Source organism: Balaenoptera physalus (assembly GCF_965194825.1).
Source record: "Balaenoptera physalus genome assembly, chromosome: 19".
NCBI lineage: Eukaryota > Metazoa > Chordata > Mammalia > Artiodactyla > Balaenopteridae > Balaenoptera > Balaenoptera physalus.
The window spans coordinates 42,368,442-43,521,874 of record NC_138900.1 but is presented as its reverse complement, the minus strand read 5'-3'; the positions used below and the strand labels follow the sequence as shown (position 1 = coordinate 43,521,874).

The window sequence follows — 1,153,433 nt, the reverse complement described above, 5'->3', positions numbered from 1 at the left end:
TGTTATAACAAACACTTAAAAACTAACATTATAATAGCAAATTGTAATTACCATTTTTAAACATGGCAATGTGTTATTTTTATTTAAATTTCTAACATACATTCCTTGAACCATTCTAAATCTTCAATAATAAACAACCATTTATTAATGAACACCAGTACTACAACCCCCAAGAAGAATAAAAAACCAAAGATCTTAGTAGTTTATATGTAATGCAAGCATTTTGTTTATATCTCCAGAGAAGTTGTCAAAAGACAACTATTTACCCACGTATACACACCGTGAGGAAACAGACCTATACATTGTTTAAAGACAGGGACTAAATTGCCCAGTTTTCACCGAGTCTACTTAATAGTGACAGAAACTTATCATTGTCCATTATCATTGTCCATTGCCTTCATCTGAGTAGTCAATAAATCTTCATTAAGTACTTACTATAGATGACAAACTTCACCTGCTATCAATTAAAGTTTGTAGTGACTAAAGAGCTGCCTTGATTTCCCTGTAGTCACATTGATCCTAATTTTAAGATGCCAGGACATAGCTTCCTATCACATCACCATCTAAAAATAGGTGATAGAAAACCACAGGACCAACAGAATTATTAAAAACCAATTCCAGGATTTTCCTTACTTGATTCCCAGTTTATTCATATTTCATACTCATTTCCACCAAGTATTCAGTACCTGCCTCCACAGCCTATGTGCAGCCATACATCTGGACATAGATTTGCTTTTTGTACTTTACCTTCTTGGTCCTAACCTCACCTTTTTTAAGGACTTTGAACTCTTATTAAATCTCTGATATTCCTGTCCACACAAACTTGGTAGAATATCCCATTCTATTTTTTCTCCTTTGACCTCCACTGTTATCTCTAGCTTACAAATGTATTTTAATCACTGATGAAGGCAGATATATCTGTAGGTAAACAGTTAGTATGTTCTATAATACATTCAAGACAGCTCACAAAAAGCCTGGTAGATCCCTTTGTATTTTTATAAAATTGTATACATTTTATTCAACCCAAATTTTTTCATATTGATTTATCTAATTTAGATCTCCCTAATGACGCTGTTAAAGGTGAAGCTGTTAGCTGTTGAAGGTGAAGTTGTTAGCTATGTCATCCCCCTAATCTTAATGATGGGGAGAGTTCTACGAGGCTCCCTTACTCTTCCCCCAAAACCATTATTTCCTCACTATAGTAAAAACAATGACCCAGATCTCTATTTCTATCATCTCTATCTCTGTCTCCGCCTCTGTCTCTATCTCTATTATCTATACTTTTATCTATATCCACATCTATATCATATATATATCTATCCTTTTTTGTCCAGGAACGTGTTATTGCAATAGTAAGGTTTTACAGTAAAAATGTGACCCATAAAGGAAAATTCCAATAGTGGAAGACAGCACAACCCTACAGAATCAGGCTAGGTTTTGATTTAAATGGGCCTGGTTCAAATTTATCTTTATCATTGAATAACATCAGGGACTTTATCAACGGATCCTCTCAGCCTTGGTTTACTTGCAAACCAAGGAAACTAGTACCTCATTTACAAGGTTTCTGTATATAATGAATGATAAAATGATATAAGCCACAAAAGAATAGTCTGTCACATGGTAAGTTCATAAAATACGTTAGTTTTTATAATCATAAACCATGGTGATAAGAGCAGCTAAAACTGAGAAAACTCTGTGGGTCACACACTCTTCTAAATGTTTTAATTCAGCCAACAACCCCAAATGGTAGGTAGCATTATTATATTTTTTATTTATTTATGTTTTATTTAGTTTTGGCTGTGTTGGGTCTTCGTTGCTGCTCACGGGCTTTCTCTAGTTGCGGCGAGCAGGGGCTACACTTCATTGTGGTGCGTGGGTTTCTCATTGCGGTGGCCTCTCTTGTTGCGGAGCACGGGCTCTAGGCACACGGGCTCAGTAGTTGTGGCTCGAGGGCTCTAGAGCGCAGGCTCAGTAGTTGTGGCGCAAGGGCTTAGTTGCTCCACAGCATGTGGGATCTTCCCAGACCAGGGCTTGAACCTCTGTCCCCGGCACTGGCAGGCAGATTCTTAACCACTGTGCTGTCAGGAAAGTCCTGGTAGCATTATTATTGCAGGAGAAACCTGGGGCACCAAAGTGCTAGGGAGTTTGCCCAACCATACTGACGTTGTAAAGAACTGGCAGAGGCAGGATCCAAAACAAGGCAGTTTGGTTCCAGAGCCCCTTTGCCTTCACTGGGACTCATTGCTGCTCCTCATGTTTGAAAAGTTAGTAAACAAGGGCAATGGATAACTCCAAAGACAAGTGTTTGTAACAGGTTCTGAAACTTGGCAGAATTACAAAGAAACAGAGTCTTGCTGAATTAGAATTATGTTGAACAGGTTTAGCAACTGAAAGCCAGCAGTGATGCTTAGCATAGAAGTACTGACTTTTATGGGGACTGTGCATTGTACTGCATCACATTGACTTAAATGAGATAGAGTCATTCCCATCTCAGCTCAGTTACGGGCAAAAGCCACTGCCATCCCCCCACCCAGATACTGGTATATAATATTGATTTTAGGCATACACACTAAATAAACTGGAAACTGATTGAAATTTATGGAAAGGAATTAGCAATACAGTGATTTAATCAAAAATTTATTGAAAGTACCTAAAATTAATGGCTGCTATTGATAGATATAATTAAATTAATAGAAACACATTGCATTTAATTGGGATTTAATTGGAGACTACTAAAACCAAATAAAATCCAGTGGAAAACTGATAGGTTAGTATCTGAATTTAGATTTATATTAAAAATATTCAGTGCACAAAATAAACCATTATTCCATAGGGATATCCCCAGGGACTTTCTGGATTCACATAATCAATGTTTCCTGAAAATTTATCTACAAGAGGAAAAGGGTAACTTTCAATTGATAAAAAGTTTACATCAGATTCAATAGACAGAAAATATTTTAAGAGGCAAATTTCTATATGACTTGGGGAGTAAGAAGAAAGTATTCTGAATGATTCACAGTCATAAACATTTCTCTTGAAAGTTTTCCAACCCCTTATAAGGCAAAACTCTAAAAGTAGACCATGCTTACAATTACATCTTCACCTACTTTTCATCTCTTTTTTTTTATTCTATCATTTTTTTTTTTACCACCAGAGATAAAATTTAATTTCCAGAATTCTAGAATTTTCCTCATCCCATAAAATCTGAATCTCTCCCTATAGGTTTTTTAAAATTAACAGACATTTGATCAAAGCAAGGAAGCCCAAGATAATAATTAAATCTCATAGAGTCTGTAGCCTTATGGACTTAAAAGACTGTAGGCTAAGGCTAAGATGTCAGATATCATGTTTTGTATCCGGGTCTGTTACAAACTAGTTGTGTAATACTGAACAGTTTACATCTTGTATGTCCTTCTTTATAATCTGAAGTGTAAGTTATGCCTTCTCCCGAGGTTAATGATAGGGGATATTCAGCGAAATACTACATAAGACTTAATCTGATGCCTTGCATATAAGGGGATACTTCTTTAATATTACCTCCTACTTTCTCTTCTGGAGATCTGAACTAGACCAAATTTGTATATATGTCTTTCTTCCTTAGTGCCACTTACCTTGTATCTATTCAAATGATAAGGGTATCATGATTTATGATCATGTAAACCCTGTGACAAACGTGGGGATTTTTTTCCACCTTGAGTTATGGGTAGGACAATAAGTTAAGCAGAGTACAACTTCTCATGGAATGATGATATATATAATGACATGAGTATTGGTAGCAAGCTGGTGGCATGATGTGTATTTTTAACTTTCAGATTATTTTCTTCTTAGTCACTGTTGTCTTAGTACAGATTCCACTGAAAGCAAAGCCTAAAATAGGAACTTAGGTTCAGATAGTTCATTTTTATTTTAGAGGTGATCACAGGAACTCAGAGTGAGGTTGCAGAGTCAGATAAGGACAGAGGAAAAGCTAATAAAGTGTATTAACCACTCTGAACAACTGGATTCATTTTTGTTAGCTGCCCTCTGAAGAACTGCACATTCCCTTCAAATTCATCCATCAAAGCTTGGTTGAAACCAAAGCCTGGACCCCAATGGTTGATGGATGCCACTGAGGAATTAAACTTTCTATATTTTCAGGCTTCACCTGCTCAAGAACTGAACAAGTTCCCATGGCTTCAGAAAAAGATCTAAGGCAGCAAAGGTGAGACATGGCAGGTGCCTAGGTGAGATATCATCAATGTGTACACAGGACTTTCCACTTCAGCTGAAGCTAAAATAAGAGCTTTATGGTTTTGACATTTGAAATCAGGATATTTTATCATGGAAAAAAAACCAGTTTTTCTTGAAAAAGCAAAAGGCATGATAGCAATGTTCTTTCAGTAATGTCACAATAGAAATGAAGATAGTGATAATAATTACAGCTAATCTTTATTACTCATCTATATATGCCAGCTGCTGTTTAAAGCAGTTAGCCTGTGTTTTCCATCTAACACTCACAAATGAATTCTTGATTTCCCAAGCTCAAAATATGCTTCTCCTCTTGCCTTTCCTAACTCAGTAAATAGCTACTCCAGTATGCAGGTGACTTGACCAGAAATCTTTGCTTCATCTTCAACTCCTCCTATATCCCATGGGAGTAAATACTGTTGCCTTTACCTTTATATACATCCTGAACTTAACCACTTCTCAGCTCCTTCTCCATTACCACCTTGGTTCAAGCAACCATCAGCTGCAGTCTGGTCTCTCTGTTTTCTCCATGCCCCTCCCAGCCCCATCAGAGTCTATTCTCCCCAAAGCAGCCACAACCATGGTGACTCACTGAAATCTCAAGCCACATCACGTGACTCTTCAGCTCAATACTGTCCCCTACCATCCCATCTTTTCCAAAGTACAGAACAAAATCATTTAAATCATTTGAAAGGGGCTGCATGATTTTAATTTCATCCACAACTCAATTTTTCTCCCACTGTTCTAGAGGCTCTGGATTCCATGCTGTTTTCAAACACCCTAATCCCATGTCAGTGTCAGAGGTGTTGTACTGGATGCCTTTACCTGCAATGCTCTTCCTGTCTGATGTACTCACAGCTTGATCCCTTACTTTATTCACTTTTCTCCTCAAATGCTTCCTTCACAGAGCTAACAGTCTATATAAAATACAGCTTGTAGAAAAATGCAAACACCATCCCTTTCTACAATAAAAAGCCTGCTAAAATAGTAAATCCCTATCCATCTACTTGCCCACATAGCTTTTTTTCAATAATTGACATCTCACATGTTACCATCATTTTAAAAAGTGTTAGTTGCTTCACTCCCACTTGAATATAAATTGCAGAGAGCTGGGGCTTTGCCTTTTTGATCACTGCTGTTTGTGCAGCCCCTACCATAGTGTCTGTCAGAGTAGATAGCTTATACATAGATATTGAATGAGTGAACCATAACCCTAAGAGGTAGGTGCTAATATTGTTACAATTTACAAATGTGGATACTGAGACGCAAGCTAGATAAGTATCTTGCTTTGCACAACCAAGGCCATATACCTAGTAAATGGAAAGAAGTGTTACCAAATTATTAGAGGTCACAGGCTAATTGCTACCACCTTCGGATGGGGCATGAACTGCCCAGTTTTCCACAGCTCACCCATCTGGTCCACTGCACTCTTCTACGATACCTGCTTGACACTTGTTGCATTTGAGTTTGTAAACCCAAGCAGAGACATTAGAGGACACGAGGAGACTGTGAAAAATGATATATAGACTAGATCTGGAGAGTTGAGAAAGAGAGAGACAGAGAGAGATTGGAAAAGATACTGTGTCTCCCAATCCATATGCCCGCAGATTATACATGGAACCATTTCTTTCCCAGAGAAGCCAAATTCATTGCAGAACACACCCACTGGATTCTTACTGGAAATGGAGTTTTGTGTTTCTCAACTAGATCATAAATCCTTTCTAAGCTGATGCAAACCTTTGTAAGCACTGCTCAAACTGGCTTTAATTTTTATTAATCATTTGAATCCATCTCACAACACATTTTAGCTCTCACTGCCCTCTGCTTATGACACTTCTGTTGTTTCACATCTGATACCTAGCCTGAAAAGGGGTCTGAATCTTTAGTGGGTTTTATAATGGAAATGTCCTACTTGACACTCATTGCCATATAAAATCATTTTCAACAATACCATTAAATTCAAATCACAAATAGGTTGCTTTTTCTAAATTTAATTTTATTTATTTTTTTATACAGCAGGTTCTTATTAGTCATCCAGTTTATACACATCAGAGTATACAAGTCAATCCCAATCTCCCAATTCATCACACCACCACCCCCACTCCCTGTTGCATTTCCCCCTTGGTGTCCATACATTTGTTCCCTACATCTGTGTCTCAATTTCTGCCCTGCAAACCGGTTCATCTGTACCATTTCTCTAGGTTCCACATATATGTGTTAATATACGATATTTGTTTTTCTCTTTCTGACTTACTTCACTCTGTATGACAGTCTCTAGATTCATCCATATCTCTACAAATGACCCAATTTTGTTCCTTTTTATGGCCGAGTAATATTCCATTGTATATATGCACCATATCTTCTTTATCCATTTGTCTGTCGATGGGCATTTAGGTTGCTTCCATTACCTGGCTATTGTAAAGAGTGCTGCAATGAACATTGGGGTGCATGCATCTTTTTGACTTATGGTTTTCTCTGGGTATATGTCCAGTAGTGGAATTGCTGGGTCATATGGTAATTCTATTATTAGTTTTTTAAGGAACCTCCATACTGTTCTCCATAGTGGCTGTATCAATTTACATTCCCACCAAAAGTGCAAGAGGGTTACCTTTTCTCCACACCCTCTCCAGCATTTGCTGTTTGTAGATTTTCTGATCATGCCCATTCTAACTGGTGTGAGGTGATACATCACTGTAGTTTGGATTTGCATTTCTTGAATAATTAGTGATGCTGAGCAGCTTTTCATGTGCTTCTTGGCCATCTGTATGTCTTCTTTGGAGAAATGTCTATTTAGGTCTTCTGTCCATTTTTGGATTGGGTTGTTTGTTTTTTTAATATTGAGCTGCATGAGCTGTTTATATATTTTGGAGATTAATCCTTTGTCCGTTGATTCATTTGCAAATATTTTCTCCCATTCTGAGGGTGGTCTTTTCGTCTTGTTTATGGTTTCCTTTGCTGTGCAAAAGCTTTGAAGTTTTATTAGGTCCCATTTGCTTATTTTTGTTTTTATTTCCATTACTCTAGGAGGTGCATCAAAAAAGATCTTGCTGTGATTTATGTCAAAAAGTGTTCTTCCTATGTTTTCCTCTAAGAGTTTTATAGTGTCTGGTCTTACATTTAGGCCTCTAATCCATTTTGAGTTTATTTTTCTGTATGGTGCTAGGGACTGTTCTAATTTCATTCTTTTACATGTAGCTGTCCAGTTTTCCCAGCACCATTTGTTGAAGAGACTGTCTTTTCTGCATTGTATATCCTTGCCTCCTTTATCATAGATTAGTTGACCATAGGTGCGTGGGTTTATCTCTGGGCTTCCTATCTTGTTCCGTTGATCTATATTTCTGTTTTGGTGCCAGTAACATATTGTCTTGATTACTGTAGCTTTGTAGTATCGACTGAAGTCAGGGAGTCTGATTCCTCCAGGTCTGTTTTTTACCCTCAAGACTGCTTTGGCTATTCGGGGTCTTTTGTGTCTCCATTCAAATTTTAAGATTTTTTGTTCAAGTTCTGTAAAAAATTCCATTGGTAATTTGATAGGGATTGCACTGAATCTATAGATTGCTTTGGGTAGTATAGTCATTTTCTCAATATTGATTCTTCCAATCCAAGAACATGGTATATCTCTCCATCTGTTGGTATCATCTTTAATTTCTTTCATCAGTGTTATAGTTTTCTGCATACAGGTCTTTTGTCTCCCTAGGTAGGTTTATTCCTAGGTATTTTATTCTTTTTGTTGCAATGGTAAATGGGAGTGTTTCCTTAATTTCTCTTTCAGATTTTTCATCATTAGTGTATAGGAATGCAAGAGATTTCTGTGCATTAATTTTGTATCCTTCAACTTTACCAAATTCATTGATTAGCTCTAGTAGTTTTCTGGTGGCATCTTTAGGATTCTCTATATGTAGTATCATGTCATCTGCAAACAGTGACAGTTTTACTTCTTCTTTTCCAATTTGTATTCCCTTTATTTCTTTTTCTTCTCTGATTGCCGTGGCTAGGACTTCCAAAACTATGTTGAATAATACTGGTGAGAGTGGACATCCTTGTCTTGTTCCTGATCTTAGAGGAAATGCTTTCAGTTTTTCACCATTGAGCATGATGTTTGCTGTGGGTTTGTCGTATGTGGCCTTTATTATGTTGAGGTAGGTTCCCTCTATGCCCACTTTCTGGAGAGTTTTTATCATAAATGGGTGTTGAATTTTGTCAAAAGCTTTCTCTGCATCTTTTGAGATGATCATATGGTTTTTATTCTTCAATTTGTTAATATGGTGTATCACACACATTGATTGATTTGCATATATTGAAGAATCCTTGCATCCCTGGGATAAATCCCACTTGATCACGGTGTATGATCCTTCTAATGTGTTGCTGGATTCTGTTTGCTAGTATTTTGTTGAGGATTTTTGCATCTATATTCATCAGTGATATTGGTCTGTAATTTTTTTTTTTGTAGTATCTTTGTCTGGTTTTGGTATCAGGATGATGGTGGCCTCATAGAAAGAGTTTGGGAGTTTTCCTTCCTCTGCAATTTTTTGGAAGAGTTTGAGAAGGATGGGTGTTAGCTCTTCTCTAAATGTTTGATAGAATTCACCTGTGAAGCCATCTGGTCCTGGACTTTTGTTTGTTGGAAGATTTTTAATCACAGTTTCAATTACATTACTTGTGATTGGTCTGTTCATATTTTCTATTTCTTCCTGGTTCAGTCTTGGAAGGTTATACCTTTCTAAGAATTTGTCCATTTCTTCCAGGTTGTCCATTTTATTGGCATAGAGTTGTTTGTAGTAGTCTCAGGATGCTTTGTATTTCTGCGGTGTCTGTTTTAACTTCCCCGTTTTCATTTCTAATTTTATTGATCTGAGTCCTCTCCCTCTTTTCCTTGATGACCCTGGCTAATGGTTTATCAATTTTGTTTATCTTCTTAGAGAACCAGCTTTTAGTTTTATTGATTTTTGCTATTGTTTTCTTTGTTTCTATTTCATTTATATCTGATCTGCTCTTTATTATTTCTTTCCTTCTGTTAACTTTGGGTTTTGTTTCTTCTTCTTTCTCTAGTTCCTTTAGGTGTAAGGTTAGATTGTTTATTTGAGATTTTTCTTGTTTCTTGAGGTAGGCTTGTATTGCTATAATCTTCCCTCTTAGAACTGCTTTTGCTGCATCCCATAGGTTTTGGATCATCGTGTTCTTGTTCTCATTTGTCTCTAGGTATTTTGTGATTTCCTCTTTGATTTCTTCAGTGATCTCTTGGTTATTTAGCAACGTATTGTTTAGCCTCCATGTGTTTGTGTTTTTTACATTTTTTTCCCTGTAATTGATTTATGATCTCATATTGTTGCAGTCAGAAAGGATGCTTGATATGATGTCAATTTTCTTAAACTTACTGAGGCATGATTTGTGACCAAAGATGTGATCTATCCTGGAGAATGTTCTGTGTGCACTTGAGAAGAAAGTGTAATCTGCTGTTTTTGGATGGAATGTCCTATAAATATGAATTAAATCTATCTGGTACATTGTGCCATTTAAAGCGTGTGTGTCCTTATTAATCTTCTGTTTGGATGATCTGTTCATTGGTGTAAGTGAGGTGTTAAAGTCCCCCACTATTATTGTGTTACTGTTGATTTCCTCTTTTATAGCTGTTAGCAGTTGCCTTATGTATTGAGGTGTTCCTATGTTGGGTGCATATATATTTATAATTATTATATCTTCTTGGATTGATCCCTTGATCATTATGTAGTGTCCTTCCTTGTCTCTTGTAACATTCTTTATTTTAAAGTCTATTTCATCTGATATGAGTATTGCTACTGCAGCTTTCTTTTGATTTCCATTTGCATGGAATATCTTTTTCCATCCCCTCACTTTCAGCTGTATGTGTCCCTAGGTCTCAAGTGGGTCTCTTGTAGACAACATATTGATGGGTCTTGTTTTTGTATCCATTCAGGAAGCCTGTGTCTTTTGGTTGGAACATTTAATCCATTCACGTTTCAGGTAATTATTGATAGGTATGTTCCTATTACCATCTTCTTAATTGCTTTGGGTTTGTTTTTGTAGGTCCTTTTCTTCTCTCGTGTTTGTCACTTAGAGAAGTTCCTTTAGCATTTGTTGTAGAGCTGGTTTGGTGGTGCTGAATTCTCTTTGTTTTTGCTTGTCTGTAAAGCTTTTGATTTCTCCAAATCCAAATGAGATTCTTGCCAGGCAGAGTAATCTTGGTTGTAGGTTCTTCCCTTTCATCACTTTAAGTATATTATGCCACTGCCTTCTGGCTTGTAGAGTTTCTGCTGAGAAATCAGCTGTTAACCTTATGGGAGTTCCCTTGTATGTTATTTGTCGTTTTTCCCTTGCTGCTTTCAGTAATTTTTCTTTGTCTTTAATTTTTGCCAATTTAATTACTATGTGTCTCGGTGTATTTCTCCTTGGGTTTATCCTGTATGGGACTCTCTGCGCTTCCTGGACTTGGGTGGCTATTTCCTTTCCCATGTTAGGGAAGTTTTCTACTATAATCTCTTGAAATATTTTCTCGGGTCCTTTCTCTCTTCTCCTTCTGGGACCCCAATAATGTGAATGTTCCTGCGTTTAATGTTGTCCCTAAGGTCTCTTAGGCTGTCTTCATTTCTTTTCATGCTTTTTTTTTTATTCTGTTCTGCCGCAGTGAATTCCACCATTCTGTCTTCCAGGTCACTTATCCGTTCTTCTGCCTCAGTTATTCTGCTATTGATTCCTTCTAGTGTATTTTTCATTTCAGTTATTGTAATGTTCATCTTTGTTTGTTTGTTCTTTAATCTTTCAGATCTTTGTTAAACATTTCTTGCATCTTCTCGATCTTTGCCTCCATTCTTTTTCCAAGGTCCTGGATCATCTTCACTCTCATTATTCTGAATTCTTTTTCTGGAAGGTTGCCTATCTCCACTTCATTTAGTTGTGTTTCTTGGGTTTTATCTTGTTACTTCATCTGGTACATAGCTCTCTGCCTTTTCATCTTGTCTATCTTTCTGTGAATGTGGTTTTTGTTCCACAGGCTGCAGGATTGTAGTTCTTCTTGCTTCTGCTGTCTTCCCTGTGGTGGATGAGGCTATCTAAGAGGTTTGTGCAAGTTTCCTGATGGGAGGGATTGGTGGTGGGTAGAGCTGGCTGTTGCTCTGGTGGGCAGAGCTCAGTAGGACTTTAATCCGCTTGTCTGCTGATGGGTGGGGCTGTGTTCCCTCCCTATTGGTTGTTTGGCCTGAGACGACCCAACACTGGAGCCTAACGGGGCTCTTTGGTGCGGCTAATGGCAGACTCCAGGAGGGCTCACGCCTAGGAGTACTTCCCAGAACTTCTGCTGCCAGTGTCCTTGTCCTCACGGTGAGACAGAAAGACCTCCCGCTTCTGCAGAAGACCCTCCAACACTAGCAGGTAGGTCTGGTTCATACTCCTATGGGGTCACTGCTCCTTCCCGTGGGTCCCAATGTGCACACTACTTTGTGTGTGCCCTCCAAGAGTGGACTTTCTGTTTCCCCCAGTCCTGTTGAAGTCCTACAATCAAATCCCACTAGCCTTCAAAGTCTGATTCTCTAGGAATTCCTCCTCCCGTTGCTGGACCCCCAGGTTCAGAAGCCTGATGTGGGGCTCAGAACCTTCTCTCCAGTGGGTGGACTTCTGTGGGGTAAGTGTTCTCCAGTTTGTGAGTCACCCACCCAGCAGTTATTATATTTGATGTTATTGTGATTAAGCCCCTCCTACTGTTTCATTGTGGCTTCTCCTTTGTCTTTGGATATGGGGTATCTTTTTTGGTGAATTCCAATGTCTTCCTGTCGATGATTGTTCAACAGTTAGTTGTGATTCTGGTGTTCTCGCAAGAGGGAGTGAGAGCACGTCCTTCTGCTCCACCATCTTGAACCTGCCCCTCACAAATAGGCTGGTTTTTAAATAACATACAGCTTCTACGGGAAAGTTTTGTATTGCGATGTTTATGTGTATATGATGTATATACACATATACACACACAAAATATATATATACATACACACATATGTATATTTCTGAACTTATTCTGTAAAATTTAAAAGGCATTGGTTTTTTGTCAACAAAATGCAATGCAGCGTTCGTTATTTCTCCAGTCACCTTGAGTATGATATTCAGAATTCTATAACAGCCTGTGCTATATTTGTGTAGTCTGCTGAAGCCTTGCATATGTCATCAAAATACAATATTTCCCCCTCTTTCATCTTGGGAGTTAAGACAATTGTAGAGTATCTTTGAGGATAAATGTGTGAGATAGATTTTTTTTTCAAGTGTTCTACGTTTTCTGCTACCTGCAACTAGAATAAAAGGAAACACTAATAGCTGTATCTAGGAATGTGCTTTGCAAAATCATATACATTTAAAATTGAAAAAGAATGCCCTATTCATTTATTCTGCAATATTTTGTGCAACATACAATATGTTGTTCTCTACTTTAACTTCATCTTTCATACTGTTAGCAGTTAGATGTTTACTTTTGAGTCATGAGTTCAGTTCTGTTTGTATGTCCTTTAATAAAAGCTTAGGTTGGTGCTGTACAGAAAACATGCACTGTTTTTCAAACTTGAATACTTCCTATAATTTACTGCCATTGGAACCAGCTTCATAAATTGATGGATTGAAATTCTACAAGAGGAGAAACTTGGTTCTTGATTTGCGTCTGTCTTGTTTATTAGTATGCTACAGTACCTAACATAGTGTTTTGAACATAAAGCTCAATATATACAAATACATTATGTAGGAGCTCAATAAATGTATAAAAATAATGAGTAGAGCTATGAATGCCAATGAGTACCTTGACAGATCCTAATTCTCCACGGCAGTAGGACAGTAGCACACCACTACCCAGGGTTATCAGTACTTAGAAGAAGCAGAATTGTAAGGCTCGTTTTATTTAGTACATGGAATAAAATTTGGAAGTTGAATTCTTAAAAGAAATGAGGTCTACTAATATGAGAAGTAAGACAAATTTAGAACTATTCATGATATTAAAATCAGTTCAGCTTGTAAAATTATGTTTCTATCTTAAAGCTATTGGTGATCTATCCAAATCTTCCACAACCCACTCCCAGTATTCCTTTCCCCATAAAATCTTCATGAATTCCCAGATTAAATGCTAACCTTCTTCTCTACATTTCTACAACTTGAAGAAACAAAACATGTCTACTAGTCCAGAAGCTCACTGAAACCACAGAATTTTTCTTATTTATAATCTGTGCTAGGTATTAAGCACATTCCATACGCTAATTCATCACATTTCAGATATTAAAAGGAAACAAAAATCTATAATGGTAATACAACCGTTATCATTCAGCTAAAAAACCTACTATAATATTTATCAAAAACAGAGACTGTTTCTTGGACTGTCAAGTTCCACTTTATTTCTTCTACTGCCTTTCTATCTAAGAGCTTTATAATCTAACAACTATGAATAGCAAAACAACATATATTATTTTGGAGAAACTCTGATAATGTAAAAAATGATCAGATTCCTATTATAATCATATATATAAAATCTCTCTCTCTGTCACACACATACACACACACACACAAAAACACACACGACCACCACCACTATCACCACCTTGAATATTCATTATGATCGTGGGTATGCCTTTTCATTTTTTTATATGTAACTTACTAATTGTATAACCTTTGTTGTCTTAGCTACAGAAGTCACTATATAACACAGAAGGTAAGAGTGTTTGTTCCATAGATTATTTTATGGGAATTAAATAAGTTAACACACATAACACATTTAAAATATTATCATTCTTGATTATTATATAGACTTTTTATATGGAGGTTGGATATTTTTTATCCATCAAGTTTCCTACCTACAACACACTGTGAAGATTTTTTCACGTCTTTAAATATCTTTCCCAAATGTCATTTTAATGGTTGCTTAGTATTACATCATATGGACATATAATTTTAACCAAACATTTCTTGGTAAGTATTTATGTAGCTTCCAATTTGGGACTGTCATATTTACTGCTGTGATGAATAATCTTAGAAATAAATGTCTGTAACTGTTTTGTAGTTTTTTTCTTTTAGGACACTTTTTCAACTGATATGTAGTGCTAAATTACAAAATTAAACAGTCAATAACCTCCCCCCAAAACGATAAACATACTTCTCCCCCCAGATGTTATAATATGGTATTATTTTTCTTTTTAAAAATTTGATAGTTAAGGATTAGTATCTTGTTTATATAATTCGTCATTTAAAAAAATTCTAATTAGTTTTCAAAAATATTTTGGGGTCATTTGTTTCTGGTTGTGTGTGTGTGAGAGAGAAGAGAAACGAGAGGGAATGGGAGAATAAGATTTTACTTAGTGTTCGCCTTTCTGTGATTGCAGTCATTTCAATAACTATGATAATAATGATAGTAGTGGGAAGAGTGGTGGTGTTTAGTGCTGGTGGTAAAAATAATAGTAGTAGGTAATGAGAGCTAACATTTACTCAGAGTTCACCATGTGCTAAAATCTTCACATGTAGAAGCGTATTTAGTGCCCACACAATCCTATGCGGTAGGCACAACTGAAGCCAATTACCAACAACAACAAAAAAAACCCTAAACTGATTCTGAAAGAGACTTATTTCAGTAATTACCTTAAGGTCCCATCCCAATTAAATGGTGAAGGCAAGATTCCAACCCAGGAAGTTTGACTAAGCCCTACATTCTAATGAAGGAGTTTTATAGATTGTGGTGCTATCAACCTTGTCCTTTATATGGAAAATGTATGTTTCCTAATTGTTTTGCATATTATTTTGGTGATTTTTATGTACAGAAGATTTTTTCAATATAAAGTTTCAGTGCCATTTTGCATTAAATAGAATTATTCCCCCTGCTGATCAGTTCATTCAGGAAATTTTTGTTTGCCTTTATGTTTTTAACGCTTCTGATTCTTTTGTTGTTGTGGGGAAGGCAGAGTAGTTATTTCATGTAGGCAATCGGGGCATTTACATTTTTTACTTTATTTAGAGATGGTCTACCTAATTCTATGATTTTCCCTGCTATCCATTCTAGAGACTGTCTCTAGATTAATCTTGATGATATATTACTCAATAATTTATAATGCTTCCTTTTTACTTCTACTTGATTTGGGGATCTATCATAATTTGATTTGCATGTTCTGATCCTTGTTTACAGTTCTTCTTGAAGTATGTACTCTTGGCATGTCCCACATTTCCTCACTGCTCACCAGTACAGTAGTATGTATGCTCACTCATTGGCTTCCAACTGCAAGCACAGGTCACTTTTTTAAAAGGGACTTCCTCTGTCAGTGGCTGCTCAGGCCACATGCTTGGCAGGTTGGGAAGTGCCAGCAAGCAACCTCCAATCAATCACAGATGAAAGTCAGTTGATACACAACCCAGTTCCTCATGTCCTAGATAACAGCCAGTTTATCTAAAGAGCTCTACTTGCTAACACAAATATCAGGCAAATAATGCACCCTTATGGATTTTATCCTTCTGTCTCATTTCTCAATTCTCTCACAGGTGCTTCCTGCAACCCCCTTTCAACAAACTGTTTGCATTCAAATATTTGTCTCACAGTTTGCTTTTGGGAGAACCTAACCCCAGACAACACCTCTTCCAGGCACGGCCTTTATCTTCTCTACATGGTCTCTATCTTCATAGGATGTGTATTAGACACTTCCTATATTCCTCCTCTGATCTGCTTCGTGCCATGATCACCAGGCCCGCAGAAGATTGTTCCTCTACTTGAGGCTGATTCAGTCTGAGACAGGGGTACCCACTCCTTCAGCTGCTTCTTTGCAACAAAGCTGGATAGCCAAATATCCTAGGATTCTGGCCTCTCCCACCACTTCTGTTGTTGAATGAAATGCTACAACATGAAGCTTGGGATCTGGCATCCCAAGCCACTGCTGAAGGAGACAGTGGGCGCATCCTAAATTTCAGGGAGTGAACTCCCTTTGAGATGAACTTGGACAAATGAGAAATAGGAGACAGGGAAGACTGAGACAGATAAATGTATTCGAGTCACTTATAAAATCATCAAAATGATCTCACAAAGGCATGGGGTTGCTAGTTCTAAGAGACTAACATCCCCTCCCTTGAGTTACTTAAGAACCAACCAAAAGAAAATGATTCTTGGCCTCTATTATATGTCTGCCACAACCTGAGGCATTGAAATGGATTATAAAAGAATCATGGGTCGGGGAGATGGGAATGTATTGTAACTGACATTGGACTAACCTAAGAAACACATTACTGAAGTGTGTAAGCTCTTCAGAGAGTGCTTCCTCCTGCTATTATTTTTAAAGGGATTAAAATTCTTATTGTAAAGAAAACTAAATATGGAAATGAGTAAGGAACAATATAAAATAAAAGTTTATATTGTTTTGTTCCTTACTTCTTCTAATGCTTGGGTATATGTCATATACTTCCAGTAATTTTCCATTATAGGTGCATATAATGATGCACTTTATAATCCCACGTCTGCCTTTTTATCCTTATTCTTTCCTACTGTAATTAAATAATCTTCGAAAACAATGGTCTTTCATGTCTCCCCAGTATTCTTTCTATTCCTCTATTCTACTCCTTCTATTGAATATGTATTAATTTGTTAAACTAATCAGATATTTTTGGATGTTGAAGATTGTTCCCAATTTTTCATTAGTACAAAAAACACTGTGATATATACCATTACAAAATACATAGGTTTACAAGCTATGATTCGTTTTTCAGAAGAGTTGTTTTTACTTTTGAGGGTTGATGGTGTCGTAATTTTTAATTTTTAATTATAACAGCAATATACCATAATAATGATATCCAGAAAACAGCAATCTTCTAACAGAGCTATTATTAATTTTGCATATTCTCTTACAGACTTTCTGTTTTTTTCACATGGCTATGCTTATGAGGAAAACTATTTTTTTTTAAACATCTTTATTGGAGTATAATTGCTTTACAATGGTGTGTTAGTTTCTGCTTTATAACAAAGTGAATCAGCTATACATATACATATATCCCCTTATCTCCTCCCTCTTGCGTCTCCCTCCCACCCTCCCTATCCCACCCCTCTAGGTGGTCACAAAGCACCAAGCTGATCTCCCTATGCTAGGAAAACTATTTTTAACATGATTTTTTTCACTTAATATTTTCTCTTATGTAATCCCAATGTTGCTAGAGGTACTTGATTTTATTATTCTTAATGAATGCATCATATTCAATCAAACGTATGGGCTGTGCCTGATAACTATTCCTCCACTGTAAGATATTTAGGTTTTTTTCTAATATTTTATTACAAACAACCACAAGATAGATAAGTATCAATATCAATATCTATATCTATAGGTAGATATAAATATGGATCAATATCTATCTACCTCTGAAACTTTACTGAATGCTTGTTTTTCAGTGTTAATCATTGGTTTTCTGTTAAAAGGTCAATCATCATTTAAAAAAAATCCAAGTTACACAAGGGTTAGAAGTGATAATAGTCTTATAACTGCTCATCTTTTAGCTGTTAAATTCAGTTCTTGATGGCATCATACTCAAATTCCTTCTAAAGACAGGTGACAGTGGCACTATATTCCATCAACATGACCTGAGGAGGTTGATTTAACTTTATATTGGATATTGGACTAACATTGTCCAAGAAAATCATTTGTCCTTCTCAGCAGGGAGGGACATAGACCAGTGAATGCATTTATTTTTACCCTTTACCACACAATGGCATATCCCTGCTTAGTTGTTGACTCAGAAATATTTGCTATGTGCGCTGGGATAGCCAAACTCCGTCATCATTTATCTTGATTTAAAAGGGAGATGCTATTTCTAGCCTAGACCTGAAATGTCACTTTTGCTATAGTCTTTGTATTCTAAAGTCAAACCTTTTCCAAACTGCTTATTAAGTGGCAAAAAAGCTGACTAAAGTTTTTTGACCATTTGAATTCCTTGATATTGTTAGGTAATTTACATAAAATAACTTAATTATAACACCAGCTTTGGGAGGTGTGTGTCATAAACACATTTTAACCTGGAAGGAAGTTGTGTCTCTAAGATTTTAACTCTCACCCACACAGCTAGTTAGTGCAGGATTAGGATTCAAATCATTTTAATTCCTTCAATAAATACTTAGTAGGTAAAAAGTTCTGGACAATGAGAAACATCACTGGGGGAGAGGGGATGAAATAAACAGTTATTTTTGTCCTTCTTTGTGATTTTATAGTCTGGGCATCTCTGCCATATTGCTGCTTACTTTAAAGCATTATAGAGGTGTTTCTCCAACACTTTTTTTTTTTCCTCTAAATTTGACCTAGTATAATGCCTAGAGAGAACTGACACTGCCTGAAATTAAGAATAAATGGTATTTTCTGACCATGAATATGGGGCAGGCACCATGTTACTACTGTATGAAGAAATGTACATGTCGTACCCGATTACTTAGGTAATTGACAGAGGCAATTTAGGCCTTTTTTTTGCCTTCAGGAATTCAGTCTAAATATATGGGAGTAGATATTCAAAGAAAAAAACTCAAATGGAATGTGAGACTTTCTGAACAAGTAGCTCAAGAAGAACCCCCTTTCATTCTACCCCTCCTTACCATAACACTTGCAAGGAAGAGAAGTTTTATCCTTCAGCCTAAGTTTGCACTGCATTTTAGCATAGATTTCTTTTGTGATTGGAGACTACATTCTCAAACTAGGAATTCTTTAACTTTCACCTATTTTGTATTTAGTTCTTATTTACTCATGATGGCAGAACAGGTATCTGTCTGAACCCAACATTTGTGTCTTGATGTAGATCATGGGAGGCTGAGGGATGACTTGCAAATGCAGGCTGGATGGCAGAAAAAAATTGCCCCATGATTACAAGATGCAAACTGCAAGACAAAAATATCCCCACATACACATGTGCATTTGGCTTCTCTGTTTACATTAGATCAAAGAGGGCAACCCACTGAAGATTGCTTTGGGGTTGGTTTGTTTAAATGAACAAAAAAAGGGAAATAAAAAATGTAGTGTAAGAAGTAAACACTTCACTGCATAAGGAGGAACATAAATCACATTGGAATAATTTAGAGTACCTTCTTTAAAGGGGTTGAAAAGGCACTTGGAAACCCTAGAAGCACACTCCTATAGAAGGAAGGCCAATATTACACTGTCTGAGTAAAGGAGCATGATCTAATCTTTTCAATTTTGAGATATTAAAAGAAAATGTGTACAGTCTATTGGGAAGGAAAAGGGGCAGTGGCTCTGGATCTATGGGATAGAAAAGGCTTCAATTGGTCCTGGGCCAGCCCTCCTGGTGTCAGCGGGATCCTTGGGAATCAGCTCTGCTTGGGAACACATAATTGAACTCTGATATGGCTGAAAGTGAGATATGAGCTTTGAAATGAGGGTATGTGATTCCTCTCCTTAAAAAAACAGAGCAGATTGGTCAAAACTCTACACCAGCAAGAAAATATGACCAAATGCATTGGACCTTTGTCAAACTGCAGGGTCCAAAGAAAAAATAGTTATTGGGGAAAGGGCAGTGCTTCCAGAAGTAATAAAAACAATACCTGAGGTGCAGCATATGTAATGTGTCAATTATTTTTAAAATAGGAGATCAGAAGAGAGACAGTGTGATTATAGCTGCTATCATCAGTTTGGGAGACTACACTTGTTTTCAAATGGCTCTTAACTTTGCTCCAAATATTTCTGGAACTTCACTCTGAGATGAGTTTCATTACTTTTTCCTTCAAATTTGTAGGACCCAGATTGATCATCCATCAGTTCTACAGACATGGCACCCCATGGCTAGTCTTCATTTCCAAAAGTCATGTCTTCCTCAGGGAACTAAAGCTGTTTCTCCCAAAACACTCAAAATAATAGACTGCAGTCTCTGAAGTGAATTGATCTTCATTTTGTCCTTCACGCATAAAGCAATTAGATGCTAAAATACAATCTTGTGTAGGTGATAAATGTTAACTTTTATTATTATTAGAATGAAGTTTTCAAACCTTGGATCTTTAAAAGCAAAGCTCTTGAAAACAGGGGGAATAATATATTTTTAATGTCTATTACGTGATATGCATCATGCTGTAACATTCACTTAGGTCAGTTTTTTTTTTTTTAATTTTCCTATCCCTGCCTTGCACAGTTGTGTGAAATAAGTGTTCTCTCCAGTTTAAATAGGCAAAACAATTTAAACAAGTTCACATAGCAGTGTGTAACATGAGAAAGTCCTTCTGTTTTACTTTAAATACCATTTTCTCTTCACCACATCAGTGTCCTATGGAACATTATCATTTACATCTGGCATTAGTATTTATTAGACACATACTTTTCCCTTAGCCCCATGCTAATAGTATGAGAATGAGATGTTTGAAATCTCCACATTTAGTCTTAACTTTACTAAAACAGCCTTTTAGACTATAAGTATGTTAAACTTATTTCAAAGACTACAAAAAAAGGATTTATAGTTCTCAAAAAGAACAAGTAACTTATTCTTAGCTTTCCCAGGATATTTGAATCTATGCAAAATCTAGTACAGCATATAGATGCTGATCTGAAAATTTTCTCACAATTCTAAGATAGAGAATTAAAAATATTTGAATTAGAATTCATCCCATAGAAGCTACTTTGCTGGAATACTTCCATGGTTTATTACTGAGCAGGCAATTCATTTGTGAACTTCGCAGAATGTATGAATCCCTTGACATCGATCACTAAGTTGTGTGCGTGTGCGTGTATGCACACACACACATGCATGTATGCAACTAAGATGAAATAAAACAAATGAATAATAAGGAATAACTGTCTTCCCTCTTCACAAAATTCTAAGGAGGTAGAATTCTGCAGCTTCTCTGTCAGTTACCAGACCTTAGTTGCGCTGGCTGGGGTGTAGGGTAGAGAGAAGAATAGCATAATCTGAGAAGAACCAAATTTCTCTTCTTGAGAATGAAATAGAGAAAGACCAGAGAACCAAGAAAATAAAGGAAGAGCAGCAAGGAGGGGGAAAATTATCAGAACCAAGAGGATTATTATAAGATCTTTCTGTATTCAGTGCATCCCCATATGTTTTAATTTCAAGAGAATTTACCATAAAAATCTGCACTGATCTCTAAATGTAGTCAAATTCATATTTAATTTTGTCGATATCCTGAGGTGATAGATTTCAAGCAGGAATAAACTGCCCATTTTAATGCAGGTTACAGGATACCTCTTTGGAAATTCTAATAAGGGCCTATTGACCACCTCATCAAATATACAATTAATTTAGTTCCACCATTCATATTTATCACACAAAGATGCTAAAGTCCAAAGATTTGTCTATGGACACATAATGTTTTCATGTTCTGTGACCCAGATCTACATTTGGCACTAAGTCCTGATCCAGTTCCACGAACAACACAATTTTTCTTCAATGCTCCATTGCAGATAATCAATATAGTAGCCTGGGTTTGCCAATGACACAGATGAAATTCAGTAAAGAATCATAAGAGAATAATAGTGTTTTAGTCAAATTGGTGATGGCCTTTTTTTAAGTGAAGCTAGTCAATTGTCACTCTCACAGAGATTAAACCAGCCCTTTATCCTACTAGTATCCTAATGAACCAAACCCCATTGCCCTGTATATAAATACATCAATGCTCTGTATTAGTGTATCTCTGAGATGTCAAAAAGTAAACAGATGGACATTTTAAAAGAGCACTCAAATAAGAACATCAGATGCATGAATTGTAAGTCAGTCTCTGTTTCTATGATTGTTCTTATGCTTGTTAATATTCAGAGAAGTTCCAGAGATCAAAGAATTTCAAAGATGTGGAGCAATGCTCCTAGACCGTTCCAGGAAACTGGCCATAACCCCCTGAAGAAAAATAGTATAGAAAAACAATTTTCAAACATGTATGCTAACAGAGATCAAACTTACAGAAGTGACTCTCTGCATCCTTATTGATATTTTTACATTTTATTTAAGAAGTATGGTGAATAAATCCTGGAAAAAAATCAAACTAGAGTAAAACACACATCTCTGCAATATATTCTGCAATACAAAGAGCAATTACAGACTGACAGATTACACAAGAAGTTATATAATCTTAAATGGCTGCATGTGTTACTTATCCATTCAGTGTAAATTGCTTACTATGTATAATGTACCATGTTAGACCCATAGGATACAGAATACGAGGCATTGCTATAGTCCTTAAGAGTTTAAAGGAGACACACACATTAATAACTATTGCAATAACCTTCAAATGCTGCAAATGCATGTACCTGTTCCCATGATGGTGCCAAGTGAATGGGGAGGAGGAGGGGAGATTCACCTACTTTGGTGGGTCACTAGGAGCTTTAAAAGTAGAGGTGGCACTTGAGTTGGGTCTTAAAAATCATGTAAATTAAACAATAAATGCTGGAGAGGGTGTGGAGATAAGGGAACCCTCTTGCACTGTTGGTGGGAATGTAAATTGATACAGCCACTATGGAGAACAGTATGGAGGTTCCTTAAAAAACTAAAAATAGAACTACCATACGACCCAGCAATCCCACTTCTGGGCATATACCCTGAGAAAACTATAATTCAAAAAAAGTCATGTACCACTATGTTCATTGCAGCTCTATTTACAATAGCCAGGACATGGAAACAACCTAAGTGTCCATCGACAGATGAATGGATAAAGAAGATGTGGCACATATATGCAATGGAATATTACTCAGCCATAAAAAGAAATGAAATTGAGTTATCTGTAGTGAGGTGGATGGACCTAGAGTCTGTCATACAGAGTGAAGTAAGACAGAAAGAGAAAAACAAATACCGTATGCTAACACATATATATGGAATCTAAAAAAAAAAAAAAATTGGTTCAGATGAACCTAGGGGCAGGACAGGAATAAAGATGCAGACGTAGAGAATGGACTTGAGGACACAGGGAGGGGGAAGGGTAAGCTGGGATGAAGTGAGAGAGTGGTATGGACTTATATACACAACCAAACGTAAAATAGATAGCTAGTGGGAAGCAGCCACATAGCACAGGGAGATCTGCTCAGTGCTTTGTGTCCACCTAGAGGGGTGGGATAGGGAGGGTGGGAGGGAGACGCAAGAGGGAGGAGATATGGGGATATATGTATATGTATAGCTGATTCACTTTGTTATAAAGCAGAAACTAACACACCATTGTAAAGCAATTATACTCCAATAAAGATGTTAAAAAAAATCATGTAAATTTTTTCCATAAAACCCTTTAGAGAAGGTCTTTCTGGGAAAAGAGAACAGCTTTTGCAAACAATATGATACGTTCAGGGTTTATATGTTCAGGGAAATAGTTTGATATTCCTAGAATAAGACATATGTCTAGGAGAAGGCAGCAGGGACTGAAGATTTAGAAGAGATGTGTAGGAGACAGTTGTTGAAGGCCTGTGATGCAATTTTGTGAGTTTGACTATTACCCTGCTGTAGAGTTTCTAAGCAGGGGAGTTCAGACTCAGATTTATCTTGTGTGCATTCCTAGAAACTCCCACCATACCTCAGCTGTACCTGATCTCTTCAACATCATAAAAACAATATTACTCTATTTATAAAGGTGTTTGACATAAAGAGTGCTCTATTTGGTGTCGTAGAAAAGTATATAACACTTGCGCTAAAAGCTGGATAGCCTCTCCTCACTTTGCCAACTTACAGTGGGCAGCTCCCTGCACTCAGCCCAAGTTCCCACCTGGAGGAGTCTCTGCCTCTTTGAGGAGTTTCTGCCTCTCGGTTTTCTCTGAAACCAAGCCTCCACCAGATGTAATACTCAACTAACAGGGACAGGAATCCAAAGGTATGTCCTGCATCTCCCTACACTTTGGAAGGACAATTTCAACATGTATTCTATAAATTTCTTGAGAAAGGCCCCAGTGGGACTGAGCTCCTAAAACCCACAGAATAATTCGTTCAATAATTAACCCTTTACTAACTGTTTTCTGCCCCTGTATCACTAACCTACCCCCCTCAGTTTATGTTCTTGGAGTATCTCTGAATAAATTACCCACATCCAAGTTCACACTTCAGTCTCTATTTTCAGGAAAACCCAAACAAACAAACAAATACAAGCTCTCTGAAGAAAGAGGCCTTATCATGCTGCCAAGTATGTTGAGCGGTAGCTCCAAAAGAAATGCAGTAGGGATAAATACTTGTTTGGTGATTAGAGTGGACACTGATGATAGGCTGCAGGTTAAGAATCAGGAATAAATCTTATTCATTTTCTAATAAAGAAGAAAATGCTGTTATGTCACAAGAAAAATTATTTGTGCATGAGCGCCCATAAAGTTGATATTTCAATGATCATTTGTACAGTTTACAAATGATTTGATCAGTGTATAATGAAGTGTCTAGGGCTATGTTATACTGGTAGACATTGTGCATGATGCACTAGATGCACTAATGTTATAGCAATTTCAAAATCCAATATAATCTTACATAGATTTAAAATTCATCAAGGAAGATGGTAGAAATATTAACATTGGAAACACTGTTTCTCTGACCAGCAGTTTTTCAACTCTTCCATCTTTAATTAAAACTAACAATTGTAACTACAAAGAAGAAAAAATAAATATTTTTAAGTTCCCTTAATGATGCAATAATAACCAGAGGATTTGTATTGACAAATAAGGAGTAAAGCACCATCATTTATTTACAGGAATATGCCATTTGTCCCTTTGTTTATTCTGAAAAAAAAATCCTAATGATTTATTCTCTTTGTATATTATGAGAAAGAAGATGATACCAAGGAAGAAGGGTTTCTTAAAACAGAAGTGTATCTTAGTTGTAAATGAAGATAAAGAGGACTATACACATAATTCAGCACATGATACGATTTTATTTCTCAAGATAAAATGTACAATTAGAGGATGACTGAAGTATCCACATCCTGAGAAGTTAAGATTTGTGATAGAAAGGCCCTTTATTAATTTATGTTGTCATAGCAACCCAGTGTTCAGCCATATATAGTGAAAATAAATGTGGCATCAACATACTGTGTTTCACAATGGCTTGTGGTAATTATAAATATGCATATACATATATGTATTTGAATATTTAGGGGATTATACATCTATATCTGTATAATTATAATGTTTATTTGCTCTGAAACTTTTCCCAACCTCTAGGTAGAATTAATCAGGATTGCTCTGGTGCTCCCAAGAATCCTTTGTTTTTAGCAGACTACCACCCCTCATGTCGTATTATGGTTGGTTGTTTATATATTTATCATTCATCTCTAGGTTGTGAGCTTTTTAAGAGCAGGGACTATGTCTATGTAAGTATAGAATAACCCAAGCCACCTGTTTTTCTTGCGACACATTATTATTATTAAAAATGATTAAAGAAGACCACTTAGGTGATATAAACATAATTTAATACTTCATGAAGCGGGCAGTCTCCATTCCCAAGGATCCAGAGAACTGCAGAATGGGGCAGAAGGCAGAGAGCTTTTACACGAACAAAGAAGAGACACATAGAAAATGAATAAGGACCAAGCATGTAAGTATAGAGCCCAGAGTTGGTTTAGCATTTGGGGATTGACTGAGCGGAGATACTTTGTTTCTGGTCAAGCAGAGTCTTTCCAGGGACACCAAAGTTACCTAAGTTTTGTTTGTTAATATAGCACCCAGGGTGGAAGCAGCTCCATTTGGGTCCAGAAATTTATTTCAACATGATGATGATGGTGATGATGATGATGATGATGATGATGATTATAATACCACCACCACTACCATCACCACCATTACTACATCTTCTACCACTGCTACTACTCGATTAAATAGCTTGAATTTGGGGCTGTTTTATAAAATGTTAATTGTTTAAAATAATTTTGTATTTTTAAATACTAGATAGATTCTCATAAGCAAAGTGAGCTGCTCATACTATGAGGGGCACATGGGGATGAGATCTGACTGTGGAAACTGTGGATTAAACATCCCATTTCTTCTTCACTCTAGGGCGCAAATTCTCTGAGAGCAAACAATGGGTTAAATTGTACTATTAACGTTTTTTGTCTTTTTTGGGGGGGGAAGTTTATTATTGTTGTTCCAACACATTATACCTGATTTATCTATGTTAACTGTGTAAGTAGGGAACTCTATAATAATACTGATAAAAATAATAAACAACCTCAATGTAGCATGTTAAACAGGGTTACTTACTGAATTTTTTTTTGGTGCAGGATAACCTGATTTTAAATTTTATGTTAATTTCTTTATCATTAAAGAGCCAAGTGATGTTAACAATTTGTATCCTTACTTCCAAAGAAGAGTTATAGGGTCTTATTTCATTCATTCATTCAAATAGTTATGGAGGACCTTCTATGCCCCAATCACCATTCTAGGAGCAAAAAATGAGTAAAATAAGGCAGAGTCTGCACCTTTAGAAGCTATGATCTGGTTGGAGAGAATAACAATTATAAATGTATGATGATAAGTGTTATAAAAGAATAAGAGACAGCTTATTATTATTAGAACAGTGTTAGTTTCCTTTATTTTTTAAAGCTCAGTGTTTACAAACAGATCCCTGAGGGCAGACTGTTAAGTCAAATGAGTTAAAAGAGCAAGAAAGAATGTTAAAAAATGCAAAAGGGGGAAATCAAGATGATAAATAGTCACTGAACTACAGCCTCAGTGCCAAGAGGACAATGATGGGGCTTCAGCAAATGGAAGGGGGAAGCAAAGCCATTACTCAGCTTCAGTCAGTGGCTGCTTTGCCAGAATACCAGCCTAGTGATGCCAGAGCCCATGTTTTTTTCAAGAAGAAATGTGAAATTGTGAAATTTTCTGCCCTTTAATGATTGGGAACACATTATTATTTTTAATCACAGTATGAGCCAACATTTTGTGACTCTCAGAAAACCAGTCTTCATGCTGTGTCTGGCCCACAGGTCTTCTAGTCTGTGGCCTCAGCAATAGACCCAAAGAAAGACTACAGTGGGAAGAAAGGAAGGATGGAGGCTGTGTTCTTTAACACTGAAGAGAGAGAAGTGTTCCCTGATAATGTGGTTTTGTATGTCCACGGTTGCAGGGCCATAGATTCATGGTAGGGGTGTGTGTGTGTGTGTGTGTGTGTGTGTGTGTGTGTGCGCTGGGGTGGGGGAGGGCTGGCGCTGCACAAACGCCTGCACAAGTGGACACTGACTGTGCTGACTTTTAGAGCACTGGAATCGCTGTGACCTTGCTGCTAGAGAGGGAATACCATCGATTGGAAGGCTACCCATCTTGTGGTAGAGAATCTGAACAAGGGCCAAGAATGATGACTTCCTCAGTTTCCAGATACAACTTAAGGAAGGTAGGAAGGGCCACACAATTACTATTAAGCTTCTTGTCAGTTTTGGCAAATGGAAACTTATATTTAAATTTAATTCACTTCAGAAGAATAAGGAGATGCTGCATCATGGGTCCTGCAACAATTCCTGTCAGTTGCATAGATTTTAGACCATTTGATACTTATAACATGCATATGATATAAGTACCCAATTTTACAAATGTGGAAAGTAAGCTTAGAGTGTTTAATTACCGTCCAGTGTCACATGCCAGTGTCAGTCAGACTTGAATTTGAGTCCCAGATCTGATGGGAATCAAGGCAACAGCATAGTTACGGGCTGAAATCTGGGTGTTAGACTGTGAGGACAGTGGAACCACAATCACTTTGAAGTGAGAAATTCCGTGTTAAGATGCAAACCCACCATTTAGTAGCTATTCATCGTTAGGTAAATCAGGCTATGTTCTCTAGTCCTCAGTATTTTCAAGCCTAAGATTACTATAATATCAAAGTTCTTTTGGGCTTAAAGAACATCTGAAAGCTGTTTTCAGATGTTTGTTTTAACTACAAAGCATCAGAGAAATACCGGATATCATTATCACTAGTGGTGTTAATAACAGTTGTTAATATAAACGTTTTAAGTAAACAGTAAATTTATCGGCAGTAAATAAAGGATCTGAAAGCTATATCGTAAATGCATTTCACTGCCCCTGGTACAGCTAACAGGATCCGTTTGCAACAATTCAGAAAGCTAGGTACCATTAGTATTGACAATGAATAAAGGAGAAAACAGTCTCATATTATATCAATAGTTACCTACACTGACTCTAATGATTTACAGCCAGTAAGAATATGACCTGAAGTTTAAAAGGAAGTCCATCTGATTCCAAAGCTCACTCTTCCCTTCTAAGCTCAGTCGTCTCTTATCCTCAATTTACATTGTGATGGTAGCTCTAAATGTAGACTCCTCCACTCTGATGTGGTGTTTTTCTAGGCTGGGGGAAGGCAACAGATATGTCAGATGAACGCTGTTACGTTTCTTTTACACTAACTTCACTGTATACTTCAAGGTGCTAATTCTATAACTGCCATCAAAGGCATGCTAAGCCCAATATACATAAAGTACAAGGTAACCTAAACATTAATGACATTGAAAAGCTTGGGGATGGGAAAAAACACTCTCTGTTAATTTCCAGCACGTGTCTAGCAATGTCAGCAGGCCTGAACAAAACTGTTCTAAGAATCAGCATTCTCACTATTGAGTCAGCATTTGAGACAGTGATATAAACTACTACTTCAATAGCTTTATAACTGAGTGATAAGAGAATTCTCTAATATCATAGCCTTAACATATTATTAGAATTTGCTTATATTAATAGGAAACAATAGCTGTACTTTGATGGAAAGAGGGGAACAGCTTTTACCCGTATTGCAAATTGGGTGTGGGGGATGTATATTAAAAATCTTATAACTGAACAAAAAAAGCATATGCTAATACATGGGTTAGTCACACCTGCATGAAAACTGTTTTCATTGTTATTATGTGTGTGCGTGCGCGCGTGCGGGCGCGCATATGTGTGTGTATGTGTCTGTGTGTGTGTGTTTTGGCAAATTTGTCACCTCACTCCAAAGTCTGGGCCTGCATTCCTTAATTTGCATTTGTATGATCAAGATTAAATTCAGCAGATGGTTTTGTTAATACTAAAACAAAATATAAAAACACCTATTTTTTGATGCCAACTTCTTTTGCATTTGAGTGGAATAAAAAAGTATGATAGAATTTTACACTGTGGCAAACAGGTCATCTTGGGGTGAATCTTTGCTTTGATAGTCAGTACTGCCTTTCAATATGATCCCATTCACAACTCTCTTTTAGCCATTTTTATCTGCTTTTAACAACCCTATGTTATTTAGCTATTCACTGTTATTCAGGGTTGCAAGAATGCCTTAGTAGGAAACCAAAGTTACCCATGCATTAGTTCATCATATAAGTATAAAGTGATAAAATGAACTATCTCATCTATACAAAATAAATGCAAATTGGAAGGAATTACTAAAAGCATAAAAGTCGTCTCAAAACCACGTCCCATTTATATGGCAATGATTAGTTAATAATTTCCTATTGATTAAAGGAAATTTCCAAAAAATTGTTTCCGTATTCATTCACTTATTTGTAGCTTAAACATTATTGAATGCTTCATATTTGTCATTGCACATATTGCCAAAAATTGTGTATTCTCAGTGTCTGTATCTATTCAATAAGAGAGAAGGATTAGAAGGACACTCTGAATCTCTATATGTGCGCACGTATTACAAAAGGATCAAAGAATGTTCATATTCACCATGGAGCTAACTAAACAGGAAAACTATGTATTTAATTTCAAAACACTTATATTAATAGCCTAAAGATATATACCGTATTCAACATATTTCTAGCAACAAAACATGAAGGAAAACACATATTTTGTTTATACAATGTGACCCTCTTCAACTAGCTTCTTCTAAAAATTCACGTATAAAATTTCTAAACTTCCTGTCACAGATGAGTTATCAAAATGTCTTATTTTTATATCTTGTACCTAAAAGTTATAATACTATAAGTAACTTCAAACACTTCTGAATAGTAACTTAACAGCATAATAAATGCTAACATGAAATGGTTACAATTTTGGAAACAAGAAGAAAGCTTCTTCAGGAATTATTACCTTTTTACATCTGATGGGGTAGAAAGAGCCAAAGACTTAGGGCCAGAAAGAACTGAAAAAGAATCCTATCACTTTCCCTGCTGCTTAGTAGTACTGTAACTTTAGAAAAATCTCCCAACTTTGGTTTCTTCATCTCTTTTGTTTCCTTCATTACTTTATGAGAAATAATTTATTTATAATAAACTACATCCATTTAAAGTGCATTGCTTTCACTGCCTCCACCAAAATCAAGATGCAGAACATTTCCAGCACCAACAGTGCTTTCATGTCCCTTTGCCATCCATCCCTCCTCTGCCTTCCGCCACAGGCAACCACTGGTTGACATTTTGACATCATGGATTAGTTCATATTTCACTTAAATGGGAAGTTCTGTGCCTGGCTTCTTTCACTCAGCATAAAGATTCTTTAAACCTATTCCTATTTTGTCTGTGTCACTAGTTCTGGTTTTCTATTTGTGCTTTTTATTGTTGAGTAGCATAACACTGTAAGGATATACTTTATTTTGTGTATCCATTTACCTATAGATAGATGTTTATATTCTCTCTACCTACCCCAGGTTCTAGCTGTTGTGAATGAAGTTGCTACAGATATTTACCTACAAGTCTTTGTGTAAAAATGTTTTCATTTCTCTTGGGTAAATACCTAAGATAGGAACATCTGATGATCTGTACTTAATACCTTTAGTTATTTTACAGAATTTTAATGATTACTAGAAATAATAAATAGAAATGCCTTCACATGGTACCCGGCATTCTGTAGAAACTGAACAGTAGGTGAAATTATCATGAAAAGTTTTAAAACACAGTGCTCAAAATTTCTGGACCAAATATGGCTTCATAGAGCGAGTCACTCTATTGCCTGGATACCAGGGATGAATCAGCTTTTCCCTTACAAAAACTTTGTAATCTGAGCTACATTGCTTGTTGCTTCTAAGTTTTCTGGGTAAAGCTTTTATTTTAATCATAGGCCAAACCACTTCATAGTGAATAATTATGTTCTGATTCTCCTGTAACATTGTGCCATTCCCATTATGAGATAAAATGACTCTGGCTGGAGCAGCTGAGACCAATTCTGAATTTTCTACACTGAAGTCAAGTCTGTTGTTTTTCAAAACCAAGGTTTCGGGCTAGTAAAATATAGTGTTATTTATACCTATGTGAAAAGGTGGTGTATTAGGTAAAGATGTTGCCTTGCTGCCAAGGGCAGTGATGTCAACTTCTAATTTTCCTCTGTAAGATGATCAGAATGAAATTCATCAGATGGTTTTGTTCAGATCAAAAGAAAAAAAAATCGCTTACATTTTTCTTTTATCTTATTTCATTTTACTTGAAAGGAAAAATGGTAATCAGGAAGAATTGCATATCAAGGCAATTGTGTCACCTCTCAGATAAATTTTTGGTTTGATAGTTGGTGCCAACTTTTAATTTTTCTAAGCCAAATAAATATATTAAAACTCTCTTTTAACCATACATGACCACTTTTAGCTCATAATTAGTCACGTTAAATCTAAATTTGTAGCTACTCTTCTAAGAAACCTAGGTTTTAGGAATCTTAGATACGGCAAAATGGGAGATGGGCATGCAGTGGGTGAATATGGGAATATTACTACAGAGCACCTGCAAATAAAATTCAATCTGATTACCCTGTACACAGATACTAGTAAGCCAAAATTCTAGGGTCATCTCCTTTACCCAATTTTTGCTCCCCTCTATTTCTACGAGTCTGGATTTGATATGTATTTTCCTCATTTATATCAGTCTTGGAAATGACAACTATTTCTTTATCATTTGATAAAATATACCATTTTAAATATACAAAATATAGAAAACTATCTCAATACATGTAAGTGATATATTATAAAAAGTACCACACAGAATTTAGAGGCTCTTGGAAGACCCACAGGAAAAGAAGTCAAATTGAAGTTCGAGGACAATTTTAATATTAAAAAAAGAAGATTTAGAAGGTAGAGGATGAAGTTGGGGGTGCAGGGAGAAGATTACAATAAGAAAAAAACTAAAATTACACCAGGTCATATTTCTGTGTTTTTAAAAACAGAGTTCTACATTCATTTTCTGGATTATGAAGACACTACAGTTGGCTCTCAATTTGAAGCCACAGGAAGATGTATTCCAAGAGACTTCAGAAGACAGGAAGTGGAGTTGTCCCATGACAACCTCCCAGGGACCACAACCACCCAGGGAGCTCTTAATAGCTGAGCTCAGTAGAAACACCAAATTTACTGAGGTTCCAAAATGCCTTCGTTTAAGAACATCCTTCACCAACACTCCCTCTGGGACATGTGACTATCTTACAAATGCTCACATCTTACAAATACAGCCAAATGCTTAGCACCTTGAACAAAGCAAGAAAAAGAGTTCTGCTATCTTCTGATGCCGTGCACCGAGTTAATGCCAAAGTCTGAATTTGTTAGTTATCAACAGATTTCTTTAACAAAATAAACTGAAGAAATAAGCACCACTTGCAGATTTTTTTTTTTTAGTATCACCCATTAAGACTCATATTAAATTAAAAGAATTATTCACAAATGTATACATGGTATAGATTTACATACAGACAGTGTTTTTGTTTTTTCCTACATCATTATTATTTAGAGACACTGTCAGTATTCTCTCTAGCTGTGCTCAGATACCTTTACTGTTTTTGCTTTTTCCTACATCATTATTATTTAGAGACACTGTCAGTATTCTCTCTAGCTGTGCTCAGATATCTTTACTGTTTTTGCGAAACACTCCTCTAGCTTATGGGTGCTTTTGTTTCTGATGGCTGCATCTGTGACCACTGGGAGAGTTGCCCTGTAACTGCTTGAGTCACTTTTTCCTCCTGAACTACAGAGGGAGAAGTGTCTAGAATTTTACATATCACACAACATTCCAGTGAAATATGCACCTTACCCAATGACTAGTGGAGGAGTATTGAAGCTCAGCTCCCTTTCTTCAAGTTGGGATAACCCAGAAGCAATTTATCCTTTTGAACTTCCCAGGAGGATCAGGCTGAGTCTGGGACTTTGCCTGAATTATATCCCTTCTTGACTTTTTTTCCTTCCCTGTCTTGCTTCATCACTTTTTTCACTTGTCTTTTTAGGGAGCATTTTCTTAACAAATCCCTTTTGCACTAATTCTTTCTCAGTGTCTTCTTCTGAGGAACCTTATTAAGACCCACCAAAAGGATATACAATAAATAGAATAACACAACTCCTTCCACACAGCAATTCTGATGTAATAAAGTGCCTTATTAATCTCTCTTTTCCTTCACCATCTCCATTTTTCAATATTTGATTTGAAGTGGTTCTTCCAAATGAGTCATAGGGAATAGAAATGTTAATTTTGGGGAGTAGACATCTTCTGATACCATTCCAAAGAAAAAGACAAGAGTAAACCATGAAAGTTCATGTAATTAAAAACTAAATATATATAATAGGTATGTTATTTGAAAAATAAAAATAGTTGAAATTAGGAGTAGCAGCATGATGCACATTTGACTCAGCAAGTATGTAAACAGCAAAACTAAGACTAATCAGAGCACAGATCTTCTGTATGACTAAGAACAAATAAGTTATTTCTCTAAACCTCAGAAAATTTATCAGTATGTGTCTTTTCAGCCTTATATCAAACAAGACTCCCAATTTCAAATAATAAAAATCTAGTTCAAACAAAGTAAAATTGATTGCTATCCATAAACAGTTTCATACATAGTTGAATCCGGGGTCTTAGTTTCCAAACATCAGATTCTCTCTCTCCTTTTTTTTCCTTCTGTGCTGGATTCTAACATGGACTGATGTTATGTTTGCTATTCACTATGCCTTTCCCTTTCTGGGAAGAGCATCTTCTTTACCTTTAGGAAATTACCACTTCCCTGATCTTTATCCACATGGTGTGAGTGAGCTTGATCTCAAGCCCCAGAATCAGAACTGCACACATAATGTAAATGTGGCTAATCTGTGAATTTTTCCAGCCCTCTAGCCACCGTGATTGGTTCTAGAATAAAAATATTTCCCAAGACAGGACTATGATATTAAATTATGAGAACTACCTAGAAACTGTAAAAAGGATGCATGCTCTTTCTTTTAGGGATGCTGAGGAAACAGCATGAAAGTGCAGAGCTGATAACAGATTTTTGCTTCCAAGGAAGGAGTGGGGGGATGGGGAGTTGCTGGACAATATATCCAATACAAAGAATAGCAGAGGTAAGAGATGAAGAGTACACAATTGGGTTCTCATATCATGTTCCGATCACTTGCAAGCATTATCTCCCTCTGTTTCAAAGAGTACCAGTTGTGTAACTTGCAGCTGATACAAATTCATTTTGCAGATATTGTGTCCCATAGGCAGCTTTTGACTTAATCTAGTTCCTATAGAGCTTGCAGTTTTGGAAAGAAAGCCCTGTCTGTTAGCTTTTCTGTAACAAATGTTATGGAACATTGTGAGTGGTCCAATTAGGATCATGTGCCCATCTCTGACACAATCATTACTGCCAGGGGATGAAGTATTTTTACTATTCAACTGAGTAAATGACCACAGGAAGGAGTGAGGTGGGTCAGAAATTGATACAAGATAGTTTAACAAGGACCATTCGGAAGGAGATAATGAAAGAAGGAAGGGAGAGAGGAAGGGAAAGATGTAGGGATGACTTCCCAAAGCAAAACTGAGGATCTTCTTACCAGTCCAAAGAGTCAGGGATGCCAGTTAGAAATAATGATACATATGTCCTATTTGTATCATCACAAATGCAGGATTTATGTACAATACTGATAACAGTGCTTACTCTGCCTGTCCTCTATAATATTTTAAAAGTAAAATGAAAGCAAAACTTAACAGACTACAGCTGACAAAAACTTCTGATGAGACTACTGATTGAAAACTTAGTCTTATTCTGTATATCTATTTCCATAGTTATGGTATATTTTTTGTATAAACATCTCACATTTTTATTAAACAGTTGATCAAGCCATAGTATAGAGCAGCATCTTTTCTGGAGTATCTGCAAAAAAAATACATGCTTCCCTTTAGATACCCCTCTATTAATAAATATAAATTATATTTGTGCCATTATTTGCTTTAAGCAATAATTACTTATGAAGGTATATGGCTATTCTTTTTTCTTTTTTTTTTTTTTGGCTGTGTTGGGTCTTCGTTGCTGCACGCGGGCTTTCTCTAGTTGCAGTGAGTGGGGGCTACTCTTTGTTGTGGTGCATGGGCTTCTCATTGCAGTGGCTTCTCTTGTTGCGGAGCACGGGCTCTAGGTGCGTGGGCTTCAGGAGTTCTGGCTCGTGGGCTCAGTAGTTGTGGCTCACGGGCTTAGTTGCTCCGCAGCATGCGGGATCTTCCCGGGCCAGGGCTCGAACCCGTGTCCCCTGCATTGACAGGCAGATTCTTAACAACTGCGCCTCCAGGGAAGCCCATATGGCTATTCTTTTATCTGAGGTTTTTTTCAAATTATAGCCAAAGTCAGAATTAGCTTTTTTTTGCCTATAGTTGAAGATTTGGTAACAAACGCCATTTGGGGTTATAAAGTACACACAGATCCCTCTGAAATATTATGCTTTGTTTTCCCAGCTCCTAGCCAACTGTAGGCATTCAATAAATATTTGTGGAATGTCAAATGAATGAAGCCTAGAATTACTATGACTGTGGCTTTCAGTAAAAGATATGGTCTATCTGCATAGGCCATTTTCTCCAGAAAGTTAGGTGACGGTCTCCACTGAACTCTATATTTCTAAGTGCAAAATATCTCTAAAAGAGATTCAGTCCCCATTTAGAAATGCATAACCACCTCCTTTGAACTCTGTCACTTGAAATTGCTTCACTCCTCCTAACACTCACAGTCCTTCTCGAATCTCATTTTAAATTCAGTGGCAGAGAAATAAAATAGGGTTTAACATTCTTGCAGAGCTAAGCTGTTGTGCCCCACTGTAGGGCTCAGGCTTCTTTCTTCATTTCTTTTTCTTTTTAAAATTTTATTTGGTTTGTTTTGTTTTTGGCAGGACTAGGCTTTTATCCACTGCATGCATGCACAGGCTCTTACTGCCTTTCAATCAAGCATATAAATTAGCCACAAGCCTCTGGATGGAGATACAAAGAAATAATGGCATCACAGTATAATCTCAGCACAAAAGATGCAAAGGCTGATTGTGCTTTCATGTGTCTAATCCCCATCTCCTGCACAAGTCCTTAAGCGGTATTAAGGAAAGAACTGTGACTTCCATTCTCTGGACTCCCAATGTGCCCTATCCAGTTCTCTGCCATGACATTTATTGTGTTTAATATGATTGACATATTTGCATACCTGTTTCTCCACTATCCTATAAGGTCCTCCAGAAATCTCAGTCACCCTATTATTCTGTGAACAATAGGTACTCAATAAATGGTGTCTTAAGGTAAAGGACCATATGGTATTAAGTATAATAAAAGTCTTAGATGAAGCAGTTGCATGCTACATCACATTAATCATGAAAAGAGTTCATTTGAACCTGCTCCCAAGATTTTACTCTGATTAAAAATGAGACCTATCTCTCAGGATTCTTTCTCCTTCAATCTCCAATTTTTAGAGCCATCGAAGGAAAAGAATGCAAATAAGTGCAAGGGATAAAAGAGGGTAATTTTTTTCCAACATAATATTGTAATAAGAAAACTACTTTAGTTAACTTTTGTCCAGTGTAATACCAGAGTGGAAGTCTGGATAATGGACGATTACTTCAGCAGACATATATTCTCTGCCAAAACCAAAAACAAATTCTTTTCTTCTCCTTCTTCTTCTGCCTTCTCTTTCTCTTCCTCTTATTCTTCTTCTTTCTTAATTGACTGTTTTTGCTTTTGGTATTAGGTAAACATTAACTAATCGGCTTCATAACTGAAAATATGTCCTCATGAAAAGCGCCCAAACATATTAGGACATGAAGACAACTGTTGAGGAGTTTTTGACATTTTAGGGAAAGTTAGGCAGGATGAGAGAGAGATAAAGACCTTAAACTTAAATGTTGAAATCCTGGGTTACAGCTAACTGGAAGTCGCTTGGAAAATACCAAGATGAAGGAAGAAACTCTGTGGAGGAAAGAGGTTCCTTCACAGAGTGTGAGAAACTGGAGAATCCTGTCAAGTCACCTGACTCTTCCCTGCCCACTGGAATTACGATTTGTTTCTAAACCTCCTTTTCCATGCCTCCACTGTAACACACTTCAACTCTATGGCCAGGTGGATGTGACTTGGGATCATACCTGTAACTTTAACACTTGTACCCCCACCTTTAAATTGTGTCATCTCACAATTAAAACAGAAAAAAGAAAAATGAAAAAAAAAAAAAACAAAAAAAAACAACCTCTTGCTTGGAGTGTAAAGAAAGTTGCAGGCATTAAAAAACAAAAGAATGATTATTACTTATTTTTAGAAACTGAAGTTGTTTTTCTAAATGCATTACCCAATTTATGCATGCTCATTGTAGAAAAACTGAAAAAGAATTTAAAAAGGAGAGAAAGAGCGTCAACTAGAGTAACACTAAGCATTTTGGTATAAATGTTTTCATGCTTTTTTTTTTTTGCATTAAGACATCAATAGAAAATATTCTGAGTTAACCAATGGATGGGGCAAATATAGAAATTTAGACCTCGATGTCCATTGACAGACGAATGGATAAAGAAGATGTAGTACATATATATAATGGAATACCACTCAGCCATAAAAAAGGATGAAATAATGCCATTTGCAGCAACATGGATACAACTAGAGATTATCATACTAAGTGAAGTCAGAAAAAGACAAATACCATATGATATCACTTATATGTGGAATCTAAAATATGGCACAAATGAACCTACCTACTAAACAGAAACAAACTCACAGACATAGAGAACAGACTGGTGGTTACCAAGGTGGCGGGGGTGGGGGATGGACTGGGAATTTGGGGTTAGTAGATGCAAACTATTTCATATAGAATGGGTAAACAACAAGGTCCTCCTGTAGAGCACAGGGAACTATACTCAATATCCTTGAATAAACCATAATGGAAAAGAATATAAAAATGAATGTCTATATGTATATTAATGAGTCACTCTGCTGTACAGCAGAAATTACCACAACATTGTAAATCAACTATACTTCCATAAAAAATAAATTAATAAAAATATAAATATATAATCTGAGGCCCTACTGTGGGACAACTCAGTATACTGGCTTCTACAATCTAACTTCCTCCTTCTTTCTCCAACATCAACTCTCCTTACCCTTCTTCTCAATCTTTGTGTTCTCACAATAAATGTACTGATACTTCTGAAAAAAAAAATTCAAGGATTAAAATTTTGCAGATGGTAGAATGTAGGTCAGGAAACGAGACTGTGAGAGACAAGTTTGAGAAAATGGTTGAGGAAAAAAATCAAAACATGCATACATGGCCTGTAGTAGGGCAGTAATCATGAAGATTTTTCAAACAAAAGCATCTTTGCAGAAGAGGAAAACTAACATTGTAAAGTGAGGAGACTAGTGATAAGGGTCAGGAAGTGGTATGACTGCCACATACAGGTGTGCAGATTGTTTATTATCTCAGGGCCACTGGCAATGGGGCAAGTAGGGTCTAGAGACCCTACTGGTGGATCTTGACAATGGGAAGGGTGGGAAAGATAAGAATATGAACAGAGACAGAGGGGTTTGGATAGAAGCCAGCAATATTTGCTCTCTTTTTCATACAAAGCCCTAGCACAGCATGCCTGTCCTAGGTGTAGACCAAAAGGAAGGTTCAAGGCTGGTCACCTACTTCCCATTGGTCTTTGATTTTGTCCATAAGCTTATTCAAAGCCTAGGCATTATTGTAAAAATGTATATCATGATTTTTTTTAAGTATGCTATAATTGTTTTTTAAAAATTGTATTATCCAAATTTCATTTTTTCTGTGAAATCATATTTTATGTGATAATCACTTGATGAAATAACAGCAACTTAGGTGGTGTTATTTAAACAAAATACTATTTTGTAACTTCTGTAACCAGAGAACAAGATTATACTATTGCTTAAAAACAAACACACAAACTTTTTTTCATCACAATCTTAATTAATGAAGTGCTTTATGTAAACTGTACTTTCAGAGGATGAAAAGCCCAGACCACAGAGTATTTATAACACCATTTCCTACGTTCACTTTGAAAGCCTGTCAGGCTAAAAATGGGTAGTAACACATTACTCTCTTCTTGAGTTGTATTGGTTGCCATTTTGAACAATGTAATAAATCACAATTTCAAAGTTGGGTTTTCAAACAATCAGTTATCACCACTCTACCACTGGTTCCCAAGTCAAACACACTCATTCACTGATTACGGCCAGTTTAAAAATGATGCACAATATCCTATGATAAACCATAATGGAAAAGAATTTTATAATTTATATATATATATGTATTACTGAATCACTTCACTGTACAGCAGTAATTAATGTAACATTGTAAATCAACTATACTCTAAAATTTTTTTAATTAAAAAAACAGAAGACAAAAAAACATGCACAGGCCTTCTTTTTTTTTTTTTTTTTTTTTTTTATTTTTTATTTTTTTTTTTAACATCTTTATTGAAGTATAATTGCCTTACAATGGTGTGTTAGCTTCTGCTTTATAACAAAGTGAATCAGTTATACATATACAATATGTTCCCATTTCTCTTCCCTCTTGCATCTCCCTCCCTCCCACCCTCCCCATCCCATCCCTCTAGATGGTCACAAAGCACCGAGCTGATCTCCCTGTGCTATGCGGCTGCTTCCCACTAGTTATCTATTTTACATTTGGTAGTGTATATATGTCCATGACACTCTCTTCCCCTGTCACATCTCACCCCACCCCCTCCCCATAGCACAGGCCTTCTTGAAAGTAATATTGAGTTATTTTTATTACCTGACCCATGCATTTTCTGGAATCTCATAACTTCAGTCATTCTTGTAAATAATCCACAGGAAACATCACCAAATTCAAATGCAACTATAACTCTCAGTCCATGTCTGGGTAGGCATCATGACTTTAACCTGATCACTTCTCATTTATCAAAGATAGAAAGATAAGACAAATACTTGCATTGATCATAATATCTTTATGCTGAACCCTATTTATTCGGAAGATATTTAGTAGAATTTTACCATGTTCAAGTAAACATGTGGGACAGAAAAATGAATAATTCACAGTCAGCAACTTGAGAAAATAGATGTTCAAGTGCCCAACTTCACATTCTGCCCAAAATTATAGTTAAGAACTATAAAAGAAGTATTAATAATGCGTTCTGTGAGGAAGATGTCATTGTTTACAACTGGAAAAGCCTTCACTGGGAGCTGTTATTTTACCTGGATCTCAAAATACTTACAGAATTCTGATAAAACACAACAGGAATGGATATTGAGGTAAAAACAGTATGAACAAAGGCATGAAGATGGAAGTTTATAGATACAGACAAAAGGATTCAAAAGATAAATTGTGGAAGACCGTGCAGTTTAGTGTCCATTGTTTAAATGCCTTTTTTTTTTTTTTTACCTAATCACATGTGATAACCAAAATGTTAAATTGCTACTACCTAGAATACTGATTACTTCAAAATTATAGAATAGATTCACAGAGAATTGGTGCTCTCTTTTCTGAGAGTTAGCTAAAAACAATGTTTATTTTTGTTGTTTTAATAACTAGAGAAGGGATATGACCACCGTTTGGGTGGGAGTGGCTGGCAGATAGAAAGTCCAGACTCATTACAAACATTGTGGTGGCATCATGGTTCACTCCTTCGAATTACTGTCATCACTCTCCCAATTAATGGCCAGCAACCCAGTTTGACTGACTCAGCCTCAAAAAGGATCTCACTGGACTAAGGGTATAATCTTCCTCCTTGGCAATGGTATGTTCAGGAAGGGGATGTGAACAAATCATTGCAAAGGAAATGGGACACGGCATGCTGAAGTGTTCTGGAAGAGTTCATGTTCACTGCCAGGGAAATTCCCAGGAAGCCACTTTTTCTCAACTGTTGGACCTTAGCAGGGAATGTTGTAGGCTCAGCTGCTACCGAAAACCATGTTTTGCTCAGACTGTAACCAACAATATTTTAGACTTCAATGAACAGAGAACAAACTGGCCTTCATCACAAACATGAGCTGCTAAATGAACCAACTTACACTTGCCATACTTAGGACTTCAAGCTATGTGAGCAACGTCTTTTCAGGGCAGAGTCCGCTTATTGATATAGCCAAATAAGGGTGAGCTTTCTGCTTCTATAGTTGAAATCATTCTTACTGGAATAGCCACAAAAACAACAATGTCAATGTTGTTTAAAATTTTAAACAAACAAGCAAACAAAAACCCTAAATATAAAAAGAATAAAAGGATACATGAACGTTAAGGTACTGATTAACTCCATGGAGGTTGAAATTAAAAGGCAATTTGTGTCTGGCAGAAGCAGGTGATTGAAGGCTTCAGTTTTATCTGTAATGTGTTAATATTCTGCCACCTTGTTTCTACATATTTTTCTTTAAAGAACCAAAATATTTTAAATGTGGGTGATGGACACATGACTGCGAGTTATTTTATCATTCTGTGTTGTCTAATACGATAGTCCTGCACCACATGTGGCTATTTTTTTTTAATAGATCTTTATTGGAGTATAATTGCTTCACAATACCGTGTTCGTTTCTGTTGTACCACAAAGTGAATCAGCTGTATGCATACATATATCCCCATATCCCCTCCCTCTTGAGCCTCCCTCCCACCCTCCCTATCCCACCTCTCTAGGTCATCACAAAGCACCGAGCTGATCTCCCTGTACTATGCTGCAGCTTCCCACTAGCTGTTTTGAGTATATAAAATGATACTAGTCTAAAATGAATGAGTTAAATGTATAAAAGGTACATTGGATTTCAAAGACAGTACCAAAAATCCTCACACATGTAAGATATCTCAAAAATTCTACATTGATTACATGTTAAAATTATATTTTTAGTACACTGGATTCAATAAAATATTGCATTAGTTTCGCATGATTCTTTTTTCTTTTTTAATATGTGACTGAGAAAATGTGAAATCACATATATGATGTGCATATTTCTATTGGTCATCTCAGCTATAGATATTTTTATTTAAAATGTCTCATAATTAAAACATTTAACATGAAATTAAAAGTCTGTTTTATACTTAGAATTCTCTTCTATACAGAAAAGATTTTATTGTAAAGGTTAATAATGAAAAACTCTAGCTATTTGTGCACAATTATAATATATTATCCATCTCCTCTTCCCCAAGGGGTGGAGAAGCTATATTCCACAGATCTGAGGTGATAAGGAACGCATTTTCTAACATTTTTCTGCTTCAAAGAGGCAGAATGAAGAAAATATAGTGACAATATCATCTTTTTTCCCCCATGTTCTTGTAATAGATATCTGTTCATTAACTGGGTTTTTAATTACTTTCATTAAAAGATCTCCTTGGCTTCCTCTGACTGTCTTGATACTCATTACTAACTGTTTTGGAGACTGAAGACTAAGAGTTTTAACTCTGGGGCCAAATCCTCCATGAGATAGCTTATAATTTCAGGAAATTACAATGGTTATTATGATAAGATGGATAAAGATATTCTTCTATAATGAATCTTAAAATTGTGTTAATATTAATTTTTACGACTATCAGAAATAGAACAATAAATTTTCCTTATCAAGCCCTCACACTCTCAAATCTTAATTGAAAATCTTTAATTTTTAAATTTAATTAATGAAATATTATTTCTCAACCAAAAATAGAATATTTACTAAATATTCCACATAGAAGATATAAAATATAATAAAAAGAAAAATTGTCTATAAGCCCATCACTCAAAGACATAATAATTAACAATTTGTAATATTATTTGTCAATTAATGTATGTATATATCTATATTGTTTTAGGCATAATATTATATATTCAGGAATTTCTACAAACTTCATTAGCCTAAGTACAAAATGTACTTAGTATATTAATGTATGGGTAGGCCATAATTTACTTAAACACTCCCTGATTTAGAGTCTTTCATTTTAAAAGATAAAAAAATGAGATCAAAAAGTTTAAATGATTTACACATGGTCACACAAATGCATTCCTAAAGCTGAGATTTTCTTATTCTGATAATTTTGAGAGAAGCCCAGTGTTAATTTTCTATCTATTACGAGAGGCTATAATTAAATTTGACCCTATTTTTGCCTATCTAGGAGTTATTTAGTCCCGTTTAGTTCAGTAAATCCACAATAAACATAGGAAACAGCTAGATATATATCTATATTGATGAACCTGAGCAGGGCTATTAATGGAACTACTGAATACTCAAATACCTGTCCTCTGACATTAGAAAAACCCAATAGTTCATCAAAATTTGCCAACTACTTATTTAACTGGATTGTAGCCGTATAATATATTAAAATGGGATATGATGAACAAATAATTTGTTACCTTTTTCAACTGCACATTGATTGTTTCAAAGGGATATTTTTGATGTATAGTTACTGCCTCTGAATATTTCAGCACAAGTTTTGTATACAGTGGTCTCCCCTTATTGTGGGGAATATATTCTACGATCCTCACTGGATGCCTGAAACCATGGATAATACCAAACCCTGTATGTATTATGCTCTTTCCTATACATACATACCTATGATAAAATTTAATTTATAAATTAGGCACAGAAAGAGATTAACAATAACTAAAAATAGAACAATTGTAACAAAAAGAATAATAAAAGTTGTGTGAATGTGGTGCCTCTGTTTCTCTCTCTCAAAATATATTAATTTGCAAATTTACTGCCTTTTCCATATTAACTAGGCATGCACCATAGCCATAACTTTTGCAGTTTGAGGTGCAAGAGCAAAATTAGTACAAATTTTTTCTTCCTTCTTCACAATTTCACGGATAGAAGACTTGTTCTTACCATATTTCTTTCCTTATTAAGTCAAGAACTTTGACCTTTTCACTTAAAGAAAGCACTTTACAGATTCTCTCTGGCATATCCAGATTGCCAGCATCACTACTCTTGCACTTTGGGGCCATTATTAGTTAAAATAAGGGTTGATTAAACACAAGCACTGACATAGCTAGACAGTGGCTCTGATAACAGAGATGGCTACTAAGTGACTGATGCACAGGATACGCTGGACAATGGATGCTTCATGTCCTTGGCAGGATTATAATATATAATTATATAATATAAATACAATATATGCATGTATATATATATGTGTGTATATATATATATATATATATACACACACATACACACAGTACAAGATATATATGTGTAACATACATACACATAAACATCTTGTAATGTGGTCAGTTAAGTAGAAGGCAGTGTAGAGCAATAGGGGAAAAAAAGAAATTTATTAGGTCCGTATCCAGGTTCTACCCCAGATTTGGGGATTTAATTAAACTAAGACTCAGACTGGAAAAGGGGATACAATTCCTAACTGCCAAATGGTTGTGAAAATTAGAGACAAAAATATAAAACGTCTACATTATCTGGTACAGATGAGATGTTTGACCAATGCTAGGATTAGATTTTTGTTGCTGAAGCACTATTGTTGAAATATGGGAAAAAGTTCCCAAGCATGTTTCTTCACCAGTGAGAGAGTGCAGTATTATCTGTTGGGCATTCACAGTAAAAGAAGTAACAAGTGTACGCATCTGGAAGAAAGCATGGTACTCTGGGAAAACTGAAAGGTGTTTAATAAAATGGGATCATAGAATTTCAGGGGAAAGATGTTAAGCAAAAAATGCAGAGAGACAGAAAAAGCCCAGCTTAGAGAAGAAATTGTAGACATTGTTAAGACATACATTGAGAGACTTTCCTCAAGCCAGTGGTATATAATGTGAAGATTCCGAAAGGAATGTGGAATGATAAGTATCTACTATACTGAATTTACACCCTGAATATGATATGGAAAATGCTGTGAAAAGAGGTGATAGAAGAGAGATATAATTAAAAAGACTGGCTGTAATTTCAGTGTAATTCCAGGTGAAAATGCTGATGAATTAAGCAAGTAGCAGAGGGATAGAAAAGTAGAGAAATTTTTAAAATGATAAAGGCAACAGAATAGCCCAGAACTCCTGCCTGATTAGATGTTGCCTGCTTCCTTAAGTCAAGTTTGACACTCAAATTTTTGAGTTAAATAGTTTGGCCAATTAACTAGGTAGATGATGGTGTTATCACTATATTAGCAGGCGAATCACAGGTGCAGATGGGGGTGGGGATGGTAAATCCAAAAAGCCTGGGTCCAAACAGCTGGTTAGTGGCAGGCATAACACTGCTTTTATCCACCAGTCACTGAAGAGAATGTAGAGGTATATAAATGAGTCCCTATCCTAGAAAACCTTCTCAGGAAGCATTTACAATGTTTCAAAATGTGTCTCATAGCTGTAAATGAATACAGATTGTTAGAAAATGCATAATGCATTCGAGTTAGGAATGCTTTGGCTTTATTACCTCATATGATCTATTTTTACAACTATCAAAGCATTATATCAGAGGACAACAAAGCACAGTATATAATGATCACCTAGAAAATCAGAAACACACACAAACACATACACACACACACACAGAGGATTTCGGTTCTGATGCCTGCTACATACTACTGGATAGCAGGTGTTCAATCAAAATTGTTAATATACTTTCAGTGGGTCTCATATCCTTTAAAAGCAGGTAATTAGAATTATTCACAGATACTTTGAAATCATGAATAATTCATTCCCTTCACATCAATAAAATAATTATTGAGTATTTTTGTTCTTTGCTTTCTATTTCAATAAAATTGCTCATGTTGTGGCACTGTCACTGGACTAAAATTTTAAATACATTAAATTAAAATGATCCCTGGAGAACAGAAAATGTTCAGCAGACTGAGAACTTTGCAAAAGCTCCATTTGTTTTTCATAAAAGTGTTTCAGGGGTAAACATTTTTAAAATATTCTGTATTGGGGCTTCCCTGGTGGCGCAGTGGTTGAGAGTCTGCCTGCCAATGCAGGGGACATGGGTTTGAGCCCTGGTCTGGGAGGATCCCACATGCCACGGAGCAACTAGGCCCGTGAGCCACAATTACTGAGCCTGCGCGTCTGGAGCCTGTGCTCCGCCACAAGAGAGGCCGCGACAGTGAGAGGCCCGCACACCGCGATGAAGAGCGGCCCCCGCTCTCCGCAACTGGAGAAAGCCCTTGCACAGAAACGAAGACCCAACACAGCCAAAACTAAATAAATAAATAAATTAATTAATTATTTAAAAAAAAAAAAAAAATTCTGTATTAATACACGTACCAAATGCAATGCATTTTTGGTCCTAACTAGATATGTTCAGTCCTAACTAAATATTTCTTATACAATCCATTCTGAAAGATAATACATATATTAATACATACGGATGTTTTAAAATATGTACATATATCATTACAATACTGTAAAAAAGATTGTTTTTATATATTTGAGAAAATTTGAAATTAGATATTATTATCTTAATATGTTAAAAGCAGTCTATCAATGATTATAAAATATAGATTTTATTAATTTTAAAGCTGTTACTTAAGAATTTTATTGGATAATAAATAATTTCATTGGATAATAATAAGGGGTTTGGGTGTTACTGAATAAAACATTCCAGATGGCTGATCTCTGTATTTTCAACATAAAATACTTTTTATTGAATAATCTGAGACAATATATTGACAATGAATCTCAAACCAATTATATGAAAATTAACTCAAAAAATTTTTGCAACAATATTATAACCAAACTTGAAACTTCTCCTGTATCTATGGTAATAATATATCATTCTCACTTATAAGAGGTTTGGCATTACATTTTATTAAAAGGGATTTTTTATCCACATAAGGCAATAAATGATATATTACATTCTGGGAATAAATATCTTAATTTGTTGGCAATATATATGCCTATATTGTGAATGATTTCTATGAACTATAAAACAAAAGAAAACTAGAAAAAAATCCTCTTACTTTTACCTGGTACTCCATTCTTCTCTTCACCTTCTCTGTCTCTCTCTCAAATACATACACACACAAATACATGTGTGTACTATTTATTTGTATGTATATGTGTACAGAGAGTGCGTTTTATGCACACACACACAAAAGCACATATTGTGTATTTCATGGTGCAGTTTTAAGGCCACAGTCTTTTGGAAAAAACAATTATTAAATGCCTAAATATACGAATATACAATTCAAAATTTTGGTAAACACTGTGAAGAAATACAAAGAACTCTTACAAAAATGCAGAATAAGTATACCTAGGAAAAGCAATCCTAAGTGGTCTCAGGCAAGTAAGGTGACTCTAAACTAAGAAGGACAGCCTTTATTGTGCAAACCGGGCACCACTGCTCATTTCCAATTCATGTATGTGCACTAATTCAAGAAGTGCGCAGATTCAGCATTTGGAAATTCTTAAAATTGACTTTAATAGGAACATTAATAGTAGGAAACATCACTGCTGAAGTATATGGCTCTTCATGTGTTTTCAGTATCAGTAGGAAGCAAAGGAACAAGGATTTGTGAGGCAAAAGGAATATCCATACAGCTAGTCTCCATTTAGAAAGTACTACATTTCTTCTGATTTATATAAGCAGTTTACTATTAATTCTCTATATGAAATAAGTCCTGGTTGGGTTATAAGAAACTGGATATTTGCATTCTAACCATTTTACTGGCATTGATTCACTAGCCTGGATTATTTATGTTCACAGTTTCACTCCAATTTTATTTCACACAGTCATTAATACTATATTATAAATCAAGATTTGCTTCTTCTTGACAATAAGCTAATTTGCTCACAGGAAGATTCTCTAGGTGAAGGTCAGCTAAATTCGCCTTATCATTCTCCAATCTGACGTGTCTATTGTACTTCTCTGGTCAGAGACATTTGTTTTCCATACACTGCCTGTATTTTTGCCATTAAAAATTTCTTGAAAAAACTTTATTTTCCTATTTCTTTTGGACCATCATTAAAAATTATTGGTAATGCCTCTTTTTTGTTTGTCTGTTTGTTTTGCCTGTGTCCTTAGATAAAAAACTCTAGGGCTCGAAGGAAATGGAGCAGTAGATATTAAAAGTGAATGAGGACTTAGAGGAGCCATAATTAGTAAGGTGTGGGAGTGCATTAAACATAATGGCCCAAGCTTAGTGACCAGTTGCTTAAAGAGAGTTAAGCAATTGGAGACATTCTGGCCAATAGCCACCATAAACTCAGAATTATAGCACCTGGTAATCCCAAGTGGTCCTAGTAAGTGATCCTAGGAGAGGGTAGCAGATTTTATTTTTCAAAAATGAGTGCAAGACTATTAATAATCCAACATGCTTCTCCAGAACCTTCCCATGCCCATCAAGAAATTAAATCTATGTTCCCTCCTCTAGAAGCTGGGTGTACATTTGATACTGTGTCAACTGGTAGGGTATCATAGAAATAAATGACACTGCAACAGCTGTGGCTAGGTTATGCAAGGTGGCACCACTTCTGTCTGTCTCTCTGATAAACTCATCTTTGTAATTCAGTCACTATTATGAGAAATCCCAGACTACATGAAGAAGCAACATGTAGCTGTTCTGAATGACAAACTCAGTTAAGTTCACAGCTAGCAATCAGTATAAACTGTTATACATGTGAGCAAACAAGTCTTCAGGTGATTCCAACCCATCGATATGGAGTTACCCCCACCCAGCCTTTGAATCTTCCAACTGAGATCACAAGTGTAGGAGAGCACAATCAATTCATCTCTTCTGTGCCCTAGTGAAATTCCATCTACAGAATTCAGGAGCACAATAAACAGTTGATGTATGTCACTAAGTTTGGGGGCAGTTTGTTATGCAGCAATGGAAAATCAAAGAAAAGGAAAAGAAGGGGCTAAAAACTCCTCTGTCCATTATGGGGAAATGAATTATACATATTTTATGAAGTGAGGTCAGCATGTCTTCATATGTTCTCATGTGCTATGGAGTGAAGTTATATTGAACAGAGTTGAGGTGCTATGATACTGTGGACCTGGGAGTTATTTGGAATGTTAGTCTTGAGGACACATAAGAATGCCCCTGTTAGTTCTTCTGAGCTACACAGCTTGGTAAAAAATAACAAGTTTTCCATAGTGAAAACAAATGAGAATCCATGAGTCCATACCAATATAAAGAATGATTGAATAAATAAATACATAAGGAAAAAGGAAAAAGAGACAGATCTCCCGTGCAGAAGAATTTCAAATTATTTATATATTCAGTCCTCAAGTAGGTGAAGCTTAACTCCCTACCCCTTAAGTAGGAATGGCACATAGTGATTCCTTCTAAAACGCATTGTACAGAAAGGGGAGAGAAAGAGTAACTGTACAGGAAAACCTCAGTTTCATCAACATCAACAGTGGTAAGTCATCTTGACAGCACGTATCCTTGATATGATACAAGACTGCACTTCATCTCTATGGTCTTCCTCCCCAAAACCCATAACTGCAGTGTAATTGTAAGAAACCCATCATATGAACCCAGATTGAAAGCCATTATATAGAATACCTAACCACTACTCCTCGACACTATCAATGTTATCAAAAACAAAAACTGAGAAATCTTCACAGCTACTGGATACTTAGAAGACATTATGACTAACTGTAATGAGGTATCTTGGATGGGGTCTTGGAACAGAAAAAGGACATTAGATAAAAACTAAAGAAATATTAACAAGGCGCAGACTTCAACTAACAATAACATGTCAATATTGTTTTATTAGCTATAACAAATAGGCCGTACCATTGTAAGATTTTAATAATAGAAGAAACTGAGTGCAGTTTATGGGAACTTTATACTATCTTTGCACTTTGGCATAAATCTAAAACTATTCTAAACATTGTTTTAAGTTTATTTAAAAAAAAAAACATAGTCAGGGATGTCCATAGTGAAAGAATTGAAGCTACTGTTTATCTGTGGAGTCATTCTGCTATGTGGAAACAGAATAGTCCTTTATTCTTGGTCCTCTACTACCCCCATGCTCTCAGCCTGGTAGGACTGGCAGAAGCCTGACAGCATATTGGGGCTTCAAGTAACAGTGGAGTTTTGAGTGAGGAACTCCAGAGGTTCTAGAGAGCAATGAGGTGCTGGAAGCACAAAATAAACATAGTCCCTACACTCCAGCTTTACATTATTACATGGTAGACGCTTTAATAAAATAAGCACAGAAATAAAAGTAATTTTGCAATATTGTTAGATGCACATGTTGCTCTGAGGATATATTACAGAGGAAATTTAACTTGTTAGTGAGCCACCTCTGAGAAAGTGATGAGTGAGTGTAATCTGAAGAAAGAGTAGAGATTAACACAGTGAAGTGGAGTGGGGTTTAGGATTGGACTCATTCCAGGCAGAGCCTCAAGCTTGTGCAAGACACTGTGGAAAGAAACAGCAAAAAAGGGAATGTAAGCCATTGTGGCTGGGAAACAAAATGAGGGGGGAGTCTGGGGCAAGACGTGCCTAGGGGGTGGAACAAAGTCAATCTGGGCAGGACCAGTAAGATTTGAAGAGCAGGCAGTTTAGGAGGTAAGCCATCTCTCCCAAATCCACCGTCAAGTGACTGATTCGGTGCTGAAGTCTGAGCTTTTTCTAACTACCATGTTACTTCTCTACTGATATCATCTGAATAAGGCTGTCATTGTTCTATATATAAACCATCTGAGTTAGTAAGTGCCACTGAAAATTTTTTTTAAAAAAGCTTTTGGAGGTAAGAGTGACTTACTAAAATTTCCTTTTACTGAAACGGGAAAAGGCCAGGGCCACTTCTCTCACGATTTGCCTGTGGCCCATCTGTTGAATAAGAGAGCCCCTCTCTGGGTTTTACAGGCTGAGAAGCGACATTTGCATGAATTCAGACTTTTTCAGGCAGAGCCTGACAGATGCAAACTGGGTTTGTGTGATCGCCGGGGAGCTCCGTGAGGAGGGTGACTGATGGGATTGAGCTGCAGAGAATAATCAGAGCAGAAGGAGGGTTAGGAAAGGGCTGAACAAGACCGACAAAGCTCAAGTCATTGCCTCTGAGAGCTGAAACCTCTAAAGAAAGGAGTTTCGCATATCAATGTCCTCATTCGTCTGCCTAGTGGCCTGGATTGCTAATTATGGGTTGGTGTCCTAGTCTCCGGTGGCGAGACATGAGCTGAAGATTCAAATAGCAAATGTCCCCTTACCCCATCCACAACATACACACACACACACACACACACACACACACACACACACACGCACACTCCTATATTCACAAGGTGTTCGTTCTTAAAATAGATTTTATTATTTTATCTCCATCTGCTCTATTAGACTTTTATTTCTATATATTAATTTCTAAGGGTTTATAAGTGTATTTTTGAATCTTTTGTAATTAAAATTTTATGAGAGTCCCTGTTTGCAGAGTAACCATTGCTCTAAATTTGGCGTTTATCATTCTCAAGCATGTACACACATACTCTTGGTATTCTGAATGCTTTTAACTTTATAAAATACTGTGTGTAGTATTTAGCTACCTTTTTAAATGCACGGCATTATATGGGATTATTAGCCATGTTGATATATTTTATTCATTTTAACTCCCTAACAGTATTTCTAGTTTATAAATATACAACTTAAAAATTTACCATTAGTGAACATAGGAGTTTCACCTCTTTCATCTCTATTTAATGCTTTTTTCTAAAATTCAATCATTATGACATTAATATTGTCATAGTAGTTGTGTTTGTTTAGTGTTTGCATAGTTTTTTCCCATTTTTTCTCCTACATCTTTGTTCATTTAAAATTTTCAGTATTCTTCTGTATTTCCATCTAAAGTTTAAATTTCTATTCTTTAACGAATAACTTACATTAAAAATATACATATGATTATTTATAAATCTTTCTAACAAACCTAGCTATTTAGTATTTCTAAGCTTGATTAAAACATGACACATATTTTAGCATATTTCCATCACCGGGAAATTTCCAGCTTGTTACTGTTATCTAAAACTTTAACCTTTTTTTAAACATAAAAAAAAAATAATGTATTTAGCTCTGCTTAGCTCTATCCAAACTTCTCTGATTTTCTTCTAGATTCCCTTTTATTCCTGTTCAAGTGTACGATTAAATATTCTTTATGTAAGGATTTCTGGACGGATGTCTTTTATATAACTCAGAAAATGCCTTTATCTTTCAAAATTAAGGGTAAACTAGCTAATCTGTATCTTATTTTTCCCCAGCTCTAAAGATATAACCCTGTTATCTTCTGGCATCTTTTACTGTTGATGAGAATTTTGTTGTCAGTCTACTTAACTTTATAATAATCTGCCCCAAATTTCCTGTGGATTTTAAGATTGTCACTAATCTGTGGTTTCACTAGGATGTGTCTAGGCTACAATTTATTCTTATTTATGCTGCATTGTATTCAGTCAGTTTCTGTGAGCTAAAGACCAATGCCTTCCTTCAATTGTGGAAACACAAATTTATATCTCTTCTTAAATGTTGCTTTTATATACTTCCTTCCGTTTCCTCTTTTTGAAACACTTAACAGATAGATTTGGAATTTGCAATCTGTCCTCCATTGCTCTAAACTTCTCATTCAGATTTTTAAAATATTTCTTTGCCTTTTTAAGTTGAGTTCTGGACGAATTCTTCACTACTCTCTTTATATCCCCTCTTTTTTGGATTTCCTCCCCATTTAAGTCACCAAAGAGCATTGAGCAGAGTTTCCTGCGCTATACAGTAGGTTCTCATTAGTTATCTATTTTATACATAGTAGTGTCTATATGTCAATCCCAATCTCCCAATTCATCCCACCCCCCCCTCCCCTTTGGTATCCATATGTTTGTTCTCTACATCTGTGTCTCTATTTCTGCTTTGCAAATAAGTTCACCTTTCACTACGCTCTTTAAAATCACTAATTTTCTCATTAACTATTCAGAGTTACTCGTTACATACAATTATATAATCAATTATATTTATGTTATATACAATATATAATATATATAAAATAATTTCTAAGATTTATAATTGTTAATTCCCCTCCAACTCTTACCTCTTCCAGTTTCATTTCTGCTTTTTATTTTATTTACAACATCTAATTATTTTATGTGTAGGTCTCTCCATTCACCTATTTAAACACATTGTACTCATCTTCCTTTTCTGAGTCTAGTAGAGCACCAAGCTGTAATAAGGTTTACAAAATATTGTTCCCCAAATTTTAACAACTGTCTCTACTCATAGAGTATTTATAATAAAGACAGAGGGTTTTCCACCAACAGGCTCATTTATTTAATACAGTATTCTTATTTTCATTTTTATTTTTATAGCCATTCATAACCTGTTGGATAGATGGGCTATTCATACTAGTTAAGACATAGATGACAGGAATGCATCTTTAATCTACTTATTCTTTCCACTCAAATCCTCTCCTTCATAGTTATATTACTGTGACTAATCTACCTAATGTCTCTCAATCTCAGTTTCCTTATTAATATGTTGGGACTAGAAATATTTTTCACATATTCTTGTGAGAAATAAGAATTTTTAAATCTGCCTGATATAAGACAAACACACATAATGCTGGTTCCTTTACTTTCACTTTCTTAACATACTCATTTTACTTAGGGTCTATATTTAGGACCAAGGAGAAAGATATAGAGACGCCAGATCACTGACCTAAATCATCGACATTTTAATATATCTAACAGAATACTTGAGATGGCTGCCAAATTCTATTATTTTTATGATTATCATCTAAGAAGCAAGGAGACAGAATCTTTGAATATACTTGGTGTAAGAATCTGTATGAGTAGAATGAGAAAGGGGTATGGATGCAGTGGGGCTTTCAATGAAGCCATTGCTTACAGCAACACTTAGGGGTAAAAATCTAATTTTTATATACTGTTTAAATGCCATGCTGAAATTTGCAAACATGTGAGATGTTATTCATTCAATAATTCACTGAGCAAATATTTCTTGAGCATCTTCCACGCACCAAGCATTTCTCTACATGTTGGAAATATAGATGTAAACAAAACCATTTGTTATCATAAATATAAAAGCTACTTTTTCACCTCCTAATTGCCATCAAGTAATCCCCTGCAGAGGGAAATCCCCAGGGATTTCGTGGAAACAAGTATGATGTTAAATAGTAGTTTGTTCTTGCTAAATCAGATAATACACATTTAGGCAACATCAGTAAGAGCATATGGTCTGTCTAAAGGCAAACTTCATATCCTCACAATCTTTCCTGGCCATATCACATGCAAAATAGCAGGTTACGCTTTTGGCACTCTATTTAGTCATATTTTAAAATAAACTAGGGCATTCTCAGGATAGTAAGTGTTCTGATAGCTGTGGGCTCTAAGAATATTTCACAGAACAAGCTAAATTTATCCTGGATGAAAGTGGACTTAGCTGTCACATAAAAACAGTTTTGAAATCTTGAAGATATGGTAAAAGAGGGATTAGAAATAATCCATATGCTTCTGGAGAGCATGATTAAAATTAACATCTGTCAGTATCAATATCTTCAGGATAAAATGTAAATATTGCTTTAGCACTGTGGTTCTCAAAGTCTTGCCCCTGGATCAGGAGCACCAGTATCAATCAGGGATTTGTTAAAAATGCAAATTCTCAATTTACTGAATCAGAATCTCTGGGAGTAGAACTCAGCAATCTGTGTTCTAACAAACCCTCCAGGACTTGTTTCTTTTTAAATTTTTTTTCTGGCTTTATTGAGATATAACTGACATACAACATTGTGTAACTTTAAGGTGCCCAACAAAATGACTGGATACAGGTAAATATATTGCAAAATGATTACTACAAAATATGGTTAGTAAACACATCCATCACCTCAATAGTTACTATTTTTTGTTGTGCTGGTTGGCAGTGGTGAGAACATTTAAGATGCACTCTCAGCAACTTTCAAGTATTCAATACAGTATTGACAACTATTGTCACCAAGCTGTACATTAGATCGCTGGAATTTATTCGTCTTATAACAGGAAATTTGTACCCTTTGATGAACATATTTTCATTTCCCTGCACCCCCTGCCCCCAGCCAGCCCCTGGTAGCAACAAATTCCCTGTTTCTGAGTTCAACTTCTTCCGATTCCATGTATAAGTGAGATACTACAGTATTTGTTTTTCTCTGACTTATTTCCTTAGCACAATGCTCTCAAAGTTCATCCATGTTGTCCCAAATGGTAGGATCTCCTTCCTTTTTATAGCTGAATAATATTCAGTTGTGTGTGTATGTGTGTGTGACATTTTCTTTATCTACTCATCTGAGGATGAACACTTAGGTTGTTTCCATGTCTTGGCTATTGTGAATAACACTGCAATGAACATCCCTCCAAGTGGTGTTTCTTATGTGTGCTAATGTTTGAGATCCACTCCCTTAGCATGAACTTAGGACAAATTTATCCATCTCTCCAGCCTGATCTCTTTCTACTTTTTAACACATGTGCTTGTGTTCTCGTCCCACTGGATTCTACACAAACTTTCAAAAACCTTGGCCTTTTGTATATGCTATCAATTCTTTTGGTGTCTTACTTCTTAAACTTCCCTTCTTGACAAATTTCTATCCAATCATTAACACTTATTTTCCCTGTTCCTTCAGTACCTCCTAGTCAGAGGTTCTTATCCCTTGTGAACCCCGAAAGTTTTTTAACGTAACAACATTAGACCTGTTTCCCTGTTTAGACAAGCAATAAGGTAAATGATAATACCTGGATTCCTGGTTATTACGTATTCCTGATTCTGCATGCTTTAACTGCACCTCTAGAGGCACCCAAGTAAGTGAGTGTTCCAAGTAAGCCTTATCTGTCTGAATCGTTTGGGGAAATTTTCATGTCCACTAAGTACAGTGGAGGATCATGCAGAAAGGAAAAATATAATCTACTTAGATAAATGACCAGCAACCCTTCAGAACAGTTCAGAGCCTTCTTTTAGTGGGATCTCAGGCTAAGACGAGAACAACAACAACAAAAATTTAAGAAAAAATTCCCTGGAAAAAATATGAAGGTTGCATATCTAATTGGTTTACTTCTGAGCCATATCACAAAGTCCAGTAGAGAATGAGGACAATAAAAAATCAGCTCCTTCTCCGAGCCATAAATTTGCTAGTTAATTTACCCCATGAAATGGGGTACTTAACCATAAATTCCTATCAAGTCATTAGGTGAGGACTGCTCCTCAGAGCCAATCATTTTCCTGGGAACAGAAAAAGGCAATAGAGTTTCCTGCACGCTGGTGTGTTCAGGAACAGCAAGGGCCAAGTGTAGATAAATGAAACTGAACAGCTTCTGCTATAGACATAAACTATGATAAGCATGTGTACATACTTTACAAACATTATCTAATATATCCTTAGCAAGAACTCTATGAGTTAAGCATTACTATATACTCTCATCTCTATTTTACACATGAGGAAACTGAAACAAAGAGAGGTTTAATAATTGCCCAAGGCAATATGGATAGGGAATAGTGGAACTTGAGTCAACATTTTGATCTCACATTTCATGTTTTCAAATTCCAGCTGGGAATTGCTATCAATGCATCTGCCTGGCAATCTAAGATCAATGAAGTTTATCAAATATTGACTCTTCCTTTCCCTGGAAGAGTATCTCTTTCCTGAAACTTGCCACTCTTCTCTCAGAGTCCATGCCTAATTACAACTGTCAATCTTTCATGCTCACCAAATGTATACTCCTTTGGGAATCAGCCACAGCATCTTCAAATATTCACTTCTGCAAATACTTTTCTATCTACTAGACTTGACTCCTAGTATTTTCTCTTTTTAAAATAATGACATTATCTCCATTGGCTTACATGTTTCAAACATTCAATTATTACCTTAAACCTCACCTTCTTTTTCTCCTGGATACCACCCATGGTGGACCCATATTCTCTTAGGTAACGATGACAGTCAGTTATTATTATCTTTGTTATTTCTCAGTTGACCTAGACTTTTAATGGTAAAGCAGCAAAGCAACCTATTTAAGACCATCAAGGGCAAAGATGAAGGGGAAATTAAGCATGAAAGGCTTGAAAAAACTTTACTTTTTCCTAGATTTTGCTGATTTTTAAAGCCAATGGTGAATATTTTCCAGTATTTTCTCCATCCCAAATGTTTCTAGCCTCTATTTGGCCAGGAAATATGCTGCGACAGAAATACATGCTCTAATTTGTTTAATAGTTTACTAAACTGACAGGTCTCTACTATCAAACAATGGGTTGATTCAGTCAAGCCACTAGCTAGTGACCAATCAAACCAATGAAATACGGAAGTTTGTAAGCACAATCATAGATGGTGCAGTGATTCATCTTATTTTCCTGAAAGGCTTCATCAAAATATTCTGAGAATCCAAGAAACAGGGAACATTGGTATTTTATGTTCTATCCCTGACTTTGGTTTTCAATTTCTCTTTTACAATCTTACTAGGACTCCTACTCCATATTAACTGGACAATATCTCATATTTATCAGAGAATGATAGATTCTTGACTCCAAAGGGCTGCATTCCTTAATGAAACCTGTTGCCAATAAACTAGCCTTGAATTTTTACTCCAAAACCTCCTTTGTTTTATATCTCATTACCTAGAAAAGCCTAAGCTCTGGTTCCCCTGAAATTTAAGAAAAAATCCATAAAACATGGATTGACTATTCCTTTTTTGTTTTAATCTGAATTTACATCCATACTTCTACCAGGACACTCACTAACTTTCTGAACCAATATTTTGTAAAATTCCTCCATCTTTAAAACAAAACAAAAATCTTTAGTTGATATCACTTTCAATTAGATGCTATTTAAATTCTACTTTGAGAAGAAACAAGGGTTAGAATACTTATAACACTTGATTGAAATATACTACTAGCCAACCACAGAAAAGTGTTCATTATTTAATTCATTCTTTTACTTAGGTATGTATTTACTGAAGAAATATTTGTTCATTCTTTATCATCTTCCAAATATTTTGCTAGCCATTGGGGAAAAGATCATGAATAATAGCAAACAATGTCTTGCTTCATGAAGCTTATAGTCATTGCAGTGGACAAACGTTAATTAAGTAATCAGAAAAATAAATTTAAAATTTCTAAAATTATTAATATTAAAAATAGAATTATAAGGGTCTATAAGAATGTAAGAGTATACATAATAGGAAGTTTAGAAAGTCAGGAAAATCTAGGTTTGTTCATTTGGGAAAATGATATTTTAGTTGCGATCTGAAGGCATTAGTTAGACAAAGATACAGAAAGAAAATTCCAGTGGAGGGAAATAGGTGAAAGTATACCATGGGGCAGGAGGATGTCTGACAAGTCTCAAGGATTGAAGGAAACCAGGATGGTTGTGATGCAGAAAGCAAGGGAGGACACTGAAAAAGGTAAAACTGAGGAGCTATGAAGAAGCCAGACCAAATCTAACTCTGGAGGCTACTTCTAGGGGTTTTGCCCTGATTCTGAGAATAATGGGAAGCAATACAAGCTTTTTAAGCAAAGATAGGGACTGACATGATTAGAACTTTGTGTCAGAAAGATCACTTAAAACATGAAAATGATTGGAGAGGGTTAAGGGTGGATGTAGGTGAACTGGTTAGGAAATCATTAAAATAGTTCACCAAACTCATAGAATTCAGATAACCATGTGAGATGATAAAGATTTTAGCCGAGTCCCAGGCACATATAAATGATCAACGTTATCTGTTTCTATTGCTACTATTATCAATATTAAAGTAACGCATATTTTTGTAAAAAGCTTTTAAAACAATCTATTTTACATTTTTCTCAACTCACAAACTAGTAATGTTTTTAATTAAACATACCTATTTATGTTTAAATTTGGAAAAATAACCAAATGAAGAGACAGATAAATTAAATAAGTGTTATGCTACAGATATATGTTGATATATCATTGTCTTATCTTTTTGCAGGGTTTTTTTCTTTTATCTTTTTGCAACATTATGGTTATAGTCTTTGTATTGTGTAAAAAAAATTACAAATGCATTTTTTTCATTTAAAAAATGTTACGAATATTAAATTCCCCATTACATTAAACCTTCTTTTAGTTTTACTTTCTTATTCTTTTTGCTATCTATTTTAACTAAAACGTATAATGGTTTTTTGAATTTTATTCTTGAACTTCTTTTAGTGCAGTGAAGAAACGGTGTAGTTCCCCAGCATTCTTCCACGGGGAGAACAACTACACCTGGGGGGAAAAGGAGGCAGCAGAAAGACACCTGGAGATTCTCTGATGTGCATTTTCTTAATAATTAGCACATCATACATCTAATTAGCATGTCATAAATAATCATAAAGTATGTATTTAATGAATCATTTTACTTTGCACTGTCAGAGGTTAACAGGGAAGTAAAACGGCTTGCTTATTTTAAAAAAATGATGCAGTTGTTCGTCAGGTATACTATGACTAAAACATAATGAAATGCAGAAAATAAGCATCCATCACACTAGTTTTAAAAAACACTAATAGCAATAGATATATAAGTATACATATCTGTCACATCTGTCAAAACACCCTATATGTATATATATATGTTAGAAAATAGCTATCTATATGCATTTATGTCGTGACAAGCATATAAATATGCATGTAGAGTATGATTGTACATTTCATTTTCAATCCAAGCCTTTCTGTCAAAATCTTGTCTCAAGTTGCATTTTGATGACGTACTTTTTTTTTTCTCTTTTCTACCCTATAAAGAAGGAGGTTTATAAAACCAGGGGTCATTAGTATTTTTATCTTCAAAGCACCTTTCTAAAATACCCTTCTATCTTGTCCATATTTTAAAATATTTCATTTATTAAGTAGGTTAATTTTGAAAATAATTTTCAGTTATCTATTGTTGTGTAAAATCTATCTCAAAACTAATTATGTTAAAACAACAACAATTTTTCGTGATTCTGTGAGTTGACTGGGCAATTCTCTTGCTGGTCTCACCTGGACACATTCATGTGTATTCAACCAGCTGGTGGCTTGGCTGGAGCTGGATGTTCTGAGGTGGACTCTATCACATGCATGGGATCTCAGCTGGGACAGCCAGAATGGCTGAGATTACCTGGCCTCCCTCTCCATGTGGTCTTTCATCCCAGTTTTATTTGCAGCATTATGGTCATGGTTCAAAGAGACAGAAGCCACAGCTGTAAGGCATCTTCAGCTCTGGCTTTGAAAGTCTAATTATATCATTTCTACCACATTCTATTAGTCAAAGCAAATCCTAAGACCAGCTCATATTCAAGGCACGGGGAAATAAATTCCATCTCTCGACACAAAATCTGCAAAATAGGGCTTCCCTGGTGGCGCAGTGGTTGAGAATCTGCCTGCCAATGCAGGGGACACGGGTTCGAGCCCTGGTCTGGGAAGATCCCACATGCCGCAGAGCAACTAGGCCCGTGAGCCACAACTACTGAGCCTGCGCGTCTGGAGCCTGTGCTCCGCAACAAGAGAGGCTGCGACAGTGAGAGGCCCGCGCACAGTGATGAAGAGTGGCCCCCGCTCGCCGCAACTAGAGAAAGCCCTCGCACAGAAACGAAGACCCAACACAGCCAAAAATAAATAAATAAATAAATAAATAAATTTATTAAAAAAAAAGAAAATACACGGCCTAAGCTACAGGCATATTCTGTTTAAAAAAAAAGATTTAATAATTGAAATGAAATATGAAGGGGAAGTACATAAAACATGTGCCAAGTACTCTTCTAAATGCTTTGGATATTTTTATCATTTAAATGTCACAAAAACTACCCAGAAATATAGTAAATACTATCTCTATTTCACACACACACACACACACACACACACACTCACACACGCAAGCACACAGGACCATGGCAACAAGAGAATTTAAAAGACAACATGCCAAACATGTCTTCGTTGGGAGTGAAAAGTTGAGGCAGATAGAAACAGATTTCTCAGTCATGGCTCTATCTGACAGTTGGGTCGGATAATTATTTGTTGTGGGAGGCTGTTCTGTGAATTGTAGGATTTTCAGCAGCATCCTCAGACTTTACCCACTAGCTGCCATCCTTCTCCAGTTGTGACGATCAAAAAATGTCCTTGATTTGAGGGGAGAAGGTCAAACCCTCACCAGTTGAGGACCTTTGATACAGAAGGACTTTAAGATTTTTTTTTTTTTGGCTGCTGCTGAAAAATGGCCTCCTAAGTAGATGAATTAATAAATCAATGTATACGCTAGTGTCCCTTCTGTAAAGAAAGAACATGGCCACTTGCGCCTTATCTGTGTCCTCTAAATTCTCTCTTATCCAAAGCCTAATCAGCATGAGGCATGAAAAAAAGCCTAGGTCAGGTTTTACATTGGATGTTGTGAGAAAAGCAATGTCATTATTTCCATAATTAATCACTACCCATCATTTGAACTCAAGCCTAATGTAAGAGAGGTGGCTATGTAGGTTCAGTAACATCTTATTGGTCACATTTCTTTCCCCAAAGCAGAAAGCAACCTGCTGTGGCTGTATACGCTGAGAAGCATTAAAGTTGAAAACATCACAGAAAGTGACCTTACCTATAAAAGCAATCACATGGAAGTTCATAATAAGTTTGTTGAGACACAAAAATCAGAAATTAAACCAAATTGTTCAAAACTGTAGAGAACATTAAAAATCTATTTGTACTAATATTCTGAGAAAACATTTCTACTTCACATAAATAATACCATTGATAATGGAGAACAACCAATAACCGTGATGCAAGCTTTTTTCAAAGGTATTTATATTTTCATGTTATTTTTGGAAATGTTGGAAAATATGGTGAATTATACTAAGTCCCACCAGAAAAGAACTAGAGAGCTAGTGACTACCAAATATGCAAGGTTGTCATCTAGTGGTGACAAGCAAGCTGCAGGCTTGTGACCCCAAAGTAATGTCTGCATACCACTTTCTCACTATCTTCTTTCTCCTCTTTATGAATTTGAAACATCTGTTATATAATGACAATACCACTTTTGAAGAAAAAATGACGTATCATGTGTCTCTGTTTATTTTCTCCTACAAAACAATATTCACCCTCATTTTTAACAAAAGTATTTGAAGAATACTAATTTCAAGATTGTTTATACTTAATGAAAACCTTGAACATTTATCATTCTTATTTAGATAATGGGAAGTAATAACATGCCTTCTTGAAAACAGAGGATTCAACATAATCACATTACATTAGGTAGAGATCACAGAAGATAAATTTTGGCATTTGTCAGTGTTGCACACCACCCAGGCATTATTTCATAAGATGTTGTCAAAGGCACAGAAAACTGCCAATCACATTAACAGCTAACTTCTTTTAAAAGCCATTCAACTGAGTTTAATTATGATTAAGTATATTTGAACTGAAGGAACATTAAATACACAAATGCCTCCTGGCAATCTTTTCAGAATCTGTGGTGAACAACAGTTTCTGCTCAATAAAAAGAAGCCTTTTAATGTATTCCAATAAAATAAAATAAATCAATATGCAAAATTTGTTGCATTCAGTAAAGTGATTTTTGATTTTTCTTGGCAGAAAAATAACAAAAAAATAACAAAAGGAAATGCTCAGCTCTTACAGGGCAAACAAGTAAGTTAGTAACACTATCAGTCACCTCAAGTCAGGAGCCTCAAAGATAGCCTAGATTCTTCTATTTAGTTCTTATACACCACTGCAAAAATTTCACCAAAGTAAAAATCACAAATTCCATGCATGTTGCTTATTATCCATCTTTTTCTTTCCACCCCTGACACACTGGTTTTATTGTTTAGATTATCAATAACTTTCCTTGGGGCTTCTCTAAAAAAATAACTGGACTTACATTCCTTTAATTTCTCTCTTTTCCTTCCTCAACTCATTTTCTCCAGTGAGTTGAAAATCTGAACATGTTTTTACTCTGTAGGATGTCTTAAACTGTGCTCTGAAGAAGTTTAACAGATCTGAGGAAATGCTTCTGGGATAGTTAGTGGGAGATTTTGCATGGCGGTGATGTTGGAGAGGGAAGGAACTGGTCAAGTCTAAGACATGAGATATAACAGTCCCCACTCAACATCAATCACAGCTCCACCATCTTGTTTCTCCACCATGTTGTTTCTCCAGGAAGAATTTCTTTAGGCAAATAATTCTATAGCAACCAATGATTATGATCATCACCATCAACAACAGTATAAAGAATAAAGCCCAAAGTTTATACCACCCTGACTCCCACCTAATTTCCATATTGTCTCTGTCTCTGTCTCTCTCTCATCATAATCCTTTCTTCAACACATTTTCTAATACTTCCATATGCTGTCCATTCCTTACTTCATTTTCAAATAATTCAGAATCCACACAGTGCAAGTTGATGTTTCCCATACCTATACCTTGGAACCTATTATCCCCACGACGTGCAATTAGCAAATGCCTTCCTCTTCTATTGCTTTGTATACCCAGTTGACTTCTATATATACGTCGGACAATGAGTTTGTTCCTTTGACTTTCCTTATCCGTGTAAATAAGGTGAATCATTCTATCCCTTCTATTTCCTTGTTTAAAAAAAATTGATGTGACTAGTACATGGTTTATTGTTTATTTCTTTATATCTTTAGATATGATAAAAATCCTATAAAGATATTATTTTAGGTTTTTACTTAATTAAATGCTTGTCTAGTTTGGCTTAATGACTCTGTTGAACTAAATTAAAAAATAAATGTTTATTTTTCTCTAGAAAATATATTGCTTCAGACTCTCCAAGCTTCCAAATATCCACCTTCTTTATTCTTGAGCACTGGCCAATCCTCAAGAGCAGGGAGAAACACCAATTCAGAGTCAATCAATGTTCTATTTCCTGCTGCCACGTGATGGCATTCCATCAGAGCCTAACTTCTGTGTCAGAAGGTTTGAGAGGTGCCTATTGGACACTAGCTACTTTTAAATTGCTGGTTTTATCACAGAGGATATTGAATTACCTTGAAACTGATTAACATTACTATATTCTCAAGTAGTTGAAATAATAATATATTGTAATCATAGAAACATTAATATACTATGATTGATATAAGGGAGAAACAACTGTTCTATAGCTTCTTAATCACAGTGGATGCATTCCATGTGATCAGTGCTATTACTAGACTTTATGATGGAGAAGTTTAGGGTTGTTTTATATTGTTCTGAGGTGTTTATTCCTATCTTCTCTCTCCTCTCACCCCAATTTTGGGATCATATACAGCTTGGATTATAGGAATGCTTGTACCAGATTTATACCATAAGAAGGGGTGGATATTAGCAAAAGAAAAAATTTTCTTATAAAAACATAATGTTGGAGGAAACTGAAGACAGAAAACACTTTCGACTCTATCAAGGAAAAAAACAGAAAGAACCAAGTGGCTGAAAATAACTCGTGGTAAAGGGGTAAGGTGAGGAAAACCAAGAAGTATGTGTTGGATGGAGTAGGAAGAAACTTGGAAGAAACAAGGGAGATAGTCCTGACAAAAGGGAATCTGTAATGATCACATGAGTTGGTGTCTAAATGGCCCCACTGGCAATCCAGTGGGGGGGGAAAAAATAAAAACCTTTTGGTATTGTATATTCTGAATTGTGTCTTTGCATTATTGCCTAATAATTACATTTTCCTCCAGGCAACAGGATGTACCTTCTAACAACTACATAATTAAACAGTTTTAGAGAGCACATCAATGGGAAAGATAATCACAATGGGCCAAAGTAAAATTCTGCTTTTCAAAGAACATATTCACACTCCCTTCGAAGTATATATGAAATTCAATATGTAGTTCAAACTTTCAGAAATTTACATGATCTGTTTCCACATTGCATCTTCTTTATTTATAAAATTATATATTTTTTAGCTACAAAACCAAACTATTTGGATAACATGTTGGGTAATTATGTAGTGGTTTTACTCAGTAGAGATAAGTAATTTTATTAATCCAGATTAAATATATATATTCTCTCTTTTTAAGAAAAAGAATATAAATCTCCACTTTGCACAAGGTGCAGCCTCCAGATTTTATACCTCATCTGTAGTGAATGTAATCTTTTTTCCTTGTCTTTAAAACACCAGAGGGAATTACAGGAATCACTGGTTCACTGATTAATATAAGCAATGGACCTACATTATACTCAAAATCAGTTCTCTGAAGACCTCTTATTGGTGGTCATTGTCTGAGCACAAATGAATTTCTTAGCTATTTGGTGGTTGTTAGCCATCATAAAATAGGACAAACATGGAGTTATGGACAAATTCACCCCCAAGAGTGGAAATAAGAAAAATCACGTGGTCTAGGGACAATGCATTCCAACCCCACATCAAGACTGTCCATAAGCAGAGGAGCCCTTTTTATACAGATCACATGCACAGGCCTTACCTACTCACTCTAAAATGCACAAATTCAGAGATGTCATCTTAAGGCTGGCTATTTAGAACATCTATCTAGACATGGGGCTGGACAAGAGTTTTGATTACCATCTAGGAATACGCTAAACTTTTAAATGGCATGCACACAGTATCCATAGAAAGGAGGCAATCTGTCAGTTGAACACATCCCTGCTGTCGTAGAGGATTCTTTACTGCTCTGATGTTCTGGCAACTCCATGGTCTTCCCACTGGCCTTGGAAGAAAGATTCTATACAACTAATAAGTAAATTAATGTCGAAAATTGTAATGTCTCATGTCTAAAACATGTTTGCAACTTTCCATTTTGCAAGTGATGGAGAGTGCCTTTAAGACATGACTGGTTAAGAATCAATGTGCTTATGGGAAAAGCAGGAAGAAGAGAAATTAAAAAGAACTTTGGGAAAGATATATTGATTAGATATTGATTAAACAATAATGTAATCACCACAGGATTTAATAAGTCAAATGCAAAATCGTGTTTGGCATTTTTCTAGGCTAGGTATAGCAAATAGCTTTACATAAAAGAGCATAATGACATAGTAAGTATACAATATATGTTAATATTAAAAAGTGTAGTTTGGGCCTAACTGGTAGGCCATTTATGATGACTGTTAGGATCATCAACTATGGTTGACAGTCCTGTCTTGAGTGCTAGATTGTGAAAGATTAAGAAACCATGTCTCCTGTCTCAGTAGAAACCTGCTGAGATAGATTAGTGATGTCTGTCCTAGGAAAAGGAAGGAGAGCATTGAAGCATAGTGTCAGTCGACACTAAACTATAAACTGAGGATAGACAAACAGGTAAAAATTTATTTCAAGAGAGTATGATACTTTGTATGGTAGGAATATGGCAGATGTAGACCCATCACAGTCATATCATCATCGGATACAATGTAATGCCATCTCTGCTGTATGTGAAATTAATATAAGATATCTTAGGAGCAGAGAATAGAAGTCTTCATATCTGCCTGAATGATTCTCAGGAAGGTTTCCCAGTAGAGGAAACTTTTGACTGACCCTGGAAGGCAGAGACAGGATAGGTAGGAGACATGAATTTGAGGCAGAAAAAGCAGCATATGCAAAAGTCATAATATGAGAAAAAGAAAATGCATTGGAGAACTTTAAGCAGATCAATTTTGCTGCAGCATAAAGTGTAAGGAGGATTGTGTTAGAACTGAGTCTGGACAGGGAGACAATGGCAGGATCACAAATATACTGTCAGCGATGATGAAAGGGTCTCAGCTGCAGGCTGTCAGTGGTACTCCACCAAAGACATGTAAACTTGAAAGAGCGTGATTATACTTGCAGTTTCTAGAGAATTTATCAGACCACCTTTGTTGGTGTCTCCCTCATTCCATGCTCACATTTTTTACTGGTACTCAGCTCGCATTTTCCAGCTTCTCTTTTTGATTATGGCTTCCTGACTGAATTGGACCTAGTTACTCACACACAATACTGTGTTTAAGATCACAGAAAAAAAAAAATCTGTCTGTTTCACATTGATACATTGTCCTGACGCTGAATGCACCTGGCTTTTTTTTCTGTCTATACAGTTCTCCCTTTAGCCTGAAAGTACCTTCATTAGACCTCATCCCTCACAATCCTCTTCCCCCAGGTTTGATCTTGAGACACGTTATTATGAATTGAATAGGTCTGTACTAAAAGTGCCATCTTTGTCAAGGCACATTCTGAAAAGTTTTTGGTGTGGGGCATACTGTGAAAAACAAGAGTAGACAGAACAATTAATGAAGGGAAACCAAAGATGGAAGTGCACAAATCAATTTTGTACTTCCATTGCTTTTCCAATGTGTCTTCATTTATATTTCAATACTCTGTCTCAGCTTAATTTTAGAGAATTTATTTTCATGTCAAAATCCTTTGAGATGGACCTAAATAAAAGTAAATTAAAATAAAGTTTGCTGTTGCCATGCCGCTGTACATATAGATTTTAAACTTGATGGGAATTTAAAGGCATTTCTTCCTCATCATTCATAATGGAACCTGGAATTATCAGCCAGCAAAGCTTCAGTTTCTAAATTCAGTTATATGTTCTATACATCAGGTTTTGATTTGTTCTTTTTCTCCCTGAGCTAGGAATGGTGGAAAGATTAGAGACACTGGAGTCAGGCACAACTTCTCTTATCAATTTTGTGAATTTGAGTAGGTTATTTGGCTTCTTGAAGCTTAATTTTCCTTGCTCTACAACTCTGAAATGGTGCTAATAATAGCTATGTCTTTTGCTGGGGTTTCAATAAGGATATATGCAATAAACTACTATAGTGATGGTTACTGTGTAGATACTCAATTGCTACATTTTAGGCATTCTAAGGATAAAATGGCCAAAAAAGTAATCTGAGAATATTCCCCAAATCTAGCAGAAACTGCTTACCTACTATTTGAGACAGACATGAATAGGAACTGTAGTGAAAGGTAGCATGTTGTGTCATGTGCATAGAGGTCTATGTGTGTGAAAGTCATCAGAGTAGGGATCATGATAGGTAAATATTACAACAAAGTCAAATTTAGTTCATAATTATAGAAATATTTACTATAATAATCAGGTGTTCAATTAACAGATGCAAAAATTAGATGAACAAGATGAGAAAACAGAAATGTAAAAGTACAGTGAGGCAAAAGTTGACTAAAACTTATGACTGGTTTGTTCCAATTGTTTATTAGGCTTCACTTTATAAAATGATTCTGAGTTCTCTCTATAAGTAAGAGCAGAGCAGTAAGTCTGTGTGTCTACAAATTGGCCTCACCACAACATGGTGTGTACCACAAAAGCATCAAAGGACTAGATTCTATTTCTTGCAGTGAGGCATTCTGGAAAGTTTTCTGATACCTTCTGGAGGAAATTCACATACTTTATTTCATTTTAGAAGCTTATAGAAACCTTTCCAGGTCAGGTGAGTTCCCTGGGGAAATGCAGTGGTAATGGAAATGCTCTTGTGCATCCATCTTTGTAAATATTTGTTTTTGTGGTTTACGATGTGTTTAGTGTTCCCAGGCTATATGAAGTCAAATTATAATTTGAAATGTGTTTCCATAACAGAATTGTCCCTAAGTTATAATAAATTATTGGAAACTCGCTTATGTGAAAATGTAATTTTCTCTATTCCTACATGTCATTAGACATTGATTTATATTTCCCTCTTCACCAAGGGTAAAGAAGATAGGGAGAACCATGTATCTTGCACCTATTATGAAGCTGATGGTTCACTAGGTGTTCTTCGTGCATTTATTGTTTAATTTAATCCTTACAATGAAACTTTGAGACCAAATGTTATCATCTTTGTATAGAAGAAAAGACACACTAAGAATCAGGGAACTTGGGACTTCCCTGGTGGCAAAGCGGATGGGACTCTGCACTCCCAATGCAGAGGGCCTCGGTTCGATCCCTGGTCAGGGAAGTGGATCCCACACGTATGTCACAACTAAGGAGCCTGCCTCCCATAACTAAGACCTGGTGCAACCAAATAAATAAATAAATAATAATTAAAAAAAAAAAAAGAATCAGGGAATTTAAGTAATATGAGTATTTGAATAGCTGTGGTTGACATTCAATATGAAGCATATCTAAATTGAAGAATTACATTGACTCAACCAACAACACCAAACTTTTAAAAAGCAATAGAGATTATGGGGACAATAAAACAGGACTTGTAAAGAAGAGGATATTGGTCTAGTAGAGAAAATAATGTCTCTGTCTCAGAGTTTAAAGAAATCAAATTGAAATTTGACTTACATTCCATAAAAATATTTCTTCTGTATAATGTTATTAATATATAAATATAATATAAAGTTTCCTTTTGATATATTCTAGATATTGATTTATGTATGTTCATTTAATGTGGTACTATGACTGAAAAATAGAAGAATATATATGTATATATGCAAGCATGTATGAAGGTTTATATAGATGAGACTATATAGAGATGAATTTTAACTATAAAACTTCAGGCTCATTTGATACCAGCTACTTAAACAAGTCTTCCTCGTGTAAGTGTTCTTTTATACCATCTTACTGGCAGTCAACAAGGCCAGGGACAGGAAACAGCATCACATTCTTACTATATTTTCAACAACTACATTTTTTGTTTCCCTAAGAGTAGTATGAGGGACTGGGGTTAACAGTGCAAATTCTCCTGTACATGGACTAACTCACCAACTTAGCCTGGCTGATATCAAGCTCCCCAAATCTGAATCTTTCTCCTGCCTTCCTTAGTCCAATTGTTTACACCCGTACTTTCACATTCAGACTCAAAGAAATGTTTTATACATTAGGAAGAACGGAAAAATCCACATCAAGTAAGCTTCTACCTAGCTCCACTTTCACTGCTAAAGATTCTTGCCATATTCCAGGTGAAATGCAATCACCTACAGATTGGAAGTGAGGAGAACTGAGAGAAACAAGACTAAAGGAGCATGTCAAGTATAAGACATATCTTTAAAAATTGTTCTCAATAATACTAGAAAAAAGTGTGAATATTAGACTGAAGGACATACTGTTCAATTCTGAAATGTACTTCTGTGCCTTTGTATATTGTTTTTATTGTCCTTCTCCTTGAATTGCATGCTTCCTCATCTGCATGTGCTTTTCCAGCTCTACTCAAAGGCTCCTTCTCATTAATATTTTTTGTTTAGCCAGAATAAAATGAAATTATAATATTATTATAATAGTTAATTTTGTTGTAGACTTATTTTAGACACTATGCCAAGTGTGATATACAAAATGCACAGTTACCTATTTACAAAATATACTCTACTTATCTATTTATCAGCATTTAATTTGCATAGCAATCAACCATGAAGCACATATTATGCCCCTTATGTTATAAATAAGGAAATGGAAACTTAGAGAGGTAACATTATGGGATGTTCATAACTTCACACTCTCTTTAAAACCCAGTACTATTGTTTTCTGTATATACATATATAGATTTATTTATTTTGTTTATTTATTTTTGGCTGCGTTGGGTCTTTGTTGCTGCTCGCGGGCTTTCGCTAGTTGCAGTGAGCGGTGGCTTCTCTTGTTGCAGAGCACAGGCTCTACGTGCATGGGCTTCAGTAGCTGTGGCTCGTGGCCTCTAGAGTGCAGGCTGAGTAGTTGTGGCTCATGGGCTTAGTTGCTCCGCAGCATGTGGGGTCTTCCTGGACCAGGGATCGAACCCGTGTCCTCTGCATTGGCAGGCGGATTCTTAACCACTGCACCACCAGGGAAGCCCTGTTTTCTGCACCATTTTTATTGGTGGTGGTGCACTGCCAAATATGATAGAATTATATTTGATGATACATTTTGGTAGATTTTGTTCTCACAGGGAGAAAATGACCAGGGTTTTGCTTCTCCTCATTCCCTCTAGCTCTGTGCCTCATATGTAGAGACAGATAAATGAATCTTTAAATGAATAACAAATCTGTAATAATACATAGAAAATGAAATTGGACTCCACGTCTTTTATCACCCTCCTCCATTCAGTCATGCTGAATATGAATGCATTTCCTTTCTCCTTATGATATTCTGATACTTGTATATCAATTGTTCTTAACCAAGGGCAATTATTGCACATTTGGAAAGTCTGGAGACATTTTTGATCCTCACAATTGGTGGAGGGGATTACTAGCAACTAGTACGTAGAGACTAGGGGTGCTTTAAAATACCTTGCAATGTACAAGACAGCCCCTCACAACAATTATCCAGTCCCAAATATCAATAGTGCCAAGGATGAAAAAAAAACTAGTTTATATGGTTTGTGTATATGATACATACTTTTTTTCTTTAGAATACTTCCAGAGAACAGAGCATATTTAGACACTCTTTATACTACTGCACTCTTACCCAATACATATGATGACTGGCTTGGATAAATGTGATAGTTCTTCTATTTTGGGAGTCCTTTCATATATACATACATGCATCATGAGAAAAGGGAGAATTACAAATGCGGGTTGAAAGTAACTCAAACATGCTTCTCTGAACAATTAGGCCTACTTCTGCAAGGGTGTCCAAATTCTGTGGGAGGTGAAAACCCCTCTACTAGGGAAGCCATCTGCTTCCCCTCCATGAAATGACTAATGATCTGAAGTTCCTGGATGTTCTGATCATATTCTCAGTTCAACTAATCAATCTGTGAAATTCACGTGGGGACTGGCTCCGTAACAGTCCTCACAGAAGCAACTACATTTCCAACAAAAGGGGGCCCTTGTCACAAGCCTTTAGGCACCCTGAAGAAAAATATGTCAAGAACAACTTAACCAATGTTTTATGATTTTGATTCAGTTTATTGGAATATTAATTAGAAATGGTATTGATTGCAGAGATTCAGAGTTAATATGGAATGCTATGACAAATAAACTGAGGACAAGAGTCCAGATTTATACTAATAAATATATTTTAGAAGTATTAGCTCTATTTTGTTGAGTAGCAAACAGAATTTAGAGAGATTAAGTAATAGATGATAATGGTAGAATTAAGACCTCAGTCCCACTTAGTCTGACTGTATTCTTTTCTGGTGAATGGCAGTTTTTCTAAAGCTGTATCAGAGATCATTCCTGAGGGAATGTGTCTTTTCTGAAAGAGACTGGGAAGTGGCAGGGTTTGGTACAACTTGCATTCACATGCTTGGTTGTTATATATTCATCACCTACTTTACTCCTTGTAGCAATTGTAAGACATGGATATTTCTATCTTTATAGAATGAAATTACCATAAATAATAGGTTTTATCCTTAGTCACCACTCTATCTGTGCCTTTCACAGTGTCTGGCATATAGTAGAAGCTTATTTAAATATCTGTTCACTGAATGAATGAGTAGAGGCACACAATGGTTAAAAAACATTTTTTTTATGTCAAGTTAAGCAAAAAGTAAAGATCTGCTAGGTTTAAGCCCATGACTTAACTCCTAAGCCATATGGGAAAAAATGCTCAGTGGAAAATAAAACAGAGATTGTATCAGTTAGCTACCGTTATATAATACCACCAAAGCTTAATGGCTTAAAATAACAATTTATTTAGCTTTTATTTTTTGTGGAGTGGCAATTTAGACTGTGCTCAGTTATGTTGTTCTTATGAAGGGTTCCCACAAATGTTTGTGATCAGGCACTTGGCTCTACTGATCTTAACTGGATAATCCACTGGGCCCAAAATTGTCACAATGTCCCTAACACACACAGTAGAATCTAATCAAAACAAGTAATGAGACCAGAATAGATTCAGGGGGTGAGGAAATACACTCTCCTTCTCTGGAGGAGAAGCTTCAGGGTCACAGAGCAAAAGGGAGTAAATATAGAGAGGAGAATGATTGGGCCACTTTTGCAAATAATCTACCATAGAAGTAAACCAGGAAACCAATTAATCCATTTCTCCTTCTTTGTGAATAATGGTTTATTAAATCAAGCACAGTGTTATTTAGTTAATTATTTGAAACAGAATATGGAAGACTCTATATTTTGAAGGACTTTTTTTAAAATTCCCATTCATGGATTAGCTATATTCAATAAGTTGGTATAAACGGGTCTTGCTCAAGAGCTAAAAATGGTCTCCACAATTGGAAAAGCCGCAAGAAGCAGGTCAGATTTCAGAAGCACTGACTGCAAAAGCTCAATTATTTAAATCAAAAACCCAATGCAGATGATCAAATAAGCAGTTGACAGTATGTGATCTGGAGCACAGGGAACCATCTGCTCTTCTATAAGCTAAAGCTTAGCAATAAATGCAGGCAACCATGTGCAGATTTAAAATTCAAATGCAGTCTGCATTATTTGGTCTTAATTCCAATGCAATTCAGAGTCTTAATCTCCATAGAACACTGTGGATTATCTGCATAGGAAAAACCTCATAAAGAGGGTTTTCATTGATTTTTTTCCCCTTGAGATCTAAACTTTGCCTTCAGTCATGAGAAGACGAGGACAGCCCTTATCCAAATGAAAGGGGCAACTGATAACTAGCGTCTTCTGCATTGTCACCTTTTCTTAAGAGATTAAGAGTAGCTCTATTGGCTGGGAGAAGAAGAATGCCCTCCCCTCTCTCTCATTTCCCCCAATATCCCCCACCAAGTGAGTGAAGGAAATGTATTTTGTTATGATGTTTGCTTATTCCTTTAAGAAACAGTAATTTTCCTATTTCCTTGAAGTATTAAGCAGTATACTATTACTTATTAAGAAAAGAAAAAAGGAATAAAGAATGTGTCTCCTTTACATCAATCTTCCCACAATATTCAAAAATGCTAAACTGGTATTTGCAAGAGTTTATCTTAATGGATTGATAAACCTTAAAAAATAATTCTTTTTACTCTAGATCTTTGATAGAATAATAAATGAAAATATTTTTAATTTCAAGAGGAATTTGAGTAGAGTATCTTTACTTTTTTGATATCTGCAATAAAGTAGCAAAACTTTAATTTTTGGAAATCTGGGAAGAAAAAAGAGGAAAAGTGCTTGATGTAAGAGAAACTTTATTTCTAAATTAAGGGTAGGAGAATTACATGAATATGAAAATTAATAAAATGGCCTGCAGGTTTTGAACAATCACAATAATATATTTTCCATTTTCCATGTTCTGAGTTAAATGAGGTATAAAATTTTAGAGGAAAGACTGCTCCTAACATTCAGTTTAGTTTTTTTTTTTTTTTTTTGTCCAAAAAAAAAAAAAAAAAGAAGAACAATTCTTTTCTTCCCATATTTTAGTAGGGGGTAAATGATGAGACTGTGTAGGAATAAATAGTAGGGAATTTAGAAGCTAAAGCAAGTCAGACTTACAAGTTTTATGAACTTCAGACTTCTCCACGTGAAAGATGAGTGTAAGTTTTCCAGGCTAGGCTCTGTGGTCTAATAGTAATATTTTAAAGTCATTTCAAAACTTATGGTTTCAGAGTGACTGTAACCTGTAGGCATTATATTAAGGTTCATGCAGGATAGTTACACCACTGACATTTGAGTATTAAATCTTTTTACATAATCAGCCATTGGTTTCACAAAAATATTGTTTTATTGATGCTGGAGGGGAGGAAAAACTTTTCCTCAACTCTCTTAGGGTCCCTGGCTGGGTCTGAAAATTGAACTGACAAAGACAGATTAACAGGAGAAAAGCATACAAATTTACTTAAGTTTTACATGATATAAGAGCCTTCATAAGGAAATAAAGACTCTAACAGACTTGAGTATTTTTAGAGCACGCAGTCCTGAAGGAATGTGATAGGTTAAGGAGTATGAAGTAATTGGAAACTGGGTATACAGGGGTATAAGGAGGTATGGGTACAGAGAGGGCACCTCTCACAAGAGGCTTTTATGACCTATTTCAGGGGAGAAGGATAGGAAGGTCAAACTGACCATCCTTGCTTCTGCCATTTTCTCAAACTCAGCTTAAAATGTTTAATAAATCAAAATGCCATATTTTGGGGTAGTGTGTCCTGAACCCCATCAATACCCCTATTTATATTTTCTTAAAACAGCAGAAAAGTAATCTGGAAGGGATTAAAAAAAAAAATAGAAGAGTTCATGTGTATTTGGCTCTAAGTAACATAAGAAGAATTTGGATAGATTTCAACTACTTCAAAATTTTACTTGAATAACAGGAGCAAGAGTATGGTTTAAGATTACTAAAACCAAATACTACTAAAAGATGTTAGATAGTATTCCAATAATGTAGGGATTAGACTGGAGGTATGCAACATGTATAACAGGGTCTCCTTGCCTGCATCTCAGTCATGATGCAACTCCTTGCCAAGACTTTAGGAACTACGGATAATGCTGTGGTTTTCTTGATTATGATTCCAGATAAGGGCAGGATTCCTCCATTTTCCCTTTATCCCATCAAATTTCACTTAAAAAAAAAAATTGTGCCAATGGTAAAAATCATACATTACTAATGATATGGCCACTCTCCACCTATCCCAGATTGCTAAAAATATTTCCTACTGGGTAACCAAACTTCACTACTGAAATTCCAATAATGACTAATTTTAACAACTTCTTTGGAAGAATTCATTCAGATAAATTCAGGTAAACATCATTCTTTGCCTTAGCTTAGGTAACATTTCTAGCTACGTGGTCAGGACTTTAAGTTGTGAATTGCATATTTTGAGTCAGGGTTATTCCCACAACAGTTTTTATTGTACATCATAAATTCAGGGCTAACTGAATAAAAGCTTGGGAGTTTGGTTTTCACTGCCAGAAATTATTCCATTACATATTTACTCATGAAACCTTTTATATTTTACAATCAAAGTATATTAAAAGTGTGATAATTAAGATAATAAGGAGTATAACTCACATTTATCTAAAAGAAAAAAAAAGGAGAAGGAGGAAATAAAAGAAAGAGGAAGTGGAAAAAAGAAGACATGAACTGGCATACTAATTTTCTTTTGGCTTTCTATTTTCTGACTCTAAGTCCCTTCCTCCCAATTCCTTAGCTTTACTTTTCAAGCTATTTTAATTTTTGACAGTGCTCATATTTACATGCCACCTTAAATAGAGGTTTTGCATTAAATTGATTAAATAACTAACTAAAGTAATTTGACACATATTAAATTGGAAATAATATCTTACAGTTGCTGAGTGGGCATGCTATTTAGTGGTGATGTTTAAGAGCTGAACAATTATATGGCACTAACACATCTGGTGTGGAATTATGAGTAAGACTGATCTCATGGGGAGCAGTAGTCAAAAGTTGGAAGATGGATATGAGAGACTCGAAAGGTCACAAACTCTAAGTGGTATTTATGAGACAGTATGGCCATGGCACTGGGAACACATAAACTTTGACTTGGAGTTGCTTATGCATGGTTAATCCAGGACACTGGCTGTTGCAGAAGTATAAACAGTTTATGTATGTGACCTAGAAATTCACAACTGAGAAAGGATTGCTATATTTGAACAGTTTCAAAGAGAATAAAATTAGAAATAAAACACCCATCATACACCTTTCTTCTTATATGGATTTTAAAATGCCAGAGTTGACTGCACAACTCATTCACTCAACACCAACCTGTCACTTGTTCTATCTACTGCTTTTGGAGCCAGTTCTATGTGGGCTCCAATTAGATCCATAAAAATGCAAATTGCATGCTGGTCCCATGTGCCTATCACTCCCTATCCTGACTTCCTTTATCGATGCTGATGTGTGGGGTACAGGGGAAACCCATTTTGCTCCCACAAATACAAAACCCAGCAGCAGAGGCAGGAGTTAATAATGTTCTGTGGTAGAATCATTGACAGAAGGAAGATAAATGCTGGTATATTCATTCTCCTCCATTCCTCCTCCCTCCCAATAGAATAATCCATGAGATCCAGCAATTAGTCCTACTTAGAGCGACCAGAGTTATTACACAAATTTATGTTGGTTTTTCCTCCTCCCTTCCATAATTACTCTTCTACCTGCTTCCTAAGATGAAACTGAATTTCTTTGAAAAGCATCACTTACAACTCAGCCTTGAAAACCCAGAAATTAGAACCTGAGGCAATAATACTGTCCTCTATAAAGTGGGCATGTGCCTGTAACCAAGTGCTATAGGCATTTGATCAGATTATAACTAACATTATGTGTTGGTCTTTTAAGGGGTTGATAACTTGAAAAGTATATGGCCTCTTGGTCAGTAAAACTATGACAGTATATGTGAAAGACAGCATCAGAATTTGAAAGATGTAGGCAATACGAAAGATGTAGGCAATATGATCTGGTCTAAGATCCTACCTAATTTTTATACTTTGTATTCAGCTACCTGTGGTCTGCTCAGCTTTTTGGACACCCAAGAATTCTGTTTTCAATTAAGAAGAGAAAGCCTAAAATTTTTAATGGAATTAATTGTGAAAAAATGGACTCCATTACTGGAGATGACTTTTATCAAGAATAACTGAAGAGGTGTAAATTTTAAAAAAAATTAATAAACCTACTCACTATGAAACCATTCAATGGCATATCTTACATGGCAAAAATAATCCAGACTTCAATTTCAAAGATAAATAATTATTTACTATTTCTCCCTATTTCTTCCAAAAAGCATCACATATATTTCAGTCTAGCGCTGGAACAAAACATTTTATTTTTCATGTTTGGCAACACTATAAATATTCATAACCACATCTGTTAAAAAAAATACCGCTGAAAGTGTTTAAACCACAAAGGAGGAACAATTCCCTGAGCAGTCCTTGAAGAAATCACACTACAAGTTCCATCCAATTGTTCTAGCATTTAAGCTAAAATTCCTGACCTTTCATAAATAAATAGCCTCTACCTAATGAAGAATATTCAGGGAAGAACAAAAACATTCATTTCTGAAAAACTAAAAATGTTATTTTGCCTTCTCTCTTAGGAATTATTTCTGACTGCACAATCATTTTGATCTGGCTTTTTTATAATTCAGATTTTTGTTTTGTTTTCAAATCACTTTTAAATGTCAAGATTTTTGTTGTTGGATTGTTTTCTTTTCCTTGTTGCACTTTTTCCCCCCTACTTTTAGCAAAAATGTTTTTGTTGTAAAAGCTTTCCTACCTAGTCAAGGGATCCTGAAGATTTAGAAAGAGTTGTCATAAAACTAATAAAGGTCCTACTTCCAATGCACCCTTATCACAAAGCAGTGTGACCTACATTTTGAAGTTTGGTTTCTGTGTACACATTAGCGTGTAAGCAACAAGAACCTTAAAGTAGAATGACAAGACACCATCCCCCCTCCCCAAAAAATCGTGTAACCTAGACTTTCTAATTTTTTTTAAAAGTAACACTTCAAAGTCTATCACCTGACATTCTGAGACTTTCATTTAAAGATTTATTTTCTTAGATTTATCAATCATGGACAATTCTCGTATAATGCCAAAGCTGAAAGCCCTAGGAATCAATCAATCCAAATAAAGCATCTAATGCCTTGAGAGGTAAAGCAAATTGTCCATGGGCACACAGCTAGTTAGACAAAATTGTCTTCTGTCGTTTCATTCTTAAATATAAGAAATGTTTCCCCTGAAACATCTGGAGCTTCCTTTAATGGTATTTAAATTATATGTCTGCAACAAGGAGTCTCAAATCACAATCCTGAAACCAAACATGATTTGTAAAGAGCTCGTGATTACAAGATCAAAAAGACTACATTAATATGACATCAGCTCATTAATTTGTACCTTCATTCCTGCCCTCCTGCAATTTAAAAATAGCTCCACTGATTATCGCAAGGTTTTCTTCCTTTTGAAAAAAAAAAAAAAGGCAGCATAATTAAATTTTTCAATGTTATCTTTGAGGAACATTTAGAAGCTCAGAGCCAAATCTTATCTGGGAAAATTTTAAATTCATCTGTACAAAACTGGAGAAGAACACAGATCTGAGGAGGAATGTGGATTGAATGAGCTGCTGTATATTTCAAAACTTACTGTCTAGGAGTTATTTCATGGCCAATGTGAGAAGCTATTTGACATTTTATTTTCCTTTTTGGCTTCTTTGTGCTTCTCTGGTATTCCTGAGAACTCAGCATTATTCTAAACAATTATGTCCAAATATCTGAAATTCTAGGTACTTATAAGTAAATTTGTTGCAAGTTATGGGGATAGCTTTCTCTGTCAGTAATCTGATGAGCCCATTTTACATAGAGAGCATTGGAGGAAAATTTCAAATAGTTTTTTATAGAACGGCTTTTGTTTGCTCTTGTTTTAATGTAAAGTGAATTGCTTTATTTGTATATAAGGAATATGCCAAGAGAACTCTTTTATGTGGGTCAGGAAACTCTGAAGGTTTATTGCTTTCTCATCATTTTATTTATTTATTTATTTATTTTCCTGACAAAACACCTTCTCCTCCCCTACATCAGGGTCATTGCAGTTGCTGTTTTCTACCTGCAAAGTCCTTCACCCTGTCCCTTTTCATGACTAGCTTTTCTTTAGATGTCAAGGCCTTTCTCAAATGCCACTTATTCCTGGAGGCCTTTGCTGACTTCTCATATGAAAAGAATCCACAATTCCCAGCCCAGTCACCTTCTCAAATGAAAAAGGGACGGTCTTACAAACTTTGCACTGTGTCCTTGTATCGTGTATGTTATGATTACACTAGACTTTATCTGTCTTGTTTACTGGCATATTCCTAGAATGTAGATCAATGTCGTACATACAAATAAGTGTTGAAAAAATGCAAGCTTCTACAGGACCAAATACTAAAGTACATTCTGCTCTGGAAGAATAATACTGTAAAGTCTGTCTCCTGACCTTATTCTGAGAATTTCGTTATAGGATTTACTTTCCTAGATTTATCAATAACAGACATCTTCTTGAAGAAAGAAGGGGGAAGATGCATGCTTTCACTTTTTGGGACATATAAAGAAGTTTAGAAGGAGGAAAGGGCCTTTCCTACCAATACTTTCAAGAATACTCTAATAATACTCTAATAATACTCTAATACTCTAAAATACTCTACTAAACACATTCTAATAATCTAGAAATAGAGTCTTTCAATAGACAATAATAACAAAAGAAGTTCTAAGTTACTGAGCCCTTACCAGTGTGAATATTTTGGTTATATTAACTCAGTTTAAGAAAAAAAATGAAATAGGTAGTATTATAATCCCTTTTTTTAGATGAAGATGTTGATATACAGAGTGCTGAAGTATCTTACACTTAATCTCTGGTCATTTACCTGTCAGGTGGCAGAGCTTTGGAAACCATATACTACCTACTTTACTACTATGCTTCTTTTAACTAAGACATAAACATAGCAAAAACAAAAATTTAAAAAGTAAGACTTTGTAATTAGAGTTGATGATTATAAATACCAAGATTTTCCTATGTACCTTAACCATCCATTTTTTAAAAAATTTATTTATTTTATTTTTGGTTGCGTTGGGTGTTCCTTACTGCGCGTGGGCTTTTCTCTGGTTGCGGCGAGCAGGGTCTACTCTTTGTTGCAGTGCGCGGGCTTCTCATTGCAGTGGCTTCTCTTGTTGCGGAGCACGGGCTCTAGGAGCGCAGGCTTCAGTAGTTGTGGCTCACAGGCTCTAGAGTGCAAGCTCAGTAGTTGTGGCACACGGGCCCAGGTACTCCATGGCATGTGGGATCTTCCTGGACCAGGGATCGAACCAGTGTCCCCCGCATGGGCAGGAGGATTCCTAACCACTGCGCCACCAGGGAAGCCCTAACCTTCCATTTTTCTATTGACGTAATGTGAGCTCAGTGTAGGGAAAGCGCAGAGGATAGAGCTGCACTCTGGAACTTGCATCAACAGAGCTGTTACCACTTCTAGGTTCAGAGGAATGGCTAGAAGGAGAGGCTAATGCACCTAGAAGGAAGAGTTACACAATGTAACTACCTTGAGAGGGGGCCATACATATCGATCAAGGGCCAGCCAGCCTACCGTGATCCCATAGGAAAGGAGACAGCAGAATAAATACTCTCTCTCAAAATGGATGACCCAAAATTTAGATCTTGAAAATAGGATTCACATTGATGTGATTTATTAACAAAATGCTCCCAGAAGAAAGCAATAATGTTGTGGGGAAAAGAAGTTAAACAAGGGTACAATTTCAGGCAAAGTTCCAGCTTCAGCAGACCCTGCAGGGAAGTATGGGGTATAAATTATGCCTCAGAATTTGTACTGTCTCAGAGCAAAATAACTGGGTTTTCCTACTTCTGTGCTAGTTGACCATTAGTTAGGTATCAACCATAAGCACCTACATTCTTAAGCATTTCCCACTTTTCAGCACATATAGTTGTATGAGTTTGCCAGGGCTGCCATAACAAAATACCACAGACCGGGAGACTCAAATTACAGTAATGTATTTTCTCACAGTTCTGGAGGCTGAAGTCCAAGAGTAAGGGGTTGGCAGGTTTGGTTTTTTCTGAGACCTCTCTCCTTGGCTTGCAGATGGCCGCTTTCTCGCTGTGTTCTCACGTGGTCTTTCCTCTATGTGTGAGCATCCCTGGTGTTTGTGTGTCAAAATGTTCTCTTCTTATAAGGACACCATTCAGATTGAATTAAGGCCAACACTAGTGGCCTCATTTTAACTTAATCACCTCTTTAAAGGTCCTCTATTCAGAAACAGTCACATTCTAATGTAGAGAGCTCCCATATATGAATTTTGGGGGGTTACAATCAACCCATCATATAGGTCAAGGTAGCTCTATTATTCTTAAGACAGTCCTGCAAGGAAAGTTATAGATGCCATCCCTTAAAACTAGAAGTACACATAAGCTAGGGATAGACACACACAAACAGTGTAAGGATGTATGCATATTTGGGCAAAGAATAACAGTTAAGTATCTGCTATACTGCATTTTAATTCTAACATTAACTACCCAGAGTTAGGGCAGACTCTAAAGGGTGAAAACACAGTGCCTTCACATCAGACAACAGCCATGAGTTCTGGTGTTCTCAGGCCACCCACACTCTGACCAGCAGGCTGAAAATTGGGGGGAATCCGCTAACGCTCAGCTTTGACAATCCACTAAAATGACCCAAAGACTCAGGAAGTGCTCCACTTATGCTTACAGTTTTATTACAAAAGATACAAATCAGAACCAGCCAAAAAAAAAAGAGATGCATAGTAAGCAGTCTGAGAGGGTCCTAAACATGTAGCTACCATAGCCTATCCTTGTGGAACCAGGACTCATTACCCTACAGGAACCAACCAGGAAGCTCTCCCAAGCTTCAGGTGGCCAAGGTTTTTACTGGTCTTTCATTACATAGGCATGATTCATTGAATTACTGGCCACATGACTGAATTCAATCTCCAACCCTCCTTCTCTCCAGGGAGGTCACAGGATCAGGCTCATATCACTTACCTCAAAGATCCAACCCTCAAATCACATGGTTGATCTTTCAGGTGAGGCCACCCCTCATCCTGACTATCTAGAAGTCCATCTTTCTAGGGGCCCACCATGAGTTACTTTATTAGCATAAACTCAGGGGTGGTCCCAAGGGCCTACCGTGAATAACAAAGATACTCCTACCACTATGAAAAGTCCAAGGTTTCAGAAGTTTCCTCCTAAGAACTCCAGACAAAGAACAAATTCTTTATTATACAACAGTAACTCAAGATTATTCTCCCACCTCCATCTGATCGTCTGCCAGGGTTCTCAATGGACCAAACAGCTAGGAAGCCATGTGAAATGTGGTTTGGGGAGAGAAAAAAAGGCTGAGGATAAATAGTGCATTTTTATTTGGAGTGAACATTTTTTTAAGAAAGAAGGGGACACTCAGAATATAAAGCACCTAATAGGACTAGAAAAGATGACTAGAGAGGTGAAAAAGATGATGCATTCAATATCTCCACTGATTATCTAGGTGTTCTTAGACCTATCCTTTAGCTGACGTTTGGCTCCCATTTTCAGATGATGAAATTCAGACCCAACGACCTATACTGCTTTCGAATTAAAAATTTCAGGTGCCATGAAGTCCCTGATTTGCATTCAGCCACTAATATTAATAAGAACCACTTACATACGAAAAATTCTAGGTACTGACATTATTGTGGCTGCTAAGCTACACATCTGGGACCACAAAGAGCCTGAAGAGAAAAACTATAGAGTTTATTGTGGTAGTTGCAACACAGCTTAAAAGTATTAATGTATATGCCTCTAACAGCTCTCAATTCAAACACCCAAAGTCAGATCACCTCTGAAAGAATTTTAAAATAATGCTCAGCTAATGCCATCAGTGTTTTTCCCTAAACCTCACAAGTGTACACCTTGTATGAAGTCCCTGGGGGGGAAAATAGCAGTCATGTCACAATTTAACTGAAATGGCGATTGCTATAAATAGTTCTGTAAAACAGAAACACCATAACTGAGGTAATTATGAAATAATTTGAATGATATTCCCATGACTCTAACATGACTGTTAGTTCTCAGTTTAACAGGAACTCCTTCAGCATCTTAACACAGAGCCTGCCTGGCACTTAGTTGGTGCTAAATTAAATAACTGCTGGATAAAGAAAAGTTTCCTTACTGTGACAGCAGACAGTGTGATTTAATTTTCTGAGCATCCAATTTCTTATTAGTAATTTGAGGAGCATCATACTTTCTTTAGAGGTTTGTTGTAGTGATTAAATCAGGTCATGAATATGAAGATTCTTCCCAAATGTAAAGGGCTATAACAAAAGGATGATTAACAGAGCACTCAGCTCAAAACAGATTTCTGAGAAATGACAAATGAAAGTCACAGTGCCCTTTCCTGCACTTTACACTCATTGCTTCCCCTGGGCTTCTCTTTTTAGTACCACTACTCCAGTCCTTCACCAAACTACACTACAATATGAGCCAGTCAAAAGAAGAAGATTCCAGAGTCAGTGACTTACCTTACAAGCCCCCAACCTAGTCCCTCAACCTTAGTACATTTGGTTGCCATTTGTCAGGAAAGGTTTCATCATAGAGGAGAACCTAAGAAATAGCTGGTCATCTTTTTTCAATAATGATTTTAATTACCCAATATAGTAGGTGTGATCTTGTAGCAGTTGACTCTGAAGTCTAAAGTCATACTTTCCCTATTCTTACTAGCAGAGCGGCAGCAGGGAAGTTATTTAACATCTCAAAACACAGTTTCCTTACTGTAAAATGGGAAAGATAATACTATAATACACCTGAATATATAGAGCTGATTGGAGAATAAAACAAGATATTTCAATCAGGCACTTAAATATAGAGGTAATTGACACACAGCACTCAAAAATAATAGTAATAGTAGCAAAAGATAGCAATAGACAATTGTGACATTGTATTTGTGTTGTATTTTTACTTTGACTTTGATCTCTTTGGGGTGACAAAGATTCTTGGCTTGACCGAACTTCTCCTCACAAACCTTCTCCTAGGCCCATCTGTTTATGTCCTTGTAAAATCCAGTTTTAGCAAGAACCTTGCTAAGTCATTTTATCAAGAATCCCCTAACCTTGATATATGGTCCCCCTCTACATCTAATCAAAATTCCTCACTCCCCACTCTTGGTATCTGATCACCCTGGTCTGCCTTCAACAGGAATCCTGTTAGGTCAGTTTAGCCAGAATTCCCCCAGACTTGATGTTTCCTTTTACTAATTTTTCATCCAAAGACCCACCTTCTCCTTCGCTATACACTCCCACTGTATTTGTTGTATTGGGAATGGCAGCGCAGGTCTATACTGGGGTTTCTTTTCCCCTATTGCAGGAGTCCTGAATAAAATTTGCTTTCATAGCCATAGTATCTGTCCGGCTCTGGTTTTCTTCGACAGGGAGGGAGTACCGAATGATATTATCCAAAAGGGGTTTGTTGTTGAGTTATTGTTTTGTGTGCTTGTTGGTTTTGTTTTGCTTTGCCATGGGAACACGTATTCTGTTGAACAAAAACCCAAAAATGTGGATTGCAAAGTTATAATACTACATATCCATAATATAAAATTATTTAAAAATAATATAGAGTAAATTATTTAATAATACATGGTAATACTAGTGGGAAAAAAGAATGAGCACTATTTTGCTTTTATATATTTCTGCAACTTTCAAAAGTCCCAAAATGGACTCACATTACTTTTCTTATTTAAATATTTTTCACAAATCTATTGTAAAAATATCATTCTTCAGTGGAATTTTCACAGAACATTTTATGATTTTTAAATACAAAGATTACTAATAGGATGTTTTGAGGCCAAATAAGCACAAGTTGGAAAGGGGGAAACACATAATTGACCAAACAATTCTTGCATGTTTTTCATCAAGAGTTCCTGTCATCCTGATTGTCAACAGAGACTATTAGAACCAGGCAAAAATACAATAATATAACTTGTGTATAATCAAAAGACCCCATACTGAATATGAAATTCTGCTGGCTGAATTCTGGCTATGTGTGGGAGGACTTCAGAGACTGTCTGCAGGTAGCTTATTATGTTGCTATCTATTTAGAGGTCCAAGCTAATGGTGCATACCACTTCAGTGAGTAAATGAAAACCTATATAAAATAAATGGTCCATCAAATGAGATAAAAAGAAGATACACGAACAGGTAGTAATGTATCTTTAGTACTGAATGAAACCAGTCCTGGATATATTCTTACAGTTTCTTGGAAACTCCCACAGGGAGCCAACTTTCTTGCATCATTCATTTTAACCTCTATATAGTGATAATCCATCATTATGAAAGCAAGCATCTGAAAAGACTGTAATAACCTCTTATAAAGCCTTGCCTATCATCCATTTAAATGATAAAGTTTGATACTGTGGATGACCGAATTGAAAAGAATTAAGAGGAAATAAATTTAAATGTGCTAAATGGTCAGTTTAAAAAAAAAATCTGCCATATATTGACATTTGAATTTAAATGAATTAAATGGAATAATACATTTTACTATATGTATATCTAAATTATAAATCTCAAACCAGTTGTGAAAAATCAATATAATCGTCCCCATTTAAAATTGAGAAAATTGATACTTAAAAGGAATGCCAGAATTGGCCAAGGTCACACAGAAATAAACGGTTGATCTAGTATTCCAATTTGAATCCATGTCTCTTATATTTCTAATATTTATTTCCATTCTACATCTCCAAATGAGCAAATTATCAATCATTTCTCTTACGTTGTAAAAAAAAAAAAAAAAAAAAATGGCTCACCGTGAGTCAAGCTCTGCGCTAAAGATTTTACATGAATTTTCTCATTGCTACCTTTATGGTAGGTTATTTGACGTATCATATCCTCAAGGGAGGTGAGAAAGATAGTGTCTCTGATTATTTTAACATCCTTGCCTATCTGAAGAATGAATAAGTGAATGAATGAATGAATGGATGGTATAGGTGAAGCCATTAAGTCTACCTGATTATAAGTTCCATTTAGACTGAAGATAAAAGTAAAATTTTAATTTGTTCTGTACTGTGTGTAATTATATCTTATAGTGTTGGTACTGAATTAAGTGATTTTAGTAGCCCAGAATTGGGATCAACACGAAATGTAGGCCATATTTTAGCAAAATGATTAGGTTGATAAGTGTTACTCAGTGGCTATATATGTCTGGCAAAATAATACATGTAAACTTTAATCCTAACACTATTTTATCCTTAATCTACTTCTCAACATTTACTGATATGCTCCTCCCCTATCACGCACTTTCTACACTGGCTATTCATTTCCATTTGAAGAAACACAAACTTTGTCACCTTCCACCCTTCACAGATCCTCCTCTCTCTAGCTGGAGTATCATTTTCCTTTCTCTTACCTCATATTATTTTCTTTGGAAACATAGCCCGGTCTTCATTATTTTTTCTTGTTCTGTGTTCCACTAGCATCTTACTCTGTAATGGTCTTCATTTAATTACCTCTATTTCCCTCTGCTATATAAGCCAACTGAGTGCAGAGATCATAGCTTGGGTTGATCATTCTGTCCCTAGTCATTGAAAATATTAAGAATGTACTAAATTACATTGAAGGTCTTATTGTAGTCTATAAAACAAACAAAATAGTGTTAGCTTTATTAAAGTTCCATACATAATTGTTGCCAATATCCCTAGGGTATTTCTGTAGTGCAATGAGGCACGTTTTCACTATGTTAATATTACCATATTCTCCTCTATATCCTTCAGCAAGGAATGTGGCCTTATTACCTTGATTTCAACCAAGTGAGATGTGTGGCAAACTTATGACCTTTAGAGCTATAAGGTAATAAATTTGTTCTGCTTATGCTGCTAGGTATGTTGGTATTTGTTATGGAAGTAAAGGAAAACTAATACATGATCACAATTCTTATTGTATTATAACGTCTCTGTTGATCTAACAACCAGACCGTTAGCTTCCTGAAAGCAAGTGTGGGACACATGACTTGCTTCTACAGTAACCACAGCTAATAACACACTCTGGGAGGGCTCATGCCAAGGAGTACTTCCCAGAACTTCTGCTGCCAGTGTCCTTGTCCCCGTGGTGAGACACAGCCACCCCCCACCTCTGCAGGAGACCCTCAAAACTAGCAGGTAGGTCTGGTTCAGTCTCCCCTGGGGTCACTGCTCCTTCCCCTGGGTCCCGATGCGCACACTACTTTGTGTGTGCCCTCCAAGAGTGGAGTCTCTGTTTCCCCCAGTCCTGTCGAAGTCCTGCAACCAATTCCCACTAGGCTTCAAAGTCTGATTCTCTAGGAATTCCTCCTCCCGTTGCCGGACCCCCAGGTTCGGAAGCCTGATGTGGGGCTCAGAACCTTCACTCCAGTGGGTGGACTTCTATGGTATAAGTGTTCTCCAGTTCGTGAGTCACCCACCCAGCAGTTACGGGATTTGTTTTTATTGTGATTGTGCCCCTCCTACTGTCTCACTGTGGCTTCTCCTTTGTCTTTGGATGTGGGGTATCTTTTTTGGTGAGTTCCAGTGTCTTCCTGTCGATGACTGTTCAGCAGTTAGTTGTGATTCCTGTGCTCTCGCAAGAGGGAGTCACTCTGTATCAGAAGTTAAACATTTTTAATGGTTTTAAATTTAAAGAGAGAAGATAAATAGTGTGGTAGCTGGAGGGACACAATGTATACAGAGAGATTATTTTTCATTTTAGAATGAAGAAATTATAGCTCCTTTGTGTGCCACTGAGAATCAACTAATACAGGAGGAGGGATTGATGATGGAAGGATTGACAGGGCAATTGCTGGGTTGACTTCTTTATGTTCTTGAATAATGAGGGAGATGGGAATTTGTGCATTAAATGAAGGGGTTGGCTGAAGACAATGAGGATTTTATTCAAGGAACAGGAAGAAAAACAAAAATCTGTATACTGATACAGATGCACAGGATTAGCAACTGTGGAGTTGCTAGTATGTGGAAGTTATCTTCAAATTGCTTGACTTGTCTCAGTGAAACAGGAACCCAGGTCATAAATTGAGAGTGAGGATGGAAGGTTGAGCAAAGAGGAAAGGATGTGAAATGACTGTCTTGTATAGTGGAGTAATAAATGGATTAGGGAAAAGATTGCCAGGAAGCCCACTGCAGGGGGGCTGGGATCAGGGATGTAAAGAGGAACCAGTCAACGTTAAGTGTTTTATTTGAGCCATCTTTAGCTATGAAGTTGCAATATGCTGTTGGTGAAGTTTTGGATTTAACCAGGGCTGGAGTTAATTACATCACAAGAGGATGATGAAGGAAAGTGAAACAAAGCAGTTTCAGGGGTTTTGATTGAGCTGCATCAAAACTGCCTCCCCAATGGCCTCCAGCAGCGTTTGCCACAACCTTATCCTTTTTCTGTTTCCCAACACTTTCACTGTTGTTGGTTTTCTCAGTTGCATAATCTGTACCTTTTTAGAGACTTGCAATTATACATGCAATAGTAGAGTTGGGAGTCATTCTCAGAACTACTGACCCCTAAACCCCATTTACTCTCTTCTTCTTTATATTAATCTATTTAATTTTAAAATAGATTTTTTACATATCTGATGCAAAATTCAAAATTACAACAATGGCAGAGCAAAAAGAAAGTGATCTTCATGCCATTATCTTCCACCCAATCTATCAATAGAAACATTTAACTACAACATATAAGAATCTTCATACATATAACTTACTATGATTTGATTGTTTTGGTTTTATTTTAAAGAAACTCCACATATATTTGTGCAGAAACTGATCTTATAATTGAATGAAAATCATAGTTCTAAAATCACTTAATATTCCTTCCAATTTAGTTGAAGACCACCTTTTCTGATTACCATCAGAAAGTTTCTTCTTTCTTGTTCAGTTTTCTTTTACATCTATATGCATACATATACATATACAATTTATAATATATGTAATCAATGAAATTGTATATATATTTATACACTTTTTAATTTATTTGTCTATTAATATTTACTTTGAAAGTAAGGGTGAAAAATATTTTAGTTGTTTTTCTTCTCTTGATTCACCTGATTTTACACAGAATATTCCATACACTATTTCATACTTTGAGGAAGACTGGTGCTCCATTATTTACATTAAATCACACTGAAATATCCAATATTAAAGTTTGGTTTTATTGCTCTAAGTAGAGAAGCCCTTAAAAGAAGTATTCACATGTCTAGAGGCAAAGAAAAGTTTACTCTGAGAAATAACTCTGTGAATCTTATCAGCAAATGTTGGTCTGGATGTTTATGGATGTTTTTAACTTCAATGGTATTTTTATCTAAGTCATCTATCTAGAAAAATTGCTTGACACCACTTGACTTTGTAGACAAAGCCTATATGAAACACTTTTAAAATTCTATATTCATTCTTTTTATTGTCATTAAGGTAAAAATTCACATAACATAAAATTGACTACTTTAAAGTAAACAATTAGTGTAATCATTCATTTTTATTGATAACTTACATTAAGCTAGACTGTGTGCTATGCAAGGGGTATGAGTAGGGGGGAATTGGAATTCAAAACATTGGGCCCATTCATTTATTTAAACAAACAAACAAACAAACAAACAAACAAACAACACTTTATCTGGAAGCATTTCCTAATCCCTCCTTCACTCCTGATCCTTCATCTTCTATATTCCAAAATAACTTTTCATCCTTCTTAAAATACTACATTATTAGGAATGTGTATATTTCCTGCCTGCAACAGGAAAGACCACCATTTTCATGATGGTGGTCTTTCCTATGATATGAACAGAGTTGATGTTCAATAAATGTGTTTTAAATTTAAATGTTAAGTTTTATACAGAGGAGCTAGCAAGATAAAAGACAGAGCTACAGTAAGACCCAAAAGTGCCTGAGCTCATATCTCCAGGAGGTGCCGTTCAGGTGGCATAGGTTATCAGTAAGTTAGAGCTGTGCTAATCAAGTCTGATGCAGAAATTGGTGTCAGCCCTCTGTTACCAATTCATGATATGATAAGTATAAAAATTAGCGTTAAATATCCAGAAACGTTTATAGCTGTCTTGACAGAGTGATATATTGATTGATTCTAACAATGAAAAAGACAACGTGTATTTTATGTCTTTTTAATTTATTTTTCTAATGACCTATTTTACTAGATTACTGATCCAAAAAACTGGGTGGCAGGAAGAAAAAAACAAACTATTTCTTTTCAGAGAGTTTTAGAATCATTGTAATACAGGGCGTTCAACAGTTGAAGAAATAATAATGAGGGTTAGGTGGTCTTTGGAGCATTACTCTTCATGGCACAGTAGGAACAGAATGTGAGGTGCTAGTTTGAGTCCTTATGTTTAAAGGGGCTTCAATGTCAAATAGGTTTATGCTCTACTCTATCAGTGAGGAGAATTCACAGAAGACGTTTAATTAGAGGGTAAAATGAGAAACACTGTAATAAGAAGGATTCTCCTGTTGTTTGTAGAGGGATCACATACAATATTATTTATTGATCCAGACATTCTTTTCAATCCCATTTCTTTCTCTTTCCTTTCTTCCCATTCCAGCTCTACCACCTCTTCCCATAAACCAGTTCCTCAGACATGAACATATGAAAGAGCTCTCTAAGCCATTACTCGTGAGAATTTGTATTGTCTGTTAGCATGATCTTCTTTGAGTCAGATATCTGTGAAATCCCAGCTCTCCCATTCACTATCTGTGTGACCTCAGATACTTCATCTTTCTGAGCCTTGGTTTCTTTATTTGTAAATTTTTAGAATCCATCTTGATCGGTTATTGTGGGATTTAAAAAATTTAAGAATAAAGTAAAAAAGAAAACACTTCAGCTGTGTGATTCTTCTGTTAATTCTTGCTTCCCAACCTATTTTCTTGGCACTCTGAAATACATCACCTTTTGTGAAGACTTCTGAAATTCCCCTATTTCTTCCTCCTACGAAAACTTTTTAGATAACATTTTCTACAACAGTTGTACACAACTGCAACATTTACTGCAACAGTTGCAAACACAAAAAAGTAAAGAATATGATGCTTACTCCAAGGCAAAATTAAGTTCTTAACAGACAGTAATCTTTTATCATTCATCTTTGTATCAAAAAGCCTAACTAAAATACAAATACACACTGCAATTAACACTAGAATTTTGAGAGGGAGAGAAGGATGAAAAAAGAGAAAGGGAAATTCACCATCTAGGAATGTTAAAAATTAGTCGTGGAACCTAGGTTCAAATAAGCACTTTGGAGAGATATTAACATTATTGTGCCTTAAAACTGGATGAAAAATGATAAAATTACTTGCACAAATAGTTTTGTTTGTGTGTGTGTGTGTGTCTGAGAGAGACAGAGAATAGTTTAAAAAAGTAACATTTCCAGACGAATGTCCCCTTAAGAGCAAAACTGCCCCCATTTAAGAGCCACTGTCCTAGTGATTCTCAAAGCTCCCAGGTGATGCTGATGCTATTGGTCCAGGGCCACACTTTGAGAAGACCTGCTTCAGAGAATCAACTCAGAGCTCACCTCCCAACTCAGCTATGAACAGATGGCATACTTCCTCCTCTCTGTCCTTGCAGGCACACTGTTGAGGCTGCTCTTCTTCCTTGGTTACTGCTTCCAAAGGACACTAACCCCTCAAAGGTGAAGAAAAAGAGACATACGCTTCCATCCTCATACTTCTTCCACCAGGTAAGTTTTTCTACCCTGTGCCACCACTTTTGTACAGATGACCCTCTAGTATAAGACTCAGGCTAGAGAGTTTCTCCCAAATAAATCCTGAAATAAGTTACCCTCTCCTTTGGTGGCACATGACAAGGGGAGGGGGAGGGTCTTTCTAAAATACAAACCTGTTATGCCAGATTCCTGCTTCAAGACCACCATTGACAGACACCTACTGGACAGAGTCTACTTTCTCAATATATTAGTTCTGACTTGCCTTTCCTTAGGCACCACCACTCTCTGTTACAAGTATGCTCTGTCTTTGCCTTGCTCTTTGACATATACCACTCTCTTAGAGCTTCACATTAATGAAAGGCATGAAAATGGGAGTGAAAATCCGTATGCTCTAATCTAACGTCGCTGAAGGGGAGCAGAATTTGCAACCCCATAATATGCTGTGACATAAGGATTATTTTGAGCTGATTATTTTTTAAGAAACTGCAGACATAGAAGCTCTATAAACCAAATAAGAGTAAAAGTTATGCTTTTACTGTAAATTTACATTTATAAAGGAAATCTCCATTCGTAAGGGTATTTTCTCTCTACCAGGAAGACTAGGATGGCTCTAAATAGTAAGAAACTCTTATCAATGGAGAAGGCACTGACTTAAATCTACATAACAATGATACCCTTGTTTCCTGATAACCTCCCATAATTGGCTCCCCCTCCCCCCAACACCTTCTTCTATCTTTAGCTGGAGGTGGTATTTAAGGTGGTGGCTTGGGCCACTTCTGGGAGTTAACTCAATTTTCCTTGATATCTCCCATATATACAGAAAGTATACACGTTATTAAACTTCTGTTTGTTTTCCTTTGTTAATGTGTCTTTTTATTACAGGGGTGTCTCAGCCAAGAACCTAGAAGGGTAGAAGCAAAATTATTTTTCATCCCCTACATTGCTAATATACCAGAGATGTGACTCTGCATAAGCCTTTTATCTCTATTTGACTGATTAAGAAACTGAGTCATCTGAAGGTTAATGACACCAATCTTGTTATATAGGAGATTATATATGAGCTTTTATCTTCATTATCTCATTTGATCCACTTAAGCTATATAAACAGGTAAGGTGGTACCTATTATATTTTGAGTTCCCTGTTTAACGTTGTTCTTCTATTGCCATAGTGTACATGAGTATCAGGAGATGCATTTTTTAAAATGTTTGCTGAGGAACAAAATGTTGCTGCTCTATTCGTCAAACCTTTCAGCAAAACTTGCCTTCAAGATTAAATAAAAATGAATTATTCTTTATTTGAATTGGTCGAACTTTCTTTTAGATGTTTTTTATATAATCTACACATTCTCTGGGACTTGGGGCTGAGGAAAGGGGAAAAGACTTCTCACCTGATCTTACCAAGGGACCGAAAATCACCTCTTTCTTTCTCTCCTAAAGAAGAAGATGCAATAACCCAGAGCGCTACCTGCCTGATGCTCAGTGCCTATTCTGTAACATTTCTTCCTTCCTTCAAAGATTCAACTGCTGAAAGAGTACTGAGAAGCAACAATGTCTAGATTTTGAAAAAAAAATGCAGAAATTTCATGCATGAAGACATTTTCTCCCCTATGAGAAGGCACAGTAAAAATTCTCATTCGAGACAGCTCAAAATTGGAATAGTTAGAAATCAAGAGAAAGATGAGAGAAACAAATGGACTGGACTTATTTTCAACATCAAAGTATGATCAAAGCCGACAGAACTGCAGAAACTAACACACCATTGTAAAGCAATAATACTCCAATAAAGATGTTGAAAAAAAAAAAAAAAAAAAAAAAGCTGATAGAATGGACTTCCCTGGTGGCGCAGTGGTTAAGAATCCGCCGGCCAATGCAGGGGACACAGGTTCTAGCCCTGGTCCGGGAAGATCCCACATGCCGTGGAGCAACTAAGCCCGTGCACCACAACTACCGAGCCTGCATTCTAGAGCCCACGAGCCACAACTATTGAGCCCATGTGCCGCAACTACTGTAGCCTGCACACCTAGAGCCCGTGCTCCGCAACAAGAGGAGCCACTGCGATGAGAAGCCCGCGCACCGCAACAAAGAGTAGCCCCCGCTCGCCGCAACCAGAGAAAGCCTGCATGCAGCAACGAAGACCCAATGCAGCCAAAATTAAATAAGTAAGTAAGTAAGTAAGTAAATTTATAAAATTAAAAAAAAAAAAAATACTGACAGAATGCTTGAGCAAGGAAACAGTTGTGCACTCCATGCTCTCTTTTCATTCCTGAGGCAGTGTTAGTAAAATCAAAAGAATAAAAAAAGTTGATGAAGCTGACCCGCCCATTTTTTGTTTTCATATTGCCACAGTTAAATACCAGACATGGGGACCACTTACAGATTCAATTGTAGACTCATTTCATCTATTGCATATTCCCTTCCCCAACACACCTAATCATAAAACTTTGCATACTCTCCATTTCTCAAATATGACTTGTACATTCAGGTTTTTAATCCTGCTGTGACTCAAAACAAAGAGCGATTGATTGAATTTTAACCCACAATCAGCTAACCTTTCTTATTTATGTACTCCCTGACTCTATACCTCTGTGTGAAAGGAATGTCAAAATACAGTTGGTATTGCTAAGAGAGCTTTCTGAAATGGAGCTGGGAGGCCATTGAGGAAGTGGGACTTATACACGTCTCAGTCTGAATGTAATCAGAACTTTGACCACTTATTGTCTTAATGCAGCCATCCAGAACATCAGCACCATATTCTAGAAACTCAAGATACTTATTGGATCCTTACCCTAAATAACTCATGATAGGCTATCTACTTACCAGACAATTATCCTAAGTAACTTGTGACAGCCTATCTCTTAAGGACAAATATTTTCTTTTTGTATCAAAGTCAATCATGATTCTTTCAAGACAACTTTAATAACGTTGTGGCTGTTGCCTTTATAAGTCCCTGACTCTTTCTCTTCCTTGGAACACTCTCGGTTTTACGTGAATCTGTGTCACCCATATTGCAATTCCTAAGAACCCAAATTAAAGCTCTTTGTTCTTTGTGGCCTCTATACTGATTACTGCTCAACATTTGGAACCCAGTTTTATTTTATTTGCAAGATTCCAGGATTTCCTGGCTTTGAATCTAGATTTTGGCCCTTAAGTTTTCATTTTACCCAGCTTGGACCTGATATTCAGAGTTCTAATATCTACCTATTTTTATTTACCACCAGACAGCTGGCTCTAGATTCCTAACTCACAGTCGATCCTCCTGATTTGGCTCAAATACCATTCACAGGTATCAGTATCTTAGACTTAGTATTCTTAGAAAAAGAAGGAACTCTGTAGGTAGCGTGCACACTGCACACACCAGCAGGCATATATACACCTACACCACAGTTGTTCCATGCTGGCTAATCATCAGTATACTGTCTCCTCATCAATGTCAGAATGGCATTGACATTCTGCTTTGTTCAAATAAAAATTCAACATTCATTTCATTGACGTATTTGTTGGAGGAGTGAGAGCTGAGGAGAACTCCAATGTCAATGCACCATCTAACCCTTGTGAGCTCTCCATGAAAAATATCAAGATTAGTACTGGGCTTTGTTTGAATCACCAAACACTGAATATCTACAAATTTTCATTTACTTATTTTCACTGGGAATTTTTCCTGATGTTTTTTGTACTAAGACTATCAGGAGGTTATAAATTTAGTGGGGAGAAAGTCATTTTATAATTAATCAAACTAATGAGCTAGGAGCTTTGTTTTTAAAAAATGTTATCTTGTGTATGTTCATGCACTTAACATACAGTTGTAAATATGGGTGTTTTGAAGTGGTGTTACCAAAAAAGAGTGTTGCCTGGCACCTTCTGGTGACACAAATGGTTGTTGCTCCTCTGATATATGATTCCATGTCAGATCACAGCTAGTTTGATCACTGACACCTCCATTAATTTGTCAAGCCTTTATTTTACATCTCCTTTATAATTTATTCATCCACTCCCTGGCTACAAAGGAATCTCAAGAATGTCTTCAGCTTTATGCCTCTTATTTTCCAATATCAGACTATATACCCTGCTCTGATATCCACAGAAAGCTTTAAAGTAATATGTGATACATCCAAATTTCTCTTTGTTTTCTAGAGTTGAGAGACAGCTATCACACAGAGGGCAATATCTGAAAAGGAACAAGGCCAATCTGAATTAATATGGCTTATGCTTATGGTTTAAAAAACTTACTAATTTTTAAATTAAAAAAACTTAGCATCACTATAATGTATAAAAAGAACATAGGTGTGATCGTGGGGGAGGCTGTGCATGTGGCGGGGGAGATACATGGGAAAACTACATTCTGCTCGACTTCGCTGTCAATATAAAACTGCTCTAAAAAATAAAGTCTTTAAAGAATAATAAAAAATAAATATAAAATTTTTAAAGAGCATGGACTTAAGAAGTAGGATAATGTGCATTTCAAACCTCATTTGAATCTTAAAGAATTCTCTGGCTCAATTAACCAGTAATATCATAGGAATGAATAGCTTACACAAATCAAAGAAAAACAGATGGGAATAGGAGTCTGAGAGACAGACTGTGAAAACTCAAAACATATAGGTAAAACTCTATCTCCTTCATCCCATGTTTCTTCTATATGATTCTCTCCATTTCTCTGAGTGATAGTCTAATTCTCTTCTCCTCTATAAATTTTCTCCAGATGGTAAAAAATAGGACATAGAAAATAGGACAATTTAGAAATCCCAGTGATATGGAAAACTCTTTCCTAGTATCCACATATTGACCTTCAGGAAGAACAGTCATTCTCCATGCTTAGGTGATGTGCCTATCTCTTGCACCAATCACCGTTGCCAGGAGTATGGTATATTGTGATTACACAACACTCTGTCCCGTGCCTAAACTTGTGTCCAAATATCAGGATCTTATACTAGGAAGAGGAGATGAAGCTTGGAAGAAAGCCAAAATAGCTTAGCTACCACTGACATCCACATGTTATCCTTGGGAAAATTACTAAAGCATGGTGTTTCAGTATTCTCATCAGGGAAACAATTAAAATATTTTTATTTCAAAATGAATACCAGAAGTCTATTTATCTAATGATATTTGGGTCTCATCAAATTCTGAAATATCAGCATAATATAGTTTCCTTCATGGAATGTGTTTACAAACACAAGCAAAAAACAAATAAAGCATATTGAAATGTAAAGTCTGGACATATAGTGAGAATTGCTCCTTAACTAAGTGTCGTGTCTCCCTCTGGAACACTTACTTTCCACTTCATTGTGATTTATATCCATATATTAGTTAATTTGTTACTATAATATTTTTTTGAAAATTGTCAAACCTGTAAATGTTAGTTTTGCAAATTTCAATTATTTAATAGATTAATATACAGTTATAGGATATTAAGGAGAACAATGAAATTAAAGTATTTTTAAATAAATAGATAAGAAATGGACATCTAGTTAATCCTTTATCAGGAAAAAGAAATAGAACTCTATAATTGTTAGTTACTGGTAATGTTGTCTTGAGGATTCTGAGATTTCATTTATTAATCTTTCTACTTTAGAGGTTTTATAAGTAAACAAAATGGTTTCAATTTCCTCACTTTCTTTATAACTACTGAATACTCTTGATGAGAGCATGCAGATATGTTTCTTCAGCTTAAAATCATCCTATGTTAAATGACAATGATTTTATTGGTATACTCAAAAATATATTTTATTTGCTCAAACTGCACTTGTATATACATGGCTTCTCTGAGTATGTGGGTTTATATGCACTCACATTTATTTAAAGTTATCAGTTTTTTTAATCAAAGAGTAAATAATAAAACCTTAAAAGCAAAAAACATGTACAAACTGGAGCATCAAGTAAATGGCTTAAAATGAATAAAATCTACATATCAACATGATTAGTTTATTTTTTTAAAATATTATTGGATGGTGGCAAGGCATAGCAACTATACTAATCATTTTCTTAACCTACAGATATGAAGAAAACTACATAAAATCTATATAATACTATTCAAAGGCACTATAAATATATTCAAAATGCTACTATCTCTAAAGAAGTTTCCAAAAGAATGATTTTACATTTTTAAAGGCCAGCCATATCTGAAACAAAACAGGTAAGCCATTTTAGTCCTTTCCTCCCAATTTTGCAATTCATATAAATGTGATTCTTTTCAACAGTTCTTAGTTCCTTCAAGCTAGTCGATCATCAGGCCAGAAACTTTTCAGGTTAAATATTAAAAATGTAACAAAAAGTAGTTAACGTGATAAAAATTTCTCTATCTTAAAATGGACATCATCTTAAAAGGAAGGTTAATTGATTCTTATCAACCTTTTATATTGCCATTAAAAATAGCTTCCTAAATGCATGGGAACTTGTCTGCAATGATACACAACAAAAGCTTAACAATGTATATAACTTGGTAGTGGTATCTGAAATGTTGGTCAGAGAAGAGTAAGAGTACACCTCTATAATTTTACAAAATTCATAATTTTTAAATATTTTATAATTTGAAATGATTATTCTTATGACATTATTTAATGCAGTAAAATTTGTAACACTGATTCTTGACCAAGTCTTATCAATTCCATGAATGCCACTCTATCAGGATGATTTTAAGACTGGTTTCGACATTGCAGACTGTTCTGAGACTGCACAGTTAACATCTTGTTTCTAGGAATATATTTTGTTTACTTAGTGGTCTGTACCATTAAACTGAGGGGTCGTCTTTAGTTGAATACTGCGCAATTCAACAAATACCTTTGAGCAGTTCTCATGTTCCCTATCCTATGCTGGGTCCTACTTCAAGGCTAAAATCCTGAGTGAGACAGACAAGGTCCTTGTCCTACAGTGTTAGGATAAGAGTGGGGGCAAGAAGATACACATTAACTCATTAATTACAAATGGAAATTGAAAGAGAATGTACAGAGTGCTACAGAAACATACAAAAAGAGATTTAATCTTATCTAAAGGTCACAGAAGCCCTCTGGAATACTTAAACTGTGACTTAAGGATTAATTGCTGTTAGCCAGATGGAGTACATTGCAATTAGAAGGAAGCACACTGAAAGATTTCTGGTAGAAAAGGAGAATATTGTGTTTAGTAAGCTGAAAAAAAGCCTCCTATAGATTGAGACATAGGCAGTAGCCTAAGTTTTACCTGAAGAGGAGGGAAAGGGCCAGGTTTGGAAGAGCAACGTAAATCATATTAGGAACTTCAGATTGAGACAGTTGGAAGTCACTGAATAATTGGAAGTAGGGACACAATACACCAAATTGCACTTTGTAAAAGCTCTTTTAAGACAGGGAATATGTCCTTACATGTTTGGGACTGACATGTACACGCAGCTATATTTAAAACAGATAACCAACAAGGACCTACTGTATAGCACAGGGAACTCTGCTCAATATTCTGTAATAACCTAAATGAGAAATGAATTTGAAAAAGAACAGACACATGTACATGTATAACTGAATCACTTTGATGTACACCTGAAACTAACACAACATTGTTAATCAACTATACTCCAATATAAAATAAAATTAAAAAAAAAAAAAAAAGACAGGAAATATGGCCTTACTTCTCTATGTCCACCCCAAGCACAATGCCTGGCATAGATTAAGTATTCAATTTACTGAGTTGTAAATATACTGGCTTTAATGCAGAAAAGTATAAATATTGAAAACATCCTAAACAAGTCTTTGTCAAAACTGAGAAAGTTAATACTTTGAAGGTGTCAAATATTACTTGAAAGAATACATGTGAAATTCTGAAGACAACACCATCTAAATGAGGATAATTTAAATTTAGGTCCAAAATTACTCTTTATTTTCAATTTTATTTTATATCTTTTACTTTGCAATATTCTTTTCAAACAGTTATAGACCAGGAATGAGCAAACAAGGGCCCATGGGATAAATCTAGCCTATCATCTGTCTTAGTCCATGAATTAAAAATGCTTTTTATATTTTTAACTAGTTGAAAAAAAATTTTCTAAGCTTATTCTGTATGTGAAAACCTAAATTTTATGCAATTGAAATTTTGTTTTTATAAATAAGGTTTTATTGGTGCACAATCACACTTATTCATTGGCATATTGTCTATGGCTGCTTTCATGCCATTACATCCGTGTTGAGTAGTGGTGACAGTCTGTTAGGTCCACAAGGCTAAAATCCGTACTAACTGGCTTGCTGCTAAAAAATGTGTGCTGGCCTCTGCTGTAGATGCTGTTACAACTTAGCCATTTAGGGCAAAGCCTTATTCTTTTAGATATATGTCCCTAGAAACATTTTTATCTCCTTTTTAAAATTTTCTCTTTTTTCAACAAAGAGACACCTTCCCCAGACCTTTTTCTTACTTTCAATGATCTTCAATGTAGAGTTTTCACATTCAGCAAAAGTAACACTCATAACTCTCAGTGTCCTGTTTTTCTTCAATTTCTTCTTGAAGCCTCCTTCAAGATCAGGTGCAGAATGAAGCCACCCACCCTAAAAGTCAGCAGGTTGTTTAGGTGTTACTCTCCCTGAAGCATTCTGAACCATCAGGGATCTGTTCTTGTCTTCTGTTTCTTGTGTCAAGACTTTGAAATCCATGAGCCAGATCTCAGTCCAGGAAAATATGAATGAAATAGGCAGCACAGACCCAAAAGCATCCTGAGAGAAAAACTTTGAGAGGATCATGGATGCTAATAAAAAGACAATGATCACTGCCATCACCAATACCATGGTCTGCTTATGGTAGTTACAAATAACATATGAAGCCTTAACACTTTAAATTAAATACTCCCCCCGCCAAATCTACTGAAATAAAAGGAATAGCAGACATACTGCACCTTCTCCTTCTCTAAAATGTTTCCAATGCTTCCATTCATACTCAACTGTGTTTTCCACAGTAAGTTTACAATTAAGAAGTTAAAGGCTATAAACGAATATAAAGTCCTTCAGACACCGGATATGATCTTCTTTTCTTTTCCTTATTAGAACTCAATCCTGGCCATGGGTCATGTGCAATGATGGAGTAAATTTTAGTCAATAGCTCTGAGTCCCACTGAAAGCTTATTCAGTGTTTTCCAGTATCCTGGAGGTAGGTCAAAGGAGCCTTTTTCCCAGCTTCTCTATCTCTAGAGAAAAGAAACCTGGCCAAGATGTTCCAGGCACAGCCTCTCCTGCAAACTGGTTTGTGGTCTGGCTGGAGAGTAGGCTCTCCCAAGAGGCAGGGAAGAATGCATCAGGGCGTGGACCACAAGCAATCCACAGCCCACAGTCCAGCTGCCCAGTGACCCGTTTTGATTACTCAGTCCCTAGAATCACTTTTAAATGAAAAATAAGCCTCTTTTGTTGATGTCACTGATTTTTTTTGTTGTTGGAATAATGCTGTGTGTGTTAACAACGCTTACACTCATGTGACAGGATACAGATTCTGAATTTTGACGGAGAATAAATAAGGTCAGTTTTGTTGATACCTTGTGCTAGAGATAAGAACACATGCATACAAACTGTGAGAATACTCAACGTAAAGTAATTTGTCTTTTCAATGAGCAGCTGTAGCTATGTGAGCTCAGTGACGCCAAGCCATTTTTTTTCCTAATTTTTATTTCCTTTGATAGCACATCACCCTGTTTATAAGAGGGAGGTAGGATGTTTGAAATTAATTGAATGCATATATACTTATGACTTATTTTACTTCTTTTGCCAAGAAAATGTAATTTTCACAAATATAATGGTAATTATGACAATACCCAGATCATCTAAAACTTAGTATCAAGAGGTATCATTTTGATATTATTATTGCTCTTATTAATGCCATGTACTTTTTTATACTTAATGCTTATACTTCCCCATGTTGCTTTTAAATAATGTTCTTATGTCACTGCATATTAGAAATCTAAATCAATTTCCATTTTACTGTTAATACCAGCATCTCCTTTGTAATCTTAGGGTAATATGACTTGTAAAATTTTATAAGGTTTTGCTGATGCCATACTCTCTGAACCTCACAGAAATTTCAATATGGATATCCCAAACCTATCTAAAAAGTATACACTCTGAATAAGGTTAATAGAACAAAGAGAAAACAGCCTTAGGTATTGCTATATTTTAATGAGGCCTCTACTCTTAAGAACTCCCATCCTCATACCCATAGTAGCCCAAGTCATCGTGGGGAAAATAAAGGTTACTTTAACCATCGCCATCTTCACTTTTAATTGATGCATTTCATTTGGGATATTCCTTATCTTCACTTAATTAATGTTCTTGTAACATCTGTCATGCTACATTGGCACCAAGTCTATCACATGACCCCTCCCTCCCATGTGTCTGCCATGACAAATCAAATAACATAATTTTGTATAAATGCTATACACTAAGGGAAAGGTGGGGAGAAAAGGTAAAGTGTGCTCACCATTGCAAGAATGTTTTACATAATAGAGGAAGGCACATATGATGTTACAAGCTTAACTGTGGTACTGCAGAATCATGGGAAACTGTGGAAGAAGCTAATGAGATCAACTTTAAATTTAGTGTCTTATTGCGTCAGTGAAGGATGATGAGAATAGCTCAAACTCTCCTTAAGAAATGTATGGCTATGTATGAGTAAAGCTATAACATGCATGAACAAATCCTTACTATGCTATATATTTTTACCCAGGGAGTTCCATTTTTACCCAAGGAACATTCTTCCAGAAAGGATTGGAATACTAAAATATGAGATTTTTACCTTCTTACTCTTTCCCTTATAAGGCAATATATCACACAAGGTTTTTTTGGTTTGTTTGTTTGGTTGGTTTTTACCAAATTACACAAGTTGCTTAAATCTCTTCTGGGTAATCGCTGCAGAAGGATTCCCTAGTCTCTGCTTTAAGACTACTGGTGACTGAGTACTCAGAATCGTTCACCCTAATGATACAAACTACCTTGTTTTTCATGGACTTCAAGGGAAAATAGAGAGCTCTCTTGCGGAGTATTAAAATGTGGCTTGTTTGAGGTGACTTCAGAAAGTGGAATTAGGCCCAGAAGGCAGAAGTTATAAAGCTAAAATATGTTTGGTTCAAAATGGAGGAGGTGTCTGTCAGAGGAACACTTTTTATTCCATTCTGACTTGTCTATCACCTCCTAGTCTGTCTTTTACTTTAATCAAGGGGTCTATCAAATATTTGAGAAAAATTCTTTCCCTTTTTTTCCTGTGACCAAACTGAAATAGAGTAAGTACACACTGAAATTTCTGTAATCTTCCCTAAAAATGCAGGCTTTCATGCCTTTGAGCTTCTATGCCCACCAGGCTGAAAATTATTTAAGAGTTTTAGCAAGAAGTTAAATGTAACTAATGAGAGACATTAATAATATTGACCAAAAAAAAAAGAATCATCTTACTAAACCCATAACCCCATGCTACCAGAGGGCTAACCATCCAAACCAATTCTCTTGAAATTCCTGCTTGCCTCAAGCAGGGATTTGAAAGTGAAGTAAACAAATAATGAGTAAACATGTCAACTTTTAAAATAATGTAATATTTCCATCTGTGAAGAGAACAAAATTAAATTCTCTCTCTCCATGCATAGACTGAGAATATTAAACTATTTGGCTGACATCTTCTATACAGAGAGGCAGCAGTGGAAGAAACTGTGGGTTTCAGTCTGGATTGAGATTGTTTTGTATGATTTTTCTAGCTTTACTTTTTAACCTCACTCATTCTGGGTGGAGGTTACTCTCTCACAAACTTTATAGGGTAGTTATGGTGATTAAGTGATAATAAATATAAATTGCTTGACAATAAATAGATGCTCACTTGTTTTTCTCCTTTAACTCCACAAATGACAAACACACAGACACACCTAAGATCCTATGTAGTCATGAAACATTCATATAGTTTGTTGTAAGGCTCAAACTGAAAGACTACATCAGTGCTAAGAATATTCAAAGCAGAAAATGTGTACCAAAATATAGAAATTGATTTTTTAAATCTACAATTTTATTCTTGTTTTTCCCAATTCAGATATATCTTACACACAATAAAGTGTACCATGTACCTCTCTATACATCTCTGCAAATGTCTACAATCATTTACCTACTAAGAGATCAAGACTTTTTAAAGTTTCTACCAGTCCAGAAGGCTCCAATCCACATCTTTCCAATAGGTAAACTGAGCTCTGCTCCCCCAAAATGTAACCAATATTCTGACTTGTATTATCATCAATTTGTTTTCTCTATTCTTGAAAATCACACTAATGAAATCAAAAGACATGTTTTCTTATGTGTGTGGTTTTTTTGCTAAGCATAGCATCCATGAAATTCATTCATGTGTAGTTTTTAGTACTTAGTATTTTTTAGTATATTTAGTTTTTTTTTTTTCTTTTACTGCTGAGCAATAAAATTACTACTTTGATCCAAATACACACTTGACTGTTTGGGAGACTAACTAAAAGTGTGGACAGGCTTCCTACAGGCAACCTTCTGTACTTCCACCCAGCAAAGAGAAGTCTATTTCTTTTCCATCCTCTCTGCTGTTTTATCACAGTGAGTGTAAGGTTTTATTTTCTATTGCTCCTATTACCAGGAACACCTCTCTCCCTGTATATGTTTCAGCACCTCACCCCCATCAATTTCCAAATGAAAACATATTTTTATTTCCCTGATAATCTATCTCAATTCCTCTCCCACTCTACTTTTTATTATTTATCGCAACAACTTTATTGCCTGACATCATAGAACAATTCTGAATTAAGTTTGAAGTACAGGCATCATACAAATCTGCTGTATTATGATCTATCATAAAATCACACTTATGTCAAGACTCAGAATAATATGGCAGTTGGTAATGAAAATGGGTAAAATCTACAAATTTAACCAAGTGATATTAGAGCACAACTCACCAGTAATAAGCTCTTTCTTAAAACCCATTTCTTCAAATTCAGTCTGAGAATCCCAGAAGGTCCTTGCTACTGGGTAATTTTTTTTTTTTAATGTTTCAGATGAACCCTCTAAACAACTTATTTTTAATTGGAGGACATTACCCTAAGGAACATTTAAACCACAATGAGGAGCTTCAGACTCAGAACATGCCTTTCTCTGAGGAAGCTGCAATTAATTTATTTCCCTCCTGGAGGCACTGCTTAACATGTCAAAGAAAGAAATCTCTACTGGTGAGAAACAGCAAACCTAAGGAAACTGACCATCTGAACTCTACTGAACTTTTTTATTAAATATTCTTTAGCCTTCATTCTGGACGTATCTTTTAGTTTAAAGAGGAATATCAGGTTAGATTCTAACAGTTGTCTCACTCCACTGGTAGGTATAATGAGCAGGAGAAAGACGATGTACAACAAACTCACTGATTGATTTTATGTCACTGGGGAGCTTCACAAACCTGAAGTTATTATCTTTCTCTCTGTTCACTGGAATTAACCTGCAGATAGTATAACAGAGGTAAATTTGTAAAACTTCAAAGATGTTTTCACTTAAAATTATTTGTGGAAACAGAAATAATTTTCTTAGATTTTCTTGAAATCTTTTTTATAGCCTATAATCATTCCATCAGATAAGCTTTCCAGAAAAAAATCAGCCTAGATTATTAAATAATGATAGCTACCGTTTACTGAGCACATATTGTATGCCAGAGACTATGCTTTGTACTATATGAACTGTAATATATGCATTTCATTATACTTTTATGAGCTACCAATTCACATTTTTCCTTAGAAGGAAGGGATTCAAAGTTCAGAAATGTCAAGCAAGATATACAAGATCACAAGTTTACACAAAGAGTGATTGTCAGACCTCTATCTGTTATGTTCCATTTTCAAAAGCTTATGTCACCTAACTGTAATTATATCTCCATTACTTTTTTTTTTTTTTTGGTGGGTCAGAAAGAGTGAGCAGTTTTTCCATGTAAATATTCATGGGGATGAATTAAGATTCTACCCAATAAGGAACTGGAAATTAATTGCACTCTTTTATATCATTGATAATGCACAAAAATTATGATAGTATTAATATATCACAGATATTTTTTGAGACTCATTTGTCACTGCTTCCTTAGAGCTACAGCCTATGTAACTTGACCTGTATCTTATGCAAAATTAACCACAAATTACTGAGACAATAAGATACTTATTCATACACAAGAAGAAGTTTTTGAGAGATTCGTTGTAAATGTGTCAGAAAATTCTGAGGACTTTTAAAATATATAGGAGAGAAAAAGAAGAAAAATAAAATAAACAAAGAAAAATAAAAAGAGGAGACAGAAAAGAAAAGAAAGGGAAAGGAAAAGGGAGAGGGAAAGGAAAGGAAGAAAGGAAAAGAAAAAATGGAGTGAAGCACTCAGGAGGAAAATCTTCCTTTGCTCTTATTGTCTTTTATTTAGACTGGCCCCTTTGTTTTGTTTTTCCATATTTCTTTTTGATGTTGTTTTTTGATCTGTGTTTGTGAAAGCAGATCTTTTGCTTCTTCATGTTTGCCCATTTTTGTTCCCCTCTAACCTTAAAAAAAACTAATTATAGGAATGAGGTCACTAGGGAATTTAACCTAACTCCTGACTTATGCTCTCTTGAATGCACACCATGCCTTGCCTAACCTGTTGATTATTTTCCTAGATTAAAAGAAGTAAGTATGAAGAATTTAGTAAAGAATGACTAGCTCTCTACCCCACAACAGCTGTCTTAGCAATCCTGCAGGCAGGCAGATTACAAGTGGGCGGGATAACACCTGAAGAAAGAGTCAGCCAGTCTGCATGCAATGGAGAATGATGCAGAATCCAATATCCTGCCTTGATGATTCACTGGGATTCTTCCCCCTTTTTTTCCCTTTAAAGATTGTCATGACTGAGCAGAATCTTCAGAGTTGGTCTTGGGACATGAGTCCACCTTCTCCCCAGATTGCTGGATTTTCAGATCAAAGCAACTTTCCTTTCTACCAACACTTGCCTCTTGAGTATTGGCTTTTGAGCAGTGAACAGCTGAACCTGAGTTTGACTGCTTGCCAAACTTTGTGTTTGCAAGTAGTTGATTAGATGGTTAGATTCTTTACAGTAATGGAATTAAGCCATCCAGTTCCACTGGCATTGTTCAAGAGGACACAACAAGTATAACAACATCCTTTGAGCGTACCTCTATTATAGACCTGCCTATACAACACTGTAATATGTCTATTCCAATATGAAAAATACAATGAGATGTTTCAAGCCATGGTGTTTGGCATCATTCCCATATCTGCCACCCTTAGCACAGGTTCTGCAGCAAAAAGTGTTTATTCAATGTAGGTTCAATGGAGGAACAAATAAATGAATGAAGGATTGAATTTGCTTTTTTCAACATTCAAAAATCTTGGGATATAGTCATAGAATAAACGGATCAAATTTCACAGTTACTGGATCATCACTCTCATCTTTCAAAAACCCATTCATAACTTTCTTTCTTCAGGCTCTGGTTACTGTCCAGTATTTTACCAGTTTTCCAGACCTTAAGAGACTAAAATCCTCTCCCTCCTTTAATCCATATCTGCCACAGGCCATTGTCCTCATTCAAGACAGAGTTCACCTCCTTTTTTTTTTTTTATTTAATTTTTTTTTTTAACATCTTTATTGGAGTATAATTGCTTTACATTGTTGTGTTAGTTGCTGCTGTATAACAAAATAAATCAGCTATATGTACACATATATCCCCATATCCCCTCCCTCTCGCATCTCCCTCCCACCCTCCGTATCCCACCTTTCTAGGTGGTCTCAAAGCACCCGAGTTGATCTCCCTGTGCTATGTGGCTGCTTCCCACTAGCGATCTATTTTACATTTGGTAGTGTATATATGTCCATGCCACTCTCTCACTTCCTCCCAGCTTACCCTTCCCCCTCACTGTGTCCCTCAAGGCCATCTCTACGTCTGCATCTTTATTACTGCCCTGTCCTTAGGTTCTTCAGAAACCTTTTTTTTTTTTTAGATTCCATATATATGTGTTAGCATACGGTATTTGTTTTTCTCTTTCTGACATACTTCACTCTGTAGGACGGACTCTAGGTCCATCCACCTCACTACAAATAACTCAATTTCATTTCTTTCTATGGCTGAGTAATATTCCATTGTATATATGTGCCACATCTTCTTTATCCATTTATCTGTCGATGGACACTTAGGTTGCTTCCATGTCCTGGCTATTGTAAATAGAGCTGCAATGAACATTGTGCTACATGTCTCTTTTTGAATTATGGTTTTCTCAGGGTATATGTGCAGTAGTGGGACTGCTGGGTCATATGGTAGTTCTATTCGTAGTTTTTTAAGGAACCTTCATACTCTTCTCCATAGTGGTTGTATCAGTTTACATTCCCACCAACAGTGCCAGAGGGTTCCCTTTTCTCCACACCTCTACAGCATTTGTTTTTTGTAGATTTTCTGATCATGCCCATTCTAACTGGTGTGAGGTGATACCTCATTGTAGTTTTGATTTGCATTTCTCTAATAATTAGTGATGCTGAGCAGCTTTTCATGTGCTTCTTGGCCATCTATATGTCTTCTTTGGAGAAATGTCTATTTAGGTCTTCTGCCCATTTTTGGATTGGGCTGTCTTTTTGATATTGAGCTATATTGAGCTGCTTATATATTTTGGAGATTAATCCTTTGTCAGTTGCGTCGTTTGCAAATATTTTCTCCCATTCTGAGGGTTGTCTTTCGTCTTGTTTATGGTATCCTGTGCTATGCAAAGCTTTTAAGTTTCATTAGGTCCCATTGGTTTATTTTTGCTTTTATTTCCATTTCTCTAGGAGGTGGGTCAAAAAGGATCTTGCTGTGATTTATGTCATAGAGTGTTCTACCTATGTTTTCCTCTAAGAGTTTTATAGTGTCTGACCTTACATTTAGGTCTTCAATCCATTTTGAGTTTATTTTTGTGTATTGTATTAGGGAGTGTTCTAATACTATTCTTTTACATGTAGCTGTCCAGTTTTCCCAGCACCACTTATTGAAGAGGCTGTCTTTTCTCCACTGTATATTCTTGCCTCCTTTATCAAAGATAAGGTGACCATAGCTGCATGGGTTTATCTCTGGGCTTTCTATCCTGTTCCGTTGATCCATATTTCTGTTTTTGTGCCAGTACCATACTGTCTTGATTACTGTAGCTTTGTAGTAGAGTCTGAAGTCTGGAGCCTGATTACTCCAGCTCTGTTTTTCTTTCTCAAGATTGCTTTGGCTATTCAGGGTCTTTTGTGTTTCCCTACAAACTGTAAAATTTTTTGTTCTAGTTCTCTGAAAAATGCCATTGGTAGTTTGATAGGGATTGCATTGAATCTGTAGATTGCTTTGGGTAGTATAGTCATTTTCACAATGTTGATTCTTCCAATTCAAGAACATGGCATATCTCTCCATCTGTTTGTATCATCTTTAATTTCTCTCATCAGTGTTTTATAGTTTTCTGCATACAGGTCTTTTGTCTCCTTTGGTAGGTTTTTTCTGAGGTATTTTATTCTTTCTGTTGCAGTGGTCAATGGGAGTGTCTCCTTAATTTCTCTTTCAGATTTTTCATCATTAGTGTATAGGAATGCAAGAGATTTCTGTGCATTAATTTTGTATCCTGCTACTTTACCAAATTCATTGATTAGCTCTAGTAGTTTTCTGGTAGCATCTTTAGGATTCTCTATGTATAGTATCATGTCATCTGCAAACAGTGACAGTTTTACTTCTTCTTTTCCAATTTGGATTCCTTTTATTTCTTTTTCGTCTCTGATTGCTCTGGCTAAAGCTTCCAAAACTATATTGAATAATAGTGGTGAGACTGGGCAACCTAGTCTTGTTCCTGATCTTAGAAGAAATGGTTTCAGTTTTTCACTGCTGAGAATGATGTTTGCTGTGGGTTTGTCATATATGGCCTTTATTATGTTGAGGTAAGTTCCCTCTATGTCTACATTCTGGAGGATTTTTATCGTAAATGGGTGCTGAATTTTGTCAAAAGCTTTCTCTGCATCTATTGACATGATCATATGGTTTTTGTCCTTCAGTTTTGTTAATATGGTATATCACATGGATTGATTTGTATATATTGAATAATCCTTGCATTCCTGGGATAAACCCCACTTGATCATGGTGTGTGATCCTTTTAATGTGCTGTTGGATCCTGTTTGCTAGTATTTTGTTAAGGATTTCTGCATCTATGTTCATCAGTGATATTAGCCTATAGTTTTCTTTTTTTGTGACATCTTTGTCTCGTTTTGGTATCAGGGTGATGGTGGCCTCATAGAATGAGTTGGGGAGTGTTCCTCCCTCTGCTACACTTTAGAAGAGTTTGAGAAGGATAAGTATTAGCTGTTCTCTAAATGTTTGATAGAATTCACCTCTGAATCCATCTGGTCCTGGGCTTTTGTTTGTTGGAAGATTTTTAATCACAGTTTCAATTTCAGTTATTCTGATTAGTCTGTTTATATTTTCTGCTTCTTCCTGGTTCATTTTCAGAAGGTTGTGCTTTTCTAAGAATTTGTCCATTTCTCCAGGTTGTCCATTTTATTGGCATATAGTTGCTTGTAGTAATCTCTCATGATCCTTTGTATTTCTGCAATGTCAGTTGTTACTTCTCCTTTTTCATTTCCAATTAGATTGATTTGAGTCTTCTCCCTTTTTTCCTTGATGAGTCTGGCTAATGGTGTGTCAATTTTGTTTATCTTCTCAAAGAACCAGCCTTTACTTTTATTGATCTTTGATATCGTTTTCTTCATTTCTTTTTCATTTATTTCTGATCTGTTGTTTATGATTTCCTTCCTTCTGCTAACTTTGGGGTTTTTTTGTTCTTCTTTCTCTAATTGCTTTAGGTGTAAGGTTAGGTTGTTTATTTGAGATGTTTCTTGTTTCTTGAGGTAGGATTGTATTGCTATAAACTTCCGTCTTAGAACTGCTTTAGCTGCATCCCATAGGTTGTGGGCCGTTGTGTTTTCATTGTCATTTTTTTCAAGGTATTTTTTGATTTCTCAGTGATCTCTTGGTTATTTAGCAGTGTATGGTTTAGCCTCCATGTGTTTGTATTTTTTACAATTTTTTTCCTGTAATTGATATCTAGTCTCATAGTGTTATTGTCAGAAAAGATACTTGATATGATTTCAATTTTCTTAAGTTTACCAAAGCTTGATTTGTGACCCAAGATATGATCTATCCTGGAGAATGTTCCATGAGCACTTGAGAAGAAAGTGTATTCTGTTGTTTTTGGATGGAATGTCCTATAAATATCAATTAAGTCCATGTTGTTTAATGTGTCATTTAAAGCTTGTGTTTCCTTATTTATCTTCATTTTGGATAATCTGTCCACTGGTGAAAGTGCGGTGTTAAAGTCCCCTACTATCACTGTGTTACTGTCAATTTCCCCTTTTATGGCTGTTAACATTTGCCTGATGTATTGAGGTGCTCCTATGTTGTTGTATGCATAGGTATTTACAATTGCTATATCTTCTTCTTGGATTGATCCCTTGGTCATTATGTAGTGTCCCTCTTTGTATCTTGTAATAGTCTTTATTTTAAAGTCTGTTTTGTCTGATATGAGAATTGCTACTCCAGCTTTCTTTTGATTTCCATTTGCATGGAATATCATTTTCCATCTCCTCACTTTTAGTCTGTATGTGTCCCTAGGTCTGAAGTGGGTCTCTTGTAGACAGCATATATACGGGTTTTGTTTTTGTGTCCATTCAGCCAGTCTATGTCTTTTGGTTGGAGCATTTAATCCATTTACATTTAAGGTAATTATCGATATGTATGTTCCTATTACCATTTTCTTGATTGTTTTGGGTTTGTTATTGTAGGGCTTTTCCTTCTCTTGTGTTTCATGCCTAGAGAAGTTACTTTAGCATTTGTTGTAATGCTGGTTTGGTGGTGCTGAATTCTCTTAACTTTTGCTTCTCTGTAAAGGTTTTAATTTCTCCGTCAAATCTGTATGAGATCCTTGCTGGGTAGAGTAATATTGGTTGTAGGTTTTTCCCTTTCATCACTTTAAATATGTCCTGCGACTCCCTTCTGGCCTGCAGAGTTTCTGCTGAAAGATCAGCTGTTAACCTTATGGGGATTCCCTTGTATGTTATTTGTTGCTTTTCCCTTGCTGCTTTTAATATTTTTTCCTTTATTTAATTTTTGATGGTTTGATTAATATGTCTTGGCATGTTTCTCCTTGGATTTATCCTGTATGGTACGCTCTGCGCTTCCTGGACTTGACTATATCCTTTCCCATATTAGGGAAGTTTTCAACTATAATCTCTTCAAATATTTTCAGTCCCTTTCTTTTTCTCTCCTTCTTCTGGGACCCCCTATAATTCGAATGTTGGTGCATTTAATGTTGTCCCAGAGGTCTCTGAGATTGTCCTCAATTCTTTTCATTCTTTTTTCTTTATTCTGCTCTGTGGTAGTTATTTCCACTATTTTATCTTCCAGGTCGCTTATCCGTTCTTCTGCCTCAGTTATTCTGCTATTGATTCCTTCTAGAGAATTTTTCATTTCATTTATTGTGTTGTTCATCATTGTTTGTTTGCTCTTTAGTTCTTCTAAGTCCTTGTTCAACGTTTCTTGTATTTTCTCCATTCTATTTCCAAGATTTTGGATCATCTTTACTATCAGTACTCTGAATTCTTTTTCAGGTAGACTGCCTATTTCCTCTTCATTTGTTTGGTCTGGTGGGTTTTTATCTTGCTTCTTCATCTGCTGCATATTTCTCTGTCTTCTCATTTTGCTTAACTTACTGCGTTTGGGGTCTCCTTTTCGCAGGCTGCAGGTTCATAGTTCCCATTGTTTTTGGTGTCTGACCCCAGTGGGTAAAGTTGGTTCAGTGGGTTTTGTAGGCTTCCTGGGGGAGGGGACTGGTGCCTGTGTTCTGGTGGATGAGGCTGGATCTTGTCTTTCTGGTGGGCAGGACCGAGTCCGGGGGTGTGTTTTGGGATGTTGGGCTTTTATAAAAATGCCTGCTATGTTCTATGCTCTCCTCAGCCAAAAGTGGGCAGAAATCCTGAGAGTGAAGCAACAGATCACCTGCCACATAGGTCAGGGCAAAACTAAGTAGAAAGGGGCTACTTATTTCCCAGGATCTCTGTTCCACAATAGAACGGAGTTTGTTGGCAGTACCTCTGTATATTACCTATGTCTACACAGGGCAAGTAATGAGAATATCTAATGCCCTAAATAGACGGAAATAGCTGTTCAATTAGAAATTTTTGTTTTTTATCTAGATTGATGGCTATGTGTAAGGTATACTTGAAACTCATTAGTAAGAACATATTAAACATCAATCCCTAAACTAAAAGCTTCCTCTGCAGTAGCTTATTAAATTCTCACTTTACACCTCTAAAGCAGATGCCATTATGCCAATGTTACAGGTAAGAAAATATAGCTCTGAAAGTTTAAGAAACTTACCTAATATCCCATAGTTAGGAGGCACAGAATTGGGGTTTGAGTACAGGCTGTCTCAGAACCTTGCTCTGATAACTAGGCAATGCTATTGTGTTGATCAAGGTGGGAAGAAGGGCACCAGATATACCATTTGTCTGCTTTAACCTGTGGTTCTTTGCACTGACAATCATTTGCTCAAAATCATTCACTTGATGGAAGTAGTTGAGGAAAAGTGTAAACAGTAGCATAAAATGAAAGAAAGGTATCATTTTTATATTTTAGCGCATAGTGTTCAACTGTGAAGTAAAGTAGCTATATTTAATTGAGTTTGTTAACATCAAACTTTATGGATAGTGTTTTATATATGTATATACACGCACACACACACACATATATATACATACATATATACACACACACACAATTTTAAGGTCCTTAAGTCATTTAAAGTCATTTAAGGTATAACATACATATTTCACATGGAGGAAAAATAATATAAACATCTTGAAGAACAGCAATCAAAATAACCAAAAGGAATGCACTCACCCTTGGTAGATATTTCTGCACTCTCCAAATAACGGGAAATGAGAAGTCCACTGCTATGTGGGGATAACTTCATGGTACTTGACATAGCTGATAAGCTGTAAGTCACTTGGATACTGAACTTCTATCCATCTGATGTGCTCAGTGTCTCCAATTCCACAATAAATTCTGCCCCATCTGACTTAGTTTTAGTAAATATTCCACAGAGATTTCTGCTTGCTTTCTTCAAATTTCAGAGACTACCTGCAAAGAAATAAGTTTCTTTCATCCACTGCTGTACACACAATCATTGCTGTTGGACATAAAAATTATACTATTATGATTTTAATAGAATACATAAAACTAGATAAAATAGAGAGCAGAGGCCAATCTTCTATCATTAATTAATACTAGGACCTGACCCCCTACTGCCTTTCATTTTTATGTCAAAAGGAAAATGTGGGGTAAGATTACCTTCTATTATCTGTTTGGCTAGTATCTCTCCTGTCTAGCCCATTTCCATACCTCATAAAGACCAATTTAGCCACTCAGCTTACCCCCCTACCCACACCCCAGGTGGGTTCTCCCAGTTGGCCACGCAGAGGCAGAGACGCTGTCCTGAAGGGGCTGCTGCTGGGGAGCAGGGACAAAGAGATGTGTGGTGATTACAGGTCACAATGAGCAGGACTGGATAAAAGGGGCCCCGTGGGCTGGCCTAAGCCCAGTTGGAGGCTCCTGAGGAAGAACAGCAGCAGCTCCCTTGGAGGCATCTAAAGCAGACATGATGACTAGGGGCGTCAGACTCGCAGAAGCCCCTCCTGAGCGTGCCCATGTCTCCAAGCCCTAGGCAGCATGGTCTGGGTCCAAGTCAGAAAGGTGTCAAATCATCCTCAGTCACTCAGGAGCCTCCCTCCCTTCCAGGGCTCTTAGGCTGAGAGCCACAGCAGAGGATGCTGCTCCCCCATCTGCCAGAGAAGCAGGAACATGGGAGCCCTGCGAGGTGTGGTAAGGGAAGTGTAAAGGAGCCATGAGGAACTGTCCTCATAAAGATAGCCCTGAGCAGCAAATCCCTATTTCCATATTACAAGCCCTGATGCAGCCCTGCAGTGCACATGCTTAATACGCCCACAGGGAAACTACAGCGACAACTGTACAAGAGAATATACTGTATTCAAGAACACACCAATATTTGAGAACAAATGTAACCAAGATCAGCAAAAGAGATGTGATCGATGTGCACATCCATGTCCTAATGGTGACAGTGGGCATCGAGGTCTTACCTTGTCCAGCCATAGCCTTGCACAACCTACTGCCATGATGCTGGCTAGATTAGCCACAAGCTATGAAGAATATGCCAGACATGGATGTGACATCCAGGCAAGAGGCCACAAGCTTAGTAAGACCTTAGAGCTAATGAGGTTGATACATTAAAGTTTGTAAAATATGTGTCCCTGATATTGGAAAGCAGCAGCTCTGGCTGAAGTTTGCCACTGGCTGTTCTTTTTTGCCTTTCAGCTGTGCCCCACTTCAGACACAAAAGATCTTTCTGTTTAATGGAAAAGTCCCCTCATTCACCTCTGATACTATTAGTGGAGAGTTACAGCAGCACCCAGGCCATGCCAGCTGCAGACACAACATAACAGACAAGCCTGTGTTTGAGACAGAGGCCAAGAGCTCAGTGGTAAGTCTTTGCAGAGGTTCTAGAAGACAAGACCAAGGAGCATTGGGAGAGCAGCTAAAAGCTAGTCTTGCAAAGCCTTTGGTTTTCTACGAAATGGTTTGCATTTAGAAGTGTTCAGAACCATGTAAACTACCATTTGGAGGACTTGTCACATCAGAGAGGCTACTTGTACTTCTCCAAAGTGTTCCTCAATGCTGAATTCCAGAGATTCCTCAGATGTCAGTTCCTCTAATCTCATGCCCAATGTTGTTATGCCCTAGAGAGCATCCTGACCGTTCAAAGTATTTTTGAATACTTACTACTCAAATTCAGGTAGTCTGGGACATTTTTAACTATTAGAAAGTCCTTCCTTTGATCCATAATCTGTCTCCCAAGACTGTTACGAGCAGATTTTATAGAGGGAATTTCTGCATAAACAGGAGACTGCACTTGATAATCTCAAAGGTTCTTCTAATTATAAGCTTTTGAGTTTTTCAGCTACAGAGGCGAGAGGACCAGACCTTTTTGGTTTCACTTGCCTCTCTACTTTGCTTGTTTTTCCTCCCACTCTGCCCAGGCTATGGAACTTCCTGGAGAAGGAACTCAAGATCAGGTCAACATCAGGAGCCTTCACATGGTCCCTTTTTGGGGCCACCTCTTTTGGTAATGCTGGTGGGGGAAGAAACTCAACATGCAGACTCAGGACAAATAAACAGAGTGCTGGCAGGATCAGCCTTCACGGATCCAGGAGGAAGCAGAACCAACATGGCCAGACAAGGTGCTTCCAACACAACAGTAGAGTCTTATCATGTATGTTGCAAGTGCTACAAACACATTCTTGCCCTCAGAGGATACTTCAAGCATGTCAACAGAAACTTCCAATCTCTCACCAGTAAGCAACTTGCAAGGGATGGGCAAGCCTATTGTAGAAACAGCTAAAAGTTCTATAATGGGATCCCTCAACTCCACCTTGCAGAGTAAAGTTTATATGAGTGAACAGGATGAAAGCCAGATGGTCTTCCAACACAAAACTGAATCCCAAAGAAAAATAAAGGAAAAAGTCACGACTTCCAAAAGGCATTCCCATAACCATGGAAGTGGGAAAGATAAGTTGACCCCAACATCATCCTTCTCCTGGTCCTTAGCTTTCTATGGAGCCATTAGGGGTGAGAAAAAGGGAAAAGGCCAGAACAGCCCAGTAGACAGAGGATACAGTTTTCCCCCCACAAAACTCCAGCCTTAGTTCTACTGCAAAAGTAGTCTAGGTTATCTCAAAATTTTGAGAGGTCTAGTTCAAGGTCTTCAAGTAAGATCTCCCAAAGGATTAGACCTTCGAAGCGTACCCGACTGCACAGACTAGTCCTAGGTTCTCCAAGTAAGAGAACCAAGAAGACTGACTCTTTCCTGAAAAAGCTCAAAGAACCTACTACACAAACTGAAGTCTCAGGTCATGAAAACGTAGACCCAGCAAGACTGGCTGTTCAGAGTCTGCTGAACTGCATGTGGTCAGAGGTGGACCTCATGTCTGAGGTTGTGGAGGAGAGCAGCATGGATACCGTTATGCAGCCAGCAGAGTGTGGTGAGGGACTGACCATAATATTAAAGAGAAAGGAGACAGTAACCTTGAATTCCATAAAAAAAAAGAAAGAAAAAAAAGAAACCAGAGCATGGGGACTACGGTGCTTCTAGTTTAGACTCAATTTTAAATAAATATATTTTTTAAAAATCAATATATTTATAGGAAAAAAATAATTTGAGATGGCTGTACTCCTTTCAAAAATATTCTTTTGGCATTTAGGTATAAGACAGTAAACTCAACATATGTTGCCTACTCTATTTGAGAGAAGTACTCAAATTAACTGTTCATACTTGATAATCTCCTTTTCTCCAGTCTCTGCCTTGTTTCCTTATCACTCAGCTGCAGTTGCTGGGTGATGAATGTTAGAAGTAACTTTTAGAAAGGTTAAACATCTGAAGCTGTTTCAATGAATCATGAATATTTTGATTTTTTGATTTCCACTTCAGTTTGAAACGATCCTGAGGGACTCTGTTTATCAAATAGGACTATTAATAAGGGGTTAAAATGAAAAGCCTATTTTGGTTGCTAATGAAATAGTTTTTTTTTTTTTTTTTTTTTTTTTTTTTACTAATTAGACTATTTTAGAAAGTGCTACTTGCTATCCTCTGTAGGTATTTCTCTGATGCTGCCCTTGTGAGAGGTGGATGCTTTGGTGATATAATTTCAAGAATTTCATTGAGCCCAACATTCTATCAGGTCCACTCCACACTGAAAACATGAAATTCACATACGTAACCACACACAAACTCACATTCACAGGCACAAAGAAGCACATGCCTCTTTGCTCTTTCCAGTATAAATGTGTTTCCCACAGGAAAACTGTTATTGCACAGTGGGTGACAAAGTCTAAAACTGTAAAGTTTTACTGAACATAGGTTGAAGCATGATTAAAGGAAAGACCATGGAGTTTGGAATCAGGCAGACAGCCCTGGACTTGAATCCTTATTCTACTCACTGGGGATCCCTGAGTAAGTAACACACTACAGTAGAGGTCTGATTCCTCAGCTGTTGTGATTATTGAATCAGATCACACATCTAAAGCACCTAGTACTTAGCAGTGGGACATTTTAAGTTCCCCCTTCTCATTCAATTGCTTAAATACATATGGCTGGTATGCTACACGCAGTGACCGCAAGATCGCATATTCTGAAAAAAAAAAAAAAGAGTGAATAAGTAAACTCAGTTGAAGCTGACAAGCCGAGATTCTATTACAGGTATTTTCTACATTTGAATGTGCCTTAAATAACTTGTTGAGAGTTAAGAAGTTGCTGAAATACCTAATCCTGGATTATATGATTTTTTTCCCTGTTTGGGAGAACTGAAGTCCACTTGTAAAAAGCTGTAGTGGAATAATACAAACACCACCAACGGAATTTCAAACCTGCCATATCTATCACCTTTACCGCCACTTTGAATATTACAATAATATTGACATGAAGTTATACTAAGAACTCACCACCCTAACCCATGTTCCTCTTAACCATCCCCAACCAAATCATTCCTTACACGAATGCTACAGTGTTATTTCAAAATAACTTATTTTTACCATTTTTTTCTTATCTTCAAAACACTTCCCAACATTTTTCATGTCAAAGTATACATAAAAAATTACATGAGTACAGCATATTGGGTTAAAGGGTGAGACTGGTGTAGCTGCTATTAGCTGCTGTGGGCAATTTCAAGGGCTGAAATGATTTTTTGAGGGGCACATAACTTTCTGAGGCTGTTTATATTTTTGAGAATCATTTCCCTAACTTCCTTCAATAATTATTATAAGGAAAAGAAAAAACACAATAGGGGGACTTCCCTGGTGGCGCAATGGTTAAGAGTCCGCCTGCCAATGCAGGGGACACGGGTTCGATCTCTGTTCCGGGAAGATTCCACATGCCACGGAGCAACTAAGCCCGTGTGCCACAACTACTGAAGCCCGCATGCCTAGAACCCATGCTCTGCAACAAGAGAAGCCACCACAATGAGAAGCCCGCGCACCAAAACGAAGAGTAGCCCCTGCTCACTGCAACTAGAGAAAGCCCACACGCAGCAACGAAGACCCAGTGCAGCCAAAAATAAATAAATAAAAAATAAAATAAATAAATTTATTAAAAAAAAACACACAATAGGAGCTAACTTTCACTGACCATACCAAACTTGTTAGGTATGTGTGATGCATTTTCATGTTTCATCCAACAAACACCCTCTGGGGAACGTAACTTCCCCATTTCACAGATGAGGAAAACTGAGTATGTGGGTTATCTGAAGCACCAAGATTCTTATATATTCTGACCCATTCACTAAACTAAAGTCCCCAAGGGATTGACCTGGGAATTGACCTCAGGCAGTCTTATTGCTGAGCCCTCTCTCTAAACAAATTTTTAAAAACCCAAGAAAGTTATTTTTGAGTTCCTTCACTAATTAATGCCCTTCCTTTGCCAGTGTTTCACTCTATCAGATTATTACTTAAGGAATGATTCTTGGAGCTAAACACGGTGTCAGGCATTTTTCCATCCCAATCAGAGCCAAAATATCTAAAAACAGTGGCCTGAGACATACTCAGCTTCCCTGGTAGCCACATCCAATCACTGATGTACATTCAACTCTTCTTCACAGGGTCATCTCTTAAATGATATCTCCCCCATCCTCTATATTTGCTTTGTTTTTCTGGGCTTACTGTCACTGCCTTAAATAGTTAAAATGTAAATGAAATTCATAGGGATATGGCACATCATTCCAGATTATAATGAAGCATTTGAATCTTATTTCTATTATTCAACTTAGTTACTTCTCTCATTTCCTGGTTACCTGAAAATGTGATCAACTTATTATGGCATTATGCATGATATCTGCAAATATGCTAAACATGTCAAGAACAATAACACAGCCTGCCAGATTCCCAGGCCTACTTCCATCACATGTGGAATGTGTGTGTGTGTGTGTGTGTGTGTGTGTGTGTGTGTGTGTGTGTGTTGTAAAACCCAAATTGCAGTCCAGTGCTTTCTTTTATCCTGTGGAATTAACATCATCAATCTGGGATATGGCGTGATTGACAAGGAAAAAAACAACAGAATTGACCCATATCTACTAATGCAGCATGTAAATAGAAAATTAAAGCAATTTTAAAACAGAAGAAAAGGAAAAGAGATTGAGACAGAAATCATACCACATTTATGCTACTTATTCCTGAGTGATGTTAGTGAAATGTATAAAAATATTAATTCAGGTCAATCACCTTAATTAAAGATAATACTACTTTAAGAACAATGACTAAAGAAGCAATAGTTGAAAAATGGTCCTCAACACACTGATAATTAATGAAAGTGAAAAAAGCCTCAGTCATTATTTTGAATTCTCCATCCTCAGATTTAGGATATTTTTTTCATGCATGTTGAATTTTACTCAGATTGTTCAATTTAATACAAGACATGTTAAAAAATCCTGGTTTTCAGAAACACTAAAATAAAAAGATAAAAGAACTATGATATCCAGCTTTGAAAAAGAGTTAAAGAACATTACAATAAAATGAAGAAGGCATCAAGAAAGTGTATGAATGCAGATTGGGGAAATAGATACCTTTTTTTTATCTCCAATGTAAAGAAAAAAGCTCATTTACTCTCCAATGTCTTTTTTTTTTTCATTCAAATCATATGGCTGTAGCTCTGTGAGAAAGACTTGAGCTACTGGCTCTAGTGAGAGGCATTCTAGTCTATGCTTCTAAGCTTCTTACATACCAGATCAGAAACTGGAAGTCCTGAAAATTCCATCAAAATTGTTGGAATATTTGTTCCACATATCCAGAGGAATCATCACATTAACTAAGAGGGTTAGTTTTCCAAGAGGAAGCTGCTTTTTTATTCCCAAAGAAAATAGATGCATCTGCTCTACTCCTGCCTTAGCCAGACACTCACGTCTGGAAGAATGATTGGACAAGAGAGTGTGACATGTTCTCCTTGATTAAATGAGCCTGGAACTACCACATAGAGAGAGCTCCCTAAGCATAAAGTCAACCCAAAGTAAAGTAGGTCTAAGCTATGGAAGGAACAGAGCTTCCCGGACAAATTATTTGAGCACCTGGGCTCATCCAGTTCTGAAGACAAGAACAAATCTGTATTTTTCAGTTCCGTAAGGCAGTAAACTTCAACTCACCCCTACTTCTTTCCACTTATTCTATTTCGAGTTGGGTTTCTCTCACTAGCAACCGTAAGAATTCTGACCAACAAAACCCTCCTTCCTTTCACTCTACAGAAGTACTCTGACTTCATTCACCACTTCAGAGGATATAATAGTGGTGTTTTAGATGCACAGTAACTTGAGTAATTTTTAGACTGGTGGTTAGGTGTAATATTTAGTCTCTTCTTTACCATGGTTTAAATAACGGAGAATTTTCCATATGTTCCCATGGATGTGCCCTGATCCTATTCCCAGTAAGCAAACGTTGACAGCTGTAGCTCCACCTAAATGCCTTTAAAACCTCAAAACATAACAAAACACAGTAACAACAAAACACATTTGACCTGTTTTGTAAGGATTATTAACCTCCTCTTAATTATGCAAGTTTCTATCTCGTACATAAAATTTCCCCTCTTTTTCTTTTTTTAACCATAAACTCTATGTTTTCTATATATTCTCTCAACAAGTGTTTATGAATATCAACTGTGTACCAGGGATTATACTGTATGTTGACTTAAAATAAAAACAAATATGGTAATTATTAAAAAAAGTATATTTGACAGTTGTTTAAGATCACTACAGAAAAGCCAGGAATAGAATCCAGCTTCCTGACTCCTCTCACAATGCTCCTTTTTAAATAAAACTTATTTCTTCTATAGAGTAACACTGATATTTTCTCACTTGGGTAGACAGGGAAAAATCTGCATTCTTTTGTTACCTAGAAGTAACGAAAATGGCCCAAACATCAGTCTACTCAAAGGGAGGGGTAGGGAATGCTTTCCAGTGTGTATAATTTATCAAGAAGATACAAAAATAGCACTCTCATTTACTAGAGCTTAGTCATGAAAGCACATTTACCTCATCAAAGAAAACATTTAAAAATTAAGCTTCTGTTTAGAATGTCCAGTTTTAGAACTTCTGTGGTGGTGCAGTGTTTAAGAATCTGCCTGCCAATGCAGGGGACATGGGTTCCAGCCCTGGTCTGGGAAGATCCCACATGCCACGGAGCAACTAAGCCTGTGTGCCACAACTACTGAGCCTGTGCTCTAGAGCCCGCGAGCCATAACTACTGAGCCTGCATACCACAACTACTGAAGCCCATGTGCCTAGAGCCCGTGCTCCGCAACGAGAAGCCACCGCAATGAGAAGCACACACACCGCAAGGAAGAGTAGCCCCCGCTCGCTGCGACTAGAGAAAGCCTGCCCACAGCAACGAAGACCCAACACAGCCAAAAATAAATAAATAAATAAATAAATAAATTAAAAAAAAAATAAAATATCCACTTTTACTAATTGAAAAGAGTATTGCCAATAACATTTTGACAATCCTAGCCTTGCAAGTTTTGACTGACTTTTAGGATAAGTGCTGAAATGGCTTATTTTTTGTCAGTGACACCCAGATATATATTTGAGAAAGACATGGGCTACATATGGAGACACCTTGGACCTTGCCTCAGTTCTGCACCTGACCTGCTCTGTGACTTTTGGCAAATTCTCAACTTCTGGGCCTGAAAATTCAACCAGTATAAACGTCTTATTTTTAAATGTGCAAGGGATAAAACTTCACATTTTGTTAAAATTGAGAAGTCTGCTTACTTTGAACTCGATTCCAAAGAGTCAAATAGGGATTCACATTAATAGCTGTCATCATTATCTATGTAAGCCTGAGAGTCACTAATTCCTTATTCATTCATGCATTCATTCATTCATTTGTTCATTTTTACTTTCTTCATTCAGTCAGTCCACTCCTGCATTTCATTCCTTGGTGGATAAAAAGCCAACATTTTCTCTAAAGGGGCAGATAATAAGTATCATTACCTCATTACAAACAGGCAGATAGATAAATGTCTTAGTCTCTGCAGGCTACATAGTCTATGTCACAGACTATGTGACAACTGTACCACTGTAACAGGAAAGTAGCCATAGACAGAACATAAACAAACAGCTGTGCTTGTATTATAGTAACTTCATTTATAAAAACAGGTGAGGAGCCAGATTTTGCCCAAGAGCTATAAGGCTATCCCCTACTTTAAACAAAAAAGAGGCACAATTTGAATGGGGCAACTGGCACCATGGTAATATTTTTACATGATTATTCTGTTTACTCCTCACACACACAAAAAATCCATTCATTCAATGTGCAGAATATGGCAGAAAACAAGACAGATGCCACACTCTCACAGATTTTAAATTTTGTATAGGAAGAAATTCAATCCATCAATATTAAATAAGTAAATTATATGAAGAAAAAGCAGAGTAAAGGCATAGAAAGTGACAGAGTACTCTTTTATATGGATTAATCCAGAAGTTCTCTCTGATAACATTTGGGCAGAGACCTGAATGAAGTGAGGACACGCTTCTTACAGATATCTGGGGAGGGCTGTTTCAGGAAGAAGAAAGAGAAAGGGAGAAAATTTAAAGACCTGGGCTGGGAGTATACTTGTCCCGTTAAAGGAACAATCAGGTATTTCATGTGAGAGGAGTGACATCAGCAAGATGACCAGAGAAGTCCCCTGCTCACCTGCTTGTATCGCCCCTCAACAACGATAATTTGGCATCAGTGCAAAGACGAAAGTGTACTGTGGGAGCTTTAGGATACAAGTAGGAGTTTGTGAAACCTCGGTGCAGCCCAAGACCAAGGAGAGACACTTAGAGAAGCTACTGGAGAAGGCAGGCTCTCACCCACTTGACTTGCCGACCATGGACCCAAGTACTGACCCAGAAACAGTTCTGTACTGTTTGGCCCTGTTTGGCCTTGGTCCTGTCACCAGCAACATATACCAAGCGACCTGGGAGGAGTCAAGCCCGTCTCAGCTGTGGACTTGAAGTGGCTTGTGAACTGGGTCCAGCCACCTCAGGTCCTGCAACTCCTGAAGGTCAGCCCCCCAAACTCAGTCCAACTGTAGATTCTGAAAGGACCCTTTAGCTGATTACCTGCTTTTTGCCTATTACTCCTTGGGGAATATGATATCTGAGCAAATAGGGAGAGATTTGGTACAGAAGGAGCACAGTAGGAAGATAGCAAAGGAAGTGCTTACAGATATCAAACACACACACATAACGCCATCAACTGCTCCAACACCTTCCTTGAGGTTACAGTCCAGTTTGAGGACATTCCTGTTTTAGGATATCATGGATTGGAGGAGTCTGCCACCTATCTCCCTCCCTAATCTAGCCAGTTCACACCTTCCCAGTTTAGGCCAGTGTCCTCTAGAATACTTTTTGCAGCAGATATTAGGATGGGATAGAGCGAAAAGTCAGAGCCAATAGTTGGTTGAGTCCAGAAGCCAGAACCAAACTCAGCACCAACCTCAGCACAACAGGATATCAGCTGGCTCACAAGACAGACTGGTTTCTAGATCCCCTTTGATTATAACATGGGCAAACATTAATTTGACTAACATTAAGAGTCTAGTGTATGAACACCCTATGCTGATCATAGTTATGTCAATAGTTTTCAAAGTATATTTTTAGAAATATTTTTTTATTTTGTAATAACTTTAGTTTTTAAAACTTTTTATTGGAGTATAGTGGATTTACAACATAGTCTTAGCTTCAGGTGTACAGCAAAGTGAATCAGTTATACATATATCCACTCTTTTTTTTTTTTTAATATTCTTTTCCCATATAGGCCACTACAGAGTACTGAGTAGAGTTCCCTCTGCTATACAGCAGGTTCTTATTAGTTATCTATTTTTTTTATATAGTAGTGTGTATATGTCAGTCCAAATCTCCCAATTTATCTCTCCCCCACCCTTATCCCCTGGTAACCATAAGTTTGTTTTCTACATTGGTGACTCTACTTCTGTTTTATAAAAAGTTCATTTGTACCCTTTTTTTTAGATTCCACATATAAGTGATATGGTATTTGTCTTTCTGTGTCTTACTTCACTCAGTATGATAATCTCTAGATCCATTCATGTTGCTGCAAATGGCATTATTTTGTTCTTTATTATGGCTGACTATATATGTACCATTGTATATATGTACCACATCTTCTTTATCCATTTATCCTTTATCTTATCTTCTCTGGGTATATGCCCAGGAGTGGGATTGCTGGGTCATATGGTAGCTTTTGCACAGCAAAGGAAACCATAAACAAAACAAAAAGACAACCCTCAGAATGGGAGAAAATATTTGGAAACAAAGCAAATGACAAGGGATTAATCTCCAAAATGTACACATAGCTCATGCAGCTCAATATCAAAAATAATAATAATAATAATAACCCAATCAAAAAATGGGCAAAGATCTAAATAGACATTTCTCCAAGGAAGACATACAGATGGTCAAAAAGCACATGAAAAGGTGCTCAACGTCATTAATTATTAAAGAAATGCAAATCAAAACTACAATGAGGTATCACCTCATGCCGGCCAGAATGGCCACCATCAACAAATCTACAAACGATAAATGCTGGAGAGGGCGTGGAGAAAAGGGAACCTTCCTACACTGTTGGTGGGAATGTAAATTGGTATAGCCATTATGGAGAACAGTACAGAGGTTGCTTAAAAAACTAAAAATAGAAATGTCTTATTTTTTATCAAAAATTTATCAACTATTATCAAATGAAGAACAAGTCTTACATCAAAGCTATAGCAGATACACCTCAGTCTTTGAGTGGTGGAACTCTGAGGTGTGTTTCACACTATCTTGCAGAGTTTCCCCAGCTGGACTGAGCCTCATTTATCCATAGTGGTAATCTGCCTGTTAACACACACTTTACTGGTTTTCTTCATTTCCCTAACTTCTCTATTTCCCTGTGGGTGCTTCCTGGGAGCACCTTGCAAATAAACTATTTAAATTTACATCTTTGTCCCACAATCTGATTCTGGAGTATTCCAACCTAAGACAAAGCTAATATATAACTCTGATGTGCATTTAGTATGTTGCTAATTGGGGCCCCCCACCTTTATTCCTTACAGCATATCCTTAGATTCTTTGACCCACACAGTTAGGTAAGGAGTTTGGATGCTAAATTATATAGACTGGATTTTAGCCAAAGTTCTTTCATGTATTAGTTGCATGACTTTGGCAAAGTCAATTAACATCTCCTAAACTTCAGAGTCTTCATCTATCTGTACACTAATGATAATCTTTCCATCTCGCTTATTCTCATTCTTACTCAAAAAATACCAGGTGATTTAAATCCTACAGCTTTTCCAGTCATGCCCTTCTTATTAAAATATTAACTACATACCAATCTATCTTGGAACAGGTTTACACAGCATAGGCCTTTTATTTATTTTATACTTTCCCTACCATTCTGGGTAGAAAATTACCTCAAAAATCAGTACACAGACATGCATATTAATTTCATCATCAAAATTCAGACAGGGAAACATGTCTACATTTTATTGGGTTAATATTGGACATTTTCTTCTGCTATAATCATTGGACCTTCTTCTGGAATAATGATAACTAATGATAAACATTTCTAACATTGTGTTACATTCTTTTGAGCATTTACATTAAATTCCATACAATCACAAAATTCCTACAAGGCAGATATTGTTTTCCTTATTAGTTGTGAAAACTGAGGCTCAGCACAATAACTAAGATTTACTTAGTTCACAGGTAAAAAATGTTGAAGCCAATATTTGACACTAAAGCAAGAAGTATTTGAAGCAAGCTTATGTGTATTTCATTAAACATGATACATTATGCTTAAGCTCAAATCATCTTTCTCACTTTGTACTTTTACCTAATACTAATTATTGACCCACAAATCAACCAAGAACAAATGGTATACAGTAAGTAGTCAATAACTGTTATCTTCTACTATTACTATTACTGTGATAATTATTATTTAAAAAGTATATTTTGGGAGTTCATAATACTTATTTCTGATTTATTTCTATTTATATTTGAGAAAAGAATCATACATAGCCAACCTCAGGAATCCAGTAAACAGATATGTGTCTGATATCAAAATACACAAGACTTGTACTTGGAATCTATGTCTAATCAAACTTTGATTTTTCCATAAAAAGAGCTCCATCCTTCTATGTTATACTGGAACAGCCAACATAACCAAAAGTGCAGCAACCTAAGAGTGGTTAAGCTGTAGTTCAGCCTCATCACTAAATTCCTTTCCAGAATTCCTTGCTTGTGGTTTATTGGGTTTTCTTGTTTTTGTTTTTGTTTTCACTTTATAGCTTCCAAGTCTGACTTTTAGAGAATTCCAGAAGTTCTACAAATTATTTAATATCCTTTGATAATACACTTTTCCCTTAAAGCAGAGTAGGGTCTACTTTTTGTAACCAAAACTATTCAGTATCCAACAATAGTAATTAATACATGGCAAAGCCTCAATAGATTAATCACTGAAAATATAACGTAGGAACCTCTGGGTTTCAGAATAGTTTTGATGCAAACGCCTGGAAAACTCTGGGTTACTTCTGCTTTCCTCAAACAAATCAAAACTTAAATATTTCCAAACTATCTTATGTGGTTTTCCGTATTTCTGTTTTCTAAATTCTCCTAGCTAGGAAAGAAACGGAGTTCTAAACTTAAATGCATTTACTTCAGTGACTCAAATCTTTCAAACCGTTAATATGAGGTACACACAATCAACAACAACAAAAAGGGAATCTACATTTATCTTTTAACAAGCCTTTGCTGTTCTCCATCAAAGGGTAGAATACATAATCAAATTAGGTTTACTTATTCTTCATATACTTTTCCTATGTTTATGTTGAGAACATAAATGTTTTCTCTATTTTAATAATAATGACTTTCTCCAAATTTAGCCTCTACATTTTAAACTTGACCAACCATCTACTGAATTAAGGTTAAACACACATACATGCGTGCACAAACGCACAAATATTTATTTTTTCATTTCTATAAAACCTTTCAAATTCAGTAACTAAATAGTAAACTGTTGAGTTGATACTGGAAAATGTTCCCCTAAGTAGCACAAGTTCCTCGTATAATCAAATTGGACAAAACACATGATTTTTTTTGCTATATATTGAAACATTATTTGTTACATATCACTATGTGATGGATTGTATTGACAAAAATATGCATAATTTAGGTGTTATAAAAACAAGAAATCCAAAAGTTTATCATCTGAATTACAATTTATCCCACAACAGAAAAATTCCTTTTGAATGCTGATGAGTAGCAAAATATATTAGGTATAATATATTTAAATAAAAATGTATTCTTCTCAACCAAGGTTTCTCAAAGATACCAATTTAAGATTCTATAGAGAGGAGAAAAGTGTTGCACTATAGACGCATGTTTATCATACTGAACTGCATTTGAAATTGCAACATTGGACTTTGGGAAGTATCTTAATTTCAATCTTTTCACTTTGTTTTGCTCTTTCTCATGAAATACTCAGTTTCCAGTGGCAGCTCCAGGGTACATTTGAAACTTTTAAGACATGGCAAGAAAACCCAAAGAAAAGGGCTTTCAATTTCTTACCACAATTTTGTAAGCACAAACCAACTTTTAAATACCTTAAAAAAGGAGGAGCTGGAACATTCAAAAGTTCAGCTTGTATATTTGCTCAACTTCAACCCTCACGAAGAATACTAAACAGTAAGCAAATAAACCATATAGAGGAAGTATAAACTGGAAAATATTATAGTATTTTATGGTGTAGAGAATTCTCGTTTTTAAAATATGACAAAGAGAACTTTTTAAAATGGTAGTACAGCTTCTATCAGGATTAGTTATTTTATATTTTCTTAATATTCCATTTTAAGAAGAGAGGCCACTTTTGGTGCATCTTCATCACACTGAATGACTTCATAATTGTCCACATCCCAGGTCTGTCAGGAAAATAATGGAGGTATTACATACGTTCAGCTCTGGAGCTGAACAAACTGTTAAGGCTCTTTCTTTTTCCTTCACCTTTTGTCAGAATGTGTTCTGTGTTATAAGAGGGCAAGAGAGTCAGCTTACTGCAGAGCACTGTTATCTTCCTAAAACCTTCTTGGTCGGGATATGCTGCATTTTGAAATACACCAAGGACACTTCTCATGGGAAAGTGGCATTTAATCCCTTGCTAGCATTAGGAGCAAAGGCTGTCACTGATGCAGGATTCACCAGAGTACAAGTCTATTTCTTCTCAAAAGACTCTGCACTAATATACATGAAATGCATCTTGACACTCTCTCTTTGAGAAATACTCTCTTTAAAGTAGTCAGAAGGTGGCCTATCAGGTGATTTTTCCTGATTTGCACTTACTGTTAAGAAAACAATCAGAAAATCACCCTTACAGATTCTTCTGCTTGGGAGTCCATTCTTGTGAACAGAAAGAATCTCAGTTGTGTGTCACTTTATAGTCCTAACAGAAACTTGATAAATTTAAAAAGAGATTGTTTTAATTACTCCTGTGAGTCTAGTATTGTTCTAGGAGCTACTTATGACACAAAGGAGGTATAGGACAACATCTTATTTTTCCTGAGAATGGTTTATAATCTAGGCTTACCTGATAATAGTTGTGAAATTTATGTTAGTTCTGAATATGAAATTATTTATTGGTAATATTGTGTGAACTATAATGGCCATATTGCATAATGGTAAAGTCAATGAAATAGCCTTAAAAGTAATCTATCATTTTTGATTTGATACATATAAAAAAATTTTCATAAGGAAATGCAAATTAGGTTTTATTGCTATATATTTAATAAAATACCTTTTCATGGGGGGAAAAAAGTATAATTACTTGCAATTGAGACTATCTTTGAAACTACAGAATGTGATTTTGCAGGGATGATTCAGAAATCAAAATGGGCCAGACAAATCTCGCATGTCTTGAGATTAGTATTTGGTCAGGAAATGAGATGAAGAAAAGTTGGGCAGAAGAAAAAGGACTGGAGAAATGAGGGGACAGTGAAAAGAAGAGCAGCAGGGTAGAGAAAGGGTTTTGTTGGAGGAAAAACAGAAAATACGTTTGGCCATGAAAGGCAGTCATAGCCAGTGTAAGGCCTGACTGGAATATGATGACAGATAGTAGACACTCTGATATGTCACCCAGATCCCTCCTCACTAAAGGACCTGTTAATCCCACTGCTGGTGTCTGTCAGCAGGCATCTTTCAGCTCTCAGCCCTTTCAGCAATTACCTCTGCTGCAGAAAGCCACCTTGATCAAAGTCACACATACCATAACAGATCAACGAGGGAACATAAATCTGAACATCTTGCCTCAATTTGGGACAATTCTGAAGGGTCATTCTAGTTCTAAACTTGCTAAGAAGTTGGGCATATCTGCTATTACAAATGCATCACATTTTGACCTCTCCCTCTGTCCACTCCTGCTCTCTCCTCCCTTCTGCTGGTATTGATCCCAAGTTTTCCTTAATATAAACTTCCTGCAAACTAAATTCCACCTTAGAGCTAGCTTTCCTGGGAACCCAACTTCCGACTCCATGGGGACTGGAAGAAAGGATATTTGGCAAAGCTGTTGATGAACAAACTTTGCTTACTTAGCTGCAAGAAAGGGAATGCAATAGGATCTGAAGTGGAAAGCTGTTTATTCTTTTAAATTATGTTAAACTTTGGAAGAAAAGAAAGATTGATCATTAGTTTTCCCTTCCCTTTAATTGTCCAGCTAATTCCCCAGATAGGGTAGTATGTTTTCTGAAAATTAATGAGTCAACCTATATTACCCTTATTTTAAAATCACTGACGAGTTGAGATTGTGCCTGTGGCTACCAGACTTTAGAAAATTCATAGCTTTTTTTCATATTTGATTATGTCATGCTTTTACAGTTAACTGTGCCATAGTTAACTCTGTGTTTTAGAAAATGGCTCTGCATCTAAGTACATCTTCATGTCCTTGTTCTTATGTCTCAAGGTAGTGTGGGATTAAAAATAATAATAATAAAAAAATTTAAAAATCATAGCCCTTGAAATAAAGGAAAGTTGGGTTCAAAAGTAGAGTCACCCACTGACTACTATGTGATATTTACCAAATTTCTGTCATTATCATGTTTCAATCTTCCCTCATAAGGTTAGAAAGTTTAAGTTAAATAGTTTATGTAAGTCAAAGATAACTCCATAGACAAGGATGAAAAACACTTTTTCATCTTATTTGAAAATTTGATCCACTGGTAATAGGGAGTGCTTTATTGAGATGTATTCTGAACCTACACTGAATTTGTTTATTTATTTATTTATTTTTAATTATTTTTTTAAACACTCTTATAGTACCAGTGGTATGTTGTAGCTAACTTGTACAGGCAGACCTCAGAGATAACAGGGTAGGTTCCAGACTACCACAATAAAGCACATACTGCAATAAAGGGAGTCACTTTTTTTTTCTAGTTTCCCGCACATATAAAATTATGTTTACACTATAGTGTAGTCGTTTAACTGTGCAATAGCATTATGTCTAAAAAACAATGTACATACCTTAATTTAAAAATATTTTATTGTTAAAAAATGCTAACCATCACCTGAGCTTTCAGCAAGTCATGGTAGTAACACCAAAGATCACTGATCTCAAATCACCATAATAAATATAATAATAATGAAAAGCTTGAAATATTGCGAAAATTACCAAAATGTGACACAGCGACACAAAGTGAGCAAATACTGTTGTGCTGATAAACTTGCTTGATGCAGGGTTGTCACAAAACTTCAAAAATTTGTGAAAAGCACAATAATGTGAAGTGCGATAAAATGAGGTGTGCCTGTATAGACTTGCAAGAGCCAACCGTTATATAATTAGAAATTCTGTGAACCGGTGGTTAAACATAAACATTAATTTAAAAATAAATAATATAAATGCACAATTGTATTATAAACAAAGGTAAGCATGTTCTTGGATTGGAAGAATCAAGATTGTGAAAATGACTATACTACCCAAAGCAATCTACACATTCAATGCAATCCCTATCAAACTACCAATGGCATTTTTCACAGAACTAGAAAAAAAATTTCGCAATTTGTATGGAAACACAAAAGACCCTGAATAGTCAAAGCAATCTTGAGAAAGAAAAACAGAGCTGGAGGAATCAGCCTCCCTGACTTCAGACTATACTACAAAGCTACAGTAATCAAGACAGTATGGTAGTGGCACAAAAACAGAAATATAGCTCAATGGAACAGGATAGAAAGCCCAGAGATAAACCCACGCAGCTATGGTCACCTTATCTTTGATAAAGGAGGTAAGAATATACAATGGAGAAAAGACAGCCTCTTCAATAAGCAATGCTGGGAAAACTGGACAGCTACATGTAAAAGAATAGTATTAGAACACTCCCTAACACCATACACAAAATAAACTCCAAATAGATTAAAGACCTAAATGTAAGGTCAGACACTATAAAACTCTCAGAGGAAAACATAGGCAGAACACTCTATGACATAAATCACAGCAAGATCCTTTTTGACCCACCTCCTAGAGAAATGGAAATAAAAACAAAAATAAACAAATGGGACCTAATAAAACTTAAAAGCTTTTGCACAGCAAAGGAAACCATAAACAAGATGAAAAGACAACCCTCAGAATGGGAGAAAATATTTGCAAATGAAGCAACTGACAAAGGATTAATCTCCAAAATTTACAAGCAGCTCAATATCAAAACACAAACAACCCAATCCAAAAATGGGCAGAAGAACTAAATAGACATTTCTCCAAAGAAGGTATACAGATTGCCAACAAACACATGAAAGGATGCTCAACATCACTAATCAGTAGAGAAATGCCCATCAAAACTACAATGAGGTATCACCTCACACTGGTCAGAATGGTCATCATCAAAAAATCTACAAACAATAAATGCTGGAGAGGGTGTGGAGAAAAGGGAACCCTCTTGCACTGTTGGTGGGAATGTAAATTGATACAGCCACTATGGAGAACAGTATGGAGGTTCCTTAAAAAAGTAAAAACAGAACTACCGTATGACCCAGCAATCCCACTATTGGGCATATACCCTGAGAAAACCATAATTCAAAAAGAATCATGTACCACAATGTTCACTGCAGCTCTGTTTACAATAGCCAGGACATGGAAGCAACCTAAGTGTCCACCGACAGATGAATGTATAAAGATGTGGCACATATATACAATGAAATATTATTCAGCCATAAAAAGAAACGAAACTGAGTTATTTGTAGTGAGGTGGATGGACCTAGAGTCTGTCATACAGAGTGAAGTAAGTCAGAAAGAGAAAAACAAATACCGTGTGCTAACACATATATATGGAATCTAAAAAAAAAAAAAAAAAAAAAAAAAGGGGGGGTTTTGATGAACCTAGGGGCAGAACAGGAATAAAGATGCAGACGTAGAGAATGGGCTTCAGGACACGGGGAGGGGGAAGGGTAAGCTGGGACGAAGTGAGACAGTCACATGGACATATATACACAACCAAATGTAAAACAGATAGCTAGTGGGAAGCAGCCGCATAGCACAGGGAGATCAGCTCGGTGCTTTGTGACCACCTATAGGGGTGGGATAGGGATGGTGGGAGGGAGACCCAAGAGGGAGGAGATATGGGAACATATGTATATGTGTAGCTGATTCACTTCATTATAAAGCAGAAACTAACACAACATTGTAAAGCAATTACACTGCAATAAAGATGTTAAAAAAAACCCACAAAAAACAAAGGTAATACAAAAATTTATTGCCTCCTAATTATTTTTACTACATTTTAATAATATCTATGCACTTGAGGTTATTTACATCTCCTTTATTTATATAGTGAAAATCTGTGTTCCAAATGCTACTGTGCAATTCCTTCCAATACATTTAGTGATGCCACATTGGAGCTTGAAATTGGCCATAGTGGTATTATTTACACCCAACAAACACTACAAATGAAGGCCCTCTCCACCTTACTCCGCAGAGCCAGTTGTTAAACATTTACTAGCGCACCACTGTAAAATGTTTATTGTGTGACAGGCATTCTTGTAAGTGCTCAACTCATATTAAACGCTTTAATTAGATCATCTACAAGTCTATGGAGTAGCTGTTATTATGTCAATGTACAGATGAGGAACCTAAGGCAAGTTGTTTGATCTCTCAATGCCCATGGCCCACACTTTGAAAGTGGTGGAGCCAGGACCTGAATCTGGGCAAACTTTGCCTCACAGACGGCTCCCAAACACTTCACTCTGCTTTACACATTGTGATTGATGATCATCTCTGCCAAGGAAAAAAAACTGAAGAGTAGTTAGAGCCATCTTACTGTACATCCTAGTTTATGTGAGTGGCATTCCCCAGGATTACACAGAGCATAGTCTGACCTGCTACATGTGACGGTCTGTGCTCCAGGGTCCTTAAATGGAAAATGTGAACAGCAATAATCTCTACTTCTGTCTAATCGAGGTTGAAATGAGATAATATATGTAAAGCATTTAGCACGGCGTCTGATACTTAGCAAGCCTCTTAATCTCAGTTGTTTTCTTACTACTTTGTTCTATGTCCTATGTAGATTATCATTTTATATAACTATAGCAATTTTATAGAAGCAATGGTTTTCTTGCAAATTAAAGAAACAAGTTAGAGCAAGAATGAATATGCTAAAGAAAGATAATATAGTAGATAGTAAAGTAAAGGAAGGTTAGAAAAGAGAATGATAGGGAAATAAAAGGTATAGAGGACATGAAAGAGAAAATTTATGACAGAAAGTAGAGACTACAAATGTAGAAAAGAGAAAAATGAAGAAGGAACATAGAATGTTTCAATAAGTTCCTGAATAATCTTAATGCTGATAATGTTATTATTAACAAATTTCAAGATTACTTATAAACAGGGAAAATAATTCAGCCTTCCTTTAATACACACTATTATAACCCTTTCCAGATACTGTTGTCATGTACTTAGAAGTGTTTGCCAAGATAGACTGAGATTTTTGAAAGCAGGAATTTTATTTTATGCCTCTTCAAATTTCTATCATTTAGCAGCTTCTGTAACACAGACAGAACTCAATAAAAGTTGAAGTTAAATATCAAAGTTTGACACATTTAAACAAATATGCCATGTCTTGTGAATTTTCCATAACAGGGATACATTTTTAACAATCATAGATTCTCATTATCCCTCAAATCCATTTTACGATGATTTAGGAGTGGGTGACTGTTCTACAAAATGGTATGCTGAAAAAGAATCTACGTTTTATGGCATATGATTCAAAGTTAATTTTTATTGTAAGTATTTGCCCTAAGTAATGATCTTCAAAAACTGAAAAGGAGGGATGGCAGAAACATTTGCTGTGCTTCTAAGTTGGTGGTTGCCTATGGATCAATTTTACTCAAATTAATTTAGGTCCTTTGGTACATTTTTACTAAACATCATATTATTACAAATGTAAAATATGCCAAGACAGATACTGAGAGGAACGTATTTCAGTGTGACCTGCACTTAAATTTTTATTGGTACACAATTATGAAATATGTGATAAATCTAAAACATAAAATAAACATAATTATTGCATAACATTCTTAGAAGAAAATGAGATTTTTCATAAGTTCAGAGGAGACATTATAATGATTAATATTTGAGATATATGTCACAGAAATATTCCAAATAGGAGGAAACCCTTCCCTTCAGCATCAGAAGGCAGCATGCTCCTTGTCATTGTGCTTGCAGGTAGGTTCTGCTTGAAACTTCCACCTGACATAGATGGTGGAGGGACATGTGTGCAAGGGGAAGGAGACTGGACCAGAGTTTGGCCAGTAGGCTTTTTCATGAGTACTGTCATATGACTTCCACCCATATCCAACTGATGTTCTGAATCAAGAACTTATTTTTATTATGAGTAAAATTTCAGAGCATAGTTATTGATCATTTAAGACAAGACCTTATGCTAAATGCAAGAGATAAAATGGTGCATTTATTTACTCACTCATCCAACAATAACAACAAAAAAAGATAGTGAACACATCTAATATATACCTGAAATTATGCTAGGTTCTGGGAATATAACAGTGGTAACACACAGCTCCCTTTCTTTAAAGAGTTAAGGAAAGCACGATCCTTCTATCAATAGAAGGCCATGTGGCTCAGTGGAAAGAGCACATCCAATGGGATGAGGCAGACTTGCCTTTTATCCCTGTACTCTTCACCTATTCTAATTGTCATGTAAATCAGATAAACTTGCCAAAACTGGTTTCTCATATTTAAAATTGATGCAATGCCTAACTCATAGGATAGTTGTGAGAATCAAATAAGACATTTTGAGACTCTAGCACAGCAACTAACACGTTATAGACATTGAGTCAATGTAATTATTGATCATATCCTCATCATAAGCTCCATAACATTCATACTGGTGTTATTATGAATACATGTTGTATCAATATGATATGCTTATTAATCCTCATATTATACATTAGTCTCCATAAACAAAGACTTTGATTGCAAATACTGATATATTGTTTTTACCATCCACCTGTAGCTAGACTTAAGAGTCTTCTTACTATCTTAAGATTCAGGGAAATAAAACCCTCTCTGAATATATGATTGTTCTTATACTACTGAATGGAAAACTTCATTTCAATAAACAGTATGACATTCTACAGTTGTTAAAATGACAAGACATACAGTTAACCATTCAGCAAGTTATGGATAGTTAGTATTTTGGGGAAAGGTGGCATTGACTATTAGGGAAACAGAAAAATATTTTAATTTAAAGATACCATAAATTAAACCAAGTCTAAGGAACTATTCTGACTTACTTTTGGAGGTTAAATTGTAATAGAGAAAGGAGGACAAAGGAATATTGAAGAAATTATCATGTATATGTATCTCCTATGTATTAGGCATGATGCTAAATAAGCACCTACCAATTAGGTATATCGAGATAGTAAAGATGTAAGGTACATGATATTGCCCTTAATTTGCCATGAGAAAGATGAAAGAGATGAGGAAATGGGCACCAGAGCATGAGTTTTAAAAAATCCACATGACATTTGCCCCAGGTCAAATGATGGGTTTAGCAGAGCCACATTTTAAACACAAGTCTATGGGTCTAGCATCTTTTGGGGGAAAGATCGCTGCTCTGAAACCAGGTAGCAACTTTTGCCTAGGACGAGGCTAAAGAAATAAATCTAATGTTGCTGCATGACTATGTGTATGTTTACTGCCTCAAATACAATCTAAGTCTTAATAATCATAGATGCATCTTCCATTCCAAAAATGGAAGAATAAATTAAATTCCAAAGCCTGTAACTGGAAAGTAATTTTCATGTTTGGTAGTGAGCTGAATTATTACCTATTTTGTTTTACAGTAATACAATCTGTGAAGATCTATTTTTATTTATTTATTTTTAGAAACTAGTTATAGATAAACTAATGTCCATATCCCGTGTGGTTGATAACACATGTATCAGGTTTTATATGCTATGATAACCAATGTAAACTGCGTAAGGCCAATTTGAGCCTTTTTTAAATGAGTCATATCAGAAAGGGCCGAAACTAACTGGAGAAGAGGAGAGCGTTGGATGCTCTGCTTGTTATGGCTCAGTATTTCTGGATGACTAAGAAAGGTGCAGCAAAGCTTATCTGTTGAGTAGTTCTCAGAAAGCTAGTCTCAGACTCCATTCCTCTCCCTACAATTTTAATTGCTAATTCATGTGTAAATATTAATCCACCTCAAGAAGTGGCAATGAATGTTATCCGATATAATGTGCATGATGTATGATGAACTAAAACTCTGTAATATGTTCAAAAATCAACTGTGGCTTTCTGTGTATTAGTGCATTCCCCTCTGCTATTAAGAGGAAAGAAAAAACAGATAAGGCTGGGCTGTATGGTACACTGGCTTCTCATAATCTGTGCTGATATCTGTCAGCATTACTTCCTTTGGTTTATCACTTGCAGCAAACAGATTAGTAAACACCATTAGCTTGAGTCTAGTAACTACAATCAAATTATCTTTGACTGGAGAAATAACCACACAAGAAATTGTTTGCCACTAATGGGATCTGAGTGTCCTACTGAAGAGAAAACCCTGGTTATAATTGCTGCAAGATGGTGTACCGAGAATTTAAAAAAATGATTTCCAGGAGTCAACATTATCTCATCAAAACTGTGCAAATCTTCATTGTAAGATATCAAATTGATTTTAGAATATTTAGAAAACAAGGGGTCAGAGCCCAATAAATAGAAATTTGCATTTACACTTGGTGGTTAGGGAAAATGGTAGGAGTTAAGTGTAGTGAGGTTGAGATACATACTATGGAGTATCATCAAGTGTCAAACCCCTTTTTAACTATCTTTCCAAGATGGAAAAGTAATCCAAGAGCTTTCTTTAATATTCATGCTTTGAAGTGTAATGTTCAATTCATCACATACATCTAAAAAAATTCCCCAACTTCAGTTTGTATTACTAAGTATTCATAAATATTATACACCTTCTACTCCTTTTTTTTACCTTTTTTTTTTTTTTAGGAACCATGACATTTATTGAAACAACCAAGCAGTCATAATTTAAGAAAAAAATAGTTAATTGGCAGAAGATATGGTTCTTGTTGTTCCATCTGCCACAGGGTAATTACGAGACGATTGTGATGCTCTGTTCTCCAATTTCGCCAGTTGAAAATTACAATTAATAACATACACAGAAATCACTATTTTTTAAAAAATATTTCATCATTACAAAAAAATTATTTGGGATAGAAACGTTAACCTGTGTCCTTAAAAAGACAATAATTATCAAAAGAGCTGTGTTTTGACCTTGCTTTGTTTCGGATATGCTCCGACTATGAATGAATGTTTCTTTTCAACTTTTGGCTATAGATTTAACACCAAAGCACTGCTGATAAACTAACAGAAATTAGATGATAGAGCACTTTGCATTCCTCATAGGGCAGGGAGAAAAAAAAAAAAAAAACACCTTCCCCCAAACAACTCAATGTCTCACTAAATTTTCAAAAATACAGATTTCTGAAGCAATTCAGGTTTTCTCAGGAGGATAATTAAATGACTCCTCCTTAAAACTTCTTTGCTGGAATCATTTGGATCAATTCCATTTCAAATTATTTAAACAATACAGCACCTACTCCTATAATGTTCATCTCATAAACATTATACACCTTCAAATGGAATACTTCCAAAAGCCTATTGAACTGTAAGTTTTCAAAAACTGGACCGTGAGGAAGGCACTTTCCTTTATGTTCCAAGAAGCAGCATTTTAGTTACTGTTGTATAGATATGTCTTACAGAAGTGAGGTTTAAAAAATGAATTTGGGGCTTCCAGACAAATGATAAGCTATTAATAATTTTTGATCTAATGTTCAATTACATGCCTCTAGCTTGAGAGTCAGAGTCTTATGGTATAATGCCACTTTAAGGATAAAATTTTCAACCTCTGATAATGTTAGTTGTTTACACAGAATAAAAGCCCTTTAGAATCTAGCCCAATTATTTGTTCTTTGGGCTTTAGAGATAAAATTAAATCTTTCCAAAACCTTTTTTTTTTCCCAAACAAATGTCTAAAGGATTTTTTGCATTCAATATAGAAAACTTACTTTGTATTCTGATTTAATGGGGATATGTTCATTCTTTCTGCTAACATTATTCCTGAGATAATTCAAAATGATTGCAACTCTTACTTTGAGAAATATTACTTGGTGAATCAACAGATATGAATTTGGATGAAATTTAGATATAAGATCAAAGGCAGGACTGATCTTTTGTTAATCCTTGATGTTAACAATTGTTGGAAAACGGGGCAGTAAAAATATGTTACCTTAATACTTTTTCATTATCAGGTTGTCTAGATAAGGTACAAAATGGCATACTAATTCTGAAAAATCTACTAAATCTGTTCCACCTAAGTCCTGGGAAGTCAAAAACACAGACATTAAAAACTTAACAGTAAGTAGTTTCTGCCTAAAATATACTCAATTTAGGAATAAATCAGAATGTGTATCTTGCTTTGAGATGAAAATCCTTACCAATTATCCCAACTTCTATTCTTCCCCATTCAGAGCATCATAGAAATGATAGTCAATAAATATATATTGTAATATAAGTAGAGATATCATTTCATAAAAATTTGTCCAAATCATCTAGATTGTTTGCTAAAATGCAGTATTACAGACCAAACCTAAGACAATAGATTCAGTATCTCCGGAAATTAGAGCTGAGAAATCTATACTTTAATCATCTTTACATGACTTGTAAACTCATTAAAGACTGAGGTCCACTGGGATAGAAATCTGAAAAGAAAATTTGGACTTTGTTATAACAAGTTCCTTAGCTTATTGGAGGCCCTTCCTACTCTCTCTGGTCATTACCAAAGAAAGGAGGAGAGTTATACATTATTCATGCTCCAACCAACCACATGTGGTTGTGGGAGTTCACTGGTTTTCACTCATTCTTGTTTTGATAACTGTATTCAAGGTTTCACATTTTCCCAGGTACTGCTGTAGTGGTATTACACAAATTTTAAAGTGGAGTGCTTTCCTTGTTATTAAATTCTACGTATTGCACAATGCTTCTGGCTTCTTGATATGTAACTCGAAATGCAGGTCCAAATGGAAACCATTTTAAAATAGCAGTTATAAATAAATGAAATAATGCTATTGCTATAATAGCACTTCAAGTATACTGGAGTTTAAATAAGGTTTTTTGGCTGCTGTCTGCAATTCCAAAGATTAATCTACCATCATTTTTATGGAACAATGAGCTATAAATTAAAAACAAGTATTTGTAAAAATAATTCTTATAGTATACAAACATTTTAATGTCGATGACTGCATATATTGGTAATGACGGCCTTTATTGTATAAAGCTATACCACACTGCAGCTCTAAGAACACGCAAGATGTTGATTCTAGCCCTTTCCATATTTATATATATATATAATTTTTTAAAATAATGATATAGAGATATCTTAACAGAAAAAGTTCTCAAAAATTCCCTTTGCCCAAGTTCTTCAAAAGCAAAATGCTGTTTCTCTCCTCCATGCTCTTGACTTGCTAAGCCAACATAACACTTAACAAACTTAAACGGACAATATTTGTGATGTGGTGGACTTTAACATTTCTAGATTTTTTCGAAGTTTGAGGCAGGCAAACAGTTGGCAGGGGAAGATGTTTTGAGCAGAGGACCTGGTCTCCCAATATTGGATACGTCCTGCTGTCAATGTGGTTCCTTAAGAAGAGAATAGAACTGAACAGAACTAGGTGAAAAACTGTCCAGAGTACTGGGCAGATAATAACCATTTAAAAAAATTTATTCTAACTAGTAAATTTATAATCTTTTTAAATTGGCTACACCTCAATTTCCTAATCCACAAATGCCAAATCCAGGAACCAGGCCATTTTCTGATTCTATTAATCGACTCTGAAAGTCTGAACTGTTTTCTGTACTCTAAACTCTATAGTTTTTATGCTCCAAATTCAAAAAAGGAAAATACTGATGGTTCTTTGGTCACAGGAATGTATGACCACCAGAACTGACTATAAACCCACCAGAATTGCTTAATGTCAACCTCTCATCAGAATGAACACAAGCGTCTGAAAGCCAGTCAATAACCAATACCCTATCATATTGAAAGTCAGCCACATAGTAATAGCTACAATGGAGTAATTAATTCTGTTGTTAAAAGTGAATAAATCACAAAAAACTGCCACTTCTGAAGTCCTGTAATCCGTGCACTCCTGACTGCTCTAACCCTATACTATACTATCAGTTTGAAGCTTCAGAGAAATTATTTCTTAACACTTCACCATCCCTTTGCATTGGAAGCAAAATGAATTCAATTTTTGTTTCAGGTGTTGAATGGGAATAGTGGCCTCTTCTTTACTAATAGCAAAACTGCATTAACTATATGAGTCTTTACATTTTAAGGGGCAGAAATCAATTTTGGCTTATCTAGTGTGGTAAATGGAGTATATTTTTGTTAAAGCAATCATTAAGTAGGGAAATCTAAATGGGACACGCACACACACACACATTTAGGTCCCACTGTCATAAAGCAGTTTCCTCTCCAATTCAAACCAAATATTAGAGCCAAATGTTTAAAGAATAAATGAGAAGTGAATACCATGTTAATATGCCTCAGAGTTAAAGCTATAAATATGAGCTTTAAAACTTGTTTCTACTAGAAAAGGGAAAGAAAAAAGAGGACAGAGTAATGTTTTCCTTGACAATCATTTATTTTTTAGTGGCTAAACCACAATTTTCTTTGGGAGATGAATTTCCTAATAGAAGATCTCAAGGCCAGTATCATCTGTTAGATACACCATAGATTGAGACAGAAGGCATAACCAATCTGTATATAAACCTTTGTCCATCATGCTTAGTATCTGATATTCACCCAGGGACATGATTATATGATGAACATGTGCATGGTTTCTGGGAAGAACAATAATTATCTGTGGGTAGTAATGTGCAAGGATTGGAAGGAAAACTTAAAACTTATGTTGCAAGACCCCCAGTGGATGACTGAAATCTTGGATAATACTAAACCCTATGTGTACTGTTTTTTTCCTATACATACATATCTAGGATAAAGTTTAATTTATAATTAGGCAAAGAGATTAATAACAATAATAAAACAGATCAGTCTGACAATATACAGCAATAAAAGTTATGTGAATGTGGTCTCTCTCTCTCTCTCAAAATATGTTATTGTACAAATTTAATACGCTTTCCATCTTAATTAAGCACTTACAACACACTGTGGCAGTAACTTCTGCAGTTTGAGGTGCCATAGCAAAACTAGCACAAATTTCTTTTTCTTTCTTCACAATTGCATGGATAGAAGATCCATTCTTACCATAGAACTTAGCAATCTCAGCATATAATTTTCTTTCCTTAAGTTGAAAACTTTCACTATTTCACGAAGCACTTTAGACCTTCCCTTTGGCATATCCAAATTGCCAGCTTCATCACTCCTGAACTTTGGGACCATTATTAAATAAAGTAAGGGTTACTTGAACACAAGTCCTGCAACAATCATGAGAGTTGATCTGATAAGTGAGATGGCTACTAATTGATTAAAGGGTGGGATACACTGGATAAAGGAATGATTCATGCTCTGGGCAGGATGGAGCCTGATGACACAATATTTCATCACGCTACTCAGAATGGTGCAAAATTTAAAACTTATAAATTGTTTGTTTCTGGAACTTTCTATTTAATGTTTTCATACCATAGTTGACTGTGGGTAGCTGAAACTGTGGAAAGTGAAACCACAGATAAGAGGTCTCCTGTATTTTGAATCTACAGCTCAGTCAGAGAGATTTGACTTCGTAATATTACTGAGCCTTCCAGTTCAAGAACATGTTATACTGTTTCCTTTACCTAGATAAATTTGATTGATTCATTGTTCTATAACTTTTAGCATAGATCACACACATATTTTGTTAGATTCACACATATTTCATGTTTCTTTGAGCCCACTGTAAATGTCATTTTATATAAAAATTCTCTGCAATTGTTCCATGTTAGCCTACAGATATAAAATTGATTAGTATATACTGACATTGTATCTTACAACCTTGCTAAACTCACTCACTATTTTTAAGAATTTTTTCACAGATTCCTTGAGATTTCCTAAGCAAAAAAAAAAAAAAAAAAATTATTTCATTTTTGGATACACAGTTTTAAAGTTTTAGTTTGCAATCTCTATGACTTTTACTATTTTATTAAATTGTCTAGGATTTCTTATACAATGCACTGGTGCCACATTTGTAACTTGACAAATAGGGCCTTCACTTTTACCAATTCTATGAGACGAAGAGAGAGAAAAAATAATGGGGATTCTTTCAACATAATTTAGTCCACAGGGGCCTTTTCTGCCATTTCTTCTGGCTAGAAAGATGAGTTTTTTTCTTGGAGTTTCAGTTGCCTGCTGCCTCTGCCACAGCTCTAGGCCTGGATTCTATCTTCAGGGCACAGGCAGAAGAGATAACAGAAGGATAAAAAGATAGGAAGAAAAATGGAGATCTCCTTTACATCCTCCATCTTTCAAAGGCCCACTTTCCTGGTCTTCTTGCAAGAAAAATGGAGATTTCTCTCAGAATTATTGATGACCAGATTGCGTAATAGCAGTGTACATACTGATCAACCTCTGATCAAAGGACTGAAAGAAATGCATTAAAAAAGTAAATGGGAAACTTTACATGAGCTTCTCCAAATTTTGACTTTCCTTCCAACTATGCCTGATTCAGAATTTTCAAGTAGTTGTGTTTTGTCCAGAAATTTCAGTTATAATCTGTGAGAAAAGAAGGCTCTAATAAGCTTATCTGTTTTTTTCTAGCACCAGTAGGATTATTTTTATATAAAAATATAAAAACATTTAAGGAAAAAAATATGCAACTGTCATACAAAGTCTTCAAGGAAATAAAGAGAAAACATTACTCAGTTCCTTGTATGAAGCCAATATCTCTTTGAACACAAGATCAAAAATGGGCACCATGTAAAAGAAAAATTCTGGGCCAAACTAAATAAACTTAGGTGTTTACATTTATATGTAACTCATACAATGGATTAGTGTAGTCATTAAAATAAATATGAAGATCTATACTTAGTTACTGGAAAATATCTTTAAAATAAATTAGCATGTGAGTAAGTACATGCTACAAAGTTTTAAAATCACCATAATATTTAAATAAATTTACTTAAAAATATGCAAGACATGTATGTCTGTATGTAAATTATATGCCTATAAATAATAAAAACATTGAAATATTAACAGTGGTTATCTTTGGGTGGAGGAATTCTGGTGACTTTTTGTCACTTCTTTTTCTAATTTTCAATAATGTACCTGGATTTACTGTGTAAAAGAAATATAAATGCATTTATCGTATTGGTAAGTGAAATATGTTTTTAAAAGTTTTAAGGCACATTACAATTCTCTGCAACAGACAGGGAGAAGGAACAGAATGTGTTCCTGTGTGTTGAATTTTAAACAGAGCACTATTTACAATAAGAACTAGATCCCAGTACACTAGATATTGAATGATTAATGAAACAAACATCTTATTTTATAACGTGTATTTTGAAATTGATATTTTATTGAGGCTTTTCTTCATTTCATGGGGTTTTCAGTAGCTTATAATAGAGTCAGGTGGAAGACCAGTTAACATTAACAGTGTACAAATTCAGAAGACCTGGGTTCAAACAATGGGTCTTTCACTTCCTCTTTGTGTGATCTTAGACTTGCTTCAAATTATTTTCAATGACTGCTATAAACCTGAATTGAATAGTTTCTCTTGCTCCACTTAACAGCCATGCATCAATGTTTGAAAAAGAATTGGCAACGGTGGGAATTCCTGAGAAGGGTAAATGCGACTAGAAGGTAGTTGTGAGATGAAAACTTACTTTTCATTGCACACCCCCTGAATCTTTTGAATTTTTATGGTATGTATACTTCACATATTTAAAATTAAATTTAAAGTAACAAAAAACTGATGGCGGGGAGAGAGACAGAGAATAAAAATAATCTGGCAACTAATGACTAATTGTGTACATATATATGTATGTGTATATGTATGTACACACATATATGTAATTTCATTTGCATAACAGTATACACACACCTTATACATGATTATGCAAATTAAAATAACATTTTCTATCTCACAGGTTCTTATGAGTGTTAAGTGAGCTAATTCATGCAAATATGGGCTAGATTATAATACTCAAATGTCAGCTATCATTATACTTACTATTACTATAAGCACACATTAAGCATATTAAACGAAAAGTTTGGCTCCTACTGGGTTAGATTAATTTATGTAGAGTTGCTCCTGTGAAAACTAGCTGGATTATAAACAGGAACAATCATTTTAAGCAGCTGTCCTTCTCTTCTCTTTCTATGGTGGCTTCATGATTATGGTACTTCTCTCTATGGTCAGCGTTCATGAGGTGCTCTTGAATTTAGTTTTTGCTCTTCAAAAGAAGCACTGCCTTCTTCTTAAGGTGCTGTACAGCTCCCCTACCCCAAGAAAATTTTATATGTGACAAACTATACATATTTTACAGTGAATTAAACCTACACATACCCCAAATGTGTCACACAGCACATACTCACCAACCTCAACCACACAGAGATATTCATTCAACATGTTTAAATAAATCTAACTTCTAAAAATTTCTCTGTTCTTTAGTTTCAACTATGATAATGTAACTGAGCAGGACCCTATGAGGCCTTCCCCACCCCTGTCCTCCACTTGCCTTTTGTATGCAGAAAAACTTTAGTCAAAGAATAAGTTTAATCAGAGAAGTGAGACAATGCAGAAAGAAAGGAAAACAGTCAAGCAACACAAAATAATAATACTGTAGCCATTAAATGAAGTCAAGGACCTTTAGTTCTTCCTTAAGGACTATGGATAATATTCTGAGCCGCATTTTGAGCTGTTTTGCAGACACTGAAACCCCCACCAGGTGGAAGAAGTTAACTGTCTAGTGCCTACAAACATGTAGACCCCAGAACAACTGGAACCAAAAGGTTGATGATGCTGACTCCCAATTACCTCACCACCAACCAATAAGAAGAATATCCACAAGCTGATCACTCCCTGATCCTTTAACACTATAAGACTCCTTACTACGCCCTCCAGGGTGTGTCACACAGTCTTGACGGCATTAGTCACTGTGGCCCTCTTTGCCTGGCAAAGCAATAAAAGCTACTCTTTCTACTTCACCCCAAAATCTGTCTCTGTGTTTCTATTTGACACCAGTGAACAGAGGCCAAGTTTCGACAACAAGACAGTTATATTAATAGCAATGCTCACAATAGCAATGCTCACAAAGATTGTAATATGAAATACTTTTTAGCCTGTTAAACTCTTGAAATAGTTTTGCTTTAACTGGTTTTTAATCATTATTGTAACATGGCTAAATGAAAGAATATCATGATATAATACATTAAAAATAAAGAATATCCACATACATATCATACCTTGTATTAAAATAAGCAATTACAAGGAAAATCATTTAATTTACCTAAATGTTAACAGTGGCCCTGTTCACAAAGAGAAATTGAGAGATAATTTTATTTTTTTCTTCTTTATTATTTTATATTTTCTATCATATATTTTACTTACTATATCATATATCTTATATTTGTGTAATAATACATAAATAAATTCAAAAGTATATTTTCCAGTGGCATATTTTCCCAAAAGTTTTAAAGCAAATTGTAAAATTAAAACGTATATCGGGCAGGGGGGTGGGATGAATTGGGAGATTGGGATTGACATATATACACTAATATGTATAAAATAGATAACTAATAAGAACCTGCTGTATAGCACAGGGAACTCCATTTCGCTATACAGTAGAAACTAACACATTATAAAGCAACTATACCCCAATAAAAAAATAAATAAAAATAAAATGTATACACCCACCATATAGGAAAGACCAGTGCATTTGTTGTTGTTTCTGCTGTTTTTGTGATTTATTAAAGTCATAAATCCTAAAGATTTGACTACTGATTCCAAATTTTAAAAAATGTTTCATTTTAATTACCCCCAAAAAGTAAAGAACACTTCTTACTAATTTTATTTATTTATTTTTTATTGGGGTATAGTTGTTTTACAATGCTGTGTTAGTTTCTACTGTACAGTTAGGTGAAGTAGAGTTCCCTGTGCTATACAGCAGGTTCTGATTAGTTAACTGTTTTATACATATTAGTGTATATATGTCAATCCCAATCTCCCAGTTCATCCCACCCCTCCCTTCCCCCTCTTGGTGTCCATACGTTTGTTCTCTACATCTGTGTCTCTATTTCTACCTTGCAAACGAGTTCATCTGTACCATTTTTCTAGATTCCACATATATGTGTTAATATACGATATTTGTTTTTCTCTTTCTGACTTATTTCATTCTGTATGACAGTCTCTAGGTCCATCCATGTCTCTACAAATGACCCAATTTCGTTCTTTTTTATGGCTGAGTAATATTCCATTGTATATATGCACCATATCTTCTTTATCCATTTGTCTGTCGATGGGCAATTAGGTTGCTTCCATGACCTGGCTATTGTAAACAGCGCTGCAATGAACACTGGGGTGCATGTGTCTTTTTGAATTATGGTTTTCTCTGGGTATACGGCCAGGAGTGGTATTGCTGGCTCATATGGTAATTCTATTTTTAGTTTTTTGAGGAACCTCCATACTGTTCTCCATAGTGGCTGTATCAATTTACATTCCCACCAACAGTGCAAGAGGGTTCCCTTTCTCCACACCCTCTGCAGTATTTGTTGTTTGTAGATTTTTTGATGATGGCCATTCTGACTGGTGTGAGGTGATACTTCCTTGTAGTTTTGATTTGCATTTCTCTAATGATTAGTGATGTTGAGCATCTTTTCATGTGCCTCTTGGCCATCTGTGTCTTCTTTGGAGAAATGTCTATTTAGGTCTTCTGCCCATTTTTTGATTGGGTTGTTTTTTTAATATTGAGCTGCATGAGCTGTTTATATATTTTGGAGATTAATCCTTTGTCCATTGTTTCATTTGCAAATATTTTCTCCCATTCTGAGGGTTGTCTTTCGTCTTGTTTATGTTTTCCTTTGCTATGCAAAAGCTTTTAAGTTTCATTAGGTCCCATTTAGTTTTGTTTTTATTTCCATTACTCTAGTTACAAAATTTAAATCTATTAAAACTATTGCTATTTTGGAAAGAAGATGAACTCCTTGGATGTTTCATATGGGAAGTGGAAGAACATCAAGAGATCATTAACCTGTTTGAGTGTGGGTTCATATTTAGCAGAAGAATTATAAAGTTAAAATACTCTAGGAATTCCCCTGGAGTACAACATTTTTGGGCAGGCATAAAATGACTACGTCAAAAACTTTAGAGAACGTGAAAATTGTCTTATTCACAAGCAATCCCAGGACCCAGGCATTGTGAGTCACATAGTAGGGCTTTTATGTTATGCTGATAACTATTTATAATTTTCACTAATAGTAGTTTTGGAATAATAAAGTGAAAGCAAATAACGTAATAATATAACTAACAGACTCTTTAGAAATATAGTGAAAATTAATAAAAAGAATTTTTGGTGGTAGAAATGTTTGGAACTAGAGTCTTGACTTTGAATTATAAAACATATACAATAGATCATAGAAAGTTTTAATACAGATTTCTAAAGAAAGTATTATTTTAAATATTGTTAAGTTATGAGCGCTTATTATATCTTGATTTAGGATTGAGATGTGATATACTTAATATACTGGGGGCAAGGATTTACATTAAATAAAAAGGAGGTTAATCATTTTATTTAAAGAAAATATACCAAATTCCATAAAAGTAGAAACCTTAAATGAAATATATTATTTAATTTTTGTCCCCTACAGTATATAAAATATATGTTGCATTCAGTACTAAACATGATTGAAGTATTTCTTATTAGTACAAGAAATTTATTAGCCTTAATATATTTATTGAAAATAATAAAAATGTTTCAAGGTGCTCCATAAAATTAAATAGTTCAATCTTTGAAAGTTTCAGTATTGAAGATTGAGATTGCTATGTTAACTACAATTATTCTTATAAGATAATTGGTTTAAAACTATTATTATTAAGCAAAACAAAATTTGGTAACTGAGGACTCAATGTACCATATACTTAAATGTGCTCTAGAGGCCAATTAGTTTTGACCCTCCAAACTCTAGATCCATATTTGAATAATACTAGTTGTTTAAAACTATCTAAAAGGATGGTTTTCTTCAGCTAAAGTATGTGTTTATTGCACCCTCCATTGGAACAGAAAATCTGAAGAACCTGTGAGCAAGTTCCTTTGGCTTCTAGTCAACAACTAACAGCAATATATACATACATTACTTCATAATGAATGCACATCAGCAAAGAAGTACAACTTATTTACTTTTCCTTTAAAATATACGGTTGCCATTTGGATTCTGCATCTCAACGGCTCTGTCTCTGATGCTGTGTCTCATGGGCATCATTTAAAGCGACAAGCCTAAAAATTATGGCTCTCCTTCTGTCTTCCCCATAACTGCTAAAGAATCGCACATCTGTTCCCCAGTTTTGCTTGATTAATAATGATGTGCAAAATAGGAATTATCTGCTCACCCTCACTTGGGAAAGAAAAACAGGGGGCTCAGGAATACTAAACAAATTATGTATGAAGCAAAATCTTTCCCATCAGCTCAGTGCCAGGAGGGATTAGACCATTGTTTACATATGGATAGCCTCTAATTTTAGTGGTGCATCAATTTGCTAGACTTGAAAGGATCTTTTCTCCTTAATTTTGGAGTTGAAAAGAGATACTATTTTGGTAAAATCACAAGGATAAAAATGGGTTCTAGATCTGTGTCTGCCAACAATCTGCAGTAAGGCAATTACATTGTCATATTATTTGGATTTAAATAATAATTGTTTGTCACACAAAAATCATTCATATTTTTTTTCTCTTCTACAGCTTCTGCCTTAATGATACTGAGTTTACTCAAATAGCATTGAGTATGGTTTGAGGAAAGAAAAAATGAAAACACAGATGGAGAATATATTTACTTTGTATTAATTCAAGTAGTATTGATTGAGTACCTTCTATGTCAGAATTAAACAGAGGAAAAGACATTGGAAATTATTTTGATTAGCTACATAATATTAGTTTTCATGGATGTCTCAGAATTTGTTTTAATAATGCCATATTTTTGAAATTCCAATTTTTTATCTCTATATGAAACACAGCAAAGTACATCCTAAAACAAACACTTCTTTGCTCATTTCCCAAGGATATATTCCTAGAAGTAAAATTTGGGCTAAGTAGTATGCAAATTTTTAAGACACTGGCACTTCCGTGCACTGCTGGTAGGAAAGGAATTTGATTCAATTTTCAATGAGGAACATTTGACAATATGTATACAATTTCTTCCACCTTTAACAATAATCTATCTTTCTGTATATATGTCACATTTTGCAACTTAAACGAAGTGTTGAGATCTAGGTCATCTCACATTTGGGGGAAAAAAGTTTTTTTGTAATTTATGCCAAAGCAGTGAAAACTCCATGAGTAAGTGGTTAATAAAACAGACTCTTCGTCTTCTGTGATTATTCAGTGCAAGTTTTATTACAGTTATACCAATTGAACCAGTAGTCTAAAATTAGTACAGGCTCTGTCAACACTTGGTTGAGATTGGGGTTCTGTCTACTTTAAGTGCAAACAAATAGACATCTGAAGCACCTGCTTTTCAAAAGAGTGACCACCAAATGTAATAGACAGAACACAGGATCTAATGCTACCATAGTGAGGATGGCATTTTATTGTTCCTCCAAGATTAGTGATTTTGTTCTGTTTGTTAACTGGTAAAACCATGTTTGTAAATAACTTAATTTCCACTTTATACAGCCAGAATTTACTATATCCCATTTCAAATTCCTACTATATAATTAATAAAGCAGGAAGAGCAGCGACTGTTCTTAGGACTTTTCCTAAAAACAGTATCTCCAGGTTACTGAAAAACACAATAAAATCTTGATGGAGTAAATTATCATTGGTACACACAGCACATATTTTAAAGCTTTCAACTTAGCATGTTATCAAACACAAAACTAAATATCATAGATTTGTGTAAATTAGACTTCAGTTACAATGAAAAAAAAGGCATAAAAATGATGAGAGGAATCTGACTCCCCTTTCTTAAAACTGAGAAATATATCTTGTTTTCTAGTGCCAAAAATAGGGTTGTTATTACCTATCATGTGAAACTTTTTAGAGAAGTAGTTGGAGAAAAAAAAAATTCTCAAAAAAAATTTTTTTGTTTTCCAGTTGAGCAAAATCACACGCAATGCTACTAGACTGCCAACACATGACGTTCTAACTTCCAAGCCCAAAACACAAGCCTTTAAGACCCTAGCTATCTAGGAATCTTCTGTCTTTGAGCAATGGGAATCTAAATTCATCTAAATTCACTTGTACAAGCCAGCCAACATTCATGTAACCTCATTTAGGACTGGATGACATATTTGTTAAACTGGAGACTGAGATTTGGTTCATGTTAAAATCAACTGAGTTTGTGAGATACAATTTTTACTAAAGTACAAATGGATACAAGTCTAAATTCTAAGCTTAAAACTCAGAACAGCAAATTGATTAAGACTAGGTGGAACCTCATTACAAAGATTCAGCATCTTAAGTATGCTCTGTGTTTTGCTCTTTAGGAAGATTCTGGTGATAAATGATAAAATTATACACACACACACAGACACACACACACACGTATGCAAGTTTATACCAGGTTCAGTATTTTAAAATTAGTCAATGTAATTCATCACAGTAACATAATAAAACAGAAATATTTTATTTTAAAATCACTTGCTATCAAGAATAAGACAATTATGTCCCCTCTTACTATTCCTTTTCAATATCACATGAGAGTTTCAACTAATGTAATAGGATAAGAAGAGATATAAAGTATATAGATTGACAAGAAACAAAACTATCTTTTCAGATGACATGATTATCTATAGACATAATAAAAAAAATCAACAAAAAATACTCCTGAACTAACAAGTAATTATAGCAAGATTGCAGGATACAAGGTAAAAGTAATTTTTCTATATACCGGCAAAGAACAAGTGAATTGGAAATTAAAAACACAATACCATTTACCTTAGCACCCCAAAAATAAAATACTTAGATATAATGAACTATAAAAAAGATCTACATGAGGAAAACTACAAAACTCTGATATCACAAAACTTTGATAAAAGATATCAAAGAAAAACTAAAACTAAATGGAGAGATATTCCATGTTTATGGATTGGAAGACTCAATATTGCCAAGATGTCATTTCTTCCGAGTTTGATCTTTAGAGTAAAAAAAATCCCAATCAAAAGCCCAGCAAGTTACTGTTTATATGGAGAGGCAAAAAAGACTCAGAATTGCCGACACATATTACGGAAGAAAAACAGAGTAAAGGTTTGACAGAATCTGACTTCAAGACTTTTTAATAATATTACATTAATCAAGACAGTATGGTATTTGTGAAAGAATAGACAGATCAATGGAACAGAATAGAGGGCCAAGAAAGAGACCCAAATAAATACAGTCAACTGATCTTTGATAAAGAAGCACAGACAATACACTGATTTAAAGATAGTGTTTTCAACAAGTGGTACTAGAACAAAAGGATATCCACATGCAAAATAATGTATCTAGACACAGACCTTACTCCTTTCATAAAAATTAATGCAAATGGATAACAGACTTAATTGTAAAATGTAAACCCCTAGAAGATAACATAGGAGAAAATCTAGGTAACCTTGGGCATGGCAATGACTTTTTAGATACAACACTAAAGGCATGATCCATGAAATAAATAATTGATAAGCAGACTTCATTAAAAACTTTTGCTCTGCAAAAGACACTGTCAAGAGAATGAGAAGACAACCCACAGATGGGGAGAAAATATTTGCAAAAGACATGTCTGACTAAGGAATGCTATCCAAAGTATACAAAGAACTCTTGAAACTCACCAATAGGGAAAAAAAAACTTGATTAAAAAATGGGCAAAAGACCTGAAAAGACACTTCAGCAAAGAAGATTTGGAGATGGCAAATAAGCATATGAAAAAATGTTCCACATCATGTATCATTAGGGAAATGCAAATTAAACAATGAAATACCACTACATGGCTATTAGAATGCACAAAATCTGAAACACTGATGACACCAAATCCTGGTGACAATTCGGAGCAATAGGAACTCTCGTATATTGGTGGTGGGAATGCAAAGTGGTACAGCCACTTTGGAAAACAATTTGGCAGTTTCTTGCAAAACTAAGCACACTTATACCATCAGATCCAACAGTCACACTCCTTGGTATTTACCCAAAAGAGTTGAAAACTTAAGTCCATATATAAACAAGATGTTTTTAACAGCTTCATTAATAATTGCTAATATATACAACACTGTAAATCAACTATACTTCAATACAATAAGTTTTTTTAAAAGAAATAATTGCCAAAACTTGGAAGCGATTAAAAATGGTCTTCAGTAGTAAATGGCTAAATAAACTATTTTGTGGGATATTCAAACAATGGAATATTATTCAGCACTAAAAAGATAAGAGCTATAATCAAGACTTCAAAAAAACGTGGAGAAAATGTAAATGCATATTACTAAGTAAAAGAAGCCAATGTGAAAAGGCTACTTACCATATGATCCTAACTATATGACATTCATTCTGGAAAAGGCAAAACTATGGAGACAAAAGAGTTCAGTGGTTGTTAGTGGGGAGGGACCTGTTTACAATAAGTGGTGCAGGATTTTTAGGGTACTTAAAAAACTCTGTATGATATTAAAAAGTTTTATACTTGTCATTATACGTTTTTCAAAACCATAGAACGTACAACGTTAGAGTGAACCCTGATGCAAACTATGCACTTTGGATGAGAATGATGCGTCAATGTAGCTTCATCAATAATAACAAATTTACCACTCTGCAATGTTGACAGCAAGGGAGGCTGTGCCAGTGGGGTTTTGGGATTACTTGAGAACTCTGTACTTTCTGCTGAATTTTGCTGCAAACGTAATATTGCTTCTGAAAATAAAGTCTGTTTAGGGGATGAGAGGAAGTAAGATAAAAAATAAATAAAACAACAACAAGGGAAAATGAAATTAAATAAAATCATTTTCTAAGCCAATTCTATGCACAGTGCATTAAAAAAAACTCATTGCAAAGTAGAACTAGGAAGAACCATCTATAATCTAATTCTGTAGAAACTCAGCTAATACATTTTACTTATAAAATGTCCTATATTAAAAAGTGATAAAATTTTCAAAAATTATACAAAGACTATCCATATACAAAGGGTTCTGAAACTTTCTAGTTTCACACCATCCCTAGAGGTTCAGAATTTTTTTTCACCTCACTCCAGGCCAAAACAAATACTTAAAAGTTTCCTTTAAAAAGTACTAAAAAGTCCAAACTATATAATAAGCATCTGTATTCTAAAAACTTAACAGTCATTTGAAAAAAGTAATAAAAATAAATTGTAAAAGAAAATCTTTACTTCACTTTTAAAAACCACAATTATTGGGCTTCCCTGGTGGCGCAGTGGTTGAGAATCTGCCTGCCAATGCAGGGGACACGGGTTCGAGCCCTGGTCTGGGAAGATCCCACATGCCATGGAGGAAATGGGCCCGTGAGCCACAGCAACTGAGCCTGCGCGTCTGGAGCCTGTGCTCCGCAACAGGAGAGGCCCCGATAGTGAGAGGCCCGCGCACCGCGATGAAGAGTGGCCCCCGCTTGCCGCAACTAGAGAAAGCCCTCGCACAGAAACGCAGACCCAACACAGCTAAAATAAATAAATAAATAAATTTATAAAAAAAAAAAAAAAAACCAACCACAATTATTGTGGGGGGTTTTTTTTGATTTAACACTTTTTTTAACATCTTTATTGGAGTATAATTGCTTTACAATGGTGTGTTAGTTGCTTCTGTATAACAAAGTGAATCAGCTATATGTATACATATATCCCCATATTTCCTCCCTCTTGCGTCTCCCTCCCACCCTCCATATCCCACCCCTATAGGTGGTCACAAAGCACTGAGCTGATCTCCCTGTGCTATGCAGCTGCTTCCCACTAGTTAATGATTTTACATTTGGTAGTGTATATATGTCCATGACACTCTCCCACTTCGTCCCACCTTACACTTCCCCCTCCACGTGTCCTCAAGTCCATTCTCTATGTTTGTGTCTTTATTCCTGTCCTACCCCTAGGTTCTTCAGAACCTTTATTTTTTTAAATAGATTTCATATGTATCTGTTAGCATACGGTATTTATTTTCCTCTTTCTGACCTACTTCACTCTGTATAACAGGCTCTAGGTCCATCCACCTCACAACAAATAACTCAATTTCGTTTCTTTTTATGGCTGAGTAATATTCCATTGTATATATGTGCCACATCTTCTTTATCCATTCATCTGTCGATGGACACTTAGGTTGCTTCCACGTCCTGGCGATTGTAAAGAGAGCTGCAGTGAATGTTGTGGTACATGACTCTTTTTGAATTACGGTTTTCTCAGGGTATATGCCCAGTAGTGGGATTGCTGAGTTGTACGGTAGTTCTATTTTTAGTTTTTTAAGGAACCTCCATACTCTTCTCCATAGTGGCTGTGTCAATTTACATTCCCACCAACAGTGCAACAGGGTTCCCTTTTCTCCACACCCTCTCCAGCATTTATTGTTTGTAGATTTTTTGATCATGGCCATTCTGATGATGGCCAGTGTGAGGTGATACCGCATTGTAGTTTTGATTTGCGTTTCTCTAATGATTAGCGATGTTGAGCATCCTTTCATGTGTTTGTTGGCAATCTGTGTATCTTCTTTGCAGAAATGTCTATTTAGTTCTTCTGCCCATTTTTGGATTGGGTTGTTTGTTTTTTTGATATTGAGCTACATGAGCTACTTGTAAATTTTGGAGATTAATCCTTTGTCAGTTGCTTCATTTGCAAATGTTTTCTCCCATCTGAGAGTTGTCTTTTCATCTTGTTTACGGTTTCCTTTGCTGTGCAAACGCTTTTAAGTTTCATTAGGTCCCATTTGTTTATTTTTATTTCCATTTCTCTAGGAGGTGGGTCAAAAAGGATCTTGCTGTGATTTATGTCATAGTGTTCTGTCTATGTTTTCCTCTAAGAGTTTTATAGTGTTTGGCCTTACATTTAGGTCTTTAATCCATTTTGAGTTTATTTTTGTGTATGGTGTTAGGGGGTGTTCTAATTTCATTCCTTTACATGTAGCTGTCCAGTTTTCCCAGCACCACTTATTGAAGAGGCTGTCTCTTCTCCATTGTATATTCTTGCCTCCTTTATCAAAAATAAGGTGACCATACGTGCGTGGGTTTATCTCTGGACTTTCTATCCTGTTCCATTGATCTATATTTCTGTTTTTGTGCCACTACCATACTGTTTTGATTACTGTAACTTTGTAGTAGAGTCGGAAGTCGGGGAGTCTGATTCTTCCTGCTCCGTTTTCCTTTCTCAAGATTGCTTTGGCTATTCAGGGTCTTTTTTGTTTCCATACAAATCGTGAAATTTTTTGTTCTAGTTCTGTGAAAAATGCCATTGGTAGTTTGATAGGGATTGCATTGAATCTGTAGATTGCTTTGGGTAGCATAGTCATTTTCACAATGTTGATTCTTCCAATCCAAAAACATGGTATATCTCTCCATCTGTTTGTATCATCTTTAATTTCTCTCATCAGTGTCTTATACTTTTCTTCATACAGGTCTTTTGTCTCCTTAGGTAGGATTATTCCTAGGTACTTTATTATTTTTGTTGCAGTGGTAAATGGGAGTGTTTCCTTAATCAGGAACAAGGCAAGGTTGCCCAATCTCACCACTATTATTCAACATAGTTTTGGAAGTTTTAGCCACAGCAATCAGAGAAGAAAAAAAAATAAAGGGAAACCAAATCGGAAAAGAAGAAGTAAAGGTGTCACTGTTTGCAGATGATATGATACTATACACAGAGAATCCTAAAGACTCTACCAGAAAACTACTAGAGCTCTTTAACTAGAGCTCTAGTAAAGTAGCAGGATATAAAATGAATGCACAGAAATCTCTTGCATTCCTATACACTAATGATGAAAAATCTGAAAGGGAAATTAAGGAAACACAATTATTGTTGATATACCTATGCCTGAAAAGCCCCGCATACCTTCTCAAGTCTAGAAACCAGATTAGACATCACCAACCTCCTTAACTATTCCATGGAGATTTTTGATATTTTATTTTTGCTGTTAGCGTCATTAATTACAATGATGGAAAAATCTAAATTGTTAAAGATATGATATTATCAAAGCAATGTAACGTGATTTAATGCTGAAGCACAGAATTATCTCAAGCTAGTAATGCATACAGTATCTGAAAGATATCAAGTTTGCTGTGTTTTCTTTGAAAAGGTAAAATATCTTGTGGGTCTTGGATTATCTCAGTTAACCAGTTTGGACTGATGATCATATACTCTTTCAAAGATTTCCTAGTATTAACATTTACCACATTTGCTTTAATGTTGGATAAAACTGTCATAAATACACTTTTGAAATCTACCAAGTGATGGTTAGAAAGTATATTTTAAATATTAATATGTTAATATCCTCCAGACTAAAATTAGTTTGTAATTGTACCAAGTGTTTATTTTTCTTATCATTTACAGTTAGATCAAAACACACTAATTTGCTAAACAATGCACCATATACCTGTACTTTTTTTTAACTTTTGAGTCCAGCTCATTCTAGGGTCTTAAATCAAATGAAGTTAATAAAACAATACAAACAAACAAAAAGACATCTCTGTCCCCAGGACATAAAGCCAAAGCAAAACCATAAAAGAATAAAAATGTGAGTCACTGTTTTCTAATACAAGAACGCAACTACTGCTTCTTTATTAAAACAATGTAAAATTTTCTTCAGCAACCTGCAAATAGGTCAAATAGCAAAGAGTTTGAAAATGCCCCATGAGTTCTTTTGAAATTCAAAAATTGTTCTTCTATAAAAATTAAGCTCAATTGTGACAGAGAGTTGGCTTGTTAAATGACCCAGAAAAATCCCCCCAGGCATGATCTTAAGGCAGAGAACTACCTGGGACTTGTCCTCCCCAGTCAACAGGCGCCTTTTTCATTAGGTAATGCTTTTGCTATTCATCTAGGGCAAGGAAAAAGGCAAGCATGATTACCTCTGCTACGTTTGGAGTCTGACTTTAAGTGACCACTTTTCATTGTGAGTTTTTGAAATCTTTAAGAGAAGCTGTGAAGGAATGTAATAAATTCGAGAAATAAAGCTGTCTCAAGCACCCCACAGATTCCAGTGGATATAATTTCACAGAACGGAGTTACTGCTTAGGACAGCCAAGATATTCTTAATGCTCCTATCTATAGCCCAAGATTCTCTGATTTACTGTTCTAGAGGGGATAAAGTGTTCAGGTTAATACAATGAGAAAGAAACAAAAGCTACAAACAAAATATGTGATTTAGTTAATATACTACTATTTGGCTTCCTGAATATCGCAGAAATTTATATGACTAGATGTCGGTCTATTATTTCAATGATTCAAATAGTACTGAATGTCAGAAGAAATAAAATCAAAGTATCTAAAAAAACAACAGCAACTCCCCAAAACAAAACAAACAAACAAGAAACACTGCAAAGAATGAAAGGAAGTTCTGTTCATTCTTTTGGATATCTTGGAAGCCTAAATGCATAAATCCAACTGAAAATTCATATTTTAAGGCACAGTTCACTTATAATTTTATTAGAAATCATGAGCTTTCTGCATGTTATGGAATAAGCATAAATAAAATAAGCTATTAATTCCTGAAAAAATATTCAAAATAGTTATTTCTCAAATACTAGTAGTTTATTTTTTTAAATTTGATCTCTTTGTGTATATCCTCCATTATCTTGCAGGAAGCTAGTATGCTACTAGAAGTTGAGTTTGACAACAAATCCAAAGACTTGCTAGTCTTTATTTTTTGGAACTTGATTATGTTCTCTTCACTTCTCTATGTTCATCAGTAACATATTCTGTCTTCAAGGACAAGCACAATTCATTCTTTCTCTACAGAGCATTTGTCTTTTCATGAGCTGGCATAATAAAGATGGTGAACTCTCTACTTCAAAGACACCAGCTTCTCATAATCTTACATTACTTACAAATTCTGTTGAGAACCTCTTGCCCTGATATGTGTGCACTCAGCTACATTATCTATTTATCATCTTATCATCTGCAAGCACCTACACTTGTTCTCTACCCATAGCCCTTCTTTATATCCAGCATGTTACCTTGGACTGTTGACTTCCCATGTCCTCTAAGAATCAGGTATTCATTGTGATGACACATGGCTACCAGTTGCTCGGTGTGTGTTTCTCACCTAATCTAGCTTAGACCTTGAGAAATTAAATCTACTCTAAGCCCTGGAGGAGGTCCTTGAGGAGTTTGTCTTAGTCCTAGAATAGAGCCTAAATGACTATTCTTGATGAATTAAATATCCACTGTTTGAATTCATTTTATTCTTCCAATTTCTCATTGGAAATGAAAATATCTTGCCTGCTCTCAAAAGACCCCAAAACAGAAAGCCCAGTTGTGATAACTTTTTTGAATGATTATAATAGTACAGTATTTTATCCTGTAGCTCTCTTTATTCTATAGTATACTAACCCATTTTATCTTTTAGCAGTATTATGAAGTTTGAATTGTCAAATGTCCCTGTGCATGGAAATCATATTGACTAAAACTTCTTAATGTTCTGTAAGAGATCCAAATTTCCAAGTTTTTAATAAATCCTGGGAACTTTTTGGATAAAAACACTATCTGTACTAACTCACTGCTTCTGCAGAATTCATGCTATTCACCAAGCACATGTTTTACTATTTCCCATTTTGGGCCACCTAGCTCAACACCACAAAAGCCCTTTTATTCTCCAAAATAACATCAAAGATCATCGGCATGTCCATGACTAGGGAAAAGGATTATACTTCAACTCACTAATGGAAACGATTTAAAATTAAATTTTAGCTATCCTTACGTTTAAAAGACCTCAAGTCAACTTCACCATTGGAATGATCTCACGGGCAATCTTTCTCCATGGACTCCATTCTCATGAAATCATTTAAAAATACTGTTGAATACCTACTTTGTGCAAGATGCTATGCCAGAGTTCAAAATACAATGTTGAACAAAACAGATGCAGTCTCTACTCTCATGGAAGCTACACAGAAAGCTATAGTGCATAAAAATAAAAGGAACCAAGTAGAAAAGTATATACTATTATTTTGGGTAATAATAAATGAAATAATAAATGAATCTGAATGCTGAAATATAAATTGATGAGAGATTTTCCTTATATACATTTTAGCATTTTAATTCTATTTTCTCTTTGCTAGCTCCCTAACTTTCTGACTCCCACATATTTTAGAAAAGTTTATAATTGCTGTTCTGATGTATCTTAGGATTTGTCTCTAACCAGTCAGTACCCTCAAGAGTTCCTAACCCTGAAGTAGACAAACAAGGTTTGTTCCTAAACAGAGGTAGTTGTGTCTTCTAGGACTCCTATCATGAATTTTTAAAGTATAACTTGTTTTCCTCACAACTATATTTATGGAAGGAAACTGAAGGCACACACTTTAAGTGGGTTTTTTGTTATTTGACAATATTATTTTAATGCTTCAAACGATTATATTCAAATTTATTTATTTAATAAACATTGATGTGCATTTTCTATATGCCATGAATTGTTCTAAGTGCTTTTCACATGCTATAACCCATTCAATCTTGATAACAACTCTGTGAGCTGGGGACTTCATACCCTTATTTTGCAGATGACAAATGAAACAAAAAGAGGTTTTACAACTTTCCCAAAGTTACAGAGATATAAGTAACAGAACTATATTTTAAATCCAAGCAATTAGTGCTCTTAATCCCTACACTATTCTACCTATCATAACTCACTTAGCTTCTTTGAAAAATACAGCAGTGAACAGCTATTCATCATTGTACTTGATATGAAACTGTTGTAATATGACCCTCGTCAAAATCGTTTCCCCTACATTACACCTCAGGAGGAAATATTACTTTAAAAATCAAAGTGAGAAATATCTTTACTTAAATATTTTGAAAGAAAATGTCTGAAAATGAGAATTACCTAATAATCACTTTACCTCTTTTACTCTGGTTCCTAGAAAGCCTAATGAAAATTCAAAAATAATTTGCAAAATTATTGTAAAACTTGTAAAATTTTTGTAGAACTTCATTGTCCAACTTTACTGATTTTTTATTTCAATTATAAGATGGCACCAAGTATAAGTTATATAATTGATTTAGTATAATATTTTCAGGAAAGTGTAACAATGCACACATTTATTACGATGTTCATACATGCTTCAGACATTAGAAAAACGATACATCTTAAATGAAATACTTAATTCAATAATATTAAATATTATTAATATTATTTAATTATATTACTTAATATTATTCCTGAATACATATTATTTTCGGAGTGTGTTTTTAAACCATCTGAAAATCTGGCACTATGAAGGGGGACCTACAAGATGGCAAGGAGTAAGACATGGAGATCACCTTCCTCCCCACAAATACATAAAAAATACATCCTACATGTTCCGTAGGAACAACTCCTACAGAACACCTACTGAACGCCGGCAGAAGACCTCAGACTTCCCAAAAGGCAAGAAACTCCTGGGTAGGGCAAAAGAAAAAAGAAAAAACAGAGACAAAAGAATAGGGACAGAACCTGCACCTCTGGGAGGGAGCTGTGAAGGAGGAAAAGTTTCCACACACTAGGAAGCCCCTTCACTGGTGGAAACGAAGGGGTTGGCCAGGGGGAAGCTTCAGAGGCACCGAGGACAGCTCAGCAACAGGGGTGCAGAGGGCAAGGCAGAGAGATTCCCGCACAGAGGATTGGTGCCAACCAGCACGCACGAGCTCGAGAGGCTTCTCTGCTCACCCGCTGGGACGGGTTGGGTCTGGGAGCTGAGACTCGGGCTTCGGTCGGATCCCAGGGAGAGGACTGGGGTTGGCTGCGTGAACACAGCCTGAAGGGGGCTAGTGCGGCACAGTTAGCCGGAAGGGAGTCCAGGAAAAAGTCTGGAACTGCCGAAGAGGCAAGAGACCACTGTTTCAGGGTGCGCGGGGAGAGGGGGTTCAGAGCACTGCCTAAACGAGCTCCATAGACTGGCACGAGCTGCGGCTATCAGCGTGGACACCAGAGATGGGCACAAAACGCTAAGGCTGCTGCTGCAGCCACCAAGAAGCCTGTGTGCAAGCACAGATCACTATCCACACCTCGCCTCCCAGGAGCCTGTGCAGCCTGCCACTGCCAGAGTCCCGGGATCCAGGGACAACTTCCCTGGGAGAACACATGGCGCGCCTCAGGCTGCTGCAATGTCACATGAGTCTCTGCCGCCACAGTCTCACCCTGCATTCATACCCCTCCCTCCACCTACCCTGAGTGAGCCAGAGCCCCATGATCAGCTGCTACTTTAATCCGTCCTGTCTGGGTGGGGAATAGACACCCTCAGGCCACCTACACGCAGGGGCAGGGCCAAATTCAAAGCTAAACCCCCGGAGCTGTGTGAACAAAGAAGAGAAAGGGAAATTTCTCCCAGCAGCCTCAGGAGCAGTGGACTAAATCTCCACAATCAACTTGATGTACCCTGCATCTGTGGAATAACTGAATAGACAATGAATCACCCCATAATTGAGGCAGTGGACTTTGGGAGCAACTGTAGACTGGGGTTTGCTTTCTGCATCTAATTTGTTTCTGGTTTTATGTTTATCTTAGTTTAGTATTTAGAGTTTATTATCATTAGTAGATTTGTTTATTGATTTGGTTGCTGTCTTCCTTTATATATATATATATTTTTTTTTTTTCCTTTTTTTCTTTCTGTGAGTGTGTATGTGTATGCTTCATTGTGTGATTCTTTCTGTATAGGTCTGCTTTTACAATTTGTCAGAAGGTTCTGTCTGTCCCTTTTTTTTTTTTTAGTATACTTTTTAGCACTTGTTATCATTGGTGGATTTGTTTATTGCTTTGGTTGCTCTCTTCTTTATTTCTTTTAAATACATTTTCATTTTTTAGTTTTAATAATTTTTTATTTTAATAACTTTATTTTATTATTCATTTTCTTTCTCATTCTTTTTTTCTTTCTTTCTCTTATTTTCTTCCTTCCTCCCTTCCTCTCTCTCTTTTTCTTTTTCTTTCTTTTCTTTCTTTCTTTCCTTCGCTCCCTCCCTCCTCCCTCCCTCCCTCTCTTTCTTTTCTCCCTTTTTCTCAGCCGTGTGGCTGACAGGGTCTTGGTGCTCTGGCCGGGTGTCAGGCCTGAGACTCTGAGGTGGAAGAGCCGAGTTCAGGACACTGGTTCACCAGAGATCTCCCGGCCCCACATAATAACAAATGGCTAAGCCCTCCCAGAGATCTCCATCTCAACGCTAAGACCCAGCTCCACTCAACAACCAGCAGGTTATACTGCTGGACAACTCATGCCAAACACCTAGCAAGACAAAAAAAAAAACTGCACCCATTAGCAGAGAGGCTGCCTAAAATCATAATAAGTTCACAGACACCCCAAAACACACCACCGGATGTGGTCCTGTCCACCATACAGACAAGTTCCAGCCTCATCCACCAGAACACAGGCACCAGTCCCCTCCACCAAGAAGCCTACACAACCCACTGAACCAACCTTACCCACTGGGGTCAGACACCAAAAACAACGGGAATTACAAACTTGCAGCCTGAGAAAAGGAGACCCCAAACGCAGTAAGTTAAGCAAAATGAGAAGACAGAGAAATACACAGCAGATGAAGGAGCAAAGTAAAAACCCACCAGACCAAACTAATGAAGAGGAAATAGGCAGTCTACCTGAAAAAGAATTCAGAGTAAGAATAGTAAAGATGATCCAAAATCTTTGAAACAGAATGGAGAAAATACAAGAAACATTTAACAAGGACCTGGAAGAACTAAAGAGCAAAAAAAACAATGATGAACAACACAATAAATGAAATTAAAAATTCTCTAGAAGGAATCAATAGCAGAATAGATGAGGCAGAAGAACGGATAAGTGACCTGGAAGATAAAATAGTGGAAATAACTACCACAGAACAGGATAAAGAAAAAAGAATGAAAAGAATTGAGGACACTCTCAGAGACCTGTGGGACAACACTAAATGCACCAACATTCGAATTATAGAGGTCCCAGAAGAAGAAGAGAAAAAGAAAGGGACTGAGAAAATATTTGAAGAGATTATTGTTGAAAACTTCCCCATTATGGGAAAGGAAACAGTCTATGAAGTCCAGGAAGCGCAGAGAGTCCTATGCAGGATAAATCCAAGGAGAAACATGCCAAGACATATTAATCAAACTATCAAAAATTAAATACAAAGAAAAAATATTAAAAGCAGCAAGGGAAAAACAACAAATAACATACAAGGGAATCCAGATAAGGTTAACAGCTGATTTCTCAGCAGAAACTCTGCTAGCCAGAAGGGTATGGCAGGACATATTTAAAGTGATGAAAGGGAAAGACCTACAACCAAGATTACTCTTACCCAGCAAGGATCTCATTCAGATTTGACGGAGAAATTAAAAACTTTACAGACAAGCAAAAGCTAAGAGTATTCAACCCCACCAAACCAGCTTTAAAACAAATGCTAAAGGAACTTCTCTAGGCAGGAAACACAAGAGAAGGAAAAGACCTACAATAACAAACACAAAACAATTAAGAAAATGGTAATAGGAACATACAAATTGATAACTAGCTTAAATGTAAATGGATTAAATGCTCCAAAAAAAAGACACAGACTGGCTGAATGGATACAAAAACAAAACCTGTATATATGCTGTCTACAAGAGACCAACTTCAGATCCAGGGACACATACAGAATGAATGTGAGCGGATGGAAAAAGATATTCCATGCAAATGGAAATCGAAAGAAACCTGGAGTGCAACACTCATATCAGACAAAACAGACTTTAAAATAAAGACTATTATAAGAGACAAAGAGGGACACTACATAATGATCAAGGGATCAATCCAAGAAGAAGATATAACAATTGTAAATATTTATGCATCCAACATAGGAGCACCTCAATGCATGTGGCTAACAGTGATAAAAGGGGAAATACAGAGTAACACAATCATAGTAGGGGACTTTAACACCCCACTTTCCACAACTGACGGATCATCCAAAATGAAAATAAATAAGGAAACCCAAGCTTTAAATGATACATTAAACGAGATGGATTAAGTTGACATTTATAGAACATTCCCTCCAAAAACAACAGAATACACTTTCTTCTCAAGTGCTCATGGAACATTCTCCAGGACAGATCATATCTTGGGTCACAAATCAAGCTTTAGTATTTAAGAAAATTGAAATTGTATCAAGTATCTTTTCTGATGACAATGCTATGAGACTAGATATCAATTACAGGAAAAAATCTGTAAAAAATACAAACACATGGAGGCTAAAAAATACACTACTAAATAACCAAGAGATCACTGAAGAAATTAAAGAGGAAATCAAAAAATACCTTGAAACAAATGACAATGAAAACACGACAGCCCATAACCTATGGGATGCAACAAAAGCAGTTCTAAGAGGGAAGTTAATAGCAATACAATCCTACCTCAAGAAACAAGAAATATCTCAAATAAAAAACCTAACCTTACACCTAAAGCAATTAGAGAAAGAAGAACAAAAAAACCCCAAAGTTAGCAGAAGGAAATAAATCATAAAGATCAGATAAGAAATAAATGAAAAAGAAATGACGGAAACAATAGCAAAGATCAATAAGAGTGAAAGCTGTTTTTTTGAGAAGATAAACAAAATTGATAAACCATTAGCCAGATTCATCAAGAAAAAAAGGGAGAGGACTCAAATCAATCGAACTGGAAATGAAAAAGGAGAAGTAACAACTGACACTGCAGAAATACAAAGGATCATGAGAGATTACTACAAGAAACTATATGCCAATAAAATGGACAACCTGGAAGAAATAGACAAATTCTTAGAAAAGCACAACCTTCTGAAACTGAAACAGGAAGAAACAGAAAATAAAAACAGACCTATCACAAGCATTGAAATTGAAACTGTGATTAAAAATCTTCCATCAAACAAAAGACCAGGACCAGGTGGCTTCACAGGCAAATTCTATCAAACATTTAGAGAAGAGGTGACACCTATCTTTCTCAAACTCTCCCAAAATATAGCAGAGGTAGGAACACTCCCAAACTCATTTTACGAGACCACCATCACCCTGATACCAAAACCAGACAAAGATGTCAGAAAAAAAGAAAACTACAGGCCAATATCACTGATGAACATAGATGAAAATATCCTCAACCAAATATTAGCAAACAGAATCCAACAACAGATTAAAAGAATCATACACCATGATCATGTGGGCTTTACCCCAGGAATGCAAGGATTCTTCAATATACGCAAATCAATCAATGGGATAAACCATATTAACAAACTGAAGGAGAAAAACCATATGATCATCTCAAAAGATGCAGAAAAAACTTTCAACAAAATTCAACACCCATTTATGATAGAAACCCACAAGTAAGTGGACATAGAGGGAACTTACCTCAACATAATAAAGGCCATTTATGACAAACCCACACCCATCATTCTCAGTGGTGAAAAACTGAAACCATTTCCACTATTATCAGGAACAAGACAAGGTTGCCACTCTCACCACTATTATTCAACATAGTTTTGAAAGTTTTAGCCACAGCAATCAGAGAAGGAAAATAAATAAAAGCAATCCAAATTGGAAAAAAAGAAGTAAAACTGTCACTCTTTGCAGAGGACATGATACTATATATAGAGAGAATCTTAAAGATTCTACCAGAAAACTACTGGAACTAATCAATGAATTTGGTAAAGTGCAAGATACAAAATTAATGCACAGAAATCTCTTGCATTCCTATACACTAACGATGATAAATCTGAGAGAGAAATTAAGGAAACACTCCCATTTACCACTGCAAAAAAAAGAATAAAATACAGAGGAATAGACCGACCTAAGGAGACAAAAGACCTGTATGCAGAAAACTATAAGACACTGATGAAAGAAATTAAAGATGATACAAACAGATGGAGAGATATACCGTGTTCTTGGATCGGAAGAATCAACATTGTGAAAATAACTATACTACCCAAAGCAATCTACAGATTCCATGCAATCCCTATCAAACTACCAATGGCATTTTTCACAGAACTAGAACAAAAAATTTCACAATTTGTATGGAAACACAAAAGACCCTGAACAGTCAAAGCAGTCTAGAGAAAGAAAAACAGAGCTGGAGGAATCAGACTCGCTGACTTCTGACTATACTACAAAGCTACAGTAATCAAGACAGTATGGTACTGGCACAAAAACAGAAATATAGGTCAATGGAACAGAATAGAAAGCCCAGAGGTAAACCCACGTACATATGGTCACCTTATCTTTGATAAAGGAAGCAAGACTATACAATGTAGAAAAGACAGCCTCTTCAATAAGTGGTGTTGGGGAAACTGGACAGCCACATGTAAAAGAATGAAATTAGAACACTCCATAACACCATCAACAAAAATAAACTCAAAATGGATCAAAGACCTAAATGTAAGGCCAGACACTATAATACCCTTAGAGGAAAACATAGGCAGAACACTCTATGACATAAATCACAGCAAGATCCTTTTTGACCCACCTCCTAAAGAAATGGAAATAAAAACAAAAATAAACCAATGGGACCTAATGACACTTAAAAGCTTTTGCACATCAAAGGAAACCATAAACAAGATGAAAAGACAACCCTCAGAATGGGAGAGAATATTTGCAAACGATGCAACTGACAAAGGATTAATCTCCAAAATATACAAGCAGCTCATGCAGCTCAATATCAAATAGACAAACAACCCAATCCAAAAATGGGCAGAAGAACTAAATAGACATTTCTGCAAAGAAGATATACAGATTGCCAACAAACACATGAAAGGATGCTCAACATCACTAATCATTAGAGAAATGCAAATCAAAACTTCAATGAGGTATCACCTCACACTGGTCAGAATGGTCATCATCAAAAAATCTACAAACAATAAATGCTGGAGAGGGTGTGGAGAAAAGGAAACCCTCTTGCACTGTTGCTGGGAATGTAAATTGTTACAGGCACTATGGAGAACAGTATGGAGATTCCTTAAAAAACTAAAAATAGAACTACCGTACGACCCAGCAATCCCACTACCGGGTACATACCCTGAGAAAACTATAATTCAAAAAGAGTCATGTACCACAATATTCAATGCAGCTCTATTTACAATAGCCCAGACATGGAAGCAACCTAAGTATCCATCGACAGATGAATCGATACAGAAGATGTGGCACATATATACAATGGAATATTACTCAGCCATAAAAAGAAATAAAATTGAGTTATTTGTAGTGAGGTGGATGGACCTAGAGTCTGTCATACAGAGTGAATTAAGCCAGAAAGAGAAAACCAAATACTGTATGCTAACACATATATATGGAAGCTAAAAAAAAAAAAAAAAATGGTTCTGAAGAACCTAGGGGTAGGACAGGAATAAAGACGCAGACATAGAGAATGGACTTGAGGACACAGGGAGGGGGAAGGGTAAGCTGGGACGAAGGGAGAGAGTGGCACTGACATATATACACTACCAAATGTAAAACAGATAGCTAGTGGGAAGCAGCCACATAGCACAGGGAGATCAGCTCGGTGCTTTGTGACCACCTAGAGGGGTGGGATAGGGAGGGTGGGAGGGAGATGCAAGAGCGAGGAGATATGAGGATATATGTATATGTATAGCTGATTCACTTTGTTATACAGCAGAAACTAATACAACATTGTAAGGCAATTAAAGTCCAATAAAGATGTTAAAAAAAAAAAGTCAACCTCAGTGGGGGGGTGGGGGGTGGGGCAGAATCTGGCACTTTCAACCAATATAATAGAGAAAAAAAAAATTAGGTTATCAAAAGATAAAGTTGGGTTTTGTTTGCATGTTAGCTCTTGCAGATCGGAAAGGGAAGCATGTCTCATTTCCAAAAAGAATGGTTAGACAACTGTTAAAATTCATAAGAAAATAATAAAAAGGTAAAAATTATTAATTATCATGCAGATACAACATGAATATAATGGTGATAGTTTAATAGAGCTTTATATTTATAGTATTTAAATTTTTTATATAATCATTTTCACATGAACTGAATTTCAAAAATTATCATTTATTATAATAACTTGTGTTAATGCAATCTCTAAATAAAAGTTACTTTAGTCTTAACTTATTTTTAATTTACTTTTCCCACTGAATATTGTTTAACATAGTGGTTCGAACTCTTCCCAAGTATAGTTTTAATAAAAATAGAAAACACTGATGTCTATTTGCAAGTTGGAACAGCCTAAATAGTTTAATCGATTTCAAATACCATTTAAGAAAAAATTAATCAGAAACACGAGATTAAGCATAATTTAAAGTGCTTGACAGGTAATAAAACTATATTTCCATATCATGTTATAGATAATAAACCAAAAATATTTGTAAATTAATACAAATTTTTAAGCTTCTCTTTTTCACCTTAATTGTCTGAAATTGTTGGAATGCTGCTCAGTTTTAAACTATTCCAATTTCCTTTCAAGATGTATACTTAATGCCATAATCTTTTCCACCTACCACAAATGCTGTAAAATGGCATAAAGTATAAAAAGCACATATTAAGTCCAAATCATTAAGGATATTAAAAGAGGGATCATTTGGAGGGCTGAAAACTATAAGAAAGAGCTTAAAGATACAAAGAAGACAGAAGCAGCCCCAAAATTATTTCAGTATAATGCTGTGAACACTGGAAATGCCACCAGAAACACTTCATTGCTGGATAAGAGTAGGTACTCAAGAAAAAGCAAGCTAACCAACCAACCAACCAACAACGTTTAGTTAAAGGGTATTGTTTGATATCAGCAGAGCTCTACGACTCATCTTGGGGTCAGGTGTTAGGGATAGGAGTGTCTGCCCTCATGTGGTAACACTTAAGGATGAAACACAGATTTTAGAGATGGAATGTTAATTAAGGTGAACTGTCAAGCTCAGAGCTATCAGAACCACTTAAATTCAAAAGATTTACCCTAGTGCCCTAAACCTTACCCCGGATAACCTCCACAGTAGATACAGTAGAATATCACAGGAAAAGCCAATAAATTATGTTTATATATATATAAATGCAGGATCTTTACAGAGATAATGATAAAACTCTCTGAATGACATCCATAATAAAAGTCTTGAATAACTGAAATGATATGTTCATGGATGAAAATCTCAATATGACACTTATGCCAAGTTTATTCAAATTAATCAATAAATTTAATGCAATCCCAATCAAAATTTCATCGAGGTTTCTTAAGGAAATAAATATTGTGATTTCATAATTAATAGGGAACTATTAGTTTACAAAAATTGTGAAGAAATTTTGAAAAAAAAGTGAACATATTCTATCAGATATTAAGACTTTTTTAGCTATAGTAATTAAAATATTGGCTGCATTGTAATGGCAGGTATATCAGGACTTGATATACTTGTGTAGTTAAAGAAATAGAATAATTAAATGTAACACTTCAAATGATTGGGGAGGAATGCAATGAAAAATAAGAGATGTTGAAATAATTAACAATACGTTTATGAAATATTAAAGACAGACCTGTATCTCCCATAGTTCAAAAACTCCAAAAAATAAAGTACAAATGGTAACACATTAAATAATTATATGTAAAATTATATAGAATCTATATTATTATTGTATATATAATATACACAAAATATATATACAATAATAAGGAACAAATAGAACCACACTGAATTATATATAATTATATATAATATCCATAATACAATGTTATTAACTATATGTATAATTATTCATTATGCTTCCATCTTCACCTTATTTTTGTGTATATGTGTACATATATTCTATGCCTTTATAGGCAGAGAGATATATAATCTTGGAGAGAGAAAGAGATACATATATATATAGAGAGAGAGAGAGACAAAGAGAGACAGAGAGAAGAAAACAGTATAATCTGGTTATACCTTTGTATTAAACAAGGCCTTATTAAACAATACATAAAAAGCGAACATCAAAAAGAGAAAACATATTAAGTTAACAGACTGAATGGTTATGGAGATATAAACAGACACACATTTGCAAACTAAACAGCAGAAAGCATTGGAATCAAAACTATTGAAACAGTCTTCTACAAATTCTTAAGAAACAGATAACCCATTAGAAAGAATTGCAAAGTATTTTAAGATATTCACATTGTTATTACATATAAAATATTTAAATAATAATTAAATAAAAAAATAAAAAAATGAACAAGATACTGTTTTTCACTCATTAGACTTGTAGACCTCACAATATAATATAATATTTAATAATATAAAGTTCTGGAAAGAAATGGATAGCCTCATACTCTTAATACAAGTATAAATTGGTACCAATTTTTGCAGGGACATAAGCAATAGTATTAAATGTGTATACCATTTTATTCAGAAACTCTTTTCTAGGTGCATATCTTAAGAATATTTTTACATATATATATATTAAGAAACATATACAAGAAGGCTAATTAAAGCATTAGCCTAGCAATAAAAAAATTAGAAATAAGCCTCGATGTCCTTATTGGGGCAATAGTTAAATTTAAATTTATTTATATTTATATTACATTTAAATGTATATGCATATAGAGTAGTATAAAACATGAGAATAATTAATATACACGGCTATGAAGTGGTATCCAGGAGATATTAAGAAAAAACGCAAATTGCAAAACAATATATTCTTGATTATATGATATATGAAAAACAAATAAAACCTATTTTTGAATAAATACATATTTATTTCAAACACCAAATCAGTTGTGTTTAATTTTTGGCCAAAAGTGACGTTGGGAGCTGTGGACAGGAAGGCAAAGAAGAAATTTCATTTTGTTTTTTTTTTTTAATAACATAAACATGTTTAACTACCACTTGTGGAGAGAAACTATCCTGTAGCTATAATCTGTCATTTCAGCCTTTCCTCCCTCCCTGTGAACACTTGACTGTTCCTCCTACTCCGCAAGGGGAAAAAAGTCATTTCTGAAGTAGAATTTTGCCCCCCAAGAATAGTTCACGCCCTAGTTTCTGGAACTGTGAATATGATGAGGTATAACACCTGTGAATATGTTACCTTACATAGCAAAGAGACTCTGCAGATGTAATTAAGGTTGCTGATTAGTTGACCTTAAATTAAAGCGATAATCCTGGATTATCTGCATAGGCTAAATGTAATCCCATGAGCCTTAAAAGCAGAGGAGAAAACCAGGGAGATGTGAGGTAAGAGGAAGCATGGGGGCATTTGATATACCACCATTGGCTAGAAGAGGGAGGGGCCCATAAGAAAAGGAATGAGGGAACCTCTAGTAACAGAGTGCATTCTGGTTTGCAGTCTGCAAGGAATCAGAGATCTGAGACCTACAACTACAATGTGAGATGATAAATGGGTATTGTTTTAAGCCACTGAGTTTGGAAGCATTTGTTATACAGCAATAGAAAACTAATACACCATCAGAAAGAACAAGTTTCATCTCATCCCAAATATCCAAATATATGTACCTTTCCTTTGCACCTTTCTTTATGTTAATGGCAGAGTTCTCATTACTTTTGCCTAGATATATGCTTTGGATTTCACCTCCTACTTCTTAGAAATCCTGACTGCCCTTCAACTTCCAACCTATTCCTAACCCCTGGTTGTCTCATCTGCATATGAACATACTCAAGACTCTTCAATTTCAACTATTCCCCACTCGTGATATCTCATACTTCCACTATTATCCTGTTCTATTTTTCATTTACATTTCATTCTTCACTCCAGATCTGTTGCTTTGATTTGAGACCCATATATCAAACTCTACTGGATAGCTCTCTTTGGATGTCTTACAGGCAGCTCTAACTCAATAGATCCAAACAGAACTCACCTATTTCTGCTGTCTTTTTTTTTTTTTTTTCCTGCTGTCTTTTAATCTCAGTGAGCGGCACCAACATCCATCCAATTGATCAAGCAAAACCCCATATATCATGCTTCTCTCTGTCTTAATTCCCTATTTCTAATAACTTGGTATCCTCTGTTGATTATGTGCTCTGGGAAACTCCTGACTACCTCCATTTCTCTCCACCTTTTCTGCCACTATTCTGATGCACACCAGCACCATTTATCATCTGGATAGCTAAACTAGACTGTAAACTCATCTACCTTCCAAAATCCTATCCTCCTGTATTACTCTCACCATATTGAATCTAAAGTGAAATTTCTAAATCCTAGATTTGATCATGCTACATTTAAGAACTTATTTAACACCCAGAAATGTTTTAAATGCTTGATGTGCTTTGATTTTTTAAATTCTTACAACAGCCTTCTTGAGAGATGAAGAAACTGAAGCCTGAAGAGGTCAACTTATCCAGATCAAACATGTAATCTCCCCAAACTAGTTAGCAGACAGAGTGATTAGAGCTGGAGCTAGTACTCACTGTTTCATTTGAACATCACAACAAATGGTGACATTCATGATTCATCATCAAAGTGCTTACTTACCTGGCTTGGAAAGTCCCATTACTTTATAACAGCATAACTGAGAAAGAACCCAGGTTCCCAAACCTCAAGCTACATTAATTATTATTTTTCATTATGTCACAAATACTTAAGTACTTGTTATGAACAAAATATATGATAGGGCCTGGAGAAAAGATTGGTGAATTAGACCAACATGTTTCTTCTACTTGCCGTGCTTGTTTTTTGGTAAGGAAAGGGGACTTTGAACAATTAATTTAATAATCAGTGATTTAATTATATTTAATTAAATTCTACATAAGAGAAAGACTACCTGATTAAAAAAAAGAGTGCCATGACCTGGTCTGAGAAAGCTTTCTAGAGAAATGACATTTTAAATAACCTCTCAAGGATAAGTAGGATAATTCTGACCATAGCTCTGGAATGATTCATTTCATTTAAATGCTGTCAATGTCTGCACTGGCTGAACATCCAGTGTGACTGCTGATCAGAGTCAGTGTCTACATAATCTCAAGTCATAGACATAAAATGTCAGTCAGTTCAGGGCAATGAGTGCAGCATCTTAGTAACTGAATTCTACTGGATTGGTGAAAGAGTATTTTATGAATGTCAGCTCTCAGATCATTACTGATCAAATAAACCTGGAGCTGCTCCATAGTTATGAGGTGTGGACCTTGTCTGTCAGGTAGTTTTTCACTCTTTGTGGAGATAAGATGAACACAGGTTAAACAATTTAGGAGCAATATCTTATACGGCAAGCACCAGGATTTACATAGTGTGGTACTAGACAGCCTTCATTCAAATGTGCCACTTTTCCTTGGCTGAATATTTTCCCACACCAACTTTGATTTCTGGTCCTTTATTAACTGCATTTTCTTTTACCCAGGCCTTCTACCTAATCCTATATGCCTGGTTCATGGTCCTCATCCTGCTCCTGCTCATTACCTGTCAGGGGCTCCCAGTGACACAGACGGAAAACTCAGTCCTGTGGAAGCCTGTCATCTGGGAGACTTTCTCATCTCTTTTCTGTTTTATTTAATCTCTAAAGAACTCTAGCTTTTGTGTAACCACTGTAGTAACAGTTCATTCTCTCACGAGGTCGTGCATTCAATTTGTGGGCAGCTCCGACCTCTTTTTTCACTCTTTTTTGAGCCTCAGCTATAATGAGACCATAAAATAGTGGCTTTCATAAAGTTATTTTCTGTTTATTTCCACTGTCGATTAGACCTTTGACAAAAATATACCTAAATTAACTCCTACCTCCCCATTTACACTGGATAACAGCATATAAAATATGTGAGTTTTTTACGACAAAATGTACATTAAATGTTTGTCTTGACTATTTCTCACTTTAAAATCACTGCTTCTTTTCTAGGGTCAAAAAATAGATATAGATACAGAAATAAACTGAACAAAATAAGCTTTCAAATAAGCCATCAAACGCAAAGGTTTGCAACCTGCCTAATACCAATGTATCCTTTGACTTTTTATGGACAGGAAGAGTGTTATTCTTTTTCTCCCCATCCGTGTTTTAAAAATTACCCTATAAACTTAGTCTAGAGCACATGAGGCCTTAGCTTAAACATCACTTCATTGGTGAAGGCTTTTCTAAGCCCTGTAGACTTGCTTATGCTTTCCTTAATACTCACCCATAGCACTCTGTTCTTTCCCATCTCAATCACCAATTTTCATTATATTTTTTATTGAACATCTGTCCTCTATGCCGGATTTTCTCTAAAACAGAACAATTATCGTATCTGCTTATAATTTCACTATTCCCAGTCCTATCAGGATCTAGCATCTAATAGCAACTCAATATATCTTTGATGAATGAATAAAAACTGGAACTTATTATGGTTTACATGGAAGAACCCATCAGGCATGAAAGCCAAGTTTTACTTTGAAAGCAAAACACAGAAACAAATGAACATTAAAAAACAAACAAAACAAAAAACGAAAAAAAAAAACCCCTTGGCAATGTGATTCTCCAATTCCGCACATCAAATTTCATAAGTATTAAAATTAAGGGATTGGAAGAGAGCAGAACTTTCCAGCTCTTGCAATCACATACTTCTTTTCTTTTTTGCTTTGCATAGAACTTATCAGCTCTAATTCACACAGAGCTTGAAAAAATTAAAATAAAACTATCTGTTTATCATTTTCTACTTTTATCCAAGTAGAAAAAATATCTCCTTACATCCACTGGAAAATGTGTAGGACATAATGGAGGAAGTAAAAGTTAAAAATTTTTCCCTGTTGAACTTCACACTCTCTCTAAATTATATAAATATGAACCTAACAAAAATAGAAAACAAGAAAAAAAAAACCTACATTATGTTTTCTAAATATGACTGAGTTTAACATGATTTGAAATGTTAAGGGCATCATCGTTAAATTTTAAAATAAAATGATTTATTTTGTGCTCCATATTTCACTCTAAGAAATAGATTTCCTCCTCTGGCTTTTAAGAATGACAATAATTAAAACATCTGTTTTAATAATATATCTTTTGTTAATGTAAAAATGTTCCCTTTAGAATAGTGAATGTGCTTTGTTGTACAATTCCACAGTTGCTATGGGAATCACCAAAATGTCATTTTCTTTTTGTTTATCTTAATCTTCTGAATTAACATGCATATCTCACAAGCTGACACATTCATACCTGTCCTTAACCAATATTTTCTAAGAGGAAGAATAGCTAATTCACATAAGAGATGTAGAGGATGAAATTTTCCTGTAAGAAAATCAAAAGCTAATAATGCATTTATTAATATCAATATATAATTAAATACAATAATCTTGTAAGAGAAATGGCCTTGTGCACTTTCTCAAGGGGAACCAGAATAATTACATTTTCTAGCATTTAAAAAAAAAATGGTATTAAATGATGGACAGATGGGAAAGTCTTGGGCCAGAGGTCATTTACTGTGACTTCTTCAAAATTGGCTACAAATCCATCATACTCTACAGTTGTAGAGCTGCTAATGAGTTCCTAATTAGGAATTAGTCATCCATATTTATAATATGTAACATCCCCCAAGCCTGTCAACAGGGGGAAAAAACACTCACTATCCTGAATATTAGGGTTTTATTAATGTTTGCCCAAATAGGTGACCTTTGCTACAGTGGATACATTTTCCTTTTGGAAAAGTGGTTCCACTTCCTAAAATTATAGGGAATGATGCTCCAGAAAATCCTGAAAGAAATAAGTCCTAAAATACAGGCAAAGCATTTACTGCCAGTAAAAGTTTCCTTTTAAGTCTACCCCTTTTAATTAATCAGTTTTTTATTCTTTTTTCTTTCAAAAGATACCCAATGTCATTGGCTAGTATAAATATGTGTGTATGTAATTATCTATATAATTAGAAAAGGGCAAAAAAGTTTCTGATTATTTTGTTTCTGTGAAAGCCATTTCATTAAGTTTCAAATCTGAGATTTTAAGGGGTAAAGATATCACCTTTGCTATTAGTTTAGGATGTATGAAAGCCTCAAAAATCAAACCAACGTTAAACAGCAGAACTTAAACATTAATGCTAAACTCAATAATCGAAAAGAGAGAGATTAGTGAATTTTTCCTTAGGATAAACACATGAAAGAAGTTGAACATTGTGATTCCTATTCACTATTCTCACATTTCCCCAAGTGGAATATTTCACATAGCCTTTGTGAACAACACTGTTAATCATTACAATATAACTTAGACCAACACATATATGGCCAAAATGTTTTGGAGACATAAAGTCATAGAGTGGCCTCTCGATGACTAGATTTTGCAAAATTTCAAGACATCTGATGACAAAATAGCAAAGAAGTTTGGAAGAAAGAAAAGAAGAAAGGGAATTTGCTTTGATATCAGACAACCAGGAAAGACTGAGTGTATGTATTGGATCTGTTCAGTTATTGGCTCAAAACATAAATAGGTACAGTTAGAAACACAAGTAGCAAGAGATGTATGTCTTGGAATGACCCGCCGTTTCAAATTATTAAAGTGAACAGTATTCAATGAATATCTTCAGTGATCATTGCATTATTTGATCAACTTTGAAAAACATGTTTTCAAAAGAATTAAGCTTTATAAGTTTATTTTTACCAAAATATTTTAAGTATTCACCCACACTCTACCTTGAAATACGTTTTTTAATGAAAACTATATCCTTAAATAAAAAACACACACAATTTTACTAACCTAGTTAGTTTGGGTTTATTTTTTATTTTTTAAGATTTACTTTATGACCATCCAGCAAGTAAAATGATTTTAATGTCAGGCTTTGCAGAGGAAGTTTATAGTCACAAGCACAGTGCAAGAAAAAATATCTAACCACAGAATTTTATTTATGTTGTTTTCCTAGCAGCTGATTTAAAGCAAGCCTACAGGTCTTAGCAAATATCAGATGCTAAGGAGGTTCTAGACATTTCTATTAAGGAAAAGCATAATTCACTTCTATCCAATCAAAATGAGTTTTTTATGGGAAAAAAATAACAACACAGCTGTCAGAAGTAAATGGGTAGACAAGCAAGAGGAGAATCTGGAGGAAGGTCTAATCAAATCATGAGCCTCATGATTAAATCCTCCCCTACTGCCCTTTCAGGAAGAGGCTTTAGGACTCTCCATGAACTCTAGGAACTAACGCCTAAGATTCCCCAGTTCATTCCTATGGGACTTAGCTCTGCTTCTTACACTCATTCAGTGTAAGTTGGTTTTGTCACAGTCGTGGAGGCTCTTTTAGTATCTGAACAGAACGTTCATCCTCTATTTTGCTTTATGATCTTGACACACTATGAAAGATAGACTGACCACATATTTGACACTTGCAGACAGAAGTTGTCTTCTATCTGCATTGTTGCATTTTCATTTAAAGAACAGTCTGAATTTGGACACTATACTTAGGAATGAGATCAGAGAGAACTAGTTTTAAAAATTCTCTGCTTTACTTGAGAATTTCAGGGAAAGTTTATTTCACTTTCCTCAAGTATAGAATGAGAATAAGGACAGTCATGCTCAAAGTTGATGGCACATAGTAAGAGCTCAGTCAACAGAGGCATAAAAATACAGTAACATTATTAGTGTCCTTCCTCTTTCAAGTGTGCCTTTTCTAAGTGTCCCCTCTAAGGATCAAGCTCCACTTGGGCCTTTCTTCCTTAACCAATTTATTTTAAGGTTTCCTTAGATCCTGATTCTTTATCAACACTGGAAATTTGCTTTGTTCTCCTTTTCCTCCAAACCAACATATTCCTCAGGCAATCCCACTCTGATCCTTCACTTCTTAGGGATTAGGGGGAAAAAATCATAATAATGTGAAGAAAGGTTTTTCCACAGGAGATGATTCTTGGGTCCTCTCCATACTGATTTCTCTCTCTCTCTCTCTCACATACACACACACACACACACACACACACAGAGGACTTTATTAAATTTATATCATGGATACAACATGGTCTCATCTGTGATATACAACTGGGTTGTAGGTTTGACACTTTAGTCAGTCTGAGGAAAACTTGTAAGTTGTAGGTACAATGTTTGAATTGAACAGGGTGTTAAGTTATTAATTTTAGTGACTTTTTATGTGATACCAGTAATAAATGCAATTTTTTTTCAAATAAGCATGCGATACAAATATGTTTGACTTGCAGTTGAAATAAGGCACTACTGTTTATTGATATTTCATCAGTCAGAACACAGGCAAAAAACAGATGGTACAGGCCAATTTGGTTACTTGAAAAGAATTTAATAAAGGGTCTATTGCAAAGCTCTGAGCAGGATGCAGGCACAACAAAAAGGGTAGTGCTAGGGAGCTACAGGGATTAGTAAGTGGGGAGGTGGTCTATTATCATCCTCAGGCTTAAAGGTTAAAGGTGGGAGCTGGCCGCAACCCAGAATGAGACAGCTGATTGGACAGGACTGTGTGAATGTAGCTATAAACGTGGTCTTGGGAGAGAGCATACCCCAAGGGACACTAATAGGAAGGAGTCAGAGAAATAAATACTTGACCTCACTCTGCTCCCTCCCTCCTACCTTAGCTAACACTCCCTTTGGCTAAACCCAACCAAAAGGCCAAAGCCAAAAGAGCCCCTTGTGGAGAAGAAAGAGAGTGGATCTGAAGGAACAAAGAGAGATTAGTGAGCACAGTTCTAATTAATTTAAGGTGAAAATATTTCTTCCAGAAATAAAGTTATTACTTTAAAACTTTAAGTGATTAGCAAAACCTGGTATTATCTTAAGGTGACAAGAAGAAAAAAACGTAAGCACTCCTTTGGGTGATGTTATGTTAGACTGTAACTATTAGTGAGAATAAAATTAAAATATACATATATATAACCAGTTCACTGAACATGCTATGAAGGAAATTTAAAACAGCAATTGGAATATGTATTGAACATTAAATGTAATTATGAAAATGTGCTTGCATTTTTTTAAATTGTATATGAAGGAAGTTAAAACGTGAACACAATTAGTGAGACACTATTTTGAACTGAATATTTCAATTGTTTAATATTTTAATATCAAATAAATTCTAAGAAGACACCATCTTTTGGCTGTAATAGATGTAACCCTGATCAACCCCTATCTTCTATGTCATTTGCGTTGGCTTCTTAATATTGGTGGACAGGTAGGTGAGGATGGGAATTAGATCAAATCCTAAATTTATTAAGCTATGAAAGTACCATTTTTTTTTTCTTTAAGAAATTCACTACCCAGGTTAATACTTCTCTAGGTTCAAATCATGAAGTGTTTATACTAGACTCCAGTTTCGAGGGGCTATCATGCAAATTGCTTTCAGAAAATAAAAATTTTTCAATGATCATTATTGTTTCAATCAATATTCTCACCAAATATGTATGTTAAAGTCACTAATGTTAGACTCTTGGATACCTTTAAGCAAGATCACAATACCTGCAGTTAATGGAAATGAATGAGCAACAGCCTATCTAATAACTGTCATACTAATTCCAAACACATGTTCTGATTAGAGATTCTGGGGTGTCACCGGATTTTTTCCTCCATTTTTTAAACATAAAAATGAGGAATAAATGCAAATGTCAAAGGAAAATTAAAATATAGTTTGGGTTCTTTAATATAAAAAGAGCAAAACATCAAAAAGGATGTTGAGAGAATTTCACTGTTTATTATCCAAGCTATATATGAACTTTCCTGACACCCCATAACTGTTTATCTTGCACCAAGTGGAAAATAAACTACAAGCAGCCAGTATGTATGTATGTATGTATAAATAAATAAATAAATAAATAAATAAATATTTTAAATAAATTTAAAAATAGAAAAAGGAAAAATAAAATATAGGAATTCATTATTCATAATAGAGATCATGTTTACTACAGCCAGGCTGCAGTGTTCTAACAAGAGAAGACTTTATGATGCATTCCATTCCTCTTCCTCAAGAGAGGTTGCTCAGGGCTAATGGAATAATATTATAGGATAACGTGGTTACTGAGTCTGGGAAACTCCCTACTATTTTACTCGGTAATAAATGTGTGGACATTCTTTTCCCTAGTGCTTCCAAACACAGTAATTGACAGTGAGGGCAAACATAATTCTAAAAATGTAGAGGTTTCAAAGTATCTTATATAGGTCATTTTTCAAGAGGTGAGGAAATGTCGGGAGTAGAAGAGAGTGGAGGAACAGAAAAAGATGGACAAAGAAGCAAACACTGTTGCGATTATGCTGGCTTTGACAAAACTGTTTATACAAATAACATTAAAAACACAGTCAGAAAGGCCCCCAAGAGCCATTTTGTTGAGAAAGGATCCTTAAATTATACACAAAATAACAGTCAACCATGACCAACACAAATACTGTCCATTTTATGTTCTCAATTATGTTGAATTAATAGTGACAGTTTATCCTATCTGCAGATGACATACTATCTATAGAAAACCCTAAAGAAAACTATTACAACTAAAAAATGATTTCAGTAAATTTGCAGGATACAAATTAATACATAGAAATCTGTTGTATTTCTATACACTAACAATGAACTATCAGAAAGAGCAATTAATAAACCAATCACATTTACAATCAAATCAAAAATAATTAAAATACTAAGGAATAAATCTAACTAAGGAGGTAAAAACCTGAACACCTGTACTCAGAGAAGTATAAGACACTGATGAAAGAAATTGAAGATGACACAAATGGAAATATATACCGTGTTCATGGATTGGAAGAATTAATATTGTTAAAATGACCATACTAGCCAAGGCAATCTATAAATTCAATGCAATCCTTATCAAAATACCAACGGCATTTTTTCACAAAACTAAAACAAATAACTCTAAAATTCATATGAAAACACAAAAGACCCAGAATAGCCAAAACAATCCTGAAAAAGAAGAACAATGCTACAGGTGTCACATGCCTTGATTTCAAAACTATGCTACAAAGCTACAGTAATTAAAACAGTATGGCACTGGCACAAAAACAAACACATAGATCAATGAAACAGAATAGGGAGCCCAGAAATGAACCCACAGTTATATAGTCAATTAATCTGTGACAAAGGAGGCAAGAATATACAATGGGGAAAAGACAGCCTCTACAATAAGTGATGTTAGGAAAACTGGACAACTATGCAAAAGAGTCAAACTGGACTACTTTCCCACACCTATATAAAAATAAATTCAATATGGATTAAAGACTTAAATGTAAAACCTGAAACCACAAAACTCCTAGAAGAAAATATAGGCAGTATGCTATTTGATATGGGTCCTAGCAGTATTTTTTTTTTTTTGGATATCTCTCTTCAGACAAGGGAAACAAAAGCAAAGATAAACAAATGGGACTACATCAAACTAAAAAGCTTTTGCACAGTGAAGAAAACTATCAACAAAATGAAAAAGCCACCCCTTAAATGGGAGAAGATATTTGTAGATGATATATCTATTAAGGGTTTAATATCCAAAATATGCAAAGAACTCATACAACTCAACATCAAAAAAACAACCCAATTAAAAAATGGGCAGATAACCTGAATAGACATTTAATTTTCCAAAGAAGACATATAGATGGCCAACAGGAACATGAAAAGATGCTCAACATCACTATGCACCAGGGGTGATATATAAACCTAGGGAAATTGTATTCTTATCACAATACTCTGCTGCTTTAATTTATGAATTAATGAATGAAGATATTAATGACTAAAACAAGAGAAAACAAATACATGCAGTCTTCAGCATTGCTAAAGATTTATTGAATAAGAATAACTCATATTCACTGATTTCTTTGGGTGATTGATAGGGTTAGTAAGAGTTGTAAATGTTGAGTAAGAAAGATAATACACTATAACTTCTGAATAAATGAGGATAGTAATCATTTATATTTTTAGCAGCCACTGTGCACTACACATTCTGCATATACTACGTCAATCAGCTCTCTGTATTCACGAGTTCCCCATCTAGGGATTCAACCAAACTTGGACTCAACCATCCTTGTACTCCATCAACCATGGATCAAAAATATCTGGGGGGGAAAAAAAAATTCCAGAAAGTTCCAAAAAGCAAAACTTTAATTTTCCATGTGGTGGCAACGATTTACACAGCATTTACACTTTAAGTATTATAAGTAATATAGAAATGATTTAAAGTATGTGGGAGGGGCTTCCCTGGTGGCGCAGTGGTTGAGAATCTGCCTGCTAATGCAGGGGACACAGGTTCGAGCCCTGATCTGGGAAGATCCCACATGCCGCGGAGCAACTAGGCCCGTGAGCCACAACTACTGAGCCTGCGCGTCTGGAGCTTGTGCTCCGCAACGAGAGGCCACGATAAGTGAAGAGGCCCACGCACCTCGATGAAGAGTGGCCCCCGTTTGCCACAACTAGAGAAAGCCCTCGCACAGAAACGAAGACCCAACACAGCCAAAAATAAATATCAATAAATAAAAGATTACTATTAATTGAAAAAATAATAATAAAGTATATGGGAGGATGTGTGTAAGTTATATGCAAATACTAAGCCATTTTATATAAGGGACTTGAGAATCCGTGGATTTTGGTAAAGGCCAGGTTCTTAGAACAAAGTCCCTGTGGGTACCAAGAGACAACTGTACTGTGCTTCACCATCCCTTGGTTGTAAGCCATTTTCTGATTTTCCAGATGAAGAAACTGAGATACAGAGATGTGGAACAACTTGCCTCCAACCACAGAGTTTGATGGAGACAGATTTCTAGTCAAGCTTTAATAAATTCCAAAGCCTTTGTGCATGTCTTCTAAGATACATCTGATCCAATGCACTGACGGTGTGTTACCTGAACAGAAGCAGACAAGCCAAGTGGAATCAATTTGTATGTCTCCTTGGGAAATGATCAAAGGACTCAGGAAGTGGACAGGACTTGAAGTTCTAAGGTGACGACCATGTAATAACTTGGCTGTTCTATTCTCAGTAGTGCAGAGACTGTGTCAAAAATAAGAATCAACTTCAATTTCAGAGTTACTGAAAGTTCCCAAAGTTCAATGTAAAAGTTCTGTATTTGGCTTCAGGGTCAGCAATTCACAGAGCAGGCATGTCTCCATGGCTCCCTTTCACCATTTCTCTGCCTCATTCATTGTTTCTTGTAAAGAAAGAAATAAGGTGATTGTTTCGTGGAGATCTAAAAATTCTCTTTTTGCATTTACTGAACTAAAATCTCAATCATTCTAATTGGTGTTTAGAGATTTTCAGTTATGTGAGGATAAGGGATTTGGCAAAGTGTGTTTTTCGTTTTGCATTAAAACAAAGCATAAAAAAGTAAGCTGATACTGGCAACAAGCTGAAGAGAACAATTTCTCTTTCCTAACCAAGCTTAAAAAAGAATGTTAGACAGTGTGTCCAATATTTTACTTAAAGTCCAAGTGCCTTTGTTGAGTACCAATCCCCTTCCTCTGATGGATGGGCTGCCGAGATGAGTGTGGTAAGGACTGTCTTCGCAGACTGCAAGTTTGATCAAAGGGCATTCGTGTTCCACTTAAAAAGGTCTTATTCTCTTGTCCATTCCCCATCAACATCCATCACTGTATAAGCAGACTGCATGTTATTGTGTTCTATAACTCTCAAGGCACTAACAAGAATATATCAGAACTCTGTGTTACTCATGACAGGGATAAAAAATTAAGGCCTCAAAAAATGTCAGTTATTTAAGAGTGATAGTGTCAAACTTAAATATGACTAATAGATGGGACACATCAGTTAGTAATAAACAGTAATCATAGTGGTAGTAGTAACAGAAGTATAGTAGTAATAGCAATAGGAGTAATGATAAGCAATATTTGCTAAGTGCTTACTCTGTGCTTTTGCATGCATTCACTTACTTAATGGTCTGTCTATGAAGGGAATAGTGCACTTGTGGTAGTCAAGAAACTGTGTCTCACAGACTTCCAACTGCAGGGAAGCTCCAGCTGCTGCACTTTGAAATTAATTGCCACCTTTGTGCTAGGGCTGCTCCCTGTCGATGACTGAGACCTATTCCCGGGAGACTCAGCACTCGTCTGACAGTCAACATTATCTTGAGAACTCCCTCATGGCTTTGCTGACCCTTCTTGGACTGAACGGCAATCTATAACACTTCCACCAAATCTCAATTCTCTCATTCTTTCATGTCGTGCATCACATCTAATGGTCTCTCGGCCTTTTCCTTCTTCTTCCCCGTTTTTCCTCAACTACGCATTTTCTGTAATAAAATCTTTGCCCATTTTATCCACTCTCGGCTTACACTTCTCAGAAGACCTGGACTATCACATTATTCTTCTTATTTTATTAGAGAGAAAGAGACAGACAGACACTGTAGTTCAACAATGCTTGCCCAAGCCCACATATCCATTAAGCTACGGGAATGGGGTTTAATCATAGGTTTCTGATTTCAGAACCCATGTTAGTAACCACTGTAGGGGTTCAAAACAAGCCTCCCCAAGATGTGCCACTTTGGCATGTGGATTATTTTGAGCTAAAGGCAACTGAGACCCTATGTGCTCAAGAGAAGATATTGCCCCTCCCTTAACTACAAAGAAGAATTTATATTGGGGATTTTTCTAAAAAAGAGTTATTACCAGAGATACATTTTAGCTAGGTGTCCCCACCTACACGGCAGGACGAACATCTAAATACCAAATAACTGCTCTTCCTCTTATCATCCTGTGAATGACCCTCCTGTTCTTGGAAGTCCCTTAGCTATCCTTAGCTCAGGATGGCATATAGACCTCATTTTACCTTTCTGTCTCTGAACCACTCATGTACGTGGGTTCCTGTATGTACAAATCAAATTACATTTGATTTTCTCCTGTTACTCTATCTCATGTCAACAGATGAGCCAGAAGAACCTAAACGGATAGAGGAAATTCTGTCCTTCCTGACACCACTCCACGACCTGGGAAAGTTATAGTAGGAAGGGAAGCAGACAGAAGAACTATTCAAATCCTGTGTCAGCTACTTATAGGGACTATGGAAAAACCTTAGGCTTCATATTAATAAAAAGGTGGCATGTGGCTTTCATCCTACAATGGCTCCTTCCAAAACTGGGGATTACAGGTGATACATATCTCTGCAGGTAGACAGATCCTCAAACTTTATGTTTGCCTATCCACTATGAGCTCTGCCTCTGTTTACATTCCCACACTTGTATATCCTTTCCTTGGGAACTATACCCTGAAAGTACTGAAATAAAGTGCATGCTTTGTTACAACAATGATTTAAAAGTTTATTATATACTAAACCAGTAAATTTATGCTTTCTAAGTCTAATAAACCATCTTTGCCTCATACCACCAAATGATTTATATTTTTTATAGTAGAACTAGTTGAGACAGATTATGTATTTGTAAAATCAGTGAAATGTAGAATCCTGTGAGTCAGCCACTTACCATGATACTTATAGTATTTTATATCTGTTCCTCTAAGTCCCTAAGCTTAATCTTAACGTGGACTGAGTCAAATGAGAAAGGGCCCATCTTGCTTATTCTGTTTTCAGATAATTAATTTTTCACCATTTTTACTAGAAGAACATCTTTCTTTCCTTTCTACCTCCCCCCTCCTTCCTTCCTCTCTCTCACCCCCACCCCCATCTATAACAAGTATGAATATTATAGTCCTGTACATGGGCATGAGAGATATAGTGACCAAAGAATCTCAGAATAAGGTTATAGATAGTTTAGCATTTTAACATGCAATCAATTTTCACTAGTGTTTTTAGTCTACCAAGTTTCGCAACTCTAAAAATACCCATTTTATCTTATAACCCTTCAGTTTTCCCTTCCAATGAGGCAAAGAAAGAGGTTTGGATCCTTAGGTAAGATATTGGATTTATTGTTTTTAAGTTATCTTCTGATACTTTCTTTTTATGAAAAACACTTCAGAAGATATAGTTCAGCACAATGATGGCAAAGCTATGATAAAACCACTCCTGTGTTGAAAGTTGCCCCAATCATAGAATGCTATTCACTACTCAGTGAGAACGATAACCTAAAGAGATAAAAAAAAAAAAAGTATTTAATTCTTCAAGGTCAAGATATATAAAATTTTCAAGCTTACTCTTCCTTTTTAAAGGTCAAGAGGTTAGGTGATTTGGTCACAATTTATCTCACTAATTAAGCCCAAATGCCCTAAACTTCTTAACAAACTGCCTTCCATTCTTCACCTCACTTTGGAGCTGGGCCTGATATTTATCCAGACCTCTTTGTGAAATTCTCACTCGGTTCCATCAATTATGTTCAAATGACTCTTCATTCCACTCCAAGCATACTGAGGGGAATGTCATTTTGGAGCAAGCAAGATCTTTTGATCTATTTGGAGTCATTTGTGCATTTCACCTTTCTGGTGACCCTACCCACATCTCATGTGCACCTTCTCTTTTTTCGTTGACAAAATCTTTACTATCATTTATTTGGGAAGAATAAATATGTTCACTGAGCTGTTTGAACTGCCAGATATTGCTTCTAACACTTGTAAAGATCTATGTTAGTATATTGATGGGAGAAAAAAGGATACTGTATGGTGGCTTGCTAGACAGTTTCAAAGAAGATTAAAAGTTTCATAGAAAAAAAAATCAGCTTTACTCCCCTGCAGTTTCCTTCTTACACATCTTATAACCCTTAATAAAAGGAGAATTGCAATGTTATTTGTCATCAACAATGTTTCACATAAAGAAATGTCCCAAATCTGAGTATCTGTCATATTACCATAATTACTTATATGACTACTGATTAAACTATTTACCATATAAGTATAGTATAGTACGGGAGAGAATCTGCTGGCCTCTTTCAGAAAGTCACTGTTAAATTATTTAGAGTCTAATATACCTAAAGATAAAAACCAATGAGTATGTTGTGAGTCAATTTAGGGGGAAACATAAAAGACAGACTGATTTTTTTTGGAATAATTTTTATTTGTATGGAAATAGTCTTTCCTCTGAATTTTCAATCTACAATTTGTATTTTAAAGGTGTTATTTGACGTGGGCATATTTTAAGCATATACTAATTGGATCATATAAGTGAGTAGTCTGTATTGAAGTGTTTTAGTCAAAGAGGTTTTCTGGGAGTAGCCTAAGAGGTTTTAGTTTCTTGCAGCTGAGGGGATGGAGGTAGTTATCACCTTTCCTCAGATATACAAATTTAAGGGTGGTTAGAGCTCTGGAGACTGGAGTTGAGAACTAACTGCCCTAAAACCAGCCTGATTATCTCAAATGCATTGTGTGCTCTTTCCTCTATCACTAACGCTTGCCTTTTCCTTTTCCTCCTTTTTCTTGTTTCACTCTTACCTTCCCTTGGCTTCTCCTGTTTTCAGACAGTCCAACATGAATTCTGGTGCCAAAAGACACAGCAGAGATCCACTGCCCATTGTGAACTGGCTCTTGGTATCAGCCAGCCAACTGTACAGAGAAGGATGGAAATCATGTGATATAAATATATTCACCTTGATCTGCTGCCTTTAACACAGGCTAAGATTCAGTAGAATTTTCACAGAATGGAGATAAAGAAAGGGACTGCTGAGCAAAACCAATTCTCACATAAAAGTCATTTCACATGAAAACTTGTCAATTTTAATATCTGCTTTTATTTTCCCTGTCTTTTTATTTAAAAAATATTACAAAATAAAACATACAACATTTCCTGCATAATCCTATGGTTTCAGAAGTGAAACACTCAACTTCTAATTACTTTCAAACTTTTTGAAATCATCCCCTGGTATATTTTTTCCTTTCCACTTATTCCTCACCCTCAATTAGTGTTTTCTGCAGCTATGCATCTTTCCCTTAAATAGTATAATAGGGAAGAAAATAATAAACTGTCATATGACTGATGCTATTAGGGTTACTTAAGACTGAATAGAGTCTGGTTTTCATAGCTCTATGAAGTAGTTCTACTTTCATAGGTGATTAGCTGTTTCAAACAAAGTCTAGGTAGTTTAATAAGCTGGAATATGTTTAAAATATTTTATAAATTATAAAATTGTTTTGACTCAATTGAGCTGAGTTTCATAAAAGATAAAGAGTAAAAGAAGAATAATAATAACCAGTGATCTACTGGGAGAAGATCCTTGACAGAATCACAGAAAGTGCGACTTGCACAGTAACTTGCCCCAGGAAGGTCTCATTGAATTTTAGACCCAAGGAGTCAATATGGACCAAAAATAACAATTTCTTGCATGCCAATGGTCTCCAGACCAGATTTTTAAGAGGCCTAAAGGTCTCTGTATTGTCTTTCGGAAGCAAAATGGAAAGATAAACAATCAGGAAATCAGTGGACAAACACAAGCCAAGATCCAAGAGGTCTGAGAGAAGCTGAATCAGAATGCAGAGAGGCAAAAATTTAATATCACCTCACACCTGTCAGAATGACTATCATCAAGAAGAATACAAATAGCAAATGCTGGCAAGGATGTGGAAGAAAGGAACCCTCGTACAATGTTGGTGGGACCATAAATTGGTGCAACCACCGTGGAAAACAGTATGGAGGTTCCTCACAAAACTAAAAATAGAACTACCATATGATCCAGCAATTCCATTCCTGGGTATATATCTGAGAAAAACAAAAAATTCTAATTCAAAAAGATACATGCAACCCAAGGCTCAGAGCAGCATTATTTAAAATTGCCAAGATATAAAAGCAATCTACCTGTCCAAAGAGATGAATGGATAAAGAAAATGTGATATATATTTATACACACACACACACACACACATACATACACAAAATGGAGTATTACTCAGCCTTAAAAAAGAATGAAATTTTGCCATTTGCAACAACACAGATGGACCTGGAGGATATTATGCTTAGTGAAATAGACAGAGAAAGACAAATATGATGTCAAGTATGATGTCACTTGTATGTGAAATCTAAAAAATAAATCAAACTAGTAAATATAGTAAGAAAGAAACAGACTCACAGATTTGGAGAACAAACCAGTGGTTACCAGTGGGGAGGGGCAATATAGGGATAGGAGATTAAGAGGTACAAGCTACTATGTACAAAATAAGCTATAAGGATATACTGTAGAACACAGGGAACATAGCCAGTGCTTTATAATAACTATAAATGGAGTATAACCTTTCAAAACTGTGAATCACTATATTGTACACTGTTAACATACAATATTCTACATCAAATATTTCAATTTAAAAAAGAAAAAAAAGTTTAAAAAGCATGAACTAGCTAGGGTATCACTTTGAAATTTATTAATACTCCTACATTGTATAGTATTAATCTCATTTAGTCTTCAAAACCCTCTAATGTAGAAATAATTATCCCTGTTTTAAAAATGAAGAAATGTCTAACAAAAAAAAAAAAAATTAACAGGCTGAAATTTAAGCCCACACACCTAATTATGTACATGAATTCTATCTCCTTTAAGTTTGAGAATATGGTTAGATATTTGTGTTAATCTTACATACAGCCCTACACTTGGTAGGTGCTGTATACATAATTGCAAAGTCATAGGGCTAATTTTAGTATACAAAAAAAATTGTGGTATGAGTTTTATATGCATTATCTCATGTAATCACTCACCTAGCTTTTATTAGTATCCCCTTTTTATAGAGGAGGAAGCCCAGTTTAGAAAGATTAAATATATTGTTCAAGGCTAAACAGCTAACAAGTAGCAGAGGTAGAATCTGAACTCAAACAATCTGATGCCAAAACTTGTGTTATTAACCATTATGCATTACTGTCTCCTGAAAAGATCTCCAACTCCAAGTCAATGGTTTTGGGGGGTTTTGTTTGTTTGCTTGTTTTTTCTTCTGCTATACTATGGTCTTTAAGCCTGCAGTATCCAACAAATACAATGTGAGTCACATATGGAATTTTATATTTTCTAGAAACCACATTAAAACGGTAAACAGAGAGGGTTAAAATACATTTTAATGATATATTTAACTTATATTGAAAATAAAATCATTTCTACATGTAATCAATACAAAATATTAATGAGATGTTACATATTCCTTGTTTTGGACTAAGTCTTTGAAATCCAATTTGTATTGTACATTTACATCCATCCCATCTCAATTGGGACTAGCCATATTTGAAATGACCAATAGTCACCTGTGATTAGTGGCTACCATATTAGACCATGTAGCAGTAAACTCTGTGTGTGTGTGTGTGTGTGTGTGTGTGTGTGTGTGTGTGTGTGTGTGTGTGTGTGTTTTAGGAGTGAGTCAGTCCTCCCCTCATCTCAAGTATTAACTTGAAAATCCCAGGATTTGGTAAGTACTTATGTTTTTACAAGCATGCAAGGCAGCCAGAGTCAATAAGGCTTTTTTTTTTTTTCCTGAGCAAGAGTAGGTTTGTATGTACAAAATCTTGTAAACAGCCTTGTCTTGATACTCCATTTCAGCAGTGTTTTAACAGCATACAGACAGAGTTGCTTCAAATTGGTTCTTGTTGCCTGCTTACACAGCAATGGCTTTTCTCTATGAACCCCCACGGTAGATTAAGGCTGAAAGAAGTTTGGGACCTGATGATAAACTTCACTAAGAATTATTCTCCATGCAGCTCCCTATCAAGCCAACTGCAAGTTTCCTGTTTTAAAATGACTTTGGTCTTTGAGAGGACATTTACTAAAATTTGTGAAATGATGACATTAGGGGTTACTGGATGAAGGCAACAGAGGAACACTGTCTTTGCAAAAAAGTGGACCTCTTATTTTTTTAAGAGAGAATCTATGGCTACCTCAGAATGATACAAGCTATGGTTGTTATGTCATCTGCCAAAATGAGCTAAGCAGGCAAATAAATGAAAACTGAGAAAAATTATTAAAATTGTTCATAAAATCTGACTTTCAAAATTTGAATTAAATACTAATCTCAAATCTTTCTTAAACAAATTACTATGTAATGAACTTTTCTCATTACTAATATATTTACATAAGTTTTTAAAATTAAGCACTGCTTATAGGGGTATAGCCCCTCTAGGGGGGACGGCAAGCATGGAACATAGAAGTTGTTAAACCACATAGAGGTTTCTTGTACATCGCATACGCAGCCACCCAAGTAGCTGGGAGGTGTGTGTTTGTTTGTTTTTACTTTCTTCATTAGTACTTGGTTACTAAGTTATTTTTTCTTATTAACTACATACCATGTGAGGCAATGGATTTGCTATGGTCAGGGTAGAGCAACAGACTTTATTCTTATGGAATTTGGAATCTAGATGGAAAAAAAAACCACTTCAAAATTATTACACAAAAAGACTTCAAATGATTATACAAATAATTACAAACTGAGGTAAGTGTTTTGAAGGGGAATTTGGAATCTAGATGGAAAAAAAAACCACTTCAAAATTATTACACAAAAAGACTTCAAATGATTATACAAATAATTACAAACTGAGGTAAGTGTTTTGAAGGGAAAATAATGTATTTTGAGAAGAGCTTATAATTATAATATCCAACCAAGAATTAAGAACCCAGAAAAATATCCCCAAATATCCTCTCTGACATTTGAGAGACATGCATAATGAATACGTAGGAATTAACCAGGCAATAGAGAAAAGGATAATAGAGAGAGATAAGGGAGAAGCAATTCCAAGCAGAAGGGAGAGACCTGAGGGTTGAAGATATTTAAAAGTGTGAGAGAAGTATGTGAGAGAAGAAAAGTGAAAATGATGTGACACGAAGGCTGGAGAGTGAAGAGGATGTCAGACCATACATGGAGGGTCTTGGAAAATATTAGTATTTTTAATTTTATTGTAATACCAATACATGTATTAAGATTGTCTTTTTCTTTGCTTTCTTCTTTTCTATTTTCATTTTTTTAAAAATCTGAAGAGCCTATGAATTTGACTATCTGTCCTGACAAAAAAAGGACTTTAAAAATTAATCAGATGCATACCCTGATAAGGCTAAGGCAAGGGTTCATTTATTTATTCATCTATTTATCTTAAGTAGCAAATGCTAGAATGCAAGACATGATGCTGAGGACTGGGGAGGCAGCCTTGAAGAAGATGAAGTGCTGGAATCAGCTGAACTGACCTGTAAAAAGGGGCTCTCTGCTCCCTTTGAATGGTGTGTGGTTTGGAAAGCAATGCAGATTATGTTACCATAATACAGAGGTGCCAAGTAATAGGCAGTCCATTTTCTCTTTCCTCCAAAATGAAGACAAAACCACTATGATGCACAAAAGGCAGATTTTCCCTTTGACTTTCCCCTATTTTAAAAAATGTTCTTAAAGAATTACTACACGTATGTGCCTTTATTAAGTGTCAGGTGCTGTGCTACCTGCTTTAAATAGATGGCTTAATATAAGCCAATTAGTATACAGAGCACTGGCCATTACATAAAGCAAAGCTGTAATATTTCCTAATATTTGACTCAATGATACCCATCGCTACAGTTCCACCTCAGAATTTTTTTAAAACAAATCTTCCCCCAGTCTGAAGTCACAGCAAATTTTTTATCTAGGTTTAAATGTTGCTGAAACCTATGCTGTTTTTTTGTTGTAACCTGCCTAGGATGAACCACAAATTGCAAGCTGAGGATAGTGAAAGTGGTAGCATGATATGGTTTAAACTCAAAAGTACACCTGTCAGGTATTAACTTTGACTTCCTTGGTGATGTTTGGAAAATTTAAGTTTTACTCACTCAGACAATGAGGGGGCATCCATTTTGTCACAAAACCCACTGAAGAATCCAAAGGCAAACAAGATAGTTTTCTGTTTTCCAGGGAAGGTGTGATAATGAAGAAAATTTTCATGAGTCAGTTAAGGAAAATGTCAGAGAAGTAGAATATTTCAGCAAATTCTTAAAGGATGAGGATGAATTTGAAATGAGTTCAGAGAATGGGAGTGGTAAAACAAGAAGGTGTTTCAGCCTCTGCAAACAGCATGGAAGGAAGCATAGGTGTGTGACAAGGCAAGGACTGTTCTTTATGCAAATAGGAGAGTGAGGTGCTACCCCTCAATCAAATAAAACACTTAGTTTTTCAGAAACATATCTTTTCTATGGAATGTGTAAGACTACAGCATGCTTTGAGAAGTTTTGGAGAACTAAAATCAATGTGAAAGGTTCTAAATGGAGATTTTTCTACTCAAACCAAGGAAATGTGTCGTAGTTGAGCTGTCCAGCAAAGAGAAAACAGCTTTTAGAGATTTCAGATACTGACTATATTCAAGAAAAGGTGGGAAAAACACCTATGAGAAAACATTCGTACCTACTAAGGATTAGATAACCTAAGAATCCACCCCAGCCTGAAACTTACGTATTTTAATTTTTAAGGCAACTTTTTGGAGAGAGAGATTCTTAAAATATTGCATTGATTTTAAATATAAATTTTTTTCCCCACTGCTTAAATTTTTAATAATCTCCACCATCCAATGTGTGTGGGAAGCCAGCTGAAGTGGAGAAGTTCTAGAAATAGATATCTGATGTTGCAACCCACTGTGAAAAACTTTGAAAACGGTGCACTTAAGAGTTTTAGAAGCATGCTGCCATATTCCATCATTAAAAGAACAGCACAGACCTGGTGAAATAAAGAGAAATTGTTTTTTGGAGGCTAGTAATGTACTAAAGAGTTTAACTTGATTTATTTTAGCTCAAATGGCTCAAAAATATAGTGGAAACAATGGTGAATGATATTTTTCCATAAGATTTAGTCATTTTACATATATACACTACCAAATGTAAAATAGATAGCTAGTGGGAAGCAGCTGCAAAGCACTGGGAGATCATCTCGGTGTTTTGTGACCACCTAGAGGGGTGAGATAGAGAGGGTGGGGAGGGAGACGCAAGAGAGAGGGGATATGGGGATATATGAATACATATAGCTGATTCACTTTGTTATATAGCAGAAACTAATACAACATTGTAAAGCAATTATACTCCAATAAAGATATTTTAAAAACAACTGGATTAAAAAAAAGATTTAGTCATTTTAAATAACAAAATATATAATTTTAGATATTATAAATGACAATTTATTTGCAATTACATGCAAGACGTTGAAACATTATGCATTACAGTTAAAATTTAACCATTAAAATCAATCTCGTGCTAATACTTGAATAGGGAAACTGCATTTCTCAAAATCTTGTCCTTTCTACATAAACATTAAAGTAAACAAATTATGAGTTATAGGCTGGAGGAGAAAGCCTATTCTATAACTTATTCCACATAAATATTATTGGGCAAACTGAAGACCAGAGAGGGAATGTGACTTTTCTAATGTCGCACAAGGATTTCACACAAAAGTGAAACCAGGATGGGAATATCAAAATTTGTAGCCCATATTTTTATCTCAACCTTAAAAATGATTACTGTATGTAGAGCCCCAGACTACACACAATTCATGGGAATGATGTTACCCTGCACTGGTTATATTTGATTGATGAAATATAGACTAAATACTATGCAGTAACAAGAATATGCCATAAAATCCCATTAATTAAAATACCTGGAGTAATAATTCAACAACTACGTATCAAGGACAAATATGTACAAAATAATTTTCAAGGTGCCTTGAAAGATAAAATTATGATTAATAACATGCTTCTATGTTTTCAAATATAAGCATCTCACATCAATCAAAAGTATGTGTTATCACATATTCATGAACTATCAAATATCAATTTCAATTACTTAAGATACATTTATGTCAAGGAAATGTTAATTGGTATTTTGACACAGCCTTAACAAAAATTCACAATTTTTGAATCAGTATTCAATTTCTGGGACCTTTTAGAAATGAAAAGGTCCACCATATTACTTACAATAGTGAAAAAATAAGAATAGTCTTTCTATTTAAAATGAGTTAATAGCTGTTAATTATAGCACACCTGATATATGCAATTGCATACAACATTTAAAATCATCTTTAGGAACAATTTAATGGCATGGAACATAATTATTTTAAAATTTAACTTCAAACAAGCTAATTTTTAATAAAACAAATATTGAAATATAATATAGATATTCCATCTAGAAAGAGATTAACAGAAGAAGATATCATGTCAAAAATGGGTGTCTGACTATTCACCATAGCCAAGACACAGAAGCAACCTAAATGCCCATTGACAGATGAATGGATAAAGAAAATGTGGTACATATATACAATGGAATAGTATGCAGCCATAAAAAAGAATGAAGTAATGCCATCTGCTGCAACAAGAATGGATTTAGAGATTATACTAAGTGAAGTAAGTCAGAAAGAGAAAGGCAAATACCATATAATATCACTTATTTGTGTAATCTAAAATATGACACAAATGAACCTATCTACAGAAGAGAAACAGACCACAGACATAGAGAACAGGCTTGTGGTTGCCAAAGGGGAGAGGGGGTGGGGGAGGGGTGGATTGGGAGTTTGGGGTTACCAGTTGCAAATTATTATATATAGAATTATATATAATATTATATATATATAAATGAATCACTTTGCTGCACAGCAGAAATTAACACAACATTGTAAATCAACTATACTTCAATAAAAAAAATGGGTGCCTGAGTGATATAATCATCTTTATATTTTCTCCTTTTCTAATTTTATCTATTTCCAAAAATTTCAACAAATTATAAAATGAGCATTTTCAATGTAACAGAAAAAAAATGCGCTTAGTATATGTGTGTATATATATGTAATGTATGTATACATACATATGCATATGTACACACACACACCATTCTCTTTCCCACAGAGAAATAGTTTTTTATGGGCTAGGTTTAATGCATAAAGAGTTGGTAATGATTTTATATAGTATCTTATTGTAATTTGTGTTTTTCTTGCACTTAAGGTAGCTCAGAGAGTTTGTTCTTCTAAGCATTTAAAAAATTCTTCTTCTTTTGAGTCAAGGAAACATGATACTAGACATTACCTGAATCACTAAAATTTATTTCTCAAATTAGTATAAAGTCCGAATTAGTGACAAGCCATTCAATGCTATCAAGTGTAATAAGTAAGGGGAAGAGTGGAGGACAGTGGGATTGGACTTCCCTGTATTCCATCAGCAACAGTGTAGTAATTGTCTTCATGTCAATAAACGTTTTTATATTTTCATCTAGAGAGCATTCTTCAAGTATCTGTGATTATGTATGTGTATTCCCAATATTTCCCAAAGACACAGAACCTTTAAGAGATATATCTATACATAAAATCATGTGAGCCAATCCCTTGACATACGTGATGATTAGGAAAGCTGAAATGTCACAAAATCTGCCATCTGCAAACTAGAGACCCAGAAAAGCCGGTGGGCCAGTGTGTAATTTCAGTTCATGCCCAAAGGCCTAAGAACCAAGGGAGCCAAAGGTATAAATCCTAGCCTAAGGGCAGGAGAAAACCGATGTCCCAGATCCAGAAGGCAGCCAAGAAGCAGGATAAAACCTCCTTTCTTGCACTCTTCATATTATCCAGGCCCTCAATGGGTTGGATGATGCCCACCCACATTGGGAAGGGAGATCTACTTTACTGAGACCACTGATTCAAATGCTGAGCTCATTCAGAAATACCTTTTAGAGACACACCCAGAAACAATGTTTAATCTGGACACCCCATGACCCAGTCAATTGGACACATAAAATTAACCATCACAATATGAAAATAAACTTTTTTTAATTCAAGGTTTTCATCCTCCATATAGAAAATAAATCTCAGTTTTAAAGATGGGATGGAAATAATAGTTGTCCCTTAATAAACAGTAGTGGCTACGTGTCCTACACTGTGCTAGGAATTCTCTCTATAGGAACTGAACATTTTTGGTAACACAAGGAGATCGACACAGGTTTCAGAAGAACTGAATTTATATCTCAATGTCCATTCTTTATTCCATATGGTCTCCAAGAGACTTTATTTTCTTACCTGAGAGGTTATAATTGGGCTTATGCAAACAAACCAGCTGTACTAATCACAATCAAAATTACTTTTTAAGTTATTTTATGAAATAACATAGTATACTGAAGAGCAGTAAGTATATATAAAGGAGGTCAAATTGTGAGAGGCATCTATGTGAGGCTGAAGACTTTGGCCTCACACAATTCCCACACCATGTTGTTCTACTGAATGCTTATACTTCAGAAGACGTTATTAGGTGTTTACTTGTTTCACAGGAAGAAATGTGATTCGTACTCAAAAACATTTTTAAAATCTTTGGGGGTGGGTGGGGAAGATACTGCCTAAAATAAACTTCTTCACTGCAAGGCATTCAAGTCATTAGACAGTTAGTATGTATCATGAGTCAACAAAGGAGAGTCAGGAGCATTAGACAGCATTTCTCAAAACTGTTTGAGCCCACAACACCTTATTTTAACATTAGTATTACTATTATTTTATAGAACAGCTATTACCTTCTTGTTTAATAATATATTTTCCTAACACAATGTAGGAGATCTTTGAGAAGTTGATATACGAAAATTGCACAGAGCCAATCCTGTGTCGTATGCAGTTTACAAATATTTTCTACTGATAGATGTTCACTAGATGCAGTTAGAACCATAATGACTCTAAAATTCCATATATGCCTTGCTTCTCTCTGTTCCATCTTCTCATCGTTCCCTGAGTTTCTTTGTCAAAATCAGTTCCCAAATTTAATCACAAAACAAAGTTGAATGCTTAACTAATATAATTCCATAAACAGTCATTTCTTAAAAGAATGGATACAGTAAATTTGGTGGTTGCCCTTTTCTGTAGGTCAAATCTGTCTGTTTTTCTGCAAATCCCAAGGAGACTATATATAAATTAAGTGGTCTTAAGCAATCCAGGTAAATTCTTTAACAAAGTGGATTTCTATTTCTTCAGCTTTCAATATGATACAGTTACATATACCTTTAAGGTTTGTTAAAAAAAAAAAAAAAAAAAAAAGGCTTGAAATAAGGTATAAGAAATGCCTATGATAGTTCCTAGCACACAGTAGGCATTCAAAATTGGTAGCTATGATAATGGTCTATAGACCGTTAAAACAACTAGTTGAAAAAGGCTTCTTACTCCTTATTTTTAATGGAGCAAATATTAATGCATGATTTGGGGAAGTACTTTAAGTTTGGGCAAGTGTCAGAAACAGCAATGAACTTATGCATTCCTGATGGGCAAAATTAGTTATGTCTGTGTAATTAGGTTAAGAAAGCTGGTATCTATCAAAATATTTCCTCCCATAGCAGCTGAGCATACTGCCCCTTTTTTGCAAACGTATACAGTATATCTGCCACGGAAATTAGCATACTTTCAGTATCTAAAAGAAATAAAGACAATGTTAGAAAGGGAATCAGGCATCAGCCTTATAAAACAATTTTCAAAACGCTTGCCCTCTTTATTTCTGCTAGGCTTTCATCACAATCTGAATGTGTGACTTAAATAAGTGAAGTGATTATAGGTATATGTTTGTGCATGAGTAGAAAGAACTTAGGCTTTAGGGAAATTAGCAAGAGTGGATAAATGTTAGGAAGAAAGTAAAACTAAGAAAGAAATATGAGAGAAGGAGAGAGAGCGAATCATCCAGTCTAGAGGACAGAGATTAAAATGAGTCATGACATAAGGTGAATACTGGAGGTAAATTAGGACACACACTGATTTGCTAGGTGAAAAACTGACAACCAGGAAAAGAAGTGACTGCTCCAAGCTTATACAGTAAGTTCTGAGATCGGTGACTTAATGGTCAAAATACAAAGTGCTTGTTTGGTGCTCTGGGTACCAGATAATGTGTGGATGCTTTCATTGTATTTCAAGTCTTTAGTCACGTATTTTCTTCTTAAGGTGACCATGGTGGTGCTCCATCCCTGTTCTAGATTTCTCCATAACGCTCATAACCACATGACATATATATTTTTCTTATTCTAATTGCCTCTCTCCCCTCACCAGAATATAAACTCCATAAAAAATGTATTTTTGTCTGTTCTTTTTTCCATTGACGTATCCTAACAGTCTAGAACAATGTATGGCCCATTGTAAGAGCCTAATAAATAGTTGTTGAAGGAATAAATAAAAGGCAAAGAATGAAAATAAAAAGGATCTGAGCAGTATAAATACTAATGTCTTTGACCAGCTACAAAACATTAAGTGAATTACTACCCGCAGCATCTCAGTTGACTTTCCTATAAAATCTAGCTGATGCCGTATGCTACAAAGATTGTTACGAAGAAGAAAGACAGCCCCATTTACCAGCCAGATTGGTCAAATTAAGCAAAAAAATAAAGGCTGATTTTGCTTCTAACCACTTCCTTTGAAGGTAAAATATTGTAGATATATATACATATATATATATATATATATATATATATATATATATCTCCAATAATATTTCTTTACCTATTACAAGGCGTGTTGCAGAAAGCCAAGGTCTACATAATAAAGTAGTAAATATACACAGGGAGAACAATAAGTTAAGGAGAAAATAAAAGACCTGAAGGGTAACAGATTTTAATCATTCAGGGATTATCTTAGGTCAATCAATTTAGAGAATAAATCTTTATGAGATGGCTATACCAAGAACACTGTCCTTCTTGACTTCATTCTCTCGTGGACAAAACATGGCTATTTTGTACATATATCAACAGAAAAATGGAAGGAAATCCCAATTAACTAAGAAGGCAAACCATGATGACGTCTCTGTGTGTATGTGTATGTATACATGTGAATTTCTATTATTTTTCAAAAAAATCATAAAATGATTCTCAGGACTTCCCTGGCGGTCAAGTGGTTAAGAATCCGCCTTCCAATGCAAGGGACACGGGTTCAATCCTTGGTCGGGGAACTAAGATCCCACATGCCAAGGGGCAACTAAGCCCGTGCGCCACGACTACTGAACTCACGCGCCTCAACAAGAGAGCCTGGGTGCCGCAAACTACAGAGCCCACGTGCCCTGGAGCCCCTCACAAGAAAGAGACCGCACACCGCAAAGAAAGATCCCGCGTGCCTCAATGAAGATCCTGCATCCTGCAACTAAGACCCAACGCAGCCAAAAAAAAAATATTCTCTGGTTGGAGATATACTTTCTCTGCACATTGTATATGCTACCTACCTCCACAAACAATTTTGGTCATAGATACACTGAAGTGAAAGTTCCATAAGGGTAGCAATAATATTTGCCTTCTCACTTATCATCTTAGTTCTGGAAACAAGACATGTCTTTAACAAAACTGATTCAATGTATAAATGAAATTAAAACTCTGGGTCCTGGAAAGGAAAAGGAAGTATGAACATTAAGATCTAGAGAAAAATAACTTACTGTGACTGAGAACTAAGTTTAGCTTTCAAAGTCTTTGTGTCCAGGCAAGAAAGGGAAAATAATGGATTACATAATTATATTTTTCCAATAGAAGGGAACATCTGTTTTAAATTAGCCTCAACAGTCATGCCTCACACACTGAACACACAGTAAATATTCTGTGAGTGCCACAAAAATCCTATGCATCATTTGCGTATCACCTATATAGCTCATACAACCAACTGGATAGTACAGAGATCTTAGTATGTTATTCAAATAGACAGCTAAGTCTCAGAGAGGTGGATATAGTTCTGTTAAAGCACCTACTGTCACTTTTTCCTACCATTCTCCCAGCTAACTCTCAGTTAAAATAAGACTCCTTGGTTGAATGTCTGAATTTAACATACAAGTTAGTTCTACTATACTGCCCAAAATGTTTTGTGATAATTGGTAATACAGCTGGCATTATAAAAAAGGGTATATTAGCTGTTTGACCTTGTTGCCTGATATTACATCTCTTTGGTGTTCATTCTATTAGGCTGAGCAATGTGATCGTGCTCTATCCCCACTGTCCACACCCAGTGCAAAGAGACACAAATTTTCATTACAAGCAAACAAAATCATCTCTGAATGCTTTTTGCTAAGCTCTTTAAACTTCTCTTTCATTCAATCTTTAACGAAACAAAGTAAAACTTTTAAAAACATAAGGGGTATATATTGCCCCATCTGTCAATTGAAAAAATGTGAGAGGAGCAGAAAAACTAAAACTTACCCTCATTCAATAGGAATAAAAGATCTGAAGTAAATATTTGACTTCATGTATTCCTAACTCAAAGTTCATGTTTTTAAGCCATTCTGCTAAATTAGGAACATTTTCTTGTCAGCTAAAATCAAGGTAAAAGCAAACACAAAGTGACAGGATGATCTTGGCTGGCAAATGATCATTACAACTCTGATGAGGCTGCTTGTTATAAGCCTGGACCGCACGTAACATGATGTGACAGGAAGCCTCAGAGTATGCTGATGTTTCTGAACTGCTTTTCTGTACTGACCTCCAACCTTTTATCCTATTTGGTTTCTGGTACATTCTTTCCCTAATCATTTCTGTATCTTGCTTTTTCAATCTTTAATTAATTGCCAGGCCTCATTCCTGTACTGAAAAAACTCTTAACACTCTTGTATAACATCTTAATTAGATCTGTTCTGCATCAAGCCCACTAGGGTGTTATGTGTGTATTATATGTGTTTCAAAGTGGGGTGGGGAAGGTGTTTTGCTCATGAGTGTGAACATAAACAAAAATTATTAGGAAGATAATTATAGAGGTATTAGGAAGATATTATGGAGATATTAGGAGGACATGTCTTTGGGAAAACACAAGGTTAAATATTTCTGGTACCTTGACATATGCAGGAAAATATGCAGCAATATGCAACTATAACAGTATACAGGGATACATTTTTTCAGAATGCATTATTAGAAAAGTCTAACCAGACATTTGTTAGTTGCTTTTTATGTCCTAACCATTGGGTACACAGAGAATTATAAGATCTTGTCCTCAATCTCAAGTCTGGGCAGACAAGTAAGTATTTCATGATTTTTAAAACTAATATAGGGAAACATAAATTGCTAATGTAAATAGCAAGTATTTGGCTTGCGTTTCACCCAACTCCATCCCTGCCCACAGCTCTCTTTTCTCCAAATTCAGATGAAGCCTCAGAATCCTTCTTATCATGATGCTCCAGGAAGCAGCTACCAATCAGAGTTGTCACAGAAGATAAAACCTACACTGAGTTAGAGCTATAAGAATACAGTTAATGAAGACTAATTTAAATGACTTAATTTTAAGTAATGGAACTGATTTCTCTTTAATGAAAAAAAAATTCTATAAAGAAGCAACAGGGACACAGCTATAGGGACCCTGAACCAAGATGGCAGAGTAGAAGGACGTGCTCTCACTCCCTCTTGTGAGAACACCAGAATCACGGCTAGCTGCTGGACAATCATTGAAAGGAAGACACTGGAACTCACCAAAAAAGATACCCCACATCCAAAGACAAAGGAAAAGCCACAGTAAGATGGTAGGACGGCACAATAACAGTAAAATCAAATCCCATAACTGCTGCGTGTGTGACTCACAGACTGGAGAACACTTATACCACAGAAATGCACCCACTGAAGTGAAGGTTCTGAGACGCACCTCAGGCTTCCCAAACTGGGGGTCTGGCAACAGGAGGAGGAATTCCTAGAGAATCAGACTTTGAAGGCTAGTGGGATTTGATTGCAGGACTTCAACAGGAGTGGGGTAAACAAAGACTCCACTCTTGGAGGGCACACACAAAGTAGTGTGTGCATGGGGACACAGGGAAAGGGGCAGTGACCCCAGGAGAGACTAAACCAGACCTACTGGCTAGTGCTGGAGGGTCTCCTTGAGAAGCGGGGGGTGGCTGTGGCTCACCATGGGGACAAGGACACTGACAGCAGAAGTTCTGGGAAGTACTCCTTGGCGTGAGCCCTCTCAGAGTCCGCCATCAGCACCACCAAAGAGCCCAGGTAGTCTCCAGTTTGGGTTGCCTCAGGCCAAACAACCAACAGGGAGGGAACCCAGCCCCACCCATCAGCAGTCAAGCAGACTAAACTTTTACTGAGCTCTGCCCACAAGAGCAACAGTCAGCTCTACCCACAACCAGTCCCTCCCATCAGGAAACTTGCACAAGCCTCTTAGATAGCCACATCCACCAGAGGGCAGACAGCAGAAGCAAGAAGAACTACAATCCTGCAGCCTGTGAACAAAAACCACATTCACAGAAAGATAGACAAGATGAAAAGGCAGAGGGCTATGTACCAGATGAAGGAACAAGATAAAACCCAAGAAAAACAACTAAATGAAGTGGAGATAGGCAACCTTCCAGAAAAAGAATTCAGAATAATGATAGTGAACATGATCCAGGACCTCGGAATAAGAATGGAGGCAAAGATCGTGAAGATGCAAGAAATGTTTAACAAAGACCTAGAAGAATTAAAGAACAAACAAACAGAGATGAACAATACAATACTGAAATGAAAACTGCACTAGAAGGAATCAATAGCAGAATAACTGAGGCAGAAGAACGGATAAGTGACCTGGAAGACAGAATGGTGGAATTCACTGCTGCGGAACAGAATAAAGAAAAAAGAATGAAAAGAAATGAAGACAGCCTAAGAGACCTCTGGAACAACATTAAACACAATAATATTCGCATCATAGGGGTCCCAGAAGGAGAAGAGAGAGAGAAAGGACCTGAGAAAATATTTGAAGAGATTATAGTCGAAAACTTCCCTAACATGAGAAAGGAAATAGCCACCCAAGTCCAGGAAGCACAGAGAGTCCCATACCGGATAAACTCAAGGAGACACACGCCAAGACACATAGTAATCAAATTGGCAAAAATTAAAAACAAAGAAAAATTATTGAAAGAAGCAAGGGAAAAACGACAAATAACATACAAGGGAACTCCCATAAGGTTAACAGCTGATTTCTCAGCAGAAACTCTACAAGCCAGAAGGGAGTGGCATGATATACTTAAAGTGATGAAAGGGAAGAACCTACAACCAAGATTACTCTACCTGGCAAGGATCTCATTCAGATTCGATGGAGAAATCAAAAACTTTACAGACAAGCAAAAGCTACAAGAATTCAGCACCACCAAACCAGCTCTACAACAAATGCTAAAGGAACTTCTCTAAGTGGGAAACACAAGAGAAGAAAAGGACCTACAAAAACAAACCCAAAACAATTAAGAAAATGGTCGTAGGAATATATATATCAATAATTATCTTAAACGTGAATGGATTAAATGCTCCAACCAAAAGACACAGGCTTGCTGAATGGATACAAAAACAAGACCCATATATATGCTGTCTACAAGAGACCCACTTCAGACCTAGGGACACATACAGACTGAAAGTGAGAGGATGGAAAAAGATATTCCATGCAAATGGAAATCAAAAGAAAGCTGGAGTAGCAATACTCGTATCAGATAAAATAGACTTTAAAATAAAGAATGTTACAAGAGTCAAGGAAGGACACTACATAATGATCACGGGATCAATCCAAGAAGAAGATATAACAATTATAAATATATATGCACCCAACATAGGAGCACCTCAATACATAAGGCAACTGCTAACAGCTATAAAAGAGGAAATTGACAGTAACACAATAATAGTGGGGGACTTTAACACTTCACTTACACCAATGGACAGATCATCCAAAATGAAAATAAATAAGGAAACAGAAGCTTTAAATGACACAATAGACCAGACAGATTTAATTGATATTTATAGGACACTCAATCCAAAAACAGCAGATTACACTTTCTTCTCAAGTGCACACGGAACATTATCCAGGATAGATCACATCTTTGGTCACAAACCAAGCCTCAGTAAATTTAAGAAAATTGAAATCATATCAAGCATCTTTTCTGACCACAGCGCTATGAGATTAGAAATCAGTTACAGGGAACAAACCGTAAAAAACGCAAACACATGAAGGTTAAACAATATGTTACTAAATAACCAAGAGATCACTGAAGAAATCAAAGAGGAAATAAAAAAATACCTAGAGACAAATGACAATGAAAACACGACGATCCAAAACCTATGGGATGCAGCAAAGACAGTTCTAAGAGGGAAGTTTATAACTATACAAGCCTACCTCAAGAAACAAGAAAAATCTCAAATAAACAATCCAAACTTACACCTAAAGGAACTAGAGAAAGAAGAACAAACAAAACCAAAAGTTAGCAGAAGGAAAGAAATCATAAAGATCAGAGCAGAAATAAATGAAACAGAAACAAAGAAAACAATAGCAAAGATCAATAAAACTAAAAGCTGGTTCTTTGAGAAGATAAACAAAACTGATAAACAATTAGCCAGAATCATCAAGAAAAAGAGGGAGAGGACTCAAATCAATAAAATTAGAAATGAAAAAGGAGAAGTTACAACAGACACTGCAGAAATACAAAGCATCCTAAGAGACTACTACAAGCGACTCTATGCCAATAAAATGGACAACCTGGAAGAAATGGACAAATTCTTAGGAAGGTATAACCCTCCAAGACTGAACCAAGAAAAAACAGAAAATATGAACAGACCAATCACAAGTAATGAAATTGAAACTGTGATTAAAAATCCTCCAGCAAACAGAAGTCCAGGACCAGATGGCTTCACAGGTGAATTCTATCAAACATTTAGAGAACAGCTAACACCCATCCTTCTCAAACTCTTCCAAAAAATTGCAGAGGAAGGAACACTCCCAAACTCATTCGATGAGGCCACCATCACCCTGATACCAAAACCAAAGATATTACAAAAAAAGAAAATTGCAGATCCATATCACTAATGAATATAGATACAAAAATCCTCAACAAAATACTAGCAAACAGAATCCAACAACACATTAAAAGGATCATACACCATGATCAAGTGGGATTTATCCCAGGGGTGCAACGATTCTTCAGTATATGCAAATCAACCAATGTGATACACCATATTAACATATTGGAGAATAAAAATCATATGATCATCTCAATAGATGCAGAAAAAGCTTTTGACAAAATTCAACACCCATTTATGATAAAAACTCTCCAGAAAGTGGGCATAGAGGGAACTTACCTCAACATAATAAAGGCCACATACGACAAACCCACAGCAAACATCATTCTCAATGATGAAAAACTGAAAGCATTTCCTCTAAGATCAGGAACAAGACAAGGATGTCCACTCTCACCACTACTATTCAACATAGTTTTGGAAGTCCTAGCCACAGCAATCAGAGAAGAAAAAGAAATAAAAGGAATACAAATTGGAAAAGAGGAAGTAAAACTGTCACTGTTTGCAGATGACATGATACTATACATAGAGCATCCTAAAGATGCCACCAGAAAACTACTAGAGCTAATCAATGAGCTTGGTAAAGTTGAAGGATACAAAATTAATGCACAGAAATCTCTTGCATTCCTATACACTAATGATGAAAAATCTGAAAGAGAAATTAAGGAAACACTCCCATTTACCACTGCAACAAAAAGAATAAAATACTTAGGCATAAACCTACCTAGGGAGACAAAAGACCTGTATGCAGAACACTATAAGACACTGATGAAAGAAATCAAAGATGATACCAACAAATGGAGAGATATACCGTGTTCTTGGATTGGAAGAATCAATATTGTGAAAATGACTCTACTACCCAAAGCAATCTACAGATTCAATGCAATCCCTATCAAATTACCAATGGCATTTTTTATGGAACTTGAACAAAAAATCTTAAAATTTGTATGGAGACAAAAAAGACCCCGAATAGCCAAAGCATTCTTGAGGGAAAAAAACGGAGCTGGAGGAATCAGACTCCCTTACTTCAGACTACACTACAAAGCTACAGTAATCAAGACAATATGGTACTGGCACAAAAACAGAAACACAGATCAATGGAACAAGATAGAAAGCCCAGAGATAAACCCATGCACCTACGGTCAACTAATCTATGACAAAGGAGGCAAGGATATACAATGGAGAAAAGACAGTCTCTTCAATAAGTGGTGCTGGGAAAACTGGACAGCTACATGTAAAAAATGAAATTAGAACACTCCCTAACGCCATACACAAAGATAAACTCAAAATGGATTAAAGACCTAAATGTACGACTGGACACTATAAAACTCTTAGAGGAAAACGTAGGAAGAACACTCTTTGACGTAAATCACAGCAAGATCTTTTTTGATCCACCTCCTAGAGTAATGGAAATAAAAACAAAAATAAACAAATGGGACCTAATGAAACTTCAAAGCTTTTGCACAACAAAGGAAACCATAAACAAGACGAAAAGACCACCCTCAGAATGGGAGAAAATATTTGCAAACGCATCAGTGGACAAAGGATTAATCTCCAAAATATATAAACAGCTCATGCAGCTCAATATTAAAACAACAAACAACCCAATCCAAAAATGGGCAGAAGACCTAAACAGACATTTCTCCAAAGAAGACATACAGATGGCCAGGAAGCACATGCAAAGCTGCTCAACATCACTAATTATTCGAGAAATGCAAATCAAAACTACAATGAGGTATCACCTCACACCAGTTAGAATGGGCATCATCAGAAAATCTACAAACAACAAATGCTGGAGAGGATGTGGAGAAAAGGGAACCCTCTTGCACTGTTGGTGGGAATGTAAATTGATACAGGCACTATGGAGAACAATATGGAGTTTCCTTAAAAAAAACTAAAAATAGAATTACCATATGAGCCAGCAATCCCACTACTGGGCATATACCCAGAGAAAACCATAATTCAAAAAGACACATGCACCCCAATGTTCACTGCAGCACTATTTACAATAGCCAGGTCATGGAAGCAACCTAAATGCCCATCGACAGACGAATGGATAAAGAAGATGTGGTACATATATACAATGGAATATTACTCGGCCATAAAAAGGAACGAAATTGTGTCATTTGTTGAGACGTGGATGGATCTAGAGACTGTCATACAGAATGAAGTAAGTCAGAAAGAGAAAAATAAATATCGTATATTAACGCATATATGTGGAACCTAGAAATATGGTACAGATGAACCTGTCTGCAGGGCAGAAACTGAGACACAGATGCAGAGAACAAACATATAGACACCAAGGGGGGAAAGCGGCGGGGGGATGGGGGTGGTGGTGTGACAAATTGGGCAACTCGGTTTGACATGTATACACTGATGTGGATAAAATTGATGACTAATAAGAACCTGTTGTATAAAAAAATAAAATAAAATAATATTCGAAAAAAAATAAAGAGGCAACAGGTATAAGAACACAGAGGATTAGTATGCAATGGAAATATATATTGGTGATACTGCTGAGCTACAGGAAAAGGTTTAAAAAAGAAAGAATGAAGGATCCACACCAAAACTGGAAGATACTATGGTTAACCATCCTAGGTTTTATAGATACTTTTGGTGCACTAACTATTTACCTGGAACCTTACCACTAAAATTTCCTCCAGCTATTTCCAACTGTCAATACCTATCTCTCTTTGCTGGAAGACTTTCCAAATCATGGTAGGCAGGATTGCCAATGTGCTGCTAAATTAACACTCCCTAGTGGTGGACAATGACAGAAATGAGTTCCTATACAAATATTTCATCTTCCTTACCTTTCAGTTAAGATAACTCTGAGTTAGGTAATTAATACTTTTTCCCAGAGTCTCCCCACAGGACTAAGTATCAGCCACCTGCAGCGTTAGCTAGCTTGATAATGAACCCTCCATTAGTTGCCTTTGCTTCTCTTTGTCATTTCCCACTCATCATTCAGTGTTTTCCTGCAATTACCTCCAAAATAAACTACATGAAGTTGAACTTTTGCATCTGAGTTAGCATCTGGAAGAACAGTTCTTCCAATGAACTCAAGTTTTAATCCTCCCTTTGCTTGCCCTCTCCCCTACACACACATACATGTATACACAAAACCTATGAAGTCCACACAATTCCACCTCAGAATTAACTCCTAAGCCTCACTTCAGATCCCCTACCTTGCCTCATATCTCTCATAGATTAACTTCAATAAAACAGAGTTTATGATGTGACTTACCTGCATAGAACTTTTAATCCTCTGTTGCCTATAAAGTGAATCCTACTTATGCCTGGCACTAAACAGTCATCATTTTTAATCTGGCTCTGAACTGGGACTTACAGCTTCACCTTCCATGAATACTGCTTTTGTCTCATGGACAGATTAACTGTGCCTTGTACATGCCAGGAACTTTCAGGATTTACTGCCATTACTTCTCTCCACAGGGAATTCAATCCCTTCTCTTTGCCTTTCCTGGAAACTTCAAGAATTTCTTCAAAACTTATCTCCAACTTCCTCACATTGGTGTAGACAGACACTTAGTGTCCCATGTTCTCACAGCTTTCTGTTCACATCCTTATAATTGTATTTCCTGCATTGTAAGGCCATTTACAAGCTTTCGACCTTATCTGGTTCACTGCATTGTCATCTCTTGTGGGCAGTGACCATATTCTATTGATTTTGAATCCACTGTACTAGTACCATCTCATCACAGAGGCGTTATCAAGAAATGCAAAAATTGCAGCATGAGTTTTGCTTCCCTAATACTTTTACATCCAAACATTTCTCAATAAAGAATTCTTGTGAGCATTTTATATATATATATATATATATATATATATATATATATATATATATATATATATATATATATATATAAAATAGAATCCATAGGACGCATCTGTCACTGGTGGCCATTTCCCTTACATTTCCCCTAGACAGTAAAGAGCCTTCTTTTTATAAAGGATTATCTCCAGCTTGAAAAATCCACCCTCCTACAAAGACCCTCAGAGAAAGCTGAATACAGCTAAAAGCAGCTTAACCTACTTCACAATTTTGCCTCTGGCCAGCCCTGACTGGAAGCACTACCAAATGGGAAAGAATTTGACTTAAATCAATATGAAATCAGGATGTAAATCTGTAGTCTCTATGTTTAACTAAATGTTCGTTGGTTAACATATTAGCAACCAATTTTGAGCTATAAAAAGCTGATTTGGGCTTCCCTGGTGGCGCAGTGGTTTAGAGTCTGCCTGCCAATGCAGGGAACACGGGTTGGAGCCCTGGTCTGGGAAGATCCCACATGCCGCAGAGCAACTAGGCCCGTGAGCCACAACTACTGAGCCTGCATGTCTGGAGCCTGTGCTCCGCAACAAGAGAGGCCGCGACAGTGAGAGGCCCGCGCACCGCGATGAAGAGTGGCCCCTGCTTGCCACAACTAGAGAAAGCCCTCGCACAGAAACGAAGACCCAACACAGCCAAAAATAAATAAAAATTAAAAAAAAAAAAAAGCTGATTTTATGGGACAATTAAGAGCTTTAGTATAGAGAAGAGAGTGTGAGCACCAAATGCTATAGGATTACAGAACATACTGAGATCAAAATAACCAACCAGATGAAAGTAGACCTGTCAGAAAAGGTGATGGTTATCTAGTTCCAAACTTGCAAAGCCTATTAAAGTATTTGTACATGTGATATCAGTATAAAATGTCATTCAGAGTTCAAAAACAATGTAATGTTTTTGTGTTACCCATTTCGTAGGATTGAAATTGGAATTATGGCAATAGCAAAATAAAAGCCCTTCAGAAAGTTTCAATTCATTCCAAGTCAAACCTGGTCAAATTGTTGAAATTTCAAAGCTGAGAGACAAACCTGAACTCATGGCTTTAATTAATACCATGGACCTCTGTGGAGTGGAGATACTGCCACCTAATTAAAATGAGTCTTTATTCATTTTTTTCCTAGACAGCTGAGATTTAGATTTTAGAAGCAAATTCTGAAGACTCCCTGACCTTTGGCAAAACATTCATTCAGTTTTGAACTCTGAGCTTCCAGGTGAGCTGAAATAATTATGGGATTTTGAGGTCATCTACAAAGCAGGCTGACTGCCCAGTACAGTCTGCTTCAGAGTTCACTTTTTAAGGAATTTCTCCCTGAGTGGCAGTATCACTGCATTCCAAACCTACAGGGCTGGGACAACTCTGCCATCATTACCCTCAACAGAAACTTTTGGAAAGTAATATGAAGAGCGCAACCAATTGCCTACATTTTTACTCTTTGTTTACAGACAACTTTGCAAATATGTATTTTCCTTAAATTAGCAATATCATAGTGAAGTGAAAGAACATATTCTATCTTAGGTGGCTTTCAGTTCATTCTTTGCACAGCAGACAATTAATGACTGTGTACTATATTGCAAATCCTGGGGTGGAAACACGAATAGTAACACTTCCTGATATCAAGGGGCTTCATTACAGTACAGGAGAGGACTATGCATGAGCTAAGGCCTGTAATAAAGTATATATGTAGGCTGCATGAGTATGTAAGGCATCCTGAGTTGTGTGTATGAATTCCTGAGACTGATTCAAGGGGAATGTTACAGTCAAACCTGGCTTTAGATCATAGGTTTACAGTTGGAGAACAGTGGGGTAGACACACACAGGATGCTAATTTGTAAAAGAGAATCAGATGTTTTCAAAAATGGTTAGTGATTTTACTAAAGCTCTGAGGAAAGTGTTCGGAGCAAGAATGAGATCTGCCACAATAAGGCAAACAGTGACGATTCGGCAACAGTGAAGTGTTGTAACAATGAGGAACACTTGATTATATCAGTGTAAATTTAGAAAGATTAATTCATTTCTGGAATGGGGAAATGGGAAGAATGGTAAGGAATCCAGAATAAAGCTAGTAATTTAGGAGGACATTGAAACACTCCAAGTGAAAGAAAGGTAAGCTTAAGAAGTTACAGAAACCTAAGGAAGGAAAGAGGAACAGTGTGAGAGAATTTATAAAGCAGGATGGGTCTGAAGATATTCCTTTAAGGTAGATGGGAACATAAATAATACTTAAACCAGTTTCTTAAAAATGTAGTAGCCATGACCCCACAAAAAGTGAGAGGCCCTTTGATTTATTTCACTTAACTCTAGTTACAGGTCATGGTAAATATTTCATCTTTATTTATTGGTAAAATAATTTGATCAAATTGTCCAGTAGAGCCTGGATTAAAATTCAGGATTTTCTCACCTCAAATCTCACTCTCAAGCCACCACACTGCCTTCCTGTTTTAAAATAGGTTGACTTTAAAATCAACATGTGATAGTTTTGCCATTGGGTATTTAGTGCTCAAGATAATTAAATTAGCATAACTTTTCTCTCTACATCCAACAACTCACTTCACTTGTCAGGCAGAGAATGTAGATTTTTTAATAGAGCACTGCATTTCACTTAGAAAAGTTTGCTTCTTGACTCAAGTGACCTAGTAATTATCTCCAAATGTCTCCCAAATCCCTGAGCCTAGATAGTTCCTTCATGTAATAAGAAAATAACCTGGATCTCTTCTTACTCTACTTTTGACACTACTCAATGAAATGGCAAACAATGCCTTATGAATCTGTGGAAAATTAAAAGGCATTGAAATCAAGCTTCCCAATTTCAAACTCAAAAATGCACCTAGCAATTTGTGATATAAAGTATTACAAATACGTGCAAGAAATGTTTGCGTATGGTGGTACATAATTTCAAATATGGTTTCATAGAAATATACTAAAAATACAAGTACACACATTTTTGCATTTTTTAATAAAATAATTATTTTTCAGTCTTTCCCTGTCATCATACAAATATTTACTGAGAATTAGCCAGCCTAGGCAATATTATTATTTTTTTTAATATGCTCCACTTCTTAAGATACTCCAATTTCATCCTTTTATTAAAAAAGAACCAGAGAATGCTATACCTAAACTCACCCACTCCTTTCATTCTGCCCCTATTTGCCATTCTGGGAAATGCCAGTTAAGGTTTTGGTTTGATATTATGTTTTGGGTGACCACAAAGATTAAGAAAATAATCTTTATATTTTGGGCAAATCTAGTAATCTAGGGGATCAATTATTACTTTGTTCAGTGATCCTTACATGAACATTCTCAGAACAAATTCTTTTTCTGAAAAGGAATGTTACTCCCCCTTGGTGAACTCATAAACTTCACTCTTAGTAGAAAATGGAAAACATAAAGATTGAATCTTGACTTTAAGATAACAGATATCAGTTTCTAATTATTATTTAACCTGTCATCTTAAATCTCTCTCTCTTTTTCTATCTCTGTTTCTCTCTATAATTATTTTCCTTTTCAACTCTACATATTGCTATTATTCAGAGGCCACATGACTGTGGTTCATGTTCTCTCAATTATTACCTGTAGCCTCTTTTGGGAAGCAAAAGTAATAAGAATTTCGTTTCAATTTATAATAGGCTAAGAAAAGTAAGCTTTATAAAAAATAGCCTGAACTCTATATCTTGTTTTATACTTACATCCAGTAGATATGTGGAAGCCTTTGTCTTAGGGATAGGAGACAATGTTTCAGAAAGTTTAAGACAACTCTTTATCTTGGAGGTTTTGCTGTGGTCATCAGGCAATGTCTAGGTATGGGTTTATCTTTATTCATGTTCCACAGAACAGGGTATAGTTCTTCAAGCTAAGGTTATATTTCTGTCCTTAAAATGTTGTAAAGTCCTTATCTATTTTCTTTTCCGTTATTGCCTCTCCTATATTACCTTTTCCCTATATATGAAGTCCTATGTAAGACTATGCAGGGGAAGAAAAATAATTTTCCTTCTACCCTTCTAGGTACTTGGCTGAGTCCAGCCTTGTAATTAAAGACAGATCAGCAAAGGAGAAACAAGCAGTGGCTTTAAAATAGGTATACCTCCTGTATTCATGGGAGATACCCAGGATAACTGAGTAGCTCTCTGAAATAGTCCCAGCCATCACCTTAAATACCATCTCCAGCTAAAGACAGCAGAAGATGTTGGGAGAATGTGAGGGAGTCAGTTATAGGAGGTTACCTACCAGGAAAAGCACAGTAAATAAGGGTAAGGTTGTTATGCAAATTTAAGTTGCTGCTTTCTCCTTAGGAGTTTCTAGGATTTAGTCATCCTCCTCTTCCTATTACAGAGAGGGAAGATTTCCCTTTTACATATAAATGTCCCCTTACAAAAGAGTAACTTCTACACAGTTTTCAGAGCTTCTCTTATGTCTACTGTTTCTTAAAAATAACTAACCTAAAATAATCTTTATGCCAAAGAGGCTTATTTTGGTGTGGCAAATTCTGCTCCCCTTCAATTATTTCATTCTCTTTCCCATTTCCCAATTTCTATTTTATGATTCTACATTTCTGTCTCTTTCCTTCTTTTGAGTGATTTCTTCAAGTCTAACAGACAACTCATTAACTCTCACTTTATCTTTAATCTAGTGTTTAATGCTGCTCTTGATTTTTTCCAGTAGCCATTTCCATTTCTAAAAAAATTTCTACACATAAAAATTCATTTTATCCTTCAGAGAAATCTGTTCTTGCCTCAAGAATTCTGCTTCTTTTTCGGAAAAAAAAAGTTGAAATATTCAAAAAAATAAAATCTCTTTCAGGTTGTTGCATCATCATTAATTTGGAGGTATGAATTTCACTTATTATTCCAGTAACTAGTCAGTTATTGACTATAATGTTTCAGAACTATTTCCTTGGGAATCCATTTATCTGAGTTATTATGGATGCATTCCTATAGAGTGGTTTCACATTTGTCACTGTAAGAGTTTTCACATCCTAAAATAAATTTTATATTTATTTTCAACTTGAGATCCTCAATGCCACATTTCACTCCCAGTTAATGGGAATGAAAAATCCACAACCTCTTATGGAGCAAGCTTAGATTCTTTTTCCTAAACATTGATCTCTTTTTCCATCTACAGCACTAGGTAATATCTAGTTTCTTTGCCACAAGCACGACCAATGTGTGAGTTCTTCAGAAGTAGAAACCATATCATAGTTTCCTAAACAAGCCTTAATATTTTCAATAAGATAATGATATTTTACAATAAACCATCTTAATTATGAATGTGATTTGAAAACATGTCTATATTTCTAACTTTAGATATTGGGGATATATGTGTCCCTTTGAAATAACCTTCTTTCATGACAACTAAAGTCTCTCTTCTAGATTTTTTCTCCATGATAGACTCTGACATAACTCCTATATCATCACGTCTTCATATGCCATTTTCCAAAATAGTCATCTTTTCTTTTTTATATTATGTATATGAGAAAAATGGGCAAATGTTTTAAATTTGAATCTGATCAATATCAAATATGATCAAAAGATTAATTTCCTACTTTTGAATGCCATTTCACATTACTTTTAGCTTCAAGGGTACCCAAAGAAACATCTGGTTTCTAAGTTCCTCCAATACCTGAAAATGTTATACTGCATCATATCATCATTGCTTTCCTCTATACATTCTGTGGATCCATTCTGTAAGTATATGCCCCAACCAGACTGAACTTCATGAATTCTTCAAAAGGCCATACAACTTACGTATCTTTAAATCAAGATTTGGAATGAGTCACACCGTTTCTACCATTCATTAGTTCTTTGAACTTAGATATTCTTTACCTCTATAAGCTTAGTTTTATTTAGCTATGAAATAGAAATATTGCTATCTCCTTCATATGATTTTTTTGTGTGTGAAAATATATGAGTAAGTTAAAATTCCTAGCTCAGTGCCTTATACCTGTTATGTATTCTATAAATTAGCAGCATCCCTCCTTTACCTCTTTTATTCATGTTTTTCAACTGTTTGCCAGCTCTTCTAACTCAGGCCAGGCATGTTTGGAATAGTATCTTAAAGATTCAGTTGTTGCTCACAGACCCATAGCAATGACCCAAACAACCCATTCCACATCCATGGCTGAATTATTGATTTCATATCCCAAATCATTTCAAGAATCCCAATCATGTACTTAATTGGATAACTGTGTGGGATTTCTTTGCTGTCTATAAAAAGGAGAAGCGTGTGAGGTGGGAATAATAATGGTAATGACAATGATAATAATATAATAATAGCTACCATTTTTAGGTTTAATACTTAAACCACCATATCAAGAAAGCACTATTCTTATTCCCATTTTAGAGACAGAACACTGAGCCTCAGAAAAGCTGACTTGCCTGGGGTTACAATAGCTATTAAGAGATGGAACAAGGATTTCAAATTCAGGTCTATTATACTCCAGGTGCTTTGCTTCTTAACCATGACTCCACACGGTAAAAATGAATGTAGTTATGAATTTTTCACTGATGTATTGACACTAAAAGCTGTCACTAATCATATTTATGACTTTTTCAATAAAATCTTTAAAACATTTTCTAGAGTTAAGTGATATTCCGACACATCAGAAAACACAAATTTGAGAGATGACTGTAGCCATCACTGGATCAGATATAAATTAAGCCTAATTACTGGAGTCTAGAAGATGGAGATGCAGACCTGCAGGATGATAATGGCATTCAGCAGACATACGTTCTGGGCTCTAGAGAATGGGTGATAGGTGGCAATTATCATTAGTGACTTTTGAATAAAGATGTTAGAGTCTTCTCACTCATTAGACCAAACAGTTTAATGGTCATTAGAAGTGGCTGTAAAAGGCACTGAAATGCCATCAGAAAGGGGATAATGATTATTACTGTAGCAACCTATTATTTCCATAATGGCGGTGTGATTAAGAAATCAACATCAGACTTTTTATTTCATCAGCCGTGGCTTTTAAAAGCTGGTGGCAGTGGTCACAAATCAAACTTGGAACAGTTTCTATACCTTTGGTGGAACTCACATAGCATATACCACTTTCTTTTCCAACTGTGACATTAATTTGAATATTATCAGGGGCAGGTCAAAACAGATCTGCCATAAACCACTTCAAAAGTTTAGTCAGAGTTGGAGGCATACACACAGCTTTCACTATGAAGAGGAGACTGCTGTTTTACATTCACGGTTTGTTACAAATCTCTTAGGAACAAGAACACAGAGGCAGTTGTCACTTTTTTTTTCCTATGCACTGACTGTAAATACAAGATGCGGGGCTTTGTTGAAGAGTTATACAACACATCATGAGAAAAACACCACCCAGATTCTACGCTAGGAGAGGGAAGTGTATAGACTACACAGTAAATTAAAAGATGTAAAAACCATACTAGAGGACATTATGCTTAAGGAAACAAATTCCCATTATTTTGAAAAAGACTTTGAATTCTTAAAGTCTGACCTAAATGACAATAATAATTGGATATTTACAATGAAAAATATGTAGAAAACCTACAAGCCATAAGTCAATGATTATACACTTGCTAAGCACATGTGTTCGGCATTTTTAAATTCCCTAATTAAATCCTAATTAGGATGAGCACTGGAGTGTTAATTTTTGCTAGCTATACCTCTGGGACATTTTTTACACCTTCAGGAGCCTAGGCTTATTCAGATATGTAAGAGATAATTATCAATAAAAAGGACCAAGGCATTGTTGGCTCAGAGAGTTGCTTATGTGTGGTTTTTGCCTCTGTCTAAACAGCCCAGGGGACCTGTGTGTGACTGTGAACTGTAACAGTTTCCTCACCTGCCCAATAGGTAAAGTATGATTTTTTCTGCATCCTCCAGCCATGGTTTGTCTTCCAAAAAAAAGAGTAGTCTGTGTAGATGCTCAGAAAATCTGAATACAAGGTGAACAGACAAATAGGAGTATTCAAACGCTGGTCCCACTTAACTTAGAGTGCTAACAATAAATCAGTTGATTCAGTCTCAGAATCCATGAAGTCCACTTTAACTTGATGTTCCATGCATTAAAATTAAATGAGTTTTGTGTTGAGAGTTGAGCATTATCCTTCTTAATTGATCTCCTAAGATTCTCTTGGAGAAGCTTTCCAACACCCTTTTTCTTTTCTTTATTGCCAACTCATATTTAGACTTTCTTTCCTAACTATCATCCAAGCTGTGAAAATTTTTGGTCACCTTATATATTAAGATCCTACATAAGGTACTGAGTGAGACAGGCATGAAGACATGCATAAAGAAAATCAATTTTCCATGCTCAAGATGTCTGCAGTCTACAAAGGAAAACAGTCACAATCAGAATAATGATAATAATATACTATTAATAACAATGGCAATAACAGTAATAACCAGCAATTATTTCATTCTTGCTGTATTCTAGACATTCTATGGTCTCACATATAGGCTCTCATACCATCCCCTCCAATATCTTTCAGATCCAAAGTAGGCAATTTCTATAGAGTTTATTTATATGGAAATGAAAATCAGGAAAGTGAAGGAAACTATGTCTAGAAGTAGCAGAGTCAGGATACCTCATTCCTTGTCCTTTTTTGGACAAAGACAGGTGTATGACCAGAATGAGGAGACATCTAATAGCCATAATATGTGTAGTGGTTGAGAGAATTTGCAGTAAGAAGCCTGGGTGGGAGAGGATTATGAGTATGGGGCTGGTAGTGGTGGTGGTGATGAGGAAGGGCATAGAATAGGGTATCTAAAAAGCTGTCATATGGAAGAGGAAGAAAGAAACAAGAATGATGGGCTCATGGTTCACACAGGTAATTTCTAGCTAAGGAAGATTTTACCAGTAACAACTTTTCATTTAACATTTATGGATTTTTTTTTTTTTGAATCTTGACTATTTCTGCCTAAAAATGTTGAGTATGAGACTGGACAATTATTTGCAGAAATTAGAAGTTCATCTTTCCTCATGGTTTGCTATCCATATCTCATTCATTCGTTTTAAACTGTGGCCATCATGCATAGACTTTCTAACACTACTTGATTGATTTAATTCCTTACTACTTGTCTCTTTCTTTTGCCTTCATAAATCATGTTCTATTTGTAATATTGGGTTCCTTTCAAAATGTTTCAAGTACATCTACCGTGTTCAACTTCACTTTTGCCTACCCCAAATCCCGAGCTTAGTTACCTTCAATCTGTTTGCCAAGTTTTGCTCTAAGCTAGAATATGTGCTGTTTGAGATGGCATGCAGCACAATTCTGGGATTCAGAGAATGAATAAATAACCTCTCCTTATAAGCACCAGAAGCAATGTTCTATACCATAAGGATTTCAGAGTCTTTGGTCTTGATAGACAAGCCTTTACTGTGGACCTGGCTTTGGAAAATTGAAATATTGGCTGCTCAAAAGTGAACACTCAGGACTTCTCTGGTGGCACAGTGGTTAAGAATCGGCCTGCCAATGCAGGGGACAAGGGTTCGATCCCTGGTGTGGGAAGATCCCACATGCCGCGGAGCAACTAAGCCCGTGTGCCACAACTACTGAGCCCATGCACCACAAATACTGAAGTCCGTGTGCCTAGATCCCGTGCTCCACAACAAGAGAAGCCACCGCAATGAGAAGCCCGCGCACTGCAACAAAGAGTAGCCCCCACTCTCCACAACTAAAGAAAGCCCACAGGCAGCAATGAGGACCCAAAGGCAGCCAAGAATAAATAAATAAATACATTAAAAAAAATGCTTTAAAAAAAAAGTGAATACTCAAGGGATCTCTGAATTAGATAGATCATTTTGCTCCACCCTCTCAATGACTTGGCTCAGGACTTAACTAGTGTTGGAAACCTTTGGGAACAGTCACCTCCACTGACTTAACCTGGAGCCAATCTGATTTTGGATAAGGTTCTTGATAATGTGGTAGGTGGCAATCTGTCAAAGACAATACTCTCTAATCATGAAGCATATGAAGATGTCAAGATGGGAAGCATTCTGAGATGTGTTTTCCCAAACACTAGGGCATATGACAAAAAAGTAACTCATATGCCTATTCAGTCAAAGCATTTTTATAGTAATTCTCTTCAACTTTTCAACACAAATCAGTGAGTAGTTACATCTCAATTTTATAGATGGGGATTCTTAAGCTCATAGATGTTAAGGGACTTACCCAAGGACCCTTAGCTAGTAACTAATAGAGCCAGGATTTTAATTTAATTATGAATCTGAATCATGTTCTTGAAAAATCTAAATCCATTTTTACCAATCTCATGTATCCAATGTAAAAGATAGTAAGAGAGTACTTCGCAGATGATACATTATAGTTTTATGCATTTCATGTCTATTCGTAATTGTAATAAATCCTTCAGTATACTCATTTTAAAAATCATACTCTCTTCTCATTTTGCTCTCTGTGATAACAGGGTAAAACAACTGTCAACAGATGTGATAGTTTACAGATCATTAAATTCTCCTCTACAACACATCCTCAGAAATGCTCTGGTGTCAAAGGACCTCCTCTTTCCCATCTGAATAGATTGGTTTTAAAACAGTTTTGCTCAAAACTACTAACTTAGTCTATTTCCTCCAATGTGCAATTAACCTGAACAATTTTGGAGATTGGGGGGGGGGGCACTTTGCAATGAATTACACCTGGGTTCCTCTTTGCATCTGTATCCTATCTTTCCATCTACTGGGCTATCTGCCTTCCCTTATAGACCTTCAGTGGGTCACCTAAAGTCTGTGGGACAGATGGTTCTTCAACAAACTGTACAAGAGAACACATTTTGTTTGGGAAAAATCAAGTGGAAAAATTCCTGCCAGTCCAAATATCTGCCTGTCCCTCACTCTCTGCTTCACACACACACACACACACACACTTTACAACATGTCATTTGCTCTGTGTGAAATGTACTTCTCTCCATTATTTCTAATTCCAGTGATGGAAAATAATGAATCATCCTTAAATCCCTAGATATTTACCATATTCAAAAGAAATTTCTTCCTGACTTACCCAACAAAATAATCACATTCTGTTTGTATTCCATCTGTACCTTATGCATTCCACAAGAGCTACAGGTTAGTACTTTTTATTGTATGGCTTTAATTTTTACACTTCTGTATCCCTTACTTTACTATATGCTCTAAAAAGCAGGGACTGTACAATTACAACCTAAGTATCCCCAACACATATAGCACAGCACCTGACACATAGCTGTTGATCAATATTGCTTATTCACTTATTTATCTTTTCAAAAATATATTCAGCATTTACTATGAACCTATAATGGGAAGACTTCTACGATGACCTCCAATGATTCCTGCCTCTTGGAATTTATGTCCTTGTGTTATTCCTTGCTATACCTAGAGATTAACAAATAGAATACAGCAAAAGTGATTAGATGCCTCTTCCATGATTAGATTACACAATACTGAGATTTCCATCTTATTGGCTTCCTCTCTCTCTCTCTCTCTCTCTCTCTCTCGCTCTCGCTCTCTCTCTTTTTTTTTTTTCCCCCCCTGGCTTTGATAAAGCAAGGTGCCATGTTGGAGAGACCCATATAGCAAAGAACTGTTGGCCACATGGCCAAAGGTCTGCAAGGAACTGAATCCTGCCAACAACCATGTGAGTAACCTTGGCTCTGGATCTTTCCCCAGGTGAGCCTTCAGGCAAAACCATAACCTTCCTTAATACCTTGATTGCAGCCATGTGACACTCTGAAACAGAAGACCCAGATAAGCTATGCCAGAATTCCTAAATCAAAACAGCTGTGAGACAATAAACATCAGTTGTATTAAACCACTCAATTAGGGGGTAATTCATTACAGTAATACATAACAAATGCAGTGCTGACATTGTATTAAGTGGTAGCAACATAGTGATGAGTAAGACAGATAAGATCCCTTTGCTAATAGTGTTCACATTCTAATAATCAAGTAAAAATTGTCTCATCTAATTTTAGCTATAGCTCAGTATTCTATTAATGTGAATAGAATACCTTTTCAAATGGTGTGTCAGTTATCTATTGCCCTGTAACAAACTACTCTAAACTTAGTTTCTTAAAAATAATAATTACTGATTATTTCCCATGATATTCTCAGTATGCTTGGTGGTTCCTCTGTTGCTTTTGTCTGAGCTTACTTGTGTAGCTACACTCATGTAGCTGGAAGGTCCAAGATGACCTCAGTCAAATGTCTGGCAGTTGATCCTGGCTATCAGCTGGGGTCCCTTAGTTCCTTACACATAAGTCTCTTGTCCCACAGTAAGCTGGACTGGATTTCTTTTTTTTATTAACTTTTTTTTTTTTATGAAGGAGTCTTTAAATTCTATAGTGCTTTATAATTTCCAAAAGTTTCACACACAGGAGTTCATATAATCCCATAATAACCTTTTTTTAAAATTCCCTACTCCTATACTGCCCCTCCCCATTCCCTCTTCCTATTGGTAACCACTAGTTTATTCTCAATATTTGTGAGTCTGCTTTTTTGTTTTATTCACTAGTTTATTTGTGAGTCTGCTTTTTTGTTTTATTCACTAGTTTACTGTACATATAAATCACATCATATAGTATTTGTCTTTCTCTGTCTGACTTATTTCACTTAGCATAATGCCCTCCAGGTCCATCTATGATGCTGCAAATGGCAAATTTTCATTCTTTTTTATGGCTGAGTAGTATTTCATTGTGTATATATACCACATCTTCTTTATCCATTCATCTGTTGATGGACACTTAGATAACATGGCTATGAACATTGGGGTGCATGTATCTTTTCAAACTAGTGTTTCTGGGTCTGGGGGTATATACACCCAGGAGTTGAATTGCTGGGTCATACAGTAGTTCTATTTTTAGTTTTTTGAGAAATCTCCATACCGCTTTCTACAGTGGCTGTGCCCATTTGCATTCCCACCAACAGTGTAGAAGGGTTCCCTTTTCTCCCCATCCTTGCCAACATTTGTTATTTGTGTTTTGTTTGTTTGTTTGCTTTTTGATTATAGCCACTCTGACAAGTATGAGGTGACACATAATTGTGGCAGCTCCAAGTCAGTGTTCCAAGAAGGCAAGACACATTGCACAACTAATTTTTAAGCCTCTGCTTACACCATGTTTGCTGACATCCCATTGGCCAAAGAAAGTAATGTGGCCAAGCCTGGAGTGAATGTGAGAGAAGACTATACAAGATTATGGTTACTTGAAGTCATGCTTTATTGGAAGCCATTGTTAAAAGAATCTACAACAAATGGTATTGACATTTAGGTTAATAGAGGTGGCCATTAACATCTTAGCTTAAAGGAACCTTAGGAGACATGTAGTTTAATTTCCTCATCATAGAAATAAGAAAACAGATATAATTAAACCAAAACAATTCCCTAAGAACAGAATCAACATTAAAATTCAGATTCTTTTTAATCCGATTCTCTTTGCCCTGAAATGCACATTACTTGATTGCCAATCTCAAATCAAAGAATCTTACAAAGCATAAGGTCACATCATGCCACTCTGGGTTGCAGAATACAACTTCAAAATACCAGATCCTTCTTTCTTTTGCCAGAGGTTTTTCAGCACAGAAATGTATTAGCACTCTAATATTTAGAAACTCAGTCTATCTCAAACCATACCATAATGCGCCAGGTGTTGAGAGATCATAATGAGTTATCTCCCACTAGAAATTAGAATCTAGCAATTTAAACCATTGTTTTTATACTAATCCACTTTCAATGTAGTTAGCAAAACACTAGTGAGACCATATTCAACTAAACACCTGATTTTTAATCTTCTCCAGGATTATTTGTATTGGGTGAAACTATTATTGCACTATACTTTCTCTGATAAAACAAATCTAGCCAGGCTGGGTGCAGATCAGCACAAAGACTTTTGTTATGCAGGTAAATGCTTCTGGTTTTTTAAGCCTGGATTACTATAATTCTTGTTTTTTGGAGCTTTTGCTCAGGATGATCTTGTGGATCCAGCTCCTAGACAATGCAGAAGTTGAAAATCAGGAGAATACACCTGTCTTGGTAACTTATTCCCATTTTGATATCCATGCACATGATCCTATCTAGTCTCTAAAAATAGGACTCATGTTTAAGAAATAGAGGGACAGCAGCTTTCTGCTTTTAGCTAATGCTATTATTTTTTTTTCTTATAGTCTGAATCATCACATCATCTTAGTTGCAAGCCTGAGTTTCAGATTTTACTTTCTTAGCTAGAAAAGTCATATCATCATTGAAGAAATTCACCTGACATCTCTATTTGACATTATTTTAAAGACGCTCACTAATCAACTGCTATTTTTTTTACTATTAATTCATTTCATTTTAGGACAAGCATTTGCTCTGTAAATCACATTCATTCCTGTCTACTCTGTAACACATTTTGTAAATCTTGCAAATTTTCTTTTGAAATATAATATGCTCTTGCAAATCTTTACTAAGGGAGTATGAGGGATTTAGTCAGAATTATTTTTAAGTACTAATTTTATCATTTATCAGGTCTTTGATTTTGAGCAAACCCTTTTACTTTTTTGAGGCTATACTTGCCTACTTATAGGTAAAATGGGAAATTCACCCAATGGAAAACTCTTTAAAAAAAGGATTAATTTCTCTACATTAAGTAGCTTGCAAACGATAAAATCTCTATCCATGATAGTTGCTTGACATAATATTCCTTTCTAATAGTATTTATTGCTCTCTATTCTGACATTGTTGTCTTCTAAGATTGTCTGTGACATGCTCTCGCATAAGGATTAAATCTTATTAACCCTTGTATTCCTGATAGAGTACATGATATTAAAAGTTTACTAATCTTACGTACATTTTTTAAATTTGATACTTAGAGAAAATTCTGATGAGACAGACAAACATTATTACTTTTGTCAAATTAAGAAACTAGATCTCAGAAAAGTGAGGAATCCAAGACTGTAAAGTGAGAAAATCTTTAAAAGAGGAGTTGAAGCCATGTCATCAACTCTCAGACTATTTTTCACCACAGTACTTCCTGGTATTTACTTCTGCCAAAGTATCCCTACCAGAGAGAGGTGAGACATACATCCCCAAAAGTTACGAAGGGTGAAGTCTGAAATGTCTTGCTCAGGTAAGAAAACTGAAGATTATCCTTTAAATATGTAAAACTGCTAGACCAAAAAGTAGATTGGGGACATACACCGGATTTATCTGAAATACTAATAAAACAGTGATAAACATAGTTTTAATGGCTTAATACTCAAAAATGATGAGAACAAAGTGGGGTGGGTTCTAAAGGCATATTGGATGGCTTCTTGCCTCCTTAACCTAATGGAACATCTTTCTGTTGACTAGCTTGTCTCAAATAACAGGTACTATGTTCTGTTCTCACCCCTAAACATCAAAAAACTTCCCCAGGGCTTGCCAAACATTTATTGCAGAGTAACAATATTTTTTTATAAAAGTCAAGATCTATATACAAACGAGTCTCTATGTTGTAGCCTCAATTTTTTTTTCCCTCCCTATTTTGGTATCGTATTACCTGTTGAAGAGTCTTTAATATAATGCATTCATAAAGTAAGAATAAAATGTTATGAAAAGTAACAAAGAAGTCTTGATAATTAAAATTACTAAAAATTAAGATAAAAGTAAATTAAAGTTGAAAGACAAAGGCAGTAAAATCTTTTGATTTCATCATAGAGATAAAAATTCTGAGAACAAAAAACAGAGGTATAATTCAAGATATATAACATCTTACAAATAATCATCCCAAAAGGAAAGAAAAAAGAAAACAATGGATTCAAAAAAATTTTTTTAAGATAGAAGGGATTTAAACTCTCACAGTTAAAGAACATCAGTCATCAGTAAAAGGCCTGCCTAGTAACTAAAATGGTTCATGCCTAGACACCACTGTATAGTTTCAGAATCACAGGGAATAAAGTGAATATTTTGAAGTGGTGGTCAATGTGGAGTGGAACAGTATTAGGTCACTTACAAATAAACTAGAATATTAGAACAGACTAGAAAAGGTGTCAAATGTTTTGGGGATTAAATGATGCTCAACTTAGAACTGTATACTGATTTAAACTATCAAACATATAAGAAAAAATACATCTTCATATATACGAGGGCTTATGCACTCAGCTATCTCCACTAATATACCATTCCTTAGGAGGTAATTTGAGAATATACTCTAGTAGATAAAAAAGAGAGAAAGACTATATGGAATGTAAGAAATAATAGTTCCAGCCACAAAAATCAATGAAAAAACTCCCAGAATGAAGACTGTAGGGCATACATAAAGAGTTATCAAGCCAGAGTAAAGCAGAAGTTTGTAGAGATGTAACAACAATTTATACTGGATGGTATTCAGAATGAGATTGCATATATTTGATAGTATTATTTATTTTCAACTTACCTATAAGCAAGCTGCTCAGGGATTAAACATGTTACAGAAGAGTCTATAAATATAACATGTAATGTTATATACAGTGAAGTAAATTAAATTATAAAAGTAGACATGCAAAGGCAGGAGATGGAATGTAAAAAGAATAGAGGAGAATTGTGGGAGATGGTAGGCGGGTCCTGATATTTTCAACTTATAAAAAGAAGTATCAAAACATACTACCCATAGAAGACAAATAGAATGTGTATTATTTAAAAGAGTCAAGGCTAAGCAACACAGGGACAAATATTATGATGAATTTTTGAAGCACAAGAAAATAACGGGAGGCTATGATGTGAGTTCAATCCTTATTTTGAGGGCAGAATAATCAATTATGAAAAATACTGAACATCAAGATATTTAGTATAAATGTACTGGAGTGGACATTGCCAGCACCTTGGCTATATCCCTTTGGACTTTACTGTTTCGCTGTGCTCCAGATAACTGCCACTGGCAAGCCTGTGCCTCAGGACTTCTTCCAGAAGGTGGCTCTGCCTGCTGCTGGGGTAGGTCAGAATTGTGAAGATATTAACAACCACCCAGAGCAGAACTTGACCACTGCCTGATGGAAAAGGTATATAAATACCCCAGCTCTTTCTACCAACAAGTGGGATATTTTTGAGTTACGTGTTGTATACTTTTTCCTAGATTTTCTTCTGTAGGATTAGTCTCTACTCACTCATCATGGTGAACTGATTTATCAATATACCCTAGATTAGCTGCCTTTCCTTCCCTGTGTCTCTTCCTTACGCCCTGCACCTTTCAAATAAACTACCTGCATCTCACACCATGTCTCAGGACCTGCTTCTGGGAGAAATCTAAATCAAGACATATTTGCAGATAAGAAATCAACCAACAGATATTAAAATGGTTTAGCCACTGAGGATGAGAAGTAAAGGTAAGAAAAAAAACCTTTGCATTGTTAAGTCCTTACTATTTGATTAATAAATGTTCCTATTTTGATATACAGACATAACGATAGATGATACAGATATATCAATCAATAGATGATAGGTAGATAGATAATCAGACAGGTCTGTTGTCCCAGTTGTTAATTAATCTAACCAATTTAATATAAAAGTCATAGTTTTTAAATTTTTTATTTTTTTAAATTTTTGGAGGTTTCATATAATTTATTGTAAACCACAAAATAGGCATTTTAAAAGTGAAAGTATACATTGAAAAGGTACATTTATATAACAAAGCACTGACCACATAATAGCTGCAAATATACTTGCTGGAATGTGTACATCTACCCTAAATATTAAACCCAAACTAATTTTCGTGTCTACACAAAAACACAGAAATATTAACCTCCTATCAGTAGTGATAAATATTTTGTACATTTTCCAAAAATAGAAGCCTACAGTTGACCAATACAATGTTTCCTCCAAATACCAATGCCAAAGCAGATGAGACTATCCATTCACTATGTTTGGTTTTCCTATACTTGTGGTGCCCATGCCAGTGGGAGGAATAACAGCAGAAATGATGCTAAAGAAATTTTTGAGCTCACAACCCAGTTTATCCTGTAGACCTACCCTTCAAAGTGTTTCTTATTAACAAGCAGTTATGTTCTCAGTACAGGCTCCTGCCAAAATCCAGCTCAGTTCCTCTAACTTACACATGGTGCCAAGAAAATCAAAACTGTAGAGTCTTCCCCTATCGTACTTACATTTCTAAATTTCTTGCTGACCAAGTCATGTTTGCCTAATTCTACTGATTTAGTATATTTCACTTGTACTAATGTAATGCAAAGTATTTCCAAACGCACAGAACTGCATGATGGTATATTTTCCTCTGGAAACACTTTAACCAAGCACATTTTATGTATTGATACTTCTCACTTAACCTAATATATTTCTATACTTCAGAACAAGTTTTCTCTTCTAATCAATATAAAAAATATATTTTTCTCATATCACAGGTTAAAAGTGATTCTCCAAGAAGGTGAGCCAGCTCTTAGGGTCCCTTTATGGCTCTCATACCTGTAGCATGCAACAATATATCTCCATAGGGGCACTGTAAGCCAGTTTGAAAACTATAGATGATACTGTCCTTATGCAAAAATAGCCCTTGTTCTTTTCAGTAAGACTTGAGATGTTGTAAACCTTATGCCTTATACTGGTTCAAGTTGTTAGAAATACATGGAACTTTCCAGAGATTGATAAAGGCAATGTATTTTGGTGTCCCCTGAATGAATGTTCTGTTGGTCTATAAAGACTGAATTTTTCCATGAGATCATCTTTAGGGTAAGGCTTTCAACTTTTTACTCAACTTACTTTTTGAGTGACACAGCAAAGAGATGACACCATCAGTAGCCTAGTTTGGGATCAAAAATGATATTCCTAACTTGATTATAGACTCATTTGATGATAAATTCTAGAAAGGGGAATGTTTTCTGCTTAGGGAACATATGTTTCTTAATGCCATGCCCCCAAATTTTTACTGAAGCTGAGAAGAAGACATTAGGGTTGGTCTAATAGTTGGTCCTGATATGTCTATCAGGACACACATAGATCCAGTCTTGAGGCGCTTACAGAACCAAGCACATAGACTAAAAATAATTAATAAGAAAAAATATGATCCTGACGTGTGTGTGTATACAATTATGACATGCAACAATATTGGTCTAGAAGATCAGGGAAATTTTTCCTGAGACATGAAGCATGAATAGGAACTACCGAACTGAAGTGGAGGGTGCTGCTGATGGTAGAAACAACATTTCAAATGAGAAAAACATGGGCAAAGGTCCTGAGGCAGAGACCAGATGCCTCTAGAAAAGAGATAATAAACCAGAGACTGAAGACTACAACCAGCAAGCAAACATATTTTGTTTTTACAACACAGTATTTTGATGCTTTTTTTTTTTTTCTATTAGCCATTAGCCAACATTTAAATGCCAGGAGACAACACAGAAAACTCTGCACATCTTTCAAATGGAAAATAAGAAGAAGGGGCAATATTAAAGCCACATCCCTGCATGCACAGATTAGCTGAATAGTACCAATCTCCTTGAGGTGGGTTATTGTTTCTCCCTCTTGCCACATTCCGCATATCCACTGTACATTCATTTTATGAACTTACTTGCCTAGGCAACTGCACTGGTAACCACTGCTCTAGTATATGAGTGCTCTAAAAGTGGGATCTTTAGTAATCCTTTCTCCACTGTGTTGCCATTAGAGAACCTGGAACACGGTATGAGCTCAAAAACTATACTCAAATTTGAGAGACAAACGTAGGCTCGTGTGGCTGAATACAGAAGACGAGAGGGAAGAACCATAGGAGAAGAGATTGAGGATAAATCGGACATAAGACCACATGAAAGGACGTTTACTTCATCTTAGGGAAAGAGAAAAACCATGAAAACACGTTAAGCTAGGGAATGAAGATGAGATTTCCAAAGTAAGGATTCCAATCTACTGGAAGGGAATGAGATATTACCTTTGGTGTACACTTCATAGTTTATAAAGTAATTCCCCACGTATCTCTTTTTGTTTTTAATAAAAAACGGTATCAGTTGAGATATCTCATTTCTATCCAGATGGAGAAACCGAGACTCTGAGAATAGTGTCTTTCCCTCAACCACAGGTCTGATAGATTTCAAGAGTTAAACAAAATTTTTATCCCTTGACTACCTATGCCCTCCCCACAACAGAAAGTGAGTAGGGAGATAAGCTCTTTTCACAGTCACTCTATTTATTTAAGATAAGACCTACACTTATGCATTTGCCTAAGAATGACTAATAAGGTCTAACAGAATCTCATAAACAGTTGTTCATCATAGTTGAGCAGGAAGATAAAAAGACCTTGATATCTGTTTCCTTTTGGTGAATATGTGCTGATCAATATTTAAACAGACATCTTTAAGAAAAACATGGCAGTCTCTGCCACTAGAACCTTAAAAGCCTTATTTGAAAATTAAATCCAAAGCTCTACCTACAGATCCGTGCATTTTCACGTGTGCGATTCTGCACACCTTTTTAACATGGTCAAAATGAGGTTTTCTACCCTAAAAATACTGCATTTTAAAGAAAAATGTGGTAGAACAAAAAGCAAAAAGTTATCACTAAATAAACATCAAAATAAACATTTGTTTTTTATCTTTCCAGTAATAACAAAGACCAAAAAATCTTTGTATGTGTTTTAAAATATGATTCTTAAAGATATGTCAATGATCCATTTGAGCTTGGGATCAAATAGATTCTTTGATCTGCTGAAATCATGGACTTATTTATAATATTTGCAAAATATATCCTGCTTTGAAATAAATCATAAAATAACAATTGTATGGTACACCAATTTATTAACTATGGAGGAAAAAGGAAATGACTATATTACATACATAAAACTTATAAAGTACTTCCAAATCATAGAAATGTTATGCTTTTCCATTCACATTTTAAATTAAAAATATAACTACTTTATTACTTCAATCATATTTTTGAATAAATTAATTTGCTGTAAAGTATATTAACAAATGCTAATATGAAATTTCATATAACCTATAATTATTCCTATTTTGTGTGTCTTTGGTCATCTTTTTCTGTGCAGCTGGAGTAGTATTTTCAAAACAATCACCAGAATTTGTTATTCTCCTGGTAAACCCTTTTCAATAAACACCTGTCACTCTTAGAACAAGTCTGGACACTCCATCATGGCCATAATAATCTGGTTCCAGTCTGTTTACAGCCTCTCCCTAAGCACACACCCACATCCCCCTACAAACTGCTCCAGCTACATTGGGTACCTTTCAGCTCATCACATGCATCTGGTCTTTTTCTGACACCTGGAGTCTGTACGTGCTGTTTCCTCAACCTGCAATGTTTTTGAAAGGTGTTCACAAGTCTAGTTTGTTGTTATCTTTAATATCTCAGCTAAAATGTCATCTCTAAGTTTCAGGAATGCAACTCAAACTGAATGACAATATGAATTCTCTGGGTCACTGTGCCAAATGTTGGCATGTCTGCTATGAGAAACCCTGCTTTGTTCCTGCCTTGCTACATGTCACAGGGAGGTATAGTTTTGATGGCTGTGTTTTCCCACTTCCCAGGTCAGCTGGCTCTGGCTGGGTTTGGGTAATAGAAGGTAATGATAGAATTGTACGGCAAAGGAAAGAGATGACACGCATACCACTTCTGGACATGGATATGTCTGCTTGTGGCTCCAGCACCTTCAGACACGCCTACAAGGTTTCAGCTTCCACCCAGTTCCTCTTTTGTGTGTCCTTAGTCACCCTTTATTCCTGTTTCTGGTAACAAAGCCTACTTTCCTCTGTCTCTCCCAAAACCCGATTTCTTAACTGTTAAACCTGCTCAATTTTAATTTGTTGCTTGTTTTAAATTCTCCACCTTTGAAGGTGGTGAGCTTGTGTCCCAAGAATCTTCTCTTCTGAAATTTCTAATTAATAATTACTCTTGTCTTGTTAAGGCAGAAAAGTAAATGCGTTGCATTTTCCACTGATGGCTTTTCAAAATATTTGAAGACCACAGCTGCGTAACCGAGTGCTCTTTTCTTCCAGCTAAACTGGTCCATTTCCTAAAAGAAAGGTTCTTCACAGGTTATCTCTAAGATCTTTTCTGGTATTAAGAATCATATGGTTAAAGCATCTAACTTTGGCTTTTGTTCAAAATTGTGATTAAGGAATAGCTAATTGATGTCTTCATCCTGTGGTTATCCTTAGGAAATAAAAACTTCTTCAGGAGCAAATTGCGCACATGTTAAAAAAAAAAAAAGAACTCATTCTCCTAATGATGTTTTTGGGATATGTCCAACTCTGGAGCATTGCTCAGTCTTCCTCTATCAAGATTTGGATTTCAAATATTGAGGCTTCGTTAATTTGTTTTGATTGTTTACTCCATGTCCTGATCCTAACTGTCCACTGAGACATTTGTAATGTAGTTACAACCTTTAGATTAATTTGCAAACATTTCCTTACCTTCTAGATTCTTGGCATCTGTAATACTAGATGCCAATATATTGACAGCTACTGTTGAATAAAGGCTTAATTTAAGAATTTAATTTAGTGGGAGCAGTTAATATAAAAGTATAAAGTATCTTATATAAAGGGATATCTTTAATATGCAAAATATATAATGTGAAAAAGTCATTCACTTTTGAAATTAATTTGGAGAGTGACGGGAGATACAGCTCAATGTGAGTTGAGGGAAAAGCCTCCTCCCTTTTCTTTCTTTGCTTCTATATTTTGCTTTACTGAAATCACAATTTACTTTGGTTCTTCTGGCTTCTTTTGTCTCTTTGTTAAGGACACTCTCTGAGTATCTTAAAATGGGTCCCATCACTTCTGGAATATTTCCACCCTAGTCAACCCACCAACTTAAATACCACCAATATTCTGAAAGTTGGTATTTTAACATATTTCAAATGCTCTTCCCCTTTATGTTATTTCATTAAGCTCCTCTTTCATGTCATTTTAAGAGCAGAAATTGTCATCCCTGACTGCCTGTTCATCCCATCATTCATCTTTCTGGTAAGACTCTCCTGGTTCCTTCCATATTCCCAGTTGCTACCTTGTCATTTTGGTATTTTTTTTCAATGTATAGACTCAAAATTAGTGTAGAAATTCTGGGTTTAGCATTCTAAAAAATGCCTTTTGATACTGTTAAATTTTTTGTGTACCAATGCAAAAGTACTTGCGCACACATATACACACCTGTATTTAATTCAGAAACCTGTGGGTCTCCATTCAGTACAAGGTTTCTTAATTTCCCTTATTTATTCCCCAGAGAGACTGGTAAACAATTTAAATCTCGCCAGTCAAAAAAGTGAGTTGGGTGTGAGAAATGCTGGCCTAGGGATGAAACCCTGCAAGAACAACTGATAATCCTACCATCTCTTCCCTTCCCACATCACGAATTTATAGCGATACTCCTTTTCTGTACTTTGATTGGCTGAATGTATCTAAAGATGTCCAATGAAAATCTAGATAAATTACCTAGTGTTTGTTGAGCTTACTCTATGTAGAGTTAAATAAGAAACAGTTTAGTTTGACTCTCCCTCCGCAACTCCCAGATAATATTTGGAACCCCTCACCAGTTTATCTTCCAAAGAACCTTAATTTTGGGAGCAGGACAAGCACAGCATTTTACATATACATGGGTTTTTTTATATGTGTGTAATCAAGTGAGTATATATACTCATACATTATCACTGTGCATTGATAGTTTGTCAGGAAAGTGGGTAGAATGGAGGGAATCATCACAGTGATACTACTTTTGGTTCAGAGGGTCCTAATTAATTCTTGAATTTCATTGCAGAAAACATTTGTCACAAATCTTGAGGGCATTCAGCACAAATACTGTGTGTCAGTGTAAATCTTTCAAGAGACAGAAGTGGCCCCATACTGGGGAGAAAGCTGCTTCACAGTGGCAAAGACTAGGGGATTATGTGCATCTTCTTGCAACTAAGAGAGCTAACTCATCTTGGTAGCCTTTAGTGTCATCTGTGGTCTTATTTTTTCCCTTCTGCTTATATCAAATCCTTGCTTCTCTCATGACCTTTATTAAAAACTAAATTTGGGTAATTAACTGAGAATGTCCAGGAAGTCAATTATTTTTATGATGGCAAAAAATGCTGGCATTTAATGATATTATTATATAATATGGTTCACTAGAAAATAATAGATTTTGGAGACCATCCTGGCCCATTTATTTTGCTTTGCAATTTAGGAAATTGAGGCTAAAAACCTACAAAACTCTTCTAATTTTATACTGCTTATAAGCAGCATAGAGAGAGCCCAGAACCAAAGATTTCTGATTTCTTAGATTATTGCTTACTCTTCTACCCCATATGGATATATCCATAAACAAAGATACAGGCAATAGAGAAAAAAATCCTAGGTTGGCTTTGTCATCCCTTAGACAAAGGCTGGGTATAAAAATAAGCATCACTTTTTGTTTTCAATAAACTTCAAAGTGAACTATTTCTACTATATCTTTTTATTTTAATAACACAATTTGGGGATTTTTCCAAAGCCAGAGAAAGATATAATAAAGCAGGCTCTCCTTCCATAGCAAAGCACAACAAAGAAGTGGATCATGAATATAAATGTTAGCATCAAACATACCCAATGAAAAGTAATAACACTACAACAAGATAAGGCAATTTACATGAGTATTTTATAAAGATTTTTCTCCTGAGATTCTTATACGATCTTGCTCTCTCCTAAGCCCTGATTTTTTTTTTTTTAATTTAAAGGAAACTGTAGTGATTAGTTACATTGCCTTTGAGAACTAGATAAATATTTATGAAGAAAGAATGTCCCTGTATATCTGTATAGAGATAATGTACAGGAAGAGCAACACATATTCAGAATCGGAATCTCATTTCTGTAGGATGCATCTATTGCATCAGGAACCTACTGTCGTTCTTTTGTAATGTGGGCACATGAGCTGCATTAACATTTGACTCTGATTAGGAGCTTTTGTATTTCAGGAGGCTCAAAAAATCCACCTGAATGCTGTCTGCTTTCATGAACAAGAATACCTGTGGTTTCATTTGCTCAGATTCAACCACACAGTATATAGCCAGACTACAGTAAGATGTAGACGGATACCCCAGTGTTGATCCCGACAAGAATTCTCAATTTCTTGTAAAGTTCCCTTGAGAGACTATATCTTATCCTCTTGTTCTGTATTTGCTTCTACACAATGCCAGGTGCATTAAGTATCTGTTGCCATTGCCAACTTGTCTCTTGACATTTTGGCTTCACCCCCACTCCTGTCCTAGAAACTGTCCCAACCACTTGGAGCTAAGAATATAATTATCTTTTTCAGTTTGACCTAATTCACCTTTCATATTTCATATTCATATTCATCTAGAATATTTTAGTAACTGCCATAGTTATCCATCTACTTCTGTCTTAAATTCCTGACCTGCTCCAGCTCAGAGTCCAAGACCAATTATAGCATCTGTCTAGACTTTTGGGTCACTACTAGAATTGTCCACACCTCTTCAAGAAAGGAGTCAGATACTGAATATAGGTAGAACCATACTTTTCTGCAAAACCAGAATGTAGGAGGGAATGGAAGTTTTCAGATACCACTGGAAGAGGCTCAGCATCACTCCCTGAAATCCTATAGCACATCAAGACTTCCTGAGTACAAGCTGGTGCCAACCAGTGGGCACTGAGCCAAATGTATATATGTATGTATGTCATGGTAAATTGTATTTTCCCAAAATGTCCATACCAATATACATATCACATCCCATATACTCTTCTTACAGTGTAACGTTGACTTTCTTTCATTGACAAATGGGGGTTATAGTCTGTTCTCCTTGAACTGAGTACACCTTTGTGAAACTGCCTCAACCCACAGAGTGTGGTAGAAGTGATCCTGAGTGACTTCCTAGGCTAGTTCATAAAAGGTGATATGGCCTCTACCAGCTCTGTTGATACACTTGCTTTGAGCTGTCCTGGGCTGACAGGTAAGAAGCCTGGCTGCTCTGAGCCACCTTGCTTGTGGGACCATGTAGGGAGACCACATAGAGATAGACAGAGATGCCACAAGGAATCATATTGTGAGAGCCTCCAGCTGATTGAATCTGCCCAGCTCATGCATGAGACATGAGTAGACATACCAGCAGGTGATTCCAGCCCCCAGCTTCCTGGCCACCCTGTGAAAGTTAAGTAGAATAGAAAGGAGCTGGCCCTACTGAGCCTTACCTGAATTGCTTTTTCATAAGCAGAATGAATATTGTTGTTGAAAACTACTAAATGTGGAGTTGGTTTGTTATTAAGTCATATTATCTTGGAGAAGAAAGTTCTTTGGTGATCTCAATGAGGCTACATTTTCAAGTTTTCCACATTCCCCACCACTACCCACCAACTTAATCACCTGTATTTTCTTCCTAGTCATGTTGGCATTTATTTTCTTAATTCTTTTATTTTATTGAAGTATAGTTGATTTACAATATTGTGTTTAATTTTTGCTGTACAGCAAAGTGACTCAGTTATACATATATTCTTTTTCACATTCTTTTCCACTATGGTTTATCACAGGATACTAAATATAGTTCCCTGTGCCATACAGTAGGACCTTGTTGTGTATCCATTCTATTTATAATAGTTTGCATCTGCTAACCCCCAAACTCCCAATCCTTCCCTCCCCTAACTCCACCTCCCCCTTGGCAACCACAAGTCTGTCCTCTATATCTGTGAGTCTGTTTTTGTTTCATAGATATGTTCATTTGTGTAGTATTTTAGATTCTACACATAAGTGACATCATATGGTATTTGTCTTTCTTTTTCTGAGTTACTTTGCTTAGTATGATAATCTCTAGGTCCATCCATGTTGCTGCAAATGGCACTGTTTCATTCTTTTTTAATGGCTGAGTAATATTCCATTGTATATATATACCATATCTTCTTTATCCATTCATCTGTCCATGGACATTTAGGTTGTTTCCATGTCTTGGCTATTGTAAATAGTGCTGCTATGAAATGTTGTCATTTAAAATTGGAGCTCTGAAATGGGGTGATCCTCCTTCTTCCACTTCTCATAAAAATTAAAGGCAACAATATAGGCAATTGTCCTAGGACACAGATGCAGATACTGGACAATGACATAATTAAATGTTTAACCTACAGGGGGTGCTTAGCTAGTACTGAAATTTACATTTAAAGAGGGATTTTGGTTTAAGTCTGTTCATTTTTGTAGCCACAACAACCTAGTAGTAAGTAGGCAGTTACAAAATAGCTATGTTTAGGAAACAGAGGCTAACAGAAGCCGCAGGGATAATAAGCCTCCTAGCCTTGTTCTATACAAGGAGTACTATATGTACTATATGTCTCATTAATTCCTCCTGTATTTCCTGGTGCTGTGTATATGCCCCTCTGTGGCCACCATGTATATTAATTTTATTACATTAATGTGATTGACTAGGTTTGGCCAAAGCCCCTTCTTCCCTTCACGATGGTTTCAGGCATAAATTAACAGTTTGTCTGATTTCTACTCTTCTAGAAAAGTAGATTCTTAGAACAGCTCTGGCCTGGGGAAATGTCTCAGTAATCTAGGTCAGAGTAGCACTGGGGAATGGAAGGGCCATGTGCCATCTGAGAAAATTATCGCAGAGAGAAGAAAAACATTTGAAAAAGAAGAAAGAAAAGAAACAGCCACACAGTCCAGTCCACTTGATCATTGTTCCACAGACGGAAAGGGAGACTAGTAAGACATTAGAAAGAAACAGTCCCACCGGGTTTGTCTGAAGAACTAAGCAGGAGGCAGATCTGGAGAAACACCTGGAAGATGAGAGAGAATCCTATATGATGTTTCTACACATCCTGGAGCAGTTTATGTCTTCAATTACCTTTTCTATGATATTTGTATGTGACAACCTTGGAAGATAAAGGTGTTATCAGAGCAGAGGGAAGATCTGATTCCTAACCAACACAATTAAGATGTCTCCCTCTAGGTCAAAAGTTGAGCAGGTTTAGCAGAGCCCCCTCACAAGACTGGGGGTTTCTAAAGCTTCAGTTACTTCAGCTGTGCACAAGTATGCGCTACCCAAGCACATACTTGGATACTACCAAGTATGTGCTACCCAAGCCACTCCACATCACCCCCACAGGACTTGTAGGAAAAGGGGAACTGATGTGAACACGAAGCTCATGCAGCCAGCTGTGCTGTGAGTGATAAAGGTCTTGATCTCTGATCCAGGAGTCTTGTTTCTTCTGCCAGTATCTATGAAACTGTGGTAGGTTCACCTGTTAGCTTGCAAGTAGGGGAAATCACAGAAGCAGCATGCAAGAGTATTTCCTGTGGTCATAAAAGCATAATCCAGGATATTAACCCCACTCTAAAGGGATGTTTTTTGAGAAAGAGCTAATAAGAGTTGGTACAACTTTTCTCTCTTACAACAGGAGAAGCAAAGGTTTTCTGGGTGGCTACAGTCCTCTTTAGTATCTACTCCACACCCCACCACAAATCACACCCTCAGGTGCACTGACTGTATGTCAACACGCTGAGGTCGGCATTTTGGATTCAAAGCTGAATGTGGACTCTTTTTTTGCCTCCACTGGCTTCAAATCTAGTGCACAAGAATATAACACTTGCATATCCTTATTGCGAGCAGTGAAATGTACTACAGCGTGGTGCAGAGAGGAGAAGAAATTTGAGTGGAGGTCTCTGGAAAGTGTACTGGAAGGAAGACTGTTCTGGGCATCAGAAAATGAAGCAGGTGTTTTGACAGTCAGGTGTCTGAGGGAATTCTAGGCAGAGGAAATAGCTTAAGGCAAGTCCAAGAGGCTTGAGACCAAAAGGTGAGTTTTTCATGCAAGTCAATTGAGAAATGAAGTTCTTCACAAAATCCTTAAAGGCAAGAATGGCAGAAGCTCTTCAGATCTTATCCAAAGGTTCTCAGCTGTGCTTCATAGAATTCTGGCTCCTTGGAGGGGAAAGGAGGGTAGGAGGCTAGTTTCCAGATCCTTTCCAAATTAATTTCAGTAGAAATGTGTTTCTGTTCCAGCTGTAGTCAGGCCCCTTTATTTATATTGGAGAAAACAGAGACGCAAAGAGAGAGACCAATACCTTTCTGAAGATTACATGGCCAGTAAGTGGCAGAGCTAGTTTTCAAACTGGGTGTTATGGACTGAATTGTGACCCCCCTTCTTAAATCCATATATTAAAGCCCTAATCCCCAGTGTGACTGTAATACACTGGGGTTTCCATTTCTATGCTCACAGCTTTTCACTACACCAAACTGCCTTTCCTGATGATTGCCAAGATGTCTTCAAATATAACGACATTCAAATCCATCAAAAAGTCACTCTCATCTGCATTTGAGTTTTGCAGGGAAAAGGATACAAGTAACCCATGGACTTTTTTTTGCAGGTTATTTTCCTTATTTACTGCTGGATAATGAAATGATAAAAGTGCTCAAAGCACTTTTTAGTTGGTTATGAAGAGAAATCAATACTGCTTTGTGTTTCAAAAAGGAAAGGCATGTAAGGACGCTGAGGTATTAAACACAAATGGATTGAACACTTATTTGTGAGGGGTTGCTAACAATTGAATTACTATTTTAATGTCATAACATGGCAGCACTCAAGATTACCTTCCACATCTAATCATACCATTTACATGGAAGTGGGAAAATGCTTCTGAAGTGGCCAAATGCTATTCACTGAATGGATCACAATAACACTAGAAATTGCTCCGGAGGAAAAATAATCAGATTCTTCACCAAGCTCTGGGGAAAGGTTAATGTCTCTTCATTTGAAAACACATACACACACACACATATGCACAGATACACATGCACACAAAGAACTTAAAAAAAAAAAAAAGGGCAACTTATGGCCAAAAAAAAAAAAAAAAAATACCATGGATTTGGGCATTGGTTCTTGGCTCCAATCTTGACTTTAACACTTGAGGGTTACCTGTCCTTGGTTTCATCACTGGTAAGACTGGAGTTATATTCAAAATCACATACAGAAGAACACTGTGCCCCCAAAATTTACATGATTTTTTATGCTATTACATCTTCACAAAACCCTTTGAATTAGGCGCTATTTTCATCATCCTCATTTTACAGGTAAGAGTGTTGAGACAGAAAGAGTGTGTAATTCGCCCACAGTTGGGAAGTGGCAGAACAAGGATTCAAGAACAAGTCTAGTTCTATGGAAAGGCAATACGCTGCCGTCACCAAGAATACTACGTACCTCAAAGAAACTTCATGAGAGACTGGGGGTATATCTCTAGTGGGGCACCTGTCTCCTTGCTCAGGCCCCAGGCTACTTCTGTAGCCCACATTCACCACTCCCAAGCCCTCCTCTAATTCCTCTAATTATATCAAATGTACATTCATCAAACACACTAGATTTTTTTTGATGTCTTTTTCCCTTTGATTTTCTTAGAATGCCTTTTTATTTGTTCCACTCTTGCGACACATGTAGCTCATATGTTACACCCTCCAGGATTCCTTTCTGAACTCCCTCAAAGAGTCTGCTCTTTCTTCTTCGCTCCCAATAACATTCTGCTGAATCTCTCTCAGGGGATGTGCATTGGGATGTGATTATCTGTTTACTCATCTGCCTTTCCTGCTCAAATGTAAACCATTAGAAGGTTCTTTATTTCAATATGCTTGGACCTAAATATAAAAATGTTTATTTTTTTATATGTATTCTTATATTTATGTTCTAATGTTTATACATCAGCAAATATATGAAATTAAGATGCTCTAGGACTGCTGAGACTTAATAATAGTGAACATGTATTGGGCACTTGCTACCTGCCAGGTATTATTGTGAGCATTTTTTGGATAATGACACATGTCATCCTCCCATTGCCCTATGATGTTGGTACCACTAACTCACCCATTTTCTAGATGAGGCACCAAAAAGTTCACATATCTTGTCCAAGTGGACACAGTTCTAATGTGGGGAATCTGAGCTTTAAACCTAAAAATATGACTCCACATCCCACGTTACCCATCAAGTTTTACTGAAAAACCAAGACCCAAATATGATAGAGCAAGGGAGAGTTTCAGGGTTCCTGGGTGACTAAACTGTTAAGTGTGCCAAACAGAAGTATTACACAATCCCTGTCTACATAAAATAATCCCTCCTTTTTTTCTGTAAAGACTGAACACTTGTAGTTGCACTTAGCAATGGCCCTCTAGTATTGCCCATTACAAAAATAAGCACCTATCCTTTTAGAGCACCCATTTTAAGATGTTGGTACTTGTATCAAGTGTTTAAAAATGCACAATTCTAATAAGCACTCGTGGAGTGAGTGGCCTGGAGCACCTGCCATGTGAGTGATTCTCTCAGAACTCCATGGTGAGCTATGTTTTTAAAGACAGAGGAACTTCTCTTGGAAAGGCATACTAGGAAAGACAGAGCCACCGGTCAGTAAGGCTATCATCCATCTTTCTCAGATGAAAGGACAAGCCAACCTAGACCTTGATCTGCTGTGATGAGACTATTCATTTTATTGCATAATCTTGTGTCACTCTGATCCTGTTTCCAGATCTGTATCAAGAGGGGATTAGACTAGTTGATTCTCCCCCCAAAGCAAAGTCTTGGGTGTCTAACATTTGGATGCAATTCAACGTCATTGTTATGATCACAAGATTTATTTGGACTAAGACAGTCTATGGTTTGGATCCTTCTGTTTATTAGATGTGTGGCACTGAGAAACTTGCAAAACCACTTTGAGCCTCAGCTTTCACATCTTTAAAATGGGGAAAGCAGCAATGCCTACCTCAGATGGTTGATGATTAAATGACAGAATAAATTCAAAGCACTTAATCTAACACTAGGCACCAACGTTATTTCATTTAATCCTCCCTACAAATCCATAATGGGGTAGGGCTATTATGATCCTCATTTGACAGATACGGAGAATAAGGCAAATGATAGAGAAGGAAATTTCCCTTCAGCAGACCAGAGATGCTACTTTATTTCGCTAAATTATATTGCCTCTATTTGTTCTATCCCTGGTGCTTAGAACTTCTACCACCATGTAACATTTTTGACTGTACTGACCAGTGATTACGTAGACATAGTATGTGGTCATGGCCATGTTTGAAAAAGACCAGTGCCCCAAAATATGTAAGCCATTAATTTCTCAAAGTAATAATTAAAGTTATCCTTACTGAGCACCCACACTGTACACTAGTTATGTACCAGGCATCAATCAAAATGCTTTATGTAGATTAACTCCTTTAAGCTTCACAAGCTACATGCGATGATATCTTATTTGACAATGCACATATACGTAAAAATATACGTACAGAAAGGCTGACCAACTAGCAGTGTCACACAGCTAGTAACTGGTGGAAGCTTGAATTTAAACCTAGTCATGCAAACTTAACCAAGGTGTCTCCTTGCTTCTCCCCACACTCCATATGTCCCCAAATCTGAAGCAGCAGATTGTAGGCACATATTTCCCAGTGTCGATCACCTTCTGATTAATTTCAAGTTAAAAAACGTAAGGATGAATACCCTTCATCAACTAATTAGCAATTCTTTATGGTGACTTATTTTGTGTGAAAAAAATTTGTTTAAACAGTAATGCTGAGATAAATTGCCTGCAGCCCCTGCCCCCTCCCCCAAAATAGTGAATTTGCAGAAATCTTTTTTTTTTCACCCACTGCATTTACAAAAGATTTTTTAAGTTAAAATCTGTGTGATAAAGCTTCTCCCTTTTTCTTCCAATCTCTCCAGAGGGAAGAAATACTTTAGATCAAGAAGAGATGCCTTTACTAGAAAAATTCTGGACCTTCAATGTCATTTGTTAAGAAAAGAAGGAGAAAAAAGTTTAAAGTATGTAGAGTTACTGCACCCAGAGAGGAAGTGGTGGGGGGAGACCTTGAGAGTAGAATCTGAATTACTGTGTCTTCAGTCCAGCCTACTCTCAGATCTTGTCAATATTATTTCAGTCCTCAGTGTACTTTCAGGTCGCCTCTGACAAGGAAACCAAATAGAGCCACAAACTCTTACTCCAAGCTTCAAGTTTTATGATTATATCAATACTTTATCATACCCTATGTTTCTCCTTGGGACATCTCAATCCTCAGGACATGGAGGAAGGCCTTTCCTCTTTATAAAGTTATCCTTTCTTGCCTTCGAGAAATAGGTGGTTGGTTCTCTTCTGCCATCTTTCTGGTGACTATCTTCCCTCCCAAGTATTTGCCCACAGCAAATCTGATACTCTCTGCCCTTAGCTACCATTTAAACCTACTGTTTCTAGTGGCTTTTCAGTTCCCATGATCCCAGATACCTTCTGATGGTCTGCAATCTTTGGTCCTGACAAACCAGAAGCAAATGCTAAGACTTCCGTTTAATATCCTGTCCCTTTACCTCCAACCCACCCTGTTCTTGGGCTTGCTTTTAAGTCTCAGCACATCAGCTGAGAATACTTGACTGATCTCTACCACAGCAGATGGATGAGAGCTACCTACTTGCTGTCCCTGATGACTGGTTCAGGCTATCAGCTCAGCCCTTTGCATCTTTTGATGAATCAACAGGCCAGATGTAAAACATGCCTTCATTATGTATTTATTGCTCACTGATGATATGTTAAGCCTTTGGGGCTATGGAGAAAGCAGAGATGAATAACGCACATTCTTTGCTCTAAGGGACATGGATATTCAGTAAAAATAAATAAATAAAATCAGCTTTTTAAACACCCAGGGTAAGTGGTGTAGAAATACTCTAGTGGGAATACTGTGCTCTTACTTATTTAGTGTGGCTGATTGGGTAAGGTGTATGTGGAGTGCTTTAAAAAATAAAAATAAAAAAACTCCTCAACATCATTTACAAGCTCTTAATCCATGGTGTTTATTACAGAGTTTTTAAAAATATGGTCTTGATAAAATTCATCATTATAACCTTAGAAGCCTGTTAAAAATGAGTCACGAACCCCAGTCCAGACACAAATAATCAGAATCTCTGAAGGTCAGGCCAAGAGCTGTCACGTCTAAGACCCCCACCCTGAGTTTTATATCTATAGCACCCTGCCTCCTATGTTTCTAGAAGTCATAAGAGTGAAGTCTCAATCAAATGAGTATCCAGCTAAGAAAATACTCAGAGTTAATTCCTGGAGCCCCAATAATGAATGGCCCTAGCTTCAGCCCAGAATCATCCAGGGACAAAAGAACTTTCTCACTTGAGCGAGAAAATGGAGTCTTTCTTTTTTTTTTTTTTTTAATTTTTTATTTATTTATGGCTGTGTTGGGTCTTCATTTCTGTGCGAGGGCTTTCTCCAGCCGCGGCAAGCGGGGTGCCACCCCTCACCGCGGTGCGCTGGCCTCTCACTATCGCGGCCTCTCGCTGCGGAGCACAGGCTCCAGACGCGCAGGCTCAGCAATTGTGGCTCACGGGCCAGCCGCTCCGCGGCATGTGGGATCCTCCCAGACCAGGGCTCGAACCCGTGTTCCCTGCATTAGCAGGCAGACTCTCAACCACTGCGCCACCAGGGAAGCCCCGAAAATGGAGTCTTTAATCCATTTTGAGTTGACTTTTGTATATGGTGTAAAATAAAAATCAGATTTCATTCTTTTGCATGGAATTTTCCCAACACAGTCTATTGAAGAGATTATCCTTTCCCATATCCCTTTAGCATGGACTGTCCTTCCTCCATCATCTCTTGCTTGGCAAACTTAATCTTTCAAAAGTCACTTTGTCATTCTTCCTGAAAAGACTTCCCTGATTTTTCAAGGCCTAACTGGAATATAGCATTTAGCTCTATAAGTGTGCTACAATTCATATTTTTCCCCTAGACTGTGACTACATCAATTTTAGCAACAGAATCTTATGCATTAACGTATTCCTCAAAATTGTTAGAGTTTGATACATGGCAACCACTTTACATACTGGTAAAATGCCTAAATTCATGCATGGGAATGCCTCTGATATTCAACCAGAATTCTGATGTTCATGGCAAATAGCATTTCTGAGTGGTCAGTGTGCACATTTATACTGATGGTTCACTATTGTGAATAGAACCTTTGCCTCTGCCATGTAAAATGTGTAAATGTGTTATTAATATATTTACCTTTTCTTGACCTAGGCCTGCACAATTCAGAATTGCTACCAATGTGGTTATGACGATAAAGTTACACTAGTACTTAAATTTACTAATCTTCATTGTGTAACGCTTTTTTGTCAGAGGTACCACTTTGCAGATTTGTTCCTTTTATAGAGTCATTAAAGAATTTTGGGGAGTTCTTATTTCTGTTTTTCCCTCATGATTAGCATTATGTCATTTATTATTATTATTATTATTTTTAAAATTGGCACATTTTCTATAAACTTTGCTAAGGTAACAATACTGCCAAGCTTCTCAACCACTTTTAAAAGTTTACTTATTTTTATCCACAGACTTTCATAAAAAGGAATAGGCATATTCTGTTAAAAATAACAAAAAGAAAGAAAGAAAGAAAGAAAGAAAGAAAGAAAGAAAGAAAGAAAGAAAGAAAGAAAGAAAGAAAGAAAGAAGAGAGAGAGGGAGAGAGAGAAAGGAAGGAAGGAAAAGAAAAGGAAGGAAGGAAGGAAGAAAAAGAAAAGAAGGAAGGGAAGGGGGGAGGGAGGAAGGAGGGAAGGAGGGAAGGAGGGAGGGAGGGGGGAGGGAGGGGAAAGAAAGAGAAAGAAAGCAAGCTATGAAATTATGAAATGCAAGTATTTAACCTGGAAACAAGCTGCATCACCTTCGTGGATTAGAGGTCTTTTTCTCTTATAGAGATATCTGCTTAGAAATACTAAATGGTTAATTTTGTACATAGTCTATGTTTATTTCGTGTCTAAATGCTCCTGACTTTCTGAAAGTAGAAAGCAATAGAGCATCCACCTAGGTTCAGGTCAAGGACCTTAATAAACTTGATTCAGGCAAAGTGGCAGCACATAGGATTCCTCTACTAAACTCTAACTCATAGGAGACTACCCTGAATAAAATGAGGGGGTGATTTTGCCAAAGGTGATTTTCTTAGAAGACCACTTCATATATTGACTGAGAGAGCAGGATTATCTTGTAGAAAGAAACATGAATTTCAGAGTCAGACAACTGGATTGAATACCCATCTTCATCTTTTACAAGCTGTGTGACCTCTGATGAATTATGTAACCTTGCTGACTCTCAGCATCTTTATTTATAAACAGAGGCAATACCTACTTGAAAAATATTTCAAAGATTAGTATGATAATATATATAAAAAGGTTGGAATGTAATTGACACTCACTATACATTCATCCCCTTATCTTCCTATTTAAGAGAAAGCTATAGAAAGAGATTCAACTTAAGGAAGAGTGTTGATTCAGACTATGAGACAGCAAATGGAGTATTGACCATAATGACATTTGGAATATACCTATTCAGTTCATCTGCCCATTTTTAAATCAGATTATTTTTTCAATTGAGCTGTATGAGTTTCTTATATATTTTGGATATCAATTCCCTATTCAATATAGGATCTGCAAATATTTTCTCCCATTCTGCAGGTTACCTTTTCCTTTTGTAGATAATTTCATTTGATGTGCATAAGCTTTTATTTTGATGTAGTCCCACTTGTTTATTTTTGCCTTTGTCACATGTGCTTTTGGTGTCAAATCCAAAAATCCATTGCTGAGATCTCATGTTTTCTTCTAGGAGTTTTATGGTTTCAAGGCTCAGGTTTAAGTCTTTAACCAATTTTGGTTGACTTTTACAGACGGTGTAAAATAAAGATCAGATTTCATTCTTTTGCATGTGAACATCCAGTTTTCCCAGCACAGTGTATTGAAGAGACTATCCTTTCCCCATTATATATTCTTGGCACCTCTGTCAAAAATTAGTTTACTGCATATGCCTGGATTTATTTCTGGGCTCTCTATTTTGTTCCATTTTTCTACCAATCATCCAGAATTACACTGTTTTGATCACTACAGGTTTGTAATATAGTTTGAAATCAGGAAATGTGATGTTGCCAGCTTCATTTTTCTTGCTCAAGATTACTTTAGTGATTCAGGGTCTTTTGACGTTCCACACAAATTTTAGGATTCTTTTTTCTATTTCTGTGGAAAAGTGCCATTGTACCTACCTCTCTGGTTAAATAGGCTCAGTTACCACTGAAAAATGATAATTCATGTGACACTTTAAATTTATTTTCTCTGCCCTTTGCATTTGCAGCACTGACCTCAACACTAAATGTATATCATATACCAGATAATTCTTGTATATCTAAATATGCAAATATTACACAAAGCAGCGACTGCACTCTTGCACATCATCCCAGAGAAATGAACACTTATATTTATGTGAAATATTGTTCATAACGTTCATAGCAACTTTATTTGCAATAACCAATAATTAGAAACAACCCAGATGTCCTTCAATGGGTGAAACGTTAAGCAAATTATGGTACACTCATACCATGGAATACTGCTCAGAATATTTTCTTAAAAAAGAACAAATGATTGATAAATGCAATAACTTGGATAAATATCAAAGGAATTACACTGAGTTAAAAAGAGCAACCTCGAGAGGTTACATAATGTATTATAACATTTATAAAATATTCTTAAAATAGTAAAATTACAGAAATGGAGAAGAGATTAGTGGCTGCCATGATTTAGCAACAGTTGGCATGGAAGAAAGGTGAATGTGGCTATAAAAGGGTGAAACGAGGGATCCTTGCTGTGGAGGAACCGTGCTGTTTCTTGAATGTATGTATCATTGTCAATGTTGTCAATGTCCTGCTTGTGATATCCTGGCACAGTTTTGCAAGATGCTAGTGAGTACATTGTGGGAAATTTGTTAAACTGTACAGAGGCGCTCTCTGAATTATTTCTTACAGCTATGCATGTGAATCTACAATTATATCAACATCTTTTTGAATGATTCTTTAAATTCTAAAGTGCTTTACAATTTTCAGAAGTTTCACACACATGATTTCATATAATCTCATTATCAATCCTTTTTATTCCCTCTATATTGCCCCTCCCCCCTTCCCTCTCCCCACTGGTAACCACTAGTTTGTTTTCTGTATCTGTCAGCCTGCTTCTTTTTTGTTTTAATCACTAGTTTAATTTTTTTTTAGTTCCACATATAAGTGACATCATGTAGTATTGGTCTTTCTCTGTCTGACTTATTTCACTTAGCATAATGCCTTCCAAGTTCATCCATGCTGCTTCAAATGGCAAAATTTCATTCTTTTTTATGGCAGAGTAGTATTCATATATATATACATATCCTTTTTTACCTTCATCTGTTGATGGACACTTAGGTTGCTTACATACCTTGGCAATTGTAAATAATGCTGCTATGAACACTGGGGTGCATGTATCTTTTTGAATTAGTGTTTCTGTTTTTTTGGATATATACATAGGAGTGGAATTGCTGGGTCATATGGTACTTCTATTTTTAGTTTTTTGAGAAACCTCCATACTGTTTTCCACAGTGGCTGCATCAATTTACATTCCCACCAACAGTGTAATAAGGTTCCCTTTTCTCCAAATCCTTGCCAACATTTGTTATCTGTGTTCTTTCTGATGACAGCCATTCTGACTGGTGTGAGGTGATATCTCATTGTGGTTTGGATTTGCATTTCCCTGATGATAGTGATACTGAGAAACTTTTCATGTGCCTGTTAGCCATCTGCCTCTCCTCGTTGGAAAAATGTCTATTCAGTTCTTCAGCCCATTTTTTAATCAGCTGTTTGTTTTTTTGATTTTGAGTTGTATGAGCTATTTATATATGTTGGATATTAACCCCTTATCAGTCATATCATTGGCAAATATTTGCTCCCATTCAGTAGGTTGTCTTTCCTTTCTGCCGATGGTTTCTTTTGCTGTGCAAAAGCTTGTAAGTTTAATTAGGTCCCATTTGTTTATTTTTGCTTTTGTTTCTTTAGCTTTAGGAGATGGATCCAAAAAAGGTATTTATGAAATAGTAATAATGAAAAAACCAAATTATTTCATAAAAGATATACACATACATAAACTGAGTGATTTTTTTGAAGATGGTAATATATATTACATGTAATGTAACTGAATAAATGTATATACATCTATATTTATATCTTTCTGTCCATAGAGGGAAAAAAGAACCATAGAGAAGAAAATATATACATATAAATATTCTGTAATGCTTATGTAAATCAAAATAAAATGTTACATTATTGTTCACCTGGTGAGTACTAAGAGAATTATCTGACCTTGACATTCCGAACCTTCTCATTTGAACATCACAGAATTAGAAACCTAAGTTTGTACTGTCTTCTTGCTTGGTATGTTTGTTTTCAAAATTCAGAGGGAAGGTGACAATTGCTCTAGATTGTGGCAGAAAATGTAAACATCAAAAACCATAATATTAAAAATGATGGTATAACTGACAGAGGGAGGCAAAACAAGGGAGAAGTGAAGAAGAGGTTTAAAGATTACACAGTAGGGAAACAAGGTGTATCCTCTGTAGCTGAGAGATAAGGAAGTTGTAATATTTTATCACTGTAGCTGAGAGATAAGGAAGTTGTAATATTTTATCACTTAAAATTATTTGTAAATTCCAAACAATAGCAACATGGAGGTGGTATATATTTTAAAGACAGGTAAATTCACTGTATTTCATAGTTTATAGTCAAGTATACTGAGAAATAGAGGAATAGACCATTATTTTACAATTGTGTTGGAACCACCGAAAGAATTAAAAGCAGAAATGGTCAAAATTATTAATCTCCGGGGAAAAGAATAGAGTATCAGTCAAGAAGCTTTCTTTAAATATGTTCTTTGCTATTTGAATATTAATTTCCCTTTGCAGACATTTAACATTAAAACAGCAATTTTAACACAGGAAAGAAAAAAACATTAATATGGGGAAAGTTTCCAGCAAGTGGTTTAGTGTCAAGATACAGTAAATAAAGGAAATGATAAGGGGATTAGGACAGAAGGCCTAGTTAAAACACAGTACTTAAAGAAAGTGTCTCATGAGTGTCAAACACATTTTATTTTTCTGAGAAAAAAGGAAGTGTGATTAAGTGGAAAATGACCTTAAAATGGCTTAAAGGAGTCTAGTCCTGAGTATTCTAACAAATGATCTGAGATTCTGTCCAAGTCATTTAATCTGGCTGGGATTCAGTTTTTTATTAAGAAAATAAGAGAATATAGTAAGGGTGTCTTCCCCCACTAAAATGTTCTTCATAGTCAAAGGAGTAAAATACTATGGACCTAGAGGGTAGAATGTTTGCAGTGGTAGCTACGGAAATGTTCTGCTCAGATCTCCCTTCAGGGCAGAACTTTCTGTTCCAGGCAAGGACTGCAGTTAGCTACCTGCCTCCAGCTGCTACTGCCTTCAGGCTCCACATCAGCTTTCCTGCCATAACCATGCTCTTCCTGGGCAGGCCTCACCAATGGCTGACCCCAGCAGAGGTACCAGGACTTGGCTATTTCCATGCAACCTTGGGCTCACCTCGTGGGAAATCTTTGCTTTGGATCTCGCCTTTGGATTCCCTGAGGAATTTCCAAATCTACATTGCAGTCGGAGGTTCTCCCTGTCCAATCCTGCTTCTGTTGGTCTTTCTTCTCACAGGAAAGGGTGCACACCATGGTTTGGAGCTTTCCCTGCTCAATCCCACTTCCATTTTCTTTTATCTTTTGAAAGCATTACCAATCAAAAAACCTGTTGTGTTCCCATCTCCATCTCAGCACCTGCTTCCCAGAGGACCCAGCTAATACAGTGCCTTCTAACTTTGTTTCCTCTGTGGTCAAAGTTATTCAATCAGATTCCTAAGGATGCACACACTTCAGCTCTTCAGTTGTATGCACATATGCATGTATGTATTTCGGATGAGTATACATGAGCATATTTCTATATATTTCCTTTAAAAATTTCGTGTATTTATTTCTATGCATACCTATTCCAAAATCACTCTCTTCCACATAGGCAGTCATTTAGAATATTTAGCGCATATCTTTGTACTAATGTATAAATATATGCTATCTAAGAGAAAAAAATAAATATAATTTTTAAGGAGTGTATTTTAATAATACACTCTCAAGATACAAGTCTCAGAGAGAAAATAATGCTCCCGCTGATTACATAAACAATTGCTACCTCAAAGGTAACAAGGGATAGGAAAGTTGGTTTTCAGTCTGTTAACAGTTAGCTTTTTTTCTAGGCCAGGTTTCTTCTTCTATTGTTAAATGTGTGTGATTTTACCCCTCCATTTTCATCCTTTCCATATCATTTTAGATGTCTCCCTAGAAAAATACTGAACATTTTGTGCTCTTGTCAGTAGTACATTCAGTACTTTGACCTATTGCAAACTTTCTTTATTTTCTGTTTAAAGACTGCTATTAATTGAATCAGATCTTGAACTTCACTTTGAATGAAGAAGATTTTGCTAAGAGTTCTGCATCGTCTTTGATAAAGACTGCTGATTTTCAGCTTTTATTATAACCTATTTCTTCTGTCAAAATGTCCTTTAATACAGACTATTTTTAATCTCTTTAAATTAATGAATCTCATTAAATGGCTCTTAAGTAAATCATTTTGATAATGGTAGATAGATATTTTTTGTGCCCCAGATGAACAGTTTAAGATAGTTTCTTTTTTTCAAAAATAAGATAAAAAATGCCATTCCCAAACCACATTATTTTGTGTCTCCCTGATGAATACTTCCTAGTGCTGGTTTTCTGGTCTGTGACCAAAGAGTGATTTAGTCATTAAGAAAAAAATGATTTAGATACACATCAAAGAACAAGACCTCAGGGACAGAGAGGTTTAGGAAATTCTTATATTTTTGGTCTGTTACACTCTTTTATCAATTCTGTTTCTAGCTTTGTGTCTCTTATTACTTACTGTCTTTCATACAATGACCAGTTGCTTTTTGTTAAACTAAAATTTAACTACAAGATGATCCTCAAAATGTACTCCCAGGAAATCTTTGGTTCTGACCCATGACTTCATTTAGTACTGAAGACATAACATTTTTCATGGTATCTACTTTTTTATTTGTACATTTTAATCTATTTGGAGTACATTTTGTTAGAAGTCTGAGAGCATGTCATATTCTGCCCTTATCACCATTCAGGACTAAAGGTGGGAGTGGGGTAGTGGGTCAGGTATTTGAGTTCTTTGACCTTGATTTTCTTTTAAACAATAACATTTTTGAACAGAATGTTCACATATTTTGAATGGCCATAGGCTTCAACTGCTCTTCACTTTCTCTTCCAATTATCTCTAATCCTTCAAAAATCTATGTGTATATCACACATTGTAACCACAACTGATGGAAAACACTTATAAACAGGAATGTCCAGAGATGTATGATACTTGGGCACTGCAGCCCTGCTCAGGGCAGGAACTCTCAGAAGGGAAAAGGCGGAGAGAAGTGTTATAAAGGAAGCCAGGAAAAGAGACATACATGGTAATAGCAAAAGGAGGAAACAGGAAGAAGATCTTCACATTCTGTGAGGTTTGGTTCTGCATCTTTCTTTCATTGTGGTTTCCCTAGGATACAGAAGGCAGTGAATAAATCTTATTTATTTGAATGGAGTAAGAGGTTGAAAGAATGAGTAAGAAAAGGAGCAAAATGTTCTAGAGACCAAGGCAGCAGTATGACATTCCTACTGGTATGTGTATGTGTTTGTGTGGGTTGAGAAAGAGGGGTAGGGGGAGAGAGAGAAACTATTTTATTCTGAAACCCATGCTAAGCAGTGAAACTCAGAATATGGTGAGTAGGCAGATATTTGGCATTCTCTGGGCTTTATAACAGGAAATAATAGTGATATAGATACCAGTTACTCCCCACACCTCACAGGGCAGAATGTGCAGAGTTTCTCTACTTGGAAGCTAGTTGTAAGGCCATCATAGGAGAGACAAAAACCTATTCCTTATCCTCTTAACAGTATTCTGGATCCTCAACTCAACAATTATTGAAATTTGACTTAGTTTACAGTCTTAGACACAAATGGACAGGGGGAAGAAAGCTTACGAAGAGAATAAGCAAGATCAAACCCTGCTTGCTTGCAACTTGAACACTATCAGGTCCCTTGCCCAATGGGTAATAATGGTTAGGTTGTTCTGGTCCATGTTTCACAGCACTGGGATGGAAGCCGCTACTTTGACTAAGGAGGGGAAGAGAATGCCAGCAGCTTGTTTGAGTCCTAACACAGAGTGGATTGACTGAGGGGGTCTTTGGGCTTAGAAGACCAATGATGGTTTTGAAAGGGTACTGTCAGGGCCAACTGAGGATCAGCAAATCTTTGAAGATGGGAACAAATATATATTAATAGAATCAGGGCAAAACATGGCATTTGTATTATTTTCAGACATGAGGCTGTATTTTAAAGTGATTCAGTTTAGGTGATATAGATAAGCCTAATTAAGTCAATACACAGAACTTTCCACATGACTATAGAATCTTGAGCAACAGGATCTATATCTTTTTCAACGTCAATCTTAATCCATTAGTTCCGCACCTCATAGGGAAGAGAATACAATAATTAAGTGAAGCTTCAGGGTTTTGTTTTGTTTTGTTTTTTTTATTCATAGGACTTTCAAATCACGTGCACTTTCCCAAAAGGTATTCAAAAAAGAAATTGCCATATCCTAAATGCAGCAATTATACTTGTGGAAAAGGAAAAATAAAAAGTAAATCTCTTGTCTGCCCTTGGAGTTTTCACAGAATAACCTGTCATCTTCTTTTTTTTTTTTCTTTTCCCCCAGGTGACAGATTATCAGGAGCCTGTTAAAAAAGCCCAGGACTTCTGGGACTTCCCTGGTGGCGCAGTGGTTAAGAATCCGCCGGCCGATGCAGGGGACACAGGTTTGAGCCCTGGTCTGAGAAGATCCCACATGCCACACAGCAACTAAGCCCATGTGCCACAACTACTGAGCCTGCACTCTAGAGCCCGCGAGCCACAACTACTGAGCCCATGTGCCACAGCTACTGAAGCCCACGTGCCTAGAGCCCGTGCTCCACAAGAGAAGCCACCAAAATGAGAAGCTCGCGCACTGCAACGAAGAGTAACCCCCATTCACCGCAACTAGAGAAAGCAGCAACGAAGACCCAATGCAGCCAAAAATAAATAAATAATTTATTTAAAATAATAATAATTATAAATGATTTGGCAATAAATGAATTAATATGAAGCCACAGATGCACAGAACATTAGAGGTAGAAGTTGTCAAAAAATTTCAGCTCCTCTGCTTCAGGATCTGATAGTATATAAACCCTTCCCCTCTTGCTCCATCCTTTCCTTCACATTGCATAAGAAAGTATAAATTCTGGGCAAAAGAATGAGCCTTTCCTTTAACAAACCATGAAACTTATGATGAGAAATGCTAATTTAGGTGCCTTATTATTAATAATTAACAGGTTAATTAGTTAATGAGGCTGTTAAATAGGTTAACGATGCCTATTAACAATTAATAACCAGTTAATATCAGAACCAGATTTAAGACTGGAATCCCGATCTACCAATGTTCAAGTCAGTCCCCAGAATGTTATTAAGTTGTATGCATCCTGTTTCTGTAAAGTAATCTGTTCTCCATCTCTTCTATGCATGCATTATTGGCAGGGGAAAATATACCCAGAAATGGCCACTAACACACTGATGGATGGTGGCTCTGGTGCTAGAGTTTAGGATAACTTTTATTTACTGCCTTACACTTTATAACTTTTTTTTGTTTACAGTACCTTTCAATGGGTTTATATTGAGAAAAATTCCTATGAATTATCTAAGGGTTACCAAGGAATTAGCACATTGGGCTAGGGAGGTAGGTGTTAAAAAGAAAAGATACACAGTACTTGAAGAGGGAGCCCAGAGCATGTTTGGTCACTAATCTATCCACAGACCATTCATTACATGGTCAAATTAAGCCTTAATTCTCGAATGCACTTCCATCCAAGCCTGCCTCTACAATTTGTCTCTGTGAACACACAGGCACACATTTTCCTTAATTAAGCATGGCTTTGGTATAAAAACACCAACACAGTGAACATTTTTTTTTTCATTGTAGTTAAAAATGTCAGGGATCCTGCATTAAACAAAAGGATTAAAAAATGATGGTGAAAGTAGATGCAAAGCAGAGGATGAGCTTGGGAATCACACTGGTAGGGTTTGAATTTGGGCTCTCGTGCTCACTGACTCTGTGACACCAGGCAGGCCATTAAGATCTCTGAGCTTCAGTTTCCTCATCTTTGACATGACGATGACAACGTACACTGCAAGCGCTCTCATGAGAGTGAGATGTACAAGTGTTAATTTAGAAGGGCTACTGTGGGAATCCAGTGAAAAGTCCACTGTGTGCTGTATGTGTAGTGTAGGTCGTTATTTCTCCACGTTACAGAAAAGGATAGAGAGGGAGCGGGAGCAACGCCAGCATCACTAAACCAGACAGTAATGAAGCCAGTGCACAGACCTTGGTGTTCTTGTTCTAATGTTCTCCAGGAGGCAACACAGATGAGTAGTTGAGAACACAGCTCTTAAAGTTGCAGCCTAGTCAACTGGCAAATCTTTTAGCACCTTAGAGTTTCATCTACAAAATGAGGACAACTCTGTATACTTCATTTGGTCATTGTGAAAATTAAGTAAAATATTATTTGAACTTTAGTTTAAATATATTAGATATTTCTCTTCTGACACCAGCAAGAAAATCCTAAGGGGTTAACCCTAAGGGGTTATTACAGCCCCTCTTATTACAGCCCTTGTATTATTTTTCATAATGTCTCCAATTCTTAGATGTAGGCCTGGTGACCAGGAGGCATTCAATAAGTAGTTACAGGGACTTCCCTGGTGACACAGTGGTTAAGAATCCGCCTGCCAATGCAGAGGGGACACAGGTTAAAGCCCTGGTCCGGGAAGATCCCACATGCCGCGGAGCAGCTAAGCCTGTGCACAGCTACTGAAGCCCACGCACTCTAGAGCCAGCGAGCCACAATTACTGAGCCCTCGCGCCTAAAGCCCTTGCTTCGCAACAAGAGAAGCCACCGCAATTAGAAGCCTGCGCACCGCAATGAAGAGTAGCTCCCACTCACTGCCACTAGAGAAAGCCCACGCGCAGCAACGAAGACCCAATGCAGCTGAAAATTTAAAAATAAACAATAAAATTATTTTTAAAAGTAAGTAGTTACAAAGTGATAAAATGAATGAATGATGAGAATGGGGTCCCTCTGCTTTTTTCTTCCATATTAACATTACACTCTAATTACCCATATTCTTTTTTCTCTGTTGTCATGTTTTAAGTCATGTTCAGACTTATGCCCCCATTCTTGTCCCCGCTTTCAATCATAGTAAACAAGGTCAATGTTAAACATGGTGGTTAAGAGCACAGTATCTGGAGTCTGGCCTCTCAGGTCCATTCCCAGATCCACCAATTAATAGCTGTGTAACGCTGAATTATTCACTTTACTCCCTAACGGTCAGTTTATCAAAGATTATAGTAACTGTTTCAGAGGCTCATTTGGAGCATTAAACAACCTGATATTTTTAAGGTATTTTGCATAGCATCTAACACATGTTAAGTGATGAAAATATGTTGCCTATTTTTAATTTTTTTTTTTTTTTTTTTTTTAAGCCCACACCATGTGGCACGCAGGATCTTAGTTCCCTGACCAGGGATCGAACCCATGCCCCCTGCGTTGGGAGCACAGAGACTTAACCACTGGACTGCCAGGGAGTCTCAAATGGTAGCTATTTTTATTATCATCCTTATTATTACTTATGTCACACTAACTGTCCCAGAAGACCTGTGCCTTGGGCCCCATGTCCCACATCTGTGCAGAGGAAGATACAGTTCTTAATAGCAAAAGGATTCTGCTGGCCTTCAATGCCATTACCAAGTCCAATTTAACTGGGGATTCCTGTCTTATTGATGGAAACATCATCATTCGCAGGTGTTGCCTGAACTTGTGTGGTCCAGGGGATTTCAAACAAGCTCCCTGATTTTAAGAGGGAATTGGAAGACCAAACAGGAAATGAAAACCATACAGTGTGTTATTTAACCCAAATAGACAATTTCACTGTCTTTAGAGGGAGAGAGTAAGCACTACGGATATTTAAGGGTCGTGTGTGTCTTGATGAAAAGTAGTTAGGGAAGAGGGGAGCTAAGTTATGTGCTATTTATCTTGGTATTTTATTCTGTCAAATCCTCCAACCACCCTTGCAAAACTGATACAAGTGCTTTTATTTATAAAATGGAGATAATACCAAGCATCAGAGAGGTTAAATAACCTGCCAAAGACATCCAGCATTTAACAGCAGAATTAGGACTCACACTCAGATCTGGCTGATGCCAAAACTCATCTTAACGTAAGTAACAATACTTTTTATTTAGAAAGTGACGCATGCTCATTTTAGCAAATTTAAGAAATGCAGATAAAAAGAAAAGTCAAAATGATTTTGAATCCACCACTTAGAGATAGCCTTCTGCGTAAATGTACTCCAGGTTATCTTCAGCACACCACCCCCACCTCCCTTAACTACTGAGACCCTCATTTCTCTCATCTGTAAAATTGAAACAAAAGCAATAGTGCTTCGTCAGCCCCTTACAGCTTTAAAATCCTATGATTTTATACCTCAAGTGGTTTTGCTTTCAATTTTTAGTTCCATTAATGGAAAAAAAATGTATCCACACAGAACGATAGGCAGATTTCCATGAACAGTTCAATTCCTCCTGCACAGGGATGACATTAAGTCAGGGAAAGTGTCTCTTTGTAGGTTCCATGTCATCCCATCCATTGCTCATTTCCTGGACAGACTTCAGGTACCCACTGAGCATGTGGCTACATCATCTGCCCCTGGATACATTTAGGATGATTAGAGCAGGAAATAAGGAGAGAGAAAGCTGGCTTAGGTAGGTTGTAACATTTGTGGGTGTTAAAGGGAATTTGTTGAATATAAAACTGTTGACCAGCCTGGGAACCTTAAGAAGTTATTGGTTCAAATGCCAGTAGCTAATAGATTGATATTAATGCAGAAGCAGTGGTTAATCAGTCACCTCCACTTTAGATGTTCAGTCCTTCTGGTTTGCAGTATTTTCTTTTCTCCTGCCTCCTGACTACTGCACTGACAGAAAGATTAGAAAGTTACATAATTGCATTAGGATAACAAGGCAGTTCAGGGAAAAGCTGATACCCTGGCAGTATTTTTAGAATAATTTGGAGGAGCTGCCACTACCGTCTTGTTGAGAGCTATCTTCAGTTGTCAGCAGGGACAGAGAGAAGTGAGTCTATCATCTATTTTTTCAGATTACTGGGTACTTGAAAGATGGGTAGAAAGAAATAACAGGAAGATCAAGTGGTTTGGAAAATAAGGACATCACTAACACCTTTACAATGACTTACAGATTTTTGTGATTTTTTTTCTTTCTGTCAAGCACAAAATTTGCATTATTTTGCACATAGCATTTATTTCTTCTGTTACAAGTTTCCCCTCATTCCCTCCCCTTCTCATTTTTCTCTTACCTTTTCATCACACATGCATAAACACACACATCAAATGCATACACAAACACACACAAAGGGACACAGAGATGCAATCATATAGAAATGCACAGACACACACACACACACACACACACACACACACACACACAGATACAGAGACACACCCCAGACTACAGAAAGATGTATTTTACTTGAACAGACTCTACACGTATGATATACATATATACACACACACCATCCTGAGAATGTATCTTTCCAAACTATTTGTAATTTTCCATTTCTCTCAGCCTCAATTTCACCTTCTGTAAAATTAGGATGAAATGCCATCCTACCGGGATTGTTATAAGATTTCAAAATAGTTTAAAACTTTTGAATTGAAAGTGACAGAAATCCATAGTGTACTCTATTTAGCAAAAATGGGAAACTTTTTGTGTTGAAATGGATTTGTTCCACAGCATGGATGGACAGGAATGGTTGGGCGTTAGGGACATGTGTAATGAGAGTTTGGATACTGTCAAGATTCTCCTTCTTTCTCTCTCTCTCCACATATACCTCACATATATGATTTTCTGCAGTGGTGAAGACTATTGCCAGAAAATAACATGCAAGGTTATATTATCCAATAGTAGTTCCCTATAGAATTCAATAAGGTTTCCATAATATAAAAAGTAAGCACTGACAAACTCCCCTTTCTATCATCCCCTTGCCCTTTTCAGGGTCTGCTCTAATCTCCAAGGTGATCTTCACTAGGAACCATTAGCAACTGCTGTCATTCATGATCTCTTCCTTCATGATTTCTATTGAAATAGAAATATAATAAAAGGTAAGAAGAAATAAGAAGGTAGAGCATTTTATTCATTGGGAATTATATGCAAATTCTCACAGAAAAAGCAAAGAGAGAATAATGCCGTGTCCTAGATCACTGACTCCTTCAGAAGCAAGGAAAGATAGGGAGCTGGAGTTTTAAGGTGTTTGCTGATCCAAGAATCCAAGAACAACTTGATATGGCTGGTAAGTGGGAAAACAGCTCCTATTCACTAAAACCAGAATGAAAGAAAAATATAAGAAATTAATGAGCAGAGTGCTAAGGAAGGGAGCATAAAGGATTGGAGAGAGAGAGACAGAGCGAGAGAGAGAGAGGGATTTACTAGAAAAATTATAGAGAACTTTTTTTTTTCTGGGTACTGAGCATAAATCTTCCTCATCCCAGTGCATATACTCTCACCAGTTTTCAAGAAAGAAATCTTGTACTAATTGTAATAACTTTTTAGATGTTACATTTATTTAAAATATTTGTACTCACTTCTACTTTTTAGATCAAGATTTTTTTGGTAGGTATAGTCAACAAAGCCCGGGCCATGAGGAATCATAGTTATATCCAGGTTGCACATATGTGTATGCCTTATCTCCCCTATAGATCATGACCTTCTTGAAAGCAGGGTCTTCTTCTAATTTAATATTCCATATCTGTTCTACATGTCTCAACAAGGTCTGGGAACAACAGGTTCTCAAGGCTCATTTTATGAAATGAAATGTGAATAGAAGAGATAGGATAGGATGGAATGGTATGAAAAGGCAAGAAAGAGTAAGTGGAGGTGAAAAAAAAAGATGGGGCAAAAAATCCTGTCCTCTTTCTTCCTGGAGCAGAAGACAGGCAGAACCCATGCCCTTGCTGACAGCACTGGTATGATGTTCTTGCACCAGATGTAACATATTCATTTTCCAGTATTTACAAAAGAAAAATCAAGCCTGTTACATATTTCATTTTCCATTTCTTTTCTACTAGGCTAACTATCCCATTAATTCTATTTTTTACTTAAAAGCTTGGCTCCTTAATCAAACAGCTGTTTCACACCAACCCCCCAGTAATTTCTCTCACACATACTCAATACCTCTCTTGCTGTGGTCACATTCCTGCTCTGAGGCTCTTTTGGCAACTGGGGAGTAAAGCCAGTTTCCAAGCCAATTTTAAGACAAGTACATATATTTCTGGCTAAGTACCATCTTTAAAAATACCCATTTTGTTTTTTGTTTTGTTTTGTTTTAATTTGGACTTCCAAAGCAGACCAAGAAATGAGAGGGGCTTCAGAGTTTCATGGAATAATGGTTCAATTTGTTGGCTGACTTAAAAAAAGAGATCAGGTTTGGTACTCATAGATTCCAGTCCTAGCTAATTGTCTGATTTCAGCATCTATTATATGGAGCTCACTCCCTTGACCTCCCATTACCTCTATAATTTCACTGTCTAATATAGTGCCTGGTACATAGTAGGTGCTCCATGTGTAATTGCTGAGAAAATGGAAACATGCATGGATTAAAAAGTTCTCCATCTTACTTTATAGTGATTCTGTGATGGTAAAAAGGAAATGTAGCTCTGGTCATATTTGTAAACTCCAGAGAATTTAAAAAAGAGGGTGGGAGAAACTATAACACAGAGGCAAGTTAATTTTTATTATAACATATATCTCTAACTATGAAAGAGGTAAACATGTATATATTGTGCAGGCAATTTACTTGCCCTATATCATAGGGAGTTGGTGCTCAACGGGGATTAGAAGATGCTTTCTTCAACCCTTTTTCTTTCACAAATGAGAAAACTGAGATCCAGCAATGGGAAATGGCCTAGCTCAAAGCATATTGTTGGTTAGTAACAGAAGTGGTTGGCTTCATTTAATGAGGATTTTTGTAAAACACTGATTTTCCTTCCAGGAGCAGAATCCTTCCTTACATGGATTTTTTTAAAAAATCTCAGCATCAGGCTAGAATATCAAGTACCTGACTCCTTTTGGGGCTGGAAAAAGGCTTGCAGAAGAGTGAGCTGACCAGCCACAAAGTCCCTCCATGAGTCTACTCAGCAATGCCGGGGCCTTCCACAGAGACAGGTCTGATAACTTTGCCTTAAATGAACTGTGATTACATTTCACTCTAACTTGGAAGAAGTGCAGACAGGAAATGTTTCCTGAGGGAATGAATAGGAAAGGAGATATGGGAACTGGAGTGTCCACTCCACTTCAGAAGCAGTGCGAGATGCTAAAGATAGAGAGGTAAGTAAGGAATCCACTTTTTATAAAAGAACCGTCTCGTGGGGCAGAATCATGAGTAAACAGAAAGGACAATGGCAGTACTGTGTGACAAGTGATTTGGCGAAACCCCACAAGTGATGCTTTAGGAACACAGGGAAAGAGATTCACCTACTCATGTGGGGTGAGAGTTGGGGATAGAAGCAGGCAATTAGGAAAGGCCTAATGCAAAATTTTGTTCTTTTCTGGATGCTAGGCTATATGTTTTTAAGTTTGTTCTTTTTTCTACATTTTTGATATTTCATAAATTTTCCTAAAAGAATTCATATTTTGTCCATGTTATAAAAATACATATTATACAAATGAGAGATGAGGTACCATTACCAATATTTTTAAATTTTATTTTATTGAAGTATAGTTGACTTACAATGTTGTATTTAATTTCTGCTATACAGGAAAGTGACTCAGTTATTTTATATATATATGTATATATACATATATATGTATATGTTATATATGTATATGTTATTTTAAATATGTATATATACATATATATGTATATGTACATATATATGTATATATGTATGTATATATACACATACACGCACACATACTCTTTTACATATTCCTTTCCATTATGGCTTATCACAGGATATTGAGTATAGTTCCCTGATGAGGTATCACTGAAGGCTTCTGAAGGCCATGTTAGAGAGTAGGAGGGATGTCTGAGGGATGTTAGAGAATAAGAGACCAGTAGGGAGAAACTAGTTAGCTATATTGTCATGAGTTTAAATAACTGGAATAAACAATGTGGGTCTTTTCAAGTCAAAAAAATGATGAATCATTTTTTGGAAGAAATGTATACATATGCTTGCTGAGAATACAACCCTCATCAAAACTACCCCCAGCTGATATGCCTATTTTGGGTACCCAAGTAAATAGATAGAAGTAATTCAGCAAATCCACACAGGAGCCATATCTAAATGACAAGTGTCTGATGCTAAAGCTTAAGTGCAGTTATTATGCAAAAATGACCTTTATGCTTGCAAATATGGTAATTCTATATAAATGACACTCCTATCCAGATTTAGTTATAAGTAAATATTTTCTAATGTAAACTCAAGCCCCAAATCAAGCCAAGATATCCTTTCTACATTAAATTGCTCTACTGTTCTTTTTTAAAGCAATTCTTATTCTTATACTGGCACTATTCACAAGCATGACATATTTCAAAAAATATTCTCTTTTCCCTTAACCTTGAACAGAAAGAATGCCTTATTTAATGCCGATTCAACTCCTTTGACGAAACTCTCTAGGCAGTTTCTTTACTGCCTTCTGAATGTAAGTGTTTCAGAGGAGAAGTCTGAGGCCAGCTGTAGTTTCCTTACTTATTTTGCCTAAACATATGCAGAACATTGTCTTCCTTAAATATGGAAATATTTGTCCAGGTATGCATTAATTATTTTAACTTAATTGATCAATTTCTTTAGCTCTGCTTATCTAATTTCCATCCAGCTTTGGAAATGCACTTCGAATTATTTGTAACAGCATTTTTCCCAAACACTTCAGGGGTTTTATTTCATCATGAAGTATGTTAATTGTAGGTTTTTCCTAATGCCCTTTATCAAACTGAGAAATTTTCCTTCTATATTGAGTTGCTAAGAATTATTATCATGAATGGATTTTGAATTTTGTCCATTTTTTTTCCTGAATCTATTGAGATGATATTTTTCTTCTTTATTCTGTTGATTTTGTGACTTATAGTGTTCGATTTTTCTAATGTTGATCCAGTCTTGCATTCCAGGAATAAATCCATTTTTAATATATTCCTAGATTTATTTACTGATAATTGTTGAAGATTATTGCCTCTGTGTTCCTGAGGGATTTTAGTCTGTCATTTCTTTCTCTTGTAATGTCCTTTTCAAATTTTAATACCTGGGTTGTTATGCTGTTCTTATTAAAAAAAAAAAAAAAAAAAAAGTTGGGAAGAGTCCCCTTCTCCTCTATTTTCTAAAGGAGAATTGGGCAGAACTGCTATAATTTCTTCCTTAAATACCTGATAGAATTCACCAATGAAGCCATCCAAGATTTCATTCTTTCTTCCTAGGAAGTATTTTGGTTACAAATACAACTTCTTTAATAAACACACAGTTTTTTCAGATTTCTTCTTGTGTTAGCTTTGGTATTTGTGTTTTTTAAGAAATTTGGGTTAGGAAAAGACAGTCTCTATTTTCTAGCATCTTGTACTAAACTTGAGGAATATTGAGAAAATACACACAAAAATAATTGTCCAGGAAAAAAGGAGAATTATTTCTGGGAGAGAAATTTCCTTGTACAGATGATTCAAAAGTAAAGCATGATCTTTTGTGTTTCCATACAAATTGTGAAATTTTTTGTTCTAGTTCTGTGAAAAATGCCAGTGGTAGTTTGATAGGGATTGCACTGAATCTGTAGATTGCTTTGGGTAGTAGAGTCATTTTCACAATGTTGATTCTTCCAATCCAAGAACATGGTATATCTCTCCATCTGTTTGTATCATCTTTAATTTCTTTCATCAGTGCCTTACAGTTTTCTGCATGCAGGTCTTTTGTCTCCTTAGGTAGGTTTATTCCTAGGTATTTTATACTTTTTTGTTGCAATGTTAAATGGGAGTGCTTCCTTAATTTCTCTTTCTGATTTTTCATCTTTAGTGTATAGGAATGCAAAAGATTTCTGTGCATTAATTTTGTATCCTGCTGCCTTACCAAATTCATTGATTAGCTCTAGTAGTTTTCTGGTAGCGTCTTTAGGATTCTGTATGTATAGTATCATGTCATCTGCAAACAGTGACACGTATATTTCTTCTTTTCCGATTTGGACTCCTTTTATTTCTTTTTCTTCTCTGATTGTTGTGGCTAAAACTTCCAAAACTATGTTGAATAATAGTGGTGAGAGTGGGCAACCTTGCCTTGCTCCTGATCTTAGTGGAAATGGTTTCAGTTTTTCACCACTGAGGACAATGTTGGCTGTGGGCTTGTCATATATGGCCTTTATTATGTTGAGGTAAGTTCCTTCTATGCCCACTTTCTGGAGTGTTTTTATCATAAATGGGTGCTGAATTTTGTCGAAAGCTTTTTCTGCATCTATTGAGATGATCATATGGTTTTTGTCCTTCAGTTTGTTAATATGGTGTATCACATTGATTGATTTGTGCACACTGAAGAATCCTTGTATTCCTGGAATAAACCCCACTTGATCACAGTGTATGATCTTTTTAACGTGCTGTTGGATTCTGTTTGCTAGTATTTTGTTGAGGATTTTTGCATCTATGTTCATCAGTGATACTGGCCTGTAGTTTTCTTTCTTTGTGACATCTTTGTCTGGGTTTGGTATCAGGGTGATGGTGGCCTCGTAGAATGAGTTTGAATGGCCAAAGCAATCTTGAGACAGAAAACCGGAGCTGGAGGAATCAGTCTCCCTGACTTTAGACTATACTACAAAGCTACAATAATCAAGACAGTATGGTACTGGCACAAAAACAGAAATATAGATAAATGGAACAGGATAAAAAGCCCATAGATAAACCCACGCACATATGGTCACTTTATCTTTGATAAGGGAGGCAAGAAGATACAGTGAAGAAAAGACAGCCTCTTCAATAAGTGGTGCTGGGAGAACTGGACAGCTACATGTAAAAGAATGAAATTGGAACACTCCCTAACACCATACACAAAAATAAACTCAAAATGGATTAAAGACCTAAATGTAAGGCCAGACACTATAAAACTCTTAGAGGAAAACATAGGCAGAACACTCCATGACATAAATCACAGCAAGATCCTTTTTGACCCACCTCCTAGAGAAATGGAAGTAAAAATAAAAATAAACAAATGGGACCTAATGAAACTTAAAAGCTTTTGCACAGCAAAGGAAGCCATAAAAAAGACGAAAAGACAAACCTCAGAATGGGAGAAAATACTTGCAAATGAAGCAACTGACAAAGGATTAATCTCCAAAATATACAAGCAGCTCATGCAGCTCAATATCAAAAAAACAAACAACCCAATCCAAAAACGGGCAGAAGATCTAAATAGACATTTCTCCAAAGAAGATATACAGACGACCAACAAACACATGAAACAATGCTCAACATCACTAATCATTAGAGAAATGCAAATCCAAACTACAATGAGGTATCACCTCACACCGGTCAGAATGGCCATCATCAAAAAATCTACAAACAATAAATGCTGGAGAGGGTGTGGAGAAAAGGGAACCCTCTTGCACTGTTGGTAGGATGTAAACTGATACAGCCACTATGGAGAACAGTATGGAGGTTCCTTAAAAAACTAAAAATAGAACTACCATATGACCTAGCAATCCCACTACTGGGCATATACCCTGAGAAAACCATAATTGAAAAAGAGACATGTACCACAACGTTCACTGCAGCTCTATTTACAATAGCCGGGACATGGAAACAACCTAAGTGTCCAGTGACAGATGAATGGATAAAGAAAATGTGGCACATATATACAATGGAACATTACTCAGCCATAAAAATAAACGAAATTGAGTTATTTGTTGTGAGGTGGATGGACCTAGAGTCTGTCATACAGAGTGAAGTAAGTCAGAAGGAAAAAAACAAATATCATATGCTAACACATATATATGGAATCTAAAAAAAAGTTTAGAAATGGTTCTGAAGAACCTAGGGGCAGGACAGGAATAAAGACGGAGATGTAGTGAATGGACTTGAGGACATGGGGAGGGGGAAGGGTAAGCTGGGACGAAGTGAGAGAGTGCATGGAATTATATATACTACCAAATGCAAAAGAGATAGCTAGTGGGAAGCAGCCGCATAGCACAGGGAGATCATCTTGGTGCTTTGTGACCACCTAGAGGGATGGGATAGGGAGGGTGGGAGGGAGATGCAAAAGGGAGGAGATATGGGGATATATGTATACGTATAGCTGATTCACTGTTATAAAGCAGGAAGTAACACACCATTGTAAAGCAATTATACTCCAATAAAGATGTTAAAAAAAAAAAAGTAAAGCATGAGTAACTTTAGGCCCTTTCACCACAAATTCAGTGTTTGGTACAAAGGCAACAATGGTCTTGCTTTTCTTTGACCTGCTTAAATCACACCTGGAATTCTGTATTTGTTTCTGGATGCCTCATATTAAGAGAAATGTCTGCTAAATTCAGAACATACAAATTCAAATCTATTTATGACAGCAAAGCAGAAAAAGTCAAAGAGCGACATGGCCAGCATTTTAGATAAATTAGAGAGTGTTGGAGATTGTGTGCCTACTCTATTTTAAAAGCAGTCTAGCTGACTGTTGCCCATTCATCAAGAGAAGCAAGAAATTGGATTACCATGAAAATGTTTGGTATCTAAGATGAAGGGGGAAGACTTGTAATACAGAATCTTTCTTTGAGTGACCAATTTGAGATTTGAAGAGTATACAGAAATATATATTAGGAAAACTAAAAATAACTAAATAAGATTTATGTTTCAAAAGGAATGATCTAGAGGGAGTATAATACCTGGATTCAAATATTTGTATGACCATAAGTAGAAGGAGGATCCAAAATATTCTGTTTTAGGCATAGGCAGATGAGTAGAATATTAAAAATGACAATGAGCACTTAGATAGCATTACTCTGCGTTGGATGATTCACAGCACTTAATTCTCAATCTGTGACACAGACATGTTTGAGAAAAGTGAAACACAAAAGTATTTAAATAAATTACCCCAGATAACACAGTTTCTAGATAGTAGAGATTTAACAAGTGGTGTGCTTGAGACTCCTCCCAATGGCTCCCAGGAACTGACTGTGTACACCTCATCCCAATTCTGTGCTCAGCAATGTCACGTTCATAGCCCAAGGTTATCCACGAGGGAAGTATTTATGCCACAAAAGTTGACAGATGCTACAAATCAGCCTCTCCCCAAGAGCCTTAAATCAGTTAAGTTTGTTAATCATTTACCAGCCCACAGCTGATTTAACCTACATAAGCTACTCCAAAGGGTATGTTCTTAACCACTTTCTTAAAGTAGGAATTAAAGGTCTTTCTCTAAAGGTAAGAAAGACCTTTTTTTTTTTTTTTTTTTTTTAACAGTAAATGTATACTCCCAAAGTAGAGGATGTCTTAGCCTTCTCTGACACTGGGGTTTTTAAACAGTGGGCAACCCCAACTGAGGGCTATAGCAGAGAATAATCAAACACTGAGTAGAATGGTTGGAATTCTTCATTCTAGAACCCTACATGGTTCTTCATATAATACTCTTTAGATACTGAGTCTACCACAATGGCATAAATATTAACACTAATTTAGATTATAACATTCTCACTAAGATAAACAAAATTATAGCTTCCTTAAATTTGAGCCAATATTAAATTTAGCTTCACTGATGTATGTAAATACATACATCAGTATTGTATTTTAAAACATTCCATTTTTGAAAGTGGAGAAACTCTAAAAGCCTTGAAGTTTCACTTCAACTCAGAAAACTGACTCATAAACCAAATTAAACACTTCCTAAAAATGCCATCAGAAGTCTAGAAGGGTCATTTTATTTTCGAGGTGCATATTTCTGAGCAGCATGACATTTTCTTACAGTCTTGTTTTATGTTGTAAAATATTGCACTAAAATTGAAGCTAAGGTTAACAAACTTTAGAGCTTATTATTTTAAGAAGGAATATATGTCAATTTTGGCCTTTTATGCAACATGAAAGCCCCCAGAGTCCAGATATAATGTTGTTTAATAAAGGCTAATTTAAACTCACCCTTGCTCACTGCCTTTGCAAAAGGGGTTTTGGGGAGGACGGAAGTTTAACAAGAAGTTTCTCTAATCATAATGTCATGAATAACCAATATACTTTTGAAAATGAGGGAGCATTAGGGTGAAATACAAAATGTTCTTTGATTACTATTGTTTCATACTCGTCAAATGCTGGCTGTGGCCAGTGGGTGTGCTCAGGTCACATGCTGAGAACAGTCCCTTTTGATGGGCACCACTAAGGTGATAAGTGCACTTCAACTTTGCTCTTTCATACTTGAAGTCTCTCCAGGTTAGCACTTTGAACATTATTTCACTGCTGACCTTAGCCATTATGATTTGCAGGCAACTGACTGCAGTCATTAGCAACCTCCTCACAAATCCGCTTCCTCCCTGTGTTTTCTAAGGATAAGTGTGTCTCTATTCCTTATGTCACTTGTCATTTACTTTCTTGCACTGAATATACTGTAAGGATCATATCTGACAGATCATAAACTTTGTCTCTTAAAAACTAGCTCTCAATTATCTGCAAACTTTCCAAAAGATCTTTTTTGGATCTTCTTTTTAAATTATTAAATGTAAACACGCCAATGATGATGAATTGAGCTGCCATCATATGTTCACTTAACATAAATAGACAAAGTAAGTGTTGAATAAAAAGAGTTACTTTGGACTATTATAATTATTTCAGCTCTCTGGGATGGTATAACACGTTTATTGCCCAATTTTTGCAATTTCAGCTCTTAAGTAAATTTTTCATGATATAATTTTTTAAAATGTACTGTCAAAAAAAAGATTTAAAAATTTTTCAAATTCTATTTATCTCATTACATGGACACTTGAAACCTTATCCTACCTATGTAGTCATTCCTTATTTCTAAGGGTGAGATTTAACATTTAGATTGTTGCCACAGAAACAGTAATATTGAAAATCAAGATGACAAGACAACAATGATGATAATGATAGCAATAAGTACTAATGTCAACAAAAGCTCTGCTAATTAATCCTCACCCTAATACTATCAAGTAAGTAATGTTTATAAGCTCAGTTTTACAAACTGGGAATGAGCTGACATTACATGGTAGTTCTAGAACTTAACATCACCTAATTGGTAAGTGGATGAAACTTATACTTAAGTCCATGTCCACCTAAAATCAGAGTTTCAAGCACTTACCTACTGTGTATAGATTGCCTCATATTCAAACTACTCAATATTTATGTATGATATAATCTTTTAGAACCAGAACTGAGAGTTTTCACATTATCACCAACACCATCATCATCACCACCACCATTCACTTTGTCATCCTTATCTCCTGGTATCCTAGATATTTAATTCTCTCTTTTTAAAAAGTGTCACCTTTTAAATTAATATAAATTTATGTATGTATTTAATGTATATTATTGTGTATGTATAATACTTAATACATATTATCTAAGTTATAGGAAGATAGATCAAAACTGTACATACAGCTTGGGGAATTTTCACACAGTTAATAATATCCAGGTAGCCATATCCTATATTATAAAACAGAATTCAAGACTCCCTCATGTCCCTCCCCCATCATTAGTCCTTCTCTAACTCAAAGGTAACCACTAATCAAACTCCATCATCATTGATAAGTTTTGTCTGTTTTTGAAATTTATATAAATTGAACCATGACTTATGTAGTCTTCATTTTTTATTTTGAATCTGGTTGATTTTGCTTGGTATTATGTTTGTGAAATTTTTTAAAGTTCTGGCATACAGCAGTAGTTCATTCACTTTCACTGATGTAGAGTCTTCTATTATAGAAAGTAACTACTCTTTTTTTTCATTGGATTTAGATCAACGTGTAGGTTATTTCATGTTTTGGGCTCTTAAAATCAGTGCTACCATAGCATATTCTGCAGATATCTTTTAGTGCACATTGGTATGGTTTTCCTCGGTTTATACTTAGCAACAGAAATGTTGGTCAGAGTGTACGCATAAATGCAGCTCTGCTAAATACCACCAAACAGTTGTCAAAACGTGATTCTACCACTCTACACCCCCACACACAATTGCATGGTATTCGAGTTTTCACTAGTTCACATTTTCACCAACTCTTGTTATCATCAGTCATTTTAATCTTAGCCTTTCTTATGGGAGTATATCTTTTCCCATTTTTCTATTCAATTATCTTTTAAATATTTCCTCTGAGTTTGTCATATCCATTTTCATGGATAGAGGATGAGTTACTGGAACTGAAAATACAACAACAACAAAAACAAACAAACAAACAAAAAACAAGGTTTTATTAAAAGGATTAGGTAGGTATTGGATGGAGGTTTTAGTAGTCCAGCAACCAAAACCAAGCAGAGCAAAATTTAAATTTGTGGACACTGTGCACTGTGCATTTATAAGCATCCTGAACTGGATAAAGCACGGAGGATGCCTGAAGATAAAATGTCCCAGCAAACATCTAGAGAATGAGAAAAAAAGCATGAATGGCTTGCACTACCGAAGACAATGTATGACCCTGTACCCTAGTTTTTGTTTTTGTTTTTTCCCCCCAAAGAACATCCACATCTCTTTAAAAGGGTAACAGAGAATTATGGAATTATATGGTGAGCTGTTCTCCTAGTTCTCACAACACATGAAAGAAATTTAAACCCAAGGTCATCTTTGTACCATAAATCCAAACGTGGTGTCCATTCAAATCCAATTACCTAAAATTTCAAGGTCTTTCACTAGTTTGTAGCACCCTTTATCATAGCAATGTATTTGTATTTTATTCTAAGAACGATGGGTATTTGTTTCAAGACTTTAAAGGTCACATTTTCCATCTCAGGTTTCATGAAGGCAGAACAACTTAGTTAAAAGCATTCAATGTTGGACTTGCAAACTGATATGTAAGTAAAGACCTGCCTGTTCTTTCCTTCAACACTTGTTCTCTTATGGATTTTACCAGTCTTCACTCACTGTAGCTTCAACCATATTTGATGATTTAGAGTTAGTCTCTTTTACTAACTTCTGTAGTTGTTTTTCATTTTTATTTATCACCAACATGTAAAACTGCACTATTGAATTTCTCTCTACTTTTTCCTTGCACCACAGATTTTATGGCTTTTTTATGGTACCCAACTCCTTGGCTTTTCATTTCCTTTGCTGGAATTGTGCCACTTTATAGATTTCTACCCCTGGGTGAATCTAAGCGTCAGAAAGCCTTTTATCTCTTATTCACATCCCACCATACTCTCTTAACATTTATTATCAAATTGGTTTTCCATGTCAGTAAACAAAACATGGGAGATGACAATTTGAGGGACAGATTAAAAAGATTAGCAACACTCCATTTTTAGTTTTTTGGAGATATTGTGTGCTGAAGTCACGGGCTTTCATTATTCAAGACAAATTAAGATTTATAAAATGGCATTCCATCTAATCGTATGGGCATAGTGTTGGCGTGGATTTATGAAATAAAAGATACATTTTCATTTGGCTCATAAAATGATTGTTCAAGTGGTAATAAGCTGGAATTATCATTTAAAAAGATCTCCTACTTTCCTGTAAAATTACAGGAGCTACTTAAAAAAATTTTTTTCTCTCACAGAAAAAGGATCCATCATTACGCTTATTGAGAATTTTTTTTTTTTTTTTTACCTAAACTCATGAAGGTAACTCTTCTTTTATGCTGTGAAATAACGGACTGATTTTTAAACACCTATGTACATGTATTTTTTTTTTACATCAAGGTATATTACATGGATTCATAACTTCAAAATTATAAAGACGATTTATCTTAAAAATATTAAGCACAGACAAAAAGTTTAATAGGATTTCTCTAAAGTTTTATTTCAACTTTAGTGGTTGGTTTGACAATTAAAACTCAACACTGAGCAACTTTTGTTTTTTAATTAGTTTCTTTTTCAGCTTTAGATCTATACCACATGATCATATAGTCTCACTACATGCAAAAATATGAAACTATTTTCACATGTAAAAGGGTAATTGTAAAACTCTGCTCGTAGCTTCTTTTTCATGATTTTCTACCTTTAAACTAGTATGTAAATAATATTCATGCATAACTGTTTTGCTTCCTGTATAAAGCCCCATTTTTCCCTCCTTTACTAAAGGTGGCATTAGGGCAATTTTATAGTTTCTGAAATACTCATATAATAGTCATAATCTAGTGTTTCTTAGATTTGACTTATTTGTAGTTTAAGATCTTGCATTAGCTATAATTCCATTGCATTCTTTTTTTAAAAAATAAATATTTATCTTTGGCTGCATTGGGTCTTTGTTGCTGTGCGCAGGCTTTCTCTAGTTGCGGTGAGCAGGGGCTACTACTCTTCATTGTGGTGCGCAGGTTTCTCGTCGTGGTGGCTTCTCTTGTAATTGTGTGCAATTCAACTAAATAATAAGGTTCACATCACTGCTCTGTATTTCTATTCTTAACCCTACTGAAACTCTACATCTTCACGGCTGTTGTTACTGCCTCCTTCTTTGAATTCTCTCTGACTGGTGAACTCTGTTCCTGTTGATGTCTTTGTTCCTGTCATTGTTATGGCCTGTATGGGACAGGCAACGATACTTTTTGGATTCAACTGATATATCCTAACATGTAATCACTACACATCAGCCACATAAGTGGAACTAAACCTATAGCTGAATTTGGCCCAACTTTCCAGTTGTAACAACTCGCAGTTTATAAGTTTGAGTCCTACACTGGCCTTGGATTTTGCCACTCTTCTTTTCTTCTGTGTAATTTATTTTAGCATTCTAATAAATGGCCAGAGTTAGAATGAATTCCTTATACAGTATATGAATTACTCCCCCAAAATGGCTGCCCTTCTTATAAAGCCAAGTGATGGGAAAGTCACTGCCTCCTAAGATATCCTTTTCTTTATTAGTCCATAAAGCTTTCCTTTATTAAGCAGCTTTCTATATCAAGTTCTAATCCTGTCTTCAGTCCAAGGAAGTCAATCCTGATTCATTCCTGAGTAAATGTTTTCAACTATTTAAGGGTAGGTCTTGCTTACTTCCTGAGACTATATCATAGAAAAAAAACTTTTTTTTCTTTCACCTATGTTTTATGAACTTTAATCTTAGATTCTCTAAATGATGATCTTTGGACAAATTCAATCTTTCTGTGTCTTTGTTAACGATCCATACCCAAACTTGACAGCAGTATGGCTTGTCCAACATGGAAAATTTGTGCGAAATATTCTCTAAGCACCAAAGTTCTAGATCAATTTTAGGCCTATCCAGTAATCCATCAGTGTTGTATTTTAATGAAATTGCCATCAACTAGAAACTTAACACTTTTTTGTTATTTGCTTCTGATGTTCATTCATCTCTCTCCCACCTTGAAACTACCAGATCGTTTTAGCAGACATATGTTTTTCCCTATTAAATGTTATTGCTGATTTCTGACTCATTCTTTTAGAACACTGCCAAGATATTTTTGGATCCTGATTTTATCAGAATCTGAAATATAATCATTTTCCTTCCCAGTCTACCAAACACTTAGCATCCACCTGTGGAATTATTTCTCATTCCAACCACCTGGTAGCCAAGCTCATCAACGTTTATGGCATTTGCAAAACCACAACGCCTCTTCTGAAACATCTCTCACTTTTCACCCAAAAATGCACTCTGTGACTTCCAAATTTCAGATATTAAGATAAATGTCTGATTTTAAAATATATGTGTTTATAATCTGAAAATTTTAATGTTTTTTCCATCCCATTTACACCATAACTCCTTTCATGTACCATGAAAATACATACATTATCAAGTTTTTTTGTTGTTGCTTTTGTCCATTGTATATGTCAGAAAGAAGATGTGTATTTTATAGGAATACAATAATGGTACTTTTTTCTTTTTAAAATTGTTTTAATTATTCTAATAAAAGAATTAAAAGTTTTAATTATTGACTAATTGCATTTTGTATAATTACTATATTCTCCATAATTTATAAATGCTTGAATTTCAATCAGTGTCAAATTCCTGGGTTAGTGGGGTTTTAAATAGATGGAAATCTAGGGATTTGGGGTACTGCTGTCTTAGCAACCACTGAGCTTTTTGCTATTTCCATAGTTTTGCCTTTTCCAGATTGTCATATAGCAGGAATCATATAGCATACAGTCTTTTCAGATTGGTTTCTTTCACTTAGCAATGTGTGTTAAGATTCCTTCATGTCTTTTTATGGTTTGAAAGCTCATTTCTTTTTATCACTGAAAAATATTTCATTGTATGAATGTACCCGGTTTATGCATTCACTATTGAAGAACATCTTCATTGCTTCCAAGTTTTGACAATTATGAATAAGGCTGCTATGGAATTTATGTGCAGGCTTTTATGTGGCCATAAGTTTTATTTTAGGTAAATATCAAGTTGCTAGATCCTATGTTAAGACTATGTTGCCAAACTGTCTTCCAAAGTAGCTTATCATTTTTATTTCCACTAGCAATGAATAGGAATTCCTATTCGCCACATCCTCACCAACATTTGGTGTTGTCAGAGTTTTAGATTTTAGCCATTCTAATAAGTATATAGTAGTATCTCATGGTTGTTTTAATGTGCACTTCCCTAATGACATACAATGTAATGTTGACCATCTTTTTATAGGCTTATTTGCCATCTGTATATCTTCATTGGTCAAGTGCCTGTTCAGATCTATGCCCCCTTTTAAATTGGGTAATTCGCTTTCTTATTGTAGGCTTACAAAATTTTTTAAGATACAAATTTAAGGCAAAATCCTTTCTAAATCATGCTCCCATCAGTAGTACTGGTCCGTCCTTCCTTGAAATGCTCTTAAAATTCTATACATAATTCTTCCCCAGACACTTGTGTTTCTAGGCACAGAAGAAGTATCCTATACATGATTTTGAGTGGATGTTCTCACTGAATTCAGCTGAAGCAGTCTCCATAGCTAGCTAAGACACTGTCTCAAACATATGGTAGAAGTCCCTGTTTCAGAAACTGAAAAGTAACAATTGATGGTGTTTCAGAAAGAAGAAAACATTTGTCCCATATATCAGACATTTTTAAAAAAAACATTTGGTTCTTTGTGCCTAATTCGTCCTCTGGTTTCCTAACAGCTGGAGTACCTGAGAGTTATATTCTGGCTATATCATTCGCAGAAAATCCATTCCCTTTAACCTGAGCCTTTACCAAGGATCAGGATAAAGCAAGGATTAAGCACCTATTGATCAGGTCCAGCTAGTCAGTAATCACCTCTAATGAGGGAATATGAAGACAATGGTGGAATCATTTTGATCTTCTTCAATGGATCCAATTCAGTAAACAAAGCACTATTATTATCATTAGTTTAACTCATATGTATAAATATATGTATATACATATATACACATACATATGTATAAATTGGGGGAATGGGAAAATGAAGATGAACTTAGCAATATCTGCATATGCTTTTGTCTGACCCAGAATTCACTTCTATATATTCACTCTTTGGAAACTCTCATACATGCTCACAATTAACCATATATATTATTTTTAATTGAAAAATACAGGAAATAATATAAATAACCAGCAATATAGTCATATGGTGAAATGCCATGCACTAGAGAGACAGAGAGAGAGAGAGAGAGAGAGAGGGATAAAGGCTATACGCATCAACATAAATAGATCTCAAAAAAAGTTAGGTAAAAATTCAAGTTGCAAAATGATATGTACACCATGATATGATTTTTTTACCAATTAACAATATATTTGCCTATGTATGAATATATGTTGTAAAATATATATTAAAAATGGACTGGCAAGATATAGATCATATTCTTTTTTTTTTTTTTAAACAAGGCTGAGAGTGTTCGTTTCTTTTTTTTTCTTTTTATTTATTTATTTTATTTTTGGCTGTGTTGGGTCTTTCGTTTCTGTGCGAGGGCTTTCTCTAGTTGCGGCGAGTGGGGGCCACTCTTCATCGTGGTGCGCGGGCCTCTCACTATCGTGGCCTCTCTTGTTGCGGAGCACAGGCTCCAGACGCACAGGCTCAGTAATTGTGGCTCACGGGCCTAGTTGCTCCGCGGCATGTGGGACCTTCCCAGACCAGGGCTCGAACCCATGTCCCCTGCATTGGCAGGCAGATACTCAACCACTGCGCCACTCGGGAAGCCAAGATATAGATCATATTTTAACTAGCATTTGCCTATGTTGAGAAATATTTAAAAGAAAACTTTAACTTTATGCTTAATTTTTGTATGTCAATTTTTAAATGTTCTGAAGTTAACATCACTAGATATTAAGATTTTGATAAGCATAGATATTTGCTATATTCTTTCTCTATGTTTAATTATAAATTTTATTTTAATTACCAATGTAAATATTTTTAGGAAGACTACATTTTCTTCTAATTTCACTCAATTTCATAGGCTATAAAACTAAATTAGAAAACAAACTATCACATTAGTTGGAAGCACCTCAGTGAAAAGTGAATAAACATAAAAATTATCAGGATCAGCCCAAGGGAATGAAGCAACAGATCCAAAGACTAGTATCCAAGCAGAGGGCAGCATGGAACCCAGAAATAATAAGATATGGTGGAATGTGTCTTATTATATGTTGGACTTTGGACAGGGAATTCTACCTCCTTGGATTTTTCTCTCCTCCTATATTATTCCTACTCAACAACCTTTCCTTTTCTTTTTCTTTCTGAAGGGTGAGCATTATTAGAAACTGAAAATCACACAATTTTTTTTTTTTTTCAGATTTCCTTAAGTTGAGGTGGCCATCTGACCCAATATTGGCCAATGAGATGTGAAGGAATATCTGTTGGGAAATAGGAGCTTCTGAAACAGGAGCTCCCTTTTTGACCAAGAGATGGGCAGGGAAGTGAGCCTCCTCCCTCTCTTCCTGTTGTGGATGCTGGTATGTGACACGAAGTGCTTGGAGTTACATAGCAGAGTCATGCTGTGACTATGCAGTGGCAAGCTAGAGCATGAAGTGTTAGCTCAGTGACATGGTCTATGTTCAGTCACTGCAAGTTTGATTACCTTCCTCCAGGCTTATTAAGTGAAATCACCAATTGTCTTTATTCCTTAAGTTATTGTTATTCTTTTACTTACAGCCAAGAACATCTTAATTACTCTGTGTATGTTCTCATAGTTCTATCCACTGTAATACTCTGCTTTCCACTATGTATTTTTTTGAGTCAGATTGGCCCATATTTCAAATATGTCTCCCCTTTACTAGATGTCTGAAGCTGGGAGAGTAAATAAACTGCCCAGTATTGGTTTTCTTCCATATAAAATTAGGATATTGGACCTATATAAAAATCTGGAAAGAAAGAATACTAGGTTTGCCTCATTTAAAAAAAATAGAATAACGGGACCCACCTCGTATTATCTGAAACTTAAATCAAGTAAAAAAGTAACTGTATCAGTTGTCATAATCCTTGGTACAAAATAGTCTCTCAATACAGATGAAGATGAAGTATCTGTATTCTAATGATCCAGAGAGTACGAGATAGAGAAAAGTTAGTTCATGGTAGTGGGTCAAGACAACTGTGGGCATTACCAGTAACAGGTTGATTGTGATACAAGAGGGCAAAAACAAAGGAAAACAAAAACAATAACAAAACAAAAAGAGAGACTCTAAAACCACAAGTTTTTTAAAGGGAACTATTAAACAGATCAATGTTTCTCTCGTGCTATTATCCTCTGTTATACGAAACTCTTAAGTATAGGAATTATATACATTTTCTTTGACTTCACTAGTTAGTTGCAATAAACCCAATTTAAATTCTCTGAATCTCTCTTTCCCTTTATAAAATATGGATAGCAATGCTTGCATCAAGAGATTAATCTAACGATAAATGAAATCAGAGAGAGACACAGAGAGAGAACATGCTCATTGAGATTGATTGGCATAATGTAGGCACTCAACAATATTCTTAGTTTCATTATTACATTTGTGGTACACTCATGCATACACTTTTTACTTTTGATTCCTTTGAGCTTGGTAAGGGGCTGGAGGAGAAGATAAGAAGTAAATACTAAAAATATACATTTAAGTAATTTTTTTGGAATTATTCCAATCAGCACACATATCTTGGCACCTCCACATAATAGACATCATTTTACACACAAGACTTAAAAGAAGCTGCAATCCCTGAGCACAAGAAGCTTAGAGTAGAGCCTCAAACTCCAGGAAAATTCTCAGCCACTTTTGTCAATTCTCTCCCTCTGTGCTTTCCTCACCATACACCCTTTCTCTTACAATCACTTCTACTATGAACAAAGAGCTGGGTAAGATATCATAGGGCTCCTTTGCTTACCAAAGTCTACTTATTTAAGTGCAACCAATTATTCTGTCTCCTCCCCTTTAATGTGTTCCTTGATTCTTCTACTCAGAGGCAACATCTCTTACCAGTCTGACAGCCAGTACACTTTACACATGCCCCTTTCTTTAAAAATGTAATTTATCAAGTACTGCTATGTATTATAATTATCTTTGACATATTTTTCTTTCTTTCCCTGAAGAAGAGAAATCAGAATAATATCTTCATCATAATTTTTAAGCTCTACCATACATAGCACTGAGTTTTGCACTATTGGCAAGTCAGCATATATTTGTTAAAGTGTGGATGTATATGTATAAAGTAACTTGATGATGGTAATAACTATGTTGTATGGAATAAGTAAAATGTTCAAGGCACACTGTGCAGTGTATTACTCAAAAGATATATCCAAAACCATTATGATGTTCATTTTACAGAAAAGAAAGTTAAATCACATAAATTATTAGCAAGAAATCTAGGATTCACATTCAAAAAACTCAGTGAGGATAAACAGTTTGCCCATAGTCACACAGCTAAGGACATGAATTTGTCATTTTGAATATTTCTCTTTGAGATGATCAGATAACCCAATTTAAATCACCTTAGTTCTGAAAAGAAATTTGTTGTCTCATGTTACTAAAAAGTTTAGAGGTCAGTCTTGGGGAACAATTTAATACAAAGTTTCATGATATGGGCTCTGGCTCATTTCTTGAAAAATGTCTGGACTGTGCCATTCTCTGTGTGAAGGCTTCTTCATCAGGATGGCTGTCTCATGATAGCAAATAGTTGTAGATATTCAGACTTCACATCTGCATCCCACGTCATTCAGAGCTAAATAGATCGACTGTTAGGAAAGCTTCTTATTAGTTACGGAATCTTATTATTTGTGGGAGAAATTTATCTAGAAGGCCTAGGAAAACATCTCTACTCACCCAGATCAGGATAGCTGCCCCTATCTGTAAATGTCCAAGATGGCCTATACCTCCAGCAGATGGTGGCCCCAGCTGCATCCACATCATTTGACCAACATAAATTGGGGGAAAATAAATTTTCTGGGAGGAAAATCAGGGTACATCTTTGGAAAAGGTTGCTGAGAAGGCAACACACAGGGCTCATTACAACAGAGAAGCAGGGATTGGATCATGTGACATCAAAGCTCGTATTCTTTAAAATTAGTCTATTTGGCTCCAGGGTCTGTTATGGAGGGTAGAAGTCATTTCTCTTTAGGCTACCTAAACCACTGTGCAGGAATTTTCAGAGCCTTTGGCAGTGCATATATGTACAAATACTGGTTCCAAATTTCTCTTTTTTCTAAAACTCTGCCCCTTCTCCCTAGGGCATACTGCCTGTTCTTTTCAGTAAAGCCATCCTTCAGCAGTCTGGGCCACATGAGCGCAGCTCAAATGTAATGCCAAACAAATCAACAGAATGGCTGTCAGGCCTTCACCAGAAACAATATTAGCTTTGTCTGTTCATACCGAGAGCAGAATGGAAGTGACACAAATAAAATGTAATGGGATAAAATATACTGCTCAATGCACAGTAACAAGGAACTATTGGTTGACAATTTTTTTTTCTCTTCTCACTACATTTCAATATACTAGTTTCTCTATGATTTCTACACAGTGTTTATTAATTAAATGCTTATAGCAATATTGAATACATAATAGGAGCACAATACATGCATTTTTAATGAATAAGTGAATGGATTAATTAAATCTGATTCAATAAGTCAGTTATAGAATCTATACTTAGAAATGCAGAATCTCAAAGTTGGAAAATAACCTCAACTTAACAGCCATCTGATCCACCTATTTTCCCTGAAAATGAATCCATTCCATGGAGTTCCTTATGTGTAGTTATCGTGAGTGTGATGCTAGGTGAATATCTCTGGACAGAAAATTCATTACCATCAATTCCAATGACATAGGGAGACACATATCTGAGAATTTCTTATATTAAAGAATAATAACGGTCCTATTGCATCCACCCACTGAACTCATCCAAGACAAACTGTAGGAATTACAGAAGTATTAAGAAGATTAATAAGTCAATGCTATTGCTTCTGGATCTATAACATGTCATATGCCCAGATAATAATAACATGTGACATAATTTTAAATAAAATAACACGATGCCTTTAAATCTACAGTCTTATTGTGCTTAATACTGTTCTCTTCTCTCAATTAATTGTACTTTCAACATTTAAAAGACAGATAAAAGGGAACTGATAAGCATTTGGGGGTGTCTAATATGTCCATGCATACATGTACAAAATTTCTTCCCATCTTTGCAATGTTACCATCAAGTAGGTATCGCTATATATTCAATTCTAAGAAGAAACAGATGGAAGAATTTAAGGAACATGTTCAAAGTCACATAGCAGCTAAGTTGTGGAACTGGCACTTGAACCTGTGTCTATTAGGCTAGAAAGTCCATACTTTATACCTACATTCACAGCCTTCCAGCTATGTTTATCATTTCATTTCTAAACTGAATCAGGAAAAAAAATAAATCCAGAGATATTCTTGGCAAAGGATTCATTGATAAAACACACATGCCATTGGTTCTTCTCTAACATTTAACATTTGTGATACTGTTTGCCGAACAAAGAGAAATGCTAAGACTCTAGACCAAATGTTTACTGAGCAGATTATTCTTGATGGTCTTCTGCTTAAAAGTTTAAAATTAAAAATAGAACACTATTCACTGTTTGTCCCCTGCCAAACCGTGTAGGAGCAGCAACACAGATTGCAGGGCAAGGTTTCTGAAGCTCTACACTCAGCAATACATCTTCCTTTGCCCCCAGTGTCAATATTCTCTCTCCCTTTCTTTCAGAACAGAAAATAGTAACTAATAGCTTTAATAGCTGCCACTTTCATTACTTTAACTGTGAATAAACTCAGTTTTTCTTTCATCCTTCAGAATCTACACACCACAAATGGCCACCTATGACTATAAGGAGTCCTGGAACGGCTGCTTTGAGGGTATTACTAAAGTGCTTCCCCAAATATGTCTCATCACAAAAATGATAAATAGTGGTACAGGAACAAGGACAGGATCTTAGGAGACTGTAAGTAGGTCCCTCGGCGCTCTGGGTATACTTTGGGTTTCTCACCTTGAGGGAATGTGGTTGCTGTTGTATTACATGCTAGTAATAAACGACAGTACTCTTTTCTCTTCTGACAGACCTTGGAGAGCAGGGGGAGATTTTGCCTGGGGAGGAGGTGGAATGAAATAAAATATTTCCTTTCCTCTTGATCTATTTAGTTAGGGAGAAATGCATGTGTTGGTGGAAGCCATCCTTGTTGATTCTGCAGCCAGATGTGTTGGTGTGTTATGTAGGCAGGAGGGTATATTGGGATGAGCACTGAAAATGGACACAGACAGGCCTGGGTTCATCTCCACCTCTGCCACTTTGCAGGCTGTGTGATCTAAAACATGTAATGAAAGTTCTCTGAAACTTAGCTTTCCCAATTGTAACATGGGGTGGTGTTAGCCTACCTTGCAGAATTCCCATGAGAATAGAGTTGCCAGATTTAGCAAATAGTAATATAAAGCTCCTAGTTAAATCTGAATTTCAGATAAGCAACAACAATTTTTATTTTTGGTATAAGTATATCCCAAATATTTCATGGGCCATACCTATACTAACAATTATTTGTTGTTTATCTGAAAATCAAATTTAACTAGGTGCCCGGTATTTTATCTGGTAACCTCACTAGAGAAGTAAGGAAAGCACCTACTAGCACAATACTTGACATGGATTTGTTGCTCAACAGAATTTAGTTGCCTCTCTACCTGCTACATTTTAGTTTCATACTTCATACAAGGACTCATTTTTAACTGTCAAAATGAGTCAAAATTTAATTTTGTTTCCTTTGAAGCCACATGTTAGCAAAGCATCCAATGTTCTCTTTGATAAGGGCGAATGAAGGAATGTCTGCCTTCAACTATCAAAGGTCCCAGGCAAGTTCAGGATATCAAGGTTGAATCCCTTTCAATAACTGATTTAGGAAGTAAATTAGCTTGTCAACCAGAAAATATAAATCAGTATTACTTGAGTTTATGTGGCACCATTTTCTGTAGAGACACAAACATTTAATTTCATATTTTATTTGTACAACAAGAAAGGATTAGAAAAGGATAACTCTTCATTGCAAAGCTGGAGAAGATGAGGCACTGATTGATTTAATGAATGATTTACTCCCCCAAACTCAGTCAATCAGAAGGTAGTAAGAAAATAAAATCAAAGGTCAATTCCCTGGATTCTAACCTAATTTTGTTTTTCTATTTGACTTCAAAAAATGAAGAGAGGAGTAAATAAGACAGAATATGTGGCAATATTTGGAAATCTTTAGAAAAAAGGCAGTAAATTGAAAACATTACTATATAGAAGCTAAATATTTTTGTCACAACTAAGTCTATTTTCCATTATTCTAATATTAAAATGAAGAGCAAGTGAGCTGCACTTAAATAGCATTTAAATGAGATTAATGTGCACAAAGTATGGTAGTATGAAATGTAGCTCTAATTTTCATTTTACAGCTGAAGTAAGTCTAGCCTTCTATCAATGTGTTACTAAATTCAATTAAAAAACATTCCCTCTGCTACTAAAAATAACTCTTTGTTCTTAAAAAGGATATTAGAAAAGTGTGCTTTTAAAGGCTTACTATTAAATGTAACAAACACTACAATATGTATATATTTGATTTATCCACTACTTATAGGCAAGTTAATATAAAACTTTTTTTAATGGTCTGGTGTTGAAAAAAAGAACATATAGAATCCTTAGTGGTCTTTAGATATCAGGATACACTGTTTGGTGTTTGATACATGTCCCAGTTTCTTTTCACTTTATTTTCACTTTTCCAGGTCCAAAGTAAATACTACTTTATTCTGGTAGGAATTTTGTTTATAATATAAATTTTTTTAAAAAAGGACATGCAAGGTAAAACTATAGCTTTTTAAATGGCTTGGAATTAGTCTCTATGTTAAAAAAGTGAATATAACTAAACATATAAAATATTTTATATAAAATTACTAAAACAGTATTGCATATTTGAAAGTTACTAAGAAATCTTAAAGGTCCTCATCACAAGAAAAAAAAATTAACTATGTATGGGGATGGATGTTAACTAGACTTATTCTGGTGATTATTTTGGAATATATATATAAATATCAAATAATTATACTTTACACCTGAAACTAATAAAGTGTTATATATCCATCATCCCTCAATGTAAAAAAAAAAAAAAAAAGATTTTGAGAGAATTCATCTTACACTGGAGTTGGCATCATAAATTGAGATATTAAAATATTGGTCATGCTCTTCCAGGTATCTGCAATTATGCTGTGCCACATTTTGAGAATTCAACATCATACAGGTTTTTTAAGGAAATGAGATAGTCAACATTATTCCATTAATGCCAAATAACTGTTTTCAGATTTTCTCTTTTTATATCTACATATCTCACCTTTCTGTTTTTCTAAAGGCAGTGTGAGACCCACAGGAGAAAGTCTATAGCTTTCATCTTGATTTATAGATACGATGATAAAAGTTTAGTCTCACAGCTTGTTGCCCACTCCTGATAGAATGCAGCCTACAGCAATGTTCAAAGACAGGTTATCCATAGCTGAAGGTAGTTTGATTCTAGTAAACACAGCCTACAGTATAAACATATTGAATTTATGCTCAAGTTTCCCAGAATAGAAAAGTAAGAATATTCCAATATGCAATATGTTTTCCATTTAATTCCATGCCTAAAACCTTTGTTTTGCTTTGTTTTTTTCCTCCTCAATCTTTAGGAAGTTAAATTCACAGTACACAATGGTCAATATACACTATAAACACACTGATGGAATATTTAGCCTAGATGCAAATGCTATGACATTAATTCATCCAGAAAATAGTTTTCTTGAATGTTCCATATCTGGCATACTCTGTTGTAGGGGCAAAGTCTACAACAGTCTCAACCCCTAACAGGTTTATGGTTTAGTGTGGAAAATAGATAGTAAATATGCAAATTACAAATAATGAAGTAGGTTACAATGGGTAAGTGCAACATGCTATGAAATAATTTAACTGAGTGTTAGGAAAGACTTTTCTGAGGAACTAATATTTAATCTGAGTCTCTAAAGAATGAGGAGTCAGCCAAACAAAGAGCAGAAGGAAAACTGCTCTTGCCAGAAGACTCTGAGGACCTAAAGATCCTCAACAAAAGGGTGTGGTGCTGATTAAGATGAGGGCAGATCTTGCTGAACCTTGAAGGCCATTAAGTTGAACCTTTGGGAAGTCAACAGCAGGAGAATGGCAGATTGAATTACATCCTCCCCTCTTTCCACTGTGGATAGAGAATACACTGAAGTTGGCAAGGATGGAAGCAGGAGAACCAGTACAGAAGCTTACTGGAACTGTATGGCAGCAGTGGAGATGGAGAGGAATGGACTGTTTAGAACATGTGTTGCATTTCTTTTTCTAAATGAAAAAATGAGCAGCAGAAACCTCTGACTACCCTCAGAGAGGCCTAAAAAAGGTACTGGCAACCAAAAGATAAAAGAAACACTCCAAAATAAATGACAATAAGAGATGAAATTCATGTTATATCCTCTGCAAAGACATAATTTCACATAGGCAGAGTGAGGTCTCCCTTCTCCTTAGCACATACTTCTGAACAGCACTCTATAACTACCATGTAGAATAATGATATGCTTTCATGTTTGCCACCCCCACAAGGGCCTCTTATTCATGCCTACCCTCCTCCTGCCCTGCTACCCAGCTCTTGATGTAGTACCTTTCATGCACCAGATTTTTGACATGTGTAAACAGGTGGAATAAATGAAGTCCAGTCTCTATGTCAAACAATTAGAAAGACTGTGATTTAATACAGTTGCTAACAAACAGGTCATGAGATAGGAACTCACTCACCCCTGCGATCATCCTGAATTAGGATAAACATGTTATTCCACAAAACGAACAAAGCACAGATATGGCAATGGTAGTTATATGGGAACTTGACAGGAGATGACTACAAGATGTTTGCAATGCTCATTAGAGAAAGAAGAACAAAAAAACCCCCAAGCTACCAGAAGGAAAGAAATCATAAAGATCATATCAGAAATAAATGAAAAAGAAATGAAGGAAATGATAGCAAAGATCAATAAAACTAAAAGCTGGTTCTTTGAGAAGGTAAACGAAATTGATAAACCATTAGCCAGACTCACCAAGAAAAAAAGGGAGAAGATTGAAATCAATCTAATAAGAAATGAAAAAGAAGTAACAACTGACACTGCAGAAATACGAAGAATCATGAGAGATTACTACAAGCAACTATATGCCAATAAAATGGACAACCTGGAAGTAATGGACAAATTCTTAGAAAAGCACAACCTTCCGAGACTGAACCAGGAAGAAACAGAAAATATAAACAGACCAATAACAAGCACTGAAATTGAAACTGTGATTAAAAATCTTCCACAAACAAAAGCCGAGGACCAGGTGGCTTCACAGGGAAATTCTATCAAACATTTAGAGAAGAGCTAACACCTATCCTTCTCAAATTCTTCAAAAATATAGCAGAGGGAGGAACACTCCCAAACTCATTCTACGAGGCCACCATCACCCTGATACCAAAACCAAACAAAGATGCCACAAAAGAACAAACAAAGATGCCACAAAAAAAGAAAACTACAGGCCAATATCACTGATGAACACAGATGCAAAAATCCTCAACAAAATACTAGCAAACAGAATCCAACAGCACATTAAAAGCAAGTGGGGTTTATCCCAGAAATGCAAGGATTCTTCAGTATACGCAAATCAATCAATGTGATACACCATATTAACAAACTGAAGGAGAAAAACCATATGATCATCTCAACAGATGCAGAAAAAGCTTTTGACAAAATTCAACACCCATTTATGATAAAAACCCTCCAGAAAGTGGGCACAGAAGGAACTGACCTCAACATAATAAAGGCCATATATGACAAACCCACAGCCAACATTGTTCTCAATGGTAAAAACTGAAACCATTTCCACTAAGATCAGGAACAAGACAAGGTTACCCACTGTCACCACTATTATTCAATATAGTTTTGGAAGTTTTAGCCACAGCTATCAGAGACGAAAAAGATACAAAAGTAATCCAAATTGGAAAAGTAAAACTGTCACTGTTTGCAGATGACATGATACTACACATACAGAATCCTAAAGATGCTACCAGAAAACTACTAGAGCTAATCAATGAATTTGATAGAGTAGCAGGATACAAAATTAATGCAAAGAAATCTCTTGCATTCCTATACACTAATGATGAAAAATCTGAAAAAGAAATTAAGGAAACACTCCTGTTTAACATTACAACAAAAAGAATAAACTAGAATAATATACCCAGGAATAAACCTACCTAAGGAGATAAAAGACCTGTATGCAGAAAACTATAAGACACTGATGAAAGAAATTAAAGATGATACAAACAGATGGAGAGATATACCATGCTCTTGGACTAGAAGAATCACATGTAAAAGAATGAAATTAGAACACTCCCTAACACCATATACAAAAGTAAATTCAAAATGGATTAAAGACCTAAATGTAAGGTCAGACACTATAAAACTCTTAGAGGAAAACATAGGCAGAACACCCTATGACATAAATCACAGCAAGATCTTTTTTGACCCACCTCCTAGAGAAATGGAAATAAAAACAAAAATAAACCAATGGGACCTAATGACACTTAAAAGCTTTTGCACAGCAAAGGAAACCATAAACAAGATGAAAAGACAACCCTCAGAATGGGAGAAAATATTTGCAAATGGAGCAACCGACAAAGGATTAATCTCCAAAATTTACAAGCAGCTCATGCAGCTCAGTATCAAAAAAACAAACCACCCAATCCAAAAATGGGCAGAAGACCTAAATAGACATTTCTCCAAAGAAGATATACAGACTGCCAAGAAACACATGAAAGGATGCTCAACATCACTAATCATTAGAGAAATGCAAGTCAAAACTACAGTGAGGTATCACCTCACACCGGTCAGAATGGCCATCATCAAAAAAATCTACAAACAATAAATGCTGGAGAGGGTGTGGAGAAAAGGGAACCCTCTTGCACTGTTGCTGGGAATGTAAATTGATACAGGCACTATGGAGAACAGTATGGAAGTTCCTTAAAAAACTAAGATAGAACTACCATATGACCCAGCAATCCCACTACTGGGCATATACCCTGAGAAAACCATAATTCAAAAAGAGACGTACCACAATGTTCACTCCAGGACTATTTACAATAACCAGGACATGGAAGCAACCTAAGTGTCCAGTGACAGATGAATGGACAAAGAAGATGTGGCACACATATACAATGGAACATTACTCAGCCATAAAAAGGAACAAAACTGAGTTATTTGTAGTGAGGTAGATGGACCTAGAGCCTGTCATACAGAGTGAAGTAAGTCAGAAAGACAAAAACAAATACCGTATGCTAACACATGTATATGGAATCTTAAAAAAAAGAAAATGGTTCTGAAGAACCTAGGGGCAGGACAGGAATAAAGACGGAGATGTACTGAATGGACTTGAGGACATGGGGAGGGGGAAGGGTAAGCTGGGACGAAGTGAGAGTGGCATGGACATATATACACTACCAAATGTAAAATAGATAGCTAGTGGGAAGCAGCCGCATAGCACAGGGAGATCAGCTCGGTGCTTTGTGTCCACCTAGAGGGGTGGGATAGGGAGGGTGGGAGGGAGACGCAAGAGGGAGGAGATATGGGGATGTATGTATATGTATAGATGATTCACTTTGTTGTACAGCAGAAACTTACACACCACTGTAAAGCAATTATAGTCCAATAAAGATGTTAAAAAAAAAAATGTCTGTAATGCTCAGAACAGAGCATCATTGTTAAAAGTTCAGCAAAGTGACTGTTTAGAATTTTAAGGGTAAAACAATCCAGATGATGGAAACATGATACAGTTAAATTTGATGCACTGTAAAAATAAAATGTTTTCTTAACCATTGGTAGAATGTGCTCTGCCATTTGTTTGGACTGATACATCTTAGGACTTCTATCAACTCCTTTAAGTCATAAAGATTATTAAGACTCAGAAAATACTCAAACTATAAAGAGACAATGGCAATGAACTTCAGATGAAAGCTTATTACTGAAATATTTCTTAAAAAGCAATCTATACAATCCCTTATTTCACAACACAAAGCCTTCCTACATCCATGGTAAAAGTTTTATGTTTTAAAAGCGATTCCATTCCCAGATGGCTAAATCATGAGTTTTAATTTCTTAATTAAAACTCATATTTTAACTATCATTTCTAAAAATGTTATTTGAAGCATTTAACTCTCGTTATTTAATTTTGTTAATTTGGTTTTACAGAATAAACACAAAGTAGAATGACTTAGTTCGAAGGTATCTCTGCTTTTGGCACACACAATTGTTTCCCTTCTATTATAAATTGTTTTTAATTTTAATCTTTTTCCTTCATATTATAAAGTAAAAAAAGCGAATCACCATACATATTTAGATAGTTTAATAAACACTTATTTTCAGACAAAAAATGGCAACATTAAAGAATTTAAGCCGAATCAGCTGATGTGCAAATATCCATAGTTCCCCTAGGGATGGTTGTTTAGCAGCATCAATGGAAAAGAGCAGGTAGCTTGAAATAAAAAATTCAGCTGAAAGCTGAGAATATTTGAACTTTGCAGGGGCTGAGTGTGGTATATTCCCTTCTAGCACAACTCTTGAAATGATCCCTTTTTTCTCTGCTTAAGCCACCTATTTTCATCTCTTTAGAGAACCACTGATTACCCAATTAAACCCTCCAGTTTTACCAATGGCAGAGGTAGCAGAATATCTCTGAGAAATTACATGATTTGACCTACTAACACAGATAAACTGAGGTTTAAAAAAAATGCATATGTGTAGTAATTTTTCACACTATATGCCATATATACTGATTGCAAGACAAATTCCCTTTGTAGCACACCATGCAGCTGATATCTCTGCCCTTGAAAAGACAGAATGGAATGGGCAGGCAAGGTCAGCCAGAGATCATTTATCACCATTTCTGAAAAATACTGGGCAAATTTTATCTTGTGCTAAGAACTAATGATCTTGAGCAAAATAAGAATCACATGGCAATATGTAGCAATAAAACTTATACCAGAGCATTAGTGGGCATGGAAGAGGAAGTTGTAAGATATAGACCTGGATGCTATTTGTGAATGTCATTCTCACCAACAGAATGTATCAAGAACACACTGGTCATCACAAAAGGGAATTCAACTCAAAGAAGCCAGATTGCGTTTATTCACTACTATTCTCCGTATCTAACCAACAGTCTGGGAGCTCCTATCTGACTTTCTCCTCAAGTCCTAAAATAATTTAATTGAGTTTTCCTTCCTGATCTCTTAGCTTCCTAAGAAAGATATTTAGATATTTGTGATAGGGAAGAATTTAGGCAACCTTATTTATCTACTTAGGACAACATCAGTGAAGGGAAACTCTGCCTTCACCCAAATAAACTTTTCCAAAAGGTTTCCTAAAGCAAGATTAGAGAAATTTTATGTAATCCTTAATAATTGCATATAGAGACTCATCAGAACAAGACTAAACATCAAAACCTACTTCCACCATCTGTTTTGCTGAGGTCCTGGCCATCAACAGCCCTTAAGCAAATGGAGATGAGAATCTATGACAATGCCTCTCACTCTGCTGGCAGCTGGGGTACAAAGGAGGGCAATTCAAATGTGGCACCTTCTCCCAGGGTGCTTATAGCCCCTGCCCTTCATTGACTACATAAGAAAGGTGGTTCCTTTACATTTATCCCTATCATTTATTTAGTATTTTTCTATAACAACCATTGCCTTCTTTTTTTCTATTTTACAAAATTATCGTCCATAGACCTTTCTCTGGCTCCTTGATCAACACTGCTAATATATATTAGAATATAAATTAGGATCCATTTTCAAATGAAAAGGCCAATATCAGGAACTCATTTAGAATCAATAGTATCAAGCTACCCAAGAAGGTATTAAATAGTGAAGCAGTCTGCCGAGAGGGAATAAAAAAAGAAAAAGTGTGAAGTATCTGTTGAAAACACAGTTGTAAGCAACATGCAATAACTGTGAAAGGCTGAGAAATCACAGTAGTTTAATAGACCTGCTGGGCATATCTGAGGAGAGGAATTTTTTGGGGGGGTTGTTCTTTGGTTGTTTTTGTTTTGTTTGTGTGTGTGTGTTGTTTGTTTCTTTGTTTTGAACAAAGTACTTGCCTAGGTCTGCAAGCACCACAAGGTGTAGGGGCTGGAAATGAAAAAAACAAAAAAATTAAAGCCTGTTAAAGATGAGAAAAGAAAACTAACTTTTATTGCTAATTTTGGGCACAAGTAATAATCATCATAATAATAATCATAGTAATAACAACTGTAAGAAAAAGAAGAAAAATAGTTGCCCTTAGTCACTGTTTTTATGAAAGCCATCTTATTATGCAACAAAAATGTATTCATCTATGTGTTCTTTTCATATTAGTATTAAATAGAACACTCCAATTCAAAGTGGTTTGTGCTAAAGGAAGAGTGTGTTTTCTTAGGTGACTGAAAGGCTTCAGGTATGGCTGATTCCAGGCACATAGCCAATGCCATCAGAACTCAGAAGTTTTTGCTCTCCTTTCATGGAGGCTCCATCCACAAACAAGCTTTTCCCTTCATACTGGCAAAAGCTACAAGCAATTCCAGGTATGAAACCTATTGCCTCATCAAACCCCCCAAAAGCTCTTTAATTCTTCTAATGAAAAAAAAAAAAAACTGCAGTTGAGTTCCAACAGCTCTGATTATCCTTTCTTGGGTCACTTGCCTACCTGATACTGAAACAATGCCTTGGAGAACCTGGTCTGGTGTCAAGCCCATTTGACTCATGTGGAATGAGGAGGAAAGAGGGTTCAACAGGAAAATTGGGATGCTGCTGTGAGAGTTTAAGTGAATGACTGCTAGGTAGATACGGATATCTTCTATACTTTCTATTGGAAAGAAATAGGGAAAGAGGAATTTTGGGCTTTGATTCGAATGATGCTAAATCCAGACCAGGAGTCAAGGTTTACGAAATACTGACATACAAGAGGAACTGCATAGCATTCTCTTATACAGTACAGAGATCAAACAAGAGTGAAGAGGGCTTAAAGAATTAAAGAAAAATCTCCTGTGAAGTTCTGCTTGCTTTCCTGAGGTTATCAGGACTGAGCTACACCTATATACAATTCACTGTGCTGGGGAGGGGAAGGTGCATGCAAAGGGAATAAACGGGTATTGCACAGCTCACTCTCTGTCCTCACAACAAACTAGCCAGATGTATCTTTTTTTATCACCATTTTGGGGGTGAGAAAATAGATCAGAGAAACAATGTAAAGTCCCCAAATAACCCATCTTGTACATGTGGAGCTAGAATTTGAACCAGAATTGGTTGACTGTAAGGCAATTTCAAAGGGAAAACCCACTAATATCCATATCCTACTAAATGAAGTGTAGGAAAAAATGTTTAGCTAAGGCATTTACATTAAAGTGTCTTTCAAATGTAAGATTTTAAAAACCATAAGCAAGTTCTCAGGTGGAACTCACCAGTAAAAAAAAAATGCATAAGATTTTTGATAAATTCATCCTTCTTTTGAAGGTATTTGAAACTAAGGCAGAAATGTTAATAATCCATATTCTAAGGTGAAAAAGATTACTGCTTAGCAGTTTGTGACATGTTTTTACAAACTAACTTATTGATTTTAAGATGTGGAAAAAAATTTAAGTATTTTTCAAACCAAACTCATATTTAAGAGAGATGGAATCACACTTTGCCTCAAAATGCAGTAAATTGAGATTGAGAATTTGAATGTTTAAAAGCTGAACTCTCTGGGAAATGCCAGAAATATAATTATTTAGAATTTGACTGTTTTTGCCTCACATTGAGCAGTATTTAGTCCCTTCTCCCCTCGCCGTCTTTTTTTTGTGACTGCTGTGAAGAAATATTCGAAATGTGAAAAATAACCTTTTTTTTTTTTTCTGTCTCTGATGGTGTTACCATATGGCTTTAGCACTTGGTTCCATCCTTTTCACCCTCCTACAATTTATTTATTTTAATCACTATTTGTGATTAGTAAAATGAAGGGCTCTGAGAGTCTATTCCTGGCTATATTCTCACTCCACAGTTTGGCCCCTGATTATTCAATTTATCTTAGCTGCAGAGACTGCCATCTTTAAGTGAGCATCATGTTACTCACCAGTTGAATGAAATCCTTAAAAATGATAGTTCCTTATATTTTAAAAGAGTTTCTATTATCTATGGGTTTTTTTCTCCCTAAATTCCAAAACCATCTGTGCCTTCTCATTTATGACCAAGACTTTTCTGAGTTTTGAATTTGCTTAGAGCTGACAAAACACAACATCTGGATTTCAATTCAAGGAGGAAGGCTCATTTGAAAGCTTTTTAATGCCCCTGGACCACAATGAGATCAAATTGAAGACCATTTTTCTTATGAGTTGAGTGCAAATGAATTAGAAACATGTGGATTAAATTTCTCTTAAACCTCAAAGAGAATTTAAATATTAAGGAAAAGTGCTTTGCAAACTGCTTCTTGGCTTCTGCCAAAGTCAGAACACTTGAAAAAAGAGTTGGTGATATCTACTGAATTCAAATATACCCAGCATTTTCTTCGCTGGTGTATAAAGAACATTTTGATTTTTGAATAAAAGGGAATATAACCAAAGATTTGCAAGTTTCATATCCAATAATGCTTAATCTTCAGTCTAAAATAAGCATATTCCTAGAATTCATAGTCTTTCCTTGTTTTTTTCTTTTTTATTGCTATTTTTTTGTTGTTTAACAATAGCCCAGAATATGAGTGAATGACATCACTGTACTGATGTAACACAAAATCTCTCAGTCATTTCATATACTTTATTTCAGGGATGGGGGAAATTGATTAATAAAAATTTATTTGTTTCAAATTTGTGAGTACATACTATTTTTCATTAGTTACTTATTTTTTTCATTAGTTAACCTTATTTTGGGGGGTTAAAAAGCTTTCCTGACTAATGGAAAATAACTACCCCCCTCCCCCACCCCCTTGAATACCTGTTAGTCTCCTAAACACTCATTTTATAACCAATACTGTCAAAACGACCTGTGTGCTTTTGATTGTGTGTGTGGGGGGGTATGTGTGTGCAGGGTCATGTAAAAGCAGTGTTACTAATATTTCAACTCACGACAGCTGACCCTGACGCCCCTGTACACACAGATGAAGTAACTGTTCAATTATTTGCAGGGAAAACTTAGCCGTGACCATGGACCTGAGTGAAGTCTCTGCAAAGGACAGCTCTGAAGAGGGCAGACTGAGGAGAGCAATCATCAGTGTAGGAGCTACAATTTTCCCAATTTCCTGAGTTGGAAGCAGCTTAAAATGATCCTTTGCTGGTAGCCACAAAGTCTGGCAGTGACAAGGCATAATTCTCCCCTTCTGCCGTTTCCTCAGAAAGCCTTGATTTACTCTTATCCTGAGGGTAACCAATGTCATGACATGTCTGCAGCCTTCCTTATCACCACGGCTAATAACAGATTCCCACCTGGAGACAGCACCACGAGAACAATTTTAAATAAGCCTCTTCTGGCACAAACTGATTTTGTAAAGCAGACTCCGTCGTTAAAGCAAATACAAACGTGCCAGCAATAACTCCAGAAATCACTTGACAACATTAAGATAAAACCTTATTACTGACAACTCTTTTTTCTTTCTCCACTATATCTTACATTTTAACATAAGACCTTCGGAGACTCCTGGTACTACCACTGTCTCTACTCAGGAATAATGCTAAAGGATGCAGTTGTTCATCTTAGTGAGAAAAGAAGTCCCACGAACACACCTCTTCTCTGAAAGAAGAGTCAGAGTTGGCTTGTTGGAGATGGAAGGGGATCAGTCAAAACAAACGCTCCCAAATTAAGGAAAAAAATAAGAGACAGTCTCAGAATGTAAAGATATGTTTTGTGAATAATAAAGCTGATATTTAATATGCTACAATAAAAGATACAAACAGGCTTGCCCATCCTCTGCCTCACCTGAGGGAAATCTACAAAGAAGACAAAATCTTATTTTCACAGCCTCCCACTTACCCCTGGCAGAAAGTACTGAACCAAAACGTATAGCAGAATAGCCCCCATTCAAATGATACACCTAACAAGGGAAACTCCACTTCAGTGTGGGGTGAGGAGTAAACATGATGCAAGAGAACGGGTGAGTGTAGGGGAAAATGCCTCCTTCTAGAAAGCAGAGAAGTGAAAATGCCCTCCCCCGACCCCATGAATTTTAGTGAAACATAATTTTCACGCATTTGCTGGGAATATGTGTTGGGTTATCACAAGAACAACTCAAGTACTGTGAAACACTGCTGACCAGTTACAATACAGTGATTGATTTATTACCACTTTCCTTTTCCTTTCTTATGCTGCCCAGTATATTCATTAAAGGAAACATTATGTTGCTTTTTACTTACATTTTATAAAACTCCTCTGGAGCTCAGATCTTCACATATTTGCTTAGTTATAGTTAATAAAGAAAATATCTTTTACACAATGTGAATGCCAGATTTTAGTGGTTTCTGATACCTAACCCCATCCTGAGACTACATTGCTCCTTATGACAAAATACAAGAGAAAAATTCTATGTCCTTGCTGTCAGGGTCACTGTAGAGTGGTTCTCTATGAATGTTCCTGTGAAAAAGTGGTTTTCCACAATTTGCTTAAGTCTTCCATCTTTAACACTTCACAATAATAACCTATAAAGTTTTTCCAATGTATGTATTGGAATTGCAAACATTTTTTCTGCAATTGGTCACTAACCACTGACAAAATGAATTAACAAGCAGTGAATGAATGAGAACACTGAAATAATTATTAAAAATAATCCAAACACCATCCTTTGTTCCCATATGGAGTATTATAGACATTTAGTAACATAATTTTACAATTAAAAACATCATTTATTCAAATTATGGAAGAAGATATGTTAATATTGCAATGCTGAACCTAGAGAAAAATGATTTGTTAGAATGATTCCAAGACCTATATAAATATAAGGCTCTCATTTACTTATTCCTTCACTGAGCAACCATTTATTAAAGGCCAAATGACTTGGAAGAACACAATGCATGAAGAAGACACAGTATAAACTGACAGAATAACTGGAGAGGCAATATCTAACTTTTATTGGCCACTAATTTAGCAGCCACCAGCTAAACACTTCGTATATTGCCTGACTGAATTATTAGAACAATATTAGAAACAAGGAGAGATACTATTATTAGTATCAGAGATACTAACAGTTAGAACAAGTAAGATACTATTATTAACTTACAGATGAGGAAACTGAGGCACGTATAGGTTAAATAGTTTATCTATGGTCACACAAACAAGGGTGATCAGAGATAGGATTTGAATAAAAGCTACTTCCAGAACTCTTAATCACCATGCCCTAGTTCCTTAGCGACAGAGATCTAAAACAGGTCACTCCTTTCTAACACATTGAGCCAAACTACAGAAAATTGAGATGGCCAGATACCTTACTACAGCTGCTTCCACTCAGTAGTTAGAGAGCCTCTTTCAGACCTCTAATTTTAAATGTCTGATTTCTTGTGCAATGTATCCCATTGGTGGCATGGGTTGTGCACAGTTATATGAGGGGTCTTGGCAGGACAAGACTGTGTAGATTGTCCAGGACTGAGATATAATTACAGTGATGGGAAGCTCAAGTTGTTCTTCAGTGTGTCCCATGCTCTCCTCCAGGTACGCAGTAATCAACTTACCAGCTGTGGCAATTATTTGACATACTTTTGTTAATACCTAAAGGAATTGTATTTTTTGTGATACGCCTGTTATCTGCCTTATTTTTTAAAAAGGCTTTAATATGGCATCTGCTCTAGTTTGAGACCTCAAGCATAATCATATACAAATTATTATTGTTCTTTTTTCTTAAGACCCATTTTAACCCTTTGAAAAGATATTTTTTGTAGAGGAAACATGATCTGAATACAAGATCAACTTTACTTTTCAGAGTTTTTTACTCGACCTGCACAAAGAGAAAAGAAAGGAACTACTTTTCATGATTTATTCATTATTCATTAAGTTCCCAACAGCAAAGAATAGACTGATCAACAAGGGTTTTTATTTCATATGCATCAAGCAAATGCCAAGTGCTCTTTACAATCCAGTCAGCTATAACCTCTTCTGTGAAGACCTCCCTGACAATTACTACCCATCCAGTAATGGTGATCACTGCCTCATACTTAGTCCTTCTGAAATAGTGATAATGGTCTGTAATCTGTTTGTTAGCTGTTTTTCCTGCCAGACTGTGCACTTCTTGGAGGCAGTACATATGTCTTATTTATCTTTATATCCCTTGTTCCACCTGAAGAGCCTGGCAAGTTATTTCAGCTCAAAAAATGATTGTTTAAATAAAGGATAGAAATCAGTGTCCTGCAGACACAATCTTAATAAATGTCTTGAAATGTTTTCTGTAAAACATTCTCCTGAAAGTTTGCATTTGTGATGTTCTGGAGGTTTGAAAGAAAAGCAGAAGTAGGAAAAATTAGAGAAAAATAATAAAAATAGACAGTATTTGTTGACTGTCATCTAGCTGCTAGGTATTCTGTAAAGTGCTTTTCAAAGATTATCTCCATGTATCCTCCCAACATTCTCATGTGATGAGAACTTTTATTATGCACACCCTATAGAACAGGAAACTGAGATGCACAGAGATTAAAGGACTTTCCTAAGAAAGCACAGTAGGCTGAGAAGTTGTGGGACTGAATGTCAAACCAAGCAGCCTTACTCAGAAGCCCACACTTTCAACCATTACATACACTCTCTCCCTGGGAAATGGGGACACTTTTGGTATCTAAATCCAGCAGAGGAGCTTCAAATGAAGTCAAGGCAAGGCTCACTAAGAAAGAACTTAAAAGGCAAGGAAGGTGTGGAAAAGGACAGCTGTGATGGGACATCTGCAAACCCAGAACTAGATCTGCAATTTAAGTGTAGAACCCATCAATAATTCTCTTCTTTAATGTCTGCTGCAAATATCCACTATGCATCTGAACTCCAAGCTCTGTCCTAACCCCTGACCCAAAGCCAAATGAGACACAGCACAAGCCCTGGGGGGGTGTATCACAGTGTGACAGATTTTTACTCTAGAGCTGCAATGTACAATGTAATAGCCACTAGCTACATATGGCTACTTAATTTAAATTGTAACTAAAACTAAATAAAAATGAACATTCTGTTCCTCTATCTCTGTCACCACATTTCAAATGCTTAATACCCACTTGTGACTAGTGGTTGCTACATAGGACAAGACAGATATAGAATATTTTTTGCATTGCAGAAAGTTTTATTGGACACTGTTGATCTAAAGAACCTCATTTAAGGGCAAGAACTCTTAAATCAGAGAGACAAACGCCAGCTATGCCTCTTTGGGCGGGATACTTAACGTCTCTATACCTCAGTTTCTAATTTCTCTATCTGTAAAATTAATATAATTATAATACTTGCCTTTTAGGGTCACTGTAAGGATTATTTTAGCTAGTTCATATAAACATTTTGAGCACCTGCTTAGTATATGTACTTAACAAATTGGGTTTTAAAGTTATTGTCACACTTATCACTAATAAGTTATTCATATCTTGTAAACAGTGATTTGTTTACAATATGAACCCTGATAGACCAGGACCCCCTTTTCAATTTACAGATGAGAATAGTTAATTCTATGAGAAATTACTCACATAAATCAGATTCACATGAGTGGGATGTCAAAAGCACGATTCATGACCAACACGTGTGCTCCTGTCTCATGCTTGACTACTCTGGCACACAACTTCTGGCATTTATACACTAAATATGATAATCTATTATGATATAATTTATATAATAGGAAAAATTATTTGTTATATGAGTAAAACAAAATGTATATGATAAATAATAAGAGAAGGAAAGCGAACAGACACTAATCAGATAATTTACAGAAACAAAGAGCTACTTAAATCTGGCTTGGCTGTAACAGAGATAATTGAAAGACTTCACCATCCACAGCTTTTCAACTGCATTTGCCAGTTAATGGGCTGGTTTCACTTAGCATATACACATGAAGTTACATTTAGATGTCTGGGATAAATCCTGCTCAATGGAAAGCACTGGAAGGGGGTAATAAAGAGTACTAGAGCATCTTTCATAGAAACTGGAAAAGTGGACACCTTGAGGGAATAAGAGAGGCCCCATGAATCCACTTTGCACTGATCTTAAGGTAATCCATTGAGTAAGATGCTGAGCATTTGCATTGATACTATTCCACATACTGAGCAACTGAAATTCACTTATGCATATATGTTTGTAAATGTTGCTTAACTTAGCAAAGCTATTGCATTTGCAACTATTTTGCTACCAGAACTACCACACATACCATTATTCATTCAAGCGATAACTGTGTTTTATCTCCTGGAAAATTGTTTAGTTACTGCTTCAATGCTGATGTTCAACTTTCTTACATATGTAATAATGAAAACAGTGAGAAATTATTGTGTGCCTATTCTATTTCTGGGACTTTAGACTCATATTATATATGAATACACGTAGAAGCAAAAAAAGCAAAGCAAAACAAAAGAATGAGTGAATAGATAACGTTTGATTCTGCTATTTGCTAGTCATATTAGCATAAGCACATTAGTCAATGTGCTGAGGCTCAGTATTCCTATTGGGATAATTTCACCTACCTTTATTTTTTAGTGAGGATTAAACTGTATCACTTAAATTAAAAACTAAAATTATGAAGAATGGTATTACAATGTGACCCTCACAAAAATCTTGTAAGGTAAGTATTATTATCTTTTATTTGCACTTGAGGAACCTGAGGATCACAAATCTAAAATAGCATGTCCAAGCTCAAAGCTGTAAAAATGATACCTGATAAAATGGACCATTTATACCCAGATCTGCCACATACCTTCCATTGCCCTTAAAATAATACTAAATGTTGCAATGAGGTAATACTGAAGATATTTTAATGTAATGTTGAAAAAATGATCTATAAATTCTGTGTCTACAGATAAGGAGTAAAAGGAATATGAAAAAAATCTATATGCTGGTGACTCCAAATTTACATTTCTAGCAAAGATCTCTACCCTGAACTTCAGATTTTTATGCAAGTGTTTCCATGACACCTAGGCTTGAATGCCTAATAATCATCGCAAAATTAATATTTCTAAAATAGAACTCTGGATCTTACCATATTCCAACCTCTACCATCTGCTCTAGCATTGTCTTTTTCTGTTTCTCTACCTGGAAATTTCATCCCACCAGTTGTTCAAGCCTACACCTGTGAGTTATCTTTGATTCCTCTCACATCCCATATCCAATTACTCAGAAAACTTGGTCAATGTTGTCATCAAAATATATCAAGAATCCAATCACTCCCTACTTCCTAACTTACTTCCCTACTTCTCTTTAATTTGTTCTCAGTACGGAAGTCAGAATGTTTCTCCCATCTCTTTGAAAGAAAAAGCCAAAACCCTTAGAATAATGTCCAAGGCCCTCTATCACCTGAGCACTCTCCCATTACCAACTCTCTAGCCTCAAATCATAGGACTGACCCCTTGGTCACTCCACTCTAACTACACTGGTCTCCTCCATGTTCCATCAACAGGCGAGGCATGCTCCTACTCAGGGCCAGGCATTGGTTGTTCCCTCTGCCTTGAATACGCTCTTTTCAGTTATCCAGTAAGGTCAAAATTATACCTTCCTCAAGTCTTTGTTCATACTTTCTCACTGATCCTTCCCCTTGCCACCTTATTTAAAATTGCAATCCCTTTACCCATACACACACTCCTTATTCCTCTTCTCTGCCTTATTTTTCTCCATAGTAGCATATGTGTAGGTATGTGTATATAAATATAAATATGAATATAAACATAAATATACACAGGCACATTATAAAGCACATAATGTATCATTCTCTGGGAATAGGATAGAATAGGATAGAACATGACATGATACGTATTCTCTTTTTCTTCTTACTAAAATTTAATCTCCAAGAGGGCTAAAATTTGTATCTGTTTTGTTAACTTCTTTATCCACAATGCCTAGAATAATGACTCGAATATTACATGTGTTTAACAATCATTTGTTAAATGAATGAATGAATACACAAGGGAAAAAGATGTTACAGTGGTAGAATGGTATTTCATTCTCCCTAGTTTTCTACTCTTTTATATGAGCAATAATTGTTTGCATTTTAAATGCCATGTTTCCTTACACGATACAATTTATTTTTGAGTTTCCATCACCATGCCTGTAATATTTCATGTCTCTCTGTTTCCTTGTTTTGATTTTAGGAGCTCTGCTTTTGGCAAGCATTGGAAGAATCTAAAAATGCCCATTGTTTGAAAACAAACATTTAATGATAAATGTAGTAACAGTTAATGGTTTACTAGTAGTGGGAGTAGAACAATCACTCATTGCGGGCATTTTATGATTAATGGACCATGACTGATTCTGTATTTGTACTGTTTTTTTTTTTTTTTAACCCTCAGAAAAACCCCATGAAATGTCCATAATTAACAGAGATGGAAACTGAGGTTCAGAGATATTAGATAATTGGCTCAAGATTACAGAACTAGTAACTGAAAAGTTGGAATGTTAATGTTAACAAGTCCTTATCCATGTAGTCACTAGCATCTTTATCTCCAACCATTAAAGTACAATACATTGAAGATGATTTAGTTTGCTCAATACATACTTGTTAACACAACTGACTACTGTATGGATTGAACATAATCAGAAGGATTACAGTTTTCCTATATACTACTACAGCAAAGTTTTAAAAATAATTCATAGTTCTCAAATGAATTCCCCCTTTTTGAGCTAACAATACCTTATTCTTTGTCTGCCTGTATTTTTTTTTCCTGCTGCTAAAGGTCTTATCAGATAAGCAAGTGACTCTTTACACAGCCTGAGTCTCTTTCTAAAGAATGGTCTCACTGCCTTGAAAAGGACTCATAATCACTCTGTTCCCTTTCCTTAGATATGTTTGCTGGACTCCTTGGGGAGGCTTTGAAATTCTGACACTTCGTGTAAGTGCAGAGTGTTTGCCAAAAATATTCTTTGTTGGGGAGGCTGAGGACTTTTTTTTATTTACTTACGGACACAGCATGTTTTATAGCCTCTCAGAGTGAAGAAATAGAAAAGGAAAATGACAAAAATCGAAGGTAAAATAACTTTAGTTTGTGCAAAAGGAGATGGGGAAACTTTGAGAAAGGAAACTCCTTAAGAATTAATCAAAGTGGCTTAAGGGGAAATGATATTTACTGAACACCTATTATGTGCCAAATCTTGTATAAAGTGCCTATGTACATTTTATATCATGTGTTTGCAATAAATCATTGACATGGATGTTATCCCGACCTTTTCTTTTAGATAGTGGCATTGATACTAAAAGAGTTTAATATCTTTTTCAAAACCAACTGCCTAAATAACTCTTCATTTTGAAAAACATGAGCTTCTAGATTCAAATACATAAAAGTCAGGAGAATGTAAAAGGTAAGAATATTGTTTACAGATGTGATTTACTCTTTCTCTCTTTTTTTTTTTTTTCAAATACTCCGTAGATATTTTTTTCCCTTTACATCCTTGCTCCCCTAGTTATTGTACAGTCATACTATTTATAGGATTCTAGAGGAATGGGAAGCCTTTTAAAAGCAATCCTGGTGAAATCTCCCTCTTGTTGATCAAATAATTATCATTTGCTTAATAATGATAAACTTTTCATTAAACCTCAATTTATTATGTATATCCTGCCAAAGTTCTCTAAAATGTAAGCTAAGGCCAAGATGGAGTAGCAGGTGCCACATTTGTCGTTTCACTAAGAACAACAACACAAACAGACAACATCTACAAAGTAACGTTTTCCAACCTTGCACATTAGGCAACCCAGGACAGCGATACCTGAATGAGGTAAACTCTGTGACTGTCCCCCTGGTTATGGCCTCATGAGGGCTCCCAGACTGCAGCACTGAGAGGGAAGACCCAGTCAGAGCCTAGCAAACTCACTGAACCGAGAAGATGGAGATGGAAGTTTGGGGGATGTGGTGCAAAGCCTAAAATTAAGACCCAATATGATGAGCTGCTTTCATACCTGGTGAATCCAAAAGGGCCTCAAGTGGTATAACCACAAATTCCCCTTCCAACTCTGCTATGGTGGATGAGGTCCTCTAGCCAAACAACCTCCCTTATTAGTAAGACCAGGCACAGTTCTTGCTTGTCTTTGAGTAGTGGTTTTCAGTTTCCTGACAGCCCATGGAGTTATTAAACATGCTAATCACAACCTACCGCAATAACTGAGATCACCTCTTAGTACTACAAAGTCTGTCTCCCATAGCCTCTAGTTGTTCACTCTGTCCCTGAGTGCCACCTCTATATGGTCCATGTGGTGTGCTGTGTCCTCCTCCCCTAGACTGTGAGTATATGTGACTAATAACATATGTGACTATGGTCGATCTCATTTATCCAGTGTTGGGTGATATGTGTATGGTTACTTCCATAATTCTAGGGTGGGAATCCCTCATCAATGGGGTAATTAGGAGGTGATTAAAAGAGGCAGGCCAAGATGTGAAAGGTTTACAGGTCAAAATACTGGAGAGACAGGATCTGCACAGAAATAAAACAATAAAGTTCAGCAGAGCATTTCCTCAAATCTTCATCTCATGACTGACAAACACACATTTAAGGGAAACAACTTGAGGGCAGGGAAAGTATCATGCAATCAGAAAGGAAAAAAAAACTCTTAATTCACAGCAAATCCAATAGAGTACTTAGAAAACTCAGCTGTATCTCAGTAGTGGGGCAAAATTAGATGTAGATTAGTCTAATCTAATGCTACTTAACATAGCTTAGAAGCAATCTCAAAAGGATTTCTCCCTTTCTCAGTAACATAACTGTGCTCCAGAACGAAGCTCAAGAATATTTATAGACATACAAAAATATTCAGCAGCAACAAAGTTAAAATCACGATGCTTGGCATTCCATCAAAAACTATGCGGTAAGCAAAGAATCAGGAAAGTATGACCCAGGAGGAGAAAACCCAAACAATAGAAACAGACCGAGAAATGACCCAGATAATAGAATTATTAAATAAGGACATTAAAACTGTTACTATTATATTTCTATATTCCAAGATGAAAGGGGAAATATTAAACATAAGTAGAGACATGAATGATATGAAAAATAAATTGAACTTCTAAATGTGAAAACTACAATGTCTGACATGAAACACACTTGTTTGGATTGAAAACAGAGGGGGTGCTTCAGAAGAAAAGATTGGTGAACGTGAATACACAGCAACGGAATCTACCCAAAATGAAACACGGGGAGTATGAAGACTGTGAAAAAAGTGAATGTATCATCAGTGAGCTGGGGGACAACTTTGAGTGGGCTACCACATGTGTAACTGGAGTCAAAGGAAAACAACTCAGGGCAGGAGGTAGAAAAAAAAAGACTTGAGGAAATAATGGCTGTAATTGTTCCAGGTTTGATGAAAACTACAATTCCACAGATCCAAGAAGCTCAACAAATCCCAAGTACAGAAAACAACACAAAAGCACATCTTAAACAAACTGCTTAAAAACAGTGATAAAGAGAAAATCTTAGAAGCAGCTGGAGAAAAGTGATATGTTTTGAATAAAAGAATGAAGATAAGAATGATAGATTTCTCATCAGAAGCAATGCAAGTCAGAGGAAAGTGGAGCAACTACTCTACTAAAAGAAAACACTATCAACCTAGAATTGACAACATAGTAAAATAAGCCTTCAAAAATGAAGATGAAATAAAGACTTTCTTAGACATCTAAGGCTAAAAGAATTCATCACCAGCAGACCTGTGCTGCAGTAAATGCTAAAAGGTCCTTCATGCAGGAGGAAAATAATACCAGATGGAAACAGGTAGCTACATAAAGCAATTAAGGACACCAGACATTATAAATATGTAATTATAACATACTTTCTCTTCTTTCTAATCTATAAAATTAATTGAATGTGTGTAGTAAAAAATAGTAAAAATGTATTGGGAGGTTTATAATATATTTAGAAGCTAAATGTATAACAACAATATTACAAAGGCCAGTAAAGAGGCAAGAGAAGTATACCACAGCAAGGTCTTACGCTATACATGAAGTCATATAATAATACTTAAGTTATAAGTTAATGACATACAAGAAATGATGGAGACTTGTCAAAAGGACACAGGAGCAAACTGACGGGGCTCCCGTTCTGGGAAAATTTTAGCGTCAAAATAAATCATAATTATTTAGATTATAATCTATTTAATAAATTAGGACTCTGAGTCCGTACTGATACAATAAATAGACAAAAAATAAATAGTTAAGGAAGAAGAGAAAGCTCTAAATTTCAGGAACCTTTTTCATCAATCATACTCATACACAGTGTTCTGTAGACCCAGTCTAAATTCCACTTTCTATTATAAATTGGTAAACCAGTTCAAAAAAAATGAAAGGCTCCTTAAACTGTACAGACAGCATACTTGATTGAAGGCATGAAATAAAACCTCATATATCTGTATTTGGAATTTTTGTTATTGCTCTTATTGATTCAGAAACACAATTTGATTTTTCATTTGTTTAAACATTTCTTGTCTAAATCTTTTTGTAATCTTCATCAAAATGTCTGCTTCCATGATATGCCTAGTCCAGCTTTTAAATCCAAGGAAAAAAAGCATACGATTTTGATAGACACTCAATTGATTCTCCATACTTTTAAAATGCAGCTATGTGCTCAACAGTACTGCTGAAGTTGATCTATTTGTTTTTATTTTAAATCCAGAAATAACTGCTTATGTGTGAAACCACCACAGATGATCTCTTTCTACCTCACAATTGACAGAAATCATATTTATTGTTACCTCTCAAAAATAAAATAAAGTTACTACTCTCTCAGGACTAGCTATGGAAATAAGACAGAAAAGCCTTTTTAGAATCTCTTTTTCTTTATATCTGATACCACAAAATACCTGCAAAAAATGGCATTTCTAGTAAAATATAACAAAAACTTTAGACAACAGAGCCTTATCATATAGGTACATGTAATAAGCCTCAGATATGCATGTTTTGGAAAAAAGAAAAAAATATACCCCAGATAGAAAGTGACAGTAGAAGAACTCTTTCTCCTTCCTTCTTTACATCCTATTTATTGAGTGTCAAATATGTGCCAGTATCTGTTCTAGGTTCAAAATGCAAACTCCTTACAGTCAAGCTTCATATGCTGACCACCACTGTCTCACCTCCAATGATGCTTTATTGCCTGAATTAAATATAGGTTATCTTTCTTAAAATAAAACTATAAAAATTGCTAAAGTGTACTCTAGGTGTTAAGACTAATACTTAATAAATAATAGTATTATTAAAATAATTAAGAATGACTTTTGATAGAGGTTTTAATAAATACAATTTCTGGGATTTATTTCCAGACAGCTATTAGACATAACTTTGAAAATTATCTTCAGATAATAAGAAAACTCAATGAGATTCTTAGAAAGGATGTGCAGTAATCTTCATTCCCTTAGGAAAAGAAATTACCTGGTTTTCTCCCTAGATATATTTTCAGATGAAATTGCAGAGGATAAAGACATATTGTTTTCTGAACCAAGAAGCTGAGCATTTTCGAGTTTAAAATTTATTATTGGTGGCTGTCACAAAACAACCTTGTAATTATATGATAGATAAAGAGAAAAAGAACATTTATATTTCTTTAGTTTGTTTTTTGACTGTAAAATCATTTAATCTCTCCTCCCTCAACAACAACAAAAATGCATATCTAATTCTCAGTATTTTAAAGTGTTTTTTAACAGATTGAATGAACAAGACAGTTAACTTAGTCACAACAGTCAATAAAATCCTAGAAAAAATATATTGAATTTTTCCAGACGAAATCATCATTGACCTTCTGATAAACCTCACCTTGCTCCTGAAAATATAAGCCTTCTAAGCCAAAAATATTATTTGATGTATTTGGTTATTATCTAGTGAATATGCTATCAAAATATTAACATTACAATTTAAAATAACAACACCCAAAAAATAACTAATCCAAAAACTTCATGCTGTTTACCACAATGTTCACTGCAGCACTATTTACAATAGCCAGGACACGGAAGCAATCTAAATGTCCATCGACAGATGAATGGATAAAGAAGATGTGGCATATATATACAATGAAATATTACTCAGCCATAAAAAGAAACGAAATTGAGTTATCTGTAGTGAGGTGGATGGAACCTAGAGACTGTCATACAAAGTGAAGTAAGTCAGAAAGACAAAAACAAATACCATATGCTAACACATATATATAGAATCTAAAAAAAAAAAAAAAGGGTTCTAATGAACTTAGGGGCAGGACAGGAATAAAGACACAAACACAGAGAATGGACTTGAGGACCTGGGGAGGGGGAAGGGTAAGCTGGGACAAAGTGAGAAGGTGAGAGAATAGCACTGACATATATACACTACCAAATGAATGTAAAATAGATAGCTAGCCGCATAGCACAGGGAGATCAGCTCGGTGCTCTGTGTCCACCTAGAGGGGTGGGATAGGGAGGGTGGGAGGGAGACGCAAGAGGGAAGGGATATGGGGATACATGTACACATATAGCTGATTCACTTCGTCATACAGCAGAAACTAACACAACACTGTAAAGCAATTATACTCCAATAAAGATATTTAAAAAAAAAAAAAGAACTTCATGCTGGACTCCAGGATGATTTCAAAAGGGAGTAAAGTTAAAAATAAAGCAGCAAACAAATAAAAGGAAGAGTGTTTAAATAACAAACTCCACAGAATCAATGAAGATGTATAAAAGAGATTAGAAAATCAAAATTTTAAAAAGGTACTTGTCCATTATTTCATAACACAGAAAATCATCCAAGTTATGAACAGTATGCTAGTTTCTGGGGCCTAGCAAATTCTTTATTTGTTTATTTTGTTAATAGTAGCATATATTTCTAAAATTCTCATGCATTCAGAGGCCTGAATCATCAAGAAGTCTACTAAGATTATGATAGGCATGCATATAATTTGATATACCCAGAGAGTGAAGCCCCAAATCTAGCCTTCCCAGCCAACAGAACAATGGAAGGGGGAAGGGAGAAGACAGATGTACCCCTGAAGGCCAGGGTAGAACAGATGATAAACATATTTTAAACACAGAATTGTAGAAGGACAACACTTGCATGATATAGTCCTAAGACTGTGCTTTCAATAATGAACATGGAATCATCCATATCAACTATTTGTCGGTGTGATTACCAAACTAGCATCTCATTGAGCATTGGTTAGGCTGTGTGGACTAAATACTTGAGCATGGAAATTACTTTATGTATGTATGTATTCAGCCTGGGATGAAGAGTTAGGTAAGACATCTAAATTTGAGTAGTTATTGATTAAACTTAAATACAAAATTCTTAGAAATAATCCTATCCAGGTCCTGGAATGAATAAATTGTCTCTATTCTAATCTGGTCTTTCTTCTTCTTTTCAATGTGTTCCGAAGTATTGTGCTGCCCTGGTGTGCCCTACAACTGGTTTCTTTCATGTTTCAGAATCCTTACTAGCATTACTTAGGCCTGATCTTACAATTGATCAAAATATTCAAGTCTGAAGTGTTTATCAATTGCTACCCATGTCTGCTCTACCAATACACTTCACCAACACCACCACAGATTTTTTCTCTCTATTCTAGTGATTTTCAACCCTGCTTACACATGAGAATCAAATGGAGAGCTTTTAAAACTAATATTGCCTGAGCCCCATCTCAGGCCATTAAATCAGAATCTATGAGAGTGGGGCTCCACTATGTCTTCTTAAAAGCTCCCTCGGCAGTTATAATGTGCAGCCAAGGTTTAGACCTACTGCTTTAACCTGAATGTCATACTCAGCATTCTCATACTCAGCATTCTCATTCCCTCTCTCTCTCTCTCTCTCTCTCTCTCCCAACCCCATGCTACAGTGATCACCCTGTTTATATTCTATTCTTCTGGTGTCAACTGTCACTTGCTAGGTAAATTCCAGCTAAGAAAAACTGTCCCACTGTGATGAAGAAACACATGGGTATCACGATGTCATGATATATATGGGTATGTGACATTCCCTCTGTCAAGGTGTTTTGTTTTCTAACAATTTACTAATGTATTCCTATACCCCAGACATTCATCTATCCATAAATTTGTACATAATTCTGGGTCATTCAGAGATTCTGTACTTTAGACAAGAATTACCCCACCTCCTTACAGGTGACACATGGGGGAAAAAAAGCTCTCTTCCAAAAATGCTCCCAGGAAATTTCTATAGATATATTCTCGAAAGAGGCTTAAATGGGGACGCTATCATAATGGGAGAGAATTCTGCCTAATATACACCTTAAGGGGTAGAGAATCTTTCATTGTAATCCTCTCACCTTTTCTGTCAAAAAAAAAAAGTTTTTGTGATAGGACTATTTCTTGTTATAATCTTCTGTTATTATTAGGCTAGAGACAGGTAAAATATTTTTAAATGTATTAACATTACCGCCAACTTTAAAAACATACATTCAAGATATACTTGAAAATGTGGCAACTGTAAAACAAAACAAAAGCAACTTGAAAGAAATTTTGAAATAAATAACACTGACAGAAAACTGTGATAATAATAAAGGCCACTTTGACTAACCCCCAGTTCTAGTACCCTTCCCTGGGTGTAGCCAGAGTGTGTATGTTTTTCCAAAAAATTTTCCTACGCATTTACAAATATATACACACATACTGTTGCTGTATTTAGAACACATTTTTTAAAACCTCTTCCTCATTTGCTACTTGTGATTTCTATCAGGTCAGCGCCAAGATGCTGAGAAGCCCTGTGCCTCTGGACCGTTCTAGAGCTCAGTCTTGGAGCATTAAAACACGCGAAAGCCCACAAACCAAGCATAAATTGAGACGACACCCCAAGGGGATTCAGCAAAATTCATCACCACTTTACTTCTTTAGGTAATGCCTGAATGTGCTTAATGGGACATGGATTATTATGGTGACGGGAGGGCAGGTATCCATGGTGAGGAGACAAGAAAATAACTTCAAAGAAAATTCTTTGGAGCTAGAACTAGATCATCACATTGATGGTCCCATTACGTTGTTTTGCAAGATTACCTGGCCAAGACCACACCCCAACTTCTAGATATTACTCTGGAGAGGACGGATTACGTGCCTGAGCGATTACGAGGGGGCAGGAGAGGTGGAACAAGTGATATTCCTCAAGGCAGTTTCTCAGTCTGTGGTCAATGAACCACCTAGACATAAAGAACAGCTGATGCTTGTTTAAAATGCGTAGGCCGCTCACTCTCATTTCAGACTCCCAGCCTCCAGCACCGTCCTGGCGTCAGGACGGCACCGTAGGAAAACCCAGAACTCACCTACCCCCACAGACACGCTGAATCCGCACCTACATACAGAACAACTTCCGAAGGGAGGGGAACGACACCTAAAAACGGAGTCTGAGTGACTCCTACACCTCCAGCCAATGAGGCAAGGCCCCCCGTCGAAGAGGCCACCAGAGTCAGAGACACAATTGCGCCATAAACCCCACGTGCGGTGGCGCAACTCGCACCCTGAGGGAACTCGAAATTCATGCTCCTCCCGAAGGAGAGAAGGGTTTGGACCCCAACTTTTAAGACCTGCACCTGAGAGACAAGCTCCCAAAACATCTAGTTTTCAAAACCAAGGGGGCTCCCATCCTCGAGACCCTAAGAAACAACACTTAAACGGCTCCGAGGCCACTCACCCGCTGCAGGGCTCAGCGCACAGGTGGCAGCTCCAGAAGTGCCCGGACTTCACGTGAATGAGGCTCATTTGTTCATCTTAAAGCCTAGCCTGAGGGGCAGGCGTCTCTTTTTAACACAGTCTAGAGGCCTGAGGTCTGGCGGCAGCGTCTTCAAGCGCTCCCTCAGAAAAGCTCCGGCCCCACGCGCGCCATCTTTTTGTTAACTCTAGGCTCCGCCCCTTCTCCCTCCTCCCACGTACCATCCGTTCCGTTCCGCACTGTCTACCACGTACTGTCCGTCACGTATTGTCCATCATATATGCGCATTGAATTTTTTCCACTCTAAGATCTTCAGTAGTTAACATGTTGACTATCAGCCATATTAAACCTCAAAAAAATGCCCTCCTCTTATTGGACCGAGAGCTTTAACGCTTCATCCACGGTTCTGAAAACTATTAACATTCTTGTTAAGTCTAAAGAGACTGAAAAAAAGATTTAAATATTTATAAAAATCATTAGGAAATGTCTGTAGGTTCTGCTGGGGGAACCTAGTGTACTGGGTAGTTTAATTCTACGTGTGGGAATCGTGTAAATGTGGAATTAGCACAGGTCCTTCCCATTTTTCCGGTTCACTTGATCATCTAGGAGAGACCCACAGAACATTATCCACGAGGTTTCACAGACTTGTAGGAATGGATCCATTTGTTCTTGCCGCCTTGAGAAAGGCTGGGCTTTATGTCGGGCAGCCTCTTATTTCCCTTCGTCAGCGCTCAGTGTGATTCCTGGGACCTGAGGCCCTACCGGCTCCCTCGGCTTCCTCCGGCCCAGCCCTGCCCATTGCTCTCTGTGTTGACCACCAGCAAGTTTTCTTTTTCTTTTTCTTTTTCTTTTTCTTTTTCTTTTTCTTGGCTGCGCAACTTGTGAGATCTTATTTCCCAGCAAGGGACTGAACCCCAGCCCCTCGGCAGTGAAAGCACAGAGTCCTCATGACTGGACCGCCAGGGAATTCCCAAACTGCCAGCAGCTTTTGATTCAAGAAGCTTCCTTTAAGGGAGGAGCTATTTTTCCTAAATGCAAATTGTTACACTGTAAGTTGTTAAATAAAATATTTTGTGCTCTCAAAAAAAAAAAAAGCCTTCTCCAGGACTCTGAGTGTATCACACCCCCTCCAACCTCCACACCCTAGTTCACCTACCCCCGCACTGCCTCCAGTCCTGTCCTCCTCCCACTGATATCCTCTACCTACTGGTGCCCTCCTCCCACTTATCCTTCCCTCCCTCCTATTTGGCCCACCTCCCTTCTCCCCCTACCTGCTGCCCCTTGCCCCAACTGAGGGGCCCAAGTACCTCTGACCCATTCTCTCCCTGCAGTGAGATGCAGAACATGGTGCTCCAGAACGTGGCCACCATGTCCACTATGCCCAGATATGTTTGCGCCCTCCTAGAAGAGTTTCTACATCAGGCCCATCAACCCCACCCAGATAAGACCCTGAAGCTAGAAGCACTGACCAACCTGGCAAATGAGACTAACATCTGTAACTTTCCTACGGGAATGCCAGACCTACATTCACAGCACAGACAAGGATTTTGTGGCAGCCACGGTCCAAGCCACTAGACGCTGGGCAACTAACATAGGCCAAGTGGGTGACATCTGCCACAATGACCTGGTGCAGCTACTGTCCCACTGTGATGAGCTCGTGGTCACAGAGTCAGTGGTCATCATGAAGAAGCTGCTGCAGGTAGACCCAGCACAACATGAGATCATCAAACACTGGGCAAAGCTCAGAGAACATCCAGGTGCCCATGGCCCAAGCCAGCATCCTGTGGCTCTTCAGTGAGTACTGTGAGCATGTCCCTAGGATTGCATCTGACGTCCTGAGAAAAACAGCCAAGTCCTTCACAGCAGAGGAGGACATCTTCACGCTGCAGGTCATCAACCTGGTTGGCCAAGCTTTACCTGACCAACTCTAAGTAGACCAGAGTCTATATCAGAAACCAGGCGCACCTCACCCAGCAATTTATGGTCCCTTCGGAGCAGTGTGGGGCCCTCAGCTGCCATGCCAAGACACTCTTCATGTCACCCAAACCAGTCCCAGTCTTGGAATTATTCTTCAAAGACCAGGATCACTTACAGGTGGGCTCACTGTCTCATCTGCTCAATGCCAAGGCCACAGGCTACCGGGAACTCACAGACTGGCCAGAGGAAGCCCCAGATCCATCTTTGCACAACTTGGAGGTATGTGAATGGACCATATGATCAAATCAGGAGAAGAAGAAGAAGAAGAAGAAGAAGAAGGAGAAGGAGAAGAAGAAGGAGAAGAAGAAGGAGAAACCTTTCTACTTAGCCTCTGAGGGGGACTCAGAGCTCACAGTCTACAGGCAGCAACCACCAGTTTGAGAGTGAATCATACAGTAAGAGCAGCAGCAATAGCAGCTCCAGGGAGTCTAGGAGTGAATTCAAAAATGAAGACCAGGATGAGGATGAGGGGAAGGGGAAGAGCAGCGAGAGTGATCAGAGTGAGGAGGAAGGTGAGAAGAGGAAGAGGAAGAGGAAGAAAGTGCTCAGGCTCCTTCTCAGATGACAACAGTGATTCCATCAATAGTTCATCAAAGTCTGAGAGGCAGCAGAGTCTGAGGAAGAGCAGATGGAATCTGCCTCCTAGAGGAAAACCAAAAAACAAACAAAAAACCAGTGGCAAAAGTGCCCCTGCAGCCAAGGAGATCTCCCTGCTCAATCTAGAGGACTTCACCCCTCCCAATATCCAACCTGTTTCTCCTCCCAGGGTTGTGTCTAGCAGTCTGGCTGCTGACCTACAGGGCCTGACACAGACTCTGCCCCCGCCGTGCCCTCACTCCTGATTCCAGTATTGGGTGTTGGGAGGCAGGAGCTGTTGCACCTTTTAGCTGGTGAGGGGCTATCTGTGGGCTACATCTTCAGCAGCCAGCCTTTCTCCCGGGACTCCCACGTAGTGGCTGTGCGCATTTACTTCTTCAACAGCTCTGATACCCCTGTCAAGGGCCTGCATGTGGGCATCCCCTGAACTTCCTGCTGGCATTAACATCCTGAAATCGAGCCCTAAGCACTCAGAGAATCTGCCACTGCTGTCAAGGACATTAATTTCTGTGACTCAACCTAGGTGGCCAGGCTTCCAGCTGTGAACAAAACCCAGGAGTTCTATTTCTCCATCCAGCCACTGGGGAACTGATGGCTCTGTGTTCATGAGTGAGAATGAGTTCAGGAACAGGGAAAGTTGACAGGCATGAAGGAGATCACAGAGGAGCTCAAGCTGCCAGACACCTGTCAGAGTAACGATGTTGTGGTGCAGAAAGTGACTGCCGTTGCCAACCTGGGTTGTGTCCCTTGTGGGGCCTATGGTGGGTACAGGTTTGCAGGAAGGACACTGACCAGTGGGAGACTGGTCCCGCTGACCCTGGAATGCCCCGTCCACTGGAGCTGCCCAGCTGACAGTCAACAGTGAGAAGATGGTGATGTGCTGGTGAAGGACATGGTGCAGGCCTGATGCAATGACTCCCAAGTGCTGTGACCTCTTTGGACCCCACCTGTCCCTCCCTCATGAAATCTGGGCTGTTAGCCCCCCTCTCTCTCTCTTTATTTCTTTGTCTCTCTCTTTTTCTCTCTCTCTCTCATATCAGACTCCTCATGCCAGATAGCATCCAGAGGGTCCTCTGTCCCTCTCTCTGGTCATTACCAGGCACTCCTCTCTTTCCCCTCCCCATGGGTTCCTTAGTGACCTGTGCAGAAGGAAACAGCAAGTTCTTCCTTCAGTCCTCCTATTTTTCTGTAACTATTATTGTAGCAAAATCTCAATAGAATGTCTTCTCCTTAATATATGTCATAAAGCACGTTATATATCTTACATATACAATGGATATTAACTAGACTTATTGTGGTGATCATTTTATAATATATACAAACATCAAATCATTACCGTTGTACACCTGAAATTAATATAATGTCATATGTCAATTATACCTCAATAACAAACAAACAAATAAATAAATAGTGTCTTTCTGGATTGTAGTCCAAGAACATTGAATCAGGATATCTAGATGTGAGCCTAGAAGCCTTCATTTAAAAAGTGTCTGACATAATTTTAAAGCATAGTCGAGTTTAAACCTGTAGACTTGACTGTAAGGTATGCCCTAGACACCTCTTGTTTTAGCAGTGTCCTCTTCTCTGCCCTGGGCTCTTCCACATGGGACCAGCCCTTCAGAAAGAACCTTGGTAAACTGCAATTGAGGTACCAGAGGAAACTACCAAAGAGCAAGAGAACTGAGATCTCTGGAGCCTGTACATTCTACAGTAGCTAGTTTACAACAGTTAACCAAATGAGTACCTACTAAGACACAGTCCAAGGGAGGCAATTCTGGAAACTCAAAGAAAAGTGGAATTTCTGACCTTAAAGAGTTTACAATCTGATAGGAGACAAATCTGCACATTAAAAGTATGTGAGAATAGACAATCTAATCATCCTAATTACTTGGGTAATTGTTTTAACTTTTACATCTATTTTGACTACAGACAGAAAGTCTGAATAGAGTCTTCTAACCCCTAGTCTAGGATTTTCCGTTAAATATCCTAATGCATTACTATAATATAGTCTAGACTTTCTAGTCTCTTGCTTAGAAATTTCTTTTGATTTATTCTATGTATTAACCATAGTATATTCTGGAATTTGAAGGTATGTATAGGTTCAAATATCCTGGATTATTTTCTCAAATTATCAAAAGATTTCAGAAATTCCATCACTTTTGCACTCAAAAATAATACAAGACAGCTATTATTTTTTTTTCATTCATTCATTCATTGATTCTAAGTCATAAATTGAGAGTCATGTATATCTTAGGATACTAAAGATGATTAAAACTTGGTGACTGTTCTCATGGACCACAGCCTCAGAGAAGGCAGATGTATAAATGCCCATGAACCTTAATTTTTTGGGGAAAAAAATCTATCTATCTATCTATATAAAATCACCTTGCAGAATATATCTTATCCCCTGTGCTTGGCAGATAATGATAATTTTAGAATGCACGAGAAGATGAAATTACTATACAAAAAGTAGTTCTCTCTAAGTTGGGTGGAGAGTGAGCGCACATTTTAAGCCAGCGGGGATACGGGCAGGTGACAGATAAGGCAAGGAATCTTATTTTAGCAATGGAGAGGTAAAGAACCTATAATGATCTATTCAGTGAAAGGAATGTGCTCCTTAAATAATCACTATGTGACATGCTTTTTCCATTTGATAACTAGATTAACTGTGACACAATAGGATTTAGGGCATGGGTGAGGGAAGGAAGAAGAGCTCTCAACACAGAATGGAAATAGGGTGAGAGCACAGGGTTGCCTGGCCCCAAAAACTACAGATATGTCATTGTGAATGGAAGCACCCATCAAAGAATTTTCAGCGTGGAATCCTGGGATGCCTTCATTTGTTACCCAGACTTCTCCTAGCTATGGCAGGAGCCTCAGATGCTAATTGCCACCATGAGTTCCTAGATTTACACACTGAACACTATGACATAATCCTGGAGGAATACAAGGAGATTGGGGAAGACAGATCTCTTCAGTCCTGCTGTGAGAGTAGAGATAAGCAAACCCAAAGCGAACCTGACAACTTTCCCTTTAATTGATTTAAATTAGGAATTGCTCCAACTTCCAAACTGTTTTCTAATTAAGTTCGATATGAATGATGGCCCATATTGCAGATGGTTGAAAGGTGAGTTTTCTAAAATAATAACGAAGCCAGAATGTGATCTAGTTTTCTGGAGGAGTAATCCATGCTATTCAGATGACATCTTTCAACATTTTGGGGAGGTGGTGGTGATTAGCTTATTTTAGGTTTTTAATAAAATGATAAATCCCCCTCAAAAATCCTTCCAAACTCTAAGTCTCATCTTAAAAATAATTTTAATGAGATTTATTTTTATTCATTTTAAAAATTGATATGTGCTCATGAGAAAATATTTAGGATATAGAAAGTAGAAAAATAGGAAAAACGAGTACCCAGAATGACAGATATAGTCACTGATAAAAATTAACATTTTCAGTATACTTTTCTCATAGTTTATAGTTTAAACTGTAAATAATTTTGATATCATATTAAATAGTGTACATATAAAATATATATCTTTTCATGTAATATAAAACAAAAGTTTCCATGATATTACAATATTTTACAAAGATGAATTTAATCCTCACATAGTATTTCTTCATATAAAGCATGCCATAATTTATTTGTCGACTCCTCTTTTTTCAGTTTAAAGTGTCATTTCCAAGTATTCAATATTTTGAATTAGGCTATACAATATATCAATGTGGATATTTTAACTTTTTATTGTTTTTGGTGTTTTTAGTTTGTTGACCTCTCAGGGTTTATTTACAGAAGTAGGATTATGTATTAAGGGTTGGTTATAAAAATATTTAAGAGTTTGATATATGTGGGGACATTTTCTGATAAGATCACCCCAATTTTTGCCTCACCATCAGGGTAAAACTGCCCATTTACTGCAAACATTCTCATATTAAATGTTCTGTTATTTTTACATGTGCTCATTTGTCTCTAACACTGAAGCTGGATTTGTATTTACTTGATTGCTAAGAGGTAGAATATTTCCATATGTACTTTTTAATCAGTATTTCTTCTTCTCTTATAAATTGTCTATCCAAATTTGTTTTACATGAAAACAATGTTGTTAATTCCTTATTTGTAAAGGATACAATTGGGTTATGGATAGATTTTCAATAAAAATGTACGTGAAAACTCAGTCTTCTGTAGTTAGGCCACTCAGAAAAGTTCAGTAAAATCATCTCAAACAGCAGGAATGCCCTCCAACACACACACACAGACCCACACTGTCGGGGAGGGGAAAATTTTCCCCTCTATTCCTCTTGAGTTCTTCTGGCTGGACTAATCATAAAATTGACCAAGACAGATTAACAGGGGAAAAAGAAACTAGTTTTAACTTGTGCACATAGAGGTCTCATAGAAATAGGACCTAATGAATGGCCAAAGCAGGCAGCCTTTATACTTTTAAGATAAAGAAACAAATTTGTGAGGAATTGACAGGACAAATAAACAGGCTTTGAGTGATTAATTAGTGAAGAATCTAAACAGAGTTTGGGTTTGGAGTAGCAAATTAAAGAAATAACAAGGTTTGTTTATGGCGGCTTCTCAGCCCCGAATGAATTTTCTTTCTTTTTTTTAACTTTTTACTTTATATTGGAGTATAGTTGATTAACAATGTTGTGTTAGTTTCAGGTGTACCACAAAGTGATTCAGTTATACATATACATGTATCTATTCTTTTTCAAATTTTTCCCAATTAGATTGTTATAGAATATTGAGCAGAGTTCCCTGTGGTAGGTCCTTGTTGGTTATACATTTTATTTTTTATTATTTATTTATTTTTTACTGGAATATAGTTGCTTTATAATGTTGTGTTAGTTTCTGCTGTACAATGAAGTGAATCAGCTATATGTATACATATATTCCCTCCCTCTTGAACCTCCCTCCCACCCCCGCCCCCCATCCCACCTCTCTAGGTCATCACAGAGCACTGAGCTGAGCTCCCTGTGCTATACAGCAGGTTCCCACTAGCTATGTATTTTACACATGGTAGTATATATATGTCAATCCTGACCTCCCAATTCCTCGCACCCTCTCCTTCCCCCCCAGGTCCGCATGTCCATTTTCTACATCTGTGTCTCTATTCCTGCCCTGCAAATAGGTTCATCTGTACCATTTTTCTAGATTCCACATATATGCGTTAATATATGATATTTGTTTTTCTCTTTCTGACGTATTTCACTCTGTATGACAGACCCTAGGTCTATCCACATCTCTACAAAGACCCAATTTCGTTTCTTTTTATGGCTGAGTAATATTCCATTGTATACATGTACCACATCTTCTTTAACCATTCCTCTGTCGATGGACATTTAGATTGTTTCCATGTCCTGGCTATTGTAAATAGTGCTGTAATGAACATTGGGGTACATGTGTCTTTTTGAATTATGGTTTTCTCAGAGTATACACCCAGTAGTGGGATTGCTGGATCACATGGTAGTTCTAGCTTTAGTTTTTTAATGAATGTCCATACTGTTCTCCATAGTGGTTCTATCAATTTACATTCCCACCAAGAGTGCAAGAGCGTTCCCTTTTCTCCACACCCTCTCCAGCATTTATTGTTTGTAGATTTTTTGATGATGGCCAGTCTGCAGTGTGAGGTGATACCTCCTTGTAGTTTTGATTTGTATTTCTCTAATAATTAGTGATGTTGAACATCTTTTCATGTGCCTCTTGGTTAAATATACCAGTGTGTACATATCAATCCCAAACTCCCTAAATATCCCTCCTCCCCACCCCCTCCCCACTGGTAACCATAAGTCCATTCTCTAAGTCTGTGAGTCTGTTTCTGTTTTGTAAATAAGTTCACCTGTATCATTTTTTTTAGATTCCACATGTAACTGATATCATACAATATTTCTATTTCTCTGTCTGACTTACTTCTCTCAGTATCACAATCTCTAGGTCCATCCATGTTGCCGCAAATGGCATTATTTCATTTTTTTTAATGGCTGAGTAATATTCCATTGTATATATGGAGAACATTATGGAGGTTCCTTAAGAAGCTAAAAATAGAGCTACCATACGATCCTGCAATCCCACTTCTGGGCATATACCAGGAGAAAAACATGGTCTGAAAGGATAACTGTACCCCAATATTCATTGCAGTGCTGTTTACAATAGCCAAGATGTGGAAACAACCTATATGTCCATCGACAGAAGAATTGATAAAGAAGATGTGGTACATATATACAATGGAATATTACTCAACTGACTGAATTTTCTATCTCTGGTGATAAGGGTGTCCTTCCAGGAGGGCACCTTTCACATGAGAGGTTTATTTCCTGCTTTCAGGGAGACAGAGAGGAGGGTCAAAGTGTCACTCTTGCCTTGGTTGTTTCTTAAGTAACTTTACTTCAAAATAATCAACATGCCATTAAGGCATATTTTGGGGTGGCCTGAACTGGGCCCCAACAACACTTACCCTCCTACCCCTATCCCCTGTACTTCTTTCCCCCTTAAGTAACCTACACAGCATGTTCCATATAGCATTCAGGAAGAGTGGACCCCGACAGCCTTCCAGGGGTGTGCAGCTTGATTTTGAGGTATGTAACAAAGAGGAATGATCTCCTGGGCTCCTCCTTCTCATTCTTCTCCCTGCATCACTAAACACACACAAGTGGCAAGGGAGCAATTTGACGGCACCATTCAGAGGTGCTGATTTCCTTTTGAAAAGGGCTGAGATTAGAGAAGTTGGTTGGATTCTCCAGGAGGAGAAGAAAGGTTTAGGAAGCTATAAAAACCGCTCACATATAAAACCTCTGGTTAGGGAAATATTTATGCTTCACAGTGAGTTCATCCAAGAAAAATAAATATATAACTAAACAAATTAAATATATTTATTTTCTTCATAAGGGAGAATACTGAAAATTCAATGAAATCAGTTTTGCACACGCTTCATATCTCTCTGCACTAACTCTTTATTATGATAATTTTCTACGGTGGTTTCAAAGGTTTTAGCTTTATTGTTTCTGCAACTAAGTTGACTGGCCACTAATAAAAATACCTAAAATAACAGATATTCCTTATGAGCCAATGCACATGTTCATATCTAGCTAATATAGAAGGGAATTTACTCTTGGGCAGTGCTATATAAAGTGCATTTCTCTAACACAAAAAAAATACATCGTTTTCTTAGCCAATTGCTGTATAAAATTTGAGATGTACTTCTGAGGTGAAGGGGGGAATTAAAATAATTCAATAAGAAAATTATACCTGAAAGTTCTATTTTTCGGTTCATACTAAAATGAAAATATAAGACGCAAAATAAATTTGAACTATAATATAACATGAATCATTAGTAATAATAATATTTTCCCTGCTAGAGAATAAATAAATGGGATTCATTTCTCATTCCATTTTTCTTTCAAGCTTCTCTCCTAAAGGTATTGCTTCCACAAGGGATATTTATTTTCATTTATTTTTAACCTTCTGACCTTAGTTTCCTTGACTGAAAAATAATGTTAATATTTCCTACGCCACTGCACCTTTGTGAGGATTATGAGAGAATTATATGTAAATTAAATACCAAATGCCTAGCATTTGATAGGTACTCTTTAAAATATTTTTCTATCAGGTTGCCTTTTTATTAAGTATTATAAATTATATATGGCATAATTCATAATTTTTCAGTCTTATTTATATTTGGGCCAATGAGTACCATCTACCATTTTAGTACTTAAGAGAAAAAGGCAAAACCTAAGAAAGACAGTCTCCACTTTGAAAGCTTAAAGAAATGGATTGATTCATTTTCCTCAACAATATCCCTCTTTTTAGAGAGGATCAATACAGTGAGATGCAGAAAAGAATCTCTCTTCTGATCATTGATAAAAGGAAACGTTAGCTGTACTTTAAACATACCTCGCTAGCAGAGAAAATAGTGAATGACATTGTAGGATCCATAGTAAAGGAACAAAATGGAATGTTGATGCAGAAGGACCTCTTAAGGGTGACTCACAAATCATGCCTTTGTTAGGTGTCTATGTGACTGTGAAACTTTCAGGATTTGTTTAGCTAATGACTCTAACTTGTTAAAATTTTAACCATGGCTCTTTCGCTGCATTTCAAAGGAGTCATAATGTTCCTTCTATTATTTGTTTCTTGTGCTTGAAAAGATGATCTCACATGAATATTTCTTATCATTTAACAACATAAGGACATTTAGTCAATTCTCTGATCCACCAGCCTCTACTAGTTGAGCTATAGGTTCTTCTAGCAGACTACATCTGTCCTCTTTTCTTTTACTTGGATTTCTAGACTTCTTCCAGGATAAGTAAAGCACACAGGTACTGAAGATGTGAACTTGAGGTGAAGAGGAGGAAATGCCATTGGTCATTTTGAGGGAAATAGTAAAATTATTGAAATTGTTGAACATTTATAGACACTGTGCTAAGAAATTTAGTACATTACCTTATTCAATATCCACTACAGTGTTCCAAGATAGTAATTATTTTTATATCCATTATGCAGATGAGGAAACTGAGTATAAACAAGGTTAGTGACTTATTCAATGTATACAACCAGTATGTTTTCAATAAACCCTGGCTAGTCTTGAAAGTAACGGCATGAGACAGCTTTGTAAAGTTCCATGAAACAACCTGTTATGTTCTTGGGCACCAAAACTCAGGAAATTCATTAACTTGCCTAAGTTCATGTAGTGACATAAATACATTTGACCACAAATCTATAAATTTGATCTAAAATCTATTCCACAGTTCTTGACTCTATAATGTGTTTCTTATGGTATTTGTCTGTTAATGGGAATTATAAATGATACAGACAAATAATAAAACTTGGTCCTTCCCCCATATGATCAGAGCCTATCAGGAGAAATAAATTTGATATTAGAAAACGTTTAAAGTATAATATATATAATGATAATGCTCACCTGATAAGAACAACAGAGAACTATGAGATGAGGTGAGAGAGGAGAGATTTGAAAAACCTGGATGAGAGATAAATAGTCCACCAGCCACTTTCTGAAGTGGGATTAGGTAAGAAGATCTGTATTAGCAATTATGAAATCAAAGTCAGAGAATTGATCATACAACCATTCAAGAAGAAAGATGCTATTAATTTGGCCCACGGTAATACAACACAACTATAATAGTTTGGTCTCCATCTACAAAGATATTTGAATAATATTGATAGTGACTTCTTTTTTTTGGTCACACCGTGCACCTTGTGGGATCTCAGTTCCCTGACCAGGGATTGAACCCGGGCCATGGCAGTGAAAGCTCGGAATCCTAACCACTAGGCAACCAGGGAACTCCCAATAGTGACTTCTGAAATTTACTTTAGGTTTAATATCTTTAAAAAATGGTTTGCCTGGGCTTCCCTGGTGGAGCAGGGGTTAAGAATCCGCCTGCCAATACAGGGGACATGGGTTCAAGCCCTGGTCTGGGAAGACCCCACATGACACGGAGCAAATAAACCTGTGCACCACAACTACTGAGCCTGTGCTCTAGAGCCCAGGAGCCACAACTGCTGAAGCCTGTGCACCTAGAGCCCGTGCTCTGCAACAAGAGAAGCCACCGCAAGGAGAAGCCTGTGCACCTCAACGAAGAGTAGCTCCTGCACGCCTCAACTAGAGAAAGCCCACACGTGGCAACGAAGACCCAACACAGCCAAAGATAAATAAATAAAATAAATAAATGTATTTTAAAAAATGGTTTGCCTGAGAAATTTTGGAGTAAAAACAAAAATAATTGGAATGGTTCTTAATGTGTTTGATATTTTGAACTACTTGCAAGAACCTTTACAATAATTTGTATATTACATTCCCTTCAATATAGAAACTACATTTGGAAAAAAGTTATATTATATAATTAATTATATAATAAGTCTAAGAATGAAGTTTCAATGATCCCCAAGTTGTTAATAGGATTTTTACTCTCCTGATGGTACTAACTTGGTATTTTTGAAAGGATAGAATTTGGGGAGTTATTCAGACCCATTTAATCCCTGCCTCTTCTATTTCCTTCCTTTGTCTGTAAATCTTCTGTAACTATTTTTTCATTTACAAAAGAGAAGGTTTTACATTCTGGGGATTAGTGGATTAAATAAAATGTATACATAAAAAGTAGCCTGGTTTCTAGGATCTAGCAAACACTTAGCAAATGTTAGTTCTTTTTCCTTGGGTAAAATACCTGTTATTATGCCTGGTTAATACTGGGTATTCACAACTAAGTCTTCCCAAAATTAATAGATAATAGTTAATAGATATTAGATAATTAGGGCTTCCCTGGTGGCACAGTGCTTGAGAGTCTGCCTGCCAATGCAGGGGACACGGGTTCGAGCCCTGGTCTGGGAAGATCCCACATGCCGCGGAGCAACTAAGCCCGTGAGCCACAGCTACTGAGCCTGCGCGTCTGGAGCCTGTGCTCTGCAACGGGAGAGGCCACGACTGTGAGAGGCCCGCGCACCGCGATGAAGAGTGGCCCTCGCTTGCCGCAACGGGAGAAAGCCCTCGCACAGAAACGAAGACCCAACGCAGCCAAAAATAAATAAATAATTTAAAAAAAAATTTCTATGAGAAGAAAGTTTAAAAAAAAAAAAACTCATACCATTCAACAGAACAATGCTAGTTCTAGGAATTTATACCAAGCATATAATAAAATCAAAAATGTACATAAAAAAGATATTAGATAATTAATACTTAGAACATATGTTGCTGTAACTTTACTTGTAATACCTTGGTCATCACACATTTGATTTCCAAGCAGAGGTTGAAACACCCTTCAATCTTCCTCTTTTTCCTCTCATTAGCAAATGCTAAAGGAAGTTTCTGCATTCTTTCCTCACTGTGTCAGCTGTGAACTATAAGAAACACTAGTTGTAGACTAAACAATACACACATCAGCTGTGATTTGTAAATAATGAAAGTTACCATGGTCATTAAAGACCAGCTCAGCCATGAAGGCACTGATTTTAAGTTTAATGAATAAATGAGGCACTCCGCTAATATTTAACTTTAATTTTTTTGACAAGCAGAATGTAAGGAGTAGTTTAAAAACTTCACCAGAGAAGAGAGAAATTTGGACATATTTGCTCTGGGAAAGAAAGATAAAACAATTGGGAGGAGAAGAAACAAAAATCACATATAGGAGCAGAAGAACATGTGACGAAAAGATGACTGTACCAAAAATATTGGTAACCTACTAAACCACTAGTATTATGATTTGGCAAGGGTTTAGAAGAGAGAAAATAATCACTTGCGTGTCCTTAGACTTTTGAGAGATAGTGTCATTTCTGTTCTTTGATGGACTTCTTTGCAAGAGAATCATGTAACTCTCCAAACACATATTTGAGTTTATTGTCCCAGTCTTATTTTAAGTGTTTTAAGGGCAAGAGGAAAAGAACAGAAGGAACATAAATGTAGATGGGTGGCTTCCCTGGTGGCGCAATGGTTAAGAATCCGCCTGCCAATGCAGGGGACACGGGTTCAAACCCTGGTCAGGGAAGAGCCCACGTGCCACGGAGCAACTAATCCTGTGTGCCACAACTACTGAGCCTGCGCTCTAGATCCTGCAAGCCACAACTACTGAAACCTGCGCCTAGAGCCTGTGCTCTGCAACAAGAGAAGCCACCACAATGAGAAGCCCGCGCACCGCAATGGAGAGTAGACCCCCCTCTCTCTGCAACTAGAGAAAGCCCGCGCACAGCAACAAAGACCCAATGCAGCCAAAAATAAATAAATAAAATAAATAAATTTAAATGTAGATGGAACACCTATTGGGTTCTAGATACTTTGTACCCATGATCATTACATGAAGTAAATACACCTGAGAAAATTGAGACTCAGCTGATATTTGACAAGTTCCTAATACATGAGGACTAAGGGTTAGCATCTAGGTAAGTTTGACTCCTAAGTCCATGGTTTTCCACTACATTGTTTTGCCTCAAAGAAGGAGATTTAGTCTGACTGGTCACTGATTCACCGTCTTTCCTTCTCTCTTAGAAAGACCTCGGTGCTTGCATCCCAGAAGTGAAGCATTTACTACATACATGAATAAGGGAGCACTCACAAACAGGTCTCCAGTGCCCAATCATCAGACATGCTGGTCAAAGGGGATTCTTGTAAGCCTTGAAATAAATAATCAGTGTAGAGGAGCAGGTGGGTATTTTTCATTTAAACGCTGTCCTGGGGAGAGAATGGAGGACAAGTTTGCCTGACCTAAGAGTTAAATCTCCATTGTTAGGATATAAGCATCATGTTAAAGGATTCTGACACTGTTGCACATTCAGCTCATGTCACAAATCTCTTTAAGCCAAGTTCTGAGAATCTGGCTTCTGCCTAACTTGATTATATTGCTCTTAGGGCAAATGTAAAAGTCAGTTTTCTTGATACTTAGAGTCATTTGCTTTGCCCTTTAGATTTGCACGTAAGTTTTCTTGAGCCTTTCTACTGAAATCAGAACTCCTGAGAATGATCTATATTATATCACAGAGAAATTCAAAATGGAGATTCTGGACCTTTAAGGTAGAAGGCCTGAGACTTATCTACAGTGAAGGAAACACCCCTCTCTGTAACTGTTTCTTACCTTTTCACAAGTCAAAAATCTAGCAGATATCCCTCCGATTCAGAAGAATTCACAAAAGTTCTGATAAGTCTGTGGAAATATTATCAAAGCAATACAGCCAATATTTTATCAGCATGTTATTTAGCAGATTATACTTAGATACTTTTTATTGCCTAATGTAATGCTTTGTGTTGGTTTGGTTTAGTTTGGCTAAGTGTACATAATTTAGCGTGGTTTAGTTTTGATTCAAATTCTGCTTCTCCACCAAGGTCTAGCTGCACCGTGAAGTGTCCACAGAAGCGGGGTGGGGAGGAAGGATGTACAGACATGGCATTTCACATATAATCTCATAATTAAAGATGTGCTTATCTTAAAAAGAAAAAAAATACAGTTTGAAAACCATTGATTTATTACACTGATCCATTTCAGATATCAAGGAGATACAAATATACCCCACTGCATTATATAGCATATAATATCACTATACCATATCATATTATATCATATTAGATTAGATTAGATTTTGTTCCAGATGATTTTCAGGCCCAGGGCCACACTCCTCTCTCTCATATCTCTTTCTTAAATAAGATCTTTCTTAATTTATCCCTCCTCACTTCCTTTCCCCTTTGGTAACCACAAGTTTGCTTACCATGGCTAATAGTCTGTTTCTGTTTTGTATACAGATTCACTCATATTATTTTTTTAGATTCTACATATAAGTGATATCATAAAAACTTGTCTTTCTCTGTCTGGCTTAGGAGTATGGGATTAACAAATGCAAACTATTATACATAAAATACATAAGCAACAAGGATTTACTGTATAGCACAGGGAACAATATTCAATATTTTATAATAACCTATAATGGAAAATAATCTGAAAAAAAATATGTAACTGAATCACTTTGCTGTATACCTGAAACTAACACAATATTGTAAATCAACTATAATTCAGTTAAAAACTTTTCTTACAAAATATAAGGCAATATATATTCAGTTTTGATATGCATGCAAACTTATTTTGGGGGGATACCTAATACAATGTCAGAACTTGCTATAGTCCCTTGGAAAACAAGATTTCATTGCTATGTTTTTATGGTAGAACATTGACTTATATGATACTGTAACCAATATTTTGTATTTTTTTTAATCTTGAATTTGCTTTTTTACACAAAATCAGTACCCTTCCAGGCACAGATGTGTAGGAGATGCTGTTTGACACAATCCATGGATGATCTGAACCTTTTCAATTAGTGCTGTTTTCTGAACAATTGGAAGTGGCTGATGTTGCATTTGCTACTAAGGGCCAGACTGCTTCAGGAATTTTTTTTTTTTTAATGTTATTAATGCAGTGACAGAGCTTTCAGTTATCTATAGAATGTAAGTATGAATGCATACTGTCAAATCACCACAATGAGGCTGGGCTTATTTTTCCACGAATAGAAACATTGTCAGTTTTAGATTAATTTTAATAGGAATTAATGGCTCCTTAAATAAATGATTGTTGACAAGCAACTCTTTCAGAATCAAGTATTCTCAGATTGGTGTTTGTAACTCAGAGCAATGTCTGTATATATTTATACCAATAGCTCATTAACTTACTCATATTTTATTTAAAGACTCAGCTTTATGTCATGTTGAGGATTTTTTTGAATACTACTACAGTCAAGACACTCTACCAGGTATTTGACATCTTTTCAATCAAATTTTTCACTACCAGTATGGCACAGAAACTATTGTCCTTATTTTTTATTAGAGAAAATGAAGAATAGCGAAGGCTAAAGTGTCACTGCAGGATGCGTGGATATGGTGAGCAGTTTATCATTTATTGTTTCTCTGTGATATGCCAGGTGCTTTATAAGGGGCCTCATTTAATGTCTCCTACACTGCATGCAGAGATATGCTTTCAATTAAATGGAATGTACCTCCCTTTTTTTATATACATAGAAACATTATCAGATAATTATCATCAGATGATATTATGTTGCATTATGATAATCCTGCAACCTGGTGAGGGTGTGGGAGGGAAAAAATGCCACATAGTTTTTACAGAGGTATTTTCTGAGCTATTAACATTCATGGCTTTTATAACGGATCACAACTCAACATTTGAAAACTTTTTATGCTTAGAGTAGTATATCATAAACAGACATTTTAGAATGTCTAGGCACCTAAGAGTGCTTCTGGTGGATGGAAAGCAACTGTATTTGTACGTACCCTAAATTTCTCTAATTTAAGTGACAGAAAAATTGTCAAGGCAGATGTAAAGTCAACCATGCAGCAGCTGGCAATGATGGCCTTTGTCAGAAATATGCTCCAAATTCAGAGACTAAATCCATGAGGTTTTTTGTTGTTGTTTTGTTTTGTTTTACAAAATTTCGAATTTTAGGCCCTCAGCTAAGAAAATAATGTCTTGTTTATCCATAGCAGTCAATTCAAACATTCTCCATGGGTGGCTTAGATATTGCCTCAACCAGAGTCCCAGTTGTGACAATTAGGTATCATTTTGAACTTGAATTACAGTCCCAGTTGTGAAAAGTCAGAGCTTCATTCACTTAGCAGTCAGTCTACTCATTCAACGTTATTAGGCAAGGAGAATGCTTTCTATCCTTGCTGCTTTACTTCCTTTCCTCGATACCACCCACACCCCTCACCATACAGGCTTACACGCATACACCTATATACACCAGTCTGCAAACGTTCTCCGTTTAAGCTAAAAGTTTTCATGCATGAAATTCTTTTTTGATTAAATCTCCAGTGCTGTGGCAGTCAGAGAATATTCTTAGTCTTTCTCAATTGGAAAAATGAGCCTACTGCCTTGAAAAAAGGGGGACGTTTGCTAGAGGAATATGGTGAACCTCAGACTAATATTTTATTAGTATCACGTGGCAAGTATAGTGATATGCGCCCTTTATAAATTGCCTATATAACCCTCAAAAATTATTTTTGGAGTTAGTATAAATAGTCCTTCTTTACAAAGAGGAGGGGGTTTTTTTGTTTTTTTTGTTTTTTGGCATAAGCTAAGTTAGTTAAATAGTCATTACACCCTGGGTAACAGTGGACCTAGAATTTGAATATAATTCTAGGTTATTCCAAAAACACATCTTTCAATTTAATGCAGCACACTGTAAGATGGTAAACATAATAAAATAAAATAAAATAATAAAATAAAATAAATGAAAAGACGAAGATTGTCCTTTAATTCCCCAGAGTTCAAATGCTCCTATTCAGAATAGGTGGCAATACATGTAGAAGGTTCAGACTCCACAGAAGAAACAAATAACTTTACAAGACACGAGACCCCATTACTATATTTACAATCAGGTTATTCTTATACTTTATGTGTTTTGGGTGCATACTGTGACAACAGCTTTGTATACAGAGATAATGAATTATCTGGTAGATAATAGTTTCAAAAGTTCTGGATATCCATTGTTTATTCCTCAAGATCAGCTCTCTGCCCTTCATAATTCTTCCTCGTCTCACAGGTCTGACATACATGGATTGTAACAACAGGCCTCCTTGACCCCTGGTGTCCCAGCGAGGACATCAATTGGGAGAAACTGTGTGGAGACTGGAGAATAGAAAGAGATAGAGATTGTGCTATTTATACTCTTGGCTCTCTCCATGCTGGATCTAGTTTTGGAAGTACATAGACTATCCTTTCCAAAGCCACATCCTTTGTCTGGGGAATCTCTACTATAATTATAGCTCTTTCCAGGTTCCAATAACTTCTCCTCCTTAAACCTCAGGTCTCAGAATGGCAATACGTCCAACTATATCTAAACCCAGGTAATTCAACACACTTTGTTCATTTCCTATAATCTTAATAACATTTTTACAAAGAACCCTTTCAGTAAGCTCGCTTTAATTATTCCAGTTGAATATATTGTCCTTTTTATGTTAGGACCCTGATTCAATTACTATAGAAGACCTTAGATGCAGTTGAAAAGAAAACTCTGATGCTCTTTTACAATCCTAATAAAACCCTAAAAATAAAAAAGATGGTTGAGGTGATCACCACTGAGACAATGGCTCTAGAAAATAATTCTGTGAAGTGTTTTCCTTCTAATCATAAATACAATGGATATGCATGCATGTTGCTCTCAACTAGTAACATGGATTTTTTTGGGAAAATCTAATTAAATGTATATAGAATTTTCCCCCCAGATAAATATTTGTAACCTTAATAAATCACGGTTTCACATTTATCCTAATACTTGTACAGCATGGTATTGTATTTAAAAAAAATAGAGTCCACCAAATAAAAGCAATAATAGAAAGATTCCAAATATTACTTGAATCTCTTACAGAATTTTAAAGGGGATCCTTTAAATATCCCAGAGCAACACTTCATCATATATTGGGTTGGCCCAAAAGTTCGTTCGGTTTTAAATACCAACAAATGACACATTTTTCATTTTCGCGAGGAACTTTGTTGAACAGCATAGTCACTAACCAAATGAACTTTCTGGCCAACCCAATACTTTCTTATTTACACTCAAGTTATCTCGGTACTCCCCAGTGCCCAAGCCACTCACTTGCTTAAACAGTAATTCAACATAAAAAATGTAATGTTCCTTGAATTTCCAGCTTATACACTTTATCTTTTTCTACCTCATTCTATTTCTTCCTGCTTCTCTATTCTTGTCTCTTCCTCTCTTTCCCATTATCCATCTATGTTATAAATTACATATAATATCACTCAAACTCATACTCAAAGATAAAACTCATTTAAATAGATAGAAGAAAGAGAGAGGTGACTGGAAAAAATTTTTAACTTTTTTTTCTCTTTCTAGTGCAAGGTGTGCTGTTATGTCAGGAGAGAGTATATGTTGAACAAATAATTCTATGCAATTTAGGTTTCAAGGCATTTGTAGGGAAAGTGAAACTCCTACTAGACACTCAGAAAGTCATGGGTCTCATATTAAAAATCAATGGGCAAAGTAAAAAACTGATAACAAAAAGAAAACTAAAGAGTAAAAAAGGAAAATCTACGTTCAAAAAGCCCAGGAATCTAAAAAATTGATACAAATGAACTTATTTACAAAACAGAAATAGACTCACAGACATAGAAAACAAACTTATGGTTACCAAAGGGGAAAGGGCGAGGGAGGGATAAATTAGGAGCTTGGGATTAAACTACACACAATACTATATATAAAATACAGGGACTTCCCTGGTGGTCCAGTGGTAAAGAATCCGCCTTCCAAGACCCCAAATAGCCAAAGCAATCTTGAGAAAGAAAAACGGAGCTGGAGGAATCAGGCTCCCTGACTTCAGACTATACTACAAATCTACAGTAATCAAGACTGTATGGTACTGGCACAGAAACAGAAATATAGATCAATGGAACAGGATAGAAAGCCCGGAGATAAACCCATGCACATATGGTCACCTTATCGTTGATAAAGGAGGCAAGAAGATACAGTGGAGAAAAGACAGCCTCTTCAATAAGTGGTGCTGGGAAAACTGGACAACTACATGAAAGAATGAAAATAGAACACTCCCTAACACCATACACAAAAATAAACTCAAAATGGATTAAAGACCTAAATGCAAGGCCAGACACCAACAAACTCTTAGAGGAAAACATAGGCAGAACACTCCATGACATAAATCACAGCAAGATCCTTTTTGACCCACCTCCTAGAGAAATGGAAATAAAAACAAAAATAAACAAATGGGACCTAATGAAACTTAAAAGCTTTTGCACAGCAAAGGAAACCATAAACAAGATGAAAAGACAACCCTCAGAATGGGAGAAAATATTTGCAAATGAAGCAACTGACAAAGGATTAATCTCCAAAATTTACAAGCAGCTCATGCAGCTCAATATTAAAAAAACAAACAACCCAATCCAAAAATGGGCAGAAGACCTAAATAGACATTTCTCCAAAGAAGATATACAGATTGCCTACAGACACATGAAAGAATGCTCAACATCATTAATCATTAGAGAAATGCAAATCAAAACTACAATGCGATATCATCTCACACTGGTCAGAATGGTCATGATCAAAAAATCTACAAACAATAAATGCTGGAGAGGGTGTGGAGAAAAGGGAACCCTCTTGCACTATTGGTGGGAATGTAAATTGATACAGCCACTATGGAGAACAGTATGGAGGTTCCTTAAAAAACTAAAACTAGAACTACCATACGACCCAGCAATCCCACTTCCTGGCATATACCCTGAGAAAACCATAATTCAAAAAGAGTCATGTATCAAAATGTTCATTGCAGCTTTATTTACAATAGCCAGGACATGTTAGCAACCTAAGTGTCCATCAACAGATGAATGGATAAAGAAGATGTGGCACATATATACAATGGAATATGACTCAGCCATAAAAGGGAATGAAACTGGGTTATTTGTAGCGAGGTGGATGGACCTAGAGTCTGTCATACAGAGTGAAGTAAGTCAGAAAGAGAAAGACAAATACCGTATGCTAACACATATATATGGAATCTAAGAAAAAAAAAAAGGTCATGAAGAACCTAGGGGCAAGACGGGAATAAAGACGCAGACCTACTAGAGAATGGACTTGAGCATACGGGGAGAGGGAAGGGTAAGCTGGGACAAAGTGAGACAGTGGCATGGACATATATACACTACCAAACGTAAAGTACATAGCTAGTGGGAAGCAGCCGCATAGCACAGGGAGATCAGCTCAGTGCTTTGTGACCACCTAGAGGGGTGGGATAGGGAAGGTGGGAGGGAGGGAGACTCAAGAGGGAAGAGATATGGGGACATATGTATATGTATAACTGATACACTTTGTTATAAAGCAGAAACTAACCCACCATTGTAAAGCAATTATACTCCAATAAAGATGTTAAAAAAAAAAAAATTGTTGAATCAAAAAAAAAAAAAAGAATCCGCCTTCCAATGCAAGGGACACGTGTTCAATCCCTGGTTGGGGAACTAAGATCCCACATGCCGTGGGGCAACTAAGCCTGCGCACCACAACTACTGAGCTCATTCACCTCAATGAGAGAGCCCGTATGCCGCAAACTACAGAACCCATGCACCCTGGAGCCCCCGCTCCACAATTAGAGAAGAGAAAACCCGCACGTCACAACTAGAGAGAAGCCTGCATGCCACAACTAGAGAGAAGCCTGCATGCTGCAACTAGAGAGAAGCCCGCGTGCCACAACAAAGACCCCACCCAGCCAAAATAATAAATAAAATAAATAAATTTTTAAAAAAATTTTTAAAAATGGATAACCAACAAGGACCTACTGTATAGCACAGGGAACTACATTCAATATCTTGTAATAACCTATATGGAAAATAATATAAAAAAGAATATATATATATATATATATATATATATATATATATATATATATATATATATATTCTTTGCTGTATACCTGAAACTAACACAACACTGTAAATCAACTATATTTCAAGAAAAAAGAAATAAAAATGAAAAAACAACAACAAAAAACACAATAAGCCCAGACATGGTCATTGATAACATTCTGATAAATGTGTGCTATAAATAATCACATATATATTTTATATATTTATATATTATGTATATGATATAAAACTTTTGCTTTGATCTGTCACTTTTATGCTTCAAAATTAAATTTTTAAAGTTGTTTTAAAATATTCTATAAGGCTTATTATAATGTATCTGCCCAATTCCCTCTTAGACATTTGTTATTTCAATTTTTAAGCACTATATCTGCTATTAAAATCAAACATTTGTCCATGTCTATGATCACTTCTCTGATAGATTACTAGATAAAGATGTACTGGGTCAAATGTTAGAATATTTAACTCCTCTGATTTACATTGCCAAAGACATTTCTTGAGAGGTGGAATCAATTCACACTTCTATCAGCAAGAAGTAAGTGAGGCTATTTCTCTATAAAATCTCCAGCTATTTATCAGATGCTAGTTAAATATGTAAGAAATGGCATATTGTTGTTTTCATTTGTATTGGTATGAAGTTTATTATGTATTTCATAGGTTGATTGACCATTTTTATTACTCATTTAGAAACTTTTCCATTAATAGCTTTTCCTTATTTTACTATTGGCAAAATTTTTATTAAATTTTATAGTGCTTCAAATTAGGGCATTATTTCTTTGTCATTATTTTTGCATGTTTACATTTTTGTGATTTCTTGTTAATATGACATTTTTTAGAGTTTAACTTTCTACCCAAATATGTTTCTTAAGAATTTCATCATAACTATTATCAGTTAATATTGTTGTTCCCAAATGTGTGTGTGCTTCTCTGTATATCTGTTTTTATAGATGTCATCTTTTTTCACATATAAACTCTTCATCAGGTAAAGCTTTTTTTAATACATAATATGAAAGAATAATATAGCAATCTCTAAGTTTCCCCTAACTTGTAGAATTTTTTAGTATCATTTATTAGATTATCTATCAATATTACCATTGACTATGATAGTTCTCCCCCAGCTTCTTTAAAAATAATAAATATTCTTTATCTTCTGAACAGGCTGAAGTCCTATTTGTTTTGTTCCATTGATCAGTTTGGTTTCATGCATTATGTCCAAATTTTTAAAATCATTTTTACTTGTGTAGTATGTTCTTAGAGCTAATAGGAAAAGAATCTTTAGTCTTATTATTCACAATACTCTCAATATTTCTGTTCAAAAGACTATTTTTATAAGCTTTTATAAATTTCCAAAGATACCATTGAGATTTTGAAGAATTTCCACAAATTAATACATACACGTATAAAATGATGATGTTGGATATTCCCCTGCAGACAGATTCAAGTTTTCTCCATCTATTCCTGTGTTCTTTTGTATCCCTTGGTATGGTCTGAATCACTTTTTGTACATATTCTGCTACTCAGTTTTTGTCAGGATTATTCTTAATTTATATGTCATCAATATTCTGAATATTTTTCATAACTGGAAAATAATTCAATTCATAAGTGAATTCTACATTTCATTGAAATGGTCAGAATTTCAAAAAAGCTATTAAGCATGTCTGATAGCCTAATAATTATTTCTCTTGTTCTCTATTTAAAAAATAATGCCACTTTAGTGAAGGTGTATCCCAAATACTGCATTCAATTTCTGGGGTTTGTCAGTCCCCTGAAACACCCTGATTTTTATATATTGCATGGATATGCCTTATCCCCTTGCCAAGAAAAAAGGATTTTAAAAATATCAGTTTATCAAAGGAATCCTATTTGCACCCAGTGAAATGCCAGGATGTATTTTATTAACCTAAGTATCATTTTAGCTGTTAACTTAAGATTAATCTTATTTATCCTTTTATAAAGAAATCTAGGGAAAATTACTATTTGTGAGGAAGGGCAATTGACGTATAGATTATATCATATTATTCAGTTAAATTATTTCATTTAGTAACCAATGCTCTATCAGCTTGCTCTAATAGATTAATAAATGAGCTGATATTAAAATAGTGCTATATTCTTGGATTTATCTCCCTTAATTATATAGGGTTAATATTTTGACAGTATGATTCTTAAAAAATTTCTGGTGTTTGATTTAACAATTTTACAACTACATAAAATCATTCTAAGAGTATTTTGGTGGTTTTACTTTTGTCATAAAATAAATTATAGATAGATAGACATAAAGATAAATAGAATCTCATATAATTTATATAACATGGTAATACTTACTTCTGTGTTTGAAACTTTCACAAACATTTCAAGCCTAGAGCTTGTTTTGAAGGAACTATTTCTTCGATAACCTATTAAAAATTCCTTTTTAATTTTATATATTGTATTTTTAAAATTTTATTTATTTTTTATTTACTTATTTTTGGCTGTGTTGGGTCTTTGTTGCTGCAGGCGGGCTTTCTCTAGTTGTGGCGAGTGGGGGCTACTCCTTGTTGCGGTGCGCGGGCTTCTCATTGCAGTGGCTTCTCTTGTTGCAGAGCACGGGCTCTAGGTGTGGGCTTCAGTAGTTGCAGCACGTGGGCTCAGTAGTTGTGGCTCACAGGCTTCAGTAGTTGTGGCAGGTGGGCTCAGTAGTTGTGGCTTGCAGGCTCTAGAGCACAGGCTCAGTAGTTGTGGTGCACGGGCTTAGATGCTCCGCGACATGTGGGATTTTCCAGGACTAGGGCTTGAACCCGTGTCCCCTGCACTGGCAGGCGGATTCTTAACCACTGCGCCACCAAGGAAGTCCCTATATATTGTATTTTATTTTTTGACATTAATTGCTAGTTGCCTCCTATAATCTAGTGTCTTTACAAATATCAAAAGTGGAGTTAGAGGATAACTTGAGATCCCCCTACAGGATGAATTGCACATCCACCCTTAAAGAACACTGACATGGTTATCTTAAAGAAAAAAAAAAAATCAGTAATTGCAAGTACCTCACACTGCCTAATATAATGCATTGCACTTTGTAGCCTTTTTTTTTTTTTTTTTCTGAAAAACATTTGCTTTGAATGCTTTTGAGCCTTTGAAATCTTTGAACCTTTAAAAGCTACCTGAAACATTGATTGTGTCTATACCCTTAGAAACTGTGATGTGGCCAACAAAGTGGGTATGTGACCCAGGTAAGTATGGAATCTGTGTCCTTCCTGGTATTTATTTGATTAAAGAAAAAATGCTTTCTCTTTTCACTGGGATTATTTAACTGGAAGGACGGGACTCTAGGGAGGACAGTAGCCGTCTTTTCTGGCATAAGGAGAGAGTTCGTCTACAGAATGAAGCTAAAAAGAGACAGACAATGATGAGAGATAGCTGGAGATTAAAATCTTTGAGATATTTGCTTCACTGCAGCTCCTGGGGTTCCAGTTTCTTCAGTTCATGCTTTGATTCTGTGAATTCCCCCAGTTTCTTCTCAGATACAGTAGCCTATGCATTGTCTATGGTTTAAAACTTGGTCAAGTTGGAAATTAGTTACCTGCAATCCAAGACTCCTAATTTTTGCCATGCATCCTTTAAATGCCCTGTTAATGGACACTTATACAGATTATACAGATGCATAGTAATGTCACTGGTTTATTCTTTGTGAAATAGACTTTCTGCTCATTTTTCAACATTGAGATAATCCTTCATCTCCAAGTTTACTACATCTTGTCCATTCTTCAAGACTACTTCTAGATTTGTAAGAGCATTATCTAGATGTCTAAACAAACCCATTTTTCCAAAGCAGAGTGATGATAATGGAATTTGGTGAAGAGCTGTTAGGACAGTTTAATAAACAGGCCAGCAGGTGAAATTTCTCAAATACCTGCTGTACTCTTCTCCTGGCTGGTCCTCTCCTTCTCTCCTGCTATAACATACATACATTTCTATGAACCTTTCGACTTGCTCCAAATTCTGGAATATGCAATTTTATTGCAAGTTGTTTTTACTTGAATAAAACATTGGACAACTGTATAAATGTTTAATTTAATTGAAACACCTGACTAGTATGTGTAACAGGGAAGCAAAGTCCCTACTGACCTACCTTATAACATCGCAATACATTTATTTCATCATTCTCAGGAATAATGAAATATTGTAACTTGCTCTTAATTTTATGTCTAATTAAAAAAAATTCACGGGCCTTCCTGGTGGCACAGTGGTTAAGAATCTGCCTGCCAATGCAGGGGACACGGGTTCAAGCTCTGGTCCAGGAAGATCCCACATGTGGCGGAGCAACTAAGCCCGTGAGCCACAACTACTGAGCCCATGTGCCACAACTACTGAGCCCACGTGCCACAACTACTGAAGTCTGCGCACCTAGAGCCCATGCTCCGCAACAAGAGAAGCCACCTCAATGAGAAGCCCAGGCACCGCAATGAAGAGTAGCCCCGCTCGCTGCAACTAGAGAAAGCCTGTGTGCAGCAACGAAGACCCAACACAGCCAAAAATAAATAATTAATTTAAAAAAAAATTCACATGGTAAACCTGCCATCTCAACTTTAGCATGTTTCCACCTTCTCATTGCACTAGGTTAGGGAAACCATGAAACACAAGGTCCCTTCTCTTACAAATGACACTCTTTAGTGAAGGTGGCATTTGGGTAGTACACCTACTGCAGGGCTGACAATTGCAGTTGCCTGATCTGCATAGCCCATCCCTTCTTTTAGGGAAGCTAGAAAGAGTCTATTCATCTGTCAGGTCTTAATTTTAAGGTTATTTTCTCTGTAAGTCCTCATGCTGCCATAGACCAGGTTAAAAGTATAGGTTATAGAGTTGAATAGCATATTCTGAATATTCTTATCTCCAATTACCTACTCAATACCATATTAGATTATAAGCTCTATAAGATCAGGGGCCATGTATGATTTGTCTATCTAGGGATTCCTATGTATAAATGCATGTGCTTTATTTCTTTATAAGAAATACCATGGCTAGACTTTTTGATAGGATTAAGCACAGAAACTTATAAGCACAAAAGAAAAAAAAAAGACTATTTTGTTAATACAAATAAATGAAAACGAAATAAATATTTGCATCATGCTGACGATATTCTGAAAAGAACATGACTTTATGCACATTTACATGACATCACACCAATTCCAAAAAAGTATTTGGGTCTATAAGTGGAGTACATACAATATTAATTCTTTTCTAATTAATTTTATGCAAATAGTAATGGAACATTAGGGAATGAGTTGTCTCTCGTTATTTTCACTGCAAATGTTATAAGGGAATCTACAATGCAAATATTCTTTCAGAACTCTGAACTAAGTCCAAATGTTTTCTTTGAGGGTGGGGTAGAGTGAAAATGCAGACAGACTGTAAATACCAAGCAGTGAAAAAAATCTTTCTTGGCACTTCATTATGGAGGCTCGAATGCATGGACCATAAGAAAGGAGAAGGGATTTAAGGGTAAATTCACAGCAGGCAGATTGCTTCTTAATGTCTTTCAATTCATTCGTGTGTGAAACAATATCATACCATAACATGAACCATTAGAAAGGCAGAGAATGGAGCATGTGATAAATAAATTTCTGTGCCAGGCCAAGAAACTTGTGTGTGTATGTGTGTGAGTGAGTGTGTGTGTGTTTGTATGTGTGTGTATGCATACAATGTGTGGAATCTAGAAATCTATCTGTTTTCTGTTCTATATATGCTAGATATATTTAGAACCACAAAAAATCTGAGGAAGGTGTTTCTGGTGTTTAAAGGATGATGTCATTTCAAAGAGCTATTTTAGGAACACAAAGTAAGGAACCTATCTCTAATCTCACATGTTGTCAAATATATCTGAGCAGAACAATCTGACAAACATATTTGTCTGTGTTTGTTTTCCAATTATTAGTCTCTGGACATTTAAATATTGAAGAAAGTCAGCTTACAAAGACAATTCAGAGAACTGTCAGTTTTGGCAAACACAAACAATTTAGTAATTCAGTGTCAGTAACTAGGCAATACTTCAAGACTCTAACCTCATACTGACCCATGTACTTATCTCAAGGGGCTTTGGATGTTATAATCTTGCTTAAGACAATTATCTTTGACCCTGTAGTACCACCTATTTCATGGGACTCTGTTTCTAAATTTCTCAGTCTCTGGACTTATGGCTCGTCTCTTATGCCACTATGTCACATCCAGCTTCCATTTTTTCATTTTCAGCACATTCTCTTTTACATTGTATGAACCAAAGCATCATCATTTCCTAGCTGTGTGAACTTAACTCTTAAGCCTTCTAAACCTCAATTTTTCCATCTGTAAATTTGGTGCTGTGCAAATTACTCCCCCTAAAAAATTCCGATAAAAACACGTAGAAAATCTCAGGTCATGAATGAATGGTAAATTTGAATAATTTGCTCTCTTCTCTACTGGATTCATGGAGTGTTGTAACAACACTACCTTGACAAACCCCTGTTTCCTTTTAGTTAATAACCACCCTTCACCCCAGATTCTACCATGTCCCACGTGGGATGTGGTGGAGATGGACGAGGGGGCAAAAGCAAGAGCAGACATACACCACAGACTCAAAATTCTATTAAAAAAATAAATAACCACAGAGTGAATCCAGACAATGTAGAAAAGAAGGTCATGATAAAGATACATAAATAAAAAACAAAGGAGATGATCAACTAAACTTAAAACTCATTCTTTAAAAAGACTAAATAAATAGAAAAGCCCCTGTTAAATTTATGAAGGCTGAAAGAGAGCAAGAGTGAACTGAACATTACAAATAAAAAAGGACCCTAAATGCATGGGGGATCTTTGTAACTCACAGAAGATTTCTGAACACAACTTTTCGTTAATCATTTTCAAAAAGCATTTTTTTCTAAAATTAAGAAAAAAATTTTATGAATACTGACTCAAAAAAAATTTTTTTAATCTCAGTATATTCTTAATTACTAAAGAAAAGTGATAGGTAAAAATAATTCTCTCAGAAAACCCAACTAATAACACTAAATCCAAATTGTTTGATAAGTAATAAACCCTAGCAAAACAATCTAAAGCCTCTACTACCCTATTTTTTCCAGATTACTATTAACAGCTACAACTGAAAACCCAGCTATAGAAATGCAGGCATTAGTCAATTGTTTTTGGGGGGTGATGATTTACATGTACAAAAAAAGTATTCAGCTTAATTCATTTACATTAACTGGTTGACAATGACTCTTGCGTGAAATCCAGGCTTATTCATACCAAATCAACAAAAATCAAACCTCCTCTATTCCAGAGAAAGTTGAGTGAAGCATTATTTCAACTGTCATAGTAATTACATTTAAATACATCATTAAGAGAAGAGAAAGTAAGGAGATGGTATTATCCCCAAGAAAATGGAATAAGTGTTATTGTAAAACGTATACAAAGGAATGTAGGAAACAGAGGAAGACTATGAGAGACACTAAATGGAGATGAATTTAAAGAAAATGTTCAGAGAGGAGTTTTGTTTGACTCTTAAGAGATAAGTAGGAATTTACAAGTTAGGGAAAAGAAAAGCTTTGGAGAAAATGTTTAGACAGAGAAATGGACGATGTTGAAGGTAAGAAGCATGAAAAAGTATGGTGTTTGAGGGGTGAGTGGAACACACGTACCTTAAATGTTGCTTCCGATAGCTCCTTAATTATCACATACTTGCTATATGTGTCCCCTGCTAAATTCACGTGTTGAAGTCCTAGTCCCTCCTAGGACTGTACTTTGGCATAAGGTCTTTAGGAGAGAATTAAGGTTACAAAGCAGCAGTGTCCAACCTTTTTGGCACTGGGGACCGGTTTTGTGGAAGACAATTTTTCTATGGAAGGTGGGGGGGGGGGATGGTTCAGGCGGTAACATGAGTAATGGGGAGCGGCAGATGCAGCTTCGCTCGCTCACCCATCTCTCACCTCCTGCTGTGCACCGGGGTTCTTAACAGGCCCGACCACAGACCGGTACCAGTCTGCGGCCTGGGGGTTGGGGACCCCTGTTATACAGGATCATAGGAGGGAGGCCCTAATCTGGCAGGATTAGTGCCTCTGTAAGAGGAAAAGAAACCAGACCTCCCTCTTGTTCCACAGTGTGAAGGCACCATGAGTAGGTGGCCACTTGCAAGCCCAGAGGAGGTGGCAGACTGACACCTACATTGACGGCATCTTGGACTTCCAGGCTTCCAGAACTGTGAGAAATAAATTTCTGTTATTTAAGCCACCCAACCTCTGGTGTTTTGTTATGGCACCTTGAGCAGATTAATACACCTATGCAAACTGTACTAGATGAAGAGATACGGGAGAAATAATTCAAACGACCCTACGTTCAGGTGAATCAGAAAAGGAGAGGCATCAGGTGGAAAGAGATGGGAGATGTTGACAGGGCCCACAGAATACTAAATCTGGGAGGATTCTTAAGGATCTCATTTTCAACTGCTTAATTTTACACTGAAAGAAACAAAGACCCGGCTTTGCCCAAGGTTATACCTAAAGCTAGTGAGAGGTGTGGAAGGGACTTTGATTTTCCTTGTATATGCAAGGGCTCCTTCCTCTGGAGAAGATCTAGCAGTGTGGTAGCATTTTTGCTGAGAATAATTCCACTTTCCTCTATACTCACATAAATTTCTTTCCTAATTCACTCTTCCTGATGCAGCCTGATGCTTCCCTTGAAGCAGTTGATTAATTACTAAGAACCATCAAACTCTGCAGTGACATCCCCTAGGCAAAGGCTGCTTTTCTTCCTAAAATGTCAATCTCCATGAAGGTCTGAGACACCCCATGTTTTCTGACATTCTCGGCTGGTGGGGCCCCTCTGCCTGGGGCTGATTCAGTGCAGAGAGGGTCTACTTTAACAAACAAGATGCTGATTCCCCACCAGCAGGCCTGCTGTTGCTGTTGTTTCCAATTCTCCAAAGGCAAGATCCTCCATATGCTCACCTACCACTGCCTCAGCACAGGATAAAATGGATGAACAAGTGAATGGGAAAAGCAGGAGCCAGTGGAGTTAAAGAACAGAGCTGACATTAAGCCTAGTCAGGCAAAAGGGAGAGACAAGTACTAAATCATAAAGGAATGGAAAACCTGGGCCAAGGCTACCACCCTAAGGATGGAGTTTCTGTTTCCACTGTTTCCCCCAAGCAATGCCAAAAGTAGTCAGAAAACACAGCCTTGCAATCAAATCTGAATATCACTTTATGATCCTCAAACTCATAAAGATTGAAACTAGTAATAATGACATCATCGGATAATGAGAAGTATATAAGAAGATGCATTTAATCCACATATTTATGAATACATCCAATTTTGCCCCCTTGGATGTTGCACCATTTGAAAAGATTCATGAAGGACCTTAAAAAACGGCTACATGTTTTGTATAATAATTAAAAAATAACATTAGGGATCTGGACATAAAAGAAAAAAAACAAAGAAAATGAAGATCTATGTATAATATGACAGTCATGAAAATGTGCTGCTTATATATCCTGCTGTGGATATGAAGATTCCAGCTTTTACCCTCCTGTAGTCTCCACCAAGTTTGCACCACTTCATGTGGGCTGCTCTAAGCCAATGATATATCGAGTATGGTGGGATTATTAAGGAGTTATCTGGTGAGATGAGCTCCTTCACTGACTGATTTTAGCTTGAGGGCTCCCCTGTGACCTGGCTGAAACTTTCTTTGAACGTTGCTGCAGTCTGAGATTTTTCCTGACATAATTAACCTTCCTTCTGTCTCTCATTTCACAGGAGTCAGATCTGCATTTTATTGTGAAGATTCTACCTTCTCCTACTCCCTCCCCCAATAAATCTTTTGCTGGTCTAATCCTGTCTTGTTGTCTATTTCTTGGGAACCCAAACTAATGCATGTAAGAATATTCAAGAGCGGCTCAAGGAACCTAATCAAACTTAAATGCTTTTGCAGAGCAAAGGAGGCCATAAACAAAATGAAAAGACAACCTATTGAATGGGAGAAAATATTTGAAAATGATGCGACCAAGGGTTTAATATCCAAAATATATAAACAGCTCATATAACTCAAAAACAAAAAACAAACAACCCAATCAAAAAATCCGCAGAAGACCTAAGTAGACATTTTCCCAAAGAAGACATACAAATGGCCAACAGGCACATGAAAAGATACTCAACATTGTTAATTATTAGAGAAATGCAAATCAAAACTACAACAAGGTATCACTTCACACCCATCAGAATGACTATCATCAAAATGTCTACAAATAATAAATACTGGAGATGGTGTGGAGAAAAGAAACCCTCTTACACCATTGGTGGGGATGTAAATTGGTGTAGCTACTATGAAAACAGTATGGAGGTTCCTTAAAAAACTAAAAATAGAGCTACCATATGATCCAGCAATCCCACTCTTGGGTATATATGCTGGCCAGTGGGACAGATTGGGAATCAAGAAGTGACGATTTCAGACAAGCATAGGCCCAGGAAGCAGGTACGCAGGCTAATGTGATGGAGAAACTGTGAGAGGGCTGGGGGTGTAAGGAGTAGCCAGGCTCACAGAGGCAGCGAGAGCAGAGGCCCTGGGCAGGAAACAGCACAGAAACGCCAGGGCGGCTGGGACACAGTGGAAGAGAAGGAAGCGAGAAGTGTTTGTAGCTGCTGGTGAGGGCCAGATCCTACAGGCGCTTGGAGATCAGGGCAAAGGTATTATTATAAAAGCGACGAGGAAACAGAGAAGCAACCGAGCCCAGTTATCTTTTTAAAAGCTCGGAGACCTTTCTGGCTGCTGTGCGGGAACAGACTAGGAACAGACAGGTCCGGGAGGGATGGCCTTTGGGAACAGGGAGACCTCTTGGGAGGCTGCTGCGATCATGCAGGGACAGACGGAGCTGCCTGGACCAGGGAGGGGATGAAAGAAGTGAAGGGAGCAGAGGACGCGGTGACAACTGAATGTGGGGGAGGGAGAGAAGTGCAGGTCCAGACGACGTGCAGGTTTGTGGCCTCAGAACCGCGATGAGAAAGCCCCAGGGAGAAACGGGTTTGGCCAAGATGATATAATCCCACCTGGTTAACAATGTGGCCCCTCCGCCTTTACCCTGGGCGCGCTGTGTGTAGTTTCCCAGTTGGCTTTTGTCACTTAATTTCCACACTGCTCCAAGGTCCTCATGATCGCTGCTCATGCTTAGGGCATAAGAATGTGCAGTAGGTCTGCGCTCCCGTTTACATAACCACCTGCCCCTGCCCGGTGACTGAGCCTGTTTCTAATCCTGACAGTAACCAGGACCGTGGCCCTTCCCGAGACTTCCTGGCAGCTTGGCGTGGAGCCCCTGAGCAGCCCCATGGTGGGGAGAAAGCACTTCGGAGTTTGGAGGCTTTTTTAATCTTAGAACTCTTTCATAGTTTAACTGTGTGTGTTGTATTTGGTTACATAAATAATATGTAAAAGATTCAGACAATGCAGAACAGAACATGAAGTCCCCTTCACCATGACCTCCCCTGCCCAGCTCCTGGCGCCTCCCTGCAAGTAACTATCATCAACAAACAGGCGGCTTCCTTCCAGACCCCTTTCAAGGCCTTTACACTCTTACACTCATTCTTTATGTATGTTGGACCTTATTATACATCTGTTCTGCAGCTTCCATTTTTTACCAAACAATATACCTTGTTAGAGATCTAGCTACCATGTTCTTTTTTTTAACAGCTGCATAGTTTTTATAATGTGGTATTATATTTCATTGAATATTTTATTTTATTTTATTTACTCACGTTTTCTGAGGATTGGGCTGCTTACTAATTTTCACAATGCTGCTGTGAATGTCGCTAGACAAATTCGGGCTCACATGCAAGGATTTCTGTAGAACAGATTCCTGGAAATAGAATTGCTGGATCAATGGGTATGTGCACTTAAAATTTTGTTAGTTACTTCCAAATTAACTTCCCCAAAGCTGTCTTTTTCTTTTTCTTAAAAAAAAAAGCTCCTTTGGTTACAAAAATTGTCTTGCAAAAAATATAAAGAATACAGACAAGACCAGAAAATACTCATAATTCCATCACCCAGGAATGACAGTTATTAACATACAATCTATTTGAGTCTTTTTACTGTGCATATATGTACATATGAATTTTAATGAAAACGTGGTCATAATGTATAGTCTTTTTAGAAACCTGCTTTTTGCAGTTAACTATATCTCACAAAGATCTTTTCAAGTCATTAAAGAGTCTTCTGTGGTGACATTCTAGGTCTTAATGTGGTTTAGGGACAAGAGGAAGAAAGCTTACGTGGAAGGAGGGAAACTAAAATGAATTTCTTTTAAAGACTGTGCTAAACAGTTGATAACCCATGTGTAGGATATGTTCACCTGAACTGTTTATGTAGAAGAATTATTCTACAACCCTGGTTCTTGAATGTATTTGAGTACCTGATAAAGTCATCTTATTCCCAGCAATGTGTATGATCACACAATTTACATATAATTTCAGGGGTTCATGTCCCTTCTTCCCCCACCGGAAAAAATTCATCGTCTACAGCATCGTTTTAAATGGTTGCGTTGAATGCCTCAGGGTGGCTGGAGCACAGCTCATGTAACCCCTAGGGCGTTAAGAATACGGACTCGAGTCAGACACACCCCGTCAAATCCTGGCTCGACTGCATGCTCTTCAGCCCCTCTGCCTGTTCCCTCACTTGTAAAATCCAGACAATGACAGGTGGGTTATAGGGTGGTCGGGAGTTTAAAGCGTTCACGTGCATAAAATGTTTAAAACAGGGTCTGGCACACGGTAAGTGCTAATTAAACGTCAGCTCTTATTATTTCCAGTGTTTGGCTTTTGTAACATTTCTAACTCTATCTTTGCACACTTCTGTGATGACTTCCCGGGGATAAATTCCTAGATGTCGAATAACTGCGTGGAAGCATTAGCGTTATTTATAAGATTTTGGATACATAATGCAAAACTCCTCTATAAAGATTCCGATTCAATCATTATCTAGGACTGAGTTTCCAGTGGTGATCAGATGGAGGAAAATCCACGCCTTGGTGGAGTTTACATCAGAAAAGGGGTAGAGTGTAAACAAAATAACGAAGTGACCTATTAGAAGGTGACAAGTGCTGTGGAGAGAAATGAAGCAGGGCCGGGAGTGGGAGGGCTGGGACGGGGTGGCGGTTGCGGTTCTGAAGGGACCTGAAGGAGGGAGGGAAACGGGAGGACCATGTTCCAGGCCGAGGGGACAGGTACAAAGGGCTTGGGGGCAGGAACGTGCAGGGAGTGCCTGAGGGGGATCCAGGAGGAGAGGAGGACAGAGCCAGAAGGGGGCAGGGACACTTCACGGAGGGCCCGCAGGCTGAATCAAACTACACTTTGGGAGCAGTTTTAATTCTGTCCAACGATCAGTCTAGGAAGGATGAAGTAGGTGTTCAAGGGGACAATTGGAATGAACTGAAATGATGTCTTCCTTGTTTCAGTCTATGCTTAAGGGCACTAAAAGGAAAAGACAGCTCTCAACGTTTCCCCAAGAAAATCAGAGGTTCCTTGTTTTCTGAGTAAAACATGTGAATGTCTCACATACTCAAGTCCAGTCGTTTTTTTTTTTTCTTCCTAGAACAGTAAGAACCAGAACAAAATGAAAAGACACAAGCTTGTCTTGTTTGTTCCTGGGCCGTGTTCCCGGGACAGGCTGTTTGCCAGGTGTGTGATCCTGAGATGATGTTTATCAAGGGAACTTAGGTCTACAAGTCTGAGATGACATTGCCCGGGGTCGAGGGTCCCTGAACCCCACGCCTCACCCCCTCCTGTCTTCCCTGCACCCCGCGGCCACAAAGCATCAGCCCCAGAGACGCATGCAGGGGGCAGAAAGGCCAGTTCAGAGGTTGCAGTTCAGGGCAAAGAAGTAGCAAACCACAAGTTCATCTTGGGGACACCATGGCGGAGATAAGTGACCTGGAATTTCTACCCACTTCCTCCAACTGCAGAACCTCTGCTTCAAATAAACCAGGGAGTTGTGGGGGCTTGGGAAGGACCAGACTTTGAGCTGAAATGGTTAGAAATGAGGGGAGACGAATGGGTGTGGAAGTGAGGCTGGTGGGTGCGGGTGTTGCCATATGGGGTCAAAGCTGAGCCCTGACAGGACGCTTGCTCCTCCTGTGTGGGTGTCATCTACACCCTTACAGGCGCTCCTGTCGGTGACTCGGCTGGTCGACGATATGTCATTGATCGCCTACTGTGTACACTAGGCACAGGGCCGGTGCCACAGGAGAGGTTATAAAGAATCGTACCCGGAGGAGCTGCCAGTTCCCGCCGGGGAGGGAGGGACACTTTGCTCCACTTGCTGGCTAAGTGCCCCGCAAGCCTTGCCTGCTCCAAGTTAACACCAATCAGCTGGATGTTTCTTTGTCTCCACTCTCTCCCTTCCTTCCCTCCCTTCTTTCCGTTTTGCAGATGGTACAGTTTTGTCATTATGAGGTGGGGTTAGACATAACAGATAACTTCTCCTGATAACGGTACCTCAGTTTAATTTTTTAGCCAACTTCAAGCAAGTTTAAATGCTCATTGAAAAGGTAAAACTATGTAAAAACATCCAAAGAAGAAGGGCAAATCTTCACCGCTTTTACTTCCTGCTCTTCCTCTCCCGAGATACCCACTGATAACATATCAATATTTACTTTCCAGATAAGGCTGTTTTTTTCCTTGCACACACCTGTTTCCAGATACAGTTTTTATACAGAGAGTATAAACTCCTGTTTAATACACTTTTGTGTTTCCAGCTTCAGGAACATGATAGACACTGAAAATATTTGTTGAACAAATGAATTAAGAATTTCTGAGATTTGTCTTTCTCGTTTAAAAATGCACCATGGACAGCCTTCCATGTCTCCAGCTCGTTCTTTCTATGGCTGCCCAGTATTCTATGGAATGTCTGCACGGTTGTTCAACCACAACCCTATTGTCAGACATGAGCTTCCCCCTGCTTTCAGTATTGAAGCCCTTGCGCCTACCTCCTCCCACACTCACGTGAGTATTTCTCTAAGCAACTGTGGTAAACAGAATAATGGCTTCCCAAAGATGCTCACATCCTAGCCCTCAGAACATGTGAATTTGTTTCCTTCCATGGCAAAAGGACTTGCAGGTGTGATTAAGCTGAGGCTCTTGAAATGGAGAAAGTCTTCTGGATTATCAGGTGTGTCCAATATAAGGCACCTTATAAGAAGGAGGCAGGAGATTCACAGTCAGGTGAGGAGATGTCCGGAGGAAGCCGGGGGAAAGCAGGAGCTGTGCTGACAGAGCAGAGGTTGGGGTGACGCCATTGCTGGGAGGTGCTATAAGCCAAAGAACGCGGACAGCCTCCAGAAGCTGGAAAAGGCAAAGAAATGGACTCTCCTCTAGAGCCTCCAGAAGGAATGCAGCCCTGCCGGCCCATTTTGGACTTCTGACCTCCAGAACTGTAAGATAATCAATTTTGGGTTTTTTTCCAATTTTTTTTATAGTGATAAAAATTTTATAGTGATAAAATTTACTGTCTTAACCATTTTTAAGTATACCGTTCAGTGGCATTAAATACATGCATAATGTTTCATCAACACCATCCATCTCCATAACTCTTTTCATCTTGTAAAACAGAAATTCTAGACCTATTAAACAATAACTCGCTATTGCCCCCTCCCCTCTGCCCCGGCAACCAACCTTCTACTTTCTGTCTCTATGATTTGGACTACTCTAAATGTCTCATATAGTGGAATCATATGGTATTCGTCTTTTCGTGGCTGGCATATTTCACTTAGTGTAATGTTCTCAAGATTCATCCATGTTGTAGCATATGTCAGAATTTCGTTCTTTTTTTAAGGCTGAATAATACTCTATTGTATGGTGGTAGATTTCTAGACAGAACTGAGACAGGCATTCTTAGCTGAGAGGCCAAGAGATGGCTAAAACAGCATTAGAACATCAAGGTAGCTGATTCCAAGCAGAAAAACCTTCTGACAATGTAACAACGTATTTGAATCTGCTGACGATGTAATTAAGATTATCCATAGGTGGTGGTGGGGGAGTTCCCTTGACAATTATATCAAACCTGTGACGTTTAAATTCAACAAAAGGGCTACATAACAGATTTCAGAAAGAAATAAAGTCTGCTTTAGTTTTGTTCTTCTGTTTTTTTAAAATATAAATGGGTTAAGTCAAAGCTGATTTGAGTAGATGTAGAATACTAATGTGTGTATATCTGGGACTAAACTAGCCATTGGAGACACAAACAGGCATGAGAAATTCTGTACTCTTGATGATCAAAAACTGGTGTGTAAAATCCTAGAGAAGCTTCAGAGTAGAGCTTTAGGTCTTACATTTAGGCCCTGATCCATTTTGAGTTAATGTTTGCACTTGCTATTAGGTAAGGGTCCAGCTTCATTCTTTTGCATGTGGATATCCAGTTTTCCCAGCAACATTTTTTTAAAAGACTGTTGTTCCCCCATTGAATGGTCTTGACACCATTATCAAAAATCACTTGACCATATATATGAAGGTTTATTCTAGGCTCTCATTTAATTTGTCTATATCTATATATATATCTATATATCTATATATCTATCTATATAGATATATATATCTGTCTTTATGCTAGTACAACACTGTTTTGATTATTGTAGCTTTGTAGTAAGTTTTGAAATCAGGAAGTGTGAGTCCCCCAGCTTTGTTCTCCTTTTTCAAGATTATTTTGGCTATATGGGGATCCTTGAGATTTCATATGAATTTTAGAATGGGATTTTCGACTTCAGAATCCCAATGATGTTTTTTTTAAAGATAGAGATTGCAGTGAATCTGTAGATAACATTTGGCAGTATTGACATCTTGAAGATATGAAGTGTTCCAATCCATGAACATAGGATGTTTCCATTTATTTATGTCTCCTTTAATTTCTTTCAGCAATGTTTGTAGTTTTCACTATACAAGTCTTTCACCTCCTTGGTTAAGTTAATTCTAGGTATTTTATTTTTGATTCTAATGTAAATAGAATTTCCATCATTTCCTTTTCAGATTGTTCATTGTTAGTGTATAAAAATGCAACTGGTTTTTGTGTGTTAACTTTTCACCTCCTATCTAGCTGAATTCATTTATTAGCTCTGACTGTTTTGGTTTTGGGTTGTGGAGTCTTTAGGGTTTTCTACATGGAAGATTATATCATCTGCAGAGATAATTTTACTTCTTCTTTTCCAATTTTGATGCCCTGTGTTTCTTTTTCTGATTAGAACTTCCACTACTGTGTTGATTACAATTGGAAAAAGTGGGCAACCTTGTCTTGTTCCTGATCTTGAAGGAAAAGCTTTCAGTATTTCACCATTGAGCATAATGTTTGCTGTGGGTTTTTCCACACATATGGCTTTTATTATGTTGAGGTACTTTTCTTCTTTTCCTAGTTTTTGTTTGTTTGTTTATGAAGAGGCATTGAATTTTGTCAAATGCTTCTTCATGAGCGATTGATGATTGTGTTCATGTTTTCCATATTGTGTTAATGCAGTGTATTTCAGTTGATCAATTTTATGTTGAACCATCCTTGCATTTCAGGAATAAATCCCACTTAGGGTGTATCCTTTTAATATGCTGCTGAATTCAGTTTTCTAGTATTTTGTTAAGGATTTTCCCATAAATGTTCATAAGGGAAATTGGTCTGGTGGTTTTTTGTTTTGAGTTTTCTTCTTTGTTTTTGCTTGCAGTGTCTCTGACTTCAGTATCAGAGTAATGTTGGCCTCATAGAATGACTTAGGAAGTGCTCCCTCCTCCTCAATTATTTGGAAAACTTATTTAAATATTTGGTAGAATTCACCAGTGAAGCCATCAGATCTGGAGCTTTTCTTTGTTGGAAGATTTTTGATTACTGACTTAGTCTCCTTACTAGTTATAGATCTATTCAGATTTTCTATTTCTTCCTGATTTAGTCTTGGTAAGTTTTTGTGTTTGTAGGAGTTTGTCCGTTTCATGTAGGTCGTCCTATTTGTTGGCATACAATTGTTCATAGTATAATTATTCTCTTGATTTCTGTAGGATTGATAGTAATGTCCCCACTTTCATTTTAGTAATTTGAGTCTTTTTTTTTCAGTCCATCTAACTAAAGTTTTTGTCAATTTTGTTGATCTTTTCAAAGAATCAGGTTTTAATCTCATTATTTTTGTCTATTTTTCTATTCTCTAATTTTTAATTCCTTCTTTTAGCTTTGGGTTTCATTTGTTCTGTTTCAAGTTTCTTAAGTTGTAAATTAGTTTCTTGATTTGAGATCTGGTTTTTTAATGTGTTTGTAGCTATACATTTTCCCCTTGGGACTGCTTTTGCTGCATTATAGCTTTGGTATGTTGTTTTTGTTTTCATTCAGACTTATGAGTTTCTAATTTACCTTGTGATATCTTCTTTGATCTATTGGTTGTTTAAGAGTGTGTTGTTAAATTTCAGCATTTGTGAATTTTCCAGTTTTTCTTCTGTTACTGATTTCTAACTTTATTCCACTGTGGTTAGAGAAAATACTTTGCATGATAATTATCTTTGTGGCCTAATGTATGGTCTAACCTGGAACATATCCCTGTGCACGTGAGAAGAATGTGTAGGCTATTGCTGGTGGGTAGAGTGTGCTATGTCCATTATATATAGTTGGTTTATTGTATCTATTTCCTTACTTCTGTCAGCTTGCTCTATCCATTATTTTTCTCTTCAATTCTGTCAGGTTTTGCTTCATTTATTTTGATTGTCTGTTACTAGAAATGTAAATGTAACTGTTACAGCAAGAAGATATGTCAAAGTTCTATTAATATATAATGTCCTACTTTGTCTCTTGTAAACTTTTTTGATTTAAAGTATTTTTTCTGATGTTAGTATAACAACACCTGCTGTCTTTTGGTTACTATTTGCATGGAATATCTCTTCTCTGTTCTTTCACTTTCAATCTATTAGTGTATTTTGATCTAAAGTGAGCCTCTTGTGGAGAGAACAGCATATAGTTAGATCATATGTTTTCATCCATTTTGACAATCTTTTGATTGGAGAGTTTAATTCATTTACATTTAAGAATGATTACTGGTAAGGAGGGACTTCTATCATCTTGTTTTCTATATATTTTATAGCTTCGTTTTTCACTTCTTGCATTACTGTCTTCCTTAGTGTTCAGCTGATCAGCTGATTTTCTTTCTTTTTTTTTTTTTGGTACTGAAATGTTTAAATTCCTTTCTCATTCCCTTTTGTTTATATTCTATAAGTTATTTTCTTTGTGGATACCTTGGAGGTTACATTTAGCATACTCTAATTTGAATTTATACCAGCTTAACTTCAACCAGCTCAAGTTCAATATTATACAAGAACTCTGCCCTTTACAGCTCCATGCCCACCCCTTGCTCTTGATATTACAGAATTACACCTTTATACATTGTGTGCCCCAAAATAATATAAAATAATAATTGTTTTAATGCATTAGTCTCTTAAATCACTTAGAATACAAAGTGGAGTTACAAGCCATTGTTACAATAATATTAGCTATTATAATTGCCCATGTATTTATCTGTATTGGGATCTTTGTTTCTTCATATGGCCTCAAGTTACTGTCTAGTGTCATTTTATTTCACCCTACAGGACTCCCTTGAGCATTTCTTGCAAGACATATCTAGTAGTAACAAACTCCCTCTGCTTTTATCTGGCAATATCTTAATTTTTCTCTCACTTTTGAAGGATAGTTTTGCCAGATACAGGACTCTTAGTTAACAGGGTTTGGGTTTTTTTTGTTTTTCTTTTGTTTTTCTTTTTCTTTTTTTTTCTTTTAACAATTTGAGTATATGAGCTCACTGCCTTCTGGCCTCCAAAGTTTCTGATGAGAAACCTGCTAATAATCTTATTGAGGATCCTTTGTATGTATTGAATAGTTTATCTTATGCTGCTTTCAAGATCTCTTATCTTTGGCTTTTGATGGTTTGATTATGTGTCTTGGTGTGGATCTCTTTGAGTTCATTTTACTTGGAGTTTTTTTTCTTTTTTCCTTATTTCTTTTTCTTTCTTTTGTGGGTACCATCTTCACATTCCCTCCACCTCACTCCAAAGTGCCAGTATCTCCTGGAGGGGAGCTTCTACACATGTCTAGTTACCCAGTTTCTGTAGGTGCAGCCAAGGGACATTTCTCAGTCATCTGGCCTGGAGGCTGGGGGGCTTGCATTCCTGGTTCCCTTGGGGCTGTAACAATCAGAAAGAGAGAGTCTGGGCAGACTATCACCCCCAGGGCACTGCACAGATAGCAGAATGAAACACAGCTCCTGTCTTTCTAAGAAACAGGCCTATTTGCTTGTCCAGGAGCTTTGGCTTAAAGGGCAAGTTTCTGGTTTGGCACATTTCAAGGGGCCTATGGAACTGCTCCCAGGGCACAATCTTTGAGTTCCCCCTCTGCCTAGCTGTAACTCACCAATAATATGTATATCCACCATTTCATTGCAAAAGTGCTAACATCTGTAATAGTAGTCAAATAATCATAGTAATTCTCAAAATAAGTTGTATGAAACATATATGTATTGCTTGTTGTTTAACCTAAAACAATTGGAAATATTCACCTAAAAAGTTGAACACCTAAAAAGTTGAAATGGATAAACATCATTGAATGAATATGCTTATTCTGTCAAATATTACTGAGAGTCCTAAAATAATACACGTCTCGAATCACTAAAAGGGGGAATTTGATATACATTGATAATGGAACATTTTCTTAAAACATTCAGCCAATAATTTAATCAAAACATGTGTTAATTATTTTATATATGTCAGGGCATTTTCTAGGATTAGTAGTCCATGAAACATACTTTAGTAAACAATGTTAAAGTAACATTTTATAAGTGCACACACATTCTTTTTATGCCTGCTGAGTATATGAGTATTATGGTAATAAAACTTACTTTTTCATGCATAGATAGGAACTTGTACATCAACTTAAAAGCTACATCCTTATCCTCATAGCATGTTTTCCCCTCCCCAGGATCCAACAAAGATCCTTGCATACAGTAAGAGCTCAGTAAATATTTCCTTCCATGGGATGACCCAATTCTATTCCTAATCATGTCTGATTTGCTGTAAAATCAGCATTAAAAAATAATAAAATGATTCAGGAGACACAGCATTCTTAAGAAATGTGTTTCTCCTTCCAACTCTTCATGTAGTTTCTTATATATCTGATAAATGGTAAAAGTGGAGACCGCGAAACTGCAAGGAAATGAGTCTTCTCACGGCATTGCTGATATTGCATAATAATCTCAGGAAAGATTTAAATAAATATATGATTGAAATAAGCCCTATGATTTAAATATGTATATCAGAAAAGACGCATAACATGCCATAAAATATTTGCATCATAAATCAGAATTTATGGTGATTTGAGTGGTAACTCAGTGAAAACAAGAATGTGCTAAAGTGCTATTCTATAAATGCAGCCTCGCATTGACTTATGCCTTTTCATTCTGGCTTCCTTTCTTTATATATCTATAATTTATACTGTTTATATAAATGAACTGAGATACATTCTAGTAAGCACGAATCAACATTGCTCCTACTACCCAGATCACTGTACCTTTTAACCCATTGCAAACTTTAATATGTAAAAACAAACCTAACAGAACCAAACGTGTTCCTCTTTAAAGGATTTAATTATTTCAGCAATATGGTATTTATTTGTCCCAGTAACCGTTAAGAGATAATAGATATTTCTTGCTCATATAGCATGAACAACACTGAACAAATGACATTTAGAAAATAATTAACATCATTTCTACAGTTAATATCTTTTCACATATCATGAGGGTCATGCCTCTTGATCTGCCCTCATGATGTGTGGCATCATTATTTTATAACAGATGTACCATTGCTTCACAACTGTTTTCTGTTATCCCACTTTTGCAGTTCATATTATGCATATCACAAATGCAGAGGCATGAGACAGGGTTACAGAAACAGCTACTTATGACAGTCTACCATGGAGGTAGATCCAAGAATGCTGTTATGACCAGGAATCAGATTAATTTACCCATCATGCTTGATAAATACTTTAAAACAAACAATATCACCAAAAAAAATAGTCATTTCCATTGGTCCCTCTATGTTGACACTAACACCACCTTTTTTTGACTGTCGCTTTATATCATGGCTTCACTTTATATCAAGTCCCCCAAATGTGTTGTTCTTATTCAAAGTTCAGTTGGATATTCTAGGTTCTTTGTATTTCCATATGCATTTTAGAATCAGTTGTTCATTTTCTTCAAAAAACATTGTTGAGATTTTGATTAAGACCGTGTTGACTGCTTAATGAATTAAGGACGGTTGACATAAATATTGAGTCTTCTGATCTGTGAACATGGTATATCTCTGCATTAATTGTTTTTTTCTCTCTAAAAATGCTTTGTAGTTTTCAATATAGTTGAATTGCACGTGGTTTGTCAGTTTTATTGCTAAATGTTTCATATATTTGACATAATTGCAAAGGTTATTTTTATTTTACATTTCTGATATTTCTTTACCAGTATAAGGATATACAATTGATTTCTGTATATTTCTCTTTTGTATCATAATGTTGCTAAATTCACTTATTCGTCCCAGAACTTGCTTTTAGCGATTCCTTAGGAATTTCTTTTTACAAGATTATGCTTTCTGCTAATAAAACAGTTATATTTTTTACATTATAGTCTTGATAATTTTTATTTCTTTTTTCATATCGTATTTCACTGACTAGAATCTGAGTACAGTGTCGAAAAGAATTGGTGAGAGTTCAATCTTGTTTCATTGCTGATCTTAGGAGCAAAGCATTCAGTCCTTAACTACTAAGGTATGATGTTGTTATCTGTAGGTAGTTTTCAGAAGGTACTTTTTATTTTCTTTTAGTATTTGATTTAGGGTTTGTAATATAGTTATTTAAATGATTAGAGTCTACTTTTTAGTCAAAGTATACCACTTCATAGCCAGTACAAAGACCTTATAAGAATATATCTATTTCTCTGCAGCCCCTTGCCAAGTTTTGTGCTATGTATCATATATGTCATTATATGTTAACACACCACAATGTGGTGTTACTAGTTTTCCTTTGTAGAGTTAATTATCTTTTACATAAATTTAAATAGTCTTAGCATTTACCCATTTTGGTTACCATTTCTATGTTCTTTATTCATTAGCTTGTATCCAGATTTCCATCTGATATGTTCTCCTACTTGTAGGATTTACTTTATCTTTTGTTGTAGTGCAGATCTGCTTGTAATAAATTCTTTTAATTTTTATAGGTCTGAAATATTTTATCTTCATTTAAAAAATTTTTTTCTCTGGCTATAGAATTCTAGGCTGGCAGGTGGTGTTTATGTGTGGGTTTTCCTTCAGCACTTTAAATGTGTTGCTTCTTCCATCCCTTTCTTTTTTATTCTTGCATTGTTCCTGAAAGTAGTATGCCATTTTTCTTATCTTTGTTCCTCTCTTTTCTGTGGTTGCTTTTATAAGATTTTTTTCTTTACACTGGTGTTAAGCAACATGCTTACAATTTGTTTTCGTGTAGTTTTCTTCATGTCTCTTTGTTCATCGAGTGTCTTTAATCTGTAGTTTTACAGTTTTCATCAGCCATTATTTCTGCAAATATTTTTTTGTTTCCCTTTCCTTTTCTTTAGCAATGCTAACTGCACATATAATAGGCCATTGAGGTTAATTCACAGTTCACTGATGCCCTGTTCATTTTTGTCCATTTTTATTTTTGTGTACCATTTTAGATAATTTCTATTATTATGCCTTCAATTTCAGTAATCCTTTTTCTGCAATGTCTCATCTGCCCTTAAACCATTCCTTGTATTTTCACCTTGGATTTAAAATTTTCATCTTTAGAGGTTTTGTTTGGGTCATTTTATCTTTTATGTTTCCACATACCATTTCAATATTTCTTCTACCTTCATAAACATATGAAATATAGTTCTGTTAGTTGGTTTAATGTCTTTGTCTACTGAATGTATAATCTGTCTTTTTGGGTCAGTTTTAATTGATTAAATTTTCTCCTCTTCACGAGTTACAGTTTCTTGGATATTTTGCATACCTGGAAGTTTTTGTCAGATTCCAGACACTATAAATTTTACCTTTCTGGTATGGTGGATATTTTTAAATTTCTAAAAATATTATTTTCTTTTTATCTGGGATGTAGTTAAGATACATGGAAACAGTTTTATCCTATTAGGAACTGCTTTTAAACTTTATTGAGACTAGAATAGCATTCAATCTAGGATTAATTTTGCCTCATTACTGAGCCAAAACCCTTCTCAGTGTGTTCCCTGATGCATCACACTTATGAGGGATTCCACTCTGCCTTGTAGGAACAGGAGATATTTCCAGCTAGATGTGAGCATCGAGGATTTTTTTTTCTGTAATACTTTCAGGTTATTCTTCCCCTGGCCCTATGCAATTTCTACACGTGCATTTATTGCTCAATTTCCAGTAAGACTTGAAGGAGACGCTCTGCAAATATCCACCATTCTCTCTAAGTGCATCTTTTACTCCTCCAGTGTTCTTTTCTGAAAATTCTAGTCACTCTGGCCTCCCTGGATTTTCTGCTCCATCTGTTCATATCAGGGATTTCTCTAGGTTCTTCCTGGCTTCTCCTTCTCTGACACATGGCCTGGAAGCTCACTTCAGTCTGTAAACTGAGGCCAGTGCAAGGCTCAGTTTGTTTCCTGATTCTCGGGGAACACTACACTATCATTCATTGCCTAAAGGTCAATATACATATTTTAATATGCTTTTATTACTGACTAATGTTTAATATTAAGCACATTCTAGCCCCCAGATATTTTCAGCAGTATTCTGAAATTCCTTTGCATCAGCTATTAAAAGATGATATTGAACAAGTTTCAAAAGAGAATACTTGTTAAAAATACTATTTATTTCCAAACAGCCTATTAAACCATGGGCTATTACTACATATTCATGAGACATTTAACATTATATTTCTACTACAGCATTATAAATTAATCTTTTCAATGATATTGAGGTATAATTGACAAAAATTGTATACATTTAGGATATACAATGTGATGTTTTGATATAGGTACACATTGTGAAATGATCACCATAATCAAGCTAACTATCATATTTATCTCCAACCTTTTGATGTGCAATTGTTTTATATAATATAGTTTTATATAAATTTATGTAATTTTACTGTTTTTTTTTTCAAGGAGGGGAATGGTAAATTGAATTCCTATAACTTTATCTTTTTCAGAAGAGAAGTACATATAGTTTCTACAGAAACAACAAAGGATTGTGATTCAATCTAACAGTAGGATATTATCTAAAAAATATATATAACAATCTATATAAAGACCTGTGCAAGGTGAAGAAATACCAGGAAAAAAATGGCCCAAGGCAATGCCTTATATTTCATAATAACCTAAATAAAAATAAATCAAAATTAGAAAACTTATTAAATAAAATAATAGAAATAGTAAGCCGTGGAAAGAGAGCTGACAAAGTTCAGGAAAGATTAGAAAGAAAAGATGAAAAAAATTGGAAATAAGGGCTAACCTAGAAGCCATGAGTGTATAGATAGCAGAGAATCTCATAAAGAAAATAGGTAATGGAAAGGAGAAAATGAAAACCATAGATGTAAGTGAAGAAAATGATAAAAAGAATTTGAAAAAAAAGGAATAGAGAGGAAAAGCAAAAATAATCAGGCACGTTACATTAGCAAGCACAGAAAAGAAAACCAAAACAATGGAACACACACGGATACACTCAGTGCTATTAAATTCAATAAAAATTTATTGAATTAGTTAATCAATGCACAGAAGTAGATTATATCATACAGAGCAGTAAAGATCTAATATCACTACATAATATGATAATCATTCATAGTCAGTTATACTGTAGTAGTTCACTATTACATCTGTAACAAATTACTACACATTAGTGACTTAAAAATTACAAATGTATTATTGTACAGATCTGTTAGGTCAGGAGTCCAGCACAGGCTGAAATCAAGAGTGTGTTCTTTCTGGAGTTTCTAGGAGATAATGTGTTTCCTGCCCCTTGGACTGTTGGCAGATTTCAGTTTCTTGCAGTTGTGTGACTGATACCCACGTTTTCTTCTTGGCTGTCAGTTAAGAACCATTCTCAGCTTCTAGTGGCCACTGTGTCACTTGACTCATAGCTCTTTTCCTCCCTCTTCAAAGCCAGCAATAGTGGGTCAAGTTCTTCTCAAGTCACATCCCCCTCTGACCCTTCTTCTTTTGTTAAATATCTCTCTGACCACAGCCATGGAAGTTTCTTAACTTTAAATTATTCATTTGATTAAATTTAGCCCATCATGATGATCAAGGATAATCTCCCCATCTCAAGGTCCATACTCTAACTATATTTTCAAAGTCCTTTTCACCAACATAATATATACACAGGTTTTAGGATTTAGGGAATGGATATCTTTGAGAGTCACTTTTCTGCCTACTCCATATACCTATGAAAATTCCATAAATTTCTTCATGATAAGAATTGGATACACTTTACTCAGCAAAACCCACAAAGTTACTTTTCCCTCCAGCACTGAAACAAAAAAAACTTTTTTTTCTTTTTAAAAGAAGGGGTTAGGTGCTAGGTTTCATGAAAAATATACACTCTATGTTTAAAGTGTTAAATCATGGTCATCAGAGTAAGGTGTAAATATTACAAGGGCTCTGGAATCCTGAGAAAAAGAGGAAACAGATCCAGAATCTTCTATCTTAAGTTCTTTCCAGTACATTAACTTGAGTGGCACAAAAGTGAGTGAACAATTCTAATTGTTCTTTTTCTCATTTCCTTCTTCCATTCTTTTTTTACCTGGATTTCTCCTTACTTCCGTCTCTCCCTCTCCTTTTATCAGACATAAGATTAAGTAAATAAGTGAGATGTAGGTATGACACAACTGGATAAAAGTTTGGCAAACTGATATTCATCAAATGTATCCCTGAGGTCCCTAGAGTCACATCCATCTTATATAAGCCAGCAGTATCCTCCCCACTCTAAGCTCCTTTCTGACTGACATTCACTTGAAAGGGCTTGAACAATTATTCTAATTGCTCTAAGTTTGGGAATGTGTAAACCATCAAGGTATATAATTCTGCAACAGTAATATGATTAGCCCTGTTTCACAGGTGAAAATGCAGAGGTTCAGATAAATTTACCAAACAAACTGCGACACTTAACTACTGAATGTCAGGAGTTGGGGATTTTTAATCGGGGCTTTCTAACCACAGCATGCAAAGTCTTTTCGGTAAAGCCTTTGCCAACCTTTACAGGCACACTGGCAAGAACAGAAAAAGCACAGTGTATTCATTTTCTAGGACTGCTATAACAAAGCAGCACAAACTGGTGGTTTAAAACATCAGAAATGTTTTCTCTCACAGTTCTGAAGGCTAGAAGTCTGAAATCAAGGTGTTGGCAGGGTTGATTTTGTGTGTGTGTAAAGTCTCTGTGGGAGAGTAGCTTGCATGTCTCCCTCATAGCTTCCGGTCATGGCCCTTGGCATTCCTTGGCTTGTAAACGCATCACTCCAATCTCTGCCTCCATATTCACATGGCCTTCTGCCCATGTCTCTGTGTCTTCACATGGGCTGAATTCTTATAAGGGCACCAGTTCTATTGGAATAGGGACCCACACTACTCTATAACTTCATCTTAACTTAAATAATTATATCTGCCCCGATTCTATTTACGAACAAGTTCACATTCTGAACTACTGGGAGTGAGGATGTCAACATATCTTTCTTAGGGTGGGTAATTCAACTCAGACACATTTCTATCTGTATGTAAAAAGTGTTTCCCCAAAACCTTACAGGGTCAAATTGGAGGACAACACCTGAAAAGGCGATTAATCTTTACGAAATGCAAGGTGAAATTAAATAGGTCCTTGGCTTCAAGAAGAAAAGGTTATTTTTGAACAGCAGCTCTTTAATGCAGTTCTTATATTTTATTAATAATTAATAAATGATTAATGCAGATTGCTTTCTTCCAAATAAATTATCAGAATGTGTTATAACAGATGTGAATAAATCATGGGCTCTAGTTCATGAGTGGTCTGCACAAATGTCAGGCATATAATACATTATATTTAAATATTATGTGCCTGAAATATGGGTGAGGACTCAATTGTAATATGTTAACACATTTCTATCTATGAGTTCTTAATTGTTGAAAACCAGCGTGTTCTGAAATGATTTTCTAGATGTTTATTGTTTAAAGCATGTACTGATACTGATTTAATTTCCTCTTTTCCTTTTAGTGGTATAAAATTGAATTGTTAAAAATATCATTTATAACAATAAGAGATAGTCTAAAACAGCGGCCCCCAACCTTTTTGGCGCCAGGGACCGGTTTCATGGAAGACAATTTTTCCAGGGACGGGGGAGGGCGGGGGGGATGGTTCGGGTGGAATGCGAGCGTGGGGAGCAGGAGATGAAGCTTCCCTCACTCACTCACCCGCTGCTCACCTCCTGCTGTGCGGCCCAGTTCCTAACAGGCCACAGACCGGTACTGGTCTGCAGCCTGGGGGTTGGGGACCCCTGGTCTAAAACATCAGCACAGAGTAAAAATGTTATCATACTATATATTTTTTTCCTATTAAGAAATGAAATTGCTTATTCAAATGATTTTAAATCATTCACTTAATGGAAATAGTTTTTACATGATAAGAATAAAGTAGCAGAATGATCAGCATGTAATTATCATTGTCGTCGTCATCATCATCATCATCATGGATGCTAGTTACTGAGTGCTGGCTTTGTGCCAGGCATTGAGAACAGTGTTCTAAAAATGTCATTCCAACCTCAAAACAATCTTAGGAATGAGCTAGTGTTATACTTCCCATTTTACATGTGAGAAAACTGAATTAGAGATGTTAAAAAATTAACTTTTCTAGGGACTTCCCTGGTGGTGCAGTGGTTAAGAATCCGCCTGCCAATGCAGGGGACACAGGTTTGAGCCCTAGTCCGGGAAGATCCCACACGCCGTGGAGCAACCAAGCCCGTGCACCACAACTACTGAGCCGGCATGCCACAACTACTGAAGCCCGCATGCCTAGAACCCGTGCTCTACAACAAGAGAAGCCACGGCAATGAGAAGCCCACGCACCACAACGAACAGTAGCCCCCACTCATTGCAACTAGAGAAAGCCCGCGCACAGCAACAAAGACCCAATATAGCCAAATAATTATTTAATTAATTAATTTTTAAAAAATGTATAAAAAAAAATTAACTTTTCTAACACACAGTTATAGGTTATGAGCCAGGATGCAAACTCAAGTCTCAGTTCATACATGACACTCTTAATCTCTTCTATCCCAGGAGGAGCTAGGCTTCACAACAAAAAACTTGGAACGGTCCTGCTGTTTGAGCTTAGTAATTTATGCAGACTCTTGGGATGTGATATCCCTCGCTTATAATTGGAAGCTACTAAAAATAATGACATGGATAGGGCATACAGTCATCTCAGTGTTGTTCACATATTAACTCATTTAACCTTCAAAATAACAATGTGGGAGATTTCTTACTCTTCTTCCATGCATGAGAAAACTGAGACTAATATTTCCAAGGTTAAACAGTTAATTGTACTAAAATGTGAAATTAATTTCTGGTTATAAAACCTCTGCTCCTAACAATTATACTCTACTACTGTATGTATGTATTAAAAGAGAAGATTCCCACTCTCCCCCAGTTCTTAGCACCCGTGACTCTCTGTTTTACATTTGTTATTTCTTTCTAACTATGGCTGAGTCTTTGCTCAACATCCCAAGAGCATTTTAAGGTGATTTGTCCTCCAAGATCTTGTTAAAATAAATAACTTCTGCCAAAAGGAAAGTACTATCCAAGCATTGGGAATAATTCTGTAAGAATGTTCCTGAGTGCATGATGGTAAGTGAAACAAGTGTGCAGAAGCATGGCTAGCCCAGGTTCTCCAGGGTTACTCCGACATATTCCTTTATTTCTTAATCTCTTATCATATTCTGCATCACTCACAGGCCCCAGTCTGGTTCAGCTTATTGATTGCCACATACATGCTTTTTGTCCTAATCTTGTGTCTTCAGTATCTTGGCCTACAAGTACTAAAATTCCAAATTCTAATATCAAAAGCATTAAATTGAGCACCTGGAAATTCTGGAAGGCAGAGTGATCACATAAGTTAAGTATAATCTGTTGATTATCTTTTGTATGTTTTGGTCTCAAAATAATATTTCTCTTGTGTATTTCAAGCTGCCTCTCCCAATATTTCATCATAGGTTTAAGTCACAACTAGCACGTGGCTGAGAGTATAGCTGTGCATCAAATCTGTTTTATCTTTTTTTGGATCTACTGCTAACCTAAATTTGCCAACTACTCTGGTCATCAGGTGACAAGGCCATGTTATTTAAGCAGAATTAATACTCACTACAACCGGGGATAGCTCACAAAATAGTCTATGGACCCTTGATGTTCTTTATTCCCTTCCTGAGTATGACATAATATACTATACTAGTCTCACTGAAAGTGGCAAAGCCACAAGAAAGAAGGGGCCAAGCTCTCTCTTTACCACTTGGAATAGAGTTGCCTGCTCATTTTGATTTTAGGTGAGTAAAAATAAACTTTTTTCATGTGTGAACAAATATACATTTTTGAGGCATTTGTTACAGTAGCCAGTGTTACCCTAAATAATACATAAACTAAAAAAACAAACAAACAAAAAACATAGTTGAAAGTTGACTTCCTTGAAGAATACGCTCAGGGGAAGCAGTCACTCCCTTTACTGTAGCTAAATGTTTGCTTGCACAGTTTTTTGCTAACCTTCCCAGCTCCATCTCATTTTAACCTTTTCTCAGGTCCACAGAACTCAAGGAGAATTCTAAACTTAGATATCTAATTTTTTCCTCGCTATTTTCTTTTTGTAAATCTGGAATATTGTTTCCTGGCATCTTTTAATGACCAGCTCCTTTTTTAGATTTCAGGTGTCATTGCAAAAGTGGATATTGCACTACCTGGTACCACAGACTTATTTGCCAAAAGTTGGTCCCATGACATTGTGGATAAGAGCTTGGTCTCTGGAGCTGTACTGTCCAATACAGAAGCTACTAGCCACATGTGGTTGTTAGCTCAGTTACAGTAGCTGCGTTCAAGTGTTTAATAGCCACATAGGACTCATGGCTACCATATCGGACAGAACAGATTGTAAATATTTCCATCACCACACATAATTCTATTGAACAGCAAGTCTCTAAAGACAGACGTGGGGCTACAATTGAATTTGCCTCTTTGCACCGCTGTTTGCCAAATATCTCAAATAGATACTCTTGATATTAAATGAGAGATTATATGTAAAATATTTAAAGCAGTGGCTAGTAGATAATAGAGGCTCAAAATTGGTTAGATATTTTTATCCCTAAGCACATGTTGCAGGTTTCTGTAAGGTTCTCCCAATAGCCTAAATCTTAAGCGACTTGTACTAATCTATAATGTTTTAATATATCTTGCCCCCATTCTTAATCTCATCTCATCATTTAACCCTTGTCCTTGGATCTGATATTTAGCATAACTTCATCTGTAATATATTAAAATACCTTGCCCCCTATTTTCTTTTTTTAAGAAAAAAAATTTAAACCCTTTTTATTCCACCACCCAGAGGCAATTACTTTCTTAAAATTCGGGTGTTTATCCTTCTGGTCTTTTTTTTATCCCAAGCATTGTTAATTGACTTTGTTTACAAAAAGAAGATCATAGAGTACATATATCTTATCATCTGCTTTATCCATATAATAATGTGTGGATATTTTCCTGTGTGATTCATTGTGTTTCTTTTTTTAATTGGTTATTTCTTTTTCTTAAATTGAAGTACAGTTGATTTACATTGTTGTGTTAGTTTCAGGTGTACAGCACAGTGATTCAGTTATACATATATATATATATTCTTTTTCAGATTCTTTTACCTTAAAGGTTATTACAAAATATTGAGTATAGTTCCCTGTGCTATACAGTAGGTCTTTGTTGGCTATCTATTTTACATATAGTAGTGTGTATACGTTAATCTCAAACTCCTAATTCATCCCCCCCCCCACACCTTTCTCCTTTAGTAACCATAAGTTTGCTTTCTTTGTCTGTAGGTTTATTTCTGTTTTGTAAATATGTTCATTTGTATCTTTTTTGTTTTGTTTTTAGATTCCACATGTAAGTAACATCATATGATATTTGTCTTTCTCTGTCTGGCTTAATTCACTTGGTATGATAATCTCCAGGTCCATCCACGTTGCTGCAAATGGCATTTCATTATCTTTAATGGTTGATAATATTCCATTGTGTATATGTACCACATCTTCTTTATCCACTTATTTGTCAATAGACATTTAGGTTGCTTCCATGTCTTGGCTATTGTAAATAGTGCTGCAGTGAACATTGGGGAGCATGTGTCTTTTCAAATTAGAGTTTTCTCCAGGTGTATGCCCAGGAGTGGGATTGCTGGATCATATGGCAACTTTATTTTTAGTTTAAGGAACCTCTATACTGTTCTCCATAGTGACTGCACCAATTTACATTCCCACCAAGAATGTAGGAGAGTTCCCTTTTCTCCACACCCTCTCCAGCATTTATTATTTGTAGATTTTTTGATAATGGCCATTCTGACCAGTGTGAGGTTATACCTCATTGTAGTTTTGATTTGCTTTCTTTAATATTTAGTGATGTTGAGAATTTTTTCATGTGCCTGTTTGTCATCTGTGTATCTTCTTTGGAGAAATGTCTATTTAGATATTCTGCCCACTTTTTGATTGGGTTGTTGTTGTTTTTTTTTAAATATATTGAGCTGTATGAGCTATTTGTATATTTTGGAAATTAATCTCTTGTCCGTCACATTGTTTGCAAATATTCTCTCCCATTCTGTAGGTTGTCTTTTCCTTTTGTTTATGGTTTCCTTTGCTGTGCAAGAGCTTTTAAGTTTAATTAGGTCCCATTTGTTTATTTTTGTTTTTATTTCCATTACTCTAGGAGATAGTCCAAAAAGATATTGCTGCGATTTATGTCAAAGAGTGTTCTTCCTATGTTTTCCTCTAGGAGTTTTATAGTATCTGGTCTTACATTTAGGTCTTTAATCCATTTTGAGTTTATCTTTGTATATGGTGTTAGAGAATGTTCTGATTTCATTCTTTTACATGTAGCTGTCCAGTTTTCCCAGCACCACTTATTGAAGAGACTGTCTCTTCTCCAATGTATATTCTTGCCTCCTTTGTCGTAGATTAATTGACCATAGGTTCTTGCCCCATATTCTTTTTTTTTTTTTTTAACATCTTTATTGGAGTATAATTGCTTTACAGTGGTGTGTTAGTTTCTGCTTTATAACAAAGTGAATCAGTTATACATATACATATGTTCCCATATCTCTTCCCTCTTGCATCTCCCTCCCTCCCACCCTCCCTATCCCACCCTTCTAGGTGGTCACAAAGCACGGAGCTGATCTCCCTGTGCTATGCGGCTGCTTCCCACTAGCTATCTATTTTACGTTTGGTAGTGTATATATGTCCATGCCACTGTCTCACTTTGTCCCAGCTTACCCTTCCCCCTCCCCGTATCCTCAAGTCCATTCTCTAGTAGTTCTGTGTCTTTATTCCCGTCTTGCCACTAGGTTCATCTGAATGAGATCCTTGCTGGGTAGAGTAATCTTGGTTGTAGGTTTTTCTCCTTCCTCACTTTAAATATGTCCTGCCACTCCCTTCTGGCTTGCAGAGTTTCTGCTGAAAGATCAGCTGTTAACCTTACAGGGATTCCCTTGTGTGTTATTTGTTGTTTTTCCCTTGCTGCTTTTAATATGTTTTCTTTATATTTAAATTTTGATAGTTTGATTAATATGTGTCTTGGCGTGTTTCTCCTTGGATTTATCCTGTATGGGACTCTCTGTGCTTCCAGGACTTGATTAACTATTTCCTTTCCCATATTCTTGCCCCATATTCTTAATCTCATTTTATCATTTAACATTTTTCCTTGGATCTGATATTTAGCCTAATTTACAACTTCTACTATTTTTACTTCCATTTGTGAAAATTTAAGTTTTTCTAACTAAGTTGTCTCAGAATGCTTTAGGTAAACATGATTTTTTTGTTAAAGTTTTAGTTCCAAGTTCCAAAGACAAAACTTTTAGCAGATTCTTTTTCTCTAAACAGATTCACTTCTAAATAGAGAAGAAAGACTCTTAGATACAAGTAAACCAAAGGTATATTTGAGTGCTGCCTTCTACCACCTCCTGAATCCCAAATGAAGTAAGCCCGGAGGATTATCCTAGGTAGGAGTAAGAATGACAGGATTCAACACTCTGTGCAGGGTGTGGCTAGGAGACAGGAAGATGTTTCCTCATCATTTCAGAAGTTCATGATCACTGGGCTTACTTTGCTATTTTGCACAGATGCCCCAACTCCACATAGGTTTCTAAAAGATATAATTGCAAGTATTTGACCTAGAGTCTATTTCCAGTTACTCAGGTTGCACTAGAAAGAACCTTTAGAACCACTATTTTATAGTCTACCTGGATATAGCTGTGGTTGTTAGAGAAGCAGTACAGGGTTTAATGAGTGTGTCTGCCCCATTCTCAAGCAGCAAAGCAATTCTTCAAATAGCACAAAAAGCCAAGTGCTTTCTTACACTTTAACATACAATTTGCATCTTTATTCCATTTATCCCTTAGCAATTTTATATGATCCTGCTTAGAACTTAAAGCCTACAGGGGCAGTATAATGACTAAAGGAAAGACTCTCGTTCACAGGACGGATTGTTCTGGGCACCTCTACAAATAACACATGTCTACCTGGCCAGGCCATATACGCTATTACTACTAATAATAAACAAAATCTATGATGATTTCTACCATTTACTGAGTGCTCTACATGTTAAGCCCATTGATCAGTCTTTATAAAGGGCAAAATAGTAACTATCTTTAAGTGTTGAGAGAATAGGAGGTAATTCAAAGAAATGGAAATAAACCTAGAATGGGTAAGAAATTCATAGATGGTTGCACTTCTAGTAAGAATAGCAGCTGAATGTCAGGTCTAACAATGTCAACTCCAAGTATGAGCTTTAGAGAAGTGGCTAAGGGAAAAACTTTCCCAATCAATACAAAGCGGGGATTATCAGGCCCCTTTAAGCAAATCTCAGATGATAGGGTATAGGTTTTCAATCTTAAAGTGGTTTAATGATTGCCTGGAGTGCTCCTTAAAGACTTCCTAATTCTAAATCTTTTGGGGGTTGAAGTCTGGGAATGTGCCTTTTAACAAGCCAGGAACATAATTTGGCTGTCTTTTCTTTGAGAGTCCAAGCCCTGGAGAGAGAATTATAGTTTCCTTCCATTGTTTGAGACAAATTTGCTCAATGAAAGTCAACTTCCAGATGGTGAGCTGCCCTACTAAGAGCAAGCAAGGTTAATTTCCTACAAAGATCTTAAAATAGGAAAAAGAAACAGGGAAGCAGGGATTTTTAACATATAAAACCAGGAGAGAAATTGCATATTAAAAGGGAACATTCATCCTTTCACTGAACAAGTACTAACTTAAGGCAGAGATTGTGCTACATATTTGGCTTACAATAGGGATTTCATGGAAATTTCAATCAAAGGGATAACAGAAAAGAGTCAGTATCTGTAAACTGGGAGGAGAGCTCTAATAAATGGTACAGAAGTGTGTCTTGGGATCTGAGGGCCGCAGGAAGGTAACAACACCAAGGCTTCATCTTGGATATATATACTGTGGACTTGCCCAGACTCTGTGTGCTCTCTGGTGAAGATAGATGCTCCATTACCATTCAGGTAAGCCCTGGCCATTAGAATAGTGATGCTATTACTGGCCATATAAGATTCTTTAAGTAGCACAGTATAAAGCAGGCTTTGAGAAATGTCAGATCTGGTTTTGCATCCCAGCCTGTAATAGTTGTGCAACCTTGTTCAATTTACTTTATTTCTCTGAGTTGCAGTTTTCTTCTTTGTATAATATGGGTAATAACATTATCTATCATCTAGAGTTTTGTAATGATCAAATAAGTAGACATTTACTATCTCATTTAATCAGTTCTTCAAAGTATTTAGAATAGCACTTTGAAATTAAACAGAAAATAGGGCCAAGAATAAACCCAATTTGCTTTTCCCTCTGTATTAACCTCTTAAGTTGCTTCATTTAATCTCACAGTCTTAAATAACATTACTATTCTGGTGACTCCCTTGAGCTTTAGACTAAATATTCAACTTCCTATATGAAATCTCATCATGGGTACTTAATAACTATCTTTTAAGTGCTATATCCCCCCAAATTAATATATTCAAACCCAGACTTTTAAATTTTATTACTTCACATTGCTCATCTCTGAATTATTAGCATCTCAGAAAATAGGACCATAATTCTGGCAAAATAAATTTAATCTTGATTCCTCTCTTAATCTCATACTATATCCAGTCCCTCTGCAATTCCTGTTAGTTCAGCTTTAAAATGTATTCCAAATATCACCACTTTCCCCTGACTCTGTGTCCCATCCAACCTACCATCATCTCCCACCTGGTGCACTGACACAGCTGCCCAATTAATGTCCCTATTTCAGCTCTTGACACTAGATTCGATTTCTCCCTGTGTTCACAACCAGAGTTATTATTTCATAAAATTCAGTCACATCACCATCCTATTCAAAACCTTCCAATGCTTTCATATTCCAGTTAAAATAAAATCCATTTCGTTTATGCTAACCTACATTTCCAGTATGATCTACCCCCTGCCCACTTCTCTGACTTTACCATGCTGCCCACATTTCTAAGAACCCAATGTTTCTTGCTACTTTTCCAACAGGACAGGCCCGAAAGTGTTCATTTCCACCAGAATTCCTTCCCGCATGCTGTTATCTCTGCTTTGATCCTTCATATCATTCATGTCTCTTTCCACATGCTCCGTTCATAAAGACAGACTATATTCCACTGACTACACTACAGAAAATATTTTCCATCTGTTACATTTTATTCCTTTATGCTACTACATTTTGTATTACACTTACCATTGTAATTAGCTAAATTTCTATTCTTTAAGTTCATGTGCCTTCTGTTTTTCTCATTATAAGCTCAAGAATGCAAAAACAATGTCTGCTTGGCTTCTGCTCTATCTTCAGAACCTATAAATGCTCTAGCATGTACATAGTAGGCACTTTAAATAATGTTGAATATAAGACATGAAAGTGTCAGACACAAAAAAATGTACTCAGTAGATAGTATAGTAATCCAAAAAGCAACAGATAAAATTTACAGCTTCTTCTCCAACTCCTTCACCGTGGCTATATTAAACTATTTCTTGTTTTCCAAAAGCACTGTGACTTTTTGAGTCTCCTTGTCTTTGAATGAATGAACTTTTCCCTCAGCTCAAACTATGGAAGAGAATTACAGGCTGTGTTCAAGATTCAGATGAAATATTTCCTCCTCTGGATATCTTTCCCTAGACTCTTTTCCTTCTATTCCATTAGATAAGGTCTTTTCACAGCATCATGAACATATATGTCTTCTTTAAAGTCCTTCTTGTCTTTTTTCTTTAAATGTCTGTTCTAATAAACTATGAGCCTGTAATGGACAGGATTAAACATTTTTCATTGTATTCAAATAGGACTTCTGGCCATGTCACCTCCTAACTGGATAACTCCAGGCAATTCTTTAATTAAACCCTGTATACCTCACTTTCCACATTTATAACACAAAGGATATAATTGTAAATGTATCATGTGATTAATTGAGAAATGCAGATTGAGGAATGCAGTGAAGTACCCACTGGGTATGCTACGCAAGGCATTAAGTGTTCTCTAAATGTTAGCCGTTATTATTATACATTCCCAAAGTTAGCATGGCGCCTTGCATACCACAGATGCTCAGTAAAGGATTACTGAAGTTAAAGAAGAATTGTACCCAACAGAGTTAAATAGGCAAGGAAGACTTTATATGAGTGTATTGCAAAATAGGAGAGAGAATGCATTCAACTTTCCTGAAACAAAAAGCAGAGAAAAATTTAAGCTCTGGGGTAAGCTAGTGGAAAAGTATTGATGATCATTAGGAGACTGGTTGGTCAATGTGATTAGGCCATCTGTGTTTGCTAATAGGTACATATGGTGCATATGGAAGTTAGGCACCCACCCTCCCACAGAGATGGGGAGTCAGAGGCTCTATCTTCCTTGATGATTACATTTCAAGGGAGGTCTCCCAGATCCTTGAGAAAGACATTCCTGGGTTTTAAAACTGGCAAGAGGCTGAGAGAAGGAATAGAGAAAGAATTTACAATAGAAATTAAAAGTAATTTATAAAGTAAATGCCCTAAGAAAAGGGATGACAAGGCATATAGTCAGGAAGGAGCCTGTCCAAAATTTAATCAAACTGAGGGGACATTTAAGACTATCTTGGACACAATAAAGATCCTGATTTCCGGTCTTATGTAAAGCAATATAATCTAATACTGCTAATTGCTGCATTGTTATAGTGATATGTACCAAATACTACCTGTGGGTAGTCATTAGTGATGTTAACCAAATATGTCTAGCTCTCTGCTTATGGACATATAGCAGGATGAAACTTCCTGTTCCCCTAAGGAGTGAATGAACCCATGTGAATTGTTTTGGACAATGCATTGTGGAAAGAAGTGATATATTCCTCTGCTGGACTGAAGGTTTTAATTGTCTGTGTGTTAGCCCCCACTAAGGCAACCTGTAACATTTGAAGGGGAGCTGCTTAGTCAGCCTGACTTCTAGAGTGGGAAGTTAGGAAGCTGAGTCAAGCCAATCCACACTGGACTGCAGAATGAGAAGAAATAAACTTTTGTTTTCAGAAGCAGCTAATACTGAAGCATTGTATGTAGTTTAAGCATGACCTAGACATCTCTTCCTCTCTGTAAGCATTTTAACTGACTTCAGTCAGAAAAACAAAACAGACAAATACCATCCTCAAAGTTCCAAAATCATCCACCAAAACAAAGTAAGAACATACATACAGGCCCCAAATCACACACAAAAAAGTTGTGTGTGCAAGGGATATGAGCTTGAAATATTAATCTCTCTTCTATTATTGAAAGACATTTATTTTTCCTTGTTCATTTTTGATAGAAATATGAGCCATCAATTTTCTTTTATTTCAAGATCCTATAGATTTTCTATAAATCTACCACAATGAAAACATTTATATTTCATTATTACAAATTCCATAGGGAGCTCTCTCTCTTATACACTCCTTCTCAATTTCATTACATAATTAAAATGGGGAAGTTGCCTTGGGGAAATAATAAAGTATGCTAGGATATACCTGTCTTAAGTAAATACATAGAAGGTATATTTTTACTAAATATTTTAGATTACTTCAGCTTCTTTTAAAAAATATACCTAATGACCTGGCATAGACAATTACCAAAACTTGAGCATTATTACCCTTTGAATGATAATTATATTTTAATTAAAATGCCAAAGTGATCGAAAGGTGAAGAATAAGCTATTTACTGTGTGGAGTCTAAACAATGAAATAAATGGGAGAAAGGACTTAAATTTTATGATGTTTTTCTAGTACCACTGAAAAAGTGATATTGAGAGCAATTATTTTTTTCCAAAATGCAGTACTATATAAATAGAAGCAAATTAAATCTACCACTCAGCAAATTTCATTTGCCATGGAGAGATTAATATGAAAAGGGCCTCTGAATTTTTATCAGAGCAGAAAACTTAATAGGATATTTCAAAAATTCAGCTCTGTCTGGCTTGAGGATAGATAATGGAATTTTGCAGCTTAAATCTTGAGGTCACTATTTCAAAACGCCCCAGGTTGGCAGTAACTAAAAAGCATTACTATCTGATGGCACTGCAGTGCCTATGTGAAATGAATTACTGGTTTCACTCTGATGGTTACCAGATAGGGATCTAATACCATCTGAACAACTGGAGCTAATTGGCCCAATTGCTGGTATTTCAAGGAGGCATCCAACAATTGAAAATGGAATTACATTCTCACTGTGTACTTGGTTGCTTTCCCATGATGGGAAAGACAGGTGTGAAGTTTACCTGGGCTTATCTTGGGTTTTGATGTAAATAAATCGAAGATTAGTTTTGGCAGCTCATGCTTTCACCCTGCAGGGTCCTGGAGATCTGGGTATTAAGTTGGGGATAATGTGTCTTGCCCCGTTTGCCTGGAAGGAAGTCTGTGCAAATGAAGTGATGTTTTAGGGTCTTGTCGTCAATGGATAAAGGACTTGCTCTAGGCTAGAGGAATTCAGGGAAGGTTGATATGGCTGCCTACGCCTGTTACCCAGTTTGCACAAAACTACTCTTAGCATTTCAGATTGGTATAGTGGAAGGGAGGAATTAGAGTTACTGAGATGTGTAAATCAGGGACAAACACTAACCCTTAAACTGTCTCAGCGACAGACAGTGGATACATGAGAGCACTGACCCAAAGACAAATGGCCTGGATTCAAATACTGGTTCCACCCAATTGCTGGTGTGTTGTGTATACTCCCTAAGCCTCAATTTCTCACCCTTATATGGCTGCTGTGTGATTTAAAAACTTAATGAACATATGAAATGAGTCTGGCAAAGAGTAAACATAATTACACTGGTTATAACATTTTTATTGTAACAAATTAGTAGTTATTGTTATTTTTAACACCTGTTTTTCAAAAACTACCTCCTAGTTTGGTATGAGGATCAACAAACAAAAAGAAACAGGGCATCTATAAAGTTCCACACAAATTCAAGGTGTTAATAATAATAGTATCCAGGTTATTTTTGCATATTATCATGTTTTATTTCTTATTTTATTCCTGCAATTTCAGACAGTGGCATCAGGGACTAATTAACACTCTGGGCATAGAGTAAAGCTGAGGCAAACAGTAAGAGGAATAAAGAGGGGGCTTGTGGAAAATCTTTGTGAAATATAAGAACTATCATTGCCTCAAGCAGATTCCCTCATGCTCTGGGTTAGCAGGACTGCCAGGTCACTGAGCATTCTTTGTACATGATGTTTATTGGAGCCAGTAGGTATTAAATTATTTCATCAAGCAGTCCTGTAACTTTGCAGCTCCCTGGTGGGTCTTCTAATCTCAGATTATGTTCACCCATCGAGCCATGATTGCTGGAAGCATTATTACTATTTCTCATTATACTATCTCCTATCTCCTGTGTCCTCTTTTATCTCTTGTTAAAATTATTCCACTGAGAATATTTTTTTTAACTCAAATTGAATTTCCTTTCTGACTCCCTACCTTCATGTCTTAAGAGTTCCAGTTTCCTAAAGATCCCTTAAAAATTCTAAGGGAAAACAAAATGTGTGAGTTCAGTAAGTTTTTTTTTTCCTTGGGAAAATAACTTTAATGTTTCCATCCACTCCATATGTATTAATCAAAGTTCTGGACCATGTCCTGAAAATGCTATGTGTGAGTGCACACACACAAACACACACACAGACACATAATATGTTTAGTGTGGTAGAGATTATGTAGCCAACTCAATGAATTCTATTTTTTTTGATGGCTTTTTTTTAAATTGAAGTATAGTTAATTTACAATGCTGTGTTAGTTTCTGGTGTACAACAAAGTGATGCAGTTACATATATATTCTTTTTCATATTCTTTTCCATTATAGTTTATTACAAGATATTAAATATAGTTCCCTATGCTATTCAGTAGGACTTTGTGATTTATCTAGTTTATATATAGTAGTGTGTATCTGCTAATCCCCAACTCCTAGTTTATCCCTCCCCCAACCCCTTTCCCCTTTGGTAACCATAAGTTTGTTTTGTATGTCCATGAGTCTGTTTCTGTTTGGTAAATAAGTTTATTTGTGTCATATTTTAGATTCCACATGTAAGTGATATCATATAGTATTTGTCTTTCTCTTTCTGACTTACTTAGTATGATAATCTCTAGGTCCATCCATGTTGCTGCAAATGGCAAAATTTCATAATTTTTTATAGTAGCATTCCATTGTGTGTGTGTGTATGTACGTGTGTATATATATATATATATATATACATACACAAGCACATATATATACATACCATACACACACACACCTTATTTTTTTTACACACATATACATTCCTTTTTTATATTCTTTTCCATTATGGTTTATCCCAGGAGATTGGATATAGTTCCCTGTACTATACAGTAGGACCTTGTTGTTTATCCATCCTAAATGTAATAGTTGGCATCTACTAACCCCAAACTCCCAGTCCATCCCTAACCCTCCCCTCTTGGCAACCACAAGTCTGTTCTCCATCTGTGAGTCTCTTTTTGTTTTGTAGATAGGTTCATTTGTGCCATATCTTAGAATCCACATATAAGTGATATCATATGGTATTTGTCTTTATTTTTCTGGCTTACTTCACTTAGTATGATAATCTCTAGTTGCATCCGTGTTGCTGCAAATGGCATTATTTTGTTCTTTTTCATGGCTGAGTAGTATTGCATCATATATATGTACCACATCTTCTTTATCTATTTATCTGTTGATGGACATTTAGGTGTTTCCATGTCTTGGCTATTGTGAATGGTGCTGCTATGAATATAGGGGTGCATGTATCTTTTTGAATTATAGTTTTGTCTGGGTATACACCCAGGAGTGGGATTGCTGGATCATATGGTAACTCTATTTTTAGTTTTTTAAGGAACCTCCATACTGTTTTACATAGTACTGCACCAACTTACATTCCCACCAGCAGTGTAGGAGGGTTCACTTTTCTCCACAACCTCTCCAGCATTTGTAATTTGTAGATTTTTAATGATGGCCATGCTGACCAGTGTGAGGTGCTACCTCATTGTAGTTTTGATTTGCATTTCCCTAATAACTAGCAATGTTGAGCACCTTTTCATGTGCCTACTGCCCATCTGTATGTCTTCTTTGGAAAGATGTCTATTAAGGTCTTTTGCCCATTTTTCAATTGGGTTGTTCATTTTTTTTGTTGTTGAGTTGTATGAACTGTTTGTATATTTTGGAGATTAAATCCTTGTCAGTTGCATTGTTTGCAAATATTTTCTCCCAGTCCATAGGTTGTCCTTTTGTTTATGGTTTCCTTTGCTGTGCAAAAGTTGGAAGTTTGATTAGGTCCCATTTGTTTATTTTTGGTTTTATTTCTATTGCCTTGGGAGACTGACCTAAGAAAACATTGCTACAGTTCATGTCAGCATGTTTTGCCTATGCTCTCTTCTAGGAGTTTCATGGTGTCATGTCTTATGTGTAAGCCTTTAAGACATTTTGAGTTTATTTTTGTGCATAGTGTAGGGTGTGTTTTAACTTCATTGATTTGCATACAGCTGTCCAGCTTTCCCAGCATCACTTGCTGAAGAGACTTTTTTCCCATTTTATATTCTTGCCTCGTTTTTCAAGGATTAATTGACCATAGGTGTGTGGGTTTATTTCTGGGCTCTCTATTCTGTTCCATTGATCAATATGTCTGTTTTTGTACCAATACCACATTGTTTTGATTACTGTAGCTTTGTAGTATTGTCTGAAGTCTGGGAGGTTTTGCCTCCTGCTTTTTTTTTTTTTTCCTCAGCATTGATTTGGCAATTCTGGGTCTTTTATGGTTCCATGTAAAATTTTGGATTATTAGTTCTAGTTCTGTGAAAAATGTCATGGGTAATTTGATAGGGATTGCATTAAATCTGTAGATTGCTTTGGGTAGTACTGCCGTTTTAACAATATTCTGTCAATCCAAGAGCATGGGATATCTTTCCAGTTCTTTGAATCCTCTTTAATTTCCTTTATTAATGTTTTACAGTTCTCAGCATTTAAGGCCTTCACCTCCTTGGTCAGGTTTACTCCTAGGTTTTTTTTTTTTTTTTTTTTTTGGTGGTGGTATTTTATTTATGTATTTATTTATTTAATTTTTATTGGAGTATAGTTGATTTAAGATGTTGTGTTAGTTGCTGCTGTACAGCAAAGTGAATCAGTTATACATATACATATATCCACACTTTTCTAGATTCTATTCCCATAAGGTAATTACAGAGTATTGAGTAGAGGTCCCTGTGCTATACAGTAGGTTCTCATTAGTTATCTATTTTATACTAGCACTGTGTATATGTCAGTCCCAATCTCCCAGGTTATCCTGTCCCCCCAACCATAAGTTTGTTTTCTACACCTGTGTTTCTATTTCTGTTTTGTAAATAGGTTCATTTGTACCATTTTTTAGATGCCACATACAAGCGATATCATATGATATGTGACTTTCTCTGTCTGACTTACTTCAATCAGTATGACAATCTCTAGGTCCATCCATATTGCTGCAAATGCATTATTTTGTTCTTTTTTAGGGCTGAGTAATATTGCATTGTATATATGTACCACACCTTCTTTATCCATTCCTCCACAGATGGACATTTAGGTTGCTTCCCTGTCCTGGCTATTGTAAATAGTGGTGCAATGAACATTGGTGCGTATGTATCATTTCGAATTATGGTTTTCTCTGGATATATGTCCAGGTGTGGGATTGCTGAATGATATGGTAGCTCTATTTTTAGTTTTTAAAGGAAACTCCATACTGTTCTCCATAGTGGCTGTACCAGTTTACATTCTAACCAGCAGTGTAGGAGGGTCCCCTTTTCTCCACACCCTTTCCAGCATTTATTGTTTGAAGACTTGTGGAGGATGGCAATTCCAACTGGTGTGAGGTGATATTTCATTTTGGTTTTGATTTGCATTTCTCTAATAATTAGTGATGTTAATCATCTTTGCTTGTGCCTGTTGGTCACCTGTTATGTCTTCTTTGGAGAAATGTCTATTTAGGTCTTCTGCCCATTTTTGGATTGGGTTGTTTGTTTGTTTTGATATTGAGTTGCATGAGCTGTTTGTAGATTTTGGAAATTAATCCTTTGTCGGTCGCATCGTTTGCAAACATTTTCTCCCATTCTGTGGGTTGTCTTTTTGTTTTCTTTATGGTTTCCTTTGCTGTGCAAAAGCTTCTGAGTTTAATTAGGTCCCATTTGTTTTTGTTTTTATTTCCATTACTCTAGGAAACAGATTGAAAAAGATATTGCTGCGATGTATGTCGAAGACTGTTCTTCCTATGTTTTCCTCTAAGGGTTTTATAGTATCTGGTCTTATATTTAGGTCTTTAGTCCATTAAAAGTTTATTTTTGTGTATGGTGTTAGAGAATGTTTTAATTTCATTCTTTTACATGTAGCTGTCCAGTTTTCACAGAACCACTTACTGAAGAGATTGTGTTTTCTCCATTGTATATCTTTGCCTCCTTTGTCAAAGATAAGGTAACCTTAAGTGCGTGGGTTTCTCTCTGGTCTTTCTATCCTGTTCCATTCATCTATATTTCTGTTTTTGTGCCAGTACCATACTGTTTTTATTACTGTAGCTTTGTAGTATAGTCTGAAGTCAGGGAACCTGATTCCTCCAGCTCCATTTTTCTTTTTCAAGATTGCTTTTGCTATTTGGGGTCTTTTGTGTTTCCATACAAATTGTAAAATTTTTTGTTCTAGTTCTGTGAAAAATGCCATTGGTAATTTGATAGGAATTGCACTGAATCCATAGATTGCTTTGGGTAGTACAGTCATTTTCACAATATTGATTCTTTCAATCCAAGAACATGGTATATTTTCCATCTATTTTTTGTCATTTTTATTTCTTTTATCAGTATCTTACAGTTTTCTGAGTACAGGTCTTTTGCCTCCTTAGGTAGGTTTATTCCTAGGTATTATATTCTTTTTGATGCAGTGGTAAATGGGATTGTTTCCTTAATTTCTCTTTCTGATCTTTTGTTGTTAGTGTATAGGAATGCAGAGAGATTTCTGTGTATTAATTTTGTATCCTGCAACTTTACCAAATTCATTGATGAGCTCTAGTAGTTTTCTGGTAGCATCTTTAGGGTTTTCTATGTATAGTATCATGTCATCTGCAAACAGTGACAGTTTTACTTCTTCTTTTCCAATTTGGATTCCTTTTATTTCTTCTCTGACTGCCGTGGCTAGGACTTCCAAAAGTATGTTGAATAAAAGTGGAGAGAGTGGATATCCTTGTCAATACTTGTGATTGGTCTGTTCATATTTTCTATTTCTTCATAGGTCAGTCTTGGAAGGTGGTGCCTTTCTAAGAATTTGTCCATTTCTTCTACGTTGTGCATTTTATTGGAGTATAGTTGCTTGTAGTAGTCTCTTATGATCCTTTATATTTCTGTGGTGTCAGTTTAACTTCTCGTTTTTCATTTCTAATTTTATTGATTTGAGTCCTCTCCCTTTTATTTCTTGATGAGTCTGGCTATAGATTTAGCAATTTTGTTTATCTTTTCAAAGAACCAGCTTTTAGTTTCATTGATCTTTGCTATTTTCTTCGTCTCTATTTCATTTATTTCTGCCCTGATTTTTTTGATTTCTTTCCTTCCACTATAAGTTTTGTTTGTTCTTCTTTCTCTAGTTTCTTTAGGTGTAAGATTAGGTTGTTTATTTCAGATTTTTCTTGTTTCCTGAACTAAGATTGTGTTGCTATAAACTTTCCTCTTAGAACTGCTTTTGCTGCATCCCATAGGTTTTGGATTGTCGTATTTTCATTGTCATTTGTCTCTAGGTATTTTTAAATTTCCTCTTTGATTTCTTCAGTGATCCATTGCTTGTTTAGTAACATATTGTTTAGCATTTAGTAACATATTGTTTGTGTTTTTTTACACTTTTTTTCCTATAATTGATTTCTAATCTCATAGTGTTGTGGTTGGAAAAGATGCTTGATATGAGTTCAGTTGTCTTACGTTTACTGAGGCTTGATTTGTGGCCCAGGATGTGATCTATCCTGGAGAATGTCCATGTGCACTTGAGAAGAAAGTATATTCTGCTGCTTTTGGATGGAATGTCCTATAGATATCAATTAAGTCTTTCTGGTCTAATGTGTTATTTAAGGCTTGTGTTTCTTTATTAATTTTCTGTCTGGATGATCTGTCCATTGGTGTAAGTAGGGTGTTAAAGTCCCCCACTATTATTGTGTTACTGGAGATTTCCCATTATGGCTGTTAGTATTTGCCCTATTTATTGAGGTGCTCCTATGTTGGGTACATATATATTTACAATTGTTATATCATCTTCTTGGATTGATCCTTTGATCATTAGGTGTGTCCTTCTTTGTCTCTTGTAACAGCCTTTATTTTAAAGTCTATTTTTTCTGATATGAGAATTGCTACTCCAGCTTTCTTTTGATTTCCATTTGCATGGAATACTTTTTCCACCCCCTCACTTTCAGTCTGTTTGTGTCCCTAGGTCTGAAGTAGGTCTCTTGTAGACAGCATATATATCCGTCTTGTTTTTGTATCTGTTCAGCCAGTCTCTGTCTTTTGGTTGGCACATTTAATTCATTTACATTTAAGGAAATTATTGATATGTGTATTCCTATTGCCATTTTCTTAATTTTTGGGGGTTTATTTTTGTAGGTCTTCTTTCTTCCCTGCCTCTTTTGTTCTCTTCTCTGGTGGTTTGATGACAATCTTAATGTTGTTTTGGGGTTGCTTTTTCTTTTGTGTGTGTGTATCTATTGTAATTTTTCGGTTTGCTGTTCCCATGAGGTTTTGATATAGCAGTTTATATATGTACAAGGTTGTTTTAAGTTGCTGGTCTCTTTCCCTCCTAGAGAAAATCCTTTAGCATTTGTTGTAAAGCTGGTTTGGTGGTGCTGAATTCTCTTAGCTTTTGCTTGTCTGCAAAGATTTTATTTCTCTGTTGAATCTGAATGAGAGCCTTGCTGGGTAGAATATTCTTGGTTGTAGGTTCTTCCCTTTCATCACTTTAAATATATCATGCCACTCCCTTCTGGCTTGCAGAGTTTCTGCTGAAAGATCAGCTGTTAACCTTATGGGGATTCCCCTGTATATTAGTTGTTGCTTTTCCCTTGCTGCTTTTAATATTTTTTCTTTGTCTTTAGTTTTTGTCAGTTTGATTAATATGTGTCTTGGTGTGTTCCTCCTTGGCTTCATCCTGTATGGGATGACTGGGATGACTGCTTCCTTTCTCATGTTAGGGAAGTTTTCAGCTATAATATCTTCAGATATTTTCTTAGGCCCTTTCTCTTTCTCTTCTTCTGGGACCCCTATAATGCAAATGTTAATGTGTTTAATATTGTCCCAGAGGTCTCTGAAACTGTCCTCATTTCTTTTCATTCTTTTTTTTTTCTTTATCCTTTTCTGTGACAGTGATTTCCACCACTTTGTCTTCCAGCTCACTTATTTGTTCTTCTGCCTCAGTTATTCTGCTACTATTTCCTTCTAGTGTATTTTTCATCGCAGTTATTGTATTGTTCATCTATGTTGTATGTTGTTTTTTAAATCTTCTAGCTCCTTGTTAAACATTTCTTGTATCTTCTCGATCTGTGCCTCCATTATTTTCCCGAGATTTTTGGATCATCTTTAATATCATTACTCTGATTTCTTTTTCAGGTAGATTGCCTATCTCCTCTTCATTTAGTTGTTCTTGTGGGTTTTTATCTTATTCCTTTGTTTGCAGCATATTTCTATGGTGTCTCATTTTGTCTGACTTTGTGTTTGCGGTCTCCTTTCCACAGGCTGCATGTTCATAATTTTTGTGCTTCTTGTGTCTGCCCCCTGTTGGGTGAGGTTGTTCCAGGGGCTGTGCAGGCTTCCTGCTGAGAGGGACTGATGCCTGTCCTCTGGTGGGTGGAGCTGGGTCTTCTTCCTCTGATGGGCACAGCTGTGTCAAGGGGTGTGTTTTGAGGTGGCTGTGAGCTCAGTATGACTTTAGGCAACCTGTCTTCTGATGGGTGGGGCTGTGTTCATATCTTGGTGGTTGTTTGGCCTAAGGCTTTCCAGCACTGGAGCCTCAGGCTGTTGTGTGGGGCCAGGCCTTCGTGCTGAAACATGGACATCAGAGAGCATACTCCCATCAATAGTCCCTGGGGCTTCTGTTTCCAGTGTCCTTCCCCTCACATGAGCTACTGTCGACCTTCGTCTCCTCAGGATACCCTCCAGAGTCCCTAGGTAGGTGTAGCCCAAGATACTATGAAGGTACTACTTTGTGCTGGGTCCCAGTGTATGTGAAAACTTGTGTGCACCCTCCAAGAGTGGAGTCTCTGTTTCTCCCAGCCCTGTGGAGCTCCTGCACTCAAGCCCTGCTAACCTACAAGGCTCAATGCTCTGGGAGTTCTTCCACCTGATGCCAGACTCTCAGACTGTCTTGGAGGGCTATTTTATGTGGAAACATGCTTGTACAGCTCGTGTGGGTTTAATATTGATATTTTTTGGTGTGAGGGTTGTTTTTAGTATAGATGTGTGCCACCTCTTTCCTCAGTGTATGCTGGCCATTATCCCCTCTATAGGAGGTGTGACTGATGTGGTGACCAGATCATGCACTGGGTATTGAGCAGGGCCACACTTTTGCTCTGTGGTTGTCACTGCCCTGTCAGAGGTGGGGTCTGCTGCCTAATTGTTGGAGTAAAGGCCACCAGATCTGTTTCTTAGCTGTGTTTCTGATCTGTGTTGTGAGGTAGGTGGGATTGGAGCACTCCCACTGGGATGGAAGCCACTGAGTATTCCTCCTCTGGAGCTGTTCACCTGTGGGTGTGCTCTGTTGTGTCACCTTTCAACCATTTCAGTTGGCCCTGGTGTCTCTCAGACATTGTTTTCACGAGGCCTCCAGCATAGATCTACTTAAGTCAGGTCCCAGGATTGCAGTAAACATGGATATGGACCCACTTTGGGTGCTATGGGGGGAGCTCAGACTCTGGCCTCACCCTTCCCCCACGTGTATGTGCCCACAAAGTCTACAGCTACTAAATCTAGACCTGTCTTGGCTGCAGGAGCACTCATTGTCGGGTCAGATGTTCTCTAGGTGCTGAGTTTACAAAGCCGGTCATGGGACTGTCAATTTGCAGTTTGCCAGCTGTGAGGAGAGATTTCAGCTTTTCTTCCTTAGTTGCACAGCTCATGGGGCTCAGCTGTGGTTTCAACCCCACCTCTGCATGTGGGCCACCCACAGGGGTCTGCTCCTGAGGTTGCCCCAGAGCACATGAGCCCACCCTGGTGAGGAGAGGGTGCAGAGGCAGCAGCAGCTGGGTTCGCTGGAGCCCTGAGGGGGATGGGGTGTGTGGGGTAGCCGGCAGCCATGGGCATGAGCGAGCCAGCCCCAGTGGGGGTCCTTCCTCGTGCCTGGGAAGGCAGGGACCAGTGCATAGGGAGAGAGGCTGCAGTGGCAGTCCTTCCCCCTTGCATGTCAGTCAACAATGGCGCTTTGCTTGTATGGTGGTCTGCATTTCTTCCACAAGCATTCCCGGTTGCAGATTTCCTCACTCCCGTCCCCTCAGGATGTCTCCTTACAGCCAACAGTAGTCTTCTCCCTAGGTTTGTTCTCCAAACCCACATTCCAGCACCAAGCCCTTGTCCACACTGACAGACACATGTCTCAGTCTGGTGTACGCAGGGCTGTGGCATGGACCACCTGTGTAGGTCTCACTCTGTCCTTTCTGCCACAGACTGGTTGCTGTGCTCTCCTCTGATAGACCCTGAAGCTCCCCTTCTGGCCCAACTGATCTCCCTGCTGGTGAGTGGGCTTCCCCTGATGCGGGAACCTCTCCTTTCCTTCAGGTCCACCCCCCAGGGGCACAGATCCCATCCAGCTTCCTCTCCTCTTCCTTTTATATTTTTCTTTCTTTTGTCCTACCCAGTTATGCGGGGGATCTTTCTTGTCCTTTTAGGTGTCCAAGGTCCTCTGCTAGTGTTCAGCTGGTGCTCTGTGAGAATTGTTCCATTTGGAGATGTATTCTTGATGCATTTGTGGGGAGATATGAACTCCACGTCCTCCTACACCTCTGCTATCTCGTCTGCCTGGTGTGATTTTAAAAGGTATTTCTTAATATTCCCTTTCTGATATTTCATTGTTCCTGTAAAGAAATGCAACTGATTTCTGAATGTTAATCTTGTATCCTGCTACTTTGCTGAATTCACTTATTAGATCTAGTAGTTTGTGTGTGGAGTCCTTAGAGTTTTCTATATATAGTATCATGTCATCTGCATATAGTGACAATTTTACCTCTTCCCTTCCAATCTGGATACCTTATATTTCTTTTTCTGATCTGATTGCTATGGCTAGGACTTCCAATACTATGTTGAATAGAAGTGGTGAGAGTGGGCATCCTTGTCTTGTTCCAGATTTTAGTGGGAAGGCTTTCAGCTTTTCACTGTTGAGTATTATGTTGGCTGTGGGTTTGTCATAAATCAGGGGTGTCCGGACTGGTACCAGTCCATGGCCTGTTAGGAACCGGGCTGCACAGCAGGAGGTAAGTGGCGGGTGAGTGAGTGAAGCTTCATCTGTCACTCCCCATTGCTCACATTACCAACTGAAACATCACCCCCCAGCCCCATTCCACCCGCTCTGGTCCGTGGAAAAGTCGTCTTCCATGAAACTGATCCCTGGTGCCAAAAAGGTTGGGGACCGCTGTTATAAATGGTTTTTATTATGTTGAGATATGTTCCCTCTATACCCACTTTGGTAAGAGTTTTTATTGTGAATGGATGTTGAATTTTGTCAAATGCTTTTTCTGCATCTATTGAGATGATCATGTGGTTTTTGACTTTCTTTTGTTAACGTGGTGTATCATATTGATTTGAGGATGTTGAACCATCTTTGTGAACTTGGGATGAATCCCACTTGGTCGTGGTGTATGATCTTTTTATGTGTTGTTGGATTTGGTTTGCTAATATTTTGTTGAGAATTTTTGCATCTATATTCATCAGGGATGAATTTTCTTTTCATCCTGTAATTTTCATCCTGTAATTTTCTTTTTTGGTGGTATCTTTGTCTGGTTTTGGTATTAGTGTGATGGTGGCTTCTTAGAATGTCTTTGGGAGTGTTCCCTCCTCTTCAGTCTTTTGGAAGAGTTTGAGAAGGATTGGTATAAGTTCTCCTTTGTATGTTGGTTAGAATTCCCCAGTGAAGCCATCTGATCCTGGACTTTTGTTTGTAGGGAGTTTTTTTGTTTTGTTTAAATTACAGATTGTATTTCACTTCTACTGATTGGTCTGTTCAAATCATCTATTTCTTGGTTCAGTTTTGGTGGGCTGTATGTTTCTAGAAAGTTGTCCATTTCTTCTAGGTTGTCAAATTTGTTGACATATAATTGTTCATAGTGTACTCACGATTTTTTGTATTTCTGCTGTATTGCTTGAGATTTCTCCTCTTTGATTTCTTATTTTGTTTATTTGGGTTCTCTTTTCTTCTTGATGAGCCTGGCCAGAGGTTTCTCAATTTTGTTTTCCCTTTCAAAGAACCAGCACTTGGTTTTATTGATTTTTTTCTATTCATTTTTTAATCTCTATTTTATTTATTTCCTCCCTGATCTTTATTATTTCCTTCCTTCTGCTGCCTTTAGGCTTTGCTTTTTATTCTTTTTCTAATTCTTTTAGATGGAGTGTTAGGTTGTTCATTTGAGATTTTTCTTATTTTTTTTTGAGGAATGACTGTATCTCTATGAACTTCTCTCTAACAGCTGCTTTTGCTGCATCCCATAGTGCTTTCATTGTCGTTTGTCAAGGTATTTAAGTTCCTTTTTGAATCCTCATTGACTCATTTGTTTTTTAGTAGCATGTTGTTTAGTCTCCATGTAATCATTTTTTTTCTCACTTCTCTTCCTGTGGTTGATTTCTTAGTTTCATGCCATTGTGGTCAGAGGAGATGTTTGAAATAATTTCTATACTCTTAAATTTGTCAAGGTTACTTTTGTGCCCTAGTATGTGGTTAATCTTAGAGAATGTTCCATGTGCACTTGAAAAGAATGTGCATTCTGGTTTTTTTTGATGTAATGTCCTGAAAATATCAATTAAGTCTACCTGTTCTATTATATCATTTAGGTTCTCTGTTGTCTTATTGATTTTCTGTCTAGAAGATCTGTCCATTGATGTGAGTGGGGTATTAAAGTCACCTACTGTTATTAATTTATTCCCATCAATTTCTCCCTTTATGTCTGTTAGTAGTTTATGTATTTGGGTGCTCCTGTATTAAGTGCATATACACTGATGAGTGTAAAATCATCTTCTTGTATTGATCCTTTTACCATTATATAGTGTCCTTCTTTATATTTCTTTATGGCCTTTGTTTTAAAGTCTATTTTGTCTGATATGAGTGAGCATTGCAACTCCTGCTTTCTTGTCATTTCCGTTTGCATGAAATACTTTTTCCATCTCCTACTTTCAATCTATGTGTGTCCTCTGCCCTAAGGTTGGTCTCTTGTAGGCAGTATATTGTAGGCTCTTGTTTTTTTATCCAGTTTTCCACTCTCTCTTTTGAGTGGAGCATTCAGTCCATTGACATTTAAGGTAATTATTGATACATATGTATTTATTACCGTTTTAAACCTTGTTTTCTGGTTGATAGTATGTATTGTCTTTGTTCCTTTTTCTTTTTGTGGTTTGATGATTTTATTTTATGCTTGTGTTCTCTCCTTTTTTTGTGAATTTATTGTATGTTTTTGATTTGTGGTTGACCTATTTTTTAAGTATGTATATGTACATATATGTATGTATGCATCTTTTTAAAGTATCCCTTCCTATATCTGCTTGTTTTAGGCTGATAGTCATATAGGCTCAAACACATTCTTTAAAAAAAAAAAAAAAAAATCTATATTTTCTTACTCTCCTTCCCCACATTTTAAAACTTTGATGTGCTTTTTTACATCTTCATGTTTATCCCTTTGCTCTTCCTTGTGTTTATCATTGCTTTCATGAATAGGATTTTTTTTTTTCTTTTTGATCTGTATACTGGCTGTTTTAAGTGATTTACTGTCCAATTGTGATTTCCTCCTTCTTGTATATTCTTGATTCTTTTCTATTTAGAGAAGACCTTTCAATATTTCTTTTAGGGTAGGTTTAGTATTGCTGTATTCTTTTAGTTTTTGCTTGTCTGAGAAATTCTTTATTTCTCTTCCTATTCTAAATGATAATCTTGCTGGGTGTAATATTCTAGGTTACAGATTTTCCCTTTCAAGATTTTGAATATATTTTGCCACTCCCTTCTGGCCTGCAGCATTTCTGTAGAGAAATCAGTTGATAGCCTTATGGGGGGTTCCCTTGTAAATAACTCTTTGTTTTTCCCTTGCTGCCTTTAGAATCCTCTTTAACTTTTGCCATTTTTGTTATAATATGTCTTGATGTAGGTTTGTTTGGGACCCGCTGTGCTTCCTGTAACTGGATATCTTTTTCCTTCTCTAGGTTTGGGACGTTTTCAGCCATATCTTCTTCAAATACATTTTCAATCCTCTTTTCTTTTTCTTCTCCTTCTGGAATCCCTATTATGTGTAGGTTGGCATGCTTTATATTATCCCATAGGTCTCTTATATTGCCTTCATTTTTTTTTTTATTTGGTTTTCTGTCTGCTGTTTTGACAGGGGTAATTTCCATTATTCTATATTCCAGGTCACTTATTCTTTCTTCTGTATTATTCATTCTGTATTATTCATTCTGCTATTCATTGCCTTTAACTCAGCTTTCATCTGAGTAAATGAATTTTCTAATATTTCTTGTCTCCTCCTTATAGTTTCTGGTTCCTTATTACAGTAATCTGCATTTCTGTCAAAATACTTTCTGAATTCCTTCAGTATTTTCATTACCTCCTTTTTGAACTCTGTTTCTATTAGACTGAAGAGGTCTGTGTCTTTGTTTGTTCCTTCAGGGGAATCCTCTGCTTTTTCATTTTGCTTATATTTCTCTTACTCAGTGAGTTTAGGAGAAACAATTATCTACTGTAGTCTTGGAAGTCTGTTTATATGCAGGAGCATCCATGCATAGCTTGTGTGGATTTAATATTTTTTTGGTGTGGGGCTGTTTTGATTTTGATGTTTGCTGTCTCTTTCCTCAGTGTGTGCGGGCTGCTATCCCCTTAATGGGGGTGTGCAGGTGTGTGGCCCGCACATACTCCCAAGGAGGTGGGGACAGTGGTTGGTGCCCAGTCGTGGGACCCTCCACAGCGGCAGCAGTCCGCACCCACCTTTGGAGTCTGAGATGGCAGCGGCAGGTCATGCCTGCCCCTGGAGCTCTTGTAGGTGGTGCCCTGCCACCTGCGAGCACGTGCCTGGAGAAAGAAGCTCCTGTGGTGGTCCCACCCCTCTCCTCGTGGGCCCCCCAAATGCACCTTGCCTCTCTGGCGGGCCCTGGCTTCTTCCCAGACTCCCTTGGTTGTGGGGCACCACACCCTAGCCCCCTCGACTGTCTCCACACAGCCAACCCATCCTCTCCCTGGGTCTGACCTCCAAAGCCCAAGGCTCAGCACCCAGCACCCGCCTGCCCCAGTGGAGGAGTGTCTCAGGCTGGGGAGCACTGAGTGGCACCGACCATCTGTGCAGGTCTCTCTCTGCTTTGCCCTCCATAAACTGGTTGCTGCACTCTCCTCTGAGGCTCCGAATCTCCCAGTCTGTCCTGGCTGATCTCTCCATCAATGATGGGACTTCCCAGAGTTTGGAAATGTTTCCGCTTTCACAGCTCCCTCCCAGGGGTGCTGGACCAGTCCCAATTCCTTTTTCTCTCTCTTTTTTTTTTTCTTTTATCCTACCCAGTTACATAGCGATTTTCTTGCCCTTCTGGAAGTCTGAGGTCTTCTGCCAGTGTTCAGTAGATATTCTGTGAGAATTGTTTCACATATTGATTTTTTTTTTTTTTTTGGGGTATAGTTGCTTTACAATGTTGTGTTAGTTTCTGCTGTACAATGAAGTGAATCAGCTATATGTATACATATATCCCCTCCTTTTTGGATTTCCTTCCAATTTAGGTCACCACAGAGCCTTGAGTAGAGTTCCCTGTGCTATACAGCAGGTTCTCATTAGCTACCTATTTTATACATAGTAGTGTATATATGTCAATCCCAATCTCCCAATTCATTCCATTCCCCTTTCCCCCCACCTTGGTGTCCATACGTTTGTTCTTTACACCTGTGTCTCTATTTCTGCTTTGCAAATAGGTTCATCTGTACCATTTTTCTAGGTTCCTCATATATGTGTTAACATATGATATTTGTTTTAATTTTTCTGACTTACTTCACTCTGTATGACAGTCACTAGGTCCATCCACATCTCTACAAATGACCCAAATTCGTTCCATTTTATGGCTAATATTCCATTGTATATATGTACCACATCTTCTTGATCCATTCATCTGTTGATGGACATTTAGGCTGCTTCCATGTCCTGGCTGTTGTAAATAGTGCTGTAATGAACATTGCGGTGTATGTGTCTTTTTGAATTATGGTTTTCTCAGGGTATATGCCCAGTAGTGGGATTTCTGGGTCATACGGTAGTTCTATTTTTAGTTTTTTAAGGAACCGCCATACTGTTCTCCACAGTGGCTGTATCAATTTACATTCCCACCAACAGTGCAAAAGGGTTCCCTTTTCTCCACACCATCTCCAGCATTTATTGTTTGTAGATTTTTTGATGATGGCCATTCTGACTGGTGTGAGGTGATACTTCATTGTAGTTTTGATTTGCATTTCTCTAATAATTAGTGATGTTGAGCATCTTTTCATATGCCTCATGGCCATCTGTATGTCTTCTTTGGAGAAATGTCTGTCTAGGTTTTCTGCCCATTTTTTGATTGGGTTGTTTGGTTTTTTTGCTATTGAGTTATATGAGCTGTTTGTATATTTTGGAGATTAATCCCTTGTCGGTGCTTCGTTTCCAAATATTTTCTCCCATTCTGAGGTTGTCTTTCCATTTTGTTTATGGTTTCCTTTGCTGTGCAACATCTCTTAAGTTTCATTAGGTCCCATTTGTTTATTTTTGTTTTTATTTTCATTACTCTAGGAGGTGGGTCAAGAAAGATCTTGCTGTGATTTATGTCAAAGAGTGTTCTTCCTATGTTTTCCTCTAAGAGTTTTATAGTGTCCAGTCTTACATTTAGGTCTTTAATCCATTTTGAGTATTTTTGTATATGGTGTTAGGGAGTGTTAGCTTTTACATGTAGCCACCCAGTTTTCCCAGCACCACTTACTGAAGAGATTGCCTTTCCTCCATTGTATAGTCTTGAATCCTTTGTCATAGATTAGGAGACCATAGATGTGTGGGTTTATCTCTGGGCTTTCTATCCTGTTCCATTGATCCACTGATCTATATTTCTGTTTTTGTGATAGTACCATACTGTCTTGATTACTGTAGCTTTGTAGTATAGTCTGAAGTCAGGGAGCCTGATTCCTCCCTCTCTGTTTTTCTTTCTTAAGATTGCTTTGGCTATTTGGGGTCTTTTGTGTTTCCATGAATTTTTGATGTATTTGTGGGAAAAGGTTAGCTCCACGTCCTACTCCACCATCTTGATCCGTTCCCCCATCTTTACCCATTCATCTGTCCATGGACATGTAGGATGCTTCCATATCTTGGTTTATGTAAATATTGCTGCTATAAATATTGAGGTACATGTATCGTTTTGAATTAGAGTCTTCTCTGGATATACACCCAGGAGTACGATTGCTGGATCATATGGCAACTCTATTTGCAGTTTCTTAAGGGACCTCCATACTATTTTCCATGGTGGTTACACCAGTTTACATTCCAACCAACAGTGTAGGAGGGCTCCCTTTTCTCTAAACCTTCTCCAGCATTTGTTATTTGTAGACTTTTTAATGATGGCCATTTTTACAGATGGGAGGTGATACCTTGTAGTTTTGATTGGTATTTCTCTAATAATTAGCAATGTTGAGCATCTTTCATGTGCCTATTGGCCATTTGTATGTCTTCTCTGGAGGAATATCTATTTAGATCTTCCACACATTTTTTGATTGAGTTGTTTGGTTTTTGATATTGAGCTGCATGAGCTGTTTGTATATTTTGGAAATTAATCCCTTGTCAGTCGTTTCACTTGCAAATATTTTCTCCCATTCTGTGGGTTGTCTTTTCAGCTTGTTTATGGTTTCCTTTGCTGTGCAAAAGCTTTTAAGTTTGATTAGGTTCCATCTGTTTATTTTTGCTTTTATTTCTATTGCCTTGGTTGACTGACCTAAGAAAACATTACTATGATTTATGTCAGAATGTTTTGCCTATGTCCTCTTCTAGTAGTTTTGCGGTGTCATGTCTTATTTAAGTTTAAGCCATTTTGAGGGGTTTTTTTGTTTGTTTTTGTTTTTGTTTTATGTGTGTGTGGTGTGAGGGAGTGTTATAACTTCATTGCTTAACATGCGGCTGTCCAGCTTTCCCAACATCACTTGTTGAAGTGACTGTCTTTTCTCCATTGTATATTCTTGCCTCCTTTGCTGAAGATTAATTGACTGTAGGCGTATGCCTTTATTTCTGGGCTCTCTATTCAGTTTCATTGATCCATATGTCTGTTTTTGTGCCAATACCACACTATTGATTACTGCAGTTTGCAGTATTGTCTGAAGTCGGGGAGGGTTGTGCCTTCACCTTTGTTCTTTTTCCTCAGGGTTGCTTTGGCTATTCTAGGTCTTTTATGGTTCCATATAAATTTTAGGATTATTTGTTCTAGTTCTGTGAAAAAGGTCATGGATAACTTGATAAGGCTGCATTAAATATGTAAATTCCTTGGGTAGTATTGCTGTTTTAACAATATTAATTCTTCCAGTCCAAAAGCATGGGATATCTTTCCATTTCTTTGAATCATCTTCAGTTTCCTTTATCACTGTTTTATAGTTCTCATCATACAAGCCTTTCACCTCCTTGGTCATATTTAGTCCTAAATAGTTTTTTTTTTTTTTTTAATGCGATTTTAAAAGACTTTTTTTTCTTTACTTTTTCTTTCTGATATTTAATTGTAGTGTAAGGAAATACAACAGATTTCTGTATGTTTATTTGTATCCTGCTACCTTATTGAAATCTTTTATCAGTTCTAGTAGTTTTTGTGTGGAGTCATTAGGATTTTCTATATATAGTATCATGTCATCTGCATATAATGACAATTTTACCTCTTCTCTTCCAGTTTGGGTACGTTTTACTTCTTTTTCTTGTTTGCCTGCTGTGGCTAGGACTTCCAGTAGTATAATGAAAATAAGTGGTGAGAGTGGTGTCCTTGTTTTGTTCCAGATTTCAGCAGAAAGGCTTTCAGCTTTTCACCATTAAGTATTAAGTTGGTCGTGGGTTTGATATAAATGGCTTTTATTATATTGAGATATGTTCCCTCTATACCCACTTTGGTAAGTGTTTTTATTATGAATGGATGTTAACTTTTATCAAATGCTTTTTCTGCATCTATTGAAATGATCATGTGGTTTTTGTCTTTTGTTGATGTGGTGTATCATATTGATTTGCATATGTTGAACCATCCTTCTGAACTTGGGATGAATCCCACTTGGTCGTGGTGTATGATCTTTTTTATGTGTTGTTGGATTTGGTTTGCTAATATTTTGTTGAGAATTTTTGCATCTATATTCATCAGGGATATTGGCCTGTAATTTTCTTTTTTGGTGGTATCTTTGTCTGGTTTTGGTATCAGTGTGAGGGTGGCTTCACAGAATGTCTTTGGCAGTGTTCCCTCCTCTTTGATCTTTTGGAAGACTTTGAGAAGGATACTTTCTTCTTTGTATGTTGGTTAGAATTCCCCAGTGAAGCCATCCAATCCTGGACTTCTGTTTGCAGGGAGTTTTTTTGTTTGTTTACAGATTATATTTCACTTCTAGCGATCAGTCTGTTCAAATTATCTATTTCTTTTAGATTCAGTTTCAGTGGGCTGTATGTTTCCAGAAACTTGTCTATTTCCTCTAGGTTTCCAATTTGCTGGCATATAATTTTTCATAGTATTCTCTCATGTTTTTCTTTTCTTTTTGTATTTCTGTGGTATTGGCTGTTATTTCTCCTCTTTGATTTCTTGTTTTGTTTATTTGGGTCCTCTCTCTTTACTTCTTGGTGAACCTGGCCAGAGGTTTCTCAGTTTTGTTTACCCTTTCAAAGAACCAGCTCTTGGTTTTATTTATTTTCTTTTGTATTTTTAAAAATCTCTATTTTATTTCCCATCTGATCTTTATTATTTCCTTCCTTCTGCTGACTTTAGGTTTTATTTGTTGTTCTTTTTCTAATTCTTTTAAGTGCTAGGTTAACTTGTTTATTTGAGATTTTTCTTGTTTTTTGAGGCAGGGCTGTATAACTATGAACTCTCCTCTTAGGACTGTTTTTGCTGTATTCCATAGATTTTGTATGGTTGTGTTTTCATTGTTATTTGTCTCAAGGTATCTTTTAATTTCCTCTTTGATTACATTGTTTACCATTTTTTTGTTGTTTATTGTTTGTTTGTTTTAGTAGTATGATTTTTAGTCTCCATGTAATCATTTTTTCTTGTTTCTCTTTCTGTGGTTGATTTTGAGTTTCATGCCATTGTGGTCAGAAAAGATGCTTGAAATAATGTCTATCCTCTTAAATTGGTTGAGGCTTGTTTTTTGTCTTAGTATATGGTCTATCCTAGAGAATGTTCCATGTGCACTTGAAAAGAATGCGCATATATTTTTTTGTTTGGATGCAATGTCCTGAAAATATCAATTTAAGTCCAACTGTTGTGTCATTTAGGATCTCTGTTGCCTTATTCTTTTCTGTCTGAAAGATTTGTCCATTGATGTAAGTGGGGTGTTGAAGTCTCCTACTATTACTTTATTCCTGTCAACTTCTCCCCTATGTCTGTTCGTATTTTATGTATTTTGGTGCTCTTATATTGGGTGCATATATGTTAACAAGTGTAATATCCTCTTCTTGTATTGATCCTTGTGTCATTATACACCGTCCTTTTTCTTTATGGCTTTTGTTTTAAAGTCTATTTTGTCTGATGAGTATTGCTACCCCCACTTTCTTGTCATTTCCATTTGCATGGAATATCTTTTTCTATCCCCTCACTTTCAATCTATGTGTGTCCTTTGCCCATAAGTGGGTCTTTTGTAGGCAGCATGTTGTAGGCTCTTGTTTTTTTTGGCCAATCTGAAGCTCTGTCTTTTGATTGGGGCACTTAGTCCATTGACATTTAAGGTAACTATTGATAGATACATATTTATTAACATTTTAAACCTTGTTTTCCAGTTAATTTTGTATTTCTTCTTTGTTTTTATTTTTCCTTTTGTGGTTTGATGGTTTTCTTTTGTATTATGCTTGAGTTCTCTCTCTTTTTTTGTGTGTGTGAGTCCATTGTATGTTTTTAGATTTGTGGTTACCCTGTTTTTCAAGTATGTTAACCCATTACTATATCTACTTGCATTAGACTGGTAGTCATAAAGTCTCAAACGCATTCTTTAAAAAAAAAATCTACATTTTCTTATGCCTCTGTCCCACACTTTATGATTTTCATGTCCTCTTTTACATCTTCATGTTTAGCCTTTTCTGTACATTGTAGTTATCACTTTCACACAAAAAAAATTTTTTTAATCTACGTACTGGCTTATTTAAGTGGTTTGTTTTCCACCTGTGATTTTCCTATAGATTCTTGATTCTTTTCTATTTAGAGAAGACCTTTCAATATTTCTTTTAGTATAGGTTTAGTATTGCTGTATTCTTTTACTTTTTGTTTGAGAAATTCTTTCTCTCTCCTTCTATTTTAAATGATAATCTTGCTGGGTGGAATATCCTAGGTTGCAGGTTTTTCCTTTTCAGGACTTTGAATTTATTTTGCTACTCCCTTCTGGCCTGCAATGTTTCTGTGGAGAAATCAGCTGATAGCCCTTTGGGGTTTCACTTGTAATTAACTCTTTGCTTTTTGTTTTGTTTTCTTGCTACCTTTATGATCATCTCTTTAACTTTTGCCATTTTAATTATAGTATGTCTTGGTGTAGGTCTGTTTGGGTTCATCTTGTTTGGGACCCTCCCTGATTCCCATACCTGGATATCTATTTCCTTCTTTAGGTTTGGGATGTCTTCAGCCATAATTTCTTCAAATACATTTTTGATCCCCTTTTCTCTTTATTCTTCTGGGATCCCTATTATGTGTAGATAGGCTCACTTTATATTATACCATAGATCTTGTATATTGCTTTCACTTTCTTTCATCTTTCTGTCTGCTGTTCTGATTAGGTGATTTCCATTCTTCTATCTTCCAGATCATTTATTCGTTCTTCTGTATTATTTAGTTTGCTATTTATTGCCTTTAGCTCAGCTTTCATCTTGGCAAATGAATTTTCTAATTTTAATTGGCTCCTCTTTATAATTTCTAGTTCCTTGTTACAGTGATCTGCATTTCTATCCATAGCCTTTCTTAATTCCTTCAGTATTTTTATTACTTCCCTTTTGAATTTGGGATCTAGTAGACAGGAGAGGTCTTTCATTGTTTGTTCCTTAAGGGGATTTCTGTTGGTCTTTTAATTGGGAGTGGTTCCTCTGCTTCTTCATTTTACTTATATTTCTCTGACTCTATGAGTTTATGAGAAACTGTTATCTACTGTGGTCTTGAAGGGCTGTTTTATGTGGGAATGTCCCTATGTAGCCTGTGTGAGTCGTATTTTTCGTGTGATGGCTGTTTATAGTATGGATCACATTTTTCCTCAGTGTGTGCTGGCTATTATGCCTTTGATAGGGGGTGTGATTGGTGTTGTGGTGACCAGAGCCTGTACTAGATGTTGAGTAGCACTTCCTCTTTGTTCTGTGGCTGTCACAACCCTGTTGGGGGCAGGGTCTGCTCTCCAGTTTTTGCAGTAGAATTTCCCAGATCTGTTTCTGAGCTGTGGTGTGGTGTAAGCAGGACTGGAGCTCTCCCACTGAGAGAGGAGCCACTGACTATTCCTCTGCAGATGCTGTCCACCAGGAAGTGCTTTCTGTGGTGTCATCTGTCACCCATTGTGTGGGCTCACAAACTACACTGTTGTTGGCACTGTCCTTGGCCCTGCCTCAGCCATGGGGATGAGGCAATGGGCCTGGGTGTCCCTCAGATGCTGTACTGACAAAGCCACTAGCACAGATACACCAAAGTCAGGCACCGGGACCCACCATAGTCATGCATATTTGCACACTTGGACCTACCATGGGAGCTATGGAATCAGCCCAGACTCAGGACATGCCTCCTGGTGCATGCACCCATAAAGCCTGCAGCTGCTAACTCTGGACCTGTTCCAGCCACAGGAGCACTAGTAATCTGCTCAGATGTGCCACAGGCACTGAGCTCACAAAGCGGAGTAAATCCACCAAAGTCACAAAGCCACTGAACAGGGCTCAGATTTCAGCCTGGCTTCTGTAGTTGCACAGTCCATGGGGATTTGCTCGGATTTCAGCCCTGCTTCCGTGTATGGGCAACAGCTGGCTCTTGTCTGTAGAGGCAGATTGGCACCCACTGTGAGCATGGGGAAAATGAGGCTGCTATGGTGGGGCCCCACCTCTTCCATCACACAGGTGTTAACAGTGGGGCTTCTATGGTGGACTGGGGCTCTGTCCTATGCACACCCCCAATTGTGGCCTGGGCCATACTCCAGCACCTTCAGGCTGTCTCTACACAATCAACCCCAGTCCTCTCCCCAAGCCGTCTGTCCACTGAAGCCTGAGTTTCAGCACCCAGCCCCCCTATACCAGTAGACATGCATCTCAGGCTGGGGAGTACAGCGAAGTGGCTAGGACCATCTATCCTGGTCTCTCTCTCTGTTCTGCCTGCTGCAAGCTGGCTGCTGCACTCACCTCCAAGCTTCTGAAGCTACCGTTCTGTCCTGGCTGATCTCCCAGCTGATCAAGGCAGTTCTCAGGGTGAAGGAACATTTCCTCTTTCACAGCTACCTCCCAGGGGCACAGGTCCCTTCCCAATTCCTTTTTTCTTTCTTCCTACTCAGTTACATGTTAATCTTTCTTGTAGCTTTGGTTGTATGAGATATTCTGCCAGTGTTCAGTAGGTATTCTGTGAGAATTGTTCCACATGTAGATGTATTTTTGATGTATTTGTGGGAGGAGGTGAACTCCATGACTTCTGTTCCACCATCTTAATCCACGACATCCAACTCAATGAATTCTGTTGATCTAGATTCATAATGTTTTATGAATAAAATGGAATTAAACTTAGGCTTTTTTCCCTATGTGTCTGAACCATAGTTTCTATTCTTGGTCTTCTCTGCTCCTACTCAATTCAGGTCTCTTTCTCTCTCTCCCTCTCTCTCTCTCTTTTTTTTTTTTTTTTTTTCTGAATAACATTCTTAATATATGGCAATTTACCATAGAGTATGGAAGTGAATTATATATGAAAGACCAGAAACAATATATCAGTCGAATATTTTGCACTAAGTGACTGAGGCACTGGTGTCTTCCTTGGGCATATAGAAGGGTTGAGCTCCTTGCCTTGTGTTTTATGTCTGAAAATGCTCTCCTAGTATCTTTCTTCACACACTATTTTGGCCTCCTGAATGCTACTGTCCACTTCCCCTTCTTCTGGTTTCATTCATTGTAAAGACCTTGCAATTGACCCATCCCAACAAAGACTACAAATACCAAATCAGAAACTAACAATTTGTGTTTCCACATGTAAAAGGATAGAGGAGCACTGGAATGTCTAAAACATTTTAAGAATTAATACGATCAATTGTTGATGTTAGGAAATCAAAGCTCTGCCCAGAAAGTTTTGGATTTATGGTTACTATACCAAGTCCACCTAGAATATACAGTTTTTATATAACATCCTTACTAAGGACAGAGGCAAAGCAAAACATAAAAAGGAGAGTCCATGAAAGGTAACAGCTGGTTGTAATCTTCGTGAGGGGTGGGCTATTCCTCTTTCTTACCACAGTATATCTAGTGCCTGGCACAGTTCCTAGCGTGGAGTAGAAACTCAATAAATAATTGTTAAAGAGAAAAGCAAAAGGGACAGGTCATAGCCACAGACACAATCACAAACTTAAGCCTATGGAGGAGAGAAGAACAGATACACATGACTTCTCAGGACACAGGCAGCAAAGCTCCAGACTCCTGCTGTCTTGCCCATGATACCTATGGTGTATTTTGTCATGTAGAACACAAATTTTCTAGGAATCCTCTTTTTGAGGATTTTTTTTTTTTTAACTGAACCACTACCCGACGTACAAGTTAGTCCAAACAGAAGATTCTATCAGTTCTCTAGGCAAATATTCTTAGGAGTGGTAGCACAAATAAACTTTTCTTCTAACTATCCAGAAGTCATCATCTTAACAGAAAGACCTCACACATTTCTACTGAGACTTAGTCCCAACCTCCTTTATGTAGTTACTATTTATTACAAACTTCTTATATGCCAGGAACAACTCTTAAAATCTTAATATGATAATTAATAGAATCCTCTTAACAAATTGTAATGTGCCTGTTATTACTAGTCTCTCACCTGTAAATTGGAAAAGAGTCTTAGAAAAGTTTAATTGAATATCTTCTAGAGGCCACTCATTATTGTAAAGGATGCTAAAACAAAAATGAATGATACATGGTCTCACCACTCAAGGCATTTCTATTTTATTGGGGTAGATGGATATATACATAAATATAAATACTATAATTAGGAAAGTGCTGTACTTGCACGTTCACAGCATAGTGATTAACACAAATACTTTTGATTTCACGTTGCTCTGGTCCCACACTTTGTTCCGTCATTAAGTATCTGTTTGGGGGAACTTTTAAACTGTTCTCTGCCCTATTTTCCTCATACAGTTAATTAAGGTGATATTTGTATTTATCTCCAAGAGTTGTCATGAGAAATTAATGTAAACGATGGATGTAAATGGCTAGCCCATATTAATTTCTTAATAATTAAATGATAATTATTACTACCAATAAGTTTATTATTGTGAAAATAATGATGAAAATAATAAATTGTCTACAAATGAATTAGAGCAGCTGTCATGAGGAAGATGCATTTGAGATGACTATTTAAGGATGCGTAGGTTGTCTCAAATTGTAGCAGAAGATACTTAATCCTGACAGTTGGAACAGCATGTGCAATGATTATCAGAGTAAAATTGAATTTCCTATAAAACCTTGACCTCCAAGTCAGAAACATGGACACATCCTCTTCCTGTTGACCACAACAAGACCAGTATCCCTCAGCAGAAGATGAATTATACAGTCTGGATCATTGATCATGCTGAGATTCATTGTCAGCTTGACTTTTAAGATTTGCCAGGTATTAGAGGAGCTTATTTATAGAAAGCAGATGGCTTTTTGTCATTTAATTCACTGAAATTTACTTAGTATGAGGAAGGGAGAAACCAAGCTGTCTCCATGATAAAAGCTTTCTAAATACATTAACTCATTGAGTGGACTGCAGAGGGACAAATAGACCATTGCTTTTAAAATGAATTAGCCTTCTTTTATGTTTTCAAAGAGATAAGACCAAAGTTCTCAGCAGTGAATGATAACATGAGTAGAAGAAATTTCAGAATTTGCTTTATCAAATGCTGAATTCTCTCTCTTCCATAGTGCTGCCTTCCTTATGAGGTGCCTTCACTGCCTCCCTAGAATAGATCAAGTTCAAAAAACCGTTGCCTGATTTCAAACCCCAGACCCATTCCATTACAATTCTCAGATCTCTGCCTTGTTTGTCTTTTTATTTTTTGTATACAATCAAATCAAAACTCCAATTGGCTGCCTTCTGTTCTGGTATTACAAAGTACCTTTTGCTTTCTTTCTTTTGCTGTAACACACATTCTGCATCATTTTAAAAGTGGCCCCTAGTTATTCATCCAACTGTTGTTTTTATTCAAAATTTTATTGTGACATATTTACCAAGATGTGTGTATTCTCTCTGTCCGGTTGATCTCTGTCTCCTTTCTGCCTTCCCTTCCTCTTTTCCTCCTCACTATCCAAAATCCAGTGAGCACTATTGAAGAGCAACAGGAAGTGTGAACTTTGGAGCCAATAGTTTTTTTTTGTCCTAACTAACTATTGTCCTACAATAGTTTTTTGTAGTTTTTATTATAACTTATGAATCTTACAAAAATGTATTTTTCTCTGCAATTATTTAATCTGTAAATAATTCTATATACCTCATGGAACTGTTGTAAGTAATTTAAAAAAAGGGTAATACATACAAACAGTGGCTGGAAATATAGACTTATTACTATTATTACCACTATTAGGTACCAGGGATACAAAGACAGAAAACCCATGGTATCTTCCCTGAAGGAGCTCACTATGTAGGTTTAGAAGAACTTAGAGTATCATTACTTTAGGATAAAAGATATGCTTGAGTATGTAGACAGATAATGAAGAGTGAGATATAATGTTTTAATTCTTTTAATAAACAAACAAACAACTTTTGAGCACTTCTGTTTGCAAGGGAAGGTGATTGATTGTGTCTTAATCCACATGCACTTGAGATGGCCTGGAGCTGCTTGTTTGGAAACCTGTACTGAACTGTGAGACAGCACAAAAGATCACATTAATGATCTCTGGCAGGGACACAGGATGAAAGAGTAGAATTGCCTCATGAGTTGGCCTGTGATTAATAACATGAGGAAAATTAAGATGCCTCGCAATTGGTCACCTTCAAAACCTTACAGTACCTCAGCAGAAGAAAGAATAAGTCTCTCATAGGATAAGGCAAGACTTCTTGGAGGAAGATCTTGGAAATGCCCAGTCAGTCACTTTGTCCCAGCGAAAGTCAATCATGATGGGCAACACTCAATATTTGTCCCAGGGTTCCCCACAAGAATTGGACAAGGTTTTGCCAAGAGTGAATCACATTTGATCTCTCCCTTGTTCAATCCTGCCTCCTTTCTTTTACAGGTTTTCATTTGTAGTATACATCTTTCACACCAGTCTCCATCTCAGCATCTGCTTCTGGAGAAACCAACCTGTGACAGTGGAATTTAAATGTGGGAAGACATGGTCATTCATTTGATACAGAGTAAACGTTTCTAAGTACATTTCTGCATGTGCTGCAAAGATATTTCATACTTATAACAAGCATGGTTGTGGTAGTCTTCATCGCTAAAAGAATGGCAGAGCAGACATACATACTTCAGGTCATTGTTTTCAAATTCGAAGAGGTCAAGGTCAGTCTAAAGGAAGTAGCCTACATATGCTCATAGGCTTGATGTTAAGGAGGGTCTACTCTTCCCAAAATCTGTCTTCTGTTGCCTTGCTCCAAAAGGCCCTTTAACAACAGTACTGATGATGGATCCACAGCATTGTGAATGTACTAAATGCCACTGAATTATGCAGTTTAAAAATGATTTAAGGTAAACTTCATGTTTATACCAGAATTTAAAAATGCTAATATAGCTGGAAGAACTCAAGCCTTAACATGGAGAAAAAGCCAAAAAGAGATCATTTGGAAGTTGGTTTAGAATAGAAATTGGCCACAGCCTTGTTGGGTAGGGGAAACTGGGCATGAAAAAATAGGAAAGAAGAAAGAAGTGTGATGACAGAGTAGTGGTTCTCCACCTGTCCTTCACTCTAGGAATTCTAGATCTTTGGATGAACATAAGAATCACCCTGGAGGATTTGGAGGGGGGAAAAAAGAAAAAAAACCTGTCCTCCAGGCTATGTCCCCAAAGCAATTAAATCAGAATCTCTGAGAGTAGATCCCAGGCATCAGGTTTTTTAGGTGCCCAGGTGATCCATTATGTACTCAAGCTTGAAAAACTACTTTATTTCCATACCATTTACTAGTGAATGCATTTTCATCTTACTGTGTCCTGTTATATATGGTATTCTTTATTGGGAGGTGATGTGAGAGTAACATCAAAATCTTTCATCTCCCAAATTCTGACATTGCCCTCTTGTTCCCCTAACCCTAGAAGGGAGTAGGAAAGGAGAAACCTTCCATGGATGAGAACCACTCTAGTAGGGGAGTGAAAATGTTATCAGTGTCCAGCTTTGCCAGCAACGACCTATGGCTAAAACCCTGAAATGTATATATCTGCTTCTCTTAACACTTCTCCTATTTTACCAGAAATACTGTGGAGCCCTTAAGCTGTTTTTCTTCCTTTCAGTCTTTATTCATCCACACCTTTATCTAAATACCAGTCACAATAATTTCTTCAAAATGCAATTCTGTTTGTCATTCTCCTGCTCAAAACTCTTCAGTGGCATCTTTTTTAGCCTCTGTAATAAGTGGCTACAAGACCTTGGATGAGCTCCACCTGCCCATCTCTGTAGCCTCATCTTTTTATCTTTGAGAACATCCATGTGACTTTCTCCTCCAGTCTCACTGTACCTCTCATTTCTCGTAACACCTCTCCTGTTCCCTCCTGTCCTCTCCTCTTCCTTCTGTATCTCTACATCCCTATCTCTGTCTCTCAGATCTCAAGAACTTGACCTGTGGTATTGAATTTGATTAGAATGTTCTTGCCTTTTCCTTGGTTGGTGATCCCCACTCCTCTTTCAGGTCTTGAATTAAACATCCTTCCTCAGGGAAGCCTCCTGACATGCGGTATCATCCACTGCAATAAACAAACAAGGCAGTGGGCATGGTTCAGATATGTTCATAGCAAGGTAAGATATTTTTTTCTTCCCCACTGGCCCTCGAGTTTTAAGACAGTATAGTAATGTCTATTCTATTCAACACTTTATCACTAGGGCTTAATATTATGTCTGGTGCTTTGAAAAATGTGTTTCTTATTAATGATGGAGTGATTGACTGATCTTAGTTTCTGAAGCAAAATAACTCAAAAGGAATAGTGATTTCATAGCACCCTAAGTTGTTGTGCCTTTTCTTCCCAGAACAATTTCTCTGCATTCTCAAATTAGATGTTAAAATATCTTGACAGTGCCTGAAGTCTGAGATTAGTCACAAGAGGATTAGATCTTTAACCAACATGATGATAGCCCAGGGGGTAGATGATTATAGCCTAGCATATCACAAGAGGACTTGACTTGGGAGAGTGAACACAGATTTGGCATTCCAAGATTTGTTGAAGCAACGGGAATGCCTCCTCGTCAATCTTGATAAAGGTCAGATTATAAGAAATAAGAGTAAGTACCATTTAACCCAGTAGGTAGCACATGTATACCTCCATTTTCTCTAGAGCCTGAGAATATAAATTGTTGAAAGATGATTCAGAGAAATTAACTGATCCAGAATACGGTAATATATCATTGTCTGCCACCAAGTATCAGCATCTCAGCATCTTTACATGACGCCTTTTTTCCCTTTATTTGCTTCTACAGATATAATGAACTGAATCCTCACTTTTCCTAGACTCTTAGATCTACATTTTTAAAGCAATTTTAGCTAGTGCCTAGAGGCCAATAAGCAGAATTATATGGAGAAATCCACCAATTACTTAAAATTACACAACCCTTCAGAATCTTAAGGAAGTAATAAACTGAGCAAAAGAGGAAGTGAATGTCATCATCCCAAGTTCTGCTCCTGAAATGTGTCCAGTCTTTATAGGTTTCCCATAAACATGGTCGTCCACATCTCACTAACCTCCAGGTCAGTGCATGAGTGTGCTTTCAGATATCTCAGATGCCTACCCAAAAAAAGATCAGAGACATAGAACCCAAATTCAATTACTATTATTGTAGGTGAAGGTGAGCTCTCTCTGTTGCACTTGCATTCAGGGGTCAGAAAATTACAACCCACAGGCCACATCTGCAGGCAGCCAGCTTTTGTAAATAAAATTTTATTGTAATATACTCATGGCATTTGTTTATGTACTGTCCACAGCTACATTCACTGCAAAGGCCAAGTCGTAGGGCTGACACAGACACCATAACGCAAAACCTAAAACCAACTGGCTCTTTGCAGGAAATGCTTGCTGACCCCTGCACATGTATCAGGTCCTGTTACATCACCAGTTGGTCTCAGAAATGGGAGATTAAGGTCAGGGTGTCTACTTCCTGAGGCCAGTATTGCAGAAGAAATAGTATAGGTAGTAATAAATAGACAAGAGATCCCAAAGTAGCATTGAATTTCCAGGTAGAAGACTTGAAAATGTTGGCATCCTCTTCAAAGTTAGTTGTTAGTAGTTAAAAAACAGTATTTCAATTTGAAGAAGGAAATTTCAGTCAGATTGACTGACTGGATATATTTAATTTGGGGCATCAGTGGGAAAAGGCAGAAACTTTTAGAAGCTCATAAAAATGCAGAGCTCACATCTTAGGCCTTTCTGAAATCTCAGTACAGAAAAAGCCATTTATTTTTCATCAAATAATTACTGAGTACCCAGTGGTTTAAAAAAATATACTAGACCACTGAGTAGTCCTATAAGTGAAACTTAAAACTTGAAAATAGCTGTTTATTTTCTTTAAAAGCAAGATAATAGCTGTTCATTTTCTTTAAAAGCAAGATAAATGAATAATTTTTTTAAAAGTACACATATCATCTATAATGAAGTACAATTAATATCATTTAATAGTCATTTAACTTTTAATAGGTTATTTAACCTGTTAGTGACCCAGTATCATCATTTGTAAGATACAGATGATAAAGGTCATAATTCATAAGGTTGTAAGAATTAAAGGAGCTATTATATTTAAAAGTCATAAAACACTTTTTGGCATAGAGTAAATACGAAAAAACAAAAACAATCTGTTTTTCTTGTTGTGAAGAGATGCACATTCAGATATATTACAATGGTTGTGGTAACCACAATCTCACTAATGTTCACATTCTCAATTATTCAGACTTGTCTCAAGGATGCAATTGGTGGTTGATAAAGGGAGAACACTGGTCTTACCTGGTGGAGATTTATTTTATTTTCTTATTCTGTTTGTCTTATGAAAAGAAAAAGGATGCCTTTATTTGGCATCTGCTTTTCATTTCTTACTTGTTGGTGGCCTGACCTCTTCTATATACTTAGTTGTCTTCAGTCAAATTTATTTTCTTCTTCTTTCTCTACCTTTTCTTACTTTCCACAATACCAGAATTTAGATGTCATACCTTAAAAGTGAGTCTAAATATTGTGACTGCACTGCATAAACTTTAAAGCACTGGTCAGATATTAATTTGTATTACTGCTTTGAGTCAACGAGAAAGTCCCTTGCCTTTTTGTCCCCCATCTAATACCACTTCCTGAGAGAGATGTGTGCTCTTAGAACATTCAGCTTTTCTCAACTTGGTCTTTTATCATCTTCTGATTTTATGCCTTTCCAATATTTATTGTGTGTAATTGGAAATCTGACCTTTATATACAGGAATCATTATAGTAGCTAAATAATGGAAAATAATAATACTTTACTTTCCATAGCATCTTATAAATATTAAATCAACTTTCACAGGCGTTGTAAAGCTGGGCTGTGAGCTTGAGGCCAGAGACCATATTTTATTTATTTTTGCAACCTAACAACTTGCTTCCTCATATCTAGCCATTAGCAGGTGCTTAATAATTTTAAAATGTAAATGTTCTTACCATAAAGGCCCTGTGTGGGATGCTTGTAGAGTACTATCTCCTGTATACAAATGAAAAATAAACTTATTAAAGCAAAGAGCACACAGAACTAGAATTTAGTTATTATAATTCATTATTAAAAACTCTTTCTACTAAATTAGGGCTTGCAAAACAAACAAAAACAAGAGGATGGTTAGGGATTGCAAAACAAAGAAAAAGAAGAGGATGGTTTCTCATGGACATCCTCATGATGTCACTTTCAATGACAGGGTGTTACAATGAATATTATTGTAAAAGAATGATAAGGCTTTAAAATGGACTGATATAACCAATAGTGACATGAAGAAGTTTCTTGGATTAATAATTTTGATGGGACAAATAAGAAAGTCACACTGGAAAGAATATTGGTTGACTGATCCCTTACTTTAAACACCTATCTATCTATCTTTCCAAAGATTATGACAAGAAGAAGGGTCAAATAAATAATGACATTTCTTCACTTTAATGATAACTTGGAAACTCCACTTCCTGCAGATAGAATTTCAAAAGTTAAACCTCTTTTGGGTTATTTTCTACAAAATTTCAATCGCTCTATATACCCAAATAAGAGCTATCACTTGAGGAGGTAATGATAAAGTGGAGAGGACAACTCAGATTCAAAACCTATAATCCTGGAAAACTTACAAAATACGGAATTTTGGTCAGGACAGTTAGCGAAAGTGAAACTGGATCTATGCAACCTTGAAATTTACATGGGTGAAGGAAAGAAACTGCAAGAAACAATATTATTGGTCCTAATCTTGGTTCATGGCACCATATTTACGAAGACAATTGTTACAACAGTGTGACCACATCTGAAATATTGTTGAAAACTAAAACCAGAGTGTGTGGGACTATAAGAGAGAATCATGGTATACCAAACCTATTAAAGGAGAAATCTGAAAATCTACAGAGGGGAGAAATGACATTCTTATGGAAGGGAGAAGTGATTGATTCTTCTTATATGGAAAGACAAGAGGCTAGTCTGAATGGTGACAACTATTCATGATGCCTCCATAGCATCTACAGGAAAGGAAGACTGGAGGACTGGCCGTCAGATGACTAAGCCCACTTGTATATTAGAGTATGATAAATATATGAAAGGAGTTGATTGATCTGATCAATATCTGGCAAACTTCAATATCCTCTGGAAAACTCAAAAATGGTATAAGAAAGTGGGTTTGTATTTGAGTAATTATGGTTTATTCAATGCATTTAAAATTTATTGTAACCTTAATGCACAGAATAAAATGATTTACACGGAATTTTTGTTAGCAGTAGCTAGAGAATGGGTAACTGACCGTTCTGGTGGTGTAGTGGTAGTCCCACACCTTGTTCTTCTTGTGGCATTTCTAAAAGAGCCCCCTGCAAAGATTCACCTGGATGACTACTATGTAAAACAAAAAACATATTTTAGAGGAAATAATACCCACAGGACTAAAAAAAAAAAAATGCCACCAGAAAGTGTAGAGTCTGCTCTTTCAGGGGAAAGTGCAGTGAAACATGGTATATTTGTAATGGATGTTCTGTTCCCCTGCACAGAGGTGCCAGCTATACTGCCTATCACACGCTAATGAAATATTAGAATGCTTTAGTAAAAAACGTACAAAGCTTCAAATAAATACATTAAGTGCAAAAAAAGTCACTGATATTTACTCAGATGCAGGTGTTTCAATATTCACTTACATAACAAATCACCGATCACAGGCATTAGTTTCTGCAAAAATCCCCTGGGTCAATAATATGTTAAATGCACCAACATTCACATGATAGGGGTCCCAGAAGGAGAAAAGAGATAGAACCTAAGAAAATATTTGAAGATATAATAGCTGAAAACTTCCCTAACATGGGAAAAGAAATAGTCACCCAAGTCCAGGAAGTGCAGAGTCCCAGGCAGGATAAACCCAAGGAGGAACATGTTGAGACACAGAGAGATCAAATTGACAAGACAAAGAAAATATTAAAAGCAACAAAGGAAAAGCAACAAATAACATACAAGGCAATTCCCATTAGGTTATCAGCTGATTTTTCAGCAGAAACTCTACAGGCCAGAGGGAGTGGCACAATATATATAAAGTGATGAAAGGGAAGAACCTACAACCAAGAATACTCTACCCAGCAAGGCTGTCATTCAGATTCAACAAAGAAATCAATAGCTTTACAGACAAGCAAAAGCTAAGAGAATTCAGCACCACCAGACCAACTTTGCAACAAATGCTAAAGGTACTTCTCTAGGCAGAAAAGAAAAGCCCACAAATAGAAACAAGAAAATTATGAAGGGGAAAGCTCACCAATAAAGGCAAACATACAGTAAAGGTAGAAACCATCCCCACACAAATATGCTATCACGACCAGCAATTACGAGGAGCATACAAATGTAGGGTATTGGAAATGCATGTGAAACTAAAAGACCAGCATTGTTTGAAACTTAAAACAATCTTATTTATATAGAGACTGCTATATCAAAACCTCATGGTAACCATAAACTGAAAATTTACAATAGATACACAAAGAATAAGGAATCCAAACACAACAGTAAAGTTAGTCATCAAATCACAAAAGAAGGGAAAACCAAACAAGTCATGGAGATGTAGTGTACAGCAATACTGATTATAATACTGTATTGCATATTTTTAAAAAAAGGGAAGAAAAAAGACCTACAAAAACAAGTCCAAAACCATTAACAAAATGGCAATAAGAACATACATATTGATAATTACCTTAAATGTAAATGGATTTAATGCTCCAACCAAACGACACAGACTGGCTGAATGGATACATAAACAAGACCTGTATATATGCTGTCTACAAGAGACCCACTTCAGATCTAGGGACTCATACAGACTGAAAGTGAGGGGATGGAAAAAGGCATTCCATGCAAATGGAAGTCAAAAGAAAGCTGGAGCAGCAATTCTCATATCAGGTAAAATAGACTTTAAAATAAAGACTTACAAGAGACAAAGAATGACACTACATAATGATAAAAGGATCAATCCAAGAAGAAGATATAACAATTGTAAATATATAAGTACCCAACATAGGAGCACCTCAATATATAAGGCAAATACTAACAGCCATAAAGGGAGAAATAATGAGCGGCTTTAACACCCGACTTTCATCAATGGACAGATCATCCAGAGAGAAAATTAATAAGGAAACACAAGCCTTAAATGGCACATTAGACCAGATGGACTTAATTGATATTTATAGAGCATTCCATCCAAAAATAGCAGAATACACGTCATTCTTCTCAAGTGCACACAGAACTTTCCCCGGCATTGATCACATGCTGGGCCACAAAGTGACCCTTGGTAAATTTAAGAAAATTGAAATCATATCAAGCATCTTTTCTGACCACAACACTATGAGATTAGAAATCAACTACAAGAAAAATACTGCAAAAACACAAACACCTGGAGGATAAACAATATGCTACTAAACAACCAAGAGATCACTGAGGAAATCAAAGAGGAAATCAAAAAAATACCTAGAGACAAATGAAAATGAAAGCGTGATGATCCAAAACCTGTGGGACACAGGAAAAGCAGTTCTAAGAGGGAAGTTTATAACAATACTATCTTATACAGGAAACAAGAAAAATCCCAAATAAACAATCTAACTTTACACCTAAAGCAACCAGAGAAAGATGAACAAGCAAAACCCAAAATTAGAAGGAAAGAAATCATAAAGATCAGAGTGGAAATAAATAGAGATGAAGAAAACAATAGAAATGATCAAAGAAACTAAAAGCTGGTTCTTTGAAAAGATAAACAAAATTGATGAACCTTTAGCCAAACTCACCAAGGAAAAAAGGGAAGAAGGCTCAAATCAATAAAATTAGAAATGAAAAAGGAGAAGTTACAATGGACACCACAGAAATACAAAGGATCATAAGAGACTACTATAAGCAGCTACATGCCAATAAAATGGACAACCTAGAAGAAATGGAAGAATTCTCAGAAAGATACAATCTCCCAAAACTGAACCAGGAAGAAATAGAAAATATGAACAGACCAATCACAAGTACTGAAATTGAAACTGTGATTTAAAAACTCCCATAAACAAAAGTCCAGAACCAGATGGCTTCACAGGTGAATTCTAGTAAACTTTTAGAGAAGAGTTAACACCTGTCCTTTTGAAACAATTCCAAAACATTGCAGAGGAAGGAACACTCCCAAACTCACTCTTTGAGGACACCATCACCCTGATACCAAAACCAGACAAAGATGCCACACAAAAAAAGAAAATTACAGGCCAATATCACGATGAACATAAACACAAAAATTCTCAACAAAATATGAGCAATCCAAATTCAACAGTACATTAAAAGAATCATGCTCCGAGGAGCTTCAAGATGGTGGAAGAGTAAGACGCGGAGATCACCTTCCTACCCACAAATACATCAGAAATACATCTATGTGTGGAACAACTCCTACAGAACACCTACTGAATGCTGGCAGAAGACCTCAGACTTCCCAAAAGGCAAGAAACTCCCCACGTACATGGGTAGGGCAAAAGAAAAAAGAAAAAACAGAGACAAAAGAATAGGGATGGGACCTTCACCAGTGGGAGGGAGCTGTGAAGGAGGAAAGGTTTCCACACACTAGGAAGGCCCTTCACGGGCGGAGACTGCAGGTGGCGGAGCGGGGAAGCTCTGGAGCCACGGAGGAGAGCGCAGCCACAGGGGTGCAGAGGGCAAAGCGGAGAGATTCCCGCATGGTGGAGCGGTGCCGAGCAGCACTCACCAGCCCGAGAGGCTTGTCTGCTCACCCGCCGGGACGGGCTGGGCTGGGAGCTGAGGCTCGGGCTTCGGAGGGCAGATCCCAGGGAGAGGACTGGGGTGGGCTGCGTGAACACAGCCTGAAGGGGCTATGGCGCCATGGCTAGCCTGGAGGGAGTCCGGGAAAATGTCTGGAGCTGCCGAAGAGGCAAGAGACTTTTTCTTGCCTCTTTGTTTCCTGGTGCGTGAGGAGAGGGGGTTCAGAGCGCCGCTTAAATGAGCTCCAGAGATGGGCACGAGCCGCGGCGATCAGCGTGGACCACAGAGACGGGCATGAGACGCTAAGGCCGCTGCTGCCGCCACCAAGAAGCCTGTGTGTGAGCACAGGCCACTCTCCATACTTCCCCTCCCGGGAGCCTGTGCAGCCCGCCACTGCCAGGCTCCCGTGCTCTGGGGACAACTTCCCTGGGAGAATGCACGGCGCGCCTCAGGCTGCTGCAACGTCACACCAGCCTCTGCCGCCTCAGGCTCGCCCCGCATCCGTACCCCTCCCTCCCCCCGGCCTGAGTGAGCCAGAGCCCCCGAATCAGCTGCTCCTTTAACCCCGTCCTGTCTGAGTGAAGAACAGACGCCGTCAGGTGACCTACACTCACAGACGGGGCCAAATCCAAAGCTGAACTCCAGGAGCTGTGCAAACAAAGAAGAGAAAGGGAAATTTCTCCCAACAGCCTCAGGAGCAGCGGATGAAATCACCACAATCAACTTGATGTACCCTGCATGTGTGTAATAGCTGAATAGACAACGAATCATCCCAAATTGAGGAAGTGAACGTTGGGAGCAATGATATATATATATATTTTTCCCTTTTTCTCTTTTTGTGAGTGTGTATGTTTCTGTGTGTGATTTTGTCTGTATAGCTTTGCTTTTACCATTTGTCCTAGGGTTCTGTCCATTTTTTTTTTTTTTTGGATAGTTTTTAGCACTTGTTATCATTGGTGGATTTGTTTGTTGGTTTGGTTGCTCTCTTCTTTCCTTTTTTTTTAATAAAAAAATCTTTTTAATAATTATATTTTTTATTTTAATAACTTTTTAATTTAATTGAATTTTATCTTCTTTCTGTCTTTCTATTTTTCCTCTCTTTATTCTGAGCCGTGTGGATGACAGGCCCTTGGTCCTCCAGCCAGGTGTCAGGGATGTCCCTCTGAGGTAGGAGAGCCACGTTCAGGACACTGGTGCACAAGAGACCTCCCAGCTCCACGTAATATCAAATGGCGAAAATCTCCCAGAGATCTCCATCTCAACACCAAGACCCAGCTCCACTCAACGACCAGCAAGCTCCAGTGCTGGACACCCTATGCCAACAACTAGCAAGACAGGAACACAACCCCATCCATTAGCAGAGGGGCTGCCTATAATCATAATAAGGCCAGAGACACGCCAAAACACACCACCAGACATGGACGTGCCCACCAGAAAGACAAGATCCAACGTCATCCACCAGAACACAGGCACTAGTCCCCTCCACCAGGAAGCCTACATAACCCACTGAACCAACCTTAGCCACTGGGAACAGACAGCAAAAACAAGGGAAACTACGAAGCTGCCTCCTGCAAAAAGGAGACCCCAAACACAGTAAGTTAAGCAAAATGAGAAGACAGAGAAACACACAGCAGATGAAGAGGCAAGGCAAAAACCCACCAGACCTAACAAATGAAGAGGATATAGGCAGTCTACCTGATAAAGAATTCAGAATAATGATAGTAAAGATGATCCAAAATCTTGGAAATAGAATGGGGAAAATACAAGAAACGTTTAACAAGGACCTAGAAGAACTAAAGAGCAAATAAACAGTGATGAACAACACAATAAATGAAATTAAAAATTCTCTAGAAGGGATCAATAGCAGAATAACTGAGGCAGAAGAACGGATAAGTGACCTGGAAGATAAAATAGTGGAAATAACCACCACAGATCAGGATAAAGAAAAAAGAATGAAAAGAATTGAGGACAGTCTCAGAGACCTCTGGGACAACATTAAACACACTAACTTGAATTATAGGGGTCCCAGAAGAAGAAGAGAAAAAGAAAGGGACTGAGAAAATATTTGAAGACATTAGAGTTGAAAAATTCCCTAATATGGGAAAGGAAATAGTTAATCAAGTCCAGGAAGCACAGAGAGTCCCATACAGGATAAATCCAAGGAGAAACACGCCAAGACACATATTAATCAAACTATCAAAAATTAAATACAAAGAAAAAATATTAAAAGCAGCAAGGGAAAAACAACAAATAACACACAAGGGAATCCCCATAAGGTTAACAGCTGATCTTTCAGCAGAAACTCTGCAAGCCAGAAGGGAGTGGCAGGACATATTTAAAGTGAGGAAGGAGAAAAACCTACAACCAAGATTACTCGACCCAGCAAGGATCTCATTCAGATTTGATGGAGAAATTAAAACCTTTACAGAAAAGCAAAAGCTAAGAGAATTCAGCACCACCAAACCAGCTTTACAACAAACGCTAAAGGAACTTCTCTAGGCAGGGAACACAAGAGAAGGAAAAGACCTACAATAACAAACCCAAAACAATTAAGAAAATGGTAATAGGAACATACATATCGATAATTACCTTAAATGTAAATGGATTAAATCCTCCAACCAAAAGACACAGACTGGCTGAATGGATACATAAACAAGACCCGTATACATGCTGTCTACAAGAGACCCACTTCAGACCTAGGGACACAAACAGACTGAAAGTGAGGGGATGGAAAAACATACTCCATGCAAATGGGAATCAAAAGAAAGCTGGAGTAGCAATTCTCATATTAGACAAAATAGACTTTAAAACAAAGACTATTACAAGAGACAAAGAAGGACACTACATAATGATCAAGGGGGATCAATCCAAGAAGAAGATATAACAATTGTAAATATTTATGAACCCAACATAGGAGCACCTCAATACATAAGGCAAATACTGACAGCCATAAAAGGGGAAATTGATGGTAGCACAATCATAGTAGGGGACTTTAACACCCCACTTTCACCAATGGACAGATTATCCAAAATGAAAATAAAAAAGGAAACACAAGCTTTAAATGATACATTAAACAAGATGGACTTAATTGATATTTATAGGACATTCCATCCAAAAACAACAGAATACACATTCTTCTCAAGTGCTCATGCAACATTCTCCAGGATAGATCATATCTTGGGTCACAAATCAAGCCTTGATAAATTTAAGAAAATTGAAATCGTATCAAGTATCTTTTCCAACCACAACGCTATGAGACTAGATATCAATTACAGGAAAAAATCTGTAAGAAATACAAACACATGGAGGCTAAACAATACACCACTTAATAACCAAGAAAGCACTGCAGAAATCAAAGAGGAAATCAAAAAATACCTAGAAACAAATGACAATGAAAACACAACTACCCAAAACCTATGGGATGCAGCAAAAGCAGTTCTAAGAGGGAAGTTTATAGCAATACAATCCTACCTTAAGAAACAAGAAACATCTCAAATAAACAACCTAACCTTACACCTAAAGCAATTAGAGAAAGAAGAACAAAAAATCCCCAAAGTTAGCAGAAGGAAAGAAATCATAAAGATCAGATCAGAAATAAATGAAAAATGAATGAAGGAAACAGTAGCAAAGATCACTAAAACTAAAAGCCGGTTCCTTGAGAAGATAAACAAAATTGATAAACCATTAGCCAGAGTCATCAAGAAAAAAAGGGAGAAGACTCAAATCAACAGAATTAGAAGTGAAAAAGAAGTAACAACTGACACTGCAGAAATACAAAGGATCATGAGAGATTACTAAAAGCAACTACATGCCAATAAAATGGACAACCTGGAAGAAATGGACAAATTCTTAGAAATGCACAACCTTCTGAGACTGAACCAGGAAGAAATAGAAAATATGAATAGACCAATCACAAGCACTGAAATTGAAACTGTGATTAAAAATCTTCCAACAAACGAAAGCCCAGAACCAGATGGCTTCACAGGCAAATTCTATCAAACATTTAGAGAAGAGCTAACACGTATCCTTCTCAAACTGTTCCAAAATATAGCAGAGGGAGGAATACTCCCAAACTCATTCTACAAGGCCACCATAACCCTGATACCAAAACCAGACAAAGATGCCACAAAGAAAGAAAACTACAGGCCAATATCACTGATGAACATAGATGCAAAAATTCTCAACAAAATACTAGCAAACAGAATCCAACAGCACATTAAAAGCAAGTGGGGTTTATCCCAGGAATGCAAGGATTTTTCAATATACGCAAATCAATCAATGTGATACACCATATTAACAAATTGAAGGAGAAAAACCATGTGATCATCTCAATACATGCAGAGAAAGCTTTTGACAAAATTCAACACTAATTTATGATAAAAACCCTCCAGAAAGTAGGCATAGAGGGAACTTAACATAATAAAGGCCATACATGACAAACCCACAGCCAACATCGTCCTCAATGGTGAAAAACTGAAACCATTTCCACTAAGATCAGGAACAAGACAAGGTTGCCCACTCTCACCACTATTATTCAACATAGTTTTGGAAGTTTTAGTCACAGCAATTAGAGAAGAAAAAGAAATAAAAGGAATCCAAATCAGAAAAGAAGATGTAAGGCTGTCACTGTTTGCAGACAACATGATACTATACATAGAGAATCCTAAAGATGCTACCAGAAAACTACTAGAGTTAATCAATGAATGTGGTAAAGTAGCAGGATACAAAATTAATGCACAGAAATCTCTTGCATTCCTATACACTAACGATGAAAAATCTGAAAGTGAAATTAAGAAAACACTCCCATTTACCACTGCAACAAAAAGAATAAAATATCTAGGAATAAACCTACCTAAGCAGACAAAAGACCTGTATGCAGAAAACTATAAGAAACTGATGAAAGAAATTAAAGATGATACAAATAGATGGAGAGATATCCCATGTTCTTGAATTGGAAGAATCAACACTGTGAAAATGACTATACTACCCAAAGCAATCTACAGATTCAATGCAATCCCTATCAAATTAGCACTGGCATTTTCCACAGAACTAGAACAAAAAATTGCACAATTTGTATGGAAACACAAAAGACCCTGAATAGCCAAAGCAATTTTGAGAAAGAAAAACGGGAGCTGGAGGAATTACGCTCCCTGACTTCAGACTATACTACAAAGCTACAGTAGTCAAGACAGTATGTTACTGGCACAAAAACAGAAATATAGATCAATGGAACAGGACAGAAAGCCCAGAGATAAACCCATGCACATATGGTCACCTTATCGTTGATAAAGGAGGCAAGAAGATCAGTGGAGAAAAGACAGCCTCTTCAATAAGTGGTGCTGGGAAAACTGGACAGCTACATGTAAAAGAATGAAATTAGAACACTCCCTAATACCATATACAAAAATAAACTCAAAATGGATTAAAGACCTAAATGTAAGGCCAGACACTGTCAAACTCCTAGAGGAAAACATAGGCAGAACACTCCATGACATAAATCACAGCAAGATCCTTTTTGACCCACCTCCTAGAGAAATGGAAATCAAAAGAAAAATAAACAAATGGGACCTAATGTAACTTAAAAGCTTTTGCACAGCAAAGGAAACCATAAACAAGAGGAAAAGACAACCCTCAGAATGGGAGAAAATATTTGCAAATGAAGCAACTGACAAAGGATTAATCTCCAAAATATACAGGCAGCTCATGCAGCTCAATATCAAAAAAACAACAACCCAATCCAAAAATGGGCAGAAGACCTAAATAGACATTTCTCCAAAGAAGATATACAGATTGCCAACAAACACGTGAAAGAATGCTCAACATCATTAATCATTAGAGAAATGCAAATCAAAACTACAATGAGATATCATCTCACACCCGTCAGAATGGCCATCATCAAAAAACCTACAAACAATAAATGCTGGAGAGGGTGTGGAGAAAAGGGAACACTCTTGCACTGTTGGTGGAAATGTAATTTGATACAGCCACTATGGAGAACAGTATGGAGGTTCCTTAAAAAACTAAAATTAGAACTATCATAGGACCCAGCAATCCCACTACTGGGCATATACCCTGAGAAAACCATTATTCAAAGAGTCGTGTACCACAATGTTCTCTGAGCAATATCTAAAGCAATATCTTTTTTGATCCATTTCCTAGAGTAATGGAAATAAAAACAAAAATAAACTAATGGGACCTAATTAAACTCAAAAGCTTTTGCACAGCAAAGGAAACCATAAACAAAATGAAGAGACAGCACATAGAATGAGGGAAAATATTTGCAAATGATATGACCAAAAAGAAATTAATCTCCGAAATTTACAATGAGCTCATGCAGCTCACTTTAAAAAAAAAAAAAAGGGCAGAAGACCTGAATAGGCATTTCTCTGAAGAAGACATACAGATGGGCAATAGGCACATGAAAAGATGTTCAACATCGCTAATTATTAAAGAAATGCAAATCAAAACTACAATGAGATATCACCTCATACCAGTCAGAATGGCCATCATCAAGAAGCCTACAAACAGTAAGTGCTCTAGAGGGTGTGGAGAAAAGGGACCTTCCTACACTGTTGCTGGAAATGTAAATTGGTACAGTCACTATGGAGAACAGTATGGAGGTTCCTTTAAAAACTGAAAATAGAGCTACCATATGATTCAGCAATCCCACTCCTGGGCATGTTTCTGGAGAAAAACATGGTTCAAAAAGATACATGCACCCCAGTGTTCATTGCAACACTGTTTACAATAGCCAGGACATGGAAGCAACCTAAATATCCATCAAACAGTTGAATGGATAAAGAAGATGTGGTACATGTATACAATGGAATATTACTCAGCCATAAAAAAGAATGAAATAATGCCATTTGCAGCAACATGGATGCAACTAGAGATCATCATACTAAGTTAAGTAAGTCAGACAGAAAGACAAATATCATATGATATCGCTTATATGTAGAATCTACAAAAATGATACACATGAACTTATTTAGGAAACAGACTCACAAACTTAAAAAACAAACTCATGGTTACCAAAGGGGAAAGGTGGGGGGGGAGGGATAAATTGGAAGTTCGGAATTGACATATACACACTACAATATTTAAAATAGATAACCAACAAGGACCTACTGTATAGCACAGGGAACTCTGCTCAATATTCTCTAATAACCAAAATGGGAAAAGAGTTTTAAAAACAATAGATATATATATATGTATAATTGAATCACTTTGCTGTACACCTGACACTAACACAACATTGCAAATCAACTATAGTCCAATATAAAATAAAAATTTTTTAAAAGGCAGTTACATTAGAGTTTAGGCTTTCTTCAAGAACCAGACACCACCCTTATCTGCAAATAAAATAATATTTCTGTGTCCCCTGTTTCCCCCATGACAGTAACAGAAAATTTCCATGAAAATGGAAAACAAAACGATTTACTGTGTTGAGTTGGAAAAAAGTGTCAGAGTAATCCCTACCTCCTTCTCCATCTTTGAATCTGCATAAGTTTATATCAGCTACATTTACTGAGAACATATATATGCCAAGCATGATATCATATCCTAGGGATAAAGAGGTCAATAAGATGTGACACCAATATGCAAGAACCTTACAGTAAACTGAGGAAGACAGACAATACTGAGTATCTATTTTGGAATACTTTTAAACTAATAAAATTAGAAAAAATAATAGAGATTTAGTGCGTATTTTAAACTTGACAAGTCAGCAAAATGTCTCCTCAGACAAATCTTTGGAGAGTTGAATGGAGAACATTTTCCTCATCAGCACACTATTTTCTCTTTAGAATACTCATCATGATGTCTAAGCAAAACTTGTCAAGGATCCACTACTTAGGGTGAAACAGCACAAGGAAGAAAAGGGAAAAATATCAGGGAGCAGTGAGTTCTTTCAGGGAAGAAAATTTGAAATCCTGGTAGGGAAACCAAAAGAGGGCAAGAATGATTGTTAACTCCAAATAGAAAGTCATATCCATAGAGTTTTTAAAAATTCATTAATTACTGTAATACAAAGCAGCAAAAGCATAGGTACTTAATTAATATTCACTGAACAAATGAATATGTAAATTTTGTGGCTGGAGGAGTAAAGCAATAAAATCCCCCTATCAACCTGTTGAGGATAACAGACATTTCTCCATTTAAGGATTCGTCAACTTTAATCAATAAGTTGGACTTTCTGAAGAAAAAAAAATTGAGATGATTACTACATTAGACATGAATGAAAGCTGGCTTTAGAAACACTGGATATATGGAGTAATTTTGTTGTTGCTTGTTTGTTTCCCCTGGCCATTGGTATTGATTTATACAATGATAAAAACATGTATGCAAACTCATAAATATGTGTGGTAGACTAATTCCCCACCCCACCTCTCAAGATGTTGGAATCCTAATCTCAGAAACCTGTGACTGTTACTTTTCAGTGCAAAAGCTCTTTGCAGATGTGATTTAGCTTAAGAACCTGAGGTGGGGGAACTATAAGCTAATATGCTTTAAGCCACCACATTTGTGGCAATTCGGTACAGTAACAATAAAAAAATACAGTTGACCAACATTTAAACATTGTAAACTTTATATTCAGGCATGGGTATCCTGTATCTTTTGAAAATAAAAATATCTGATAACCCCCAACCTTCTACCCATATACCTGCATGGAAACAATTGAAAGGCGTAGAGTCCTTTTCAGCAGGTGCATGAGAACTAAAACCATCAGTTACCCTCTTGAGAAATTATTCCCAGCAGCCCCACATATTAATGTAACCTGCATGGTCCCTGTGGAATTTGAGTCATAATCCCATTAGGGCATTATTAGAAACTTAAGGGTATGAATAGGGTAACTGTTATTTACAACCCTGTGAAAACATGAAGAATAAAATGAGCATCAAGAGTAAGAGATGCTAGCGGAGGAGGCAGAAGTATTTGAGATGTTCTACAAGGTCATTTTGTTCTGTTTGCCAAGATATTTTCCATAATTTCTACCAACCAACTGATACTTGACTCTCATGCACCCATCTCCTTTGTACAAAAACCACGTTGAAATAAAGTATAATCATTTGTTGAATACACCATGCCATTTCCTGCCTTATTGTCTTTGAATGTGCTTTTTCCCCCATATGGGATGTTCTTTCCTTTTAGTCTTGTCAGACTTCATTCAAAACCAAAATGAAGATTCAGTGCTGTGCATATTTTTGGGGAAGCAGTAGCGTGCTCTTGAGTCCCAACCTCAGTTCTTCTTTCCTCACTTATCAATGAGTCCAGGTTTCATAAGATAGGATCAAATAAAATGCATGTATTCTAATAATGTCCTTATTGGTCATTACTTTATATTCAACATGCATGCCTTGATTTGTTTATTCATAAATATTAAGCATCTTACATATGCTAGACATTGTATAAGGCACTAGTGACATAATCTTGAAAAAATACAGATCATACTATCCTAGAGCTTAGGGCAGAATTCAATGATGATGTAAAGCTCATTTTCCATCTTTATAACCACAGTACTAACACAGTGCCTGAGACATAAAGTATCTGATGAATATTTGAAGGAAGGAAAGAAGAAAAAAGAGTGAGAAAATGGGAGAAGAAAAGGGAAAGAGAGGAACGAAGAATGAGAAATAGGGAGAGACGAGAGAGAAATAGGAGAGGGAAGAAGAGGCAGAGAAAGAACAGGGAATAAGTTCCCTGAATACCAAGTTCTCCCAACCAAAATTTGGGCTGGAGCTGGCCCTGAAAAAGAAAAATAAGCAAGTTTCTATAGAATATGCATAGCTGCCATCTTGACAAAAACTCATTTTTATTTCATGTAGAATATCAAAGAGTGATGCCATGTTTCACAAACTTTCCCACTGAATAATTCTAATAGCAAAGAGGAGTGAGGGAGAACCTCCAGAGTCTCTCAACCCACTAGAAGAGGGGAATTTCTTTTAAGTCTCTGGATTTATTTGAAAAATTCATGTAAATTTTATATTCTACTCATAATACAGTCACTTTAGTTTAAATATAAAAAACCATTAATTTTCTCTAAAACCTGCTAGTAAAATTTATGCCCTAGGAAATTGCATCCATAGTTACTGTGCGGCTGCTTATCCCACCCAGCACACCACCACCTACTTGGCAGTAATAGGCATATACCAGCTTGCAAGGCAATGGACTGGGGAACCATCTGGGTCAGGTGGTCTCTGAAAATGTCCACAATGACTATCACTGGAAACAGTGAATGGGACTTTTTGCCACTAACCGTATAGCAGGGAGAGATGTCCACACAAAGAATCATCTGCTCTTACTTTATATGCTTGGAGTCCTTTAAGTATTTTAAAACAGCAATTACTATTTAATAAGTTCCATTTTAGCTGTTTCTAAATCAGTAATGATATGTATTTTCCTTTTAATATCCTTCTGAGGAGACTAAAGAGCCTCTCACATAATTTCATTAATCTGCACAACATTTCCTTTTCGAAGATGGACTTTTTCATCACTTAAAGTACCTTATTATACCAAGTTAGTATCTAATATCAAACGTTTCTCTGGCTTAAATAATAGCAATGTTTATAATTGGATGGCAGTTAGAATTTGAGCTTTAAATCTAGAGACTATTTTGTTATTAAGTTAATACAATAAAATGGTTGGAACTGTAAGAATTTTTTAACTTGTGGGTATATTATATTTATGTGTCTTTTTTTAAATTCATAGAAATATTTATAGTAGTAGATTTCTCACTTATTAGGAATGACCAGTTCTTGATGTAATAGTTTAAATAGATATTACTAAGTATGTTGGCATGTATAAATGTAAATGATGCTGCTTCAATTGGACAATGTAAAAAGACATGTACATTCTGCACAATTGAATGTCTTACGTACCTGAGGGCCAATTACAAAACCCTCTTTTTTCTGTGTTTAGTAAAGAGTTTTATAAAATATTTGATAATTCTTTTCCAAAAGACATTGGAACCATTCATTCCCATTATTCAGGTAATTCAGCCTGGAAGTTGCTCTCTTTCTGTCAGGATCAGAGGATGGTTTATAAAGCCACCCCACAGAGAGAAGGTATTGGTAGTAGGCATTTTCCAGTATGTGAAGTGGAATAGAGCATGTCCCTGACCTGCCAAAATTGCTTGAACATGTTGAAAAGCAAGAAAGGACTATACATTTAGAATAATAGAACTATTATGGCATTTTTTAAAACTTTAAAATAGGTGCAGAGGGTTATCAGCAGCTCTTTCTGAAATTAATATGATAATTATCAGCTTTTACTTTAACAAGTGCTCAGTCCAACATGAATCAATGTACACAAATATTATTAAACTCCTACTTTTTTATGGACTGATGACACTACAGTGATAAAAACACACACAAAAAGCATTCTTTTTTATGGTGCTTACAGTCTAGCTGGTGAGATATAAATCAGAAATTATCTGATAATTATGTAGCAGGACTGTTTATTGTCAAAGGGCTATGAGGGAAAATGAAGCAGGGGGTAGAACTAGAGTGTACTGGCAAGGTGGACTCTATGCAGGTTTGTCCAGGTACGGCCTCACTGAGGGATGGCAGTGGAGTTTTACAAATGAAAAAGGAACCATGTAACTAAATACCCAAGGAAAGTTATGCTAGGCAAGAGGACCAATAAGCTTGCCTTATTCAGTGAGTAGCAAGAATACTGGAGAGGTGTGAATAAGGACTGTGATAAGTGATAAATCCAGAAATAAGCAGGACACAGGTCACATAAGTCCCTATAGAGATGGTGAGGAGTTATGTGTGAGGAGTGTTATGGAAATTCTTCGGAGTGGCTTCAGCAGCTACATTTCTTGATCTTATTTAGGGTTAAAAGAAGATCACTCTGTTGCATAGGAAATAAGTAAAAATAGCCAGGGAAAGAGTGGAAGGTAGGAGAGAAGTTAGGAGAAATCATGATGCTCTAGAAGACAGGGACAGGGAACTTGTTGATACTAATATGTATGTTGTGCAGGGATCCAATTTAAGGTATGTTTTGAAACCACATGATCATCTCAATAGGTGTGAAAAAAAGCATTTGATAAAATTCAACATCCATTCATGATAAAAACACTTACCACAGTGGGTATAGCAGGAACATATCTCAACATAATAAAAGCTATTTATGACAAACCCACAGCCAACATAACACTCAGTGGTGAAAAGGTGAAGGCCTTCCTGCTAAAATCTGGAACAAGACAACCATTTCCATTAAACATAGTATTGGGAGTCCTAGCCACAGCAATCAGACAAGAAAAATATAAGGTATCCAAATTGGAAGGGAAGAAGTAAAATTGTCATTACGTGCAGATGACATGATATATATAGAAAACCCTAAACACACCATGCAAAAACTACTAGAACTGATAAGCGAATTCAGCAAGATAGCAGGATACAAGATTAACATACATAAATCTGTTGCATTTCTCTAAACTAACAATGAAATATCAGAAAGAAAAAGTAAACAACAACAAAAATCCCTTTTAAAATTGCATCAAAAAATGTAATAAATACTTAGGAATAAACCTGACTAAGAAGGTGAAAGACTTATATGCTGAGAACTATAAAACACTGACAAAGGAAATTGAAGATGATTTAAAGAAATGGAAAGATATCCCATGCTCTTAGATTAGAAGAATTAATATTCTTAAAATGGCCATACTGCCCAAAGCAATCTACAAATTTAATGCAATCCCTATCAAATTACCCATGACATTTGTTTACAGAACTAGAACAAATAATCCTAAAACTTATATGGAACCATAAAAGACCTAGAATTGCCAAATCAATCCTGAGGAAAAAGAATAAAGCTGGAGGCATAACCCTCCCAGACTTCAGACAATACTACAAAGCTACAGTAATCAAAACAGCATGGTTTTGGCACAAAAACCGACATATGGATCAATGGAACAGAACAGAGAGCCAAGAAATAAACCTACATTCCTACAGTCAATCAATCTTAGACAAAGGAGACAAGAATATACAATGAGAAAAGACAGTCTCTTTAGGAATTGGTGTTGGTGAAACTGGACAGCTGCATGTAAATTAATGAAGTTAGAACACACCTGCATGCCACACACAAAAATAAACTCGAAATGGCTTAAAAACTTAAATACAAGACATGACACCACAAAACTCCTAGAAGAGAACACAGGCAAAACATTCTCTGACATAAATTGTAGTAATGATTTCTTAGGTCAGTCTCCCAAGGCAATAGAAATAAAAGCAAAAATAAACAGATGGAACCTAATCAAACTTATAAGCTTTTGCACAGCAAAGGAAACCATAAACAAAATGAAAAAACAACCTACAGAAAGGGAGAAAACATCTGCAAATGATGCAACTGACAAGGGATTAATTTCCAAAATATAAAAACAGCTCATATAACTCAATAACAAAAAAACAAACAACCCAATCAAAAATTGGGCCAAAGACCTAAATAGATATTTCTCCAAAGAAGATACACAGATGGCCATGAGGCACATGAAAAGATGCTCAACATTGCTAATTATTAGAGAAATGCAAATCAAAACTGCAATGAGATATCACTTCATATTGGTCAGAATGGCCATCATCAACAAGTCTAAAAATAATAAATGCTGGAGAGGGTGTGGAGAAAAGGGAACCCTCCTACACTGCTGGTGGGAATGTAAATTGGTACAACCACTATGGAGAACAGTATGGAGGTTCCTTAAGAAACTAAAAATTGAGCTACCATATGTTCCTGCAATCCCACTCCTGGGCATATATCCAGAGAAAACCATAATTTGAAATGATACACCCCAATGTTCATTGCAGCACTATTTACAATAGCCAGGACATGGAAGCAACCTAAATGTCCATTGACAGATGAATGGATAAAGAAGATGTGGTACATATATACAATGGAATATTACTCAGCAATAAAAAAGAATGAAATAATGCATTTGCAGCAACATGGATGGACCTAGAGATTGTCATACTGAGTGAAGTAAGTCAGACAAAGACAAATATCATATGATATCTCTTATATGTGGAATCTAAAAAAAAATGGTACAAATGAACTTATTTACAAAACAGAAATAGACTTCCCTGGTGGCGCAGTGGTTAAGACTCTGTGCTCCCAATGCAGGAGGCCCAGGTTTGATCCCTGGTCAGGGAGGTAGATCCCACATACATGCCACAACTAAAAGTTTGCATGCCACAACTAAGGAGCCCATGTGCCACAACTAAGGAGCCCGCGAGACACAACTAAGGAGCCCACCTGCCAAAACTAAGACTGAGCACAAATAAATAAATAAGAAAAGCAGATGTTCACCAGGATGCAGTCAAACCAGAACAAATATTAAAACAAAACAAAACAAAAAAAAACCAGAAATAGAGTCACAGACATAGAAAACAAACTTATGGTTACCAGGGCGGGGAAGCAGGGCCAGTGGGGGGTGCCGAGGGATAAACTGGAAGATTGGGATTGACATATACACACTACTATATATAAAATAAATAACTAATAAGGACTGTATAGCACAGGGAACACTTCTCAGTACTCTGTAATGACCTATATGAGAAAAGAATCTACAAAAGAGTGGATGTATGTATAGGTGTAACTGATTCACTTTGCTCTACACCAGAAACTAACACAACATTGTGAATCAACTATACCCCAATAAAAATTTTTTAAAAATAAAAAATAAAAATAGAACAACCCTATGATCCAGGAATCCCACTCCTGGACATATATCTGGAAAAGACAAAATCTCTAATTCAAAATGATACATGCCCACCAATGTTCATGTTCATGGCAGCACTATTTACAAGAGCCAAGACATGGAAACAACCTAAATGTCCATCGACAGAAAAATGGATAAAGATGTGATGTGTGTGTGTGTGTGTGTGTGTATATACACACACACACATACATATATATGCATCTATCTACCTATACACACACACACACAATGGAATATCACTCAGCCATATAAAAGAATGAAATAATGCCATTTGCAGCAACATGGATGGACCTAGAGATTATCATACTAAGTGCAGTCAGACAAATACTGTATGATATCACTTATATGTGGAATCTAAAATATAATACAAATGAACTTATTTGCAAAACAGAAACAGACTCACAGACATAGAAACCAAACTTATGGTTATCAAAGGGGCAAGTGGGGGTAATAAATTAGGGGTTTGTACTTAGAAGATACAAACTACTATATAAAATAAACAACAAGGTCCTATTGTATAGCACAGGGAACTATATTTAATATCTTGTAATAAACTATAATGAAAAAGAATATTAAAAAAATATATATATACACATTATAACTGAATCACTTTGCTGTACACCAGAAACTAACACAACATTGTAAACTGACTATGCTTAAATTTAAAGAAATAAAAAAATATATACCAATATATGCTTTGAAGGTAAAAGCAACAAAACTGCTGATGCCTTGGGTATGAGGAGTGGGAAAAAATGGAAAACTAGAATGATAGAAGGTTTGGTCTATACATCTGTGTGAATATCAGTGTCAATAATAAAGATGAGAACAGTGGTGGGGGGATGATAAGTTTTGGGGAATCAGGAGTTGTTTGCCACTCATAAGTTTGAGATGTCAATGAGATATTCAAGTGGAGATGCACAATAGTTAACCGGAGAGTTAGTCTGCAGGGGATGGGAGAAGTTAAAGGTAGAGCTATGTATTTGAATGTTGTCAACACACGGTTCTTATTTACAGTAATGTGTCTGGATGAGAACAGTTTTAACTGAAAATTTATTTAGAGAAGAGTGACAAAGATTGATCCCTAATTTATTTCACCACTTAAACATCAGAAGTAAGCTAGAAGTAGCCAACAAAAGAACTTGAGAAGCAGTATCAGGAGAAGTGGGAGGAACATCAGGAGACAGGATCCTCAGAAGCCGAAGAAGAGAGTGATTCATAAAGAAGAGGTAATTGTGTCAAATGCTGCTTTGTTCAAGTGAGATGAAGCTGATAATTACCACTGGACATATCTAGATGTAAATCTTTGGAGAGTCAGTCAATGACATAGTGGAGGCCAAACTACTAATAGGAGTGTACTGAGTACACAATGGGGATGAAGAATAGAAACCTGTAGGTTTAGGCGGTTTTGAGTCATTTGCCCATAAAAGATCACAGAGTATTGGGGTGGTAGCTGGAGGAACACTGAGTCATGGGATTTTTACAAAATATGAGTTATGGGCTTCCCTGGTGGCGCAGTGGTTAAGAATCCACCTGCCAATGCAGGGGACATGGGTTCGAGCCCTGGTCCGGGAAGATCCCACAGGCTGCGGAGCAACTAAGCCTGTGCACCACAACTACTGACTGAGCCTGCGCTCTAGAGCCCGAGAGCCACAACTGCTGGGCCCACGTGCCACAACTGCTGAAGCCCGTGTGCCTGAAGCCTGTGCTCTGCAACATGAGAAGCCACCTCAATGAGAAGCCCGTGCACCGCAACAAAGAGTAGCCCCCGCTCGCCGCAACTAGAGAAAGCCCGCGCACAGCAACGAAGACCCAGCGCAGCCAAAAATAAAATTAATTAATTAACTTTAAAAAATGAGTTATAATAATATATGTTTTACTGTGATGGCATTGATCCAGCTTATCAAGGTCTACATCTCCATTAATAATCATTCCTTTCAAATGTTTAGAAAAAAGCTTAATTATAGCCATTTATATAGCTCAGAATTTCACAGCATAGGCTAAAATTTCAAAGATGTAAAGGGGCTTGCAGTTGCCCAGTCTGCTCCAATCTATTTGTTCCTTGACTCATTTCTACATAATAAACTACAATGTCTCTCCTGAACAACTGACCACCACCCAGGATAGAAGTGATAATTGCTACAATTTAACAATTTTTTTTGTTATCTCCAGATATCAACAACAGAAAGAAATCTTGGATTATTTTTGTTCAACAACTAAAATTCCAGATGATAAGACTGATTCTGATATTGTGCAAATCTTTGTTTTATAGCTTTGATTATGTCCTGACTATGGAAAGACATAGGAAGTAGGTGTTTCAGTTGCCGCCAGTGTCATCTGACTAAAAATTAAAATACAAATATTAGGTTGCATTAAGAGAAGAATAGGGTGAAAATCAAAGAAGGTGACCATCTTTTACTTTCCTCTTCTAATTATACCAGACTTGATAAATGGTAGTGATGTTATATTTATCTAATATTTTTGGTAGGTTTTTATGTGCCTGGTTCTGGGAATAGAGGAAAAAGATACAATCCCAACACTGAAGAGGCTCAGAATCAAATAGGAATGGTACAGACAAGAAATCGCAACAACGTGTAAAATGCTCTTACTCTATGATGTACAGGGGGCTGTGAACAGAGCGTCCAGACGGTTGATACCCAATTCAATTCTTGCCCTTTCTTCCCAGAATACATGGTACTACCTGATCAAGATGGTACTAAAAAGAACAAAGAGAACATTGTAAGATGAGAAGGGCTGCCACACTTTCAAAGGTTGCATGCTATATGTTGGCTTTTGACAATCAAGAAAATGTGTAGGGGCTATTAAAAATAAAAACAATTAACATATTAACAACATGCTGAGCACTTACTATGTACTAGGTGAATTAATTTCACCATATTAACAAACTCTATAAAGTAGGTTGCATAGTTTAATCTCCCTTTTACAATGAAGCAAAGGAAAGGCATGGAGGTGAGTTGTTTTTCCAAGGTCACAGAGCTGTATTGGCAGGGACTAGTTCATACCAGTCAGTTCAACTTCAGAGCCTAACTAATGCTCAACTCTGACAACTAAACCAGAGGGCGAGGATGTAGAAACTGTGACTGATGAGGAATCAATAAAATAACTCCTCTCTCTTCATCTCCAGGTTAAACATCCTGAGAGCATCTGAGACGGTGAGGGTCATGGTTAGAACATCTAAATACTTAAAATAAAGCAAAGTATTTTTCCCACGCGAGACATTTATGTGACTCCTGATAATAGAGCTAGGAGTGAAATATCAAAGTTATAAGAGACAGAATTGATCTAATAAAAGGGATCCATTGATTTAAAAGAGTCTCCTCTGTCATTAGGCAGTAAGCCAAAACCAGATGACTAGAATTGTTCAATTATATGTCATCTACCACAATCATATGATTAACCAAAATTAACACATCTCAGTGTAAGAGTGCTTAAGGAATAGAAAAAAATTACATTCCAACTAAGCTTTAGAAAGCTTCACCTGAAGTGAAAACAAACTTTAATGTACCTGGTCATACTATGGTTTAGAGCTATTGACTGAAGAATACATCTGTAGAGAATGCTTTTGGGAATCTTCCAAGAGAAAATAGAATGTTAAAAATGATCTGATATAAATTTTAATAGATCTAGTGGAACTGCTGCTTACAAGTTACATCAAGTCTCTGAATTTCTTGTTTCTTCACCAGTAATACAGGAATGATAATGTCTTCCAGAAATACCATACAGAATTGAGTTTACTCATAACGCAACACTTCCCACAGTTTCTGATATGTAATACACAGTAAATATTTTCATGTTATATATGTAAATGAATAGCATGGCCTATACTTACTGACAGTTTTTAAGTTGAGCAGTCAAAGAAAGGTACACTTATTGGCATAGAGCTGTCTAATTTTGTTAGCTTGTTTTCAATTAACTCTATTGTTTTTGTAAATTTGTAGTACAAAATTACATTAAAAATGTATCAAATTCAGGGCTTCCCTGGTGGCGCAGTGGTTGGGAGTCTGCCTGCTAATGCGGGGGACGCGGGTTCGAGCCCTGGTCTGGGAAGATCCCACATGCCGCGGAGCAACTAGGCCCGTGAGCCACAACCACTGAGCCTGCGCGTCTGGAGCCTGTGCTCCGCAACAAGAGAGGCCACGATAGTGAGAGGCCTGCGCACCGCGATGAAGAGTGGCCCCCGCTTGCTGCAAATAGAGAAAGCCCTCGCACAGAAACGAAGACCCAACACAGCCAAAAATAAATAAATAAATAAATAAATTTAAAAAAAAAAGAAAAACTCATAGCTAACATCTTAAAAAAAAATTTAAAAATGTATCAAATTCAGAAATATGAAAAAAAAGAAACATTGATTGCACAAAAGTAACCACAGTTAACACAGCAGAGCATTTTATGATGTAATGAACTCTTTTCACAACACAAGGGAGTTTTGGTTATTCCTGGTCTGTTTAGTGCTGTAATGGTGGCCTTGCTTTAATGATTCAAGTGTCTTCACATTGGTCCAAACTGAAATTGACTAATACTGGAAATGGACTGTGTTCTTCTTAAGCGAAAAATTATAGGTATGCATTTGATTTAGTTTTATAAATTCAAGGAATCTCAGGAGCATACATAAATAACTTAGTTCATGGTATATGAAGAGTTTTGTTTTTTATATAGAGTATACAGAGCTGAGGAACACTGGCAAAGTGGGGGAAAATGAAGGAATCCCTTTTTTAAGCCTGGAGGTCCAGGCTTTCTCTTTTGAGATCCTGATCCTTTGTCTTCAGGTGGGAGATGTCTAGGCACCAATTATTAACTAACTTGAGGATTTTCTTTAGTAAATTATACAAGTCCTTTTCTTTCCACTTTTTGCATCTCTTAACATTCCTGAATAGGTTCTTCAAAATTAGAATCCCATGTGCTACTTATTTGCATTCATGTCAAATGTTTCAAGGGCAAGTAGGACACTCTGTCCACACTACTTTACATCACATATTACAGAGGTACTAATTTCTCCATCATCATAAAAGATCATAATTATCTTTGGATTTTTTCACTGCTATTTGATTCATAGATACATGTCTGGATGCTGATGTCATGTATATTTTATTAAAACCTCATCAAACATTAGCAAAGATAACTGTTCATACCTCCAGAATTTTTTATTCATGTTTATCCACAATGGGTGAAAGCAGCATGCAAAATAAATGAAGAATGATACCACAAATGTCTTTAGAGAGATATTAGAAAAGAATCAGCAGAGAGGGCTTATGAAAGTTGTATGAGCTATATATTATCTATGCATACACTACAACAGTCAGAACATTTAGTATGTCATGCTCCATACCAGCCCCAAATAATATATTTGACACATAATGAAGTTTTAACTTGGGGTGGGGAAGTAAATTTTGCCTTTATTGTTATTTTTAAAGATGTATTTATCTTTAAATGTGTTGTTTGCTTGAAAAGTCTCTACATATTTTCACAATCATTTGAAACAAGCATTTTGTATGGAAGCATCAAACATCTATACTATATTGCAATGTGTAAGCACTAGCATCATTTTCTTAGCTTGAGTAAGGCTCAGTATCCTAATGTCATTCATATTCCTTTTTGTCACAGTGTTACTAATGAATATTGAAGCTGAAGACAGAAAATAAAGTGCCCAAGACATGGTCAATAGGTTAAAACAGTAGCATATTTTTAAATGCCCATAAATTGTTTCTTTGAACCCAGGAGTCATATGGTGAAGTGGAAGATGAAGAGGACCCCTTCACTTAGAAAGGCATTTTTCTTCTAATTAGCATGTGTCAACCAGGGCTCAGGAGAAAAATACATGATGATATTTCAGACAATGCAATAGAGTAGCTATTCATGGAGTGCAAGGTTAGCAAAATCTATAAGGGTATTTACACACATTTATTATTATTTTTTTTATGTCTTTGTCCCTCGGTGAATGTAAAGGATACAGTTTTCTAGAAACAGAAGGTCAGAGATGGGAAGGAATTAGACATAATTTAGTCTGGTCTCTTCATTTTTAAAGATGAGGATACTGCAGTCCAAAGAAGTCATGGGAATTGCTTAAGTTCACATAACTAGTAAGAGTAGGAATGAGGAAAGAGATTGCCTGCCCCCCAGTATTAGCCCTTCCATTTTGTTCTATTCTGTGACCTGAATGACACAAATCAAGTGTATATTCAAAGAAAACTTCAAATACGATATTTTGAAATTTTTATTGACCCCACTACTGATGATGAATGGTTTCAAATATCTTAACTATTTTCAGACTGAATTCTAATATTCTATGTGGGCTGTGTAGCAAAGTGACATAATATGATATCAGCTTACATGCTTGACCACCACACTGGTGTTAAACATCTCTAATTTCACATGAAAAGATGCTCAACATAGTTAATCATCAGAGAAATGCAAATTAAAAACACAATGAGATATCACTTAACACCTGTCAGAACGGCTATCATCAAAAAGACCACAAATAACAAATGTTGGCGAGGATGTTGGAGAAAAGGGAACCCTCATACAGTGTTGGTAGGAATGTAAATTCGTGCAGCCACTATGGAAAACAGTATGGAAGTTTCTCCAAAAACTAAAACTAGAACTACCATATGACCCAGCAATTCCACTCCTGAGTATCTATCCAAAATTTTAAAAAAGAAAACACTAATTTGAAAAGATACATGCATCCCAATGTTCACAGCAGCATTATTTACAATTGCCAAGATATGGAAGCAACCTAAATGTCCATCAACAGATGAAAGGATAAATAACATGTGGTGTGTATACACACACATACACACACACAAACACACACACACACACACACACAATGGAATACTACTCAGCCATAAAAAAAAGAATGAAATTTTGCCATTTGCAACAACATGGATGGACTTGGGGGGTATTAGGCTAAGTAAAACAAGTCAGACAGAGAAAGACAAATACTGTATAATATCACTTATATGTGGAATCTAAAAAATAAACTAGTGAATTTAACAAAAAAGAAACAGATTCACAGAGAACAAACTAGCAGTTACCAGTGGGGAGAGGGAAGAAGAGAGGGGCAAGTAGGGAATTAAGAGGTGTAAACTACTACATATAAAATAAATAAGCTACAAAGATATGCTGTACAACACAGGGAATATAGCTAATATTTTATAATAACTATAAATGGAATATAACTTTTAAAAATAGTGAATCACTATGTTGTACACCTGAAACTTATACAGTATTGTACCTCAACTATACCTCAATTTTAAAAAGTCCCTAATTTTAAATCCAAGATCTATAATTTTTATTTATGTCACCTTGGACAAATTACTTGATTTCTCTATGCTTGAGTTGTCTCATTTGAAAAATTTGAATTATGAGTCCCAAACTCATACAGTTGTGATGATTAAATGTGTTGTGTGCACACAAAGTGTCTATCCAACTTTCTAGTCCAAAGTTAGTCCTCAATATATTTTAGCAACTATTACTGTTATTTATTATTGTTAATGATAATAAAGAGACATTGCCTTGCCTTGCGCTTGGATGCAGCCCATTAGATTGATGAATTCATCTACCTTCTATAAGAGTGTGGTTTCCATCTTCAGACAATGAAGAGGCATAAGAAGAGATTGGTTAATGCTCATGTAATAATAAATGAACATAAACCAAAAGATTCACTGTCTCCTTGGCTTCAAACACATAGGCAGATGGTTTGTTTTGACATATTGAATTCCAAATCCTTTGCAGTCTTGTAAAGTTCAATCAAATGAAAACCACATTGTAAGTCATGGTACAGGGAGGCAAATATTTGGCCATAGATGAAATGCATGTGTTAGTTCAAACTAAATAACCTTTGGAAGACAACCACTACTAGACCAAAGATTTCTTTTGCACAAGATTACTAAGCAACATATTCTGGCTAGATGCTCTGCAGTACAATATATTGTTAATAAAGTTGGCATCTGGCCTATAGGAACATCCCTTTACCCATCCAAAATAAATAATTTAACTTCAGGGGATGTCCACTTACTTTGTAATCATCCTATATGTGTAACCTACTGAACTGTATTCTGGGAAGAGCTGCTCAAAGCCCCTTTGAGCCACTTTCTTGATACATATAGTCAGTAGACTCCAAAAGTAGAAATCTTGGAAAAATTGTCCTTAAGACAATTAGTATGAATGCTGCATTGATAAATGTAACCAGATGTTAATTTCATGTTTTCTCAAGTGCCACATAAAAAGTCGCATGTTCCTTATCAGGTTTCCATTAAGTAACTCATGACACTAATGAAATAATGTTTTAGTAAGAATGATCCAATCACAGGCATCATGACAATGTCTTCTTTGTTTCCCTCCCTAATGTTCAAATCTAATGGCAACACACCATTCAGAATAGCCAGGGGCCCTAATTACCAAATAGAACACTGTAGCTCAAAGAAGATTTTAAGCTAAGAAACAAACAACTAATTGATTTACAAATGACTTGAGGTCCAAAACTTAATTTGTAAGTAACTCAGGGAATTAAATATCTCATGAGGACTATTGACTGGTAGAATCATGAAATAATCACAATCATAGCCATTCATAATGAAGATAGGCCAATAGTTTTCTTTCTCAATGGAGACTCTGCCATGGTAAGCTTTTAATGACATTCTCTTTGATTTACATTTACATAAATCAAAGTTTATGTAAACATACAGTTTATTGGTCGCTTGCTCAGCAGAATCTTTCCAGAAAAAAAAAAAATTACACACAATAATGTTTCACCAGTTATATCTCCATGAAACATATCTAGGTTACAAATTGTACAACAGAAGACTAATTAACACTGATCAGCAGATGTGCCTGCCAAGGCAGTACACTGAGACAAATTTACAACTCACTTCCTGGAAAATAAATTCACTTGTGACTCTTCACAGGATACCTGGATAGGTATTTAAGGTCTATCCCCAAGGCCCTCTTCCCATATTACAACATCAACACATCAGCCTTCAGAGTTAGATAAAAGGAATCTGATGAGGACCACGTTAACATTTATGTTGAGCTTAAATAAAACATGAAACTAACATCTTGAAAGACTCTGAGCTGAGCAAGGAAGCATTCACACCACGTTATTCAAGAATTATTCATGAAGCTTCAGTGCTTCTCAAGATTTTAGTTGCTTGTATCTGATTTTACTTAAAGTTCTTCCCTGCAATGATTGTTTTCAGATATAGGAAGTATGCAATAAAGGAAGCAACTATTTGAGCACCTAATGATATCTAAAAGCCTTAATTGCCAGATCGTCTTCCTTCCTGTTAAATACTTCTGTGTGTTGGGATGGGGAGGGTGTTGGTGGGAGGAAAGGGAAAGGTTTACATTCAGGAAAAGCAGATTAAACAGAAGGGTCTTACCTCGAAAAATGAAGCCTCATAGTCTCCTAGGTTCAGGGTTCTGTAAAGTCTGAGCTATTTTCTAATTTTGTCACACAAATCTTAGCTTTATCTTTAAGCAAAGACCCCACTGAACAAGGTTTGTGAGTATCTATCCTCAAAACCTCCTGCCTGTAACTAGAAGAGGAAGCCATCTTTTTCCTTGAGTTTTTCTTGTCTATATTCCAGACTTCCTCAGTCTCCAGGGAGAAAGTGAATGGTACAAATTGACCCACCCTGGCACCCTTCAGCCTCTGAAATGGCTCAGTCCCACCTGGTCTCTGATAATTACTTATGAAGCAAGCTTTTATCTCTCAATAAACAACATTCCCCTTCCTCCAGGAATTCCCTGTGGCCTTAATTTGCTAAGTCAGAAACCAAGGACCCCTTAGTGACAATAGAAGGTTATATCTATTTCTTTAGTGGTTTATAGTTTCCAAAGCACTTCCACGTACATTTTCTCATTTGATAATGATGAACATTTAGCTCCATTGAAAGCATATGTTAGACTGAGAAACGGACTGTGGCAGATGTGACATTTATGGGATTTCACACAGGGCAGAAATTAGCATGAAGAAGCGAAGGCTGTTCAAGTGTGTAAGACTCATGGTCCATAATCAGAGATAGGGTGTCATTTGTATTTACATGCAAGCAGAACTGGAAAGGCTGATCATGAAACATTCAGCAACATTATTTCTCTCCCTCTCTCTCTCTTTTTAATGTTGGCATGCATTTTTAACTCTAGCGATATCCAAAATAATTTGTGCAAATTGAAAAGATAGAAACGGTTTTGACCCAAACTATGCATTAGTTGATAAAAAGAGGAGAAAAAAGAACACCAAGCATACAAATGCAAAATAATTCTCTCAGTTGGACTTTTTTATTCAGTTTGAAATTAAGATGTTTAATGGAGGGAAGGTAGACTGAAGTAGTTTTTGTGATTAAGTGTATATTATGGTATTTATATTTCGCAATGACATGTAACTTTCCCCCTATGACACTAAATTATTTTTATCATTTTTTCATATACAATTTCTATATCACAGTGCTAATGCTTTTTATAAAGAAAATAACCATTGTGTGGGTTTTTTTTTTTTTTTTAATTTATTTTTGGCTGTGTTGGGTCTTCACCTCTGTGCGAGGGCTTTCTCCAGTTGCGGCGAGCGGGGGCCACTCTTCATCGGGGTGCGCGGGCCTCTCACTATCGCGGCCTCTCTTGTTGCGGAGCACAGGTTCCAGACGCGCAGGCTCAGTAGTTGTGGCTCACGGGCTTAGTTGCTCCGCGGCATGCGGGATCTTCCCAGACCAGGGCTCAAACCCGTCCATTGTGTTTTAAAACCACAGAAACTACACTTTAAAGATTTTATCTTTTCAGGAACAAAATGGCAAATATGTCTTTCTGTCTTAAATTTATATACCCTTCACAGTTTTTTATATGAAAATGTTCAAGGACATTTTTCTTATAAAATCTGATTCTGAATATGGTTTAGATCACTTTTTAAACAATATACATTTTGGTGGAATAAAACGTATATTCAGAAAATGTGCACAACTCATAATTAAATCAAGTCAATTAATCTTTGAAAAGTGAATGTACTTATTTAATCACAATATAGATCAAATGTGAACATTACTAGCAACCCAAAAGCTTTATGCTCCGTCCCAATCAAGCCCCTAAAGGAAACTGCACCTATGACCTCTCAACACAGATTAATTTTGCCTGTTTTTAGAAAATTTACCAATGGAGTCATACATTATGTATACATTTGAATATTTTTCCTGAATGTCATGTTTGTGATATTCATCAATGCTGTGACGTATAGAATATAGGCAGTGGTTTGATCACTTCTTTGCTACGGGATGTTTCTAGTTCAAGTTACTATGAATGATCTCATATGAATATGTATTATACATATATTTGATGATATTTCTGTTGGGTATAATCTTTATTTCAATTTTAGCCATTCTGGGTAGGTGTATAATGCATCTGAGTATGGCTTTAATTCACATTTCCCTACTGACTGGTAATGTTAGATATCCTTTTGAGTAAGGTGCCTGATGAAGACTTTTGCCTTTTTTATTGGATTGCCTAGCTTCTTCTAACTGAATTAAGTGAGTAAATTAATAGAAACATTTATAGGTTGATTGCTAGGTAGGTAGACAGATGACTAGAAAGATAAATACATACAAATAGACAGATAATAAAATAACCTTATTTATTCCTGGTAAAATTCTTTATTTTGAAATATATTTTCTCCAATATTCTCCAATATTTTCTCCAATGTTAATATAACCACTTTAGCTTTCCTTTAATTAATGCTAGCATGGTATCTCTTTTATCATTCTGTCACTTTTAATCTGCTTGTGTCTTTATATTTAAAGTGGATTTTTTTGTTTTTAATCTAGGCGGCATATACTTAGGTCTTGCTTTTCCTCTTTTAAATCAAATCTGAAAATCTCTGCTTTTAAAATGAGATTTTAGAACCATTTCATTTGAAGTACTTATTAAGATAGTTGGGTTTAAATCTACTATCTTTCTATTTATTTTCTATTTGTCAGATTCGTTATTGTTCTCTTTTAATTTTGGATCAATGACTTCATTTTATCACTGATTCTCCATTTTAAAAAAAAATTTGTTTTCATTTTTAACAGTTTTCTTTGGTCTTCATTTTGCACTCTTTAGAGTCAGTTCACTACAATTTTCCAATGATTTGAGGGTGGAATCTCAAGCCTCCTTCAGGAGGTTCTGAGCGTCTGAATGATTTGTCCCAGCCATTGCCATCACCAAAGTGTCTGTTGATCAGCAATGATAGAGCAAGAGAAGTGAGAGGAACACACAGCCTTACCTATTAAAGAGGCAGGGGGTTCGTGGAATGAGAACTTAAAAAAACATCTGCTAAAGCACAGATGTTAGGGTAAAAGTATGAGGGCCGAGCAGTCTGCAAGAAACCCTCCAGGCACTCTGGGCCTGATACGGAGTCCCTTTCCTACTCCCATTCTTTTCTTCAAAGCACTTGGTGAAAAGGAATTGTTAGGTGAGTTCAGATTTTCTTTTCTGTCTGTGGCTCCCAGGGATTCTAAATTGCCATTTCAGCTCACCCTTGAACTTTGAAAATTCATTAAAAGTTAAGCTGCTTTTTTTTCCCCCCACCTCTGTAGTGATTCTTTTCTTTCCCCACTGCTCCACCAACAGTGATAAGAGCCATGAGTTTGTTTTCTCCCAGAATGGGCTCAGCACTCTCAATTTTAGTTCATTAGATTTCTTCACATTCTCAGGTCACTACTGGGATTTATAAACATGATTTTGTAGGTTATCCAGCATATTCTCATCACTAAGGTAGGAGCACTGTCTCCTGCAACTTTCTATATCCTAAGAGGAAGCATAAGTCTCTGCCTGGTGATTTTTGATCAAATGTCTTAATGTATCTGGAAAAGCACAGACAGTATAAATGGCACTGTCTTCCTTCAGAGATCATTTAGCTTTTGTCTGGAAGACTATTAGAATGAAGCTTGATTGCCTTATCCAGTTAATATATGAATTGATTCAAGGCTGAATTTTAGGCTCTTCCACTTCCTGTTTGACCTACTCTTAGAATAGAGTTGTTCTAGGATTTAAATTAAAAGCCTGAAAGCCATATGTGCTTACTAGGGCAGGCCCTGGAGTTCAGTTGTTTTTCTTCCTCAGCATGGCAAGATTGCTAAAGCTCTGCTGGGCTTTTTTAACTTCCAAGTATGAGTTTTTAATAAAATTTTTCACCTCCTATTCCTTGAAGTTTATAGGTTGGCAAGTGCCTTGTGATCAAACTAAACAAAATAACAGGTTGACTTTTTTACAGTTCTTTCCGCCCCCCCGCCCAGGGCTCTCTTTTCCTCAAGCCTTGGAATCCCCTGATTCCTGGTGTGTACGTGTGTGTGTGTGTGTGTGTGTGTGTGTATTCTCAGCCCTGGAATGCTTCTACAAGCTCTGGGCTACAACTTTCTATGTCTATGCCTCACCCTGAGAAGCAGGAGATGTCCTGAGAAAAAGAATATATGAAAATAATGGCAAATATTGGGTTTGCCTCAATATACTCTCCTTTTCTCCTGTGTCTTGATTTGCTTTCTGATGCCTTCAAACTGCTTCATGGTCATTCTGAATGAGAGATTCAGTGTGATACTAGCCTGAAGTGGAGATTTTAGTGATAATTCATAATTTTAAATTGTTTTTACAGCTGCCCCACATCATAAAAAGTTCTGTGGGAGCCAATGCAATCTATATGAATTTCAGTTTATTTTAAATCCTTTCATAAGAATTACACTAATACGAAAAGTTATAGCACAGATGTCTTATTGGTAAAGGTATAGCAGTTGTTGACTGATGCCATGCATGCTCTAAGTCAGAATACCTAAATTTACTATTGCGCAATTCCTATGAATTACCCAAGTTCATACCAGTTGGTGGAAAATGCTAATTCAAAACTCAGTATCTGCTCAATCCAAACTTAAATTTATTTCAGTTTTCCTGACATTCACAAATAGAATGTCTATCCAAACATTGATCCAAGCTGTAATTATCCTCAATTCTTCCTTCCCCTTATCTACCACATCAATTCATGTTTTCATTCCTAGTGCCACTCATTCCAATCTCTCTCAACTGTACTCTCTTCTCCTTCCCTCCCAATTGGTGCTATTGGGGCTCAGAGCCTCACCCTTTCTTGCCTTAATTATTATTCTCTCTCCTAATTTGACTCCCTGACTCCCTTCTCAGTACATCTATCTTTGAAGTTGCTACTCTGAGTTATCGTTTCAAAACACAAATACCATTTCAGTCTTACTTTAAAACTCATTACAAGCTCACTGCTCACATGCAAAGGAATGACATATTTTAGGGCAGCAGTCAGATTGTGCAGGAGTTTTATAAGTCAGGCTAACTTTTCTGTCTTAATATCTGACTCTAAACCTATAACCCTGTGTATTAGCTACAGTAAACTACTCCTAGGTTATTACATGATATTGGCACACATAATTATATGTCTTTGTCTGAAAAGTCTGTGAGTAAAATTCTTTTATTTTCTTAGGCCTCCAAGACCTTCTCTGTGAAGATTTTTCTTAATGGACTAGCTTTTACATTCCTTCCTCTGTTCTTCCATGACCCTTTAGACATGGATCTGCCATAATACATATGCATGTTCTATTCACGAATGGTTATATTCTCCAAAGATGTCTCTCGATCATTTTCTCTATTGTCTCTCATTCATTGATTATATCCATGTCCATGACTCTATTTTCTATGTATATAGCAATTAATCTGAATTGTCTCTCTAAATTTTCTTTCCTTTAGCTTCAGAACTTTATGCAAATCACCTTCTCCAACTCCCCTGCTGTATGCTTTATTTACTCCACATGTAAAATTAAACCCAATACTTATTGCTCCCCATGTTACAGTCTCTATGTTTACTTAATCAAATTACTGGAGCCCCAGTCTGTTTAACCAAGAAAACTTCCTCCAGTTTCTCAATTCAGTTCTTTTCTTTGCTTCCTGTATCCATTCAATTATGAAAAACTGTTGAGTCTATATCACAAATGTTATTTAATCCTATCAAATTCTCTTCATTTTCACCAGCACTAATCTAGTTTCAATCATCACTATCTTCTCAAGGGTTATCATTCTAGTAATGTCCCAAAGGACATCACTTAAGATGGATCTAATACAACTTCTTCTGCTTAAAATCTTTAAAACTCCCTCAAGATTAAAATTTAGTTCCCTAATTCGATGTATAATACATTGTATTAACTTTTGAATCTGATCTTGTTTTAACCACACCTCCCCTCCTGAAAATCGTTATATATATATATATATATATATATATACACGTTAATATCTAACCAAAGACATCATATAGTCACGTTATTTTTTCCTACTTGAAAGCATTTCTTTTTTTAACTGGACAATAATCTTTTTCATTCATAAAAGCCACATCAATTTTAATCCTCTCTGTGAAGCTGTGCATAACTCCCACAATCAAAGTAGTTATTCCATTCATTCTACAAATATTAATTCAGTATCTACTTGGTGCCAGGTACAACTATAAGTGCTTAGATGAACAAAACAAATGAAGACAAACCTTAATGAACAAAACAAAAATTCCTGTCTTCATGAGTTTTATAGCCTAATGGGGAAAAAAGAAAATAAGCATAAAAATAAGTGTATTTAAAAGTCTGTGAGAACATCAAAAGAAAGAGCAGAGGAGGGTAAGGGATAGGAGATGCTGAGGGCATTGGATGGGTAGAGGTTTTCAACAGGGTGATCAGAGTAGGACTCTTTGAGAAGGCAGCATTTGAGCAAAGACTTGAAGGAGCTGAGAAGATAAACCAAGTGAGTTGCTAAGGAAGAGTGGTCTAGGCAGACAGGCAAGCTTGTACAATTAGGCTAAGATAGGAATACATGTGCCATGTTTGAGAAACAGCAAAAAAGTTGGATTGGAGTGATTAGAGGGAAAGAGTAGGAGATGGAAGTCATAAAGCTGTATGGAAAAGTCAATTGCATATGGCTTTGTAGGGTATGGTAAGGATTTTGGCTTTAATCCTGAGTTAACATGTGAGCAATGCAGACGTTTAAGAAATAACATGGTCTTAGGTTAAGGATATCCGACATTAGCCCCCAAAGAACTTTATACTTATCTTTATTGTAACACTTAACACGATGTATTTAATTGTCAAATTGAATCTCTCTTATCCCTGTCCGATATTCTGAAGTTCTTGAGAATATGAATCATGTTATATTTGTCTTCGTATCCACAGGTATAAGTCTATACTTATAAGCCAGGACATTGCATGTGGCCAATAAATTCAGATGTAGATTTAATTACAAAATACTGCCTGTCCAGGATGTGTCAGGCACAGAGGTAGATGCTGTTGCATTTTAATTCAAATCACAATAGAAGTCAGAGGTAATTTATGCATGCACTGATAGCTGCACACATTCCATGTACATTGTTATTTCATTCACCTTTGGGTGACTTAAATAATCATCTTCTGCTGCAAAGTCCTGACTTGGATAAAGAAGCACTGTACCTCTTTCAACATATCACCTGAAACCCCTATATGATTTGAGTAAGACAGAAAAAAAAACACCTTTAAGCCATAATAAGACCTGTCGTCATTGTGAGACTTTATCTATATTTTAATGACCTTATTTTTTCATAAGAACTCTAAGAGGTATGTAATACTGTTTCCATTTTCATAATGAAAATGCTAATTCTTACTAAGAATTAGGATTTGAACCCAAAGCTATCACTTTCAGATTGTCAATGTCTTTTTGCCTCATCACTCCATTCATCAGAGGGTCTCTACATTACAGGAAATTTATGCATCTGTATTACAGAGATATGTATCTTGACATATATTTATAGACCTAAGTACACTTATATAGAACTTATATGAAAAAAAAAATTACTACTGCATTTAGGAAAACTGCCTTGTATTTAAAAAGAATGTTTTGTGTCAGTGGCGAAGAATGAGATTTTGTCATATCCAAAGAACTGAAGATAGGTTTAGGAGCTTATTTTCCTCATTCTGGAAATTCTGATTACTTCAGTGAGATCCCATATCAATTTCTCACTTTGGCTTAATGCATCTCTTAGAATGCTTCGAAAGATACATGGGACTTTAAATTGCAACCTTGGTTCTTTTTACCTCTTCACAGTAGAAATAAGCCTTAGCGATTTTTCTTTCTTCTGCCTCTCCCTATTACCTGAGTGCTCTCCTTGTCCAAGGCCACTCTGTTCTCACCTGAAGAATAGCACTTATCACTTCCTCAAATGGCTCTGGTGAGGGACAATTCTAGAAGATACATAAGCACAATTCCGACCAACAGTATATGTATAGATAGAAAAATAGATACATACATACATACATACATGCCTATCTACACATATACATACATATACAGCATAGGCTCTGTGTGTATATGTGTATTTGCATATAGTTGTTACAAATCTTAAACTCCAAAATAAGACAAACTGAGATTAGAATCTCAATTCTGCTGTCATCTTAGCAGCATGAATGTCAGCCAGTAACAAGCTCCCTAAAATTCAGTCTTCGAATGTGTAGAAGTAATGTTGCCAGCTTTAGAAGTTATAGTAAGAATATAATGATGCAATATAATTAAAAGCAATAGTACAGACTAATATTACTTATTTAATAATAGTAGCTTTCTTTTTATATATATTTAATTCATTTTTTGGCTGCATGGGGTCTTCGTTGCTGCGTGTGGGCTTTCTCTAGTTGCGGTGAGGGAGGGTTACTCTTCATTGTAGTGCACGGCTTCTCATTGCGGTGGCTTCTCTTGTTGGCGGAGCACAGGCTCTAGGTGCGCGGGCTTCAGTAGTTGTGGCTCGTGGGCTCTAGAGTGCAGGCTAAGTAGTTGTGGCGCATGGGCTTAGTTGCTCCACAGCATGTGGAATCTTCTGGGACCAGGGCTCGAACCCATGTCACCTGCACTGGCAGGCATATTCTCAACCACTGTGCCACTAAGGACGTCCCAATAATAGCAGCTTTCTAACAGTAAATGACTAACCTATGTGTTAATATCTAGTATTTCCATGTGCAGATTGCATTAACTTGAGTAGGTCTGAATGCAAAGTAATGGGTCAATACTAAATCAGTTTTCATAATGGAGCATTTGTAATACAACCATTTATGCAAGCAGGGCATTAAATTCCTTTGTTTTATAAACTCATTGCTATAAACTGAAAATCTTACAAAGAGTGGCAGTGTATTGCCATTTTAAAGGAACTTGTTTCTCAACATTTTCTCTTGGCAGCTGACTATTCTTTCCAATTTCCTGTGATTTACACATCTGTCCATTGTGATGGGAAGACATGCCGATAAGTGGGCAGAGGTGGGCCATGCATCGATCTCTGTGACACGCCATTAGCCATCTTCTTTCACTTAATATTATCTGACGAGTCTTGACCAGTTCAATTTTCCCTCTGAAGACACTGTGTTTAATAGAATTAGAATTCCCCATGCTCTCATGCAACGCTTTATGCTTAGGCAGATTCAAAGTTCTCTCTTCTTAATTCTGTTTTAAGTCATTTTAGCTAATTCTCCATTCCTTTTTAATCTCTATACTAAATGAAAGGCAAAACATTTCCACTGGCTTGGATAAAATTTGTCAGTCAGTCTTTCGGAAATTTCAGAGTGCTAACTAAACTATTTTGTAGAATTGTTCAGAATTGTTTAGCAATTTGGAACTTTTATCTTTGTTGTTGTTTGCAACATAATTATGAATTCATATTTTAAAATATATCATTCTAGTTTTGTCAATGGGAAATAATTTCTGTTTATTTTGAAATTCCTTTTTTTTCTAAATCAACATATGGTAGGACTAAGAAAGTTGTAGTGACCCAAGATCAATTCTTTCCAACAGAAAAAAATCTGCAACTTTTTGTTCACAATTGATTTTTTTTTTTTTTTTTGCTTACTAAGATGAAGTTTCCACCATAAAATTAAATGTCCATTTGTAAACAGACACCAACATTTTCCCTAATCAGCAATTCTCTCATTATTCAGGATTTCAGAGTAGACAGTTTATTAGGGAAATCAGAGGGTAAATTTTATCAAAAATATATTCTGTTGAGAAATAAACACAGTATAAGTCATAGCATTAATATACATCTAATAAATACTAGTATCTATTTCTTTCGCTTCCGCCCCCCAGGTGATATCAGTGAACTGTATCTTTTAACGTCTACAATGAGCGTCTGGGGCTTCCCTGGTGGCACAGTGGTTAAGAATCCACCTGCCAATGCAGGGGACACAGGTTCGAGCCCTGGTCCGGGAAGACCCCACATGCCATGGAGCGACTAAGCCCGTGTGCCACAACTACTGAGCCTGTGCTCTAGAGCCTGCGCGCCACAACTACTGTAGCCCATGCGCCACAACTACTGAAGCCCGTGCACCTAGAGCCCATGGTCCGCAACAAGAGAAGCCACCACGATGAGAAGCCAGCACACTGCAACAAACAGTAGGCACCACTCACTGCAACTGGAGAAAGCCCGTGCACAGCAACAAAGACCCAACACAGCCAAAAATAAATAAATACAATGAGCATCTGAGGTAGTATTTGTTGGTCTCATTCTACACATGAGAAAAATAAGGCAAAAAATAAAATAAAATTAACTTAGCAATGTCATACACATAAAATATTTTGACTTCTGCCTGTTTCCTTCCCAGATCACCCCAGGATATTGAAGGCAATTCTTAGAATTTGGCTGACCATTTTCAGGCACCTTTCATTGGCATTTCCTGAAAGGACTCATTTGTAAAATAATGAGAGAAATGATAATAACTACTCAAAAATAACCACAATTGCTGAATGACTTGTAATGATAGCAAGGGAGATCAGTGATCAAATGCCCACAATGACAGTAAGTAGGTCATGCAACAGTTTGCATATGTTTGCATATTTGCCTATGTGGGTGTGGGTGTGGGTGTGGGTGGGTGAGTGTACATCCCAGTCTTCAATGGCTTTCCATTAAATAAGTGGAAATGAAAAAAATTTTAACACTGGACAGACTTTATCCTACAAATTCCCTTCAATCTCTACTATCATTCACACTGTATTATTGGGACTCATTAAAATATCCTCCTTCGATAGCGGTAATTATGGTTCTCTCCACCCTTGTGGCAGGCCTTTCCCTCCATTCTACCTGTGGAAAACTTAACCTAAATACCAGGTTCTCTTTGAAGCTTTTCTTGAATAGTGTTTTTGTTTCTCCTTGCTACTGCAAGAAGTCAACACAAACTGGCTTAGAACAACATAAATTTATTATCTGAGAATTCTATAGGTCAGAAGTCTCACTGGGCTAAAATCAAGGTTTTAGTAGGGCTGCATTCCTTCTGGAAGTTCTAAGGGAGAATCCATTTCCTTGCCTTTCCATATTTGAGAGCCTGCCTGAATCCCTTGGCTCATGTTCCTTTCTTCCCCATTCATAGTCAGCAGTATGGCCTTTTCAACTACCTCTCTGACTCTGATCCTCTTAGAAAGTCCTTTGTAATTACCTTCGGCCCACCTGAATAATCATGGATAATCTTGCCATCTCAAGATCCTTGATTTATCACATCTGCAAAGTACAAAGTATCTTTTGCCATGCAAGGTAATATATATTCACAAGCTCTGAGGATTATAACTTGGGCATCTTTAGGGGAGACAATATTCTACCTGCTACAGAGGGAAATCAATCTTGTCTCTGTCATTACATTTCCATGGACCTAGAGTCTGTCATACAGAGTGAAGTAAGTCAGAAAGAGAAAAACAAATACCGTATGCTAACACATATACATGGAATCTAAGGAAAAAAAAAAAAAAAAAAAGGTCATGAAGAACCTAGGGGCAAGACGGGAATAAAGACACAGACCTACTAGAGAATGGACTTGAGGATATGGGGAGGGGGAAGGGTAAGCTGTGACAAAGTGAGAGAGTGGCATGGACATATATACACTACCAAACGTAAAATAGATAGCTAGTGGGAAGCAGCCGCATAGCACAGGGAGATCAGCTCGGTGCTTTGTGACCACCTAGAGGGGTGGGATAGGGAGGGTGGGAGGGAGGGAGACGCAAGAGGGAAGAGATATGGGAACATATGTATATGTATAACTGATTCACTTTGTTGTAAAGCAGAAACTAACACACCATTGTAAAGCAATTATACTCCAATAAAGATGTTAAAAAAATAAATAAATAAATAAAAATTAAAAGAAAAAGAGTTTATACCACTATTATATTTTAGATTTAACATAGATTTATGGGCGTTGTTTTTAGTTGTGGTTTCACTTCATCTCCTCCCTTCAAAGTTAGAATCCCAGAGGGCATTGAAATCTTATCTCTTCAATTCAACTGGAGATACTTGAGGATATTCCTACCTCCTGGACACGTTTTGATTCCCAGAACATCTGACATGAGTTCAGTTTATTAAATTGAACTTAAAAGTTTTGAGAGAGACTAATTAAACTATGAGTCAGTCAAAGCAATAGCAGCAACAGACAATGGAGTTACTTTGTTAAGTGATTTCTGTTACCAAGTAGGACAAGACTGGCAATATCATGAGCCTGAAGGGGTTCAGAATGAGCCTCCTTAAAATGTGGCACTTTGGTATGCAGACTATTTTGAGCTGAAGGCAATCAAAACCCAGCAGACTTAAGAAAAACTTTTACCTGTCCCTTAACTACCTAAAATAATTGAGATGGTGGGCCTGGCCCAGAAAGAGAGTTATTTTCAAGAGATAACTTTTTCTCTGAATGACCTATTTGTATGGCAGAATAAACATCTAATTACCAAACAGCTTCTCTCCTTATAGTCCTGTGAATCACCTTCCTCCCCTTTGAATCTCCAGGCCCCTATCCCATTCCTTAGCTCAAGATGCATATAAGCCTCAATTGCCCAGCTTGTCCTTAGGTCTCATTGTCTTTGTGGAGCCCCTGTATATATATGCAATTAAATTTTAATCTGTTAATCTGTCTATGTCAATTTTATTTTTAGACCAGCCAGAGAACCAAGAAGTGTAGAGGAAATTGTTCCTCTCTGAGAAGCCCAATCTGTGGTCTTTCAGGAAAACTAAATCTAGAAAGTGAGTTTTGGGGATTGGCATATTTTCTAGAATGGCTGTATTTTCTAGAATAGGATGCAGTCAAACTTTTAGAGGGCACTGCCTATCATAGCTGCTGAGAAAAAATTAGAAAGAAGTCATTTAATTCTCTTATCTTTAATCCTGATTACCTTCTAAGATCATTCTTGTGACCAGTTGGTGATAATTGCCCATGTGGAAGGATTTAACCTTCCTTACACTGTAGTCCAAACCACTGACAATCATAAACTTGCTTGATGCCTATCTTTAGAATTAAAGGAGGGATTAGTCATTAAGGTAATAATATCTTTGTTCTCAATCACTGGAAGGGTGGAGAGTTGTGTTCATTCAGGGACTATGGTTGGGAGAGAGAACAGAGAACAGGCTATAAATTCATTGTACAACAGTTTCTTCAAATTCAGAGAAAAATAAAATTGAATTTTTCCATTGATCATGATCATCTCCATGCCTACAACCTATGAACATTTCACAGACAGAGAATCTGAAAGAAAAAGCCAGAAAATAAGAAAAAAAATAAAGGAGTTCCTGCAAGGTAAAATATACTCTGTTTTGAGGAAATAAAGACACAAGATTTTTTAGGTTCAAAGCATTATGCTATTTGTTTCAAAGACTAATCCCATGACCTTCTTAAGAGATATTCATTAATATTCTCAATTTTCAAATAGAGATTAAGAAAAAGAGATTAAATAACATGAAAAATATAAGAGCACAAATATGAATTAATAAATATTTAAGTGTCTAAAAATATAACATTAAGAAAATGCATTAACTTTTAGATGAATTGTTAAATTAGCCATCACAAAATACCTATCACATTGAAAACATGCTATAGGCTAATTTTTCTGACTTTGCAATAACTGTTAAGTGGGCACCATGTTTGCTGAGAAAGCATACTCAATTTTAAATTAAATAAGTTACTCATAGCCAAATTACTAGAAAAATAAACTATAAAAATTCTTCTAATTTTTTATAAAAACTAGTATTTTAGAGCTTTTTAATATATTTGATACAATGTAAATTTAGACCTCTAAAAATCAACATTTCTGACTAGAGCCCAGAAGGTATTAAAATAAAACCTACCTCCTTCTTATTAAATGTATTTTATATTCATTTTAGTTTTAAAAAAGTGATTATTTTATAATTTGATGTACACCAGTTAACAAAATCTAGTAAGCTTGAAGCTCAGTTGCCCAGGAGTAGAATTCTGGACAAAGAAGAAGGATGTTTGATGAGGAGACACAATGATAGTTTTCTGCATAGAAAGGTGTGATAGTTAATTTTATGGGTCAACTAGGCTGGGCCACGGTGACCAGGTATGTAGTAAATCATTATTCTGAATGTTTCTGTGAGATGTTTTAAAATGAGATTAATGTTTAAATTGGTAGACTTTGAGTAAAGCAGATTGTCCTCCCTGATGTGGTGGGCCTCATCCAATCAGTTGAAAGCCTTAACTGAACAAGACTGGCCTCCTCAAACAAGCGGGAATTCTGACAGCAGATAACCTTTGGACTCAAACTACAGATTTTGGACTTACTTGTCTCCATAATCTTGTGTGCCAATTCCTTAGAATAAATCTCCTTAAATACATATATATACACATCCTTTTGATTCCGTTTCTCTAGAGAACCCTAACACAAAGGGAGAAGGTAATGATTATCCATAAATAAATAAAATCAAAGAGAAACCAATGGGTCACAAATAAGGCATACTATCAAGAGTAGTATATGTCATAAAGGTAAAAAGTGACCTGCCCGGATGAGGCAAAGAAACGAACATGTCTTAGCTACCAAGGATTGTGCTACTTGCTTCAAAATTTAACCCCCCATAGTCTCCCCATGAGATATTCATTATCATCTTCAATTTTCAAATAATGATATTGAGGCCTGAGAAGTTAAGTAATATACAGTCTCAAGCAACCAAAAAATTTGGGAGAAATGCATAAGTTAGACCTTCTTTAGTTTTGTTTTTCTGTCTACCTAGCACCTCAGGCCTAATTTGATTAAACTCCACTCACCCACCCAAGGTCACCACTACCAGTTAACCAGATATTTAGGTATCAATCTCATATATCATGGACAAACTGTTACATTAAACTCAAAGTGCATAACTCACATGTTTTACAGTTGAAGGTCCCTAATGGATTTGTACATCACCACTAGTTTATGTGATATAATTCATGTGAAGTGTCATAAACATAAGTGGCATATATGACATTCAGGTACAGTTTATAGGTAGTTCTAAATCACTGCACATGTAGCAAAGTTAATTATTGGAAATTAACATTCTGGGGGTATATTATACCTACGGTCATCATGCTGGGCTCTTCCAGTGGAGAGAAACCTTCTCCAATGGCCCCTCTGTGACTCTGGTTTATTACCTCAATGATTTTGTTGCTTGTTGTAACCCAATATGTATGTTAGTATACCTTAAGGAATAGGTTGTCGTCTGATTTATTAGTTGGAGTACCTTACATCTTTCAATGGTAGGGAAAATTTTATATTGACAATATCCAGAGTTTTTATTGAAGTTATATTAGTCCTATCTATCAGAGAGATGCTAGAAAATCCATAACTCTCACCAAAATGATGCCCATGTGAGCAATTCAGTTTATGAAGTGCAATCTTCTAAGGCAGGCTTAGGGCCCTGTGATTCATTTTTCAACTTATGTGATGTTTAATGATTTTGTCAAAATAAAACTAATACACAGTTCTATGTCCATCATCAAATTATGCCATTCAATTTATAGCTTAAATCTATGAAACATGACTTCCAGATATGGAAGTCTGAGGACTGGGAAATAGCTCCAGTCTATGTAATTCTCCATCCTCTATTGACACAGATATTTGTAGTAGATGAGAAGTTATTTGGCTTATTATTACACTGGGAATTTTTCAGAACAGAGTAATGACATTGTTTCATTATGTCAAACATGTAGATATCTACCTAGGGTATACTGTTGGGCCAAAAAAATGATTATTAGAAAAATGAAACTATATAAAACAAGAGGGGAAAGTGCTGAAAGGTCCTTATCACCTTGTTTAAATCAATCTTAAATCCCATTTTCTAAACTGTTAAACCGTAATTCCCAAACACATTCATTTTTCTTAACCATCTTAGTCAGAATATCAAGGAACATTTTTGCAAGTTATTTGCCTGTGTGTGTGTTTGTGTGTGTTTGGTGTGAGTGCATACACACGTGGGCATTTTAGAAGGCTGAATATACTTCATATTCTGTTTTCATCTTCTTGTTAGATGTTGTTTTATTAAGAATTAGATACCATTAAATAGGGTCAAGAAAGGTAAACCTTTAGTCATTAAAAAAAAGAAAAATAATATAGTTCCCTCTTTGGAGAATATGATTTCTACAAATGAAGTTTATGTTGGTTATTTAGACAGTGGAAAACAGTCCTTTTTAAAACAGCCCATTGTGTTTTCACATTTCAGAGGTGATGAATAGCAACCTTACTTTTCCTGGTTAATTTTCTGAGATTCCTTTATTTCCTCCGCCCACAGGGTGAAGTATTTAATATTTGCCAATTATCCTTCCAAGATCGTTTTATGTTGGTCTTTTTTGCGTACCACGCTGAGAAATGCAGGGGTTTAGACCTACTATGTAACCCCCTACAGGTATTAAACAAGGTTCAGTTGAAAGGAATTGGAACATATGTTGAGATGCCTCCTGACCACGCATGAAGACATTTTTATTTCAATATTCTGAGAAAGCAAATAAAACACAGAATGATTCACCAACTAGCCCAGGGCCTCATAGTTAATTAGTTGGGAGTTTAAATTCATACTCAGCTTGCCAGATTCAAAAGCCTATGTTCATTATGTAATATCCCACAGCCCCTGGAAGTTGCAGAATTCCAACCGTAAAGGGGTAAAATCACAGACACGTCAGATTTAGCATTTGTCATCAGAATGTTCAGCACAAAAAAATCAATCCCCCTCTGCATGCAAGACCCTGCCATTAATCATTTTGCCTTTTTCTCACACCTACAGCACATGACTCAAAAAAGAAGGCTAACATGAGGATGAAATTTACACTTTCAATAATAGGTCTGGATTGTGTAGAACAGATTCACCTCTAATGCTATCCTAATCAAAACTTTTATTACCAGTAACTAGTCAGAGTTTATCTAGAGAAAGCAGATAAGTATTAAAAGTTGAATCTTAGGGGACTTCCCTGGCAGTCCAGTGGTTAAGACTCCGCGCTTCAACGGCAGGGGACTGTGTGGGGAAAAAAAAAAAAAAAGAATCTTAGGATCTTTGTCATCAATAGTGTGGCTTAGGTGGAATGAAATGTTGGGGACTCTGGGATATAAAAGCTGCAACACAAACAAATTAACAGGTCAGCGGCTTTCATAATGGAAGTGCTAATGGAAAGAAAAAAGTCATCAGTTCAAGTCAAAAACTACAATAAAGGACATGGAACAAATGGATGCCCAATGCAGGCCAAGGACAACACCAAAGGAGTTTGGTGTGAAAGGGAAAGGCTACAGAATATAAGTCACAACAAAATATTTTTTTCTGCACTAGATTCCACTTCCAACGATTTCAGTTCCATGGGTATTAAAAACATACCACCCTAGACTTAGACCATTTCACCAAAAGTATAAGTGATACTCAAAATGATCTTAGATGGGGGCTGGATACTAGAACTAAATGCCATCAAATAGCTGAGAAAGTTACATCCTTTTTCTTTCTTTCTCACGTATTCTAATTACATTAATAAAGAAGTCTCCAGTTTTATATTAACATGTCTTTAACACTTTATTAACACTTGTTAATTTCTCTTCCATAGTTTTATAAAGTTTCCTTTTAAGATACATTTATTTACATTAAAAAGGGAGTCAGTTTAAAGGAAAATAAGTAGAGACTTTATGCAGGCATGGTGAAAATCATGGTGGTGTAATATAATTATTGAACTTGAGAAACAGTGTACCTCTAGATGAAATGTTAAAGTATCTGAATCCATTAGCAAAATCTAAGGACTAGTCTATCTCTGGTCATCTCTGAGATTTGTGGGAGGAACTGACACTGGAGGGTCAAACACGAGGGCCAGTTGAGGCAAGAAATAACAGGTTTGCATTTATACAATTCATACTCATCCACTGACCAAATAACAAGCCCTGGATATAAAAATGAATGAGGGGCTTCCCTGGTTGCACAGTGGTTAAGAATCCGCCTGCCAATGCAGGGGACACGGGTTCGAGCCCTGGTCTGGGAAGATCTCACATGCCACGGAGCAGCTAAGCCTGTGCGCCACAACCACTGAGTGTGCGCTTTAGAGCCCACGAGCCACAACTACTGAAGCCTGCGCACCTACAGCCCGTGCTTCGCAACAAGAGAAGCCACCACAATGAGAAGCCCGCGCACCGCAACGAAGAGTAGCCCCCGCTCGCCGCAACTAGAGAAAGCCTGCGTGCAGCAACGGAGACCCAATGCAGCCAAAAATAAATAAATTTATTAAAAAAAAAAAGAATGAGATTAAATTCCTGACCATCCCTCTGTCCAGCATTGCAGTACGCTTCTTCTTATTTGTTTAGTCTCTCATTGAAATTTTCTGTAGCAAAAACTTTCTAGGGTAGTTCTAACTACTGCAGACAAATGTCTTTCAACCACAGACTGCCTTTCTGTACAGTGAGGTCACTCATAGGATCTCTAATCACTACATAGTATATGCCAGATAAGCATCTCTCTTAGAATCTGTCTTCTCCTTCTGAAATATTCTCAGTTCCTTCCATCATTTCTCAGTTTCACCTTCATCATCTTGATACCTCATCACTAAACGAATTCCAATTTGCCCATATTTTTAAAGTATTACAGCCAGAACTGAATTCACTATTTCAGGTCTAGCAATATTATCTTATGGACGTTATCAATGGAGCACTAATACAGAAAATGTTCTCTACTTTTGCTTCAGCCCAAGATCGCACTAGCTTTGTGTATTCTATTGATGACTCTGAATGAAATTATTGTTACTTGTTTTCTTAAAAGTGTGGATACTGAATGCATCTTAAGTAATTATTTTTTTAAGCTTATGAGTTATGTAATTAGAAAACTAACAAAAGACTACCCCCACCAACAAACACACATTCTTTACCAATTTCCTCTAAATTTCTCAGGTAATATAAATAAAGATAACAAAAAAGGGGCCACATAGATAGCAGAATATTAGATTTATTGGTTATATGGCTCTTTATTTTTCATGAGAATTTTTCTGAAGACCTCATACAGCCTGAGAGAGTGATTTCTTGTTTCTTGTTACACCAGTTCCTTCCTCTTCCAACATACCTAATCACTCACATGTATGTGAAAGTGCCCTTTTTGTTACTGGTGGGGCAGAGGAGAGGGAGTAAAACTGGCAGAGAAATCACTTGTTGATGCAGCGTTTACCCTTTGTCATGATATAGTTCTCCAATACTGTCAGTGGCAGGACTGCAGATTAGTTCCTAAACCTCGAAAAGAACAGACATCTAATTTTCTACCCAACAGAAGAAGACAACACTCCTTCTTTTTCAGCTATACCTTTATTTACAAAGGACTGTGAGGTGGGTGCTAGTCCTGGATAGCAGTGTCTTTATCCCAGAGAGTCTGCTCAATTAGCAGAGAGGGGAAAAAAAAAAAAAAAAAAATATATATATATATATATATATATTTTAATGTAGATAAGGGGACATGCACAGGCATTCTGCCTCCAGGTACTATGACCGAGATTAGGCCAGTCCTTCTCCAACTTTAATTTGCATACAAATCACCAGAGGATCTTGTTAAAATGCAGATGTGGATTTCCTGCTTCTGGGGTGAGACCCCAGAGTCTGCATTCCGAACAAACTTGTTTTAGGAAAAGCCATGATACTGGTCCAGAGACCACTTGATTGTTAAGGGATTAAGAGAAACCTGGCAGATTAAAAGTTTCCTACATTTGTTTCCAGTTCTATTTTTTTATTAGACTGCCTTAGATTTCATTTACCCAATAAACGTGTATGCAGCATCTGCAATGTTCCAGGCCCTGCTTTACTTGATGGGCATTCAGTAGTAATATTTTTCCCAGTGCCCTTTAGGTGTAGGTTCAAAATGTAGGTCTCTCCTTTAAGACCTCACTGCAGTGGGGCAAGCATTTCTAATACAGCTTTGACATTAAGGTTAAGAACAAGGACCTTGAGAATTAGAAAGACTTCATTTGAAAGCTGGCTCTGTCACTTCATTCACTTGCCACCTTGGGTAGATTAACGAAATTCTGAGCCTCAGTTTTCTCATCTATGATGAATTAAAAGAGGAATTAAAAGATATAATATTTTAAAGCATTAGTAGTATCTGACATGAGTAACATATTTTTTAAAAATTCCAATTATTATTATTATTGTCCCAGTTCTGGTATTCACTGAGCCGTAGAGTAAAGCAGAACCTGCAGGCACAGACATACTCAGACGTAATCCTTGAGGGGCTAGGGCTGAGGGGGTGCTAACAAACAACAATGTTGGAGGATCCTGAAAACAGGTCCTTAGAGGTATTCACTTCCCCATTCCAGAGCTCTTCGTGTGCACGAAAATCGTTTTCTCTGTAATGACAAAAATGCCTACATCTGAACTGGAGCCACTTGTGCAGACAAGTCTACGTTCCGTACAAGCAAAGGAAAGAGACATATAGGAAGAAGTCGAGAAGGATACCAAATCATCCAAAGAGATTTCACAGAGTGTATAGCTCCAGGGATACAGGGGACTTTCTCTACCGGGGGTAAAATACTGTGGGGAGTGGAAACCTCAAAGGGCAAAGGATAGTCCTACTAGCAGAAGGCAGAATTAGAAAGAGGGAGGGAGAGAGGTGGAAGGAACACTGTCACTAGAACGGCGGGAAAAGGGACTTGGATATCAACTTCTAGCAATACTCCAGTTGCTGACCTACCAAGTCACCAGTTTGAAGATCCTGAAAGTTTTCCTTAATTGAGGAAAATCGATGAAAGGAGAGTGATGAGAGTCATACTGCGGTGGAATGAATGGTGAAAGAAATCTAAGCGGCAGTGCTCAACACTTATGCAAATTGACCACTTGAATAAGGAAGCACCTTGTTCTGTGCCAAGCTGCTTGTTTGCATGAAACACGTTCATTTTAAGGGTTATTAAAATGCCATGGTGTTTAGACCGTAGGCTAGAGAAATATGTAGTTAGACCAGAGCATGGGGAAAAAAAAAATTAAGAACAGGTGTCAAAAGAAATATCCATTTATTATTTCTGAGGGCAGTTAGAAATCACAGTCTGGGGACAAGAACTGTGATAATTTTATATAATTCTGAAATACTTGTCACTTCATCATATTACAGTTTTGACAGTATCTATAATACTTTCCGCTTATTAATCAGAGAGAGAGGGAGGGAGGGAGGAAGGGGGGAAGGAAGGAAGGAAGGAAGGAAGGAAGGAAGGAAGGAAGGAAGGAAGGAAGGAAGGAAGGAAGGGGGGAAGGAAAGAGAAAAAGATACATAAGCTTGTCTGTCTAGATGACCACAGGAAAGAAGAGGTAAGAGACTGTATTCTGATCTGATGCCAAGTTTGGAAGGGCAGGAAAAGATGATGCAAGAGTGAATGACCAAAGGACAGATAAGTAAGCTTGGAAAAAAATTAAGTCAGGTTAAACACTTGCGGCAGTAGGAAGAAAACTAGGAGCTGTATTAGACTTGATAAAGGTGCTTAGCTGGAGAGAGGCTCTGTTGTTTTGAAATCTCCTGCTTCCGCAGAGCTGAAAACCTTTCCTGAGGAGCTTGACGGACAAAAGATCAGCAAGAAGGCCAAGCATTATTGACAGCAGCAATTAGAGACCCATAAGCTAGACTAGGAAAAACCTGAATTCGTAAGGAGAATGAACTTCTGCTCTTGTCTTCATTTGCCTTTCTGATCTTACAGCGGAGTACGAGGGTATGAAGGACTTTAAGAGACTGTGGCCACATGGTGAAATGTCAGAGCGCTTGGCAACTGTCAGCCTCCTGGAAGGGTATTTCTCCCCTAGGCTCATTAATCTTACCACGACAATATCTTGTGTAAACTGGCATTTTGGAAACTTCCCCATTACTGCTTTCTGATAATCACCCAAAGTGAATTAGTGTTCCCTAGTGTGACTTTCCCGTGCCTTTTCTTGTAACCAGCTATGACTGCACCAACATTAAATGGGTGGAAAAACGGAAAAGGTGATTTTGCAATTTTTTTTTTTTGACTCTTCTGAAAATGTCATGTCCTCAGTTGGAAACTTTGAGAGGTCCTTTTACTTCCTGTCTCAGCATAATAAACCACGTCTATCTTTTTTCATATCTGCCTTTTTTCACGGTTTCATTTGGGCTGGGTCCAAATTAAAGTGGAGGGAGAAGCATTGCTTTCACAGTAAATTGAGGTCTGGGGAAGACATATGAATTGAATAAATGAGGTGCAGTAAAGACATGTAATGTGATTAATATAATGCACTTGAATGCACTGTTTTAAGAATTCCCATTCCTGTTTTTTATTTTTTTGGCTTTTATGGTCTACATTTTAAAAGCACCACCAAAGAAAATGTCATCCTCATTATAAAGAAGAAAGGGGTAATCCGGAGAAAATATCTGAAATGCAGTTACATTACTGTGTAAACAACTGTGTTGTACTTATTTTATTGCCTACTCTTTAAAATTTTATTTCTGAACTTCAGGCACATTCTGTCTTTGTGAAAGAAAAAATTACAGAAAAAGTGACCTGGTAGTTTACCTAGTCTCTATGGTCACATCCAATGGGAACGGAACATCCAAATCAGAAACAACTTGTGCCATCAGGAATTTAGTTTAGATTGACTGAACAAACTTCCTTTTCTTACCTCCTTGCCCTCCTCAATAATAGACACAGGCTCAAGATTTTTCAAGTATCTTATACTTGTAAATGTAATAGCCATATGTTCTATCAAATTAAAATATGGTAATAATTATGGTTTCTAGAGAAGACAGTGGGAAATATTAGTCACACACATTTTGCATTATGCTTTAGAACTGGCACACCTCTTTTACCTTTGCTTTGCATTTTATCCTCTCCTCAGTGGAAATAAATACCGGAATCCCATTGTGCAGGTAAGAAAATGGAATTGCTTAAGGCCAAACAGCTACTATGTAAAGAAGCTGAAATTCAGAAACATGACTTGTCCAGTGAGCTAAAAGTTGTCTCCTGCATTATCTGGATCATTCTTCAAAAGAAGTGTCATAAAGAAGGTACTTGAAGATACTCATTCTACAGATGAGAAGCAAAAAAACCACAATGACAACAACAAAGTAATTGGTTCATTCAACTAATAATATTTAAAGGAGATTTAAATTTAATTTGGTTTCATTTTAAGTCTTAGGTTCTTCCCTCTATATCATGGGGAGAGATGAGTATATTCCCCTTCAATGCATTGAGGATTGGTAAAACAAACAAACAAACAAACAAACCATAAAGGAGCACAATATAGTGGCTAAACATGCCAATATTGGAATCAGATCGCCACAGTAAAAATGCCAGTTCCCCCGCAGCTTGTCCTTGGGGCAGTTTACTTAATTTGTCTATGTCAGCATTCTTGCCTATACAATGGAACTGCAGATAGATATCCTCTTATAAACAACCAATAACATACTGCATGCAAGCACTTGACATAGTGTCTGGTGCATAGTGTACAGTCAATAAAAGTTTGCTATGAGATGCATGATAATAATTATTCTTTCTATTTTCCCTTCAGCATAGTCTAGAATCTAGTACTATTTAGGATTTAAGTCAGTACCATGACTCAACACACCCCTCCTCTGAAGGGCAACATACCAACCATACTGTAACCCTAGGATGTCTCCACTAATGTATTATCCAATGCCTTGGAGAGACATGACTGAATCATGTTTGCTGAGAGAAATCCGTGTACTAAGCACAGACACATTTACCAAAAAGGGAATGAAGCTTATATTTTAGGGCTCTTCATCTGCATGCGCCCATTATCTACAGAGAGGGCAGTGCAGTAGTCACATGGTCATATTTTTATAAAATTTACAAAGTAAGACATTTTAACCTCAATTAGTCACCTTTGCATTCATAATTTTATATTCTTTATCTTAAAGAAGGCTTCACTCATATGATGAAAATTTCAAGACCTACAAAACAGGAATACATCTCTTCTAGAATACCTCCCATATATATAGAAATTAGGCTAAGACCATTGTTTCTTTCCTTCCCAATCCCCACCATTGTCTCACTTCTCCCTTGGGTTAGAGTTGAGGTGCCCTGTGGATATTTTGGGGATCCAGCTAGCTAGAAACTGTGCTGGGGGACTATGTAGATTTAGCAGAATATGCTGATGTGGTTCAGTTGCTCTGTGTGTGGTAGTTATTGCTAGCTGTCTCAGTAAAGGGATTTCCAAAGGTTTATACCACTGATAGGCGGTATCATGATGTAAATGCATGCTATACCCCCCAGCACCAGCATGTGATAAAGGAGGAAAAGAAAAGATGTGGAATTTAAAGCTTGGCGGAATATTCCTCCAACCAACACACGTGCAACTTTTTAAAAAACGGATTTAGTTCTACTGAAGCCTAGTCAAACCATAGTTTTTACCCTATCAAGAATATACTTTGTAATTCAAGAAAAGTGAATAAAAATAAACAATCCTTGTTAGAAGACTGAAATTAACATTCTATTCACTCTATAAAACGTAATAATCTAAAACCACCATAAGATTGCAGCCAAATAATTTAGGGAACAAAAAGTATTATCGAAGTGTTTCAAGAAGTTAATTAATTAAAAAATATGTTATTCTTCTGCATTATGTGGTACTTGTAATCTTTTTTTCAATTTATAATCTGTTGTGCCTTCTTTACTCATTCTTAATAAATACTGTATTTCATACAAATTTGCGTAATTTTGTATTCTTTATCTTTTTAAAAATTAATTATTTTATTTTTATTTTTGGCTGTGTTGGGTCTTTGTTGCTGCGCACGGGTTTTCTCTAGTTGCGGCGAGCAGGAGCTACTCTTCGTTGCGGTGCACGGATTTCTCATTGCGGTGGCTTCTCCTGTCTCAGAGCAAGGGCTCTAGGCGCAAGGGCTTCAGTAGTTGTGGCTCGCGGGCTGTAGAGCGCAGGCTCAGTAGTTGTGCCACACGGGCTTAGTTGCTCCACAGCATGTGGGATCTTTCCGGAGCAGGGCTCGAACCCGTGTCCCCTGCATTGGCAGGTGGATTTTTAACCACTGTGCCACCAGGGAAGTCCCTGTATTATTTATCTTAAAGAAGGCTCCACTCATATTACACTCAAGACCTACAAAACATGAATACACCTATTCTAGAATATCTTCCAAATATGAATATAGAATTTAAGATAAGTCTTTTCAAGTTATTGAGGGTGAATTCTCACTCAAGCAACATAAAATGGAGTAGAAAGGCAGAAAAGGTAAACAAGGGGAAAGATGGCGTCATGTTACATATTTGTTTGACTCTTTTTACTTTCCTTTTGGGCTCTTTGAGCAATGTTACCTGAGGCTATATTGCGGAGCTCTGAAAGCCCAAAGAAGGAATATCCTCTCTTGATTTGTCAAGGGGGCTTTTTGGAAGAAAGAAACTGCATAAAGCACAAACAAATAAATATACACAGAGACCTGAATAGGTATCATAAGAATTCAAAAAAGGGTTGAAAAAGAAGCAATAAAGAGAACCTACTGGGAATAAAGAGGCTGGAAATGTTTCCACTGATTAGAATAATGCTTATTTCTATTAATCCCCCACCATCTTCATTTGCAGCAGTCACCATTTTTTTTTTTTTACATCTTCAATTACAAATTTATGAAGTAAATGTGCGTTACATGGCAAATACATGCCAGGATCTGAGCTATGTGTTAAGATAACATGTTGGGCAAAAATTTAGGCCCTATGTGGAAAATATAGCTAATATGAGAGATGACCAAAACCATGCCCAAATCACATAGACATAAATCACAAAACTGATATGTGCTACAAAGGAATGGTGTAATTACAGGATATACAGGAGGACGTGACCTAGTCACAGATATCCCGTTTCCTTTAGTATGTTATATTTGAACTACTTTCTGATGTATGAATATGAGTTAGTGAGGAAACAAAAGTTAGGAAATGGGTGTCGGATGAGAAAAAATGATGAACAACATTTCAATCAGAAGGAAAACATATGGGGCAAGGTCACAGATTATAAGAGAGAATGAGAGAACAAGCCATGACTAAAAATAACTCAATTAATTTGTATTTTTAGAAAAGTAATTTTGTAGAAAATATATTGTACTGGGTAGATGAGTCCCATCATCATCATCATTATCATCCTTTTACCACCATCACTACTACCACTTCCACAACCACCAATTTCAGCCCTATGTGCCAGCTACTATACCAATCATTTAAGATACATTTTCTCAATCCTTATGCAAATCTATGTTCATTAGTTTGGTCATTCACTCATTCATCCATTCATTCACTCAATATATATTAAATGCCTAATCTACAGCAGATACTCTGATGGTTAAGAGATATCTGGTATTTAACAAAACGGATATAGACGACTCTAATGGAACATTAATTTGTAATTAAATATTGACTTGATATATGTTACTTGTTATTTTATATACTTCATTTGACTCCGTGTTCTAAAATTACTCAATTCTTACTTAATGGCTCAGCCCTGGTTGGTGTCACAAACTGGTTAGAAAGGACAAACACAAGTCTGACTCAGGAAGGGAGAAGAGAGAATCATGAAAGAATGGAGCTGGCTGAGAAAGTCTCCTGGACACAGGGATGCTTGAGGGTGAGTGTAGACCCTCACAGGTGTCCATGGGCTTTACCACATGAAATTAATCACACATGTGCCTCCTTCCCCATCCACTAGCAGATGAACTGAAATGCTGTGCCCTGGACAGGGGTGGGGTGTTGGGAAGTAGAGTCAGGTATCTCCCTTTCCTGCAGGCTTACCCCTGCAACCAACATCAGATGACCAACCCCCAAAGATATTTAAACCTCCACACCAGGACATATGTGGTAACTGTGCTGGGGGAAGGCAAAAGGCTTTCTCCTGATGAGATACAGCCTTTGGTCAATGATCTGCCAGCCTAGAACAAGGACGACCACTATCATGCTCCACCCCAAGAAGTCATGGGACAGATGTGCCCAAACCTGACCCGAAGTGCTCATGTCCATGCTGCTACGGGTTTCAGTAGTCATGGGTGGAAGAGAGAAGAAGGATGGATGGGCCAGGGAACAGGGGGCACATATAAGTGACATCATACAGTGTTTGTTTTTCTCTGTCTTGTTTCGCTTAGCATAATGTCCTCTGGCTCCATCCATGTTGTCAGGCAGGATTTCTTTCTTTTCTAAGACAGAATGATATACACACACACACACACACACACACACACACATATATACATATATATATTTTTTATGTATTTCTCACATTTATGTATCCATTCATCCACTGAAGGACAATTAGGTTATTTCTATATCTTGGCTCTTGTGAATAATGCTGCCCTGAATGTGGGTGTGCAAATATCTCTTCACCATCCTGATTTCCGTTCCTTAGGAAAAATACCCAGAACTGGGATTGCAGGATCATATAATAATTCTATTTTTAATTTTTTGAGGAATCTACGTACTATTTTACATAATGGCTGTACTAATTTGCATTCCCACAGCAGTATACAAGAGTTTCCTATTCCCTACATTCTTACCAACACTAGTTATCTTTTGTTTTTTTGATAATATTCATCCTAACAGATGTGATGTGATAACTCATTGTGGTTTTGATTTGTACTTCCCTCATGAGTAGAGATGTTGAGCACTTTTTCATACATGATAGTCATTTGAATTTCTTCTTTTGAAAGCATCTATTTAATTTCTTTGCCCATTTTTTAATCAGGTTATTTGTATTTTTGGTATTCAGTTGTATGAGTTCCTTATATATTTTGGATATGAACCCCTCATTGGATATATGGTTTGCAAAGATTTGTTCCCATTTCATAGGTTGCTTTTTCATTTTTTAAAATAAATTTACTTATTTATTTACTTATTTATGGCTGTTTTGGGTCTTTGTTGCTGTGCACGAGCTTTTCTCTAGTTGTGGTGAGTGGGGGCTACTCTTCGTTGTGGTGCATGGGCTTCTCATTGTGGTGGCTTCTCTTTTTGCAGAGCATGGGCTCTAGGTGCACGGGCTTCAGTAGTTGTGGCTCGCTGGCTCTAGAATGCAGGCTCAGTAGTTGTGGTGCACGGGCTTAGTTGCTCCGCAGCATGTGGGATCTTCCTGCACCAGGGATCGAATCCGTGTCCCTTGCATTGGCAGGCGGATTCTTAACCACTGCGCCACCAGGCAAGTCCCTGCCTTTTCATTTTTGTAGATTTGTTTTTTTTTTCTCTCAGCAGCTTTTTAGTTTGATATAATCCTACTTGTCCATTTTTACTTTTGTTGCCTGTGCTCTTGGTGTCATATCTAAAAAATTATTGCCAAGAATGACATTAAGAAAAACTTCCCCTACGTTTTCTTCTAGGAGTTTTGTGCTTTCACATCTTATGTTTAATTATTTAATCCATTTTGCATTGATTTTTGTATATGGTGCTTGAAAGGTCCAATTTCATTCTTTTGCATATAGATATCTAGTTTTCCTAACACCATTTGTTGAAGAGACTATCCTTTCCCCATTGTGTGTTTTGGCACCCCTGTTGAAGATCAGTTGACTGATAAGGTGCTGGTTTATTTCTATGTTCTGTATTCTGTAACATTGGTCTATTTATCTGTTTTTATGCCAGTATCATACTTTTTTGAATTTTTATTTTTATTGAAGCACAGTTGATTTACAATGCTGTGTTAGTTTCAGGTGTACAGCAAAGTGATTCAGATATATATATATATCTATATATCTATATATATAGATATATAGATATATATATATGTGTTTGTGTATATATATATATGTGTGTATTATATATATGTGTGTACATATATATATATATGTACACACAGAAATATTCTTTCTCAGATTCTTCTCCCTTAGAGGTTATTACAAAATACTGAGTATAGTTCCCTGTGCTATACAGTATGTCCTTGTTGGTTATCTATTTTACACATAGAGTGTGTATATGTTAATCCCAAACTCCTAAATTATCCCACTCCCTCCTTGCCCTTTGGTAATCATAAGTTTGTTTTCTATATCTGTGGGTCTATTTCTGTTCTGTACATAAGTTCATTTGTATAATTTTTTTTTTTTTAGAATCCACATATAAGCAATATCATATGATATTTGTCTTTCTCTGTCTGGCTTACTTCACTTAGTTTGATAATCTCTAGGTCCATCCATGTTCTGCAAAGGGTAAAATTTCATCCTTCTTATGGCTGAGTAATATTCCATTGCATATATATACCACATCCTCTTTATCCATTCATCTGTCAGTGGACATTTAGGTTGCTTCCATGTCGTGGCTACTGTAAATAGTGCTGCAATGAACACTGGGTGCATGTATCTTTTCAAATTATGGTTTTCTATGGATATATCCCCAGGAGTGGGACTGCCGGATCATATGGTAGTTCTACTTTTAGTTTTTTAAGGAATCTCCATACTGTTCTCCATAGTGGCTGTACCTATTTACATTCCCACCAACAGTGTAGGAGGGTTCCTTTTTCTCATTGCACTCTCTAGCATTTATTGTTTGTAAACTTTTTGATGATGACCATTTTGACCGGTGTGAGGTGGTACCTCATTATAGTTTTGATCTGCATTTCTCTATTAATTAGCAATGCTGAGCATTTGTTCATGTGCCTCTTGGCCATCTGTATGTCTTCTTTGGAGAAATGTCTATTTTGGTGTTCTGCCATTTTTTGATTGGGTTGTTTGTTTGTTTTGATATTGAGCTGCATGAGCTGTTTGTATATTTTGGAGATTAATCCTTTGTCAGTCACATCATATGCAAATATTTTCTCCCATGCTGTAGGTTGTCTTTTTGTTTTGTTCATGGTTCCTTTGCTGTGCAAAAGCTTTTAAGTTTAATTAGGTCCCATTTGTTTATTTTTGTTTTTATTTCCATTATTCTGGGAGACAGATCTAAAAATATATTGCTGAGATTTATGACAAAGTGTGTTCTGCCTGTGTTTTCCTCTAGGAGCTTTATAGTATCTGGTCTTACATTTAGGTCTTTAATCCATTTTAAGTTTAATTTTGCGTATGGTGTTAGAGAATGTTCTACTTTATTTTACATGTAGCTGTCCAGTTTTCCCAGCATCATTTATTCAACACTCATTTATGATTAAAAGAAAAAACAACTCTCCAGCAAGTGGGCATAGAGGGAACATACCTCAACATAATAAAGACCATGAATGACAAACTCATAGCTAACATCATATGCAACAGTGAAAAGCTGAAAGCATTTCCTCTAAGATCAGGAACAAGACACTCTCACCACTTTTATCCAACATAGTTTTGGAAGTTCTAGTCACAGCAATCGGAGAAAAGAAATAAAAGAAATCCAGGAAAAGAAGAAGTAAAACTGTCACTGTTTGCAGATGATGTGATACTACACATAGAAAATTCTAAAGGCACTACCGGAAAACTACTGGAGCTCATCAATGGATTCAGTAAAGTTGCAGGATACAAAATTAATACACAGAAATCTGTTGCATTCCTATACACAAACAACAAAATATCAGAAAGAGAAATTAAGGAAACAATTCCATTTACCATCACAACAAAAAGAATAAAATAACTAGGAATATACCTACCTAAGGAGGCAAAGCCCTGTACTATGAAAACAATAAGATGCTGATGAAAGAAATCAAAGATGACACAAACAAATGGAAAGATATACCATGTTCTTGGATTGGAAGAATCAATATTGTCAAAATGACTGTACTACTGAAGACAGTCTACAGATTCAGTGCAATCTCTATCAAATTACCAATGGAATTTTTCACAGAACTAGAACAAAAAAAATTAAATTTGTATGGAAACACAAAAGACCCTGAATAGCCAAAGCAATCTTGAGAAAGAAAAACGGAGCTGAAGGAGTCAAGCCCCCTGACTTCAGACTGTACAACAAAGCTGAAGTCATCAAAACAGTATGGTACTGGCACAAAAATAGAAATATAGATCAATAGAATAGGATAGATAGCCCAGAAATAAACCCATGCACCTATGCTCAATTAATCTATGACAAAGAAGGCAAGAATATACAGTGGAGTATCATACTATTTTGATTACTGTAGTTTGTAATATAGTTTGAAGTCAGTAAGTGTGATGCCTCTAGCTTTGTGCTTCTTAATCAAGGTTGCTTTGGCTATTTGGGGCCTTTTGTAGCTACATATCAGTTTTAGGGTTCTTTTTTCTATTTATGTAAAAATTCAATAAAGCTTTTTTTTAAAAAAAAGAGAAATATAACTTTAAAATAAACTACAACAAAAACCTCTATGAATATGCTGTTTGCTTTGCTTAAACATTGTCCTTGACTTCTAGTCACCACAGCTTAAACAAAGATGCTTTTTGTTCAAGTGTCTGATTCTTGTTTTAGCCTTAATTCCTCCTATTTCTCTTCTTACTATAACACTCTAAGTTCAAGCAATTAGCAATGTTTATAGGTGCCTAAACTTACCTTGTCATTTCATGTTGGTTTCAAATCTTTATTCATGATGCTCCTCATCCATTCAATGTTCTTCTTCCCTTTTGCACACCTAAAAAACAAGGATATAGTCAAAGTCAATCTCAGTAGTCAACTGCTCTGGAAATAGACTTCCTACCCCCAAGAACCATTATGTTCTTTTTACTCCATAATAACAGTATATTTATTTATTTTTTGAACTCATTGCTTTTATTGCCTCTATTTGACATACCAGTCTTTTCCACTATATTAAAATCTTCTTAGTGCATGAACCACATATACTTTGTGTTTATAGGGCTAACATTGAGCTCAATCCATTGTAGGTACTCATTTCGTCCTAAATTACTTATGCTCTGTCAATAGAATATTGTTTAGCAGTTAAATCCCTCTGTCTGAAGGGCCAGATAACTCATTGTAAAAAAGTTTTTTCAAACTCGATACAAATGCATCAGACAGGCCATATTTTTAACAGTTGAACAGAGAAACAAAAAAAGAAATGTCTCTGCCTGTAGGCCATTTTGATGTTGGAATCTTCTTGCCAGCAAAGTTCCCAATTAATGTTCAAGAAAAGCTATTTGTTTTGGACCATCATGTCAATGATATGTTTTCTTTCGGAAAAGAATAGCATTTGACTCTGCAGAGATAGAAGCAGACAGAAGACAATAGAATAAAAATAAAAAAGTTTTTTTTTCTGTTCAGTTTCTAATATGAAATATATATCAAGGTCAGTTTTTGAGATCTGCTTGTTTTCCTACGTAGTTATTATGCCCATTAGGCACCCATGAAAACAAACAAAATGAACAACCAAAATATTGCAGAGGAAAGGATAAACTCAAGAATCTAGCAAACATACATTATTTAAATAATATACTTTATATACAACATCTATACTATTATTAATCTGATATCTTATAAATATGAATATAAAAATTGATCAATATAAATATCTAAATGTGTGTGCTTCCACTGTGACAGGCACCAGGCCAATTAGTTTGTATACAAAAGCTCATTTATGTCTCACAACAATCTTGTAAGGTCAACATTATTATTTCACAAAAGTGAAAATTCAAGCTCAGAGAGAGATTAAATGATTTAAATCTTGACTTTATTGATTTTAAAACCTGTGTTCCTGTTCTACTAAATAACAACAACCACAAAAATAATGTAAGAAAACAATCATAAAGCACAACAGCAATCAGTACTGTAACTTGAAAAGCTTCTTATACTTACTGAATTCTCATCATATACCCATTCTTAGTGCTACAGATATACAGTTTAAAGTTCTCACCTCTACCCTGTAAACCTGTTATCCCCCTTTGACAAAAGATAAGAGAACATCGGCACAATGACCAAGGGTTATACTGCTTTTACATTTTGGAACTAGGGTTGTAAGCTGGGCAGTCTCCCTGAAGAACTCTAGTTCCTAATATGTTATGTTTCAGAATCATTTGTATGTGTGGTCGTATGTATGTGATATCTATAAGCTTACATATACCCAGGTAAACATCAATTAACAGTTAAATTTAAACATGTTATAGACAATGTGCTAAAGAAATGTTAGCAGGACTGAACATCAATCCTAAGAAGTTTCACTACATCCCTCTAGCAATCTTCCACTGCCATAACTCCAATGCCATAGCTCTTTGAAAGTGAGAGACTCAACATGTCTATAGCAAGTCTACTTGAGATGAGGTTACATGGATTCCCTTACCTTTTAAGATAAGACCTTCTTACTTGGCACACTGTCAGTACATACATGGATGTAGTTGAATGGATGTGTGGAGAGAGTAGGAGGGTAGGTGTTATAGCTGGGTTTCTGCTGGATTTAATGTACTAGGCACTCTATATGTAATGTGGTTTTATTTCTTGAATACTATACAATGAATTAGGAATTCATATTCCCATTTTAAAGATAAGGAGCCCAATTCTTGGTAAGGTTAATTAACTTCCAATATCAGTCAGCTATTGAGTTCTACAGATTAAAAAAACAACAGAAATACATAACTCTAATATTTTTGCTTATAACTGCTAGGTTGTATTATTCATCTTTCTTCCTATGTGTCTGACACATGAGGATCATTTGTTCACGTGAAGGCACCCAAGAATACTATTGGTCCAAAACACAAAGTTAGGAAGAGAGAGTTTATTATACCCACATCTTTTTTTTTCTTTTTTTAAAATTATTTATGTATTATTTATTTTTGGCTGTGTTGGGTCTTCGTTTCTGCGCGAGGGCTTTCTCTAGTTGCAGAAAGCAGGGGCCACTCTTCATCGCGATGTGCGGGCCTCTCACTATCACGGCCTCTCTTGTTGCAGAGCACAGGCTCCAGACGCGCAGGCTCAGTAGTTGTGGCTCATGGGCCTAGTTGCTCCGCGGCATGTGGGATGCCCCCAGACCAGGGCTCGAACCCGTGTTCCCTGCATTGGCAGGCAGATTCTCAACCACTGCGCCACCAGGGAAGCCCCCACATCTTTTTTTCCAAGATGATTTTTATTTGTACCTTAGATAAGAGAAAACCACAGGAGAGTTTCCTGGTGTTGATTGTGCCTTTAGAATCAGAACTATTCATTTTGGGATTATTAACAACATTCTATTTTTATTTCTATATCTGTGTTTGTCAAGATGTGACTATAATTTTGATGCTGAGGTAAATGATGTCTCCCTTGAAAAAGATCCAACCTGGCATTTGATATACCAAGTTGGACATAATCATTTAATTGAAGATATATTGTCCTGTTGATAATTATCATTAGTCTCCTAACGGCAGGTCTCTGTAGAAAAAAAGATGATGCCAACTAGTAGTTGAGGAATAAAATTTAGAGAGAATAAGTCATTGAATTGGTTAAAGCAGTGGCATGGAACAAAAGCTATATATTTAGGAGAGATTTGGGGTTTTACGCAGAACCTTTTCCCCCCATGTTTGAAAGAGACATTATGTATAGTTTTTGTCTATTCATTTGTTTTCCTTTTCCTGCTCAAAGTGGTTTAAAAAGTAAATCTCTTTTTTTCTCTCTCTTTGTGGGTGTACACACACACACACACACATACACACAACACTGGAGCCATTATTAAAATGTAACTTTTATAAAAACTTCAATTGTTCTTCACATAGTTTGCTTTTCTTTCACAAATAGTGATCCACTGAAGGGAAGACTACAGAATCATACAATACTATTTACTCCTTTAATGAAACAGCTCAAGGCCATCAAACATTCCTGTTTGACTTTTATTTTTTGTTGTTTTGATTCTTATGTCATATTTTTATGTTTTTTTTTTTTTTTCTAGTTTGCTGGTCTGTTTCCTTCCCATCAGCCATCGTCCCTCATCATTAAATATATGACAGAGTCTACTAGTGTTCTCGCTAATAAGGTCTAGGCTTGGAAATCAGAAAATCAAATCTGTCCTTTTAACCTCCTGAAGGGATACTTATTGGATAGTTACTATGTGTCAATATACAGGAGACATAATGTGGAACTAAAAGCAAATGAAGTAGTATATACCTTTATAGAATGAGAGTCTCATCTGAGAGGCAATCCATAAGAGAGAGTTACATAAAGGAATGATAGTTATGATAAGTAGAAAGGAGGACAATGCTATAAATATATATGGTAGGAGAAATTGCCCTAGCTATGGAATTGTTTCTGAAGAAATAGTTTTTATAACGTGCGGATTTATACACTGGTCATACATAATGATCATAATTTTGAAGGTCTATTTCCAATACTTGGTCCACAAAAGTGAGAAGTAGAGAACAGATTACCTCTTTTGTACCATCCTTCTACTGCCTACTGCTCAGCACCATGACAGTGGCTCAGCTTCTTTTTGTTTCCATATCTATTCCCAGCCTTTATACCATTACATATTGACAAAAATATATTCCATAATTTAAATTCTGTATTTGGTTGATAAGAATTATTTTGCTTTCTTTGGATATATGTATAAAATGGCCTTATATGTGAGGGCTAGATAGATAAACAAAGACCACACACTCAAGGTTACTTTTCTCCTCTCCTTTTTCTCTTGTTTTTCCCAGTGTAAAAGAATGTATAGACACTAAGAGTGCAGGTTCTATAGATACCATGGCTGGAGAGAAGGCTTGGCTCTCCTAGGTAGAATTTGTGTGAATCTGGGCACTTAGTTCGTTTCTTTGGGCATGAGTTTCCTTACCTACAAGAAGAGATACAAGCTGCAACTTCCTTATTGGGCTGTTCTTGGCATACAATGAAAAGACTCCTGTTTTACACGTCAGTACCATCAGTGATTGGATTTTAGCATGGTAGTCCGACCATGTCAGGTTTTATTGTGCATATTATGGGCTTAACTAGCCTCCTCTAATTCTTCACTGGGTATTCTTGTGGCTTAGTTTCATTCTCAGATTTAGCATAGGCGTCTTGATACTAGAGCCATCATCTTATTTTTAGAACCACACACATCCCCCAGAGACTTAAGACTTTATGACAGACTCACTCTCTCTCTTTCACTTTTGTTAGTATTTCCTCACTTTATGAGTCAGCGCATATGATCTAGTGGTCAAGGAATTTAGTTCATGTATAACATTCTCCTTCTTGAATAGCTTTGAATGATAAACACATAAAGTAGTCTCCAGGGAACAGGAATCACACCAGTGTGGACTACTCTCCCACAGTGCCCTGCCTTCACACAATACAGATTCAGAACCACAGGCAAAACTCACCCCTTTGGTACAGAAAGTTGCAAAGGAAAAGATTTAATTGTGAAATATATTTACCTGGGAGATTTGAGCATGTGCTTTTGTTTTGGATTTTTCGCATTTTGTAATCTGCATTGTTTGTGCTGGCAATTCCTTCTGAGAGGGATTATAAGTGACTTCCAGTTGGAAGAGAGAGGGAAAAGCAAACAGCTTGCAAGCAGATACACGCAGAAATCTGGGTTGCTTCTAAACTGGCGTGTACATGCTGTGCCTATTTAAGTCTTGATGTCTCAACACGTAAGTCCTTCCCGCTATAAATAAGAAATATATATATAAAATCACAAAAACCTAGACTTTGCTTATGGGAATCTATGTGCTCTATTCTCTAGTATAAAAAACCTCAGGGATGGAATGGACCTGATAAGAGGGTGAAGTCTAAAATCTTTTTAGATACTTGTGCATTTTACATATACCACATACATCAATGAATTCAGGGAAGCAAAGACATTGGAATGGGTTGAAGCAATAAGAGCAAAGGTCCAAACTAGAAAGGGGTAGTAATGGTCTGGGTGCTATCAAGTATTCACTGGTCCATGATATGTGGCTCCTGTCTTGGGAGGATGAGCAGGGTTCCATTAGTATTGTTAAAAATTAAAATAATGACAAAGCCTTACTGAGTGCCTGTCATGCGAGAAGCACTGAATATGTGGGATAGCCACAAATTCTTTGTTAATTCTCAGTGATGCTATGAGATAAATATTAACACTATTATTATTTTATATATAGGTATACTAAAGCACAGAGGAATTATGTAACCTCACTGAGGTCAAGCAATCAGTATAGAGCTGTGATTAAACACCAGGCTTTCTTACTCCAGGCCCTTATCCTTACTCGCCATACCCCATCTTCATGGAGACATCTGAATTGCACCACTTTGGACACTGATTTTTATACCCTGTAAACAGATTCCCAGATTCCACAGGAATAAAACTCAGAGATAGAATTTACCACATTGCAAAAATTTCTTAAAAGATGCTAGAAGCTATAACAATATCCCACCACTTATATTTTGTGTTAAGTAACTTAGCTGATATCCCTGGAGAAAAGACTATGCTGGCAATTGTAACCAATATACATTATTTATCAAGGTAACAGATTTATAATCAGAAGTTCCCTAAATTATACAGAGTGTTATACCTGAACCAAGATACAGTTTGTGTAAAGAAGCTTCTTCAAATATAAAATCTCATCCAAAACTGTATGAGAATTTTCCAAACAAATAAAACAATATTATAAGTATTACCTTTTGCCTGATCATCATTTCTATTCATATTTGTCAAACATGTTAAACACAGCTTTATCTTTGATAAACTTAATCAGGGGTAATGGGTGAATAATTAGAAGATACATTATAAATGAATAACAGAGTATGTATTTGGTAATAATTAAAACATTTAATTATTTGTTTTAATAATTAAAACAAATAATTAAAACAATAATATAACATTTACCAGTATTTAGTATCTAGCAAGTATCAATGCTATATCAATTGCTTTAAAACTATTACTTTATTTAATATTCTCAGTAACACTATGATGTCATTTGGTACTTTGGGATCTTTGGGAACAAAAGGCCTTAGTAAAAGTCTAAGGTGTGGAAGTGTTCATAGGTTACAAAAAAATGTTACTAGAGCTGAGCTGTAAAAGGTAATCAGAATTAAACATAAAAAGCAGAAAAGTCCTTCCAGGAGAAGAAAACAACACATGCAAAGAAGGTTGGAGGTATAGGAAAATATAGGGCAATTGCAGAAATTGTGGCTGTAGCTTAGAGGTCGTATATGTCATGCAGAGGAGCTTAGTTGTTATACTGAAGGTAATGAGAAGACAGGGAACCTCTGAAAGGTGCAATGATGTGGTGGTGTTTGTATTTTGGAAGATCTCCTTGGAGGATAGGATAAATCTACTGATTAAACAATTGATATGCAGGAACCAAATAATGTAACTCTGAGACAGAGTTATTTCTGGATCTCTGTATGTTATATCTACATTTGAGGTTATATTTCTCTTGTATAACAAGAAGCAGCACAGAATGAGGGCATTACACTCAGAGGTCTCCAAGTCACTTTAAAAATACTATACATGGCTAATATGCCTTTAAGAGCAGACATTGGCCTCAATTAGTATTTATTTATCTTAGCTGAGCCTACTTTACATATAGTAAAATGTTTAAACCTTAAGTGTATAATTTATATTTCTATGTGTGCATTCAAGATGCCACCAGGAGAATGTATATCATAGCTTGTTCATCAGAAGAAGTGATGAATATATTAATTAATTAAAATTATCTTTCAATGATCTTTTTATCCCCTCCCATGTATAAACGTATGGAACGAGTTCTATGGGAAACAGAGAGCTTAATTACATGTGTTAAGGAAAGCTTGTTAATAAACGAAGTTGAAGCTAGAAAGTGCTAAGTGTTGTGAACAGGCATACTGAAAGTTCCATGGTTGTTCAGAGTAGAGTCCTAGATCATTTCCATCTTCAGGAATCAAAACTCGCTTCGGGGGGCAATGGGTACTGAACTGCAGCTTTAGTAATTAATAATATTTAAATAATCAGAACACCAAGAAAATACTAAAATTGCAAGCACTGAAAACAATGATCTGTTTCAGTTCTCTGTGCTTCAGAGAACCAAGACCTTGATGTAAATTCTTCCTCAAGGTCCCTGATGATCAACATAAGACTCCCTAATGGACAGGATAGAACTCTCTGTGAACATCGTTCTAAAAATGCAGTTATATAGAGAGAGCTTATAAAGATACAGAGGTCTTTAAATAATTAATTTAGAACTAAGGTTATTATTATTAAACAGATGTACTTTTATATGCGTTAACTATTCATGGTGTTTGTTTTGGAAATTCTAACCAAAAACATTGATCGCACAACTAATCTCTGTCAGTGTCTGACCTGCTTGTGTCAGGAAAAAAAATAATGATTCTTGAGTGAAATAGTCATACCCCACTTTTCTATCCTTGAGCTCTGACAAGGAAGCCTTGAAAATATTATTAGTTTAATGTATGATTGTAAATTCTTGGCATTTTGGCTTCTGTGTGGTTTATAATCCCCATCTCCCACCTCCCCGCTGCCCCCCCGTCTTGATAGTTCAGTTTCCTTATTACTACTAGTAAATCTGATCTGGAGTACTCTTTTAGTGCAGAAATTGTATTAATTTTGGGGAAAATACTCATAGTTTAAATCAATAAATAATTTATATTGCCTTAAAAAGAGATAAAAGTATCACTGAATATATTCATCCTTTACTTTTTTTAGAGTGGAAAGCTTTTGACAATATAATGGGTTCTAGTAGACTCCAGTTTCTGGAATATTTTGAAAGATATTTTATAAGCTATTCAAGTGCTAGATATTCTGATCAATAACACTAAAATTCAATGAACACATCTTTATTTGGTATCTCAAATATTCAAATATTTCTAGAAATGTTTAATTTATTAAAGAGTATTGTTCTCTTTTTCCATGCCTCCTTTGCTAGAGCTACTAATAACTTCCATCTACTGATCTAGACACTCCAGCTCCAGAGCTCAGTTGAATTAGGTCAGAGATATAGTGTAATATGGCGACATTACCTTCACTGGGGACATAGGATCTTATTTCAATCTTGTTCTCTCAGATCTGGTATGTGCTGGTACAATCACACCCTCTGAACTCAATCCTCATGACTAAGCTTCTTCTGCCTCAGGTGTCCTGTCTAGCACTACACTTGCTTGAACTTGGACACCAGTTTTTAGGGTTTCCATCTTGAAACCATAAAGTGGCCTTGAGGTATCCCTTTCCTTGAGGACCATATTGTATTTTCCATACCCACCACATGTGAAAGAACTAGTCACCTGAATACCATCCCTGTGGCCATCAGTCAGTTTTCACCTATTCCTTATGGATGTTGATTTTTTAGCCCTTGTTCTTCTCACCTCCCTGTGTCCATGGTTTATGTCATAAGACTTTACAATCCCTTTCACTAGAAGAAGAGTGCATTTCCCTGAAACTTGAATTTGAACTCAGCTATGCATAATGGTTTGAAAGAGCCACAAATCTTTGACCTTCCTCCCATCAAGAGTTGGGGGCTAATTTCTTTCCCCTGGAATCTGAATCAGCTTTAGTGACTAGTCTGTAACTAATAGAAAATAACATAAAATATACTGGGTAACTTCTGAGTCTGGGTCAGTAGAAGTCATGCAGCTCCTGCCTGATTTTCTGAAATACTTGTTGGAAGAACCCTGAGTTACCAGGTAAGAAATCCAACTATGCTGAGGCTGTGAAGGTCAAGTTTAGACACTGTGTTCAACAGTCCCAGCTGATTCTTTCCTCCAGCCACCCAACCCAGACCAGACATAGGAGTGAAGAAGTCATCTTGGAAGGCGATTCTCCAGCCCAGCTAATCAAGTGATCAATCATTTCAATCATCTCAAGTGAGGACCAGACATCATAGAACAGAAAAGAGCCATTCATACTGTGCCTTTTCCAAATACTTAGCCACCAGAATCTGAGAGAACACAATAGTTGTTTTACACCACTAAGTTTTTGTTCAACTTGTTTTATAGCAATAGATCTCTAGAAAATCATGTGACTGCTTTGCTTGATGAGATCTGGATGGAAGTAACTGTGTGCCATTTATAAGCCTAAACCCCAAGAGATCTTACTCATTTCATCTCTTTGTTTTTCTGCTTCTGCCATTGCTAGAATAAGAGCACACTCTGGCTAACCTGATATTCCACGGGAGACAGAGTATGTGGTGTAGGTCTGTGTCCATCATGCAGGGAGGAACCAGTCCAAGCTTCCCCACAGTCTGAAGCACAGCTGTCCAACCACATCCTGACTAGGTCAGCAAACCACCAGGCAACATACAGACTCACCAGCAAGAATCAATAATTGTTGTTTTAAACTACCTCTTTAGTTGATTACACAGCAAAATCTGACCAAAACACCCCAAAATTATTTCTGCCACTAACCACAATTGTCTGATTGTTTCTCATCAAGGAACAAGGCAAGTTAGCCATGTTCTTTTCCATTATGTACTTTGAATTTTTGGCAGTTTCCACTCAGGCACCAGTTCCTGGCCTATGGTACTTATATGTGCTCTAGTCCTAGAAGGTCTTTCCCATAGCTGACTTAAGTTATGAAATAGATCAATGTCTCTGGAGTATAGATTTGGGGGTTACCAGAAAAACTAAAGAATGGCGTTCTTTCATATCTCCCATGGTAGTAATTCTACTCCTGCTCCTTCAGACCCTTACATTAAACAAGTTATCTGTCAATGACTTCCCAGTCTTCAAGCACTCTTTTATACACACTCACTGTGCTTTCCTCAAGAGGCAAAGGCTATCTTTCTCCCAGTGAAATCCTTTTTATTTTCAAGACAGTAACTGCACAAATGCATTGCACGGTTCTAAATCAACATCTCTCTTCCTCTCTCCCTCTCTCTCCCTCCCTCTTTCTCTCTCTCTCTCTCTCTCTCTCTCTCTCTCTCCTTTCCTCACAGCCTCATGATGGGAGCATTTTAGGATTATTTTCTTTGCCATCTGCTTCTCAGAAAATGATGGAGACTACGAAGTTCAGGGCGGTACAGACATGTGGGCTGATGGCATCAGTATTTCTTGCTCACATACAGCCCCCCAAATCTCAAAATCACATTTGCCACTAAATTCCAATTGCAAGAGCCAGATAGAGAATTGAAATGTGATGGGGCAAGATGTTTCATTTCATTTCAAATGTTTAATGACTTTCCATTCGTAGATAAAAGATCAGAAAATTAACGTAAGGTACAGAAGTCAGGAAACGTGAAAACATTAGGATAGAATCTGTAGAATAAAATTTTATAAGTGCCCAGTGTGTCTGAAAGAAAGATCATCAACATTGCAAAATGGAAGTTCTGGGAAGGATCTTTGAGAATACCTATTGAATTTTATAGATGAAGAAATAGACTCAAGGTTAAAATGCTGCATAACTATTCAATTCAATTAAGCAGTGGGGCTAGGACTACATCTGAAGTAGACATTATCTGACTTTTTAAATAAATTCTGTTAATAAGAGGTGGAAAGAAAGAGAGAATGAGAAGGGATGGTAGTAGCAGGAGAGAAGAGTGAAGGATGAAGTAGAAACAATGCTGTTAATCAAGGAGAAAAGAAATGCATGAGGGGACTTCTTCCTGGAGGGAAGGGGGGTGGGAACCTAAGAACTGGACTTTTTGCCTGCCCACTGGGTGTCTCATTTTATTCTCCAAGAATTTTCTAAAAATTAGGATGATTGACAAATTTTAATGAGTGAGGGAGACTGTAAGACATAAATTACTTTTCCAGACCTGATTCTAACCTAGACCACCCTAATGCCAAAATTCATGGTATTTCACTACTATGCCACCCCAGCTCCAGAAAAGAGAAAAAGGGGATGAGCAAAGGAGATCTAGTGGGAGAGACCAGAACAGAATTTTATTAAAGGCATATGCTAGGTCAACAAGGTAGAATTCAATATTTTGCTCTATCATTTACCTGCTGTTTCTCCTTGAGCAACCTATTTCACCCCCTCTGTGCCTCTGTTTTCCCATCTCTCAAATGAGGATTACTGTAAGGATTGACTAGTGTAATTTGGCTAAAGCAATCATCATGTCTTAAACACTTTTTAGATGTGTAGATTCTTAGATGACTTTAAATGTTATACAGGAGTAGAATGTAAGGAGAGAAAACTTTGCTCAAAAAGAGACAAAATCAACCAACCAACCAACCAAAAAAAAAAAAAAAAAGAAAAAGGAAGCAGGAAGCAACAACAACAACAAATTTTGAACAGCATTTGCAATAGTAGCCCTAGCATTTCCTAAAATCCCACCTGTGGTGCTGAAGCTAGCATTTGTGGCAGTTATATAAAGCTTTGATTGTTCTATAATTCTATGACTGTTCTATAAATTCCAAAGCTTGTTATGCCACAGCTATGAAACTTTGGGCACAGAAATTAATGGAGGCTGTATTCTTGCCTGCATGATACCAGGCTTTTGTAGTCTTAGAGAATAAAATTTAAAAGGAAATTGGCTTCATGCAATAGTTTGTCATAAGTGAAATTTGTATTTATGCAAAATGCAAAAGTGTTTAAGAAAATCCCAGTCATTTGAGGGTATGGTCAACTAGGATTCCATTACTTGGCATTTCATGTTAATTTTCTCATCTGTAATTTGTAAGTTTTGAAACTTCTCAGTGTCTAGAAGAGATCACAGCACATAACAGCATGGAAATAACTACTTTTTGAATGATTCTACTGCTTGTTATAGTTCTTTATAATATAATACCTGAACAGGCTAAATAACAGAGGATAATGTAGGGAAGAGAACAATGATTTGAAGTTTGTTTTCTAGCTTAGTCTCTCCCCCTAACAAGTTAGCACAAAAACCTAAATTCCCATCTCTTCTGACACTGATACCTCATGGGCTGCAGCATAGGGACTGACATATTCCAGTCACTAAGTGAGGAAATCCATATATAAGGATCTCAGTGCTTATCTTTGGAACCAATCTCCTTAGTTTCCAATACCAGCTTTGTCACTTTATTGGCTGTGTGAACTTGAGAAGGTGATTGCATCTCTTTCTGTCTCAATTCTCTCATCTATATGATGTGTCAGGGGAGGTGATAATAATAACTATTTCTTAGATGTTTTGAGGATTAAAAGAGGTGATCTACGGAATCAAATGGAACCATATCTGACACAAAGTAAAGCACTCAATATATGTTGGGTGTTATTGGTCTTGTTCTAAGAAAAGCTGGAAGCCATATATAAGAATTTTAGATTGGAGTGAGGTGAGGGAGTTTGTAGTTAAGAAAACAAATGCTGTCTGGAAAAATGTAAGTCAATAGTGCAATGTGTGGATAGCACAAGAGCATGAGGATGGTAGAGGTCAATTAACAGCAGGAAACTGACTTCCACCACATATATGTCCCACATCATCTCATGGAGGCGAGATCCAGAATTGAGATCCTACAGATTATAAATGCAGAGAGACCAAAAAATTTCATGAGAATAAAGAATATCAAAATCCATCATTTTCAACAGAGTACCAAATCCAAAATTAGAAGGTAAAAGGGCATGAAGCAGATTTCTCTGTGTGAATGTTTTGCATTAAATATAAACAGAAATTTCCTGTAGATTGAAGGAGACATTGCAAAATTAGAGTAGGCATGGATGGAAGAACTGTGTGTGTATGGGGGTAGGGAGTCCTAAGGAGTCTACAGCAGCAGTGACCAATAAAACTTTCTGTGGTTATGTAAATGTTCTACATCTGCACTCTGCAGTATGGTAGTCACTAGCCAAGTGTGACTTTTGAACACTTGAAATGTGACATGAGAACTTGAGGAACTAAATTTTAAATTAAATTTAATTAATTAAAAATTTAATAGTCATAGGTGGCTAGTGGCTACCCTTATGGAAAATGCAAGTCCATAGAACTGGATGGATAGACAGATAAAGATATCTTCACAATTAGGAAAACAGGGTACTTCAATGCTTTCTAGTTTTATGACTTGGCCTGTTTTTAGCATTCCAACACATGATGCTAAGAGACTTAACATTTATATTTCCTATAAGAACAGAGGCAAACTAGGGATTCTAACTCTATCAGGCATCTTCTTTACCAGCACGTAGGATAGAACTCCAGAGAATAAAGGTTTTTTTTGTAAAACCCCTTCCTAGAGTTACAAGCACTGACTGTTGCTCATTCCTTTTGGAGTCTCCCTTGCTTGTACACCAGGCCAAATAAAAAGCAGGGGTTGGCAAGCTACTGTTTTTCACAAAACTGTTTTTCACTGGGATGTCTTAAGTTGAGAAAGAACATGGCAAATACGGTAAAATAATGACAGTTGTCACTTGTTTTTCAGATGTACCACACGAGTTACTATAGTATCATCTTCCTGCTCTTGAAGAGTCTCAAACAGAAGATAACACAAGCCAAACTGTTTTTAGAGCTGAATGCACAATTTGGATTTCTGCCAACAGTGCTGTAATCAGGTATCCAAAACTTTAGAAAGCAGACATATATTTCTGCACTATTTTAAAATAATCAGTGAGGTAGTAAAACTTTTCCAAACAATTCTTACACTAAAAACGTGTTGTCAAGTCTCAATAGAGGTGTCATATGACAGTTGATTCTCTACTTCAAGCTTGAGAAACAGCAGGTCCTTCTGTCTTCCCTTTGAGCTCTCTTCTTTCTGAAACTTCCTGGACTGTGCATCTTCAGAGGAAAAATAAAAAGCCTCCATTTTATTTAAGCCACTGTTATTCTTGGCACCAAATCCTAATGTATGCAGAAAAAGATCACGTTCTATTCCCAACTGAGTGAGTTGAACGTCAGTTCGAAACTATAATATGTGCTGTGAGGATCCAGGCCATTTCTCCTCTTATAACTGGTGGGACTTTTTTTTCCACCACTAATAATTGCTAAATTTTATTGAATACTTACTGTATGTCATGCACTATTCTGACTGCTTGCACAGTAAGTTCATGAAATCCTCTGAAGCAACCCTGTGGGATAACTATTATAATTGCTCCCAATTTACAATGCAAAGTCTTAATCACAGAGAATTTAAACAGTTTTCCCAAGGTCAAAGGGCTACTAAATGTTGAGACTGGTATGAACCATGTGGATTCATGAGGCAATACCCATCCTCTTAATAATTAATGGTTAGGATCTGACTAGCGTAGTATTACTTACATGGGGCAGTGGATCTAGCTAAAACTCAAAGAGGCATTTATTGTGGCTCTACAAAGACCAAGTCTGCTGGGGGTTGTGCTTTGCAAAGACAAGTTTTCAATACCTGTGCATCTCAGAGTTCATTTTTAATATATTTCAATCTTTTATTTATATTTGTACATTCATGAACTTCCTGTTTTTCTTTTCTGAAAACTGCTCTTTGAATATCTACTGACTACTTATTTGGATTCTGTTGCCATTATTATTGTCAGCATCATAGCTGATCTGTATTAAGCACTTTCTGTATAGCAGATCCTAACTCAAAAATTTACAGTAATTATCTCATTTAAAATTACTAAAGCCTAAATTGATGTGTATAATTATTATCTATATTTTACAGATGAGGAAATTGAAGCTCTGGGTTCCTTTCTCAAGTTGTCACAGTTGCCAATGAACAGCCAGGGAATTAACCTGGGTCTGCCTTACCCTACTAGCTTTACTGAAGAACTGTACACTCATAGGCATGTTTGTAATTTTGCCTGTGGACAAAGCTGATCGTTCTATCCGACTGTGGTTTTCAACCTGCAAATATGCAATTTCCTGTTTAAGTCATAATAAATATGCTAGTTTTTAAGAACACACAACTCTCTCTCCCCGACTCAGAATGCATTTACTGCGTTTTCCTCTAGGCAGGAAAGAAACATGCATTTAAGGCTCCCTGTGACAGATGATTCACAGAGCAGCACTGATGCCTTGCTTTATTTGTGCCCCTCACATAAAGTGCTGCAGTTAAAGTGGTGAGTGAGGGAAGTAGCAGCAGAATATGGGCTGGTACTGAATAAAGAGAAAAAAATGAGAGAGGAATAGTCGTTGCCAGTGAGGGAAACTGCCAAAACTAAATAGGAATTTAAACTCCCTTTTACCCCCCAGTGAACAAATGCACAACTTTTCACATTCTTCCTTTACATCTTAAATCTTAGAAGCTCGGTATCATTAAGCGACTTAGTGCAATAGTCCTTCAAGGGAAATTATACCCTATCTAAGAAACAGTGACAAATACGAGATATAGTACTCCCAGTTTAGTCAAACCACTGCCTTGGAAAGCAATAACATTGCCTGCTTTGAATCACACTGTGTTTCTGTGCGTCACACACTAGTAGACTATTTATCTTATTCAATGGCAGCTCAGTATAAGACTGAGAGCTATAAAGAATTTATTCTATACTCCCTCCCAAATTCTTTTCTGGTAAAAATGTTAGAGGCTTGTTTTATTTAACTCAGGACTCCTCTGTCTTATTGCTCATTCTTCTTGTCTGATGATTGTTTTATTTCCTCCACATTCTAAGGAAGGGAAGAATTTCCAAGACGAAACCATTGGGTAAAAAGTCTTCTATACTAATTTCCAAAATGGAAATGTCTTAATAATCATCTTTTAGATTCCTATAAAAATTTAATTTACTCACAGCAAGTATGTATTCCCTTCTAGTAGAAATTGCTTGCCTAACCACAGCCATTTTCCTTCACCTTTCTTCATTTCTGGCAGCTATTGATCGTGTCAGAGAGACTAAAATGTGGGATCCTTTATTTATTAATCTTTTCTGCAGTTAAGGTTCATCAGGCATCAAAATCCTGGCCGATAAGACATACAAAGTCTGCTGAGGGCTCATGTGGAAGATTTCCTTCCCTAATAAAGATATAGCTCCAAGAAATATTCCGCCTTCTTATTATATAGTATATTTGTATATGCAAAGTCAAGTAGGCACAGAGTCACATTTTACTATCTCACTGAAAGCAGTCTAAATATAACTCTGAATGTCCTTCCCTTGAGACTAGCAAAAATTTAATCTCAGTGACTTTTGTGCAGTGGCACTCACAAACATGCATACACAAATGCCCTCAACAAATGTGCAAAGATGGCTTGGTTTTACCCAATATCCAATCATAGGGTGAGACTTAAGTGCTTCTACTCAAAGTTACTACCATTAAAGTAGTTGTTGTTCTAGACTTGAAGTCAGAAACTGTGATACCGATACACTTAAAACACAGGAATCTGCTGAGGCTTGGTACTTAGGGCCTGGTTCCCTCCAACCCATTTGCAAAGCCTTGCTGCTCTCCAGGGAGCACTTCCGTAAGTCAAGAGATACCTCTCCCCTTTTACCAGCAGCTGCCAGAGAAATGGTAATATCTGTCCTCTCCTCATCCCATTCTTTCCCACTGTTTTAAAGGCTTGACTCTATTTTGCACCTCCCCCCTCCCCCCACCCCTGAAAAAAAAAAGATATCTGTCAAAACCTCAGTTAGTTTAGATTTCTGTAAAGGGAGAAAGAGAGATTGTCTTCACAAAGTTTATGCCTCCCTCTTCCATTTTTAAGGATGCTTGTGATTATACTGGGCCCACATGAATACTCTAGGATCATCTCATTTTAAGGTCAACTGATTAGCAAGCTCAATCCCATCTGCAACCTTATTCCCCTTTGCTGTGTAAACTAACATGTTCATAGGTTTTGGAGATTAGAGTGCTGACATCTTTTGGGTCCATCATTCTGTCTAATACAACTTTTTACGCCAAAGTAACAATAATAATAATAATTTTACTAAAATTATAAAGTAAATTATAAACAATAAATAATAACAATAATAAATAAAAGGCAGTTTTTCAATCATTTTATTGAGAACTTTCTAACTATGGTTTGCAAGTAGCTGGGCTTTAACTGAGAAGCAGAGAATGCAGTTTATGCCTTCCTTTCTCTATAGAATAAGATAAGAATTATTCAGAGACTTCCCTGGTGGCGCAGTGGTTAAGAATCTGCCTGCCAATGCAGGGGACACGGGTTCAATCCCTGGTCTAGGAAGATCCCACATGCCTCAGAGCAACTAAGCCTGTGCGCCACAACTACTGAGCCTGTGCTCTAGGGCCTGCAAGCCACAACTATTGAGCCTGCGTGTCACAACTACTGAAGCCCGCATGCCTAGAGCCCATGCTCCGCAGGAAGAGAAGACGCCGCAATGAGAAGCCCGCGCACTGCAACGAAGAGTAGCCCCTGCTCGCCACAACTAGAGAAAGCCTGTGTGCAGCAATGAAGACCCAACACAGCTCCCAAAATTAATTAATTAATTAATTTAAAAAAGAATCATTCAAATGTCAATATAAAACAGATATAAATAAAAGGAGTCAGAGGTCATGGACCCTCCAAGTAATTATCTGTGGGACTCAGCTATACGGTTGTATTTTTTCCCTCCTGTGCATCTCTGTTGCAGTACTTGGTTTGTTCCTGTCCTGAGGCTTAGCTCACCATCCCCGGTTTTATCTGTTATTATTCTAACACTAAAGAGAATATCGATGAGGGCATTGGAAGACTAGAGTTTCAATCCCAGCTCTGCCACGGGATAACTGCAATTCCCTGGTCAGTTTACTTTCTGTCTTTGAGATTGTCGCTCTATATGTAAAAATCAATGAATTAGACTAGATCAATCACATATCCAATAAGAACCACAGTAACAGATATCGTACATGGCCCATGTATAAAATATATTTCAATCTTCAATAATTCTATAATCATCTCCATCTTAAAGATAAAGAAATTGAGGTTCAGAGAAGGTACAGAGCATTTCCTAAATGAGTCCAACTTGTACATAATAAAAAAAAACTAATTTATTATCTCATACAAAATACTCTCATGTAATATATAAGGTATAAAAGTCTCTCCTTTAATAATCACGGTGTCATTCTGCCATTCAAATGCAAATAGGTGTGATTGTTTATAAACACGTACTTACACATAATGCATAATTCATATCTAAGCAATCAAGTTATTCTAATACCACAAATTCCAAATGATGTATTCAAAAGTGAGGGTAGCAGAAGGCTCAATTTCCCAAGCTGCTGAGTCCTTGCTGCAGGCAGATTCCAGCTCTGATTAAATTAATGCCTGCCCAAATACAGGAACAGAGCCAACATAAGAATCAATGTCAGTTAAAGCTTTCAGCTCTTTGGGTGTAACTTTTATTTTTCAACACAGAATACAGTCAAATTTTTTTCATCACTATAGAAGTTAACAGGAACACTTGGATCAAACACATCCACGTTATAGACTAAAGTGTTCAGTAAATGTAGCTACAAGAATAAAAAAAAAAATCGAAGAAAACCATATCTGAACATCTATATCACAAGTTGCCAGTTAAAATTAAATTACTAGAGACATAACTGGGTATTATTAGCTCTTGCAGGATTCCTGTTCATGCTTGTCACATTCACCACCCCCACTCTCACTATACCTAGATTAGAGCCCATTCATCTGCCATTTAAACAATCATCAAAACTAATAATTAGGGCTTCCCTGGTGGCGCAGTGGTTGAGAATCTGCCTGCTAACGCAGGGGACACGGGTTCGAGCCCTGGTCTGGGAAGATCCCACATGCCGCGGAGCAACTGGGCCCGTGAGCCACAACTGCTGAGCCTGCGCGTCTGGAGCTTGTGCTCCGCAACAAGAGAGGCCGCGATGGTGAGAGGCCCGCGCACCGCGATGAAGAGTGGCCCCCGCTCGCCGCAACTAGAGAAAGCCCTCGCACAGAAACGAAGATCCAACACAGCTAAAAAAAAAATAATAAAATAAAACAACAACAACAACAACAACAACAAAAAACTAATAATTACAGAGCCTTCCAGGTACTAGACATTATATTAAGTGTTTATATAGGTTATCTCTTTTTTCTTAACAATCTTATAAGGTGGGCATTATTATTAATCAAATTGTATAATAAAAAGGACAGAGGCTTAGAGGAGATACATAATTTGCCTATGGTTGCACAGCTAACATGAAGTGGGGTAACCAATTTCCCTCCTTTGAAAGCTCGTGATATAAGCTTTGGTTTAGTAGAAAAAAATTTTCCCACTGAATGGAAATGTACTATTTTCCTTTTTTGTCTCTTTCTCCACTATCCTGAGCTCTGAGGAAATGACTCCATTCTTTACCTTTTTCTCCCCATTTCATCTTTCACTGACAGACACAGAAACTTTCCTATAGAAGGGGATCAATAAACTATTTTAAAATTAATAAATCATTCTAAATGGAAAAGGAAACTCCATCTGGATGAGCTCAAATCCTAAATCTGTTGCTTCCTGTCAGTTTGTACAAGTAGCATAGCTTCTCATAACCTCATTTCTTTTACTTGATAACACTGGGCTTAAGATATTTGTGAATTAAATATTATAATGCATGTAACAATGATCAGTAAGTACCAAACATAATAAATGTTAAATAAATAATAGTTCACTATTTCTTTACTTGCATATTCAGTAAAAATCCCTTCATTTGCACATCCATTCACCTGTACAAGCATCAAGTGTACACTGAAAACCTAATTTATGCCAAGCACTGGGCATATACTGATAACTAAAACAGAAAAAGTCACTGCCCTGGAGAAAACTTTGATTTCATTAACAGATTAATATTACCTATAGAAAATTCTAATAAACTAGACAGACACAAAGGCAAGTGTTAAAGAAATTATCTCCTATTTATATATAGAATCAAGGACATTGAGGAAGAATAATAAAACAGAATTTTGGAATAATGAGGTTTAGGACACCCTGATATTTTATGAGCCTATCCACTCAGATTTTACTTCCATAATATCAAATAAATTTTTGCATGAGCTAGTGTAATTCAAAAGTTCCTCATATTGTTCATGCTTCTTTGCATTGACCCAACCTGTTGCAATTTAACCTTTGCATGTATCTCCATGACACCCACCTTTTCTTCCTAAAAAATAAATGAAACATTTTCAGGTTTGGTCAATGTGCTTTGTACTAAAAATACAAAATGGCCATTTTTGCTTTTTATCATCGAAATATTTTTCTGTTTTCTCTGCTTTAAAGTCAATGTCATAGGTATTTGGTTTTTTTCCAAATTGACCATTAGACATATGTCTTTATCATGATTACCCTGGCTTTGCTTTTATTTATTGGCATCCAGATTCCACTTAGTGATTATAGATTGTTTGTCCCCTTCCTGTTATTTACAAGCACCTATTTCTACACAGTAGATTTCTTAAGCTACAGTTTATTTCCATCAATTTTATTTAGCTCATTTTTAATTTCCTTCATTCCCAGTCTATGAAAAACTCCAATACAATATTTTGTGCTGTGTCACTTGAAAATGTGCAAACTGATTTAGCTATGACCACAGACATCTGCAACATCTACACTTTCTTTCAAGTTTAGGATAGCAAGGGGACAAATTTCGTTGTTGATTCTAAAAGGGAGACAATACGATATACTAAAAAGAGAAAATAACAATGAGTCAAAAGACCTAGATGCATTCTAATTATGCCATTTCACAACTTAAACCCTTCAGTGAATTCCCCCATGGACCACCAATTAAAGCCCAACCTCCTCAGTAATGCTTATAAGGCCATCATGATATTTATTTCAGGCCATCTTCTCCAGCTTTCAATCTTGACATTTACTCCAGCCATGCTGTAGGTCTTCATGTTCTCTCACCCTTGTTCTTTTTTATACCTCTTATTATTATCTCTCTCTAGAAATCTCATGCTAGAATAACTTCTACTCATTGTTCAAGATTTAGTTTAGACATCACTTCCCTCTTAGTGACCTATTTCCATCACAGCATTTCCCAAACTTGTGTAAGATAAGAAATAACTCTGGAAATGTTTATCTGCTAAATTAGTGTTTTAAGTGTATGTGGGATTTGCTTTAATCAGGTATGCTAAGACATGCAGACATAGAAATGACTGTCATGAAAGAAGAAGGTTTTATACTCACAGATCCTTAGAAACAGAAGGCAGGGCATGCCACACAGGGCTACGTGGAGGTTCCAGGGTCAGTCAGGAGGGAGAGGGAGTGAGGGGAAAATGTGAACAAGAGTCTTTATGCTAGTTTCATAACAAGGAAGGGAAGAGGTGGTTTCAGGTTTAGGATTAGCTAGTTTGAATAGTTTTAGTGAGTACTGGAGTGTAGGAGCTGTTTCTAGTTGTCTGGTACCTGGTCCAGGGTGATTAGGGCAAGAAAAGAATGGCTCAGAGTAAGAACCCCACTGAGGAGGTGGTTGGCAGTGTGAGCTCTGGATTAGTTGTTTTACATTTGATAGATATCCTACCAGATGAGTTGTTTATTATCTCTAGGAATTAGCTAAACTTGGGAAGGATAGTGCCTCCAGTACTGGCAAGGCTCTAAGATGTCAAAGCATCAGAAAATAAGGGGAAAAAACCATGATTAGTACAATGAGCTTCTTTAGAGAAAATCATTAACTTCTAAAGCACCCAGGTAGAGTTCCAGTTCTAGGAAGGGCAGTGGGGTAGCTTATCTGGGAATAATCTTCCTGTAGATAACAATGATAGTTTATATGCACTGAAGACTAGAGCAGAGAAAAGCTGAAAGGAATCTGACTAATGATAGAAAGTACATCACTGGATAAAATCTGTGTTTAAAGAGCCTTTCCCATTAAGGTTCTCCTGGTTTGCAATGCATGGGGCAGCTATAACTCAAGCAGAAATAGCAGAAACTATCTTATTGGATTGAGGTGTCACAGAATGGACTTTAGGATACAAGGGTCTCTGGAAATGGAGGAGGAAACCATAGAAAGTGGAATACCTAAATATGCATATAAACCTCCCAAAACTCTGTATGACCCTGAACTGTTTGTGCACATGTCAGCTCCAAGAAGCCTCTTAGAAAACAACAGTTAGATGATTGAAACTCCGACCAGAGGTCTCAGCTTCTGTTAACAGTAGGGGTAGCACACCTTGAAGTTTGAATCACACCTAGTTAAAGGGTATGATAAAAACTTTGTACTGAAACTCTGCAATGGGCATGGCTTAGAAATAAAGACTAGATTCTTGGACTACGTAATATACCTATGACTAAAGGAAAAGTTGACACAGACACTCTGTAATAATGTATAAAATCAAGCCTCCTCAAAAATGAAGGAAATCAACTAGTAATATAAGTACTTGATTCATCTAAGTTGTTGCATGCATTTCTCTTCAATAGTGATTTCTTTTACTGCATAGTAGGATTCTAGAGTAAGGAAGCACCACCATTTGTTTTCACATGGGCTTACACAGAGCTAAGGTTTTTACTTTTGATAATGTCCAATTTACCATTTCTTTTCTTTTGTGGATTGTGCTGGTGATATTAAGTCTAAGAACTCTTTGACCAGCCTTAGGTCATGAAGACTTTCTCTCTCTCTTTTTTTTTTTTTAACTGAAGAAAAGGTGGGGCTATCCTTCATCTATGGAATTGGTTTTGTTACTCTGTCAAAAATCAGTTGGACATATTTTTATGGTTCCATTTCTGGGTTCTCTACTCTATTCCATTTATTTATGTGCCTATCTCTCTGCCAGTACCACAGTGTCTAGATTACGGTAGCCATATAGTAGACATTAATATTTGTAGAGTGATTGCTCCCACTTTATTCTTCTTTGTCAATAGTTAGCTATTCTAGGGCCTATGCATTTCCAGAAAAAATGTTAGAAAAATCTAGTCTGTATTTCTAAAAAACCTACTGGGATTTTGATAGAATTTGATATACTAGGGGCTAGTATACTGTGTTAAAAAAAAGAGACCTGAGTGGACATCCTTGTTTCATTCCTGATTTTAGAGGAAAGTATTCAGTCTTTCACTGTCAAGAATGATGTTAGCTGTAAGTTTTTTTGTAGGTGCTCTTTATTAAGTTGAGGAAGCTCCCCTCTATTCCTAACTTCTAATTGCAGAAAGTTTTTTTTCTTTTAATCATAAATGAGTATAAGATTTTATTAAATGCTTTTTTGTGTTAATTGATATGATTTTTTTTTTCTCTAGGTTGTTGATATGGTGAATTACATTGACTGATTTTAGACTGTTGAACCAGCTGTGCATATCTGGAATAAATTCTACTTGGTCACGATATATAACTGTTTTTATACAGTTTTATACACTGTTTGCTGCTAATTTGCTGACAATTTTTGTATTTGTATTTATGAGAGATATTGGTCTGTATTGGTTTATAGTTTTCTGTATTTTTCTTCTTTTTTTTCTTTTATACACTATCTTAGGTTTTAGTATCAAGGTAATACTGACCTAATAAAATGATTTGAGAAGTGTTCTCATCTCTTCTATTTTCTGGAATATATTGTGAAAATTGGTGTTGATTCTTCCTTAAATGTTTTGTAGAATTCTCCAGTGAAATGATCTGGGCCTCAAAATATCTTTTTCAGAAGCTTTTTAATTTAGAATTTATTTATTTAATTGTATTAGTATGATTCATATCATCTATCTCAGCTTGGTTGAGTTATAGTAGCTAGTGGCTTTGAAGGAATAAGTCACTTCTACAAGGTTGAGTGTATAGTTGTTTGCAGTATTCCCTTATTACCATCTAATTGCTGCATGATCTGTAGTGCTATCTCCTATTTTATTCTTTTTTTTCTTATTTCTTGCCATTTTTCTTTTTATAATTTTTTTAGAATTTTTAACTGAAATATATTTGATGTATAATGTTAGTTTAGTTTAAGGGGTATGTACTACATAATGATTTCACATTTGCATACATTATGAAATGATTACCAGGATAAGTCTAGTAAACCATCTGTCCCCATACAAAGTTATTAAAATATTACTGACCATGTTCTTTATGCTATATATTACATCCCCATAATTTATTTATTATATAACTGGAGGTTTGTACCTCTTAATTCCCTTCAACTATTTCACCCACCCACCAACCCCCATCCCTTTTGGCAACCACCTGTTTGTTCTCTGTATCTTTGAGTCTGTTTTCATTTTGTTGTGTTCATTTGTTTTGTTTTTTATATTCCACATGTAAGTGGGATCACGTGACATTTGTCTTTTTCTGTCTGATTTATTTCACTTAGCATAATACCCTCAAGGTCCATCCATGTTGTCACAAATGATAAGATTTCATCTTTTTTTATGGCTGAGTAGTATTCCATGGTATATATGGATATATATCTTTTTATCCATTCATCCATTGATGGTCACGTAGGTGTTTCTATATCTTGACTATTGTAAATAATGTGACAATAAATATAGAGGATATCTTTATGAATTAGTGTTTTTTTCTCCTTTGGATAAATACCAAGAAGTGGTATAGCTGGATGATATGGTAGTTTTATTCTTAATTTTTTGAGGAATCTCCATACTTTTTTCCATAGTGGATGCACCAACTTAAATTCCCACCAACACCTACAGAAAACCATAATTCAAAAAGACACATGCACCCCAATGTTCATTGCAGCACTATTTACAATAGCCAGGTCATGGAAGCAACCTAAATGCCCATCGACAGACAATGGATAAAAGAGATGTGGTACATATATACAATGGAATATTACTCAGCCATAAAAAGGAATGAAATTGGGTCATTTGTAGGGACATGGATGGACCTAGAGACTGTCATACAGAGTGAAGTAAGTCAGAAAGAGTAAAACAAATATCATATATTAACACATATATGTGGAGTCTAGAAAAGTGGTACAGATGAACCTGTTTGCAAGGCAGAAATAGAGACACAGATGTAGAGAACAAATGTATGGACACCAAGGGAGGAAAGCAGGGGTGGGATGAATTGGGAGATTGGGATTGACATATATAGATACTAATATGTATAAAATAGATAACTAATGAGAACCTGCTGTATAGCACAGGGAACTCTACTCCACTTTGCTGTACAGTAGAAACTAACACAACATTGTAAAACAACTATACCCCAATTAAAAAAAAAAATTCCCACCAATAGTATATGAGTGTTCCCTTTTCTCCACATCCTCTCCAACACTTGTTTGTTGTCTTTTTGTTAACAGCCATTCTAACAGGCATGAGGTGATATCTCATTGTGATTTTGCAATTCCCTAATAATTAGTGACGTTGAACGTCTTTTCATGTGCTTATTGGCCATTTGTATGCCTTCTCTGGAAAAATTTCTATTAAGGTTCTCTGACATATTTTAATCATTTTTTTGATGTTGAGTTGTATGAGTTATTGGTATATTTTAGATATTAACCCCTTCTCAAATGTATAATTCACAAATATCTTCTCCCAGTAGGCTGCCATTTCAGTTTTTAGATAGTTTCTATCCCCGGCCCCCTCAAAAAAATATTGCTAAGGCTAGCACTCCAAGAGTGCACTGCCTGTGTGTTCATCTAAGAGTTTTAGGTCTGTATTTAAGCCCTTGACCCATTTTGAGTTTATTTTTGTATATAGTGTGAGAAAGTAGTACAGTTTCATTCTTTTGCCTATAGCTGTCCAGTTTTCCCAACACCTTTTATTGAAGAAACTATCTTTTCAGCATTGTATATTCTTGCCTGCTTTTTCATAGATTAATTGACCTAGTGAAGGTTGGTTTATTTCTGGGTTCTCTATTGTGTTCCATTGATCTATGAGACTTTTTTTGTGCCAGCACCATACTGTGTTGATTACTGTAGCTTTATAGTAAAGTTTGAAACCAGGGAGCATGTTACCTCCAGCTTTGTTCTTCTTCAAGACTGTTTTGGCTATTCAGTGCCTTCTTTGTTTCCACACAAATTTTCAAATTATTTCTTCTAGTTCTACAAAAAACGCCTTTGGTATCTTGATAGAGATTGCACTGAATCCATAGATTGCCTTGGACAATATGGTCATTTTAACAATATTAATTCTTCTAATCCATGAGAACAGTTGTCTTTCCATTTGTTTGTGTCATCTTCAATTTCTTTCATCAGTCTTATAGTTTTCTTAGGTCTTTTACCTCCTTGTTTAGATTTATTGCTAGGTATTTTATTATTTTTGATGCAATTATAAATGGGATTGGTTTCTTAACTTCTCCCTCTGATAGTTTGCTGTTAGTGTATAGAAATGAAACATATTTCTGTATATTAATTTTGTATCCTGCAACTTTACTGAATTCATTTATTAGTTCTAATAGTTTTTTGGTAGTGTCTTTAGAATTTTCTATATGTAGTATTATGTCATCTGCTAACAGTGATGGTTTTACTTCTTCCTTTCTAATTTGGATTTTATTTCTTTTTCTTGTCTGATTGCTGTGGCTATAACTTTAAATACTATGTTTAATAAAGTTACTAAGAGTGGGCATCCTTGTCTTGTTCCTGATCTTAAAGAAAATGCTTTCAGCAATTCACTGTTGAGTTTGATGTTGGCTGTAGGTTTGTTACATATTGTCTTTATTATGTTGAGGTATGTTCCTTCATACTCACTTTGTTAAGAGTTTTTATTATAAATGAATGTTGACTTTCATCAAAAGATTTTTGTGCATCTATAGAGATTATAAAGATTCTTTTCTTCAATTTGTTAATGTGGTGTATTACATTGGTTGATTTGGGGATACTGAACCATCCTTGCATCCCTGGGATTTACCCCACTGTTCGTGGTATATGATCCTTTTAATGTATTGTTGAATTTGGTTTGCTAATATTTTGTCAAAGATTTTTGCATCTATGTTTATCAGTGATATTGGCCTGTAATTTTCTTTTTTTTTTTTTTTGTGGTGTCTTGATATAGTTGATGTATTTTCTATAGATTTACTTTTGTCAGTTTTGCTAGTGACTTGTTAATATTGATTTTTTTCAATGAAGCAATGTTTCATTTCCTTGATTTTTTCCATTGATCTAATGTTTTTAATTTCATTTACTTCTGTTTTATCTTTATTATTTCCTTCCTTTCAACTTATTTTGCTCTTATTTCTAGTTTCTTGATATGTCAACTTAGATGACTGATTTGACAACTTATCTCTTTTCCAATGTAATTATTTAGTTCTATAAATTACCCTCTCAGCATTGCTTTATCTGAATTTCACTTATTTTGGCATGTAATATTTCCATTTACATTCAGTTCTATGTACTTTTATTTCCTTTGAGACTTCTTTTGTGAACCACAGATTATCAGAAGGGTGTTGTTTAATTTTCACGTGTTTAGATCTTTTTCTGTTGCCTTTCTATTATTAATTTCCTGATTAAATCCATTATGGTTAGAAAGAATTCTCTCTGTCATTTCAATTTCTTTTAAATGTGTTGAGGTTTGTTTAATGGGCTATGACATAGTCTATCTTCGAGAATATTCCATGGACACTTGAAAACTATATATGCTGTTAGAAGGAGTATTTATATATGTCAATTAAGTCCTGTGGTTGACTTTGTTGTTCTGATCTTTCATATCTTGCATTTCTGTCAGCTGATCAGAGAAGAATGTTGAATTCCCAATTAAAATTGTGAAGTTTTCTATTTCTTCTTTCATCGCTATTCATTATCTATCACGCATTTTGAGGCTTAATTGCTTTGTATATAAACATTTAGGATAATTATGTCTTCCTGGAGGATTGATTGGCTTATCATTATATAATGTTCCTCTTTGTCTTGAGTAATTTTCTTTCCTCTGAAGTCTACCTTATCTTAGATTAATATAGCCACCCTTGCTATTTTTATTAATGTCTGCTTGATATACAATTTTCCATTATTTTATTTTCAGCCTATGTCATTGAATTTGATGTTTCTTTTAAACAGCAGATATGAGTCATTTTTTAAAACCACACTGTGAATTTCTGCTTTTTAATTGATATATTTATACCATTTACATTGAAGTTATTTATTGATATGTTACTGCTTAAATTGGCCATTTTATTATTTTTTTCTGTTTATTTCCACTGTTTCCTGATTCTCATTTCTCTTTTCTTGCCTTCCTATGGATTATTTAAATATTTTCCAAGTTTCCATTTTGACTTATTTTAGTGTTTTTAAGAGTATCATTTTGCACTCTTTTCTTTATAGTTGCTCTGGGTATTAAAATATGTGACTTATCACAGTTTCTTGGTATCAACATTTCACCACTTCAAGTGAAGTGTGGAAACCTTACTTCCTTCCATTTGTGTCCTTTTTACCATCATCATTTCAGAACTGATAAGCTACTTCATCATGCTGTGAACTAATGGTCACATATCCTCATATCTTTCTTCTTTCTCTTCATCACATGACCTGATTTCTCCAGTCACAACTTTGTCTACAACACTACATGTTCAAAAAGTCAGACTTTTAGGTATCGAAATAGAACCAAACTCTTAGATGGGCATTATAAAGAGTAGGATCAATTTCTAATAATGAAAACAGTATAGGGGCAGTCTCATCAGCATATCTGCCATTTTACTATGCTAAATGATAATAAGAAACTTCAAGTGTGTGCAATTCTGTGTGCAAGTCTGAATTTTTACTTAAGGTACAATAATGCATGGCTTGCCCTTCACTCCACCCCAGGATATGTAGCATGTGTTGCTTTGGTAACTTGCCCAAATGTTCTCTTTGGAACAGCAAAAATTCCTGTCTTTTTAGGGTTCTTTGTAAATGATCGCATCCTCATTCTAGCAATTGCTACATCCAGATGCCTCCCTGTTGCAGACAGTTTTCTAGCTAAAGCATCTGGGCCAGCAGTGATCAGGCAGTTGTGTCTGAGTCAGTTATGTGGTTAAATGGATAATGGACTGTCTGGGCTGCCTAGGTCTTTTGAATGTCAATTTCCTCTGACTCAAATTTTCAAGTAATTTACTCATCTTTTGCTATTGTTGATAGCATTTCTGCTGCAATCCCCTCACATGACTCCGATTTAAGGTGATAGGGGGAAAGCTTCACATTCTGATTTATTTCTGCAGAAGAGTCTGAATTTATAAGGTGTTTGTGTTGGCAATTCACTTTTTAAAATATCAATAAAATATATGCTTCTCTGTTTTGTTTTCTTGTTTCCCTTTTTTGCATCACAAACATTTGTTATAATTATGGTCCTTACACATGTTTTTATGAACTAGTGAGGACTTCAGCTGCTAACTAAATTGTTCTAATATGCCAGGAAACACAACCCCTATTTTGGAAGCATTAAACAAATTTAAAAGTTATCTTTATTGGAAACCAAAACTCCAGCATTTAATAGCGTGCAACCCACAGTCAGAGGTGTATTTTGTTTCAATGGTGGCCACAAATGTGGACAGAAATCACTCTGACTTATTGTGAGTAAGATAGAAATTTCTGATTACTATCCTGTCTCTGCATGAAACCAATCTCTTTAGAAAGACCATTTGAATCTGGGAGATAGAGGGCGAATGTAAATACGAGTAGAGGTTAAAACTGTCGCTATGAGTATGAAGTCATAAATTATGCAGCCTGAAAATTCATTATGTTGTTTTTGTCACCAATCTCCTGAGCTTTATTACCAAAAAAATCTAGAAAAATAAAAGAAAATGAGATTAAAAACAGTGAAAATTTTTCTACAAGAAAATTGGGTTTATTGTAGCATTTCCTGAGGAGATTGCCTCAATGTAAAATACACTGCTTGCACAATACCTTTTAGATGGTTATAGCTGAAAAACACTTTATTTTTATTTTTAGCTTATAACTTGTTTGACTTTCAAAGGACTTTACTCTTTCCTTACTTATTGAAAATTATTATGATAGTTTAAGGGAAACAATCTATTATTGGAAGAACAGAGTATTATTTTTAAATATACAAAGATTTGAATTCCACTGGATGTGTTTTTAAGCTATTCAACTGATATAGTTACTTCAGGTATGTTTTAAATATTCTAGTTTACATTTAAACACATTTTAAATCAACACATATATGCATTGATTGCTTTATTCACTCACTAACTCATGAAGCTTCATTTGAATGCCTGTGCAGACAATTTCAGCTGGAGTCATGTGACCCAGAGCAAGTTACTTTAGCTCTCAGAATTTCAGTTTTCTCAACTGAAAACTGGAAATTATGACTCCTGAACTTCCAAATCTGTAGAGTTTTGTGAAGACCAATTTTAACTATGAGTTTCAGCTTGCTTTTTAACTTTGAAAGCACTGTCAAAGAACAGTGATGATGAAAAGAAAGAGGAGGATAAAACTGTCAGGATGATGGAAGTTTATCAGATTTTATTTGCCTTCTATTTTCTAGATATGAATATCATTTTTACTCAGTTTATAGTTAGAATATTAGAAATTTCTATGTTTAAAGGACCCAAAGACCGTTGTAAATGAAAGATTTTTCAGTAGTGCTATAATCCAGCTTTATCTTCCTTTCATATTGTATAGAATCAGGAACATCCCCTACATAAAAAACCCAAAACAGTTTTGCTAATGTCAAAAGGAAGCAGAAGAGGTATAACTAAGTCAGAGGTTGGAATGAGAGTATTCAGTTGAATTTTCCTTGGGCATTATCCAGGCAAAATATTTTACTCATCTATTCATTTTTTTACTAAAGATGGAAAATACCCAATGAGTGTTGACTTCCTGGCTCAGACGATTAATACTTGTTCTGAATTTTTGAATAGGACTCTTAGGGCAAGCCAAGTGGATCTCTTCCTTGAGAGGGAGATTAAATGGAATAGTCCATTGGATCTTGTGTGAAACTTACTTGCTAACCATGATCTAGACTGGTGCTTCTCGAACTTCAAATTCATACAAACCATCTAGCTATCTCGTTTAACATCTAGCATTTCTTTTTGATTCCTTCTTAGAGTTTTCATCTTTCTGCTTACATTACCCATCCATTCTTGTGTGTTGTCTACTTTTTTTCATGAGTGCTATTAACATATTAGTCATAGTTATTTTATATCCTCTCTCTGATAATCACAAAATCTGTATCATATTGGAGTCTAGTTCTGATACTTGTTTTACCTCTTAAGAATGCATTTTTTCTCACCTAGTAACATTACTTGTAATTTTTTGTTGAAAGCTGAATATAACGTATTGGATAATAAGTATAGTAAGATTTGGTGGGAGTATTTATGTTAATGTAGGTAGGAGTTGGTCTGTGTTTAATGTTTGCTATAGCTGAATGTGCCTGAGGCTTCAAAATCCTCTAGTGTTATTTCCCTTGCTGTCTTTGGACTTCCCTAAGAGTCCTCTCAGATATTGTCTGTATCTTGTAGATCTTTTAGCTGTAGCTTGCTATTATTAAACTGGAGTCTGTTGGTATGGAGATAAGGTAGGAGGAGGGGAGCATTTTTTATCTTACGATTAAATCTCAGGTTTCAGTGGCCTGGTGTTTCTGAGCTATAACCTTCACCAGTGTTTCTTAGCATTCCCCCAGTTCTGGTGAGACAGGAAGGTGAAGGAGAATGGTGTAACTGAGCAGGACTCTATGGGACCTTCCTGGGACAGACCCCACCCACCTACGTCTTCCACCTGCCTCGTTTGTAGAAAAGCTTTAGTTTCCCAGGCCTCCCATGAGTCACACAAGGCTAGCTCAAGAGTTAAGGATGGGAATAATGTGAACCTACAGTAATAAAAGATGGCGGTTGAGCCAGGAGAACTGGTAACAGTTGAAACATACAGCCATACAGCATTCACAGAAACTTTAGTTCTTTCCTGAAGGACACAGATAACAGTGCCAAATGCATGTTCCTGAGTTGTTTTGCAGATACTAAAACCACCACCAGACGGAAGAAGCTAATTGCATAATGACCAGGCTGTAGCCATAACATAAGCTGCTCCATCTCAAGCAGTACTGAATCAGTGGCTTACATAATTCCAGGAACTGGCATCAAAGAAATGGGAACAGACCAACCCCAAAGTTGAAGATTAACCTTGCTTAAAACAATCAAGATGATGCTGACCAGACCATTGCATGACCAGTTTTGAGATGATTGTCAAAGCCGACTGTGCTGCTTTGCACGCAACCCCTGCCTGTTCACCCCTGGAACTTCCTGGTTTTCCCTATAAAGCCATTTTCCCTCTAACTGACAACTTGTAGATGGTTTTTGAGATGCTAGTCTGCCATCTTCCCAGGTTGCTGGCTTCCTGGATAAAGCATCTTTCTTTTGCACCAACCCTTGTCTCTAGAACACTGACTTTTGAGTGATGAGTGGCCAAATTCTGAGTTGGGTTCCAGTTCTGGCCAGTAACAACAGAATTAGAGAAATTCCTTTACCGCAGTATGGGGTAAGGCTGGAAATTCCTTGACCCCAGAGAGTAGACTGCTGTTATGGAGGATGCTCTGGGCATATTTCACAAGTGTAACTATTTACCTCTTCTTGCCAGAGCCATAGGGGATTGCCCTTGGCATTATACCATGAACCTTGGTGAATTTCCTAGAGGCAAAACCTACAAAAGTGTGGGGTCATCCTAAGCCTGCAGCCACTACAGTTTCTCACACTCATGCTAGTCCTTACTCAGCTCATGATGGCTCCTGGGAATTTTATTTTTCCTGATGCTCTTGAGAGAAAGTGGGGTCTTTGGCCTCTCTGCACTGTTGCACATTTCTTGTGACAGGGTCTGTGTTAGGCAGAGTGGCAAGAGAAAACAGCCTGTGGGATCACTGTCACCACCTCCCTACCACACTGCAACACCACTTCCATCATCTGGGTCCAGTTTTATAACTGAGGCTTAACTGGGGTAGAGCCAGGAGAAACAAAAGAGCTCCATTATACAGGGAACCCCTTTCCCAGTCCTCTATTTTCTGTCTGAAAGGAACATGATCTGTCTACACCCATCTGTGGTTTGGGCTGCCTGAGAGTCTAAGTCAGGAAATATGGGAGGAAAACAATAGCTAAATCATTGCCTGATGAGTCATTATTTGAGTTTTGATTCTCTTACCTTTTCTATCTGTTCTTATTTCGTTTTCATAATCCTCCAATAAGTTATATTTTCTTTTAGTTACACTCAGAGAAAAGGGTAGGGGGGAATGTCCTTCTTCCATTTTAACTGTATTCAGCCTCTTTTTGAAATGGCACTTACTTTTTCCACTCAGGAGTATCATATTGTTTCACTTGATTAGAAGGTAGAGAATCTCAGAATTACTTTAGTAATGAATTTGATTTCATTTTATCCATATTTTGCCAGTTGGAATTAACATTGGAAAAAATAAAAAAGAGATGGCTTTCCTACCCCCCCCACACACATACATACAATATCTGGGGATAAATAAGACACCTTAGTTTTCCCTTATTTTATGCCATATGGAATTGGTCTCTGAAGGATATATGGAGTCCTTTTATCTCTTGAACATTTTCAATAACCTTCCCCTAACTTCTTAGATAAAACTCATAGTATTCTTCACATTATGAGGGTCTTTTCTAATCCCCCACATCTGACTGAAGCAAATCCTAACTGTTGGTCGGAGGAAATTTGGGATTTTCATCTTCATCACAGTGGACATCTATAATGTAAACACCTCTTGTTACTGAGAGTATCGCTAACCTCCTCTAAAAGAACTATGAAATAGACAACATACATAGAAGTGACTGATGCTTGTTATGTTAACAAAGGCATTCTTGTCTATTGGGATTGGAATAAGCATGAAAAAAGAAAATTCAATCCTGCAATAGAAATTAAATAATAATAACCACCACCATTTCAGTGCTTATTCTGCTGGATACTAAAATAGGTTCTGCATGCATGCCGTCTCCTTTGTCCTCTCCAGACTGAAGTGTTGAATAATTAAGTCCTGTGTCCATCAGATATAGAATTAGTTTTAGAGAGATAAGTCAACTATATCTCTTATGGATTACATTCTAAGTTTGTATGCTTTCTATTTTTCTATACTGCTTTTAGGAATATCACACACACACACACACACACACACACACACACACACACACACAGACATTAATTATCTGGCAATTTGCCAAAAGCTACTGGGATGAGAGAGATTCCAACTATGTATCTGTTTGTTTAAATATTTCTGTTGTTGTTGTTGTTATTGTTGTTGGGAGTGTTATAAACTAGATAGAGAACGTTTTCTTAGGTCAGTCTCCCAAGGCAATAGAAATAAAAGAAAACATAAACAAATGGGACCTAATCAAATTTATAAGCTTCTGCACAGCAAAGAAAATCATAAACAAAATGAAAAGATGACCTATGGACTGGGAGAAAATATTTGCAAATGATGTGACTGATAAGGGCTTAATTTCCAAAATATACAAATAGCTCATACAACTCAATAACAAACAAGCAAACAAACAAAAAAAAACCCCAAACAACCCAAATGAAAAATGAGCAGAAGACCTAAATAGACATTTCTCGAAAGAAGACATACAGATGGCCAATAGGCACATGAAAAGATGCTCATCATGGGTAATTATTAGAGAAATGCAAATCAGAACTACAATGAGGTACCATCTCACACCAGTTAAAATTGCGGTCATTATAAGGTCTACAAGGGACTTTCCTGGTGGTCCAGTGGGTAAGACTCTGAGCTCCCAAGGCAGGGGGCCTGGGTTCGATCCCTGGTTGGTGAACTAGATCCCGTATGTATGCCACAACTAAAGATCCCGCATGCTGCAAGGAAGATGCCACATGCCACAGCTAAAACATGGTGCAGCCAAAATAAATAAATAAATAAATATTTCTTTAAAAAAGTCTACAAATAACAAATGTTGGAGGGGGTGGGGAAAAAAGAGAACCCTCCTACACTGTTGGTGGGAATGTAAATTGGTGTAGCCACTATGGAAACCAGGATGGAGTTTCTTCAAAAAACTAAAAATACAGTTACCATATGATCCAGCAATCCCACTCCTGGGCATATATCCAGACAAAACTATAATTTGAAAAGATACATGCACTCCTATGTTCATAGCAGCACTATTTATAATAGCCAAGACATGGACACAACCTAAATGTCCACTGACAGATGAATGGATAAAGAAGATGTGGTACAGATATACAATGGAATATTACTCAGTCATAAAAAAGAATGAAATCATGCCATTTGCAGCAACATGGATGGACCAGAGATTATCATACTAAGTGAAGTAAGTCAGAAAGAGAAAGACAAATACCATATAATATCACTTATATGTGGAATCTAAAATATGACACAAATAAATATATCTACAAAACAGAAACAGACTTACAGACATAGAGAACAGACTTGTGGTTGCCAAGGGTGGGGGAGGGGTTGGGGAGGGAAGGATTGGGAGTTTGGGATTAGCAGATGCAAACTATTATATATAGGATGGATAAACAACAATGCCCTACTGTATAACACAGGGAACTATATTCAATATCCTGTGATAAACCATAATGGAAAAGAATATGAAAAAGCATATATATTATATATGTATAACTGAATCACTTTGCTGTACAGCAGAAATTAACACAACAATGTAAATCAAATATACTTCAATAATTAAAAAAAAAAAAAATTGAGAAAATTTTCTTATTGTAGTTCCAACCAGCCTTCTGAGAAACTACTTCTCTGCAAAAGGTCCCCCACTGCAGGTGAGTGTCATAGTTGCCTAGAACAGTGCTGCCAACGGCTCTGTTTGGGAGTGGGCCCTAGAAGCTGTATTTTTGAAAAAATAAAAATAAAAATAAAGCTCCCATGTCATTCATCTCCTGGCCCATCAATATGTAAGCCTCTGGCTTAGAGAAATTGATGATATCAATTGAATGATGAAGCAATATGGTTTCCGTACCTACAGCAATTGTTATTAATATGGGATCTAGGAATAGAATTGAGGTTATCTCTGACTTTAGACGGAAGATAAAACATGATTACATCTTTATTTTCTTTAGCCTTTAACTGAAAGTTTGCATTTTCTTCAAATAGGAATTTAGACAGAAAATATAATCAAGCCACAGTATAATCAAGCAGTACATGTGATTTTGTCACTAATAAGAAACACAGATATTATCATATCTGTATTTTCTCCTATTAAATTACAGCTATGTAGGTATCTATAAATATCATTAATGTCATTGTTGAGGAAAAATAAAATTTCCTCTACCCTTCTAAGTTCTTCTGGCTGGCCTAAAAGTTAAATTGGCATAAGACAGATTAACAGGAAAAAAAAACAAACAAAAGTTTAGTAACATGTACACATGGGAGAGACTCAGGATAACTGAGTAACTCATCAAAATGGCTAAAATCTTCACCTTAAATACCATCTTCAGGTAAAGACAAAAGATGTTGGGAGTAGTGGTTTGGCCCTCAAATGGAGGGAAGGTGATTCACACAGAGATAGAAAAGCAAATGTTTGATAAAAAGCGTTTGCTGGGCCCTGCAGAGACAATGGGGCACAAAGAGGAATTTTAACAAACTGACTTTGCTGGGTTCCTCCCTGTTTGTCCACCTCATTCATACTATAGTTATCTATGGTGATAGCTCCCTTCCTGGAACAGGTCCTCTATCTACATCCTTTTAGGCAATTAGGGGGAAGGTCAAAGTTTCTTCCTGAGTCTTCTGGGCCTTGATTGTTTTCAGCTTGAAATAATCTGCAGGCCAAAGAGACACTGAGGGTGGCAAGTTTTGCTCCGCTACATCATCAGTATTTTAAAATTATAATTGCTATTATAACACAGCTAGACCAGATTACTAAATATTTCAATTTAAAACACCCACATATGATTAGATTACAAATTTGCATTTTTTAGTATTTTGATCAGTGTATTGGACATATTGGTTTCCTTTGTAATCCTATGTATTTTACTTTACGTATTTATAAAGTATTCTGAGAAGGGATCCTTAGACTTTAGCACACTCTTCATGGGGGCGCAGGGCACAAACTGTTTACGATAGCCAGTTTTAGAGGTTATTCTACTGAGCAAATAAAGTGGCCATTTTACAAAGTAGGACAGAAGTGGCAGCATGACCATACTGTCACTGCTACTATTGTTTCATAGTAAATACTTCACACATTTACATCCCATCCCTATGCACTCCCACCAAGTCCCAAACAATACTCATTATGTACATATTGAAGGAATATTCCACTGTATTTTATACCCGGTTAATAGATTTTGGAAAAAGAGCTACCATCGAGGAAAAAAGTAAGAGATAAAAATAAATGAAGAGAAAAATCAGTCAAGAATATTTAAAAGAGGATAAAATGGGAGAGAAAGAAAAATGACTGAAACCAAAAAAGAAGTAGACGTCTTCATTCTCCATTTCCTCAGTTCAATAGCTTCAGATTTCCTATTTACCTGCTTCTCACAACCACCTGGAAAGTAATCACCTAGCGCCTCCTTTGCTCCTGAGCTCATCTTGTATTACCCTGAGATTTCTATCATCTTTTGTAGGTTTAATAAGTCATATTTTTTAATAATCGAAATATTTGCAAAAATTCTGTGATTTAAAATCAATTCATCACCCATGCACAGTGACTCGTTTAAATAACAAAGTCAACTTGGAATGGTCAATAAATAACTTGATATTTGTTTAGTATTTATGTATTACAGTTATATAATGTTTAGATCTAATTCCTTTTTATAGTTGTTTTTGTGTTTGAAATTCTAAATATTTTAATTTTATTTTTTTGAACCCCTAAAGAATATAACATATCAATTTAGTATGATACTATTCTAATTTCCATGCATAAAACAAATAATTTCCCACCTTCTGCGATAGACATTCTGTTTATTCTACTCCCTTGTTTGAAAAAAAATCACTAACTGTGATGTCTAAAGCCCTCAAGGAAAATTTTTCGATATGAAATTATAATGGAATGAAAGAGACTTACTGCCAAAAGTAGCTTCATTTCAATTTATGAGAAATAATAAATCAATCATTAAAATGGAAACTATGCATGAATAAAATCAAGAGACAAGACTGTGACAGAATTTTAAGTAAACTTTGTATCAATCCTCAAAAGCCCAATACTGATTGTTTATGCAGTTGGTGTTTTTATACAACCTTGTATTAAATCTCCCTAATTATGCCATAGTTGAATTACAATTAATATGTAAATAGAAACATAAAACCAGGTTTATCTCATGTAGCGATCTGTACCAGCAAACATCCTTCACAATCCTCCAGTTAGAAAATCTCCTGGGTTGCTTAGGCATTCTATTTTTCTCTTCTTTTAGTTTTAGCAATCTGGTTGGCAAAGCTAATTCAGAGCAGGATATGCTACTCCTGTAACTGTTTACAAATCTTTAACATCTGGAAAAACGTAGCTTCTCTGTTGGTCTTCCTACCCCTCGAACTCAATAACATTAAGTGGGATCCCTACCTTAGGCAGAATTGAATTTTGATCATATTCATTTTATAGACATGCTATTTTTTGTTGTTTGTTTGCCTTCATTTCCAAAAATTATAATGATTAAATGAATTGTTTTACGTAGGGCATAATAGCAAGTTCTGGCCTAAAATTCCAAGGCTTAAAACACAACCTATATAGATTTTACATGAGTCACATGATAAACACAGAATTTGAGGCTACGCTTAAGCATTGTAACCCTCTTAAACTCTCTGTTTCTTCTGATTGTTCTCTTATTTTAGGAATATTGAAGCCTGAAAAATGGTCTTTGTTACTTACCATTATGCCAATGTACCAGCTATTTGGAATCAGCTGGAAATTTATTTTATTTTATTTTTTAATTTTATTTTGAGTTTAGTGTAGCAAACTTGTAACAAAATGAGCGATATTAGAAATCAACAACAAAAATAATAGATTGATTAAATTATACCACTCTGTCCTTGGCTGCCTGGCAAATCCATATCTTTTTTGGTTATAAATCCTGATTCCCTGACCACAGGGTTTGGCACATTTTCCTGCACTGAACCAATTACAGTGTCCTTTGTCCTGTTTATGATGTTTGGAACAGGGGTAGAAATATGACTTAAGCATGGCAAGTTAGTATCTTTTAAAAATATTAGTTATAAATGTTAGTTATAAAGTGCCTTGGTAATCTTTTTATGATTGAATAAGGAGAATGTGCATATTGGAGATATATGGGATGAACTGAATGTATGGATGGCTTAAAGCTAATTTGTCTGTCACCACCATTAGCAGGTGTGTTCTTTTAATGACAACAGATCCATCATAAGCATCTTTGGGTATCAGACACACTGATACACAAGTTTTCCATCCACATAATTCTTCTTGGTTTCTAAGAAAGTAAAGAAAGAAAATTACTACCAACTGGAGCCTAAACCTACACTATAGTTTCATGTGATAGTTTAGCAAGAAAAATTGCAGCATTTGCAAGAGTTGGGAATGGCATTTGGAAATTAAGATTTCATGCATATAGCTCAAGAGCTGCTATTTAGTGGGGAATTCTCAGTTACTCTACTTAATATTTATGAATAGCCATAAATATTAAAATATCTTTGTTTAGACCCACAGTTTTTGAAAATAGCCATTAAGCTTTTTTGATATTCTTTAAGTACCTAATTCACAGTATCAACTATGGGGGATGCATTAGGCATACCAGCCACATTAATCCAGTGAAATTCTGTTTTGATTTTTAAATCTGCATTTATCTTTCTGCTTTTTTTTTTTTTATCTTTCTGCTTTTTTGCAATTACTTGTCAACTTCCCACTTTTTAGCAATAACATGTTAGAACACTTAAGTAAATTAATTGTAAAGAAAAATCACTAAGTTTTAGATTTATTCATATAGGGAGACTGTATGAGTGCAAGTATGAGTTAGTTGACCCCATAATTAAGAAGAATAGCTTTACTAAGCAATTATTCTTTGGAGTCAAAATTATCCACTGGGGTCATCATATTAAATAGACAGACCAATTATTGTCAAATATTCACATGGACTTAACGATTTCAGTTGTGTATCTAAAAAGAAAAAAATTTCAGAAAACTAAGACTGTAAAGAAATATTTTTAGTCATTTTTTTTCTCTTGAAAAACTGTAGTGCAATCAATATGGAGAGAGGTTTTTAGTTTTTTTCTATTAAGAAATAGCAGGCAGATGAAAAATTTTTAATTTTTAAGCCAAGAAAACAATTACGATTTTACATATATTTAATAAAATTCAAAGAACCAGCACACTAAAAAATTCAACTTAAATATTTAAACACAAAATAAAAACTATTGCTAGACAGTCTAATGCTTTTGGACAAATTCCTGCCATATTATTCATAAACATGGCCTTCAGTAAATAGTCTCTCTGTAATTGTTTATTTGGCTGGGCAATAAAAGCTCCATCTCTTGTACAATTGTTCTTCAACTCCCAGGCAATTTATATGTCTTGCTATGGAAACATAATATGCAATATATTATCTTATAAGAATTCATCCTACAACATAGAGCACATTTATACAATGTTAGAAATATAAACTCCTCATAGATCTCACTGAATTATCCTTATACTTTTGTTTTAAGGGCTTTTGTATTTTATCTATGCAAAGTCTCTTTGATGGGTCTATAATACCTCTGATTATAAGGGGAGATCCAAAAAAGGCTTAAATAAGGAATGGAAAGAAGAGAAAAATTGGTTTTAAGAGCAATCATTTAGTTCTCTTTCTTTATAAATGGCAGAATTATATGTTGCTCCCATAGACGTGAACAAATTTGTAGATTTCTATGTATCTACATAGTGGAGATGATTTCAGTTCTGCAGCTCTGGTTTTGACAACAGATTGGGCGATGTTTATTTAGGTACATGAGTCCTGAGCCCATGAAGGCTTTAGGGCTCAAAATGAAATTGAATCAACCTCACTATGTGAAGAGAAAGTTTATAACCGTTTGTCTGTGTGATGAGCATCCCCTCATCATTGTAGGACTTAAGCAAAAAGACAAATCATGGTCTATCACATGCCCTTCAGTCCTTACCATTCCCCAAAGTACACAGAGACAAGTAGATCAGCTGTTATTACTGGCCAAGGCAATACTGAAGGAGCTTAATCCATAACTCAATGCCTTTCTTGATATGAAGGAAATTATATGTTTGCCAGGCTTGAAGAGATCATATCAGTCTTTCATCATTGTATTTCTAGGAACTGCAGGACACATGGAATGTATTCAATTTATATATGTTAAAGAGGACATGGTAAAAAAACTCTCAAGTTAAAAAAATTAACTGTTATGTACTTTATATGTATGTGTGTGTGTGTGTGTGTGTGTGTGTGTGTGTATATATATATATAAATTCTGCTTCTTTCTTCATTCATTTTTGAATTTTACACCATTCATTTTTTTAAAATTTATTTATTTATATTTTTGGCTGCATTGGGTCTTTGTTGCTGTGTGTGGGCTTTCTCTAGTTGCGGCAAGCAGGGACTACTCTTTGTTGCGGTGCGCGGCCTTCTCATTGTGGTGGCTTCTCTTGCTGTGGAGCACAGGCTCTAAGGGCGTGTGGGCTTCAGTATTTGTGGCGCATGGGCTCAGTAGTTGTGGCTCGTGGGCTCTAGAGCACAGGCTCAGTATTTGTGGCACACAGGCTTAGTTGCTCTGCGGCATGTGGGATCTTCCCGGACCAGGGCTTGAACCTGTGTCCCCTGCAATGGCAGGTAAATTCTTAACTACTGCGCCACCAGGGAAGTCCCCACTGTTCATTATTAACTTCAATACATGAACATTTTCAGTCATGCAGGAATCACAAAGTTGGCATTCTCCATGACAATTTGCTTTACTTAGCACCTGACTGCATCTCTTCGGGAGGGCATATTTTTTTCTTTTCAAAGACATTTATATAAGTCAGATAGGATCATCAAACCAAGTCACTTTTATTTAGTAATTTCAGGGCTAAGTAAAATGTGTCTCAAACTCCTTTTTAATGCCTTCATTTTTATGCAGTCATCTCCACATGATTTAGTTATATGTCTTTTTAGAACAAAATTCCAAGGGAATATTTTTTTTAAAGTCTAAGTATACCTAAGAGAAAAGCATCCATGAATTCTTAAATTAGAGATTTGTGACATATTTAATTTATGAAAATATTTTAGGTGGCATTGAAAAACCCCATACCCCTAAAGAATCCCTATTGTTTCCAGTACAGAGTGTTACTTTAATAATGACTAATTACATTAATAGTATTCATTGTGTCATTGAACCATGAAATTATAAATCTCTTTCCTTCCCTTAGTCTCTTTGAACAAAATGGTTGAATAGCCTGATAAGTTTACAAATCCTATCAGCAACATTCAGAATTTATTGTATCTTGATGGAATCAGTTCAATAAATAAAATATAATTCTAGTCAATGACATTTTGTATCAGCATTTCAAACTCTTCAGTATACTTAAACAATTGATTTTTCAACAGGATGCAATCTGGTATTGATAGTCTGTACTGGCGTTGATGATCTATAGTTCTTAAGGAACTACTTATTTTGCTATGGAAGTGTTTCAAAGCTCCTTTAATTACTTTAGTATCTTTTATGACATATAATTATAATACATAAAATTTCCCACCATTTCCTTCTCTCTAAGCTTTCTTCCTTAAGGCAGTTAACCAGTAATATAATTTCTTCTCCCATTATGGAGCTGACTTCTTATCCACATCTCCAGTCCTCCACTAAGTATTTCTACCTCCAATTCTCTTCTAGTTATTTCTAATCAGATCAAAGTCAAGTATCCAAAAAAGAACTTATTTTCCCACAAATCCTGTTCTTCCTCTTGGATTCCTAAGACTAATCATCCAAGTTTGAAATTTTGTTGTAGTCACTGATTCTTTTCTCTTTTGCTGTTCTCTCTATTATTTTATCTGGTACCATACACATTCCATTACTTGCCAAATTCTTTTGACATCTCATTCATAAAATCAATGCATTTGCCTTTACTTTTCTCTTGTCTGCCAAATGTCATAACCTGTGCTCAACACCCTATCTCTGTTTTCACCTCTCAGGCAGGTCCAAAATGGCTTGAGAAAGAAAGGAAATCATGAAAAGTTTGCCTTTGTCACAAGAGATTTGGAATTGTGTTTATGTAAAGCTATCACATTGCAGAGTATTTTTTCCTTTGAAGAGACCTCTACACTATTAAAAAGAAAGAAAAATAAAACAGAGGAGCATATCTACTCATGATCCTTTCACAAAACTATATAAAGTGTTAAGGATATTGGGTAATGCTGGAAGTCAGTTCTGAAATAAATCTCTAGATGATACGTAAGATGTGATAACAGCAAAAACTTTCATCTATTGTCAAGTCTCAAGAGCTTGTATTACATAAGTATAATAAATGTAATTTAGGTTAAGGATAATAGGTCCTATGCATTAAGATATAGAAAATGTATCTTTACTAAAGCAAAAAAAAAAGCAATATAATACTAAATAATCATAAATTCCTATTTAAAAGTGCTTTAATAGCTTCTCATAGAACTTGGCTTTCTAACTCTATTTCCCCTACTAATTCTTTTTTTAAAGATTTTTTTTTTTTTTTTGATGTGGACCATTTTTAAGGTCTTTATTGAATTTGTTACAATATTGCTTCTGTTTCATGTTTTGGTTTTTTGGCCACGAGGCATGTGAGATCTTAGTTCCTGGAACAGGGCTCGAACCCTCACCCCCTGCATTGGAAGGCGAAGTCTTAACCACTGGACCACCAGGGAAGTCCCTCCCTATTAATTCTTAAGTTCCTCGATTGTAAATTATTCTATCAGATGGATATTCAAAAACTGAACATGATTAATTCCAGTGGCTACTAAAATTTAAACTAAAGGTCCATAGGTAGAGGAGGAATAATGATTTTCAAGGGTATCTGTTTGAAATACGTGCATTATTGACCAATGCCATTCCAAGTACAAAATCATCTAGAAAATTCATCTAGTTAGCTGGATATAAAAGCACCAAATCTACCCAAGTGAAAGATACAGAGTCACTCTTGGACATAGAAGGCAAGGGCTCTATCAGTAGCTAAATCCATCTGCTTTTACTTCAGATGTTTTAGAGATACATCCTTCATTTTCTTTGTTATCTATTCTAATTAAATCATTCTTATTTAATCTCAACTGATTAACTGCAATAGACTCCTTTTTAAATATACTTTTAAAATTTAATTTTAAAAATTGAGGTATAATTGATGTACATTATATTAGCTTCAAGTGTACAACATAATGATTAAATATTTGTATCTATTGCAAAATGATCACCACAATAAGTCGTTAACATGCATTACCATACATAGTTACAAAATCTTTTATTCTTGTGATGAGAACTGTTAAGCTTTACTCTCTTAACATCTTTCAAATATGCAATACAGTATTAGTCAAAAAAATGCTATACATTACATCCCTATGACTACAATAGACTTCTAATGGGATGTTCTACCACCAGGCCAGGTTCTTCTCCCTTCTTCACCTACAAAGCCACAACTTATTGTATTCTTAAGGTCAGTGATCCAAAGTGAATCATTTGTCATGTAAATTTCATATTGGAACATTTCTGATGGTTTAGTGGTTGTTCACACACTAGAATCTATTCTTCTTCGTGGGACATTTATAGCACCCTTTGCCTTCAACTCCTGTCTTGTAGACATTCCTTTGCATCCCTTCTGAGCATATGATATATATACACACACATATATATAAACATGTATATATACACACACACATGTGCACATACATATAGACATACAGACCATTTTATGCTTTAATATTTGGTTATTATCAGTTATTTTCAAACTGGCCCTATAAATATATCCCTAAAGGCATAAGATAATGACAAAATCACCCAGAGAAGTATGGGATATAACTTTCCTTGGCCAATCACCTTGCCCAAGCCATAGTTTCCACTAATGTCATTTAATTCATTTTAAAAAGCACAGAGTGTCTCCTTTCTACTCCATAATATGCCTAATATTGTTTTAATTCAGAAAAGATATTTTAAATTACTTATGAGATTAACATAATGATGTAATTAAATTATGTATATGTGACAATACAGTAAATTACACCAAGTTATTTATGTGTGTGTTATTTCACCTTGAATATGAATCCCCTGTTAGGGGATTATAGCTTATATGTTGTTGTATTAGCTAAGTCACTGGAAAAAAATGTTTCTAGAGAAAAATAATATATATATATATATATATATATATATATATATAATGAATTATGATAATACAGAAAACTGTTCAATGATATTAAAATTTTATGGAAGACAAATATTTCCTTTCAGTATCTTTCAGAAAAACACATTAATATAATTTTAAAGCATTGATATATTTCTCCTCTCAATGTAACTCTATTACCATTAAATGTGGGGTAAAAAGATTTATTTCCCATTTTAATTGCTGATTTGGCTATTCGGTAGAGAATCCATTTGTTTGAGGGAGGATTAAGAGTGGTAGAAAACCAAAATTGCACTAAAAACCTTTTATTTTTTGTAGCGCCTATATAATTTGAAAGTCAACATTTTGAACATATCATTTTAATAATTAATAGACTATTTTTAGCACAGTGTTAGATTTACAGAATAACTGAATGGATAATACAGAGTTCTATATTACCACCCCCTATCCGCTCTCCATGCCTACACAGTATCCCCTCATATTAACATCTTGCATTAGTGTAGTACACTTGCTACAGTTGTAGAACCAATATTGATACATTCTTCTCATTATTATAGTTCATGGTTTATGTTAAGGTTTACTTTTTGTGTCGTAGATTTCCAGGAGTTTTAACAAATGTAAAATGATGTATATACACCATTATATTTTTTTAAAGGAGTAATTTTAGGTTCACAGAGCATTAAAATTCCATACAAAATAGTTTCACAACCCTAAAAATCCTCTGTGCTCCACATATGCGCCGCTTGCCCTCCCCTGAATCCCTGGGAACCACTGATTTTTTACTGTCTCTATAGTTTGCCTTTTTCAGAAAGTCATATAGTTGTAATAATACCGTATGTAGCCTTTTCAGACTGGCTTTTTTTTTCACTAAGCAATGTGCATTTAAGGTTTCTCCATGTCTTTTCATAGCTTGATAGCATATTTCTTTTGAGAGCTGAATAATATGCCATTGTATGAACATACCACAGTTTATTTATTTATTCACCTTTTCAAGGGCATATTTGTTGCTTCCAAGTTTGAGCAATTATACATAAAGCTACTATAAACATTCATATGCAGGTTTTTTGTATGGATATGAGTTTTCAAGTCCTTTGGGTAAATACTAAGGAGCACAATTTCTGGATTGGATTATATGGTAAGAGTATGTTTAGTTTTGTAAGAAACTGCCAAACTGTCTCTAGAGTGGCTGTACCATTTTTGTATTCTAACCAGCAATGAATGAGAGTTTATCTTTTTACTTTTAACCTATCTCTGTCTTTATATTTAAAGTGGGCTATTTTGTAGACAACATATAGGCGGGTGTTGTTTTCTATCCACTTTGACAGTCTCTGCCTTTTAATCGGTGTATTTAGGCTATTCACATTTAAAGTAATTACTTGTACCACTTTAGATAGATTACTATCTATTGTGCTTTAAATGTTCTCTATTTGCTGTACTTGTTCTTTGTTTCCTTTTTAATCTTCCCCCCACCCCTTTTTTTTAATTTATGGTTTTAAATGAGAAGTTTACATAATTTCATTTATTCTCTGATCTTAGAATATGAATTTTACTTTTAAAAAACCACAAGTGGCTGTCCTAGTGTTTGTAACATACATTTACTAATAATTTAAATCTACTTTCATATACCACTATGCCACTTCACACGTAGTATACATAACTTATGAAAGAGTGTTCCCAGTTCCTCCCTCCCTAGAAACTCCTTCTTAAGAGCCCTAGCCTTGCAGTTCTTTTAGCTGGAACTCAGTGTATTATACAGGAGCCCTGTTCTTGTGGTGGTAAGTTTGGGGGGAAAGGGAAGGGTCCTATAATACTACAATTAGGTCTCAAACTTTTAGTTGTCCTGTGTTTATATGATATGACCTTCACAAGTGCTTCTCAGCTTTTTGTTGTTATTTTTTCCTTCTTAAGTGAGACAGAAAGGCTACAGGAGGTTGCAGTTGGGTAATTTTACTTATCAAAACAGATAAGCCTCTGCTGAGGTTTTTTTTTCACCTCGTTGGGTAAGCCTTTGTTTTATTAAGAGCAAAAGCTCTGGGAATATGTCAAAATGTTTTTTTTCCCCTCAAGGATGAGGTTACTTTTACCTTCATCATCACTAAAGCCAAACTTGAAGGGATTTTTCTCCAATCTTCATCATGAGAACCTGGTGGAGCTTCTGGAGGTAAAACTCATGAAGGCGTGGAGGTCTTCCTCAGGCTGCCCCCTTCCCCCAGGAGTTTTTAGCTTTCAGGTTTGTCTGCACTCAACCTCTAGCAACACTGTTTATGTGTCCTGACAAGTTACTGGTTTCAGTGGCTTCTGCTAAAGGTACATTGCTATGCAGTCTCTGTATTAGCCTGTCTCTCTAGTTTTGGGGGTGGTGATTTGTTATGTGACCTCAGTTCTCTGATGGAGCTAAGAAAAGTCATTGATTTTCAGTTTGTTCAGCTTTTTTCTGGTAAAGAGGGGAGTAGTGCCTTCCAAACTCTTTACATGTAAGAGCAGAAGCTGGAATTCCAGATCGATCTATCTATCTATCTATCTATCTAATTTGTGTTCCACTCATGACTTACCTAGACTAGGTCATTCATTTATTCATTCATTATTGTATGGATCTATAGTCAACAAATTAATCAAGTAAGCAAACAAACAAAATTTTCTAAGTTGTTTTCATGGGCCAACTTTTCCCCCCCTGGGGAACAGGCTACAGAAATGAAAGATAAATAAACAATTTAAATACAGTACATTTGTCTTCCTGGTAGACTAGCTTCTTGAGGTAAGTCCATGGGACATGTATGTTCCTGGTACCTTCAAAGCAAATAACATGCACCTAACTCAGTTCTAAGTGATGAGAAATATCTTCCTGGAATAAGAACATCTGACATGAGCTTGAGGATATACGGAATTATTCAAGTCAAAGAGGAAGAGAATGAGTGACAGACATGAAGAAGGCAAGGAGACCCAGGCAAAAACTGGTAGAAAATAAGTAGGATAATGTAGCCTTTTATGCCCAGTAGCATTCATCAACAATCACTATTCCCTAAATATGTAAACAAATATATTTACTACACATACAGAAGAAAATTAAAAATTTTTTCTGGGCATCCGTTCAAATAAGAAAGGTCTTTCTGTTCAAAATTTCCTCAGTAATACTTAAAAGCATGTATCTTATCACCAACAATTTAATTCATAATAGGCCTCCAAAAAAGCAATCAGGTCCACACTAATTAACAAGAGAGTATCAACAATCAGAGACTCACGGTCTTACTTTCTGATCAGCCAAATGCAGATCGCTTTTGAGAAAAAAATGGTTAACCAACAAATCAGGCATATAGTACATCTCAAAAAACAGCATCATCTTTTACTTCATAACTTCAGGTTTGCTCTCAGAGTATATATTACAACTTCGGATTTTTACAATGCAAATCCACAGCAATCTACAAGGTCCTTCCCGTGTAAATGTCTTCAGATGCATAATCAAGCACAGAGAATCAAAAATATGCCTGGTTTGTTACATAGAGCAGGAAGAAGTGTTTGCTCAGATAGATTCTGGGCACCATCTGGGAGACAAGCGCCTGGTTTTGCAACAGATTGAATAATTTTCCTGGAGAATCTGGAGAAAAGCCCTAACTACTTTAATAGAGAGTTGATTTTACATGCCTTTAATCTTCATTTTGGTTTGTCTTAAAGGCAATCCATATGGTTGAATGGCAGAAGTAGTCATTAGCTTAACAGAGTGTTCAGGCTTCCATCTTTCTGTGGGAGACATGCAATATTTCACCTTATAGAGAGTTGGTTTTCATTGCACATGGCAATTACTCTTTTTACTAGCCAAGCATCTACTGCATATGTATGCCATTTGATTGATTAGATTGGAAATTTAATGTTACAGTTCATACATTAGTAATATGTCAATATAACATGTACCAGGGACTCCACTATCAATAATATGAGTGGATCAAGAGCAGCACAAATGAGTACTTGGAGCCGGAAGGATGACCTTGGCAGGCAGGGAATACTTGATCTGCAACACAGAAATCCTAGAGCAAAGTTCATCTTATTAGAAGCTTCTGTGTGGAACTTGTGGCTGGAGGGCACATGGGTTCCTAACAGGTAAGTGAGTGCTCATAAAAGCAGATGACAAGACACAGTTCCCAAATACAAGAGACAGACTACCTTTTTATGTACCTGTCTCTACATACCTTTCTTGGAAGACGCTAGAAAGAAAGGCACTTTGGCATCATGTAGTAAAAGATACAATTAGGGCTTCCCTGGTGGCGCAGTGGTTAAGAATCCACCTGCCAATGCAGGGGACATGGATCGAGCCCTGGTCGGGGAAGATCCCACATGTCGTGGAACAACTAAGCCCGTGAGCCACAACTACTGAGCCTGCGCTCTAGAGCCTGCATGCCATGCACCTAGAGCCCGTGCTCCGCAACAAGAGAAGCCACCGCAATGAGAAGCCCGCACACTGCAACGAAGAGTAGCTCCTGCTCGCCGTAACTAGAGAAAGCCCACACGCAGCAATGAAGACCCAACACAGACAAAAAAAAAAAAGATACAATTAAAAATCAAAAGAGATTAGAAGAGTTGGATATGTAAATGGAAAGTATTGCTCATAATTGTATCCTGTTGATAGTTTCTGACGTGGAAGAAAAGTAGAACAGCTTTTTTTGTATTGAACTAAATTCTTTTTAAGCATGAGGCTAGCACACCTGCTAGAAAAAGTAACCTATATATGTTCTATCTACACAAAGAGGGAGAGCTGAGGGAAAAAAAATCCATTTATTTATCATATATTAGACCAGATGCTAGCCTTGAAATCTCAGATATGTTATCAAATATGACCTCCCTAACAGTACTTCAAGCTAAGAATGTTAGGCTTTCATTGCAAATTGGAAGAGTCTTGGGATGGAAGTATATAAGCACGTTCCTAAACTTAAAATGTTAAGTGGAAGCTATAAGATTTCCGAAATAGAAATCCACAATCAGACTTCTTTTCATGTGGTCCTTTCTCTGTTTCACCTTGGTTTCCCTGCAGAAGCAGCAGCCTTCCAAGCAAGGAAAACACCATTCTCCCCACAAACCGTGTACTCAGCTGGCCCCAATGACAAGAAAAATGTACACGTGGGGTAGCTTAATTAAAGGGCACAGAATAGTAACCACGAAATAGAGAGTAGAAGATATAAAGTAGAGAATTGTGCGTGAGGAATAAAAACAAGACCAAACTGAGGTCACTGTTGTAATAGAATTTTTTTTTTGTAATGCAGCATTTAAAAAATAAAATATGTTGTGGATTATAATAATGGTTCCAGTTCCTAAACACTTCATGTGTTTATACCCTTTACCTTATAACTCTGTAATATCCTCCCTCTCTGACCCCATATTTGGGCCATTTGAATTTTAGCAAGCATTGCACCAAGAGAGGACTGCAAGAATTACTGGGTTTGCTCATTTTTCCCTTTCTATCACCATGAGAAGGAAATGCCTAGGCTAGCCCAGTAACCCCAGAAGGAGGGTGAGAGATACGCAGATCAGAGGTGAGTCGCTCTAATCATTCCAATCAAGGCCCTCTTAGCTAACAGCTAGCCAACCCCCAGATAGCTGAGCAAACCAAGCAAAGAAGAGAAGAGCTGCCTAGCTGACCACCACCAACACCTAAGCAAAACATGCTTATTATGCCACTGAGGTTTTCGTTTGTTATGCAACATTATCATGACAATAGAGATCTGATATAAAATAAAGTGATAAATGCCAACATGTATTAACATTAATCATTATTATGGTAGTCTCCTTTGTTGATTGTATTTCTGTTATCTTTCCTTGTTCATCTCCAGGAACTTTTGCTTTCCAAAGACCTGTGCTGTGGCATTTGATATAGAGATAGTAAGAGCTGTTACATCATCATTGTGAATTGCGGCCTTTCACAAATTCAGCCTGAACTTATTATTACTGGGGCCAGGATGATGGCTTAAGCTAATCAAGACCCACACCTAAAACAAGTATGTGCAAAGTTGCTTGACTAGAAAATATAGATTAGTACTAAGAGGAAAAAGGGGATGACTGCTAAAGAGATAATTAATAAGCAGGTATCAGAGTCTAGAAAGGAGTTGAATGAATGAATAATAGACAATTGACTGGATGAATGAATATTTTAAAGCTTAGATAACAATAGTTATCTTTTAAGAACAATTTGAGTATGATCTGCTGGATATTGGTCATAATTACTAAAGGATACTAGGCTAAGCAAGTTTTTATTTTGATATTAAAAAGATATGCAGTGATATGGTATGCAGTTAATATATTTTGTGTAAACTTTATGCTCTTTAGACATTATAGCTTACAGTCTAGAAAATGGCTTCTCAGCCTGAATGGTGGTGTGCATTAATTTGGGTATTTAATGTAGAATCAGTCTGCTGAGGAAGGCTTTTGCAGTCTATTTAAACTTGTTTTAATTTGAATCCCAAGTCATTCTTTGTGTCTATAATGTGGAACTACTTAATAATCTGTAGCAAAAGCAAAGATTTGAGGACAGATTGGATTCCCAAATACATCTTGAATGCATACCATAGACTACCCAATGGTTACAAATATATTTCATATGAGTAAATGAAAGGGAACGATGGATGCTAATCAATTAGCATGTATCATTCAAATTATCAGTCTAACAGCAAACTTTCAATAAGTGCCAAGCTAAAATAGTAAAATTTAATTGTCAACAGTCAAACCTTATTAATCAATTCTGTGCCTAATTATTAAATAATTTGCTAGCACTGTTAATAGTCAAACAAAGGAATCTATCAAAATATAATATCAGACTGACATCACTAAATGGATTTCTGTTCAGTGATAAATCACTATCTGGTATTAACCGCATAGAAGAATTAAGATTAGTTAAATCTGGAATTGATTTGCAAGCTGCATTCAGATTCCCTGATAACCATATATGGGGGGAGGGAGGGACACTGCCTGCCCACAGTGTGAGAGCCCTGTGGAAGAATATTCTTCACCTTGAAAATGCTGTCTTCTTATCATGAGAACACCCCTGCTCCAAGCTGTTTGGAGTATAAAAGCCAAGAATTCCCTGGAGATTAAAAAGTGGCTACATGGCCTGCTTATCAGAAGTCTAAAATATATGAAGTTAAACTGATGGGAGTTGTAAGAGCCCAGTTAGGACCCAAGGTTTAGAGTCTGACTCACGGACATGACAGTGACGCTGAGTACACTGGCGAGATGCTCCCATCACACAGGATGGCCAGTGGTGGAAGGAGTAATAAAAAAACAAAGCCCAATGCATCAACTACATGCAAAAATATTTCCTTGTGTGTCTTTTAGACAGAAAGCCTGTGGAACTTACAATGGCTTCGGGTTCCTAGCAGTCTTGAAAATAAAAAATATTGGAACAACAATAAGTGTGTTGGCTTTTCTTGACTGTACATTGTATACACTCTATGTCAGACTCTTCACATTATTTTTCATGTATTAACTTGTTTATTTTTTTACAACTAGTTTATGAATCGAAAATATTACTGTCCTGTTTTACAGGTGAAAAATCCATAACACAGAAGAGATTAAGGAATACGTCCAAGGTCAATTTACAGCTAGTAAATGAAGCTGCTAGGATTAAATTCTAGGCAATTTAGCATCAAAGGCCATACTCTTAAAGCAGAAGTTTATCCTTATGCCCCATAACTCAACAAATTGCACTTTGCGATATTTAGACTCCCTTGTGTCAGCGGGGAAGCCAAGACTGGCTTGCATTTAAAAAGTTCTTCACCCTCCATGATGCGTTTACATTTGATATCACAACAACCCAGAGGGGAAGGGAGGATACTAAGAATGACATAGCGACATAGCTTAAGTGAGATTTTCAGGACAAGATGGCTAGTTTGTTTGTCTTTTACCGCGTGTTGCTGTGTGCTGTTGGTTTTTTAATTTTTTTTTCTGATATACTTATGTCTCACCTTGTTCTAGACATATTTAAGATTTTTACATAGGCAGGACTTGGCATCATAAGACCATGCTGCAGTCCAGAACTCATGTAAAGTGTCCAGAAAAGGGTTTTATTTCTGCTCAGGGACTGGAAAGATCTGTCCACCTCTGGCAAAGTAGTTCTATGACTGGTTGTAAGCAATAAGCCAGCAGATTGATTTCACTTAGTCTCTTCATGAACTTTATTCCATTTGTATAAATTGAAAGGGCCTATTAGAATGATCATTAAGACACTTTAGATTCTAATATTCTAGGTGTTAGTTAACTGCATTTCCTAGTCTGCAAGTAGAAACTCAGTGCTAAATGCTCAGTAAGTATTGAAAAGACAAGACAAGTAAAGATGTTCTTTTAATATAAACTATTTCCATGCTTTTGGTATACCAAATAGCCTATCAGCGTGTGTTGAAATCACCAATGATTCAGCACTTTGTCAATTCTGGCTATTTTTCATAAAAGATATCATCCACCACACTGTTTTGCTTGATCATTCTCCTTAATATATATTGCCTAAACCAATATCTAATATAAACTATGATATTGGCCTTTGGCCTAGAAATGTAAGAAACAAAAATAAAACGGCATTTTTAGGAGACATTGGAAATACAACCTAAAGATAAAATCAATAATAAAAATGAAGATCAAAAAAAGTAAAAGCATGTACATCTAAATTCAATTAGTTGGAACATTCAGACTATGTGTTTGTGTGTGTGTGTGTATGTGTTTTCTAATGGCTATTTAGAGGGAAATTTGCTAATAAAAATGGATTTGGGACTAGACTATTCTGTGGCTTATCAGTATAATGCCAAAAGTAGTGGTTCCAACTAGAAAACAATCTCATGCAAGCAAAGTCCACTGAAAATTTTAGTTATTTCATAATGCCAGCCCAGGCATAGATTCAGATTTTAGCAAGCTGAAACAAAAGGATGCAGGATTAAGCTGCAATTTCACTTTAAAGGTCTGGAAAGAGCACTGTGATCTAGTGTGGAAAGACACTAATCACTGAGGACCACAATGACTGCTGTTTGATAATTTTAATATGTAAGGGCACCTGATTAAAATTTAAGGGGCATCTTGAGTATTTCTGAAGCTAAATTAAAATTTATTGAGTAGTTTTTGGTGCCAGGCTCCGGGCTAGCAGCTTTGCACATCATATCCCACTTAATCCTCATGACAACTTTGGGAGCTAAGTTTCATTAGCAAGGAAAATGTTTAGATTTTAGTAAAAAGAACATAAAACTTGGAATCAGATATACATGGATTCAAGACTGTCATTACCAATATTTTGAGTGACATTTTTAGCTGAAAGGGACATGCAAATTGGATAGATGCTCTCTCATTTTAAAATTTGATACATTTTGTGTGTCTTTTTCAAAATATATATTCTGTTATTCTACATATTTTAATGTCTTCACACTTAACAGAGAGAGAGACATTAATAACGGTGGAAAAGTTATAGATGAAATGTAGGGGAAAAGAGGGAGGACGTTTGTGTGTTGTTTCAAATCTGTAAAAAGAGAGTGCTTTGTTCAATTAAAATTTGGACTATTTTGAAAACCTTAGCATAAGACTGATGGTAAAGTATCACACTGGAACTATTCTGCTGTAAAGGGCAAGGATCTCTCAGGATAGGCTAGATTGTGATGAGGTAACAACCGACCCCAAATTTTAGCGACGTAACACAACAAAGCTTGAATTCCTTTTCACAGAGAGTCAGCTGTGGGTTGGAAGATTCTCCAGGTCAACTCTGCTCTATGTGATGACTCAGCATCGCACCTCTGAATCCACTCCTGCTTGCATGTTAAGAAGAACAGTGGGAAGAGAGAGATGGGGCATCAAGCATCAGTGATTAAATGCTTCCACCTAGAAGTCACACATATCACTTCATTCACCTGTTTTCATTGGGCTAAGAAGTTCAGAGCACCACACCTAACTTCAAAGTGGCAGGGGAGTATACACTTCCCGTCTGGGAGAAGTCTGGAAGGAGTGGGAAACCTATTGAGTAATTGTAGGCTAGACATTTCTATTCCTTCTCGTGCATTTGTAATTTTTCTGAGAAAAATCTGTCAGAGGTATACTAACTTTCTACAGACACTTTCATTCTTCCACTAATGTGTGGAGCAAGTTATCTAGAACTAAAATATCGAATTTCAAAAAAAATTTACAGAGGTTGCCCTGTGGTCCATTAAGTAATTAAAAAAAAAGTCTGCCTGGCGTTGCCTAAATTCTTGAACCACGAGTTTCTTATGCCTATGAAAGTCTTCCTGAAAGTCATTTAGGTGAACCAATTAACAGATTGCTCATAACTGACAGGGAAACCTCACTGAGACTATACCTACCTGATTGTAGAATTTACTGCCAGGAATAAATGTGACATTTAAATTGCTATATGTTGTTTTGCATTTCTGTCAGGATACTTTCAGCAAGAAAATGTAATGATTTTATAATACTTTAAAGTATACAATATTTGGTGTAATATTATAATATGGAAGATCCTTCAATGAAATATTAGCTGGAGCAGGTTGCTTGATTACTATCATGAATGTCAAAAGTATGTAATGTGGTACTTAATACAATTCAGTGATTGATGAGTCAGTAACATCATATCCCCTTAGAGGAAGGAAACAGGAGACCAGGAAATTAAAAGAATTTCCAATAATCATCTCTAATAATATTATATTTAAGAAAAAAATAGAACAACAGATTTGAATCTAAATGTAGAAAGATATTTTGCCTATACTACAAATCTCTCTTGAAAAATAAATATATTAAAAGGCAAGAAGATATTAATTGAAAAAAAATTTAAAATTCAGGAATATGAAATTTAAAAAACACTTTCCCTTATATTTCTTAAAAGATTTGAACTTCTGAAATGTTTGAGAATGAATAAAACTATAATTAATAATCAACACATATCTAAAAAATTGTTAAAAACTTAATTTCTGTTTCTTCATCTTAAAAATAGTCATGACAATACAACCTCACAAAGGTATTGATATTATGAGGGTTAAAACAGAGGTCCCCAACCTTTCTGGCACCAGGGACCAGTTTCGTGGGAGACAATTTTTCCACAGGCTGGAGGTGGGGGGATGGCTTCGGGATGATTCAAGCACATTACATTTATTGTGCACTTTATTTCTGTTATTATTACATTGTAATATATAACAAAATAATTATACAACTCACCATAATGCAGAATCAGTGGGAACCCTGAGCTTGTTTTCCTGCAACTAGATGGTCCCGCCTGAGGGTGACGGGAGACAGTGACACCTGAAGTGTGTTGCTTATGTCCATCTACTCCGTGATCTCATTTTGGTTGCTGTCACTGCAGAAAACCCTGCTTCGCAAAGATAGGATGTTGGAAATGGAAGCAGGCTTTTCAGTGCTTTCCTGGCAATCTCAGGATATTCTGCCTTGACTTTAATCCAGAATGTATGGAGATTTGAAGTTGTCTCAAACATACTTTCAAGGCCACCGTCATTTGTGATCTCAAGCGTTGATCCTCTTCTAGCACGGACAAAGTCGACTCACCTGGCTTATTCACAAATAGGTCGCGGATCCATTCCTTCCTAGTTCGGGGGTCTTTTGTGGTTGGGAAGTAATGCTTAAACTCTTTTGGAAGCTGAGAAAGGTGATCATGCACCAGCTGGGAGAAAGAAGACCCTGGGTCAGTCTCTTTCAAAATCTCTGCTAATGTTTGAAACATGTCAAAATTCTCAATGATCACTTGTCACCCCCATAATTCCAGTTTGGCTTTGAATGCAGCCACTTTATCTGTCAACTTGAACGCAGTTGTCATTCTCCCCTGAAGTGACAGATTGAGCTCATTAAGCAGGTTGAATATGTCACACAAGTAAGCAAGTTTTGTGACCCATTTTGTGTCACTGAAATGTGCTGCCAGTGGTCACTGTTTTTCTAAAAGAAATCTCTGGAGCGGCTCTTGTAACTCAGAAACTCTGGCCAGTGATCTACCTTTAGAAAGCCATCTCACTTGTGTATATCAGAGAAGACGTGTGTGCTCTGCGTCCACCTCCTCACAGAGCTGCGCGAACAGACATGAGTTAAGGGCATGTACTTCAATGTGGTTGATAATTCTAATCACATCCTGCAAAACGCTGTTAAGTTCAGGTGACATTTTTCGGCTAGCCAGCATTTCTCTATGGATGACACAGTGCGTAGACTCACATTCAGAAGTGACTTCTTTGACCTGAGTAGTGAAACCAGAAAGCTGTCCAGTCATGGCAGCCGCTCCATCCATGTATATACCGACACAAATGACCATTTCAGTTTTCCTGATATGTAATCATTCAAAGACTTGAATAGTTCTGCAGCTGTGATGTTGGTTGGCAACAAAAGTGCACATAACATATCCTCGTGCACATCCTCCTGAAAAATATATCACAAAAAAACAAGCACTGTTGCCTTGTTGTCCACATCGGTAGACCCATCAACCTGGATTGCATACCACGGTGACTCATTAATCCTCTCTAACAATTGTGCCTCAATATCCTCTGCTATTTCATCAATTTGTCTAGTTATGGTGCTAGCCGAAAGAGGAACACATGCCACCTTTTGAACTGCAGCCTCTCCTGAAAGTTCACAACAAATGTCCTTAGCAGCAGGCAGGATCAGCTCTTCACCAATAGTAAAGGGCTTCTTAGCTTTAGCCATGCGGTTAGCCACTAAGAATGATGCTCTCAGTGCAGACACGTTTGATGAAGTGGTGGCCTTCAATAACTGAACTTCTGTTCTTTGTGTTCATGCTTTTTTTCTTTGAAAAAACTTCAAAGGCTTGTCTTTTAATGTAGGGTGCTTGGTCTCCATGTGGTGAAGCACTTTTGAAGGTTTCATGGCTTCGTTGGATAGCCGGTCACCACATTTTATACAAAGGGGGCTTGGAGAATGTGAATCACCTGTTGCAATGAACCCATAATTTTTGTAGGACTCTTGGTATTTTCTTTTAAATGCAGCTTTCTTATTGTTGGCAGTCTTAGAGTCTTCTGCTGTCTCATCACTGGGTCTTTCCCCCTTTTCAAAGAAGCTCTCCAGCAACATTTGTTTTTTACTCATTTTGTCTAGGGTTAGCTTGTGGGCTTACCAAAAGTGTGACTGAGACAAGTACACAGTGCAGGAAAGAGGTGTGGACAGGAGTGATAAATAAAATAATGGGCGGGCCACGTGCGGACTAAAATAAATGTCGGGTTCTGACTTAAAGCCTGCCACCAGATGCAGCTGTACAATTGAAGTACATCAACTCACCTGCCACTATAAAGCCTGCCATCAGATGCAGCTTAACTGTCACTTGCCACTCACGGATAGGGTTTTGATGTGAGTCTGCAAGCAACTGATTTACTATGGTCTCTGTGCAGTCACACCTCTCTGCTAATGATAATCTGTATTCGCAGCCGCTCCCCAGAGCTAGCGTCACTGCCTCAGATCCACCTCAGATCATCAGGCATTAGATTCTCATAAGGATCGCGCAACCTAGATCCCTCGCATGCGCAGTTCACAGTAGGATTTGTGCTCCAATGAGAATCTAATGCCACCACTGAGCTGACAGGAGGTGGAGCTCAGGAGGTAATGCAAGTGATGGGGAACGGCTGTAAATAGAGATGAAGCTTGGCTCGCTCGTCCGCTACTCACCTCCTGCTGTGCGGCCCGGTTCCTAAAAGGCCATGGACCGGTCCCAGTCCGTGGCCCTGGGGTTGGGGACCCCTGGGTTAAAAGATGTAACTATTGAATATGTCTAGCACAATTCCTGTTGTAAGGTGTATGCCAGTATGCATATTGGGTTTGAATCTTGTATAAGCCTCAAAATATAAGTCCTAGGAATTCTAATTTAGAAATTGATTATCTGAGTATGTACTTTTAAAAGCTTAAGAGGTGATTCAATATACGGTTTGAAAGTGTATAGAAACTGAAAAATTTTGATGTCATGCACCTATATAATAAATTCCCTCCAAGTTAGCATGTGTGTGTGCGTATGTTTGTGTGTATGCGTATGTGTGTGTGTACATATATACTTTCAAAGGCTTCACCAAAGCTCATCTATGGATTTTTTAGCAAGCCCTGGCCTCTAAGTGAAGGACCACTGTATTATTTTGTGAAATAATTTTGCTTCTTTTCCCCTAACATATATTGAAATAAACCATACAATTGACTCTAAGTATTCTCCTCCATAATAATCATAAAAAACAAATACAGAATGTTGATATAGAATAAATCAGTGTTCTATTTAGTGGAGTGGATATGTGAATGTTTCAACGAGCAACATTTTTATTCTACTACCTTGGACTGCATTAAATATAGTACAGGTACTATCAATTAAAGTGTCTGAAAATTAATTACAACAAGGAGCAGAATCATTCAACTAATCACAGCCAGATCTAAATAAATTAGTTCTTAATCACAGCTTTGAAAGGAGAGAGAAAGAAAGCAACATCAAGAAAGTCAAATTGCCTTCCCTTGGGCAAAGACATAATAAAACATACAATAAGTCAAGAATTTAACTCCAATTTTGTTGATAAGATCACATTACAGTTTTAATAATAATATTATATATTTTCCCTAAATCTGGTTTTTAATATAATTTTTCATTGTTAGATAAAGGGACATATTTGCCAAAGCTAGTTTGAAAACTGCAAACAAGTGACAAGAGTCAAGAGTTAATGGAAAAATATGCCCTTTCCAGGTTCTCAAACTCATTTTTTTTCCCAAACTGGCTTGTGGTTGGGGGCGTTCCTTTTCCATAGCTTCATATAGGGGGGGCTTCCTTCCTCTATATTCCTTCTTTACATGGAAAGATGGAAAAAATGTTATCCCAATATCTTCCCACTTAAGAGCTCAAAGATCAAAACTTAAGGCAAAAATTTAGGAATTGAGAAATACAAGGAGTTTCTTTCCCTAGTTTCCACAAAAGTAAGCTTGTTGCTGCTTTTTAAAGGAAAATAAAACAAATTTGAAGTTAAACAGCCCAGTTTTGAATGCCAGTCTTCCCACTCACTACTTGTATGACTGGTTAAATTACTTAATCTTTCTGAATTTCAATTTACTCAACAATGAATCCAGAAAAATTTGTCTATATCTCATAGGATGAGAGGATTAAATGAGATAATCCTCATAGCACCTCAATAATATTCAATGTTACATAGTATTAATAGTTTTGTTCTTGCTGGCATTTGATGATTAATTTACTGAAACATTTAAAATTCTTAAGGTTTAATTGTGATAAGCTTCTTGACTCTGCACTTAAGCTATTGCAAATGGAGGGACAGAGTTTGTTAAACATTTGGATTTGGTTTACAATACTGATACACCACTATTTTTTTTTTTTTTTTACTCTACTATGCATATCCAAGAAATAACCTTGAGAATGTTATAATATAAAGGGTACAAGGTTGGGGGATGTTTGGGCACATGCATTAAAACCACTGCTCTAAGATTCTGCTCATAATTCCAGTACATATCTCTTTATCTGTGCATTCTAAGCCATGTATGAACAGTTTCTGTATCACACAATTCTCTATAGAGTAGCCAAAAGGATCAATCTGAGATGCAAATTTGATCATAATTTCCCTGGCTTAAAATCCTTCAGTATTCCCCTTTGCCTTTTCAATAAAGTCCAAACACATTAACAGGGTTTACAAAGTCCTTTTGATCAGGTCCTAGCTAATTCCTATAACCTTCTTTCACAATTTTCTATCTCTGGTGCTTTGTGCTATACTCTACAACATGAACAGTACTCCCAAGGGGCCCTATTTCCTATACTTTGGTCACTCTTCCCCTCTGGCCCACTCTCTGCCTGCTAGCTTTGATTTATTCTTTAATTTATGTGTTGCTTCTGTTCCCTGAATTAAGCACCTTGGTTAGGTATGCTGATAGAACATCCTATACATGACCTCTCAGAAATAGTTTTTGATCTTAGGTCTAGTATTGCCACTATTCATATATTTAATTTTCTTCATTTGACCATAAGAGTAACGGTTTTGCCAATCAATATATCCCCAGCATCTAGCACAGTGCCTGGCACTTAGTAAAGGCTTAAAAATATTATGTGAATGAACCATATAGCATTGCAATTTCATGGTTATTGCTTATATTTCTCTCCATATTTTGAGCTTTTTAAGAACAAGAACAGTTTCAATAAATAATGCAAGAGATCTGTATTGAATACAGAATACTGTGGTCAGTTCCTTGAGAACAGGAACCTTGTGTAACTTTGTCTTTGTTTTTGTATCACTCAAACTTGGCACAAAGTAAGCACTATGCCAATGCATGTGGAATAATAAATGAATTAATATGACTTTGACACTTAGGATCCTGAGAACAATGAAAATGCCAAGTTACCCTCTACTAACACATATTAAGTAGTTACTTACTTAAGGAAAGAATGAATGAAGGAATAATGACAAGAAGTTAGACATAATAATGACAAGTTAGAATGAAGGAATATTGACAACCTACTTAATAACCTTCTCATAACTTCCTCAACTTTGAATTACCTGAATTACCATCTCATGCTTATTTTGAACTATTAGAGATGCAGAACTATTTAGATCTCCCCACCTCACTTAGGAAGTGCATTTCTGTTTTTTAAGGAAAAAGTAAAGCAAATGATCTTCACCAACTACAGGCTAATGAAGAGGGGACATATTCTGTGAGGTAGTGTGGGTGTGGTATTGTTCCACTCTGATATTCAGGCTAATTTGAAAATACCACAACAGGGTGCTTGGCATTCGCTAAGAAATTATACTCAAAGTGAATTTTTAAATGATTCATGTTTTGTAATCTTAAGAAATGAATGGTAATGATGTTGCTTTATATTCATATAATGCATTAATCTCCATCACTGCTAGCTAATTGTATACATTCTTGGCTTCTGAACAACGAACACTGTAGAAAGACAAATAGCTTCTCTTTCTGGAAAATATTATATATGGATCTTTTGTTTAAACAAATCTTTCTAGTTTTTATTGAATGCATGCAATTATAGAAAATTGTTACTTTAGGACAAACTGGGATCTATGTCTACGTTGGAGGATGAAGGAGAAAAAGAGGTGAAGAAGAGGGTGCCAGGTCTCATTCAGGAATCACTGAAGGATAAATAGATAAATAAATAGTCTAATTAATTAATAACAATCTAATCCTGCAACACTGTGGGCAGGGGGAATGGTTCTTGGCTCAAAATACTGGTAAATCGAAGGATAAGTCTATATTGGGGCACATTTGAGTCAAGAGGTAACATTATGCCATCAAGACTCTAGACTGAATAGCCTCCTCTGTGTGCTAACTTTATCATCAGGAAGGCTCTCCATCGTGTTAACCTACTCTAAGCCTAACAGCTTAAAACTTTGGATCCTCGAAGAACATGGTCATCTCTTCCTTAGAATCTGAATGCCAAATTTCAGTGAAGATGCTTTATGTCTTGCTGTCATTCCAACAGGCAAGAGAGATGGTATAATGTAATGGGCCAGTCTAGGTTGTGATGGTGATGAGAAGGAAGCAATAACATGACTGATAACTCAACAGGGATATATGAACTGAGGTACAGATAATTCTTCAAGGAAACATTAATGAAGTTATTAAAATAAAGAAGAATTTGAATTAGAGCAGCTAAAATAACAGATTATTGAATCCAGTAAAGGATATGTGACTAGGACTCCAAACTCATCCTACTGCAAACAAAGCAAGTTTATTGTCATCAGTTTTATATATTGAGCATCTACCTGAGAGTTTAATTAGAGAAACTGATTTATTTCCTTAACAAATCTTGAAAACTTCTGACACTGATTAGCTGAAGGTTTACTTAGAGTTTGAAGATTTCATTTGTTTCTGAGAGCTGAGGACAGTATTCAAGAAAGAAAACTCATGGAAAAGTTAACAGATGATGCCTCCTAATATGAAATTATACTCATTGTGGGAAATAATTGTTACTAATAAGTATATAAAAGTGGCAAGAAAGTAAAAAACAGCAGAGATTAAATAGCTGGCACCAATACCAACTAATCTTTTCAAGTTATGATTAATTGCCAAGAGCAAAAAATACCCATGCAGTTGTGATCCTTTGTTTGCTTAATGCTGCTTTTGAGGAATCCTGAATCAGATAGTAAATAGGTTCCTCAGAGATGGAAAGTTTACATTTTATAACTTCAGGAATCTGCGTGATCTTGAGAGCTGCAGGTTGGTTGGATGGCTGCATATTAGAGGGTAAGAAGATCATCAAGACTATGACCTCCCTACCCTCCTACACTGTTGGTGGTACAATCACTATGGAGAACAGAATGGAGGTTCCTTAAAAAACTAAAAACAGAACTACTGTATGATCCAGGAATCCCACTCCTCACATACATCCAGAAAAGATGAAAAATCTAACTCAAAAAGATACATGCATCCCAATGTTCATATCAGCTCTATTTACAATAGCCAAGACATGGAAACAACCTAAAGGTCCATCAACAGAAAAATGGATAAAGGAGATGTGAGATATATATATATATATATATATATATATACACACACACACATATATATATGTATTACATATATATGTATATATACATATATATACACACACATATATGTATATATACATACACACACATATATGTATATATACATATATACACACACATATATATGTATATATACATACACACACACACACACACACACATATATATAATGGAATACTACTCAGCCATAAAAAATAATGAAATAATGCCATTTGCAGCCACATGGAAGGACCTAGAGATTATCGTACTAAGTGAAGTAAGTCAGACAAAGACAAATATTGTATGACATCACATACATGTGGAATCTAAAAATAATACAAATGAATCAATTTATAAAACAGAAACAGACTCACAGACATAGAAAACAAACTTACAGTTACCAAATAGGAGAGGGAGGTAAGGAGGGATAAATTAGATGTATCAAATTAACAGATAAACACTACTGTATACAAAATAGATAAGCACCAAGGATTCACTGTATAACTCAGGGAACAATATTCAATATCTTATAATAACCTATAATAAAAATAATCTGAAAAAATATGTATATAACTGAATCACTTTGCTGTACACCTGAAACAAATCCAACATTGCAAATCAACTATACTTCAATTAAAAAAAAAAAAAAAAGACCTCCCTCATTAACTCTCACTGTCCTGTTTGGGAGCATCATTCCTATGTATATCACTGTCACTCTATGTCCTGCTTGTGCCTAAGGAGTGAATATTTCATCTCAATATGCCATAGATGATAATAGTAATGATAACAGAGATTATTCTCAAGCACCTACTAGAAAATAATACTAGCACTGTATTAAGCACTGATCAACCAGGATATGCCAAATAAATATTCTTTTCATCTTTTTCAAATCAGAAAGCTTAGGGCAGATAGGTTAAGCACCTTGACTAAATTCAAATGGTTAATGAAATTCAAGCCTGAGTTAATTTAATCCCAAAGTTGATTTTTTTTCCCCCTTTATAACACAAGATTTTCTAACTCAATTCTTTGTTTTTTATGCCCAGAATGATTCCTACATACAAAAGAAGAATAGAGTGATGGAGTTTCCATTTTGTAGTATCGCTGCTTTTCTTCTTCTTGCTTTTCTTACTCCATCAAACAGGACTCTTAGATATAGGGCTAGAGTAGTTTCAAGTCTATTTCTCCAACTACTCAGAGTCACTGCTAGATAAAAATAGCCTAGACAAACGCTCCTGAGCTCTCTTACCTTCCCTTCAGAAGGAATTGTGTAATGATTCATACGGAGTCAGATGACCATCTGCTAATTCTTTGTACCATAAACAATATGGGGAACAGCCTGTTATAAGAGGCCACAAGGGCAGTTCTTTGGTTTTGGGGACAAGTCTTTTGGGGGACGGTGAGGCAGAGTTGGCGAATGAGACAGAAAAGTCTCTTGTATGCTAATGACAATACCAGCTAGTCGTATGCTATCATTTTTCCTTGGGAAAGCACTTCATTTGACTTTGTCATTTGAAATCAATACAAATCCGTGGTTTCAAAGGAGGTTAATAAGACCAAAATACAAAGCTGCTTCCTGTACTTTAAATATAAACTTAGAGAAAGTACTTTTCAAAGGCAAATTCCTGAAGATGGAAAGAAAATTTCTAAACTGGAGCAGCAGTGTGCATTAGGGACTAAATATCTGAATCTCCTTTGTCTTAAAGTAGAATTGCTTGGCAGTGATGTTGGAACTGAAGCACTGTCCAAGTTAGGACTCATGTACAGAGTTTTTGATGACAAGAACATTTGCTATTAAATTCTAAACTGATGCTGAGTGACAGAATGTCTCCCATATCCTTGCCACTTGCAGACAACTATCACAAGCTCAATTTGCCTAATAGAAGCATGGCATGTGCCATCCCACAAAAAGGCAGGTGCCTTCAAATGAGCAGTGGCCAATATTGCTTTTGAGAAATATGAAAACTTGTCTGCCTTCACTGAACCAATTATTCAGCCAACTATACATTGGGGAAATTAATTCTTGAAGCAAAAGATTTCATTGCATTCATAACTACAAATATTGTTCTTAGATATAAACTGCCTGGCTCACTTGACTTGGTGACCTTTTATTTCGAGGTATCTAATAGATTCATAATATGTTCTGAAGAAGCCTTTTTTTTTCCCCCTTAAATTGATCTTTCAACTTCTTGAATATCAAATGAATATTAAGTCCTTTCAGAGGTGTCTGAGAAGTCAAAGAACTCTATGTACTTTGTAAGTTTGGCTTGAACTTGCCTCATAGATGCAGAATATCATAGAATCTCAATGGTGGAAGGGATCTTAGGAGTGATTCAGTCTAATCTGATAATGTGTCTTTCTTCCTTACTGGGTTGTGAGTGCCACAAAAACAAAAATAATGTCTAATTAGCTCTTATTTCCCCAGTGCCCAATAAAGAGTCTTATACACAATAAGTCTTAATTATATAATGACTAAGTGAAAAAAAAATGACAAGCTAATCCATCTGAGACTTTTCCAAAAAGTGGTGCATTTACCACCAATGTTACAAGACTATTATAGGTGGGATTTGGACAAGTGTCAGTATATTATTTCATATATTTTAATATACCTATAATATTTATTAATTTATCCTTGAACTATGAAGTAATAACCAAAAAATTATAATCTTAAAATAAATAGTAAATTTTTAAAAAGTATAATAAAGGAAAGTAAAGGTTATATCATTGATGGTAAAAATTGTGAGAGGTAGAACGAAAGAACGACAGAAATTTGTTCTACTCAATGTTTGGTTATCTCTGTTTCATCCCTCCTTTATGACACTGCCAACTTCCTAGGTCTTTATTGTTATTGCATTATTATTTTTATTATCATTATTGTTTACATTATCCTATAGAAAATTATAATATGAATTTATGATGCCATTGAAATGTATAATTCTACTTTACTCACTGTTTTTCAGCCACTTGACCACTATATTTGTTATTACCATGGAGTTGAGCACTTTCATCTGTTGTAATTTCTTATTGTTTTCATATCTTCACCTCTTTATCCTCTGATGCTTCTATTCTTTCTTAGCATCCTAAGATTATGATCTAAAAGGCAGCTTTGAAGGATGATTTTTGAAAGATGTAAGTGGATTGTTTATAAAAGGCTCTTGCAAGTGTGTTGGGGACAAGCAAGAGAGGATGTTGGATTTGACATAGAACCAGAAGTAGAATTCTGGAAAATTTTAGTTTCCTTGATCTTTTTCTCATTAGATTAGAAAATAAATTTATATATTTATGCACCTATTATCTTCTGAGAAACGCTTAAAGAGTCCCTCATATCTTTATCTTTCATTATACACAAAGGTTCTGCCTGTAGTACTTTGAAATAAATAATGAGGAGTTATTAGAAATGCAGATTTACTCTTGTTAAAATTGGACTGGCAGGTTGTGAAACCCTCTCCTATCATTATTTCTGACATTCATTTTCATTTTGGAATATTATTATAATAGTGCTCATTCCACCATCAGATTTTTTGAACAGAGAAGCAATATGAATGCATTAAACCATTCACTGAGCAGGAATTATGCACTTGGTGCCCATCTGAAATTAGTGCCAGGAGAAGAACTTGTCAGTGTGTTTTCCCAGAGCAACAATTTAACAAGGTGTGTGTTTTTTTTTAATTTCTTCTATTATTTTTTAAATGAATAAGAATGATGGACATGCTCATAGGTTTACCCAGGTTGCCACATATTATCAGCTCTTTGTTTCTCCTCATCTTCTTCGGAGGGGACAAGGAGTTTGAAGAGAGAAGTTCTTTAAGGGAGACTGAATGCTGAGCACCTGACTCTTACTATGTTTAGATATCTGAAACAATTTCCTAAATTGTGTCCCATACTCCAGCTTACTAGTATTTCTTTTAACAAAGAATGTTTATTTTTAGTGTGCTTCTAGCATACAAAAAAATGGTAAAACAACTATGAATTTGGCACACATTTTCCTTTTGGTGTTACTATAATGTAACACTTTCCAAGTTCACATCCATACATGAGTAACAAATGACCAGAGAAAGATTGCTAAGGTTGATTAAACTGCATATGAAATGTCTCTAAAGAGTTTTTTTTTTTAAAGAACTTTTTCTCACATCTTATTTGCCTCCACTTTTTAACTGCTAACTTTGGATTTTTTTTTTTTTTTGAGTGACTAATGCAAACAACTATGTTCAGTCACGTATTCTTAAAAATTGTTCTGAGTCTGATTCTGATGCTTCCTCTGTCTCTTCAGACTGTTTACTCGTTGGTTTACCTTTTAATTATTTCTTGACAGCTGGACATGATTTACTGGATTAAAAGAACGGCTGTCAGTAGGACTTCAGTAACATAGTGGTAGGTTGTGGGGAAAGGGGAAGCATTCGATAGTCCTATGATGAGGTCCCAATATTTTAGTGAGCCTGTATGGGGTTTTTTGTTTGTTTGTTTTTTGGGGTTTTGTTCGTTTGTTTGTTTTCCTCCCTTAGGTGGGAAAGAATGTCTAGAGTGACTGGAGTTGGATATTTCTCTTTCCTCAGGTCATTTAGGCCCTGGTAAAACTCCAGCAAGTTAGGCTCCGGTTAAGTACTCTCTCCTGAGAACAGAACTTGTTAATAAGAACAAAATGATCTTCCCCCAGCAACAGCATGAGGGTATTTTTTTTTTTTTTCTTCTGATATTCACTGTGAGAACCTGATAGAGCTTTAAGAGGTAAAACTCACAAAAGCATGGGTGGGGAAGAAGCTGCAGGGTTCCCTGGAGTTTTTCTCTCTCAAATTTTCATACTGAGCCTACAGACATTTGTCAATTGCAGCTCAGGTTTTCTTACTCCAGTGCTGGTTCTCAGGAACCAGTTAAGTTCTGCTCTATGAAGTTGTGATTTTCTGTATTTGTCTCTTTTCTCCAGTTTTGGGGACAGTAGTTTGCCTTGTAATCTCACTTCTCTTAAGGATATGAGTAGAGTTCCAGATATTTTCAGCTTATTCAGCTTTTTACTTGCTGTTGGGATGGAATGGTGACTTCCAAGCTCCTTACATACCAGACTGAAAACTGGAAGTCAGGTTGTGTTTTTAAAAATCCATATATATGCTGTTTTGTAAAATACATAACTAAAGCATAGGACCTCTCAAATGTTCAAAATAAATGATGGAGAAATATATATTAAACAAATAAAAGCTGTGTAGCTACATTATGTAACATAAACATATTTTTTAACAAAACTTATTAGAAAACTAATCCAAAAATTTATATGGAACCGTAAAAGACTCAGAATTGCCTCCCAGACTCCAGACAATGTTAGAAAGCTACAGTAATCAAAACAGCATGGTACTGGCACAAAAACAGACATTTGGATCAATGGAACAGAATGGAGAGCCCAGAAATATATCCACACACACCTATAGTCAATTAATCAACAAAGGAGGCAAAAATATACAATGGAGAAAAGAAAATCTCTTCAGCTAGTGGTGTTGGGAAAGCTGGACAGCTGCATGTAAATCAATGAAGTCTATGGTACCCTCATACCATAGATAAAATTAAGTCAAAATGGCTTACGGACTTAAATATAAGACATGACACCATAAAACTCCTCGAAGAGAACATAGGCAGAATCGTAGCAATGTTTTCTCAGGTCAGTCTCCCAAGGCAATAGAAATCAAAGCAAAAATAAACAAATGGGACCTAATCAAACTTATAAGCTTTTGAATAGCAAAGGAAACCATAAACAAAATGAAGAGACAACCTACGGACTGGGAGAAAATATTTGCAATCAATGCAACTGACAATGTATTAATTTCCAAAACATACAAACAGCTTATACAACTCAATAATAAAAAAACAAACAACTCAATCAAAAAATGGGCAAAAGACCTAAATAGACATTTCTCCAAAGAAGACATATAGATGGCCAACAGGCACATGAAGAGATGCTCAACATTGCTAATTATTAGAGAAATGGAAATCAAAACTAAAATGAGGTACCCACTCACATGGGTCAGAATGGCCATCATTAAAATGTCTACAAATAACAAATGCTGGAGAAGATGTGGAGAAAAGGGAACCCTCCTACACTGTTGGGGGGAATGTAAATTGGTGCAACCACTATGGAAAACAGTATGCAGGTTTTAGTTAAGAAACTAAAAATAGAGTTGCCATATGATCCAGCAACCCCACTCCGGGGCATATATCTGGAGAAAACTATAATTCAAAAAGATACATGCACTGCAATGCTCATAGCAGCACTATTTACAATAGCCAAGACATGGAAGCAACCTAAATGTCTACTGACAGGTGAATGGATAAAGAAGATGTGGTATATGTGTGTGTGTGTGTGTGTGTGTGTGTGTGTGTGTATGGTTTATTACGTGTGCATGATAAAAAGGAAATGATTCCCAGATATTTAGAAATTGAAGTCAAATTACTAAATATTTTACTTAGAACCAAATGATGAATGAAATACTAAGAAAGCCTTAAAAGTAATGAGTTAGAAGTTAGAAAATGGACAACACAATAAATCCAAAGAAAGTAGAAGGAGATAAAACAATGAGAGAGCTGGAAAGAGCACAATAATTGGTTCTTAAATAACAAATTAACAAAACAGACATGCTTCTGGCAAAAGTGATCATGAAGAAAATGGAGAAGCCATAACAAATATTATAATAAAATCAGATTAAAAAGAAGTACACTAAAATACAGATAGAAAGATAGAGTATCAACAATTGTCAAAAATGTGAAAACTTAGATAAAATGACTATTCTTGCAGAAAAAATATGAATTACCAGGAAGAAATTAAAAGCTTCAAATAGAATTATAACTATTAAATAATTTGAAATATTGGTTTGAAATGTTTCCAGAAATAAAACATAAGGCCAAATTGTTTTTTACAAGTGAGTTTTACCCAACTTTCTAGGAAATAATCATTCCAATTTCATGTAAACTCTTCTGCAAACGAGAAAAGACAAAATACTTTCCAATTCTATACAAAACCAGCTAATCCCAAAACCAAATTAGGCAAAGCCATTACAAGAAGTGACAACCAGATGTTTGTTCTATTCATGAATATAATATAAATTATAAGTAAAAGATTATCAAAATTAATCTATACATACATTAAAAACAAAACAAAAATAATGCACTATGGGCAAGTTGAATTTATTCCAAGTATGCAAAGATGGCTTAATACCATAAAATTAATAAATACAACTTACTATCTCATTAGATTAGAATAAAATAGTTATATTAATAGAGAAATAATTCCCTAATCAGCAGCTATTCATGATAATATTTTTCAGTATTGCATTTTTAAAAAGGCACAAACGTCTGTAATCCTGTGATGAGTTTCTTAGAAAAAGAAAGGAAAAAAAAAAAAAAGTGCAGCTAACAGCGTAAACGTGGGAATATTACAAGCCTTTCTTTAAAGTCAGGAGTACAACAAGGAAGCCTACTCTCACCACTTCTCTGCATCTCTATCAGAGGCTCTCCCTGTCCAGTTCTACTTCTCTTTGCCTTCACAGGAGTCGGACCTGCATCACTGTGTGAATACTTTATATGACCAATCTGCTTCCCCGCCCCATATATCTTTTACAGGCACTACAACCCCAATCAACCTCTTGTTCTCCACCATCACAGCAGGATATTTTAAAACATCTCCCTTGATTGCTGATCTATTCCATCTCGAGATGATGTCCCAAGAGAGGTCTGAGAAAATATGTGGTAATATACGTCTTGACACTACCTCATCACTGCAGGCTGGTCATAAAGTCCCATTTTTGGGTGGTACATAGGTGCATAGATAGTTCCTCTCGAAGAATGGCCCAATAGATTAGAATACCCTGACCACTGCAATAAAAGCAAGTTGGGGGGAGTTGGTAGCTTAGAAAGACACCTTTATCTCTTGTTGTTGAAAACTATAAAACCTGAAAACCAAATTCTCAACATCATAGTCAAAGTCATCGAACTTAACAAGTATTTGAGGTTTAACTGATTTAGGTCTGATAGGCCAAGGCCAGGACCCTTGTTGGGAAAACCTGGGACCTGACAAGTGGGATGGAAACATACCAGTGGAAACTTCCAAAGATTTTAGTTCCCCGGAGGATTGCTCTTAACTCTCAGAACCAGCAGAATTGATCTACCCCTCACCAGAGCTAGCACTACCCCTGTATGAGAAGACACAGCAGAGGTTTTTCTCCCACAAAGCAACATGGGCCCTCAGAAGGATCCTTTCCAATTCCATTGCTGTCTGCCAAGCCAGTAATTAGGGTTGAGGCACAGCATCAACCCAGCCAGGCTCATGCTAGGCCTGATAGTGGAGGAAAGGACTGTGGCCCATAGAAACTACAAGAATAAGCTGGCATGCGCCAGACTGGATTTTGAGGGTGCCTGATCAAGCGGTACAGAACATAAGACAGGACAAGGGAGAGTTCATTAACTTTGGCCCACTCTCTTGAGATGTGAGATTTAACACTCTGGCAAAATCTTAGGAAATGGTGAAGCTTTCTGCTAGAGTAGTTTCTAGGAGCCAGGGAAAAGTGACGACCCATTCTGAGCAAAACTGAAATGCCTAAAGTACCATGTCAGATGGTGAAGAAAGGGATTAGAAGGTTTAGATAAGTAAGTATGCTGGATCAGATCTATATTGTAAATTCAGAAGTACTATAGTCCCTGGAAAAGCCAAGACGACAAAATTAACCTAGGCCATAACGCACCCTTGCCTAGTTCCTAGACTTGGGCCAGTTTTCACATTTGTGACATATCCAGTTCAGGGCTCTACCAATTCAATATAGTTTTTAAAGATCTCATGATCTGGGGGTATGGAAACACCCTAAGAAAAGTAAGAGAACAAACTGAAGCATCTTGTATCCACTACCGTAAATAAAGAACCACACAACGCATGGTAAGCCTCTTCAGAATTTGTAACTGATATATTCCACACCTTGAATTACAGCCTTAGCCTCAACACCTCAAACTTACAGCTCTAAGTGGGGCCTACAGCAAGCAATGGTTCTCTAGAATGTAAGCAGCCCTACTGCCTGGGATGTATGACACAGCAGACCCTGTGCTGTTGGAGATATCAGTGCTGGGAAAACATGCAGTGTGGAGGTCTGGCAGGTCCCAGTGGGAAAATCCCACTTCTGGAGTGAGGCCATGTCATCTGCTTCGTAAACAGGTCCTAGTGCACTAATGGGCCTTGATAGAGACAGAATACTTGACCATGGGACACTAAGTGACCATTTGTCTTACGGCTGCCTATTATAAGTTGTGTTTTGTTAGATTTAGCAAGCAATAAAGTTGGGGAGGCACAGCAGCAATTCATTAAAAGATGAAAATGATATATCCGGGGTCCAGCTTGAGTAGGCCCATAAAGCAAGGGCAAGCTGTATAAGCCATGGCCCAAAGCCCCATGTCACAAGTCACAACTGTACCACCGTCTCTCCCTCAACTCAAACCTATGACCAGTGGAAAGGATCCTATATGACCACCAAAATACGGAAAGAAAAACATGTATACCTTTTATGAATAGGTCAGTTTAGTAGTGGTATTATGTAAGCCAAAAATTGATGGAGTTATGCTCAGGCATAATTTTGGGTGAGAGGATCAAGGGGAAATCTTTTCAATGGGCAAAGGTTCAAGAGGTTCAGTGCAACTTATGTTGTAGGAAAAGTGGCCTGAGGTGATAATATATACAGACTCATAGACAAGGGCTAATGGCCAGCTAGTCACAGGTCTAGGAAGGAACAGATTAAAAGCTCAGAGGACTATGGTAGAGGCAGGTATATGGGAGTAGGCAAGAAGTGAGGTGATTTTTGTATCCCATGTTAATGTCCACCAAAAAAAGAAATCCATCATGAAAGGGACACTGAATAATCAAGTAGATGAAATCACCTGGTTAATCGGCATTAGTCATGCTCTGTCATTGGCATGATGGCCACACAAAAAGAGTAGACACAATAGCAGAAATAGAGGCTACTGATGGGCCCGACATCATGGTTCTTATTTTCTAAGGCTTATCGAGCCACTTCTGAATGTTCAAGCTGCCAGCAAGAGAGACTAATGCTGAGCATTACACCTCAAGGTGCCAACAAGCCACTGCATATCAAGTTGTGTCCCTTTCATCCTGGAAGAGCCAGTGGTTCATTCACACAGCAGTAGACCCTTATTCTACTTATGGGTTTGCTTTTCCTGACCATAGGAATTACTTATACAGTAACTGCACCCTTATGTAGATATCCAAGTGAAACTCTGGCACATACACATTAAAAAGCATAACTATGAGCTCAGCAGCAGTGTTCATGCAAAATATTGGAAACAACTTTAATGCCTATCATTAGAATAGATGAATGAATAAATTGTGTTATATTCAATATAACACAATTGAATGTAATACAGCAGTCAAAATGAAAGTACTGTCACAACTAACAGCAATACGGATGAATGTCAATAAAAATGTTAAGTGAAAAACCGTACATTCATGATAATACACTTTTGATGAAATTAAAAATAACTGAGAGGATACATCATAGGTATATAACTAAATAACTATAAACTATACATAGTATTATATAACTGTATAACTAAATAACAAATACATATATATGTATATACAAACAAACACATATTTTCTATAGGAATAAAACTATATAAAAAGAAAAGCAAGGAAATGACAAAAATATGAGATTGAGAATGTTCATAATTTCTGGGGAGAGTCTTGGAGTTAAGATGGTGATTCATTTGGTTAGATATAGGCTATACTCAGATTCAGAGATTTTGTTTGGGTGGTAGGTTCATGGTGCTCATTACATGATTCCAAATAACTAATTAACTAAGTAACTAAAACACAAATAAATAAGGGCATGCCTAAATTGATGGTGTTATCATTAGGAATTACAACGATAAGTGTGTTATCATCATAGATTATAATTAACTCAATTCCATACAGTGAAGTCCCATGTGTATGTGTGTTTGTAAGTGTGTGTATGTGTGTGTATTTATGTGTGTGTATGTTTCTGCAGGTAGAGAATTAAGGTCAACATTGAATCAGAAAAGTGTTTCTTTAAAATCTAAACATGTTTTCAGGGGGCTTCCCTGGTGGCACAGTGGTTGAGAATCTGCCTGCCAATGCAGGGGACATGGGTTCAAGCCCTGGTCTGGGAAGATCCCACATGCCACGGAGCAACTGGGCCCGTGAGCCACAGTTACTGAGCCTGCGCGTCTGGAGCCTGTGCTCCGCAACAAGAGAGGCCGCGATAATGAGAGGCCCATGCACCGCGATGAAGAGCGGCCCCTGCTTGCCGCAACTAGAGAAAGCCCTCGCTCAAAAACAAAGACCCAACACAGCCAAAAATAAATAAATTAATTAATTAAAAAAAAAAATCTGTTAAAAAAATCTAAACATGTTTTCAGTATTTACGTATTTGCGATGGCTCTCAAATATGTACACATTATTTGACAAGCCTCTTCTCAAAAGGTGGAAATGAAGTCCCCTGCATTTGAGTATGTGCCAGACATTGTGTCTTGCTGCTGATGACTGAAATGTGGTGGCAATGATGGCATGTGACTTCCAAAAAAATGTCATTAAAGGCATAACAGCTTTCTACTTTCTCTCTCTTTTAGATCACTTGGTGTGGGAGAAGCCAGCTGCCATGGCACAAAACAGTTGCCATAATTAGCAAATAAAAATACAGGAAACAGTTAAATTTAAATTTCGGATGAGCAATGCAGTTTTTAGTATAAGTATGTCCCTTGCAATATTGGGAACATACTTACACTAAAAATGCATTTGTTGTTAACCTTAAATTCAAATTTAATTAAGCACCCCAAACTTTATCTTAGGACACTCATACAATCATATGAAGAGGTCTGTATAGCAAGGAATGGGGTTCCCCGACAAAAGCCATCAGAGTCATCCATCTTGGAGGCTTATCCTCCGGCCCCAGTCAAGCCTTCAGAGGACTGCAGCCCTCGCTGATGACTTCAATCTTGTAAAAGACCCTAAGCCAGAATCACTCAGCTAAGCTACTCTGAAAGTAATGAACCACAGAAACTGTAAAATAATAAATGTGTGTTGTTTTATACCACTAAGTTTTGACGTAATTTGTTCCATAGTAACAGATAACTCATAGAGAAAATATCTCTTCAATGATGGTTTTTAAATCCAAAGAGGAAGAAATTGACATAGATCACTTGTTTCTAAGATATTTTCAATATATCATTTTTTGTTTGTTTTGTGTGTTTAACTCCAACATCACTTGGCCTTAAATGATGATAAATGCACTAAATTTGGACTTTTTTTTGACTGATCAGTTTTCACAGTTCACTAAAGCTGTTCTGTCCTGCAATAAGTCAAAGTCTTTTTTCTCTTCTTGCAGCCACATTTTATTTCCCTAATTCTGATTGAGATCTCAAGGGAATAGAAAGAAAGAGTATATATTTTGATGGAAAGTAAAAGCTGTCATTTCATAAATGATAATGCTTCTGTTTCTTAAAGAAAGAAAGATATCTTCCTTTCCCTGCTCCCAGTAGGAATATATGGGTCGATTAGTTTTCTCTGCTTCATCACAAGCAGGTTCTGTGACCAATTTTTCCTCTTTGTTGATTACATTTTTTTCCTACAAGAATATCCCATATTCTATCGTTTACCTTTGAATCCTACCTAGGTACTTGTCTCTAGAGATTCATCTTTTTCTCATTTCCATGTTTAACATCTGTGTGAATATCTGCTTCACTGAAAATCCAATGCAGTTCTTTTGCTGAGTACTGTTTATTTCTCCTCCTCCCCCCGCAACCCCTGCCCAGATACTCCAAAAAGAAATGCATTATGATTGTGGCTCTAGTGGGAGTTTGGGAGCAAGATGATGTGTGTCCTAATGCCTAACAGTCCCTGATTACAACTTGAAAACATCCCTTTCCTCCCCTTTAAGCAGTTTACCAGTTTAAACTGCCTCAAAAGATTTCTTTGCCATAATAATTCTTCATTAATAAGATGGCAGCATAATGGAAAACTACAAACTGCAGGACTGCTTAGAGGGAAACAGAACGGCCAATGTGACTTCTCATATTCACTATGCAGAATTCAAAGTGATACACGTGGGTGAAAAACGCTTGCATCAACTTTCCTCTTAAAGATTCACTTTGTTATACAGCAGCAACTAACACAACACTGTAAAGCAATTATACTCGAATAAAGATGTTAAAAAAAAAAAAAGAATATATAGCTGTTAATTAACTGCAGGACATTTCCTCCTGTAGTATTTTACTCTTTTTTAAATTTTTTTTTTTATTTTACTCTTAATTCATGTATTTCTTGCAGTAGTAGAAAGTGCTCTGCCCTTGCAAGCAGAAGACCTGGTATCGTCCATGGTTCTGCCACATTTCACTATCTAGTTGTTGAGAATCAATTCAAATATTATCTCAACTCTAGCTACTAAGTTGACTTTGATGTGCAACTTTTACTCACCTCTCCATGATCTATATTTTCTTTTCTTTTTCTTTGTTCTTTATGTTTAATTTCTACCTCAGCAGTCATATTATTTAATGCACGTCTTCTTCTTTTAAACCAACTCAAATTCTTTATGGGTGAAATATTGGAAATATTAATAAATGGAAGTGGCTCCCGTCCTTATAATTTATTTCAGGATCTAACATGTAGAAGGAACTAGACAACCTATATACATCATAGTACAAAATTTTAATTGAAGTAGACATCTTTTAGCCATTTTACGGATGACAAAACAGTGACTTGCCCAGGTTGACAGCTCTAGTGATTACGATTCATTTAAACCAGGTTTAAATAATTAGAGTTCATGTACTTTTAATTGTGCTGAAGCTAAGAAAGTACCTAAATCTCATCTAAATCCTTAACCTCTCTGATCCAAGGGAGAGTGGATTAGATACTTTCTAACTCCACTCTTTTCTAATTCACTCATTATAAAAGCAGGTGCCCCTTGGTCTAATGTTGTGTTCCACTGATTCATAAAGTTCCACTGATGAAATATTTGTGATCCATACTGTCAAAATGTAATGACTTTTCTTTTTTCTCTTTGCCACGTTGTGTGAATGGATGAAGTACATCAGGAATGGGGAATGGTTAGTAAATCAGTTTCCTTGTGTTTCCTCACCCAGGGGCCCACATTTCTTTCCCGTGCTGCTCGCTTCCCATCAGTCAAGTACTGTGTCTGTCTTCCCACCTTTACTCCACTGCTGTTGACTCATCAGGCCCAAGGCTATTGCCTCAGGCTCCTGGATGTTCTCCCTACCATTAGTCTCTTTCCTTCTCATGCCTACTGGAATGACCCTTCTAACATAGCACGCCTGATCCCTGTAATTGCGATGACTTCTGGTCCAAGTACGTCAGTGACTCTTTGCTGCCCTCAGAGGAAGAATATAAAAAATCAACACACATGCTCTCAATCATCTGATGCCTACCTACTTCTGTAGCTCCGCATGCATGACTCACCCTCCAGAGTCTCATTGCTTGGCCGCTCTGCTACATTTTGCTCAGCAAGGAACACCGGGCCTGTATTTCTCTCCTTTTCTTCGTCACCTCCTACCTAGTCTTCAAAAGGTAAGTCAAGCATCATCTTTCCTTGAAGGTTTTCCTATTCTCACACATCCCAGTCCCAACTGCATTAGGTGTATTATTAATAATTAAAATTTCATAGAAGTAACAGTGTAACACCTAATGTATAGCCATTTTGTGGTCCTTTTCCCATCTGCCCCCAAAGACTGTGAGCCACAGGAAGGTAAATGTGACCATTTTTTTAATTGCTTTTTCAACTTACCTAGAACTTCTTATGTGTCAGGCAGTGTTTTAAAGCATTTTACAAATATTAACTTGGTTACTCCTTCTTGCAACCTTATGAGGTAGGTACTATTATTATCCACATTACATGGATAAACAAACTGAGACAAAAATAAATTAGGTAGCTTGCCCAAGGTCCCTCAGCTAGTAAGTGGTAGTCAAGGACAGTCCGGCTCCAGAATCTGCTTTTCTAACACAACTCTATACCGCATACCTGCATCCTCAGTTCCTTGTACTTGGCCAAAAGTAGGTGTTCAACAAGTATTTCTTTAGTGAATAAATTACTGTTTAGCCCAAAGTGAAACATTAAATGCTTAAGTGTGCAATCAAAATGTTAATCTCAGACAACAGAAATCACCCTTCAATTGAGCATGGCTTTTCTTGGAATGCACTTTGAATTCTGGAACATAACTCTATGTCATTCAAAAAAGGAAAGAAGAGAAAAGGAAAATGGCAATATTATCTTTAAACATAATAAAGCAGCTCAACCTTGGAGATATGTACCAATGAATGAAAAATGTTGAATGTCACCACATGCATTTCAAGCTCTTTAAGGTGTTAAGAGAGCAGATAGATTTCCCCCCACCCCCATTTTAGTCTCCAATTTATGAAAAGCATTCACTGATACTGTGGTTGCAGCTGTGTCTCTTTGCTTGTTCTCTGTAGGGATAACACATCTGGAGTGAAGTGACTCAGGTGGAGAAACAGTAGATGTCACAAATTGAAGTGACCACATCACCACTGTTCATGACTCAATCAGCATGAATGCACAGGGTAAGAAAAACTAACTGGGATGCCCCCAAATGTCACATCCATTGAAACCCACCCATATACAGCATTTCTCATGTCCTACGATGAAAAGGGTTTGAGATTTCACCCAGAATAAATTAGAAAGAATACAAGCAAAAATGAAATATTACAAAGTGATATTTTTTTGTTTTTAAGCTATCATCCTTTGGACATCTGGGCGGGAAAGCTTAATTTAAGGTGGACAATTAGACATGCTTGTTTGTTGTTTCTAGTTAAAAAAAATAAAATGGAATAGCACATTTAATATATATTTAAGTATTCCAGGTTGGAAATTTTCAGCTTGAGTAGTTTTCATAAGCTGTATGATAAATTGTGGTAGATTTATATTAATCACGATAGCTATAATTTATCTGGAAGTCACTATAGAGTAATTTAATTCTAACAACCACTCTATATGGCCATCATCGTTAATGTATCTTTATTATAGGGAAGAAAGTAGAGGCTCTCTGAAGTTAAATATCCTAGTAGAGCCAGGACATAAATGCAGTTTTGTCTGATTCTAACACACATGTTAAATGATCAACCTTCTCTCTCTGAAGAGTTAATTTGGGGAGCATATGTATGTGTGTGTGTTTGTGTGGGTGTGGATGTATGTTTGTTGGAGAAAAATGGGCCCTTATGGAAGCTCCATTGTATTTACTCAAGGAATCACGTTCCTAAGGGAAGAATGACGAAGAAAATCTTCCAGTGATCTGTTTGGAGCCAAGAGAGTCTTTGGTTTCTTAGGCAAATAATCATCTTAGAGTGAGAAAAAGGGGAAAACATGAATACAAATGATACGCCATCTGCCACAGACCACAGACTTACACCGAACTCATCAGTGGTAGTGGAGGTGCTGGTGGTGGGGGTAGTAGTTATAATAGTGAAACAGCATTGATATTTTAAAGAGCTTTCACATGCTAGTGACCACAGCAATCACTTTACATGACTACCTCATTTATTCATCACAGAAATCCAAAGGCAAAGCACCATTATCATCCTTGATTTACAGAGAAGGAAATCTATGGCTTGAAGTCTTGACAAGGTGTGCCAGGTAGAATTCTAAGACAGCACCCAAGATTTCTGCCCCTCTCTTCTACTGTGGATGTGCGCTCTGAATATGATGGGATAGTCCCTCCAGGGATTAGGTTATGTTATACAGCACAGTTGAATTTTTAAAAGGGAGACGATTGATAGGTATGACCTAATGATGTGAAACCTTAACAAGAACCAGGCTCTTCCTATAGACAGCATTTGAAGAATGAGGAGTCTTCAACAGAGGGAGATTCTCTGTTCCTGACTTTGAAGATGGAGAGGGTCACATGGAAAGGAACGCAGAGAGTGTCCAGATGTTGGGAGCAGCCCCTGGCTGACAGCCAGCAAGGAAATGTGGCCTCAGTAGCACAGCAGCAAAGAACTGATTTAAGCCATAATCATGCGAACTTGGAAGACCACCTTGACTTCAAAATGAGAGCCTGGCTGAGACCTTGATTTCAGCTTTGTGAAACCCTGGGCTGACAGTACAGTCATATTGTGTCCGGACTTCTAACCATCCGAAGTGTGAGTCAATAGATGGGTGTTATTTTAAGCTACTAAGTTTGTATTTAATTTTTTAATGCAACAATTTAAAAATGTAAATAAAATGTTACCTAGCAATTAAGTTGCAAAGTGGGAGTATACATCATAATATGATTCTGGAGTTCAATTTTCAACCACTCAGCAACAATATGTACCTAAAGATGAGTCTAAAAGAACTGATTCAGTAAAACTTCTATAAGACATTTCAAATGTACAGAGGCACAGCTTTGGGCTGGTGGCACCATGTGAAATTTTCGGATAAAAGGAGACACAGGGTCAGAATGAAAGAGAAGCTCTAGGTGAGTAACTATCCCAGAGAACAATCTTGGCCTTGCTTGTCACAGCTTAAACAGACAACCTGATGTGCCTTCAGCAGGAACACTGACCATCACTGCAGGGGCAGGTGTCATGCCCTGGGGCGGACAATGGCTTTAGGGGATGCAGGTGCTTCAGCAGATTTTGAGCCTTGGGCAATAACCCCTTTGAAATAGCTAATTGTTTTCTCACTGTAAGCAGCAATTGCAGTTTCTGGAGTATTCCAGATGTTTCCCTGATGCAAAACTTCAGATATGCTTTTCCCTTTGCCAAAAATGCTTTGCCCTTGGTTTTCTTGGGCCATTTCCACTTTTATCTTCCACATACCAACTTAACTATCACCTTCTCAAGAAACTTTCTTTAATTACTTTATCAAATCCTGTTTCTCTGCTATTTCTCAAGCATCCAATTGTGCCCTTCACAGAACTTATTACACCTTATAATTTTTCACTTGTTTATGTTTTATGTTGTCTCCCTGACTACTAATATCACTATTAATAAAATAATAACAGACATGTATGTGAACTTATCAGGTGACAATAGAGATCTCATATGAAGCCTCACAAAGAATTGGGAGAGTTGGGGACAATGATATCCACATGCTAGAGATGTGGATGAAGCAAGGATGACTGAGGTTAGAGACCACGCAGTAGTACACAGCAGCTAGTATTATCTCAGCTCCGATTACAACCCAGGCAGCTTGAATTCCTGATACTTAGCAGTACTCCCTTTATACCAAATAGTAAACAATGTATACCTAGCAGGTAGCACAGTACCTGTGACACAAAAGTCTCTCAGTAAGGATTTGTGACAAGAATAAATGAATGAATGCATAGCGAGAGGCAGAATTGGGCTGCCTTCACTTAGCTTTTCAGACAGGATAGAATGCAATAATTGAATATAATAAGAGACATCAGAATGATACAGACGGAAGGAGAAGGAGGGGGAGGAGATGAGCATGGTGGGTACCCTGATCTGACTGTGAATTAGAATTACCTGATATTGCAGCTTTACTCCAGACCTTCAGAGTCAACACCTTACGCGGTTGAGGGGAGTGGGGAACATGGAAATTGTATTTTTATAAAATCACCAGGTGAATTTGATGATTTTTTACTAGTATGTGAGCATGATGAGGTATTTCTGGTGACTACTGGAAATAGAGTAAAAATCCCAGTGCATTCTCAGTTTTGGAATCTATTCTAATACACACACACACAAACTCAGTTTCTCACTAAAAGTATTGTAGTTTTCTATCCATGCAGCCTCAGGCCAGAGAAATAACTGTATAGAGAAAATTATATTATTTGAGCTTTATTAATTTCTTTTGGAAGAAGTCTACACTTAACAAACATTCCCTAAATGCCTGAAATTGTGTGAAGAGAACATATCCATACACACATACACACCCTCTAGATACTATAATAGCGCCAATTTACACATGAAGAAACTGAGCTACAGAGATATATTATGCAACTACCTCCTGACTAGAGAGTTAGTCAGTGACAAAGCTGAGATTAAATTTAGGGTGCTTTATGCTTAAGTCAAGCACCTAATGAAAACCTACCCATCTTCAAAAAATAATCTGTCACAGTTACTGAGGGGTGAGAAAAATGTGCTTGGCAGATGAAGCAAATACACACACAAACACACAAAAGATTATGAAGACATATTTAGATAACTGTAATGAGTTCCATATGTTTGGACTATATAGTGTGAAGTTGTAAATGAATGCTGAGAAATGAGAAATGACAATAGAGAATCAGAAAATAGAGAGCTTTGGAATCCTAGGTTACAGACCCTGAAACTTGTCTTTATGATAGAGAGTTAACCAAGTATCCTTAGCAGCCAGTTCAGGGTCAACATTGTAGCACTTATGCCAGCTCTCTAACTGTATACTCAACCCTCATGATAGCCTAGAATAAGTCATGGGGAAATTTAAGATGCGGAAACAATTTTGAGTTCTCGCGTATCAATAAGTTTTCTCTAGTGTGGAGATTAAATATTTGGTCTTTTTATTATATTTTCCTGAATGGTTAAAATAGCTGCAAGGTTGAACTTTTGACACAGAAAAAAATATATAAATTTAAACAAATGTCACTCTATTGGTGAAGAAGGTATGTGACTCTAGAGATAATTATGCTTAAAATTTAGCTTGGCTTTACCAAAGGTGATTCTTTTCTAATAAACTTTAGGTAAAACTATCTCCACTCCTGCCAGTGCCAAGATAAACACCTTGTACTAAGCCTGTTCTCTGTGCGTACTCTATTGGAATCTTCTCCTAATTGCATAATTATAATAACAAAAGTATTACTCTATATTTTCCCTTGGACACTTTTCGACTTAAATCTAATTTTCACACAAATATATTTTAAATGTCCCTCCCTGAAATCCATCTGGATGATGAAATTATAGAAGGTTATATGAATGTATGGTACATGTATAATTTTACATGAGCATGCATGTTGTGAAATCAAATGATCCAGTAGAATGACCACTGCCAATCTATGTAAGACTTTCTTGCTGTTCTTATACTTCATGTTTAATAAAGAGCAAAATGCAAAATACACTAGAAGTAAACACATTACAAATGTTAAAAGTTGTATTATGTATAGATAGCTAGTGGGAAGCAGCCGCATAGCACAGGGAGATCAGCTCAGTGCTTTGTGACCACCTAGAGGGGTGGGATGGGGAGAGTGGGAGGGAGGGAGATGCAAGAGGGAAGAGATATGGGAACATATTGTATATGTATAACTGATTAACTTTGTTATAAAGCAGAAGCTAACACACCATTGTAAGGCAATTATACTTCAATAAAGATGTTTAAAAAAAAAAGTTATATTATGTAGCATGAAGCAAAGTGAATTAAATAGAACAATATTTAGATGTGGAAACTTTTAATATCTCATATAATAAATTACATACTTTTTCAAATGCAAATAATTTTGAGTGTCATTTAATTAAGAGGTTATAATAAAATACTCAAAAGAAGAGCAGAGCAAGATGAAAGTATTTTTGATGAGGCATTTCTACAGAAAGAGAGTATAACTGAGATTTCAAGAGGAAAAGATTAGAATTGACCAAAAGGTTGTATATAACATAGCAAGAAAGCCTTTGCCTCCAATGTCAGTTTCATTATTTTGTTGCTGTATATTTACTTACTTTTTAATTATTATTTCTGTCAAATATTTTAGGAGTGACCTCTGGTGGAGTACCCTTACTTTCTTAGCAAGACAAAAAGAGCCCCCTTCCAAGGTTGTTTATTACGTCACTTACTGAGAACCTAATCTTTGACATTAAAGCACTGAGTTCTAGTAATGGAAATTAAATACAGAACCTCGCTCTTCATAGGGCATGTAAGACAGCAGTAGAAACTCACATGCAAAAATGCACTGCAATAAGACATGCAATTATAGAAGGACGAACACAAAATAGAATTCGGTAGCGAAGAAGTGAGATTTCAGGAGAGGCATCACAGGAAAAGAGCCCTCAAAAAGGTTTGCAACATAAATTAGAGTTTGCTTAGGAGGCCAAAAAATGAGCAGCAGAAAATCAAATGTGCACAATGTTCTGGAGAAGAATTTCTTGATTCACTTAATTAAGGCAAAGGAAAGAGTGGTTTTAGAGTTTTTCCTGGGCAACTGGAACCAGGAACTCAGATGTAGTCAAACTCTATTTTACACTTTTGTTTTGGGGGGTGTGTGTTTTATTTTGCTTTATGTTTTAGTTTTATTGACTGCCTTTGATTTTTACTAGAGAACACTGCCTTTCTACACATAAAGGGTGATATAGGAAATATAGCCATTTCCAGGCTTCTGTGGCCAAGGATGAAAGGGCTTTCCTTCTGGCTCAAATTGGACAAATCCCTGGGGAGGATGCCCATTGGTCTCGGTTTGATCAGGTGTACACCTTAAGCTCTGATGATGGTCTGACCTTGGGCCGTGACTTCACTGCCTGAATTATATTGAAAGGCAGAAGCTTCTATTCCAACCATATAACCACAGATGGGAAAGAGCAGCTCTCAAAATGGCAAGGGTGCTGTTTCCAGGAAAAATAGAGTGGGTTGATGGCCTAACAAATTTTACATGTACTGCTACATTTCTAGAAAAGGATCTTACAGGAAGCAGTTAAGTTTTATCTACACTGACAGCACAAAAGAGAAAATCCATTAAAATACTGTGTTTATAGCCTATATATGGTTATTTTAAAGCAACAGAGGTTAAATTTGTCTTGTAAGGAGAGGTGATATGCTATATATCTAAGACTGTTATAATATGTTTTTCTATCCTCTTTCCTTCTCAGATGCAATTATCTAACGAGGAAAAAACGATCTCTGCATGATGGCCATACTTGCTCATTTTTGGTTCTTCAACTAAGAAAGAATTTCAGAACAGATCTTAGTTTCTATTCAACTCCTCATGGGGGAAATATGTGAAGGATTTCTAGAAATGGAAAATTTCTTAGAATTTATGTTAGCCTTGGTGATCATTCAGCATGGTGTAGCTGGTAGAAACTTCACAGGGAATGAGGTCGAAGGACAGATCTGAGTTCAAGCACAGAAATATAGGTTCTATGCTCTAAAAACATGATTCACATTCTCTTTCAAATAAACTGCTCCATACTTTCCTTCATCACCACTACCAGTGTTTATTTGGGCATAATTTTCTTCCCCTGCCATGTTCTTTTAATAGATACATGATTTCTTGAGCACCTTCTATGTTCCTAGCACACTTCTAGGTGTTGGTAATAGATGAACAAGATATGAAACTTAGTTATTATTGGGGGGAGGGGTGGTATCTTTGTGTGTATTTGACATTAGGAAGGAAAAAAGAACTATAAAGACTAGAAATAAAGCAAGGAGAGAAGCTAAGGGAGTAAGGCTAATGGGGTGAAAGTGGACATAATACAGATAGTTCCAATGAACTCTTTTCTAAAGAAGTAACTTTGGAACAGGAGCCTGAAGTAAAGTACAGAAATCAACCTGCAAATAAGGGGAAGAAAATACACGATAGGCTAACTGAATGAGTACTGCAGAGTCACCGTGATTGGCATCTTGAAGAAACGGGAAGTAGGCCAGTATGGCTGGAGCACAATGAGAAGGGTAGAGATAAGTGTGAGAGGAAAAAAAAATACCATGTCCAGTTTAATCATTCAATATTTGATCGCAGTGTTAGCTGGTTATTCCTATGTCAAGTCTGCTGGAGAGGAAAAAGTACAACGCATCCCTCCCTGCTTTTGGGAAACCCATGGTACATTTTGGAAGATAAAACTTACACATATATGAAACAAGAGCAAACAATTTCAGAGCCAATGATGATGTGCAGTGCAAACTCTAAGTACTGCTCAGAAAGATCAATCAATGAGAGCTAGGCGACCAGGGAACTTCACTGCAAAAGTGAAACCTGAGATGCATAGAATTAGAAAATCTGGAGGGAAAGAGTTTGTACTGAAAGACATTCTGGAATAATAACGTGCAAAATACTCTTTAGTGAGAAATCAGACTCATGTCAAGGAAAGAGCAGTTATGGTAAGACCTGTCATTTATTCAACTAAATGCAGGGTGATCACAAGTCCCTGTGGGACAGAACTTGTTTGTTCTAGCATAATTATTAATAGTACTATCGTTCACTCTCAAAACTGGATAAGTTATAAAGTCACCCTAGCAAAAGATGACATCTTAGAAATACAGATTGGAATTCATGCCTGAAAATATGGGACGTCTTACCCAAGTGGAGCTGAAGTCCTGTACATGGGAGCTGTGAATAAATATGAGATTAGTTTCATCACCAATCGATTCAAATTTTAGTGATAAAACATGAAAGCATCTGCCAATGAGTCCCCCTCACCATAAGAAAAATCCAAAGAACATTTTCCAAAGATCCTTCACTTACTAAATTGGTATTTTGTGTTATGGTTGGATTGTGCAAGTAATTAATGATATCAAAATAGGAATATTTAGTGGCTACATTTTCCCTTGTTTAAAGCTACAATAATCCACTAAATAGTTTGATGTTTGGAGATTTCATCCTCCAAATAAAATATTTTGGAATGTACATTTTCCCTAAAATTTCCTTTGGAAAAGAGCATAATGGTAGCTGATATATGCTTGGTGAAACATAAAAGTAGATAAGCTCTTTTGCTTTTAGTATTGTGAAAGGTTAGTAGGAAAAAAGGAGCTTATGAAGAAATAAATGTATCTGACAACTGAGTTAATGAGCTCTCGAATCTTATTTTGATCAGTGAGTGATGTAGGAAGCTTTGTTTAGACCTTGGCTAATCAATAAACTATTTTGTAAAACAAGAAACATAGATCTGAGGGCACTGTATTAATTTTTAAATTTAACACATCAGGTAAAGAAAAACCTGCAAAGATCTTAGGATTTTTAGTTGAAGCTCTTTAGAAGAGTGTCTCATGACTACAAAGGGGATACAGCTATAGGAAACTTCAACATGTTATGCTTTCATTCATCCAAATTTAATATTTGACTTCTGTCCCATTGACTTTAAAACACTCTTCTGATTTTGCCTGTCAAAAATCTGTAAGCCTAAAAGAATCTTGGGTAATGATGAACAAGATCAGACCAAGATTGTTTTGATCATTCCATGTCTCAGTCCCCTCAGTTATAAAATGAGGGAATCTTATTATTGTTCTCAACATTCCTATGAGTACCTAAGATTTTTTTGATGAAGACATAATACTCTAGTAAAAATATAGCAATACATATCACTGTATTCCTAAGAGGAATTTAACTCAATTCAACTTTTTGTGACTCAAAAGAGCCCCATATCCACATAATCTCATGTATGTAACTGCTAATATATCTAACTTTAAATATAAAGAAGAAATATTTTTCAACATATGATGTGGGTCTGATAATGTGTGAGATATAAATAAATACTATTATAGAATTATACATTTTCAGAGTTGAATGTGATTTTAGAGATTGTCAATGACCAGATGAAATATTAGATGCCCATCAAGATTAACTAAATTGCTCAATTCTGGAAAGCTATTCAATGTATTGATTCATTAATTTATTCACGTGTCTGTCTACCCATCTATCCATTCACCCATTCATCCATCCAACTATCCATCCAACTATCCATCCAACTATCCATCCATCCATCCATCCATCCATCCATCCAATTAGCCATGCCTTAACTATTATGTGTTAGACACTATTCTGCATATATTCTGTGGCTTATAGAAACACATAAGGGAAACTGAGATTTAGCAACACCTACAAATGCACTAGAATCTTTACCATAACTGTTAAATTAAATATGGGAATAATTCGGAGGTTATTAAAAATGAGTTACTGTCTGTCAGGAGCTTTCATATAGCATATATTATTTAATCTTATTCTTTGGGACTGAAAGGAAAAAAAGACATATAAACACACTAGGCTCTAGAACATGGGACATTCAACTATGTGGTATGTCTTTCCATTTCATCATGTTTCACAGAGTAAATACCACATGATGCAGGCACTGACAGACTCTGGCTGCATTCCTAAGGCTTAACATTCTAAAAGATAAGATAGATAAACGTGTACTAGGGGAGAAGAAGAGTCCTTATCATCTAAAATGATGGCTCCTGTAGAGCTAGATAGAAAAAGGAAAGGATTAACTTGATCCAAAAGTCATTTCACCAAGTTACATCAATGGAAGTACAACTGGTGGTGCAATCTCACCTCTATCAAGGGGATTTAGGGATTTAACAAACTAGTTTTAAAAGTAAACTTGTTCTTTTAGATTATGCAATGATATCTCATGGTTTCTAAGGCACTCCAAGCTTTCCTTGGAAACTGAGTTTCTCCTAGCTTGTGTTCAAACCCCTTTTCTAAAATGTTGTCAAGTCACAACATATTTTTTAGAGGAAGGGGAAAATAAATGGGCATTCTTAAAACAACGTTTTGACATCTGCTAGTTGTGACACTAAACTTCTATGGGCCCAGAATATTTTTTCTATAAAAGGAAGGTGCTGAATTAAAATAGGAATTCCAAACTAGTGGTCTACTGGTTGAATACCATCTTTTTAATGCGTTTTATCAGTTAGAACTGTGTTTTATTATTATAAAATTTAAGCCAAAGGTCCTTAGTTTGGGTCTACACTCTAGTTTAGCACTGCTCCATCACTACTTAATGCCTAACATCCATTCTGTCTTACAGTTTATGATATGCCATCTGACCTCCATTACCTAACTTCATCTTTGAGCAAACGCCCTCCCCGTCTCCAGCTATTTGGCTCTAGTTCCACTTGGCTCTTTACTGTTTCATGAATTCACCAAGCCTGCTCCTGCCTTGGAGTTGTCGTGGAGGAAAAAAATTTCCTCTACCCTTTGAGGTTCTCTGGCTGGTCTAAGAATTAAACTGACATGAGGCAGATTAACAGAAGAACATCAAACAAAAGTTTAATACCGTGTACACATGGGAGAGACCCAGGAAAACTGAATAACTCACCAAAATGGCTGAAACCTTCACCTTAAATATTGGGTTGGCCAAAAAGTTCATTCGGATTTTCCCTGTTATGGAAAAACCTGAACGAACTTTTTGGCCAACCCAACACCATCTTCAGCTAAAGACAAAAGAGCGTGTTGGGGGTCGTTGTTTGGGAATTCAAAGGCAGGAAGGCAATTCACATGGAGATGGAAAAGCAAACATTTGGTAAACAAATGTTTGCTGGGCCATACAGAGACACTGGGACTCAGAGAGGAATTTTAACAGACTTTGCTGGGTTCCTCCCTGTCTGAACACTTATTTCATACTATGGTTATCCATGGTGATCGCTCCCTTCCTGGAACAAGTCACCCATCTAATATGTCCTTTTAGGCTGTTAGGGGAAAGGGCAAATATTCTTCCTGAGTCTTCTGGGCCTTAAAAATAATCAGCCTAAATTAATTCTCATGTCAAAGAAAGAGACATATTTCAGGGTGGCAAATTTTGCTCCAAACACTAATTTGCCTTGGAACCAAACACTAATTCTGTCTCTAATTCTCCTTCTCTATATACCTGGACTAACTGACTCACACCCATCAATTTTCTGCTATAAGGGGCCATCAGATCATAAACCAAACTGATAAAATCAGAGAGTAGGATGCGGGTTGCCAGGGGCTGGGAGGTGAGGGAAATAAGGAGATTTGATCAAAGGGTATAAACTACCAGTTATAAGATGGATAAGTTTGGAGGATCTAATATACAGCATTGTGATAATTGTTAATGATACTGTATTATATACTTAACAGTTGCTAAGAGAATAGATTTTAAATGTTATCACCACACCAAAAAAAAAAAAAATTAATAATTATGTGAGGTGACGGAGGTGTTAACTAACCTTTGTAGGGGAGGAAAAATAATTTTGCCTCTACCCTTCTAGCTTCTTGGCTGAGACACAATATATATGTGTATCAAGAAAGATTAACAAGAGAAAAACACACATAAGTTTAAAAATATGTATATCTCCTGTATACATGGGAGATTCTCAAGAAAACTGAGTGAAGCCCCCAAATGGCCCAAACCACCACCTTAAATACCATCCCCAGCTAAACACAAAAGAAAGATGTTAGGGGTTGGGGGAAGGCCAGTTATGGGAGGTTACCAGGAAAAGCAGAGTAAACAAAGGTATGGTAGTTATGTAGACTTAACTCCTTGCTTTCTCCACTAGTACAAGTTTATAGATTTAGAGTTCATCCTCCTCTTCCTGGTACAGAAAGAGAGAGACAACCTTAAAAATGGAGATTTTCTGACAAGGCTCTTAGATAGCCTCATCCACCTGAGGGCAGACAGCAGAAGCAAGAACTACAATTCTGCAGCCTGTGGAAGGAAAACCACATTCACAGAAAGATAGACAAAATGAAAAGGCAGAGGACTTCATACCAGATGAAGGGACAAGATAAAACCCCAGAAAAACAACTAAATGAAGTGAAGATAGGCAACCTCCCAGAAAAAGAATTCAGAATAATGATAGTGAAGATGACCCAGAACCTCGGAAAAAGAATGGAGGCAAAGATCAAGAAGATGCAAGAAATGTTTAACAAAGACCTAGAAGAATTAAAGAATAAGCACCCAGAAGAATTAAAGAACAAACAAACAGAGATGAACAATACAATAACTGAAATAAAAAATACACTAGAAGGAATCAATAGCAGAATAACTGAGGTAGAAGAACGGATAAGTGACCTGGAAGACAGAATGGTGGAACTCACTGCTGTGGAACAGAATAAAGAAAAAAGAATGAAAAGAAATGAAGACAGCCTAAGAGACCTCTGGGACAACATTAAACACGCCAACATTCACATTATAGGGGTCCCAGAAGGAGAAGAGAGAGAGAAAGGACCCGAGAAAATATTTGAAGATATTCTAGTCGAAAACTTCCCTAACATGGGAAAGGAAATAGCCACCCAAGTCCCGGAAGAGCAGAGAGTCCCAGGCAGGATAAGCCCGAGGAGAAACACGCTGAGACACATAGTAATCAAATTGACAAAAATTAAAGAAAAAGAAAAATTATTGAAAGCAACAAGGGAAAAACAACAAATAACATAGAAGGGAACTCCCATAGGTTAACAGCTGCTTTCTCAGCAGAAACTCTACAAGCCAGAAGGGAGTGGCATGACATATTTAAAGTGATGAAAGGGAAAAACCTACAACCAAAATTACTCTACCCAGCAAGGATCTCATTCAGATTCAATGGAGAAATCAAAAGCTTTACAGACAAGCAAAAGCTAAGAGAATTCAGCACCACCAAACCAGCTCTACAACAAATGCTAAATGAACTTCTCTAATTAGGAAACACAAGAGAAGAAAAGGACCTACAAAAACAAACCCATAACAATTAAGAAAATGGTAATACGAACATACATATCAATAATTACCTTAAACATGAATGGATTACATGCTCCAACCAAAAGACACAGGCTCACTGAATGGATACAAAAACAAGACCCATATATATGCTGTCTAAAAGAGATCCACTTCAGACCTAGGGACACATAGAGACTGAAAGTGAGGGGATGGAAAAAGATATTCCATGCAAATGGAAATCAAAAGAAAGCTGGGGTAACAATACCTCATATCAGATAAAAGAGACTTTAAAATAAAGAATGTTAAAAGAGACAAGGAAGGACACTACATAATGATCAGTGGAGCAATCCAAGAAGAAGACATAACAATTATATATATATGCACCCAACATAGGAGCACCTCAATACATAAGGCAACTGCTAACAGCTATAAAAGAGGAAATCAACAGTAACACAATAATAGTGGGGGACTTTAACACCTCACTTACACCAATGGACAGATCATCCACAGAAAATTAATAAGGAAACACAAGCTTTAAATGACAAAATAGATGACATAGACTTAATTGACATTCATAGGACATTCCATCCAAAAACAGCAGATTACACTTTCTTCTCAAGTGCACATGGAATATTCTCCAGGACAGACCACATCTTGGGTCACAAATCAAGCCTCAGTAAATTTAAGAAAATTGAAATCATATCAAGCATCTTTTCTGACCACAACGCTATGAGATTGGAAAGCAATTACAGGGGAAAAAACGTAAAAAACACAAACACATGGAGGCTAGACAATACGTTACTAAATAACCAAGAGATCACTGAAGAAATCAAAGAGGAAATAAAAAAATACCTAGAGACAAATGACAAAAAAAACGCGATGATCCAAAACCTATGGGATACAGCACGAGCAGTTCTAAGAGGGATGTTTATAGCAATACAAACCTACCTTAAGAAACAAGAAAAATCTCAAATAAACAATCTAACCTTACACCTAAAGAACAAACAAACAAAACCCAAAGTTAGTAGAAGGAAAGAAATCATGAAGATCAGAGCAGAAATAAATGAAATAAAAGCAAAGAAAACAATAGCAAAGATCAATAAAACTAAAAGTTGGTTCTTTGAGAAGATAAACAAAATTGATAAACCATTAGCTAGACTCATCAAGAAAAGAAGGAGAGGATTCAAACCAATAAAATTAGAAATGAAAAAGGAGAAGTTACAACAGACACCGCAGAAATACAAAGCATCCTAAGAGACTACTACAAGCAACTCTATGCCAATAAAATGGACAACCTGGAAGAAATGGATAAATTCTTAGAAAGGTATAACCATCCAAGACTGAACCAGGAAGAAATAGAAAATATGAACAGACCACTCACAAGTAATGAAATTGAAACTGTGATTAAAAATCTTCCAACAAAGTCCAGGACCAGATGGCTTCACAGGTGAATTCTATGAAACATTTAGAGAAGAGCTAACACCCATCCTTCTCAAACTCTTCCAAAAAATTGCAGAGGAAGGAACACTCCCAAACTCATTCTGTGAGGTTACCATCACCCTGATACCAAAACCAGACAAAGGTACTACAAAAAAAGAAAATTAGAGACCAATATCACTGAAGAATATAGATGCAAAAATCCTCAAAAAAATATTAGCAAACAGAATCCAACAGCACATTAAAAGGATCATATACCATGATCAAGTGATTTATCCCAGGGATGCAAGGATTCTTCAATATATGCAAATCAATCAATGTGATACACCATATTGACAAACCGAAGAATAAAAACCATATGATCATCTCAATAGATACAGAAAAAGCTTTTGACAAAATTCAACACCCGTTTATGATAAAAACTCTCCAGAAAGTGGGCATAGAGAGAACCTACCTCAACATAATAAAGGCCATATATGACAAACCCACAGCAAACATCATTCTCCATGGTGAAAAACTGAAAGCATTTCCTCTAAGATCAGGAACAAGACAAAGATGTCCACTCTCGCCACTATTATTCAACATAGTTTTGGAAGTCCTAGCCGCAGCAATTGGAGACAAAAAAGAAATAAAAGGAATCCAAATTGGAAAAGAAGTAAAACTGTCACTGTTTGCAAATGACATGATACCCTACATAGAGAATCCTAAAGATGCTACCAGGAAACTACTAGAGCTAATCAATGAATTTGATAAAGTTGCAGGATACAAAATTAATGCACAGAAATCTCTTGCATTCCTATACTCTAATGATGAAAATTCTGAAAGAGAAATTAAGGACACACTCTCATTTACCATTGCAACAAAAAGAATAAAATATTTAGGAATAAACCTACCTAGGGAGACAAAAGACCTGTATGCAGAAAACTATGACACTGATGAAAGAAATTAAAGATGATACAAACATATGGAGAGATATACCATGTTCTTGGATTGGAAGAATCAATAATGTGAAAATGACTCTACTACCCAAAGCAGATCAGATTCAATGCAATCCCTATCAACTTACCAATGGCATTTTTTACACTAGAACAAAAAATCTTAAAATTTGTATGGAGACACAAAAGACCCCGAATAGCCAAAGCAGTCTTGCGGGAAAAAAACGGAGCCGGAGGAATCAGACTCCCTGACTTCAGACTATAGTACAAAGCTACAGTAATCAAGACAATATGGTACTGGCACAAAAACAGAAATATAGGTCAATGGAACAGGACAGAAAGCCCAGAGATAAACCCACACACCTATGGTCAACTAATCTGTGATAAAGGAGGCAAGGATATACAATGGAGAAAAGACAGTCTCTTCAATAAGTGGTGCTGGGAAAACTGGACAGATACATGTAAAAGAATGACATTAGAACACTCCTTAACAGCATACACAAAAATAAACTTAAAATGGATTAGAGACCTAAATGTAAGACCGGACACTATAAAACTCTCAGAGGAAAACATAGGAACAACACTCTTTGACATAAATCACAGCAAGATCTTTTTTAATCCACCTCCTAGAGTAATGGAAATAAAAACAAAAATAAACAAATGGGACCTATTGAAACTTAAAAGCTTTCGTAAGGCAAAGGAAACTACAAACAAGACAAAAAGACAACACTCCCAATGGGAGAAAATATTTGCAAATGAATCAATGGACAAAGGATTAATCTCCAAAATATATAAACAGCTCATGCAGCTCAAGATCAAAAAAACAAACAATCCAATCAAAAAATGGGCAGAAGAACTAAATAGACATTTCTCCAAAGAAGACATACAGATGGCCAAGAAGCACATGAAAAGATGCTCAACATCACTAATTGTTAGAGAAATGCAAATCAAAACTTCAATGAGGTATCACCTCACACCAGTTAAAATGGGCATCATCAGAAAATCTACAAACAACAAATGCTGGAGAGGGTGTGGAGAAAAGGGAACCCTCTTGCACCGTTGGTGGGAATGTAAACTGATACAGCCACTATGGAGAACAGTATGGAGGTTCCTTAAAAAACTAAAACTAGAATTATCATATGACCCAGCAATCCCACTACTGGGCATATACCCAGAGAAAACCATAATTCAAAAAGACACATGCACTCCAATGTTCATTGCAGCACTATTTACACTAGCCATGTCATGGAAGCAACCTAAATGCCCATCGACAGGCGAATGGATAAAGAAGATGTGGTACATATATATAATGGAATATTACTCAGCCATAAAAAGGAATGGAATTGGGTCATTTGTAGAGACATGGATGGATCTAGAGACTGTCATACAGAGTGAAGTGAGTCAGAAGGAGAAAAACAAACATCGTATATTAAGACATATATGTGGAACCTAGAAAAATGGTACAGATGAACCAGTTTGCAGGGCAGAGCTAGAGATACAGATGTAGAGAACAAACGTATGGACACCAAGGGGGGAAGTGGCAGGGGGGTGGTGGTGGTGGGATGAATTGGGAGATTGGGATTGACATATATATACTAATATGTATACAATGGATAACTAATTAGAACCTGCTGTATAAAAAAATAAATAAAAAATATATATATTTTTTAAATGGAGATTTCCATTATAAAAGTAAATGTCTCTTATAAGGGGTAACTTCTACAGGGTTTTCAGAGCTTCTCTTGTGTTTGCTGTTTCTTAAAAATAATCCGCTGAAGATAAACCTTATGCCAAAGAAGCATATTTGAAAGTGGTATATTTTGCCCCTTTCACCTTACTGTGGTAATCATTTCACAATACATACATGTATCAGAACATCACACTGTACACCTTTAATAAGTTTATATGTCAAATATATCTCAATAAAGCTTGAAACATTTTTTGAAACTTCCCATTCCAGGTCTCTTTTACTCTCCTCTCTATTTCTTTTCTATAAACTGCTTTATCAAAACATTCCACTGCTGACACGAAATTCTTCCCAAACTTTTAACTTATTCTTGCCTTTACTTAAATGATAGACATTTTCTTCTTATATTCTAAATTTTGCTCAGCCTAATCACAGGGATAGTGTTTCATAACAGTGTTAGGATCAGAAACAACTCAATTCAAATTCTAACTTTACGTTTTACAAATCTTGTTAAGTGCCAGCTCTGAGCTTCAATTTTCCATCTCAGAAAAATAGAAAACAATAATCACATGGTATCATATGGTATCAACCATACTCAGACATAGTACATTCGAAAGAACAACTGTTATTTTTTAAATGTTTAGCTCTTCACCAGATATAAAGGCAAGAGAAGTTTATTCATGTGGTCAGTATCTTCAGAATTTTTTTAAAGCTCTGGATATAGTTTAAGTTTATCCAACTAACTTATTCACTGTTCCTATAAACCTATGAATAGATTATTACCTCAAGACCTGGTACACTTTTGGATCTTTAGAAATTTAAAGCAAGGACATCAGGAATTTTCTTTCAAGTTTAAATTAGGCATTTCAAACTAGTAGTATATCAAGGTAGCACAAGAAGGGGAAACAAACCTTTCTGCAAAAGTGATTTTACTTTAAAATGGTCTGCACTCTCATGATTGTTTGCAGGCAAAGACTGAAAGTCATGCAGAGGACACAGCTATAGAAGAGAACACCAGGGAGGCTTCCAAGTTTGGAAAGTTAATAATCAGATGTTTAATAACGCATCTGAATGAACTCTCCCATTGCCTTCAAAACAGTCACAGACAGTGCCAGAGTTTCAGATTCCGAAGAGGAATGGCATAAAGTTTTGTTTTGTTTTGTTTATTTTAGGCTGGCACATTTATTTTCTTAATGCTATTGCTACGTTAGTAGTATTATTTTTGCTTTGTTCTTATTATTATATTAAAAATCACTAGGAAAAAAGATCAGAAAGAAAAAGATTGTGTGGGAGAAATTTAACCGTGAACAATTCTTACAAATGGATCCCCCACCTTGAGCCTGAAGTTTCTAGAATATTTTTTAAAATTCTTTATTCAAGGACATCTAGCTGAAAATTCTCTGGAAAACCTTTTGGAAAAATGTTTAAGTAAGTGCTTCTTATTAAAATCCTAACTGGAGAACATATGTCCAGTTTCAACCATGTAGAAAATCTCCTCACACAGTCCTTCCAGATAATCATTCAGTCCTCGACTTGAGTATTTTCAACCAGTGGGTAATTCCTTGAAAGACCTCTATATTATTTTTAGAGAGCCCCATGCATTAGAAAATAAGTCCTTATGTTGAACATAGATAAGTTACCATGAAAATTCACTCATCTATTCATTTATTTTACACACATTGAACAAGGGGGTTAGATGCTAGGAGTGTAAAAATAAAAGAAGGAAGAAAAAGTGCATACTCTATCTTCAAAGAGCTCACTATTTACCAGGGACAACAGATGAACAAAGATGTACCAATAACAGAATGTGATTAAGATGCTAAAGAAATATGTTTCTTAGCTGAATTAGGGGTGAAAAGGTAGGACACATGAATTGTCACCTAGAGTACAGACATATAATAATATGTTTTAAAATTCAGATTTAAATAAACATTAAAACTCAAAGAATTTTACCCCCTAAAATTACCTTATATCATCGCTATCATCATCATCACCACTTGGGGAAAATTTACCTCCAACAACAAAAAAAGAGACAGAGAAAGACAGAGACAGAGACAGAGAGAGAGACAGAGACAGAGAGAGAATGAGAGAGAGAACCTCAAGATAACCTCATACAATAACCTTCAACACCTGGTGCCTGGGGAAAGAAAGAAAAAAAACTGGATTAAAGTGGAGAGTTTAGCTATTACCAAAAAAGCAAAGTGGTGAGTAATTCTCACTAATTAGTAGATAATCTTATCTTCTTGTTTCTCTTAACCTAGAAGTCATAGAAACCACCACTAGGAAAAAAGAGTAAAATGAGGAAAGTGAACACATTGAAGAGGGAAATGACCAAAATGGATGAGAATTGTAAATCCTTAACCTCATATATTAAAATTGATTTAGGGTATAATAAATACTCTTGCATCATAAACACTCTCACAAACGAGCAGAACTCATGCATTTTAACAAAGTCTAGGACTTTCCTGGTTGTGCAGTGGATAAGAATCCCTGTGCCAATGCAGGGGACACAGGTTCGATCCCTGGTCTGGGAAGATCCCACATGCCGCGAAGCAACTAAGCCCATGCGCCACAACTACTGAGTCTGCGCTCTAGAGCCTGCGAGCCACAACTACGGAAGCCCACGCACCTAGAGCCCGTGCTCTGCAAGGAGAGAAGCCACTTCAATGAGAAGCCTGCACACCGCAACAAAGAGTAGCCCCCACTCGCCACAACTAGAGAAAGCCTGCGGGCAGCAATGAAGACCCAACACAGCCAAAAATTTAACAAAACTGTAAAAAAAAAAAAAATCCACCAAAAAACAAAGTCTGTACTTTGCCCTTGTCAATGCTCTCCCAACACCACCTGCCCACTGTCACCCCATCTATTTGGCTAAGATATAGAAGAGTTGATAGAACACAGAAAAGCCCTCATGAGCTGCTCATAACAAAAAAACTGTTCTCAGATCTACTGTGGGTTACTTGACTCTCTTTCTGTTATATCAAAACAGATGGAACGTCTACAGAGTCGCTCTAGAGCAATTCAGGTGAAAATAAACTATAAGGCAAATCTATAACCAAAACTTAAAATATGCTGGGGATGGGGTGGAATATGTGTCATGCAAATAAGAGTGAAAGAGCACAATCTAGAACAAAACCTTACTTGAATTCAATAAAATGTTACAATAATCAAATAAAACAAAAAAAGAAAGTTGCAAGTTCAAGAAAACTCACTAGAGACCAAATGTTTTCATTATGCAACTAATAAGTTGTAAAACAGGCAAAGAACAGAATATAGATTCTAATCCTAAATTACTGACACTGGGATAATTATAGTGAATACAGATGAAAACAACAGAGTAAAACAGTTAGATATGTATTAATGAATTTGGAAGACATCGTGATTCCATGCAAGGTAACTGGTATCCCTGAAGTAAAATACCTATAGCCAGAACAGAGAATTTATCTAATCATATAATGCAAGATACATGGCTGGAAAAAAAAAAGGTGAATACACAGAGTAAAAGAACACATGTTGTTTTAGGGTACCAAAGTTTTAGGACCAATATATATTCTACATAAAATGTCTAACTTGAGAATAAAGAATTCCTCAAGAATCTAGGCACACAAAACACATCACATACATGGAAGAAAAATTATGCTGATCCTCGCCTCGTCCACAGCTATACTCGCTTCTAGAAAGATAATGAGTGGCATATCAACAGAACATACCTAGATTTTTGAGGGAAAAAGAGTGACATTGGAGAATATTAAACTTAGCCAGAATGCCTTTTAACTATAGTCTTCCTGTGGTATCCTTGGGGAATGGGTTCCAAGACCCTTGATGATACCAAAAATCAGAGGATACTCAAGTTTCTTACAGACTTGTTTTATTGTACTTCACTTTATTGTGCTTTGCAAATACTGTGTTTTTGTTTTTGTTTTTACAAATTGAAGGTTTGTGGCAGCCCTGCATCAAGCAAGACTGTAAGCACTATTTTTCCAACAGCATTTGCTCACTGGATGTCTCTGTGTCACATTTTGGTAATTCTCACAGTATTTCAAGCTTTTTCATTACTATTATATTTGTTACAATGATCTGAGATCAGTGATTTTTGATGTTACTGTTGTAATTGTTTTTGGCGCTTTTTAGCAATAAAGTATTTTTTAATTAAAATATGTACTTTTTTTTAGACATAATGCTATCACACACTTAATAGACTATAGTATAGTGTAAACATAACTTTTATATGCACCGGGAAACCAAAAAAAAATCATGTGGCTCACTTTATCATGATATTTACTTTATTGTGGTGGTCTGGAACAAATTCTGCAATATCTTTGATGTATGCCCATATAATAAAATGGCATAATATTTGCATATAACCTACACACATTTATTTTCCCATATACTTTAAATCATCTCTAGATTACTTATAATACCTAATACAAAATAAATGCTATGTAAATAGTTGCTGGTGTACAGCAAAAACAAGTTTTGCTTTTTGGAACTTTCTGGAATTCTTTTTTTTTTTTTAACATTTTTAATCCGTGGTTGGTCAAATCTGAGCATGTGGAACCTGTGGATACAGAAAGCCAACTGTTTGAAAGCAATTAGCAGACACCTTGATCATTAAAGAGCAGAATCAGCACAGAACCCATGATATCTTTGGAAAATTACTTGATAAATTCCCACCAGTTAAAAGGATAATCAAAATCAACAATCCAAGAATGAACCATCCCTGATAAGAAGACCAGTGGTGAACACAAAATCCATTTAAGTATAATGATAATACTAAAACAAATAAAAACTACTGAATCATGGATATATAAATTACGAATATATAAAAATTTAAAAGGCATACTATTATTTTTATATTTTCCAGGTTTATAAACATGCACAGACACACACACAAAGATACACGCAAATTGGAGAGCAGGTAGAGGAAAAAGCTCTTGTATCTTCATTTTTCAAAATAGTTACAGTTCTGGCTAAAACTAAAATATATCATTAAAAATAAGTACCATCTTTCTTCCCTCCCTTTTCTTTCCCTCTTTCTTCCACTCTTATATATGCAAGAAAGATATTTGAAATCATGGGCACCTAATGGTAGGGCATGGTGTAATTGTTTAAATTTGGGGGGCAGTTTTCTGTATTGCTTGAGTTTTTCCTAACATCCATTTTTTATTTTATAAAAATAAGTATAAATATTTTCCCTTAAAAGCAACATCTGCAACAGCAAAAACAAAGAAAGCATATATTCAAATATATTAACGGTTGTTAATTCTGGGTGTAGAAATATAGCTGCTGATATTTTTTTTTTTTCTGAAATGTTTTTCAGTTAAATATAGATTTGGTATAAAGCAGTTTAAGCATTTTAAGTTTATAACGAGTTCTTTATCCAAATAAATTAGTAAGTGGCTTTAGATTCAGGTAGAGGTAGAATTAGATTTAAACTCTCATTTACTGCTTACTGCATGTCGAACCTTGAGCAAGCTGCTTAAGCTCTCACAAGTTCATTTTCTTCATTGACAACACAGAGGTTATGATATGGCCCTGATGGCTTTGATCAGAGGACAAATAACATTTAAAAATGATTAATCCAGGGCCTGACACATCGTAAGCCTACCATAAGTGATGTCCTTTCTCTTATGTTCCATTTTCCTTTTATAGTAAACTTATGGTGCCCAAATTGCATATTTATGCACATATAAATATTGCACAGAAATAATCACTGTGCAGCAACTATACAAAAACTTACATGATATAGTTAAAATGACTCTTATCAAACTCAAGGCCTAAAAATAAAATTAATTGCATTTTATCCCCAAAGTCACACCATGTAGCAGGAAGAGCTACATAATTTGTTTAAGAATATGGAGCATAAAAGTGAGCATTAAACAAGAGGAATTCTATGGTATTTTTAGAAACAAGAATTAATATCTCCTTACAAATGAACTTATTTACAAAACAGAAACAGACTCACAGACTTAGAGAATCAACTGATGGATACCGGGGGGCAGCATGGGGGGAAGGGATAGCTAGGAAGTTTGGGATCAGCATGTAGACACTGCTATATCTAAAATGGATAACCAAAAAGGACCTACTGTATAGCACAGGGACCTGTGCTCAATGTTATGTGGCAGCCTGGATGGGAGGGGAGTTTGGGGGAGAATGGATACATGTATATGTATGGCGGAGTCCCTTTGCTGTGCACCTAAAACTGCCACAACATTGCTAATTGGCTATACCCCAAAATAAAATAAAAAGTTAAAAAAAAAAGAAAAGTAAATAGAAGCAAGGAAAAGCCACATATGTCTCATCTACATCAACTTAGCTTGATTGTTCAGGGAGTGATTTTCTTCAAACACTTAGCTGACTTCATATATAATATTCATCCAAGTGGCTCATTGCATCTGCAGAAAAAGCCTCATTCTGGGCTTGCAAACATTCTTCTTTTAAATTGATAAACTTAAACATTACTTTTGAAAGCACCAGTATAGAAAATGAACCTTCAAAATATTCATTCAGGGCAATCATCAATAAGATGGCAATCCTCCCTGGGCTAAGAATGATGGGTGGCTAGTGCTCAGAGGCTACTTCTGCACACTCTGACGGAGACTGGAATAGCAGGAAAAGATCCAGCTTATAGGAAAATTAGCCTCGTCAACCAAGTGCACTTGGTAAGATTCTCCTACTTCCTACCATTTTGAGTACAAAGATGGGCTGTGTAGTTCATTTAATTCTAGGAGTGTGGTCTGCCTTTATTACACACCTCCTTCTTTTCAAAAAATATATAAAGCACTGTGCTAGGTCCTGGGGATATAAGATATAGGTTCTGGTTTCAAGAAGCTTAGAGTCTGGCAGTGGGGACATTCTCTTCATCCCATTCCTAGTAATTAAGCAACTAGCATGTTGATCTCCTTACGTAGGTATTCAATAAATTAATAAATGAAATAATAACTAATTCATAATTTATAATAAAAAAAGAATTAATATCTCCTATCTCATCTTCTCCCTCTCTCTGTCCCTACTACAAAATCCATCCATATGTGTCACTAGTAAATAGTTGAAAGGGAAATGAAGAAACACTAACCTATAAATTAAAATTATAAAATGAAAACTTGCTTTGGCAAGTTGGATCTTTAATCTATCAGGATTTACGGAACCCTGGTTGGGAGTGTAGAACCTTACCACACAGATCTGGATTCAACTCCTTACCCACTTACTAGTTGTTTGACCTTGACAAATAAACTTAGAAATCTCAAGTTTTGGTTTCTTGATGGGATAAAACTGCACTTCACTTAGAGGGTCATTTTGAAAAATGTATGCCATAAAACAGTGGTTGGTACATAGCAAAGAATATTAACTATTGCTTTGAGCTTGTGGAAAAACTTGAATTTTGAAATCAGATGACTTACATTCATGTTATAGTTCTGCAAGTTGTTGCCAATTTATTTATACTTCCTTAGCATCAGTATCTTATTCCTCAAAGGCATTATTTTTTCCAAATATTACTGTCTCCTTGTGAAGGTTAAGCTAATTTACATAGACAAAATGCTTGGTATCCTGCTGTACACCTAATAGGTACTTCAGAATATTATATAATTGATTCATTTCACTCATTCAACAAATATTTATTTAGTATATACTATCTATAAGGTAAGGTAAACAAAAACATACACACTGTTTGATATGGCAAAAGGAATTCAAACGTTCGTTAGTGTAATCACTTAATTTATATGATTTACAAACAGAGGTAATTACTTTGAAAGAAAGAGGCCTGACTTAGAATGGGAGGACCAGGCAACAAGACTCCCCTTAGGAATGTACATCGCCCTTCTCCCTTTGAACCAGTCTTCTCATCTGGAAATCAAGTGACTGTAATATAAGAAGGCATTTTAAAATGTCAGTGGCTGCGCTGGGAATAGAGCTTAAGTTTCTTGATTCGCAGCCTTCAGCTCTTTCATAATCCAGCTAAGTATTTCCTAGGCTTCTGTTCCTTTTTGCAAAATGAGGAAGACGCGGGGGAAGAGAGGTGGGGGGCAGGCAATGATCTCTATAGCAACCTAGAGTCTATGAATCTTTGAACTTATCACTGTTACAAAGCGAAGTTTGTAAGGAAACCACGCGAGAGGAATTTACTTATTTTATACCAAAGCATCTTTGGTCTGAACACACATATGCCACCATATGGGATACATTTAGAACATTCATTAGGAGAAGAATAATTAGTCTGCCAACGTACAGGAAAGAGAATAGACCCAGAGGATAAATATTTTAGAAACTGAAATAGAAGACTTTTATAATAAATCTGCCAAAGACAAATTGAGGAGAAATAAACTGGAGCTCATCTTAAGAAAATCAAATGAAACGAGCAATTAATTCACCTGTAAAGCTGCACAGGCACTTGTGTATTAAGGGAAGAGATTGCATTTAATCTCATATGGGTGGGAAGGAAGAACACAATCATACGTATTACCAGAAGTCCCCGCGGAGGATTTCTTCTTTACTACAACAAGGAAAAGAACTGCAGATTTAAAGAACTTAGACCTCTGCAAATGGTGCTTCATTCTCAACTCCAACGAGTTTAATTTTGTCATTAAGCACCAGATGCATATAAAAAGCTACAGGGGACTTGCATATTTGGCTAGAGTTGTAGGGGACTGCAGAATAATGAGAGAAAAGTGAGAATGAATAGCAACGCAGAAGAAAAGGTATTGGAAAAGGAAAAGAGAGGTGTTGAGATGCTGAAACACGAGAGGATAGATTACTCCTTCATTAATGTAGCAAGTTCCATTCATTCTAACTTTTAAAGAGATCCAGCCTCTGCACACTGTTGAACACTCCAATACAAGCCACCATTGTGTCTGGTCTACACCACAGTCACAACTTCTAGTTTCTTTTCTTCCACTCCTCCCACCAATGAAAGTATACTTTCCAAACAGAAATCTTTTAAAACATAAACAAATGATATCAAGTCCATTATTCAAAACTCATCAGTATCCTATCACACTTAGGGAAAAAAAAATCCAAAGTCTTTTCTATAAAGCTGTCAATTATCTGGAGCTCATCACCTATCTGACTTCATCTTCCCCCCTCATCTTCACTCACTGGTTACTCTGGTCCACATATACTTTGTTTTTAAATGTTACATCTGCTCCTACTTTAGGGGTTTGCCACTAGCTTTTCCCTTTTCCTGAAACATATCTTTCCGCAGATCCCTAGTTAAACGTCTTCTTTTAAGTCACTCGTAGAAAAACACTCACCCCATCCTCCTTCTCTTTCTCTTACATTACTCTGATTTTTCATTTATAGCATGTATCACTACTTAAAATTATTTCTATATATGTTTTCTCCCTGCCCCACTACAATGTAATCCCCATAAGGCCAGGACCTGGTTTTCCTACTACCTGGAACATTCCATGAGACAGCTTAGGAACCAGATAAAATATTTTTGAATTATTACTAGATTATTTCCATCATCAATCTGATGAATACTTACAAAGAATTTAGTATGTGCCATACCCTATAGCAGGTTCTGGGATGCAATGATATAGGCAAAGATATTTTCCCTCATGGGGATTTTAGTCTAGTTTGTAAGACAGACCATAATCTAATTATTATATCAATTTTAAAAATTATAACTGTGGTGAGGACAGGGAAGGAAAGGGCTAAGAGCAAGGCTAGAAGTCCAAGAAGTCTTTCTTGAGGAAAGAATGTTTGAGTGGAGACCTACAGGATAAAGGAGAATTAAATGATAAAGTTAATTAGAAGTGAGACAGAGCAACCCAGGCGGAGAAAACAGCATGTGAAAAAAGAACAGGGAAAGTGTGAAGATCTGGATGGCCGGTGTGAACAGAACACAGAGAGCAGGGGGAAAAATATGGTACCTGGTGAGTATTCTGGTTATCTACGGCAGTGTAACATATCACCACGAAGCTTAGTGGCTTAGAACAACAATAACATTAACTTTTATGATGAATCTACAATTTGGGCAGCGTTCAGTAAGGACAGCTTCTCTGCTCCCTCTGTGTGGCTGGAGCAGGGGTGGCTTAGAGATGTGAGTGAACAGCTGGAGGCAGGAAGCATCACATGCATATCCAACCAGCATCACTGGCTGTCAGCTAAGAGGTGAGCTGGGGCTACCGGCTGGAACACATTCCTGTGGCTTCTCCACATGGCTACTTAGCTTCCCCCTAGCGTGATGACTGGGGTTTGGGAGTGAGCACTCAAGAGGACAAAGTGAAAGTGCTTGGCAAGTTTTATGACCCAGTATTGCCGTGACATTGCTCTATAGATCAGTCTGGTCACGAAGGTGGCTCAGTTTCAAGGAAAGGATGCACATGTCCCATGACCCAATGAGAGTGTAAATATCATATTACAAGAACGTCTTGTGGGGTGGGGCATGTTGTGGTAGTCATGTTTGAAAAAATATCATCTGTCAAAATAAGATTGTGTACAGAGGCAAAGCTGGACTAGACAGAGCCAGGAAGTCAATGTTAAGTTTTGTCTTTATCCATAAAGGAGTGAGGCATCAGATTTGTGCTTTTAAGTGACTACTTTGGGTGCTGGGTGAAAATGGAAAGAAGTAGACAATTTCATGAGATACTTATTTAGAAGATAAAATCATCCAGGCTCCATGACGGAATATGAAGATGGAAGAGTGAAAGGAATGAAAATAAATTACCTGTCTATCTCCTAGTCATGATATCTAGATATGATTAGCTTATATGAGACACCTTGGGTTTCTCAATCATTTTAGTCTAAAAGACATCATTCTCTCCATTCACTCATTTGTCTGCTCAATTATTCAAAAAATTTTAAGAGTGCCAAGCATGAGCAAGGTATGTACCAGGAACTAGAGATTATAATTTCAGGGCAGGTGACCTTGAAAAATTCAAAGTCAAGTGGTTGGGGCATATTCTTCTGTGTTCTTTAGGATATCTAGTGCAGATTCTAAAGTGTATCCATAAACCACAATCGCCATGGAGGAGAAGCACATTTTTCAGAGGCTGTGGCAATCACTGATTATACTGGAGCTAAGTTTTGAAGGATGAGAACATATTAGATGGAGTAGTAACAGAGATAGGTAAGGGTGAGGGGCTAAGCAGAGAGAACAATGCTTACAAATGCACAGAAGCATTAACACCACGTTGGGAAATGATGTTCCAAATCTTTATCTACAACAGGGTGTGTAGACAAATCTGGAGATTTTGACATGGTCCACATCAATATGGATAACTTGAACTCACTAAAGTGTTCAAAGTTTCTAGCTCACTCCAGTTTTGACTCTCAAGGTTGTCAAGAAACATGATGATATTATCAGATGTGTTTTCAAATAATTACTTTGTTCTCCTGTTTTCTACAATTCTATAATTTTAGAGGCAGTGAAACCATATAGAATATTCTTGAACTAGTCTAGGCATAAAGCAATTAAGATCTGAACCTCAGCTAGAACACTGAGGTGAGTGAAAAGTGGGTAAAAACAAGAGGAATTGAGGAAGCTTATCTTCCACAGGACTTCCCAAGCAAAGCTGATCATTAAAATGAAAAGAGGAGATATTTTCACCTTGTTTTACTTCTTTAAATACTGATGTTTGGCTTTGTCCTGAGAGATATTGAGTCAGTAAATGAATTACATATGTGGGTAGATTTCTATTTTTAAACTTCTTTTTATCAGAAAGATTTAAAACCTTTTAACAGCGAATACCTTAATAGCACTTACAATTGGCTAGGAATTATTCTAAAAATTTTCCATATATTATTTCTTTAAAACTCACAACATTCATATTGGCTAGGTTATTATTATCTTCAATTTATCAGTGAGAAAACTGATGCTAAGAGGTTAAATAACCAGTTCAAGGAAACATGGCCAGAAAGTGCTAGACCAAGGATTTAAGCCCAGTCAGACTGGCTTTAGAATTTGTTAAATATTTGACCCCAACAGGGAAGGTACTAGGGTAAAGCATTCACCATAGGTACAAAACTTAAAGGGATGTCAAAAATTTTAGTAATCAAGAGAAATAATATTTAATGTAATATTTAAAAATTCAAAACTAATGCAAAAAAACCCATGATGCATAGACTATCAAAATTTTAAATGAAGACAGGATCAGTATGTTATCCTATTCTTTCTTCCCCACTATAGGAACCAGTGAGATGGTACCTCTGAATAGAAAGCATGTTTGGGAGCAGAATTCAGATGTTTCATTTTGGGAGCTCTCTGTATTTGTCTGGCAATACTTAGCATATCTAGTTGAGGCAATGGACCCAGAAGGAGCCAGAAGGGGAGAGCACGTAGAGCGAAAAACAGAGTCCAGGGTAAAGCCAAGAAGAAAACTTAGGGATCGAGCTAGTATCCCAGACAGATTGATCCATGATATCAGAAATATTGCCAGTATGTACTAAGTTTAACTTTAAAGAAAGGGGACAACAGAAAAAGCTGTGAAAGAGCATATCTACTTTCACAAAATAGAAGTTTCTCTCCGCTGATTGTATTACTAACATTTTACAAGCTACCAGACCTCAGGTAATCTCAGAAACTCAAGTACCTATTTAGTGGAATCAACAATGATAATACTATAAGTCATTATTAATTTAAAATAATAACATGTATCATTGCATTATGCTTAAAGAATATAGTTGGATTGCTGATTTTAGAATCACTTTGCTAATAAAAAATATATTTGGATATTTATATGGCTATTGGAATCAAACAAATGTGGGTTAGAATTCACAGATTTGTTATGTAATAGCTGTGCCAGTTTCAGGAAGTAATTTAACCACTCTCAGACACTGTTTCTCCATCCATTACTGAGAAATTTAATTGGGATGATTATAGAGTAATGTATTAGAAGTATCCACTCTGTGTTGTATGGTCTTTCTAATTCCCCATCAATGAAAAAGAGAACAAAAGCCAGAAAAATATCTGCAGTGCTTTACTTTCTTCCAGGAAGAAATGTAGTTGATTTACCAACCTTTGTTTCAGCACCATCGTTTAAGACCTGGGCCACCTTCGTACTGATATTTACTTTAAAGTATTCCTCATTTGGTTTGGAGAACTGCTGCTGTCCTGACACCTGAACCAGCACACAGATGCCTTCCAATAGAATGTCCCTCAAAGGGCATTTACATTTAAATATGAATCGTCATAGAACCTTTTCCAAAAAATAGGTGACTATGGACATTGCACTCATGTGTAAGTATAATTAAGTTTATTTACTGCTCTATATTGGAGACTATTGATTCACTAGTGAGAAATATAAAATACCAAAAAGGCAGGAAAAAAGAATCCCTTCATACCTAAATGAAGGACAGTCAAATGTCCCTTAAAATGAACATGTGATTTTACATCACAAGCTTACAAAATTGCTCAAAGGATGACACAAAAGAGATTTCTGGCTTCTGCAAGGAATCTAAAAGAGTAAACAGAATTATCAGAATTTTGTTCACTGTGTTTTTATCAACCTTTTTCCCCTCTAGGTAACTGTGATTTAATTTTTAAAATAATCAAATCCAAATCCTACGAACAATAGTGCTTGCAAATTCAGGTTTGAGCTCTGATTACAGCAAATCACATTAAAAAAAATAATAATAATGTGGGCCTCCAGTAATATAAACACAAATAGGGGAATGTAAGCAACAGAATTAAAGAATGGATCTGGTAATTTGAGGAATCGTTATCTATTATAACAAAACTTTTTTTGGTGCCTAGAATATACAAAATGTTCTCTCTTTCTCTCTCAATACTTATATATGTATATATACATAAACATATATAGTGCTATTATATAATATTATAATGGCACTATATATTTAATAGTACTATATATATATAAAATCACTCTATACTGCAGTATAATTTTAGATAAAAACAATGAAAACAACAGAAAAACAATTTTGGCAAAACAATTAGGAAATAAAAAATATAACAATTCAAATTAAGAATATAATAATTGTTAGTTATATTTACTATTTATCTCCTTGAGCAGAGGTTGGCAATTACAGCCTCTGGGCCAAATCTAGCCCACAATTTATTTTTACATGGCCCATGAGATAAGAATGATTTAAAATTTTAAATATTATATAAATGTTTACATAATATACTCCATTTTGCCTCTCGGCCTAAAAAACCTGATATATTTACTATTGGGCTCCTTACAGAAAAAGTTTGCCGGCCTTTATCCTAGAAGGGTATTTTTCTTTTCATCAGATTGTGTGTATTCTTACAAAAATTGAGTGCTTACCATGTACCCGGCCATATGCTAAGTATTTCCCATGGATTATCCCGTTATGTGTCCACAATAGCATTTTACGGTAGGCAGCTACTGTTAACGATTTCTGTTTTCTGGGTAAAGAAACTGAGGCTCTAAGATGATAAGTTTCTTCCCTCAGGCTACCAGGTCACCTAGTGCTGTGAGCGGGAGGGAAGCCTTGACCCTATGACTGCTGAGCACATAAGTTCAACCTTCCTACTTCCTCCCGCTCCACTGAATTGTAAAGTCAGTTGTTGTATAAAAAGGGTAAGCAGGGCTTCTCTGGTGGTGCAGTGGTTAAGAATCCGCCTGCCAATGCAGGGGACACGGGTTCGAGCCCTGCTCCAGGAAGATCTCACATGCCGCGGTGCAACTAAGCCCCTGCGCCACAACTACTGAGCCCGTGCTGTAGAGCCCTGGAGCCACAACTACTGAAGCCCGCGCGCCTAGAGCCTGTGCTCCACAACCAGAGAAGCCACCGCAATGAGAAGCCCGCGCACCGCAACGAAGAGTAGCCCTCGTTCACCGCAACTAGAGAAAGCCCGCGTGCAGCAACAAAGACCCAACGCAGCCAAAAATAAAAATAAATAAATTAAAATAATAATAATAATAAATTAATTAATTAAAAAGGTGAGCAACTAAAACAAAGTAGCCCAGACAGGGGAAATCAAATGAGCAAAGCTACAAAATCAGTGTTTAGAAAACCATAATTGAATAAGCACACTGAGCATTGATACGATCAAGGCTTGGTTGAGAAGAAATGAAGGATAAGGTTAGAACTGCAAATAGGATTCAATTGGCAAAAAGTGTTAAAAGACCAGATATATTTCCTGTTTAGAATGAGATAAGCACTAACAACCAACACTGAGCCCAGAGCCCACAATGTAGGAAGGATGCCCTCTGAGCACGTGGGCTCCTAGAGGCTCTATGGAGCTTTCCCATCAGGCACTTTCACTGCCACCACGGACAACAAATGGATGAAAGTACTGAGACCGGACATCATGCCTTGGAGGATGGGTTGGAGGATGGGGGACACTCCTAAAACCTAAATCAGAATAGCCATTCTAAGATCAGGCAATCAGTTCAAGAGGTCTCAGTAAACAGATGACATGTTTTAAAGCAGACAAAGGACATGAGGATTATTGTTGAGAAAGATATAGATTCTAATGTTAGCTCAGGCAGTGTTTCTGGTGCAAGTTATTTTATCCCTCTTTGCCTCCATTCTCTCATCTGCATTATGATAATAAAAACTCATGGGGTTGCTGTGAATATCAAATAAGTTGATACACTTAAACAGTGACTGGCAGACAGTAAGTGCTACGTAAGTATATTTATTGATGTTGCCATTATGTTATATTATTATTATTTTCATGACCGATGGAATGGAGACATAAAAAGAACTACATATTTTGAAGAAGGGGAAGAATACGGGCTAGTAGGAGACTACCAGAATATTTAAGGTATACAATTATATAAGGATGAAAATGTGAAAAGGAAAGAAATCTTGAGTTAAAAACCATTTCAGAGGCAGAATTGACAAGATTTTGTAATACAATAAGTGCCATTATTATTATTATTATTTTCATGACCAATAGAATGGAGGCAAAGTGCATACAAATGAGGCACTATTCAAAGACGGTTTCTGATAAGACAAAGATAGCCACACAGTGTTACTATCAGATTTGTGTTCAACTTAAGGAATATATTGCAAAAGGGGAAACACTAAGAAAATACAACTGTTGTCACGTTTTAAGAGTAAAGTTGAATAATTTAGGTATCATGAAAGAATTTCACAGAATGGAAAAAAAAGTAACTTTATGCTCTTTTTGGGTGTCTGGGACTCAATGTTAATGAAATGTAAATACACTGCTTTGAAAAAACCTTACATCAATAATGTTTCTTACAGTAATGGTCTAGTCCAAAGGTTGGCAAACTTCTTCTGTAAAGCAACAGAGAGTAAATTTTTTTAGGCTTATGGTCCTTATGGTCTCTGTCACAACTACTCAACTCTGTCATTGTAATGTGGAAGCAGCCACAGATAATATATAGACAACTGGGCATGATTGTGTTCTGATAAAATTGTATTTACAAAAACAGATGGCTGGCTGAATTCGGCGCAGCGGCCATAGTTTTCCCACTCCTAGTGTAGTCAAAAACCAAATTTGACTACCTGCACTGTTTGCCTTTTTTCACAACAGTGCCGTGCTATTTCATTCATGTTTGTCTCTAAGGCAAAATGCTCATCATATTACTGGCTAAAACACACCAATAATATATAGAGTAATGCAAGTAGTGGTATTTTGAAGTTTATCAAAATGGGTCATAATTTTGACTACTTTGAATATATGAATATTTCTGGCCTCAAACTACTAACATATAAAAATTAGGAATTATGACAAACATTTTGTAAGGATTAGAATTAACATAGGTAAAATACTTAACCCAGTGCCATCCTAGGTTAAGATTTCTTTAATTGATAGCTAATATTTTTGTTCATAGAACAGTAACAGGAAATTCAATTACCTTGAACAGGTAAGGTCATGAATGTGTACATGTATGTATTTTTCCCTCTCCAGATAGACAGACTGATAGATAGACATGCAGAACACAGTTCAAGAAGTTAGATTAAGAAAAAGGGCATTGTGTCCATTGACAGAGGAATGGATAAAGAAGATGTGGTACATATATACAATGGAATATTACTCAGCCATAAAAAAGAACAAAATAATGTCATTTGCAGCAACATGGATGGAGCAAGAGATTATCATACTGAATGAAGTTAAGTCAGACACAGAAAGACAAATATCATATCGCTTATATGTGGAATCTAAAAAAAATGGTACAAATGAACTTATTTACAAAACAGAAATAGAGTCACAGTTGTAGAAAACAAACTTATGGTTACAAGGGGGGGGAAGGGCAGGTGATAAACTGGGAGATTGGGATTGACATATGCACACTACTATATATAAAATAGATGACTAATAAGACCCTACTGTGTAGCACAGGGAACTCTACTCAGTACTCTGTAATGACCTATATGGGAGAAGAATCTAAAAAAGAATGGATATATGTATAGCTGATTCACTTGCTGTACAGCAGAAACTAACACATTTTAAATCAACTATACGCCAATAATTTTTTTTAAAAAATAGAATAAGGACATTGTATCTTAATAGGAGGCAACATATAAAAAAAAATCATGTCTTTTAGTGAATCTATATATTGCAGGACCTGAACTCTGATCATTTTCCTTATAATTTCTCTTTCATCACTCTCTTCAGCCCACATGTCCTCTTAAGTACGAAGTAGGCAGTTAGAGGGATAAAAACTATGCTGGTTGAGTAGGTTAGGATGTAGAAATATATTAAAGGCAATTTTAAAAATCAAAGGGCTAAATTCTCATTGCACAAGAAACATTCAAACAGTTTCAATCTCTTGCATCAAGAAATATGTGTCTTTTAAAAAAATAAAAGAAGCTGTTCATTGACACCACAGTCAAAATGGTAAAATTTTTAGGCCAGAATCTCTTTGCTGACACAGACGGGAAAAGGTATTTCATACAGCTGTAGTCAGAACTGCTGGAGAGGTCTATGACTCCTTGAAATATGCAGAAGTTGTTAATCTGCAATTGTATTTCTAGGATGATGGCTACTTATAATGAGGTGACACCTTCAGAATATATCAGATCATTACCTGGCTCCCCCTACTGTAGTAAGGTGTTAATTATAGAAGCTAATTAGCGACCTGTTTGAAGGATATCTGATCATATGGATTTTCATTTATGGGCGCTTCTATTCTCTATATGCACCGTGGATGTGGAGAAAACCTTCCAGCAACTGTGATTATTACCATTATTTCATTTTTATTGCTTTTCCCATTCAAGGGGAGACCACAGAAAGTCAACAACGTAGTTAATTTGCTTTAGCAAACGGGAAAATGCAAGATAATATTATTTCCTTATGAGTTAGAAACTACTGAAGAATATAACTACAGGTTCTAAAAGTTTAGTGTGGCATCTAAATAGCAATCCCTGCTTTGCATATCTCAACTTTCCTATTTCCTGTGAAAACACGTCACATGTTAAACTGATAACACAATCAAAAGCTAAGGCAGACACTGTAAAATTCCTTCAACCCAGATCCTTGTAAACTTTGTCTAACATCTCTGTGGCTCACTTGGGAACTTGAGTTTATGGCCCGTACTTTTTTCCTGGTTTGTCACCATAGGCAAACCCTTGAGTTGAAAAGAAAACAGATACATTAGTCTTCTCCCACTCAGTTTTTCCCCTGAATCAGAGATCCCAGGTTTGTACCAATGAGAATTTTTTCTATTTGTGTCTTTTTGATATAGTTGCTAGTTTTGATATGACTGTAGTATATTATTCTTCCTGGACTGATTCTATCACAACCTCTTTTTTCCACATAAAAATATGAACTGGTAATTACCAAAAATAATAGGGCATGATAAAGGGGGGAGATGGATAATAGCTCATCATATTGGGAAACAGAAAAGCAGCAAATAAATTGTAGACACGGATAGCTCTGGTAAAAATTAAGACTGGGGATTTTACTTTTGATATATCCTTAGCTGAACATTTTAGAGAACCAGGAGACAAGTTCAGGATAATATTATACTTCAATGTGTAAAACTACCCTAATTGGTTAATTGATAAAGTGATAAATGATAAAGGCAAAAAGCTTTGTTTATAATCCAGTGACCCTTACTATAGATCTGAAAAGGGAGAGGAGAGTATAGAAATAATCAAGTTGACAATAACCAGTGTTGTAACATGGTTCGTTCCAAAAGCAGAGCTTGAAAGTGGGGGGAATTGTGTATATGAATTTTATCTGGGAGAAAACATCAAGGGGCTGTGAAAAGAGAAACAGAAAAGAAAAAGGGCAATGCAAGTGTTTAAACCATTAAGTCGGTTAGCATGAGGGCAGCTTGAGCCAGATTAACTCTAGGGCCTTTTATTTATTTTTAATTTTTTTAACATCTTTATTGGAGTATAATTGCTTTACAGTGTTGTGTTAGTTTCTGCTGTATAACAAAGTGAATCAGCTATACACATACATATATCCCCATATCCCCTCCTCTTGTGTCTCCCTCCCTCCCTCCTTACCCCACCCCTCTAGGTGGTCACAAAGCACGGAGCTGATCTCCCTGTGCTATGCAGCTGCTTCCCACTAGCTATCTATTTTACATTTGGTAGTGTATATATGTCCATGCCACTCTCTCACTTCACCCCAGCTTACCCTTCCCCCTCCCCGTGTCCTCAAGTCCATTCTCTACGTCTGCGTCTTTATTCCTGTCCTGCCCCTAGGTTCATTAGAACCTTTTTTTTTTTTTTTTAGATTCCATATATATGTGTTAGCATATGGTATTTGTTTTTCTCTTTCTGACTTACTTCACTCTGTATGACAGGCTCTAGGTCCATCCATCTAGGGCCTTTTAAAGAACTCAAAGAAGTCCTCTCAGAATTGACAATTGGAGGGTGAAGCATTAGTCTTTTGCCTCTTTATTTCCCATTTTTTGGAAAGTTATCTTAGAGGGTGTTAGTGGCCTAACAATTCTGAGTTGTGAGTTACGTACTGTCATCAAAGAAGCCCAAAGAAAGACAGCAAGACTCATGAGTGAGGCTAGAAGCCAACAGAGTGAAGTGAGCCAGGGCCACATAGAGCTGGAATCAGAGGCGAGGGAATGAGACAGGGCAAGAGAGGCGTCGGATGGAATCGGGATCAAGGTTGATCCACGCACCTGTAGACACAATTGAGTCAGTTCGGATCACTCCTCAATCCCTGCAGAGCAAGTTCATGGGAAAAAATGAGCGCTCTGAGCTTGAGAAAAAGAATAGCACGTCATCAGGATGACTCAGATGATCCTTTCATGCAACCAAACTACACTTAAAACTAGAAGAAAATTTAGGGAAATGTTTGCCGTTTTCTAAACAATCTAAAATGCCTCGGTCTCTATGAAACAGTTTTTCTTTCTTCAGCACTTTGTCTATGGATAACAATGTGCCATTATGAGGGAAAAGAGCTCTGTGATGGTGGGGAAAAAAAAAATACACAACTGGAAGGGAGCTGAAAATGTAGCAGAAGAATTTACATGCAAACAGACAGTAAAAGGATCTGACACGGCATCAAACTGGATTAATAGCATAGAAGGCAAACCAAGAAGCCCTCCCAAGAAGTAAGCAAGAATGTGAAAGGAATGTAAAAGGAGGAAGGTGGGTGGAAGTGCTGTGTCCTGTTCAGTCCTCACAGCTCTATAGCAACCTGGAAGCCACATAGCCCAGGGGCTAGGATAGTCATAGGAGGAAAACAGCCTGGGTCTCTGAGTCACTATCTGGAAGAGGAAACACTCAGAACTGTCTGAGTCACACTGCACCATGACAACAACAACAAAAGTCCTTTATTGTGTTAAACCACTGAGTTTCCTTCTGTCTTTCCTTCCCTCCCCTCTTTCCTTCTTTGTTTTCCTCTCACCCTCCTTCTCTCTCTTTCTTTCCCTTCCTTCCTCCCTCCCTCATTTCCCTTTCTTTCCTATCTATTTATCACTCAAGAATAACCTACCCTATTCTGACTAATACAGAAGTAGAAAACTAAAAGTTGTTCTAAACCAATCCACAGATATCTTGGTTAGCTCAATTCTTGCTCTCTAAGATTACATTTATTACAGAAGAACACTTACTGAAAATGAAGCAAAATGTGATTACATATGTATATATCAGAACTTTTCACCTAATTTCTGGAGATCTATATTAATTATGACAATTGATGGAAACGGTTTCTGAACATCCCAATTGCAATAAGCATTTTCAGACTACATACTTTCCTAATCCAGATACATGCTATTTCAATTCGTGTAGTTACAAAAATGTTCAAATGATTAGCAAATAATTCTGAGATATTATTTATTTCAGACTAAATGAAAATCAAAGCTAAACAGCAGTAGATAGGAGAGAAAACATCATTTCATATTGATAAAAGACACAGTTCATAATGGAGTTAAGAATCATAAATCATTACGTAACAGAATACTGAAACAAAATAAGTTAAGTAAATGCTCTTTGAAAATGGAATGTGACTTCAATATAACTTTCTCGGCTTTGAGGAAATCAAAATGAAGCTATAGAGGTCTTGAGTAGTTTAAAGGGCTGAAATACATAAATAAAACGTACAAAGAAACAGCCAAACATTAATGAACATTAAGGCACATAATTAATACCACGAGCTGTTCCCTTAAAATATAAAACTGCTGTCGGCTGCATTCTTGGATGCTTCATCACATGCCGTTAAGCAGTCTTTAAACATGGGAGTGAACAGGGACAGAGAAAGAAGGACACATTTGAGGAACTTAAACTCATTTTTGTTTTAGCCTTTTAAAGGTTCTCTATTGTCATGGATAGATTCCAAATCTTTAATATGATTTTAAAGTCTCTGAAGATGGCTTGGTATGATGAGTACTTTTTCAAATACTCATCTGGCTGGCCAAGGCATAAAGCATTCCATCAGTAAGAAGGGCATACGTTAGGCTGGGCTAGAAGAGATCTGAAAAACAAGTATGGTTGTACGCCATTCAGAAAAAGTAAAAGAATATTTCAACCTAAAACAATAGAAGGAAATGTGAACATCAGAGGTCATATAAACAGTTTTGTGCCTGTTGTTATAACTATGCCTTAGCAACAACTGTACATTTTATATTATTTTCTCATTGAATAACCTCTCCTTAGAAAGGTTAGTCTATCACCATCTGGATCTGAACAGGAAACTAACTTCAGGAAGTGTTCTCAGACATAACAACAGAGCAAAGTGAAGCAGGATCTGGCCAGCTATTTTCAGGAGACTTGAGACTTAAAGGTGACATCAGAAGAAATACAAACAAGTAGGCCAGAACTGTCATCAGTGTTCAGGTGAAGGAATCTTAGTGCTAAGATCTCACGTATCTCAGCTTGGGTGGTGCTGGAGGACTCTGAGCTACAGAAGACAAATGGAGAGAATGGACCAGGGCCAGAGCCCTGGAAGGGATGGGGTAAGTGGCACAGAGCGGAGTCAGGGTCACTGTATGTTGGGATATAACTCGCAAAAACAGCAGTTATTCATTATAAGCAAGGTCATTAGAAGTCAGTATCCATCAGTCCCTGTATAATCTCAGATCAGAAATGAAAGGCCTGGATTCTGAGGGTAGGAGGTTGGCACAGATGATCCCTTGTGGATAGCAGATTGTGGAAGCAGGACTTAGTCTGAGGACTAAACTCTGTCAACAGATTCATACTTCTACCGCCTTGCAAGATAGGAATTATAAGCCTAGCATCTGATATCGTAGAGGCAATTCTTATTTCTCTCAAAAAATTAGCAAATATTATCAACATTGATGGAAGAGCAATTATTTAGATAATTGTGTATTAGCCTCTGCAAAAGCTGCTAAGACATTGTCCAAATAAATAGGAACGTACATTGTTAGTTGTATAGTTGTATCATTTATTCTTGTATAGTTACACTTGGACATTAAGAAACTTTCAATGATTCTAGAGTAGATTTAAAAGGGACCATAGAGATTACTGAACTGAACTCATAATGTCTGACTCTCCCTCAAAAACACGTAATCACTACGGTCTATTTCCACTCTCGCCCAGGAAACTCACATCTTCCTTCTTCCACTTCTCCTACCACGAACCATCCTCCACAGAGTAACCATGGTAACATTTTAAAGATACAGTTTATGCCACTGTCCCTTTAAAAACCTTTCATGTTTCCTGTTAACATTTGCTTGAAATCAAATTCTGCTTATGGTCTTCAAAACCATGAAAGGTTTGCTTCTCATGGATGACGTCTCCAAATCCACCTCTGCCAACCCCCCTTCCTTGCTGACACACTGTAGGCACCTTGGCTTCCTATTGGTTTCTTGAGCTTCAAGTCCCCTTGCCATGTTGGTGCACTTGCCCTTGCTGAGACCTCTTCTTGGAAAACTCTATTGCTGGCTGGTGAAATTACTGGCATCTCCTCACCCTTTGTATGTCAGTTTAAATATCACATCCTAAGGGGCCGTCTTCCATTTTGTATGTAGTCTTTATCACATTATCTGTTTATAGAACGCAATAAATATTTTTATATGCAAAGGAAAGACTACTTTCCTTATTTATGTGTTTACTTATTTATAAACCCTCTCCCCTCTTAGAATTTAAGCCCCATAAGGTAAGCATCCATGTCTAACCTGTTAACCACTCTGTCTCAATGCTTATACCAGTAACTGGCATTAAGTCAGCGCTCCATGTTTATTGAATGGGTGAATGGATGCATAAATTAATCAGGAATGAAAGGCTGTTGATCCTTGCCTATGGAACTAATATCATCAGGCATATGGCATCTCTTGATAATATAAAACTTAAAACTTTCAAGGGTTAGTAGCTGGGGGCACTATCTGTAGGGAAGAGCAGCTTGAGCAGAAGTTTCAAATTCCCTGGCTCTTAATACCCCCTTCCTTTTGAATAGGTTCTCATCTTATTTTCTACTTCTTATACCACCACTGTCTTCTTTTGTATTCTGTGCACTTTTTAAAGATCTGCTTTAAGAGTATGCAAAACCCCCACTAATTATCTACTCTTTAATGGCTTTGATAGCTCTGCTGAGATATATTGGAACTTTCAAAAGTCTATGAATAAGTTTAATGAAAGAAATAGGTATAGAGTGAACATGAAATAAAATTGTGTCTAACTTAGATATGACTTTACCATGAACACTAACTTTTGTAATTCATTGATCTTATTCTTCATTAGGTCTCCAAAGTGGAGGAGAGAGAGAGAGAAAGAGAGAGAGAGAGAAAAAGAGAGAGAGAGAAAAAGAGAGAGAGAGAGAGAATGAAGGTATGGCACCACCAAGAAGTATTCCCCTCCTTTAATGGTTAGGTTTTCCCTTTCACTTAAGGCCTAAGAGACACATCTCTTAGATGAAAACCCAACAAAAAGACAAATATACTGGTGTGTCTACCATATATGAAAATAATCATAACCTACTGGCATTTTTTTAAAGCAATGTCTGCACATAGTAATTGGTATGGGCATAGAACAGTCCCAAATACTCTGAGACAAGAAGGAAGGGGGCAGGGCACAACCATTAAAAGAATGACACAACCATTAAGAACAGGATACCACAAAAACCAGTTAGAACCAACTAGGCCCAAGATGGTGCAAGATTTGACTTCCAGTAGACCTTGGGCCTCATTATGCACCCATTGTAATGTATCAGCACATGCTAAATGACACACCCACAGGCGCCATGACAGTTCTGAGGCCAACAATAAAAGGCCAAAATGTGGGTGGTGCCCCAATTCATGGAAATCCCCACCCCTTCTCCAAGACAGTTAGAATATTCCTCCCACCTGTTAGGCTGTGAAATTACCCAGTCCATAAAAACTAACCACTCCCGCACCTCGGGACACTCTTGCCTTTTGAGACGGGCTGCATTCTGCCTATGCAGTGTGTATTTCCCTAAATAAACCTGCTTTCACTTTACTATGGCTTGTTCTTGAATTCTTTCCTCCACAAAGCCAAGGACCCTCACTTGTCAGCCTGTCCCAGGGACTCACCCGAGACTTGGGACATGACCATCCTCTTGTGCCCCAGTTTTTCCTATACCACTTCTGCCTCTCTACTTGTTAGTAAATGCTCAAAGCTTATTGCTGAGTGACTAGAGAAATTCCCACATGCCAAGCCCATGGAAAGGTGGATGAATGAAACAAACAAGACCTTCATGGGATTTCAAGTCTGAGAGAAAGGCAGACATTTAACAAATCATTATCACATTTTAACAATGAGTTTGGTTCAGTTCAAACCATATTAGCTGGGTAAAATGTTTTGCTCCTGGTGTTTGGTGCTGGGCCTGCAGAAACAGAAATAAGCATGGGAGAGATCAGGAGGAGACTCCAGGGAAATCAGAAAACTGCACACACAGTATAAACTCCTTAAAGGTTGGATCACATATTTCCATCTCACTTAACCCAACGTGCTTCCTGATAAATGAATACCTGGTAATCAATGATCAAGTATCTGCTTAAAATATTCAAGGTCCAAGAAGATACTATATCTAGAATTTGCCCATTTATTATTTTGTTGTTGTTATTGTTATTATCCGACTAATTCTTCTCTGTGGGACATCTTCCAGGGGTATTTGTTAACAGACTAAGACACTTAAGGTTTTGAGACTAGTTCATTTTATCTCCTTTAGTTTTAAGATGTAATGGAGCCACGGCTTTCGTCAGCCAGCAATTTTCCCACCTTAAGCCCTTAACCCTACTAGCTGATAAGTAATTTCACAGTTCCAGCATAGCTATATCAGCTTGCAATGCAAGAATTTGGATAAATCTAAGACAAAGTGGGCATGAGGTAAGGCAAGAGTAATCATTATTTCACAGGTGTTTGTATTTGTCCTATTTTCTTGAGACTTGTGAATATATTTACATGACAATTTGAAAATGATGTTTGGGCCATAATTGTTCCTAGACTGCTAAATACAGGAGGGGCCAGGGGACTTGCAGAGCTGGTAATGGGAAGCCCGACTGAGCTAACATTTTGACACTGGCTCCTTCTCAGGAGAGGCAAACAGAGGAGAAGAATGGAAAGGAAGCTGTCACTAGGAAACCAAAAAAAAAAAAAAAAAAAGGAAACCTGCAGAGTACACAACAAGGAGACCGGAAAAGGAAAGGAGTTAATTAACAAAAAGGTGACATCCCAACACTTGCAAACACAAGTGGGAGGAGCTGTATCAAGGAATAGGAAAGATTAAATACACAGGCAAACTTGGACATCACATTCTAATATTGCCAAAAATAAGACAAACTCATAAATAGCAATGAAAGCTGTCAAGGAAAGAATTGGCAGCAAACGCTAGGCTCCAACGCCATTGTAGCTTTAACATATGCATTGGTCCTACAGACTTTTTCTGTAAGGACCAAGTTGGGTAAGACCCAATTCCTTTTCCATGTCTTGTCTCTTATATTAAAATTATGTCTAAGACAATGATCTGCCTTAAAGAAATAGTGATATTAGAGACGTTTAGCCCCATTTGTCTTAGCCTATTCTTATTTTGCAGAAGTTGTTTCTCTTCAGGGAGACATCTTTTTTTTTTTTTTAACATCTTTATTGGAGTATAATTGCTTTACATTGTTGTGTTAGTTTCTGCTATATAACAAAGTGAATCAGCTATATGTATACATATATCTCCAAGGGAGACATCTTTAGTTGAACAACATCTCAGTGCTTGGTGCTGTACAGGTGTCTTCTCACTGAATCCTGAGGCTACACTTCTGAGGTTGACATGCTTATCTCCCTTCTGGAGAGACTCAGAGGCTCTTGCAGGTTAATTAGCTTGTACTTTGTGCTATAGCTTGTGCACCACGAAACAACAGAGATGAAAGAAAAGGAAAGTTTCCTTTCATTCTGACAATTGAAAAGGTCCAATGAAGTGACATCTTGCTTTGTGAGGTAGTGAAACTCCCCTCACGTAGGATGTATTGCTGACAAAACCTTGTCAGGGAAACTTTTGAGGAGATTTAAACCTTTGTCAGGTTATTGCAATAGCTGATCTCTGAGGTTCTTCCAAAGGGAAGAGTTTTTTGATTCCATGATACCCAGCACTTAATTACTGCACTTTTACGTTCCATGTCTAACACTGACTAATATTTATTTAATAAGGAAAAAACACACACACACTTGTTTCTCCTTCTACTTCCCCTTGAAATCAAGAAGCAGTTTGACATGACAACTAAAAAGCTAATCATGTATCTCATTCTAGGCAGAAGGTACAATAGAGCGGAACTGCTGAAAATAATGATAATAACATGAAAATGTGAACATACTTCAGGAATGTTAGTATTTTATTCACCACCTCAATATCTGGAATCTGTTGTTAATGCCTTCTTTTGATCTTTGCTATAATTATCATTATTAAACACTCTACAATGTGGCAGGCACCTTTTTGAGTACATTACCTGTATTAATTATTTATACTTCACAGCCCTATAGTGTCAATTCCATTATTATCTGCATTTTACATGAGAAAGTAGAAGTAGAGAGCTGTTTAATATCTTTTCACAGCCACATAGCTAGTAATCAGTGGGACCAGTTTATATGAATGAAGAATCTATATTCATAATCACTTCTGAGTGTTTCTAAAACTTCAGCAGGAATCAGACTCTCCTAGTGAGCTTTTAAAAATACAGAGTGCTAGACCCCAACCCCAGAATTTCTGATTCAATAGGTCTGGCGTGGAAGTCAATAATTTGCATTTCATACAAGTTCTCAGGTGGTATTGCTGCTACTGGCCCAGGACCACACTTAGAAATCTGCTGCCCTATAGGCTACTGTCTCTTTTACTTAATTTCTCCCATATTCACTTGAAGGGTGACAGACAGCCACTAGTTAGAGAAAAGACTGAAACTAGAGATAAGGAGATGTGTGATAGCAGGGAACACAGATAAATACTGAACTGTGCTCCCAGAGGAAGTTGTTAAATTGTTTTTTTTCTTTTTTTTAAAGAGTTGAGAGGGGTCATTAAAAATATAATTGCTTTTCACCTGTGTATTGTTGTCCTCGAGCGTTGTACCCGGAGAAACGTGATGGATTGCCGGGTGATCCTTTGGAATTTCCTACAATAGCAGGGACTGAAGTGAGACCATAACCCAGGGCTGGGTATAATGAGTATTTTACACAAAAGCATTCTGATTGAGAGAACAAGCTCAGTCCTTAGACAGGGTCAAGGGTCAAAGGAGGAATCCAGGTGCAAAGGCAAGAGTCATAGTTTAAAATGTGTGATAAATGCACATGTTCACAAACACGTCTGCTCAAACCACAGCAGGAACAGTGGAACTGAAGCAAAGGGGAGAGATAATTGACTACCTACATGATGGTGTATGGGGGGGGGGGGTTCCTGGTCTAGTGGGACAGATCCAGGGTCTGGGTTCATATTTCATGTCACAGTCTTTCACACAGTGTCACGGTATGAGTCAGCCTGTTGGTGTTGTGTGTATTGGAGAAGAAAACACCTCTCAGAGAGAAAGTTAACTTGACCCAACCTGGAAATAATTAAAAATAAGAAATCTGAAACTGAGCTACTGAAATTTATCGTTTTAAGGCACAGCCACATTGCTTTTCCTTATCCCTATGTTTACAGAACTGAGCTTATCCATCTTATCTCTCCTGGATCATTTCATTCCTAGATTGCAAGCCTGTCAAAGCACTGCAGGATTAGAGTGATAGGTGCTATAGACTCATGTACAGAGGCAGATGGATTAGGAACACGTATCTTTGCAAAGAACCATAAATTTGACAAAATTCGAACAGATCACTGTTTCATGAAAAGAACTGGAAATAGGTTAGTAAAATTAAAGTGAACCAAACTACTCCTCTAATTCCTATTATATTTGGCAATTAAGTAGAATATTCTTAAAATACATAATTAACTGAAAATTGATTTGTTTGACTCAGATGTAAAATATTTGAGGAAGAACTTTGGTTTTAAATCCTCTAGATAACAATAGTAATGAAAAAGAAACAAAATGAATATCAAATAAATGGTGATACCTTTCCATGGGCTAGGATTTTTAAAGTACTACTTTGTTTAATTTTTATGACAGCCTTTTGACATTGCTATTGTTACTGTTATTGTTATTATTAGTATTGTTAATGAGTACACTGATGTTTAAGAACATCAATGGCAGAATCCAAATTCAAATGTCAAAAATTCAAAGCCAAGATCCAAATTCAAAGAAGTGTTCTTTACTATTTCTGTAGCTAACTTTTAAGGTGGTTGCAAGATTTGGGGGTAAAAATCTGTAAATGCCTAGACAATTCTGGGCACGTAGTATTCATTCTGTCAACAATGTCAATTATTATCATCGATTTTCAGAGCTTCACATATTTAATTAATGATACATTGAACCTGACCAAAGGTAATAATACACAAATGGCATATCCTCTTCTTTTCCATCTACTGTATGCATGAGTAGACATGGATACATATCTATAAATGTATATATGAAAGATATCAGAGAACAACTCTATGGTACAATTAAATGAGCATATATTTTGTTGACAGAATAATAGAAAGCTCTGAGTAAGATAAAATAGAATATTTTCTAAGAGGAAAGATTATATTTGCAATGAAGCTTTGAGATTTTCTTCTTTAAAGATATTTGAAGAAAAATGATAAAATTTATTTAATGAGATTTCATTTATTAAGCAGTTACTATATTCCTAACAATGATATAAACTGAGAGCAAAGGCAATTCAAGGATGATATTCTTTAGTGGGAGAGAGAGAAAACACAATCACAAGTTATAGTGTGAAATGCTGTGTAATGGAAATCTTCAGAGGACGCTTAACAGAAGAGAAGTGTCACCTAAAGCAGAGGATGATCAGGGAAGCTTCTCAGAGGAGATGACCCTCAATATGAGACTTCGCAGGGAAAGGGGGAGTTGGTCCAAGAAGGAAAGGACAAAAGAGTCACTTCAGACAGAAGGGCCAGGTTTAAAACATTGAGCATGATAGAGTTTGGCTGATTTTTATGTTTTGCAAGAAGCTGTGGACCAATGGAACATTAGTTGGTGCTCCATGAATTTATAACTTCATCATCAAGTTATTGTAGACAAAGGTGAGTGTCTCCTAAGTTAACTAAGCTTTTAAGTGAAATGAGTTTAGATACTCTTCATGTGCAAATGTGAAGCAGATATATTCTTGAGGTGCAGCATGAAATATTTCCAAGTCTTACTTGGCCAAGGAATTGTGTTTTTTTGTTTTTTTTTTCTTTTTGGGCCTCTCTTAGTTCCAGTGACTACAATTGCCTCCCTGGGGAGAATCTGCATTAGATAATCCCTTGAAACATGGTTCTATTCTCAAAAACTAAGATATCCTGAGGCCCTGGAAGGAGCACAGGGCTGGGAGTCAGAATGTCTGGATTGTAGTCTGCAAATAAAAAACTAATGTCAAATGTGAGTCTTTAGACTTCCCTTCTCTGAGCTCGGTTTCATCATTACAAATCAGGTAATTTCTAAGGTCCTTTCTAATGAATGTACCATAAGGAAAGCCTCGATTTTGCTACAGTCTTTTCTAGGCATTTGGCAATCTTCCTTGTCAGAAAGTCCTTTTTACTGAATAATTGACAAGGTTTCTATTAATAACAAATTTGCTGTTGAATTTAAGGCACACTTTTATTGTGCTGTGATTTAAATAGGCCTTTTTGAAAGGTCTCACTCTAATTTATGACTTTTTCACACATTAACCAATTTTAAATAAAATGCTGGACAAATCTGGTCAGTTTTTAGCTTTTGAGTCAAATTATGAAGCCAGGTACAATATTATTATCTGCTGTTCTTAAGGACAATTTTAAATGAGATGTCACACTGGAGTAATGTTATGCCTCTCAGAAGAAGAACCTATTTTAATAATGAAATGGAATAAGAAGTCATTCACAGAGAGGAGAATGCAGTTTTATTCTAATATCTCAGACACTTTTTATTTCTGATGCTTTACTTATATCATGCACTGGGGAAATAACCCAGCTCCTGCATCTCTTACACATGTATCTGTAGATCAACACAATATATGACCAACAGCACACGCAATTTCAAACTGAACAAGAATGCGGATTGAGCGGCCAGGGTACCTCTTCATTTAAAACAGCGTTTCTCACCTCAACAGTACTGACATCTTGAGCCAGATGATGCTTTTTTTTTTTTTTTTGGACGGGAGATTGGGGGACACCACTGCTTCTCCCTCTTAGATGCCTCCCCAGATGTGAAAAACAAAAATGTCTCCAGACATTAATCAATGACCTGTAGGGAACAGCATTGCCCCCAGTTGAGAACTACTGATTTAAAAAAATATACACATTACATCTAGCTTATATAAGGTCTCTCCCTTTCTTAGTCTCTCTCTCTCTCCCTCCCTCCCTCTCTTTCTCGCTTAAGTTTTGTAAACCTGCATGGTGTTTTCTTATAGATTCTTTTATATATAAAAGAATTTTAAAAAGTGTAAATACTTTTTTCTGAGTTTTATTAGTTAAGTCTTCCACCTGAAGGTTCATTTCCAGAATACAATCATGAAATGTTTGCATGATTGAGATGAAAACAAGATTTTATCGATTACCTCCTTTTAGCCAGCCACACTGAATACAGAAGTTAATGTTTCCTTTCAGGTATCCTTTCAGGTGTCCTTTCAGTGGTGGGGCACTTGCTACGTGCTGAGGTGGCTCACTACAGATTTTGAAAGCTCTCGTTATCAAAGAGCTCCGCCTTAGACTGCTGCTGAAGTATGTCCATCATCACTTCAAATGATATGCTGTGACCTGCTACTTCCACCTTTTAACCTGCTTGCCTTTGTGTTGTTTCCCACTATTCCTGTCAAGGTAGTCTAAACCTTTACCAAAAAGCAAACAAAAAAGCACAAAAACTTGCCCCTTGATTATTGCAGTCGTTTCTTAACTGGTTTCACTGACTTCTTTTTTGCCACCTCTCAATTTATCAAGCACGCACATGTCCAATTCATCTTTTCTAACGGTCTAATTTTCATTCCCTGCTAAAGTTATAAAGGTCTCCTTCACTCTCCAGAATGAAGCTCAAACTCTAAATCAGAGAGGAACCTGAGACAGGCTTTAATGAGTCCAGTGGGCACCCCATGTGCCCTTTTTCAACTCTCTGGTCCACCTCATAAGGCCAGTTTCCCATCCTCTTATTGCTCTCTTGTCGTAATGCTTGCTCCCCCCTCTTTGTCTTTGTCATTCTGAGCACTACACAGTGACACCTCTATTCTGATGCTTAGTCTGTTCTTATAAAACTGTGCTAACTGGAAATCAAAATCCATCTACTTCATAAATATTTTCTATACTACAGCCCACAGGTTCTATTCTGATTTCTCATTTTTCTCCAGCATACATACTAACTTTATGCCTTCACTTTCCTCATGCAGAATTCCTGTCTCTCACATTTTCTTTTCTCTCTCCCACTTTCATTTCCCTACACAAAACTAGTTGCATAATAATTGCAGAATCAACACCACTTGATTTAAATCACCATACCGTTCCAATGTCTGAACCTGATGGAAGTCACAGAGAGGAAGAGCCCTTGCTTTTCTTGAAGACCAGAAGTGGAAAATTGCAAATTGAAGACAGTGGTTATTTTTAAGGCCCCATGGAGAAAATGTTGCAATGAATTCTAGCTGTTCATTCATGTGTACAAATTTATATAGCGGTTGCTTTATCAACATAAACATATGTTAAAAAATGGGTTGCTTTGTTTATTTACATGCACATTTGTTTGTTTTGGAGCTTTTGGAAGAATGACATTATACAGTTCAACCATTAGCTTGCCATATGACCTTGTGCAAGTCCTCTAAACTATCTGAACTTTACTTGTTTGGGAAGGAAAAAGGTGATCATAAGATTCCCGAAACCACGTTAAACTGAGCAGCTGTACCTTTTATTGGTCTCAAAACAGAACTGTTCAGTAAGCAGTGGTTACCTTCTATCCATCTTCCTTCTTCCTCCTTGAAAACAGTACTTCAGGCTTGTTCAAGCATCTATCCCTTACCTCTGTGACTTAGGGGTCAAGACCCAGTCCCAGCTCAGCAGTAAATACTGACTGTGCTAAGTAATGGTAGTGCTCTGATTCTCTTTACGGATCCATTAAATGGGCATGTAACCCTGTGAGAGTCGGCTGAAGGATTTCTGGGTAAGGTCAAATCACTCCTGATATAAAATCCTACAAAAAGAATAGTCCCTTTTGCCCCTCATTATCTCATGTCTAGACTGGGGACTTGGATCATCTGTGGCTTCCTTGGGACAGTGAGGGGAACTGACACAAGGGAAAATTCACACATTGTTGATGGTCAAAAAGAGGAAAAGAGAAAAGTTGACATAATTGAGCTGCTGAATCAATACACTACGAAACTTGCCCGCGGCTGGTACTGCTACTTCTCCCTAGCCCACCCCGCAAACACCCCTACTACCTACTCTCCACTCTTTCTTTTAGTAATACAATTCACTTCAACTTTATTAGGCCAACCATTTTCACAGCTAGCTATGACCTTGAGAATGAGTCCCTGGAAACAGAGTGTGAACAGAACTGACCTGTTTTCAGCTTGCATGTTACCTCTTTGAAAGGAACTTGCTTGTTCTGTACGTTTTTTTGTTCCCCTCTTAGATGGGCTAGAACATATATATGGGTCCAAAGAGCCATAAATGAACAGAAGAATGTTGATAATATCATATGGGATGCTGGAGTTAAAAGAGAGAAACAACTTTTGGGGGGCAATTCCAAGAGCAGAGCCACACATCTGCTATGAACAGTCGACCTACATATGGCCCACTTACAAATGTACGGCAGACATACGGTCCACCCACATCTTGAGAAATAGATCTCCTACCCAGTTTAACCACTGCATTTTCGGGTCTCATGTTTTTCAACAGCTTAACCTATACCCACCTAACACACCACACTTCAACAAGACACCTTGCTTTGTGAGGTAATATATTCCCTTTATTCTCTTTTCATTTAAGCCAATTTAAATAGCAAACTTCTCCTTCTAGCTGCCAAAGCCTTTCTAGTTGGTGCAGTCAAATTTCACATCTCTGGCCTGTGAACAAAAGCAAAATAAAGCCTTTACAAGACAACTACTGGAAAATTAATGTCTAGAGGGCAATTCAAGGTGGGTTTAATCCAAATAGTCTTTGGAATTGAAAATTAAAAAAAAAACCTATGGGCTCACATTCTGAGGTTTTACAACTGTTTTCATGCCTTCATGAATAATGGAAATAAGATTGAGTGCAACTGTAGTAGAAAATATAAGAAGAGTTTAGAAAAACTTGAAGAGCTCTTCAAAGGGATAAGTACTGTGGGAAAGTTATTATGATTCAGAATTCAAGATCCAGGGAGATTATAAGAGTCCACTGAATCACTGATGAGACAGCCCAATGAGACACATAAAACAACCAAACTAAAGTTGTCACGATAAGGGCCAATTGGTTCTTCCAAGTGATGCAGGTGACTAGCTATGTGCTGTCACTTGGCCTGACGGGGAAACAATCTTGGAGACCCCATTTCATCACTTGAAAAAACGACGGCCTGTAAGATGCTTTCCAGCTGTGATCATCTAGTGCTCTATAAATGTGGGAGAGGCCCCCTTCCCCACCTTGTGCTGCTCCTTCAGGAAACTTAAAAACCTCAGGATGGACTGTTCTATAGAGCTGGTACTGCTTGTGAGAGAAGAGTCTCTAGAAGCGCTCAATCTGTCCAAGTGGCATGGACTGAGATAGTTACAAGCCCTACCACAGCTACAAATGGAGAAAAATAATATAATTTAGAATAGAAATATAAATGTGTGATGATGCTGTTAATTCATTATCACTACAGATTTTAGGTACAACATTTAAAAAACTTCCTGATTATTAGCTGAACCAATGTTGCGAAGCTGTGGGAAATAGACAAAATCATACTGTAGTAAGATAACACTCCCCTCCCAAACACATACAACTTCATTCTGCTCTAATGTATGGAGTCTAACTTTCTTAATTTGATGAGTCCTAAAATTCCAGAATAAAGAAGACCTTCAACTGGTTTGTGTTGTTAGTTTTCTACACGGTTTACCTAAAACATTTTGGAAATAATAATGCATATAATGTTCCAAATCCAAAATATGAACAAAAGTCTGTCCATAGTATATCCCGACTTCTTCAAACGTTTGAATATTAAAAGTGGCAATCATCAGAGTGTTGAATATATTCCAGAAATATGTCTATGTGTTTTATATGTATTATCTTATGTAATAAGCCCTACTGTTATTACCCGCGTTTAATACATGAATTCTAAACAGTTTGAGAAAACAGGTATAAACAGTGATCTAGATATATAAACAGTGATCTAGAAGTCAAACCCAGATGAACTATCTTCAAAGCATTAGCTTTTAACTTGAGCCTACCAGTTAATGCAATATTATACATTAATAAGTGTCAGCAATAAGCCAGTTGAGATAACATTACTAAATGAACATTAACCCATGTTAAATAAAGAGAGAAAAAGATATCACTTTGTGCTTAGCAGCTTTGTAATGAAAAGTCTACTAAAAAAGTGAAAAGAAATACTCCAAAATGATAACAGTTGTGTTTCAATATCATGTTTTTTTCCGTCTATTGCTCTGATTTCCTGCAATGTACATATATCAAGTTTGGTATTCCAAAACAAATATAAAGATCAAAAATTATGGGAGAGGAGCTTCAAGATGGAGGAAGAGTAAGACGTGGACATCACCTTCCTCCCCACAAATACATCAGAAATACATCTACATGTGGAACAACTCCTACAGAACACCTACTGAACACTGGCAGAAGAACTCAGACCTCCCAAAAGGCAAGAAACTCCCCACGTACCTGGGTAGGGCAAAAGAAAAAAGAAAAAACAGAGACAAAAGAATAGGGACGGGACCTGCACCAGTGGGAGGGAGCTGTGAAGGAGGAAAGGTTTCCACACACTAGGAAGCCCCTTCGCGGGCGGAGACTGCAGGTGGCGGAGGGGGGAAGCTTTGGAGCCACGGAGGAGAGCGCAGCCACAGGGGTGCGGAGGGCAAAGCGGAGAGATTCCCACATGGAGGATCGGTGCCGACCAGCACTCACCAGCCCGAGAGGCTTGTCTGCTCACCCGCCGGGGCGGGCGGGGGCTGGAAGCCGAGGCTCGGCTTCGGTCGGATCGCAGGGAGAGGACTGGGGTTGGCGGCGTAAACACAGCCTGAAGGGCTTAGTGCACCACAGCTAGCCGGGAGGGAGTCCAGGAAAAAGTCTGCAGCTACCGAAGAGGCAAGAGACTTTTTCTTGCCTCTTTGTTTCCTGGTGCGCGAGGAGAGGGGATTCAATGCACCACCTAAACAAGCTCCAGAGACAGGCGCGAGCCGCGGCTATCAGCACGGACCCCAGAGACGGGCATGAGATGCTAAGGCTGCTGCTGCCGCCACCAAAAAGCCTGTGTGCGAGCACAGGTCACTATCCACACCGCCCCTCCTGGGAGCCTGTGCAGCCCGCCACTACCAGGGTCCCGTGATGCAGGGACAACTTCCCCGGGAGAACGCACGGCACGCCTCACGCTGCTGCAACGTCACGCCAGCCTCTGCCGCCGCAGGCTCGCCCCGCCTCCGCACCCCTCCCTCCCCACGGCCTGAGTGAGCCAGAGCCCCCGAAGCAGCTGCTCCTTTAACCCTGTCCTGTCTGAGCGAAGAACAGATGCCCTCAGGCGACCTACATGCAGAGGCAGGGCCAAATCCAAAGCTGAACCCCGGGAGCTGTGCGAACAAAGAAGAGAAAGGGAAATCTCTCCCAGCAGCCTCAGGAGCAGCGGATTAAAGCTTCACAAACAACATGATGTGCCTGCATCTGTAGAATACCTGAATAGACAACGAATCATCCCAAATTCAGGAGGTGGACTTTGGGAGCAATGATATATATATATATTTTTCCTTTTTCTCTTTATGTGAGTGTGCATGTGTATGATTCTGTTTGTGATCTTGTCTGTATAGCTTTGCTTTTACCATCTGTCCTAGGGTTCTGTTTGTCTGTTTTTGTTTTGTTTTGTTTTGTTTTTAGTATAGTTTTTAGTGCTTGTTATCATTTCTGGATTTGTTTTGTGGTTTGGTTGCTCTCTTCTTTCTCTCTTTCTTTTTTAATTACTTTTTAATTTTTAAAAATTATGTATTACTTTAATTACTTTATTTTCTTCCCTTCCTTCCTTCCTTGCTTCCTTTTCTTTCTTTCTTTCTTTCTTTCTTTCTTTCTTTCTTTCTTTCTTTCTTTCTTTCTCTCTTTCTCTCTCTCTCTCTTTCTTTCTTTCTTTCTCTCTCTCTCTCTCTCTCTCCCTCCCTCCCTCCCTCCCTCCCTCTCTCCCTCTCTCTCTCTCTCTCTCTCTCTCTCTTTCTTTCTTTCTTTCTTTCTTTCTTTCGTTTCTCCCTTTTATTCTGAGCTCTGTGGATGACAGGGTCTTGGTACTCCAGCTGGGCGTCAGGCCTGTGCCTCTGAGGTGGGAGAGCTGAGTTCAGGACGTTGGTCCACCAGAGACCTCCAAGCACCACGTAATATCAAAAAAAAATCTCCCAGAGATCTCCATCTCAACGCCAAGACCCAGCTCCACTCAACGACCAGTAAGCTACAGTGCTGGACACCCTATGCCAAACAACTAGCAAGACAGGAACACAACCCCAGCCATTAGCAGAGAGGCTGCTTAAAATCATAATAAGGCCACAGACACCCCAAAACACACCACCAGACGTGGGCCTGCCCACCAGAAAGACAAGATCCAGCCTCATCCACCAGAACACAGGCACCAGTCCCCTCCACCTGGAAGCCTAAACAACCCACTGAACCAACCTTAGCCACTGGGGACAGACACCAAAAACAACGGGAACTACGAACCTGCAGCCTGCAAAAAGGAGACCCCAAACACAGTAAGATAAGCAAAATGATAAGACAGGGAAACACACAGCAGATGAAGGAGCAAGGTAAAAACCCACCATACCTAACAAATGAAGAGGAAATAGGCAGTCTACCTGAAAAAGAACTCAGAGTAATGATAGTAAAGATGATCCAAAATCTTGGAAATAGAATGGAGAAAATACAAGAAACGTTTAACAAGGACCTAGAAAAACTAAAGAGCAAACAATGATGAACAACACAATAAATGAAATTAAAAATTCTGTAGAAGGAATCAATAGCTGAAAAACTGAGGAAGAAGAACGGATAAGTGATCTGGAAGATAAAACAGTGGAAATAACTACTGCAGAGCAGAATAAAGAAAAAGGAATGAAAAGAATTGAGGACAGTATCAGAGACTTCTGGGACAACATTAAACGCACCAACATTCACATTATAGGGGTCCCAGGAGAAGAAGAGAGGAAGAAAGGGACTGAGAAAATATTTGAAGAAATTATAGTTGAAAACTTCCCTAATATGGGAAAGGAAATAGTTAATCAAGTCATCTGCGGTTTTTATTCTGATATCTTCAATGTAAAAAAAACACAGAAAGGGACTTCCCTGGTGGTCCAGTGGTAAAGAATCCACCTTCTAATGCAGGGGGATGCGGATTTGATCCCTGGTCAGGGAACTAAGATCCCACATGCCGTGGGGCAACTAAGCCCACTCACCACAGCTACTGAGCTTGTGCACCTCAACTAGAGAGCCTGCGTGCTGCAAACTACAGAGCCCATGCGCTCTGGACCCTACGTGCCACAACTAGAGAGAGAAAACCTGCATGCCACAACTAGAGAGAAGCCTGTGTGCCACAACGAAGAGCCAGCGCCACAACGAAAGATCCTGCACGCCTCAATGAAGACCCTGCATGCCACAACTAAGACCCAACACAACCAAAAAATAAATAAAATAAAATAAATATTTTTAAAAATTAAAAAAACACAGAAAGCAAAATAGCAAGCACCCACTTAGAACTTGAGTCTCAGTAAAACTATTCTTCAGAAGTAAAGACATTTAAGACACACACACACACAAAAAGAGTATTCACCATCCTCAGACCTACACTAAAGGTAATTCTAAAAAATGTGCTTTAGTCAGGCAGAAAATGATCCCAGATGAAAGAGTATCCAAATGGAACAAAGATTAGATAATTAATGTGTATATAAATATCAACTATTACAGCAAAATAATAATATTTTGTGGGATATAAATTAATTATAATTAAATACACAAAAGCAACGCCATATAATTTAGGAGAAAAACAAAAGATTTAAATTATACAAAATTTCCATGTTATTCAGGAGGGAAATAATGGCCTTAATTGACTTTAGAATTTAATAAATTAAGGATGCATATTTAATTTGTGGATTAGTCACTGAAAGTTCAGAATTAGAGGGCATTAATACCACACTAGTAAAGGGAAAACCAAATGAAGTCCTTTTCAATCAATCAAAATTAAATGAGAGGGCAAGAGAAGGGAGAGAAAGAAAGTGAAAGCCTAGAATAGGTCGAATAAATAGCACACAGTATCCAAATAGATCAATGATTCCATTAATTATAAATATACAAGCTCTTCCAATTAAGGAATAAAGAGTGATAATAGAAGAAAAGGCATACCAGGCACACAAACATAGATAATGCATCACCAGCAGAACTTCTTCAAAGGAAATTCTAAAGCAAGTTTTTCAAGCAGAAGAAAAGATAATTCAGATAAGAGGTCTGAGACACAAGAAGAAATAAAGAAGAAAGCAAGTTACACATGTTAGTAAATTTAAGTAAACATTAAATACATAAAATAATAGCAATATGGAAACAATTTGACTAAGCAAAGAACAAGAATAATAAATTAAAATAATGGACTGTAGAAATGATGTTAAAGTGTTCCAACCTCATGATATTAGCTGGGAGAAGTTCCTGGTATGTTCAGGTAAGGGCTTGTTTCATATCCTGTGCCTTTGTTGATGCTAAGCCCTCAGCCTGCTTGTCTCTTTCCTTCTTATCTCCAGTTATTAAAGTACTAACTCAAGCCTTTGCTCAGATGACATATCATTCCAAATTGCGCAAAATGCCTTCCTGCCCACTCCCATAATCCCATGCGTTGAACTATTTTTTCACACAGATTGTTCCTGACTTATATTGTTTGCAGGGACTATTGGGATTCATGCAACTATTTCTCAAAATGCTTAGTATTTCTCATAGGAGTGAATGCATCCATGTACAAATGGAGGGATGCACATTTAGAAATAAATCCTTGGTCCAAATGGACTTCAGTAGCATAAACATATGTCATCAATGCCTGCTAGAGGCTTTATTGTTATCTCATCAGGTAAATTCACACACCTAAAGAATCCACACTTAAATACATGTGCTGAAGTCTTTAATAAACTTATTTACTGCAAAAATATGTAGCAGGCAATAGCACAGCATTGATACTGTTTTTATACAGAGGTTCCAAGGACAAAGAGGTTTTATGGCTTCAAAAAATGCAAATGAAGAAATACAGAAACGCTCAAACCTACCATCCTCTCCCTAAACTTTTTGGAACTCAAAACAATAGGTTTTATCTTGGATTTGGTTTCAAAGGAGTGCTTAGGCTAGCTTTTGTGTAATTCAGTGTCCTTGTTTATTCCTAATGGAAATTTAGAAAATGCCCATTTTGTCTGTGTAATGTCTTAGTCTTTTTAACTCTCGAATAGATGCTAAACAGAATAAAAGAACACTAAATTTTCAAAACCATAAACAAAATTTCTAACTGTAAGTCAAATGTAATTAGTATTCAAACACTGAATCCCAACTAATGAGGTCATATGGAATAATACTCCTGGTTCTTTCAATCTAATCCTTAAAGAAGACTGTTAATGAGAAAAATATAATAAAAATTAACCAAAGTGAAGGATGAATTTAGGACCTCCTTCAGGTTTTATTCAAGAATGATTTTCTGAAAGGTTCTGAAACATTTGGAATAGAGAAGCTGACAAAAGAAGGAGGCCTATGAAAGGTAAAAATAATTACGGAGGTAACTGGCAAAAGAGAAGATGAATGATGACTAGCAAATCAGTAGAATATAAAGCACCTTAGCTTAAAAAGGACAAGTCATGAAGGAATATTTTCTTTTGACTTCATTGGAAGCACTTCCTGCACAGACCTTATTTTGAGTACAGTCACCAGAACTGAGTTTTCAGGAATTTCAATATTAATTGGGCTATTGCTTAGTTTGAAAATATGTATAACACACTACACTTAGCACTACAAGATAATGATTCAAGATGATTCTCTTAAGAATAGTTTCCTTTAAAATTAAACCTAAACTAACGGTAAGTATTTCATTTGCAAATTGCTACTTCTTAGACATGCCCTATTAAAATACATCTTGAACCTCTTTCAAACTGTTCAGCTTATACTGAGTCATCAGGACAACCTGAACTGTTGAGACATAGAGGGGTTTTTGAATAAATCAATGCTGAAAAAGAAGTATTTATTTTATTCCTAATTTTTAATCTATTTTCTGCCTGTCATGCATGCCTATAATAGAGAGAATTGCATGAGAAGCAGCAAAATGATTGTTATCAAATAACTCCCTGATCAACACTTTCAATTTTCTAAAACAACATGCATCATCAAAATAACAACAATAATAAAATAACACGGATGGTAATTATTAATAATAATTATTAGCATTATTATATTAAAATCAGACTTATTTACTAGATTCTAATGACTTCTTCTATTACCTTATTACACGTTACTTTATAAAAATTTTTGCCATAAATCTTGTGATGCCTTATTCATGGGTAAAGCATGAGAAATTGTTGCCTGGTACACGATTTTTGAAATATCTTCTTTCAACACATATAGAGACAACTAGGGGATTACTGATCAATATGCAGGCTCAAAAGACAAATGAATTTGAAATTTCTCCAGGGATGGAAACACTAAAACAATCTCAATGATAATTGAATATTAATAGATCTTTCACTAAACCGAAACACCACAATAATCTCAATATATATTTGTAATACATAAACCATGAAATGTTTAAAGGAAACAGATATATTTTGCAATTTTGAAAGTGAAAGGGTTAGACCTTCACTTAATGGTTCAGAAATCTTGGGTTTTACAAATTAATTTCCTTCCTCAAATTTCAGGTATGAGTTCCCCCAACTGCTTCTCATGGTGTTGTTCACGACACTGCTGATTATTCCACTGGTAATTGGGTAAGAGCTAAGTGCTAAGTATGGCACTAACTCTTCCTAGGAATTTCCTAGGAACAATGACGCCCAAACCAAATCTTAAGATTTATTTTCCCATCCCCTGAGGAATGAATCTACATGATGCTAACAATAAGAGCAAAAATAATCATAACCATTCCAACTATTATTTATTAGGCATTAACTATATGCCGAATAACGTCATAAATTTTTCATGACAATTTTCCAATTAAATTTTAGGGTTTTTTTTTTCCTTCCTTCTTTCCTTCCTTCCTTCCTTCCTTCCTTCCTTCCTTCCTTCCTTCCTTCCCTCCTTCCTTCTTTCCTTCCTTCCTTCTATAGCCATGAAGACTAAGACTAAGGCTATATTAATGAACAAGAGTTCCTGTTCTCATGAAACTTACATTCCTTTGCAAAGAGTGAGGCATGACAGAAGACAAAATATAAATCAATGAATACGTAAATAAAAAATGCATAAATACCTAAATCCAGTTAGTGTATAAAGACTGGTAAGTCAACACTCTTTAGAAATGTGCCAGTAACCACCTATCTGTGAAGGTATGTGTGAAGGGGGTCATTCTTTATATAGAGTTGCCAAGTAATGTCTTTCGGAGGATGTGTTATTTGAGGTGCGTCCTATATGTGGCAAAGGACCAAGCCATCTGGAAGAAGAAACTTCCAGGAAGAAGGAATAGCAAATGAGAACCTTCAAGGTGAGATTGAGCCCTTCATGTTAGGGGGAATGCAGGACCAGTATGACAAGTTCAATGTGTTAAGAGCAATAGTCAGGAGCCTTATTGTATAGGATTTTGAAGACCACAGGAAAAAGATTATATTTTACTGCCAAACTGATGCATAAATCAACATAAATCAACAGGCAGAAATGTTTTATCATTTGGTCTTCCAAACAGAGCTGGGAACAATCTCTAATCTGTATTTCTGGAAACCTAATTTGAAGGACCAGTTGAGGGTTAGGGAGTTACTGAAGTTTAAATCTAGGACAAAAACCCAGAGTTTTGGACTGCTTATATTCTTTCCACAACACAAAACTGATCTTTTACTTTGAGTTCCAAATCAAAATTAAAAGGATATGAAAATATGTGTTTGGAATTGATTTAAGCTCACAGGACTAGAAAATAACATTCTCTCAGTTTTACAAATATGAATATGTTTATAACATTGATTCAAAAGCAGATGATCTATGTCTAGAAAATTTTTATCTCCACAGATTGCAAACCCAATATAAATTTATGGATAAAAGCTATCATTGGGATAAAATATTGTACAAGTCTTTTTTTGCACATATTGTAATTCAAAAAAGATGCCAGATTGCTTGGAACTTTAAGTATTGATGTTTTAATGAGTAGACTATTTTCTCTAGTGGAGCACATCCAATTAAATTTAGTATTCAGTCATTTGCTAAAGGGACAGTCTGCAGCTTCTAAATGATTCTACTTCTCCTTTGCTTTTCCCTCCATTCCCGGATGCCAGTTTGATGACTTGTTTGTTTTCTAAGCACTGAATATCTCACTGGAATACATATTCATGGAAGAAAATTCCAGGGTAGACCATATTTAGTAGCACTCCTAGTTTTTCTCAGATCTTCCTAGCCCTTCCTTTTTATTTACCTTTCCTCAGGTTTTAAACATTCAAATTCCTCAGGACTCAATCTTACCCTCTCTTTGTTTCATTCACTGATTTGGTTATTCATACATCGAATACTTATTCAGCACCTTTATGTGCCAGGCACTCTGCTAGGGACTAGTGAACACCAGTAAAGGAGGCAAAGATCTCCATCTTCCTGGCATTTTACAATTTATTGTGGGGAATAAGAGTTAAAAAGTAAATGACTAAATATAAAATGAACTATACATATAGACAGCATTGCTGTGAAGCAGAAAATAGCAGATAAGATAAAATTGGGAAAGGAGTCTTCATTTTGGCTAGGGTAGTTATAAAGGGCATTTGTGAGGAGGTAATATTTGCAGAGACCTGAATGAATGGGAAGCGAGACACAGGAAGATGCTGAGAAGTAACGTTCCACATAGAGGTAACAGAACATGTACGTTTCTATGGCAGAGGAGTCGAACATGTTCCAGCAATGACGATGTTTCTGAGGAAGATTAAGCAAAGAGGAGAAGGGTTGAGGACGCAGTCAGGAAGGTAGAGAGGGCACGAAGAGAAGGTGAGCAGCCCCCAGGGCAAGGTCTGGAATTAATTCTGGCTACCATGGCACACCACTAGAAGGTTCTGAACAGGAGAATGATGCACTCTGATTTTCAATTTTAAAAGATTTCTCCAGCTTCCAGGTGGAGAATATACCATATACAAGAGTGGAGGTAGGGAACACATGCTAGGAAGAAAGTTATTTCAGTAATCCAGAAGGGAAATCATTGTTGTTTAGACTAGGGTGTTTATTCTGAAGCTAGGAAACTTGGTCAGTTTGAGATCAATTTTTCAATTAGAGCCCAGAGGACTCGATTTTGGACTGGATCAAATATCTGTGAGAGAGTGATGAAAGATAAATTGGGTATGTTTGGCCCAAGAAATGGTGATTATTGAAATGGGACAAACCTGACAAAAAATAGGAGTCTAGGTTATGGAGGGAGGAGCAGGCCTTCATGCAGAAATCAAGATATCTTCATTCTTTTTGAACAGGTTAAATTTCAGATACATATTTAATATCTACATGGAAACATGAGACAGACAATGGATCTACAAATTTGATGATCAGAGGAGAGGACTATACCCTCTTCCCTACTGAATTCTACTTGGCCTCACTAGTAAGACTTCTTTAGGTTCACTTCCTTTGGAATGAAACAATGGCCAGAGACTTGGCCCTTAAGTCTGGACATTCTAAGAGTCTTGTCTTAGATTTTAAAAATTTATGGGCTGATAAAATATGTAAGCCCAGCCTTCTATACTGAGGAAGTAAGAACTGGGAGGGAACTCTTTCTGAGTATTGAAGCCCCCAATTGTAAGCTGATGGGATACATAGATGGCCCATAAAGTCTAGTCAAGTGACTTCTTGATAGAAGATATTTGTTCAAATTGTCCTCTGTCATTTCCTTAGAAATCATAGACTTCCCTAGAAAGAAATTAATCAGAGTTCACACCAAAACTTTCATACCCCTATAATCCAAATATTCATGGGAATGTCTCTATATCCTAGAGAATTTCTTATTCAAAATGCTGTAGGTAAGTATAAAATATAATACAGTAAGACTAAACTTATTATTATTCTCTTTCTTCTTATTATTCAATTTTTTATAAACATTTATGTACTTGGGATTGGAGGGTATTTCAAGTATATTTACTATGACCAAGTTAATGTCTTTTAAGCCTAGAAGTGAAGAGAAAAATGATATGATTTGGAAGGTGTGGGTGAGCTAAGGGCGGGCAGACTGTTGCAGTAACTCCAGGTGGGACAAGGAAAAAACAGATTTTGTAGATCAAAAGCACTTCCAGAGTCTGATGTGTTTTGAAAGCTTCCTGCACAGCAGTTTTAATATAATCCATCAGTAGTATAATTACAGCAGAATCTGCAACACAATAAAATAAACCTATAAACCTTAATCCATTTCCATACAAATGCCCTTACTAATGAAATCAGGAAAATGAATAAGAACTGTGTACAATGGCAGGCTGTGCTCAAAAAAGCCTTCAGTTCCACACAAGTGCTCCATAGGTCTCTAAAATATTATGCCATTTATGCAATTACAATCAGGTACTATTCTTAGGGGTTAAAGGTCCCAGTACAATAAATGGAGATACTGCTTCAGTAAAGATGGTTCAATCAATCTGGAAATGTTTCTGCTTTTTCAGGAGGATGACATACTCTAATCTGTATAGCAGACAATGGAGTTTCATTAAAAATCCTGATTTCACAACTCATTATGTGATTGTCACATGAATGCCTCCTGTCCCAATCTTGATGGTCTGGGCTTTGTTATTTCTCTGGGGGTAGCGGCCACTGTATCTCACTAAAAAACGGAGACAGAACCTGCCTTTCATGTTAGTTCTGAGAGCAGTGATTGGGATCCTCTATTGTAAAGGATGCAAATTTTCTGATCAAAATGATAATTCTTTCAGGAAATAATAGCATCCAAAAGCAGGACCAATGGGGTAGATTGATGCATGGAAGAGAATAAGGAGAAAAAGCAATACAAATAATGAGAGCCCAGCTCTTGAATATGTTGTGCATCATTACAGACACTCTGAAAATCATCACATCCTCCCTGGAAGGTGTGAGACTTTCCACATCCAGCTCCAACCATGGCCCAAGTCCACTTAATGCTAGCTTGCTCAAGGCAAAATACTTCCCTTCACATAGAGGTTGATATTCAATAAAAGTATGCATCTATGTTTGCTCACACTAAATGACTCCACATGGAAGGCATTTTGGTCCCTGGATAGTTATGTCTTTGGCAGCTGACCAATTCTTCCTTATAAGGCTCGATTAAATGAAGGGAGGACGGGTTGGCTAGAAGAAAACCCAGACACTTTGAGAGGGCAGCTGAGGTTGTATAAAGCTGGGGAAAGAGCATTAAATAACAGTCTTAATATTGAGGCAGGAGTTAAAAAGGGAGAGAAAACAACATTTCGTAAGTAGGAATGGACAAAGACATAATATAAAATATGGATTCAAGGAAGTTATTCAGACCCAATGCTATATTTCCCTCTATATGCCACCTAGAGTAAGACAGAGACAGCAGCTGAAGGTGATTATGTAGAATGTGTCCACAACTGGAACATAATTCTAAACCCAAGACAAACCCTTTTATGAAAGCAGTTTTCACAGTATTTACAAGGTGGCGAAAACAGGGCAAGGATTTATTCAGGAGGCATAAATTTCCTACCCCAATGAAGCTCAGGATACTTCTCACACCAGACAAGGATACTGATGCATTTTTCTCTTCTCAGTAAGAGTTTTGAACTGTGAGGTTCCTGATGGTGCAGCTACTTCCTGGGATTGTGAGGGATCCCGGCATTAAGAACATCCCCATATATAGAATACTCTGGGAGTTAACAATAAGGCACTCATTTCTCAAGACCATTTGCTACCACATTCAGAAAACTCTTATATCAAACACACACATCTATAATATGTACAATGTGAGGTGTGGCACCCAGTATCTGACAGCTCTGCTGGGCAATTTGGAAGATTCTATGCTCAAACCCATGCACTTACAATCATCATGGAAAATGTAAGCTTGAAAAGATGGAAATGATGGTTTATAACCTGGACATTCAAGATAAGAAAGAGGCAGGTAATGGACGACCCAAGTTCAGAACCTAAGGTCAAGAAGTAGGGGTCTACCTCTGCCCCAGGTGGATTGCTATATTCATTTTGACAACCTCTCTTCATCTTTAATAATTGTCTGGATACCTGAAGGACTATCTTGCTATGTAATGCCCATGATGTCACAAACGTTCTCTCCCTTCTTGCTTATCTACATGGAACTCTACCTCCTCCTAAAAAAATTATTCAACCATTAGCTCTTTTTTCCTCCTTGATTTCCATAGGGAAATAATCATGCTTTTAGCTTGGTCGCTTTTTACAATGTATGTATATCTTTCAGATGCTTATATATGGTGGTGACTTTACCAAATGGAGTTGCTCATTAGCCTGGCTTCTACCTTACTGATCTTTGTCTGCTCAGCATTTAGTGCTGTTCTTGGAAGTTAGAGGATTCTCAGGAAATTTCCATTAAATGTATCTTGAGGTGGACCACATAATACAAATACCAATCACTTTTAAAACCCCATTTGTGGGACTTCTCCGGCGGCCCAGTGGTTAAGACTTCACCTTCCAACACAGAGGGTGCCGGTTTGGTCCCTGGTGGGGGAGCTAGGATCCCATATGCCTCGTGGCCAAGAAACCAAGCCATAAAACGGAAGCAATATTGTAACAAATTCAATAGAGGCTCTAAAAAAATGGTCCATCAAAAAAAATAAATCATCAAAAAAAAAATCTTAAAAGTAAATAAATAAAACCCCATTTGTGATATTCACAAGGATGCAACGGCAAAACTGCTTTTTTGATCAATGAACTAGACTCATTCGGCAACTTCATATTCAATAATCCTGATCATTCATGGTTGGTACTACTTGTGATTCTGTCTTTTCTCTAGTTCATGCTCACTGGGTGACTTCCCTGTATGCCTAAACTTCACCTTAGTCTTCTCTCTATATCCTTTCCCTTGAAAATGTCTCAGCAAGAAAGAGTGTTAAGAATGTCATAAAAAATAAAGTATTGCATTACATTCTCAAGGAATTTTTATTACTGTGACATAACAGAGCCAGTCTATCTCCCTCATGAAAGGCTGTCTTCTCTTAAGGATATTTTCACAAATGTCAATTCGGCTATTAACTTTTCAGATAGAAATACGCTGTATTAAATAAAAATCTCAACAGTAATACTAATGCTACTAATAGTGTAAGTTTAACTTCATGGAATTAGTCAGTTCAAATGCAAAAAACAAACAAATAGACAAATAAAAACAGCAGTTGCAGGGCCAAGTGAGAAACACAGAAGAGCAGGTAAATTTTCAATTTGTCTATGGCTAGAGGCTCAAGATTTCCCTGGGAACAAGCTTTGTTACTGAGTTATTCTATCATGTAAATTGAGTATCTACAGTGAAGTTATGTGGTTAGATTTCTATACAGTATCGTTCATTCAGAATGTAACATTTTGTGTCTCCTGATGTTATTGAGAGACATTTTATAGTAGAAGAGTTCAAGACACTTTTGTGACCATCCTTAAAATAAGGAGGTTGGCTAGATACTATCCACTGTTTTCTAACACTAACACTTTTAAAGTTCTAAACTGTGGCACATAATGTACTTAATTGCGATAGTGAACAGTGTATTGAAATCAGAATCACCTTAAAGTTTTAATTATCATAATAGTGCTCGCTGGAATACTTCTTATCTATATCATCAGTTAAACACATTTTTAAATTTCTACATGGAAGTCTGTGTTCTTTCCTACAAATACTACATTTCCTTTCTGGAAGGGTGGATAATATTACAAGTAATGGTCAATGACCTCAGAAGGCTGCCTTTAAAGACACTTAAAAAATTAGCCTGCACTTGGAATTCCTTCACATATTTATATTTATGGTTCCTGCATAATAGAGTAATAATAATTAATCTAGAACAATCGCTGTCCTCGCAACTCTGCCAGCACACTCTTGTTAAAAACAGAGCCATCAAAAAGTGAGAACTTTATATTTCCACAAGGGATATCAATTACGCTTTCCAGCTCTATTTCTTAAACTTTCCTCTGTTGAAATATGTGGATATTACCTTTTACTATTGATTGGGCAAAAAATGTTATTTATTTAAGTATAAGGATTATTTGAGTTGAAAAATACAAAAAGCATTTTTCTAGAACATACCTAAAGAAGATTTATCATATTCTCACTATAAATACATGATCACATACACGTTCAGTCACTCATTTAAAAGATATTAATTGAGAACTGATTATATGCCTGGCACAGTAATAAGCTTTACAGATATATCAGTAAGCATGATGCAATACTTTTCTTTAAGGAATATATGAGAGATAAGGCAAACAATTGATATTGTTTATTAAAGAGACATTTTGTGTGTATGTGCACGCGCATGAATGCTCACCTGTATATGTGTGTACAGTTGTCCCCCAAGGGTGCATGCCTGCTGTGTACTAATGACATAGTGGAAGATTTTTCTGTCATATGGCCTGCGTTTGATCCCATAACTCCATCCTGAATAGCTAAATGTCCTTTGCTTAGTAATCCACTTTGGAACCTAATCTGACATGTAGACTATGAGGATGGCTAACCAGTGTCATTTTGCCTGTGGAAATTCCTTTATGTAACATGTGAACTTCATGCTTTATACTGATGATTTGACCAAACTATCTTTAACATCACCAATATGTATGCATTCTTTTTTACCATCTTTTTTCTGTGAAACTCCTTGCACAACATTAGAAACTTCTCACATTTCAGCACTTATGTGTGTCTACTCACAACTTTGTTTGCTCTGGCAGGAAAGACATCCTTGTTACTGAGCCACTAGGGTCACTAAAAACAGTTCCTCATGTCATATCAAAGCATTGCTTATCCATCTAGGGAGCTTTATAACAATTGCCTAAAAATTGAAGAAAATATGAGTGATGACAGCTAGAACACCAGTTGCCCATTTCTTACTACATAACAGGCATAATGCAGAATATCCAGGACTCTAACTTGAGTAACAAAAGAACTAAAACTTATAGTGCTCAGCAGTTTACAATGTTTTTAAAGAGACTGCTAATGCCTTTACCCACGAGTAGACAACTTTTGAAGAGGGCAACCTAAGATCTGTTTAGAATCAATAATGTCTGTAACTCTCCTCTTTGAATATGAAATTTGTAAGTGTAGAACAATCGCTAAAAGTTACATCAATTACACATGAATATAGAGTAGATGATGCACTGAATCTAGCCCCCTCCTCCCATCCCTGAAACAACTCACTTGAGCATGAAAGTCAATTTACATTTTTTTTCAATTTGAGAAATGGAATTTTCATTTTGTGTCATATTCATGAAAAAACTCATATATAACTCAGCAGGGTATTCACATGCGCTTAGAAACAATATTAGGTATGGGAATTACCTTTTGTACCATAAAGACAAAATTACTTACTGAGAAATAAGATTTTAAAGGATCTTCAGGAAGCAAAGGAGAAAAAAATAAGATAAAGAATTTCATCTGAGACTGAAGCTATTGTATTGTTCATCTGCAGGCTGCTCATCCCTCCGGTACCAATTTTACATCTCTACTTAGATGCTCTTCTCTCCCAGGAGCTTCAGAGGCTGTTAGATTTTAATGAAGACATGTTGTGGAGGGAACCATGGGACTAGAAATATGAGTTCAAATCCTGCAAACTATTTCTCAGGTACAAAAGCATGGCAAATTTGGTATAAAGGGATTATACATACACGTGCAGTTAAAGCAAATTTACTTCATATGATACCCAAAACATTTTCTATGTTAACATAAAATCTTCAAATTATAATTCTAATGGCTGCATAATATTTTATAAAGTGGATGTACTGCTTAACTAATTCCCAGAGACATTCATATTTTCTCCCCTATTTTGTACTGTAGTAAAACATGCTACCCTAAACTTCTTTGCATTTCAGTGTTTCTTCTTTCCTCACACTCTTTCTGTATTCAGAATATTTCTCTTGGTTTATATTCACAGAAGCATATTTATTAGGTCGAAATTTGTAAATTTTTTAAAGCTCTGGCTTATATAGCCAAATTGCTTACTAAATGAATTACAAAAATATAGCTTTATGAAAGAGTGATTATTTCACTCTGTCTTTGAAAGTACTGGCTATCATTTTTAAGCTTAAGTTAAACTAAATTGTAAACAACATGACTGGTATATGTGGGTGGTGATACTGTAAAAACAGAACCAAAGTCTGGATTTCTCAGTAATTCATTCACCTCTACTGAAATCTTGGTAAAACCTGGTTAGACTAGGAAAAAAAAATTCTGAAAGAGCTTCAAGCAAATGTCTAGAACTTTTTTTTTCTCACCAGCTTCATTGAGCTTTAATAGACAAATAAATTGCAATATATTTAAAATGTACAACACGATGGTTTGATATACGTGTATGCACTGTGAAATGATTTCCACAATCTTTCTTCTTTGCAGCTTAAGACGGAGGCACATACTGAGGACAAACATCTAAGAGATCATTTGATCATTTGGGACTGCCTTTGCCTTTTAAACTTTTTTTTCTAATCCAAGGAAATAATATCATAAAGAACGTTAGGAACCGAATACAATGCAAGAAGCATCTCTGAGTTTGTCAGGATGAATGTAATACGTACATATTTAATTTTTAAAAACTTGAAAATCAGTTATCTATACAATTGTCATGTGTTTATGCAGTATTGTATTTCATATATTCCCTAAAGTTTTAGCATATATAGTCACGAATGTGTCAATTCATGACAATAAAATATCTGCTTAAACATCAATATACACACATATGCAGAGTCAGAATGGTTTGGTGGAATAAATGCAAGCTTTGGCATTATACAAATCTTAATTTAAAATATGGTTCTGCCAGATTACCAGATCTTTGATTCTGACAGAATTCTTTAACCTTTCTAAAACTATGTGTTAAAATTTCTAGGACATGATGGGTGCGTAATAAAAGGAGATAAAGCATGAAGAGTGGGCCAGATATGCTACAGGCACAGCGATGGGCTGGCATTTGAGTGGTCACTTGAACAGTAAGATCAATGGGGTTAGACCAGGGCTTAGTCAAATTGTCTCCAGATCAAACAGTGGCAGAAAAAACTAATATTATCTTTGGCTTCACTTTTGGTTGTACAATGTACAGAAGAGAGGTGAGAGTCCTGCTTTACTTTTTAGCAATCGGTATCCTCCCTGGACTATTTATCACATATACTCTAGGGACCACAGAACAACATTGGCCCATTGATGCCATGTCCAGCAGAGAGATATTGAGATATCAAGAAGTGACTTTACACAATATTGCATAAGGATAAATTGAAGGAATTGAAAATTAGTCTGGAGAAGAGAACTCTTTGAGAAGATGCAATGATTGTCTTCAAATATTGGAAGGTTTGAGACTGGAAAAGAAATTGGAATTATTTGGTGTCCTCAAGGGAAGATTGGAGAATTTAATAATCTAATTCTTCTTCCAAATAAGGAGAGTTTCCTAACAAGTAGAAATCTGTAACTCAAGAAGGCCTGAATTAATAGTCATTGAAGGTATTGAAATGGACATGTTATTGGAAACTCAAAGGTCAGAGGGTTATGGAGGTCACTAGACGACCTTGGTACACCTGGCTTTGAAATTCTATCATTCTATATTTCTAAGCTAACTTATGTCCTTATGATCTAAATTCAAATGCCTAAATGAGATAATTTCTCCTAAATGAGATCCTTCTTTCTTTCTTCCTTATCTATGTACCAATACTTACTGCTAACAACACTCCAGCCAGCAATCCTCCAGAAGAAGACACTGAGACTAGGATCTGAGGGCAAGTAGTTTACTTGGCAAGTTCAAGGAACAATGGCAGGAAGTAAGGAAGTGATACAGGGAGAGAAGGTAGCCAAAAAAGAACACGTTACTTAGCTAGCTACCTGTGGGAAACTGGAGACACCTCAGAAGGGAACGTCTGGGTGGCAGTGTAAAACTCAGGCTTCAGGCATTCCATGTGAGTAAGAGAACAGAAGTATTTATACGCCTGTACTGTAGGTCACAGGGTGTTCCAGCATGACATGAATTCCCTGACACTTAGGGCCAGATGTCGGCTGGAGCTAAGCAGCTCTCCGTGGTACAGAAAGAAGGCTCAAGCCCTGATAGGCAGATTCTGGCAAGTGGGAGGTATATACAGTGAAGTCTGATGGACATGGGCTAAGTACTGACAAGTCTTCCGTATCTGCTTCCAAATCTTTTCTGTGGAAGTCCTAAATTCTAACTTCCAGAATGTACCCCATTCACCCAAATAGTAGCAAATACTAACCTACCTCTCCTAGAACTACGGATTTCCTCATTGTGGTCACTCTGTACTCTTGGTTTATCAAGCCACATTTAGAGTTTTATGACAAAACAGGTACCAGGAATTGGTGTACTGAGGACAGATGCTCAACCTAATGAATCAAACAGTCATAACCTTCAAAGAGTATCTTGTCCTCAACACCATATTTTAAAAATATTCCAATGTTCTTTATTTTTCTTCTAAAACAATGTGTAAAATTAGAGATTAAAAATAAAGATATTTTAAACCTTTGTGATACTACACATCAAAGGTCAAATAAAATAATGATTACTATTTTGGTATACTTCCCTTCTCTCTCTCTCTCTCTCATACACACACACATTAACTAAATATACCTGAGAAAAAACGTGATTTGAAATTAGTTCAATTAAATCAAGTCAAATAGTTACACATACGGAGCTAACGTATATCTAAGCCCAAGAAAGATATGCAAACTACAAGGAGTACAATTACTCTATTGAGATCAGAATATGACCATAGAGTTTTGTTCAGAATTTTGATTCAAAGGAAACAGATGGTTAATTTCCCATTTTAAAAAATGAATACCTTCTTCTGAATGCCTGGTACGTTTGTTAATATATAGTGATTGCCGAGATCACCCCTAGGAGAAAAATGCCAACTGAAGAGTAACATGTACGTTCTCTTATCTGTATGAGAAAATATAAACAAGCACTTATATACTCACAACTAATTTGATACGGAGATGGTGCTTCTAGAAACACATTAAAATGTTTTTCTTTTACTTTTTATTTTGAAACCCAGAGAAAAGTTGCAAAACAATACAAATGAGCTTTCCCTGACTCACTTGAGAGTAAATTGCCCCAAACCCCAAAATAATTAAAATTCTTTTCTAACAAGGACATTCTCCTATATAACATGATAGAACCATAAAAATTAGGATATTAACTTTGCTATCTTATTACCATTTAATATTCAGACATGCCAAGTTTCACCAATGCCCTATTAAACTTTTGCCAGTTGTCCCAACAAATACCCTTCATAGCAAAATTTCCAATCCAGCGTCTTAGTTTGCATTTATTTGTCATCCCCTCATTATTCTCCTCCGATCTAAAACAGTTCCTCAGTCTTTTTTTAAACTTTTATGACCATGGTTCTTTTGAAGATTATGGGCCAGTTACATTGAAGAATTTCCCTCAATTTAGGTTTGTCTGTTTCCTCATTATTAGATTCAGGTGATGCATCTTTGGCACTAATAACACAGTAACAATGCTGTGTTTTCATTGAATCTTCTCAGGTGGCACTGAATTTCAATATATTCCATTACTGGTGATGCTAATTTTGATCACTTGATGAAGGAGGTGTTTCCAGGCTTCTCCACTATAAAGTCATTTTCCCATTATAAATAATAAGTATTGAGGGTGGAGATACTATGAGAGTATGCAAATCTCATTCCTCATCAAAATTTCAATAATCTATTCATATGTTTATGTCACTATGATCTTATAAATCATATTTATTCCATGAGTTTAATCTATTAATTTCATTATTTAATGTGATGTTGAAATTCATCCAGTTTTGGCCAGTGGAAGCCCCTTTAAGCTGGTGTCTGTGTTATTTTTGTATGCCCTCATCATTCTTACATTCTGGCACACTTTCTGGCTTTAATTTTCTAGCCTTGGGATTAGTCTTTTCTCCAAGGAGCTCTGATTCCATTTAGTAGAAAGTTATATTTAGAAACCATGATCTGGGCACTAGGTATGCTCTTTGCTATTGGTTGTCAGGGCTCACAGGTTCTTTCAGTGGATAGAGCTAGAAATACATTTATTTACACATAGACACATGCACACAAATCTCACATTTATATTTATATCTAATCTCCGTTTCTTTCTTCCTATCTATCTATCTATCTATCTATCTAAATCGTAAGTTCATATCAATATCTCATCTTCCAATTCAACACTAGGGTTCATCACAGTTTCTTCCCTTTTTGCATTTAAGAAACGCTTATTTGACATTGAGAATCCAGGTTCCCATAATAATTAACATATTACTTATTTACCAGTACTCAACAAGTAAACAATTTATTTTCAGGTCTCCCCATCACTCATGTGTTTGGCAGAGACCCTGTTCATCATCACATCCTGGCTCCTGCTCTCCCTCCCCACTGCCCTATGTACAAACCCTACTACTCCCCTTCCTGGACTCTTACACCCACATCAAGTAGCCTCCCTATCCCTGGCACAGATGGCCTCTTGATTATTCTGTGGCTCTGATAAAGGTACTGTACTGTTGAAAAACCTCTTACCGCCTTAGGATGTCTGTCTTGCTTGGTCCCACCTAACAATTTTAGATAATCATCCCAGAAAGAAAAGGAAGATGGAGAACTAAAGAAGTCTTCATTGTAGTTGCCTCTAAAGAGGGGGATTGAGTTTTCAAAGATGAGAGGGTGCTTTTAATTTTTAGTATTTAGCCTTTCTTATGATTTGATATGTTTAACATGGATGATATCTTATATTACTTTTTTAATTTAGAAGATATATGAAAAGGGTTTGATGGGTGAATACATGTAATCTAAATATTTTCATTGATAAACAGTAATCATTTAATTCTGAACACAGAGTTATATTCTTACCTTCTTGCTTTTAAGCTACTATGAATGTTTCAGTTCACTCTCAAAAAAAGAAAAAGAGAAAGAGAGATAAGAAAATCTGCAAACGGTGTCTCTAAGACTTAGTAGTGAAATATCAGGTCTTCTAAATCAGTCACTCTTGAGAGGGATGCAATGTCTACTGTAAACCTTAAAGGCCTATGCAAATACATGGTATTGTTTTTACTCTAAAGGGGAGTTAAACCATCTAGCTCATGTGGTTCTCACCATAATGGTGTGAAGCAGGTAGAGGAGATGATTCAGTTCTCAGGTTTTCAAGACAACTGGGCTCCAGAATCCAAACACAGTTCCTTAGGAATGTCACCTCTCTCATCTCTGGAGTCCAAGTGGTCTAACCCTGCAATGTTACCCTCCTTATGTTATTACTATTCTGTAAGAAATGTCTCCATAAATAAGAAACTGCCAATACCAAAAAATAAAGTGCCTAAGAGATATCTGCCATGGAAGAAAAAATTTATAAATATTCATATTTTATAGAGCAATCAAGATGTTGATGTTAATATTAAAGCAGTAACTTTAATTGTATTTCGGCAAACGGATACCAATTAGGAAACAAATTATCTCACAGAAGCATGTCTTGCACACAGTTTTGCCCTGAAGGTAAGCGGAGGGCTATGCCAGCTTCCTGAATTTTAATGCACAAGCGAACACCTCCAAAATTATTAAAATTAAAAATAAGCATTTAGAGGGCTTTAAATTATGCCAAAAAATAAATGACAGCTACCTGCTTACTGGTAAAGGCAGAATATTTTCTCCCATAGATGGAAAAAGAAAAGCACTTGTAAGATAAAATAAAGGAGGGCCATTTAGGCTGTTCCTTTAGTGATGGATTTGAGATCCTCATGTCGTTTCTGATAAAGCACTCAGAATTGTAAATTGCCATGCAAACCTCATTTGAACTTTCTAAACTCTCTAAAACTCCACATTCTTAAAAATAACAAGCTTTTACTTCAAATTTCTCAGTGCATATCTAGAAACGTTCCGATGTGAAGGTCCAACAGGATAAGAAACGGGCATCAAAAGACAACTGTTCAAAAGGATCCCAGATAGGCTAGGAAATGGCTGATTTTTCATGGTCTCCAGAAACCCTAAGGCATCTAATTCTGGTGTAATGTCTCCCAGATGTTACGGCTCGTAGGATAGAGCAGGCTCTGTCCTCTGAGCTCATGCTGTACAATTCACCTATATCAGGGAGCCTCTGGGCAGCCTAGGAACTAGTCCCCATTTGAGCTTTCTCTTCATTGCCATGGCAAATTGTGCACATTCCTGACCGTGCATGGATCCTGTTGCAATGTTAGCGTTTGGCCACAATAGTCTCCCTTACTAGGATGGAGGCATTTCATGGGAATAACTTATTTTCAGAAGCATTTCTGTGTTTTTAGTGGAAGCTGGATTATTCCTCAGCAGAGTGTAGCTCAGATCTTAGCTGGGATCTCCCTGGCTCCTTGGTTTTTATGTAAGGTTATCTGGAACACCATGTCCATGATGTGGGGAAGTCTAAGGCCTCCCCTACATTGAGGGATGTTCCTTGGAACTTATATTTCCATAGCCCTTCTTGTTTCTGAGTTCAAACCTCTGAACATGTTATACAGACCCTGACCTAATACACTGGGTTTCAACACACACACAATTCACTTACCTATTTTTCCACGAAGAAAGTAGACCTTACTGAAGTACCATTGTGCTTTGCATACCCAAAATGAATTAAAATCCCATCTCAGACATACCTGTCTTAAAACAGCCTTGCCAAAATCTCAGTCATGGGTTTCCTTACATACCCCTCTGGTCCCTTTCATTTTCTCCTCTCTTTTCCTCTGTCCACTCTACTCCCAACATCCACACTTGAAGATAACACATTTATTTCTATATCTCGTTCACATTTTTTTTTTAAGTCTCCACATTCTTATAATAAGCTTACCTGTATATCAACCCTGAACACAGTTATCAAGCTATTTTATTTTATCAGACAAAGACTGATACCTCACAGCTGGTAAGAAAAATTAAAAAAAAAAATCTCATCTATCAAGAGAGTTGAGAGACATACATAAAGGTCAGGCTATTACAAGGTGGTGGTGAGAGTTCAATGCATTAGAAGAATAAATAGCTGAAATAACCAACTTAGTGTATGGTTTGTATAGCTGGATAAATTCTAGGGTCTGTTTGCCTAGCTCAAATTTATATAATTGTGTAATCATTGCTTATGTGGAGGAAATGCTAATCTGCACGTTGGAAATTAGAAGTCACAGTCCTGTCCTTATCCTGGGATGAACTCATCTCTGAGTTAGGTATTCCACATCCTATAAGGTACTAAAGGCTGCTGCTGAAACCATTAAGCAAGGACTATGCTGGTTATTATAGTGGTGGCAGATTGAGGGCTGCTCAGGCTAAAATTATGAGATGAAAACAAAGGCTGGAAATTTCTTCCATATACATCTCTCTTCTTCTTTTTCTCTGACCATCCAATCTGTTTATTTCTAAGTACTCTTAAGAGAAACTGTTGTTGCTAATTAATTATTCTAGAGAGAAAGACTTCTACAGATTCTTGATTCACCTTCAAAACAGCATTCTAATGGTTGTTAACAACCTTTGCAAAACTCTGAGTTTTTAATTTCTACCTTAAGCAGTGGATCAACCAATAATATCTTTGGTACATCTGACAAAGTCTTGAGCTAATTTGAAAGCTCAAGCCCAGGCTGTGATCAGCTTCTATCCTGATGGTGTTTCCAGCCCAATTTCCAGAGTGGGAATTATGTTGGCTCCCAGTCAGTTTTTAAGGCACTTGCTTTGTAGGAGCACCTGCATTTAAAATGCATCACTGAAACTAACTCTTCAAAGGCCTTTCAAATTGCTGAAGAAGGGGAATCCAACCTGCTGTGGGATTAAAATAAATGAAGGCCCCAGTTCTTCTATTCTTGTCTGCCATGATTGCACACAGACTGGTCAGGACAACCCTTCCATGAGCTGTTCAAGCATATTATAAGGAAAGATCCAATGAGATGTAACCCCATGCCTCTACTGATATTTTTCTTAAACTGTGGCCTGTCTGCAACTCATCTGGATTTTATGTCCTTAAACATATACTAAGATAGTCACCAGCTTTATGGACTGTGCCAACGAGAAGATATTTGGAAGCTTTAAAATTAGACCTACAGGCACAGTGGTTAAGAATCCGCCTGCCAATGCAGGGGACATGGGTTCGAGCCCTGGTCTGGGAAGATCCCACATGCCTCAGAGCAACTAAACCCGTGCGCCACAACTACTGAGCCTGCACTCTAGAGCCCACGGGCCACAACTACTGAAGCCTGCATGCCACAACTACTGAAGCCTGCGCACCTAGAGCCTGTGCTCTGCAATGAGAGACGCCATCGCAATGAGAAGCCCTCGCACCACAACGAAGACCCAACACAGCCAAAAAATAAATAAATTAATTAATTAAATAAATCTATTAAAAAAAATAAAAGAGACCCACTTATGCCAGAATGTATAATGGAATGTTCAACCTCCACCCCCTTCTTCCTCCAAAATTAGTTGTAGAATATAGATAAAACACCCACCTATTAAAAAAAAAAAAATTAGACCTACAATTCCAAGTCTGAGAAGCTGTTTTCCTGATGATAGCCAACTGCCAACTACCCTCTCACACCGGCTCCCTTTGAGGCATAAAACTGAATGTACCAAGACGCTTGGTACTTATATTTAGTTAATTGTGGGTGCAATCAGCCAATTGAGGATACAATTAGACACTGCAATTAGCTGCTGTGGTCCCAATTATTGGAGAGAGGCAAAACAGGAAGCTTAGTCATTGCCCCTTTAAAGATGCAGGTCTGTGCATGAAATCACTGATGAAAGTCATTCAAATTAATAAATCCATGAAGCCAAAGAAAAAAAATGGGAAAATAGCATAAGCTAAAACTTATTTCTAGAACAGTCAGATAAAAACATTATTATTTTGCATGCATATGTATATACATTTTTTATAGTTTACAAATCTGATATCAAAGCCATTTTATCATAGGCTTATTTAACCTATAAGATATCCACCTAATCTAGCTAGCAGAAATTGTGGTGTACAATTTTGAAGCAATGATGGAAAAAAGTCTCTCCCACTTGCATATACCAAGTAACTAAGGTCAAATGTTCCCTCTCTTGCTACAATTCCACAATTATATAAGGCAAAAGGGGGAGGAAAGCTAACATTTATTGATCATCTCCTATGTTCCAGGGCCTTCTGTGGACAGGTGACAAGTGATATTACATGTAATCTTCATAACAACTCCACGTGAGAGACTTTTTTTTACAGACGAAGAAACCGAGCCTCAGTAAAATTAATGGTTAGACAAAACTCAATACCACTGATAAAGGGCAAGCTGAAATCTCTCTGACCTCAAAGACTTTCCTCAAAATTATGGGACTTCCCTGGTGGTGCAGTGCCTAAGACTCCACACTCCCAATGCAGGGGGGCCTGGGTTCGATCCCTGGTAAGGGAACTAGATCCCACATGCATGCTGCTACTAAGACCCAGCACAGTCAAATAAATAATATTTTTTTCAAAAAAAGACTTCCCTCAAAATTATGATCTTCCAAATGTGTGATTTCTTTCATGTAAGATTAGAATAATACCAAATCTAACACTGGAAAACATAGTTTGAATTGGGATCTACACTCTCAGAAAATGTCCATCTCCTAATACACGTTGGCCTAAGACATTTAGAGAAAGATCCCTTTACTTGGTGGGAGCGCACATGGATAATGAATTAAACCTTCATAACTGTGATTCTATTACATACATTCTCATAATTTATATACACAGTACTTCACGTTGTTGTGGTTCCTCAAAATATTTGGGAGAGGGAGGGGAACTGCTTTCATGATTTGCCAGTGAGTTCTTCTGTAGAATTTTAATTTTGAATTATGTCTTTGTTCCAGCATTTAATTAAATCCTATTTTAGAAATTCACCAAAATGGTTAAAAGAGCGCAAAAGATAAATGGTCATATGGAATTCAATGTTTTTTAATTACAGGAATCGGTTCACTTTGTAATATCAGTGTAACAATTCCTTAATGAAATTGAATTATTTCTTTTAAAATTGACTTAATTAATGATTCAATTTATATTAGATTGATTTTATAATCCAATTTTAACTATAATAGCAAAGTTTAGAGTTTCTTAAAAAAGAGACTTTTAAAAACTATTGAAATCTGAACTTCTTTGAAATGGAAGTTTATATGGAAAAAGAAAGATAGGTTTAGTTAAGACATTCAAAATTTTACTACTCTATTTTGTTTAAGGAAAAATGCAATAATTTTATATTTTAATTAATTTCAGGGTTTTAAAAATCCAATTATTTCCTGAATAAGCTATTAAACTTTCTTCCTTATGTAAGATGTGAACTGAACGGCTTAGAGAAGAATGGCTCTACAGTATTTAATAGGCTTTTAGTCTATTAATAAATCCCAACACTTGCAACCTGCCAGGCTCTCAGAACTGCTCACATTAAACCTGTCTTCCATTCTGCCTAAACCTAGGTCGAGGCTATAAGTCTGATTCTTTGTGTTTAAGAGCTTGTTCATAATAATGGTTCACTAAATGGTTATAGAGGAGATTAAAGGAGTTAAGTCTCTTTCCCAATTTCTCATAGATTCTCCCTAAGGAAGCCTGCATTGGCTTGTCCCCTGGCAGTCAGCCTTCCAGAAACTTCAAAGTCTTGGTATATACCTGAAAATCTCCCAGTGGGAATAAAGTAGTGGCAATAAAGCTCATATATTTTTAATGCTCTCACCTTTAGAAAGGTCCTTCGTGTACAAAAAGAAGGTGTATATTTACTCCCTCACAAATATTTGGAAATCAGAATAATTTCCAGAATAAAATTGATTAATTTACTACTTAGCCATCATTCCTGCATTTGCTTCCTATTGCTGCTATAACAATTTCCCAGAAATTTAGTGGCTAAAAGGAACACAAATTTATTCTCTTTACAGTTCTGAAGTTCAGATGTCTAAAATGGCTTGGCAGGGCTCATTCCCTATGGAAGCTTTAGAGAAGAATCAGTTTCCGTGTCTTTTCCTGTTTCTAAAGGCTGCCCACAATCCTTGGATCACATCCTCATATCACTCCAATCTCTGCTTCCATCATCCCATCTCCTTCCCTGCTTCTGACCCTCCTGTCTCTTTCTTATAAGGACCCATGATTTCATTGGGCCCACCCAGATAATCCAGAATAATCTCCTCATCTCAAGATCCTTAATTTATTCACATCTACAAGTCTATATTGAGAGGTTTCAGGGAGTAGAATGTGGACATCTTTGGGGAGCCATTATTCAGCCCACTTCAATTTCATTTAGAATCCATTTCAGATTATCGACTCTTTCCTTGAGTGGGACAGAGAGGAAGGTGGGAAAACAATGTTCTCAGTTCTTTTCTACCCCTTTTCTCAACTCCTCCCCCCTGCTGTCACATACCTAAACCTATATGTGCTTGTACTTGTACACACATACACACACACACGCTCATATTCATATTCACATACACACACTCACAAACGTTCCCAATTCCATCCTGGAAAAGTGACAGTCTATTTTAAAGACTTGAGTTTCTCTTGAACTAAAAGGGAGCACAGACATACTTGGAGGGGAAAAAAAGGACACTGATAGTGTTTCAATACATCAAAGATTACCCCTCCCCTCTTACACACGCCCTCCAAATGATAAAAGATCCAGGAAAAAAAAAAGGGAGAAAAAAGTGAAAGTAAAATTCCACCCTACCACACTTAGTTATCTGAAACTCCCCAGAACAAGTCTCTTTTAGTTTATAGGATTAACGTTTTGAAGCCCTGATTTAATTTGTGTTTTGCCCACTTCCTTCCCTTTTTCCTTCTAATCGCATGTCTTTTGAAAGAAGCTAGAAAAGCCAAGAGCAAATTTATTTTTTCTATCTCTTACCTTCTACCCAGGTAAGTACTGACTCCTGAGGTCATTTAGTGGAGTTGGTTCTCTCAACCTTGAAAAACAGTTTATTCAGTAGTAAAATATGGCTACTATATAATTCCTCTTCAGCCCAACATACGTATTGTGGTTCAAGATCCCTCTCCCCTGCCCAGTAAAACCCTCTTTTTCTCTTCCTCAAGTCTAGAACCAATTGAGAGACCAATAGACAGGTAGAAGTCAAAACCTAAACTTAGTTTCCAGAAGAGCGATTAGAAAAATGTGGTTTATTTAAAATCTGAGACCAAATGGGCATGCTACCACTTCACTCCTGAATTAAAGCTTAAAGCCAAACCATAGCAGCTGACTCTGACTGTATGTCCAGCTTATCTTGAATATGAGCAGAGCAGGAGAAAAAAGGGGCTGTGTCGGGTGTGCCTGGTTCCCTCTTCTGAAGTCACCAGTCAGATGAATTATGTCATCTCTTTCCCGAGGCAACAGTGAGTGGTAATTTGGGAGAAGCTGAAATTACTTTCAGCTTCACGGAGAATTAAATGAATATAGCCCTCACTTTGGAAACAATTCAGATTGGGAAAAAAGTATCCCATTCTAACAGGGAAATTTTCTTTCCAAAAGGGATGACATGAAGTCTAAATTCTCTCAACCAGTCCTATTAGCAAAAATGTCTTTCAAAGCCAACTATAATGAAACAATTGAAAATTGCTGTATTACCAAGTAGGAAAACAGTGAAAGAAGGCATCTGAAAAGGTGACAGAGTATGGAAATATTGGAAAGATTAACTGGTTTGGCAAAGGGATCTGCGTGTTTCAGGTTAGTCAAGAGAACTAAAGAAAAAGAATTTCAGACTGACTAACAGATCCTAGCTGGGCTATAAATTCCTTAAGGGGAGATACCAAGGCTTATTCTCTTTGTGTATCTGACTAATGGCAGAGGATTGAACACATAGTAGGCACTTTATACCTGTCAATTATGTCAAGAGAATATTCAGAGAGCTTTATTTGATATGAATATTTTACTGAGTCAGAAACAAACAGTTCACCAACTTCAAACCTAAACTGGTATGAAGTTCAGAGGCAGGATGTTACGGGATGGCTTAAGAAGTAAAAATGAGAAACTTGTTGAACCTTTACAGTGTTTTAACAAGAGGGTTTCCAGATGGTAGGGCGCTGGTTAAAAATGATTATCTTACACCATTCAAGGAAGATGACTTAAGTTTCATTCATGATTATCAGAAGAATTTACAAGGAATAACCTGAATTTCACTTACACTCATGAAATAAGCTAGATTTAGTTTTGCTTATGGGGTTTAAATAGTTTTGTCTGGTCCAGGGATTTTTCAAGTCTGGGCTCCATTTTATTTTATTTTACCAGTTAACAGGTTTTACAGGTTTTGGTTATTGCCTTCACCCTTTGAGGCCCCAGTTTCCTGTTTTGTTTATAGTATATATATTTCCAAAAGCCCTATCATATCTAAGAATTTTCCAAGTGAGTCTTCTCTTTTCCCTCCCTAACCAGACCTGAAACCAATTATTTTGTCTTCTCCTGGATAGTTTCTTGACACATTTTTTTTTTTTTTAATGGCTTTAACCTCATTAACAAACTCCCAAGGAGCCCTTTCATATACTACCTTAATGCCCAAATTTGCTGTGAGTTCCAGGAGAGACAATGCTTCTTAGGGAAACCCCGGGCTGGGTTTCAGGTATTCTTAATCCTGTCTATATGAGAACCAAGAGTTAGATAATTTCAAAAGCATACGCCTTTAGGTTTCAAGCTGTTAATGTTTGCAAACCAGACAGACACCCTTAATACCACTGCTGGTTTATTGACACAAACTCTTCGCTTCCCACAGCTTGTAATTGAATCTCCCCACTGCTTAATTGGAAATAGAATGACTCCACAACCAGATTTGAAACATCTTCTGAAGCTGGTGGGAACATCAGCACTCCCTTTTAAAAATAAAAATGATATCATTAACTGTGTTAAGCGAAGATTGGTGTTCTGTTGAATATCAGGAAATGAGTGCACCCCAGGACTGTCTGAATACAGGGCAATTAGGGATGTCTTCTGTTTTACAATGTGTGTACACACAGCCTCCTTCCTCCCCAAAGCATAAAGGCTAAAGTGGGATTAGTTTGTACCTTCCAGAAGCCCTAATGTTTGCACTGTTCTGATCCCTTTAAAAAATGTTTTCTCTTAAACTTGCTCATATCCTTTGACCAGGAATTGCATTCAAACAAATAATTATTAAGCCCTTACTGCAAGCCAGGCACTGATCTAGGCATGAAAGATAAACAGTGTAGAAGAGACAATAAAAAGAAAAAAACAAGAAGATAAATTATATGTTGTTTATATAATACATGTAAATATATACATATATTCAATTCTATCAAACTATACAGAGAAAATAAATGAATCTTATCATTTCTAATGATTTTTTTAAAAAATTCATTTTGCTGTAAGTTTCTGTATACTCTTTTATTGTGGCAAAATATACATAATGTAAGATTTACCATTTTAACAAATTTTAAGTGTACTATTCAGTGGCATTAAATACATTCACAATGTTATTCAACCATCACTGTTATCTACTTTATGAAGACTGCCCTTTTGTTTTCTTTCTTTGAGATACAATTGACATACAGCATTATATTAGTTTCAGGTGTAGAATATAATGATTCAATATTTGTATATATTGTGAAATAAACTTACATGACCATTTACTGCAGCACTGGTTACAGTAATAATAAATTTGAAACAAATTAAATGATTACAAAAGGAAATGGGTAAAATAAATTATGGTATCTATGGTAAGGTATTATAAAGACAAGAAAGTAATAATTGTTAAGTATATTTAATGCCATGGGAGCACATAAGTAAGTAGAGGAGTATAGTACAACTTAGATATTCTATTTTAAATATATGTTAATATATCAGAGAAAGATGATGCATGATAATAACCAGTGCTCACAGGGCTTATCTATATCCACAAGCATTTGGATTTTATATAACTTTGCCTCTAATAATTTGTTTTAAATGGTTACTTTGTATTTTTGAAGAAATATTTCTTATGATAGTTAATATTACACTTTAAAATGTGGTGTGCTGCAGGCATCCATCAGCCTTCCCTAGCACTGCTCCACACCACCACCTCCATCTTTCAAAAAGGGGGGTTGTGAGGTGTGACTGTTATGAGTCTGGACTCCAGAGTCTCTACTTGATTTCCTATCCTGCCTCAGACATTTATAATTGTATAAACTTGGGGAAACTGTTTTAATATGTGTAATCTAACTACTCTATTAGAAAACACCGTTATCCCCATTACACAAATAAGGAAAATGGTTGTGGCATTTGTTATTTTAAAAGTTTAGTAGATTGCCTGGCTTTTTTTAAAAAATAATAACAGCTAGCATTTTTTGAGCATTTACTACTTCCAGGTTTCTCTCCTCTCCTCGTTTTATGTCCTTCCTTACTGCAGAGTCCCCTCCCTCATCTGGTCTCCTTACCTGGACCCTTGGGTTGGGTGCCCTGTCCTGTCATCATGTCAATGTCAAGTCCCAGATGTTCCACTAGGATCCCACACACTGAGTCTGCAGATGTGGTAGGGCGGTGGCAGTCATTCACTCTTACCAGCTCCCCACCATGGCATCAGAGGTCTAGTAATTCTCGACTCCATGTGGTTCTCCAACAACCTCTCCCCCACCCCACTCTTTCCTCTGTGCATGGATTCCAGCTGCAGAGCCTTTCTTTCTCTGAGGCACATCTGCAAAATCATTCGTACCTCACAGCCTTTCCCATTGCTGTGTCTTTTGCTTGAGGTACTCTTCCCCTCGATACCTGATTGACTCATTTCTTCTGTACCCAGGGGTCAGATACAATGTAGCGTCCTTGGGGACACCTTCCTTGAATGCACTATTCAAAATAGAGGGGGATTTGCATCATTACCCTGTTTTACTTTCATTACAGCTCTAATTGTGAACTTAAATGATGGTATTTATAATATTTGGGGAGGCAGGCACTCTACGTGTCAATCAATGTTTGTTAATTAATCAATTAATTGGGGTTGACACCCCATATGCTTGAGGGGATTTTATCACAAAATCCAAAAGAGAGAATACATTGTACCCCTCAGGAATCTGTTCAAACTCTATTCAGTCACACAGTAAAAGGAGAGTTTTTCTGGAAGACTTTTTCTTTATCCAAGCATTTAATAAGCAATCCAGTCAGAGCCCACAGAGGAAATGACTGCCTTTTACAGAACAGCCTATTTTACATCCTAAGACTCTGCCCTAAAATGATGAGAATCTCTGCACGCTGTTGAGCACTTGAGAACGAGCCACTGTGTTTAGTAAAGTAGCGTGTGCAGTGAGACACTCAGGATGCAAAGGGGAGACAAATGATTGCCTTCTGTGAGACACACACGTACGTTTGCAGCCATGATAAGAGCTATGATTAGGGGGCACACGTTCCTTTGGGAGCGTCAGACTAGGTTAAATCGCCCTATTAAAGACATCTGGTCAGTCTTCCCTCAGCAAGAGACTACTGGGCGGAGATCTGAAGGGTCAAAAAGAGTTCACTAGACATGTAGGACAGAAAGGGGCTCCAGCCTTCCAGAGAAGGGATGGCATGTGCACATTTCCTGGGCAGAAGAAATAAGGATATGTAAGCATAGTACTGACCTTAAATCTCAGTAAGAGGGATGCTGCCTTGGGCATCTCCTGGTTTAAGCCTTGAATTTCCCACATCTGAGGAACCCCATAGTCCTGGGCTAACTGGAACATTAGGTCATCCTATCTGAGCTTTAGAAGGTTACCACTCTGGTCCCTCTCCAGCTGTACCACTCTCAACATAATATGGTGTCTCCAAGGACAAGGGGACAGGTCCACCTGAATGCCCCCCCTTCTAGACCTTTTTCTAGGTATGTACCCTCCCCCCAATTCCTTTCCCTAAAGGTGCTAAGCTTGCTTTGACATCTCCTTATGCCTCTTCCTAAGTCTGCTCTTCTGAGGATGGATTACATCACCAGTGTATGCACCCCTTACCCTGAGGGACAGAAAAGCGCAGTTATGTGTGGAAGTTAAGAAGAGGGGTTGGAAATACAGGCTGGAGTTTCACACACTTTGATATGAGCTCCTTGTGGCGCAGAATGAAGCCAGAGTCGGGATGTGCAAGGGAACAGATCATGGCCTGCTGCCTGGGGACTGGCTTCCCCCACACCATAGTATACAGTACAGAACTCCAAGGGGTCCAAAATCTGTAAATGTGTCCTTAGCCTTTCAGGTCATTATAAAGGTATATCCTTCATAAGATACAGCATACATATGAATTTAGTTTTCTGGTAGCCAACCTTATACCTTTTATATATTCAGACATGCAGTATATGACCCTCCATTTGTACCTTTGCACTGGCCTCTACAAATGATATTTTTTTGTGTAGGGAACAAAAAGATGGAGTAAAATAGTTCAAGATGAACAAAGGAACCGAAAGGATCATAATGCTTTGGTAGTACTCTATTGTGCCTTAAAGATCTGACTGTATAACTGAAGGACTTATAACTATCACAGCTGCTTTGACTGGCCCTCTCTGGAAATTGCTTTCTGCTAAAGAGAGCTGTCTCCCCAAAAGGGCAGACCCTCACCCCAATTTAGGACAATTCAAAGGGGTCCTCTGAGATCTAGAGCTCCTTATGGGGTTGACAGAGACCTTGTGACTGCTTTACAGCCCAACTTCTCACTCTGCCCAATCCAGTTTTCTTGGGTGTGGACCCCAAGATCACTTCCTTCGTGTTAATCTCTGTCTCATAGTCTCTTTCCTGTTAACCAAACAGCCAAAATGCTTGTAATTACGATTTTGCTATTTGGCTCTTTCTGGGCATTTTCCATAAATTATTTCATTTAATTCTCACAATTTTCTGATGTAGTAGAGAAATGATGAAGCTGAAAGTTACTCAGTCCATATGGCTGAGTAACCGAAGACCATACATTTAACAGGGGAGCAGGAACTTCCACTATTAGTTAGCTTTTGGACCTTTCTCTACCTCTGGTAGGCACTCTTTAGAATTTGAAATTATATTTTCATTCACGATTCACTTATTCATCTACTGTTTTTTATGCCAATCAACTGTCGGGGGAGAATTAATCTGGATCCATTCAAGATTGTACTTTGAAAATGTCCACGTAGCTATCATTTCCATAATTTTTATAACAGGAAAGACAGCAGGACAGGATGCTGACAATATCCAAGAAGAAAAACGAAATGATGTGTTCAAATGGTAGGAAAACACCAATTTATTTTACTAGATCCTGTGCTGAGTCCTGTAATGCAAGAGGTCCCCTGACAGCCAAAAGCTGCCGTTTGGTAGAATGTTGGCAGTAAGAGCACATTGCTCTGATGAAACAGAAACCCACGGGCTCACACAGGTAGCAGACTGATTCTCAGGCTGACATCAGTCCTAAATGAACTTTTTTTTTTTTTCTGTTTAGCTTCCAAGCCAAGCAACTGTTACTTTTTTTTTTTCCTTTGATGGAGGAAGGAGTGGGGGAAATGTCAGGGTGATAATTTACAGGGATTTCCAATGGGATATAGTATTTGAGATGTGTTTCTATGAATTAGTAGAGGTGAGTGAGGTTTCTTTGAAGCAGCTCCTATGCATAACATGCCTTCTTATTCTTGTCTCTGGATCCAACCTTAAGATATTCCTTCTTATTGGAAGCATCATTAATCTCATCCTAATAATGCCAACTCTTCCTAAAGTGGAGTGACGTTAAGCAAATTCTTGAAGGCTATCATCCTTGGTAACTCCCTCTGTGACCACTCCGTTAGGTTAATCATCCTTGCTTTGTATAGCTTGTACTGTTCTCATTACACAAGTCTTTGCAATTAAAGTACTGAATCCTATTTTTCCCTATTTCATTCTCAAATTGTTACATTTCTCAGAGCCTCAAACTCCTCATCTATAAAATGGGAATACACCCTCCTATCCTAAAGGGCAGCTGTAATTATTTTAATTGCTAAATTCCTGGCCATGGTAGAATCTTGTGAAATTTTAACTCTTCTCCTTCTGTACATAATTCAAAACCTTATTTATGGAAATATGCAAGGATGGCCTGGGAAGAAGAGTTTAACCTTTACAATCCAATCTCTTCTCCAGTTTCAACTGGGAAACAGCTAATAACTGATTCCGTTTTGCCAAATGCCTGAATCGTGTCCCTGTTTCTCTACAGACAAAAGAGCAGCCTGAGGGATAACACCTGGTTACTAATAGCCTTTTTCTGGGAGGGGGTTAAGAAAGGTACAGCCTAATGCTCTTTTTGATGAGGAAGTTTGCATTCTTACTGCCTTAAGAACCTGGCAGTAGGTCCTTAAGAGAGAGAAAGAGAAAGAGAGACAGAGAGAGAGAGAGAGACACTAAAAATGAAGAATACAGGTTCATCCAGCCAGGTCCTTACCATCCAAGAAAGAAGACTGGCCAAGCTACTCCAAACACCTGGCTCCCTCCTGGCTTCTGAAAAATCCTCACAGGTTCAAGAGGTGCTAGTGAGTTTTCACTGGAGTCTAACACTTTGTCTTAAACCTACTGGCCTTGCAGAGGGCTCAGCCTGCAATTTGATGAAGTCGTGGGTACACTGGAAAACAGAAGCTTTCGACACCGGAGAGGATGATATACCATTCAACAAAAGTCCCCTGTCATCTGCTTTGTAACTGGAAATGAGGTGGGGAGCAGTTTCCCAAATACTGTATATTACTGAGCAGATGTATAAGAATCAAAAGGAAAATGGTTGCCAGGGAGACAGGACACTCATGCCAACTCTTTCGCAGACTAATCATAAAATGTCTCCAGGGGGCATTGTATAGCCACAAGTACAGACAGGAACACAGCCAAGCCAGGGATCCAGATGTAGCCCTTGGAACCAGGCACAATTTCGGGGGGTGGCATCTGTCTTCTGCCAAACAGAATGTGTGTGGCCACATCTGTTCACTGCAGAAAGTTAACACACACTAAAAGCAGAGGAAAGGTTGCCATAAAATAACGATTTGGCACCTTGCATGGGGAAGATATTAAATATTAGATAACTCTTCTGTTAACCCTGAGCACATTCTGCACTGCTCTTTCCTAACTCACAACTCACCCATATCCTCTCTCTCCGCAGTTTCCATTCTGTTCATCTGAGAACAATCGTGTTTGCAAATAGTACCACAATAATTTACAATCTACCTAAGTGTGTATGACAGCAAAGGAGAAAGAAAGTTGCAATGGACTAGTTTCTCCAATTAATCCCATAAAATACAGCTTTTACTTTACAGCTCTTAAAGAAGATATGATATACATTTGTATCTGAGACCCTGCCATTAAATTACTATCTCCGATACAAAGAGCGGATGACAACAAGGTATTTTCAAAGTGTTTATGTTCACTTTCATCTACTCTCACTTGGAATCATGAGATTTTCTGAACAATAAGTTACAGTATTTTAACATCCCAAGAACTTTCTTTATGACCAGAGAAAAGTTCAGTGAGGCATAATTTAAGTGTGCACTGTATCCGATCCTGTATATGTGTCTAGCATTTTCACAGTTTACAAGACTTTTTCACTTACTTTGTATGTTATTCTTAACCTACCTCTAGCAGTCAGTTAGAACAGCTGCTATTCATCTTTTCTTTTTTCAGTTGAGGACACTGAGGCCAGAGAAGTTTAAAGATTTCTTCAAAGTCAAAGAAGTAATAAGAGAAGGACTTATGATGAGACTACCATATGCATATTGCCGACCATAAATTTGTCGCCCTCTGCGTTAGAAAGACTATCCTTAGCTTTTGAGGAACAATGATCAGAGCGTGTTTCTTACCCATATATGAATGACAAGAAATTGGTTGGTTGTATTGAATTAGAACCTTCCTACTTGCATTAGCTTCCTGTGGCCCCATAATAAATTACCACTAATTTAGCAGCTTGAAACAATAGCCATTTATTATCTCACAAGTCCTGTGGGTCAGGAGTCTGGGTACAGCCTGGCTAAGCCGAGGCTCATGAGGCAGAGATCAGGGCTGCATTCTGGAGGCTCTGAACATGAACTTCCTTCAAGCTCAGTCAGATTGTTGGAATCCAGTTCTTTGAAGAAGGTGTAGGCTGAGTTGGAAGATTTCATTTCCTTTCTGGCTGTCAGGCGGGGGCCATCTCCTTGCGGCTGACACACAGCCCTTTTCACATGTCCCATCCACATTCAAAGAGCATCTCAAACCCCTCTTAGGCTTCAAATTCCCTTGACTCTTCTTTGGCCTCCCGAATCTGCCTTTTAAAAGTCTCGTGAGGTTAGATCAAGCTCAACTGGATAATCTCCATGTCTTAAGGTTAACTGACTTCAGGCTTTAATTACAGCTGCAAACTCCCTTCCCAGCAGTACCTAGATTGGTGTTTGACTGACTAACCAGGGTCCAAGAATCTTGGATGGAGAGGGACATCTTTAGAATTCTGCCTAACGCACTACTCAAAATGTGGTCCCCAGACCAGCAGCAGCAGCAGCTGGGAACTTGTTAGAAATGGAGAATTTCAGGCCTCACCCCAGATCTACTGAAACAGCAATTTATCAAGATCTCCAGGAGGTTCATATGCATATTAATAAGAAGCACTTGTTTACGCTGTCGTTAACTTTTTTTCCCCTTTTTCTTTCTTTTTCTTTTTGTAGCAGACACTGGGTTGGCAGCAACCAGAAGCAAGCCACTCAGATTTTTTATTGCATCTTGTGTATGTTTCTTCTCTCCCTTTCTGACATGGAGAAAGGGGGTCAGATAAGGCCAAAGGCAACTTTATGGATCATGGCCTGAAAGTGTAAGCAAAACTCTGTCCTGCTGAGCCATGGAAGGAAAGGGATTTTTCAGAGCATTTGCAATAGAGCTTTTGATGGTTTATTACTTCTTAGCCTTTAGCATTCTTAGTGGCACTTCTTTGCTGCTGAGAGAGGACAATCTTGAGAATATTATGGAATCTTGTAGAGTTTGTTTATGGTGCATGGGTGAAATGTTTGACTTTTAATGAAAATAGATCCCTCTGCAGAGCAAAGATAATAATTAGAAGACAAAAATCAATTTTGTTTTAGATGGAGGGAATTATGCACCATCTGATTGTTACGATATGCTGCATTATTTAGAATGTATCTCACAGGGGTCAGCTTTCCACGAGTGCGTATTGATTTCATGTCCACTTAGCTATAGATAGAAATGGGACCATGAGGAAATCCAAGTGCTGTTGGCCAAGGGTTTTAAACATATGCTCAGCTACCCAGCACTAATCAACATTACTAGGAGTCTGTTGAACCAATGGACTGCACCTCTTCTTGGTGCCAGCATGCCCACAATATGGCAACTCCTCAATCCTAGGTATAACGCAGGATAATGTAAAATGGATGTAATGAAAGAATAACGAGATCAAAGTTCTACTGGGACTACTGTAGTTAATGGCAAAATGAACAGCTGCTGAGAAAAAAGGGAAGGTCTAGATCAGGAAGTGCTTGAATTTAGGAGGTGACTGCCTGTGTATTTGGGGAGAGGGGTAGAGGGAGACACTGAATGCAAGAAGAAGCCACAAGACCCTTTTAACAATTCAGAGCCAGAAATATCTAGAATACATTTTGAAGAAGGGATATGATTCACATAATACATGCCATGAAAGGTTATATATTGCATTACATTTAAACTGCATCAGTATTTCTGGTATATAATAGGTATGCTAGGTTTTTTTTTCATGCTTTACATGGAGCATGATATAAAATTTCTTTTTTGATGTCTCATCTTCTCCCTAATGGCAATGTATCCAACACTGAAATAGGAGTGTCTCTCTCATGTTAATAGTACTAATATTAGTGGGCTAATACTATTACATTTAACAAGTGTGTACTGAGTACCAACTCTTTGCCTGATGCCATGCCAAGTGCTATGAATATAAAAATGAATAAGCCTTTCAAGAAGCTTGCTGTCTGGAGATATAGACAGGCATGCAGACAACTGTAAGATTATATGATGTGAGTACTAACAGGTACATGGAAATTGCTATGTGCGCATAGAAGAGGAATGGCCACATGTGGGAGAAGTAGGTAGAGGGAATGAGTAAGTGTTCAGAGAAGAGAGGACATTTTGATGTGTCTTAAGGATAACAACAGCTCATTCAACAGAGGTAGAAGAGGGATTCTCTGCAAAGTGAAATTAGTAGGTTTAAAAAAATACAAAAAAATGAGGGTGGGTATTGGTGTGGATGAGTTGTAGCAACTCTACAGATTAAGCAGATGAAAATCCCTGTTTTATAAGAAAGGAAATTTGAAGAAAAAGAAACAGAAAAAATAAGACTAAATGATTGTATTACAATGTCTGATAAATTACTTTATAAATTCTATTATTACGCAAACAGTCTCTCATCGTCTTAGGATTGTACCCCTATCCTGTTGGGCCACAGCAAGCAGTACTGTCCACATTTTACAGATGCAAAAGTGGAAGCCCACAGAGGTGAAATGACCTGCACAGGCTTTTAGAGCAAGTCAATGTCAGGGACTCTATTTCTACTATAACCATTGACCTCCTGCAAAATAAAATTCTCCATTCCATTTTTTCCTGGCTATTGTTTTCTGGTTAATTCTCAAAGTTTCAAACCTAGATGCATGAATTAATAAATGTGGGACAGAGCACAGTGCTTGCTCCTTGCAATCAATTAACTGGCCCCTTTTCTTCTTCTTTGGATGAAACTACATTGGTGTCACTCTCAAGTAAACTCTCCACTTGTTAAGCTGTGACACCATCAACACCTCTGCTCTATTCTCCTAGCCCATTGACCAACCCCCTTCAACTAGAGCTCTACATCAACCATCCTTAGAAATGCCTTCACCAGCTTTTTGTTCTAAAATCTATAATGGTTTATTAATAATAATAATTAATGTTTATGAGAACTTAATGTGTGGTAACCTCCAGGCTAACCATTTTGCATATATTATCTTCTTTAATATTAAGAACCACCCCTCCGAGGCAGGCACTCTTATCATCTCTCTTTTTAGGTAATGGAGTAAAAGCCGTGAGTGACAAGGTCAGGTTTACTTACACAATATGAAAAGCAGGGTCCTGATTCATACCGGTCTGTCTGTAACACACATGCTCTTAACCCCTAAGCTTATGCTGCCTCTGGCAGCAAGCCAGTAGGTAAAAGGTAAAAATAAGAAATATTTATTGAATACACAGAGTAGATGCGACACAGGTGAGGAGCTATAAACTTTCTCTTTCTTGATTTTGATCTAGGCGAGGGAAGACAGAAGTATATCTGCTGAAAATTAATCTTTTGCATTTTGGCAAAGCAGTAGAACATTTTCAGAAGGAAACAATTTCTTCTTTTTCTCTATTTTTTTTTCTTTCTTTTCTTTTTCCTTTCTTCTTCTTTTTTTTTAAATTTAGAAGCTCAGAATCAATTGCTTTGCTTTCCTTGGCTAGAGTCATTTTAGGGAATGGGTATCGTCATCTCCATCAACAGTAGCAAATATGATCATTAGGCTTCAAATTGCCCTTACACACTTGGTCGTTTCCTAGTGCAGTTGGATTAAACTTGTTTATTACATTACAAAATGGAATGTATTAAGTTTGCTCAAGTTCATCTCTGGAGTTTACATCACAGTGCTGTGACTATACAGTATTCAGACTGAAGCTAAAATTGATATTTTCTTAGAATATAAAAAGATTAAACTACTTCCCAAAATAAACAAAGACTAAGAAAATCCCAATCAGCTTAAAAGTCTGAAAATAGACCTTTGACGTCATATGCAGAATTGATTATACGTGCAGGAGCTCCCATGTCCAATTCATAGCCACAGCAGGTGCTACCCAATGATAAAATCTATTGCCCGAATCTATCAGCCAGAAGTCCTTGGAAATGTTCACAGCTGGTAGATAGTCAACAATAAGGACCTGAGAGTTACTTACAGTAGATATAAGGAGGTGACTTCTTGCTCTAGCAATCATCAGATCCTGTTTGGCCATTTCTTACCTCTCCCAATCTTTTTTTTTTTTTTTTTTTAATTAATTAATTTATTTTTGGCTATGTTGGGTGTTTGTTGTTGCACGGGCTTTCTCTAGTTGCGGCGAGCGGGGGCTACTCTTTGTTGTGGTGCGCAGGCTTCTCATTGCCGTGGCTTCTCCTGTTGTGGAGCACGGGCTCTAGGCGCATGGGCTTCAGTAGTTGTGGCACGTGGGCTCAGTAGTTGTGGCGCATGTGGCGCATGGGCTCAGTTGCTCTGTGGCATGTGGGATCTTCCCCAACCAGGGATCGAACTCATGTCCCCCCAATTGGCAGGTGGATTCTTAATCACTGCGCCACCAGGGAAGTCCCATTACCTCTCCCAATCCTGATTTTATATGTAAATTAAAAATTCCACCAATTACAATTTTTCTTCTATAATAGTATGCTGTGGTGTAGTGGTTCTCAAATGCTAGTTGTTCAAATGCAGATTCCTGGGTCCCGCCTCAGAGTTTCTATAGTTCTGGAGATGGGGTCCCTGGGCAGAGATATTCCATGAATGACACTCCCTGAGTATATGCAAATGCATTCCTCGCTAGGAATCTACATCCACAGGTGAGTCTGCTATAGGTGATCCATGGACTACAGTTTGAGAAACTTACATGGAGAAAAGAATAATGGCCTTGTAGTCAAAATGACTTGGGTTTGAATCCTGGGTTCTGCCATCAAGGACTCCAGAACTCGAGAAAGTCTCTTAATCCCTGGCAGTCCCAATTTCTTCATTTAAAAACAGACATTAGAACATTTACCTGGCAGGGTTGTTTAGAAGATGGAAGTTAATGTATGTTTATCACTTTGTGTTGTGCTTATACAGTTGGCTCTCCGTATCCATGGTTTAGCATCTGCGGCTGGGGAGGGCTGACTGTCTTCACTGTACTACACCATCGGATACAAGGGACTTGAGCATCCGTGGATCTTGGTATCCATGGGGGCTCCCGAAACCAATCCCTCGTGGACACCGAGGGACAACTCAGTAAGTACTCAATAAAATAGTCTATTAAAAATGTTTTTAGGGTAAAAAAGTGAAAAATGAGGATGGTGACAAAAATAGCTGAATTATACAGTTCACAGTAACACAGTCTCTTCTAAGACAAAAGAATGCACCCCCCATCTCAACGGACTATCTTCTCACCCCAAACACACACATACACATACATAAACATACTTATAAACTATGTTTCAGTATCTAACAGACCATAGATTCCTCACTCTGTTGGAAATACGGACACCTTTTTAACAAGTTCCAATTTCATGAACACCCACATAATATTTGTTAAAATTTAGCATTCACTGACTGAGAAGTGTTAACATGTTTATGGACTGCTGGATCCCTTTTATAATTCTACATCCACCTCTACACATGATACTTGTACCCTTTCTATCCCTGACAAAGGGGTCTGCAACTCAGGTTGTGAATCTGTAACCTAATATACCTTATAAAAATTTTTTTAAAAAACATGTTAAATGGAGGTTTTGACAAAGAAATTAAGGACCATTTCTCCACTTTATGATTTTTAAAGTCAGAGTTAATTACTATGACTAATTCAACTTAATTGATTTCAGTTTAATACAACAAATATTAAGAGCTGTCTATAAGCCAAAATCGATGCTAGTGGCCTGTATATGCCAGAGGGAATAAGAAAACATAGCCCCTGTTCTTTTTGAGCAATCAACCTAGAAGGGGATACTGTATTAAGAATATTTTAGCATACACACATAATTAAATATACTCACCATCATTGTGGTAAATTAAAACATGGTAAATTAAAACAGGATTTCAGGAATGTATAAGTCAGGAAGAACATATGCACTTTGAGAATGTCAGAAAGCAGGACACTTTAGGAAGTGACAAGATGAAGAGTTAGGGACCCCCTGAGAATTTTGTTATTTGGAGAGCAGATTTCACAGTAACCACTGAAAGTTCCTTCTTTTGTCATGAATTAAGGACAAAGACCTTGCCATGCAAATATTTCTGATTCTGTTTTTAATCTCTACTGCAGGTTTATCATCCCAACTTCATAAACAAGGTGGAGGAAAGGAAAAAAGAATGTTTATTTCTCTTGTTTGGACACTGTAATTCTACATAGTTCTCTTCCTAAAAAAAAAAAAAAATCAAACACAATGAAATGGGGATATTTTAAAAAATGATTTTCATACTTAGTAAGAAAACTCTATCTGCAGTGTCATCCAGGTATATACCTTAAAGTGACAGTGGCCTAAACACTCATCACCAAGTTCAATTTAACTATAGTTATCCAATAACATGAATGGCATACCTTAATGGAGGAAAGTCAGAGAAATCTTAAATAGTAAGTAATCTGATACCACGCGTGCTCTTTTCCTCCAGTTTAACTTAAGACCTTTGAAAGCTCTACGCTGCTGCATATCAATGAAGAATTTCTGACATTTTGAGACTGTAGAGTATAATTTATCCTGTTATCTTTTGGAAATTGAAGATCACACTTTTGAGCTTGAGTATGCATAAGTCTTAATTCATTTCAAGTATCTACAGAGTCCACATTCCTTATGGAGGAACACAAGTTCTATCACGATGCAACCCAAACCCTAACTGCTTATAACTTCTCCTGCATCTTTTTTTTTACCCTAGACACACATATGAGCATGCATACAAGAACACGTTGCTACTATGTCATCGTTTGCAGCTTTCTAAATAAGGACGTGACCTTCCACATTTCCGAGACTTTGGACATGACATTTCCTGTGCCTGTAATGCCATTTCCCGTGGCTGTAATGCCATTTCCCATCCTTTATTGGCTCAGAGAATTCAGATTTAGATTCAAAACTTAGCTTAGATCGTCACTCCTATAGTAACCGTCCCTTCTCTGCACCAGATTTACAGGATTAATAACGGCCTCCTCTGTGTTAGTTCTGTACTAAATACACACTTCTGCTGTTCTGTTAAACTATGGCTCTGTCTTGCCTACTCAGGGCTGGCCTCATGGTGGTGTGACAGTCACTCATCACCACCTCCAGAAGGGTTTATGCGTGGGGAAATCATACTCTACAGTTGCCATTTTCAAATATTTTAATTTTTTCCTTTGAATTTGTTCTTTGTAAAATGGTCCATGGAGCTTGTGCTTGGGGTTTGGAACCTTGGTTCGCAAGTGGTCCCACCTTCCACAGCCTCCCGGGAATAGATTCTCAGCTGTCCATTCCCTTGACTCCTGGGACCCCAGCCGGGGCAGCTTTGCTCCCTAACCCTGCCGTCCGCTGCTGCCTCCCTCCACTCCCTGCAAGGGTGGAAAAGGTTGGGTGTACACACCCTAGAGCCTATTGCGAAGGCACGGAGGCAACCACCGGACACCGAGCTGACAGCACCCCAGAGTATCTGGCAGGTGACTGGCCAGAAAAAAAAAAAAAAAGCTGCTTTCCGGTGGGAGTGAGCCTGTTACCTGTATCTGGGTACCTAGCATTGCTGGCACACAGGTTTAAAGATCCTTGGGGAGCTTGCCCATCTGCCAGGCATTGGGGTGATGGGCTCATGAGAAAGGGGAGATACCTCAATTTCCCAGACCCTATCCCTGGCTCGGACATTGGGATAGGTCTAGAGAACCTATCTGTGACGGTCCTCACTTGCTCCAAAGCACCCTCCTGCTACGGAATGGAGCGCCCCCTCCTGTCCAGGGCGCCATTCCCTTCCTCCTTCCAAGCTTCAGGAATCTGGCTTCTTTTGTCTTTTCTGGCAAGTTCAAGGTACCCTTCAGGGACGAGCCATGTAATAAGAGTGTGTAATTCTTGTGATTCTGCAGAAGGGTTACATGCTCTGATATGCATTTAAAACTGTCAGTGCACAATATAAAAATGAATTGGAAAATTAATGCTCATAATTTAAGGTTTTAATATTTCTTTACTTAGAAAGGCATTTGCTAGCAAATTAAAAAAAAAAAAAAAGACGAGTTGAGAGGGAGAGACCGTGGAAAACAAGGAAAATGTTTCTGTGTACCTTTAACTGCATTTGTTCCTGCATTTTGAACAAAGGATCCCACATTTTCATCTTTCACTGGGACCTACAAATTTTGTAGCCAGTCCTGTTCCTACCTGAAACTGACTTCCTATGGAGCCCAGGCTTTTTCATTTGGCTCTTCTGTTTCTAGCATAGTATCTGGCATTTGTCAGGTATTCAAAAATGCTTTTTGAGATAATTTATATTAATTTAATTTGATTTATGCTATGCATGTGTGTATGTATCTGTATAATACCTGAGTATCTACATATTTATGTTTATACATTTATATATTGTAAATTAGTATAAATATATACCGTGACTATATAATGATATATGCAGCAGATAGGTATAAAATATTTAGAAAACTGATTTTTAAACATTTTGGTCTTTTAGTTATCATTCTGTATTAAGAGACTACTGCTGGGCTTCCCTGGTGATGCAGTGGTTAAGAATCCGCCTGCCAATGCAGGGGACACGGGTTTGAGCCCTGGTCCGGGAAGATCTTACATGTCGCGGAGCAACAAAGCCTGTGTGTCACAACTACTGAGCCTGCACTCTAGAGCCCATGAGCCACAACTACTGAGCCCACGTGCCACAACTACTGAAGCCCGCGCACCTAGAGCCCGTGCTCTGCAACAAGAGAAGCCACCTCAATGAGAAGTCCACGCACCACAACAAAGAGTAGCCCCCGCTTGCCACAACTACAGAAATCCCGTGCGCAGCAATGAAGACCCAAAGCAGCAAAAAAAAATTAATTAAATAAAATTAAAAAAAGAAAAAAAGAGACTACTGCTTCAATCTCTCTGAATTTAAAAGGTCATTAATCCAAATGCTATTTTAATCAATACTATATTTAAAAAGCTATAAAAACTAAATTAATATCAGGTAAGCAGATTCACTGCACTATAAGCTTTTCAGAATGTGCCTAGTGTCAGCACATTTCTATGAGAAATGAGTCCTGTTTACACCAAACAGAGCTCACTTATGAAAATCTTGGACTGACTGTTCCCCATTGTTTATACTTTGATTCACTGTGAAAGCTCAGATGAATATAAATACTCTTACAATTTTTGGTTTGTCTACTTTCCAAGAGCTTATCATTTTTTAAACACCTGTGGCTACATGTAGACAAAACAGAATTTGGTATAAGCAGATGTCTTTTAATATGAATTTTTCCAAAACATTAGGTTCTAAGTAGCTTATTTTTTCTGCAAGCAACACATTCATTTATTTAAGAAGTAGGAACTATGGTTAATGGTGCATGTGTATAGACACACAAACTTACACAAGTAGACACACATACAGGTAGTCACCTACACACACCAATCACACATACAGACATGCATACATAAAGGCATATATGTACACAGAGACACACAGATATCTACACAGGCACACAAATACATATGGATTAACAGATACACACATATTGGCAGGTACACACACATTGATGCAAACATATACACACATACAGGCAGACACACATGTCTATATACAGACCCAAGCCCACACATGCAGATGCATATGTGCACAAATACACATCCATATGCATGTACACAGCTCATACACATAAACTCATATGTATACAAACACACAGGGACATGTACATATACTCACAGATACAGACATATATACAGACAAACCCATGGACATGAAGACACACACTTATACACACACAGACTTGAACCTCTTCTGACATTTCCCTTGGGAGTTGAACAGAATTGTTTGGAATTAAAGGATAAAAGTTGATGGGATGCTTTAACAAAGAGGGGGATACAAAAGAAAAAGAAGGAAAGAAAGACAAAAGAAAAAATACAAAATCATTACCTATACAAAATCTGCACACAAAAAAAGCTACTACCATTTTCTCTCTGATAATTAAGTAACCGTAGTTAAGCATTCAATACATGTTTCCTGTGTATCTATGTGGCAGGTCCTCTCTAAGTGCCAGAGTCCCCATGAAGCATATATCATATTGACATGGATGAGTACATGAGCCTTTGTTTTATTTTCCTAATACACTGTAAATTCATTGCACAATTACAGAAATAACATGCTGTATGATCAAAGTTCAGAAGAGGTACTAATAACTTTAAGGAAGTCAAGATACGCCCCATAAGAAAGCTGGACAGCCACATGTAAATCAATGAAGATAGAATACACCCTCACACCATACACAAAAATAAACTCAAAATGGCTTAAAGACTTAAATATAAGACATGACACCATAAAACTCCTAGAAGAGAACGTAGGCAAACATTCTCTGACATAAATTGTAGCAATATTTTCTTAGTTCAGTCTCCCAAAGCAACAGAAATAAAAGCAAAAATAAACAAATGGGACCTAATCAAACTTATAAGCTTTTGCACAGCAAAGGAAACTATAAACAAAATGAAAAGACAACCTACAGACCAGGAGAAAATATTTGCAAACAACACAACTGACAAGGGCTTAATTTCCAAAATATATAAACAGCTCATACAACTCAATAACAGAAAAACAAGCAACTCAGTCAAAAAAAGGGCAGAAGACCTAAGTAGACATTCCTCCAAAGAAGACATACAGATGGCCAACAGGCACATGAAAAGATGCTCAACATCACTAATTATCAGAGAAATGCAAAACAGAACTACAATGAGGTATCACCTCACACCAGTCAGAATGACTGTCATCAGAAAGTCTACAAATAATAAATGCTGGAGAGGGTGTAGAGGAAAGGGAACCCTCCACCACTGTTGGTGAGAATGAAAATTGGTGCAGCCACTATGAAGAACAGTGTGAAGGTTCCTTAAAAAACTAAAAACAGAGTTACCATATGATCCAGCAATCTCACTCCTGGGCATACACCCAGAGAAACTCTAATTCAAAAAGATGCATGCACTCCAATGTTCATAGCAGCACTATTTACAATAGCCAAGACGTGGAAGCAACCTAAGTAAGTGTCCATCGACACATAAACGTATGAAGAAGATGCAATACACACACACACACACACACACACACACACACACACACACACACACACAATGGAATACTACTCAGCCATAAAAAAGAATAAAATAATGCCATTTGCAGCAACATGGATGGACCTAAAGGTTATCATACTAAGTGAATTAAGTCAGACAGAGAAAGACATATCATATGATATCACTTATATGTGGAATCTAAAATATGATACAAATGAACTTATTTACAAAACAGAAAGGGACTCATAGACATAGGAAACAAATTTATGGTTGCCAAAAGGGTAGGGAGGGATAAATTAGCCATTTGGAATTAGCAGATACAAACCACCATCTATAAAATAAACAGCAAGGTCCTACTGTATAGCACAGGGAACTATATTCAGTATCCTATAATAAACCACAATGGAAAAGAAAATGAAAAAAGAATCTATTTATCTATCTCAAAATCATTTTGCGGTACACCAGAAACTAACACAACATTGTAAATCAATTATATTTCAATTAAAAAAAAGATATTCCCCATAAGCCCTTATTTCTCCACTTTGCTCTAGGTGTGTGTGTGTGTCTGTGTTTCTGTTTCCAGATCAAAAGACAAACACATATCTTGAGAAACTGCAGAAATACCTCTCCTCCATCTGATTGTCTGTGTTTCCTCCTATCTTTGCCATTTGAATTGGTTCCTGGCCTTGTTTTGTGGGGTTGTTTGCACGTGTGTATGCCTCTTTTTATTTGACTGTGTTTTGTTTTTCAGGAAGATACAACATTTAAGAGGAGAAGGTTAACATAGTTTAGCAGTTAGATGTCAAAATCACAATATAATTTTAAACAAAAATACGTAGATTACAAACATTCTTCTAATGAGATGGATGGATTAAAAAGCACAGCAAAGAGTTCATTGTCATCTCATGCGTCTTCCTTCTACCCGTGATTTGTAGAGCATGCGATGTGAGTTTAAGAAGATAGAATGGCGTTGGGTTTATAGAAGGCTGTCACTACAATCATATGCATTATGGTTTCTGCTACTCAGCAATGTAAATTATGTTCAGTTCTCCAACCACCAAAATACACACACACACACACACACACACACACACACACACACACACACACACACTCTACTTTTCAATATCAATAGGATTCTCATTCAACCAGTATGAATTAAGTGCTAACAATGTGCCAGACCCTTTACATCCTGAGGTTGTTCAGGCCATTAAATAAGGAAAGATATCTACATGACCCTGCTGATCTAAAAGGTGGAAAAACTGAAGTGCAAAGAAATTACATTTGTGGTACCTCCTGCCTACCTTTCCAGGCAAATCTCCTTTCATCATAATTTACCCCCAATTCTGTCTCCTACCCCAACTCACACACACACTCACACACACACATACCCGTAGACTGCATCCACCTGCCCTTTGACCTACTCACATAGTCTCTTGGAGGACATTGTAAATGGCTCTTTGCTCTGTCTTAAAGTTCCTGCCACTTCAAAATCTCCCACTAATAAATTCTTCATGCATCAGCTGAAATGCCGGAAATGCCTCCACTTCTATGAAGATCTCTCTCTCTAACTCACTTAGGCAAGTTTTGGCTCTCCGCCTCCCAGGAATATTCCTCCTTATTATAATTCTGCCTATTATTCAAATTTCTCTTCTTACAGGAATTGTCTGTAACTATGATTGTCCTCCCCAATAAACTAAGCTTCCAGAGCACTTTAGTTTTTTTTTGTTTTTTGTTTTGGCTGCACCAAGCATCTTGCGGGATCTTCGTACCTTGACCAGAGATCAAACCCCAGCCCACGGCAGTGAAAGCACCAACCGAGTCTTAACCACTGGACCTCCGTGGAATTCCCTAGACTAAGCTTCTTGAAATCAAGGGCATATGATGATACGTACTTAATGTGTAGTATAAATAAACCAACGGGATACCAAGGTCACAGAAGTGTAACCCAAGCTTGCATCTTTTTAGTTTTGTTTTAATAACTATATCAGAATGACCTTGATACCGAATTCTTACATTGACTTCTCACTTTTCAACTAATGTTTTCTCTCCACTAAAAGGGACCTACTGTTAGGAGAAGAAAGAGTCCCTGGTCTCATAATAATTCTCCACATGCTGGAGGAGTTTGAGATAAGGTCCTGGATCACATGTAATGTTACTGACCTTTACTGTCTCTGTTCTGAACATCCACAGGAATTGGCTATAGGATTAGAGCAGCTCAAAATAGAATTCTATTCATTTAGTTCCAACATACATTTTGGGGGATTAGTAGTAGTAGCACTTAATTTGTAATTTTCTTGCTTTCCTTCCTAAATAGTGATCACTTACGTTAGTAAACAGTAAAACGACGTATCTTTCTGTTTCTTGTCTAAGCACTAAGAAATCCTGAACCATGGCTTTACATTTAATCTTTTGTTTTGATATTATTGCGAGACATAAATTGGGATTATTGATAAACTCACAATTATTCCCCTTCCAGTACTGATATTTTGATAACTATATATTTAGGTAAATTATGTTATACCTGACCAGGGTAGACTTTTGACCCAAGATGGACCAATAACTCCCCGCTACCTACAGAGGTTGGTTCAAACTATTGGCATGAAACTCTAGACAGGCCAATTATGTCCTGTTCTCCCTGGGTAGAAAAAGTCTATTTGTACTTGAGTAAAAATGTCTCTCTGTCTTCATTTGGTATGGAGAGAGATTGGAGGTAAAAACTAGGAGAACAGAAAAAGAAGAGAGAAATAAGAAAATGACAAAGCTGTAGCTCTGGTATGCCTGATGTACCATCCCTGCTCTTTCCTAGGTAATACTAAAATAAACAAGAAAATCCCCCTTTTTGGTCATAATGGCAGAAACCAAACTCCATCTGGCACTTTACTACTCAGTGTGGTCTGTGGACCTGGAACGCTGACATCACTTCGAAGGTCTCTCTAGAAGAGCTTCTGCTTTCAGGCTCCACTTCACACCTACTAAACCAGAACCTGCATTTAAAAGAAAATCCCCAGGTGTTTTATACGCAGGGAACAATTCAGAAGCACTGATATCGCTGCATTGCTTCCCTGCTCCCTGTGTTACACTGTCACTGGCTTTTTTCAAAATTCTACAACCTTTCCAACCACAGGGCCTTTGCAAATACTGTTCTCCCTGCATTGAAAACTCTTTTCTATTCCTCTTCACTTAGTTAACTTACCTTTAAACCTTAGATCTCAGTTCAAGCATCATTTTTGTCATAAGCATCTTTCTGACTAGGTGAAAGCCCCTATTATACATGTCTGTATTACAAGATCCTTTTGAGTAAATACAGTGCATATTAGCTTCATGAGTCATTGATAATAATGGATTTTTTTCTTACGTTGCATTCCTAGTACCCAGATTGGTGTATATTAGATTCTCAGTATATACTTGCCAAATGAATGAATGATAGAAAATTTTTACAGATAAATAAATCTGAAGCCCAGAGAAATTGACTAATTAACCTAAGATCATCTAAAAAGTGGTAGATCTAACTTTATAATCCAGGTTCCTGCCCTGATGTCTCAGAACGGTATCTTTGAATTCTCTTTATTCAACTAAACTGAGAAAATTACAAACAAAACAGATGCCAGACGGGAACAAACCCATCTTGAAAATTCATGGAAATGAGAGAAACTCTAAAGCACCTTCTTCTCTTTAATCAGAGAGACTGATGAATATTCTACCGCTGAATGGGTGGCTTGGATAATACAAGCATATCCATTATCAAGTGATTACACTATTGTTAGGATGTCAGCTTCTTTGGCTACAGAAAAAATAAAATGTAGTGGACCAAAGTGGGCCTGCAGCAGCCGATCAGCTTCTGACCAACTGGCAAGGAGAAAGTCTCTGGCAAGTGGAAACTCAGGTAATCAGCTGATATGTGCTCCATCCCTGATAGACCTCCCAGATAGAGAATGAGTTCAATATATCAAAATAAACTTTAGGGCATTTCTATTTGGGGGTGCAGTGCAGTTCTTATGATTGGAAAGCTTATATCAGCAGAGCAATGTAGGGAAGGGATTGTGGAAATTTAAAGCAATTGTCATTCTGGCCTGCCTTGGCATAAAGGGGATGCAAAGAAATGAAGGTATATATGTATGTATGTATGTATTTCTGCAGCTTATCTGAACAACTTCTATACTATTAAACTTATCAACTGGCCCTACACCCTCAAAGTTTGCCACCTCCAATGAATTATTCTTACCCTTATTATAGCCAGTATCCCAGAGGATTTCTCCTTGCCCACCTTAGAACCCCCATTTCCTGAAGTGTTTATTATTGTCCTAGCTTCTGAATTGCTCTTTTGTATCACAATAAGAGTCCCGTGTTTGTATTTCTTTTGAACTTTGATACTGTGCCACTAAATACTGTTCTCAAAAGCTTTCTTTAGGCATGACTAAATTTATGTCATTTTTTGATCTATTTACATAAACATTTACTTTGTACATACAAGATACCACACACTGCTAGATGCTGGAAGATGAAACACAGCGCTCTTGCTCATGTGCATGTAATTAAATTGTGTTTAATATACATTATGGTATAATTAGAATACAAAGAGGTATTTCTATGGAAACACAGACTGCCTCTGGATGTATTAAATAAAGGCCTCAAAAGACCCATGCCCACTAATATAATATTGCAAGTCAACTGTACTTCAATTTTTAAAAAATTGTAAAACAAAACAAAAGACCATGCCTGACCCAGGACCCTTCTTGAATACCAGGCTACTCCCTCAGGTCTGTCTTATCTCTGTCCCCATGTCATCCATGGCTCTTTAACTTTGGGGCAACCCATTAGGTCCACCTGTGTCCTCCCCTCCCACCCTTTGCTTACTTCTACCTGGATGTTTATAGAAACAGGAAATTAGAAAGCTCTGTTCCATTTGTAACTCTCACTAGATATCAAGTGTCTTGATGGAAGTGACTGTTCTCAATTCACCTTTATAACCTAATACTTTATAATATAATACAATATTATAACCTAATATTATAACCTTTATAATCTAATACTGTGTCTCCATTCAGAAGTACTCAGTAAATGGTGAACTCATTGGCTCATTTGATAAATGCAAGACAAGTTTTAAGTGTCATTTTCTTCAACTGAAACTCCAAATAGGATTAACTTTGTCATCCCTCAGAAATGAAGCCATTTCTAATATGTCTTTTGGTGACGGAGAAGAAGAAGAAAAAAAAAACATTTTGCAAATTACAACAACTTGACAGCTGCTCGTTAAACAATACCGCATTAATTTTCGACGTTCCACACATGGCTGAGTGGAAGATCCCTTAATCCCAGGTTCCATTTTGTGTCTGTCTCATTGTCTCCGTCCCCTCACTGTATCACTTGCAGAAATCACCAGTGGCTGTGTACTCTCTTAAACCTTATTATTGCCGGAGAAGTCGTAGACTAGGTTAATGCAGATCTGCTTCCCAGAGGTATATTAAAGTGGATTTAAGTTCTTTACTTTGAGTGACTGACTTTGAGAAATCCCCTTCTTTATCAGGTACTGCCAGAGAAATAGAACTTTTCAGGAATGACAGTAAACTAACCACATCTTCTTGAGTTCTACAGGCATAATAACTTTTAAAGAGATTGAGATTCATTTGGCCATTTATGCATAGGCATAATCAGATGACCCTGTGAGTTTGGGGCCAATAAAACAGTGTGTCACAGGTTTAAATTACTGGCTCCCAAAGACCTGCATTTTGGAAACTTTTCTGAGCAAATTCTCTAAGCTTTAGTCATACCACTGTGATTCTTTTGTTCTGGGCTTACTGTTTCCAACACATGATTACCCTCAAAGGAAATGGAAGGGAGAGTCTTTCTTGAAGGGGCTCTTTGCTTTTCAAAAAATCAAACTGTGTTATCTTATTTTTGAAAACCTAGTAACCTGCTTAAGAAAACTAAAGATATCTTTCAAATACAGAAAATGAGTGGCACAAAATATGGTCTAATAGAGAAGAGGAATGGTAATTGAAATTTAGTTAGCACTCTGGTGAGTAAAATGTTGTTTGTTATGCCCATTCTCATCCAATAGTAAATAAACGGATTGGGACAATTCATATCTTTTTTGCTATACATAGCTATATTTATTTATTTGTTTATTTTGGTTCTGACAAAATTCAGACATCAATAGGCATTTTAGAAATCACTGACAGAGTATATCAGGAGTGCTTCTTCTAGGAATGATGATGTGGGCTGAGAAATTATGGGCCAAAAGGACACTCTGATAGCACATTCCCCACAAAAGCTGAATGGCACCTCTACATCCTTAGGAAGGTACTCTCCTGGGGACTAATTAAGCCTGAGAACACAAATGACTTCAAGAAGCATGGAGATGACAAGGGCAAAAACTGGGCCATGTTCCCTATCAGGACGGTCGCTGGGATGTTGTGTGATTTTCTAATCCTATTCAGGTCACACTTCATCAGGACTCAAAACAATAAGAGAGGGTAGAAGAAACTCTTCTTATCAATCGCTCAAGGTTTGAGTACTGTTCAAAATGAAATAAGAAAGAAGACCAGTCAGAAGGAACCAAAATGTGACTATTCATGTGAGAGAAAAACAACAAAAAATGTAAAACAGAAGGAGGAAACAATTATCAAGCTCACTCTTTTGCAAGTATGTACTAATTGATGAAAGTGTAGCTTGTAACTTGTACTCCAAAAATAAATACATCTATGTATGCACGGTGTACAAATATGCATCTATAATGTGTATATATTTGGAAAATATCTCCAAATTGCCAGCTAAAACTTGGCACTTGCCATCTGCCTCTACAAGGATCAGGTCACTAGCCACTGCAGTCGCTGACCTTCAACACGCCCTGCAAGGAGTTCAGGGTGGAGATCAGGAATGAGGCACTCTGTGCTCTGGGAAAAACTGGCAGAACAGGCCTTCAGATAGAGATTTTCAGGAGTTGACAAAATACTATATAATATATATATTTATATATATAATTTATATTTATATAAACATAATATGCATATATAATTTGAAGAGACTCCAAAATGACAGCCGAAAAAGACAAAGATGTGCTTTTGTGCCTTCGCTTTACGGTTCATGGTCCAATGAGCCCAGCCCACCTCTGCTTTCTTAGCCTCAACTGTCACTCTAAACACGAACCTTTGCACGTGAGCTTTAGAGCCATATGGAATCATTAGTCATAAGGAACAATCTGCAGTCTCAAGTGAATATTTGTGCATCTTACTGTGGTTTCCTCTCTCACAATATGCCTCACCTTATCCGCCTGACAGATGTCCACTCATCTTTCATGAACAAAAGAAAATGCCGCTGATTTTAGAGAACCATCCCTAACTCCTTCAGCCTGTTAAGGGCCATATTCTCAATCCTCCACTAGAATCTCTTTCTCTCTGCTACACAAACATTCACCACATCTCTGAAACTATTTATTTTTTTTCAGAATCTTGGACTTCACTGACTAGGAGAGACTGGAGGGCAGGCAACATGTATCACTGGTTTTTCCTCCCAAACACCTAGTACTACATTCTAGATGAGGATTCTAGATTCTAGAATGCAGTTATATTCCCCAAAACATTGCTATATGAATTGGCTCCTGTATATGTGATTTTCCTTTTAAACACTCCTCTATTATAAGCTCCATGTTCTCACATTTTAGTTTATATCACCCAATTCACAGGCATGAACTTTTGCGAGGAAATTATAAATGATGTGGTAGTGGTGATCTGTATAAGCCTATCAATTCTTTGCCTACACAATCTCTCAGAGTTATCCTTTGAAAACAGTATATAGGTTTAATTCTTTATCTCTGACATTATTGAATTGAATCTAGAATTAAAAAATAAAGAAAAGTGTGTCTTGAGAAGACCACAGGTTTATTTGAGTTTGGAAATGCTCACCAAACTTTTCACTTTTCTCTAATTGATAGTGAATTTTTTCTAACCTTAACAATCTAGACTAAGCTCAGTTTTCTTAATAATTATAGAATCCTATCTCCTGGGTTAATAGCAAATATTTCTTTTATGTTGAAAAAATAGAATTTACTATATCAAAGCAGAAAGAACATTTGTAGCACTCTTTTGGTAAACATTTGTAGCACTCTTTTGGTAAAGTCAAAAGTATGGACTTTATTTGTTTTTGTTTTCTACTTTATTAAGTTTTGTTTCTCTCTTCTTTAACATAATAACTTGATAAGGTATTAATAACATATGTAAAATAGCCAATTAATTATTTGGTGCGTAATGAACATTCAATAAATATTGAGTCCCTTACTCTAACCTTGTTATAATTGTTTATTCTTTTGTCCATTTAGCCTTTCATGAATTTATTCTTTCATCCTTTTATCCATTCATCTAACCATCCCACAATTCCACCACCCTCCATCCTTCAATCCATATATACACTGAGCACCTTTTATGTTACAAGTAACTTTGCTAAGTGCTGAGGATATAGCAATGAAAAACAACTCCTGCCCTTAAGAAGATCCCAGCCCAATGGAGATGAACTCCATATGATTCACAAATAGAATACAACTTTTGTTATGAGAGAGAAATTAACAAAGTACTATTGAGTACAAAGGAGAGTACTGTCAGGTGTGAGAAGCATTTGGTAAATTTAAGTCTATGTTTTGTAGTTTGTAAACCATGCTAACACTTTTCCTAAATCATTTCATTTAGTCCTAACAACAATAATTGTGCCCTTATAAAATTATACTCATTTTAGAGGTAAAGAGTCTGAAGCTCAAATAGGTAAGTCACATGGCTAAAGTCAAGGTATAAGTAGTAGTCTTGGACTTGACCTCCAAACTAGTCCCCATTTGAGTATATTGTTGCCTTTATGGACAAAGGACTTTAAGGCAGGTGTTAAGAGCACCATGGTATAAAACTGAGGGAAAGCAGAACTGTGTTCTCCAGTTTCGTATTTATATTGTCCAGAATAGAGAGAAAAAAGAACTTGAATATGCAATAATTAATGATAGACTTTTCCCACTAGGAAAATACCTACTTTCCTGAGAGCAGTGAGTAGATAACTGAATAGCAGATCAGACAAGGCAGACTAAGAGATTGTAGCACCAGAAAAGCTATTACACGCACACACACACACACACACGCACACACAAGCATACACGCACACGTGTGCAGTAATTCCTGTGGAGTATAATGAGAAAGAACAATGTGTTTGTTATTTCATCTGGCATCACTTTGAGCACTTTTCTCAAATGAAAGCAATACATTTCTACATGTCTTTATTTTAAACTAAAAGTTATCCTTTGACCTTCTTTCCTGCCTCCCTTCCTTTCTTCTTCCTTCCTTTAAAATTCTATGTAGTAGCCATTAGGTGAGAATGAGTAAGGCAGGCTTAGGAGGGTCAGAACCTGAGTGGGTGGGAGGTGAGTAGGGAACAAGCATGGTACTGGTGGTGGGGGAGAAGGAGTGGCCATGGTGGTCTGACACAGGAAGTCAGAGCTCAGGTGGGTAGAGGAGGGATTTGTGCAGGAGTGTGGTGAGTGGCAGCAGAAGCCCAGCACAGGATGTTGAAGCTCAAACAGTATGGAGTAGCCTCTGAAACACTTTACTCAGGTGGTCAATATTATTATCTTCAAAATTGGGACAAACTGAAATTGTGTATCACCTGATGGTAGACAATGACAAGAACACAGCAACATTTCTGCCATCTTCCTACCCTAAACACCATATAACATGAGTCTAATCATGAGGAAATATCTCATAAACCCAAATTGAGGGAGATTCTTTAAGACAAAGGATGTACTATCTTCAAAAGCCACAAGGTCATGAATACCAAGCAAAGAATGGGGAATTCTGCAGATTGAAGAAGACTAAATAAACATGACAGTTATATGCAATGTCTGATCCTGGACTGGATCTTTTGCTGGAAGGACATTATTAGTATAATAAATTATACTTGAATAGAGTCTTGCATTAGAAAAAAGGTATCAATTTCAATTTTCTGATTTGGATGGTTATAAGATAAAGCCTTGGTTGTAAATATTATACGATAAAGTTTTTAGGGATAGTAGTGTATCATGTCAACAAATTACTCTCAAACAGTTCAAGATAAAGACATGATGTTGTTCTTAGAACTTTTTCATAAGTTGTAAATAGCTGCAAAAAAATTTAATCTGCCATGAAGATGGGGACTAAACGTCCAGTCTCTAAAGTGTCCTATAACCCTGGGCTCAAATTCAAGTCCATCCTTCGGTAGCTGTGCGATATGGGCAAGTGATTTAACCTCCACACATTTATGAGTATAATATTAAGTTTCACGCAAAGATTAAAGTAATTCATAGATTTCACTTGTCGATTAAGTTCTTCAGTGCTTGAAAAGTGATTGATTACAAGAGAGCTTGACACATAGAAGCACTAACTCAGTTTAGCTATTCTTATTATTACTATTATTACTAATTATCATCATTATTTTATTGAATGTTCTCATTCTAGGGACTTAATGAGAAATAAGCTGACATTTACAGTAATAAAAACCTGGGTTCAAATTATCACTAATTAGCTAGGTGGCCCAGAGAAATCAGCTCCTTAACTTTGTGAAATCTCATTGTTTTCCATCGACATCTGTGACCTCACCATGAGCTATAACTCGCCTTTGTTTACTAAGTCCAAACTACACTGGTCTTCTTTCAGTTCCTCAAAAACATCTGTTTCCAGCTCCAAAGAATCACACATTCTCTTCCCTCTTCCGAGAACATACCTTTGTCTTTTGCTGACCTAGGTTTACTCTATAACTTTAGAGCTCTGCTTAAAATTAATTCCTCAGTGTCCCTGATTATTCAACTATTCTCTTTCATAGGTCTCTATTTTTATGACTTACTGAAATTTGGAAAATATATTTTTCTTTTTTATTGTCTGCATCTTACCCTAGACAAAAATCTTTTTTAGATCAGTGTTTAGGTCTGATCCTGTATCCACCACTGCACACCCAAGATGTATCACAGGTCCAGCACATAGTAGGTTTTCTCCAAATAAAATGAATTAATATATGAATGAACTGTACCAGGCACTTGAGATTTATTCTGTCAACTCTGTAGCAACCTTGTACTAATAACATCAAAATAGGTACTAATATCACTATTACCATAAACACAATTTTGCTCCTTACCCCAGGCAAAAATAAAAAGTGTCAGTAGATCTTGAAAATTCTCAAAGAAAAACTGATTATCTTCAGGTAGTAAAAATTCAGACAATTGAGTAAAGGAACCTCACCCAAATTATGTAAGGAGACAATGCTGTATGCCAATTTCCAATTCACTCTAAAAAAATGAATGATTTTACTTTGGAAGAAACTAATTGCTGCTAAATGTAGCTGTTATTTGTGTCACATTATTTATAAGACTGATGTGCATAATATTCCTCCAGTCCTTCTATAAATTAAAACAATTCAGGAACATATTATCTACAGACACTTACAAGAAGATGTGTTTACAGTTGCTACACTGCTGATTCTGATAAGAATAGAATAGGGAATTTTCTCCAAGATAAAGACCTTTCATGGGAAAAAATGAACAAATAGCCTCATCATCGTCACGCTGGAACGATGACCAACCAATAACTAAGGTATGTGGTATACAAATGTCCTAATGATTATAAGCCACATAGCTTCAGTGTCATGATCTTAGATGAAAATAATGTACAAAGAATTGTAAATGGACATTGCAACCAGAAAATGTGGTTCAAACTCCAGCCTCTCCTGTATTACCTCTAAAACGTGGGGCAGATTATTCACCAAAATAGGCCTTCAGCTACTTCATCTATAAAATGGGGATAATAATAAAGCTTACCTTGTAAAGTTGTTTGAGGGATTAAATGAGATAATGTATGTAGCAAAGCCCAGTGATGGCTGTCTTGGTCTGCTAGGGCTGCTGTAACAAAATACTGTAGACTGAGTGGTTTATAAACAACAGAAATTTACTTCTCACTGTTTTGGAGGCTGTAAGTCTGAGATCAGGGTGCCACCATGGTCAGGTTCTAACAAGGCCCTCTTCTGGGTGGTAGACTGCCAACTTCTCTTTGTGCCCTCACATGATGGAAGGGGATAGAGAGCTCTGTAGGACCTCTTTTATAAGAGCACTAATCCCGGTCATGAGGGCTCCCACCTTCATAACCCAATTACCTCTCAAAGGCCCCACCTCCAAATATCATCAGCTTGGAGATTAGGATTTCAACATACGAGTTTTGAGGGGACACCGACATTCAGACCTTAGCAATGGCCATATAGAAAACATCTGATGAATAGTGATGATGATGATGATGATGATGATGATGAAGAAGAAGAAGGAGAAAGAGAAAGAGAAGGAAAAGAAGGAGGTATGTGATTTCGTTTTGGATGAAATGATTTAACCCCTTCTTAATGAGTTTAGAGCATGGTTATTGACAATACCTACTGACAGTGGTATCCGTGTACTAGCCTATTATTTAGTATTAAGGGGGAGGGAAGAGGGCTTGACTTTACTTGATGACCATGGTACAGAACATAGTGAAAATGGAGGCAAGATAAATAAGATGATAACACCAGGGGCGCCACCTTAGTTTTACCGGGTCGTGGATGAGATCGTCCTAGCAGGGATTAGAGCACAGGCAGAAACACCTCATCTAAAAGGACCTGTGTTAGGCACTTGTTGTGAGGATAGGATGAAATGTCACAGAGTATTCCTGTATATCAGATTTTATTATTTGCACTGTTTTACTGATGAGGGAACTGATACTTAGAGCAACAGAGCAATTTAGCAACTTACCTCTAAAAACTTAGAGCCAGTTCAATGACGACCTTAGGCCAGGGGTTTAAGGAATTGCTCAGTGGTTTTCTTCTCTGATAAAACCAAAAGAGGAAACTTGATTCCTGTTCCTCTAGTAGTAGAAGCCAGTGATGCAGGTGAGGAATATCAGCTTTAAAGTGAGTTTAATGGTGTGTTTGCATGAAACAAGGTGCCTCTGAGTGGAAATGCCTTTTCTGGGTGTTCTATGAAAAAGAGAACCCCAATGACCCCGGAGAACAAGTGTCTGTCTGCAGGTCTCATCAGAAGCATATGCCAGACCTCACTTCTCCAGCCAGAACCCAGACCTAAGACCATCTACTACCTCTGCTGCACTGCCACCCTTGCCTCGGGCCCCTTCGGAGGGTGCACTGACTGTTTTACTTCTAAAGGAACTCATTCTCTCTTTTTATGATGGAAATTTCTTGGAGCAAGGACTATAATAACAACAGTTGCTGCTGCCACTGGTGCTGCTGAATATTGAACATCTACATCAGGCACAATGCTAGATGCTTTAGATACATTATCTCTAACCCATTAAACAAACCTGGAAATGGAAATTATCATCCACATTTCACAGAGGCAGAATGCATTGTCCAATGTCATGAAGCTATGAAAATGAAAGCCTGGAGTTCATTTAGGTCTGTCTGACTCCAAACCTGTGCTTATCCAACTACACCACAATCCAGACAGGTTTATAATTATCCTAGTACTTTCTACTATCATTATTATTAGGGCAATTAAGAGCTAATATATACTTTGGTGATTCACAGTTAATCATTATTCTGTTCATCTAATGGCACCTTAGATGTATATTGTGCAACATAACTTAACACGTGCATTTTATGTGATTTACTTCATTGGTCCTGAAGGGGAGCAGAATACGCCACCCCAAAAGATGCCGCATTAGCATAGAGATTATTGTGAATCAAAGTTACTTAAGAAACAGCAGGTGCAAGAAGGATACTCTGACCCTTCTTTGTCCCCCGAAAGCAAGACATAAATCTCCCACGCATTGCACAACACAGGGAATAGAGCCAATATTGTGTAATAACTGTAAATGGTGTGTAACCTTTAAAAATTGTAGAAAAAAAAGTAAAATAAATGATTGTTAAAGATCTCCCTTGGGGAAGGTACCCTCCATGTTCCAGGAGGTAGAGCGGCATCCTCATCACCAGAGACAGGAAATTCAGGGCCAAGAAGCCCAGAAAAACAAACCTTGTGATGTCTTCACTAACTAGCTCCCCCAAGCCCAAGTCAGTTCTTCCTGAATTTTTATTATTTATTCGTCTAAAAGCTTTATATAAAAGCTGCCTGCTTTGGTCACTACTTTAAGTCTCATTATTTGTATGAGTTCCCGTACACAGGAAATTGCATTTGTTTCGCTCCTGTTAATCTGACTTATGTCAACTTATTAGATCAGTCAAAGAACCTCGAAGAGAAGAAAGGAAAAGTTTCCCTCTCCTACAGTCCTCATAGCAATCTTGTGTTTCTCACATGCAGCTTTCCCTTCCCCCAAACTTAGAAGACCATCTAGATACATTTGGATACTAGAAACTGAAGTTGTTTGTATTTATGATTATTTTTCTTGTTTCAGGGCACTGAGTGATGGGAACAATACCACAGTTGACCTAACTAGGGCTAAGATAAAAAAGCAGAAAAGTTTATATGTATTCTTTCCTTTGTTAACTTACCCTTTCCCACAGCTTAGTATCAGCTAACACCCCCTATGATAATCTAATTGAAACTTCTGAGCTAGTACATGTTTTCCCCCCTGAAGGGGGTTATACGCCAATTTGAGGGAACTGGCTTGCCCAGATTCAACTAACAGATGTTAAGATATAGCCTTCTACTAGCCATTCCAAATTCCCTGTTATCTCCTTAATGTAAAAAACAGACCAACACAGAAAAAGCGACCTTTTCTTCTAGCCAGCTAATGGGCAGAAACACTTTCACATGCCTTAGATCAAAACTGACCAAGAATGAAATTAGAACACTCCCTAACACCATACACAAAAATAAACTCAAAATGGATTAGAGACCTAAATGTAAGACCAGACACTATAAAACTCTTAGAGGAAAACATAGGAAGAACACTCTTTGACATAAATCACAGCAAGATCTTTTTTGATCCACCTCCTAGAGTAATGGAAATAAAAACAAGATCTTTTTTGATCCACCTCCTAGAGTAATGGAAATAAAAACAAAAATAAACAAATGGGACCTAATGAAACTTCAAAGCTTTTGCACAGCAAAGGAAACCATAAACAAGACGAAAAGACAACTCTCAGAATGGGAGAAAATATTTGCAAACGAATCAATGGACAAAGGATTAATCTCCAAAATATATAAACAGCTCATGTAGCTCAATATTAAAGAAACAAACAACCCAACCCAAAAATGGGCAGAAGACCTAAACAGACATTTCTCCAAAGAAGACATACAGATGGCCAAGAAGCACATGAAAAGATGCTCAACATAACTAATTGTTAGAGAAATGCAAATCAAAACTACAATGAGGTATCACCTCACACCAGTTAGAATGGGCATCATCAGAAAATTTACAAACAACAAATGCTGGAGAGGGTGTGGAGAAAAGGGAACCCTCTTGTACTGTTGGTGGGAATATAAATTGATACAGCCACTATGGAGAACAGTATGGAGGTTTCTTAAAAAACTAAAAATAGAATTACCATACGATCCAGCAATCCCACTACTGGGCATATACCCAGAGAAAACCATAATTCAAAAAGACACATGCACCCCAATGTTCATTGCAGCACTATTTACAATAGCCAGGTCATGGAAGTAACCTAAATGCCCATCGACAGACAAATGGATAAAGAAGATGTGGCACATATATACAATGAATATTACTCAGCCATAAAAAGGAACGAAAATGGGTCATTTGTTGAGACGTGGATGGATCTAGAGACTGTCATACAGAGTGAAGTAAGTCAGAAAGAGAAAAACAAATATCGTATATTAACGCATGTATGTGGAACCTAGAAAAATGGTACAGATGAGCCAGTTTGCAGGGCAGAAGTTGAGACACAGACGTAGAGAACAAACATATGGACACCAAGGGGGGAAAGCCGCGGGGTGGTGGGGATGGTGGTGTGATGAATTGGGCGATTGGGACTGACATGTATACACTGATGTGTATAAAACTGATGACTAATAAGAACCTGCTGTATAAAAAAATAAATAAAACTAAATTAAAAAATTTAAAAAAATAAACAAAAAAACTGACCAACGGATTTTAGATGCAGTCTCAAAACTGAGTTCTCTCAGAGGGGAGACACCAGCTTGCCTGGCATGGGAGCAAAATGGAACATGAAAAAGGAAGAAACGTGCTCAGAGGTGGCCTAGGGAGATGCGACTCAGGAAGGGGGATTAGTGATTTCAGAGGTCATGAGATGCTCACTTAAACTACTTAGAGACTTTCAAGTTAAAAATAAATATTATCTAACATATGGTGTCCATGATCACAGGTTAAATAATTGCCTTTACCTTTTTTGCTGCTCTTAATTTTTAAAATGATGGCCTAATGAAAGGAATGCAAATATTTGAATGCTCAATTATGAGAATAAAACCGGCACCCATTATCTGGATTCTTCTGTGGGCTGAAGATGCCAATAAGCAGTCAGCGTTCACTAAGGCCTCACCTTTGTATAATGAGAGATCAGTAAACTAGATTGCATTGCCCCTTGAAATTGTGCATTTGAATCATCTCTCCCTACAAAGCAGCTCTTTCCAAATGATACATTCTATAGCGGGTCAATAACTCCTTTCTGTCTCCCTGAAGGTTTCTCTCCCTAGCTCTGAAGGCAAAATGAGTTACTCATAAATATTAACATTTTGTTAGTGAGGGATCCTAGGCCAATTTGAATTGTTGAGGTTGGGATGTGATTTGACTTTAAAAGAGTAATGAAGTTACAGTGAGCCCAAGGATAGAAATGAGTTTTATAGAAAGGAAAAAAAAAATCTGAAACTGCGTAAAATAAGTGACAAACTTTGGTTTGCTTAATTGCAGTACAAATAAGGAAAATCACAATGGAGATATTAAGGCCCATTTTTATAGCCTTTACATAGGATACTGACCCTGCAAGCTCATTTTATTTCTCTCCTCCAAAATCACAAGAATAGCCTTTTTTAAAATAAAAGAATGCCTAACACATATTAGCTGTTATTATTAACATTTCTAAGGCTTCCCTGGCAGTACAGTGGTTAAGAATCCGCCTGCCAATGCAGGGGACACAGGTTCGAGCCCTGGTCCAGGAAGATCCCACATGCCTCAGAGCAACTAAGCCCACGTCCCACAACTACTGTGCCTGTGCTCGAGAGCCCACAAGCCACAACTACTGAGCCCGCGTGCCAGTGGCGCTTAGAGCCCGTGCTCCGCAACAAGAGAAGCCACCGCAAGGAGAAATGAAAAGTTCACGCACTGCAATGAAGAGTAGCCCCCACTCTCAGCAACCAGAGGAAGCCCGCGCGCAGCAATGAAGACCCAACACAGCCAAAAATAAATAAATAAAATAAATTTATTAAAAAAAAAAATTCTACAAGTATCATTTCATGAAATCGTCACAAAAACTAAACTGAGTAATTATTATTATTCTCCCTGAGACTTAACATCCTGTTACTTAACCTCCCTACAAATTGCAGAGGTGAGATTTGAACCCAGAGCTATTGGAATCCAGAGCCAGGGATCTTAATCACTAAGGCCACCTCTTAAAGTTGACATAGTATGGGGGAGAACAGGATAGGGCAGAAATTGCTCTGCCCCTTGCTTTGTAAAGGTCTTCCTTGCTGTTTAGAGAATGATTTTGAATTCACATTTCTCCCAGTTTAATGGTGGCCACACATCATTAGGCTCAAATAGGTAAACTCAAACTATTTTCTACATGCTTTTTTGGCAAAATAAGATCCTGTGTTAGACACCTTCAAAGTGGTATTTGTGAGCAGTGCACATTTGATATCTCTAAATGCATCTGTATTGATGGGCTCTTTGACTACTTAATATTTTAAGGTAATTAAACCACAAAAACTTATTAGAATAATGTTTAGGGGTGACTTAAATCCTTAAAAGCCATTAGCTGTTAACTGCCAAGTTGCTCTGAGTCTCTGCATGAAATTGAATCATATTTGAAAGGCTGTGTAGGCTAGTGGCAAGATTCATAAAACCCCAACAGCTTTACATCTTTCATCACAAACCAGGAATTCAGAGGAAGAGAGAAAAACTGAATTTGGGAGGGAAAATGGAAGTTGATTTTTCAACCCGTGTGTCTCTAGAATCTTCAGCTAATTAACCCCATTTTGCCTTCATAGGGTAAAATTGCAAGTATTCGTTTACCATTTGCTTAATTCATTTCAAGTCAAATAGTGTTCATGCTATACCTATAGAGATTGGTACAGGGGACAGAGAGATTAATAAGGCAGTGACCTTGCCCTGAAGTACCTTTAGAGTCAAGAGAGACAAGCAGATGAATAAATAACATTCAGCATGGTATGGTAAGCACACCAAGAGAGGAACGCACAAAGCAAAGAAGAAAGGATTATAAGTGGGGTCAAGGAAGGCTTCCTGGAAGAAGTTGAATTTAAAGGCGTTACCAGGCAAGGGAAACAGCAAAGTATTTCAGACTGAAAGAAAAACAACAACAACAAACACATAGGAAAAAAGTAATGATATTTCTTCACTCAGATTAAGACTTCAGAGTATCTCATACACAGGCATGCGTATACTCTCTCTCTCTCTCTCTCTCACTCACACACACACACACACACAGGTGTCTGACTTTTAAACACTTGGCATTCTGATCAAGATTATGTGATCACCTGCTGACCCTGCTCATTGATGACTCTCTCCATAGCTAAAAATGCTTTCATCACGGAAGATCATGGCATGCTCAAAACCCTATTCCTCCTGGCCCCTACCCATATCCACCACCTGCAGCCTGTCCTCTGGTCACTATGTACAAGATTGGGGTCTGGGCCTCAGATGAGGCAGGAAAGCTTCAGAGTTTTGAGCTACATGTTCAGATAGATACAGTGAGTAGATTTCAAATAGATTCAACCTTATTTTAGCTATAAATTAGGTTATATAGGCAAAGAACATAACCAGCTTTCCTGGTACTGATTTGATAGGCAAGCATATTAATTTCCATCAGTATATGATAAGAACCTGGTCTATATAAGGAACTGAGGTGTGCGGAAAAACATATACATCTTGTCTGAAATACAGGTTCCCCTAAATTTATTTCCTATTTCTCCCAGAGTCTTAGCTGGCATTTCTTCATCTGTAAAGTTGAGGTGAAACAGGAGGGAAGGGGGCAGGGCACAACCTTTAAAAGAATGATATAGCCATGGCACATGACGAAAACTAGTGAGAACCAACTAGGTCCAAGATGGCGGAAGATCGACTTCCAGTAGACCTTGAGCCTCATTATACGCTCATTGTAATACATTAGCATCTGCTAACTGACACACCCACCAGTGCCATGACAGTTTTGAGGCCAACCATAAAAGTTCAAAAAGTGGGCAGTGGCCCAATTCCTGGAAATCCCTGCCCCTTCCCCAAAATAGTTGGAATAATCCTCCCACTCAGCCTATGAAATTATCCAGCCCATAAAAACTAACCATGCCATATTTCGAGGCCTCTTGCCTCTCGTCTTCCGAGATGGCCCAAGCTCTGCCTGTGGAGCGTGTTTCTTTCTAAGTAAATCCACTTCTTACCTATCACTCTGTCTCTGAATTCTTTCGTGACAAAGAAAGAACCTTAAATTCACTGGCATCAGGGGTATTAATGTTTACTGCCTGTGTTTGTTATGTGGATTAACAAAATAAGGTATATAAAGTACCTATAATTTAGGCAATGCTTATAATATGAGAGCTGCACAATAAGTATTTCTCACTTTAGTTAATGCTGTGGGTTATTAGAGGATGGGCCAAATGATACAATAACTTCTCTTTGTCTATGGAAAAAAGGTGACTAACATTGATTACACAAGTCTCATCTTCTTCCTGGTAAGTTCTGACAACCATTTGACTACATGCTTGTTCCTCAAACATATATCTCACCAAAAGTGGATGAGCCCACCTCCCAACCTGTGGTTGCATCTTCTCTCTCTCTGTCCCCAAAATTCTGTTAAGAAATATTGAAGAAAGCATTGGACAAGTTACTTTTTCCATTTGTACTATTGCACTTAACCAAGAAGTCAGCCCCAGGTCCTTTTTCTGTTGTATTGTTCTATTGCTACATTTTATCTTTTCACCAACATTCTATGGTGCAAGTCTATCTTTTATTTACTAAGCTCCTCAAGTCTTAAGGGAAATAAATAAATTCTGTAAGAATTCTGACGATCGTTTCCCCTGGGTTCAGGCTAAAGTATGTTCTACAAATATTCCTAAGGCCCTTAAGGTTAAACAGGGCCACCTTGGTTGCCCAAGCCCAGAGCCAGCGTTTTATATTTTAGGATAATGGTACTCACTTGGAGTACAGCTGCAGCAGCCTAGCTATCTAAATTCAGTAGCAAACCACTCTTTAACCTGTACCATATCACCTTCTTTATTACCTGCAGATCCCTCTCCATAATACGCAATCACTAACTTTATGTACTGTTGATATACCAACAATTTCCCATTCTAGAATATAAGTTCCTTGAAATCGATGACCCTATTAATATTATCTAACATTTGAGTTCTTACTATGTCCCAGTTACTGTGAATAAATATTTGAATAAATAGTTGGTGAATGTAGAAATGAGGATTAAATGGAATTATATACTTAAAATAATTTTAAACTTGAAAATGCCATGAAGTCCCACATCCTTTTTGGTAACGCCTCAGCTGTACAACGGCTCTCAAACTCTACATACAGCCACGACTCCTCCCACCACTGTTCCCAAGCTACCATGGAATACTTATTTATGCTTAATATTTTACAGACATTATCCTGTTAATCATCATAAAATGTCTATGATACAGCATTATTATCTCCTCTCTCCCTTCCATCTCATAGATAGAAAAACTGAGGAGCATAGAACATAAGAGATTTTAAAAGGAGAAGTGGTGGGAAACAGGTCTGAAGGAAATTATCAGCTCATGACAGGCTTAATGTTTCTCTATTAAGTGTTCTGATTCTGACTTTAGGTAATAGAACAACACTGAATGATACCTAGACTTTTTTTTTTTAGGATTCTCAGACTGTGTGAAAGAAAAGATGAAAAGAGTGCAAACACACACACTCACATTGCACTCGTACTGTATAGAACGTAGCAGGAGGACACACAGAAAGCTAACTTTGACTCTGAGATAGGAATTAGGGCTCTAGGGTGGAAGGGATCTGATTTTTATTAGATATCTTTTGTTACTTTCCAATTTTTTTCCTCACATGCATGCATTAATTTTTTTAAGATAAAATGTAATGAAATAAAATAAAATGGAAGAGAAAGGAGAATCAAGGAACTGAACCAGATCAGTAGCAGTGAAGGAGGAGAAGTGATGATGGGTTTAAGACTTCCACTGGAAACACAGTTCAAGTGCTTTGAGATATTAAGACTTATTAAGTTTTTTTTTTTTAAACATCTTTTTTGGAGTATAATTGGTTTACAATGGTGTGTTAGTTTCTGCTTTATAACAGAGTGAATCAGCTATATGTATACATATATCCCCATATCTCCTCCCTCTTGCGTCTCCCTCCCACCCTCCCTATCCCACCCCTCTAGGTGGTCACAAAGCACTGAGCTGATCTCCCTGTGCTATGCGGCTGCTTCCCACTAGCTATCTATTTTACATTCATTTGGTAGTGTATATATGTCCATGCCACTCTCTCACTTTGTCACAGCTTACCCTTCCCCCTCCCCGTGTCCTCAAGTCCATTCTCTAGTAGGTCTGAGTCTGCTAACACATATATATAGAATCTAAAAAAAAAAAAAAAAAAAAAATGGTCATGTAGAACCTGGGGGCAGGACGGGAATAAAGACTTTTAAGTTTTAAAATAAAGATTTTGTAGTTCAGTATGATTGGGAATACTATAAGTAAACAAAGGTGAACGCTTCTCAATAGTACCATTTTTTTTCAGTTAATTTAAATATCTGATAGGTGTATATTTCATTTTCTAAAGGATTTTTTTTTTTTAATATAGCATTTCACAGATACAATGTTCTGGATTAAACACCTTGGCACATGATTATCTAGAGCAAGATTAAGCAAACTACAACTTGTGGACCAAATCCAGCTTGCTGCCTATTTTCATAAATAAACCTATATCAGAACACAGTCATTCCCAATTATTTACACCCTGTCTATGGCTGCACTGGGACTACAATAGCAGAGCTGAGAAGTTGTGACAACAACTTAGGGTCTGCAAAGCCTAAAACATTTGCTCTCTGGATTAAAGAAAAAGTTTGCCAAGCCCTAAGTCAGTGGATAAAACTGCCAGAACTTGCTGGTCAAGTAGACGTAATGAATAACATAAAGGGACTGAACAGACTTCAAAACTTCAAATGCTTACTGGACAGGACATACGTGTGAGTGGAACACAAGAGGTATAAAATCACAAAGAATGGTAGAGGCAGATGCAACTAGAGCTTATCATACTAAGAGAAGTAAGTCAGAAAGAGAAAGACAAATACCACATGCTATCACTTTTATGTAAAATATGACAAGAATGAACCTATCTACGAAATAGAAACAGAATCAGGGACATAGAGTACAGACTAGTAGTTGCCAAGGGGGAAGGGGTCGGGAAGGGATGGATTGGGATTTCGTTATTAGCAGATGTGAGTTTTTATATATAGAATGGATAAACAACAAGGTCCTACTGTATCACACAGAGAACTATATTCAATATCCTATGATAAACCATAATGGAAGAGAATGTTAAAAAAAGAAAAAAAAATATATATATATATACATACATATATATATACATATATATAAAACTGAATCACTTTGTTATACAACAGAAATTAATACAACATTGTATTGTAAATCAACTATACTTCAATTTTTTAAAAAAAGAGTATTCAGCTAGTCACAGGAAAGACAATGGAATTCAAGTCACAGGATAAAAAGCCCTTTGCTAATGTATCTTGGAGAACCCCAAGTCTAATTCAAAGTTTTGCTTATTTTGACCAGAGATGGGGGTTAGCAATTATCATTTCATCCATTGTACCCTGCATGGATTCCAAAGAAAATAAAGCAAAAATTCAGTACAATGGAAAAAAAAACAAAAAAACAAAAGAATGGTAGAGACAAAAGGGAGAGTAGACTCTTCTTAAAGAGGGCAGACACTTGCCAGTTGAAGTCATATAAAAATCTGGGCCAAATGTTGCCAAATCTACTAATTTTTCCACCAAAAATAACATTTTTGTATTGTTTTAAACTCTTCTAATCATTCAGTTTTCGAAAAAATCTGTGGCTAAAGAAAACACAACTGTATATCGAGTATAGCCAATCAATGACCAATTTGTAATCTTTAGTCCAAACAGAATTCTAGGTTACTGGCTTGTTTAATCACGTGGTGTTATTGCTTTCATTAAATGCAATTATGTCTGTATACTGTTCAGCAAACTCCTAGGATTTGCTGTTTATTCTCCAAATGTATTGCTACCAAGACTACTAGTAATAGTAACAACAAGAAGTGTGATTTGAGAGTAGTTTTTTGCTTTCTTGAATGAGCACAGCATGGGAATAGATAATTAATTGAATTTGTAACATACTGATATTCTACAATAATGAGAAAAGCAGTGCTTTTTTAGCCATAAAATAAATTTTAAAAAATTCCTAGGGTGGAGAGCAGGAAAAGCCCAGGTTTTCACCAAAAATAGCTGAAGGAAAGAAAGTGTGGGAGGTAAAGGACTTTGGCCTGAAAATTGGCAGTACTGGGAAAAAGTCAAAAACAAAGCAAGCAAGCAAGAAAATGTGACAAGAATAAGGCAAAGAAATGGAGAGGATAAAGAAATGAGAAGATACATTTGAAACCATATTAGTAACCAAAGCTGAGAGCTGGCAGGGATACTGCCAGACTACCTTCAAAAACAAAATCATTTTTTTCAGTGAATAAATGATAACTAAGACTTAAAATGTCCAATTGGAAGTGCAAGTAAATAAGAACACGGGAGTCTTCCCTTTCTAATCTATAAATTATTTTATTGGTAAAACATTTTGATTAGAATTAAAATGCAGCTGGTATCAGGAAGGAAACATGCTTTCCAAATGAAGAATCTGCTCAGTAATGATGAGTTCAAGTATTTGAACACAAGTAAGATCTTTCTGGATTTTGTAAAGGATTCACAAACACACACACACATTATATATGAAACCAAAAATGTATTTATTTTTCTTTTTTGAGAGAGAGAGAGAACTAAACATAGGTACTATGGTGTATGTAAGACGTACATAAGCAAAGAAGAACATTCTGGTTGAAATGAAACCCTTCTCATAGTCATTTTGTAAGTCCAGCTCTTCTACCCACTGAGAAGCAGGATGTTTAGTGTACTTTACAAACGGATTTTAAAATGAAAATGACAGAATCTTGGCCAACCACATTATGCTTTATTAAATTTTTAAACGTTCACCATAATTGCTGAAATCTAAGTGCAACCTGCCAAACGAGACTGAGTTGGTACAACAGTACTAAATATTTCAGCTTTCACCCTGCAGTTGAGGAATTGTATGAATTCCCTGAAATAATGTTGTTGGCACCATGTCCCTGTTTCAAGATTTGACTTTCCTTGGGAAAGATGGCTAATATTTTTGCAATTGGTTTCTTTCTAACTGAAGTGATGGTTAATCTGGTCACAAATTGAGTTTAGGCAGGTTACTCCTACCAGACAGCAGGCATGGTTTCGCTCCTGGACCTGATTTCTGAGAACACTAATGATATATCTGTTTTCTCCTTGGGTTCATTTGAATAGAACTCAAATTTGTCCAACTCCACAAATGTGATGAAAATGTTTAAAAGGTAAATTATCTTAATCAAATTTGAATGTAAATCTCACAGCTAAGATGGAATTAAATAAATGTTATTAACGAACTTTGCCTACGCACAATTTCACTGCATTTTAATTTGGAACACCTCAGCGTCTGGAATGATCACTGCTTCAGTTCTTGTATACCAAGGTTGAACATGCCATTGCATCAAGACTATTACCTCGAAAATTGGCTTTTTAAAGCCTTTTGAAATAAAGGTCTTAAACATGCATTGTAAAATTTTATCAAATAACTCAAAAATTATTTTCCATTAATGCATTTTCCCCCAGTGTGGCATCTTGCAAGAGAATAAAATCCTATCATCGCCACTAAATCCTTCTTAAAGTTCTCATTGATCATAGCCTTAGAACAAGATTATAAAAAAATAGTCCTACACTGAGGTAATGTGTAAGAGATTTTGGAAAATCTCAACACTCTATTTTGCATTAAATCTAGCAGGTTCTCAGGCTCACGTTCCATTCCATTGATAAAGATGGATTATCAGTGTTCGCCTTTTAATTAAGGAAAAGCAATAACTATTGGTTCGTTATACCATAACCTTTCCTTTCCATATTAAAAATCCTATATTTGATCTATTTGTCATTTAGGTGAATAACACAACTATTGTGCCTTTAAAGAATCAACTATTGACTTAGGAAGGAGCAATCTCCCTTGGAGTAGGACTGTGGGTTTTTTTTTTAAATCATGATTCGATTTAAAACTTTGCCACTATTACCACTAGTTGAAAACTGAAAGAAGAGAATAGCTAAATTTTAAGTCAGCTTTTGATGGTGATAATGGATATGCGATTCTGTTTAATTAAAGTACTTTTAATTTGGGAAAAAAAGCCAATTAGGAAGACATTTCATGCTTTACTCTAAAATTACATAAGCAGTTCTGGATCAGAAGTGTTAAGGATGGCAAATCTTCAAAGATACTTTTTGTTGTTGTTGTTGTTATGTTGCAATATGTTGGTATCCATGAGCCAAAAATCAAAGCAATATTTACTCTTTGATAAAACAATATTTTTTCTTAGATCAAAGAATAATTTACACATGGAGCAACCATTTAACACCACTATGATCTAGTACCGAACTATAAGAAACAATTGTGTTAATCCATATTTTAGACAGCATTTGATAGCTCTAGAATCATAAAATGAAAGCAATTAAGAGAATCATCTACTGCAACCCTGTCTTTTTCCAGTCTGGTGAAGAAATAGAGACCCAAGAATAAGTGAATTGTTCAAAGATGTATTAACTGGAGCTGGAGATCCAGATGTTGAGGAATTTCTAAAAAGCCCAGGTTTTTGTTTTTTCTCTGTTTTGTTTGTTTTTGTTAGAAGCAGATGCCAGCAGAGGATTCGATCACAAGAGATTTATTAGGAAAAAGTCCTGTGAGAGAAAAAGAGGGAGGGGGAGACTGGGTACACCATCAGACCCCAAAGCAATGGAATAAAAAGGGAAGGGAAGAATTGCGAGAAAAGACTTAGACTGCAGTGCTGTTCTCAGACAGTTTTCCTAAATCCAGTAATGAGTCCTGGAGCCAAGGCTGCCAGTCAAAGGAGTCCCGTGTCTCCCAGTAGCCAGCCTGTCTTAGAATCTCTGCCAGGCTCAGGCACTGGCCTGGAGCAGCCCATGGGAAGCACAGCTTCTGCATGCAAAGGCTGTGAAGGTGTGTAGAGAGCAGCCATTGAGGCCATTAGTCAAGTTTGCTCCCTGCAGTTGGAGATCAGAGAAGGGCATTTTTAGGCCACCACATTTTCCTAACCTACTGGATGCCACTTTTCTCATATATCTATAGGTTGTCTTCTAATATTCTTCACCAGTTGTAGTAATGTTTTCTGTCCTTTAAAGAGAAGTTTTTTCAGCAGTGGGTGACAATTCACTGTTGGAGAGAAACAAGGGCCACATTGTTAGGAGGCCTTTAGATGATGAAGAGGAAAGAGGAAAACTGTAGGTGATGGTGATGATAATAATAAATAACAAGAATTGTAAGCACCTTCTGTTCCCTAGTTATTCTAATAGTCTTTTCACATGAGTTAACTCTGATCCTCACAGAAGGTAATAGTAACTCCATAAGAGGTTGTTTTGTTGTTGTTGTTGTTTTTCCTCTAGTTTAGAAAGATAGAACAGACCCAGTCTCTACGCAAGGTCACTCACTCAGCTAAGTGTCAAGCCACATAACTTCTCTAAACCTTATTTTCTAATCCACAAAATAAGATAATAACAGCTACTTTCAAGAAGGTGCCATGACGATTCAATGGTACGATAACTGGGACTAAACACCTAGTCTATCTACTAGCTGCTTTTACATATATCTTCCTATTTGTTATTAGATTACTATGGGATAGCCCTTTTTCCTTACTCAGTACTTTCTGTGTACCTACCTTGCAGAAGCCCCCATAAGAATCTCAGTTATTTGTATATTAGTCTATTGTTGCCTTTGACTAGAAAGCAGTACCATAGCATAGCAGTTAAGAGAATAAATTTTGGAGTTACAGAGTCAAAAAGTCAACCTAATTCAACTTCCCTCTTTTTGATCTCTAATTAGCCTCCCTCTAACTGACACAAGCTAGCTGTAATTTTTTTTTTTTACTTCATTTTTCTTAAGTCTCAGTTTCCTCATTTCATATAAAGAGAGGCAATAATCCTCATCTTTCAAAGTTCTTTGGAAAACATAAATTTATGCCTGAATGATATGAAAATAGGAGTTATTACTATAATTATTATGATTATATCATTTTAAAAAAAAACAGCCCTAAATGGTAATGCTCTGGTGCATGGTCTAAAACTAAACCTTGAATTCCAGCCTTTTCCTCTTTTGTCTCTCTGGTAATGATAAACATGAGTGTGAAAGTCAAGAAGGTAACTAGAGAAATGAAAGTTACTTACAGGCTAGCTAGTTCACCAAAATGACCAGAAACTGCCTTCAAAACTTGCCTTACTCATGGCAGGACTAATGTAATGTTTTCTAGTATAAAATTAGAAATTAGGCTCAGACCCCTAATTTGGAAAAATTAAAATATTTCGTGGAAATAAATTTTATTGAAAACACCCTAGATTTATATGCTGAAGAAAAGTGTGGTTAAAGGAAAGTGATAGTCCAGAGACCTAAAATCCATAAATGCAATCCATAATATGATTACTTCATTTCCGTAAACTTCTTAACGTGGCATGAGGAGAACAGTATCGATTTATTTGAAACATGGGCAATTGGCTGCTTTGAAGATTTAAAAAAATATTTTTGTGAAAATTCAAATAGGCATCAAATTTTGAATAGTCAAATAGGAATATAAGGGAATGAAGCCCCAAGTAGAAAATACACGATCAGAAATGCATTTGCTTTCCTTCCTATACACAACTTTAACACCATATAATGAGAATAAATACTGAAATGAGATTCGATGCCCCCAATTCCTCCAGCTTTTGAGGGAGCTTTTCAAGGCTTCAGTTACCAATTCATATGGTTTAAGAAATATGTTCCCTAACAAAAGTAACTCCAACTCCACCCCACCCCTCTTCTATACTCTTTGTATATACCTTGATTATGTTCATTATAGCACTCATCCTAACTCTACTCATTTTATTTTTAATTTAAGTTTTATTTTATGGTCTTTACTAACGTGTAAGCTCCAGGGTGTCAGAGCCATTCACCTCTTCCTTACTCCTATATGTTGAATACCTAGCAGACTCTCTGACACCTAGAAGAAAGTCAAACACTTTCCAAGAGGAAGGGAGGTAATAAGTAAGAGAGGGAAGAAGGGAAGGAAGGATAAGAGGAAAAGAAGAGAGGTGAAAGCAAAGTGAGAGGCAAAGAAATAGGAAAGAACAGAGAAAGGGAAGAGAAAAATACCTCAAACCTTATCTCATATACTGGGAGACCTAACTATTCCCTTATGAGTCTCCATTACCACCTGCTTTATTGTTTTTTAACAATCCTAACTTCCTTTCTGGTCCTGCCATGCTATCTCAATTGCCTGTCAAGTCACACTGTGGAAACCATCTTTCCTCCATGTACTATTAATCCCAGGCTATTGTGGTAGCAGAATTTACTAAAGGTTTGCTGTGGCAGAGGGGAATTATTTAAGCAGACAACTCTCACACTGAATGTAAGATTTCACTGTTCCTACAGACCGATGGACATTGCCCACACAGAGAATTTATTCCTGGTAGCTATATTCTTTTCTATCTTTTCCATCTCCGCACATCTCTTTATTTCCCTGCTTCCCAGGAAATGCCACCTCATCCCCAGCCTACTTTGTCATGCAGAGTCATCTAGATCTCCTTCCTCTTGGTCCTGCTTCTATATTCATTTTGCTTCCTGCTGCAAAGGTATTGCTTACTTACTCATAATTTATTTATACCTTGCCTCATTCCACAAAGGATTTGTTGTACTACAGGATCACTTTCAATAAAAAAAAAAAAGAGAGAAAATGTAAGAACAATATGAACAAAAAATATGATTAATCTTGTTCTGTTCAACTGGAGTCAAAAATGGGGGCAGGACAAATGAGCTAAAGTAAGATATTAAGGCCAGGGGAAAAGTATTTTGTAAAAATGTGAGCTCTAGACTTGGGCTGAGTGATGAATTTTAAAAAACAGAAAACTTAATTAAAGCAAGTTTTTAGACTCTTAATTAACCTGAGCTTTGGCTCTGAGCTTCCAGGCAGCCAAAATTTAAAGGGAAACATGGCTTGTTTTATCATTCTTATCCTCAAAATACCATCTCCTTGGGGAGAAGCACAGCTTTCCTTAACACTTAACTCTAAAATAACATTTCATGAGCACAGATATTGAGAAATAATAAAAGGAGGGCAGAAAAATTAGGTCAGAGGCAAGACTCCAGGCTTGAACTAATAAACTTATAAGAGTGACCAGAGAGCTAATGGAAAGTACAAAGGCTGGTGGATACTAAGATGGGAGAACCAGCAGGAAACAGGTGTCTGGTGAATAGAGGCGCTTAGAGAAGAGGGAGTTTAAGTGAAGAGACAGCGTTCTCTTTCAGCTTCTTTTGGATCATCCCAGGCCCCACTTTTCTCACGCTTCAGCTTTATGGCTAGATTCCTTGTATTTACATCCTCGAGATGGTACCAACGCAGCCCCCTCACTGAGCCACGATCACATAGATTGGAACCAGACAGAGCTCTGGGCTAGAACTTTAATATGCCACTCACTGAAATAGCTATTTCCCTTGATGGTCTCTAGCCAAAGAATAGCCCAGTGAAGGTGACACTGGCTATTAACCTATTCTGGGTGTGGGAGGCCCACATAAATGATGCCTGAATTGTTCCTCAAGAACAATTTGGGTGTGAATAGAAACTGCAAAATAGGCTCTGTCACCCATGAATAAAGGATCCTTAACATACATGCAGAAGTTGTTCTGCAAGATTCCCTAGTTAAGTAGGCAGGCTTAGAACCATGCGTAGATATATACAAGAATGATTTTTCAAACCAGTAGAACAAAAGTAACAGGCTTTACCACTGATTGTGTTTATTAAATTGCTCAGCAAGACATTGTTAATAGTCTCAAAAAACAATTTGGGTGTGCAAAGTGACCCAGAATAGAGCCTATTATGATGCCTAAACTGCTTTAAATATCCACTGAGTGTTTTTTATGAGTTGCCCTTCAAGGAAGGAGATTTTAAAGGCCTGAGAGGTAGCTTTTCTCCTGCCTGAATCACAGGCTAATTGCAGGCTAATCATTGAGACATCCATGGCTTTCCAGTGAATATAGGTCAGAAAGACACATCTCAGTCTTGCCTTTGGTCTATATCCCTGAGTGCAGAAATATGGGCATGTGTGTATGTACATATACATGTCTCTATACTATATATATAGTATATACATATGTGTGCATATCAATATATGGACACATATATTTGTATGTATGCATACTTATGTATATACACAGGTGTGTGTGTTATTTGCACCAAAACCACCTGCACCTGATTCCGCATTATTAACTCAGAAAAGGGATAAAAATGATGGCAGCATTTGGAAAAACTTTTTGTTAGAGAATATTCCTAGTGAATTAGACTCAATGCATTGACATAATTGCCAGAGACACTTTAAATAACAACATGTCAGGAAGTAGAATATTCATAGAAAAGGGAAATGGGAGATGAGGGGAGAAAGATGAGAATATTTAGGAAAAGGGAAAAATCTCATAGAGTAAATGCTGTTTGGAGGTCCAATGCCCTGTGTGAACTTGTGCTGAAACATACAGCTTTGCTATAGGGAGACTGAGGGTTGAGGGATGGAAGCGCATCATGTCACTGGGGAAGCTAGAAATGGGCTACATATTAGGGGAAGGAAAAGAGCAAAGGTCAGGAAGGGATGAGCATTTAATATGCACCTGGAGATAGCCAGATGTTTGCTAGTCATTTAAAATATACTACCCCCTATAATATATATGATAAACTTCCATTCTAAAATCCTCAGTCTTTTAATAATACATTATTGTAACTTGGTAATGCAAAATCTGATCTGACCTACACTCGTTGTGTGGCAGGACATGACCTGAAAGGATGTAAGTCAATTGTAGTATTTTTAAAATCTGTCTTAAGATTCAAAAATTATTGGAATTATTAATATGTCCGTGCTATATAATATGGAAGATGTATTCAATATTATCTCTCTAAACTCTAAGTTCTGAATTTTGAAACGTTTGACACCAAGAGTTTAGACTAGAGATTGTGGTCCTTTTTTAGTAACGGTAGGACCTCGATGTGTGACAGCTATTTTGATGCCTTTCTGAGTATTTTCTCATTTGTCCTCATTTCACCCCTTTGAGGTAGATACGATGATCCCTGTACATAAATACGGCTTTTTGAGGATTATTTACTTGCTCAAGGTTACAGGGTTCATAAATATCAAGAATGTCTTTCTGACTTTAAATGTCATTCTAAACCCTGTGATTCTTATCAGAAAAGTGTCCAGATGAGCATAAACACAGGAGAAGTATAAAAAATGATGTTTAAAATCTATTTCTCTGATATCAGTGCTCAAGAACAATGATCCAATCATTCCCAAATCTGTTTTTTTTTTTTACCAAAGCAGGCAAAGAATAATTAGCAATATTAAAAATGAAATACATTTTAAGAAGAATTGGTTAAATCACGATTGCAGGAGTACTAGGAGTCCATATTTGGGGTTTATGAATCAGCTTTGCAAAGACAGCACCTCTCTTTGCTCTTTGATTCAGCAGTTTCCACCTTTAATTAGAACCAAATCAATAATGAATAAAGATTACATGTGCCTACCTTCCCAAAGATTTGGACAAATGTAAAATTATCAACACCCTGGCTAAAACTCCCCATTCACATTGAAGGTACTCAATAAATATATATGAACGCATCATTGTTTAATTAATAAAACATTTGTTTGGCTATACTTTGTAAAAAGTGTGTCATTAAGCCTCAAAACTTTCTTAAAGGTAATAAACTGCAGACTTCCTCACAAAGTGGCTGAAAACTGCCACCACGATCTAATACTTCCAAACTTGTTTCTCCAAGGATTAAAACAGGACTTGCTTGGGCAGCAGCCTCAAAACAGCATCTCCTCAGAAGAATCAAGTTAAAAGACAAACTGAGGCATATTAAAAATGGTGAGTTTATTTGAGCAAAAACAATTTGAATCGGGCAGTGCCAAACTGGAATGGTAAGTTGTGCTCCTCAGACAGGAGCCAGGGGAAAGACTTATACAGAAGAAGTCTGGAAGCAAAGAAAGGGAATTATTTGTTTGGCTATAGCGTAAAACCGGGTAGGCTATTTGTGATTGGTTGTCCTTAGTGTTTCTATTTTGTAAGCTTGAGGCATTCACAGGTTTAAATTTTGGTTTATTACATAGGTCACCACAACATGAGGGCCACCTGTGTCTATAAATTAACTACTATGTGCACGCACACACACACACACACACACACACACACGCACATACACACAGAAAGAAGTACAAACAATCCATTTCTATTTTTAAATAGAAATAAAATGGGACTGACTTTCAGAGGAAATCAAATGCTTAACAAGTTGATATTTAAGCAGAACGCAAAGCTTTTTGTTTTTTTGGCAGTCATCTACTGTGCTAAATACATGGCATTAAATTAATTACAAGTTATGTAACTTTAAAAAAATTTTTTATTTATTTAATTTATTTTTGGCTGCGTTGGGTCTTCGTTGCTGCATGTGGGCTTTCCCTATGGAGAACAAAGCTGGCAAACAGTTTGAAGAGATCAAAGCTAGAGAAAGGACATTCCCCTAATCAAAGAGTTTAGAGCATAACTGTTTACCGATTAATAATTAAATTCAGCATTCATTCATTCAACAACTGTTTGCAGAGTGCATACAATATGCTAAGTACTAGGACATGCTATGGACGCGTGAAAATGAACAAAACATACTCCTGTTTTCAAAGGGTCACAAGTCTCAGTTATAAATTCTACAGACGAGGGCAAGTCATGCACACTAGGGAAGCTGGTCGTTCATAAGACAATAAGAAAAGTGGCAGAGTAGAAGCATTCGTGATCCCAAGCTCCTAAAATACTCAATAGCAGTTCTGTTTTTTGTTTTTGTTTTGTTTTGTTACAAAAATATGTCTGGGGACCAGATTTAGCCTATATAGCCTATGGGCTCTCTGGTGTCCAACCTCTGGCCTTAATATTTAAGCAAACAATTGAATATCATGTAAAAGGTTCTATGGGAAAAAGGAAAGTGTTGAATTCTCTGAATTCACTTATAAGTGTCATCCTGGAAGAAGTGATATCTAAATGCTAAAGAATGAGTAGGCTTTGCACAGGTAAATGGAGAAGAGAATCCCAGCCAGATGAAACCATGTGTTCTAAGGCCTGGAGGTCAGGAGAAATCTTGGAGCACTAAGGACTACACAAGGGCTCTCCTATGGCTGGAACACTGAGTCTCAGGGCAGAATGAAAAATGCGGCTGCGGAGTTCAGCTTTTTAGCAAGGTTGTGTCCAAGCCTGTGTGCTTTTTGGAGAAACAGTTTAATCTCAAATCTAACACATTTAATAGTAAGCAATAAAACAAAGGAAACCAAGGTGCACCTTATAATGCTGAGTTCAGACTTGAAACTTACTGCTGTCTCGAGATTTTCTTCTGCTGGCTAAGCTTCTTATGTTTGGCACAAAACAACCTTGTCAAATGTAAGCTTGATTCCAGCAGGAAAAATTAAGATACTCTAGTCCCAGTTATTTACTACAACGGTGCTGAAATCCAGATACTTGCTTAGTTGACAATACATACAGAGAATGCCCTTAGGTTTTCATACAAAACTCACTATTTGGTTTAAGCACATTAATAAAACTGATAGGAATCAAAATGAAACAGTCTAAAGAGAGACAAGAGAAAAAAAGGGTGGGCTATTCTGCTGACAAGATTTCTTGTTTCTACTTTCTTCTTTCTACTTTCTGCTTATGCAAAAGTCCCGATTTATACTCCATAGATCAGAAGCTCTTTGAGGGCACAGACAATTTCCAATTCTTCTTTCTACCCTCAATGTACTGAATAATAGTACTTGAAGCATACTCCTTATATATGTTCAACCAATATTTAATCAACTGAATTGAACACTGTATTATTATCCACTGCTGCATAACAAATTACACCCAAAATTAATAGCTTGAAACAATAAACATTTATTATTGCAAAATTTCTGTAGGTTAGGGACTTGAGAATGGCTTGGCTGGTGGGTCTGGCTCAGGATCTCCCATAAGGCTGCAATCAAAGTGTTGACTGGGGCTGTAGTCATCTCAAGGCTCAACTTGGGAGGACTGACATCCAAGTTCATTCATGTGGTGCTGTCAGGCCTGCCAATGTCCCCTTCCAAGTTCATGCATATGGACCTCACCATGCGGTTGCCATACAACTTGGGAGCTGGCTTCCCCAGAGCAAGCAATCCACGAGAGAATGTAGGAGAACATCCAACACAGAAGCTACCGTTATTTATAACCTAATCTCAGAAATGACAGCGTATCACTTCTGCCATATTCTGTTAGTTACAAGTAAGTCAATAACGCCAGCCCACACTCAAGGGCAGGAGATTACATAGGGTATGAACACCAGGAAATGGGGTTCATGGTGGACCATTTTTGAGGTTGCCTGCCACAAACACCTTAAAGAGAAACTGGGAAATAGAGGACATTGCTACTCTGAATAAAATTGGGATACTCTAACTGAGGAAGAAGCAGATAGTGGATATGGGAGAGTAAATTATTGTAGATCGAGCAATTTTGCAAAAGATGTGACTTTACCACATGACTTCTAAAATCATCAGTAAAATCAAATAGCTAAGGAAATCAATGAAACAACTGGCTATTTTTTCATAGTACGGAAGCAAGTCAGATAAGATAATATAGAAGTACAGAGGTAGAGGGAAGAATAAGGCAGCATATCCCAGGAACTCAGAAATTTGTGGGAGATACAGGGAATCCTACAACTGTGGGATTAGAGTTGAAGATTTTTGTAACCAGATCCGAGGAGCACAGAGATTTCCAATGTTTTCTTAGGTGCATATTTATTGGTGAGGTTCCATTTCAATGTCCATTTCTCCTGCATGGCTCCATGAGGTAATGGGCCATATTTTATTAACCAACTCAATGGAATTGGGAATTATAGTTTTGGAGAAGAAACAAAAACTGAAATAAGAAGGATGTCCTTGGTTTTTCTAGTCCTTAGAATACCGAATGGTGCAAAACAGATCTTCTTTTGTTTTTTAAGTGGACTGAAAGAAGGAATAAAAGAATGTGTTTACATATCTTGTCTCTGCAATGCAGCGATCACTTGTTTTATGAATGCCTTCCCTTCTGGAGGAAGTAGCTGCAGGCTATTGCATTAGACACCAGGACCTTCCATCCACAACACACACTGCCTCTTGACAAATTGCACAGAAGCCTGTAAGGGACTTGGCATAATAGGGTTCCTCAAAAGGATGATTTGCAGCCCAATCGTCTCCTCACAGTAAGAGTTATGCGGAGAAGCAATTAGTTGAAGTCAGCAAAGTATAGAAGCAAAAGAGACAGTGACTAAGCTACCTTCATGGTAAAACACTAGAGTAGGTGCTGCTAGGATACCAGATGACTAAACCCTTAACTGTGTGTAAATAATCAGAAGAGAAACTCTAACTTTCGGAAAGAGATTCTAATTCTTAGTGAGAATTGACTGTGGCTATCAAAGTGCTGTTTCCTTCCTTCTTTTTTTAATCCCTGTGATCCTGTTAACATTAAATTCCCATCATCTAAGCTAAAAGAGTGTGTCTCTGGCTCTTGGCATTTTGTATGTGAGTGAATATTATTGAAACCCTGTATTCGTTAAGAGCAAAGGTCATGTTATAGTCTTTAAAGAGAACTTTCTTTAATCTTCTTGTCTCCCAGCAAACTGTTCACATGGTAAGTTCTGTGTACCCCACGCTAGATAGTAAACTCCAAAAGGGAAGCAAGTATATATGTCTAATTTACTAATGTTTCCGATATAGCACAATTCCTAGAATATATTAATAGTAGGTTTTTAATAAATATCAAGTGACTGTTTAATGTATTGGCATCATTTTCAAAGCCTCATTTTAAACAGGATATGAATTTTCATTCTCCCCTGCCCTAATTTAATAGCTCAAATTCCTTTAATAAATCATACATTGTAGAGCTTCCCTGGTGGCGCAGTGGTTAAGAATCCGCTTGCCAATGCAGGGGACACGGGTTCGAGCCCTGGTCTGGGAAGATCCCACATGCCATGGAGCAGCTAGCCTGTGAGCTACAACTACTGAGCCTGTGCTCTAGAGCCCGCGTGCCACAACTACGAGCCTGCATGACACAACTAATGAAGCCCGTGTGCCTAGAGCCTGTGCTCCACAACAAGAGAAGCCACCGCAATGAGAAGCCCGTGCACCGCAACGAAGAGTAGCCCTCGCTCGCCACAACTAGAGAAAGTGCAGCAACAAAGACCCAACGCAGCCAAAAATAAATAAATAAATAAATAAATAAATTTATTTAAAAAAAATCATACATTGCATAAATAGCCTAAAGATATGTCACTAAAGACAAAGACACAGACATTATATTATGTTTGCGTCTTTCTTTTTTTTTCTTTATTTCACACCATTGATTCCTTTCTGCCTAAACAGTTATGACGTCCAGAATGATACTTATGCTCAAAATTTCAGTGAAATTGAGAATCAGATTTTTTGGAGGAGAAAAAAACAATACTGAAACAAGCAAGGGAATTCTCAGTTTTTCAATTTTGTATAGGAAGATAAAAGAGCTTATGTGATTTGCTTAACCATAACCTTAGAAACTATCTCTATATAACTTCTCTTTGTAAGTAAATTCATCAAATGCCTCTAGGGCCCCTTTTCACATCCTCTCCAACTACCTTCTAAAACGGATACTGCTATAGCAAACCAACTTTCCACAAATATAACTTGGTGGCACTTTTACGTGAGCTACATCACTTAATTCTCCATTTCTTCCCTAGGTCTTTTCTGAAAAACAGCTGCATATATCTGCCAAGGACTCAGAAAAACCCCAGCCTAGGAGAAAGTTGACACCCTGTTTTGGAGATAGACAGATAGAGAGATTTATTGTAAGGAATTGGCTCACATGATTATGGAGGCTGATAAGTCCAAAAATCTGCAAAGCTGCTGTCCCAGTTTGAGTGTTAAGGCCAGTAGCTACTGCAGAACCGGAAAGAACTAATGTCCCTATTCAAAGTCCTGAAGGCAGGAGATTTCTCTCTTAGGGGAGGGTCAGCCTTTTGTTCTATTCAGGCCTTCAACTGATTGGATGAGGCCCACTCACATTATGGAGGGCAATCTGCTGCATTCATTCTACCCATTTAAGTGCTCATTTCATCTAAAGACACCCTCAGGGAAATACCACAAATAATTTTTAACCAAATATCTGGGCACCCTGGGGTCCAGTCAGTTTGACACATAAAACTAATCATCACATACCCCATGGGGAAAATCTTGCAGATGGTGAATGAGAGAGGAATAAATGTTCCCCTCATCCATTCTTCAGGTGAGCAATTGTGAGGCACATTTTACCTGAACTCTTAGGAGTCCCCAGCAAGAAAAAGCCCCATGACCAACTCAAGAACTCACCATCCCGGTGGTTTTCCCTCATTGCCTGATTCACTTGCTTCAGTATTCCACTCTTCCCTACACACACCACCTGTCACTTTCTAAAGTAAGTTATCTCCACTTTCCTGGAGGAGGGAGACAAGCTAATACAACAAGATCATCAGAACACAATTTTTTCCCCCAGCCTTAGTGACGTACGATTGACAATAAAAATTGTATGTTGTTAGATTATAAAAAAAAAATAACTATGTGAGGTGATAGATGTGTTAATTAACTAGACTGTGGTAATCATTTCACAGTGTATACATACATTAAATCATTGTGTTGTGCCTCTTAAAAACAATTCGCTCATGTATGTCCTGTTGGCAATGCAAAACTGTCTTTGATATATGATGCATTTTGGTCTCCCAAATGCTCACTACCCAAGCATTTCTTTGGAACCCATTTTCAACCATCTCCAAAGGAAGATTTACATACAGAGGCTGTAATGCCCACAGTTAGGTTACACAAACAGAACTTTAAGAAATAGATTGTACAATTCTTCACTACACTGTAAGCTTCCTCAAGGCAGAGAAAGCATCTGTTTTGTTCAGGGCTAATCCCCAAATGTCAGACATGTTGAATGAAACACCATAAAGCTGGTAAAATGACCTAGAGTACTGGAAATCAGAATTTTCTGACCTTAAAGCCCGAGTTAACCCCCAGGCACCTATACTGCTTTTGACGTGTCCTGTAGGAAACTATTCTTTAGCTTGTTTTGATTCCACTCGTAGGTTTAGCTCCTGAACCTAAGATTTAGATTAGAGCACAAAAGTAGAATTATTGCGCCGATGAATATCTACACATGACCTATTAAAATTTATCATATAAAACTGACCCTTAACTGCAAAATGGAAAGCAAAAATAACACTCCATGCTCTAAAGTAGTTGTGAATTCATAATGCCATGTTATATTAAGTCACACTCAGACCCATAGTCTAAGAAAGAATAACACTAATTTATCATATAAACCCTTCAATGTTATCCTCTATTTTTAGTTGCATCATGGCTGTACCTCTGGTGGGAGTATATTGCTTATTAGTACACAGACTGACCAGATTCAATTACCTCCATGAAATTTCTTTGATTTTAACAAAAGCCAATCAGAGCCTATTAGCAAGATTTGATAGTTAGTGTCATTGCACCAAATTAATACGACTTAAACTCAAATCAAAGACTTAAGGCCTCAGAGAATTGTTAACAAATTTGGCTAGATCTTTTGAACAATTTTTTTAAAGTAATGAGTCTTCATTATAATTTTTTGAATGCTTGAAGTTCGGAGATTTTATGTTTAGAAAGGCTTACTAAAAGACTGTAGTCAATATACTGAAACAATAAATATATCCCTGTTAACAGATAGGACATGTTGAAGGAAGATAATTCTGAGATTATAACTCCATACAAACTTTGATCCACTGTATCTGTTTCCTCCTATCCCACTTACTAATTCCCATGGTTGTGGAACATCAAAGAGGCTGCACTAAACATTTACTAAGAATAAGGATTTTGGAGTCTGACTCTGTGGGTTTGCATATTAGTTTCCTTTATTATTAGCTGTGTGGCCATGATCAAGATACTTGGCATCTCTGTACTCAATATAACCTGAACATTTGTATCCCGCCCCCCACCAATTTACATATTGAAGCTTTAACCCATGGCGTGATGGTATTTGGAGATGGGGCCTTGGGAGGTAATTAGGGTTAGATGAAGGCATGACAGTGGGACCCTAATGATGGGATCTGTACCCTTAAAAGAGACCTAGAAGCTTGCTCACTTTCTCTCTACAGGCTTACACAAAAGGATCATGTGAGCACACATCGAGAAGGCTGCTATCTGCAACCCAAGGGGAGAGCTCTCATAAGAAACCAACCTTGCTGGCACCCTGATCTCAGACTTCTAGCCTCCAGAACTGTGAGAAAATAATTTTCTGTTGTTTAAGCCACCTAGTTTACGGTATTTTGTTATGGCAGCGTGAGCTGACTAAGACAGTACCTCAGATTCCCCATCTGTAAAATCAGGATAGCAATAGTGTATTTTTATCCTATGGTATTATTGCAAGAATCATGTAAGATAAGAGAACAGTACTTAATATGAAATAAAAGATAGAATATGGTTGTTTTTGTTGTTTTTCTTTACTAATAGATTTAAGTTAATTTCTGTCTTTGAAATATGTATCAGGTTAAAAAGGAAGACAGTCTCAGAACTGGGATATTTCAAAGGGCTCTTATTATTCTCTTGCAGAGGAGATGTGATCGTTGGCTTTGTGCTTTTCAAATTCTCAAGGATTTGAGAACACGGAGGTCTATAAATAAAATCCCTTGAGTTAAGGCTTCATATATGTCTTCTAACTGGATTTCTCTATTTACTGTGTTCGAGCAGGTCAAACATGTAGTATCAGAAAAAAATATTCTGATAATGTTGAGAAGATACAGTTAAATGGAGCAGACTGAAGATGATTTTTCTTGGCATTGTGTAGATTTTCAGATGAGAAATTAGAGATGCACCATGCTTACCCCAAGCAAAAAAATACACAGGGAGTTTATGTGATGTGAGCCAACTTATTCTGGAACATCAAATCTGAAACTCCTGACAAAATGGCATCAGGCGCTGTTATATTCTGGAGAGGCGATGACACTGAATACACCTTGACAGTCCATCTGGTAAATGTGAATGTCATTTAGTGGTCTATTTCCCAATGAGTGGCATGCTACTATCTCAATAAAATAAGAATGCAGGCTGGGTGTCAATCATCCCATGCCTTCTCAGTTTCCAAGGGACTTGTCTCATCTGTAATAGCGTAGAAAAAAATTGCTCTTCTTCTTAATAAATAAAAATATTAGGGCTTCCCTGGTGGCGCAGTGGTTGAGAATCTGCCTGCCAATGCAGGGGACACGGGTTCGAGCCCTGGTCTGGGAAGATCCCACATGCCGCGGAGCAACTAGGCCCGTGAGCCACAATTGCTGAGCCTGCGCGTCTGGACCCTGTGCTCCACAACAGAAGAGGCCGTGATAGTGAGAGGCCCGCACACCGCGATGAGGAGTGGCCCCCACTTGCCACTACTAGAGAAAGCCCTCGCACAGAAACGAAGACACAACACAGCCATAAATAAATAAATAAAAAAAAAAAAAAAAAAAATATTAGAGCATCTAGTAACACAACCCAGAATACCATCAATAAAAAAATTCTGCATAGAAAGTAGAATTGGGGAAATGTTAGATGATTCTTTTTCCTAACAAATTGATGTAATAATAATTTTCTTTTTAAACTTATCTTGCTTAGTATATCTGTTGCAGATAGAGATAGTCCAATTGCTATCACCCATTTCCTTCTCCCTTGCTAGTCTTTTACCATGGAAATTAGGAAATGCCATTTACTTACTTCTGTGGCCTCTCTTAAGCTGTAAGAAGCCATGAACAGATTGACCTATTAAAATATATGAAGTCTGCTGGGGCTTCTCTACAAGCTGAGAACAATCCCTGGCTGACAGTCAGCAAGGAAAGGGGGACCTCAGTCCTACAGTCATAGGGATCTGAGTTCTGACAACAACCTGAAAGAGTATTGAAGCAGATTCTTCCTGAGAGCCTCCAGGCTAGGAAGTAAACTGGCCAATCCCTTGATTTCAGTCTTGTGAGACTCAGAGCCAAGGAATCAGATGAGCCCACTGTACTTTAGACCTAAAAAACTCTGTAATGCTATTTTTGTGTTTTTTCAAGCCACTAAGTTTGTGTAATTTGTTATAGCCACAACAGAAAACTAATACACTCCCCCAAAACAAAGTTATTCACTAATGTGTTGTAGAAGATACACTATTCTAGGAAATCAAATAATAAAAGCAAACATAATAACAAAAATGTAATAATAACAACGAATAATGACTTAATACTTCTTCTTATTATGTGTCAGGCTCTGTTCTAGAACAAACAGGATAGAGTAGAATACCATTTCCTTGGAGCTTCCGTCCTAGTAAAAAGAAATAGATAATAAATAAATGCACAAGATAAAACTATTAATATTATGTAGTTGATTAAAATTGGGTAATTTAAAGCAAATTACTCATCAGATAATACAGATTGTATGGTCAGGAAAAGCCTCTTCGAGGAAGGAAGAGCTAAGTGAAATCTGAATAAGCAGCAGCAAGGTAACAAAACATTGAAGAAGGGTAATACAGACAATTGCAAGACAGGGGTATGGAATTCAGAGTTATAAACTACTATGTAAGAAATAAATAAGCAACAAGGTATACATTGTACAGCACAAGGAAATAGAGCCATTATTTTGTAATAACTTTAAGTGGAGTCTAATGTATAAAAATGTTGAGTTACTATGGTGTACACTTGAAACTAATATAGCACTGTAAATCAACTATATTTCAATTTAAAAAGAAAAAAACAAACGGTCTGCACATTGTTTCTTTTCCAGGACTGCTTTTGTACAAATGTGTAGTAACAGACAAGCTTGATTGTGTTTAATATAAAGATGCTGAATCAACTTGGTTAGATGAGAGAGTTAAAATATTATAAAGCTCCTAATTGTTCCTTGCTTTCTAGACATAATTGTGCACTTGTGTGTATGTGGGGTCAGGGCAGGGGACTGGGTGCTGATAATTTCTGCTGAGTATTTCTGCGAAGGCCGACGAGGAACAGGATAATTTGGTCCAATTGTTGGTGCTCTGTCACTCCCTGGACTCTTCCCATTTGCCTAGGTATGAGGAACTGCTAATCTGATTGGCTACATACAACTGATCAAAACAACTAATGGGAGGGATTAATGCATTATAAAAAGGGAGCAGATAAGGCTTTCCTTGTTCTTCCCGTTCTTGAGCACTTACACAGCAAAGGCTTTTTTAAGCTTCTGCCAATGATTTGGTAACCTAACCTGGCTGAGTCTGTCTTCACAAGTCCAGCACCCATCACTCCAAGTTTCTAATTCCTTCACAACAATTAGATTAATACATCAGACAGAGCCTGCACAGGCATCTGAAAATTTAAAGCGTTGAGAGTTGGAAGTCCTGTCCCTTTCCAGACCTAAGTCTGGTCTCTAATTCAGTTTTATCAGAGAAGCTCTACACCTGAAGAAGAGAGCTGAGGAAGGTGAGAAGGCATCTACAAGAGGTGGTGGCCCAACCATTACGAGGAATAACTTATTTACTGTCCGGGCTAGGCGTTTAACTCATGAAACTCACCGCTTTATGTCCTCTAGGGTTTTCTGCTGAGAAAGCTTTATACATGAAAACAAAAGCCAAATCCCTAACACTCTTTGATGTGTTTGTAACATATGCATGTGCTTTATGTTCCCTTTCACAGTTGCTCAAAGAGTCCCCCACTGTAAGTCACTGTGTATCTAATCAGGCTAAATATTCTCTTCTGACACTCCTAATTATTTCCACATTTGTCTCCAGTACATTTTTTTATAGACCTATATTTCTTATTCCTAGCATCTGCCCTGTTTTCTATTTTCCTGTCCAAAGTCTAAAGAAATGGCATATATGCATGCTTGTACACATTTTGTTTTATATATATAAATGTACTTTTCTAGAAATCACAATTGGTAACAAAGCTGAAAATTAACAGTGTCCCTCAGTCAGCACCATCATAGCTAACTCAAAATATTCATTCAACAGCAAACAAATGCGGTGTGCAAAAGAGGCAAGAGAAAAGTATGAAGAAGGAACACTTGCTTTATTTTGAAATCAGTTGGCAGAAAATCAATGACCGATGATATAACAGCCTCATCCCTACCCCTAGGGACCTCAGTGTTACTGGAGTGGATTCACAGCTCATACGCACATACATATTTTCTGAAACAACACGTGCTAACATTATAATGACTCATCTTTTAAATGGTTGAAAGTTTTTAGCATTTGACTACACGTGTCACAGTGTTTCTCAAAATGTGAACCCTGGGTCAGCAGCACCAGCATCTCCTGGCCACTTAGATACGTAAAATCTCACATCTCACTTCAGATCTACCCTATCAGAAACTCAGCAACTCTGCGCATGGGGCCAGGCATCTGTGCTTGCACAAGGCCACCAGTACATTCTGATGCACACTAAAGTTGTTTTTTTTTAATTAATTAATTAATTTATTTTGAATGTTTGAATTTTATTTTATCTATTTATTTTTTATACAGCAGGTTCTTATTAGTTATCTATCTTATACACATCATGTATACATGTCAATCCCAATCTCCCAATTCATCACACCACCACCACCGCCCCCCCCCCACCGCGCTTTCCCCGCTTGGTGTCCATACGTTTGTTCTCTACATCTGTGTCTCTATTCCTGCCCTGCAAACTGGTGTATCTGTCCATTTTTCTAGATTCCACATATATGCGTTAATATACGATATTTGTTTTTCTCTTTCTGACTTACTTCACTCTGTATGACAGTCTCTAGATCCATCCACATCTCAACAAATGACCCAATTTCATTCCTTTTTATGGCTGAGTAATATTCCATTGTATATATGTGCCACATCTTCTTTATCCATTCGTCTGTTGATGGGCATTTAGGTTGCTTCCATGACCTGGCTATTGTAAACAGTACTGCAGTGAACATGGGAGTGCATGTGTCTTTTTGAATTATGGTTTTCTCTGGGATATGCCCAGTAATGGGATTGCTGGGTCAAATGGTAACTCTAGTTTTAGTTTTTTAAGGAACCTCCATACTGTTCTCCATAGTGGCTGTATCAATTTACATTCCCATCAACAGTGCAAGAGGGTTCCCTTTTCTCCACACCCTCTCCAGCATTTGTTGTTTGTAGATTTTCTGATGATGCCCATTCTAACCAGTGACACTAAAGTTTAAGAACCACGGATTTGTAAAAAAAGTTAAAGAAGCATTCCTTTTGCATCAGTGCTAATTACAGAAATTTATTCTACTGACATAACTGTAGAATATGGAAGTGTCCAAAGATTTATCCAATGGGATGTTCATCACAGAACTGTTTATAATTGTGATAAGCTATAAATAATGAATGTTCTATATAAAGAACAATTTCATGGGAAATATTAATGATTTGTTATTTTTTAAAAGGAGATTTTAAGCAGCATGCCTGAGAGTATCCCAATTTTCTCAAAATTATTTAAATGACTGCATACAAATATCAAAACTGCTCATCAAAATAAACAAAATATCTAGAAAGCTTATCTATCTGTGGGCTCATGAATGTTCATAATTTTCATCTTTATAAGGGTTTTTGTCAATGTCTATTATGAATATGTGTGTGTGCACATACATACATACACACATATATGCCTATATATAGATATATACATACATATATGCATTTACATTTGCTTTCAATTGCAAAAGATTTAGCAAACACCTATTTATCATTCTCCATGGCTTTGTTGTCTGAATAGACACCATTGATAGCTCTTTTCCTGGTTCTAAAACTGTGAAAAATATTTTTACTTAATATGAGCATAAAATTAAAGTTTACTACTCACTCATGTATTACATGTGCCTTTTTAAAAATATTTGACACCATGTCTACTAGAGAATAATTCTGGCAACATAGTTACAATTGAGTACATATAGAACATGAGGATTCTATTGGAATTACTCCTTATGGAATCTAAAATTGTGCTTTTACTTTAAAAGATGTGTACCTGAGGAAGACCCTGCCATACAGAACACATACCTGAGTTTGATGATTTATTTTGTCTGGTAAACCAATATTTTCATTAAAATAATGCTAATTTGACAACTAAAATCCCTGAAGTCCCTTCCCCGTAACTTTCTTTGGTTTTCTTTTTATTTATGCACTATGCGGAAAGAAAATAGACTTGGCAGAGTCCAATAAATGGTAATAGGTCTTGAGGTTTTCTCTTTACAATAAGTAATTTAATCATTATGATATATTCAGATCTTTTCAGCTATCAATCTGCTTTTTGTTTAATGGAGGAATTCTTCAGGATATGGAATGCCTGTCTGAATGCCAGTTGTATTTTATGAAAAACTACAGTTCAGGATTTTCTCTTTTCCTATCCTTGAATGTGTCTTAAGACTGGAAAGAGTGATCTCTGGATGTAACTTTAAATGAATGGATGTCTCAAGGTTCTTCACAAGTTACAAGTTTTGTTCCTAAGTGCCAGATAGATAGCTATGTGTTTCTTTTGCAACAAAGAAAAGCAAGCTACTGTTTCTAAAACAGCAAATAAAAATGGAAAGAAATAATAAACTGCTTTCAAAATAAAGAAAATACTTAAAATTCAGAGGAATTACTTGAAGTTTTTTGTCTCTACCCCTAATCATCAGACTTTCAGATTCTCCAGGATATTTTTCTTTACTGGTCCTTGTTATAAGGACAGACTCTAAACATTCTTTACATATCCAAATTACTTGATAAATCACATACATGATGAATGGAAAGCCAATCATTTGCCTTTGACATTTTGGTTTAATTTGAGAGTTTTCTTATTTTTCAAATAGAAAGGACTGTTAAAATAGTTTTAAAATGGAAGAAAAACACCGTTTATCATAATCATTTTATTGATCACTAACATGGTAAGAAGACTAAAACTATCATTGTGGTATAATATATAGAAGAGTAACTAAGTATTTTTTAGAAAAAATTTTGAATTGAGAGAAACCCTCCTTGCCTACCCAATAGATATAGGATATATGAATATAGGATACTAGAAAATGCTCAGGTAACCAACTGTTCCAGTTTTTCTGAGTATGAGGGATTTCCTTGGAAGTGGGACTTTCAGTGCTAAAATCTAGACAGTCTCAGGGAGATGTGAACAGTTGGTCACCCTAATGGAGAAGGAAGTGGGAGTTGGGTTTGGGATTAGTCCATGAGTTTCTATCCTTAGGAGTATGGTCACCCTAGAACTAAAAGATTGAAAAAAAAAAAAAACCCAACATTTTAGGGGTACTGGCCAGATATACCAAGAAGAGTATGTAGAATTAGCAAATATGATTAGCAGAAGGGAAGGATCTGACGTTCTCCATTGAACAGTGTTAAGAGTTCAAGCAAGATGGAGCAAACATCACGAGACCTTGAAACTCTACACACCTTGGTATTTTTTCCTTTATGTTCTTACTGGTGAGTGGCAGGTATTCTCAGAAGACTGCTGGTAATGAAATCTTTTTTTTTTTTAATTTTATTTTATAATATAAAGGATATGAGTCTTTTTTCCATTCCTTAACTTTGATGTCTTAAATCTCCCTATACCTGAAAACATACTTTTTACCTTCTGTCACATGCTGATAAGTAGGATTTCAAGGGGAAGAGTATTCACAGATTCCAATTATTATAATATCTAAGGGAGCACTTTAACCTGTTTTCAAAGGTTTGCCTGCTGCAAATATGAGAGTGATTTTAATTCTCCTCTTTAGTATAGTCTAGTGTTCATATACTAATCCTTATTATATTGCCATGAAATTACAAAAAGAGTATCATAACAATTTTCTGTTTATTCTAAATATGCTAGATAAGCTGTTAGCATTAATGTGGCTGAGATTTTATTATTTTTCTTCCCAGAAAGAATGGAAATGAGTTTACTTAATATGAGGTGATGGTTTCATATAACTGTTAGGATTAGGCAATGTTAAAAATAAGAAATCTTCATAGAAAAAAAAAATTGCTAAGTTTTTATTCAGCTGTAGACTTCAACAGCAAGGTTGTAGCAGCTGGTCTGATCTAGTCTTTTGTGGCAATTAATTGATAGAATGCCTCATTCTGTAATCATCCTCGCCAGACCCCACTCGTATTTATAACATGCACTGTCTCTGACTATTCCTTCTGGAATCTCATACAGAGCCTTTCCATAATTAAACTTGTTTAGCCGTTTCATCAGAGACCCTTAAAGCGTATTATGTGTAATTTGACTGCAAATGTCTACTTATAGATTCACTTAAATATACAGACAAGGAGAAACAATGTATATTAACACACCTCAAAAAATAACTTTTCTTTATTCCTCCAACGGTATGGCATTTGGGAAATGGCAAAACTATGGAGACAGTCAACAGATCTGTGATTTTTAGGGAATTGGGGGAAGGGGAGAGATGAACAGGAAAGTACAGAGGATTTTTAGGATGTTAAAAACTATTCTTTATGATACCATAATGGTGGCTACGTGGCATTATACATTTGTTAAAACCCACAGAACTATACAACATGGAGTGGACCTTAATGAAAACTATGGGATTTAGTTAATAATAATTTATCAATATTGATTCATTAATAGTGACAGATGCATCACATGAACACAAGATGTTAATAACAGAGGAAACTATGTGTGTGGGGGGGGTACACGTATCTGCTCAATTTTCCTGTAAATCTAAAACTGTTCTAAAGTTCAATCTTAATTAAAATTATACACTCTTAAAAAAAGAGTAAAAAGAGCTGCTTGATTTTAAGTGATTCATGAGCCTTGAAATCAGAAACATTTAGGTTTGAATCCTTATTCCACCCTTTATCTGTGGACCTTAGATGGTTCTCTGATTCTTTGGAAAATAGGGATGACCATGCCTCTCTTATTGTATGGCTAGACATCTGGCAAAATCTTTTCAATTCCAAAAGCCACGACCCTTTCATGATGTGACGCTCCTTCAAATTAAAATATGTAATGATGTATAACAGCATTTCCTGAAGTGACAAAAATAGTTTTGCTGCTCTACCTTTTATTCTTTTTGAGGAAGGGGTACCTACCACTGACAGTCTTAATGCAGCTGGTGATGGTGGGATAGAGGAAGGTAGGGTATTAAGTATCTCATAGTTCAATGTTGAAGTCAGAGGTGGTCTTTACTATAAAAAGTTTTAACTTGAATACAGCCCTTTGGAAAAATATTCAATAAGACAAATTCTTTGGTTTTTTTTTGGAATCCAAGTCATGGTTTTCCTTCTCCATTCTAGATAGTTGCAAATGCTCTCTCCTCTCTACTCATTGGTTCTTATGTACTTAAGTATAAGTATTCTTGTGGACATGCATTTTCATTTCTTTTGGGTAAAATCCTAAGAGTGTAAGTGCTGGCTCATAGGGTAGATGTATGTTTAACTTAATGAGAGACTTCCAATCAGTTTGAAGAAAAGAGAGCTAACATTTTCTGTGTACTAAGGACCAGACACTAGGCTCTGTGCTTTACATTAATTACCTCATCTTTTAACATTGTTAGATTCTATTTTTTTATATTTATTTATATATTTGTTTGTTTATTTATTCATTTTATTATTGGCCGCTTCGGGTCTTAGTTGAGGCACTCAGGATCTTCACTGCGGCATGCGGATCTTTCACTGCGGCGTGCAGGCTTCTCTCTAGTTGTAGCACGCTGGCTCCAGAGTGCCTGGGTTCTGTAGTTTGTGGCTTGATGGCTTAGTTGCCCCGCGGCATGTGGGACCTTAGTTCCCCGACTAGGGATCGAACCTGCATTCCCTGCATTGGAAGGCGGATTCTTCACCACTGGACCACCAGGCAAGTCCCTAGATTCTATTTTTATCCCTGATTTACAGAAGTGTAAACTGAAGTTTCGAGTGGTTAAGAAGTGTGCCCCAAATCACACTGTTAGTAAGTGTTGCTGTAGTATCCTAAGTATTGGTATGGGAAACACACTCTCTTGCACAGACATTAGCATGAACAGGGAGAAAAAAAAAGACCCAGTCCTTGTCCCAGATATTCTCCTGAAGTTCAAGAATTTCAATGAGGACCAATGAGACAGCCCAAGTTGTTCTTAGGAAAGTAACCGTGTGGGTCAGCGGAAGGTTTATTTTTATATACTTTGAGAAATATTTCCAGTTCTTCCACGTTTCCCTTAACTAGTGACACGCTAAAGCCAAAGGAAGTGGATGTTGCAGGATTATTTTATTCTGGGGCCAGCGGAGCCAGATTATCAGTCTCTCCTCTGCTATTGCGCACAGCCCAGCACGCATGGCCACTACCCTACAATTAACCTATGTGAATTAGGCTTCCAGTTACTATCTAAGGAAGCCGGCAGTACCCTTTGGGTATTCTCGATCAGGGGCTGAGTTAAACATACATTTACATGTAAATGGTCTCCTTTTCTCCTTCTTCTCAGCCTGCTAATGCAATATTCTGCACTGCTGTGCAAACCGTGTTACATACACGTTTTGAATAGGAAAATGCTTGTGGTGAAATGGAAAAATTAAAGCAATATTACACATTAAAAAATAGCCCTTGGAGATAGCCATTTAACTTTCTCATTCCATTCGTTCCATTATTCAATGCATGTGTGAGTGCCTTACCAAATGCTGGAGGCTGGGCTCCTCACTGGAGAAATACTTCTGATGATCAGGAACAGGAGACCTGCCCTCAGGGAGTTTACTGGATTTGAAGGAGCCAATCATTAAATTCATATTTACGCCAATAAGTTTTTAAATTTTGAATTATAATGAATACAGGGAAAGATGAACACAGGTGGCTGTGAGAGCCATTGACAGGGAAATCTGACCTAGTCTGAGGGCAAGAGATTTCCCTGAGGAAACTACGAGGCAAAAAACTGCTTAAAGCTGTCAGAATATGACTACTAATCAATGCTAGCTATTATCGAATGCTCACTATGTACCAGGCACAGCTCTAAACACATTACATATATTATCTCTACAGATTTATGAGGTTGGTACTGTTATTATCCCATTTTACAGATGGGGACGAGGAGCCAGGATTCAAAGCCAGGCTGTCTGATTCTGGAGTGTGCACACTGGAACACTAAATAAACACACAACTCTGTTTGCTGTTCCTTTTACTTTCTTAATATTACTTCCTACTGTAAAGCATATTTTTCCTTTTCTAAGTTGGCCAAATTACTATTTTATTAAAACACTTAATTTGTTCCTTGATCTAAGCCTATGCTAAATTATTTCCTATGTGCACAGATTGTTACTTTATTAGCAAGCAAAGGTGACTTAAAAATAAAAAAATCTCTCAGTCATTAATATCCACCAGGAACTGTAGGAAATGTTTACTCCCAGCACTTCTTTGGACACCTTTTAGCATCCCTGTCACATACGTGAGAGGGTGAGGTAAAGAGAAGTTTAGGGGCTTCCCTGGTGGCGCAGTGGTTGGGAGTCTGCCTGCCAATGCAGGGGACACGGGTTCGAGCCCTGGTCTGGGAAGATCCCACATGCCACGGAGCAACTAGGCCCGTGAGCCACAACTACTGAGCCTGCGCGTCTGGAGCCTGTGCTCCACAACAAGAGAGGCCGCGACAGTGAGAGGCCCGCGCACCACGATGAATAGTGACCCCCACTTGCCGCAACTAAAGAAAGCCCTCGCACAGAAGACCCAACACAGCCATAAATAATAAATAAATAAATAAATAAAGAGTGCATCCTAATATAAAAAAATAAATAAATAAAAAGAGAAGTTTAGTGTCTTGTCCACTATCACCTGGGTAGAAAGCCTGGTGCAGCTGGGATCGGGGAAGCCACATTTGCCCATGTTGCTACAAACCCTGGGCTGCCTCTCTGATTTTATTACTAGTGTTTCACTGGTCTCAAAAATAAACCTATGCAGATACTGGAAAACCGCCGCATTTCCACTTCTTGGGTATAACCAACAAGCCCTATCACAGTCTCATCTTTGTATTATAAATCAATTCTGATTAAATGAATGAAATGATCCAGGAAATCCTTTCAGTTTCTTTGCCTCCATCATTGATTTACCAATCAATATTCTGAGGATTAATTTGTTTTCCTGTTATTTTGATATTGGGAATGAGCTGTCCTGAGTGTCTGAAACATATTTAGTTATCTTGGTTAAATGCTTTGCTTTGTAAATTTATTTTACTTTCATATCCAGTTCAGTTTCCTGAGTATTTGGATGGTGTGAGATTTCCAGAGACCTGATATGAAAGTCACTAGTCTTGTTCATTTTTTTTCTTGATACATTCCAAAACCTCTCTTTATTTTCCCTCAGTACTTAGTGTTTCTCTCTCCCCAGAACTTACTCACGTTTTCCTACTCATTCCTTTCAGAGTTTACCTTTCGATCCTCAAGAACTGTAAGGTAACACTATATATATGACAGTTCCTATTTCAAACTCAGAGCTACCGTCCATACAAATACACTCACACCTGTCAGACTACATATCCTGATGTTGGATGAACAAAATAGATCTCTAGCAGCTCACACTGACATCTCTCTAAAAGCAGTCAGCTTTCACAGCCAGTCTCTAGGGAGGTTAAAAAAAAAAAATGCAGAGAGCACTGCTGGTGTCCTGGTAGCCTGCCTTCACTGCCCCACACGGCCTGCCTGTTGTTCCACAAAGTATAATTTCAACTCCACGGACTTCTCTTAAGTATTCTCTTTTGCTTGGCCTCACATCAGATCACCATCTAATCTAGCCTAGAGATTTTTCATTAGGTTTCATTACAGGATGTTACAGTTTCTGTTGCATTGATGTGCTCTCCACAGAGACTTTTCACTGAATTTATTCCGAGAAATTAAGTGATCTCAAGTGCAGCAGTAGTAGCACCTGTTACGATGTCAGATTTTAAAGCCAAATAAAACTGAAAGATCATGTTTGGAATCCTGAGTATGCCAAAAGGTCCAAAGACAGTTTATTAAAATAATAACAATGATAATAATCATATTAAACAAGAGCAAAAACTACATGTTTTGAAAAAATCCATTTGTGCGTTCATTCCTTCAACAAATTATTTTGTTATGTATCTTTAATCATCGGATACAAAATGGTGAAGAGAAATTTGGGGTTATTTGGCTAATCTGAATATCAGAAGTATATATATTCTTCTACATGAAGAAAGGTAAATGTTTATGTCTCAGGAGCAGCAAATAACTTAGACAGAATTTTAGTAACTGGATCCCAGCTCTTTCTTGTGCCTTCCTTAGGAGAAGTCTCAGAGTATTTTCGTGTCCAAGGATCACAGATTCAATTGCAAAAGTAGTGCTGATGTACATAAAATGTAGTAAAGTTTTCCTAAGTAAATAGGTGATATTATATGTCATTCATCAAGCAAAACTACATAAATATTCCATTTTTATCCTGTCTTTTTCCTTTCATTTCCTCATCTGAATAGCTATCCTTTGGACTCTCACTCATACTTTCTCTGTCTCCACTTCTCTCTGTCTCTCTCTGTCAATCTGTGTCTTTCTGTCTGTTGATCTAAAACAAATAGACTGTCAGTTATTTCTCCAGCAAAAAAAAAAAAAAAAAGAAAAAAAAGGGGGGGACAGTGGGGTTTAGGCAGGATTACAAAGAATTGCAATCCAGGGTGTAAGTGTCCACATGGCAAGGGGAGGAGAACTCTTTTATAGAGGGGAAAAGGAAGCTAGGTTGGCTACAGTAAACAAAGGATCCATGGTGTTTCATTGGCTGAGTGTTGCAAGGAAAGAAGGAGCCCTTATCCCCGCTGGGCAGTTATCTTTGAAGGATGTGAGTGCTCCCCCTTCTGGTATCTCAACTGTATTTAATTGAGGTTTCTGTTTAATTTTGTATGTTTCTTTTTCTCTGTCTGCTCTCTCTCTCTCTTGCTTTCCACCCCCTCTACCCATAGCCTCTCCATTCCCATTTTTTCCTGCCTTCTCTTCTCCCACCTCATCCCTCCTTTCTGGAGCTCTGCCACTGGGTCATGGAAAGCCTCTTTTTTTAATAAAAACCAGTGTGTTCCTCATTCTACTCCTCTACTTGGCCTCCGTGGTCCCAGACAGTCTCCCCGCTCAGCATGACAAAGCATGTTTCGTGCACTCCAACATCCTCAGAAGGCAGAGAAGGAATTTTTCCTGATAGTGGATACTGTTCCTTTTTCTAATTATTTTTTTTTCTTGTCATAGTTCATCACCTTCATTTAAAAAAAAATAAAATTATATTGGTAAATCCACAGGATTTCAACAGAATCCTAGGAGTAACTTTTTTTTTAAAGATGTCTGCATAATTTTAAAACCCTTAGTAAAATGGAATACTAAGTTGGAAACCTATGGTGCCCATTTATGCAGATTTAGTTATTATTTAATAGTGAGAATACCATTTTGGGAATATGATAGGGGGGTCTACAAAAATTTCTGCATCATCAGGATTTAGTGTTTGCAGTCAACAATGCAGATGGATTTCCCTACAATGCTTTCCTGATAAATGGCAAGTTGAAACTTTTGTTAATAAAATATCAACCCAGGAACGGAGCATTGATTGCAAAAAGACATTTTTGTGAACTCCAATATTGGAAAATATCTGTTTTCCATTTACTTCAAAAGTAACAGCCCAGGGGCTTCCCTGGTGGCGCAGTGGTTAAGAATCCGCCTGCCAATGCAGAGGACACGGGTTCGAGCCCTGGTCCAGGAAGATCTCATGTGCCGCAGAGCAACTAAGTCCGTGCGCCACAACTACTGAGCCTGCACTCTAGAGCCTCCGCGCCACAACTACTGAAGTCCGTGCGCCTAGAGCCCGTGCTCCGCAACAAGAGAAGCCACCGCAATGAGGAACCTGCACACCACAAGGAAGAGTAGCCCTCACCACAACTAGAGAAAGCCCACGCGCAGCAACGAAGACCCAACGCAGCCAAAAATAAATAAATTAAATAAATAAATTTTTTAAAAAAAGGGATGGAGGGAGGGAGGCTAGTTTAAAAAAAAAAAAAGTAACAGACCAAATTTTCCATTTGCTCTAAAATAATCCTGTCAATTTCGGAAATAGTACAAAAACCTTAACACATTCAGCTGCTAAGTTAACTTGTACTAAATTGAACACTGTAATCTAATACAGCAAAGATATTTTTATTTCCCTAAAGACATGCCTTTCTCATTTCCTAAGTCATGTTTTGGGATTTAACAAACTTTTGGCGTGGATAGAAACAAGATGATTTCATCGTACTGTAAAGTAAAAAAACAAAAAACAAAAAAAGAAAACCCAAGAAACCTGTAAATAACTCTAAATCAAGCTGTGTGGATTTGTGGATTTTTTTTTTTCACAGCTGGAATACTAGTTTTTATTACAGCTCAACTGGCATGGCAAATTAAAATTCATCTCTGTTTGTTAAACTGCTACTTAAAATGGCTTCCACCAACTGTTACAGTTGAATATTATGTTGTCATTTATGCATTTAGTGGGAATGTTTCGATAGCATGAATATTTTAAAACAAGTACATAGAAGGTACTTTTCCCTCCATTGGTTTTCAATAGTTTACTAACTGAATTATGTTTTGAGTTCTTGGTCAAACTCAGCTTAATTTTCACTGGTGATAAGGCAGCTGTTGACTGAATTAATTTAATAGTCCTTATAGGTACATTATAGCTGTAGTTCCTGATTCTAGCCAAACAACTCTACTTTATTACTTCTCTGCAGATTTGCTACTTATGGAAACCAAGGGGTTTCAGTGACAATTCAACCTTCCCCACACAATAAGTGACACATTGTTAGCAACAACAACGACAAAAGACCCTCCCCTTTTCTCTGTGCACTTTACATTTATTTTTATTGAGCACAGAAGTCTGCAGACTATTCTGAATGAATTACATATCTGGCATTTGACTGTTTACTAAGCTAAGATTGCATGTGTTTACAGCCACCTTTATTTTAGGTCTTAATAAAATAAAACAAAGAAAAGCACTCAGTGTCATGGTATATATGCATACAAAAATCAGCATATTATTCCTTCCTTTAATACCCATAATGCTAATTACCTCCTTCGGGAAACCTTTACTGACACCCCAGACAGACTAAACCATATTCTCATCTGAGTTACTCTCTATCTTCTGAATCATTCTGTTTTCTTCCTTACTAGAATGTTTTTTAAACTCTTTGTTTATCTGTGTATCACAGTGGTAAGATCATGGGATGTATCCTGCAATTCATTATACATGGGAATGCCCAGCAGTTTCCTTTACTCAATAGCCCTTATCACCACTGAAATACTGAAGTAGGATTTTTATGACTTGTCTGAACCATGAGGAAAAACAGTAAAAACGCAGCTGAATTATTTTATCTAAAACTCTGTTCTTTTTTTTTTTTTAATAAATAAATTTATTTATTTATTTATTTTTTTGGGCTGCACTGGGTCTTCATTGTTGGGTCTTAGTTGCTGCGTGCGGGCTTTCTCTAGTTGTGGCGAGCGGGGGCTACCCTTCGTTGCGGTGCACGGGCTTCTCATTATGGTGGCTTCTCTTGTTGCAGAGCATGGGCTCTAGGCGCGCACGGGCTTCAGTAGTTGTGGCTTAACGGCTCTAGAGCGCAGGCTCAGTAGTTGGGGCACATGGGCTTAGTTGCTCCGCGGCATGTGGGATCTTCCCAGACCAGGGCTCGAACCCGTGTCCCCTGCATTGGCAGGCAGGTTCTCAACCACTGCACCACCAGAGAAGTCCCAAACTCTCTGTTCTTACCAAGTCTTGAAGTCATAGTTTAAATTTGTTTATTTTATATTTCCCACTTAAATAGCCTCTCTTTTCCTAAAAAACACAGACCTTCATAGATGATAATGTAAAAGTAAAAGTACCTTCACGTTTATTTTTTTCTTGTGATTTTCATGCTTTAACTTCCAATGAAAAGAGTAGCTTTTTATAAGCCTTAAATTGAGAAAAAGAACTTAGGTTCAAAGACATAGGGTCATAATTTTGCTTCAGAAAATAAAAATGTGGTAACAATTAACCATTATTTTTTCCAGGGTCATCAAAATTACAATTCATCTACTATTTTACAGTACAAAGAGATTCTGCCTCATTATGTAGATTGTTTCTTAAAGGATCAGATTCTTATAAGCATCTAACACTGAGAAGGGTAAAATACACATCTAATTTATAACCAATCTGTTTTCAAGTGTTTTATCCTAGGATACACCAAAAAAAGATGACAAGAAAGGAGGAGAAACCTTTATGATGGTTTTATAGCCACCAGTGAGAAAAATGTTAACCTTTTCTTCCTTTAATATCTTACTAGAACAACATCTTTACCTGGCATTTATCCTCTTAGCTATCTTAATATTGTACACTGTGAATGCCAAGAAAAATGTGCATTGGCTGGCCTTAGTAAAATGTCATCTATCTGACAACCAGCTTGTTACTTAGCACGCGGGCCCTGAATAATCTGATGTATTCTGTTTGTCATACTGCTCAATATCAGGGAAACTGAGGAACACAAAATGTATATGACAAACATAAGTTTATAAGAAAATAGCTGCAACAAATCACTTTGGATGAGCCAGGAAGCATAACTGATAGATCCAAGAAGTGAGCTTTAGGCTAATTTGCTAAATAATGCTTATCTTCTTTATATATTCTTATAGAATATTGTTTATAAAGAATGTTTAATTTTGTTAAGTAGAAAAGGATGGTTAGCATAAATTGTATTTAATTAAAAATAAAAGAGTAACATATATTCCTTAAGCCTTGGACAAATGATTTTTTCCACATTAATATGTTTCTACCCGTAGATAAATTTTCCCATCCATCGTATTTCATCAAATAAAAAAGTGGCAGTTTTGCTGCTTACCAACTGGGAAATACTGTGTCCAACCTGAAGGTTTTTTTTTTTTTTCTTGCTCTCTTTTTAGGACTGAAATAAAGCATTCTTGAGGAGTTAGTTGCAACTTTGTAACTTCGTAAGTCATATAATCATGTCATAAGAGAAAGTTAAAAATAACATTCTGTAGTATTTGGGACAAAAGGAAAATTATTGCTTTATTAAGGAATACAATAAGTGTAGTTTGAATCTTAGGTGGGATTTTTATATGATTATCTTTAGGGTATATTAGATAAGCATCTTCAAGTCTGTCCTTTGAAGTATCATCTCTAATCTCAGTATGAATTCCTAACAAGATTTTCACATGATTTTTTTAACGCTATTGAAAGAAATTGCATGTCTACGTAGAGAAGAAGGTAGTGACACATATACACAGAAATCCTTTTCATGAAAATTGTCAAGTATGATGCCATAACGGCACGATTCTAGAATGAACATGCTACAATGGCTGAGTAAAGGGTAAAGAGCATTAAGCATCTCAAGTGGCAGAATACGCCACCCCAAAACATGCCATTTTGGCATAAGCATTATTTTGAGCTGAAGGCAATTGAGAAGAAGGTTCAAGAAAAGCTCTCTGCCTTCCCCCTATTTGCCTAAAAGCAGGACATGAATTTAAAAAGGTATGCCTCTCTCCTCTGTACCAGGAAGGAAAAAAGGTAATCATTCAAGACAATTTTAGAACTTTATCAGCTGGGAGACAGCACCAGAGCAATCCACATAATAAACTTTATGAACTAGCCTTTATCTATCATTAGTTTCCATATATTTGCCTTCTCACAATTTGCTGCCCAAGAAACTTAAAATCCTTTTCCGTTGTCTTGTCACTTCTCTAAAACAGTACTGTGCCTCTGCTAATATACTATATAAACCCAAGTTCTAACCAGCCCTTCGTGTTACTCATCTGTGCGTGCTCTCGAGTGTAAGCGTGATACACATGCTAATAAACTGCTACTGGTTTTTCTCTTGTGAATCGTCTTTTGTCAATCCAATTTACAAGACCTCAGCCAGAGAACCCAGAACAGTAGCAGGAAAAAAAATTCCTCCCTTGCAGCATCCACTTGATTAGGAGTATAAACAGCTTCGCTTAAAAATAAAATTGTGATGTCGTATCCCTGTTTAAGTTCTTCTATAACCTCTGCATCCCGTCTGATATTTTGCTGACGTTTCCCAAGTCTACCATCCCATCCACTCATTTATTCAAAAGTATTTATCAAATCGATTTGCTCTGATAGTACTTTCGCTAATAGATCTTAGAACAGTGAAGATGGGGTTACCAATACATATTAATGTATATTTGCATATGGTGGGACAAATTTGAAAGAAAGGAAGAAGAGTCTCATAAGAGTAAAGAACAAAGAGATGTGACTCACTGGGAATGAAAAAGGGGAGGAGCAGGTCAGATTCAGTTCACCTAAGGAAGTAAAATAAAAATTGAGTTCCGGGCTTTATTGTTCTGTACAACGTGGTAGCCATTAGCTACATGTGGCTATTGAGCACTTGAAATATAGCCTAGGTGATGGAAGAATTAGGTTTTTAAGTGTATTCAAATGTAATTAATTTAAACAGCCAGATGTAGACAGTACAGTTCTAGATATACTAAATGACTCCTGTGGTTCCATACATATGGTACTCCCCTATTTCTTGGGGTTGCATACACCATTGCTTTTTCCCCAAATATAAATTTGTGTGGTTAAAAATACAGTCCCAGAAACATCTGAGGAAAAAAAAAGGAAGACAAAAATTATGATTTAAGATCACCCATGCTTTTCTATCTTACCATTTAAATAGAGATGTCTCGGGCTTCCCTGATGGTGCAGTGGTTAAGAATCCGCCTGCCAATGCAGGGGTCACGGGTTCAAGCCCTGGTCCAGGAAGATCCCACATGCCGCGGAGCAACTAAGCCCATGCGCCGCAACTCCTGAGCCTGCTCTCTAAAGCCCACAAACCACAACTACTGAGCCCACGTGCCACAACTACTGAAGCTTGCGTGCTAGAGCCCATGCTCCACAAGAGAAGCCACCAAAATGAGAAGCCCGCACACCGCAACCAAGAGTAGCCCCTGCTCACTGCAACTAGAGAAAGCCCCAGTGCAGCCAAAAATAAATAAATAGAGGTGTCTCAATTTCCATCTTAGAGTAGGATGGAGGTGAAGGAGGAAGGGAAGATAGAGAAGGAGCAGAACGGGGAGAGAGAAAAATCAGAATCCTTTAAGTTATCTCTTGATGGTTTTACAGAACCTTGTTTCCCACTTTGAGTTAAGAGACTTAATGATGTAGACTATTTATCCAATTTATCTCTTGTCTACATGTACCAATTTAACTTGGAAATGAAGTAAGAGGATACAAAGGTTATGGGGCTCTAATTTTACTGATGAATTTCAAGCATCTCTCCAGTAAAAGCTATGAAGGTAGACTTTGCTGTTACACAGTTGTTCTAATGCTACCTTGAACCAGAGCTCTCCCTGTAAACGTTTTAGATTTTAATTACTCTTGTCTAGATGCACAATGATTTTTAAGGGTCTTACCTCTTTCCTCTTTGAGGTACAACCTATTGTCCACATTAAAGCCTGAATGATGCTTTTTCAAAAACAGCAACCAAGTCTTTCTACAAATTTTAAAAACATTTGAAGAAGAAAACTATAAATAAAAGTTAGCTCAGAGAGACTCTAATGTAAATTAAGTTGGGTATAATACTCTGATTTTCTCTTTCAGTTTTGTAAATCAGCAAATTTCATGGGTCCAAGAACTAGTATTAAATATATTTGTTTAAACAAGTGGTATTGGGCTGTTGTGTGTTCAGAAGTGCCAGCTGGTGTGTGTATGTGTGAGTATGTGTGTGCAAGGAATGGTGAGGAGAAGGCAACGCTAATAAAGCCTCATTCTATCTTTGCCTGAAATGACCTATTATATTAATTAGTTTATTTATTAACATATTCAGAATTGTTATATTAACTATTATTAGTCATCACTTATTCAATCAATTCATTCATTAATTAATTTATTAAGTTTTGCGGTAGATACGAAGTATGCAGGGGTGGTGAAGCTCAGAGTCTAGCATAGAAAAATAAACATCCATGTGAAGACTGAAATGGCATGCAGTCATTCAGAAGCACAGAGGATGGTTACTCGCAACAGACCAAGGAGTAAGAAGGCCATACACAGGGGTTGTACCTGAGGAAATAAAACTTGAAGTGAACCTGAGAAAGTTTTGGGAGGGTGGGTGTTTCTAAGCATAATAAACATGTTATATAAAAGCAGAGAGGAAAGAGATTTAGAGCATGGAAGCAGACCATTGTGGCTGGAGTATGGAATATGAGGAAAAAAAAAAAAGAAGAACAAGACGAATGTGGAGATATAGGCAGAGACTAGATAATGAAAACCCTTGTAAGTAACTCTATAGGGCTTGGTGTTTATCGTGAAAGTCCTGTACTGTGTAGAAGATATCTTTATTTTTGCAACGTTAGCAGCATTTCTTTTAAAAAACCCTTCTTCATCCATCCCATGGAATGTTGGTAATACCACCAGCCATGAACCATGAGAATTTTAGACACACATTTTGTGATCTCTTGGCCACCTGCCAGTGGAAGCCTCCAAATATTAGATACGTGAGTTTGATTCAACTATTTGACTCCTACCAAGATGTTTAGTAACTTTGGGAAGTATAACTGTCAGATTTGCAAACAAATGGTATACACACACGTGGAAACAAAAGAATACAACTTTACAATGAGAGATAAAGACAACTCTTCTCAGAGCTGTGTAGAATGAAGCAAATAGTTCTGCCTGAGGGGAGTCACAGCCTTACTGATGAGATACCATTTATCTGGATCTTGATGGAGGGATCCTATCTATCTATCTGTCTACCTATCTATCTATCCATCATCTACTCTTTTTTCAAAGTAGGGAGAGTAAGCCATTCCAAAGAAGCATCACACACAAAGGCATCGAGTCATAAAAGAGATCAGCATCTAGGGTTGTTACCCTCTAGCAAATGGGGATCCTACATGAATTTTTGTAAAAAGGAATGACATATATATCAATAGATTTACGTTTTCCAAAGGTAGCTCCTGTGGAAATATGGGAATTTATTGTAGTAAAGAGAAACTGCTGATAAGGGATATGTTTTTGAGAGTAAAACTGAAAGATAAGAGGTAGTAAACTACTTTTTTTTTTTTTAAACATCTTTACTGGAGTATAATTATTTTACAATGTTGTGCTAGTTTCTGTTGTACAACAAAGTGAATCAGCTATAAGTATACATATCTCCCCATATCCCCTCCCTCCCACCCTCCCTATCCCACCCCTCTAGGTCGTCACAAAGCACCGAGCTGATCTCCCTGTGCTATGCGGCAGCTTCCCACTAGCCATCCACTTCACATTTGGTAGTGTATATATGTCATTGCTACTCTCTCACACTTCATCCCAGCTTCTCCTTCCTCCACTGTGTCCTCAAGTCCATTCTCTACATCTGCGTCTTTATTCCTGCCCTGCCACTAGGTTCATCAGTACCATTTTTTTAGATTTCACATGTGTGCGTTAGCATACGGTATTTGTTTTTCTCTTTCTGACTTACTTCACTCTGTATGACAGACTCTAAGTCCATCCACCTCATTACAAATGACTCAATTCCATTCCTTTCGATGGCTGAGTAATATTCCACTGAAACTACTCATTTTTTAAACGTTTTCTTTGTCTCATAAAAATAATATGGGCTTATATTCAACAACACAGGTGTTTAGACCTCACTCAGAAATTCTATTAAGTTTAATGTCATAGATTAATTCTTAGTCGACTAAAGCAGTGGCAGAGTTAGTGATGGAAATGGCCAAATTATTGACACGTCTAAGTTCGTTGTCTTCAGGATCCATCCATTTTTCCAATATTTTAATCAGTTACTATGTATCAAGTATTTTCCTAAATGCTGGGGATACAAATGTAATGAGTCATGACCTCTGTCCCAAATAATTTTATGATCTAAATGTCGCTTTTCTCACAATATGGTCCATAGACAACCTACATCAGAATCACCTGAGGAGCTTGATAAAAACACACATTTCTGGATCCCAACCCAGACCATTCCCAGCCTGGAATCTACAGGTGCCTCAAGTAGGTCTAATGTGTGCTAATTTTGAGGATAATTGGTCTAATGTGATGAAAGATAGGATTGGGATGTATCAAGGTTATTTTAAGCGGTACTTGGAGAAAATAGGTGGATGGTGATTCTATTAACTGAAATTGAGATTAGAGGAGACATGTCACCATTGGGAGAAGATAAAACATTCTGAAGCATTCTCAAGTAGATGAATCAAATAGGTATCTGTCACTTAGGGAAGTGGAAATAAATATCTGGGAGTCATCAGCACAAAGATGGTCACTGAGATTGGTAATATTACTCAAGAAGAATGTTCTTGAGTAGAGTAAGATTTAATTTTTTTTAAAAGAATAATAAAAAAAAAAAATCCTAAAGAAAAATCCTCCAAAGCAAGCAGAGAACATAAAGTAATCAGTAGCAAGTAAAAGAAGCAACTGAAGCATTTCAAATTACATAAATTAACATTTGAAGAGGTGGTCTGTCTTTATCCCTGGTCAGATTACAAGACTCCCATGTTGGCATCAAGACAGGATTCTCCGCCTTTGCCTATTCCGTCATCTTCACTGGCTTTGTTATCCACCTGGATCTCTTCTGTAGGCCCAATTAAACCTTCAGCACCTACAGATCTCATGTTCTCTCAGGGCCAAAAGCTCTAGTGCAGAGAGGAGCTACTTTCTCCCAGTGAATAAAACAAGTTCTAGCTCTATCTCTCATTGATCCAAGTGTGTCACATGCCCCCCACATCAACTAGTCACTAGGATCAGGGAAGTATTGATAAAATATGCTGATTGTCTTAAGTCCCTCAGAACTCATCTATAGGAGCAATGGTAGGGTTAACTCCTAACACAAACTACAACCACCAAATCATATGACCTGAGATTCAGAAAGAGAATAGATCTGAAAGAAAACCTGTAAAAGCCTTAGGAAGTAGGAATGAAGATTAACTAGTCAAATAGAACAAAAATGTCAACTTCATTGGGCATTAAAGTCATGCTCACAGCTCATTGTTTAAGGAATATAACTTCCTTGTCTTTTTGAAAACTAGGATATTACTTTCCTGCCTTGTCTGCCTGTTCCTCTCCCACTCACTATTCTTCTTCAAAGATCAGTAGTTTGTCAATCTAATTTCCTACTTACTTCAGTACCCTGGGAAGTCATAAATCCTAACCAGGGTCCTTAAACTCATTTAAGACCTCTATTTTGGTGTCATAATGTATACACACATCTGACTGTGAGATGCATTAAATATACCTACTCATTTCCATAATCATTCAGAGTTTTGCACTGTACTAAATAAGACTCACTGGATTTTTTTTTTTTAACTGCTCTCTGGGCTTTGTCCATGGAAGAATGCTGTTTAAAGGGCAGCCTTAGATAATTCACATAGCTAAAGGTCATGAAGTTGGAAAAGGAAGAATGATAGAGTTGCTCATAAAAGAAGGCAAGTGATATTAAGTTGAGGTTATCTGAGTGCAAAGAAATCAAATAATGAATAGGAAGAGAGAGGAAGTTTGATTGAAAAAGTATATATGTATACCTTAAATACTGGGATATTATAGAGTTATTAAAAAGTAAACATTACAAAGGAGGAAAATATATTTAAGTCATGGAAAATATTGGTTAGTAAAGTACTGAAACTGCAATAAAATTGCATGCATTATATATTTTATTCTTTATACTCTCCTTTATTTTCCAGACTTTCTAAGCACATATTACCTTGAGATTAAATCAAAAGAAGATAAACATCATCTGTCTGAGTTGCACTCTTCTTCACCTCTCCCATCAAAAAATTTTAATTTTATTGCTTACACTCAGATTTTTCTTTAAAAAATGCACAAGGTCTTGAAGCCGTATCTCAAGGATTCCCATCAGAGTTAACCCAGATAAAGTCATAAAATGTATGACGGTCACTACATTATTTTCCAGGGTCAGTGATCCAGTAACTTCAACTATCCAGAAAATGTCCGTGAAGCTAGAAGGAAGTTATAATCAAAACATGTAGAAGTATGGGGAATGCTGTTATATGTAAGCAATACGTTCCAAAATTTTGTTGGGTGTGCAAAAAAAATCATATAATTTGTCATTTTTCCCTGAAATATTTTAAATAATTTTATGGCTTATCTTAAGTGACTAATTTTTTTTAAAGATAGTAATCCAAAAAATCACATAGAAATCAATCCTAAACAAAAAGAGACAGTGTTCTCATTAACGTCCATAATATGCTTAATCTGGAGGTCAACGGAAGTAATATTTTGATTGATACCTTTTCCTTTCCTTTCTGTTCCTTGCTCAAACCCTCCTCTTATGCACTTCAACTCATTTGCCAGTTTTCAGCTAAACTGATATTTCTCACCCCTTTTTTTAAAATTATCAATCCCCAGGAATATTTTTAGGCATATTTTTCCTGATTGTTCTCCATGAAATTTTAATACCACAGGTATTTATATATACTATATACCTGTTCTTCGACTGTTTGTATATTTGTGCTTTATACTTAACAAAAGGAAGATTTTTTTCTGCCCCAAAGAATCAATTTTCACACCCTTAGAGGTGACATCACCCCCACTGAGAATGCACATACTACAGAGCTTCACAAAGGAAGAGCTATTGGTGTTTAGGGACATGCAATTCTTTGTTATACAGAAATGACCCCCAAATTGCAGGACCCTTAGCTTCCTTGGATCCTGCCCAACAAATATCAGTGATATCTCTAGTAACTGTGGTAACAAAAAATGCTTCCTAAGAGAAGAGATAATGTCCTTATAGAAGAATTCCCAATAGTATATGTAGATACTCCTCATCCAGGAAGCAGAGCTTTACCCCTCCTTCACTGACCTTGGACTAGATTTATGATTGGCTTCCAATGAACTGAGTAGGGAAAGAAAAGTAATAGTAACTTTATAGAGGAGGAACCTGGCATACACCATGTTAACATGTGATAAAGTTTACCATCCCCAGTGATGTCATGTAGATATCATGTACCCCTGATATGATGTACGTGCACTTTGTGATATTCTTTTATAAAAGGCATAACTCTGATCTAATCATGAGGAAAACATTAGACAAATACAAATCAATGAGCATTCTATAAAATATCAGATTGGGCAGTACTCCTAAAACTGTCAAGATCACAAATAACAAAGAAAAGATGAATAATTTCACAGACCAGAGGACATTAAAGAGACATGACCATTTAAGGCAAGTAATACACTAATTTAAATCCTGGAACACACACACAAAAGGACATAAATGGAAAATTTGTTAACAGCCAAATGAAGTTGGGAATGAAGTTAATAGTAATGCACTAATGTTTGCTTTGACAAATGTACTGTGATAATATAAGATACTGACAAAACAGGAAATTAAATGAGAGGTATATGGAACTCTCTGTATTAACCCTACAAGTATTCTGTACATCTAAAATTACTCCAAAATAAAAAGGTTTATTTTTAAAATGTCCCCTGTCCCCATACACGCTTCCAAATACTCCCTCTGAGCAATAGTACCCTGAATGGAGAAAACTATTAGACTAACCTTTTAAAAATGCACATCCAATCATGTCACTTTCTGGCAAATTCTTAAGTGAGTACCTCCCCTTATTTATCACACAAGATCCTCATTGCATCTCTTTTGATGACCTTTTCAAACTCATCTCTCTCTACTCTACCTCAGGTGCCCTTCACTTCCTTCACTACTCCTGGCTTTTCACATTTCCCCAAATGCATCTGTTGTTTCATCCTTCCATACCTCCACACTACCTAATATCAAGATAGTAGACATGATTTAGAAATAGATTACAATTAAGATTTGTCTGAGCTTAAGAAAGATTAAATGGGCCAAGGAGAATAGCTGTTTTTGTTCGTTTTAGTTATTCCCTGCTACCTACAATAGTCATCCTGTCTGACAGAATCTTTTGATCAAAGATCTAGTCACGTAGATTATTGCCTGATTGAAAAATGGCCTGTGGTGCCCCAGGAATGAACCAGAGGCGAAGCAGCCCATGGTATGTACAATATCAGACCTCACAATTCTATAGCTTGGATATGCTTATAGCACAACTTTGACAGATGGCTCTCAGAAATGATACACTTAATTTAAGCATTTGATTATTGTGATAATGAGAGGATGATAATGATTAACACAGCTTTAACCTCTCAGTAGATGGGAGCTAAAACATCACTTGCATGGAAAAAAAGGGTCTTTTTGTTTGTTTGTTTTAAGGACAGTATTTAGTAAGATATATTGGTTTATTATCTTTGCATCATTTCTGACCCATAAAGAATTTGAATCTTTATGGATTCAATGCAAAATTCACACTGAAAGAGTATCAAAACAGGATTGACCATCTAGCCATCATTCTTTGAAGTAGGATTTCAATATGGGTCCTATGGCTTTAATAAACAATGCTCCTGTACTCTCATTCTAGAATTTCCAAAAAATAATCCCATTTAAATAAATACCTAGCTAAATAAAAGTTAATGTCCATACATTAAGCGATCATGTGTTATTTTCAAACACTATAATACATTTCTCTAAAACACTAACTTAATTTCTGAAGCATGTCTATACATTTTCTTCTCAAAGTGTCAAATATGTAAAATTATTGAGTACAGCTGTTTGGCAATGGAGAAGTCCTTTTCCAGGATGCTAAATCACAGAAAACTGCAAGATAAGTGTGTTCTGACTTATTCATCCTGAAAAAGATGAAGATGTGACATTATTCAAATAATCAGTTTGGTATTAGAGACATGAAAGTTCAACTGTTTTAATCAATATTAAAACTGCTTCTAGCTATAAAAAGCATTAAATAAGCTATATATGAAAGAACACTAAAGGAGCAAGTTTGAGATTTCTAGGGAAGCAGTAAAATTCATATTTCCCAGTACTGGTAGACTCACATCTCCTAAAATAGGTAGGAATCTACTGTGCCCAGCTAGTGTCACCAAAAACTAAGAATCCCATTAGAGACCAATGAACTAGAAAAGCCATTATAAAATACACTACACTGCTATTTCTATATGTATCCTCCCAATACCATTAAGATTCTGTATTCTTGGTTAAATTAGCCAAGAACTTTTAGTCCTGCTAATTTGTAGCCATAATGTTACATAATGCTCCTATCAGAAAAATAGGGGAAGAAAGAGGAAACTGTGGCGGAAATACTTCATTAGAAAATGCTTTAATTAGAAAAAAAATTAAAATTGTAGTAGAAGAGTTTCTCTTTTAGTAATGGCAGAGTAGTTTATGTTAGACTAATTATCTGATAATAATTATAAAATTTTAACAAAAACAAATTATATGGATGCACTGGAGAAAGAAAAAATGGCCAGAAAGTGAAGGAAAAAAGAAAACTACACTGAGTCAATTTTATGTTTATACGGTCTGAGTACACCTTCCAGTCCACCCAAGACTGTGTGGCTAGAATTCAAACAGAAATCCATAGTCTTACTGTCTTGAGAAGGGGAAAGGTGGCTGCCAGACTGTGTGGAGTGTGAGAGAGAAGTCCAAGAATGGAGAGAACCAGAGAGGAGGACCTTCAAAACTCTACTAAAAATCTTCACCCAAATCCTGGCTAAGCCCTGAAAGTAGGCATAGTAAGCATGAAAGATGCCATGTTTTCCAGCAAAAGCAGTACCTGGGAGACTAGGAGGGGAAAAAAATTCCTGCACTTCTCCCTGAAATGGAGATATAGTTTGGAGCTTGAGTCCAGTCATGGAGTTTTCCCTAGACTGCTAGAAAAAGTCAACACTGTTCAGAAAAAGATAACAGAATCAAGAGCATCTCTAAAATATGTCACTTACAAAGGCCTGTAAACAATTTTAAAAAATACTAGACATGCACAAAAATACAAAAAATGAAACCCAAAATCAAGAGAAAAAATAAAGAATAAAAACCAACAACGAGAAGACCCAGATGTTGGTATCTGCAGATAAGGACTTTAAAGTAGCTATTATAAATATGTGCAATAACTCAAAAATAAGTTGGTCAAAATGAATAAACAGATGGTGAATAATAAGAAAAATATAGAATAAAAAGCACTAAATGGAAATTCTAGACCTGTAAAATACATGAGTCTAATTAAAAAAAAAACTTCTCTGTATAAGCCTAAGATCATATTTGATATAGAAAAAAAAAAAAGGTTAGTGCACCTTAAGATACATCAACACAAATATAAATGATCCATTCTAAAGAACAGAATAAAAAACCCCACCCAAAACCTCCTTGCCTTGACTCGACTACGAGAACATATGAAGCTGTCTAAAATATATGTAATTTGAATCCCAAAAGGAGAGAAGAGAAAGAATAGGATTGAAAAAAATTTACTTGAAGGAAGAATACCTAAAAAATTCCCCAATTTTGTGAAAGACGTTAACTTGATAAACACAAAGCTCATCAAACACCAGGAAGAGAAATAGAAAGACAATAATACCGAGGTACAACAGAGTCAAAGATAAAAAAAGATATAGGGGACATCTTGAAAGCCATGGGACAAGTAAAATCACATTACATACATGTAAACAACAATATGAAATACGACTGATGTCTCATCAGAATAAAATAGTAACTATAAGACAATGGTAAAGCATCTTCACAGTGTTAAAAGGGGCAAACACCTGCCAAGCCAAAATTCTAGATCTTGAAAATATACCCTTGATCATATTGTGAGGGCACAATCAAGATGGTGGAGTAGAAAATGCTGAGCTCACCTCCTCCCACCAACACACCAAATTACAACTATATGTAGAACAACTCTCTCTGAAAATGAACTGAAGACTAGAAGAACAGCTCTTCTATAATTAAAGATATAAGGGAAAAAAGAACACATTTAGATGGGTAGGAGGAGCAGAGACACAAACCTGGTTGGGACCCATACCCCTAGTGCGGTGACCAACAAACAGGAGGGGATATCACAAACTCAAAGATCCTTTCTAAGGATTGAGAGGTTTGAGCCCCACACTGGACACCAGAGCTCTGGAGACTGGCACCAGGAAGATGAGCGCCCTTAAATGGTTTTCAAAACCAGCAGGGCTCATGAGCAGGAAAGCCAGAAGATTCTAGGAAATGGAGAATTTGTGGTTAAAGGGCTCATTCACAAACATACTCACTTCAAAGCCTCTGCAGACTGAAAAGTGCCTGGTGCTCTAGGCAGCCTGCCAATATTGCCTCAGCATGCCCCCCAGCCTGTTCTGGGCTCCACTCCAGCCCTGACCCCTACCCCAACTAACAAGAGTCTAGGACCAGACAGTTTCACAGGTGAATTTGTCAAACACTAAAAGAAGAGTTAGTACCTATCCTTCTCAGGCTATTCTAAAACATTGAAGAGGAGGTAACACTTCCAAACTCATTCTATGAGGCCAGCATTGCCCTGATACTAAAACCAGACAAAAACACTACAAAAAAGGAAAATCTGTAAGCCAATATCCCTGATGAACATAGATGCAAAAATCCTCAACAAAATATTAGCAAACCAAAATCAACAACACATTAAAAGGATCATACATCATGATCAAGTGGGATTTATTCCAGGGATGCAAGTATGTTTTAACATCTGCAAATGTGATACACCACATTAACAAAATAAAGGATTAAAATCACATGACCATCTCAATAGATGCAGAAAAAGCATTTGACAAAATTCAGCATTCATGATAAAAACTCCAACAAAGTGATTATAGAGGGAACATACCTCAACATAATAAGGGCTGTATATGACAAACCCACAGGTAACGTCATATTCAATGGTGAAAAGTTGAAAGCTTTTCCTCTAAGATCAGGAGCAAGACAAGGATATACACTCTTGCCACTTTTATTTAGTGTAGTATTGGAAGTCCTAGCCACAGCAATCAGACAAGTAAAAAAAAAAAAAAAAAAAATCCAAATTGGAAAGGAAGAAGTGAAATAATCACTGTTTGCAGATGACATGATACTATATGTAGAAAACCATAAAGATTTCATGAAAAACTGTTAGAACTAATAAATGAATTTAGTAAAGTTGTAAGATACAAAATTAATACACAGAACTCTGTTGCATTTCTATACACTAATAACAAACTATCAGAAAGAGAAATCAAGAAAACCATCCCATTTATAATCACATCAAAAAGAATAAAATACCTAGCAATAAATTTAACCAAGGAGGTAGAAGAACTATACTCAGAAAACTACAAGACACTGATGAAAGAAACTGAAGACAACACAAATAATGGAAAGATTTACCATGCTCATGGACTGAAATAATTAATATTGTTAAAATTTCTGTATTCCCAAAGCAATCTACAGATTCACTGCAATCCCTATCAAAATACCCATGGCATTTTTCACAGAACTAGAAAAAATAATACTAAAATTTGTATGGAACCACAAAAGACCCTGAATAGTCAAAGCAATCTTAAGAAAGAAAAACACAGCTGGCATTATCATGTTCCCTGACTTCAAACTATACCACAAAGCTATAGTAATCAAAACTATATAGTAATGGCACAAAGACAGACACATGCATCAATGAGACAGAATAAACAGTCAAGAAATAAACTCATGCACATATGGCTAATTAATCTATGACAAATGAGGCAAGACTATACAATGGGGAAAAGAGTCTCTTCAATGAATAGTGTTGGAAAAACTGGACAGCTACATGTAAAAGTATAAAACAAGACCATTTGCTTATATCACATACACAAATAAACTCAAAGTGGACTAAAGACTTAAATGCAAGAACTGAAATCATAAAACTCCTAGAAGAAAACATAGGCAGTATGCTCTTTGACATCAGTCTTAGTAATATCTTTTTGGACCTATCTCCTCAGGCAAGGGCAACAAAAGCAAAACCAAGCAAATGGGACCACATCAATTTAAAAAGTTGTTGTGCAGCAAAGGAAATCATCAACAAAACAAAAAGGCAACCCACTGAATGAGAGAAGATATTTGCAAATAATATGACTGATAAGGGGTTAATATAGAGAATATTGAATAAAGTAAACCTGATATTTTAATACAAGTTGGTTAATTGAACATAGTATGTCTCTTTCTTTCTCTCTCCCTCTCTCTGTCTCTCTCTCCCTCCGTAAAATACTGGATGTAAATTTGAAGAAGTTACTTGTCTTGTTCCATGGTTATTAACTCGTTAGTCTGTGCAGAGAATTGTTTTGAAGATTTAAGAAAAAAATCATGTTAAACAACTTAACACAGTGCATGGAACATCTTATTATCTAAACAGAGGGTTGCTATTGTTGTTAATGTTATTTCATCATCATCATTATCAATAACAGCAGCAGCAGCAGCCTCTATATACAAGAGAACATACCCAAATAGTCAACTGTAGGAACAGGAATGTCTTTATTCATTGACATTTATTAAGGGTCTACAACAAACCAGTCCCATCTTCTCTGAAAAATGTTGGGGAGGCAAGTATGGTTGGGGCAAAGAAGTTAGTCAATTATACTTGACTAATGAAAGACAATAAGAACCCAGATAGAGTGGGGCTCATAACTAGAGATGCTGAGGTTCTCACAATTCTTTAAAAAACAAATACAAATATTGTACCATTTAGCATTTGGACTTTATCATTTTCATATAATATGATCAGATCTAGATAGAGGATTTGCCATTCTCAGTGAGTCAGCAGACTACCCTTCTCTCCAAGTCCAGGTGCCTGCCTGCACTTAATTCTTCATCCAACGTAAGAACCACCCAGATATGTTTTCTGAACATTCAAACAATGTTTAGAATAAAATGGGTTTGAGGAGAAGCATAGGAGTTACTTAAATTCTAGTAAATTCCAAGAACTCTTTACATGGATAGTGTTTATCACATTATTTACTCATCGTAACACTTAGAGGTAGAAATAAGTATCCTTATTTTACAGATTAAAAAATTCAGAAGTCAGAGAGGTTCAGAATCTTGCCCAAGGACACACAGCTAACAGGCAAAGGAATGAAACTACAGTTTGTGTAACTCATACTCTGATTTCCACTCTAGCATTGCCTCCCTAACTCATAAGAGATGCCATGACTTTGATCCATTATGCAGAATTATTGAGTCATGTAGGTGGTTAAGTATTTAAACCTTTGAGCAAAGTTCACTTGATGCATCATAATTAGCAACAGAGATTAGCTAATCAAAGTACTAATGATAATCTAATTGGTGTAATGTTTTACTGCTTACAAAGCTCATTCATGTAATTGTATAATTTTTTGTAAAACAGATGATGTGTGGCAGAGATTTCTCCCCTAACTTTACAGGTGAAGAATTTAAGGCTCATAAATTTATTGACTTTCCCCCAAATCATTAAACCTATAAAGAAGTAAAGTTGGGAAATGAATGAATTCTAACTCAATATCTTATGTTCTCCAAATACAGTATATGTCACTATCCAACAGGTCAAGATGATCAAAAGCAGAGTTCTTAGGAGTCCTTCCCCTATTCAGAAATGGTTTGCGGTACATTCTTTAGTTAGTAATTACCCTTTCACCTGCAATCTTAGATCCTGCTTTTGATTCTGGTCTCTTCTCCATGGAAAACATTTTTTGAAAGGCTACTGCACTGCCCTGTGAATACAGATTTGGGTTTGACTGTTTTCTTACCATATACAACCTGGAAATACTTTTGTGATCTTAAAGAAAACACCGAAATCACTTTCTGCTATCATTTCCCAACCATAGCTCCTGTAACATGCTATAAAGGAAACTTTTCTTTTTTGTTTTACTAAAAAAAAAGCTGTGCATTTCAGCTTATTGAGCAATTGTACTCTACAATTTTCCATGCTTTATGGTAAGCTTCTGATGCTCATCAACACAACACACAGAGAACATGAAAAAAAGTAAGCATTTTATCTCCTCGTTTGATTTTCAAGATGTGTTTCAAATAATTGGCATAATATTAGAGTAACAGGAAATGCTAGGAGAGTATGCAATATAATTAAATCACATAATAAAGAATATGAGTGAATAATAAATAGAATTGTATACCTACTTCCATTTTTATTTGTCAAAACGAAATCTCCAATTAGTGAATTTGAATTTTAGTAGCAGGTAAGTCCTAGTTGAGTAAAATAAGACTTATTAGCCCTGTTTCTTCAAAACAAAACAAAACAAAACCTTTAACTTATATTCTGGAATTTTATTTTATAATTTTATTTAATTTCATTGAGAATAGAAATGGTCTTTTACATTTTGCGTTTCAAAGACCATTCACAAAAAGATATGGCCTAGTACTTTACTCTCTTGAGAGGAGCAAATGTCAGAACAGTAAACAGAATGGTTTCAGATTTGGGTTTTACACTCTGATCTATTTAACGAATTGGGGAGCTTAAATAAAATCATAAATGTTCTAAACCCTCAGCTGCTTATTCACAAGTGGAGAAAATCTCAACCTCCTTTTACCACTGTTGTGAAGATTAGTTGTCATAAATGATAGATTCCATTATTTATTAGACCCTTTATATTTATTCAGCACATTCTCCTATGATGTGTGACAGTTAAAGAGTAATTATTTCTTTTGCAACACACAGAACAAAGGATTAGTACTAGAATATACAAAGAATTCCTACAGATGAATTCTTTATATTTTGTACATTAAAAAAATCAGAAATGATTTTTTAAATACACAAAATACATGAATAGGCATTTAACAGAAAAGTACATATAGGGACTTCCCTGGTGGTCCAGTGGCTAAGACTCCGTGCTCCCAATGCAGGGGGCCTGGGTTCAATCCCTGCTCAGGGAACTAGATCCCATGTGCATGCCCCAACTAAAAATCCTGCATGCTGCAATGAAGATCCCACATGCAGCAACGAAGATCCTGCATGCCACAACTAAGACCTGGTGCAGCCAAATAAATAACTAAATAAATATTTTAAAAAAAAGATAAGTGTATATAGTCCCTCACTGGTAATCAAGGAAATGCAAATTAAAATCATAATGAAGATGTTTTTGTTTAGAGTTGGTCAACTCAACACATGCATGAAGTTTCTCTTCCTCAAAGACTTGTGTAGTATAAATAAAGGGACGACGACAACCAAAGGCAAGCAACTGGTTTACTAGTTGGGAGGGAGTGATTAAGTGAAAGATTACATGTTGAATTCTAAGAGCTTCTCCCCAGCCTTTCTCTAATAGCGCTTGGGACACGGGCAAAAAGACTTCTTCTGCCACGTTGGAGACTATAAATATCTTGTCAGAGGAATCTAACCAGCTCCAGTGAAAAATCTAAAACTACTAGTGTCTGAAGTTACATAGTGAAATGGATCAATCAGATCACCCTGCAGTGTGGCTCACATTAAACAAGCCCTTTCCAGAGCTTCCCATCAGCTTTTTACTGCCCTAGTCTTCGTATGAGAAAAAAGTCAACAATCACCAGACTTGTGAAAATTTTCTAACATGAGTAACACAAGCCAAAACAAGTAAAACAAATAAAGATAGATAGGATAGAGGGTAAAATGACAAAAGCAACTTGGAGGAAATAAGCTATAGAAGGGGAAGAAAACTTAAAAACAACTATTAATGTCTTCAGGGAGAGAGAGAGGAAGAGATTCACAGGCTTACAGGATGGTGGTCTCCTCTATAGTGGGCAAATAGAGGGACATCAAAGGAGCTGATAATGTTCAGTTTCTGAAGATAGAGGTCAAAACCATCACAAGGTATAGATTCTCTTTGCAATCACACTACGTGGCCAACAGAATAGCAATAATTGCTAGAGACAGAAGATAAATGAAGGGCACTTTTTATCAGTAAGATATGTTAGAGCTGGAGGGACTTCCCTGGTGGCTCAGTGGTTCAGAATCTGCCTGCCAATGCAGGGGACACGGGTTCGAGCCCTGGTTGGGGAAGATCCCACATGCCACGGAACAACTAAGCCCGTGAACCACAACTACTGAGCCTGCTCTCTAGAGCCCGCGAGCCACAACTACTGAGCCCGTGTGCCACAGCTACTGAAGCCCGTGCACCTAGAGCCTGTGCTCTGCAACAAGAGAAGCCACTGCAACGAGAAGCCCCTGCACAGCAACGAAGAGTAGCCCCCGCTCGCCACAACTAGAGAAAAGCGCACAAGCAGCAACGAAGACCCAACGCAGCCAAAAATAAATAAATAAATAAATAAATTTTAAAAAAAGGTATGTTAGAGCTGGAGAGAAACACGCGCACATACATACATACACACAATTCTCTAGAGTCTATAAGTGCAGAGAAAATAAAAAGTGAAGTGAGATCAGAGAGCAGTGACTAGTATGCTATATACAATTTTTTTAATGCTTATGGTAAAAGGAGTGAAGACTCTGAGGTTAGAAAGATCTGTAATCAAATGTTTGCTCTGCCAGTTAATACTTGGGGGAAATTGGGCAAACTAAATTTTCCAAGACTTAGTTTCTTCATCTATGAAACAGAATAATAAAATACATTCTATGGGATTACTGTGAGTATTCAAGATAATGTACACACAAAGTTTGTAGCAAAGTGGCTGATCCAAAGTAGAAATGAAATCAACATCAGTTATTATTATAGTAAAATATATGGAGTTCTCATTACACAGTGATGGTTAAGCCACTCTCATCAAATATTTTTTCTCATTTTTCTTACTTTGTTAATTAAATAACCTCCCCAGTTATCTACCTATATCTATTATCAGTCAATAGATACGCATGTGTACGTGTGTGTGTATATATACATAGATATAGATGTATCTACATATGTCTATTGATTGATATATATCTACATGTATGTGTGTGTGTGTATACTGATCAATCAATAGATATATATACAAGTCTGCATGGACCCCACCTTACTGTGGAAGTCAAGCTCCTGTTTCCCAGAAAGAAAATAAGCAGCTCCTCATGTAGAGTTCTGGCTTTATAATTCTTGATTCTAATTCTAAAAGTTAATATCTTACAATCAGCTTAAAGTCTCACTTTGGTTTTGTTTTTTATCTAGTATTTGCTAAATGGCCCTAATTTTGTGCTCCTGTCTTAGGATGAAAGATGTTCTATGGATGATTTGAAGACCTAATAATTGATTGTGTGGGAAGGAAGGATATCAAAAGGAAGAGGAAGAGGAGACGGATTATACAAACAAAAACATTCCAAGAGCAAAGATTGCTCCACTGTGCCAGATTAAAATATGTCTTGCAAACATTCACTTCTGCTTGAAATTGCCAGGGAAAATGTGCCTGCATTTTATATCCCTCTAACGGACCCAGATTACCCTTTGAAATCAGAATGATCTGTGGTTACACGCGTTTTGGTTTCCAGTAGGTGCCATATCTTTTTTTCTTCATTCAGCAGTCAGATACCTGAAGCTGGTGGCAAAGTCATAAGCTACAAAGCTAAATGAAAAGGCATTTGGGTGATAATTTAATTCACATTTAATTGTGCCTAGAGCAATTAGGCCTGATGACAACCACTTTATCAAAGAGTAAAATTTGGATCCATTCTATCTCATCCCAGGAGCTCCAGACAAGCTCATACATGAACTGGATCAAGAGATCACCAAAGTCTCTCTTTAAGCATTAGACGTCGAGACTTTTTGTTTTTATTATTATTATTTTTAATGCAAGCCTTTCAAGGCACTGAATTCCTTTGAATCTTTGTAAATGAGGACCCTATATCCACCCAGATAGCATTAACTTCTCTCAGTCAAGGCTGCTGTAGAAATGATAATATACATAGTGACAGCAAACATTTATTGAACACTTACATTACACAAAGAACAGGGTGAAAGCTTCACGTTGACGAGTACATCTAATGCTCACAACCCTGTGAAGAAAGTATTAAGCTGTTTATCATAAAGATAGGAAAAGTGAGGCCTAGAGAGGAGAAAAGAAGTGACTTGCCCAGTTCCACAAAGGCAGTGTGACTGAGTGTACTGTGAGTTCATCAAAATCCATTTTCTTCATTTATGGGGAACTAGCCTACACTTTCCAACTTTTCCTTCAATTAAGCATGGCAATGTAATTAACTTCTGGCCAATAGAATATGAGCAGAGATAGCATGTTTCCGGGTGAATACGTTTAAGAAGTGGTGGTCCTCCACATGGGGCCTTTCCGAATCCGGGGCTGAATCGAGAACACACCAAGGCCGTTTGAAGATGGTGGAGCCACAAAAGAGTTAAGAGCCTGGGTCTTGAACTGACTAAAGAATGTGCATCCTACAAACTCCCTTAGCCACCCATTACACTTTATTTAAGCAAGAAATCAACCCTTAGAATGTCAGTGGCTTAATACAATAAGATTTATTGGTTACTAGCTACAATATTTATGTAAATGCTAGCTGCCTTTAGGGGCATAAACTGAATGTTGAACTCGGATTTTGTGACTTTTAGAGAACAAGATATTAAACACTATGATGTACCACTCTAAGCCTGATGAATAAATCCTCCTCACTACAATTCTGAACACTTGCCTCATTCCATCTTATTTGACAACTGTCTTGTTATTGTGTTGATTGGGGAAATCAATCAGTAATTTACCCTGACTGTATATCCACTAATAGATAGATAGATAGATAGATAGATAGATAGATAGATAGATAGATAGAGATATATATATATACTATTTGAAAAATCATAATATATTATTTTCAAAGTAAGGGAATAGGGAAGTTATCTTTGTGGAACCCTTGTTTTGAGCCCTGGGTACTTTGAGATTAATGATTCAAACAATCTGACAAATCTGGTAAGTTCTACGAATACTTATATCCCCCAAATGCATATAAATATAATATTTTGCATAAAATCCTAGGGTCCATAGAAATGGATTTAGGACTCCTGACACATGTGTTTTCATATAATTCATGGAGAAGGTTTGCCTGGTAGCAGTTTTATTATCCTCATTTTACAGATGACAAAACATAAGATACAAGTGCTAAGTGACTTGCCTAAGCTCAGACATTTGGTAGATGGCAGAACCAGGATTTAAATTCAAGACAGTTTTACTCCACGGTTCATGTCCTTTCGACTGCTTTATGATTGCTCAGTCCCTGTGGTGCAATGAAACATCACCCAGTTTCTCACAACTACCTTAAAACCGCTGTTTTAAACATAAAAATTTGGAAGATATGCCAGCCTTTACAATTCCAAATATTTATTATTCATGCAATTGTGCAGTCATTGTGTGTGTGAGAGAGACTAATAGAAATACCGTGATTGAGAAATGAAGAGAGATATATAGAAAGATTGAGAAAGATACTATCTTCATAAATTATTAGGTAAGGCATTACCTTTAAATGACATTTATCTTCATCCACAAATCTTATAGAAAGCTACTGGTAAACCTCACATGAAATAGCCTCATGTGCTTATTCCTAAAGTTCACCTACCCTCCAGACATAGGAGCAGCTTGGAGTTACAGAAAAGCACGCAGCTCTCTTTGGTGTTTTGTAACTTGGACTGAGAAGTTTCTCCTGTCCCAAATTATTTTTCCTCTTTGCCTTGATATATCCCACCCATCTTACTTAACACATACTCTGGCCAATGACCAGTCTCTTCCCCTAAATCAAAACAAAATGAATGAAACAAACCTAAAGAACCTACCATTGTCTCGTTTGGGTGGGAATAAGAACAGTGTGAAGGGATGACATTATAATAGTCCTCCCTAACCTGCAGTTTCACTTTCCATGGTTTCAGTTACCTACAGTCAACCAGGACCCAAAAATATTAAGTGGAAAATTCCGGAAATAAACAATTAATATGTTTTAAATTGTGCACTGTCCTTCCGAGTAACGTGATGAAATTTCATACTGTCCAACTCTATCCTGCCTGGGAGATGAATCATCCCTTTGTCCAGAGTGCCCTCACTGTATACGTTGCCTGCTCATTAGCACAGGAGTAAATATAGTACGTATATAGGAATACCTCATTCTATTGCATTTCACTTTGTTGCACCTCACAGACCTTGCATTTTCTACAAATTGAAGGTCTGTGGCAACCTTGCATTGTCAGATTATAGCTAACATTTTTTACCAATTAAGTATTTTTTTAATTAAGGTATATCCACTATTTTTTTAGACGTAAAGCTATTGCACACTTAATAGACCACAGTATAGCATAAACATAAATTTTATAGTCACAAAACCTTCATGTGACTCACCTTACTGTGATATTTACTTTACTGTGGTGATCTGGAACTGAAACCACAATCTTCGAGGTCTGCCTGCATAAAGTTTGGTACTATCCATGGTTTCAGGCATTCACTGGGGGTCTTGAAACGTATCCCTCTGGATAAGGGGTTCTGTTATATAGTCTGTATCACCAGGGTGTGATAGATAATTGCACATCCCTTAATAGCAATTATTTATCTGGGGGTTGTTAGGCTTATTGCCCCTTCCTCCCAACAGACTAATTCTCCAGGAAGACAGTGACTATTATTCTCTATTTCATTCCCCAAACCAGCACAGCTCCTAATAAGAGTAGGTACATCATATTTGTTGAAAGACTAAAATGTGATAGCTTTAGTGCAATTCAAGGATTTGGGGAAATCGCTAATGATAATAGATAGAGAAAGTTCTCTAGTTTGCATCATTCCTGAATGGCTTCAGCACACCTCACAATTGTGTTTCTAAGAATCTGACTAATGAAATGAGCCTGGTGGGGCCCAGGCTGATAAGAAACACTTGCAACAGCCTAGGCGGAAGAGACCACACAAAGATTCTAAATTGCTTTTTCTTCCTCCTCAGGAGCAGCCGGGCTGGGGACTTGCAGAAGGGCAGATGGTGTCGCTCTGCCACACTCCGGAAGCGCCTGTCTCAGTTCCACACCAAGAGCATCTGCTTCTCTCCACTCCTCATCACAGCACTCCCTCCCCGGCCAGGAGACCAGCACCAAAGGCTCTGGCCTCCACAGAGCAGGGACACATTTTCTGCTAACTCAGAGAGAGATCACGAAGAGCTGACAGACAACTGATTAGTTAGAACTCAGTGGTGTACACACCCCAGGGAAAAGTACCAATGGCAAACTGTTGCTGGACCAGCAATGCGCCTTTATTTCCACATCTGAATTTTTTTTTTTTTTTAAAGATTGAGAAGAACAGCCTGAGTCATTGTCTCAGTGTCTTCATTATAGCCTGTATCATAGATACCTAGCAGAAAGTACAGACTATTTGATTTGGGAAGACCTGGCTTTGATTCAAGGCTTCTTCATTTATTGACACTCTTACCTAAGATTCTCTAATATTTCATATCTCAGAGGCAGTTTCCTTGCTTATAAAATGGCAGTAAGTAGATCTGTATCATGGACTGCTATGAAGATTCATCTTTTTCTTTTCGCCTATCTCATTATTCCACTAGAGACATTATTCTTGTTCTGCACACATCTCAAAATGTCCACAGACCACCTGCATCAGAATCACTCACTGCCCTGGTGATTCTAATGTATGCTCAAGATTGTTATAAATTATTTGATTAAATAAAAATCCAGATTGCACTGGCTTGGTCACAGACAAAATGTGTTTCCGAATCTGGGAGTTAGGTTCCTTAAAAACCTCATGTAGAGTTATTTATGATCAAGAAATTTAGGACCATATATATATATATATATATATATTATATATATATATATATATATATATATATATATATATATATATATATATATATAATATATATATATATAACAATTAGCAGAGCAAAATATATGCTTGAGTAAAGCATCCCACAAAAAAGCCTTTACAGATTTTTTTTGATATGATCATAAAATCATTTAATATGGACAGCACACACTAACTATAACATTAACAACAATATTATACTCCTCTTGAGACATCCTGATGGTGGTTTTCTTGATATCTATTTGCCATTAGTTGTTTTACATACACTTAGGGATATCCCTTTTCTACATTTTTCTATAAAACATGGGTAAGTTCATCTGGCTTTGTAGCAAATCATCAGTGCATGATGTGATGTCTCTTTGTAATGTTTAATATGCTTATCATTTTAAAATAAGATTGGAGATTGGGGAAATTTAATCAGTGTTAACTAACAATTATATATATTCAATCTAACATTCACATAGGTTCAGAAAGGATAAAGAATTTATAGTTTCACTTTCATGTATGCCCAGTAGCTTACAGATGGGAGAGATCACCATGCCAGCATCAGGCCAAATCCAAGATCTATACATACAGAACTAGTTGACAAGCAGTGTGTTGCTAACTAATACCTTTATACCAGGTCAGCAGGATTGGAAAAATCAGTCTAGGGACTGAAGCTTGGTCTAGAATAAGGAAACAATGCCGGAGGAGGAGGAGAGAAAGGGAGAAAGAGAAAAAGCAGCAGCAACTTATCATTTACTGACTTCTTAGCATCTTAATTACATTACTTCAAGCTTAGGGAAGAGGTACTATTAGCAATTTCTTTTTACGGGAGGGAACATGGGTCTTAAGTTACATCACGTATTAGCTAGATTAAGAAGAGCCAATATTAAAATCTGGTTTTTGTTTTGTTTTTGTTTTCAGTTCCAAAGTAAACCCATCTTACTGTATGTAGTAAGCCACAAACCCTTCTCAATTTTAACAGATGTAGAGAAAAAAAGCATCTCTTCAAAGAATAAGGCAAATACACTTATAAAACCAAACAAAATATTAAAGTGCAAATTTTTCAGATTAAACAGCTAACAGTGACTCTATACGTTTACCCAAGGGGGAAAATGGCTGGCTATATGTGGAAATTAAAAGATCCCTTTACATAGATATACAATAACAAAAGATGAGAAATTAGAGTTATTTAGGGAACACTGGTGTTTTAAGGAAAAAAACATTATAATTTGTAGTTTTGAAATAATGAATGTTAGAAGTTGAACAAATATAAGTGGAAACACAAATAAAGAATGTTAATTTGCAGACATGGTATCTTCTGTATTTCATCAACTCAGACTGAACATTTATTTTACATTTTAATATCTCTGAAATCAAAATGAGTAATATATTAGATGGCTCCATACAGTAACTCTCAACAGGGTGAAAACTGTCTGATTCCAAGGTTAAGAATTTTTTTCCCCACCATACCCGTAGTTTCTTGGTTGCAACTCCTGAGGGCATAATTGAATAATGGCAACCCCTATATATTTCAATAAACAAACCAAAAATAACAAACCATTTGAGAAAAGGACATGAATCTGAGTTGTCTGACAACATTCCATTGTTATTCTTTGGTAAGATCAAGAAAGTGCCAGCAAAAAATTCCTGAGATAGATGTCACAGAAAATACTGGAGTAATAAGCTTAAAGACCTGCTCCCTTCAGCAAAGCAACCATTACATTGACAAATACTGATAGAATCAATGTTTTTGGAAACTCTGTAATCTAAGCAAAAAACTTATTAGCAACCAGAGGTGTGTTTAATGCAGAAAGAGACTGCTAAATTTTGGTTAAAAAGTGATGTGGTTATTTTGCTTCCTTGCCTCTTATCCCCCATTCCCCAACTCAACAGTGGCCATAGAAACAGTGGATTGCATTCTTGATGCAGTTTGCTGGTGCCAGAAGGTGAAATACGAACCGTGTTATTAAAATATTGTGCCTAGGCATTCTGACTTGTCCGGTGACTACCTAAGGGACCAGCATAGAAGCTTGCCTTTGCTTTGCCCTCCTTTGGTGGAAGCAGCTTCTCAGACTGATGTCTATCAAAATATTTAAAGACATATATCACTTACAACTGCCTGGGGCAAAGAAAAACATATGGGTGGGTGACATGGAAGGCAAGAAACAGATAGACTGAAAATCCTGGGAAGGAGAAGGCTGAGGAGGAAAATACTTGGGAAAAAGGGGGCCTTTTATGGATATTGAGTATGGGATGGTCAGAGCCAGGCATGTGCTCAGAAAAGAGGTGAGAGGACCCTAAGCCTGACTTCTGGTTGATCTCTGAGGTCTGTGCAAGCAGGAGGTAAATATTAAGTCAGAGTCATAGGTATCCAGAATAAGCATTTCACAAGTGCCCCAGCTCAGAGCTAATCTGCAAGGACCAAGAGACCATTTTCTTTTTTTCTTGGCTCCCAGTTTAAGGAAATCTCTGTCAAGTCACTGGGGACCACTGAAATAACAGAACAGAGACTTTGGTGGTCACACATGACAAGGAATAAAGCATTTGCAAAAATAAAAAAAAAGTTTGGAGAAGTTACTGAACAAATGGATGGCTAAAACCATAACAACAGAAAAATCTGGGGAAGACAGGAGGAGAATTTGATTTCTAGATTTACCACATAATAATATTTAAAATTTCCAGTTTTCAACCAAAATTATAAAGTACACAAAGAAAAAGGAAAAGATGGCCCAGTCACAGGGGAAAAGAAAAGAATGGACAGAAACTAACTCTGAGGAAGCCCAGACATTGGACTTACTAGAGAAATAGTTAAATCCAATGTCTTAAATATGCTCAAAGAGCTAATGAAAACCATGAGAAAAGAACTAAAGGAAACCAGGAGAAAAATATATAAACACATAGAGACTAAAAAGAGATAGGTATTATAAAAAAGAACAAAATAAAAATTCTGAAGATGTAAAGTCAAAAGCTGAAATGAAAAATTCACTAGGGTGATTCAATAGCAATTTTAGCAAGCAGAAGAACGAATCAGCAAACTTGAAGACAAAACAATTAATATCCAGTCTGAGAAGCAAGAAGAAAAAAAAATGAAGAAAACTGACCAGAGCCTTGGGTAACTGTCAGGCACTATCAAGTGTAACAATGTATGCATTATGGGAGTTCCAGAAGGAGAAGAGAGAGAAAAAGGGACGGAAAGAATATTTAAAGAAATAATGGATGAAAATTTCCCAATTTGATGAAATACATGAATCTACACATTTGAGAAGCTCAATGGACAACAGGTAGGATAAATTCAAAGGAGCTACACCAAGACACATTATAATCAAACTCCTGAGAGCCAAAGACAAAGAGAAAATCCTGAAAGTAACAAGAGAGAGCCAACTCCTCACATAAAATGGATCCTAATTAAGATTAATAGCCAATTTCTAATCAAAAAACTTGGAAGCCAGAAGGCACTGGGGAGACAAATTTAAAGTCCTGAAAAAAATAATCAAGCAAAAATTCTATAACTGACAAAATTGACCTTCAAAAATGGGGAAATAAAGACATCGCCAGATAAACAAAACCTGAGACAGGTCTTCAGTAGTAGTCATTCCCTACAAGTAATGTTAAAAGGTGTCTTTCAGGCTAAAATGAAAGGCCAATAGACAGTAACTAGACTAGAAGCCACATGAAGAAATAAAAAATCTCCAGTAAAAGTGAGTATATAGGAAAATATAAAAGCCACTATTACTTTGGGAAGTGGGGAGGTTGTAACTCTTCTTTTTGTTTCTCGTATGACTTTAAAACCAAATGCACAAAACAATAACTATAAAATATTTTAATGTATACACAATGTATAAAAATATAATTTGTGACATACTAATATAAAGTGGGAGCACAGCTGTATAGGAGAGATTTTAGATTCTATTGAAGCTAAGTTGATATCAATTCAGACTAAACGGCTATAAATTCAGGATGTTATTTTAATCCCATGGTAACCAAAAGAAAATAACTAAGAGACAGACAGAAAAGGATATGAGGAGGGAATCAAAATAATATATTATGAAAGAGTTTTAAAAAGAAAGCAATATTGAATTAAGGAATGAAAACTGACATAAGACATAGAAATCAAATAGCAAAGTGGCAGTAGAAACTCCTTCTTCATTAGAAACCAGTATAAATGCAAATGGAGGGACTTCCCTGGTGGTCTAGTGGTAAAGAATCCACCTTCCAATGCAGGGGGCATGGGTTCGATCCCTGGTTGGGGAACTAAGATCCCACATGCCGCAGGGCAACTAAGCCCACCTGCCACAACTACAGAGCTCACGTACCTCAACTAGAGAGCCCGTGTGCCACAAACTACAGAGCCCACACGCTCTAGAGCCTGTGTGCCGCAAATTACAGAGCCCACGCGCTCTAGAGCCCGTGTGCCACAACTAAAGAAGAGAAAACCCACATGCTACAACTAGAGAGAAGCCCGTGCGCCACAACTAGAGAGAAGCCCATGTGCCGCAACTAGACAGAAGCCCATGCACCTCAACAAAGAGCCTGCATGCTGCAACTAAGACCCAACGCAGCCAAAAACAGTTTTAAAAAGTGCAAATGGCTTACAATTTACACGACACAGAATGGATAAAAAAATACGATACAACAATATGTTGTCTTCAAGAGACTCATATCCGAGGACACAAATAGGCTGATAGTGAAAGGATGAAATAGGATATTTTATACAAATAGTAACCAGAAGAGAAGTAGAATGGCTATACTAATAAACAAAATAGCAAAAAAAAAAAAAAAAATGGTTAAAGAGACAAAGAGTCACTATATATTGATAAAAGGGTCTATTCATCAACAAAACAATTATAAACATATTTAAAACAAATAAAAAAGCCCAAAATATATATAAAGAAAACAGTGACAAAATTAAAGAGAGAACGAGGTCTACAGTAATAGTTGGAGAGTTTGGTAATCTACTTTCAGTAATGATTAGAATAACTACCCAGAAGGTCAATAAGGAAGTAGAGGACTTGAACAACACTATAAACCAACAAAACCTAACATATAGAGAACACTCCACCTCCCAAGAAACAAGACACATTCTTCTGAAGTGTCCAGGTACACATGGAATAGTCACTAAGACCAGATGTCAGGCCACCAAAGAAGTCTCAATAAATTTGTAAAAACTGAAATCATGCAAAATATCTTCTTCTACCATAATGGGATAAATATAGAAATCAATAACAGAAGGAAAACTAGAAAATTCACACATATGTGCAAATTAAACAATGCAGTCTTAAACAGTGGGTCAAAAAATAGAAATGGAAATTTGAAAATACTTGGAGATGAATGAAAATAAAAACACAAGATACTAAAATGTGTGAAAAGCAATGAACTCAGTGCACAGATGGAAATCTATATATAGCTGTAAATACTTACATTAAAAAAAAAAATCTCAAATCAATAATCTAACTTTACAGCTTAAGGAAGTAGGAAAAAGAAGAGTAAGTAAAAGCCAAAGGTAGAAGAAAGGAAAAATTAATGATTAGTGTAGAAATAAATTAAATAAAGAATAGAAAAAATGATACAGAAAAACAGTTAACCAAAGTTTGGTTCTTTAAAAATATCAACAAAATTACCAACCTTTAACCAGACTGACTAAGAAAAAAGAGAGAAGTTGAAAATAAAATCTGAATTAAAAGCAGATAAATTATTACTACTGACCTTACAGAAATAAAAAAGAACCACAAAAGAATGCTATGATTAATTCTACATGTAAAAAATGAGATAAACTAGATAAAATGAACAAATTCCTAAAAACACACAAATTACTAAACTGACTCAAGAAGAAGTAGAGAATTTGAATAGATCTGTAACAAGTGAAGAGATTGAATCAGTAATCCAAAAACTGCCAACGAAGACAAGTCTAGGGTCAGGAGACTTCACAGATAAATTCCAACAAATATTTAGCATGAACATCAATCCATCTAAAATTAATATAAAAATAGAATAAGAGAGAGCATTACTTAATGCATTCTGTGAAGCCAACATTACCCTTACAGCAAAGCCAGATAAAATGTCAAAAACTGGGAAAAGCAGACCAATATCCCTTCTACAGATGCAAAAATCCTCAAAAAATAATAGCACACTGAATCCAACAGTATATTAAAAGGATTTTATACCATGACTAAGTGGGATTTATTCACCCCCCAATGCAATGGTGTTTCAAAATTTAAAAAAAGAAATCTCAATCAATGTAATACAGTGCATAAATAGAACAAAGGAAAAAACACACATTATCATCACCTTGATTGACACAGAAAGGCCATTTGACAAAATCCATCACTTTTTCATAAGAAAAATTCTCCACAAACTAGGAATAAAAATAGATTTCCTCTAACTGATAAGGAGCTTTTATGAAAAATCCCAAGCTAATATCATATTTAATGGTGAAATCTGAAAGTTTTCCCTATTATCAGGAACAAAACAGAGTCCCACTTTCACTACTACTACTCAACCTTGTACTGGAAGTCCCAGCCTTTAGGTGAGAGCAATTAGGTGAAAAAAAGAAATAAAAGGCATATCCACATTAGAAAAGAAGAGGTAAAACTATTTCTATTTGTAATTGACATGATCCTATATATAGAAAATCCCAAATAATACACACTTGCAGGTGCACACACACAACACACACACACACACACACACACACAAACTGTTAGAGCTAATAAATCAATTCAGCAAATTTTCAGGGTACAAAATCATTATGCAAAAGCCAGTTGTGCTTCTATACTGAAAAGGAAATTAAGAAAACAATTCCACTTAAAAAATTAACACCCCAAAATATAAAATGCTGAGGAATAAATTTAAGCTAGGAGGTGAAAGACTTGTATACTAAAACCTATAAAACATTGCTAAAAGAAATAAAGGAGATATAATTAAACAAACAAACAAAAAAACCCCCACATGTTTAAGAGTTGAAAGACTTACTATTGTTAAGATGGCAATACTACCTAAAGTGATCAAAAGATTCAATACAATCTCTGTCACAAGTCCACCTTTTTTTTGTTTGTTTGTTTGTTTGTTTTTGCAGAAATATTAAAGCCAATCCTCAAATCCATATGGAATTATAGGGGCGTACTTGATAGCCAAAGCAATATTGAAAAAGAAGGCCAAAGTGGAGACTCATATTCTCAATTTCAAAACTTACTACAAAACTACAGTAATCATAATAGCATTGTACTAGCATAAGGATGGACATATAAACCAATGGAAAAGAATTGAGAGTCCAGCCATATACCAATATATCTATGGAAAACTGATTTCAACAAGGATGCCAAGACCATTTAATGGGAGAAGAATAGTATTTTCAACAAGTGGTGCTGGAGTAACTGGATATTCACATCCAAAAGAATAAAGTTGGACGTCTACCTCACGTTATTTACAAAAATTAACTCAATAAAGATGTTAAAAAAACTTAACTCAAAATGGATCAATATTATAAATATAAAACCATAAATTCTTAGAAGGAAACATAGTGGTAAACCTTGGATATTGGCAGTGAATTCTTCTTAGATATGACACCAAAAGAATGAGCAATAAAATTTAAAAACAGGGATAAATTGTACTTCATTAAATTAAAAATATTTGAGTGTCAAAGAAAATTATCAAGAAATAAAAAAGACTATCTACAGAATGGGAGAGATAGTTGCAAATCATATATCTGATAAGAGTGCATGATCCAGAATATATATACAGCACAACTCAATAACAAAAAAGCAAACAATAGAATTTTAAAATGGGCACAAGACATGAATAGAGATTACTCCAAAGAAGATATAAAAATGCTCAATGAGTGCATGAAAAGATGTTTAATATCATTAGTTATTAGGGAAATGCAAATCAAAACCACAGTGAGATATCACTTCATATTCACTAGGATGGCTATAAATGAAAAAAAAAAAAAATAAATAACAAGTATTGGCAAGGATGTGGAGAAATTTGAACACCTGAACATTGCTGGTGGAATCTAAAATGGTGCAGTCACAGATGAAAATAGTTCCATAGTTCCTTCAAAAATTAAACATAAAATTACCATACGACCCAGAAATTCCATTCCTACCTAAAAGAAATAGAAACAAGTATTCAGATATTTAGATACTTCTCCACATATGTTTATAGCAGCACTATTCATGATAGGTGAAATAGTCAAAACGTAAAAATGACCCAAATATTCATCAACCAATGAATAGATAAATTATATGTACATTAAATGGAATATCATTCAGCCATACAAAGGAATGGAGTACTAATACATGCCACGGTACAGATGAACTTTGAAAACACTTTTCTAATTGAAAGAAGGCAGACACAAAGTTACATATTTTATGATTCCTTGTATATGAAATACCCAGAATAGATAAACCCATAGAAACAGAAAGTAAGACGGAACTATGAGGAGTTACTGCTTAATGGATATGAGTTTTCTTTTGGGTGATAAAAATGTGTTAGCACTAGACAGAGGTGGTGGTACAGCACCTGTGAATGTATTAAATGCCACTGAATGTACATTTTAAAATGGTTAATTTTATGTTATGTGAATTTCACCTCAATTTTTAAAAATACAAAGTTAACGTCAGCAGCTTGGAAGCAAATCTCAGAGTTACTAGAGGAGCCCTCTTTTAGAAAGTACAACGTCATCAGCACTTTTGACTGCACAAAAGATGACACCAAATGGTAAAAAATGAACATTAACAACTCTAAATAACTTCTCAAAAAAACTTCAAAGGGTCTGCCTCTGAATATTAGAATGCTTTATAAATACCTTAATTCTGCCTCCCCCCACACACAAAAAGATGATAGGTATAAAAAAACTGACAAAGTCAACAGGAGATTTCAATAATAAGTTATTAACATTATTCTAAGTGATAAGAAAGCATGGTTAGAGTATAATTGGCAATGTATTTATTTATATTGGCATATAAAATAATGGTGCTTCCTACAATTAATAGCATTTTGAATTTAGTGAAAAATAGTAGCTATAATGATATCACTACACTTTCAACAGATGCTTTTCTTACAATGGTGACCACTCATTCACTTACATTCATTAATCAAGATTTTGAATTTGCGGTGCTGAATTCAGAACATAAACGTTTAAAAGTTTTGCTGTGACAAAACTGAAACACATCTGATTAAAAAGGATTGAGTCAGCTTCAAGAAACATTCACTACCTTGCAAAAGTTCACCATTAAGTAGAAAACGCAAGAACCTAGGAGATTATAAACCACAGACTATTGCAGGGGCAGTTAAAGGGACATTTTGGGCACAAAACAGTGATTGTCTCTTCTTAGAGATTTACAGGAGGCTTTGTAGAAGCAATAATGTTTGAACAGCATCTTACAGGACAAATAGGAGTTTTGTGTTTATCTCGATGAATAAAATAGAAAGGCCATTCCACCCAGAGGAAATTATAAGGACCAAGGGGAAAAGGTGTGAAGCAATTTATGAAGAGAGCACAACTGCACAGGCAGAAGGGGTAGAGCACAAGACAAGGCCAGAGCCAAGTCAAGAATCCTTTAAAACATTGGATTTCTGGATATCAAATTAATAATCATTTCCTTACCTAGCCCTTTTAACAGAAAGTTAAATGCTTTAGGCCACGACATTAATCTTTAGTGATTTCTTTGATAAACCAACCTTCATATACCACTAGGACCAAAGGAAGGTTTAGACTTTGGCCTGTGTCCATGTCACACTATCTTTGGAATCTCTAAATTCTCTATCAAAAAAAAAAAAGTAAAAATGCTAACCTTATACAATAGCTCCCAATTACTGAGGATATATTTTGTCCCAGGAATCATATCCAGTACATATCCAGTACACACGCACGCACACACAAACACACACAAGGATCTTTCAAGCAATGTCTTTACATGCTCACTTTAAAAATTATGAAACGTAGCCTCACAGAGGTTTGATAAAATTTGTGTCATTACAGAGCAGCAAGCCACTTAAGTCAAATGTCTAAGGTTTCATCATTCATTCATTCATTTAAATATGTATTAAGTAAACACTCTGTACTACCAATTTTGATGAATTATTTAAAGACTCTTTCATGTACCATGTAAAATGTGCTTTTCTAATTTCCATGGGCCGATGACTGATTAAAGCCAAATGTGCCACAACCCATGATCTCAACCTTGAACCTCCTTGGTTAACTGTGTTTGTGTGTGTGTGTGTGTGTGTGTGTGTGTGTGTGTGTGTGTGTTGTGTATAAGTGGTCAATTCAGAGAAGGGGGGATGAAACATCTATAATTTTTGCTACAATCTATCTTTTGTTATGACTTAAAATATACTCCAGGGGATAATGATTCATATCAGCATCAGAAATAATGCCATCTTTGACATAACCATGCGATATTCATTTTTGAGTATTCAGAAAACAATAAACAATTATACCTTTTACTTCTTTGGAAATAAAATATTGAGCCTTGCCAGTATGTCCCTTTACTGGAAAATAGAAACTCATTGAAAGCTGTAGTTAAATTACAAAAGAAAAAGAAATTATCCGTGACACAGGTGTTCTTGTTCTTGATATTGATATTGACTTTTGTCCAAATATATTTATCTTGGAATCAATGCTATTCTTTCTTTTATCATCTGTTCTGCAAATTTGTTGCACTGCACATTTCAATTTACTTCTCCACTCATCTACCTTCCCTTTATACCATGAATTGCTTGAAAGCAAGAACTATTTTGGATTAACCTTTTTATCCCTAGACCCTAAGATTCTCCCAAGCATGGAGCAGCCTCTTGATAATTATTTGAATTGGTGAAAAGAGAGACAGTGAGATTATCAGTGAGTGATCGAGTGAACATGCTAGTCAGTATGTATTATAATTGAATGGGCAACTGTCCTTGAAGCTGTTGCCTAATTCTAAAAGGTCAGTAGCATTATTACCCCCATCTAACAAATGAAGAGTTTGAACCTCAGAGAATTTGAGTGATAAAATATCACATGCAATTATTATTGTCAAGAAAATTATTATGCACCAGGCATTCTGCTTAATATTTTCTACATGAGATTTTTAAGGGGCCCCTCTCAGCCCCTTGAAATCTAATAAGATGGGCTTAAATCTAGGTGTCCATATTGTTTATTTTACAAACTGCAACAAATGCAAAAGTGAAAAGGGACATTGTTATTAAGTTTCTAGGACTACAGAATCAAACCAGAATTGTCCCAGGAAAACTAGGACATGATATCACCCTAGCTTAAATCTTATTTCGTGGATAAGGATTGCCAAAACCCTCTTTGTGGTTCATTAGAATCACCATGTCTCCATCTGCCTCTGTGTTCTCAACTTCTTCTATGTGAGGAAGGAACTAAGTATAAACTTGGGGCAAATATAAAGAGAAATGACATCTCCACAAGGCATTTGTTAGCAAAGCAGACTAAGTTATGATTTGGGGTAGAACTGAAAGAAATTTTATCAAAGCATAATCAAGAAGACTGAGCTAAATATTAACCAGTGAGGATATAAATTAACCCACCAGCAAATTTCTACTGGCCACTTTCCCAGATAGACCCAACCTCAAAGAACCTCTTACTCATTCTTCTCCCTTTTCTTTTCTCCCCCTTCAACTCTAGGAACAAAAACACAGCCCCTCTATTTTTTTTCCATGTATGCAGTTTTACCATCACTTGGATAACTGTATGTGTGAAACCCCTTCATGATCTTACCTTTTATTCCAAAGGCAGTATCCAAGTATTTCCTGCCTCTAAAACCCAATAATTCCTCTCTTCTGGAAACAATACAGAGTCAATATTATATTTCACAGTGTCATCAGGTTTGAAAATATGTGTGACAATAACTTGTAAATCCCTGGACTTCTAACTTACTACACAGAGCATTCAGTGTATGTCCCAATTAGGTCCTTGCTTAAGATCTCAGTGGAGTACCTGAGGGTCTATTTCTTTCCTGTTCCTTACGGATTCATGTCTTAAGGCTGACCTTTCATCCCCAGAATGTTTCCTGGAGGGAGGTTCCCTCTCTGACCTCTACCTTCACTCTATTTTTACAGTGCAGTTCTGAAAATGTGCTTCAGATCATCTGTTAGAACTTACCTGGGACTGGTCTGGGTTGGTCATCTTGCTGGATTTGCATTCTAATCATTGTTCTCCCGCTATACATGACTAATCTGTTAGTTACAAGTGACAGAAAATCAACCTAAACTAAAATAAACAAAAACAAATTAAAACAAAAAACTTACTGGCCATTGGGGTTAAAAAGTTCAGGACTAGGGCTAGATTCAGGACCTCCGATGATGGTATCAGGAACTGCTCTATACCCATATATGTTTCACTAGCCCTCTTTTCCGCATGTTGACTTTATTCTCCGGATGCAAACGGTGTTTAGATGACTGCAGAAGCATGATCTTCAAATCCTCCCAGGTAAAAGAACATCTCATAAAGGAAACCCTCTCTCTGTTAGTTTCTCCAAACGTTATGAGTTTCATTCTAGTTTTGTTAGAGTCGGTCAATCACTGAATCAATTTCTGTGGCCAGCCATATTTGGGTCTCTGTTACGCCTTGCCTGGTCACATGCTCCAGGCCTGAAGCTCCACCCAACCAGCATGGGATGGACATAGAAGAGTGTGGGTCTTTATATGAAGGAAATAGATGGTAGAAGGCACACAGCGAATGTCTTCTAAAACCTCATTTTGAGAAAATTACTTTATTCTTCCTCCTTTTTGTACATTGCTTCTGCTGTCTTTTCTCTATGAACTGCTTCTCTTCTTTCCTTCCACCAAGCTATAGGGCCACACTCTTAAAGTCACTGATACTGAGCTCTGTATCCACTGAATGCAGTAGTTAGAATAAAAAGTAAATTTCTCAGTTTAATCTCTTCCCATCTGTAATACATACAAATAATGTATGTATTTGTATGTATTATAGATGGGAAGAGATTAAATTGGAAGAATTTAACAACACAGGAAGAATTGTGCAAGATGTTCACAAGGCAGTATGTTATAAAGTAGGCACTCAATAAATATTCATGGATAGGCTTTAAGTCCCACTAAACCATTTCCTCAGAGCCCCTTTGGCCCAATTAATACCTCTACTAGAAAAGACAAATCCACAGAGTAATGCTGAAAAAAATAGATTGATTTTGTATATAGTTTAGTCTATAATCTTCAAGATGTATGTTGCTTGGAGAGGTACTTGAGGTGGTTTGTCATTCCCATCTTGTCTCTTTAGCATCGATAAGGGATGTGATAGGGAAAAGAACAGAATTTGCTACTAAATATTATAGCAACAGACATGAAGATTTACTAGAAAAACTAAGAATATCAATGTGTTTTCTAATTTTAAGAACCTTAATCAAACCAAGTTGGTTTTAAAGAATGAGAGGGTGTTTTTATTCTTTTTATTTTTGTTTGATGGAGGAAGGCAACCATAAAAGAAAACACTTTTTAAAAATTTTTTTTGGCAATCAGGGGTGGAATGTCACACAATGCAGTTGCATTTAAGTTTACATAGCAGTGTGTCTATATTCCAGGTCTACTGTGTATTGAGAGTATGACCTGAGGAGTTTATTTCCCCCTGTGAATCTCAAGTTCCTCATCCATAAAACGGAGGAGGTGATTATTGCTACTTCAACACAATTATTCTAAGGGTCACATACAATATGTTATTTCCTTTTATTTTTATTTATAATAGTTTAACATAGCAGCTAAAAACATAGACTTGAGTGTTACGTTTTCCTGGTTGCAAGCCTCAGCTGTGTGACTTTTGGGAAATCATTTAAGAAACATGTACAGTATATTTCCATTTGTGTAAAAAAAGTTACTGACATATATGCATGTACATGCTTAGGACACTTTTGAAAGGATGCACACAAATCTGTCAAATATTGTAGCCTTTGGGAGGGGTAGAGAGTGAAAGGGGGAGGGAAATATGTCAAAAATAAAGAAATCAATTTAAAACTATAGTTAAACCAAGTAACACCACCAACAAAGAGACAAATAGAGTAGAAACTTGCTAATGATTTCATATGAGACTTAAAAGGCTATTTTCTTACGTTCTTTAGCTTACAGAAGAAGAGTCAGACAGAATTGGGTTTTGTTGCCTCTTCACCATTACTTGCTATAACCTTGCATAAATTACATACCTTCTCTTTTTCTCAGTTCTTTTCTATAAAAATGAGAATCAAAATATCTACATCCTGAGATAATTTTAAAAAGTAAGGAAAAAGATCTGTATAAAATTTTAGTATAATGACTAATTAACATCAGTATTACTCTGCTGTTAACATCGACCATTAAAATCAAGGGGCCAAGACCATAAATTGATGGTACATCTAAGGAGGACCATCTTCACCCTTGCTTCCCTGTGAGGGAAGTCCTGAGCTTCCCTGTAATTTACTCAAGGAAGTGTAAGTAGACTGTTCCTAAGGAACATCAGTTGCCAATCCTCTCCATGGAGTCTGAGTGCTGTTTCTATCTCAGGCTAGAATTTTCTGCCTCGTCACCATTTGGACCTATCTAGCACTCAATGACTGGTTAACAGAGAAGCGGTAAATGGGTTCATTTTGAAGAGCTCCTTTTAGAAGGGCTCCTGCAGGAAAGTGATTTTTCTCTGGCCACCGAAACTGTCAAAATCTTCCAGAAAGTCTTGTGGCAGGAAGTCTGCAAAGCACTCAAGTCTGCTGAGCGGATGTTAACATGAAACATCATAGAGCACGTACTTTTTTTCCTCCACAATAGCGTTCCATGGCTTTCTTACGGCCATTACTCCTCTCCTCTCCTTTCCCATCCTGACATGTTGGAGAAAGAGTAGTAAAACAGTGTCGTTTTTAGCTTTTCCTCTTGTTAAACACGACCTGCCTTCTCCACAGGCCAGAATAACTGTCGGCACAGGTAACACATGTGGTTATCAAAACCACAAAGCAGACGCAGACGTAGAGAATGGACTTGAGGACACAGGGAGGGGGAGGGTGAACTGGGACGAAGTGAGAGAGTAGCATTGACATATCTACACTACCAAACGTAAAATAGATAGCTAGTGGGAAGCAGCCGCATAGCACAGGGAGATCAGCTTGGTGCTTTGTGTCCACCTAGAGGGGTGGGATAGGGAGGGTGTGAGGGAGATGCAAGAGGGAAGAGATATGGGGATACATGTATATGTATAGCTGATTCACTTTGTTGTACAGCAGAAACTAACACACCATTGTAAAGCAATTATACTCCAATAAAGATGTTTCAAAAAAAAAAAACCACAAAGCAAATGTTTCTCTATTTTAAAAACATGTGGCCACAAGAGTAGTTATTAGCCTCACTCCCCTTGGGGAAAATTTGCCCTGGAAGCACATTTTGAAAAGGCCTAAAGAACAAACGTAGAAAATACTCCTTTGAGTAGGAAAAAAATGGCAACATGAGAAAAAAATTACTGATGACAGAAGCTATCGCTCACGGTAAAGTTTACAATATGGAATTGGAATTGGACTTTAAACTCTGCTCTTGTGACCTTGTTACGATTAATAACTGTAAGAGGTCCTTTTTTTTTTTTTTTTGCAACCTTTTAAAATCAGTGAGCCTCTTCCCCAGAGAGGGACTTTATTTTCCATAAAAGAATATCCCTGAATTTGCTCAGTGTTATACATCCTTGTGTGTATTTCACAGCAACCTTTGCTTTGATGGAAAGTTTATTCAGGCTTGGGAATCAGAAAACTGTGTGTTTGCGTCTTAACACTGATGATCACGGAGCTAGAGCATCTCTGGTGAACTCCCTGAGTCTCAAAAGGTTTTTATATTCAGGTGAGCACATTATTAAATTATAAGAGAGAGGAATATATATTATATCATATATATATATATAATATTATGAGGAATTAGCTGACATAATTTTGAAGGTTGGGAAGTTCCACAATCTGAAGAGCCAGGGAAACCAGTGGTATAATTCAGACTGAGTTAAAGGGCTCAGAAAAAGAGGAACCGATGATCTCAGTCCAAGGGAAGGAGAAGATGAGATGTTCCCGGGTATGCAGTAAAGCAGGGAAAATGGGGTGAGTTCCTGCCTCCTTGTCCTTTTGTTCTATTCAGGCCCTCCACAGATTGCACAATGCCCACGCATACTGGGGAGGCCATCTACCTCACTGAGTCCACTGATTCAAATGCCAATATCATCTGAAAACATTCTCACAGACACACCCAGAAATAACATTTAATTTGGACACCCCGTGGCCAGTCAAGTTGACATATAAAACTATCACAAATGGGCTATTAAAGCAGTGGCAATGGAGGGCTGACCCCCCCACTTGTTTCTAGTAACTTCCAAAGCAATCCTTGGAAGGTCTCTGAGGAAAACAGTCTGAAAATCTCTGATCCCTATAAATTCAATCCTTTTTGTGAAAGGCTGAAAAATACTCACTCCTCAAAAAAGTCCTAATCCCTGGAACCTATAATTGTCACCATACGGTTGAAAAGAGTTTTTGCAGATGTGATTAAGCTAAGGATCTTGAAATGAAAAAACTAACCTGAATTATCAGGTGGGCCCTAAATGTTATCAAACATTTCCTTATAGAATAGAGGCAGAGGGAGACCACACAGACAGAAGAGGAGAGGACACATACACAGAGGAAAGTCAGTGTGAATTTAGTGGCAGAGTTAAGCGTGAGATAGCCACAAGCCAAGTTAGCTGGGGCCAGGGACTGATCCTTCCCTAAAGCTTCTGGAAAAAGTGCAGCCCTACCGATGCCTCTTTTCTGGCTCAGCGATACTGATTTTACACTTCAACGTGCAAAAAATGTGACAGAATACACTTAGGTTGTTTTAAGCACAAAGTCTATGGTAATTTGTTAGAGCAGCCACAGGATTTTGCATTTTGGAAATGAAGGCCAATAGAAGAATAGAAAACCTCCTGAGGTCACTTAGCTAAGTAGTGATGGATTTGTGAATGGATTCCAAGTCCAGGGCACTTTCCACTTCTCTGCATGGAGGTACCCTTCCTTTTTTAATCACATTCCCATCAGCCCAACTCCAATTACCATAACTTCCCCTTGGACTTGCTCCCTAGTGCTTCTTTTTTTTTCTCCATCTGATTGGCCATTCCCGGTTACCTCCTTAAAAACTACCTATTTTTTTTTCAACATTTTAAGTAACAGATGCCACTTTTCATTTGCTAAAAGACCATGTCTGGAAAATGCACATACTTAGAGCGAGTTGGTAAGTAATGTAAATGAGGCAAGTGAATAATAAAGAACTGGAGAAATCATTTTCCATCTAAAACAGTAGATTCTTAGCCCTGAGTATGTATTAGAATCACCTGGGAGCCTTTCAAAAGGCCAGATCCCAGACTAATTAACTGAAGTCTTTGGGGGTGAGAACTAGGGATTTGTATTTTTCAGACCTCTGCAGCTGATTACAATGCACAGCCTAGAATCACCTACCTAAAGAGAGAGACTGCTACTTAGTCCCAACAGACTATCACTGTGGAGAAACACACATCAAACCTAATTTTACCAGATGTTCTAAAATTTTCAGAGAAACAGAAATCTCCATATTTTACATGAAATCTCCAGATTTTTTAAATGTCAACAAAATTCATTTTTAAAAAAAAACATTTCCTGGTTGCCATGGACTGAATATTTCTGTCTTCCTTAAATACACATGTTGAAATCCTAAGCCCTAATGTAATGACATTAAGAGGTGGGGCCTCTGGAAAGTGATTCGGCCATGAGGATGGAGCCTTCACAAAGGAGATTAGCGACCTTATAAAAGCAAGTCCAGAGAAGTATTTATCTCTTTCTCCAACACATGAGGATACAAAGAGAAGTCAGCAGTCTAGAAACTAGAAGAGGATTCTCACCATAAAGGACCATGTGCCACCCTGATGTTGGACTTCCAGTCTCCAGAATTTTGAGAAATAAATTTTTGTTCATAAGCCACCCAGTCTGTGTCTATGGTACTTTGTTACAGCAGCCCTGAGAAACTGGTGAAACGAATATGCCTGTATGTCAGATTCAGCCCGTGGGCATCGTTTTGCAACCACTGAAGTACATTAACTTGTTTTGTCTTTTAAATATCTTCTTTCTACTAATAAGGTTTTATGCATATTTTTTTTCCAAGATGAAATTGGACAAAACAATCAACATTTGATTGAGTGAGTTTCTATAGCATAGAAAGAAATGCCTTCTCTTTCCAAAAAGAAATCCATATGAGGAAAGGTATTAAGCCATTTGGTAATTACATTCTAAATAAATCTTACAATAAATGAAAAATTTAAATAATTATAATATTTTGGGAAATACATTTTAAAATCCTTAGTCTAAATGAGATATAGAACTGATATGATTACAACTCTTCTTTCTGTACCAGTTATTGAAAATGAATTCCATTTCTGCAAGATGAAGGAAGTAGCTAAACCCATGCCAGAAAACTGATTAAATATGTTTGAGGTAAGCAATCCTTTTGCCATCAATTCATCTTTAGGATATTCCTGACTGAACTGTCTACCCTGTGTTATTGCAAGATGCTAAGTCATGAAAGACAAGAACACTAAGAGTTGAGGTGTATTCACACTTAAAATCTAGAAGTCCTGACACATTCATGGGTGGATTTTGGGTGTTTGTGACATTTGGCAGATAATTTTGCTCACTTTTATATTATTTTCTTCCATATAATTTTAGAAAATGAAATGAATCAAAGAGAAATTCTTCGTCTAAACAAATTTAAAGATCAAACTCCAATATTTAATTCAACATAAGTGACATATAGAGTTTAAGAATTTTTATTATTTATATTTATTACATGAGTATCTTGTTTAATTAGATTCATTGATGTGTAACCCTAAATGTCACCAGAGAGAAGGATTCAAATCATACTATTGCTAAATATATTAAAATAAAAGGTGGAGGTTCCCACAACCCTCCCCTTGGGTTTAATTAATTTTCTAGAATAGCTCACAGAGCTCAGAGAAACATTTTACTTACTAGATTACAGGTTTATTACAAAGGATATAACTCAGGAACACCAAATGGAAGAGACACATAAGGCGAGGTACAGGGAAAGAGTGGTGAGCTGCCATACTCTCTCCAAGTCTACCACTCGCCCCAGATTTCCATGTGTCCACAACCCAAAAGTTCTCCAAGTCCCATTTTTGGGGAGTTCTGAAGGAGGTACCATTACAGAGAAATGACTGATTAAATCATTGGCAATTGATGCAACCTCCAGCTTCTATCTTCTCCTTGGAGGTCAGGGAGTGGAACTAAAAATTCCAACCCTTCAATCACATGGTTGGCTCCACTGACAACCAGCCCCCAATCTTAGTTGCTTTCCAGAAGTCCCCTCATTAACAAAAAAGACACCTTTGTCACTCTCCACACCACTTAGGAAATTCCAAGGGTTTGGGGAGCTGTGAGCTAGGAATCGTGGACACAAAGACCAAACTTATATGAGAAATATATTTTGGTCACCTGAATGACCACATGTATATTTTTCGTATAAATCACAATCCTGCAGGCTACAAAAGGAGCTGCTACCTTTAGACAAAATCAGGAAGCTTCAAAATGAGAAAGTTATCTGTTAAGTTGCTAACTTAGTCACTGGCTCCAGAAACACACCTTCACCTGGTCTGTGACAGAAAAGAATGCATATACCATGTCCTGCCTCTACCCACCTGACTTGTTCTAAACCCAAGTCAGGTTTATTTGATTGGCAGAACCTAAACACAGTTGCACCTTTGTCTGCCAGGGAATCTGGGAAATGTAGGTTTTAACTTTTCCACCTCTACATGCTTGGAGAGGGATAAAATGTAATTTAAGCTAGTTGATTTTTAGTATCCACCTTTCTCAAGTAAAAGATATTAAATATGTGTGTATAACCTTTTCTGTAATTAAGCCTGGGAAGAAAACACAGGAATCTTAAATGCATTCAGAGGTTATATTCACATTATAGAAATCCTTTGGTATAAACAGAAAATGGATTTTAATCAGACTGACAAATATAATGGAAAAAAGAGAGAGAATGAATGAGTATTGAGCCCCTATAATATTTACACTTTACATAAGTCACTTTACTTAATGCTTGTGACATCCACATGAGATGGTAAGGACTATCCCCATTGGAGAAATGAAAAAAACTGAGGATTGGGCAAGTGGCACAACCTCTCAAAATTCAAAACACTGTCTAATTTCAAAATCCCTACTTATTCCATTTTATGACATCTCAGACCACTTGATACTCTGGGACCTTAGCTCACTTATTCTGGTGAAGTTATGGAAACACTGTCTGTGATCCCCCGACATTTATTTCACTCTGGTTGGCTCAATAGCGTGAAGCTAAGTTTACATCTGGTACACAATCTGCCCTTTTGCAAAATCACTGAACAAAACCAATGAAATGTATGCATACTTCCAAATTCGCGCAAGAGAATCTTCAGAAAGGTAAATTTCCCATAAAATCATTTCACTTATTTTGGAAATATTAATAGTTGAAAAGCAAAGCTGAAAATAACAAGAGCTAAAATGGAGACACTTGAACGTCCATGTGAGAAGAGGAGATTTGCCCAAGGGACTTGGAGAGTAGGAAGTATACTAGAGAAGAGTGCAAATTTATCACAAAGTATCCTTCAGCTGAGTAACAACTGCATGCCAATACCTGTGTGTGCCTGGACTTATAAGTGTAGATTAGAGGACACAAACAGAGGCTGTACTCAGAGAAGGCCATTTTGGAACCTGAACATCACCAAGGTGGAAAGACCTTTGAGTATAAGGAAGAATATGGTTTCCAACATATTGGAGCTGAAATCTGAGAGATATTTCCATGGTAAAATTAGTTAAGGAAATGCTACTTCATCCACCCTGTTTTTTCAAGAGTTGCACTCACATTCCCACAGGACTTCGTAGACCCTTTAAAATGGAAATGCTTATATTTAACAAAGTTGTCCTCAAACCGATGGGCCAGAGAGCTACTTGTGTGTGTATGTGTGTTGTGCATCTGAATCTATATCCATATCTACATAATACTTGCTCACAACCTACAGGTATTATGAAGAACCTACAGTAAACAATGCTGACCTGACCCTACCACCTACCCATCAATTAACAGATAAAATCAGATATGGTAGATGAAGTGCTTTATAAAGGAAATATTACAGAAAGCACATGGAGGCAAAAATTTCAGCCCAGCTAAAGCCAGGTAGAAAGAAATCATATATACCTAATTGGAAAATAGAATTTTCAATATTCTTTGAGAGAGAGACAATTGTTAGATTCTTCTAACTCTAGACTTAAACTTTCAATGAAAGCACTTAATTAGACTCAGACCTACTGAAATTTCAAAACGCATAGCAATCAGCAAGTTGTAAAATGTATGTTCTACTTTCTGAATAAGATTGGCAAGATAATTGATGGAAAACCAGTATTAATACCAAAAGGAAACTGTCTATAGGACTTGGTGATTGCACAATATGTTTGAACTTATGAAGCAGACATCATGGGTTTATTGAGGTTTCATTTAATTGTGGTAAATGTAGCTGTCAAATAATAACTTTATTAGACAAAGCAACACACAAGTAGAACCAAATGAAATTGTAGTGTCTGAAATACACTTAAAATTCACTATATTTTACTAGGGAAAAGCACTCAACTTTTAAGGCTATCAGAGGATGAAATTAACAACTAGCAAGTCTTTACAAACTTTTAATTTAGGAATTTCTTTTCTTTTTCTCTTTCAGTGTACAGTTTAGATTTTCTTATTTTCGTTTACTGATTTTTTGGTAACAATTGTTCATATTTCCTTTTACATGTTCTCTTACTACTTTCCCCTCTCTGCACAAAATAGCCAGCTTTATCTCTCTGCCTCTGTCCTCAGTTCATCTCTGCATTCTGGGAGATAAGATTAGAGGCCTTGATCCCCCCGCTGTTAGAACAAGACCTCAATCTCTCACTGTCTCTATTTAATCAGGTTCCTATTTTAGCTGCCACAAAGCTGTCAACAAAAGAAAATAAGCTATCCCCCATCAAGGGGTTAAATTGGATTTCACAGTATGCAAAGGCTCTTCTGAGCAAATTCCACCTGCACCCTCCGTCAGGCAAATTACTTCTGACTTTTAATTTATTTCTCTAGGAAATGGAAAGGTATGGCATAACCAAAGTCAACAGGGAATAAAGTACAAGGTGTAATCAGGTGCTCACCAATCGCAGGCTCCCTTCCCTGTCAGCTTTAATAGGGTCTCAGAACATACAATTTATAGAATGCATGGCATGTCCTCTCTGTTCTGAGTTTTACTGTGGACTTGTCTAGTTAATGGCCCCAACAAGTGACAACTGACGTTTGCTTGATGCAATGGTGCCTGGAAGATGTGTATATTGTACATTAAGGTTCAGTCTGAGAGTTTGTAAATTAAGTAATTGAACTGGATTCTTGACTTCCTAATGTATAACGCCTAAATTGGGGAAGAAATCTGATTCAAGTGACGGCATTACTTGTTTTTCAGGATTATGGTTATCAAGAAGAGGGGTGCATATTGAAAACCAGGGAAATGTATTTTTTAAATGATGTTATTGTTTTGAGACCAGACCAGTTTAGCAGTGAATCATTAAATAATTTAAATAACATGGTTTAATATAGTCCCTTTTCTAAAATTTAACTGAATGTGAAGTTATTTCTATGATTTAATTTCACAAAATCAATATTAAGGGATGGAGGAGATTTATATAAATTCATAACTTCAAGTACACATTGCTATGGGGAAGATGGCAAACATTTTTGTCTCCAAGATCAAAGCCAAAAATGTTTTTAAGATCCAAATTTAATAAGTGTGTAGGGAATGCCTCTTCAGTGAAGGAAAAAGGGGATAATGATGGAAATGTTCATTTTCATTATAAATTAAGAATCGGTGATTTTTCTGGCAGATTTTTTGCTGGTATTATTTAACATTTAATTCAAGCTAGTTTTGAAATAGAAGTTTATATACCCTTGTAGAGTTTATCTCTTTTTCCACTATAAAAGACTGTTGATTAATTTTATAGTCTTATGCAGCAAATTCTGAATAATGAACTCAAGATTATTCATTGGGTGGAGAATTAGGGGAAGGTTATTGAGCAGGAATAACTTTTTCAAGCATTATATAAATAAAACACTTTGAGCTGACCTATTATAATTGACTTTCAAATCTTGTTTTCATCCTTGTAATGGTTTCACTGGTCATTTAAATCAACATTGTCTAACAAACTCTAAATCATGGATTTCGGGAGAACATGGGGTTAGAGAGAGTGTCTGGGAGTATCATAGGAAAAACAACATTCATTATACTTACTATAAATAGAGACGTGCTAGGATCATTGAAACTTCAAAGCATTGTGTCGGACCAGTACTGTTAATATGTACTTTAAGCAGTGGGGCTCTTTTAACAATGGAAATCTACAATTATCACTCCTATATGGATTCTAAGGAGGGTGCAAGAATAATAATTCCTGGTCTAGTAAGTTACTACAGCCAACAAATCTCCATGTGGCTCAGTCTATTTTGGATTGGATTTTATTTCGCTTGCAAAAAAAAAAAAAAAAAAACCCAACAATTTCATCTACTCACCTCATACGTGGAATAGAAGATACATTTCCTATTGCCTATCTTTTTCTTCTTGGCCTGCTTCCTGGTCACAAAAATTGGCACCAGTTCTTAGATTCCTCATCAAGATGCTCCACCTTATGTACCAGTTTCTCTTCACTTGTCCTCACAGAGCAGAATGCTTTAATCCTGAGGCTAATGTTAAATTCAACATTGATGAAATGTCTCCACTTATGCCACGTCTCTATTCTTTTAAATCTTGGTAGGATAATAAAATTAGGACACCTTACAAGTAACATGTGATAGAGAAGTTTTGACCATAAAGTTCATAACCAGCCCAATGAATGTATTTTTCCTGTGTTACATTAACAAATTGCTAAACCACAAAAAATAAACCACAATGTCCCAAACAACGTTGGAGTATATGCCTATAATGTTCTTTCTGCACTGCTCTCCTGGATTATGTATAAAAGTAAGTGAGCAAACAACTATGAACAATTTAAAAATTAGTCATTTGTAGAAACAGAGTTAAATATTGATAGTATCAGAATGGAAAGGATACCAAGTATCTGAATAAGCCTCCCTCCATCTTCCCCTCGCCCAACTATGGAATAAATGTTTGCTTTTCTCTTTGAGTTTCTTCAGCTCTCTGTACAGTGATCAAGCTCTATTTTCCACCAGGTTTATAGATAAGCCTTTCCCCTTTAAATCTGTTCATCTTGTTTGTGATCCAGATGGCAGAAAGCAACTGCACTAAGTCCTTAACTTAAGTCTGTTTGCATACAAATGGAGCCTTCCAGGCCTGATTTACATTACCCAAGCAGGTTTGGTGTGGGAAATTCACTTTCCCTGAGACTTGCATGTGGGTCTCAACTTTCATCAAGGGGGAATCCATTAGTCTCCTTCATTTCCTGATTACTCAAGGGTTTATCAAGTAGAAGGGATTTAACTTGTCTGAAAGATGAGCAATCCATCCATTTCTCCAGATGTGGTAAATATTTTCTCTTTGGATCTAGTCATAAAGCCAGGTACCTGGGCCATAATATTTTACCCTCTGATGGAATTGCTTTTACTGAATTGGTCTTTGCAGTTCTGGTCTTGCATTAAAGGGCATGTATAAAAGTAGACTCAGGAAAACTTAGCCCTTACTTGTATTGAAACCTGAGAAAATTTGTCAACAACATGTCTTCCACAATAGAGTTTTCAACCAGTGTCTGTGGCATACTGGTGAACTGGGAGGTGGGCCAAAATATGAGTTCACTCAGTCTTCAGGGACATATGGCAAGCCCCCAGGGCTGGTCCTTTCTGGCTGAGAGCAACCTCATCTATTTATCACTGTGTACCTTAAAAATATGACATTTTCCTTTTGCTCCATGATATAAGAAAGGTTGGGAACACTGCTGCTAGAGCCTTATAACAAGAACATCAGTGACTTGATTTTCTAAGTAACTTGTTTTCTTTTGTGTCATGTACAATTTAAGTTTTGTAACTGGCCTTGTTGGTTCCTACTGGATCCTTGGAATTTCATATTTAATATTGGCAGCCCAGTTCTGGCTGCTGTAGAGGGCCTTAAAGCACAGGGCTTGAATTTTGACCTTGAATCTACGTTTGTTTCATGCCTTTATGTTTAATTTGCCTTCACTCCAGTGTTATTCTTTTGGTGTATGGGTGTATGTATGTGTGTATACCTTTGTGGGTATATCTTCGTGCATCTCCTTTTTCCCTTTCTTTCTGCTTTATGGTGTGTCACCATAAATCCGGTGTAGAACAAGGTGAGACATGGGAATAATATGATATACAAAAATATAATATACAAATATAATAGGACACATATATACTGTACATAATAATTACTGATTTATGAAAGAGAACAGTCTCAATTTCATCTCAGGTCAATTTAACATATGGTAAAATTCTAAATATCTTTTGAAATAGAGGCGGTGGAAGGAATATTTCTAATCATGAAATGAAAGAAACATATGCACAAAGTAAACTTTGGATTTTTTTAAAATACAAAAACAAGGGGAACTTCTGTTGTTATGTTCAGGTAATCTGCTCAGCTAATGAAAATTTAACATCACTGCTGAGAAAGGACAGAAAAGCAAATGAAAACAGAGCAAACAGAAAAAACAAAGCAAACAGAAAAAGCAAATTATAAATAACAACAATAGAAAAAATGTTATTATTGGACCAGACATGCAGTGTTCTTTCAGGAACATAGTTACTGATTTTACAACATGAAAGGGGAGGGAGATACAATTGTTGAGGAAAAATAATGAATCAGGAACTTTATTTGCTTGCTATTCACTTTATTTCTAACTGCCTTATGAAGTATTATTACCCATATTTTACAAATGAAGTAATTGAGGATCATGACATCTTGGTATCTTGTTCAGGAAAAGAGCATGCATGTGGCATAGCCAGAATCCAAACCACGGTAAGTATCTGTCACCAGGGCAGTGTAATTTCCACTCTCGGGAGTTGCCTCTAATAAATCCATGGCCAGTCTTAAAAGTCTTGATAAGTCTTTGTGGATGCCAGTAATGAACACAACTGGCCACTTCTGTCTAGAGAAAATCATTGTGCCAATTGCCCAGCATGGGACAGGCCCCTCACCACAGAGAGCTCAGTCTGATCCAGAGTCCTAATCCAGATAGAATAGAGCAGCAGTAGAGAGCCAAGGATGATTGCAAACATGAAACACAAATAGAGAAGAAAGTCACACACCCTGCTTTCCAACCATGCCCAGACATAATTTTGAAGCCCTGGTAGGAATGCTCTGAAATACTTATTGGACTCTGTACATGGTTTTCTATCTGTATGTATTGGTTTGACCTTAACTCTACTTCACTGGTTGAGTAATTATCCCTCCTTCTACTTTCCTATACTTTGTCATTCATCCATTGTTTAGTGAGAACCTCCTATATATAGGCTGGTCCATTAAGCACTAGAGATTCAGAAACTTGTAAGATGTGGTTTCCACCATCATAGTGTTTACAATTTTGTGGAGAAATGCATTTATTTGGGCTTATTTGCTTGCCACCAGTGTTTTCTCATATACATTTCTGTCACAGCACTTAACCAATTATTGCAGTTATGGGCTTTTTGTTTTGCTTGTTTGTTTATGATAGCTTCTTACTTGGATAATATTAATTCCTGGGAACTCAGTAATGTGCAAGGCACTTAAGGGAAGCAGAATTTGCCACCCCAAACATGCCTCTTTGGCATAAAGATTATTTTGAGCTATTTATTAAAAGAAACAAACAAATAGTGCACATGGGAGAAGCTCTGAAAGCCAAGCAGAAGTTACCCTTTTGTAAGAGCAATTTACACTTATAACGGAAATCTTTATTTGTAAGGGTATCTCCCCTCTGTACCAGGAAGAGGAGAATGACTAAATCTTTAGAAACTCTTATCTATGGGCTTAATTCTGCCTAACAACCTTACTCTTGTTTACTGTGCTTTGTTTGAAAACCTGCCCCCCTCCATGCCCTACCCCACATCGTGTCTTCAGCTGGAGATAGTATTTAAGGTGATGGCCTGGGCCATTTCTGGGAGTTACTCAGTTTTCCTGGGCATCTCCCATGTATACAGGAGACATGAATGTAATTAAACTTCAGTTTGTTTTTCTCCTGTCAATCTATCTTTTATTATGGGGGGGGGCGGTCTCAGCCAAGAACCTAGAAGGTTAGAAGGAAAATTATTATTATTATATAGGGTAACAGTATGAATGAATGCATGAATGAATGAAAAGTTAGATTGGCTAACTTGGTATTTCTGGAATTTAAAGAAGAGAAAGTTTAGACAGTGATGTGGTGACCTATTGTACCAATTCTCCGATGAGAATAGGGAGAGAGGCTTTTAAATATTCATATGTGCCTTTATCCAAAATTTAAAGCTAAATATAGGTGCTGTGGACAGAGTGGAAAGTCTATCTGGAAGGTGGAACAGAATCTCTAACGTGAATAGGGCACATTGGTAGAGGGATGGCAGAAGGAACAATTCCTCTACCACTTTAATGTATGTTGTGATTGGAAGCCATTTAAATCTTCTGAGAAACTGTAAGACAAACAGATTGTAACTATTCTGTGCAGATGTAAAAACTGGCTTTTGCATGAGCTACCACATCTAGAGAAGGCTGAAAAGTGGACCAACTTCCAGGTGTCGTTTTAAAGCATGAGAATAACTGTGAGAATGTGTGCTGAAATGCAGGTTACAGGCCTATTCCAGGGATTCAGCTTTATGAGATCGGTTGCATGCACTTAGATTCTATGTATTCCATGGGTATTTTCCCAGATTCCTACCTAAGTGCTCTGTGACCCCAATTTTGGGAAGCATTTCGTCATGCAGGCAGGGTCTATGCAATGTGATTAGACTGACAAATGTCCAGGGAACTCTTGAAGCATGCCACTAAGAAAAAGGTAGATTTCCAAAGAATATTTTCCCTTTTCAATCTTGAGAAAAAGCTGTGAAGCTTATTCTCTGCATCGCTAATGAAGTCAGTGTTTTATATTAAAGGTTCCCTGCTGCGGAGCTATCAACTTCAGGACCAGCCTCAGCTTTCAAGTGTTAATGATCATCAGCTCACCTTTCCCCTGAGGGATGAGGCAAGCTCCTCTGTCCTCTTCAGGGGCTCAAGGCACCAGACTCTGGTGTGGGTCTGACACTCTAGGACCTGTCAGATGGGAGAAATTCTGCTAGAATTTGGATTTGACTTTTTTTCAAAATCACTCTCTCACCTTGCCTGTTTGCTGCATGTAATCCAGAGCTCAGTGTTTCAACCTTTCTCAATAGGAAAGTCTTTCTGAGGATCGGTGAGTACATTTGGGGTATAAAAGAGTGACAGGAAGACTTGAGGTCGGGGACCTGAGTTCAAAGCTTGGCCAATTACCAGATGTTTAACATTTGCTGCTTAATACCTCCAAGTTTCCTCATCTGTGAAATGGGGATAATGAATCCACCACGGCAGGGTCAATTCATTCAATCTACAAATATGTATCGAACCGCAATTAGGGGCCAAGCACCCCTGTAGGCGGTGGGTATAGGCTGATAAATACAGAGGGTTCCTGCCTTTCAGAATTTGTGGGGAAGGCAATCAGTGTAGCTGTCAACATCCAGACGCCCATTTACAAATTGTGATAACTTTTTGTGAAGCAAATAAAAGGTCTGGTGAAAGATAATAACAAAGATTAAAGGGTAAGGTGGGGATACTTAGGTAGAATAACAGAGTCTTCCTGGGGAAGTAACTTAGAGGAGCATATCAAGCAAGCAAAGAGCTGGATGGAGTATATGAAATAGAGAAAAACGTGAGGAAGGCCTTGAATTGGGGAGAACTTCACCAGTAAGAGGCCAATGGCATTGGGGAAAAGCAGCAGGAGATAAAGTTTGGAGAGTTGAGCAGGGGCCAAATCATGCCTGGCCTAAGTGGCCAGAGATAGGAACTTACATTTTATTCTAATATAATGGAAAATTATTGAAGAAGAAACGTATGTTTCAATTATGAGAATTATACATGATATGAGAGTGTACATAACAGGTATTCTATAAATAGGTATTGCGCATAATACGTATTCTATAAATAGTAGCTCTTCTGAAGTCATGACAACTAAGCTTTCAGTCCCAGAACATGACAGAATAACAGAACCTCATTGTTTATAGAGTTCATTACATTATTGTTTCCCATAAATTGAATGCCCCAATCTGTACAACAGCCAAGTTCTTTTTTTTTTTTTTTTTTTTTAACAGCCAAGTTCTTGAACCTATATAAATTGAGAATAATATTTCCTACAAGTGGTGAAAAAAGAGTTAAAGGGAAGAATTTCCTAAAATAGGATTAGGGATATAAGTGCTTAATATGCATTGAGTGAAATAAAATATTTTGAACAAAGAATGTTTACATACACTATCAGTCTGTACCCCACAATGAACAGAAATTTCCTCAACACATACTCTGCTGATTGGTGGTAACCCAACGTTTGCTGATGAAGAAGGTATGGTTCACAGTGGTTAAGTAACTTTTTCAGTGACATCCAGCTAGTGAAGAAGGGAGCTAGGAAGACAATGAAAACCACAAAACTATTTCATGTACTTATCACTGTAAATTTCTAGACTTCAGAGTTCCTGAAGTTCTCTTTTGAAATAGAAAACAACATAAGTAGTGGACAGAAGAACAGGCTGACTAGGTAATTCAATGCAAAGTTACCAATTATTGACAGCAAGTAAAAAGATTACAAAAATGAAATATTTAATACAGAAAGCAAGAAAAAACCTAAACTCTCATGGGGCTAAGAACCAAATCACATGCATTTTAATAGAAACAAATTCAAACATGTTTAAAAATTAGTAAGGCCATCCCCGTTAGATATTCAATCTAACGTTAAACAACCTTTGAAACAGAATAGAATGACACTACGAAGGTCTCCTCCAAAGAATACCTAAGCCATCTCTCTAGTTCAGTTCATCTTTCTGGATTTAGCAAGGCAATCTTAATTTACCATCATAATAAGTCACAAAAACAGTGTTAGTAACCATGCTCTACTAATTACACAGTGAAATGCAATTAAGAAATATAGTGCTGGGCTTCCCACTATATTAAGAAATATAGTGCTGGTGCAGTGGTTAAGAATCCACCTGCCAATGCAGGGGACAAGGGTTCGAGCCCTGGTCCAGGAAGACCCCAAACGCCGCGGAACAACTATGCCCGTGTGCCACAACTACTGAGCCTGTGCTCTAGAGCCTGTGAGCCACAACTACTGAAGCCCGCGCCTAGAGCCTGTGCTCCACAACAAGAGAAGCCACCGCAGTGAGAAGCCGGCGCTCCACAACGAAGAGTAGCCCCCGCTGGCCGCAACTAGAGAAAGCCTGTGTGCAGCAATGGAGACCCAATGCAGCCATAAATAAATAAATAAATAAATAATAAATTAAAAAGAAAAAAAAAGAAATATAGTGCAAAGGAAAATAATGCTTGAGATAGCTGAGTGAGATTAAAAAAACAAAACAAAACAAACACAACTGTTCTTTTGTCAGAAATCCTAGTTCTGCCATATATATAGCTTGGGTCCCTGTTCAACTGAACACCAGGCAGCCTTAGTTTCTTTCTGCCTTCCCTCCACCATAAAATCTAAATAATACTTACTTTTATAAGGTAATAAAGGTGAATAACACTTTTGAAACACCATGGTAGTGCTTATTTCCACACTGTATGCATCTAATTCACTATTTATAAACAATTCATTTAAGGGAGTATGAAAAGTCATGTAAAATATAAATGTCAGCACTAAATTAAATGGATAGACTCATACAGTCTTCTGTCAATCAACTCTTTTCAAATGACTTGCTTACTGGTGTTATCGCTGGTTTCTCCCCCCCTTTGCTTTTTCTTTCCAGGGATATCAGAGATGCGTTTCTTTGTGAAAGCCAGCAGGTGGCTCTCTGGTGTACAGATGAAAAAAAAAAAAAAAGTCACAGCTCCCAACTCCCTCTTAAATTAGTTTGAAAGTTTATGATAATCTCGAAAAGGGACATCTTGAAAACTCATATAAAACCATTGTAAACATCTCCTCAGCCCCACCTTAGGGCACTAACTGCAATGCTGAAAATGTTAGTAATTTAATTTCTGTTCAAAATTACAAGTCAACAAGTTAGAATGGATTTTTCATCCTCCTGACAGCATCACAGAGGGAATTAGTTTGTTTTCCTCCTCCTTATAGTAAGCAGTATCCATCAGAACAAGCAAATAACAACATGCAAATTAGAATAAAAAGACAAATGTGAATAATTTTAAAGTGGCCTAAAGTGGCAGAGTTTATGTTACTGGAGGACCAGTATCAATATGTTAAATGACACATAAGTTTAATACAGATTTATTTCTACTCAGTATTATTTATATTACATTCATTTCATAAATCACCCCCAAAAATCTTTAAGCTAAACTCCACTGAGGTCATTCTAATATACCATAAGGTAAACTTCCAGTCCTATATCATGGATTATAATGTAGTTTCTGATAAGTAATCATTATCCTCAGGTTTCATAGGTATTTCATGCCATGTATGCTACTCAGTTGAATACATTCTACTAAGAATCAAGTTTGTAGTTTACAAGATATTAATCTAGGAGAATCAATTATGATATGCTACCATGGATGTCTGAATTTGAAGCACAAACTGCTGTTTGGGTAAAAGTTATTAAGAGGACCTTAATTATTTAGCTTTTTAAACATAACTAGGAACTCTGAGTTTACTGTAAATGTGGTTTATTCGGAATGAAATATTACAATTTGGAGAGTTACTCTAGGCTGGTAACTGAATGAATTAATTACTTATGGCTTTAGAGTCAATTCTTACTTGAGGCTCCATAATCATACATGTTTTAATATCAAAAGCTAGATGGTGAATATTAAAAATAATTTTTTTAAAGCCTCACAGTAACCCGAATTTGAAATGGAGTAGGTTGTCTGCGTGTTACTCTCTGTAAAAGAGAAAATCAACTAGTCTGGATTTTAAGATAGGACCCCTTTAAGAAAAGAAAAAGGAAAATACCCAAAGATTTGGGATTCCCATTTGTAAAAGCTGAAGTGTTACAGTTACAGATAACCTGTTTTTTCAAGATCCATAACCATGTTATTAAAATAGAATGCCAGCTTCCTTCCCCACCCACCAGCCCCTTTGCTTAGAACTGCTGAACAATCTTTATATACCAAACTACTGCCCATTAATTTCCTCCTCATCAAGGCAACTAAGAATTATATAATGCATGTCTGTAAACTCAATTTTAATTGCAGGCAAAAGCCTTATTTCCTCTTCTATTGTCTACAAAAAAACAAAACAAAACAAAAAATACAAAAGCAAATAAGTCTCAAGGGCCTCAGTCAAAATAGTAAAGATTGTTAAATTGACTGAAGCAAGGTTGAATTGAAACCTATATAGGTCAAATTTGTGTGAACCAAGGAACAGAAGATTGGGGTATAAGTATAACCAGACTTCTCTCCCTACCCTCCTCCACCACACACACACACACACACACACACACACACACACACACCTGCCTCTTCTCTGAAATTTTATTTTATTTTTTTAGTTGTCTTGAGGGAATTCTGCTGCTCAACTCAACTGTAGTCATCACATGCTAATCTCCCCAAAATCTAAAATGCAAACAACATCCAAACTGACCGTGAATAAGGGGAAGCTTATCTGTGCCTGTGCCTGACAGGCTACACAAATTTCCTTGCACTATTCCATTCCTCCTCACTATGCACGATTTTTCATGTGTAGGGGCTATAAAAGCCACTGTCAGTCTGTCCCCTGCCTCCTGCTGTTGGTTGTCGATCTGCTGCTGCCTTCCCACTGTGCTAAATCATTCAGCTCCTCTCCAAGCAACACCTCTCATTGATCACTCCAGAGGGGCTGCTTCTGAAAATGTTGATTCAACTCAGTGGGGAAGATGGGCCGGGTGTAGCTGAAGGAGGAGGACTGGCAGACACTCTTGAAAACAACACACCTCCTAATTTTCATGGGGACAAAAGGCAATCGCAACCCCTCCCTTGCCTTTTAAGCAAACTTCTGCCAAACTGGCAAGTGATTCCAACTGGAAGTGAAACAGGGCAGGGGGAAAACCAGTTGAATGGCATCACACACAACTGTTTGTTTCTGCCCTGGTGCTACTTGCGTATTCCCAAGAGAATCCCAAATCCAGCTGCCTTTGGAGTCATCAAGTTCTCCTTGATTCTAAACCTGGAGAACTGAGATTAATGAAAATTGCTTTTGCCACTAAAAATACGTTTCCCAAAGCAGTGATTTCCTAACCCACAACTGTTTAGGATGGCATTGTTTAACAATGTTTATAAGTCATAAAACATGCATTGGGCTGATGTATGAGTGTGTATCTTTAGAGGAACTACAATTGCAAACAAACCAAAAGAAACCCCAAAAAACAAAAAAACAAAACTGCAGGGAGAGAGAAAAGAAAAACCTTCTAACAGATGTGTTCACTACTAAATAGAACACACAACATGTGTTGAAAAATGAAAGAACCATTTGGCAACATAAAATATCTTGGCATCTGTGTTAGATTTGTAACCACAGTAAAATATTGATATGGACCATAAAATTCGAGTTCTATATCCCCATGCTTCTGGGTGACTCTGCTTTGAAAGACTTTTTGTACTGTAGAATTATTCATGTTTATCAAAGACATTTTATGGCAAACCTGCTTTATGACATTGCATGATTGGCTCATTTTCCAAAAGTAGAGGCACAGAAATAGGAACATCTATTAATTCCGAGCAAGGCATAAATTTGACGTCTTAAGTGAATACAGAAGAAACTACATAGCTTGGACCCATTGATAGGAAGATGTACTTAGGGAAATGTGTCCAGATAAAAGCTCAATGAAGCCTGAAGCTGAGTTTTAATATTAACCTTACATTTGGTAAACATATCACAGAATTGGCTATTTTCAGAAGAATGAACATGGCAAAAGGTAGTGTCTAAAAAATTATACAATATACAATATTTAATAAATTAAATATTTTATATAAATATATATTCTAAATGGTATGATACATATTTTAATAAAATATTAAATATAATCACATATTTTACCTATTTCATAGTCATTACAATATTATAAAATATAATCTATATATAAAAAAGTTCATGTAGACAAAACAGTATACTAACTATAGTTTTTTAGACAAAGCGTCCATTCTGCTTATAAATACAACTACTACTTTAAACTTTTTTTTCATCTTATAGTTATCTTTATATTTAAAAATATATGTATTTATGGTGCCATTTTCTGTCTTATCAATGTTAGACAATAACTTCCTAATATAAAATATGAACATTCTGTCCTTACATGAACCCCTAATTATAATTATATCACAATTATGAGTTAAATAATAAGCAGTTAAGCCACTTTTCACAGAGCAATATTCACAGTGTAGTAATAAAGTAACCATAGTATACTGCTTTGCTCAGAATGAACAAATGATCACCTCTTTCTAAAATTTGTACTTCGATTTCCATCTATCATTAATTCATCCTAAACTCCAGCAGATATGTAATTTACCACATTACCAATTTCTCCCCTCCATTCCCATCTGACCCCCAGCCTTGACTCATCCTTCTCGAAGCCCCCTGTTTTTCTATGCCTGTATTGTGAGGCTTCTTTCTTCGCCTCATTATGACTGTCTTCCTGGAACTTGCCTTCCCCTTTTCTTGGTTACTCCCTTTACTTCTCTCATATGTTGCAGCTTCTACTTCTGAATCCACTGTCTTCCCCCTTGTTGGTTTACTCTCTTTCTTTTGCTGCAACACATATTCTAGTATTTTCCTGATAAATGGTATATGAGAGACAATTTCATTTTGAGAACTTGCACACCTAAAATGATCTCCATTTCTCCTTTTCATTGGATTAACAGTTTGACTAAGCTTAGTAGTCTAATTTGAATATCAGTATCTCCATGTTCAGTATTTTTGTTCCATGACTGTCTGACTTTGAGATGTTCTCTGAAAAACCCAATGTTCTTCTGTGTCACAGTGCTTTCTGAATTTGTAAGTATCTTTTCTATCTCAGGTGTCTAAAATTTCATGACGGTACACCTTGTTGCAGGACTTCTTTTTTATCATTCATTGGGCTGGGCCATGCTAAATCCTTTTAATACAGAAACGTGTCCTACAATTAGGGGTATTTTCTTGTATTCAGCCCTTTTATAGAAATTCTGGAAAGATAAAAGAGAGAAAATGGAATATGGAATTTTTTCAGTTGGATATTAAATGTCCTGGACTAGTCTTCTGATTTGCTCATTGCTTTCTTCTGGATTTTAATCTCTCTTGTGTTTTACTTGCTGGGATATTACCTCAATTCTGTCTTCCAACACTCTTTTTTTCCCTTAATATTTCTGTGATTTTATTTTTAATTTCCAAGAGCTTTGTTTAAAAAAATTGTTTCTAATTCTTCCTTAGAGAGAATTCTCTTAAGTGATGCCTGTAACAACTTTTCTTAACTCTCTGATGATATTAATTGCTAGATTTCCTAACATTTTCTTCTATTCTTTTGTTATCTCTGTTCCACTTCTCTTGTTATTTATTTGTTTGGTCTCTATTTTTCATTAGGCAACTGTCTTTATACACATGACAGTCAGAGGCCATGTGTTCATATTTAAGAAGGAGACTCTAGGTGCTTGGGTCAGACTTGGACATTGGTGGGCTTAACCACCTGGAAGAGAAGGAATTATTTTTTCCATCCATGGAGATTTATTTTCTATGTGTCTTTTCACTAGAAGAGCCATATTTAACCAAAATAATATTAGCTTTGCTTTTCTTTACTATAAAAAAGGAAGTTTAAATTTTTTTTTAAAGTTATATTTGGACATTTAAAAATCAATAACACACTGGTCAGAATTGCCATCATCATAAAAACTACAAACGGTTAATGCTGGAGAGGGTCTGGAGAAAAGGGAACCCTCTTGCACTGTTGGTGGGAATGTAAATTGATACAGCCACTATGGAGAACAGTATGGAGGCTCCTTAAAAAACTAAAAACAGACCTACCATATGACCCAGCAATCCCACTACTGGGCATATACCCTGAGAAAACTATAATTCAAAAAGAGTCATGTACCACAATGTTCACTGCAACTCTATTTACAATAGCCAGGACATGGAAGCAACCTAAGTGTCCATCGACAGATGAATGGATAAAGAAGATGTGGCACATATATACAATGGAATATTACTCAGCCATAAAAGGAAACAAAATTGAGTTATTTGTAGTGAGGTGGATGGACCTAGAGTCTGTCATACAGAGTGAAGTAAGTCAGAAAGAGAAAAACAAATACCGTGTGCTAACACATATATGTGGAATCTTAAAAAAAAAAAAAAAAAAAAGGGTTCTGAAGAACCTAGGGGCAGGACAGGACTAAAGATGCAGACGTAGAGAATGGACTTGAGGACACAGGGAGGGGGAAGGGTAAGCTGGGAGGAAGTGAGAGAGTGGAATGGACATATATACACTACCAAACGTAAAATAGATAGCTAGTGGGAAGCAGCCGCATAGCACAGGGAGATCAGCTCGGTGCTTTGTGACCACCTAGAGGGGTGGGATAGGGAGGATGGGAGGGAGACACAAGAGGGAGGAGATATGGGGATATATGTATACATATAGCTGATTCACTTTGTTATACAGCAGGAACTAACACACCATTGTAAAGCAGTTATACTCCAATAAAGATGTTAAAAAAAATCAATAACAATAGAAAAGCTGTATTTTTTTTTCATATGGAGCATTGATTGTTGCAACATTTACATTTTAATCTCAAACCAATTTGTCCTATCTCCTTTAACATTTCTTTTAAAGGGTATGTTTATTCTAAAAATACCAGGGGCCTTTAAGAGTGATAAAACAAAACAAATATATCCCCAGAATGATTTTCCTACATTAAATATAATTAGAATTGGTGAGGAATATCCCTATAAATATGACAAGTACATATACATAGCACCTAGAAAGACTGCCTTGCCCAAAGAGAGAATGCTGTCATCAATTGTATGAATCAAAGGAAGGAACTGTATTTTGAGAATTTAACAAACAAAATGTACACAAAATAGATGCTAGAAGCCATCAGTAGAAATAAACCAAAGTCTGCCTATAAAGGTACGAGTAAGTGATTTTGAAATAACCACAGTTCCAATCAAAGTGACCTACGTGTAATCTCAGGAAGGCAGAACCAAAATGCAGTTGAAACTTAGCAAGGGTGTGTCTCAACAATTGCATTAAATGCTGCCTAGAGAAAGACAACGTGCAGGAAAGAGGAGCATCTCTTGATGACACACAAATAAGGAAAATCCAAAGAGCAGAATGTTGGTAGGAATTGTCCACCCTAGACTGCTGAAGTGCTGAATTGCTAAGATGGATAGATCAGGGCATGAAGAAAACTCTGCCATCAAGCTTAAGAAACTCCTGCCCAGACCTTAACATTTTGAAGTATTATAGCAGAAAATTATCTCCCCAATTCACCTCCCATTTGGAGATGTTTCTATAATTATTCTGCCATAACTATGATGGCCCCAGGGAGACTGTACCACATTTGATCATCTGCCCAGCCCAGCAGCCTTTCTCTTCATTTTCCGTTGCACAGATAAGGACAGAACTTTAAGTAAAACCTTACTAAATATTCTAATAAGTGAAAGAAAAGGATGTTAGTGGAATAAGCAAAGAAATCTTCAACTGGATTTTCTGGTTTATTAGATTCAATGTACTTAGGCTTTGCTTGGTGTTATTTATGTCTCTATTGCCATAAAGCAGAAGCCAAGTTTCCAAGTGTCAAGAAAGGAATAACAAATGCACCTATGTTCACACTTAGCAAGGAGTTTCTCCCAGCCTCTCAGATTCTTTCTTTGTGCCTGAGTATTACCTTCCCCTGGATAATTGGCAGTAGAAATATATATCCTCATGAGGGGATTGCTCTGATATTTATATACAGGGGTTTGATCTTTTTCTGTGATATGAAAAGACTTATTAGAAGATAGTATTAGTGATTCAAATCGGAAAAATGCACGTACACCTAGCACAGAACTGCCTTTATAGAGATCGGCAATACAATTCAACTATTTAAAAAGACATCTGTCATCAGGACTATGTGTCATGTTCTCACCGAGTGATCATTATAAATAGCCTTTGAATTAGAGGCAGGGATGTTTCATTTGCAACACAGAAGATACTCTGCTTTTCCACATACTTTTTACCATAGGGAAGAGCAATGTTGAAAATACCAGGGAGCTCAGAATTCAAATCAGAAAGATAATTTTAATGGAATATTTACAAGCTACTTTTATTGAATTTTTTTTTGGGGGGGGATTGTGCTGAAATCTTTTATGAAATAGTTTGGTAAAATTAGCCTCTTGAATCCTGTCCATCTGGGGACAGTGACAATATTGACTTCTACTTCCTGCCAAGCTGATGGCTAAATCTTGGGTCAGAGTGACCAAAATAAAATAATGTCACCCTAGAAATCTTCTTGATATACAGTCAGTCTGCCTTCCCTAGTGATCATGGTAAACAGTTGATTGCAGCCATTACACTGTATCGAAAGGAGAGATGATGTAAAAGACACCACCACTGGACCACGTGTAAAAAAATACCAATGCCCATTTAGAGTAAGTGAGGGGAAATGTTAGCTTCAGGAAATTAAAGAAAAACAAAAAAGCAATATCAGGTAATCTAACAGAGGAAACGGAGGCCTGAAAAATGGTCATTAAAGACTAGTTGTTTTTTTTTTTCTTGGACACCCCAAAGTCAGGCTGGTGGGGTGGGGAGGGCGAGGGGACATGGAGAGGGGAGCCCAGCAGTCTGAGGGCAGAGGCTTCTGGCTGGAAGTCCCGGATCCCCAGGATAAAGGGAGGAGGAGAAACATGAAGGTTGTGTAGAGCAGGCAGGGCCCCAAGAGCCACCAAAAGGCACCAGGGAGGCACACATTCCAAAAAGAGGGTAAAACCAGCCCTTTAAAGATGCAGCTTCTATCCTGGGTCTCGGGGCACACACACGCACACAAAATGCCCCAGGGGTCATTATTATGGTCATTCAACAAGGGAAGTCATCCCAAAATTGTTATCTCTGTGTTTTCTGTATAACAGGTGTTGGCTCAGCGGTCCTGAAGTCCATTTACTGGCAGAATAGGAGGCATGCAGGAAAAAGCACTAATGTCTCCTCTCCTCGCCAAAGGATGGCAAAGTGATGCCCTGGTGATGCAAGGTCTGTGGACAACCAAGAAGGCTGGCAGACCAAGTCTTTTAAATTGCTGTTAAATTCAAGACTGTCTTTTAGAGTGTTTTAGCCTCTGAGGCGCATTCTCCCTTAGGGATCCACTAAATCTGACAGCAGGGTGACAACTGGCACAATCTGTGATACGTGGATACCCGCCCATTAGGAACTGGGCTGGAACCATCCACTCACTTTACTGAATCTACAGAATAGAAAGTCACTGCTATAAAGTCATGGCTTCCAGCCGCTCCTGATCAGCGCCAGCTTTGGATTAGTGGTGAGGAACTAAAAAGGCCTTAAGTAGTTTTACAAATCCCAGGAAAATGTTCTCCTTAGTTAAGTATATAATGATACATGAAGGCAGAAATGGTTTGCTTATACCAAGCTGTCATCTTAGATGTCTATGGCTCTTACTGACATCTTTGAAAGTTACAGACATTCACCTAAGAAAGGTGTCAGGCCATTTTCTCATGAAGAATAACCCCTTCACAGTAAACACTATTGCTTTTAGCTGTACAAAGAATTATTCAATTCATACATTTAATTTGGTCGCTTCCTTATTGCCCCCACGTTGTTGTTGTTGTTATAACTTTTAAATTAATATGCAGTTCTAAGAGTTTTAACATTGGCTTAGATTCATATACCACTGCCACAATCAGGACACTGAACAACTGTAACCTTCCAAAGAATTCCATTGTGCTGAATCTTTGTATTCAAACGTTCCCCTCATCCCAAACGCTAGCCACATCTGTTCTCTGTTACTATAGTTCTGCTTTTCCTGGAACGTTGCATAAATGAATTCATACAGGTGTCAACTTATAAAACTTCTGAGTAACAAAATGATGGAAGAGGGAATTTTATTCAGGAGTGTATGAGGACTGCGGCTCTGGAGACACAGACCCAATCATAAAACTGAGCTGTGTTCCACGGGATGAAAGCTACAGTGATGCTTATAAAGGTAAAAACCACACCTGGGAAACTTGAATGGGGTCTGGGTGACCTTTATGACTTGAGTGCAAGTTCCTGGTGGTTGGTCATTGCCTGGGCTGTCCATGGGGGGCATTCTAGGCAGGAACTTTGGCAGAGTCAAAGGTTCATACAGTTCTATTCTGTGGCTTTTCTGAGAACACAGAGTACATGACTGAACCCCAGGCCTGTCACGGTTGCCTGGCTCTATTTGGTTTTGGGTCCCTGTTAGTCATACTGAGTCCATTTCCTGTGTATTTTTTTTTCCCCCAGAGAATTTTATTTTTATTTTCATGTAGTGTATAACTTTATGAGTCTGGCTTCTTTCACTTAGCAGAAGGCACCTGAGATTCATCTATGTTGTTTGTGTATCAACAGTTCATTCCTCTTTATCGCTGGGTAATATACCACACTTCATAAATTCACACGTTAAAGGACATTTTGCTTGATTCCAGTTTTTTGCTATTATGAACAGTGCTGCTATAAACACTTTTATATATAAATTTACCTTTGTCTTGGATAAAGACCTAGGAGTGAGATTTTGGGGTCATGTTATAAGTGCAAATTTAACTTTTGGCTGTTAACTCCTTGTTTTTATCCGCAGGTAAGCAGACGGGTAGATTCCGACTGTGTTTACACATAATTACTCTCTTAGCATTTTATTACTAAATACATATTCTGTTCCAGGCAGTGCCAGGCACTGAGGACCCAGGGATGAATAATGCATTATACGTTAAATAAATGCACGAGCGCGTGAATATAAGCAGTGCGTTCATTTCCTAGGGCTGCCATAACAAAGTACCACAAAATGAGCGGCTAAAAACAGCAGACAGTGTTCTGTCGTGGTTCTAGAGTCTGCAAGTCCAAAAGCAAGGTGTCAGCAAGGTCCTGCTCCCTCTGAGACCCTGAGTAAAAGCCTTCCTGTTCTCTTCCTAGCTTCTGGGGGTGGCCAGCAGTCTTTAGCTTTCCTCGGCTTGCATTTGTAGCACTTCAATCTCTGCCTCTCTTCTATTTTCCTTTGTCTTCTTTTAAGGACATTAGTCACATTGGATTAAGGGCCTGCCCTACTCCGATATGACCTTATCTTAACTAATTACATCTGCAAAGACCCTATTTCTGAATAAGGTCACATTCTGAGGTACTAGAGGTTAGAACTTCAATATATGTTTAGAAGGGATACAATTCAACCCTAAAGATGGGGACAAAAAATGTATTATGTGCTGACCATTGGCCAGGCATTGTGCTGGGTGGGGAATGGTCAGCAGATTAGGCAAAGCTCTGGGTCTCATAGATGCTACAGTCTAGTGGGCAAGGTAGATTTTAATACAATTATTATAAGGGATCTGTTTATAGAAGTATAGCCCTTCTTAGGCGAAGCACGGAATACTCTAGGAACTAAAATAAGGCGTTCTTTCTAGGTCCAGGGTTTAGAGAAAGCTTCTCTGAAGAAGTAACATTTAAGATGCCCCCAGAAGACCAAATGACATGATATTAGACACACAAAGAGGGGGAAAAGAACATTCCATGCAGAGGGAAAAGCATATAAAAAAGATTGGAAGCTGGAGAGAGTATCATATTGCAGGAATTCAGCATGAGAGTGTGAAGGAAGAGTGTCAGGGGATGCAGACCAGCTGAGAAGAATCTGATTGTGTAGAACTTTGTAGATTCTGGCTTAGATTTTGGACCATGTTTTAAGGGCAATATGAAGTCATTGAAAGGTTTTATTCCAGAGGTTGACATGATCAGAGATGTATTTAGAAAGATCCCCTGCCCTGCGGAGAATAGATTACGTGGAGACAAAATGGATTGCAAAGGAGATAATTAGTATATTCAACTGTTTAAAACAAGATATGATAGTAACTTGGGTTAGAGTGGTGTTGATGGAATAGAGAAATGAGGCTGAGGTTGAGATATATGTTGGACACTCCCTCTGTAAGAATTAGATTTAGTACAAGGGTGAGGAAAAAGCGATATCAAAGAAAACTTTCACATTTCCAGGATGAGCTACTAGGTAAGTGAAAGTGTCTTTTGCTGACTTAAGGACCACAGGTGGACATTCATTCAGATCTGGGGTGTGAGATGCACCAGGAGTCACATTTGTGAGTTTTAAGTGTCTGGAAGACATACTCAGATGATTGTATTAAGTCAGTAGTTGGATATAAAACTCTATAAATGTCTGATCTGGACACATACATTTTTGAGTCATCAGCATACTGATGGTAATTTAACTGAGAGAATGAATGAAATTATCTAGGCAAGTAGTATAGAATTTGAAGAGCTAAAATTGGGCCCTGAGGAACTCATCATCAAAGAGTCAGGCAAAGAGGAGGTGCTGGGAAAGGAGACTGAAGGAAGGTGGCATTCTTGCTGATAGATACAACTCTAGAGTAGGTTGGGGATGAATGGCAGATACTGGATGTAGAGGGAACAGCAAAAACACAGGGCAAATAAGTTCATTTGTACCATTTGTTTTTACAAAACAGAAAGAGAGTCACAGATGTAGAAAACAAACTTATGGTTACCGGGGCGGAAAGGTGGGGGAGGGATAAATTGGGAGATTGAGATTGACATGTACACACTACTATATATAAAATAATCAACAAGGACCTACTGTATAGCACAGGGAACTCTGTTCAATATTCTCTGATAACCTAAATGGGCAAAGAATTTGAAAAAAGAATAGATACATATATATGTATACTGATTCACTTTGCTGTACACCTGAAACTAACACGACATTGTAAATCGACTATACTCCAATAAAAATTTAAAAAAAAACAAACCCACAGGGCAAAGCTGCAAGAAAGTTAAGTTCAGAACATATTGGAAAGTTGGTTAGTTTGGTGGAAGAATAGGATGCATAAATTGATTTAGTGAGAGGGAAGCCTGGATTGTTAGGTTGGAATCAAATCAAGGAAAGCCTTAGCTTGAACATTTGGCTTTTTTATCTAACTGATGTCTTTTCAAGAAAATCTCTTTAGAACAGAGTGTTGAACTGCCCTGCAATCAATCCATGAGTGGGGGAGAGGGGGTGGCAAGGCACAGGGAATTAATTCAGATTTTATTTCATTAATGTACTTTATTTCAATAGAATAGAACTTGGTCCTACTGCAGATACTCTTTTTAGGGATGTATACCCCAAACCTTCTTCCTATGTAAGTGGGTGGTTTCTATTTACTCACAATGAAATGAGAGTATATATGCATAGTGTAAATACAAATGCATATTATAAAAAAAGAAAAACCCAATATTTGCTTGAAAGGCAGTCTTGAATAAAACCCAGTGAAAAATCTTTAAAAAATAAAAAACAAAAAACAAGAGTTGCAATCAACTGGCAGTTTAATTTCTAGCAGCAGAAATTAAACACATTTTCTAATTTCCTAAGGTATGGTTTTCCTATTCCACTGAACCAGCGTAGGCCACCTTGGAAATCAGTCAAGAGCTGGAATTGACTCAGTACCCAGCACAGTGACCGGAGACATTAGCTATAGTCACAACCTAATTGTAATGTAATTCCAGTAATATACGCAGTTAGCACTGAGCACAATTTAGGGTTCCCTGCCTAGAGTTTCAGGAAAGCCATGCTGTTATTGTAATGAACCCACTGTTTTGCTGCTCCAGTTTTAGTCCTTAGTTTCATTATTCAGGATGAGTTCTCTGACTGTTTCTAAAACTCCTCCAAGAGAAAGAAATGATAATGACTGTGTATACAACTATCATATGACTTAGGAAGACTTCATAAATGTTAGTTCTTGCCAGCCATTTCATACCTCATTACTATGCTTTTTGCATGGATTATGCAATTTAATCTGCTCAACAACTCTATGAGTAGGACTATTGTTAACTATCAAGTTTAAATAATTTGATTAAAGTCACACCACTTGTACACATTAGTGAGAGGAGGTAGCAGGATTCAGACCTAAATCAATCTGATCCCAGAGCCGACTATTATTATTAATATATTGTATTATTACATTCACTAGAAGTTACAAATTAATTTGCCTTGTCAATTAGAGCGTAAGTTTCTTTAGGAGTTCTATATTTGTCAGGGGCTTTGCAGACTCACCAAATAATCAATGTTTGTGTAGGAAAGGGCAAAATAAATAAATAAATAAAAAGACAGAAAGAAAAAAGAATAAAAAAGAGAAAAGAAGAGAAAGAAAGAAAGAACCATTGCAACAAAAATGGAAATGGCTGAGCGTATGGTGATAAATCTTTATCAAAAGATTATTTTTTAAGGGTAAAAAAATAAACAAATCAAAATAGATTCTGAGGTAGAGACATTTTCATTCACTTGACCATGAGTCTGTATGGTTACTAGAAAAATAATTGTAATATTTATTTTAAATTCCTGAGGTCTTAAAATACCGATTTAGACTAATCCTGGCATAGTCATCTAATGTGAGAGGCTATGTAGTCTGAAATACACAGCACAGATTGGAATCTTGGTTCTAGTATTTCCTAGCTGTGTGATCTTCCATAAATTGCTTAAACTGAGCCTCACGTTCAACTTCTATAAAACAGGTATAACATCATGTACTTTATTAAGTTTTGGTGAGGATTCTACCTTACATCGTTTTTGTGAGAATTCTCAAAGAAGATAGACGACTTGCGCTTTTCACTCTAGATTAGTTCCAGATAACCCCCTGTCCCTCTTTGTTCATCTAGGGTCACATGGAATAGCCTTCCTCAGCATGGCAAAGATTGGAGATCACCACTTCCTCACCACTATGCATTTGGAAATCAAACCCCATGACAACAGAGAGTGGTAGGTGTTACGGTTACATATTTTATATGTAAAAACGACCCATATTCAAACTGAAGACTCAGAATATAAAACAAAAGTGATGGTGAATCTTTATCAGGCATTATTTTGCAAAGTATTATTTCATCATCTCATAGAATCTAACTCAGAGGGTGACTGTGAGGATTTGATTATTTTTCTCATTTTACAGAAGTGAAGATCAAGTATTAGAGAGGTTAATAAACTTACTCAGTGGCAAAGCTAGCAAGAGAAAAAGCAGGGATTGAATCCAAGCCTTTTTGTTCTAACTCCATACTCTTACCCAGGATGGAATGTCCTCTCAGAGCCAAATGTGGCCTGGTGACAAGAAATTTGGTGACAGGGACACATTTGAAATTCTATTTCATGTTTTCCCCAGATGTTTGTCTACATCTCTGGCCATGTTTTTAGGGCATTAATTAGTAAGTTTATTAGTAACCTATGCTACGTAACAAATTACCCCAAAACAGAGAAGCCAAAAACTAAATAATCATCTATCATCTCATAGTTTCTGTGGGCTGGGAATTTGGAAGTGGCTTAAAGAGTACTTCCAGGGACTTCCCTGGTGATGCAGTGGTGGAGAATCCACCTGCCAATGCAGGGGACACGGGTTCGATCCCTGGTTCAGGAGGATCCCACATGCCATGGAGCAACTAGGCCCGTGTGCCACAACTACTGAAGCCCACACGTCTAGAGCCCGTGCTCCACAACAAGAGAAGCCACCACAATGAGAAGCCCGCGCACCGCAACAAAGAGTGGCCCCCTGCTCGCTACAGCTGGAGAAGGCCTGTGCACAGCAACGAAGACCCAATGCAGCCAAAAATAAATAAAATAAAATAAATAAATTTATTAAAAAAAAGAGTACTCCGGCTTAGAGTCACACATGAGGTTGCAGTCAGCATGCTGGCTGGAGCTGCAGTGCTCTGAATGCTTGACTGGGCTTCCAAGATAGCTCACTAGCATGGATGACGAATTGGTGCTGGTTGTGGGCAGGTGGTCTCAGTTTCTCCCCACATGGGTTGCTCCACAGGTCCTTGAGCGTCCATATGATACAGCAACTGTCTTTCCCCAGAGTGGGCATCTTTCTACCCACCCTCCCCCATACACACACTCCACGATGACTCAGATAAGAAAACCAAGACAAGGTAAAGTCACCGTGTTCTCTAATACCTATCTTATAGGATGTCTGGGTCAATTAAGAGAGATTAAATAAACAGGAGTACATCAAAATGGTAACAGCGCCTCAGCATTCTACACTTAACATACATGTGCTTGTATTTATAAGATTTCAGCTGACCCTCCTAAGACTCCTGTGAACATATATCCTTATGCCCATTTTAGAGATAGGACTAATACAGTTGAAAGGAAGAGAAGCAGCTTAGATCTAGCACCAGTTCTATTAGCGACTGAGCAAATGTTGACAGAAGTTCCCAGTCTACAAGGCTAATGCTTCTCTTCACAATCTGGTAGATTTTAAGTCTATTATTTGAAGAGATCATTCTTCATATAAAAGCCTATGTGGTATTACAAACCTAAAATCTGAGACTCCTCTGGAGCCCTGCCCCCAGTCGCTCAGCTCCTTCTCTGGGATGGACCCCAAGGCTCCACCAAATTCCTAAAGGGTCCTGGGCCCAGCTGGAAACCACCTCACTCCGTCATACTCAAGGAACTGCTCTGGCAAGAGCCCTGTCATCTTACAGCACAGTCTACAGGAACTAGGCAGCTCAGAATGAAAAACACAATCACTTCCATCCATCACAAGTGAAAGGCAGGAAAATGATTGGATGGGTGTCCTGAGCACTTCAGTCTCCACCAACTCAATAATATTTGATATTATTACTAATGGAAGAAGGGGAGAGTAAATGTCCTATTGTGTATAGTATCAACAGCATGAGTCTTGATAGATAAGTGTAACTTGTATGAAGTTTATAGATGAGCCATCAGGAAGAGCCTCCACTGTGTTTGCAGAAAGGTTTTCAATGCCACCCCGAATAGCTGGGCACTAAGATAAGTAAAGCAAACACCTGTGCTCAAGGGAACAGCTGCAGTTGATCTGTAATGTTCTAGTCAGAGGAGACCTTTAGTTCAAAGATGAAGAATGAAGTTCTATAGCATTTACGGTTTCCCCTTGCCAGGTACTTTCTATCTGTTATTGCTGGCAAGACCTTCATTGATCTTTTCTCCCAGCTGTTATTTATTCTCTCCCTTTTAGCTTCAGTGAAGGAGGAAGATGAAGGGCCCAGGTACTTTGTCATTTTCCAACACATCTGAACAGTTTCTTATTTCTAAATAAGAAAACCAATAGTTATTTTCTTCAGTGCTGCCCACTACATTTTGCTACCCCTGGGAATGTAAGGGCTGCCCCTTGAACAGAGAGATTGAGGAAAGCTTGGAATTGGGAATGTATCTGAGGTTTTTTTTTTGTTTGTTTGTTTTCCTTTCACTTCCTATGGTGTCTGCACTCCCCAGCAACACTGAGCTACTTACAGCTCCCCAAAATAGAGCATGGCCCTTCACTTCCACGATGATTCTTTCACTTCTTGTGTATGTTTCTTTCTCTTCTTTCTCCGATCAGTTTTTTCAATAGTAGGGTGGGGGGTCCACTTTGTAACAGACCAATTAGAGCAGAAGTGCCTTTGGCATTTGAAAGGACCATATTCTGTTTCCAGATATATCACTTTTCTGATGCGTAACCTGGAAACAGATTCAGAACCTCTCTATGCCTCAGTGTCCCCCCCCCCAAAATAGCAATAATAGTGTTCACGCCCTAAGATTTCTGTGAGACGTAAGAGAACATATTTAATGAGTGTAGTACATAGTAAGCTCTCAGTAAGCCAGTCCAGTGTAATAATTATTGAATGTTATTTAAGTGCAATTAATAATAATAACAGTAGCAATTCAAAGTTTATACATTTGTGCCCAGGGCACCTTCCCTGATTCCACAGTGACCTTCATCATAGAATTATGATGGCCAATTTTCACATCTCTCTTTTCCTTTAGATTTTAAATATCTAGAGGCAAGGCTTATGCTTATGCTAAGAACTCTGAGTTTCTTAGCACCTAACAAAGCGCCTGCAACAGGGTGAATAAATGTTTGACTGTTTTCCTTGCTTCCCTTCTTTGCTTTCCTTAAATGCATCAGTCATTTCAACAAGCATGCAATAACTTGCCTGTGCTCCAAGCATAGAAGTGACAGAGATGCAGGTATGGATTAGACATGGACTCAAGAATTTATCGTTCAGGTGTAGAAACAGATTCATAAATGGATAGCTTCAATACAGTGTAGTGATTCTATGATACAGTGATGCCCAGGGAACTTTGGGAATATAAAGATAATTCCACTGCCACTGAGAGTGAAGAGGTAGAAAGTAGGATGAAGGCCACCCAGTGGAGGTGATATCCAAAGGAATCTTGGAAGTAGAGCAGGTGTTCAGGCAAGAAAAGAGAATCGGGAGAGGGCTGAGTATTACAGAGAGAATGACCTCTGCTGAGGGAATAGAAATACAAAATGGCATAGTGAATTTAGGGTATACGACACAGTTCAATATCCCCCATCATAAATATCAAGGCAGTGACAGAAGATGAGCCTTAAGAGGTGGGCAGAGGCCAGATCCCGGAGGAACTGGAGTATCATGATGGTAAACTGCCAAAAGCCCGGGAAGTACGATGAGATACAATTTTAAAACAACTGAGCCCACAGTCTTGACCAACTATTTAATCTAAGAGGATGACCTATCTATTAACATCCTCCCCCTTAGGTGGCATAGATAGTATTCAGCCAGGAGAGCAATTAAAGTGTTGGTTTTCAAAGTGCAGTTCCCATCAAAAAACACCTTACAGGTTGGAGCCACAAAGCAGAGGAAATAACAAAGTGCAGGGATAGCAAATTGCCTCAGTAGGCAGAGAAAGCGGAGCATAAAGTTGGAATCGTTCCTAATCTGTCTAGGTTAGCAACATGACCGGGAAGAAAAGTACACGACTAGGAAGAAAACTTACCTATGGTGAGGTTACAGGAGGACGTCAGCACATAGTAATGAAAATGAATCTAGCATAGTCAAATCTAGCACCCCATGAACCCATAATTAAGGAAGTGTGAACTCCACAGTCTTCTTTGTTTAATGTGTGGTATTCATTTATAAACAGAGACATAAATGGAATCCTCGGATCTAATTGTTAGGATGGATATACCTAGAGGAAGATTTTCTTCCACATTGCCTCTCCCTTAAATATCTATGATGAGCTTATTAATGAGGATTAAATGGACACTTAGAAATTCACTGTTTCTCTGCTTGAAACTGCATACTTAGTTTTAAAATCCTGTTCTGTACCATTAATAAATATTTATTCATCTTCAAGAACTTTTCTAAGTGGTACTTTGATGTCAAAAGATCTTGGGAAGAATATAGGCAAAGTTAGAGTCATGTAGTATACCTGATTTGCTAGCTATTTTTCTCATTTCGAAATTCAACCAACATAGGATAACTGACTATGAGATAACAGACACTGTGTTATACACGTTTTTACTTTCTCAATTTATTATCACAGTAAAGTTATGATTTAGATCTTGTTATCCCCAAGAACTCTGACGTGCAGAGAAGTAACTGACCCGTGTCAAAAAGCTAGTAAGAGGTGGAGATGTAATCTGAATTTAGGTTTGTCTGATTCCAAAAGCTGTGCTTTCCCAATACGTAGCATTTGATGTTACTGTGGCAGAACCAGGAGGCAAAATGGGGACAAGATAAGACTTGGAAGAAGTCCCCCTCTGAGATTTGCTATGCCAAGAACACATCTCCCATTATAGTGACTCTGAGAGAGCGTTCAGTTACTATGCAAGTCTTAATATAAAACAGACTTCATGGTTGAGAACCACTGGTCCACCTAAGCCGTCACCATCTCTCACCTGAACCACTGCAACTGCACTCTAATAAATTCCCTGCGTTCACTCTCACTTTCCCGCCTCAATGCATTTTCTCCACAGAAGCCGCAGTGAATAGCTTAAAATAGAAAACGGATCATGCTAAGCATTCCTCATCGTCTTTGTTTTCAAACAATCTTCAATTTATAGTTCTCAGTATAAAACCAAAGTTCTTGGTTGGCAGGACCATGATGCCCTGCGATAACCTGTCAGCTACCTTCCTCTTCACACTTGTGTGGCAACCCCAGTGGCTTTCTTTCTATTTCTCTGTTTCCGCCAGCCAGAAGGTCCTTTGCATGTGCAGTTCCCTCTGTCTGGAAGGTTACGTTCTACTCAGTATTCAGATCTCAGTTAACTTGTCTCACTCTCCAGCAATTTCTTTCTCACCACTCAGTCTAGGTCACTTCCTTTGCTATTTACTTTCATTGACTCTGGTTCCATTTCCTCCCTGCGCTCATTTCAGTCTGTACTATATTCCTTATGGCACATATGTGATGGATATGGCTCTCCAATCAGACTGCAAGTCCATATAGCAGGGATTTATCTTTTTCGCCATTACATCTCAGACCTACCCGAGAATCTGGCAGATACTTTTGAATAAATGAATGAGTTTTAAAAATCAGAAATCTATGCCTACAAAAAGAGTTGTAACAAAAGACCAAGTTCTTTAGAACCAGAGCCTAGCTGAATCATCTTTGGTACCAACTAGCTATGTACACTTGGACATCAGTATTTATGTATTTAATTCTGCAAATGTTACTTGAGTTACAACTTTTCCTAGGTGCTGGGCCAAACAGTAAAGATGTAACAGTGAGCAAGAGACATGCAGTCCCTGACTCATGGTGTTTACACAGTGAGGGTTTCAGGTTTTTTTCTTCTTTAAATTGAAATTTTCATTAAGAACACTGTAGATACACACACTGTTGTAAAAAATAATACAAAGAGATTCTGTGTACACTTTACTCAGTTTCTCCCAACAGTAACAGTTTGCAAAACTGTAGTGTGATATCACATCCAGACTCTTGGCATCGATACCAGGTTGCAGTTATTAAACTAATAATTCCAAGTGCAGAAAGGAAGAGTTCAGAAATTGAAAGAGTTCCTAATAGTGTGAGCAGAAAGAATGAAGTGGAGAGAGACAAACTAGTGATTCCGGAGACTTAGACCGCATGCCACTTCATGGAGTGTCTTGTAAACCATATAAAGGATTTGGGACTGTATCTAATATGCAATGGAGAGTTATTGTGGGTTTTAAACAAAGAAGAGAATTAAATGCAGAGGGAGGAACATGGTGGGACTTCAAGAACAGCACAGTAGAACTTCCCGCTTGTAACGTCATAGAATAAAAATCTCTTTATGTGTAGAGGAAGACCTGCCCAACATAAAATACGAAGCCCTGATAAACAAGCTTCAACCTCCTCTTACTTAAACCCTTCAGGACCATATTGAGTACATTTTCAGTCATTTTCTATCACTCACTAACTTTTGGGCTGAATCCCTTAACCATACAAAGGATACCCCTTTGCCTCCTGTAGCACAAGAACATAGGAATCCCATTTTAGGACATTCTCTTGAAAAAGATGGCAAGGAGTTTGGGTGAAATGCTTACCCCTATCTTCCTTCACCTCTTGTTTTTGGTAATAAAATCTGAGAAATAGTAATCTAGAAATTAAGCTCTTTGGAAGAAGGAAATATTACTATTACAATATTTTATTTAAAATAACCATTGGGAATATCAAACAGAAATATAAACGAATGAAGTACTGATACATGCTGCAAGGTGGATGAACATGAAAAACACGCTATGTGAAAGAAACCAGACATGAAAGAACATACATTGTACATTTAATTTGTATTAAATGTTCAGGAAAGGCAGATCTATAGAGTCAGAAAGTAAATCAGTAGTTGCTTAGAGACTAGTGATGACAATGAAGGCGTATCATAAACTGACATGATTAAAACCTAAAACTGGATTATGGTGAATGTTGCATGACTCAGTAAACATGCTAAAAATCATTGATATACATGTATAATTAGCGAATTTTGTGGTAAGCAAAGTATATCTCAATAAATTTTTTAAAAATTGAAAATTTATCCAATATAAAAATAATATAGAATAGAAAGTCGAGAGGTACCTTTTGGATGAGATATAAAGAATCATTTGTTTTGCATTCCTTACCTAAGAAAGAACAAGGCTGTTTCTGTTCCCCTTAAGATATATAACCAACCCTGCTTTTTCCTCCTATGGGAAATAATTTGTTTATTCCCATTATTCTATAGGGCATGGCTACCTTGTTTGAATGGCTTTTCTTGGGCAATTTCTGGAACATAGATTTCCCACAGTTTGTCCATTGACTTTTTAATTCTTAAGTCCTTGACAGTGGGAAGTCAATATGTGTTAAAGGTTTAAAAATACCAGATGAGACAAACAGAAATTCTTTGCTTGCTGAGTTTGAGTGAAATCTGATAGAGGTGCGTGTGTGGTTAACATTGTTGCCAAGGGATAGAGCTGAACGATTTTCATTGAACTTTTTCTCAGAAGCGGTTAAGGCAGATGCTGCATGCCTCTGAGAAATGCTTCCATTTCTCGGGCACAAGAAAGTGAGAAAGTGGGCACAAGGCATCATGATAATACTCTCATGTCCCCTAAAGAACCATTATAGCGGGCTTCCCTGGTGGCACAGTGGTTGAGAATCTGCCTGCCAATGCAGGGGACGCAGGTTCAAGCCCTGGTCTGGGAAGATCCCACATGCCGCGGAGCGACTGGGCCCGTGAGCCACAACTGCTGAGCCTGCGCGTCTGGAGCCTGTGCTCCGCAACGAGAGAGGCCGCGACAGTGAGAGGCCCGCGCACCGCGATGAAGAGTGGCCCCCGCTCGCCGCAACTAGAAAAAGCCCTCGCACAGAAGCGAAGACCCAACACAGCCATAAAAAAAAAAAAAAAAAAAAAAGAACCATTATAGCAACTCTAATCCGCAGATAACAAGCCCTTTACACACATATTAAGGATTAAAATGAAGAGGAAGAGCAGCATCCTGTAAACCAGTGGTTCTCAAAGCGGGACCCCCAGAGAAGCAGCAGCAGAATCACCTGGGAACATATTAAAAACGCAAATCCTTGGGCCACACTTGAGACTTAACAGAATCAGAAACTCTGGAGATGGGAGTCAGAAATATGCGTATTCAAAAGGCTTCTAGGTGATTCTGACCCATGGTTAAGTTTGAGAACTACTGCTATGAACATAAGAACACAAGTGTGGGCAGCAGACTTGGGTATGATCCATGGTACTGAACTAGCCTACTACAGAACCCATCATACAGGTCCCAAAAGAATATCATAAAGGTATACAGATACTTTGAAAAGGCTGGAGTATGGAAAGCTGAATAAGCATCAACTTTAGCGACTCCTTGAGAAAAGTGGTGAGAGACAGAGAGTTGTCTTTTCTTAAAGTGTTGCAAATAAAACCTCTTCAGGTCACTACTATGATTCAGCTACTTCCTGGAGCTCAAGAATCGTTTCTCTCTAAGTGTAAGCCAACGTATGGATATGGATGGAACCAACTTCACATGAAAAAGATATCATAGGACAATCAGACTATGGGTGAGTCTAAAAAGTCCAGAACTAGCTCTCTCAGGTTTTAGAGTTCTATTTTCACTGGTCACTAATGAGAGGTGATTCTGCCTTTAGATCTATGCTTTACACTACTCAATTTCACAAAAAACTGAATTAAACTAAAAGAACCATTTATTGACAGTGGAAATAATTATTTACTCTGTAGTCTTCTTTTAAACACTTTATAAATATATTTAATCACTGCAATATACACACATGATTTAAAATACTAAAAATAAAAGATAGAATGAAGAACATATTATAGAATATAAAATTTTCTGCCCTTTTCCAATCAGTCATCTAGATATATCTATTCCCGAGAAGGAACCAATTTTAAGTTTTTTTAAACAATTTCTTCTTGTTATTATTTGGAAGTTTCTTCTCAAACCCCCAAATCATATAGTTTCATCAGGTGAAGGCTAATTTCTTTTCTGGGGATCATGGTAGAGCCATCCACCCCAAGTCCTTTTAAATTTCCTGTCAAACTATCTTCTTTGGTCTCTGTCATTACCCTCCAACTGCTTATAAGCGTATATATAAAACATGGTACCAATGAAAGAAACAGGTCTTTTTATTTTTTTTCTCCCAAATACAAACCTGTAAAATTGTAAATTGCCTCTATGTTCCATTATAGGATGGATTCCTTTTGAAAGCTGCAGATATTACAATCTTTTCATAGTTAGTATGTTTTATGAAATGTATGCAAAAATGTACAAATATGTATCCAGAAAATATGCATTCAACTTTAAGGCAAATATTAAAAAAGAACATATTCTTGGGGTTATATGAGCTTCCTAACATTTTGCTTCAATATGTTCTTGTTTGTGATCTGAGCATTTGCATTCCTCTTTTGACTGACACTGTGAAATTGTTCCAGTTCTAACAAATATTTATTGAGCACTCACATATGCTACTGTCTTTTCTAGTCCTAAGAATATAGCCAAAAAAGGAATCAGAAAAATGGTTTACTTTCAGCACCTAGAGATGTCATGGTAAAGTAGGAAGCCCACAAACTTTTTGGAATATTCTGACTCCTGACATTTTATCCAGTTTCAAACTTGCCATCCATCACTGTGTTCCTACAGGCAAAGTAATTAATCTCTCTGGGTTTTTAATCCTCTGACCGAAAGGATCTTGGGACTATCTCCTTCTTTCAGGTAAACATCCCACAAATAGTAAATAAAATATATTTAGGGGGCTTCCCTGGTGGCACAGTGGTTGAGAATTTGCCTGCCAATGCAGGGGACACGGGTTCGAGCCCTGGTCTGGGAAGATCCCACATGCCGCGGAGCAGCTGGGCCCGTGAGCCACAACTACTGAGCCTGCGCGTCTGGAGCCTGTGCTCCGCAACAAGAGAGGTCGCGATACTGAGAGGCCCGCGCACCGCGATGAAGAGTGGCCCCCGCTTGCCGCAACTGGAGAAAGCCCTCGCACAGAAATGAAGACCCAACACAGCCATAAATAAAAAAAAAAAAAATATATATATATATATTTAAAGTAGGTCCTAGGTTGTTTTAGAATGAATGAGAATTTTTTTAAAAAGTAATCTAAGAAAAACAGGAGTATGTCAAAAAGCTAAATATATATATATATACACACACACATATATGTGTGTGTGTGTGTGTGTGTGTTTATATATATACTGAGGAAAACTAGAATGATTTTAATTGGCAACAATTGACCTTAAGGATACTAAAAGTTGCCACTGAAGAAAGCCTATAAGTTACAAAATTGCTTACAGACCATCTCCTACATTGGTATGACATGGTTAGTGCAAAGGGATGTAACTACAAGTCTGGTTTTGGCACAGATGTTGGTGGTACTCAAGGCGGATTGCATTTGGCAAGAAGGACATTCTTCCTTCTACTGTATTCAAAGTAAGAACCTTTAGAGGAGGTTGTATAATTTAGAAATCCAAGCCTACATATTTGCCAACTCCTTGAGAAGTGCTGCTGGCTCTGTGCCAGTCATTACAGCTAATGAATCGTGCAGTTGTAATCACACTGCTGTGCCTGTTTCAACTGATGGGTATCTTGATGTGGAAGAAACCATGCACTGGGAAACCCTTGATCTCACGTGGTGCCCTGGATAAGGGCACCTGGGATCAGAGCAGTCCAGACAGCCTGTTTTCTAGATTGCACCCCTCTTCCTTACTGAACGAATGTCTTATTTTATAAAAGTCCAAAGAGTGAAAGTCACATTCCCAAGGCCCAACAGGAAGGCAGCAACCTGGGACTTGATGCTAGGCCACCATAGCCTTCTCAGCTCTTCTGTAAGATGCCACCAAAAGACAACTAGAGAAAGATCTATTTGCCAACAACCAACTTCTACTATTGATGAGCCTTATTTCTCATATGCATTAAAGTATTTATAATTGCAATGTTCACTACCAGGGCCTATTTATTATTTCTACACTGATGTTTTTCACCAAAATACCTAGATGTGCCAAGATAGCAAATACTGGGAACTGACCCAGTAAAATGAAAAACATGCACTATTGGTTTTTCAGAAATGGTGAAGCGCAAATCCTTTATTTACTCTCCGCCCTCTTTTCAGCTTTCCCTTAATATCAGAGAAGCGTCCCATCAGAGCATGAGATCCATATTGATGATTGCATAGTTACACTGCCTGCTCTGCTGTGTCTTGATTATAATTGAGTCACTTACACAAATCTGAGTAAAGGCAGGAAATCAACCATTTATGATGAATAATTCCTGCAAATTGGATGCAAGACTACACTTTATAAATGTACATTAGGTTACAGTTCAGATATTCAAGAAGAACCCTACAGGTAGGTGTATCATATTATCTCACTCAGTAACATACTCATTACATACAGTTAGGGTGACCGCACATCCCAATTTGTCTGGAACGGTCTTAGTTCACATCTGTTGTCCCCCTATTTAGTATTTGTCCTGGACAAAAATATCTCAGATAGAAATACAAATATATGGTCATTTTGTACAAAGTACAAATAATGTATACAGCATTCAAAAGGCAGTACAGCCTTTTAGAATTTGCTTAGGTCTTAGAGTCAGGCAGTCCTGAATTTAATGTTAGCTCCCACTTACTGGTTGCATAATCTTGATAAAGTTTTAAACTTCTCTGGGGTTCTGCTTCTTCCTAAGTAAATGTAAAAAAGACAGCTCTGACTTCCACATTAAGATTGTTGTGAAGATTAACTGAATCCTGCATGCACAATGCCTGAATCTGGCTTATACGGTTTTCAGTAAAAGGAAGGTGTACACACATAGGTACATAAAGAAACGAGTAAACCCAATATCGTCTCTTTTGAGATTTGCCCTTGAAAAAAAATTCCACTTACATTTCAAATAAATAGAGATACAGCCAAGCCCCCCACCAACCCATCAAATAAAATTTATAATAACTAGTTTTATAAGTAGAAAAGAACATATATAATTAAATACTGGATAATGGTCAGGGCATTTTGGCCAATCAGCACAAAGTTCCCTCTAAAACTTTGCCTGCTAACTCTATTTCTTCATAATCCAAGCTGTGCTATTCATTTCCTTCCCCTTCTCTTCTTCTCTCTCCCCTTTCCATGTGCCTTGAAGGAGGCAAAGCATGACCGTTTCTCCACACTCCGGTATCAACCATGTTAGAAATGTTCCCCCACCCTCTGGGATAGCTTGAGCCAACCCCCAGAGAGCAGGATGCATTCTCACGGCTTCAGTTTTCCCCCGTAATGATAAACAATACTCAGCTTCACTGAAGGGAGACTTGCAGAGACTTACTGGTCTTCAGAACCCAAGCCCATCAACCCTTAGATACTCTCTCTTCCTCAGGAACTTCTTTCTCCTTTTCTCCTGAGAAGTCAATAGCTTATCACTGTTTTTCATCTGAGTTCAACGTTTGAATGACTGTCGGTGATACTAATAACTGTATTTAAACTTATTTCCAATCTGAAGATCCATGTATGTTGTTAATTATCAAATACCCATGCTGTTTTCTTTTAATTTAAACATAAAATGCCACTTGGAAGATACTTCAATGATAGGTATTTTATAATCATCCATAAGTACTTTAGATAAATATGTATTTCTAGAATGAGCCTATTGTATTTTTTATATGTATACTTCAAAGAGTCTTCTAAACGACTCCAGCTACTACTTAACACGAAACAATCACATTTAAACAAACATATTAGTTACTATAATTTTGAGGGTTAATATAAGTGAAATAAAAATATTTAGATAAGATTTTTATATTCATTTTTAGATAAAATCAACCATCCTCCTGAAGATATGAAAAACACTTTTGAAAGAAAGTGAGACAGAATTATAACTATATCTATATATAGATAGATATTTAAATATGAACATGTACATATATATACACAGAGAGAGTATCCACAGAATCAACCATTAACCCTTTCCAGCCCACAAATCATCTTGTAATAGCTGGGCCAATTTCCCCCTACTTTTGCAGCCTATACAGGAAGATACCAAGATCCACACCATAAAACTTCGAGAAGGAAATTGAGAGAAAGAAGAACAAAGTCTTCCAGCCTGGGAGCAAAAGGTCTTGCACTACATATAAAGCTGCAGAGTGTTTAGTGGTTAGGTTAGGACAACTGTGTGACACAACTGTTCAAACAAAATAATTGACACTGTCCTTGACACCTCTATTTATTTCCCCACAACTTCACAGCCAAACCATCATTAAATCTTGTCACATCCCCTTGCAAAATATATGACGAGACCTTGATCAAACTTGCCATCATTCCATGTTTCCTAATTTGCTTTCCTGCTTCTGTTGTTAACCACCTATAGACTACTTCCAATAGGACACAGAGTGATCTTTTCAAAACAGGACGCTAAAAATACTTTCATAGCTCCCTATCTCACTCAGAGTAGAGGTCAAGGCCCTTACTGCATGGTAAGCCTCCAAGTAAGGCTGCCAGATTAAGCAAATAAAAATACAGAACGCTTGTACTGAACTTCAGCAAAACTTACCTTCTTGCTGTTCCTTTACATCCATGGTACTCAATGAGCCTCCACTGCCTGAGATGGAGGAGGCTGTCAGTCACCAGACTGGGGCTGAGGGACGCGTTCAGGTGTCTCCTCATCAGAAAGGTCTTTCTTGACTAGCCTTATTGTAGCCTTTATCACCACCTGAGAGATGAAAATTAAAAATATCAAAATATCTCCCTCCATTAAAATGTGTAGCTCCCGTAAGTCAGAGAACTTGATTTCTCACTGCCACGCCACTAATACTTATTGTTTGCTTCAAAGAAGGTGCCCACTACCTACTTGAAGATCAAATGTTTTCAAGAGACTCAAGTATAAACAATGGCAGTATTGACAATTTCAGGGCAACGTGCAGGGTTTTATCACTAGGAAATGGCAAAGCTACAATCAGAAGCCATTAAACCCAGACTCGTAACCACTATCCTATTTTTGTTATTATGTTTTTAGTGGGAAATACAGGGTTTTTTCTCTCTTGTGTCTAGAACTTCGTTCTTTGTCTATTATTCATGAAAAAAAAACAAACCAATAAGTCTCTGGGATAAACAACTCGTGAACTGAACTTTCTGTCCTTACTCTTTGTACATGATGCATTTACTCTGTAGTCCTCAATTTTCTGATCATTCAAATGGATTAGAAAACAAGGAAACAGCGATGATGGATATTGTGTTTAGGGTAACACTGACAACTCTCTAAAATCCAAACATAACGATTTTCACCATCTAACTCAGTAACCATTCTCATACATATCCCACCACCACCAGTCTGCCAGAAAGTTGTAAGAATGGGAAGGAGAAGAACAGGGAGGAAAGAATTAGTATAATTCCATAATCACAATTCCAGAAGGTATGTTGCTAAATAAACCTCTAAAGTAAATATTACTTCAAAATATTCTAATACAAAAGTAAAGCTAAATTTTTCATTTACCAGACGACGAAGCTTAACTCACTTTAATATCTCTGTGCTTTATCTGTAAAATAGAATATTTTAATCAGTTAACTAGTTCTCTATACATTCACCTTATAAACGAGTTTAACTGATCTTAAGGAAACCTTTTCTACCTGAACATCTCCCTGAGAAAAAGAGTACTGAATTGCCCTTAAAAATTTAAATGTGGCTAACACATTATATTACTTTCTATTAATCATTTTTGAATAACAATGATATAAGAAAAAGAAAGTAATGCATATTTTTTTACTGGAAAATTTGCTGAGGACTGGAGGGTCTTCTTAATCACTCAAGGACCGTGTAAGAAAAAGATCCTAGTCTTCATGGCTATAGTCATTGGTGACTATGGTTCAAACAAGATGCTGTGTGAAGAATGCTCCCAAAAAAATAAAAACAAATATATAAAAATTCAACTTGATTACATCTTGCAGAAGAAAAATTTATTTTTTGTTACAAACGTAGATTGATTGATTGATTTGCAAGAAGCTGTGCCTGGATGGAATAAGCATAATGTGAGAAGCAAGTGAATATAGCCAAGTGAGAATGGTCCCTCATAGACGCTGCTGGTGTCCTTCTAGGATTCCTTTGACTGCGTGACGGTCCCTATAACATAGGATTGTTTTAAGTAGTATAAGAGGTAATGTACATAAAGCTTTTTTCACAGTGCTTGACATAAATCTCACACAATAATACTGTAGCTATTTTTTATGTCCTATTATAACATTATGTTTCTGCAGTACAGAGTGTTCAGATACCTGCTCCAATTCTTGTGAGGGCTCAGGGTCTTATAAGTCCTCACTGGGATCTCATTCCCACTCATCCTCAGCTTCTGGCCTAAACCATTTATGGCCACATTTTATTATGGGCAGCAGTATGCCTGGGACCCCAGGGTTTCGTAGCAGGGCAGAACGACCTCTAATTTACTAGCACAGATAACTATGGGATGCGTTTTGTGCTTTAAAAAGCTCTCATTTAGTAAATTCAGTCTTTGAGAAACTGATTAATCTTGAACTCAAACAGTGGGAAATGCCACCATATTACCAGACTTTCAATTTCGCTTGATAAAATTATGTAAGATTTTTAATCTAACATAATAGGCCTCAGACAAAGCAGGAAATCCAGGACATCAGAAATCACATAGTAATGAGGGACTCACTACCAAAAGGTAAGGGAAAAATTTGCTACGATTCTGATAGTAAAGGTGAACAGGAAAATATATATGAGAATCCCAGCCAGGCCAGCTAGTTCTGACAGAACACTTTTTAGTATCTTTACTTAGAACCAGAGGATTATGTAAAATGTCTTCAAGATGAATAGTCTGTTGGACATTACATTAGAATAGTATCAACTTTGTTCACAATTTCAATATTAAGAGTGACTGTAATAGGGCTTCCCTGGTGGCGCAGTGATTAAGAATCCGCCTGCCAATGCAGGGGACACAGGTTCGAGCCCTGGTCCGGGAAGATCCCACATGCCTTGGAGCAACTAAGCCCATGCACCACAACTGTGCTCTAGAACCCTTGAGCCACAACTACTGAGCCCGTGTGCCACAACTACTGAAGCCCGCACACCTAGAGCTCGTGCTCCGCAACAAGAGAAGCCACCACAATGAGAAACCCGCGCACCGCAACGAAGAGTAGCCCCTGTTCACCGCAACTAGAGAAAGCCCGTGCACAGCAACAAAGACCTAACACAGCCAATAAATAAATAAATAAATAAATTTATTAAAAAAAAAAAAAGTGACTGTAATATAAACAATGATTTTGCAAAAACTGTGTTGGGGTGTTCGAGGTCAGGGGACCACGTCATCCATCTTCATATCTGTGGGGCTTAGCCTCCTGTGCCAGACCTTTTCCGACTCCCACTCCAAGTCCATTTGCTTCTTCACCCCCTTCAATCCGCTGGCCTGGGTAGTTGATCTTCATAAATCACAACAGTTCTCCTTGCTCTTTGTTTCCTATTAAATTTGGCCAATGAGGACCCCCATCAGGGATCAAAGGACTTCACTGGGACAGTGAGGTCAGATATTTATTCCCCAGTATTTTCCCTATGAGATCACCTTGAGTAGGTTGTGTCCCAGGTCACCTGGGATTACTACTTCCAAAGGGGCATCCTATACACCAGTATTCAAACATTAACATGCCTACAAATCACCTTGGGAGTTTATGAAAATGCAGTTCTAATTCTTAGGTTTAGGGTTGGACCTGAGAATTTTCCTTTCTATTTAGCTTCAAGGTGATACCAATATTACAACTGTGTAAACCATATTTTGACTCGCAGAATATGATATGACTGTCTCTTTCTCATTTCTGATTTTGCCACATCCCTTTTGGCCCAGGGGTAGAAATATCATAGTTTCTATAAATTTGAAGGTTTTGCACTATCCCTTGTGGTCTCCTACAACCACAGTCAGACATTTAAATATTCCTTTGGCTATAAACCCAAGCTTCCTCAATTACCTAGTAGAGACCTAATGCTACACTTGTGCTTTAACACATAGTAGGAATTCAATAAATGTTCATGACATTAATCTCTGAATAATTCTATTAGATTGTGAAGGTAGAGGTATTTTTCATGTATTCCACCATATAATGTATGTGTCAAATAACCCATAATATATCATTTGAAGGCATGAAAGAATGAAGATTTTTAATTAAGGAATTTCTTTAGTTAAAAAATCAGTGGAGACTTCAAAACTAAGTAACACGTTTCATTTTCTAATGATTTCAACATAATGGCAGAGAAAATTGATATCAAGGTAAAGGAGGCAGTTACAGAATTGAAACTGTATAATTTAGAGAGACTCTGACATTTTCCCCAGGCTTGTGAACCAAATGGTAGCAAGTCATACTAGTTGGCATCACACCAGCAATTTGGGAAATAATAAGACATTTCAGCAAGCAGTCTTTATAAAGCTTCTATATAATATTCAAAAATAGCTGAACTGTAACATTTGCTGCCTAAGGGAACTCCTTTTCCTTCAGAGTATTATTTAATTAAAATTAGCATTTATGAAATTTGGAAATGCTAAACAACTTAATAGGCATATGTATTAATTAACATAATTTAGGTGTCCAAATTATGTTCATCTACCAGCAAATGTCCACCTGTGGCTCATATATAGAAAGTCAAAACAGAAAGACAGTTGAATGTAGTCAGCAAGTACAGTGAAATTTTATTGCATACCTATTATCTGCCAGAGTCTGAGACAGATTCTATATCTGAACTGAATTTCACATGGTTCCTCATGAGAAATGGGTCAGTTAACCCGAGTTTGAGCCTCACCGTTATCATATAAGAACTAAGTGACACTGGGAAACCACAATTAATCTGTTGAAAATATTTAAAAAGCTAGTGTATGTGAAAACACCTTTACCATGAAGTGTGCACTGAAAATGAGAGTTTGTATAAATATGTAATATACATGAGATGTTTTATAACTATGTCAAGGAAGATTATAATTAAAATAGCAGTGTAAAGATATTTTTATACTGACATATAAATCTTGATTTTTATTGACTCCTGCTTCTTGCTTTCTTTCATAGAAAAGAGACAAGGAGAAATATTTAATGAATGTATGGCTTTTTAATGCCATCTTTTGAAACTGTTTTATTCAATTTTTTTAATAGACTTTATTTTTCAGAGTACTTCTAGTTTCACAGCAAAACTGAGCTGAAAACAGAGTTTCTATATACCCCCTCCCCACACATATGGCTTCTCCCACTATCAGCATCCTGTGCCCCAATGGTACATTTGTTACAATCGATGAACCTACACTAATATGTCATTATCACTCAAGGTCTATAGTTTACATTATGGTTCACTCTTGGTATTGCACATCCTATGGGTTTTGACGAATGTATAATGACATGTATCCACATTTACAGTATCATACAGAAGAGTTTCACTGCCCTAAAAACTCACTGTGCTCTGCCTATTCACCCCTTCCTCTCCCCTAACCCATGACAATCATTAATCTTTTTACCGACTCAATCGTTTTGCCTTTTCCGGAATGTCACACAGTTGGAGTCATACGCTATAATGCATTTTCAGATTGGCTTCTCTCGCTTAGTAATATGCATTTAAGTCTCCATCATGGGCTTGACAGCTTATTTCTTTTTAGCTCTATATAACATTCCTTTGTCTGGATGTACCACAGTTTACTTATCCATTCATCTACTGAAAGACCTCTTGTTTGCATCCAACTTTTGACAATTATGATAAAGTGGCTATAAAACCACTTTATTCCATGTGCAGGTTTTGTGTGGACGTAAGTTTTCAAATCCTTTGGGTAAATACCAAGGAGTGTGATTGCTGGATCATATACTAAGAATTTGTTTAGTTTTGTAAGAAGCTGCCAAATTGTCTCCTAAAGTGACTGTACCATTTTGCATTCCTACGAGAAGCAAATGAGTTCTGTTTCTCCACATCCTCATCAGCATTTAGTGTTGTCAGTAGTCTGGATTTTGGCCATTCTAATAGGTGTGTAGTGATATCTCAGCGTTTCAATGTGCATTTCCCTAATGACAGATGATGTGGAACATCTTTTCATTTGCTTATTTGTCAGCTGTAAATCTTCTTTGGTGAAGTGTCCATTCAGATCTTTTGCCCATTTTTTAATCGGGTTATTTGCTTTCTTATTGTTGAGCTTTAAGAGTTCTTTGGATAAAAATCTTTGATCAGATATGTCTTTTGCAAATCAATTCTCCTGATCTGTAGCCTGCCTTCTTATTCTCTTGACAGTGTATTTTTCAGAGCAGAAGTTTTAAATGTTAATGAAGTCCAGCTTGTCAAGTATTTCTTTCATGAATCATGCCTTTGGTATTCACCATACCCAAGATCATCTAGGTTTTCTCCTATGTTTTCTTCCAGGAGTTTTACAGGTTTAGATTTTACATTTAGGTTTATGATCCATTTTGAGCTAATTTTTGCGAAGGAGGAAAAATCTGTGTCTAGATTCATTTCTTTGCATGTAATTGTCTAGTTGTTCCAGAACTATTTGCTGTATTTCAACCACTTTTAGAGTTACTAAAAGATATCTGAATAAAAAACCTAGGCAGTACCTTGGATCCATGCACTATTTCCTGGTGCACCATGGAGGTAACCTCACTCTACCTCCAAGGAAAATAACATGATATTTAGAAAACTAATTTTATTCATCCGATTGAAGAAAAATTGAATATAAAGGGGGAGCATCCAACATAAAAGGAGGGGAATCCCAGAATGATCCTTCTGAGCCACAGGGCCTGGCTATATCCATCCCACTCCGACTGCGGCTGCTGTACTTGTAGTCAAACATTTGTGAAACGGGGTTGCGCACTGCATCTTCACTAAGGCAGACTGCTGTGGGAAGTGCCATGGAGACTCATTTATTCACTGGTGGCCTGGTCAGCTTGTTCTTCTGGGGACTAGACTCTATACCTTGTGGGTTGAGAGAGCCAAAGACAGCCAGAATTCCCTTCAGGGGCCATGTAAGATTGGGCTTCAAAATTAAGTACTCAAAATGTAGATTACTAAGGAGCAAGGAAAATTTAGTGAGGTGACTTAAGTAAGCAACAAAGTATGATTATGAGTTAAAATACTCAGTATTGTAAAGATGAGGTGTCTTAGACCAATTTCCTTGAAAGTAGAGCCTAAGGCAGGAATTCTTATGAAAATCATTTATTGAGGGATTATTCTATGGAGAAATCTATAAGAAAGTGAGAAAAGCAGTGTAGAGCAGGAGAAGAAGCTAAAGGAAATATGTAGGATCATCTGGAGTCTAGTGTCAGCCTGATTCCATGGCAAGCTCTTAAATCTAAATGGTTCCATAGTTTTGAATTACCTGGAGTTCTGTACTTGCATCAATTCTTGGATGCAAGCTACTCCAGGGAAGGACACAGACTCTCAGGCATTTCCTAGTGATTTCCCGAGAGGAATTCTTGAAAGAAGGTGCAGGGGGCTTCCCTGATGGTGCAGTGGTTAAGAATTCACCTGCCAATGCAGGGGACACGGGTTCGAGCCCTGGCCTGGGAAGATCCCACATGCCACTGAGCAATTAAGCCCGTGCGCCACAACTACTGAGCCTGTGCTCTAGAGCCCGTGAGCCACAACTACCGAGCTGACACGCCACAACTACTGAAGCCCGCATGCCTAGAGCCCGTGCTCTGCAACAAGAGAAACCACCACAGTGAGAAGCCTGCACACCGCAATGACGAGTGGCCCCCACTCGCCACAACTAGAGAGAGCCCGCACGCAGCAATAAAGACCCAACGCAGACAAAAATAAATAAATAAATTTATTTATTTATTTATGTTTAAAAAAAAAAAAGAAGGTGCAGTTGTGAGATGTCAACAATGAACAGTGACTGCACACAGCAGTTGGGGCAGGGGTACACTCGCCCATAGTGATCCTAGACAGGCACAAAGAGTCTCTATGAGAGCATCCTTGCACTACTAGATCCCATTGCTTCTCCATTAAGTGTATTTCATCCAGGCATGGTTCTGGTTGTTCACAGTTTTGGGAGAAATATACAAAAGACTGATGGTGGAAATACTCCTCTGTTCCTGCAGTGGTCCCAAAGCTATAAACTGATACATCATCCCTTTTTCCTATGACCTTTCTACTTTCTCTTCCTCCTCCTCGGCTAGCACTTCTACTGTCTAGATGGCTTTCAAGGTGGAATACCAGACTCTCATCCCTGAGAGGCCTGAGATCCAGGTTACTATGCCCTTATCAGGCTACAGTTGCTACGCTTGCCCATTTAAAGTAAATTAGGGTTAAGAACATCAAGAGATTCATTAGTGTATCACCTGAGTGCAAACATATCCCTCCCTGACAGCATTATATAATAGCATAATTACTTAAAGTATTGTAATTCCTTTCTTTGTTGGCCTTCTGCACCACAGTGACCAGGTGGTGAATATGGCATTGAACTGAGTGGGACTCGACTATGTGTTTTGGTAGGAACAGTCTCCATCGGGGAACATGAACATCCAAGACCCACAGAGCCCACATTTGGGGAAGGAGCAGGAAGCCCTAATACCTCAAGTGATCAGTGGAAGTCATGGTAAGAATGGCCACACATACTCTCAAATCTTGTTTCCCACACCAATTTTTCTTCCTATCATATTATCTCTCTCAATACAAGGTATACACTGTATCCTGAAAGATGCAGTATAGTCAGTGAGTGACAGCACCAGGCTGATGGTTCAACCGCACTTTTTAGAGGCAATTCCATTACTCACTTCTCCAGGGCAGCAATTCCTATATGCGTGGTTTGCGGTAGCAACAATGGATCTCAAAGTTTTGTGCCCAGGGATGTTCCTCTTCTGACTTAAATTGGGTTCCTTAGTCCAAAGCAAAGTTATACATTATCTCATGTCAGCAGGTCAGAAACTCTTAAGTCCTCAAATAGTGCTTAGGCATTGAGGGCAGGAGAGGGACACACATATAGAGAATGTGTCAATACCTGTCAGGATGTCATTGCTCTTCCTAGGATAGAAGATGTCCAATGTCATCAACTTTCCCCCCAGTGTCTGGCTGTTAGCCTTGAAGGAAGGCACAGTGTGGGTCTCTTTTGCTGACAGGTTGAATACTTTGAAGTAGCAGGAGATAAGTCAGATTTGATGAGAGGAGACCCATGCTGTGAGGCCTATCTCAGGCATTCGCTGGCCAAGGGTAGTTCTTTGCCACTATGACTACTTCATTCATAAGCCCATTGCACAAGCACCAGGGAGGTCAAGGACAGAGTCTTGCTAACATCAACTATCTGAGTTCTCCTATTCTCTTTATTTATTATATTTTTGTGTGTGTGTAGTAGATCCTCTCTGGTAGGCATTAATATGTGATATAAGATCCCTACACTTGCATCATGTCCTTTAGGCCTATCCATATGCCTCATCCCATGACCTCCTAAATCCAATCTTCCAAACTTGCCCCACAATAGCACTTAATACGTTTGAGACATATAGTGACTAGGTTACTTTAAATGGACAAAGAAGACATATCAGAGAGTAGTTGAACCTTCCACTAGAAACAGGAGCAGCAAAAAGATAGTGAAATCAGCCTGTGAAATTCGGGACACTGGCATTTTTGTTTATTAATGACCAGAATTTATACAGATGGATGAACCTGCTGGGGGAATAGCATAGAACCAACATAGTTCTGATTATACTGCAGTTGGCATTGCATTGGAAGATGGGGAGACCTGTTTCAGGGGTGGGGGTGAGCACGGTGGCAAATGGCCCAGTTTTGACATAGGCTGGATGTCTGTGAAAATGAGAAGATGATGCATTTGAGAGCTATTCAGAAAGCTGAATCTAGAGTTTGGTGATTGATTGGGATATAAAGTTTGATGGAGATTTATTTTTGAAAAGTTCAGGGAGTTTGGGCATTATCTGGTCCCTCAGGATAATAGTATAATTCTTTATTTAGCATGTTAAAACACCTAACAGAAAAATATAGATGGTTCTCACACCTGGTATTTAAAAGATCTTACTTTCTATAATTATTATATCATACGTGTGTGTGTGTGTGTGTGTGTGTGCGTGTGTGTGTGTGTGTGCGTGTATTCCCTAATATTATTCTTGACAACTGGTACAGAATTGTTGCCTTGGTTTTTGAAAAGTGTTTTTCACCTTCAAATATACAATCACAGCTTCAGCTGCTTTAATTTTTTCTCCACTTCTGGAAGTTAATAATGCTCCTGAAAAAGCAATTAAACTAAAAAACAAAGCTTCATTTTGAAGAATAAGCAGCTTGCAACCTGGTTTAACGCTGAGACAGCACTAATAACACAGCACTTATGATCTAAGGGAGAAAATGAAAAGTCTTTATTATTTCCCCAAACACTGGAACAACCAGGGCCTAAAGACACACTATCACCATTTATTGCATTAGATAATGTGCATTTTTGTAAATGAAATGCTTACTTCTGAGCATTATATCCTCCACTTTAATGACCTGGCTAAATAGTTAATTTGATCTCCAAACATAAAGAGCTCTAATGTCATTTCAAGACTCAGAAACCAAGTAGAAAGGTGAGAGGGAAAGAGAATTAAGCAGAGCCAATGAGGCAGCCTCTACTTGGAGATACATGATGGGGCATAAATGCTCATTTGATTTAACCCAGAGAAAATAATCTTTGCATTTTAAGATAGGACTATTTTAAGAAAGCCTTCTTCCTAATCCTAGCTCTGCTTTCCACAAGGCTGAGGATAAAGCAGACAGGTTAGTTCAGTAAAATAAAAGTGAAACTTGGCTTTCAACTGAAGAATTTAAGTCTTGCTTCTCTATTAGCCTCAAGAAATCAGACCCACTCTTGTAGTTGGTATACTCTTGGTGGTTTTGGCATAGAGAAAAGGCTTTCACAGCCCTTATGCCCCGCAAATAAGCATGTCTTTGTTTAATTTGACCCCTGAAATTGGAAACTGTTATCCTAGAGAGAAAGCTCCATACTTAAAGTAAAAGCCACATCAAACAAAGGATTTATACTTAATAAAATGCCTAACATAACCCCCAAAGCCTTCAACAACAACTCTGATGGTAGCAGAGGTGTTTACTCAGCTCACCTCTTCTGATGGTGGTCAACAGATACTTGGGCTGAGGGCTGCACTCCTTGATAGAAAGCAGTGTTTCCTAATTAGCATACAAACCCTTAGCCCATGTGGCACTACACTGATTTTGAGAGAAAAGTATATAACATTTTCTTTCCAGAAAAAGACTCAAGCTTGATGTTAAAGTCGTACCTTAATCTGTTCTCACTCCCAATTTCTCCCCATTGGCTTCTTGGAAGCTTAGCTCTCTTTGAAGCCACTATCATATTTCAGGCACTTTCTAAATACTATCCCTCTCTCCCTACATGAGTTTAGGTATATTTTCATCCAGACAATTTTGACTCTTTAAAAGAATAAGTTTTTAACTTTTCTTATAGTGCAACTCTGTCAGCTTTTGCATATATGAAAAAGTACTTATTTCACCTACATTTTCAAAAGTAGCAACTTCTTACAAAGCCATTGGAAAGACCAGAAGAGCAAAAGTGAGAAAGTGGGAATCCTTGGAGGAACAAAAAAAGGAGAGGGGAACGTTTCATGAAAATATTAAGAAGTTCCTGCAACTCCTGGACAGAAGTCCACAAGTTCCAGATTTCCACCTCCTTCTGTTTTCCAGTCAGCCTAATGTATTTGAAGATGTTTAACCCCATCCGTAGGGAGGACAGCCTATAAAAGAATGAATATGAAGCTGAGAGAAACACCTGAGCTGGCATAGCTGGGAAACATTTTGGGAGAGCTATACAGTAAATAACAATGTCAAAATAATTTTTTAAAAGTGCATGTGTTTAGATCCAAAAATTCCTTTCTGGAATCTCATGCATGTGCTCAGATTGCCATACATGCACGGATATTGCCAAGTTATTCTAGAATTTTACTATTATTAAATAAGAGAAAACCACACAAATGTCTTAAAGTAGGGTCATGATTAAATTCTAGTACAGCAGTCTCCAGCATTTTTGGCACCAGGGACCGGTTTTGTGGAAGACAATTTTTTCACAGACGGCGTGGCGGGGCGGGGGGGGCAGTTCAGGCGGTAATGGGAGTGATGGGGAGCGGCAGATGAAGCTTCGCTCACTCGCCCGCCACTCACCTCCTGCTGTGCGGCCCGGTTCCTAACAGGCCCGGGGGTGGGGACCCCTGTTCTAGTACGTATTCATATTATGGAATTGTATACACAGTACAGTAGCTTTATATAGGATGAATAAAAAGACCTTTAAAATATATGTTGAATAGAAACAAATCATAGAGAAAAGAGCTAAATATAGAAATGCCAAAATCTTCCCTAATCCCCCCACAAAAATATATATATACTAAACTTTTCCTATAAGTAGTTAGTTATATGTAAGGTGGGGAGTTAGGGATAATGGGAATGAAAGAGAGAAAATGTTCACTTTTTATTCTATGTAATTCTAACTTTTGAATGTTTGAAGTATACATTTATCTTCATATTTCTTATAAAATTTACAACATTTTTGGTATTTTTAAACTGATGAAATTTATTAATTCATTGTCAGTATAGGATCAATTAATAAATTTTAAATGAAATACATTCACTAAGTACAGTATCTCTTACTATTTATTTTTCTATGTCAGAGAGTATTTCAATAAACTTTGAAATTTGTGTACAGATTTGTAAAATATTCATATTGCTATTTCTTTTTCAATTAAACTTCTTTATTTTGAATTAATTTTTGATTCACATGTAAGTATAAGAAATAATAGAAATTCTGAGCTACTTTTGCTCAATTTTCCCTAATGGTAACATCTTACAAAAGAAGGATCTTCGTATTGCCCTTTTATACCTGCATATATTTCCGTCCTGTGCCCATGATCTCCTTTACCACTATCAGACCCTAAGCTGGTCTCCATTTCTATAGTTTTGTCATTTCAAAATATTATATAAATAAAATTATGCCGTGTGCACTTTCGAAGTTGGCTTTTTTCCCACTCAGCATTATTCTCTGGAGATTCATTCAGGTTTGCTGTATGTATTAACTGTTTGTCATTTTTATTGCTTTGGTTGTATTCCATGGCATGAATGTACCACCATTTGTTTATAAACTGCTGAGGGGTAGCTGGCTTGTTTCCAGTTTAGGACTTCAAGAATAAAGCTGCTATACACATTTGTGTACATGTTTATGTTTGGACATAAATGACCAAGAGTGACATTCCTGGGTTATATGGCAAATATATGTTTAGTTTTATAAAAAAGTTGCCATTTTTTATTCAGAATAGCTATATAATTTCACAATCCCACCAGAAATATATGAGTAATTCCATTTCCCCACATCCTTGCCAGTATTTAGTGCTGTCACTACTTTTTATTTCAGCCATTGTGATCATGTCTAGCGATATCTCACTCTGGTTTTAATTCGCATTTCTCTAATGGCAATGCTGTTCAACATCTTTTTATTCTTTGTTACGAGCATTCTTGTCATCTGTGTATCCTCTATGGTAAAATTTCTTTTCTGAGTTTTGCCCATTTTCCAATTGGATTATTTGTTTATTAACATTGTGTTTTGAGACTTCTTTACATATGCTAGACGCTAGTCCTTTGTTGGATATGTGGTTTACAAATATTTTATTGCATTCTATAACTTGTTTTATCATCCTCTTAAACATGATCTTTTGCAGAACAAAAGTTTTTAATTTTGATAAATCCAAATTATCATTTTTTTCCTTTAATGGATTGTCCATTTGGTATCAAGTCTAGAACTCTTTGCCGGATCCCATATCCCAAATTAAAAAAAAAATTTTTCTCCAAGTTTTATCATTTTATGATTTACATTAAGTTCATATCCATTCCAATTAATTTTTGTATAAGATATGAGACTTAGGTCAAAGTTCTCACCTCTCCTCCCATGGATGTCCAATTGCTCCAAATCCATTTATTGAAAGGCTAGTTTTCCTTCATTGAATTGCTCTTGCACCTTTGTAAAAAATCAGCTGGACGTATTTGTGTGAGTCTATTTCTGGGTTCACTACTCTGTTCCACTGAGCTATGTGTATAACTGTGTGCCAACAGCACACATTTGATTACTGTAGCTTTATAATAGGTCTTGAAATCAGGTAGACTGATTCTTCACACTATTTTCCTATTTCAAAATTATTTTTATATTCTAGCTAATTTTTTCCAATATAAATTTTAGAATAATCATGTCAATATGTACCAAAAATATTCCTAATATTTTTATAGGAATTGTATTAAACATATACATTGACTTGAAAGAACTGACATCTTTACTGTGTTGTCTTCTAATCCATAAACATGGCATTTCCCTTCATTTATTTAGATCTTTGTTTTTGTTTTTGCAGCTTGGAAACTCTCTAAGGACAGTAAATTGTGGCAGTGGTGGGGCTCACATTCTTCGTTCCTACTGTCAAAGATCAATGTTTTTCTTCGTTTTAGGAGGGAGGATAAATCTGATCCCTGTTATTCCATCTTGGACAGAAGGGAAAGTCTTCAAGTAATTTTAACTAGTCCAGGTGTATTTATTTTCAAATTGTATGCAAATGAAAAGATCAAACAAACAAGTAAAACATTTTTTAAGCAGGTAGGATAAAGATTTCACGATGATAAATCCCAGATAGTCATGATTTCAAGCATTCTTTATTAGATTAGATTCCAATTGTCACATAAATGTCCTTCCATTTTTATTGTCTTTGTAATGACTCTTACACTTAGGAAGGACACAGCCATTTTTTCTTTTTTCTCTTTGTTTTCTTTTCAACCTAGATGCCTGCATGTTGAATTCAGATAATAGACATGATTGTTGTGGTCATGGTTATTATCATTATTATGTAGAATTTACTGAGCACTTGCCTATGTCCTGGCAATATGTTACATATAAAATTATATGGGATTACAATGTGAATCCTCACGTTCACCATTTCATGTTTGTAAACTATAATGCCCATTACATAAAAGAAGAAAGTGAAAGCAAAGAGGTGAAGTATCTTATATTGGAATAAAAACCCAGACAGCTTGATTCCAGAGCCTGTGCGTTCGCCGCTGTGAAAAAACTGTCTCAAAGTTTGCTTAAAGATACAGGGGAGATTTTGACTATCCTATCTACCTGTCTGGCATTATGCTCATGCCTATTAGTGAATATTATTGCCTGAGATATTATTCAGACCTCTAATTTTATTGACTACATTACCAGAAAGACATTCTCACTATTTTCTCCTCAGGTGGTTATATTAGGCCATTTCATTACCAGTGAAAACCACTGACTATGCTTTTAAAGCAGTGTTTTTTACCAGTTATTACCCCCAAAGACCCTACTTGGACTTTTCTTAATTAAATGATCATTATCTTAAACTTTTCAACCAAATTTGAACTAAGTGCTTATGAAGAACTCTAAGGGCTGGGGTACTGTGTGTAGGTGCCCTCATTTCACACACTCTGCTTTCTCTAGTAGATAAAGCCAGATAACAACAGACCACGACTGGACTCTTAGTCCTTTCCAAATCCATGGTTACCCTGAGAAATTCATTAATGTTCCCAAAGCAAACCAAAAAATGCCATGTGTCAAGTTTCATGGGTATATGTATTTAGAACACAAGTAGAGTAGCAAATAAGACATAGATAATCTAAAACAGGTGGATCCAGAACTGTTAACACATGAATACATAGCCTCTGAAAGAGTCTTCCCACCACCATCGTAAATAAACTATATTTACTAAGACAATTCCCGTGATGTGTGGGTCCCTGGTGCACAGTACGCCAAGCACACAAGTAGGAGTTGATAGACTCAGTTCTTAAAGAAGAGGGGGGAACTAGGGAAGAAAGGTAATTTGTGCATTGTTAAAAGGGTTAGGACTTCTTTTTGCATCTGGGTTTGGACTACTCTTTCCATAGAGCAGAACTCTGGACCTGTGCCGGGTATGGGAGTGCTACCATTACTATTTTTTCAAGCTGCCTCTGACAGCATTTCCACTTCAAAGTCCAAAGGAGGCTATTATTGCAAAAAAAAATTATTTTGTGGTCTCCAAGAAACAGGAGATTGATTGAGGACATTTAAAAGGTAGCTGGTAAGAAAACAATCCACTGATGGCTTAACCTGCAACCCCAATTGTATATGATATGCATTAACGAGGAAAAGTAGAACAACTGAAAGGAAACTGCAGCAACGCTCCTTTACAGAGACTAGTGACCTTTTTAACGTACTTGAAGAATGATTATTCTTATTGTTTTAGCAAATCAAGTATAAAACACTCTTTTTAATTGAGGCTTGCATTTAATTCCATCATTTCAGTGATTATTGCCTATTTGAAAATATGTGCATAAGCAGTACCAAATCACCTTATTTTTTTCTCATTTCCTTATTTAGCTTACAAATATGTTTGGCTCAACATCTTTGGAAAATAAATATGCCTACAAGAGTTTTAAAACTATGGTTTATTAAAATATAACACTTATGAGGTATAGAGAGCAAATGTTAAATGTCAAGGTTCTTTTCATTCAACAATTTTTCTATTGACAGATCGTTGGCATTTCTGATGAAGTATTTCATGGCACTATTTATATGTATACTTCTACAGTTCCTAGACACAGAAAAGATTCATTTTTTTTCTTTAGTCTTTGAAGAGGCAATTTTTTTTCTCAAAAGCAAACTCAAATAATTGGACTTCCTATATTTATATGCACTGTGTTAGTGTTAGGTTGATGTCAAAATGATAAAGACAAAAATCTGTATTTTCAGGAGGTTTATATAAGCATACATTTTAAAGACTACATTGGGCATTTCTCTCTCTTGCACAGACAGATGATTTAAGCATAATGTAGGTTTCTGGCTGTATAATGGTGTGAGGAGACCTCTGAAAACATGCTCTGCCTTCACTGGAAGTAGTAGAAAATACTACACAGTAAAGAGATTCTGAAGTTAACATGTGACTATGAGTAGGCAATTTATAACCAACCAGTAGAGCAGGGAACAAATTGATATTTTTATTTAGAAGATGATATTTCAAACACTCTAGATGGTAAATTTGTTAAAGGGTAAACAGAAGAAATACTGTAAATTGACTTATATTACAGATTATGCCTGTCTATATTTGCCATCTACACTGCATGATTTAAATCGACACACGTCTTCTTTCATCTGTGAAAGGACTTATTACCTTGTCCTTTCTAGGCGCATGCTAAGTTTTATTTATAGATAGTGAGGAAAATTTATAGGAGAGGTTTGTAAGTACAATATGCATTTATTTTGAGAGCTGTATCTATCACCAAGTGGGTGCTAGACATGGTATTAATAAAGTTCCTGATTCTTTCCATTGACTTTTATATAAAAACTGAGATGTGCCTAATTAATCATGACAACGTTATTTCCTCAGGTAGTTAGTGTTTTAAGAGTACCTGTAGGATGCAAATTCTGTGAAGAAAATACATGTTACTTTCATTTAAAATGGGGAATGCCTGGTATGGAAAACATTGTTCATGATTTCACTGTGAATCTGCATAAGCATGACTCTGGAATAATGGGGATTTAGAGATGCAAGAATGGTTTCACTAACTCCAAGTTTCTCCAAGCCTCCAAAGAATAGAATTTTTTTTTTTTTACTTTTTAAACAATTTTTAACAATTTTTTTATTGGAGTATAATTGTTTTACAATAGTGTGTTAGTTTCTGCTTTATAACAAAGTGAATCAAATATACATATACATATATCCCCATATCTCCTCTCTTCTGCGTCTCCCTCCTACCCTCCGTATCCCATCCCTTTAGGTGGTCACAAAACACCGAGCTGATCTCCCTGTGCTATGTGGCTGCTTCCCGCTAGCTATTTATTTTCATTTGGTAGTGTATATATGTCCATGCCACTCTCTCACTTCGTCCCAGCTTATCCTTCCCCCTCCCCGTGTCATCAAGTCCATTCTCTACATCTGCGTCTTTGTTCCTGTCCTGCCCCTAGGTTCTTCATAACCTTTTTGTTTTTTTAGATTCCATATATATGTGTCAGCATACGCTATTTATTTTTCTCTTTCTGACTTACTTCACTCTGTATGACAGTCTCTAGGTCCATCCACCTCACTACAAATAACTCAATTTCATTTCTTTCTATGGTTGAGTAATATTCCATTGTATATATGTGCCACATCTTCTTTATCCATTCATCTGTCGATGGACCCTTAGGTTGCTTCCATTTCCTGGCTATTATAAATAGAGCTGCAATGAACATTGTGGTACATGATTCTTTTTGAATTATGGTTTTCTTAGGGTACATGCTCAGCAGTGGGATGGCTGGGTCACATGGTAGTTCTATTTTTAGTTTTTTAAGGAACCTCCATACTGTTCTCCATAGTGGCTGTATCAATTTACATTCCCACCAACAGTGCAAGAGTGTTCCCTTTTCTCCACACCCTCTCCAGAATTTATTGTTTGTAGATTTTTCGATGATGGCCATTCGGACTGGTGTGAGGTGATACCTCATTGTAGTTTTCATTTGCATTTCTCTAATGATGAGTGATGTTGAGCATACCTTCATGTGTTTGTTGGCAATCTGTATATCTTCTTTGGAGAAATGTCTATTTAGGTCTTCTGCCCATTTTTGGATTGAGTTGTTTGTTTTTTTGATATTGAGCTGCATAAGCTGCTTGTATATTTTGGAGATTAATCCTTTGCCAGTTGCTTCATTTGCAAATATTTTCTCCCATTCTGAGGGTTGTCTTTTGGTCTTGTTTATGGTTTCCTTTGCTGTGCAAAAGCTTTTAAGTTTCATTAGGTCCCATTTATTTATTTCTGTTTATATTTCCATTTCTCCAAGAGGTGAGTCAAAAAGGATCCTGCTGTGATTTATGTCATAGAGTGTTCTTCCTATGTTTTCCTTTAAGAGTTTTATAGTGTCTGGCCTTACACTTAGGTCTTTAATCTATTTTGAGTTTATTTTTGTGTATGGTGTTAGGGAGTGTTCTAATTTCATTCTTTTACATGTAGCTGTGCAGTTTCCCAGCACCAATTATTGAAGAGGCTGTCTTTTCTCCATTGTATATTCTTGCCTCCTTTATCAAATATAAGGTGACCATATATGTGAGGGTTTATCTCTGGGCTTTCTATCCTGTTCCATTGATCTATATTTCTGTTTTTGTGCCAGTACCATACTGTCTCGATTACTGTAGCTTTGTAGTATAGTCTGAAGTCAGGGAGCCTGATACCTCCAGTTCCGTTTTTCTTTCTCAAGATTGCTTTGGCTCTTCGGGGTCTTTTGTGTTTCCATACAAATTGTGAAATTTTTCCTTCTAGTTCTGTGAAACATGCCATTGGTAGTTTGATAGGGATTGCATTGAATCTGTAGATTGCTTTGGATAGTTTAGTCTTTTTCACAATGTTGATGCTTCCAATCCAAGAACATGGGATACCTCTCCATCCGTTTGTATCATCTTTAATTTCTTTCATTAGTGTCATAGTTTTCTGCATACAGGCCTTTTGTCTCCTTAGGTAGGTTTATTCCTAGGTATTTTATTCTTTTTGTTGCAAAGGTAAATGGGAGTGATTCCTTAATTCCTCTTTCAGATTTTTCATAATTATTGTATAGGAATGCAAGAGCTTCCTGTGCATTAATTTTGTATCCTGCTACTTTACCAAATTCATTCATTAGCTCTAGTAGTTTTCTGGTAGCATCTTTAGGATTCTCTATGTATAGTATCATGTCATCTGCAAACAGTGATGGCTTTACTTCTTTTCTGATTTGGATTCCCTTTATTTCTTTTTCTACTCTGATTGCTGTGGCTAAAACCTCCAAAACTATGTTGAATAATACTGGTGAGATTGGACAACATTGTCTTGTTCTGGATCTTAGAGGAAATGGTTTCAGTTTTTCACCATTGACAAAGATGTTGGCTGTGGGTTTGTCATATATGGCCTTTATTATGTTGAGGTAGCTTCCCTCTATGCCTACTTTCTGGAGAGTTTTTATCATAAATGGGTGTTGAATTTTGTAGAAAGCTTTTTCTGCATCTATTGAGATGATCATATGGTTTTTCTCCTTCAATTTGTTAATATGGTGTATCACATTGATTTATTTGCATATATTGAAGAATCCCTGCATTCCTGGGATAAAACCCACTTGATCATGGTGTATGATCCTTTTAATGTGCTGTTGGATTCTGTTGGCTAGTATTTTGTTGAAGATTTTTGCATCTATGTTCAACAGTGATATTAGTCTGTAGTTTTCTTTGTGACATTTTTGCCTGGTTTTGGTAACAGGGTGATGGTGGCCTCGTAGAATGAGTTTGGGAGTGTTATTCCCTCTGCTATATTTGGAAGAGTTTGCGAAGGATGGGTGTTAGCTCTTTGCTAAGTGTTTGATAGAAATCGCCTGTGAATCCATCTGGTCCTGGGCTTTTTTGTTGGAAGATTTTTAATCACAGTTTCAATTTCAGTGTTTGCGATTGGTCTGTTTATATTTTCTATTTCTTCCTGGTTCAATCTCGGGAGGTTGTGCTTTTCTAAGAATTTGTCCATTTCTTCCAGGCTGTCCATTTTATTGGCATACAGTTGCATGTAATAATCTCTCATGATCCTTTGTATTTCTGTAGTGTCAGTTGTTACTTCTCCTTTTTCATTTCTAATTCTATTGATTTGAGTCTTCTTTTTTTCTTGATGAGTCTCGCTAGTGGTTTATCAATTTTGTTTATCTTCTCAAAGAACCAGCCTTTAGTTTTACTGATCTTTGGTACTATTTTCTTCATTTTTTTTTTTTTTATTTCTTTCTGATCTGATCTTTATCATTTTTTTCCTTCTGCTAACTTTGGGGTTTTTTTGTTCTTCTTTCTCTAAGTGCGTTAGGTGTAAGGTTAGGTTGTTTATTTGAGATGTTTCTTGTTTCCTGAGGTAGGATTGTATTGCTATAAACTTCCCTCTTAGAACTGCATTTGCTGGATCCCATAGGTTTTGGGTCATCATGTTTTCTTTGTCATTTATTTCTAGGTATTTTTTGATTTCCTCTTTGATTTCTTCAGTGATTTCTTGGTTATTAAGTAGTGTACTGCTTAGCCTCCATGTGTTTGTATTTTTACAGATTTTATTTCCTGTAATTAATATCTAGTCTCATAGCATTGTGGTTGGAAACGATACTTGATATGATTTCAGTTTTCTTAAATTTACCAAAGCTTGATTTTTGACCCAAGATATGATCTATCCCGGAGAATTTTCCATAAGCACTTGAGAAGAAAGTATATTCGATTGTTTTTGGATGGAATGGCCTATAAATATCAATAACTTCATCTTGTTTAATGTATCATTTAAAGCTTGTGTTTCCTTATTTATTTTCATTTTGGATGATCTGTCCATTGGTGAAAGTGGGGTGTTAAAGTCCCCTACTATGACTGTGTTACTGTCTATTTCCCCTTTTATGGCAGTTAGCATTTGCCTTATGTATTGAGGTGCTCCTATGTTGGGTGCATAAATATTTACAATTGTTATATCTTCTTCTTGGATTGATCCCCTGATCATTATGTAGAGTCCTTCTTTGTCTCTTGTAACATTCTTTATTTTAAAGTCTATTTTGTCTGATATGAGAATTGCTACTCTAGCTTTCTTTTGATTTCCATTTGCATGGAATATCTTTTTCCATCCCCTCACTTTCAGTCTGTATGTGTCCCTAGGTCTGAAGTGTGTCTCTTGTAGACAGCATATACATGGGTCTTGTTTTTGTATCCATTCAGCCAGTCTGCGTCTTTTGGTGGGAGCATTTAATCCATTTACATTTAAGGTAATTATTGATATGTATGTTCCTGTTACCATCTTCTTAATTGTTTTGGGTTTGTTATTGTAGGTCTTTTCCTTCCCTTATGCTTCCTGCCTAGAGAAGTTCCTTTAGCATTTGTTGTAAAGCTGGTTGTGTGGTGCTGAATTCTCTTAGCTTTTGCTTGTCTGTAAAAGTTTTAATTTCTCCGTCAAATCTGAATGAGATCCTTGCTGGGTAGAGTAATCTTGGTTGTAGGTTTTTCCCTTTCATCACTTTAAATATGTCTTGCCACTCCCTTCTGGCTTGCAGAGTTTCTGCTGAAAGATCAGCTGTTAACCTTATGGGGATTCCCTTGTACATTATTTGTTGCTTTTTCCTTGCTGCTTTTAATATTTTTTCTTTGTATTTAATTTTTGATAGTTTGATTAATATGTGTCTTGGCGTGTTTCTCATTGGATTTATCCTGTATTGGACTCTCTGCACTTCCTGGACTTGACTGACTATTTCCTTTCCCATATTAGGGAAGTTTTCAACTATAATCTCTTCAAATATTTTCTCAGACCCTTTCTTTTTCTCTTCTCCTTCTGGGACCCCTATAATTTGAATGTTGATGCGTTTAATGTTGTCCCAGAGGTCTCTGAGACTGTCCTCAATTCTTTTCATTCTTTTTTCTTTATTCTGCTCTGCAGTAGTTATTTCCACTATTTTATCTTCCAGGTCACTTATCCGTTCTTCTGCCTCAGTTATTCTGCTAATGATTCTTTCTAGAGAATTTTTAATTTCATTTATTGTGTTGCTCATCATTGTTTCTTTGCCCTTTAGTTCTTCTAGGTCCTTGTTCAACATTTCTTGCATTTTCTCCATTCTATTTCCAAGATTTTGGATCATCCTCACTATCATTACTCTTAATTCTTTTTCAGGTAGACTACCTATTTCCTCTTCATTTGTTTGGTCTGGTCAGTTTTTACCTTGCTTCTTCATCTGCTGTGTGTTTCTCTGTCTTCTCATTTTCCTTAACTTACTGTGTTTGGGGTCTCCTTTTCACAGGCTGCAGGTCTGTAGTTCCCGTTGTTTTTAGTGTCTGCCCCCAGTGGGTAAGGTTGGTTCAGTAGGCTGTGTAGGCTTCCTGGTGGAGGGGACTAGTGCCTGTGTTCTGGTGGATGAGGCTGGATCTTGTCTTTCTGGTGGGCAGGACCGCGTCTGCTGGTGTGTTTTGGGGTGTCTGTGGCCTTACTATGATTTTAGGCAGCCTCTCTGCTAATGGCTGGGGTTGTGCTCCTGTCTTGCTAGTTGTTTGTCATAGGGTGTCCAGCACTGTAGCTTGCCGGTTGTTGAGTGGAGCTGGGTCTTAGCGTTGAGATGAAGATCTCTGGGAGAGCTTTTGCCATTTGTTATTACGTGGAGCTGCGAGGTCTCTGATGGACTGATGTCCTGAACTCGGCTCTCCCACCTCAGAGGCACAGGGCTGACACCCAGCCAGAGCACCAAGACCCTGTCAGCCACACGGTCAAATCTGCCTCTCTATGTGAACTTCAGCAATTCACTTAAGCTTTCTGGGACTCCATTTCCTCACCTGTAAATATCTGAGTTACAGAAACACAGCTGGAGAGTCATGGTTTACTCCCATTCCACAGTCTTTCCCATGGTTAAAATCAGCAAGGCTCTAATGAGGTCTTAGGGAAGCCTTCAGCCAAACAGAAAACTGAGAATTTTTTCAAAAAGAAAAATTGTATGCAATGACATGCTTTAGAGCTTGTTTTTAGTTTTTTGTTAGATTCATTAGTAAAGGTTTCTGGGAACTATCTCTATTTAGTAATTTGATATGGAAATCCTGAAATATGGGATAATTTGCAATGTTTTGGGCTTCCTCATTGGTTTTTAACCACTGTGAGAACCAGAAGTAGAGAAAAGAAAAATAATGTTAGGATCCTAGGACCCATTTTGATGTTATAAAACTCACCAGTAGGCCCAATGTGAAACATGACAGTATTTTTTTCTAATCTAGTATAATATTCTAAGCACTTACTTATTGGTAATTGAATAATTTTTATTTCCATAATATTTGATTTTATAATCAAATAATTCTAAACATTCTTGTTTATCTAAATATTTGCATTTAAAAGAGATGTGGAAAAATTAGACAAGAGCATTCTGGCCTTATGTTTTATAGACCAATGTGGAAAACAGTATTCTTACATTCTACATAATCTCTTGTCAAGACTTCAACAATCCATGGAATAATTCAATTCTGAGTCAGTTTCACAGTAACATGTGCCCATCTCTCCCCTGTTTTGGTGGTTGATATCTAATATAAATAAGTACTTCCTAGTCTGTAAGCTAAGTTCAGGAAAACATATTATGTGAAGGAATCCGGTCATGTAATTATTTTCTTCTATAAGGAATTCTGAAATATAATAAGCTGGTTTTAAAAATTGATATATCGGTGTCTTCATGTATCAATGTAAAAAATAAAAAAGATGCTAATTGACTTATAATCATCAGAAGAAGAAATCAGAAAAATATGCTGCCATGATATAAATGCAAATATATTATCAATTAGTTCAGATATAGTACTTGACATTCAAAGAAGATTTGTCCTAATTCAGACACATAGTGTTCAGTTATCTTTTTATAAGTTGGTTCATATAAGGAAACCAATATTCATTCAGTTATATAGAATGAAGACAGTTTAGAATAAAGTCTTGTAAGAAATCTAAGGTAAAAATATAGCCAGCCCTCCGTATCTAAGGGCTCTACATCTGGGGATTCAACCAACCACACACTGAAAATATTAAAAAAAAAAAAAAAATCTCCAAAAGCAAAAATTGAAGTTGCCACACTCAGGCAATTTTTACATAGCGTTTACATTGTATTTAAACCATATACATGGGATTTACATTGTATTAATTATGATAAGTAATCTACAGATGACTTAAAGTACAAGATAGGATGAGAATAGGTTATATGCAAATACCATGCTATTTTATATAAGGGACTTGAGCATCCATGGATTTCAGTATCCACAGGTGGTTCTGGAACCAAACCCCCTCAATACCAAGGGATGACTGTATAAACAGAGATTAGCTCCAGAGAAGGGTCGAAGAGTCAGGATGAAGTGAAGGAAAGTGGTGAGACAGTAAAAAAAAAAAAAAAAAAAAAAAAAAATGTAGATTAAATTTTACACCCTTTACAATGCATTAAATATATGCCTATTTTACATGCGTGCTTTTCAAATAAAATGTGTTAGAATTATTTTAATATATTTATTTTATAGTGATAGCTGAAATGTTATTATATGCAAATATATTTTCCCTTCAAGACATCAAAACTGAACAAATTTTAAATGCACAATTGTATTCCATCAATCAAATATAAAGGTTATTCATATTTGGCTGTATGTGTATAACTTTAACCAAATAATAGTTCTTTTGGCTTATTTTTTTTCTGTAATCTACACAATTTTCAAGTCCTATTTGAATTTCTTTCAGAAAAAAAAAAAAAGTATTCTATTCTTATTCTCCATAATACCTCCTGACTAACCCTAGGTCTTCAACTCTACCTGATGACTATGAATTTTAAGGAAGCAAAAAGATTTCTCATTCTCCGACTGATGTGATGCACATCAACAAACAGTCTTTCTTTTTTGTGTGCAAATGTTATTTCTTCAAAGGTAGGAACAGTGCCCTAACCTCCTTTTCATCTCACACAAAGCTGGGTATTCTTGTTGTTTGTTGAATAAATACATATTTAACAATTATGGCACTAGAATTTTTTATTCAGATGTGCCTGTTTTTAATAGAGACTGTCTTATAAATTGAGCTGATTACTTGTTTTAGGATCCTGCAAAATGATCTTATTCTGGTTGCTTTTACAGACTTTTAACAGTCATTATTTCTTTAGGTAGCAAGGAGTTAATTTTCCTCCCCAAAGATTAAAACTGAAGGAAACCCAGGGAAACCACCTTGTCTGGCCAAAGTTAGAGGTGAATGTGCAGTGTAATGTGGAGAAATCAAATGTATTCCATGATATCTATTAACTCTCTAACTATGTAACAATTCTGTTCACTATCTTGCACTTAGTTTTATCATGTATAAAATGAGAATTTTTGACAAATATTATTAAAGTAAACATACTTAGAATAGTTTTAGATTTACAGGAAAATTGCAAAGATAGTTTAGTTTAAACTTCAAAACAAAACAAAGCAGATAACTAACTGCTGAACAACCATCGACAGGAAGGCACTGGAACTCACCAAAAAGATACCCCACATCAAAAGACAAAGGAGAAGTGGCAATGAGAAGGTAGGAGGGATGCAATCACAATAAAATCAAATCCCATAACTGCTCGGTGGGTGACTCACAAACTGGACAACAATTATACCACATAAGTCCACCCACTGGAGTGAAGGTTCTGAGCCCGTCAGGCTTCCCAATCTGGGGGTCTGGCAATGGGCCAGAGAATCAGACTTTGAAGCCTAGCGGGATTTGATTGCCTTCAAATCAAACTTCGAAGGGACAGGGGGAAACAGAGACTCCACTCTTGGAGGACACACAGGAAGTAGTATGCATATCAGGAGCCAGGGGGAAGGAGCAGTAACCCCATAGGAGATTGAACCAGACCTACATGCTAGTGTTGGAGGGTCTCCTGCAGAGGCAGGGGGTGGCTGTGGCTGACCACGGGGACAAGGACACAGGCAGCAGAAGTTCTGTAAGTACTCCTTGTCATAAGCCTTCACTGAGTCCAGCATTAGCCCCACCAAAGAGCCTGTAGGTTCCAGTTCCAGATCACCTCAGGACAAACAACCAGCAGGAAGGGAACTCAGCCCCACCCATCAGAAGACAAGCGGATTAAAATTTTACTGAGCTCTGCCCACCAGACCAACACCCAGCTCTATCCATCACCAGTCCCTGCCATCAGGAAACTTGCACAAGCCTCTTAGACAGCCTCATCCACCAGAGGGCAGACAGCAGAAGCAAGAAACTACAATTCAACAGCCTGTGGAACGAAAACCACATTCACAGAAAGACAGACAAAATGAAAAGGCAGAGGACTATGTACCAGATAAAGGAACAGGATAAAAATCCAGAAAAACAAGTAAATGAAGTGGAGATAGGCCACCATCCAGAAAAAGAATTCAGAATACTGAGAGTGAAGGACCTCAGAAAAAGAACGAAGGCCAAAATCAAGAAGATGCAAGAAATGTTTAATGAAGACCTAGAAGAATTAAAGAACAAACAAACAGATGAACAATACAATAACTGAAATGAAAAATACACTAGAAGGAATCAATAGCAGAATAACAGGCAAAGAACGGATAAGTGACCTGGAAGACAGAATGCTGGAAATCACTGCTGCAGAACAGAATAAAGAAAGAAGAATGAATAGAAATGAAGACAACCTAAGAGACCTCTGGGACAACACTAAACACACCAATATTCACATAATAGAGGTCCCAGAAGGAGAAGAGAGAGAGAAAGGACCCAAGAAAATATTTGAAGAGATTATAGTTGAAAACTTCCCTAACATGGGAGAGGAAATAGCCACCCAAGTCCAGGAAGCAGAGAGAGTCCCAGGTAGGATAAACCTAAGGAGAAACACACCGAGACACATAGTAATCAAACTAACAAAAATTAAAAACAAAGAAAAATTATTAAAAACAACAAGGGAAAAACAACAAATAACATAAAAGGGAACTCCCAGAAAGTTCATAGCTGATTTCTCAGCAGAAACTCTACAAGCCAGAAGGGAGTGGCATGATATATTTAAAGTGAAAAAAGGGAAGAATCTACAACAAGATTACTCTACCCAGCAAGGATCTCATTCAGATTTGACAGAGAAATCAAAAGCTTTACAGACAAGCAAAAGCTAAGAGAATGCAGCACCACCAAACCAGCTCTACAACAAATGCTAAAGGAACTTCTCTAAGTGGGAAACACAAGAAAAGAAAAGGACCTCCAAAAACAAACCCAAAACAATTAAGAAAATGGTAATAGGAACATACATATCGATAATTACCTTAAATGTGAATAGATTAAATGCTCCAACCAAAAGACACAGGCGCGCTGAATGGATACAAAAACAAGACCCGTATATATGCTGTCTACAAGAGACCCACTTCAGACCTAGGGACACATACAGACTGAAAGTGAGGGGATGGGAAAAGATATTCCATGCAAATGGAAATCAAAAGAAAGTTGGAGTAGCAATACTCACATCAGGTAAAATAGAGTTTAAAATAAAGAATGTTACAAGAGACAAGGAGGGACACTACACAATGATCAAGGGATCAATCCAAGAAGAAGATATAACAATTATAAATATATATGCACCCAACATAGGAGCACCTCAATACACAAGGCAAATGCTAACAACTATAAAAGAGGAAATCAACAGTAACACAATAATAGTGGGGGACTTTAACAACTCACACCAATGGACAGATCATCCAGACAGAAAATTAATAAGGAAACACAAGCTTTAAATGACACAATAGACTAGATAAATTTAATTGATATTTATAGGACATTCCATCCAAAAAAGGCAGATTACACTTTCTTCTCAAGTGCACACGGAACATTCTCCAGCATAGATCACATCTTGGGTCACAAATCAAGCCTTGGTAAATTTCAGAAAATTGAAATGATATCAAACATCTTTTCCGACCACAACACTATGAGATTAGATACTCATTACAGGGAAGAAAACATAAAAAACACGAACACATGGAGGCTAAACAATACATTACCCAAATAACCAAGAGATCACTAAAGAAATCAAAGAGAAAATTAAAAAATACCTAGAGACAAATGACAACGAAAAGATGACAATCTAAAACCTATGGGATGCAGCAAAAGCCATTCTAAGAGGGAAGTTTATAGTAATACAATCCTACCTCAAGAAACAGTAAAAATCTCAAATAAACAACCTAACCTTACACCTAAAGCAATTAGAGAAAGAAGAACCAAAAAACCCCAAAGCTAGCAGAAGGAAAGAAATCATAAAGATCAGATCAGAAATAAATGAAATAGAAACAAAGAAAACAATAGCAAAGATCAATAAAACTACAAGCTGGTTCTTTGAAAAGATAAACAAAATTGATAAATCTTTAGCCAGACTCATCAAGAAAAAGAGGGAGAGGACTCAAATCAATAAAATTAGAAATGAAAAAGAAGTTACAAGGGACACCGCAGAAATACAAAGCATCATAAGAGACTACTACAAGCAAATCTGTTTCAATAAAATGGACAACCTGGAAAAAATGGACAAATATTTAGAAAGGTATAACCTTCCAAGACTTAACCAGGATGAAATAGAAAATATGAACAGACTACTCACAAGTAATAAAATGGAAACTGAGATTAAAAATCTTCCAACAAACAAAAGTCCAGGACCAGATGGCTTCACCGGTGAATTCTTTCAAACATTTAGAAAACAGCTAATGCCCATCCTTCTCAAACTCTTCCAAAAAATTGCAGAGGAAGGAACACTCCCAAACTCATTCTACGAGGCCACCATCACCCTGTTACCAAAACCAGACAAAGATACTATAAAAAAAGAAAATTACAGAGCAATATCACTGATGAATATAGATGCAAAAATCCTCAACAAAATACTAGCAAACAGAATCCAACAACACATTAAAAGGATCAAACACCATGATCAAGTGGGATTTATCCCAGGGATGCAAGGATTCTTCAATATATGCAAATCAATCAATGTGATATACCATATTAACAAACTGAAGAATGAAAACCATATGATCATCTCAATAGATGCAGAAAAAGCTTTTGACAAAATTCAACACCTATTTATGATAAAAACTCTAGAGAAAATGGGCATAGAGGGAACCTACCTCAACATAATAAAGGCCATATACACGAAACCCACAGCAAATATAATTCTCAGTGCTGAAAACTGAAAGCATTTCCTCTCAGATCAGAAACAAGACAAGGATGTCCACTCTCGCCACTATTATTCAACATAGTTTTGGAAGTCCTAACCACAGCAATCAGAGAAGAAAAAGAAATAAAAGGAATACAAATTAGAAAAGAAGAAGGAAAACTATCACTGTTTGCAGATGACATGATACTATACATAGATAATCCTGAAGATGCCACCAGAAAACTACTAGAGTTCATCAATGAATTTGGTAAAGTTGCAGGATATAAAATTAATGCACAGAAATATCTTGCATTCCTATACACTAATGATGAAAAATCTGAAAGAAATATTAAGAAAACAATTCCACTGACCATTGCAACAAAAAGAACAGAATAACTAGGAATAAACCTACTTAAGAAAGTAAAAGACCTGTACTCAGAAAACTATAAGACACTGATGAAAGAAATCAAAGATGATACCAACAGATGGAGAGATATACCATGTTCTTGGATTGGAAGAATCAATATTGTGAAAATGACCATACTACCCAAAGTAATCTACAGATTCAATGCAATCCCTATCAAATTACCAATGGCATTTTTTACAGAACTATAACAAAAAACGTTAAAATTTGTATGGAGACATAGAAGAACCCAAATAGCCAAAGCAATCTTGAGGGGATAAAAATGGAGCTGGAGGAATCAGACTCCCTGACTTCAGACTATACTACAAAGATACAGTAATCAAGACGATATGGTACTGGCACAAAAACAGAAATATAGATCAGTGGAACAGGATAGAAAGCCCAGAGATAAACCCATGCACCTATGGTCAACTAATCTATGACAAAGGAGGCAAGGATATACAATGGAGAAAAGACAGTCTCTTCAATAAGTGGTGCTGGGGAAACTGGACAGCTACATGTAAAAGAATGAAATTAGAACACTCCCTAACACCATACACAAAAATAAACTCAAAATGCATTAAAGACCTAAATGTAAGGCCAGACACTATCACACTCTTAGAGGAAAACATAGGCAGAACACTCTGTGACATACATCACAGCAGGATCCTTTTTGACCCACCTCTTAGAGAAATGGAAATAAAAACAAAAATAAATAAATGGGACCTAATGAAACTTAAAAGCTTTTGCACAGTAAAGGAAACTGTAAACAAGATGAAAAGACAAACCTCAGAAAGGGAGAAAATATTTGCAAATGAAGCAACTGACAAAGGATTAATCTCCAAAATTTACAAGCAGCTTATGCAGCTCAATATCAAAAAACAAACAACCCAATCCAAAAATGGGCAGAAGACCTAAATAGACATTTCTCCAAAGAAGATACACAGATTGCCAACAAACACATGAAAGAATGCTCAACATCACTCATCATTAGAGAAATGCAAATCAAAACTACAATGAGGTATCACCTCACAGTGGTCAGAATGGCCATCATCAAAAAATCTACAAACAATAAATTCTGGAGAGGGTGTGGAGAAAAGGGAACCCTCTTGTACTGTTGGTGGGAATGTAAACTGGTTCAGGCACTGTGGAAAATAGTATGGAGGTTCGTTAAAAAACTAAAAATAGAATTATCATATGACCCTGTAATCCCACTGCTGGGCATATACCCAGAGAAAACCATAATTCAAAAAGACACAAGCACCCCAATGTTCATTGCTGCACTATTTACAATAGCCAGAACATGGAAGCAACCTAAGTGTCCATCAACAGATGAATGGATAAAGAAGTTGTGGCACATATATACAATGGAATATTACTCAGCCATAAAAAGTAACTAAATTGGGTCATTTGTAGAGAGGTGAATGGACCTAGAGACTGTTATACAGAGTGAAATAAGTCAGAAAGAAAAAAACAAATATTGTATATTAACGCATATATGTGGAATCTAGAAAAATGGGACAGATGAACCGGTTTGCAAGGCAGAAATAGACACACGGATGTAGAGAACAAACGTATGGACACCAAGGGGGGAAAGCAGGGGTTAGGGGGTGGTGGTGGTGGTGGGATGAATTGGGAGTTTGGGATTGACATATATACACTAATATGTATAAAACAGATAACTAATAAGAACCTGCTGTATAAAAAAATAAAGTAAAATTCAAAACTGATCTAAAATTTAAAAAAAAGATCTTATGTAAAAAGTCAATGCTAATAAGATATAGAGAGAGCACTGAATTTTCTTTCACTTGATGCATAGTATGTGTGTCAAAAATTTTGTAAGAAAATAAAATTTTCATCCAGTGAATATCATTTGATTGATTATTTTGACTATTACCTTTTTTCGATTTTAGAGATATTCTCCTCCTTAAAATGTGTTTTTGAAAATAACATTTGTTTATTTTCTTTTTACCTTAACAATCACCTTTTTTATCAATATGTGATCTAAACACGTATATATTTCTTTTTTTAAAATAAATTAATTTTTATTGGAGTATAGATGCTTTATAATGTTGTGTTAGTTTCTGCTGTGCCGCAAAGTGAATCAGTTATACATATACATATATCCACTCTTCTTTAGATTTCCTTCCCATTTAGGTCACCACAGAGCATTGAGTAGAGTTCCCTGTGCTAAAGAGTAGGTTCTCATTAGTTATGTATTTCATACATAATAGTGTATATAACATACAGCTTTCTTTTATTCCAAGTTATCTCTGAGGGAAATTGGTAAATGTTATCATAAGTGTGTATGTGTGTTTACATTTACTTGAAATATGCATTTTTTTCACATGTTATCTTAGGACAAATACTGAAATATTAGTAGTGGTTAACTCTGAGAGAAGAGATTAAACACAATTTTTTCTGTTTTGGAAAAAAAAAATTAAAGAAAATCTAAACAAATGGAAAGATGCCCCATGATTACAGATTTGAAGATTTGATACTGTTAAGATGCCAATACTCCTCATATTAATTTACAATTCAAACTAATCCATACCTAAATTGCACCTGCATTTAAAAAAAAGGAAATTGAAAAGCTGTTTCTAAAATTCATGTGGAAATACAAGGGACCCAGAATAGTCAAAACAATCTTAAGACAGAAAAACAAAGTTGGGTGACACACACTAACTTATTTCAAAACTTATTACAAAGCTAAAGTAACTTATTACAGTACTTACAGTGTGTACTGGCATGAGAATAGACATATAGGTACATACAATATAATTGAGAGCCCCCAAATTGTCTCACATTTAGTGCCAGTTGATATTTTCTTTTTGAATCACATTAACTAGTTTTAGGTGTACAGTTCAGTGGTATTAAATGCACTCACAATATTGTGGATCCATCACCACTAGCCGTTTCCCTCCCGTTTCATTTTAAGCCTTTAACTTCTAATTCTCTTATTTTTTTTTTTTTAAAGTTTTACACCATTTGCAGCAACCTGGATGGGCCTGGAGATTGTCATACCGAGTGAAGTAAGTTAGACAAAGACAAATATTATATGATATCACATATGGAATCTAAAAAATAATACAAATGAATCTATATACAAAACAGAAACAGATTCACAGACATAGAAAACAAACTTATGGTTACCAAAGAGGAAAGGGAATGGGGGAGGGATAAATTAAGAGTATGGGATTAACAGATGCTAACTATTATTCATAAAATAGATAACAAGGATTTACTATAAAACACAGGGAACAATATTCAATATCTTATTATAACCTATAATGGAAAGTAATCTGAAAAAATATATAACTGAATCACTTTGTTGTACACCTGAAACTAACTTAATATTGTAAATTAACTGTACTTCAATTTTAAAAATTAAATTCAAAAAATAATAAAAGTTTTAAAGACCAGCAAAAATAAAAAATAAAAAAGCGGCTTCCCTGGTGGCACAGTGGTTGAGAATCTGCCTGCCAATGCAGGGGACACGGGTTCGAGCCCTGATCTGGGAAGATCCCACATGCCGCGGACCAACTGGGCCCGTGAGCCACAATTACTGAGCCTGCGCGTCTGGAGCCTGTGCTCCGCAACAAGAGAGGCTGCGATAGTGAGAGGCCCGCGCACCGTGATGAAGAGTGGCCCCCGCTTGCCACAACTAGAGAAAGCCCTCACACAGAAACGAAGACCCAACACAGCCATAAATAAATAAAAATAAATAAAATTTAAAAAAAAAGATACTTTGGATATCTACATGCAAAGGAATGAAATTGGACCCCTTCCGCACACCAGATACAAAAAAAAAGCTCAAAAGGAAGTAGAGACTTAAATGTAACAGCTAAAACTATGAAATTGTAGAAGAAAACATAAGCATAATTCTTCATGTCCTTGGATTAGGAAAGTTTCATGTATACCAAAAGCTCAAGTGACAAAAGAAAAAATAGATAAATTGTTTCATCAAAATTTGGAACTGTGCAGCAAAGGACACAATGAAGAAAGTGAATGGACAAGATACAGTGTGGAAGAAGATATCTGCAAATCCTATAAATGATGAGGGAATGGTGTCCAGATTATATATTTAAATAATAAAAAAAAACTGGTACAAATGTAAAATTAAAAGACACATACCCAATTAAAAATGGGCAGAGAATCTGAATAGACATTTCTCCAAGGAAGAGATATACATATGACAATTAAAGTAGTTATTCAGGAATGCAAATCAACCTCACAATGAAATACCACTCCACGCCTACTAGGATGACTACAATCCAAAAAACAATGTGTTGATGAGGATGTGGAGAGATTGGAACACTGAAACATTTTTGCTGAGATTCTAAAATAGTACAGCTATTTCGGAAAACAGTCTGTCAGTTCCTCAAAATGTTAAACCTAGAGTTCCTACGTGACCCAGCAATTCCACTTCTAAGTATATACCCCTCAAAATGAAAACCTATGTCCAACAAAAACTTGTACATGAATATTCTTCGCAGCATTATTCATAATAGCCAAAAAGTGGAAACAACATAAAAGTCCAGCAAATGGTGAATGGATAAATAAAATGTGGTTTATTCTTTCTGTCTATTATCTATTCAATGGAATATTATTCTGCTATAAAAACAAATGTAATGCCGATATATTCCACAACATGGATGGACTTTGAAGACATTATGCCAAGTAAAAAGAATCCAGTCACAAAAGAACCAAAAGTATATGATTCCACTTACATGAACTGTGCAGAACAGGCAATTCTACAGAGACAGATAGTAGATTAGTATTTGCCTAGGGCTGGGTGGGTTAGAGGGCAATAGGAAGTGAACTGCCAAAGGGTACATGGAAATAAGAGGAAAATTATAAAACTTTTAGAAAAAACCATAGGAGTAAATCTTTATGACTTTACATTAGGTAATTACTGCTTAGATATGACACCATCTTAGATATGATGCCTTGTATATGACAGGGTTTCTTTATGGGGTAATGAAATGTTCTAAAATTGATTTTGATGGCAGTCACACAGTTGTGAACATATTGAAGAGCATCAACTTGTACAATTTAAATTAGCAAATTGTATGGCATGCAAAATATATCTCAAGAAGGGCATTAAAAGTAACATTTTTAAAGGTGTCTTTATAATATTAGCAATCAGATACATAAAATTCTACCCAGCAAATATTGGGACATTGGGGAAATATGGCGCAAATAGATAAAATATTCTGGCTAAATCAAAAATAAATGCCTATGTTTAGGCAAAAATGTAATTTATGTAAAATATGCCAAATAAATCAGCTATATATTCAATTTTATCCTTTTTTGTTTTTGAAATTCCATTTCCATGGCTTGGTAAGATAGATAGACTTTATTCCCTCTAAATTTTGTCATTCTCTCATTGTATAATAAGTTGGCCTTTACCTACTTAGTGACATAAACACAGAGCTCCAGAAACTTCGCTTAAGTAAGTAAATCTGATTTCATTTTCCTAGTGGTAACAATTCCCTTTGATTTGCAAGTTAATCTGAACTGCTCCTATAAGAATAACCTCTTGTTATTATGTGTGTCTACTGGGTCTGTTAGCAAACCTTGTCTACACACAGAAAATGAAGAATGAATAAAAAGAGACAGAAGATTTCAATTCACCACCCATGCCACATCATATGCCTTCAAATCTCTTTTAAAGTTAAACGTTATATTTTTTTTCCCCTTGGTTTAAGAACTCAAAGCAATTTCAGTGACTGTAAGGTCATACTTTTGCAAATTAATTAAACCCTTTTGAAATATATTCTCTGTTTTGGTTATGAGTCTACTTATATTGTCAAAGTTACATATGTTAATCTCACAATTTTTTAATTTGATTCTATTTTCCACATTCCTCATTTTATATACAATACAGTTTTCTTCCAATTTATATAATTTGTCAATAACTGTTGAAATTCATAATTCATACTCTGAGAGTTTCTAAATTTATTAATAGCAATGCACATTGAAATGTTATCTCAAAATATTTGTACCTGTAACCTCCCTCTACCACTGTGAACCTGAGTTAATACAAAAGTTAAATTACCAGAAATCTACAAGAAGCTCTTTGTTTCATGTATAGAATGGAGATATTATAACTCAATGAAATAGCTATTTGTGAGACTCAGAATTAATGTATATAAACTGTTTATCATTATTTTGGTTCCATGTTAGATACCTTTTAATAGCAGAAATATTCTGAGCCATTCAAGAACACACAACATTCTTTTCCTCTTCTGGAAAAGTCTACTAATTTGAAATTACCAATAGGCTTGAATTTATGTCAAATAAGTTGCCATTATTTAAATGTCTGTTTACAGTGGAGTAATTTTCAGCTAAACTTTGCAAAACTCCATAGTTACATGCAAGGAGGGTCAACCATCCCCCTAGAAGGCTGTAGGGTTCTTTTCAACCCTCAAAAGCATTAATTCTGGTTTTAGGTACCCAGAGGATTCTGCCAGCCAAATCACCATCCCCTCCAGCATCCCTTCTAGTTTGGCAGTTTCTCATGAGGAAAAAAAAAAGTTCCTCAAATTGTTAAACGAGATAATTAGAACTAGCTAGAATTGGGCTGATAATAGGCATGGGAATTTTTCAAGGGCAACCGTGTCAAAAACGTTTTATAATACAGGTCCAGAGTTTGTGAAAACTTGTACAAAGGGAAATGTTGCCACTTTGGATCCCTGAGGAGTTCAGTCCTTTGCCAACATGAATGAACTGCATTGTGCACAAGCGATTGCTCCATTTCTAAGCAAAATATTGAAGTGGTTAGTGTCAGTCTGTTTCTTATATCTTCACAGTTAGCAACTTAAAAAAGAGAAAGAAATGAATTGTAAGCCTTTTAATGTTACACACTTAGAGCTCCAGCATGGGAATTTTCTATCTAAAAGAAAAAAAAAAAGTATGATAGTTAAAACATTATGTAAATCAGAACTTCTCAAGGCGAACAAGAAAACATTCTATAATTGTAACATGTCATATCAGATAATTTTCTGTTGTTAGAAGAAAAGCTCTTATTTTAATTGATAATTAATTCATTACTATTATTTTTAAAAAATATTAAATACATGAATCAAAAAAGAATGAAAAGCCCTGAGAAACTTGTTGCTTTTACCACTGCACCCACTGATAATAAGAGAATGATTCTGCATTTGCAAATATCTTTGTTGATATGTATGTTGGTGGGTACATTTAATAACAAAATCAATAACAACAAAATGTCCCATAAAAACACACTGTTGGGCAACAGAGTCTAGGAAAACTTCAGTAGCTTTTCTTCACTGGTGATCAGAGAGTTATAGGGTATCTAATTCTTTTAACCATCTCAGAGAGAAGAAAAAAATGTGTGAAATGAGATATATTTAAATTAAATCCTCTGATGACACTGGCATTCTTTAATGACTTCACCTCACGCTATTTCCCATTATTCCTCAGCTCTAAATCTAGCCCAGAAGATTAAGGCTCTGAGAGTGAGTCCTGAAGCTCCAACATTTCATCTCAGATCTGTTTCTCACCTACTAAACATGTCCTGTGAACCTTGACAAATTGTTTAGCAATACAAGGAAGTCTCATGTTCCCAAGTCTAATGATCCTTTGTACTTTCAAGCCATACAAATATTCAAAACCTGCTGTCACTGAAGCTTATAAGAAAATTTATCCATGTTGGCCAAATACTCTAGTTCTTCCGCTTCTACAAAGGGAGACTCCCGAAATGAAGGCTACAACTTTAGGGATGTTGAATTGGTTCAACAAAATATAATGGGAAATAAATAAAATTAAAATCGATTTCCAGTTCTGGTGAAGACAAGAGTTATGGATAGCCTACATATGCTCCAACCACAAACAACTGTATCAATGGATAAAATTTATGAGGTATAAATTATGCTATTTGTAGGCATCAGCCAACACAAAGAATGGAAATACATGATGTAAACTTCATATCTACCTCGGTTTCTATCTCTATGCAGGCATTTCAAAATTTTGTTACAGGGGAGTAGTGGCCAAATAGAGAGAAATAGTTTCATTGGGCAGAAGAAAGAGAGATCAGAGTCTGTGGTTGTTAAATAAGCAAAAATGTGTGGGGTAGAAAAAGAGACACAGATATCTGCAGAGTGATTTCCTTGAGTCTTTGACTGAATATTAACTTCCTATTTGCAGGATGAGACTCTGTGCAGCCTGGCAGGGAACAGGTTAATATATGGAAGTCAAACAGTCCTGGGAACAATTAGAGTTCTCATCAATCATATAAAGAGAGATCACTGAAAACCCAGACATTCAATTAAAATCCCAGAAAAGCCTTTCCTTATAAATAAAGCTGATGTAATCTTAGAGTAAGAGTTACTCCAGGACATTCCTAACAAAACCTAAAACTAGCTTCAGTGTAGTTAAGGTAATCATGCAGTAAATTAAGTGATTGACAAAACAAAACTGAAAGCTCTTACAAATGAAATCCAGATTCTGATACACCTGGCTCAATTAAAAAATTTGTAACACATACCCAGAGAAAACAGTCAATAGAAACAGATTGAGAGATGACACTCTTGTAGAAATTAGCGGAGTAGTGATTTAAAGCAGCCATATAAGTATGTTTAAGGACTTAACAGGAAAAATGAATATAACATGAAAATATATACATAATCCAAGTCCAAAGTGGAAATGAAGAAAGATCTGAAAAGGAAAAGTCTTCAAATTTGACAGATAACTTACAGATTTAGGAAGCAAATCAAATCCTGAACAGTATAAATAAAAAAGACAAATCTAAACACATTATAGCTTAAATTGCTGAAAACCAAAGAGAAAGAAAATCTTAAAAACCCCCAGTTGGAGACAGATAAAAACATAAACAGGATCATTGATAAGAATGGGTGCTGAGTTTCATCAGAACAATGCAATGGAGAAGCTAACTAGATAACTTTAAATTACTAAAAATAAAAAGTCTCACCTTTGAATTTTATGTCCAGAGAAAATATCATTTAAAACATAAGCAAAATAAAGATATTCTCAGTATAGGAGCTGCCTTTAACAACAGCAGACTAGAACTAAAAGAAATATTAAAGCAAGTTTTTTCAGGATAAGAGAATGTGATGTCTGATACTACATCAGGTCCACATGAATGAAGAGAAAGAAACTGGTAAATAGGTGTGTAAATACAGAAGACTGGTCTTTTCCTGTAAAGAATTTCTTTAAAGGATAACTGTTCAAAGCAAAATAACAGCAATGTATTGAGATTGATAAAAAATGTAGAAGTAGAATAAAAACAAATGAAACAAAGAGGAAGATGGTTGGAAACTAAAGTATATATTTATTATTGGAAAGATCTTACAATTATATGTGAAGTGGTAAATTCACATCAAGATACACTATAGGCATTGATGTTGAATATTAAAATCCATAGAATGATAGCTGAAAGTAAAACAAACAGATAAAACTTAAAAAAAGAATAGAGGAGAATGATAGATTAATACAAATAAGTACTTGGTTAATTCAAAAAAAGTCAGAAGGATGGAATAAGAAAAGATGGGGCAGAAATAATTTAAAAATTGCACAATGACAGACATAAACCAAAGCATATCAATAATTATATTACATAAAAATTGAATCTGGACTTCCCTGGTGGCGCAGTGGTTAAGAATCTGCCTGCCAATGCAGGGGACACAGGTTCAAGCCCTGGTCCGGGAAGATCCCACATGTCGCGGAGCAACTAAGCCCGTGTGCCACAACTACTGAGCCTGCACTCTAGAGCCTGCGAGCCACAACTACTGAAGCCCGCACACATAGAGCCTGTGCTCCAGAACAAGAGAAGCAGCCACCTCAATGAGAAGCCCACCCAACACAACGAAGAGTAGCCCCCGCTCATCGCAACTAGAGAAAGCTCGCGTGCAGCAATGAAGACCCAAAGCAGCCAAAATTAAATGAATACATAAAAAAATTTTTAAAAGGGCTGTAAATATTAAAAAAAAAAATTCAATAGAAGTCCAACTAAAAGACCGAGATTCTCAGAGTAGATAAAAATGAAAGACCCTTCTAAATGCTGTTTACAAGAGATTGCCTTTATTTATAAAAACACAGAGAGTTCAAAGAAAAGCAACAGAAATAGTAAGGAAGGGAAAGCATGGATGTCTATGTTAATATCAAATGAAGTAGACCTCAAGAAGAAAGTCTTATTATCAAAGACAAAGAGAGTATTTTATAATGATAAAGGGCAGTTTATCAAGAAGACATCCACTGCATGCTCACTGAATGACAGAAAAAGTAGACAGAAATTCAGTAAGGCTATAGAAGATATAGATATAACTAAGAACCTAGTTGATATTTATAGAACACTATGGACAAAAAAATGCTGAAAAGGTATTTTACAAGGGCCCATAGAGCATTCAAAGTGATAGATTGTATTTTGAACCATAGAACTAGTCTCAAAGGTTTAAATTTCAAAGGTTTGACATCATATAGTATATACTCTGACATAATTAAATTAAGCACCAAAAAAAAAAAAAAAGAGAAATATGAAAAATCTCAAAACATTGGGAAATGCAACAACACTTATGACTAACTTATGGTGACAACAAGAGCTAATAAAATTATCAATAGAAAATATTTAGAACTGAATAAAAAGAGTACATGGGATACCACTAGAGTAGTGTTTAGAGGGAAAACTGTAGCTTCAGTTGCTTATATTAGAGAAGAAGAAAGAAAGAAATCAGTTATTCAAATGTTAACTATAAAAAGCTGGTGAAAATGAATTAACTATTAAAGTTTGACTCAGAACAAAAGCAAACAGAGATTAAAAGAAAAATAAATAAAATAGAAACAGACAAATAACAGAGAAAAATCAATCAAATTAATCATTACTGGTATGGAAATATAATCCCCCCAAAAAATAAATAAAATAAACAACCTTAATAAGCACATAACTAGACTAAGGAAAAAACAGACAAAAAGACAGTATCAGAAAAGAAGGAGGTAGCATCAATACTGAAACTAAAATTGTGAACAACCTGATGCCTATAAAATGCCAATGCAAAAAATAGATAAATAATTCTGCATTTGTTAAAGACAGTGAATTTTTAATTAATTTTTAAATTAATAATCTTCCCATAAAGAAATCTTCACGTGCAGATGGCTTCACTGTTCAATTCTGAAAACATTATTGGAAGAAATATTACCAGTCTTAAACAAACCCAGAAAACAGCGGAGAAGGGAACTCATTCTAATTGATTTTATGAGGTCAGCACAACCTTGATAGGAAAACTAGACAAGGGCATAACAAGTAAATAAAACTCCAAACTAATAACCTCAGGCAAAATTAACAAAATATTAGCACACTTCCCTGGTAGCGCAGTGATTAAGAATCCACCTGGTAATGCAGGGGACACGGGTTCAAGCCCTGGTCCAGGAATATCTCACGTGCCGCGGAGTAACTAAGCTCGTGCACCACAACTACTGGGCCTGTGCTCTAGAGCCTGTGAGCCACAACTACTGAGCCCGTGTGCCGCAACTACTGAAGCCCATACGCCTAGAGCCCATGCTCCGCAACAAGAGAAGCCACCACAGTAAGAAGCCTGTGCACTGCAACGAAGAGTAGCCCCCACTCGCCGCAACTAGAGAAAGCCCATGTGCAGCAACAAAGACCCAACATAGCCAAAAAATATATATTAGCAAGATGAATACAACAATATACAAAAAGAAAAATATATTATGACCACGCTGGGTTTATCCTTGAATGGTAGTGTCCTGTAACATTTGAAAATCAATCAATTTAATTCACCACATTAACAGGATAAAGGAGAAAATATGATTATGTCAATAAATGCAGAAAAAGCACTTGGCAAAATTTAATGCACATTCATAATAAAATATCTTATAGTAAAGTCGCAACAACAATGTTGAGTGGGGGAGGAGGGAGAACTTCTTCAGCCAGATAAGGACATCTGTGAAAATTTTACTGGGAACAGCATACTTAATACTGAAAGAGTAATGATTTCCCTCTAATATCAGGAGTAAGATAAGACTGGCTGCCCTAATCACTGCTATTCAACTGTGTCCTGGATGTCCTATCCAATGCAATAACAACACAAGGAAAATAAAGAAAAAGCATAAAGATTAAAGTACAAAGTTGGACAAGATGTAAAATGTTCTTTACAATGTTTGTACATATAATAAAGAAACTTCAAGTACCTACTAGAACTAATAAGTAAATTAATGAACACTACAGGCTATAATGGCAACAATAAAATATTAGTTTCATTTATATAAACCAACAATAAACAATTGACAAATTAAATTAAAAATGCCATTTACAATAGCATCAGAAATCATAAACCATGTAGGATAAGGTTTACCAGAAATGTGTAAGACCGCTATACAAAAAACTACAAAAGACTGGAGACATTTTTAAAAGACTTAAAATATTGGTGAGATATACCATGTTAATGGATTGGAGACACACTATTATTAATATGCTAGTGCAGTTCCTAACAAAATCCCAAGAAGAATTTCTATAGAAATTTAAAAACTGATTCTAAAATTCATATAAAAATGTGATGTACTTATAGTAGCCAAGACAATCCTGAAAAAGAAGAAAAGTGGACTACTTACACTACCTTCCATTCAAGATTAGTTATAAATTTACAGTAAGCAAGACAGTGTAGTATTAGCCTAAGAGTAGACAGATCAATGGAACCAAGTAGTAAATCCAAAAGTAGACATACACTTCTTTGGATCTAAAGTATTAAGAATTGAGATACAATTGATATATAACATTGTGTAAGTGTAAGGTGTAAACTTGCTGATTTGATAAACTTTCAATACTGTTAGCTTACACTTCCATCATGTCACATAATTGATCTTCGTGTGGGGATGGAGCCTGGGGTCTCCTACAATGCCATTTTGGTGATGTCACCTCTATGGCCAATTGACTTCTGACAAAGGTGCCAAAGTAACTCAACGGGGAAAGAATCTTTTCAAAAAATAGTGCTGGAAAACTTGGCATCTGCATGAAAAAAATTTACCTCAACCTACCACCACAACATACACAAAAATTAACTCAAAATTGATCATAGATCTAAATGTAAATGCTAATAGTATTAAATTTCTAGAAGAAAACAAAGGAGAGAATCTTTGTGACACTGGGTCAGGCAAAGATTTTTTATAGCACAAGCTATAAAAGAAAATATTGATCAAGTGTACATTTCTATCAAGATTAAAATGCTTTGCTATTTAGAAGATATAGTCAGAAAAAACTAAAAGTCAGGACACAGTCTGGGATAAAATTTTTGAAAATCATATATCCAGCAAAGGGCTTGTATCCAGAATATAAAGAACATATAGCTCAATAAAAAGATTAAAAAGCTGTTAATTAAATTGGGAAGAGATTTGAAGACTTCTCTGTTTAAATGTTTATGTACAATGTTGAGCATCATTAGCCATCATAGAAATGCAAGTTAAAATCACAATGAGTCTCCACTATTCAAACTTATCCACTACAATTAGTAAGATTAAAAAGACTAACAATATGAAGTGTTGGTCAGGATGTGGAGACCTGGAAATCTCAGACATTGCTGGTAGAAATACAAAATTGTACAGCCAATTGGGAAATCAGTACGATAATATCTTATAAAGTTAATATAGCCAAACTTTGCTTTGCATAGTATGCAGGACTATAAACATGACCATGAAACTGGAACTGTGCAACAAATCTTAATAATCAAAGAAAGATCTCAGTTGTGACTTTTTAGGATTCTGTGAAATATCACAAACTACTTTCAGTTATATATGTACAGGGAAATTTAAAAATCTTGTAAGGCTAATATTTTGTAGACTGTAAATTAAAACACTGGAAACAGAATGAAAAAAATTATCTTTGTAAAAAGCATTTCAAGTGTCATTTGAATAGTTCTTGCTTCTTCTCATTTTATAATCACACTGTGGAATGACCTTTTTTTTTTTCCTAAGCCTTGGCAAGCTGTCATACTTTTTTCTTAGGATCAACTTCCAACATTTCAATCTTTGCAATTTCAGTGTTATATGAAGGCTTTTTGCATCAGTCACTTCCTCTGGGACATCCTCACCCATTTCATCACAGCACTTTCTCATTTACATTGGTGAGTTTGCTGTCACTAAGTCCCTATGGCTGCAGATCTCAAATCTCTTGAATGGCAGCAACAGTGTGACATACCCGTAAGCAGCTGTTTCTCCTATAATTTCACTTGTATTTCATTTGAATTTCACTTTCAGCTTTACAACTTTTTATTTCTTGACTGCACTTTCATCTTCACTGGTCATTTCTCTCTTTCAGTTATCCATTTTTATAAAATGTATCATGAATTTATCACTGAGAGACAGGAGGCAACACAATTGCAGACTTGCTGTCTGGGTGTGTACTAGCAACAGATGCACATACTTTGAAAGAAATGGTGCAATTGATTACTGATGACAAGGCTCATCTGTTGTTTATATCATGATTAGTGCTCTAAAGAGGTACCAGTGAGGTTTGTGCTTTATACAGTTACCACAATTAATATAAAATTGTAACTGAAATTTGAACTATGTTGTTGGGGGAATGGTATAAATCAACTAAAACATGGTGTCTTTGTTAATTCAGTTGGCTATAACAAAAATACCATAGAGTGGGAGGCTTACAAAATATTTGTTTCTCACAGATCTGGAAGTTCAAGATCAAAGAACTGGTAGATTCAGTGTCTGGTGTGGGCCTGCTTCCTGGCTCATAGACAGCCTTTTTCTCGCTGTTTCTTAATATGGTGGAAAGAAGGCTGGCTAACTCTCTGGCCTCTTCTTAGAAGAGCATTAAGGCCACTCACGAGGGCTCTATCTTCATGACCTAATTAGCTCCCAAAGGCTCCACCTCCAAACAGCATCACATTGGGACTAGGTTTCAACATCAGTTTCGGGGGGAGGGGGCAGGAACAAACATCAGTACACTGCACATGGTAACAAAATGTGTGCATATCTGAATCTTATAAAGTGAGGACTGTCTGTGTGTACTTATCAAATGACTGAGATTTTCCACTTCTACATGTTTTCCCAAGAGAAATGAAAATGTAGACCCACTTAGATTTGTGTACATGAATCATCACTGCAGATTTATTCATAATAGATAAAAACTGCCAGTAAACCAAATGTCCATCAACTCCTGAATAAATAACAAATTGTTGTATATCCATACTATGAAATACTACTCAGCAATGAAAAGTAACAAAATATTACTATATGCAACAACATAAATGGATTCTAAAATATTATTATGTATCCAAAAAGTACAACACAAACACTATACATTATATGGTCCCATTGATAGGAAATTATAAGAAAAATGTAGTAACAAAACTTATCAGTAGTAACTTGGAGTGAGGGAAAGTTATCAAATGCAAAAGAGCACAGAGAGCTATTTAGGATGAAGGAATTGTCCAGCATCTTGAATGTGAAAGTGCTTACATCTAATTACTAAAATTCATCAAACTATACACCTTGAATAGAGTGAATTTTACTGCATATAAACCATACTTCAATAAAAAGTGCTTTTTTAAAACATAAAGTAAAATAATGATTTTTGTCAGAAACACAAAAGGTAAGAGGATTTGTCACAAGTAGAACTGCACTAAAATAAATGTTAAAGAAAGTCTTTCAGTTTGAGGGACTATAATCACAGATGGAAATTTGGGTTTATACAGAGAAACGAAAGGCAAAGGAAAGGTAAATATAATTAGCTTTTTCAAACCAGTTTTATTTTTTTGAGAGATAATTGACTATTTACAAAACCAATGTATTTTGGAGTTTATTATATATATGTATGTGTATATACACACATACACACACACACTAGTGAAATATGTTACAACAGTAACATAAAAGACATGGAGGAATGGAGGTATATAGTTGTAAGTTTTTGTTATATGAAATGGCATACTATTACTTTAATGTAGACTATAATAAGTCAAAGATACATTTTAAGATACATTTTATCTTAATTTCTTTTATTCTGTGAAAATTTTAGACTTAAAAAGTTGTAAAAATAATAGTCAGCCAAACTTCATCTGGATTACTAAAATAATAGCATTTATATTACCTTTGCTTTCTCCCCTTTCTCTCTCCTCCCTTCCTATACCTATCTATCTATCTATCTATCCATCCATCCATCCACACACACACACAACTCTATGTATACAACACAGAGACATGATACCCCTACATATATAAATATTCCATTCCAATATGTATTCCTCAAAATCAAGGACTTATATTACATGATAACAGAACTACCAAAATCAGAATGTTTTAATAATATCTAATATTTTAATAATATCTAATCCACAAACTTAATTGAGATTTTATCAGTTATTGCAATAATTTTCTTTATAGCAAAAGGAAATTCAAGGTAATGCTTGCATTCAGTTGCCATTTCTCTTTAATAAGACATATATTTTAAAACCTAGCACAGCCTCTACACTACAGAAAAAAATCAGATGCAAAGTAAATAAGCTAATAGTGGAGATAAAATGAAAACCTAAGATTACCTGATTAATCCAAAAGGAGGCAGGGGAAGGGGGCAGGGGGGTGTGAGGGAAGGAAGAGAGAACAAATGGAACAAATAAAAAATAATTAGGTAGATAGTAGATTTAAATCCTGTCATATTGATAATCATATTAAATATAAATAGTCTAAACCTGGAAATTAAAAAGCAGAAATTCTCAGAAGGGGTAAAAACTAAAATAAATAAATAAATAAAAAGACCCAACAATATGCTTAAAAGAAAGCTTCTTCGCATATATAGGGACATACAAAGTAAAAGGAACAGGATGCCAAAAAATATATTATGCAAACACAAAAGTATTAAAGGCTGAGGTGTCCATTTTAATATCAGACAATGCAGACTTCAGTACATAAATGAGTAATGATGGATATTTCATAATGTTAAAGGATCAATTCATCATGAAGGTATAACCATCCTAAATGTATATGAACCTAATAACAGAGCTTTAAAATACATGAAGCAAAAATTGTCAGAACTTAAAGAAGAAATCCACAATTATAGAGTTCGATATTCTTTCTCATTAATTAATAGAAGCCCAAAAAAAGCAAATTAAATAGAAGAATTGAACAATACCATTAACCAGCTTTGACAGACACTTATTGAATACTTGACCTAACATCTGCAAAAGATACAGTCTTTTCACATGTACAAGAAACATTTACTAAGGTAGACCGGATGGGCCATAAAACCAGGTCACCATAAATATAAAAGGACTGGAATTAGAGAATATCCTCTGACCTCATCAATGTTAAATTGGAGATCAATAACAGAAAGTTATCTGGAAAATCTCCAAGTATGCATATAATGTTAAATGAATTACAACACTGGTTCAAAATATTTATATATGAATGTTCACATCAGTTTATTCATCATAGACAAAAAGTGGAAGAAATCCAAGTGCCCCCCAAACTGGAAAATGGATTTTAAAATAACGGTATATTCATACCAAGGAGCAACAGTTCTCAATAAAAAGGAACACATTATGGAGAAGCACAACACACGGATAAATCCTAGAATCATTACAGTGAGTGAAAGAAGCCAGACACAAAAGAGTATGTTCTGTATGATTCAATTTATATGAAGCTCTAGAAGAGGCAAAGCCCATCAAAACTTGATAGCCTGCAGTGGAAGGACTGACTAAGTGGCAGGAGGGGACTTCTGGCAATAATATAGATGTCCTACATCTTTTTAGGTGTTTGAGTTACAAGGGTATATGTGTTTGTCAAATATTATCAGACTGAATATTTATGTAAATTATACCCTCAATAAAATATTAAATCAATATCCTGGGAGTGTTAGAAGTTTTCTTTCTAATAATATATTGGAATCAGAGACACCCTAGGTTCAGGTCCCAGTTCTGACCCTGACTGAGTGCAAGTTCAATACTCAATGCCTCATTTCTTCATCAGTTTCTGTATCAGTCAGGGTAGTAGGGAAAAAAAAGAACTGACATTCAATTTGTGTAATGTCAGGCCATTTTTATAAAGGGGTTATTTACAAAGGTATAGGCAGTGTAATAGGAAAACCACAGGCAATCTACCACCTCAAAGCAAAGAACAGTGAGTATTCTTACACTCATATAACTGAAAGGGTAAGAGGGGAAGTGAAACCAAAACCTTGAGGAAGATGATCATTTAAAAGCCATCTGATAGGAGCCATCACCATCTGTGGAGGAATGCAGCCAGCCTGAAATGGCACCGCATGGAGGGAGGGATCCCAACTTCACTCCCTTCCTTGCCTCTAATCTTCAGCAGGCTCTTCTCACTGGATGAACTCAGCCAGAAACCAAGTGACCTTGTTGATGTACTCCACTGTTTCTCAAACATTAGCATGCAGCACAGTTACTTGGAGAGTTTTAGGATACTGTGATTTATAATAAGAAATATATGTTTGACCTCCTCTAGGAGCTTTCCAGAAAGCTCCTAAAACTCTTGGAATTTCCTAAGTGCTCAGAGCTATACAGGTGTCTTTTGTCATGTTACTGAGGTGACTTTTGGAAAGCCCCTAAGGATCGGGGCTAGTTGCCAAGAGAAACAACCAAGTGATTAAAGGGTTGATATTTCAGTCCCAGCCCTCTGACCTCTGGGGAGGGGAGAGGGTCTGGAGGTTGAATCACTTGTCAGTGGCCAATGATTTAATCAACTGTGCCTGTGTAATGAAGCCTCCATAAAACCCCAAAAGGTCAGAGTTCTGAGAGCTTCCAGGTTGGTGAACACGTGGAGATTGGGGGAGAGTTGTGCCCTCAGAGGGGGCATGGAAGCTCCGGACTTTTTCCCCGTAACTTGCCCTATGCATCTCTTCCATCTGGCCATTCCTGAGTTACTTCCTTGTATAGTAAACGTGTGATCTACTAAATAAAATGTTTCTGAGTTCTGTGAGCTCCTTGAGCAAATCAATCAAACCCGAGGAGAGGGTTGTCAGACCCTCTGATTTATAGTCCTTCCGCCATAAGTACAAGTAACCCTTGGACTTGCAACTGGCATCTGAAACCCAGAGTGGCTCCAATCTACAACAGGTTGGTGAGAAGCACAGATTGCAACCTGGGAACCTGGGCTTGCAACTGGTGTCTGAAGTTGGGGGTGGGGGTAGTCTTACAGGATTGACCCGCTATCTGTGGGATCTAATGCTATGTCTAGCCGATTGCTTGGTAGTGGAGGCGGGTGGGGACCCTGCTCTCCAGTGGAATTGGGTCCAGGAACTCAAAATAGCATTAAACCACATACTGCTCTTCCTCAGTTCAGATGTTCTGTTTCAGTAGATATGAGTGGAGCTCAGTAATGTGCATTTCTATGGAGATCCTGGTGATGTTGATGCTGCTGGTCTGGGGAACACAATGAATGACGTAGTTCATATGGGTCAGGTTTCCAGGGCAGACAATATGGTGGAAAAAGTGCCTGGAGGATCTGGAGTTGGCACAAATAGAAGATATCTAGCAAAGGAGACAATGAACCCTCATACACTGTTGGTGGGAACGTAATTTGGTGCCGCCACTATGGAGAACACTATGGAGGTTCCTTAAAAAACTAAAAATAGAGTTACCATATGATCCAGCAATCCCACTCCTGGGCATATATCCAGACAAAACTATAATTCAAAAAGATACATGCACCCCTATGTTCACAACACCACTATTTACAACAGCCAAGATGTGAAAACAACCTAAATGTCCATTGACAGATGAGTGGATAAAGAAGAGGTGGTACATATACACAATGGAATACTACTCAGCCATAAAAAAGAATGAAATGATGCCATTTGCAGCAACATGTAGGCAACTAGAGATTATCAGACAAATATTTTAATGCATTAATTGTCAGGTACTTTTCAAAGCACTGGTGATACGTCCATAAAAAGGGAAAAAACCTGAAATTACACATATATCTTCTCATTCACCCTAACAACAATCCTATGACATAGGTATTATAATTTTTCCCATGTTACAGGTGGTAAAATTAAGACTTGGATAAGCCATGCTACCTGCCCAAAGTCACACAGCATAGAAATAGAGAAGCTGGGATTCAAACACAGTTCTAATATTACCCTAACACCGCTAGTAGGGCAAAGTGATTCACAGGCTTGTCATAAAATCATCCATGGAATTGTTAGTATTAAGTCAACATTTCTTTTCCATCAAGTCCAAGGAAATTCAGTTATAACAGAGGCATTTACTATAGTTACATTTTCATCATACCCAACACAGCTAATATTCTATATAAAATTACTACCATGAATTAACTATGTCTGCAGAAAATGGGATTGCATGTAACTACTGATTTCCATTCACAATAAAATAAGTAAATTATCTTCACCAACATAAATGTACCATAAATTGTTTTGAGGCATAATGAAGAAATGAATTTCTGAAAGAAATATGGACCAAATCTGCCAAATTATTGAAAATGATAGCCCCTTTAAAACTAGGGCATCTAACTGCAATTGGAAAATGTTATCCTCTTAATGGTTACATTATTATTGGGTAGACCCATAATCCTCTTGGCTGATGTTCCATTTCTAGAGTATTGACAAATTTTACACATTTTAATATCAAAACATCATCAAATTTATACATAGAATGACTTACCGTTTTCAAGATCAGATCTGTCATAATGAATTGCCATCCATGAGTGTAACATAATAACATTTTAATTGAGAGAAGGTGCTTTGGCAAATAAAAAAGAAAGCTATTTTTCTCTGGATATTTCTGAATTTGTTGATGATTTTTAGCTGAGTGTACTTTCAATTCAAAAGATTGTTCTAACATATGGCTACTTGCATTTAATCTTAATGAGTGAAAATAACCTTTACTACGTGACATTTTAAATCAAATAGAATAATCAGCCTAATTTTAGCATAGCATTTTGTAACTATTATCTATTATATTTTGCATAAGAATACAACATCTGCATCACAAAATGTCACAGATAATAAAGGTGGTGATCATTTTATTGTAAAACTCTTATGTTATCTAACAGAAAGAATCATTTATGTTATACAGCCAATCCTAGTCAACTAGTAGCACTCAAAATGTTTTCAAATGAAACTTTCACTGAACTCAGAGTAGCTATCAGTGATTTGAAAGATTTTCCATTCAATGAATTAAACAGTAAGTGACCCCTTTTCCACATTTGTACTCATTTAACTGAGACATGCATACTAAACTTCTTGTCACTTTGCTAGTATTTTTCTAGCTTTGGCTGTGTGATTCCCCGCCCCCCCAAAAAAGTATGTGTCTCTTTATCTACTTAGCAAGCACTGTGTTAAACACCCATTTAAGACAATTCTTCTAGGGGTAGTATTTTTTAAAAGTACACATATCAAAACATTTTGAAATGTTTTCATAAATTTAAATACATATCAATATAATGCCTATAAGCTACTAAAGTATGACTATTTCAATAAAAGTCAAAACATTATTTCAAGTTATTGTCCTTATAAAGTGAACGATGTGGAAACAGTGCAAAAGCATGATTCTTTCAAAATAGTAAATATGCATACTGTTGGGAAAATTTGTTTAATAAAAGCATAATTTCATAACAAGAAAATTAAACAAATATATTTATAGAAATCAATTTCATTTCGTAAAGGCAATAGAGATACTGTAGAAATTTACATATTTGTTTATTTCTTCTTTTAAAATTTGGATTATCTGGATACTGATACAAAGAAGAGGTTTCTCTTCTGCATTATTACAATAATTACTAAGCATTTCCATTTTATTTTTCATGGTAACCTCTTTCTTTGGAAGAGGGGAGCTGGATTTACTAATAAACAAAATATTTTTTTCCAAATCTCTATTTCACTTGAAATTCTCCCTCTTTATTCTCACTGTATACACATTTCCAAGCTTAGGAAAACTTGCTTAATGAAAAATTTATTTTTAGTCACTTATTTGTTATCTTCAGCCTTCAAAGCCTTCAAAACTACTGCAAGGTCTAGAATTAAGACAAAATCATGGGATGTAACACTTAGCAATAAGAGACCTTAATGAAACAAAGTATTTGAGCTTAATTTTATTTATCTGCATAACTAGGTCAGAAATAATACCTACCTCAGTGGAAAATCTAAAGGATTGATTGACAGAAGGTAGTTAAGCAACTGGTATGCTGGTGGTCACTTCTGCAAGAAAGTCTCTGAGGTCAGAACTCCTAACTCAAGATAGTTTTGTGGAAGCAAAAGACAGATGATTGCAGAGCAAAGTGCTAGGTTCTAGCTCTACTGTGTCCTAAACTAGACTTCATTCATAATATTATTTTTTTAGGAATGTGTGTTATAATTGACTTAATTTCATATTGTTTGGCATTGTATATTTGATGAGAGTCTAAATAGCAAACACTTAGTTGAAAATTTAAGGAACAAATCATTGTGTACTAACTATAACAACTAATTTTCTGGCTTGATGAAAAACAGTTTATTGAATTAATATCTTTTAAACAACTATGCATGTGAGATACTATGCTGGACACCAGGGGTAAAATTGACAAATAAACCAGATGTTATTCTGGACCTCTTTGTTTCTGAATATTGGTTACCAGTTGTCTTTCTCTTTGAAAGAGATTTCAAACAAGTGAGTGACACAGATGTAGCATGCCTTATTTCAACCAGCAAAAATGTACATTACAACTTGGTGGGCAGTAAAGAAGCTGGCTTTAAAACAAATTATAAGTATGGATACCACACCTTATGGCTCATTGACAACCACATTCTACACATGCTTTGTAACAGATTTCACAATGGGACCTCTCTTCTGGAGGCATCTTTGGCTGCCTTGATCAAAGTCTTGGATAAAATTATGGAAGCCACACGCATGTTGATTTTAAATCAACAATAGGGCCAAGATCCAAAATAATTTCAACAAGCTATAGTGAAGAATGAAAAGCAGCAGGAATGCATCTAACAGATGAAGGTCAAGTCTTGCTTTTATGTTTAGTATCCCTCCTCCTCATTGTACATGAATGTCAGGGAAAACTTCCTTTACACCATTGCTTTGTATGAAGTCTGGAACTTTCACTGAACTCACACTTGGTTTGGAGGGACTTCAAATCAAATATAGCATTCAGAGAACACATGTGCCTGTCATCTTCTTAGCTCTGAAACTCACTCATAGTTCCAAGATATGAAAGAAAGTGATGGACCCAATTCCAAATCCTGGCTCAACTAGATGACCTCTGTGACCCTGTTCAAATTACTTAAGCTCTCTAATTTCCCAACAAGAAAATCAAGAGTTAGAATATCTAATCCTTAAAGCTTTTGTCAGAATTGGAGAAGATAATGACCTTAGTTCTGCAAGTATACATCTGTATGTATATAACTATTTATTGGGCATCTCCTGTGGCTTAGATACAACTTGGTTATCTTACTTGGTATAAATAGAAATAAAATCAACAAGAAAGTGAGTTCAGGTTCCGGAAGTCCTACAACTAGTAAAGCCAGAATTGGAACATAAATGTGACATCCAAAGCTACAGTCAATTTAGAAATAAATAAAAATCTTCATTCATTCTGAATAAAGCAAATATGGGAAAACTGTCTTTTTTTCAATGCCTCTGCAAAGCGATAGTTCTTCAAATACTTGTCTTATTCTTAGTGCTTCTTTATAAGAGCTAATAATTCTACTTTCTGAAGCAATAATCATAGCCCACTCTAAAGATTTTTGTTTTTTTAACAATTAGAGCTCTCCAGTATTTCTATGGACATCTTATAATGGGAAAAGTTCCACATCACTGGCCGTTTTCAAGGAACAGACTTTTATAGCTCATTTTACAAAGGAAAAGAAAATGACTATTTCCTTTGAAAACATACCAGTGACTTCTTGATGGATGACATTGAGGAGTTGCAAAGAAACCTTTCTGTCATACGTTTTCTTTGCAAAAAGAAATTTTACTGTTGTGTTTTCCCCACAGCCCTACTTCAGGAATCTCTGAAAGCAGAAGAGCTGAATGGCAGGAAGACATCGTACTGCACACACATGCAGGCACACAAACACAATGAAAGGAAGTCTGAGACAGGATAAAGGTTTCATGTTAAAAACTAACATAGAGATGCCCAAAGTGGTACCAGCCAGGCGTTATGGTAGACAGAACAGGAAGCAGGAATGCATGTCATTTTCTAAGAGGAGAAGTGGGGAAAGGAACAAGTATTTTAAACTGCACTATGTGCTAGAGACTGTGCTAAGCAGTTTATCCATATTTTCTAGTTTAATTCTTCAAAAGCTGAAAGGTAGGTATTATATTCTTTAACATAAATAAATAAATAGGAAGGAAGGAAGGAAGAAGGAAAGAAGGAAGGAAGGAAGGAAGGGATCTTAGAAAACTTAAGTAATATGCTTAAGTCAAAGCTAAGGAAGAATAGAGCTGGAATTCATGCCTAAGTATGTCTGACTTCAAAGCTCATGCCTGTTCTCCAATATCAGGCCTTTTCCATCCCATCACCTGGTTTCGACACCTCACCATCAGAGAACTTAGATTTGTCATTTGTTAATATTCTGCTTCTCAGCTGTTTCATTTCAATTCTGCTCTCTGACCTTAAATTTGGAAGAACTTTTTGGATTTGGAAACAAGCTTGTACTTCACTATGCCTATTTTTTCTGAACTCTTATTTAATCGTGTGAATCTGGAAAGTAACCAATACTTGGTTTACATTCCTACTGTAATCTCTGCAAATGACTTAATTCTAGTTAGCCTTAACTAAAGTATCAGGGAAGAACAATCCTTTGCCATTGCTTTGTAAAAGGACAATTCTGCAGACTCTCTGGGGATTCTGATGACTGGAAAATTATTTTATAATGAAAAAAATAGGAATTCACCACGATCAACATGAACTATATGCTGTTTGCCCGCGAGCAAGAGAAAAAGTTGGCGTGGTATGTTGAGACAAATAGTCAGGGGGATACCCAGGAGAGAGAAATAACACATGCTCATCCAGAGAGCGGATGCTCAATATTACATCCAAATCTGGAAGGATTAACTGATTATTCCCCTGTTTAAAAAAGTTACAAAGTGAGAATTTTTGGTAAATCTTAATATATTTTTCTTAATATTCTTGGAGATTAGGAAGGAAACACATTTGACTTTAAGGTCAGGCTTATATTTTTATATTTCCTATCAGCTAAAATTGCACATGTGTTACAATAATAGTTGTAAGTTTAGGAGTAAGTCTTGTCTCTAGAGAAACAAGTATACCTCTGAAATTTACCTTAACACAACTGAACTCTAAAAGCACAGGGAAAATATCTGCACTTTGTTATTTATTATTTTTAACGTAAATGCAATGCACACAAGAAAAACACAAGCCATAATTATCATAGGTGTAAGCAAGTGCTTATATTTTATATAAAATTAGAGATTTTATATTTTGTGAAAGACAGTTTTAAAGAAATGTGGTAGTCCTTTCCCCGCCCCCCTTATGTATGTTTTAAGATGTCAGTAAATTTCATTTTGATACACAGCATAATTTCACTAACATGTCTTGCCAAGCATTTCTGTTGACATTCTAATATGATGAATAAAAGCAGCAATACGAAAATGACGATCACTTAGTCTCCCCAAATTTTAAGATGTTAAAATATTTCTTAGACTTTTACATTGTCATTGTAAAACACGAGCTGTAGACTTACAGTTTGCTGACTCTGCTAATACGAAGGAGTAAGTGTGCACAGAACTGTCCTCTTCCTTCAACTAGAATATTGTATAAGGTTATTGGAAACCTGCCCACCCACTATATCAACATTGTTCAAAGCTGTCTACAAAATTCTCTTATTTAGTCACAATAATTTGAAAATCCAAATTTGGTCATGAATGGGTGTTCTGATTTGTTCACCATCTTCCCAGGACACTCATCCTTTCCTCTCTGTGGGGATGGATCATGCCAAGGTTTGAGAGAATAACAGAAAGGGCAATCTCAGCCTCCTCCACATGCTACAGATGAGAATCAGAGACTCTGTTAGCAAAAGCCACAAACCAGAGCCAAATGTTAGGAAGAGGGACATGAACAAACCATCAGTGCTAAATAATAATCAAAGTCTAAGAGGGATTTTCATACCTCGACTCTTTTGTTAAGTAAATCATTGTAAATTTTTCATGATAGATGCTTCAGGTAGGGGGCAGAATCTAAGATGTGTCTCTCTCCTGTCACCCCATCTGCCAACGTGCAGGAAAAAAATTACTTCCAACTCCGTCAAAGGTAAATCCTTACAGGAATCCATACAGTGATGACTGATTGCCTAAGACAGACAATGAAGAAGGAATGGGTCCTGGGAAAGGACAGCAGAGGAGTGAGAGGTGGAGAGAAGAGAGTAAGACTTGAGATGATGATCTATGAATGAACTGATAGGTGACTCTAGGGGATAAGGAAAGAGCTTTGGTTGTACCACCCTTAAAGTATTTCAGAATTAAATGGGGTGCTAGTCTAACATTGCTAAAGTTCATGACATTTTACAGAGCATGAGTTTCATGGATTTCACCTTTTATATTTCACAAATATTAGTTTTTAAATTGAATCCTCACAACGACTCTATGCAGTAGATACTCATAAATCCGATTTCACAGATAAGGAAAATGATATTCAGAGTGGTTAAGTGAGCTGCTGAACGTCATATTTCTAGTAAGATATGACAGGATTCACAGCCAGATCCAGATGAATCTAGACACGTACCTCTATATCACCACGTAGGAACAGAGAATTTTCACAAGTCTGCCTTCAATAACAGAGACAGAGACAGACAGAGAGACAGTGAGCTAGAGACACAGAAAGAGACAGAGACACACAGAGAGAAAGAAAGAGAGAGACAGAAAGACACAGATAGATGCTTAGCCTTGGAACAAAGTTCCGTATGTGCTATAAGGAGACACAATGGGGAGGATCACCTGATTCGGAAAGGTCTGAATGTCACCTGGGGATGTAAACTGCTCTGCTTAAAGCTATCATCCATATAGCTAATGCCAAATATCTTTGACTATTGGGACGGGATAGGAAAATTTTGCCCTAGTTTCCTTCATTCTACATAGGTAAAAGAAAATGCCTTTATGCATTTAAGCAGAGGGCAAAGTTCTAGTCTCTGGCATCTAAGACACATACTCTTTTGAGAATGGCAGCAAAATAATGTTAGGTAGCGTTTGCTATTTTTCAGATGAGAAAACAAGCTCAGAATACTTAAGTACCTCTCCAAGGTTACACAACTAGTAAGGAAAGAGCAAGAATCCAAACACAGATATGTCTGATGCCAGAGACCAGGCTATTTGCTCTGCCCTTTTGCATGTGACTAGACAAAATAACAGGAACTACAGCTGCAAAGTGTAGCTATTACTATAAGCAAATGTTATAGAATATTTTTTAAAAATCTCTGCCCCCTCCTGTGAAAATTATTCTTTCCTGGAGTTAGCATTCTAACACTCATATAATTAACAGAGGGAAAAGCTAGCTAGCTCTTAGCACAATTTCTCTCAGAGCTTCCTGGTCAATAGCCTTCCCTTCAAGGTTGACCAGAACAAAAGCTGATGAGAAAAATGGTTTAATCCACCAATTTTACCATTTGAATCAATGAACTTGAGAAACAAGAAGCTCAAAAACATTAAAACATACTCTACCCTTTTGAGAGGGAGTAACATTAAAAGCCTTAAGTGAGGAATTTCTTTTTTTTGTTGTCCCTAAAAGTGTGATATTAAGTGACTTGTGGACAAGAAATAAGATGTTTTTCTGAAGCAGCTATTAAAGTCTTCTGAAAATGCACCGCTGACCTCTGCAATATTTGCGTAAGGTTTATAAAGCACTTTCATCTTCTGGGATTAGAGACACTAAAGTATTTGGTGGTTTTATCACCATATTAGCATTAATGACTATTATCCAATCCTTCATCAAAATAAGGATGGTGTCCAGTGCTCTCTGTTGATTTTGTTTCCTTAACAACATATTTTATAGTAGAAAATAAGGAACCTTTTTTCCTACTTAAAAAGAACAGGTCTAGGACCTCCCTGGTGGCGCAGTAGTTAAGAATCTGCCTGCCAATGCAGGGGACACAGGTTCGAGCCCTGGTCTGGGAAGATCCCACATGCCGCGGAGCAACTAAGCCGGTGTGCCAGAGCTACTGAGCCTGTGCTCTAGAGACCGCGAGCCACAACTACGGAAGCCTGCACACCTAGAGCCCGTGCTCCGCAACAAGAGAAAAGCCCTCACACAGCAACCAGGACGCAATACAGCCAAAAATAAATAAAGTTATTTAAAAAAAAAAAAAGACACAGATCTAAAAAAGAGGCAGTTTGTGAGTGACAGATTGTAGGATAAAACACCATAATCAGTGAAACTGTATTATTTAGGGAAACTAAATTCCTTTAGTTTCTGGTGGCTGCTCTAATCATCTGAATAAAATAACAGTATGCAAATGCTTGCTCCAGAGTTTGACAAGGCTGTCACTTTCCCTTATCGGACATAGTACTTTATCACAACGCAGCGGAAAGAAAGGAGGAAATGAGGTGGAAAATATTATTCTAGGATTTTTAGGGTACTTTGATAGAACCTAGAGACAGCCGTTAAAACTATTGTATTTAACAGCAAATGTGGGTAATGAAGCATAAAGTGAAATATGTAAGGCAGGGAAATATTTCTGGTGATGCATATGCTCTAACATAAATTTTACTTCTGCAGTCAATGTTAAAGAGTAGGCTGAGGCTATGTGGAGACATGGATCAGGCAGTCAGCACTGCCACCTTGTTTACACAACAGAGCTTGCATAGTACTTTCTGAAGACTTGCAGGGCTGTCTTGTGTCATGTAATAGTGACTGTGAAATTCATCTCCTCCCTCCTTCCCACCTTCTCTCAGTTCCTCCTTCCCTCTCTCTCACTCTTTCCCTCTTTGCACTGGCTGCCAGGAAGCACAGAGTGTAATATACTGAGTGTATGACTCAGCTCTGCCTCTCAATACAATTATCACTTTTCACAATATCCATCTTTCTATTTTTCTCTGAATATCTGCATACCATGCACAGTGGCATGAAAGTGATTTTATTACAATCCATTTCAAATACCTTGTAGAGAAGCAGATTGTTAATTCTAAACAAACATGAAACAGGTACAAGAGTTAAATAATTAATTTCAAAGAAAATTCAATAAATACAGCAGGGTGGTGATGTGATTCTTCTTATCTTATTCTCTTGGGTAACTTTAATATAGAAGGAGGGTGGTGCCAACAGCGGAAACATGCTAAGTTGTGTTGGAAATCATTGCTAACAGTGTTTTTGGGCAAATACAACAGTAGCAACATGAGTTGTATTGATTATTATTGCACACTTTGCTCTGTTAAAGCTTTGTTAGTATTTTTTCTGGCACTGTCGAGGGAAAACAGAATTTTTTTATTACAAAAATATGCCTACCATTTGGCTATGTGTTTATCTCTCTAGACAATATTTTGAAGTTTGTGTGAAATAAGCATTTAATACCACAAAGACCATTGAATTGGAAATGTTTATTGTGGTATATAAAATATCCTCTTTTGTTGTGAGTTTTACTATAGATGGCTGATTCTGGAGTTTTCTTCTCTTGTCATTTTTGTTTTGAGTAGTTTTTTTTTTTTTTTTTGAAATATTTGTTGTGAGGGGTTAGGGGACAATAATGATTTTTCTAAAGGGTTTGCTAAACCTAAAAACAATGATATGGTAGGATAAAACAGAGGTGACAATATTCATTCTTAAGCAAGTAGAGCTTTTTTCAAACAGGTTAGATAACCTACGAAAAATAAAAGTGTATCACAGGAGTCACTGCAATGATTCTACCATGTGGAGGAAAGACGGCGAGAAATAAAACATCCCCCATATTACCAAAGACTGAGCTTCTTGGTCAAACAGTTGGTAAATCTTTCTTCCCTCAGAGACTGTGGAAGGCGGGGCACATATAACACCTTCAACTTGAACTCAGAATAAAACTTGATTCAACAGTCTTTAAATGCTTTGTGGTCTAAATGAGAAGAATCTGGAAGGAAATGACACTTCAAAATCAGAAGCACGTATCTGTCTTGAAAAAGTCAGAGGCTTGAATTCTCCTCTGGGGTGGGCTGTCATTTGTTCCTGGAAAACTGTTTGAATTGCCCTTTTAGGGGCACAAACGTGAAGGCAGTCAGCTCCTCTGAGGGAAGCTCTTATCTCTATCAAGCTCATCTGTCTTCTGTTGCTACCAAAAAAATGTGTGTGTGTGCATGGTGTACGTAAATATCCTGAGAGTCTTTTTTTGTTTGTTTTTGTTTTATTTTGTGATAAATACACATGCATTTATTAACTAACCATTTATTAGCAAGCAAACATAAAAGTAAAAACGTATACGGTCCATTCTTAGCGTGACCACGTATCGATACTTTATCTTTCAAACCCAGATATGTTTGAGCGTAAAATAGGATATTATTAACCATTATGCTGGGGCAGCAGTCATAAACTAGGGCTGCGTTGGCTGTTCAGTTACTCTAACTTAGATTTGTCTCTAAGCTTTCATTTGTGATGCAGTCATCATCATTATCACTTGAAGTAGAAGGTTTGAATGAAGCAAATGCCAAGACTCCAGAGGCAAAATTTTGTCACCCTTTCAGCTGACAGAATCCAAAAAGTATGACTGGACACTGGGCTGGTTCAGGATGTAGCCCAAGCCATCATGCCTAAGGCCTTACTAGAACCTTATAACTTGTTCAAACAAGGATCAAGGATTTCTCTAAACTGGTGCTCTTCAAATTAATACGCGTATGAATCGCCTAGGAATCCTGTTAAATGTTGAAGTACAGATTTTGATTCTTGTGGTAGGGCCTGATATTCTGCATTTTTGACAAGCTCCCAGGTTATGTTGACTCTGCATACTCCACCTTGAGTAGCAAATCCCTAAATTATTATAGCTAATTCACAAATTTTATTTCTGATTTTGTCATTGAGCTCTCATTTCATCACACTACTTAACAAGATGTTACTAGATTCACCAATAAAACTCCGTGTCAGATACACAGAAACTAATTAAAGCATGGCTATTGATGATAGACAAGCATTTCAGGAAGGCTTCTGTCATCTACCTATGGAGTAAAAAAACCTCAAAGGAAGGACACTTTAAATGTTATGCCTTGTCTATGGGCTGTTTTAATTCTTCCTGGAAATAATTTGATTTTGTTCTTGTTTCTCTGATCCCTTCTTCTCAACCAATAATGTGTTCACTGTGTGCTCAGAATTCTTCTTCCTTTGCTCGAAGAAGGTAACTTTCATCCACCATCTTCAATCTCGGTTCTGAGGTTTCAGGACCAGCTATATCCTTCTCACTAGAAAAATTTATGGCAAGAATTCAGACACCTCAATTTTTTTTTTTTTTTTTTCACCTCAATGTTTTGATCAGTCCCCTCAGATGATTAGTTTTGTCTTGCGGGGAAAGAGGTGAACAGAGGGAAAATGGAGGGGTGAGGGCGATAGGAGACAAGACTGTTTATTGATGTGGGTGAAGGCGCTGCTAACTATCTCCTTGTTAAGGCATACTATCTGCAGACAACCTTTGCATCTATTATAAAACCTTATGTTTGTGACTCTGCCCTGTAGTGGTAATGTATGGTATGTAGGCCTTCCTAGGCATGCTCCATCTAGCCCCGCATGCCTAGAAAGACCTGCATACCATTCGATATATCCATTTGCTTCTCAAGAAGGGGAAACACACATATGCAAGCTCACATAAATTGCTAGATATGGTACATAGAGTCAGTGCCAGGAAATTTACTAATTTTCTTATTTAGCAAATATTTATTCATTGTAAAAAGAAATAACTCAAATATTTTCATTCCTGATAATTCACAACAGTATCACAATAAAATGAAAGATGAAATAAGTCAAGGGATTTTAAAGATTTGGCTGATGTACCTCCCTCATTCCAGTTCTAGTTTACCGTCAGAATTGCAACAGAGTATGAGTCTAGCCTGCCCATTAAATCTTCATCTATCATCAGAATGTTTGACTCCCCCAAATGTACCTTGTCTGCTCACTTTTAACAGTGTACCTAGTATTTCCTGTTTTTTTAGCTTAGGTACATTTATGAAGTCTTGTGAGGACTGAAAAGTCTATTTCCATTCACTGTGTTTTCCTTGCTCACCTGGTCATCCTCGCTTACCTGTAAGAACCATAAGTAGTTGCTTGAATATATTCCCATTATGTGTATATTTTTCTTTGTTTAAACGTTTTTAATATATCTTTGTGTAACCCATCATAATAAAAGTGAAAAAGAGTTCACATCAATCAATTCTTCCCTACTAATCAAATCTGCTACTGCAAACCACTATCATTTCTGAAGCAGAAATAGACTATTTTAAAAAACAGATGAAATGAATAAAAACAGTCATTCATTATGTAAAATTAAGCAAATGCTTAATAATTAATCTCATTTCCTTATGAAACAGTTTTTTCTGCATTTCTTACTTGAATTAATAAGTAAAAAGGAGGCAGAAAGACTAATATTCATTGCATGTCTAAGTGCTAGGGATGGTGAAATATCCCCTGCTGAATATTTTTATCATGGTAATTGATTATTATGATTAGAGATTAGAAGACATTTTCCGATAATATCTTCCACTTATTGAAGACCTCCCATATGCCCACAAGCTAGGGACTTCACATGAATCATTTAAAACACTCTCAGCTGGGTTTTATTATGTCCACTTAATGGATGATGGACCTTAAGCTCAGAGAGGTTAAGTAGCTTCTCTACATCTAACAGCTTGTTACTGCCAGGCTTTGAGCCAAATAGTTCATTTGAATTATAATTTCATGTTCTGTCCATTACATTTATATTTTCTTGAGAAATATATGCCCTGAATGCACCCAGCTCTTTTATGTTATTCATATATATGTGTACATGGAAGATTTCTGAAATCAGACAATTCAGGGAAAAGTAATCTTCACCTCCCATAAACGTGTTTTCCTATACCTTAGGCTTAGATCTATTTGTATTTTGCTCAAATTGCTCTTTCTCTTTCACAATTATTCCTTCTGTTGAGCATTTGTTCCATAATCACAGGTGATATTATTCTCACCATTTTGAATAATTATATTTATTACCATCTTCTTTACCTTTATTTTTGTAATAATTTAACGCCATTTATTAGTACTTTCAACATTCCCATTACCATTGTACTTCCGAGACATAATATCTACTATTGTAATTAATAACTACAAAAATTAACATAAGTACAACACACAATAAGCATTGGGTGTCACAAAACAGTTTGACACCCACTGCTTAGATGACTTTTCTCAAGTGCCCATGTCACCTCTAAGGGTAAAATCAAGCTTAGTTAGTCTTACTTTAGAGAGTAACTTGGTTCAAGTCTATGAAATTCATGAGCTGAAAATCCATATATAGACATGTTTCCAGATACATGGTCAACATTGTTATTAGACTATGTGCATGTATTTACATGTGATATGTATGTGTTTTACTTCTTCCTTCTCATATTGTCTTTCCTTCTTTTGTCTTGTCTCTTTTCTTCTTTATTTCCTAAAACCAATATCTCAGGTTTAGCCTACTTGACTGACTCATCACTGCCCAGATCAGTGATTTCTAAACTTCTTTCATCAGGTACTCATCAGTAAAATATGGAAACATTTATCACCAATTTAAATATATTTATTTGTAAATAATATACATAGACTTCTATATTAAAATATTCTATATATTATAAAACATGAAGAAAATAAAATATTTTAAAAGATGATAAATATATAAATTCTAACATTTTCTTTCCACACACCAATAAATTACATTTTTCGCCTCACTTTGGCTCAGAAGTTCATATTTATTTAATTTCTGAACTTTAGCTTTTAAGATCTAAATTGAAATACATGATACCAAGATATTGCCCTAGTCCTACCTCCTATCCATCTTTCATCATCCCAGATAAACATGTTTTCCTTTCCATGGGCTTTGACATGGGTCAGGGGCTAAGGGGACACTCCCTGTGTGACCCTAAGCACCAATAACCCTTGAATAGTAGGGTACTTGGCGGAGATCCTAAGCACCAATAACCCTTGAATAGTAGGGTACTTGGCGGAGATCACTTAGAATATTTTCTGCTGTAAAAATGTTTTCCATGGCTTGATCAAACAGCCAGGACCTAAAAGGATATGTGTTGTATATAAAGGGTACATTTGTGTTTTCTCTCTTCTGCAAACAACCCAGAGTAATTCTTACATCCAGTGACAGCTATACAATTCAGTAAAAGACTTCTGAGAAGGTAGGAAATGACCTCATTGAGCAATCTTTGGAAAAGTGGTTTCCTTATACTTTCCCACCAGATGAAAAGTATGATTAATGGAATATCTCAAAAGAATATCTTATTTCATATTCTTTAAAATAAATAATTCATATGCATTAGCTTTCTATAAATGTCATAAAATAGGTAAACTTTTAACCATAGATGCCTTAAGTGCTTTTATTTGCTACATAAAATGGCATTAGTCTGAAAATAGAACAAACTTTAAGAACAAGGTACTTCAAAAAAAGATCTTCCTTTGTGGTAAGTGCCAACAAAGAACACATTTTACATTAATTGGTTGTCTCCGTCCAGACCATCTGTCTTTCCAAATGTAATGAATCCTGGCATTCTTATTGGTATGTACTGAACAGCTCAAATTGGGTCTGAAATAAACCCTGTTTGAAGTCTTGTTACAGGATCACCTTGTGAGTCGTGGAACAAACGTTAAGAGCCTTCTAATCAGACTCCCTCCCAGTGAAAAACTGAAGTTCAGTTGCATGTAGCTGGAGCATGGGCTTCACATGGATGCATTTTGCATTTGCACAGTAGTATCACACATTCTCCTCTCACTATACGACTTGCGCATGTGTATGTGCCATTACATAATGTGACTGCCTAGCATTTTAAATATGACATTAAAATTCACATATGCCTTTATACTGAGTGTTTCACTGGTTTCTGACAACCTTCTACCAGACGCAGGCAATCACCATTAGCTCCATTTTGGAGATGAGAAAATCGAGGCTTAAAGGCAGTGCATGATTTAACCTGTGACTATTTCTCCTATGATACTCTTCCCTTTCATTCCGTTGGCATTAGCTATCTTGGTCATCTCCTATAGGCCACACTCCTTCCCACCCTGGATCTCTGTAATTTATGAAAGAGGAAGAGAGAGAGGAAGTTACCACTAGGCACTTGAACGTCATCTTAAATGTCTCATCACCAACAAAATCTTTCATTCTATCTCAGACCAGCTTAAGTACCTCTACGGACTCTTACACTTTTTTTTTTTTTTTTAATAATCGTAATTAAAATGATACATATATAAGTATGATCCCCCAATAGAAAGTAAACTCCAGGAAAACAGAAACTTTGCCTATTTTGCTGGCCAAATTCAGCAATGATATTCAATTTCTAACACTGATTGAGCAGTTAATTAGCAGGTGCTGTGCTAGCAGCAAAATCCTATAATCATGAACTGGGAAATATGAAGCTTCCTCTCACTTAGTAGCCCTTTCATGCTGCAAGCAAAATGGAAAATGTAACAGTAACTAACTTCAACCAACATTGTTGCATACTGTGGAACTAGTGAGGCACTTTTGGAATGAGTTAGGGCTGGGATTGATTGATCAGTAGCTCATCCACACTCCAGGGGTAACATGAGACCAGTTAATCTGTAGTAATTCTGTAGCTATTCATATAGTCATGTATTAGAAACCATCTATTTAGATGCTTTAAGAATTTTGTTTTCAACACTTTAAAAACAGGAATACATGCATTGATTGTACAGTCATTTGATAGATGATCATTTTCTCCCTTCTGAATATATATACATATATATGTATGCATATGTATCTCTCCAACAGGATAGCTGATCATGAGGTGGAAGGTAAAAAATCTAGTTTGTGAATGGCAATCATTGATAAGGCTGGAGACCTCCTCAATGAGGTTTTAAAGAAACCTCAAAAAACTTATGGCTGTTTTAATCACAGTAATAAATCATTGCAGTGAGAAAAACTGTGGATTACTTCACCACAGTCCCCAAAACAACAGGAAAAATTCCACTGAACATTCCAAAGTCTAAAGGAGAGGATCAAAGAGGCTAAGTTTGGAGATATACCCATGGTTTGGCCAGACTACTTCCACTCAACAGTTATTCAATTGTTCTAAATTCTTTACTACCAATATCACTGCTACCATCCTATTCAGAAAAAGTAGGGCTAGTCGAGGGGATGTTGGCCTTTGGGAGAGGGCAGTGATTGTAAACAGAGAGGCTCTCCCTCTACCATATGCCAAATGCTGAATTCTATTCTGTGACTTAATGAGAAACAAAATAGACCTGGGCACTATCAACACAGAGTTTATAGTCTCGAGGATTAAATGCAGTGAATCACATATTATGACCTAATCAATGCCTATGAGAAATATACTATCAAGAAGGTTCTGATTGTGCATGATATGACAACCAGACTTAATCTGGAAGCTCAGGGTATTTAAGAAGCAACTAGAATAAATAGGAGTTTTCTAGGTGAAAAATGGAGAGGGATAGACAACATTCTAGATTGTGGGAACAGTACAGGCAAAGGTTTTGAAGCTCGAGGGAACATAGCACAAGAGCATGTAAAGCCTCAGACATTTTCCAGTCACTTTACGTATACTATCTCATTTAATCCTCACGTCGTCCCTAAAGTAGGCACTGTTCTTTCCCCTGATGTCAAATAAGGAGACAGATGCTAAGTGAGAATGAGTAACTTGCCCAAGGTCACACAGCTACCAACTCATATTTGAATGCAGATCTCATATTCTGATGGAGACTGGAGTGAAACACCAAGTTTATTAACAAACAATCAGGAAGCTTCCTGGGGAAGTCAGGCCTGAAAATTGGTCTGATGAAAGATAAAATTTAAGCATCCAGATAAATCAAGTTATTCTACATCTAGAAAGTCCAAAATAAATCCCAAGGAGCTTTTGTTCATTATTCATTTGTGGGATGAAAATTAGGTAATGGTATTAGAAATCAGCCAGCATCCTACACTTTCCTTACAAGTAAAGACTAGCTTTGAAATTATTTAAGAAGGCTGACAGATGCGTCAAGATTATTCAACCTGTTTTAAGCAGAGAAAAACAGACACTGCATTCTATTTATTTCACTTCTACATGTAAAGCTCATTCTAAATTTGACTACAAGAAAACTGCCTTTGATTATAGAGCTATTTATTCCAAAATGCCATGTTGGCACATACAGTTTCTATCAAGTTTTTCCTCTACACAAAAAGAGCAACGATGAAGTGGACTAGATTCATAGTGATAATTTTCATGTTTTCTGGTGGTTGACAACTGCTCAGAAGATAGGATACCATAGGAAAAATTTCAGCCATCATGGCTATATGAATTGCTTAAAAACATAAAGGCAGAAAAAAAATTATAGGAACATTTACCTCTCAAAGTAATAGAATACTGCAATGACTTTCCCAGGTATCCCAGAGACAAGTGGTTTTGAGTCTCACTAGCTGGATAACTCCTTTTGTAACAATCTATGATGAGATATTGTGTGTCTCTCTAAAGCCTCAAGAATGTTTCCAAGTCTTCAGGAACCGGAAATTGAATATGACAGGCTGTATTCTGTGCTGCTTGGTGCTTCCTTAAAGTCATGCCCAATCATGTTTCAGACAGACTTGTAACTTCGTAAAGTCCCACTTGCCTCCATTATCAGATACTGTAGTCCCTGAGAAGAGGATAGTTGCAGGACCTACACACTGAATTGGCAATGTCAGGCTCCCACCTTCCTGATGCTCCTGGAAATGTGGTTACAAATAGGTTATAAAACATTTGGGTAAACATTTCCAATTTCATGGTCATTCCTTTCCAAAGCTTATGGAGATAAGATGTCAGCCATGATGACTAAACTCCATTTAAAGCATCAATCCTCATTGGACTTAAAAAATAACTTGATTCATAGTGCTGCACACACTAAGGGGATTTTTAAAACTCTTCCTACATAAAGTAACAGTTTTACATTTTCTGCCTTTTTATTTTTTCAAATTAGCTGTCTCTTTCTGTCCATGTGAAATATTCTAACTCCCCTCTCTCTGTTAAGATTCTTTGGACACAAGCAACAGAAACATAACTGGGCTGGCCTAATCTTTTCAAGGAATTGATTGAAAGGACACTTGGGAGGTCACGGAATCAAATGTAAAGCTGAACACCTGGATTTTTAGGAGAAGAATAATGGTGTATTGAAAGATATTACTAGCAGGTACTCATGCACAATCTCTTTGTAGCATTAACAAATGCTTTGTAGCATTTGCTGTGTATCACGATACTGAGAATTTATTCCAGAGATTGTTTTAATTTGGGTCATGAACTCACCTTCGTTGGGAGGTGGAGGAAAGCATTATTATGAAGATCTCCACCAGCACAATATAGAACGTGGGATGGAAGTTCCCCAAACGATAAATGAGGTGCTATTGCCAAAGAAGGGGACAAAGGAAGCAAATGCTCACAACCATTGTTATTGTTTTGATTTTGCTGGTTTGGTTTCAGTTTGTTTTGTTTGTTAGCTGTCATGTTGTTAAACCCATATTCTTTTTTCTTTTTTAAGTTGCTACAAAACACTGTTCAAATGCCCATCCGTAATAATGTGAATACAGTGTGCTATATTCACAAAAATAAGTGAAGCTAACTCATAGTGTTAAAAGGCAGGATTTGGATAACCTTTGAGGAAAGGAGAATAGTGACTGGAAGAAAAGATGAAGAGGTTCTGGAGACATTAGTCATGTTCTGTTTCTTGAACTGAGTGCTGGTTTCAGAGACTGTGGTTAGTTTGTGAAAATTCACTGAGCTGTGACAAAAAAGAATCATTGAGCTGTAAACTATAAACTTATGTACACTATTTGGTAGGTACATTACCTGAGCCAAAAGGAAAATTAAATAATACAGATCCTGTCTTTAAAAAAATGATATTGTGTTAACCATGGACTTTTTTACATTAATGAACATAATGAATCAAATGGAGAGAATGTGGAGAATGAAAGCCAAAGGACACAAAATGGATAAGCCAAAGTCACAGAGATAATTTCTTCCTCTAGTGAGGTATTTTTCCTCATCAGCTGTAGATCTTTCAATGCCCACTCCTCTCCTTTCTCTATGGTTATACACCATGGAATGAATCTCACAAACTTCTATACTTCCTATTGCCCAATCATGCATTTCCAAAGGAAACAAAATTAAAAACTCAAATTCTACAAGGTAACAATTTTATTCACTTTCTTATCCTCAGTGCCTAAAACAGTGCCTGGCATTCAGTCTGTGCTCATATGATATGTGTTAATTATATTTTTAAATTAGAGAAACATTTGTCAAAGTCTGGTCACTGCTATGGGAGACTCAACCAAATGAATATTTTTTTTTCTTTAAATGTCAGCAACTCAAGGAAATTCAGTTTGAATAAGGTCCAAGGTCAGAATAGCTTCTTAAAAAAGATGAAATCTATTATTTGGTTTTCTCAAATAAATTTTAATTTTAAAGCCATCAACAATTTCCCAAGATTAATTATCTTCCTCAAGAGAGATAATGATAAAAAGTCAATGATCAAAAAAGGTTACAAAGCAAAGAGTGTGTGATTTTCCAATTATTGCCTTATGTGATTTTTTTTGCCTTTTCTTTAATGATAAATTGTATTTAATGTAATTTTGTTCTTTCTCCTGACACTTTAAAAGTCTATCAAGTGCTTTTGTCACTCCTTTTGACTTTTCTTTTGCTTTTGGATTGCTTATTTCTGATTAACAGAAGCTTGAAAATCTCTTGTTCGGAAGTCAATGAGAATGCAGCTGTTTAATAATGGTACAGTGAACAGTTGACACTTTGCTGGGCTAACATCTTCTCGACAAATTGATTACCTCTACTGCACATCAATCACTTGACATAACCAAAATAAAGCCAGCTTAATAGAACAATAGCTCATCATAAATACTTTCCCTTGAAACTTCCCATCTTTGCCTCCACACATATATTGATAAATGATGTTTCTTCACCTTGATGCTCTTTTTCTCGAGCAGGAGGCCCATTGTCCTATGACAGCATCCTACTGCATTCACTACATTACCTAGATGTTTAAGGCAGTTTTCAAAAAGAGACTTCTCCAGCTTCCCTGGTGGCGCAGTGGTTGAGAATCTGCCTGCCAACGCAGGGGGCACGGGTTCGAGCCCTGGTCTGGGAAGATCCCACATGCCGCGGAGCAACTGGGCCCGTGAGCCACAACTACTGAGCCTGTGCATCTGGAGCCTGTGCTCCGCAACAAGAGAGGCTGCGATAGTGAGGGGCCCGCACACCGCAATGAAGAGTGGCCCCCGCTCGCCGCAACTAGAGAAAGCCCTCGCACAGAAACGAAGACCCAACACAGCTAAAAATAAATAAATAAATTAATTAATTAAAAAAAAAAAAGAGACTTCTCTGTCTCAGTATATTGCCAGTTAAATCAATAAACACTGAGAGATGGCCCAAAGTGTAGCAAGGCAGCTGCTTGCCCTCATCCAATGGAACTAGGTAACAAGACACCTGTTTCTTACTTTCTGTCCTCTTTATAGCCAAGAGCAAAATCACAGGTTAACCAGGATGCTTGCCTTTCTTAGCCAGTTTCACAGGTCTCAGATGAACAAGAACTCAGTCTGAGCTTCCATTCAGGGATTTCTTCCCTTCATGGAGTAATAAGAACAATGTTCACCTCTTCAACGATTTTAGAATGACAGTTAAAAGCAACCACTGGAAATGGCACAGGCTTCATAGGGAGGTTTATACTTTTTCAGTTACCATACTACTACTTTGTAAGTCCGTTTTTGTTATCTTCTAAATGAGTTAAAGTCTTTTCTCATATAAACTCTGTATTAGTATGCTCTTGCCTTAAAAAAAAATGCTACCTCCAAAATCTGTAGATTTAGAGAATAAGTATTTATTATTGCTCAAGGGTCCACGGGTCAGCAGGGTCGATTTGGGCCAGGCTCAGTCATGTGTCAGCACTCAATGGCAGATCAGCTGGGAACTGGCTCATCTAGAATGGCTTCACTCACAGGCCTGTTGATTGGATGGCAGTCAGCCAGGGCAAGGGGGCGACAGGGCAGCTTATCTCTCATCATCCCACAGACTAGCTTCAGCTTGTTTACATGTCAGTGGTCAGGTTCCCAGGGAGTAAAAGGAAGCACATACCAAAACACTGCATCTGACACATTCTGTTGGCCAGAACGATCACAAAGCTAGTACAGAAGCAAGGGATGGGAAATACATGCCACCTCTTCATGGGAGGAGATTCAAAGGCACATTCCATGAGCCGTAGATATAAGGAAAGGACAAAAACATTATAACCAATTTTGTAATCAATGTATGGTAAATTCAAGCGCACCCAGTCAAATATATTTGCATGAATTTTAAAAATTATTACCCACTTTAAAATTTCAACTAAATTTTTGAGAAACCAGTCCAATCAAATTATTTCATTTATACAAACACGTTTTTGAATTTCATTGATGGATTTGTTTTAATTATTGGATATCTGTTAGGCGGAAAACAACATGTATGAATTTGAACACATCACCATAAATTTACATTTTGATGGCACCATTTCAAATTCATATAAAGCAACTTTTAACTGCACTATCATTAGCATTAGATGTTTAGGATCTTAAGTGAGCTGTATCTGAGAATAGAAATGATAATAATATACATGCTATATCAAGTAAATCTTCCTTGGTGTGAAGTCTGAAATGTTCATACATCATATAAGGCAAAGTGAATGGCATATCTGTTCAACTCGATCAACATCCAGGTGCTTCTGATTTGCCTTTAATAAGGCAAAGAAGCATGTTATAGTCAAATCTTTATAGCAACCTCATAAAGGAACAGTTTAAAAGATTATGATTAATATCAAGGAATTTAGAAAAATTAATGTAAGCAAAAAACATGCTTAAAACTATTTGGTTTATAAAAGCACTAAAGAGGTATATGTATGTAAATATTTGTAATATGTAAATGTATGTAAAGAACTATTAAAATATCTGATATCCATCACTCAATACATAGTAGTATTTTTTTCCTACAGTTTAGCATAATATTCATTATATTTTGGAGGCTAGCATGTATTTTTGAATGAATTCTGTGAACAACATACAAATATCACTGTGGCACAATTCTGGTATTTATTTTTTACCAGTAAATATCCTCACTGGCTATAAGAGCCTGACATTTTATAATTTAGCAGCTTTTACTCTTACTTGTGCAGGCTGCCTTATTTTCTGTCAATTTGCCCTTTAGAGGGAGGTTGTTTTCAAATAGAAAATGTACTATTACATTAATAGATGACAACATGGTTGTATACTATTATTTCAAATGTTTATTGAGTACTAAACAAACTTAAAAAAAAATGAGAAATGATGTTAACCCCAAGGTTCCAATAATCTGCAAGTGAAGATACAAGAAGCCAACTTACATAAGGAATGCAGCATGAAATAACTGTTTAAATAAATGCTTAAAACTTAATTACTGCTTTCCGTATTTCAGTCACTTTTTACTTTAAGCTGGTTTGTAAAAACTTCAAGCATTAATATTGAATTTTCATGGTTCAATACCATGAGTAGTAATTCTGTAAAATGTGTGATAAATATCTGTTTCTTACTTCATTCTATCCTCTGAGATCAAGTCATCAGCAAACAACAAAACAAACTTTCAACAGGGAGACAGAAATTTTCTGTAGACCAGAAAGACAAATTCAGGACATTACCATATCTGTCACCATCCCAAACCTTCTTTGCCTACCTAACTGAGGGTATATAGAAAAGAAAATATATCTAGAGAAAATCACTAGAGGGGTTTTTATAGTCAAGCTGGCTTGAAGATGTTTAACTATGTTGTGGAATTATTGTGAAGATTACATTTATGTAATAGTTACAAAGCGTTTCAGATAGTATGTAACCAAGCGTGTGCTCAAAACACTGGAAATCATATTATAACTATCATTAGCAACATCATTATAATCTCCATTATTATCTTTAAAATATTTGCACTAAGACTTTTATGATGTTAAATTTCTAACAAAATACTATGAAAAGCATTTTAATTGATCTGTTCTATCCACAGCTACGTTTTACTCCTCACTACACAAATGTTTTAACTGAAGCCGACATAAGGAAAGAGTTTTTTGAGTACATTACAATCATAAACTAGCCCATGAAGATTCAAAATGATATCACATCGTCAGCTAACGCTTTCTGTGCGCTCAGCTATTTCCAAAGCGTTATCACAAATTTCCAAGCTTGACATAGAGGTGAAGTTTTTTTTCAAAGCAAACAATACTATATTCTCTGGCTCTTTCACAGAGACATTTACTTTAGCAGTCAGAGTTCTATAAAGACCCAAAGTGTGGAAAGCCCCTATTCTATCTTCTGACATCTTCCCTCTTGAGCATCACAAATATCCTTTCTCGGAGATAAAAAATGGGACACCAAGAGGTGATGAAGACACCTCTCTTAAGACGTGACCATTGGTGTGTTCTTAGGTGTAAGGCTCTCTAAGAGAAGAAGCTATACTGATTGAATTTGCTTTGCACAGTGTGTACAAGGAAATAGAGCTAAAAAAGAGACTTAATCAATACTGACTAAGGATGATAATTTGAGAGGTGAAGGAAAATCTATAAGGATTTCTTTGGAAAAGCCTGAGCCACCAGAAACAAGATATCAACTTAGAGCTTAATCTGTTGTAACACATTTATAACAAAATAACTTTTCAAAGTACTCCACTATCATGTCAGCATATATTTTTTTTAATACCACAGCAAACTGGGCACTATGCTTGTGGCTTGAAATATAAATGTTATTAAGATACTCATTCTGCTCTGGAGGAACACCCTTACAGGGGAATCGTCTATGTCAGTGTTTTCTGGGATGCTTATATTTTAACATATTCAAGAAGAATAAGAGGAAGTGATTTAAGTTTAAATATATGAATGAAAATGTAAGCTCAAGCTTCATGTAAATCAGATCAAGGCAATTACTTATGGTCTATTCATCTGACATAAAAATGCATGAATCCATTAAAAAAATATATATCTATATACTTACATTTTTAAAGTTGTGTTAAGAACACTTAACATGAGATCTACCCTCAAATGTTTAAGTATACAATACAGTAATGTTCAGTATAGGAACAATGTTGTACAGTGGATTTCTAGAACTTATTCATCTTGCATAACTAAAACATTTTTTTCAACTTATGATGAAAAAGAGTGCCTTTGGAATCAAGGACAAAATCTTCACACAAATAACCAAATATTTATCAATAAGTGTTTTCAAGGAATTGATCAAAACTATGAATTGTGCATACTCAAAACAATAATGTATTAACTAGAGTGCATGGGACTTCAATGATTTAAGCATAAGCCCTTTATATATTTTCAGTGCTTCTCTAATGTGCTCAAAGACTATCACACCTAAAGCAGCCTGCACTGCTAAGGTACATATTCATGATATAATTCTACAACGATCACACTGATATGTTCTCTTTTTAGAGAGAATTTATTTTTAATTTATTTTAGCAACATCTTGGTAAGGTTGGGAGTGTGGAGTAATTTAAATCTTTTCAGAAATGAGAACCATTACTACACACTTCACTATGTACAATTTACTCTCCTCTGTACAGTTATATACATACAACTAGTTCACTAGCTAAAAACTTCATATGCTTTTCCACATTCTCGTTTCCAAGTAAGATGATCATATTTTCTGAATCCAAATTTATAAAGCATCATGAAAAACAGTTAAAATGTTGTCTGTTTTGTAAAATCAGGCTCACTTTTCTGTTTACTGAAGAGCTTTACTTCACATGACATGTGTACTGTTTGAAATTATACATAGGATTCATTGCCACTCCTAAATTTGATTTAGATAGTTTCTAAAATAATTTCCATATCTTTAATGAGTTTTGTAAATCACCTCTGAGAACACACAGACTAATATTCTTTGTGATGCTACTAGAAGAACGATACTCATAAAAGGAAGCTATGCTAATGAGTGAATTGTACTAGAATATTCTTTTCACTGTATGTGTTCCCATTATTTTAATCAAGCAAGCAACAAAGAGAATCTTCATACTTATTGTGCAACACAACAGCAACACCTGGAGAAAAATGAAGACTGTGACAGTTAACAAATTGTAAAGTATCGGTTATGGTAACATGAGCAATATTTTATCAGGACTGAAAATAATTCCTCAACACTATAATAGAAAGGGTTTATGTAGTCACTCATAGCAGTTAAGCATATAATTATAACAAACACTGAAATCCAGTCAACATAATCACTGTCTCTTAGCTGTCTAGGGTCAAAAAAATAAGAGACAAAAAACTATGATGATATTAGAAAATATTTTTGTTCAGGCAGAATTATTAATCAGAAGAAAAATGTCCTCCACTGAAAGAAAGAAAAAAATGTTCTTAAAGTGAATAATTTTTCTATTAATTAGCCCCATTGAGATTTCCTCAGTGACACAAAAATGTACATGCTCATATGCCAGACAATTATAATGTCCCCAAGAATAAGACATTATGAGCTTTATTCAATATGTGTTCCGGTATCAAGACAACAGAACTATTTTGAAAAGAGTTTTCACTTTATCTTTACGAAATGATAAAAGAGACAGACATTAAAGAAGAAACTAATGATCTCAGAAGAATAATTTCCAAAGTATGGATACTCCTTAATAATTTTGATATAAGAAAGGTACTTGAGTTTAGAAAGGTACTACATGACATCACATCAAACTGGATATCAAATAATTATTTAGCCCATCATAGACAGCCTTTGCTCTCTTGAAGGAAAATACAGAGCATGCTTATGCCTCCTCCCTAATATAGTAATTTCCTTTTCTTACCTTCTTCAAATAGGTAAATTAAGTTTGGAATCTGCAAAGTTCTTAGATTTATTCAGTCCCAAAGTACTATCAGAAATCTTTAGCATTAATGTGAACTGGAATATTAGACACCCATAACTTGTAAACCCCAAGTTGAAATTTTGATACAAAGAAAATTGGTGAGGGAGTTATATTAAAACATTAAACCTGTGAATATGTGAACTCAAATATTTACTTTCTGTCTTCTTGGCAAACCCATCTCAGGTACAACAATAGGAGAGCCAATATTCTATGTGTGCACAAACATAAAAAGTTTGATGAAGCAGGTATCAAAGAAGTTCTTTAGGACCCTTTTGAAACAAAGACACCTCAATAAATGGCTTTTGTTATATCCAGTTCCCTATATGTTTCTGACTGAATATGAAACACTATCCTGGGAATGTGTTTGAGTCTGTCTTGAGAAGTTTAGTTTCTTCATGGAATTGAAAGAAATCATCTTTCCTGGAAATGGGTGAAACTGCAGTCTTGGAAGAAAATTATCATAGAAGTTGACAACTAATGGTTTTAATAACCCTTGAATTACAAATCAAGATTTTGTGACAGCTAGACATTGCATCTTATGTCCTGAAACTAAATGTCAGTTATCCCTTTAAAGGTAACTAATATCTGACATCTGATGTTTATTTAGAACATATGTGAGCATTCATATTAAATGATAAAAGTGCCATTTATCTTGGGCTTTCTCTACACAGCTGAGGAAATGAGGCAACTAAAGGGCTCACACAGTTCTTTGATTTAGTTTTTTTTTATATAAATTTATTTATTTTATTTATTTACTTTTGGTCTTTGCTGCATGTGGGCTTTCTCTAGTTGCCATGAACGGGGACTACTCTTCGTTGCGGTGCACGGGCTTCTCATTGCGGTGCCTTCTCTTGTTGCGGAGCACGGGCTCTAGGTGCATGGGCTTCAGTAGTTGTGGCTTGCGGGCTCTAGAGAGCAGGCTCAGTAGTTGTGGCTTGCGGGCTTAGTTGCTCCACGGCATGTGGGATCTTCCCGGACCAGGGATCAAACCCGTGTCCCCTGCATTGGCAGGCGGATTCTTAACCACTACACCACCAGGGAAGTCCTCTATCATTTAGTTTTAAACGTAAATTTTTATTGCTTATAAATCCCTTAAACCATAAAGTATACTCTGTGCTGTTCTTTCCAAATGCTGAAATAATTATTTTTAAAAGAATAAATGTTCATTCTAAAGGGCAAAGTAATTAGGAAAAGAAAGTGATATACAAGCCAGCCTTGGGGTTGGGTGGCAAAATGAAGTGTGTTGGGGAATGGAGAGCCAGGAATATAAGCACCCCTTCAGGGCTGGTTGAGGCTGTGACTGTAAATGTGGGAGTAAAACACAGAGTGAGTCTCAATGTATACTAATAATGTTGGTTCAGATGGAGTGGAGCCTGGGGTATTATTAGTATTTTGCCCATCATACTACTCTAAGGAAGGCTTGTGCTAGCAGTCACTACTGGGGGGGGGAGTTCAACATTAAAAGACTGAGGAAGATGTCACATTGATCTTAACACTTAAGTATAGCCACCATTCTTAACTTTTTCTAGGGCACAACAAAGATGGTTGATATTTGTATCTATGAAAAACAAATTTCATTAATGTATCCACAAATGTGCATATTAGCTATGTCTCCATCATTTTTCTCTCCTATTCAGGAAAGTATTATAGCAATATAAATGTGTGAGAGTGACTTAGAGGTCCTACCTAAATGTCCATCGACAGATGAATGCATAAAGAAGATGTGGTGTGTGTGTACACACACACACACACACACACACACACACACAATGGAATACTACTCAGCCATAAAAAAATGAAATAATGCCATGTGCAGCAACATGGATGGACCTAGAGACTATCATACTAAGTGAAGTAAGCCAGACAGAAAAAGACAAATACCATATGATATTGCTTATATGCGGAATCTAAAAGAAGAAAAAAAAATACAAATGAATTTATTTACAAAACAAAAATAGACATAGACATAGACAACAGACATAGACATAGAAAACAAATTTATGGTTACCAAAGGAGAAGTGGGGAGGAAGGATAAATTAGAAGGTTGGGATTAACATATACACACTGTTATATATAAAATACATAACCAACAAGGACCTGCTGTATAGCGCAGGGAACTATACTCAATATTCTGTAATAACCTATAAGGGAAAAGAATCTGAAAAAGAATATATCTATATCTATATCTATATATATCTCTGAATCACTCTGCTCTACACCTGAAACTAACACAACATTGTAAATAAACTATACTTCAATAATAAACAAAATAAAATAAAAACAAAAAATAACATACAATATGGATTAAAACTTCAAGATAAATAAAGCTGTGAAAAAATAAATGAGAGTGACTTAGAGGTTTTACTTGCTTTTGTATTAGTTTATTAAAAAAGAAATCATCTTCTAACATTGGGACTGCTGCCACTAATCATCACACTTCTCAAGGTCCACCTTACTAATAAATAATACGGAGGTTGTAAATCTTTAACATACAAGAAAGACGGTCCTGTTTGGAGAGCTACCAAAGAGGTGGCTGGTTACTAAGGAGCAAAAGAGGAATCCAAATAACTGACTGTTGTGATGGCAAAATCAGAGGGACTTCAGCAGGCAAACTAACATCTTGCAAAGTTAAGCTATGAAAAGAATTGTTTATGTCTCAAGTTATATACGTTTCATCTTGAGCACTGTGGTTGGATCAGTGCAGTGCGTAGAAATGTTACCATATTTTTTTCCCAAATATCTTTGGTAGAAAGGAACTGTCTACATAGCTAGAAACTAAGGGGTTCAAGAGGGAGAGCATTGAGCAGGTATCTAGAGGATGAACTTAATAAGGAGACTGGGATGAAATTGATCATGATGCCCAGTGCTTAGGAGAAGGTCTGGCACATAGCAGGAACTAATAAATACATAGGAAATCTCAGAATTTTAAAACTGGACAGGACCTATTAGAATTCCTACATCAGCCAATTCATTTAAAACCTGGAGAAACTAAGCTTTTTAATTTTTTTTTTTTTCTGAGACTCAGAAAGGTAATTACAACATAGTTCAAGATTTAGAATGTGGAATGAATTGGCCACTTATTTATTCAATGAACTTGAGCCAATTATTTAAATTCCATGAGCCTCACTTCTTCAATGGTAACAAACAGCTGCTTTAAGTTCTAACATGTAAGTAAAGAGCTTAACAAAATGTCTGACACGTAGGGAGTATTCAATAAATGACAGTTGTAGTGTACATACACAAAGTCGCTAACAGACCACAGGACAGAATTTGTCTCCTGCATCCATCAGTATTAATCAATCTGTTTCCAAATTCTAACTGAACTATTATTTATTGAGCTTTCATGCATGGTGAATGTCAATTTCATATATGTTATTCTTAATAGTACATCATGCTTCTATCAGAATTGGTGTACAACATTAAATGGTACTACAACCAGCTCATTTTTTCCAGTAATAGTGCTTCTATTATAATTTCTGAACATTCCAATTTATCAGTGTTAAAGATAATTTCCTCCCCTCATAAAATATTAACACCCTTTCTTGTGTGACTAAGAATTGTCTTCAAGCAACTTCTTCCTGCCATTAATTAAAATAATGAGCATTGTAATATTAAATGTGTAATTCTCTGACAAGCACTGAAGTGTTTGCTGAGAAGTCCCTTTCTACCAAAAACATCTGGAAAATAATATGGTAAATTAAAAATCTGATACTTTAATATACTACACGGTAATCCCCAAGGCTAGGCAGGCAAAGTGCCAAACTGGCAAAGCTCTTACTCCTGGCATGGTGCCACGGCTTCCTCATTTTTCTCTTCTTGATGTGTTACATGAGGAGTTTGCACTGCTTTACTTATCAGATGAGAAAATGGTAACAAACACATTCCAACCCAGGTTAGCTTTTCTGCTGGCAATAGACAGTGTCTCCTTCAGACACAGCTATCATAAATATTTTAGGTACTCTGACAGACTTGGGAACAGCTGTAGTTAGTAAAAGCAGTTGCATGACTCCTGCCCCAGCAGTAAAAGTAAATGGCTCCTTCTCATTGGTTTTATGTCCTCTGCTGGAAGCATTTTAATGGGCATTCAAGTCCCATTCCAAGAGGCTGTAGCCCTTTCCTTATTTTTTCCCCTGTCTCAACTTTATGTTTTCAGGGTGTTGAATAGTATATTAAGAGCCTGAAGCTTTAAAACTCAGCCATCCAATACTTTGTGAAATGAGTTACCTGATTTGTCCAGGATTTCACTGTTCTGATTCCCAACCATATGATGTTTGTTTTACACCTTGTAAAAGACTGTCGTATTCCTAACACCTTTGATTCTCAGATGTACACCATGAAGGATTACTTTCCCCACTTTTCTTTTATGAAAACTGAAGCTCAGAAAGCTAAGGGATTCTTCACAAAACCAAGCGACAGATCATACAAGTGTACTTATGAAAATGTAAAACTTGCAGTAAGATAATCATTCTACATATTAGACACACATAAGTGGAAAAACAAAGAACTGAATACAGATCTCGTGACCCCACATCTGGAGATCTTTCTGTGGCAGCACCTTGGATCACAAAAGCCAGATAGGAGGAAGGGAAATGGTATATGAAAACAGCATATGGAAAGGCTTTCATATCATAGTCAACTATTTCTCCTCATCAAGTCTCAGGTAAATATCACTGAAGAAGACAAAATTATTTTTATTTGATAGAAACAAAGAAGTCTTCAGTGATATCTTACCTTTATTGTACTGCAGGAAGCTTACGAGGGAGTGCTCTCTGGAACAAAAGGAAGGGTATAAAAGAAGTAGAACTGCGTAGTGGAAGAAGCTGAACTCAAAGGCTGCAGTCTTTGAAATAGAAGCCTTAGCTAATCTCAGTCAATACTTTCCTAAATTAAGGGAAAGGGCCTAGGACTTTGTACCTTAAACTGACCTGTCATTGAATGTAGTGTGATTCTGCGAAGGGGCATAACCATGAGCAAGGCATTTCTGTGGCTGAAAGTGAGCCAAAGAAAGAGACTCCGCTGTGAGCTATCAACAGCCAACATTCTAAGCAGATGGAAGAATGAATGTCTTGGTTCTAAAGGGGAGTCTGGGTGGAGCCCCACAGTGTTTATATTAGCCTATAAAGCCATTCTATACTCTTGTGTACCTGAGACAAATCCTAGTTACCTTTCAAAATGCAGGCCAAGCAACCTTGCCACTGTGAATCCTTCTGCAATCACTCACTAGAGTTACTCCCACCATCATTGTTCCATTATATCATTTTATGTCTCTAGAACGTGTTTATCGCAAGGCTCACCAATCTGTGAGTTGCATGAAGATAGGCCCTGTATCTTATTTTTTACTCTCTCTCCAGTGCCCGGCACAGCACCAGGCTATAACAATTAATAAATACTGAATTAAAAATCCACATCAAGCCAGCAGCATGCAGGGTCCTCTCCTGAATGCTTTCTTCCTTTCAATCTTGATGATGTAGTGGAAATTAAGTCATATACATGTATAACTAGAGAAGGTCTGCTGATGTTCTGTCCTGAAGTTCTTGCATGAAACATTTTATTGAGGAAGGATTTGTATCATTTATAGCCCAAGGAGGAAGTGAAGTAAAGCAAGAGAGACAGTTGCAATAAAAATTGCACACTACTCAAAATTAGGAGAGTTAAATTCCAGCCCAGACATTGCCATGTACTAGTCGGGAGAACTTAGACTGTACTAAATCTCTGTTTATTATGATTTCCTAGAAAATAATTGTGTGTGACTTCATCAGAGAATATTTGAACTAAAAGGAAATTTGTAGAACTTTTCATCCTTATCCTATAACACCACAATGAAGTGAAAAACATTAAGGATGCTTTACAAAGAAATGCCTTTTTAGAAAACAAAATTTTAGTTATTTACAGATGAGACAGATGTGTGCATCTATTTTAGGCAAAAGGAAATGAGCAAAAGATAAGTGAACCTCAAAAATTTTAGGTATATTCCCTAAGTAAGTTCATATGTGCAGAGGCATAATTTAAAATTAAAGACTAAATATTTTAATATTTTTAAACTTTTTTTTTTTTCTAATACTATCTCCTAGAAACCTCATCATTTTCTTATTATTTCATTTGTCTCTGCCAGGTACTATGGCCAAATCTACAGAAATGTACCAGCCCACACTGTTACTAGATTGGGTCTCAACAATAGTTTTTGCTGTCAACCAAAGATGTTTTAGAGACTCATTAGAATGTTATACTTTAAACACCAACTATAATTCTTGAATTTTGTTTTTTCTTGAAGAGATACATGTCCATGACTCTAGAATTTTACCAGAGGAATCTGTGAAATGTTTTATTTTTCTTTGATTTCTTTTGTGACATTTTTTTTTTCTCCTAAACCACATGCCATTGCATTTTGTTTTTAAAGAATCAAAGGGGATTTTCCTGTGTTGAAGATTGCTGACTCAAGTTTAAAAGATAAAAGAGTTTATTCTAGGTTACTGTTGGGAAAGTCAAGCTTGAAATTGAGGTATGGGGTACAGTGATCCTGGAAATGAGGAAGCTACAAGAGGGGGAATCACAAACATATGAAAATAAATTGCATCAAGATTACTGACTGATTCTTCAAAACTGTGCCTACCAAGGGAAAGATTTCAAGCAAAAGCATAAATTAAAAAGCTGAAAAATAACTTAATAGTTTTACCTATTTCCACCATACAATTTGGGGTTTGATTCCAGACAATATAACTGGTTAATAAACCAATTAATTCTCTTCCGAGGAAGATAACACAATCCAGTACGTCTAAAATGTTTTATCCACAGTGTTCAGTATGCAATAAAAATATACTAGATATACAGAGAATAAGAACTATGTGGCCTTTAATCAAGAGAGAAAATGATAAGTAGAAGCTGACTCCAAAATGGCACAGATATTGCAAACTGCACACAAGGACTTTAAAGCAGCTATTATAAATATGTTAATAGACTTTTAGCAAAGATGGTCATGAATGAACACATGAACAATTTTAGCAGTAAAATGGAAACAATAAAAAGATAAAATTGAAAAGTGCAATATTTGAAATGAATAGTTCATTTGCACAGCTTAATAGCAAAGTTGAGGTAACAGAGGAAAAGGTCAATGAATTTGAAGAGAAATCAAGAAATATTTATCAATTTAATAAAGACAAAGAGAAAGATGAAGATAAATGAACAATTCCTCAGTGATATGTGGGATAATATCAAACCATCCACCTGCAAAGAAGATAGAGAATGTGATAGAAAGAGGGAGAATGTGATAGAAAAATATATAAAGAAACAGTGGGAAATATAGATATAGGAATATCCAAATACACACCCACACACACCACTCCCACACACATTTTCCCTTTTTTTTTTTCCCACTGAAAGGGATTAAAAATAAGGACATATCCTTAGCAATGAGCACATACAGCTTTCAGATCCTGTTTTTAAAATGGAACTCTTCTCTCAAATGAATCAGAATCCAGGTTGAATCCAGGGTTGGATCAAGAAAGTTAACAATAAACTTGGTACTCCTGATGTGCCATAAAATAATGAATTATATAAAGAAAGATAAACACACGTCCAAATGACACAGTAGCCAGCTGAAGAGACCTCCACTGGTCAAAACTGAGACAACTGATGCATCAGAAAAAAAAGAGGAATGGATTATTACTCATTGAGTAATAAAAAAAATCCATGATTTCATAATAATAAAGATAAATAAATGAATAAATAAACAGATGAAGGAGAAAAGAAAACTTTTCCTTACAGATGAATGCCAAATAATAAATATAGAGGGAATGGTGTACTTGGAAAATCATCAATGGATGCTAAAACTACTGAGTGAGAGTTTGATAAGAAAGGAAATAGTTTAAAAGTATCTCTCCACAAATGACTTATTAATTACAAGGGGAAAGTGTAACTTTATAGTAGAGAAAACTCACTGACACACCAAGCAATCAAAGTTAACATCACCAATATTGTAACTAGTTGGCATCATGTGCTTTATGATATGACACACTGAAAAGGATACAACACTATTTCTGTGGTATTCCATCAAGTAAGGCAAATGGGGGAATCTAATAATTAAGAGAAATCAGACAAATCCAAATTTAGGACATAGTTTAAAATAATTATCCACTTCTCTTCAAAATTCTCAAGGTCAATAAATGCAAAGAAGAACTGAAATGCTTTTCCAGATTAAAGAAACTAAAGATGTGTGAAAACTAAATATGATGTGTAATCCCAGACTGGACCTTGAACTAGGAATGAAATACCTATACAAATCATTACTGGGAAAATTCACAAAATGTAAATATGGACTATGTAACGGTATTGTGTCGATGTAAATTTTCCATATTTTGACCACTGGACTGTACATTTATAAGAGAATGTCTTTTTCTTAGAAATTACACAATGAAGTACTTGGACAAAAAGGTGCATGATATCTATAACTTCCTCCCGAATATCTTTTAGAAGTTCCGTGTGTGTGTTTGGGTGTGTAAAACTAGATCATGTAGCTTAGTTTTATTTGCATAACATATATTTTACATGTACAGTCACACACAGAGAGCAAAAAAAGGAACTGGTGAATCTGGGTACTGGGTTTACAACTTTCCTATAGGCTTGAAGTTATATCAAAATTAAAAATTATAAACAAAACGTGATAACATGTAAAATATATCTATGCATTAGTATGTATTCCATAATGTTGACCATAGCTCTATTCTGTACACAAACATGGATGAGTTAGCAAGCTTTTATTTCTAGATAAATACATCAATACATCACTTAGTTTCAAAATTAAAGACAATGGAACAATAATGGGTACAATATTTTATTTCCGTGTTCTGTTATTCAAAAGTAAAATAATTGATTTAAAAATACTTTCTACTGGCAATCCGTATGTAAATCCGTATTAGTAAAGATTTCATTCAACAAGAATGACTACAGTGATATAGCACATGGCTTTTAGCTTATCCTTGTTCACTTCAGTATTAAAGGACTTTTATTCACTTCATTTGTAAGGGCATCTATGGTACATTGATTGCATTTATAAATAGTATAAAACTGTTTAATCCACTAATCTAACTATTTAACTGGCAGGCATCATGGGTCAAATTTAACCAAATTAACTGTAAAAAGGTCAGATTAAATAAAAATAGATGTACACATACAAGGTTAAAATTACTGCTACTTACGGAAATATATCATGGGAATTTTGATTGAATTCAGTTCAAAGTGGCTTAAAAGAGTTGCCCTCTATTTGATTTTATTCCTCCAGGCCTTAGATCATGCAGCTTAGGTTTATAGAATATCCTGGACATCACACACATCAAGCTTCCCCTTCTAGTTGTTCCGATAGTACGTATTTTCTTTCAAGGTTGGGCTCAAACTTCTCTTTTTTCAAAGATATTTCACTAGAGTCTATAAGTTAGTGTTAACCATTCTCACTCCTAGTACCCACAACATCCCCATCATATATGTGAACCTCTATAGAATCTAACGAGAAATCCACATGCCAAACTTCAGTGATTGTATTTGTGTATAACTCCTTTACTGGATTGTAAACCTAAGGACAGAGAAAAGGAATATTTTTCATTATTTGTCTATCATGGTCTTTGCCATACATGCCAAATAAGCTAATGCCATCTTATGCATAATGTCTATAAGCATCTTAGCATAATGTCTGTATGCTAGCAGGCCCATGGTGAATGAGCTAGCCAAAAGACACCAAGAATGTTTGGTTCAGCCTGTAGCCCAGCATGGCAGTTAAGAGCATGGGGTTGGCAATCTAAAGTACCTGAAATTGAATTCTAGCTCTACTGCCTAATAGCTAGAGGGCATAGTGCTAGTAATCTAATCTTTTTGTGGGTTTCCTCATTTAAAAATTTGGAATAAAGAAAAATATGTTATTCTTAGAGTTGTGTGGGAACTAAATATATTAGCAGACACAGAGGGTTTAGAAAAATACCTGGCACATAAGTGCTTCATAAGTGCTTGCTATTACTGCTATACCGTGCATGGATAAAAAACTGATGGTACGTAGGTGTTCTCTAGAGAAGGCATGGTTATCTTGAACCATGCCATATGAGGAACTGTTGAAAACAGTGTAATGCTTATTCTAAACTCAGCCAACAGACCAGAGCAGGAATCTTGCTTCTGCTATTTGCCAGCCAGGTGATATTGTGCAAATCTCTTAACGTCTCTGAGTTTCATATCTACTTTGTAGACTAGAACTAATAGTGAGAAGAGAGAGATGATGGAGAGGACAGAGAAAGGAGGAGAAGGAGCAGGAGGGTGAAAAAGAAAATCTGCCCGCAAGTTCAGTAAGGAAGGAAAAGAGAGAATATAGTGGGGTGAGAAAATGAAACAATGAGGAGAAAAAGAGGCTGAAAAGCCATGGAATAAAGTTAGTGAAAAATATCTTGGGGTAGTTAAAAGACAATATGAGGAAAGTTAAGTGTTCAAGTTGAAGTAGATGCATTTTAGGGAAGTAAACCTCTCTTATAGGCCACTATAGTCACAGAATACCCAATCTTGAGCAAAGCATTTAGGTTAAATGGAATCAAGGAATTGAGGAAAGTGCTTAATTCCCTATCTTGATTAATGAGGTTTGGATAAGAATGACTGTATACAGAAGAACAAACCCAAAAGCATAGGTATCCCCTGAGAATGCCAATGACTCATAAAATCCCAGAAATATTGGTGGCTGATGTAAACTTCTATAAAACGAGGGATAGTGGTTGACCTAAGCATATGAAAATCTCAAGGGATCAGGAAACCTTACCTGTCATCTGGATACACTGTATTTGAAGGAACACATGATGCTGTAAGAATTGACTTTAAATACTGGAATTCAATAATGCTGGCAAGAGTCATTTTATTTAATTTTTCTCTTAATGTCTCCAGAAAGCATAATGGAGAACAATATTTACAAAAGTTAAATATTGACCAACTTCAGTTCATTAAAATGAAGACTATTTTGACAATTACTCTGTACAAAATTATTAGGAGATTGGAAACCATCTGTTCCATAACGTGTTTAAACTGAACAAAATGACCACTAGTTGGCATTACTACAGAGGGGATTTAAGCCAGAGAGAGGAAGATGAGGTAGCTGATCTTTGGGGCTCTTTTTAAAAATAAAAACAAGAACATAGAAAAGAGAACAAAACAAAGGAGAAAGCATTAGAAAAAGGGGCGGGGGCTTCCCTGGTGGCACAGTGGTTGAGAATCTGCCTGCCAATGCAGGGGACACGGGTTCGGGCCCTGGTCTGGGAGTCCCACGTGCCGTGGAGCGGCTGGGCCCGTGAGCCACAACTACTGAGCCTGCGCGTCTGGAGCCTGTGCTCCGCAACAAGAGAGGCCGCGATAGTGAGAGGCCCGCGCACCGCGATGAGGAGTGGCCCCCGCTCGCTGCAACTAGAGAAAGCCCTCGCAGAGAAAAGAAGACTCAACACAGCCAAAATAAATAAATAAATAAATTTAAAAAAAGAAAAAGGGGCGGGGACATAACATTTAGTAATAACTGGTTCTGACTTGAATGTGATTTTTTTTTAATTTATTTATTTTTGGCTGCGTTGGGTCTTCGTTGCTGCGCACGAGCTTTCTCTAGTTGAGGCGAGCGGGGGCTACCCTTCGTTGAGGTGTGCAGGCTTCTCATTGCGGTGGCTTCTCTTGTTGCAAAGCACAGGCTCTAGGCACGCAGGCTTCAGTAGTTGTGGCATGTGGGCTCAGTAGTTGTGGCTCGCGGGCTCTAGAGCGCAGGCTGAGTTGCTGTGGCACGTGGGCTTAGTCGCTCCATGGCATGTGGGATCCTCCCGGACCAGGGCTCGAACCTGTGTCCCCTGCATTGGCAGGCGGGTTCTTAACCCCTGAGCCACCAGGGAAGCCCTTGAATGTGATTTTTAAGAGAATAAATTAAATCTAAATGATATGGGAGGAAGTCAAGGATCCTAATTTCAGAAAACTTTGAAAATAAATAGATGCAGGAAGTAATAGTATAGTAGTGGGATAATAACATTTGAAGCAGAGATGTTTGTAGCCAAACAATGCCCTTAGAGCTGATTTTGTGGTCTGAATATGAGGCTTGAAGCTAATAAAGCAGAAACGAACAACAGAAAGATGTGAAATGTGAAAGTGGGAGCTGTCATATGGGTCTATAACATGTGGCCAATTTCTACATATTTCGGAAGACATGCAAAATTTTACATATTCACTATTACTCAACAAGTATTTTTTGGACATCAACTAAGTGTTGTAGTTGAAATGAAGAATTAAATGTGAATAGATTTTCAGAGTTTACTGAAGATAAATAATTAAGCACACAGTCATACTGTTGTTTGGTAATAACAAACATATTTGGCTTTTTACCATAGAGGTTTTAGAAAGAAGCACTTCCTATTCTCCTTGTTTTCTTACCACTTGACTATTATTTAGCATGCTTTCTAAATCCTCTTGTGGATTAGTCACAGTACAATAAAATATTTTTAAAATCCTACTATTTATTTCCATGTTTTTTTTGGACTCTGAATTTAAATAGCTTTTCTACCTCCTTAAGAGAGATTATTCCATAAAACTTCTATTCTGGTCTATTTCTGTCTTTCTCTTTCATTTTTTTCTCCCACTTACCCTATCAGAAAATAACCATAAACACCTTTCCACCTTCTCAGATTTCCACATTCTTTTTATTCTTCAGAGTGAAAGCTTATTTCAATACTCTTGTTCTGCTTCCTGCCACTTCTTAGACTGATGAATATTATCTAATCTTTCAAACTTCAAAATACAGATCACTTTTTCAGGGAGGACTTTTATGACCTCTAGGCTATGTCATTCTCATTTTCCTAATGTTCCAGCTATGCCCAACACTCATTGCACATTTCATTGCAACTGCTTTGTTAAAGTTTGTTGTCTGCACTAGGATGTCAGTGGAATCAAGGCAGGCACTACCACCTTAGTTATGTTCATCCTCTGTGTCCTCATTATCACTGGATATCACATACAACAGCCTAGTGTTTATTTGAGAGATGATGAATAAATGATTTAATAAATGGATAGATGGATAAAAAGATGACTTAATAAATGTAAATCTACCAGGTACCAGTAGTATTCTACATTATGCAGAGGTAGAATATAGAAATGAATGGGATATTGTCCCTTACCTTAAGATGCTAAAACTTTAGATTGAGAGATGCACATGTGAATGACTAATACTAAGTCAGGGGAACAAAACACATGCTATTTCAAAAAGCATAAGTGAAGTGCTGCTGCTGGAGGTTATAAAGGAAGAAGTGAGCCTAACTGGGAGCATCAGGCAAGGCATCACAAACAGGATGGGATCTGACTTCAGTCTCGTAGAAAGAGTAGGAAACTGAAAGATACGGAGGCAGGGAAAACACTGTCCCAAGCTGTAGAGGCTTAGTCAAAGATGACATCATCAGGTCTTGCAGTCTAGGCTTTGTTGGAGTGGATGCCTATGAAAGTATTTAATCAGGAAAAACATGGACATGGGACAGAATATGAATGGGTCTACCAACTGGGCTAAAGAGTTTCGAATTTAGTCTGTAGGAAATAGGGACCCATAAAATGTTTTTTGAGAAAATTAATAATCAGTTTTTTTAAGAACAATAACTGGAAATAATATGGAGAGTTCCCTACAGAGATTTGAAAGCATCCGAGTGAAACGCAAGGCTATTTAAATAACAATGGCAAGGAATGACAATGAATGTAATGCCATGGCAAATGAGTCTATTAATATGAAGTTTATATGCCCTATTATACTTGAATGACCATCCTCAATGTATCCGTAATAGGCACATCTACTTAGATGTAAGATTGATAAGTCTATAGAGAAAGCACCAAAGGGAACTTACTAAAATTTATATCTGAAAATCAAATTTGAAAGGAGACATGTACTCAAACACAGATTGAGGCTGCTGAGCTATTAAGGTATTTATCTGTTAATTAGACCAATATTAAGTTTATACATATATCTATAATTTATATAAAAGGAGGTTCTATTGTATCAAAATTTACCTTTAATACTATCATAATTTGTATTGAGAACAATAGCCCATAAACTGTAATGACATGTTACATTTGTAGCTTGAAAATTTTAGTGACATATATATTGATTTGGGAACTCATTTATTTAACTTTTGATTGTGCATGTTTTCAAGGTTTACTGGGGAGAAAAAACTAAGGAGAATGTGATTGAAATGGCTGTATTTATTTTGAGGTCCTGGATGTGTTTTTCTGTTTGTTTCATCCTGATTAAGCTGCAGCTTGTGTTAACCTTGGTGGATGCATATCTTTTTCCTGATTTAATTGCAATTGCCTGGAGCTTCAGTCTGCATCAAGTGCCGTGACAGCTTATAAAACAACAACAAAACAAACCAAAGTCAGCTAGGGAGGAGGAGACAAGAAGGAAAATGAGAAGTGGGAGATTTTCATCTCACTGAATCTCACTGAGTAAGTATTCATGTCCCCCTTCAAGTTCATATGTTGAAGTTGTAACTCCCAGTGTGGTGGTATTTGGAAATGAACCCTTTGGGGAGATAATGAGGTTTAGATGAGGTCATGAGGGTAGGATTCACAAGATGGGATAAGTGCCTTTCCAAGGAGGGAGAGGGGAAGAGGGAGAGGGAGAGGGAGGGGGAGGGGGAGGGGTAGAGGGAGAGGGAGAGGGAGAGGGAGAGGGAGAGGGAGAGGGAGAGGGAGAGGGAGAGGGAGAGGGAGAGGGAGAGGGAGAGGGAGAAGGAGAGGATCTCCCTTGAGTGCAAGTCCTAAGAAAAGGTCATGTAAGGCCATGACAAGAAGGCAGCCACTTGCAAGCCAGAAAGGGGGCCCTCCCCAGATATCAAATCTGTTTGCACTTTGATCTTGGACTTCCCAGCCTCCAGGACTGTGAGAAATAAACGTCTGTTGTTTAAACCACCCAGTCTATGGTATTTTGACAGAGCAGCCTGAGCAAAGACAGCGGGCATACTGTATAATTTGTTAACACATATTTCCCTTTGCAGAAGCTGTCTTTGTCTTTTTTCCCTAAGCATTTTGGTTTTTATCTACAGAACAAGGTAAGAATGTGATGGTCAATGATGACAGGTTTTTTAAATCCTACTAGCTGTAAAAGGGGAGAATAGCTTAATTTACATATAAAAACTTAAACCAGCAAAAATATTTCCTTTTGGCTTAGACAATTAAAAGTTAGATTAACAAAACAAATAATTATTTGGGGGTTTCCAGTTGCTTGTATGTACTCCTAATATGGCCTCTTTTGTGTCCTGTGCCCTGTGGAAACTTGTCCCTGAGGATAGCACAGGTCAGGCAGGTGAAGGGTTCATTTTTAACTGGGAAACATTCTCATAAGAGGCTGGAGAAACAGCCTGGTCAAGGTGAGGACTAACCAGAAAAACTGTGGGAGAGAAGTTAAAGTGGAAATTGAGACAGATGCCACTAATGGTAATTAAAAGGGTGGGAAAAAAATGTTAAAAGGGGAAAAGATAAGCACCCAGGTTAGAAACCGGCAGGTTTAGGCGCAGCACAGATTAGGTTCAATGCACTGTTCTCAAAGAGTGGTCAAGAAGGACTAAACTTAAACGGAGACCAGAATTTCCCACAAACTCAGTGATCTAGTACAGTGGGGCTCAACCCACATTTTCACATAAAAGAATCACTGATATTATGTCATGTGTTTTTTGAAAGAATAATTTGGCAGTCTTGACCCCACCTTCACCCCACCGCCAATCCTTTTTGAAATCCTTTCCTCCTTGGTTTCTGTGATACTGCATTAGCCTGGGTTGTCTTCTCCCTTCTAGTGGCTAATCTCCTCCTCAGACTGCTCATATGAAAGTATCTTCTGAGTTATCAGGTCCAACTGTGTTTTTTCCTTGGATCTTAAGAACAGAATAACCAACTGTCTATTGAGTAGTGCCTTCTGGATGCACTGTGGGCACCTCAAAATTAACGTGCCAATAATGAACTTCTTTGTCTCCAAACCAACTCCTTTTCTTGATCCCTGAAGCTTTTAAATAGCATCTTCAGCACTTATGACAATATTCTCATCATGACTTTTTGGCCCTTTCATCTTTCTAGCTTATCACATCCTGGTCCTCTTCTACCACTTAAGTTGAATTTCAGAAGCAGTTAGCATAAACAGAACTGAGCTATAGACAAGGATTCTGTTCCCCCCCCAAATCCAAAATTCACAATGATTTACATTGTTTGAGATGCAGATTTCATATGTCTACAGAATACCCTGTGAGTGTGAGATTTGAGTTTCTTTATTTAGAAATGTTTGGTTTAGTTTATTTATCTGTATGAAAGATACGCTCAGGACTTCCTTCCGAACAATATTTCATTGTGTTTGTTTTCTTTTTTCTTTTCTGTGTGAATACCACATTATTATCTCTTTTGAGATGTTTGGATTCTAGAACTGTGTTAATTTGTGTTCTTTCCTAATTTTCTGGGAACTTAATGATCTCTCAAGAAGAAAAAAAGAATCTAACATCTTATTCTGAGGATTTCAGCACATTTAATCCTGTTTCTCTGGAGGGCACATCTCCAATATCATCAATCCCACAGTCACTATGTGAGCAATGAGGTAAAGTCTCCAGTCTACTTTGCTCCAAAGCGTTGATCCTCAGGACCTACTCCTCTGAAAGTAGTCAGATAGGAGCTTGTGTTTACTAACAATTTCCACTCCAAGTAATCGCAAACAAATCAGCTCTCTAATCTTAAATAATTCCTCACCTGAGTTAATAACAGCTACCTCATAAGCAACTGCGAAGGAAAATGAAGCACTAGATATAAAGTTTCTCATGGAGTTCCTGGGATACATTAGGTACTCGATAATTTCTGTGGGTGGTGATTATCAACACTGCTGTTGCTAGTATAGTAGGTATGCTATAAGAAAACTTTGGGGAATTATACCAGATGCAGAAACGTTGATATCAGCAAGCAAAACTGCTGAACAGCAATTTGACCTATAATGTAGTAGTTTTATTATTATTATTATTATTGTTATTAAACAAAGTCAAGAGTTCATAAGACATAGACATATGCTACCACTTAGCACAAGCAAAACCTACTTTTGCATTATTAATACCCACCAATTAAGACTCATTTCATCATGGCCTAATTGTTGATAAATTAAGATCTGGGTCATTTAGAAAATAAATGTAAATTTATCTTAACTTGGTTTAAGAAGACAATGAAGCATGCATGCTATTTGGAAAGGTTTATATTTAAAATTGTTAATATTTAAGATTTAAAAGAATATAATGAAGTATAACAATTTAGAAAACTAAGGGGAAAAATCCATAGATAAACATCCTTGCTCTGAAAAGAGGGGAACATAATCTTAAGTTGGCAGCCTATATTTCTACCTGCTTTGCATGACTGCTTGGTATGCAGGTACCAGGTCACAGGTGGAAGACATTGAGGACCATCATACAACATAAATGTTTATAATATATCATAATTACTGGCACATCTGTGGTAAATAATTTTGTGAGGTTGTGCATCAAAGATGCTGAAAATGCTCAACATAGAAAGCAAGAAATAAAACTTTTCTCTCAGGATCCTCAGGGACCATATTTTCTTTTATCATGTTGTCTCCTATTCTGAGAAATACCTTGTGCTTAGGTTTTATTTTCACAAAAACAAATCAATTAAGTATTTTCTTAAGTCAAAAAAATATAATTAACAAGTTAAAAATTTCACAATTAATTACTGTAATATCTAAAAGTTTTTGCAAAATCTCCCAGCATTAAACCGACATCCAATTTGCCCTCCATATTTGTGGATTCTGCATCCAAATTCAACACACCTCGAATCTTTTTTGCAGAACACATGGATACAGGAAGGCCAACTGTACTACACCATTTTATATAAGGGACTTGAGCATCTATGGACTTTGATATCTGCAGGGGTTCCTGGAACTAATCCCCCACAGATACTGAGGGACTACTGTATTTATTATTACCATATCACAAATTAGTTCATTAGCTTCCTTAGCTGTATGTTTTGCATCCAGTTTACCTTAATGGTACCCCACAAAGAAACTTGGTCCAAGATTAACTGTTCTAACAGATCTGGGATTGGCCCCAACCACGTAAGAGGAAAGATTCTCTAGAGACCAACAACTGAGTTAAAGAATACCTGCTTTAAAACATATTCTTACGTAAGACAATTAGAAAACTATGCATTTGGACAGCCTTACTGTATTCTTCTTTCTGCCACCCAACCTCACAGCATTTATGTTATTGAAATGTTTCAGTCTTACACTAACAGGTAAAACTGAGCAAGATTCTCTGAAGTGGCAGCTATACTAAAAATAACTTTAAGGGACTGTTTTCATTATAATCCATAATATTCCCCTGGGTACTACCGGGTATTGGAGAAATTGGAACACAAATAGCATGCTTCTGAATACATGCTTTTGTTCTTTGTTTTTCCCCTTCTTCCCTCAATGGGCACCGAGAAGGCTCATGATCTCTGCGGTGGTTAAGGAAGGGTTGGAACCCAATTTATGGCTCGCCACTTCCAAGTGTTGAGGTTTTTAAGACAAACATTGTGAGTACTTGTGTCACTCTCATTTTTATCATCTCATTCTAAGTCTCATTTTCCATTTGTTCTAACTTCTTCATCTACTAACTTCAGGTTTTGTTTTGTTTTTTATTTTTAATGTGTTTATGTATAAGCAAGTGGCATAAACATTACACATTTTCAACTTATTACAAAATAACCTAAGACTTTGCCTTGGCCTCTTCCATCTCTTCTTATCAAACAAACATGCTGAATGATAAAAGTTACCGTAACCACAGAACCAGCCCAAACTGGCCCCATACCCTATTTGTAAGAAAATGCTGGATTGTTTTTCAGAGATAACTGAACAAAACAGCAAGTCATGCAGCTGAAGCCAGAACAGAGGAGAAAACGTTGACCTCAAGTAACAGCCAGAACCAAAGTTTCTCCCTGCAATGGAACCAAAGGACCGGACATGACCAGAACCTGAAGGCAGGAACCTTTTCCGAAGTGAAGGGTCTGCTGTCCAGAAAGATCTGGTACTGAAGCCCCCTTTACCACACCTCACCATAAACGGGCAAGTTCCAAAGCCCTCCAATCGAAACCAACCCTGCCAGCACTTCCACATGCCAACCCGCCCACCTCTAACTCATAAAAGTTTGATGGAACCCCAGATCAGGGAGACAGATTTGAGCTCTGCCTCTTGTCTATTTGCTGGTCAACCCTGCAATAAAACTCTTTGTTATCTCAAAAGCTATTGTCAACATATTGGCTTCTATGTGCTTCAGGCAGCAAACCCTTTGCTCAGTAACATTACCCCCAAAATCACCCTCTGGAGAAATAAGGTCAATGACATAAAAAAGAAACTGTGTCTTGGACATGGAAAGTCTTGAAAATAGATGTCGTGCATGTCTCAGCCAGATCTGATCACATTTAATTATTATTTATTTTCCCCCAGCTCTTAAGTTAAAGTTTGAAACTGAACTCACTCATGGGTCAGAGGTGCTTACAAAGGAATCGGCAAACACTTCATGGACCAGAGAGGCTGCGTATTGATATAGTTTTAAGAGAGAGAAGAAAAGCTTTTCCCCATGAACTCAGTGAGGAGGAAACACAGCCTGAAGCTATATCAACAGGGAATTAATGAGCCACAGGACATAAAGTCTAACAGAGAGCAAAGCATATTAATGAGCTCAAGGCTCATGTTCACCCTCAATTAGTCTGAGAAGACGTACCTCATGTCCCTCTGATTCGTCTTCAATGAATCATTCACGCTGCTGCTTGCGGGTCAGAGCCTTCCCCATTCCGGTGCCTCATCACCTAGAGAATAAAGTCCAGACTGTTTGTCTGTCATTCAAGACCACCCACAAGAAGTCCAAAGCAACTTTCTAGTCATCATACACGTTCTTACATTCTCCAGTCATACATTTTGCCGTGCTGTTGTCTGAATAAATCATTCGGTTACAAGTTCCTTTGGATTTTTTGGTACAGATTGGTCTATTATCCCAAAATATCCTTTCCATCATGCGCTGCCTCTGTTCAAATCCCACTCATTCTTTAAGACACAGCTCAGATATAAAATCCTCTCTGAAGCCTACCTACGTATTTCAGTCTGCATCTTCATCTATGCAATTTACACTTTGTGGAAAATAATGACTAGGTTTTGGGGTGCCCAGCACTTCTATAGACAAAGAAACTAAGCTGAAAGATTAATTGGGGACAATATTAGTGTTTACTTCAAAGGACTGTTTGGAGAATTTAATATGACAATATATGTTAAGTCCTTAGTACTAGGTAAATATTAATTGCTTGGAAAATATTTATGTTAGCTAGTAAGTGACAATTTATGAACTCTAAACGTGGGCTCTCTGACTCTGAGAGTAACCTTGTATAGGTGAACATACCTGTGTTGAGGTACTGTGCTACTCCACTACTACAAGCTCTGTGTTTTCAGGTTGGTTTATTTACTGTCTTGGTCTCTTAGAGACTCACTCTTAACAAATGAACATCCTGGAGCTCTTTTATTCTGTGTTTCAGAGACAATTGTGAGACCCATCCGAGTCTGAAGATGGAGATATAGATGGTCATGGAAGAAAAAATTACATAGTGAGGAGGCTGCAGTGCTTTACCAAGCCACAGGGACTGGTTAGCACAAGACAGAATTGATCAGATTTGTTTGGAGTTTTGACTTTGCCATATGGGTTCAGACAAAACTGAAATGCAAAACAGAATTCTAAATCATTCAAAGCTGTGAATGGAAATTGCCAAGTTTTACAGTCTCAACTGTGAGGTGGTGAGACCACAGGAAGAAGAGAGGTACTCTAAGGAAACAAAATGATCTCATTCTCTTTAACTCACATAAGCGCCTACTACGTAGAAGACATGTGCTAAAGATGATGGGGAAAATAAAGATGCTTTGGTAGATTTAGTGATCTGCAAACTAAGTATCAGAATGACAGCTGAGTTTTTGTAGGTCCCTGGGGGCCTTATCATGAGCCTTACATGCAATCTATTAAAAGCATAGCCATCCTTACATATATGTTCATATATACTTCCCCTGTGAAAAGTATCAGGTGACACCAGGTTTCACACAATGACAAAATGATTTTTTTCATTATCAAAACCATAAACTTTAAAAAATTTCAGTAAATATATCTCAATCTTCTAAATATATATACATAACACATAATTTCTAATGTACAGATAAACATGATTTATTTCAAGTTTTAAAAAATTTTACTATAAAAAACTAATGAAAATAACATTCTTTTTTAAACATTCGTTAAGTGGCACGAATAAATATACCTAGCTTCTCCATTTATTAATTTAGCACTTAATAAAGTCTTTGCTTTAAAAGAGTTTTAGAAAATTTGCCAGAATATCAGAGAGTGTTCCCATACACCCTATACACAGTCTCGCCTATTGTAAACACCTCATATTAATGTGCACATGTATCACAACAAACCAATATTGATAAGTAATGATTCTCAAAAGCCATATTCTCTTCAAAGCTCCTCAGGTTTTTTTTAAAGTATATTTTGAGATAACTGTAGTTCTACATTCACATGTAGTTCTATAAAATAATAGGAAGACCTTGTGTATCATTTACCCAGTTTCACCCAACAGTAATACAGTCATACCTTGGAGATATTGTGGGTTTGGTTCCAGACTACCACAATAAAGCAAATATTGCAATAAAGCAAGTCACACCAATTTTTTGGTTTCCCAGTGTATGTAAAAGTTCTGTTTAAACTACACTGTAAACTAGACTGTAGTCTATTAAGTGTGCAATAGCATTATGTCTAAAAAAAAGTATATACCTTAATTAAAAAATACTTTATTGATTAAAAAAATGACAAAACAATTAAATAGTAACATCAATGATCACTGGAAGTGATCACCATAACAAATACAACAATAATGAAAAAGTTTGAAATATCGTGAGAATTACCAAAATGTGACACAGAGACACAAAGTGAGCAAATGCTGTTGGAAAAATGGCTCCCACAGACTTGCTCGATGCAGGGTTGCCACAAACCTTCAATTTGTAACAAACATAATGTCTGTGAAGCACAATAAAACAAAAAGCAATAACACAGGTGTGCCTGTATCTTGCAAATCTGTAGAACAACATCACAACCAGGATATTAACATTGATATTCGAGATACAGAACATTTCCATCACCACAAGGATCCCTTGTGTTGTTCTTTTATAGAGAGAACTTAGAGGGAATGGTCTACTTAATTGTTTTTGTCTTAATTGTTTCTGAACTTAGAGGGAAAGACCTACTTAGTGACCACCTAAGATCAGAAACAATTGTCTTCACCATTAAGTATACTGTTAGCTGTAGAATTTTTGTATATGTTTTTTATCAGTATGAGGAAGGTTTTCCCTATTCCTATTTTTAATAGTTTATATCATAAATGGATGTTGGTTGAGTTTTTTTCAAATACTTTTACTGCGTTAATTGATTTCATCAGGTGATATTTCTTCTTTAGCCTGTAATATGGTGGACTACATTGTTTGATTTTCTAATATCAAACTAGTCTTTTATCTGTGATGATGGTATATAATTCTTTTATATATTGTTACATTTTATTTGCTAATATTTTGTTAAAGATTTTTGCATCTGCATTCATGAGGGATACTGGTTTACAATGAGTTTTATTTTTTTTGTACTGTACTTCATTGATTTTTGTACCCATGTAATACTAACTTTATAAAATAAAGTAGAAAGTGTTTCTTCTTTCTTATTTCCAAGATGACACTGTGTAGAATTGGTGTTATTTCACTCTTTATTTTCTAAGTTCTTGAGGTTGGAGCTTAGATTATTCGTTTAGGACTTTCCCCTTTTATTACACATGTATTTAGTACTATATATATTCCTCACAACATTGTTTTCATCCCATCACCATTCCCCTTCAGTGATAAGATTGTTTTAAATAGTTTCTCTATAAACATTAGAACCACATCAGACAGTGTTTAATTTTTGCTCCAAATGTCAAACATAATATAGGAAATTCAAGAGAAGGAAAATATTTACTGATTTTTCACTCTTTCCATTGTTCTTTCTTCCTTTCTGATGTTCCAAAACTCTTTCTTTTACCATCTCCTTTCCATTTAGAGAAATTTCTTTAGCCATTCGTCTAGGGTAGATTTACTGGAGACAAATTCTCTTGATTTTCCTTCATTATGACAATGTCTTCTTTTCCCCTTCATTTCTGAAGGATATTTTGCCTGATAATAGGATTCTAGGTTGACATTTCTTTTCTTACAGCACTTGAAAAATGTTGTGTCACGTCCTTTTAGCAAGTGACACTACATTATTAATCTCTCATGAGACAATCACTGCAATTTGAATTATTTGTCCCCCATAGATAAGGTGTAATTTCTTTCTGTTTTCGAGATTTGCTTGTCTTTATTTTTCAGAAGTTTGACCATAATGTGTCTTGGGATGGGTTTATTTGGAATTATCCTTTTTGGATTTCTCTCAGATTCTTGAATCTATAAATTTGTCTTTCGCCAAATTTGAGAATTTTTCTGTCATTTCTTTTTCAAGTACTTTTTCAGCCCCACCCTCGTTTTCTTCCTTAGCTTGGACTCCAATGCCACGGATATTAGATCTTCTGTTTTATTCCCACAGGGAATATATCTCTGAGGCTCTTCTTATTTTTAAGTGTAGTTTCTTCATGCTGTTCAGATTGTGTAATTTCTTTTGTTCTAATTGTCAAGTTCATTGATTCTTTCTTTGGTCTCCTCCATTTGGCTTTTAAAGCAATTTATTGAGTATTTCATTTCAGTTACTGAATTTTCCAGTTATAAATTTCCATTTGGTTCTCTATATCATCTACTTCTTGCTGAGAATACCTAGTTCTTACTGTGACTATTTTTTAATTTGTTTCAAGTGCATTCATTATTACTCACTGAAACATTCTTATATGACTGCTTTAAAATATTTGTCAGATAATTTTAATATCTATGACAGATGTTAAAGATGACAACTGTCATCTCAGCATTGGTGCCTATTGACTGCCTTTTTTCATTCAGGTTGGGATCTTTCTGATTCTTGGTAATACAAGTTATTTCTTTACTGAAACCTAGAAATTGTGAATATGATGTTATAAAACTGTGGATCTTAATTAAATTTCTGTTTAGCTGGCTTCTTCTGACATTACTATGGAATGGGAAGAAGTGGTAGTGCCTCATTACCGCCAGGTAGATACAGACATCCAGGTTTCCCACTTGGCCCCCAGTGATACCCAAGGGAGGGAACTCCTCTTTACTTCTGGACAGGAATGGGCTTTCCACTTCCTCACTAGGCCTCCACTGATAACTCTTAGCATGGGTGATGTAGATGTGCCTTGTTACTTCTCCCCATGTGGCTTCCATTCACACCAAGGTTGGGGGAATGGCCTTGTTGTTGCTGGGCAATGGTGAAATTCCTAATTATCTCATAGGTCTCCTTGATACCACCCTAGTAGGGAGAGTAGGAGGAAGAGTATCCCATTAATGATGAGTGGGAAAGTAAGTCCAGGCTTCCCATGTGGTTTCTCTACGAAGGAGAAAAGGGTGGTCTCATTATTCATTGTAGGAATGAAAGTTACAGCTCCCAACTCAGTCTTCTCTAACACCATCTCATCAGTGGGGTTAAGGTGCCTTACTACAGCTAGGTAAGAGTTCCTAGGCTCCCCACTAGGTCTTTACTAGTGGGGGTAGGAATGGGGCCATGGCTTTTTCAAAGACATTTGGCTGAAATAAAAGTATTGCAGTCTAACTTTTTTCCTCTGTTTTGTTGGGCTGCCCCTTCATTTTGGTTTTTTAGCTAGAGATAAAAGGCTTTCGTTTGAACCTTTTTTTTTTTTTTTTCTTATGCCCATTGGCATTTCCAGATTGCTGGCTTTTTCAGCTCCAAGTCTGGGAAATATGAGACAAAAAGGAAACCTAAGGAGTTCACTACCATGTCATTCCTTGGGTCCCCAAATTCCTAGCCAGTCTTCCTTTTTCCTAACTTCCAGCGTCTTCCTATGTTTCCTTTATATATAATAGCCAGGGGTTTTAGTTGTGTGTATCAAATGAAATAGAGAAAAGTACATCTATTCCATCTTCCCAGAAGTGGAAGTCCTCTCATTTTAAGTATTTCTACTCAAATTACACTGCTAATTTTTCCAATTATACTAGGCTCTGGAAAATTTCAGAAATAACCATATACATTTGCACCAGGCATTCCTGGGTATGGATGATGGTTTTAAGCTTTGTCAGTTTCCTAACCTACAACATGAGGATAAAAGCATCTTCCTGGAAGGAGTCTAGTGAAGAATAAATGCAATTATGTATGCGGTACTTGGCAGAGTGCCTCACACATACTCACTCAAAAATGGCAGCTGTTCTTATTTTTATTGCTAATAGGCTCAAAATCAGATTTTTTTCAATTAAAAGTCATGTGATCTTAAACTTCATATATATATATATTTTTTTTTTTTAATACAGCAAAATGCTGCCATCTATACCATGAGACTGCTGTTGGTTAGGGTAGAAATTCATGGAATTGATATAGGTAACCTGTAGTCAGAATTGGAGAGGTTTACCATCAGAATGTTAGAAACTTATCTTAATTATAACTATACATTTCAGAGTCCACCAAAAGTTCCAGTCTGAGAATCAGAATGAAGAAAGACAGCTTATGCACGTAGCCTTATGATAAATGACTTCACCCAGAGAGGATTCCACTACAGTACTGGAAGTGCATTCTGTTATGGCAAAAGGAAAATGTCAAAACTTTTCCCGGATTTGAGGAGAAAATGTGCTTCATCATATGTCTTGATCAGTCTTTTTACTGAATCTCTGAATATTGACCAGCCTTGTGCTACTGTATATGTATTTCTTTCCAAGGCTTAGGTAATGTTCTAAGGGCATAATCTTGACTATTTCTGAAATCTCAGGTTTTACCCTTTTATGTTGAAAAGTCTTATACCCTGATCCAGTTCAATCTACCAGGCTGAGAAGCCAATATTCAAAAGCACAGATCTTAGGAAGGACCTTGGAACAGGTTATAGGCTGCCAAGCACTCTATGCTTTCTGCCCAATGCCAGCCCAGGAGTAAGATTAAAGGATGTGCCTATTCCCCGCTACCCACCACCACCCCCCAACTTAGGGCTACAATTGTGAATCACAGTTTTGAATGGATCATACTATAAAATATCAATTAATTCAAATGGTTGTGAACATGGTTGATATTTTGGTTACCTGGAAGTGAACAGAAAATCTATTTACTACAACAATCTTTTGGGAATTCTAGGTCACAGAATTCAACATTTCTCTGAGAAATTAGGATGAGGAAAAGCTTATCAAACTGGACTCTGCAAAGTGAGGATCTTTCCAAAATAATTTGCTACCAGGGCACACATTTATTGGACATTTCTTTTTTATATTTCTTACCCGCCACCTCTTTCATCCTCATAACTTACTTTTAAGTGAGGTCTGTGACCTCCATTTTACAGATGAGGCTTGTTGAGGTTTTAAGACTTGCTAGAACCAGAATTTTCATTCCGGTCTCTCTGCCTTTAAGTCCTAGGTGTTTTCAACTAAATCCACTCTCTTTCTGGGCTATTCTTCCTCAGTTTAAGCTCTGGTCCAAATGCCCCATCTGCCAAATTGATGTTTTCAAAGACACTCTGAAAGAAGCACAGTGCATCCCTGTGGCCATCATAGTAAACAGTAGGAATTGAGCTTTCGGATTTCAAGAAAAGGGAAAATTTAGCAGCATGTAATAGTGGCAGCCTTGAGAACACTTGAAATATGTTGTTCCTAAACTAAGATTTTGGAAACTAATAAAAAAGGCAACTTCTCTTTTAGGAGGTTTGGTTTTGTATTAACTTTTTGGTTTTCTGTTTGAGTTTGTGTATGTGTGCATTTTGCAGTATAAGATTTTATTTTTTTATCATTTCCCATATGACAAAACATAGTATGAAAACTTTTATATGCATAATCTCATTTAATCCTCACAGTGGCCCTGTGATATCAGTGCTATTAATTACCACAATTCCTTACTCTATAATAGAGGAAATCAAACTTCAGAGACGCCATGTGACATGACCGGTAGTGTACAAAGCTAAGATTCCAGCTCAGGACTGTAGGCCCCAAGCCTGGAAATTTAATTACTCTCTACATTCTTATCACCAATTTTTTCTCTTTACTCTTAACAGGAAAGATGAAGACAACACAGGTATTTGAAATTCTAATAAAATTAATTAAGAGTTTGCTCACGTATTTGATATAATTGATTACTGATGACATCTCTTGAGCCTCAATTCTTATGTAGATGTTGGATAGCTTAACCCAAGACAAATATACACCCTCCTGAAGCCCTTCAAAGCACCTACAAAGATTTTTTAAATTCTTGCCTTGTTTTCTTTTACCCATCTGTAGCAGTTCCAAGCCAGACGCTCAGAAGATTCTTCTACCCTTAAGTGGAATACATCACTGTAATCTATGGAATTCAGTAACTTTCTACTAATAGACTTTTGCAAACATTTTGTGTCATTGTTCCACTGGATAGTTTAACTGTTTGCCAAAACAGGTAAAATTCCGTCCTCTTTCAGAGAAGGAAACTGAAAGACAAACTATCCTGTGGGCACACCTCGAAAAAAACCATCTCGAGCAGCTGCATTTACTTCACCTTAACCATGCATTTACGGGGATTTCAGGTGGGGCCAGGACTACTCAGCCTAGACCTTCCTCACTCTGAACCTGACCCTCAGACCGGATGCATCAGCATTGCCTGGGAGCTTGTTTAGAAATTCAGGATCTCAGTTTCTACCCCAGACCTACTGGATCAGAATCTGCATGATTTTAACAGTCCCTTAGGTAATCTGTCTGCAAATCAAAGTTTGAGAAGGATAGGTTTAGACAGCCGTATCTACCTTATGAGTTTCACTATTTGGCCTACCTAACAAACATAAATAAATCCACAAAATGTAATTTGATTGTTATTTTTCTTTTCATATAGGAACTCTGGGATTCACACACACAAGACTCTTAATCTGTTTTCTAAAAAACAGTTGGGGGGGGGCGGGTAGGGAGAGATGGTTAAGATGCCACACAGATGATTATTTCATAGACCTTCAGCATTAGTTATGACATTCATTTTCTATGCGATTATGAAGTATGGTCAATTACAACATAGCTTATCCAAGTTGGTAAGGTTGATACAGAAGAATTTCATGACTAAACACTATTTTATTTTGAAGATACTCTCTAGGTATGCACTTGTCTCTTCCTCAGAAACCAACCAAGTGTATTTCCTGTAATAACAGGGTAAAAGGGGATATGGGACAAATGTTACAGAACTGAGGAGAAAAGAATGATTTAAGAGTAAAAATTTTGGTTATTTGACCAATGACTCAGGTAAAATTAAGGTCAGCAGATTAAAATGGGGACACAGAATTCAAAGAATCATAGACTATAGAAATGTTTAAGCTGAAAAGAAGCTAAGCATGCATTTCCTTCAAGACCCTCAAATGAACTAAGTAACCCAGATTAATCAAGTGCCTTGCCTGAAGACACACAGCCCATAAATAGTAAGATTGCCTCAATTTTCTAGGCTATCAGTTCTGTTGTTATGGAAACTATCCACTTCCCTCAACCGCCCATTTTATTGCCATATACATACTGAAAAATCAAGTAACAAATGAATAGCTGACCAATTCAACGAGACACAAAATATCACTTGGTATTTTTTTTTCTTCCGTCATTGCCTTATTTTGCCTGGATTTGTTATTCTCTTTGTCAAGTTTTCGTTTTATGTTTTGATTTCCCTTGTTTCTCCCTCTGGTGATCTTCCTGGACATCTCTTCTATTTCATGAAAAGCTTCTAAAGAAATGTGTGTAAGAGTTTTTGCTGAAACAACTGTTTCAGTCAAGAAGATAGCCATAGCAACTCCTTTTGGTAATCAAGAGTATTAATAAATTCAGTTAATTCTGCCACATTTTAGTGCAGGGTATGGATCAAATACTGTGCAGTGTGCTTTACATGCATTTCTCCATTCAATCCTCAATCCCATTCCTATAGCTAAGGAAAATGAAGGTCAGAGAAGTTAATCATCATATGCCCTTGGGCTATTCACTTAGGTGGTGCATTCAGAATTCAGACTCCGATCTTAATCCACCCATAAGCACATCCTGTTTTGTTGCAGAGTGCCTTATGATTTTCCATTTTAAAAAGTAGGCTTCAGCAAGCTACTGCAGGTTATGAATTTATAAACAGGTAAGAGAAACCGTGGCAGTAGATGAGGCTATCTCCATTTTCTTTGACCATTTCCATCTTATTAAAATTTTAAACATATTAATTACTGATTAGACAAATCTAGATGGTAATCACAGAGATTTAATTTACCCAATATCATTTATTGGAGGGTGAGATTTGTCACTTGGAAATGATAATTAACTCATCAAAAATGTTTTGGGATTGGAAGGAAAAAATTAAAAGGAAGTACTCAGGAGTTATGCTAAAAAAGGCATCTGAGACTCTCACTGTTACTGAATATATTGGTGCAAGGCAAAACAGCTTTCCAATAGGTATCATGTTTGTGGTTTAGAATTCTTAGTAAAGAGGACACAGTACCAGAAAGATCTTTGGATATTTTAACACCTTAATGTAAGTTTAATGCTCTGTGAATGTTAGTTTCCTAATGCATAATTGGAATTACAAATTGATTTTCAAAGGCCTTTTTTTCTTGTTTTTGCTGTCTTCTATGGAAGAAATATATTACTTCTATAGTAAGTGTTTTTTTCTTGTCTCTCTGCCTCTACAACATGAAAATACCACAGATAGACACAGAGTAATAAATTTTATTACCGATGTTACAGAGCAAAGAAATGGTAGCTTTTTTTTTTTTTTCAATGTTTATTGAGAACTTCAGTGTAAGGAGTTTAGATATTAATATTAACAAGAGCACTGAGTCTATCAGGAAAGATATATTTTCAGTTTCCGTCAGCCTTTATAAAATCACCTACATAGTACTAAGCAAACCATCAGTTTGCAAGGGATCTAGGTCTGACTAGATGATGTGAAAAAGGCTCAAATATTTCATGGGCTTGGCTTTAGTTCCTTAAAATATTCTACAGGAATCAGAAATTTTTAATTGAAAAAAAGATAACAAAAGTCATCTTTAAACATGAAAATTTTTAAAAATATGGAAAATGAATAAGAAATGTGTTCTTTAAAATCCCTAGGTACACGAGGGCTTCTCTGGTGGCGCGGTGGTTAAGAATCCGCTTGCCAATGCAGGGGATACGGGTTCGAGCCCTGGTCTGGGAAGATCCCACATGCCGAGAAGCAATTAAGCCTGTGCGTCACAACTACTAAGCCTGTGCTCTAGAGCCCGCGAGCCACAACTACTGAAGCCTGCGAGCCACAACTACTGAAGCCCACGCACCTAGAGCCCATGCTCCGCAAGAAGAGAAGCCACCACAGTGAGAAGCCCATGCACCACAACAAAGAGTAGCCCCCCTTCACTGCAACTAGAGAAAGCCCGCATGCAGCAACAAAGACCCAACACAGCCAAAAATAAATAAAAATAAAATAAATTTATAAAAAAAAATCCCTAAGTACATGAATTATAAAAAATGACCTCAAATTGTTATTCAAGATGTTTCTGCTCCCAGTTGTGGCAGTAGGGTAGTCAATGCCTTTTTTTTTAATACATCTTTATTGGAGTATAATTGCTTCACAAAAGTGTGTTAGTTTCTGCTGTACACAAAGTGAATCAGCCATATGCATACACATGTCCCCATATCCCCCCCCTTGAGCCTCCCTCCCACCCTCCCTATCCCACCCCTCTAGGTTGTCGCAAAGCACCGAGCTGATCTCCCTCTGCTATGCAGCTGCTTCCCACTAGCTATCTATTTTACATTTGGTAGTGTATATATGTTGATGCTAGTCTCACCTCGCCCCAGCTTCCCCCTCTCCCCACCCCCACCCTGTGTCCTCAAGTCCATTCTCTATGTCTACGTCTTTATTCCTGCCCTGCCACACTGCGGTTTCCCAACAATGAAATTCAAAGAGCTCTTTAAATAGTGGTTTTTTCATTATAAACTTTGCATGTAAACACTTTGCATGCTCTGATTTAATGAGGCCATTCAATGCTTTCTTAATACTACTGAAACTTTCTCCCCGAGGACTCATTTGATTGCTCAGAAATATCTTTGATTCATCTGCATTTACTAATTCAGGGAACCATGAGGATATTTTCTGAGGCCCTACTAAATTTCTACCAGTGAGCCCTGGGGATACAGCAATAAACAAGACAAATGTGGTCCTTGCCTTCACTGAGCTTGTAATCCACTGGATAAAACAGATTTTTGAGGAAGTAATTACAAGAACAGTGAATTTAACAAAGAAGTTCAAGGCACAATGCAAGTATAAATATTTTATACATTATAAAATGAACGTATATCAAAGTTTTTATATAATGTGTTAACTAATGAGAGAACTAGAAATTAGTTCAAATGTGAATTTACAGAGATTTATACTCTATCAGATGAAATTTATTTCATTATTATGAACAGGAATAATTTGCATTGCTCTGGACAGAAAGCACTAATATTACTATCAGTTTTCTTCTATCTCTACATAGTTGTGAAATAGACTAGTCAATCAAAGACAATTACAGACACCTCTACGGAACCAAGTAACCCCTAGAGGGTTCACCAGATAATGTCCAGCACTCCTCCTAAAGGACACCCCATAATCCTTTTTGCCTATTTCCAAGTCTTTGACAGTTTGCCCTGGTAGCTTAAAAAGGATAACCTAGAAAAAAGGTTAGTAATAATTGGGACAAACGGATAGTTACCACATCCCTGTAAACCTTAACTGAAAGGCATAATGTGAACACTGGAAGGAGTAGTAGAATCTCAAAACAAAAGAGAAACAAACTGAAACACAATTTTAGAACATATGTCACCCTGCTTTGTTTCCAGGAAAGGTACTGACAACAATGCATGTGCTTTCTTATGATTCAGCATACCAGCCCACACCTTTACGTTAACCATCTTCACCTATTAATATGGAGCTACTCACTTTTCACATGCAGTCTATGATGGTTAATTTTATGTGTCAACCTGACTGGATTCAGTCACAGAATGCCAAATATCTGATCAAATATTATTGTGTGTGTTTCTGTGAGGGTGCTTTTAGATAACTAACATTTAAATCAATAGACAAAGTAAAGCAGATTGCTCTCTTTAACGTGGGTGGGCCTCATCCAATCAATTGAAGGTCTGAATGAAACAAAAGACTGACCCTTCCCTGAATAAGAGGGAATTTCCTCTTGCCTGATTACCTGAAGCTGGGACATTTTTCTGCCTTAGAACTTTAACAGAGACATAAGCTTGTTGGGTCTTGAGCCTGCCAGCTTTCAGACTGGAATTACACCAGCAGCTCCCCTGGATCTCAGCTTGCTGACTGCAATCCTTGGGTCTTATCATCCTCCATAATCATGTGAGACAATTTCATATATTTATATATATATATATATTTTTTATATATATATAAAAACCATAATGGAGAACCGCTTAATATCCTCTTGAGTATCAGGTAAAAGGTTGAAACTTCAGTTCCACCTCTAGAAGATAACATTCACATTTTTCTGTGTTTATCTATATATGTCTTTTTTAATATTTTTGTTTATTTATTTTGAATGGAAAAAGTATACATCATGAATTTAAATTCATTTAAATTTAGATTTTTAAATTTATATTTTTGTTTATTTATACTGAATGGAAAAAAGTATACAACATCATGAATTTAAAATTTCTTGAATGTTTAATGTGTAGCCATTAAAATAATGTGTGTAACATAGTTAATTCAATCATTCTTCTTTAGCTGGATTTTTAGGTTTACTGAAATTACTCATATTAAAATAATACTGCAACAATATCCTTATATGGACATATTTGCCCCCATATCTAATAATATATCTGTAAACCTATTATATTGATAATAACTAGAACAAAAAGATTGTAGATTTTTAAAGGATTGTATGCATAATTTTTCCAATTAACATTTTGCAGCTTTCTTTTCTTTTTCTTTTCTTCTTTCATCTTTCTTTCTCACTTTTTCCAACACTAACTAGAGTAGATTTTTATTAAAAACTAAAAAGCACATAAAATCTCTCTTCTTTCTACTAAAAACATGTAAAGCTAATAACTTTGTATGGAGTATAATTTATAAAAATATCAAATTACTATGTTGTATACCTGAAACTAATATAATATTGTAAGTCACCTAGACTCCAATTTAAAAAAAGTGAAAATTTCTCAACTTAGTGATTACCCCACCTCCTGTCATGATTAGGGTCTAGTGGGGAAAAATGCCCTTTAAGAGAACATTTCTTCTCCTTATCTCTGTTGGTGGGTTGAAAGAAAATCATGGAGAATATGAATGCAAATAATTTAGAAGAATCCAGAAGGGAGAAAAATATGCTACTTAATTTAAAATGAAAGAAGTGGGGGCAAAGCCACCAGATACTCTTCGCTAGCAACAGGCAGGTCATTTAAATCATTCATGCCATAGAAGAAAGAATACAGACCATTTTATTATACCCTCTTGAGTGGTATCTTACAACCTCAATCACTTGAGAACTACCTCTGGGAGGCATGCAGCAAAAAAGCAAGACAGTACGCTGTCTATCTTTAGAACACAATTTTAAAAAGAATTTTGAGACAGCAAAACAAATTAATACTTGGTATATGCAATGCTTGTCTGTGCTTCCTTTTATGAAGGCATTGACATGGCAACTTTTTTTTAATCATTTAATATGTGACACCCCTGTGATTAAAGGCAGTCAGTAATGCACATGATATATGTGGTTATAAATTAAAATAATGGGATCCACAAATGTACATTTTCTAGATGTTAAAGTTGATACTGATTTCTTTATTTATCTTATGCCAGCCATCCTATCTTCATTCATCTTATGCCAGCCATCCTATCTTCATTCTTTTATCCTTTCTTAGTGTATGGACTCAATGAGTTGCATTAGAACAGCACAATTAATTTTGTTGGGCCCCATTAATACCTCATGCTCTCCTTTTACCAAAAAATGATTAAACTTGACTTATAATATTAAAAAAGGGAATTGAGCCAAATAAGAGAAGGGTAATTGTCTAGCAACCAGGCATATAGTATTTATTAGATTAATTACTCAGTATTATTAAATATAGTTCTGTACTTCCTAGAAACCAACATTAAGAGGAAAACTCGTTGAATTATATGAGTCTCATCTTCTAACAGGAGGCAGTATTATCTGGTATGTGTGTACGTTTGCTAACAGTGAAGTCTAGAAAAACTTACTAAGCAACACTTACTTAAGAAACATTAGATAGTGTGATGGCCTAAATGTTTGGTCCCCTGAAAATTAATATGTTAAAATTCTAACCCCCAAAGTTGATGGTATTAGGAGGTGGGGACTTGGGGAGGTAATTAGGTCATGAGGGTGGAGCCCTCATGATTGGGATTAGTGCTCTTATAAAAGAGATCCTGCAGAGGGCTTCCCTGGTGGCACAATCGTTAAGAATCCACCTGCCAATGCAGGGGACATGGGTTCGAGCCCTGGTCTAGGAAGATTCCACATGCTACGGGGCAACTAAGCCCGTGCACCACAACTACCAAGCCTGCTCTCTAGAACCCGTGACCCACAACTACTTAAGCCTGTGCACCTACAGCCTGTGCTCTGCAATGAGAAGCCACCGCAGTGAGAAGCCCACGCACTGCAATGAAGAGTAGCCCCCGCTCACCGCAACTAGAGAAAGCCTGCGCACAGCAACGAAGACCCAATGCAGCCAAAAATAAAATAAATTATTTAAAAAAAAAAAAAAAAAAAAAAAGAAATCCTGCAGAGATCCTAGCCCCTTCCACCAGAAGAGGACAAAGTGAGAAGATGCAGCTATGAACCAGAACATGACCATGCTGGCACCTTGATCTAGGACTTCCAGCCTCCAGAACTGTGAGAAATAAATTTCTGTTTTTTCTAAGCCACCCAGTTTACACTATTTTCTTATAGCAGGTTGAGTGGACTAAAACAAATAGCAAAAGACAAAGCTATTTATGATTTCATAATATTCTTATTCCATGGGAGCTTTATTATTTCTGCTTTATATTATGATAACACTTGAAAAACTTGATTTGCAAAATTTTATTCTAGTTCTACATAATTTCAATGCTTATAGAGGGAAAAGGAAACTCACATTTAGTGTTCAAAAGTATGGCAGAAATAAGCATGGAATATTTCTATTTCTGCTAATTTTTTAATCTTTTTCCCTGCCCCCCTCCCCAAGTTGTTCTTTGGGAAACTTTAAGATGTTTGCAAATTCCAAGACTCACTTAAAAGGGTAAGAAAGATACCTCAGAGCAAGAAAAGAAAGGGATGAAGAGTAGGAAACTGTAATTCAAAGTTAACCTAAAAGGTCATAGGAAGGTTTTTACTTTCATGTCTTATATTTGTGTTTGTTTCTTATGTTACTAGGTAGCAAGAGGGCAAGCTGAGGAAACAAGGTCACCAAGGAAAATAAGGGAATCAATAAAAAAAGAAAAATATAAAAAAAGGAAAAGAAATCCTTGTTATTTCAGCCACATCCTCTTTTTTTTGCTTGTTTCTGTTTATGTGTTATAGCTTCATCTCTCATCTGTGCTCCTAGCACTGCATGCTGCAGACATGTAGAAGCATATAAATTCCAGTTTCCTGAATATACTGTCAGGGAGAAGTAAATTTTTCTCTACCTTTCTAGGTTTTCTGGCTGGTCTAAGAATTATATTGACATGAGACAGATTAACAGGAGAAAATCAAACAAAAGTTTAATAACATGTATACATGAGAGAGACCCAGAAAAACTGAGTAACTTGCCATAAATGGCCAAAACTCTCACCTTAGATACACTATCTTCAGCTAAAGACAAAAGAGCATGCGGGGTGGGGGAGCGGTTTTGGACTTCAAAGGGGAGGAAGGCAATTTACATGGAGATGGAAAAACAAATGTTTGGTAAATAAATGTTTGCCCTGCTGAGTTTTCCCCACCACACCTAGCCCATATTCTTTGCAGATATCTTTGACAATAGCTCTATTGTGTGAACAGGCCCTTTATCTAAATTCTTTAGGCAGCTAAAGGGGAAGGTCAAAGTTTACTCCTGAGTCTTTCTGGGCCTTGACTGTTTTCAGTTTGAAAATATTCAGATACCAAAGAGACATTGTTCGGTGGAAAATTTTGCTCTCCTACAATACCCAGTTTTCCGGGGTCTTTGAGATGAGGCCCTTTAACCCAATTACTTCAGGGTGCATTTCCTAACACTAGAGATAACCTCTTATGTAATAACCACAGTACGGTAATCAACTTCAGTAAATGTAGAGTTGATACAATACTTTTACCTAACCTGGTATTTGTTTTCCAGTTTTGTCAATTAGCCTATCAATATTAAACTCTCAGTATAGCAACCTGGTATATCTCTCCATTTATTTATGGTTTCTTTAATTAATCTCAGCATGGTATACATATCTTGATCATACTTTTAGAAATCTATTCCTATGTATCATATTTAGTTTACTTATGTGTTAACTACCAGTATATACATATACTATTGATTATACTATGCTGACTCTGTACTCTGTGACCTTGTAAAATTAATTATTTTTAGTAGCTTGTTGGTAAGTTTATTAGAATTTTCCAAGTATATAATCAAGTTGTCTGACAATAAAGACAATTTTGTTTCTTTTCTTCCCATCTATATGCCTTTTATTTCTTTATCCTGTGCTTTTGCACTGGCTAGATCTTCCAGTATGATGCTGAATCAAATGGTAAAGGGAGGATATTCTTACCTTGTTCTTGATCTTAGGTCAAAAGCAATCAGTTTAACACTTAAGTATGATGTTAGGCATTAGGATTTTTTTTTTTAAATATGTTCTTTATCAAGTGGAAAACATTCCTTCTATTTGTAGTTTGCTGAGAATTTTATCATGAATGTGTGTTGAACTTTATTAAATGCTTTTTCTGCCTCTATTGAGATAATCATATGGTTCTTTTCTTAATTTTTTAGCATGATTATATACCTTAATCAATTTCTAAATGTTGAATCAAACTTGCATTCCTTGAATAAACTTTACTTGGTAATGATGAATTATCCATTTTATATAATGCTGAATTTCAACTTGTTACTATTATATTAGTTTTTTGCATCTGTGTTCATAATAGATATTGGCCTATAGTTTTTTCTTTGTTTTAACAGTTTTGCATTTGGTATCACGGTTATGGTGGTCTCATAAATAAGTTAGGAAGCATTCCCTTTTCATCTCTTTTCTGATGAAAAGAATGGTAATATTCTTTTTCAAATGTTAGGCAGAACTCATTAGTGGAGATATCTGAGCCTGACACTTTCTCTATGAAAAGGTTTTTATTTATGAATTAAATATTTGTCTTAGATATAACACAATTCAAGTTTTAGATTCCTGAATTAGTTTTGGAAAAATCATGTCTTTCAAGGAATTTGTTATTTCATCTGGGTTGTCAAATATACTGACATAAAGTTGTTGATAATATCCCCGAATTACTCCTTTCGTATCTCAGGATGTTGAGTGATAGCTCTTCTTCTACTTCTAGTACTGAGAGTTTCTGTCCTCTCATTTTCTTGATCAGTCTAACTAAAGGCTTATCAATTTTATGGATTTATTTAAAAAACAAATGTCTGTTTTTACTGATTATTCTTATTGTCTGTTCACTTTCTTTAAATCAATCTTACCTTTCATATTTGCTTTCATTTACTTACTTTCACTTTCACTTGCTCTTCTTTTTCTAGCTTCTTAACAACAAAGATCATATCAGTGATTTTGGCTACTTCTTCTGTTTATATTTAATCATTTAAATCTCTAAGTTTCCTTTAAGTACTGTTTAGCTGCATCCCACAAAATTTTGATGTTTTGCATTTTCATTTTCACTCAGTTTCAAAATATTTTCTAATTTCTCTTTTGTTTTCTTCTCTGATCCATGGGTTATTTAGAAGACTGTTGTTTAATTTCCAAATATATAAAGATTTTCCAAATATCTTCCTGTTATTGATTCCTATTTTAAATATGTTGTGGTAGATGAAGATATTCTGCATTATTTCAATCATTTTAATTTTGTTGGGACTAATTTTGTGACCAAAAATGTACGTTATCTTGGTAAATTTATGTGAGCTTTTGAAAAGGATGTGCATTTTTCATTGTTTTGTGGTATTTCTATAGATCACACTTCAAGTTAGTCAAGTTAATTAATGACATTCATAGGTCTTCAATAGCCTATAAATGTAAATTATTTAATATTAGTTAATGGTAGTCATATCTTCTACATCTTTTATTCTTTTGCTGTCTACTTTTATATCAATTTCCAAGAGAAATATATGAAATATCCACTATAAATGTAGAGTTGCCTATGTCTCCTTCCTCTTCTATCAGTATGCAAACCATGGATTTTGAAGCTCTATTACTGTGTGCATACACATTTAGGTGAATTAACCCCTTTATCATTATAAAATGTAACATTTTATTCCTGTTTCACTCTGGCTGAAGCAAATATGAATGTTTGATCCCCCCCCGATAGGAGACCCTGGAAGCCAGCTTATAGATCCCTGGTTGCTCTTTGTCTATCCTTGAGGAAATTTCTCCAACACATGCTCAGCTTATTATTCAGCAAGAGAGTGCAGGAGTCCCCAAGACATACTTCTAAACCTCATTCTCGGCCTAGCTCCATTCTCTCCGATACTCTACAAATTTCAGCTGCCTCAGCCTCAGAAAGCCCACTGTACTCTTTTTGGGTTTCCCTTCCCAGCAGCAAGGTCTACAAAGTGCTTCTAGTATCACAGTCCTTCTTCCTACTGCCTTCCACTTTCTGACAGTAGTTGTTTCACATATTTTGTCCTGTTTTCTGTGTGTTACATTAAGAGGGAAGTTTGGTCTCAGCTACTCCATTACATCTACAAGAGGAAGTCTCACTAGCTTTTTTATGTTTCCCCAAAGCTAAATTTAGCTCCAACTTCATAACAGAAACTTTCCTAGGTACTGTGTTACAACCAGGATACTTAGAACATAATGAGTATAATTGATCTACAGGTAGATTCAAGGTCTCATCTGCCTATGGAACACACATAAGAAAACTGTAACTGATCATCAAATTATTTATTTCCATCAAAGAAACGAGTAATGTGACATTTTTATCCCAATAATAATACTTTTCAAAACAGTTCATGTTTAAAATAGTTATGTTTAAAATAGTTAAAATACTTAAGTCTGTGGCTTGAGGTTTTCAATAAAGTAAAATAAAAATTAGCTGTGTTCTCTAAGATCGAATAAATTACCTTTTACAGACACACATCTTAGAAGTTTCTGAGCAAGAAAAATATAAAGTATATTCTTAAATACTCATTACTATAAACTTCAAGATATATAGAGTAGGTAGATTCCTCTGCTTAGCCATCACGGTATAACCATTAAGTGTTGTTTTTATTACAATGAATAATAATGAAACTTAAACTCACCCAGTGAGATTCTATGATTTTGCACACAGACACTTTGTGGCAAAACCAAAGGTCATCAAGTGCTGAGCAGTCATCAGACTGAGCAGTCATCAGACTAAGCAGTCTGGCTCTTCCTCCTATGCTGTTCCTACTACAATGCACAAGTAACACTGTGCATCATGTATATCAACGTCTGCTCAGAGTATATCTACCTGAGAGTAATAGTTTTCAGTCAGTTAATTGACCTGTACACTTATTTTTGAATCAATTCCACATTTGAAATAGTACTGCATTTGATAAATAACATAGTAATTAAGAATTCAGTCTTTGGCATCAGATAAGTCAAATCTTAGCTCTACTACTAACTTGCCCTATGTCACACAAGTAGAAATTTTCTAAGCTTCAGTTTTCATTTATTAGGTGGAAATAATAATACTGCCTAACTCATGTAGTTTTGCAGAGAATAAATGAGTTAACAAACTTAGTAGATGCTCAATAAATTTGTTCAATAAAGGCTCATGTGTAAAAAGCATACTGATAGCGAATATTCATTGAGGTTAATACAGGTCAGTAATACACAATTTTTTTGGAATTCAAAATATTTTAAGTGTAAACTTATGCAGTTGATTTTTCAAAAGGTAGCATTTAAAACACAAAATAGGAGGCAACTGTAAGGAAAGGCCACTGTTTGACCAGATGGCCCATGCGTTAGCATCAACTTGGTGTAACTCAGCATTCTAGAGCCAAAGACACAATCTTTGTGCATGTCCTGAAGTTGATATGCTTTATAGAGATACTGAATAAATATATTTAACTGTTATTGTTATTTTTGATGATTAAAGGTACTAGAAACTAACAAGTTAACAAGTGTTCCTGAATCAAAGAGCAATCTCCAAAGGACATTGTTTGGAAGGATACAAATTGCTATCACTCTTACCCTCTCCACCAACTGTATTCTCTGAACCAGGCTGATCACTCTTCTAATTGACACTTTTCCTGTCTCTCTCTGGATATTTTCATAGAGGCTCCAGTCCAGTCTTATTGATCTCGAATCAACCTGCTTTTAACAGGTGACTGCACTGCTTGTTACATATTCAGAGGGTAACTGCCATAGCATGTTGTAGCGGGGAAAAGTGTGTGTGGGGCGAGGGGGGAGAAGCAAGATATTGGAGGTGAAGCAGACCTGGATGTAGCTGCAAGTAAGCAAACAAGCAAGCAAGCAATAAATAAATAAATAGCTAAATAAATATCGTTTTGCAAATAAGGACAGTAATTTCAGAAAAAGAATTACAACAACCTATCAGCATAAGAGTATGAGTAGCTATGGGCTAGGTGATTCTTCTCTATCTAAAGTTTCAGAGGGCATTATGGATAATTTCTAAAATAGGAAAACTGCTATCTATATATATCTATATAAACAGATATATATATAATCCTTGAACAACTGTGGGTTAATTGAATGTAACTTATAGTCAGACCTCCAGATCTGTGGTTCCTCTGCATTGGCAGGTTCAACCAACCACAGACCCTGTAGTACTCTAACATTTACTATTTAAAAATATCTGTAAGTGGACCCATGCAGATCAAACTTGTGTTGTTTAAGGGTCAACTGTATTTTTTAACATATTTATTATCTTTTAATATCATATTCTCATGTACCATCTCTAAGATTTAACATTTGGAAATTCCCTGGTGGTTCAGTGGTTAGAGCTCTGCACTTGCACTGCAGGGGGCATGGTTTCAAGCCCTGGTTGGGGAACTAAGATTCCACATGCCAGGCAGTGTGGAAAAAAAAAAAAATTAATATTTGAATTAAGCTACTGACTTTCTAGCTTACCCAGCCTACCACTGGCAGGCAGTCTTGCACCTCTTGGGCAGTGACAAAAGGCAAGAGGAACAGTCAGTGATCAGGCTGTCACCAATAGAACTTCACAAAAGTCACTTGCAGGATGTGCCCTGCTGGCTTCCAGTGCAGGAATTAAAATGGCAACATGGAGGGTGGAAGGAAACATGGATTCTGGAAAATTTGGTTTATTTACTCTTGCCTCAATACCCACCAGTACAGAAGCTAAGATGCTCTTGGTTTCATAGGGTCAATTCTCCCCAACTTTCCCAGAGCTCTAGCCCTTTTCCATAAGTGTGCTGGATATTCGCTTTTTGCAACCTCAGTCATTTCACCTTTTGAGCCTCAGGAAGCTGACTCTTAAGTTCTGAATCAAGGCACCCTCAGTCTCTGACTTCCTTCCTTGCCAGGGTGTGGTTTTGCAGTGGCTGCCCTCCTCTATCCAAGTAACAAACCTCGCCAGAGAGCATTCTACAACTATGTCTTACCAGCTTCCAGGGATGGCTTACCTTCTCCTCTGTCCCCTCTCACCACCTTTCTATTTTAGGCTAAGATCTGGTAGTAGTTTCTTGCTGTTGCTAGAAACGGGGTGTGTTATCATTCTTTGTTGATTTCCTTAAAACCTGCTTATACTGTATATATTATCTCCAGCATCTCTCCTGAATCATCCCTCTTGAGCATGCCATCATTTTTCTTTTGCAACCTGTACTGATACATACATACTCTCAGTTCTAATTTTGTCTACAAATTCACAAAGTTCACACAGTTCTTTCCGTCCTGTGGCCCTAAGAACATTCTATCTATATATCTTCTTCCTTTCCTCATCCCTGGATCTCCAAGTATCTTGCTGACCAAGACCGTTCTTCTTGCCAACTAAGACAAACTCATCTGCTTTATGGATTTTAAGTTGTTTATATTTCCACCAGGAAGATAGAACATACATTTCCAAACACACATTACCACATGCAAACTTCCTTACAGAATATACTCCCTAGATGTACTTATTAGTTTAAAAATCTATTTTAAAATAATACATTTTTATTTTGATCAAAATCTTAAGGCATGGGCTTCCCTGGTGGCGCAGTGGTTAAGAATCCGCCTCCAATGCAGGGGACATAGGTTTGAGCCCTGGTCCAGGCATCTCACATGCCACAGAGCAACTAAGCCCGTGCGCCACAACTACTGAATCTGCGCTCTAGAGTCAGTGAGCCACAACTACTGAAGCCCGAGCACCTAGAGCCCGTGCTCTGCAACAAGAGAAGCCACCACAATGAGAAGCCTGCGCACCACAACTAGAGAAAGCCCGCACGCAGCTAGGAAGACCCAACACAGCCAAAAATAAATAAATAAAATAAATTTATAAAAAAAAAAAACTTCAGGCAAATTTAAGTTTGTTTAGTTTTTTTTTTTTTTTCTGGTACTCTCTATATCTGCAAATTAATTTTTTCTCTCTGCATGCCCATATAAGTATGTAGGTAAAGTTTATTGTTTCATAGTTTCAGTATCCAAGTGTTTTACAGTACGATCAAATAGCACAAGAGTAGCTGTTGTATTACATCATACAACAGAGCCATTCGTGTGCAACTTGAAATGATTCACTGGATTCAAAAGTATGAAGTGATTGTAACTCTTGACTGCAATTGAGAATGATGTGACAAACATCAAAAATGATTTATTCTAAGGAGAAAAATAATATTGCATTGGTTGTTACAAGTTCAGAGGTAAAAGGATGGCATTTTATGCATGGCAATATATTTACAGTTTAGAGAGATTGAACGCTATACTGACAGTCAATACCTAAGCTGTCATCTACTCATCACTGAACTGCAACATGTGGGAGACTGGGAATCAAGGAAAAAATTCAAGTTCAAACAGAGTAGGCCATGCTCGATGGCCACAGAGATTCTCTCTCTCTTCAGCACCCTTAAATGCTGTTTGTGAGGTGAAAAGAACTATAAAAGTTGTCTCCTGTTCTGGAGTTCAATCTCAAGTTGTTTGTGGTTAAAGTGACATTATGTACGCCTTTCATCAGAGTTATTATCAAACAATATAAAAAGTTTCTTTTCATAGGTTAAATTAGTTGACTTGAATTAATTCTTTAAAATACTTCAGAAACTCTTAATTTATAAGATAATGACACTTTACAATTAACTTATGCCATTAACAATGAAAATTATTTTGCTATCAAAAGATTACTAAAGCACTTAATAGATATCACATATGGCTTTGTACTCCATCATCCTTGTACAGGAACTTTAACCATTTTTGTAAGATCTAGAACAATTTATCTGGTTTTGCTCACCATTACAACCTTAATCCTAGGACACTGACTGGTACATAGAAACCATCCATTAGATAGTTGCTGAGTAACACTCTCTGACATATATCATAACAATGTTTTCTTAGGTCATCCTCCAAGGCAATAGAAATAAAAGCAAAAGTAAACAAATGGGACCTAGTCAAACTTATAAGCTTTTGCACAGCAAAGGAAACCATAAACAAAAAGACAATCCAAGAACGGGAGAAAATATTTGCAAACAATGCAACTGACAAGGGATTAATTTCTAAAATATAAAAACAGTTCATACAACTCAATATCAAAAACAAACAACCCATTAGAAAAATGATTAGAAGACCTAAATAAACATTTCTACAAAGAAGACATACAGATGGCCAATAGGCACATGAAGAAGATGCTCAACATCACCAATTATTAGAGAAATGCAAATCAAAACTACGAGGTATCACCTCCCACCAGTCATAATGGCCATCATCAAAAAGTCTACAAATAATAAATGCTGGGGAGGGTGTGGAGAAAAGAGAACCCTCCTACAGTGTTGGTGGCAATGTAAATTGGTGCAGCCATTATGGGAAACAGTATGGAGGTTCCTTAAAAAACTAAACATACAGTTGCCATATGATCCAGCAATCCCACTCCTGGGTATATATCCAGAGAAAACACTAATTCGAAAAGATACATGCAACCCAATGTTCACAGCAGCACTATTTACAATAGCCAAGATATGGAAGCAACCTAAATGTCCACTGACAGATGAATAAAGAAGATGTGGTATATAGATACATACAATGGAATATTACTCAGCCATTAAAAAGAATGAAATAATGCCATTTGCAGCAACATGGATGGACCTAGAGATTATCAAACTAAGTGATGTTAAGTCAGACAGAGAAAGATAAATATCATATGATACCACTTATATATGGAATCTAAAAAAATGATACAGGGAGGAGCTTCAAGATGGCAGAAGAGTAAGACGTGGAGATCACCTTCCTCCCCACAAATACATCAGAGATACATGTACGTGTGGAACAACTCCTACAGAACACCTACTGAACACTGACAGAAGACCTCAGACCTCCCAAAAGGCAAGAAACGCCCCACGTACCTGGGTAGGGCAAAAGAAAAAACAGAGACAAAAGAAGAGGGACAGGACCTGCACCAGTGGGAGGGAGCTGTGAAGGAGGAAAGGTTTCCACACACTAGGAAGCCCCTTCACTGGCGGAGACTGCGGGGGGCGGAAGGGGGAGCTTCGGAGCCGTGGAGGAGAGCGCAGCAACAGGGGTGCAGAGGGCAAAGCGGAGAGATTCCCGCACAGAGGACGGGTGCCGACCAGCATTCACCAGCCCAAGAGGCCTGTCTGCTCACCCACCGGGGCGGGTGGGGGCTGGGAGCTGAGGCTCGGGCTTCGGTCGGATCCCAGGGAGAGGACTGGGGTTGGCTGCGTGAACACAGCCTGAAGGGGGCTAGTGCACCACAGCTAGCCGGGAGGGAGTGCAGGAGAAAGTCTGGAGCTGCCGAAGAGGCAAGAGACTTTTCCTTGCCTCTTTGTTTCCTGGTGCAGGAGAAGAGGGGATTAAGAGCACCACTTAAAGGAGCTCCAGAGATGGGCACGAGCCGCGGCTATCAGAGCAGACCCCAGAGACGGGCAGGAGACACTAAGGCTGCTGCTGCCGCCACCAAGAAGCCTGTGTGCGAGCACAGGTCACTATCCACACCTCCCCTCCCGGGAGCCTGTGCAGCCCGCCACTGCCAGGGTCCCATGATCCAGGGACAACTTCCCCGGGAGAACACATGGAGCGCCTCACACTGGTGCAATATCTCAAATAAACAACCTACCCTTACATGTAAAGCAATTAGAGAAAGAAGAACAAAAAACCCCAAAGTTAGCAGAAGGAAAGAAATCATAAAGATCAGATCAGAAATAAATGAAAAAGAAATGAAGGAAACGATAGCAAAGATCAATAAAACTAAAAGCTGGTTCTTTGAGAAGATAAACAAAATTGATAAACCATTAGCCAGACTCATCAAGAAAAAAGGGAGAAGACTCAAATCAACAGAATTATAAATGAAAAAGGAGAAGTAACAACTGACACTGCAGAAATACAAAGGATCATGAGAGATTACTATAAGCAACTATATACCAATAAAATGGACAACCTGGAAGAAATGGAGAAATTCTTAGAAATGCACAACCTTCCGAGACTGAACCAGGAAGAAATGGAAAATATGAACAGACCAAAAACAAGCACTGAAATTAAAACTGTGATTAAAAATCTTCCAACAAACAAAAGCCCAGGACCAGATGGCTTCATATGCGAATTTCATCAAACATTTAGAGAAGAGCTAACACCTATCCTTCTCAAACTCTTCCAAAATATTGCAGAGGGAGGAACACTCCCAAACTCATTCAACGAGTCTACCATCACCCTGATACCAAAACCAGACAAAGATGTCACAAAGAAAGAAAACTGCAGGCCAATATCACTGATGAACATAGATGCAAAAATCCTCAACAAAACACTAGCAAACAGAATCCAACAGCACATTAAAAGGATCATACACCATGATCAAGTGGGGTTTATTCCAGGAATGCAAGTATTCTTCACATTGATGCAAATCAATCAATGTTATACACCATATTAACAAATTGAAGGAGAAAAACCATAGGATCATCTCAATAGATGCAGAGAAAGCTTTCGACAAAATTCAACACCCATTTATGATAAAAACCCTCCAGAAAGTAGGCACAGAGGGAACTTACCTCAACATAATAAAGGCCATATATGACCAACCCACAGCCAACATCGTCCTCAATGGTGAAAAACTGAAACCATTTCCACTAAGATCAGGAACAAGACAAGGTTGCCCACTCTCACCACTATTATTCAACATAGTTTTGGAAGTTTTAGCCACAGCAATCAAAGAAAAAGAAATAAAAGGAATCCAAATCGGAAAGGAAGAAGTAAAGCTGTCACTGTTTGCAGATGACATGACACTATACACAGAGAATCGTAAAGATGCTACCAGAAAACTACTAGAGCTAATCAATGAATTTGGTAAAGTAGCAGGATACAAAATTAATGCACAGAAATCGCTTGCATTCCTATACACTAATGATGAAAAATCTGAAAGTGAAATTAAGAAAATACTCCCGTTTACCATTGCAACAAAAAGAATAAAATATCTAGGAATAAACCTACCTAAGGAGACAAAAGACCTGTATGCAGAAAACTATAAGACACTGATGAAAGAAATTAAAGGTGATACAAATAGATGGAGAGATATACCATGTTCTTGGATTGGAAGAATCCACATTGTGAAAATGACTCTACTACCCAAAGCAATCTACAGATTCAATGCAATCCCTATCAAGCTACCAGTGGCATTTTTTACAGAACTAGGACAAAAAACCTTAAAATATTTATGGAGACACAAAAGACCCTGAATAGCCAAAGCAATCTTGAGGGGAAAAAACGGAGATGGAGGAATCAGACTCCCTGACTTCAGACTATATTACAGAGCACAGTAATCAAGACAATATGGGACTGGCACAAAAACAGAAATATAGATCAATGGAACAGGATGGAAAGCACATAATAAACCCATGCACCTATGGTCAACTAATCTATGACAAAGGAGGCAAGGATATACAATGGAGAAAAGACAGTCTCTTCAATAAGTGGTGCTGGGAAAACTGGACAGCTATATGTAAAAGAATGATATTAGAACACTCCCTAACACCATACACAAAAATAAACTCAAAATGGATTAAAGACCTAAATGTAAGGCCAGACACTATCAAACTCTTAGAGGAAAACATAGGCAGATCACTCTTTGACATAAATCACAGCAAGATCCTTTTTAACCCACCTCCTAGAGAAATGGAAATAAAAACAAAAATAAACATATGGGACCTAATGAAACTTAAAAGCTTTTGCACAGCAAAGGAAACCATAAACAAGGTGAAAAGACAACCCTCAGAATTGGAGAAAATATTTGCAAATGAAGCAACTGACAAAGGAGTAAATCTCCAAAATTTACAAGCAGCTCATGCAGCTCAATATCAAAAAAACAAACAACCCAATCCGAAAATGGGCAGAAGACATAAACAGACATTTCTCCAAAGAAGATATACAGATTGCCAACAAACACATGAAAGAATGCTCAACATCACTAGTCAGTAGAGAAATGCAAATCAAAACTACAATGAGATATCATCTCATACCAGTCAGAATGGCCATCGTCAAAAAATCTACAAACAATAAATGCTGGAGAGGGTGTGGAGAAAAGGGAACCCTCTTGCACTGTTGGTGGGAATGTAAATTGATACAGCCACTATAGAGAACAGTATGGAGGTTCCTTAAAAAACTAAAAATAGAACTACCATATGACCCAGCAATCCCACTACTGGGCATATACCCTGAGAAAACCATAATTCAAAAAGAGTCATGTACCACAATGTTCATTGCAGCTCTATTTACAATAGCCAGGACATGGAAGCAAACTTAGTGTCCATCAACAGATGAATGGATAAAGAAGATGTGGCACATATATACAATGGAATATTACTCAGCCATAAAAAGAAACGAAATGGAGGTATTTGTAGTGAGGTAGATGGACCTAGAGTCTGTCATACAGAGTGAAGTAAGTCAGAAAGAGAAAAACAAATACCATATTCTAACAGACATATATGGAATCTAAAAACACACACAAAAAAATGGTCATGAAGGACCTAGGGCCAAGATGGGAATAAAGAGGCAGACCTACTAGAGAATGGACTTGAGGATACGGGGAGGGGGAAGGGTAAGCTGGGACAAAGTGCGAGAGTGGCATGGACATATATACACGATCAAATGTAAAATAGATAGCTAGTGGGAAGCAGCCGCATAGTACAGGGAGATCAGCTCGGTGCTTTGTGACCACCTAGGGGGTGGGATAGGGAGGGTGGGAGCGAGGGAGATGCAAGAGGGAAGAGAGATGGGGATGTATGTATATGTATAATTGATTCAGTTTGTTGTGAAGCAGAAACTAGCACACTATTGTAGAGCAATCATACTCCAATAAAGATGTTAAAAAATAAAAAGTAAAAAAATAAAAATAAAATGCTTTCAGTGAAAAATAAATAAAAATTTAAAAATGATACAAATGAACTTATTTACCAAACAGAAACAGACTCACAGACATAGAAAACAAACTTACAGTTACCAAAAGGGAAAGGGGGGGTATAAATTAGGAGTTGGGAATTAACAGATACAAACGACTATATATAAAATAGACAAAAAACAAGGTCCTACTATATAGCAAAGGGAGCTATATTCAATATCTTGCAATAAACTATAATGGAAAAGAATCTGAAAAAGTATATATATTATATATACGTATATGTATTATATATATATACATATACATATATATATAAAACTGTATCATTTTGCTGTACACCAGAAACTAACACAACACTGTAAATCAACTATACTTCAATAAAAAACAATTTAAAAAATAGTGAATGGGGGACCTCCCTGGTGGCGCAGTGGTTTAAGAATCTGCCTGCCAATTCAAGGGACACGGGTTCGAGCCCTGGTCTGGGAAGATCCCACATGCCACAGAGCAACTAATAAGCCCGTGCGCCACAACTGCTGAGCCTGCGCTCTAGAGCCCGCGATCCGCAGCTACTGAGCCCATATGCCACAACTTCTGAAGCCCATGCGCCTGAACCTCGTGCTCCGCAACAAGAGAAGCCACCGCAATAAGAGGCCCGTACACCGCAGTGAAGAGTAGCCCCCACTCACGGCGACTAGAGAAAGCCCGCGTGCAGCAGCGAAGACCCAATGCAGCAAGCAAGCAAGCAATAAATAAATGAATAAATAAATAAATAAATAGTGAATGAACTGATCAATTTTGAAAAATTATAAAGTTTCTTCTCTCTACCATCTCCCCCCTTTTTTCCCCTGAACTTCTCCCTTCCTTTCTCTAGTACTATTAATGGTCTAGGGAGAAGTGAGAAGAGTTGGAGCAGAAAAGGGAAAAAAAAAGAAACGAATCATTTTTAATGATGGTTATTTAGAAAATTTTATTTTTATATTTTAATATGGGGGCTATTATATGAATTAACTCTGGCATCATAAGTGAACTATATCCCCCAAATGGAATAAATGTAGAGTAAATAAATCCGTACATTTGATGAAGCAAATACTAGTGAAGACCTGAATCAAAGGAGGCAGAATCGGCATGTCAAACCAGACTAACGAATAAGGAGGAAAAACAATTCCTTTAATAAAGGGAATAAAACATGAAGAAAATACACACACACACACACACACACACACACACACACACATTCATACACATTAATTCAAGGTTATTTGATGAATTTGAATATATTTCTCTGATGAGATATTTAGATAAAGATGGATTTACTCTTTTTTAATTGAACCCATATAAGAATCTGTTAATTCAGAAATAAAAATAGAGACTGTAAAAACACTTTTCATTCAGGGAGGAAAGGAGGCATGGTGTAATGAAAATACCTTTGGATCTAGAGTCAGACAATCTGAGTTCAAATCCTGACTTTATCATTTACAAACCATACCACAGCGCTCATCCTACCTTCAAGAACTGTCCTGAAAATTGATGCTAATACATGACAACGCTAAACTCGGTTTTTTCCATATTGAAGTTTTCCCTGTGGGAAACTTTTCTTCTAGGAAATTCAATTCTATTTTGAATCTGTGTGTGTGTGTGTGTGTGTGTGTGTGTGTGACAGAGACAGAGACAGAGAGATATCTGCGGATGGTTTTCTCTTGGTTTTGTTGCTGGCTAAGATGGGAAGTAAAGAGAAAACAGAGATAAAGAAAACTTCCAACACCCACAGGATGCCTTGCTAGTAAGTGCAAGTTTTATGTGTACAGATGGAGCGCCTACTGACAAATGTGATCTTTCCAATATTTATTTTGAAACTAAACATCACAGTACATAAAAATCCTGAAAAATTTATTTTTTGAAAACATAAGCATTTAAAATAAATATGTCTCTTGCTTCAGTGACGACTCAATAGCCTAAATGTTATAGTTGCTTTTAAGTGCCAAGGAAGTTGGAGAAATAGAAGATAAAATTATAGTGACTGCTTCCCTCATGAAAAGTCATTCTTTTAGTAATTCAGTAAACAAAGACGCTTATATAATCCCGTTCATGTGCAAAAAATACTTTATGACAAAAATGTCTTTGTGATAAGAATTAATTAAGATCAGCCATCTGGTTTGAGGAGTATTTCTCTAAAATTAAAAAGAAAATAAGTATTTTAAAATTGTTTTTAAAAAGCAACATTCATTAAAGATAGAAAATTAAATAATATTATTTTGATTAATTTAGGCAGAAATGTGTATGTTTAGGAAAGACGGGAGTTACCTGGCTGGGACGAAAACTAAATCTCTATATCTAACTATCTATATGTCACATGTGGCTTATATTATCATTGTTGTAACTTTTAATTTAGCCTTTCAAATGGAATATTTGTGGCTTTGAAAGCTTTTGTGTTTAGAATGAATCTTGTATCCTTCTCCTCACCGAACCGCCCACGAAAGTAAACTCACAGAGCCTTCTGTCTTTTCTATAATTTTGATCATACATTTCTTGAATTCTACTGATAGTTTCAGAGAAGAATCATTGAACAACCTCCATTGTCATGAAGTTCTTCTGTGCCTTAATTTTAAGCCTTCATAACACTGCTACATTATTCTAATTCTATTAGTAAAGATAAATATGTCTTTCAGAATGACGGTGATGTTGGCCTGGTGTTGCATACATACTACACTTGAATATATTTTGGGGGTATGTTTATTGTTACAAACAGGTAAGAGTATAGTATCAATAGTTGGTTCCAAAAACCTATATTCTTTCCAATCCATCAAACAGACCTGGGCATTTGTCAGGTCTCTGTATGTCATTTACTAGCCATGTGGCCTTGGACTGTTTTATAGGACAGTTAAAAATGAATTCCTGTATTATTTCTTATGGTAATCTTGCTAGATGTTTATAAAACGTTTAGCACAGGGACTAGCAAGGAGCTACTCAATCAACAGTAGTCCTACAATAGGTTCTTAGAATAGACCTTTGAAGGAAATTCACAGTCATATTTCAGGTCTAAATTGGTTCATCGTTCGTAAAACATGATTGTGATGAGGAGCACATACACATTTATGCAAACGTACGCAGGCTCTCTAATTTCAGAGGAAGATGATAGCCATAACTTCATTCACACTATTTTAATTATATGTAAGATTTTAATGCTTATGACACTATTAAGAAAATCCAAATTCAATACCTACTTCTACAAAGTCTAACCAAGATTTGGAGGTAAATGAGTTGGCTATTCTGTAGACGTGATTTTTTTTTTATTTTGGTTTTTAAAGATAATTACTTTTCCTCAATTTTATTGAGAAATAGGGAGATGTGATTTTTATTTATAAGTTTGTATTCCAGATAATGATTACCCGGCAAATTTAACAGTTCTCAGTGTCATTAATAGAATATATGATTTACTGAACTAGAGGGTTTTTTCTAATCTACAGAATTTTCTTTTTAAGAAGACTGAGCTGGTGAATGTTTGTCCAATGGAATCAGATTATGAGATTTCTGGCATTGTGCCCAATACATGGATATTCCAGGTACAACTGACCAGCAAATATTCACTGGAAGTGTTTGATGTGTGAGTAACTGAAGTGGTATGATGGGAACTGAAAGCCCTGGAATAAATTATTTTCATTGCATCAGGTAGGAACCAGTCAGGAAACAGAGATTATATCATTTATTTTAACAAAGAAGATTTATTTTTTACTATAAACTATTGTTAACCATCTGTTGACAAACTGAAAAGGAAGAAAAGAACAGTAAGGTTTCACTTTAGGAAGCAGCCACCTTCCCTAGGGATGAGGGATCCAATGGAGGAAGCTGGAATTATTAAAACTTAGAAGCTTAAGACTGGGGTCCTGAGGAACTGAGACTCAGGCCTCTGAGAAAGGACACTGGCCAGATGGTACTATGCCTGTGAGCTCAGAGGAAGGAGCATGTGGTTTGGATCCAGGTAGGTATCAATTTGTTGTTCTCTTGCCTCTGAAGAGGCGGTGATGAGGCTGATTCTGCAAGTGTTAGGAAATCTAGAGACTGGAAATTTGTTGGGTTGACGCTGACAGGCACAGAAATCAAAAAAAAGGAGAAACAGAATCCTTCCTCCTTCTTCTTCAGCTTTCTAGCCTCCCTCTAGTGATCCTGAGGGGCAGAGGCTAACCTGGCAAAGGGACAATGTTATTTGGACCTGAGAGATTGTAGCTTAATGACAGAATCATCATTACCAACGCAATTTTATTTTGAGGATAATTACAGTGTTCCTTTACTAAACATTCAGAGATGAAATAGGAAATAAAAAACAGGAAAAGAAGAAATGATGTGAAATAAAATAGAAAAACTTAAAAGATAAGGGTAGCATTAAGGGATGATTAGAGAATGGAACCTAGAAGTAAATGGAGAATTTATATAACTGAGCCCAAGTAGTAGATACGTCCCAATGTCTTCCCAGAATCGCTTCCTGCTTTTCGCAAATAGATCTCTTTGTCCTTCATTAGATTTGATGTGGTTTGAGGAGCAGGGATGGGACTGGGTGATGCTATTTCTATGCATATTATAAATTATTCTGAATAGAAATCTTAACTTCGCTCAACCAATCAGAAGAATTTACTACCATAGGCCCAGTTAATCAAGAGATCAGTGTTCTTTTGTTGCCATCATTATTATTTACATTTGGAATCAGAAAAAATATTGAGCTTCAGTTTTTCCCTGTTGGTGAGGAAGATGTGTATATAGATGTTGCCAACAGCCGTGTGTCTATGAATACAGAGGAAGCTAATTGGAGAATTAATCTACTACAGGGAGAGACACAGCCAGGAGAAGAAGTGGCAGCAAACTGGTGGATTAAGTCTCTTCCTTCAGGACCCCTGACACCATCCTGTTTCCTTCTAGTTCCTAAGATTCGGTGACTTAAAAAACAAATCTCACCTTCTGCAGAGTCTAATCTGACTTTGGTTTTTCTCTTGCAAACCAGAGTCCTTACTAGTTACAGGATATCTTCCCTGATTTAAAACCTGAGAACTTCTATTACAAGATCTATTAAACGCACCCTATCCTTTCCACATCTTTTCACTAACTCACATCCTGACATCCTCTTTTATAAGGAGACTAAACGATTTTAAGAATAACCTTGATTTTGCTCCAATTTATAGAAAAAAAAGATCCCTTCACAAATTCTAATATTCTTACTAATTTTTTGTGAGTTATTTAAGATAAAACTCATGGTATATTAAAACCATGCTTGAGAATTACATTCAAAGTATTAGTGCATTTCTCTTATTTTGTTTTCTACCTGTAATTCTCTGCTCTTTTTTTCCCTCCACCTGCACTCTGAAACTCAGAACTGACTTTTGAAGCACACATAGAATGTATACATGCAAATACTACTTCTTCCATTCAGTCTTCCTGGAATTCTTCTTCTCAAGGCTAGAATTTATGTCTTCTCACCTCTCATGATATTTAATCATATAAAGTGGGAACTACATCAAAGTTTAGAAAGACACTTATACAAATGACTCATCCTTCCTATAGCACTGCAAGTTTCCAGAGTGTGGACGTGAGTTGGAGACACTGTTAACCTCCATAATTAAAATATGTGTGGTCAGGTAATATTTCCGTACAGAATAGCTTTGTGCCATATAAATTATCTATTTTTGATTTACCTTGAATATTTTCTAAGCATATATGAACTAGTTTTTTTTATTGGTTTGTTTGGATTTTGTTGTTACTCTTGTCCATGAATCTAGATCAGATAAAGATTATTTTTGTAATTTGAAGGTAAAGACTATACCTCTGTTTTAAGGCTGAATCTGCTATTCTATTCCTCTTTCTCTCCTCTGTCACCACCCTTCCCTATCTCAGCTGTCCCCAAATTCCCCCAGCTGTCGCTAAACTGTTTATTAGTCCTGTCCCCAAGTTGTTTGAAAGGCATTTGAAAGCCTTTAAATAACTGGCAAGAGTTGTTTTTGCTTCTAGACACATTAAATAGCTTCACTGTTATTTTATTATTAACTGATTGATTAACAGCATCCTGAAAGTCATGTTTTAATTACCTATATTCCTCACAATGTTTTACATTGTTAATTTTTTTTTCCCCAACAGTTCAGTAGACCCTTGATGTTCACAGTTTGAACAGTGTAGTTTTGAGTATTCACATCCATCCCTGAAGACACATGATGTGTAGTGATTTGCCATTTTCCTGGTGTTCAAATCTGAAATGTGTGCATTATGATGCTGTAGTTCAAAAAAAGTCCCTTAGCTGGTGAGTGAGCCTAGCTGACTCTAGGTGTGTAGCTCACTACACATCTCCACCCAACTTTGCTGTAGTGACATCTAATGCACAAGTTCAATCTTGCTGAAAATACTTATGTATTATTCAGGAAATACTCACCTTAAAACAAAACAAACTTTCAAGTCAAGAAGAGCCAGGCTCATATTTTTAGTTCTTGTACCCTCTTGTGTCATAGTGAGAAAAGTACTTATCTTCTCTCTTAATTTATGTCCCAACCTATAATGTACCTCAGAATTTGGCAGAGAAGATTAAATGAGATAATAAATGAATATTAGCACTCTGGCTCTTAGTAGGTCTTTAATAACTAAAAAGAATTATTATTAAATTTTATTTTAGTACTTTGGCCAAGAACTATATTTTTCATTTTCTTTTATTTTATTTAGATCCTCTGATCTTTGATTCTCAATATTTAGCATGGTTATTAGTTGACCTTCTCCAATAGAATAGTTCAAACATTATAAAAGAGGTTAACCTGGAGGTTTTCCCTTTCCTGAAATGAATACACTGCCTCCCGAGAATCTTTAACTGAATTTCAATTGGTTAGTACCCTTCTTCAATTTAACATTTATTGTAAGATTTGGTTTCAATTCAAAACTAAAAATGAACCTATCATTTTTAGTTTAATATCTCATTTTTCAAATATATTTATTTTCATAAAAGTATTTTAATGCTGAAAATGTTTTTTTTTTTTTTAAAGAACCTTTATTCTTAATCTGTGTTTTTCACTTTGTAAGAAGCAAAGGTATCTGCTCTTTAAAAGAAACGCACGCCCTCTAGTTGTCTGAAGAGATTTTGCTGCATTGAGATTATTTTTCATTGCACACTTTTCTTCCAAATTCAATCCTGCTCTATGACATTGAAACTTTTTTTTAACAGCTTTATTGAGACATAATTGATAAACAAAGAACTGCACATATTTAATTTACACAATTTGATGAGTTTGGACATATGAAACACCTCTGATACCATCACCACAACCAAGGTAATAGATATATCCAATACTTCCACAAGTTTCCCTATGTCCCTTTGTTTGTTTTTTAAGTTTAATTTAGGTTTAATTGATATACTAAAAAACCCTGCACAATTTGATGAGTTTGGATACATTACATACACCCATGAAATTATCACCACAGTCAACTTAATAGACAGATCCATCACCAACAAAAGTTTCATTGTGTCCCTTTTTTGTGTGTGTGCTAAGAACACTTAACATGAGATCAGCTCTCTTAACAAATGTTTAAGTGCACAATACAGTATTGTTAACTATAGCCACTGTGTTGTAAAGCACATCTCTAGAACTTACTCATCTTGCAAAACTGAAACTTTACACCAATTGAATGACTCCCCATTTTCCCCTCCTTCCAGCCCATAGTAACCATTGTTCTATTCTTAGCTTCTATGAGTTTGGCAATATAATTGGAATCACGTAGTATCCGTCCTGTGATTGGCCTATCTCACTTAGCATCATGTCCTCCAAGTTCAGCCATGTAGTCACAAATGACAGGATTTCCTTATTTTTAAAGGCTGAATAAAATTCTATTGTACATATATACCACCTTTTCTTATTTATTTATTTTTTTTTTAAATATCGCGATATACTGCCATGGAGTGATGACCAGCATACATTTTTTTTTTTTTTAAACAAATTTATTTATTTATTTATTTTTGGTTGTGTTGGGTCTTCGTTTCTGTGCAAGGGCTTTCTCCAGTTCCGGCGAGCGGGGGCCACTCTTCATCGTGGTGTGTGGGCCTCTCACTGCCGCGGCCTCTCCCATTGCGGAGCACAGGCTCCAGATGCGCAGGCTCAGTAGTTGTGGCTCACGGGCCCAGCCGCTCTGCGGCATGTGGGATCTTCCCAGACCAGGGCTCGAACCCATGTCCCTGGCACTGGCAGGCAGATTCTCAACCACTGCGCCACTAGGGAAGCCCCCACATTTTCTTTATTCATTCATCCATCCACGCACATTTAGGTTGCTTTCATATCTTGCTGATTGTGAATAATTCTGCAATGCACATGGGAATGCAGATATCTCTTTGAGATTCCTGATTTCAGTTCTTTTGGGTATATAACCAGAGGTGGGATGGATCACATGGTAATTCTTTTCCTAATTTATTTGAGGAAGCACCACACTGTTTTCCATAATGGCTATAGCAATTTGCATTCCTATCAATAGTGTATAGGGTTCAAATTTCTCCACTTCCTCACAAACACTTTTTATCTTTTGTTTTTCTGACAGTAATCATTCTAACAGATGTGAGGTGATATCTCACTGTGGTTTTGCTTTGCATTTTCCTGATGATTAGTGATGTGGAACACTTATTTTCATATACCTATTGGCCATTTGTTGTATGTCTTTGGAGAAATGTCTATTCAAGTCCTTTGCCCATTTGTAATTGGGTTATTTACTTTTTGCTATTGACTTATATGAGTTCCCTTTATATTTTCAATATTAATCCCTTATCAGATATATGGTATATGAATATTTTCTCTCATTCTGTAGGTTGTCTTTTAGCTCTCCGGATTGTTTTCTTTGCTGTGCAGATGCTTTTTAGTTTAATGTAGTCCCACTTGCCTAATTTTACTTTTGTTGCTGGTGCTTTTGGTGTCACGTCCAAGAAATCACTGCCAAGTCCAATGTCTTCCAGGTTTTCCCTTATTGTTCCTTCAAGGAGTTTTATAGTTTCAGGCCTTATGTTCAAGTCTTTAATCAATTATAGTTGATTTTTTGTCAATAGTGTAAGTTAAGGGTCTAATTATATTCTTTTGCCTGTTGATATCCAATTTTCCCAATACTGTTTGCATAATCTTGTCATTCTTGTCAAAAATCAGTTGACTGTATATGTGAAGGTTTATTTCTGGGCTCTCCAATCTGTTTCATTGGTCTATATGTCTGTTTTTATGCCAGTACCATGTTGTTTTGTTTGCAATAGCTTTGTAATATAATTTGAAACCAGGAACTGTGATGCTTCTAGCTTTGTTCTTCTTCCTCAAGGTTTCTTTGGCTATTCGAAGTCTTTTGTGGTTCCACATGAATTTTAGGATTGTTTTTTCTATTTTGGTAAAAAATATCATTGGTATCATAATAGATATTGCACTGAAACTGTACATTGCTTTTGGTAGTACAAACATTTTAACAATATTATTGTATATTCCAATCCACGAACATGGGATGTCTTTCCAGTTATCTATGTCTTCTACATGTCCTTCACCAGTTAGTTGTAATTTTTAGTGTGCAAGTTCTTCACCCCTTTGGTTAAATTTATTCCTAAGTGTTTTATTCTTTTTGATGCTGTTGTAAATGCGATTGTTTTATTTCCATTTTGGATAGTTTGTTTTTGTTGTACAGAAGAACAACTGATTTCTGTATGTTGATTTTGTATCCTGCAGCTTTACTTAATTTGATTATTAGATATAACGTTTCTTTGGTGGAGTCTTTAGGATGTTCTTCATGTAAGATCATATCATCTGCAAAAAGATAATTTTACATCTATCTTCCCAATTTGGGTGACTTTTGCTTCTTTTTTCTCACCTAATTGCTCTGGTTAGGATTTCCAGGACTATCTTGACTAGAAATGATGATATTGGCCATCTTTGCCTTGTTCCTGATCTTAAAGGAAAAGTTTTCAGTTTTTCATTGTTGAGTATGATGTTAGCTGTAAGCTTGTTATATATGGTCTTTATTTTTGAAATAAATTCCTTTTATACCTAGTTTATTGAGGGTTTTTATAATAAAATTGTGTTGAATATTGTCAAATGCTTTTTCTGAATCTATTCAGATGATCATGTAAATTTTATTCTTTGCTCTGTTAATGTGGTGTATCACGTTAATTGATTTGCATATATTGAACCAGCCTTTCAGCCATAGGACACATCTCACTTGGACATGGTGTTGGAGCCTTTAAATGTGCTGTTGAATTTAGTTTCTTAATATTTTGTTGAGGATTTTTGTGTCTATGTTTATCAGAGATAGTGGCTTATAGTTTTCTTGTAGTTTCTCTGTCTGGTTTCAGTATCAGGGTAATTCGGCTCCACATTTTCTATTTAGTCCTTTATTATTTTTATCTTTTTGTTTAACTTATTTATTTATGTATTGTTTTCCTGATTTCATTTAGTTGTCTATCTGCATTCCCTTGTAACTCATTCAGCTTCTTCAAGATGATTATTTTTATTTTCTTTGTCATTTTATAGATCTCTATTTAGATTAAGTTATTGGAGATTTCGTTCTTTTGATTATACCATGTTTTCCTGATTCTTTATGTTTCTTGTAACATTACACTGATGTCCACACATTTAAAGAAAGAGCCATCTCTCCCAGTTTTTTAGGTATTGGTTTTGACTGAGAGACCTTCACCAGTCAGTCTGCCTGTAGATTCTGGGCCTTTGTTACTGACTGCCCCGGGAGTCCAGTCTGTTGTTGTTGTTTTCTGGAAACCATAATCTTCTGCTCCATGTGATGTCTCACTGTGTCACTTTCTTCAGAGCTGCGTGTTGCTAGCCCCTCAAGCAACATACTTAAAGTCTGGGGCTATTGAAACTACACTCCACCCCTCCCTCCCTTTTGGATAAGAAGCCTCAGTTCTGCACTGTCTCCAATACTCGCAGAGCTAAGTCAGCTGAGGAAGCGCCCTTCCTCCAGCTGCTGCAGGCAACCAAACTATGGTCGTTCTTTCAGTTCTCTGTGTGCAATGAGACAGAAGCCTGCCCTCCGGGAGTCCTCTGAAATCCCTAGGACACTGGACATTCACTCCATTCTCTCTCCTCACCCTCCCTTGGGAGTAGTCGAGCTCTTTCTTGGTGCTGAGTTTTAATGGCTTGGAGGGGGGCCTGACATAGGTAATGATAATTTGCTTTCTTACCCATTTCAGTGCAGCTTGATTTTGTTCTTGTGCTCATCTGGGATACTACAACTTCTTAACTGGAATATGAACTGCTTGTAAGGTATTTTATTCCTTACATTATTACATCAGTGTTTCTGTGGGAGAACAAGGGCTGGGACTTCCTATTCCTCCATCTCGCTTAAGTCACCTGTATGACAATGAAATTTACGGTCTGTGCCTAACCACTCTTTTGGGAAAGGTGAATCAACCCCAAAGAAGAGGAAAAGTGTTTGGAAGCATTGAGAACCATCTTTTTGAGGCATATTTGTATTTTATATTGCATGCCGATAGCCCAAATTTTAAATTGTATGTCATTTCTTGGTTTGTGCAATTGCCAGGTGCCTTTCCTAAGAAATAGGATCACCAAATCTTCCTTTAGGCAGATCTGTTACTGAGGAGATTTAGGTTACTTAAGGTAAAACAAAAGAAGACTCTAAGTAAAATATCTGTTATGAGGTTGAGCCATCATATATCATGACACTTGCCTGTAGAATAATGGATAAGACCTCAAAAATAGAATGTTATTATAGCCTTCATCAACTTTGTTTTTCTCTTCTCTTAGTCCACAAAGATTGCCTGCTGGCTAGTCTACTTGCCTCTAGCTTTGACCTAGTTACATGAACATTGCCTATAGGACATCTAGCATGTAATTTCTGAAAAACAACTATAACCATGTCCTCCGTTTTTTTTTTTTTAATATATGATTCAGCGCTACGTGATTCCCAATGGGAGACAGTCTGTCCTGCAACATGGGTCTACAGTGTTTCCCCAGTGTCTGGTCTCTACTTATCTATCCATCTCCCTAGTTTTATCTCCTACCACTTCAATATTACTCTAAAAATATAAAAAAGTTAGAGCTCCAGAATCCTCCTGCTGCCCACTCTGCCTGGAAGTTCTATCCCCTATATATCTGTTACCTTACTTTTCCGCTGTTTGCATCTTAACTCCTGCTCTTGCAGTAAAAATCATTTAGGCCTCACTTCTTCCAGAGAGTCTTCTCTGAATCTCCCAAGATGAACTGAGTGTCTACCATTGATGTTTGACATAACATGGAAACTTCTAACTATAGTAAATATTGTGTATTTGTCTGTTTTTGTTTGTTTGTTTACTCTGGACAATATGCTTCTTGAAAAAATTAATTGTTTTACATTTAAGTTTGTTTTTCTGCCCCCAGCACAATGCATATATCCTAACAGTCATTTAATAAATGCTTGCTTAAGGATTGTGTCTGGTAGGAAAATGATTAAGACTCAAAATCAGCTTTCAAGTCCTGTTTATTCTATCTGACAAATAGGCTACCCCAGTATTACTTTTACCTCTTTATTAGATTAATAATGTAGCCTCCTAATTGATCTACCTATTTCTCTCCACTTGTCTCTGGCTCATTATAGCTATCACTGCAGACCAATCTCTAAAATCACAAGTAAAAAGGCACTAAGTGATCAAGGTTCTCTACGTTGGGCTAAAGCTGTAGAGAATCACTTTCAGATATTCTAAATGAAATAAAATAAAGTACTGATTCCTTACTTGATTTTCAAGATACTCCATGGTGTTATCTCAACTTTTCTGAACATATTCCCTCAGTCTCCAACTTTTATGCTTTCATTTGGATTTTCACTTGACCTGAAATCTCTATCTACATCCTTATCTATTAGGCGCAATGGGACAAATTTTGAAATGGAAATTCTAAATGAAGATATCAGTATTTGTGTAGCTAGAAAAATGAGATTTCATTTGTCAGCAGAGAGAATTCTCAACTGAGAGTATGTCTGGTGACATAGAGTATGTCACCTGTTTGCCTAGGACAACTCTCCTGATTTGCCTAGGACTTTCCTGCTTTTAGCTTTGGAAGGCCCATGTCCTAGGAACAGTTCTCAGTTCCAGGAAACTTTATGGTCGGTCCCTCTACAGCCAGCTGATATAGACATTCTTATAGATCATTGAGTGACCTTAATATAGAATTTGAAGATGTGTCAGATAGTGAAGAGTAGAATGATGTAACTAGGGAAAGACTGAAGTTATAATGATCACGTAGTAAGGTACTGTACAAATCCAGTCCCAAACAGTGAAGCCATTCCACAGGTAGAATATGAAGAGGGACTTCTGTTCAATAGCCAACAGAATTTGATGACTCACTAAATAAAGGGATTGAAGAGGAGGAACTACAACCCTGGTAAATTAGCTAAGAATCTCATTAAGAAATAAGAACTGTCATCAAACTTGTTTCTTGCTGAAGATGAGCAGCCAAATAACCCCAGGACATTGAGGCAATAAATACTATTCAAAAGAAAATTGTGGAAAAATGACATTTAAATGCGTTACTGAAATTAACATATCAGATTATAACTTGAGGTAAAATCAGACTGTATCAATTTTAGAGCTGTAGTAGAGAACACGCAACGAACACATCTGAAGAATGTGCCAGCATAAAATGCTGAGCCAGAACGGAGCCAGAAGAGAAGTGGCATAGCTAGAGAAAATGTGCTCTGAATCCTACCTTTCTGTCCCAACAAATAATTACAGTAAAAAATAATAGTAAATGTTCAATAAAAACAGTTGTTAAGCAGGTCAAGCAGTGTGCTGAGCACACTTAAGTTATTTTACTTAAACCTCAAAAATCTCTTGGAGTTAAGTATCTACTTGAGATTATATTTGGGATATTTCCATTTGGGAAGATAGAAAAGGAACAAAAGGGACAGGGATCTTGGGAGAGAATGAGATGCAAGACTTCCTTGCTTCAAGGCGCACAGGTCTCACCTCAACCACAGTAGAATTAGAGATGCAAGTCAGTTACTAAGAAAAAAACCCGAGATTAGGAGGCAGCCATGCCAGAGACAGATGGGCTATTATCTCCTTAAGTTTAAACTATGGAAAGTGACTTAGGGAAACCAAGTGTATCAGCAATGATGTCTGGGAATAACTTAACAGACAAAATAATAATTTTTGAACTCTGAATTGGATTTCAAAATGTTACTCTTTAAACAATATCTCAAGGAATTTTGTTCTTATACATTAATTTTGAGTGTATTTGGATTGTCCTACCTCACCTAAATTTTGCATTAAAGGGCTGGAACAGTAAAGACTTATAGTCAAACCAGTAACAGTTTAAGAGTCAATAACGTAGTTTGATTCTTCATCAAAAGACTATACAGTTTTTTGAGGAAACTCTGATAAGGAGTTGGGCTGAAATGTTACTACTGAAATATTACTATAGAGACAAAGACATTTTCCTTTGAGTAAGTGCATACTGGATGCATAGAGAAAGGTTAACAGAGAATACAGCACTGTGTATTTAGGAAACTTCATGCCTTGAGAAGGTTAATAAGATGTAGCTGATTTATACATTTCCTTTTTTTTCAACCAAGGGAAAATCACTTATCAACATGGTTTCTAAGTCACTTCCAATATCTATCACTAGGGGTACATCTTTCCATCATTTATGTGTAACTTTTTCATCTCATACTATACAACTGAGGCTGAGAAGTAGTTTTCACAGAAGACCTAAAAATAATTTGACACTTTAAGTCTTGAGAATAAAAAAAAATATGCTTACTCTATGAATGAGAAGACTAAAGCTAAAATCAGAGGACACTTCTCAATTAAAAACAAATCATTTTTAACAAATATTTACAGAGTAATAACTCTCATGTTCCAGGCATCGGATATACAGCAGTGAGCAGTGTAGATGTCGCAGTAGCCCTCAAGATGCTTATTGCCTGTATCACTTAATTATGGTCACAATAATGCTGTATAACATACAAATACAACCATCAAATCTCAGCAGCACATGACAGTATGCATTTATTTCGCACACCTATTTGGGGATTGGCTGGAAGTTTGCTGATGTAAGTGAGGTTCAGCTGAGAGGCTCTGCTAGTCATGAATGGACTATCTCACACATCTCAACTGACTGATTTTCAAGTTTGCTGATTCTTTTTTTCTTTGCTTGCTCAAATTGGCTGAGCTCGTCCAGTGAAGTTTTCATTACAGTTGTACTTATCAACTCCATGATTTCTTTTCAGTTCCTTTTTAAAATAGTATCTTTCTTTTTATCAATCTATTTGTTGATACATCGTTCTAAAACTTTCTTTTACTTCTTTAGATATGATTTCCTAGTGCTTTGAATATATTTAGAATAAGTGATTTAAAGTCTTGGTGCTGATGATATTCTGCTATCGAGGAGGAATGATATGATGGAAATAGAACTGCACTTGAAGGGATCAAAGCCCAAATCAAACATTTCACTGCTACCTCCTTTTGGGTAAGTTGTTTCACTTCCTGGTGAACTTTATTTCCTTACCCATAGAATGGAGACAATTATACAGGGTTATTGTGAAGCACAAACAAATTATTCTGTGTGTAAAACTTTTATAAATGGTTAAAGCATTATGCAAGAACAAAAGACTCTTATTATGCTGTAAACCTGAGTGTGATATTCTCCTGCTAGCTTTATTGACCAAAAATTTTGTGGCTTGACTGTATGTAAAGAGAACTAGGGAAAGATTTTACTAACAGTTTTTAGCACCAACACACCAAGTTCAGAATCATAGCCTAGACAGAATGCTACAATCTCATAAAAAGATACAGGATTGCAGGGATGTGAGGGTGGTCCTTTTTGATGCAGTAATTCGCAAGGGTAAGCTGAGCATGCATATAGGATTTAGGGATATAGCAATTTACCTCCGGATTACTGCATAACCTGGACAGCGTCTTTGATTTATCATCATTATTGCATTATAATCATTTTCTAGCTTTAAAAAAATCATAATGGTGAATAATAAATGTTAAAACACTATGTGTAATTACTATTTATTAATATTATTTATAATTATAATTTATAGGTACTATTTATTACATCTACACATTTCTTTATAGATTTTTACTATTAAAACATAATACTATAATCACTGTTAGTATTTACTTTTTGTAATTACTATAAAATAACAATTAATATTTTTATTTATTAAGTATTATGTATCTGCCAGATCCTCTAATAAACAGATAATCCTTATAACGACCCAGTTAGATATCAATTCATACCTGCAATAAACAGATTTTAAAAGTGGAGATGTAAGAAGTTTAAGGAGTATATACAGTAAACAACCAAGCTAAAACTGAACCTGGGTTGTCTGACTGCCAAGTACGTGCTCTTGAAACAGCAAGACAAGAGCTGTTTCTCTCTCTCTGATTATATTTAAACCAAATCCCCTTGAAGTGATATAACACTAATTTTAACAGAATATTATTTTCAATAGTTAACATTTGAAGTTGATCCCTATAATTTATGGGACACTTTGACATATAGCCCTGGGGAAATACTGATGTAGTGAAATAAAATCAACTGGGAATATATTTGAATATTCCTGATGATGTTTCCACTTAAGCTCTCTATTAGTTGGTAAAGGATTTCTCAAGGGATCCCTGACCCTACTTAGTGTTCTTCAGATTGCACAGGAAAAAAAAAAAAAAAAAGAGCATCTCCCTCCCCTGACACATAGAGCCAAAATATATAGCCCCATTTCTCTGTGGGTTTAAAGGAAACAAAGAAATTCAGGTGCTGAAATGTTGGTTTCACAGGGATCAGTTTAGGCACACAGTGTATTTTGTCACTTTCATTTCACTGCACCAACACACAAACACACATGCCTGTGCACACATCATATTTGGAATCAATCAACCTCTTGATAGCACTCAGGGATTTAGGTCTTTTCCCTGACTCTTATTTTGAACTTTAGTAAAAAACATGCAACATAAAATTTACCATCTTAACCACTTTAAGTCTACAATTCAGTACATTAAATACATTCACAGTAGTGTGCAAAAGATCTCCAGAGCATTTTCATCTTGCAAAATTGAAACCCTGTATTTATCAAACAACTACTCCCTGTTTCCCACTCCCCTTAGCCCTTGGTAACCATCATTCTACTTTCTGTTTCTACAATTCTGACCACTTTAAATACCTCCTGTAAGTGGAGTCATACAGTGTTTTTCTTTTTGTGACTGACATTTCACTTAGCATAATGTGCTTAAAGTTCATCCATGTGAGGTCCTGTGACAGAATTTCCTTCTTTTTTTAAGGCTAATGCTACATTGTATGAATATATCACATTCTGTTTACCCATCCATCCATCAATGGACAACTCAGTTGCTCTCACTTTTTGGCTATTGTGAATAATACTGCTAAGAACATGGGTGTGCAAATATCTATGACACACTGCCTTCAATTATTTTGAATATATATAGAAGTGGGATTGCTGGATCATATGGTAGTTCTATTTTTAATTTTTTGAGGAATCTCCATACTTTTTCCCACAGTAGCTGTACCAATTTGTATTCCCACCCATAGTGTACAAGGGTTCCCGTGTGTGTGCTTGTAAAGAATGTGTATGCTGCTGCTGTTGGATTAAGTGTCCCATATCGTCTGTTAGATCCATTTGGTCTCAAGTATGTTCAAATCCAATGCTTCCTTGTTGGTTTTCTGTTTGGATGGTCTATCCACTGCTGAAAGTGAGGTACTGAAGTCCACTACTATTATTGCATTGTTGTCTATTTCTCCCTTCAGAACCTATTAGAATTTGCTTAACATATTTAGGTGCTCTGATGTTGGGTAGTTATATATTTATAATTGTTATATCTACTTGATGAATTGATTCTTTTTATCATTATATAATGACCTTCTTTGTCTCTTGTTACTGATTTTGGCTTAAAGTCTATTTTGTCTGATATAATTATAGCTACCTCAATTTCTTTTGGATTCCACTTGCATAAAATATCACTTACCATCCCTTCACATAAATTTATTTACAATTTCTTGATAGTTCAGATTTTCTTATATCTCACTGCCTTTGAACCTGACTTACCTTTTTTCCTGAATGCTCATTCTCTTCCTATTTTCTCCTGTGATTATATCTGAGTCAGATTTAATGTATGCCAAAGGTAGGCTTAGTGCTTCCATAGCATCTTTTTTTTTTTTAGATTAAGGATGAAGCCTCAAAACATGCTAGGTTCTAGTGACAGTAACATCTTTTCCCACATTCTGGCCTAGGATTTATCACTAAACGCTCTTATTATTTCTTTAGACATTAATTTCCAGACCTCTGACTGATTAAGGTGAGGAAAAAATCCACGCTTACTTTTATAACTCCATTGTCTATGAGAATGTGAGTTGACTGAGAGAGAATCATACACTAACACAGCATTAAATCTTGCATTCTCAGAGTTGAGAAGTTCCTCGAGCCAGATGGATGTCACCTGTTTAAGCTAAGCTGAGATTGTGAGCAAATATTGCCCAATGTTTTGCCAATTTAAAATTAAATTGCTGTGGATTTCCACAGTCAAGACTACACCAGTTACAATTTCATACATAACAAAAAGCTATCTGGTTATTATTCCTCCTAGCTACTCTGATGATGGGATATATTTGCCATGTATAGTGCACATTTTTTTTTATTGTGGGAAAGGAATATTTATTAAGGAAAATTAATAAGAATTATAAGAATTCAGGTCTATAAACATCAGTGTTCCCTAAGTTCTGTAGGTTTGAGTGAGCCTCCCTAAGTCTGATGAACTCTCAATTGTCTGACCAAGCCCTTGTCAAGCTGAATTTGGGGTGCAGAACAGAGCTTGGATCATGGACTACCAATCAAGGTAGTTTGTCTTCTGGGATGGGCTTAACTGTGTGGTCAGCTGGCATCATTTCTGAGCCATGAGGGAGAATTCCTGCCTTTCCACACCAAATCAAATCAACTATTGGTGACTACCTGTAATAAAAATAAAATCTTAACTTCTTTAGTTTAAACTTAATTAATTCTCCTGTTGTCTTTGTAAGATAAAACACTGGGATAGACAAAAATAATTTTTTTCTTTTATATACAGAAATATATAATATTCCCCTTTCTCTCTATAGATAGATATAGATATAGAGACATATACTACACATGTCACACAGCGCCATTCTGATATTAACTTTCAAGATCTCTTTGCTAAAGAAAACCCTAGAAAGTTGTGGCTGAGTCAGTGGGCTCTATCAACATGCCATCTTTGACCAGTGATTTCTAGAACAGTTCTGATTCCTGTTTCACATTTCTTTTTGTGTCTAAGTCATTTGTTTTCTCTACAATATACAACTTATGCAGTTACTGTAGGGATGTTTCAATCCCTGCAACTACAGACATTCAATGCTTATAAATTTAAATGGGAAGTTTTTTAATTGAAGTATAATTGATTTAAAATGTTGTGTTAGTTTCAGATGTACAGCAAAGTGACTCAGATATATATATATTCAGATTATTTTCCCTTACAGGTTATTACAAAACATTGAGTATAGTTCTCTGTGCTATACAATAGGTCCTTGTTGGTTATCTATTTTATGTATAGTATATGTTAATCTCAACCTCCTAATTTACTCCCCTAGCCCTTTCCCCTTTGGTAACCATAAATTTGTTTTCTATGCCTGTGTGTCTATTTCTGTTTTGTATATAAGTTCATTTGTATCATTTTTTTTTAGATTCCACCTATCACGAAGTTTTCAATGGCACTCACTCAGCCTGTTGCAAACTGGTTACCACAAATAGCTATGCTGAGCTGACTTCCCCATGTTGGTCTAGAAAATGCCTGTTGCAAGTTATGTCGCCCTGTGCTTGAGTTCACAGTGTTCCGAGAACCCTCTGACGCTGAAGTGGCCGCCGACTGCGACAAGAATGGCTTCCGAGTTGTGCGAGACCTAAAAAGGGCTCCCCAGCTGAACAGAAGATGTTGACATTTATGTTCTTCCTGCACTGCAATATCAAGCATGCCGTGTGGTGCTAGCACCCTGTGGCTTTGTTGGACAGTCATTTTGTGCTTTCCTCTCTGTAGCAGACCCATTCTAGAGTGCTGTTTAACTTTTCTTTGGCTTATAAATGCCCAACCAAATGGAAGGATGGATGGATGAATTATTCCAGACATGAGCTGACAATATTTGCTTATGTTCATCCACTGCTTTATTATCGAGCTTCACCATGATAATATGTGTAATCTTTCAGATTTCAAATAAGCCCCCCTTTTTTCTCCAAATTACATGTTATGGTAAAGGGTTTCATCATCTTCAAATAAGATATGCCAATCACCAGACAATCATTGTAAGTAGAAATTCACATTAAAATGACAAACATCTGTATTAATGAAAGAGAACTAGAATCTTAGAAAAACAGAGCACCAAGGACATCAAAGATTAATCTCCAGTAATTTAGTGCTGAAATAACTGAAGGATAATATCACTATTGACTGAACTATATAATGTCCTTAGCAAAAAGCTTGTCAGGACTAACATAATCAAATACAAAATTGATACAGGGAATCGTGACCCTACATCTCAAACACCACACTGAGCCTTTCCCACCCAGAGGAAGGTAATTAATTAATTTCAGCTGGAGAATGTCTGCCTGTCTGTAATTAACAACATGTGTACCTACCACACTCTCATCCTCCAACTGTGTTAAGGATGTGCAGAGTGATTAGTGAAGCCAGGTTGTCAACATGCCTCCTGGCTGTTCCTTCTTCCACCTCAAACTCACTCAGCCTCCCACCATCACCCCACATTCCTTACCACGTTCTCAGTGGGATTATCTTTTTAATCAACTAAAGCACAAATGATCTATTTTCTTCATTTTCTTAAAAAGACGGTTTTATTCTAAGTTCACATCTTGAGTTGTAAACGAAACCTCAGAGTAAGTTTTATTTTGGTTTATTACTACAGAACCTGTCAAAATGCTCGTAAAATGCATATTCCATGTATTTTGTCATGGTTAATTTTTTGAAACTTGTGAAGTATTTGAGAAATGATATTTATAGGTACATAGTAAAGATGCTACATGCTTGCTTTCTTCAAGATTTTTGGCCTGGCATCTCTACAATGTAGACAGCTCAATAAAATAATCAAGTAAGTGGAAAAATCAAAGTGTGGCACATACGAAATAGCATAAGATTGGCATTAAATCAGAACTTTTAACTGGCTTTGCTACTTCTCCGCAGTGTGCCCTTGGGACTATTAGTTAGCTTTTCCTTAATTTCCTTGTTTCTTCCATGAAGAGAAGATATAGATTGCTAACAATATGGTGAACACATCATTATAGACATATTTAAGTATGTCTCTTAAATATAAATATTTATGAATGGACACTTCACCGAAGAGGATATACACATGGCAAGTAAGCACACAAAAATATGTTCAGTATTATGAGCCATGAGGAAAATGCAAATTAAACCCATGATGGGACAGCACTACATACTTATTAGGACAGCTGAAATAAAAAATCAGTGACAATACCAAATGCTAGAAAAGATGCAGAGAAAATGGATCTCTCACACATTGTGGATGGAAATGTAAAATGGTACAGCCATTCTGAAAAACAGTTTCACATTTTAAAAAAAGGAACAAACGTGTACTTAACTTATATCCTAGCAATTGCACTCCTGGGCATCTATCCAGAGAAATAAACTTTTGTCAACACAAAAACATGCACATCCATGTTCAGGGCAGCTTTTCTATAATAGCCAAACACTGGAAACAACCCACATGTCCTTCAAAGGGTGAACAGCTTAATAACCTGGGCCATATCCATTCCATGGACTACTATTCAGGAATAAAAAGGAACAAACTCTCAATACACACAGCATGGATGGATTGCAAGGGAGTTATGTTGAGTGAAGGGGGCCAACACCAAAAAGTTACATATTATATGATTCCAGAGAATATTCTTGAAATGACAAAATTATAGAAATAGATTAGTAGTTTTCAAGAGATTAAGGAAAAGAGAAGGTGAAGGGGATGGGAGTGGATATAAAGGTGTACCATGGGGGATCTTTGTAGTGATAGAACAGTATCTTGATTGTGATGGTGGTTATATAAATAAATGTATGTGTGTCTTAAAATTGTATAGAAGGACTTCCCTGGTGGTGCAGTGGTTAAGTTCTGCGTGCCAACGCAGGGGACATGGATTCAATCCCTGGTCCGGGAAGATCCCACATGCTGAGGAGCAACTAAGCCCGTGTGCCACAACTACTGAGCCTGCGCTCTAGAGCCCGTGAGCCACAACTACTGAGCCCGCATGCCACAACTACTGAAGCCCACGTAACTAGAACCCGTGCTCTGCAACAAGAGAAGCCACCACAATGAGAAGCCCATGCACCGCAGTGAAGAGTAGCCCCCGCTCGCCACAACTAGAGAAAGCCCATGCGTAGCAACGAAGACCCAACACAGCCAAGAAAAAAAAATTGTATAGAAACACGTACACTCACACACCCCTGTACACAAATGAGTACATGTAAAACCAATGAAACCAGAATAAGCTCTGTAGATTTTACCCATGTCAAATTCCTGATTATGCTATTATACTGTAGTATTGTAATGTTACCATTGAGAGAAAATGGGTGAAACATGGGGCCTTTCTGTACAATTTGCAACTTTCTGTGAATATATAATTATTTCTATATAAAAGTTAAAATTACGTAGCTATTTAAAGCACACGGCATAGAGCATGTAACACAGAAGTAGCCCAATAACTGTGGCTATTGGTGATATCACTAGAAGACATGGATTCAAGATCCAGATTACAATTCATTGATTTTGTCTCAAAGAAAATTTACTTAACTTCCACTTTTTCATGTATACAATGATAATAGCAATATTTTCTCTGCCTGTCTCAATGAGTTTTTGTGAAGATCAAATTGGATATCTCCTAAAATATATTTTGCTTTTAAACTGCTTTATCCAACAATAAAAATATTAGGGATTAGTAATTGTTTATTCTGCCTCAATAAAACAAAGTGGCTGCATTCACTTTTCAAACAGTTTTCTTAATAAACTACTATGTTAAGCTGATAAAAGAGAAATAAACACGTGTGTATCTATATACATATATATATATAGAGAGAGAGAGAGAGAGAGAGAGAGTTTTATAAAAGAGGCTGTGAAACTCGATTTTTTTAATCTTATTTTCAAAAGGCTTTCTTAATCTGTTTGTGGGATTGCAAAATGACAATATAAAATGCCCTAAATATGACATCATAAGCAAAAAACAAGGTGAATTTTGTTCTTGTATGACCTCTCCTCCCTGGAATTCATTCCCATTATCATGAATACACGTACACCCCCCCACCCCCCCCACATACACACACGTGATATATATATATTAAAAGCATATATATTGAGATTAAAAAGAGACATCATTTATTGAGAAACTGTTGAGTAACCATTTATATGCTTTCATTTATTAATTAAAATCTCATTTGTATTTAACAGAGTTTTCTTCTTCCTAATTGCCTACTACATATAAATTAATCTTTGGTCAATTTGTGATTCATCAGAAATTCCACTCCTGGGTATATATCCAAAAAAACCCCACAAACACACTAATTCGAGAAGATACATGCACCCCCATGTTCATAGCAGCATCACTTACAACTGCTAAGATATGGACGCAACCTAAGCATCCATCCATATATAATGGAATACTACTCAGCAATAAAAAAGGAATGAAATTTTGCCATTTGTAGCAACATGGATGCACTTGGAGGGCTTTATACTAAGTGAAATAAGTCAGACAAAGAAAGACAAATACTGTATAATGTCACTTATATGTGGAATCTAAAAATTATAACAAACTAGTAAGTACAACAAAAAACAGAACTGGACTCACAGATACAGAGAACAAACTGGTGGTTACCAGTGGGGAGAGGGGAGGAGGGGCAATATAGGGGCGGGGGAGTGGGAGGCACAAACTACTGGGTATAAGACAGGCTCAAGGATGTATTGTACAACACGGGGAATATAGCCATTATTTTATAATAACTGTAAATGGAAAGTAACCTTTAACAACTGTATAAAAAATAAAAAGAAATTAAATTTTTTAAAATTTTAATAAATAAATTGGTAAAAAAATAAAAATAATTTCTGATTACCTACTACATTCTAGGGCTATGATTGTATTGTATATTCTGTATAATATTTGCCAGTATAGAATATGCAGTTATTTTTGAAATACGTTTCCCTAACGTTTATTGAAAAAGCACAAGTGATATACTTTATTAGAGAATTAAGAACAGGTACCAACAGACACGTGGAAGGAACATTTGGCTCTGACCTTACGGTTTAGCGAAAACTTCTTAGAGGAAGTGGCATCTAAACTGAGAACTAAAATAACTGGCAGGAGACAATAAAAAGAGGCATGGGAAAAAATTACAAATCGTTAGTCATTCCTATGGAGATGACTAGAGGAATCTAGGTGCCTTATCAAAGTGATGTGTTGTGCAGAGGAACAGAATAATAAAAAAAGAAGGGTCTAGTTTTACCTTGCTTTACCAAATGCACCCCCTCCAGGACAGGTCAAGAAATTGATGCAGTGGCTGAAATATTGGGACAAAGACAAGTAAGTTTTGTAATCAGCCTAGAAGAAGGCAAGAATTCAGAGGAAAAGACAAAAGAGATTATTGTTGATAAACTCTAGAGATGAGACTGCAAAGCTTACAGCAAGGTCATTTACTAATTTCTGGTGTTCATTACTATGGGCATACTAGCTTCTTTTAAAGGGCCTGGGGCTGGACTAGGAAATGTTTGTTTGTTTGTTTTTCTTAATTTACTTACTTTTCTTTCACTTCCAAAAATGAAGTCGTATTGGCACTATTGTTTAGAGGTAGTCACATTTCAAAAGGAAGAGCACATGTATGTATTTGTTGTCATAACATTCCTAATACCAGTTTTCTTAAAGCTAGAAAAATTACAGAGTCCTTCACGCGGCATCACCACAACCTCAACAAACTATTTATTGTTGACATAATCTTTATTCTGGAGGAACTTTGAGGAAACTACTGGATGAATAAAAATGCTTAGCTTTGTAAATGAACATGATTATCCATAAGATGGTGTATATTGTGCTAATTTATTAGCAAATAATCATTTACTTGGTTGTAGATGAGCCGAAGAAAAGTTGGGGCTGTCATCGGAAGACGAGGCATAAAGGGAAAAAGATAAGTAAGAAACATTATTTTGTCATATTGAAGTATGAAACTTTTGGTAGTAGGAACTTTTTTTATTGCTCTCCATTATTCTGACTGTAATATTAATTCAGAGAGCAACTAAGTTGGCAAAACATTTTTCTATAAAAATATCCATTCAGAATATAGCAAAACAGAAATAGACACACAGATACACAGAACAAACTAGTGGTTACCAGTGGGGAGAAGGAAAGGAGGAGGGCAAATAGGGGTAGGGGATTAAGAGGTACAAACTACGTGTATAAAATAAATAAGCTACAGGGATATATTATACACTACAAGGAAGAGAGCCAATATTTTATAATAACTTTAAATGGAGTATAATCTATAAAAATATTGAATCACTGAGTTGTACACCTGAAACTAATGTAATATTGTAAATCAACTCTACTTCAAAAAATCCATTCATACATTATCAATCGAAGCAGTTCCCTTAGGAAGAACTTGCCTCAAACGCACCATTATTTAATTAAATAGAACTTGTTCAAAATAGTTGTATCTTGAACTGAGATTTTCTTGTAAGTTGTCCATACCAACCCAAGACTTAGTTCTTCCTAAACTTATAGATCTTCACATTTTTGTGCACTCTGCTGGGATATAAGCCAAAAATGTCTCTGATTTCAGGGTCTTTATTTTCTTCTTTTCTTTAGAGAATAAAGACAGAATTTCCCACTCCAGCAAGATGGCAGACTAAGAAATCTTTAACACAGTTTTACTACAAGCAGGTTGAAATGCTGGATAAACGAGTTGAAAAATATTTTAAATAAACAACTAAGCTCACAAAATGGAGGTAACCTCCCCCAAGTTGATAGACACAATAAGATGATTAAAAACCCAGAGATGAAGTACTTGAGGTGACCTGGTGCTGCAGGTGTGTGTGTGTCTCCCCAGTGGGGAGGGAGATGGAGTGAGGAGTGAGTGGTTAGTCTTGGTACCATAGAGGCTTGAGGTTTCAGGTCAAGTTAGCCTTAAATCATGCCTTAAGTCATGAGAAATGAAGGCAGCATTATTTTTTTAAAAGCCAAATTTTTAAAGAGCAAAATAGAACTTCAGGAAATGAATATCTCTATATCATATGAAAAACTGAACACAGAAGTTAATAGCATAAGCAACATAGTTGAAGAATTACATGAACGTGAGATCATTAGGAAGACTTCATCCAGAATTCAGCTGAGATAAAAGAGAGAATATTTGAAAGAGGTTTACAGACATGAAGAGTCAGATACCAAATACGTACATATAAAATAAGAATTCCAGAAGGAGAAAAGAGAAGGGAAAGAAGCAATATTAAAAAGTAATTTAATAGGTAGGGTTCAGAATGTCCACAAATGCTTTGACACTCCTCCCATTATGAGGTGGAGTCCCTTTATCTTCCTACTGAATATAGATTAGCCTGTGACTGCTTTGAGCAATGGAGTATAGTGAAGCCAGTTTTGTACTTAGCCTTTAGATGACGAGCCACTTTCCTTTGCTGGCTGGGAGCCCTGAGCTGCCATGTAAGAAGTCTAAGTACTGGGCTGAACAGACCATATGAAGGGACTCTGAGATTATATGGAGAAGGTGAGTGGCCTGGCAGAAGCCAGCCTTCAAATCATCTCTGCCAAGCACTAGCCTGCTTATACCCTCCAAATCAGACCATTCACCAGCTGACTATCACTGAGTTCTCTCTCTATGGCATGTGGAGCAGAAATATCACCCTGCTGAGCCCTGTAGGAAATCAGGAAGCACAAAATCAGGAGATATCTTTAAATGTTTATGATTTAGAGCTGTTACATCTTGAGGCAGTGTTTTTTAAAGGCAGCAATAGATATCTGGAACAGAAATAATGGCTGAGAATTTTCCAAAATGAACAAAATATGGAATCCTTAGATTGAAGAATCACAACAAGTCCCAAACAAGAGAAATAAAATTAATCCCTTCCTAGACTCACTGTTGAAGACAGCAGAACAAGAGCAAAGTGAGGTCTTTAATAAAGCAAAAAGATAGATTATATACAAATAAACAATTCTAAGACTGAAAACAGATTCCTTAATAGAAACAAAAGAGATGAGAATATAATGGAATGACACTGTCCAAGTGATATAACTGTTAACCTAGAATTCTACAATACATCCTGCCAAATAATCATTCAGGATTAAGAGCAGAATCAAGACAATTTCTGTCCTCAAAGATTGAGAATATTTTCACTAAAAAAGCATCTCTGAATGAACTCCTAAAGGATATGTTTCAGTGTAAAGGAAACTAAACTCAGAAGGAAATATGGGTGCATGAAACAACAAAGAAAACAAATAGCAATAAATATCTACCTGTGGGAAAAAAACAAAAAGTGACAAGTAAAACTAAACATCTTTTTATATGTTTCCCGAGGTCACCATTAGCAGATGAGCATTTATGCATGATAACTATTAGCATTGTTATTTTTTCCTGACACTTTCTGCTTGACAGAAATCATACTTTATCTCATGTACACTTCTCAGCAATTCAAAGATGAAGTATGAATTAAATTCTTCATATAACACAGAAGAAAACAGGCATTAAATAAATAACTCATCAGAATTTGAACAGCTAGTAAATTGTAGAGATGGAGTTTGAACTGATCCAGTGATTGCAGATAGTGAGCAGATTCTCTCAACTATATAACCTCTTGTGTATTCTTTTAGGCCCTTTTTTTTTTCATTGAGTGTGTTTCTTTTAAGCAACTTACATGCCTTATCTCTACTGTTTCCCTTTTCTCACTCCCAATAACCCCCCACTTTTCCTTTCCCACCAGATAACATACCAAAAATTGTTCATTCTGAAAAACCAGAATTGCCAGTCACTGAAACTACTTTTCCATGACAAACAATGATTGTGAAAAAGTTAATTATAAATGACCCTGCATATGAATCCTGTATATGGAGCATAACCGTCTCTATGTGAAGGATGGAGATGTTTGTTCTTATGTACCTAGCAAGGGAAGATTGCTACTCTCATTTTAAAGTAGAAAAATGAAGCTCAGACAGACTATGTAACCAACCCAAGACTAGGAAGCTATTAAAAAAAAAAAAAAAAAGAGGAGATTCAAAACCATGTCCAATGTCTCTAAAGATACTACATTATCTACCACCCATGATGACTACCTTAGGTTGGGAGAGCCTATGATGTCTGACATTGGAATTTGCTACTATAAATGATTTTTTAAATTTTATTTTATTTATTTATTTTTGGCTGTGCTGGGTCTGCGTTACTGAGCTCGGGCTTTCTGTAGTTGCGGCAAACGGGGGCTACTCTTCGTTGTGGTGCACGGGCTTCTTATTGTGGTGGTTCTCTTGTTGCAGAGCATGGGCTCTAGGCACGCGGGCTTCAGTAGGTGCAGCATGCGAGCTCAGTAGTTGTGGCTCATGGGCTCTAGAGCGCAGACTCAGTAGATGTAGCACATGGGGCTTAGTTGCTCTGTGGCATGTGGGATCTTCCCAGACCAGGGATTGAACCCGTGTCCCCTGCATTGGCAGGCAGATTCTCAACCACTGAGCCACAAGGGAAGCCCTATAAAGGATTTCTGATGTCTTGTTAGGAAGACATGATGTACCCAAGTGAAAACAATTCCAAATGGCAGTAGCCAATATTGATTCACTGATCACTTAAAATTTTCTACTCCATGAAATATTACTTCATACAGATGCAATAATTGGGCACATCTCTGGAATGTGGAGAAGATGTGACTCGTGTTAAAGTCAAAATCAATATATACGATGGGGTTGGGATTCAGGCTACACACATCCTTCCATTAATTTTTCTAAAAAGAACAGTGGAACTTCTGACAATAAAAGTTAATTACAGTGGTGATGTTGTTAAGGGAGGGAAAGTGGAGCAGGGGAAGGAACCCCAAACCTGGAGGAAGGAGAAAGGGATGTAAATCTAATAAGACTCTTCTACTTGCTACTTCATTGTTCATTCTGAGCTTTATTTCCTTGGCTTATACTGTACAAAATGGCTAATATACTTGTAATTTGTGTGAATATTGAAGGACAAGGTAAAAAGTGAGAGAATGAAGCTGGAAACACATAGCATAGATCCTAGTACACTGTACTAGATCCTAGTACGCTTTCTTTGAGAAAGAAAGCTAGTAAAGAAAACAAATGTGGGCATAACGGATATGGGCATTAAAACAGTCTATTTTAAGAATTGGGCATTTACTGCCATAAAGGAAGAGAAAAATGTACTTATTAAATTTTGTCATACTGTTTTTCCTATTAATTTTAATTAGATCCTATTAAATATTCAAGTATTCCTTTTAGTGGTTACCAGACGTACTATTTAGATGTATTATTAATTGTAGATGGAACTTCCCTCTTGTTAGATTTGTCGTCTTTTGAGGAATTTTGTTTCATTTAAGTGTTTTTCTAATGTAGGATCCCATAGCATGTCCCCAGAGAATACACCGAAATGCTGTAAATATTGTGTACAGAGTACAGGTATTTCTCTCAATGGAGGCTTTGCTCTGGATACCATAACTCTGGTAAGAATAACTCTGGATGAGTCAGACATCTAACACCATTTTTTAGTGATCATCAGAAGCTGGAGATTTAACACTGGTCATTGAAATAAAAATTATCTCCCTAGAGAATTAAGAAATGTTCTTCTCCAATGATGGTTTGTGCATTGCTTCTTTATGACCTCTTCAAAAATAATCCATCCAAATAGGAAACTAGTCCACAAAAGAGAAGCATTTAAGTGTAAAAATGATTTATGGAGGCTAAGGTCTAAATTCCCATCCCATATATAGAGATGGTGACAAAAAATACACCTTAAGACTGTGGGAAATAGTTGAATTAACAAGTGATCTGCTTATTGAATTTTTTATTCACTTGTTTTTCTTTCATTTGTGCATCTTTCACAGTGGACTGGGGTATCAGAAAAGGAGTCCTGAAGGAAATGACAAGCAGGCTTTAGTGAGGGAAAAAAGAAAGAAAGGGAAGGAAGGAAGGAAGGAAGGGAGGGAGGGAGGGAGGGAGGGAGGAAGGGAAAGACATTCCTAATTCCTACACCAAGAAGCAGTTTGAAGTGGCCTATTAACCTGAAATTCCAGAAGTGGAGAGTAATTTAGAGCTGGTGGAAAAAGTATCTTTGATGAGTGGATAGAAATAAGGTCAGAGAGTTGTACAGTGATACATCATGGAGGGAGTTCTGTGTTAAATTACAAAGTTTGAAATTTATTCTGAAAATTACAAAGAGCCATTGAAAGATGATGCATAAGTGTTCTAATTCTGCTGTAATAAATTACCACAAATTTGGTGGCTTTAAACTACAAAAATTTACTATCTAACATTTCTGGAGGTCCGAAGTCTGAAATCAGTCTCACTGGCCTAAAGTCAAAGTGTCATCCAGGCTGGTTCCTTCTGGAGCCTCTGAGAGGAGAATCCATTTTCTTGCCTTTTTCGTGTCCTAAAGGCTGTGTGCGTTCATTGATTCATGGTTCCTTCCTCACATCACCCCTACCTCTTGCTTCCATCATCACGTCTCCTACTAAGTCTGATCCTCCTGCCTCACTGTTATAAGGACTCCTGAGGTGATTGCGCCGGGCCCACCTGCATAATCTAGGACAATCTCCCCATCAACATCCTTAACTTAATCATATTTACAAAATTCCTTTAACCTTGTAATATCCTCGCAGGTTTGGGGAATTAGGACATGACTATTTTCGAGAAGCTATTATTCAGCTTACCACAAATTATAAACAGATATATGACATGATAAATTTTGTACTTCAGAAGGAACTCTCTGATACAGTAGGAGTTAGTTTGAAGAATAATCAGTCTGGTGGAAGGGGACCAAGGGTCAGTTGCTGAGCTCCTGATGAAAAATACCTTATTCCATATCTCTTCATGTGCAACATTTGGCTCTAAGACTACTGTGTCCCATTTCCTTCACAGGAGCAAAGGCCCCTGTGATGAACAGCAAAAACATGGGGAAGGTGCCTTTTAACAGAACATAGAAACTCACTGGATAGGGAGAGAAGTGCGGAGTAGAGGTAAGGAAGTGAGTAAAGTCTCCAAATTTGAATCACCATTCATAGAGATGGGAACTTTAGGAAAAGAGAAGAGGAAGAAAATAAAGAATTCATTCAAAGACCCTATTAGCCTGTAGAGTATCACTGTGCAAATTGGGAAAAGATGCCCCTTCTGGGCAGATGCTGTCCCACAGGCACATGGCTGGGTCACACGTCCATGCCTTTACAGAGAGGAAAAGGTGCCCCTTCCTCCCAGCTAATGCAGCTCTCTGGCGGGGCACAGGAGGAGCATGCCGCAGACCACAGCCATAGTTGTCCTGCGCTGTTTTGTACATGATAAATATAAAGCATCAGTGAAAACTGAGGTGGAGTTATCTATAGGCACCTCTCAGAAGGAAAGTTAAAAAAAAAAATCTAGATGCCAGTTTTATGTCAGCAGAAAAATAATAGATGAAGGTATAGAGTGGCTGAGATTGTACAGGCAGCAAAGAAAGTAACATAACTTCAAGAGGCAATCCAGTTTAAAGAGAGAATGTCCAAAATCACACCATCATTGCTACCATCAGAATGGGACAATCTCTTGTTGCAGAGACATTCTAGGTGAATGTTTACTGCATTCGATCAGTGCGTATGACAAGGCTAGACCTTTATCATTTTGCTTGTCTGTATCTTTACAAAAATATTGATGTATTAAATATTAAATATAACTAATTTTGGAGCAATAATAAGAAATGGAGCAGAGCTAAATTATTTGATATCAGCAAAAGGGAAGATTAGTAGAAGGGCAACTGGGGTATATCAACCATGGGTGAAAACAGCTAGAAAATCCTTTGCTGCATAATTAAACCAAAGTCTCTTAGAAATCTCTGGAAAGGAAAAGAGGCAAAAAAAAAAAAAAAATGGAAAAGGGAGAAAATAGAAAATTTTAAATTAAAATATTTTCTTGATTTTTTTAACCAACTTATTTTTAAAATGAATTAATTTCATGAAATGATGCTTGATCCTGATTATTTGAACCTGTGAAATGTTCTGACAAGGGAAATGCATTTTCTTCAGTTCCATTTGTGGAATTTAGTTATCTGTTCAATGTATGTATTTCACTTAAACTTCAGCTGATTTGAGACACCCAACTCCCCCTTGGGAGGCACTTGGCTTTTCTCATAAATGTGTAATTTTCAGCTCGAAGAAACATTTGCACCCTCAGGGAGCAATATATTCTCTTCTCCCAGTAGTTCCTTATTTTATTTACCCTGTCAAGTAGCCAGCAAGAACATTTTCTCATACTGTACCGAGGATAAGTGAAGTTCAAGCATTCAGCTTGCCCAGCTTTTAGAGGAAATTAGAAAATACTTTCTAGCAAAGTAACTAATAATAGTTCTCATTGAGACATAGGCCACCTGTTTGGAATTATCAATCAAATCAGCTTTTAGAATAAAGACCTATTATTTTCTTAAATATAATGCATTACAAAAGTGTTTGCATTTTTCATTTGGCATCATGGCAAAATGTTGGAAGGAGAGTCTAAATCTTAGAGCATACCGTTGTTAATTGTCCAATTTTGGGGTAACCTAAGCATGAAAAAGTACAAGAGCTTTTTCCCTTATTGGTCATTTAGTGAGCTGCATAAAACTGAATATGGCAAGTTCTGATTCTTTGGATTGTTATTTGTTGAAAATGTACAGAAATGAAGCTATCAGAAATGTTTCTTTCAAATGAATATTGAATAGAAGCTAGTGACATCTTTCCAATAAAGTAATTTCTTCCTTAGTTAGAATGGGTTTAGTTAAAGAGGAAATCCTACTTCAGTACCATTTTTTTCCTCCCCTCATTTATGCCCAAAGCATATTGTATGCAGAGATATCATGCCACGGGCCCAGTAATAGTTCTGCTATAGACAGTTTCCACCTGACTGCACTTCTATTACTGCGGATAACCTTCAACTCATGAACAGAATTCACAATTTATAAAGAATACAGAAAAAAGAAGTCTTCCATATAAATCCAGAATTCTAACTGTGTGAGGTATGGATAAACTGCATGACTTTAAAAGTGAATGTGAAATCCTTTTCAGTGTGATCCTTATGGGAAGGATTACTAACTTGTTGCTCATCGTGAAAGTTTTCCTCGATGGGCTATTAGTTTTCACGTGTCATATGTCTGCAAGACACTTCTCTGATATTTCCCCCAGGGCATGGAGAATAAGACTTAGTTTGACTAGAAGAGGCTGAAGATGAGCAATCTAGTTTAGAAACAGGTCCTGTCAAAGAAAAAAGGCTGGTTAGTTTTGTTAACCTGGATCAAGCAGACCAGAGATTGACTGAAAGAATCTGGCTCAACGAATAAGCATTGAAGAGGTGCACTACAGTTAAGCAGTATCCAGGAGCTAGCCACTGAAGATCTGGCTTTTATTGTTGACTCTGTTAATAATGTACTATGTAAACTTTGGCAAGTAAATTAACACATCTGTTCTTTCTTCCTTTTCCTCATCTGTAAAAAAGTGGTTTGAATTGCTTGATCCATAAGATTCTCCTCAACTCCAAGCTTCTTAGTTTGAAGGAGGGGCAGAATTAGTGAGCTTATGATATAAGGAAGGTATATATTCTCTGACCTCTTCCCTGTCCTTCCATGCATGGGTATGGGCACTTACATATGTCTGCTTCCAGCCAGAGGAAAAGAAGGAAAATAGTCACTAGGTCTTTTTATATCCATATTTTAGAAAAGTGAAGGTCTACACAAATTGTCAGGGCCTGCCAGGATTAGAGTATGTCTTATTATTGCATTGGGCTAGCTTTAGCTATAAGTTTCATCCATCCATTCATGCATCCATCCATCTATCCTTCATCAATATATCCACTGAATCAATATGTACCGTATACTTATTTTCTGGATTGTAAGCACTAGAAATACACTGGTCAACAAGACAGGCTTATCCCTTCTTCAGGGAATTGAGTGGGCATGTGTTACAAACACACAATTAGTTAATTACACATATGAAAAGTGTTATTTAAGAAAATACAGGGCTTCCCTGGTGGCGCAGTGGTTGAGAATCTGTCTGCCAATGCAGGCGACACGGGTTCGAGCCCTGGTCTGGGAAGATCCCACGTGCTGCGGAGCAACTAGGCCCGTGAGCCACAACTACTGAGCCTGCGCGTCTGGAGCCTGTGTTCCACAACAAGAGAGGCCGCGATAGTGAGAGGTCCACGCACTGCGATGAAGAGTGGCCCCCACTTGCCGCAACTAGCGAAAGCCCTCGCACAGAAACGAAGACCCAACACAGCCATAAATAAATAAATAAATAAATAAATAAAAATTAAAAAAGAAAATACAGAGAGTAATAACAATGTCTAACAAGCAGCTTTGTTCTTCATATAAGAACAGACCTGATTATCCTCACACAAACTAACTTCTTTGTTCAAAGGAAGCTAGAGATACAAGTTGATTAAAAAGTCAAGAATGAAATTCATTTTTCAATGTTCAGTCATTTGATCTGTTTGCAAGACCATATTATCACAACATAAACACTACTGGCTTCTGAATAACAGAGAATTAAATTTATAAAACTCTCCATGCCTGTTGTGACCTCCACAGAGGTCCTGGGCAAGAGTTTGCCCTTGCGAAGTCATCCAGAAGTACCATAACCTTTAATATCAAATTGGTATTCCAAGTACACTAAGGCAATAAAGAAGAACAATAACAACTAAATCCTGAAGGAACTAACGGAATCAGCCTTTATTTGGCAGAGAATGGCATGCAATTATAAAGCTATCAAGACTCCAAACCTATAAATTTAATTAAGAATAAAGATGGGTGAGTATTGAAATACTAATGAGAAAACTTAGTCTTCCTTTTAATGAGATTATGCAGTTATGACCCAAATATCCCATTCCAGATTATATCAACTAACCATCTGTTCTGGTTTATCTGGGACTGAGGGATGTAGGACTTTCAGTGCCAAACCAGGAAAGTCTTGGGCAAACCGAGGAGAGTTGTTTTCCTACATATCTTCTATTAAGTAATAACAATGTAAGACTCCTATTATGCAAGCCTCTAAACTTCTTCAGTTCATGCTCTCAAAGCACTGGCAAGCCATGAATCATGGCCACCCACCCTTTGGAAAAAGGTATTTTAGAATCCACTAATCTAATCTGACTAATCTGTCAACAAAGTTATGTTCTTAGCAGGGGCTATTGTGCCCAAAGTAGTACCAGGAAACAAACATGCATAAGCTCTAGTCAAGACAGTTATTTATTTCCACCATGCAAGCACCTGTTCTTTGCAGAATCATCAGTAAACAGCAAAATATATCAGCTGGCTATCACACCTGTGCTTTAACTGACACTGCGGTCAGTGATTCTAGCTCTATTTCTGAGTTGTCTCCATTCAAAGTTACTTAGCTAGAAATATCAACATCATTTGACATTTCAATGAGCCTCTGTTTCCTCAATTAAAAGAAAAAGTTTGATTGTCATAGATGAAACAGTCTCCTGTGCCCAGAGTTGGGTTTGGTAGATAAAGATAACAGTGGAAAGTTGCCAGTGTAAGTGCATTACACAGATACATGACGGGCCTCATTTCATTTTACACAAAGCCCTATGAGGTATGCATTTTTATATCACTTTCTTTAGGCATGATTGACATGTAAAGAAGCTATACATATTTGATATTTAAAACTCCATGAGTTCATGGATAAATATACCCCCCTGAAAACATCAACACCATCAAGGCCACAGAGATATCTATCGCTACCCAAAGTTTCCTCCTGCCTTATTATTATTAACAGAAGTAGTAGTAGTAGTAGTAGTAGTAGAATATCTAACATAAAATTTAACCTCGTACCAAATTTTAAGTATACAACATAGTATTGTTAGCTACAGGCACTATGCTGTATAATAGAATTCCAGAACTTATTTATCTTGAATAATTGACACTTTGTACCTTTGACTATCACTTCCCCATTTACCCCTCTCCTCAGCCCCTGGCAATGACCATCCTACTCTCTGCTCCTATGAGTTTGACTATATTAGACTCTACAAATAAGTGACATCATACTGTAATTGTCTTCTGTATCTGGCTTATTTCACTTAGCATAATGTCCTCCAGGTTAATACATGTTGTCACAAATAGCAAAATTTCCTTCTTTTTTGAAGGCTGAATAATATTCAATTGTATGTGTATACCATATTTTCTTTATTCATTCATGCATCCATGGACATTTAGATTGTTTCCATACCTTAGCTATCGTGAATAATGCTGCATTGAACATGAGGGCATAGGCATCTTTTTGAGATCCTGATTTCAGTTCCTTTAGATAAATACCAAGAAGTGGCATTGCTAGATTGCATGGTAGTTGTATTTTTAATTTTTTGAGGCATATTCATACTGTTTTCCATAATGGCTGTACCAATTTACATTCCCACCAAGAGCGTACCAAGTTAATCTTTTCTCTACATCCTCACCAACATTTGCTCTTTTTAAAATAGGTGTGAGGTGGTATCTCATTGTGGTTTCAATGTACATTTCCCTGACGATTAATGAGACCGAGCACTTTTCATATACTTGTTGGTCATCTGCATGTCTTCTTTGGAAGAATGTCTGTTGAGGTCCTTTGCACATTTTTTAACAGTTATTTGTTTTGTTTTGTTTTCTTGCTATTGAGTTGTAGGACTTCCTAATATATTTTGGATATTAATCTTTTATCAGATATATGGTTTGCAATTTTTTCTTCCATTGCATAGGTTGTCTTTTCATTCCAATTGTTTCCTTTGCTGTGCAAAAGATTTTAGTTGCATATAATCTTATCTGTTTATTTTTGCTTCTGTTGCCTGTAGTATCCAAAAATTTTTGAGCTTTGGCATCATATCCAAAAAATCATTGGCAAGACCAATGTTAAGGAGCTTTTTTCTGAAGTTTCCTGTAGAAGTTTTATGATTTCAGGTCTTATATTTAAGTCTTCAATCAATTTTGAGTCAAATTTTATGTATTCTACATGTGGATATCCAGCTTTCCCAACATTATTTACAGAAGAGAATACCCTTCCCCATTTTGTATTCTTGGCACCCTTGTTGAAGATGAGTGGACTGTATATGCATGCGTTTATTTCTGGGCTCTTGATTCTATTCCATTAGTCTATTTGTCTATTTTCATGCCACTATGGTACTGTTTTACTTACTGTAGCTTCATAATACAGTCTGAAATCAGGAAGTGTGATACCTCCAGCTTTTTTCTTCTTGTCCAAGATTGCTTTGGCTAATGGGGGATTTTTGTGGTTCCATATGAGTATTAGGATTGTTTTTCAATTTTTGTGAAAAATGCCATTGGAATTTTGATAGATATTGTATTGAACCTATAGAGGGTTTGAGTAGTATGGGCATTTTAACAATATTAATTCTTCTAAATCATGGATATGGGATATCTTTCTTCTTATGCGTGTCTTCTTCAATTTCTTTTATCAGTCTATTATATTGATAGATTTCAGCAAACAGATCTTTCACCACCTTGGTTAACACTATTCCTAAATATTTTACTGTTTTGATGCTATCGTAAGCGTGGTTGTTTTCTTAATTTCTTTTTCATATAGTTCTAACAATTTTTTGGCAGTGTCTTGAGGGTTTTATATATAAAAGATCATGTCATCTGGAAACAAAGACAATTTTACTTCTTTCTAATTTGGGTATCTTTTTAATTTGGATACCTTTTCTTTTCTTTTTTTTTTCTAATTGCTCTGGCCAGAACTTTCTGTACTATGTTGAATAAAAGAGGTGAGAGTAGGGACCCTACCTTTTTTCCTGATCTTAGAGGAAATGCTTTCAACATTTCACCATTGAGTATGATATTAGCTGCTGGTTTATCACATATGGTCTCTATTATTTTGAAGTACATTTCTTCTATACTTAATTTGTTGAGAGTTTTTTTTTTAAGCACGAAAGGATTTTGAGTTCTATCAAATTATTTTTCTGCATCTATTGAAACCATCATGTGAATTGTATTCTTCATTCTGTTAATGTAGTGTGTCACATTTATTGATTTGTGTATGTTGAACCATCCTTGCATCTCAGGGATAAATCCCACTTGATCATGGTGTACTCTCCTTTTAATGTGTCGTTGAATTCATTTTACTAGTATTTTGTTGAAGATATTTGCATCAGTGCTTATCAGAGATACTGGCCTATTATTTTCTTTTCCCATTATGTCCTTGTCTGGCTTTGTTATGAAAGTATTGCTGGCCTTGTAAATGAGTTTGGCAGTGCTCCTTCCTCTTCAATTTTTTGGAATTGTTTAAGAAGGACTGGTATTAATTCTTCCTTAAATGTTTGGCAGACTTCACCAATGAAGCTATCTGATAATGGGCTTTTCTTTGTTGAGAGGTTTTCATTATTAATTCAATCTCCTTACTCATACTAATCTGTTTAGATTTTCTATTTCTTCATAATTTAGTCTTGGTAGATATTATGTTTTTAGGAACTTATCCATTTCTTCTACTTTATCCAATTTGTTGGCATATAGATTTAATAATAATCCTTCATGATCCTTTGTATTTCTGTGGTATCAGTTGTAATATCTCCCCTTTAGTTTATAATTTTTTTTTAAAGATTTATTGATTGATTGATTGATTGATTGCTCTGTTGGGTCTTCGTTTCTGTGCTAGGGCTTTCTCTAGTTGTGGCAAGTGGGGGCCACTCTTCATCGCAGTGTGCGGGCCTATCGTGGCCTCTCTTGTTGCAGAGCACAGGCTCCAGACGCGCAGGCTCAGTAATTGTGGCTCATGGGCCTAGTTGCTCCGCGGCATGTGGGATCTTCCCAGACCAGGGCTCGAACCCGTGTCCCCTGCATTAGCAGGCAGATTCTCAACCACTGCGCCACCAGGGAAGCCCCTAGTTTATAATTTTATTTTGAAATTCTCCTTTCTTTTTTCTGAATTAGCCTAAAGATTTGTCATTTTTTTTTTTGTCTCTTCAAAAAAAAAAATCAACTCTAGCTTCACTGATCTTTTCTATTGGTTTCCTGTTCCCTATTTCACATATTATCACTCTGATCTTTGTTATTTATATCCCTTTGCTAACTTTGGGCTTATTTTGTTCTTTTTCTAGTTCCTTGAGGTGTAACATTAGGTAATTTACTTGATATCTATCTTTTTCCTTAATGTAGATTTTTATCACTATAATCTTTTCTCTTAGAAGTGCACATAAGTTTTAGTATGTTGTGTTTCCTTTTTTATTTTTATCAAGATACTTTTTTATTTCCCTCTTGTCTTCCTTGACCCATTGGTTGTCCTGGAGTGTGTTATTTAATTTCCACTTGTCTGTGAACTTTCCAATTTTCATCCTGTTATTGATTTCAAGTTTTATATCATTGTGTTCAGAGAAAATACTTGGTATGATTTCACATTTCTTTAATTTGCTAACATGTACTTTGTTGCTTAAAAGATGATCTATCCTGGAGAATGTTACATGTGATATATATACCTATCACAAATCATGTACACACGTGCCCGCGCACACACACTCACATATATACACTTCGATACTGAGATGAATAATTTGCTAATTTCCTCATTACTCTCACTTTTTAGAGTAATGGTCAACTGTATTCTAACTACCTTTCAGAAAATACTTAGGAGTTATCAATATAGGTAATATTTTCAAAGCAAGAATGGCATATAATAGAAATTTTTGTTTATAGCCATGTTTTAACCACCAAAATCAGCACTGTCTTCAACATAGCCACTATGTTTTGTAACACTTCTATTTTTTTCTAATTTTCAGAACTTAAAATTTGTGATTTTCCCCTGAGTCTCTGAGTTTAGCCTGAAAGCTGGAATAATATTTCTTAGCTCTAGAAAACAATAATATTCCCAAAGTTTTGCTTAGTCTGAACCAGAAAGTCATCTCTGGGCAATAGCTGAAATGACCACACTGGATAAAATAGAAATCAATTGAGCTTAGGTGTCATGTCATCATAGGTGATGGGGTGAGAGCAGAAGGACAATATGTAGAGAAGGGCTAATTTTCAATTTTTAGCCTCCTCAACAGAATCAGTAGACATGACACCTTCTCATGAGAAACAGTGGCTCATTGTAGCAGTCATCCTCAAATAAGGGGAAACATCAGGATCTCTACCAGAAGGACAGGAAATATATGTTGAATCTCTGTCCTACTGCCCATTCTTGACAAACACAAATTTCCTGTAAATTAGTTAGATAAACAATCCAAGAATCAGGATTTCTGCATTTTATCCATCTCTGACAACTTCATGGAATAGGAGACATAGGATTGTCACATTTTTCTAGTCTATGTTTCCTTCCTTCGAAGAGTTGTGTTGATGAAACTGATATGCAACTCCATGACATATTTCTCATGCCAACTTACCTCATGAAATTAAAAATTTTTAAATAAGAAGAATATAATGATAGCTCAAATGTACTTTTTGTTAGTAAGAACCCACCTGACATGGTATGCACATGTGACAATCATATATTAGAAGGGATATGAAAATGGTAACATTTCCATGGAAATGACCAGAATGATAAAGAAAACACCAAGTATTTGAGGGTTTGAAGGAGGAAGCAGTGATGTTTAGATCTGAATGAGACCTGTGAGGTGGCACATGCTAGATTTCATTAACAAGATACTTGAAAAGAGTTATTTTCTATTTACTAGTCCTTTAACTTGATCCAACAAGACAAAACCAGTGATTGGAAGATAAAAGACATTACTTCCAAAAATTTCCAAATGTCATCAAGAGTGGAACACAATATCTTACACAAGAGTGAGTTTCTATCATGTAAGTACTTCAAGCAAGAGAGTGTTAAGTAAAAGATTTCTAAAGATGTTTTGGACTTACGTTCACAAGGTGTGTGCCATGGAAGAGGAGATCCAGGTTATGTTAAACAGTGCTTCTGAAAAAGAAAAAAAAAATCTGTCATTGAATATGATCGAAAGACACTAGGTTAAATGAAATTAGACTTTTTAAACTGTAGGACTTCACAGAGCACTTCAAATAATAATGTGCATTCCTAGACAATGAATGGGGAGGAGGGGGTGTGGATAAAAAAGAATAAAAGAAATGATGTATCTGAGATCTCAAGATATTATTTTTGCCCTGTTATCGACCTTGCTCAAAACTATTTTAAAAACCATTGCTATGCAATGTATGCTAAAAGAATAAAAATAAATACAAATAAGTTATGGGAGATAATCACCATATTGGTATTTAATACAACATGAATGTCTAATATTTTATGAGTGCATGAGGTTATGCCAGAACCACAATATAATGATAACGAAGAGCAGTAAATGTGGTGGCATTATCTAAACATATTTACCCAGCTGGCAATGCATAAGTAACTGAGCTTGAGGCAACCACTATGAGTCAATTTGAGAGACCTTGGGGTAACCCATTCATTTAACTAAAGTCTGAATAATTTTAAAAGTAATGAATGATTTTTCTACCTCTAATGGGTCAGTTGATTTGTGCCAGCCCATGACCTGTTTGCCTTCAGATCTATTCCTTACTCTTTTTCTGCTGTTCTCTGGGTGACAGGGAAGCTGATTTCTGCAGACTCCCAGGTCAGGTGACTTTTGGCTGGGTTTAGCCAACAGGAGATGTTGGTGAGAGATTGGAGGGCAGGAAGGATAGAAGGTCTAGAGATTTCCCTTCTCTTTCTCTGCCTCAGGCTGGGTCTGTGTAGCATCAGAATTACCTTGGTGATTCTAGCCCTTCGGATCTGGTAACCGTGCCTTTTCCTTGGTTCATCCTGCCTAGGATGGCAGAGGCTTTTTGCTTTTGCTCATCTCTGGATTATACCAGAGTTTTCTTTTGGCTTCTTAGCAATTCTATCACCCATATAACAAATTCCCAGCACTTTATTTCCTGTGACTTATGTACTTTCAGTGGTTTCTGTTTTCCTGGTTGGACTCTGGTAAATATAATGGTTTCCTACATCACAGAAGCATTTTTTTAAAATGTTAATGCATTATTATTTTCTCATAGGATTCCAAAGATGAAAAGGATCTTGGAGACTGCTTAGCCAAACAGTCAGACTGCAGTGTCTGATAAAGAGAGGGAGAGAGCCAAATGGGTAGGGAGGTGAAAAACTCTCACCCTTGCTTCAACAAGATCACTGTAAATATTTACCTGTTTACAGGTATTGATTCTATATCATAAAAGAGGTGTTGCATTGATATAGTTGTAAACCCTAATATTGCAGAAAAGGCCCAGGTAAGGGCTGACTTTTATTTAGTTCAATTCACTACATCCTTTCAAATTCATCAATCTTTCATTGAGCAGATCCTGCTTTCCACCACCGACCCTCCGCAAGTATCGAAAGGGACTCTACCTACACCGTTTTGCTTTATCTTCCCATCAACTCATTGAAGGTGGAGTATTATTCAGAAATTGAGATTGAGAAAGGTGAAATATCTTGCCTATATCTCTATAGTAAATTAGCATCCAAATCAGACCTAAACCCCAAATTAATGTCTTTCCACAACACAATCCTGTTTCCCTTGATGATTAAATTCGCTTATCTGATCTTAGAGTTACCAGAAGAGTTTTAGAGAGTAAAATGATGAGTTTAATTGTGGAGATGTGAAATAAAAGCAAATGAATGTGCCTTTTAGCAAGAACTTAATCTAATGTCTGATCTGCCCCTGATACAGTAACTTTTGCCAACTGTTGTTTTTGTTTAAACAGTGTCTTATAAAATATTCCATTCCCAAGGTACAGGATGAATATTAGCATCTATAAACTTTCCCCTAACCTACCACTTAGAATACACCTTTATCACAAATTATTCCACCCAAGATCCTCAATTAATATTAATATTATAACCCTCATCATCATCCTCTCCAAAATAATTCAGTGTACAAGCTATGTCCAATGAGGGAAAGAATAGAAAAAAATCTTTAACAGATTCACATATGGGAGGGAAAAACCAATTAAAGATTATCTCTGAACCAGGACCGCCAATATGAGATGAGATGCATAACTAATCAGCCCAAGAAGTACAACACGTGAAGTGAGGAAAGTGTCATTGTGAGAAATGTAACAACAGTCTGATGTGCATAATTCACTTTTCCCATGGAGCCCTTGCCCATATGCTGTGACTCAACTGAATATCAGAAGATGGAAGAAGGCCATCATTCATTAACTCACTCAACTCCTTCAGGGCCTGGCTTTGCCTTCATTTTGTTTTTATTCTTGCACCAAAGACTTGGAAATCATTAATATGGGTTTCTGAACTTTCCAGGCTAGGATCTAATCAGATTCTCTTCTAAAGGGAGCAGAGGTCTGAAGTGCTTTATACACAAAGCAAAGAGTATCTAACATTTGTTAAAGCTCCAAAGAACTACCTTCTCCCCGGCTATGATGGATTAAAACCATGAAAACACAGTCCTAATTCTAATGTTCTTGGAAACAATCCTCCCAGGCTTTATTTTTCCTATGTCTGCCTGGGCTCAGGCAGGTTTTTGACACTAAGCACTCCCAGTCAGACTTTGGAATCACTGCTTGAAAGAATTTCTAAACTTTAAGACACACATGGAATGAGTAGATGATTTTTAGCTAATTCTGTATGATATGAGTTATTTACTTTAAAGATATCGATCAAATGTTGCTTTGATTTGAAATGCCCTTAATTATTCCTTAGTATTTTAGGAGTAGTGTTGTTTTTCTCTCATTCAGTCATGGATTCATTTGACAAATATATAATGCATAGCTTTCTATGTCAGGCCCTGGCATAGGCATTAGGGGTTCAGTAAACACTAAGACCTAGTTCCTTTCTTTAATACTTTAAGTTCTGGTAGGTGCTTAGTATTGGCATTAATATCATAGTAAGAATGTTCATTATTCTGGTGCATTATTTTCCCCTTTCAAGATGTCCTTCTTTCTAACTCTCTGCATCCTGAATCCTGTTTCCATTCCTTAAGCTCTGTCTATCTAAACTAGATTCCATCAGAATGGTGACTGTGTCTGATTTTGCTCACTAGTTGTTTATCCCCAAGCCCTATAGTGCCTGTCACACAGGAGGCACTCAACAAACATTGAAATTATTTATTTACTGAAAAAACTCTGTTTTATCAAGCCAAATGATATCCTATTTCTCTGAACTTTGTTTCACTCAGACAAACCACTGGTATTAGATGCTTCTAAAAATGAACAAAATTTTTAGAAACTAGTTGAGCTTATAAAATATACAGTTTACAAGCAGAGATATGTCTTAACCATGTTGGTGATCCCTTCAGTCTTAAACACATATAGTTAGCAATCCCCACACTTTATTTGTTTGGCAGAAAGATTTTCAGTTGACCAGTGGAAAATCAAATGGCACTAACACTACTGTGAACTAAATGCCTTTTTAGTAATATTTTTTCTTTTGTTAACAATTAAAGACAATATACAAATATGGAATATTTGAATATCAGGATTATTCTCTGCATGTTATACATCTATATAGAAAAGGCTTGATTTGAACATTACTCTTTCTTTGCAGTTTTAAAAATAACTATTTTATGTTAAAAAGTGTACATTTGGGGAAATGATGAATATATAAAACTTTGTAACTATCAGCCAGACCAAATTATAGAACACTTCCATCAACCCAGGAAGTCTTCCCTCCAAATATCCCAAAGATGGAGTCACTCTTCTATTCTAATACTTCATATAAATGAAGTCATACAGGAGTATCAGACAGGTAAATTGAAAAAGATATGCTAACATTACTCTCTTAACACTTTATTAACAATTTAGAGCTTTATATCCAATGGATATTTATCAGTGGACCCAGTTTGCACGTTTTTTGGGTAGAAATATTAGAGTGCACAAAATTATTTTTTCTCCATTGCCATTCTGACTAATCTATTTAAAAATTTTAAATAACAACAAAAATCAATATTGGTCTTGAAAATAGAATAAATATACTTTTTAAAATGAAGGAATGGAAAAGTATAAGAGAGCCTCTAAATATCTTTGGGTAAAAAGTGGATTTAGCGTTATATCTGGAAATATAAAACTTATTTCTTTTCATTAGGGAGTCTTACTTAAAACCAGGATTGTTGGGCAGAGTACAACCCTTTGGGTTCCAACAGGACAATGGAAAAATGTTATGACTTAGGTATAATTTCCAAAAGCATTAAAAATCTTTAGGAACTACTGGTAGTATGCAGAAATTCTGCAGCTTGAAGGGTTATATTTAAATATGTCTACCAAGATTCTTAAGAATGTAAGCTTATCTGCAGTTGGAAGGCTGCAAGTTTTGCTTTCCTGCCAGAAATCTTAATCAACTGATACTGTTGACATCATCCAAAAACAATAAGCAAGATTAGTGGAAGTTACACATCCTACTCATTATTGCTTTGTTGAGGAGTCACTCAATTGAGAGAACAATATTATAGGACTTATTTACATTGATGTGAATCATCTGGTCCATAAACAAATGAGTAATGACCTGTTAGTCCAGGAGATTAAAAGCTAAGCAGATGTTTCACAAGAACAAAAATTAGTCTGGGGGAGGAAACAGAAAGCAAATTCATGTTAGTCATTGGCTTTCAAAACTGAACGATGTTACACCACTTGAGTTTGCTGAGTGGGACAAGGGAACACAATTGCTATTTTTGCTAAGGACCATTTATAAAGAAGTTTCAAAGTTCCTTTTTTAAAAATTACTTGCTTTTTAAACAAGGAAGCAGCTACTAAGAAAATGGGTCCTCAAACAGCTCACCTCCAACTTTGTAAAAGACTGCCAAACATCTCTTGTGCATTGAAATTTATGGCTCAGGGATTGATTTCACTGGACTTTACACAAATCTTTGATTCATGGACCCATTTTAGTAGGTAATGCTATATCCTGTAACTCTATTTATCCTATTAGTCAGTGAAGGGGAGAGGAAATGTTACCAGGATATCAGAAAAAGATGAACAACTGGAAAGTGGAAGTTCGGAGAGATCAAGAAAGTCAATCTGGTAGCAATAACGTGATTAGAGTAGATGATTCAAAAGGGACCTACCTAATGCTGGTGATTTTAAATGTACTTATTTAAAAAACAGAAATAGATTCATAGACATAGACAACAAATTTATGGTTACCAAAGGGGATAATGGCGGGCGGGGGATAAATTAGGAGTTTGAGATTAACATATACACACAATACATGAAATAGATAAACAGGAATGACCTACTATATTGTGCAGGGAACCATACTCAATATCTTGTAATAACCTATAATGGAAAAGAATCTGGAAAAGAATATATATGTATGTATGTGTGTGTATATATACACATTAACTGAATCACTTTGCTGTACACTTGAAACTAACACACTGTAAATTAACTATACTTCAATTAAAAAATGGAAAAAAAAGTCAATCTGGTAGTAATAATGTGATTAGAGTAGATGATTCAAAAGGGACCTAATATTGGTGATTTTGTGCTTACTATCTCATGAAAAGGACTTTACAGCTTTGTAATAAGATGTCCTGATTCTGGATCTCTGAGCCTGCAAGGATGCAGTGACTTTCCTATTTAGGACCCTGTTACATGTCAGATAGCCACTTAGGTCAAGAATATTGCTGGTTCTGGGCTGGGGTGAAGATCAAACACAATGATGATGTTTAATCTTGGAATCTAACATGCTTATATTTTTAGAGAAAGATAGCTAGTCTTTAATTAACACTAAATCTTGATAATACAGCATTCTTTTTTTCAATTTGCATGATCATCATGCACATTAAATATTACAATCTTGATTTTGCAGTTATGAAATTTAAGATGCAGAGAGTTTAACAAAATTCCTGAAGTATAAGTAACCGGCTTCAAATTCAGGGGTAAAAATTCAAGTAGGTTTGAGTTTAATCCTGTGTTTTTTCCACAAATCTAGTATTAAAGGACTTATATGTGGTCAGTCTGGAAGTAAATCAAATGGGTAGCTTTTCAAATCATACATATTAAAACTCCATCCCTATGACACCCATGTGCTATTATAAATATGCCACATTCTAAAATATTTTATTCTTCATTAAAGTTGTGCTGGCTTAGCGTTCAACATATCTCAGATTGTTTAACCTAGGCAAACTGTTTGAAAATCCCCTAACTATGCAAACTAGTACAATCACTGGAATGGCCCAATTAACAACATACTATTCTTCTCAATGTAATTTAACTATGCCTCTTAGTAGCTTTAAAGCTGCATGAATATTAGAAATTTTTGAATGCATTTGCTAATATGCTGATTACATAATCAATGATACTGATCATGTAGTAGGATAAATTGCCGTTGACTTTGAACTGCCTTCAAATTCCCCAAACATAAATTACCATAAATTTTTAATTTGAACTTTGTTTCTAGAAAAAGCAACAGAGACTATCATTTCGTCTATGTAGTTATTTGTAATTCATTGACTACAATTAGTGTTCTTAATATATCAGATGAAGTCTTTCAGCTGAAAATTTTCCATAAAAAATATCTAGAGCAGATTTACTGTGTCCCTACTACACATTATGCGCATAACCCACGCCTGACACATACCCTCATTCCTCACCATTTCTGCCCTAATAAGTTCTCTGTTACTTGTACTACCATGCTCAAGCATCACATCCTTAAAAAATATCTTTCCTGCAACTACAGGTCATGGTACACAATCTGTGTGTGACACATTTTCATGGAAAGAAGGAAGGAAAGAGAAAGATATAGTATTAAGAACATCAATTCTACTGCTATTAATAATAGCAGCCAACAGTTATTGATACTTATTCCATTAAGCACTTTATATACAGTAATGTTGTCAGTGACCCCCAATCAAACCACCAGGAACATTGCCTGTGGCTGAAAAAGTCAGTTTATTACTCATAGCAAAGGAGAATGCACAGCATGGGAAACCATAGGATAGCTCAGTGAAAGCATGTTAGAAAGGACTTATTATAGGATTTATGCTCTGGTTGAGCTGGGGCGGGTCCAAAGAAGTGGGGACACATACTGGTTTGGGTGATGTCAGAAAGCAGGAGTCATTCTATAATTGTATATGTCATTAAAACTTATTTGCAGGGCAGGTGAACTAAAGAAATGCTAATGCTGTTTTTGGTAAAACAGCAGCAGCCATTCATACTACCTAGGAGAAAGGGTTACTTGGTATATTGTGCCTTGGACAAAGAGTCATAATTGGTCAGTTTTTAGACATGACTGTGGAGCGGTCTTTTGTTTTGATCCATCATGACCACAGAGTGGCCTTCTGATGTTGATATTCTATGTAATTGCTTATGTTCAACAGGGCCTGGCAGTGAGTGCAGGAACAGCATGTAGTAACACCAAAGCCTAGCTGATAGTCACGGGCTAGCTCCAGATGTCAGGGACTGCTTTTCTCTTTCTTAAAACATATACTAGGCCATTCATTTCATCAATAATTCAATCAGTTTTATGCTATTACCATCTCCATTCTATTGATGAGATAAATGAAAGTCAGATGGGTTATGTAAGTTGCTCAAGGACACAGTGACAGTAATAGGACCCATTAGTTTAACATTAGGCTGTCTGCTTCCCTGATTCCAGAGGCCAAAACATTAATCCTACACTAAACTCTCCATTAATAGACATGAGAGAATTATTCTATTTTTCTTCCTTTGAGTCAAATTATTACCCTAAGAGCTACAAACATTAAAAATGTTTCTAGTCTCAACCCAGTGACATTGCCCAAATATTTCAAATGTATTCCTTCCCTCTCCCCTCACCAATTCACAATGTTTTGGCTTGTAAAGTGGTCAGTTTGCTCTGTTGAGTCACTAGGTCTACTCACTCAAAGTATATTATTCTCATGCCTTCAGCTGAAATACAGACACCATATAAATGTTTCTAGGATGAGCCACCTAAACCCATGAATAGGTAAAGCTTTTCATTTATTTATTTTTTAACCCAAGGAGATGAGCAGCAAAGTTTTCTTGAATAATCCCTGAAACAACCTCTGAGATTGCTTCAGGATTTATCTGGCTCACAACCCCAGTCATAGCAGCCCCGTACAGCTCAGCAACACGATGTGACTTCTCATGACTTCCTTTGATACAGACTCGTATTCAGCTGTATCTTCTACTGTGAATTCAGGCAGTCTGGGAAGAATTCAGAATCGTATAACTGCACATTTCACACTTTTTTTTTTTTTAAGTTTTTTTTTAAAATTAATTAATTAATTTATTTATTTATTTTTGGCTGTGTTGGGTCTTCATTTCTGTGCGAGGGCTTTCTCTAGTTGTGGCAAGCGGGGGCCACTCTTCATCACGGTGCGTGGGCCTCTCACTATCGCGGCCTCTCTTGTTGCGGAGCACAGGCTCCAGACGCGCAGGCTCAGTAGTTGTGGCTCACGGGCCCAGTTGCTCCGCGGCATGTGGGATCTTCCCAGACCAGGGCTCGAACCCGTGTCCGCTGCATTGGCAGGCAGATTCTCAACCACTGCGCCACCAGGGAAGCCCACATTTCACACTTTTAAGACAAAAGGGAGTTGATAGCTTGACCCAAAATTTGGTTGATTTATTTTTATGTTGATATGTAACATTTTGATAGTTACAATTATATAACATGATAATCATGTTGCAGAAGGTCTATATAATGTTAGAGATAAACTACTAGTTTTACAACATAACTGCAAATTCTTTAACACTCCTCTCAATGAGAGGTGTGGTAAGGCCCCTCTCTTTGAATTTGGACAGGTTTGTGACTGCTTCGGCCATTAAAATATGGCAGAAGTGACACAAGGTGACCTCTGAGGCTACATTATAAAGGCCATGCAGCTTCTGCCTTGTTTGTCGGAAAACTCATTCTAGAAGCCCTAAGCCCCCATATGGGAAGTCCAGTGAGTCGTGAGTCAGAGATTGCCCAGACCGACAGATGAGCCATCCCTTCTGAGGAACCAGACCTGTGAATGAAGCTGTCTTGGGCCCTCCGGATCATTTCCCATGATAATACCACTGCAAGATATCTTACAACACCATGTAGATAGAAGAATCACCTAACTGAGCGCTGCTCAGATTTCTAACCCACAAAATCATGACATACAATATAATAGTTATTGTTTTGTCATAGTTTCATACACAGAAGTAGATAAATGGAACAATTTACCTCCAAAAAACTGAAGATTGCAAGGAATTTCACATGGCTGGAGAAATGGCTGAAAAAAAGAGACCTGTCTTTTTGGCAAACTCAATTCACCATGAACATTATGTGATTTTTTTTTCCCCCCGAAGTATTGAAATCTGGATATGGTTGGAAGGCAAACAAATATTCAAATATTCCTTTAAATTATCTGGTATAAAACACACCAACTATTATTTAACTATTCATTCACTCAATCAGTGAACCACTCTTCACCACAGAGAATAAATTTCGACTTGGATTTTACTTGGTGGAAGGTTTAAGCAGGAATTATTAGGGATACATTAGATCCCTAGATCTAATCCCTACACTAGTAAGACACAAATACATACTATTTCTCCTCAAGGAGTTTTTACTTTAGAGAAAAAAATACAAATTTAAAAAAAAATTCTGGTATTTTTGTGACATATTTCCAGTCCTTATTTTCTAACCTGTCCAATCATCTATTTCAATTTCTGGATTCAAATATCAGCATGGAAACACATTTTAGTATGATGAGTAGTCTAAGGAATGATGAACATAACAAAGTGATTTATGTCAGTAAGAAGTGATTTTGATGTTAATACACACAAAAATACTTAGTTTAAGAGAAATGTTACTTAATAAATATTGAATTGCCTAATTTAAAATATATTAAGTAACAAAGGTTCGTATCAGTAGATCTCATATTGAGTCCATATTTTCATTTCATACATTTTTTGTCAAGTGTGTCTAGTATCTTGGTAATTAAAACCCTGCAAACTCTTATTTGTCAGTTTTCACTAAATCAATGCATTGGAAATCGTGATTGACCTCATTTTCAGGCTGTAAAAAATATATTAGGAGATAGGTCCTGAAAAAGCATCACTTTATATCTAACTACTAGTTACTAAAAATGTATAATCTCTTATAAAATTATAATATTCTATCATAAATAATCAAGATTTTTACTGAATAAAAAGTTTTATAATCATTCCTCACTATGGTTAAAATATAGGGGTAAATAATATATGAAGTATTTAGAGACCCATGAGGAAACTGCAAATATAGCAGGACTAATGCTGAAACAAAAGGACAACTGGACTACTAAGAAGGCCAGGGGAGGAACTGAAAGATATCCTCACACAATTCATTGATAAATTCTCCAAGATTCATAAAGGGGGACATGCAGAGAACTCTGTAGCTACATCTACTTATACATTGATGCTGTGGACAGTCATTCACATAGACCAGAACTTTTCCCACAGGTGGCCCTTAAAATGATTTTAGGTAGTAAGATAGCAAAATATAAAATAAAATAAATCCCATATTGAGAAAGCCATTTTCCTTTAAATCCATCTTTCACTCCTTTTGAATACACTAAGTCAGTTTGGTGCTGGCATGTCCTGAACACCATTCTAAAACTTGCTTCATCTAACAAAGAGTAGGTTTATGGCACAAAGCCTTCACAAAACAATACTATCTTATTAAAATGTAATTGCATAGTTTTTTTGTATTTGTTTTTATATTTACCTTATCTTTTTTTTTTTCAAATGGCACTGATTTTTACACTCATAGTAATAGATAAATAGTCTTTCCAAAATGCTGAAAGGTACACAGGAAGAGTTAATGAGGTATATATGGTCACTGCCTGAGCTTTCTGTTCCGAATGAAGACATGTACCTATAAAGTCTGAATTTGACAGTACAACCAAATCCACCCCAAATTTTGTAGTCTATAAATTTGGTTGTCCAGATACTAATCTTCACTGCTTTACCGCTACTCCCTTGCCAGAGTTACTATCATCTCTCACCACAACTAGATAGCAAGAGCTTCTAACTCATCTGCCAGTTCCTACCTCTTCCCCTATCTGTACTCCATTCTCAAAACAGCATCCAAAGTGTCCCATGACAAATGCTATCAGGTCTCGCAGCTTCTCTGTACGGAATCCTCCAATGTCTCCCTATTTTACTCAGTCTGAAAGTCCATCTATGTGCAATGTCCTATTAAGGTCCGGCTGCTGGTTATTTACTTGACCTCATCTATTACAAATCTCATCTTGCTTCCACCCACTGGCAAAAAGTATTCCTAAAAACATTATGTCTCCAAGATGGTTGACACTAATACAAATATTTTTAGTTAAATTAGATTCTGCTAATAATTTTATTAGATGTAGTTATTTCATTTTTAATTTTTGAGATAAGTATACAATTCCTTAAATACTTAATGTTTTGTGCAGTCTGAATGATGAATTTCTGATCTTTATAATATTAGTGCAGTCTTTAAAAATATTAACCATTTATATGTCCCATTATTCACCAGTTCTCAAATTCCAGGCTTTGTTATTCCTTATTAGAAGGACAAAATCTTACAGTTTAGAGCCAGATTTAAACAGCCCAAATGACAGGATGCTGAAGCAAGTGGGAGAGACATGCTGATCACTCATGCACTCCGTTATTACCATGCTCCCAAAGCTCTGTTTTCCATTTCACATCATGTATCAGTAAAAACGTCGCAATGACAAGGTAATAGAAGGATGATTAGCTTTAATGTACTCCCTTTCATGTTTGTAGTTAGAGCTAATATGAACTAATTTATACCCTTAGATATTTTTCTTTTCTGTGCATTTTGTAACAAATGTGAAAATTGCTGGTGTAAGTGCAATCGATCAATTGAGATAAATGCAAGCTGAGTTCGATGACTCTTTAACAAATTTTCATAAGGCTACCCCTTTTGGTAAAAATTGTTAGTCATTTCTATGTCAGCATAAACACTGTAGAATCCTAGGAACTCCAGGTTCCGGTAGGTGACATGGATTTTTTGATTAAACAAGTGAAACAAATAGCAACAAATCGAGTTGGCAAACAATTGGATGGTACAGAACAAAGAAATCACATTGCATTTGATCAGCTTGTATTTGGTATTAAAACTGCATTTTATATTATCAACAGTACAGCTAATCAATATTTTGAAAGATCTTGGACAATTATAAAGTGGTATAGGCAGTCAGTTCTGAATAACTCTAAATGAAATGTACCCAAAATTATTCACTATTTTTATTTAGTGTTCTATTTCTGGATATCCTTTAAACACTATGAAATATAATTAGAATGACTAATAGAATCTTTATCAAATTTGATGATATACTTAATATATCAATAGTGAATGCTTTGAGTAAATTTGCAAGGTACATACAAATACAGATTTGCTCAATGCTTTGACTAATGGAAGTCACATTTTAGACAGATAGATACAGATAGATATAGATACAGATGTGTAGATAAATAGATATATATAGTCCTATATTGGGTATAATCTAAGTACATACACTATCTAGAAATGCTTATACCTCAAAAGCACCTAGAGGTGCCTCAACTAATAACAGTGTTTGTTAATTTCCCATGCTAACACAGTTCAAAACTATGGTGGCTTGATACTGAGATGCTAAGTATGGTTCCTGGGGAAGGAGCTTGGTGGTGTCATTCTCCCTACTTGAGGCGTGCACTGTCTTTGTAACGATTCTGCAAAAGAAACACTGAAAGCTATTTTCGCTTTTCACCTTTTTTCGTAAAAGTGAAAATCTTCTTCAGATTTCTTTCGGTCAGCAAAAACTGGTATTAATGTAGGTCTTTCATAAAAGCAAAATGGCATAAAACAAACCTTCAAAAATTGGGAGGTACCTCTATACAGAAGGAACTGAAATTAGGTTCTCAAAGAGATATCTGTACTCTCCTGGTCATTGGTGCTCTATTCACTATAGCCAAGACATGGAAGCAATCTAAATGTCCACAGATGGATGAATGGATAAAGAAATGTAGTATGTGCATAAAGTGGAGTATTATTCATCTTAAAAAAAATAAATCCTGCTTTTGTGAGAATATGAACAGACCTGGAGGACATTATGCTAGGTGAAATAAGCTAGACAAATAAGGACAAATACTACATGATACAACTTACATGAGAAATCAAAAATAGTCAAACTAATTGAAGCAGAGTAGAATGGTGATTTCCAGAAGGTTGGGGGAGGGAGAAATAAGGAGGTATTAGTCAAAGGGTACTAACTTTGTTATGCAAGGTAAGTAAGTCCTAGAGATCTACTACATAGCATAGTGCCTGTAGTTAACAATACATATACATAGTTAAAAATTTGCTAAGAGGGAAGATCTTACGTTAAATATTCTTAGCACAAAAATAATAATAATAAATAAAGAAGGCAGGAGGAAACACTTGGAGGTGATGGTATAGATTGCGGTGATGGCTTCAAAGATGTATAGTTCTCTCCAAACTCATCAACTTGTATATATTCAATATGTAGAACTTTTTGTATGCCAATCATATCTCAATAAAGTGGTTTTAAAAATGAAAACTTAAAGCAAAAAAGTGACAGTCACCGGAAATCACCACTGTAATCCTGATTGCTTAAATGCAAAATCCATTCCTCTATGAACAATTCATGATTTCCCTAGACAGGTAAAACTCTCTTTCTCTAAATTCCCATGTCATTTTATTGGTTGATTTTGCCTCAAGAAAATAATAACTTTTCATAGTCACAAAAATTGCTAAAGCAATCCATACCTCATTTCCATTTAGTCTTCAGGGCTATCTTATTTTAGGACGAAATTATTGATATAAATAAATGTGATCCCAAGATATATTTTAAAAGGTTAAATATTCTCGATAGCATTTTTTATACTCAATTCAGGGGATGAATAAATTTCTTTTTTAGAAATATATATTTAAACCACATTTCAATAGAAATTTTGGCACTTACATAAATTTTACAGGGGTCTGAAATGACAGAGCACTTCTCAATATATTCAGATAAATTTTATTTTTAGTGTGGCAGTTGTTAGCATCATTCACGAAATACTTCTGGTTCTCTTTCCAGTCAAATAGTAGGACTGCATTTCCCTGCCTCTTGGAGTTCATGGGGCCATGTAACCAGCACTGGCCAATGAAACTATGAGTGGAAATAGTGTGTATGACTTCTAGGTGGAAATTTTAGGAGTTAATGTGCAACTATTCCTATTTAATTTTTCTGCCTTTGCAATCATGAAAGCACACCCAGACACTGAATTAAATTCACACTGTGTCTCTGAATGAGGACGATGTAGAGCATTGTAAGTGAGCAAGAAACAAACCTCTGTCATTTTAATAACACTAAGATTTTTAGAGTTGTTTGTTACGGCAGCATAATCTAACTTACGCTGACTGATACATTTATTATTATCATTTTTTCTTAAAAAAATGGAGAAGAAATATATGGCTCATATTTTCTGGGGCAATAGGTTACAAAAATAAAGTTAAAATACTGAATGCATATAATTAAACAATGAATGATGTGATATGCTTTATTCCTTCAAAAAATCATTTCACTAGATTGGAGGGCATGTAACAATTATCTGTCAACAACTTGTCACTTTGATCAAATAAAAAAGAAAATTACTCTATGAAATCCTTTAATTTGAAATGTTTAATTTTTAATTTTACCCAGAATCCTGTCTGTCATCCTTGGTTATGACACCAATCAAAAAAATTTTTAAATTATACTGATCAAAAATGGAGATTATGATAACTTGACAGCCGAAGGCACCTACCTTTTAAAACTGATAAAAGTTCAAAAAGTTGATAAGTATGTTTGAAAAATGCACAATTTCTGCAATAAATATCAACTTAGTGGAAGGAAATTCACCTTGCAGTTTGCATACTAGATATGCCAATATAAATTGCATTTGAAAGAAATAAGACCATGAGGGTTGGAAAAGTCTGTTCCCAGTCCCTTCACTGTCAGGTGGGTCCATATGATAAGTTCTGGCCAATAAAGTGTGAGCAAATTTGATGTACATTATTTTCAGGTGGAGGAACTGTGACGCCTATGCTTAATTTCTTAGTCTTTCTTCCCAGTTCTTAGTCTTTCTTCCCAGCCTCCTGTTCCAGGTAGGGCAGGTGAAAGATGGCATAATCTCTGCCAGTACAGCACTATCTCTTGTGATTCCCTTGTATGTTGCTACAACCTTAGCAAACTGCCTCTTTATTAAACATTCCTTGAATTACACTAATTTAAGTATTCCATCCGTTTCCTGCTGGGCCCCTGAGTTATAGAATCAGACTATTGCCCAGAGGTTTATGTAGAAAAGAACATCCCTCTTTCCTCCAATTGGCTTATGATAAACATGTAACATCAAGAAGAAATAAACCTCATATATTAAGCCATTGAGATTTGCGGATTATTTGTCAAAGCTACATAACCCTAAGCCAAACCTTAAAAATACACCTATCAGACTAGGTAAGGATTCATCTGTACCTGTTTTTCTAACCTATCAGACTAGATAAGGATTCATCTGTACCTGTTTTTCTAATTTCTAAGAATTCCTGACAAGAGAAACTGGTAAGGGTGTGGACACAAAAGGAAAAAAAAGCCAAAAGGAGATACAATTTTAGCATAGTGTTAGCCCGGTTTCTCAGGGGGATTCTGGAATGTGACACCTCAGAGTTGGGACTGAGGCAAGAGAGCTTGAATTTCATATTGAACACCCACTGATCACTGATAAAGCTTTTCTTACACCTCTGTATGTGGGCAAGCCGCCAAGGGTCATTTTCTGAGGAAGTGCTCAAAAACTAGTCCAGGGAAAGGAGCCTAAGGGGATGTGATACAGCATAAACAGTGTCCACTAGAACAACTTTCAAAAGAGAACATGGTCGTATCAGTCAACATTAGTTTTAGTCTGCACCTTATCATCAAAAGGAGAAAGAACAATGGTTATATTTATAAAGATTCAAGGAAATTAAAAATATATGATCTCAAAAGAAAAAAAAATTATGTAAACTAGTTTTGCAGTTTTCTGCTCTAAATTATATAATCTGGAAGGACATCTTGGTCAATTCACTTCTAACACTTTAGGTCACCTACCCCAAAACAGTGATGGAAAAACAGTATCAGGTTCTATATATTCAAGAAACTTTATTATTTCTCTAAAGAAAAAATGATTGTGGGACTACTACATACCCACGGGGAATACAAGAACAAATATAACAAATTCAATGTCCTCAACCAGCATACATTCTAGTGAGGGAGACAGAAAAGTACAAACAAATAGAGTTATAATACATTATCGATGGTGAAAAATGTTACGAAGAAAGTATCAGCAAAGTAAGGTAAAGGCCATGAAAAGAGCTGGCTATTTTAAATAGTAAAGTCATGTTAGGTCTCTCTGATCAAATAACATCACCTAGGAACTTAAGCAAATTGAGGGAGTGAGCACTGAAGAAACCCGAGAGAACAGCGTTCCAGGTAGAGCAAACCTCAAAATCAAGTTCCCAGAGCCTACAGTAGGTTTACTGTGTTCAAGGAACAATAAAGGCCAGTGTTCTGGTCATGGCTAATGGAGCGAGGAAGAGAATGTTGGAATATACAATTGGAGAGAAACAAGGCCAGACCATGCAGGCCCTTGCAGGCCAAGGTGAGGTTTACTTCTGTGTATGTTTGTTATTGTTGTTGTTTTCTATTGTAAGCCACTAGAAGACTATGAACACAGGAGTTGCATTAACTGATTCTAGACGTAAAGAGGTAACAAATGCTGAACTTAATCTCCCACTGTAAACAACTAGAAAAGTGTCTGTTATATATGAAAAACCTGGCTCCACACATTGGACAACAGGTAGCACAGAACTGTGATCCCCAAAAGAAAGGAAAAGTAGTTGAAATTGTCCCAATTTGCTGCCTGGATGCAATGCCTAGACTGTATTCACAGAGATGGGGAAGAACACAAACAAGAGCCTGGCAGTCTCAGCGAGTTTCGTCGTTGGAGACCAGAGTTTAGGGAGGCTTACGAGACTGTAAGTAGCAGGGCAGAGCTCGGGAAAGGACCTATGCAGAAACACAGCTCCAGACACCTATTACATAAAGTTTTCCTTAAGTCTTTGCTGAAAACTTAGCTATATGTACATTAAGTAAAATTCCACAAGCCTTGGCCAAAAATACCAGCAAGTTGTAAGTTAAAAAATTGTAAAAGCTCACATAAGGCAGGGAGTTATTCAAAGTCTAACCACCCAGAGAGTAGAGTCCTTGGTGATCAGCCAGGCCATTTGGTGGAGACCTCAGGAGAATCGTTATCTCAGAAATAGAGCTTACACATGCCTGGAAACACTCTAGGAAATCTTAAAAACAGGGTCAAGTTAATAAAATTTATCCAGAATAATTTAATTGTCAAAATTAACTGCCCAAACAGCAGCATAGCATTCATAAGATCCAGCCTCCTATCAAAATATTTTATACATACCAAGAAGCAGTAAAAGTAACTAACTATAGCCAAGAATAAAATCATTCAACAGAAAAAGACACAGAAATGACAGACAAGGATGTTAAGTAGCTATTATAACTATGAGCAAGTATTTTATTAAAAACAACAAGCAAGAAAGAAATTAAAGATATTAAAAAATGGACTTCCAGAGATTAGAACAATATCTGAAATTAAGATATCACTGGATGGGATTAACAGCAGATTAGATGTTGCAGAATAAAAATATCAGTGAACTTGAAAACACAGCAGTAGAATCAAACCAAATGAGACAAGGAGGAAAAAAATAAAAAGAATTTAAAAAGCCTCTATGACCTGTGAAATAAATTAAATAGTCTGACATACATATGATTGATCTCCTAGAAGAAGCAGAGAGACTAGGAAGACATCAAAAATATTCAAAAATACAGTGACTAAAAAAATTGCAAATTTGATAAAACATACAAGCCCACAAGATCTAAAAGTCTCAATGAACTTAAACAGGATAAACATACACACAAACATGCCAAGATATATCAAATTGCTGAAAACCACAAATAAAAGGAAAAATCTCAAAAGCCACCAGAGCAGGGAAAATATGTATTATGTACAGAGGAATGACCATGTGAACAAATGAAGACTTTTTTTCAAAAACTATGCAAACCTGGTGACCATGAATGGCATCTTTAAACAGCTGGGAAAAAAAAAAAAAAAGATGAAGACCTGTCCATCTAAAATTATTTATCCAGCAAAGAAATATCCTTTATAATGATTATGAACCCTAAAAGAATTTGCAGGGATGGGTAATGGAACTGTTCTATAACGTAACTTATTTCTTCCCCCCCACATGCCCAATACTCTTCACTTTTCTCTACCTGTTCTTTACCCCTAGTGGCTGACCAATTCGGACTTCCTTGCCTTCTGACTTGCAGTTAGGATCAGTCAATGAAAAACACAGGAAGGAAATTCAAGGGAGGGGAGAGGAGGGGATGGTTATTCCTCCACCTTTGTTTCTGTAAGTTCTCCAAGGCAACACCTTTATCTCACTTTTTTAAATGTTTTAATCCATTCACCTATTGATGGACATTTGGGTTGTTTCCAGTTTTTGAATATTACAAATAAAACTGCATGAACATTCACATACACTTTTCTTTTTTTTATATAGGACACAGTTTTACTTCCCTTAGGTAACTAATGAATAAATTATATACATATAAATAACATTTGTATTTATTTATAAATATTATCATTTATAAATATTATCCTGTATAATTTATAAATATAAATAAAATGAATGGAATGATTAAGGGAGGTATATGTTAAAATTTTTAAGAAAGTTCCACATTTTTGTATCATTTTACATCCCCACAAGCACTGTATGAGCACTCTAGTTCCTCCATATACTACCACTAGATATGATCAGTATTTTAAATTTTAATCATTCTAATAGGTATGTAGTAATATTTCATTGTGGTTCTTTATATTTCTTTAATGACTAATAATGTTGAACACCTTTTTATGTGCCTATCTTCTATCCATGTATGTTATTTGATGAAATGTTTAATAAAATTATTACCCAATTTGTTACTTTTGTTGTCATTTGTTTTGTTTTCCTCATTATTGGGTTTTGAAATGTCTTTTTTTTTTTTAATTTATAAACTTATTTATTTATTTTTGGCTGTGTTGGGTCTTCATTGCTGAGTGCGGGCTTTCTCTAGTTGCAGCGAGCGGGGGCTACTCTTCGTTGCGGTGCGCAGGCTTCTCATTGCGGTGGCTTCTCTTGGTGTGGAGCACAGGCTCTAGGCAGGAGGGCTTCAGTAGTTGCGGCACGTGGGCTCAGTAGTTGTGGCTCGCGGGCTCCAGAGCGCAGGCTCAGTAGTTGTGGCACACGGGCTTAGTTGCTCCGTGGCATGTGAGATCTACCTGGACCAGGGCTCAATCCCATGTCCCCTGCATTGGCAGGCAGATTCTTCACCACTGTGCCACCAGGGAAGTCCCTTGAAATGTCTTAATCAGTCTGGATACAAATCCAAATAATCAGGTTTGTGATTTGAAAATATTTCCCACACTCTGTGGCTTGTATTTTGGTTTTCTTGACAGCGTCTTTTAAAAAGTAAAAGTTTCTAATTTTGATTAAGTACAAATTATTGTTTTCTTTATACAGAGAATGCTTTTGATGTATCCAAGAAGTCTTTGCCTAATACAAGATCACAAAGATTTTCTCCTGTGTTTTTGTCTAGAATTTTATAGATTTAGGAGTGAATTAGATTTTAAAAGATACAGATCAAAGTTCAATGTTTTTTAGCATATAAAATATCCAATTATCCCAATACTATCTGTTGCAAGAGTATTTTTATCCATTAAGTTGCCTTGGCACTTCTGCCAAAGATCAGTTTTCCATATATGTATGCATCACGGTTGGACTAGCAACTCTGTTTAACTGATCTCTTTGTGTATCATGATACCAATATCACACTGTCTCGATTATTCCAGCTTTACAGTGTATCTTCAAATCAGGTACTGTTCACCATTTAAATGCATTGTTTTCTTTTTTAAACTTGTTTTGGCCATTTTTAGTTCTTTTTACTTCCATATTAATGATAAAATCAGCTTGTGAATTTCTACAACAATGCCTAGAGGGATTTTGAGTATGGTTATATTGAATCTACTGATCAATTTGAATAGTGAGAAAGAAGAGGGATGTTGAAAGTTTGAGAAACATGTGACAGTGTGAAATAGCCATCTGAGAAAATTACAAAATAGTAGTATAATTGCAAGAAGTTATTGAATACTGCATATATAGTGGTATCTAAACTATAAAAATCCTAAATTTCCTAAATTTGTGAATTTCTAATAAAGAGATTTTCATGCCTAAAAATGCTGAGAAAAACAATATTTGATGGTTGGTCACATCATGATGGAATTATTTTGTCTTTAGATGTTAAAAATGAAAGGATCAACAAGCCACTCAAGACCCTAAATGTTTTGGCTTTTGCCTATCTTCTTATACTTTGCATCCCTCTCAGCCTAACTCACTATTCCAGATACACTGGCTTCTTCCTGTTTTCTGAGCTTGCCAAACTTTTTTTTTTTTAACATCTTTATTGGAGTATAATTGCTTTACAATGCTGTGTTAGTTTCTACCATATAACAAAGTGAATCAGGTACACGTATACATATAACCCCATATCCCCTCCCTCTTGCATCTCCCTCCCACCCTCCCTAACCCACCCCTCTAGGTGGTCACAAAGCACTGAGTTGATCTCCCTGTGTTAGGCAGCTGCTTCCCACTAGCTATTTATTTTACATTTGGTAGTATATATAAGTCCATGCCACTCTCTCACTTTGTCCCAGCTTCCCCTTTCCCCTCCCCATGTCCTCAAGTCCATTCTCTATGTCTGCGTCTTTATTCCTGTCCTGCCCCTAGGTTCTTCAGAACCATTTTTTTTTTTAAGATTCCACATATATGTTAGCATACAGTATTTGATTTTCTCCTTCTGACTTACTTCACTCTGTGACAGTTTTACTTCTTCCTTTCTGATTTGGATTCCTTTCATTTCTTTTTCTTCTCTGATTGCTGTGGCTAAAACTTCCAAAACTCTGTTGAATAATAGTGGTGAGAGTGGGCAACCTTGTCTTGTTCCTGATCTTAGTGGAAATGGTTTCAGTTTTTCACCACTGAGAACGATGTTGGATGTGGGTTTGTCGCATATGGCCTTTATTATGTTGAGGTAGGTTCCCTCTATGCCTACTTTCTGGAGGGTTTTTATCATAAATGGTGTTGAATTTTGTCAAGAGCTTTTTCTGCATCTATTGAGATGATCATATGGTTTTTCTCTTTCAATTTGTTAATATGGTGCATCACACTGATTGATTTGCGTATATTGAAGAATCCTTATATTACTGGGATAAACCCCACTTGATCATGGTGTATGATCCTTTTAAAGTGCTGTTGGATTCCGTTTCCTAGTATTTTGTTGAGGATTTTTGCATCTATGTGCATCACTGATATTGGCCTGTAGTTTTCTTTTTTTGTGACATCTTTGTCTGGTTTTGGTATCAGGATGATGGTGGCTTCGTAGGATGAGTATTGGAGTGTTCCTCCTTCTGCTATACTTTGGAAGAGTTTGAGAAGGATAGGTGTTAGCTCTTCTCTAAATGTTTGATAGAATTCACCTGTAAAGCCACCTGGTCCTGGGCTTTTGTTTGTTGGAAGATTTTTTTTTTTTAATTTATTTATTTATTTATTTTTGGCTGTGTTGGGTCTTCGTTTCTGTGTGAGGGCTTTCTCCAGTTCTGGCAAGCGGGGGCCACTCTTCATCGCGGTGCGCGGGCCTCTCACTGCCACGGCCTCTCCCATTGCGGAGCACAGGCTCCAGACGCGCAGGCTCAGTAGTTGTGGCTCACGGGCCCAGCCGCTCTGCGGCATGTGGGATCTTCCCAGACCAGGGCTCGAACCCATGTGCCCTGCATTGGCAGGCAGATTCTCAACCACTGCACCACTAGGGAAGCCCCTGTTGGAAGATTTTTAATCACAGTTTCAATTTCAGTGCTTGTGATTGGTCTGTTTGTATTTTCTATTTCTTCCTGGTTCAGTCTCAGAAGGTTGTGCTTTTCTAAGAATTTGTCCATTTCTTCCAGGTTGTCCATTTTATTGGCATAGAGTTGCTTGGAGTAATCTCTCATGATCCTTCATATTTCTACAGTGTCAGTTGTTACTTCTCCTTTTTCATCTCTAATTCTATTGATTTGAGTCTTTTCCGTTTTTTTCTTGATGAGCCTGGCTAATGGTTTATCAATTTTGTTTATCTTCTCAAAGAACCAGCTTTTAGTTTTATTGATCTTTGCTATCGTTTCCTTCCTTTTTTTTTCATTTATTTCTGATCTGACCTTTATGATTTCTTTCCTTCCGCTAACTTTGGGTTATTTTTGTTCTTCTTTCTCTAATTGTTTTAGGTGTAAGGTTAGGTTGTTTATTTGAGATTTTTCTTGTTTCTTGAGGTAAGATTGTATTGCTATATACTTCTCTCTTAGAACTGCTTTTGCTGCATCCCATAGGTTTTGGGTCATCGTGTTTTCATGCCATTTGTTTCTAGGTATTTTTTGATTTCCTCTTTGCTTTCTTCAGTGATCTCTTGGTTATTTAGTAACGTATTGTTTAGCCTCCAGGTGTTTGTAGTTTTTTACAGTTTTTTTCCCTGTAACTGATATCCAGTCTCATAGCATTGTGGTCAGAAAAGATACTTAATACAAATTCAATTTTCTTAAATTTACCAAGGCTTGATTTGTGACCCAAGATATGATCTATCCTGGAGAATGTTCCATGAGCACTTGAGAAGAAAGTGTATTCTGTTGTTTTTGGATGCAATGTCCTATAAATATCAATTAAGTCCATGTTGTTTAATGTGTCATTTAAAGCTTGCATTTCCTTATTTATCTTCATTCTGGATAATCTGTCCACTAGTCAAAGTGCAGTGTTAAAGTCCCCTACTATCACTGTGTTACTGTCAATTTCCCCTTTTATGGCTGTTAACATCTGCCTGATGTATTGAGGTGCTCCTATGTGGTTGGATGCATAGGTATTTACAATTGCTATATCTTCTTCTTGGATTGATCCCTTGATCATTATGTAGTGTCCTTCTTTCTCTCTTGTAATAGTCTTTATTTTAAAGTCTGTTTTGTCTGATATGAGAATTGCTACTCCAGCTTTCTTTTGATTTCCATTTGCATGGAATATCATTTTCCATCCCCTCACTTTTAGTCTGTATGTGTCCCTAGGTCTGAAGTGGGTCTCTTGTAGACAGCACAAATATGGGTCTTGTTTTTGTATCCATTCAGCCAGTCTATGTCTTCTGGTTGGAGCATTTAATCATTTACATTTAAGGTAGTTATCGATATGTATGTTCCTATTCCCATTTTCTTAATTGTTTTGGGTTTGTTTTTGTAGGTCTTTTCCTTCTCTTGTGTATCCTGCCTTCAGAAGTTCCTTTAGCACTTGTTGTAAAGCTGGTTTGGTGGTGCTGAATTCTTTTATCTTTTGCTTGTCTGTAAAGGTTATACTTTCTCCACCGAATCTGAATGAGATCTTTGTTGGGTAGAGTAATTTTGGTTGTAGGCTTTTCCCTTTCATCACTTTAAATATGTCTTGCCACACCTTTCTGGCTTGCAGAGTTTCTGTTGAAAGATCAGCTGTTAACCTTATGGAGATTCCCTTGTATGTTATTTGTTGCTTTTCCCTTGCTTTTAATATTTTTTCTTTATATTTAATTTTTGATAGTTTGATTAATATGTGTCTTGGCGTGTTTCTCCTTGGATTTATCCTTTATGGGACTCTCTGTGTTTCCTGGACTTGATTGACTATTTCCTTTCCCATATTAGGGAACTTTTCAACTATAATCTCTTCAAATATCTTCTCAGTCCCTTACTTTTTCTGTTCTTCTTTTGGGACCCCTATAATTCGAATGTTGGTGTGTTTAAAGTTGTCCCAGAGGTCTTTGAGACTGTCCTCAATTCTTTTCATTCTTTTGTCTATATTCTGCTCTGCAGTAGTTATTTCCACTATTTTATCTTCCAGGTCACTTATCTGTTCTTCTGCCTCAGTTATTCTACTATTGATTCCTTCTAGAGAATTTTTAATTTCATTTATTTTGTTGTTCATCATTGTTTGTTTGCTCTTTAGTTCTTCTAGGTCTTTGTTAAACGTTTCTTGTATTTCCTCCATTCTATTTCCAAGATTTTGGATCATCTTTACTATCATTACTCTGAATTTTTTATCAGGTAAACTACCTATTTCCTCTTCATTTGTTTGGTCTGGTAGGTTTTTACCTTGCTCCTTCATCTGCTGTGTATTTCTCTGTCTTCTCATTTTGCTTAACTTACTGTGTTTGGGGTCTCCTTTTCGCAGGCTGCAGGTTCATATTTCCTGTTGTTTTTGGTGTCTGCCCCCAGTGGGTAAGGTTGATTCAGTGGGTCATGCAGGCTTCCTGATGGAGGGGACTGGTGCCTGTGTTCTGGTGGTTAAGGCTGGATTTTGTCTTTCTGGTGGGTAGGACCACATCTGGTGCTGTGTTTTGGGATGTCTGTGAACTTTTTATTTTAGTCAGCCTCTCTGCTAATGGGTGGGGTTGTGTTCCTGTCTTGCTAGTTGTTTGGCATGGGGTATTCAGCACTGGAGCTTGCTGGTAGTTGGGTGGAGCTGCGTCTTAGCATTGAGATGGAGATATCTGGGAGAGCTCTCGCCGATTGATATTACGTGGGGCTGGGAGGTCTCTGGTGGACCAATGTCCTGAACTCGGCTCTCCCACCTCAGAGGCTCAGGCTTGACACCCAGCCGGAGCACCAAGACCCTGTCAGCCACACGGCCAGGTACGTGGGGAGTTTCTTGCCTTTTGGGAAGTCTGAGGTCTTCTGCCTGCCAGCATTCAGTAGGTGTTCTGTAGGAGTTTTTCCACATGTAGATGTATTTTTGATGTATCTGTGGGGAGAAAGGTGATCTCCATGTCTTCCTCCTCCACCATCTTGAAGGTCCTCCTGAGCTTGCCAAACTTAATCTTAACCCAAAAGTTATGTTCTTCCCTCTGCTTTTAATGTTCTTTCCCAAAGGCATAAGTGGTCCCTTGTACTGTATTCAGATCCCTGCTTACATATCACATGTCATGAGAATAACTGTCATGTGGGCAATAGGGGATGGAAGGGGGAGAGTAAGATTAGATTAAGAGAACTTTCTTACCTCTAAAGCACTCTGCAGATTTATTTGCTTTTAAGAACATATCACTATATTATTGTTAATTTGTTTAATTTTCAGCATCCTCTAACAAGAGACTAGATCTGTCTTGCCCTCTACTGTATCAGCTACCCATAGAATCATGCCCAGGATATAGTGGGTACTAACAAATAGATGTGGGAAAGGAAGATATATAGAAGAAAAGGACTTTCAAAACTAGGTTTCAAAAATGCCTTTAAAAACCTTTTTCTCATTTTTTGGCCTTAGGTCATTTGCATTCTGTTTTGAATATGCATAAATTAGTTTCCTTACTGGGAGTTAAAATGTTATCTAGTTTGCTCTTTGGGAAATAATAAAGTGAGATGAAATTGAGATGGCATTTGATCAGTATTCTCTCTCTTGAGTTCTTCTAGGGAGATGTATACACAAAGGATGAAGCAAGGCAGAGTAAAACTTTATTACTGGTTGACGTTCTGTCCCCACAGCCCTGTGAAGAACACTTGTGATATAGACTGGAACAATTAGAGAACTCATTTTTTAATCTGCTTTGAAGGCCTATGCAAACCAGAATAAATAAAACCAAAAGGTTGGGCTTTGTTCATTTCCACCCCAAAGAACAGACATAATTATCAAGTCCACATTGCAGAGAAAGAGAAGGACTGGACAAGAGTACAACTGCAATGGTTGGTTAGAACTGATTTTTTTTTAAGTGTGTTTTATTTTTTATCATCTTCACAGACCATGGTTACTATCCCCTTGTTTAGCTGTCTTCTTGAAAGGAAGAAACCATTTTTTAAGAGCAAGGGAAATTGCCTTCTGCCCCTCCCTTCCCCAAAAAACCCAGAGATTTTTAGGCTTTCTCCCTATTGGAGCAAACTAGATAACTAATAAGGACCTACTTTATGGCACAGGGAATTCTACTCAATGCTCTATAATGACCTATACAGGAAAAGAATCTAAAAAAGAGTGGATATATGAATAATATATGTATGACTGATTCACTTTGCTGTACACCTGAAACTAACATAATATTGTAAATCAACTTACTCCAATAAATTTTTTTAAAAATTGCATCTCAATAAAACTTTTTTTTTTAAAAAGCCTTTAAACTGTGAAAAGATAATAGATTAGTGAGCTATTACCAAGGTTAACAATCTCATGCATCTCTATTTCTTTGCATGATAAACATTTAAAACAGCCAAGGGTGTGTGTGGGGGTGGGTGGGGGTGGGAAATGACTGGAACTTCTCCCAAAGAAGTAAGGCAACAGCTTTATTCAATGTTTCTTTTATTTACGAAATCACAAAAGGACATAAAGACAGAAAGTAAGAGATGATTAGTAGTATGGGCCCAAGCTCCTCCCTCATGTAAAGAGGCTCTTTCTAGTATCTTTGACTAAAATGAGAAACTGAGTATGCAGACAATGGCCAGACAATATGTGACAATAGAACTTTGACCTACAATCTCTGCAGCAATCATTCCCGAAGGCCAAACCACCACCTCTTCACAATCAACCCAGAATGGCTAGAAATTAGTTTTAAGTTCCAACTTCCCTATTTTTGCCTCTGTTTTCAACACAGGACCAACCAGAGAAAGCCAAATATTCTTTCTAAATCAATCACATAATTTGCCTCATTTCTAGTTAGCCCACCTTCAGCTTCCCCATGCCAACAACTTCCAAAGAACACCTAAAGTCTTGCCTGTTTTTCACTGTACAGCTCTCCCACATCCCTGCCTGATTTTTTTTTTCTTTTTTTCTATATATTTATTTTAACATCTTTATTGGAGTATAAATGCTTTACAATGGTGTGTTAGTTTCTGCTTTATAACATAGTGAATCAGCTATACGTATACATACATCCCCATATCTCTTCCCTCTTGCGTCTCCCTCCCACCCTCCCTACCCCACCCCTCTAGGTGGTCACAAAGCACCCAGCTGATCTCCCTGTGCTATGCGGCTGCTTCCCACTAGCTATCTATTTTACATTTAGTAGTGTATATATGTCCATGCCACTCTCTCACTTTGTCCCAGCTTACCCTTCCCCCTCTCCATGTCCTCAAGTCCATTCTTTATGTCTGCGTCTTTATTCCTGTCCTGCCCCTAGGTTCTTCAGAGACATATTCTTTTTTTTGTAGATTGAGTCTGCCAAACTCAAGCAATGGCAATTGACTCCCTCACTATAGTAAGATCTGAATAGTTTCCTTTGTTTTCATTTGGGTTTTCTTCCTTTATTTCCACAAAATAAGACAGGCATAACCTTTATCCCCATGTACAGTGAAAGGTGATACATTTCTATAACAGTATTCTATTTTCTACAGTAAAGTATTTTTACCTTGTTGATAAGGACTGGTACCTTGAAAATCCTTTAGACTTTCATGAACTCCCTTGAAACATAATAAACTTAAAATCAAAATAATAATACAATAATGGTTCATATTATTATTAATAAATATCAAGAGGAGAGAGCTCTATTGCTTTGTTTGGTAGGTTTCCTGATTTTTTTTTTCCCTGTTTGCTAGGATTTTATCACCCCAAGATGAAACCAGAGGGAATAATGGAAAGGCTGATACAGGAGATTCTCCCATGCCCTTTTCCCTGTGACCACTACCAGCTTCTTAATGAGCAAGATTCTATAAAAGGTTCAGGAAAGAAAAAAATAATCTGCACTCCTTTGAACCCTCTCCCTCTTATCTCTTACATCAACAGCTCCACAACCTCTAACCCTTTTGTAAATACCCTCCAAATTCCCAATTTTTCTGTCATATCAGGAATGAATGTACAGATGCTCAGTTGCTTTCTAAGTGATGGCAGGACAACGGTGCCACTTCAGATCCTGTGAGAAGAACAATTTTAAGATAACCAAACTTTCCTCATGGGTAAAATGAGCCTTCTCTTAGTATAGAGCTAGAAACCATGCTAAATGCTTTATTTATATCATCTAATTTAATCCTCACAACAGTCAAGCTAGGTAGTTATGGCTTCTTCATTAAAATGTGGATAAGGGACTTCCCTCGTGGTCCAGCAGTTAGGACTCCGCACTCCCAATGTGGGGGCAGGGGGCCCAGGTTCGAGCCCTGGTCAGGGAACTAGATCCTGCATGCCACAGCTAAGAGCCTGCATGCCATAGCTAAGGGATCCCGCATGCCACAACCGAAGATCCTGCATGCTGCAACTAAAGACACGGTGCAGCTAAATGAATGACTGAATAAATAAAGAAATATTTTTTAAAAAATGTGGATAACACTGAGAATGGGACAGGTTTGGTAACTTCCTATCTATGAGATCATGAGATAGTAGACTTGCTGATATTTGAAACCATGTCTCCCTGACCCCAAAGGCTGTTCTTAGTCAATATTTACTCAGTCCTAAGAATATGGAAAATATTCTTGGAAAGGAGCATGTTTTAGAGACATATGCAACACAGTAACACAACGTTTTTCCACATTTCAGCTCATTAAAACAAAAAAAAATCTCTTCCAGGATAGCTAGGGCATTGTTGAAGACACAGAACCTGGTAATTGGGCTTCAATTTTGTTTTACCATATTCTATCTCTTCTGATTCAACAGAAAATTAAGTCAATGTGATCTTTTCATTAAAGCATACTGTAACATGGATAGGAAAGGAAAAAAAAATACTGTTTCAAGTGATTTGAAAAGTCAAGGACCAGCTTTCTTAGCTTAGATTTCCTAGGGGGGAAAAAAAAAAGAGCCTGAGGCAAAGCTTCAGGTAAAATAGGGTCTGAATTATAACCCCAGGCTAGCAAGAATAAGGGGGAAATGCAGTCAGTTGAGGAAGAGGTAAAGCAAGTGCAAAGTGGTCCATTACTGACTTAACCATGTCAGGATAACTTTTCAGCTGTGTGTGGAATCACACTGTGCCTCACAGTCTACTGGGAAAAGTAAAAAAGAAGAATGTATCTTTCAGCTGTTTCCCATCTTCTGCAACTCATCTGTCCCAGTATCCCCCCGAGGGAATTAACATTCCCATACTTTTGGGCTTGGCAACCTGACCCCCCTGGGTCGCCTCTGGGGAATCCATTTCCCAAGCCCCATTGTTTAGTTCTTCATCTGAAACCAAGAGTGAAGGTAGTCTCTATTGCCTTCATAGCTACAGTTGCAGTAGATATAGGAGTTACAGCCCTCGCAGCTTCCACTCTGGAAAGGTCCAATGATGGTCAACTGACACCTGGCCCCTCTACTGGGGTTGCTGAGACAGCTAGCTAGTGGTCTCAATAAACAAGCAGACTAGTGGGATAAGTGCCTAATGTTCAGGTAGTGAATATGTATGTGTGTGTGATATATGTGGGTGTACACACATGAACACCCAGGGCAGGGTGGGGAGGGGTGGGCAGAGGGAGCTGAGAGAATCGGAGAAGGTGTATAAACTGAGTCCCATAGAGCCACTCCTTCAAATCTGCATTCAGTATTCCTGCTGCTTCTCTATTTCCTAATGAGCAATGCATGTGAATTGAGTTTTGTCATTTTCAAAACAATACACAAATGGTAGAATATATTTTAATGAAACATACCAAAGTAATCCATCCTACAGACTTTAGTCACCTATTAGTTTATTTAATAAATCCTAACTATTCACTCAGCATTCATTTATTATTAGGTTCTACTCTAGGAATTAGAGTAACAGCAGGGAATAGACAAAACTTTCTGTCCTGGTAGAGCTTAAACTATTAAGATAACTATTAAGATAGTGTCAGCTGGTGATAAATCTTATGAAGAAAATAAGATGGTGCAATGTGCAGAAAGGGGAGGGATAGAGTAAATTTAGATTGGTTTTAACTGAATACCTAATGATAAGAAGGAGACAGCTAAGCTAAATTGAGGGTATGGGGGGATTAGAAGTTTTTGAGGGAACACAAAGTGCAAAGATCCAACAGTGAGAATAAAACTGGTATGTTTAAAGAGAAAAATAGAAGGCCCTTTTTCCCATCCTTCTTTGCTAGTAGAGCTATGGAGTTCAAGTTCACATGGAAAATGACAACTGCGTTTTCCACGTAAGAATAAGGAACATTCTTTCCCAAGAATGTTACTGGGGGATGAAGGGAGCAGGTGTTGTAGTAGAAAGTAATCCTTTATTTCCTCTAAAATGATGGCTGTGATATAAATGCAAGCGAAATTTCAAAAACATATTTGTGGCTCCTAGAAGATAAATTATAGTAGGGTAAACATTGATTAGCCATGAGGTGCGTCTAATTTTTTACCTCATGGGTTTTAGTGCATAAAAATTGATGCTTTCATGAAAAAGGGAAAATGTTGTCCTTGGCCATATGAACAAATTGCTGACACAAATTGTCCTTGTATCTAAAGGGTAAAACTTTGAAGCATAAGTCTCGCTCAGTATTTAAGCCAAAGGCTAACCTCACTGCATTTCTTTTAACATAAGTTTTAAATTCAAAAGATAAATACAAAAAAAAAAAAAAGATAAATACAAATCAAATACACCCATAGACAAATGCATACAAGTTACTTTATCTGCCCCCCCCCGAAAAAATACTTTGTGTCCTATTTTGCAAGATGTTTACTGATCCTCAAGCAAACACTAGAAGGAAAGATGAAGGTGCAGAAAGAAAAGAAGGAGAAATGCAGCTGCCTTGGCTCAGCTCTCCACAAGTTTACAGATGCTTATATAAACCAGTGCTATATAATTATGTTCTACATATCAAACTGACATTTCATTACAGTGGTAATACCAAGTGCTGGCAAAGATGAGGTTTATTTATTTATTTTTTTAACATCTTTATTGGAGTATAATTGCTTTACAATGGTTTCTGCTGTATAACAAAGTGAATCAGCTATATGTATACATATATCCCCATAACCCCTCCCTATCCCACCCCTCTAGGGGGACACAAAGCACCGAGCTGATCTCCCTGTGCTATGCAGCTGCTTCCCACTAGCTATCTATTTTACATTTGGTAGTGTATATATGTCCATGCCACTCTCTCACTTCATCCCAGCTTACCCTTCCCCCTCCCTGTGTCCTCAAGTCCATTCTCTATGTCTGCATCTTTATTCCTGTCCTGCCCCTGGGTTCTTCAGAACCATTTTTTTTTTTTTTTTTTTAGATTCCATATATATGTGTTAGCATACGGTATTTGATTTTCTCTTTCTGACTTACTTCACTCTGTATGACAGTCTCTAGGTCCATTCACCTCACTACAAATAACTCAATTTTGTTTCTTTTTATGACTGAGTAATATTCCATTGTGTATATGTGCCACATCTTCTTTATCCATCCATCGGTCGATGGACACTTAGGTTGCTTCCATGTCCTGGCTATTGTAAATAGTGCTGCAATGAACATTGTGGTACATGACAAAGATGAGGTTTATTTGATAGTATCATTCACTGATGTAATAAGCATGATCTCTCTGGAAGTCAATGTCTATCAAGAGCCTTAAAAAACTCATAGTAATACCAAATTTACTAGCCTTGATTTTTAGGGAAAATTAGATTTGTAGAAATATTTCTCAATATATTAATGATAAAAGTATAACAAATCTTTGAAAAATTAAAATGTAAAGGAAGTAACAGAAATGTGTTTTTAAAAAAAAAGGGGGGGCAGGCAATTTAAATAAATTATGGTATAGTACCAGGGTTGAAATTTTGGAAAATAATGTCTTTTGAAAACAAAATTGTTTTTTACATAGGAAAACACAGTACTGTATTAAGGAGGAAAATTGGGAGCAATGCCATGCTGTGTTAGAGATCTTTAGACAATCACCAAATTCCGTGCTCCCCCTTCTACAGGAAAGAGTTGTCATTGCTAAGTTACTGTTGTGCCAGTTATTATGTTTTCTAGCTTCTATTACATCTAGATGAGTCCATGAGGCATTTGATTGTGAAGAGATCAGAAGAATTTATTTGTGCCACTTCCAGCCAAGATTTCTTAAGAGGAGAATGTATTTCTTCTATACGTTTTTTTTAACCCATTTCTTGGATGGAAGAAAACAATTACAATGTTGTGGAAGATGGAGGTGGAGAAGACACAAAATAGGAGCCTGGGTCTATGTACCACACCATAAAATAGGGCCTCCCAGAGACAAGGAAGAGAGTCAGACTTGTACACATAGAAGAAATAAGCTTCTGTTATGTCAAATCTTTGTGTATTTTGAGGCTATTTGTTTTAGCAGCTGGTGTTATCCTAACTAATTCACAAATGTACTGTCTACAGTGAAAGTCACATATATATGTGTGTGCACATGCTCTTAAGTGTGTAGTTCTATAGGTTTTAGAAAATGTAATATGCACTCATTTAATCTATTTAACCATTCATTATACCAGAAAGTCCCCTTGTACTTTTTTCCTGTCATTGCCCTCTCCTAAAAAAAAAAAAAAAATCACTGTTCTGATTTCTCTCACCATAGATTACACTTGTCTATACTTAAAATTCATATAAAAGGGTTTTTTTTACATATCCCCATATACATAACTTTTAAAAAGTAGTTTATTTTGAGATAATTTTACATTCACAGAGGAGTTGAAGACATTTTATGAAGAGTTCTTATACACACTTCACTCAGCTTCCCAAAGAGTTAACATAGTATGTGACCATTATGGGTTGAATAGCTGTGCCCTCCAAAATTCATATGTTTAAACCCTGATCTTCAATAGGATGGTATTAGTAGATGGGGCTTTTGCGATGTAATCTGGTTATAAGGATGAAACCCTCATGAATGAGATTATCAGGAATGTAAAGTCATATATGCTCTGCATGTGAACTAAGAAACAGCAAGTGTCAGTTTGCAGCAAGAAATAAAAATAAAACCAATATGAAATATGATTTCAACTTATTCCTGGTACCTAGCTTTAGCCCTGCCTTAAAATACTAGTCAAACTATTGCCCTGTTATAATAAAGTATGTTTTTTTTTTACCAAAATCAGAAGTATGTATTTTTTCTAGCTTTAATGTTATTGGCACATAACATATGGAAGTTTAAGGTGTAAAATGTGATAATATGATACATGTATATATTGTGAAATAATTATGACAATAGGTTAGGCAACACCTCCAACTCCATTCATAATCACCATTTCTTTGTGTGTGCTGATAACATTTAAGATTTACGCTCTTAACAACTTTCAAGTATGTAATACTGTATCGGGGTTTTTTTTTAATTTAAATTTATTTATTTATTTATTTATTTATTTATGGCTGCGTTTGGGTCTTCATTGCTGTGCGCAGGCTTTCTCTAGTTGTGATGAGAGGGGGCTACTCTTCGTTGCGGTGCACGGGCTTCTCATTGCGGTGGCTCCTCTTGTTGTGGAGCACAGGCTCTAGCTGCGTGGGCTTCAGTAGTTGTGGCTTGCAGGCTCTAGAGTGCAGGCTCAGTAGTTGTGGTGCATGGGCTTATTTGCTCTGCGGCATGTGGGATCTTCCCAGACCGGGGATCAAACCCGTGTCGTCTGCATTGGCAGGCAGATTCTTAACCACTGTGCCACCAGGGAAGTCCCAGTATTGATAATTATAGTCACTATGCTGTATATTAGATCCCTAAATCAACATCTCCCCATTTCCCCCACTCCCCAGTACCTGGCAACCACCATTCTATCCTCTATTTCTTTGAGTTTAGCCTTTCAGTTTCTAAAAGTAAGTGAGAATACACAGTATTTGTCTCTGACATTTCACTTAGCATATTCCCTCAAGGTGTATCCATGTTGTTGTAAAAGACAGAAGTTCCTTCTTTTTGATGGCTGAATTAAATATTCCATTATACACACACACACAACCACACCACACAGATACATATACACACACATCACACTTTCTTTATCCACTCAATTATCAATGGATGTTTAGGTTGTTTCAATGCCTTGGTTATGAATAATGCTGCAATGAACATGGGGGTGCAGACATATCTTTGAAATAGTGATTTCACTTCCTTTGGATATATTCCCAGAAGTGGGACTGTTGGGTCATATGGTAGTTCAATTTTTAATTTTTTGAGGGATCTTTTTACTGTTTTCTACAGTGGTGGTACCAATTTACATTCCCATCAACAGTACACAAGCATTCCCTTTTCCACATCCTCATCAACTCTTGTTGTCTCTAGTCTATTTGATAATAGCCACTGTAGCAGGTGTTAGGTTATAATAATATCTCATTGTGGTTTTGATTTTCTCCCTGATAATTAGTGATGTTGAACACCTGTTCATTAGAGATGTTGCCCATTTGTATGTCTTCTTTGGAAAAATGTCTATTCAGGTCCTCTGCCCATGTTTTAGTCAAACTGTTTATTTTGTTGCAATTGAATTGTATGAGTTCCTTATGTATTTAGGATATTAACCCCTTAACAGACATATTATTTGCAAATATTTTCTCTCATTCTATAGGTTGCTTTTTCATTTTGCTGATTGCTTTTTTTGCTGAATAGAAGCTTTTTCATTTCATGTAGTCCCACCTATTTTTTTGTTTTGTTTATGTTTGTTGCTTGTGCTTTTGGTGTCATATCCAAAAAAATGTTGCCAAGACCAGTGTCAAAGAGCTTTTCTCCTATGTTTTCTTCTAGTAGATTTAACAGTTTTTGGGTCTTATGTTTAATTCTTTAATTCATTTTGAGTTAATTTTATTGAGCTGTGTTAAGACAGGGGTTCAATTTCATTCTGTATGTAGTTATCCAGTTTTCTCAGCACCATTTATTGAAGAAACCATCCTTTCCCCACTGAGAATATTTTCCCCATTGCCAATATCCTTTGTCAAATATTAGTTGTCTGTATATATATGATTTCTGGGCTCTCAAATCTGTTCTGTTGGTCTATGTGTCTATTTTTATGCCAGTACCATACTGTTTTGAATACTATAGCTTTGTCATAAAGTTTGCAATCAGGAAGTGTGATACCTCCATCTTTGTTCTTCTCTTCCCAGGACTGCTTTGGCTAGTCAGGGTCTTTTGTGGTTCTATATGAATTTTAGGTGTTTGTTTTTTTTTTTTCTATTTCTATAAAAAATGGCATTGGAATTTTGATAGGGATTGCATGCAATCCATAGATGACTTTGGGTAGTACGGACATTTTAACAATATTAATTCTTCTCAGTCATAAACATGGGATACCTTTCAATTTATTTGTGTCTTCTTTAATTTCTTTCATCAATGTCTTCCAATTTTCAGTGTACACAGCTTTTACCTCCTTGGCAAAAGCTATTCCTAGGTATTTCACAATTTTTGATGCTTTTATAAATGGGATTGTTTCATTTCTTTTGCAGATAATTTGTTGCTAGTGTATAGAAATGCAACTGATTATTGTATGTTGATTTTGTTACCTGCAACTTTACTGAAATTGTTTATTAGTTCTAACAGTTTTTTTGGTGGAGTCATTGGCATATTCTATATAGAAGATTATATCATCTATACAAACACTGACAATTTTACTTCATTCATTCCTTTTCTTCCTTCCTTCTTTCCTTTTTTTTTTCTAATTTCCAAATTGCTCTGGCTAGGACTTTCAGTACCATGTTGAATAGGAGTGATGAGGATGAAACAAGACAAGAAACCTTGTCGTGTTTCTGATTTTAGCAAGAAAGCTTTCAACCTTTCACTACTGAGTATGGCAATAGCTGTGGGTCTGTAAAATATGGCCTTTATTATGTTCAGTTACATTCCTTCTATAATTGATTTGTTGAGAGTTTTTCTCATAAGAGAATGTTGAATTTTGCCAAATGCTTTTTCTGCATCTATTGAGATGATTATATGATTTTAATCTATCATTCTATTAATGTGGTATATCACATTTATTGATTTGCACATGTTGAACCATCCTTGTATCCCAGGGATAAATGCCACTTGATCATGGTATATGATCCTCTTAAGGTAGTGGTAAATTTGGTTTGCTACCATTTTGTTGAGAATTCTTGCTTCTATATATTCATTAGGGATATTGGCCTGTAGTTTTCTTCTCTTGTAGTGTCAGGACATGTAGGTATATTTTGCTTTCTGCCAAGAGTCTAAATTAAAACTCCATTGGGTTTCAACTTTATTTATGTACTCACTACATATTTTTATTACATTTAAGTATACTAATTTAAGTTATAAGTAAAATTTAAGAGTAGTTATTAACAGAGACTTGGCAGTAATTATAGTAATAAAACTATTTTAGTTGAGTATTTCACCTGTTTGGATGCCTCTTGAGCTCATACTCATTCTGTGATTTACACATTATGCATTTCATTGTAATATACTAAATAATGACTGTTTATATGCAAATACACTTAATGGTGCAGTATTTTTTATTGTCTTTGTCTTAGTTAAATATGGATCCCAGGTCATTTCTAAAGGAGGGTTAATTTATATCACTAGATTTTCAAAATAAATCTTTATCCACTGGAAAAAAGTCCTCACCTACCCACAAGTAAATATTTTCTGCATTGTGGTTAGAAAATGATCCCCAAAAAGTCATCAAAACTGATAAATCTTGTCTTTATTAAGCTAGATGACTTTTAGAAATAGCACTTTCTAATCCAAGTCCACTCCCATGTAAATGATATCACTGAATTCTCAAGGTTTAGCAAGTTCAACTAAAAGTATAACTTTTGCCTTGATTCTTCTTGAAACTTCTCAGATTACTCAAAACTGCTTTCTACACTAAATAAACATATAGAATAAAAAAAAGCATTTGCCTTCCAAAAAGTTTTACTGAAACCTGAAACATGTATCCAAATATCATAGGATCAAATATTCTTATAATTGTAAAGAAAATAAACATAAAAATTGGGTTGATATTCTATCTTTGTAAAATTTACTCTAAAATGCTACCCATTCTTACATTAAAATACTTTTGCAGAGCAAAACTGAACAAACCCAGGCTGTGATATTTAGAAATATTTTATTTTTCTCTCTTTTCATTGCTTTTGCTCTATGTCCCCTGCAATTCATCCAAAGTTGAACTACTGCTTGAAGTCAAATTGAATGTCTGGAGTTGTATTTGAATGTTTGGAGTGACACTTTGAATATGTTTGGATATCTATAGATTTAACTGTATTTTTTTCTCTCCATCCCCACTCTGGCAATTTTTCAATCTTCCAACACAAATAACTACTAAATGCCTTATTACTAAATCCAATAAAAAACTGAGTTTTCTCCCTACCCATCAGCAGCATTTGACATAGCTTTTTCTTCCTCCTTGATGAACTCTCATTACTTGGCTTTTAGAACAACAAAGAGGACTCTTCGTTTTCTGCTCATCTCATTGCTGATCCTTCTCTGTCTCCTCTAATCATCCCTATTTCTGTCCCCAACCCCAACCTCAAAGTGTTTGAGAATCAATCCTTGGTTATCTTCTCATCTTTACCTGTACTTATTTCCTGGATAAGCTCATCTACTTCCTGAAAATTCCATATATATCCAATGACTCTCGTACTTGCTCGGGCAAAAACCTCTCTCCTAAACTCCAGATTTGTGCATCCAGCGGCCTACTCAAAGGCTTACCATCACCATTTGAATGTCTAAAGACATTGAGAATTTGATTTACCCTGTACTGGACTCCCTAAATTTCATCCAAACCTGCTCCACCTACATCCTTCCTCATCACGGCTGATGGCAACCACCATTCTTCTTTGTTGTTCGTCATAGTTTGTCCAGGTCAAAATATTGACATTACGTTGACTCCTTTTCTTCTCTCATATTTTATATCCAATATGTCAGCAAATCATGTTGACTCTATCTTCAGTATATAATCAGAATTTGACTACCTCTAAGCATAGCCACTCACCTTTTGCATTTGAATACAAATTATAAACTAAAGAGTTCTGATGTTAATAGAGATGTTTTACAATAGTTGGACATATTTTTGGGAGACTTCGACTGATTATATTGTCATTAAGAAAAAAATCAACATTTGATTCACCAAAATGTTGTCCACAACATTCAGGACATCAGACTTCCTTGCATATGAAGCACTTCTTAATAAAATCTCTGAAATAATTCAATGGACTGGCTTACTTGGGTAAGTTCCAACACAGACTAGCCTAACCAAAATTCTACTGCAGCAAGAGAGGGAAAATAGAGCGCTGGGTGGAATCGCCTTGAAGGCCTTTGCTTTTGCAGTGTGAAATCCTAAAGAACTAAATAAGCCATGGAGTCAGTGCCCTGGGTTTGAATTCTACCACTTCTGCAGTTTGTGCGTCTTTGGGCTAGGTTTCTCCACTCTGAAATGTGTGTCTTCCTTGCAGTAATCTTGTGAGCATTAAGTGAGATTAAGTGCCTAGAGAAGAAAGCAACTGGCACAGTTGCAGGCTGATGACGGGAATCAAACACTGTTTGCCTCATTTGTCAGTATTTGTCCCAGGGAGCACGAGGCAGATTACAGGGCTTTGTGTAAACAGGCATGGAGCCATGATGAAATTATTTCTAAGAATACATAGAAAGCCTTGCCTGAACCCTAACATGCTTTTCAGCACTAATTAACTTGATTGAAAACTTGTCAAATGTTTCCCCATCTCTTTGTATAAACACAAGAGTAACTCAGAAAGACAACTTGAATGCAGTCAATAAAAATATGAAAAAAAAATGTTTTAAGAATATAAAAGTATTCTTATTATGTTCCCTGAAGGTCTGACTGTTACTTGGTAATCTTGAAATGAAGCAAATCTGTTATTAGTTGATAACATTACTTTTTTCCATAACATTTTGTTAGAAATGTAAAACTAGACTGAGCTGACAGCCTTATTCTAAAGATACTTTAAATATGAAAATATCTAAAATTTTATTATGCACTCTCTTGATACAGGAACATATCTTTTTTTTTAAATGAACTTCCTTTCGTGTTAAATACAAATAGAAAGTTAAAAAAGAGATGCTCAAATACAATGTTACTGTAAAATGTTATCATGTGATTATAGAAACAGTGTAACTTTTGAGAGCTTCCTAACTTCAATAAAGAGACACAATGTGACTAATATGGAAACACTCGTTAAAGAAGGTAAAATCTATCAAACAGCACTACTCTGATTGTAACAATTCAGACTTAATGACATATTTAGAATATGCTATTACTGATACTGTTCATTTAAATATGCTATTACTGATATTGTTTCATTAGGAATACAATTTCTTGCTCAGTGTTTCCATGCCTAAGTGACCTCTAAATTGGTCTGCTGCAAATCACCTCTAATGCACTCACAACAATCCACTCCACTCAACCGTTTATAGAGACTGAATGACACAGAGATGACAGATGAATCTTCAGAAACAAAATATGCTTCCTTTTTCCTATGGTATCTTCCTGTCTGTCCCCTTCATCGTTTGCTTTTCTGTTCTCTTTCCATCTCCCTGTCTCTCCTGCACTCTCTTCTCTTCCCGATCAGCATCCACACACACCCAACTAAGACCGAGTCGGGCACTAGAGTGGGATGATCTGCTTTCTGAAATAATAGAACTCACTGCTCAAAACTGTGATTTATGAGCATAGGAGAAGTGAAATATCTCCAATTGTTCTACTCCAAGGGGTATTCATATCTGAATGTATAAAGCCAGTAAATACCACAGTTATAGTTGAAAAGTGAAAGGGGGCATGGCTTCTAAAGTCAGATAGACAGCTTAAGTTCAGATCCTGGATTTCATTACCTGTCCAGCTGGAGTAAGGTATGTGTCTTCGCAGGGCTGTTGCTTAATATCTGGAAATTGGGGCTAAGAACAAGTTTTATTCCATAGACTTTTCACACAGATTATTCATTTATTTAAGAAGTATTTATTGTGTTCCTACTCTGACTAGATATTGCTCAATGGGCTGGTGATACAGCAGTGAACAAAACGGACAAAACTCTTGCCCCATTGGAGCCTACAGTCTGTTTAGAGGAGGCAGGGCCTCAAAAATATATAATATCCTACAATAAATATAGGAAAATACGGGGTGATGATAAATGCAATGAAGATGAAGTGCTTAGCAGCATGGCTGGAATGTAGTAAGTGCTCAGCAAATAGTCAGGCATTCAGGGTGGTTTTCAGAGAAGTTTATGTGGTGGGAGGGCAGTATCCATCATGAAATGAACATAGTCCTTATTCATCTTAGCCCTGGGCTGAAAACACAGAGACAATGACTGCCTTGAAGCAAGGGGGAATCAGTCAGCTGCCTGGACACAGGGAAACAGAGCACGTTACTTCTCCCCTCTGTGCAGCCATGTACCCTCCAGCCCCCAAAGGTGAAAGTAAAGGCCATTTTGTTCTGCCCACAAAATAGTGTGTTCAGTGCCAGAGAAAAAGAAAGTTGTTATTTCACTCTGACAAGGTCCCTAATAAAAATAATATATAAGGATCTATTGCTTTTTTTCATGGTCAGTTTTTTTGTTTTCCTTGAAGTTTTATGTTTACCATGCCCAAGTAAAAGGGGATTTATTTTAGATTCTGACACGTTCCATCAAGGAGTCATTTCAGAGGTTCCTTTGAAAATAAATGCACGGCAACAAGATGACCTGTACGTTCACATAATTGCACGCTAGCTGCAGGAAAGGGGAGCAAAGGCCAGTGAGGCCTGGGACTGTCTCTCCTATAAATAGGCAAGTAAAAGAGCAGCTTAGAGACATGAGAGGGACCAGCAGAGAATCCTGAAACAGAAGAACACCCAGTTAAAAGTCAGAGGCTCATGCTCTATAGACCACTTGGCATGTATGCATATGTAATTAAACAACAAAGCAAAGTGAGACTTGACATTTGGGAGGTTGCCCTATCTGTCCTTTTACAGGCCACCTCTAACAAGTTCAGAGAAATGACAACATTAAATGGAGAGATGTGCACTTATACTTAATTTGTCTTTGGGGCCATTAGCCCCAAGAATAGCAGCGTTCGGGCTGTTTCATGCCTGATTGGCAACACCATGGAGTTACTCTATGAGCAAAGTCCAATTCATTTCTCCAATTTATGTCTTTTAAAACTCTGTGCTTACTGGTTCAATCTAACGGGGTATTTATAACACTGTAATTTCCATTTATTTGGTCTGTATCTGCCAGATTTATCAAATCATTTGGAGGGTTTAGTATTATGTAATTTTAGTCCTCCAGAATACAGCATGGCATGCCACTACCAACGGCAGATTGCTTTGGGGATAAAAAATATATACATCATTTTACAAATAATATATAGAGTTGTGTGTGTATGTGTTTAAGTACTCATCACATATCGCCTTGGGATAGAAACAGGAAATAGTTGCAGCAGTTTGCTACAGGCTGAAGATATTTGTAAACCATGATTATAAATTTAACACATGCTGCAGGAGTCAACGCTTATTTGTGCTGAAGGCTAAAAGGGGCCTTGGGGGACTGCTGCTTAAGAGTTACAGGATTTCAAATAATCATAGTTGGTCCCAATTTTGTCTTACTAAGTCTACAGGCACAATTCCCATCATTTGTCCCTACCATATTTGCTTGGATTATCCCCCTAAAAGTCAAGAGTTCTTGGTATATCAAATAGTATCCTTGTGGGCTTCCCTGGTGGTGCAGTGGTTGAGAATCTGCCTGCTAATGCAGGGGACACGGGTTCGAGCCCTGGTCTGGGAAGATCCCACATGCCACGGAGCAACTAGGCCCGTGAGCCACAACTACTGAGCCTGCGCATCTGGAGCCTGTGCTCCGCAACAAAAGAGGCCACGATGGTGAGAGGCCCGCGCACTGCGATGAAGAGCGGCCCCCGCTTGCCACAACTAGAGAAAGCCCTCACACAGAAACAAAGACCCAACACAGCCAAAAATAAGTAAATTAATTAATTAAATTAAAAAAAAAAAACACACTCAAAGGTTTAAAAAAAAAAATAGTATCCTTGTGATACAGAGAGAAATTACCTGAGTATCACAGGGTTACTCTGAGAATGAAATAAGATTAAAGTGTCTAGCACATGGGAAAGTGATTGACAACTGATGGACATGCTTGAGGAATAGTAAGAATGCTCATATGTCTGGAATATAGTGGGTCCAGGAGAGCAAGGGGCAGAGAAAGAACTGCCTATACACATTTTGTAGCGAAGACTGATACATAATGGATACTGATTGGATGCTTTGAGGAAGGAATGAAGGAAGAATGCAGGGAAGATGAAAGAAAGGGAGACTGCTTATTATTGCCATGAGTTCAGATTATAAAATGTTAGAGCTGGTCTCTCTCATTTCCAAGCCAAGTCCATTTTGTTTCATCTCAGTCTCTCTACCCACACTCTTATGACAGCAGGCAGGAGGAAAGAGGAAGGGTTTTTGGTTTGTTCCCTTGTTTATTAGTAATTCTAAGAGAGGGTAACATGTTTGAAATAGCACAGCCCTGTCCTTACATAGACAAGGGTTCTAATTCCATTTCTGTGACTTTCTAGCTAGATGACTTTAAACAGGTTCCTTTCTGAATTTTTTCTAAGATTGGGATAATAATTTCTGCACCTTAGGATCATTGTGGGAATTAAATGAGAGCCCTGAGTAGTATGAATACTTGCATCCCTAAAGAAGACAGACATGAGGCAAAGTGGCACAGTTACCTGCACACACACACACACACACACACACACACACATTCCATGGAGTTTTCCCTTTGTGTCACTCCTCTTTCCTTCCACAGATGCTCCAAGCCTCCTACATTACTCACAAATAGTCAGTAGCAGGGTGCATTGTTCTGAGCTTTCCATTTTTCTATACATTCTTCAGTATCCCAGTTGTGCCTCATTTTTCATAAGGCACTCAACTCCAGATTTGGCAGGGCTTCTATAGCTACTGAGATTACACAATCAAAATAAACTCAGGAATGTTTTTTTGTCTTATATTCCCTAGGAGTACTGAAATCAGAAGAGATGTCGAGCCCTGAATGAACCCAGTCAATCCATTCTTGGAGGCCATGAGGGAAGGACTGTTGTTCCACAGCAGGATTCTGGCAAAGAGCAGAGAATAATCCCGCGTATCCCAAAAAGAACAATGGAAGCCTTTTTTTTTTTGAATCCTGCTGTCCCTGCAAAAACCTTTCAGTAATTTTTCCTTCTAGATAACACATCTCATTGATAAAAGTTCACTTCACATTGTGATGGGTCATTAAAAGGAATTATTTATCTCTAATACAAATATTAGTTGTTTGCTTTTTTTTCTTCTTCTTGGTCACTAGAACATACCTGGTGCTTATTTTAAAATAACTTGATAAATGTAAAGAAAACATTTGGGAAACGTTTGCTTATTTGGATTGAAAACACTAGTATGTCTCAAAGTATACTTAAAAATTACTTAAAGTACTTGTTTAAATGGTAGAGTCATGGCCCCATAACCCATATGCAGATTCAAATCCAAGAATTTGGAGTCAAAAGCAGCACATTCCAATCATTTTCCAGGTGACGCCTATGTAGACTTCAGTTAGAGTTCCACTTATGGGTAATCAACGTGAATAATTCAGAAAGAATTTGGATCACATATAATTTTCCCGCTTTTCTAAGAGCCTGAAATCATTGCTAGTGCCGCATAAAGAAGGACACTAACCTTCACTGAGCCAGTGTTCTGCAAGGCGTCTGCTATGCAGAAGTTCATTTACTCTTCATAGAAAAGCTATGAGAAAAGCTTTATTATTCTTCCCATTTTCCACATGAGTCAATAGAGTCTCAGAGTGATTAAGCCAGTGAGAGGTCGGTCACACAGCTGGTTAGGATGCATCCTGGCCTGCCTCAGAGATAACTCTGGCCCCTGAAGGACTAAGTCCTATTTCTCTTAACAAATCCTTACACAGCACCCTTTAAAAAATAGGATGCTTGGTCCTTCACTTATGTTCATCAAACTGAGTTGTTTTCAGTAGTTACAAACTTTTATGACTTTTTTTCTGTTTATTACTGATAATATGCTTTTCCTACAGTGCCTTGGTAGTTAAACCCACATGTTACTGTCTGGCCTCTTAATAGAATGTACTTATTTGCACAATAAGTTCCCTGTACAGTTGTTTATTTCTTGGCCCAGCTGTAGATTAATTATAATGCCCATGTTTATGTTCTTACAGGTGCTGTTCTAAAATCATTTTTAAGTCAGTTATTAAAGATGTTAGATGACATAAAAACAGTTGTTCTTTTTCTTTTTTATGAAAAAATCTCATTTAAAATTCCCAAGTTCTAACTCAAGGACAGAAATTAATTTCATGCTGTGAAGTTGGGGATAATTTATGGAATCTAACAAAGATAAATAAAACATTGTTTTTCCCTAAATACATGTGATTGTTTTAAGAAGTCAACAAATTCAATTATAATTAAAAAAAAATGCTACTACACAAGTCCTGAAATAAAGGGACTGCTGTATTTAGGAAACTACTAAAGTTGAGTATTCCAAGTGCGATCTATTTGAGTTCAACCCCTCTTTTCACCATATGTGGCAAAAGACCTAAAATTGAGGTCCAATATTATGTGCTGTGTCTTGACATCTGGTGAAACTGAGAAGTTCTTAAATGGCTTGAATACAAGTTTCCCTCCCCACTCTGCTCCAGTAAATAAGGCCCCTTGGACAAAAAATCCTCTTTATTGAAGAATCAAGTGCAATCCCTGAATATCAGGCTTTAGTCCTTCGGCAGCCCATGGAATTATCCAACCAAACCAATCACATACTCCCCACAGGAACTAGAGGGCACTCCATCCTTTTTTTTTTTTTTTTTAAACATCTTTATTGGAGTATAATTGCTTTACATATAAAGATGCAGATGTAGAGAATGCACTCCATCCTTCTGATGCAACAAAGTCTGCCTCACACAGCTCCTGGTTGTTCACTCCTTTGCCAAGCACAGCCCTCATGTGGCCCCGCATGGCATGAGGTGTCCTCCCTCCCCAGGCTGTGCAACTAATAAACTAATCATCTCATCTGTCCAGCTACCTTGCTAATGCTTCGGCAAGAATCCCTCCCTCACCAAGGGTGTAAATAGAAGGCAATTAGAGTACCATGCTGTCGTTTCTGAACTTTTTATGTTCAGAACCTGCAACTTCTATGAATCTAGCTGGGATCTTCATGGTAGAAGAAGTTAATAGGGAATATCCATATTTTAAAAAAAGATTCTATAGGTCAGACTTGCTTAGCCAATATGGTGAGAAGCCTGTTTATTCAGATTGGCAGTAAAAGTCCAGAGGACACTGGAAGGGGAGTTTGGAGAGGAGTGACATGCCAGTTGGGGCTTTCTGCTAATATTACTCTTAAAGAATAACTTCCTCAGATCTTACTCTATCACTGCTGCCGCCTGTGAAAGCATCTGCTAAATTTCTTATTACTGGAGAATTATGCAAAATAGACAACTGACATAGTTGTAAGGACACAAGGTATTTCAAAATGCACTAAAAATTACTGAAAGAAAAACTAAAAAGTAAAGGTCACTTATAACTTTACTATTTACAATTATATATGTTAATAAAAGGAAGTTCTATCCTTCCACTTAAAACCCCCAGCTCCAATGATTTGATGCACAGCCTTCCTTGTTTTACTCATGCCTTCATAAACACATGTACACACATACATACATATCTGTTCTTTTATTTTTACAAAAGTGGAATCATTCTATTCACATAGTTCAGCAAGTTTTTGTTTCTGTTGTTTTTCAGCTCACAATATATCACAGTTATATTCTCAGGCCAGTAAATATTAATAACTCATTATTTTTTTTTTTTTTTTTACTAATTGTTATTCCATTATTTTGGTGAACTACAATTTAACTACTACCCTACGTCAATGGAACATGCAGCTTGTTTTCAGTATTTTGCTGTTATAAATGAAATGCACAGACACTGAAATTAAATAAATTAAGATTTGAGTCCCACATCTGTCACTTACTAGGCCATCTCATCTTGGGTAATTTTCTTAACCTTTCTGAATCCCATTTTATTTTAGATAAAAAATGGGGAATAAAATAACTGTCCAGCATTGTTGCGAGGATAAAATGCAATGACGTGCTTAAATTAACACTTATAATCTATGTAACAATTTAATAATTATTTAATAATAATCATCTGAGCATGATTTAGAAATCAGAGAACTACCATTAAATACCCTCGATATTTTGTTTTTTTAAATAGTTCAGACATTCCTTAGCTTTAGCCATTGTGTAACTGTTATGTTTTTGCCATATTCATGAGTTATATTCACTCTTATTTACGAAACATTATATGTCAATTTATTTAAATTTTAAAAGTGAGTTGTTGTAGGGAAGAAACTTTATATTTCTGTCATGAAATTATGAATTTCCACATAATCACAATTTTGTAATAAACATAAATAGTAATAAAAATATTAAATACATTCTATATTAGTCAAGGTCCAGTCAGAAGACAGAAACCACAGTGGAAATTTGAACAGGAAAACTGTAATGTAAAGAAATATTAACTAGTAAAAGTAGTTAACTACTAAAAGAGACTTTTAATTTAAAAACAGTATTCTAACAGCAACTATAAGGAAAAGCTACCACTTCTAGGGCTGAGGGAGAATAATCAACGAAGGAGCTAAGCAAGTGGCAGAGCCCTGGCCTCCAAGGCTGAGATTCTGATCTCCTTGGATGCAGCCTTCTGGAAGGTGGGAAGGTTTGCTGGTGTGATTTGGGGCAGAGCTCGTGCACAGAAAGCCAGCAAATGAGGTGATCTGTGGACTGGAATTAGTCCACAGGAAGCTGTTCACTTGGGTGCCTAACAAACTTCCTGGAGAGCGAGTGCCACCGGGTCCCGCACACCGCTGGCAGCCACAAGAGAGTGAAAAAAGAGGAATCAAGAAGAAAAGCCTTGTGGTACATGACTCTTTTTGAATTCCGGTTTTCTCAGGGTATATGCTAACACATATATATGGGATCTAAAAAAAAAAAAAAATGGTTCTGAAGAACCTAGGGGCAGGGCAGGAATAAAGACGCAGACATAGAGAATGGACTTGAGGACACGGGGAGGGGGAAGGGTAAGCTGGGACGAAGTGAGAGAGTGGCATGGACATATATACACTACCAAATGTAAAATCGATAGCTAGTGGGAAGCAGCCACATAGCACAGGGAGATCAGCTCGGTGCTTTGTGACCACCTAGAGGGGTGGGAGGGAGACACAAGAGGGAGGAGATGTGGGGATATATGTATATGTATAGATGATTCCCTCTGTTATAAAGCAGAAACTAACACACCATTGTAAAGCAATTATACTCCAATAAGGATGTTAAAAAAAAAAAAGAAGAAAAGCCTTTCTGTGCTATGCTTTCCAGTATCCCTCTAGCATCCTCTGTGGAAGGAGTCCAACACTGCACCACCTGGCAAAGGAGAAATACAGGTTCTAGCTGAGATAATAAATCAGGACAAAGAAGGGTAGATTTGGAGCTGACAGGAGATTTAATAACTTGTGTACATGTTTTCCCTTTTTGTCTAAGATCATCTGATGTAATTCCAGGAGGGAATGACACCATGTTGAGAAACACTGACATGGAACATTGCATTTTAAATATAGTTTCACATTTATTATCACATATCACCCTTATAAACTCTATGAAGGTAGACAGTATTGATGGTCTAGATGTAACTCTATTTTATAGATTAGAAAACCAGAAAGCAACGCATTACCTAAGATCTCTTATTTAGCTACCGGTGAAACAAAACTCCTCTGTCCTGATCTCCAATATGGCTTCTTGCTAGATATTTTACATTCTGAAGCAATGAAATGTAACATGCATGCTTCTCGGTTCTTTCAAAGAATTAACACTTTGAAAGCGTTTAGCTAATTTACTAAATTTCACCTCATTTCAAATTAGAGAACAGTAACCAGGCGTTTAGTTGGAACGGACTGTAACACTTACATTAGATTTGAACAGATCATGAGAAAGATCTCATTTGGATGCCAGCTATCCTAGGGTGTGATTTTAGGTTTCAACTTTAACCGCTGTTTTGTTGTGTGACTTAGAACAAATCACTTCCCCCTTTCTCCGAGTCTCATTTTCTTCATCTGTAAAGAATAAGGAGGATATTTATATATTCCCAAGCTTCCTTATAAGTCTATTATTTTGGAAGGAGGATCAGTGACCAGAGTTTGGCAATAGGCTTTGGGACACAGAGAATTTCATCAGCAATCATTCTACTCACTTCTTTCAAACTGTATAAACCTCATCTTTTCCAGGATAAAAATCTAAGCATCTCAGTGTGATACACCAAGTTTCTAAGACTTGGCCCATATTTTTTATTCCAGCCTCCATATCCCATCTTTTTTTATTTTTGTACTACTCCAAATACCGTACTAGTTCCATTTCTAATGGTTTCTTTGCATATTCCGACACTATAATGTCCCTTCCTCCCTTCCCCACTTGAATAGTTATTCCTTGCTCTTCATCACCCAACCCAGAGCTCATCTCCCCTAAGAAGCACGTCACCCCTCAGGCCTGGGCTCAGTGCTGTGTGTGATCCACCACAATGCTTTCCAAGTTTCTCATAACTCTAAACGTTTGTCTGCGGATAAGTGGAAATTATTTAAATGTCCCCCTCACACATCTGAAGGCAGCAGCAAGAACATTATATTTTTATCTGGATCACACTGTATTAAAAATAAACTGAATGCTTAAAATTTTTCACTCCTTGGTTGTTCATACCTTTTCTACTTCCCACCACTTTAAGAAAACTTTGCAGAACGTTATTTGTATTTACATGTGCCCCCAAAAGTCTGTGTTAATGTCTGATCAAGAGTTATCCAATCCAGGGCTTCCCTGGTGGCGCAGTTGTTAAGAATCCGCCTGTCAATGCAGGGGACACGGGTTCGAGCCCTGGTCTGGGAAGATCCCACATGCCACGGAGCAACTAAGCCCCTGCGCCACAACTACTGAGCCTGTGCCCTAGAGCCCGCGGGCCACAATGACTGAGCCCGTGTGCTGCAACTACTGAAGCCCGTGCACCTAGAGCCCGTGCTCCACAACAAGAGAAGCCACAGCAATGAGAAGCCCGCGCACCGCGAGGAAGAGGAGACCCCACTCGCCGCAACTAGAGAAAGCCCGCGCGCAGCAACGAAGACCCAACGCAGCTATAAATAAACAAATTAATTAATTAATTAAAAAAAAAAGTGTTATCCAATCCAGGTGTCAAATGATTTATGTTGAAATGGTTTTCAGCATCCTTGGCCAAAGTCTCTGCATGTGTGGATCTAGGTGTTAGTAGCGCTATAATATCAAAGTGTCATTTCCGGTCTGAAAATGCCCCACTTCAGCCACAAATGAGTACTGTCGAAGGCGATTCAGTGTGTCACCTCACTAGACGAGGCTGTTCCCCCTGCTTGCCCTGCAGGAGTGCTCACCTAGGAGGCATGGAAAGCTGAACAGGCAATCTGGCAGAGAAAAGAGTGAGGCACACCCTTAGCCTACTCAGTGTTCAGGGCATGGTTTTTAAGTTAAGCTGAAGTCCAGCAGTTTGGCATTTCAGATATTGCTTGACTACCTGGAAACTGAATTAGACCCAAGTGCTTTTTTCTTAGGGACCCAGGAATTTCTTAGGTGAGAAAAGGGAAAAATAGGAAAACAAAAACAGAAGTCTGCTTCCAAATCTTCCCATGCTGAACACCATTCAGAACGGTTATTCCACATACGATTTGTATTAATCAAATGCGCTCATGTTATAAAGTTTAAGGTACTTGTGCTATAATTGGGCAGAATATAGTTTTCCTAGCCACAATCCCCAGCCCCACACATACATACTCAAAAGGGAGTCTCATTTTCAACCTTTAATAATTTGAGTTTAATGATTCTATGGTATTTATCCCTTCCTTAAATTCTGGGGTGTACAACTAGATATTTTTATTTGGAACTTAAGAAGATGTCTAGGGTCATAGGAAAACACAAAAAGATCCGTTGGATAAGTGGTTTATTTTAAGAAAAGGTAGAAAGTATATAACCTGAGTTTCTGTAATAAAAATTGCATTTCTTGAATACAGGCTTGGACCAAGAGTTAACAGACACAAGTATTCCTGTAAGCAATGCTGTAATGCGGTGGAAATCACATGTATAATGGAAATTTGGTGAGTTATCCTTATAACTTCATCTTTTGTGAAACATTCATTCAAATGAAGGTGAGAGAACTACAGGCTAGATTCCTAAAGTCCTTTCCAATTTAACTCCCCATTTTGTCGGTGAAGAAACTTCTACCTGGGGAAGTGACTGAATTTTCTAATGTCAGTTAGACGAGCAAGCTCAGGATTAACGCTGAGGTCTTCAAAGTTCCAGACAGACACACTTTTGTGTGTTCTCGCTCTCTCTAATTTATAGGAGACTCAGCCCTTTCTATTAATTATTAACAAGACATAAAGTGCAAATTTATTAATTTAATTATAAAAATTGAGGCAGTTTGCACAGGTGTAAACATTAATACAAATTAAATATAAATACAGTAATAAAGTAAAATTGAATAAAGCAGGTATAATGTCAGTATACAACAGGCTTATTATAAAGTGTGATTCAATTGTTCAATCAACAAAAACTTGGCTCTGGGCATCTACTGGCAAAAAAAAGTTAAACTAAAAGTACTTCAGTGTTTATAAAATAAACACCAAAAGGTTTAGTGAAGGAAGCGCTGAATTTCTTAGTTCTAAAACCTGACAGACAGACTTTCCTGATGGCTCAGTGGTTAAGAATCTGTCTGCCAATGCAAGGACACGGGTTTGATCGCTGGTCCGGGAAGATCCCACATGCCACAGAGCAAGTAAGCCCCTGCGCCACAACTACTGAGCCTGCGCTCTAGAGCCCGCGCTCCACAACAAGACAAACCACCGCAATGAGAAGCCCACGCACTACAATGAAGAGTAGCCCCCGCTCGCCACAACCAGAGAAAGCCCGTGAACAGCAATGAAGACACAACGCAGCCAAAAATAAATGAATAAATTTATGAAAATAAATAAATTAAAATTTAAAAAAAAAACCCTGAGACACATTTTGCAGTTTTCAGTCTGGCATGTAAGGAGTCTGGAAGTCATCACTTGTGCCCTACCAACAAGAAAATAAGTTGAACACACTGAAAATCAACAACTCTTCTTCGGTCCAGCAAAGAACTGATGTCACAAGGCAAACTTCTGCCCCCCAGATTGGAGAGAGATAGGTGAATGCAGAGAATCACAACTCACTAGAATAAAACCCCAAGAGTATAAACTTTCACAGGAACCATTACCGGAGTAGAGAAAAACGACACCATAAATTGCCAGATTGTTAGAGGATCAATGTGCACAAGCTTGAGAATTAAGAACACCAGGGGCCCAGTCTTGGAGAAGCTCCTATAATTCTGTGAGTTTTACTCCAGGAGCCTTACCAGGTTCTCACAGTGAAGATCTGAAGGATGAGGGAACAAGTTATCATTCTGAAGTAGAACTTATTTTACCAGAGCCTAACCAACCTTGGGGAAGAGAAACATCCAACTCCAACTTCTGCTAGCCTTCCTATCATATCAAAGGGGGAAGAAAGAAGCATTTATGAGGATCACAAACCAAGGGCACAAGTTCACTAAAAGACCAACACCTGACAATAAGACTGTAGAATATGTCCCCCTCTACACAAACACACATACACACACATACACACTACTACTACTACCACATCAATAGAGCTTCTGTACAATAGGAGAAACAAAATCAAGAACATCAGAGGAAATTTTAGCTTCTGATCCTTTAGCAAACTGTAAAAGCAGCCTAACTCCTAGTCAAATAAGCATAAAACCTCACACTAGCAATTTATTTACCTCAGATCCTTTTGCCTAGTATATCATGTAGAAATTTCAACAAAAAATTAAAAAGTATAATAAAAAACAAAAAAATACAGTTTGAAGAGACAGCACAAGAAACAGCACCAGATGAGATATGGCAGAGATGCTGAAATGATCATACGGAGAATTTAAAAATTTTTTGACTAATATGCGAAGGGCTATAGTGGAAAAAGTGTACAACATGCAAAAATGATGGATAATGTAAGCAGAAAGATGGAAAGGCTAAGAAAGAATCAAAAAGAAATACCAGAAATAAAAACACTGTAAAAGAAAGGAACAGTGCCTTTGATGAGCTCATCAATAGACTTGACACATCACAGGAAAGAATCAGTGAGCTTGAAGAAATATCAATGGAAATTTCCCAACGTGAAATGCAAAGAGAAAAAATGTATACATAAATGACAGAATCAAAGAAACAAGAACTAGGGAACAATTACCAAAAGTTAAATCAAACCACAAATCCAGGAGGCTCACAGAATACCAAGAAGGATAAATACCAAAATAACTATTATACACCTAGGTGTATCATATTCAAACTGCAGTAAATCAAAGACAAAGAGTAAATCTTGAAAAAGGTAAAGAAAAAACAGACAAACAAAATAACACCTTACCTATAGAGAAACAAAGATAAGAACTACATTGGACCTCTCTTCAGAAACCATGGAAATAAGGAGAAAGTGGAGTTAAATTGCTGAAAGAAAAAAAAAAATCCATAATTCTGTATCCAGTAAAAGTATCCTTCAAAAGTGAAGGAGAAATACTTTTTCAGAAAACAAAAATTGAGAGGATTTGTCACCAGTAGACCTATCTTGCCAGAAATATTAAAAGAAGTTCTTCAGAAATAAAGAATACAGGTCAAAAACCTGAATCTACATAAAAGAAAAGCACTAGAGGAGGAATAAATGAAGGTAAAATAAAATATTTCATTTTTATTGTTTTTAATTGATCTAATGGATGACAATTTGTTTAAAGAATAATAACAAGAAAACATTTGGTGATTATACCTATGTATAAGTGAAATAAATGACAAAAATTATAAGAGGTAGAAATTGAGAATACTTTGTTATAAAGTACTTGCACTTGTTATAAAGCACATGTCAAGGGCAAGTACAAAAGCAAATAAAAACAATAAGTATAACTGATGTGATGAGAGGTGAAAAAATTAGGTTACATGAGATGTAACCATCTTTCTGCCAAAGATGGCAGAAAACAAGTGGAGGACAAAAAAAGGAAGAATAAGGGCAATGAATAGAAAACAGTAAAATAAATAAATAAAAGTTATATAAAAAAAATCACTTAAAATATCAATGGTCTAAATGCACCAGTTAAAAGACAGAGACCCTCTGTCTCTGGATTAAAAAAAGATAAAATTGTATGTTATGTACAAAAGAAGATAAAATTGTATGTTATATACAAGAAACATACTGTAAATATAAGACACAAATAGATTTAAAATGAAGAGGTGGAGGAATCGGTACCATTCTGACATTAATCAAAGGCAAGTTGCAGTATCTATATTAATGTCAGACAAAGTGAACTTCAGGGCACTGAAGATTATCAAGGATTGAGGAACATTACATGATGATAAAGAGGTCAACTATCCAAGAAGAAAAAACAATCCTTAATAGGTATGCACCCAACAGTGGAGCAGCAAAACACATGGGGCAAACGTGCAGTTGATTGAACTGCAAGGAAAAATAGATGAATCGTCTACTACAGTTGGACGTTTAAATACCCCTCTGTCGGTATTTGGCAGATTCAGTGCACAGAGTATCAGTAAAGGATACAAGAGAGCTGAATGACACCAATAATCAGCTTGATCTAACCAACACCTATAGAATCCTTCATCCAGCAGTGGCAGAACCCACATTTCTCTCAGTTCTAACAGAATATTCAACATAGACTACATTCAATAGGCTATACAACATACTTGAACACATTTAAAGGACTAGCAAGTGTATGAAGTGTGCTTTCAGACAATTATGTGTTTTAACTAGGAATCAAATCAGAAAGATAATTGCAAAACACCAAAATACTTAGAGATTAAACAGCACACTTTGAAATAACACATGGATGACAAAAGAAGTCCTAAGAAAAAAATCTGTAAATATTTTGAAATAAATGAAAATAAAAATAATAAAAATTTTCAGGGTGCAAGAGAAAGCAGTGCTTAGAAGGAGATTTATCATTCATTCTGTCAATGTAAATGTTTCACATTTATTGATTGGTGTGATTTTGAACCATCTTTTTTATCCAGGGATAAATTTCACTTGATCATTGTATATGGTCCTTTGAAATTGCTGTTGAATTCAGTTTGCTAGTATTTTGCTGAGGAATTCGGCATTTATGTCTGTTAGGGGTATTGGCCTGTAATTTTCTTTTCTTATACCGTCTTTGTCTTGCTTTGATGTCAGGGTAATACTGGCCTCATAAAATGAGTTTGGAAGCATCCCCTGCTTTTCAATTTTTCTGAAAGAGTTTGAGAAGGACTGAAATTAATTCGTTAAATGTTTGATAGAATTCACCAGTGAAGCCATCTGGTCCTGGGCTTTTCTCTGTTGGGAGGTTTTTTGATCCTTTTCAGGTCTGTGGCATTTGTTGTAATTTTCTCCTCTTTCATCTGATTTTATTAATTTGGGCCTTCAACAAACATTTCTTCAAAGAATACATACAAATGACCAACAGGATAATGAAAATACTCAAAATCATTATCAGGGAAATGCAAATCAAAACCACAATGAGATACCACCTTACATCTCTTAGGATGACTATTATTTTAAAAAATAAAATTAAAAAGCACTGGAGAGGATTTGAAGAAATTGAAACCCTCATCAACTACTGGAGGGAATGTAAAATGGTGAAGCAGCTATGGAAAAACAGTACAGAGGTTCCCCCCTGCAAAATTAAAAATAGAACTACCATATGACCCAGCAATCTCACTGCTGTATATATGCTCAAAAGAACTGAACTCAGGATCGCTAAGGGATAGCTGCACTCCCATGTTCATTACAGCCTTAACAATAGCAAAGATATGGAAACATCCTAAGTGTTCATGAATAGATGAATGGATATGTACACACAATGGAATATTACTCAGCTATGAAAAAGAAGGAAATCCTGCCATTTGCAACAATATGGATGAACCTGGAGGACATTATGCTAAGTGAAATAAGCCAGTCACTGAAGGACAAAATACTGAATTATTCCACTTCTATGAAGTAACTAAAACAGTGAAATTCACAGAAGCTGAGAATACAATAGTGGTTGCCAGGGACTAACGGGTGCGGGAAATGAGTTGTTCAATGGGTATAAAGTTTCAGTTACCCTACATGAATAAGGGCTAGATATCTGCTGTACAACATAGTGGCTATAGCTAACAATATGGTATTGTGCAATTCAGAATTTGTTAAGAGGATAGATCTCACATGAAGTGTTCTTACCATTAAATAAACAAAAAAAGAGACACAAGCAGACATGTTGGATATGTCTATTACCATGATCGTGTTGATGGTATAATGGGCGTTTGCACATATGTAAACCCATCAAATTGTATACCTCACATATGTACAGATTTTGTGTATCAATTACATATCAATAAAGCTGTTAAGAAAAAGGGTAGTTATAACATCACATGCATACATTAGAAAAGAAGAAAGATCTCAAATCAATACTCTAAGCTTCCACATTAGGAAACTATAAAAATAAAAATTAAAATGTGTATCATGAGCTATTAAGCCCTCTCTTATACAACTGTATGACCTCAGTTCTAGCATCCTCAAGATCCAGTCCCATAAAACTCTCCTTTTTTCTGCTGGTACATGCTGGCTAGATCTTGCACCTCCTTTGGAGTATATTCCCTTTCTTCCCCTAGCAGGCCCGGGGGAAAATTATGTTGTGACATGATACAGTTTATATTGGTCTGATGGTCAAGAGGGAAGTTAGAGTAGACCCTTAGATGTATTATTTTTATGGTCCTGCTGGCAAAGTCCTCTGCAGTTTTGTCAAGAAAGAGTGGAATTCTTTCTTTAACAGGGCACGATGGATCATTTCTACGTATTTCTATAAGTCCAGAGCATTGTGAGGCATCTTAAGATTCAAGATTTTGGGATGCATTAACCAATATGTCCTCATCCTATATCTTTAGAGCATCCTAGTCTTCCAAACCAAGACCCTGATCCTGGCATAACAGACTTTGGGAGCTGGAGATTAACTTCCTCTAATATTCTGCTGTTCTTTTAATTAAGTCCTAGGCTTGACCTGAATTATTTTCTGCTCCTTGATTGCATGACATGAGAGTTTCTCAATATCATTCTAACAATGTTTTCTGGATTCAAACTTAGTCCTTTATCCATCTAATTCCATTGTCCTATAATTACTACCCCTATCCCTCAATTTTTCAAATACCTGAGACCCTGCCCTTGCCAGCACACATTCCTTCACTAATAGCTTATCCATTTTTACAATTGAAAATTTCTATAGAAATTTCTATAGCATATAGCATATATGCATATAATATATAGGATGGTGCTATATGCTAAAGGAACTATCCATACCCCATGTACTACTAGTAATGGGCTGATTATTGCCAGGTCTTTGGTGGTTAGTCCAGTTCCAAAATCCTTTGGCAGAACCTGTTTCTTCTTGGCACCACCTGCCTTAGGTCAGGTTCTGGGAGACAGATTCTAAGAAGAACATTTGCATGCAGGAAGTTTACCGGAAAGTGATGGAAGTATGAGCAGACAGAAGGCTTGAGCAATTTAATTGCAATGTATTCACAGCAAAAGTATCACCTGATTCCAGAGGGAGCTCTGGAGTTGGGATGAGCTTTCAGAGTTGTCATGCCTTGAGGCAAAGAAACCAGGCATTTTTACTCCCATAATGACCAATCAGTGGATATCTGAGTGTCCTTGGGCAAGCGGTATGACCATGAAAGCCCATCTTTTGGGCTGAGGGCAAATTCCCAGAGACAAATTCAGCTGTCAGCTGACACCACTCCAGGTAGTTGTGAGAACGAGTGTGTCATTCCTGAAGGGAGATCTGTACATAACCACTAGACTATCTTGTCAGATGCTTTACCATGCCTGTTTAACTGACACTTAGTTTTGTATAGAGACATTAAAAATTAGATTATATTTGCATGTGCAATATTTATATTTCTGGACAAATAACTTGACATCTCCAGGAATCAAAATTTCCATATGAAATATAGAAACGTTAGTATCTTCTCTAACCTACTTGCCAGCACATTAATGCAGGGAAAAATGAAATCACAGAGCAAAGATTTAAAACCTGTAAGATTACCTAAAGATGACTCATGTACGCTACTTTTGCTTAAGCCTGAATCCATGCCTGTTTCTCCTGTCCTCATATAACATGGAGTCAAAAGTTGTTATCTGGGTGAAATTTGATGTACAAAATTTTCCTTGAAAAGGAAGGATGTAAATATTAGATGAGACGTCATGTTTTTTCATGTTGGTAAATATCAGCACATATTTTACTTCTACTGTATCAGGCAAAGACCCAGTGGAAGATGGACACAAGTCCATGGACATAACCAGCCAAAAGATCCGTGCCGGCCAGCGACCAACAGATTAGCGCTTCCATCTTACCCTCAGCGGAACTGCTGAAACCACCGATTCCGGAAATTACCAGACAAGGCATTCTGACACACTGAACAAGTACCTAAAAAAGAACTCTTTTTTTTTTTTTTTTCCTCTTGACTTAGAGGTCAAAACAAAACAAAACAAGTGCCCTCCTCCAATCCACTCCAGGCCATTCAAAAATAAGTAAGATAAAATTGTTCCATCCCATGCCAAGTTATGCAAGTGTTAGAGATGACTCAGAACTCAGAATCACCCACACTGCTTGGGTAGAATGCCAGCAAAGCAGATGGAACAGCTTGTAAAATATCTTCAGATGGTCCCAACCATTTATTGCATCTGCTTTTATGATGTGAATAAATGGGAAAAAAATGTCTTTGGCTTTGTAGATTTTTTATTGGTTTCAGAAATCGGGTTATGTCATTTTAAAATCTGTCTGTGGAAGAAACTTCGCTTAATTAAATCCTCCCAGTAAAGACTGGATTTAAACTTCCAGTGTTGACTGTATTGTAGTGATGTTGTTTACAGAAATCTCTGAGAGATTTGCTTTCAAGATCATCTGTTCCTTCTGATGAAGCAGGCTTTGCTGACACATCTGCTGGCCATCTTTTGATCTTGAAAGGGACTGGCCTAAGGAACAAAGCCATTCCTAGAGTATGACAGGGCAGTAAGATGGAAAGACAGATATTACTGACATGGAACCTCTGATTAACTAGTATTAATATGTATTTATGTTAGGACTTCTTGTTATGAGATATGATCATATTTTTTCTTTGTTTAAGTCCTTTTGCACTGAGTCCACTGTTACATCTGAATGGATACACAAAGGTAAAGGAATGTACATTAGAAGGCATTATTTGTAATGGATGTTTAGGTAGAAATGGTATTGAACAAAAACACCTAAAAACCTGAGCTACAGATTATACTCTACCCTTTATTAGCCATGTGACTTTGTATCAGTTACAAACTTCCCTTGCTTAAATGGGGATAATATCTTGTAGAAATTTTGATAAAAAAATATAAGTGAATGTGAAAAAGAACCCTGAAATTATTAGAGGTACTACATAATATGCTATCTAAAATGTAACTTTCCAAGAGTTTATACTAAAACTTTAACACAGAGATTTGTGCCAACAGAATGACTCCCATGTGTGATATGTGTGTTCGATGACATGATTTCACATAAATAAGTGAACTGAAGCTTTTATGCCACATCAACAGTCACCAGCCCTTCATACATACTAATACAATTGGAGGTGATAACTTTGATTGGAAAAATTAAACACAACAGACAAGTAAACAAAAATTTCCAGAACAATGTCTCCATTACAAAATCACCCTCAGGACATTAGGGAATTAAAAACCCTTCATTTATAAAAATCATGGTGGCCTGGTAACTTTGATGGTTTGCATTTTGATTTTTCATTAAGAAAAAATGACAGCAAATTCTTAAACTCTTCCAATTAGCTGGTGTAAACGGGATGAATTTATCTCAAGGGAATGTTTGTCAAATTTTTAAAGCTAAATTACCAGGCTTATCTAAAGAATCACTTTTTTTTAAGAAATGATAAACTATAAGAACGAGTAATCAACATCATTCCATTCAAATTACTCACCAGATGTCTCAAAGTTGACCCACACTTTAAGGTAAATAATAAAGCTGGCATAATACATATTTTTAGGTAATTTTTATTGACTTTTAGAATGTCAGTGATGGGAAATTTAGAATAAAGTTTATTCACACACAACACCATATTTGAACTTAGCAAAACTAAGGCTTAGAAAGGATAAAACTCACCATTTATTGGTGACTTATCGTGTGGAAAGGACTTGACACCCATGATCGAAGTGAATCCTTGTAACAGTTTATGATATCACAACCATTATCCTAGTTTTACAGATGAAGACAGTCAGATTAAATAACTAATTCAAGATCACCCAGCCAGTAGACAGGAAAGAAGAAACTCAAGCTCACAGCTATATGACACAAAGTTCAAGGTCACAGCCATTACTCTATGCAGCCTTGGAATTCAGGAGACTTAGACTTTAAATTAAAGGGAGAAGACTCAGCTGTTTGAATCAGAGGTGTGGGCTTAGATGCTCTCTCTGTGTCACTTGATGCTGAGCTTTGTGTTTCTCCCCCATGTTTGTTGGATTGAAATAGGACTGAAGAGATAACCACTGGCTTATAAAATTCTAAATTAAGACAGAAAAGCTACAAATTTCCTAGAGGGACTGAAATACTTTATTCATACTTATGTTAGTGAGGAACTATCTGGCATATGTTGGTAAAGCCCATGGTGAAATCAGATTATCCATGTGAAATATTTTAACCAGATGCTTAATAATGGGTTACATCTTATATGGAATGTTAAGCTCAGTAACTTTTTTGTCATGTTGATTTCACAATTTGGCTTTCAGTCATTGCAGACACTGGAAACAACAATAGAGCAAGAGCTAACCCAGCCAGCTGACTCTTTTGTATTACTCAGGTACTTTGGTAAAGGCATGGAGGTTCAGTGTTTCATAAAATTGAGACACAGGTCCAAAGCTTACTTCAATTGCTTTGTTCAACAATATCATCAATAATAATAGAATTTGGGAGAGCTTAGGAGGTCCAGGCTCTGTGCTCAATATTTTAGGACACTGGCTTACTGAAATCTTACAAGGTAGGGACTATTGTTACCCCATTTTACAGATGAGAAACAACAGTTACAGAGTTTGCACAACTTGCGTTCAGTCACAGAGTCAATGGAGTCAAGATTCAAGCCCAAGCCCATTGTGTGTCAGTGCCTGAGCTCTCAACCACTGCACCATTTTTTGAAAATTATAAACATCATGTGGAATATTATTGCAATTCTGCTCTTGCTAATATTTCTGTTTCCTGTCATTATCTTATTTGATTCTCACAGCAACTTTGTCGAGGAGGTATGATCAACTGCATACAGCAGACAAGGACGCTGAGGGTCATAGGACTGAATGTATCCATATAATACACCTACTGATGCCTGATATCCCATAGAAAGATAATGGGAAATGAACGTCCGTCTCTTTCAAACAAATCTCCATTTTTTTTTTCCCTCGTAGAAAAAAAATGCACATACCACACACACACACACAGAACATTATTTTGGATACATTTTTATAAGCTATACATTGTAATTATGTAAATGAAATTGTCATAAATTTTAATCATGCTAAAAATGCTCTTTTTTTTATATAAGAAACAGAGGAATAAATACTCATTAACACTGAAGCCCTCAAGAACTTAAATGAAATTTTACTTTGAGATAGGAAATTGGTATAAAAAGAAGGATGCATTAATTACACTATCCAGTCTTCCCACCCTTCTCCATTAAAAAGTAATTTGTACAAGTAGTCATCTTTAAAGCCAAAAGTAATTTTAGAGGAAAAATAAATTATATACTGTTTAGACTTTTAAAAGTATCAAGCCTCACCAAGTCTGTAGGTATGTATGAACTCTCCTCTCAGCCTAGAGAACGCCCTCTGTCCTACTGGGTCTCTGGAGTATTGAGGGGGTGGGTAGTGGCAGAAAAAATTGATTATGCTTTGTGTATTCACTTATGTATGTTTTTGCATGTGTATACAGACATAGGCATATACATATACATGTAGAATCATTTACATAAATACATAGTTTGTGGTATTCTTGTGTGTTGTAACAATTAAATAAATTTTGTGTCCTAAGATCTTTCATCATAGTGAATACTCAACATTCTGGTTCCCTTCAGGCAAATCCTTCATTCCAGGACAACCTGTAACTGCTTTCAGGTTGTGGCTATATTTGTTTAGTTAAAAATAATTGAATATCTCTGTACAACTTCACAGCTATCCTGGCCAGGAACTGGCAGAGCCAGTAATGTATAAAAATGCACAGGATACATTTCTTTGTTAGAAGGAACATCAGCCTCTTTCAACCTAATTCAGTTAATCAGGTGATTCATTACCCCTTGACTTATATTGCTTTTATATCCAGGGAAACTCAGAGACATGACCACTAGTACTAACAACAAGAGCAGAAAAATTAGTACCACATATAATAAGCTAATACTAATGATAGTATTCAACAAGTAGCCATTTATATGGGCCAAGTTCAGTGCTAAGGGCTTCATATCTATTCTTTCTTTTCATGCTCACAGTAAGCCCAAGAGGTAGATACTATTATAAATAACTTTCTGATAATGACATTGGGTTTGGGGAAGAATGAGTAATTGGCTCAAAGCTACACTGTCACTGAATGTCTACATTCTGATCCAGAACTTGCCAACTTTCCAAACTCCCTTAGCCCTCAGATTAACCCACTTTCTCGTGGTTGGTATCTTCCATTTCTTCCTCCACATCTACTCCCCACACATCCACACCCTACCCTGTTCCAAGAGGAGCTGACCTAGGTGTACTCAGCCAAAGCCCCCCGTCCTGTGTTTGCTGTTAAATCCAGCCCACCAGGAGCACCAGAAAAAAGGCAGAGAGGAAGAGCAGAGAGAAGGCAGGCTTTTCGTTTTCTTGCCTCCACAAGTTGCTTCAGGCTAGCTGTGATCTGTCCGGTGACTCCTTCTGCCCAGAATTCTCTGTCCCCAGATCTGGAGAACTATTCCTTCCCCTCACTCCTCCAGAACTACAGGTACTAATTCCAAGGTTCTTTATTGTCCTCTGTGGTTTCCTTCACCAGCCCACACCTTTGAAAATGGTTCTCTTCAAGAGTGTGAAGAAAAGGGAACCCTCCTACACTGTTGGTGGGAATGTAAATTGGTGCAGCCACTAAGGAAAACAGTATGGAGGTTCCTCAGAAAACTGAAAATAGAGTTGCCAAATAATCCAGCAATCCCTGGGCATATACCCAGACAAAACTATGATTCGAACAGATACATGCACCCCTATGTTCACAGCAGCACTACTCACAATAGTGACGGAAAGGCATGGAAACGACCTAAATGTCCATCGACAGATGAATGGATAAAGATGATGTGGTACACAACTACTGAGCCCACATGCCACAGCTGCTGAGGCCCGTGTGCCTAGAGCCTGTGCTCCACAACAAGAGAAGCCACCACAGTGAGAAAGCTGCACACTGCAACGAAGAGTGGTTCCCGCTCGCCATGGCTGGAGAGGGCCTGTGCGCAGCAGCGGAGGCCCAGCACAGCCAACATAAATAAATAAATAAATTAATTAATTAATTTAATTTAATTAAATAAATTTATTTAAAAAAAAAAGATGTGGTACATATCTCCAGTGGAATGTTAACCACAAAGAAGCATGAAATAATGCCATTTGCAGAAACACGGATGGACCTGGAGTTTATCATACTAAGCGAAGTAACTCAGAAAGAGAAAGACAAATATCATATGATATCACTTATATGTGGAATCTTAAAAAAGGTATAAAAATGAACTTATTTAAAAAACAGAAACAGACTCATAGACTTCAAAAACAACCTTATGGTTACCAAAGGGGAAGGCGGGAGAGGGATAAATGACTTTGGGATTAGCAGATACAAACTACCATATATAAGACAGATAAACAACAAGGTCCTACTGTATAGTACCGGAAACTATATTCAATATTCTGTAATAAACCATAATGGAAAAGAATATGAAAAAGAATATACATATATATATCTGAATCACTTTGCTGTACACCAGAAACACAACATTGTAAATTAACTATACCCCAATTTTTAAAAAAATGGTCCTCTTCTAATTCTCTATTACTGATCCCAATTAGAGTGTGCCATTTGTTCCCTACCAACATCCTGACTGATGCATGCTTCTGTTATACAATCTGAACACAGTTCTTTCCCTTTAAAGTGCTTACCATTGTTCACAATTACAGATTAGAGCAGAAAAACATTTATTTACTACTTAATTTGTTTCCTGCCTCGTCTCTGTTAAGGCAGTGACTATGTCCTCTTTGCTCAGTCTTGTACCCTTGGTGCCCAGCAGAATGCCTTGTGCTCCACTGGTGCCCCAAATATTCACTGACTAAATGATTGTCTCAAGGTATGGAGTGGGTAACTTATATGTTATCTCTGGAATTTACTGTTTGTCTTTTAGAAAGAACAATATATATATGTACGTATGTAGGTGCGTGTACGTATATATACACACACACAGAGACAGAGAGAGAAAGAGAGAGAGAGAGAGAAGAGAGACACTAGTACACCAACCCAAAGCTATCTGTTAAGTTTCTTCACTTAAATTCATCAGATAATAAGTATTTTGGACACTTAATAAGTAGAATATCAGCAGGCATGCCAACTCGGAAACCCAATCTCCAAGACAATATAGATTTTTTTTCCTGCTAAATGGAGTTGAATATTATAAAGGTGACAAAGGGCTGAGAGATAACCAGGCTAAAATGTCTCTTAAATGCTTTAAATGTCATGTCTCTACCAGGTTTTGAAGCAGCCTTTCAGTGTTCTTTTAAAAATAGTTGTGAAGACATGGAAAAATAATAAAAATCACATCACAACAAAAGATTGAGTGGCAAATACATAAATACATTCTAAACTGAATTTTCAAATGGCATCAATAGATAGAATGGGGGGAAGAACATCATGGTTTTGGTAACAAAGATTGCTCAGATATAAAAAGCAGAAGGATATAATATTTTATACTTCAACTCTCCATCCCCTCACACAAATTCCAGGGCCCATAGCAAACAGACAACTGAACAAACTTCTTCCTCTCATTTTTTTGATAAAACATCTAGAACCTATAAAGAAAGTAACAGAAAAATCAACTCCCTTCTTGATTAAAATAATCATAATAACCTTAGTAAAATAGCCATAAAAGTAGCTGTTTAACGAAAAACAACAACCAATACTACCTTTATAGTGTAACAGATTCTGTCTTATTAAAATCAGGAACATGACTAAGATTTTTATGGCTCTACCATTAAACAATGTTCTTGAGATTACATCCAATATACTTAGCAAAAACAAAAACCAACCAAAATAAAAAGGATAAAATTTGGAAAGGATACAAAATCATTATTCCTCACAGACGATAGGCATATCTGCCAAGAAAACCATAGAGAAGGAACTAAAAGTCTATTCAAATAGCTGGGTTCATTAAGGAGGTCAGTTATGAAATAAGTGTACAGAATCAATAAAAACTTACAGGGACTTCCCTGGTGGCGCAGTGGTTAAGAATTCGCCTGCCAATGCAGGGGACATGGGTTGGATCCCTGTTCCAGGAAGATCCCACATGCTGCGGAGCAACTAAGCCCGTGCGCCACAACTACTGAGCCTGCGCTCTAGAGCCCACGTGCCACACCTACGGAAGCGCGCACGCCTAGAGCCCGTGCTCCGCAACAAGACAAGCCACCGCAATGAGAAGCCTGCGCAATGCAACGCAAGTAGCCCCCGTTCGCCGCAACTAGAGAAAGCCCGCGCTCAGCAATGAAGACCCAACACAGCCAAAAAAATAAATAATCTATGAAAAAAAAACTTACAGAACTTTGCTGAAGGCAAAGAAAAGAAAAAAAAGTATTAGAATCCTTACTGAGGTATATTAAAAAAAGAATGTGGAGATAAAATGCAATGCTATAATGTTAATTCTACCTTGTTTGAATTAACTTATAAGTATTTTTCAGTTCATCTAGTAATTAAGTTATTTTTATAAAAATGTCTTAGTTATGGTAATTAAAATCCTGAAATATCTGAGCTTCACCATAATGAACTTTCGAAGTCTTTGTCTTAAAAGTATAATAGTCTCGGATGATTGAAATTGCAGAAAGTAAGGTGAGCTGACTTACTCGCTTTCTGTGGCTGTGAATCAAGTGAATCATCCAGTGGGTGGATGTCTCCTTGGGTGTCACAACTTTGGATTCCATAATCAATCACCCACAGGGTCCCATCTGTTGGCAAGGCATCACAGGAAGAAGAGCAGGCATTTCATTCTCCAAACGGTTGTTTGAAGTTGAAGTTCTCCATGCTTCTCAAAGGGAGGATGCATCCACCCATAAGGTGATGCCACTAGACGAGGTTGGACATGAGTACGGGGCAGTCTGACATGAACAGTGTGAGTATAAGTAAAATATGTGCCTTTGTTGTGTCCCCAGCACTTGTAAAGTCTGAAAAACATATTTTCTTTCTACCAAAGGAGATGGAAACCTCCTTAACACAAAAGAAAAAATAGTTTTATTTTGCTTTCTTCTCCAGCCTTCTTTTCTTCTTGTATGAAATGAAGGTGCCCCAGAAACTTGTAGAATCCAAGACTTATGTGGAACTTCAAGTATCTGTAAGTCATTACATGACTGCTTTGTACCATACGCACCTTCCATTCAATGAGTCTGTGAAGCAGAAGTGCTTAGCAATAGCCTTAGAATCAGATTGATCTGGGCCAATCTCAACTCTGCCACATTTTGGTTGTGTGAAGTTAAGTACAATCCACAGTAAGCATTTTTATAGCCATGGTTCCCTTATTTGTAAAATAAAGATAGTATGGCTTACCTCAGAGGGTTGTTGTCAGGAATAAACATGATAATGTATGCAAAGAGCACAGCACTTTACAATAAATATGAGTTATCTATTTCAGTAATTAAGTTGTTCAAAATAAGTAACAGTAATCTATTCTTCAAGAGAAGTATGTATTCTAATACTATTTTGAATGTCTTCAGTTGTAAATATCCAGAAAACTCAATGAAGGATAGTTTAAAATTACAGAGAATTTCATGGATCATGTAATTTAAATATTCAGAGTCAGTTTAGTTATAATTTGATCAAGGTTGTGAATTTTGTTTTTGTTTTTGTTTTGTTTTTTTTGCTATTCCCTTGGCTCAATATACTTCCATTTTTCAGCTAAACACTCAAAGTGGCTTCCCTGATGGTTGAAAATGGCTATCGAAGCCCTAAACTTCATATGTTTGTGTTCCACAATGTCCAAAAGGAGCTCACCATGTTCAAGATTCTGAGAAAAAGTGTTAATGTTCCTCACAGCTGAACTGCAATTGAAACCAGCCAATATATCTAGGGGAAGCAATTGTAGCAGGTGGCTAAGACAGATTAACTGAACCAAAAACTGTCACAAGTAGAATATGATTAACCCACTTATTCCAATCATGGCCCTTGTCCTAGAAGTGGAGGTTAAAGTTTAGAGTAACTTTGAATCTTTTGTTCAGGGACAGTTGGAGGGGATGGAGGACTAGAAATGAGGTGAATTATATTCTTCAAATAGATTGCATATTTCTGTATTAATAGGACAACGTTTTCTAAGACTTTGTCACTGACTTCCCTCATTTGCAGGACTAACATGCCTTGATATTTTTAGCTTGATGTCTGGAGTTGTAATCATGCTGAGTCTTATTCTCAAGCTCAACCATTACTGAGTTGCAGGATCTTCAGCAAGTCACATCTGATCTCTGGGCATCAATGTTTTCACTTGTAAAAAAAGAAGGCTGGATTCGATGACCTAAAAGTTCTCAATAGTTTCAGGGGTCTCAACGAACCCAACACATTTCTCTTATAAGTAGGAAAATGGCTGTTAAGCAATCTCTCAACTTCTGTTCTGGAAATTACACAAACTAATTCAAGTTCCTTTTATCTTTCCTCACTGGTACTATTTTCTATTCCTTTCATCTTTTTGTTGATATTCTATGGACCTGCTACAATTTCTCCATATCCTATTCTCTATATGAAATCTTTAACCAAAAAAAAAAAATCTTAGATATCAGTAATGTCTCGTAAGGAGAGATCTCTTCCAAGAAATTATTTTGAAACTTGCTTGTGTATTTAACAATATTTTGTTCTTGAAAATTCCCAACATAGACTATTTTGGCAGGTGCTTAAAATGTTCTGTTGCTTTTTGAGGTTACAGTTATTTTTATTTTTGTAAAATTTCAGTACAATGAAATGTACAATTCTTATTACATGTTCACTGAATTTAAATATGAATCTACCTATGTAACACACTCCTTATCAAAAATTAGAATGTTATCATCCCATAATATTCCTCATGCCCCTTACAAGTCAAACAACACTTTCATGGCTCCAGAAGCAGCAATCACTCTGAGTTTTGCACTATAGATTAAATTTGTTCCAGAACTTCACACAACTAAAATCATGCAGTATGTGCTCTTTTGTATGAAAAAAACTATCTCTATAATTAAAATTCAATTAACTATATTTGTGCATGTCAATTACTGGATTCTATATTCTGTTTCATGAATCTGTATGTTTATTCTTTTGCCAGTAACACACTGTCTTGATTTCTGTGACCTAGTTATAGAAATACATCTTGAAATCAGTTAGTGTGACTCTTTCTGCTTTGTTATTCTTTACAAGCTTGTTTTGGCTCTTCCAGTTCCTTTGCCTTTCCATATAAACTTTAGAATGAGCTTGTTGATATCTACAAAGAAAACCTCCATTGGGATTGCACTGAATCTGTAGGTAAGTTTTCAGAGCACTGACACCTTAACAGCATTTAAACTACTGATTCAACTTTAACCTTCAATATTAAAATTAATAAAACAGTCTTGCAGTTTCCTTCCATCTTACACAGGAAGAAATCCAGGATTTAAATATTAGCATTAGCTTTTGGAAGTGCGGAAAAAACAAACCCCGAAGACTTGAGGAATCTCCAGCTAAGGATAAGGATTCAAAAGTAATAATTCCAATAAATAAATCAGTAATTTCTAAGATTCAACTGTTGGTAAATTGATTGACAGCAAAATAAAAGAGGGATGCTACGGAGAAATGCAAGGAAACATTCTTGTGTCGATCCTCAGACTGACCAACTGTGGTACAGGGGAAACGTAGTGATAGAAGGTATCTGAGAAGCATGCAGTAAAAAGATGACAGGCGTTTTTCCTATTTAACCCATTTCACCTTCTAAACTTACTAATCAGTGAAGCTTTAAATAGGACCAACACTGTCAACAGTTGCAACACTTTTGCAAAGGATCACACAACTAAGAAATTCAGTTCAACAAGCACATTTCTAATTTAAGCTGAAATGCTTTCCAGAGTAGCTAAATGACTGGGGTGACCAATGCTACAGATGTTCAAGGAGAGAGTGATGAGTTCCAAAATAGGAGAAGATGGAAGAAGATAAATTTAAGTTGGGTCTTAAATAATAGTTAGATTTTAGAGTTTTGGAGAAGTTAGGAAGAGTTAAAATAATGGTAAAGATGCATATCTTGTTTTTCCCTCACCTCCACTGTATTTCGCTTCTTTCATTCTGATAGCAAACATCAAGTGTATTCACTGGGCTAATCTCTGTGCTGTACTCTGGGGCTTCACGGGCATCTTCACCTCCCCTTTCCTGTCTGTACGTCTCAACTAAGTATCATTGCCTCAGCAAAGTCACTGCTGACCGAAAAAAACAAAAAATTCCTGTTATTTACATTGCTCACTCCCCCTCGTTTCTCTCTATCATTACACTTTTTTTTTTTTTTTTTTAACTTTTCAGGGTTTTTTCCCTCTTGTACAGGGAACACCATCGTATCACCACTACTTCATGGAATGAATGACTTAATATACAGATGTCTCCTTTAACTACCTTGCAAATTCTTAGAGGGAAGTGACCTTCTCTAATTTGTCTTTTAGTGTTAATACTCTGCTTTCAAAAGAAATATTTATAAAAATATTTAACATGTTAAGCGTTACAGAGGTAACTTCAGAACTCTGCATGAGGTAGGTGGAGTTCTCAGTAGGAATTCTCCAATACTCCTACAAAACAGTTTCAAAGAGGCAGTAATCTTTATGTTGGGCCTCCAAAATATAAGATGTATTTACTTGGCAGAAACAGGGTCACAGACAACCCTATCAGCTTTGCTGTGAAACTTACATCCAGTTGTCTATTCACTCATTTTACATACATTTATCGAGATACAAGGTTCAGTACTATTCTAGCCATCTATGATACAAGGTAGTCAATATTAGATATAGTACCTGGTATCATTTAACTTAAAATTTCAACCCCATCAGGGTATGAAAATTAAATAAAGCAAACTCAAGTGCTGTATCTTTTGCACTAAGCATTTTTTCTATATTATTTCATTTAGTTCTCACAACAACCCTATGGAATAATTACTATATCATTAGCCCCCATTTCATAATAATAAAATTGAAGCACAAAGAAGTTAAAGAATTATCCAAGGTGACAATCCCCGCACCAGGTAAGTGACAGAACTGGGATCCACACCCAGACAGACTGATTTCAGAGCCTGAGCAGCTGATTCAGAGTGAATATGAAGTCATACCGCAAAAGTACAAAGTGTGAGGGACAAAGGGATGTGAGATTAAGCTTGAGAGGTAGACAGAACCAGTCTTGTTGTGGCTTTGTGGGTCTTGTTAAGGATTTTTTTTTTCTTAAGAGCCATGGGAAATCCACTGAAGGTTTTTTGTGTGTGTGTGTGTGTGCTTGGTTGTTTTGTTTTTTGTTGTTGTCTGTCTGTTTTTTTAGATGTGGATGAGAGCAGGCAGGGTAACATGAAAAGGCTGGAGATGGTCCAAGGGGCTGTGATAAAACCAGTAAGGAAGCTACTGCACTGGCCTAGATGAAAATCATGGTATCCTGGAGTAAGATGACAACTATAGTTGAACAGAGATAACTGGATAGATTTGAGAGCTCTTTAGGAAAGAATCTAAAAAAAATGTATTGATGGGATAAAGTATACAGACCCTCTAGCTAGTAGTATTTACTTAGAGATAGTGCCCTGCATATACATGAGGAAAAGAACCATTAAGAATAAATCTAGAGTCAACCATACTTCAATAAAATAAATAATCTGTTTAAAAAAAAATAAATCTAGACAATAAGATAAGCTAGTACACAGCTTATTTCATCACATTGATTCTGAGGTGGGGTGGTATGGTGGATGGAACTTTCAGTTTGAATCTCAGATCTACAGTTAAATTTCTGGGTAACCTAGGGCAAGTTAGTTTTCCTTACTAGAACTCCATTTCTCTGCAGAAAATCAGTACATAAGTGATTAATATCTCAGGATGGTTGGAGACAAAGTAACACTTTATTGTGAGGAGATTACAAAGCTCCTTAAATGTGGGCAAGAGGGAATGCTACTAGTATAGTTATCAATTTGGCATATTAAAGTGCCTTCTTCCCACAATCCTTCCCAAATACTGAAAACCGTGAAGTCAAGACATCGTTCGACCTTTGAGGTTAAAATAGCAATTTTGTTGACCAACCAATAGTTAGTCCAGAAGAGAATAAATCCTGTTGTTTATCTCTTCCTAGACTGTGCTCTTAGAGCCTACATTCTGATCTCCGAAGGAAGATGCAGAAAACCTAAGAGAGGAAGCCCTTTTGCTAGGGTTCAACAAATTAGATTACATAGACAATTGTGGATTCTATTACTATAATGCATAAGCACAAAGTACATTATTTTCATTTTAAATTATATATCCTAACTTCAGACCAAGAAATGGAAGATCTAGAGATCACAATATGGTAAAGAAGTCTTAAGAATGAATTTACCTGTCTACTTATGGTAGCACTGTAAGAGTTTGAAAAAAATTAGAAGCAATATTGTCTAGATATCACGAAGTAGGGAGATACCAGATGATATTCATGTTCTGATTCTGTGGTTAATATTTTGCTATTATTTATCATTTCTTAAGGCAAGACAATTTTTCCAAGGTTCCCTCACTCCATAGGGAGTCAGTTATGGATGATATTAGATTGGCTTACAGAAATTTGTAGAGTTAATGAACATAAGAGGAAAATTAAGAGGTTTCAAAGTCAAGACATATTTTAGCAGAGTCTATAAATAAAAGAAAGCAACTAAGAATGTGGTACTATTCCCCACTGTTCTAGATGTCAGAAGTCAAAAAGAAAGTTTAATCCCCTGTGTCAATCCGGGTGGCTAGGATCATTATAATAGATCAATATAACTTTTGAGCATCCTGACAACTCTTAGAGAACTGGCTTTGCTTTTATAAGTATAGATTTTTTTGTTTGTTTTTATAAATTTATTTATTTTATTTATTTTATTTTTGGCTGCATTGGGTCTTCTTTGCTGAGTGCGGGCTTTCTCTAGTTGCAGCGCGCGAGCTTCTCATCGTGGTGGTTTCTCTTGTTGCGGAGCATGGGCTCTAGGAGTGCAGGCTTCAGTAGTTGTGGCACGCAGGCTCAGTAGTTGTGGCCTGTGGGCTCTAGAGCACAGGCTCAGGAGTTGTGGCGCATGGGCTTAGTTGCTCCACGGCACGTGGGATCTTCCCAGACCAGGGCTCGAACCCGTGTCCCCTGCACTGGCAGGCGGATTCTTAACCACTGCGCCACCAGGGAAGCCCTGATATACAGATTTTAAAAGTTCGCATTTAGTAATTTGGATTCATGTACTTTTTGGTTTTAATTTAACAAGAGATAGGAGCTGTTCAAAATAAGACGGATGGATGATTCTCAGTATCTCTCTTCAAAACCTTATAATTGTAAGTGCACATTTCTCTTACTGAAATATAGCACTAGCAGAACACAAGAACACGAAAAGCAGCACATATAAAGTGCAGTAAGTGTTCAGGGGAGAGGGATATCAACTTGGAAATTTGTTTAAAAAAAAAAAATTACATGAGGTCTTTGAATTCAGCTTTGGATTGGGGAATGTGATGGGCAGGGAAAATGTTCCAGACATAAAGAACAGCATAGTTAAAGGACTAGGGGAAAGAAAGGGCTGAGCATGATGGAAGAATAGTCAGATTGGTCCAATCGTATTTATATTTGCAGTATTTGGCGTCAGGAAGTCTTAGGATATAAGTCAATATAGATCTTTGGGTATATGCAGGCTTGGGGAGGTATAGCTTTCAACATGATTCTGAGACTTTAAATTAAACCTGAGTGGCTAAGAATTGCATGCCAGTTTTATAGAAATGTTCCCAACATGTGAGAAGGAGACTTGGGAGAAAGTCTTACATCATGCTGTGGATATGTGGGGTAGTTGTGCCCACTTGGCAATTATGAATGCAAGTTTGAACAGTGGTCAGGGTCCTAAAGTTGGATTTTTACAGCATTCTCCATAGGAATAAAGAGATAAGATTCTGTGTAATTCTCTAGACTCAATTCTCTCCACTGCTGAGTCCAACAGACATGAAGCTTAATGCTCCAGAAATACTACAAACATTTTATTTCCCCCAAACTTTATGCCGCCCTGTAACCCCCCTTCACTTTTCCCATGCTGTTTGCCTTCTCCTATGATGGTTTAGTCATACTTGACTTCTTATCAAGAGCCTGTGCAACTTTTAATCATCAGTTTAAATGCTTTCCTTTCTCTGACAAAATTCCAAACTTACCCTGACTGATTCCTGTTCATTCTCCTTCTTGGTTCTTATTTCGCTCTGTAAACACTGGGGTTGATGCCATGCTACATTTGAATTATTTGCTTTTATGAGTATTTCCCCAATAGACCTCAATAAGTTAAGGAAAGGCAGAGTGCTAGGATTTTTATCTGTTCATCCCTGAGTCCAAGCAGCACTTGGCACATAGTCTTTACTTGGAAACTTTTCAAAGATTCTTTTATCTACCAAGAGTTTTCTATAAACAATATTACAATTCAAATGCCACAGCAGATGTTCCTGGGGCAAAAGTAAGATAGGAAAGAGGTTAAGCAAAACCTGAAAACAGAGAATTCCAAACCAAACTGACACCCAGGTTATAAGACACTGAATCAAACAGGCAGCACTTTCCCATTATAGCCGTTTCTGCCCAGTTTATAGAGTTTTATTTTTACTGTAGCTTGTTTCCCTCTTGGGGTTATTCATGTCAATGTGACAAGGTATCATAACCAATGATTTTGCTTATTAGGTAGAAATATTAGGTTGTAAGATTTTTTAATATTACTAGTTATTTGCAATTATTTTTCTCTTTTCATATTCACCTTTATAACCTCAGCACCTAGCAAAATGTCTGGTGCATAAGGAAGACCCCATTTCCAGGCCACTGGAAATGATTATCATGAGGTACAATAGTTTATGTTATTTCTCATTTGAAATTTAAATTTCAGTATTCATTTAACTAGCATTTATTAAAATCGTTTGTTAATAGAGTTTAAAGTATAAACTCAAAATTTGTTTAAGTCAAAAAAATATCAATTACTTGTATAGTTAGGATTTGATAATGAAAATGATCAAATATATAACCAGTTTTTTGAATCAAAAAGTATTTTGAATATTATAGCATTAAATTATAGTTACCATTATTAGTCATATTTATTCATGAGAGGTAATCTGATATCTTACAAAATAAGCCAATACATGGTGTAACCTCTTGCAGTCTAATTTTTCATGGATGAGCTCTTGCATATTTTATATCCTTGGAGGTTATATTTTAACATAGTCTAATTACCACTTTCCCTTTATTTCTATTCAGTTTGATACAACCACTTTGCCTAAAATAATTTAATATTCTTATGAATGAGATAGTGTTAAAACTAGCCTATAACATCAATTGCCTTTGTTTATACCAACAACTCTAGTGAATTAACATACTAGAATGTGAGAACAAATGGCCCTTAGAAAGAAGTGAAAAAATATTCTTTACAATTTTTATAAGATTTTTGAATAATTTTAAACATTTCTAGTTTGAATACCATACATCTGCACTACATATCAGAATCCCTGGTAGTCTAATTAATATGGAAGTAAAAGAACGTTTTTATCCCTTTTTTTCCCCACTGCAATCTTATCCATACAACCAGGCACCATGCTGCCTGACTGGTCCCAGGTGCTTTGGGCAAGACCAGAACGTGCTTGATGAAACATCATACGGCATTTCTGCAGACTCTGATGCCTCTACAGAGACCCTCAGACAGCTGGCCTGTGCACAAGGGAAGTTATGAACACAATTCCTGAAGGTGGGTGCTTACAGCTGAATCATAATACTGACTCTTACCAGGCATGCTACCTTGGGAGAGTTAGGTCACCTCCCCTAGCCTCAGTTTTCCAATTTCTAAAACCTACCTTATATTATTGGCCAGATATGCGAATTAAATGAGATAATCCACGGCAAGTAAGTATTTCAGCCTGGCACGTCATATGGTAAGAATCCAAATATTATCAGTTGCAGTATTATGATTAGCATTGGTCTAAATTTTAGACTATTATTTATTTATTCTAAAATCAGTGATACTCCTTGCATTATATCCTGCATCTTCGGGCAACATAATTTAATAGAATTTAATAGATGTAAAGGATCTATTAACTTTGGGAACCAGATCAAGACTTTCCAAAAGGCCTATAAACTTTATAAGACTACACAGGATGATCAAAATACTTGTTCCATGTTTTTCCAGAATTTAGACTCAGCCCTAGCATTAGTAGTTGATAAAATGACATCCACTGATATTAACCATAATAAGACATGCTTGTATTAAGACGTCGGGAACAACTTAGAAAGCAGAGAAAGGAAAGAAGAAAAATGTGCTCACAGTCACTACCTTCCATTTCATAGCTGGTTGCCTTCCTGGGGGAAAAACAACCTGTAATCCATAATGGTCCAAAGCCATGGAAACAACTATTCACAAAATCATGATTGTGAAACATTGAAAATCTATAAGAGACATTTGTAATTTAATTCTCAGGATGTTCTTGCTAATATATTTTCCTTGGCTGAGAGCAGATTCTGCCTCTAGCAAATGTGGGCAGTACTTCAAGATGGCCAGAAACATATTGATTTGCAGAATTCATGTTTTGGTCTCTATCTATCATTGCAAACATTCTCCGTTAAATATGGGCATTAGCACCACTTCTGCACAATGATCTCATCGTGCTAATGCAAGAGAACACTGCTGCGATCTGTAATGTCTTCAGCAAACAACCCTAATCAAATAAATCAAAATATATATTTCTTCTCATAGCTGGACTTTGATCTATTCATGTGCTGACTTAAATACTCATTCTAGGATTCTCAAATCTGATTGATGATGTCTTTGAACAGTTTAGAAAAGGATAATCAACCACAAAGCCCAACTTGAAGCTGAGCTGAATCTCAAAGCCTAAACATCTAATGTGCTTTGATTTATCCTTTCTGAAAGGCTTAAGAAATCCACACTGTTTATGTATGTATCATCATTCATAGGCTTAAAATTTAATTTTCTTTACCCAAAATGTTTCTGTTTGCGGAGAGTGCTCCCAACTTAGCACCTGGACTTCAATAAAGCTTTTTAAATCAGGTAAGGATTTGATCATCCTATGCCATCATTTAATAAATTTCTCTCAATGCTAAAAACTACATTTTATATGTTACCAGTATTAATTATATATGATTTATTGGTGGTCATGAATTTTACCTTGCAATCGCTGAATAACTGGTAGTAATTCACTGAAGGCATGGCCATAACATTTGAATGCAGGGTTTTCTAGAATTCCTATGAAATAGACATAATTGTGAAATACCTGTCACATAATACATGTTGGACTGGGGAGAGCAGAGGATTTTAAGCTTATTGAGGGGCTCAATTAAAGATACCCAAATGTCATATATTAAGATATCATAATTACAATTTCAGATTCTTCTTCTTTGTTCTCAGCATATTCATTACACAGTAATTGAGAAATTCTGCCTATTGTATGTTTGCGTAACAACATAAAGTTACCTCTCCAGAGAACATGCTAGACATTTGATATGTGTAACTACCAAATTTTATTTTCCTTATGAGCTTATTATCTCTGGTTAGGAAAATCAGACAAATAAGTGGCCTAATTCTTACTTTCAGCTGCCTGAAAGATGATTTGGAAAGAAAATTGTTTTTCACTGTGACATTAATGTTATTGATGACAGGTTAGAAAAACGAGAATTATTCTACTGGGAACTACAGATTGAAGTTGGTAGTTATCAAAGCTCTTATTAGATGCATAAGAGGGCTAATGAGTTCATTTCTGAACTGCCTCATTTTCCCAAAGACAGTGAGTCACCACAAGACTAGTAACAGACACAGTCAAAAAGGCAGAGATGGAGCAAATGTAGATTCGTGTGCTGCCCAGTGTTTGGACACATATAACTCACGGGATGCTCTAGTCCCACGTCAAAGATGGGGCCCGAATCAAATATTTATATAAAGTACTCCTGTCACTATAGACATGCCCATTCTCATACATCCTGTAGACAGCAGTAGAGGATTCTAATTCCCCACTCTTGGGTGACAGTGAGATTGTACTTTCAGTTCACTCTCCTCTTGGCAATCATGAAGATTTTTTCCCCCACTACATTCCTACCACTGGGTAGGAACTCAAAAAACATTGCTGAATGAAAAATGTTATCACTAATGACTGGGAAAATTTAGATGGTTCAGAATTTCCTATTCTGCACCGTGATTTTCCAGCTCTCAAACTTGCATAAACATACAGAATTCAGTGTTATCTGTCAAGCAATGGCCCTCTGTTACTCTGGATTAAAAAAAAAAAAAATCACCTAAAGCTGTATTATGCATACAATACTTGAAGGGTATACCGGCCCTGTTTGTAATATCCAGCAGCAATTAATTAGACTAAGGCAGGGAAAGAATAATACAGATATCTGAAAAACACAAGATACATATTGGGATGAGAATTTACCATTTCCTTTAAGAAAAAAATGACGGAGTTAAGTTTCTATACTTAGTAAAAAAAAAAAAAAAAAAAAAAAATATATATATATATATATATATATATATATATAATGGTAATAGTTGCCATTCTGCCCATCACTGTGTTTTGCCAGCAGTTATCAGAGTCTATCTATCTGAGGTGTTAATACAATGAAAATGCAAACACCTTCCCTGGTGGTCCAGTGGTAAAGAATCCGCCTTATAATGCAGAGGACGCAGGTTCGATCCCTGGTCAGGCAACTAAGATCCCACATGTCACAGGGCAACTAAGCCTGCATGGCACAACTACAGAGCTTGTGCACCTCAACTAGAGCCCAAGTGCTGCAAACTAGAGAGCCCACGCACTCTGGAGCCCGTGCCACAACTAGAGAAGAGAAAACCTGCATGCCACAACTAGAGAGAAGCCCGCACGCCGCAACTAAGACCTGATGCAGCCAAAAATAAATAATAAATAAATCTTTAAAAAAAAAAAAAAAAAAGAAAATACAACCATGCAAAATAAAGAGCTCACTCAGTCAAAGCTCTTAAATCTTTAGGCTGAAAGTAATCTTAGAGTAATATAGCTCAGTATTGTACTCATGGCAGGTCTTCCCTTCTAAAAACATTTTTTCCAGTGGTTACCTAGTTTCTTATGTATACTTCTAAAGAAAGGGTAGATCACATTTACTGGCCTGTGCAACCTTTAAATGCTTTTATTATCATTATCATTAATAGGTGTTTCTACCCCTTGGACTAACCTGAAACCCACCCTCATATTGTAATTTCCACATATTTTTTGCCCACTGGGCCTGTGCAGAACCTCCTACAGACACCAGTCCTACTCAGATCCAATCAAAAGTCTCCAGTCTCTTCAAAAAACTGCTGCTTTTACCACATCCCCTGGCAATAAAGGGCACAACCAGGACTATAATCAGATTATACTCTTTTGTCCCCAACATTTCATACCTTAGCTCACAGTTATGAAGTTTAATGGACACAACCTAATGCAGAATTCACACTGCCAGTACTGAACATGTAAAACTGATAAGCTCTTTCTCTCAATGTCAGATTAGCAAAGATTTAAATGCAAGTCACCTAATCGCCATGGCTGAGGGGCATCTTCCTAGCTCATCTCCTGTGCCTTCTGTGTACTTCCCACACCAACCTGGGATTGTTTTCAGTTGACCGCAACCCCTTTTGCCTCTTCAGAGTCCCTAACCCACACACAAGCCTCTCTTAGTGTGCGTTTTGCTGATGGCAGCATTTATAAAGGGAAAAGGAAAATCGGTTTTGTCCCCTCCCCATCTTTCCTAGATACGTTAGGCATCATTATCATCATCACCATCACCACCACCATCACCGCCGTCATTTATTCACCTTAATTTTAAGCTAAATGCTTGGCAGAGTCAATTCTACAAAAGTATTATTATTCTCCTTCTAATAACAAAGAAAAGTTCAGAGAAATGGTCACCCGCCTAAGGTCACACTGCTAGTGAGTGGGACAGCTGTTTTACAAACGCACATTCACACCAGTAAATATCAGACTTTCTGTAACTATGTATCTTCAGCAAAATGTGGTATGGCCAGACTTTGTGATTTTTGCAGTCTGGTGTGTCCATACTCTTTCTTTGCCCATTAAAAATAAATAAATAAATAAAACAAAAACAAAAAAAAAGCTTAGCTGGCTCATTTATGAAAGTAATATTTTTCACTATGTGGTTGTGGGAACTGTGCCATACTCTGTCACACACTTAGCATATTATAATGATGCAAAAGATGTTTACTATTATGTCATCTCCTCCTTTATTCTGATACAGTTTTGTTGGTTGGCTTTATATTTTTCTTCCCCAAGAAAGGAAATGGTCTGGACAGCCTCCCTTGCATATCCACAGACACACTGATGATAGTCCTTCCGGTTTACAATCATTTCCTCTTCCATGCCAAGCAGTGGCTAGAGTCCCACATTCATCTTTTCTTTCTGTTACACAAATCCCACACATATTCAGGACATGTATAAGGCAGGTGCCTCAGTACGGAAAACTTCTGGGTTTTGATTTCTTAGCACCCTAAATATTCAGTGTGTGACCCAGTGGTAGGAGGGGATTATGGTTGAAAATCGGCACCTCCTAAAGAGACCTAGATATAAGAACAGACAGAAAATAAGATATGAACTTGCAGTGTAATATGCTGGCATGTGAGGAAAAATTTGCCCTGAATACGTATGGATACCACGTTATGATTCCAAGAGTTGATAATACTTCTTTCTACAGTACTGTTGAGGATTTACCTAAAACACTCTCCCCAGTTCAGCTCAATAATGCCTGTCATCCTTTTCCTTTTTAAAAAATATTTTCCATTTAAGGTGCTTAGTAAAATACCTCATGATGTTCTACTTAACGTTAGTTCGCCCTTCATATAAACTTTACTGGGCTAAGAATGCATGATAACACCTACATATCACCATCATGACTCCCTGCATGCCACTCTGACCCTTAGGCCATGATATGTCACCTCTTACCTCTTTTTCTCCCTTTCCAGTGAAAGAGACAAAAGCATTTGCAACCAGTGGCAATTCGATGTGAGTTAACCAGTCAGCCATCTTTAAATTATTATGGATACCTTAAGTGCCTGTTATCTGAGAAACCTGAGATGTCAACACAGACATAATATACTTCTCACCCTCACGTTGCTTTCGGTCTAATAGGAAACACAAACAGGTGAACAAATCCTTCCAGACCCATATGAGAAATGCTAGAAGAGACACATACAAGGTGTAATGGACTCATCAAGAAATGAATGGAGGGCTTCCCTGGTGGCGCAGTGGTTGAGAATCTGCCTGCCAATGCAGGGGACACGGGGTCGAGCCCTGGTCTGGGAAGATCCCACATGCCGCGGAGCAGCTGGGCCCATGAGCCACAACTACTGAGCCTGCGCGTCTGGAGCCTGTGCTCCGCAACAAGAGAGGCCGCGATAGTGAGAGGCCCGCGCACCGCGATGAAGAGTGGCCCCCGCTCGCCGCAACTGGAGAAAGCCCTCACACAGAAACGAAGACCCAACAGAGCCAAAAATAAACATAATAAATAAATAATAAATAAAAATTAAAAAAAAAAAAAAAAAAAAGAAATGAATGGATTACTGGTCCTGCTTGGAAAACAGAGGAAGCAATATTAGGGAAAACTCTACAGGAGAGGGTAAGATAGAAAAGAATGTATAGTATTTCCACAGACACATCCCACCTTCTCTCTCAGAGTTTTAGCTTTCCACAAGTACAGTATTCAAAGTGCAAAGTGCCCTTTCCAAAATTAGGACCTTTTTTTTTTTTTTTTTTTTTTTTTAAGCACCAGAGCTTGAAAAGGCACTGCTGATGATATAGATGTAACACTTCACCGTTACTTATCTGGAATAAAATGAGAGTCAGGATGTATCCGTAGCCAGGAAAACCTAGATTCTGGAATTTCTGTCCTGTAACCTTGGACACATTACCACAGCTCACTAGAAGATGCCAGACAAGGTAATATTTAAATATAATTAGATGCCAAAGAGGCAGAGCAGTCTGTGGAGTCATAAAGACCTGGGTTCAAATTCTTGATTAGCTTTTAAATAGCTGAATGACATGGGCACAGCTTCCCCCCACCCAAAGAACGTGATCATAAAACCTGCTCTATAGAACAGTAATAGACTAGAATCCTGTATGTAAAGCACTTGGAACAGTGTGCGCTGTATAAACAAGCTACTCTTTGGTAATGCTTACCTTTCACTACTAGTAGCAATAGTAGCTGCATCAGTGGCAACAGGAGAGAGGAGGAGGAGGGGGAGGAGTAATAGTAATGGCTATTGTGAAGAACAGTTTACTAGTCCAGGATTGTGAGCACAGGTATCTTCTTAATAAGATTTCATTTACAACTAAAATACTTTTTAGCTCTAATAGTAATTCTGTTACCTATCTAATATTTTTCTGCTGTGAAAAATAAAACCTGAGGGGCTCTTTGTAGAGAACAAATATCCTCCAACCAGCAGAGTTAAAAGGACACTCTTAGCTCAGGAGTATTTATAATCACAATTCTGATTATTCTAAGACAGAGTCCAGGATTTTCCCCAGCCATCCCACTCTGCGGAGCCATGTTTGTCCATCCAATGATTTCCAAGTATATCAAGCAGATGCCACTCTCTGATTAGGGTGGATTTAACTGTACCTTACACAGCGTGGCAGAGAACACCAGGACTCTTAAGTGCCTTAGCAGAGCTTCCACCTCCCAGACCACAAGAAGGCATATCCTGCAAGTCTCCGTGACAGGCAGTGCCTGGGCACACCATACACTGATGACAGATGGGGCCGTCACTGCTGACAGCCAGCCAGCAGCCTCCAGAAAACAAGCAGTGGATGAAAGATGTGAGACTAAAAACTGAACCTGTTGTCTTGAACTGATAGAAGCTGTGCATTTTCAGTGCTTTTGAAAGAAAGGTGCGGCATGTTTGCATCAGGTGGTTGTTTGTTATACGTGTAAACGTTTACTTCTAGGAAAACTCTGAGCTCAGTGGAGATGGCAAAACACTGAGTTAACAAACCTACATTGATGTCCACATGCCAACATCCCAGTTCTGCCCAGACGTGGCATGTATTTATGGGACGTTAAATACGTCAGGCACTGTACTTAATATTTCACACAAATTTCCTCGTTTCATCTTTCTGACACAATAGTGTAAAGGTTAAGCTGGGGTTTTAAAGTTCGAGCACCCTAGTTTAACCAGGATCTATCACTGATTAGCTTCTGTGATTTAGGGTAGGTTAACTCTCTTGTTTAAATCACAATTTTCTCATCTCTAAATTGGGAGAAATAATAGTACTGTTTTGTAACCACTCTAGAGAAATAGGATGGACCCTCATCCAAAATTTGTTTCAGATATTGAGACTGAATACACACACACACACACACCAAGAGGATATGAATATATGAAAATGTTTATTACTCAAAGAATGAGTCTTTCTGAGGAGAGCTGAACAGCTTCCCCAAGCTGGCCCTAAGATGGCTTGAGAGATCAGGGAAAGGAGATTGGCTTGGAGTTTTTATGGTGGTGAAGAAGTAAGGCTGGAGTATATGGGTTCCTCCCATTGGAACTTCCTCCTGGCACCAAAGGAGGGCGCACCCAGCCTTTACAGCTTGCTCAGATGTGGGGCAGAAGGCGAAGAGGAAGAGGCACAGCTTAAAACCTATTAGTAGTCAAACATCAAAAACGGAGTCTGTTTCTTTATTACAAGTGGTTCTTACGAAAATTTGCTGAAATAATTAATGTTTAACTCTTTATGCCCTGTCAGGCACAAAACAACTGGTCAACTTATGTTACCTACGTATTGGTGGAGGCAAAATCATTCCCATTTTACAGATTAGAAAACTGAGGCTCAGAAAGTAACATGACCTATGTTGTTTAGCTGACAAGTGGAAGAGCACAAACTCCAGCCCAGCTCTTAGGAATTCTAAACACTGAACTTTTAAATACAATACAAACAAATGCTCACCAGCACTGCCCAGAGCAAAGAAAAGAAGAAAATACTGATTCAGTATTTGGTTTAGTAATAATTCATTATTTGCTTCAACACATTCAGTGCACTCAGAACATTTTATATACATTATATATAATATATGTCATGCTGTACTATATGTATATATATAGAATATTGTAGTTCTTCAGTTTAAGCTTTGTAATAGGTAGTGTGGCCTGAGTTCTGGTATTTTCAATTACACTGAGTGACTTAGGTTTGCCATATTTAGTAAATAAAAATACAAAACACCCAGTTAAACTTGAATTTCAGAAAAAAATGAATACTTTTTAGTATAAGTATGTGCCATGCACTATGGAATCAGTGACATACTGCTTGGTCTGGTGCTATCATTGGTAGAGATGAACATAAATTGTCCAAACCCTCTACATTTTTTTCTAATTTCCTTTCCAAATGAAGATGTTACTCTTTGGGACAATTAGGACTCCTAACTTAGCTATACATTAAAACCTACAAGTGTTCATGTCCGTGAACTTCTAAACGTTCCCATTTTTTATTGCTTGTTTCCATTTTAGAGCAGACAAGCATACCCATACGTGTACACACTGCAAGTAAACAGAACTGCTTGTCATCCGGCGAGCTGGTTCCAACCAAGCCTGTGGTAATTAAGGAATCACATTATTTTAAGTCTCAAAAGGCAAATGGTTGATTCTTTTTTTTCTTTCTTAGGGGAACAGTGATTTACATTTTGTAATAACTAAAAAAGCTATCTTGGGATGGAGCAAAATGGTGAATTAAATGCAAATGCTCAGACTTTGAGGAGGATATTCCCTCTAACATAGTCTGATTTCTTAGCCTGGAGTCAAAACCCCTTTTGGAAGAAATATGCATGACTCTGGGATTCAAGCCAGCTTGGCATCAAAAATCCTTCTGTGTGATTTGTTTTATCTGCCAGCAGCTTTGGCTCCTCCAGAGAAAGAGAGACAGGGAAAAAAGAAAAAGAAAAAAACAAAAAAACAAAAAAAAACCCAAACTTTCTTTAACTGCTTTCTCCTAATTGCAGAGAAAGCCTTAGTTTGCCTTTTCAGGCACTTTGCTCTACTGTAACTCTATGAGGAGGAAAAAGAATAAGGGCAGAAAAAAAAGCCTCTAATTGCTGAGTACAAAATACCTGTGAAAAAGTAACGTCTATGGTTTATAATGCAAAAGGTGGGGATTGGAGCTGCCTTCTCTACCAGAATTTCTACTGAGAGATGCTAGTTCACTGAAATCTGACATTTAAGTACACTAGTACACCATCCTAATCTTTGTATATGTTTATTTCTCTACCGTCATCATGCCTTACTCCATATCCAAATTTCTTTCCATTCTCTGTTTCAATCGTCTTGTCAAATTGATGAATTTCTATCCATTTTCCAAAATTCATCTCAGGGGTTAGCACCTCATGAAAACCTTCACTATTTGAAGATTCATATATCCAGCTAGATGTTTTCCCAGCCTCTTCCACAGCACCATATACCATCAATCTACCTCTTACCTCACACTGTTTATCATATGCCCCAATAGATCATGATCACCTTCCATGTCTTATTTTGCTTTATATCCTAGCACCAGTACAGAATGTAGCTAGATGTATTTATTTAAGTGTGCACATGTGTGTGGTTGCTACTTTTTTTGACAAGGGTCTTATGCTACATATGAATTGGTAAGGCCCATCAGAATGCTTATAATTTTGCCTGCATATGTAGTAGATATTGTTGCTGCCCCACCCATAGCCCCTTGCCCTCACAGTTCCGTTGCAAGCTGACCTGACATCCCGCTGGGGACATCTGTATTTCTCTGCTATAGATCTCACACTGGCAGCTTGAGCCTGCTTTTCCCACATTAGAGGTGGTACAAGAAAATGTCTCCTCCCACTGCCACCACAGCCCTTGTAATGGGATGAATTGTGTCCCTTCCCAAACTAATATTTGAAACCTGAATGTGACTATATTTGGAGATATGGCTTTAAACAGATGATTAAGTTAAAATGGGCAGTTAGGGTGGCCCCTGATCCCATCTATTGTCCTTTAAAAAAAAAAGGAAATTTGGACACACACAGAGGCACCAAATAAAAAGCATGTGAGGACACAGTGAGACAGCTGTCACTTTCAAGCAAAGGAGAGCAGCCTTGGAAGAAACCAAACCTGCCAACACCTCACCTTGATCTTGGACTTCCAGCCACCAGAACTGTGAGAAAATAAATTTCTATTGTTTCAGACACCCAGTCTGTGGTACTTTGTTATGGCAGCCCTGGCAAACTATTCGAGTCCTCAACCAGTGAGGTGACAGTTGACATTAAAATGTCCCAGGTCCCTCAAATCCTGGTTGGAATACTCTGAGATGTGAGTTCTGTTTCCTGGGGAAATAAGTTTCAATTAGCCACAGTGGTCACTAGCTTGATCACATAGCCATCATTGGGCCCTTGCCTTCTCAATCCTGCTTTTAAGATGGCACTGGTGTTTCTCAAGATCTCTTCCCAGATAAACTCCTTCCCTGGCTCTTTCTCAGGGCTGCTCCTGGTGGAACCCAACTAAGATAACACAACCAATTCATAAGTATCTATTTTATAAATACTTCACTTCATTCAATATGATTGCTTAAGCAACATCTCCAAAGTGTAAGAAACTGCTCTAAGTAAACAGAAAAGACTATTAAAGGCTCAGAACACCTGAGTTTTTCCTTCCTTTTGCTAAATTTTCAGAAATTGACTTCTTCACTATTCCACACCCACAGAACGTCATTTTATGAATGATGTGGGGAAAGAAAAGATTTAGGAAAGGAATGTTAATTCAGACCACTTTTACTTAATAATAATTATAAACATGTATACATGCACCTAAAAAAGAGCCTCAAAATACATGAAGCAGAACCTGACAGAATTAAACTACAGCAGCTGGAGAACTAAATACTCTACTATCAATAATGCATAGAACAACTAGGGAGATCAACAAGGAAAGAGCAGATCTGAACAACACTGTAAACCAACTGGACCTAACCGACATTTATAGAACAATCCACCCAAACCAGCAGAATATGCATTCTCCTCAAGTGTATGTGTAACATTCTCCAGCGTAGACCATATGCCAGGCTTCAAACAGGCCTGCACTTTTTTAAAACAATTGAAACCATGCAAAGTATATTCTCCCACTACAATGGAACTAAATTAGATATTATAACAAAAAGAAAATAAAAAGATAACTCATATAATGAGAGAAAATACTTGCAAATCATATATCTGATAAGGGACTTGCATCCAGAAAATATAAAAAACACAACTCAGAAATACAAAAGACAAACAATCTAATTAAAAAATGGGCAGAGGAACTGAGTAGACATTCCTCCAGTGAAGGTACGCAATGTCACGGGCTGAATGTTTGTGTCCCCCAAAAATGCATACATGAAAACCCTAACCCCCACTGCGATGCTATTAGGGGATGGAGCCTTTAAGAGGTAATTAGGTTAAGATTAGTTCATGAGGGTGGGGCCCTTATAATGGTAGTAGTGCCCTTATAAGAAGAGGAATAGACAGGAATGCTCACTCTCTCTCCAGAGGTATGCACTAAGGAAAGGCCATGTGAGGACACAGTGAGAAGGCAATTGTCTAAGCCAGGAACAAGGCCCTCACCAAGGACCAGATCTGTTGGCACCAGATATTATACTTCTAGTCTCCAGCACTGTGAGAAATAAATGTCTGTTATTTAAGCCAGTCCAAGCTGACTAAGATATGCAAAGCATATACGAAGATTCTCAACATCATTAGCCATCAGGAAAATGCAAATCACACTGAGATACTATTGGGTTGGCCTAAAGGTTCGTTTGTTTTTTTCTGTAAGATGGCTCTAGTAGCACTTAGTTGTCTTTAACTTCACTCGAAACACTTTTGTTAAATTCTATGTGACAGTTGTCATATCAGCATGCATTTAAAAAAAAGACATCAAAATTGGTGAATTTTTGTGTAGCCATTTTAATGTTGAAGATAGAAGGAAAAAAAGCAACATTTTCAGCATATTATGGTTTATTATTTCAAGAAAGGTAAAAATGCACCTGAGACACCAAAAAAAGATTTGTGAAGTGTATGGAGAAGGTGCTGTGACTGATTGAGCATGTCAAAAGTGGTTTGTGAAGTTTGTGCTGGAGATTTTTCACTGGACGATGCTCCACAGTCAGGTAGACCAGCTGAAGTTGACAGCGATCAAATCGAGACATTAATTGAGAACAGTCAACTTTATACCACACGGGAGACAGCCAACATACTCAAAATATCCAACTCAAGCACTGAAAATCATTTGCACCAGCTTGGTTATGTTCACCACTTTGATGTTTGGGTTCCACATAAGCAAAAAAAACCTTCTTGACCATATTTCCGCATGTGATTCTCTACTGAAACGTAATGAAAACATTCCATTTTTAAAACAAATTGTGACAGGCGATGAAAAGTGGATACTGTACAATAATGTGGAACAGAAGAGATTGTGAGGCAAGCGAAATGAACCACAACCACACACCAAAGGCTGGTCTTCATCCAAAGAAAGTGATGTTGTGTATATGGTGGGATTGGAAGGGAGTCATCTACTATGAGTTTATTCCGGAAAACCAAACAATTAATTCCAACAAGTACTGCTCCCAATTAGACCAACTGAAAGCGGCACTTGACGAAAAGCATCCAGAATTAGTCAACAGAAAACACATAATCTTCCATCAGGATAATGCAAGACCACATGTTTCTTTGATGACCAGGCAAAAACGGTTACAGCTTGGCTGGGAAGTTCTGATTCATCCTCCCTATTCACCAGACATTGCACCTTCGGATTTCCATTTATTTCGGTCTTTACAAAATTCTCCTAATGGAAAAAATTTCAATTCCCTGGAAGACTGTAAAAGGCACCTGGAACAGTTCTTTGCTCAAAAAGATTAAAAATTTGGGGAAGATGGAAGTATGAAGTTGCCTGAAAAATGGCAGAAGGTAGTGGAACAAAATGGTGAATACGTTGTTCAATGAAGTTCTTGGTGAAAATGAAAAATGTCTTTTATTTTTACTTAAAAACCAAAGGCACTTTTTGGCCAACCCAATACTTTGTACTCAGTAGGACAGCTATGATTTTTAAAAAACATAATAGTAAGTGGCAAAGATGTAGAAGAATTGGAACCTTCATACATTGCTGGCAGGGATGTAAAATGGTGCAATCACTTCGGAAAACAATATGTCAGTTCCTCAAAAGTTTAACCCTAGAATTACCATAACACCCAGCAATTCCACGTCTAGATATATATATATCTGGTAGAAATGAAAATGCACATCTACACAAAAACTTGTAAATGTATGTTCATAGCAGCATTATTCACAATAAAGAAAAAGTGTAAATAATCCTTACGTCCATAAACAAATAAAACGTGACACACATACAATGGAATACTGTTTGGTAATAAAAAGGATTCAAGTACTGATACGTACTACAACATAGATGTATCTTGAAAACACGCCAAGTGAATGAAGACTGTCACAAAAGACCATATTTTTATGATCATATTCATATGAAATGTCCAGAACAGGCAAATCTTTATAGTCAGAAAGTAGATTATTGTTTGCCTAGGGCTGCATTGAACATCTGTAGGGATGGTGGGGGGAGTAAATGCTAATGGATACACAGGGCTCTTTTGGGGTGATGAAAATTTTCTAAAATTAGATTTTGGTAATGATTGTACAACTCTGGGCATATTCTAAAAACCACTGAGTTTTATACTTTAAATGCATGAACTGCACGTTATGTGAATTATATCACAATAAAGCCATACAATTTGACAATTTTAGATTTGTTCAAGGGATTGAGCAAAGACTCGAATGAAACTTCAGGATTTTGTGACATAAACTATTGACAATATGGCAAAAATATTCATTACATGCTCCATAAATAATAAATGCTTATTATGTAAAATATGAAAGGTTTCATCACTTGGGAATATTCTCTCTATAGGTCTCTGCTCTAGCTTCTCTTTTCTTTCCCTGGATATCAGATTCATAAGTGATGAACAATAAGGTCTGATGAAATAAATAACAGAGGTGAAATCACAAAATTCCTTAAGTTACTGGAAAAATCAAAGATCTAATAAAACAAAAAGAAAATCAATAACTCTGCTAAATCAGAATAATTTATATTTAACTGGGTCTCCTTTCTGCATTTTCATACCACCTTGGTAAATGTTTACCTAAAAAAAATGTGTCCACATTTCTAAGGTTCTGGGTTGCCTTTTTAAAAATATACAAACATGAAAAATAAATAGATAAAAACATACAAACATGAAACTTACCATTTCAACCATTTTTAAGTGTACAATTCAGTGGCACTAAGTGCATTCACATCGTTGTGTCTGAATTGCCTTCACAAAGGCTTTAGCGTCAGCATTTGAGGTACGGCCATGACAGAAATACACCTAAGTTAACCAGGGATCTCAATTTGCCTGGGACAGATTTTGTTTATATCTGTTTCTTCAGCTTAATTATTAATAGTGTCTTTTTTCATCCTGTAAAATGTCCTAATTTGGAAGATACATTTTATCATCACCATAAACCCATACCTACTTCTCTCCTGTTCTCTTCTGACTTTCTGCTATTTCTTCATCCTGGAACTGGACTTCGGGACTCTGTCCATCCGGCAAATCACTACTCATCATTGATTCTATTCAGGTCACTTGCCCTTTGCTACCTTCTTTAAACTCTCAAAGATCTAACCCCTCTCTAGTCTGTGTCTCCTCTCCATTTTTTATGTAAGTTTACTAAGGTAATTAGGTCTTTCCCACCATGCTAGAAAGGCCTCCACATTAGAATTATGCCTAAAAAATCATTTTTGCACTCTCTACTTCGTATACAGTGCATGACACTGAACAGACTCAAACGCTTATTGAATGAATATTTAATGATTTATGTTTTGCACGTCTAATTCTAGAGAGGTGGTGAATACGTAACTGTATTTCTCAGAGGATTCCTATACAGTGTTTGATTACCTCTTAAATAACCACACACACACACACACACACACACACACACACACACACACACACACACACGAAAACCTCCCTTCCCCATGGCTACTGAATAAAGAAATAAGCTACTCATAAAGCTTATCAAAGTACTACTTCCCACGGGAGAATTTTGCCCTTCTCTCTCATTTATCTAGGCATGTGCTGAGGCTTTTGACCCAATTTAGCATAGATAAATGACCCATGATGTGAAATTTCCCAACAGTTTAATAATGCATTTAACTCAAAGTGACATTTGCTTGCAGCTGCCTTGAAGCACTTTGGAGGCGATATATGTCTCTTTGAAATGATGGATGGTGAGGCGGCATGCCTGCATGAGAGAGCCGCCACCCATCTCCCCTAGGGAAGAAGCGAGGAAATCCTCTTTGAATTGCCTGCAGCAAATCCAGAGCTTTTGAGACTTAATTTAATATATGCATTTTCCAGTATCATGTACTGTTATGACCATTAGATTAATTGTAGTATGAAGCTTTTTGTATCCTATATAATACTCCTTTTTTTTCCTGTGATACATTTAAAAGGTTGTACTGATTTCACCTTACAAAAGATCAAGAACAGAACTTCTTTACTTATACTTTCATAATCCACATAATTTAGTTGCAGCAAAATTGTTTTGCATGTTTTTAAAATCATATGCCATGGAAGAGAAATTTTTGCCTTGTTTTTGTTAAATTCAATGATCACTAAATCAATAAATCCAAACAAAGGTTGTTCATCATGTTCAATATTATAGTTAAAAAAGGAAGATGAAAGAGGACGAACTTCCTAATTTGCGATTGCACTTTCTTTCTTAGAAAGACATTCCACGTTTTGTGTGACAATGTCTGTTCTGTGGTAAACATTAAGAACAAAGAAGTTTCCTTTTTTCTTATCACATAATCTTGTGTGGACATATTTATAACTTTTTGGAGGATACAATAAGTAATGGCAAAATGTTTTGAACTGTCCTATGTCTATAAATTGTTTTATTCAACCATATTTTTTTTGAGCATTTATAAGTGAACCCAGAAATGCCGGAAGAAAGAATAACATCAATGAAAACAAGCCTTAGGTTGCTTTCTTTGTTTTATGGACTATTTATTCTGATAGAAAACCTGTAAGTCTCACAGTTGCATCTACTCTGAAAATGATGTTTTATGATATTGCAGCAATGTGAGAGAGGAGATGAACAACATGATTTAACAGCATGAAGAGAACAAATGGGCATTAACTGTATCATTCCAGCAGAAACACTCCTAATATCTTAACTGAAGAAGGGTGAGCAGAGGAAATGGCAGGCCAATTACAGTGATTACAGCAGCTGCAAATATGTGTGGCTACCTTCATACTTCAATGGTGCTGTAATTATGTTTCTAAGAAATGCTATATGCAGGCAACCTCATTCTTATTTCAATCCTGCTGTTTATTTCCTGCCATCTTAACACACATTCTTATACGTGGAGTAATGCTAAAATGTTATACCACATAATAGGGTACCCCTGATGAACTCCCACCAAAGTAATGGAATTTTTAAAAGATCATTTTACACATTATTCTAGTTTGGTCAAAATGCAGTCAGTCTTTATAAAATCAATTTGTGCTAATAGGGCACTTTCACAAATGTACCTTCCTACACAGATATCCACTATCTGACTCTAAGGCCTAGGATGAAATTGTGAAACAATGATCAAGGGTGACCTGCCCATAATTATGCCATAAGACTGTATGTCCTTTACCATCTCTGTATGAGCATATAATTGAGAATTATATGGGTACTTATATGGGTAAAATTACATGGGTGTTACATGGGGAACTGTATGGGTATTTCAATGTTAGGAAGATGTTTCACTTTTTACCTTGTTGTTACTATTAGTATCCATAAAATATATTAATTTTGTACATGTGGACATAAGAAATGACTGGTTGAATTTTCTGATGAATTAGATTCCATAAAGAGTTGATCTCTGGGATAGAATCTTTGAAAATCATCTCCTTGCATTCTCATCAGGTAGAGGTCACTGGTCGTCCATATTTGGGACATGCACTTTCCTCTTTTTCTCCTTCTAAACTGCACTTCAGGAAAATAACTCTGATGTGCAGAGGATGGCCTGAAGGTACCAGACTGGGGCTGGAGGCAGGGGTCCTGGAGAGAGGACAGTACTACTCATTAGGGGAACACTCCTGGGATAGATTAAGCGAGATAAGATGAGGGTCTGATGCAATAATGCTGAGAGTCGGTGAGGTGCCTAAGGAAAAAAATGACCAGAATTTGGTAACTAATAAAAGTGGGGCTGAGGAGAGACTGAGAAATCTAGAATGATTTCCATATTCTGATTGAGTTAGATGGGGAATAATGACGCTATTATTGAGTTAAGGAATACAGTTGGAAAATCAAGATAGTTTTAGATGAAGATAATGAGTTCAATTTTGAACATGAGTTTAAAGTAGCAATGAAATATTTTTCTGCAAAGACTAATGTTCTCTCACTCCCAAGAAAAACAGGGAAGGTTAAAGAAAAGAGCTAGGGATTTTTCTGAAGGCTAGAAAATGCATCTACAACTTCAATCATCCTTGAAATATTCTGAGAACAAATTATTTATGCTAAGACAACTACTTCTCTTCACCACATAATTATTCCTCTGATCTTCTTTAATGGACCATTTGGTTATCCTAAAAAATACCGTATTTTGGTGTTTTAATTAATACCAACACATTATTGCTTAGCTAGAAATTAACAATTTTTAAGTAATTAGATTCGGAATATTGAAACCTTTCTGGCAATTAAAGTAATAATTCATTTCTACTCACTTAGGCACCTGGAGTGTGCTGAAAAAGGTAATTATATTCATTGTACATTTACATGCCATGCATATCCTGGTAAGCATTCTGCAGGAAAGTGTTACAGGAAGACACAGGTGCTTAAACTAATAAACATTAGGAAATCAGCGAGATAATTTAACTACACTAGTTATTGTTTCCAAACTAATTATTTAGTAATTGAATATCTCTATACACCTGGTCCCAAATCAAAAGATTCCATGACCTCATGGGGTTTGGGGTTCATATTTGATCATTTAATATCAAATTTGCATAGTACAGGGCAGTGAACTGGGTAGTTGTTGGAGGGTAATATAAATCTCCCTAAGCTCTCCACAAAGTTCACAAATCAACACATTCACACTTGTAAAACAGGGTGTAATTAGTTGTTAAGAAGCCTCGTTAGTACTTCAAACCTAAGAACAAACAAGGTTTGTTGCAGACACTAAGATCCCTGGCAGAACTTTTGAAGGAAGTATTAACTGAGTGATTACCCATGGGCTTGACATAATAATTGTAATATTCTCACCTTTGGGACAATACTGTTCCCTTGCTTTAAGATCTGTCCAAACGCTAGAACCTCCGGAGGCCTTTTATTTTTACCCTGAGTATTGGCATTCTGAAAATTTCAATGTGTATGTGAGACATTCCAGGGGATTCCTTTCACAAAGTCAATACTACTTCACTGCAGCCAAAGCAGTATTAGGGAATCTATGTACACCTCTCCCCTGCCTAGGATTACTAAAAATCTTTTTTAACTGTTTACAGTAATGCTTCTATTTCACATTACATCATTAGAAAATTAAATAGATGAATGAATAAATGAGTAACTAACTGATTGAATGAATGCCTTGATGAATGAATGCATGTGGTAATTTTCTGATTTTGCAACAGTAGTGACAGTGGAAGTGGTGACTACTCAATTTTTTACCCATTCATAAGAACTCCAGAACTGTCAGAGTTAACTCATCTCCATCCCTAGGCTGCCATTCACTGGAGTATACAGAGAAAATCACCTTTATGACCCTTTGTATTCAATCTTTCCCTTTAGAAGAAACCATCCTTCAACTGTAATAGCTTTGTTTTTCATGTTTTTGAACTTCACTGAAATGAAAATCATATAGTATGTATTCTTCTGTGTCTTTCTGCCTTTTTTGCTAAAAATAATATTTTAGATTAATTTATTCTATTGTGCCTATCAGTGCATAACTCCTAATTGCTGAGTAGTATTCCATTGCATGAACACACCACATGTGTTTATGCCTTCATCTATTGATGGGTATTGGGGTTATCTCAGTTTCTCATTATTGAGTAAAACTTCTATGACTATTCTTGTACAGTATTTTGTGGATATATGTTTTCATTTCCTAAGGTAAATATCTAGGAGTGAAACTGCTACATCATGGGTTAAGTGTCTGTTTAAATGGATGAGAAACTTTCAAACATTTTTACATTGTGGGTGTGCAACTTTTGCGTTCCCTGGCATCCTCCCAACAATTAGTCTTATCATCATTATTATTATTAACTGTAATAATTATGAAATGATATATCAGGTAGTGAGATGACTGATGAGTCTGAGCATCTTTTATAAGTACATTGGCCATTCCTTTTTTCTATATGAAGTGTCAATTAAGGTCTATTTTTTATCATTACATATTGCATATTTGTCTTTTTATTTAATTCTCTATAAGGTATCTTATTTGGAAAGAATCTTTTCAGTTATATTGCAAATATTTTCTTCTACCTTATGGCTGACTTTTCATTTTTTAATGGTGCTTTTTGAAGATCAGATCTTTAATTTTTTATTGAAGGAAAATTCCCGTAACATAAAATTCACCATTGTAAAGTGTACACTTCAGTGACTTTTAGTATGTTGACCTAGAGATTGTCATACTGAGTGAAGTAAGTCAGACACATAAAGACAAGTATCATATGATATCACTTGCATGTGGAATCTAAAAAACAAAGGGTACAAATGAACTTATCTACAAAACAAAATAGAGTTACAGAGGTAGAAAACAAACTTATGGTTACCAGGGGGAAAGGGGGAAGGGATAAATTGGAAAACTGGGATTTACATATACATACTACTATATATAAAACAGATAACTAATAAGGACCTACTGTATAGCTCAGGGAACTCTACTCAATACTCTGTAATGGCTTATATGGGAAAAGAATCTAAAAGAGAGTGGATATATATATAACGGATTCACTTTGCTGTGCACCTGAAACGAAAACAACATTGTAAATCAACTGTACTCCAATAAAAATCTTTTAAAAAAGAACTTTTTCTTCTCGTTCTAAACCTGCTATTTTTCACTGAGTCTGAGTGGCAGGCATGGTGTGATCAGGGGTCACTATAAAGATTTGTCTGAGTTGCGAATAATAAAGGCTGACCGAGGAAAATGATCAAGCATGCTGGGATCACCGTTGATCGTCTTTTAGCGCCTGGAGCAATGTGTGTTTAATATGGCCAGTGTCTGACAAAATATTCTGATCAAAGTCTGAGTCAGAAAGATTAGTACCAGCTTGAGAAATGAGCAGTGAACTTACAGGACCGGATGGAGATGGAGCTTGCTATGGCAGCAATCAAACATTATCCTTATAGTTCTGTAGCTGGACATACCTCACTTTTGACCGATGGTGTTGTGAGGCATCTTTCACTTTAAAAAATTTATTTACTTACAACTACAGGATGTAATTTAGGACATTTAGCCTTCCGGTCACCAGCCTACGTGGGAAAGTAGTTAACTCGTAAGGCAGGAGAGTTGTCATCTCTGTAATCTTGGAAAGAACACAGAATTTACAGCAAGACACTGTGGTTCCAATCCCAGTTTTGAGTCCTTCATTGTGTGTCTCATCTCTACCTGCCCCCAGCCCACTGTAAAATGAAAGACTTGGAGTCCCTATCTATCTCTGAGGTCTCTATAATCTGTCGAATTCTAACGTTCCACGTCTTTAAGATTTTTTTTTTAAGTTACCCAGGTAATATGCAAAAATAATTTAGGATGCTCAACCCTGTGGTGATATTAAGATGCCTAGAAATTCATTCTTTAGGCAGTGACATCTATCAAGAAGGATGACAGCTCTGAACAGCAGTTAAAGCAAGAGGGAATTTATCAACCTTCCTATTAACTGCAAATTTATAGGATGTTTGAAAGTTGCAAGTGAACTCTTAGGGCCATGTTAACGAGGTGGCCTTTAACTTGAAAGAGATCTGTAGCTGAACTGTGTCTTTGAGACCTGGTATTTTAATGAGGTTTCATCCAATTTGAACAGAGGCAAGGAAGGCCAGCAAAAATGCCATGTCTGCTAGACACTTGATGATTTTTGTCCTAGGGAGGAAAGGTTGGGCTGTGTCAGAGCCCACACACGTTTAGCCATTTATCTGTCCCTTCCACTACCCCAAGGCTTTCATGCTTCCCAGGTTGCCTACTTCAGGTTCTCCAAAGTGCACCAGTATCTAAGGAAAAAGAGGTAATGGACATATCCAAACTTACGACACTATGTTACCAATTCATTTACTTTCCTGACATTTCAAAGTGATCTTCTACCTTTGTGACCTTTAGAACAATAGATTATTTATGTAGGTATTTCAGAAAATGTACCGTGCATTAAAATTACTGAAGTGTTTTTGTGCGCTGGTGGGGGCACAGAGAAGCCTCAAGTGTAAGGAAAATAGTGTTCCTCTTTTAGTTACTTTTGAAATGGCTTAAATCATTCACAGAATAAAGGTTACACTAATAAATGTCTCATTTGTTTTAAATGCTCTGAAATGTGAACATTTCTGTGGAACATACAAAATCATATATGGTAAATGGGCTGTGGTGAGATACAGTGACCTGTAGTCATTTCTTTTTGAGTTGCTCTTTAATCCTCCTTCCCCTTGACCAAGTTTCAAATTGGTGTAGAGTAGGAGTGAGGCAGGTATCGGTATCTTTGAGGTTGTAAGTAGTATGGAAATGTGGTGACAGATCTGGTTTTCTTTACTAGCATGGCACAAAGGGATGCTTTGAAGTGCACATGCTGTGTTCTCCAACTTATTCTTCCATCATTTTCCTCCACGCTCATTACAAGGAATACCAAACTATCTACAGTTCCCCAAACATGGCATGCCTTTGTGCATGTTTTGTCTAAAATATTCATTTCCTTGTCTACCTTGCCATCTTCCATTTACCCTTCAAAACCCAACTACTCTAAGAAGCCCAACTGCTACATAGCCAATCAAAGTTTTCCCTATATTAACTCTGCATCGGCAGTGTATTTTCACACTGTACATGGTAATGCTTAAACACATGGATTCAGAAGTCAGACTGTCAGATTACAAACCTTGGCTTCACTGTATGTTTGTTGTGGAATCGTGGGTGAGTTTCTTAACCTATCTGTGCCTTTATTCATATGCAAAAAAAATGAAAATAAAAATTATCACTTCCACATGGTTTGTGTAAAGATTCTAAAGATATATACATCAAAACATTTTAAAGCAGTACTAGGTACAAAGTGTTCAATAAGTGTTAGCTTGGGCTTCCCTGGTGGCGCAGTGGTTGAGAATCTGCCTGCCAATGCAGGGAACACGGGTTCGAGCCCTGGTCTGGGAAGATCCCACATGCCGCGGAGTGGCTGCGCCCGTGAGCCACAACTACTGAGCCTGCGCGTCTGGAGCTTGTGCTCCGCAACAAGAGAGGCCACGATAGTGAGAGGCCCGCGCACCACGATGAAGAGTGGCCCCCGCTTGCCGCAACTAGAGAAAGCCCTCGCACAGAAACGAACACCCAACACAGCCAAAAATAAATTAATTAATAAATTAATTTAAAAAAAAACAAAAACAAAAAACCCCATTTATAAAAAAATAAAATAAAATAAATGTTAGCTCTTTGTCATTCTATCGCCACATTACATATATCACACAGAAAAAAATACGTGAAACCTTCTATATTATTAGTATCTTAACTGGAATATAATGGTTCTTCTGTACCACTCTAATTCAAGACCATGTTGCTGATTCCTTGGCCCTGTCTGGCACCAGTTCTGTCTGACTCTCAGCCCTCATTCAACTCAAGGAATGTTGACTTCAATTTCTTGCTTTTTTATGCAAAGGAGGAGTCAATCAGAGAATATCCCTGTTTTATAATTTTCTCTAAACATTATAAAATGGAGTTTTAAGTCTTTGGAATGTTTTGATTATATCACAGTTCTTCTAGAATCAAATGACTTACATCTTCCATGAAATCTGTCACCTCTCCAGTAAAAATAATAAAAACTAAAAAACATTAGTCTGTAATATTTTTCATGCATGCATCAATTCAACAAATTGTTCAAAGATCAGATACTGTGCTGAAACAGTGACTCACAACAGGTGCATATAGTAAGCCTAGAGCTGCCTGAGGCCCCCTTTGTTACTTAGCAGAAGTCCCGTTTTAGGAAACAAAACAATAATCCAGCAGAAAGGCAAGCTGAGCTATGAGATAGAAAACAAAAGAGCTTTGAATACATATCCAACTATGTCACTTCTCATTTCTAAGATCTATTAAATAATAATAGTTATCATCACTAATAGTAAAACCAGTAGCAGCAGTACTTTGCTTATACTAATTTAAGTAGGTTCTGTAAGCTTACAATTAGAAGAATACTGTTCATACACCAGATGAGTTTCCCCATCTGAAAAAGGGTCATGATACTGCATTATGGTACTAATCAAAGGATTGGGTTCTTTTATTCTTCAAAGTACGTTCTAAGTGCATACCATACTCCTGATGGCTCTTGGGGCACTGGGATACAGTAGTGAAGTACAAATAAGGTCTGTACCCTCATGGACCTTACATTCTAGATGTACGGGATGATCCTGGGCCTGGCACGTGGTAGAAATACAATAAAGATGGGTCCTTTCCCTTTCACTCCTTCTGACATTATCTGGGTAACCCAGCGCCTTTGTTAGGAATCCAAAGAAAATATAATCTGACATTTAGGAAAACAGGAACTTTCACAGCCATAAAGGTAGAGGATATTCTAGAACACAATATCTATCTTCAATTATTTGACAAAATTCCACAAAGCAAGATATTAAAATGCCTTATAGGGTAAAAAACAAAAACAAAACAAAACAAAAAAAACCAATGAAGAACAATTAGATGCACTCATTGTAACTTAATATAAGAAATTCTTTTAATCAAGATCATTCTTCCATGGGGTCAGGAGCCATGTCTGTTTTTTTCCCCATATACACTAAGCCTAGGACAGCAGGGACACATGGTAAGTTTCTATAGATTTCTGTTGATGAAAATAATGCAGAATTGGCTGACTGAGTAAATGAATGGTACAAGATAAGCTGTCTCATACGGTTTGTCTTTCCATTCACTTGAGCTTTTCAAAGAATCTGTGCAACCTCCCCACTAAAAGTCCTCGGCAAATAGAACATAGAATCTGATCAGGCTAAGTGACATTTAGGGTCCTGTTTGCCACTCAATGCTCAGATCCTTTTTCTATGATTCTATACTTCATCATGGGTTAGATTTGTTTTTCAATTTGTAACATGGAGCTCCACTCCATTTACATCAACATTACTGTGTTCTGCTCTATTAGTCTCTTAATCTCTTTGCTAATTCCCATATGTTGCTGCATCATTTAATTAAGGGCTACACTGCCATGTGGCTGAAGCTCAACGTCCTTTCCCGCCGGGAGCATACTCAGGCTTGTGGGAATGTAGAGGTTCTGACTCTGTCTGAATTTTAGAAAACCTGGACTACTTTACATTTCTGAAATAATTTTTTTCTGAAAGAAATTCATGCCCGTATCCAACAGAATCAAATTCCTGGAACTGTTGATATTCGCTCTTTACTTTTTTTCAAATGGGGAAAGTAGGGTAAAATATTCTTCCAAAATATTGATATTATGCTTTATGAAGTACCTCATGGATTGGAAGGAAGAGACTTTACCCAATAAATGGCTTAGTCCTTGCTAATTGCATGACTTTAGGAATGGCCATAGCTTCTCAGAACTTAAGAATTCTTGCCATTGACATGAGTTTTGTTTTACCATTTACAAGATACCTTGCTAGCTCTTTCTGAAATTAAATCTACAATAATTCTCAAACCAGCCTGTAAGGTAGGTTTGAAGATTTATTTGCATTGTAATTTATAGAAGATTTATTTTACAGATAGGAATTTAATATAATCTTTTAAACTGTATAATATAAAATGCTCTGTAAATTCTTAGAAAAAATTTAATTTCACTACAAGATCCATAAGAATTACCTAATCTACATTAATCCTACCTCCAAAAGATCTGATGAAAGGGCTCATGATTTTTCTACACACAGGTAAGAATTTTTTTTTTCTTTTTTATAGGGTGCTCTATAAAATCAGCCAGGAGCAGCATCTACTGTGTTTCCACGACATTTCCACTATTGTATTCAACATTGAAGAAAATGAAGACAATATATAAAGCCACCGAAAAAGACTATTTCAAGCCATATTAAGAAGGGAGGTGATTATTTTATGTATTGCTCAGGCTACACCTGGAATATTGTACGCCACTTGGGTTAATCCCGAATTTAGAAGTGACTGTTTCTTGACCACCTTTAAATGTTTTTAGAGGACCTGAAAATCATGAATAATAAAACATGTTTGCAATAACTGACATTTAACCTGACAAAGGAAAAACAAATCCTCAAAAGGATACGACAGACTTCTAGTTTAAGCCCCAACATGTGAAGAGCTTGAAAGTCATCATCCCATCTTTACAACAAGAAAAAATTGTACAAACTGAAAATCATTGACCTTAGTTGAGGCCATTTGTGAATGGAATTTTCAAGACAAGCCACTACTCCGAAGTCTGGAGAGACAGGCAAATCTAGAGAATCAATTCAAGATCTGCCTACATGGAGTTTAAGGTAGTGGATTTATAAATGGGTAGTAACACTTAAATGGTAATTTTGATAAACTGCTGGAGGCTGAAGGTAGACTAGTCTTAGGGAGGTCCCCACACTTTCATAGGCTTTACCCCAGAAACCTCACTAGGTTCTCATGGTAAAGATCTGGGAAAAATCCCCACATTGCTCTGGAAGGAGGAGTTAAAGAATAATTATTATGAATATGCCCAGAGCCTCCTCTTTAGTTCTCCACGGGTAAAGAAGCTACCAGGACCATGTTGTAGAGCCATGGGGAAAGGGCATGAGTAAATCTTCAATGCATATTGCTAAGTGAAATAGTCTCCTCTGAAAAAAGCTACATACTGTATGATTTCAATTATGACATTCTGAAAAAGACAAAACTATACAGATCACAAAGAGATCAGTGATTGCAAGGGATACAGTGGATGGGGGGAGAGGAAGGCCGAACAGATTAACCACTAGGGATTTTGAGGGTGGTAAAACTCTTTGTATGCCACTGCAACCATGAATGTGAGTCATCTAGCATTTGTCAAAGCCCATAGAAACTTACAAAACAAACAGTTAACCTTATTATATGCAGATTTTCAAAAAATCAATTGAGAGGCCGGGGAATTCCAGGATGGAATATACAATGTGACAAAAAATTCATTATAGATATATGAAACAACTTCACTAAAAAGGATGGATGGTAGAATAAGTTACTGACACAAGTAACTTTGGAAGTGAATGGAGTCTATAAGACTAAAGGCAAAAGAAACTGTAAATAGTGTATTGCAGTTGATTGTTTCCCATAGACATATGTGTTTAAAATTCTAAAACCACTGTGCACAGTACTGGAATTAACCAATTAAGTAAATGGATGAAAAATAGTGGGAGCCAGTTTTCTCACTGTTGGAGAGGAATATGACAAACAGTCAAGAGAAGATGACAAGAATGATCCACATACTAATGAATTAGGGCTGGAGATACCAGAATGAACTCATGCTTAGCTAATCATAGGTAAAGAAATATTTGTAGATATGTGTATGTACATGGATAAATATACACACATATAACTCTTTGCTTTGTCAGCTGAGAGGTCCTAGAAGTAACAGCACCCCAATAGCAGTGAGCTCACCTAATACTCAGAACATGGTTTCTAATACCATTCTCCAATACAAAGAATGAGAGTTCCTTGGATAATTCCTTGGAGGCTGATTCTAAGATTGGGGCAGGAAATATATAAGACAAGCCTGGAGAATCTTATACTGTCAAAAATTAAGAAAGTAATACATACATATGCATACAAAATAATTGAGGTATGTCAAAGGAACATAGGAACAAGCTGAAAGAACTCCCAATGACCAAAGCTGGAATGATTTGAGCAACACAATAAAGCAGTAATGGGCTATAACCCAAAGTATAAGTATGAGACCATACTGATATAAATAACTGAATAAATAAGAGAGAGACAGACAAATCTCCCATTTACACAGAATTCCAATCTGTGTAGACTTTTCACCTTTAAGTCACTTATTAAGTGCTGACCGCACATAACAATTGCCTTCCAAAAATTACAATGTGAAAAGGGAGAAAAAAAAGAATAACTTTTCAGTGGAGGAACCTGCCAAACACTAACAGACAGGTGATCAATGTTAAAATCAACCATACTAAGTCACATTGAAAGTATGTACCTGTATTAATCAGGGTTCTCCAGAGAAACAGAACCAATAGAAGATGAGATAGATAGATAGATAGATATAATTATAGAAATTGGCTCATGCAATTACAGAGGCCAGGATGTTCTACAATCTGCCATCTGTAAGCTGGAGAACCAGGAAAGCCAGTGGTATAATTTAGTCTGAGTTTGAAGACCTGGGAATGAGGGGAACTGATAGTATAAGTCCCAGTCCAAGATGAAGGCCCAAGAACCAGGAGAGCTGATGTTCAAGGGCAGGAGAAAATGGATGTCCCATCAAATTCATTCTCCCTTGGCCTTTTGGTTCCACTCAGGCCCTCAATGGATTGGATGCTTACCTGCATTGGTGAGGGTGATATTCTTTACTCAATTTACTGATTCACTTGCTACTCTCTTCTGGAAATACCCTCACAGATACACCCAGAAATTTAATGTTCTACCAGCTATCTAGGCATCCCCTGGCCCAGTCAAGTTGACACATAAAATTAACCAGCACAGTACTCTTGATATGATGTAATGAGAATGAGATTTTACCACTGTGGTCTTCCTTCAAAAATCCATAACCTCAGCCTAATTATGAAAAAAATATCATCAAATCCCCATTAAAGGATATTCGACAAAATGCCTGACCAGCAATCCCCAAAACTATCAAGGTCATCATAACACAGAATTTCTGAGAAACTGTCACATCAAAGAGAAGTCTAAGAAAATATGACAAGTAAATGTAATTTGGTATCCTGAATGTTAGCTCAGAACAGAAAAGGGACTTTTGAAAAAAGTGAGTTAATCTGAATAATATATGGACTTACGTTAATAATAATGTATCAAGTTTGGTTCATTAATTGTGACAAATGTACTATACTAATGTAAGATGGAGAAACTGAATTTGAATAATTAGAGAACTGAACTTGAAGTGTATGGGAAGTCTCTGTACTATCTTTACAATAATTCTGTAAACCTAAAACTGTTCTAAATTAAAAAGTTTGTTTAAAAATAAAAGTATATGGCAGCCATCTTAATATACTGGAGAGATCTCAGATGAAAACTCTTGGCTTCATCACTGCAGTCTCCCGCACTGGATTTAACTTAGCATGTGATCACAGTCCAAATGTTGACTCAAAGCAAAGCAGAATCACAACAACAGAAACAGTAACATCACACACACACGCACGCACGCACGTGCGCACACACACACACCGCTAACTCTATTTAGAAAAGTTTGAACTAAGTGGTAGTGAGATAGTCAAAGAATTCAAAGAAAGACTGGATGATTAACTCACAGTGATTTTGTAGTATAATTCTAGCAACCTACAGATGTTATATTGTTGTCTACAATGGCCTCTGGGCTGGCCACTTGTTTCTGTAAATAAAGTTTTATGGGAACACATTTTAAATGTATCTTCTATGGCTGTTTTCATACTACAATGGCCGAGTTGAGTAGTGGTGACAGAGTATGGCCTGCAAAATATTTATCATATGGACTTTTACAGAAAAAGTTTCCCAACCCACGCTTTCGACAACATCATCAATCTTTTGAGACCTTACACACCATCATTCCACATTCCCACCTTCTTCACAAGATCCCAGCTTGTATGCTTATCCACTATCAATGTTCATCCACATCCACTCTATTCAAGATGCTGCTTAATAAGCTGTTCTCTGTAGTATGTCCTATCAGCTTAACCAACGAGAAAGCAAACATTGCTTCCAAATAAACAATGATGATCACACAAAAGCATAACATCAAATGTCTCCCTGATTTGGTCTCTGAGGACAGGTGTAAAAGTGAATAAGCAGATAAGCAGTGAAGCATATGAGATTACCAGATGCAACATTACCTGCAACACGTTGTTTTTAATCCATTTCTGCACCTCTGACCCCAGACCTCATCTCCTATCAATGGTAGAAAGGCAGTATTAATGCTACAAGACATATGGCTTCACAAACACAGAAAATGCAGCTGTTCATTACTTGCTTCCAGCTTTTCTAACAGAAATTTGCCTCTTTCTTCATCCTCTACTCTCTTCCTTCTTCCTTCCCATCCCTCTCTTCCTTCTTTTTCTTTATTCCTTCTTTTCATTTTCCTTGTAATAATTTCATTTTTTTGAAAATGTATTGCGTATAAAAGTGATATCCGTAAGTCAACAAGATAGAATTTCTTCCTTAAGGAGCTCATTTTCCTTTGGAATAGTCTGAGAGTTACTCCAAAAAAACATATTATGTCATATTAAGTAGTATAATAGAGGTATAAATAAGGAACTAGTATGAAAGATTCTTAGCGAAACTGATGCTTGAGTAACATGTACTTTTTTTTAATTGCTTCCTCCTACCAGGATCAGATATTTGGCCTTACAGATTTAACACAAAGGCATCAGGACTATTTTCCACATATAAGAAGAGTATAGTAGAAACAGTAATAGTAAGTATGATTATTCCTTACGTTTGTATAGTACACAGAAGCTCATAGTCACTTTTATATTCGTCATATCCAAAGACAGGCTTGTGGGATATAAAGGATCTAACAACCACGAGTCAAGTATATTGTACACATGCAATCCTGCCACCATTTTATTCCCAAATCTCTATTCTAAGATACTGTTTTCCACTGACTCCATTCTCCCCTAACATTTCTTCTCAGCATGAGGCTTTCTACAAACTCCACAAGATCTGACATGCAAGTTTAAATAAAAATGTGCAGGGCTTCCCTGGTGGCACAGTGGTTAACAATCCACCTGCCAACGCAGGGGTCCCGGGTTCGAGCCCTGGTCCAGGAAAATCCCACATGCCACGAAGCAACGAAGCCTGTGCACCACAAGTACTGAGCCTGCACTCTAGAGCCCGCAAGCCACAACTACTGAGCCCACGTGCCACAACTACTGAAGCCGGCGCACCTAGAGCCCGTGCTCCACAACAAGAGAAGCCACCGCAATGAGAAGCCCGCGCACTGCAACAAAGAGTAGCCCCCGCTCGCCGCAACTAGAGAAAGCCCACACGCAGCAACGAAGACCCAACGCAGCCAAAAATAAATAAATAAATTTATTTTAAAAATGTGCAATCCTTTCCGTAAATTACAACACCTTAAAAATATAGCTGTTATGCAATGGCATGGCCACTTGGGAAGTGTAATCAAGTGAGAAGAAGTAAAAAGTATTAGGTAATTTTTATTATTCCTCCTTCCCAAGGGTCTCAAATCCAGAGCAAACCATCCTCTCTAAAATACTAGAATTGTATTTCCAAGAAAAATAATGTGAAAATATGAATACTATTTGGTAATAAACTTTGCTCCTGTATCTGCAATTTAGGATAATTCTGACCAGTTCACAGTAATTCTTGGATCCTCTACGCTCTTCAAAGTTATAAATATCAAGAGTCTTAAGTGCCCCATGAAGATCAACATTGGTTAAAAATTTCTTTCCTGAAGATACCTTTATTCTTTCATTCTGGTTTCATTGTGATCTCTAAATATTAAATTTTAAGTGCATTGAATTTTGGGATAAAGTGTTAAGGGAACAATTTATTTTCTTTACCTACAGACAAGGGTGAGAAAGTGTGTTCTGACTTTCTCACCATAACAGCGTTTATAAATAAATAAATTCTTCATTTAGCCAGGGAAATATTAATACTACTATGTTTAACATCTAAACCAGGCATGGAACATGATCAATTAGACCCATTTTTCCAGCATATTAAGACAGGAAAAATATCCTTCATAAAAGAAAACTGCTTTGGATATGTTCAAATCTCCCAAGTTCTCTCATGTTCTTTCTCCTCTGCTTTTCAAAGTTACAAAGGGCAAGACTCCAAAGTGCCTCATGAAAACGAACATTTGGTACTTCTGTTAAAAATTCTCTCACTGAATAACTTCTTGCTTAAAGGTATGTTAATTTCCTCTGCCCACAACTGAGCATCAGGGAGAAGGCCAAAAGAGCCCAGGATTTCTAAAATCCATGTTGCAGTGGGCAGACACTGAAGTTGATTATCCTTTCTACATTAGAAAATCAGTTTTCCACCCACGTTGTTGTTGTTTTTGTTTGTTTTAACTCTCACACTACTATCACATTCACAACACTCCTGACCCAAGCTGTGTGAGGGTTTTCTCTTACCAAGAAATTATCTTCAACCACAGTTGGACTTCTTACAATTTAACTCAATTCTGACACTATCTACCCCGAGATAGTGTCAGATCCCACAGGTTAAGGGCTTGGACATGACTGCTTCCACCCCACTTCAGATGCCAATCACAAGTCCAGGTTGTCACCTGTCCCCCTCCTCGGGTTTAATTTGCTATAGTGGGTCACAGAACTCAGGGAAAATACTTCCTTATGTTTACTGGTTTACTAAAGGCTATGAAAAGAATACAGATGAAGAGCCAGATGAAGAGGTCCACAGGGTAAAGTTTAGGAGGGTCTCAAGAGAGATGCTTCTGTCCCCGTAGAGTTGGGGTGTGTCACCCTCCCTGTACATAGGTGCCCTCACTGACCTGGAAGCTCTCTGAAATCCATACTACTGGGATTTTTATGGCGGCTTGCACAAAGCATGATCAAATATTAGCTTCATTTCCAGCTCCTCTCCCCTCTTTAGACAAGTGCAGGGCTGTAGGGCTGAAAGTTCCAAGCATCTAATCATGGCTTGGTCTTTCCTGTGACCAGTCCTCATCTAGGAGCCCACCCAGAGTTGCCTCATTACAACAAAAAACACTCCTATCACCCAGGAAATTACAAGGATTTCAGGAGCACTGTGTCAGGAACTGGGGTCGAAGACTAAGTATCAGATAGAAAGCCCAGAAATAAACCCACACACCTATGGTCAATCAATCTACAACAAAGGAGGAAAGACTATACAATGGAGACAAGATAGCTCTTCAATAAATGGTGCTGGAAAAACCGGACAGTTACATGTAAAAAATGAAATTAGAACATTCCTTAACACCATACACAAAAATAAATTCAAAATGGATTAAAGAACTAAATGTAGGAACAGATACTATAAAACGCTTAGAGAAAAGCACAGGCAGAACACTCTTTGACATAAATTGCAGCAGTATCTTTTTGGGTATGTCTCCTAGAGTAATGGAAATAAAAACAAAAATAAACAAATGGGACCTAATGAAACTCAAAAGCTTTTGCACAGCAAAGGAAACCAAAAACAAAACAAAAAGCCCACAGGATGGGAGAAAATATTTGCAAACGATGTGACCGACAAGGAATTAATCTCCAAAATTTACAAATAGCTCATGTGGCTCAATATCAAAAAAAAAAAACCAAAACAACGACACAATCCAATCAAAATATGGGCAGAAGACCTAGACATTTCTCCAGAGAAAACATACAGATGGCCAAGAGGCACATGAAAAGATGCTCAACATCACTAATTATTAGAGAAATGCAAATCAAAACTACAATGAGATATCACCTCACACAGGTCAGAATGGCCATCATCAAAAAGTCTACAAATAATAAATGCTGGAGAGGGTGTGAAGAAAAGGGAATCCTCCTACATTGTTGGTGGAAATGTAAATTGGTACAACTACTATGGAGAAGAGTATGTTTAGTTTCTTTAGGTTCCTTAATAACCAAAAATAGAGCTATCATATGATCCAGCAACCCCACTCCTGGGCATATATACGAAGAAAAACATGATTCAAAAGGATACATGCACCGCAATGTTCACTGCAGTGTTGTTTACAATAGCCGAGACATGGAAGCAACCTAAATGTCCATCGACAGATGAATGAATAATGAAGATGTGGTACATATATAGAATGGAATATTACTCAGCCATTAAAAAAAGAATGAAATAATGCCATTTGCAGCAACATGGATGGACCTGAAGATTATCATACTAAGTGAAATAAGTCAAACAGAGAAAGACAAATATCATATGATATTGCTTATACATGGACTCTAAAAAAAAAAACTGATACAAGTGACCTTATTTACAAAACAGATACAGACTCAGAGAACTAACTTATGGTTACCAGGGGAGAAGTGTTGTTGGGGGGGGGGGGGAGGATAGATTGGGAGTTTGGGATTGACATGTACACACTGCTATATTTAAAATAGGTAACTAACAAGGACCTACTGTATAGCACAGAGAACTCTGCTCACTCAATAATCTGTAATAACCTAAATGGGAAAAGAATTTGAAAAATAATGGATACATGCATATGTATAACTGAATCACTTTGCTGTACACCTGAAACTAACACAACACTGTTAATCAACTATACTCTAATATAAAATATTTTTTATAAAAAGGAATTTACAAGGGTTTCAGAAGCTTGCGCCAGGAACCGGGGGCAGAGGCCAGTATGAATATTTTCTATTATCTCACACTTTCCTAATGGGGTGTCTCTTGGATATTCACTTAGAACTGTGTCCCTGCTTTTGTCACAATTATGATAATATTGCCGTTAGATTTCTTAGTTTATAAAATACTTTCAGCAAATTTAAAATGTTAGTTACTAGATATAGGCACACTAAAAGATGCTAAGAAATTTTAAGTGACTTGAAAAGAAGTAACAGATTAACACAAAAATTATTCCAGAGAATTTTAATGTGAGGGACCCTGTGAAGGAATCCTTAAGGGTCCAATACCATCATCATTCTCTAAGGAAATAATACTTTATTGTTGTTTGAAAGATTATCCTGAATTTGACTGAAGGGTTATAATTGTGATGTATTTTATTCTCTTTAAGTTGTTTGTATGTGTTTACTAAAAAATATCTATTTTAATACTTATAACTTTAAAGTGATTTTAAAATATTAATGTTCAAAATATTGCATTGCAACTTTTAATTACCTTTTAGGTGCAATGTACTGTGTACTCAGTGACAGGTACTTTTAATGCACTATCCCATTTACTATTATTATTATAAAGATAAGTGACACATGTCATGTATCGAAGTTGAGGTTCATATTTACTAAATAAATATTTAAAGTTACACAAATAATAAATAACATATCTGAAAATAAAATTCAAGTTTTCTGGTTTCAAGTCTAGTGATCTTTTCTCTTTATCACATCTGCTTCTGTAAATGTTTTCTTTTCCCCTTTGAAAAAAATACATTGTATGTGAAATTCCACCTATTTATGGATTTGAGAAATTCCAAGAGAGCACAAACTAAAGGGAAGTATATTATAAATAATGATGCCATGAACATCTTTATAAACTTATTTTTGTTAACTTTGAATTAGTTACTAGAATTAGAATGGATAAAAGGGTATGTGCATTTTAATCTACTCTTTGATATGTATTGCTAGTTAGTCCTCCAAGAAGATTTAAACAAACTTTTAAAAAGAAAAATAATTTCAAGTGCATCTTGCATTGTTGACATACTCATTTTTTTTAAACAACTTTATTGGAGTATAATTGCTTTACAATGGTGTGTTAGTTTCTTCTGTATAACAAAGTGAATCAGATATACGTATACATATATCCCCATATCCCCTCCCTCTTGCATCTCCCTCTCACTCTGCCTATCCCACCCCTCTAGGTGGTCATAAAGCACTAAGCTGATCTCCCTGTGCTATGCGGCTGCTTCCCATTAGCTATCTATTTTACATTTGGTAATGTATATGTCAATGCCACCCTCTCACTTCGTTCCAGTTTACCCTTCCCCCTCCCTGTGTCAAGTCCATTCTCTACATCTGCGTCTTTATTCCTGTCCTGCCTCTAGGTTCTTCAGAACCATTTTTTCTTTTTTTTTTTAGAATATATATGTGTTAGCATACAGTATTTGTTTTTGTCTTTCTGACTTACTTCACTCTGTATGACAGACTCTAGGTCCATCCACCTCACTACAAATAACTCAATTTCATTTCTTTTTATGGCCGAGTAATATTCCATTGTATATATGTGCCACATCTTTATCCATTCATCTGTTGATGGACACTTAGGTTGCTTCCATGTCCTGGCTATTGTAAATAGTGCTGCAATGAACATTGTGGTACATGACTCCTTTTGAATTATGGTTTTCTCAGGGTATATGCCCAGGAGTGGGATTGCTAGGTCGTATGGTAGTCCTATTTTTAGTTTTTTAAGGAACCTCCATACTGTTCTCCATAGTGGCTGTATCAATTTACATTCCCACCAATAGTGCAAGAGGGTTCCCTTTTCTCCACACCCTTTCCAGCATTTGTTTGTAGATTTTTTGATGATGGCCATTCTGACCAGTGTGAGGTGTTATTGAGGTACTCATCTTTGAAATATGTTCCTTTTGACAAATCGTCCTACTAATTCCTAGGAACAGATTAAAATTGATTTAAGATCCAAAGTAATTGTAATTAGGCCAGGGAATGAGCCATGACCCTGATTCCTTTTTTTAAATCATTCTAGCCAAGAATAAAAGATAACTCTACAATTGAAAATAACAACTCACAGATTCAAAGCTCACATCAAACCTTTACTACATGCCAGACCCTGTGCACAAAATGATGTGCTTGACTTCAAGCCCACATTACATCTGTGGGCTGGGTAGAAGGATTGCAATTTTGGCTACAATTATTCTTTTACTTTGTACAGGACTCTTCAAAGTGTAACACTGTGGCTCCTCCCATGAAGAGGTAGAGTTTATTTCTCACCACCTTGAATCTGCATTGCCCCTGTGTCTTGTTTTGACAAGTAGAATGAGACAGAAATGATGTTGTGCCAGTTCTGAGCTGGTGCCCCAGCTCACTCTTGGGAACTAGCTTTGTCGCCATTAATTAATTGGCTAGCCTGCTGGATGATGAGAGACACATAGCCCTGTTGCCCCTATCACCCCAACCAACAGCCAGCTAAAACAGAGCCACAGATGCGTGAGTAAACCCAGCCAAGATCATATGACCATCTAGCTGAGTGCAGCTCAGATTGCTAAACCACAAAACCAAAAGCTAATATTTAGTGGCTGTTTTAAACAGTTAAGTTTGGGGGTTGATAGTTATACGAGAAAAGTTATCTGATACTTTCAACATCTTTCCCACAAATTTTAATTAAGAAGAAAGAGGAAAAGAACTCCTATGTCCAAGAGAATAGGATTTTTTTTTTTTTTCTGTATAGGTATGGCTTTTGATCTGATCCTTGAAGGAGAATCTTAAATTGAAAACCTGATGTTTATAGAGTATTCCAAACAAGTGAAAGAACCATCCCACAGTTATCAATGTTGGATGCTATTTGTGGGCATTATTAAAAAGATGGAGCATTTTATACCAGAGGTTAAATCCCATTCACGGTATTAACTGTAGGAGCATGGTAAGATTCTGTTTCTTAGTTTTCACATCTTAACTGAGGATGATATGTAGCACTTGTATCATAGAATTACTGTAAGAATTAAACAAATCAACAGATGTGAAATACCTAAAACAGTACCTAGTATGTAGTAACTATTAGCTATTAGCATCAGATACCAAGTTTAGAGTTTGATTTGTTATGTTTACCTATCTGATTCTGTATTATATACGTGCATATGCATCCATGTATGTGAGCTGAAGGTAGCCAAGCACAGAAGGTAGGAAAAGAAATATCTGGAAAGACAGAAGCATGAATACAGAATTGGCATATTTGGCTATGCATCTGAATAGTGATTTGTAGTTTACAAAGAATTTTCACTCCGTCATTTTATTCACAGCTAAAGAAACCAAATAATTCAGCAAATATTTATTAAGTAACTTCTATATTTCAGGCATTGTATTAAATAATGCTTAGGGAATGTAGGAGCAGCTATAAATAACATTAAATTTACGGACCCTGAAAATCTTATAGCTCAGCAAGCTTCCCTCTTTACATTTCCCAACAGAAAGTTTAAATTTAAAAATTCTGCCCAATTCTACCAAGTGTACGTCTTTGTGTATTAACATTGTCCCAGTATAAAATTATTCTCCTAATTATTACCCTTTTATTTTTCTAACACACTAAATTAGTGACTTTTTTTCAGCTTTTTCTTTTTCGAAGGAGGAGAAAACAAACAGTGAAAAAAATCCTTTACAAAATCAGTCACTCCTACATTCCTTTGCTTTAGAATGTGAGTCACAAAGCTCCATTCAAAAACAACTTTTCATAATCACGAATCTATAGACTGAACTGACAGGAGGCTCAAAGAAATTTGTTTGCATTTATGAAGTTTGCCTCTATACACTTCATGTGTCAGTTACTCCCTACTGTGTCAATATATTGATATTTTAAAATCTGCTTTTTGATTTTTATTACTGATTTAAGAAAGGATTTCTCAATCTCAGCACTATAGACATTTTGGATTTAGATGGTAAGGGGGTTTTCCTATAGAATGTTTAGCAGTATCCCTGGCTTCTGGCATCCCCTCCTTTCCAGTTGTGACAACCAAAAATATTTCCAGACATTGTCAAATGTCCCCTAGGTTTAGAACCACAGATTTAAGGAATTAACTATGTGGCAAAATGTTTCTGTTAAGAGTTTGCTTCATTCATTTATTTGTTTATTGAAAATATTTTTGGCAATAGCATGGAATAAGCTAAGAGTCTAAATGACCTCACAGCTGACACAATGAGTAAACCCATGAAATTATAAAGTATGTCAATGACTTTCAAGCTGTAAAATATAGAACCAAACTGTCTCCAGAATGACCAAGTTTATAACCAAACAGTGGGAAGTATATTCCCTTTTAAAGAAACATATATGTCTCATTAATTATTATGTCAACAGGAAAAAATCCTATTTAGTTAGCAAATAGTAGAAAGAACTATATATTTTTATTCAAGATTTTCTCCTTTTATTTACAAAATACCCATAATTCAATTCTGCTGAGTCACTGCATTTCATGTGCAATAACACCATTAAGTTAATATAACATATCTTTCAAACTGTCAAACATTACAATTAACTGGAGTGTTTTAAAGATAAGATTAAATTGTGACTTATTTTGAATTATGGCTCAACAAGCTAATGTTCTTTTTTCAAAGACTGAGCATTGACTGATCATGGTAAATAGTGATTACAAGATAGATTTTTTAAAAAAGACTATCCTTAGGGGGAAAGTGTGATATTTTGTGTGCTATCTTTGAAGCAGTTCTCAGTCTTTTGCGTGGAATGAAGTATATGTTTGCTACATCCAAAGTATAAACCTGTCTGTATTTAATAGAGGTTGAACAAAATGCCAATTTTCTAATCCCTATCAAGACCTACCAAGGGTTCTAAAATCTTTTAATATAATAATTTTTGATAAATTTGTAATAATTTGTTTTTACCCACAGAAAAGAAGACTTTAATTTTTAGATATTTCAAGCAGAAGGCTCAAAATAGTAAAACTACTATTAAATATTCTACTATCTGAGTAGATCAATGTTTGCCTCATAAATGCAAAAATCCCTGAAATGCACTCATATAATGCATGTCAATTTGACTTGTAACCTCATGACTTACATTACAAATTTTACTATAAACAGATACTGAACTTGAATATATTAAAACTATCATGAAAAAAGCTATTCTCTAATGTAGATATTGCTTGAGCTCTGATGACCATATATAACTCATTATTCTAAAATGGTGGGAGTGAAAATTATGTGGTACTCTTTAACCTTCACTAGGTTTCAAATCAAATTTAATCTCAAATTCCTGATGTACCGCTTACTATGGAAATCAACATAGGCAACTCGTCTAACCCCTACCTTCATCTAACTGCCTTGTCTATAAAGTGGGGATATTAAAATAATCCATACCTATCACTTTGCTGTTGTTCTTTGTTTTAATTTGTTGTGTATTTTGCTTTTGCTTAGCTCTATCCTAGGAAAATGGTGAGTGAATATTAGCTCCACTAAGTTTTCATATGGGGAGAACCAAAATTTGACCTATGACCCAGGTTGCCAACATTCTTGGTATATCCCTGGTATTTGTAGACAAAGGATCCAATCATTCTAATAAAAATAATATGTAAGAGATTTTTGAGCTTCTGACCTCCGCAACTGTAGGATAATGTTTTGTTATTTTAAGCCACTGAGTTTGTGATTTGTTATTTTAAGCCACTGAGTTTGTGATTTGTTATGTCAGCAACAGAAAACTAATATAGATTTCTGTTTATGCTTTTTCCCAAAGATATCTCTTTTGAATCCACCCTCCTTTTCTTCACATACTTCCCTTGTATCCTTACACTTTAAAGAAAGCAAGCCAAGTTTTTAACTTGACATCCAGCATAATCCAACTCTTGGTTTCAGCCAAACTTTCTAATCTGATCTCTCAGTGTTTCTAAATAACACTATAAACATTAGAGTTTCATCTGAACTACACTGATCTTTCTTTTACTCTTAAAATTAAATGCATACACAGGATTTTGTTATTATTGTAAAAGAGAAAAATACCTCAAACAAAACATTTTGAAAGGGCATTTCTTGGTTTATGTAACTGAAAAATCCAGTAATAAAGCTTGCATTAATCAAAGCTATATCCAGATCCTTGAATAATATCCTCAGGTATCTGTCACAATCCTTTGTCTCTATGTATTTCTGTTGACTTTCTTTTCAAACTTTCTTTTCAAGATAGCACCAGGCTTGCATTCTACAGATATTGCAAACTAGTAGAAAGAGTACTTTCTGAAATGCTCCAACAAATGTATCAAATATGGCTGTGATTTAGACTGAATTTCCCAGAAAGCAGAGATTGAAGCAAGAATTAAAGTGCTTACACCGTTTTTTTAGAGGTTCAAACTAAGGCAGTGAAGGTAAGGGAAAAACACAAGTGAGATAAAGATGTGCTACATCGCAATACAAGGCTTTAACACACTACTTATTCTTCAGAATGTGCTGCAGAGAGACAGCTGCAGTAGTCCCAGTTGGCATATTCACTGGGCACATGAGACTTCCCAAGGACTGAATGGAGAACCCTTACCTGTGACTCAAAAGAAGAAAAAGAAAGTGGAATCTGCCTATCTCCCATTTTCTATTATTCGATGTTGCTCTCACAAAGTCAGATCCTCTATCTCACACTATGGTATTTATCCAAATCTCACAGTGGAGTAACCACCTGCACTATGAGTGTTTTCAATCTAAAAAGAGATAAAAGAGAAGGATGTGGTTAAGGGAATCTGGGGAACACACTGTTTATATCTCCAAACAGGCTCTTAATGGTCCAACTTGGGTTATGTGCCTATTTCTGAACTGGTTGCTCTGGCTGAGGGCTACGGAGTTTTGACTGGGAAGCCTTTGGTCACATGTCTATCCCTGAAGCCAGAGATGGGTGGGTGTTTGCTCACATGTAAAAAATGTGGATTTATAAGATCAAGTGTGCTATTATTGCAGAAAGGGGTAAAGGATGCTGGACAAGCTAAAGCAACAAATATGAACCTCTCAAATCTCTAAGTCAACAATAACACCTAAAACTATCCTTCAAGATTCACTATCAACAATTCTAAGAGATCTTTGAAAATGTCTCATGACGACGCAATACTTACAGTGTTATATCGCTCACATAAACTTATCACTTACTGTTTATCCTGTAATATCTTATATCATGTAGTAGGCTTTAAGCTCTGGATGTGTTATATAAGATTTGTTGAAAAACATGTAGATACACACACACACACACACACACACACGCAGAATTTATTTATGTATTTTTAGAAAATATTTATTTAACCTCATTACATGCTAGGCACTATTCTGTACAAAGAAGAGTACAAAGCCATGACTTTCAGAAGATCTTTGTCAAAAAAAAAATTAAATAAACCATTATAATTTGATTTGAAAAGTTATTATAATGCTACATACTACACATACTGCATGATTCAGGCCCTCAGCAGGAAACTGAGCCCAATCTAAGAAACTATATATAGACTACGTACACATGTGAGCAGGGTTAAGGGGTGTTGAGGTATCCACAGACCAGCAACAATAGGAATACATTATCATCCCTAAGATGAAAAAGAGCAAAAAGAGGAAATAGAATTCTGTAAAATATTGTGAACTACAGTCATGGAGGAAAAACTGACAATGGAAAGGGGTCATGGTTGGACACACCTACGTTTAAGGAACAGAGCTTAAAACATGTAGAGATCAGGAAAAAAGGTCCCCCTTTCCCACTGACTCCTTTCTTCTCCCATCTTGCAAGATTTCCTCTGTGTACGTCCCATAGACTTAGCCCAAATAGGTGCTGAAAGGTAAGAGTGGTGAAAGTGGGAGAGCACTTGGAGTCAGGCCCCTGGTCATTGCGCAGGAAAGAAAAGGGTGAACAATGGATCTGGGTACCTGGAGTGATGGCTGGGCAAAGGCAGAAGAAGATGAATGCACACTCACTTTGGAAAAACACTGAAGAATGTGTGTGTCTGGGTGTGTTTAAGTAGCAGGGAAGGGAGACCCTCAGGGAGGAGACTCAGTGGAAAGATAGCAAAGTCATTCCAAGTGGAGACAACTGCACAAAGATGTGAGAAGATCTGGGATGGTATGATCAGAGTGCCTCCAGGGAGCAGGTATTGCCTGGAGGAATCCGGAAAAGTATCCATAACCTATGCCATATCACCTCTTTATTTCTTGAAGAGCCACAAATACGGGCAGCTATTCACTGAACAGTATTGTTGAATGAATGACCAAGTGGATTAACTAAAGTTTCCCTTATGTTGATTTCTACACAAATCAAGAACGACAGGTCTGGGGACTTCCCTGGTGGTCCAGTGGTTAAGACTTCACCTTCCAACGCAGGGGGTACAGGTTTGATCCCTGGTCAGGGAGGTAAGATCCCACATACCTCACGGCCAGAAAAAAACAAAACATAAAAAAAACAGAAGCAATATTGTAACAAATTCAATGAAGACTCTAAAAATGATCCACATCAAAAAAAATCTTAAAAAGAAAAAAGAATGACACATCTGGTATTTCTGATCATCATAATACAATTCTAGTATATACTCTCTTGTGAAATATGTCTTGATAATTTGACCTCACTGACTGGATTACCATTTTTATAGCCTTTTTTCCTTGTTTAAAATAAATAATTCACTCTGGGATGGAGATATTGAGTAAAACTTTATACCAAGATTTGCATATGATTTTTCTGGTAGTATCTTAAATTTCAAAGGAATTGGAGAATAAGTAGCCCTTGTAATTACTATCACCTTTATTTAATTAAAATGAAGTTCAGGAATTTAGTACAAAATAAAGCCTAAAATACGTTAATTATTAGAAACAAAATAAAAATTGAAAAAAAGAACATATAATCAATATTTTTCCATTCCAATACCTACAAAGTGCATCGGTTCTAACAGATAATCCAGTGTCTTTAAAGTCAACTGAAGAAATAAGAACTATAAACTATTTGAGTTAAGTCCCTTTAGGACAAACTGACATTTGGTGCTACCCTATGCAAACTCTACATTTATCAGCTTAGGCAGATGTCATCATCACAATAACTTTTCTTGAGTTTTCTAATGCACTTATCTCTAAGACAAGAGCATTGCCATTTCATTTAGCCTTCACAATGATCCTGTGAAGAAGGGACTTTTATAGGTGAGGAAACTGCTTAAGAGTTTGCATAAAAATAAATAGATATTAAACCGTGAAGCTGATATTCAAACTGAGATCAGTCCACACCCTGAATCATTATGCTTTCCTGAATACATGGTATACTGTTTTTCTAATGAAAGTTCTTGACTTACTTATACATGTCTGTAAGGCAACCAATCTTGAGGATGTAGTTCAAATGTTCTACTCCCTAAAATCATTGCCCACTGCCCCAGCCAGAAGGGACTGCTCTCTATCTTTGAGTTTCTATGCTTTGTGATTTGAGCATAATTAATATTTCTTTTGAGCATATCATGATAGAGGCTGTATTTTACATTTCTATTGAAAAAAATGCATTCAGAAAAGCAAAAATGTAATACACAACTTGATGAATTTCTACATAGGAAACATACCCTTGTAACCAGCACCCATACCAAGAAACAGAACGTTACCAGAATAACAGAAACTCCTTTTTGTTCCTTTCCTACCCCTATCCCCTAAAATAACTGTTATTCTGATTTCTAAGAGCATACACTAGTTTGGGGCAGGTATTACTTTAAGTGCTGTATATATAATTTAACATTTACAACCATCCTAGGCACAGAGAGAGAGTAAATAACCTACTCAAAATAATACAGCTGCTGAATAGTGCAGAGTTAGGATTCAAACTCTAGCAGGTAGCTAGAGACCACTCATTTAATGTATACGTCTACATGGTTCATGTGGCAAATAGTACCTTACACCTTGTTTTTGCATTAATTGTGGCTATATCTTATTTCTCCCAGTTAGACAGTAAGCTCCTGAAGTACAAGGTTTATGTCCCATTCATCTTTGTAATGTGTTTACTATTCACTGTAGCTTATAGCATATCTATTCAACAAATATTTTGCTGGTTGATTAAATAGAGGAATGAATGAAATGAAGCAAATAAATGCTTAAATTGTTGTACAATGCCACTATAGAACTTCGGCAATATGGAAATGATTTTTACCCACAGTTTAAGGCATTGCTTTTTTTATTTCTTATAGTCACCATAGAACACATTTCAGTAAGCCCTAAATAACTCAGCATTTTTCAGTAATTGGGCATTTTCCATTAAACCTAGTCATGTAAGCAGCAAAAATCTGTGCGGAACATGTAATGTTGTCTGACGGGATTTAGAAGAGTAGAAGTTCCCCTTCATTCGAATAGTCTCTACTCAGGCAGCATCTTTCAGCCTCAGATTACAAAATATTTAACTGTTTAATTCACTTTTTTTCCTCTACTGACATTTCTTATCGCCATTAGCAAGATAAATACTTCTTTGATAAATACTTCTCCACCACTTCCTCAGAAGTAGCAACTCTGTTCGTTGTTAAAATATACTCTTCCCCCAGTATTTACAACTAATATTTCCATGAGTGTAAAAGATTAAGCTATAGAGGCAAGATCAGTAAATGTCAAGGCTAATCCTTCAGGGTTACTACTGGTTAAGATTTTAGAGGATAACAAGCTGAGCTCTTCATGGCCCAGAGAGGTAACATGAGCTGACCAATGGCGCCAGCTTGCTAAAGGAATGGCATATTATGAAACGCCGCCTTCCAAACTCTCAGCACTATATTCATCCCACCCCCAAGTAAATGCAGTGTCTTCTCCCCTCTAGCTGAAGGCCAGTCAATGGATCACCTCTCCTGATCTTGCTCTATGTTCATCGTTCGTTTCTCCTTAACTCAGCTAAGGCAGGAGAGCCCCTCTGCTCTAAATATTGCCCTCCTTTGCCTTCCTCTGCCTCTCACCAGAAGGCTATGGATAGCTCAAACAACATTGACCGTGCAGTAGTAAAACAGAAGTCCAACTTCTTGAAGGTGGATGTTTAATCATACTACACTAGGGGAGTCATGAAGTCTATACTTATACCCAGTGAAGGATTTCTATCTGTGTCTCAGATTCTATTTGAAAGTTGTACTTTACACTAGACTAAATTGAAAAAAAAAGAAGAATACCTCCTATGTCTATTTAAATACAATTCTGACCACTTGTTAGGTAGCAGACAATGAGAACTTTTTGAAAATAGCAATAAATGGATTTTAAAATTTGCTAAGCCCCATGTGGTAGGCTGAATAGTGGCCCCCCGAAATGTCCATATCCTAATCCCTAGAACCTGGGAATATGTTACTTTATATGGTAAAAGGGACTTTCCAAACGTAATTCAGTTGGGGATCTTGAGATATAAAGATTATCCTGGGTTATTTACATGGGCCCAATATAATGACAAAGTCCTTATAAAAGGGAGAAAGGAAGGTCAGAGTCAGAAAAAGCAATGTGAAGACAGGGGCAGAGAGAGAGAGAGAGAGTGATTGGAGGATGGTGTGCTGTTGGGAGAAGGATGGGACCATAAGCCAAGGAATGCAGGAGCCTCTATAAACTAGAAAAGACAAAGAAATGGATTCTCCCCTTGAGCCTCGAGGAGTACAGCCTTGTTAGTCCATAGATTTCTGACCTCCAGAACTATAAGATAAGAAAGATGTGTTGTTTAATGCCACCATGTTTGTGGTGATTTGATACAACAGCAATAGGAAATTAATCCACCTTGTGCTAAAAATTGTGGGACAAGAAACTCAGATGTTCAGATTGCATATGGAAAGAAAAAAAAAGAGAACCTCAGATTAAAGTAGAAAAGTAATTTAATAGCTGGAATAGTTTAAGAATTTACATCAATTATCTAGAAAGAAATTAGACAGGTATTAGAATTCACTCCTGTATCCTTTATTGTATTTGAATATGATAATGTTCAACTGTACGGAATGGTAAAAATTTTACATAATTTCCCTGGCACAGATTGGTTAAGTCTATCTCCAGTTAAATAAAATATTGTCATCTTCAAATAAAAGCTTGTATTGAAGAACTCCCGCAAGATTTACTATAGATTAAAGTATGTTCTTAATTTATTTTTGCAAAATCTAAAATTTTAAGAGTGAGGAAGATTTACAGTGTGCCAATTTAGGCAGGTATGTGTGTATGTTTGTGTGTGTGTGCTGAATCACCATCTGGTTCCATATTAACAAGGGTTACTCTGAGTAAAAAAACAAAAAACAAATAAACCTTAACAAAATTTAGAATTTAAATGTCATGTATTCTCCTATATGAAATTCTTTCAGTCAACTAAATTTTAGAGGTTGCAAAGTGTCACACTGGGGCCAGTTATAGAAATAACTTGGTACAGAATTGGAGTAGGCAGAACCACAAAGGTTAGGGTAAGCACGTGGTAAGCTGAATAATGGCCCCCTAAAAGACGCCCATGTTCTAATGTCTGGAATCTGTGAATGTTACCTTCTACGACAAAAAAGGACCTTGCAAATGTAAGTCAGTTAAAGATCCTGAAATGGGGAGATTATCTTGGATAATTCAGGTGGCCCTTAAATGCATTTACATGTACCCTAATAAGAGAAAGTCAGAAGGAGATGTGACACAGAAGAAAAGGAGAATGTGGCCACAGAGTCAAAGATCTGAAGTATGTGGCCACAAGCCAAGGAGGGCCAGCTGCCACCGGAAGCTGGTAAGGCAAGAAACAGATTCTGTCGTAGAGCTTCCAAACAGAGTGCAACCGTACTGGCACCCGGATTTCAGCCCAGTTACACTGGATTTCAGACTTCTGGCTTCTAGAACTATGCCAGAATACATTTCTGTTGTTTTAAGCCACCAACTTTATGGAAATTTGTTACAGCAGCTTCAGGAAACTAATATAGATTTTGGTACCTGAGAATGGGGCACTGCTGTAACAAATACCTAAAAATTTGGAAGTGGCTTTGGAATCAGATAACGAGTAGAGGCTGAAAGAAGTTTGAGGTACAGGATGGAAAAAGCTTACCGCCTTAAACAAACTGTTGGTAGGAATATGGGCATTAAAGGCTCTGTTGGTGAGGGCTCAGAAAGAAGAGCATGAGAAAGAAAGTCTATATTATCTTAGAGAACACTTATACTGTCATAAACAGAATGTTGGTAGAAATATGAATGATAAAAGCACTGCTGCCTGAGAACTCAGAAGGAAATGAGGAACATGATTTTGGGAACTGGAGAAAAGGGCATACTTGTTATATAGGGACAGAAAGCCCGGTTGAATTCTGCCCTTCAACTATGAGGAAAGCAGACCTCGTAAGCAATTAACTTGAGTATTTAGCTAAGAATTCCAAGCAATGTGTTGAAGGTGTGGCTGGATTTCTTTTTGTTGATAATAAAATATAAGAGGAAAGAGATAAATTGAGAAAGACAGGGCAAACAAAAAGAAAGCAGGTCTTAATGATTCAGGAAATTCTCAGACTATCCAGATTGCAAAAGATGTTAAAACTAGGAAATTCACCGTTAGGAAAGTGTGCTCTGAAGAGAAAGCCATGGGTGTGGTTGAGCAACCACTGGCTAGTGCCTCAAAAGGATCAAAAGGTGACAGCATCACCTCACACAGAGGGTTCTTTGAAGAGGTTAAGCCTATGACTCATGGATGCCCTCAAGTATCTCCATAGAAGCCAAGAATAAAGATGCAATTATATAGAAAAGATCTAAAAACCAAACAAACAATATTCATCGGGTTCCTTTTAAGTTTTATTCTCCAAACCGGTAGTTTTAATATATATTATTTTATTAAAAAACGATGATATCACCTTTGTGAGTAAAGTATAATTGTTCCCAATTTATATGTACAAATATAACCGTTTTTTGGTTGCAAGCAACAGAGACCACTGCAATTAAATTAAAAATGGAAGTTAGTGAAAAGTTATCAGGCAGCTCATAAAAGTGAAGGAGAAAATAAAATATGACATTGGAAGGAGAAAATCCAGGTGAGTTTTGGGCAACCAGGACAAATAGATAGTGCCTTCAGGAAGATTCTACCAGAATGAATCAGTTCTAAATCTTTTCTATATCTGCATCACTTTGCTCAGGAGTTCATTTCCGTGTAGGGGGAGGCTGGTTGACTTAGTTCGTGTGAAGAATTTACACCTTGTTCCTCATGAGGGCAGAATAACTGAATGAAAAGTCCCATTAAGAACATACGCCATGGGAAAGAGACGTTCCCAGAAATGAAGGGAGACGCTGAAGGAAAGTAAAATGGATGCTAACCGGACTAAAAACACACAGGAAATGAATGTCTCCTTCAGTGATGGCTAGAGTGTCCCAGTGTCTTTCCCAAAGCTATGTACCTAGGTCACAGCTGAGCCCTGACTCAGACTACTTGATTTAAATTAGAGTCTATGCATCTATAATATATCTGCTAACCTTCTCCCAGGGGGTTCAGTTCTTCTATATGTACAATGAGGAAATAAGGTATGTATAACCTCTAAGGGATCTTCCAACTTTTGGTGTCCTCCTTATATGATCCAGCTTGTTGCTTTGAGGCACTGGATGGGTTTTTTTATCATTGACAACAGATATATTCACTTCATTTTTATTTACATAGATGGAAGCTATGTAGTGACAAGGTCTCTTCAAGGCTGGAATACTTCCTAAATAACACGAACAAAATTGCAGCTGGTATCAATCTTGTCCTACTGACTTGACTGTAGTGATCTAAAAGCTTTCATTCTTTGAATTCAAAAATCTAATTTTTAATGCACTCTCTGTCAGCTGTCTTCATGGATTGTAAATTAGTTTCTGTCATCCTGACAGACTCTCAGATAAACTGAAACTTAACTAAGGAAAAAGGATAAATGTTAAAAAACAATTTGGTTCTGAACAGAATAAACGTGATATATATTTTGGTTACTTTCCCTCTAAATTGTCATTGGTTTCTCTGCAGTGGTGAGCTGATGGGTCCATGTGATGATCAACTACTTCTGTAATTTACTGTCTGACAATAGATTGTAAGCGAATTGCCAGGCTGACTTTGAGTGAACCCATTAAGCATTACTCCTTTTCAAACACACTGACCTGAAGAAAAGACTCAAATCATTTTTTCCCCCAGCATAACCTAAAATTACTGAGCATTTCAGCTATTATTTCCTCCAAGTGTTCACTTTAATTGGGTGAGTAATCGTTTTACTTGAAAAAAAATTCCATTAGGTTGACCAAAGGTGGGTGAGAAGGCAATATTGTGGTTCTCACTGGTTAAGAACCAGAAGACAGGGAAATTCAGCTAGGGAGAGAAGGGGCATGAAGGAAGGATAGAGTGGGGAAGAGAGACAGAAACAGAGTGAAATTAGGAAAATGGTATTTAATGACATAGGAAAGTCTGACTACCCAAGGCTTTCTATACTAATACTCCAAAGTGCTGGGTTCTCTCAAAATACATATAATCATCCACATTTGTAAAGCAATTTGCTACTTAAATGTAAAGCCACTTCTCTCCTCAGAATCGCAAAATACATTTTAAGTTACAAAGAGCTCCATTTATAGATGGGGAACCTGAGGTTCCATGAGGACAAGTGATTTAATCCACAGCTGGCTGATGGCAGAAACTACATCAGAACCAGGTCTCTACCTCCTCCACCCAATGTAATTTCCATCCCACCTCACTGCCTTTATACCAGAGTTACTTAATTCACTTCCACCATTCAATTAGATTCTTCTTTCCACGGAACTTCCTTGAGAAAGTTTTTGCTGTTGTTTCTGAGAATGTTCTCCACCAAGTAACCCTATAATCTTTGAAGACAGCCTTAGATTAAGGCTCTGACATTTCTGGACTCTACAAGGATGACTGCCACCTTTTCATACTGGTTGAGGCTATAAAGCCTTTGTCCAATTTAACCTGAAGAAAACTACTCAACTGGCAGAGAAAATGTGTTGCGTGGGCACCCTCCACTTGGGTAAACTTCCTTCTAATATTTAATTGGCTATCTGTCATTGGAAACACAGTTAAACCATTTAGGTCCCATATCTAAAATGAGAATAGGAATATCATTCCTGTAAGAATTATATGAGCTAATGCATGGAAAAGCATGTTGCCCATGTAAGATACTAATATTAATGAGATAATTCTCCAAAATGAGGACTAATGTTTACTTTAAACAGTCTGTGTGATGACTGAGCCTTGTGCAGAAATGGGGAGAGTATGTGGCAGAATGTCTATAGCAGATACTATTAGTACCTCACCCATGTCTCATCGGGACTCACCAATGCCATACTCACTGTAGCTTCCTAAGGCAAGCACTGGAGGAATTTCTCTGGCCTGCTTGGCTAGTGACAGTGACACCAGGATTGTAGAATCTGATATCCCCAGAGAATACCCTTCAACCAACAGAGAGTTGAAGGACAAATATTCCAGATTCTTCTCCCCTCAAGTGGAACAATGCTAAGGAATTGTTTTTTAACTACAATGTTTGTTATACTACAGTGTCAATAACCTTAAAGAAATAGGTCCCAAAGAAGGTGAATAAATCAAATGGAAAATTTTTTATGTTTACTCTCTCCCCATGTCCTCCCTTTGTGACTGTCTGGCATCACTGCCTTCATGCAGAGTATGTGGACATGCCAGTTAACTAACCATGGCACTTTATGACCCTATGAGAGGAATAAATGTCAAGAATGTATAAATATTAGGACACTTTCTTCTATAAATCATAGTGCTGAACTCACTGGCGGTGGTGTAAATCTTGAAAAATCAAAGAAGGTAGCCTCAGGGTCTTCTCTTGTATTTTTTTAAATGGTTGATAGGATGAAAGGAGGGGCAACTAGAGTAAAAAGATAGAAATTTATTTCCATTCCAGAGACTATCAAATCTTTGTAGAACATTTTCTTTATTTTGTCTTTACTTCAAGCTTGAACTAATTCATTGCTTGACTCAAGGGACACATTAAATGTATATGACAAATATCATTAAAAATCTTCTGGTCTAGTGATCTATTTCAACTGTCCATTTTAAGTTACTACAGTACACTAAGGTCATGGAAGCAAAAGGAATGTATCCTAATAGTCACACCTGTATTTGTAAATCTAACTTTACCTGCATATCTATCTATCTACCTTGGAACATAATTATTATTCATGCAACAAACAAACCAACACACATGCACACATACACACAAAAATGTACATATATATATATAAACGTATGTATATATATATACATATGTATATAAAAATACACATATTTATGCATGTTTGTGTGCGTGTGTCAGTTTATTACAGTTATTAATTATGTAATTATTAATTATAGAATTAATATACAGAGAAGCCCACATTTTTTGGAACCAGACTGCTTGTGCTTGAATCTCAGTTCTGCCACTTATGATCTGGGTGACCATGAGCAAGTTACTTAATCTCTCTGTGCCTCAGTTTCCTTATTTTTTTCCTTAAAAAGGGATGACAATTGTACCTGCCTCTTAGAGTTATTCTGAGGATTAAATGTGTTAATATAGGTACATATAGAGCCTAGCAAAGAATAAGGACTATATCAGCATTAGCATTATCTTCACACATATTCTATCAACCTGTATTATACACACATTACCCACATATATATATAAGTATATATATATATATATATATATAAGAATTCATCCATATATGTTGCTGAGTGCTCTACAGGTATAGTATAATTATTACATGCATGTAGCATAATGAGTAGACAATGTGGTTTTGGTGATGATGGTGACTATTCCCATTAACAGGCAATCCCCCTCCTGTGGTGAGTTAAGCAGGGCCTCACTGAGTGCTCCATGATAACTCCAACCCTGCATAATTAAAAGCCCTCTTAGCACCACTTGAAATACATCTTCCAAAATCATTATTCAATTCTCCCCTTACAGGTCAAATTATTTGCTTCCACTTTCAAATGAAGTTATCAATCCCTTTAAAAGAAATAAAAAACAAAAATAATAACATAAATAATCATAAGCTGTCACATTAATTGGAGTCATTTCCCTCCTGGGTGTCTCTAGATAGTATATTCCTTCCCTGATCAGCTTGCTGATCTGAGATTAACATTCAGTGCACCCTACAGTCACTCTTTTCCACAGAGTTCTGATAGGGAGGATCTAATAGAAGAACAAAGAGAAAACTCAACTATTCGGTGTCGTGGCTACTAAGGAGCTCCCGTGCCATATTATTTCTAGTAAGGACTATAAAGATTTCCATTACACACAGTTGAAATCATCGTGTGTTGCAATAATTATAGGAAAATTGGAAAATAAAAGGACAATAGAAAATGTAAATCCTACCCATGCTTACGTCTCTGAACCCATCACTTCTCCCTCACTGCCCTGAGTCTCTTCACCCAAATGACACTGTCAGACCCCAGGTGGTATCTTTGCCTAGCACCCCCTGTGAACTCTGCATTGATTCTAGTAAATTCAAATATCTGCTCCTTATTGGAAAATGTTAATGCTAGATATGTATGTGTCAAGATAACCGCAGGCTTCATTTGGAGGAAGAAAGGCCAAAGGGAACTAATATTTATTGAGAGCCGAATATGTTTCAGACATTTTACTTTGTGTGCCTTATCTTACTTAATCCTCACCTCAAGTCTTTGAGACATTATTATATTCATTGCATAACTGAGGAATCAGAAGCTTAGATAGGTTGATTAATTTGCCCAATTCCACATACTGACAAACTACACAGGCAGGATTTGAATCCAGGCCTATCCTACACCAAAAATTCATGTTGTTCTACTTTTACGGCACTGCTGATGTAACAGCAATTTAGAGCAAAAAAATCTCATGGCTGGATTCATTGAATATAGAAACTTTACCATGACCATTTCACAGAAACTCATTTTTATACACAAAAAGTAGCTAAATGTAGAACAGTCGTATGGATTATCATGTTCTTTGATGTATCTCCCATCAGAGGCAAGGTCTGTGTGTCCTCTCCTTGAACCTGGATGAGGTTGTGACTATTTCAAGCCATAGAGGACGGCAGAAGTGACAATAAAGGATTTCTGAGAACGGCCATAAAAGGCATTTGAATTTCCCACATGTTTGCTGAAACACTTACACTTAGAGTCCTGAATGGCAGTGAGAAGTCGGACTTCCCTGGGGCCACCATGTCGTGAGGAAGCCACACCAACAGGGATGCTGTGGTGGCAAGTCCTTGTCTTTGAGTCACCCCAGCCCAGAATCCAGACATGTGACTGAATGTAACTCTCCAGCCCTGTCATTTTCCCAGCAGAGGACCTAAACATTTTAAACACAGATGGGCTCTACCTTGTCTGCTGCCTGAATTCCTGACCTCAGAATTCTTGGGGCATAATAAATGAGTTGTTTTAAGCTAGTAAATTTTAGTATGCTTTGATATGCAGCAAAATAATGGAAACCAACACCTGAGCTATAAAAGTATGTAAGGCACAATTCTCAACATTGTGAAGAAAACAAAGCTGAAAGTCATTGTGGTCCCTGAATACAAATCTACAAAGAAAAAGACATATACACTATTATTTCTGCTTCTAGAACGAATCCAACAAAGAAGGAAGTTTCTTTCAAGTTAGTTCGTAAAAATGAAAAATGAGTAATACTTTGAGAGAATCAGAAGTACAATAATGTTCCAAAAAAAGGAATCATGTGAACTAACTTCATAGCCTCTTTAAGGAAGGACACTGAGTACAGAATAATCAGACTATTTAATCTGCTGGGAAACGTGAGAAGTCAGATAAAGCTAGGTCATTAAGATTTTTTAATATCCTGCTTGGGAGTTTCCATAGATAAGGTAGATCCTTAAAGATACTGAGCTTTACAAGGACATTTCTGATGGTATGCAGAGGATAGATTGGAAGTCAAGAAACAGATGATAGGAAAAATAATTAATAGATTTTTTTAATATTCTGGATCAAGGATGACAAAACCCAAATAAAGTCAGTATTCATGAGAATACAGAAAATGGGAATGTACAACTAATTTGGGTTTTTTTGTTTTTTTAGGGGAAAAGGAAGTGATTCAACCAAAGAAAGTGAAGAAAATCATGAAACACCTGGTATGTCATAGTAGAGGAAATGCATGGTGATAAGAATATGATTTTCAGATACATTCTGTATATTTTAATAACAAAGAACTGTGTGTGTAAAGAAATCCAGTCACTGCTGATACAAGGCAGAGTGCATTAGAGATTCATTTCTATTTAACTTTCCTTGAGCCTCTACAGTACATGTGCACTGGGTTTTTGTGTTCCTTTCACATTTACTTCTAGACAAAACCCTTGGAAATGTATTAATACATTTCCCATCTACCCACATTCTTTAATACAGTTCAATTTCACTTAAAATCATCATTTTTCAAAATGGCTTAGTTAATATAAAATTTCTGCACTTTCCCACCTCAGTTCCCATAAATTTTATAATTATTAGCCTAAAGGAGGTGGGGTGGGGAAGGCAGGGAACTGAAGCAGGCTCTTATTACATGCTTTGTAGGACTACATGTGATCGCCTAACCATTGAAACATATCTGCCATATCTTATACTCCTTACATGTCTCATTTTATACCTAATATAATCATATCTGATTATTTGTCATATATGATTATTAAGTAAAGTACTTAAAGACTGGTGTTCTTACTATTATGAGGCTATAGAGATGAAAAATAAACTTTAAAAATTATGAAAATAGAGAAAGAAAATGAAATAGAAGAGTGTAAAGGTAAGAGAAATGCATTCATTCACCCAACAAATACTTACTGAATATTTACTATTTGCCAAACACTGTTCCAAGTGCTGAGAATGCAATAGTGAATAAAATAGGTAAAGTCCCTGCCTTCAGGTAGCTTACTCACGCTTGGAGAGAAAGTGGAGAAAATAAGCAAGTAAAATTCAAGTATATTAATTATATGTACTTTGACAGACATTCAGTAGGTGAAAGAGGAGAGGGACTTCTGGAGAAAATAGTAGGGATGGCATGACATTTGATCAATCAATCAAATAAGCAAATGGAGGTGAGAAATGAAAATGATACAAATTTCTGGGGAGAAGGCATTTCAGGCAAACCAAGTAGAGTCCCTGAGGCACAAGCATGTTTGACATACTGGAGGAACAGCAAGGAAACCTCGGGAGAGGAATGATCTAGCAATGAAACAAAGATTAAATTAGAGAAATGATAGGGAGTGAGAGGCTGTCAGATCATAAATGGTCTTCTAAGTCAAAGAAGCTTGGAGAGAATTAAAAGTAGCCTGGACTCATGATCTGGGTCCTGTCTCTGCTACTGCCTAGCTCTGAAATCTTAACAAGTCACTCAACCTCTGAGCCTTATTTTTCTCTTGCCTTAAACAGAGATGATACTGAATTACACTCATTTCCTGTAGGGGTCAAGTGAGATAATGCAATGTAATGCTAGGAAGTGCTTAGCACGGCATCTGAAAACAATGGGAAAAAATAATGTTATTGCAGTTATTTTAGATAATACATAATGAAAACCTCAAATATACTACTTTTGAGAGTGGGATAGTGGGGTTAGTATCCTAAACTTTTAAACTATAACATATCCTGAGGATTCTTTGACTACAAGAGATGAAAAAGTGTTCAAGACAACTGGTAAAGGAGTTTTGGAAATGTGATGAGGGATGACAAGGATTAATAGAAGTGTAATTTTGTACCTTCATCCTCATACCTATGGCCTCTCCATGATTCACTGTGCCACATAGAAAAAAGAAAACATAAGTTGCAATAATAATTTTTCAATAATTATTATTGAATCAATAATAAGTAAAAGCATTGGCTAATATGCAATTAATATTAATAGCATTATTAATAAATAAGATTCAATAATAAATAGTTATTCTTATCTCTGTCAATTCTGTTTACTACTTTGTTAGAATCTGAGGAACAGCAAATATTTCTCTTGGATATTTAAAAGAAGTGACCATTTAACTAGTTTTGGATTACATATAATTTTTCCACTTTTCAACCACAAGTTGAAGCCCAATCTTTGGAGTTTATGATTTCTATTCAAGATGGTATCACTCTAAAAACTTACTTGGCATTTGAAAATTTTCCTAATTTTTAGGAATGTGGATCAAGATAATTTTTAGAATCAAGATCAACCTTAATCCTGATGTTTCTGTCTCTCTATGTGTAAGATTGGAAGCACTTAACCATTGATTTCTGCACTACATTCAATGGCTAGTACCAAATGGAAAGGGGTTGAAAAGGAGAGGAAAGCTGTCTGTCCTGAGTATTGTCCAAAAGTGAGGTAATGTCCAGAGGCACCCAAGTATCTGGCAAGGGTCACACCAGCTCTATCTTTCCCACTCCAGGCAGAGAATCTGATCACCTAGAACAGTCTCCCAAAATAGTTTGGGAATCCCACATTTCCAGGAGTTCACTTTACTTCTGATGTAGTTCTCTGATGTACTTTTCTTTGAAAAACTGAACTTGGATATCTCTCTTGCTTCTCTGTCCAATGTCTTTGTATTTGAGACAGGATAATATCACATCCTTGTTAAAAACCTACTGGGGCGCCTTATTGCCTAGAAGGGTACTTCCCAAAACCGTTCTGGGGGGCATCCTCAGGACTTACATAGAAAAAGTTTTCTTGGTCAAATACATATAAGAAATGCTGGGTTAAATCAAGGTAAGCAGATTTCTTACTGAAAGAATTCTCGGATCTTCTTAGTGGTAAATGTGTGTTTCAATCGCCCAAGAGGAAGATATACAGTCAAAAATCTTCTAATTTTATGTATATTGATGGATGACATTTTTGAGATGGCTACTAGGTGTTCTGTGAAATTCAGGTTGGGAATTTCTTAGCTTGGACTTCAAGGCTGTCCACTACCTGGTATAATTTACTACTCCATTCACATTTCTTCTCACTCCTCATAGCAATTTCCATGCTTTGACCACACAAACTAATGCCTATTCCTTGAAGACAGAATGTTTTTAATGTCCTCTGCCTCCATTCCAGAGGGAACACTGACAAGTAAACAAACCATTTTGATGTAGAGACTATCTTAATGTCTTTTCATATCAAACCCATAACCTAGCAAAGCCATTAGTGCTTGATTACTAGAATAAATAATTGAATCAACTGATATAGCTATAGATATAGTCAAGCTAAAGATTACTCTTATTCCTCATATTTCTTCTTTCTCATTACATGAGTATCTAATTTTCTAGACAACATAATCAAGATCATTTCATTTTGATGAAAAAGTTTTATCATCCGTTAAGTAAGAATAAGCATTCTTTTGTCTGAAAATGCACAAGCTTTCCTATGAGATTCGATTAGCATTTTTCTCCAAAATTAGAGATTATCAGTGTAAATTTATTACGTTTCCATATTTCAAGTTTCACTGCTGTGAACCCACTGAGGGAAATTATAGTATGTAATAATAATAGAAAAATAAAAGAGAGAGAGACAGAAAGCCGAGGAGAAAAAGGAAAAGAGAGGGGCACATTTGTGAACATCATACAATAGATAAAATAAATAGATTCCTGGCAACTTAGTGATATATACACAAATGGAAAACAGCATAAAATTTGATGACCAAAATCACAGTTCTACAAATTTAATTCAAGGAAATAAAAACAAGTGTGCAAATATTTCTATACATATGGAAAATACTCGTTGCTTTACTTGTAATAGGGGGAAAATGAAGACCACAGTGTTGTCCAACAATAGAGCATTTGTTACATACATGATAGTATTACATTCTATGGATAGTTTAGATAGTCATAAAAATAATATTACAGACAAAAGGAAAAGACAACCTGCTGAATGGGAGAATATATTTGCAAATGATATGAACCATAAAGGGCTAATATCCAAAATGTATAAAGAGCTTGTACAGCTCAATTTCAAAAAGCAAAGAACTGAATTTTAAAATGGGCAGAAGACCTTAATAGATATTTTTCCAAACAAGATATACAGATGGCCAACAGGCACATGAAAAAATGTTCAACATCACTAATCATCAGAAAAATGCAAATCAAAACCATAATGAGATATCACCTCCCACCTTTCAAAATGGCTATCATCAAAAAGTCTACAAATAATAAATATTGGTGAGGATGCGGAGAAAAGGGAAACCTAATAAATGGTTGATGGGATTGTAGATTGGTGCAGCCACTATGAAAAACAGTATGGAAGCTCCTCATAATACTAAAAATAAAAGCACCATATGATCCAGCAATTCCACTTCAGGGTATACGTCGAAAGAAAACAAAAATATTAACTCAAAAAGATACATGCACACAAATGTTCATAGCAGCATTATTTACAATAGCCAAGATATGGAAGCAACCTAAGTGATGAATAGATAAAGAAGACACAAGATATATACATACACACACAATAAAACATAGCATATATATACACACAATGGAATATTAGTCATAAAAAAGAATGAAATTCCGCCATTTCCAACAACATGGATGGACTTAGGGAGTATTACCCTTAGAGAAATAAGACAGAGAAAGACAAATACTCTATGTTATCATTTCCATGTGGAATCTAAAAAATAAAACAAACAAATGTATATAACAAAACAGAAAAAGACTCACAAATACAGAGAACAAACTAAGTGGTTACCAGTGGAGAGAGGTTGGGGGGAGGGGAGAGATAGAAGTATGGGATTAAGAGACACAAACTACTATGTATAAAATATATGAGCTACAAGGATATATTGTACAGCACAAGGAAATATAGTCATTATTTTGTAATAATTTTAAAATGGAGTATACTCTATAAAAACATTGAATCACTATGTTGTACAGCTGAAACTAATATAATACTGTAAGTCAACTATACTTCAGTTAAAAAAAAAAAACTTTAAACCAGTTTGAACTTCACATGCTCTTGGGAGATATCAGAAATATTATCAAATGGAAGAATCTATTCAATTCAGAATAGCATTAAAATAATCAACTTTTAGTTAAGGAGCTAAAACTAACAAATATATATTACAGAACACTCTTTCAAGCTCTGTTTCAAAGAGCCATCAGGGGATTGCTGGTTCAATCCTAACCTAACAATTTAAGTTCATAGGTGTGCATAGTCTGTTTCTCAGAAGGGCATAACTTTGAGAGACATCTGGACATTTTATAAATACGAAATTGTTGTTCTGCACACCTCCCTTTAGTGTCAAGACAGGCACAAGATGAATATTATTTTTCTCTCTCCCCCTTTCTTGCCTCAGGATTCCATAAACTGAACTGCTGAGATTCTTTGGGACTGTTTTGGAAGTAGAAGAAGGTTATTGTCAAGTGAATTGTGTCTGCTCTGCTTCATGGTTCTGTTTGCAGACCTGAAGCAGATGTGCAGGCTAATTCAATTTACCTTAATTCATCCCAGTTTAATTAGCAGCTGGGTTACTCCTGGCTCCAGGAAAGCAAGAGAATGACAGTTTGTATAACAGAGTGTCTGTCCTCTAGAAACAACTTTCCCCTCCAGAATGCTACTTGATCAATAGATAAATCTTACTATGTTGACACCAAAACGGACAGACTTCTAATACCAGTTAAATCTAAACAAAACCACTCTCCTCAGCTTCAAGAAAAACTTGTGTCTTATGTGAATATATGTTCTATTATTGGAAATGGCAGATGCCTTAAGACATAATCCTCTAACCAAAGTTGAGAATTAAGTTCACATTTGCAAATTCCCCATCATTTAGGAAATTTGGGGGAAGCATAAGGTCTTATGGAAATTAATTTAAGGTAGAATGGAGTGAAAAAGATCAGGTATAAACCTATTATACCATTATATTAATTAAGTATAGAAATATCATGCCTTAAGAAGCATCACTCTGTTTCTCTTTTTAAATTTATTGTGGTAAAATGCACATAACACAATCTTAACGATTTTTAAGTATATAGTTCAGTGGTAGAAAATACATTCATAATGTTGTGCAACCATCACCACCATCCATTTACATAAGTTTTCATCTTATAAAAGTAAAACTCTATGCCCATTAAACAATAATCCCTCATTTCCCTTTCCACTCAGCCCCAGGTAACCATTATTCTACCTTTTGCCTCTGTGATTTTGACTACTTTAAGTGCCTCATATAAGTGGAATCATAAAATATTTGTCTTATTGTGACTGATTTATTTCACTTAGAATAATGTCCTCAAGGTTCAACCATGTTGCAGTGTGTGTCAGAGTTTCCTTCCTTTTTAAGGCTAAACAATATTCCATCGTATGTATATAACACATTTGCCTATCTATTCATTGGTCAATGGACACTTTGGTTGCTTCCATGTTTTAGCTATTGTGATTACAGTGCTTACTGAAAAGGTATAAATGTGCATAAGCTCATAATATAGTAGCTAATATCAGAACCCATGCTGGTTTAAAGAAATGAGTCATAACCACTGAGTAACCAGACAACAAAAATTGGAAGTGACTTGGAGGAAAAAAACTCTGTAAGATTGTCAGTCAACAATATATATAATCCTCAGTGATGATGCTAAAACCTTGTGCATGTGTTTTTCATCTATTATGTTCCAGACACTGTGTCAGGTACGTGTGTGTGTGTGTGTGTGTGTATTATATGCTGTTTACCTTTGCAGACACTCTATTAAGTAGGTATCATTATCTTTATTCAGGTTTTTTTTTTAAGAATAGCTCAGATATAAGTTATGATTAACCCCAAAATACTGAAATATGAATCAGTTTGATTCATTTGCACATATTATAGAAGTAAATTTTCACAATAGGGAAATAACACAAGGGCAAATGCTAGAGAGTCAAGTTTGTACTAGTGCAAATTATGAAATTTAATTAAATAATCCATAAATCACTGAAATGTAACTATTGACAGAAAAAGGCTTTTTTCCTTCCATGTTGAGTGTGCTAGAAAAAACAGATATCTTTGAGCGACAAAGGAGAAAAACTCTGATGAATTAGGTGTAAGAGATATCTGTGAAAATGGCCTGAACCCAAATTCCCTTCTAGTTCCCTTTGAAGTACTTTTTCTCCTGAAATCAGAAATTACAGACAATTCGCTGTGAGAATGTCTTGTAATAAGAAAGACTACATGGGTTCCAATCAATGGAAACATACTGAAAGAAAAGACTATATGACCCTACCTGGAGACCTTGGCAAATGGAAGCAGTATTTATTTATTATTGATAAGTTAAAATGTCTAGGTTATGTATCTTTTAACTGATGCTCAGCTTTCAATTAAATAAATTGATTTGATTAGGTCCCATAAAAGGAACAAAAACAAATCTATGGTTATCAAAGGGGAAACGTTGAGGGGAGTGATAAATTGGGAGCTTCAGATTAACATACACACACTACTATATATAAGAGAGATAAGCAAAGAGGACCTACTGTATAGCACAGGGAACTCTACTCAATATTCTGTGATAACCTATATGGGAAAAGAATCTGAAAATGAATGAATATATGTATACGTATAGCAATCACTTTGCTGTACACCTAAAACTAACAACATTGTAAATCAACTATACTCCAATAAAATTTAAAAAAAAAAGATAGTGGTGGGTAGGTCTTCTCAATCTATACTTCCTATTTAATTTCGATTTTAAAAATTAATTAAAAATTAAATTTAAAAAAGGAATTCAGCTTTACCTATATCAGACTGTTGTTGAGTACTTAATGAGACAATGCACATATTTCCCATAGAACAATTATCTAGCATATATTAATTATCCAATAAATGTTGGTTATTATAGTTGTAGTGCTAATAATGGCATTAGTAATAAGGGTGATAAGGCAAGATACTTAAATATAGACATGTAAGAATATTTAACTTGTCAGTTGAAGATGCAAATAATTTCAACAGGACAGGTAAGTTAAAAGCTACAAAAAGGCAGGCCACACATTGCCCTAATAAGAAAATTCCAAATAATTATTTCTGCCCAGTATTTGGATGGGCTTTCTCATAAGTAGTAAGTGTTGTGCTACAAGAAACTCACTCATAGACTAGATAACCCTATGAAAGTGATTTTAAAGAAGATGGTTTGGGAGCCCTGTCTAAGAATCCCGAAAGGGTTCCTCCATATTCGAGCATTCATCATTTCAATGAGTTCCTTTGGTTTCCTCCCTTGACAGAGGTGATCCATCAGCCTTGGGGACCAAAGGCTGCTAAGCATATGCTTTCGCCCTTTATAAGCTCTTAAGGATACACAGACAAACACAGGCAGCAGTAAAAGTGACTCAACTTCACACTTGGATCATTTATCTTGCAACACAAGATGTACTGATTTGCTAGGGTGGAAGTGAGGGGTGGAGGACTGATTCCAGAATTTGTAAAAATATGAATACAGGAGCAATGACAAAATTGACAACAGTTGTTAAACCATCCTAACCATAATGGATTTAGCTCGATAAAAAAGCCCAACATACCTGCCCAATATCTGCCCAACAATGTCAGATTTGCTTTTGTAAAAAAAAAAAAAAACTTATCTTCCCTCCAACCAAAAAATACATAAGACTACTGGGATATTCTAGAATCCACATACAAGTCTGAGAAACTTATTTCAAATTTCATCTGACCTTTTGTGAGTGCGGCTTCCACCAGCATTTGCTGATTTTTCTGCCCAAACTTAGACCCCCAAAACACTTCCAGTGCTATGGACAACACCTTTCGAATTTCAAAATTACTCAAAAATTTAGGCTTCAACTTCTTTGGAGCGTGACTTGCCATAACATGGAATAAGTGCTTTGTGAATATTTAGAGGAAGTTCAGATCTCATGTATATGACCTACCTATTTGGGTTTTTTTTTAATGGCTGCATTTTATCAGTATATCTGAAATTAAGATGTCCCAGTGTTGAGCCCAATGACCATTTTCCTGTACTCAACATTTACCTCTGAAAAAGAGGGAAATATAGCCAGTAGATCATGTGAAGTGCTAGACATTTTTCTACTTTGCTACTACCTCACTATACATTGGGTGGAATTTATCAGCACGAAAATTTTATACCTAGAACTCTGTTACATTTGAGTATGTTGAAACACATATCTGCACATCTTTCCAAATTTTAACAAGCATTTATAGAACACCTACGATATGCCAGGTACTGTGTATTGAGTGGTGAACAAATCAGAAAATTCCCATTCTCTAGAACCTTGATCTAGCAGAAACGACAGATATTAACTAAAGAATTTAAATATTTCATCTTCTTTTTTAAACGACATAATTGCTAGTTTTAGGAAGGTATTAACAAGCATCATCATGTTCACATTTGGATCAAAGGACCTGGTTCCTGATGTATAATTGATGAAAAGTAATTATTTGATAAATAGATGAAAAATATTTCTGGGAATATATAGTGGGGAGTTATATCAATCAGCTCTGATAATGAATATTTTAAGAAATCAGACTATTTCACTAACTAAATTTTTTAGCATACATCAAGCACCAGAGGAACATGAAAGAAATGCACCACTTACTGCTCCTTGCCAACTGCTCCACCTTTGGATGCTCAGCCAGGTAACATGTAATCAGCCTTCCCCAGTGCAGGCCATGCTGACATTGTTTCTCCTGTAAACATGGGACCTTGGAGAAGCATGTAAAATCTTCCCACATCGCTGCCTCCAGCATCCGTCTGGAAACAGATTGTTTCATGTTCTTGGTGGGCATCCCAGATGCATTCTGTCACTCCATTAAGATATTGTGTCACTTGTTCTGTTGACACCACATCAATCTCTAATGTCACCTGCACTTGCCCAGGCTATTCTTTTTTTTTTTTTTTTAATTTATTTATTTATTTATTTATTTTTGGCTGTGCCAGGTCTTCATTTCTGTGCAAGGGCTTTCTCCAGTTGCGGCAAGCGGGGGCCACTCTTCATCACAGTGCGCGGGCCTCTCACTGTCGTGGCCTCTCCCGTTGCGGAGCACAGGCTCCAGACACACAGGCTCAGTAGTTGTGGCTCAGAGGCCTAGCTGCTCCACGGCATGTGGGATCTTCCCGGACCGGGGCACGAACCCATGTCCCCTGCATTGGCAGGCCGATTCCTAACCACTGCGCCACCAGGGAAGCCCCAGGCTATTCTTTCATGAGCGCTTTCCCCTCTCCCACCATCTCCACCTCCAGCTCTAAAGAGAATTAAATGCAAGGCATGTGTAATGTGTAGAAAGATGTCAAATACTGTAATGTGAAAAAGATGTGTAGAGAGAAGTCATATACAGATAATGAACAGCAACTTGCCTTCATACCATTTAATGCCTGGCTTTAGTGGGCACCAATAATTATTTCACACTATTATAACCCTCATGTTACTATGGCTTACATAGATAGGAAAAATCATGTTCCTAGACTGTTATACTTTAGGGGACTACATTGGACAGGAAATTTTGTTGAGGTTGGATGGGTTTCTTTTAATAATAATGATTGATAAAATCTCAATTATTCATTCATCAAATATCTATTGGACTCCTATGTGCCAGTCAATGTGCCTGGGACAAATTCAGCACGAGTAACTCAAAGAATTTTGATAGAAAGAATAATTTACATGATAATTACTATAATTTATCACAAATCCTATAAACAAATAAGTGGAGGAAGCTATGCAAATACATACATGCAAGGGCTCCTAAACCAATATCAAGGGTTGAGGAAAGATTTTTCTGGACAAAGGAAAGTCTAAGCTAAACCATACAGGATAATTAGGAATTGGCTAATTATTTATTTACCCTATAATGATATATTGAGAACTCTGGCAACATGCAATATAATATTCCAAGCATACTAAGAGTAGAAGAAGAGAGTACAGAAAAAGATAACGGCATTGCATGAAGAAAAAATAAGTACAAACTAATGAATGTTTCAAGCCTCATAAAGCTTGTGAATGGAGGAGTCATTCACTGGTATAGGTAATGCAAGAAGAGAAACAAGTTTGAGGAGGATAGTTTTATCTTGAACTTTAATTTGAGGAGATGGGTCATTTAAATGTAGTTAGTTGGTTCTAAATGCAGAGCAAAAATCAGGAAACATTAATAAAAGTGAAGGTCACAGATGAGATCAAAAGTCTCCCAAATTCCAATATTTGCTTTATATTCTTCTGAATAACTCAATTTAATTCACTATTGAGATGGTCCCTCATCCTGTTCTTTCTAGTACCTTAAATCTAATGAATTATTGGACTTACGCATTCATACAGTTGCTACGTCCAGGCACTAGGAATGTAGAGATGGATAAAAATTAATTCCTGTCATTGAAAAGCTCAAGAGAATAATCTATTCAATGTGTTTTTCTCAAAAATTATTCTTTGACAGTCAACAAATATTTCCCCTAATACTCTGCCTCTCTGAAATATTAATGGGAATTTTTGAAGAGGAAGTATTTATGGTCAAACACATTTAGGAAATTGCTTATATTTTAGCCCACTCTTGTTGACTCACAATTCAATTAGCATTATAACAGTGACAAGAAAACCTAAAGCAAAGAAACTTGTTTAACTTAGTTTATTTGGTCATGAAATCCATTGTTATTGCTTCTTTGTGTGCCTCTTATATATTGATATCACATTAATAACATTCTTCATTATTTGTCTCTCATGCCAATTTCCACTAATGCACACCCTCTAGCTTGTATTTTTTTTCATCTCCTTCCAGCCACTTATACAACTGGACTCTCAATCCCACATTTTCCCAGACGGTTTTATTATTTATTTATTTTTAAATTTTTGGCTGTGTTGGGTCTTCGTTGCTGTGCGCAGGCTTTCTCTAGTTGCGGTGAGCAGGGGCTACTCTTTGTTGCAGTGTGCGGGCTTCTCATTGTTGCAGCTTCTCTTGCTGTGGAGCACAGGCTCTAGGTGCAAAGGCTTCATGAGTTGTGGCATGTGGGCTCAGTAGTTGTGGCTTCCAGGCTCTAGAGTGCAGGCTCAGTAGTTGTGGCACATGGGCTTAGTTGCTCCACGGCATGTGGGATCTTCCCAGGCCAGGGCTTGAACCTGTGTCCCCTGCATTGGCAGGCAGATTCTTAACCACTGCACCAACAGGGAAGCCCTCCCAGAGGGTTTTATGACAAACTTTTTAACACACCAAGTACAACCTCGACTGGGAGTTTGAAAACATCCTTCCCCAGTAAACTTTGATTTTACCAACAGCTTGCAAACTTCTGTATTGCTAGATCCCAGGGAGAGGACTGGAGTTGGCTGTGTGAACACAGCCTGAAGGGGGCTAGTGTGCCACAGCTAGCTGGGAGGGAGTCTGGGAAAAAGGGTGGAACTGCCTAAGAGCCAAGAGACGATTGTTTCAGGGTGCGCAAGGAGAGGGGATTCAAAGCACCGCCTAAACGAGCTCCAGAGACGGGCATGAGCCGCAGCTATCAGCGTGGACACGAAAGACAGGCATGAAATGCTAAGGCTGCTGCAGCCACCAAGAAGCCTGTGTGCAAGCACAGGTCACTATCCACACCTCCACTCCTGGGAGCCTGTGCAGCCCTCCACTGCCAGGGGCCCATGATCCAGGGACAACTTCCCCAGGAGAACGCACAGTGCCTCTCAGGCTGTTGCAACGTCATGCCAGCCTCTGCTGCCACAGCCTCTGCCCCCACAGGCTCGCATTCTGTACCCCACCCTCCCCCCAGCCTGAGTGAGCCAGAGCCCCCTAATCAGCTGCTCCTTTAACCCCCTCCTGTCTGGGCAGGAACAGACGCCCTCAGGTGACCTACATGCAGAGGAGGGGCCAAGTCCAAAGCTGAACCCCAGGAGCTGTGCAAACAAAGAAGAGAAAGAGAAATCTCTCCCAGCAGCCTCAGGAGCAGCGGGTTAAATCTCCACAATCAACTTGATGTACCCTGCATCTGTGGAATACCTGAATAGACAACGAATCATCCCAAAATTTAGGCAGTGGACTTTGGGAGCTACTGTAGTCTTGCGGTTTGCTTTCTGCATCTAATTTGTTTCTGGTTTTATGTTTATCTTAGTTTAGTATTTAGAGCTTATTATCATTGGTAGATTTGTTTACTGATTTGATGCTCTCTTCCTTTATATATATATATATATATATATATATATATGTTTTTTGTTTGTTTGTTTTTTACTGTTTCTCTTCTAGTGAGTGTGTATGTGTATGCTTCTTTGTGTGATTTTCTCTGTATAGCTTTGCTCTTACCATTTATCCTAGGGTTCTGTCTGTTTGGTTTTTTTTTTTTAGTATAGTTTTTAGCACTTGTTATCATTGGCAGATTTGTTTATTGGTTCGTTGCTCCTTTTTTTATTACTTTTTAATTTTTTTATTTTTGATAATATTTTTTATTGTTATTTTAATAACTATTTTATTTTACTTTCTTTCTTTTTTTTTTCTCCCTTTTCTTCTGAGCAGTGTGGCTGACAGGGTCTTGGTGCTCCTGCTGGATGTCAGGCCTGAGCCTCTTAGGTGGGAGAGCCGAGTTCAGGACATTGGTCCACCAGAGACGTCCCAGTCCCACGTAATATCAAACATCGAAAGCTCTCGCAGAGATTTCAATCTCAACGCTAAGACCCAGGTCCACTCAAAAACCAGCAAGCTACGGTGCTGGATACCCCAGGCCAAACAACTAGCAAGACAGGAACACAACCCTACCTATTAGCAGAGAGGCTGCCTAAAATCATAATAAGGTCATAGACACCCCAAAACACACCACCAGACACAGTCCTACCCACCAGAAAAACAAGATCCAGCCTCATCCACCAGAACACAGGCACCAGTCCCCTCCACCAGGAAGCCTACACAACCCACTGAACCAACCTTAGCTACTGGGGGCAGACACCAAAAACAACGGGAACTACGAACCTGCAGCCTGCAAAAAGGAGACCCGAACACAGCAAGTTTAGCAAAATGAGAAGACAGAGAAATAAACAGCAGATGAAGGAGCAAGGTAAAAACCCACCAGACCAAAAAAATGAAGAGGAAATAGGCAGTCTACCTGAAAAAGAATTCAGAATAATGATAATGAAGATGATCCAAAAGCTTGGAAATAGAATGGAAAAAATACAAGAAACGTTTAACAAGGACCTAGAAGAACTAAAGAGTAAACAAACAATGATGAACAAAACAATAAATGAAATTTAATATACTCTAGAAGGAATCAATAGCAGAATAACTGAGGCAGAAGAACGGATAAGTGACGTGGAAGATAAAATAGTGGAAACAGGTACCACAGAGCAGAATGAACAAAAAAGAATGAAAAGAATTGAGGACAGTCTCAGAGACCTCTGGGACAACATTAAATGCACCAACATTCGAAGTATAGGGGTCACAGAAGAAAAAGAGAAAGACAAAGGGACTGAGAAAATATTTGAAGATATTGTAGTTGAAAACTTCCCTAACATGGGAAAGGAAATAGTCAATCAAGTCCAGGAAGCACAGAGAGTCCCATGCACGATAAATCCAAGGAGAAACACACCAAGACACATAATAATCAAACTATCAAAAATTAAATACAAAGAAAAAATATTAAAAGCAGCAAGGGAAAAGCAACAAATAACATAGAATGGAATCCCCATAAGGTTAACAACTGATTTCTCAGCAGAAACTCTACAAGCCAGAAGGGTGTGGCAGGACATATTTAAAGTGATGAAAGGAAAACACTTAAAACCAAGATTACTCTACCCAGCAAGGATCTCATTCAGCTTCGATGGAGAAATTAAAAACTTTTACAGATAAGCAAAACCTAAGAGAATTCAGCACCACCAAACCAGCTTTACAACAAATCCTAAAGGAACTTATCTAGGCAGGAAACACAAGAGAAGGAAAAGACCTACATTAACAAAACCAAAACAATTAAGAAAATGGTAATAGGAACATACATATCAATAATTACCTTAAACGTAAATGGATTAAATGCTCCAACCGAAAGATACAGACTGGCTGAATGGATATAAAAACAAAACCCGTATATATGCTGTACACAGGAGACCCACTTCAGACCTAGGGACACATACAGACTGAAAGTGAAGGGATGGAAAAAGATATTCCATGCAAATGGAAATCAAAAGAAAGCTGGAGTAGCAATTCTCATATCAGACAAAATGGACTTTAAAATAAAGACTATTACAAGAGACAAACAAGGACAGTACATAATGATCAAGGGATCACTCCAAGAAGATATAACAATTGTAAATATTTATGCACCCAACATAGGAGCATCTCAATATATAAGGCAACTGCTAACATTCATAAAAGGGGAAACGGAGAGTAACACAATCATAGTAGGGGACTTTAACACTCCACTTTCACCAATGGACAGATCATCCAAAATGAAAATAAATAGGGAAACACAAGCTTTAAATGACACATTTAACAAGATGGACTTAATTGATATTTATAGGACAGTCCATCCAAAAACAAGAGAATACACTTTCTTCTCAAGTGCTCATGGAACATTCTCCAGGATAGATCATATCTTGGGTCACAAATCAAGCCGTGGTAAACTTAAGAAAATTGAAATCATATCCAGTATCTTTTGCAACCACAATACTATGAGACTACATATCAATTACAGGAAAAAAATCTTTAAAATACAAACACATGTAGGCTAAACAACACACTACTAAATAACCAAGAGATCACTGAAGAAGTCAAAGAGGAAATCAAAAAATACCTAGAAATAAATGACAATGAAAACACGACGACCCACACCTATGGGATGCAGCAAAAACAGTTCTAAGAGGCAAGTTTATAGCAATACAATCCTATCTCAAGAAACAAGAAACATCTCAAATAAACAACCTAACCTCACACCTAAAGCAATTAGAGAAAGAAGAACAAAAATAACCCAAAGTTAGCAGAAGGAAAGAAATCATAAAGATCAGATCAGAAATAAATGAAAAAGAAATGAAGGAAACGATAGCAAAGATCAATAAAACTAAAAGCTGCTTCTTTGAGAAGATAAGCAAAATTGATAAACCATTAGCCAGACTCATCAAGGAAAAAAGGGAGAAGAGTCAAATCAAAAGAATTAGAAATGAAAAAGGAGAAGTAACAACTGATACTGCAAAAATACAAAGGATCATGAGAGATTACTACAAGCAACTCTATGCCAATTAAATGGCCAACCTGGAAGAAATGGACAAATGCTTAGAAACGCACAACGTTCCGAGACTGAAGCAGGAAGAAATAGAAAATATAAACAGACCAATCACAAGCACTGAAATTGAAACTGTGATTAAAAATCTTCTAACAAATAAAGGCCAGGACCAGATGGCTTCATGGCTTCACAGGCAAATTCTATCAAACATTTAGAGAAGAGCTAACACCTATCCTTCTCAAACTCTTCCAAAATATAGCAGAGGGAGGAACACTCCCAAACTCATTCTCATTCTCAAACTCATTCAAACGAGGCCAATATCACTGATGAACATAGATGCAAAAATCCTCAACGAAATACTAGGAAACAGAATCCAACAACACATTAAAAGGATCATACACCGTGATCAAGTGGGGTTTTTCCCAGGAATGCAAGGATTCTTCAATATACGCAAATCAATCAATGTGATACACCATATTAACAAATTGAACGAGAAAAACCATATGATCATCTCAATAGATGCAGAAAAAGCTTTTGACAAAATTCAACACTCATTTATGATAAAAACCCTCCAGAAAGTAGGCATAGAGGGAACTTACCTAAACGTAATAAAGGCCATATATATTACAAACCCACAGCCAACATCCATTCTAAGTGGTGAAAATCTGAAACCATTTCCACTAAAATCAGGAACAAGACAAGGTTGCCCACTCTCAGTGCTATTATTCAACATAGTTTTGGAAGTTTTAGTCACAGCAATCAGAGAAGAAAAGGAAATAAGAGGAATCCAAATTGGAAAAGAAGAAGTAAAACTGTCACTGTTCGCAGATAACATGATACTTTACATAGAGAATCCTAAAGATGCTACCAGAACACTACTAGAGCTAATCAATGAATTTTGTAAAGTAGCAAGGTACAAAATTAATGCACAGAAATCTCTTGCATTCCTATACACTAATGATGAAAAATCAGAAAGAGAAATTAAGGCAACACTCCCATTTACCACTGCAACAAAAAGAACAAAATACCTAGGAATAAACCTACCTAAGGAGAAAAAAGACCTGTATGCAAAAAACTATAAGACACTGATGAAAGAAATTAAAGATGATACAAACAGAGAGATATACCATGTTCTTGGATTGGAAGAATCAACATTGTGAAAAGTACTATACTACCCAAAGCAATCTACAGATTCAATGCAATCCCTATCAAGCTACCAGTGGCATTTTTCACAGAACTAGAACAAAAAATTTCACAATTTGTATGGAAACACAAAAGACCCTGAATAGCCAAAGCAATCTTGAGAAAGAAAAACGGAGATGGAGGAATCAGGCTCCCTGACTTCAGACTATACTACAAAGCTACAGGAATCAAGACAGTATGGCACTGGCACAAAAACAGAAATATAGATCAATGGAACAGGACAGAAAGCCCAGAGATAAACCCACACACATATGGTCACCTTATTTTTGATAAAGGAGGCAAGAATATATGATGGAGAAAAGACAGCCTCTTCAATAAGTGGTACTGGGAAAACTGGACAGCTACATGTGAAAGAATGAAATTAGAACACTCCCTAAAACCATACACACAAATAAACTCAAAATGGATTCAAGACCTAAATGTAAGGCCAGACACTATCAAACTCTTAGAGGAAAACATAGGCAGAACAGTCTATGACATACATCACAGCAAGATCCTTTTTGACCCACCTCCTAGAGAAATGGAAATAAAAACAAAAATAAATAAATGGGACCTAATGAAACTTCAAAGCTTTTGCACAGCAAAGGAAACCATAAACAAGACGAAAAGACAACCCTCAGAATGGGAGAAAATATTTGCAAATGAATCAACTGACAAAGGATTAATCTCCAAAATATACAAGCAGCCCATGCAGCTCAATATCATAAAAACAAACAACCCAATCCAAAAATGGGCAGAAGATCTAAACAGACATTTCTCCAAAGAAGATATACAGATTGCCAAGAAACACATGGAAGGATGCTCAACATCACTAATCATTAGAGAAATGCAAATCAAAACTACAATGAGATATCATCTCACACCCGTCAGAATGGCCATCATCAAAAAATCTACAAACAATAAATGCTGGAGAGGGTGTGGAGAAAAGGGAACCCTCTTGCACTGTTGGTGGGAATGTAAATTGATACAGCCACTATGGAAAACAGTATGGAGGTTCCTTAAAAAAACTAAAATTAGAACTACCATATGACCCAGCAATCCCACTACTGGGCATATACCCTGAGAAAACCATAATTCAAAAAGAGTCATGTACCACAATGTTCACTGCAGCACTATTTACAATAGCCAGGACATAGAAGCAACCTAAGTGTCCATCGACAGATGAATGGATAAAGAAGATGTGGCACATATATACAATGGAATATTACTCAGCCATAAAAAGAAACGAAATTGAGTTATTTGTAGTGAGGTGGATGGACCTCGAGTCTATCATACAGAGTGAAGTAAGTCAGAAAGAGAAAAACAAATACCATACGGTAACACATATATATGGACTCTAAAAAAAAAAAAAAAAAAAAAAGGTTCTGAAGAACCTAGGGGCAGGACAGGAATAAAGACACAGACGTATAGAATGGACTTGAGGACACAGGGAGGGGGAAGGGTAAGCTGAGACAAAGTGAGAGAGTGTCATGGACATATATACACTACCAAATGTAGATAGCTAGTGGGAAGCAGCCCCATAGCACAGGGAGATCAGCTCAGTGCTTTGTGTCCACCTAGAGGGGTGGGATAGGGAGTGTGGGTGGGAGACGCAAGATGGAGGCGATATGGGGATATATGTATACATATAGCTGATTCACTTTGTTATACAGCAGAAACTAACACACCATTGTAAAGCAATTATACTCCAATAAAGATGTTAAAAAAAAAAAAAGTTTTCCAGTAAGGAAAAAAAAAGAAATTCTGTATTGCTTTCTCCAAGTTTCCAAAGCCCTTACCATCTATATATTAATTTAATGTTTTCTCTAAGTCTACTTTAAATCTAATAACTTTTTGCAATCAACTAAGCAATAATATTTGTGACATAATGGGTTTGAGATCAATTTGCATTTGCTAATACACATTAAGTTAAATACATATTTTAAAGAAAAATACATATTTTAAAGAAAGTTTATGTACTACCTAAAATCATCTCATACTCCACAAGTATCATGGGGAGAACATTTTGAGAAACAATGAATTAACTAATAGAAATTCTCTCTTTTCTGCTTCTACTAATATATATGCAAAATACTAAGATTTCTGGAACAATAGTTGGACAAAATTCTAAGTTGAACAAAAATGTGAATTTAAAGTCAGTTTCCAATATTCTAGACAATTAATGTGAAATGAAAAAGGTTATTGGTAATTAACCAAATATTTCAGTAGGATTCAATAAAAACAAATATATTATCATGTGTTGAAGGCAACCTTATTGGGAAAATATATGTCCTGAAATAAAGACCGTAATGAGAAACTGAAAACAATCAAACAAAACCTAAATAAAATACTTAAAAATTCAGGCAATGGAATTGTGGTTGACAAATAAGGAACCTATATTTCCACTGACATTTGAAAAATAAACAGAATCCTTACTTTCCAATTGCAGCCTAAGACATCTGATGCAAAGATTGATGTGCGACCCTTGTTTGTGGGACAACAAGGTATGCTAGAAACGCTCAATAATTATAATGTCTACATCTCAATAGCTTTATGTTATCATCACTTTGGAGTACTGCTATAAAATATTTTTATTCTTTAAGACACATTGTCAGAATTGGTTGATTTTGGTTTCTTTGGGGAGATTTGAAACCCTAAATGGTAGAGCCATAAATGTGCAGAGATGATACTTCAGGAGAAGAGAACTATGTAGTCCTATGAACAAAGTAGTGTAGCACTATCAGAAGTTAAGTGATTTTTGTGAGCCTTCTTGAACTCACAATATCCCCTTTTCAAAAAAGGTGAAGACACAATGTACTTTTTATATGCATACAACATTAGAAATACTAGAAACACTGGGGGTACACGTATTAACAAGCTGGAAACTTTCTGTCCATTACCTCCACCACCACTACCACTCTAAGAGCTACTGCTAATTAACTTCTATTAAACACATTATCTGTGAGCTATTTTGCTAAAACCTTTATATGGTTTCATTAGTCCTTAAAGTAATCCTACCATGAAGATACACTATTATCTCCACTTTCATATATGGACACTGAAACTTGTAGAGATTGAAACACTGAATGCATTCTTTTATATTTATACAAGATGGATCTACACAACACATAAGCAAAGGCTAATATACATTTTTTCTTTGAAGCAACTTTGAGGGCAACATTTCTGAATAAATGTAAAACACAAAGTTCGGTCCCTGGCATATATTAGGTGCTGAATACATTTTAGTTCTCTAAAACTCTATCAAATAAACTTAGTATAGTAAAACAGATGGTGGCTATGCCTTTGTGCATTTCTCTCATTGGGCTTGCTGAGTCATTGACAATTATTTAAAGTAGATAGTATTAGTTATTAATAAAGGGAATTGTGATTTTCTCATGTCATACAGCTGGTACATGATGAAGCCAGAATGGAAACCAGGTTTATGAATTTCAGATATAATGCTCTATTTGCCTTCAATGTAGAGGAAGATCTCACACCCCTTCGAATTTGAGGTGAATTTTTTTACCCTATAAGAAACATAGGTGAATTTCAAGACACACTTAGGATCATGAAGAATGGGAACAGAAAGAAATGACAGGTACAAGGAATAAGAGGAATGATGGTACAATTTTAGGCATGTCAATCTGCTGGGAAAGCCCACAGTTTCAGAAAAAGTGAATGGGGAATCTACTCTATAGCAGCAGCTTCGGAAATGAAAAATGGATTGTAAAAGTGTCTTACATTTCAACTACGTGTTCAACATATATAAAATGGAATGCTTGCAGGAGTTTAACAGGATTAAACCAAGGATCATACCAAAATGACAGTTCCACTTAAAGGATGAATTGTAAAGTCACTAAAGTACAGAGGGAGGTCAAGCCACAGCAGGAGTTTATTGCTAAAGGATTGATGAAGTGACATTTTCCAATAAAGGGAGACGACAACCGTTTTGAAAAATAAAATCAGAAGTATATTCAGGGCTCATGGGAAAGAGTCAAGTAGTATTATCAGGAATCTTTTAAAAATCACAAACTATTTTATCTAATATGTGACCAAACATCTCAAAATATCCCTACTTAAATTCACAAATACAGTCATGTATTAAGAAAACATTACCCTCATTTTAGCCCATTAACTAAGCCCATTAAGGGTTAGTTGTTAATTAGTTGTGTTCCAAAAATGAACAATAACTGAAAAATTATCTAATTAGTATGCACAAAAACTAAGCAAAGAATTTTGCTTTGAAATATGAAAACAAAAATGGAAATAATTCCAAAGGATGCAACTTATTAATTATGGACACATTTTATAGCATTTGTGTCTAAAGATTCAAGTATTACCTCTGCCTTAGGATTCCTGGGTAACTTTTCATTGACTTTTGAGACCCTGGGTAACTCTGCATAAAAAGTCATTAAAAAAAAAAAAAAAGTTTCATTTAGGACTTTTTAGTCCAGAGTTTTAAGTGCTAAGATGTATACCTAAATTGTCGTCGTCACCAATGAAATAATGAAGGTGAGAAGAGATGTATGAACATCGCATAGAATCTACAGGAGATAACAGATGAATCCATACAAGGAAGTGAAGTGACTATCTCAAGGCCACGTTACTGTAAAAGCAAAACTGCCATTAGTTGAGTCAGTTTCATTTGAAAAGTAAATCATGACTCTGAATCTAAAGGATTCCCTGTGCTGACTATTCTTGACCTTATTCTAATATTACAATACCTTGCAAATATTTTCTGTATGCATGGACTTTAATTTTAAACTACATCAGGATAGGACTGTACCAGTTTTGCAGATCTTATTTTCCTAGTTCACATCTGTATATATTCTTGTTAAAATGTGACTGCTTGTTTGTCCCACTTCCTCATGGGGACTTTCAAAGAGTTTTGAGCTACCTTGGAACAAATACAATACTCTGGGAATACAATATTAAAGAGTTATGTGTAAATGGGCATCCAAATTTTAGGTTTGGTTAACAGTACCTTCAATACTTTGTGACTAGTCTTGCAAAAATCCCCAGACATAGAGCCTAGGTTGTGGAGCTTATGTTTTCACTGGCTTTACTGGTGGCTGCTTCTGGTTAAGGTCAAGACTTACTGATAACATAATCAGCAGAATAAACGGCAGCACAGATAATAACAAAAATCATCAAGCTCAACAAGGACTATGCAACCCATATTTGATATTAATACATTAAAGTGGAAATCTGTCATCTGAAACCCAAACACTTAAACCTTCTAAGTCACTTTAAAGAATGAAACATTACTGAATAAAATATAAATTCCTCTCTGTACACTCAGTAAAGCAAATTTTTTTAAAAAAGCATACAATTAGGGGACAAGTAGAAATAGAAAAGAAAGATGGGCTATTCAAGCCACTTTTTCACCCAAAGAACATAACAGGGCTACTTCCTCAGCTGATCTTACTCCTCAGGTATTTCTTATGTTTTTTTTTGTTTTTTTTTTTTTCATGCAACTTGGCCCCTTAAAAACAGCCAACTGCTTCATATGGGATTCAATAGAAGAAAAAGCAATGTGTTTCCTTATTAGAGGAAAACATTCTGCTGGACTCATGTGGGAACACTTTGTGTCTATTTTGCACATTATGAATGATTTAAAGTCTTTTCAAGGGTAACTTTCACCCTACCTGCTGACACTGGGGCCATTGTTCCTTGTAAATCAGTAACTATCTACAGAGTCATCCTATCCTGGATTTATGATCTTGAGAAAGACATTTACCTCCTTGGACATTAGTTTCCTCATCTGCTAAAGGAGATAAGTTTTCTTTAAGGTACCTTTTAGTGGTAACATTCTGTGATTCTAGGGAATACAGTTCAATGCATGGAATATATGTAAAAACATTTTGCTCAGTGAAAACTTACATATTTGTATATTCTTATTCTCAGAGCCACTACCCTTGAAGAGTCTCTTTCTTCATCTCCCACTTCTTACCTCACCCAAAAGCTGCCCCATGGTCAGGGATATTAACTGTCCATTTGAGAATGTTCCATTATCAATACTTTAAAATTTGGTTATCATAATTTTTTTATTATAACCTCAGTTTCAAAGTTGAAATATATAAAAAGCAAATAATTTGAGAATGTGACTCACTGTTAAAGATATCAGCAGAGTTAGTGTTAAGTGATGACAAGTTTCCATTTCACCCACTTACTTTTGCTGCATTAATTAACAACACCTGGATGACAAGATGTGCACGGACTTCATTGCTCACCCCGGCATACTGCATGAGCCCATCGAATTAGAGCTACTCCTATTAGATAAATGAGCAGTACACATAGGTGCATGTTATAAAACATGAATCACGTAGAGCTGTGGGGTTTTACCAAGTGGTATGCGTGTGCCTTTGTTTATGTTTTTCTTTTTTTTGTTCTTTTACTATGCAAAGATGGGAAATGCACAGACTTCTCAAGGACTAGTGTCTGAATAACTTTCCAAACAGTACTTGAACCCTTACTTTAAAGTCATCCCATCATATTTTATAGCCACTGTTGTTTCCATTGTTTATTTTCATTTTTAAATGGTTTCCAGTTTTTTAAGTGTACAATCTGAAGTTTTGCTGGAAGTTAATAAATTCATTCATATCTTGGAAAAAAAAGATATCAATGTAGATGAGATCATTTAAAACCAACAGTTGAACTCACGGATTTTTGCAAAATGTGGGGGAGGAGGGGGAAGATCAAAACAATATGTTTTCAGGCCAAATGGGTCACTTTTACTCATAATGTACAAATGTTTGTATTATGTCCAGGAACAGCAGGTATCTTGTAGAACAAAAAATGTCAACTATAAAAGGATGAGTTGTAACAATTCATATTTTCTAGTGTCAAAACACAGTCTTTGATCCTTAATATCAAAAGGACACTTGATTTTTGTATTGTATATTTTTCCTTTTTTTTTTAACCTTAGCTTCACTCTACTTTTGATGATAAAAACCTTTAAGATAATGATTTGTTATAGCCACAATCTGTAAGTATTCAATAACACACAAGAAGTACTTTGGATTAGATTTAGAATATTTTTAAAACACATTTGTCACCTAAGAAAGGCAATTTTTTTTTTTTTTTAAGAGAGGAGAAAATGAAAAATTTGAAAAAGAAATTTTAAAGGAAATTCTTTTAGGATATGTAGGCAGAAAGGACTAACGCCTGTGTACTCTTCTTGGTGTTATTATTTTTCTTAGTGGGATTACATAATGTGCCGGCGTCACGATTAGAAGGTCCTTTACATCCCCTGCGACCCTACATATGGCTTAGTGAGCAGGGGGAACTCTCTGCAAAATGGGATTCCAGGGCCCGGCCACCCTCTTCTGATCAGCGACTTTGTTGCCAAATCAACCCCTCTTCCTCCTGCATGATTTAATTTTCTCTCTCTACAGCATCATTTTGTCAGCATGTAAAGACACTGACAGCTTCCAGCTTTTAAAATAACCAAACCAAAGCTTCCTTAGAAATAGACTCACAAACAGAAAACAAACTTATGGTTACCAAAGAGTAAAATGGGCCAGGGGGCGGGGCGGATAAATTAGGAGTTTGGGATTAATAGATACACACTACTATATATAAAATAAACAAGGACCTACTGTAGAGCACAGGAAACTATATTCAGTATCTTGTAATAACCTATAATGGAAAAGAAGCTTCGCTGTATACCTGAAATTTTCACAACAGTGTAAATCATCTATACTTCAATTTAAAAAATGAAATCATTTTCTATTCAAGTTTTCCAAACATATTATATTACCTTTTACAGCCAAGCCCCAGAAAAGAAGTTTCCATCTTCACTTTTGTTACCTCCACTCTGACTTCAGTCTCTTCCTACTCTCTTTTCACACTTTTCTATCTGCTCGCACCACTGAACCTGCTCCAGTGGCCACTGCTTCTCAGGCCTCCATAGATTTTCCTTCTAATCTTTTAACCTCAGACTCCCTTCCCCTCTCCTCCTCTTCTTTTCTCTTCTACTCCCTTCTTCCCTCCCTTTCCCCACCCTTCATAATACTAATTCTCCCGGAAGTCACATTCAATCCCTTTCTAGGGTTTAATAAAGCATCATTTTTATCTCAGGCCCTAACCTCATTTCTAAGCTTTGGACTTACTGCCTATCAACATCTTCATTTTTAAAAATATTTTTTTTGACACATATATATTCATTTTAATGTTATATACCAGTCTGTGTAGATGTATCTTTCCAAACAAAAACAACACACGTTGCCCGACAAAAGTATACTGAGTATAACAGGACAGTTATTAGAAGTGGAACAGCTTCAGAAAATTTGGATTACATATTTTCTACATTAAAATACATATTTTATGCTTGGCTCATGGAATGATTTCACTGATATAAAAAGTAAAAGATTTTTTCAACATAATTTTAGGCAGTCTCTTATTTAGTTTTGTTGCATAAGAAAGATAGTATCTGTCAAGTCAGGTCCATGAAACTGAATTATACTAAAAGAGATATACATTCTCTTCCTAACTAATTACAAAAGGAACAAAAATTCAAAAAAAATCATATTTGTCATAAAAGATATGCATCCACACAAAATTTTGTAATAAATCATCCTAGAGGATTATTGGAAATAACCTGAAATTCAGAAAGACTAAAATCAGAGAGAAGCCTGAGGTTTTCTTATGTTTTACCCATCAATTGGATATTTCCTCTATTTTCTAGCAACAGAAACAAAAGTAATCTGGCTGTTTATTAATAGTAGGAGACAATTTCTATTTCATCAGAATTTTATATAGTGCAAATAACTGACAGTATCAAGCAACTTTGATAAGAACACCTCTAGGTACTTTCAATTAAGCCAAAGTAGAGTATCACATTGACAGACTCAAAGGTAACCAGCGAGTTTGACTTTTACCAAATTTTACCCAATGCAATTCACCACTGAAGTGGCAAAGTATGCAATAGTGTCAGTGGGATGTGAGATAATGCTACTTGAAGTTTGCTTCTTTTTTGTGAAATAAAAGCATGTATACAAAATTCCATTATTTCATATAAGAAATGTCTATGGCCATATTAGAGATTGTTTCAGAAATAATGAAGAAAAGGCAATCATTTTTCCACATCAATATTTTAGTTGCTAATATATGACAGACACTGTTCTGCATTATGTATTATATTATGCTTGCATTGGTACCATAATTTTTACCATTTAAAAAAATTCTCCATCCTTTTCCTTTAGTTTTACTCCAACTTTCTGCTCTTATCTTGCTCCTTTCCTATAGAACTTTACTACTTTATTACTCTATGAAGTAGTTCCTTGAGTTCATTTCCTAAAACAATGATCAGATTATAAAATTCTGAGGGCAGAGACTGTCTCCAATTCATATTTGTATCTATTCTACAGTAACTATTATTTTCTCTTGGAGAACTTAGGGCTTTATAGTTACATCAGTTTGCTTACACTGCTGAAAGCATCTCCCAAAATAATGGTTTATAAAAAAATGATTCAGCTTATTATACGGGGGGTTGGGATTTGGGGCTTGGTTAACCTAGGTAGTTCATTCTTCTGGTCCCTGCTGGGCTCACTCAAGCACTGCAGTTAGCTTCCCAGGCAGTTCTGCCAGTTTTGACTGGGCTCTCACGTGACTGGCATGATGACTACCTGACCCATGTGGTCATTCATCCACACAGCAGCCTATTTTAGATTAGTTCTCAGGGTAACAATAAAGAGAGCAGAAGTTTTCAAGACCTCCAGGGGCCTTAACTCCAAATTGGTACAACACTGCTTCTGCTTCATTCTCTTGGCTAAAACAAATCACAGCCCAGATTAAGGGGACTGGAAAACAGACTCAACCTTTTCAAACAGGATCTGGGGAGTCACATTGGAAGGGCACAAGTACGGGAAGAGGAAGAATGTATGCTTATTTCTATAGTCTACCACAACAGTTTCAGTATTTTTCAAGATAGCATACCTATTATTTCATATATTTTTCTCAAAATAGGTAATTTGAGAATTTACTACCATAAATGTTACTTAACATTTAATATGGAAATCTCAAATCATGCACTTATAGAGCTGGATAGGAAATATATTTACTAAATCTATATTTTCAGATGAAAATTGATGCCTGACGAGCTTGCATGACTTGCCTACGGTCAATGGCTAAATCAGCCCTAGAGACCAGGTCTCCTGATCTACTCCACTTCATTTCTTAGCAGTCCACACTATAACCATGTTGATGTTAAAAAGTTATCTCTAATATTTATTTTCAGTTAGAAATATTTCAAAATACACTTATTTTAATGCCAACATATTTATCATTATACCATAGCTGGAATTTACTTAGTATTGACATATTTGATGGTCTTTTTAAAAAATTAATTATTCCCAAGGAGCCTCACTTTGCGTATTTGCTCACCAGACTTCTGTTGTCCTCATTCAAATTTTTCAAATATGTGTATTAAACATTCAGATACAAGCTGCTAAACAGACACATAAGTGCTGTTTGATTTAAATGGCCCTAATTAATACTAAAAAATAGTTAACGTGCTATATATTGAAATTTTAAAGAAATTATGTGAAAATTATAAATTATATACAAAAAGCTGAATATTAACTGCTTCCCTTATTCATCATACGTTTTCAATGTCTCAATATCTCTTTTCTATGAATTCTGTCAAAAATGAAAGTCAGATGATGCTAGTAAAAAGAAAGAGAAACAGGCAATTTCTAAGCGAATTGCCATGTTTGCATGAGTAACTCCAGAGAGTATTTAAAATATCTAACGTAAGAAAGTTATAGCAGTAAGCTCAATTACACAGATGAAAAATAGACAGCATCAATATGGACTAAAATTTTTATTTGGAGCTCTCTAGAAATATGAAAGTAGGAAAACCCAAGAGATCTACTCACTACTTCTAAATTACCAGGAGGAACTGTTTCGGCCAATCATTTATTTATTCATTCCTTTTTTTTCCATTTATATTTCCATGATTTCTACTCAAAATCAACCATAACCATGCCTGGCCCATGTGCAAGGCATCTGAATGTCAAGGACTAATAAATAAGATGTGCAAATCACATGAAAGACTAAAAGATAATAATGATATCACCAATTTACTGATGAACAGGCTGCCAAGGCTCAGAACTGTGAGTGTAAGGACTATGTTTATCTTCCTCCACAGTGAATCTCTACTGCTGAAGAACAAGAGCCAGGCTCATAGCAGAGATTGAAATAAGGCTTATTGAATATATAAGTAATATGACTAACACTAAGTTAGTAACATTCAAGATTACAACACATCGGGACTTCTCTGGTGGTCCAGTGGTAAAGAATCCGCCTTACGATGCAGGGGGATGTGGGTTCAATCCCTGGTCAAGGAACTGAGATCCCACATGCCACGGGACAACTAAGCCCACATGCCACAACTACTGAGCTCGCACGCCTTGACTAGAGAGACTGCATACCACAAACTACAGAGCCTACGCACTCTGGAACCCGCACACCACAACTACAGAGCCCCAGGTGCCCTGGAGCCCGCACGTCACAACTAGAGAAGAGAAAACCCACCGCCACAACTAGAGAGACGTCCGCATGCCACAACAAAAGATCCCGCATGCTTCAACGAAGATCCAGCCTGCTGTAGCTAAGACCCGATGCAGCAAAAAAAATAAATAAATAAATAAATAATAAATCTTTTTTTAAACAAGATTACAACACATCACATGACTCAGTTTAGGAACTGGATTAAATCAAAATAAACATTTTTGTATTATTATAACAAAAAACAACCTAAAAGTATTTTTCCTTTATAGTCACAAATCACACTCCAAGCTTAAAATTTCTTACTTTATCAAAGAATCAGAAATTAATTACTAGACCTATCATTGAGAATGAGTATGTACTTTATTTTACAAATATTGTTATCACTCCTTTTCTCTACAAAAGTCGGCATAATCATTTTACTATAATGTTAGAAGATATTTATCAAAATAAAATAAATGTAATTTTAATAGTGAGAATAAATTCCAACACTTCAATTATGTGAGCTCTTAGAATCAGATAGTTTGTAATATAATCCTTCTCTTCCATATCTGATGTATCTACTTCATGTGCTAAACAAGGAAGGACCTTGTATGCTTACCCTAAAGTTATTAAGCTTTTTTCCATTTTCTCCAAAAAAAGTTCATTCCAAATTTTTAAAAAAATCAACTTCAAACAGATTTAAAAAACACCTGAAAAAAGGCAAAAGCACTGAAGAAAATGGAAAGAAAAATAAATAAATCCAAGTACAAATCTCCAGAGAAATTACCAAAGAAATTCAGCATACCCAAACAGGTGAGAGTGAGAAAATAAATATTATAACTGCAATTAAAAGTAGAGTATTTAATGTACTGTAAAGGAAGGTGTGAATTAACTAGCTGATTTCAAACTGCTAAGTTAAATCTATATTATCTGTTTGCCTTGCAATAATTTAGAGTCTACAATTGCCTGGAGGTCACCTTTGAGAAAGCAGAGAAAATCAATACATTTCACTATAAGTTAAGCAGTGTCATTTACCTCTATTAAATAAGGCCTTCATGAGTTAAGGGAAAAACACACACACAATGACAAAACAACCAAGACCAGCAATGAATTATTTTGGTTTGAGGATACACATTCCTTATATAATTCTTCCTAGGTATCAAAATATTTCTGACATCCTCTGACATGAGGTAGGGGTGAAACTAGCAGGGCTTCTAGTCATGGTGCTAACATTAGGGTGGGATTTCCAGGGGTAGAAATGGTAATCCAAAGTTTAGGAATAGGAAACCTCAAAGGACTAATTGAAAATTTTGTCCTAGGAAATTGGGAGGATCAGAGGAGAAGGAATCTGACAAGAACATCTATACAGCCCAGAGAATGGGCATAGCATGAGTAATGAAAGACTAGGTCAAAATGATCAGAAGCCAGGTAGATCTTGCATCAGACTCAAGAAAGATGATTAATAATAAATTATTAATAATAAATTAATTACTTATTTGGATTCAACTGGGCTCTTATAACAAGGCAGCCCTTGTGCAAAACTGGGCAGATGGAAAAATGAACAAAGCTTAAATGTTAACTCTCCGAAAGTTTTCACTCTTATATTAGTGAAATTCACATAATTTCCTGCGGAATTTTGATTACCACAAAATATGATATTGAAATGCTAAATTAAATTCAAATCCTAGTAAGTAGTTTCGTTATAGAAATCCCACTTTCACAGAGGGGCTTTTTGAGACTTGGAGTCTGGCTACTTTCTTTAAATATGCTAATGAACTCGCCCTCATAGTTCTATTCATTGAAAATTAATTACAATGGAGTTCGCTCTGGCAAAATACATCCTACACTCTGTAAGCCTTAATTTATTCTGTTCAGAACCATACTCATTATCAACAGACTGACTTTTTCAATGACTTTGGACATGTGGTGATAATCAACAGCAGAATATTTTCACAAGTCCATTAAAATTTTAAAACATTTTATTTTGAATATAAATGGGAAAATGGACTAATTGATTCAAAGGTAATGGGATCTGTGTTGTAGTTAAGTCACAGAACTTGGATCTAAAGAGTCCTTCAGTTCATTCCTAACTTATCTATTTAGTTGGAATGTAAACTTGAATAATTTCTGACATGTAACCCATGCAAATGAAAACTGGTCAAATTTGTAGAGTAGTTGTGAAGATTAAAGATGATGAAGGAAAATATCTAGCATAGCATCTAAAATACAGTAATCACTATATGCTGTTACTTCTAGATCCATATTGTTCGTATTTACAAATTAGTTACCTAGCAATAATGATACAATGAATTTTTACCTTCAGGTATCATAAATTCAGCTATTTTCAAATAAATTTCTGTTACCTATATCTACATTACTTAATATTATGGAAATACATAGTTGTATGAAAGCATACTTTTTAAAATTCAAGATGGTACAATAAATAATCAAAGGGAAATTGCAACATAAACAAAATCATAATCATTTACCCTATTAAAGAGTTAAAATAAGTTTAAGGGACTTCGCTGGTGGCGCAGCGGTTAAGAATCCACCTGCCAATGCAGGGGACACAAGTTCGATCCCTGATCCGGGAAGATCCCACATGCTGCAGAGCAACTAAGCCCGTGAGCCACAACTACTGAGCCTGCACTCTAGAGCCCGTGAGCCACAGCTACTGAAGCCTGCGCGCCTAGAGCCCGTGCTCCGCAACAAGCGAAGCCACCACAATGAGAAGCCCGCACACCATAACGAAGAATAGCCCCTGCTCACTGCAACTAGAGAAAGCCCACGCGCAGCAAAGAAGACACAATGCAGCAAAAATAAATAAATAAATTTTAAATAAATAAATAAAAATAAATTTTAAAGGCATAAAACACAAAGGCCCCAGTTAACCATGTGAAACAACCCTTACTTACTTCGATGAACAAAAGAAAATGCAGCTTACTGAACACCCAACTTGCCTCAGATCAAACAAATCACCAAGTTTGGAACAAATCAAATTTCTGATATGTTTGATATACTTACTGATGTTTCTTTCATTTTAAGCAATCATCATCATAATAAGAGGTACAAAAATAAACTCTTTTGAAATTCATGAAAGTGGTATAGGACTTTCACCTGTGAATGTTTTAGACTGTTGAAGAGGCTACTTCAATGACTTATCAATCTCAGACCAAGGAAAATATTGTCAAATACGTAAAGTGCCTTTATGGAAGCTGTAGATTACCTTTACAATTTTTAGCATCATCATCAAGTTGAAAACTAACCCTGTTTTCTCATAACTGTTTGAGAATGTAGTCATCTCAAATACAAAATCAAAAATTGTCTGATTTCTAAATTTGAAATCTTAAGATAGCGAATATTCCTTTAGGTTTTCTATTTAGATTTCTAAAAACATGACACACAAGAATACATTATTTGTCTGTCTCCCTCACTAGACTGCAAGTTCTCTTCCTAAGTTGGTGGTAGAGGGGGAGTAGAGAAATTTATGTTAAGTGTATATAAGTGTTTTGTTTCAAGATAGTTAATGCAATCCTCCAATATTTGTATTCTAAAACTAAAATAAAAATACATGTATATTTTGCATTGTGATAAATTGTTTCCATACTGTGCATACCTAATTCCAAGTACAAAAAATATTGTTTACAAAGGAGAAACAAAATATGAAACTTGGTGTCCTAAGACTATGACATTATAAAGATAATTAACAAGAAAAATATATCTAGCCAAGGGAGAAGAAAATATGGAGTATGATTCTTTGCTCAGGGTTAGTTGGAAGTCTTGAGACTGTTCCCTCCCCAAGGGTGGCATGCACAGCTCTCTGTTAGCACTGTTCAGGAGGCTCATAGATAGTAATCCTCCATGTGACATCACACATCTCTTTATAGCAAAATTCTTGCTTGTAGCTGCAAAGCAATAGCACATTCTTTGGGAAGACTGCATAATTAGAACCAAACCCTTAAGTTGTCAGATGCCCATCATATCACTTTGTATGTGTTATGGGAAAGCCAGAGAAGATAACATAACTTTTTTAAAAAATTAAGTCTGTGGAAAGACAAAGTGACTCAAATGGAAAACGCTCAGCCCATTCTCACTGAATACAGACATGAAACAACCAGAATCCCCATTCATAATGATATGCTGGAAGAGGTTGAAGCCAAACCTTAAAAGAAGTCCCAAGAGATAAGAAAAATAGTTTTCATTAAAGCCAACAAAAGAAACAAGGTTTTATTTTTTTCTTTAAGGAAGATGACTGATAAATTTAATTAAAATTTAATAAGATAAGCAAAATAAAATAACAAATAACAAGGTGGGAAAAACTATTTGCCACTTACATCACCACAAAGGATGGATATCCCAGATATATAAGAAAATAAAGAAGAAAGAATAAGAATAGAGAAGAAAAGTGCCAAAAATGCCTCAGAAACCCTGGATGGTTCAAATGAAGAGAAACACAAACATCTCTCAACCATCTGAAAATATGTTCAACTTTACTCACAAAAAGATTAATGCAAGTTAATACTTTGCTACGATAGCTTTTCTCACCTATCAGATTGGCAAAATTCCAAAAGCCTGACAACATACCCTGTTGCAAAGCTGTGGGAAATAGACTTCTCATACTTTGCTGATGGGAATACAAAATGCTAAAACTGTTGCGGAAGGAAATTTGGCAATACCTACAAAAATCACATATTCATTTACTATTTGATGAAACTATTACACTTCTAGGAATCCATCCCAAAGGTAAAATGGCAACATATTAAAAAGATATACAAACCAGGCTATTAATCACAGCAAACATATAAATAGGATACTGACCTATCAATATACTACATACCCGAGAAGGAAATGAGGAATATGGTTGAAAACAGCAACTGAGCATTCTTTAGGATGTATTTTGAAGTGAAAGGAATCAAAATAGAGTGAATATGTGTAGTACGCTCCATATGCATACATCGATTATCTTTTATCTGAAGCAAGCAATTGGAAAAATGAACTGTAAAATAAAAGTTACGTTTTACGAAAGGGAAGGAGAAAAATGGAGGAAACAGAAATAGAAGCCAGACTTTTATAATATATATATCTTGTTTAGTAGACCTGACTTTGGAACTATGTGCACATTTTACATAATTATTCTACAAAAAGTAAAAACAGTTTCTAAAAATTAAAAGTGGCATGGATCCAGCTGTCAGCATAAGCACATAGGGAGAAATTGTTTAATTTTTCTACACATCCTAGTAGAATATACGCCTCTGGAGAAAAGAACTGCACATAAATAAATAAATAAATGAACCAAACTCTTTCCAGTAATCATATTTTTAGCAATTATGTTGATATTTTTATATATGATATGACAAAGAAAATGAGTAACTTCATTGTTAATTGGAATTTTCACCATGATTAAACAGCAATGTGATACAAGATGGATGAGAATAAGTGAAAACTTGATTTGGAAGTATCACTGTGAACTCGTAATTTACATTAAAATTATAAAATACACTATGCTTGTATACTGAAAATCCCAGAAATGAAGACAAAGCCAAATACCAATAAGCACCCACAGTGTGTAGATGGAATTTTTCTTTGAATTTAATTTTATTTATTTTTTTATAGAGCAGGTTCTTATTAGTTATCTATTTTATACATATTAGTGTATACATGTCAATCCCAATCTCCCAATTCATCATATCACCACCACCACCACCACCCCCCTGCCGCTTTCCCCCTTGGTGTCCATACGTTTGTTCTCTACATCTGTGTCTCTATTTCTGCTTTGCACCAGTTCATCTGTACCATTTTTCTAGATTCCACATATATGTGTTAATATATGATATTTTTCTCTTTCTGACTTACTTCACTCTGTATGACAGTCTCTAGGTCCATCCACGTCTCTGCAAATGACCCAATTTCATTCCTTTTTATGGGTGAGTAATATTCCATTGATTATATGTACCACATCTTCTTTATCCATTCGTCTGTTGATGGGCATTTAGGTTGCTTCCATGTCCTGGCTATTGTAAATAGTGCTGCAGTGAACATTGGGGTGCACGTGTCTTTTTGAATTATGGTTTTCTCTGGGTATATGCCCAGTAATGGGATTGCCAGGTCATATGGTAGTTCTATTTTTAGTTGTGTGGGTTTTTAAAAATTTCTTTCTTTTATTTTTGGCTGTGTTGGGTCTTTGTTGCTGTGCACAGGTGTTCTCTAGTTCCGGTGAGCAGGGGCTACTCTTCGTTGCAGTGAGTGGGTTTCTCATTGTGGTGGCTTCTCTTGTTGCGGAGCACAGGCAGTTAGTTGTGATTCCGGTGCTCTCGCAAGTGCAAGTGAATGCACATCCTTCTAATCCGCCATCTTGAACCCTGTTCCTGTAGACTGATTTCTAAATACCTTTTCCTACTAAAAGAAATCAGGATTTTAAGAAATCCTGATTACTGGTCTAGAGCAGTAAATATAAAATGTGAGCCTGGAACATTTTGTCTTACATGAAAGCAGGCAAGCTATCAAAGGCTAGCTAGATTCTTGTCTAGATCTAACTACCATTCTAGAGGAATATTAGAGTGAATCACATAAAAGTGCCATGTTGCACAACAAAACCACTTAAATATTGACAATTTCATATGATTGGGGCTAATATAAGGGATAGAATCATATCAAGTAACACTACAGAAATGTACACATTAAAACATGAACTGTGGAAAAATCTATAGGACTAGTAACCTAATTTCTGTATCAAAAATATGCAAGAACAACAATTAGGGAATCCTATAGAACAAAAGAGAATAAATGAAAGAGAAGACATCAAACAATTACAATAAATAGACCTTACTAGTTAATGTTCAAATGAAAACATCTTTAAAAATCAGGAAATGTGAAATTTGATTGAATAATGATTATATTAAGGAGATAAATATTATTTCAATTCAGTTAAAATTTAATATTTATATTTAATATAAATTAAATATTAAATATAAATATTAATTAAATATCTTATTTTCAAGGTCTGATAATGATATTGTAATTATTTTTTCTTAAGAGTTTTATCTTTTAGAGAATGATACAAAAATATAAGAAATTATTTGCTTCAAAATAAGGGGTGGAGGATACTGGAGTAGATAAAATATGCATTAAACAAGATGGGTGTCAAGTACATCACATTTATTAGATTCTCTTCTCTAATTTTCTACATATTCAAAATTCTTTGTTATAAATATCTTTAAGTAAAAACAAATGAGGGATTGGGTTTTTGTCCACTTTCTTACAGATAAAAATAATCCTTATAAGATTTCCATGATTTTGATGAGTAAGTACCTTTGGGAGCCAAGTAAGAAAGGCAACTACAATTTATTGATTGCTTATTACATTCCAGAAACTGTGCTTGGAAATTTGCATATTAACTCAAAGTAGGTATTATTCCAATGTTATATTAAGCTTTATTCATATTAAGATCATAAAATAAATTGTGTTAGTAAGAAATAAGATGATTGAATTAGATTTGAATTAAAAACACTGTGGCTATTTTTCAATGTCAAATAAGCTGACTCAGGTATATACATTTCTGATATGTAACTGTCCAACAGAGGAATGGATAAAGAAGATGTGGTACATATACACAATGGAGTATTACTCAGTCATAAAAAATGAACAAAATAATGCCATTTGCAGCAACACAGATGGACCTAGAGATTGTCATACTGAGTGAAGTCAGTCAGACAAAGACAAATATCATATGATATCGCTTATATGTGGAATCTAAAAAAAGGGTACAAATGAACTTATTTAGAAAACAGAAATAGTCACAGATGTAGAAAACAAATTTATGGTTACCAGGGGATAAGGAGGGGTAGGGATAAATTGTGAGATTGGGATTGACATACAAACTACTATGTAAAATAGATAACTAAAAAGGACCTACTGTATAGCACAGGGAACTCTACTCAGTACTCTGTAATGGCCTATATGGGAAGAGAATCTAAAAAAGAGTGGATATACGTATATGTAAAACAGATTCACTTTGCTGTACACCTGAAACTAACACAACATTGTAAATCAACTATACTCCAATAAAAATTGTAAAAAAAAAAAAAAAAAAGAAGATATTGGAACTGCCATGTTCTTGGAAAACAGTGGGAAGTGAAAATGAAATACTAACTTCCACATGATCCAGGATATGGGCTGGGGTAGAAGGAGCACAAAAGAAAACAAAACATTCCAATTCTAAGTTGATGGACATGGGGAAGTAAGGATTGGTTTTTCCTACTCACCATTCAGCTCTTGAATAACTAGATTGTTCTGAGTATACATATGATTGACAAGTTATTGAGCAGGTAATATTTACCTGTCTGCTATATCTACGCATGCATACACACACACACACACTCCTCGTTTAAAATTTTTAAATGCTAAAATAATCTTAATCTTACCTCCAAATGATATTCACTGTTACATTGTTTCTTTTGCTAGTCGTATCATTGATAAACAGTGATATGATTAGGGAGTACTGTGGCTCTATGAGAATTTGGCTAGTTACTTATTTTCATTAGGTCATAGATAACTCATCTGTACAAGGGGAAAAATAACCATTGGCTGTAGTGTGATTGTGACGATTAATATCTCTAATGCACCCAAGATTCCTGCCATGAAGTGGCATGTCCCTGATAACCTAGCAAAGTGTTTATAATTAACACAATTAACAGACCTCAGGTCAAAGCCTGGCTCTGTCATTTAGGAGCTGGGTGCTTCTAATGAAGCAAGTTACTTTCACCCTCTGGGCCTCAGTTTCTCCACCTGTAAAATAACTCCTCATAAAATTGTGTGAAAGGCTTCAATGAGTTAGTATAAAATAGTTAAGTGTTCATTTCAGTGTCTGACAAATACTGCTCAGTGATGGTGATTCTCCTTTATAGGCTTTCAATAATAATTTACTAATATTATTGTTATTATAATATTTTATAAGGAGTTTTATTCTGCTTTTTTCAATAAACAGAGCAGTAACATTTACCATGCTATCAAGAACACTTCATAAATGTCCTTCTTAATGGAAGAAGTACAATGTTGACAGGTGGCTATGGAAGCAAGAGGACAATTATCTGATGGAGAGACATCTCCCATGCATTTTCATGAGCAAGATTTCCTGGGTGGTAGGTGGTGCTCAGTTCATCATTTTGTCAAACTTTTTTTTAAGGCTTCAAGTTGTCCAGTCATAGCCAAATGCTTATATTAATTTTGTGCCACTTAATTTTGCTAAATGCAGTGTACCCTTTCTGTGTCTGGCTATGTACATGGAAAAGCTTTTGTCTCCTTGAACATAATTGTCCATCAGGAAAGGAGTTTCATTTTGGCTTTTTTTTCTTTTTTTTTAAACTACAAGGACAGATATGCTCCTGAGTGACAGTTAAATTTGTTGAAGGTATTAAACTGCTAATGCTAATGCATTTTACAATCTTCTGAACTGATTTAATATATTAGACTGCCACTCAAAGTTGTAATAAACAATACTGCACTCTTAGTCGGAAATCATTCTGTCAGATCTAGAGGCTTTCAAAAATGCCCACCTATGTTCAGAGTTTACAAACGCATTTTTATTTCTCTGTGGGCTGCCCCAAAAACCAATGACATGAAGACTTCAATTTGCATCTCTTATTGCAGAGTTTGGAAGTAACATGGAGCCTTATTAAACACCTGGCTGGAAATCTCAAGCTGGTAATAATTCTCCACTTCGGGAGGTGAAGATGCTATTTCACATAAGGGAAAAACATTTAAAACTTATTGTCAGCTAACTTCATGTAATTGTCATGACTTCATATGTATTTCCCAGGTTTGAATAGAGTACAGTAGGCATACACAGGCAAAAAAAAAGCCTACTGAATAACCACAAAAACCTAGAGAGACATGATTGAGATAAAGATTACATACATATAATACATATATGTTATATATTTTTTCTAAAAGGACATGTCTTAGCTGTCAAGAGAAAGTATTTGACTCAGCTTAGGTCAGGAATAGTAATAGCCCAGTAACATAGCATTAAAAATCTGTCAGTGTTTTATATAGCCTACCTCACTTTATTTTCACAGTGAACTCGGGAAAGTGGGTGGGGGGATTATTATTCCCTTTCATAAAGGAGAAAACTAGAAATTCCAGTTGGAAAAAAATGGCACACCCAGACTTATGTAGGTATATTGTCAATGGGGTCAAGATGAACTCAAATACTCTACCTTACTTCGTAACTTTATTTTTCTTTTCATGTGAAAAAAAATGAGCATTTTAAATTACTAATGACACTGAAAATATTTTCGTATACTTATTTTTATTGTCTCTTCTGTGCTATGAACATTTTTCAGCTTTATTAAGGTACAACTGACAAATTGTAAGGTATTTAGTGTACAATAAGATTTAATATATTTACACACTGTGAAAGGATTCCTCCTCATCAAGTTAATTAACATATTCATAGAAATGGAGAGTAGAAAAGAGGGGGGTGAGGTAAATAGGGAGTGGTTGATAAAAGGGTACAAAGGTTCAGCTTTAAGATAAATAATGTCTGAGGAATCTAGGACATAACATGATAACTATAGTTGTTAACTAATTTCATTTATACAATACAGTGTTAAGAGAGTAGAAAATGTTTTCACCAAAAAAAAAAAAAATCTGACTTCTTTTTGTATCACAGTGAGTGCCTTTCTGAGAGGAAAATATAATTAATATATATGAATTTGGATGAAAGCGTTTATAAAAATAGGTAAGTTGGAAATTTGTTTTGGGTAATGTAAACCAAAACAGATTTAAGCAAAAGAAGTAGTTCCAAAAAAATAACTGCATGCAGTGGGATTGAAGACAGGAAAGAAAGTAGACAATGGCCCTGTCCTAAGGGAGCTTAAATTTTGAGGAAAGAAACAGAAAACAAATAAATATCAATACCTGGCATTATAGTGTATAAATACTATTAAGAAAAATAAAACAGGGTCAAGGAATAAAGTTTGAAGAAAGGGGCCATGTCAGAAAGAATAGAGAGGGATGGCTTCCCTGAGGAGAAAAACTTTTCAACAGAAATAAGAATAGTTTGAGAGAATCAATGAGGTGAACACTGGGGAGAAAAATGTTGTAAAAAATAAAAGCTACAAAGGTGACTGATAGGATGGAATCTTACTGTACTGTTCATTTATTGATATTTTTTTCAGAACCTACTTTGAAAAAAAGTAGGCAAATAGAAAGGAGGAATCAAATTAAACACCAGACATTACAGATGTATTTTGAAACTGCCATGAACTGTTCTGAATGCAGCAAATCCTCAATTTACCATCCTGTTTTGTCCAATCCCTAATTCATGAAAATGCTAAGCCTTCCACTGGAAAGGTGCTCTTGATGCAGAGGGGGTCACCAGGAAAGGCCAGCTGGCTGCCTTAGCTGGGACTGCATTCATTATCACAGCTCAGTGTCTGATCTGGTCTTGCAAACACAGCAATGCTTTTGTCAACTCAGAAAGCAGTTCTCTCCCTCTCTCTCTCTCTCTCTCCCTCTCTGCGTGTGTGCGTGCGTGTGCATGTGTGTGTGTGTGTTGGGAGACCAGAGGTGGTGGGATAGCAGCTCAGTCATCAAATGTATGCAGTCAATGAATAAAATTAGGACAATTTATTCCTGCACAATGAGAAAATTAATTGTCCATTGCAATAGAATGTTTTTAAACACAGAGAGTAAAGTAATTATTTCCTACCAAATACCCGACACTTAGTAGGAGTTTAATTAAATTCTGGTTGAGTTGGATGTCCTTGTTGAAGGATGTACTATGTGATTAGCCACATAATAGAACAATAATTGTGAACATATTTCAGAGCAAAGAGTTTTCCATTGGAAAACTTGGATAGACTGATTCATGTAGTTATACAACATGGACAGCCCTGACAGTTGCAATTCATTTTTTAAAACCATGAGTTAATTTTCCCTCTACCTTTGCTGGGTCTTGACCAGATAGTATTGAACAATACTAACTGGTGTTCTACTTGCTCATCTTTTCTCAAGACCTCATTGCTGACCACATCACTCTGGAACTTCCCTATTCCTTCCCCAGGTATGTTCACACTTTCTGTCAAGTCTCTCTGAGGACCAACAGCCACAGAGCCTTTTAAAGGAGACTGACATATTTCTGATTTAATGAATTCTGTGCTGATTGAGGAGCCCTTTTTCAGAAGGCTTCCTTAGTTCCCTTTTTTCCAAATGGAAGTATATAGCAAACTTTGTTAAAAAAATAAATTATGTTAAAAAATCCTCATATAGACAGGAAATAACTTATCTTGAGGCCACTATTCTCATGAAGTCCTGTTAATGGAAACAACTAATATTCACTAAATAGGGCAGAAAAAAATCTGTAAAACATCCTCTCCCTTGTCTACTACCTTGTAGGAGTATCCTTCCTTGAAATGACCAGCTGTGTTGAAATATTTGTTTAAAAACACAGTCATAGGGAGTGATGTCAGCAAATGGAGTAGGAAATTCCAGCACCCCTCCCCACTGAAACATTGATTCAGCAACGATGCATGGACCAAAGTTCAGAATTCAGTTAAGAAGTTACAAAGTGAGAGAGTGGTGTGGACATATATACACTACCAAACGTAAAACAGATAGCTAGTGGGAAGCAGCCACATAGCACAGGGAGATCAGCTCGGTGCTTTGTGACCTTTGTGACCACCTAGAGGGGTGGGATAGGGAGGGTGGGAGGGAGGGAGACGCAAGAGGGAACATATGTGTATGTATAACTGATTCACTTTGTTAGAAAGCAGAAACTAACACACCATTGTAAAGCAATTATACTCCAATAAAGATGTTAAAAAAAAAAAAAAAAGAAGTTATAGTATCACAGAAGAGCAAAAAACTAAGAACAGCCACAATGAACCAGGAAGGAAGAACAAATTCACTATGCCCGCATCAGCCCCTCCCTCAAGTCCCCACAGCTCAGTGCTGAGAGAGATTGCCTCAGCCTGTGACTTCTCCCCCAGGGAGAAGGAGTGGAGTGTGCCTCCAACATACCGGGACTTTAGAGGAGCTACCCAAGAGACCTGTTTCTGTCTCACCTCATTTTGAATGCTGAGGGAATGCACACAGTTTGAACATCTGAAGGAAGCTAAGAACAAAGGAAAAGGAAGGGGAGTTTACAATAGTTGGCATGGCTCTGTGAGACTTAGAAAAAGTGTGCAACACTGAGACTTCTCCCCCTAGGAAGAATGGGGCAGAATGAAGTGTGCATCCAACATCTAGGTCTTTCAGTGCACTGCATGAAGGAAATGGGATAGGTGACTTACTGTGGCCAACATGGATTTGCAAGATTAGGAGAAGGAACACAACTTTGAGACTTCTCCCTCACGACGGAGAGAAAAGAGTGGAATGTATACGATCACACAGAACCTTTGAGAAGCACCTGGAATCTCAAGCCAGGATGACTGGTGAAGACCATTCCCTATTAAAGCCAGCTTGTAAAGAATGGGACAGGTAGAAGCTCCTTTCAATGCACAGGCATTAATGTAACACTAACAAAGAACATGAATAATCAGGAAAATAAGACACAACCAAGGGAACAAAATAAATCTACAGTAGCTGACCCTAAAGAAACAGATCAATTGCCTAAGAATTCAAAATAATCACCTTAAAGTTGTTCAGCAAAGCACAAGAGAACTCAGATGAATGAAATCAGGAAATGGTATATGAACAAACTAAAAATATCAACAAAGAGATTAAAAACCATAAAAGAGAGAGCTGAAGTATACAGTAACTGAACAGATGAAAATCAGTAGAGTGCTCCAAAGCAGATTTGATCAGGCAGAAAAGAATCAAACTTGAAGACAGGTCATATAAAATTTTCCCGCCAGAGGAACAATGACAACAACAACACAGTAAAAAAGAGTGAAGAGAGCCTGAGGGACTGATGGGACAGTATGAAACGAATACGTGCATATTACGGAGTGCCAAAAAGAGAGATGTGTGCAAAAATTACTTACAGAAGTAATGGCTGAAAACGTTCCAAAAGTTAGGAGAGAAATAGACATTCAGATTCATGAAACATAAAGAATCCCAAATAGGAAAAATTCAAAGAAATATTCAGTGACCATGCATTATCAAAATGTCAAAAGTCAAAGACAAAAAGAGAATTTTGAAAGCACCAAGATAAAAAAGATTCATCAAATACAAAGAAGCCCTCATAAGATTCTCAGATTTGGAAAAAGAAACCTTGAAGGCAAGAGGGAAGGGGGATGATATATTCTATTCTAACTATTAATCAAGAATAATATGTCCAGCAAAACCATCCTTCAAAATGAAGGAGAGGTAAAGAACAAAGAAAAACTAAGGGACTGTATCAACACTATACCCTTTAGCACTTACAAGAAGTGCTAAAGGGAGTTCTTCAAGTTGAAACAAAAGATGCTAAACAGCCACAGTAAAACATAAAAGTACAAAACTTGCTACAAAGGTAAGTATATGGACAAATACAGAATACTATAATACTGTAATGATGGTGTGAAAATCACTTAATTTTAATATAAATGTTAAAATGCAGCAGTCTCAAGAATTACTATAATTACAATTTTTTAAAAATAATTGATTATAGTAATAATGATGTAAAACTATCAATAACAGGCTTTTAGGTAGAGGAAAACATACACATTTACTCAGAGGCTACTTTTCTGTTTCCAAGAGCTATATCAATGTGATGGGATCTGCACATTTTGTTAATTACATGATTAGATGTAATTATGGTCAATTTTTTTTAATTGTTAATGGATACATAATATAAAAAGTGTGAATTATGACATCAATAACATAAGGTAGGGGGAGAAGTAAAAATGTAGAGTTTTGTATGTTATTGAAGTTAAGTTTTTAATCAGCTTAAAATAGAATATTATTACTATAAGATGTTTTATGTAAGCCTCATGACAACCACAAAAATTACTTATAGAGGATAAACAAAAAAATACATAAAGGAATTAAAGCATAGCACTACGAAAAAAAATCAATGAAACACACATGAAGACAGCAAGGGAGGAAAATAGGAGCAAAAGAACTATGACAGACAGAAAACAATTAACAAAAGTGGCAATAGTAAGTCCTTCCCTATCAATAATTACTTTAAACATAATAGATTAAACACCCCAATCAAATGATACAGACTGGCTGACTGAATAAAAATAACAAGACCCAACAATATGCTGTCTATAACAGACTCACTTTAGATTTAAGGAAACATATAGGCCGAAAGCAAGGGGTATAAAAAAAGATTCCATGCAAATTATAACAAAAAGAGAGCAGGGGTGACTATACTTATATCAGACAAAATTAACTTTAAGTAAAAAACTGACACAAGAGACAAAGAAGGACATTATGTAATGATAAAAGAAACAATTCATGAGAAAGATGACAATTATAAATATGTGAGCCCAACATCAGAGAATCTAAATATATAAAGCTAACATTGACATAACTGAAAAGTAAAATAGACAGCAATACAATAATAGTAGAGACTTCAATACTACACTTTCACTAACAAACAGAACGTCCAAACAGAAAATGAATAAGGAAACAGAGGACTTCAACACTACAGAACAAATAGACCTAACAGACACATACAGAACATTCCACCCAACAGCAGCAGAATACTCATCTCAAGTGCACAAGGAATATTCTCCAGGATAGATCATATGTTAGGCCACAAAATAAGTCTTTACAAATTTAAGAAAATTTAAACAATATTGAGTGTCTTTTCTGACCACAATGGGATAAAACTAGAAATCAATAAGAGAGGAAAGTCAGAAAATTCATAAATATGTGTAAATTAAATAACACACTCCTGAATAACAATGGGTCAAAGACAAAAATCAAAAAGAAAATCAAAAGGTATCTTGAGACAAATGAAAATGGAAACACAACATCCTAACACTTACGGAATACAGCACAAGTAGTTCTAAGAGGGAAGCTTATGGTGATGAATGCCTACATTAAGAAAAAGAGTTTCTAAATAAACAACCTAACTTTGCACCTCAAGGAGCTAGAAAAAGAAAAAATTTAGCTGAAAATTAGCAAAAAGATGGAAATAATAAAGATTAGAGCAGAAATAAACAAAATAGAGAAGAGAAACAATAGGAAATATCAATGAAACTAAGTTGTTCTTTTTTAAACAAAATTGACAAACCTTTAGCTAAACTAAGAAAAAATGAGAAGACTAAAACTTTAAAAATTAAAAACAAAAAAGGAGACATTACAACTGAGGCCACAGAGATAAAAAATATTATAAGAAACTACTAAATAAGAAAACAATTATATATCAACAAACAGGTAACAAGGGAGCAATGAAGAAGTCCTTCAGACATACAACCTACCAAGAATGAAACACGAAGAAACGGAAAACCTTTACAGGTAATGAGTACGGAGACTGAATCAGTAATCAAAGATATCCTAAAAGAAATCCCAGGACCAGATGCCCTCACTGGTGAATTCTACCAAATATTTAAAGAAGAATTAATTTCAATCATTCTGAAACTCTTTTAAAAATTGGAGAGCAGCGAACACTTCCAAAAACACTTTATGAGACCAGCATTACCCTGATAGCCAAGCCAGACAAAGATACTACAAGAAAAGAAAACTATAGGCTAATGTTCCTGATGAACATAAATACAAAAACCCTTAACAAAATATGAACAAATCAAATTCAACAGCACATTTAAAGTATCATACACAATGACTAAATGGGATTTATCCTTAGGATGCAAGGACAGTTCAATATACACAAATCAATTAATGTTACATACCACATTAACATAATAAAGGGTAAAAATCACATGATGAGAAAGAACTCTGGGAAGATAGTAGAGTAGGAAGCATTAGGAATCTGAGTCCCCACTGAGACAACAATTGTACTAGCAGAATCTGTCTCATGTAACTATTTTGGAATTCTGGAGTCAATTGGAGGCCTTCAACTCCCAGGGGAAGGCTTGGACCTTTGCACCACATGTCCTGGGGTACTATACACAGAGTACAGGAGTCAGGGTGGGCAAAAAAGGACCCTGTCCTCCAAATATTGAGGATCTGTGCTATGATTGCTACTTTTATCTTAGAGGTGCTAAGAGGCCAGCAGCCATTGTTGCTGTACCTCCCCTGACTGTTGCAAGCCACACCCCCTCTGACTGAAGTGACTTCCAAAAGACTTAAAGAGTCAGCACCTTCCCATACCTTCTTCATTTTTCTTTTTTTTTCTTTTTTAGGAGCCAGATATTAAAAACTGGTACATTGAAAACCAATTGAATACATGGGAAAAACTATAAAGTTACTTTGTTATACCCAGGGAAAGGAGCAAGCTCAGAAAAGACCAGAAAAGACTTTAGGTTTACTTGTCAAGCTGATCCTTGGCACAGAGACAGAACACAAAAACAATAAACAAAAACAATAACAAAAATACCAAACACTGGAAAAGTAGGAGAATCTTTTTCCAGATTTATATTCTATTCAAATGTCCAGAATTCAATAAAAATCACAAACCATACATAGAAACAGGAAAAAATGGCCCTTTCAAAAGAAAAAAAGAAAACCAACAGAAACTGCCCCAGAAAACACCTAATAGCAAATTTACCAAAGACTTTAAAGAAATTTCCAAAACATGCTAAAATAACTAAAGGAAGGGTAGACAAAATTAAGAAAATGATGTATGAACAAAACGGAAATATCAGTAATGAGATAGAAACTTTAAAAAAAGCAAAAGAAAATTCTGAAGCTGAAAAGTACAATTGAAATGAAAAATTTACTAGAGAGACCCACCAAGAGATTAAACAGAAAAAAGAAAGAATTAGCAAACCTGAAGATAGAAAAATGGAAATTATCAAGTCTAAGGAACAGAAATTGAAAAAAACTGAAGACACAAATAAATGAAAAAATATCCCATGCTCATGGATGGGAAGAATTAATGTTGCTCAAATCCATACTACCCAAAGCAAACTACAGATTCATTGCAATCCCTATCAAAATTCTAATGTCATTCTTTACAGAAATAGAATAATCTTAAAATGTGTATGGAACCACAAATGACCTTGAATAGCCAAAGCAATCTTGAGAAAGAAGAATAAAGCTGGAGGCATCACACATCCTGATTTCAAACTAAATTACAAAGCTATAGTAATTAAAACAGCATGGTATTAGCATAAAAACAGACACACAGGTCAGTGGAACGAAGAGCTCAGAAATAAGCCCATTCATAAACAATCAATTAATTTACAACAAAGGAGCCAAGAATATACAATGTGAAAAGGACAGGCTCTTCAATAAATGGTCTTAGGAAAACTGCACAGCAACATACAGAAGAATGAAACTGGACTATGTTCTTATATCACACACAGAAATAAAATGTAAATGGATTAAAGACTCAAACGTAAGACCAAAACCATAAAATTCCTAGATGAAAACACAGGTGGTAAACTCCTTGATAAGTCTTGGCAATTATTTTTTTTAATTTGACACCAAAAGCAAAAAAACAAACAATTGGGACTATATCAAACTAAAAAGCTTCTACACTGGAAAGGAAATCACCAACGAAATGAAAAGGCAACATATCAGATGGGAGAAAATATTTGAAAATCATATACCTGATAAGGGTTTAATATCCAAAATATATAAATAACTCATACAACTCAATAGCAACAAAAAACAAAACAAACAAAAATATCAACAACAGGCAGAGGATCTGAATAAACACTTCTTCCCAAGAAGACACAGAGATGGCCAACAGGTACATGAAAAAGTGCTCAACATCACTATCATCAGGGATATGCAAATCAAAACCACAATGGACTATCACTTCATACCTATTAGATGGCTATGCCAAAAAGACAAGACATAATAAATGTTGGCAAGAATGTGGAGAAAAGGCAACTCTTGTGTACTGTTGATGGGAATGTAATTTGGTGCTACCACTATGGAAAACAGTATGGAGGTTCCTCAAAAAATTAAAAATAGAACTACCATATGATCCAGCAATTCCACTTCTGGGTATTTATCCAAAAAAGCAAAAACACTAACTCAGAATGATATATGCACCCCTATGTTCATTGAAGCATTATTCACAATAGCCAAGACACAGCAGCAACCTAAATGTCCATCAAAAGATGAAAGGATAGAGAAAATGTGGTATATATACACAATGGCATATTATTCAGCCATAAAAAGGAAGGAAATCCTGCCATTTGCAACAACATGGATGGACCTTGAGAGCATTATGATAAGTGAAATCAGAGAGAGAAAGAAAAATATCATATGACCTCACTTACTTATGGAATCTAGAAAACAAAACAAAACAAAAACCAGACTCGTAGATACAGAAAACAGATTGGTGGTTGCTAGAGGTATGGGGTCAGGGGTTGGAAAAAATGGGTGAAGGTGGTCAAAGGGTACAAACTACCAGTTATAAAATAAATATGTCCTAGTGATGTACAGCATGGTGACTATAGTTAATTATATTGTATTGCATAGTTGAAAGTTGCTAAGAGAGAATCTTAAAATTTCTCATGACAAAAAAACTTGTAACTATGTGTGGTGATGGATATTAACTAGACTTATTAGGGTCATCATTTCACAATATACACGTATATCAAATCGTTATGTTGTATATCTGCATCCAGTATTTAATGTTATATGTCAATTACATCTCAATATAAATAAGGAAATAGATAACAATGAGATGTCATCTCACACCTGTTAGGGTAGTGTTATCAAAAAAAAAAAAAAAAAAAAAACTGTTGGACAGGATATGGAGAAATCGAAACACTGGTATACTTTTGCGGGATGCATAATGGTGTAGCCACTATGAAAAACCGTATGAAGCCTCCTCAAAAACTTTAAAATAGAACTACCACATGATCCAGCAATTCCACTAGTGGATATATATACAAAAGAATTGAAATTACGATCTGAAAGAGATTATCTGTACTCCCATGTTCCTGGTAGTCTTATTCACAATAGCCAAGATAAGGAAATCCATCAACAAATGAATGGATAAAGAAAATGTTACACACAGTGGATTACTATTCCACCTCAAATAAGAAGGAAATTCTGCCATTTGGGACAAATGACCTGTTAAGTGAAGTAAGCGAGTTGCAGAAGGACAAATACTGCATTACTCCACTTATATGAGGTCTCTAAAATAGTCAAACTCATAGAAGCAAAGAGTAAAACTGAGACTGACAGTGGCTAGTGGGAGGGGGATATGGATAGTTGTTGTGAAGTGGGTATAAAGTTTTAGTTATGCAAGATTAATTACTTCCAGAGGATCCGCTGTTCAGCATAGTTTCTAAAACTAACAATGTATTGTGCACTTAAATTTGTTAAGAGGGTAGATCACATGTTAAGTGTTATTACCACAAGAAAAGGGTTTAAAGTAATTTGGAGATGAGGGATATCTTTATTACCTTGATTGTGGTGTTGGCTTCATGGGTGTATGCATACGTCTAAACTCAACAAATTGGATACATTAAATATGTGCATTTTTATATCAATTACACCTCAACAAAGCTGTTAAAAAATAAATTCATGAAAAGCAAGGTTGGATGAAGGTTAAAATTCTATGAATACCAGATACGTTTAAGAAACTGTGCTTAGTAAAAAAATTAATACGTGAGCCCTGCCATCAAGAAATACATCCCTGTTTGTAGAGGTAAAATAGCTACATAAGACAAATACTTAAAATACCAAGCACGATGGTTAGTAGCTCCCCACTGTTGTGAAAGGCAACTCCAAATTTATTAGCACTTATTCAGCAAATATATACTGAGTAACTTTTATGCTTCAAGCATTGTGCTAGCTGTTGGGGAATGCAAAGATAATAAAAACATAGTCTTCTGTGATCTGGTCCTTGAGTACCTCTCCTTCCTTGGCTTGCCACTCTTCTCCTAAAAATGCCTTCAGCCAAACTGAGCAATTCCAGCTTGCAGACTCACCCAGCTCTTCTAAACCTCATATATTTGTAAACATTTTATTCTCCGCAAAATGTTCTTCTTGCCTTTTCTGCCTGGCAAACATCTTTTTTATTCAAGTCCCAAGGTCTCTGACTCACCCAATATTAGTTATCGCCATTGTTTTATCTCCTCTTGTCTAGTACACCTATTATAATGTCCATTATTTGCTCATTTGTCCGACTCTTCTTAGATTCTATATGACTTGAAAACAAAGACAATTCTGTCCTCATTTCTGAATCCTCCGCTTCTTATCCAGTACCTAACATTCAATACATGCTGAGCAAATGTTGGCTGAAAGAATTAATGAATATGTTATACCAAAAATAAATGCTGTAAAAGTTAATAAAAGAAAAGGTTCACAGTTGGATGGGGCCTGTGGTATGATGGTAAATGTTTTACAACTGCCTCCCCAGGAAACCAAAGTATCATAGATTTATAATGTTTGCTGATTTTCATGGTGTAAATCTCCCACTACATCTGATTTTAATGCTTTGTCCCTGTACATGGAGCTGGGAAGCAGTACACACCATTGTATAGTATTTCTACCAGCAGTACACACCATTGTATAGTATTTCTACCATTCTTACATAATATTCATAAATAAAACTCAGAGTATAGATTACAGTAAAATAATCAGGAACTAATAATTTTTCAGCATCTATTACTTTGGTTTCTAGTATAACTTAATTAATTGTGAGTTTATATAGTTATTTTTAAGTCATGGTCATGTTTAACAATTGGTTTGCAAAATTCCTGAAAATTTTACAATCGACTCCTGCAAGTTGGTATGAGTCAGTGCTAAGTGCTAGCACACCACTAAATGAGGCATTATAGGCAAAGTAGTAAGAAAATTTTATAGAGGAGGTGGCACTTATTTGTTTACTGTGAAGCAATTATTTCAAGAAGACAATTAAGTTGGATGGAGAACATATGATCCATAAGGACACTGATTTTTGTATGTTTAATTCAGTGGTTTATCCCTGGTACCGGGATAAGTGCTAGACACATACGTAGTGCTCATAAAATATTTGTTACGTGAACGAATGTTCAATAGAAAGTACATTTCACAGGCCTCTTAACTGCAACACTAAGTCAAATAGAGAGACCTCTATTGGTAAAGGGCAGCTAACTGAATCCCACTCACACAATGTCCACATGTTACTTGCATTTAAAAATGAAGAACAGTGATGAGAATCTTGCCCAACCAGAGACCTCAGTCATCTGAAAGTGATGGCCTATGTTTAAACATGGTGGCATAAAAAGACAAGAAAAGCTGGTATCACTGAGTACATCTGTGAGCCGCCCAACCAGGGACAGAAACCAGGCTCTTTGGGATTTCTTGCTCTATGAGAAAAAGAATGCATTGTTTGTTTAAGCTATGCTAGGTTGAATTTTTTTGCTACTTGCAGCCAATATCTAACTAATATATCTAACACAGCCTGATGGAGAACCCTTTCCTCAGCGTGTGTAGAGGAGGAAAAGGTAAAAGTGAGCAGAGCTGGTCTGCAGCCCAGAGCAAAATACCTGGGATTTCTGAGCAAAATGCAAACTTCTCTTTCTTCTGGGCTTAGGGCCACTTTATCATGCATGAGATGGTAGTTTATGCAGTGCATATGAGGAGCTGGAATACAAGAGACACGTAAACAAACTGCCTACAATAATGGAAGAATGTCATTGCAGATATCTGACATTCCCTGTACAGTTTGGGAAACTGATAAAATCATAATTGTAGAAGAGACATTCCATATTGCCAACCCAGAGCTGCTTCTTGTGTGCAGTCTGGCACATATGTCTTACTCTTCGGCACAAGCAGCAGAAGGAAATGAACAAAAAGAAAAGAGCAATTTCCCCACCATAAATTGAAAAGTCTGCCAACCAGCTGAATGATCTGCCATCAATCAGTGTTAAATTCTCCTTAGCAGCAGAAAATTCAAGGGCTAACTATTACTGAGAGATTTCACATAGTGACTAATGATATATGACAAACACATTTAAAGTCTGCATAGACCAGTACCAGTTTAAAATGTAACATGAATAATAAATAATTTTAAAGAAATCCTAGCATGCAAAATAAGATATAATCTTTTCAGACATAAATTACACAGAGAATATTATAGTTCTAAGAAAGGCATTTGCAAACTGACCAAAACAAAGTCAAAAGTGTAATTCATTCAGAAGGCAACTATATTTGATGTTTTTGCACATAAACAGATTTTCAAAGTGTTAGGCAGATAAGCTATAAAACAGTGGTCACTGAGGTATAACCAGGAAAAATCCCAGGTCTCTGATCATTTATAAATGACAGTGAGGATTCTGGACAGACATAAATGCAATAGGACAGGCTTTCTGTTTTCCAAGAAATACAATTTTTGTGAGAATAATAAGAAAATGCTTTCCTTTTTTAAAACCAAGCTGAGCTACAAACCTGGAAGAAAAAATGTATAGATGCAAGGTGGGCAGTAAAGGATTTAAACATAAAATTCTCTTATGTTTATGGGACACTGGTATTTGGGAAGCAGGAAAAATAGCACTGTATTTGGAAACCTGAATTTGAGAGTCTATTCCCAAATTTATCACATCTCAGTTTCCTCGTTGATTTCATGTAAAATAACATGACTAATCTCACAAGACAGTTGAGATGGGCAAATAATGAAGTATGTGGAACAATTATTACAAATGGTAAAGGATTATTCACACATTTGTGTGATTGTTCTATTATTTATTTTAAATCTAAGACAAAATGAGTGTGTGTCAGAAGAAAAAACAGTGGAGTGGAATGGAAGCAGAGTGTTCTTGCCTGTCTTTAAAAAAAATAAAAAAGCTTTTATAAAGTACGTAGATAGGGCTTCCCTGGTGGCGCAGTGGTTGAGAATCTGCCTGCCAGTGCAGGGGACACGGGTTCGAGCCCTGGTCTGGGAAGATCCCACATGCCGTGGAGCAACTAGGCCCGTGAGCCACAACTACTGAGCCTGCGCGTCTGGAGCCTGTGCTCCGCAACAAGAGAGGCCGTGACAGTGAGAGGTCCGCGCACCGCGATGAAGAGTGGCCCCCACTTGCCGCAGCTAGAGAAAGCCCTCGCACAGAAACGAAGACCCAACACAGCCAAAACAAATAATAAATAAAAAAAAAAATTAATTAAAGTACGTAGATAACAACCACCTTGTTGAAATTAAGCTCCTGGAAGTTTTGAGAACTATGGAATCTATATAAAACAATCAACTAAGTAAAGGCAATTTTTTAATCATGAAAACTAAATTTTGTTAATTCACTTCCCAAATATTAACACATTTAGTCTTCAATTAAGTGCCATTTTTCACAGGTGTGCCATGATGAACTATTTTTCCTTGATTGGATTTTAATTGTTGTTATCAACAAGAGTTTAAAATTTTTTGACAAAATTGAAATTTCCATATATTAGTTTGGTGAATAGTTAATATACAACTTCCTCATTCTGAAGCAGTAGGGAGCAGGGAACAACACGACTAAGATTGTATTTTGTCATATAAAGGAAATTAAACGCCCCTAATCGTGAGAGCACAAATAATAAAAAAATAAGTCTACTGATTGAGACATTTAAGAAGAACATACAAAGGTTTTAAATATCTTTGACCTCCTCTGGCCCTCACAAAAGGCCCGGGATGTAGAATGGGTTATCACTCTTTTCCTTTTGAAAGATGAGAAAAATCAATCTCATCAAGTAATGAAATGTTTTCTAAAATCTCCCAGCCAATTCATAAGAGTGGAATAAAAATTCAGGTCCTTCCATGCTTCTCTGAGCCATATTTTTTGCACCCATCCCAGTAATGTTCAAGACAGCACCCTACTTTATCATCTGAAAAAAAAAAAGCATAAATCGGTAAAAACAATAATTTTAAATATTCTTAAAATTCAGTTTTACCTCTTAAAATATTCAGAGTGACTGAAACTGGACTGATGAAGTCATTTAAAGCCCACTGTGGTCTTGTTTAAGTTACGCATTATATTTCATGAACATTATTTTTTTTTTGCAAGAATAGTACAAACTTAAAAGTAGTTTGGTAGATTCCAGATTTCTAAATTATTGTTTTAGGGGAAAGACACTTTTGTATTGGGTATTTTATTAAGCAGAAACAGGATAGGTTATTCTGTGGCAACAAGGAACCCCAAAACTTCAGTGGCTTAACACAACAAAGTTCACTTTTTGGCCATGCAAAGATCACAGGGTCCTGACCAACCCTCTAGGAAGTACCATCTACATGCTGCATGGGAAATTCAGGCTGCTTCTATCTTATTATTCCACGACCACTAAAGCAGGGGAAGAGAGAGCTGGAGATGCCAGTACTGGAAATTAAAAGTTTCTACACACAGTTCATTAGCCAGAGTAAGTGATATGTTGAAACTCAAGGGGGTTGCTCTGAAGTGAGTTATGTCCCCTTCAAAATCCAAACCCCCAATGCGATGGTATTTGGAGATGGGGTCTTTGGGAATTAGTTAGGTTTAGATGAGGTCATAAGGGTGGGATCTTTATGATGGGATTAATGTCCTCTTAAGGCTCTCTGTCTCTCTCTCCTTCTCTCTCTGCCATGTCAGACAACATATGCCATATGCATATTTCGTGTATATATGTATAATTAAATTTTTAGCCTAATGTTTAGTGGAATTTTTCCAAGGTCAGATGATAATAAGTTAGTGTGTATCCCAAAGGAGTAAAAAGTGCTATCACAAAAAGTTTTCAAATATTAGATAAATGTCTTACTGTATAACTGATAGTAGACAAAATAAATGGGAGCTGTTGATAAGATCAAATATCATAATTTTTCTTTATATATTTAATTGCATTTAATTTTTATCATGACCCTTTACTATGAATTAATGTAATTACTTTCAAAAATAAGGAAACTGATACACATAGAAATTAGTTAACCTGTCCATGTCCACACAACAACTACAAACCAAGTCTTAGACCAAAGTATGACCTGTTCTATTGCCCCATGCCGCAAGGCAGGTCTTAGCTTTTGCAGTAGTTAATTTTTAATTTTTTTTGCTTCTTATATATGCATGTCTTATTTTATGGATGCTTATATTCCAAGAATAATATAATATTAGGCAGTAAAAATGAAACTTCTCATATTATTTTGGTTTTAAAGAAAACAAAAATACCTCAAAGTACAAGGTTTGCTCAACTTAGTTGATCACTATAAGATCGGATAATATGAGAAAGGAGTAGACTGCTGCACCACATTAAGACTTCCATGTCTGAAATTAGCAGATGGCAGCCACTGTAACTTTCTCTTCAACTCCATCTGCAGCAGACACAAGTGTTATGCTAGCATATTTCTGTTAAGGAATAGGACAGGAGCAGTGTTATCGACTCGCTGTAATTGTTCCATGATTCAGCAGTTGAGACACTTAATGACTCCCACGCATATACCAACTCATATAATTTTAAGAAGGGTCTAGTGTGTGTACCATCTGTTACAATAAATCCATGGTGCCTTGAGACATCAGTAGAGAATGATTGTGATGCCCCTGCTTGAGTAACTAGGCTGTACCTTTACTAAAGGTGAAACATACAGAAAGACTGTTGGAATTAGGTCTGCTGAGGATTGTACATAGTTCATTTCAACTCATTTATGAGACATTAACACTAAAAAAGAATCCTGCTACTGACCAATAAATGGTGTTAACATTTTTCAATCTATCAGGGGAAGACATGGAGGTATGAAGTTTCCCAGACTAAAACTCACTGCAGCATCCCCTAAGTGTAAAGATATCCTAACTTCTTTTATATGCATTTGAAAGAGATGTACAAATATGACATTAAAAACCTAAAGGAAAGTTCAAAAGACCAATGTAAACCCTTGGTCAATCATATATTAACTTCCTACGAAGTACAAGACACAGTATTAAGCACTGATGTTGTAAAGATGGGCATGTCATGATCCATGCCACCAAACGGTTCATGGTCTAAAATAGGACACATAATTATGGCACAGTAATACAAGTGCTATGGTAGAGCTAAGCACAGATTATTACTGAAGTGTAAAAGACAATAATCTATCCAGACCAAGAATGGAGATGGAGGAAAGAGGCTATCTATCCTAAATATTAAATCTAGAAGATGATGCAATTTGAATGGAAGCCCTGAAGGATCTGCATCCTTGCAGTCCACACATGACATGTGCTTTCTTTCAAACAATACATAGTCCATGTACCCTTCAGATTTTCACTGAAGATTTGAGCTTTAAATTAGTTACCAAGTAACCACGGGCAAAAGCCAAGCTAAAGTCTCATGCAGTGGTAGGGGAATGCAAATGACATGCATTTACTCTGATCTAGAAATCCGATTTCTAGGAACTTACTGAAAAATACATAGGCAAAAATATTAAAAAGATATGCACAAGACTATTTACCTCAGCACTTTTGTGATAGCAAAATACTGGGGGAAAAACCCAAATACACATCAATAGAAGACAACTTCTGTAAACTACTGTGTAATTACACATCAGAATATTATGGAACTATATACTGTAATACAGAATAACTCTATAAATAACTATGAAATGATCTCCAGAAAATACTGCAAAATGAAAAAAGGAGCAATAAAGAGAGGAATATAATGATACTACTTACTGATAAGAGTATTCACACACACATACATGCAAACACACACACTGACCTCTTCTTTTAAATGGAAGCATAAATCATATAACGCAATATAGATTATGTATGGAGTGGACAGGAACTGAATAGAAAGGGTCAGGAATAGACTAGGCTATACTACATTGAATACCGTGTTTTGATCTGACTGTAAAACAATGTAAATATTTTACATTATTACAAAACACAATTTAAAAGTCTTGAAAAAAATCAGGAATAGAATTAAACAAGTGAACACATAACTGTGTATCCCATTTTCAGCAAGAGAGAGGAATTCTTCCAAGGACCTATAAAACACAGGACTTTTACAATAGGTTCCTAGTGGGGTATACCTTAATGCAAAATGACTACAAACAAAATCCCAAAGTGCTTTTTTAATAATCATATTATGGGTGGTAGTGTAGATACTGTCATTTTAATATTTTTCTGTAGGTGAGAATTATAGGATCAAGAAAATGGGTATTTATGTTGATGTCACTGAAAACCAAGTTTTCAAATTGGAGATAAAAATATAAGATCAATGTAGATAAAAAAAACCTTTATGGTCCTGAAATGTAACAGAAAATATCAGTATAAACAAATGACATATTTTATCTTAAAAACAAAATAAAATTTATATTCTAACACTGCCTACTGAAAAAACCTAGTAACCATAAGCACCTCTAAAGACTTAGTGTGGTCTATAAATATTATTTCCTATATTACAAGGAACAAGCCTTCCATAAAGAAGCAGCTCACTCCAGTTCTACAGTAAGAAATATCAAGATGACCATGGATTAGAGCAGGGAAGCTGCCAAGGAAAATAGGTTCATGTGGAATCAACTTGCATATGGTACCACAAGCCAAATATAGGACAATTTAAGCACCAGTAAGTTAATACATTCAATGCATTGAAACACACAGGTATCTCAATTCTTGAATTCATAGTAATTCTAAAACACAAGTAAAACTCTATTATTTTTGGAGGATGATAGAGAATCAGCACCATTCTGAAAACTGATCAAAGAGAAAATTCAAGTGTTTATCTTTTTTTCCTTATAAAATCAGAAGGCGAACATATATGTGTGTACGTATATATGTGTGTGTGTATATATATATAGACATATACATATACATCCCATATATAGATATATATCTGATAAGCCAATAAAACTTATTAACTATTCACTCCAAGAGTTTTTGGTTCCAAAACTATATAGTCCATCAATTATAAACCTACATGTAAGAACTAGACTATACTGCCTCCTCATATACCTCCATTGAAACTGCAGGTAAAGAGCTCTGTATCAACTTTATGGACCCTCTCAGTGAGGGTGGATGCATCTCTTCAGATATTTTGCAGAACTGTTCTCCAAAACATGAACTTTTAAAAAATATTGCTCAGTAATTTATGCATAAACACAGATGCAAATTCCTGTAGGAATACAGGATTAAAAAAAATAAAAACAATATTGTCTCTATCCTTATGACTGAGGAGTGTTTATTAATATTAATAGCAGTAACAGTAATAGAAGTTGTAGTGGTATTTCAAAATGAAAGCTACCTAAGAGATTGAGTTTTTAATTATGCAGCATATTCTTAGCAGGCAGATAAATTAGCTATAATACACTATTAAAATCTTTTAGACAGAGATTATGTAATAGTCTGCTCAGGCTGCCATGATAAAATACCACGGACTGGGTGGTTTAAACACAGAAATTTACTTTTCATAGTTCTGGAGGCTGGGAAGTCTAAGATCAAAGCGTCAGCTGATTCAGTTCCTGCTGAGAGCGCTCTTCCTGGCTTGCAGATGGCTGCCCTCTCAGTGTGTCCTCAGGTGGTGAACAAAGAGAGCTCTGGTATCTCTTCCTCTTCTTATAACGGCACCAGACCTATTGGATTAGGGCCCTACTCTTATAACCTCACTTAACCTTTATCATCTCCTCACAGTTCCTATCTCTAAGCACAGTTACACTGGGAATAGGGCTTCAACGTATGAATTTTGAGGGGACACAAATATTCACTCTATAACAAATAGTAAAGACAAAAGATATGTATATGAAAAATATAAAAACAGAATTAGAAAACCAAGTCCACAGAAAAAGGGCAACATGCCAGCTATAGAGATTGCAGTGGCTATCATTGAACATCAGATTCTGAGCTTCCTGGCAGTCAAGGGGAAAAGGGGAATATGATTTTCATATTACTTGTCCTTATCAAAATAGAGAAAAAACCTATTTCCTCAAGGATTCTCTACAATTGAATTCAAGGGCATCTTGTAAGTGGGACTTTATAGAGGGGACACAAAGATATAATGAAGGCTATGCCTCAAAAATGTGAACATTCCTGTAACTACAGTTGACTCTTGAAAGACAGGTTTGTACTGGGTAGGTGTACTTATACATGGGTTATTTTTCTATAGTAAATACTACAGTACTATACCATGTGTGGTTAGTTAAACCCATGGATGCAGAACCGTGGATACAGAGGATCCGCAAATACAGAGTGTGAACTGTAAGTTATACGTGGATTTTTGACTGCAGGGATGGTTACTGCCCCAACCCCCATGTGGGTTAAAACAACTGTCTTTTTTTTTAATATATATAAATTTTATTATTTTATTTATTTATTTTTGGCTGTGTCGGGTCTTCGTTGCTGCAAGCGGGCTCTCTGTTGCGGTGCACGGGCTTCTCATTGTGGTGGCTTCTCTTGTTGTGGAGCACAGGCTCTAGGTGCGCGGGCATCAGTAGTTGTGGCACGCGGGCTTCAGTAGTTGTGGTGCACAGGCTTAGTTGCTCCGTGGCATGTGGGATCTTCCTGGACCAGGGCCTGAACCCGGCTCCCCTGCATTGGCAGGCGGATTCTTAACCACTGCGCCACCAGGGAAGCCCAAGGTCAACTGTATTTCTTAATTTTAACTTAAATAATGCTCAATGGCATGGCACACATAAACCAAAAACAAACAAACAATGCAGAGAAACTGGTTCCCCCCCATCCTCTGAAGAAGAGAAATACAGAATGCGAAGTTTTGTGTATTAAAAGCTGCCACTTTTCTTGGCTTGCTTTTCCTAATGTAGTTTTCCCTTTTATTTTGACTCTTTAACTTGATTTTGACCTGTATCTGTGCAAATGGCTTATGAATATCTTCAACTCTTACTACAAGTTGCCTAAAAACCTCCTTGGAAGTAGGCAGGGTTAAAAAGGCAAATAAACAAGGACATTCCCACCATCTTATTGGAGAGAAAGAAATTGCCCCTTGCTTTTGAATGAACAAGGCAAAAATTTTATTCAAGTCTCCAGGCTGAGGAGAAAAAAATCAGAAAATTAATGAAATGAAAATGAAACCCAAAAAGAAATGCCTGGAGCCTTAGAAAGTGCAGAGTACAAAGGGACAGCAAGAGCCATGAATAGCAATGAGATTCCAACGACACTGATACCAGGAGCTATTCTTTTGTGTCCATTTAACCAAGGCCTCAAGTCACCTCCTCTGCCCGGTGAAAGAAGCCCAATCTGTTCATTCTTCTCTAGAATTGAAACATTCAGTGACATTGGAAACTGTGTTACCAGCAACCTAAATTTGAGTTTTTGTGTGTCACTGTTGTAGATTCATGCCCATTTTGTACGAATAGACAACTGTAGACAATAGACAACCATAAATGCTAAATTGAAAAATGCTCCTTAAAATGTGAAAAATATATTGCTAAATTACTTCATATATATTTAGCTTGCCTCATGGGGAGTGGTGTCTTTTACAATAATGATCATTATGGTTATTATTAATTACTTTACCTGTAACAAGTAGCCCAGCATTTAGAAAGAGCTCAAAAAGGGGTAATTATTTTATATATTTCACTTAGCACTAGAAATAAGTCTATGGGATAAATATTATTTCCATTTTACAGGTAAGTAGTACACTGAGGTTTATGGGAGCTATGCAATTTGATAAGGGTCTGTCAGCTAATAATTGCAGAGCTGGGAATGAAAGAATTGAACCTACTCTGTGTGACCAGAGAGGCTGAGCTTTTAACCAATAGGTTCTCTCAGTTCTCTGAAGCACACAGGTTTAATAAAAAGATACAATATAAATTTATTATTCAAGTATCTCAAATATTGACTGAGACAACCATGGGGAAACCCCAGGGCTTAAAAGAAAACAACTACATTATTATCATTAATAATAACTATTATTAATGATAATAATAATGCTCATAAGTTTTACTATTAAGTTAACATTTATAGCTGTGATATACATTATTGCCACTTACACATATCTTGCAACTAAGAACAGAGCAGGGATGTAGATGGTCCAAGTTTGTAGTGTTAGCAAGCGGCAGGGCCAAAAGTATTAACACACACTTAATCAAACATCCTACAGGGAAAACAGTGTCCGTGGGTTAATCCCTGTCTTCTCTTAGAACTGGGCATGTACTCTTGATCAGTTGTTCAGTACCAATGAAATTCTGTTTCTTTGTCATGTGATTTTTATAACAGTAACTGCCTTGCACTTCTCAGTGTTTCTTTAATGATGAAATCTATCACAATTCCATATTTTAAGAAAAAATTAGAACCGCAATAAACGTGTGGACAGCACAGCCAGGTTGAATTAGCACCGCAGGACTGAGTCTGGAAAATGGCAGCTTTCCAAAGGCTCATTTACCCATGCTTTTGCTCTGGATTACCAGCCTCTTTGGAGATTAGAGGTCTGTAATAGTATCAGAATTCAAGTAGTCACAGGGAATTGAATGCGGTGACTTTAAGATTCTTTTCATGTTTGAGAAGACATGATAGATAAGAAAAGACAAGTAAACTTCCCTTGAGGAAAACTTGCTAATCATGGTACATACTTCGCCTGTGTACTCTTGTGCACTATGCCTGTACACCCTTCCATTAGAATGAAACCAACCATGTGGTTTTCAACAACTGAATTGAGTACCTAGGATGCTAGATCATGGCAAGCAAAAAAGAAACAGTTCCTGCCTTCCTGAGGCTTAGAATCCTATAGAGACATTTACATTTGTGACTCAATCACACCACAAAGTATGAAATTATTATCAGAAAAGAGCTGCATGGGGTGGTATGTATTAAGGAGAGATTTTCCATAATTCAAGGTCAAGGCAGGCTTCCTTAAGGAAGTTAAGACAGGAGCTTGACTAAAAGCAAACTCTACGAGACAGGTATATGCCAGGCAGAGGAAAGCATGTGTGTGAAGAGCAGTAAATGTTTCCAGGCAACGCAGTCTGAGGAAGCATGACACAGCTGAGGGGCTGCAAGAAGGTCTGGGTGACTGAAGCAGAGAACAGGGTGAGAGGTCTGAGAGGAGACTACCAAGCTGCACAGGGGCCAGACCATGACTGTATTACAGGCTGTGTTAAAGATTTCCAGTTTGATCCCAAGAGCAATGGAGGCCATGAGTTGGTTTTTAACCAGGCAACTGGCCTATCAGGTTTGAATTTTGGAACTATCACTCTGGTTGCAAAGAAAGAAGTCTTAGAGTGAAAGCAGTGAGAACAGGCTTGGGTGCGACATCTTAAAGAAAATGGGCCGGGTCTTATGCCTGCATCCTTAGCGACCTGCACGATGCCTAAAACACTAAAAGAATACTAACACTAATAATTGATACAATGTGGTAAGTGCAGTCATGGAGGCATGCATTTGATACAGCAGAGGGAGGATGGGGTGGGAGTAATGAGCTCTGATACAGGGCATAATAGTTAGGCCTCAGCTTCTGAGTTACGTGGGTGAACCTGTGTGTTAATATTGGCACTGACACTTACAATTGTGTTACGGCTTTGTTAAGTTAACATTTGTTACGTGGAACACAAGGAGCTGGAGGGTGAACATCGCTTCAGAAACAGACCACACGAGAAACCGAAATAGACAAGTGTATAGCTCACAGATCCTGGAGGAAGTACATGCATGGCACACCTCAAGGGGTCACACACAGAGGTCAAGGCAGAGTGCAGACAGAGAGACAGGACATGGGGCAGATGCCTTTATTAGGATCCATGAGTGGAGTGCTTTGGGATTCCCAGGCTAGGGACAGATTGATCAATTCAAACTAAAAGAGTGGGGTTTGGCACAGGGGTCTTATCTAAGGGGTCCGTAAGGCATACAGGCGCTGGCAGTCAGGGAAGACTGCTGATCACAAGGGCTGCTGGGGAAGTCATATCAGAAACTTATATTTGCTTGTGACTCTGGCTGATATCTAGGGCACAGGCTTGCATGAGGGGGTTAATGTCAGTGTAAGGTCCCTGCAGGCCATCTGGCCAAACAAAATGCATACCAAGGTGGCAATACCATGGAGTAACTTAGCTGAACTCTCAACACTGTGTTAACTTTGGTTAAATTCTTGATTTTTCTAAGTAGCCTTATTTTATAAATGAGAAAATCAAGTATATAATTCATAGGGTTGTTATAGAGATTGAGTGATATAACTTAAAGTGCTTAGCAGAGTACCTGAGAGGTAGTTAGCAGTCAATGAATGACAAACTTTTATTTTGTTTTAATAATCATTACTTTGACTATTACCTACAAAAGGGAAATAATTGATATTGATGAGTGAGAAAGAATTCAACATGTGGACAATAGGAATCCTGTGTCTACCAAAAGATCAAAAAGCATATACAGATGACTATTTTTAATACCAAAGAATCAATATGTTATTATCTAGTACATGCAAAAAATCAAGAAGCTGTAATAAGTTGAGTGGCATTTGCCAATCAACTATGAAGGTTCATAAAAACTTCACAAGGTTAAAAAATAATAAAAGGAAACATGCTGAAAATCAAATCTGAATCTAGGTTTGACACCTGCTGCCATGATTCAGCTACTGAAACCTGCTGCTTCTCTTTTTCCATCTGTCTCTACCTCGTGCTCCAAAAGTTTAGTGGTGATGAGCAACTTCAGCATTTTCAGAGTTCTTCCTTCTCTCCATTCTGATTCTGCCCTTTGCCCCCCAACTAGTAGGACTCGGGGCAAAAATCCTCACAGAGCAGTTTGCAATTTGACCTTCAGTGTTTCAATTCAACTTTGCCTTTTCTGGCAAACACCAGTTTATATGGAGATAGTGTAATGGTTCCAACCAAACACACACCGGCTATGGAAGTGCACCTCCCCATCCCCATGGAGCTACCACTAGTGTCCCCGGGCTGGCATGAGCAAGCACAGTGTGCAAAGACTCTGGGAGTCTTGATAAGCAGAGGGCAAGGAAATGCCAGCTTTGCCCTGGATTTACAGCTCAAGATCATTACCCAACACTCCCAGTTGGGTTGAGGGGTGGGAAGGGAAGGAGAACTTATTCTACAGTGCCACTTGCCCAGAACAGTAACTCTAAAAAGAAATAGGGAGTGATTTACCATAAGAAATAGCGCTAGGTTGTATTTAGTGACAATGACAGATGTTAACATCATTAGTTTAGAATTCTGTAACTGCACCAAAGAAACCAAATAAATAATGAGTAAAAAGAAAAAAATTGTGTCATTTCCTAAGGACCTAAATAGTTATTTATTGCAAACAACTCAAGGTTGGAATTTGTTTCTTATTTCTCCTCACAGTTGCTGTAGTTAAGATTGCTGCTTTTTATTTCCAAGTGTGACTTCACTTATAGTTTTGTCTTTTTTCCCCCATAAAGACTTCATAAAAGCTTAAAGGGCTAATATTTTTTGGTGTGTATATGTTAAATATTAATGGCAGTTTGTTCTGAGATTCTGCCTTCCCCACAGCCTTTAAAAGCTGAATTATACCAAAAGTTATGACATTACACAAGAGGAGCAGCAGTCTTCCTCATAATGAAGTCATTTGTTCATCAGCCTTAAAATATTCAGTGGCTTGGGGCAAGCCTTTTCTCCCTTCCTCCCTGGGGCAAGAAAGCATTAGAAATGCAAAGGACACACCTGGCCATTACTTAGCACCCGTTTTAGTTCAGTTTTCCCCCCTTGATGCCAGACTGTTCAACATAATTATATTAAGGAAAAAAAACTGTAACCCTTTTCTCTGAGAATTAAGTGCATATTTCAATGCTCAGTAGCCATTGGTGAGAGGAGTTGTTTAATATCCGAACAAGTGGATCAAGCGCTGTGCTGGGCATGGCTTTGGCTGGACGCGCTGGGGGTGACGTGTGAGAAGGGAGTGTTGGGAGTGCCCACCCATCAAGCCCTGGGTCGTTTAGAATGACTTGTTCTCTGCCCTAAAGAAGTCAATATCTGTAATTATTGCAATAAACTCCTGCAGATTTGCAGGCATTTACTGAGAGTCCACTGTATCCCAAGGACTTTGCACTGTGCTGGAACAGTAAATATGAATAAAGTGTTGATATTCTTGTCAGGATTCTACTCCCCAGGGAGAAGACGGCCATGTGCCAGGAAGACAAAAGGAATCAACTTATTTATGAAGAGGAAATATCTTGGTTTATATAACTTAGAACTCCAAAGCCCATCTTTGGAAGACAACCACTCTTGCAATAGGTCTGGTCAAAATCCTGTGTGGGGCTTCAGGGGTGAGGTTAAGCCAGAGGGCTCTTATTAGTCAGGTTTAGGACATCTGCCCAGCCTTAAAGCAAACACCTGTAGCCGTGGATTGACAGTCCTACCAGGGAAACATGACATGAGGAAATAAGTAGACATTTTCCAAAGGAAGATTATGGATCTATAAGCAAAAGAAAGAAAAACACTGGATAGTCCCAAACCACAATTCCCCCTTTAAGAATACCTAACCCATTCAAATCCAGACAGAAACTAAGATTTCCTTAAAGTTAAGGCAGACAAGCCAATATAGGCAATACTCACTATTAAGTCATACATTTGTATAACACTTTATATTTTGCAAAACACAGATATGCAGTATAGCAGCCAATGCTTGCAAAACTGAGATTCATACTGAACACAGAAAGCAAGTAAGTCATATGCTCAAACCACAGAGTTAAATATTCCATAATTCCCAACCTCCACTCCATTGCTATGAGGCTGACCCAAGGAGAGATGAAAAATATAATTCAATTCACTTTCCTGGGTCTCAGTTTCTTCTATGAAGTGGGAAAATACAATGACATCTAAATCAGTTTCATGAAGTTAGATACTAGCATTTAGTTGATGCATCATATAGATGAAGTAAATGTCTTTATAAAATGTTCTATAATAAAACATCTGTCATTTAAGAGACAAATACATTTACCTTACTCTATTGTATTATTTCCATTATATCCTTGTAAAACATATCTTATTAATCCTTCAATTCCTAGTACCAATTATGTCCTCATTTAGCCCTTAACAAAATAAATGAGGAATGGACTGGCCAGATAAATGGATGAATTAAAAAAACAGACAAACAAAAACACACTTAACTTTGATTCAGCATCCTACTACTATCGTCTTAGTTACATGGTATTTACTAAAATTGGAGATATGGGTAATGAATTTTTTTTTAAAGGAAAAACAACCAGACCTTGGAATCCATGGATGAGCATGTGATTTTACTGCAACAACTTCTTCCAGGGTACACCACCTCTGGGTACCTGAAGACTCACAGGCAGAGGCTCTGATTTTAGAATGCTTAAAATTAGAATTGTCACCCAAACTGCCACTCAAGAAATGGGTATAAAGGACTCCTGGCACTGTGCTAAAGATGTGGTCCTGACACAAACATGAAGTACAACTCACCAATCAACTGCCTATTATTGAGCCTGATCATTTGCAAATGCTTATGAGAGCAATTCCCTTGTTAGGTAAGGGACCCTGCATGTGTGATAGTTCATGCATGAGTTCTGTTGCCAGACTGGGGTATTCTGATGCCTGAGGTTAAGTCTTGACTTTGATAATGTGAACTTGAAAAATTGCTTAAACTCTCTGTGCCTCCTTAAGAATAGGACCTATCACATAGGCTTACTGTGAGGATTAAATGAGATGATGCATACAAAATACAGACACTGGGAAAGTGGGGATTTCTGCAGAGCAAGGTCTGGAAATCTACACAAAGTTTTCATGCAACTCCCTGGTAGGGCAAAATCCTAAAGCTTACTCAATTTCAGCTGCTATGGATGTTGACAGAACATCTAGAGATACTAGAGGCTAAAGCATGCAGCCTGAGGGGCAGTGCTGGATGAATTTGGAGTTTAGGCCCTGCCAGAATGGAGAGATCTTGGTAACACACTGTTAAAATACCTGGTACTCAGCTAACGTAACAGAAAAGTCATGACTTTGGAATATGGACCATGCTTAGGAGTAAAACCTAGGCTACACTCACTCCCTCAAAGCATAAAAACAAGTCCTACCATAATCATCTGGGAGACAGGAACTTGAAGACTGAGTTTCAACAAGTTTGAGTGGTTTGAGAAACACATGTCACAAACTGTCACTGACAAAGCATGAGACCAAAAGCCTGTATAAGTTTATCAGGCAGTAATCGAACTGACTGCTAAAGAGAGTTAACATTCTTCAGAGGAAAATTTCAAAATCCAAAGTCTCTGCAATGTATTAACCGAAATATTATATATCTTTAGATATACAAAGCAAGAAAAATGGGATCCATAACCAAGAAAACAAAACAACTGAAATGGAACCCAATGGTATGGATGTTGGTATGAGAAGACAGAATATATAGCAATTATTATAAATCTATTCAAAGCACTAAAGGAAAGTGTGATTTTAAAGAATAAAGAGAAAGGAAATCTCATCAAAAAAAGAGAAAATTTTAGAAAAAAAGCAAATGGATTTTTCTTCTTTATTAAGATAATGAGTTTTTCACTTATATATTTTTGTCTCCACTATTTCCATCTGTCTGAGCACCAGTCTCTCTCATATAAATAGATGCAAAAGTCTTTAAAAGAATGTTAAAAAACAGAAATATATAAAAAGAATCGTATATCACCACCAACTAGGTTTATCCTAGAAAGGCAAGTTTGTTTCAGTATTCAAAAACCAATTATTATAAGTCACCAGACTAATAGAATAAAAGAAAAGTTGTGTCATCATATTACACCATTTGATGAAATTCAATACCCAATCCTTTAAAAATAAAACCTCTTGGCACACTGGAAATATAGTGAAATTTTATCAACTTAGTAAGAGCATCTATGAAAAATCTACTGACAAAAATCATACTAATAGTTAAAGACCAAATGCTTACCCTCTAAAATTGGAAATAAGAAAAGAATGTCCACTCTTAAAACTTCTATTCAATATTGTACTAGCCAGTGCAGTAATATAAGAAAAAGGAGTGATATGCTTAAAGATTGGAAAATAGAAAGTAAAACATAATTATCAACATAAAACATATACCAAAAAACTGATAGACTTAATAAATCTATAAAGATTGCAGTATACAAAATCAATATACAAATCATTTGTTTCTATATACTAGCAACAATTGGAAAATGAAAAACTAATATCTACAGTAAAGTATAAAAACTAGAAATTAATTTACCAAAAACTTAAAAAAAACCTTTTATGCTAAAATCTAAAAGAGAAATAGGGCAAAAAGGTACTGCTGAAATTTTTTAAAGTTGAAATAAATTAAGAGTTATCCCATGTGTACGGATTCAAAGATTCAATACTATTAAGATGTCCATTGATCTATAGTTTGAATGAAATCCCATTGAACACCCCAGCGAGCATTTCTGTAGAAATTGCCAGACTGGGTCTAAAAATTTCATATGTAACACACAAAGGACTTAGAATAATCAAAAATACTTTGGAAAAAAAATGAGATTGGAGGGCTTACCCCTCCCTAATTTCACTAGTCATTGTAAAACTTCAGTAATCAATACAACATGGTATTAGCACAAGGATAGATATATTCAGATAAATGGAACAGAATAGACCCATCCATACACAATCAATTGATTTTTTAACAAACTCTTTGACATATCATAACAGTTCAAATCATGCAATTCATGTTTAAATTGTAAAATTAAATGAGTTTCACTATATACGCAGAGTTATACAACCATCAACAATTAATTTTAGAACATTTTCATCTTCCTAAAAAGAAACCCCATACAATTAGCATTCATTCCCCCTTTGACCCCATATCCCTCCCCAAGCCCTAGGCAATCACTAATCTATTTTCTGTCTCAATAGAGTTGCCTGTTTTGGACATTTCATATAAATGAAATCATACAATATATGGTGATTAGCTTTTTTAATGTAGCACGTTTTCAAAATTTGTCCATATTGTAGCATGTATCAGTACTTCATTCCAAGTAATATGCCATTTTAAGTATATATCATGTTTAAGTATATATCATGTTTTCTTTATTCTTTTATCAGTTGGATGGTTTCCAATTGGGGGTATTATGTATAATGAATGTTATGAACAACACTGTTTAAGTTATGTGGACATATTTTTCATTTCTCTTGAGTATCTACCTAGGAGTAGAACTGCTTGATCATTTTTTAACTCTATGTGTAACTTTTTGAAGAACTGCCAGACCGTTTTGCAAAGTATCTGCATCATTTACAGTCCTACCAGCATGAAGTTTCCAAGTTACCTACATCCTCACCAAATCTTATTACCTTTTTAAATTTAGTCACCATAAAGGGTATGAAGTGGCATCTCATTATGTTTTTGATTTTCATTTCCCCGATGTCTGATCAATTGATTTTTGACAAAAGTAATCAAATGGCTAAATGATAGGCTTTTCAAAAAATTGTACTGAAATAACTGTTTATTCATAGACATACACACACACACACACACACACACACACGACCCTTATGTCACACCTGCAGAAAATTTTAACTTGAAATGGAACACAGACCTAAATGCAAAGTCTAAAACTATAAAACTTTTAGAAGAAAAGTGGTAAGCAAAGATTTCTTAGGACAAAATAGCACAAATTATTATTTTTAAAGCACAAATAAATATGCAAATTCAACTTTGTTTAAATTAAAGCCTTCTGTTCTTCAAATGATAAAATAAAATCCTACAATTGGAAAAACTATTCTTTAAAGATATGTCAGATCAGTGGTTACTGGGGCAGGTAGGCATAAGGAGCCTTTCTGTGGCGATGGTCATGTTCTCTGTCTTCATCGGGTGGCAGTTATCAAATGTATACATTTGGCAAGAATCATATACTTTACATTTACAGTAATTTTATGAATTTTATTATAAGGAAATTATACCTCGATAAAGGTGATATTGTCAAAGGACTGTGAAGCAGTGATTATGCCCCCAGCACTGTGTCATGTGGTGGGTACACAATGATAAAGGAAACACGAAGCCTCTGCTTTCATGGAGGTTGTAATCTAGTCTACGTCCGTGTTATGTAGGTTATTCATTCAACCTCAGAACAATCTTGTAAGGATGTATGGGCTGGAATTCTTCCTTTTTCAGAAATGAGTAAACAATAGCTCAGAGGTTTTAAATGAATAGCTAAGATCAAAGACATGTCATTGAGTTCAGAAGGACGAAAGCCCACATTTTCTGACTCTAAAGATAACCTTTTTTCTACAAACTATAAAGTGACATCTTTTACTATTTCACAAATAGTTACAGAACACACACAGACATACCCATACGTTGCAATAATAGCAAAACTTGTAGGAGAAAGCATAGTTCTGGTAGACCTATATCTAAAGACCTATACCAGTTCTACTTCTTTCTAGTTTTATTACTGTGGAAAATGTACTTAACTTCAAGACTCAGTTTCTTTTTCTCCAAGACTGGAGTGAACTACCTGTTTATAAACGCCATAGCACATACAACTGATTAACCAACGTGGTTTTAGAAAGTTCCTTCCTTACTTTCCTTCATGCTTATAAAAACACACAGGAATATGTATATATTATGGCAGTTTTTGATAATAAAAATTCCTATATGTGTGCCTGTATCTATAGGAGCATTTGTGTTTCTGTATCTTTGCAGTATACATTTTATACTCAGTGTAACATACATTCAGATCTGTATATAAATATCTACCTTATTCTTTCTAATAGCTACATGATACTTCTTAGCAATGTCTTGACATTTTTCCCATTATTCTCCTTGAGGAAGAAGTTCCAAAATGTTTTATTTGGAAGTGGCGAGTGCTGTAAAAAAATACTGTAGATTTGTGTGCACACCACTGCATTGGTTCTACTGATTCTGTAGGATGGGTTCTTTAAAAGAAGTGAACTGCTAGCTGAAGAGTTATGCATTGGCAGTATCTGTTAAAATGACCAAACTATTATCTAAAATATTTGTAGCCATTCAAATGCATTCTCACAGCAATGTGTGACTATAAAAATCCTGTATTCATGTGCCCTCTATGACGTTTACCTCAAACAAAGAAATTTATATTCGTCATGTTCTGCCCATCCAAATCCAGTGCCTCTGCTTCCTTTGTCCTGGGCAAGTGTGATCATGTCATAGCTGGACTGCGGTAAGCCACCGCTGAAACACAAGTCTGGGCTCTGAACAAAGACTCACTGCGCCAGGGTCCACGGCGCAGGAACAGCAGAAGCAGGCTTTTCCTCCACTCCAGCATCTCATGTATTTACCCTTTTCCACATGTCTGAGCTAATGACTCTACTGAGGTGGAGCCGAGGATTACACTAAGCCACTCTTTGTAATGCTCGCTTGACTGAGAATGAACTCAGGATGAAATGATGTTTGTAATGTTCTTTCAGGAATTGTAAGCCACTGCAATAGACATTTTCAAATATTTATATTGGGCAACTAGCATCTGTCAGTCTCTCTGTCCATCCATGTCTATCTAGAAAACCCTGCTCTTTTATCCCACACTATTTTCAGAGGGCTTACAGATGTAACCTATAATCAGACAGGCTATAACCTCACTCAGAGGTATGGAACAGGATTCCAAATGAGGGTGTTGGTATTATTTATCAGTTCCACTGGGTTTACATTCAGTCCTTAAAGCATCAGCCATCGGCTAATGCCCCTTGTTCCTTGTCCCCTTTTCTCTTTTCAGTTTCTGCTCTGCTTCACTCCCTTAAAGATCCTAACTTAACTTTGAAGCTATTATTTACCACTGAGATTGTTAGGACTCATCCTGGCTCCATCCTAGGATGGCAATAGCTGATCTTTCATGAGGAGCATCTTCAAACCTCTACCTTGCTAATAAAAATCATTCTATATAGAAATCTTAAATAGCCACTGTTACAAAATACCTCTCTCCATCAGGAACAAGGATGGGTGGAACAAAGGTGGGGAAAAAACCTGGAACATCCCACCTGTCCACAGGTAAACAGGTCAGAGCCCCCAGTCTTGAGGAGCTCAACTTCTAGTAAAGTCAGAGGTGTACATAACTAGCTCGAATGACACCTGCTAGAATGGGATGAGGTTAAAGAATAGGAATAAGGAACACAGGGCAACTGCATAGCACAGGAAACTATCTTTTCTTGACTGGATGGACTGCAGAAGGCTTCACACAGGGGTTGGACCTTCCAAGATGGGTCAGACAAGAAAAGACCAAGCAAAGGACATCAGTGAAAGCACAGATGCTGTAACGAGTATGGCACTTAGAAGCCAGCACCACTTTGTAAACATAAACTGTAATAATTAGAGCAGTTTCAACTTTAGAATTGAAAGACTAAAGTTCAGACTCCACTGGAAGAAATCAGAGGATATTTTGTTAAGATAATAATGAGTACATTTTCAGTTTGTCATTATTTCTCATTTTCCAGCTCAAGCCCCAGTGCACAACCTGAATCTTAGTTCCAAAGGTCTCTGCACACAGAAGAGAACGATGGGCTATTTATAATCAGGGAAATAAGCCACTTGGGACATACACAAAGAGTGGCAGTCCTGGGCATTGTTAATTCTGACCCTGTGGCCAGAAAGTCAGAGGACACCAATGTAGGCATAACCAGCCCTTCCAGCTTAAAACCCATAGGGGAATATCTTCATAATGATCAGGGCCCCTGTGAGCCCTTGATTTCTTGTACACGTGGGAAGGTGCCTGGAGGCCTGGTCTGATAAGCCAGGCTCTATCAGTTCTGAGCAAAAAGAATAGGGTTATGACAGGTGACAGGTCCAATTGCTGTTAATGCCAATAAAAGGACACAACTCACTTTTCTTACAATTAAGCCAGTAGGTCCCTCTTGTTAACACTGCACTGAGGAAAAATGAAAGCAATAACAAAAGTAAAATAAATATACACAAAAGTGGAGGGAATAGTCATCTGCAAAAGAAGACCTTTGCTCAAATGGCTTATTTTGGTAACTAAAGTATGAATAATTGGACCAATCTGCTTGCAAAAAAAAAAAAAAAATCAAGTGTGAACTCAGCATTTTCCCCCAGATAATGAAAAGGACAGGCAACAGGAGCCATTATTAAACACTGCTAGTTAGACAAGCTCACAGAAATTCTAGGGAAAAAAATGTCAGAAAACAGCATTTTTTCAGGTTCAAGCTGTAATTGCCAATAGATAAAGAGTGAGTAGGAGATAATGAGCTTGGAAGGACAGAGCAACGAGACAGCTATATATCCATAGGCCTATTCCTTGAGACCACTTTATATGTTCACTCCACCCATGCAAATTTGACCTCGTGTTTCTTCCTGTCTGCTAAAAAGGATAACCATTCATTTCCCACCTGTTTTACTCTATGGCATGTGTGTGTGTGTGTGTGTGTGTTTCAAAGTCACGAGTGTATGCATTTGAACATGTGTATGAAGATATAGGTATTAAGTGGAAAATGGGAAGAAACATCCTATATGGGAAATGAACATCCAAGAAAATCAAGTCTTTGATCCATTAAGACAGGCTACATCATAACACTACTCCAATATACCATTGTACTGAGATCAGCTTTTTCTTCCTTTGCCTCAAGCCACATTACCAGGTCCAACTTTCGTTAACCCAGTTTCTATCTGTGCCAGGACTCAGAATTAAATGGGCTTAGGCCAAGGCCCTGGAGTGGGAAGGATGTACAGATGGTCCCTAACTTAACAGTTCAACTTAAAGTTTTTTGACTTTACGATGGTACTAAAGTGATACATGTTCAGTGGAAACCATACTTTGAATTTTGATCTTTTCCTGGGTTAGTGATATGCTGTACGATACTCTCTCATGATGCTGGGCAGAGGTCATGCCACAGCTCCTAGTTTGCCGTATATATGATCGTGAGCCATAGTAAATCATTTGTTTCTCACCATAACTCTAATAGGAAAACATTCCACAAAAGAATGCAGAGATCAAAGACATTTATAATAAAAAAATAATGAGGTGGGGCTTCCCTGGTGGCGCAGTGGTTGAGAATCTGCCTGCCAATGCAGGGGACACGGGTTCGAGCCCTGGTCTGGGAAGATCCCACATGCCGCGGAGCAACTGGGCCCGTGAGCCACAATTACTAAGCCTGCGCGTCTGGAGCCTGTGCTCCGCAACAAGAGAGGCCGCGATAGTGAGGCCCGCGCACCGCGATGAAGAGTGGCCCCCGCTTGCCGCAACTAGAGAAAGCCCTCGCAGAGAAACGAAGACCCAGCACAGCCATAAATAAAATAAATAAATAAATTTAAAAAAAAAAGTTAAGGATGTACCTCACATATCTTATTAAAAAATAAAAAAAATAAAATAATGAGAAACATAAACACTCATCATTGAATATAAAATTATTTACTATCCATATGGGCAAAATAAAGCCATCAGAATAATTGAAGTTCAAGAGATTACTGATTTTTTTTTTTTTAATGAGTCATGGTGGCTGAATGTTCTTGCAATAGTACTTACTATAGTACTTTGACTTGGGGTGGTGGGGATTTTATTTTTCAGGCACAGTTTTCTCCTGTGCAAAATTAAGGTTATAGGTTTGCTGTATGGTAGACAGGATAATGACTCCCAAAGATGCCCACATGCTAATCCCCAGGACCTGTGAATGTTATGTTACATAGCAAAGGGGAATTAAGGTTTCAAATAAAATTGATTGCTATTATTTCAAATAAAATTGAGATTGCTAACCTTAAAATAATAATATTATCCTGGATTATCTGGGTGGGCCCGGTGTAATCACAAGGGTCCTCAAATGTGGATGAGGCAGGCAGAAGGGCCAGTGTCAGAGTGATGTAACATGAGACTCAACCAGCCATTGCTGGCTTTGAAGATGGAAGGGAGCCAGGAGCCAAGGAACACAGGCAACCTCTGGAAAAAGCTGGAAAAGGTAAAGAGATAGGTTCTCTCCTAGAACCTCCTGAAGGAATGTAGGCCCACTGAGAACCTTGACGTCAACCCACTGAGACTGATTTTACACTTGTGACTTCCAGAACTGCAATGTAATAAATTTATGTCATCTTTAGCCATCAAGTTTGTGGCACTTTGTTACAACAGCAATAGGAAATTCATACAAGGTCCAATGATCTTTACAAGGTTAGAGTGGCGATTGCCTCCAAACACAAACTAATGCATTCTTTCTCATTCTCATTAATATTCATCCTCCCTCCTTCCCTCCCTCAGAAATCTTTGAAAACTCCCTCCATACTACCTAGCCTTGTTTCATTTGCTGTCTTTATCCCTTTTCTCATTTTAGGCCTCCCTTCTTTCTGTTCTATATTAATTCTATTTACATTCCACTTTTTAAAAGTCAGTAACATCTGCCTTGGTTTCTCTCATTTTTTTCTCTCATCCATTCTCTTGATAAGTCTAGGTCTCCCCCAAACACAAAAGATAAAATAGTCCTGAGGAGGAGGAGAACAAGTTGTAAATATCAATATATGTTACTCATATTTATTTCTCTCATCACAATAAATTTTCTGAAGACCCTAATTTAAAGCATGGGATCATCATGCCTACTTCACCAAGATCATATAGGTTACCACTAATTTATAAATTATTTCTAGTAATATAGAAAATGTTCAAGTATAAAAGCTAAATGAAAGCAATTTCAGTTCAGCTGCAATACCTCGAAATCAACCTTTTCAGCCCTACCGAAATTCTTTTTTATTCACCACATAGGTTGTCTATTAAAAAACAAAAAGAAAGAAAACCAATATAAAAGGATTCAGAGGACTCACCCCAGCTTTGTAAGTAATGCAGTTTGAATATACTTGAATTAGCTATCCACTTGAATTTACCAAGATGCAGTATTCATTTAAGCTGAAAACTACTCCTGTTTCAAACACAGCTCAGTGTGCACTGAAGAAAAAAAGAGATGACTCAAAGTCTGTGGAAGCCCATCTGAATAAGCATTCAGTATAAACTAACAGCAGCTGGGAAATAAAATGCTTTTG

At 36.5% G+C, this 1,153,433-nt stretch overlaps 3 long non-coding RNA genes across 5 annotated transcripts in view; 1 reads left to right on the top strand and 2 right to left on the bottom strand.

Annotated features, from left to right (window-relative positions):
- Window positions 1-357,338: 357,338 nt before the first annotated feature.
- LOC309649491 lies at window positions 357,339-958,077 on the bottom strand. Of its 3 annotated transcripts, XR_014257146.1 has the most exons (5): window positions 949,797-958,077; window positions 879,706-879,790; window positions 784,489-784,647; window positions 466,054-466,132; window positions 357,339-405,942 (listed from the first exon to the last, which is right to left on the bottom strand). It is a non-coding gene; the product is annotated as an uncharacterized lncRNA (long non-coding RNA). The 3 variants fall into 3 exon arrangements; XR_014257147.1 differs by lacking the exon at window positions 949,797-958,077 and having other exon boundaries at window positions 879,706-893,933; XR_014257148.1 differs by lacking the exons at window positions 879,706-879,790; window positions 949,797-958,077 and having other exon boundaries at window positions 784,489-805,697.
- LOC309648828 lies at window positions 558,624-583,949 on the top strand. Its single transcript, XR_014256829.1, has 2 exons — window positions 558,624-563,161; window positions 563,458-583,949. It is a non-coding gene; the product is annotated as an uncharacterized lncRNA (long non-coding RNA).
- A 10,702-nt stretch (window positions 958,078-968,779) lies between the features above and the next one.
- The window catches only part of LOC309649494, a 913,024-nt gene continuing 728,370 nt past the window's right edge, over window positions 968,780-1,153,433 (bottom strand). Inside the window, exon 2 of the long non-coding RNA XR_014257151.1 lies at window positions 968,780-977,161. This is a non-coding gene — a long non-coding RNA (uncharacterized lncRNA). The remainder of the gene's footprint in view (window positions 977,162-1,153,433) is intronic.